The sequence below is a fragment of the Myotis yumanensis genome, unplaced genomic scaffold, assembly GCF_028538775.1.
Source record: "Myotis yumanensis isolate MYYU_CA2020_CCGP unplaced genomic scaffold, mMyoYum1.0.hap1 SCAF_7, whole genome shotgun sequence".
Lineage (NCBI taxonomy): Eukaryota > Metazoa > Chordata > Mammalia > Chiroptera > Vespertilionidae > Myotis > Myotis yumanensis.
In genome coordinates this window covers 74,494,004-75,647,436 of record NW_027223758.1, presented here as the reverse complement: position 1 = coordinate 75,647,436, position 1,153,433 = coordinate 74,494,004, and the positions used below count along the sequence as shown (strand labels likewise).

Sequence of the window (1,153,433 nt, the reverse complement as noted above, 5' to 3'; positions counted from 1 at the left end):
GGCCTCCCCTGGGCTTGCCCATGTGGCTGTGGAGAGCTCACAGGTGGGATGGGGGCTGCTTGGTCCAGGACAGCCTCATTTGCAAGCCTGGGAGTGGTGGTAGCTGTCAGTGGGGGTGGCAGGGGTCAATGGGCCATAGGTCTCAGGCAGGCTTGCCCCAGTTCATTGGCAGACATTCTGCTGGTTAAGGGTTCCCAAGAGCAGCAAGAAGAGACAACTTCGATGTGCAATTGCTTTTCTTTTCTTTTTTCTTTTTAAATATATTTTTATTGATTTCAGAGAGGAAGAGAGAGGGAGAGAAAGACAGAAATATCAGTGATGACAGAGAAAATCATTGATTGGCTGCTTCCTGCATGGGAGCCCACAACCTGGGCAGGTGCCCTCACTGGGAATAGAACCTTGACATTTTGGTTCATAGGTTGATGCTCAACCACTGAGCCATGCCGGTTCCCTCTTTGTGTTACATTCATTGACAAAAGAAAAGTATATTGCCAAGGGTGTAAATGCAAAAAGGGAATTATTGTAGCCACTGTTTCCAACAATACCAGCCTTGACAAGTCTGGGTCTTATTTTATGAGACAGGGAAGAATTTTCCTTAGACACACAATATATCCACACACATTCACACATTCCCATGAAGACTCACTGCATATTCTCACATAAAAGCATATGTATATACACATCATCAGCACACATGCCCCCAGACACAGACACTCGCCCACGAGAGAGAGTTACATGGAGATGTGCATAAACCCAGTCACGTGTGCAAGCACAAAAGTCCATGTACAAGGCGAGATTTTTGCCTTACACACTCTGTCTCACTTGAACTACCAGCTTTTCTTTGAGAAAATCTGCCATGACGAATTCTTGAGGAGGAGGAATCTGCTGCTACAACCCATCCTTTGATAGGAAGGGTTAAGCGATTAAAGATGACCCAGCCTGCCAGCTGCAGGCTCGTCTCTGTGGTCTGATTTCTCAGATGATACAGCTCACTTCCCAGCGGTGATTGCAAGATTTAAATCTGAGTCGGAGAGAGGAAAATGCAATTCCTAATATGATGTTGGTTAGAGCACAGCGAGAGACGGCATAACCGATGAAGAGACGGTTTTACAGAATTGTTTAACCATTTTACTAAATGGAAAATGAGGAGACGTGTTTGCATAGAACTTCAGAGCTGCCGAGCCTCAGGAGGTGCCCCACTCTCCCTCCCTGAGTTTCTAAAATGATGTGCTACGTTCTGCGGAAGATATGGCTTTTTAAATAAAGATCTCATTTTCTACTGAAAGCGGAGGGCTTTGTTCTATGTTTTTACATTTCTGTACATCTATTATCAACAGTTTATAATTACAAGTGTTTATATTCATACTTTTTTAAAAATGACATTATTATTGAAAAATATGTTAAAAATAGGATTACATGTGTTTTCATTTCTCTCAAGATTCTTATGCCTATCGGGGAAAAATTGTTTTTGCCCTATAGCGGCAAAATTTCTAAAGAGTTTTTATCTAAAGAGCCAAACGGGGCTTAAAATATGGAAAGCTCATGGACTCCCAGCCAGGATGGATCTGTATGGCCAGCCCCAACTACACCCTCTGCTTACTGCCTCTCTGATTCAGCCAAGTACAGCCAGCCCTCTCCCCTGCCTAAGGGCACAGGCTGCTGGATCATACTGTGCCTTAGTCTGTGAGGGTTGCTATAACAAAAATACCATAAACCAGGGGCTTATACAACAAACATGTATTTCTCCCAATTCTGCAGGCTGGAAGTCCAAGATCAAAATGCCAGCAGATTCAGTGTCTGGTGAGGGCTCACTTCCTGGTTCACGGAGGGCCACCTTCTTGCTGTGTCCTCACAGAGCAGAAGGGGCCAGGGATCTCTCTGAGACATTAATAGCATTCGTGAGGGCTCCACCCTCATGGCCTACTCACCTCCCTAAGACCCTACCTCCTAATACTATCATTTGGGAGTTAGGTTTCAATATATGAATTTGGGGAGACACAGAATTCAGTCCTTAACACCCATACTTTGAAATACAGTAGAGAAACTGCCAGAGCTCGCAATGGGTGGGAAGTGACTACTTTGGGATCAGAAAACTGGTTGTGATTAGCGTGGGCAGCAATCTGAGGCACACATAAGAGTACCCCTAGAGACCCACTGGTGAAGCTGACCAGCTCGGGGCTGCAAATTCAAGCACTCAGAGGCCCAGGCAGGTGGCCTAAAGGGAGAAGGCAGCTGGGCAGTGGGTGTAACTCCAGAGTGGATGGTGCCCTCTCTGCTCCACGGCAGGAATAATGGCCTAATGGGTCCAGCCTTCTGAAGTCTCTGACTTTTTAAATCTTGGCAACTAATTAAAATTATGTTTGTCTGCAGGCCAGAGCACTTAATCAATCAATCAATCAATCAATCAATCAAACCAGCAGAAACAATCAAGTTTCCAAAGCACATACTCTGATCTTAAGAATCCCAGTAAAACGGGAAAAAGCAAGACTGAGCCTCGAATACCATTATCCACAGACCTCTTTGATCTGGCTCCAAGTGGATGAGATGCCAAGTGCAGGGCTCCCTTCCTGCCCTGCAGGCCTGAGGACAGCCTTTTGTTCCACAGTTGGGGGAGGCAGCTGGGCCTGAGCACAGTGTGATGTTTAAGAACAAACACCTATTTCCCAAATTAAACCTTGCCCTGATTTAAACTTTCAAGTCCTCTAGGGCACCTCCCTCCAAGTTCTGCCTTATTCATAGCTGATTTTAAAAGTGATGCACTAAAGAGCCTGAACCTCCTGATTGATGTTTCCCAACCATCTCCAGGTTCCTTTCCTGCCAGGAGAAGCCCCTGTAGTGTGACTTTCCCCAACACATACATATACATACACACACACACACACACACACACACACACGGAAGGCGTCTTGCTATACTGAACTGGTATAGCTTTATAATAAAACAATGCATTAACTACATAACTACCCCATGATTATTTTTAAAAGAATCTTTAAAAAAAAACAAAAGAGTACAAACCACTCATCAACAATCTATGAAAATGAGGAAGGTGAGGCTGATGGTGTGAAGTTTAAATTGGAGTGCAAAAGCATTGATTTGATGCAGAGAGTGACTGGGGTGCTTACCCCATCCTCAAAAGTGCATTTCTGAACCCTCACATTACCTCATCTTCACACAATCCTGTGGGCCAGTGAGCAGCTGGTTATGCCCACGACAGAGAAGAAAACAGGCCCAGAGAGATCACAAAGGAATCATGCTAGATCTCGAAGCTGACAGATTCATTTGGGAATTCATTATGTGTGCACACATGAATTAATAGTGAGGTTGCCATCTGAGCTCTCAGACCTTTAAATGCTCTTCGGGCTCTGAGTTCAGAGCTCTGAAAAGAAGGGAGGGCCCAAAAATCCATGAGGGTCTTCGCAGGTTAGATCCTGGGCCTGGACCTCCGAGAAGCAGCCGACTAGGATGCGGGGCATGATGGCTGGCAGGGGGCCATCGCAGGCAGAGGCAAGAGCTGCAGACTCAAAGGAGTCAGGTTGGAAAAGGCACATTGGACACTGCCTGACCAGGGCACAAGTTGGAATTGGCAGTCAGAGAAATGATACTGGAGGCTCAGCAGATTCAGATCACATGGGCCTTGAATGCCATGAAGCAGCAGCTGACCCATTCCTTCCCTCTCCAGGGAAAACAACATCATGATCCCCCCCTCTTAGTCCTTTGACATTTAGCAGAAACAGAAAGGGACATAAGCCAGATGGGGAATCAAACAACAACAAGAAAAGACAAAGACCTACCCCCAGACCTAGAGGGCACCAAGGCCTGGTGTTGTACCCAAGGTCCTCGCAAATGGTCCCAGACGGGTCCTGTCTACCCTGCAGTTACTAGAGTAGTTCTGTGTGGATCTTAATGCCTTCAGAGTGCCTCCCCCGCCACAAACAACTCTCTCAAGCACTTCTCAGATGGCCACGAGGGGTAGTGTCAGCCTTCACCCTACAACAGAGCAGGTGGGGGAGCACCCAGAGCCTCAGGTAGGTATGGGGACAGGATGCCAGGTTCACCTAGGACAGCTGCTTAAAAGCTGTCCTGTTGCTCTCTGCCAAGGGTGGGAGATGGGGCTGGACATGGTGCCCTGAGCTGATAAAGCCAGAAACTCTTTGACACTGAACACTGCTCTCCAGAGTATAAGGGAATAAAAGAACATTAAGACATTGAATATAAATCTGGTAAAATAAAATAAGTTATTCATTTTTCATCTTAATTTCATACCAGAAAATATAGTACATAGTTTGACTGTGAAGACCAGCTGTAGGAGAAGGCAGTAATGATCTGCGAGTGATTTGAAGAACACTTGGATGGCCCATTAAATATCTCCCACCTGCCCTCGTGCCTTTTTTCCATTATTAAACCCTGATTGATACACAATGCCCCATTAGAAACTCCACAGTCTTTTTTAGGATTGATATCAATTTCTCTTTTATTAAAATATATTTGACATGTGACATTGTGTGTACCTCAGGTGTACAACATGGTAATCTGATACAATTATATACTGTAATATGATTGCCATTGTAGATATAGTTAGCAACTCTATCATATCACATGGCTATCGTTTACTTTTTGTGGTAGAAATAATTAAGATCTAGCCTCTTAGCAAGTTTTATGACTATAATACAATACTGGTGTTTATATTCAACATACTGTGCATTAGATCCCCAGAACTTACCTACTAGTTTTGAGTTGTACTCTTAAAAAACATCTCTCCTACTAGCCCCTAGTAACCATCACTTTACTCTCTTTTTTTACATGTTGGGCTTTTTTAGATTCCACATATAAGTGATGTCACACAGTATTTGTCTTTCTCTGTATGACTTAAGACTTAGCATAATGTCCTCAAGGTCCATCCATGTTGTTCCAAGTGGCAGGATTCCCTTCTTTCTCATGGCTGAATAATACTCCATTGTGTGTGTGTGTGTGTGTGCGTGTGTGTAGTATATTCCACACTGTCTTTATCCATCATTCATCTGTTGAGAGGCACTTAGGTTGTTTCCAAATCTTAGATATTGTGAATAACACTGCAATAAACATGGGAGTCCAAATATCTCTTCAATATCCTATTTTCATTTCCTTTGGGTATATATACAGAAGTGAGACTGCTGGATCATATGTAATTCTGCTTTTAATTTTTTGAGGAGCCTCCATAATATTTTCCATAGTGGCTGCCCCAATTAACATTCCCACCAACAGTGCACAAGTTTTCCCTTTTCTCCACATCCTCATCAACACTTGTTGCCTCTTGTCTTCTTGATGAGAAACTCCACAGCCTGATGTCACTGGGGTACTTGGTGCTTCCCCAGCATTACCCAATACTCCATGCTCTCAGATCACCAATTTTCCTGCTGGCCAGAATGCCTCTATCATTTGTCTGCCAAGTGACTCCTGCTTCTTCCTAACTCAGCTCAAACCTAGTCTGGGCTGCTCCCATAGCACTGCATCCACCTCTTTTGACCACCTGCTCACTTTTCTTTGATTATCTATGTAGACACCTATGTTTATGCCTCCCCCATGGGAAGTCTCCAAGAACAGAGGTCATGTCTTATTTTGTATTACAGTTCTTCACAGGGTGCACCTAATGAATGAGTCCTACATGCAAATGCTTTTCTCACCTTTATCACCTACTGGTATTTCCCCTGTGCCAGTTTGTCAAAATGGGCAGGATTTGATGCAGTAGAATATCAGGAACCAGACAGGAAGTTGTGCCTTAGAGGAGTATGTGTGCTTCTTTATCTCATCGGTGAGGGAAGTAGCCACAGACAGGATAAACTGGCAAGGGCTTAAGAAAGGCAGGACACTGATGCCCAAAGAAAAGTAGTCACATGGGGTAAAGTCTTGTGAGATTGACTGTCCATCTGAGTGCTTACCTCCCTGTTGCCCACGTGCTACACTAAACAGCTGACATTTACACCATACAACAAAACTGGGAGGGAGGTATGCTCATCACACTTCTCAAGGAAGGACTCTCTCAGAGCAGAAAAGAAACTTGTTGAGCAAACAGCTGGCCACTGGCAGAGTCAGGATTCAAACCCACTCATCTACCACAAAGCTCTTACTTGCAACTGTGCTGTTGAACAAGAAATCAGGCAGAAACTGCAGGTCCCATTTGGTGGAAAAACATGTTTATGTACATTAACATCATGTTCCTCAAATCCTTTTGTGCCACAAGAAAGCATTAAATAACTAATTTAAATAGAGAGATCTTAATAAATTCACATCTACACACCTTGCCTAAAGTCAATTCTCCCCATGAGCATGAGCCTCCCTGTGAGGTGGGAGATGCAAGTGCCAGACTCCTGAAGTGGATGACATTATGGAACGGTGGGTGATGGGAGAAGGGGGAGAGGCTGCAAGGACAAGCTGCCATGTAGGCAGCTCCCTGGCCCACAGATCCTCTCTTCACAAAGTCCCTTTACCACCCACAGCTACTGTGGGTTCACAACCCTGCTTACCCTCCACCCAATCACCTGCAGTTGCCTCACAAGGATTCGCCTGCTCCCTGCCCCTTCCATCCCAACATAGCCCTCTCACCAGTGCAGCCCAATCTCACTGGAGCACAGCGCAGATCTGCTCAAACCCATATGGAGACTCTCACTGTGTTATAACTCAACTCAAGGACTTTCATACACAGCCTGCAACCCACCAAACAGATTTGACCCCAGTTACTGACTCAGATACCTCCGGCTTCAGCTTCAGGCCCACAGCACAACTTACTGCATCCCAAGTGAGACTTGCTCCTCCATTCTACTGTTTCTCACTCTTTCTCTCCTCTTAGAACATCACTGCCTTCTCCCAGACTGCCCACAAACATCTGTAAAGCACCTACTAGGCAATCCTGGCTTGTAAAATCAGATTTCTCCTCAACACTTAGTGTTCATCAGTCTCCTGATGAGAAGGAACCTCATCCTTCTCTATATGCTCAAATATTTATGCTTGGCCTTGAGCTACAGGCATACATCTGCTTCCCCCAGCACAGTAAGCTCCTTAGAGACAGGGAGGTGGCATTGATGGCATTGAGCCCCATTATTGATCATCAATCCAATCTGATTTGGACTGATGGCAGTTCCAACATTCCCGGATCATCATTTCCCACTGGCATATAAACCGCAACAAAAAAAAAAATGTATGTTGCCCTAGCCAGTGGTCGGCGAACTGTGGCTCGGCAAACCGTGACTCGCGAGCCACATGCGGCTCTTTGGCCCCTTGAGTGTGGCTCTTCCACAAAATACCAGCTCTTCCACAAAATACCGATTTCAGTGCATGGGCCACGAAGTTTCAATCGCACTGTACATGCGCGCCTGCACATGGTATTTTGTGGAAGAGCCACACTCAAGGGGCCAAAGAGCTGCATGTGGCTCGTGAACCACAATTTGCCGACCACGGCCCTAGCCTGTTTGGATCAGTGGATACAGTGTCGGCCCTCGGACTGAAGGTTTCTGGGTTCGACTCCGGTCAAGGGCATGTACCTCAGTTGCAGGCTCGATCCCCAGCCCTGGTCAGGTCGGGGTTCATGTGGAAGGCAAACAATCAATGTGTCTCTCTCACATCAATGTTTCTCTACCTGTGTCTCTCCCCCTCCCTTCCACTCTCTCTAAAAATCAATGGAAAAATATCCTCAAGTGAGGATTAACAACAACAAAAAACATGTTATTGAAATAATGATTTAAAATATCAAGGAATGAATTACCTGAAACATGTAATTGGTGCAAAGACATAATAGAAATTGCCCAGTGTCCTGGATAATTTTGATTTACCTAACTTTTATTATTATGTACCTACACAATTAAAAAGACTATGTAAATCTGTAACACTTCGTGCTATTAGAGAGAGTTACTATGTATGTCATTATATAGAGGATCAAAAATATACTTTACACTCCCTCTTGGGCTTAGACTCTACCTCTAATGTTAAAAATGAAAGTGATGTCGGGCTTGAGACCCATTCATTCCATTAGCCAGTTGGAAACCATTTATTAAACACCCACTGCATCAAATCTTAGGCTACAAAGTAAAGGGACATAGTCCCTTCCTCCAGGTGTTTCTGCTCTGGTCAAGAATACAAGATTTAGCCTTATGAAAGCTAAACAACACATAAGCAAAGGACAGGTAATGTAAATTATTTACATTGATGCTGAAGAAAAATCAAAGTAAAAGAAAAATTCAGACAAGGTGAAGGTAATCAGGAAAGATGCACTTGAACCTTCTTACTTTCTCAATAGAGACTAATACTGAGTTTCAGAAAACCCTGTATTAACCATCTTAGGGTGTCAAGTCAAGATGGTCCCAGGGGATGTAACAAACCAACTGTGTGTGTGTGGGGTGGGTCATCTGATCCTTTAGGTCTTTCATTTATTCCCTAATTCGTTATGCAGCCAGGCCCTGTACTAATGCCCAGAGTATGGTGGTGAAGGACAGGGACATACATGGTCCTTATGAATTAGTGGAATTTGGAATATATTACAGGAGAGGATCTTTTTTATCTTGGAATGTCATGCTTTCAAATGTAGGTTGATATTCAAGTCAGTTTAATTCCTAGGCACAAAATGAATGATGATTGGGATGGAGGCGGGGTGGTTCAGAGGCAGGAAGGATGGCAGGAGGAAACTATAGTGAGGATAAATACCAGTCATAATTTATAGCATTTCAAGGATTAAAGGGTTGATATGGAGGTTGAGGGGGCAGCCATGGGGATGAAGAAAGGAAAGGAGTTCCCGCCCAAGAAAGGGAGTCCACAGGGAGCTCTGCACAGGGTCAGCCCCCACCCCCAGGCTGAGACTTGGCACTGCTGACATGGATGGCAGAGCCAAAAAGTAAAAAACAATGAAATGGGGCTGCCATCAATGAGGAAGCATCATGCAATGCCAGCACTTGATTTGGAAAGTATTCATAAGGCTTTCTTGGCTAGGATATTTAAGACAAAAATAGAAATATTCTCATCAATGATTTATAAGATTGCTTTAGAGAGATGGGGCAGAACCCACTATAACAAGGAACAGAAAAGCAGCCTCCCATCTTGTCACTGGGCTGGAGAGTATATGCTGGGGATGGGGGGGGCGGGGGGGGGGCGGGGACAGGAGCCATGAGCAGGAGCTCCTTGCTCCTATCACAGAAATTCCAGCTCACAAAAGTTACTAAAATAGCTGGTCTGAACCTCAGGAATGCCAGCCACTTTTTAGATTCTTCCAATTCCAATTTTATTCTTCTCTGGGGTAGAAGCCTCCAGAGGCGATATCAGAAAGTTGCATATGGACTGTGGAGAATGAGAGCAATATTAACTAAATAGCAGTCAATCAGATTGGAACATTATTCCAAACAGGACCCCTTCCTCAGGATTCTATCCTTACAAGAGGAGGAGATGGGGGACAAGGGATGAAAAAAGAACAGATTTAGAAAGAGCGGAAAGTGAGAGGGAACCTTCCCCGAGTAAGGTAAGGCCATTTCACAGTTGCACACTGAGCTATTAGAAGCCCATTCCTGGATTCTGTTCCGCTTCGATTATGCACATATTGACTCCATCTCCTGAACTTGCCATTGGAAGCATATGGGACATGAGAGGAAATGTCATTCATTTCAGACCCAAACTTCCTGCCAGTACTGCAGCCAGTCCCCCGGTCCCTGACACAGCCTGCCTTCCTGCATGAAGCTCCCCAGCCAATCTTCCTGAAACTCAAATTTCATCGAATCACCATCATAATGGGGACAATCTTCTGCCCCTATTGCCCACTTATAGGATCAAGAACCTATTCAGACTGACATATAGGAAGCTCTCCAGTCCCCCACTCAGATTAGTATTTATTGTACACACAGGGTACCGGGCACTGGGGTGGAGAATTGACAAGAAAGGCACACTCATGCCCTTGAGGACCTTAGAGTCTATTAGGGTGGCGGGGGGGAGGCAAGGAGGTTTCCACCAGTAATTAATTAAATAATGACAATCCGGTAGATGGCTATAAAAAGCAGAGAGCCACAGCCATAGGAGTGCACAATGGGTCACCCCTCTTAGTCTGTGGGGTCCAGCAAGTAAGGCCTTCCTGAAGCAGTGATGCTCAAGGAGAAATGGGAAAACCGAGCAGCATTTCGCTCTGAAAAGAAAGGGAGTGAGGGCTGCAGGATGGACAGGGAGCAGTGTGCACCCAGACCCCATGTGAGAGAGAACATGAGGATGGGACTAGTAACAGCTGAGGCTAAGGACCAGGACAGGGGTAAGGGAGAGATGACAGAAACTAAGAGAAGCAGAGGGGACAGGGTGAGTTATGAGGATTCCTGGAATACCAAGCCAACAAGACTGGGCTCTGCACTAAAAGCAATAGGGAGCCATTCAAGGCTTTTAAGGAGGGAGTTGGCATGACCAGATCTATGTTTTGCAAGTTCATTCTGTGTGCAGAGTGAAGAGCAGGTATGCCAGAGAAGGTAAGGCCAATAGCAAAGAGATCAGACAGAAGACTATGGCAAGAATGTGAGTAAGAGAGAACGAGGGCTTGGTGGGGAGAAGGCAAAGATGTGGTGGAGCTGGCAGAACTTGGAGGATGAGTAAGAGGACATGGTCAGGAACAATTCCCCTTCTGGCTGAGATGGCTGAGTAAATGAGGGGGCTACCAACCAAAACAGGGACTTCAAGTGAAGAAGGTTTGTTACTCTCATAGGAAGAGAATCCCCAAATCAGAAGGTCTTCTGATGAAAACTTCTAGAAGTTGTAAATAAGGGACTGAAGCTCAGGAGGGCAGAGGGGACGGGACATGTTCAATCAGGACCACTGGCATATGACAAGGGATTACTATCCTGTGTAGGAATATGGCAGCCCTGGGAAACTGAAGCATAAAAACAAAGAAAAATTCAAGGAGGAAGCTAGGATAACTCCAGCATTAAAAGACTAGCCAGAGAAATGACCCAGTCAAAGGGACTAGTTGGAAGTAGTGAGTGTACAAAGACAGAACAATTAATTTCTTGAAAGAGAAAGAGGATATTTCAAAGAAGTGATGAATAGCATTAAGATGAAGACTAAAGAAATAGCTACTGGATTTGGCCAAGGCAGCCACTGATGATGTTAATCAGAATAATTCTGGTGAAGTGGGAGGGGCAAAAACCAAGTCTAAGTGTATTACGGAACAAGTGAGAAACAAAGGCATAGAGAAAGCAGGGGTGGCCACCTACTTCAAGACCTTTGGTGGGGAGAAAGGGGAACAGGGAGCATCTTGAGAGAAATGTGGGATGGTGGGACTTTTTAAAGGAATCAGCCCGTGGCTAGAAGTGCACAGGCAGACTGCAGCGACCTCAGGGATGCGGGAGGATAGGGTCTTCAAATGGGTGTGGCAGTCAACGAGAGGACCTAGAGCTCTATTCCAAGTCTGAGATTCCATGCCGCTCTGGAGAAGAGATACATCAAACAGTCATTTCCACAGGAAACAGTCATTTCCACAGTCTGTCTCAGACAGGGAGCCACACTTCCGCATCGGAAAGCAGGTTGAGAAGGGGAGCCCTTTCCTCTGCCTCTTGGATATGAGACAAGGAGCATGCAAGTCTTTCAGAAAGTGGTATCTGAACTGGGGCCAGGAAAAAGGACTCAGGAGGGAGGAATGGCAAGGAGAAAACCCTGCTCCCTCCTCCTGAAATCATGTCAACTCCCCCAGGAAAAAACAGGGAAAGAGGATCAGGCTGAACACAGACTGCATAACAGTGAGGCCAACCCACCCCCCTGCCTCTGTGCCTCTGCCCCAGGACATGGGCACTGCTCCTGGGCCAGGCTTCTGGCTAATAGGGAAGCAGGGAACACACTGCTGCCTTCACTCTCCCCAGTCCTCTGTGGACCCAGCCTGTGCCACCTCAGCTCCCAGCCCAGGAACAAAGAGGAGGAAGAAAGACAGACAGACTCACAGTGAAAAGGAAGCACAAGGGAGGAGAGAGAGAAACAAAGAAATGCTGAACAATGAGGAAATACCCATCTATTACTATTAAAATGAGTGAATGTGTGCATGAGAGAGAGGGAGGGAGGGAGGGAGGGAGAAAGAGAGAGAGAGAGAGAGAGACCTCAACTCTACATGTGACCCTTGAGCAAATCACTTCACCTTTTTGGATGTGTAAAAAGAGAAAAGTGGATTTTAATGTTCCTAAGGTTCCTTTCAGGTTGAAAATCCTGTGTTTCTCAAATTCTGCATCTGTATCTATATAGCACCCCCAGAGGCCAAAAGCATTAGCAGCACAAAGAAAATACAATAAACCCCAATGAGGAAGATGCACTCACACATGTGCGTCCCTGACAAACACACGTGCATGCGCACATGCACACACACACACACACACACGTGTGCACACACAGGAGGGTGGGTGCTATGCCGAAGAGCATGCCTACGGTGATGAAAGTAGTCAGAGCACATTAGAGAGAGTGCTACACATAGAATGTGTCTGCCCAATTTACAGTTGCGCCTCTTCCACTAGTTGAGCAAATGCTAAATCTCTACTAACCTAAATATTTGACAAATGAATCATTTTAGATTGTCAAGCTAAGTACCTAAGGATTTACTCTTCAAATGATCAAAACTAGTTTCAAACGCCACCCCAGAGGGAAATATTTGGACGGTTGGGGATTTTCTGTATTATAAATATGTGAAGCGGACTCTGCCAAACCTGACTTCAGGGTAGGGTCCTGATAGCCCTGGTTGTCTCGCTGCTCTTTCAACATACTGTGTGCTGTGCTGCACCCCCGCTGTGCTCACAAAGTGACTAGGCTGCAGGACCACCCTCCAGTGCCCCAGGCCTGGGGGCAGGATGGCAGGGTACAGACAGCAGAAGCCTCCCTGATTTGGGGAGAAGAGCCCGGAGTGAAGACAAGAAGGACAAGTGTTCTCTGCACAGCAGTTCCTCCCACCCCAGCGCTGGACCTCAAGTCGGGAAGGAGGAGGGGAAGAAAAGGGCACATTTTCAAAGGAAGCTGAAAGCTAGGGACTGGGTACACCTCCTGTGTGGGTGGCCCTGGGCAACCTGGGCTTACCACCCAGACAGAGAAAAAGAGAGTGCATTTAGACAAAAAGATGGGTTCGAACAGATTTCATCAATCCTTTTTCCCTGCTCCTCCTACTTGCCTGATGTGTAGGAGAATCCCAGAAGCTCTCTGGTTGCCCTTTGGGTGGGATATGCAGGGAGAGAACTGAAAGCCAGAGTCTACTCAGCCCCTGGGTAAGGGTGAGAAGTTGCAGGTGAGTATAGCAGGTACTGGGACTCAAGGCTCCTTATGACATCTGGACAGGAAGCCCACCAGCCCCCAATCTGGGGTCCCCAGGATAGAGATGATGGCTGCCACACCACAGGGAGCCCACTGAAGCCCCAGATGACAGCACGAGGACACCCCAAAGCCCCCTCCCCACCACAGGATGTATAGGCTCCCCACTACCTGATGCCAAATAAGGAAGATTTGCCCAAACAAGACCGGATCACCCTGAAAAGAGTGAGCCACCTTTAACTGGCACACTTTAAGTCTTTCTCTTCTCCTGGCATCACAGACACTGGGTCCTGGGACAGGAGAGTAAAATGACAGAGCAGATAAAGACACTGGATCTTTGCCCCTCTCAGCAGAAAGTCCCCAGTGCTGCTGCAGGTGGGAGCTGGGGTGTGGCTGACCTGGCCTGTCCTCACCTGAGGATCCTTTGCCAGCCCTTCCTGAGGTGTCTCGCCCCAGGGCTGAAGGGCAGCGGGGGGGGGGGGGGGGGGGGGGGGTGGTGGGGGGGGTGGAGGGGGGGGGCGCGCGTCGCGAATGAGAGAGTCCAGAAATGCAGCACCCACTGTGGGAGCAGGGAGTGTGTCAGCCCCAGTGCCCCTGGGTGAAGGCCAAGACTAACACTGCCTCCCTCAGAATCTATAAATCTATGGAGGCAAAGGAGAGGAAGGCTGGTTCCCTCCTAAGACATTGCACAACATTCACAGCAGTTTACCTTCAGGCCAGTCTCAGACTTAACGGATAAGATTTCCGGCCTGAGAAGCCTCAGGCTACCCCAAAACTGTCTGCCAGCAAAGTTTTCTTGCTGCCAAGACAAAAGGCTGAAAAATGCAAGAGCCCATGAGAAACATTCAAACAAAGGGTGAATGAGCCTGGGAGGAGGAGAGTGAGTGTCCCCTGGGCAGGGCTGGGCAGAACTGTGCCTGGGGCCTAGAGGTGGGTGAACCCAACAAAGCAGGGGCCCCAGGCCTCTGAGACCTCCTTCACTCACAGCCCGGAGCCCAATGTGACCGCCAATAAGACAGGAGCCAGGAGGACACTCTGTGCTGTGGCCTTCAGAGCCTCTCTAAGCTCTCAGCCCCTGGGTCCTTCTGTCCTGTGCTCAAGAGACTCCTATTCATCACAGGCCGGGACAGGCTCCCCAGCCATTGTGCTCACCGTGCTCCACACCATGTGTAGGACCACACACACACACACACACACACACACGCCAAGACAACCAGCACTTACAGTCTGGACATCTTCTTTGGTCTCTGGTCATTTAATCAGTAGATTCTAAGTGATGTGAGAATACTGACACCCTCGGGTTCTGCCGTCTCCCAGTGGTGACACAGGACCTGCATGTGCTTTTGCAGCCTAGAGTTTGATTTTTGTCATCACCATCAGCACCAGCAGAGCCAGGTGAGACTGCAGAGATAACCACATGTTTGCCATACAGATGAGGGAGGGCCCCCGTCAGGAGCAGCAGGGATCTCGCTCCAGAAGAGACAGATGCTCACGAGAATACGAGTCAGAGTTAGGAAGGGGAAACTCAAGCAATGAGCCCAGTTGTATCCAATCTGTGCACAAGAGACACGTGGGAACCCAGATGGCAGAGGAGGGGGAAGCAGGGGAACTCATGCTGCCCACACAGGGCTGAGGGTGCCTGCTTCAGGCTGGAAGGCTGCACAGTGGGGAAGACCACAGAGCTACTGCAGTGGTGGGAATGGCTTTCCAAAGGAGGGCAGCACTGAGCAGAGCACCAAAGCAGGTCAGGACTTGTGAGGAAAAGAGCTTGACGGCACAGCCTAAGGATGAAATCAGCTCACCCGATTTTTTAATCTTCACTGTCATTTCCTGGCTGTGTGGCCCTAGGAAAGATCCCTAATCTCTCTGATCTTCAGTAGCCTGGTATGTAAAATGCCAATGCCTCCCTTGTAAGTATGCAGAGAAAAGGAACAAAATCTGTAGAGTAAGCTGGTAGTGTCACGTAAGGGTAAACAGAGGCAGAGAGACTGCAATGACAGCAGGGACCAGGGAATGAGGATGGCTATGGACAGCCCAGAGGGACAGGCCCCGGAAAGGTGGAGCACACAGGATGCATGAGGCTGTGGCTGTTGGGGACTGCCTCTGTGGCTCCCTCTCCAAAGAAACTGCTGCTGTGGAGGCAGCAGTTCTGCCAAACAGGTTGTCAGTCTAGCCCTTTGGAGGCTTTCTTCCCATTGGCTGGGACTCTGACAGGGAAATCAGCGGGCCAGTAGTGCGGGCCTGGGCAGTGCAACAGACAAGGCCCTAGGGACAGCTTAAGTGGACAATAATTGCAGGTTATTATATACCGGGCTGCAGCCAAAAGCCAGGCAGCTATTAAGTGTGATTGGGAGAAATAATCAGCAGGAGGAGAATGGATGTGAGAACCAGGTTGCTCTCCTGTTCTCGGGGCTTCTCTGAGTCCGCAGCTGTGCAGAGGCAGGGATGGAATGAGTGAAGAGAGGAACCCATCTACAATAAATGCAACCTGCACTCCAAGAAGCAATCCCACCCTGGCCTCTGATCCTCCCTGCTCCCGACAAGATCTGTCCCAATTACATGATTTGTCCCAGGTGGCAGAGCAAGGATTACTATAATAAATCAGAGAATGAGGTCCAGAGAGGGAAAGCAGGTGACCCAAAGACACACAGCAAGTCTTGCTTAAGTCCCATCAGAACTGCTGGAGCCCCCGTTGCTGTATCATGGCCACAGCAGTGACTCCTGGCATGAATTCCCATCCAGACCTCGCTCTACACTCAGTGGGGCAGGGTGGGGTGAGCAAGAACCATCTCAGAACTGGGACTGGAAGCAGCCAGTGAGACCCAATGGGGGCACAGAGCTCACGGTGTGGAGACCAGCTCATCAGTCAGGACAAGGACAAGGAATATGAAATGTGGGAGGGGCAGGCTTATAACAATACAACTGGTCATTTCTTAGAGCTTTATATATTCATTAGTGGTTCTCTGGGATAGAAGAGGAATTCCATGCCTATTTTATAGATGAGGATACAGAAACCAATAGCAATTACATTATTTGTCCCAGGTGGCAATGCTGTCAATCACAGGGCCTTGTGACAGCTGCTGTTCTAAGAGCCTGAGACTATACCCGTGATCTGTCTTTTGGAGACCTTGGCAGAGGAGACCCTTATTCTGCGCTCTACCACCAGCTGGGAGAACTGAGGCTTCCTTCCCCCTGGCTAGAGTTTCCCATTTCATCAAAAGGTGGTTCTTCTCTTTTGGAGCCAAGGATGGCATGAGTTTGAGCCCCAAGGGGTGGCACTACCCCCATGTGAGGAGTGGATCACATACCTCAACCTCCTGCCTCCCAACCCTCAGCCCCTCTAAGCCCACAACTCAATTTGGAAAAGAGGATAAGGTACCCTCATCCCAGAAGCACAAACACCATGGGATCTTCAAGAAGATTCCCAGAGACCACACCACTTTCTTCACTATGTCCTAGAGTCAACTCTTACAGAGATGGCTCTACCCTGATGGGGACACACTAATGGAGGCGAATGAAGGAGCACATATGTTGGTGGAAGGTGGCCCAAACCCCAACTGCTCCAAACACAACACCTCAGTGGACATCCAGGAACATCAGCTCAGTGCCATCCTCAGCTTCTCACTGCTTCTCTCCCTCCCGACATCACCTCTCACAGCCAGGCCTCCCCAGCCACCGTCTGGAAATGACCCTGCTTTGGATCACATGAGGGCAGAAACCTGGCGCAGGGAGAGATCAATTACATTGTGACTCAGCAAAGGGCACAGAGCCAGGAAGTGAGTCTCGGAGTTTGCCTACCCTTCCCCTTTCCGGGGAGGGGGTCATGCTGGCCTGTGTGGGAGCCTCCCATGTGCCAGGGCATCAGATGTGTGAATGCAAGCTCCCTGACAATGAGAGCAGGAGATGCTAGGTGTGTGCTATAGTGTGGGCCCCTTCCTAAGCCTGAATGCAGCTGGGCATCACTGAGCTTCCGTGTTGGAAGAAACTCATGAGGTTCCTCCCTTATATGGGCTCTGCTCCCCCAGCCCACTCATGCAACATTGCACCCACAACTAGAGACTTAGATCCTTCTCATCTTCCCAACACACTGGAAGGACGATTGAGGAAAAAAGCCCAGCTGTCCTCTTCCTTAGAAAATCTCCATGTCCCGTCACACAGATTCTAAATGCTATCTTCTGCTACAGCTTATATTTATATCTAAAAATGAGAAAATTCGTTCACTTTGTTTCCTTTATCCTCACCCAAGGATGTGTTTATTGATTTTGAGAGAGAGAAAAAAAAACACTGATGTGAGAGAGAGAAACATCCATCTGTTGCCTCCCATACGCACCCTGACTAGGGATTGAACCCACAACCTTTCGGTGTACAGGACTATGCTCTAACCAACTGAGCCACCTGGCCAGGGCTAGTTTACTTTTTAATGAATATACTCATAATAATCACAGCTAACATTTATTGGGGCACCTACTATAAGGCATTCATTACCTCTCTTATTAATTTATTATCTCTTCCTGACAATCATATGCAGTGTTACTATGCCCATGTTTCAGATGAAGAAACTGAGGCTCTACGAGCATGGCTTACACGGCTGGTAAGTTTAAGATCTCTCTGGTTCCAAAGTCCAAACTCTTTCTACACACAGTGCATACATATACTGATATATACTGACATACACTGAGTGGCCAGATTATTATGACCACCTAACTTGTAAGCAAATTAGCTATAATTTTGCGCTGAAGTTACTAGAGGGCCAGACCATTATAAATAGGGAAGCAGGTTGTTTACAACAGCAGAAGTGATTTTTTTCTGAAGATATAGTTAAACAACGCAATTTAACAGCCTTTGAACGTGGGATATATATAGTATATCAGTAATTTAAGTCTTATATTTGTATTTTAAGTAGTAAATGCCCAGTTGTATTTAAATTTTTTAATTTACAATACAACTATATTTCTTTAAATTTTACTCTCTGAACAAAATTTATATTAATGTGTCTATTTAATAAGAGACCAGAATTTATATATACAACTTTATATATACACTTGGGAAGACTTCAAACTTATTAAATAATTTCATTCTGCCATCTGGAAATTATTTGAGGGAGGCATCTTCTTTAATATTCTCAGTGGTAGCAAACCTTCATCCTTTATATGTATATATAACCTATGGAAAATGGGCCTGATAAGGTGCCCCTCCCACTTAGGACATATGTGTTGGGCCACGGGCAATTTCTCTCTTCCTACCCATCCTTCATAACTACCCACACACTTTCCTTGTCCCAGTCTTGCATCACTGGTTACACTCTTCTGTGTTACCAGCAGCCATCAGCATATGGTTGGTGAGTCCCTACCCTAAGTTTTGCCTATGAGCAGGCCTTGCTGTAAACCCCCTTCCCCATGGTTACCCCTGGAATGTAAGCCTACGTCCTTCCATGGCCTTCAGTGCCCAACTTGACTGCCCACATGCCCTCTCCATCCTCATCACCAGCCTCCTTCCCTTCCCCAAGCTACACAGCTGCAGCCTTCTTGTCAACAGCCACCTGCTGGGAGAATGAGCAGCAGAGGTTCCCCCTGCCCCCAATGTGGGTGAGTCTGAGGTCCCCAAATAACAACCCTTTGAAGATCTGGCCTGGTGGAAATGTCCTGCAGTCTCACCTTCCTGAACCCCAGTTCAATTGGGGTCCCCCTAGCCCCTCCCAGCCATGTCACTCGTTCGTGTCACCTGCAGAGCCTGTGACACTGAGTTTCTTAACCCCAGCTCTATTGGAAAGATTGTGTGCTAGTCTATGGGAGCCTGACAGTGGTGGGAGAATGAAAAGATTAGAGAGTCCAGCCCAGGTAGAAGCTGTCGATCGAACAATATTATCAGGGAAATAGTGGCCATGATAAAGTGACATTCACTCACAGTAATGTGTGTGTAATAAATACAACTTACTACTGCAGTTTCTAAAGTGAGCCCAGTGTCTGAAAACCTCAGGGCTCGTGTACAATAAATTAACATAATTAAAAACTAATTAGTAAAACATCACAATTAAAAGGACTTGCTGCGGCAACACCTCTCAGGTAAGAAGGGGCCGTGAAGTGTCAGCAGCTGGTACCTAAGGCAGGCCTCAAAAAGAGGCAGGGATGTGAGCCAGGCCCTCCAGAAGGCTCCCCATCCCAGGAGCACTTTGAGAAACACATGCAGCAAATGAGGATACCCACTGTGGTCCCAACTCAGGCCCCAGCCAGAGCGGGGCACCCTTCCTGCTCGGTAAGAGGAAGGGGCCGGGTCCTTGCAAAGCTCTCAGCCTCCAGTGGCTGATCAGTGATGCTCTGATAATACTGGCTGGCCAGACACTGACCTAAGCACTTTACCTGCATTTACTCATTCAATCCTCACAACAACTTTACGAGGTGGGTTCTAGTACTCTTCCTATCCTACAAATAGGAAACTGAGCCACAAAGAGAGGAAACCTGCCCACGGCCACAGAGGTATACTAGTAAGCGGGAGAGGCTGAAGCCAGGCAGTCTGGCTCAGCCCACTGGACCTAAACACAGAGGTGAGCCCCTGCTTCTATTGGTCGGAGCTGGGCTAGGGCTCCTTTTGAAAAGAATGTAAATGCTTTGGGGAAGATAAGAGGTAAAATCCTAACCCTCCAGTGCAGACCAGTTAGCTGTATCTGCGCCCTTCTGGAGCCCATTTGGACCCTGAGTCCCTACTTTCACCTTATTTTTCCACATGAGAACCGTGAGTCAGCTGCCTCACAGACAAGCAGGTCTCACCTTCTTCCATGGGATGTGAGGAAGGAAGGGAAGGCAGAAAAAGGCCCGCAGTCTCCACTTTGCAGAGGAAAAGGCTGAGGCCCAGGAGAGCAATAACGCGGGTCCCTGCACTGAGTTCACGCTCTCAGAGCCCGTCCACGCGGGACTTCCGGTCCAGAGCTTCCGGTCCCTTCATCCCGCCCCTTGCGCTGCCTTTCCATCTCCAGCCCGCCCTCAGCAAAAGTGAGACAGAACTCCGGGTTGAGATGGAAGCCTAAAAGAGGGCAATGGAGGGAGGTCCCTGCTGACCCAAACGCTCACAGACTCGCAAAAGCATTCCCTCCACCGCTGCCCAGCCCGGAGCCAGCAAGGAAAAGAAGCCCAGAGGCCCCTCCCTCACCAGCCCTGACTCTTGTCTGAGTTCCCAGTCCACGTAGTACCTCATAGGGTGCCCCTGGGTTTCCCAGCACACAGCATCCTGCCTCTGATTCTCTCCCTCCCTCGGCGAGTTTGCTCCCACAGCCGGGCCTGCTGTGGACCCAGGACAGGACCCATCCAATGCTGTACTCTGGGTGGCAGGAAGCTGCTAATGTTAACTGAGAGAAGGTAAGGACTATTTCCCTCTTCCTTTCCACCTTAGTTATCGTTCTTTATATCACAAAACCTTCCCAAATTATTCAAGGACAGAGAAGGCCGAGGCTTGTGGAGAATATTAGAAAAAGACTTCTGAGGCTGCCTTCAAAGCCCCGTCTTGCCCACCCAACCTGCCTCCACCTTCTTACCCTCACGCAAGAACCCAGAGCCCATTGCCTACTCCAGGCCTGGCAACACCACCCACTGCCTCAACCACTCTCTTCTCTTCCAAGCTGACCCACCCCTTCCTGGAGGGCCATCTTTCTCCACCAGAAAGCCTTTCCCGGGCACCTCTGCCCACACAAGCTACACCTTCTCTGGGGACCCTGGCCTACATCACCAGCACCTTGCACTTGGTTGGGTCATCCCCTTGTGTGGTTACTGGGCTCTCTGAGTTAGTCTCCTTACCCAAACAATGCTTGAGCTCTCTACAGAGAGCAGTGAGCCTCTCTCCAGCCTACCCTCACTGCCCTCTGCAGGTCTGGGCAGAGCAATCACTCCACAGAGACCATAGAGATGTTTATTCAGAGGTCTGGTTTCAGCTCTCTTTTCAGCTTGTTCTCAATATACCTTTGGAGAACCAGCTGTTTCTTGCCCTCCAAGCCCCAAGGCCAGACCATCACCCAGCGCTCTGGCCATCTACCGCCTTCTACATCCTGCCTTCACCAAGGTGACTCTCTCCTCAAGGCTGCTACCCCCATCACAGATCATTACACGAAACTTGGATGGTTTTCTGTTTTCTCGAATGTAGAACTCCTCAGGCCTGGAAGACATTTAACCATCTGTTGCTGTTTGCTGTTCTGAGGTTTTTCACTTGGTATGACTTTGGTCTCTCTAACTAAGCAGCAGGTTCTTTCCAGGCCTGTCCTTTGCTGCTTCCAGTGGGAGGTTGGAAGGGCTGGATGAATGCAAGAGTGACTGAGTGGTGATGCCTCCAAGCCAAGCCATGTAGTCTTGAGAGGTTAAACTTCGGTGTGTCCTCAAATGCTTGTTCTCATCCTGAGTTCTGAACTCCAGGCAGAGAGTCTGCCTGGGGCCCTGCAGCTCCCCATCCTTAGGATCCAGATGAATGAAGACAGTATTGCCCCTCCCCCTCCCAAAAAAAGTTAGACTCGCCTTTGATGTCTAGAAACTCCATCTTGAGGACCTACTGTGTGCTCATGCCTGTTGAGAGGGGCTGCAGAGGTAGAAGGGAAGGAGGGGCCTGATTACTGGGTTTCTGCCCTCTGCCAGTTCACAGTCTAGATCAGTGGTTCTCAACCTTCTGGCCCTTTAAATACAGTTCCTCATGTTGTGACCCAACCATAAAATTACTTTCGTTGCTACTTCATAACTGTAATGTTGCTACTGTCATGAATCGTCATGTAAATATCTGATATGCAGGGTGGTCTTAGGCAACCCCTGTGAAAGGGTCGTTCGACCGCCAAAGGGGTCGCGACCCACAGGTTGAGAACCGCTGGTCTAGATGGAGAAAGAAGATACACAGGCAAGAGAGCCAGAGCAGGTCTGAGGGTGTGTGGCAACAGCCAGGGCTGTGGAGTGTGGGTCAGTGGGTACCAGGAGGAGAGCGATGGTAGCTCAGCTGGAGGGAAGCTGAACACAAAGAGGGCTTCCTTCCTCATGGAGGAGCAGGAGCAAAGGGAAGTGAGGAGCAGGAAGCAATGGAGAAGCCTCCATAGCTACACCACCTGCGCCAAGATCCACACCACAGGGGGCTTCCTGATACCCCCCAAAATAAATAAGCAACACAATGTAAACCCCAAATACAGAGAGAAAATGAGAAGCAATTGTTTCCAGCTCCCACTTCCACTTGCCAGCCTACTCCCTCTCAGAGGATGGAATAATTGTGGCCGTGAAGTAGCACTTGGATAAGTTTTAATGTTTAAATGTTACAGTAGCACTTTGCCCCCATCTTTCCCTAATTACATTTCTCTTTGGTGATCTAAAATTTAAAAAAATATATATTAGCTCAAGTCTTTCAAGGGCAAGGAAACCAAAGAACAAACCTAATCCTTGTTCCTTACAATTTTCTCAGGGGCCCTGCTTCTTTATTACATTAGTTTGAGACATGTGTGTTATTATTTTATCCCCAATACTCTCCTGTGGCAGAAAGATTGGAGCCTAAATGATGCAGCTCTGTACCTTTAAGAGATCAATGCTTTGGCAGAAGCTGCTTCTGCTGCTGTTACACAGGGTAGCTCAGTTATATGGAGCCTGTGTGTCCTGGTTGCTTCTGTCCCAGCAATCTGGGGGGAGGTGGGGCATTTCACCAAATACCTGTCATTGAGCTGAGAGGTGAGGAATGTGTTACCCCTAAGGGGAGACAGCCCAAATCCAAAATAAGCCATCCTCAGGTGGGAGAGGTGGAAGGGTAAGGAGCATTCACCTGAGAAAGGGGCTCTCCACAGCTTGGTGTCCACATGTGGAGAGACACAGGGAGTGGGTGATGGTGCAGGGGGAAGAGACATAGCCTGGAGGGAGTTGGCCTTATGCCATCTGGAGTTTGCACAAGCGTCTGAAATAACCAGATGCCCCCTTTCATTAACAACTCCACTCTCCCACCCACTCCTGCCCAGGGACTGCTTTTATTTATGCATTGACTTTTAGTATTAATAATAATATAAATAATGAATAATTTATTTAAAGGGGGGCCTCCCCTGCACAGGCCCCTCCTTTCTCAGCCCTACTTAGCTGGCTCCCTTCGCTTCCCCTTGTTCTTGCTTCACTTTGAGGAGGGAAAGGGGCAGGGAGAGAAAGAGAGACCTCAAGTAGGAATTATTCTCCTAAACTCCTGCTTTGGCAGAAACTATATTCCACTCCTGTTGTGAGATCCAGGGTGGTAAACACCAGGGCCACAAGATGATGCTGGAGGAGGTATTTTGGACAAAGTTATTGGCCTCTGCTGATGTGTCCTGAAAGAAAGGGGAGGAGAAGGTCTCAGCCTGGCGGGTACACACACACAAGTAGAGTGTGGCTACAAATAGGGTCTATGTACATACACATCCACACAAGCACCCGCAGCCCTGATAACACATACCTTCTAGCCAACCACTCAGACCCTCTGTGTGCCTACCAGGGACATGCTTCTGCTCATTACAGCACTTCACAGGCACACCAAGCACACAGGCACATGGCAGAGAGCCTCTCTGTGTGAGTTTCTGTTTGATTCCATCAACTTGGATGATGCTTAGGCCATTATATAACACTGGATAATGTAAGCCCGGGAACCAAGTTATGAATCAACTATACTTACACATGATTACATCAAGCAAAGGCAGGAAAATCTTTAAATGAAAAGATGCAGTTTCACAATTACAGAATCGTACTTGCTGTGCGGTTTGGGCCCAGGATCCTCCGGGAGAGGTGTCCCAGGTGGGCTGTGGGCTCTGGGCCTGGGGCTGCAAACCTCGGGGCCTCCTCAGGCCTCCTCCTGGCGCTGGAGAGCTCTGCGCTGTGGTTGTACCAAAGGGTCTTGGTCTCGGGTTTTCCGGCAATTGGGGTCTCGTTTCTTTAAATAAAATTTTAGGCATATCGTCTAGTAACGTCACGTAATCCGAGGGCAAGAAAAGAGAAACCCAAAACACTCAAAAGGGGTGTTGGGGACCAGGCTAGGGTCAAGTCAGCAACTCTGCCCCGAAACCCCACTAGGGAGTGGCGCGTTATTTTAATTAGCCCGGCTCTGAAGCCACGGGGCTGCCTTAGAAAGGCAACTGTGAGAGAGGATGGGATGCGGGTTAATATCATTAAAATGAAAATCTGCTCTCCCAACCCAAGTTTACCACCACATTCACCCCCAGAGGCGGGGCTGTTTGCACCGGCTCCCGCGCCAGCCACTCCCTCTCCCGCGCAGCCGAGGTTCTGTCCCCGGCGGGTCTAGCGGGGAACCCGGCGGAGTCCAGGCTGGGCGGCCGGACCCCTGGCCCTCGTCCGCAGACGCGCTCCCAGCCCCGCACTCTGAAGCGGCAGGTTCCGCAAACGAAGCCCGTGGGGGCAGCGCACGGCGCGCGAGTCTGGGTCCAGTTGCAGCCCAAAGAGCGATTCGGGGACTTTATTTCTTTCATGGTCGATTAAGGAAAAAAAAGAATTTTTTTTCTTTCAATTAGAACCAGTAAAGTGGACGAGGGCAAAATCAAGCCGGTCCCAAAATCAAGCACTGCCTCACTGGCCACCGCACCCGGAGCCTACTACCTTCCCGGCGGGCGAGCGGGCCGAGGCGCCAGGCTCCTACCTTCTTCCCGCCAGCGGGCGGCCGGACCAGCCGCCGTTCTTCGGGGAGGGGGAGGCCGTCCGGGACGGAAACACCCACCTCCAGCCTTTGCAGGCGGGCTGGCCCCGAGTCGCTAGTCCCCGTCCCCCCCCAGAGCGGCCCCAGTGCTCCCCAGTCCGGTTCTCCCAGGTGGCTCGGGCGGCGGCAGATGCCGTGCGGGAGGGCGATGGTTTGGGGCTGCTCTGGCAGGTTGGGAATGCGAGGGAAAAAGCGGAGACGGAGAGACAGCGCGCGCGCGAAAGAGAGCCCTTGTCTATAGATTTATCCACATAATATATATTTATGTAGCTTTTTCTTCCTCTCTCGACACTGATCAATGCGCACTCGGATCTCTGGGCGGACTCCCTCCAAGCCGGCTCCCTTTTTATAATCTAAATAAATAAATAAAGGGAACCAGATGGGAGAGAAAAGCGCCCATTCCACCTTCGCCGCCGCCCCGCCCGCCATCCCTGCCTTTGCTTTGCCCGCCTGGCGCCCTAAAAGAGCTCGGTGGATAATGCCTCCCTACATACCCACACGAAAATGAAAAGCTATGTTTTTGAAATACAAAAAGAAAAAGTTGCACCTGCTGCTATTACCCAAAAAAAAAAAAAAAAAAGGCAAAGAGGAGGCCAGCAGCCCCGTTTCTAACGGGAGCCCGCTCTCCGTGGCCGCCGCGCCGGAATCTCAGCGCCTCCCGAAGAGCCATGCGCCTGGCGCTATTTATAGCCGGGGGCTGTCCGGACCGTACCACCGCCGCTCGCTGGGGCCGCCGACGGGGGAGGCGCGCGGGGCGGCACCGCCCCAAGCCGCCCTGCTCCGGGCCGCCGCCCGCCGCCGCGCGGGAGTCCGCCCGCCCATAGCGCCCTCTCCGGGCCCCGCTTCCCCCTCCTTCTCCAGGGCACACTCGCCGCCCCCACCCCTGGTCTGACTAGGAACTTGAACCGGTCCAGCCTGTTTAAACGGAAAGGACAGAGATCCTGTCTGTTCAATGTAAAAAAAAAAAAAAAAAAAAAAAAATCAGATCAGACCGCCGAAAGAGAGAGAAGAGAGGAGAGGGAGGGAGAGAGCGGGGGGGAGAGGGGAGAGAGCGCGCGAGCGCGAGCGAGCGAGAGAAGAGAGGAGAAAGAGAGAGAGAGCAGAGAGCGAGGTATAGAGCAACCGAGGGGGAGAGAACCCGAGTGTGTGTATGCGTGTGCGTGTGTGAGCGCGAGCGAGCTTGCAAGGAAGAGGAGCGAGAGAGTGCGAGCGAGAAAGAATAAAAGGAAAGAAGATTTTTCTCTATGTATATAAAGATGGCCACGTTAGCAAACGGACAGGCTGACAACGCGAGCCTCAGTACCAACGGGCTCGGCAGCAGTCCGGGCAGCGCCGGGCACATGAACGGATTAAGCCACAGCCCGGGGAACCCGTCGACCATTCCCATGAAGGACCACGATGCCATCAAGCTGTTCATTGGGCAGATCCCCCGCAACCTGGATGAGAAGGACCTCAAGCCCCTCTTCGAGGAGTTCGGCAAGATCTACGAGCTTACGGTTCTGAAGGACAGGTTCACAGGCATGCACAAAGGTGAGTGCACCTTATCCTCCTAACTTTGCTGGGGAGGAGAGGGCGGGCGGGCTGGCCGGCCGGCCGCGGACGAACCGGAGACGGCGCGAGAGGCAGCCTCGGGCGGACGCCGAGAAAGGAGGCGCTCGGGCAGCAGAGACCAGGACTGGGGTGCGTGGGGAGCTGTTTGCTGGGGCAAGGCTGGGTTTTGGGAAAGGAGCTGACAGAAGCGGTGCCGTAAGGAGAGCAACTGGAGCAGAAGAGGAAGAGAAAGAGAGAAGGTCGAGGAGGAATGGGGCTTGTGTTTGGGGGTACGGCGACTTGAATGATTGGGATGGGGACAGCTGCACCGCCGAGCCCGGGACGCTGAGCGGCAGACTGGCAGGCGCGCAGCCGGTCAGGGACCGAGGGTGCTGTCCATCGCCGTGGTGCTGAAAATACTGAGGAGATTCGGTGGTCTCCGCTCAGGGCCAGAGTAGCAAGAGCGCAACCGTCTAAAAAGGAGGGAGGTGACAAATTCAGAGATATTTTTATTTCGCTACCAATTTAACAGTAAACTCTCCCTGTCGAGCTGTGTTTCTCAATAATCCGGTTGTGGTGTGAGTGGTGGGGGAGGGGGTGGATATTTGAAGGAAGGAGGGACAAAACCTAAGACAAGAATTAGCAAGGAGCCAACCATCCCCTGGGTGGTATAAGGAGTTGGGGAAGCCTGGATGATCCCCCCCTTCTCAGGAAAGTGGGGTTTTAGAGGGAAATTTGTATGTGCAAGATATGCATTTTAAAGGGTGTAGCCTAATTATCCCAAACTCACCATGCAGAGAGGTTTATAGTACATTATTTCTCTCCCTTGAATCAATCAATGCTAGTGAGTGTTTGGGGGAGGGGAGACAGAATAATCAAAGAATTAAAACCTAGCAACTTTTTAGGAAAGTGGTCATGGGAATTGTCTGCAGCCTGCCTGTTTTTCTCCTTGTTTTATTATCTTTAAGGCAGAGCCCCAAATGTGTTCAGTTGTAGGATGTGTGTGGGTGGCTGGTGGGTGATGAAATTAGCCCAGTGCTCTGCTCCCTAACAGTAATGTATAGGATGTGCAGCAGGGATTCATTGGGGCTGGAGCTGTGTAGGCAAGTTAAATGCTTTCTGAGAGAGACTGATCGTCAGGCAGAGAAGGAGCACTGTTCTAAGGAAGTTGTAAGGGATGTGTATGGATGTTCTGTTTTTAATAAACAGTAGTGTGGAGAGCCACTAAAGATGCTGTGTTAGAGCTGGTGGTTTTAATGATGAAAACACACACACACACACACACACACACACACACATGCACATGCACACGCACACCCACCCGCACAGAGAGAGCAGCCTCATCCTTGGCCACAAATGGGCTATGAACAGAGCTGATCCTCCGGCACATTAGGTGCAGAGCGCAGAGCTGTCTGGCTCTCTAAGCAGCAGTGGTTTTCACTATCACAACCGCCCTCCTTCTCCAGCCCTCCCTTCATCCGAATACTAAGCACAGCTCCAAACTCTTCATAGTTGGAGTCCCAGAGAGCAGTTTTTATTGGCTTTAGCATCTTCCAGCTTGCCTGCTGAGGAGTAAATCTTAAAGTTAATGGCATGTTGAGCCGCACAAAACCACGGCAGAATGGAAATATACTAGGTTTGTTGGGGTGGGGTGAGGGAAGGGGCTGTAATGGATAAAGAAAACAACCTTTATCCAATATGGAGAAAATGTTCAGAAGAGAAACTGCAAAGGTGGACTGGGGAGGCAGTGTTTGAAATAATATTTCTTTCCTTTCCTCCCTCCCCCAAATCAACCATATCTTTGTAGTTTTTCCTTTTCCAATCAAGCTCCAGAGAGGCTAATCAATGTTTGTATCAAACCTTTGTCATTCTAATATGTCCCCAGATTTTAAAATAGTAATAATGAAAATTAAAAAGCATAGGTAGGGAAATTCTTTACCCATCTTAATGATCAGTTCTTGTGACAATTTGAGATTTTTAAAGTTAGAAAAAAATCAAAACCCACTAGAGGCGAAAGACAGTTGTGAAGACCCGGGCTTCCTATGAGATCTGGATTGGAGCACTTTATTTGATGCTTTATTTCAAATGAAGATAAACTTTAACAATATTTCTTGCTTTCTTCTCATGATCCCTTCTTGCTGGTATCATCACTGTCTCTGATGTTATTTGGACTCCCTTGTACTGTAGCAAAAAAGTAGAATTATCATTATTTGCATCAGGAAAGTAGAGAAGGTTATGATACAGTTATATTGTGTGCATCGTCTCATATATATACATACACATACCTGGCCAGGATTCCTAGGACAAGCAAAACTTCATTTTCTAAATAATTCTTCCCCTAAACTGACTCAGTCTGTGGCAGGCAGGCCCATTGGCCCGGCATGCTGGGTGCCTCGTTGTCGCAGCTCACCCTTCAGAGCCTGAGCATATATTTTTTCCTATGAAACTTCCTGCCTCTCCTTCACTTGGATTTTTATAGGCAAGGTTGGGTCACAACATCCCAACAGTGCCTGAAAGCTCTGGGAGAGCTAAATAAATGAGACAGTTTCCGAGGTCTGTTTTATTCAGTCCAAGAAGAGTTTGAACTCCTTCTTCAGTGATACAGACTGATTTATTAGCTAATCCTGATAAAATAAGCCTCCGGCCACCTTAAAAAAAAATTACTCGCCTGCCATTGGTGATTAATTACTGTTAAGTCAAAAAGCATGATGAGGCTTGAAGAACAAGGGTTGCATTTGATTTCTAGATTTTCCCCAACTCTAAATTAACAACATGAGGTTCTCTGGATAGAAACATGCCTTTGTTAAGCCTGCTTTCAGGGCATATTTGTGGCTCTTTCTCTCCCCTTCTTGAATTTCTAACTTCTAATGAATCATACTGAGATAAAATTGAGGGACAACACAGGATAGTGGCTTCCAGTGTGGATGGCATATGTATATTATTTGTTAAGAAAAAAAGTAAAAAATAAATTAAATGCATGCGATTTCAGGTGGATATCCATTTGTTGACCACCTGCCATTTCAGGTGACTAAAGACGGAAGGAGTTCTAAGGGTTAATGGAATACCTGCCATGTGTAGAGTGAACCTTAAAAGGCAATTACTCCAGTCAAATTGGGAGTCTGTGGAGGAGGGAGTGGGTGGGTGTTGTGGAGCAAACCCAGCCATATCAGAGAAAGGCTGTTGAGCTGGGGAGGCAGCAAATAGCAGTTGTGGACTGAGGTAATTAATGTAAAGGTAAATTTACCCCCTGGAGACCAGAAAGCAATTGGGCAGGGGGAGATCTGGGTGCTAAGCTGAGAGAGAAACCAGGAGAAAACCCAGGATTACAATTTGAAGAAACAACACCCAAAGAAGAAAACCCAGTGTAATGCAAACTCTCATGGCTAATTCTGAGTCTTCTTTTCCCCCTATTAGAAGCACTTTGAGGGAGATTGTTTTTCCAGGCTCCAAAGAAAAAGACATTGTACTATTGATTTAAGAGGAGAGAGGCAAACTCCCGGGTAGCAGCAGAAGTGAGCTCAGGACTAACTTTGCCCCTTCCTATAGAATTGTTCTCCCTTGAAGAAGGGAACAGGTCATCCACTGGTCTAATTCTTCCCTTCTCTCACATTTTATTCATTTCTCTTCCTTTTTTTTTCCTGGAGAACAAACGGAGCCAGTGACTGAAAATAGATACACACACACAACACACACACACACACACACACACACACATGTGCGCGCACACAAATATCCATGACTGCTAACACACACAGCAGATCATGCATGAAGAAGCCCGCAATCCATTCATAACTTTGGTCTTGTCTAACAGGATAAAAGGCAGCAAAGACTGAGTTACTGGGAGACATAAAGACTAGTGCTCTCTGGGTAGCCATATTATAATGCATTATCTTTGAAGTCATTTAAGTCCAATTTAAGAGATATTTAGTATAATATTTATGAATTAATGTAATCTAAACATAGGGCTGTCCCCAAAGGTTTAAGCAGCCTTTACTACTGAAGTGTGCTTGTTCCTGGAGCCTGCAATGCATTTTTATCTAAACAGCCAAGTCCACATTACAGTCCCTCTAGTTAACCAGTTAGAACACATCTGTGGCCTGGGTAACCACTCTGCGTTGAGGTCATCCTCCGCTGCAGGGAGGGAAATCTAGTCTACTGGCAGCCCTGGAGCCACAGCAGCAGGAACTTTCGCCCCTCACACTTTCATACAACATCCAGAGGGAGGGTGGGAACAGAGTGATGGAACCCTCTGTGGACTGAGCCCTGGAGAGCATATCATTTTAAAATGTACTCATCACCAGATGCACAACCTCTCAGTTCAGCGGTATCTGACTAGGAAATGCCTGAAGCCCCATGATTTGGGGTGTTGCTGGGAGAAAGGGAAAGGGCAAGGGCTGTGATTATATTTTGGTGATTTGTGTACCATCTTCACAAAATTATGTCCTGTGTTTTCACGTAAGATGTAACAAGTCTCGGAACATTGAGTTTCCACCGCTTGACTTTGGCCGAGCTGGCTAGTTGTTTTCCTGAAATAGGTGAACTAAAGCCGGCGAGGCTCTGGTGTCCGTTCCAAAGGAGTCCACGAGGCAGTGACGCTGAAGCATCCTCATGGGCATCAGTTCAATTAACATGAACTTTTTTAAAAAATTACTTTGAAAAATAAAAATTTATTTCTCTCCAGGGAAAGACTGGTAGAACAGCTGGGCACACACCCATAGTTGTTAAAAGAAAGATGTGCCTTGTGAGAAAGAGATATGGAAAATGGGATAGCTGTGATGAGAAAAGAAGAAAAATATTTTTTTCAAAAAACAAGTTTCACTAAAGAAAATAAGCAATAGCAATCATTAAAAAGCTAAAGTAAACAAAACCAAACAGGTCCATAAAAAACCTTCAAATTCCAAGTGTTGATAAGTATCCTACTTGGGAGCAAAGAAAAAAGGATTGGGAAATGACCCCTTTATTTAAGAGACTAGTGGTTATTTGCTGCTTGTGCACAATTTCATTTATCTTCTAAACAGACTTCCTCAGAATCAACACACAGAGATAAATTAATATGCACATGTGCACGTATCTGCACCCATGTGCAAGCATGACTAAGCGCATCCCACACATATGGGAACCAGGGCTGGCCTAGATTTCACTGCAATTCAACAGGGAGATGTTAACCATCTTTCCCCCCCTCAGCTTTAATGGGAATTCTAGATTGGGTTGAAAGAACCCCCTTGGCACACTTTCACTGTCTCCACCTGCTCCAGTTGGCTGGATGTCGTGGCTTCTCAAACACAAAACAAAACAAAACAAAAAGAAAAGCTTTTCTTGAGTGAAGTCATAGCTTGAAAACAACCCAAAAGAAAACAATTACAAAAATGCATGCCGTAGGTATGCCCCAGACACAGGCATGTTGTTGAGTTATCAGAGTGCTTTCAAAGAGCTGGTTTCCAGGGGCATTCTTGATGCCCAGTGAGCTCTCCAAACTCCAGCAACCTGAGCATGGCCATCGCTGTCACTATTATTAGCATCATTATCCTCATTATTATAATTTATGTATCAGGATGGGAGAGGGGCTTCTGAGTGATCCTTAGAAGCTATCCAAGGCACCACCTCCTTGGTTGGGAGCCGGTCTTACTTGCCTCAGGTAGATTGGGGGAAAACACTGCACCACTCACACCTTCCATGTCATCAGAAGGTGGTCATTTTCCAAAGTGACCCAGGAGGGACCTCACTAAACAAAACTTGGGGTAGGCAGGTGTAGAAGAGAGGGAGATGCAACAGAGAATGAGGCCCACCATCGTGGGCAAAAAAAGGAAAACTGAGGGTTCTGAGAGTTATAGGGCCAAAATGCCAGCTGGAAGCTGGGAGTGCTGGTTGACAGTGGTTAGAACTGCAGCAGCTTCCGAACTTGGAAGGGAAATCCCATGTGACATGCGAAGAGAAGAGTGAGGGAGTGTGAAACTCTGTGCGTTTCTGTGGGAACTGGAGGACTGAGGGAGGGAGGACGCTGCAGCCTGTGTGGGTGGGTGAGTGTGTGTGTGTGTGTGTGTGTGTGTGTGTGTGTGTGTGTGTGTAGAGGAGAGATGACAAATGTAAGTGGCAAAGAGATGATGTTAGGGGTAATTTCATCCTGAAGGCTATGTGCGTGATCAGGAAGGTGGTTGATGGAGAAAAGGAGAGGATCTGGGGACAGTGACGCTGTCCTTGTGATTCTGTACTGGCTCCACCTCAGCACGGGTGCTTGGATTTGTCAATGATCTAAGTTTCAATGTGGAGGCATGCTCTTGTTTATCTGAAATCCCCACCTAGAAGTCCAAATATGGGAGAGGGTCCCATCTCCCCCAACCCCCCACCCTTTGCAGGCTTGCTTGCTTACCTATTGACTCATTTTAGAACTGACCTTCTATCCAGGATCTGAGTGGCAAGCCACCGAACCCAGCTCTGTGCAGAGATATCTCTCTCCACCCACTGCATTCCCTTCCCCACCAGTTGCCCCTTGACACCCCAGCCCTACTTTTCTCTTGCAGTGTTTTCACACACACACACACACACACACACACACAAACACACACACACACGCCTTGGCCAAGTCGATCAAGCTGAGTCCTCCAAGCAGAATGCTGCATTTCCCCTAAAGGCAAGCAGGTGTGGCAGGGATCTGGCTGCCCATCTTTTGGACTCTACAAGAAAAGCCCATCCCTCCCCCCTTTACTTTTGCCTTCTCTGCAGGTCTTTAAATACACAGACTCTCCAAGAATCACAGAAAGCATCCAACCCTACCCAAATAGCCTAAGGAAGGAGAACAGAGCCCCCCAGCTTAGTTGTAACCCTTTTATCATTATCCTGCATCTCGCTTTTTTCCTTCTCCTTGCTATTTAAAGTGCCCTCACAAACCCCAGAGTGAGAACCAAAGAGGAAGGTCCATGTTCCACTTGGCAACATAGGGGTGCAGTTAAAGATGCCAGGGCAGAGAGACAATGATGGGGCAGAAGCGGAGGCAGAGGAATTTCCTGACTTTATGTGCTTGCCCTAAGGGCATCCTCCTTCTCCGCTCATCCAGCTTCCAGTGGCCCTGGATGGGTATAAAGCCAGAGCCGCAGCCCTGCCCACAGAGACCAGCAAGGCAGCCAGGTGGGCAAGCCCCGGGTAATTGCCCTCCTTTCTGGGTCCCTCTGTGAGTAGACGGGGATGTTTTCAGGGCCACACATTCACAGGGCTTCTCCCCTGCCCCTCGCTCCACATTTGGCTTCTCTTATTCACCCCTGTGTCTCCCTTCCAGCTGAGCTGAGGAACACTCACAGACGGAGCGATTCCCAGCAGCTCAGCCTGGGAACACATCCTACGTGGCCATCTGCAAGATGTAAATAAACGAATGCCCTCATGGAGACAGATGTAGTTCTGGGTCCCTGAGGATGGGACAGCCAAAAATAGTGATCAAAGCTCGGGGCGGGGTGGGAGGGGGGGGCGGGAATTGATAATGAGCTGGACTCCAACAAGAGTTTAAATGTTCTGAAAGCTGCTTCTGGACAGCGACTCACCTGATGTGATGTTACTTTATTGCAATGCACTCGGCTTTAATTAATTATCACCTTGGTTAAGAGCATCTCCAGATCAAAGGTTTCTAGATACTTAACAGATCTTACTAACAAAGCCCCCATGCATTAGGCTATCCCACAGCTCTCCGGCCAGACAAACAAGCTTTCTTTCCTCTCTCTAAGCTGCTGGTGTCCTCTTTGCTGAAGACAAGCAATTCTTTCTGCATAGCTGCTCTGTCCTAGGATGGAGATTGTGATGGGGTGTTGTCCGCTGAGGGCAAGGGGCCGCTGTCCAGCAGCTGTTTCTAAAATTGCACAATTGAGACTTGGTTCACCTTCAAATCTGGCTGGCTGACATGGGGAGGGTTGACAGAATAAAAAAGCGTTCATGGAAATGCAAAAGGTGTGTGCGTGTGTGTGTGTGTGTGTGTGTGTGTGTGTGGGCGCGCACGCACGTGCCCCAGCACCAATGTGCACAGCCACATAAATATTATGGGATCGATACATTTCACATCCACTGCCTTCACTTCTTAACTTCTCCCTCCTGTCTCTTGAGCACCTGTGCTACCATCGTATTTCACTCTGAGAAATGCTTGCAGCTGAAGCGTGCATAGATGATGCTGTATTGAACCAAGCCATTGTTTGGATTCAGTGGGGGAGTCTGAGTGCCCATTGAAGGATGGTCCTTCCTGGGGTAGGAGGTGCCTAAAGAATCTACTTCTTAAGATATGATAGGAAACTCATTCTCCAGAGTCGCCAAAACCTACAAACTGACAGGTGACTTACTTGAAAGCAACCCTTGCAGTCATTCTAGGCAGATTTGAATGCCATACGTGGCTGTTTGTTCATTATTCTAATTTAATGATGCAGTCACACCTAATTAATCCATGTCTGGTTTATTCATACACTATGTCTGAGGATCCAAAAGATCTCTCTAGCCAGCCGGCTTCCCTTTACAAGGCCGAGTGCAGAATCTCCCCTGACAAGTGAGCATGTCTGTCACATGTCTGGGTCCAAACAGGAATGGATCACTGTAGACCAATCTGGTAGAGGCACTGTCCCTGACACCATTGTTCACACAGATAGGGGTGACAGTAATCACAGGTGTGCCTCTATCCATGAGATCTGTGTGCCTGTGCAACACACACATGAGCACACAAAGTGTGCATTCTCCCACAGACCCCTCCTAATAGGCAGTGGGCCACACCCCCATGTGTAATAAGGGGCAAACCCTTGTGGAGTGGCCAGCATTCCCAAGATTGGGAGTCTCAGTGCAGAAGGTTGAGAGGTTGAGCTGAGTCGACCTCCCTTCTCATGGAGCTGGATTCAGCGCTGCCACTGCACAGAGAAAGAGACTGAGGCTGGGAGCAGCCTGCCCCTGGAGCCAAGTCTGCAGCATGGCCTTCAGCGCATCATCCCATGGCTACTCTGGCCACACTGCTCCCAGTGAGTCCTGTCTCTTGCCTGGCAGATACATTGAGAGAACGAAGCATCAACCTAATAATATCCTTATAAAGCCAAGCCTCCTGCGCAAGTCCTAGGAGACAAGAGGCATCTAAAGATCAAACAGTACATCACAGTGTATTTGTAGGAACTCTCTGATTCTGCTACCTCCCTATAATGCTCTAATTGACTATTTGATCAGCTCTAAAAAGGCCGTGTTCAAGACAGGCATCCATACACACCCATGCACATGTCCACACATCCACACACCCACCCACGCACACCCACTCACCACACAAGCACTTGCACACAGACTTTCTCTTGCATACGCTACTGCACCCACACTAGCTCAACCAGTCAGGGTAGATTTTCACAGGAGATGCTTGAAGGTGAGTGAGAAGCACACACCTAAGGTTGTACCTGCCCTTCCAGTAATGGGCTTATCAATACCTCTTAAAGAAATGTGACAGCCAGCCCAGTGTGATTCAGTTGTGTGGACAAAGGTCAGCATATAGATATCCATTATTAATCATATCAATATCTTGGTTGACCAATATAACCAGAAACTGTATCATGTCGCTGCTGATGGGTGAGGCAGGGAGGACTCCGCGGCAACGGCAGGAAATGATGCCCATGTAAAATTAATCATATTGACTGGTTCTAAGAATACACAGAGAGGTGAAGATGTTGGGAGTGCTCGCCGTGGTGAGAGAGGGGGACCTGGTTCCCAGAGGCCTCATGGTCTTGAGCTCCTGGAAGGGGACCAGGGGAATGGAGGCGTTTCTGGGTGACTGATGAGAACAGTCTTCCTCATCTGGCCTCTGCGTGCCAGTGGGGTGAGGTAGAGGAGAGGTGTTCTCTGAACAGGAAAAGAAAGAAATAGGATCCCTTACCCATTATCCACCCCACATATCCATATCTTTCTCTCAGATCAATATTTGGCTTGGCTTGGTCTCATTGGATGAGGCCCAGAGAGCATCCTTGTGCCCGCTGTGTGACGAGGTCTGTCTCCAAGGGGGTGGCCTGAGCCTGAAGCAACATCCTTAGTTATGTGGTGGGATACTGGCCCCGGGAGATGCCAGTGTGCACTCTGAAACTTAGGGGTCCCAGGAGGAGTAGCATCTCATCAGATCAATCACCATGATTGGGTTCTTGGGACGAGACTCGGGGCCCTGCCCCATCATCACTGCGGGTGGGAGCAGGAATATTCCACACATCAGACAGCTATTGCTCCCTGAGGCTCACCTCCAGTCACAGTGAGCGAGAAGGAAAGGGAAGGCCATGTGTCCTTGTCCTTGAAATTCCCTCCAGGCATACCCCTTGCCTTCCGGAGCCTCAGCCCCAGAGGTTCTGGCCCTATTTGGCAGCCCCTGGGCAACACCTGGCAGGCTGTTCTGAGAGGGGAGAGGAAAAGAGAGAATCCCAGTGGCTGGGTGCTTACTCAGAAAGCAAGAGAGGGAGCAGGGCTGGCAGGGGAAGCCCAGTGAGTGCTTGAATGGTTCCTTTTCTCCTTTTCCAGAGCCTGTTGTTCAGGCCAGATCCCATGGTGGGGGGATGACAGATGATAGGGGAGGGGCTGGTCAGGGCAGGGGAGGAGCCTCTGACTGTGAAGGAGGGCAAGGAAACGGTGCCTCTGCTGGGATGTGAGATGGAGCTTCTCAGGGCTGGGTGCTCCCCTTTCCATAAGGAGCACTTAGGCTCAGTAAACGGGCCATGTCTGGTCCTTCCTTAACCCCATCTGCCTCCTCCTTCCCCGTCCCCAGGGCGCCCAAGGGGCAAGCTTGTCCCCTCACTTCATGCACAATCAGTCCCACCAGGTGCTTACACCCAGGGTCTTGGCCAAGCTCTGCTCCCTCCACAGTGACAAAGGCTCAGTCTTCCTAGCTGAGCCCCAGCCCCTGTGGCCACTGGGACAGTTCACAGATCGTAGCTTCCAAAAGGGCACAGGCTCAGCATGGCCATAGTGGGCCCAGGCCAGCCTCCCTCCAGTGCCATGTTCCCTCCTCAGCCCACAGTCTGGGTCTAAGGAATCCTAGGAGAACAGCCCAGAAGCCAGGCCTCTCCTCTAGACCTTCTACCTTGAGGAGGGGCCCCCAAACTGCAAGTGTGGGAGGGCTCCCCTCTCTTCTAGTGGTCGCCTGCCCTCTGACGGTGAGAGGGGGAACTTCCTGCACTCAAGCGAGGGCCCCTCATGCCCACAGGACTCAGAGGCTAGGCTTCCAGGAGCTGCAGACCAAACCTCTCCCGCACCCCTGCACCCCTAAGGGCCAGGGCGGATCACTCCTCTTTTGCATGGGAGCCCCCTGCTTAAGTGGGCAGCATGGGACCCTGGGCCCCATCCCTCATTGAACAACTCAGGCCCAAGCCTGGGCCACCAGCAGAGACCCACAAAACAAGAGATGAGAGTCAGAAAATCCAGACAGTATTGTAGTTTCAGTAAAAACGTCAGTTTTGTTTCATTTCAAAAATGAATAGCCAGTTTATGGCTTAGGGTGCATTTTAATTCTTACTTCTATATGTTGGGGCTCCAGGCTCTCCCATACCCACAATCCTGTGCCTGAGGACCCATCAATGAGTGACCATGGGCACACCCGCCACCCGGGTGTGGTGCAGGCCCCAGCGCAGCGACCTAAATCCAGCCGGTCCTCAGAGCGGGAGGCCCGGAGCAGGAGAGCCATCACTGGCTTATTACAAGGCTTCATTTTCCCTTCCAATTAAAAATTTTTTAATTAAAACATAAGACCTTTCTCTTTACTCTCATCTTATTTCAATAAGTAAAGTATTAGATTTGTTTTAGAGTGAGATCTGTTGTAATCGTGTTGGGCCGGTTTGAAAATCCACTGGAACGAAGAGTCAAGAGTGAGGCCTGAGATGAGGCAGCTGAGTGTGTCCCCAGAGAGAGGGGAGAGCACACATTTCAGGGGTGTTTCCGAGCAGGGAAACAAGTCCTGAGGCTGCAGTGAGTGACCACGGGCAGACCAGGTCACACGGGCTGACTGGGAGGGGAGCCAACGGAGCAGGGCCCAGGCCACACACACGCACACGAGAGAGAGAGAGAGAGAGAGAGAGAGAGAGAGAGAGAGAGAGAGAGCTCTGTCTCCCCTTGTCTGTGGCTCACACTGTCTCCAAGGCCTTGGTTGGTTTCTCCCTTGTTTCTCAAGTTTCTCAGCAAAACATTAACTCTAAACGTCTGACCTGTCTCAGCTGAGCCGTTGCTTACAAGTCTGGTCCCCAGCAGAGGCCACCCAGCAGGGAGGAGAGTGTCCCCAAGGCTGGCAGAGGCAGGAGGAGGAGCTGCCGAGGCAAGGGCTGCAGCATCATCAACCCAACTGCAGTCGGCCTCCGGGACATCCTCCCCACCATCCCTGCTTGGGGAGCAGGGCCCCACGCTCACCCCATGGGGCAGGGGCAGGTTTCTGCAAAGCGGAGAATGTGGGGCATTATAGTTTGGTGGGGGCGATGCACCAAGTCCCACACTGGGGAGCCTTGGGTCTAATGGGACAGATAGGGACCTCAAGGAGTCCCAGATTCTTATGCAGCTCAGGTACTTGAGGGTCAAGCTCTCTCCTCAGAAGGTGGGGACCCTCCCTCATCACCATGAAATAACTGGCTCTGACAGGGGCCGGCAAACCCACAAATATAAACCTGTTCAATGCAGATGTCCTCTGTGGGGAATGAAGGAGCCCCCAAACCCGAGTAATCACAGAGGGACACAGGCTCCCGGGTAAGGCGGCGGGAGGAAGGCAGAGCAGCCCGTGGGAACAGGCAGAGCAGGGAGGCTGGAGTGCCGAAGAGCCCGGTTGTTTTGTTTCGTTTCATTCCATTATGTTTTGTTTTTGTCCCACTGCAGTGAAGTCTTACTCTCAGGCTGGTGGACAAAGGACTTTCTCCCTTTGAATAAATGTCTTCCCAGCACTCTCACTGGGGGGGAAGAGGTGGGGGTCAGGGGTAGGTGGATGGGTGCAGATGTGGCCAAGGAAGTCCGGGACACACATGGAGCCTGCAAGGGCTGTCCTCACCTGCTTCGGGGCCGCAGTGTCCTTCAGATGTCACAACGGCAGCCCACTTGGGCTAAGAAATTACTCAGAGAATATTTAAACTCGGGCCCCGGTTCTCTGTCACTGAGGCAGGCATCCATATTGCCCCCACAGGCTCACTCAGCAGAATGTCCCAAGCGATAAACTGGAGAGTTCTGCAGGTTAGACTCCCCATGCCCTCCACCCTTTCTCTGGGTGTCTGCCCCAGCTCAGGAGTGGCTGGAAGCAGCCAGGCAATGGGGCTGAAGCGGGGACACGGGTCTTGCAGCTGGAGGGACCTGGCAGATCCTAGGAAACACTGCTCCCGGTGTGGACAGCAGGGTGCCAGGCCCCTGGACGGCCCATGTACTGCAAGGGAGCGATGGGGGTGCCTTGCCGGTCCCTGGCAGAGAAACCCAGCCCGGAGGAACTGGTAAGCCGCTGAGTTGGGGGGCCACGGACACAGGATTATTTGTGGCTGACTCTCTAGACTCTAGAGGAAGGTTCACCCCTCTTCTGGGCCTTCTATAGAGCTTGGCCCCTGGAATCTTCCTGAGCCCCAGGATTTCCCGAGGGAGGAGCAGAGCTGAGCTGTGGAGGAGCTGGAGTGACTGTATCGCTCCCCTCCCTGCAGGGACATGGAGGCAGTGACGTGGCCTTCCCATGCCCTCCCCGCTCACTCATCCACCTCCTCTCCTCTCCGCCCACCATCCTCAGGCCCCAAACCCCAAGCCCCAGTGCCCTCGGGCCTCCCAGCCTTCCTAGGACAACGGTCCTCACCACAAAGTGACCTCCTTTTGCTTTCCTTTTAAGTCCTGCCCCTTGCTGATCTGACAAATCAAACTGGGCAGATGTGTCCCTGGCGGCTAATGGACATTAATGTGTTACCGTTTCTGGCAACACGTGCCTCGTACCGGGACCTTTTAGAGCCCAGGCTGTAACCTGAAGAAACCTCTCTAATAGGGGAATGTCCAGCACAGCGAGGCCAGAGGGAGACGCTGGGAGCCTGGGAGGCCTCTGGCTACTCAGAGGGGCATGGCCTGGCCTAAATCTGTGCCACTGCGGACACAAACCCCACCTCCCAACCTGCCGGGCCAGAGGAACCCAGGCAGCCAAGGGCTGCTCACCCTGCCCATCTCCCAGCAGGGCCAGCACACCCCGCGGCTGCCGTGCCAAAGGTCTAATCAAATATTAAACACGGTCAGTAAACTTAAGCCAGTGTCCTATCTGGAAAGCTGAGTCCCTTCCCCCAGAGCAGCCCAGTGAAGGGGACATTTCCAGCTCCGATTTGCCTGGGTGTGGGGTAGGGGCTTCTTGGTTCCTGCCCCACTGTGGGCAGCAAAAGGGGAGACAGACAGGGATCGTGGCAGGGAGGGAGGCTCATGGTTTTCCTCCCCGTTCTATTATTCATTTCCTCTGATTTTTATCTAATCTATCTTGATTGTCTTGGTGAAACTTAATAGACAAAGTGAATTTTTATTACATCATCAATATAATCTCTAGCTAATCAGCAGACACGGGGCCACCGCAAGCCCTATAGCTCCTCATCTGGCTTCATAAATAGTGGGAACAATCACTGCCGAGTGCGATCTCCCACCTCCTTCCAAGAGGCTCCCCCTGCCGCTCCCCCTCCCCAGACCTATTCTTGGGAGTTCTGCCCTCCCACCCTCCCCCCGCCCTGTGGGCCCCATTGCCGGTTCATGGAGAGATCTTCCCCATTTGCACATATTTTTAGTTTTCTCCCTCCCAGCTTCAGCTGTTAAAATCACAAATCTGGGGCTTGTGTTTCGAATGCCAAAATAGCCTAATGTTGACTGATTTTTATTCTGCTTCTCTCTGTGCTCAGAATATGGTATGTCATGAGATATTACCTAATCCTATGGATCACAGTGCATACTATACACCACATTATGTATCCAATTAAGTGACAGTATAGTTCATACCTATATAAGCTATGAACCAAGGTGTTTTGGTCATCCAAAGTCAAACCATGTGTCTGATATACTGTACCGCAGATGTTATTTATATGTTCATTTATATTATAGAGTGCCTTCCATTTATATCGCATGTTACTCTGTAAAGTACTTTCTTGTATAGTACACCTTTTATCCCTATTGCAACCAGGTAGAGTTGATGCCTTTTTTTGCAAAGAAAAATGGAAAAGGGATCATGAAGGAAAATTACAACCTGGTCAAATCCTGCCAGGAGACAAGAGAGCAGCTCGGGCTCAGAATGGGCGCCGAGAGCCAGGGAAGGAGCCTGGGCGAGCCGAGGGCCAGAGGCCTGGCTGCTCACCAGACACGCCAATTCCTGGCTGGGCCTGCTGGGCAGCCCCGGGCCAAGGGGCACCCCTCATTTAAGAGACGGTTTGTTTGGAGGTTTTCCCCCACAAACCTGTGCAAAGTTAAATGTGAAACTGAGTGCACCCCCTTGCAAGTCATCTCCGTGGGGGCTGGACCCGTTCAGGACTGCAAGGCTGCCTTCTCCCCACTGCGGGGCCCGGGCCACACTGCTCTGCATTGGCTTGGATTTGAGGAAAACAACTGGCAAACACTACTTAGAGTCGAGTGCTATAAATAAAGCGGGTGATGAGGCTGAGGAATCTGCTTTGTGCGTCCACACCCTGGACTGTTAGGGGAAGGAGGGACTGCTTCCAGCAAGCAGGTCAGAGCGGCTCTGGGAGTGGCCGGCCACCCTTTTAGGGTCTCTCTTCCTATTCCTGTGCTAAGGGCCGATTCTATGCATCTGTTCAGTGGATGGTCCGGGGATGGTGGGGGCTCCTTCGGTTTGGGCCTGACAGTTCGAGGTGGCCCGGGTCCTCACAGGGGCCCCCAGAGCAAGCAGTGTTTAGCACTCAGGACAGAGGCAGCTGGGGCACAGAGGATGCACTGCACCCAGGAGCTGGGTGCCGGGTCCTTGCCCCGCCCTGCCACCCACTCAGTCTCAGCTTTCTCCTCTCTCACATCCCTACAGTGACACCTGCTCATCCCACCTCTTAGGGTCACCGTGAGGAGGCAGTGAGCTGCGAGGAGGGAAAACACGGTATAAAAGTGAAACTCTCCAGGGTCATCATCATGTATTAAGTGCCAGCACCCCCATCAGACCACCGGGAGCACTGACAGTCCTGCTCGCACAGAAATCAGACCAACTGGATGACATCAGGCTCAGGATGCACTGGAGGAAATACTGACAAAGCACCTACTACCCAGCACACACGGGGCCTTCCCGTCCTCTATCTCATCAAGCCCTCCTGACAAAACTGTGACAGAGATGTCCGTGTGCCTCTGAATACCACGGGGATGGTGCTCTGGGTGCAGTAACCCGATGAGGGTTATGTGCTAGGGAGACGCAGAGCCAGAATTTGCACCCCAATTTGTCATATTCTCAAGCCCGCCACATTTCCGTGACTGCGGTTCCCTTTTGGGGAGTGAATGAAAAGATTGTCTCTTCCACCTCCTTCATTCTACAGACGGGGACACCGAAGCCCTGCGGCCTCGAAGGCTAATGTTTCCTTAAATCAGTCCACTCTGTCTTTTATGAAGGCTCTGAAAACATGTGTGTGCACACATGCACATGGCAGGCACACAGCACACAGACACACCCACAAACTGACATACATGTGCACAGACACACAGGGACACACTCAAATAAATACACCCTCAGACATGCATAGGAGCACATGCAAATATGGACACTCATACAGATACCCTTGTGCACAAGCACACACACTCAAAAATACAGATACACACAGACAGACAATGCATAGACACATAGTCCCTATAGACACACAGAGATACACACACACTCACTCGCACACCGCTTCTTAACAGGCGTAAATAACCACAAGGCCACAGTCACAATTAAGGCGCATGACTCTTTTAGAAGGAGAGATCAACCCAGCTGCTTTGACAGGAGAAAGGGATGACAGGGGCTGAGCTTGGAGGCAGGGAGGGGGCACAGTGGGTCCCTAATGCACCTTTCAGCCCTAGGCTGAAGGCCAAAAGTCCTCTTGCTCACACTGGTGTGGCCCAGGGGCCTTATAAAGGCCAAGGCCAAATCCCCACTAGAAATAAACAAACAAAAAAACAGAAGGCGTTTGCCGAGAACGCTCCCTCTGCAATCTCCCTTCTGCGTCAACCCACAGGATCCTGGCCAAATTTCTGCTCATCTGACCAAAACCAAAAGCAGGTCCTGGAGAAATTTTGGGCAGGCCTCCCAGGGGCCACTTGGTCCCATGCATTGGCTATGGACAGGTCTCTTATAGGTCAAGTCAAGGCTGTGAGCAGACGAGGCACCTCCAGAAAAGATGATTGGGAGCGGGGAGAGGAGGGCTGTAGGTTTACAGCCAGAGTCTGTCCTGGAGGCCAGCGTAGGCTCCGGCTGCCTCACTCTGTGGCTGAGCGAAGGAGGACGTCTTTGCACACCGAGCTCTCTGCTGTCCACCCAAGCCTGCCCCCAGCCAGCCTGTAGGCTCCTGTTGTCTATGGGATTACACTTGATTTGGGCTTGGCAGAGAAAGTGGCCCTATCCTTGTGTATTAAGGGAATACACACACACACACACACACACACACACACACACACAGTGAGCTAAGTGTTAGCAACAGCAAGGAGCTCATCAGAGAACAGGAAACCTATGGTTTTCTTTTTTTGGACTAAAATCCTGAGGACCTGGGAATTAGTTCACTAAGTTTCCACCATCTAAAGACAGAGCAGATCATTCAGAAGTTGAGGCTTCTGGGGAAATGGGGCAAGCCTGCTTTGTCGTGCGTGCATTTCAGCCACGAGTGCTGGACAGGGGACGCTCTGGGGTGCCATTGGAGGAGTGCATGTGATGCTGTTCGCGTGAACATGAGCTGGTGGGCTGTGAGGGGTGAGGCTTCGTGGGCACCTCGGTCTGTGGCAGAGAGAGGGCTATGCATGACCGTGCTGTGGCTCTGCCTCTGGCACATGGTGTTCGGATGATGTTGTCTCCTGTGTCCTCTCCATCTCTGTTGAGCATGTGTGGGTGTGTTGGTGTGGGGGTCACATGTGTCAGCTGCAGGAGAGCTGTGTTTCTATTGGTTCTGGACAGGACAGGGAGGATGCAGAGAGGGCTCTCTGTTTCCCTGTGGTTTCAAAGCTCCCTCATCCGGGACTTGCTATCCTGGCGAGCCCCACCCTTTCTCTCAGACCAGGGCATCTGATGCCAGTTTCCTAAGGTTCTGGGTCTAAGCAGAGATCCAGGACCCGGAGCCCCTCCCCACAGCTGCCCTGAGAACAGTGAGTGTGTGTGTGTGTGCGTGTGTAGTATGTGTGCACATGCACACACACCACCTCCATGTGAGCACACCGAAATCCCAGCTGGTGAGGCAGGGCGAGGGATGGGCGGATGTGTGTGCTCAGACGTGCCGAGCATGGGCAGCCATGTGGGAGCTGCCACGGGCTCCAGTGGGCCAGTTTTTAAGTGACAGATTGTGTGTACATCTATGACGAGATTTTCTACCAAGTGCTTGTACAAAACAGCAGAAAAAATGGGCTCAACTCCCTGAGTGGGCACTCCCACAGTTCTCTGCCCACGTGTGTGAGTGTGGGTCTTTCTCAGGGGTCTCTGGCCAGGGTGTGGAGAGGATGTAGAAAGGTCTGTGGGAAGGAAGGGTCCTGCACCCGTGTGGCTGGGGGCAGCCTGACTGAGTGGGACACTAAGTGAGACGGTGTCCTCTCGACACCTCACCGCTTTCCCAGACGCATGGCTGGGCCATCTGTGGCATGTTCTCACATGCTGCCCACAGATTCCCCTGGGAGACTGCAAGAAGGGGGATCAGGGCTCCTCAATGCTCCAGAAGGTTGCCCTGAACACCCAGCTCCCCTAGGAGACAACGAAAGTGCCAAGCGTGTGTGTGTATGTGTGTGTGTGTGTGTGTGTGTGTGTGTGTGTGTGTGAGAGAGAGAGAGAGAGAGAGAGAGAGAGAGAGAGAGCTGGGGGCGGCAGCTATGGGAAGAGAGAGCCCCCCCCCCCCCACTGCCTCCATATGGGTGGGAGCAGATGGTGCTCACACCTGACCAGCAAGGCCAGAGGCAGCTCTGGGAAGCAGTGTGTCCTGAGGGAGGACAGTGCAAAGGAGCACCCCCAGGAAATGCTCTCTGGTGAATGCACCTCTGCCCGCCCAGATCTCTCCTCTGTCTAGGCCAGTGATGGCGAACCTATGACATGCGTGTCAGAGGTGACACGCGAACTCATTTTTTTTTGGTTGATTTTTCTTTGTTAAATGGCATTTAAATATATAAAATAAATATCAAAAATATAAATCTTTGTTTTACTATGGTTGCAAAGATCAAAAAATTTCTGTATGTGACACGGCACCAGAGTTAAGTTAGGGTTTTTCAAAATGCTGACACGCCGAGCTCAAAAGGTTCGCCATCACTGGTTTAGGCTCACAGAGCCCTTGAGCCCAGCCCACACACCTAGCTACAGGTGCCCTGTGCCTTTGCCTCCGCTCTGGGCCACTGGGAGGCTGGCCCAGTTCTTGGGCGCAGACACAAAGGGCAGGCCCTCTCTCAGCCTGGCCCCAGCATGCGCTCACCATGCTCCTTGGTGGCAGTAGGTGGAAGGCCAGTCCCACCCACCCCCAGGGGCCCTGGGCCTCCGGCATAGATCTAGCAGTGACCTTCACTCACCTGGAGGGCTCTACTGAGCTGACCCCCTCCAAGGTCAGAGATCCAGGATTGTCATGTGGCCTTTGCCTGGAAGTCTTCGGCCGCAAGAGCGGGGAGCCCTTCGGTGAAGCCTGCTTGGCCTCTTGCAACCAAGGCTGGACCCTGACCCTCCACAGACTTCCCAGGACGCCTGTGTCAGGACCCTGAAAATCTGGTGGGAAATGCAGATCCTATCTCTGCCCCAGACCTCGGAATTCCCTGAAGATGGGCCAGGGACTCTGTAGTTAGATGACAACCCCAGGGGTCTCCACACCCGCCACAGCCTGGTTCCCAGGGCTGCTTTATGGCTGCCCTCAGCCCCATGATCGGTGCCCGGTCCAGACTGAGAATGCTGCAGCTTCCGCCTGCCTCCACTCTGGACACCCTCCAAGTGTCCTCTAACTTCCTGTCCCTGTCCTGTGGCCTGCAGGGCTGTGTTCTTCCCCAGAGGAACGACCTCCCAGACCACCAGGACCATGTGCGTAAACCGTAAAACCCTTCCTTAGGCTGTCTTCATAGCCGCCAGAATGGACATGCCTTTCCCACCTGTGATCTCATTTTCTTATCTTCACACACCCCATTGCGCACACACACCCACAGACACACAGAGACACAGTCACATAGACACACACAGATACACACACACACATACACACCTTAATTCACACATAGACACACACAGACATGCTCACATGCACACAGATGCACACACAGATACACTTGCACTCACACATAGACACACACAGATACCCAGAGAGATGTACTCACACACACACAGCCACGCAGATGCACACACAGACACACATAGAGACACAGTCACATAGACTAACACACAGATACACTCACACACAGACACAGCTGCATTCACACATAGACACACACACAGACATGCTCACATGCACACAGATGCACACACAGATACACTTGCACTTACACATAGACACACACAGAGATGTACTCACACACACACAGCCACGCAGATGTACACACATGCACTCACACACAGATACACAGAATTGTGCACTTGCATCTATACCCACCCCACCCTCTGGTAATACATTATGTGCAAGTTCTTTATCACATAGTTTAAACTAGTCTCTTCCCAGCCACTGGAGTCATTGCCCTGCTCAGCCCCTTCCGTGGCTTCCCACACCTTCCCAGACCTCCTCAGTGGGAGGGGAGGTGGGGGGCCCTGGAAGGGCACAGAGGCTGTTAGGCAGGCAGTACTGAGGTCAAACCCCGGCCTGTCCACCGATGGGTAAGCTATGTGACCTTGGGCAAGTCACTTTACCTCCTGGGCAGCCTCAGTTTCCTTGTCTAGCAAATGGGGATATACAAACTGCCTACGTGGGTTAGCTCTGAGTATGAAATGTAGCAATCTAGGCAAAGCACTTGGCACAGTGCCTGGAATTCGGGGAACCTGAAACCTGAGATAAATTGTGGCCGAGTAACAGATGAGAAAAGATAAAGAAGTCAAGAGGCTTCGCAGCCCAGACCCTTCGGCCTTGCTAGCTTACTCTCATGCTTCCTTCCTGCGAGATCAGTTCCATCTCTGCACCTGCTCTGGCTGCCCGCTTCCCTCCGGTTCCCCCAGACCACAGCTCTGCAGGCGCAGCCTCTTCCAGGAAGTCCATAACAGCGCGGCCCCCTCCATCTCTGAGTCCCCAGAGCTTGGATCTCCCTGCCTCGCTCCCCAAGGCCTTAGACCCACTGGGGTAACTCCCTGAGCTCCAGATATGCCTGCTCTCACCTGGAAACAGAATTGGAATTGATCAGCTCTAAGAATGCTCACTGCTTCACAGTCTGTCACCTTCTGGGGTGAAGTTTGTGCTGGATTTAGCATCTGGGATGGCACAGCCATTACGGACTCTCGGAGGCTGGGGCAGGCATGCAAAGATTTGAGGATCTGCTTGGAGACCACAGTCAAGGGTCAGAAGTAGGTCTAAATGCCGAGTCCTTGTCAAGATTGAAGAGTTTGTGACTAGGGCTTGCTCAGGGGTTAAAGTGGGGTCTGATGGCTGGCCCTCATTAGCGCTGGGTTTTCCCCAAGAACGAGAGAGGCAGCAGAGGTGCCGTGGAGAGAGCACCGGATCTGGAGTCCAGAGGCCTGAGTTTTAATACTTGCGAATTGGATGATGACCACAGGCATGTTAGTCCCTGAGCTCTGAGCTCTCATCTATAAATCAGGACTAACAACATCGACCTCACGGGTTACTGTGGCAATTAAATGAGAATATGTGAAAACATCGAGAATAGGCTTGTATAATGGTAACAATCATAGTAGTCAGAGGAAAATGGTTGCCACGTCTTTACCATTCACCATGTGCTCCGCGCAATACCAAGGATCCTAATGTGCGATCTCATTTAACACGCCCAGCTCACTGAGGAGGGAGGTCCCGTTTCTATCTCTATTCTGCAAATAAGGAAACAGAGGCTCAGAGAGTTTAAGTAACTTCCAAGGTCACACAGTAAGGAAGTGGCAGAGCCAGGATGCCCACCGGTGCCTGCCCCCCAGAGCCACGGGCTTCACGGAGAGCACCTGTGCCTGCCGGGTGGCTAAGCCGGGTGTGGGGACGAGGGAGTCTCCATGTGTGTACACACCATGATGGAAGATGGGAGCAGCCAGCTCCCGAAGTTCAGTGGATACACAGTAAGCACTCAATAACGAGTGTTTATTTATTGCTTCTGTTTACAGCTTTATTCCCAAAGTGAATTGTTTGTTTAAGTAAGGAGCATTTACCTTTATTACAGTCATTGGTAAATAAAATTATATTTGCATTTCCACAAATATGTATGAGTTTAATTAGTCTTGCAATTCGTACACAAGTGCCAGGCCAGGAAACACAGTCATGAACTCACACTTCTACCCCAGGCCAAAAAGCCTTCTCAGACAAACACCATCAGGATTAAATAATTCATTCATTCACAGATAGTTATCGATCACCCTCTCTGTGCCAGGCCATGAGTATAGTTACTGAGACACAACAATGACCGAGGCAGATGAACCCCAGGCTCTCCTGGAGCTTCCATTTTCATGAGCAGAACTAGATGATAAATTAAAATTAAAAAATTAAATACCCGATAGTAAGTACTATGCCAAGGATTAAAACGTATGGATGAGGTGCTGAGTGACTGGGGCTGCTCTATACTGGGTGAGCAGACAGTGAAGCTGACAACCACAAGCAGAGATGGAGGGAGAGAGCACTTTGGGCAGAGGAAACAGCAGGTGCAAAGGTCCTGAGGCAGGAATGGGCTTCATGTGTTCAAGAGAACAGGAGAAAATCTGGTGTGACAGGAACGTTGTGGGGGTGATAGGGAGAGGGAGGTGCGGGGGGGAGGATGGTGGGGGCAGCTTGTGTCAGCTTTGGCAGGTTGAGGGGGATGCTGGGTTGTATTCTAAGTGTAGTGAGAAACTGGAAGGAGTGTGCTCTTACGTATATTTCACAAAGCTCTCTCTGGCTGCTGTGTGGAGGCAACACTACAGGAAGGCAGGCGTGGAGGCAGGTGGCCAGGGGAGTGATGATGGGGTCGTGGATTAGGGTGGGCAGTGAAGGCACAAGAAATAGATGGGCTCAGGATGTGTTGGGGTGATAGGGGGTCCCGGGACTTGTTGATGGATTGGGTGTGGAGTGGAGAGAAAGAAGGGAGCCCAGGAAGATTTGAGCCTATCAGTGGCGAGCAGTGCTATTTACTGGGAAGGAACATGTTTTCAGGGTAGAGATCAAAATTCCACTTTGGCCATGCTGCGTGTGGAAGGCCAGTTAGACACCCAAGTGGAGACAGTGAGAAGGCAGGTGGCTATATGAGTCTGGAGCTGAGTGAAGGCCTGGACTGCTGGTACAAATGTGAGAGGCATTGTTGTGTCTGGTATGTAAAGTCACTTAAAATAGAACAAGTTAAACAAGCCTTCAGAGATGTGGTTATTTTTCTTCCTAGTATGGTCCGAGCATCAATTAGGCCACAGACTGTGTGATGCACACTAGGAGTCAGGCACGAATGAAGTCCAAGACAGGACCCTGACTCCCATGTCCCGCCCCTGCCTTGAGGCAGGGGCCCACCAATGCTGGCCACCACTGACCCCCATTTTGTCATTAGGGGATGTTCCTCCCACCTGGATTCCACCTCCCACCATCTCCCAGAGCTTAGCTTGGTTCTGTCCTTCCCATGCTCCCACCTGAGTCCCTCCTGCTGTAGCTTCATTCCCTCCGGCTTTTGCCAGGGCCCCTGCACTGCCCGGCCTTGGAGCATCCCTTTCCCAGGATGCCAAGGTTGCATTCCACCAGGAGGGAGAGTGGGAACTGTCCAGGGGTGAGTCAGCCAGATTCACCGCGGAGATGTAGGTCGCTGCGCTCCCTCCTTTCTGCTCTGCAGCAGCTGAGGCCTTCCCACCACCACCCACGTCCTTGTGGCCAGCACCCCTCCCCAGCAGCCCCTGCCAGCCTGACCTCGCCAGAGGCTTCTCTGAACCCCTGGAACTGAAGTGCCCTGCAGGGACTCCTGTCTGGCCCCCAGAGCCACCACCAAATGCCTGAGGCAGACTGCTGGCCCTTTTTTCTCTCTTTTCAAGTTAAAACTAATAAAAACACACAATGAAATAAGCTGATGTTTTACTTACAAATCAGAGCTGAAATTACTCACTGAGGTGAATGGGAGGCTCCAGCAGGTGGGGCTGGGGCTAGAGCCTGCAGGCAAAGGGCCCCCCCCAAGGGCCACAGGACAACCTGCCACACCCAGATTGCTCTCCTTAGACACCCCAGAGCCAGGCCTCCTTCCTCGTCACCACCCTGAAGAAGCCTGGGTCAGAGCCCACTGTCAGGAGGGTGGTCTTCAAAAGGCCCCCGTGAAGAGTACTGGGGAGGTGGGTGGAAGGACAGACAGACACCTGGGAACAGTGCGCACGCAGATGCGCACGCCCTATCACGGACCTGGCAGTAATAGTAACAGTGCACCTCTGGTTGAGTTCTCGGACATGCCAGAGGGCACCACCCACAGGGCTGCACTTCCTTACTTCATCCTTGCAACCACCCCGTAATGTGGCCAACTGGGCAGCCGTCATGTAACTATTTCCATGCAGTTAAGTTCATTTCACTTCAATGTCATTAGAAATTCAGTTCCTCAGTCTAATGGCCACGGTGCACGTGTCGAGAGCCACAGGTAACTAGTGACTACTGAGCTCAACAGTGCAGACATGGGCCATGGCCCGCGTCGCAGAGAGTTCCATGAGACGGCATGCTCTCAGAATTGAGGGCCAGTACGCACCGTGAGCCTTGCACATGCACACACTAACGTGTGCGGAAATATGACATGGGCAGCTGTGGGCTTCGCTGGAGGTTCACATATGCTCACACATGGGCCATGTGTGGTGTGTGTGTGTGTGTGCGTATGAGAGGTGCCTAATCCTTGTCTACCACCCCCATATCCTGCTGCCTGTGGGAATGTGAGAAACCAAACTGCCTGGGTTCAAATCCTGGCACTTCCGCTGTCCCTCTGTGTGACCTTAGACAAGTGGCTTCACTTCTCTGCACCTCAGCTTTCTCTTTATAAAACAAAGATAATAATAGAGCCGTGGCAGAGGGCTGTTAGGAGCATTCCATGAGACAATGCGTGCAAAGCTCTCAGCGTGGCTCCCGGCACATTGCGAGCTATTAATAAACGTGAGCTGTTACCAACGTTTCCAGGAGGCAGCGTGTTTGCTGGGCTGGGGCAGCCTTGGAGGAATCACGAAGGCAGTGCATTGAGAACTCTAAGACAGGAGTTTCACTTCAGGCTCAAGCCCAATGTGTAGGGGCGGGGCAAGGGCTGGAGGGATGCTGCAGGGGACCCCACTGGCCCTGGGAAAGGATAGATGCTGGGATCAGGGGGTGCAGACGAGGGAAGGTGTGCACGGAGAACCTGTGTTAGACATGGAGAAGGAGTTAGGCCTCAGCGTGTTCTTTAGAGCTTGCATCTTCCTGTCTTGCCCCGAAAATGCACTGCTTGGAGAGGGAGAGAGAGCACCATGCGCATAACTGTTTTACAATGTCAAAATTGCTTTTCAATTCAGTAAAGCATCAGGACAGCCATTCCCTCGCACCTTGCCCTCCGGGATCTAAAGCCTCACCTGGGAGATGAGACCAACCCACAAGCGACAACTGGAATGAAAAAGAATCCAGCTGGGGAGGGACCTGAGGGAATTCCCAGTCCAAGGCAGCCATTTTAACACAAATCAATTCAACAGGTGCTTGTTGCTGGGAAGACAGCCTTACTGGGGATTCAGAAACAGCAAAGTTATGAATGAGTCTCTGCCCTCAAGGAGTTTTGAGCCTGAGAAAGAGGCCCAAGGCCCTGGCAGCCCAAGGTTAGATCAACATTCCCAGGGAGTGGGGTCCTGGGTGGGAAAGCTTATGAGTAGGAACTGGTATTGGAAATGTGCTTTGAAGGATGGGCCTGACCTTAGGGAGAACAGTTGGAGGTCCAGAGAGGTTGGGCAGCTTGCCCAGGGCCACACAGCTAGTCAAGACTAGAGCCAGGCATGAGGTCCTTCCACCATGGGGGATGCGGAAAAGAGGGTGGATCCCTCCTCAGATGGTACAGGCGCGGGCCCTCGAGGTGCACAAGGGGAGAGGAGAGCTGGATCTCTCCGCCACCCCTGTCTGTCCTGGAAGCCTCCGGAAAGGTCCCGCCCAGCTGCGGGCTGGAGGCTGCCTGTGTTTTCAGACATGGCCAGCAGAGGGCACCAGGACCACTGCACAGCCGCCCCGGTTCAGGATTCAGAGCCTGGGGCCTGGGGCGCAGGGCACAGACATCTCCAACACACACACACCCGGATCCAGGTGCCCTTGTGGGACACCAGATGGGAGAGCTACACCCTCCCACACACACACAGCTGCCATGTGGAGGGTGGGGCTCAGAGGGCTCTCGGCCCTCCCAGAACCAGGCACATCTGCACCGGGAATTGAATCAAAGAGATCTTTCCCAAGATGAGCCTGCGCCCGATTGTGACATAGAATGGGTGCGCTTTCTGTAGTTTCCATTCTGAGAAGGCAACTCTCCATCTATCATCACCTGGTTCATTCCCAAGTCCCCATAGCCAATCAGTGGACTAGAAAGAGCTCCCCAAAGGAGAGTCTCGTGGGGAGTCAGGGATGGAGGGGGCAGCCTGAACTGTCCCCAAAGAACCGCAGTTCTCGTGTCCTTTTGCAGACGCGTGACAAGGACCCATGTCCTTTCCTGGAGACCTGGCGGAGACCAGCCTGCCTGCCTAAATGTAAAGGCCACTCTCCGGGGGCACTTGGGCTGCTCTCCTCACAAAGACACCCCCACGGACTCCCCGGGACTCCTCCTAGCAGCCCGGGCCCTCAGACTGTGCACAGGCTGCGTCCGTCCAGTCGGGGGAGATTCCCAAATTCCAAAGGATTGGGGTTGGAAACCCAGTTTTGCTTCTGGCTCTGAGAACCAGCATGTGTCTGGTTTGGGAGCTGACAGTTTGGAGACTCAGATGACAGGAAAGATCCAGGTGGTGATAACAGTGCAGAGCCGGAGGTGTGGGAGCAGAAGAGGAGGACTTGGAGGGGGAGGTAGACTCGGAGGAGTAAGCGATAAGAGAGCAGAAGAAGGCACGGGGTGCGCTGGTCGGCCAGAAGGGCATGGGGACACCAAGCTGACCTGGGTGACCAGCTGCACCAGCCAACCCTGCTGTGGGACAGGGGCAGACTGGCAATGGCTGGGCCACATCTGTCCTCGCTGTATGTGTGTGAACCTTGTGAAGTTGGTCAGCCAGAGCACCCTGGCAAGGGGGGTGCCTCCTCCCTCCCCTCTGCATGCAGCTGGGAGTGTCATCCTCGGCTTTCTCCAGACCACAGGAGTGTTGTGGGGATGCAGTGAGTTGGGGGTGGGCCGTCTGCATGAGCCTGTGGCCTCCTGAGGCAGACGTGCACAGCCTCAGGTGGTGCGGGGTTGGGAAGGAGCAAGTGCAGAACCCATCAGACCTGCCAAGCTGGGGGCCGGGAGGGCCAGGGTTTTGGTCTGTCTCCACCATTCATGACCTCATACCCCTGTCTCAGGTGCGTCAGAATCTCTTATGGTTCCGTATCTGCCTCTGAAAGTGCAAATGGTAACCCCTGCCCTGCTAGGTTAGGCAGGAAGTATAGGGAAGGTGTGTGCACCACACAGGTGCCCAGCATAGACCTGTGGCCAGGGACACCCGGCCCAGGCAGGGAAGACAGCTGTCACTCAGCTACTTCCTCTAGAAAGGGAGTGGACAGACAGGCAAGGACATAGAACAGAGGCTCAGGAAGGAAGAGTTCTCACTTGTCCAGGTCCAACCCACCCTTTGTCCTAAAGCCTGTCCCCGGGACTCCTGGAGACCACCAGCCTCACCCCTAGCCCTCTGGGCTCAGCCATCCCTGGGAAACCCTGCTTGCCCCACCCCAACCCTCCCCACGCCCCTCCAGGGAATATCCTCCCACCTCCCCTCATTGTTGTAAACAGCTGTGATTCAGAGAGAGTCATTTCCAAGGAAACCAAAAAAAAATTTTTTTCCAGGCGTCAGGGGAAATTTCAACCACGACGCGCGTGGTTCCAGAGGAGCGTTGATGGCACCCAGGACGCAGCTTGGGGCTCCCAGCATTGTCGACACCGCTCTCAGAGGGAGGGACATAAACAGGACATATGTGCAGGGGCGTGGGGAGGGAGATGAGTGTTTCCCCAAAGTGGGAATTAAAGTTATCAATGATGTGCTGCTGCCGCTGTGGTTTAGCCGTGGGGCCCTTGCAGCTCAAGGAACCAAGAGCAGAGCAAAAGTTAGCGAGGGCCTTTCATCAGGGCCGAACCTGGCTCTCCGCTTGGCTGGTCCTGGGGGGAATTCAATGGGCCCAGCACTGAACTCTGGGAGGTTCGGGCACACCTGAGCTGGCTCCTTGGGGGCCTCTGGTTCTGGTGGCTGCCCCCCTCCACCCCCCAGCAGATCCCACACACAGGACCCTGGTTACTTACTGTTCCAGGAGCTCCTGGTACATACACACACTTAAACGTACACTTTGTGTAGATTGTTTATCTGTAGCCCACGTCTGCACACACACGAGTGTGCATCCTAGGGGGTGATGGAATCCATGAACTTTTTCTGTTACCGTGATCCTATGCAGAATTTGTTCCAGACAGTGGCACTAGCCCTATTTTAACATTTCTGAAATGACTGACTAGGAAAAACAACCAAGAGAGGTAAATAAACCTCATATGGGATATACTCTCTCATGGCTTTGAATGCAAAGGGTTAGATTTGGCCTCGTGCAAATCATGCAGAGGTGCTATTTTGAATTCTAGAACTGCCCATTGAGGCAGGAAGGGCATCCAGCTGGGTGTTCTATAGGAGAGGCCTGGGTGCAGGGAGTGCAGCAGCTGGGGCCCAGGGCTGGCTGTCCTTCGGGGTCAAGAGGAGGGGGTGCAGAGGGCAGCTTCCTGCCAGCCCACGGCGTAGACAGGTCTGCCCCCCGATGCTGCACCTCAGACGCCCTTGTTTCCCACGGTGCACCAGTGGCCTCAGCCCCTGCTGGCAGGAGTGCTGTACACACCCGGTTGCCTGCTCTGTGAGGCAGCCCCCATCTCTAAGTATGAAGCCCTGCAGACAATGGGCCAGCTCGGAAGTGTCTGCATCCATCTTCACTCCTCTGCCTTCCTTCCCTCTCTTCCCCTCCCTCTCCTTCCCCTCTGGCCCTGGGGATGTATTTTGCATCCTTTAAATGATCTTGTTTATTCTACGTGTCGGAATATAGTTATCTGAATATTAATTATGGCTTTAGTGTGAAGTTCATCGGTTGAATGCAGGAATCGAGAATTCCTCCTTCACTTTCAGCCACCTGCTTTGATTTCTCTGTTTATCTGCTTGACTGAGCTGAAATCAGTTTCTGTAAGTGAAAGTCGGCTGCTTGGAGCAGATGTTAATGCTCAGAAATAGTGTACGGTCTGCTATTAGCATAAGTAGCATGATGCTAATAAATAGAGGTGTGCGGTGCTGGTAATAGTGGTGGGAACCGAGAGACGGCAGCCTGCGTGGTGGCCGGTGGCCGAGCTGAGCACTGCCCAGAGGAAGAGGGAGAGGCCTGGGTGCTGGGCACCTCTCTGCCCAAGCCAGCCCCGCCCTCCCCTGTCCCCAGCACCCCTGTTACGCAGCCGGCCGGGGGCCGATGATTAATGATGGCAAGGGCTGTAACCAAATTGTAGTGCCATTAGCACCAAGTCACGACTGACAACTAGATACATCATCTCTGAGGTTTCTATCCAGCTAACTAATTTAACTCTGTGAATACGGGAAATGCTGCACTGTTGCCATAAGGCAAATATTGCCAAAGCCAGGAGCCTGCTGGTAACGAATGAGAAAGCAGGAATCCATCAGGGTCCTGTGGCCGGTTCCACAGCCCAGGCCGGTGGAATAACTCCACATCCGTCCCATGGAGCCAGCTCAGTGGGGGACTGGCCAGACTAAGCCCTCCCTCCAGGACCATCCCTGCTCCCTGCTGGGGAGCTAACAAGGTTTCCTTCTAAGTCAGAGGAGGATGGGTTTGATGCTGACAATGCCTTCATCTCTGTCCCCCGAATTTCTCCCTGTCTCTGCAGCTCCCCACTTTCTCCAGGAGAGGGACTTGCAGGAGCTTTGATGAGAAACAGGTGGGCCTTACTCTCCTCACAAGAGCTGCGCCTGAGATAGTGAATGCAAATTGTTATTATCTTCGTTTTTGTCATCCTTTTTTTTTTTTTTTACAATGAATCCTATTTGAAATGTGCTGTGTTTGCTCATCAGAAGAACCTTGTAAGGAATCCTTTTAGAAATGAAAGAATCCTCTGCCACATGAATAGTCGCCCTTTAATTCATCTGGTTTATGAGCGTGGGGGTCCCATGGGGCCATGTTTCCTAAAGCCACCTACTGAACTATTCTCTGAATCAGAAGGCCCCCATTCTAACCGTCCCCTAAGGAGGGCGGTGGCTGGGGAGATTAGGAAACAGGGACATCCACTCCATGATAGAAACCCCCCATTCACAAACTTCTCACCTGCCCACTGCAGGCAGAAAACATCCAACAGGCTCTGTGTGGCTCAGCACATCCAGCCCCGCTCTGAGGTTCTCCGACCCCCATCCCAGGAATCGGTGATGAGCTCACAGGATAATGTCTGTGGAAGCAGACATTTCAGAAAACCCAAAGCACTCCACCAATCTGCAGGAGACAATTGTGCATAAGCAAATGTGCAGATCTTTCTCGAACCTGCAGCCCCCAACCCTGACTTGAATGAGAGCATTATAACTGGGAGTGGTCGGGCCCACTGCTAGAAGGCACTGTCGCTGGAGGTGGCCGCCCACACCAGCAAGCTCAGAAGAAAGTAATGGCAGCAACCCAGACAGTTCTGGGAAGTTTAACTTACATGAGCGATATCCAGATAATGGAGCCGGGAAGAAAGACTTTGGCGCCTGAACAATGTGAGCGCCCCTCTTTCCAGAGAATGCACTAAGACAATAACTGTAGGTAACCCGTAATTATCTAAGTAGGTAATGCACGCCTTCCCTACAGAGCACTTTCTCCTTTGCGAGCCGTCTCTTTGCTTTCTCTCCTGCAAGCTTTGCAACTGCCCTATGAGCACAGTGAGGTAGGAATTATGATTCCAATTGACAGATAAGGAAACTGAGGTTGAATGTTGTTGTCAAGGCAGGAGGCCAGTTATTTCAATAAGACAAAAGATTAGGCTCAGAAAATGAATGCTGTGTCGCTGGACTTTTTTTATCTTCAGCCTATCTTTCAGATATTAGAAAGTCCAATTCCTGACCCACCACGCTCTAGTCTGTTTATCTCAGGTGCAAAAGCATGCCTTTCCTCAGCCTCCCTCAAAGAGGATATTATCATTTCCCTTAAAGGACTGTTCTTTAATCTGAAGGCTATTTCAAGTGTAAATGGGGTACAGTCTCCCCCAAAGATAGCATCCCTCCCTCCATCCATTATCCCACGCACCGTGGACAGAGGTTACAAAAGTGACTGAGACCCGGCCCTGCCCTCCAAATACCTACAAGGAAGCAAAGTATAAAGCCGCATTCCCCCAAACTGCCTCCGGAATACACATTCAAAGTGCTGGGAACGTTCAGAAGAAGAAAGGCTGTCTCCGGAGGGGATGACTTGGGGAGCTGCTGTGCGGGGTGTCCTTCGATCTTGGCCTTGATGAATGGATATGATTGCGAAATGCAAAGATCAGCAGAAGTGCCCTCTGCAAGGAGAAAGCGGTTTGAGTAACGGTGCAGAGGTGCTGAGAGAGGAACCCTGGCTGGCTGGGCAAGGCGGCAGGTCCCCATGTGGGCAGGAGAGGGGAGATGGCATGAGAGGCCTGGGGCCTGGATGCCTGGCCCTTGCCTGAGGAGATTTCGCAGGGTGGGCACTCCAGAAATTAAGACCAAGGGTGACAGGCAGATCCCGAGGAGGGCTGGGAATGGGCCTCACTCACTAGCGCACTAGGAGTGACCAAAGCAGACCAGTACCCTGCCCTCCTGACCTCTCACTGCCCTGCACTCAAGGGTTCCAGCGGCTCAGGAGCCCTGGATGCTGAGGCCTGGCTTCCCCAACTAGGGGTGCATCCTATACCCTAAAAGCCCTGATGGAACAGGCCTTCCAGCCAGGGCCCCGGGGAACTGCTCCACAATGGAAACCCCCTTTCCCAAACTTCTCACTCCCAGGACCCTCAGTCGCTTCCCTTCCACCCACCCCACCCCTGAGTCCACCACTTTCTTAAAGGTTTTGCCTTTAAAACAAACTGCTGTTATTAAATAAATAATTGATTCCCTTCCCCATTTTTTATTAATCAAAGGCTAATCAGAGTGCAGCTCGGCATGAGGCAACCAGTGTTAGCCCCACGGAGTGGATATAATTCCTGCTAAAAGCAGCGAGGTGCTATTTTTGTTTTCCCCGTGCAGCCTCATCCAGGGGACATGTGCCACGTCCATTAGGCTGAAATACCGAGAAAGAGCTCGGGTTCGGGGGCTCCGAGTTGGCAAGCTCAGCTAACCAGTCCACACCCTTAACGGATCCCAGGGCGTGGAGGAGGCAGGGTGAGGGCCTGGCTCCCACTCTGTGGGGACTAGCTGATGGAAGAGAAGGGTCTCCCGGCTCCTGGGAGGACGTCAGGACAGGCAGGCCAGGACTCAGAGAGCCTCCCTGGGCTAAGATTCAGGCTGGAACCTGCCCTGGACTGAGGCTGAAGGTCCCTAGGCCCCTCCCACAGCCTGTGACTTCACCTCATTCCTGTTCTGCCCCAGGCAGCCCCCACCCCAGCTCCCAACCCAGCAGACAGATACCTTCTCACCCCCCTCCCCCTCCCTTGCCTGCACCACCCTCTAGCTTAAAGGTACACAGCATCATCAAGGTTCTACCACCAGATCAGATCCTTATCGGTCCTTTTTTTTTATCCTGCTGACTTTTTTTGCTTCCCTTTTTTTTTTCTCTCTCTCTCTGTACTTATTGATCCCAAACGAGGAAAAAGTCTATTAATCCTAAACCCAGAGAAGATTGGAGATAGGGCCGAAAGGGCTTGTCAGGACAGGCCACTCAGGCATTATCTCCCAAGAAGGTGACCACGTCACCAGCAGGAGGAGGGAAGGGAACAAAGGGAGTAGAACAAAAGGTGGCAGCCGAGGAAGCAAACGTGGTCCCTGGTCCCCTGGCTGAGGAGGAGCCTCCAATCTCAACGTCTCGCCAACCTCCCTCCCTCGGAGGTGGGAACTCACTGGGAGTGGGGAGACAATGGTGATGTCACAACCCACCCCTGCCTGCCCTTCTCTGTTCTCAGAGCACCTTCCTGGGCAGGCAGGGAGGGGGTTCATCTCCTTGGGGGCCGAAGAAACTTGGACCCTTGCCTGGGGATGCCCACCATTGGGCATAGCACCGGGGTCCTAGCACAGCCCCATCTGATATTTGGATCTAATTAGGACCCTGGGACTGCTGGAGTGGCATTGGGCAGGCTCTCAAGGCGCTGGATGACCCACCAGAGACCTTAGGCTTTCACGGCTCTCTGCCTCAGTTTCCTTTTCTGAAAAACAGATGCAACTGTAAGAACCTTGTAGGGTCATGGTGAGAATTATATGAGATCGTGTTTGTGAAGAACCCGAGTGTTAGTCTTATAATTAATAATTATCATTACACCTTCATCCAAAGTTAAGAGTGTGACCCACTGTCCTTGTAAGATTGAGAGGGTTGGGTGCAGTTCTCAGGGACAATACAAGCGTGAAGCAGTGTGTCAACAGTGATGCAAACAAAAGCATGAGGATCGGTGCAGCGACTGCCGTCCACTCTGAGTGAACCACATGGCAAACCCAGAGGACTTAGCTCATCCCTTTATCTTCTTAACCCCCAAATCGCCCCCTGGGCATCTAGGCTGCAGACCTTGGCCCACTCTGAACTGACAGAATCAGGATCCCTGAGGCTGAGGAACAGGCACGAGGTGGTAGCTGGCTGCTGGTCCTGCAACCAGTACCACACCACAGTCTTCCTCAAAAAGCTCAGCCCTGGCTTGTCCAGAAATCCACCAGCTGCTTGCAAAGCAAATCCAAAACATCTGGCTTCCCTTGCCTGTAGGAAGACGCGGCAGCAGCCAATTCACCTTTTGGAGTGTCCTTTTCTTCTTCCAGTTGCCCTGTCTCTATTCCTTGTCAACATGGGAGCTGGCACTGGATGTTTAGACAGTATCTGCAGGCACATGAGCACCGTGACCCATGTTGTCTAGACCACTGGGGCACACTGTGTCCTGCTCACCTCTAAGGCCTGAAGCAGGCTCACTGGACCAGAGGAAGAAGTGAGGGTCACCCACTGGAGACTTTCTGAGGACCAGATGCACGCTTTATGTCGTCTGTTCTCCCACAAACACTAGGAGGCTAGATCTACTACTATCCCCATTTTGCAGATGAAGACAGAGACCCAAAGCACTTTTGAGGGACTTGCCTTATAGATACCAGTCTTGAGAGCCTGGTTCTGAGCCCTATACTCTACTACCTCCACCTGGGGTGTCCCACCCATAGCCTCAGTCCCCTGGGAAAGCAGCAATGTGGGGGTTAAAGAAATGAAGGGATGAGGTAAGAGCATAGGGCTTGTTTGTTGTTTATTACCTAGTTGAAATGATGACAATTAGACTCCAAGTTACGGATTTACAGAAAAATGAAAGCAAGAGATGTGGCTTGGTACAGTGGGGAAAGATGCTCAACTGAGAGACATCAGTGTTGGGGTTTTTAATTATAAAAATAACACATGCACGTGGCAAAAAGTGCAAAAGGGTATACAGTGAAGTGTGGTTCTCCCTCCCACTCTAGACCCCCTCCCACTCACCAGCCGGAGCAGTTTCCTGTGTATTCTTCTAGAAATATGCCAAGTACAGACAGGCACACGCAAACACACCCACAGACGCTTTCTGTTGTGGAAATTGGAACATGTTCCCCTCAGTGCTGTACACCTCCATTTCTGACTTTGCAATATATCTTGGATCTTTCCAAATTGGCATGCCTATGGGTCACCTTCATTCCATTTAGTGGGTGCGTATCCACTGTATGATTCCACCTACAGAATAAGTTCTAACAAGTGAAGTTATTTCCATAGACTTGAACATTCTATATTTTGATTGATATTTGCTTTCAAGAATATTGTACCAATTTAAGCTCTCATTAAATGTTTTTTGAATTCCTGTTTTCCTGAAGTCCTTACTAATATTGCGTATACAGGCATATCTAGTTTTATTGAGTCTCGCTTCGTTGCATTTCACAGATGTGTTTTTTTACAAATTGAAGGCAAGACCCTCCACCAGCAAAAGATTACAACTCGCTTTATTGTAGTGGTCTGGAATGGAACCACAATATGCCTATAATCAGAAAATAAGTAATATTTGCCAAGACTTGGGTTCCAATTCCTGCCCTGACAGAAAATAGCTGGGAGGCCTTGAATAAGTCACTCTGGACTCTGGGCCTCAGTTTCCTCACCTGTGAACTGAAGGCTGGCCTAGTTGATCTATAAGGACCCTTTCAGCTCTACTTGTCTGTAATTTTAGGTAACTACCAAGCGTGTGTTAAAACTGTGCTTGGACCCATGAGTTCTCTTAGCCTAAGGAAACTTAAAATCTGGGTGGGGAGTGGAGCACACAGATTTAAGGAGCAACTTGAGATAGTCTGAAATCAAGTTCGAAGTTGTGCGGTTTCGTCTATGGGCTTGCAGAAGGTCTCAAGTGATCAAAGGGGCCCATGCCTGGGTGGGGGTAGAGGGTCCTTAGAGGAGGCAGAACTTGCATGGGATGAGCAGGAAAATGCACAGAGGTGTTTGGTTGGAAATGACAATAGGAAACTGTATCCCACCCCCACGCAGAGCCTGGAAAATCAGCCCGAATTCTCTCTCTCCCCAAGCACCCTCAGTCTGCGTGTTTTCTCACCGCGGACTGAATCCGAGTGAAACATCAGGTTGCCTCGGAGCGTGGTTTGATGTTCCAGTTCAGTGAGGATCAGTTCCCATCCCGGCAGTTGCACCAAGTGTTGTGTACTTTGAGGAAACATCGGTTCAGTTTACTGTTCTGGGAAAGAAAAATTATTACATATAAACCTTGATTATCCCCAAATTCTCACAAAATGGGGGATTCTGATTAATTCTGTTTTCTGGGTAGTGGAGGGTAAAGAGGGTCTGGAGGAGGCTTGAGCTCCTCTCCAGCTTCAGTCAGCCCAGGCCCATGCGGATCCCCACACTAGGCAGCCTCCCAGGCAAGGCTTCCCGTAGCCAGAGGGTCGCAGGTTGAACTGAGGGTGATGAAGCTGATGTCAGGGAGCTCAGGTGTCATTTTCTGGCTTTCGGTTGGCTCTACAGAGCACAGGGCTTGCTACTTTCTTCTTGACAATTGCACTCACATGATTGAGTTTGGTTCATCTTCCTGAAAAGGGCATGGGGACAGTGGAAGACCAATGCGGTGGGCTGAGGGTTCTGCTAAATTGATGCTATGCTGTGTGGGGCTTACATACATTAATGGTATCAGCCATGGTTTGTCAGCACTGGACAGGCTCCTGATCTAATTGCTCACTCCATAGATAAGGAAACTGAGGCCCAGAGAAGTGGAGTGGCTTGTTTCCACATTCTCAAAGAACCGGAGTGGCAACCACGTGCTACAACTGGGCTCATTTGTGAGAGGCAGGTTACGTGACTTGCCCAAGGTCTCACAGAGCCCCATAGGGGCAGAGCTGAGGTTCAGACCACATCCACTGGACACCAAAGCTTCTCCCAGGAGGGTCCCAAGGCCCTGGAAGCACCTTCTCCATGGCTATAGAAGCTGTTTGTCCTTGGAGTCTATATTTTTTTAAAATTTTTTTATTGATTTTAGAGAGAGGGAAGAGAGAAAGAAAGAAAGAAAGAAAGAAAGAAAGAAAGAAAGAAAGAAAGAAAGAAAGAAAGATAGAAAGATCAATGGATGCACTTCTTTATGCATCCATTGGTTGCTTCTCGTATGTGCCCGGACCAGGGATCAAACCCGAAACCTTGGCATATCAGGACGATGCTCTAACCCAGTGGTCACCAACCAGTGGTCCGAAAACCACTGGTGTGTCCATGAGGTCTGAAAGGTTGGTGACCGCTACTAACCAATTGAGCTACTAGGCCAGGGCTGGAGTCTATATTTTAAAGGGTATCTGAACAACCCTGAGGCAGGCTGTCGGTGTGAAAGATGCTACTCTACAAGTGCTTTCAGTGGCCCCATTTTAAAAAAAAAACCAACGTGCTTTTCCTGCAAGTGGCTCTGCCCCACCCAAGTGTTGAGCACTCTTCCGAGGAGCCTCAGAGATCCAGAACCTTTTCAACCCCTACAGGTCATAGACTCACAGCCAGGCCAACACCAATCACCTCTCCAGACAGAAGATTTACCTCCATTATGGGCTGCTTGTGGGTTGAAATAAAATACACCCCCTAAAACCCTTAAAGGCTAGGAACTAGTCCTAGCCCTGGTCCTGCTAACACCTGGCCCGAGGTTCTCTGCCACTGTTCCTTCAGAAGTAAAAGCAGACCATCATGTCCCCACCACCTCCCAGAGCTGCTGGGATAATTGAGGTCACTGGTGCTCAGACCAGAGTGCTTCAGACTCCCGTAGGCCCTAGGCAGTGGTTCTCAACCTTCCGGCCCTTTAAATACAGTTCCTCATGTTGTGACCCAACCATAAAATTATTTTCGTTGCTACTTCATAACTGTAATGTGGCTGCTGTTATGAATCATCATGTAAATATCTGATATGCAGGGTGGTCTTAGGCGACCCCTGTGAAAGGGTCGTTCGACCGCCAAAGGGGTCGCGACCCACAGGTTGAGAACCGCTGCTCTAGGGCCTAGAGGGCGCCTTAAACAGATGGCCAGCCCCTCCTCAGAGCTTCTGACTCAATAGCTGGGGTGAGGCCCAATGATTTACATTTCTAAGTACTCCCAGGTAATAACCAGGGGCCCATGTCATTGGTCCGGGGACTTTAAGACCTATGATCAAGGAACTTGTGAAAGGGTTGTTATTATTTAAAATGTTGTCAAATACAAGATCTTTCTTTAGAGTGGAAAAATCGTATTTATTCCCTCCAGCACCAGTAGCTGATACATGTAAGCTTTCACTAAATCCCATTTGCTTGTCTATGGAAGTTTTAGAAAACGTTATAGACCCATTGGCAGTAACCAAAAGAGCCCTCACCATTCTCCCTTCCCCCTACGAATGTCAGCTCAGGAAACCAAAAGGTTCTCTCCCTTAAAAGAGAACCATTGAGTTACTTGCTCAAGTCCACAGCCTGCCTGCCCCCATCCCCTGCACAAACCTGGCCACAGCCAGCCAGAACCCAGGCCCACACAAACCCGCAAGGTTGCTCCCACTCCTCCACACCCCTGAAACCCAGCGGCAGGCGCACGGCTAGTTCCTCCTCTGGATCTGGGGGTCCTGTCCTAACATGGGGCTATTGTCTGAGTTGGAAAGAACAAATTAAAAAGGGGAAGGGTTCCTATAAGTCATTAGCCGCAAATCAGAAGGGCCTGAGGTTGATGCCTGCTGTGGAAGACGTGTTAATGGGCATGAAATCTGCAGGGAGCGACGGTGGCGGCGGGGGCAGTTCGGGCAGCGCTCAGAGTCTACACCCGGGACAGGAATCGGGAGCCACCCGGTGGCCAGCTCAGGAGGGAGGGAGAGGCAGAAAAACAGGCTGGAAGGATGGTCCAACAAGCCAGAGGCAGCACCGCGGAAAGGAGAGGTTGTAACAAAGAGAAAGAGGAGGAGAGAGGAGGGGGGCGGGATGAGAGCGAGAAAGGGAGGGCTGGAGCGCCAGGAGCCCCCGGAGGGCCCGGGAGGCGCAGACAAAGAGCGGGAGAAGCCGACCGCCAACAGCCGGGGGCCCGCGCGCCCGGACCCGAGCGCCCCCGCCGGCCCACGGGGTCTCCCCGACACCCAGAGGAGGTCACTGATATTGACCGCAGGGGGCCGCGGCCAGAGCGCGGGGAGCTCAGCGCGGTCGCAGCTCCGCACCCCCAGGGGGCGATGCCCCGCGCGGGGAGCCCGGTCTCTTTCCGCTCCCGCCCCGCTCCCGGCCCTTAATGGCTGGGTAATTGATTGGCCCCGCGTCCTATTTTCACCGCGGGCGGCCGGCGCCCGAGATCGGCTAATATCAATATTTCCCGCGGCTGCTCCGCGGTCTGATCCTCCCGCTCCGGGCTGGCCCGCCGGCCGAGAATTTACCTTTGGTTTAACAAGAAGTGGGAGCTGAGTCAGGGATTAGGGCTTGTCAAGTCAAGTGAACACAAATAAAAAAATAATAATAATACAAGAGGGGGATGGGGAAAAGGGAGAGAAAATCGTCAACAAGGCGGCGGGTGCGGACAGCCTGGGGTTAATTGCGGAAAGGAGGAGGGAGGGAGGAGGAAGCAAAGGCAGGAGAGGGAAGAGATGAATGAAGAGAAAGAAAAGGAATTTAAAAGACCATGGATTTCTTATTCCTGGGGTTGGCATCGGAAAACATCTGTAACTGGCCATTTTCCTTCTTCCCACCCACCTGTCACACGTCCCCGTCCACCCCCCCCCCCGCCCCAGGCAGGCCTGCAGCCTGACCCATTTTCTTACACCCCCCCACCCCCAATATTATCTGGTCCTACTTTAAGTGCCCCTTTTTCCAACCAGATGTGACTCACTTAACATTTATGGAGAAATTGCTGTATGCCAGGCACTGTGCCAGGGGATAATCAAATATTAGCTCATTTAACCTCCTCCACATCCTCCGAAGACAGGCTTCATGGGTTCGGGGCAGGGTCTGCTCCGCAGCCCCCATCCACAGCACCCAGCCAGCCCGAAGCTCAGACACAGTAACGATCTATTGAAAGATGAAATGAATGTGCAAATGAAAGGCAGTAGCACGTGGAGGGCGGGCATGGATGCTCAGCCCAAAGCCACACACTCCTTCCTTGCCACCACTTCTCCTCCTCCCATCCCCACCTCTTCTTGACTGATTAATTGTAGATGATTGATCGGCGGTTCTTTATTAAAGACCGTGTAGAGATTCACATTTCACACTGGTTTGAAGGAACTGAAGGGATTGGTAAGAGACTTTGTGAGACAAAGGGCCGGGGAGCCCCGAAAGCGCTGTGAGTGGGACTCCTCTCAGCAGGCCATGGGGTTTCCACCTCTCTCCCCAGGACCCATTTCACTCAGAGCTTGCAAGAGTCAGCGGATGAGCATCCAGCGATGGGCCTGACTTTCTCAGATCTGAGCCTGGGCATGTTCCCCTGGCTGGCTTTCCCAGTGGTACTCCCCCAACAAGCCTGTCTCCCCAGCTCAAATCACCCAACTTCTCACCCAGGGTGGGGACTTCAGGATCTGAGAGCTGGGGGCAGCCCGGGAATGGGGACACCTGGCAGGATTAGGTGGTAAACAGTGGAGCTTCCTGCAGGAGAGGAATGGATTCCCTAAAGAGACCTGGAGAAGCATGAGAGTGAATCCAGGTCAGCTCTCACCTTTCAAGAGATCTCCAACAACGGAACCCCTTAAGGCAGTGGTTCTCAACCTGTAGGTCGCCTAAGACCATCGGAAAACACATATAATTACATATTGTTTTTGTGATTAATCACTATGCTTTAATTATGTTCAATTTGTAACAATGAAAATACATCCTGCATATCAGATATTTACATTACGATTCATCACAGTAGCAAAATTACAGTTATGAAGTACCAACGAAAATAACTTTATGTTTGGGGGTCACCACAACCTGAGGAACTGTATTAAAGGGTCGCAGCATTAGGAAGGTTGAGAACTACTACCTTAAGGCTTCTCCAGATCCAGGGGGGCCCCACATCTGCTCCTACTCTGACCCAAAGTACTAAAGGGTCCAGTCCCAGCACATCTGCACAGGTGCCCAGCCATAGAGTGAGAGTCAGGGGAACAGGAAGAGGAAGCAAAGCCGTCTGAGTCTAGTTGTGGAGAACAACCCTGTCCACGGCCAAACAATGACAGAGCGATGCCAGGAGGTGTGACAAAGGACACTTCCTGTGGCCCTTCCCACTGGAGGTTCTCAGAGTTCAGAGACAGAGCGCTCCCTGTCGCTGGGCTGAAGTGGGATGGTTTCCTGAAGGAAGGTGGGCGAGGAAGGAGCGGGTGGATGCAGTGCCAGAACCTTGAGGCAGATCAAACTGATGGGGAACCTGGGAGATGGTGTCGCCCTGCAGAGTGGGCTCTTAGAGGCTGGAAAAGCCAGACATCAGAGACATGGCCCCAGGGCATCTGGCAGGCCCTGCCACCTGGTCAGCAGGTGTACAGTGAGAATGGAACCACCTATGTGGCCTGGAGCTTCCTCAAACAAACAATCCTTCACCTGTTGGAAATTCCTCCTCGCCCTTCCCTCAGCCCTTCTCCCAACCTCTGTTAATGTGAAGAGGAGAATGCATTTTACATTATGTCATTGCCCCCCCTTCAACACGCACGCGCGCGCACACACACACACACACACACACACGCCCATGTAGTCAGACCTGGCAGATTCTCAGCGGAGAGGTGGCTAGATTTCCCCTTGAGGTCGATTCCTGAATCCCAATTTCAAACCATTCCCCATGTCGGCTCCACCTGGCTCCTGGGCCAGGGCCGGGGACAGGCTCAGGAATATGTGTGTTTCCTTCTGTCTGGAGCTCACATCTCACACAGGCCAGAAGCAGAGAAGAATCTGAGATGGTCACTGTGCTGGGTGGTAGGTTCTGTATGGTAAGAGCAGAACTAAAGGGCCAGGAAAGGGTCACAGAGGTCAGAGGAAGTAGGACTCATTCAGAAAATAATCTAAGCATTGCCCTTTACTGAGGCGTCACTGTGTGTGCTGGGCACTGGCTTCTATGATCTCATTCAGTCCTCACATTTCTACCAGGAGGGAGGTACCATTTATCTTCACGTAGAGATGCAGAAACCGATGTACGGGAGGTTAAGAGCAGAGACTGGTGGCGGAGATGGGGTTTGACCCCAGAGCTGTCAGCTCAGAAGCCCTAACTCTTAAACTCCCTGGGTGCTAAGTGATGATAACTCGCTATAACTAGGTGGGGTGGAGAGAACAGCAAAAGTCCCTTTGAGACTTAAGAAAAATAAAGCAGGAAGCTGGATTTTCCTGTGTGCCTGAGGTTATGTGGGATGGTATCAACTGCTCTCTGAGACTGTCACTCCTCAAGCCCTCCTGCCTGGCTGGCAGGATGAAGGACAGGCTTTCACAGGCGGGCGGGAGAGGCCAGGGTCACCGCAGGCAAGGGCGCACCCGGGCGCTGCTCCCGCCGCCTAGACGGGCGCTCTGATCCTCCGCTGAGAATGTCACGCCGGAGACGGGCACGCTCTGATCTTCAGAGAGCCGCGGTGCATCTGTGATGACATGTGGGCATCAAGATTTGCATATTTATTATAGATAAGCTGTCAAAATGTATGTTGTCAATTTCACCTTATACTCCAGATTTAATGGTGCGCGTAAAGGACAGAAAATCTTTAATATTAATATTAATATGATTTTAGATTATAAGACCGCATTGTAGATATCAATCAGCCAACCCTTAAGGACATGTCACTCAAGTTGATATAGTTTATAGAAAATTAATGTAATCCATCCTGTGTGATCTAGTACAGGGGCAGGCAGAGAGAAAAGAGTGTGTGTGTGTGCTTGGGGAGGGGGCTGGGGGGCCATTATTACTTGCCACGGTTCCCTATCTGTGCTAATTTGTGTGCATGCCTGAAACATCAGAGGGGGGATCTGAGGATTTCAGACTTGGCAGGGACCTCAGAGACCAGCTGTGCCAACTCTTTCAGTTTGCTGTGAGGAAAGGAAGGCCAGAGAGGGGAGCGACAGGGTCGCAATCACTTCTAATTGGTGACAAAGGTGAGCCTAGAGCCCAGGCTTGGCGAAGGCCAGTCCTGCATGTCCCCTGTTCTGCACGATGCTTCCCAGGGCTCACGGATGCACTCCCATCCTCCCTCTCATTCCCTTCCCAGGAGGCTTTCAGGGCAGGTGGCTCCTTCATGGAGGGACTCCTCCCCATGACAAGGGGCCTGAGGGGCCGTGGAGAGGGGCTCTCCTGGTGACTGCAGAGGTGCCAGGACAGCCCGGAAGCCCCCACTGCTTGCCCGCCTGTGTCCCAAAGCTTAAGGTCTGGCATTGACAGTCTTCTCACTTAAATCGTGGACTAAACATCTGCCTTGGGCATGGCAGTGTGAGTGACCTCCAGAAACGCATGACATCCTAAGACTGTTCCTCTGGGCGGGAAGGGGTGATCCCAAAGACAACTGAGGACCCAAGCTAAGGCCTCTGCCCCACCCCGAGGTGATGCTAGCAGCCGAGGCAGGCCCAGAGGTTTGGAAATGGGCTCAGTGGAGCTGAACAGAGCCCCAATCACCTGAGCTCCCAGCTCTGTGCTCAGGTCCTGCTGTCCCCCATGCCCACTCACACCCCAGGCACCCCAGCTGGCTTCAGCTGTGCAGCAGGCAGGGTGGGGGCGGGGGCACCAACTCTATTTTCCATCCAGCCACTCAAAGTCTTTCACCCTCCCTCAGCGAGCTGCTGGGCTTGCCTGAGGGCCCAGGATGAGGGCAGAAAAGGAAGGATTGCTCCCAGGAGCTTGGGCCGGGCTTAGAGGCACCTGTTCTTCTGGGTCAGGCTCAGTTAATTTGGGTGCCCTGGCCTGGGGGCAGAGAGCATATAGACCCAGGAAACAGAGGGGCGGTACTCCTAATCTGCAGGTCTCTCCTCCCTCCTCTAGGCCTCACTCTCTCTGGAAGCTCTAGTCTTACCCAAGGTGATGGAGGCACAAATATTTTGGTGTCCGAGTGTCCACAGCGACCTTCTCTCCTAGGCCTCAGCTGAACATCTGAGACACAGGTGGGCACACAGGTGGGCAAGCAGTGGGGGCTTCTGGGCTTCCCACTAGTCTGCCAGCCCAGGAATTCCCCCCCCCCCCCCCACGCTCCTGCCCCATCCCCCATCCCTGCTTAGGCCCCTCACTTTCTCGCTCACTCTCCCTCCAGAGGACAGGAATCAGGCAAGTCCTGGCTGGGATAGTTCATGACCATGGAGCTTATATACATCCACGCTTCCTACCTGAATAAGTCAAGGCCTGTCAGGGCTCCATAAATCACAGATGCAGCAAGGCCCCGACCACTGGTGGGGACACTTGCTGCTGGGGCTCCTCGGTGACCCCTAATGGGTCCAGCCAGACAGAACCGCGCTCAGTGGCCCACAGACCTGGGCATCTTATTTACATACCGCTGCAGACTGCCCACCACCGGAAGCATTTTTCATCCTGTCCGAACGACAAAGGCCTCCTCGGGTACTTCTGTGTTAGTGCTTCCTTCCGGACAATGGCAAAACGCTGATAGGAGGAATTGTTCTTTTCTTTTTTAATCTTCCACCAAAGCCTCTGAGAAAGATGGCCCACGGGAGGGGGAGGAAGGCACAGACAAAGCCAGGCGAAAGGAGGCGTGCACGCCCTCCGCCATCCGTGAGTGGTCTTTCTCCAGGGAAATGCAGCAGGTGTGAGGGGCCCCATCAGGGAGTGTGGCCACCCTGGCCTGCGGCTCAGAAACCCGCCAGCTCCCTCACAGCTCTGTCGGGAGCAGCTTCTTCCCAGGTGCTGTGAAAGGCTTAAAGCTGGGGAGGGGGGGAAACAAACCCAGGTGTTCAGGAAGAAAGGAAACTCAGGTGGGGCTGGAGGGTTGTCCCCTGGGCCACCTCTCTGCGGGCTCTTAGCACCTCCAGGTGGAAATAGCAGGAGACAGGTCTTGGTCCCATCCAAACGCCAGGAATCTTAACCTAAAGCTCTCAGTCTGCAGGGGGTGGAGGGAAGGGGGTTCCTAGATCAGTCTTCAGGGATCTGATTCCTCCTCCCCCCCACCCCCCGCCCTGCAAATTGCAAAAGTGCTGTGTGTGAATGTGTGCATACGAATGTGGGCACATCCGTGCATGGGCATGCACTGGGGACACTGTTCTAGAAAGGATGCCTTTAGTGTCCATCAGAGTCTCAAAGGGCAGGAGACTCCTGGGAAGCGTTAGGGAAAGAATCCTGGGCTGCCCCGCCAGCTGCACAGGTGTGAGTGCACAGCCAGCTCTCTGTTCCCAGTAAGTCAAACTCCAGCCAGTTCCTGGGGAAGGTGGGAGGCGGGGTGTCCTCCAGGCCCAGCAGCTGTCAGGGGTGTGGGGCCTCTCTTCCCTGGAAGGGAGGGCAGGAGGGTGTCCAAGCCGCTGTGACTCTGAGCATGCGGGTTCTCTGAATTTCTGTCCCCTGTCGCCTGCCCAGAGGTTGTTTTCTCTCCCTGACCCTGTCTGTTTATCTCCGTGTCACCAATATCTGGTTTTATGTATTCTCGGGTCCCCTTTCTTTCTTCGCTTCCATTAATACTTCTCATTCAGGGGAGGATAAACAGGGTCATAATCACGCCATAAAGTGAGCCACGGGCTGTGTGTCGCTTATTGCCCAGGGGTCTGCTAATTGGAATTTATAAAGTTCAATAAAACTATAATCCAATAAGGGCTGAAACGCTTCTTCATTCATCTTAAGGGTAATATTCCGCCTGCCCGCCCACCCGCCTGCCTGCCAGCCAGCAGTGGGAGGCCAGGCAGCAGCCACCAGAAGGCCTTCCCGTGGGGCCTTGGGGTTCCTAGGAGGGGCTAGCACAGCATCCAGGCCTGGGTGGCCAGGCAAGGGTAGGAGGGCCTGGTGGGGCCAGTCCCCAGCCAGCCATGATAGCCATGCCTTTGAGGCTTGGGGAGACAGGGGACCCCGCAATCCTAGCATTACCTCTCTCTCCATTACAGACTTGCGCCCCCCCCCCCCCCCAGTTATAGGGTACTTGTGCCATCACCTCACCCCCAGCTCCCACCCCTCTCCCCACCCCTCAAGGAAAACACAGGTGACCCGCTGCAGAGAATCCTGTGTACGGGTGATGGCCCCACTCCAGGGATTGAAGGTGCCTTCCCTGCCCCAGGAGGTCCCACAGAGGAGGGTGTTTCCACATGCTGTCACCCCAACCAGAGGTGGGGCCACCTCAGTCACCCAGCCATGTCCATCAGGCACTGCCAAGGGCCATTTCCACACCAGATTCCACAGTGAGGGAGGCCAGAGAAGGTGGGAGAGGGGTGCCCACAGCCAAGTTGGGTGGCCACACCTTGGAGAGGGTGAGACAAGTGTGTTGGATGAGGTAGGTGACCAACAGTCCTGGTTTTCCTGGGACCCAGAGGTTTCCTGGACACGAGACCTTCTGTGCTAAATCTGCAGCAGATGCGGGTGCCTGAGGGAACCCTGCCGGTGGCCCTGAGTGGTGGGGAGGGCAGGTGAGTCACTTCCATCAAGTAGCTCATGGGAGGATCTGCTGCCCCTGCCTGGCAGCCAGTCTGGGGACAATATCACTTCCTGCCAAACAACTCCTTCAACAAACCTTGGAGTTTCCCATCACCCTCCAGGAAGCCTTCTTTTAAAAATAAAATAAATGCCCTCCAGCAGGAACATACCCTCTTGCACCCCAATTCCACATGCCTACAGCTGCCCTGTGCTGGGGTGGTCAGAGCTCAGGCATTCTCTGAGTGGGGAGAGAGGGCAGGGCACCGAGCCTCCAGCCCCAGCTGCCAACAGGACAAGCAGGAATGACTGGGTGACTGGTCCCCTGGCTCCCTCAGGGCTAGGTAGAAGGCAGAGGCCTGCAGAGCCAGCTGCCCTCACCAGTCCCCATACTAGATGGGGGTAGAGGGGGTGGCGCACATGTGATGCCAGAGTAGAAGGCTCAGTCCCTACCTACAGCCTCTCAGTCTCACAAAGAGACAAGCAGGCCACGTTATTGTCCTCACATGGCTCCTGGAGGAGGGACGTTTGGTCAAGAGGTGAAACAGGTGGAGAATCCCAGGGATGCCCAGGTGCTGAGCCTTCAGCAAAGGAGTGCAGCTGGCTCCCATGCCACCCTCAGTGGGCCCAAGGCCCTCAAGGCCAGCAGTGTTGTGGAAACAGCGAAGCCCTCAGAGCCAGACCTGCCTGGGTTCTGCAGCGGCTTTCTGCCACATCCATGGTGTTTAGTTTAGTCTTGAGTCAGTCAGTCACTGTCTCCAAGTCTTGGCCTGAGGAATCACGCCGTAACTCACAGAAAATGCTGACCACAGTGCCAGGTTCACGTGTAGTTAATTCCAGCTACTGTTCAGAGTAATTTATATTTTGTGTGAAATGTCCAAATGGAGATAAGGGTCAGTCTGTGGCCAGGGTTAGGGCTCTGCCTTCCCTAAGCTCCCTTTGCTGGCCAAGAACCAGGTTAGAGTTGGCGTGGAGACAGAAGACTTAATGAGAACTAGTCATCGGGGGACCTGGCTTCGACTTTGGAGTCAGGAAAGCATTTCAGGAGGAAGTGATGTCTGAAAGTGGTAGGAAGAGCCCTGGCCAGTGTGTCTCAGTGGTTGGAGCATCGGTCCACACACCGAAGGGTGGAAGGGTTGCAGATTGGATTCCCAGTCAAGCGCATGTATCTGGGTGGCAGGTTTGATCCCCACCCTGGTTGGTCGAGGCGTGTGCAGGAGGCAACCAATCAATGTGTCTCTCTCACATCCACCTCTCTCTCTCTCCCTTTCTCCCTCCCTTCCACTCTCTCTAAAATTCAATGGAAAAATTATTCTCGGGCAAGGATTAACAAATAAAATAAAGTAAAACTGGTAGGAAGAGTGGTCCAGGGGGTGTGGGCAGAGCTCCCCAGCAGAGGGAACAGCATGTGCATTGGTGGGAACGGCGTGTGCAGGGCCTCACAGGCCTGGAATAGAGCAGAGGGCAAGCAGGGGCTGGGGCGGCTCTGTGCTTAGGATGGTGGAAAGTCAGAAATGATTTTTTTTTTTTTTTTTTGCTGAAAGAGTCAATTTGCCATCTGGGACTGAAGAGGTCTGACACCCTAAATCCTCCTAATGCATCTCCAGTCTCTCTACCCTTTTCCCTTCACACCCTCACTATTCATTCACTCACTCACTCACTCACTCACTCCACCAAAGTACATCAGGTGCCCCCAGGAACCAGCCCAGGTGGTGGGACATAGCAGTGAAGAAAGCAGAGCAAGTTCCTGCATTTACCAGAATGAAGTACCCTCAGCCCGTCTGGGTCCTGTCTCTGCTCAGGCTGCTCCCACCCCCACCCCAGAATGCTTTTCTTTTCTCCACCCAGCCCAGTCTTTCAGAGTCGGGTTGAGGTTCCCTACCCGCTCTGGGTGGCTCCAAGCCGGAGGGCAGCACCACCACCTCTAACACCCTCAGTTTACCGCCGCCGAGTGCTCATCCAGCCCGTGTTCCCTACCATTCCTCCTGTGGGTCTGTTCCCTCTCCTGGTCAGATTGTGAGCTCCACGAATGAGGGAACCCTGCCTCCCTCCAGCGCTGTGGTCGCCATGCTACCTCCACCAGGTGGAGGGAGGAGAGCATGACCATGGGCCAAGACGTGCGGATTCCTTCCATTTCTGGGCAGCAAGCCTTGATCTGCAAGAGGTGGGGAGAAAGAAGAAAGGAGAAAGACCTTAATAGGAAGAGATCCTCAAGGAAGGAGGTCAGGCTGGGGAGAAGGATTGGGGGGCAAAGAGAGGCGCACATCTGGGGGAGGAAAACTTGTTGCATCAGAGAATGATGAAACGCAAAGCCAAAAAAAAAAAAGAATAAGGGAAGTCATGGGGGAGGAGGCGAGATGGAGTGTAATCTGAACCGCAAATCCTCCTCCTCCGGGCTCTGTGAGGCTTTTACTGGACTATAAAAACCACTGCAAACAGCAAGCCTGCTCGATGACAAAGAGAGATAATTGGCTCTCACGCAGATTTAAGCCCAAAGTTATCAAATAATAATAGCACGCAGAAAGAGACACAGGCAAATGGGCCTGGAGAGCCCGCTTCTTCCAAAAGATGAGGGTTTGTTCAAAGTACCTAAATTATGCTCCTGCAATGGAACAGGGAAATGGTGCATTTAAAAAAAATTTTTTTTTTTAATGCTTGGATACATTTTTAAAAGTTCCTTTATAATTAGGGCTGTAATTTATATAATTTATTTTTAAAATATCCTTTTTTTAATTTCCACCCGGTCCAGTTAAAGTTGAACTGAAAAGCCCACAGTAAATGATTTTTTTAATAAAACCATTTTAAAAGAGCTCCAACCTGAAGCAGAATAGATATGCAGATTATAGCGGAGAGGGGGGAAAAAAATCATATATTGAAAAAATAAATTTCCTAACCCATTTTACACCCCAGATTTTATTACCACCGGAAGGTTTTTAAAATTCTAATTCCCTCTGCTTCCCTTCAGCTGTTTGCTTGCCACAGGGGGCTCCTTGGGGTGGGGACCAGGAGCTCAGCAATGGGTTTCAGATGAGTGGCGGAGGCATTTCCCTGCCTGGATGCTTCACAGGATTTGTCTTTCCATGAGTGCGTCATGGGCCTTGCTCTTCAAGTGAACTCTGAGCTCCCTAAGGTCAATGCCATGTCCAAGGAAGAAATCCCCCTTCCCTTCTCTTTAGCATCCAGCACAGCGCTATGCATACAGTAGGTGGTCAATAAATGTTTGCTGGTTTAGTACGTGCTGTGGAGAACCCTCCAAACAAGAGGAGATCCTAGGCCAGAAAACACAGGAAGCCTTGGTTCCTGTTGTAATGCCCCTTCTCAGGTGGGAGTGGCAAGGGGACCATGTTTTCAGTGCTTAGTCAAGGACTCATCAGATGGGAAGAAGAGGAGCAAAAAGCAGATTTCCTTAAGCACCAGGGCCCGTGAGTATAGGGCTCTGGTGGTGTGGATAGGCCAGGGTAGGGAGAAATCAGAAAGAGGAACCAGGGGGTCTGTAAACTAGAGACTGATGTTACTATCATTCCAGGGACTTGCCCTGAGCATCTTTCATGTTTGCTGGGCTCAGCAGAGCCATAATCACAGAAGTGCCCATTCTCTACCTATCCCAAGGCTTGTATTCATACACACACACACACACACACACACACACACACACCACCCATGTGAAAGGGAGAAACTTAGGTCCTCTTGAACCAATCAGAGGACACACAGAGGTGGTTAGGGCTGTAACTGCTGTAGCAAGACAAGGGTGGAAAGGTTTATGAACTCTTAAGGGAGGCTCTGTGGAGGGGGCCATTTGAACTTGGCCTGAAAGCACAGGTTGGATAAAGATAAGCAGGACTGGGGGGTCGGTCCAGGGGCTGGGATCAGCATGAGCACAACATGGGGAAGGGGGTGAGAGGAACGTCTCAGGCACAGTAAGGAGAGCTGCTTAGCATAGCCGGGGAGATGAAGCTGGAGAGGGAAGCAGATGTTAACTAGATGTATTGTGGCGATCATTTCCCAATATAGACAAGTATCGAATCGTTATTTTGCACATCTGACACAAAACTCATATGTTATGTGTCGATTATACTTCAATTAAAAAAAGAAAAACTGAAGTGCAAGGTTGATGCAGGTTAAGGAGCGAGTGCGAGAAGGGCCCGGACCCCTGCTCAGTGAATCTCTTTGGGAAGTAAAGCTCTGGCCTGCTGCCCGCCCAGGGGCACGCATTTGCTGAACACCTACAGGACCAGGCAGGAGCCCATAAGGAGGAGCTTGCTCCCACTCTTAGCCTGCTCCAGCCCGTCTGGGGGCCACCACACTTTCCAGATGACAGACGGGCACTGAATGAGTGGGCCTGGCAGGCAGCTGTTCGAGTTGGTGCAGCCAGGGAAGGCTTCTTGGAGGAGGGGAGACCAGAGCTTGTCCTTGGAGAATGAAGGGACCCCCCTGGGGCCTGGAAGGGAGGGCCTCTGTCCCACTCCCAGCCTCCCCTGCAGGACCACACACAGCAGCCCAGGCAGCTGCTGGGTGTGGGAAGGTAGCCATTTTCTCCGTGCCTGCGGAACTGGCTCACTTCCTGCACTTTTCCAAGGTCCCTGAGTCAGTGAGATCCTGCCATACCTCCCCCAGCCTCTGAGAGCTGCACATCCCCAAGAGCCCCCTGCCCCTCAGCTCCTTGCTCCCACAGTGCACACCCAGGGGCCCCAGGGACCAGCACTCCCGCAGAGCCTCTGTCCCGCAGGGTGGGTCCCGCAAAGACAGAGGCAGAGAGAAGGAGGAAGAAGAGGAGACAGTAGCCTCCTTACACTGAGCTCCCCAGGGGGCTTTCCCACCGGGTGTCATGGATCTGTGGGAAGTGGCCTTGGACTGTGGGTCCTCTCCACAGTGCCCCATCCACACTGCCCACCCAGATGTCTGGCTCTGCCTGCCGGGGGCACTGGTCTGGGAATTATGACCTGCAGCTGGGAGACCAATAGGATTCAGTACTGGTGGCTGAGGAGCAAGTGAAAGCAGCTGGAATGCCCCGGAGAGGGGATCGCTCTCCCCCTGGCCGCCCCCCTGCCCAGCCCAGGGGAGGATGGCAGGGCCTGGCTGCTGCTGCGTTGCCAAGGAGACCATAGTTGCCAACTCCATAGTTGTGTAGGGTTTTTTTCTGTCTTTCTTTTCTTTCCATTTTTTTTTTTTTTTTAATTCTGGGCCTGATGAACTGCAGCTGGCCTGGCTGCCCCCTCCCCGCCCCCGCCCCCAGGTGCTGACTCTGCATTAAAGGTCGAGGGCCGCAAACAGCAGCCTTCCAAAATGACAGATGCCCCTGCTTGAGGTAAGCATGGCGGGACGGCGACCATTTGTCAAAGTATTTATAAAGTGGGTGGGATGCTGAAGTTGTGTTCCCGCTGAGTGAAAAAAAAAGAAAGAAAAGAAAAAGGCTGAGTGTCAGGAGGGAAGGAGTAATCCAGCCGCGTACCTCCTGAACCAGCCCTCCTAGGCCTCTCTCTCCTTTCTCACCAACTGGGGATAATCATGAGTGTGGAGGTGACTGGCCTGTCTCCTGCCCTCTGAGGGTTCACAGTGTGGGGAGACATGGGTTGTCAGAGGCAGTGGAAGGGGTACGAGATGTGTCAAATTGGTAGTAAGGTCAAGTGTGTCACAGGCTGAGTTGGAGAAGGGATAGCAAGGTGTGGGGTGAAGGGTCTGGACCCGAGGTCTGCCGGTGGAGAGCATAGCTTGCGCAGGGCCTTTGGGGTTGAGAGAGATGGGCTAGAGCCCTGGGCAGGGCCCCTGGAAGGGGGGTCATGCCTCACTCAGGGAGCTCCACGTGCCCAGGAGTCCAGACTCTAGCTCCGCTCCCCTCTGTTGGGCGGCACACTGTGGGACCAGGCCCAGCACAGCGCCTGGCCTGCAGAGGGCAGCCATGCCTGCCGGTGGGAAGAAGGGTGAGTGAATGACAGGAGGCTGTGGCTCCAGCTTGGATACGTGGGGGTTCGGGAAGGGAGAGGTTGTGAACACCCCCTGAGAGAGGCCATTGCCCTTTATTTCCTTGTCACTCACTCATTGTACAAGTATCACAGAGCACCACCTGGGGCCTGGGGACACTGGAGGGAACCTCCATGACCAGGAGGCGGGATGATGGGTGGTAGTGGTGCCCCTGGGCCAAGGCCTCAATACACTGTTTGCTCCAAGTGAGGGTACAGCAGCCAAGTTGTCCTGGAAGGCAGAGCCATCTCCAGGAGGTGTCCCCGCCCCCATACTCTGGGTCCCCTGACTGCTGACACGCCTTCCCGGCTGCTTCAGTGATGTGAATAGAGTGGTCACATGCCGGAGGGCCAAGTGGGAGCACCCAAGGAATGAGGGAGGAGCCATAGAGGCCCAAAGAGACATGCGGCCAGGAAGGGGAGGTCACGTTGTGTGATCCCAGGGAGGGATTGTGGCAATGTGACACCTTCCCCTCAGACCACAGGGCAAGCAGGCAGGCTGGGCCAGGAACAAAGGCAAGTCGTGTCTCATTCTCTAAGGACAGAGCCACCCTCAGCACCCAGTTCATCCTGGGCATCCGACCCTCCTCACAGGGCAGAGAGCAGGCAGCGCATGAGGGATGCCCCTAATGAAATGGTGGTACCTCTTTGTCCAGAGCTTGCTCTGTGGCTGAAGGAGGCTTGCTGGATTTGCCTGGGGGAGTAGGAGAGCCTCAGAGCTGAGGCACCCCAAGTGCCCAGATGTATCCTGGGACAGGGGGTCCATGCCAGCCTCAGTAGTTTGGCCGGCAGGTCGGAGCAAGGACATGCGTGGCGTGTGCTGAGGACTGTGATCTGAGACTCCCAGGCAGGAATATTCTGCTCTGGGGGAAGGAGGAGGGCAATGCTTGTGTGCTTTAGTGTGTTAATCTCCCCCTGATGCTTTCTTTTCTCTTCTTTCTTTAATTACCCATTAACCATTTAAAAGTGCACAATTCAGTGGTATTTAGTGCAATCACTGTGTTGTGTAACCATCACCCTTCTCAGATTTCAAGACATTTTCATCACCCCAAAAGGACACCTCGTATGCATCAAACAGTCAGTTCCCATTCCCACCTCCTCCCAGTCCCTGGCAACCACTAATCTCCTTTCTATCTCTGTGGATTATGTATTCGGGATGTTTCATAAAATGGACTCCTGCAATAGTTGGCCTTTTGTGCCTGGCTTCTTTCACTGAGCATAATGGTTTCGATATTTATTCACATTGTAGCATGAATCAGAATGTCCTTTCTTTTTATGGCTGAATAATATTCTATTGTATGGATATATCACATTTTGTTTATCCACTCATCAGCTGATGTAAATGCGGTTTTTTTTTTCCACTTTGGGGCCATTGTGAGTAGTGTTGCTGTGAATATGTGTATCTAAGTGTTTGTTTAAATACCTATCTTCAGTTCTTCGGTGTATATTGCCGGTTGGAGTTGCTGGATCATATGACTGATGCCTTTTTATTCTTCGTACATTTCTGAGCTGATTTGGGTGTCTCAAGGTCTTTATCTTGATTCAGATTAACTCAATATGTATTGAGTGTCTTCTATGTACCATGCCCTCACTAATCTTAGGAGCTGCCCTGTCTGAAAAGTTCTATCCACATTTTAAGATGACAAAGCTGAGGTTCAGATAGATCAGGTCTTGGGTCAATCAACTGAGAAGTGACAGGAACTCAGATGCCACTTCCTGGATTTTTTTCACCACAACACACGTGGCTCTCCCCTATGGCCAGGACACCCAGTGCCTGGATGTCCCAGCTCATGGTTTTCTTTGTAGAACTCAAGGTATCTGCGTATTTAGTTCCATGTGAAATCAGTATCCTCTAGACCAGCCGTGGGCAAACTACGGCCCGCGGGCCGGATCCAGACCGTTTGAAATGAATAAAACTAAAAAAAAAAAGACAGTACCCTTTTATGTAATAATGTTTACTTTGAATTTATATTAGTTCACACAAACACTCCATCCATGCTTTTGTTCCGGCCCTCTGGTCCAGTTTAAGAACCCATTGTGGCCCTCAAGTCAAAAAGTTTGCCCACCCCTGCTCTAGATTCTATGATACAGCTGCAGGTGCCGGTGCTAATTTTTTTCTTTTTTCTTTATGTTTATTAAATTGATTGGGATGACATTGATCAACATGAACACAGAGGTTTCAGCTAATTTTTTTTTTCAATTGGAAGGAAGGATGTAAGATTGATAACATTCTTTCATTCAATTCATTTTGTATGAGTGAGTTGAAGAAAGACAATCTGAAGTCCATTTTGATGGCTGAACCCTTAAGCCCCACCAGTGGGAGGGAGATTTGTGTTATCTCAGAAAAGTCCAGATGGGGCTTTGGGTAGAGAGACCACATCAGGGCAGGAGAGGTGTAGGCAGAAGTCTCAGGAGAACAAGGAGAAGTAGAGGCAGCAGAAGTGACCCTCTGGGCAGGTGAGCTGCAGACACCAAGGTGACTGTTCTCTCCCCAAGCACAGACTCTAATCTCAGGGTTGGTGTGGGCGTGTGCACAGTTACCACAGCTTGGCTCAGAGGGAAAGGGCCCTCCCCACCTCCAACCCACCCAGGCTCCCCCAGCCAGGAAGAGGTGGTTAGCTAAGAGGACCCATCATGGCAGGGATGGGGCTCTAAGCCCCCAGCCCACCAGACCACTTGAGCTCGAAGCATGACCTTGAACAGCACATGCAGATGTGATGAGAGCAGCTGGCTTGTGTCCCCTGCGGCTGCACCTGTGGCATTTGTCAGCCTGGAGAGCAGGCATGCCCTACCCATGATACCTAGTGCCATCCATCAGCCCAGTAGGAGGTGTGGAGGGGCTGCCAGGCCATGCTCATCTCCCTAGCACTCCACTGACCCCCACCCCACCAAAGACCTCAGCTGCTGAGTGTGTGATAAGACCACAGCCCAAGTCCTGGACACCTGCCCCGTACTTCTGTCAAGCAATTAGCACAGCAAATGGGCCCAGAGGGGCCTGCCTCACGGGAGTTGCCCTCCTGACTCCAAATGTTTTCCCCTGGCTCCTCCCAGGTGCTGGTTGCAGACAATGGTGCAGGCAGCCTGTGCTTACCAACCAGAACCTCCTTCGGCTCAGCAGCCTCTGATGTCATAGGCTGGGCTTTGCGCTGCCCCAATCAGGCTCACCCTCTCTCATCTACCAGGGCAGTTCAGCACCAGATTTCAGCCACATCAGGGAAAAGAAGTGGAAGGAACACTGCCTTCCACTGGGAACAGCCTGCCTGGGAACACTGGGGAGGAGGAGGCCGCTCTCAGGAGCTGCAGGGGACAAACTCGGTGCGCGATGACAAAGTCTGGACCTAGGCCAGAGCAGGATAGAGAGGAAGAGTCTGCTCTGGGGATGACTGTGGGGTGGATGAGGATGGAGAAGTGATGTGGAACTGTGGTGTGTCTGGCATGATGGTGCCAATCACAGGAGGCCTGTGTTAAACCCAGGAGATCGGGCAGGCCTAATAATAGGAGCCCCTGGGCCCAGGCTGAACGTAAGGCACGAGGAGCCCTCCAGGCAGCGATGTTTAGCAGATAGTGGTGTGTTTGGGAGATGGACACTCAGCCACTGTGGCTTAAGGACCACCTGGGAGCCACTGTGATTCCAGGTGAAAACAGTGAAGGGATGAATCCAGGTCTTCTCTCAATGAGGTGCCTCCTCACCAAGGAGCCAAGATTTAAAGAAGGGGATGATGAAGACCAATGTCACAAAGGAGGCACAGCTGAGACATAAGTGGTGGTTTTAGAGGAAATAGAGAGTCACAGAATGTTTCCAAGCAAGGAAGTGACAGATCAGAACCTATCCTTAGGACGATCGCTGTGCTGGCCAGAGACAGGGACACGGAAGGGACAAATTAGGAGGCATCGTAATGGCTCAGACAAGAGAAGATGAGTGAGGAGATAGCAGGCAGGAGCTTCCAGGGGCAGAGAGGAGATTTTTGTCCTTAAGAATCACCTTACAAATCAGTTCTGTTGAAAGCACACGCAAATGCACCTCATCTGAGGGGAAGGGGTGCAGGCCATGGAGGCCTCCTCTGCCCCTGGGCCCAGCCCTCCTTCAGAGGAGTCAGGGGACCTTGACCTTGGGCCTGGGCCCAGGGAACAGAGGAGGCCTCTGTGCTCGGTGGGACCCCCTGGAGGCTTTGAGCAGCCAGGCTGGCTGTCCAGCCTGATAAAGAAAGCAAGAAACGGCAGCCGGGTGCCCAGCCCCGAGCCACCTTCCCGGTGACTGTGATTGCTGGCAGATTAGTTCCCCTCTCTGGTCCCTCATTCCGTTCCCTTGACATTGTCCAGGAAGGTGGCAGTTTCCTCACTCCTGTCCACCTGTCCCCTGGAAACCAGGTGCCTGACCTCCACCTCCAGAAAGTGAGGACAGCGGGAGGGAGCCTGGGAACCGGAAAAGTGACCAAGGAGGAAGCAAACTTCTCAAAGTTAGAAGGGCGGTAAAATGGGAGGTGAAGGCAGGGGGAATGGAAGGAAACATTTCAGGCCTGCCGGGAGTGCTCTTGCCACCTGGAGGGCCCCAATTCAGTTTCAGGGGGTCACCGGGCCGATGTGACCACGAGAGGCTGTTCCAGGTGTCCCAGCCTCCCTCCCCACCTGCCTCCATGGTATGGCCTGAGTTAGAGGTGTACATGCATTTTGGAAAGTCATCCCCGGGCCCATGAGGGAGGCTTGTCCTGGTAACAACACTATGTCGGCCCCTCTTGGAGGACTGGGTGGCAGGAGGCGGTCCTGGGAGAGGGTCTTGCAAAGGCCTTGACCTCCAGGGAGCTGGTCAGTCTGTTCACACCCCCCACAGTGGGTGTTTTTGGTCCAATGCATTTTCCCCAAACAAGCTTATACAATTAGTTTCTTCTTGTTTCCTAAATTATTTTTGCCACTGCTAATTATTTCACACTCCATATACAAGAGTTATTGGGGTGGGTAATGGGAAGCAAGGGATCACTTCGCGGGAGCATCGCGGGCTCCGAGACATGCAGGCGAGTTTGATTTGTTTTTCTGCTCAGCCGCCTGCCTGAGAAGGAGCGGAGGAGGCTGAGAGAACAGGGGGGCAGCGTGGGAGACAGCAGGGAGGGCGAGACACAGATGTGGGCTGAGGCTGTGAAAGGCACAGCCTGCCCACAGCCCAGCAGGGGACACGTGCCAGGGGGCCAAGGCCACTGCCCTCCTGTCCCAGGACGGCTCAGGCGGGGGCTGCGCAACCCAGAGAACACTTTTACTCAGGGGTAGCACAGAAGGGACCCATGAGGGGCCTGGCACCATTGCATATGTCACAGGAGGCCTATGTTGATTCCATCCTACGGTTTGGAAAGTGGGGCTCAGAGAGGTTAAGGAGCTCACCTGAGATCACACAGCCAGGAAGTGAGGGAGCACAGAGTAACCCAGGTGTGTCTGATGCCAAAGTCCACACTTCTAAGTGCCCTGTTCCCCTGCCTGCTACTGGGCCCTCTTTGTTTCCAAGAATACTCCCTGGGGGTGCTTCCTTAGGAGGAGAGCCTGGCCCCCACAGTCACCCCACCTGGCCCCCCAAAACCCACTGTGCCTGAGCTCCAGCCAGGACAGATGTGCCCATTGCCAGACTCCCCTCGGGGGAGCCCTCCTGATGGGTGTGTCCCTTTCAGCTTGGCTCTGCTGGAGAGAGGTTAGAATTGTACCACAGCCGATCACCCAGGAATGTAAGTGGGGGAGCAACACTAGAATAGGTAAGAGCTATGGAAGGGAAGGGTGTACGGAGCCCAGGGGTACTTGGGAAGTGAGGCACCATGCTAACGGACACGAGTATTAGCTGTTCACTAAGGGCCACCACTGACCGAGGGTGCACTTCCTGCAACCAGGCACTGCTCCCGACCTGGCATATACCCTCTCACCTAACCCTCAGCAACCCAGTGAGGTAAATGCTGTTAGTCTCCCATTTTGCAGGTGAGGAAACTGAGGGAGAAAGAGACTAAAAAGCCTGCACCAAGTCACACAGCTATAGGCCAAACAGCATGCCCGCCCCATTCTTACCCGCCCCATTCTTACCCGCCGCCCTGTACTGCCTCCCTACAAATAAGGCCACAGGTACCAGAGCAGAAAGGGGGCTTGACCCTGGGCATAAACCTATATTCTTGATTTCTCTTTTAAGAGAGAGCCCTTCCCAGGGCTCCTCCTCTCTTTGCCCCAGGAAGCCACTCTCTCGGCCCTGAGTCTGGCCTTACTCATCCACCCTGGATGGGGTTGAGGACAGGAGAGTCCAGAGTGAGCCCAAAGTAGGGTGTCTAGAACAGGGGCCTCTAGGAAAACAGCTGACATTCAAGCAGCACTCAGTCCTTCCTGCTGCTATCTCCCTCGATGCCTGCACCTCCCACCCAGGTGACAGAGCTGGGGCATTGTGCCCATTTGATGGATGGAGAAACTGAGACCCAGAGGAATGAAGGGCTTCACAAGTCTTGGTGGCAGAAATGGTGTAGACCCCTTTCACCATCCTGGGACATAAGTCTCAGAAGACAAAGGTCGAGGTATCGGGGAGAGGTGACTTTGGGTTGGGTCCTGGTGTGGATGCCCCTGGGCACACAGCTAGGCACAGGATGCAGAGGGGCTCTGCTAAGGGAGGGAGCAGTGCTGCTGCCGACTGTGCAAGGTTCATACCGCACATTGTGACTGCCACAGGCTCGGAGGGCTTTGCTGGCTGGAGTGCCGGGTCCTGGCCAATGGCCAGTGGTCATAGCACTTGCCGAACCTGTGATTTGAGAAATGCAGGGGAAATTCTCCTGCCCTTTGGATGCAAGTATTCCTGGACTGGAGGCTGAGTGCCCACCCCTGGCTGACCTTCGAGGCAGAGGTGGGCAGAAGCAGGCACTGTCCATAACCGTCCCTGGGGAGCCAGGAGTGGGAGAGCCTAACATCCACCTTTGGACACAGACCCGTGTATTTAAATCCCAGCCCTGCCTCTTCCTAGGTAGCAAGTGGCCATGAACATCTTGCCTGACCTCGAGGCTCAGGCTTGTCCTGGGCGAAATGGAAGAGAGGGCATCTACCTGGCAGGTGGACAACAGGTAGGACCTGGTGCCATGAGGCCCCGTTCACTCAAGTGCCCACCCCTTCCTTGGCAACAGATGAGCCGACTCCAAGGAGACAAGGGACAGAGCAGGCCCCATTGCCTGGTGCCTGGCGTTCAGAATGGAGGGGCTGGTGCTGCCCAGAGAGGTCAGGAGGTGCTGCCTGGCACAGGTGGGTGGTTTCCCAATTCCTGGCTGATGGCGGGGAATTCGCCAGGCAGAGGCAGGAGAAGGCCATCCTCAGGAAGGCCAGACCCAGTGAGCTGGGCGTGGGCCCACAGGGCGAGAAGAAGGTGAGGGTGGGGCAGGAGTGAGTGAAACCTGGAGAGGTCAGGGGCCGCTGCAGCCTCCAGCAGTGCCCAGCGGTGCAGTGGGGGCCCTGGCCAACCCTGGTACCAGCCTGGTAGGTGGCCTGGCCCCTCCTTCTGGGCCACTGCGCTGTCTTATGAGACACCCTGTGCCACCTTTTCCCACAGCACTGATTACACCCTTTCTGCAAAATAAAGGAGGAAGAAAAGAAGCCAGCTCTGCCCTCCTCCCCCTCTCTCCTCCCTCTCCCTCCTCCCGCCCTCCAGGAGCCTTCCCTCCTCCCCAACCCCCTTGTTCTCTGTTGCTAAGTAGATGGTAGGTTTATTTGTGGCTGTCGGTTCCCAGTAGAAAAATTTCGTCTTGGAGAGCCGCCTGGATGGAAATGGCTTGAGCACCGACTTCATGGAGAAGGTCTGTGCAGTAATTAGTGTTCATGAGGGAGGAACTGGACTGGCAGGCTCCCAGGAAAACTACTCCCCAAAAGTTAGCTCGAGTCCAGAGGGCTACATGGAATCCAATTCCAGAGTGTGCCTCACAGTCGCTATATATAGACCCGCAGACGGAAGCAGCCGCACAGTGGCTGGAGTTCACAGGGGACCGGTTGTGGGAGGCAGAGGCAGCCTGCTGCCCACAGTACTCCGTGCATCTCCTCCACTCCCTGCCCCAACTTGCCCCAAACAGACACTTGGTGAGAGAGGAAAGGGAAGGAGATGGGGAGAGAGGGAGAGGGGAAGAAGGAGAAGGGGGGTAGCCCCGTGCTAGCCAGCCCTGGAGTGCATTTCTAAAGAGCGCACTGTCTGACTATAGATGACCAAGCCGTGTTCCGGTCCCCACAGAGCAAGCTCACTTCAACCCTCAGAATGCCCTCCCCTGCTTCTTTCTCCCCCCCACCCCTGTCAAGGCCCCAGGGACACTCCCTCCATCACCCATTCTGTCCCTCCTTCCATCCCAGGCTGGGTGCTGCTGAGGTTCATTGTCTGGTCTCCTCTCCTCTCCTCCCCTCTCTACCCAGGCCAGGGCTGAGCAAAGAGCAGGTACTCCTGGACACTTGGTGAAAGCATGGAGGCAGCAGCCTCAGAGCCTGCCAGGGGGAGAGGGACTCGACTGTGCCCCCCACTCCCTGGGCCTTCAGGTTGAAGGCGGAATAAGCAGAAGCAGGACTGAAATCCAGAACTCTGAATCTTCCTTCCTGCTTTCATTCCCGGGGATTGGCCAGCGCTGATCTTCTGCTCAGCTTGGGATCTCACAGACAAAGAGGCCAGCGTCCCCAGAAGGCCAGCGGCCCTCTCTGGGCCTGTGATCCAAGGTGCAGCGTCCAGCCCTTGTCTTTTCACACTTCTGTGCCATGAGACCCTTGTATCCAGGGTATCCTTCTGTCTGCATGCCTGTCACTCCCACCTTCTGTTCAACCAGGTCCTGGGCCGGTGCTCACAGGTAGCCTGGCCCTCATAACAACGGGGACCCTGAGGTCAGCCCAAGGTGTGTGAAGCCAGGGGATGAGGGCCACAGCTGCCAGGAGTGAAAATGCCAGAGCGGCAGGCCAGCAGCCACCCTTGTACCCACCCCCCTGCCCAGCTTTCCCCTCCGGGGCCTCAGCTCTCCCAGCTGGCCTTCTTGGCCATGGGGTACAGTCAGCTCAGCCAAGACAAAGCAAAGATCTAAAGGAAATTTCTAGGAAGCCAAGAGAAGGGGTAAAACCTGAGGACACAAAGACTGAGACACGGCCAAGTGTGAGAGTCAGACCCATTTGAGAGTGATGAGGGCAGGCCTCAGGTTGGCTCTACCTGGGACATGTCATGAGCCCTGGCCTTGGGTTCCCCACAAAATCCTGTTTCCAACCCCTCTTTCCCACCCCAAACCCCCTCAAGGGCATTGAGAACAGAGGCTAGAACCATATAGGCTTCTAGGACATGTGAGCATTTCAGACCTGTGCTTCCCTCTACCTCCCACCCCTCTACCCCTCACCCTGCCCCAGCCCTGCCCACTGCCCTCCGTCCTTGAAGGCAGGAGCAGGAACACTGGAGGGACTCGCTCCACCTGCTCAGGTGACTGTGTTCTCCCTGTCCTCAATTTGGTGCAGAGGCTGGAGACACCTCCATCTGTTGGCTCAGTCTGCTTCCTCCTCATTTCGTCTGGCCCTCCATGCTGACCACCCAACATCTGCTTGCTCTCTCCTCCCCAGGCGCACTGCGCTCCCAGCCTCTCAGAGACTTGATCTCCCTCAGCCCAGCAGGCCGGGCCGTGGACCTGAGCCTGGTTCTCTCACAGACCAGCTTTGTGCTCTTGGGATGATCATGTCGCCTTGACCTGCAAACACATCCCTTTCCTCTTCTGTAAAAGAACAGTGTTCACTTTCTGCTCCCTGCCTCCTGCCACTCACCCACTCACTGACGAATATGTGCTAGGACCCACATTGGGCCAGGACTGTGCTGGAGGCTGGGGACACAGAGTCATAGGCAGGGATATCAAACCCATTTCACAGAAAAGGAAACCGAGGTCCAGAGAGACCTGTCAACTTGCTGGAAGCTGTGGTTTACCTGTCAGAGATTGTCTTTAGTAGGCATTCTAATGCCAAGCCACCCCTCACCTGTGCTTCCTGCCAGCACTAGGCCCTGTGTCAGGAGGAGGGCATACGAGGGCCCAGAGCAGATGGGGTGGGCCCTGCCATCCGGAGCTTCCAGGGTCCTCTGGGAAGTCAGGGAGTACCATGGATCAGAGCACTCAATCCACATGCACTCCCTCCCTCCCAGGCTGCCTTGGTAGTGCTGCCAGGGGCCTACACTCCTTCCGGGTGAGACACCCCCAGTTTTCCTTTCCCCATCCCTCCCAGCCCATATTCCCGGGTCTTGACAATTCCTCTCACAAAAGAAACAATTGACACAGAGGTGCCTCTTTGGGGAAGCATGAAGCCAGCTCTTTGTCACTCAGCTCATTACTTCCTCCTGTCATTAGCATATCAGGTACACAAGGAAACAAAACACTCTTGCCTCCTATGTCTCAACGCAAGCCTCAGTGGCTCCGAGCCCCAGTGTGCTGGCCTGTGCGCGGGCAGGAGCACCAACAGGGCCCCTGTCCCTGTGGTAATGGATGGGGGTGGGAATAATCAAGCAAATGAGCTGGTCCCATGCGAGGGAAGCAGACAACACCAGATAGTGTAAATGCCAGAGCTATTTTTCACACGGTAGGGAACCTTGAGCATATATCACAACTGCTGCTCTGGACAACACAGCAAGAGTGATTCGCCATTAATTATGTGTCAGGCACCCTGCTGGGTGCCCTGACCCCAGCGGGCAAGTGTCCTTACCCCCATTTCCTGGGGAAGGAACCCGAGGGTTATGTAAACCTAAACTATCCGGGTGCCCCCACAACAAGGCCACGGCTATAGTCAGAGCCAGAGCCCCCCTCCCAGGTGGCAGACCTTTCCCAGGGCCCCAGATGCAGTCAGGCCACAGAGTTAAATGGCTTTTTCAGAGACACCAGCTGGCTGGGGTCAGAAACCTGGGCGTCAGATGTGAGCCTCCTTTAGGGGTGGAAAATACGGTGTGTCCTGGAGCAGTCAGTGTGGGACTTAAGAGAGAATATGGGGTTCTGGTGCTGAGACAAAAAAAAGGAAAGAAAGGAGGGAGAGAGAAAGGAAAGAAGGAAAACAGGGGAGTAATGAAGGGGAAAGAAGGAAGAGGAGAGGGAGAACAGATGAGAAAGCCACAGAAAGGTGTTGAGGAAGGTGTCTGGAGGCGCTCTGACGGGGACGGGAATGGGCCCGAGCTCACCCTGCAGCCCACACCTCTTTTTGCCTGTGCACATGGTGGCCCTTTCCCCAGCACATCCTTCCCGTGAGGCCGCTCTCCCTGGGCAGAGTTGAGAATTCTCCGCCATCAGGTGACAGAGCCCATGGTTAAGGTCATTGGTCCTGCAGGCAGCCTGCCCTGATTCACAGCCCAGCTCTGGCCATAAGATCTTGGACAAGTCTTTCCTCTTGAGTGCCTCAGTTTCCTCACCTTTAAAATGGGTGTGATAACAGTACCATTTTATAGAGTTATTGTATTAAGCGATTCAATGGATGTAAAGCAGTCAGAACAATGTCCAACATCAGTAAGTGTTTGCTGTTGTCATTTGGGCCACTGATGAGCCCTGCACAAACCTCAGCTTGGTAGGTATGCTTGTTGCATGCACATCACCTGGCCTTGCCAGCGTGTTTACCTAGGGTTTTCTTTAAAGCAGAGGGCATGTCTTTCATTATCCGGCAAATGGCAGGCTATCAATAAGTGGTTATTGAATGAATGAAGGAAGCATCTTTCACTCCATCCACAGCTAACAGTACTCCCTCCGATCCCATTCACACAGTCTGAGTCTTGCTTACCAGTCCAGGAACTAATTAGCTCAGTTTTCTCTCTTGGTGGGTTCTGAGGGCACGTGGGTGGGTCTCTAGGAAGAGAAGAAATCAAGCTGAATGCCATGCTCTGTCCCACTCCCCAAAGGTCACCCTCCTCGTTGGCCAACTGCCTCTCACCCACCTTGGGCGCTCCCAAGGTCAGCTATAAATGGTGGCTCGGCCCTTCCCAGGATGGGGACCAACTGACTATAAAAATCCAGAGCCCCTTCCACTCCTACAATGTGAACGATACTCCATACCTCCGAGAGGGCTGGGAGAGCTCCAGGGATCAACTCCCATAGGTGAGCATCTCAAGTCACATTTGCTGACTGCCCCTTTGCTGCAGCCCCGGGGTTAGATATTGCTAAATGCCTGTGATGGAACCATCTTATTGATGTGGGTTGAAGCCCAATGCCCAGCCAGGAGAGTGACCTAAGTGGCCAAGATCATGAGGGAAAGACACCCGCCATGAGAGCTGGACCGTGGCCTGCCAGGACTGTGTGAGATTGTTTTTCTGCTTTAGAAAAGAAAATCACATTTTCCAAACATTGATCCTGTAATATGGGGCTCATGGCTATTGGTCTTTTCAAAATAACCTGTCTTGGGTGCTGAGTTTGGAATTTCTTGGTTGGTGTGCTGCTATTTTGTTGTTGTTGTTGTTCTTTAAGTGAATTAGGGCCCGTTAGGAAGGAGCCAGAGAAGAGAGGCGAGATTAATTCACCTCACCGGGCAGGTCCTGGGTGCCCATGTGCATTCAAAGCGGGGTGCACGCCCTCCCCTCCTGATTCTGAGCAGCTCAGCCTCTCTTGTGAGGCCCCCATCCTGGGCTTGGTCAGGGATGCTAGAGGGAGGCACAGCTCCATAGGCTGGAGTCTAGTTGGGGTCACATGGTTCCCACCTATAAAAACAACAGAAAACTCTGTTTAACCAAGTGCTCATTTGTATGTTTCGAAGCCTTGAACTGGAAGGACTTTTTGGAAGGAGAATCGATGAGTCTGGGAAGGGAGGCCACCCCAGGGGGAGGATCTAGAAGAGGACCCAGGAGCAGAGAAGGCATCCTGGTGGCGGGGAGGAGCCCGAGCAAAGGCCTGCAAGTGACGTGGAAATTAGCTGTGGGAGAGTGTGGTTCAGTGTGACTGAGACACAGACAGAAAGACATTCAGTTCCCTATCCTGCAGCTGTGACACCCTCCCCTTTCATGAGAGAAAGGAGCCAGAGAGGCAGATCCCCACCCTCCAGAGGGTAAAGAGCTATCCCTGTGGCTGTGCCCGGGACAGTTGCTGGCTGGGGCTGGGGGCCCAGGAGGGATTCCTTCACACCTCGCTCTGTATGGGAAGAAGGATCCTACTGGGGAAATGAGCCCCACCTCAGTTTAGCCAGACCAACCACTATGGAAAATCCAACACCGGAATTCCATGCAACTCAGCAAGCATTTATTGAGCTCCCTCAGTGGACACAAGAACTACACACAGCCCAGCAAATGCTGGGGCCACTGAGGACTCGGATACCGTCCAGAGTCATTCCCATACACTGAGGCGTTCAGCATGTCTGACTGGGGTCCAGCAGCGTGCCAGGGTCAGCCAGCAAGGCTCTGCCGTTCCAACCAGACAGGCAAAGAGCGAGAGGCGATTGCAGGCAGGCTCGGAGATGGGCAAGCCAGAGGGCGGGAGTGGGTTCCCTCCTAGACGCTGAGGTGGCCTGGCTCTCTCAGACACTGCCTGTTGCCCATCTCCCACAGCTTAGCAGTCAGCTAGGCTACGCCAAAGGAGCCCCGAGACGAGATCCCCTCCCTCTGTGGCGTTCCAGGAGCCAGGGGTCCATTCCCATGGAGTCAGGCCAGCCTTCTCAGCAAGATCACCCTGATCTGAGAAAATTCAAAACAGGAAGGTCTAAACTCCCTGACCAGGTTAATTAAGAGGGAGCACAGTTCAGTTTCTCAGCTCTAGCATTCATCCTGGTGTTCTTGCAAGTAACAAACGCCACATGCATTTTAAATGCAACCTGATGCTCAGACAGAGCCCTCTGCGGAGAAGCCTGACTTTGATTGACATGGGACAGGGCGCCAGGGTCGAGTGAGGTCAGGTGCCTGTGGCCCCAGAGACCTTGGCTGACTCCAGCTGGGTTCTTGTAGGAAGAGAATGAAGTCATCTGCGAGTCCCTGACCTCAAGTGCAGGCGATGGAGTTCGGAGGAGAACATCTCTGGCCCAGGGCCTCTAGAGGGGCTTCAGGACTCAGCCCCAAACCAGCTACCGGGGCCCAGGCATCCATTCTCCCCATCCCCCCACCCCTGGGGTCAGAGGCTGACGACAGGGGCCTGGCCTGCTCTGCGGTATAAGCTCGGTGACTCCTGGGCAGGACAGCACCTGGGCCAGTTAAGGCCTCTGCACAAGTGAAGGAGCACTGCTTGCTGTCCTGGGGGCCAGCAGGAGCCCTGGCCCAGAGCAGGGGCGGGGGCAGGGGCAGCCCCTCGGCTGCAGAACAAAACCCAGCACACCTGTCAGCAGAACAGGCTTGACTGCTCTGTGGGCGGGGCCTTAGCAAGGCCGACACCTTCCCTGCGGCAGCCCCCATGCCCTGGCCACAAACCAGGAGCTCTTTGCTGAGAAAGGGTGAGAGCGTCAATATGACATGTCCACTTTTTGTCCTTTCTCATAGTGCCATGAGAGGTTGTGGTGCACAGCAGACAAGGAATTTTCCGGCACCGAGGGTGCAAGCAAGGGCAACGGGCAGGGGCAGACACCTGGCAAAAGCCTGCCTGCTGGCCCTTTCAGCCTCGGGGTGCAGAGCCCATTAGGCCCCTCAGGTTGAACTCACTGGGCCCTGCCTGTGCCCAGCAGGAAGAGAAAGGCAGGACTGCGCCTGGGGGATCCCAGTCTAGGTCTGGGGAGATCTGGACCCCCATTCCATGTCCATCTCTGTCTTGTGGCTGCAAAAGGCAGGAGGGCTGAGATGATGGAGACACAGTAGAGTTGGTGAGGGGTCCAGTTTCTTATTCCTACACCCCGTTAACTCTGAGACACGCTCCCCTGGAGTTTCTGGTTCAAAGGGAGTGGACGCAGGAGGGCAGTGCTGAGCCCGAAAGCAGGATGCTGGCCAAGGGTAGGGTTCCAGCACTGGAGGGCCCTGTGGAGGTGAGCGGGCCAGCAGCCCTGATCCATTGGCTGAGGGTCCCATCCATCTCCCCCTCCTGTGGCAGCCCCACCATCCCCAGGCCTCAGGCCGCCTCCTGGAAGATGGATGGCTCCTGCCCCCACTCGGGCCTGAGCCGAGGGGCCCATATCCCAGACGCTCTCCAAAAACCCGATGGCCCTGCAGCTAGTTGTCTCTTCCCAGCCATTCAGCTCACTGTCACCCAGGCAGGGGCAGAGTGCACTTAGCATCCACTCAATGGGGTTTGTCATGGGGCGGGGGTGGGGGGTGGGGGGGTGGGGTCCCTGGAGTTAGCAGCATCTATAGTAGAATATTTCCACTTGGACAAACACATGTAAAAGCGAGTGGACAAAGATGTGTACTCTAACTGCCAGGTGAGAGGGGCCATCGCTAAGGGCTTTAAGAGAGTTGGGGGTTGGGGTAGTCAGAGGAGGCTTTCTGGAGGAAGGGAGGCTTAGTCACTCCTAGAAGGACAGGAGGGCTCCAAAGGGGCGGTGTGGGGAAGGCAGCAGGGAAAGGGTGGGGTCCCCATGGAGGTGGAAGAGAAGAGCCCAGAGCCAGGCTGTGGTGGATGATCATTGCCCTCTGCACAGAGGGAGAAGAGCAGGGACTGTTGGCATGCCCACAGGGAGCACTCCTGGGAAGAAGGGAGGAGAGGGCGAGTAAGGGCCAGGTGGACAGGACTAGGGGGACTGGGACGGCCAGGACGGATCCTGGGAAGGTGCCTCGAGGATCGCCCAGCGTCTGGGCACTGGGGAAGGGGCAGAAACAGGGGCAGGCCCCAGGATTGCTTTTTCTGCCTGTTTCAAAGGCCCATTCTCAAGGAGCTCCCAGGTTAGAAGTGGAGACCAGGTTCACCCTGGGGGCAGACCACGGGCAGCGGACAAGGGCATGGCCACAGGAATCCATGGAAAGTGGGACCAAAATGGCTGGGGCAGGAGCTTGGGCTTCCCTGAGCAGGACCCAGGAGGTGGGTCTAAAGCAGGGCAGACCCAGGCAGGGTAGCGCCGGGGTGGCATTCCCAAAGGAGGAGCCGTGGGAAGAAGTCTGCAGCTGCGTCTCTCACGCGCTTGGGGAAGGGACATCTGCTCCGAGACACGGCGAGGCTGTCCTTGCCCACCCAGACCATGGGGGACAGAGGCTGGAGGAGGGGATAGACGTGGCCTTAAAGCACGAGTCATCCTTTTTCCAGGGAAGCTGGCGGAGTTCCCTCTGGCCCACCTCTCTCCCTGCACGCCACCCCCTCCCCAGATTCTGCCTCAGTTTCTCTGTGTTTTATGTGATACTCTAGTGCAACCTGTGGTGAGAACCACTCAGGAAAGATGCTCTGAGGGGCGATTTCAGGATCAGGACAGGTCAACGGAGATTTGGACCTTCCTGGACCCCCTAAGGATATCACCCTGAACAGGGACCTGTGGGTCTGGCTGGTGGGTGGGTTTCCTGCTCCCTTCCCTCCGGCCCCGACTCCCACACACCCGCCTCCTCCCACTCCCTAGGGCCGGAAAAGTGACTGGCCTGAAGGATCTGATGTTTTATTAAAGTCCAGATCTCTGCATTCTCGAGCCACCTTCCTCTGGCTAATTCTGTAATTCAATTAGTAGGAAGCCAAGGCCTGGCTGGGGCGGGAGGAGGGAGCGTATGGGGAGCCTTCCCCTCCACGATGATTACACCCCAGGCTTCAGCCCTGTTCAGAGTTGGGCAGGAAATTGTACTTCCTTCGCTTCAGGATGACAAGGGCCTTTTATACCGGCACACGGGGCTTTGTAAATTACTGCCGTCTCCGCGCAATTAATTCTGCTACTGTGCTGTGTTCTTCCCCGCGTGGGAGAGGGTGCCCGCCCACCTTCCCGGGAATCAGCAGCGCCCCTTGCCCCAGCCTCCGTAGGCTGCCCTGCTGGAGAAGGGTGCCTGCCACCGCCTACACCCTACACCCTACACCCTAGCCTGGCAACAAGCACTGTCAACCGCTCCTGGCCACACCCTCCTCCCCCTTCCCTCCCTTCTCTGCACCCAGGGCTTCCTGCTCTCTCTCTCCAGCGCCCCAATTGGTGGGTCTCCTTCCTCAGCCCCACTGCTCTCTTGGTCTCCCTGCTCTCAGACACCTGAGCGGGATGATCGGCCCTCCATTCTGAAGGCACTGTCTCTGCTCTCAGGGAATTGACTGTCTGTTCAGAGACCCAAGACATGAAACTGATAAAAAGAAGGGACAGGTAAATAAGAACAGTGAGTGGGAAGAGGTTAAATGGCAGCATAAGGGAGAGTGAGTGCAGGCCAGTGTCAGTGCATACAGAACTGAGAGTGGCGGAGGGAAGGCAGGCCCCCGTGGGCCACATGGGTGGGCGTGGGAGTCCACCTCGAGCAGGGAGCCCCGGTGACCAGCTGCCCATGGCAGCACTATCTCTCGAAGTCTGACATCCCTCAGCCCCCAATCCCACCTCCGCCAATTTTCAAAGTCCATTCCTGCCCCGCCAGGCTGTTCTATTCTGTTCAAGTCCTTGGTTCAGGAGGGTTGAGATAAAACACACTGACTCTGAATCAGACAGGGGGATGGAAGAGGAGGGAGTCCGGGGCCAGGTCACACCTCACCCGGACATTCCCGGGTAGTTTCCATGGTGTCTCCCCTCAGATCCTGCCAGCGGTGTCACACAGAATAGGAGGGAAGGGCAGTGATGGGGAGGCTCTGGGTGCCATCATGGATTCCATCCCCCCAACATCAACTTCTGGAACTTCAGGCCACAGAACCAACATGAATGCTGTCTATAGCTTGCTGGGCAGAGAGAGCTGCTTAAAGTCCCAGAGCTAAAGGAAGCTGTGAGGCAAGGGGATCGCAGGACTTACCATGATCATGAAGAATTTGCCAGGAAGCTGATACCCAGTGATCGCTGTCTGTTCAAAATGGACTATGAGTCCTACCTCCTGTCTGGCTCCCCCATTTTCAACCAGCCACTTTTTATTCCATCCTCCTCTTTTGGCAAAGACCTTTTAAATCTTTAGTTATGCAAGTGATACATGAATATATTCTACATCCAAAGGTGTCCATCAAAACAAAAAAAAGAGTTAAACTCATGGGAGACACTCCCAGCCCCCACACGCCCTGTCCTCAGCTTGGTGTGACCCTTCCGGACTCGCCGTGGGGCAGACACAGAGCTGAGTGCACACAGATCTCCTGGAAGAAGCCTCCACTGTATGCACATGTCGTATGTGGCTTTACAGTCTGCTTTCTCCTCTGACAATGCTGCTTTCCGTGCTGGCACACGTAGGGCTGTTTCATCTCTCAGATTACTCAACCATTCCTGCGCTGAGGGAGCTTCAGGTGGTTTTCAATTGTCGCTCTTCCAAACAGCCATGTGGACCCTGCTCTCTCCTCTGTGGGCCCAAGTCCGAGTATGCTTGCAGGTTCAGGCCTTGGAAGGCAACTGCGGGGCCTGAAGGAGGGAGAGATTCCTGTGCTGCTAGCCTCGTCCCCAGAAAGGGTGCTTCCTTCTCAGACTTCGCTCCGGGTTCAGAGCCTGGTGCTGGCCTTCTCTTCCCCACGGTTGTGTGTGGAGGTGCAGCCGCTCCCGGAGAGAATCCATCTCCCAGCTAGACTGTGAGTTCCCAAGGGGCCTCACCGAGTATGTCTCTGGGGACACCTCAGCGCATCCACAGGGGAGTGAGCCTGACAGATGTCATGATTGCTAAGCTGTGGCCCCTACCCAACCCTCACAGCTCCAAGCCCCTCCTCAGCTGCTGTGAAGGGAAGTCAAAACTAGTTTTTCTGTTCCTAGCTGGATTTGCTCAGTGGATAGAGCATCAGCCCTCAGACAGAAAGGTCCCAGGTTTGATGTTGGTTAAGAGCATGTACCTCACTTGCAGGCTCCATCCCGGCCCCAGGTCAGAGTGCATGCAGGAGGCAACCAATCGATGTTTCTCTCTCACATTGATGTTGCTCTCTCTGTTTGTCTCCCTTCCATTCTCTCTAAAAATCAACGGGAAAATATCCTTGGGTAAGGATTAACACAAACATAATAACTAACAAACAAACAAAGGGAAACACCAGTTTTTCTGTGTGGGGTTCTGTGTGCACTACCTGGGCACCCTCTCTCTCCTGGCCACTCTGAGGCCCCACCTTGGCCTTCACCCAGGCCTGAAATGCTCTGAAACACCCAGTGATGGCAAACTCTCCTCACGAAGCCACCCTCCCCACCAGGCTGCATCCCCCAGGCTCTGCCTTCAGCAAGGGAGCAGACGTGGTACCTCCAAGCACCTGGAGTCGCTGGTTAGTCGCTGGTCAGTCACTGCTTATCTGAATCTGCCTTTTAATTTACTTTTATTTTTTTTCATTTATTCTTTATTGATTAAAGTATTACATATGTCTCCCCCCCCCCCCATTGACCTCTCCCTGACCACTCCCACCCCCCAGCACATACCCTCACCCCCCTACTCTCTGAGTTCATGGGTTATGCTTATATGCATGCATACAAGTCCTTTGGTTAATCTCTTACCTCCCCGCTCTACCTGCCGCCCGCCTAACCTCTGAGGTTTGACAGTCTGTTCAATGCTTCTCTGCCTCTGGATCTATTTTTGTTTATCAGTTTATGTTGTTCATTATATTCTACAAATGAGTGAGATCATGTGATATTTATCTTTCTCTGACTGGCTTATTTCACTTAGCATAATGCTCTCCAGTTCTATCCATGCTGTTCCAAATGGTAAGAGTTCCTACTTTTTTACAGCAGCATAGTATTCCATTGTGTAGATGTACAACAGGTTTTTAATCCACTCATCTGCTGATGGGCACTTAGGCTGTTTCCAAATCTTAGCTATTGTAAATTGTGCTGCTATGAACATAGGGGTACATATATCCTTTCTGATTGGTGTTTCTGGTTTCTTGGGATATATTCCTAGAAGTGGGATCACTGGGTCAAATGGGAGTTCCATTTTTAGTTTTTTGAGGAAAGTCCATACTGTTTTCCACAACGGCTGCACCGGTCTGCATTCCCACCAGCAGTGCATGAGGGTTCCTTTTTCTCCACATCCTCACCAGCATTTGTCATTTGCTGATGATAGTCATTCCAAATCTGCCTTTTTAAAGAGCCCTAGTGAGACAACTCATCTCCCGGGTAGATTGTCAGAAGCAACATCTGACTGGCTGCAGAGATGGACAGAGAAGGCCAGGGTGGGTTGCCCCGGCAGCCTCTGTTAGGCTGGTCTCTCCGGGCAGAAGGGATGCTGCCTCGGACTTCCCCCTTCACGAGAGTAAATATGTGTTTACACCTCACTCTGTAATTACAGAGATCTGCAGAGGCTGTTAATACTCATGGGCTAGTACGTCTGCCCACATGCCACGAGGGGAATGACTATCCCCATTTATAGGCCAGGAAATGGGTTCAAAGAGAGGAATCAGTGAGTGGCCCGGTTGGTGAGAGTCCACCTGGCACAGCTTCCTGTCTGGAACTGCACATCCGCCTGTCCAGGTGACCGCCACCTTGAGGAGGGATCAGGGAGTGGCAGGACCTGCACTGCAGGCACCAGGAGAATGGGCTGAGGAAGCCTTGGGGAAAAGAGCCCTCCCGGCCGGGCCACCTGTCAACTCTCACAGGCGACCTCTGTCCGCTGCCACGAGGGAGGTCCAGTGTGCCTCCGTGTCCTCGGAGCCTTGGTCAGCTCCCAGCAGCCTCAGAGCACCACTTCTGTGCCCCCCCGCCCCCATTCCCCGTGATTGGTCCCCTCCAAAGTAGCCGAGGTGTTCGAAATTCAATGCTCTCGACAAATATGCAGAGTTCCTGCTCCTGTTCTGGGCACTGAGAACGAAACAGGAATAGAACCCCATTGAGCGTGGGGAGACTGCTAATCAAGGAGCAAATATACACTATTAATATGTCACTGATGGGGCAATAAAGAGAAGAGTAACCACGACGAGGGATCAGAGAGTGAGCATGTGTGGGGGCGGGTTACCATGTTTAATGAGGCGGCCAGGAGAGGCCTCACTGTGGAGGTCACAGTTGAGCAGAAGCCTGAGGGGACTGAAGGAGCAAGGCATGCAGATGGTGGGGCTGGGGTCGTTCTGGGGAGAGGGCACAACCAGTGCAAAGGTCCTGGGACGGACTGTGCCTGGCAGGGCTGAGAAATAGGAAAGAGGCCAGGAGGTGAGCAAGCGGGAAAATGGAAGGAGGTGAGGTCAAGGAGTAGAAATGTCAGGGGAGGTTGCCCGGGGTCTGGGGGTCCCTTAAAATGCAGACGTGAGTTCTGTAAAAAAACAACAACTGTGGCGGAAATTCCTGGAAACTGGACAAAACAAAAGCACCAGATTATTTTCTTTTTATCTAGAATTCCTTCTTTGTTATTCTAGGCCATGAAACAATATGGTCACTTTCTCCCCCTCCTCCTCCCTCCTACTCTCCCTCCTCTTCCCTCCTTCTCTTCTTTCTCTTCCTCCTTCTCCTCCCTCCTCCTCCCTCTCCAGACCTGCCCCTGACCTTGTCCTGAGCTGGCTTGCCTGCACACAGCTAGACAGCGGCAGCCTCCTCCTTGCAGGCAGGTGCAGGCGGAGGACAAGGCCAGAGAGGGACAGGAGGAAAGAGACTCCAGAGAGGAAGGCAGCAGCACGAGGGACAACGTCACAGGGGCCTCTGACCGCTATTCATTTCAGTCCCCTTTGTGTCTCCATCAATAATCGTCTGCCATGACCAGGAGGGAGAAACAGGGAGGCTGAGGGGGAGGGTGGCCTGGGGTCTGAATGGGGAGGGATGAGGCGGAGTGGGAGGGGCTCCTTGCCACTGAGCTCCTCCCAGCCTGGGGCAGGAGTTGGAGGAAGGGCAGAGAGCCCATGGGGACCCTGAGAGTCCTGTCTTCCAGCTTTCTCTCCCTGCTTCCTTCCTTCCATTTCTCTGTCCCCCTTACACATATATTGCCTTCCAAAATCCTCTCTGAAGCCAGGAAAGGAAGGGAGCCAGGACTAGTTTCTACATTGGGAGAGGAGGAAAGAGGTTTCACTGGTTGGTGGAGGGTTCAGGACTGGAGAGGACATTGGGAGCACTCTGCATCTCAGAAAATAAGAAGCCAGAGCAAGCCTGATAACAAGGGCTGGCATTGGCACCAGATTGGCACCACTAGCCTGCAGGCCTCATGAAAAGAGGGGGCCACCAGGCCTGGCACAGAATCTGACTCACAATGGGACTCAGGGGACAGTTGATGATAAATGGCCATAAGAATGACCAAATGGTCAGCTGTGGACAGTTAAGGAAGGAAGTTGGCTTGAGATGGACTAAACCAATCAAGGAGGGCTGCCTGGAGGAAGTGGGCCTTGATCAGATTCTTGTAAGATGGATGGGATTGGGAGAGGTCTGAATGAGGGGAGAGGCATACCAAGCGAGGTGACTGTGAGAGCAAATAAAAAAAGGGGGGGGGGAGATAATGAGAGAGTGAAACAAGGGAGGGAAAGAAAACCGTGAAACAAGGGAAGTGGCCAGCCTACAGGGTGCCTTCTCTGGGGCCATGTGTGGCGTTGGGAAGTGTCAGACCACTTTTCCCCAGGCCAAGCCTGCTGTTGGCCCAAATTGGCTTTTTTACCTTCCCTGTCGTTCTGAGCCTGGCAGGCCTCCCAAGTCACACTCGGCCAGGTCTGGGGGCAGAGGAAGAGGCCCCAGCACTGGGCAGTTTGAGGGAACTTTCAGAAAGACTCTCCCTTCAGCAAGCATTCTCTTTGCCTTGTCACTGTGCCTAAAAGGCCGGCATTAAAAAGTCACCCCTTGAGTCAGGAATCGGGCTCTTAAAATCCGGATTTCCTGGTGAGGCACTGTCAGACTCCCTCCAGGGGAAAGCGAGGCTGAACCTTGGAGACCAATGGGCCAACCTCTCTGTTCACAGAGAAGAACAACGCAGGCTGGGAGCTGTGATTTGCAGGGGTCACCCAGGGAATTAGAGGCAGAGCAAGGGGCAGCCTCAGGCCCAGCCTTGCCCAAGACTGGGACGGGTGTGAAGCTATCACTGCACAGTGGGCGAGGGCAGGGGCACGTGGGCAGCCCCGTTCACTTTATTAGGACAGCCTGGCCTGGGTCCTCCTTGCTGGTGGAGCCTGTATTTGGAAGGCCAAGGGGGTCCCCCCATCATCCTCGATGAAGCAGCCAGCAGCACGCCTGCAGGAGGCCACCACAGGATGTCATGGTCCAGTGTGGCCTGGGGTGCTGGGGCGAGGGGTGAAAGCTGCCCTTGGGAGGTACTGGGGCTGGAGCTGAAACAGACAGAACAGCGCCCAGAGGAACAGATGAAGGGAGGGAGGCAGAGAGGTCTGAAGGGAGAGGGCAGAGGCCCCCGAGGTGCCAGGGAATGGGGACAGGAAGAGACTATGGGGAGAGGGGGCGTGGAGGGGAAGATGCAGGGTGGGGAGATTTTGCCGAGGGAGGGAAACAGAACAGTAACCACGCGAGGGACGAGAGGCAGGCAGGCAGGCAGGCACACGGAGAGGCAGGAAGGCTCGAGAGGAGCGCACGGGAGAGAAAGCGAGCGAGGTGGGGAGAAGGACCCAGCGCAGGGAGGGGCTGAGACGGAGGGCGGCGGGCGGGCGCGGCGGCGGCGGCCCGAGCGCCCACTGACCCTCTCGCCGCTTGCTTCCCTCGCAGGCTGCGCCTTCCTCACCTACTGCGAGCGTGAGTCAGCGCTGAAGGCCCAGAGCGCGCTGCACGAGCAGAAGACCCTGCCCGGGGTAAGTGTCGTCCGCGAGCGCGAGCGACGGGCGCGCCGACAGGGGGCGACTTCGGGAGGCCGGGCTGCGCAGCGGCCAGCCGGCCGCGGGAGGATCGCGGTCCCGGTGGGCGCCTCCGCTCCATCCCCAGCTCGCGCCCCCCCTCGCCCCCTAGTGCAGCGAGGCGACCTGGCCAGGTGGCCCCCGCACCCGTCGTCCAGGTCCCTCGGAATCCCGGGAAGGGGCGCCTTTTACCGCCACCACGAATCTCGGGCGGGGCTCCTCCCCTGCTGAGCGGGTCTCCACGCCCCCCCCCCCCCCCCCCCCGCCCCTGCACCTCCCGTGTCGGCAGCCCGAGGCAGGCACGCCCGCCGGGTGTCTGGCCCCCGGAGTGGCCTCCAGCCCGTCCCACGGGGGGCCCCGGTGCGGTGCCGCCAGAGCACCAGCCAATCTACGTCGGATGCGGGCTGTACCCAGGGTGGGGTTCGGGGCGAGAGGGGAGGGGGCGCCTCCCCATCCAGGCTTGGCGCCGGAGTGAGATCACCGTGTTTATTGAAGGAGCCAGCCCTGGTCTTTGATAAACTATCGCGCCTCAGCCCTGGTTTATTCCTCCTGTGGGGGGGGTGGGGTGGGGTGGGGGAATTATTTATGTCCCCCCTAACTGGGTGTGATATCAGCCGTGGCTATTACTGAGGCTAGTTCATCACCATAAAATAAGCGTTTCTCAGGTCAGGGGTCTGCGTGGTGTCTCCTGTGGGTTCAGAGAGACTGGGGGCGGGGAGGGAGATTCTGGAGCTGAGATATACAGCTCATGGAGTATGTAAAGATACATGGAAAGATAGGAGTGTTTGTGGGCATCATTTGATCAAATATACCGGGTTCAAGCTGTATTATGCAATGGGCACTGCGGGGAAGCACGTGTGTTCTATACGTGTGCTCACTAATGTTTACATATGCATGTTTACAATCTTACCCAGCCAGCAGTATGTAAACACACGTTGCCATTCCGGCCCCACAGCAGGAAAGGTTAACCAGGGAGACGGGAGAGAAAAGCAACCCCGGTGGGGGCAGCCTTTCCTTTGTATCAGAGCTCCTGCTTTACCCGGTTAGGGGTGGGGAGGGCCTTCCTTCCGTTAAGACAGCCTTTGGATTGTATTTTTGTACTTGTGATTGCACAGCTCGGGACTGAATCATCTTAATAACATACCCCCGGATGCAAATGTATGGAAATCGTGTCCCGCACGGGTTTTTATGTGGAGCCCAGCTCTGGCACGGTGGCCGTTCCCCGGTTGGTTTTTAGTGGCGCGGCTACATGCACATATATTATAGTAATTACTTTCTGGGTGCCCTCTGTAACATGGCAGGAATAAGCGCCACGTCGCCCCATGTTATGTGTGAGGCACAAAGCCACGGGGTAAGATAATCAAAGGCTCCTGAGAACGGTTTGTGCTGATTAATAAACTGTTTATGGTACTTTGTGTCGGGGGGAGATTGTGACATATTTTAGAGCCACCCATATGGAATAGAAAATACCACATTGTTATAGGAGGCCCTTCATCAGCTTGAGAGAGATTGCTGGGGAGTTTCGTGATGGCTGAAAGCCTGGTAGATGGGGAAACAGAAAGAGGAAGTGGGAGGGGGAGGTTTAGGATTTTTGAAGAGGGAGAGGCCCAGGTCGGGGAATTTCAGTAGCAAATGTGGATTGTTCTGGATCTAGCATTAACTTGTAGTTGTTTATTTTACATATAAGAGAATAGCTAAATGATGGAGTGTATTAGTTCTTTAATAATTTATAGAAATACTTTGATGTTGCAGTAATTACATTAAAGGTCACATATCAAAGGTAATTTGGTTGAGCAGCTGTGATGGTTTCTCAGAAGCAATCAATACCACTGTCCGTGGTGCTGATTTCACTAAGGGGCCTGCCAGATTAAAGAAGGCTTATTACCAGGCAGAAAGGCCCAGGGGAAATCAGGAGCACATTGGAGCGACGCGCCGGCCCCCCTTCCACCGATAATTAACACTGTTCCCCATAATCTGTGCTAATCCTTCATACTGGGAGATCCAGTGGCATTTTTCTGAAATCACAAAGACGAGTTGGGCAAGTTTTGAAGAAAGGACAGAAAGAAAATGTGAATGTATTTGGGGAGGTGGGAGGGCTGAGGAGAGAGTCCAACCGCAGAGCTAAAACAGAGCCTAGAGTCTCCTTGAGGTGCCTGGAATGCTGGCCTTTCTTCAAAGGCCTCACAGGGAGACTCATGGCCTCAAAGACCTCATCACAATTCTCAGGGCTGGCACAGCCCACAGGGGGAGAGGCCAGGAGGAAAGACAGGATTGCAGCTCAAACTTCCCAGGGCACATAGTCCCTGTACAAACTCACATGGAGGCAAATGAAAATAAAATGACCAAAAAAAATTATGCTTTAAGGTGGAGCCATTTGGATTCCAGAAAGCAGAGCTGGTGTTATTATTGTTGGTTGGTTCTCTCCTTTAAAATCAGAGAATGTGTGCCACTAGCAAATGCAGGGACAGGACCAAGCAAAATACCCTCGCCCAAAGAAATAATGGGTGTCCCTGTCAGCTGGAGCTGGGGCAGAAAGAGACCTCTTCTGGGCTGTGGTGACCACGGTAGGTGCCCCAGTGAGCTCACTCTATGTCTGACTGAAGAGAAAGAAATGGAAAAAAAGAACCTGGAAAACTGGTAACCTCAGCAATTTAGGCACTTTTCCAGACTTCAAAATCTATTAAAGTCAATCCATTAAAACCAGCCCTCCACTTTCTCACTGAGAAGACAAGGAGGGGAGAAGGTAATGCAGGCAGCCCATTCTGTTTCTTTCCCAGCAAGTTACAGAGCTAGCATCCTATTGGCAGCAGGGAAAACAACCCCATTGTTGTCATGCACAGACACACAACCACAACCAAAACAATAACAAAGACAGAACTAGAGGCACCCCTCACATGTGTTCTTATTTGGGGACGGAGAGGAGCTGACGTCTCTCTTGGGATCAGTGGGAGCTCAGAAACCAGACCACAGTGTCTGTTCTTACAACTCAGAGATCAGCATACCTGACGTCATTATTCAGAACCAGCCTAACCAAAGGATGGCTGATGGAGCCATCCCTGGACCAGTGTCACAAATGGATTCTCACTTTTTGAGTTGCCATGACTTCAGGAGAATGAAATTACTAAACCACAGGCCCTCATCAGGCTCCTTGTGCTCAGTGTTTTCTGTCAGCATCTAGGCTGATTCCACTCTTCGTCTTTCTCTCTCCCTCACACTCTCCATCTCACTTTCCTGGCCCCCTGCCTCTCTCCAGCCCACCCTCTTCTATTCTCAATGTTTGTTCCACTATTTATGGGGCACAGTCAACATGGGGCAGTTTCTCAATCCATCAACAAGTATTTTCTCAGTGTGTGCTGAGCACTGTGCTTGGAGACCTGGCAGACACAGAGATTAGAAAAATGTATCCCACCCCTCTTAGAGATATCCAAGTTGCAGACAGAAGCCACACACAGAAGCGCGCACACACAGAGAGAGTGATATCAGATAGCACGTTGCTATAATATAGGTAGTGTGGACAATTGCTCAATAATAATAACATATTTATTAAGCACTTACTATCTGACAGGCATGATGCAAGCATGTTATCTCCATTATCTCATTTTATCATGATTATCCCTGTACATGAAGACACCCAGGAAGAGAGAGGTTCAACAATATGCCCAAGGTCACACAATTCATAAGTTGCCAAGCCAGACCCAATCCTAGATCCACTAGGAAAGCCCAGGATACCCACTTCTCTTTTCTAGGGCCACGGTTGCTTTAGAGAGGACACAGATGACTATCGGGTGCAGGAGTTCCCCAAAGGTTTTGTTCCGGATGTTGGATAGGTAGGCATAGAGAGTTGGGAGGAAGATGGGTATGTCAGGGGGGAACACTGTTCTGAGAACCAGCCTAGACACAAGGAACACATGACAGGTCAGAAGCTGTGAGCTGGGCAGATATCCGCTGAGAGCTGCCTGGGGCTTAGCATGCACAGGGAGCCTTTTGGAAGAATTCTGTTCCTTAAAAAGGTCCCTACTGCTCAGTCCCAGCTCCCCCTGCCTCTGGGACTTTGCAGGGAATTTCTTCCAGGAAGAGCTCATCTGTTTCCAAAGTTAGGAGTGTAGGGCCTCACGGGAGAAACTCTGATGAGAGAAAAGCAGGGGACATGGCCAGCGGTGGCCAGCACTCTGCTCCTCTGGCAGCAAAGGGCTCCTCACCAGGGCTGCTAGGGGAAGAGCTGGGTCCAGTTAGCAGGAGGCCTGGAAGCAGAGCCAAGAGGGAGCTGGCAGAGGAGAAGGGAGGAGAAGAAGCCGGCAGGGGGAGAGGGTGGGGAGAGTGGGAGCTGGATCTGCTTGGTAAACATTAAAGTTCCAATTCACTAGCTAAAGATTGGCTTCTGTGCCCTCACTCTGGCAACCTGAGAATACAAAGCAAACCTGCACGCTCCTCTGGGCCATCTCCCACCCCCACCCCCACCCCTGGCTCAGCCAAGTAGACATGCAGCATCGCTGCCATCACACCTCCTGACTCATGTCACTCCAACTCAAGGCGGGTCATTTCCATGGAAATTCAATGTGACCTTCTTTGAGTTTACCAGGAAAGATGGGAAAATTATATATTTTTTAAGTTCAATTGAATTTCTGGCATCATTGTGTCAGGATGGTCTCCTGTCTTTTGCCCTCTTCCTCTCACTTTCATTTTCCTGAGTCCCATTTTGTCTTCCTTTCTTTGTCTTTTTTTCCTCTTTTTTCTCCCTTCTTGTCATTTTTTCTTCTGCTTTTCCCCTCTCCTTTCTACCTTTTCTCCTTTTCATTTGCCTTTCCTGTCTCCTCTCTTCCTCCTTCCTTCCCACCTTCCCTCTCTCTTCTTCTGCCCACTCCACCTCTAATTGGGTCCCCACAGGGACTCTAGGGGGACCCCCACCAGCTATCCCGGGGCTTCCCTGATGAAGCCCATCTCCTCCCTGACAGCCCTGCCACGAAAGGATCCATCTAATTTTATGTACAACTTGTAAAGATGAATGATAAGTAGAAAGGATGCAGGCAAGAACAAGATGAATAAATTATAAAGGGCAGATGATGACAAGACAGGGGTCCCCAGAGACAGTGATATGATAACAGAAACTAAAGACGAATTTATGATGGATGTAGTTAGCATGTACGGAAGCCGTTAATTCTTCGGGATAGTTTTACAACTTCTAGTGATTGGCACAATCAAAGTGTTTTATTTGAGGGATGTGATGTATTTCCACTCATCTGTCCTGTAGACACAGAGCTAGGTTTTGATTCTGTGTGGTGAGTCTGGGCCCCATCAGCTCGTGCATCTTCTCTCCCAGCTCCTGCCACCTGCTGAGTTTCTGCATCAGAAGGTGGAGTTGTGCAAACCAGTTTCACCTCCAGCCACCTGGCCCTGCTGCTTTTCTTCTCACTGAGTGTATTAGTCTGGGGGCTGCTGTAACCAAGGACCAGAAACCAGGCCGGGGGGGGGGGGGGGGGGAGCTTATATAACAAGAATGTATTGTCTCACAGTTCTCAGGTTAAAAGTCCAAGATCAAGGTGTTGGCAAGGTTGGTTCCTCCTGAGGGCTGTGAGGGAGAATCTGACTCAATCCTGTCTTCATGTCTGGTAGTCTCGGGGGTTCCTTGGCTCATAAGTGGTGTTTTTATGTCTTCACATCATCTTCCCTGCGTGCGCGTCTGTCTCTGTGTCCAAATTTCCCATTTTGATAAGTTATTTGGGATTGGGGCCCACTCTAATGACGTCATCTTAATTTGATCATCTGCAAAGACCCTCTACCAGGGGTTAGGACTTCGACATCTTTTGGAAGGAAACACAATTGGACCGTAACACTGAGAAATGGGCAGCCCTACAGCTCTTCCATGGTGGGAAGAAAACCAGTTTTCAATGTTTGAGTTTCAAGGGTAGGGTGATGGGTAAGAAAGAGAGGTCCCACCAGCCCTTCCTCCACATCTCTCCCCTGGGGAAATGCTTCCTTTTTCCTCTCTCGGGGAAATAATTGACACAATCTTTCTTATTCCCCCATATTCCCTAAAGAGAAATATTCATCTGTCCTTTGAGGCCAGTGGACACATAGGCTCCATTTGGGGCACCCTCAGACCTTGCCTCTCCTCTTCCCTCACCTGCCCACACTGGCCCAGGTGGAAAGGTGTCCATATTTTTCAGGCAAGTGTCTCTCAACTCCCATAGGGACCATGGTGTCTTCTCTGTTGCCCTCCTGGCAGACCCTAGGCCTGGCCATGGCCTGTATTCAGTAAGACCCCCTAACGATTTGTCTGGAAGAACCAGAGAGTCTCTGTGTTCACAGCCGTCATATCTAACTTAGAGGAGATGAGAGGCCCTGTGAGATCATGGACAGAACTTGGCTGGGGGTCAGGGAACCTGGACGCCAGGTTCAGCTTGTCCCAAACAAGACAGGTGTCCTGGGCAAAACCCTCAGCTTGGAACCTCTCTGGGCCTTCATCTTCTACACTGTGAAAGGAGGCGGTGGCACAGATTGCCCTGGAGTCCCTTCGAGCTCTGACGTTCTTGAAAATTCTAAGAATAATAGACTTGGCATTACTCACATCACTTAAGATGACAGAGACATGAGGGGAGAGTGGGAGGGTGAGGAAGAGTGTTGCCTGCTCTCCACTTCCTGGCTCCATCTGTAACAAGCGCAATAGAGCACAGGTCACATATGTCTCTCCCCGATGCAGACCAGCCAGCCTGCCCGCCCCTGCGGATCTGCTCCGGGGCAGGGCCGCAGTGAAGGGCTGGACCCCGTGGCACAGCCACCCCTACTCCTCAGCCATAAGCCTTTTTCCCACCCTCTGCTCAAGTCTCTTTCTGAGGAAAGCAGGCAGGCATTTCACGACAGCCTTCAGCATTTGCCCTGGTGTGGTTTGGAACACCGTTGCCATCACCCAGATCAGCAGCAACCATTTTTATGGATCACCTGCCCCATGTAGAGTTCTTTCATGGGAGGCCGGGTGCCTGGCGTCAGACAAAGATGGGAAAGCCAGCCCCTTGCGGGAGGAGCTACAATCAGGTTTGGGAGGCGAGTGTGAAGACAGCTACGATCCAGAAATAGCTTTATGTTCTGCAAAATGGTAGTGATGGGAGTTCCCAGGAGTTCGGATGAGAGAGACTGTGACAAATTCAAGTGTCCTAGAGGAGCCCACAGCACCACGGTGGCTCCTGCCCCCAGACTCTCACCCCTCCAATGTGTTCTTCATAGGGTGGCCCAGATTATCATAAAGCTCTGACCACTAAGTCCCCTGCAGGCTTCCTGTCGCCCCTAAGAAGCAGCCGGGTAGCAGACTCCTCTCCTGGCCATAGGCCCTCCCAGACCCATGGAGCCTGCACATCACCTTCCCTCAAGTCCCTCTTTTTCACACCATTCCCTCTGCCTGGAGGTTTCAAGTCACCCTTGGAGGCCCAAATCCAACATTACTTCCTCTGTAAATACGCTCCGGCCCCCTCTGAAAGCTTTCCAATCCCCCGGGGCACCTGGCACAGCCCCTTGGTCCCATGCTGCCAGGTTAACTCTATGTTTCACCTTTCAGTAGCCCCGGACTTAGTGCTTCCCTGTGCCTGCTCCTGTGCCTGGAGCTGGTCAGAGCTAGAGGGCAGCGGGGGCATGGCTTCTCTTTCTGCTCATCGACCTCGCTGACTGCTGGCCTTGTCACCTCCCAGTGGCACTGGAGCAGGTCCATTCTCACGGCTCCTGTCCCATCCACATTCCCTCCAGGCCCCTCTGGAAAGTTGTCAGCTTAGTTCAGGCTGCAGGGTTATGTTTGGAAAGACGAGGTCTCACTCTGCGGTCTTGCTTGTAGGAAGGAAATGCTGTGTGGAAGGTGCTTGGGCAGTCGCCGCTGGCGCAGGTGTGTGTCTGGGTGGTGGGCGGTGACAGAAGTGAGGGGAGCTTTCCTGCACGTGTGATCAGCCAGAGGGGTGGACATGGCCCCGTGGGTCCAGGGGAGGCTCCTAAAGGGCCTGCTGACCTTTCGCCAGAACAGGAGGCTGGGAAGTGGAATGTGTGTGTGAGCTCCTGGTGCCAGATGGATGTGGGTTAGGACTGGAAGAGTTTCTTCTAGAGAGTGTGTGCAGGGCAAGCAGAGAGCCTAGGGCCAGTGTTGTCGGCCTGCGTCATTCCTGAATGGGGAGCTGCCATGTCCCATCAAAGATGGGCAACCGTGGGTGAAGATGTCAGAAAGTGGTATGGTTCTTTATTTTTCTGTTCTTTGTGAAAACAGTTGTAAAGAGAAAAGGTCTGGAGTCCGGGAGCATGTGGTCTCTCCGGCCCCAGCTCGCTGTGGCTCCCGTGTGTGCTTTGATCAAAGGCCTTTGTTGGCATTCTTGATGAGAGCAGCGTGGGGTGCCAGGCAGGGGGCTCCGTTCCTGGTGGCAAGTGAGCCTGGTGTGGCCAACTCTGTGTCCAGCAGAGAAGAGGTCAAATGATACCAACAAGCTAGATGATTTGTCCATGGAGGACACCAACCAGCTATGTGCCTTGAGACAAGCCACCTGACCTTTCTGGGCCTGTTTCTTCACTCGGTGGTGAAAATCTTATATGTGAAGCCCATATGTGCTGTGGTTGCTATAAATAACCCAGGTATTATTATGAGTGACAAAACAATGATGTGAGTGTGGATGGCCTCGGGTCCTTTGCCACAGTAAAATCTGGTGATTCCTCATTCATACATGAAATAATCACAGCACAATAGACACGTAAAATGATCAAGCGTGCAATTTGGACCATATGTCCCATTACATTTCAGAAGAGGGAGATGACTGTGAGCTGGAATGACCAGGGAGGGCTCCGTAGAGGGAAAACAGAGTCCAAAAGTGTGTAAAGGCGAGGAAATTGGAAAGGTCGTAAGTCTGAATTTTCCTCCTGGCGTTGGGGATGAGAACAGGGAGGATGCAGTTGGAGGATGAAGCAGGCCTTTCTCACACTGCTGCCCTGCAGAGCCTCCTGCCCCGCCCCGTGCAGCCAGCCTGCAGGCCTGAATCAACTCCTGGTAGATGAGTCACTGGCCTCCTGCTCACTCTGGGCGTGACTTCAGATCCGCAGCAATCCCTAGTTTCCCTCCTGCCTCCCACTGCCCACACACCACAGTCCTCTCAGAGTTTCAGGACTTAGCTCCAAGCCCACACGCCTTCCTCCGGGAAGCTCTCCCAGACTGCTCTAACCCACATCGGCAGCAGGTCTGCTCTGACTCCTGACTCCAGACTCCTGAGTGGGAGGGCAGTTAGCAGAAGCCTGTCTCTCTGGCCACATGGCAACTGCCATTCACTGAGTGTCCCTGTGGGCCAGACACATCACCGCTATTATCTCACCCGCCGGTCAAGGCAGCAGTGCGCAGGTGCTCTCAGGACACTGCCAGTGCCTTCCTGCGGAAGGGGACATGGGGGTAAAGGGACTTGCTCGAAGCCGCATGGCCAGGGAGAAGTCTGGCTCCAGGGCCCACGCTCCTTTCACTGGGAACCCACCCTGGGAATACCTGAGCTTCACAAGGTCAGGAATGGTGTCCCTTCCTCAGTGCCTGTCACCCCAAGGCTGAAACCAGGCTACCCCATGGGAGACACTGGTACAATTGCCGGGGGGCATGTGAGGCAGGGCAGTGGCCCAGCAGGTGTTCTGCATCAACAGCTCAGTCAGATTCCAGCCCCAGCTCTGCCTGGAGCCTTATCCTGTGCCCTTGGGAGGTCATGTCACCTCTCTGAACCCCATTTTCAGTAACTACCCTGTTAGTTAGAAATGCATTTGGCTGCAGCGGCTTCAACAAATACAGCTTTGCTTTTCTGCATATCTCATGACCACCCCCGCCCCCAACCTCTCCCTTCTCTAAAGACTCCCAGGGCCTCGAGACCAAACCCTCCACATTACCGGGCAGGTTCCAGCCCCAATTTCAGCCAACACAGCTCCACGGGGTCTGGGGTTGGTTGGACAGCATGACCGTGTCAGCCTCAGAGTCTCTTCCCTCATGGTTATAAAACGGCTGCCCCAGCTCCAGGCATTACATCCACAGTCAAGCAGAATAAGTCAAGCTTTTTACCAGGAATGCAAAAATTTTCTCACAGGCTCCTCCCCAGTAGACTTCTGTGCGTGTCTCATTGGCCAGAGCTGTGTGACATGGCTACTGTAGCTGTAAGGGAGGCTGGAAAAGGAGATATGTTGCCAAAGACGAGACATATCTGCCATGATCAAAACTATGCTATGGTTAGTGAAGGAGAAGAGGGGATAGACAATGGGTAGGAGCCAGTAGATTGTGCCCCACCAGCCTCTTGGAGAGGGGCAGGGGTCACAGAAGAGCAAGCTGGGCAGAGCAGCACCGCCCCCCCGCCCCCCCCCCCCCCCCCCCCCCCCCCACACACACACAGTGTTTGCCTTCAGCTCAGATCGTGACCGGAAGCTGGAGGCTGAGTCAGAAGGAGTAGTTTCACAAGGTGTTTCTTCAACTGCTCACTCAGCACATTTGTTCAACCACTGGCCAGGCTTCTCCCTCCATGGGATTCATAGCCGGGGAGGAAGATTTCAGCCCCTGGGTACCGTATGTTTATCATCTGTATCTTGACTTCTGTACCTCTGTATGTGGCTTACATGGTAAAGAATCAAAGACATCCATGGTCCTTTTCCTGCTCACGTTTCTGGGACCCACTGCAGTGGTGGGTGCACACCTTCTGAGAAGGGGCCCAGCCAGTTTCCAGGGCCAGCAACATTTATCTGAGGCTGAGGCAAGACACTGCTGGCCTGGGTACGGGTGTGAAGTGAGGTGTGTGTGCTCTGTGTCAAGCCCATCTGAGAAATGAGAATTGCCCTCGTAATAAGCTGCAGCTTGGCTGGACTGAGGGCGGGAAGGAAGAGGTCAGAGACAGCCCCGGGGCTGGCCCGGGCTCCCTTCTGCTCCCCAGGCCACCCTCCACCCCCTCGTGTCATGGACTGTCCCAGAGGTACTGAGTGAAGTGTCCAAGCAGAGTTTCAGTCACCTGGGTGGAGGGGCAGGGCCATGAGGCTAATTCCTACCGTGGACCCAGTCACTTCCAGGAGATGAGCCAAGATCCCATGATTTTATCCGTGTGTTACTGGTTTCTTCGAATGAAAGGCCCTACAGTACCCATCCCAGCCCTCAGCACCTTCGCCAAACCCAGTTGTCCCGCATTCCCAGCCTGACCCAGGAGAAGGTGCTCATGACCAGTCCCCCCACCAACCTCTCCCTTCTCTAAAGACCCCCAGGACCTCGAGACCAAACCCACCACACTACCAGGCAGGTTCCAGCTCTAATTTCAGCCAACCCAGCTCCACCCCTCTGAGCAAATCACTTCACTCCTCTGTGCCTCGGTTTCCTCATCTTGGCCCTGGGACACCAATAGTGCCTGTACCCAGGGCTGTTTGCACACGGCATGAGGTGTTGCACCCACGGCAGAGCACCCTGTGTCCACGTGGGAAATGGGTGACTGATGTCTCTCCCTGCCGCTGCTGTTGCTTCTGCCATTCCATCTCTCCCCAGAGGAGCGGCTTCCCGCCTGGCCCCTCTGATCTGCCCCAGGCCTGCCTGCCCTGGTCTGCAGGACAACAGACCTCAGGAGGCACAACACCAAGCCCCCCAGCTGCATGGCCAAGCCCGGGGGCTGGCCACATGGGGAGACCGACAAATCTGCTGAATGGAAGCCAAGCGTGGGTTTGGCAGGAACATCCCCGAGGCCGCTGGCCTTCTCCCTGCCAGGCCTGGTGGTGCTAAAAGAGGGTGGTTTGAGATGGCCACGTCATCCCCCCAGGAGAGGTGGTAGCTAAGTCGGTCCTAATGGTTTGCACATTCCCCGCATGAGGCTCAAATATCTCCCTCTCCACTTCATGTTCGCCGACCCCACTCCTGGAAGCTGGGGGAGGGGAGTCAGGACATCTACAACTCTAACCCACGAGAGCAGCAGCTGAGTCACGGCCTGGCACCCACGCAACCAAAGACAGTCCAGGGGCCCTTCGTGGCAGGGCGACCCAGGGATCGGAAATAAATATGCATTCGGCCTCTCCCTGCAGCCCCGACAGCTGGCAGCCAACAGCTGGGCCCGCTCAGAGCCTGAGAGGAGGTTTTTAATTCAATCCATAAGTGTTTCCTGAGCCCCCACCAGCATCACGGCCCGTGCAGGGTGCTGGCTGGCAGGTGGAAGCCAGGAGAGGCCAGGACCCTGCCGCCCTCGGGGCTCTCCCTCCTGCAGAGAAGAAAAGATGTACATGCCAAGCAATTAGAGGACAATGGATTGAGACTTTGGACTAAAATCTAGAGGCCTGAGTGGTCTGGGAGCACATGCAGCCCGGCAGTATTTACCGCGTTCCTTCCATGAGTGCTCCACGCTGGGAGCTGGGAGCACTGCCCTCAGAAGGACGGGCAGGGTGTGGGTGGGTGGAGAGGGGCTGGAGGCAGCATCCCAGTGAGGTGACACCATTCGAAAAGGAGGGGACGGAGCAAGGTTGTGAGGGAGAAAACTGCAGAGGTTGGGGTCTAAAGTTAGAGGAGATTTCAGACTCCAATGGGAAGACCTTGAATATCCCACTGAGCTATTTGGCCTCTTTGCTTTGGGTACCTGGGAGCCATTGAAGCATCCTTCCTGAGTCAGAGAGCGACAGCCTGCATTTGTAAGCAGCGTGGAGTAGACGGGGAAGGGCTGTGTAGCCCCAGTAAAAGCTGGTGTGGGGACATGGGGAGCGTGGGGAGCCTCCCTGAGTCTCCTCTCACCTGGCAGCCTCAGTGGCTGGCAGAGGTTACTCACTATTGGAAGGCCTGCGGAGGACGGTTCAGGGGGAAATTGGCTGCCTCTGGGCCTGCAGCTAGTGAGGGGAACTTGGCATCCCCCTCCCCCAGCTACTTGGAGGACTAGGCCCACCCAGAGGAGAATGCGGGCAGGTTCCTAAACCACCTGACTGCGCCTGAGACATTCCAAGGCATTCAGGTTTGTAACCCATGCAAAGGAAGATAGAGGTTCTCTCTCTCTTCCTCCCCCTCTCCCTCTCTCTCCCCCAAACACACACGAAAACAGAATGTGGCCTGGGAATCTATATGTCCCAGCTCCTGGGTGATTTCAGTGCTCCCCCTCTCCAGGACCCCAAACACCCCCACTCTGTCCAGTGATATCAGGAAACCCTGATTCCTTCCTTTGACTAGAGGAGTTTGATCCACAAATGACACTCCCCTCTGCCATTATGTCTTCCTCCTGAGGCCAGAGAACCTCAGAAGTTAGAGTGAGGCGGGGCCTTCCCATCCCCTGCTCTGCACCCCTGGTTTTGCAAGGGAGACACCGAAGCCCAAAGCGGGCACAGCCTGCAAAAGTGGGTAGCAGCTCTGCCAAGATGCCACATCCCGTCCTTTCTCATTTGCGACACGGCCTTTATCTGAACGAAGCTCCGTGGCTGAGAAATCTCGTTCAGAGAACTGGGGAGGACACCATTTCCATTAGCATCCATATTATGGGGTGTGCTCAGTGCCGTTTTATTATTTTTGAGTAGACAATTCAATGGCGCTTCCAAGTTAATGTCCTGCCAAGCTGCCTTAATGAAGGGATGCGAAGCACGTGTAGTGAGCACAGTGACGGGGCGGCTGGTGAGCCGCTTGCAAACGCCGCCTTCTCTTAGGTCGGCAGCGCATTCCTCCAGACAGGAATGTTGTCCGCACTGTTTATTTGCTGACCAAAACTGTTTGCGCCATGGATTTTGCAAAGCCTGATGTCTCCTAAAGTCCAAATTACCTTTGCTTCTTACTTGGTGGGTTTGAAATTTACAAAGACTTTAACCAACTCCTTAAGTTGTGAGCTTTTCACAGATGGAAGAGACTTGCAGTTGGTCACAGCCCTTCCATGAAGCCTCCCTCGATGGAATTCTCTAACTCAGGGGTTCTCAACCTTCCTAATGCCGAGACCCTTTAATACAGTTCCTCATGTTGTGGTGACCCCCAATTTCATTGTTACAAATTGAACATAATTAAAGCATAGTGATTAATCACAAAAACAATATGTAATTATATATGTTTTCTGATGGTCTTAGGCGACCCCTGTGAAAGGGTCTTTCGACCCCCAAAGGGGTCGCGACCCACAGGTTGAGAACCACTGCATCCACAGGGTTTCACTGGGATGTGGTGGCTGAGGAGGCTGGATCCCACTGACACCCCTCACTCCTCTCCGACCTCCTACAGCTTTGCATTGCTTCATGTGCTTCAGCCTGTACCCTGCCTAGGGTGCCTCAAACACTCCCAACTTCTGTGAGATCCCAGGCAAGAACCCCTGCCATCACCCATCGGTCCAGGGAGGCAAACCCCCCATCGGCTGCTGTGTGAGCCCCCCATGCTCCTGCCTTAGGTTCTGGGAAGACAGTGTGTGCCATCTTCCTCGGTTCTTATTAAACGATTTATCTGGGGGAACTTAATATTTTCTTTTAGGATAAACTGAGCTAATGCAATGTGCTTGTTTTAATTCATGAGGTTAACTGATCTCATTATCTGTGGCGTTCAGTTAAATCCTTGTGCCTGGGCCGGCTGCAGGTGTGGGCTTTGAATCCTACCAACAGGAAATCTCTTAAAACGGGCTGATCTAATGCAGCAGGTCTGCTGGAATGAGGGATTTTCTAATAATGCATGAATTTATTAATAGCCAAAGATAAATAGAGGCTGTATTTACATTAAACACATGCACAAGGAACAACGGTTAGCTGCTTCCCCACCTCCTCAACACACGTCCCAGTCGGTGCTACTCAGGTGGAGTCCCAAGCAGCCCTGCAGCCCCTGAGTCTATAAGCAGATCCCCTACAATCTGACATGAGGGGGAGTGGGCCTGGCAGGGGTGAAAGACCTGGAGTTGGTGGACTCCTGAGGAAGGAGCCAGGGATGTCGCTCAGGTCCCTAAAGCTGGTGGTGTCTGTTGGGAGTTGAACAGGTTCTTCCCCGAAGGAAGGAATGTGATGGGTCCATTGCCCCTAAGCTGGGAATATGGTCCCAGAAATCTGTGTTTGAGGCTCAGAGCTACAACTTCCAGAGGGAGTATGTCCAGGGAGGGTGACAAGGGAAGGAGACGGAGCTAGCGATTGGCTGGTGACATCCAGCCGGAGCGGGACAGCTCTGACAGATGTAGGCTGTAGCCAGGTTAGGGTGGCAGGAGGAAAGCCCTAGGACTTGAGGGGTGGACCCCCATGCAATGAGAGGCTCCTGGGTTCCTAGTCCTACCCTCTGCCCTGACTGAGGAGGAGCTGCCCATCCCCCGCTGAGAGGTGCTCCCCAAACCTCTCAGGGGCTGGGCCCAGTATGTGAGCACTGTCCGGGGCGTGTGGAATTCTAACTCCAAAAATGCATGTTGCTCGAAAATCCCACTAGCCTTATTGTTTGGAAACACAACTTTGGCATCAGGCCAGGCAGCCGCACCGCATTGGAAATTCGTTTCCCATTACCTGCAGCCCATTCGCCCTGACAGCCCGAGTCACTCAGTGCTGACCTGTTTTTAACCAGCGTCAAGCTCGCCCTCTTCCACGTGAATGATCCTGGATGAAGTCACACTTGCAAAGGCACATGTGGAACCAGCACACACATGCAAAATGTACATGTGGATACACAGATGCAGCCATATGTACACACTTCACATTCAAACGCATACACATGCACAAACACCAGGGCTCATGGCATATATGTGTGCATGTGTACACATACACACACATAGGAATACGTAGATACACGGGCATACGTATGTGCATGTATGTACACATGCACACACATGTGCACACATACATACAGGCTTGGATGTCACCTGAGGGTGTGGAGAATCAGTGTGGGGTGTTCCTCTGGCTCCTTTAGAATTGAAAGAGAATGTAGCTCTACAGGGACAGCTGAAGATAAACTCTTGATTTCTGATTTCCAAAGCAGTTCGGACAAGGTCCTCTGAAATGCATTAAAATGCTAATCACAGCATCTGTCTGAACCCTGGCAGCTGTGTGACTTGGGGGGAAATCGAAGCAGAATGGATTCAGAAGCCTAGAACTCTTTGCCTCTCCTTGCCTGGCTCTCTCCTTTGTCTCCCACCTCCCTCCCTTGCCTGCCTCCCCCCTCCCCCAGACTCCACCAAACACCACCCTCTCTGGACGCTCATCTCCAGCCCGGGCCACCGTGGCTTTGACTCTGCCAGCCTGGTTCTCCCAGAGCACCATGGCTCCCAGCGCTGACAAACAGCGCTGCCGCCCTACTGGCTGTACCCAAAGTTCCCTCCAGGGAGCTACCCCAGGGCTTGGAAGAATGACCTCCTACTGCTCCCAGGGCCCCACGAGGCCTGTAGGCTCCAGACCCCACCCCACTGGGGAGAGCAGAGAAAGTATCTGCATGCTCAAGGATGGATGCTGAAAGCATGCTCTATTCACCCAAAGAAAGGGTAGAATCCTGGCAAGTCCTGGAGCCGCTTTCTGACGTCCCCCATGACACCGTCTGTGGACAAGGGAATGGGATCGGGGAAAGTCACACACCCACACCGCTGGGGAACACCCCACACTGATTCTCCACACCCTCAGGTGACATCCAAGCCTTTCCCTACCTCAGTAAAGCCTCCTTTATTGGGAACTGTTAGACCATCTTCTCTCCACCACTCCCACCTGACACAGGATCCAGGAACACCCCAGTGCTCCTGCCCCCCTTCTGTGCAGCTTCACACCCTGTGCTTTGTTTCACTGCTTCTCCTTGCCTGGCATTCTTCTACATCCCAAGCTCTTTGCCAGTCCAGTTCCTGGTCAACACTCCAAACTCAGCCCAGACATCACCTTCTCCAGGGAGCCTTCCTCAACCTGGCAGCTGGGTAAAACGCCCCTTCTGTATTCCCAGAAGTTCCTGCACCTGCCTCAGTTGCCAGAGTTTAATGTGACCACTCAGCCGGTCCCTCCTCCTGGACACGCACTCTCAGAGGGCACACCCACCCCTGTGGACCTAGCAATGGTGTAAGGGTTGGCTGCTAAGTGTGTGAATGTGTGTGTGTATGTGTGTGCACCTGAATCCTTGGGCCCAGAGCCACTTTGTGGGGCTCCACAGTGGACATTCTGGAAGTATGTTGCCCTTTCTGCTGGGATTTGAACAGGCTCTGGTCAGACCTGTGTGAGTACAGGCCTCACACCAGGCTCCATGTTCCCACACCCCTCACCCCCACCCCATGAAGATCGAAGCTCTCAGCATACCACAGTTCCATTTTCCTCTTAAGCATCAAACTGTCATTTCACTAAACACCATCTGGAGACTCCTGGCTTCAGCCCCTCATTTCTCCCAAACTCTTATTAATGTGACGGGTGTTTATTCCTTCTTCCTCCTCTTCCACTTCCTCCAGAACCTCTCAGCTCTGTGGCTTGCAGACATTCATCTTATCTTCGGGGAGCTCAGCTCTGCTGGGAGGGCGGCTGGCTCTGAGCAGCTGACAGTGATAAAGAGCAGACAGAGCCAGAGCGAGGTGTGGCGGGCCCTCCCAGAACCCAGTCCCCACCAGACTGCAAAGGGGGTGGCAGAAGGAGAGTTGGGGAAGGAACCTGGTTAAGCAACGTCTGCAGTGGCCTGCAACTCAGCTACGCTGACCTTCCCAGAACCTCAAGTCTTCTGTGACTCCTTGAGGCTACCAAACAAAGCCCAGATTCCAACCCCAGTCCTTGACGACCAGGTCTTCCCGCCTTTCCCAGCATCAGCATCTGCCCAGCCCCTGGGTATCACCCCTGCTATCACCAGTGTTTTCATCCTTGCTTCCACTGCTGTGCCCATGTTGTGACTCTCGTCTGAATGAACCATTTCCTCCCCCCGACTTCTTGCTTGTCCTTGAAAAAGGAGCTCAGACCTTGCTCCTTCAGGAAGCCTAAAGCAAAGTGGATCCATAGCCATGATCCCACTATGAGATGAGCCCCACTCGAGGGTGCCTGCTGGCATCCGGGTGCTGAGGAGGAGCCCTCTCCCAGTGCCCACATGGAGCCCCTCCCATTCCGGTCCTCCCCCACCCGCTGCTATGGCCCAGGCTGGCACTCAGAGGCCAGCTCGCTTCCCCTGGTAGAGCATTAAGCTAATGCGTGTTGTGTCTCATTAGTGGCGTTCTGTTTGTGCCAGGGCCAGGCAATTTGATGGGTAGTTGATTGGATATTCTGTTTATTTATGGCAGGAAAAGCATTCTTTATTGAGGACTGGGCAGCACATTTCTGTCCCTATGGCACTAAGATCCTCTGGCAATCATGCAATTATAAATTAAGACTAAATAAATAATATATAATCAGCAATAAGGACTGCATGCCTCCGTGTAAAGAGCTCCTCGAGCAGACCCTGGCACCTCCTCGCAGCTGGGCCTGGAGACCCAGGAGAACCCCAAGCTGAGAGGCACCGGCCACCCCACATTCTCGGCCACAGTCACTGAGAGGGTGAGCCCTGGTGTCCATGTGCCTCAGTCATACACCTGTGAGTGTCAGCACCCACATTGACGGGAAACATTTATGTTTCTGCTGCATCGATCCTCACAAACCTCAGGGAAGCGAGGGGCAGGTTTATTATCTCCCATTGAGAGGTGAGAAACGAGGTGAGGCCCATGAGGTTAAGAGGCCCTCCCGGGACCACAGGGAGGGGCGGGCTGCCTAGAACTCCATTGTCCTGCCCTGTGCCCTTGACCTTTCAGAGGTCGATCAGGATGGAGGTGATCGTCTCCAAGGGCATGGGGTTGGTGTTGCCACCCTTGCAAGGGTAAACTCAGATTTGACTCTCACATGAGGAAGAAGATTGAATACCCACATTCCACCTCAGAGCAGCCCCTCCACACTCACCATCCATCACGCCGGAGCCCCCAAACCACCCCTCCATCTCAGGGTGCCACTGAGTGCACTGGAGATTGCCACCGACCACCCACTACTGGCTGCTGGTTGGGCCTGGGGAGGGGGTCTGCTTGCGTCCTGGAGCACTTGGGAGGTGCAGGTGGTTATCTGAGAGGGGACCGGGCCAGGGCCCTGCTCTGGGCAGGTATCCAGTGTGCAGCGGGCTGAATGAGCTGGGTTTTGAAGTCTGGAGATCACACTATACGCTCTGGCTCATTTTAAGCAGCCAGGGCAAGTAGCAAACAGGCCCTTCCATCCTCCCCATCTGATGGCTACCTCCCCTGAGGGGCCGCTGGGGTCAGGGAGTGTGTGAGTGACATTCACAGGGGCCTGATTCTCAGCCAGCCCCTCTGCAAAGCTCAGCTCCACATCTAGAGCGCTCCAGGCAGGGTCCGGAGTCTTGAGACAGACATGGGCCAAGCACAGACATCTCGCCCAAGGGCCCAGCACAGTCACATTTTCTCTTCATGCAGCAGCCCCAGCCAGGGCCCTGGAAAGGTCCTCCTGAGTGTCTGGGTAGGGTGAGGGCAGGGGAACAGGATGGGCATCAGTGGACGGGGTTCTATTCCAGAGCTGGAGGACTGGAGGCGCCAGCGAGGCTCTACAGGCAGGCCCGGTGTGGGGCTTGGCTATACAAAAGCAATCGGTGTTTCACTCAGCCCACTCGCCTCTCCCCCGCCCCCTCCCTGATCCCCCCACTCCTTCCCTGCTCTTCCTCTTCACCCTCCCAAAAACTAATTGTCTCCCTCACCAGTCTGCGCCGGTGCTTTCTTTCTAGAGGTTTCTGCAGGAAACTAATTATGCACCGCTAATTTGGAAGCTAGCAGCTTTCCCATTAATGTTGATTTGATTTGGGTTGTTCTGCTGAGTGGCATTTCTGTAAATATGCCACGGGGCTGGGGGCCTATCAGGGAGGGTAACCCTGGGGTCAGGAGGAGGGGCCTGTGGGGGTGGCCAGTGTCGGGGAGGAGACAGAAGGCTCCATTTACATAAACGGGGGGCGGGGGAGAGCCCTTGGAGGGAGGGGGCAGAGTGGAAACTGGCCCACAGAGGTAAAAAGTTCTGGGTGGGCAGGAATGCTCAGTGGGTGTGGGTGCTGTGGTGCAGGGCAGGACAGGAGCTAGGGGCTAGGCAAGGCTGGGCTGGAGAGGGGTGTGGGGAATGTGAGATCTCTGCCAAGGGCAGACCTCCAGCCCCAGTGGGTCCTGGAGGGTGTGTGTGTGAGGGTCCGGTGGGAATGGGGCAGACAGGGCCTGGAGGATGAGTACAGCTCCCTTTCTGACCTGCTGTAGCCAGGCTGGCCTCAGGGCCTATATGTTCAGACACGCGGAGCCTTGTGCTCCGAGGGCCCAGTGCTTGGTTCAATGCTTACGCTGTCACCATCTTGAAATTCTTAATTTTTGAACAAGGGGATCTGCGGTTTCAGTTTGCACCCACAAATTAGGTGACGGTCTCCCATGGATTGTGTGTTCATGGAAGATGTTCTCTAGGGTCTTCTGTGTGTTTCTCGTGCCTCCTGGAAAGGAGTCCCCTGCAGACAGGGCTGGTCTGCTGGTTTGTCCCCGAGTGCAGCTGGGCCCGGTATATCCCTGCGGCGTCTCACCTGGTTCTCATACATTGCACAGCCCACACTGGCCGAGATGAGTCACATTGGGCTATCTATTTATGCACCCTGCCTTTTTCCCTTTCCCTAAAGGGGCCTGGCAAGCATCTCCCAGCAGCCCACTCCCCTCTCCCAGCAAACCTGGGAGGCCCGCTCCCACCTTGACAGAGAGAGTGGACATCAGCACCTGCTGCAGCGTCGGCTCCCGGCTGCTGACAGCCTCGCTGTGGACTCCCATCTCTGGTGGCCGGGAGCCTGCCAGGCTGGCAGCTCTGAGCTCTCGGCCGTCCACAGGGGATGGATTAGCAGAGAAGGCAGATGAGGCCTGCAGGACCTGAGGATGGTCAGCCAGACAGGAAAGCCTCCAGGGGAGCACAGAGGAGGGTAGGGAGAAGAAGTGTGGCACCAGGGCCCACAGTGGGAACCCCAGCTTTCTGCCACAGGGAAGCGAGACAAATTGCCCTCTGGGCACCACTGGATACCCCCAAGAGATCAGCGACCCTGTTTCTCCTTTTCCTTGCCTAAGACCTCCACGCAGTATCAGAGAAGCTTTTCTGGGACAGGGGTGCCCAAAGGGATCCCAGGTCAGCTCCCACCTCTGCTAGGCTGTGGGGAGGGAATCCCAGGGAATGAAGTGCTCACAGTGAGCCCCCAGCTTATCGCCTGTCCTGCTCTATTGTCCACTCGCTGTGGACCAAGCCATGTATCACTTACTGATCCTTGGCCGCATTTCCCTCTTGGGTGGAATGGATTTGGTCCTCCCCAAGCCCTTTCTGCAGTACCATTGTCACTGCCTCTCTCAGTTCCTCCTAATCCTGCCCTGTCCTGAGTGTCCTCACCCACAGTTAGACGTATCTGGGTTCTAACTCCAGCCTAATCAGACCAGCCGTGTGGCCTTGGAGCTGATCCCCTAACTGCTCTGGGCCTCGTCTCCTTTCCTGCAAAACACACTCTGCAAAGTCTTCCTGTGAGGGCTGTGGAGAGGAGGTGGTGATGGCAGCCACTCCCGAGTAGAAGCTACTACTGTGATGTGGTGACCACTCTGATGTACAATAATGTGGCTCGATGGAGCCGTTCTGGCTGCCTGAGATGCTGCTCTTCCTCTTGCCTGCCCTAACGCCCACCCATCCCTCACAACAAACCTCAACCCCTGGCTCGTCCAGGGTCCTATGAACTACAGGACTCAACAGTGAATCAGCCGCCATGCCTGTGGGTTAACTGGCTGCTTCTGTGAGGCAGCTCTTATCTTACAAGCCAACTGTGAGCCTACATCTCCATCTCTGAGTCCCATGCTCCCGGGCACACAGTAGGCAGCCAGGACGGGGGTGTTGAAAGGAATGCTCGCACCTTGTGCCCTGCACTCATGGTCTTCCACACATAGAATGTGTTGTGTTATATGGCTGGCTTTTCCCTCCCCTGATGGGATCTCAGTGTCCTTTTCCATCAGGCTTATTCCATTCCCGCAGCCAACCTTGGGAGACCCACCTCCCCTGTTGAAGTGACACATGGCTGTGACTTGATGTTGACTTAAGGTTGTGTGAGTTTCTAAGACTGCCTGAGAGGCAGCCTCACGCTGAGCCATATTGACCAGCCGGCTGTGGTAACCAATGCTGAATAATGGTTCGAATGGTAACCAGCATTAGCAAATAGTTCCTGCGATAATTGCAGCCTAATTTGTGTGTGTGCACATGAATTAGCATGCATCTGTATGCCATTAGCACTCTGAATTATCTCCTGAGCAGCAGCGCTTGCCTCAGGCCCTGTGGACAAAGCCAACAGTGAGACCATCTAGAGCTCAATTTCTTTTAAGAACAAAGAACAGAAAATGGTTTTAAGAAAGATTGTGCCTCTAGCCCACTCCATGCACTCACTCCAGATGCTGAACCTCAGGCCCTCCCAAGGCATGGAGGCAGAGAAAGTTAGGAAGGTTCAGACCTTATCAATTTGTCATCGGCCCAGACAAGGTCCTCAGCTGGGACCTCCCTGAGTTTTCTGGGGAAGAAATAAGGAGAATTAAGGAGCCCTTACGGCTCAGCGGGAGCTGGATTCCTAGTTGGGCTGTGGATAGAGCATGTTCCATTTGAAATGTGTCTGGGGAGTTATTTGAAGTTTAGTGATCACCTCCTGACTTAACATATCACAGACTTACTGAGAGCAGAAACCCTTGGGGTTAAGATCTCTACACGGACCCACTTGTGTTTAGACATGGTAAATCCTGGGTGGTAGTAATACTTAAAAACTCACCATAAGGCAGATAATCCAGTAGAATCAGAAAGTGTCCAAGGGCTCTGTCATCAGTGCTGAACCCTGAAAACAGTGTCAGATTTGCAAATAGGCCAGGTTCTCTGACCAAGAGTAGTTTTGCAAGCATTGAAGGTTCAACAAGCAGAGCCACTTTCTGCAGACAGCAATAGCTTTGTAGGCATTGATGAGCTCAGCCTACAAAGCCAGCATCTGCTAACGACAACAGATTCTACAAGCATTACCTGTCTCCAAAGCTAGTGAAGAACTCTGCACACAAGGACGGACCGGGCCAACAACAGGCTCCACAAACTGCTATGGATTCCGCAAACTTTAATGACCTTTGGGAGCGATGATACCAGGCTCTGCCAACCCCAAGAAACTTTACAAGTGGAAGCAAGCCTTGTGGCTACTGATGAGTTCTGCATGCAGTGCCGGGTCCTGCTAACAACAGACTCTACAAACAGCAGCAGACTCTAAATCTAGTGGTGAGACCTTCCGGAAACAGCTGACCCTACAAGTAGCATTAGGCTCTGCAAATATCAATCAGCAGGAATGAGCTCGGCAAGTAACACCAGAGGCGCTACAGGCTGCATCCAGGTCTTCCATACCTTAGTCTCCAGAAACAGCGAGCTGAAGGAAGTGCTCCCCATGCCAGGAGAGCTCCCCCCTTCCTCGTCATGCAGCGCTCTCTCCATGGAGGCCCATGGGCGATGACAGGGTTCTCTCCTCCGCAACACTTGGGTGGAATGGCCAGTCTCCTCCATGAAGAAGTCTCCTCTAGTGATGCCTCCTGGGGCAAAGAACACCCCCAGAGGTGGGAATCCCAGCAAGCACTCTGAAATCTCAGAGGTGGTGCCAGGGATGGGTATGGAGGCAGTCAAAGCTGGTGTTTAGACATTCATCCTCTTGGGGAAGAAGCTGGACCCGAATGGGAGGAAAAACTGCTCAGGACTGAGCAGCCCCAGCCCTGGGCACAGAATGTGGCCACTGCAATTCCATCACCTTAGCAGTCACTGGGAAGGACTCTTGGCCAAAATAACCCTTCTGCCTGGACTATCTCTGATGCCTGAAATTTCACCATTGGAGCTTATTCGACTCAAGTCAAAGCATGACCCTTGTTAAAATGAAATCACCACCCACCCACCGATTCTCTTAACACCCTCATCCTGACACCTCAGTGTGAATCAGCTTGTCATGTCCTCTCCCTGGTGACAGACATCCAAGAGCAGCATCGGAAAGTGTGTGGGAGCCAGCACACGCCTGGATCCTTGGAGCATCGGATGTTATGCCAGGGAAGGAGGGGCAGGCGTGGGCAGGGGTGGAGCAAGAAGATAAAGGGTGGGTCAGACTTGAAAGCAGAAGGTCAAGGTTACACAATCCTTCCAGGCCAGGTCCTCCTGGGAAAGTTGAGCTCAGTGGGTCAGCTGAGAGACCTGGCATCTCCCAGGTCAGTGGGTGCCTAGTTGGAGAAAGGAGGGGGAGTGGGAGTTGGGAATGGTCTGGCTGCAGGATGTGAGGTCTGCTCCCCGGCCGAGCTCCCAGACCTTGTCAATAGCAGGAAGCCTTGCTTGGTTAATTAATGAGTTATTCAGGCTGACCCTTGATCTCTGGAGCAAACCGAGGGCTTTGTGTGGCTCCTATTAACTCCCTGGATTTGTTCAGCGCCTGCGGGGGAGGGGGGCTGGGGAAGCCTCCTCCCCCACCCTCCTCCAAGCTTTCTGCATACTACTCAAGGCCTAGCAGGGACTCGGCCCTGGTCTCAGAAAGAGCTGGTGGAGTGTCTGGAGGGGCTTTTCGGAGAGGAGACTCCTTGGAGGGGGAGGGAGATGCATTCAGCAGTGTCCCAGGTTGCAGCTGGGCTGGTAGAAGCAGCCTTGTCCCTTCAACAAACCAGCAAACAAGGCCCACCCCTACCGAGGCCCCTTCTTGAGTCCTTACCAAGCACCATGCTGGAGGGTGGGTTTCAGGATTCAGAGCTGGAAATGAGGCCTCAGGAGGGAAGGGAAAGGTCACAGTATCTGCCCCGGGGAAGGAGGAGAGGGTCAGGGACAATTCCAAGTGTGAAAAGCCTGGGGGCAGCTGGCAGCTGGATGGTGCTGGCACAGAGGCAGGATCAAAGCCCTGGGGTCCCATCTGTCACAGGCCCCTAAGGGTGTTATAGATACTCCTGAGGCCACAGGGCCCAGAATCAGCCACAAGCACCCCCTCACTGTGGTGCATGGCACTGGAGGTACAAGAGTGAGCGAGGTATCTGGGGCAGTCAAGGCAGGTCTTTCCTCAGAGCCCTGGGAAGTCAGGGCCTCCTGGGCTCTGGGTTCATGATCAGCCATTCTCTGGGGAAGACCCCTGTGCTGACCCCGTCTATGGCCTGAGACCCTGTGTCCCTCGAGGCTGGGTCTGCACTAGGACCCACCACCCACCCACCATTGCCGTCGCCTACATACACATTCTGAGACTATCCACAGTCCTAATTCCTGGGGATGGGCACAGAGCTCTCTGGGCTCAGACCTGTCAGCTCTGGTTCTCCATCACGGAGAGGAGTTCTCAGCCTTTGGGGGGCCCCAGGCACGTTCCTTCCCACCAGGAAAGTGGCACCAAGGATGCCGCTCTGAGCGGTGCTTTCCCAGGAGGAGGAGACATTGGAGTGAAAGGCAAGCGTTGGAACTTTGGAAGAGGGGCCAGGAAAAGGCAGAGAAATTTAAAAAGGGGGGAATTTCAGCCCGGCCATGGTGGCTCAGTGGCTGAGCGTCGACCTATGAACCAGGAGGTCTCAGTTCAATTCCCAATGAGGGCACATGCCTGGGTTGGAAGCTCGGATCCCCAGTGTGGGGTGGGCAGGAGGCAGCTGATCAATGATTCTCCCTCATCATTGGTTTTTCTATCTCTCTCTCTTTCTCTCCCTTCCTCTCTGAAATCAATAAAACATGTTTTTAAAAAGGGGGGGATTTCATTGACATACACCCTCAGAATGAGTTAAATCCTGTACCTTAGACAAAGGAAGGGAGGATTTTTTCCCCAGGTGTGGGATGCTCCATACTAGGTAACTTCATCCTGTGGAGGGTATAAGCAGGTAGGCTGGAGAAATCCACTGCTTCCCACCTGCTCCTCCCGCCTCTAAATGCATTAAATCCATCAAACTAAATGAAAGCAGCTGCTGTTTTAAGGAAATAAAAGCTCTCATATGAAAAAGCCCAGAGATTTTGAGTGGAGAGAGAGAAAAATATATATGAATGTACTTTTTTTTTTCCTCCCAAAGTACCACTTAGCAAAGCAAACCTTGGGCTGCCCTGGAGAATGCGCTTGTGAGCAGGTACGGGATGGGGCTGACTCCGGGGATGGTGCTGCTCCTCCCACAGTGGCCACGGCAAGGAAGGGCCCAAGGCCACTAGTTAACGGATGGCCGCTCTCCTCACAGAGGGCTTTAGTGCATCTCGAGCCTGTGTCCTGAGCCTGATAAGGTGGAAACAGTGTGTTTAGTTGACTCTTTCATTCCCAAGGTGAATCATGTGATTTTTATAAATATCTTTCCGTGCTGACGGCCCCAATGGAGACCGTTAATTAAACAAAGCATGACGCTGAGAGCAAAGTCTCCTTTGCAGGACGATCCTATTTCTTTTTTCTTATGCTTGTTGGTCATTTCCACATGGACAGGTGTGCACAGTATAGCCCCGATGTACATCAGTGTGGTCCTACCGAACACTTTGCATATTGCTGGGATATGAGCAAAGGTGCAGGTAAAAGCAGGGGAGATTAAGCCACATCCTTGCCTTTCGGGAGTGTAAGGGTGAAGACGCACAAGTGAGAACAGGAGAGCTAGCTGTTTGATGCAGCTGCTAAGGGTGCAGGAATGAGGCCAGCCGAGGGCTACTGCTCCCCATCCAACCAAAGATGGGTCCCCAAGGCAGTCCAGTGTTCTGACTGGGACAGGGGGAGACCCTGAAACCCGGCTCCTCTGTAGAACAGAGCACCTGCCTCCTGGCACCTGCCAGCACCTTTCAGGGCAGTGAGGAGCTCCTCCCACCTGATGGGGTGCAAAGGGGTGGGCTCTGCTTTCCTGCTTCCCAAGGGGCCACTCTTTGCAAGGGTGTTAACAGTTGTGTGCTTTGGGCTTTGTTTTTTTTTGTGGGTTTTGGGGGAGGGGAGGTGTTTGCTTTGTAGTGTGTTTTGTTGTAGTTGTTTTGTTATAGTTGGTGTTTTCTTTCAATTACAACTTTCCTCTCCTAATGTGATAGGTTTGTGTGGCAGCAAGGAAATAGGTTTGGGGCTAGAAAGACAGAGTGGAGAGGAAAGAATGGGGGTGTGATTCTTTGAGCAGCGTCCAGGGGCGTTGGGGCAGTGGGGGGATGGGCGCTTCGATGGCGGGGGTGTTACTGACACAGACCCTCAGTGCAGAAAGCCTTCCCCAGAGGCAGCTACTCCGCTTCTCGGCAACACCATGCAGGAGGTGGCATCGCAGCCCCCGGACCTGTGGCCTTCCTACAGCAGGACGTGCTGGGGCCTGAGAGCCCTGCAGGCCTCAGTGAACTGCCCACTAGGGCCTCTGGGACCACCTCAGGGTCCCACGGGCATGGCTGCCACCAGCATGGCCACCAAGAGTGCAGTGGCCTCGGTTGGGCAGGTGACCTGTTCCCCCACCTGTGCAGCGTTCAGCCCTGACCTCAAGCATTGAGAGAACGACACTGTGGGGTATGGGGTGCTACCCGTGGCACCCGTGCGTGGTGGCCCCTGAATAGGCAGTAGCTGTTATTATTCTGCTGCTATTATTACTATTATTACATTACCAAGTGTGGCTCAGGTGGTGTACACTCAACGGCCACCCTTGTGGTGGAAAGCAGGCCATCAGATAGACTCAGGTCCAGGAGACCTTGCCCTGATCCCACGCTCCCACCTCCTGGCCATGGGCAGGTGGCACATAACAGCCCCCAGAAGGACCAGCGGAGGCTGCGTCCTGGGTTCTGGCACAGTGTAGAGGGCAGAGCCTTGTCCCCCTGCCTGGCAAGAGTAGGGCTCAGATGCTGAGTGAGGCAGTGGACAGAAAGTGCTAGAACACCCCCTCATCTCCAGGTTTGCTGGGAAAGGGAGGGACCTGGGATAGGAACACCCCCTCCAGTCCAGATCCTCCTAGATGCAGGAGCCACTCGGTGGCCCAGCAGAAGTGGGGTGGCAAGGGAACAGAGCCGGCGCAGGCCTTCCTGGGAAGCTCAGAGCCAGCCCGTGGCTTGCTGCGTGGCTCCTCAGGGTTCAGGGTAGGCGGACTGGGCACTAAGTGTGCTGCCCTCCCCGAGACCCCTGTCAGGACCCACTGAGCTATGAACACACTCTAAGGTGGCCCAGCTCAGAGTCCAGGGGAGGGGTCTGTGGAGGGGAATATGAAGCAGGGTTGTGGGGCGGACCACACACACACACACACACAGCCTTCCCAGCCCCCTGTATGGGCTCACATCCCTGAGCCACAGTGGGCCTGCCTAGGCCCTCCAGGCACCAGGAAGCATGTCCCCACCACAGCTGTCTCATGTCCCTCTCCTCCTGGTGCCATTGGGTCTCCACCCTTCTTCCCTGGCCTCTTGCTGTCTTCACGGGGGGTAGGGGTGAGGGTGGGGGCAGAGGCAGCTTACTCTCCTGCAGAACCTTGGCACCAGGAGGAGGGGTCTTGGAGCTCCTCCCTCTACCCTGCTCACCATCCCCAGTTGCCAGGGCTTGTTCAGATAGAAACTGCCAAAAATGGGCTGCTTTGCGTTGACAAGCCTCCCACACCCATGGTGGGTGTGGCTGTGGCAGGTCCACAGGTGAGGGGATGGGGCCTAGAGCACAGAGCTCTGACCTGGAACCCCTCCTTCTCACCCCGAAACCTGGGCCTAGGCTGGTGGCAGAGGAAGGCTTTGTCCCTGCCTGGGAGCTTGTGCGTTATTGCATCAGACCCCAGACTGTCCGGGGAGTGGGGAGTGGTGGAGTTAGGGGTGGAGGAGGGGAAAGGCACTGGGGACTGTGAGGTGTGCTGAGGCAGCGCCTGCCCTGCCGCCTCCAGAGTGCCCGCGAGGTCAGCTCCAGGGCCGGCAAGGCTGTGCAGCCCGAGGCCCCAGCAGGGAGATCCGAGGGCATCATTCCAGCCACGGAGATCATCAGGGATCGCCATGGCAACGGGGGTGCAATTAAGGCCCGTTTCAGCTGGGAGCAGCTGTGCGCACTTTATCTGCCTTGAATAAGGAGCGAGAGAAAAAACCTGGGGAGGGGGAAGGGTGGGGAGGCGAGAGGGAGGGTAATCGCAGTCCTTTGCAGACCTCTTCCTGTTGTGAGAAAGAGAGGAGAGGGGGCAGGGAGGAGGGAGACCAAAGGAGACAGCCCAACAGGGAGAGACAGAGACGACAGAGAGACAGACAGACAGAGACAGAAGGGGAAACTAAGAGACTGAGAGTAAAACAGAGATAGAGGTGAGAGAGAGACAGACAAGGAGAGACATTCCCACAGACACACACCCACAGACCGACAGAGGCTCGGGCAGACACACAGCCACAAACAGAGAGGGGAAAAGAGAGAACGAACTCAAGTCCTAACTTGGAAGCAGACACCTGGCCAGAACCTCTCCTCCTCTCCTACTCTGCATTTTCCCCAGCCACAGTGGGTTCCCTCAGCCTCCCACTTCCTCCCAACACACACACACACACACACACACACACACACCACACACACACCACACACACACACACACACACACACACACACACCATACACACCAGCCTCCAAGCCTTCACTTCTCTCTTGCCCTGCCTCAGTCACTCCAAAGGCAGACACTCCTTGGGTTTCTCCTCCAGGAAGCCCTCATGCCTTTCCCAGGACTTCTCCCACCTTAGCAGGAACTTCAGCCTCTCTCGGCCCCAGTTCTGAATGCTGGGGTCAGGCATAAGTCTCTGCTCAGGGCCTGTGTGTGGAAGAATGAACCTCAGAGAAAAGAACCTCACACTACATTAGGGACACACCTTGAGGTTAAGAATTCAGGGCCTTGTCTTTTCTCTTCCTGGCTGGGATGCCGATTCCAAATTTCACCTTTGGAAATTTCTCTAGTTGGCTGAGGAAAGAACCCTACTCGCTTGGCCCCAGGCACAGGAAGGGGTAATGCACATGCTTCAGCAGGCGCTGTCTTAGGAGGTGACCTGTGGTCTACTTGCTTCCATAGGTTACACGTGGCTCTTCTTCCAGCTGGCCCAACCCACGGCAGCCTCAGGGCCTTTGCACATGCTATTCCCCTTGTCTGGAACATGCTTCTTCCACATACTCACTTGATTCATCCCCTCATTGCCTTTGGGTTTTTTCTTGAATGTCACCTTATTCAGAGAAGCCATTCTATATAAAATAGTTATCCCCTGGCCCCAGAGCCAGCATCCTCTCTCCCTCCCCCTGCTTCCCTGTTTCCATCACCACCCAACCCATTGTGCCCTGACTTGCATGTTTATTGCTCGTCTCCCTCCACTAGACTGTGTGCTTCATGAGGGCAAGCATTTTGTCCGCTGCTCTGTCCCCAGATCCTGGCACAGGACCTGTCACACGGGGCCCAGGGCCCACTCAACGAACCCTACAAGACTCAATGAGTAGGTGACAATTCCTCCCACTGGTCCAGAGTCACGCAATCACCCTCACAGCAGAGGTGAGATTGGGCACCCAGTGTCTCAATGTCCCTTTCCTGGGTTCCACATAGTCACAGATGCCATCTGTCTTTCCCTGTTCCCCATGAGCCCACTGTCCAGGCCACACTGATCTATTCACTGTCGCTTAAAAGTAACTCATTCTCCTCCATGTCTTGGGATGAAGTCCTTCCTCTCCTCTCAGGACCTGAATGCCACCTGTGCAATAGGGTTTAGGTGTCTCTTTCTATCTGAAGTCCTCTCTCCTCCAACCCTGGGTCATCTTTTCCCCATGGGCAATTCGGCTCCTGGCTGGGTGAGAGCTGTGGGTTGGTGGCCTGGTCCTGCTGCTAGCAAATTGTGACTCTGAGCAAGCCGCCTCATCACCCTGGCATTGTTTCTTGGCTAGAAAACAAAGAGACACAGCTCTGTCGCTAAGGGCTCCTGTTTTTAGGCCGGTGCTGGGCTGCTGTTGAGCAATCAGTTGCCTCTGCACCTGGCTGACTGACCAGTGCCCGCAGCTTGCTGGCCACGAGGTGGGCAGGGTAGCATCTGCTGTGCTGTGGAAGGTGGCTGGACACATTCTCAAGAGCCAGGACCAGGGGTCAAACTGAGCTTTCACCCCTAAGGAACCAGGCAGCCGGGCCGAGCACGCCTCGGGAAGTGCACAGAGTCTGGAGAAAGGGCACTCGCAGGCTGTCAGGCCCACGCAGGCGGCGGGGTGGCCGCATCTATTCCTGGCAGTGCCCTTGAAGGCGGTCAGAGCTGCTGGTGGCGGTTCCCGCCAGCCTCCCAGATGCCGGAGTGCTGTTGGGGGCCAGCGCCTGCTCCACAGCCAGAGCAGAGAAGGGCATGGCGATGGTGGCCGTTCCCCTCCTGGCCAGTCAGCCAATGCCTCATAACTGGCATTCCCCTACATGGCACTGAGGACAGAGTCCGGAAAATGAGAGACCTACTCAGCTTCTGAGGGGAAAACAGGGGGCCACACAAGGGGAGGCAGGTTTAGTGTGGGTAGGGGCTGTGGTAGTCAGGGAGGCTTCCCGGAGGAGGTGGGCTGGAGCCTCGCCCCACTCTCAGAAGGACCTGTGACCTCCCAGGGGAGAAAGAAAGAATCCTCGAGACCTGCTTGGCCTCGGGCTCCAGTGGTCACCAGGGGCCCAAGGCCTCTGGGGATGAGAAACTCCCTCCCTCTGGGTTGGAGGCGGGAGGTGGATGTGTGGTGATGCCGCTTGGATGCCAGAGTTGTCTGGACTGATCCAGCCTTTCTGCACAGCTGGCCTTCTGGTGCCACACGGTTCTGGCTCATTTTAATGCAGGGAGCACTGAACTCCGCCGTGGGCTGACTCGGGCTTCCCCCGGGTGCTTCTGAGGGGAGGCATGTTCCTGTCAGCAGAATGGAGGCTGGGGGTCCTGGGGAAAGGCGGGGAGCTCGTGTGCAGAAGTGAGGTATTGGCCAACCGGTGCTCAGTCAGCTCATTTAGAGGAGTGAATGGACTGTGGTGGGCCAAAGGGCTGGATACATGAAGGAGTGTCCCCCAAAAGACAATCACTCAATCAGAAGTCGGGAACTTTGGCCCAAGCCTGAAACTGGGGTAGATGCAAATCAGAAGAGAATGCCAAAGCCCATAGGAGTGACAAGCAGGCTGCTGAGCTAGGAAGAGGGCTGTGCCTTTGGCCCCAAGGCCGTGCTGGGTGAGCCTGGGCTGCTCAGAACTCCTGGGCTGGGGGCCGAGCCTGCACATCGAGAAAAACGAAAGCCACCGCTTCAATCCTGCAGCTGATCGGAAGGCCCAGTGGGTGCAGGGGTCTAAAGGGAGCCCTGGGTGCAAGCGAGGCTGGGGTTCTGGTCCCAGTTCTGACCGTCCGTACGGTGGAGATGGGGGACTGCAGGAAGTTGTGTCCTTCCTTTTGCAATGTCTGTAGTGACATCAGGGCACTCAGCTGTGGCCTGGCTCCCTCCCAGGCCGTTGAGAGGATGCAGAGAGAAAACACACAAGGCCTACCCTGGGCGGTGGGCTCAGCTGGCCGAGCATCATCCCATGCACCGAGAGGTCTCCAGTTGATTCCCGGTCAGGGCACATGCCCAGGTTGCAGGCTCCATCCTCAGTGAGGCGTGGCAGGAGGCAGCCAATCGATGTTTCTCTCTCCCCCTCCCTTCCTCTTTCTCTAAAATAAATAAAAACAATTAAAAAAAAATAAAACACACAAGGTCCTTCCTAAGCCTCAATCAGGAGGGTGAAGGTTATAATCAGGGCGAAACCTCTCTAACACCTTCAGGGTTGTGGAAACTCAGGCTCATTTGTCTGGCGATTGGCTTCTGGGCTCAGAGCCCCTGCCAGCCCTGCCCAGGCAGCCCCCATGGCACTTCATCGGCCTCACGACAATGGCCCCTCCCCTTCCTGAGCCGATCCTTTTACTTAAACTCTGCTTTTGGTGCCGTGCAGGACCTTGCTGTATGTCCTCACGCTGCAGCGGACCCCACACTGCTGGGCAGTGGAGGCGCTGCTAATGGTGAATGAGGGAGTGAGGTCACTTGTGTACTTGACATGCTTCTCCTGTCTGGCGGAAGCTCCAGGAAGGGAAAAGAAAGGCTGATGTGTCTTGTCCTGGTTCCAGGGTTGCGCATGGAGAAATCGCCCAGCAACTCTGGGGCCACCCCGTCATGGCTCCCAGCCTGGAAGAGGCCTGACACTGAGCAGGCCCTCTGAAAACAGGCTTGAGGGTTTGGGGAGAAGGGATGGGACTAAGGAGCAGGGGAGAGGTGGGGAGAGAGGAGCGGGGTCCTGAGGGAGGGCAGATGATGATGCGGATGATAAAAGTCAGCCGGTATTTCCCAAGCGTCCGCTGTGTGACAGGGGCTGTGCTGGCGCTGTACACAGGTTCTGGTGCAATGGTACACCAGGAGGCCGGAACCACTACACACGTGGTGCAGCTGCCACAAGAGGTGGGGGACCTTTCCCAGGGCACGTAGCTCCTTCGTGGCAGAGTCAGGGCTCAGACCTGACCCCGTGGCATCTGACGCCCAAGGTTGTCCTGCTTTCTGCCGCACAGGGAGCCTGGCAGTGGGGGCCCACAGCCTGTGTTTGGGAGCAACAAGGCGTCTCCCTTTTCTCCCTGGTTTCCTGGCCATGTGTCCCAGGGGAGAAGCTCCGGGAGGGGCCTAGAGAGCTAGCATGTGTCAGCCAGGCCTGGCCCTTCTGGGCGAGGGCTGCATGCGGGAGGGGTTGGCAGGGGCTGCCTAACTCCCAGCCTCTCCCTCTCCTGGGGAACCCACCAAACAGGTCCATGCTCTCCATGGTGAGGGTGCAAAGTGACGGATGGCTGTAGTATTTGCAGAGTCCCAAGCCCGCTCCGCACTAGCTCCGCCCCCCCCTCCCCTCCCCGCCACACACACACACACACACACACACACGCACGAGCACGCGCACATACACACACCTCACAGGACGGAGCCTCACAGCCCAGGGGTCTCTTCCTGCAGAAGCAAATCTTCCATGTTTGGAACTTCCTAGGAGCAGCAGCAAGCGTGAAGGGAGGGGTTACAGGTCAGAATGTGTTCTGTCCCTTCTGAGCCTCCCTCCTCCTGTCGGCATTTCCCACGGCTGCCTGCCTTGGAGGCTGTTGTGACGATAAAAGCCGACGGGCATGTGATGCCTGGCACCGCGTGGATGCTCACGGGGCAGGTGACAATGAGGAGGAGGCAGTGGTGCTGGTGGAGACAGAGGATGGGGAGGGGCCTGGGGCAAGCAGGCCACTGAAGGCCCCGTGGTCTGTCCTCCAGCTCAGGAGAAGCTCTGTGGGAGTTTCAGAATGAATCACACTCATCCCTCCCTTTCCTCCCAAATTCCTTTCCTTCCAAGTCCTTGTCCCTGTGTCTGTCTTTTTTCTCGTCTCTCTGTCCCTCTGCCCATCTCTCTGCTCTGTCTCCCTGTGTCTATCACCCCATCAGCAGGTCTGTGTGTGTTCCTCGCTCCCTACTGCCCCGCCCCCCCAACTCTCTCCTTTGCTTAATCATCTTAATCATTGTGTCCTTGTAACTCAGCCATGGCTGTCTGGCGGTAGCAACACCCCACGAGGTGACAACCCTGAGTCACACACACATTTGGATGCCAGTGTGGTGACTGCCAGACCCTGGACTTCTTCTTAGCAGGCCGCAAACTCCCCTCTGGGACTCTGCCTCCTGAACCCTGGTAACCCTTCCTAGCTCTGCTCCTGTTGGGGGGTTGGGAGGATGGAGAAGCAACCCCCCACTCCCCACCACTATGCTCGCTGGGGCAAGGCAGACCAGGCCCGGCGGCAGCTTCAGGGGATGTGGGCGGGGGGGACTATGTCACACACCTTTCTGGCCCTGTCTTCATCCATTGCCTGAATCAGCCAGCACTGGAGGTGATGGTTGGAAGGCAAGTTCCAGGGTCCCACCCTCAGGCATACTGCATTCTAACAAGTGCACCGAAGTCAGACTGCATGGCCCCTCCCCCTTCTGGAGGTGACCAGCCCAGCCCAGGCCTCTGCCCCTGAAGCAGGCAGGCCACGTGCCCACTGCAGCCCACACACCCAGCACCTCATCCCATTCACAGGATGTGCCAACAGCACCCTCTCCTGGAAGCTCTGGTTTTTGAAGTCAAAATCCCATAGCTTTTGTTGACTGTACCTAGTGCCTCTGAGAACCTAGTTGGAGAGGGAAGTAAGGGGAAGCAGAGGGGCAGGGCCTCCTGGAGGGTCTGTCCTGAGCCTGCGAGGGGCCCTGAGCTGAGAGTGGTCAGAGGCAGTGCAGAGAAGCACCTGTCCCAGGAAGCCAGGGTGTGGAAACGGCTCCTGTGAGCTCACCCTGCCCTTCTTCCTTCCTCCTGTGCTTCTGCATGTGTGTGTGTGTGTGTGTGTGTGTGTGTGTGTGTGTGTACGCCTGCGCATTGCTCCTGGAGAAGGGCGGCTTTGTTTATTATGGCTGTAACCTTGACTTTTGGGTAGGGCAGGACAGTAGCACTCTTTGGAGCCTAGAGCAAAGAATTTAATATTCATAAGTGACCTTGCCGTAAATGGACTCCAGCACCCCGAAGGACTCACAGCCGATGCCCCCTGCCTCCTCCCACAGTTGCCTCTCTCAGAGGTCCATCAAAGCCTCAGGCAGCAGCTCCTGCCTGACTGCCCACAATGTCCCCAATCCTGTCCTGGGCTCTGGCTCCTCCATGCCTCAAGGTGCCCCGCCTGCCCACACAGGGGGTCTGTATGGGGTGAGGGCACCAGGTGCAGGATGAGCAGGGTGGGGTTAAGGCGGTGCGGCGGGCGGTGGGGAGGGCTCAGCATCTCACCTAAGCTCCACACATAGGATAAACTCTGGAAATAACAATCTAATGGGTTCTGATCTAAGCACTTACATATGTTAACTTATTTAATCATCACAAGGACCCATTTTACAGATGAGAACACTGAGGCAGGGAGAAGTTAAATAACTGTCCCAGTTCTCACCACCAGTATGTGGTAGTGCTATGACTCAAGGGCAGGCTTTTCAGATCATGAGGGAATCTCACAGACACGTGTGAGTATGTTCCATTGAGCCTATATTCAATTACATAACCTCTAAATTTTAGCATCTGTTTTACAGCTCCTTGCTCAGAATATGCACAATGAATTCAGACATCTCTGACTTACAATGCTTGGACTTAGGATTTTCAACTTTACAGTGGTGCGAAAGTGATACACATAAGAGGTTATGTGAAATATTCAACATTTTATTATAAAATGGGCTTTGTGTTAGATGATTTTGCCCAACTGTTGGCTAATTTAAAAGTGTTCCGAGCACGCTTAAGGTAGGCTGGACTAGGCTGTGAGGTTCGGTGGGTTAGGTGTATTAGGTGCATTCTGACTTATGGTGGGTGTGTCTGCACGGAACCCCATCACAAGGCGAGGAACATCTGTATTTGTTCAATTGAGGTCTCACTGGGCAGTTTGTGCTGGGCAGGTGAAGGCTGGATGAATCCGACCCAAAAGAGACAGAGCTTGTGTGTTCAGTAAGAGGCTGACACTCCATGTCGGTGACCGCCATGGTGAGGGTGAGGAAGCCAAGAACTCGGGGTTCTGCTCCCCACTCTCCCACACTCATGACTACAGAGGCAGGAAGCCTGGCCCTTCTTGAGGGATGGAGCTGGTCAGTCTCTCTCCACACCTCCAGCGACGGCACAGTGCACTGGGATGGGATGCGGGGATGGGGGGACGGGGCTGTGCTGCACTTAGGAGACACCCCCCCCCCCCCGCCCCCCGCTTGCTAACCCAGACCCAGAGCTGCCTGCCTCCTGCATCAACTTTTCAAACTGAACGATGGTGCCTGTCGTTTCTTCCTTCACTTTTGTAAGCAAAGGAAGGAGAGGAAAGAAATCCCAGGAGGTCTCGAGGCAGAAACAGGCGAGGGCTCTGCCCCCTGCGAGGCCCTGCAGCCTGGCACTAATCCACAGGAGAGGGGGCCTCACAACCCGCCAGGCCGCCCAGGGGCCCGGGGTGTCCTAGAGAAGCAGGTTCTCGCCCCCTAGGGGCCCGCATTGGGGAAGACAAGAGCTACTGAAGTGTTTTACCGGGGAGGAGCCTGCATGCTGTGGACGTCGGGGACTGCGGATCAGGCCGGAGTTTTGAGCACAGGCCTAGGAGGACGATGGGTGTAAACTAGCCCAGTGCATCAGGGACAGAGAAGGCAGCGGAGTTGGTAGCAGGCATTGTGCAGAGCAGAGAGGGGAGATTAGGGAGCCCTGCCCGATGCTCCTTGGACCAGTGTGAGATTCATGTTGCCTCCATTCCTCGGGCACATGGCTCCCACTGCCCTCCAGCCGTCTGTGCTACTGGCTGCCCAGCCACTTCTAACAAATGTCCAGAGAAGCACAGTACAATCTCTTTCCCTGCTATTTAGGAACACACCCTGTGGACTGAAAGCCGCCCCTGTCTTGTTTCCTTCTCCCCAGAGTCAGAGCGGAGCCTCTCACAGCTCACTGTGTGGTTTGGGTCAAGCTTCACTCAGCAGCAGCTGGCCCTGTGATGACCATCACCCCCCCCCCCCCCCATGCTCCCGCCCTCCTCAGATCCTGGCGGGGCCATCCCTTCTCCCTTCCTGGAGGGGCCTGGGCCCACCCAGCCATTAATTTGCAAATGGGCCACTTTCTGCTTCAAAGGGAAGATGATTATTTTTCTGAGATCTGCAGTTTTTAAGTATTCTCAAATGACTAGCCAAAATCAATCTGAGATCTAAGAGTTTGGTTCATGTTGAGTGTGGATTCTCAACTTCCATCTTTATGACAAGACCCAGTGAGTGGGCAGATGAATGGGGGGGAGGGGGGGAGCATACAGGCCACGTTACTCCTGTTTTTATTTGTTTCTTTAACTGAACTGCGGCTGGTAATTTTTATCTCTCCTTCCTCCTCCCCTTCCACTCATTTTCCCAAAGCCCCTGTGTAATTCATTCTCCCTTCCTCACTCAGGCGGGGCCAGCAGCATGTCCAACCCTGGGCCTGGCAAGGGGAGGCGGTGGGGAGGCCCACCAAGGAAAAGCCCCAGACAGAGGGTGCTGTGTGTCAAGGGTCTCTCTGCAGTGCAGACTCGGGGTTCAGGGGGTTCAGGAGGGAGGATGGGTGCAAGTTGCAATAGTTAGGAGGGCTTCCCAGGGAGGGGGCTGTTGTGCCCAGATTACAAGATTCCCAAGAAACCACATCAGGGAGCCAATTCGATGTAAAAGCATAAGAATCTGTATTTCAAGTTAACTTGAGCTCTCCATCCACCAGACCCACCGACACATCGGCTAGCCAAGTGGCCAAGAGAGACCGAACCCCTCCCCGAGACCGGTTATATAGGGGGGGTTGGAGTAAGGGAGGAGAAAGGACTGTGCTTTGCCGATTGGCCAGGCACAAGTCGATGTCCCGTTCCTGGGTGTGGCTAGCAGAGTCTTAGACTTCCGTGAAGAAGCTCCTTGCCCAACACGTGGCCAAGGTAAGATGGAGGACGCAGCCCTTACCCTGGGGGAAGGTGGAGGGCGTAGCCTTCGCCCTTTCAGGGGCTGAGGGGGAAGAATGGAAGGATCCCCAGGGCCACATGTCTAGTGGTGGATAGGGGTGAACTGGCTGTCACCCCTGAGACCCCGGAGTTCATAGGTGTCCTCTTCTGTTGGATGGGCACCTTCCCGCAAAGAGAGTGACCTTGTGAGATAGCGGGTGACTACAAGGCAGGTAGTCTGGCCCCCTGGCTGCCCATCATCTGTGCAGGGTGACCAGCCAAGCCACCCTGGCTACTGCTAGCCACTCCTTCCTAATTGCCCCATTATTGTAAATAATATCTTCCCATCCGAACAATTAGCTTCCTGGTTTTGAAGCTCCCAGTTTGTTTTTTCTGGTTCTGAAGCTCTAACATTGTAAACACAAACACATCCGGCATCTGTCTGTGGTTGCCCTGCAACCAGCAGGCCCCTAATGCTCTCACAGCCCCCGCAGGCCTGCCCCTGCCCCTCCCAGGCTCCTCCCTCCCCCTGCCGCTGGGAGGTAGGAGGAGCCAGCTCTGACTAAAGTGTCTGAAACAGCAGGAAAAGAGAGAGGGGACTGGGCTGGGTGGCTGGAGCTCCCTCCAGGATCTGGGAAGAGATCTTTAAAAACAAACCCCAGCCCTTCCTCCCGTGATGTGCTGAGTAGCTGGTCCAAGGGAGGGAAAGTCGGGAAATGGCCCCAGTCAGAAAGGGCTCAGCTATGAGCAGTGTGGCAGTGATGGTGACAACAGTAACAATATACCCCTTCTGGTATTATTCGCACTCCATGTACCACTTTACACATCATTTTCAGGCATGTACATCAGATTCTTCCAATAAGTTCAGGAGGGGGGGGGGGGGCGCGGGTCTTATCTCTACTTGCAACAGAGAAACCAAGGCTCAGAGAGTCTGCTGGATCCGCCCAGGGTCCTTGGAGGATACTTTGGGCAGGTGGGTATTGAGAGGGGTTGAGGTAGGAGATTAGGTGGGTGAGGCAGGTGGGTAGGTGGGTGAGGCAGGTGATTAGGTGGGTGAGGCAGGTGATTAGGTGGCTGGGTAGTTCGGAGGTCGACAGGAAGACCAGATGATTTCAGCCAACATGCATCTCTCCCCTCCTGGCCTCTCAGGGCAGTGACCACCTGCCCCATAGGAAGCAGTTAGTTGTGTTTTAAATGAAGCCAGTGCCATTCACTAATTATCCCCGAGGGTCTCGCCTCCTCCGTGGAGGGAAACCAGCTTCCCCTCTGTCTCTCTCGTCACTCCCGTGACTGTGTTTCTGGAGCTAAAACAGACATCTGGTCTGAGGAGGAGGAATGCTCCTTAGCTGTGAGGCGAGCTTGGTTACTGTCCCGCTGGGTCCCGGACGAACTGAGCGCCCAGCCATGGCCAGCAGGGCCTGCCGGGGCTGCACGGGAGGCAAGGGCACGCCTGCCCTTCCTCCAGGTTCTCTAGGATGTCCTGGGAACTCCGCGGGGAGCGCCAGCCCAGCTCCCTCCTCTGCACCTGGTTGTTAGTTCCAGCACGTTCCCCCTCGCAAGGCCCCCCAGCCAAGGCTGCCTGGAAAACTCCACCGGGAGCCTGTACAGGACACCTTGGGTCTAATGTAACATTTAATGGCCAAATCTCCGCAGGCCCCTGCATTAATGCAAACTATCTCACTGAGTCTCTCCAGACAGAGTCACACTGCAAACAGCTCTAGGGCGCAGCCGAGGCAGAAGGAGGTAATGAAGGAGGTGGTGGCCACTGACACCTTGAGTGGCAGAAGGGGCCATTCCCAAGGCCAGTGGTCTGCTCGTGACCTCTGAAGGCAGGCCCTGTCGTGTTCATCTCTCCATCCCGGGCACCTGAGGCAGGGTCATACACACAGCAGGCATTTAATACATGGTGGCTGAAGGAATGTATGAATGAATGGGCCACTGTGCTTACGATGCAGGGGTCTTGGGAACAGATAGTTCCCTAGTGACATGCAAAGATGGACCTACCCCTTCCCTTGCCCCTCAGCCCAGAGCAGAAATGACACGATTCTGCCTGAACCCTGCTTCCCAGACCTGCTGGAAAGGCTTTGTTTGCACCCCAACATGAAAGCTTCAGGGGTTGGGGGGATAGGGGTGCGGTGGGGGAAAGCTTCCTGAAGGAGCCTATGAAGATGGCCATGCAGGTGTGGAGGTCCCCAAGGAGTCCAGCATGGCCAAACCCCAGGGCCCTGTAAGGCTGGGAAGGAAAGACCCCTTGAGAGAAGAGAGCCCAGGACACCAGAGGAGACAGGCCAACAGGACACCATTGCAGGGCTGTGGATGTGCAGGGGGGAGTGGTCAGCCCTTTTGGGCTCCCAGTTATTATACACACATACACACGTGTACACACACACACACATGCACACACATAGTTACATGCACATTCAGAAAAAAGGCCTCCGGAAATTGCCCTAACATGGTCCTGCTCTGAGTTTTGGAAACCCTGCCTCCAGGTCCCGTCTATGCCCCCTCTGCCCCTCAAGGTAAAACGAGCTGTTCTCCGCCAGTGCTCCCTGCATCCAGACCCCAGTTCCGTTCTGGCTGTGCCTCCTGCCAGCTGCTCAACCTTGCACAAGTCCCTTTGCTTCTCCGAGCCTCAGTTTTCTCACCTGTAAAATGAAGGGCGGGCCTGGAGAGTCCCTCAGGCTCTCAAGAGCCTCAGCTCCTAGCAGCAGGGGCTGCTGGGCTCTCAGGTGGAGGCAATTTCCCAGATCACTGAGCCCCACCTGGCCACCATCGTGCGAGGGCCTCCCCTGGGCATCAGCCGTCTGGAAACACCGCCATCCATCTTTGTGAATATCTGGTTAAAACACTCACCTAATCCTAACCTAATCCTTTCAATTTGGGGAGAGAATTGAAGAAAAAAAACGCAGGCAGCCTGAAGCCTGAATGCTAACAGATGGGTAAAAAGTATGTATAAATTACACCCGCTGCTGTCAATTCAAGCTCTCCAGATAAAGTGATATGAAAGGTGTTTCATTTATAGGGGAAATTAATTGCCAGCTGTATGACTGGATGGTGTGAAGAAACCACAGCCACACGACGTGTCCCATATATTTTCCTGGCTGGATCCAATACCTTCTGTGCCAAGGGCTCCTGCTCGACTCCAGACCTGGGGGGAGGGGGCACCAGGGCAAACATGACCCTAAAGCAATCATTCCCAAGTTAGGGTGCAGCAGGGGGGCTTCAAGGCATGAGAGGTAGGCTGCCACTCCCCCCACCCCCCCGCCCGACCAGCCCTGACCTCTCTGGCCTCAGTTTCCTCGTCCATCAGGGCAACTGCTTGAGCTACATTTATCTGTAAAGACATGCCTTCTACTCCACCTGTGCCCCGAGCATAGGACATGGCAGCCCTCTCTGCGCCCCGCCCACCTTGCCAAGCACCCCACCATGGACACTCAGTCCGCGTGTCAATGGGTAACACGGGCACCTGGACGCCAGTCACATCACTCTTCTGTGACCACCATGCTCTGCACTTGGGCTGCTCTCTCTCTCTCTCTCTCTCTCTCTCTCTCTCTCTCCAGGCTTTTAGCTCAAATTGCCACAATGAAATACCACCAATGTCTTCAACAAAAGACTTTGATTGTTCATGGTTCTGGAGACTGGAAAGTCCAATATCAAGGTGCTGGCAGATTCTGGTGCTGGTGAGAGCCTACTTCCTGGCTGCAGATGGCTGCCTTCTTATGTGCCCTCACACGGTGGAGAGGGATGGAGCTCTGGTCTCTTTCTCTTCTGATAGGGCACTAACCCCATGATGGGCCCCGCCCCCCCCTCACCTCATCTAAAGCTAATCACCCCCCAAAAGGTCCCAGTGCCTACTACCATCACACTGGGGGTTAGCACTTCAACATACCAAACTCAGGGGACACAGCAAAAGTGCTTAACGGGAAGGTCCACAGCTCCCTCCCGGCCAGTGCCCTCCTCTGGATATCAGGGTCTTATCATCCCTGCTGCTGCCTGTGGAGATCAGGGGGTGGAGAGGATATCTCTGTGGGAGACAGAAGCAGCAAGGACAAGCCCTGAAGCCTACCTGAGGGTCCTCCCCAGAGATCGTTTATGGGGGAGGAGGTGGTTCCCTGGGACATATGATGGTGGGGGGTGGGGAGACAGCGTATTGGCAAAGCCAAGACAGTTTGCACCCCATGCCCCTAGTTTCCATGGGACCTTTCCCACACCAACTCCACTGAAAGCCTTCACTGGATCATTTGGTGAGGATGTCTTCATCCCAAACCATTTCTGAGAAGGGCAGACAGGTGCCCAGATGTTCACAGCTCTCAGACCACATAGTCATGTCTGTTGACACGCAGAAATTGGCCCCAGAGCCCTCGCCCCATCCTGAAAGGAGGGAGGAGGGCCTCCCCCAACTCCCCAAGCCTCCAGCTTGAGAAATTGCTCTCTGTTCTGCTTTCCCCTCCTCCCCCTTCTTTCTTTCCTGGGCAGGAGCTGGGGTCTGCCCTGAGAGAGCCAGTTCTAGGACCTGTAGGGAGCACACGTGCTCACCCTCACCTGTGCACCCTGGGGTCCCCAGCGCAGACCCCCACTCCCACGGCATGCACACACTCCACCAGCTGTTCCCCAGGCCTATGGAGTCTTTCTGTGCTGCCTGGGGAGGGGGCATGTGGGAGGATTTCCATCCCATGCCCCCCAAGCATTTATCAGAACTATTAAGACAATGAGCTAATATCCTATTCAGATTTAAATAATAAATTAATCTGCATTATACTGAGGAGGCCTGAGAGAGACTTAATTATCTGGTGTACTTTAGGGTGGAAATGAAGGTTGGGGATCGTGCTGGGAATAGACAAAGTGACCGGCGATCACGCTGACACAGACACTTAGATGCCTGGCCCCTGGGCAGAGAGAGGAAGTGCCTGCTCTTTCTAGCCCAGAAACTCCCCCCAAGCTGCAGGTGGGTGCCTCCCTTTCTAACCATCTCCTAAGGCAGCCATTCTCAACCTTTTTCATCCATGGCACACATAAACTAATTACTAAAATTCTGCAGCACACCAAAAAATATGTCTTTTGCCGATCTGACAAAAAAAAAAATTGGTGTAATTTTGATTCATTCACACAGGCTGGCTATTGTTGATGATCTAAGCCTTAGATTCTAAGGGAAAAGAGGCCAGTGCCCCTTTTAGTCAGTCAGGTATTGCATGTTTTAAAAATCCTTGCAGCACACCGGTTGAAAATTGCCGCCCTAAGGGGCACCAGGAACAAGATTTCTCATATCACTGTCCTGAGGAGGAAGCAGGCATCAGCCTGGGAGGTAAGGGATGAGAACAGGAGACCCTTTATAGCTGGAAGTGTTTGCTGGGGACCTGCTGGATGGCCCAGTGATTCAATGGGGATAAGAGAACGTTTCCCTCAAGGGCCGGGGTCAAATAGCCCTGGCTCCAGACCTCACTTACTTGCAGTGTGACCTCAGGGAGCCTAAGGAACTTCTCTGAGCCTCCGTTTCCACATCTATAAACTGAGGGTGCTGACCACCTGCGTCCAGAGTGGCTGGAGGATTAGATATTACAAGGTGTGCAACTTTTAGCGCAGTGCCGGCGGCAGGAAGACCTCGGGAAACGAGGTGGTACAGATGGGGCTCTGAACGTGGGAGCATTTGATCTACGCTGAGCTGGGCCGGGTGCGTCTGCGGTTCCCCGTCTTAAACAGTTAGTGGTCAGCGGGGTTGAGGCGATGCCTGTGTTCTTCAGCTAAGCTGGCAAAGGCCTGTGGTTCGTCTTTCTCGCCGCTGGTTCTTGCCGCTCCCTGGGAGCGAGCTTTTCACACCCGGAGCCGGCCTGCCCAGGAGAGGACTATTTTCAGCCGAGCAGCGCTAGCAACAAAGATGTGAAGTCACTCCTGCTGCCTCCAGCTCAGACCTCCCACCTGCCCCAGCCCAGGGGACAGGGGAGAGAGAGGCAAGTGGGCTGTAGCCTGGGGCTCCCGGAGCATCCCACCTGCCCGCTGCCCCTCCACTCTGTGACCTAGCACACCATTCCCTTCCCCTTCGGTTCTGTTTCCTCACACCCACTAGTTTCTCCCCTCCCGCAGCCTCTCTTGAGGTGGAGGCGGGGCTCTGCCTGGGAGATTGGGGTTCCCCTGGGTTCTGCCCCTCGGGAAGACACACTAAGATGGACTAGCGGGTGGAGAACCAGGGTGGCCACCATTGAGGCTGAACCAAAGGCTCTGGCTGGGAACCCCATGGGAGCTGGGACTTGGTATGTGTACAGTGAGGGTGGGGCTCAGGGGGCACCTGAGTGATGAGTCATCGCAGAGAAAGTACCCAGGCAAGGGGGTGTTGCTGGGATCCGGAGCTGAGAAGAGCTTGATCATTTGTTAAGTTCAAAAGCTGTTAAGTTATTTCAGCTCTGCAAGGAAAACTAAGGGTGGGAGCTCTTCCTGAGAGAGAAAGACTCAGTGGCCCAGGGAGCTGAGACCAGACAAGAGGCAATCGGGAGCTGTGGCAACTGGAGAGAGGGGGTGCCTACCAGGCCCCGGCCTCCTTCGAGCTATACAGTCCAAGTGGCCTCTGCATGTCACCTTCTTCTCCCGGGAATAGTTCAGCTGGAGCAATTCCCATGGTCTCAGATCAGCTCAAAGGGGGTTTGTTCACAGGCAGCCAGGATGCTGAAGGTCTGAGTCCTAAATTGAGGAATATGTTGAGGGGCAGCACCGCCCCCCAACCCCAGCTCCCATAGTGGGCCCCAGGGAAGCCTGACCAGGGCTAAGAGAGGCGAGAACCATTAAAGTAGGGCAGAGCCTGCTGTGGACCCTCCCCACATCCCCCTGGAGTTTCCCCTCTGTAGACCCCTGAGTTTTGGAGGAAGTGGTCCAAAAATCTGCATCCTCACCGCCACCAACACAAGCTGCCACCTCCCCAGGGAAGACAAGAGGCAGCAAAGGAATAAGGTGCCCGTTTTTCCTGCTCTGGGCTTCAGGTGGGGTGGGGTGGGGGTGCTCAAGGGTGGGCTTAGGGAGCTGCACCCCAAAGCAGGCATTGGGAAGACATGCAGAGTTGGGTACAGGGACCAGAGTCTCCTCTCCACTCCCTGCACTGGGACAGGCTGGTGGCCGTAGGTGTTCGTTCATTGCAGCTGTGGCCTCCTGACATCAACAGACCAGCTGGAGGGAAGGGCAGGGAGAGACTTGGCAAAGCCTGTTCTGCCCTTGGGGCCAGGAGCCACAGAAGCCTTCCCCTCCCCCAGTGAAGATGATGGGCAATGGCAACCCCCTTCCCTGATGAACCGCGGGAGTGACGCTGGGCTTTTGACCACTGGGGGGTTCTCTTGGATGATCCTTGGAAGCCCAATCTCAGTGGTCACAACTGCAGTTCATAGACCGCCGATTCCCAAAACCAGCCTCCAGAGCTTCCATGAGACCTGCAGCCAGAAGTGGGTGCTCCCTCCTCCTCAGAGCAGCCCACGGCCATGCTGTCTGTCCCCGTCAGGGAGCAGCTAGTAGCGTGTGGCCTTCCAAAATCACTTTGCTGTTTATCCGGAGCCTTAGTCAACTCTCGTGTTATTAATTTACTTGTTATGGTTTGTCTCAGTTTATGTGCAGCTGCCCTGCTCCCCAACAAAACTCTAAGCTCAGGGAAGCCAGATACCAGGCCTGGTTTCCTCTGTCTTACCCTCGGCACCCGGCACGCTAAAGAGCGCCTTACCTGTAATGAGCGCTCAACTCGGGTTTCTCTCTGTAAAACCGTCCAAACTCTGCCTCTCACGGGCATTTCAAATCTCGAGGGAGCTGGCCCACCTCAAAGACTGCTTTCTACAAAGCAAGCCACAGTCCAGGGCTCCGTCTCGCCTTTCATCCTCAGAGTGACAGAATCAGAAAGCCTTAGGGAGAGAAGGAAACTGAGAAATCATGGGTCCTCCCTCATACCCACCCTTGGGATCCTCTCAGGAAACTCCCATTGCCAGGCGGCCCATTCCAGGGATGGCGTGTGCTTCCTAGATGTTTCCTAGACAATGATCATTGTGGCCATAATGTGGCTTTGGAAGATCATTTCCAAGACCAAAGGTTTGAGCAAAAATGGCTCTGATGTTCATGGCACTGTTAGTTGCCAACCGTGTGCTCTGTGCTCCCCTGGACACGCTAGGGCCGAGGGCAGAGCGGCTGATGTGATCCCGGCCTCAGGCAGCGCTCCGTCTCATCTGGGGCCAGGGCAGTAGAAACACGGCCCCCACGGAAGAGAGAGCACCGACCGCTACTTTGTGTTGGCAAGATCAGGGCACGGGACACAGGCCACTATCTAGGTCTTGTCCCATGCAGGGTGGCCTGGAGTGGCTCCTTCCGTAGGGAGACCCTTACTCTCTTTACGTATTTAGGAGCACGGGAATATACCTCCCATGGGCCATCTAAGGCCCTCAAAATCGTTTGGTCTGGCCCTGACAAGGCAACAGCAGGTGGGACTCAAAATTCAATAGATCTAGGAGCTTTTTCATAGCAACATAAATTTCTATTAACTTAATTATATTAAGTGAATGGTGTTATAAATATCCAAATGGCCCTTGGCAGAAAAAAGGTTCCCCACCCTGACCAATAGCAAGAAGAGGCTGGACCTGATAATCCCTCAAGCCCCTCTGGCTCTCGGATTCCTGTGAGCACAGCTGCTTCTTGGGAAGAGATGAGCTCAGGAAACACTGACCATGGAAATGTAGGGGAGTGGCACCCCCCCTCCCCACAGGATGCATCCCAACCACACCCTACATCTCTCCTCACCTCCAGCAGGCACTCACCCACTCACCCACTCTGTTACCTGGTTTTAGAAAGTATTGGAAGATGTGTGTGCGGCAATAGAATCCCTGTGTTGTATCTCACAGGACTGGGACGGGAGCCGGGTATTGGAAAGGCTCTTGGCACTACGTGCAAGCTCACTGCAAACCAGGAGCAAATCAAAAGAACATAAACTATGGAGACTCTGAAGGTGCTGAGAGGACATAGTAAGAAATGCATTAGAGGCAGGAGGCTGATCCAAGAAGACTTCCTATAACAGGAGAATGATGGGGAGGCCTGAAGCAGTGCTTGGGAGGTGCTGGCTGTGTCTCAGCGGCAGCAGAGCCGGTCTCTCCGTGGGGGGCTCATGAAGGTGGGGACGCCCCATAAGCAGGCATCCTGGGAGCTGTCCTCCAAGGGCGTTCCAGGAGCTGCCCAGGTCCCCGCCCTGAATAATGCCGCTAACCCTAAAGCATCACGTGTAAGTGGCCCCTCATTCTCATATGACACTGACCATGGAGACACTCTGTGCAGACATTTTTACCAAACCCTGTGAGTGAAAGCGCTGTCTTCTCCTGCACTTTCCATTCGGAACGTAGCATCTTACAGCTCGTCCGGCCCCCCTGCGCCCGTCTCCTTGGCCAGCATCACAGGCAGCCCTCACTGCCCTTGGTTTGCTGTTGTTTATAAAGTTGGAGGACGGGGTGGCCTGCCATTATTTCTCTTATTTGTTCTCTTGTTTCTCTAATTTGGACTTTTCAGATAAGTTGCAGAAGAACAAACACCCTTTTCCCACCCACCTTCCAGCTCCCCACTCTGGGCCTAAATGGGGTCTGTAGGGGGCGGGGAGGCTCTCCTGGGATGGGATAGTTAGGGGGACGCTGGAGGCTGTGTCCACACACTGTCCGGTGACCCTCACAACAGGCCCCCATCTGAGATGAGATGCTCAGATGAGAAGGCAGTGTCCACTGAGGGCCAGTGTCCTACAGAGCTGACTGTTCCTCGGCCACTGTGAGCTGAAGGTGGGGGACCAGCGGGGGTGTGGACCCAAAGAGAGGACCAGATGGGACTCAAGGCAACCTGCCTGATCTCCCAGCCTCCTTGCCTCCTGGCCTGGACACAGCAATAGATGGGGACCCTTTATGCCCTCATTCCTTGCAGTCAGTGGAAAATTACATGTTCAAGGTGGGGCAGCTTTTCCGCAGAACAGAAGCCTGGGACTCAGGAGGCCTAATTATTCGAGCATGCACAAGCCGCCTCCTGGGACCTCAGTTTCCCCATCTGTACATTGGGCTTGATGGTACCTGCCCGGACAGTCTGCGATGTGTTGGGAGGTTGAGATGAGAAGATTAATAAGACTGCACTTAGAAAGGCACAGAGTGCTCCGCTCACCTGCCAGGGAGCTTGATACTTTAAGCTTATTGTGAGATTTACAGAGGCTTCACATAACTTAAGGGGGAGAGAGAGAGGCTGCATAACAGAACAACAGAAAGTAAGAAGACAACAGCCTTTCAGGAAAAGAAGCATAATGGCTTTTTAATGAATGAATTGGCAACCTTTCACCTGGTGCCCACTGTATGCCAAAGAGTGAGCAGGTGATGAATAAGGTACAATGGGGAGAGCTGTCCTAGGCCGAGCATGAGGGGGTCCTGGCGCACAGCTCACTCATGAAGCCTCCTTTCTTTACTCCTCCCAGAACCCCAGCCACACCCAGCGGCACAGGCCTCAGCTACCAAGCCCAGGGATGTGTCCCCAGAGCCAGGGTTGAGGGAGGAAGCAGGCCATGGAGGGTATGGGTGTGTGTGGTGGTGGCGGGGGCGGGCTTTATCCCGAGACACCTGCAGTTATAAAAAGCTCCTGCCCCCACCTTCAGACCAAGTGAGAGCTGCTGCTGTGAGGGCCCTGTGAGATCCCTGGGGGTGAGGAGAGGCAACAAACACCTCCCTGGGGTCAGGGCCAAGAGGGGAGCAGTGTGGGCCTGGCATCCTAGGGGGGCACCCCCTGGAGGGGGCCTGACACCCCTCCCTATCCATTAGGGGGACCAAGACCAGGAGACACTCCCTGCTCAGTGCTTCTCCTATCACCCCACCTGCCCCTTCTGGGACCCTCCCCACCTGCCAGCAGACTCTAGATGCACAAACTGTTTCTGTAGCCTTTTGTGTGCAAACTAGGCCCTAAACCATAGCGTCCATCCGGGGTCAGTTCCTGCACCAGGTGGGGGTCTGAGTCTGGCTCTGGGTGTTATTTAAAGCTGCAGCGGGTTCGAGCTTGTTGTCTGCTGTAATATACACCATCCTCCCCGGCTCCGAGCCTCCCCGCCCCAGGTGTGCGCGGGACGGCAGTGGGGACCCACTGCAATGCTATTACAGTATTTGCATTTATATGAGGCACAGACCCCAAGTCTGCCATCTCTGGGTGCTTTTACAGCCCTGTGTATACATAATTTATTTTTGTTGCTATTTAATCAGTCTCCGTGTTGAGATGAAAAGTTTCCAAGGGGCCCCAGGTTATTATGCAACTTTCAATTCCAGCAGCATTGACTGAATGCATGGGGTCCGCAGCCCCGTGCTGGGATGCAAAGTGAAGGGGGTGCGCAGAGGCCTGGGCAGGAGGCCATGTGGTGTCTGCCCACAGGGCAAGCTGAAGCTGAGGCCAGGTGGCTGGGGGCAGGGTGCAGAGCCAAAGTCCACCTCCTGTGAGGCGTGGCCAGAGGGCAGTGGGCCTAAAGGCCACGGTCCTGGAGGGAGATGCTGGAGGAGGAGGTGCCCCAGGGGAGAGCACGTTCTTGGGAGGAACCAGCTGGCCTGGGCTTTGGGGTTTAGATTTGGGAGACAGAGGGGCTGAGCAGCAATGCTGGAACCTAAGTGGGAAGCAGGAGCTGCAAGTGGGTGCTGATTCCGACTGCGGGGGGCGGGGGAGGAGAGGATGCACCCCAAGTGTGGTGTCTTCAACAGAGTTCAGTCTAAAAAGCAGATGAGGTCGTTCTGGGTTCCTGAAGTGAGCCTCAGAGCATGCCAGAGGGGAGCCCCAGGCTAACCAAGATCTCCACCTCCATCCTTTGCGGTGGGTTATAAATAAACAACGGAACAAAGAGGTGTGAGCGGAAGTTCCTGCCTGCCTGCCTGCTAGAGCTGCCCTGGGCAGTGGTGTGAGCTGGGGTCCTGGCTCTGCCTGCTAGAGCTGGCCCTAGGAAGAGAGCGGAGAGCGGTCCTGTGGGGTGGCACTGCCTGCTTGGAAAGTCCAGGACCCCAACATACACACACAGCAGATGTACACAGACACATTCAAACATGCATGTAGACACACGAAGACACACAGATCTATTTGCTCAAATATACGGATAGATGCATGTGGACACAGACACATAGGCACACAACTACAGGCACACTGGCACACACGCGCACACACACCCTCATGGTACTGTCCTCCCAAGAGAAGGATGATCAGAGGTGGGAGTGGGAACGTGAATGCATGTGCTCCCTAAGAAAGCGTACTGTCAGGGGCTGAGGTTCCCGACGCAGGGTTGGGAGTAGCATTTCCAGCAGATACTCAGGGGATCACCACCCATGTGGCCCGGTCCTCTGTCCCACATAACCCCGCTGACAGCAGGTCTTCCTTGGAGGGCAGATTTAAACTTTATGCAAAGCGGAGACTCTAGGGAATTAGATGACTCTGTCTGGGAAAACAAAAACGAGTCCTGCCGAAGGCTTTGTGTCCATCAGCTGTGCTGGAGTCTGCCAAGCTCCTTTGGATGTGGGCACTGTCCCAGCTACTGTGGGTGACACCTCCTACGCACCCTGGGAAACACAGCCACGCCCCACCGATGCACTCACAGAGAAAACCCTCTGCTTAGCTGCTTCCCCCACCTCCTTCCTCACAGTCAGGAGTCTGCCTGGGAACAGCCCTAGGCCCTCCTTTCTCTCTCCTGTGAGGAGACTGACCCAGCTCCGAAATGTGACATCACCTTGTTTACCCTTCCCCTGCCCAGGCTGGCTCAGGATCCAAGCAGCGACTGGCCGGCCGGGCCCCAGCTCCAGATCCACACCGTCTCACCTCCCCTCACTCTGCATTCAACAAGACTCGGCTACTGGCCCGAGCTTTTATTTTCCTCTCATCACCCTGATTATTCCCTGTTTAATTAAAATTTGTTTCAGCTAATAGGCCTTAAATTAGTATTTTCAAATATTGACATCTACAGGACCCTCATTCATTATTTTTGAAAGCTCTGGGGCTAATTGCTTTATCACCCACCAATTAATTACTTGTGCACTGGACAGGTAGCCACTGCCCCCAGAACATGGATGGACACCCTCACAGGTAGATGAAGCCACACATACAACAGGCCACACATACAACTCGCGCCCCCTACCCCCACCCCCCCCCACACACACTGGACATTTTCCCCAGTGGAAGTGTGGCCGAGTAGGGTGTGTCTGTGCATGTGTTGGGAGCCCGGGAGAAAGGCAAGGCACTGCACAGCTGGTCTTTGTCACATGACTCCCCTGTAGGATGGGTCTGGGGTCCTCTTCTCTCTGCTCTCCCTTCAGTGCCTGGGGGGCAGCAACATGAAGAGGAAATGCCCAGAGCTGAGGAAGGGCTCAAGAATGGCAGCTGGAGCTAGTCACTGGGGCCTTGAGAAGGCAGGAGACCCTCGAAGGCCCAGCTAAGAGAGTGATGTCTGCACAGGGAGTGAGCCACCGGCAGGAGAGGAGCTACAGGGAGGGAGAAGCGGGGGGTGGACAGAGAACTGAGCAGGAGATGGAACATCCCCTGGACGCCTCCAAGGTCAGGCGCAGGTCAGCTTCTCTTCAAAGGGGGGGCGACTGTGGGAGGCACCCAGCTCCCTAGAGGGGCCCAGCTGGGGACATGAACTGCTCTGTGAAGGTCGTGTGCCAGCCACAGAGCAGATCCCATGTGGCCCTGGGAGGGGTGGGTTTGGGGAGTTAATGGGGAGTCTGCCACTGAAGAGGGGAAGAAATCCCCTCTGCCCTGTGCTCTTTCCCACCTTGGCTACTGAGACCTTTAAAGAGACATAATGTGTTCAGGATGCCACCCCGGGACCCCGCCTCCCTCCCTGGCCCGTGATCCTGCACAGCCATTTGGGCTGAGGAGGCGAGACCAGCGTCTTGACCAGGATCTTCCCCAGGCCTCCGCCAGGATGTGCGCTAGCCGCTGGGACTCAGCTTCTCCCAGGGCCCCAGCTTCCCCGTCTGTATGTCTGTCCGTGCCCCTGCTGCTGCCAGCCTGCCAGGGCCCAGCCTCCGGGAGGCAGCTCGGGAAAGGCTGGGAGAGGTTGGGAGGTGGCACTGGGCTCCACTCGGGCAGGGTTCTCACCCTCCTTGTAAACAGTCTGGAGTGATTGGGATTAAAGTCTCTTCAAGTTGCTAGTATCACTTTGCTTTCTGGCAGAGCCGAGTAATCCACGGGGATTAAAGAAACAGCCGTGCTCATCTCCCACAAATGAATATCTGTCAGAGCCATTGACCTGGTAAAATAATGAATTTAATGTGCAGCAAACCGCACAGGGCGGCGACACAGTGTGGCCTGGCGAAGTGTTCCCACGTGTCCGGATGAGAGTCCTAAGGAAACGGGACCCCCTGAGGCTGCCCCCCCACACACACACACAGGTCTCCACACCCTGGAACCCCCTTCCTCCGTGGCCTGAGCTGAGAGGTCCAGGCTTCTCTGAAAGAGGAAGGAGGAGGGCGCCCTAGAAACCATCAAGCCCGCCCTTGCTCGGCCCAATCAGAAAAGGCCATGGTCCCTCTCACTGTTCTGCATTTGCTTTGGGCTTTGTGGGCTAATGCGGCTTCCTCCAGGGCTCTCCCACGACTCGGCCCCTGTGATCACCAGTGAGGCCCTCTTTCAGGCTCTGACCCTAGACAGTCTGTCCCCCTCTAGCCCCTGGGCCCGCCCAGCTCACCAACCTACCACCAAACCCCAGGACCAGAGCTGGGGGCTAGAAAGGCAGGCTTCTCCTCATCACCTGAGTGTCTGTGGCAGACAGAGGACAGATGTCCCAGGTAGTCCATCTCCTGCTCGGTTCTCTGTCCACTCCCCTCTTCTGGGGACACTGAAAATGGCAGTCGGGGTGGCTGCCTGGTAGCATGCATCACAGCTCTCCCGTGGGAAAGCCAGGGAGCCGGATTCAGGAGTGGGAAGAAGAGGTGGCCTGGCAGCCAGGTGAGGACCTGTGCCTGGGGGTAGCTCCAGCTGGGAGCTGAGGTGCCATCCTCTGCTATTGGGGGGTCAGGCCCAGAGTCAGAGACGGGACTGCATTTGCCCCAGGGCAGGGGCCGTGTCCTGTGCCGACTCCAGGGGCCTCTGTTTGTAACTGCCAGCGTGCCTTCCACCCCTTCAGCCATGTTCACAGAGGTGGACATGACATACAGCCAGTCTGGCATCTGGCCAGGGATCCACACTTGTTTGGGGCCAGGAGAGGTAGCATGATGGACCCCAGGGAGAGATCTGTGTGCGTCTTGGCCATGGCCAGTCTCCTTGAAGCTCCTGAAAGTTGTAGGGGAGACAAGAAGAAGGTAGGGCAGGCAGCCCCCCTCCCCTCTTCCATGGGGAGTGGGGATGCGGGAGAGGGGTGGCCTCGGGAGCCCAAGGCCATGGTTCTTACTGGGACTTTGGGCACCTCTGCTGCTTCATCCAACCGCCCATCCCTGGGTTTGCCCCTGGGGCTGGGGCCTGGAGGGAGATGAGACCACTGGTCCATGGAAGCTTATGCCAGCCATGCAGGGAGAGTAAGGAGGCAGCCACCCGGCTCTCTGCCAGGAAGGAGACCAAGGGTGCCAGACTCAGCCCATCTTTCTCCAACAATGTCTTTTAACTCACCTGCAGACCTGACTTTAGCCCCACCTCCTCCAGGCAGCCTTCCCACCCCATTCTGACCCCAGAGGGACTCCCTTCCCTGTGAAAGCCAGCCCCGAGTCAATACCACACGAGACCTGAGGACTCCTAGCCGAAGCCTTGTTTATTGCACAGAAAGCTCCTCCCAGCCCAATCAGCCCTGGATGAGCCAGGAGCACCCCCCCTCTCCCCCCGTGTCTGCTGCCTCAGCCTCCCCCCCCCCCCCCCCAACCCCCGCTCGCCTTCTGGAGCTCCCAGCACTGTAGCAGGGTATTTCCTGGGTGCACCGCCGCTCCTGCAGCCTCCCCAGCCCTATGGAGTGGCAGAGAAAGCAGCTGGAGAACACAAGGCAGCAGGACGGGCACTGGGCCACCTGTGAATTCCCGAGGAGAGGCCAGGGCAGTGCTCATGGCAGAAGCTGGGAGGAGCGGGAGCACTTGTGGGTCATTTCCTCTGGAGAATAAAGCAAGGGATGACTTAGGAGGCTGTCCATTGAGAAAATCAGGTGCGGGGGTGGTCTCTGGACGGTTTCCATGGCAAAACATGGCAGGCTTCATGGCAGGCGTCATTGTGGGATGAGTGTAACCAGGGCAGTTGTCAAAGGCAGCACCCCCAGACACAAGGCTCTCGCTCACGCTCATGCGCACGCCCGCGCACAGTCACACACTCACACTCGCACTCGCCCTCCCCTCCCCCCACGCATCAGACACGCATTCCCTCTCCCTTTCTTCAGGTACAGCGGCTCCCTCCTCCAGGCCTCAGTCTCCCCTCACTCACTCCTGGCCCTCCAGGGATGACTTCCTGTGGGCCCTGCACTTACTAAGGGCAGGGGCTTGGAATCAAAAGTACAGGAGTCTGAGTGAAGGGGGCTTTGGGGACCAAGAAGCTTAATTTTTCTCCTGGTAAATATTGTGCTTGTTTCACAGGCCGCCCAGGCGGAGCAGGGAAAAGGTGGAGGTTTTTCCTGATGGGCCACCAGGTTTGCCACTGCCTGGCCATCCCAGCGGCGGGCAGGCTGCCTTCCCTCCCCACCCGCTTCACTCACAGATGGACAAAGGGATGCTGCTCAGGCCCTAACCTTGTCTGGGATCTTGGGGACATCCCCTGCACCCTAAACTCAGTTTCCCCACCTGTCTCATGGTAGCAATTTGTTGCCCACAGCGTGGCAACTGAATGGCATTTCTGCAGCAGAGGGCTTGGCGTTAGATGCGAAGGACTGGCTTTTGAAAGTGAGAATTCCCCAAGGCGAGGACCCAGGAATATCTTTTCTCCTTGTTTGCTCACACTCTGCCACTTTCTAAAAAGACGCCGGCGTGGGGGACCGGAGAGGGTGTGAGGATTGCCTTCCCGAAGAGAATGAGGCCATGCTCATCCACGCTGACTGTGGAAGGCTTAACTTCACATCAGGCGTCTCACGGCTCACATTGCATAGGCTGCACATGACGGTCCCAGGGTGGACTGAGGGTTCATTTGCTCCCTGAGCCCCTTTCTCTACAGACAGAGCAGAGGTTGGCCTCAGTCATGCTCACACCTGAGTCTCCAAGCCACTTATCGGTCAGTATGTCCCCCTGGGTCCCCACTGTGCGCTGAGGCTATGGGGACTCTGGAGAAGGGAGCACGTGGCCATGGCAGCAGGCGGCCAGGCCACTGTCTGGCTGGGGAGACATGACTCACACACATGACACAATGGAGAGCAGAGGGTGGCCGTTAATCAGAGCAGGAACATTCGGGTCGGGCTCCAGGGGCTGCCTCCTCCATCACAGGCAGAGGTGGATGTGCTGACGTGGTTAGAGACGAACGCTTGTGTGGGCCCTGTGATGAGGCCCTGTATTTAAGAAGCCCCAGAGGCTGGCCAGCCAGAGCCCAGGGAAGAAAAGAAGGTGGGCAGAGCGGAGAGCTTCAGCCTGGGAGTGGAGGCCTGAGCTCTGGTGACAGCCTTGCCCGTTACACTTCCTGCTCAGTCCTCTGAGCTTAGCTCCCACCTCTACAAACTGGAGACCCAGGGAGATCCCTGCCCCCACCCCGGCTCAGGCTGGGGAACTCTTCGTAGAATGAGGGTGGGCCTGAGAGAGCTAGGAGGAAGAAGATGGGGTTAGAGGTAGGAGGATCAGGACCAAAGATCCAGGAGATTCTAAACTTGGATCAGATGGTGAGAAAAGAGCCCTGGCTGGTGTGGCTCAGTGGTTGAGTGTCATCCTGTGCACCAAGAGGTCGCAGGTTTGGTTCCTGCTTCGATTCCCCAGTGTGGGGCACATAGGAGGCAGCCAGTCGATGTTTCTCTCTCTTTCCTTCTCTTCCTCTTCCTTCTTCCCATTCTCTCTATCTCTCTCCCTCTCTCTCCCTCTCTCAAATCAACTTAGAATTTTTTTTAAAAAATGCACATCCACTTAAAAAAAAAAAAAGAAAGAAGAAAAGAGTGAGTTGGGGGAGGGAGTCCTTGGCTAAGGAGACTTGGGGTATCCTGGGTTCAAACCATGTCCTTACTTGTAGGAGCAGAACTGGGCATGAGGCTCTCACTGGGGAGAGGCGGGGCCTTTGGTCCCTCACAGGCCTCCAGAGGTTGAGATAGAGGGGGGCAGAGCCCCGGGAGATGGGAGCCTGGGTCAATGCGGGCGCTGGAGAGCACTTTTCATGGTCAGCAGTGGGTGCACCTGACTGGTGGTTTGTGCTCAGGAGGTTCCCTGCATGGGGTTCAAGAAGCTCCTACCTATTGGCTGAAGCAATTATACCACTAGGCAGGCCCAGCCCTCATGTTCAGGGAACAGCATTGTCCCTGCTCTCTGCCAGGAGCTGGGGACCCTGCACCCTCAACCATGTCCTGCTGGACAGAGCATCTCCAGGTCATCTTCACTGGGGCCCAGGGCGTGGGGCAGGGCTGGGGGACATAACACCCCCAGTGCTTCCAGCACTGCCCCTCCCCCACACCTCGCTCACACAGCTCCAGGCACTTTCCTCTCGCCTTCCAGCTGGAGTCCCACCTCCCACACAAGCCTTCCCTGAGGGTTTCCGTCCCTGCAGCCTTCCTCCTGCTCAGCTGGCACACTCACTCTCCATTCACTCCTAACAGCCCTGGGGCGAGGTGCTGTCATCCCTTTTATTGGTAAGGAAACTGAGGTGCCCAGAGGTGAAGCAGCTGCCCAAAGTCACGTGGTCAGTGAGGATGGAGCCAGGATTTTGACCTCCATCCACAGGGCATGCACCCCTGACTGTGAGGCCACACAGTCTCTCACTCTGCTCCCAGCAGGTGACTGGGGCTGGATGGCAATGGGGGCTGGCCTGGAATTAGCTGGGCAGCTCCCCATCTGAGGGCCAGTGTCCCCTCACTCCGGCAGCCTCTTTTAGCAAGGGCAGGGCTAGGATGCCTTCAGTCTGCCCGCGCACTCACCCACCCCAGCACCTTCCCTCTCCTCCTGGCAGGGGCAGGCTGCCGGGTCACTGTGATTCTGGGTCAGAGGAGCAGATGGCTCACATGAGCCGGAGGTGCAGCTGCAAGAAGCCCTGAGTCACAGAGGACGCCCCTCCTGGGGACCCTGCACCACCACAGAGCTGATTCGGCCCCGGAATCCTTACTGTAAACCCGCCATGCCTCAGGCCCAGGGGTTCGAGAGGAGGAACAGGTGGGCCAGAACCCCAGCAGGACTGTTGCTCTATTTATCCTTAAAACCATCCTGTAGGGACCTTCCCCATATAGGATGGACCCCTGTCTTCCCCGGAGTCCTCTATTGTTGGTGCCTGAGGGTTTCATTGTCTCCCCTCCTCCAGCTCCACCCTCAGGGAGAGGATGGCCCACTGACTTCCTGACCAGCAGGGGTGGAACCTACCTACTTGTTCCAGGCCTCGGCCACCTCTCCACCTGGACCGCACCCTGAGGCAGCTCCTTGGGCGTCTGACCAGTGGGTACCCCAAGGTCCCTCTCCCTGACTCCCCCCCCCCCCCCAGGAAGGGTGGGATGGGGGCTCCAGCGTCTCCCAGGATTCAGTGAATCCTTCTCAGGCTTGGCCCCCATTCCAACTCCAGGCAGCTCAGAGGCAGGGGCCCGGGTAGGAGGTTTCTCTGAGGTCACGGACCTCAGCCTGGCCCCTTCTCCCTGGCCTGTTCTCCTGATTCACAGAGTGGCTGAGGTTCCCCAAGAAGAACATTCCGGAGGGACTAACCCCCTCCCCAGTACATCTCTCTTGAGTTTCAACCATGGAGATACTTCTGGGATCATTGTAAAGAAATGCAGTTTCATCACTTAAAGGTGCAATTTATTTGTAAACCCATGTGCTCACACACAGGAAAGTAAAACCAATATTGATTAGCAATTAGCCTATATGTTCCATCACATTGACTGAGCCCCTCCCGGTGCTAGCCCTGCACTAGGGGCTGAGGCAATGAAAGGAATAGGACAGTGCCCGCGCTGGGGGACAACGGGGCCCTGCACCCCAGGAGCTCACTGCCAGACCCCTGTCAAAGGATCCAGCAGGTCCCCTCCATCCTCCCCTCTGCTCTTCATGCACCAGCTCTATGCTAGACATGAGGTTAGCATGAAAAGCCAGCAGAGCCTCCAGAAGGAATTGTCAAGTGCACCTACCCTTTGCTCAGAAGGCCTGGTGCTCACTAAAGCGGGAGAAGCTGTGTGCCTTGGGCAAGCTACATGGCCATTACTTCTCTCAAATGGCCTTCTTCCTGTTTGAGGGGTGCTTTGCAATTTTTTTTTAATCCTCACAGAAATCCTATGAGACAGGTAGAATATATGTTATCCCACATTCAGTTTTGGAAATGAGGAAAATGTAAGAGAGGCCAAGAGCCACCCAGAGGAGTCGAGCAGAACCCACCCTTTGCTGCTCTTCCCAGTGTTGGGGTCGATGGTCTTCAACATCTCTTTCGCTTTGAAAATTCTGTGACTCAAAGAGATTGTGGTGGGGGAAGAGCTGGAACTGCCCTTGGAGCTCAGAGGGCTGGTGGTCCCGAGGAGGAAAGAGCAGAGCCGCCCGGAGTGTGCAGCCAGGATGGGCCGGGCCGAGTGCTCAGGGTTCACGACACCATGTGAGTCAGACCTGCCCACACTTGACCAAAGTGGAAACTCCGCACAGCATAGTGATAAGATTTTCGACAGAGCTCCCCTCTGGTTTGTGTATCCAGCAGTAATTACCACCAGCAGAGCTGGGCACTGGGGCTGCTCACCTTCCCGAATTACATGGTTATATTCTGCGTTTCTGCTCTATGGGGAGGGGACAGAGGAGAGGTCAGGAAGGGACATAATTGGGGCCTTTGGTCAGACCATGTGGCCCTGAAGGAGAGGTGAATTTCCATGGTGTTTCTTTCTGGTGACGCTTCCAGGTGATCAGGCACACTGAGGGGGTGGACAGGTGCCAGGTGTTGAACTGAGGTGTAAGAGCAAAGGAAGTTGGGGCTTGATTGTCCCCAAAACACTCTTCAGACCATCCTGCAGAAAAACCATCAACCACACAACTCATGTGATCGGGTGACATCTCTTACCCCGCCCTTCTGTGGGCCTCAGCTCTGAGTGGCCTCTGCAGGGACATGGGATGCCCAGAGGGCCTGACAGCAGCCACAGGACATTGGGTGGGGTTGGCAGGGTCTGGAGGTGGCCAACATTAGGGTCAGAGTGGGCATTTTGGTCCCTGTGAAGATGGCTCTGTAACCCTGCCCTACTGACATTGCAAGAAGCAGCTCACTAGATAACTGTGGGACCCGCCCTCAGGTCTCCACTGGGTTTGCTGTGGTTCTGGGCAGGGTCCTGGGAAGATGTGGGAAGGGACCTGAGCCTGGGGAAAAGGAGACTTGCCCACAGGTCAGGTCATAGAGGTAGGCAGGCAAGGAGAATGGAAACTCGGGGAAATCCAGGGCTTTGTCTCTGGGCCACTTGGCCGTAAAGGAGATGGCCATGAGGAGGGAGTGTTTGGCGGTAGCAGCCTGCTCTCCTCCCCACTCATCATGAGCCATCCCTGTGGATGGGCGTGTTCACCCCCACAACAAGCTCCCAGACTGCCTGCCTCCTCCTGGGAGCCCAGTCCGCAGGTTCTCTGTCCATAAGTGACCAGAGAAGGCGGGAACCACGTGGGCTCACCAGGGTTTAAGAGTGGCCTCACGAGACAGGAAGAGGCTGCTTCTTTATCTTCTATTTCTTTCTTTCATTTTTCCTTCCTTCCTTCCTTCCTTCCTTCCTTCCTTCCTTCCTTTAATATTTTTCTTTCACTCACTTTCTCCCATTCTTCTCTTCCCATTCCTCCTCATCCCTCATCTATCCTTTTTCTCCTTCTCTGTCCTCCCTTCCTCCTCTCCTCTCTATTCCCCAGGGAGACACTGCTGCCCCTTGCATTTCCACCTGCCTTGCTTCTGAGTCTTTCTGATTTCAGAACTCTGTATTTCTGCCTTCTCAGCACAGAACAGGTGTGACAAGGGATGTGCGTGCGGAGTAAGGAGGAAGAGAGAGGGAAAGGCCACAGTCCATTAACACGCTGGATCCCATAGCCCCACAGCTACTTGAGGGCCCAACCCTGGACTTTCTGCATTAAAAGACAGAGGGGCCTCCTGGGCTGTCTCAGCAGTTCGCCCAAGGAGCCCCTGGGTCCTCTTTTAAAAGGCTGGTTCCAGGACCCCAGCCCCAGAGTTGATTCAGTATGTGCGGTGGGGCTCTAGCATCATCCTTTTTAAAGAGCAGACCAGGTGATACAAAGCAGGTCCCAAGATATTTTGAGGAATCTTAGGCTAAGGAGACAAGGAACTCACATGAAAATTGTGTTGGGTCAAGTGTGGATCTGCCTGGGGCTGAGGGCGGGGGAATTCCAGGGCAGGAGAAACAGGGTCCTGGAGGTGGAGCGCTGGAGCTGGGCTCTGATTGAGAGGATTTGCATGGGTTGTTGGAGGGGGGAGGATTACAGGCAAGAGCAAATTATTCGAGTCAGACACTTCAAATGGCAGGCAATAAATTGGATGGATGGATGGATGGATGGATGGATGGATGGATGGATCATGGCCTCAATTGGCCCCTACAGATTGCTGGACTGTGCTTTACTCTGGTGTGTTGAGTGTCTGGGGTTTCAAGCCAGAGCTTTGAGGGGCATGACACAATTCCCCTAGCCCGACCTCTTACCCACTTGCCGCCACCCTTAACTATCCTTCCATGCTCTAGAAGAGACCAAACAAGGGAATGAAGGTTAAATCTGGCTTCTTCCTCCTCCCTGGCCCACCCTGGGCCCAGCATTCAGAGAAGAGTTAAGTGACAGAGCCCCGTTCTCCTGTATGAATTAATAATTGATTCGGTAACAAATCACTAATATTGCAGTAGTCGTGGTGAATAAGATAATGAATGTGTTCTGTCCAGGGAGTGTCGTGTTGTGAGGATTCAGCTGAAATTATTCATAAATGTGCTACTTTTCCTCATCTCCAACTGCTGCTAGTTTAGCTCCTCTTTTTAATCTTCCCAACCTGTCACATTCAATGGTGGAAATCGTCAGGCTCCATATACAACAGAATATTAAGGGGGAACTGCCAGACATTATGTCAAATTTCAATAGGTAATAGAAACAAAGTGCTCACAGACCCCTTCCCACGACTCTGGAAGTTAAAAAAGTAAGACTTTTTAAGGAAACTTTTAGGACAGGCTCTTTGTCTCACCTTTGGGAAGAAGACCCCAGGTGGAGGAGCTCAGAGTCTTGAGTTGTGGTCCCTACTTTGCCTCACACCTGCTGGGTGACTTTGAGCCAGACACTCAGCCATCCTGCACCAAGTTTCCTGTCTCTGAAAGAGAGGTGACACCACCTCTGTGCTTTTGTCCTAGGGGTAATGAGAAGAACATGCTCTAGGCCATGACAGGTGGTTGGGCTGGATTTTCTTCACTCCTGCCCCCTACTTGTTCACTGCACACCAGAGAAGCCAGGTGGTTCCCTCTTCTCTAAACACGCCTTCCAGGTGCCTACCACTGGAAGGACCCCCTCCTGGTCTTCTTCCTTCTCTAGTTGACCCATCTTGCCCTCTGGACTCAGCTCAGCTAACACCTCACTTATGAAACCTTTTCTGATCCTACAGTCAGGCTTGTTGTCTCTTCCTGCAAGCCCTCCTCAGAGGACTCTGGCCCTTTTTTATACCATTTTTCACTTAACATCTTCCTAGTAAACTACAAGCATCTTGAGAATGGAAGGTGTCTTCTATATCTTTCAATACAACAAGAAAGAAAGAAATGTTTGTACAACAAAGGCATTGATGAGTGAATGGATGGATGGGTGGATGGATGGATACAAGGGTGGGTACATAGATGTATTTGTAGATGAGTAGATGAGTGAGGGGATAGAGGATAGGTGGATAGGTGCAAGGGTGATGGGGCTCTCACTGGGCTATGGTGAGACTCTGGAGGGACAAAAATTATGGAGGGACAAAAATTATGGAGGGCAGTTGAGTAGACAAATGGATGAATGAAGAAATAAGAAGCGTGAAACTGGCATCGTGCTGTTTTCAGCCAATGAACAATGTCTGCTGAGTCCTGGCTATGTGCCTGGCCTTGGTGTCCATCTCTGCTGCATTGGGTTGGAGAGCAGGAAAGGAAGCTACAATGACCTGACACTGAGTGTGCTTGAAGTAGGATTCCTGTGGTACCACTGGGATGAAGAGTGGAAATCATAGCATCACAGCTGACAGATCCTTAGGATGGGCCTTCTGGGAGCCTTACTGTGGCCCCTCACCCTACAAAGGAGACCTGGGGTATAGAAAGAGCTTAAACACTTAGCTTGACCTCACAGCTGGTTACACAGGGTCAGATCCCAGGCCCCCAGAGCATCAGACCATCATTCTTCCTTCACACAGAGGGCGCATACAGAAGGGAGGAGGATGGGCTGTTAGAGAGGAGGAACAGGGCTCTGTAAGCTGTAAGACTTGAGTGGGGAGGGCCTGGCCAGCGTGGCTCAGTGGTTGATCATCAACCTATGAACCAAGAGGTCACAGTTCAATTCCCAGTCAGGGCACACGCCCTGGTTGTGGGCTTGATCCCCAGTGTGGGTATGCAGGAGGCAGCCAATCAATGATTCTCTCTCATCATTGATGTTTCTATTTTTCTCTCTTCCTCTGTGAAATCAATAAAAACATATTTTAAAAAATTATGGAGGGACAAAAACTTTTATAAATAAAAATTTTTAATAAAACTTATCAAGTACAGTAATAAAAAACTAAAAACAAAACAAGAGAAACTGCAGAACAGGGAGCTAGACCCCCAGATCAGATGCCATGGGAGTGGAGGGGCATGGAGGGGCAGGAGCAAGGATTGTCTTATCCCCCTGTCCTGTTCACCTGTCTCCAGCCCCTTTATCCGAACACAACCTAATGAAATGAACCCTTTCCCACACACCCACCACACACCTGTCACAGCCTGAACCACAAAGAGAAACCCACAGGCTGCAGAAGAAACGCTGACACCCACCCCCGCACACACAGAGATACTCAGACACAGGTGAAGCCGCCATAGACACCCCGTCAACAAATGCAGAAATGCACCCCATAAAACACACACGTGTGACACACAGACACAAAGAAACACGCCCGCTCATCCAAGCCTTCATTCCGAGTAAGTTATTAAAAATGTAGACATCGCTGGCTCCCAGGGTCAATATGTTGTTTTTAAATTTAAACATGAATTTCCATTTCATTGAGCCTCCAGGGCTAACAAGATGTGCTGTGACAGGAGCAGCTAGCTGGAAAGGCATGATTGAGGAGCCAGCCAGCACTGTGTGTGCAAAGCCTGGCTGGGAGGGAGCCTCCTCGGCCCATCCCCCATGGCCTGGTGTGAGCCATGGCCAGGCGGTGAGTGTGCTGCTAGCCCTCAGCACTGAGCTCTCACCTGCTTGACCAGGCCAGGCTTCCAGAGCTAAGAGGCAGGGTGTGACAGAAGCAGTGACATCCAGGTACCGTCCGTCCATCCATCCATGCAGCCATTCATCCTTACATCCATCTGTCTCTACCCTATGAAACCCCAAAGTCCTGAACTAAGGACTGTGGCAGTGGTAGCAAGAAGAAAAGCGCTTTCCCTGCCCCCACCTGAGAAGTTTCTACTCTGAGTGGGATGTCCCAGTGAACCCCAGCCTGGAGACCTCCCACGTGCTCCAACCAGCTCCTCTGTACCTCAGAGAGCACCAGCCACTCTGGTTTATAACCACATCATTAGGTTGTGGGCCAGGCTGTAAGTTCTGTGCAGGAAGGTAGCATCCAGCAGTGACCCTCGGCACCTAACCCACAGCAGGCGCTCGGTGAACGTTCGTTGAACTTGTATGGGTTGAACTGAAGTTCATGAGGCAGACTCTGAGGTTTTATGTGGTTTTGCCCTAACTCATCCCCTGGCACCTGGCTGGCAGGCAGTGCCTGTGGTTGATCAGTAGCACGGGAATGAGAGATAAGTTAAAAACACTAGCAACAGCAAAGAGAGGGTGCTGAGTGGGCAGGACTTGCTCCGTGGAGGAGGTGGACAGGAGGATGTCTCTTGTCACCCTGACCATGGAACGTGGAGACACAGTGGCAAGCGGGGAGGCCATGGCATTTGTCCTGGATGGGAGTGAAGCAGCCATGGTTGCTGAACTAGTCCTGAGGGCTGTGACGCAGACACACAGGGTGCAGGCCAGCTCCCCAGGCAGCGCACCCTCCGCTCTGCCCCGTCTGGCCACCCTTCTCCATCAGCTGCAGTTCTGGTGCTCACCTCTGGCCCTGGGAGAGCTCTGCTTCAGCATTGGCCGTTCTCCCGGGCTTCAGAGACCTGCAGCTTGGCTGAACCGGTGGGCACTGTAGGATCTCAGGTGTGTTATGTCTCAAATGCCCATCAGTTCCCAGAGTTCCTCATCCACTCAGGGGTTAGCATGAGAAGGAAGGAGCAGCAGCGGCCTGCGTGGACAAGTTGCCCATAGCCTTGGCTCCTGGAGATGGTTTGACTGAAGCTGGACCTCCATTCTCCTCCTTCTCCACACACACACACACACACACACACACACACACGGATACACACACACACACACACGGATACACCATACACACACAGGAGATACCACATACACAGAGACACCACACATGCGCAGAGACACACCATACATACACAGAAACACTACACACAGAGACATGGCATGCACGTGCGCGCACACACACACACACACACTCACACACACACTCACATGAAGATTCCCCCCACATACACACACACACGACCAGGAACCAGTGGCTACTGTGAATCAGGCTCCCCAAACTTAGTTTCACACATGCAATCACACGCACACAGAAACATGCACATATCTCCCTCTCTCTTTTAGATTCTGACCTCAGAATTAATTTCAAGGCTTTTTCCTTAAAATGCAGGCAATTTGGTTTCTGTCTGTGGAACAGCAGCCGCTCTCCCTGTGCCTGGATGCCCAGGAGCGAGGGAGCAGTACCCCAGATGCCGGCTCCCATCATGCCAACCCCCTGGCAGGGGCTTCGTGGACACATGCCGCATCTGGCCACTTGCACACTCTCCTCCTCTTTGCTCAGGTCGGGGAGCGTGCTAGAGCATGCTAACTCAAGCACACCCGAAGCACACAGTTGTGCCAACACGCAGGCACAAAAATGGCAATTGCTGAGCACACACAGAGCCTTCACATGCTACATCCATCCCTCCCAACATGTACACACACGTCCAAGCTATGTAGGGGCCTGTGTGCAGAGATGTGCTGGCACGGATGTGTGCAGGATGCCCACGGATGTGTGCAGGATGCCCACACATGTACACGAGCACACTGGGGGTGGGCAGAGGGCAGGGGCTGCCTGCACGGACCTGCAGGCCCAGGAACGAAGGCCTGGGCCTCTGGCCCTTTAAACATCCATTTAAAGTCTCATCTCTCAAATAATTCAGCAGAGGCATCAGCCAAAAGGGCACACTCTCCTTCCCTTGTCTTCGGGAGCCGGAGAAGGAAGGAGACGGGAGGGTAGATTAATTGGACCTGGAACGGGAGCCAGGGATTGTGTGAGTCCGGCTGCCAGGGACGCAGGGCGGGGTCCACAGCCCGCTCCGCTTGTCGCCTTCTCTGTCCTTCACCTGTCACATTCTCCCAAGGACCTAGGTGCATCTCACAGGGAGTGGCAGCTTCTTTGTCCAGTCGACCCCTGAAAATGGCCCCGAGGTCGCCTCTGCCTCCAACACTCTCGTCAATCTTTCTCATCCCCCAAACTGACATCAACCAAAACCTCATAAGGGGTCCGGGGGCAGCTGGCTCCGCCCAGAGGGACGCATGGCCCCCAAGCACTCCTGGGCCTGAAGGGTCGCTTCCTAAAGCAGATTCTGGCTTGGTTTCCCAGAGAGAGCCAGGGATGGAAGGTGTTAGACCTGGGCAGGGAAAAACAAGAAGCCGTCCTGTAAACTGAGTCACGTCCCCTAGGGTGGATCCCCAGTGCCTGCTAACTGTGTCCCCCCACCCATCACACCTCTCAGCCCCCCTTCCCCCCTTCTCCCTATCACTGGCTGTGCACTGCCACAGGGTAGGGAGGGCTGGGAGGACCTGTCCACTTTACCCTCCGTATCTGGCCCTTCCTGGATGTAGCCCCATCGTAGGCTTCCTGATCCTCCATGGCAGGGTCAGGCGGGGCTGGGTCAGCCTGGCCTCCTATCAGGGCATCCTGAGGGGCCAGGTGTGAGCGAGATCAGCTGGCACAGTTAGCTGGGCCTGAGGCGCTTGCTTACAGGATGCAGGTGGCCTCCTGTGTAGGCCCAGCTGCCCGGCCCCACCCAGAAGCTTCCCCAGGGGACCGTGATAACCCAGAATTCCTCCCAACTCAACCCTCGATGAGCTGCCTCCAGGACCCAGTGTGCCCCTCCATGGGCATCAGTGCATTACATCAGGGGTGGACCCTCCCCCTACCACCCACTACGCACCCCCACCCTAGCTCCTGGGGGCACTCAGCCAGGGGCAAGAGGTGCCAACCCCATTCTGGGTTTGTCCAGTCGTCTCTGGAAGCCTGTGGGAAAGTGTTAGTTCGAGTGGGAAATCACATCTCTGGGGAAAGCCACGTCCCCGGACATGAGATATGTAGGTCAGGCTCCTGTTCTTCTGCATAGCCGCCCCTCGATGTCTAAGGAGAGCCAGCCCCCAGCCCCCAGCCCCCTCAGCCTTCACTTACAGTCAGTCATCCATGTGCACTGAGGCCTGGGCACCAGGGGTCCCACGGGGAATCGGACAGACCTCTCCCCCCGCCGCCCAGAGCGGCCCAGTCAGAACTAGGATTGACTGTGGCCACTCCCAGACACCCCTCATCCCCCCTCCACTGTGCAGCCCCAACCCCTCAATTCATTCACCGCAGCCAAGAGACCCAGGCCTTCGCTGAGCCCAGCCGAGCCCAGAGCTGAGGGGTGTGGGCCGGAGAAGGGGACAGAGACACCCCAGCACCGTGGAACAGGAAGCAGTGGGGACCTGGCATGGGAAGGAACCCCCAGGAAGGCCTGCATTAGGGGAACAGGGTGTGTGCCCCAGATTTGGCTGCAGCCTGAATCCAGATTTGTACTTGTTAGCTGTGGCCTGTGGACAGGTGACGGGGTGCCGAGCCCCAGGGTCCCTTCAGTGGGAGCGCTGATGACACCTGCCTGAAGTGTTGTTGAGACGGTTTGCATGTCACTAGCACTGCCTCATGCATCGCTGAGACTCTGTAAAGGGACCTGGAAATCCTGAGACAGGCCCGGAGGGAAAGGAGTCTGGAGCTTGGGTCTTCCACACTCAGCCTCCACCTCTGGATCAAGGGAAGAGTCACAAAGTGACGTGTGATGAGGCCTCTGGATTTCCCAAACCCACGTGGACCCTCCAAGCCCCTCCTCTCATATCCACCCCCACTGGGAAAAAACCACATTTTTTATTTTTCCATTAAAAAGCAGTCAGAAGAGCAGCCGCCTGTGTAGACAGGGCGTGGTGAGGAGTGAGATTCTCGGGACCTTGGGCTCTGGGTCCCTCGGGCCGTCCTTTGAAAGGGTGGAGTGCGGGTCCAGTCCTGCGTGGGTTTGGTCCCCCTGAGAGAAAGGCAGCTGCCTGAGCTCAGCGCAGGGGGCTCCCCAAAGCCGGGGCACCTGAGGGGTAAGTCTTATCTTGGTGGGATACCATCCCAATGAGTAGTCCTGCTTTCTAATAAAAACAAAGGAGCCCCATGTCTCTCCAAGCCCATTAGTCTAAGAGTAGAGACCTGGAACGGGAGAGAGAGGAGTGAGGCAGGCGAGGGACATCGAGGGAGCCCGAGGTCAGGTCTTCCCCACGTTCACTTTCTGCCCTCCACCTGCACCCCAGCCACCTTCCCTCGTGGAGACTCTGTGCCGGGCAAGTTTGGGTACACACGGGAGGTCAGGGTAGCTAGGCCTTTAAAAAAATCCCTTTCTTCCAAATCAATGTAAAAATATTCCGCGGTACCGAGCCGATTTAATTAAAAAGGGAAAAGGTTGCCTGAAATATGCCAAAAAAAAAAAAAAATTGAGCTAATGGGAATCTCATTCATTATTTAATCTCCTGCTTATCAGAACAGTACCAAAATGGAATCGAATATGGCATATGCATGGTGTTGTCCTGGAGAGCAGACAGAAGGCAGGGAGCAGGAGGAGGGGAGACGGAGAAAGACTTGCCATTTCACTTAATATATTAAACCGGCTGCAGGCTCTGAATCAGATTAATAACACAGTGAGCCTGAAAATCCCAATAAACGTGTGCACGCGTGTATATATAGACACACACACATACATATACATTTATCTGGTAGCCATCCTTGGCATTACCCTGTAATTCATAAACTGCCACACGACTGGATTTTATTAAATACAAACAAATGCATCTCCTCTGGCAGCAGCCCTGGAGATGATGAGATGGGGGGCGGGGTGGAGGGTGGCTGGGCAGTACTGTGTCTTGCTCAGCATCTTATTCTGTGTTGGCAAAACCCGCCTTGTTGTAAGGAGGGCCTGGCGGGTCCTGGAACAGACCCGCGGCACCCTCTCTGGCACGATGTGGGGAAGCGGGCCGACATCGCGGAGAGTCCCTGGGAGAGCAGTCTAGGTATACTCTGCCTCTAATCCCCGTAGCGCTAGTAAAGACAGTGTCATCATCCTCATGCAGGGAAGGAAACTGAGGCACAAAGACGTAGGTCCAAAGAAGTGTAAGTGGCAGATGTATTCAACCCTAAGATTACCTTCTCACTAAACCACACACCTTCCCAAGGTGTATCGGCATGAGGCCTGGCATCCCACCTTTCCTGGAGGGATGAACTGATGCTCAGACTAGTCACAGCTCTTCTAAGTTTCCATTCTGTTCCGACTGATCTCTTACTACCACCCCCAGACATGTGCACCTCCACTCCCTGGCTCACCCCATCCCCCGCCCCACCCCATAACACCTTGCCTGACCTTCCCAGCCTGCAACCCCTAAGATCCACCTCTGAGCAAGGCCTGTAGGCACCATCCGTGGTGCCTCCTCTCCCACCCCGACCCCCAGTGGAGCATCTGAGGAAATACGGTCTCCTTTCAAAGTGCTTTGTGGCCTAGGTGACAAACAGGTCAGGTGTATCGGGACAATTTCCCAGCAAAGTCACCTTCCAAGTTGTCCACCTGGGGATTATTTATTGTACAGATCCTTTGTGCCCCCCAACAGCAGCATCCAGCACCCCATCCCTGGCCCCCATTCCCAGCAGGCCCCTCGCACGTGATGGTCAGACTAGGCCAGAAGGGGGACATATATGGAAGGCGAAGGGTTCTGACTGGAATGGGTGTTCCTAATGTGCTCTCACCTGGGCTTATCCGGGCGCATCTCTCCTCCCTCCCCGGGTACCACCGACCAAGTGTAGGAAGCGTGCGTGGGATACCTGGGTAGAAGCAGGATGGGCATTGTCACACCTGGAACATCTTTCCTGCCAACCAGGGACAGCTGTCCTTGACTCTCATCTTCTTGGAAAGTCAGCTTGAGCTCTAGGGGAGGTTAAAAAAACAAAACCAGAGCAGGGCACCAGAGCAACTACCAAACAACTCAGCCAGGCAGTTTCTCCAGCAAACCTGCATCTTATATCTTCTGTGACAAAAAGATTTATAGCAATTTTTTATTAAAAAAGAGAGAGAGAAAGCGTGCTGCAGATAATCAGATCTGAGACGCAGAAATGGGAGCGTGGGGGTGTTATGTGTGTAAGTTATTTTAAAATATATGTTAGGTGCGTGATGGATTTTTCCACTCCCAGCTGGAGTGGGGCCGAAGCTCCCCCCAACCCCATGCCTGGCTTAAAGTGATGGAAATGATGTGTGAAGGGGAAGGACGGGGACAGATGAGGGTTCGAGGAAGCAGGAGCCTGGCTAAGAGTTGGCAGGAGCACTCTCTCCTTTCTCAGGCTGCTGCCCCCCTGCCCCCCACCCCACCCAGCCTATGGCTCCTCCCTCAACAGGTAGAGACTTTTGCTGCCTTTTAGAAGGAAAGACACAGCCACAGGAATCTCTTAAGACCTTAGAACCCTCCCCAACCGCCGCCCCACCGCCCCCCCCAACCCCAGCCAGTGCTAAGCTCTCAACCTCATGTCATAGATGAAGTAAATGATGGTTATAAAGAGAAAGGCTCCCCTGCACTTTGGGACATGGAGACCAGGCCTCGCTGGCCTTGGTGCTGAGATACATACACCTTTATCCTGTTCTCGGACCTTTTGGGTCTCCTTGCCCGGGCAGAGCCCCCTTCTGGGAAGGGTAAAGGCAGGAACTGGGGCCTGTCTGGACCTGGGCAGTCAGTAGAGCACACCCCCGCCCCCGAGGAAATTCCCTACACAAGAGGAGACTTAATCCTGGGAGTTTGCAGAAAACACTGTAAAATGAATAGATTTTACTAGTCATTAGTGAAAATGACTGGATGGCGAGGTAAAGGAGGTTGCGCTTGGTGGGACAAATGGAAGACATTTTAGAGGGTGAAACAGAATGAATAAAAGTACTGGGGCAAGAAAAGTCATGGGGCAAGGGATGGGGCAAGGCTTGACCCCAACATGTTGTGTTGATGGCGGTATGTGGCCACCAAGGCAGACTCACACGGAGACGCTATACAAGTACGGGCTGTCAGGTGCCTTGGGTCGACTGTTGAGGTACCACGTTGCCATGCTTGTAGCTGAGTCTTCTCAGGACACCACCCATTCCCCCATGAGCCCAGCTCACTGAGAACCAGAGCATGTGCAGTGGGAGGGCCCTCCCTGGGCAGCCAGGGTAAGGCACAGCCCGGGTGCAGGAGGCCCTCCCTGGGCAGCAGGTGTGCCCATCAGTCGGCCCAGACCCCTTCTTCCCAGTTCTCCTTCCCATCTCCACTCCCCAGGCCCCATCCATCCTCCTTGTTGGCAAGCCAATCATCTGCAAACAAACCTAAATAATTCTAGAGTCACCCTACTCAAATTCTGGCCCCGAGAGCAGAGAACTCTCCCGCTTTGGGGCTGGGACCCCCTGCGTCTTCGTGGACTTGTGAGCAGGTTGGGAGCAGGCAGGAGGGAGGTGGGTCCGCATGGCTGACCACAGGCGCCTGCCTTGACTTCTCTGAGTTGAGCTGTAGCTTTTTTGTCTGTGAATATAGCTGATTGCACCGGTCACAGGTCTCTGGAGGAGTAATGGACACAGGCACATGGAGACTTGGCCAGGCCCTGGGAGGGGATGCAGAAGCAGTGGACGGTGACCTAGATCCCATTTCAGGCGGAATGTGGTGGCTCTGAACCCCCTTGGCCACCTGATAAGGGTTCTGCCTCCTGGGCAGTTGGCCTCATGGCGGGGGCAAGGCCAGCCATTGGCACGTAGGCCGAGGTGGGGGAGTAGCCTCAGAGGACAGGAAATGAGAATTGGAGCCAAAGCTGGGGATCTGTGGCTGAGACCCTCTCAGAGGAGGAGTGATGGCCTATTTCTTGAGAGCAGCCCCAGCCCAGAGGGTCCGTGCGTCTGTCTCTGCCATAGTGTCTGTCTGTCTTACTCAAAGGACCCGTCACACATCATTTGAAATGCTGACTGTGCCACTCACGCTTCTGCCCACTACCGCGGCTCTGCCAGGTGGGAACAGGGTGTCACCCGTCACCCGCCTGTGAGGTCACATGTGTCATAGCTCCAGCACTCAGGCCCACCCAGCGGCTGCACAGCCAGGTGGGCCAGGCCTCACCCTCTGTACCGTCACACGCCTGCACAGCAACATGAGCCATCCCAACAACACGTGACCCCCGCACCATCCCCACGTCACATAGTGTCACACGTCGTCGAATGCAAACCCTGTTACCCCAGTCCTCCACTCTAGCCATGTGTCCCAGCCTTCCTTGTGGGCCTAGCTGGCCGGGAGAGGGGCAGGGAGAGCAGCAGGAGAAGGGGTGGCCTCGCCTTCATGGAGGGTGACTCCTGGTGATATTTTTAAACCTTTTCCTCATTTGCTAAATGAGGCTTTTGCTCAGGCTCCCTTTGAAGCGGCTGCTCCCGGCGGGGGGTGGGGCAGTGGCCTGGCAGATGCTTGAGAATTTATGGGTGAAACGTGCTGACTCAGGCCCAAATCACTTGCTGTCCCAGGACTGTACTGAGTCCAGTAAGTGCTGCTCCCTGGCTGGCCCCTCCCTCCTCCTCTTTCTGCCTCTGCCTCTCTCTCTCCCTGACACTGGCTGTCTTAGCACAAGCATCTTTCTCTACCCTCCTCTTTCTTCACTGGGTACCCCAATCCCAATACCTCCCAGCATGCCCCCACTGGGGGGGGCCCATGCGTCCCACACAGAGCCTGTGTGTGCGCGCGGAGGAGGGTGTGTGAGAATGAGGTTGCGGTGGAGTAGGAGTTGAGGAATGCTCTCCTGAAGAGGGGCCTTGCGCAGGGCCTGGCACAGACCTTGAACTTGGTAGGTGGTGGGGGGCACCAGGCTGCCTGGAGGAGGAACAGGTCCCAGTCCCTGGGTGGAAGAAGCTGAGGGGGGGGGGGGGCGATGATGCAGTTCTGTTAGGGACAAGGAAGTCCATTGTGAACTTTATACGTTCCCTTCACCTTGAACTTTGACTTACTTGTTCGCTTATTCATCGTCTTTCCTCTTCCCCTTCCCCCCACCCAGACCCTGGCTCTTTGTTGAAATAAAGAATGACAAAGAGCTTCTGACACCCACACCCTGTCTGTGGGAAGGAGAGAAGGATAGCTATGCTGAGCCAGGGCAGGGGGGCAGGGGGAGGGGCAGCTCCATTGGCCAGAAGGAGGTGGGTCACCTGGCATGCAGCCCAGGCAGGTACAGTAGAAGGAGCGTTTAGAAACAGAAATGAGCAACCTGAGGCCCAAATGCCTCTTTTCCCATACGGGCAACCTTGAGGACAATGGTAATTACACTTGAATGCAAATTAAAACGGTTCAAACCAAACACTTCCACACTCGCCTCTGCAGCCTCCTTACTCACTCACACAAACCATTTGTTCCATGGAAAGGGGCCCGTCCCCTCCAGGTGGTCCTGGAAATAAAAAAGAAAGGAAAGTCCAGAAACAAGGAGCCCAGATGACCGAGGACTGGGTGGGGATGAGGTCCAGGGGCACAAGGATGTGTCCCAGGCCACCAGCAAACTAGTGGCACACACGTGCTTAGGTTTGAAGGCCAGACAGTCCCAAGGAGAGAGCAAGACGTGGCAGGGAGTGACACAGCTGGACGGCAGGAGGAGCTGTGGTCAGTGCGGGCCCCAGGCAGGCCAGCTCAGCCCTGGAAATGCTAGGCTCCCATCTTGACCAGGCTGGGGAGCAGCCTGCACCCCTGAGGAGGGAGAGCCACCTGTGTGTGTGGTGGGGTGAGAAGGATGCTGGATTGCTTCCCTCAGTATCTCCCCATTGGACTGCAAGTGCCTTCAAGGCTGGGGGCTTTCTGACCCAAATTGATGCCAGGGAACCCCCAGATCCAGTCATGCAGGGTCAGGAGCTCTTCCTGAATCAGGCCCAGGGGTCCTGGACATTTTCGGCCAGGTTGTCTATCAGTCTCTAGACCTGGCTCACAGGGCTGTCTGAGGACTAAATGCGTCCAGACCTGGACAGCACTGGCCAGGATCAGCGCTCAGGCAACATGAGTGATGTTGGCACCTGAGGTGGCCCGGGTCACCCCGAGAGACATGCCCCTGAGGCCTCCCCGACAAAGGCAGCGCCCACTCTCTCGTCCACGCTGCTGCTGTGCCCGGCGGGGCCTGGCCAGGCTTCCACACAGTAGGTGCTTGCTCAGCTCCAGGCACAGCCAACCTCACAAAAGGGTTTGCCAGTGGTTTGCCTTGCGGTTCAATGTTGAAGGAAGGAGTGGCCTGGTGGGAGAAGGCAAGTTACAATGACCATCTCCCCCAGGTCCATGGGGGCCCCAGGAAAGCTCGGCCATCCCAGTGGCCAAAGTCCCAGTCAGGGCCCCCACCCCTGACCTCGGGAACCCGTGGAGTCCAGCAAAAGCCACTGAGAAAGGAATGCCACCCCCTCCCCCTGCCCTGAGCCAGTCCTGGGGCCCGCCAGGCCCAGCACTGCATCAGGACGGCCCAGGACTTGCTGGGATCAAGCTGTTCCAACAATGAAACACAAATCAGCCGCCCTCGGCCCTGCCATTTGCCAGAACCAAATTCATGAGCCTCTGATAAATAATTCAGGCTTCTCCATCTGTGGGAAAGTTGAATTTGGCCTAATTTCTCTCATAAACAAAGAACATCATCTGCTCAGAGCAGTAAAGTAGACACCAGTCAAATTTAAAATATATATATCTATACATAGTCCAGTGTACCTCATCAATGCGGGGCCTGGGATCCCTGACTCCAGGTTGCCTTTTATCAATCTGGTGGGACAGGGGAGACTGAGATACCAAGTCTGATTTGAGAACCTGGGGCTGGGTGGGTGGCTCCGTGGAGACGAGGAGAACATATTTAAGACCAACAGACGTGCCTCACCGCACGGGCAGGGCACTTGCAGGCACTTGCAGTCCAATGGAGGAGTCTCCATTTACGGAAGTCGGCTGCATGATTTGTTTCTCTGTAGTATTTGCTGAAAGAGCGTGAAAGCAGCAAACACATTTCTTTGAAAATATTCTTTAGCCCAGGAGCATCCGTCAAAGTTCTTTGGAGAAACAGACCAACAGGAGACATACATATACACGTAACCTATGATTGCATATATTAAAGATCTACATATTCATATATGTTAAAAGGTTTATTTCAAGGAATCGACCCCTGTGATCGTGAGGGTCTGAAATCTGTAGAGCAGGCAGCAGGCTAGAAGCTCCCAGGCTGAAGCTGGTGCTGCAGTCTTGAGGCTGAATCTATTCGTCCTCAGGGAAAACGCTGTTTGCCTATGAGGTCCTTCAACTGATGGGGCGAGGCCCACCCACACCATCCGGAACAATCTCCTTTACTAAAGTCAGTGATCCACATCTTCACAAGGTCGTCACAACAACGCCTAGATGAGCATGGGGTCGGCTAATGGGGTGCTGGACCCAGCCAAGCTGACACAGAACGAACCTCCTCACCAGGTTTGCCTCTGGTCGCTTCTCCCTGAGCGCCTCGGCCGCCAACCAGCCTACGTCAGTGAGGCTCGCCTGCATGAGCGGGAAGCAAAGCATCAGGGAGCGTCCGCGCCTGGGGTTGCGGGGCCCAGGGAGGACGGGATTGAGGAAATTGCAGCCAGAAGCTGAACTGGTTTGCCCGCGGTCACACATAGTGAGATGGGCGGTGTGTGCAGGAGTCAGGACCGCAGTCTTCTCGCCAGCCGCCCGGAGCAGCACCTTGCCTGCCTCTGGGCAGGGTCGCGTGCCTGGGAAGGCGTGTGGCGCTGTTACAAACCACCTTTGAGCAAGTGGACATGACCGGTAGGTCTTGGGCACCTTGTGTTTCCATTTACTTGGGACCCCCTAGACTGACTGTCACCCACTTGTGAGTAAAAGCCCCCAGGGGTATGGCACCCACTGGCGATTGAGTATTTCCGAGTAACCGTGACTGTGAACTGTTCTGCTCGTTAATCAGCTCGGTGCCCGTCACCCGGCAGAGACAGGCCCCATGGCTGCTCACCTGAAAGAGGGGCAGGCCTTTCCACAGGTGGGACAGTCGTGCCCATGACAAAGCACACACGTGTAGTGTGGGCAGCCGGCAAGGCCAGTGCACGCGGTCTGTTTGCCCTCAATCTCCTGGGCGGCCGCGGTTGCAGAGCGGGATCGGGGGGGGGGGGGGGGGGGGGGGGGGGCGGGCAATGGCAGGAGAAGGGGTCTCCCAGAGATGGTGGGACTTTGTGGCAGCGGCGGTGACGGCCGGCATAGTGCTCTGCCCACCAAGCCCACCCCTCACACGGATCCCACACCTCGGAGACCAGGGCCAGGAACTTCACCGGGCGTCCATGCTGGTGTTTGTTCCTGCTCCTCTCCACCTCTGGTGTCCTTAGAAGGACCCCTGGGAGCCAAGGGGAGGGGAGCTGGAGGGAACTGGTGCAGCCTTCTCTCAGCAGGAGGCCCTCCTGGAGCCAGCTGCCCTGCCTGCACCTGGGCCACAGCCAGAGACTCCCCTCCCCCCCAGCTCCCCACCCCCGACCCTGAGCCAGCTTCTTCCTCAAGATGGATAGTCGGTCTGCCTTTCTGACCCCTCACAGTCCAGAGCCAGGCCTCGGAGCAGCCACATGTGTGGGCCGGGGTGCAGGGGGGCTCCTTCCCAGCCAAGGTCATCGTCCAGAATAGGGCACTTCTCCTCCACGCTGCACCAACCATCCTCCCAGGTCTGGACTCATGGTGTCCCGCCTCCAGCACACATTTCCCAGCCCCACTCCCTTCTAACCTCCAAACTCCAGAATGTCAGAGGAGGAAGTAATGTGGCCAGACTATTGGTGAGAGGGAGGGGAGGCAGGCCTCAGGCTGCGGAAGCTCTCCCTGCCTCCCAGCAGTGGGACCGCCGTGCTGTCCCTCACCCGGCACATCCTCCCCGAAGCACCTGCCCTTCACAGTCTGGATGGACCCAGGGCCCCTTTACAGCCCTGCTGCCCGGCCCAGGCCTGGGCAGGGAGGACAGGAGAGGGGACACAGCCCATAATCAGGACGGAGGGTGGGAGGACCCCTGCTTCACAGGGCAGAGCTGACCCTGTGTCAGAAGGAAGCCCGTCTAAGGAGCCCCCAGGTCCGGAGCCCCCAGTCGGGCCCAGGATGCCTGGAAGGGGCAGGGCTCAGAGGCAGACCCGGGCTCCACAAACTGGGCCCGGACTTCCTACCTATAACACGCCAGCCATCCCCCCTCGCATGCAGGGCTCCTGCGCAGTCATTATTTACAGACACAGAGAGAGCCATAAGCCAGGCTCATTCCTGGGTCAGGCAGTGACTGCCCAGCCTGGGCCTGGTTTCTGGACAGCGTAACCTACACAGCTCAAGGGGAAGTGGTGGGAAGGGGCCCCAAGTCCAGGCCCTGCCGCACACGCGCGCGCGCACACACACACACACACACACACAGTCACACGCACTACCCAGGACTCCTCGGTGCCCTGTCTGCAGGTCCCAGACAATGCCTTCAGTCTGCTAGGAGACAACAGGAGTCCAGAGAGGACAGGAGGCCCTCCCAGCTGTCTTGCCTCTGCCTACAACGCCCTCCCCACTCCCCAGTTTAGGCTGGAAACTCCAGAAGGGCACGAGTTGTCCAGCCCATCACAGACCGACCACAGAGCCCAGCAGATCTCCCTGGGCGCATGAAGGGATGACCATGTTTCCCTGTGCACAACTGCACAGGCTCCCTAGATGGAGGGGTGAGGGCTGGGTGTGCAGGCCCCGCAGGGAGTTCAGAAAGTCACGGGCCACAGCCAGGCACCGAGCCCTGAACAGCTGCTCCGCATCCGCAGAGGGGAGACCCTCGGGCCTCGTAAGGTTTGGGAGGGGCGAGGGTTTGTGGGAAGCTGGGGGTGACTGGGCAGTGGTGAGGCCAGCGGGCTAAGCTTCAGTCGGTCAGGCCCCCCTCGCTCTCCTCCCCACTGAGCCCGTGAGGCCCACGTTCAGCTGCCAGCGAAGGCGGGCACACCAATGGCACAGCCAAAATGAAGACATCCAGGCGCGAGGCTGCACCTTCGAAGACGGAATCCTGGCTCTCGCTACTTTAATTAAGAAAAACAAAAGACATGAGCAGGGCGAGCCTGCCGGGAGGTGCCGGGGGAGGCGGGAGGATGGTTCTTGGCTTCCTCCAGCAGGGCTGTCTGCGAGGAGCGCTGGGTGGTTTGGCTGTGCTGTCAGCGAGCCTGAGGTCACAGGTTCCCACCCCACAGTCAAGGAAAAGAACCCCAATTCCTCGTCCCAGGCTGGCCCCACCGTAGCCCCCTGCCCCACCCCCGCTGTCTCTCACAAGGACCCCGCAGACGGGCCTGCTGCTCCCCTCAGCCGGTTTGTTGAGCACCTACTAGGCTGGAGCTCCGCGCAGGGTCACCGTGCCAGGCTCGGTGCCTGCTCTGTCGTTGGTTGGTGGTTGTCTGTTTCTAAGCCTTTTCAAAGCCTCCTCACATCCAGCATCTTGAGGAGGGTTCTCCACAGCCGCGTTTACAGATGGGAAAGAGCAGCGAGCGAGGACAGGGGTTTGGACGCCCACCGCCTTGGAGCACGCGTTCCTGGAGCCTGGAGCATGTGCTGTGTGGGCATGGGGCCGGGGGGCCGCGCCCACCAGCTGGGCCAGGGCATCTGAGGCCAGGAGTCCTGGTGGGGTCCAGGGGGGCGGTGTGTGTGGGGGGGTATGGGGGGAGCAGGGGAGCGTCCAGCCTTGCAGGAAGCACCCTCCCAGTTCACCCACTGTGCCCCCGCGGAGTCCCCAGGGAAATGAAGGAGGCAGGCGCCTTGCACTTGTGGCTGGAAGGAGAGAAAGGGCTCGCCCTCACAAATAGGACAGAGCCTGGTCTGGGCGCGCGGCTGGGTTTACCTGGACGGGCAGGAATCGGGAGCGGTGTCAGAGGTGGAACTGCTGAGCAAAGGCTCCGAGACAGGGTGACAGGAAGTGGCTAGGTCCGTGAGGGGAGCTGGGCAACGGGAGAGCAGGGTGAGGGTTGGCGCTGGGGGGCCTTGGGTTCCCGCCTGGGAGCCCACATGGGGCGCCCTGGGCTGCTGGAGCATTGAAGGCAGAGTGCCTGCCGCCAGCCTCCTTGCTCCTCTGGGGGCAGCACTGCCCTGAGGGCGGGCTTCAGAACAGGTCTGGGCCTGGGTGTGCTCTTCGGAGTCCTCGTGGCCCCACAGGCAGAGCAGGTCCCGGCCTACCAAGGGGTCCACCAGCTTGCCTTCAGCACCCCCCTAGCTGCCAGAGTCTTCCTCCCCAGCTGGAAACCTCCAGGTGACACAGTCACAGTTGGAGGTGGGGACCTCAGCATTTACCCCTCCCTGACCTGGCATCTCAGGGGACTTGATGTCTTACTCGGTGGCCCAGAGAGGGGCTGCCAAGTTCAGCGTGATGACCTGCTAGTGGTGAACCCCAGGCACTGTCACTCATTCTCTCAACAAATCCCTAGTGAGCACCTACCTACCTACCTACCTGCCTGCCTGCCAAGCACAAAGTGTGGGGCGCAGGACAAAGTGTGGGGAGGCTGCAGAGAGGCTCACAAGGGCCTGTAAGTGAGAGGACTGGCTGTGTCCGGTCCTTCCCATGCAGCCTCACCCACTGGGAGTGGGACTCCTCCACCGGATAGAGTGTGCGAGAGGGAACTGTGGCAGGAGCGAGCCAAACAGATTTCAACTGAGGCTGTGGCTACAAATGCCGCAGTTCAGCAGGAGGCGGGACGCAGGAGGCCGGACGCAGGAGGCCGGACACAGGAGGCCGACTCCGCCCCCTGCGTGGGCTCCACTGGGAAGAGTGGACTTTCATAGGGGAGGCTACCCAGCGAGGACATATTTAGACAGAGGGATCGTGGGCGAGGCCAGCAGAAGTGTCCCCTGTGGCCATTTTCCATTACGGAGAATACTCATCGGGAGGGGTGTTGTGGATTGGAGTTTGGGGATTGTTGGGGAGCCGGAGTGGAGAGCCTGGGAGTAGCAATGGGATCCCTTAGGGCCGTGCCATGGGAATGGCAGGGAGGCTGAGCAGGAGCGCGGGGCTGTGGGAGAGGAAGTGAAGCCGGGAGCACCCACGCAGGGCCCAGCGCTAGGAGGTGGCGCCGGAGCTGGAGCACGGGCGGGTCAGGAGTTCCATGTCAGGGTGGGCAGCAGACAGTTTGGAGTCTGGAGGTAGTACAGCGGCTGGGCTGGCCTGGGGGTGGGCTTGCCAACCCTCCCACCCCTTCGCCCCTCTGCACGCCCCCCACCTCTGTCTACAGTGCAGTGGAGTGGATGCTGGGGTGCCGGGGGAGGGCCCTGGCATCGAGTTATTAAGACATCTGTGTCTCTAATGAAAAGTTACCCGTTGCCGGGCAGGGGAAGACACAAATCATTATGAATCAATTTAGCTCTGGCCAACCATCTGCCCGGCCTCCGTGGGGGGAGCCAGATCGCTGCAGGGAGGGGCTGCCTGCTCTCCCCGCCCAGCCGGGCCCTTCAGCTGAAGCGCTGCCCTGAGGAGCACTCAGGCTACCCCGGCAGGGACACTGGGCCAGGGCAGCCGGCTGGGTCCCCATCCCAGGGCCTGCCTGGGGCAGATGCCCGCAATGCCCCCCAGGTGTGCCCAAGGGTGCAGGCCAGGTCCAGGGACCGGGCAGTGGCGTGTGAGCCAGAGAGGAAAGGTGACCTGGTCCCACCCCTCGTCCCTCTTCCTGCTGGCTGTTCATTCCGCGCCCTCCGTCCCGCCCCTCGCTCTGGGTCCCAAGTGGGTGGCAGCCATTGCCAAGCTCGCTCCTACCACTGGCCACTGTCACGGCTCAGCTCCTGGGTACCGAGGCTGCCGTCCGCTGCCCCCCGCCGGTCCGAGCATCTACCAAGGGCCCCTCCTGCGGGCCCAGAGCCAGTCCTGCCCAGGAGCGGGCCGACAAGCTGGCAATTTGTCGTTGTTTGTCGAGTGCTTTTGTCATGCAAATCCCAGAGCCATTGCGGGTGCAGCGCTGGGAGGAGGTGGGGTGTTTTGCTTTATGTTTCTTCCCTCAGCCTTCTTGGTTGCAACTGTTAGTGCTGCTTATTTCTTTAAGGCAGGTAAAAGTATCACTTACTCAGTTTCCATTGTGCTTAGCGTTGGTAGCTCCCCAGTGCGCCCCTCTCCTAAGAGGTGGCCAAGGTTGGGGGTGGGGGTTGTTGATTAGGAGGTGAAGGAATATCTGTCTAGAGGGGCACCCTCTCCCCATCGTCAGGACAGAGGCAGGCACCTGGGCTGGGCTGGAGCATGAAGCCGGACTCCAAAACCACCCCCTGGCAGTGGAACCCGCTACCTCCCCTCCCCCTGGGGTGTCCCTCGGAGGAGATGCCTGGCAGCGTGGGGCCTCAGCCTGCGTGGGAGCCCCCAGTCCACAGGGGATGTTTCCCTAGAACAGCAGCAGCCCAGTCTGTCTTGCCCACACTGCCTGGGCCTGAGTGCCCAGAGACCGGCTCCCGGAGATCCGGGCCACACTCTCCACACGTCTCTGGGCAGCCCCTCCTGATGGCGAAATTGGGGCCCCAGAAGGTCATTATTTTGTGTCAGATTCCCAAGGGAGAGGGCTGGTTCTCAAACTTTAATGAATTATCAACGAGCCTAATAATCCCTGAGAAGCAAAGAGTGTCCCTCCATCACATTTACCCAGGTTAGAGCTCCGTGTGCTGAGCGGCGTTGAGCAAGCCGCAGACATGTCCACCAGGGAGGCCTGGGGTCTGCGGCGGGCTCTCCCTGCTGGGGCCAGGCCAAAACTGTGACCTCTTAACCAGGCAGCTGTGGGAGGACACCAGGATGTCCCCGAGAGGCATGGAGCGAGTCCTCATGCCTCTGCTCCACTCCCCCAACCCCAGTATCCATTCCAGACAGGGCCAGTCACAGTCAACTCAGGCTTCCATAACGAAATCCCATAGGCTGGGTGGCTTCAACCACAGACATTATCCCTCACAGTTACGCAGGTTGAAAGTCCAAGATCAAGTGGCTGCTGGGTGGTCCCCTGGTGAGGGCTCTCTTTCTGGGTTGCAGACAGCCTCCTTCTTCCCATGTCATCAGATGTCAAGAAGAATGAGAAGCAAGCTCCTGGGGTCTCCTATAAGGGCACTCATCCCATCATGAGGGCCACACCCTCGTGACCTCTTCTAAACTGAATCACCTGACAATGACCTTCCTCACCTCTGTGAACCTCGCTCTTTCCTTCAAGGTTCACTGTCTGCAGAAGGTCTCCCAGATGCATGAGAACAGAGACCTGGCTCCTCTGGCGGCAGCAGATGCAGTGTGTGTGTGTGTATGTGTGTGTGTGTGTGTGTGTGTGTGTGTATTGCAAAAATGGGTATTTGTGCCTTCAGGTCCAGTGCTTTGGGGACCAGATATTTCTGGGGAACGGCCCCCTGGGCATGGCTACCCGGCCGCACTGGGTGATACCTCCAATCTGCCTGTGAGCACAAAGGAATTTTCCAAGTGCAGGACCCGGCTGCTGGTTGAGAAAGGCAGAGCCTGGCCTTGCAGGGATCTCCCCTCCTCTCTTCTCTCAACTTGGGTTCTTAGGGGTCAGCGTGGTCAGCGGTCAGATCCAAGCTGACGCTTGCTGAGCAGAGGAGGCTGCACCCCGTCGCAGTCCGCATCTCTCGCAGCCTGTGCACATAAATAGGGAGCATCACAGTTGCATGTCCAGGGGGTGCCCCTCACCCAAAACAGATGGCCAAGTGCAAGCCCAGAGGCTGATACAGGGTGGCTCTGCGGGGCAATCATGTGAGTTCCTGGGGTGTGGGCTGGCGGGCAACAGGAGGAGGTCCTGTCATAGGTGAGGGCCCGCCACTGGCCTCAGCGTCCAGCCTGCTCTTGGGGGAAACCTTTGCTCCGCCCCTCCCCCTCCCCCTGCACAGGGATAAGCAGATATGCACAATGAAGCTGAATCATCATTACAGAAGCAATCCTGCTGGAAGGGGAGCAGAGCCCAGGGCCCCCCAGGGTCTGAATTCGGTTCCTGTGACCCAGTTGCAGGCAGCATCATTTACCCGTCCGCGCTCTCAGCTCCACACACGAAAAGCCACCCTGGGACCAATTGTGCCCTGGATCTGGGCTCTAGGGGTGGGTGCAGCAGGCAGACGCTGAGCTGAGGATGCCCACCTCCCTGCCTGCCTCCTGTCTGTGCTCAGCATGCCCCTCCCCGCCTCCCTCCCGCCCCTCTCTCCTGCCCCATCCCTGGGTGCCCTGCCCTGTGTCCTGGGGCCTCTTCCTCTGAGACTCAGTGCACAAGCCCTTCTGTGGGCCAGGCCTGTGCAGGGCCCTGAGGGGCGTGCGGGAGAAGACAGCACACTCAGGAAGCCCATGCTGCGTGAGCGTCATTAGGTTCTGCTCACTGCGCTGGGAGAGGGGGCGCAGAGGAGCATGAAAGGGAGCCAGGATCTGTGGGGAGACGACTCGAGAGCAGATCGCAGGGTGACAGAAACATTCCGGCCTCGCAGCCTGGAGGGCAGGGCCACACAAACACAGAACGCTCTGGCGCCCGGTGCGTGGCCCTGGTCCAGCACAGCCGAGCCAGGAGGTCCCCCTGAGTTCTGAGCAAGCAGGACAGGCAGTGCTACTGAGAGGAGAGAGCCGCTGGCGGGGGCGCCGGGTGAATTCCTGGGGTGCAGTGTGGGTGCGGGTGCTGCACCGTGAAGAGGAGCAGGTTGTGCTTGAGGCTGTGTCCCCGCGTCCTAGATGATTAAGGGAAGGTTTGGGGGTCCCGACCCCCTGCCCCTCTCTGGAAACAAATATAAATAAAAGTGTGGGGGTCTTGTGCCCAGAGCCTCTCTGCCTGCTCCCTGTGCCTTTGTGTCCGGCCACCCACAGGCTATGATTTAGCACCCCCTCCCCAGGTACCCTCAGGCCTCCTCCTCTCCTGCCTCCTCCTCCCCTGCCTCCTCCTCCCCCTGCCTCCTCCTCCCCCTGCCTCCTCCCCCTGCCTCCTCCTCCCCCTGCCTCCTCCTCCCCCTGCCTCCTCCCCCTGCCTCCTCCTCCCCCTGTCTCCTCCTCCCCCTGCCTCCTCCCCCTGCCTCCTCCTCCCCCTGCCTCCTCCTCCTCTGCCTCCTCCCCCTGCCTCCTCCTCCCCCTGCCTCCTCCTCCCCCTGCCTCCTCCCCCTGCCTCCTCCTCCCCCTGCCTCCTCCTTCCCGGTCCCCTGTCTGGTGGCAGCCCCTCCCGGCTGGATGCGACCAGACATGACGGAGGCGGCGGCCTCCTCGTCTAGGCTGCAGTGACAGCTGACAAAGTTACAAGGACGGGATGTCAGGGAGGACTGGCCGGCTCCCTCCGGCGGCTGCCCCTCTGCTCCATTCCATTAGGATTGATCCGGCTGGGTCAGGGGTCTGCTGGGCCTGCGCGGCTCCGGGAGCTCTCAGGATGACGGATGGCAGTGCCACCACCGCTGCCCTTCCACCAGCCCTCGCCTCCGTCCACCCAGCTCCTCCCTAGTCCCTGTCCACTTCCCTCCCTCTCATGGCTCCCGTTCTAGCTCTTCCTCCCTCCCTCTCTTCCTTCCTTCCTTCAGGACTCCTGCCCCCCCACCCCCAGCTGAGCTGCGCCCCTCCACCCCCACCCATCCTCCCCACTCACTCCAGCGCTCTCAGCAGTGGGATTGCCCCACAACACGCCTTGACTCGGAAAGGCCCCCTTCTCACTCTTAATGGGCCACGAAGCCCCGAGTGCCCCGAAGAAGAGAGAGGCGAAAGCCCGGTGACCTCCCTGAAAGAGTTTCCCTCTGGGAAGACCCAGCTGCACACACCGGGGACAGAACCCCGCCGAGCCTGGGTAGGAGATGTGGGCAAAGAGGTGGTGTGAGTGACAGGCTGGGGCACCTCCATGAGCCCACACTATGGGCTCCCACACATGCCACCCGCACACACGGAGGGATGAGCACCCTGACAGTGTCCTGGCGAGACCGCTGGTGTGACCTTCTGTGAGGCGTGGCTGTGTGTTTGGGACCATTGTGGGTTCACTGTGCGTGGCCGTGCGGGGCAGGTTAGGTCTGGGTGGGCGGACTTATTAGCTGGCATACTTGAGGCGGTGTCTATACACGTGTCTGACTGTATGCATGTGTGTGGGGGGGGGTGCGTGTGGGCGTGAGCATGTGACATTCCGGTGCTGCCGTGTGGCTGTAGGATGCGGGCTTCCAGGTCTACAGGAGGTGGCCATGCTCAGTGGCATCTTCTCTCTCCACTGCCTCCCTCCTCCTCCCCGGGCACCCAGGGGCCGGCACAGTGAGCAGATCCGCTCAATCCCTCCCTCACACACTTTTCATCAATTTGGCGCTTTCTTGTCAAGAAGACAAGCTATTTGCTTCCTGAGGATCAGATGGTGATGGATGAAATATAGGGAATAATTAAATTAGCAGTGTAATGGTGGTGCAAACCTCAATTAAAAAAATATTTCCATTGTCATAAAGTCTAGCCATAAATTCTAGGAGCCCTGCAGCCCTGTGGCCTGCACGCTCAGCCCGCCTGGCTGCCTGCGGTGGGGTCTCCTCAGGCCTGGGAGCTGGCCGGCTGCTCGAGCCTCCTCCACATGCCACACCCCCTTCTGTCCCTGTCACTTCTGAGCCGCACAGTCAGCTTTAGGGCTTTACTGGTTCCAGCCTCGTGTTCCAGGGTGTCCCCAGCCCGCCACCTTGTTGACCCTTCTCCCTCTGTGCTGCTCACTTTAACCGCCAGGAAGGAACTTTGGGGGTTGGCCCCCACCCCGTTCCACTAGCACAGGACCCCCGCCTGTTCCTGAGGTGCTGACTCTGCCCCAGGTGAGAGGGTGTGGGCGGGGCCCCCGGGGAGCCCCAGGAAGACCTACTGGGAGGGAGCTCAGCACCCATGTGCAGCAGGCACCCCATCCTCTGACAGAGTGGCCTGGACACCCTCCCGGGCGCAGGGACAGTCTCCCCAGGAGAGGGCTGAGGTGCTCCAGCAGAAGCAGAGGGGGAGACTGGAGAAGGGATTGGGGAAGGGCGCTCAGGTGTACTGTGAGGCCCTAAAGGCCCCATCCCTCATAGGAGGCACTGCTGTTCCTCCCTCCCACTAAAGTTTAAGGCAATAACTGCTCACTGTGCGGCCCATTATGCTAATGAATCACAGCAACAGACTTCGATGGGCGGCTGTTGCCACCTTGAGCTCATTAGCAACCAAAGAGGGCCCTCCCCCAACACGAAGGTGGGAGAGGGAGGGGCAGGGTCCAGTCTGGGCCAGGGCAGCGCTGGGACTTGGAGGGAGGGAAGGGGGAAGGACAGAGGGGAGAAGGATCGGAGACAAGGAAGAAGGGAGATGGAGGGGACGGTGCGGGAGGAGAGGGAAGAGCCAGAGCAGCAGCTGGCCAGCGGGTGGCCAGTTCAGGAAGGAGGAGTGCCCACCCTCTCTCTGTGCACAGCTCCTGGCCCCTTAGGATCAAGCCTGACAAATGCGCTGAGGCTGGCCGTGACCCCACATGCTCACCTTTCTTTTCTCCTTTAGAGAAGCCCCTGTCCCACCTCAGAGGGGCCCTCCCCTCCTCTTTCCCCTTCATAAAATCTTCCCCAGGAAAGGAGTTATCTGACTCCCACACTGTGCCTCCTGGGGGCACTGCCTTGCAGCAGGGCAGGACAGAGGGGCCACCTTGGGAGGCAGAGGTCGTCAGCTGGGGGGGAAGGAGGAGGGTCTGGGTGGGCACCGTGGGGAAAGCGGTTTCCCCAGCCCAGGCTAGCTGCCACCAGGCCCTGGCTCTACTGGCCTGTGGGTGTTGGTGCCCCTCGCTGCCCCAGGCTCCCTTGCCAGGCCTTGGCTTTGGGGAGTCAGGGTGTGTGGACCAGCCCAGCTCAATTAAGATTAGGGGGAGATGGAGCAAGGGGTCAGGTGGGAAGCAGAGCTTGCAGGTCATCTGCTCCGGGTGGTGCTGGAACAGGCTCAGCCCACGAGGGAGCTGCCGGGTACAAGAAGAACCAGGGCATTGGTGAGTCCTGGACTCTTTCATCTGCCCCTTGAGGCCAGAAAAGGCCCCAGACCAGGGTCCTTGGGTTTCTCACCATCTCTGAGTCTGTCTGAAGAGGTTCAGAAGGAGCAAATTAATCTGTCCCCTGGGGCGGAGCCTGCTCAGCCTCAAGTCCAGCTCTAGCTAGGCTGCAGGTCCTCCACCTCCAGGATTGGACACAAACCACGGCTTGGAGGTTAAGGAAGCAGCTGTCTGGCTGTGGTTCCTGGCACCCACGGCTCAGACCAGAGGGCGGAGGCCAGCCATGGCCCAGGGGCAGGTTCTGGGAGCCCCACTGCCGGGTGGGGAGCAGGGCCTGGCACAGAAGTGCGGGTTCAGCTTCAATGAGGGACCCACCCTCTGAATCTCTCCCTCGCCTCTCCCCTCCCCAACTGCCAACAAAGTGGAACCCAAGGCGCGCAGGAAAGGAGGGGCGGGGTCCAGATTTCTGCTGAAGAGTCTTAGGCACAAATAATGCACAAGGAACCAGAGGAACTTGGGCCATCTCTCTCCTCAAGCTGCTAGAACTCGTGCCTCCACATCCCCAGGTGAGGCCGGCAGGGCTTGGGGGGCTCCCGGTGCCACAGACACAGAAGGGAGGTGAAAGAAAGGTGTCTCGGGCTCCTCGTGGTCTGGCCCAGGGGCTGCGGAAGCACCTCGGCTCCTGCTCTTCTGGACGTTCTCAACCACATCCCTGTCCACCCTCTCTGCTGTCTGTCACCTCCGAGCCTTTGCACCTGCTGACTTCTCATCTCCTTCTGAGGAGGGCCCCTCCCTCCCCATGGACACACACATTCCTGGCAAAGTCTTTTCTTTTTACTGTTACCCCCTCTGCTACCACCTCTGCAGGGGCCTCCCCTTCTTTAAGCTAATGATTTCTTTCTCGAAGTGTCCAGAACACTGGGTTTGTTTCAACACACATCACATGGTATTGTCTGCCATCCTCTGAACATCTATCAGTTGACCAGAGCAGATGTCCTTTTAGGAGTGTGTGTGTGTGTGTGTGTGTGTGTGTTGGGGGGGTTGGAGATGCTGGAACATCAGAGCAGGTAAATTAAAATAGCAGCAAAGTAAGAAAAAAATGCATTAATTTATGGTCTCGGGAAAACACGCTCAAAGCAAAATAGGTGTATACCAAGGTACACATCACCACCTGGTGGCCATCTTCAGAATTGCAAGTTTAGTTTATTTTGATTAAATCGAAATTTGTGAACTAACAATAAATGTCACAGTTGAGCACTATTCGGCCCTGAAAATAATAGCAAAAGATGTTAGCTGATGACATTACTTTAGAAAATGGATAAGTATTTGTTGTACACAAGCCACATATCTGCCCCTGCCAGGTACCATGCAGGAGAGAGCTCCCATGTAGCTAGTGAAACAATGAGAGAAGATTCACACGTGAAACAATGAGAGAAGCAGTCAAAACTACAGGAGAGCTGCACTATGTGTGACAGAAAAGCTTCCTGGACATGGTGTCAGGGAGGGCTTGACACACAGGGCGGGGTTTGAAGAATGAATGAACTAGAGCGTAGCCAGTCAGCAGGAGGGTGTTGTGGGTTGAGGGGAGGGGACACACACGTTGGTGCTGATGGCTAAGGGCCTGTCTGATTATTCAGGGTGTGGGCCCGCTCTTCGCTTGACATCATCACAGCCACTATCACCATTGCTGAATCTCTTCGAGGTGATCACGTCTTCCTAACAGATAATCAGACGCGGGTCTGACAGAGAAGGTTTGGCAGAGAAGGTTTGGAATGGGGGTTGGCCCAGCAAATCGGGGTGTCTGCTCTGCACTCATTAGTACAGAATGGGGGAGACGAGTCCCTTGAGGAGGGCAGGTGGCTGGGGGACAGGCAGAGACAGGAGGCGACCTGTGTGGGTGTGGAGGACAGGCCTTGGTCCAGGAAGAAGCAAGTAAGTCAGAAGGGGCTTCTTAGCCATTCTTCCACCCCGAAGTGCCCCTGACGTCCCTCTTGTGTCTCCCACCGCCCTCGGTCTGCTCTGTGGTCGGCACCAGCACCCTCGCTGGGCTCAGGCTTCCTCAGCCTCCCCCCCTCGTAGGCCTCCCAGCTTGGCTCGGAGACCTCCCGGCACGGGGAGGGGCCGCCAGAGGAGTGAACCAGCATCTCCATCACGGACCGGACCTGCCGAGCCTCAGTGCTTCCCGCACTGCAGGCTGGCTTCCGTCCCACCTGCCTTTGTCGGGAGGAGCCATAGGCCCCCACCGGCCCCCCTCCACCCTGCCCCACCTGCTCCCCCCTCCTCAGTCCCCATTCCCAGCCCACCCCCTCTCTCTCCAGAGCTGAGGCCTGCCTGAAGACAGATATTAATGTGCAAATTAGCACAACCCGACTGGGTCCAGATTGCCACTTAGAATTTGCATATTAATAAATGTTTTTGTGACAGCATTTAGCAGCTCAGGAAGGACAGAGAGCCTCCCCTCCCCCACCCCCATAAGCGAGATAATACAACTTGGGAAGCCAAACTTGTCCCCTTCCCATCACCCAACCTGCACATATGCCTCCCATCAATCAATCTCTCTATCTACCTACCTACCTACCCCTCAGTGTCACATACCCCTGCCCTGTCTCCCACATCGAGCATCTCCGCCCAGTCTCACAATTAGCCACGGTGGAGGCAGGAGAGCTTGGAATCGGGTGGGGGTGCGAGCAGCTGGGGTGCGTTCACTGTGGCCAGGGGATCTGGAAAGTGGGCCAGAGAAGGGAATCTCTGTCCCCAAACAGGACAGGCATGGTGGCCTGAGAGACACTTCATTCCTTCCAGACATCCTGAGGGTCGCCGCCTTCCTGGCCAGCCAGGAGAGGGGTTCCTGAGGCAGTGTGAGCCCTGGCCTGGGAGTCAGGGGCCCTGACTCCATGCGGGCTCAGCCACGACTCACACAACACCGGGCATCTCTTTGAGCCTCAATTTGCCCTTCTGTAAAATAATAGGGCTCAGACCTGACTGCCCGCATCACAGGACCCACAGATAAAGGAGTCCAGATAAAGGATGCGGACTGAAGGACGCGCTGTGAAAAGAAAGGCGGGGCTTACCGCTGCCACGTGGGAGGAACTCCGGGGCTGTGGAGGAGACTTCTGTCTAATAAGTGAGCCATCTGGAAATTAAGGATCATGTACAACAGAGTTTTCAGCTGGCTGGGGCTTGCTTCCTTCAAGCACCAAAACTTTTAAACTATCATTTTAACTTCTTGGAGGGAACATCTTTCCAAAATGCATTCCGGTGCCCTTTCTTATTCAGGGTAAACACGTCACAAAAGTGTTCCTCCTGACCCGAGTCTGTCTTTTGCAGGGAGGTGGTGGAGCATGCCAGAGGGGGGACAGAGCTGGGTGCGGGCAGTGGCCCCCGCCCACTGTGTTCTGGAGGTTCCTGCTACTCCCAGGGGCGGTGCCTCTGCTCTGCCTCTTGGTGTTTTGATTAAATCAGTGGCCCATCAGCTCTGGTGACATATACCAGGTCACTGGGCTTCACTCAGTCCTGCAGGCATGTCCCTGTGCCAGACTCCGTTCCCGGTGCAGGAAACAGTAGTGAGCGGCGCAGGCGCTCACGTGTCTGAGGAGTGACCTGGGTGTGGCTTGTGGGCAGTGTTTGTAAACTAGTGGTTAATAGCCCCAGAGCCGGTCTTCTATGCGCAAAGTGCACAGAGTTTTAATACGTGGACCGTAAATATTTTACATTTGTCGAATCAATGAAGGGATTAATAAGCCGTAGGGGCCTTTGTGACCTACTTCCTGGCACTCTTGTGCTCTGAAGAGTGAGGAGGCCTGCTTGCTGGTTGTGTTACAGATGGAAAAGGCATTACACGTGTGCGTGTGTGCACGTGTGCGTGTGTGCACATGTGTGTATGTGTATGTATGCCTGTTGGAAGGAATGAGCAGAACTTCTGGAAGCAGAGGGCCAGCAGGTGCCCCACCTTCTCCCACACCTCGAACAAGGGGGAGGGGGAGGAGCCCGGAGTCTGCGGTTGCCACGCATGCGATGGAGCCTGGTTGGGTTGCGGGCCAGCTGGGGGAGGGGGACGGGATGCTGAACCTCCCTGGATCTGCGTTCCCCCTTCTCTACAAAATGCTCCTTTCAAGAGAGACGGAGCAGAAGAGCTATTTGAGCATTCTCAAGGGTCAGCCTTCAAAGCTTGGCTGCTCCTTCCAGCTCCGTGGGCCTGGGCACGCCGTCTCACCTCTCTGAGCCTCAGCTTTCCCACCTGTAAAATGGGCTGGTAACAGTCCCCATCTCACCGCTGTGGATAATCTCTGCAAGCAGATGCCAAGCTCTAGAACAGTCGGTGTTGGCACATAATAAGCTCGACGTAAGCATTTGCTCGGTTTTATTATGGTTGGTTTTTTTTTGGTTTTTTTTTTTTTGCTTTAACTTCCTTACTGGGTCATTTTGAAGACCACAAGAGTTCATGTCAAGAATGGTCCTTCAGTGCTAGTTATTCCCTTTGGGCTGCCTCCCAAGCCTGAGGCTCCTGCTCCCAGGATTGGGTGGCGGGTGGTTGCGGGGGGGGGGGGGGGGGGGGCCTTTACAAGCCCCTGGGCTGCCTCTGCTCTCTCCTCCTTGTCCCTCTGGACCCGTCAAGAAATACTCAGTCAGTGCTGATGAGTGATAGATGGCTCAGGTGAGGCTGGGACGGGACAGGGTCTTGCTGTGAATTCTCTGTAGATGCAAGAAGAGAGCCAAGCAGGAGGAAGGGCAGGGCCAACAGGAAGCTGAGCCTTAGCCGAGATAGTTAGGACCTTCGCTGCGCTCCTTTAAAAACTTCCGTCCTGGCCCGAGCAGTGAAAAGAGATGGGGAGGAATAGGGGCGCCACCCCTGCCATGGGGAGGCCCATTCACAGGGCAGCGGCCAGGCACTCCTCCCCTCCCATTCTAAGGGAACGCTCAGTGATGGAGGTTCAGTCCCCACCCAGGGCACCTGCAAGGCTCCCACCTGAGGGAGCCCACCTGCCTCCTGAAGCCCCCATATGATGTGGCCCAGCCTTCAGCATTTTGGGGTCTTGGAGCCTGGAGCCAGGAGGCCTGAGCTGAGCCCAGAAGGAGGGTGAGGACTTTATCCAGTTTTCCTTTAGCCCTCACCGTCTCCAAGAAGCCTTCCCTGATTTTTTTCCCCTGATTTTGTGATTTAATTGCCTAATACACTGTCTACATTCTTTACTCCAGTGTGGCTCCTTGAAGAACAAGACTGGACCTAGCCCAACACTAGTGAGGGGCTTGGTATCAAGTAGGCCCTCAATACTGGTTATTGGATGGATGGATGGATGGATGGATGGATGGATGATGGATGGACAGATGTATGAATAGATACATGGATAGATGAATACATAGATGGGTAGATGCATAGTGGGTGGATAGATTGGTAGATGGATGGATAGATAGCTGGATGGTGGGTAGATGGATAAATGAGTGGATACTGGATGGATAGATAGGTGCATGGATGCAATGGATGGATGATGGATGGACAGATATATGAATAGATACATGGATGGATGAATACATAGATGGGTAGATGCATAGTGGGTGGATAGATGGGTAGATGGATGAATAGATAGCTGGATGGTGGGTAGATGGATGAATGGGTGGATACTGGATGAATAGATGGGTGCGTCGATGGAATGGATGGATGAATGGATGGATGGATGGATGATGGATGGACAGATGTATGAATAGATACATGGATGGATGAATACATAGATGGGTAGATGGATAGTGGGTGGATAGATGAGTAGATGGATGGATAGATAGGTGGATAGTGGGTAGATGGATGAATGGGTGGATACTGGATGGATAGATGGGTGCATGGATGGATGGATGGATGGATGGATGAATGGGTGGATGGCGAATGGAAGGAAATGTATGGATACTTGTAGAAGAGTGGCAGGAGAAGCGAGGCCAGAGTAAACAGGCAGACAGGCGTGGGGGGTCGACAAGGACACTGGGGATGCACTTGGTGGGAATGGTGGGGAGAGGGAAGTTCTACACAGACCCTCGGTCTGAAGCCCAGGAGAGAAGACTCAATCCCACGTGGGCACTGGGGAAGGCAGACGTTTCCCAGAGAGAGAGTGGCAGGTGAAGTGGGGCCGAGGGAGTGGTGTTTGGCAGGATGTGGGAGGGATGGCAGCTGCTCTGAGAGAGGTAAGGTCAGGGGATTTTCTCTCTGCATCTCCAAAATCACCAACCCTGTCACCAGGGACACCCTTGGGATCAGACAAGTGCAAGACTGAGCAGGAGGGTGGGAACCTCAAATCCGGCAAACGTGGAAAAGTAGACACGAGGCCGAGTCCTGAATCTGCAGGCCCCCGGGCTCATCAGCCCTTTGAGGGGGAGGCGGGTCCCGGGGTGAGGGGGCTCAGGGCAGGCCGGTGGCTTAGCCTCCCTGGGCGAGGCCCCTGAGATCCTGACCTTGAATCCATCCCTCTGCCTCCCTCCAACACCGTGTCCCCTGGACAGAAGGGGGGAAGATGCAGGGCCAGCAGGGACCCAGGGATCTCTCAGCAAGCACTGTCTCCGGAGATCCCTTTCCAGCTGTGCTCACGGCCCAGCACAGGCAGGAAGTCCTTCCTTGAGTCTGCCCTCCATCCTTCTTGTTGCATTATAAATGAAGAAGCAGAGGGAGTCCAATTGGAGGTCCTAGGAGACAGTTCTCAGAATGTCCTAGGACTTCTCTCAGGTGAGGAGACATGGACACACTTCTCTGGCCTCCCTGGGGCCCTGGATCTCCCGGCTCATTGAAGACCCAAAGCCTGGACTTTTCTCTCTCTCATGGCCTCTTGTTTGCCATGCCAGAGCCGGCCATTACGGAGGTGATTAAATTTAAAGACACTGCAATAAACTCCAACCTACGAACGGCAGCCAGCATCATTAACACGTAATTGGAAGCTAAGCTTAATGAGGTAAGAGAGAAAAAAACAATATCCACGGTCCCCTTTAGGGTGGTCACCACACCTCGGCTCCACATACTTCCTCTGCCGCACCCGCGGCGACTAAAGTCCGATGAGGAGGCGCGTCTCCCACGAGGACAGGACACCAGCCCCTGGAGAGCAGGGTGACCCCGTGGACACGGAAGGAGGAGCTGAGAAGGGGGAGCAGGCGATCAGTTAGGTGGGAACAGCGGGGGACTTTTTGGAGGAGGAGAGAGGTCAGCCTCGAGAGTTAAAGGACAGGTTGATGCCATGAAATTAGGGGCCTGGGACTGTCTTACCTCCCTGGACCCCTCATGTTGCCCCCCACGTGGACTCGGGGTACAGTGCGCCCCCCTTCCCGTCAAATCTGAGCACACCCAACTGTGGTTTCAGGGTCCTCGCAGATCTTGCCAGCATCTGTGGATTTACATCAGACCCTAAAAAATAAAAGCATGGCTCGCCCCCAAGTGCCGCTCCCCTTTAATTTGGGGTTTATAATATATATGTGTTTATTTCACGGCGACGAATGCTTCCCAGGGACTGGCTCGCTGCGGACGTTGTCTGATTTATTTCCTCTCGGCGCGCTGGGAAGATGCGGTGGTTAATAACAATAATGCCGCCCATCTTAGAGCCCTCCCTGCTTTTCGGGGCATTTTAGAATCCATTATCCTACTTAATAGAATTGTAGACTCGCAGGGAAATGGTGAAGTGGGGGCAGTTTGTCCTTGGCCACCCCTCCGGCCGCCAGCACCTGCCTCCCTCACCAACTCCCTGCTCCTCTGTCCGGCTGCCCAGCCCCACCGAGCCACTGGGAGGCCAGCCCCATTCCCTGAGACCCAACAGGGGTGGCCGTGAGCACAGGGTCCTTCCACTGCTGGGGGGGGGGGGGGGGCGGGCTGAGCATTCCGAGGGGCTTCCCATCTCCTAGCCTGTGCTGGAGGCCGAGGGGAGGGCTGTGTCCTGGGGAAGGCAGGCAGGTGGGAGTTTTATTGCCCACTTTGCCTGGTAAGGGGCAGGGTGAGTGGCCTCTTCCGTGTCTTGAGGTCGTGCAGGTTGTGACTGTCTTCCCCTGCCCAGTGCGAGGCCCCACAGCGCGGCCAGCCTGCCCATGCGGGTGTGCAGAGGGCCCTGCCCTCTCAGCCCTCATTCCTCCCCTCCCTTGTCTTGGCTTCCGTCTGCCCATGGCTCCCTATTACCCACCTCCACCCAGCCCCCTTGGAGCTCCAGTCCTTCCTGCCCTGCCCTCCCTCCCTCTGTGCACACTGCCTGCTCTCCCTCTCTGCGCGCCCACAGCCCCGCCGGCCCAGGTGAGTGAGTCCACCCACCAGGCCCTCTCTGCCCGGGTCGGCCTCTATCTCAGCCCAGAGGCTCTGGTTTGTGGTTGAGGAGCTCGCAGCCCTGCCCAGGACCAGCGCCTTCTTCTCCGGCGGCCCCGTCCCCAGTGGGTGACAGCCCACCCGCGTGCATTCGTGGCATTTTCCCTATTTTCTCTCACGGCTCTTGTCTCGTGTCCCCCCATTGATAAGGCCTTGAGAAAAGACGTGCCCACGCCACCCTGCACCCAGGGCTCGCACGGTAGGGTCCCCAAGGCGCCGAGGAGGCAGCCCAGACCCAGGCCCCACACAGATTCTCATTGAAGGCTTCCGGGTGGGTGTCCTTTCTTTCCTCGACACTCCGGGCAGTGCTCAGGGAGACGGCTGGAACCCCTGAGACAGTCCTTCCTGCTTCGCAGACCTCGGGCCTTTGCAGAGTGGGAAGCCCCTAGAGCAGCGGTTCTCAACCTGTGGGTCGCGACCCCTTTGGGGGTCGAACGACCCTTTCACAGGGGTCGCCTAAGACCATCCTGCATATCAGATATTTACATTACGATTCATAACAGTAGCAAAATTACAGTTATGAAGTAGCAACGAAAATAATTTTATGGTTGGGTCACAACATGAGGAACTGTATTTAAAGGGCCAGAAGGTTGAGAACCACTGCCTTAGAGGCTCAGTGCGTCCAGGGGCCATTGGCAGAGTGTTACTAACCCTCCCCTGGCCAGCAGCCATGCACCCCTCACCCTCCCAGCCCTGCTCCTCCCGCCTGGACCCTCTGCCTTCCTGCCTCTCAGAACACCTCCTGTCCACTCTCCCCACTGCACACTTGCTGAACCACTCAGTACAAAACCCCAGGGTGCCTGTCTGCTCTGCTCCGAGTCTTCATGGCCACCTCATGCCCTGAGCTCCAGGTGTGAGCGCAGAGGAAAGCTGGCCTGCCCTCCCCCTGCATCCTGGGAGGGGAGCCAGGCCAGCACTGCTGCCCGCTTTCCAGGGGCCCCAGGGAAACTGTGAAGTCAGGGAAGTTTGTCCTTGGCCACCCCTCCGGCCTGCCAACCCATTTTCCACCAAGGCAAGGCCAGACCCCAAGACGCCTGTCCTTTAGCCCAGAGCCCCAAGCTCCTGGGGACCCTGAGGCATGCAGAAGAGAGGTGGGAGGGGCTCTGTTCCAGCCCAGCCTTCCCCGAGGCCCTGGGAGTCCGCAGTGCCCAGCACTGCGCACATGGAAGCCTGAGGAACACTGAGTCCTGGCCAGAGGATGGAGAGGCGGAGCACACTGGGCCAGGCAGAGCTGCAGGAGACAGCAAGAGCAGGGAGGGGCAGGGTTTGCAGAGGGGCCGGCTGGGCTGCAGGGGTGGGGCACAGCTTGGGAGAGAAGGACCACCAGGCCAGGAAGGGGCTGGGGCAGACTGCGGAGGAAGGAGGGCCGAGCTGACTCCTTGGGGATTGGGAGCCACAGGAGCCTCCTGAGAGGTGGTTGGCCTGAGAGGGGCACGGTCTGGAGATACGGAGGCTGCCAGGTCAGGGAAGCGCTGGACAGGGTGTCCTTGTAGGGAGAGCTGAGGGCTGGGGGGAGGGGCGGGCAGGCAGCCATGGGGGCGTGCTGGACGCTTCAGGTACACTCATTAAGAACCCAGTCTCTGCTGCTGAATAACCTGCCCCCGAGTCTGGGCTCAGTAAAGAAAATTGATTACTTTCCATTGCAATTAACATCTGGTCCCGGGTCACATCGTTAGGATAATTTGTTACAGGAAAAGCAAAGGAACCAGCTATCAGGTAATAAAGTTCTTCTGGACCCAATTAAAGAGGCCCCTCCAGCCCGTGGGGAGGGTCTGCAGGGGGCAGGCTCCCCAGGCCAGAGACTAGGACCAGGGAGCCTCGGAGGGTCACCGGCAGCCAATGTTTGAGGGTGGACGAGTAGGGAAGTTTGAAGGAACCCGGGCCCCATCCCCACACTGGTGCCTCCAGTCCCCCCAGGCCTCGGGCACAGCTCTGGGTGCTGGTTGGAGCTGCCTGGCCTCACAGACTCAAGTCTGCAACCTGACTCCCCCACCCAGAGAAGCCACTCCCCTTCCTGAGCCTGTGTCCTCTCTCCCACACCGACATGTGGAGGACTCCATATGCCAAGTTCCTTGGACAGGTCGAAGGTCAGTGCTGGATAGCTCAGGATGGGTGATTCCGGCATCTGTGCCAGGCAGGCCTCATGGTTCAGTCAGGGAGTGGGGGGCCCACAGAGTGTGTCCCTTCCTCCGGGACCCGTCCTGACAGCCCAAGGTGACCCAGCTGCCTGCCTGGGACCAGACCCAAAGGCTTCCTTACGTTAATGCTTTTTTCTTCATTCTTCAAGCCCATCACTGAATACTATTGTAAAACCCCCCAAAGTTACCTTTGCGATTCATTTGTTTGCCAGGCGGGCAGATTTATGGCAGGTATCTGTATAAATATTTATACTCTGCGGCAAGGAGGTTTTGGAGGACACACACACACATGGGGTCCTTGTGCCCCCTCCCTTGGCCCGGCCACCAGGTGTAGCCAGTGGCTGAGTAATGGCCACCCATGCACTCAACCTGAAAACATGTGTCCAAAGCCAGACAGGCCCACACCACAGACACACGACACTCCCACATGCAACCGGAATCCCGTTGAGCTGGGCCCTGTGCCACCAGCTCCAGGCAGCCACCAGCTCACTCCATCTCCACTCCACAGAGGAGAGGCCGAAACTCGGAGAGATGGCGCCAGATCAGGGCGGCACGGCCAGTAAGGCAAAGGGAGGTCTGAGGTCAGCACTGAGCAAGGACAATTCTCTACTCCATGCCCCCTCCCCTGAGGGCTTAGCTCTGCAGGAGAAGAAACCAGGCGAGGAGGGGGTGATGGCCTGCCTGCTGAGGCTCTTCCATCAGGATTGACTCAGAGCAAGCACCCCTGCACCTAGACCTGGGAGCACCTGGCGGGGGTTGGGGGTGACCACGCTGTGTGCCCCTGGGGGCACATCAAGGTCAGACTCAGATCTGAGCATCCCCCGAGGCAGGACAGGCAGCGAGCTCCATGTGGCCAGAGAAGGTAGCGGCCATGAGGAGAGTCAGCCTCCTGCAGGGCAGGGACCGTGGGTACCACCGGCAGCCACAGGAGGTAGGGGCTGGAGGTCAAAATGCACCAAATGTGATAATGAGACGGCAGCCAGGGCCAGGCCTTTGCCGCCTGTGCAGGGCGTCACAGACCCCAGCCTGGCTGGGCTGGGGGTTCGCAGCCCAACCGCCTGCCTCTAAAGGTTTGTTCACTGAACTAGACGCTTAAACATGCTCAAGACAGTAAGTTTTATGTTATGCGTTTTTCACCACAATTTTTAAAATTTAAAAATCGAATCCTGCCATTGGGGAACTTAAAACCAACAATCTTAAAAAGAAAGGAGAAAACTAGCCCTGTTGAGCCTGCGAGGGGCAGGTAGGGCGTGGGGGTGTGAAGCCGGCCTGCAGGGAACGCTTTGGCTGAGCTGGGCAGGGAGCCCAGCGGCTCAGCGCTGGGAACAGCTGTCTCTCGCCTGGAAATTGCTGCAGATTTGGGTAAAAGGCACACTCCCAGTCCATCGCTCACCTCCCACGTTCTCTGGAATGTTTCATTGGTGAGAGCTGATGTATGCTGGCTCCTTGCTCCCTAATATTATTGTTCGATTAGAGCAGGCCTTTCACCCATCCGCAGCATAGATCATCCGCCCGTCGGGAGCCCACGGGCAGTGCGCCCGAGGCTGCGCTGTGGGGAGGGGCCTGCCCACCTGGGCTGCTCAGGTCCACAGCGACTGGCAGGAGCACCATGCCAAGGTCACCGCCACCCCACCCCCCACCTCATCTGCTGGCAGATGCCTCCTGCTCAGCTCCTCTCCGCTGCCCACTGCCTGCCCACCCTGACATTCCACCTCCTCCCAGAGCCCCTCTTCCCTCGGAGGCTGATCCTTTCACCCGGGCAGGGGGTGCTGGGACAGCTCTGAGGCGGGGTGGTCTTGCAGCTCCTGTGCCTCTCTCTCTCTGTGCCTCAGTTTCCTCATTGGTAAAGTGGCGACTCTAAGTGGAGCTCTCACGGATGGGGGTGAAAATCCAGTGGGTGGAGCCACAGGTTGCTAACCATCCGTAATGCTATTCATCATGCCACTGTCTCGGGTTCTGTGCTCTAAGTGCCTCAGGAGCCAGGGGCTCTGTCCCTCACGGAGAGCTCTTCTGTGTCTGGGGGCGGGGTCCGTGGTCCGTGGGTGGTGGGTGCACAGAGCTCAGTTGCCGCTTCCCAGGTTTGATCCCATCCAGCCGTAACCCCTCTGGGGTGCCATGGCATCCCTGTGAGATGGGAGTCATCTCTTCCCTGTGCACCTTCCTCACCTGTGTGAGACGAGAATGCACCTTCAGAGAGGTAGCAGGTGAAGGGGATGGAAGGGGTGTCTGGCGTTGGATCGGGTCTCCTAGGTGGAAACTGTGTGATAACCGGGGCTCTCGTGTCCCCTGGCGCATCCCCCACCCCAGCCCTCAGCCCAACACCAGTCACTTGCTCGGCAGGGCCCGGCCCACAGAGAACATGTCTCTTTCCCAGGCTGTGCTACCTGCATTGTTTTTACCAAGCTCCACTGCACACTGAAGAAGAAAGAAGACATTTGCTCATGAGTGTCTGAGCTCTGCCTGTCCCCAGGCCAGTCCTGAGGTCTCCCTGGCCCCAGGGTCCTGTTCTCCCCGGACTCCGAATCAGTGGGCTGTCTCAGTCATTGCCACTCTAAATAGATGGCAGGCGAGTGCTTAGAGAAAGGAGTTGGTGCTCCGGGGCCTACCCAGTACTCCCCAAGAAGCCAGGCCGGACACTTGGTTTCCTTCGCGGACAGGTCAGTCTGTGTTGGCCGACCCACAGCAAGTTTTCTCATGAGGATCTTGTGAGCATTGGGCAGAGAACCGTCTGGATGACAGAGTAATCAGAGAGGTCCGGAACTGGTTGAAGACCTGTTCCTCAGGCGGCAGCAATGAGGAGAACACCCGCCCAGAGACCAGGGAGACGGCTCCAGGGGCCAGGGGCTGCCGCTGGCCTTGGTCCTGCCAGCCTGGTTGTTGTCAATGACTTGGCTGCAGATGTGTTGTCAGGCTGACCGAATTTCAGGTGGCTTAAAACTGAGAGCGAAGGCGCATCTCTTAAGGGGCAGAATACAAATGCAGACACATCTCAGCAGATGAAAGCGATGGGTTGAATCCGACAAGATGAAGTTCGATAGGGAGCAATTTGGGGGCTTTCACTTGGGTGGATGTTCCAGCTGCAGATGCACAGACAGGAGGCGATGGGGCTTCAAGCGGCTGTGGACAGCTCAGTTGGAGTCTCCAGTATCACACAGCCGCCCGGCACCTAGTGGCACCGTAGACGGCACGAAGTCACGTGCCAGAGAGAGAGAGAGGGAGTGTGGGTCCCACGCTTCTCTGCAGTTCAACCCGTTCTGGGGCCCAGTGGGGTCAACACTAATGTGTTCAGAGGTGTGTGGTAGGATGTGAAGACTTCGCATGTGTGACATGTGACATGGTCTACGGGAGGGAGGGCCCACTGGGAAAATGCTCGTTCGAGGGTGGTCCCAAGAAAAGGGCTATTTCCTGTGGCCCCAAAGGAGGAAATCAGGGCCACGTGTGGAAACTGCCAGAAGTCAGACGTCAGGTAAACAGTGAAAGCACCCTAACTTGTACAAAGGGAGCGTGGGGACTGTGGTAGGTTAAATTACTGCATGTGCATGACCTGGAGTCACTTAATGGGGAGTTTATGGTCTGGACATGGAGAGACGGGTTGGCCTCGAAGTTCCCTTGCAAGTGTATCCGGGTCACGTGATTCCTGCAGGGTGTGGAGACCTCCCGGGGCACCTGCACCCCGCCCTACACCTTCTATGTGCGGTTGCTCCAATAACGTCCAAGGCCAAGGTGGGTGGGGTGGGTGGAAGAGTGGAACCCACCCTGTGTGAGCAGCAGAACAGACCCATTAGTAACGTAACCCTGGGAAGGGGGCCCCTCCCTGACGGAGGCAGCTGCCCCCTCTGCTTTCTCCTTGGGCTCAGCAACATGGGGTAGCTGGTCCCTCGGAGGAGGAAGGAGAGGGTTCCACGCTGCCAGAGGTCCTGTTGGACGGGAGCTGGAACCTGAGTGGGCCCTCAGCGTGTAGGCTTTGTGGGGGCCCCCTGAGGTTCTGGGGGTGTCTCTTGCTTGCTGGTTTTCTCTGTCCTCGCCCCTCTGGTCTCAGGCAGTAGCTGCCTTCTGCCTGCGGGGAACTCCTGGCTGAAACAAGCCAGGGGGTCCAGTGAGGCTCTGAGGAGAGAGAGCAAAGCTTTGCTTGGCCTCACTCACAGGACTCTCCCTGCGGCTTGCACAGCCCAGGGCCGGGGCCCAGGGGAGACAGGCAAGGGTCTCATGCCAGGGCCGCAGTGCACCGGTCCATTCCCCGGGCAGTGTCTCTCAGGATATGCTGTGGTGGCTGTGCCCTTGGGGAGCGTGAGTCCATGGGCTGGGCCTGCTGGAGCAGAAGGTGGGAATTGGTTAGAGCAGCAGTGGGCAAACTACGGCCCGCGGTCCGGATCCGGCCCGTTTGAAATGAATAAAACTAAAAAAAAAAAAAAGACCGTACCCTTTTATGTAATGATGTTTACTTTGAATTTATATTAGTTCACACAAACACTCCATCCATGCTTTTGTTCCGGCCCTCTGGTCCAGTTTAAGAACCCATTGTGGCCCTCGAGTCAAAAAGTTTGCCCACCCCTGGGTTAGAGGAAGCAGGGGACCCGGGAGTCACTGGGACCAGGCTGCAGAGGACCGTGGCTGCCAGACTAGAGGACTTAGAGCTAGTCCTTTGGCACCGGGAGCGATAGCATGTCTTGGAGCAACTGAGTGGTCCAGTCAGGCAAAGATGTGGGGCCATACGAAGTGGAACTAGGGCAGTGACGGTGAGACCAGAGAGCAAGAAGCACGTAATCCCAGGGTGTTTAAAGGATTCCTGATCCTTCAAGTGTCTGGCCCTCAGGCCGGCAAGGAGAGGGAGTGGTCAGGATGCTGCCCATGCACAGGGTCGGGAGGAGGGCCCCCATCCCCTCCCCTGCAGCCCCACAGGCCCTGCAGATTCTGTGGAAGGCCCAGAGAGCCGTCTCCAGGAGATTCCGTACTGTAGTAGCTTGGAGCAAGGAGGTCCTGAGGATAGGCCTGGTCCTTGGGCAATGGCTGGGAGAGGGTTTGGGTCCCACCGGGCCCTGGGACCCAGCCCAGCCTTCCACCTCCCCCCCACGCAGGGCAGTGTTCTGGGAGAGAATGTGCGTTTGCATGTTCCTGTCAGGTGCCAGTGGCCCCACGGGAGAGGCTGCAGACCAGGGGAAGGCTCAGCAGCTGCAAGGGACTGGGGTGCGGTGAGGTAGGGTGGGAGGGCAGGAGGCTTGCGTCTCTCCATGGAAGCATCTTTAAAGAACTTCACCCCAACCCTAGCTGATTTGGCTCAGTGGGTAGAGCATCAGCCTGCAGACTAAAGGGTCCCAGGTTCAATTCCAGTCAAGAACCTCACCCCAGCCAGCTCCTCCCTCTCCTCTCCATTCTGGGATCTATCTTCGCGCTACCCCAGCAAGCACACGGCAACCAGGTGCCTGGTAAGAGGGCCAGTCAGAGGCTGTGGCAGTCAGGGAGACAGATCCTACCGTCTTCCTGTGGGAGGAAGGATCAAGGTCCCAGGGCCAGACAGGCAGCAAGGGCTGGAGAAGTTTCCACAGACATGAGAACGAGGGTGTAAGGTCGCAAGAGAGGAACCAGCAGGGAGGGGGGAGGAGGCTGAACAGGGAGTTGGGGGCAGGAGAAGGTTGAGTGCTCACCTAATAGATGGATGAATAAATGAGTGATACCTCTATCCTGGGACATGTCTACTGTCACCACACCCAGGTCACAGATGGGATCGCTGAGACCCAAACGACCCACAGGCTGCGTTAACATGGGGCGGGAGCCTGGCTCTGAGGATCCCAGGGCTGCCTCCCTTCTGCACCCCCAGCCCATGTCCCGGGGCTCCCAGTGCACCCCATTGGCTGTCTCTTCACAAGCCCACCCTCCCTGACCCTGCTGGGAGATTGGCTAGGCATGGGGGGTGTTAACACAACCCAACAATTAACTGAAATTGCGCAAAGGGGAGGAAGGAGAGGGAGGGGAGGCTCCTGGCGACGCACAGTTGGCGTAGGGTGAGATGGATGAACTTTCCCACTCGCTGGCGCCTCGGAGCTGACAGTAAATATCAGAGGTAATGATATTGACTTTAAGGAATTATGGCTCCAAATGTCACTTGTGCTCTCCTCTCTTTCTCTCTCTTAAGGAAAAAAGAAAAAAAAATTCTCCCTGATTTGATTTACATTTTTCCCTGTTCCTTGCGCATGGGTTGGGGGATGGAAACAGCCCACACCATGTCCCTGGTGGGCTCCCAAACCAAAGTCCTCTGCAGACACAGTCAGTGTGGCTCCCCTGTCCCTTTTGAACCAAGTGTCTCATGCAGGACAAGGAAGGTATCCCCAGCACATCCTTTTCTTCCCTCCACCCACCCCACCCCAGCTCAGGACCCTCTGCAGCCCCCAGGCTGGGAGACGCAAGCTCAGGGGCTGGCAGATTCTGCCCCAGCTCCCCCCAGCTACCTCTCTCTCCTCTCCACGTGTGTCTCCAGCCAGACTCTTCTGCCCCATCATTCCCACGCCTTTGACTATGCTGCTTCCTGCCTCTTTACCACCTCCATCCTCTTCAACTCTCAGATCACACCTCCTCCAGGAAGCCCCCCATCACCACTCCCTGAGTCCCATCCCCCTCACTTTCTTGTGCAAACATCCCAGCACCTACCCCCTGCGACACCCCCTCCTTCAGTGGGTGGCCTCCCAAGTCTCCTCCCCCAGATCGTGTCTCTAAACCCAAGTTAAAGCTTCTCGGAGGCCAGGATCCCAGCACCCCTACTCCTGGGTCCCACAGCACTTAGCATTTTCACTGTGTTTTCAGTAAATCGCTCTTCAATGGGAAACCAGTAAGGAGACGCTCAGAAGAGCTCCATGGGGAATGGGAGATGGTGGAAGCAGAGAGAAAAGGGGAGAGTGGGGGTCGTCAGACAGGGAGCTCTGGCTGTGGTGGGAAGAGCTGTCGTGGGAGGCGGGCGGGCAGGGCTGGGACTCTGAGACCCCAAGGACGGTAGTACTCTCTGCAGGTCCAGCTCCGGGTCTCCCACTGGGGATATTCACGCCTCCTCCAGCTGGCTCTGTCTCCATGGGAACTGAGCTTCAGGTCCCGCTGAGCCCGGAGAGGACCAGGCAAGGGGCCCAGACAGGAGTATGGGGAAGATGGGATGGGGACCAGTCCCTCCACCTCCACTCCCACCGGAGCTGCCCACCACTGAGCCTCATTCTTTGCAAAAAGAGGTAGGGACCTATCCTGCAAGACTTGTGTGGGGTTGTGAGCTACCGGGTGGAAGTCAGGAGGAGAGGGCTTGAGACCCAGCAGAGCAGACCCCTGGGCGTGATGTGGGTGTCCTTGGGGATGTTCTTAAAAACCAGGTGACAATAAAGGCTGGCCCGGCTGGACCTCTGTGCTGAAAGCAGGTTCTGGGTCCTCTCTATGGGGTTCCAGTCCCAGCCCGATTCTGTGGGCACCTCGAGGTCTGGGTCGGGAGAACAGAGACCATCCTTCTCAACAGGGTCTTCCGGGGGCCAAGAGCCACAGAGCACAGTGACAGGTAATGTCCCACCCAGGCATCTCCAGGGCAGGGACGGGCCAGCTCACAGGGTGGCTGCCAGTAAGAGATGCTGGTCATTTCTCCTGCCCCAAGAGAGGACCACGAACAACATGATTGTGGAAATGCTGGCTATAAGGGAAGGGCCAAAGGAGGGGACATGAGGAGCCAGAAGGAGAAGGAAGCTGCCAGGGCCAGGCAGGTGCTCAGTGAGTGTCCCTGAGCGGAGTGTGAGGCAAGCTCTGCAGATCTTCCCACAGCAAGTCCCCTGGAAGCACGCCGACTTAGGGGACTCGGTGAAGAATTTCATAGACTGAGAGACCTGCGCGGGGCCAGGAGGCTCTCCTTTCTTCCCTTTTCAGCCCGCTCATCCGGAGGGGTTGGAAGCTGTGTTCCTGGAGGCCCAGGGTCTGATGAGGCCCCCTCGCTGACAGTCTTCCATGCAGCCTGGGGACCGAGCATTGGACGGGGAGGGTGGGAGCATGAGGCAGGGCCCTAGATCAGTGATGGCGAACCTTTTGAGCTCGGTGTGTCAGCATTTTGAAAAACCCTAACTTGCCGAAACCGGTTTGGCTCAGTGGATAGAGCGTCGGCCTGCGGACTGAAAGGTCCCAGGTTCGATTCCGGTCAAGGGCATGTACCTGGGTTGCGGGCACATCCCCAGTAGGAGATGTGCAGGAGGCAGCTGATCGATGTTTCTAACTCTCTATCTCTCTCCCTTCCTCTCTGTAAAAAATCAATAAAATATATTAAAAAAAAAAAAAAAGAAAAAGAAAAACCCTAACTTAACTCTGGTGCCGTGTCACATACAGAAATTTTTTGATATTTGCAACCATAGTAAAACAAAGATTTACATTTTTGATATTTATTTTATATATTGAAATGCCATTTAACAAAGAAAAATCAACCAAAAAAATGAGTTCGTGTGTCAGAGGTTTGCCATCACTGCCCTAGGTGGAAGCTGAGAAATGCACGGGGTGGGAGGGGTCCCCCTCCAGGGGGCGTTCTCAGGGACAGCCTTAGGGCCTGAAACCTCAGTGATCCAGACCCTTGGTAAGGAATGTACTTTGAATAACCACAGAGCATCCAGATCACTGGGAACCCACACCCCTTGAACACCAAAACCGCACTGTCCCCTCCACGACCCCCTGTAAGGGATCGGGCAGCTGACAGTCCCCACTTCCACTAGAGCGACTCCTGGTGACGCCGCTGCCCCTCGTCATGTCCTCACCCCTCGTTCTTGTCTGCTTAGGACACAGAACATCAATATGTTTACGATTCCCCCTCAAGTAAGAGTTATAAGGCTGCAAGAGGAGGCACGAGAAGATCTATGATATGAAAAATGTTTGTACTTCTTTTCTTTATGTTGATTTGGGTTACCTGGAAAGATGTTTCCTCCTCTGCTATTTCTTGTCCATGTCCTGGTAGGTGATAAATTTCTGTACATGAAAATATTGCCTGGGTGGGGAGTTCCCTTCCCACCGCGAGGCTACTAATGGCTTTTTTGAGGCACAAAAGCATGCTCAGCATCTTCTAACCTCACCCAGCCCTCCATCCCCTCCCCGCACACGTGCCCAAGCACATGTCGGGGACCCCCCTCCCCCCGCCGACAGCCCAGGCAGGCCTGTGTGTTTCTGCTGGAGGAGCCCGCCAGGCAGCTCCCAGGAGAGGCAGGGTTCCACTCTGCAGACACAGAGAGGAATGAGTTTCAGAGAGAATCAAGGAGTGTGCGGAGGAAACCAGAGGATGTAGAGAGGCCTACTGGGTGCCAGGCTGTCTCCTGGGCACCTTCTCCTGTGATCTCCCGAGGGGCCCGTGTGCAGATATCATCTCCATCATCCAGACAGGGACGCTGCCCACGCCATGCCTGCACCCCTTGCCAGTGTGCGCAGAAGCACAGAGATGTTCAGAATGAGACGGAGGAGGCCCAGGGAGGCAGGCAAATGGAGCACAAGCAAGTGCCGGGCAGGAGATGCAGGGGAAGGGCCACAGGAGAAACAGACAAGGAGGGACACTCAGAAAACTCAGGAAGGGGCGTGAGGAGAGGAGGGGCCCAGGGGGCTCATTCTGACCTGTGGGACCCTCAGAGAGGCCCAGGGTAACTCCACTCCGGCTGAGGCAGCCCCGAAGTCTCCCTGTGTCGGCCATGTGCACTGTGCTCTCTGCCCACACCTCAGCCCTGGAGCCTGGACCCCACCCAACCTTGCAGGGTCCCTTCCCCTGCGCCTGGCTGACTCCAGGCCCTGGGTGAAGGGACCTGCAGAATCGCCAACCCAGATCAGGTGGGACTGCCTCTGGGCTTGGCCTTGACCTTCAGTAGCCTCTGGGGAGCTGGGAGCAGAGCTGGGCAACCCTGACTTGATTAACATTTAAATGCCAGTTGGTGTGAGGAGGAGCAGCAGTGGGGAATGGGGCTGGAACAAACAAACCCCTGGGCTGGAGCTGAAGCTGTGTGTGGCCAGGAGTCCAGGCGCCAGCTCAGCAGACGCCCCATTGAAGATCTGGTACCTGGGGGTCAGGTAGTGATGAGGGCCAGACCTTCTTCCCTTCTCAGGAGCCTCAGGCCCAGCTCCTCCTTGAGCTCCTCGCTCATCTCACCAAGACTGAGGGACAGTGCCCACCAGGTACACATGCACTTATGCACACACACAAACGCACACACGTGCACACACATGCAGGCACAGGGGTCTTTGTGGTTCTTGGTCAGGCCACTAGTCCAGGTGGGGTCTGACCACAGGGCTTCTCTGATCCCCTGGCTTCCTGCTCCCAAAGCACACGGCCTGGCCTGGCCTTCGTGTCCCTGGATGACAGGGCTCATGCAGACCACCGTGGTAACTCCCTGTGCCCCCTTCCCCGCCCCATTTCTTCCCCAGCCCCTGCCCTGTCCTCCCCAGTCCTCCTCCTCCTCCCTGGCAGGGCTGCCATAGAGCAGCTCTAATGGGCCAGGGCCAGGGAGCTCCCCGCTGCTGGGTCTCTCTGAGGGGAGTCTTTGCACTGAGACTTGAGCAAAGGCTTTGAAAGTCACTTAAATGTCCTGGAGGAGGGAGTGTCCCCTCGGGAGGAAAAAGGCTCCGACTCAATCTTGGAGCTGAGGGGAGCCACAGGGCAAACCACACCCCCATCTGCCTGCGGGTGGGGCTCAGGCACCTTTCCAAGCCATACCTTCTCAGAACCAAGTAGGGGTGTGATTGTCAGCTAAGCAGGCCTGTTTTCTAAGCCCCCCGGCTTGCTTTGCATATCCAGGGGGAGTGCAGTCCTGGGAAGTCATTAACACAAGAGTCTAAATAACTTCACTGATTCTAATCCTGCATTCGCCCTGGGCTTGCCAGCCTGCAGGGAGCCTGGGCCCCTTGGGCAGCTGCAATGGATCGAGGGGTTTGCCCATTTAGCAATTTCAAGCCTGGCACATTCCTCAACCCTTTATATCCAAGGCTGGCTCCTGGTTGAACTCTGCCCTTTAGGCAGATGTGTTTGCTGAGCCAGATCTCGGGCAGGAATGCGACACTTCCAAAGATCAACGCCCTTGGGGAAGCGCAAGTGTACCTGTACAAATGACAGCCACCTTCTCAGGTTGAATTTCCCCAGGCTGGTCCAGTGGGAGGCGGTAATAATAACTGGAATTTAATGAGCACCCACGATGGGCCGCACCTGTGCTGGCCCTGCTTTCTAGCCTGTGCCCTTATGGAGCCTCATCCCACCACCATTCTCATCCTAGGACGACATTCTCATCCTGGGCCCGCGCCATGGAGACTGAGCGAGGGTAGGTAGTGTTCTCACAGTCCAACTCCATGAGGCTGCGATTCAACTCCAGGCCAGTCTGGCTGCAAACCAGTCAGGACCCACCGCATCCACCGCATCCACCGGTGCTTACCCCAGATCTGCAGATGCCCGTCCAGAGCCCAAAGGCCAAGCCAGCAGGGAGCCTTCCCCACCCCCCACCCTCAGAAGGACACTGGCCCTTAAGAGCACGGAGCTGGAACAAGGCTGTCGCCTCCAGACAGGCTCTCCCCTCACCAGCTGCATATTTTGGGGCAAGTGACTGCACCTGTCGGGGCCTCAGTTTCCTCCTCTGTCTAAAGGGGGTATTGTCAGTAGACCCGCCCTGCGTATCATGTGAAGTGTTTGGAGTGGGGCCTGGCACACAGCAAGCACCCACTCGCAGGGTTAGAGTCAGTGCAGGCTGGTGACTGTGCAGCTGGTGGGTGCCAGCGTTAGGTGATGACCTGGCCCAGCAGCAATGACAGGGCATCAGCCTGGAGTCCCCTGAGGCTCCATAAGACTATATGTCTGATCCAGTTAAACCCCTGGCCCATCAGCCCCTCGAGAAAGGGTCCTTCCAAACACATCCTGTAACCCCAGCCCCCCGCACAGCATCACACCAATGGCATGGCTCTGCCACTCCCACCTCTGTGCCTCAGTTTCTCTGTCCCCACTTTCACGGGTGCCTCCTCTCCTCTGAGTCCTGCACCCCCTCCCTTCCTTTCCTACCGGAGCCTCCCCACCCGCCACCAAGGGTTAGCTCCCATCACCTGAGCAGTTCTCACCTGGGTTTGGTTGCTGAGAAAGGCAACGAAGGCCGCCAGCCAGCGCTGGGCCCTGGTTGCCCAGGCTGCAGACCTGATACAATTATGTTCCATAGAATGGGGAAGCGGCCACATGGAGGACAGGTGGGTGATGGGGTGCAAGCTCTGAGGACGGTCCCAGCTGGTAGCTGCCCGGTGGCTTGTTTGGTGTCCTTGCCCCGGTCTTGCCCACACGGCCCAGGCCCCTCCCCTGGCCGCAGCCAGGACTCTGGAGTAGACCCCAGGATGACAGTTCCCAGCAGGAAGTTAGACACAGGAGGAGGAGGCCGCCTGTTTACACTGGCCGTTAGCAGAGCATTCAGCACCGTGGTGGCCGGTCCCTGCCACCTGGACTCCAGCTGCTGGCCACTCCTGCAGCCGCCTGGACCTCCACGGGAGCAGTGGACATCACTCATGAGAGCATTTTTCCTGGACATCAGCTCAATCGCAGGGAAACGTCAGTCCCTTCCTATTAAAGGCAACCCATTTTGGCAACCAGTCCACTGGAGTGGAGGACACAGGCGAACCCTTGAATACGTGGGCAGGCGATGTGGGGCGGGTGGAGCCCTGTAGGCTCTCCCGGGCAGGGGCACAGGCGGCCGAGAGGGGAGAGGCGTGGCTCTCGGCGTGGAGGCCGCATGTACATAATGTGTATAAATGTATATAATAATCATTAGCAGCGATTCAGCTGTCTGCCGCTGGTTTGCAAGATAAATTGCATTAATCAACACGATGCCTTCAGAACTTTTGGTGAGCCGTTTCTTATGCTAATTGGGCCACTTAAAGTAGACTGTCACTGTACCGGGGTCTGGCTGTCAAGGCAGTTACTGGCATATGCACGCCCCTCCCTCCCAACCCCCTCATCCCCCACCATCACCTTTTTTTTTTTAAATATAATATTAATGGGAAGAGCTCTGCTAATTACTTGGCCAAAAATAAAACCTTGAAAGAAGAAGGGGGGACATGGGTAAGGATGTGACCATCCCTGGGTCACCTTGAAGGCAGCATGGAGAAGCCCTCTGGATGGGGGCCCCCTGGAGGAGGTGGTAAGGAGGTCAAAGACCAGGCCTGGGCAGAGCTTGGGGCCTACAGCTCTGCTGGAATGGAATCCTGACTCATCTTCCCTCTCCCTCGAGACCCTCAGGACTCAGGTCGGACACACGGTGGACTCTGGGGATCCCAGAATCCTAGGGTCTCGGGTGGGAGAAACCTACAACCTCAGAACCAGACATTTCAAGTCTTCGAGATTCTAGAGATTCGAACCCTCCGAAAGGCCATCTGATTTCAGCCCGTCTCTATGAAAAGACCAGCGAGGTAACTGGCTGATCGAGCAAAGCCACGTTCATTGCTTATGTCAGTAAGAGAGTTCACCATGGGGCGGTCTTAGTGCTGCCTCAGAAGGGGGAGCAGTTCACAGGGCTGGGGGTCTGGTTCAAGGTGGGTCTTGCAGTGTGGGGACCTGATTGGGGTTGGGCAGGGTTGTCAGAATAAAAACCCGAGCTGCACAGAAACAGGTTTCATTCAGGGACTGTTGCACGATGGGGGCGGGGACCTCAGCACAGCCCTGGGCTCAGTGTCAAATGCTAAGGAGCAGGGTGGGGAGAGTGGATGGAAAATTCCTAAGAAGAGACATCGGGGTTAGGGATTCTGGCTAAAACTGGTGATGAGGCCCAGTAAGGACAGACACCAAGGTGGAGGCCTAGAGGGTGGCAGGAGCTCGGCCGGTGTGTCGTCAGGTGCCATTCCTGGTCGGGACGCGTGGTGGCGTGGCACTGGCGGCCAGGCATGGTGAGGGTTTGGGCAGGTGCAGATGAGTGGGCAGAAACTCACAGAAAGCAGGTTTGCCGTGCTGAGTGGGTTTTCAGGAAGTTCCAGAACAAACAATACGGTTACTAGAACTTTCTCAGGCCACAGCAGGCAGGCGGAGGAGGGTGGAGCGCTCTCCCCACCAAACTCTTCCAGCCCCCACCCCACACAGGAGGGGGCCCATGCACCATACACCCCAAATCCTCAGTGGCACCAGCTATCTCCTCACACTTCCTGTCGAATCTTCCCTCCCAGCGGAGCCAGGAGCCCCCAGTGCCCTGACTCCCCGCTGGTGCCCAGGTGAGAGGGCAGTGGGCAGGGCCAGGGAGGAACCTGAAGCAGTGTGTGTGCAGCTGCCCTGTCCTTTTTGGGGGGGAGGGGACCAGCCCTGGGGGAGAGGCAGGGAGACCCCAATAAAAGCAGCCGAGCTGGGCGGGGTAGGTTCTCCCAAACCCCCTCTTAATAAATGAGTATTGGCAGGGCAGTTTCCTGCTGAGGACCACAGCAGGGCATGAGCATCTTCCAGTGAGGCCACGGATAAGTCTTCCGTGCATGGCTGCCGTCACCAACCCCTTGGACAGGAGTGACAGGGAGACTTTAGGGACGCCCAGGGCACCGCTGAGCACTCTGGGGCTCCCATTCCCTCCCAGCCCACAGGTGTGTCTGCAGCCCCCACCTGGGGTCACCATCACAGCCTCCCCTGCCTCTGCAGCCTTCACCTCTCCTCCTGTGACCCCTCCAGCAGCAGGCCCCAGAGGCCCTACCTCCAGGTCACCTCTCACCCCTTCACCCTCTTCCCTCCTTCTCTCCACTGTGTCCCCCACAGCTCAGGGCAGGTGCTCCCTCCTTCAAATCCATCAGCAACTCTCTGGGATGGGGCCCTGGGGCCCTGCAGACTCCCCCGGCCCCACAGCTGCCCCAGCCTCCCAGAAAGGCCTCCCTCCCACCCCCTCCAACTCACCCTGGGGCCTTTGTACAAGCAGCTCCCATCACCCCAAGGGCTTCTCCCCTTTCCCTTCCCTCCCCCCACCAACCTCAGTGTCACCTCCCAGATGCCTTCTCCCACTGCTCTTCCTAAACTGGGCAGTCCCCTTCCCCTAGTTTGCAGCAAGCATGAGTCGCCTCCTGCCCTGGGATGGACGGGCCAGCCACACCTGCTTGCAGGTGCTCACTAGCGTCAGCCACACAATGCCATTGATGAAACTGGTGACAGCCCGGTCACACCATTTCCCACTCTGAGCTCCTCTCCTGCCTCCTCCCTGGGCACCCAGAGGCCTGTCTTTCCTGGGCCCCCCACAGAAGTGCCTTCCTCCTGTCTTGTGAGCTCTGAGCTGTCACATTCCTAGGGCTGTGCACTCAGAGGGAACCTGGAGAAGGCACTGTGCTCATTCAATGGTGTGATGCTCAGGGTGTAATGTTAAGCGCCGGGTGGGCCAGCTGAGGAGGGGGTGCTGCTCTGTCCCCCACACGCAGGAGGTGACTGGGAGCCATCTCCCCTCCACGCCCCAGAGATGGCCTCCCCAGCGGCCAGGGCGACAGGCACAGCACGCCGCTCCCCAGGAAGGTACCATTTGGAGTAATCAGTGTTTTAATTACTAGTAATTAGATGTGTGTAACCTGCCCAGCTGCCACTCCAGGAACTGGGACAGAGCTCCTGGGGGTACCGAGGGTCAGGCGCGCACCCTGGGCTGGGAGTGGCAGCCCTGGCGCCGAGGAGGGGGAGGAGGGGGTGGGGGGCAAGTGGGAGTGAGCTCAAGTCTCCAAGTGCCAGAGCCAGGGTGGGCTGCCTGCACTCTGTCTCAGAGGCCCCAGCCTCTGGGGGATGTTCCCAGTTTCCCTTCAGCTGGGGCAGCAAGATGCTGGCCTGAGTCCCGCCTCAAAGGCAGGGACTCACAGGGGAGCCCACCCTGCATTTTCTATCCCCCAGGCCGCCCACCACACCACAGAGCAAAAAGCGAGCCCATCACCACAGAGCACTTCGTGAATGTATACACACGGACCCCTCTACCAGGTGCCAGCGCTGCAGCTGCCCTCAGGGAGCCCATGGCCCCACCTCCCCATCTCCCACCAGGTTAGAGGGAGGCAGGGGGTGGGGGTGGGGGCTCAACCCAGCTGCCAAGTCACACCTGCTCTCAGGTTTGACCTTTGCTCTACCCCTGGCATCTCTCGTGCTCTCTGTCTTGTCTTCTCTCTCTCTCTCTCTCTCTCTCTTCTATTCCCCTACTTTACCTCCTGGAACTTTGGCCCTTCCAGAGTCACCTGAGGTCCCCAAGGAGGTTCCCCCCACTTGGCCTCTCTCCACCGCCTTCTTCAATTCTCCCCCTGCCCCACCACCATGTCCTACATCCTGCACACATGGGCTTGTGTAGACCCTGCACAAACAGAAGAGGGGTCCAGAGGGTGATGTGGAATTCGAGGCCATGGGCACTGGTGGGAGAGGGAGGTCACACACCCATCTCAGAGTCTTCACAGTGGGAGGCGAACTCCTGTGTGCATCCCTGGGGATGAAATCCAGGAGGTCACAAGGCCCCCTGCAGCTGCGTGTCCCTCATCTGTCAAGCGGGCATGCTGACAGCTCCTGTCTGCAGGCGCGCGAGCGGCTGCGTGCTTCTGAAAGCCCTTTGTCAACGTGTAACACGGGGTTAGTGCGTGGAGAGCAGCCACAGTGGGAAAGACAGACAGCCATGCAAATGGACTCAGCGATTGCGGCTCCTACCACCAGACCCTCTCCTGGCCTCGAGAGGACGAGCTCTTAGAGTCTAACTGTAGTTCAGCTGCTGTACCCAAGGAACAGGCTGTTTCCCACACCTGCCTCGCAAGCAGACAGCCCACCTCTGGGTCTTAGAAACAGCGCAGGAGCCACTGCCTTCTGAATTACCTCTTTGTTCTGCCCCTCAGCACCCCAGGACTCAGCCACCGCGTGTCCTCTGTCCCAGGGCCTGCTTGTGGGGTGTAGTCCAATAGCTTGTCCTTGGCACCAGCCCCCTGGGATGTTGTGGGAGCAGGCAAGCGGGGAGATGTGCCCCTCAGTGAGCTGGCTTTTCCCTGGCACCTACTCTGGGTGGCAGGCCGAGCTGGGCACCACCCTGTCCTTGTAGGACTCAGCCAGTCTGGACAGATTCAGAAATGAACCATCTTGAGCAGACAGGTGCTAAACATTGTGGGCGTGACAGACAGACAGACAGGCAGGCCTGGACAGTGGGTGGTCAGAGAAGGAACAAATGGGAAGGAGGACAAGGGGCTGGTGCTGGGCAGATCTGATGGGCTTCCGAGAGAAGGGGCTCTTAGAAGTCTTTGAGGAATGGGCAGGCGTTGTCAGAGGGAGGCCATTCTTGTAGGGGGAACAACATGGGTAAAGGAAGGAAGAAGGGAGAAGCCACTGTGAGGGGCAGCCTGGCAGGAGTGGAAAGTGAGAGGGGGGAGTGGGAAGGCTGGCTGGGGTCTGCTCCAGGCACCTGCCAACTTGTCTGCACACACAGTCCAGAGCCAGGGCTTGCAGTTCGCAGGGATGGAGTGTGGGCACTGCCCAGGTGGACACACACACACACACACACACACACACACACACACACACACACACACCAATTGGGCCTGCGGGCTTGGAGGCTGAGCACAAAGCCAGCATGGTGGGACAACCCACAGCTCTGAGCCCTTAGACTGCACGTGACCGCCATCTGGTGGTTGCTTGGAGCACTGCACCCTCTGAGGTTTCAGGCTTCTTGGAGCCTTTGGGGTATCACCCTGAGAAGTGACATCCCTGGTCCTCACACCCACACACAGAATCATCGCTGGATGACAGGGTACCCCTCGCCCCGCCCAATCCAAATGCATACAGGGCCTCACAAGAAAACTTGAGCTAATACACAGGGACACAAGTACAGTCATTCCCAGTTGCACGTCTTTTTTCTCTTCTCGCCAAATAACATTTTTAGGAAGGCGGGGGAGAAAACACTCTTCAGAGCCCAGCACAACACCTCCCATGGGTTCCCTTCAGCCCTGACCTGCATCCAGCATGCTTTTCGTCCTCCGTGGTCACACTGCAGGCAGCTTTCTGCTCACACATCTTGCTGGTCCCCACATGGTTTCAGGAGCTCCTCCTTCCATGGGAGACCTGGGAGGGTTCCTCAGGCAGCCCCCACTGGCGTGCACTAGTGTGAGCACACACACACACACACACACACAGGAACCACACAGGGACAGGACACTGGGGGCCCATCACATAATCCATCGCATGTTACGGCCCAAGGGGCTTCCTCGCACTAATAGGAATGGCGAAATTAAACACACTCTCTTGCATTGGTTTTGTCCCGTGAGGCTCACAACACATCTTTACACACACCAGCTCAAGCACTAGCTATTACTTCCCTCCATTATCTCCCCAACGAAGGCACTGAGGTTCAGAGTTAACTCAGCCAGGGGCACAGACCCGGAGCTGGCTGCGGGACCCTAGCCTCCATTCCCCGTGACTGGCCTGTGCTCCCTGGGGAGGGAGGAGCTGCCTGCAGAACAGAGGCCCACGGGTGACATTTCCAGTCCCGGGGAGGGGCAGAGTGTGCCCATGCCCCCCTCCTGCTCTGCACTGCCTCCCAGAGGCCTCCCCAGCTCTACAAGGAAGAGCCCTTCCCCACCAAGGCTGCACACAGAAAACAGAACATGGGTCAGTTAGGCTGTGAGAGGTGAAGGCTGCCCCCCGAGCCAGCGGGGCGTGGGGGAGAGGGAGGGGGCGGCCCTTGTGCTCTTCAAGCTGAAGCTGCTGTCTTTAAGGGGCCCCTGGGGACTGCTGACAGGAAGCAGGGAACGGGGGAGGAGGTAAAGAGGCAGCCACGTGTCTCTCTGTGTGTCTGTGTCTGTGTGCGCACACAGTATTATTTTTCCTCAGTCTAAGTTCCTATATGGATGCAAAATGGCCCCAGCCCTCCCAGGACAGTATAACCTCAGACGGCTCTAGGAGGCCAGATAAAGGGGACTGGAGGAGGAGGAAAGAGGCTGGAGGTGGCACCTAGGATGAGCTACAAATATTCCTCTATCCTTTGATACTGGGACACACACACACACACACACACACACCCAGCCCCACAGACAACGCAGCTGGCAGACACCCATTTATGGGTAGAGCACAAACAAGGAGAGTGTGCGAATACTAGCAGAGAGGCCTATTATCAGTCAGAGATGGGTGGGATGAATCAGGGCTGACTTCCTGGAGGAGGAGGGTTTTGAGCCTAGTGCCTCAGCAATCCAATAGCGCTGCAAGGGCCTGCTATGAGGCAAGCATTGCTAGCAGCTGCTGTGAATATCTTCTTTAATACTCATAGCAACCCTTATGGTAAGAATGATCGTTTTCCTTTTTATGGATGAGGAAGCCGAGACTCAGCAAAGTCAAGTAACCTATGTAAGGCCACACAGCTGGAATGGAAACCGTGGGCCTTCTGGCTCCCAGGAGCACTTTCTTTCGTCATCCTACAATCCTAGCGTCAGAAAGAACCGAGTGGTCGTGGGGCCCCACTGAGCATGCACGAAGTCGGCAGCCCCAGGTCCGGCTGGAGCACCCTTACCAGGCAGGTGGCAGTCCCCATGTGGCCAGGCAGCCTGGGCCCTTGTTAAAGCAGGAGACATTGCTGCCACCTCCTGACCCCAGAGCTGGGTGAAAACCCTCACACCCGCCCAGCACGGCTTCCCAGCCCTTTAGAGACAGTGTGACGCCCCACCCTCGCTCCTCCCCTCATGTATGGTGGCTTCCAGGCACCCCCTAAAAGGGGGGTCCACATGGATGTTCTTACCTATGTCTGATTACCTTGCATTTCCACCAAAATATCCGAATCCCTGCGTGGGCTGTGGCCAGACCTCCCCTCCTGTCAGCAGCAGTGGGATCCTGAGCCGGTTGAACATGTGAGTGCTCCCTCCCCTTCCATCCTTAGGGTTTCCAGGGCTACTGATCTTCCAGAGAAAGGCCAGCCTGTACTTCCGGACAGGACCTCCTGCAGGACACACAGCCACACCTCAGACCTGATTTTCACACCCATGGATCAGCATCCTGCAGGTTACTGTCAAATCTGCTGACACCCAGCTTCCTGGTCACCTCACCCCTCTGATACCCCATCCAGGGAGCCTCTCTCCCACCAGGGTGGAGCTCAGCACCATCCCTACCTTAACCAATTGTCCTAAAGAACAGAGATCAGGCATTTCCTGTGTGAATGCAAGGGTGCAAAAGGGGTGGACGCTGCAAGTCGCTCAGTGAGACTGTGTCTAATGGAGCCTTCTGACTCACAGTGAGGGGGTGGGGAGTGAGCGCCCCATCATGGGAGGCATTCCACCTGTGATTCCCTAGTGCTGTCATCTCCGTCAGCATGAGCACATTCTTAAAGAACAAGGCACGTTTAGCACATCCTTCTGAGAAAACTCAACAGACTGCCCAGAGCTCTGAGTCTGGTGGGCCCAGGTGTAGAAAATGGAGAAGGCACTACCGCCGGGTCCACCCTCTGGACTGTGGGGCTGGGGCACAGGACAGGGCACTCGGCTCAGGAATACTTGCTGAATGAATGAGTGAATGAATGAATGAATGAATGAATAGCCACAAGACCTACTAAATCTTCTGCCTGCTCCAAGGCTAGCCCCCAATTTAGAGAACCCACAGGCTCCCCCCAGAACTCCCCACCCTATGGGGCACAGCCCAAAACCTCATGAGAAATGCTTTGATGTTGCACCTGGGACCCACTATCTTTGGCACCAGCTGGCAGAGGCACACGCCCGAGAGCTCAGAGAGCCGTAAACCAGCTTCGCCCTCCGAATGAACACAGCATTTCCAAGGTCAGAACGGATGGCCCAGCCCGGGAGTTGACTGCAGTTCCTGAGTCTGGGGTTTGTAGGAAAATGTGTGCTGATGCCCACCACGCAACCCCAGACGCCAGCTGAGGGTTCCTGGAGGTTGTGTTGTACAGGGGACACAGTGGGACACGCAGACTCCCAAGTCCCTGGGGCTGCCAAGGCTGGGATGCTGCACCCTGGGAATCTAGGTGTGTCCCCCCGCCCCCCAGCCTTCCCTCCCTACATCCTGCTGCCATGCGTTCATTCACTGGCAAGAGCATAGCCATGTGCCCACACAACACACCCTCGGAAGGAGACTTCCAAGCCTTTGCACTCACGTGACTCCAGACGTGGGCACACAGCGTCCACACGTCCAGGTGCGAGGTCGCACACAGCCCAGGTGAGCACCCTCCCCCTACCCCAGCCCCAGGAGAAGCCTCGCTTCCCAGCAAAGGTACCCAGCTGGGGGACAGGCACTCCCCTCCCCACGCTGAGGGAGTGGCTTGGCAGCAGGGTAAGATTTATCATCATTATCCTAATATCATCTCCAGGCTTGACAGTGGCAGCAGCTAAAGAAAATACCAAGGCTTAACTTAGGGCACGTGGGAGAATGAGGCAGAAGATAGGAAGTATGATTTATGATGGAAATCAATGCAATCATCAGACTCTGTGCTTGTAAAATTGGGCCGCACCTTCAGTGCCCACAGACCCGCGTCAGCCCTGCCAGTCGGAGGATTTGGGGGACCCTGGGACCTGGGAGTCAGGCTGGGCGGAGGGACCGACATGTTTGGGACACTGCCCATCTTTTGTCCTAGCCTTTTGTGGGGGAGGCGGGGTGCAGGACGTTTCAGGAGGAAGATGAAAGGGAGCAGATTAACCTGCATCAAGCCAGGTCGTGGGCACTTTCACCCACATGACTTGCTCCTCTGGCCCCACGACCCTGTGAAGGTAGAGGATTCTCTCCTGCATTTTTAAGTGCATTAAACTGCAGCACAGACAGGTTAAGTGACAACATTAAGGTCACACAGCTGGTCATGGCAGCGCCAGCTGTGCTGTTCCCATGACACCACAAGCCTTGCTGCACAGGTGTAGAAAGCCTGTAGGGGGCTGCCCATGCCATGTGGGGTGAGAGGCCCCAAGGAGGATCCACCTCGCCCAAAACACCCCCCGGCCTCACCCAGCACCCAGAATTCTATCATTAGCCATATCCCTGTGAGTTCTGTCATATGCTATTTAGTTTATAAAATGCAGTGGTGCCGATGGTGACAATAATAATGGTGGTGACAACAGTGAGGGTGACAGCGATGGTGACAATGGTCGTGGTAACAACGGCGATGGCAGCAGCGATGGGTTTTCAGACACGTTTGTCACTAACCTAGGGCAGGTGTCAAGGCAAAATGCCGGAGGACTGGCGGTCAGCGTGTTTCTACTGTACACCTTCTTCCAGAAGAACGAGCCAAGAATTCTGCCCGTGGCCTGAGAGACCCAGAAACGGGCGGAGCAGTCTTTCTTCCTGGAGATGTGGACAGAGCATTCTTTTTCCACTGAGTGGAAAATCCCTTCGCACCATGACAAGCCATGGGCTAAAGATGGGGGATGGTGGTGGGAAGATGACTCCCAAGGGCTCGCCACCTGATTTCCTGCCCATCTGGGGGGAAAGCCACAGCCACGGAGGGTGCCTCCATACAGGGGCGTTTTCTCCTAACGTCTCTTAGAACCGGGCAGGGCTCCCAGCGCGAGGAGGAGTGAAGGAGCGGGTGGCGAAGTGAAGCGCGTGGTGCAGGGAATGAACTCAGACCCTGGTCGAGGCAGCCTCGCGGGAGAGCCAGGTCTCTGGGGAAACGGAGGCCGAGAGGGCACAGGCCGGGTTCAGCCCCAGGGAAGTCTGAGGCCAGGAAATATCAGGGAGGAGCCTTCAATGGGCTCTGAAGGTGGGGAGAATCCTGAGGAGTGAACCTGGGGCTCCCCAGTCTCTCGACAGCATCCCCCTCTCTCCAGGCCTAGGGGGACACTGGGCCCAGGGGATACTGGGACCCCGGCCAGCTCTGCATCACAGCCAGCTCCCATCCACGGGCCTGGGCCACTGCAGGGGCCCTTCCAATCAGCATCTCTGAGGCATAAGGAGGATGTGGAGAAGAGGAACGGTGAACAGGAGTGAGAGGGAGGCAGGGAGAAGGGGGAGGACGTGGGCACCCAGGCCGCGAACCACCCCCCCCCCTCACCCCTGTGCAGGGGAGCAGGGAGCAGGGGGGGCAGCCAGGGTGAGGGGGAGACAATGAGATGAAGAGAAATGTGGCAAGACTTCTGGAAGCCTGGGGTCGCGGGAGGTCTGGCGGCCGGCTGGGTCCAGGTCGGGGGTGACCGCTCTGGCATTTGGAAGGGCACCGGGGGCCAGCGCCTGCCCTGACGAGACCTCGAGGAGCTCGATAGACTTTCCAAACCTAATTAGTGTTTAATGGTCTGGAGAGACACGGCATCCACCGTCACTGGCCGGACCACGACGCCCGCTTCAGACTCTTAATGATCGTGTCAGGCGATGATCCGCTGTGGCCGCCTCGAGGCCGAGTCCATGCCCGTGTGCGTGCTGCGCGGGGCGGCTCTGCGGGAGAGAGTCTGGGGGTGACTCCAGCCACCCCTTTAAGGCAGGCTCTCCAGTGCTCCTGGGCAATTGTTTCCACCCGGTGCTACTGCAGGCGAATGGGTGTTGAGGGACAGTGCTGTGCCCACACAGGACAGAGGAAAGGCAAGAGGGAGAAACGCAGCCTCCTGCTACAGGTTAGGGAGCGCCATCAGCAGGGAGCCCTCCAGTGGCTCCCAGGGGTAGAGGGGGTGCTGTGGACGCAGCCAGAGGGGTGGGGTGGCCACCGGACTGAGGGGGGCCTCGTGTTTAAGATGTGGACAGGAGTTCCTGAGGGTTACCAGCAGGCCATGGCTCAGTCTCCTGCTTCCTGCACAGGATGTGGGACCAGGCAGGAGGAGGGGACCGTCCAGGCAGGGGACAGTAGTGCCCGGAATAGTGTTAGATTGCAACCTGCAAGCACAGAAGGTGTTGGCAGGTGTGCACCTGGCCCCTGGGCAGTGGCAGTGACATCCCCAAAGCCAGGCAACCCAGAGAGAGCCAGGCTTGGGACTGGAGGCCAATGCCCATATGTGGGACAGTCTAGGGCAGTGATGGCGAACCTTTTGAGCTCTGTGTGTCAGCATTTTGAAAAACCCTAACTTAACTCTGGTGCCGTGTCACATATAGAAATTTTTTTGATATTTGCAACCATAGTAAAGCAAAGACTTATATTTTTGATATTTATTTTATATATTTAAGTGCCATTTAACAAAGAAAAAAAATGAGTTCGCGTGTCACCTCTGACACACGTGTCATAGGTTCGCTATCACCGGTCTAGGGAGAACGAGCAAGAGGATCCAGAATGGAACAGGGAGAGAGTGGCGTGACGATGGGGATTTGGGGGTCGCCTTCGGGGAGTGCAAATTGAGGAGAAGGAGCTAGTAAAGTCCCCAGGCGGGAGCGGGGGGCGGGGGGAGGTAGCCAGCACCTGGAGAGCCTGGGGTTGGGGGGACAGGGATGGACAAGCAGGGAGGGCAGGTGATTGGGAAGAAAAGCAGACGAGGGCACAGCGGAGGCAAGGCGGGGGCGCCAGCCGGCACATACCACACCCTTCACACAGCACCCACCGCACACACACGTGATCACACTCACGCCTACGCCCGACACGCTCGTGGGCAGTGCCTGTGACCCAGAGACCCTGGCGCGTTCCAGGAGGAGGGCCGTGATCGATGCTTATTAATGAAGCTGCCCGGAGATGGCTAATTGATGGCCGTGTGCGGCTGTTGTCTGGAATTTAACCTGATTCATCACTTAGCCTGTTGGTGGCTGGAGAGCTGTGTTAATTAATGCCAGGAACACAGGCTCGGACAGGCTGGTGGTGCAGCTTCATGTCAGAAAACGGAGAACAAGGGGTCCAGGGTGGGGGGGTGGGTGGTGTGGAGGGGTTAAAGGCGGGGGGCAGAGAGAGAGAATGATTAAATCTAAAGCCCAGAGACAAAACAAATTCCAAAAAGCAAATGTCACTGCCATTTCTGGGATGACTCAGATTTGCGCTTGGCCGGCACCATCCGGCTACGGTGTGGGGATTAGGAGCGATTTCCTCTAGATTTGTCCTTTACTTGGTGCGGGCTTTGTTTTTCCCTTTAACGTGCCTGGGGACTCTCTCCAGACCTCGGACTGAGCCCCAGTGAGGCAGGGGAGGGGTCCCAGGTGGTGGGAAGGTAGGCCCATACCCAAGGGCAGCCTGGAGGGGCTCTGGGGGAGGACTCAGACCATCTGGCTCGGGGACAGTCTGAAGGGAGACAGGAGACGCAGAAGGGACAGTGGCTGTGGGAAACCCAGACGAGGGTTTCTGTCCAACCTCGGGGCCAGGCTGCCCACTCCCCTTCGCAGTCCCACCCCCTCCACCTGCTAAGAGGCTCTGTGTGTGAGTCAGGCAGCGGCCCCACTGTGGGCTGAGAGAAGTCAGGCCCCCCTCCGAGATCCCATAGTGCAGTGGTTCTCAACCTTCTGGCCCTTTAAATACGGTTCCTCATGTTGTGACCCAACCATAAAATTATTTTCGTTGCTACTTCATAACTGTAATGTTGCTACTGTCATGAATCGTAACGTAAATATCTGATATGCAGGATGGTCTTAGGCGACCCCTGTGAAAGGGTCGTTCGACCGCCAAAGGGGTCAGACCCACAGGTTGAGAACCGCTGCCATAGTGGGACTCAGTCAGGCGTGTGCTCCTGGGGGAAGGGCCAGAAGCCTGGGTAAAGGGTGGGCGGGGAGCACGCTCGGATGGAGAAACCGACTCTCGAGGCTGCTGGCTGAAGCAGCTTGGGAAGGTGGGCTTGACGCCCCGTGGAGCTGAGGGGACGTGAGGGGAGGTAGGTTCGAGCTGGAAACATGGCCCCTCTCATCACTGGAGCCGACCAGAGGGAGCCCCGCCCCGCCCTGTGGTGTGTGAGCAAATACGAAGGAAGGGACTTGCACGGGAGTGGGTGGCTGGTCCCCAGCAAGTGCCCGGCTGCGTGGCTGGGATCCAGGAACCGGGGACTCTGTGGCACCGAGGGGCCTAGGAAGGGTGGGCGTGAGCACCCCGTGAGCCAGGCTCTTCTGCGGAGGGGGTGGGGGCTCCTGAGGGAAGGGCTCACCGGGGGCTCGATAAGCATTGGATGGATGGATGGATGGATGGACGGACGGACGGATGAACGGCCTGTGTGCCCCATCAAAGCAGCAGGCTCCTTCGGCACTGGCCGGCCAGGTAGAGAGGGCAGAGCTGGGGCAGATGGAGGAGAGGTTCGTGGGGAGCCACCAGTCCCTGGGCCCAGGTGTGCTTGCCTCGTAGAGCTGAGCCCCCACCCCCCAACCCTCCTCCAGGTCTCAGCTCTCCCCCAGACACTATGCAGCCTGCTCAGTTCAATCAAGTCCAAAAGAGAGCCCAGGGGGTAGGGGCGGGAAGGAAAAATCAGATGTTACATATTTCCTCCAAAATGTTGGAAACATCACTAAGAGGAGGAGCAGGAAGTGTGTGGGGGGGGGACAGCTGCCGCCCATTTCTTGAACATTTGCTTACCAGGTGCTGCGCATGTGCTGAGAGCATGACCTGAGCTCTTGCAGTCCATTCCATCCACACCCAGGGGGGTGTGGCTCTAGGAGGTCCAGGAACTGCCCCATCTCGTATAAGCAAGTGTGTGCAGAGTTGGGACTGAAATCGGGGCTCCTTTCACCCAGAACGTTCTACCTGCTGCTGTTTTAAAAAACCAAAAAAATGCACTCCCCACCCTGAAGAGGGTTAGCAGCCCTGACTGGCCGTGCAGGCTAAAAAGCTCAGTTTCCACGGAAGCAGATCTTAATTAGGACCACGGGGGTCCTCCCACCCTGACCAGGGCAGCCCTGGGTGGGAGGGGGTGAGACTGACATGGGCCTTAGAGACAAAGAGACAGGCTGCCCTTGGCCATGTGGACTCCAGGAGCCCTGCCTGGGAGGGAGAGGTGGGTGAGCCCAACGGCACCACTGCTCCACCTCAGTGACTTCTATTGTGTTGTCCGTGGCCCTCACCTGCCACAGCCCCGAGAAGCACCTGCCCACACAGATGGCCCAACCCCACTGCAATGGGTGGAAGGAAGTGGGGGGACAAGGGAAACCAAAAAGCTGGTCAGGGGAGTCCCTCCCTCCTGCGACCAGCAGAAGAGACCTGCGATGGACTGCCCTGGGGTGGGGCGGGGGGGGGGGGGGGCGGGCACATCCTTAGCTTGTGCCAACCCACCCCTGTCCTGCGGGTGAGGGGGAGCTATTCTGTAAACTTAGATTGCAGAGAGCAAGGACAGGGTGGAGGCTGGAGAGGGATGAGAGAGAGAAAGGCAGAGAGAAGGGGAGGGGCAGGCCCCCGATGGGCCCCACCAATAGGCTCTGTCAGTGCCTTCGCTGTTGCTGGTTGCCGCCAGCAGAGCAGCCTGTTGCATAGCAACTGCCAGGGGCCTGTTTGTGGGCCTAGACCAAGGAGGCTGGCAGGCTGCAAAGATGCTGCCAGGAGACCAAGGAGGCTGGCGGGCTGCAAAGATGCTGCCAGGACGAGGCTCCGTGACCCACCTGCTTCCTCACCACATACACAGCGCTCCCCACCCCACTGTGCCTGGAGGGACAGTCAGCTCAGCTGCACACACCTCAAGAGGGTGTCCCCTCCGCCTCCGCCATGTAGCGCGCTATGATTGGACCACTCTGTCCTCCATTCCCCCTTCCAAGTGGAAGGCACACAGGGCCAGGCTTGGGCTGGGGCCCGAGGTCCGTCTGGAATCAAGAATTCAAGCCAAAGTGGAGAAATAATTTTACTTCAATCCATTGAGTACCTGCTATGCACAAGCCTTGAGCTGCCTTCCCATGATGGGAAGGGGACCAGGAACCAAGGTCTGGCTGGCCGGTCCTGATTCAAACGTTCACTTAGCGTTGCTCAGGCACCTCTGACTCAGGCCCTGCAGGTCGCTGACCCCTTGCTCTCTCAGAGCGTGGCCCCCGTGGAATGTCATCCTGCAGAAAACCGACTGGGGACACTGGTGTCCGCAGCACAAGCTCAAACCCTCCTGGGGTGGCAGGGGTGCCTGCCCACCTCTGCCAGACCTCCCTGTGCACTCTCACCCTGAGACTTGCCTCACATTCCTTGGCATCCTGCTGGCCTCTTCCTCAACTCACCCAGGTCTCCTACGGCTGAATGCCCCTCCCCCGCCACACCCCACCCACCCATGAGTTTTCTCACGGGGCTGATTTGACTTCAGAGAGGACCAAAGGGACATAAAGCCACAGCATGTGGTCAGTGCAAAGTCTGAGCTTGGGAAGACTGGGTAACTGTCGCTTGCTGTGGGCACCCAGACTTCCCGGTCCACCCTGCAGCCCATGAAGGTCCATACCAGGGGTGGGCAAACTTTTTGATTCGAGCGCCACAATGGGTTCTTAAACTGGACCGGAGGGCCGGAACAAAAGCATGGATGGAGTGTTTGTGTGAACTAATATAAATTCAAAGTAAACATCATTACAGTCTTTTTTTTTTTAGTTTTATTCATTTCAAACGGGCCAGATCTGGCCAGCGGGCCGTAGTTTGCCCACGGTTGGTCCATACTCATGTCCTGACTCAGAGCCAGCCAGCCCAGGCGGGAGCCTGTGCTGCTTCTCAGCCCCTCCCCTTTGCCCCCAAGGGCCACCAGTGGCAGCAGTAGAACCAGTGAGTCCACTGGCCATGCCTGGCAGAGTGAGTGTGTGTGTGCCTGGAAGGATGCAATCACGGAAGGCTTGCTGGAGGAGGCACAAAGGATGCTACTCTTTAGACAGATGTGAGAGGAGGGGACAATGAAGGTAAGAGCGGGAAGGGAGAGGGCCTTGCAGCCAGCGTGGGGGTTAGGGTCCTGTTGTTAGTGTCCTGACTCAGACGTGAGGGTTGGGATGAGGAGAGGGGCGCAGCGCTAGCAGGGCCTGCATGCCGGCATGTGTCCAGCCAGCAAGCATCAGATGGCCTCCTCGGGAGGAGAATGGGAGCAGAACAGGTTTATTTAAAAACCTTATCTGGAGGGTTTGCATTTCGATGGGCTGTGGACTTGCAGATTTTAGCAAGAACCTCGGGTTCTGTCTGGCCTGTGCTCACGCCGTCACTCTAAACGATGATTGCTGCTTCCGTAAACCCTTCCTCATCCGAAGGTACAGCGCCACCGCTGTGCTGGAAGGCGGATTAAAGCACCTTTTTGTTTTAGGCAGAAACAGGGCTGTCCAGCGGGGGACCGACCGCTTCCGGCCTCTGGGCACTTCGGCCGCAGGCACGTGGCTGAGGCAGGACGGAACAGGGCCGGTGGGCGATGGGGCGCCGTAGAGGACCCAGTCATCCATCGGGTCGGTGAGCCAGATGCCATGCCGGTCCGCGGATGCTGCGGGAACACAACGGGTGTGGGCTTCTCCGCATGAAGAGGAGGCGAGCATTGTACAGATAAATCCACAAATTGGGGACCAGGGTGGTTCCTCTGGTCCCAGGTGGAGGCAGGCAGTGAAGGAGAGAATGGGGACAGGATGGGACACCTAGTGTAGATGGCAGGGCCCAGGGGGAGCTGAGGAGACTTGAGAGGTAGCTGGGGAGCAAAGGCCGCCAAAGCCGCTGCCCCCACGGGCAGCCTTGGGATCCGCCCCTCACACCCTGGGAGGGCGCTGCCCACTGGCCTCTCCAGGGTGGACCTCATAGTCTCTAGACCAAGCATGTCAAACTCAAAGGCTAACACAAGTTGAAGAAATAAACAAGGTGTAACTTTATGTGGGCCACAAAAAAACAAAAGCTTCGATTTTCATAGAAATGTAGGTTTATTTCTATAGAGACTTGCTGAATACAAAGGGCTGAAATAAATGAGTAATTGTTAACATAAAATAATAGAACATTTTAATAAAAATTAATATTTTTTTGAACATTAACTTACCAGACACTGAATAACTGCATAAATTAATAAGTGTAATGCAAATAAACCTATTTTTCTTGTTCTCTGAAAGCGAAATATTTCCTGTTGCACACACCAAACAAGTCAGTCCAAGACTAATGACATGGCCATCGGCTGCTAAAATATTCACTGCTAGTATTAGTGGAGAGATGGTGCGCCTGCGTAAGTGCATGAGGGAAATGAATGCAACACAATTATAGCGATCAGTCATTAGCAAACATTGTAGTTCATTATTAATAATTATGTATAACAGGATATTGTAAAAATTAAGATACGAAATTTTTATTAAAACGTTTCTTACATGCCGTTATATTGGCTGGACCATAAAAATATTCGCAGGCCATGAGTTTGACATGCTTGGTAGATAGACCATGGTCAGGGCCTCTGGTGAAGGCAGGTGTCACTCTGCGATCACCACTAGAGGCAATCTTGAGTCAACTTTACGATGACAATAGACAGGCTTCCTTGAATTTCTAACGCCCCTCTGTGGAATGCACTGTATGCGATGTACTAAGGAGACAATTAAAACATTTATACTGGTATAGCCCTAGCTGGTTGGCTCAGGGGATAGAGCGTCGGCCTGGGGACTGAAGGGTCCTGGGTTCGATTCCAGTCAAGGGCACATGCCGGGTTGTGGGCTCCATCCCCAGTAGGGAGTGTGCAGAAGGCAGCCAATCAGTGATTCTCATCATTGATGTTTCTATCTCTTTCTCCCTCTCCCTTCCTCTCTGAAATCAAGAAAAATATATTTTTTAAAAAAACACCTTTATATATTTACAACAAGCTACAAATAGTGTGCACTGCTTTTGCCATTCCCCTGCGATCCCCTCCCACCAGGGGGCCTGGGGCAGGGCTCCTTCCTTCCTTCCACGGGTCCAGAGAGCCTACTGTGCACAGCACTGCGACTCCAACAGGGCACGCGCTTCGGAACCGCTCTCCTGGGGCTTTGAACAAATAAATTCTATATTAATTAATCTGTTCATTACCATTTGCTAAGTGCAAAGTCCTGGCGGAGGGCAGAGTCGCTGGAGAGCTGCCCCTCCTGGGGTCTCATCCAGCTTGGGTGGTTGCTTCCTTGCCACCAGCTTTTATTTATTTTTTAAATTAATTAATTATTTTTTCAAATTCTCACCTGAGGATATTTTTCCATTGGTTTTTAGGGAGAGTGGGAGAGAGAGGGAAAGACAGAGAGAAATACTAATGTGAGAGAAACACATTGATTGGTTGCCTCCTGCACCAGCCCTGACCAGGGCCCGGGCCGGGGAGGAGCATGCAACCAAGGTACATGCCCTTGACCTGAATAGAACCCGGGACCCTTCGGTCTGCAGGCTGACGCTCTATCCACTGAGCCAAACCGGCCAGAGCACCACCAGCCTTTTATACCAAAGGCTGGAAACGCTCAGTCTATTCTCCCCACATTGTCCGAAGTTCATCTTTAAAAGGAAAATCTTGAGTGATGATCTTGCTGTAGCCGGGGCATGCACACAGACCTAGAGGTGTTTTCAGGAAGTGCCTAAAGCCTTGAGGTGGTGGGTGGAGAGAAATGGCCAGGGTGCTGGGGGTTGGGGGGGCGGGGAACTCGGCATCGTCTTCAGGCAGCTTCCTGGATAGGCAACTGGGCAGTCACTCATGCCTGGGGTTTAGGGCTTTGCAGTTACCATCTTGATATTCTTAAAATGTTACCTTTGAACTTGTGCTTGTAAGTGAAGTCATAGGACAAAGGAGCCTGGAGCCTCTGCTCCCACCGCCTGCCTAATCCGGACACATCCCAGGTGCACGTGCAATCACCGTGCCCTTGAGGCCAAAGTTAGGGGAGGGCTGGGTCCACTCAACATGTGGCACAGGCAGCGCCATGTGTGTCTGGCTGGCTAACAAAGGCCATGTCTTAGTGGGTCACCCTCTTGCCCAGGTACCTAGAGAGCCCCTGGCACAGCATCACCAATACCCTTGAGAGTTTCCCACTCACTGTGGGGCTGCCATGGGCAGAGGTGACGTCTGGCTTGACCTCCCAGGGCCCAGCCTCAGCTGAGCTGCAGTCAGTGGAAGGGGGTACCCAGCAGTCCTCAGGCCCAGTCTGCCCCCCCTGTTGCAGGGTAGCTGAGAGGGGTCCCTCTGCCTGAAGGACCCTCTCTTCCTCCCTAATCTTCCTGAATCTGGCCAGCTCAAGGCACCCACATGCCACCAAAAACAAATTGTGTCGTTTTGATGATTCTGCATAGGACTTACATGTTCTGATATTTGCATTTAAAACTGGCATCACACAAAATAAAGATGAATGGTAGAATCCATGCTAATAATTTGAAATTTATATTTTTCTTTACTTTAAGCGACATCAAATAGCAAATAAAAATACCATGACAAGTCAAGAGAGAGACCGTGGAAGAAAGGAAAAGCTTTATATTTCAGTGATTTAACGTTGCTTTTTTCCCTTTCCTTTTCAACAAAGAGCCTTGCAAATTATATCTCTCTTCCCAGAGCAGCAATGCTGCCGGGACTGGGGCACAGGCGTCCCAGTGGGCCCAGCACACGGGATCTGCTGCTTCCCGTTTCAACATCAAGCCGAGTTCTCTGTGGGGGAATAGAAGCAACAGCAGAGATGGGTGAGGATCAGGAACCAGGCTCCTCACGAGCGCGTCAGGCGTGGGTGGGCAGGGACGGAGACCAGCTCTGCCTCCGGGGACGCATGCAGCCTTGGACTAGGGACCAATTGGCATTTCCACACAACTTCGTGACTTGGGGACACACAAGCCCTTCTGGTGAGGAGAGAGCTGGGGACCACCAGGCACTCGCACATGCCAGAAGGGTCCAGAAAGGCCCCTTGGCTTTGAGGTGTGGACACCCTGGAATTGCAGTGCTCTGGCTGCGCTTCCCCCCGACCACCACCACCCACCCTGCGCCACGCAGAGCTGGCCCAGACCTCCCGAGGACGCCTGGGACACACAGTGGGAAGCAGTGTGGAGGTGGACTTTGTTGAGGGCCTACTTACTAAGCAGCAGACAGCGCACGACTTTCCTCCCGGGTCCCCTTTAACGCCCAGCCTACATGAATTCTTATAAGATGTCTGTGATGTCACACCTGTACTATTTAAGCATGCACATGTGTGTGCATGTACACCCCACACACATGAGAAAGGGACGGGGAGAGAGAGAGAGAGCGCTGCAGGCCCAATGTGAGCAGGGGCTGGATGAGAACCAGGAGGGACAGGGTTTGGGTGGGTGGGGAGGAGTGACGGGGTTTTCCAGGTCCTTATTTCTGAGACAGCTGTGGGGCCCCATGTAAGCAGAGGGCTCCAGTGGGTAGAGACAGGTGGAGGAGGCCCCAGGTGATTCCTAGGTCGTCAGGGCTGCCCAATGAAGCAGGGGCAAGTTCATGAGGGGATGTTCCCAGAGTTCTCACCAGCGCTGGCCTCGGTGGGTGTCAGCGGAGGGATGGAGCAGTGGCCAGCCCCCACCCTCAGGAAGGTGGGAGCAGCAGAAGACCAGCCAGGTGAAGACAATCCCTTCCTGATATGGTGACTGAATACACCTGGGCTCTCAGGCACCAGGGACCCCTCTGCAGGCCAGCCCTGCTCTGGTGGGGTCCTCATTCCAGCCTCGGGGAGCCGCACAGACAGATGGGGGAGAGGAGACACGGACAGGGAAATGGCTCCCACAGAGGACCAAGCCCGGCGCACAGCCCAGGTTGTACCAGGAGGACAGAGGAAAGGAGTGACTGGAACTGCAGGTTAATCGGGGCTGTCTTCCCAGATGGGGTCGGGCCGCTCCTGCACCTGGCTCGCAGCGGGCCGCAGAGGCCTGCAGACACCTGTGAGAGGGAGATTGGGCTGACTGAGAACAGACAGGAGGGAGGGGTTGTGGGAGGGAGAGAAGAAACCAAATCTAAGAGCCTGTCTGGCCTGTCTGTCAGTCTGTCTGTCTGCCCACCAGCCACGGGCCTCCTGCTCCGCGGGGAGCCGAGCTGCACGGACAGGTGGAGCCGCTGGACCAGCTCAATCATCATATTTATTCTAACTGTAGTGTAATCGTCCCCAAGGAGCCCGGTTCAAATGAGCTTGACATTATTAAAATTTTAATGCCCAGTTTTCATAGCTGAATGAATATTTAAAGGGTATGTCCCAGCTTAAGTTATGATGATGAAGAAATTAATGGAATGTCTTGTTTAATGCATGGATATGTGTTGATGCAAAAAGTGGCAGAGAGGGGGAGGGGGAGGGGAGGCAGAGAAGGGGCCTGGGAGGGAAGAAGCCATCCACCCACAGCCCTCTGCTGGGCTTCGGAGCAGGGAGGGTCCCAAATTCTGGGCCAGGACCACTGGCTCCCCATGAGGGGGCCTCGGGCTGGAAGCAGAAACACCGTGGACAAGAGTTACTGACGTGTCCCCAGAGGCCTGGCCCCAGGAGCCTGCAGGGCAGCTTCAGGGAGCTGTCCTGACCCAGGGCCACGTGCGATGCTGATGACACTTCAGGAAGGGAATCAGCAGGGACAGTGCCCCAGCAAGAAGGCCATCACACAAAATAGAGGGCATCACACCGCAGCCCGCCTCTCACCAGCCCCCAGCCCCAGGCCTCCTGGAAGGATGTACAGTGGCCGAGGGGGATACGGGACAGAGGAGCAAGAGATGGGGGGAGGAAAAGCACCATGGGGCGGGCTCCGGTGCCTTCAAAGTGCGGTGTTCACCTGAAAGGGATGCAGCGTTCACCTGGGGCCTGTGTGGCAGGAGGTCCTGAGGCTGAGACCCTGCTGCTAAGGTGCAAGGTTAGAAGAAGGATGAGGAGGTGCAGGCGCCCCTCCCTCCCCCCTCCCCTCTTTATCAGCGTCCCTTCCTCACTGGGTCTCTGCGGCCAGGCTTGGCCTCCTCTCCCAGGGTGGCTCCCTCTGCGCACACCTCCCTCCTCAGGGTGAAACCAGGCCTCGCGAGGCTGGACAGGGCCAGCGTCTGGGCCAGGGAAGGACGCTCTCCTTCCGGCCCAGAGCACCTGCACAGAACCTGCTCCGGCTGAGAAGTCTCCCAACTGCGCCTGACACTTTATTTCTGCTGGGAATTAAGAAAGCGTGCGGGGCCGTATTTTCTCTCTCCCTCTACCCGGCACCTCTCTGACAGCCCCGAAGAGACTGTCTGGGCGCTGACCATCTCTAGATCATAATGGGACGTGAAAAATGATGCAGGAGTCACAGGTCCATGGGAAACAATTCAATTCTGCTCCAGCAGTCTGTTTGGGTCACACCATGGGTGCTCCGCCCCGGGGCTGAGGGCAGGTGGGAGGCTGGATGAGACCAGAAAGCCCACGGTCAGAGAGAAGCAGCAGGGCCTGTGTGTGAGCCGAGCAGTGGTGGAGGTCTGGGAGCATGGTCCTGGGCTGGCCGGTCAGAGCTCCCTGGGGTGGGAGGCTGAGTTGGGAAGCCTGGTGCAGAGCATTGACGGAGAACAGTGTGACAGTGGCTGGCTGGCTTTCCCCCACCCCCAGGTGGAAGGTTCCATGCACAGGCAGATTCCACTTGCCTTGTTTAATGTTCCATGGAAGATGGGCCCCATCCTATCAGAAGTAGCCCTCCCAGCCCTTGTTGATCCACAGGACTCACCCCGACTGCTCTCGGACCCACATAGAGAAGACTGGCCGTGGGCCACAGAGGCAAGATACCCAGGGAGGAGTCTTCCCAGCAGTCCCTGCCCTTCCTCCTGACATCCCCCCTAAGCACGGGGTCAGCCTGGCACGTGCAGGCCCCGGGCATGGAGTCTCCTTCACAGCCTCCCTCCTTCCCATCTGCACAGTTGGCAGAGCCCAGCTGGGTCTGGTTCCTGCACCTCTACCTGCCCCGCCTCACATAGACTTTCCTCTCCCTTCTTGCTGGGGAAGTTGAGCCCCCACCTGGCCCCCTGCTCATCCCTCTTCTGCTCTGACCTTTCCTGGACCATCCCCAAGCCCATCACGCCTGCTTCCCAGCAGCTCCGTGTAGTCAGCTTCCTCTTGATGTCGCCGCTTGCCACCTGTGTGACCTCGGGCTAGTTTCTTAACCTCTCTGAAACTCCATTTCCTTGCTTAGAGTTAAGGACAATTTCATTGCATGCATCATAGGGGAAGTTATGATAATCCAACAATATCATCAGTGTAACAGTCAGTCGTGTCCCTGTGGGTGGAGCAGTGCTGTGTACCCCAGGTGGGACCTGAGTCCCTGCTCCCACCACTTGCCTCCCAGCTGTGACCTGTACCTTCTCTATGGAAACGGAGAATGTCTGCGGGAACCCGTTCTCCAGGGTACCAGGAAGGCATCATGGTCAGAGGAGGAGACCACTGGGGCTGGGGGGAGGAGCTTGCAAGTCCAGGGCCCGGACTTGGGAGCGGAAGGGGCTGGGGTGTCGGGAATGGAGTGATACACGGGGTCAGAGGGGTCTGATGTGAGGGGCCCGGCTGAAGAGGTTGCACTTGGTTTGACGGCCCAGGGAACCTGGCCCCCAACTCCCCTTGCCAGACGGGCATGTCCTCACGGGCTTCCTCCCAGAGTAGCTGGGGGAGATGAGATAACACGGCAGGCGGACCCACCCGTGTTGTTAGCCCTGTGCCTGCCCATCCCGGCCGAACCCCAGATCCTCTGCTTCTTGGAGCTCTGGCTCCTTGTCGGCAGGAGAGAGATAACACTCCCTCTCTCAGGGACGTATAGTAATTACATAAGCATGAGAACTAGAGAAACATGCCCAAGAGAAGACAGCGGCTGGGACTGGGGCCTGGTCAGTTGCAGGAATTTTCTGCAGGAGAATATTGCAAGTTTGGGGGAGATGAGGAGGGAGGGACGGTATAGGAGGGAGGGACGGTCTAGGAGGGAGGGACGGTCTAGGAGGGATTGACAGTCTAGGAGAGGGCTGTGTGCCAAGTCCCAGGAAGTGCTGGGTGGGAGACCAGGACGCCGGCTCAGCCTTCTGGACCCTTCACTCAAACACTGGAATGGAGGTGGTTTACGGGGGAGCCAGGGGACCCTAAGTGGAGCCGGGACTTCACTGAGTCCTCTTCCTTCCTTCTCCCTGTGACAGGAGCCCCCACACGCGGCAGTTCCTGTGCTGGGGGAGCTTCCATGCACAGCCCCTTTTTCCCCCTCCGCTCCACAAGGGGCCGAGCGGGGACCACGGGCCAACAGTGGCCCCTGACCCCCTCACAGTGGATCGGCCCCAGTGTCCTGTCTTGTGCCCCTGGCCAGCTGGCCTCTTGCTCTGTTTCCTGCCCTGCCTTCTGCTCCGTCCTTCCTGGCGGTGAGTCTGCCCTTCCCTGTTGTCACCTTGCTGACTCACGGCACCCGCCTCCCCCACCCAGCTGTCTTGATGCAGCCAAAACTCACTTCGAATCAGAGACCAGAAGCCCGGGGGAGCTTGTGACTGGCTAGCCCGGTCTCTGGACACGAGGGCAGTTGGCCACAAAAAGTCAGCCGGCGCAGGAGAGAAGCTCCATAATAGCCGTGGCAACCCAGGTTCCCGGGCCCATCTGCCCCTGGTGGCCCTGCCTCCGCTTCCCCATCTATAAAAGGGGGTGTTCGTGCCGGCCCTGCCTGCCTTTCAAGGTTTGTTGAGAGAGATGTGCAAACGTGATGAGGGATAAGGGGTGCGTGGCAGGCAGAAGCTCTGGCAAAGACATAAAGTGCAGGCCATTTGTGTGACCCCTGCTGTCTATTGCTTGGAACATCTTGGGACTTCAGGCTGCAGAGCCCACCCGGTGCCTCCTGCATCAGGGAGGATCGGACAGGCAGCGGAGCTGGGATGCTTGGAGTTCAGAGACCCCTAGTGGCCTGAACGGGCACAGAAACAGATCCCGGAGAGAGGCAGGTGGCCTGGAGCCTAGGAGTCAGGCGGTGCCCTGGTGTCTTCCTGGCACCCACACACCCCGTGAGTTGAGTAACTGTGCTAACTCCACACACACACTTCCAAGGGGCAGCCCTGGCCGCAGTCAGGAGCCCCAGCCCTGAGCTCTGCACCAACTAGGAGCCGGGTGGCCCGGAAGCTCAGCTCACGTCTCTGAGATGGCATAGGGTGAGGTGCAACTCACTGCCATGCCCCAGCCTGGCGAGGGGCAGTCTTCAGCCAGAGACCAGCTTGTTTGGGCAGAGCCAGTGGTGTGCCAGGTGTTTGGGCAGAGCCAGTGGTGTGCCAGGTGTGCTGTGGGAACACCTCAGAGCTGCTCAAAACTGGGACAGGGACAACACTCGGTCCCCAGTCCAGAGAAACCCTCCTGCAAATACAGTGCCCTGAGGGCTGCACAGGGAAGGGAAGAGGGTGGGGCTTTAGAGAGGACCTGCAGGTTTGCAGCTGTGTGGGTGTCTGCTCATGCAACCAGCTGGTGTGGTCTGTGTGCCTAGGCACCCGTGCGCCAGGGTGGGCTGTCTGCCTCCCACCCCCGCCTGCTCTAACACTGACCCCTGCTCTAACACTGGCCCCTGCTCTAACACTGGCCCCTGCTCTAACACTGACCCCTGCTCTAACACTGGCCCCTGCTCTAACACTGACCCCTGCTCTAGAACTGACCCCTGCTCTAACACTGACCCCTGCTTTAACACTGACCCCTGCTCTAACACTGACCCCTGCTCTAACACTGGCCCTTGCTCTAACACTGACCCCTGCTCTAGAACTGACCCCTGCTCTAACACTGACCCCTGCTCTAACACTGACCCCTGCTTTAACACTGACCCTGCTCTAACACTGACCCCTCTGCTCTAGCACTGACTCCTCTGCTCTAGCACTGACCCCTGCTCTAACACTGACTCCTGCTCTAACACTGACCCCTCTGCTCTAACACTGGCCCCTGCTCTAACACTGACCCCTGCTCTAGAACTGACCCCTGCTTTAACACTGGCCCCTGCTCTAACACTGACCCCTGCTCTAGAACTGACCCCTGCTCTAACACTGACCCCTCTGCTCTAACACTGACCCCTGCTCTAACACTGACCCCTGCTCTAACACTGGCCCTTGCTCTAACACTGACCCCTGCTCTAGAACTGACCCCTGCTCTAACACTGACCCCTGCTTTAACACTGACCCCTGCTCTAACACTGACCCCTGCTCTAACACTGGCCCTTGCTCTAACACTGACCCCTGCTCTAGAACTGACCCCTGCTCTAACACTGACCCCTGCTCTAACACTGACCCCTGCTTTAACACTGACCCTGCTCTAACACTGACCCCTCTGCTCTAGCACTGACTCCTCTGCTCTAGCACTGACCCCTGCTCTAACACTGACTCCTGCTCTAACACTGACCCCTCTGCTCTAACACTGGCCCCTGCTCTAACACTGACCCCTGCTCTAGAACTGACCCCTGCTTTAACACTGACCCCTGCTCTAACACTGACCCCTGCTCTAACACTGGCCCCTGCTCTAACACTGACCCCTGCTTTAACACTGACCCCTGCTCTAACACTGACCCCTGCTCTAACACTGGCCCTTGCTCTAACACTGACCCCTGCTCTAGAACTGACCCCTGCTCTAACACTGACCCCTGCTTTAACACTGACCCCTGCTCTAACACTGACCCCTGCTTTAACACTGACCCCTGCTCTAACACTGACCCCTGCTTTAACACTGACCCTTGCTCTAACACTGACCCCTCTGCTCTAACACTGACCCCTCTGCTCTAGCACTGACCTCTGCTCTAGCACTGACCCCTGCTCTAACACTGACCCCTGCTCTAACACTGGCCCTTGCTCTAACACTGACCCCTGCTCTAGAACTGACCCCTGCTCTAACACTGACCCCTGCTTTAACACTGACCCCTGCTCTAACACTGACCCCTGCTTTAACACTGACCCTGCTCTAACACTGACCCCTCTGCTCTAACACTGACCCCTGCTCTAACACTGACCCCTGCTCTAACACTGGCCCTTGCTCTAACACTGACCCCTGCTCTAGAACTGACCCCTGCTCTAACACTGACCCCTGCTTTAACACTGACCCCTGCTCTAACACTGACCCCTGCTTTAACACTGACCCCTGCTCTAACACTGACCCCTGCTTTAACACTGACCCTTGCTCTAACACTGACCCCTCTGCTCTAACACTGACCCCTCTGCTCTAGCACTGACCTCTGCTCTAGCACTGAACCCTGCTCTAACACTGACCCCTGCTCTAACACTGGCCCCTGCTCTAACACTGACCCCTGCTCTAACACTGACCCCTCTGCTCTAACACTGACCCCTCTGCTCTAGCACTGACCTCTGCTCTAGCACTGACCCCTGCTCTAACACTGACCCCTGTGCTCTGTTACAGATGAACCGGCCGATCCAGGTGAAGCCTGCGGACAGCGAGAGCCGAGGAGGTAGTAGCTGCCTGCGCCAGCCCCCTTCACGTGAGGGCCCACTTGTCTCTGCCCCCTCGTCCCCTCCCGCCTCCCTCTCCCAACGCAGCAATGCAGCGACTCCTGCCACCTGCCCTGTCTCCCCCTCAGGCAGGGTTTTGGAGCTCTGGGGGGACAGTGAAAGGAAGAGGGGTGACTGGGGTCTCCCCAGTGGTGGGGTTCGGTCCTTTCCATGAGGGAGCAAGCAATGAGGATGTCCGGGACACTCTGCTGCTGCCTGTAGGACATGGAAAAGGTGCTCCTCCCACTTCCGTGTCACCAAGGAAACCCCACTGTGATGGGACTTGACCTGTTGAAAGGATGCTGGGCCAGGATGTAGGCAATGGAGGTGGGACATGGGAGGGTGCAGGCCGGAGTGGGCACATCTGAGGAAGGCTCCTGTGGGGTGTTGGGGTGCTTCCCGTGGGGTATAGGACTGTTTCCCGTGGGGTGTTGGGGTGCTTCCCGTGGGGTATAGGACTGTTTCCTGTGGGGTTTTGGGGTGCTTCCGGTGGAGTATAAGACTGTTTACCGTGGGGTGTTGGGGTGCTTCCCGTGGGGTATAGGACTGTTTCCCCTGGGGTTTTGGGGTGCTTCCTGTGGGGTATAGGACTGTTTCCCGTGGGGTGTTGGGTGCTTCCCGTGGGGTATAGGACTGTTTCCTGTGGGGTTTTGGGGTGCTTCCTGTGGAGTATAAGACTGTTTCCCGTGGGGTGTTGGGGTGCTTCCCGTGGGGTATAGGACTGTTTCCCGTGGGGTGTTGGGGTGCTTCCCGTGGGGTATAGGACTGTTTCCCGTGGGGTGTTGGGGTGCTTCCCGTGGGGTATAGGACTGTTTCCCGTGGGGTGTTGGGGTGCTTCCCGTGGGGTATAGGACTGTTTCCCGTGGGGTTTTGGGGTGCTTCCCGTGGGGTATAGGACTGTTTCCCGTGGGGTGTTGGGGTGCTTCCCGTGGGGTATAGGACTGTTTCCCGTGGGGTGTTGGGGTGCTTCCCGTGGGGTATAGGACTGTTTCCCGTGGGGTGTTGGGGTGCTTCCCGTGGGGTATAGGACTGTTTCCCGTGGGGTGTTGGGGTGCTTCCCGTGGGGTATAGGACTGTTTCCCGTGGGGTTTTGGGGTGCTTCCTGTGGGGTATAGGATTGTTTCCCGTGGGGTGTTGGGTGCTTCCCGTGGGGTATAGAACTGTTTCCTGTGGGGTGTTGGGCTGCTGAGGGCAAGATCCTGGAGCTGGATTTAGGGAGGAGGTGTCTGAAAGGGAACAGAGCAGGACACAGCCTCACATAAACCCCAGCCCCATTCTCACAGAGGAAACTGACTTCCACCTGTGAGGCCACCAGGGCACACAGGCTCAACCAGGCCAGACCCTGGCTTCCTCTGCCAAGCACCCATGCCCACACCATGCCAGGTCAGGCCCCTCTGCCCCTGGCTTATCCCCATCTGGGCATGGTCGGGCAGGTAATAAGGGATTTCTCTCTCCCTTCCCTTCCCTCCCCATCCCCAAAATTTTCTAGCAATTTAAGAGCAAAAGGTAAAATGGGCAAAAGCTACTTGTACATTCAGAGCCAAGATCCTTGTCCTGAGGGGACTCAGGGAGGCCACAAAAAGAGCGCCCCCTGCTGGCAGGGAGAGTAAGTGCCACCTCCGCCCTCTCTGGGGATCCAGGAGCAGGGCAGGCCAGGCCTCGGAGGCAGTGGCCTGAAGGAGGGAGACGCCACACCTGGAGAAGTCAGCCCAGGAGGCAGGCCCCTGAGGTGGAGCAGGGGGTGCCTGTGTGCAGAGCAGACAGTTCAAAGTCCAGCCAGTCTCTCTGGAACCGGAGCCCGGAGCGGGGCGGCGGGCACCCCTCTGCCCAGCAAGGCCGCGCCAAGCTCTAACTCAAACCTTCGCTTGCCTCCGAGGCAATAGCTCTCTGACTCCAAGTTGCTAACCTCATCTCCTTTCTCCCATATATCTCCTGCCGCTGACACTTGCCCCAAACCCGATTAATCAGCTCTTTTATTCTTCCCGCGGTGGAAGGGGGAAAGCAGCGCCAAACCCAAACATCTATCTATTAATTGCATATTCAATATTAAACAGGGAGGTGATCCTGAGTCAGCACTATCACCAAGCTAGTTTTTAAAAAACGAAAGTATATCCATTAAATACTTCTTCTGGGTGGAGGGGCCGGGGGAGAGGTGAGCATTAAAAAAAGATGAAAGGAATGGGAACAGGAGAAGGGTGAGGAGGCAGGGGTGGGAGTGGGAGGAGGAATGCTATGGGCAAGGTGAAGGGAAAGGGAGCAGGAGGAGAGAGGCCTGGAAGAAAGTGGAGGAGGCCAGAGAATTGAGAGCTCATGTTGGCCTGGAGCAGGCAAGGAGGGCTTCCTGGAAGAGGAAGGAATTGGACCAAAAGGTGTAGACTTGGCAGGAGACAGGGAGCACAAGTGAAAATGGAGCCCTAAACACAAGGCCAAGGGGTTGGACAGGTCTCCATCGGAAGCAGGAGCCACTGATCCTGATGGGGGGACAGGGCAGAGAGGGGATGTCCCGGCTGTACTGTCCTTGGTCAGGAAGAGAGGACACAGCTCCTGCTACAACCACCAAGAGCCCGGGCTCCAGCTCGGCAGGGAAAGAAAACCAGAGGAGGAGCCTCCCCAGGAGCCACCAGGAGCGCCCAGTTAATGTTGTAGAGCTCGAGGGAGCACGTGGTCTTTAAACTCAGATTCACACCCAAGTAGGCAAGCCAGTGTGTTAACCAGGGGAGTGAAGCAGCTGGGGACAGAGAGGGTGCAAAGTGGAGGACGGAGGGCATGCCCTGCCCGACCACCTCAGAGGCAAGGGCACTCCCCAGGACGTGCACTGTGGTGTCCTTTGCCTCCCGAAGGCGAATGTACCTCCCCCAAAGCTGGTTCATGGTCAGCGTCTGCACTGGGTCTCCACAGCGTCAGGGGCCCTTCCGCCTCTCGGTTTCACTCTGGATGGGTGCACACGGGGTGCTGTCCTGCACGTCTGAGCCCCCCATCCTCCCTGGCCAGGTTGTGGGGACTTCTTTCAGGGAATCAGACTCCATTTGGCTGAACTGGAAAAGGCTGGGACTGGGGTGTGTGCCTACCCTTCTCAAGGGTCCAAAAAGGTCAGCAGCCAAGTAGGGGAAGGAAGGCGTGCTAGAGGCCTGAGCAGGTGTAGCAGACACCAACCTATCTCCCCTTCCCCCACCCCCATCCAGACACATACCCTCAGACCCGTGCTATCTATCTGCCCTGACCCCTAGAAGGCGCCCTCCCCATCAGAAACCAACCCTGTCCTCTTCCCAGTAACCACCTCGCAGGGAGAAGGTTTAGCTACAGTAAGGTGGGCCTCATCTCGGCTAAGTTTGCATAAACACCTTTCACACCCTCACCCTCACCAACATGCTCATGCCCACACTGCCAAAGGCAGACACCCAATCTCACACAGTGGCTGGGGGTGGGCACAGACTGGGGCCACCAGGATTTATCTCATCACCGTGAAATGACAGGAAAAAAGCAGCAAGATGGCTAGCTTAGGGGTTGGAGAAGTTAGAAACCACGATAGTTTAGGAAGGAGTCCTGGGAAGGAGGGGATTCCGGCTTGCCAAGGGGCTGCCCACTTGGAAGGGGGCAGGTGTGGCACTGGAGTGACGCAGTCTTCCAGGTCGGCCACCATGGCCCCCACCCCTTCACAGGACCCAGAAGTGAAAGCCACACAGGCACACAACACACTCCAGTCGCCCGGGCTGGGACATGTGAGGCAGGAACTGGGGACCTGGGCCCTCCCCACCAGCCCTGGCTCCTCCTGTCTCCCGGCTGGACCTGGGCAGGGCTAGGACACATGGGAGGGTCCGGGCAGGTGCGACAGCCTGGGAGTCAGTCCTTTCCACGTGGGTCCCCAGGGCAAGTGCGGCCCAGTCGTTCAGCCAAACAGCGTCCCTGCAGCCTTTTGCTGCTCCCCCGTTCATTTAACGGCACCTCCGGGCGCCTGCCCCCTCCCCGTGGCCGGCACTGTGTGGCTGCAGTCCCGCTGGGCTGGCTAATGAGGTTGGACACAGTGCATGGAAACGCCGCTCTGGGCCCCTCCCGAGGCCGCGTTCCCCACCATAAACTGTGGCTGATTCTGTGCTCCCGGCCCCTCCACCATCTGCAGCCCCATTGGTTCCTGCGGCTTTATAAATCCTATTAAGTTCTTCATTTCTCCTCCGAGCATTATTTTATTTTAAAACAGACACAGACAATGCACTGTCAGGGAGGCCTTTGAGGGGCTGCTGGAGGACCAGCTGATGGGTATTGCCCCTCCTGTTCCCCACCCCCCTACCCCTGGCCTGAGGCCCTAGGAGTCTTGTGGCCACACTGTTGGCCTCCAGATGCTGGCTCTCTCACTTCTAGACTTTTCTAGCTTTTTAGTCCCATATTCTAGGGAGGCAATTTAGTGGGCGAGCATTTAGATGAAACGGGTGTGTAGGCTGGTCCTGCTTTATAAAAATTCAATATTCAGAAGTTTCCATTTCCCTCTCTTAAGGGGCAACAAATGCCTCATTTCACAAAAGCTTCTGGGTGAACAGGAACCCCCAGGGTCCCGCTAGGAAGCTTTAGTCCCAGGCGGGAGAGGGTGCACTGCACATAAAGCTAAAGACCACGGCACATCGAAGATCAATCTGAAAGTATGCCGAGACCGTAGGAATTACTGTTTAAAAAGCAGATTCCTCTAGACGAGATGCATGCAGGCAGGAGGGTGGGGACGGCGTGGGGAAAGCCTTGAAGGACAGGTGTGAACACCCTGTGGGACCCCCGGAGGAGGTGGCCCTGGCAGGCAGGGGTATGGATGGGCAGAGACTCAGCCCCAAAGAACAGACTCATTTGTCAGCAGCCAGTTGAGTCCCAGAGCAGGAGTCCAACCACCTCGCACTAGTCTCTCCTCTCAGAGACCCCAGAATGAACAGAGGGTCCCATCCAGGGCTGAGAAGGGGTCCAGTGACTGAGGCCCCTAAAGAGGAAGGAGTCTGCCTCTCAGAGCAGAAAATTCCCCACCTTCACCCGCCCCCTCTGTGTCCCCACAGAAGCCCCTGGAAGCTGGGCGTGGTGCACACCCCTCTGTGGGCCCATGTGAATGTGTATGTTGGAGGGTACATTTCCACTTCACCTCCGATCAGACCTTACAGACCCCAACATCTTCAACTCTTTTTTAAAAATATATATTTCTTTATTGATTTCAGAGAGGAAAGGAGAAGGAGAGAGAGATAGAAACATCAATGGTGAGAGAGAATCATTGATCAGCCGCCTCCTGCACGCCCCCTACTGGGGACTGAGCCCGAAACCCAGGCATGTGCCCTTGGCCGGAATCGAACCCGGGACCCTCCAGTCCGCAGGCTGACGCTCTATCCACTGAGCCAAGCCAGCCAGGGTAACATCTTCAACTCTTACCAGACAGCAACACCCCTGTCCTCCCTCCCCACAGCTATGTCCGGGCCCAGGGCCTTGGGCAAGAGGTCTTGGCCAACCTTTGACTGGGGCACAGGTAGCTGCCCCTGTGACCAGGACACGGCCCCCCAACAGCCTGGGAAGGCCCCGGAGCCATCCTGTCCACCCTCCCCAGGAGTCTACTCTCACCCAGTTCCTCCCACCTAAAAACAATCCAGAAGGAAAGCCACTCCACAGCCTCTCAGTCTCCTTCTTCAGAGCGCAGGGACCCGCTTCTCAGCCTGTCCTTCCATATCCCACCGGAATCTCTCAAGCTGTAGGCGGCAGCGTTTTGCCCTTGAACTGTAAGCCCCACAGCCAATGTCCTGACAGATATAAACATACCGGTACTTGAATCCTATGTGTTTGGGACCGATCTTTAAGAAAAGCCATTCAGCTTGGGAAGTTCATGTCAGACACCAGGCAGCACAGCCCATACCCTCTTGGTGTGCAGGGAGCGGGGGTGGGGGGGGGGGGGCAGGGCTGGCTGCAGGCCGTAGAGGAGGGCTGAGGGTTAGACTGCCCATCACCAGGCCAAGTGCCCCCCTCCCCCCCACTGCCGCCAAGGCTTGGCTCCTTCGATGGCCAGGAAGTCCGATGGCCAGGAAGTCCTGCCACATACCTGAGTACTGTCCCTCCTACTTTTGATTAAGCATTTCCATGGTAGATTCTGGAGATATAGATCAAGAATAGATCCTGGTGCCCGTTCCCCTGCCCTGCGGACTTTATTCTCCACAGTCCCCATTCTTTCACACCTAAACCCAAAAAGCAAAATAAAACAACAACAAACAGCGTTATCTCTTTCCCTTCCCAAGCCCCTTTGAAAAAGAAATGTTAAAACTCCATGCAGCTCCTCTAGTTCACACAACCGAAAGCAAATAGCAACGGCTCGGAGACAGGTCTTTGTGGGGAGGGAGGTGGCCAGTGGGAAGGGTCCCCAGGGAGGCTCCAGTGGGGCAGGCACATCATGAGCCCCTCATCACTCCTGCCATAGGTGCGAAATTATAATTAACTGCAAACCTGCTGAGTTTAAATGGACTTTGCATTTTCCGCTGGGGGAAGGGGTGTTGATTGATCTGCATTTTGTTTGTGAGGTTTTTTTTTTAATCCATTCGGCAAGTTAAGTTGAGGCTCGCAGCTCCTTGCCAAGTTCCCTCTGGCCCCGACTAATTTAGCAAAGGATTGTTTCAGGGGAAATGGGATGTTAATCATTGCAAATGGGCTCCTGGATGATATTTGAAAGCTGCCTCCTGTGTGCCCAGGCTGAAGGAGCGGATGACAGGAATAGGAAAGACGGAGAGAGGGACCACGGCCCTCTGGCCCCCACCCCATCGCCACTCCCATGGTGTCCTGTGGCAGGCACCATGTGGGCATGCAGGAAGATGGGCAAGATGAGAGAGAGCGCGTGTCACAGGCGGTCCTCCTGGGCGGCAGTCCTGGGTGCTGCGGTGACTGAGAGCTGAGGAGGGCGAGGTGTCTCCAGTGCCCTCCTGGTCCCTGGCTCACCTCACTTGCAACAGCCTGATAGCAACATGGAAGCCATGAGGTTGTGCAGGGGAGAGGGAGGCAGGTAGAGACAGCTCAAACCAGAGAGATCAGAACAGGTAACACCTGCTTGGCCTGCAGAAGGAAGAAGATTGGAGCAAGGAAGGGCCGAGTCAAAATGGGTTTGGAGAGTCCCAAGAGGCCGGAACAGAGGGTCTGCCTTGTGGGGAGGGCAAGATATGGAAGCACTGATTTCCAAAAGGTGCTGTAAGTGGATGCATTTAGGCAAAGGGAAGCCTTCTAAGATGCTGGGGCAGGGGGTGACGTGATAAGAGTGGCACTTTGGAAACAGTAGCCTAAAGACACTCAACCAGACTGGGGAGGGAGCCAGAGCAGGCCAGCAGGGACGGTGCTGGGCACTCCCAGGTGCTCTGACTACGAGCATCCTGTCTGTTCCACAGTGATGCCTTGCCACCTCCTCTTGCAAAGGGATGATGACACCCCTTTGGAGCTGCCGGAGGGGGAACAACTGTGGAACCCTCCCTGCTGACAGCTGCCGCAGTTATTTCATTCTTAGAGTCCAGTCCATGAGGAGAGAGGAGGGGATGGGGTGGGGACCTCCGACAAGGTGTGCCCAACAGAGTGCAAATGAAAGTCGTACAGCCTATGGCCAGAGCTGCATTGAGCATGTGAATTCAGCGGGACAAGGAAGGCTTCCTGGAGGAATTGATTATTGGAATGGCAGGGTTACCAACGGGCAGCACCTGGGTGAAGGGTCGCAGGCAAAGACATGAAAACAGAGATGAGAAAGGCAAATATGTGGCATCTGACATCTTCTTTAAATAATGGAGAGGAATTGGTTCGGCTGGAGAGGGAAGTTCGCTTTCTGGAAGACTCAGATTAGGTGCCCTGTGGGTCTCATTGCTCCTCAAATTCCAGGGCATGTACGCCTACGAACACACACTGGCTGAGTCTGGGGGACCTTGTCTATTCTCACCCTTTAGTCCAAGTTCACCAGGCCTGTCCCAGAGTCTATTTTCTCTATGGAATTGCCCCACCTTTCTGGTCAGCTGTCCCCTGCCTGCCATGTCCTGCCTCCTTTCCCACCCAGCCCAGCCCAGTACCCGTAGGATCCAGGCAATGCTGCAGCTGCTGCAGCTAAACCCAACCCAGGGCTCTGAAGAGAGACAGATAAAGCCAGTAGGGCCTCAATCCCTGCCCCCAAGAATCAGACAGCGCCTCCAGTACAAGCGCCTCAGCCCTGCAACAACCCCACGAGATTGACCGAGCAGCACCCCCTTTTGATGGAGGGGGAAAGGAGAGGAGATCACACTGGGGGTAGTCAGCCTTCACATCTCAGCCTCTCCGTGCCAACCTCCGTGCCTTGCTGCCTTCTCACGGGTCTGTGCTGGATCCTGACATGCAGAGAAAGTTCTCCCATTATCAGCACCGCCATCAGATGCCCAAAAGATAAGGCTGGATCAGAATGGGGAGGAGGGCGGATAGGGAACTCAGGAGGGTCTGGGGTTGGACTTGCCTGGGCACAGGCTCAGTCTGCAGCAGGATGAGCCTGTCCGTGGTCCACCTGAGTGTGTAGGATCAGCGGGGAGGAGCAGGTGGAAAACTCCACATCTGCCCAGCAGAGGAGAGCCACCTGGTGCTCAGAGCCCTGTCGGCCTGAGGCTGGCACAAAGAAAGGCTTTGCAGAGGCTGGGGGTTAGCAGCCAGCATGGGTTTTTGTTTTTTTGTTGTGGGTATTTTTAAGGGGAAGGCGGGGCGCATATCAGGGACAGACCCATGATCCCAACCTCACAGACACCACACCCCAGCACTGGGTAACTAGCCCAGGTGTTAGGGGATCTTAGGCTGAGACATAAATGGCCAATTGGAAGTGGCTCAAATCTGCAGAGCTGCGCATGAAAGAGATTGTGTGGGGTCCCAGGAAGCCTTGCCGAGCTCTAGCCCTAGAGCAGCTGTCAGTCTGGTGGGAGACAGGTTATGGCTGCAGTAGCACCACTGAGCAGTGTAGACGGTGAGCCCGGCTGGGAAAGGGCAGAGCCGAGCAGGCCGGGCAGACAGGGAAGGCCTGCAGAGGAGGCTCCGTGTTGGCGGGGAGTCAGGCTGAGAAGCCGGGGAGATGTTGGCATAGAGCAGTGATGGCGAACCTTTTGAGCTCAGCATGTCAGCATTTTGAAAAACCCTAACTTAACTCTGGTGCCGTGTCACATATAGAAATTTTTTGATATTTGCAACCATAGTAAAACAAAGATTTATATTTCTGATATTTATTTTATATATTTAAATGCCATTTAACAAAGAAAAATCAACCAAAAAAATGAGTTCGCGTGTCACCTCTGACACACGTGTCATAGGTTCGCCATCACTGGCATAGAGCCTCTCCAGGGAGGTGAGGAAACCATTGGCCCCAGGAGAGGGTTCCAAGGCATGCCCAGCCACGGAGTCGGGGGCTTTCTGGAAGAAGATGGGGAGTCCTGGAGAGGATGGGGAGGTGGGTGTTCAATGGAGGCTGGGCCTGGGCGGGCTGGCCACCTGCAGGGAGGACTGGACAAGGTACCACGAGACCAAGAAGAGATCTATGCACCTCCAGCTGTGAGATAATGGGCATGGGGCCTGGGAATTTAACCAGGAGCTCAAGAACCCTTTTGTCACCATGAAATACAAAGCCCCAAACCATCCCTTCCCTGCCCAGCACTGCTGCTGCCTTCAAGGTCTCTCCAAGCGCACATCCACTTCCAGGCACAGCCCACCCTTGGCGGTCCTCCCGGACCCTTCCTAGCCGCCCAGCTCCACATGGTCAGAGCCCTGGGCAGGGTCCACCCGCTGGGGTGTGGTCTCCAGAGCTTCCTCATTGGTCTTCCCAGCTCAGAACCCCCTTCCTGCTCTCTGTCTGAGCCACAAAGTTAGACAGTGGGTGTTGGTTCCTCATCTCTTCATAGAGACTGTGCCCTTCTTGGGGCAGACATGTCCGGCCTCCACAGAGCCTCGCTGGCCTCAGGCCCTCCAAGTGGGAACCTCCCCTACCACCCTGGCTCTCTACCGGCCTAAACGCAGTCCCCTCTTTAGTGTCCCCCGCAACCCCTCCAAAGTCAGGCCACAGGCAGGGGGCGGAGGTGGGCAGCGGGGAGGGTGCCCCTGACATTGGCATTCTCCTTGCAGTGCATCTTAATAATTTAATGGCTATTAGCAGGGCCGCAGTGGTGGGGGGAGGGGGCGCAGAGGGAAGATTTATAGAGAGAATTCACTCCAGGTTGGGGTTTTGTCTTCCTCTGTTTTCCTGGCATTTATCATGCATGTTTTAATTTGGATCGGAGAGTTGCTACCATCTGGCCATTATCGCAAAGAAATATTCATTTTCGCTGAGTGACACAGGCCCCATTCATCACGGAGCGCGCTGATTGCCCGCGAGTGTGGGGCTGCGCTTTCTCCTTCAGTAGAAACGAACCTTGAGCTCAGAGCAGGTCCCATTTGCCAGGAGCCGAGGCACAGGGCAGGCGGCTGCCACTGACCTCCCAGCCAGGTGGCCAGGGAGCGCTCTCCTGCCATCACAGCCCTCCCCTACCCCTCCACTCTCCTGGGGGTGGGGTATTGGTGGCCACCAGAGTGGCCCCCAGGCTTCTGACAGCCCTCACATCCAGGGCTGTCCCAGGCCAGGCCACAGAGATGGCACAGGTGGCCCCTCTGGTCCCTGGGCCTTCAGCATCTGATAAACGCCGCCGGATCCTGTCTTGCCAAGGGCGGCATTTGCTTAGGCAACCGTCTCCTCAGAGAATACCGCTCTAGTGGCGTCACCCCTGGTCAGGGCTGTGGGGACAGAAGGGCCTCCTCAATCTCTCATCACGTTCTGGTGGCACCATCCGGGCTGGGCCTGTGGGGAGAGATGTGTCTGCCTCCAGTTGGAACATTGCCAGAGTGTCACCTTGTATCCACCCGCAGCTCACAGCAGCTCACCGCACGGGCCGCCAGGGGCCACCGGGGGCCTTTTGTGGGCAATGGGCGAGGAACCCAAGCATAAAGCCGGACACGCAGGGGGCTGTTACAGAACGTCCTTGATGGGCTGAGCTCCACTTTAAGCCTCCTCAATAAGCAGGCATTCAGATCTGCAAGACTGAGGAAAGAGGAGAAAGTCTCCTCCCACATACTTTAAATTGTGAACCAGAGCACCCAGAATTTGTGGGGCCCTCTGTATCTGCCCCTGCTCCCCATATAGACACCAGTGGGGATTCAGACTCACAGCCTGAAGATATCAGCTGAGCAGTGCCCCCTCCCCACCCCCCAGCATCAGACACTCCCAGGAGGGGAATGGGTTAGAGCCAGAAAGGCTTCCCAAGGGAGAGGTTTGCTTTGCCAAAAGGCAAAATCAGGCAGGAGGGCCTTCGCCGACAGAGGTTCCGTTTCCCCAGGAGTCCAGGAGCCAATGGACTTCCCTAGTCTCTGTCCCAGAAGCTGTGGCCAGACTCTCTAGCTCTCACCGCCACTAGGACCCAACCTAGATTTGGCCACAACCCAGGGGACTGGGCTGAGAGGCACCAGAGTCCAGGAGAGGTTCATGGGAGCTTTGTGGCCCCTTCCCATGAGAGAAGATAGCCGTAGGCATCCTCGGTGTTGACTGAGCACCCCACACCCGCATGATGCTTGGCCACAGGGGGCTTACCGTCTGTCTGGGGCTGGGGCAATGTAGCCATTAGGAGACAGGAAAAGACCTCGAATCAAAGCACTAAGTTAACCACAACTGAGGGCCATAAGGTGTAGGACAGGAAACCAACTGACCTTAAAGGCCCCCTGCCCGGGCCAGGTCCTCCCCGGGGCCACTGTATCTCTTCACCCCACTCCTGACTTAGGCATTCTTGCCGGGGTCACCAGCTGGTGGCGGTGGGTGCATCTGAGAAGGAACCCAGGCCCCTCTGATTCCCAGCACCAGGCTGTGGGTCTGGAGAAACCACGGAGGACTTTGAGTAAGAGGCGGCATTTCAACTGGTAAGACAGGAACAGCGACATTCTAGGTGGCTGGCCCTGTCCTCACGCTGGTTTTCCATCTGGCACTTGTTAAACTAAATCAGCCATCCTCCGCCTGACCCCTCTGACCCCTGGGCAACCGGCAATGAGAGGCGAGGTCCCCACCTCCCTGGAATGCAAGGCAGCGAAGGGCCCCACCCTGCCCGCCAGGCACATGCAGGCCACCCCCACCTCCTCCTCGCTAAGTGACACCAGCAGCTCTGAAACATCTGCTCCTCCATCCCTGACCCGCAATTTGAATAAATTACCCGATGTGGCGGCAGCTTGTTATTAATGGCTAAGTTTTAGATTAGAAGATGCTTTAGTTAATAACACCGTAGCCTGGCGCTGCGCTTCTCACAGATACTTTTCTATTTCGCCACTTCCCCTCCTCCTGCCTCCCTCCATCCTATGGCTGCCTCCAGGGGTCCCGGGCTACAACCGCCCCCTCTCCAATCCCCTCACCGCGTCCCTCTGACTCCAGCTTCCCAGCGGAGACTACTTACCCCGTGTGGGTCCCGTGGCTCCCTGTGACCGTGCCAGCCCCTCTAGGTGATTCACATGCGCCCTCCCCCAGGCCCTCCTTCTGCACCCCTCATCCGATCACTGGGGCTCTGCTGGCATCCGGACCTACAGAAGCTGGCAAGCTGAACCCACCTCTCCCCACGTGGGCTGGCAGTGCCCTCCGCTTGGGAGAGGCCGATGCCCAGCTTATTTCTTTATTCACAGCTCCTGGGTGTTCATTCTTTTGTTGATTTGCGCTCAGGCACCACACACTTCCTGCATGAAGCCCTCCCAGGTTACTTTAGCGCCCTCCTCCGGCTCTTTCTACTCCTTCCTCCACTGCCCCCTGCCCTCTGCCATTTCTCCCCGCAGCCAGACCTCTCATGGCACCCCTGGGGCCTGGCCAGCCCTCTAGAACATCCCGGGTTTGAGTAACAGTAGGTGCTCACACAGTAGGTGGCTTCCAACAAGCTTGTGCAAGTATGTGAGTGAGGCTTCTTGCGAAGAAGGGGTGCACTTCCTGTGAGGGAGAAAAGAGGGCGAGCCTGCCAGGGTGGGTGGGTTTGTTCGATGGGATAGCACGATGAAAACACTGAGGTGTAAATAGGTAGCCAGTGTGGTCCTGTCCTCAGTCTGCTACCCCAAATGTAGCCCACAGTCATGATCAAGTGCAGAAAGGCAGGCTCCTGGCAGGTTCCGCCCCAGCTCAGGAAGCGGTGGGTCCAGGCCCGACAGGAGGGGCTGCCAGCCTGCTACCAAGAGGGCCCCAGAGTGGGTGTCCGGAAGCAGAAGAAAGGGTGCACCTGTGTGTGGGTGGGAGGGGGAGGAAGGAAGGTAGGATGTCCCAGAGGCAGGAGGCCAGACCTGCCCATCTCTGCCCCATGGGAGGGTTCTGTGAGGCCCCAGAGCCCAGGGCAGGGCGCCAGGAGAGGTCTTGAGGGCTCTCTGTGCCAGAGCTAAGTGTACTGTGGGGTGCCCTGTTCCTGGGGACCCAGGGGGGACCCTGACACTGGCTCTAACGGGAGAATGTGCTGCTCCCCTTCTACTCACCCCCACCCCCTCCCCAGTTCTGAGGCTCCAGGAGACCGAGGCCTGCACCGCCTCCCATTTGGTCTAACATTACTGTGGGACTCTGCCTTCGCTAAGAGCCCCGCCATTATAACATAATTACTGCTGAAAATGACCTTTAAAATATATTTTAAATTCAAAATGTCTTTAAACCCTTCACTGAGCACCATTTTTCAATTTCAACGACTGTTTTCCTTTTTTGGGGGGAGCGAGGGGTGGGGAGGGAGGAAGGGCCCTCGGAATGGATTTCAAATGTTAATCTCTCCCCGTGACAAGGGGGCTGGGCTGCCCAGGTGGTGCCTTGCAGGGGACCCAGGTGCGTGGGGCAGAGGTCACCCAGGACCAGAGCAGGGTCTGCCCTTCCTCAGAGCCTCCGTGTCTGGGGGCCTCGGGCTCCCCACACCTGCCCAAGCCCCTGTCCCCAGCCCCAGCCTTCACTGCTCTGACCCCACGTGACCAGCAGGAGCCAGAGGAAGTGCTGTGGACACGGACAGTTTGGGCCAGTTCCTCACAGCCTCCTCCCCCTGCTTTGCTTCCCTGGCTGCCTCTTCCCCGACCTGCATTGTCACACAGTGTTCAGTTTCTGGCCTTCTCAGCAGCCTCTGGGGGCCCCAAACCCTACAGGGTGGAGCCCCACGCCCACTCTGCTCCACCACTCCTCCACTTCAGGGCCCCTTTGCCCTGACCTGGCTGGTGCGCCTGTCCCTCAGACAGTCTGCGCCCCTGGCTGCCTCTGACCACTCGGTGACAGTGAAGGAAGGAGAATGACGAGGGAGAAGAGGCAGTTGTACCTGCCCACAGCTGCTCCCCCTTATGACCGCCCGCTCCCCCCCCCCCCCGCCCCGGTTTTCCCGAAGGATCTAGCCTGCTGCCACACTGCACTCCCCAGATATTGCTGCAGCCATGCCCCCCTCCCTTTAACCTCTAGGAAACCCTGCTGTGCTTCCCACCTGTCATGTCCCTCTCTCCCCTCACCATCTCTTGTGACCTGGGCTGGGGAGTCCTGTGCTACCCAGCGTCACCTCAGCCCTTTCCCATGTGTCTACTGACTGTGTCCTCCCCTAGAGATGACCTCGGGCAGCCCGCCTTTTGTTCAGTTTGTCTCCCTTTGGAAGGTGACTCCCAGAGGCTTGGCTTGTCCCTGGCTGCTGACCTGAGTGACAATGAAGTGGCTGCTTGCCTCAAGGACAAGACGATAGAGGTAGTGTGAGGCCTTCTGGCCCCTTCCACGAGGGGTACTTTGGGGGACTCAAGACCTGTGGCTACTGATAGGAACTGCACCCTCACCGTGCACTGGGGACTTAGCCACCTCCAGCAGCAGGAGGGGTAGATGCAGGCTTGGGGGAGGGTACTGATGGGGTAAGGGCATTAGGTGGGTAACTCCATCCAGGAAGGAGTGCGAGTGGGCATCAGACAGTTCTTCCAGTGTATTCTTGGGACTTTCCCTAAAATGGCCAAATTCTCATAGCATCTGATTTGTTCTCTATGAAAGTCAACATACATCCCAAAGCCAAACTGATGTGGGTACTGTCCAGCTCTTTGGATCACCTGAGTTTTTAGATTGTCCATTGTTTTGAATGATCCCTATCCTCAGCCATAGAAACCAGGATCTCTTGCTGCCCTGCCTTGATTGAGGTTTGGGTGTGGCAGCTCCTTGGCCTCCCACAAAGGAGCTCATAGTGTGAGGGGGCGAGGGTAGCGGTGATAAGGGCTTCCAGAGCTCAGCTGAGGGGGCTGCGGGGATGGTGCAATAGGGTGGCATCCATAGGAAGATAGATGGCGGCAGGTGGGTGAGACCAGACTGAAGTGACGAGGCTTCTGCAGGGAATGTGGTGTTGGAGGGACAGAGCAAAGAGCAGCATGGGGTAGGACACCAGCCACCATACTGGCCACCCTCTCCACTTCCAACGCCTTCCAAAATAATACCCTACCCACCTCCACTAGATTGGCATTCCTGAAACCATCTTGATACTCTGCTCTCAAGCTCAGAAATCTAGACCGTTTCCCTGTTTCCTATTCCCTTTGATTGCCTTTCAAGAGCCCCCTCAATCTGGCCCCAACTGTCCACCTCCTCCATCATGAGTAGAGGGCAGGTACGGAGTCACTTGGAAATAGCCAGTATGAAGAGTTCTAATGCAATTACCTTGTGCTATGGCCGTCTTAAGAGAAGTATGGTGTCCAGAATAGAGGAGGTGATGGTACTACTTGTACTGGTAATATCACATGCCCATTTTACAAATGAGGGATTTGAGGTTCAAAAAGGACTCAATTACTTGCCCACAGTCACACAAAAATTAAACGTTAATGCCTGGACTGGAACCCAGATGTGACTCTGAGATCTTGGGTCTCAGTCCCTTCTTTCTTCATTCCTTCTCTAACTCCTGCCTAGCCTTCAAGCCCAGCTCAAAGCCTCCCTCCTCCAGAAAGTCTCCCCAGACTGCATCAGCCATCCCTGCCCTCTCCCAGCCTCCGCACAATCCGTGTGTGTGTTGTATGTGGCGTGTGTGTGTGTGTGTGTGTGTGTGTTTGTGTGTGTGTGTGTGCGTGCACGCGCGCACTCCTCAATAAGGTTATAAGTTCCCTGAGGGTCAGAGAGTAGACATAGCCCGCACGCCTTCCCTCAGGTCCTCTCCAGAAACAGGCCCATTTATCCCTCCTTATTCTCTTCTACTTCCCGGACCCTGGGAGAACTGGGTGGAAGAACCGGGCAGGTCCATCTTCTTACACCAACCTCCTCCTTTGCTTGCCAAGGCCCGGAGCAGGCAGGGGGTCTGGACAGTGGTGTAAGGCCAGCAAAGCAGGGAGAAGGTGGAAGGTGGAGGACATGCCACTCCAGAAATACACATGATCCACAATGTATAGTAACAGCATATGCATCATTTCCCATGCTGTCATAAATATCATATTTATAATATCAATTAAATGCCAGCGACTTAAATCATTTATAATAGAGATACAGCCACTCAATGAACCATTAGCAGAGTCAGCGACTTCTCGCTCCTAGCAGGGTCTGACAGAGAGTGATGGCTGGGAGGAGGGGTGGCCCAGAGCAGGAGCATGTCGTTCCGCAACACACCTCCCGCCCGGGAGGGAGATTCAGGCAAGGCTGAGCTGGGAGAAACCATCTGGTCATTTGGTCCAACCGCCTGCCTTGCATGCGGAAGCCCCCAGTGCAAGGGATGGAGGGAGAGTGCCTATCCTCGGGGCTCTTCTGGGAGGCACCTCCAGGAGCCCTCACTCTTACACCTCACTGCTGGGGCCAATGCTAGCCCTGGGGGAGGGGCTTTGAGGGGTGGGGGCAAAGGTGAAGGGATTCAGCAGAGAAAAAGCCCCTCATAGACATAGACAACAGGATGGTGATTACTAAGGGGAAGGGGGTGGAGGGAAGTAGAAGAGGGTAAAGGGGGGATACAGGGTGATGGAAGGAGGCTTGAGTTCAGGTGGTGAACACACATTACAATATACAGACGACTATTAAGAAAGAAATTGTCTCATATATACATTGGATATTTTAGAAAAAGAATCAGGCAGACAAGAGTCTGCAGCACAGGGGCCTATGGAGCCCCTGCAGTGCCCCTTGCTCTAGCCAGGGCAATTTTCCTCCACCACCACCACCCCCCCCACCCCCCCCACCCCCCGCCCACTCTGAGTCTCCTCCCTCTCCACGTCCCCTCCTTTCCATGTCTCTACCGCCTCCTGTCCCCCACAGTCCATTCTCCACACAGTGGCAGCATCAGAGCCTGTCTCTCTACGCAGAGCTCTCTGGTCCTCTCGCTCCAAGGTCCTCACCACCCTGGTCCTGCTGCATCCAACTCCACCTCCAGCCGCCCTGTCTCTCCATCTCTCGCTGTAGCCCCCTTGCTCATGGCTATTGTTCAAACCTCCCTGCTTTGGCCTTTGCACAAGCGCCTCTCCCCCATGTGCCACGTCTCAGCTTAGGCGTCCCTCTCACGCAGGCCTATCCTGACTTGCCCACTAAGGCAGCCCAGCTCCACCATTGACCACCTTGTTTTACATTTTCATGACACAGACCACTACCTGATCGTTTCTGACCTGCCATCCTCTTCTCCCCACTTCAAGGGGAGCTCCGTGCAGGCAGGGACTCTGTATCTGTCCCTCTCTGTGTCTTGGTACCTTGCACAGTGCCTAGCCCAGAGCAGAGGCTCGGGAACTGAATGGTTGAACAGAACAGGGACCCCCCTGGGTGGTGATATGAAGGAGCTGGGGTGCAATCAGTGAATGTCTATCATGCCAGAGTTACAGATCCCAAGCCCTGGGCCAGGTGCCAGGGGTCAGAGGTGAAGAGGGAGGCCCCAGCTGAGGAGCCTCCAGAAGCACAGAGGGGCCCTGTGTGCAGGTCTTTCTTGTGGAGAGGGCTGGGAAGCTGGGAGCAGTTTCCTGGTGGACAGGGAGCTGGCAATGGACTCATTACACTGGGAGCTCCGGGTGGTGGAGGGGGCGGGCTCCCAGCTCTGAGCCCTGGGACGCCTGACCATGCATCCAGGTTGGATGGGCTACTGGAGGGGGCGTTTAGAAGGAGATGGGGTGGGAAGGGGTGAGGGACTGCACAGGGCTGGAAATGCGACTCACTCCGCCTGGCCAGCTTCCAGAAAACTCTGTGCAATCAACCAGAGAAACACATTTGAGAAAACAGAATTGTGAGAGTAACTTTGAAGCCTTAGTTGCCATGGGAACATGTCTGTAAATACTTAACTGCAAACATTAAGTGGCACACGGGATGGAGGGAGGGAGCGGGAGGCAGCCGTCTCCCTGCGGGAGCTGGCCACATCCGCTGGCACCTTTCAACCTCAGCCAAGCCCCCTCCCTCACCCTCCCTCCCAGCCTGTCTGACCGACCGGGGGTCCTCTTCCTTTCCCCTCTCCTTCCCCATGAGCGGGGAGTAGGAGGGTTCCAACTGTTCCCCAGACTCCCTTTCTGTCCCAGTTCCGCCTCATCCCTGCTCCCCACACTAGGACCCTGGGACCCTCACCAGGAGCTTCCTAGCCCAGAGGTGACCCAGCCCTGGCCACCCACCTCTGCCCCCATCCACCTCGCTGTTAAGGGTGGGTGCAGTAAAGCAACATGTGAATCAAGGAAGTCTTTACAACAAGCATGATTCAGACCCAGATATTTTGCCTTAAGGAACCCTTGGCCTAGATTACCAATTACAGACCTGCCCCCCTCCCTCCCTCCCTCCCTCCCTCTCCACTGTGCCTGCTCTGACCTGCCCCTGGCCAGGGCCACCCCCTCCAGTTGGTCTCTTTCCCCAGGGCTCTCCTGTAGCTCCGTGACTGCGTCTGAGTGGGGCCTGGAGGGAGCTCCACCGTGCCCACTCTGCCTGGCCTGCACTGACCTGTCTGCTCTAGTTCTGCCTAGAGGAGTTTAGCCTTTCTGGGTCACAGACCCCATAGGGAAACTGAGGGAAGCTTTTCATTCATCCATTCAATTGCGCCCCAGAAGGTTAATGAACACAACCAGGCCATGTGCTGAGGGCTGGGCCATCCCACCCTCCCAGGGCTTACAACTTAGGGGAGGAGCAGACTGGAAGCAAGAACCACAATCAAAGCTCCAGCATGTCAGCCCCTGTCAAGGTCAGGACAGAGCCCGGGTGGCTGACATTGGGCGAGTGAAGGAATAGAGGGATGGGTGGTGAGGAAGGGGACAGATCCCATGTAAGATCTTATAGAGAAGGGTCAGGCTTTGCTTGCCCTGGCTGCATGTCCAGACCGACTGCAGAGGACGAGGTGGAAGCAAGGGACAGACCATTACTAGTAGGAGGTCATTGCAGTAACAAAGGAGAGGAGGACATGGCTCAAACCATGGTGGTGGGTTGTTGCATGGTGAGAAAAATTATGGCCCTTGGAAAAGACAGCATTCGCTCGTGCTCGGGGCATTTTATGAAGTCTGTCAAAATGCCCCTGGACCCCACAGTCAGCCATAGTCCTCCTGGGCCTCTCACCCTAACTCCAGGGGACACCTCTACTCCTTAGCCCGTTGGTGGGGCTGAGGCAAGCAGGTCCCCTGGTCCCAGTACAGGCCACACGCCCTGCCCAGCTCCTTCAGGAGGAGGGCCGGTAGCATTAGAGCCATGGATGTGGGTGGCAGTGCCTCTGCCTACACCCAGCAGCCCCGCTGAGCACCTGGAGCAGGCAGCAGATGCATCGATGGGCCAGAGGGCGCTTGGGTGGCCCAGGCAACATGGATGAGTCTTCCAGACATGATGCCGAAGGAAGGAAGCCAAACGGAAATGAAGACATTCTGTTTGACATTCTAGAACAGGCAAAAACAAACTGTGTGAGCAAAGGCAGAGCACTGGGCGCCTTTGAGGAGGTTGGAATGCTGCCCGGGAAGGGTTGTGAGGGACCTTCTGGGAAGGTGGCAATACTTGATACCTTGATAGGGGCCTGAGGTACATGGGTGTTTGCACTGAATTATACACTTAAGATGTTTACATTCACTGTTGGTAAATATTACCTTTTTAGAAAATAGACCTAAGAAGGATGGTGTGTCTTGGACAGAATGAGGAGGGGACAGCTCATGTCCGTTGAGAGAAATAGTCCCCCACCCTTGTCACATGCTCTGAGGCCCCTGCATGCAAGAGGAACGCAATCTGATAAAGGCGGCTGTGCTGAAGTGTTAGAGGCTCACCAAGGGGATGGAGGGACTTTGCAAAGAGGATTCTGAAGACAGCAATGCTTACCCCAAAGAGATGAAGCTGTGAGGGCGGGATGCAAGACCCTTGGCAGGCAGTGGGGGGCTGGGGAGCTCCCGGTGCCCTCACCCACACATCACACCTCACAGGTGTCCTGCTCTGTGAGCATGATGGGCAGAAAGACTCAGAGAGAGTGAGAGAAAGAAAGGTTCATAACTATTCCTCCCTTCCAGTTGCTTCTCCATTGTCCCGCCTTCTGCTCCCCCAGCCACTCCACCCCCTCTCTGGTCTTTGATTTCCCTGCTCCCCTCTTCTCTCCCCCTGGCTGTTGATATCACCTAATTGATTTCTGGTCCCAGGCAGAGCTCTGGCAGAGTCTGTTTTCAGTTGGGTGTGTTTCCTACCCTGCTCAAAAGAGGCCCCGTGGGTCCACGGGCAAAGGCTGGAGGGTGATCCTGATACGGCCCGTGGTGGGGGGAGGGGTTCTTCCATTCACCATTGGACTTCCCAGCCCCAGAAGCCTGACCTTGCTCAGTCTGACTGGAGAGAGACTCCCTCAGGAAAATAATGCTGGACCGAAGGTGGGGCCAGAGTCAGGGGCTGTCCCTTGGGTGGGGTATTGGTTCGGGCTGGAGCAGTCAGAGAGGGCTTCCAGGGAGGGGTGTGGCTGGGCCCACCGTTCTTCACGGGTTACCCCTGGCCCTGACTGTGCACCTGAGCCACGGCCACCAGGCAGCCCCTGGGTTTCGCCAATGAGAGGATTCCAGGCCACTTGAAGAGAAGTTAGAAATCCCAGCACATCCATCTTAAGAAGTTTTATTACAGCCTGCCAGTTTAGACTAATGACTAATTTATTGTATCAAACAACAACAGTATATTTTTTTATTTTGTTAATTAATTTTCTCAAACAAAGTGAAATTTATAGAAGTGTCTGGAAACGGTGCACACTGTAAAATCTCCTTGCAGCAGGAGATGAAATTATTACTAATACAGGATCAGATTGTGAGTGCATTGACTTAGTTACTTTATGACTTGGTAATGGATTTCTTCATTATTTCCTCGGGATTGTGGCATTCATGATTGCATTAAACTCAGTTAATCTGTGCAAATATCATTAGGCACCACTAATAACCAGGCACCTTTCCTTCGTTTCAGGGAATGTGCTAAGTAGGTGGCCTGCATGGGTCACTTCTGCCCAGCTGGCACAGAACTGACTGTCAGGACATCCAAAGGGCAGCCAGCACTATCCCCTGTGGAAGAGTCTGGCTGCCCAGAGCAAGGAGGCTTGGTGGGCATGCAACAGCCAGCCATTGGGGCCTCCGTGCCCGCCCCTGCGCTCCCAGACAAGCCTGCCCCAGGCAGAATGGGCTCTGTGCTTGTCACCTCCATCCGCCCTCTCCAGGGCCTACTGGTGGGAGGGTGTGTCTTGCTTTTCAAACCGAGATTCTGTAACTTCTTGTGAACAGGCACAACTGTACTGAGTAAAATTCTTTGCATTTTCTCCTCTGCCTCCCACCCCACGTTTCCTTCCTTATCCCCACTCTTTTCTGCCCAACTCTTCCCAGAAAAGGAGGCAGGGCAGCCGGACCTCAGTGCCTGTGGCCTCCGCTGTCATGAGGCCCCAGCCTGGGCACACTCGTCACACTCCACACTGCGCCCCGCTGGCGGCCCCCAGCCCGCTCTGCCCTCCACAGCTGGGCCTCGCAGCCGCAGTCCAGAAGCACTTTTGCTCAGGGACCAGGTCTACTCTTTCATCTTTCAATCCTGTACCTTGCACATAGTTTGTTGACCAACTGCATGACTGACCGGAGCATGATGGAAGGGGTCCAGAGCTGGCAGGAAAGTTCCGGAATCATAGAATTTCCCCCTTTCTGCCACTCTGCTAACTAAACCTCATGGTAAGCAAACGTGGCCAACCTGAAGGTCTCAGGGCCCTTGGAATGACAAGAGCAGGCTCTCTGGTCGTTAGCGATGCCAGCCACACACCAAAGTTAATATGCTGCCACCCTGCGAAACAGTTTGTTCTCTCAGGGAAACTGACACTCCCCTCACCATCTCATTCGTCATCAGAAATAATAGCCTCTTGCAGACTGTGCAGCCCTCTCAGCTCCCAGAGCCGTGTGCTCTCTCGAGCTCACAAGAGCCTTGCGACCATCTGGTCTGAGGAGCAGCGCAGGGGGTACCTTCTACCTGGTGATGAGAACTCAGAAGCCAGGCCACCTGGGTTCAAGTCCTGGCCCTGCAGTTGATGAGCTCTGGGACCTCCAGCAAGTTGCCAAACCTCTCTGTGCCTCAGTTTCTTCATCTGTAAAATGGGAGTGAGAGTGGTACCCACCTCATTAAAGTCTGCCGAGCAGCGCTTGGCCCGTGGCGAGTGCTCAGGATGAGTCAGCTGGCACTGTCTTCTCTGAGGGCATGGACCCCAACAGAGGGAGGGAGTGCATGAATCTGTGTATCCCATATGGGCTGACACCTGCCATCTAACTGCAGGGGCCAGTCCAGACTGTCCCACTCCCAGAACCAGCCTGCTCTGTGGGGTTGGAGGGCATGGCCCTGGCCATTGAAGAGTATGGACCTGTCAGGGAGACAGGCAGGCCTTCCCCCAGGAAGGCAGGTCCTCATAGGTACAGTGGGAGCTAAGAAGGCGTCCCCGATCTGCCTCCAGGCTCAGGGAAACATCAAAGAAAAGCTTCATGTCTACACAAACCAGTCCCACTGTCACCTACATCAACCACAAACCCATCAGCCATGCGGAGGTTCAGGGACCTGAGTTAAAAGAGAAGTTGGTGTAAGATAGGTATTGAGCAGGGCCTCTCAACAGGTGTGGGAGGCCATGGCTAGTTTCCTGACTTTTTGCGTTTAGACTTCAGGTTTCTGAAGTCCTCAGAAACATCTTGGCCATCCATTCATCCATCCACACTCACCTATTGCTATTTATGTGCCATTGATCATAAATCTATCTGCTTTCTGCAATCATTTTTCTCTCATCTGTGTATCTATCTATCATGCAACTTTTAATCTGGATATCTGCCATCTATTAATCATGTCTGCCATCCATCTATCTCTGTGTCTATCTGTAGTCCCTATCAGTCATGAGTTAACACAGTGTGTACTTAAGCATGGGCCATTTGCGTTCCATGGGGACAGGTGGGGCACCAGTGACTCTAGGAGGCCTGGGGTGGCTGCAACAAGGATGGATAGGAAGGAAACTGCAGGGCTAATGAAAGAGGAGCCAGGGGCCGTCCTCTCAGAGAAGGGCTGGCTGATGGATGGAGGGGAGGGAGGCCTGGGAGAGAGAAGGGAGACGAGGAGGCCTGCAGTGCCATTAGAGCGGCGAGCCTTGTGCTGACCTAGTGGTTCCTTCCATGTTCCTCTCCAAGTAGGACAATGTCTGTCTAGAGTGAGCCTGTGGTGGGTAGATGGCTGTCCAGGCTCAGGTATCAGGACAGAGAAGGTGGGTGAGAATCCTGCCGTCCAGAGGCCTGAGCTCCTGTGGGCAGGCTGAAGGCGGGGGAGCTGGTGTCTACGAAGAGATAGCAGGGCAGTCTTGCAAAGACCCATCCCGGCTGTTCCAGCCCTGGCTGTGTGTTGCTAACACCTGAATAGCTTTCAAAATAATCAAAAATCAAAACACTGGTGCCTGGGATCTAGACCAGTCGGGATGTCAGGGGCTGGCCCAAGCATCTGTATTTTTGGAAGCCCTTGGGTGATTTTCATAGCGGCCAGGACCGAGAACCGCCCTCGTACAAGCTCCAAGACCTCTGGAGTCCCCAGAAAGGAGCGACCTGTTGTCTTCCAGGGCAGGACTTGGGCGCTGGGCAGGGTTGGGCTCTCCAGGGGGGCACAGGAGGCCTCTTCCTTCTGGGCTGCCTCCTGGCCTGGCATGGAGGCGTGAGCCTTCAGCCAGGGTGTCAGAAAGTGTCATCCCCACCTTGGGTCATACTGTAAGAGGCTGGGCCAGGTGACCTCTGAAGACACGCGCCCCCCCCCCCCCGCCCCCCGGAGTCCCCAGAAGTCCTCATCATGGTGTCCAGGGTGGAGGATGGCTTGGTAGCTGCAGCCTCTGGGTCCAGGGTGACTCCTGCTGACCCGAGAGCAGTGCTGACCCGGGAGCTTGCACTTCCAGGGAAGATGGGCTCAGGCTGTTAGAAGCTGGTGTGCCCGTCCCCACTGGTCTCAATGCTAAATATGGGCCACAGGTCAGAGGGGCAGGAGGTCTGCCTGACTCTCCGGCACTGTGTTCTGATTCTGACCCATGACCACCTCTCTCTCCATGAGGCCATGGGAAGTTGGACCATAGCTGGGAGGGTCTCCAGCCAAGATGAGGGTCAGCCTGTGACTAGGTTTAGAGGTTGGTCTGTGGCTGGGTCGCCTGCAGGTAGCGTATCCTTCCAGCCACAACTCTGCAGCTCTGCCGCTCAGCCACCAAGTCCCCATCCGCGGTTAATAGAGACCAGCTGCGCTACGTGCTTGAGCTGAGCCCTGAAGAATTAAGGGCCGGGCTTGCCAGGTGGAAAGGCAGGGGGCAGGCATCCCTGTACCTGTGGCCTTGACTAGATTGTCTGCACTGTCGACAAGATGTGCTGACGGCATTCCATGGTCTGTCCTCCTCTTGCTGCCCCCACCCCCGTGGACCACCCTGCAGAAACCTCCTCCTGTTGCTGGAATAAAGAAAGCCCTACTTTGTCTCCTTGAGAGCCGAGGACAAACTGGCCATAATTTATGCTCACACATAATATAAAGGAGAAAAGGCTCCATTATGCTATAAATTATCCTGTGATGGGCGAAATGCTGGAGTGTGCGCCAGAAGCCAGCGGAAGCCCCATTAGACAACAGCGTTTGGCTGCTGAGAAGTCCCCGAGAACTCCAGGCCAGCTGCCGTGTGCCCTGCACCCTGCAAGGATAATGTAGCAGATCACACATATAATCAGTTACCTGGAGAGTCGGCTGAGCACCACTGCCCAGCAAAGGTGACTTCTACTAGAGCCACAGCCGTGTCCCCTGCTCCGACTGGGAGCCCTGGTGCAGACTCATCAGCATGAGGGTCAAGGGTCAGAAGGTCAGAGGGCCAGAGAGGGAGGCAGCAAGGGGTGTGGATGTGGCCTCCAGACCCCTCACTGAATTGAGCATCCAGGGTTCAGTTCTTGCCCAGCTCAGGGCCCCCAAGCCTGCAGAGTGCAAGAGATGAGGATACAGGGGCCATTCATGGCCCCCAAGGTGGTGACAGTTCCAGTCCTGTCTCCCCAAACATGCTGTAGGCCCCCAAGGGCTCAGAGCCACCCCCATGCCCTGGGCAGCTAGAGGGGGCTGCAGAGGCCTGGACAGCGCTTAGAGTGGATTCTGCCAGCATATCTGACTTCCTGAGTAGTGAGGAGAGAGGGTCTTGCAGCCTAGACCCTGGGGAGGGAAGGCCTGGGGACTCAGCAAGAAAGAATATGACTTAGTTGGTCGCCCAGGGGACCTCAAGACAGCCAGGCTCTGGGCAGAGGGGTGAGTGAAACTGGAGAAGGTCTGTGAGGTACATCGGGGCTCCCTGGGCAATCAGGGGTCCATAGGGGCCCTGGGTGTCCCAGCCATTCCCCCTTCTGAGCTCTGAACCCAAACCTTGCCCTTGCAGAACAGTGGGGGACCAGGCCTTTGCCAGTAGTCCATGCTGAGCTGGAGAGGTGGAGGGAGAAGAGAGAGAGGCCTCCAGGTAGCTCCACCTTCCACCAGGAAGGAGGGTAACCTGAGAGCTCAGCTCTGTGCAGACCACCTGATCTAGACCACCTGGGTGCAGACTCCTGAGTCCAGACCACCTGGGTGCAAACCACCTGGTGCAGACCACCTGGGTGTGAATCCTGGCTTTGCCAATGGCCAGGTGTGCATTCTTGGGAAAGGTATTTAACTTCCTGTGCCTGGGTTTCTTCATCTATACAGTGAAAATAATAAAATAACTGCTATATCTGTAAAGTGCTTACCTCAGTGTCTGGGTCCTAGTAAGTTTCATAAATGAGAGCCTTGGTGATTTTTATTATTGCTGCTATGATTTTTATTATTGCTCCTGGAGCAAGCCACTTAGAGCTGCGGCCATGGGCAGCAGCATCACCCGGCCTCAGGGAGGGAGGCGGTCTGTCCAGGGCTGTCTGGGGGCAGCAGAGGTTTTATGATGTGGGAGTTGAGTCCTACCAGCTGTTGTTATGAAGGGACTGGGGTGACACTGAGGCAGGGTGGGCTGGTCTGTGAATTAAGGAGCCAGGCTGAACCAAGGGAAGAATGGTGGGCAGTGAGAGTGGGCCAGGTGGGAAGCCTGGACCAGGTCTGAGTCCCAGGCCAGGCTTCCATGGTCAGAGGGGAGGGTCCAGGCTTGGGCCTTGGGCCTCGGGGGAAGAGTTTAGAATATGGTGGGTAGGAGGACAGGAAAGAGGAAAGGTGTGTGTGTGTGTGTGTGTGTGTCCCTCACACCACATGCCCTGTCACACTCCTGCTTTTGCACATGCTGCTCTCTAACCTGGGATTCCTGTTCCTGCTTTTCCACTTGGCAAGCCCTGCCCTTAATTCTTCAGGGCCCAGCCCAAGCCTTTAGGCCCCTCTCACCCCACCCCCACCCCCACAGAGCTCATCACTCCAGGCTCTCTGCCCACACTGGGGCTGATGGCCACTCATCTCCAGTGGACACTCATTCCCTACTTTCTGAGGATTCCTGCAGATGTCTAAGACATGATCTCTGAGACAAGAGGAGGAACGGCAAGTGCAAATGTCCTGGGGCAGGGATGTGCATGGAGTATTCCTGAGATAGCAGAGAGACCTATATGTCTGGAGTGGAGGGAGGGAGGGACCAGGGGAGAAAAAAAAAATGTGTGGGGTTCCTGTGTAGCCCCTTACTAGTCATTAGAAGACTTGGGCTCATTCTCAATGAGATGGGAACCACTGTGGGGTTGAGCAGAAAGTGGATAAGATCTGCCTTGGATTTAACTGACCATCCTGGCTGCTAGGTGGGGAGCAGAGAGCAGGGGCTTGGGTGGGTGTCAGGAGACAGCGAGGAGGTGACTCTCATGGCCTGGGTCCAGCCTGAAGCATTGGAAGGCAGAGCTGGCTGAAAGAATGCGAGTGGGGGAAGCGCATCTAGTTTTACCAGGGACTAGATGTGTTCTCCAGTCTCCTGCCTCCTCCCAGGCCCAACTTCAAACAGAGACTGTCTGGAGGGAGCCCCACAGATCAAGGCCTGGCACTGCCTCCCCTGGGGGCGAGAGCAGCAGAGGGTCCTCATTTGCATCCCTGTGGAGAGGGAGCCCCATCTCAGCTGCACATGCCTCCCCATCCCCAGCAGCCTTTGATCTGGTTTGATGTCTCCTTCAGCCTTCTTCCCGGGCAGGAAGGCTTTCATCCTCCCTCCGGAGGCTGCTCCCGCCCAGCTGCGCCCTTGCTGCCTCTGAGACAGTGTGTGCTGTGGGGACAAAGTGGGGGAATCACTCCTCTACTTTACTGGTTTGCTTCACGCTGAGAACCCTCCGAGGTCCCATGCTCTCCGGAGGGGAGCTGACCTGGTCCCAGGGCTGCAGAGGGATCTGAATCCAGGCCCCTCACCCTGGCGTGGATGGCATGGCCGGAAACTGCTCACTCCAACCGGAGGACGAGCCGTTGTCCGGTTCCCAGGCACAAAAGGAACCAGGACCTGTCCACTGCGCCCCAGCTCCAGAGGCGGGTCTGAGACTGTGCGCCCACCTGGGAGTGAGGCAGGGCTCGGAGGAGGCAGAGGAGGCCTCCGGACTAGGGGGGAGGGCGGGAGCATGGAAAATGCACAGATTCAGATGATCAGTGTGGTCCCCACTGGTCCCTCAGGTGCCATGGGTGTTTGATGAGGATGGGTCAGGAGAATTTGTGGAAATGGCCCTCAGTGGGGCTCAGCATCTTCAGGGGAAATGACTTCTGTTCTAGATGAATCCAGGTACACCTCCTGGAGGAGACTGGGAGCTTCTCGGTGGTCCTCCATTTGGTCAAGGTTGCAAAGGGAAGCCTGGTTTCTTAGGCTGGCCTGGGAAAGGCATTCTTTTATTCCCTGGGTGTCCCCTCCATACCCTGGGGGGTAGGTGTGGGCAGGCCTCCCCATCTACCAGCTAGCGCCCCAGGGTGACAGTAGGAGTATCTGTAACCAGCACAGTAAGGGCAGGAACCTCACACATCTCCACTCACTGAACCCCCCAGCAGCCCTGAGAGGGGTGTGCGATTATCTCCCCTTTTACAGACAAAGAAACGGAGGTTCAGAGAGGAGGTCCATGACTCACTAAGGTGGCACAGCCAACCCCTGCCCCACCAGCCCTCCTGAGGAGCCAGTTTCCTCTCATCCCCTTCTATGGAAGGTTCTCTGTGATCCACCGAGAAGTCAGAGAGAAGGAACAGGCGTCCCCCTGGTCTGACCCACTGCCTGTGGGCCCTGGGACACCGAGGTCATCTCCAGGGAGAGCACATGGCCTCTGGATCCAGGAGGTGCCCTGGGAAGTCCTCAAAGGGATGCCCGAGGGTCCTGTCAGGGACAGTGCTCAGGGCTCCAGGCTCTGCCCACAGCTGGGGAGCAGGGGTGCAGGGGGCTCTGGGCTCTGCCTTTGGCTTTGTCTGCTCACCCCAGGGGCCAATAGCTCATGAGCAGGAGAGAAGCCACAGCCCTCAAAGCCATTCATTCCCCATCCTGGTCCCCAGCCTTCGGTTCTCCCTTGCTCGGGTCCCCCGCAAACCCTCCCCAGCAGCTGGAGGGGAGAGAACAGTAAAAGTCTATTGCGGCAATAAAAGGCATTAACCATCTGAGCTCGTCCAGTGCCCCAGCAGCCGGCTGTCCTTAAGCAGGAAATATTGTTTAATGCCGATGGTAATGAGCGAATCAAATTTTGGAAATTAAACTGGAATTTGAGCATTAGTGCCAGGGCGCTGGCATTTGGCAAGTCAAGTGGTGCTGCTGCGACCCGCCCCCTCCTCCTCCCTCAGGGGCCCCGTGCAGCCAGCGAGATGCCACCGGCCATGCGTGGAGGCAGGGCACCACCCTGAAACTTCCCTCCTAGGGCCTGTCCTAAACCTGCCCTGGGTGCCTGCTTCTCTGTTTCCTGGGCTCTGTTTCCTTTTAAAATGCAAACCGCTCCAGCGAGCCCTGTTCCTCCCCGACTGCCTGCCTGAGTGAGGAGCAGGACTGGCTCCTCAGAGGGAGAAATCCCATCTTGTCAGAGTGCCCATGGCTTCCTGGAGCCGGAGGTGGAGGTGGCACCCACTGCTCGCTATAGGCTGGGAAACAAGCTCAGAGTTCAGTTGAGGTTCTGAGAAAATACAGGAGCCTGGAGGCCAGAGGATGGGGATGGGGGTGTGTTGGTGGGAGAGGGAGCAGGCATGGAAAAGCAAAGGCGGCCTTCTGCAGGACCCCCTCTGGAGAGCTCGGCCACAGGCAGTGGCCACTGGGGAGCAGGTGGAAAGAGCCGCCAAAGAGGGTGTTCCACCTTTCAAACTGTTCTAATTCTGCTGTGGCCTGGAGTCCCCGCACCTGCCCCTGGGCAGCATGACTCCAGCCCACCTCCTCTTGGAAGCCTTCCGGGTGTTCCCATTCCCCTCCCCCACAGGCCCCTTCTGCCTGTGGTCCATAGCTATTGCATGTGACAGCCAGGCCTGCTGTTCCCCCTCATGGGAAGGGAGTGGGGGGCTGCATGGCAGATCCTGAGCCAGAGACTGGATTCTCCAGGGATCTGAGAACCATGCACCCCCACCTCATACACACCCATTGAAAGAGTAACCCCCGCCCCTCATGCCCTGGCTGGTTTGGCTCAGTGGATAGAGCAATGGCCTGAGAACTGAAGGGGTCCCAGGTTCGATTCTGGTCAAGGGCACATTCCCAGGTGGCAGGCTCAATCCCCAGTAGGGAGCGTGCAGGAGGCAGCCGATCAGTGATTCTTCTCTTGATGTTTCTATCTCTCCCTCTCCCTTCCTCTCTGAAATCAATAAAAATATATATTTTTTTAAAAAGAAAGAGTAACTAACCCCACCCCACACACACACAAAAAATTGGAAATCAAGAAGGGCTCCTGAGAATCATCTCAGACTCTGTTCAGCCAAGTCCCAGGCACACAGCAAGCACCCAATAGCTGCTGAAAGTGTGACCAGAGGGTAGACCCAGGAGGGGTGGCAGGTACTCTGGTCTAGTCCCTCCTGAGGTGGCCACAAACACCTTCACCTGGCAGAGCTGGGTAGTTTTCTCATCTGTTATTTGATTGGTTTCCCCCATCCATAGCTCTTTAGTGTGTGTGTGTGTGGCGGCGGGGGGGGGGGGGGGGGGGGGGGGGGAGGCGTTGTATAGACTATGCACACTCCCAAAAGTGGCGGCAGGACATCTGGGCACAGGGAGCCGAGTTGCCCTCTCCTGGTTCAGGCAGAGCAGTTGCCCAGCCCTTCTGGGGCATCACACACCTGCTCCCCGAAACCCAGGTGTTCCTTTAGCCATGCAGACACCGGCACTCACATTTTCAAGGAGCAGGAAGGCAGCAGCAAGGGGTTATAGGATCAGGAAGTCAAGAGACCCTAAGAGACTGGGTTTAGTTTGAATCCCTGATTTGTACCCTGGAGCTTCCTTTCTGCCCCAACTTCCTCATTTTAAAAAGTGGGGTCCTTGGTGTTTCATGGGTTCCTGCCCATCTCTGCCTTCTGTGCCTTGCTCCCCCTGGGGAGGGCACCAGTTCTGGGAGCCACTGTGTGCAGCCCTGCTGGCCTCTGTCTTGTTTGGGAACCTGTTTCTGATGGATGGTCTGTCTCCCTGTCTGGATGTCAGCTCCGGTGAGCAGACTCACCTCTCTTGTTCGCTGTCCTAGAAGCAATGCTCGGAACAGTGTCTGGCACAGAGAAGGCGCTCAGCAAATAGTTGTTGAATGACTGCAAAAGCCTTTGTTGAATGACAGCCAGTACTTTGCTGTGCCAGCCACTGGGCTCTGCCCCAAGGGTCAGCAAGTGAGCATAACACAGCCCCCTGCCCTCAGCTGGGCTCTGCTGAGAGGACGATACAGAGCTGTAACCCTGCCTCCACTTGCTTACCATGTGTCTGGATCCCACGCGGTCTCAGCGACCTCCCACCCAGGGGCATCTTCAACCCACCTCCAGCCTGGCTCTGAGCTCTCTCCTGGCCTCACCTCCCTTCGAGGTGGCCTGCATGGCCTGGTTCCAGCGGCACCTACCTGGACAGCTCAGAGGAGCAGTGACACCCCTCATACCCAGCAATGGGCTCAGGCTGAGGGCTCACGGAGGAGGGTGAGAACACCACAGCCTCACCATGACCCCGGGACCCTGATCTCTCAGGCAGGTGGGCTGCTGTCAGAGACTACTCAGCCTGTCCCAGAAGGTGGGGGTCTGTGTCGTGTGGGAGGAGGAAGGAACTGGCTGAGGAAACTGAGCCATTCTCTGAGGTTCTCACTAGTTTGGTATCAGATCTGAGACACCAGCCAAATGGCGCCATTGGTCATCTGAAGGCACAGCTTGGGGACAGCCCCTTGGGAACGTGCCCAGAGGGAGAGGAGGGCACAGGGGGTGGGAGGGTTTGGAGAAGTTGTCCATCTCAGCTGGTCCGACGACCTGTTACTTCAAGTGCTAGCCCCAGTGTGGACCCTCTGACCTCTCCCCTCTGTGACCTCTGTCTCCTCAAGGCAGGGCAGGGCAAACAAGGGGCCTCCATTTCCTCCTCCTCCTAGATAGAGAGCCCCAAGTGATGATTGTCACCACAGTCATTGCTGCTGGCCAGGCTCTCCTGCAGCACCTCCTGGTGCACCCACCCATGAGGAGGCCTCGTTATTCCAGCTTTATTGACCTAAAGGCCAAGGTGGGAGCAGCTGACAGCTGGGATGAGGGGTTGCTGGGGTCCAAGCCAGGGCCTGGGCCAGAAGGTGAAGGTCTGCCCTCGGACTCAGAGTCCGTCCAGCCACTGGTCTGAAAGACAAGGCTTATATTCACTCACCTAGTGACAGAAGCCCATTGGAAATTGCAGAGGGCACAACATGAACTCATTTTCAGGTCCTAGAAACAAACCAGCGTTTGCATTGGCTGGGGTCACTTAAGCACCCCTGGAGGAAGGGAGTCTGCAGCCAGGGTCCTTTGGTTTCCACAGCCTTCCGGAAGGTCAGGAGGTTGCAGCTTCCCTGGGGAAACCCAGCCAGCCAGGAAGAGGACAGCCTGGCCCCCTTCATGTTGGAAAGATTTCAAGAAGGAAGGACTCAGGCCTAGAACTGCTAACTGCGCAGTGAAGGGAGATTTCACGGGAGGGGAGAAGGAAAGAGCAAAAAAACAAACAAACAAAAAATCAAACCCTGGGAAAAGGGAAGTGGCTGATAGAAAGGCACGTGTGGATGAATTTTAATGCAATCAGAAAGCTGTCATAATGATAATAAAGGAATATATTCAGACACCAGGAGAGAAGGCAGGGAGGTGTGGTCCCACATTTAAATCAGGCACAGGCTAGGAGGGCCTTCTCTTCACTACCTTTTTCCTTCCCAGGGAATTTCTAAGCAGGAGGGCCTGGTATTAGCAGGGGGTAGTTTTCACTTCTTTGTCTTTCTGAAAATCCTGTTAATGGGGAACCTTTAGAAGGCATTAGCAATGGGATGGCGTGCACTGCCTGGGCCTGGAAAGGAGTTTCAGTTACTCCAAGAGAGGCTTTAAAAGCTCCCAGCTCACCTCAGGTCAAGTGCTGCGCTTCTGGGAGTTAGACATGAGCCTCCCACCTCCTCTCCTCTGCCCCGCCCTCTCCTCCTGCAGGTCTCTCCTCTCTGCTCTCTGTCTATTTCTGATTCCTTTTATCTGTCCATCTTCACCATCTTCCCTCCCTCTCTGCTCCTAACCCCCATCTCCTGCCATCCCTCCTCAGCCTCACCCCTTTTTACTGTCTCTTTCCCTTTCTCTTGGTTTCCCAGTCTTTCCCCCCAAGCCCAGAGTTGGAGTTGGGGAGCCCTGGAGATAAGACAGGGGCATGCCCAGCCCTGCCAAGGCCCAGAAGCCTGGTTGAGTCGGCAGGCTGGGGCAGTGGGCAGGGTGGGGCCTCCAGGCCCCCAGCTTTGGCTAAAGCCCTCCCGTGGTGGAGGTCCAGGCTAGTGCGCCCTAACCCAGAACTAGTAACAAGAACTGATGCCTGCAGGGTGTGGAAGGAGTTGGAACCCAGGGCCACCTCATCATGATGACATGCCCAGTGCTGGGTGCTCTGGGTGAGGCGGACCAGCAGGGCAGCAGTTAGGGCTTCCTGAAGAGGAGGAGTCTGGGGTGGCTTGTGAAGGAGATCTGGGGCCCGGAGGTTTCCTGCTTCGCTCGAGACACCAGGGCAGCCCTCAGCTCTATGTGAACTCCCCTGGCTGTGAGTGAGGGGGCTCTCTAGGGCAGGAGGTACCCACTGCCCTGGATACAGAGGGACATGGTCCCAGAGTGCCCCCGCCTTCCAAGAAAACCATAAACACATGACCCATTGCAGCTTTGGGGGTAGGGGATACATTTCTGTTGCCTTAGCTGCCTGTGCCCTTGTGTGCCAGTCACTCAACCGTCTGCAGACATCTAGTGAGTGCCTGCTGAGTGCTGCCGCCACAGGGCCCCTGTTCCAGCTACTGAGGCTGCATAACAATGTAGCCCAGAGTGAGGGGTAGGATACAACCGTTTATTATGCTCTCGGATTCTGTGGGTCAGGAACTCAGACGGGGCACAGCATGGAAGGCCTGTCTCTGCTCTAGGATGTCTGGGCCTCTGCTGGAAAACTCAAAGGCTGGGCCAGGAGTCATCTGGGGACTCATTCACTTCAAAGTCTGGTGGTTGGTGTTGGCTGTCAGCTGGGGCCTCGGTTCCTTTCTGTGTGCACCCACCGTGTGGGCCCCTGGGGTGTTCGTCACAGCGTGGTGTCTGGCTGCTACAGGGCAAGCGTCCCCCAAAGAGAGATCTGAGTGGAAACTGATCCCTTTTATGACGTAGCCTTGGAAGTCAGCGGGCATCACTTCTGCTGTTCATGGTGGGTTAGAGTAGTCACAAGCCCCACCCAGATTCAAGGGAAGGGGACATGGACCCCAGCCTTGAAAGGGGAGCCACTGAGAAGCAGAGACAGAGAAAGACCTCGTTCCACCACCCCGTCCCTTCCACGCAGCCCTCGCTGGCCGGCCAACAGTCCAGTTAAGACCCCTCAGTGGGAGGTGTAACGTCATGTTGAAATAAGAACATGCAGGGTGGGAAATCTTTTTGAAGTCGTGGCGATCTGTCAGCCTAAACACAGAGCTGAATTGTGTCAACAAACCACTTGGTACTCAACACAAGTGTGGGGAAGCTATTGGGGGAACCCAGTCTTCAGGCTCTCCAAATGTGCCCAGGGCTGAATTTTGCAGCATGAACAAATAGGAAGGCCTGAACCAAGGAGGTGAAAACATGTGAGATAGAAAGGAGACGTGTCCCATGGAATGGCATAGAGCATTCACTCATTCCAGGACTCTATCCCCAGGGCCTACTATGTGCCAGGTGCTGCTGCTCCAGGAGAGGCCCAGTCTCTTCCCCAGGGAACATGGCGGGGGGGCGGGGGGGGGGGGGGGGGGACACTAGCAGGGAGCTAGACAGAAACCAACCACACAGGCAAAGCATGAAATAATTATCTTTCAAAAATCAGGCCATGAGAGTAAGGGGCTGAGACAGAGAATAAAGGAGAGGTGGAAGGAGGGGCCTTGCTGAGGAAGCAATAGTTAAACTGAGACCTAGAAGAAGAGAAGGAATCAGCCTTGTGATGTGGAGGGCACCCCAGGCAGAGGGACCAGCATATGCAAAGGCCCTGTGGCAGACTTGCTTGTTGTGAGTTAATTTTGGCAGCTGTGAGTGAAGGTAGATGAGGAAGAGAGTGTGTCTGAGACGAGGGAAGAAGGGACCTCAGGACTGCATGAATGACCCCTGTGCCTAGGTGAGTGGCCAGGCCCATGGCCTTGCTCCCTCGTTGTGCGACAGGAGGGGGCAGAGTCGCTGCAATCCAGCTCCCCCTTCACCCAACCTTTTCCGCTGGCTTGGCCCTCCCTCTACCTCTAGCCCCTACCCCCGTCGTCCCTGCCCCACTAGCTAAGCCCCACCCCCAACCACGCCCTCTCCCTGCTACCCTCCTGCCCCTGGGGTCTGAGCCCCGCCTCGCTTTGCCCAGCTTCTCCCTCCCCGGAAACCCTTCTCCTCCCGCCGTGCCGGGTTCCCCCACCCCCACCCCTACCCCCGGCTCTCCCCCGCGTCGCCCGGCCCCCCGGCCCCGGTAAGCATCTCCTAATTTTGTTCCAGAAGATAGAAAACTCTTTGTGGGCATGCTCAACAAGCAGCAGTCTGAGGACGACGTGCGCCGCCTCTTCGAGGCCTTCGGCAACATCGAAGAGTGCACCATCCTGCGCGGGCCCGACGGCAACAGCAAGGGTGAGCCGGGCGGGCGGGCGGGCGGGGGCATGGGCGCGGCGGGATCCGCCCCGCGCGCGCTGCGGCCGCGTTCAGAGCCGGAGCTGGCCAGGGTCGGCCGGCCAGCGAGGGCTGCTTGGAAGGGACGGGGCGGTGGAACGAGGTCTTTCTCTGTCTGTGCTTCTCGGTGGCTCCCCTTTCCTCTCAGTCTTTCTCTCTCCTACCGCCTCTCCGCCCTCACCCTGGCCTCCCTCTGGGCCCTGGGCCCTGGGCCCTGGCTCAGCCCCGCCTGTCCCCCCAGGGTGCGCCTTTGTGAAGTACTCTTCCCACGCCGAGGCGCAAGCCGCCATCAACGCGCTGCATGGCAGCCAGACCATGCCGGTGAGTTCGGCCACCCCTGGGTGGGGCTGGGACGCGGGCAGCGGCCAGGTGACACCCCTGCCCATCCCAGAGCGCCCGCAGGGCCCTGCCCACCCTTGCACGGTCCCTACCATGCAAAACCCTGGCCGCGCTGCTCACTGCCTCCGCATGAGACAGGAAGGCATTACCACTATCCCATATCTCAGACAGGGACACTGAGGCCAGACATGTAAGGAACTGGCCCGCAATCCAGTTAAGACCCCAGACCCCTGGGCGAGCGCCGGTGCCGTCCACCCTGCAGCCCCCAGAAGCGCCTCCCAGAGGAGAGGGAGGGCCTAGGTCAGGGGCACGGACAGCTGGACAGCTGGGAGCGGAGGCAGCTAGGGCAGGTGGGCCTCACGCGCAGTCCCGGCTACAGGGAGCCTCGTCCAGTCTGGTGGTCAAGTTCGCCGACACTGACAAGGAGCGCACGATGCGGCGAATGCAGCAGATGGCTGGCCAGATGGGCATGTTCAACCCCATGGCCATCCCGTTCGGGGCCTACGGCGCCTACGCACAGGCAGTAAGTGAGGGCGCAGACCGGGGTGGGGGTGTATGGGCAGGGGTTCTCGGCTAACTCTGCTCAGAACCCCAGAGCAGCGACACCTCTCTTTGCCAGGGGAGCCCTGTGTTTCTGGCCTAGTATGCCAGGAGTGGTGGTTTGCTGCCCTGGTTCTTAAGAAGCAGGGCAGCAAGGTGGGTTATCCTGAACGCTCCCCTGCTAGTCAAGCTCTAGGAAGCACCAATGGAAGTGGGGAGAGAGGTTGAGGTGTTTGGGTGTCACCACCCACCCCTGCCCCCATTCATGGAAGGGTGTGCTGGGCCTCTGGTTGCTCCTGGCAGGGGTCCTGTGTGGCTCCTCAGAGCCCATCACACCAATGCTTCTGCTGCAGTCCCCCTTTTCTCCCCCCCGGCCCCTGGCTCGCCAACTTCCTTCCACCTTGGGTCCTTCTTGGCCAGCTTCTCCCCCTAAGCTGCCTCCCAGATTTGTAGCCACAACCCCCACTGGTGCCATCCACTCCCATGGCATTGGTGCCCACGCAGGCCTCATCCACTGGCAGTTTGTCTCAAAAATGTTCTAATCTCAGAGGAATCAAGGGAAGGCGGGATGTGGGCCCCATAAGACTTTGGAATAGTTAGCTCTTTGGGGGTGGTTTCTAATAGCCTTTGAGAGCTAGGGCAGCAATGGGGGAGAATCGGGGTTCTCTGGGGGGTGGGGAGCTGTGTCTGAGCTCCCTGGGGTTCAGGGCCTAGGAGGCTGGTGTCCAGGAGCTGAGCCCCCTGGTGGGAGGGTTGCCCCCCCTGGAAGCGCATGATATTTTTTCCACTCCTTCTGCCCCAGCTGATGCAGCAGCAAGCGGCACTAATGGCATCAGTCGCGCAGGGCGGCTACCTGAACCCCATGGCTGCCTTCGCTGCCGCCCAGATGCAGCAGATGGCGGCCCTCAACATGAACGGCTTGGCAGCCGCACCCATGACCCCAACCTCAGGTGAGCCAGCAGGTACCAACACAGGACACAGCTAAACCCAGGTCCAGACCTTTTGTTTGGCCAATTTCGGCTACTTTGGACCACCTTGTGGCAAACAGCACATGGCATCTGTCCCCATGCAGGCCTCATCTACCAGCAGTTTGTCTCAAAATGTTCTAATCTCAGGGGAACCAAGGGAAGGTGGGATGTGGGCCCCATAAAGTCCTGTTATGGTTTCAGGGGGGTGGGAATTTCACTCATGTTGTTTTGGAAAGAAATTGACATGAACCCATCTCCCCTTGAGGTCTGAGGGGAGAAGAGCCCTGCCCCTTCTGTGGCCTTTTTTGGTCCCTCGCCCAAGTATAGAAGGAGCTGACTTTTAAATGTCCCTTTAACCCAGCATAGACTCACTGGCTTTTTCCAAGAGAACTACACAACACGCAAGAGAGAACCACAGAGTTACTAAAGGACAGGGGGGTGGGAAACAGACCTGCTCACAAAGTCTGTTTTTAATTGGATCCTGGATAGAAACCAGTTCAGTGATTCTCAACTGGGGCAATAATTTCATGCCTACTCTCTCCCCACCCCAAGGATATCTGGCAATGTCGTGAGACCCTAATGGTTGTTACAACTTGGGGAGGGGAATGAACTCTGATGTATTAGGTAGAAGCCAGGGTTGCTGCTAAACATCCAACAATGCACAAGACAGCCCCCATGACAAGGAAATGTCTGACCACAAATGTCAATAGTGTGAACGTTGAGAAAAGCTTGTCTAGTCCCAAGGGCTGGCCCAACAGCCTGGGCTTTCATTCACCAAGCTTCCTCGCTCTCCACACCCAGCTCATAGCAACAGCCTTCCTTACACCCCCAAGCGATTCCTTTCCCAGATAAAGTCCATAAAAGACTGTGCTGTCTCTAGGCCCAACTTGAGTACTACCTCATAGCTCTGATCCCCAGTTTAGGGATACTCCTGGACCCAGGCCAGCCTCATGTCCTAGTCCACAGAGAGATCCTGCTTTCTACATGAAGGGAAAGGCCCTTTCCAGCTTTGAGGCCTTAGTACAATCACCAAGCCAGCCACTCCTTGGGTTCCACCCACCTGCCGTAGAGAGGGCACAGTGTATTGTCATCTGACCCTAACTTTACTCTCACCACTGTGAGCATAACCATAATCTCAACAGGAGGCGGCCAAGGTGTCTACTGTGTATGAATAGGGCTGAGTCTGGACTCTGCAAAGTCCTCTCTCCCTCATTGCAGGGGAGCTCCAGAATTAAGACCTCCTCCACCCACGTAGCAAAACTTCTTCCTGGGGAGGCAGATCAGCCCCTCCGTGATCCAGGCAAGAGAGCAGAGCCAGCGACTTAGAGGCCTGTTGATGGCTAAACAGGGACTAGCCCATCCTGACTTAGCTGGGGTGAGCAAGAACCACTGGAAAGGACTAAGGGAAGACCAAGTGTGGTCAAATTCAAAGGCATTGAGAATAGTCTATGTGCTGTAGTTCCAAGGTTGAGTAGTCAGTGGTCAGGGAAGTCTTCATGGGTAGGTGGGATCTGGACTCTGCCTTGAAGGGTGGATACAGATGGGGTGAGTGGAACTACTCCATGCATGGAGGTGATCCAAGATGTGATTGAGTCGGTGTGTGAATTCCAAGTGTACACCCAGGCCCTTGGAGCCAGGAGGTGGAGCTCCATGGGTTGGCCTTTTCTCACCTTTGTTCTTCTTGCCTCCCCTCCTCCTCCACCCTTCCCCATCTCTGAAACCAGGTGGCAGCACCCCTCCGGGCATCACCGCACCAGCCGTGCCTAGCATCCCGTCCCCCATTGGGGTGAACGGCTTCACTGGCCTCCCCCCACAGGCCAATGGGCAACCTGCTGCAGAAGCTGTGTTTGCCAATGGCATCCACCCCTACCCAGGTAAGCACATCTGGCAGCCCTTCCTTACCCGCGCAGCACACCCCTCATCCATTCTGCCGCTGCCCTTGCTGTTACAACCGGGAATGTGTGGCTCCTGCCCTCCATCCATTCCTTGGTGGAACCCCAAATGTGATCAGGGAGATCAGAGGACCTCTGGTGGGAGAAATCAAGTTCCTATCCTTGGGGAGGTGTCTGTCTGGTAGGTGAGAAAGAATGCATTCCTGAGGCTCCTGCAGGGAGAAAAGAGAAGCGATGTAGTAATTGTACAACCAGAGGCTAGTAACTGCAAATTAATTGAGAGTGAATTTGACCTATAAGAAGTCATGGGACAGAAGCTAAAATAATAAGTATACTTAGTGTTAAGTAGGAAAAGGCTCTTTGGGGAAGGAAGGGGAAAATACACAGATTGACATTCTGGCCGGTACATACTGGAGTACACACAACCCCTATCAGCACATCGCACAGAGGGTCAGGACCTTGGACAGCTCCCTGGTCCTGCTTTGATTAATTCTGACACACAAGATCCGGGAGGCCAGGGCCTGATTAACTCTGTTCCTCTCAAACTTAGCAGCTCTTTCATGGTGGGACTGTCCAGTTGACTTAAGCAGCTCCCATCTCTGGCCTTGAGGATGGATAGAGCAGAAGAGCTGAGCCCGAAGCCCTACGGTAGACTAGCAAGGGACAATGTCTCAGAGATGTGGGGAGTGCTGTCCTCCTTCCTAGAGGGCAGATGACAAAGTTGCAGAGTCCCCATGAGTACAAGTAAGTGCCCAGTCTGTGCTGGATGGAAGGGGACCCCCAGAAGGCGGGCAGGATGGGGGCCTCTCCCCTGGGAGGTCAAAGTCCAGTCAGGAACACAATATACGTCGACAGAATGTTGAAAGAATAAGCAGAATGGAGGTTGATCAAGAGTGAATGTTTCCATTGTGAGGCGCTAAAGGTTTCAAAGGAAGGGAGGGTTCTATAGGCTGAAGAAGCCCAGCAGAGCTGCCTTACAGGAGGCTCAGACGGACGTTGACAATGGGTAGGAATTGGAGAGGAGAGGACGGACAAACCAGGGGCACATCCTAGGGAGTGGCTGTCCTGGAGGCCCAGCGGGAGGAGGGGCCTGCCTGGTGGGCCAGGGATGGTGAGGTTGGCCCAACCAGGGCAGAGGAGGTCAGCTTGAGGTGGGTCAGCCGTGGGCGGCAGAGTAACGCTGCCCACTCTGGTTGGCAGAATCCACTGTGTGGCTTTGTAAAACCACAGAAACCCGGAGGTTGTGATTTCAGTGTCTGCTAATGATTTCAGGGGTGAGGCCCAGACCTCCAGAGAATATGAAAGTTCCAGCAGCGGCAGAGGGCAAGGTCCCTGTGCTAGAGAAAACCAGAGGAGAATGTGCTGACTTTGAACTTGGAATTGTGCTTGTCTTGTCTTAGTGTTTGCCCCTCAACTCACCTCTCAGTGCACAGAGAGGAGGTCGGAGAAGCCTAGAGAGAGAAGCGGCAGGGCCCTGGGTCTGGAGTTGTTTCAGGATGAAGAGTCCAGGCTGGCAAGGGAGGCAGGGCAAGGGCTGGGCAGCTGGAGGTGGGAGTGGGCCACCAATCTCAGGTTCCTGGGCTCCGCCTGCCTCAGGCTCATGGGCTGGGAGATACAGTCCCCGCACATCTGGGTGGTTTCATTCCCCCGCCTCCGTGCCCACAAGCCCATCTGGAGCTCTGGATTTTGACAAACCTGTTCTTTCCCCACCCCCACCAGCATCTGTGAGCTATTTCCCTCGTGGACTTTGGAACTGTTTCTCTCCCCCATTTGTAACAATCTGCCATATCCCATAAACAATTCCCTGCCGGAGCAGGAGGGAGGGGTAGAGGGAAGGAAAGGAGAAAAGTAGTACATTAAAAAAATTAATTTACCATCTTTAAATGCGGAGTTTGGAGCCGCTGTAATGAGCGAGATCCTTCAAAATGTTCACTCTTTGGCAGTTACTAATGAGGTCATTAAGCAGAGAAGTAGAGAGGGTCTCAGAAATGCCTTCCTCCACTTCCTAGCCCCAGGTAGCCTCCCCGCTCTCCCCTCTCCTCATCGAGATCATGTTGAAAGCACATAGTGTGGCCTTTACTGCCACTTTACTGCCACATAACACCCCTTCAGGGTGTCTCTATAAATGTTAAGGATGATTCCTTCTTTCCTATGTCACAGTATTTGCTGAGCACTTGCTATGATCCTGGCGCTGTGCATGTGTGAGTGTGTATATGTGTGTGTGTGTCGGGGCGGGGGGGGGGGGGGGTGTCGCGGCTGTCATGTGAGTTGTGCAGTTTTTATGTTACACAGGGCACCACACTGTGTGCCAGAGATAGAGACAACTCTTTCTTTAATTTGCATAAAGGCAGGATGTGGTTGAGGGGCTGGGGAGACCAAGAGCTGAGGTGGGTTTCCCTCCAGAGAACTGAGGCAGAGTCAGGGAGAGGGAGCAACAGGGAGGAGAGGACATCCCCAAGCACCACCACTACCACCTCAGCACTGGCAGGTCCTGGCTCCAGGCCCCACGAGTGGGGGGAAGAGAGGGACAGGGCTAGGATCTGACTTCAGCCACCCCTCTGAGCAGCCCTGGCCCAGCTCCCCTGCTGCAGCCCGCAGTCTTTAAGCATCTCTGCCCCGTGATTTCCCTGGCTGCCCTGAGGTCCAGGTGCTATTGTTGGAGTGGGATGTTACTGAAGCTCAGAAACAGGAGCTCAGGAAGGAAGTGGGGAATTCTTCCTGGTCTACAAGGCCCCTAAGTCTGGCACTGCCAGTTAGCTTGGCGACCAAGGTCACCAGGCAGGTAAGTCCCGATGGTTTTCTTTCTGCCTCCCTGTGTTACCCAGTTTTCTCTGAACATTCTGCGGCTAGATCTGTCCCCACCCACCTCTCTAGGCCTCTGAGGCCAGCCTACTCCCACTAGCCATCACCACCAAAGGCAGTGCCCACTGTTGGCCTTGCACTAGGCTTCGGCCCACAGCCTCTAAGACCCAGCAGAGGCAACAGAAGTGGACCAAGCCTTCCGCAGCCCGGCTGCCCTCAGTTCTTGCCCAAGTGTCAGCGTGAGGGCCCTCTTCTCGCACCGGGCAGTAGACATCCAAGAGTCACAAATTCAGGCTGGAGGAAGGTCCTTGGCCTGCTGGTTCCTCAGTGTCTGTGGGCACCACTCCTCTCCCAGCCCACAGGCAGGCCTCATCTGTGTGGCCAGTCCTGCCCACTGTGTCTTAGCCACGGCCTGGGAATGGAAGCCTCGTGCTTTGTGCCAACTCCCTAGACTACAGGAGAGGGTCCCTCTGCCTGAGCAGCCATGGGTGGCCCAGGAGGACAGAGTGGCAGGGTGAGGCCCCGCTGTGCCTTTCTTTCACCAGCTGGGTTCTGCCCCCGACTTCTGCTAAGGACAGTGAGGATGAGACCAGCCTCCTGACAGCCTCTCGCCCACTTTCCACAGCCCTTCTCCTGGGCCAGGTCCCTCATGTGTCCCCACTGGCCAAGCCCCTCATGGCCAAGCTTCTGGCATCTTCTTCCCAGCCCTTCCCAGCCTTCTGCATAAAGCATCTGCCTCCCCCCACCCCAGGCCAGCTGCAGGCTGCATCCCCCAGCCAGGGAGGCAACCTCCGTCCTACTAAGGGCCCTGGACTGGAGAAGGGGGAACCCCAGCAAGGCAGGCACTCAGATGACCTGCCCCAGGGCAGACACCACAGTGCTTGGGAAGGGCAATGCAGCCACAGTGCCATCTCCATGGGCGTGGTGGGGGAGGGGCTGGCTTGGGGGGGGCATCACTGACCTCTGCCCCTTGGCTCCCCTGCAGCGCAGAGTCCCACGGCCGCGGACCCCCTGCAGCAGGCCTACGCGGGAGTGCAGCAATATGCAGGTCGTTAGTACCCGCGCGTGCCCACTGCTCCCCCAGCCCTGCTCATCCCCACCTAAGCCTGGGCCGGGCACTGTAAGGGAGGGAGAGGTGGAGAGAGGGAGGGGGGTGGGGAGCTGAGGTGAAAGGAGGGAGGGCTATACTCCCAGAGGCCCCTGCTTCAGGCTGCCACCCTCTCGCAGGCCCCTAGCATTCCGGCAGTCTCCCACGGTGCCCTTGGAGAGGTGGGTGGTCAGAACTTCAGGCCAGGTGAGCCAGGCTGAAGTGTTGACCTTGCAGTTATCATCTTTGAGGCCAGATTTCCTTCTCATGGGGCTGCCAAGTGTCTAGTTTATCCAGCACCAAGTCACACAGCAACATGGGGTGGGGAGGGTGGGGGCTGGGGTGCCGCCCACTGCAGTCCACAGTCCACAATTGCCAGTCCTGGAAGCTTAGATGCCTGGGTTTGAGAAAAGGAGAGGCCCTGGAGAGGAAGCAGTTCAACCTTCCGTGCCCCTCTCCCTGCCGCCAGGTAGTGGGAGTTGGTGTGAGCAAGGCTGACCAAGCAGGGAGGATAGGCAGCCAGAGGTAGAAAAAGGAGGGGTAGATGGCCTGGGGTCACTGAATGGGAAGGGGACCAGCCACTATAGAAAGCCCAAGGCAAGCTGTCAGTCATGCTTCTCTCACTCCCACCCCTGGGCCGGGCAGCACGCACACACACGAACACGCACACACACCTGTGTACATACAGACACAAACACGCACACACCTGTGCACACACACACTTCTCATCTTCACTGCGCGCTTCTCCTTTACTCCTGAGCGCCAGCTTTATCTTACGTGGCTGCACTAAAGTGCACTTTTGACTGGTCTGCTTTTACTGCTCAACACTGAAATGTCTCTTCCTTCTTGCCTCCCACCCTGTCTCTGCGTGTCCCTGTCGTCTCGCTGTCGTCTCGCTGTCGTCGTGTCTTGCTCTCTTGCCTCTTCTCTTTGGCCCTCCAGCAGCCGCCTACCCTGCTGCCTATGGTCAGATAAGCCAGGCCTTCCCTCAGCCGCCTCCAATGATCCCCCAGCAACAGCGAGAAGGTGAGTCTGCAAGCCGGGCTCCCAGGCCCCACCCCGTTCCCTTCTCCCCCCAAAGAGGCTGCTCCTGGGTCTTCGGTAGGCGTTTTGTTGGAAAAATGACCAAGTTTGTGTGCTGTGTTGAGGTGAGGGAAGAGGGCAGGATTGTGAGATGCGGCGCTCTCCAATGCAGCATGAGGTGGGCTTCTCGGGCAGCTCTGCAAACCCCAGTGGGGAAGGTTAGGAGGGTGGGACTCTGGACGACTTGGGGGCCCAAGAATTCCCCCTCCCCCAGTGGAGAGGAAGGGAAGAAGTAGGGATGCTCACAGCTGGCATGGGCGGGGCGGGGGGGGGCGGGGGGGAGGGTGGTAGGGAAACCTATTGTCAGAAGTTTTACCCTCTGGGTGACCAGGCGAGCCAGATGGGGATAGGGGCCCAAGTGCGGGGGGACGGGGATCCTGGAGAGCCACATCCAGAGGCCCTGGTGTGACCAGGGTGGGCCAGGCAAGGCCAGTGCCCAGGGAGGCTGGGGCTCATTAAGACCCAGTGTCCTCCCGTTCCTGAGCTGGAGACCTACAGGAGCTGGATAAACAAGCCCGCCCTCGGGGCCCCATGGCCTGCTCAGTTTGACAGGGTAGGAACACTAACAAGGTCCTGTCCTCCCCACCCCCATGAAAAGGTCACCCTGCCAGTGAGGCCACCACTGCCCAGTAGCCCACATGGCCAGGGGTCCACTGGTCTCCAGTGGCCAGCATGGGCTCTTGCTGCACCCACTGCACCAGCACCACTGGCGTGTCTGCCCCAGGACAATCCCCTCTGCCCTCCCCTGAGCAGGGGCTGGGCAGGAGGGAGGACCACAGCCCCTCCCAGGTCTCCCCACCTCTGCTTCCAGTGAACCGTCCCACAGCCGGGGATAGTTAGCATGTGTGTCTGTGGTCCAAATCCCTTCAGTCAGACAGGCGCTGAACAGGCCTAGAGCTTGAAGGGCTGAGGCCCTCCATCTGCTCCCTGCCCTGCCCCCACCTCACACTGTGCACCACGCATGGGTCTAGCTCTGAACGCCTTCTCATACCTTCTCTCCTTCTGTGGGCAGCTTCATCCCCACCATCACGCCCTGTTCGCTACATCAGATCCTGTGTGGTCTAGTCACCACTGCAGCCTCTCCTCTGGCCTAGGGTCTCCCAGGACTGTCCCCATTCTCCCTGAATAGGGTGACCTGGATGAGCGATCCTGGGGAGCAGGGCATGGGAGGGGTGAGATGTGAACCCAGATGCCTACAGAGCCACACTGCGTACAGGGGAGGGCCCACGGCGCTGGGGGTGGGGCTGTCGGGGAAGGCTTGGGGGCACACAGAGGTAGGGACACAGGCATGCCTGGCAGGAGGGTGGGGGGAGGGGGCACAGCAGGAGCAAAGGCATAGGTGTTGCAAAGGGTGAGATGAGCCTGGGGCTGGGGGCGATAGGCTGAGGGTGGGTGGAAGCCAGACCGCAGCTGTGTTCAGTGTTGCATGAGGCATGGATGGAAAAGAAAGCTGTGTTCCTCCAGCACGGCCTCTTCACATCATGGCCGCTTCCCCCTGTGCAATGCCCTGGAAGTACCAGGGCACACTGGTTGCTGAGGAGGACCTTCCTTCCAGTCCCTGTCTTTGAGTTGAGCCTGGAAGCCAGCAGATGCCTGAATCCTTAGAGGCTATCTGTGCCCCAGACAGGCCACGGTTCTCCTCAGAGTTGGCTCCATCCCCGGCTCTGCCAGGGGTGCTGTGTGGTCAGGGGTAGGCACTTTCTGTCTCTGGAGCTCCATTTTGCCATTTTGCAGAAGACTGGGCTGGACCAGATTGATCTCCAAGTCCTGCTGGTTACGCCATCTGGGTGCTCTAGAACCTGTGAATGAGGGAATACAGTGCGAGCTCGGGGCCTGTGGAGTAGGAAAGTGTGTAGGCTCCTTGTTGAGGGTTGAGGAGCAGGGGACTGGTGGGGCTCAGCCACACGCCATGCTGATGGAACACAATCCACGGGCCTTCCCTCGAAGGCTCCTTGTCTTTTAACGACAACATAACATCCACATAAAGCAGCTTGCAGAACTTGAACTTGGAACATGGGCCCCAAGTTCAAGGCAGGTGTCAGCATTGAGAGGAGAGGGAAGCCCTGAAGAATGGGTCTGGGAGGGGAAAAGGCATGTACTGGGCAACTGGGGTAGGGGTGGAGGGTGGGTAGGTCAGGGGGCGGCAAATGCACCTGCCCCTGGAGAGCACCCCATCTGGCTGATGAGAACCTCCTAGACATGAAGGAGAAAGAGCCTCAGGAGGCCGGCCGAGTATGGAGTGTGGACTCAGGGAGCCCTGGCAGGGAGCGGGTGTGGGGAGCATCTGGGTGGGGGTCCTAGAGGAGCTGTGGCTTAGATTAGTCCTTCAAGCTGGTTCCTGCCCCATGGGGACTCACATCTAGCTGGGGACCATCAAGGGACACACAGCATGAGCCAGCGAACACACATGGTGGGAGGGGACGGGCGAGGAGAGGGTCACCAGAGCTTGGGGGATCCAGCACCGGGACCAGGTGCACATTCGAACCGGTTCTGAACAGTTCTGAACGCTGTAACCTGGCCATTTGCCTGGGAAACGGCGGTCCAGGGAAGGGAGTGGGGTGGGACCCAGGGACCCAGGAGGTCAGCAGCTCAGAGGACGGCTGTGGGGGTCAGAGGAGTCTTTGGAAGGAGGAAGGCGGAAGGTGGGAGGGGAGAGGAAAGGCAGGGAAGGGCAGAGACTCCAGAGCGAGCTCTTTGCTCCAGGACTGGGCTGTCTGGCCTTGCCCTTCCCAGAGAACCGTGGCCATTGGTTCCGGCCGGGAGAGCTACACAGCCCAGGGCGGTGCCTTACAGCCTTCACTTTTGAGCTCACGTTAGTTTCCACCGGCTCCCATCAGAACCTCAGCTCGTACACAACTCTGACAGATGCAGCTGTGTCCTTTGCATGTCCTCTGTGGGGCGGAAAGCACTGGAATGACCACACTCTGACAGGTTAAGTCAGAGGTGCCATGCTATGCTTAAGATGGCAGGAAATAGATGAAGTATCAGAGAGATTTCCATTTCAACGAGTTAAAATTGAGCATTTGGATCGTTTAAAAAGAGAAAAGTAAATCTTCAGCTATCTGGAAATTTCAGAAATCCTTCAGAGTTTCTGGGGCATTGAGATTTATGACAGATAGGTAGAGAGAGGAGAAAGCACAGACTGGAGGCAGATAGCCTGGGTCTATATCCTGGCTCCACCTCCTAGCTGTGTGACTTTCAGCAGGTGACTTAACCTCTCTGGGCCTCAGTTTTCTCATCTGTGAAGTGGGGAAGACAAGCTATAGAAGTGGCAGGGCTGTTACTGTAACAAAATGAGGCTCATGGCTAGTCATGCCTGGCTGTGGAGCCCCTCCTGTGCACCTAGCCCACCAGAGGAGGCAGGGTAAATCTTGATTTCTGCCTTTGAGACCAGGGCTGAGTTTGAGAAGGTGGGGCCATTGGGAAGCAGATGGAAAGGAGCGGCTGCAGGCCAGGGAGGAGGCCAGGCTGAACTCCCACCCCTGGGTGCAGGAGGTGAGATGAAGCTTCCCACCCACTGCACCAGCACCACTGGCGTGTCTGCCCCAGGACAATCCCCTCTGCCCTCCCCTGAGCAGGGGCTGGGCAGGAGGGAGGCCCGCAGCCCCTCCCAGGTCTCCCCACCTCTGCTTCTCCTCAGCACTTGGTTCCCACTGCCATCAGGCCTGTGTTCACCCCTTTTACTCCATCCCTCCATCCCTGGAGCCCCAGAGTTGCTAGGCAGGCACCCTGTGATAGATCCATTTTGCAGAAAAGGCAACTGAGGCACAGAGAGGTTCGGTGACTTGCCCACGGGCAGACCAGTGAACAGAGCTCAGACCGTGGGCTCAGCAGCCCCCCTTCTTCTTGGATCTTGGATGAGACCCCCCTTCCTAACCTCGCCCCACCCCTCCCTGCTGCCGCTGCCTAACTCGCTCACCTCTCCTCTGTCTCTCTCTTCCCCCACCCCGCCATCCCTCCTCCCCCGCCCCCTCCCCTCACCGCAGGGCCCGAGGGCTGTAACCTGTTCATCTACCATCTGCCCCAGGAGTTTGGGGATGCTGAGCTGATGCAGATGTTCCTCCCTTTCGGTAATGTCATCTCCTCGAAAGTGTTTGTGGATCGGGCGACTAACCAAAGTAAATGCTTTGGTGGGTAAAGATAACAAACCAACTAGCTTCACCTAGGACAGGGCGGTGCTCGCACCATACGGCCCAGCCTCCATCCACCTCCTCTCACTCTTCTTCTCTCTTCTACTTTTGGCTTCTTGGCTTTCCCTGCCCACCTCTCCTCCAGCTCCCCATCCTCCCCTTCCCAGTCCAAGAGCTAGGTTCCCCTCCCTGCTAGGAGTCCCAGTTCCCACCCACCGAGAAGGGGGAGGAGCCACCTTGGGCTGGGGTGGGAGGGGGCAGCCAGCAGAGCACGCCACCAACACCCATTTTCTCCCCCTGCGCCCCCTCTGCGCCCCACCCCCCACCCCCCAGCCCTTCACCTCTCACCATCAGAGTGGCCCCTGGATGAAAGCCGAGCCTGATCCTTGGCGGGGCTCTGCCTAGCTGAGGCCCTACCCGCCTCCCCTTGGTCCACCTCTCTGTCCCTCCCCCCTCCCCCTTCTCTGTCTACCCTGCTCTTTGCGCCCCTCCTGCCATCCAGTGAACTCTCCTTCCCCCACCCACCCTCTCAGATCACCAGAGCCACACTGTTGAGGAGTCAGGAAGAGGAAAGTGGTCCCTGCCTCAGGAAGCCTCAGGTCTGAGCTTAGATGAAAACCACACCTACTCAACAGCAGTGAACTCTGCAAGGCACCTAGGGATGGAGTGCTGAGAAAGGCAGGTGGATGGCAGTAAGGGAAGGGGAGGGAGTTCCAGGCAGGGAGGCCAGAATGGACGAGGGCATGAGGGGGATGCTGGAGGCTTCGGGGAGAAAGGAGGGTTCAGGGGAGACCATCTGTGAGGGGGGGTCTGTGCTGGGGAGGGCTTGGCCGTTTGGATGAGGCTGTTCCAGGTGGTGTGGTAGGCAGTGGGAGATGGTGGGAGATCCTTGAGCTGAAAGTGATAGAAAGAAGATACAGCTTTCAGGAAAGTTGCCGGGTGGCAGGGTGTTAGGTGGAGGAGGGAGGACTGGGCAGGATCTTGGAGTATGGTTGTCAGGTAAAATATAGGGTGCCCAGTTATATTGGAATTTCAGATAAACAATGGATGCATTTTTAGTATAAGTATGTCCCAAATGTTACCTTCAATGTGGCCCATGCAGTATTTGAGATATATGTATGCTAAACAAGTATTCACTGTTTACCTGAAAGTCCAACTCAACTGGGCATCCTTTGTTTTGATTGGCTTCAGACAGGAAGTCCCACTTCATCCTCACACCTCTCCCCTCCTCTCCTCTCCTCTCCCACCTACATCAGCCCTTCCTTCTGGGGCCAGAGCCACTCAATGGTTCACCAAGGACTGAGGAGTCCAGCCCCCAGAGAGCCCAGGTCATAGCCGGGGGTGGGGGTGGTGGAGGGAGAAGGTCTGAGTATAGAAGCATCAGGAAGAGCATGTTAAGGAAATTCCAGTTTGGAGACCAACTTGCCAGAACCACGACGGGCCAGAGGTTTAGGGCGCGTGCTCCAGACAGTCAGGATCTGGGCTCCACTGTCCCCTCCCCTGGAGCCTGTGGTACTTCAGTGCACGGAGCTGCCTTCGCAGCTCATTTCTCTTTGGGCGTTGGGAAAGCTAAGCCAGAGAGAAAGGCAGGGCTGCTTCTCTCCACGGCGTGACAGTGTTGCTTCTGACGCATTACAGTCACGTGTGTAAGAACCGGAGAGCCTCACCTTTGCCCTGTAGTAGGCCTCAGACAGACGTTGCATGGACCCTAGAACACTGCCAGGAGCCACAGAGTGCTGGCACCGGGGATGGAGCTGCTTGGTCTCCAGCCAAACCCTTGGCCATTTGCTCCGTCCCTGGCTGTCCCTGACGTCCATCCGAGCAACCCAGCGTTTCCAAGGACTTCCTTAGTCTGCCCCACCACTCCCCTGGCCATTAGCCATTTAAATTCTCCAAGACCAAGGGTTTTCCCCCTGCTTTTTAAAAAATCTTCTGAATACCTCTGCTCTGGCTCTCTCCTCTCTTCCTGAGCGAGCCTCCAGCACTAACATCTTCCACCCGCCTGAAAAAGGTCAGTCTCCCACCAGGCCTGCCAGGGCTCCGGTTCGCACACGACCCTTCTGCAAGGCTCTCCGGAGGCCTTTGTGTGAGCACCAACCCCGGCACTCACTCGGGGCAGTCATTTCACTCTCAGAGTGGCAGTGTCCTCATGTGTGAAATAGGGAGCAGTCAGCCCTCCGGGAGGCTCTGAGATGGGATGGTGTGTGTGAGGGGCTCGGCCAGAGAGGACCCTCAAGAAGTGCTAGATCTCTCTCTGTTCCCCCAAAGAGGGGGCCATTTTGTTGTAAATGTGGTCCTATGTTCAGTGAACCCCTCAAAGGCCCCCCTTGCATTTTATAAGCATAAACAGAATCTTCCAGAGGCTTTTTTTGGTGAGCAGTGGGCAGCACACACGGTTGCTAAGTCGAAAGAAGGGCTTGGGGGGGGGGGGGAGGGGCACCAAGGTATGGGAGGCAGGAACTTTCTTGGGAGGTGGGGGGCTGTGGGAAGGGACTTGGAGAGAAGGAAGGCAGTAACTGTGGGAGATGGTGCCCAGAGCCCTGCCAGTGGGGGACGAGCTCCCTTCCCAGGCTGCTGGCCAGTTAACAAAATTAGTTGAGGAAGAAAAGTTCCCTCGAGCCTGGTGTCCTCCCCAACCCTGGGGCTTCTGGAGACGCCAGAGTCTCCCACAAAAGCTGGGCTTTCCTCCTGCAGGGCCCGCTGCCCCTTCTCCCCACTCGGTGGCTGTCCCTCCCTTCATACCACAGCCCTCCAGCCCCTTTTATCTCTCTCAGCCACCAGCGCAGGTGCCAGGTAGAGCCAGAGCTGGTGGTGCTGGGGGCCCAGCAGAGGAGGGAGGGGTGTAGCTGTCACCCACAGTGAGGCTCTCTTGTCCCCACAGGTAGAGAGGCTTTGGTTCCCCACCCTTCGTAGTCGGGGGAGAGCAGTGTAACACACACACAATTCACACATCTGCTCTGCTAACAGCTAGACCAGCCTTCAGACATCTAGGTTGGTGGGGAGGGGATGGGTCCTGAGGGGATGAGATGAGAAGGGGGGAGGATTATTCACACTAATCTTCAACTATGGATAATCCCGAATCTCTCCCATCTACTCTGGCATATAGACTTTTACAGGCGTTGGTTGTGTTGTGTTGCGTTGGGACCGGCTCTAACCAGTTCCATCTGAGCTCACATGCCCCTGCGGGTGAGAGCACTCACTTGCTCCCACATACACCCTCCCCATCTTCCATGGTACTTGGCTGCAAGAGCAGATGTGAGCAAACACAGGAAGTGTCTGGGGCAAGGGAAAAAGGGCAAAACAGCCACTACCAGGAGAGCGAGGGGGGGACCACAGGCAGGTGGGAGGAACCAGGGACAATTAACCAAGAAGGCAGCTTCTGCTTCAGTGTGTCTGTACATCTACCCTTTATATGTCTCATACTATTTGGAGACAAGCCCCCAAATGAAGCAGGTTTGCAGGATGGCCTGGGAACTTCACCACGCTTAGTTTTCATACATTTTGTAGGGAGATTTTACAGGAAAAAATAAATAAAAGGCAGATTTTACAGGAGAAAAGGCCTCTAAGTCAAATTCCAGGAAATGCTAGGTTAAATAAGCGATAAAGGTTTACTTTATTGGAGAATTTGGGGTGGGAGGGGAGGCTTTTATTTGTTAATGAGCCTTGAACTGCCCCAGAGGAGCCTGGCTGTACAGCTAGGATGCCACAGAAAGCCCCCTTTCAAGGAGGCCTGTTAGGGCCATTCTGGGAAATGCTGATGTAACTCGCAGTCTCGAAGGACATGCACTAAAAGTTGCAAAAAGGTGACTTCTAACTGGACTTTGGAACCTGATCCATCTGGGAACTTGGTGTTTCAGAAGGTGACTGGGAGCCATGGATGGTTCTACCTTGTCCTGGGATGTTGGGGGGGGGGGGGGGGGGAAGAAGAGGTAAAAGCACTTCTGCAGGCTCTCAATTGATTTTGCTGAGAGTGTTAATCTGCACTGTTATTGTTATAATACTATAATTATTGTTATGGGGGGGTTCATAGGGGACACATCAGTTGCTTAGTCCAGGCCAAGAGTACTTGCTCTCAGGGCTTGGAATTTCACAAAATAAAAGGGAGATGCCCGCAGCCCCTGGGACGAGGTGGTGGGTTCATGGAAGAGGGTCTGGACTGAACCCCGGTGTCCACCAGGAGCCCGGCTGGGCCCGGCCTCGGCCAGGCCCGGGAGGGGGTGGAGGGGCCGCGAGGACTGCCAGCCTCTGCCCTCCCCTGTGGCCGGGCGGCACTCGCGAAGAGGGTGGCCCCAAACGGCGGCCAAGTTTTCTCCGTGGTGCCTCCCTCCCTCCCCCTCGCACTCCTCTCTCTCCCCAGGCCGGCACCCTGTGCCCTCCCGCTGCCAGGCCCCCTCCTGTCAGGGAGGACAGTGTCCAATAAACTCCTCCGCCCGCAGGTGTGTCCGCCTCTCCCGCCGCAGGAGAGGGCCGAGGTGCGGGGCCGGCCGGGGTGGGGGGCGGGCGCCTGTCCGAGCCCCGCTGCGCCGCGGGCTCCCCGCTCGTGGGAGAGGGCGCCGCCCGTAGCCGAGGTGGAGCCGGGGAGACCCTGCCGGGCCCCGCTGGTCGGTGAGGCCCGGAGCCTCGGAAGCGCCCACCCCGGGAGGGACCACGGGCTCGCGGGCTGGAGGGGGGTGAGGCCGGCCCGGGCGGGGCCCAGGGGGAGGAGCCTCGTGCCCCGCCCCGGCCCAAGGGGGAGCCTCTAGCCCCGCCCCTGTCCGGAGGGGGAGGAGACTCTAGCCCCGTCCTTGTCCAGAGGGGTGGGGCCTCTAGCCCCGCCCCTTACCCCGAAGGGAGGAGCCTCTAGCCCCGCCCCTTGCCTGAAGGGGGAGGAGACTATCGCGGGGCGGGAGCGCAGGGAGGGGCCGCCGTCGGCCGGCCCCGCCCCGCCCCGCCCTCGCCCGGACTTCTCCCCACCGACCCCTCCGGCGCGGGCGGCCCAGTGGAAACCCAGGCCCTCGTCCCTCGTGTCTCGCCAGGCTTCGTGAGTTTCGACAACCCGGCCAGCGCGCAGACCGCCATCCAGGCCATGAACGGCTTCCAGATCGGCATGAAGAGGCTCAAGGTGCAGCTGAAGCGGCCCAAAGACGCCAATCGCCCGTACTGAGCGCCGGCGGGAGCGTCCCCCGGGGGAGACCAGGACTCGCACAGGTAACCCGGGACCGCCGGGGCGCGGGGTCGGGGGGTTCGGGAGGGAACACCGGACGGACCCGCCGCCTCCCCGACCTCCGTGGCCTGGACCCGCTGCGCCCGTCTGGACCTGCTCCTTGCCCGGCTCCTAGGGGCCAGGCGCAGAGCAGTGGTCACCCCGAGAAATAGTCATGGCCATCCCCCTGACGCAGAGCCAACGGAGCAGAGTGAGGGGACCGTTATGAGAAGTAGGGGGGGGGCCCTGGGCCTGCGCCCCTGTTTGCCACATGGCACATTCAGCCCTGGGAGCATTTGGGGTGCAGAGTAGGTCCTGTGGGGAGCTGTAGCCCTCTGTGGGGCCTCCCTGGCTCCCCCTTCCCCAGCTCTCCTGCCTGGACACTTGATCCCCTCCCCCCTCCAATTCCCCATAGCTCAGCCTGGAGAAGAGGAACAGGACTTTTCAAAGGGAACTTTACCAAACCGGAGAGGACAGAAGCGGAGGATAGTGATGCTGTACCCCGGGCCATTTCCCTGCCTGCTGTACGAGGCCAGGATGGGTGGGCAGTCGTCACCCTTTCTGCTCAGTCTGGGTCCTGCCTTGAGCTGGAGACACCGTGGGCCACTCCTCTAAGCGGCCACTTGTGCCCCTGAGTGAAGCGGCTGCCTGGGAAAGTGGGGAGGGAGGTGCTATACCAGGACATCCAAAGTCCCGCTTCAGCCTGCTTGCCCATGCCTGTGAGCTCCTGCAGGGTCCGCGCATTTCTCAGGCCAGAGACAGGCTGCGCAGCCCGCTTCCCCCCATCCCTTCGGCAGTGCTGTGCCCCCAGTGAGACGGGCAAGAGTCCTTGTCCTAAGCAGGGGAGAGAGACAATAAACAATGACGTATGATCAGAGTAAATTCCATAGTGCGTCAAAATTGTTGGCCACGGTTAAATCAGGTAGTCAGGGTAGGCCATGTACCAGAGAGAGTGACATTCAAGTGGAGACTCCAAGAAGGGGAGGCAGGGTCTGAAGGAGTTTCTCCAGGAATCTAAGAGGAAGAAAACAGAGACAGGAAGAATGGGCAAAATTGTGGGCAAGGCCAGGTCTACAGCCAGAACCTCAAGTCCCTGTCCCACTAAGTTCACAACAGGAGCTGGGCCCCACGCTGACGTGGTTCTGGGTTGGAGGACACTGAGCATCATGCCTGACTCCAGTGGGAGTCCTGTCCCTCCTGCATCCTGGGCTCCTGCACAGGGTCTGCTCTGAGTGTTGGGACACGGGTGCTTTGGGTCTGGCTTGCATGGGGCTGGCCTTCCCTGGCTAGAGCCCCGCTGTGCTTAGGGCCAGCGTCCGAATGGCTGTGGCCTGGCCATCATTTCCTCACCCCAGTCATGAGCTGGAGCCTCCCTGGCCTGATTCAAGCTCCCCCATGCTGGCCAGTGACCCTGTGCAGCCACAGGGCTGCGCTCTCAGAGGCTCTTCAGGAGGGCACCCGGGAAGTCCCCCAGCAGGCAGACACGCTGTTCCCTCGTGAAGAGAGCAGTTGGCCCCTTAGGGATTGAATGAGTGTGTGTCTGTGTGTTGGGGCCAAGCGTGTGTGAGATGTGAGTGTATGAGAAAGTTCCCTGGATTGAGCTTGAAGGAGGAGGGGCTGTGTGACATGCAGGTTTGGATCCCCAGCACCTAGGACAGCGCCAGGCACTGAAGGGCAGATGGAGGAAAGCTGGGGGCAGGAGCAGAGCAGAGTCCAAGGAGTGGGTACCTTTCAGTGCTCAGGACCAGGGGGTAGGGGGACAGAGAGGTCTCCAGGGGACCCCTTAGTTGTTCTTGCATAGCCCACACCTGATGGCACTGCCCTCCTCCATTCTGAGGCCTCTCCTCCCACCCAAAGGGACCTGCCAATTAGATATCCTGGGTGGGTCTAAGGGCTGTCTTCCGGAAGGGGGTGGTATTGCAGGGGAGGGTGGCATGTCCGGACTTGGAGGTTATGCAATGGGCCCTGGTCTATGTGAGCAAGAATCCAGGTTGGCCAGGCAGGCTGGGCAGGGGCTTGGGAGGAAGAGGGGATGGGAGTTGTTCTGTGAAGGCAGAGCTGGAGCTGGGTTTGGGCTTAAAATAGTCATCTCTCAGCTGCTTTGCAGCTTGTCCACACTGACATTTCACGATCCCAAGCTGCTCTTCCGCCTTCCCTTGAAGGAAAACAAAGCTGAAAGTGGAAGTCAGCTGGGCTGCATGTAGAAGCCTGGTGGGTGGGGAACCCTGCAGATAAACCTGATGCTTGAGTACCAAAGGGGAGGGGGCTGGGGAGCAAGGTTAAGGGTAACCATGACAAGGGGATAGGACTGGGGATCCCACTCTGGGCCAGCATCCCTGGGTGGGGGCAAAGGACCGTGAAATGGTGAGGAAACAACTCAAAGTGAAGAGAAGGGAATCCAGCCTCAGCCACCTAGGGCTCTGCCCGTAAAGAAGGCAGGCCAGGGCTGTGCGATGGTCAGCCAACAAGGCTGTACAGGGAGGGCTGAGGTTGTAAAGGGATGGAGAAGGAGGAGGGGCATTAGGGGAGGTCAGCAGAGCAAAAGTGACAGCAGCAGAGAGACATCTGGGGCCACAGCACTCCCTTTCTGGGGGACTGTCCTTGTATCACCTGCCCTGCAGGGCGCCCTGCAGTCTTCCGCCTAGCCTTATCCTGCTGCAGCTGCAGATCCTCCTAAAGGCTCCCTGTGCCCAGAGCAGCCTCCCTTTGGCCACATGGGCCTCCGAGGGAGCAAAGCTCAGGGTGGGAGTTGATCGGGACATGTTTAGTGCCAGGGCATGTGTATAGATTTCTAGGAATGTTGATGTGATTTCCTCTAAACTAAAAACTCAGGGTATTCCTGTTCTGAGGAAAGAGGGTTGAGGCAGAGCGGAAGGGGACAGGATTATAACATCATGCAGTGGGTTCACTTGTAGTGGAGGCTCCCTTCCCTGGGGACGGTGGCCCAGGTGGGACCCGAAGGGGGGGAGGGCTGAGTTGCTGCCAGTGTGGACTGTACTGTGGCAGCCAAGTATCTCACGGATGGACCTCGTGGGTCCAACGGCCACCTTAGCCAGCCTCTGACCTACCTGGCCATCAGGTCACCTGACGGGCTCCCCCTGCTGGTCCACAGGCTGAAGCCACAGGAGGCTGGGGAGGTGAGAGCCCGGCACCTGGGGGAGAGAGAAAGAATCAAGGGTGGTAGAAAGCAGAAACGTGCTGCTTGCCAGCCAAGGTGGTTTTAAGGGGCTGTTTTATTTTTTTCTGGCCCCCTCGCCAAACTGCCCCCGCCCCCACCCCCTCCCCAACGCATGATGGATGCCCTCAGTGGCCCCGTGTGAGGTCCTGCTGCTGTTCACAGTGTACCACGTGTCTGCATAAACAACCGTGCGTGTATGTGTGTGTGTTGATGTGCCCATGTCGTCCGTCTGCCGCTTCCTCCATCCTTTGAGTTCTCTTCAGTTCTCTTATGATTTGACTGCTGTTCTCTCATCTGAGCTGTTAGATTGACGCTGTGGTCTGGTGCTGTATAAATATTTTTCCTTTTAATTTTGTTTTAACTTCTTCCTTGCCCTCCTTCACCCTCCACCCAACTCTCCCTGCCCTCCCACACTCCCCCTACCCCACCCGCCCCGCCCCACTTCTTCCTTCCCCCTTACCCACACTCTTGTCCTCTCTCTCTCTCTCTCCATATATAAATATATATATAAAAATCTTTTCTTCTTTTGTCATTCAATCAAATTCCAACAACCCAACCAGAGCCAGTCAAATCCACCACAGTCTCGCGCTGAGCTAGGAATAAAGTTCACGTAATCACATGAGAGTGGAGAAAACAGTCCCCCATCCGTAAGTTCAAATCAACTCAAAGTTCACAGTGTGACATGATGGCGTCATGTAACAAGGCTAAGAATCGGTTGCATGACAATTGCCGTCAAGTTTCGTGGAGGTGCTGTGATTGGAGCGTTTTTCTTGGATGTTGTATCAGTTGATGATTGGCCAGTCATGATCACACGTGCATTCTCTTGACTTTTGTGCTGCCACGATCTTTTTTGCTGTGCTCATTTTTGTTTCGTTCTTGGTGCTTGCAGTGGTTTTACTTTCTGTTGTTTGGTTTTTCTTGTTCAGCGTTTTTTATGCTTCTCTAGATGTCACATAGAGAAAAAAACAAAACAAAAGCACAAAAAAATTAGTAAAAATAAAGATGAATTCCTGAATTATCGAACATGGGATCATTTAACTGTGCAAACCATTATCTTTTTCTTAAAAAAAAAAATAAGGAAAACATCTTAAAAATATGCGTGGTTGATTTACTTGCACTTGAAAATATTGTGATTTTATTTTTTTCTAGAAATTTGGGGGCCTTTTTCAATTGACACTTTCCCTGGGTCTGGTCTTTTTTCCAGTTAGGCCATTTTAAATCTCACTTCAAAAGGAAAACCAAAAAAAAAAAAAAAAAAAAAAATCTCTATAGTAACAGAATGATAAAAAAAAAAAAAAAATTCTAAACCAAAAAACTAGAGTACAAAGCCAGAGGCCTCTGAGAGAGAGCCTGTTAACAATTGTAAGGTTTGTATTTTAGCCACTTCTGCTAAATTAAATGTGGGCAGGGGACCTGGGGGCCCGGGGTGTCGGGAGGGCTTTTTGGTTGGTTTTGAAAAAGCAAAATGCACCTTTTTGTTTACAACTGAAAAAGGGTCCTTGACAAGTGTTTTTTAATTTTATTATTATTTTATTTGGTGTTGTAATTGTTTAGACTGCTGTGTACGGTTTGCTGTTTGTTGAATCAACAGTGTGAAAACCTGCCAGCATGGATTGATATACGCATGACGTGGGCCCCTCCACCGGGGGCTTTGCAGTCCTAACTCTCTTGGTGTAACCAGTCACCCCCATGTATAAGTGGAAGCTGCTTGCTAGAATGGAGATGAGTCTCATTTGTTAATTCACAGTGATTAAGCATTCTCCTTCTGATTCTAGTCAGATCATGATTTTTTTTCTTAAAAGCAAAACAAAACGCCAAAAAAGCCACCATTCAAAACGAAATCAAGAACTGAGTTATGTTTGATGATTAAATCCGTTCTAACTTCTTTTAGGTTCTCCCATCCACCCCTTGAAGATCTGAATTTCCTCTAAATTCCCTGGCATGTATGAGAAAAACATTAAGTGTGTGTATATGTGTGTATCTATGCATATACATACACACATATTCATGTATATCCACATATGTGCAGGTGAATATATTCTACACATATATCCAGATATACATATATATATACACGTAGCCTCGCAAATAGTAACTGACCTTGGGGAAGGAGTGGTTGGTGGAAACTGGGCAAGGATTCAGCAAAATTCATGTCATGGATCTTTCTGCCTTTTCCTCAAGTCGGGGAGGAGTGGGGCTGGGCTGCTAGATTGTGCTATCTTGTTTGCTAGGCTTCTGTATACATATTGTATCTGGGATAGATCCCTCAGAGATCAGTTTAATTATGAATTCATATCCCACAGTCCCAAATTCATCCCTTAGATGAGCCCTCCCCCAATCTAGAACTCTGAAGGAACCTGAATCAAGACCCCTTCCCACAACCTTCACGACTAGACCTCTCAGTGGTTTCTTGCTCTGAAGAGAAGAGTCAATTTCTTCTTTATGTATCATGATCATGACTAATTCTCATCCTGGTCCTTCCCTCCCTCCTGCCACCCCCAGAACCCCCCTCTCCCCCCGCCCCAGGCAGGCTCCTTTTGGTGTTTGGATGCATTTTGTGTTTCCTCTCTTTGCTTAATCAGCCCTGATTTTCTTCATTTTAGGGCAGGATGCTGAACGGGCTACATTAAAAAACAAACCTCTCTCTCTCTCTATTTATAAATGAGAACTGTTGGATGACACCTTTGACATATCAGCCAATACCAAGCAAGCTGAGGACTCCAGACACTCTGTGACTGTAACATTTCTTCAAGGGAAGTATAGCGTCTATGGAGTTCAGAGGGCACGTGTTTGGGGAAAATACATTATGACATAAAGAAGAAGAAGATGAAGAAAAATTGAGAAAAAAAAAACATACAAAAAAGGCAACTTTTAAAACAAAATAACTTGAGACCAGATGGGGAGGCTGAAGGGCTGGGAACTGGAAAGAGACGCTGCGCTGCTTACCGATCCCCGGGGCTTTCCAGCCCGTGGGCGCCTGCGGCAGGCTGGGGCGAGCGGTGTGCGGGGCCTGGTCCCCAGGGGCGGCTGGGAGGCCGCCGGAGCATCTCTATCTGTCATTCCTTTAGCTATTTAGGGACCAAAGGACCAAACTTTTTATTGCAGACGTGTAGCTCTATGTCAAACACAGGGGGAATGGAGGAGCACCTCCTTCCTGCCTCCTGGCTGTTCTCGAAACAGCTTAGAGCGATTCTATGAAAAATGTAAGAAAAAAGTAAAAAAAAAAAACACAAAAAACACAAAAACACAAAAAAAGGAAAAATAATGCTTAAATGCTTTTAAAACAGCAAGATAATAGTTCTTTGATACTTCGAGAGGCGCTTTGATTACCCTCATTCAAGTCTTAGACACTTTCCTATGGTTTTCTGTATTATATGTCTGGATGGAGCTGTTAAGAGGAACAAATCGGTGGATATTTGGGGAAAGCAACAAAAATATTAAAGCTCCTTAACTGTAAAGTGTGAGAAAACGAGGGGAAAAAAGGGACTCACAAGGCAAGAGAATTGTTGTGAAAAGTCTGTAAATGCTTCTAACTCTTCCCCCTCTTACAAACATAATAGTTGTACAGAATTTTAAAAAGGAGAAGTTTAAAATACCTATATAATAGAAGAAAAATTAGAGGAAAGCAAAAAATAAAAAAAATAATAAAAAAGGAAAAAAAAACTTATAGAAGTTAGCATTACTGCTAAAATCCCAGATGTTGTAGGACTGTACTTTTGTAGAGTTTAGACTGAGCATCAATCCCTTCTCCCCGCGAGTGAGTGCTGTCCGATGATGACACCATTGACCCTGAGGGCCAGGCCGATGGCCCAGACCTACGGGCTCCTGGCTGCCCACCGCCTGGAGGCCGCGCCAGGGCAGGAAGGCCCAGCCGCCCTCACCTCGCTTCGCCGGAGCTGTGCGCTCGCCGCTCTCCGAAAGCCCTGGACCTTCGCTTCACTCGCCTTCCATGCTTGCTCCAGAGACTTTCCGGGCAAGGGGACCTGGGAACTTTCATCTTAAAACAACTAAACAACACAGACACACACACACACACACACACACGCACACACACACACAAAACCTTAAACAAGAGAGAGAAAAAAAAACAATCTTTGAAGAATTTCTGAAACTGTTTACAAGGAATTTTGAAAAACAGGGATGTTTAAATGATGCCGGCTCTGTTTTTCTGTAAATAAATTTGCATATTTTGTAGGACTTTTAATTGTAATGATAGAGAAAAAAACAAGGAAAACTATTTAATGAAAGCACGATATTTATCTTTGGTAAATGACTTTAGAGCAGTTAAAAAAGACATTGCTTAAAAAAACTCAGAATCAGAAAAGCGCTGATTTATTTAAGAACGCGTATATTTTAAAGTATAACATATTTATTATAATTTATTTGCGCCATTGGGAAGACTTGCTTTGGTATTTGCCCTGTTACCCTCCTCACTGACGTCAGGTCAGCGTGAGGCCAGGGGGCGTGTGGACCTACCATGTTTTTCCTGTTTTGTTTTAGCTGGTTCCTCTCGGACCTCCTGCCTTTCCTTTCTTTCTATTTTGTTGGTTATTTATTATTTTTAAACTTCTTTTTCTTTCTCTTGGCTCCTCCTTTTAGGATGTCCAGATGTTGTAAACAAAACAAAACAAAACCGCTGCAGTTCAGTACAACTGCTCTTTTCACACTCAACTCCCTAAAACTCCTTGTAACCTTCTGTAACTATTGGATGACGCTTTCTCCAGCTTAGCCCTAAATAAAGCACAGTTTAAAAAAAACAAAACAAAACAAAAAAAAAACAAGGCTCTTTTTCAGTCTGTGCTTCTCAGAGTCTGGCCAGCTGTGCCTCGGCCCAAGGGGCCTGGGCTGCGAAGCAGGTCAGCCGAGTTCTCCGTTCCAGGCACAGTTGACGGAGAGGAGGATGAAAACACAGGGCCGCGATGTGACTGTGTCAGTTCCAGAAAAGAAACCCTCTGTATAAAAACCACACACCAAGTAACTAATGTGTGCCCAGCACATGTGAGGGAGAATACAACTCATTAACCTCGGGGGGATTCGAGATTCCTGGAAAACTATCAAGTCAGTTTGCACACGATCACGGAGCGATCGGGGACCCTGCAGCTCATCCATCACCCCTGGTTAAGAACCCCTGGTTTGCAGTGTTAAGAAAACCCAAGACTCAGTCCTCATTAATTTCTGCTCACGCTCTATGGCTTACCTTCCTCTGCCATTATTCTAAACCTTTCATCTCAAACTTAATGAAAAGGAGATGCTTGCATAAGGCACTCCCATGACCCACCAAGTCCTTCGGAAGCAATCCCAGCCATGGGGCCATTTCCGGAGTAGGTACTTCAGTTCCCTCATGCTTCCCAGGCTGCACAATGCCCAAAGGCTGGCTCCGGCTTGTTGGGCAGCTGTGCCCCCTGCACAGCGTGGGGGGAGCTGCGGCCTCCCCCAGCCTTACCCAAGGGCGGCCCCAGGCCTCCCTCCAGCCTGTTCCAGGCAGGCGGCACTTTCAAAGGCCTTTCTGCTTTTCATCTACCTGCTTTGTACTCTTATCTTCTCTCGCACGTTCTCTCCCTTCTCTCCTTTCTGTGTGATGCTCACCCGAAAAGTGTTTACTGAGACCTTTCAGTTAATAGCTCCCCTCTCTTTTCCTGTTCTGAGCTGGATCTCACCTGCTGCACACACAGCACCAATAGAGCGAGACGCATGTCCCAGGGATTCCCCACCCACAAGAATGACCCAAGCCCTCGTGGGCAAACCTGAAGCTCCCCCTGGCATGGGCGTGCAGGGCCAATGGAGGAATGAGCATTCTCACCCTGTGAGGCAGATAGGGACATCTGGGCAGTGAGCTCAGGGGCCCCACCCAGCCCAAGGTGACAGTATCAGACTTGTGGATGCCATTCCATCTCCCCAAATGGAATCTGCCCCAAATAAACACTCTGAGCCCCCACTGATGCCCCACCTTCGGCAGACCACGCCCCTGGCACTCAGATCCCAGTCCCTGCTGACTCATGCTGCCTGAGGGTTAAGGAAGGAAAGAACTAACCAGATACCTGAGGCAGGTTCCGGAAGTGGGTCTTCAGCAAGTGCTTTGTAAGCAATGATAGGACTTGGATAAGTGCCTACCTGCCTGTCTCTACTGCCCTCCCTCTGCTTACCTGTCCTCTGCCCCACACAGTCTCTGGTCTTCAACACCACCAGATGCTCCGAGGCCTGGCTCCTGGTGGTGGTTGGGGGGCAGAGGGGGGGCAGTGCAGGGAGTCTGGACAGACAGCACTAGCACCCCAGTCCCATCCCTGTCTCCCCAGCTTCACTTCCCTCATGCCAGCCTAACTCCTTATCTCTTCAGCGAACCTCTTGCACCCTCCATGAAGGTCTAACCAGGATTTACCTAGACCAGGAGGAGAGTGGAGACTAGTGCATCAGAGTGAAAAGGGCATGGGCTTTGATGTCAAACTGGGATGCAAATCCTAGGGCTCTCAAATACCTTCAGTGTTACTTTGGAAAAGTCACTTAACCTCTCTGAGCCCCAATTTCCTTATCTCTACAACGGGGATAATAATACGTACACGCATGCCCCCAGGAGTTGTGAGGAATAAATAAGATGCAGCCACACACAGCCACATCCCACCCCAAGGATTCGAGCTATAAATTCCTATATAGTACAGACACTCTGAGTGAATAGTTCAACCCCTGATCCCTCCTCCTTCCTTAGTTCCATTCCATTGACAATTCACGTTCCAACTGGAGCAAGCTCGAACTTGACACCAGACCACTTTAAGTTGTTTTCTCCCAAGTCCAGTCAGCCTGTGATGCCCAGAGAATGCCTGTCATGCGGAGCTGCACACCCGTCTCTCACCGCTCACGCTCTTTTCCAGGGACCCCAGTGAGCTGATGCCCCTGTGCCCCCTCCTCTCACTTCACCCCTTCTTCTTCCCAGGAGTATTCCCAACACCACTGTCTGCAGCCATCCTCCTCCTGGTTCATATGGCCTCGGGCTGCATATTGATTTGGTCTTTGCATTTTAAAAATGTTATCTATGTTTCAAATAGGTAACATACTCATATATTTCAAAATTCAAAAACTATGATAAAGTGTACCATGAACACTCCTCTCCCAGCCCCGAACCCAGCCACCCACTCCGGGTGTGACCCACTGTCATTGTTGACTCTGGGCTTCAGTGTGCAGATGCGGAGACAGGGGTGTAAGGAACTCTGCTATCAACCTCTTTCAATAGGGAGACCCAGCACCAGGCAGTGACGTGCCAGGCTCCCACCACTTCCCCAGGGAGTCCCAGAGCTAAGCCAAGGCCTGGGGCTGCCAGGACCCCACTGGATGAGTAGAGGAATCACCCTCCAGTCACACTCCCCCCAGGGGGGCTCTTCTTTTTGAGGCATGGGTGTGGCTGTCATTTAGGGGGTGCTTGCTCTGGGCTAGACACTGCTAAGAGCGGCCTGATGATAATCTCATCTAATTCTCTGAGGTAGGTGTCATCTTGTTTTTCTGACGAGGCAACAGCTCAGAGAGGTTAAGTTCTTGCCAAGATGACCCAGGTCAGGTTCAAGGCCAGGTCTGTCTGCATCTTGTCTCCCGTGGTTATAAACTCTCCCACAGCTGCTCTCCGCCAATCCGTCTCTCAGTCTCCATGTCCCTTCCCTCCTCCATCTCAACAGTTTTTCTTAACAGTTCCAATTTTACCTTTAAGAAATGGCACCAGCTATATTGACTTAGGCACTAGTCCTTTTCTTCCCTTCTTTCCTTGATTTTCTGGGTTGGAACTGAACTACCTAAAGGTGAGTGAGAAGTTACAAATGTGCTGCTAATGAGTCCATGGTTCTCCTTGCTGGCCGTGGGGACAGAGGGAGCATGGAAGGAGAGAGACACAACCCAAAGACCCACACAGCTCTTATTAGTGAGGAGGGGGAATTCAATGGAAATAAATGTAATACCTGTTAACATTTTATGCAGCTACTGGAAGTTCAAGAACCCCCTGAGCTGTGTCAGCTCTTTTCCCCAGCACACTAAACTCTGGAGAAAACCATAAGCTAATTCTTAAGATCCGTGCCAACTGGTTCTCCATCACTCAAATCAAGGGGCAATTTTAATAATTTCTGAAGGTCCTGTCCTCCTCCAAGTGAGGTGTGGAGGTTCCTCCGTCCCAGAGTCTTCTGGAATCATCTTTGCCATCACCCCTCTCTCTCTGCCTGCTCCTGGGGCCCAGCTAACGGGGCAGGAATCCAGTGGGCACAGGTGCTGCCAACCTTGTGTCCCTTCCACTCTTCCTTTGGGGTCCAAAGAAGGACTTCAGAGCAAGGCAGCTGAGGTTCATGTTCACCCTGCATGACCAGCAGGGCATGGGCTCCATGGGCAGCCCCCCGGAACTAATACGAGGGCACTGGGCTGACCCAACACATCTGCCCCCTGCCCTCCAGTCCTGCTCAGGGCCTTGGATCCCACTGTTGGGGCTTTTTCTTTGGGTTAGACTTGGGCCTCACTTAGTTCTGCTTTTTAATGAAAATTACCTTGGGATAGAGGGTGTAGGTGCTCCCTAACCTGATCAACCAGAATGTAGAGTGCACGGACCAAGGGTCCTGTGCAAAGGCCTGGGCTGGAGTGATGAGGACAGTGCACGAACCAGTGCATTATGGGTATTATCTCTAGTCCCAGAAGTAATCCTTCAGGAGCATTACTTTATAGAAGAACAATCAGAGACTTGGGATGGTAAGTAACTTGCCCACAATCACATTACAAGAAAGTATTAAAGCCCAGATTAAAAGTCAGCTGTGCTCATTCCCCATCTGAAGTACCCCTATTACGGAATTGTACACCTGAAACCTACATAATTTTATCAATCAATGTCACTGTCACCCCAATACATTCAATAAAAAAAAGAAGTTCGCTGACATCAAAGCAAAAGACCACTGCAGGCTCACGTGATAGAACTGGGCGGGGCCCAGGAAAGCCCGGAGAGGGAGGCAAGTAGCCCAGACTGGGGAGGGAGAAGGAGACACCTGGGCCGAGTATTAAAGGGGGTGTGGGCTACATGGATCCCAAGGGAGGGGGCATGGAGGAAGAAAGGACCCCAGGCCTTCTGAAGAACCGCAGGATGTCTTAGGTAGGCGGGAATATACTGAGAAGCTCTCGGGGCCTTATTTAAAAACAATCCACTTACTGACTGCCAGGCACGCCATCTCAGTTAAGCTCCCCAACCACACGGGCCCCACTTTACAGACAGGCTGAAGGTGTGCTGAAAACCACAGGTCCCTCGGGGCAGCTCCCATGCTCCTACTCACTGCGTTACATGGGAAGTGCCTCTTCACTCGAAGCTCTTCCTGGACTCTCTTTTTAAGCCTCAGAGACACACAGTGGGACCACAGGACAGAGCAGAGCGGGGCTGTGCTGGGGAGGCGCAGACCTCTGCTTCCTTCCTCGCATAGTGAGCCGTGTCCTGGGTCTCAAAGGTTGGGCCCAGCTCCCAGGTGCCTGGAGCTCTCCGCTAAGTGCTGGGGAGGCGAGGGGAAGAGAGAAGGCAGAGGAGGGACACGCCCTCAAAGTCACCTGGATTAGAGGGCTCAGCAGTTCTCTTGATTCTGCCTTCAGTCCTGGGCAGAGCAACCTGCTGCCTGGCCCAAGTGCCTGGGCCTGAAGAGGCCTTTGGGTTCCAGGCAAACCCACTTAATCAGGGACTGGGGAGCATCTGCTCAACTCAATGCCTAGCACATAGTAGGTGCTCGGTAATGTTTGCTGCATGCATAAATAGCGGTGTGGCCGCGGTAGGAGGAGGGTGGGGGGGAACGAATGCTTCTCACGAGCCCCTTCGGAAGCGCCCCAGGCCTGGCACACCCTTAGCGGGGCTCCTCTGCCCCCAGCCCCCAAGCCCAGCTCTGACCAGGGATCCAAAGGCAGCCCAGTGGTTCTGGTCCCCTTAGTACCTTGCGGGTTTCTTGGATGACAAGCATTTGGGACAGGGTCTGATTGGGGCCCTCAAATGTGGGTAATGGACACAGATTCTCATGCTATCCCAGGTTTCTGACCACTCAAACTCTCCCTGACCTTAGCTCAGGGACTGAAGCTCAAACTGAGCGCATTCCCACTGTCCCGAGCTCTGAGGCTGTAGCTCCCTCCCCAGCTGGAGGCCCTGCAGACAGGAAGTGATGTGGCTCCTTCTCTGATTGGACCCCTAGCACTGGGCTGGTCGGAGGGAGTGGTGCCCAGCAGAGACAGGGTTTTGTGAAATGTGGCGAATCATCAGAATCATCAAGGGTGCTGTAACTGTGGGTAAAGGATAGATGAGAAACAATATTGACATGGTCTCAAAGTATCTCCCCCCCCCCCCCAGCCCCCCCACACACACATGATGTAAATTACAAAGGAAAGTTTGTAATTGTACAGTGGAGGAAGCTGGCAGGCGTCAACTTAACCAGGTGATCAAAGTTAGCATCACCTGGGATGAAAGAAATGATGACCCTGGGCCTTGCGGTATGATTTACAGCATCACTGTTCTCGCTGAAAATGCAGTCTGAATTTAATTAGAAGGAAACAAACAAACCTAAATTGGGGAACATGCTACAAAAGAAATGGTTTGTACTTGCCTACAGACGCATGTCAACCTAAAGCAACTTATGATTATACATTCGATCCCTGGCTAGAATTTATTTTTCTATTGTTAAAAAGGGACATTTGAGGCCTGGCCAGTTTGGCTCGGCGGATAGAGCCTGGGCCTGCTGACTGAAAGGTCCCAGGTTCGATTCTGGTCAAGGCCACATGCCTGGGTTGCAGGCTCGATCCCCAATGGGGTGCGTGAAGGAGGCAGCCGATCCATGATTCTCTCTCATCATTGATGTTTCACTCTCTCTCTCCCGCTCCCTTCCACTCTGAAATCAAGAAAAAAAAATATATATGTATTTATATTTATTTTAAAGGGACATTTGAGGCAAGGAAACCTTTCCTTCAAAAGGAAAGTTCAAAAGGAAAGGTTGCAAAATTGAAATAAGGCTTGCAGATTAGATAATGGCAGCGTATTAATGCTAATTCCCTGATCATTGTACTATGGCTGTGTAAGAGAATATAGGAAACATATGCTGAACTATTAGGGGAAAGAAGAGTGTTATGTCTGCAATTTACTCTCAAATATTCCAGAAAAAAAGCAATACTGTGTTTATATATGTGTGAGAATAAGTAGGTGAAGAGTACTCGAGGTCCTTTGTGTTATTTCCAAAACTTGACTGTAAGTCTGACTTCAAAGTGAAACATTGGCCAGTTGCAGCATCAGCTGGGGAGCTCTCAGTGCTTGGTACTTGGACAGGACCGAGGGGAGGGGGGAAGGCAGAGACCAGCCCCCCCTCCCCTCCCTGGAAAGCACTGGGAACCTGAAAGGAGAAACCCCCCAGCAGGGACATGAGAAGTGGGTGCCATGGGCAGTGTGAGGAGGCTGTCTGCAGCCCCTCAGTGAGATGCCCCCTGGCCCTGGCTCCCGGGGGTGCCTGCCCCCTCTCCCCTCCCAGGAACAGCCTGCCCAGCCAAACAAGGTCGTCTTCAGTCCTGAGGAGAGAGGGGCCGGCTAGAAAATACTAGAGGTGGAGAGTGGAGACTGGGGAGGGGACAGGGAGAAGGAAGGGTGGTGAGTGACCCACAGGACCCTTATGGGGCAGGTGGGCCACAGCTCAGGGTCCCCTCTCCAGAACAGCTCTTGGCCTTGTTTATACCTGACGGTCCTAAGGCTGGGGCCTGGAGAGTCGGGCTGTGCAGGCAGAGGCTTCCAGGACCTGGCCCAGGGGATGAGGCGATGGCTCTCAACTCCTGGGAAGGCAGCCAGGCTGGTGGGAGAAACCGAAGTAAATGACACTCTGAAACTGGGCAGAGGTGCCATGGGGTGTCCTGCTGGAGGCCGAGGAGGGCACTGGGAGCGTCGCCTGAGGAGGTGACATGAAGCGATTGGCAGCAATGGCTGGGAGCTGCCAGGCAGAGCTTTGCCTGGCTGTCATTAACTCCCCAGCCCTCCATGCTTCTCAGGGGCCCACTGCCCCTTGCCAGCCTTCAGGGTAATGATAAACGCACCCAATGTGTTTAAAGTGCTTTGCAGCTGTTTGCCCAGCAGGTGCATGAGCCTCCCTTCATCTCCCTACATGTGGACTGAGCCCGGCAAGGCAGGGGTGCCCACGTGTGCTCTCTGCGTTTTGCAGACAGAGGCACCGAGGGTGCACGGGTGCAGAGCCCTGCACAGGGTCACACAGCTATGGTGGCAGAGCCAGGACTTGAACCTAAGCCTCTGACGGAGCACGAGGGAAACTATAAACGGTTGCCGAGTCCCGGAACCCATGCAGGTCTCTTTCCACTGGGCCCCGCGGCTCCTCCAAGTCTGCCCTAAGCACTCTCCCTGGAGCTCCGTCTCCAGGCCTTTTTTTTTTTTTATATATATATATATTTTATTGATTTTTTACAGAGGAAGGGAGAGAGATAGAGAGTTAGAAACATCGATGAGAGAGAAACATCGACCAGCTGCCTCCTGCACATCTCCCACTGGGGATGTGCCCGCAACCCAGGTACATGCCCTTGACCGGAATCGAACCTGGGACCTTTCAGTCCGCAGGCCGACGCTCTATCCACTGAGCCAAACCGGTTTCGGCAATCCAGGCCTTTGCCCAGCTCAAATGTCCCATCTTCTGGGGAAATTCTGGGTGATCCCCCTCGGGGTGGTGCCCTGACCCTGAGAGCTCCACTGCAGCCCCATTCCAGCTGCAGGAGCCGGGCCCTGTGTCGGGGGGCTGCCTAGTGCAGAGTGGACAGTCCAGTGCTTCAGGTTTTACTGGATACCAGTGATTTCTGACCTCTGTGGACTACAGATTCTTTTGAGAATCTGGTGAAAGCTACAAATCCTCTGGTCCAAGTGAGCATCCAGCGAGCAAGCTGAGACAGGTGATGAGAGAGGACAGCTGCTCACCCAGACGGAAGCTTTAGAAAGGATTTCACATGGGAGAGAGAGCTTTCATTTCTGATAGAGCCCCACTCGGACACCTCCTCCTGGACGAGACCCCACAGAGGCCGCTGGGTCCCTAGCCCCATTTCCCTGCTCGAAGGTTCTTCCGAAGCTCAGCTGGGAGATTTCAGGGCTGCACCCCAGCCATCCCCCCACTGCAGTGGGTGCACCTGCTGCTCCTCCCGGGGGTAGGAAAGCTCTGTTGGGGTCAGTGCTCCCAAGTCCTTTCTCAGATTCACTGCTACTCAACTATTTTTCCTCCAACGCAGTAAATCTCCTTCTGTTATTCTCCAAGTTGATATAGTAAGCTGTGTCATTTTGAGAAGAAATACATAATGGTATATTAGAGGAATATCTCCTCATTCATGCTTAGAAAAAATTTATTACAATGTAAGAAAGTCTGAATAGCGTGAATTTATTATAATGATTTAACACTTCTGCACTTGAGTTAAGAATGCCCCTCCATAAATAACTGTCCCTGGAAACATAGCAAATTTACACAGTTTACCGTTTCCCAATGTTGTATAAATCCAACAGGCTTAAATCACCTCCAATGGGTGGGGGTGGGGGGAAGAGAAAGCCCAAAACTGGGCTGCGAAGTTCATCCCATCCAACTGGCAGCGACAAGGAGCTGGGAGCAACTTTCCCCTCCTCCAGCCTCCTCAGCCCAGCACCAGACCAACCCACCTCAGAATGCAAAGGGCTGAAGGGTGGGGAAGGAAAGGATGAGGGAGAGAACCAGTTTATACCTGCAGAACAGGTGGCCTACCTGGGCCTCGGGCCATTATCTGTGTGGTGGTGCCAAGTAGAGGACTTGCTAAGTGTGTGCTCACCTTGGCCAAGTGGCCTGTACTTCTGAGATGGTGGTGGCATGTTCAGTCCAAGTTGAGATTCTAAAAACCATCCACCTGGGAACACACCAGACCGAGGCAGTGATGTGCTTTCATGGGGAGGTACAGGCTCAGCAGCCAGACCTGCCACTGACAGGACTCGGGAGCTCATAAGTCACATTGCCCGGGACTTTCTTCATCTGTGTAAGGAAAGTGGTGGATTGCCATACGGTCCAGCCCATCCGTGGAACTCTGTGGCTCTGGAGGGAGATGGGGTTCGGGTAGGGGTAGGGGTGTGCATTCTCTGGGTGCTCACTCAGTTCTCAGTATGTGTGGAGGAGGCAGGCAGGGAGCATCGCTGCGAAGCTGAAGCTTGAGGGGCTAAGGTCCCACTTCCAAGTGGAACAACGGAACCCCAGGGGCTTCGGCAGCCTACCTTGAACCGCAACTCTGAGAAACCATGACCAGTAACTTTGTAAAACTGTTTCTCTGGCTGTGAGTCAGTCCCTCCCTCCCCCTGAGGACTAGGGTGTCACCCTCACCCCACTCATTTCCAGCTTTGTTCCTAGGCTCAGGGGGACCTCCTGACAATCAGGGGCAAACATTTCATTTTCAGTTTGGGAGCTGGTTGCATGATGGTTCTACTCTTGCCACCTCTGCCTCTGAGGGGCAGCTGCCATCTCCTTGTTCAGGTGAAGGTGCAGGCTGCTTGGGAAACGGGCAGGATGGGTCTCTGGCTGCCACAGGTGTGACCTCAGAGCTGGGCATTTCCGCACTCAAGCCCTTGCCCACATTCTCCCAGCACCTAGAGCCAACTAGGCGGGACCATTTTTCTGTCTGAAAGAGCGGAGACAGAAAAGGCGGGGTGTCCATGTGACGGGCGTGAGCTGGAGTTGACCAAGGCCACCTGTTAGGATGTGGTGACCATGTCCTTTCTCTCAGTGGCCCACAGCTCCCGTTGCTTTAGCAAGTACTGAGGGAAAGGACATTCGGGTGACCTGGGGCTCTGCTCTTACTTACAAGCTGTGTCCACTGATCTGATGAGGGATAATTCAATATCAAAACCACACGGGGACAATGGCCATGGAGGTAATTTATTAACTTAAAATCTCACACATATATAAACAGTTGCCCACATTAAAAATAATGCACGCCTAGCTGGGGAGAAGGTGTGCACTGGAGGGAGTGTGCAGAGCCCCCAGCACCCTAGTGACTGTGGGATTCATCCAGCTCTACTCCTTTAGCCTGTCCCTCCCTCCCCATGACATCTGGGCTTGGAAACACAAGTGTGCCCCTGGGAGGGTGACTGTTGGCAAAAGCATCTCCTTGATTGGCCTGGGCTTTCTAAATCAAGCACTTGGCTCTACTTCTGGAGCTCTAATGGACATACTTTGCCCTTTTCCATTTTGCAAACATTGGCTTTTCTCTCACAGAATGGTGGGTACCGGGGGATAATGTCATAGCACTACCCACAGCACCTCCAATATATGTCCAGTCTTCCCCCCTTTTTATTTTTAAATATTTTATTCATTTCAGAGAGGAAGGGAGAGGGAGAGATAGAAACATCAATGACTTACGGGGGATTGAGCCCGCAACCTGGGCATGTGCTCTTGACTGGAATTGAACCTGGGACCCTTCAGTCTGCAGGCTGACACTCTATCCACTGAGCCAAACCGACTAGGGCACGTGTCCAGTCTTGTTTTGGGGGATTGGCTAGAGGCTGGGCATGCAAATCCCGAACAGTCACTTCACAGAAAGGAAAAGGCAGATTCCTATGTGCCAGGGTTCAATTCATAATGAAAACATTAGACTAGGTACAAATTCACATCTCACTGACACCCAGGAAATGCCCACAGGATGGATACACATGGTGGGGAAGGTGGCATATGAAAAATGTTGATTGATACTCTGCTGGAAATCAATCTTTGCTCTTCCAGTTGCTCATTAAGGGGAGGTAAAGAAACAAATTCCATTCTGTGGCATGTGACCCCCAAAGCCTTCAGTTTAGATCTCACTTATGACTCTTCTAAAGGCAAACAAGCTTCTTAAAGAAGCCACAGTTCTCTTTTCGGTCCTTCTGGCATCCACTGACCCTGGAGGGTGGAGGCCACTGGTGGCCGGAAGGGAGGAGTGTGGTCTGGATGACCCCTGGGAGTTGGGTGCACTTAGGTGGTCATAACACATGGAGCGAGAATGTATGGTCTGCAAACATAACTGAGAAAATGGCCACCCATTTTCCACATGCTTTCTGAAATAGGATGACATTGACTCGGCGACTCTCACGGGGGTGAACTTGAAAAGGACATTGTAGTCGGCAAGGATTTTTAAACTTTTCAAGTGAATGGCTCCAACTCAGTCCTGACCTTGTATTTACTGTGGATCAAGAATATGGTGTTGGGAGGCTCCGAAGCACAAGAGACCTGAGTGAAGGAAGGTGGGGGAGGTGACGGGGCCTCAGCCTGAAGAGACAGTGAGATTTAGATCTGTCCAGGCAGGGAGGCTGCTCAAGGCTTTGTAGGCTGAAATCATCTATTTTGATGGAGAATTCAGGGAAGCCATGCAGGCTCACTAAGTGCAGCTGCCCCGGAGCGGGGGGGGGGGGGGGTCTGACCTGCCTACCAATTCCAAATGATGGAGTCTTGCTCCTAGTTCAAGCCTGGGGTTGGTGAGAGGGAGAGAAAAGCAACACCGTCCAGGTCAAACAGTCATGCAGTAATACACACCAGGGGACACATCTTCCCCTTGCTCCAGTGCCTGGAAAGGGTTAAACTCACTGACTCTGTGCAGTCATCACCCAGCCAGCAGCCTGAGAGGCCGATGAGCCATAGTAAATTGAAGGATGGAGCTCAGAGCTCTGCTGGACAGGCTTTCCCTGGGTCAAGGGGAGGTCCAGTGGGAAATGGGGAGGCTCTGCTGGGGGTGGTGGAGCATAACCGGTGAGTAGAGGTGGCTCTTTGGAGGCATGGGACATTAGCTCTGGGCAGCCAGGGTCTTGGATCCTCATGAAAGAGAGGGAGGGCCGGAGAAAGCCTATCAGACTGCAGGAACTCAGGCTACTATCCCTCTAGTGGTATCTTCTCCAGACACAACCATGGGACACTTGGATCAACAAAATACCGAGAGATTACTCTTAATCCATCCAGGGAAATTGGTGCATGGTAGGAAAAGTGTTTCAGGCTTCTGCCTCCACTGGTGCGGCCACTCTTGTGTGAGTTCATGCTGGTTTCTAGGGGTTGGGTGGGTCCTGTGGGTCCTCCCTCTAGCCCACTGAGCCCTTTTGGTCATGGGGTGCACAGCTGCCAGGCTGATGACCAATGAGCCTGACTCACGTTGGCCTTCAGTATTGCTTGTGATAACAGGTGCACCAACTCCAGCTTCAGAATTAAATGACTACACTTAGATGTAGGTGCGGAGAGAACAGGGTAAGAGGTAAAAGGGTCTGTCCGCCTGAAATTGCTTATGTTTACAAGGGCTACTTTTAAATCGGAGGAATATTTCAGTAGATAGGTTTTCCTTGTGTACAAAAGTGAGCCAACCTTTTCCAGCAGATATTGAGAAGGAAAGACTCTTGAAGCAAGGCTGCATATACAATGGCCTCCACCATGTTGAATTTTCTCATCTCTGCTTGGCATAGAAAAGATACTGCCCGCCATCCCACCCCCCTTAATGTGTTAGCTACTGATGGGTCTAATCAAAACACCCTGGGGTTGTTAGGATGATTTCTATATTCAATACATAACAGAATGCTAGTGAGAAAGGGCCCTGTGAAAGGAGAGACACAATCACTTGCAATTAAAATTTTAAATCCTAGATCGGTATATTAAGAAACCTACAAAGTGCTTATGGAAATTTTGTATCAATTGCTTCGGTGTCAAATGAAAAAGATGTCTTCCAGAATTTGATTCTCCTGTAGGTCATCGGGGGTCCTGCCTGCCCCCATCTTCTTCCGGGTTGATTTTAGAGAACTGAGTCGGCAAGTGCTGTGATTCCAGGCCCCGGCTTCTCTGCAGGGATGGGGCTGAGGTTTAGCAGCAGACTTTGGGCTCAAAGATTGAACTAAATCCAACAGAGATGTCTCATACCTGCAACACACACAACCAGACAGAGAATGATCAGACCAGGGGAACAGAGAACCCAAGGAGCCCACAGAGATGGCTGCCCAGGGCCAGAATGGGACATCCGGAGCAAGTGGGCCGCCCAGGGGCACTTAGGGAAGGTCACACCAGAAGGCACCCTCTGTCTATCCATAAGCTCTTCTCTTCTGCTCACTTCTAACATTTTTTTCTTTAATCTTTAAAAATTTTTATTACATTTATTGGGATAACATTGGTTAACATTATATAAATCTCAGGTGTACAACTTTATAATATAACGTCTACATACATTTTGTGCGCACCACCGGGAGTCTGGTCGCCTTCCATTACCAAACATTTGGCCCCTTCACCCTCTTTATTCCTTCCCCATCCCTTTCCCCTTTGGTAACCATCATTCTTGTTGTCTGTGTCTAAGAGTTTATTTGTGTGTTTTTTGTTTTGTTCATGTGTTGCTTTTTGTTTTATATTCCACATGAGTGAAACCATATGGTTCTTGTCCTTTTCCTTCTGACTTATTTCACTTAGCATAATAATCTCAAGATCCATCCATGCTGCAAATAGCAATATTTTGTCTTTTTTTTAATGGCCGAGTGGTATTCCATTGTATATATGTACCACACCTTCTTTAGCCAATCATCTGTTGAAGGGCACTTGGGCTGTTTATAATGTATTGGCTATCTATATATATAAAAGCCCAAAGACCAGAACGGCATAATGACCAGAATGACTGGAATGACCAGTGGCTATGATGCACACTGTGGCAGCCAACCAGCCTGATCTGGGCCCCGACTGGGCCTCCCCCAGGCTGGCCCGGCCCCTGATCGGCCCCTAACACCCCGATTGGGGGTGAGGTCAGCTGGCCAACTGCCCGCGGCCTCTCCCCAAACCAGCCTGGCCCGATGGGCCTCCATTGGGGTTGGCCGGCTGGACCCCACCCATGCTCAAATTCGTGCACTGGGCCTCTAGTTATAAATAATGCTATAATGAATATAGGGGTACACATATCTTTATGAATACTAATATATCTATTGGCCATCTGTATGTCTTCCCTGGAAAAGTGTCTATTCAGGTCTCTACCCATTTTTTAATTTGATTGTTTTGTTGTTGTTGTTGAGTTGAATGAGTTCTTTATATATTTATATTTATATTTTGGATATTAGCCCCTTATTGGATGTTTTATTTGCAAATATCTTCTCCTATTAGGTTGGCTGCCTCTTTGTTTTGTTGATTGTTTCTTTTGCTGAGTAGAAACTTTTTAGTTTGATATAGTCTCACTCATTTATTTTTCCTTTTACTTCCCTTGTTTTTGGGGCTTGGATAACTATTCTTCATCCTACTAGATGTCAATTGAAATATCACTATTTCAGAGAGGACTTCTTTAACCCCAGTATGTAAATTAGATTGCTCCAATTATTTTTCTTCTCATAATAATTTGCTTTACTTTATAGCACTTCTCACAATTTATAATTATTTATTTATATAGATTTGTTTAATATCTTCCTCCCTTGTTACACTGGAAGCAATATAAGAGCAGAAACCACTGTATCCTTAATGTCAAGTACTCGATAAATAATGAATGAAACTACCTTGTCATTATTTTCTTAAAACTTTTAAATTGTTCAAATAATATAAGAATATGTCTTCATTATAGAAACTGAAATACATAGAATTATACAAAGAAAAATGCAAGTCCTCTCAACACCCTATCCTCCAACCAAATGCAAACCCCATTAGCCTTCCCAGAGAGCACTGTAAACAGTTTAGTATATGTGCTTCCGAATCTTTTTCTGTATAATTAAATGCATGCATGTAATTACACAAATATACACACATGTATTTACAAACTTAAACTGTGCTGTGCTTATGTACTGACCTATGCTCTGCTTTTCCCCTCACTGGAATGTTTCGGAGATTGTTCCACAATCGTGCATATGGATCTACCTAATTCCTGGGAGCTGCAGCAGGGTTCTATTTTATGGATGTGCCATTGCTTTCATTTAAAAGAATCCCCATAGCTTTTATTATCTTACCCTCGCTAAATTCTGTATTTAGCATTCCTGTTCCATTATCTTAAGGGGGGAAAAAGTCAGTATTTGGCAATTAGTGTTGATTTAAGGACAATTTGCTTGAAAACATTTCCTTTACAGAATGCCTTTCTTGAACTTCCTTTCTACCACATTCACACAGATAATGTCGACATAACTTGTTCAATAAGCAAAAAACGGAAGACACAGTGAAGGTTTTAGGAAATCTCAGATAAAGTAGCTCAAATTAGGTTTGCTTTTATCCTGCCATAAAATAGCCAGGTTCACAAAGATCTAGTATCTACCTTCCTTTCAGAGACATTGAATACAGGTGTCTATCAGTGACCCCGTGTGATGGGTAGTTTATTTTCTGACGTCCATGCCAACCAGTGCCCACAGTCTATGAGCAGGTGTGAAGCTCAGGCATCGTTCTGGTGTGGGGATTGGAGAAGTTAGAGCTGCTGTGAGTTCTCTTCTGCCTTCCTAATGCTATCAGTTCTATAGAGACAGTTAAACTGAAACTGTTGGCTCAAAATTTTGACTCCTATCTCTATACCAATTTTGTGGTCCCAACCTCCAGATTTATGAAGTCAGTATCATCTATTGTGTTGGGGCTTTTAAAAAGTGGACCTGCCTGGCTGCTGTGGCTCAGTGGTTGAGCGTCAACCTATGAACCAGGTCACAGTTTGGTTCCCAGTCAGGGCACATGCCTGTGTTTCAGGCTCAGTCCACAGTGGGGGGCACGTAGGAGGCAGCTGATCAATGATTCTTTCTCACCATTGATGTTTCCATCTCTCTCTCCCTCTCCCTTCCTTTCTGAAATCAATAAAAATATATTTTAAAAAAGAACACATCTATGAAATTATTTTAAAAAACCACACCCTGTGAATTCTGAAAAACATTTGGTTCCGAGAGTTTTGGATGAGAGACTGTGGACCTGCATCATTTTTTCTCCTGGCTCTCAGTCCTGAGTTAAGTCTTCACACAAAGATATTATCATGAACAGAAACTGATTTCCAAAAGTTACCCAATCTTCTTCAACAAGACCCACCATTCAAGGTTCATGAGCTATCTACTCTTGGCTTTTTACTATTGTTGTTTGGAAATTTGTGTTAAAGATTGTCACAAGATATGCAAGCAATGTACATGAACTCAGAGATTTTGATATAGAAAGCAAATTTGGGCAAATATGATCATTTGTACAACTACAAAAATAAAATTAAAAAAAAGAATTTTTCTTTTTGTCATTGTAGCAGGAACTATATACAGAGATTAAAACAAAATTATCACCCCTCCTCCCTATGCCTGCACTTTAAGTATTGGAAACCTTAAGGTAGCTTACTTATTTTCTAGCATCTTAATCATTTTGTGAAATCATGTTAGATAATGGCCATTTAATATAAAATGTTCTCTTTTCTATGGAATTGTGACTCCCTACTAATTATGAATTAAAGCCCAAGTTAGTATGGCTGGAAGCCAGAACGACAAATAAAATTTATAGAGCTGAGTGTCGGTTATGCTGAGAGAAAAGCACCATGAGGCAGCTTGGAGTCAAAGAGTGTTACTGCGAGGCTCCACAGTCGAAGCAGCGAGCTGACTGCTGGTGAACATAATGCAGAAACCAGGAGCAAGAGGAGGAGCGCTTGCCTTGCACATTACCAGGCCACAGTGACGCTGGGTGACCCTGCTCGTTAGCATGCACTTTAGAAAGTTCAGGGCACGTATGGATAAGCACTCATCCCATTTTATGCTACACATTATTGAAAACACATTCTATAACATAAATAATTCATCAGTGCGTTGTTTGAAATTTAAGATTACAAAACTGAACGGTAGTGTTCTGTTTTATGACTGTTTGTACTTTCACAGAGAAAGACAATATGGATAGATGGACTTTATAACCTTTATATGAACCTATTAGAAAGAACAACCCAACAGAAAAGAAACAACCTATCCTCTCCACACACACACACACACACACACTGTGTGCCACAGGCGGTTAGCTTCAGGCTTCAGTAAAGCGAGGTGTTTAGTGCTGGCACAGGGACAGAGTGACTGTGAAGTAAGGTGTCCTGCTCACAGAGACACAGGAGAAGCTGGGAGAAAACAGGAGTTCTTGGGGAGGAAATTCTGCCAATTTAAGGTAACAATTATATATTTCCATCCTCTTGCCACAAAGAAGGTGATACAGGCTGGCAGAGGGCAAAATCATGAAGCATAGAGCTCGGTGGGTGTATGGTTAGAGGGCTTGCCTACTTTGTCGGTAAGTGCAGGATGGTGAGCTCTGAGACTGTTTCCCTAACTCTTGATGCAGCTTCATGGAGAAGCATGTTTGAGTTAATATGTGAGCCCACTGGCCATTGTCTATGACACACACCTAAAGTGAACATTGGAGATGGGAGAACATCCAGTCGTTTAGGGAAGGTTAAGGGCAACAACACACGGTGGGTATCCAACTCCCCTATTAAATGCAAGATGGGACACTGAGGTGAAGCAGCTAAGATGCCGTAAATGCCAGCCTGCTGGATTGGCACCATGGTCCCCAGGATGCTCTCCACGATGAAAGATATGAGAGTACACCCAATGTCCCTCCCCTGTGACTGCTACTGGGGGGCGGGGGGAGAGAAACAGTGCAGGAAACTGTACCCGATTTACCGTCCCAACTTCCTTTAGTGCTGGGAGAATTAGAACGATTCCGTAGAAAGGGAGAAAGGAAGGGGAGTCAATGAGGAGAAAACTAGTGTAGCCAAACAGAGTGGAAACATTTCAGTGGTTGTAAACACATGGAGTGGGAAAAGCAGGAACTGATGAGGAAACACCAGTTTTAACACAGCATTACCAAGCCTGCCAGGCCCCGTGGGTTCCCCAGTGCCCTGGCAGTAAAATGGCCCAGACAGATCAACCATCTATCCCAGTTTGGAAGAATTTAAAAAACTGGACGACAAGGAAAAGTCCCATGAATTTGATATTGAAATACAAGAGGTGTCAGTAAGAAAGACCAAGTCTGAGGAAGACTAATGGGAAGACTGGGATCTTCTGGCTCATCAGAGCTGGCCCTGGGCCAGCAGAGAAATTGAACCTGACATTCCTTGTTTGGGTCAAAACCTATGATAAATGGAAAGAATAGGTAAAAGTAAATAAATGGGTTACACTAAGGTGAAAATCCAACGTTATTTTGGTGTCTGAAAAGAGACTCAGAACAAGAGAAACACTCTTAGTTCAGCTTCCAGATGCAGTCTGGGTGCCAAAGCCGCCTCATCTCCGGGAGAGGACAGAGTGGACTGGAAGCAGCAGGTCTGAGCACATCCTTGGTCAGCGCCTCTGCCTGCTGCATCCTTAACCAGGAAGAGCTGCTTAATCACGTTTCCTCCACAAAGAAATTCATTCTAATTGCGAGATTTAACTTTAACACACATTTTCTCATCTCAAAGAGATGTAGGAGTCACGTTTAGAAAACAAGACATTTTATAGCAGTGACTTATACCTCAGATTACATTTGTACACAGATGCAATAAAGAAAAAAAAAGAAAAGGAGAGAAGTTTCACCAGAAACACAGTCACACTGTTGCATTCCTAAGGTAACTTATGAGAGAAACATGGACATTTTCATCCCAACAATCAACCTTGCTAACAGACCAATTTAGGCAATTTCATTTAGCACCACTAATTCCTACCTGCCTCTTTTTAAAAATTGTTTTATTGCTTAAAGTATTACAAAGAGTATTATATATGTCTCCTTTTTTTTCCTCCCCTTGACCTTCCCCTAGCCTCCCCTACCTGCCTCTTTTTAATTTATTTTATGAAATGGTTAATACAAAGAAGAGTGTATGCTTTTTCTAGGTAGTTTATAATTTAGAAAAAATTCCAGGTAGTTTATAATTTAGAAAAAAAAAAAAGTCTAAAGAAAGAGAAGTGTATAAGAAGCAAAAGAGAAATCTACTAAATCTATATATATAAAAGGCTAAGTGTCCGTCTGTCCGACTGGTAGCTATAACGCACATGGATCATCAGGGGCCAGATGCTCAATGCAGGAACTGCCATGATGTGCACTGGCCGTGCTATATAATAAAAGGCTAATATGCAAATTGACCGAACGTGGAAGAACCCGTCACTATGATGCACACTGATTACTAGGGGGCAGATGCTCAACACAGGAGTTGCCCCCTGGTGGTCAGTGTGCTCCCACAGGGGGAACGCCACTCATCCAGAGGCCAGGCTCATGGCTGGTGAGCGCAGCAGCGGTGGCGGGAGCCTCTCCCACCTCTGCAACATTCCCCAAGGGCTCCTGGACTGTGAGAGGGCACAGGCTGGGTTGAGGGACCTCCCGAGTGCACAAATTTCATGCACCAGGCCTCTAGTATTAAAATATTAACAGTGATATATACAGTAGGTGGTATGATTGTAAGTGATTTATATGTTACTTTAAAACATATATATTACCATTGCAATTGTCCCAAGTAAGCACAAGTGCTTAAGTGGTTACTAGTACAAACAGTGGTATCAGTAAAAACTCATTAGAAAATAGATTCTTGAAAGGGTCCTCCCTGACCCTTCTAAAGGGGCCTCTAAGAAGGATGGTGGTTGGTATCATGAGGGGGTGGAAGCTAGATGCCCATTTCATAGCTAATTAATCTTTTCAAAAATTCATCTTTATTGTGTCATAGCTAACTAATCTTACTCAGCAGTTTAAACCTGACTTTGGGACCATAGGCTGAAGGTAGTCACAAGAAAGTAAATTTGAAATAGTTCATTATAGGCCACACAGTATTTCATAATTTTTGTAAAGTACATGAGTATATTTCTTAGAAGTTAATGTTAAGTAGTTTATGGTATTAAGTTATAATTCTAATTCTGTGATATCTTTGATCTTAAACCTCTGATATGAAAAACTTCCATATGTAAGCTTTTCATTTCATTTAAAATTTCATTTTAATCAGATACCCAATGTCAATAATAAATGCTGATTTGTTCCCACCAACTTTGCTACTAACCTATTCCAGACTTAACTTACTCACAGCTTTTTCTACTACAACATGTTCTCCTTTCTTTCAAATAAACAGTTGTGTGAAGGAGAAATGTACTATTTTTTTTTTTTGCCATCAATGACTGGTTAAAAAAGATCTTAGTCCCAGTCTGTTTTTTTTTATACCCAAACACTTGAAAATACCTGTGTTTCAATCAGGAAATGAATGATAACCTGCACTAATGAAATAGTACCAGCACCCAATGGGAACAGAAGTTTCCCCTTCTGTAGAATCTTGAAGCCATCCTCACCCATATGGAAATCCAAATTAACTGAAAAGAGTTAGTTTTTTCTCCCCTTAATAACAGTTTTTTCCTATTTCTGTTTGGAGATCATAAAAGGATAAACTTTACTTTCTTCAATCTAAAATGAGTGTGACACCGGGATTTACCCTTTATGCAACAACAGGAGCAGAGAGAGCACAGAAGACTATGAAGTCTGCAGGGCGTGAAATTAAAATTTTCCCATCGACACAAAAGACTCCAGTGAAGCAATGCTACAAGCCCAGCGTGACACCTTCTGGTTTGAATAAAAGTCAATGCCATGTGACCTACAGTTTGTACACCAGTAGAAACATAGTGCTGCTCACAAAAATATTTATATCCGAGGGAGGAGACAGAAGAATTGGGGCAAGCTGTGGTGAAGCAGAAGCTTCCTTAAGGGGCAGCCCTGTGCGGAGGAGCAGCGGAAGCTGCAGAGCGAGCTGGGGGCATCTGTGAGCAGCGCAGAACCGCCCACTCCCAATGCTCCTGCTGCCCAGGGGCCTGGCTCTGTGTTCCAGGGCCAGTCCATGTCAGTTCTGCATGCATTGGCTGGCTCTTTGTAAAGCATGGTTTGTGTTACACTTATGACCCACCTCTCAGCTTTCACCAGAATCCGGTGCTTCCACCCCAGTCCACTTCTTCCCAACCAAAGCCCAGCAGACGGGAGCTGGGCGTGGGCTGTGTCAGCTGGTCCACAGAGAAGCTGATTCTAGGAACAGCCCATTTCTCAGTCACGGGTAGAGACTGTGAGGCCAGCAGACATGGATGGGGTGAGGGTACACTGAGGACCTGCCCATGAGCTAGTAGGCACAGTGCGTGCTTCCAACCCACATGGGAGGGCCCTGCTTCATTAACAGAGCATCTAGCAGCATCCCGATGGAAGTGCACACAGAATGCCATGTGTGGTAAAGAGTCCATTCTTTGGATTAGAAAACTGTGGTACATCTACACGATGGAATACTATGCTGCTGTAAAAAAGAAGGAACTCTTACCATTTGCAACAGCATGGATGGAACTGGAGAGCATTATGCTAAGTGAAATAAGCCAGTCAATGAAGGAAAAATACCACATGATCTCACTCATTCATGGATAATAAAGACCATTACAAACTTTTGAACAATAATAGATACAGAGGCAGAGCTACCTCAAACTGATTGTCAGACTGCAGTGGAAAGGCCAGAGAGGGTTGGGGGGGCAGGAGGGAGGGGAGTAAGACATCAACCGAAGGACTTGTATGCATGCATATAAGCATAACTAATGGACATAAGACACTGGGGGGTAAGGGAGGGCAGGGGATTGTCAAGGGCGGGGGGGGGGAGGACACATATGTAATACCCTTTGTAATACTTTTAGCAAAAAAAAAAAAAAAATTAAAAAAAAAAAGAGTCCATTCTTCCCGTGGTAGGGCGGTGAGATCCTTGCAGCCTTCATCAAGTTATATCCAGTGCCAAGTACGTGACTGTGGTGGTTTTTGCCAGGCAGACTTCTTCCAGGGCACAGGGAAGAGACAGCCCTTGATAAGATATAGCTTCCCATCCCTTCCCTCAGCATGGACTGGCACAGTGCCCAGCTCTGGCTCTTACAAGCGCCTCAGCAGGGTGACTCAGAGCCCCATAAAGAAGAACGTCCCCAAGGTGCGACTCCCAGCATCCTTTTGTTTATTTAATGCATGACGTTCAAAAAATAATCCCAATGGCTAAGCATGCTTTTTATCTTATCTCTCCTATATATTTTTATTATTAATGTGAACATTAATCAAAAAGTTGAAAGGAAGAATTCTTCAGATATGCTAAGAAACACGACTGTAGCACGGCTTTTAAAAGCCATGCAGTTGTATACGAGGTCTGTGTGCTTTTTAGCTTGCTGTTTTGGTGTTGGGTTGGGGCCCTTCGTTCTGGCTCTAACAATGGCTCTGGTTTCCAAGTAGCCCATGTCCTGTGACAGGGGAGCTTGAAGCGGGGTCCCTATCTTAATACAAATCCCACCCACCCCAGAATCTCCCAGCTCCCCCAAAGGAAGCAGCAGCCGCTCCCGTATAATAGTAACCACTCTCCTCGGCCTGCCAAGAGGCTTCCCTTCCAAGCAAGCGTTCAGCATTCAGGGATGAGTGCCAGGCAACACGATGATGAGCCTTCAGCCTCAGTGACAATCATACTCAGAATGCAACCATGGCAGAAAGGAAATTGATGAAAGCGTGATCAGTAAACAGGTGATGTGTTGTCAATTACTCTTGAGCTCTAAGACCAACTTGGAATCATTCTTTCGTGGGGAACATTAGAATTTGTACCAAGTGGCTCATTCATATTCTCTAAGAAGCCATAGCAAAGATGTTTTGGTGAGAATATGGATCCGGAAGTCTTAAGGCTAATGAAAATAAAAATGTTCATGTATTTTGTTTTACTGTTTTTAAAGAACTATCATATATGTCTCTTCACTTTTGTGGTTGAATTCATAAAGGACAACTGAAAGAAAAAAATGACTATAGTATCTTTTTTTGAGGGGCATATGACATTAATATGAAAAGCAAATAGCTTGTGGGGAAATATGAAAATGTTAAATATATTAGAAGTGTTTATATGTCTACACACATATTCAAATATAGAAACAGTATACAAAAGTGTCCAGCTGAGTGGAAGATTAGTCAATGAGCATTTACTGCCTTTATTCTTGGTCTTCTCCATTATAAGTCTTTTTACTGATCAAGTCCTTGATGTACTCAGTGACATTCTTGGTACTATAAGGCACAATCCTGACCATTTTCCCTGAGGCAAGGCATGTAGCCTACCCTAACATGCACTCATTTTTTTCTCTGTGGTCAATAACCTCAATTTGGACTTCCAGGATGCTATCTTTTTTCTTTCTCCTGTTGTCCTCCATAAAGCAAGAGCTAATGTTTAATTTCATTTAAACATTAAAAAACATGAAAGACCCTCAGTAAACACAGGCTCGTGGAGCATAATCCAGGAAATGTAAGTTGCACCCGGTCCTCTGCCAAGCGGAAAGCCAGAGGTCCCCACAGAATCACTGTGCCTCGCGTGAATGACATGCTGCCAAACTTGCATATCTACTTAAGGTTTCTAACCACTGGCCAGTATGAAAACCCAAAGATCTGGAAGAGAAATTTCAACCATGCTGCTGTGAAACCAATTATTTCATTATTTTTGAAAATGTTCATTTTTGAAAATGTGTAAGTGTGCAATCTTGAGATAGATGCGCGTGTTCTTGTTTTAATTTTATTTCTGAACAAAGGGTAAGGTTCAGACATAGGACGGAAGGATGGAAAACATGAGGCTCCATGTGGTCAAGGGACTTTGTTAAGGTTTTGCTGCAAGTGAATGGCAGAGGCAGGTGCGGACGAATCCAGGTGTTTGGACTTTAATCCTAATGCCCCCTCCTCTAAGCCACGCTGCTTGTCTGCACTGCAAAGGTTTCACCTTGAGAAAACCAAAACACAACTAGCCACGGGCCAGAGCAGCATTCAGAGGAAGCTCTGTGATATGATGGAACACCTTACTGTTTGTCAGGAAGTTCAACAATGACCACTACAATTTAGCCTTACACCAGCTCTGTGCTCATTGCTTTACATAAACTATCTTGCCTAATGATCACGACAAGCCTATGAGGGAGATATTATTATCCCCACTTTATAGATAAATAATTTGTTCAAAACCACAGAGCAGGCATTCAAACCTTGGCCTATAAACCTAGGTGTTATAATTATTACACCTGGCTCCGAACTGTTCTGTAATGGCCTCTTTCAGCTTTATTTTCTCATAACTGTGAGGGTTACACTAGGTAACATATAAAAGGGTTTTTATAAAAGCATTAAGTGCCTAGAACAGAAAGTGACACTCAAAAGTGCTTCTTTACACTGAAGTTAAGGGAGCGTAATGCCCTTGGACCGATGAACACTCTAAAACACCAGTCCATGACCTAAAACTGAAGGATAGCAGGAACCGGCACTACTGAGCAGTGCCACAATCACAGCAGCTTTCAGAGTTCAGTGCCGGAGAAGACACACCGAGGAGACATAATCCTTCCCTATTGCTGGCTCAACAAAGAAATAACATATTTATGTCATATGCTCCAAGGGTTAGCTGAGGGTTTTTCCAACTACTTGGACTATGGGTTATAAACTTTTGAAATGGGTTTGATCCTACAAGTGGGAGTCCTTTGTTTTCTTTCTTTTTTTTTAAATCCTCACCCGAAGATATTTTTGCATTGATTTTTAGAGAGAGTGGGAGAGGGAAAGGCAGAGAAATAGCAATGTGAGAGAAACACATGGATTGGTTGCCCCCTGCATGCACCCAGATGAGGGTCCCAGCTGGGGAGGAGCAGTCTGAAGGCCGATGTTCTACCCACTGAGCAAAACCGTCTAGGGCCTTTGTTTTCTTTTAAAATACTGTTTTAAAAATTATGTAGGTAACACATTGTTATTGTAGAACATTTGGAAAATACAGAAAAGCGTGAACAATAAAATAGCTCTGTAATCCTTTTACCTACAACTTAGAAAGATTTCCTAAAGCCCCGGACTAGACGAAGTGACTAGTAAATATAAGCTGCTGTACATTTCCCCGTTCTGTGTGCTCTTCCTCTGGTAAGAATGTCGTGACAAATGTCCTCAGTAAGTCTAGTGAGACCCTCAAGGATATAAAAAAGGACCAACTAGAAATTAAGCATACACTGACTGAAATAACGAATATTATACAGAAATCCAACAGCAGACTAGAGGATCGCAAGAATCAAGTCTTTATTATTTCTACTTCCCGTTTGTTTCTGTTTTCCTAACTTACACACTCTATAAATAGAGTGTGCAAGAGAAATGGATGATTATATTAATGGCTTTTAACAGTGGGAATTATAATAACAGCCCAACATCATGGCTTAATTAAAAGCAACATCTTTTCATCAAACATGTAAGAACATTCAACTGCTCTTGGTGGTAATGTACCACTGGCAGGGAATTTCAAATCATTAACCCAACTTCAACCAGACACTTTGGAATGGCTGGGCTTTTCATCCCCCTGATTAAAGATGGAAGGCAGAGGGGCATATTTATAACTTCATATTTTTTAAACATATTCAACACATTCTTTTCTGAAGTTTTCAGATGATTCCTTTTTATTGTCATCATTTTATGTGTAGCATTTCATTAGTTTTTTAAAAAAAAATCTATATTGTTCAGATTATTACAGTTGTTCCTCTTTTTTCCCCCCATAGCTCCCCTCCACCTGGTTCCCACCCCACCCTCTGCCCTTACCCCCTCCCCACTGTCCTCATCCATAGGTGTACGATTTTTGTCCAGTCTCTTCCCACACCCTCACACCCCTTTCCCCCGAGAATTGTCAGTCCACTCCCTTTCTATGCCCCTGATTATATTATATTCACCAGTTTATTCTGTTCATCAGATTTTTTATTCACTTGATTTTTAGATTCACTTGTTGATAGATATGTATTTGTTGTTCATAATTTTTATCTTTACCTTTTTCTTCTTCTTCCTCTTCTTAAAGAATATCTTTCAGCATTTCATATAATACTGGTTTGGTGGTGGTGAACTCTTTTAGCTTTTTCTTATCTGTGAAGCTCTTTTTTTTTTTTTTTTTAAATATATTTTATTGATTTTAGAGAGGAAAGGAGCGGGGGAGAGAGAAACATCAATGATGAGAGAGAATCATTGGTTGGCTGCCTCCTGCATGCCCCCCACTGGGGATCAAGCCCGCAACCCAGGCATGTGCCCTTGGCCGGAATCTAACCCGGGAACCCTCAGTACGCAGGCCGACGCTCTGTCCACTGAGCCAAATTGGCTAGGGCATCTGTGAAGCTCTTTATCTGACCTTCAATTCTGAATGATAGCTTTGCTGGGTAGACTAATCTTGGTTGTAAGTTCTTGCTATTCATCACTTTGAATATTTCTTGCCACTCCCTTCTGGCCTGCATAGTTTCTGTTGAGAAATCAGCTGACAATCGTATGGGTACTCCCTTGTAGGTAACTAGCTGTTTTTCTCTTGCTGCTTTTAAGATTCTCTCTTTGTCTTTTGCTCTTGGCATTTTAATTATGATGTGTCTTGGTGTGGTCCTCTTTGGATTACTTTTGTTTGGGGTTCTCTTCGCTTCCTGGACTTGTAAGTCTATTTCTTTCACCAGGTAGGGGAAGTTTTCTGTCATTATTTCTCCAAATAGGTTTTCAATATCTTGCTCTCTCTTCTTCTGGCACCCCCATAATTCAGATGTTGGTATGCTTGAAGTTGTCCCAGAGGCTCCTTACACTATCTTCATATTTTTGGATTCTTATTTCTTTTCGTTTTTCCGGTTGGGTGTTTTTTGCTTCTTCGTACTTCAAATCTTTGACTTGATTCTTGCGATCCTCTAGTCTGCTGTTGGAACTCTGTATAATATTCGTTATTTCAGTCAGTGTATGCTTAATTTCTAGTTGGTCCTTTTTCATATCCTTGAGGGTCTCACTAGACTTACTGAGGGTCTCACTAAATTTACCGGGAGTTTCTAGAAAATTCTTGAAAAACCTTAAAACCGTGGTTTTGAACTCTATATCCAGTAGTTTGCTTTCCTCCATTTCTGTCATTTGTGACCTGTTTCTTTGTCTCCGAATTTTGGCTGCTTTCCTGTGTTGATAGAATGGTTTTCTGTGCTAGGTGTCCTATAGGGCCCAGTGGCTCAGCCTCCCCAATTACCTGAGGTGGACACTCTTGGTGCACCCCTTTGTGGGCTTTGTGCACAGTCTTGTTGTAGTTAAGCCTTGATTGTAGTTGGTATCACTGGGAGGAATTGACTTCCAGGCCAATTGGCTGTGAGATTCAGCTGTGTCTACGGTGGGAGAACTTCCGTACTGGAGACACCCTTATGGGGCAAGACTTTCTTCAGTGGGGCTTTGGTGCTCACTGAGTCTGCCCCCTGAGTGTGTCCCTTATGGATCTGAGGAGTTGTAATCTGGATGGTCCCACTCTGACCACTGGGTACACTGGCACTTGGATCTCTAAGGAGGTGCTAATTTAGCCTCTGCCTGAGGCTACCTAGCAGGAGGTATGGAGAGATCTTCAGATTCCTCTTCTTTGTTTTGGATTTGGAGGTGCCCAGATCAAGCCCAGCTGTGAAGCAATGCAATCTGCTGTGGGGCCTTGGGCCTTCTTTTGGATGATCTGGGTCTCTCTGACCCAGATGCAGTTTGTTAGGTAATTTTAGATTGCAAAAGGCCAGGTCACTCATATGCAAAAGCCTCTGCACACAGCTTGGGTGGGGCGGGGTCTCAGGGAATCAACAGGGCGGAGCAAACAGCTATGGCTGATCCTCAGCCCTGCCTTAAGAGGTCCCAGGTCTCAGTGGCCCACGGTAATCACTGCAAGCACCTCTGAGAGAAAGCCGCCCTTGAGTTCTGCCTGCTGCCAGAGAGTCCAGTTTCTCCCTGTATGAGTCTGGGTCCCCAGAGACTTGCCCGGAACTGGAGTCAGGGCCGTCGGGAGCTTGTGTCTCCCTCCCGATTGTGTCCTCAGTTGCCAGCCCTTTCTGCTTGAGCCTCCACACCTCTGCACTTTACTTCCGTACCTCCTCTGAGTCTCAGTGTGCTTTTCTCTTTCCTTATAGTTGTAGGATTTCCACTTAGCCAGCCTTCCTGCGGTTCTGGAGGATGTCCATTTTGTCTTTTAGTTGTATTTTTGAAGTGGTTGTGCGAGGCAGCAATTTCAGGTGTTTACCTATGCCGCCATCTTCTAGGTTTTGTTTTAATGATAGTTCAGGGCCAAGTTTTAGGAAGTTATTTGAAAAATCTAAGAAGAAATTCTATTTAATACTATTATGAGACAGATTTAATAGTCATCACATTGCAATGATATGTCATTTGTATGAACACATATTTTGAATGGATATATCTGCACATGTGTGACACGGCAGTCATGGAAGAGTAGTCAGTTGGCCACCACTCACATACACCATTTCATAGAGGCAGTGAGGCTTGCTGGTGAAAGCTGTGACATAAACCCAGGGAGTGCCATGGGCTCCAGTTGGAGGTTTGAGAGTTAGTTGAGCTTCCATCTCCCTACCTTTGGAGTAACACATTATCATTTTCTCTGCTGGGCACATGAGGGAACCTGCCTGAGTCCTCAAAATATTTGTGTAAATGTGTAGATGAGATACAGTTCGATTTTTTTTTTTAAAGTCACTGTTAGGATTCTGGGCACAAGTGAGAGAAGGCATTGCAATTTGGCTGTTGTGTGTAGTGAAACCACAGCGCCCTGTTCTCTGTAGGCTAAGTTTCCTCTTATCAAGTTATAAAACAAATTCCAACTATCAAAGTCAGTTTGCTTCCTCCTCTAAAGCAGAATTTGATCAGCTTAGTGTTTACACCTCAGAACCAAATCCAAGTCTCAGGCAGTAGGAAAGAATAAAACAATTCTGAGATTTGGGATTGGACAAGGACAGTTTAAGCCCTCTTTCCTGCTTCCTCATTGTGTGGCTTCAAGCAGCCACTCAGCTTTTCTGTTCTCATTGCCTCATTATGAGGTGGAAGAGCACTACCACATACCTCACAGGCTTGTGATGCAATTTAAACAAGACAATGAATATGAAAAACATTCTGTCAACTCTAAGGTATATGCCAAGGATTGTGAACAGGTAATTATAATTTTTGGCATTATATATTTATTACCAGCATAGTAAGAAATATGTTTCTTGAATCCTCTGTTAGCTGTCAATCCAGAATTTTGTTGTTTGAGATAAAACAGATCATTGTTAGAATTATTTACACGATTTTCCCTTCTCTGCAAATACCTCCAGCAGTACTGACTTCATTTTCTTTGGGTATATACCCAGAAGGGGAATGCTGGATATTATGTAGTCCTATTTTTAATTCTTTGAGGAACCTCCATGCTGTTTTCCATAAAAGCTATACTAGTTGAACCTCAGAGGGAAGGCGGGGGAGGGTGGGTGGGTGGGAAGAGATCAACTAAAAAATTTGTTGTGCATATACATATGCACAGCCCATGGACACAGACAATAGAGTGGTGAAGGCCTGGGGTGAGGGGGCAGGGGTGGGCTACAGGAGGTCAATGGGGGAAAAGGGGCCTTATGTAATACTTTCAATAATAAAGTTTTTTTTTAAAGCTATACCAGTTTACAGTCCCACTAAATATATAAGAGTTGTCTTTTCTCCATATCCTTCCCAATAATTGTTATCTTTTATCTTTTTTATAACAGCCATCCTAACAGGTGTGAGGTACTGTCTCACTGTGGTTTGGATTTGCATTTCCCTGATGATTTGTGATGTTGAGAATCTTTTCATATACCTGTTGGCAATTTGTATGTCGCCTTTAACAAAGGGCAGCATCCATTCATGATAAAAACTCTCAACAAAATATATAAAGAGAAAAATTTCCTTGAAACAATAATGACCATTTATAAAAAGCCCGCAGCTAATCACAATCCATGATGAAAAACTGAAAGCTTTTTCTCTAAGGCGCAGTATGAGGCAAAGATGCCTGCTCTCAATATTTCTGTGCAACGAAGTATAGGAAGTACAGCAAGAACAAGGCAAGAAAAAGAAATAAAATACATTCAAATAGTTAAGGAAGAAATAAAATTATTTCTGTAAATGACATGACTCTATATGCAGAAAACCCTAAAGACACTGCAAAACAAAAACAAAAACAAAGAAAAGCTAGTAGAACTAATAAACAAATTCACTAAATTTGCTAGACACAAAATCAACATGCAAAAATCAGTAGTGTCTCTTTACATCAAAAGTGATCTATCTGAAAAGGAAACCAAGGGGGGAAATCCCATTTATGATCCCATGAAAAAAATAACAACTAGGGAATAAATTTACCTAATGACATGAAAGATTTGTATACTGGAAACTATAAAACATTGATGAAAAGAACTGAAGATGACACAAATAAATGGAAAGATATCCCATGTAAGTAGAGAAGTGAAATAGAAATGGGCTAACTCCAGCTTCAGTTCCAAAAACTCACTAATCAGGCAGATTTGGTGAGATCTGCTTTTCTCTCTTCAATCTCATGGAAAAAAACCATAAAGAGGTCAAGAATACCAGCATTAATTCTTATGAGCCAGGGAAGAACAGAGAGAGATGAGGTCTTAGTAACCTTTTTCTTCAGAAACTGAGAATGTCATCCTATCCCTGTACACCAGGTAGGTTCTTCTGTTGATCAGTTTGGGATAATCATCACTGTGTTGTCACATGACTAAGAGAAAGAAACTCCACCAAGTCTGTTTCATTGAACAATCCCAGAAGATATTAAAGATCTTCATCTTTAATATAACATATATCAGATCTACATATCTGAATAGAAAAAACCATCAATATACAAAGGATATACAACTGCAATAGACTCTTTTTCCCAGTCAAATTTGAAAGAAAAGATTTGAAGATCCAAAGCTACATTAATGCAAATATCTGCTATTGCAAGTATACTTTTTGATTAAATTGGCATACATCAAGCACAATTAGAAAGGCTATTTATAACGAAGAAATACATAATTCTGCATCTTAATGGGGATGACAATTACAGCTGATGGTTGCTAATTAACATTACTTCTTTTGCTCTGGGGGCCAGATATTTCTTGCATGATCTTTATTGCTGGCAATGGACATACCTAATTCTGGAAGGCACAAATGGGTTATCAGTACCATTTGTGCTCATAACAAATTCATTGGTAACCTGCCCGGGTCTGGCTTCAAACTGGAGTACAGGATCAAGTAGAAGCAGTAAACTGACTCAGTATCATGACAGGAAAAGGGCTGAACTTTTTAAGTGGAGGAGCACCTACCCTCCTTGATCAGAATGACAGGGAGAGAAGCCCTCTCTAGCTCCCTCTCCAGGAGGAATGACTTGTGAGTGTTGCTTGGTTCAGCTGAGCAGAAATGCATGGCACCGTTTAGTTCAGTGGCACCACCCTTTTGTGCCAAGATGACCATGTGTTTACTCTCCTGGGCAGCTCGGGGGTGGGGTGGGGGTGTGCATGGGTGCTGGAGGCCAGAAGTGAAACAGATGCATTCGAGCTCTCAGCACAGAAAACTATAAAGCTCTCTCTGCCTGTGTTATCAATTACATATTTACTTTGTTAGCATGAGATAGATGAATATTTCTACATACAAAGGTGCCCAGCTAAAATCAGGCTAAGTGATATTAATGTCCTATGGTCAGTATTATTGAACCTCAAAAGCAATAAACTTTATGAGTCAATAAATATTACATTTGCAGCATAGTTAACATTCCTTTACTGTCTCTAGCTCTTATTACACATGGTAACTGCAAGTCTACAATACATTATTCATATTTGGGGTGTCACCAAGTGATGGATTGCTGTAGGAGAGGCTGTCCTTTAAATAAATCAACAAATAAAAATGCAAATGTTAACATTTTCAGCCACAACTTTTTCCATCTTGAATGGGGAATGAAAATTTCACATTATATTGACAGGCAGCAGAGAGAACAATTAACAGCCTACACTGTGAATGAGAAAGATGACTTTGCCACGCCTCATTTTATCACCTGCATATGGAATGATACGGGGTTTCTAGGTGTTAGCACTTTGCAGAGAACAAAGGAAAACCTGTCTCCCACTAGCATATGTCCCACACCCATATTCTCTTGCAAGACTTGCAAATTCTTGGGATTTGGGGGTGGACAGCGAAAGGTCTTTTACTCTTGTTTACCCTAGTATTACATTCAAAGATTTGTTTTGATAAAGAACAATAGGTTTTTCTTTTGCATTGAATTCCCTGTAACTGAAAAGTAGTCTATAAAAAAATGCCTTTTCTACACTTTGAAATAAAAATAATTCAAATAATCCCGATTCTGAAGTCTGGAAAGCAACCACTGTGCCTTCCTGGTAACTGATTTCATAGCACTGAATCTTTTTCAACTCTGCACTTTGTAGAATAGACCTATAACATGCCATTGTGCATGTCTAAGGACAAAACCTTGTGTGCTACACATTGTTTCTTTAGCTTTAGCTAAATGCTCATTATTTAAGAAGCTTCTGAGGATCTATATTTAGCTGGTCTGCAGTATTAAGAACCAGCAGATACAGAATCCTTTTTCCTAAGGTCCATAAATATGCGTCTTCACAGCAATTTTAACTGGCCTTGTAAAACTCTACAAAGTTGATACGGTCCATTCAGAAAATGTGTGCTGAGGATGTTCTATAAAACTCTTCCTGGGAAGCACTTGCTTTTACTTTTTCATGCTTCTCACTAAACTGAAATGCAAGAATCAAATACACATTAAAGTAGTGTTAAAGGTTCCATTTTAATCTCCAACAACAGGGAAATTCACCAAGACTGAAAACCAGGGCTCTCCCTCCTCTTTACCTGTAATTCCTCCAGAGGACTCCCTCAAGATGAGCAAGGACAGATCCTCTGAGCACAGATGTTCAGCCACAACGTTAAGCTGCTAAGGTGGGAACCCCATCAATATTGCAGAACCACAACTCACTGTAGGTCTTTGGCAAAATAACAACAGCAGCATTAAGAAGGAAAGAAGGAGTAATAAACAAAGAATGTGGTAAACTAATTAAATTTTCTTTTGGTTGTGGGTGGCCTCCAAAATAGGGAGGTTGTCTTTGTCAACTATTGTCATATTTAAGATAATGGCCTTTGGAGCCTGAAACGCTGGCTCACCTCTTATTGGCTATGTGGCCTTAGGCAAGTCACTCAGTCTCTCTGAGCCTTAGTTTCCTAATTTTTAAAGTGAGGGTGACAATAGTACCACTTCATAAGGCTGCGATGAAGATTCATTAAGTCAGATGATGCACACAAAGGGCTGGGAATACACCTGCTTAATAGATGACAGACATTATTGTCATCCTCTGTGTCATTTCCCAAAAGTTCTTTAAAATTAAAATTGTCTTAAAATTTGTATTCATCTCATAAGTTACTAGGTATTTAAGTGCTCAAACAATCATATTCCCAAGGAAAAGTAAACCAAGCCCTTTTGGTTTTGATATTTATATATTCAGCCATAAGCATATAAATGAGAGTTCGCTTATTAGATATGAGAAATCTTAATGACATATTTATTTTCCTGATTCCAAACAAGACTGATCAAATTATTAGCTCTTCATTCAAATTTCTCTGTTATAAGTAAATGTTGACAGTCCTTTAATTGTAGTACAAAATCCACTATATTTTTCAATATCAATAATTCAGTTAGTTAAATTTACAGTCCAGTGTACAGCTATTCTGTGATAAATTGGGAAGAACTTGCTGTTAAGCAGATTTTTTTTTTTAATGAAGGAGGATTAGTTGTGTTTCCATGGAAATCCTCACCAATTACCATTATCATGTTTAAAGAAAAGTACTCCATGAGCTCAACTAGCCAAATATAGATGCCAAAAAAGGCCTCTCTTCTGAGTATCAGTCATTAACACTATCAAGATTTTTCCACTCTTTATTAAATAAGCCTCAAAAATGCTCTATGGAAATAAAAGGCATCCCAAATGTAAAGGAACAAGTAAAAACTGTCACTATTTGCAGATGACATGATACTATACATAGGAAACTTTAAAGATTCCACCAAAAATATGTTACAATAAATGAAATCAGTAAAGCTGCAGGATATAAAAAATTAACACACAGAAATCAGTTGCATTTCTACACACTAATAGCATGCTACCAGAAAGAGAACTTAAGAAAACAATCTTATTTACAATTGAATAAAAATTCCTAGGAATAAATTTAAACAAGTAGGTAAAAGACCTGTACTCTGAAAACTATAAGACACTGATGAAAGAAATTGAAACAACACAAATAAATAGAAAGATAGATCAAACTCATGGATTGGAAAATTAATATTGTTAAGATGTCCATATTACCTAAAGCAATCTGCAATCCCTATCAAAATACCAATAGCATTTTTAACAGAACTAGAAAAGAGAATCCTAAAATTTGTATGGAACCACAAAAGACCCCAAATAGCCAAAACAATCTTCAGAAAGAACAAAGCTAGATTCATCATGCTCCCTGATTTCAAAGCATACTACAAAGCTACAGAAGTCAAACCAGTATGGTACTGGCATAAAAACAGATCAATGAAATAGAATACACCACTGAAAAATAAACCACACATATATGGTCAATTAATTTATGACAAAGGAAGAATATACAATGGGAAAAAGACAGTCTTTTTAATAAATGGTAATGAAAAGCTGGACAGCTATATGGGAAAGAATGAAACTGGAACACTATCTTATACCATATACAAAAATAAATTTACAATGGATTAAAGACCTGAAAACCATAAAACTCCTAGAAGAAAACATAGGCAGTAAAGTCTTTGACATTGGTCTTAGAAATATTTTTTTAAACTAGTCTCCTCAGGCAAGGGAAACAAAGCAAAAATAAATAAATGAGACTACATCAAACTAAAAAGTATTTGCAGAGTGAAGGGAACCATCAACAAAACAAAAGGCAACCTATTGAATGGGAGAAGATATTTGCAAATCATACATCCAATAAAGGGTTAGTGTCCAAAATATATAAAGAACTTATACAACTTAATGCAAAACACACACACACACACACACACACACACACACACACAACTACAGATTCTGATTAAAAAATGGGCAGAGATATTTTTTTTCCCAAAAAAAGATATACAGATGGTGAACAGACACATGAAAAGATGCTCAACATCACTAATCAGGAAAATGCAAATCAAAACTACAATGAGGTATCACCTCACACCCATCAGAATGGCTATTATCAAAAAGACAATATCAACAAACAAGTGTTGGTGAGAATTTGGAGAAAAGGGAATCCTGTTCGCTGTTTGTGGGAATGTAAATTGGTACAGTCATTATGGAAGACAGTATGGAGGTTCCTAAAAAAATTAAACATAAAATTACCATATGATATAGCAATTCCACTTCTGTGTTTTTATCTGAAGAAAAAAACCCCACTGATTTGAAGAGATATGTGCACCCCTATTCATTGCAGAATTATTTACAACAGCCAAGACATGGAAGCAATGTAGGTATCCACTGATAGATGAGTGGATAAAGAAGATGTGGTATGAAAGTAAGAAACCTTGTTATTGTTTGGGTTATATTTTGATTTTTGAAACCCCAGTGCATGAGTTCTGTCCAGATGCTGGAGGTAAGAGTGCTTGAATAAATTATTATCAATTATCTTGTGAAACACACACACACACACACTCACACACACACACGATGTGGTATATATGTAACAGAATATAGCTCAGTCATAAAAAGAATGAAACATTGCCATTTGCAACAACATGGATGGACCTAAAGGGCATTATGCTAAGTGAAGTAAGTCAGACAGAGATAAATACTGTATGATTTCCCTTATATGTGGAATTTAAAAAGCAAAGCAAACAAACAAACAAAAGAGAACAAACTCATAGATAAAGGAAACAAACTGATGGGTACAGAAAGGGGAGGGGTTGGGGTGGCAGCTGAAATAGGTGAAGGGGACTAAGAGCTACAAACTTCCAGTTAAAATAGAAATAAGTTATAAGGATATAATGTACAGCGTATGGAATACAGTCAATAACATTATAATAACTTTGTATGATGACAGATGGTAACTAGATTTATTGTTGGGATCATTTAATAATGTATATATCAAATTGCTATGATGTATACCTGAAATTAATATGATATTATACGTCAATAAAAACAAAATTTAAAAAATGCTCTTCTCTGGAGAATATTAAATCAAAGAACACCTAACGCTTACCGGGAGGATTCGTGTTGGAATGACGATGTGGTTGAGCTTAAAAGGTCCTTTTGGCTTTCCGTTGTTATAGGAGATGTGGACGCATCTTTTCTAACTCCTGTCATTGTCCCTGTATGAACGATAAAGGAAACAATTTGGGAAGTCAATAAAAAGAAATGGAAAAGCCCATTCTGAGTAATATATTAGAGATTATAGGAATTCCTAAGCTTTGAAATTAAGCATCCCCCATCCCCCCGTGAGATGAAACAATGACAGATGGAAAACTCAGCGGGTTGTTTTGATTTTGTGAGTATCAGAGATCTGCAATATCTTGTTTTAAAAAAGTACATTTGTGCAGTAACAGACTAACTAGAGCTTTTTAAAAAACCGGATTCCTCTCATATTCCTGCTGGTTTGGGTTTACTGTGAAAATGCCCAAGATGGTAGATTGCTTTATTTCATTCCCCTTAACGAACATAATAAAAGATCATTCTTCTCTTTGACAAAATAGAAGATTCCAGCACTCTATATCTCCCCCCGCCCCAAATTAAACTTATCCTGCCCCCAAAGCTTTCAAGGTAGACATGAACCTTGAATGTTTCTTTCAAAGGCTCTACACTGGCTAAAGGAAGTGTCTCACTGGAAGAGATGCTCAACTAACCAGCCTGGGCCCATTGGCCTCCGCTCCTCTCTAACAAGCAATGTGCATAACTTCTTTCCTGAAGTGCCAAAGAAGAAGAAGATATGGACATGAATATTTGTTGTGGTTGTTTGTTTCTAGTTATTAGTATTTCTAATAATAATAATTTCTCCTTCTTAATGTTATTTTCCAAACAACACAAAACGTCCCTGTCTTTTTCTGGAACGCTTATTTACAGTCTTCTTCTGATTCCTGGGAGACTACAATCCAGGCTGCTTAAGGAAGTTACTTGGGAAGATTCACTCTTTCTTTGAGAAAAGGGTGAATATTCAAATAACGCAAAGATAGCTTTGGTGTGTTGGGAATCCCAGACCCTAAAATGCCAAGCACATAGTCTGCTAACTTCAGGAACAGAACAGTTTACGTGTGACCCAGGAAATCAGAACTGGAGAAAGCAAGAGCAATCACCACGGACCCTGGCATTCTCAACTATACTCAGTATTAACTGCTCACTGTTATGGACGGATGTAAACCACTAGCCACCTAAATGCACAACTGTCTTTTGTGTACACAAACCTGTGGGACCCTCAACCCAAATCAGTACATTCTCACACTAGACATTAGTCCTCAGTCCACACAGTGCATTCAGTCAGTAAATATTTGTCAAGCACCGAACAACAGGCAAGGGCTGGTGCCAGGATTAAGCTCAAGCTTAGTTTAGGAGGAGGGGAAAGAAGGTGTGAGAGCAAGAGGATGAGTTACTCTCAACAATACAGTACTGTAAAGAATCAAAAATGACCCAAGGCAGTATACAGCAGTAACAACAGGTACAGTATGCTCAGTATGTGCCTGGCACTCTCCTCTTTTCCATATACCATATATTCTTTTATAATAAACAGTTTCATTAAAGTATAATTTGAATATCGTAAATTTTAACCATCTTAGGTGTACAGTTTGATAACAGTAGCAAATCTGTTCAGCTATGAAATCATGGGCACAACCAAGTTTTAAACATTTTTGTCATGGTATTTGCTTATTTATTTTTACAACCCAGTTTTATAATATTTCCACACACCAAAAAGGCCCCTTATGCCCATTTGTAGTTCCCTTCATCCTGACTGGTCTGTTACTGCCCTCCCCCTCCCCCCAGCTCTATCTCTATAGTTTGGCCATTTCATAAAACCCTTTGCGATAGACACTATTTTTATATCTAATTTCCAGGTAAGGAAATGAGCCATAGGGACTTACATGACCTGCCAAGGTCACAAAGCTATATGTGACGGAGCCAGCATTCCTGCACAGACACTTTGATCCAGGAGTTTTCACCATTCTGTTAGTTACTGCATATTAAATAGGATGAAAAGTCTGAGGAATTAACAAGCGAGAGAGATCACATCAGCTGTAGGGAAGACAACACAGGAGGCGGAATTTTGACAGAAGGAATAGGGAGCATGGAATTAGCAAAAGCACTAAATTAACAACCTCAAGGCTACATGTTTGGTATATCCAGGAAATATTTATTGAGCACACTATGTCCTGTACCTTGCTAATCACTTTAAATGCATTATCTCATTAGTCCTTAATTTATATTATTGTCCTCATTTTATGGAATAGGAAGTGGAAAGTGAGAAAAGGTCAAGCAGCATGTCCAGTATCACAGAGCTGCTAAGAGCAAGGCTGGGTTTTCAGTATCACAGAGCTGCTAAGAGCAAGGCTGGGTTTTAAATACAATCAAGGTCTGTACTGCAAACTCAACACTGTGCTAGCTGGCCTAAAAAATAAAACAAAACAGCAGTTATGACCATTAAAAAACAACAACTGGGCCCAGCAGGTGTGGGTCGGTGGTTGAGCATAGACCTAAGAACCAGAAGGTCATGGTTTGATTCCCAGTCAGGGCACATGCCCGGGTTTCAGGCTCGATCCCCAGTAGTGGGCAGGTAAGAGAAAGCCCATCAATGATTCTCTCTCATCATTGATGTTCCTATCTCTCTCTCCCTCTCCCTTCCTGTCTCTGAAGTCAATAAAACAACAACAAACGAACAAAAGGAACCCTAATTTGTTATGTAAATAAACATCTTTCTCTAAAAACAACAAATGGCCTTTGGAGAGATTACTTTTGTGCTAGAATTTAGAACAGAGTAAAAGAGAGAGAAGGGAGGCAGGTGAAGCCATTCGGCAAGCCTACAACTGTCTGGGCAGAGTTTGGGGATGGAGAGGAAATTAAAATAAGCACCTGAGAGCAGCAGCAACTGAGAAGGCCTTGTGGGGGAGGCGAGAAGGAAGGGCTGCCTGGGGGCGATGGAATAAATGTCTTTTTAGTCACATAGGCCTCAACATTAGTCTTATCTTTTTCTGTTTTGATACTTCCATCAAAAGTTTGGTTGAGACAGTTGACATTTGATGGGAAGAACAGAAAGAAAAACTTTTTTTTCTATTTTTTTTTTTTTTGGTCTTAAACTGTCTCCTTTATTTATTTATATTTGCAATATGAAACAGAGGCTAGGCACCAACACACCCATTCATGCCAGCCTGAGAGGGAGCTGGGTCAAGGTCACTCGGCAACTGGGCTGGACCCCAGACCCTCAGGCACTGGAGGGGGACCCCAGCTGGACCCCCACCAAGCCCCGCCCAGGGTCTGTGGGAGGCGCAGGGGTCTCGTGAGTGTGTCAGGGCCTCATGGGAATGTCACCAGAGAACCTCCGGGCCAGGTGGAAGGTCCTTGAGCTCCCGACCCAAGGGAAAGTGCAGGGAGAAAGTAAAACTTTTAACAGAAGGTCCGAGGACTTCTAATGGATCCATGTGTGTGCTTCAGGAATGTGTGGATGCCTCCTTAGTTACAATAATGTGTGTCTATTTGCTCATTCATTTTCCTGGGCAAAGGGACCAGAGCTTTCATCAAATTATGAAAGGTTATGAAGCCCAGAGAAGTTAGGAATGACTACACTGATGCACAGAGCAACACCAACGGGTAGAGATCCAGAATGTGTGAGTACTATGCCTTACAGGAACTTTATTCCTTTTTTTAAATTCTCTAGGTTCTATCACTTATTAAGTTTCTAGAAAGCCATATATCAGCTTTTAATTATATTCATTCCTTCTATAAAATTTGATTTAGTGTTTAGTAAACCAACAGTTACATACAGTTATGCATATTCATAGAATTACACATTCCTCTATATTTACACACACACACACACACACACACACACACAGACAATATACACATTTAAAAAATAAAAGTGCTGGTAAGAATATTATCCATTAGGCTGATAAATTTCATACTTAAGTATATATGTTTATATATGGGTAAATATATGTGAATACACTTATGTAAATAAACATACATTTCTGCATACACAGATAGAATTGGACATAATGATCAAGTCCTACTTACATATGGCTGGGTCTGTGTCTGCCCACCCACCAATCAATACCTCATGATAAGATAACTTCTTATAGAGTTCAATGTCTAGGAAAACTCCGGGCCCTTTGTTTTATTTTGCATTTTATAAACAGCTGAGCTACATTATACATTCAGTTTAGTTTAAAGAGTGAGTGATATAGAAAATGCCCGTGTGACCTCTTTTCAAACCCAGAAATGAAGTCCTCGTAGCTTTGCTGCCTGCGAGCCTCACCAATGTCCATCCCAGTCACCTCTTCTCCCCCTGAAACACAGGAACAAACCAGCCGCCATTCCCAGTTACAGTGGGACCTTGACTTATGAGTGTCCCGACTAATGAGTTTTTTGAGATACCAGCTGTCTCTCGGCCGATTTTTTGCATTGAGTTGACAAAGTAATTTGAGTTAACGAGCTCCTTAACGAGCTCGGTCTCGGAACGAATGAATTAAACTCGTAAGTCAAGGCCCCACTGTATTCCCTTTTTGTTCTTTACAGTTTTACCAGTGAGATATGCATCCCCTAAATGTCATTGTTTTGCTTCTTTTGAACTTTATAAAATAGAAATATGCTATATATTTTCCTTTTAAGACTTCTTTTGCTCATTATTATATTTGAGAGTTTATCTGTGCTGATGATTTACGTAGCTGCGGCTTGTTTTCTGTGCTATGTAGTGTTCCATTTATGCAATTATGATTATTTATCCATCCTAGTACTGGTGGATGTTGGGAGTGTTTCTGGTTTGAGGCTATTGAAAAGATGCTGCTGTGGCTGAGGATGCCAGTTATCCACTAAATTGCACTCTTATCCCCTCTTCCTGGGTACACAGCTAGATTACATTTCCTAGTCCCTCTCGTAATTATGTGCGGTCAGGAGGAAAACTAGTGGACAGTATATGTGCCACTTCAGGTCTGTCCTATAATAACCTTTCACATGTACTTTTTCATACCCTTCCTTGTCCTTGCTGACCTGCTATGGCAGGGCCAACCAACAGTTTCCTGTAAAGGTCAGATGGTAAATGTGCTGGGCTTTGTGAGCCATCCAGTTCCTGTTGCAAACATGCAACTACACTGTTGCAGTACGAAAGCAGCCACAGACAATATGCAAAATATGAAAATAGCTGCGTTCCATTAAAATTTATTTGCAAAAATCGGTGGTGGGCCAGATTTGGCCATGGACCAAGTTCCCCACCCCAGTGTCACTGCAATGCTCAAGGTGACTTTGGAAGGCACAAAAAGAAGGCAGAGCCATCATTCTTTGGAGCAGAGCTGCTGTCAACCCGAACTCTTACCCTGGACCATTACAGGAGGAAAAATTTCTTCTTTAAATCATTGATGTTTTTTCTGTCCACTTGTTACCACAGTGATCAGTCTACCCTGACTGAATATACAGCTATGAACATGTTTGTAAGTTAAACACTGTGTCCATGAGATTCTCTCTAGTATATATACCTAGAAAGAAACTGCTTGGATACAGAGTGCTTTTTATTTATCTTTAGTAAATAGTAATACCAAACTGTTTTCCAAAGTTTTTATGAATTTACACTCTGACCACCTCAATGGGTACAGAAAAAGTTTTGATGAAATTCTATACTCATTACAATAATAACTCTCAGCAAATGAGGTGGGAACCTTTATAACATGATAAATAGCATTTACAAAAAACCTATAGCTAAAACCATATGTAACGGTGAAAGAATACCTGCTTTCCTGTGAGACCAGGCATATTTTATTCTACATTGTAATCGAAGTCCCACACAGTGTAATGAGATAAGAAAAGATAAAAGGCATAGAGACTAAGAAAAAAGTAATTGTTATGAACTAAATTATGTCCTCTCCCCATGCCTAATTCCTATGCTGAAGTTCTAACCACAGTATACCTCAGAACGCATTTGCAGAGAGAGCCTTCACAGGGGTAATTAAGGTTAACCAAGGTCAGATGGATGGGCCATAATCTGTATATATAAAAGGCTAATATGCTAAGTGTCCCTCCCTCCATCTGACTGGTCGCTATGATGCACACTGAACACTAGGGGGAAGACACTCAATGCAGGAGCTGCCATGACACGCACTAGCCAACTACAGAGAAATGGCACCACAGACCTGGTGCCCACAAAGCAACACTCGGCTTCCCCCAGTGGGACACAGGCTCCTCCACCACCCTGGAGCGACAGCCCACCAAATCGCAGCCTATGCTGCCGAGATCCCAGGGCACAAAATGTGGCCCACAGCCCAGCCCAGCCCGGAAACGGTTGCTGTGGGCACGGGGTAATGATGTCACATAGCAATGCCCAGCTTCCTCTCCCTAGTGACCAGCCTTCTTGGAGTTTCTTCAGCCCAGGAACACAACTTGCTTTATAGCCAGGTGCAAACATTTTACACTTTAACCAAATGTTTGTGAAGTGTTTTCCCATGCCTCATCTCATTTGATCCTCACAGAAGTCCTGGAGTAGGTAGATAGGAGACTTGGTGGAATCCTATTTTCTTTTCATTAGCTGGAAAATGGAGATTTAGAAAGCTTAGAAACTTGACCTGACTGAAAAGAAGTAAGAAATGGTGGACCTTGAAAATGACTTCAGTTTTTCTCACTGTGCAGAATATAGTCAAACACTGCTGCAGTTAAATATTTTACCCTTTGTTCTCCCTGCGTGATCTACAATAATAATCTGCTTTGTGTTGATATTTACTGCTGTGTTGCTGACAATTACCTGTAAGAGAAGTTGGGGTGCTTCACTGGGCTTGAAAAAGTTTAGCTACATCAGAAAGCAGGTCTGATTAAGCAAGTTTATTCTATATCTATAAAAGGCTAAGTTGACTCGTGCATGTGCGATACATATAAAGCTCTCGCTGGCACCAATCACATGTGTGTGTTTCCATCTGTCATTGTCGAGCAGGAATTTGGTTGACACTTCTATTATAGAAAAACGGCGAACAGCGATATTAAAATATTTCTTCTAATTAATTTCCTTTCAATGTGCACGAATTCCTGCACCGGGCCAATAGTCCAATATAACTGGTGTCCTTATAAGAAGAGGGATACACCAGGGGTGTGTGCTCACAGCAAAAAGGCTTTGTGAGGACACAAGGAGAACACAGCCATCTGCAAGCTGAGGAGAGAGGCCTCATGGGAGAACTACTAGAAAGACACAAGGGAATTGTCATGAACAATGGACATAGACTACATCTTAATTGGGTGGTGGTTACATAGATACATACAATTGCCAACGGTTTTCAAATTCGGAGTAAAGACCTATGCAATTTTATTGTATGTAGATTAAATCTCAATTAAAGTAAAAGAAAATGAAGAACCCCACAGTTTTCTTGACTTTCAAGGCAGTGCTATTTTTAAGACTCTACTGTTATCTTTTTGACATTGCCAATCTATCACCATAAGGACTCCGAAGGGACAAGCATATGCATTTTTTAAATCACTGAATCATTGTAGGTAATGGGGTCAAAAGGTTCAACTGATTAGGTCCTTTTTGTGGGCAAGGACACAGAGAGAAAAACCAGTACCTATAATGTCACCTTAATTCTCCTAACAAATATATAATGAGCATCTACCACATATTAAGCAATGGTCTAGGGCAGCGGTTCTCAACCTGTGGGTTGCCAACCTGTGGGTCGCAACCCCTTTGGGGGTCGAACGACCCTTTCACAGGGGTCACCTAAGACCATCGGAAAACACATATATAATTACATATTGTTTCTGTGATTAATCACTATGCTTTAATTATGTTCAATTTGTAACAATGAAAATATATCCTGCATATCAGATATTTACACTACGATTCATTCATAACAGTAGCAAAATTACAGTTATGAAGTAGCAACAAAAATAATTTTATGGCTGGGGTTCACCACAACATGAGGAACTGTATTAAAGGGTCGCGGCATTAGGAAGGTTGAGAACCACTGGTCTAGGCCCTACAACAGTGAACATATGGGGTGCTTATATTCTAGTGGGAGAAAAGTAAAATATAAATAATAAGTAAATTATATAGTATTTTGAGATACTTCTTTCTATTATAGAAGATGGAAAATGTACAGGCTCTGGTTTACGTTACAGTATGCCATATATAGTAACTTCAACTCTCAATGCTAGTTTCTTGCATTTGAATTCCTTTTTTGAGTGGCCTGGGCAGGACAATTGAATCTACATGTCTGAGATTATCCCTGTACTATACTTATCTTCTGTGTTCTATTAAGAAAGGCATCAACTTTTAACAGATCTTTTAGCTCGGCCTTCTGGAAATCAGAAGTGATATATTGTGCTACCTTTTCTAATGATGAAACATAATCATAATGATGATGCTACTAAAAAAAAAACATAAGTAAATGCTCCTTAGAGGCAAAATGGGATTGGATTTTGTACTTTGGATACTCCAGCTTGTTTACTTCTTTTTTGTTATATATATATATATGTTTTTATTTCAGAGAGGAAGGGAGAAGGAAAGAGATAAAAACATCAATGATCAGAGAATCACTGATCTGCTGTCTCCTGCGCTCCCCACACTGGGGATCAAGCCCGCAACCTGGGCATATGCCTTGATTGGGAATCTAACCAAATCTCCTGATTCATAGGTCTATGCTCAACCACTGAGCCACACCAGCTGGGCCTTGTTTACTTCTTTAATCACATGACCCATGACTCCATCACGGACTAGAAAACACTCGCATTGCTGCGAGCCCAGATGCACTTAGAGGAGCAACTAGAGCTTCAGAAATTACTCCTCACTTCAGATGGGTCTTCCATAACCCTCTTCCAGTAAAAGATAAGTGCACTTGGAAGCCCCCCAGGAGCCCCGATCAGTGACAGCTGCTGTATATACGTAACCTAAAACACCCAAAGACAAAATGAAAGGCGTGGTCAACACCATCTGGTAGATTGGAATTATTCGAGATTCAGCCTTACTCAAAGTCACAGTTTTAAGGGGATTGGGAGATCAATGAAAGAGGAATAAACAGGAGGTGGCTCTAAATGTAGCAGTGGCTTTTGATGGCTGATGTAGGAGTTGGCAGTGACAAGCCCTGATCTAACATGCGTGTTCAGTGCCTCGAAGCCTCTGCCAGACCTTTCGCATAACTGGAAAAATGTCCTCAGCTTCGTGGGCTCCTGTGAAAGGGAATCAGTGATTGCTCAGAAAAGGTTTGAGACAAGCTGGGTGAGAATAAAAACACCACTGCGTAGGAAAGAAAAAAGAGAAATGAAGGCTGGTGCTTCCAGATTTGCGCCTGTGGCTCAGAAGTTCTCAACTCAAGTTTAGATTTAAGGAATCTCTCCCTAAAATAAAGAATGTCACGTAGCTCAATAAAAGCAACTAAAATAGAACATTCCGAGCATTGTTGATTGAAAAACAATTTACATTTCAAGTGTAATTTTGACAATACTGTGAATATTTTTGTGATCTCAAGGTTATTTCTTGAAACAAGAGTCAGGTCCTTTTTTTTATATATGTTTAGTATGTATAAAGTTGGCAGAATGGTGAGGGGGTATGAGAGGAAAGGAGAAAGACACTGATAATAAAGATTAACAGTCCTGCAGTAAACATCCTATATAGTACTTAATAAAGAACAACAAGAGAAATAAAGGATATAAAACAGAAGAAAAGTATATTAAAAAATTCAAACACTAAAAAGGGAAAACAGTTAAGGAGATGATAAGCCAAGTGGTGTAACTTAGGCAATTAGTGGGAGGTCACTGGCCTCATGAGAAACAGGTGTTGAACCCTTTGCAGCACACCTTGGTGAGTGTCTCCCCTTTGGTTGGTTGGGTACCACATCAAACAGCAAGGCAATAACGTTGCCCTGTCCTGGGATCTGAGTATACCAGGTCTGCAATGAGCAGAATGACTCACAGGGGCATCCCTCAATGACCAAGTATACCATAATTTTGTTAATGATCATCTATCTACACTAATAAAAGAGAAACATGGTAATTAGCGTACAACCGCTACCCTTCCCATTGGCTAACCAGCATATCCTTATGCAAATTAACTGTCAGCCAAGATGGCGGCCGGCAGCCATGCACTGAAGCGAACAGGGAGGCTTGCTTGCTCCAGTGAGTGCGGACTCCAACGTTCCCCGCCTGACTTGCCGGCCTCTCAGCTGCAACTCTAAGCAACTATGTTGCAAATATAGAAGCTAAACAAAACCCCAGAAACAGGCTTTCAGTCAGCCGGGCTTCAGCCCGCCGGACCGCAACATTGTATCAAATACAGAAGGTAAAGGCCAGAAACCTGCTTTCAGCAGCGAGGCCTCAGAGCTAAAGCTGGCCCAGAATAGAAAAAAAAAAAAGAAAAAAAGGAGCAGTTGGGAGCTTCAGTCACCCGCCATCCTGAAAACGGCCCTCAGCCCCTCACCCAGACTGGCCAGGCACCCCAGTGGGACCCCCACCCTGATCCAGGACACCCTTCAGGGCAAACCAGCTGGCCCCAGCCCGTGCACCAGGCCTCTGTTCTATACAGTAAAAGGGTAATATGCCTCCCAGCACCAGGATCAGCGGAGCAGCGAGGCTCCCGGCACCGGGATCAGCGTGACAGGGGGCAGCACCCAAACCCCCTGATCGTCCTGCGGCTCTGTGTGTGACAGGGGGCAGGGCCACAACCTCCCTATCTGCCCTGCTCTGTTTGTGACAGGGGAAGGCACCCCAACCCCCTGATCAGCCCTGCTCTGTGCCTGATGGGGGGAGCTCCCCAATCCCCTGATCGCCCTGCGGCTCTGTGTGTGACAGGGTGCGGCGCCCCAACCCCCTGATCGGCCCTGCTCTGTGTGTGACAGGGTGCGGCACCCCAACTCCCCCCCCCCCCCCCCACCACGGGCCCTGCTCTGTGTGTGACAGGGTAGAGCCATAACCTCTCCATCGGCCCTGCCCTGAGTGTGACAGGGTTGGCACCCCAACCCCCTGATCGGCCCTGCTCTGTGGGTGATAGAGGGTGGCGCCCCAAACCCCCTCCACGGGGCCTTGCTCTGTGTGTGACAGGGTAGAGCCATAACCTCCCCATTGGCCCTGCCCTGAGTATGACAGGGTGCAGCGCCCCAACCCCCTGATCTGCCCTGCTCTGTGTGTGACGGGGCGGTGCCCCTACTCCCCTATCGGCCCTACTCTGTGAGTGACAGGGGGGAGCTCCTCAACCCCCTGATCGGCCCTGCTCTGTGAGTGACAGGGGGTAGCGCCCCAACCCCCTGATCGGCCCTGCTCTGTGAGTGACAGGGGGCAGCGCCCCAACTCCCTGATTGGCCCTGCTCTGTGAGTGACAGGGGGCAGCGCCCCAACCCACTGATCGGCCCTGCTCTGTGCGTGACAGGGGGCGGTGCCCCAACCCCCCAATCGGCCCTACCCTGAGTGTGACTGAGGGTGGCGTCGCAACCTCCCGATCCGCCCTGCTCTGTGCGTGATGGGGCGGCGCCCCAACTCCCCAATCGGCCCTGCTGTGAGCCTGACCAGGGGCTGCACCTAGGGATTGGGCCTGCCCTCTGCCACCCGGGAGCAGGCCTAAGCCAGCAGGTCATTATCTCCTGAGGGGTCCCAGACTGCGAGAGGGCACAAGCCGGGCTGGGGGACCCCCTCCCCCCGCCAAGTGCACAAATTTTTGTGCACCGGGCCTCTAGTATATATATAAAAGGCTAATATGCAAAGTGTCCCCTCGGGAGTTCAACAGGAAGACCGAGAGTTTGATCACTCACTATGACGTGTGCTGACCATCAGGGGGCAGCGTGGAATGAAGGGAGACTCGGCCAGCAGCCGGAAGACCCCGATTGGCCCTGATCGCTGGCCAGGCCTAGGGACCCTACCCATGCACAAAATTTGTGTACCGGGCCTCTAGTATTAGAATAAAAGAAGAGAAAAATACAATATTGCCTTTCTTAAGAGTAGAAAAAGAAGTTAATTCTTGCAAGTGCAATGCCTTAAAACAAAACTCTTGAAAAGATGAAAACGTTTCAATTTTTCACTGCAACACTTCACCCCTCCTCCCCCGCCCCCCAAAAAGGGGAAAAAAAACCTAATGAAAAAATAAAACCATGAGTGAAAGCTGTTCCTGAAAACTTTGCAGAATTGTAACAGCTTTCTCCTGGTTAAATTGATTGGTATAGCAACATTATAAAATGACTATTAGGATTCATTGTGCACAACAGAAAGTGCTGAAATGTCAGCAGACTGTACAGCAAAAAGTAATGGGTTCTGAACCCCTGTTAGTCAAAAATGATTTTGTTTCAAATTAGAAATTGATTTTTTTTGGACACAAGCCCTTTCCAGGCTTCCGGCTTCTGTGGCCGGGCCCGGGAGAGATTAACCTCTGCCTTGGCAAGGGCTGGCCAGATACCTTTCTCAAAGTGCCTTTTCCATCGCAGCTTTCTAATGTGGCTGTGGTCTTCACCAATCACACAGGTTATTTGTCCCTTTGCTTACACTACGTTTTTCTCATTGTGGCATTTTATTTTAGTGCTGACATACAACACAAATTTGGTGACAAGTTAACAGAAGACTGCATTAAGCCTTGCGGTGCAACCACCACACCAATTCTGACTGGTTCTCCACTCTGCAAAGTGCGATGATTGAGAATGAGAAAGCCCCAGAAGAGCTGCTCCTCTCTGAAGGACCACCCACAGAGAGGGATGATGGTTCCATCTCAGGTTCTGAGCCTCCTGAATTGCATATTTGTTTCTATGTTACCCGAAGGCGATAGAAATCTGCAGAACTTTTCAATATGTTAAACAAAATAAACTTTTGCTTTGGTTTCAGATTGTGCCTAGACTCCCTTCTGAAGTTTGGACTAATTATCATCAATTATCTGGGAGAGAATTAAACAATTTCTAGATTAATCACAATTAAAACCAAACAACATGACAATGCTGGCAGACAGGAGGAAAGGATGGAGCCACACCTGCAGCTCTCATAAAGCACCCACATCTCTTGGGAGGCAGGTGAGAGCGGCTGGAGAGCTGATGAAAACGTGGCCACTTTGCCCTAACCGGTTTGGCTCAGTGGATTGAACATCAGCCTGCGGACTCAAGGGTCCCAGGTTCGATTCCAGTCAAGGGCATGAACCTTAGTTGCGGGCACATCCCCAGCAGGGAGTGTGCAGGAGGCAGCTGATCGATGTTTCTCTCTCATCGATGTTTCTAACTCTCTATTCCTCTCCCTTCCTCTCTGTAAAAAATCAATAAAATATATTAAAAAAAAAAAAAAAGCAAACGGTTTAAAAAAAGAAAACGTGGCCACTTATACCAGACCTGGGCCGGGGCAAGCCCAATGACAAAGAGGCAGATCAGAAGGAAATCAGGGTTACTGGCTGTGAGCAGGAAAGAAAGGTGTGTGGAAAGAGGTGGGAGCAGAGGGTGCCATGCCCTTTTTGGCCCTTTGTTTCCTGTGGAGCTCTTCTGTACAATATGCCAAACTCCTCCCACTCTGCTCCTAAATCCTTCCCTTCATAATTCCAGGAGAACTTGGGGTGGTGAACACACAATACAATATATGGATGATGTGTTAGAGAATTGTACACCTGAAGCCTATATAATTTTATTAAACAATGTCACCCCAATAAATCCAATAAAAAAGAAAAAAAATAATTCCAGGAGAGATGAAGTCAGAGCCACTCCAGAAACAACTGGGAAACACAATTACATTTAACTGCTTCACTCAACATTTCACACAGTTGTTTATAATTGATTTAAAAAAATCCATGACATATAAAATAAGAAGAATCACTGGTACTTAAGACTGCTAGGCAATACACGCTTCAGACTTATGAGGTTCTGTTGCAGCCACAATGTAGAATTTATCCATGACCTCTCCTCCACCCTCCCCATATTTCCAGTTAATTGAAGATTAACTATAGTTGTTAGAGTTTACTTTCCCGGCAGAGATTTATGTTCAGTTTCTTGTCCTCTTTACTCACTTTGAGCATTATTTTGTGTCTATGATCATACTTACTGCTGAATAATTCTTACGGTTTGCTGCTTGCAGAAAGAGGGACAAATGGGATAGTTTCTCATATGAGTATTCTAAGAGAAATGCTGATGTAATTCATGGATGGGGATGGGATACATATGGCCTTGCAGGCACATGTTAGCTTGTGACATATTTAACCTGCTCAGGGTTGTAGGAAATCATCTGGAGGTCGTAGTTAGTAAGATTCTAAAACTCCCCAGAAGCAGGTTCTCATTTTGCTCCTATAGACGCTAAGCTTACCTCTTTGGGGTCGATATGTATCTGTCTTTTGACATGTCCACAGGGCATCATCTTCCATAGGTGACTGAAACCCAACTGTTTTCTTCTCTCTTCTAGTCTCTCCACTGTTACTGGACTCTGGATGCTTTTTGATAGATGATGATGTTCCAAGCAGCCAACCATCACATGCTGACTTCAACAAACTGAAAAGAATAGATATGAGTGAGCTGCAGAGAGCACAGAAGGGGTACAGATTCCTCAAAGGTGTATAAATTCCGCATTAGTTGAAATACAATTCATGGCAGTAAAGACTTTCTTTTTCTTATTTTTTAAAACTGAGGTATAATTTGAATAATTTATTGAAGGTCTATTTTGTGTCCTGTCACAACAATGTTGGGGAAGAAATTGTCTTTATCCTCCAAAAGCCTGTACTTGGATTTGGGGAACTGAGACTCAAACCCAGGAAACTGCTAATAAAGCCGCGGAGTATGACAAAGAGCCAGAGTATCTGCAGAAGTAACAAGAAAAGCAAACTAAACAGGACCTGTGTAACTGAAGTGCTTCCAAGTACCGAAGATGAACATCAGGAATTAAAATATCACCAATTTGCTTCAAAGTGCATTTGTGTTTCCCATTTTTAATTGTCAGAGTATTTATTATGTACCCAGAGTATAGAAGAAGGCAGTAGAATAGTGCATGTGGAAGAGTTGGTCTCTGTCCTCACATAATTCCATTATAAAGCAACAAGGTAAATACGGAGTAAGAGGAATTTTAGTAAAAATAAACACGTGCATATGCTTTGCTCCAAACTAAACTATGTTCCCATCTTAGCACATTTCCTCTCATAACATTTTATTTTTTAGAGTAATGTTCTGATAATGTATATTTATACCTTACTATTCAACCAGACTTTTCCTTCTAACCTAAGTTCACCACAGACTCATGACACTTTGGTTTCTCTTCTCCATGCCCACAAAGTAAAAATTAAAAGTGAAGAAAAAGATTTTTACTCAAAAAGTAAAGTTCCAAAAATTAAGATGTTTAAACTCCCCAGAAGCAGAGATAATATCTAGATGAGAAAGAACTGATAGAGTATTACTGGATCCATTATTAAGCCCCAGTGACCCTGGGGTAGAAGTCAAATCATGTAAACCCATTAAAGTCACTGACCTTCTGTTTGTATTGATCAGAATTTTTAGTAATGTTTGTTCATATTTTAATTAATTAATAAAAAACAAGAAATCAAATGGCTTTGTGCAGTATAGCTTTATGCTGGCATAATGCAATGTATCATATTTATACTCTAAAGATTTTCTTCTTTACCAGAACCTAGGGATCACTTTCCCATGAGAAACACTAATGGATGTGTATCTTAGCTCATAAAACCTCTATTCATGGAACAGGAAAACAGGAGACTAAAACTAACTCACTGTGAATGTAAGATAAATAACTTACACCAGAAGCCGCAAACCCAGGCAAATCCAATTCTGCACATCTGCTTGTTACTGTGACCAAGACTACTACTGGCTTCCCCCAAGTTCACTCATTCGCAGCTCAGCTGAGCTCCCAACACCAACCAATTCCGCTCAGTTGCAATACCGATTGCTTCCTGCTTCTTTACCCCAGTTTACACAGGAGCTCTTCTGCAGCTTCATTCCAAACCCCATCCTGGTAATCCTCTAACTCAACAGGGAACTTGGTTTCTAATTTTCCTAAAATAAGAATGACTGTATAAAAAAGTTGTTATTTCATTTGCATTTATTCCCATCTTTACCCATCTATGATTCCTCTCTTAATATCTCTGAAGAAAATCATACTTTTTACTCATACTATTTAAAAAATATATTTTTATTGATTTTTTTTTGAGAGAGAGAGAGAGAGAGGGGAAGGGAGAGGGAGAGAGAAACATTGATGGAAACATCTATTGCCTCCCCCCCCCCCCCCCCCGCGCGCGCCATGGGAATCAAACTGGCAAGCTTTCGGTGCACAGGATGACTACCAACCAACTGACCCACTCCAGCCAGGCCTATTCATACTCTTGATACCATTTTGACTCATGCCTTCTGTGACTATGGCCTGTCAATCATCTCCTTTTCTTAATACTTATAAACTCCTTCCTCCTCTCAACTGGATTTTGTCTTGGAATTACAAACAAGATCAAACTTTCCATTAAAAATCAAAGCCAAACTTAAACCTAAAACTTATTTTCTTAAGTGGGAAAGTATAATAATACTTGATGTCAGTGAGGGTGTGGAACGACAACATTTTAATAACTGCTAAAAGAACTGCACATTGGTATTGCCCTTTTGTGGGTGATATGTCAACACAAATAAAAAAAGTAAAAATGCACCTACCCTCTGTTAGGTCTGATCGAACAATCGAATTGATATCCCCTCCCTTGAGAAACTGTAATGACATTCCATTTCCCTTAGACCACATTCCATTTGCTAAGACCAGTACCTTTACCTTGCCCAAGATCTGGACCTGCTCAGAAAATTCCCCTAGGAAAAAGCCCACTAGAGTCCTTTAAAAACTCTGACTCCCCGGTCTCTTGGTGCTGCCACCATTTTGGGGCTCAGCCCATCTGGTTTCCAGATGATTTAATTAAGTTTATAATTCTTTACCACTTTCTGCTTTGTGCATTCCTCCTTTGGAGACCCTAAACACCCTCCAGATAATTCTGCTTTTAAGAAGTTATCCCATGAAGGATGGTCATAGCAGAATCTCTCTATATAAAAGGCTAATATGCAAAGTGTCCCCTCAGGAATTCAACCAGGAGACAGGGAGTTCGATCGTTTGCTATGACATGTGCTGAACATTAGGGGGTGGCGTGGAACAAAGGAAGGCCCCAGCCGGCAGCCGGAAGGAAGGCCCCGATTGACCCTGATCGCCGGTCAGGCCTAGGGACTCTACCTGTGCACGAATTTCGTGCACTGGACCTCTATTGCATAATTTTTATCTTGAAACTAGTTTCTCCATCTGTTTCCATTCTCATTATTTATAATAGTGAAAAACTGAAGGCAAAGATCATTCAATAGGAGAATAAGAAAATAAACTATGATGCACCCATCATAAGGAATACTATTCAGCCATTAAAAGAAATGAGATACATAGTTCTCCATACTATTGTGGAGAAACTTCATGATATACTATTAAGTTTTAAAAAAAGCAATTTGCAATAAAAGAATATACACAAACATTTTTAAAGTGCTGAACACATAAATACCAAATCAGAGAAGTAGAAATAGAATGGCTAAGAAAAATACTTCTATAATTTAATTTATATTCTTCTGAACGTTCTAATTCCAATAGGCATGTACTCTTATAATTAAAAAATAAAAACTTGCACCATCTCCTTTATATTACCACTTCCTCTTTCCCTTCTCTGCCAGACTTCTAGAAACAGTAATTAATTTTAGCAGACATACCTAGTAAAACTTTTTTTTAAAGGACAAATCTAATGGCCTTTTCTTTTTCAACAGTCTTGCTTGTTACTAGACCAACAATTAAAACATTTTTCCCTTAGACTTCATAATATATTATCTTGATTGTTGCAATAGTTTAAAGAGGCTTCTACTCAGATTCTTTTACTGGGAACTCTTTTATTCTTCTCCCTAAATGGAGACATTCCTGAAGATTCTGTCCTTGTCCTTCTCCTTCGCACTTTCTCAGGGATCCATGCCACGCCATTGTATTGTCAATAATGATTTCTAAATAGATTTGCCCAGCCTATAGTGCTGTCCACAATTGCTACCTTATCAAGTACCTCCTGAAAAGCTGTGAAAGGATGTCATGTCATACTTCCCAAACCAACTCATGTCAAAGCAATGCATAATCTTTATCTTGAAACTAGTTCCTCCATCTGTTTCCATTCTCATTGAATGCAAGCCCTATTCTCCTTGTCGCTCAGATGAAAAACTCCAGTTGTCTCAACTTCTGGTTTCCTTATTCCTGTTCAATAAATTACAAGATCAATCATTCACTTATATATTCATCAGCTATTTATTGATGACACACTCTATGACAATGTAATATGCCATGGGACTGGGGTAGGCAAACTTGAAAACAGGTGTTTACTGAGTACTTGATACATGCTGGATAATGGGTATACAAACATAGGTATACAAAGACCCTCTGGTTCATATTTTCAAAGTGATTTAAAGTTGGAGACAGAGGTGGAAACAAATCCTTTAAAGTCTGGAAAGATAAAAGCTGTAATTCAGGAACACGCAAGTTGTTTTGGGAATACAGAGGCAGGGCACCTAAAGCTATCTGCACAACCAAAGGGAAATTCCGGAAGCACTTACACCAAATCTTAGTGGTTAAGCAGAAGATAAGGATGAAGGGTGGAAGGCAAACGAAAACAGTATTAGCAAATATACCAAATAGTAAAACTTGATCATATATTTTGGACAAGTTAAATAGTTTGGTATTGTTATAACATCAAGTGTGGGATATGTGTGGAGAGAAGAGGAAGGTGAAACAGGACAGATATGGGAGGGTCAGATCTTGAAAGGTTTGGTCTTCCATGTTAAGGGGCTTGAACTCTATCTTATAGGCAAGGCAGAATCATTAAAGGGCTGTCTGTAAGGGGGAAAATGACACAATCCACCTCAAATTTATGAAAAATTACTCTGGCACCATTTCGAGAACAGACTGCAAGAAGCTATGAGTCAGAGGTGCTGGCACAGCTCCGAGGAGATGATGAGGGTCTGGAAGAGAAGAAGTGGTAGGAATGGAAAGGAGAGCTTTTAAAACATATTTAGGATTCAAAATTGGCAGAACATGATGAGCTCTGAATGTCAAAAGTGAGGGAGAAAAAGGAGTTGAGGATGATTGGCAGAATTTTGGGTGGATAAGCAATACAGAGAAGATTTGGGAAGGGTGGGAGAAATTAAATGTAGCTTGAGGTGCCTATGAAACATTTGGGAAGATATTTCAAGAAAGCAGTTGGATCAATAACTGTAGCATTTTGCTAGCTGGCTGGCTGATTTTAGGGTGGTGGGGTTGAGAGAGACAAGGTTGAAGAAGTATATGCTTCACTTTCAAATTTCTTGGTGAAGGCAAAGGTAAATTCATTCCTGCAGTGAAAAAAAAAAAGGGTGCCGAGAGAGGCAGAGGTTTGGAGTATGTATTGAGGGAATTCAAGATAAAAATGGCCAAGAACAACGAATAGACTTCCCTACAATGTTGAAGCCTAATCATTAGAAACTATAAATTTGTGTCAGGGTGTAGGTACACATATGTGGAAGCAGAGAAAGTGGCCTGAGAGCTTGCTCCAAGGTTAGGATTTTATTGGGAGGGCAGCAGACTGCAAGTCAATGCCAGGTATCAAGCTCTGATACCCAACCCCTGTGCAGTCCCCAGTAGGAAAGTCCTCCCCACCCAGCACAGGCCTGCTATTGTGCCACGATGCCCTCCTCTGTGGATCAGGTTCTAACATCCCATGATCACATTATTTTAGGGTATGATGGGAGACAGGGATCAAGGCTCATTTTCCCCCAGAGCTATATCCAGTATATGCCGCATTATTTGTTAAGAAGACTTTCCTTTTTCCACAGAACTGCTTGGCACCTTTATCAAAGGCAACTGAACATATGAGCGTGCGGGTCTATTTCTGAACTTCATTCTGTCCCACTGACCTATTTATTTGTCCTAAGGTGAATACCAATCTGTATTGATTACCTAACTTTAATTTACATACCTAAAACTGGGCAGCATAAATATTTCAAATTATTCTTCTAAATTGCGGACTGTCTTTCCCTTAGCCGGTCTGGCTGAAAGGATAGTGTTGCCAGCGGACCAAAAGGTCCCGGGTTCAATTCCTGTCAAGGGCATATACCTGGTTGCAGGCTCCTCCCCAGTCAGGGCTCCTGAAGGAGGCAACCGATGGATGTGCTTCTTTCACATAGATATTTCTCTCTGTCTTTCCCTCTCTCTTCCACTCTCTTTTAAGAAGAAGCAATGGAAAAATATCCTTGGGTAAGGATTAAAAAAAAAAAAGTAAGTAAATTGCAGGCTGTTTTTGCTATTCTAGTCCTTTCACATTTCCATATAAATTTCAGAATGTTTGCCAATTTCTATAGCAGCATGCTGAAATTTTTCCTGAAACAGCACTGAATCTAAGCTTCAATTTGGAAAAAATTGGTATCTTATTACTGAGTATTCCAATTCAAGAACATGGTATATCTTTCTTTCCATTTATTTAAGCTTTCTTAAATTTATCTCAGCAGTATTTCATAATTATCAATGGAGAGATTTTTGGTTAAATTATTCCTAGGAATTTGAGTTTTAATGCTATTATAAATTATTTCTTTTTTAGAATAATTACTGTTTTATATCTATTGCTATAGGATAGCTAATTGCTGTACATAAAAATAAAATTGATTTTTATATGTCAAACTTGAAATTGAATTCTGTGTGTTAAATTTGCTTAATAATTTTAGTAGCTGTTACTGTGGCCAGTCATATTATTCAAAAATAAAGATAGTTTTACCTATTTCTCTACAATATTTTTCAGGGCTGATCATACTACCTAGATTTCCAGTGTCATATCGAATAGAAGTAGTACTAGTAGACATCCTTACGTTGTTCCTAAAATTGTTCATCATTAAGGAGATGCATCTTGTTCATATCCTCTATCAGATTTCTAGTTTGATGAGAGGTCATTTTTTTATTTTTTATTTTGGATAATGAGGATTGGAAAAGTTAGGTTAAATACTTTTTCTGCATCTGTTTGAAATGATGGTTTTCTTCTTTATTATGTTAATATGGCAAACTGACTTTCAAATGTTAAGCCAATTTTGTATTCCTGGGATAAACTTTATTTAGTCAAGCTAGATCATCCTTTTTAGATATTCCTGGATTTAATTTGCTAATATTTTGTTAGGAAATGTTTTGTTTTGCATTTGTGTTCATGAGAAAGAAAAGGAGTTGGGAAAAGTTCTTTCTTTCTCTAGTCCAGTGGTTCTCAAGTTGGGTAGAAGGAGAGGATTTTTGCTACACAGGGGGCATTTAGCAACATCTGGAGAGTTTTTTAATTTAAATATACTTTTATTGATTTCAGAGAGGAAGGGAGAGGTAGAGAGAGATAGAAACATCAATGATGACAGAGAATCATTGATAGGCTACCTCCTCTACGCCTGCCACCTGGTCATGTGCCCTGACTGGGAATCAAACCTTGACCCCCCAGGTCATAGGTCGATGCTCAACCACTGAGCCACACCAGCCAGGCTCTGGAGAGGTTCTTGGTTATCATAATCAGTTAGTTCTATTAGCCTTTATGGGTAGAAGACAGGAATGCATGTCTTCTTATAAACTACATCCAACAATGCACAGAACAGCTCCCTCAAAAAAGAATGACCTGGTCCAAAATGTCACTAAGTGCCGAGGCTGAGAAACCCCGCTCTAGTCTCTGAGAAAGTCTGGGTAAGATTGACATTATTTCTTCTTTAGGTGCCGGAGAAAAGTTCACACTTATTGAAAAATATAACTTCTTTAAACTGGCTCAAGAAGAACCAGAAAGTGTATCCTTATATCTACTAAAGAAATTGAATTCATAATCAAAATATTTCCACAAAGAGAACTGATCAGATGGCGTCACCAGTACATTTTATGATACTTAAATAAGAATTTTTATTAATCTTACACAAGCTTTCAGTAAATGGAAAGGAACACTTCAACACATTTTATGTTACTGTGATACCAAAATCTTGTTATTTTAATATAAAAATATTACAAACTAGTATCCTTCATGAACACAGACACATGAAGTTTCAACAAAATATTAGCAAATCAAATCCAGTAATACATAAAATGGACTGCTTCATGGCCAAATGAGTATTTTTCCAAAATGTAATGGTGGCTACACATTAAAAAATATATCCATGTAAATCTTCACATTAAAAGAATAAAGGGGGAAAACCATATAAATACATCAACAAATGCAGAAAAAGTAACTGACAAAATCTCTAAACAAACTAGAAATAAAAGGGAACTTACTTCAATCTGACAAAGGGCATCTAACAAAAATCTACATTTAATATAATATTTATTGGTAAATTATTGAATGCCTTTTCACTGAGAACAGAGCAAGGTTGTCTTAATGGTCAATATTTACTTCTATTCATTATTGTAATGGAAGTTCTAGCTAATGCAATACATCAAGAATAAGAAACTTGGAAAGGCAAAAATAAAGCAGTTATTATTCACAGACAACATAACTATGAACCTGAAAAATCCTAAATCATCTACCAGATAAAGAACCAAAATCCTGCTAGAATATGTACATTCAACAAGATTGTAGTACACAGGGTAAATATTAAAAAATAAATAAATCTGGCCCTGGCCAGGTAGCTCAGTTGGTTAGAGCATTGTCTCAATATGCCAAGGTTGCGGGTTTAATCCCTGCTCAGGATACACAATAAGAATCAACCAATGGCCCTAGCTGTTTTGGCTCAGAGGATGGAGCGTCGGCCTGCAGACTGAAGGGTCCTGGGTTTGATTTCGGTCAAGGGCACACGCCCAGGTTGTGGGCTCAGTCCCTAGTGAGAGGCGTGCAGGAGGCAGCCGATCAATGATTCTCTCTCATTGTTGATGTTTCTCTCTCTCTCTCTCTCCCTCTCCCTTCCTCTCTGAAATCAATAAAAATATATTAAAAAAAAAAGAATCAACCAATGAATGCATAAATAAGTGGAACAACAAATCGATGTTTCTCTCTCAAATCAACAAATGAAAAATTTAAAAACATTAAAAATATACTCTTTATATGCTACCAACAAATTCCATAAAAAATGTGCAAGACTGTTGCATGAAAAACTACATGGTATTATTGTGTTAAATTTCAAAAGATCTAAATAAATGTAGAGATATATCATGTTCATGAACTGGGAAACAATATCTAATCTAATAAAAGAGAAATATACAAACTGACCGCACCTCCGCTACGCCCCAACCTACGCCCACCAGCCAATCAGAGTGACGATATGCAACTTAACCCAACCAAGATGGCAGCCGGCAGGAGGCTTGGTTGCCCTGGTGATGGAGGAAGCCAAGCTTCCCACCTGCCCTGGCCGGCTGTGGCCTCCACTCAAGGCAACAAAGTTTCAATTATAGAAGACAAATAAATCCCAGATACTTGCTTCCAGCCAGCCTCCACTGGGAGCTTGGGTGGCTGGGGGCTGTGGCTAGCTTGCAAACAGCCATCAGCCCCTCACCCAGGCTGGCCACACCCTCATGGGGTGAGGGTCCCTGCTGGGGGGCTTGGCCACCCTGCAAACAGCCATCAGCCCCTCACCCAGACAGGCCAGGCACCCCAACAGGACACCCCTACCCTGAAGGGGGTGTGGCCACCCTGCAAACAGCCATCAGCCCCTCACCCAGACAGGCCAGGCACCCCAACAGGACACCCCTACCCTGAAGGGGGTGTGGCCAGCCTGAAAACGGCCCTCAGTGCCTCACCCAGGTTGGCCAGGAACCCCAGTGGGGACCCCCACCCTGAAGGGGCTGTGGCTAGCCTGCAAACAGCCATCAGCCCCCAGGCTGGCCAGACACCCCAGTGGGGACCCCCACCCTGAAAGGGGTGTGGCCAGCCTGAAAACGGCCCTCAGCCCCTCACCCAGGCTGGCCAGACACTCCAGCAGGGACCCCCATCCTGAAGGGGGCGTGGCCAGTCTGAAAATGGCCTTCAGCCCCTCACCCAGGCTGGCCAGGCACCCCAGTGGGACCCCCACTCTGATCCGGGACAACCTTCAGGGCAAACCAGCTGGCCCCCACCCATGCACCAGGCCTCTATCCTATATAATAAAAGGGTAATATGCATATTGACCCTAACAGCAGAACGACTGGGAATGACTGGTCACTATGACACACACTAACCACCAGGGGGCAGATGCTCGATGCAGGAGATGCCCCCTGGTGGTCAGAGTGCTCCCACAGGGGGAGCTCTGCTCAGCCACAAGCCGGGCTGACGGTTACCAGCACAGCGGTGGTGGCGGGAGCCTCTCCCGCCTCCTCAGTAGCACTAAGGATGTCCAACTGCAGCTTAGGCCTGCTCCCCACTGGCAAGTGGACATCCCCCGAGGGCTCCCAGGCTGCCAGAGGGATGTCTGACTGCCAGCTTGGGCCCAATCCCCCGGGGAGCGGGCCTAAGCCAGCAGGTGGACATCCCCCGAGGGGTCCCAGACTGCGAGAGGGCACAGGCCGGGCAAATTTTTGTACACTGGGCCTCTAGTTTTTACAATAATTCTTCCAAAATTGATCTAATAATAAATTTGCTTCCTTAAAAGAAATTAGAAAACTGAATCTAAAATGTAAAACTGAATCCTAGAATACATAAAACAGTTTTTATTAAGTTGGACAACTTATACAATCTGACTTCAATATTTACTACAAAGCTAAAGTGACACTGACATAACAATGGAAATATAGATCAATGGAATAGAAATCCATAAATGTGTGAGTGTGTGTGTGTGCCTTTTGAAAATACATCAGGCAATTCAATAAAGAAAAAGTAGTTTTTTCAACAAATGGTGCTAGAATAACTGTATATCTGGATAGTAAAAGAAGGAACCTTGAGCCCTACCTCACACTATAAAAATGTATTTGAAATTAATCATAGACTTAAATGAAAAAGTTAAAAGTCTACAAGTCCTATAAAAAACATAGGAAAATATCTTTTTAGCCTTCATTAATAAAAAGTACTGTTCTTCAAAAACAACACTAAGGAAATACAATGGCAAGTAGCACACTGCGAAAAAATATTCACAATACATATATCTGATGAAGGTTTTGTATCCAAAACATGAACTTAGATATTTAGAGCAGCTCAGTTTTTTTTTCCTTCCCAAATGTAGAAACATTCTAAATGTTCATCAACAAATGAACTGATAAACAACTTGTGGTATACAATGAACTATTTATTACTCAAGAATAAAAAAGTAATGGACTAATGAAACATGGAGCAGCATGGTAAATCTCTAAAACATATAGTGAGTAAAAGATGCCAGATACACATATACACTTATTTGAAGATTTAGAACGTGCAAAACTATCTTATGTGAGAGAAATCAGATCAGTGGTTGCCTGGGCCAGAGGTTTGCGGGAAGCCGGTGTGGTGGTTGGGTGGGCTTCCTGCAAAGTGACATTCTGGGGTGATGACATTCTGTACTAATTGGGGTATCAGTTACACGGGTATATTCATTTGTTAAAACACATCAACCTTGATGTGTGCATTTTATTAAATGTAAATTACAATAAATTTGACTGAAAAATAATGTTGAATAAAACAGTACAGAAATTTTTATCAAAAAATTTTAAGATATACTGTGATGTATCAAAATTAATAACTACAGGGTGTCCCACACTTTGAATAAGTACTAATTCCAATGGGTTAAATCTGAAAAGAAAGAAGTATCAATTGAGCTATCAGCTCAATTAAAGTGTGTTTACTAGTACTTTTTCAAACACCCTGTATGTTATTTCCAAAACTACACAGAACTAGATAGTAAAGTGAAGAAACATTCACTGACCACATACTTTGTAACCATTCCTTCACTGTGTGAGGCACCATAAAGTTAAAACCTAATTGTCAGTATTTCTTATCACTTCATACAGTCCAGATAAAACATGTACAAAATTCACTGAAGAGCTATGACTAATATGGGGCAACATCATTCATTGATATGATGAAATTATTATAGTTCTGTTATTCTTATTCAGCATCTGTTTGAGCTGTTAAAGTGCTGATAAAATGATTAAAATCAAGACAGCAGAAGAAAAGAGTTTTAAACTCCTGACATTTAGGACTGCCACTCTGTATAAGTCACTCTTAAGTTGCTAAGATTTTATTGAATGGTATCTTCATATTTTATTGGATATAAATTATAAAATACTAGATGAGAAACTTTGAGTAACCTCGATTTAGGATGGAGAAAGAAAAACATTTTCAGTTCTTCAAGTTCCAAAAAATTCTAATAATCCAAAATTCCATGAATTTTTCTTTCTATTTTGCCCAAATCTCATATCATGATAGTCTGTCTATCTGAGCTTGAATGGCAAAATTTAAATGTCATTCAGGACCAATTGAATACCACTTGTATTTGCATTCTTTAAAAAGTAGAAAAACATTAACCTTTTGTTTTATTGAATTAAAATGCCACGGAAATGCTGATATAGTCTTGGGAGACTGGAGTACTTTTACAAAGAAGAATAGCTGTCATTTATTAAACACAAAGAACACTTACTTGATAGGATGCCTTCTGACAAAAAGCAGATTGGTATTCTCATCATAGAAAAGGCATTATAAAAAAAATCTAGCCTAGACCTCTGAGATTTGAATAATTTAAAGCTGCATTTGGTGCAATTTGAATTTTTCTTTAGGGAGGCAAAGTTAAATACCTTTAATTTGTTCTAATTATTTCAAATTTGCAAGTTAATTATGGCTGATCATTAAATAACAAAAAGGACTATCATCTCCATAGAGTTTTACCTCCTACCCTCTGCATTACTTAAGCTAGATTTGAGTATGCATGAATTAACTTTCTAAATAATCACACAATTTGACTAAATGGCTCAGTAAAATGAGCTCTGATCCTCAGAATAAGCATTAATGGACATTAGAAATGCTATTGGGACTCATGTTACTTACATTATAAGTATTTTTAATAGGGCCTTATTTACTAATTTTTATGTACTGTTCAGGCTAGAACACTATATATATATATATATATATATATATATATATATATATATATATTATTTTGCTTTACTGGAGGAAAAGTTCAATCTTTGAGACAATAAAAACAAATGTCCATTAACACAAACTAGATTCATTTTGAAATTATGCAGGGATGTGGTGATAGATTTTAACTTGTTGTAGCTGTTCATCTCAATGAATCAATCTAGCAAAATTGGCCTGCTTGGTCTGTAAATGGAGTATTATGGATCCACGGATGTGCTAAGTGATTCAAGAAGAAAAGGAGGCCTGATAAGCTAGTATTTAAATTCCACCTGCTACTTTGAGAGAAAGAATCCATGGTGTCCTGTGTTGGTAGAGTATCTAGTTACTAATCCTGTGCACACTTGGCTATCAATGAATGTGCAGCCAGATGGCACATGACCCTACTGCTTAGAACTCTTACAAATAATTTTCTTAAACGTCCTAACTAAATCTTCATATTCCCCAGAGATGAACCTGTCAATCAGAATGAAATATTTTAAGACCAAGGAGTTTAAAGAATAAAATTTCAAAAGTGATGTAGTCCATATATTATCAGATCTTCCTATTTCCTACTCCCAATATCATCAGTACAAATTTTATTTCCAGATACCCAATGAATTTTATCTGATAACCTTCTCTATGTCAGTTCTGTGTTTGGGCATGGGAATACACAAAGAAATAAGTGACTATCTTTAATATTTACAGGTAAACAGGAAGAGACAGCTCAACAATGAATACACAATGTGGTAGGTTGGTTATGACGGCAGCATAACCGAAGTGCTACAGGGAGCTGGCCCATGTAAAAGGAAGCTTGGGAGAATGGAGGGTCATAAAGGCAATGAGGCAAGGAAAGTCAGAAAAAGGAATGATGATAACTTACTAGCATATGCTATGCAAAAGGCACTTGCTTGGTTCCTTGGTTCCATGGCACAGGAAGAGAGGAGTCTGATCCTGAGGGGTAGTTAGGGCAGCCTAGTAGCACAGAATATCAGCTTTGATGTCAGACAGAACTGGTTACTGACTATATAACTAGTTCGACGTTCTGACAGATGTGATTTCTTAAGCAGGTTATTTAACCCCTTTGAGCCTCATTTATAAAATAAGGTTAATAATTAAGTAACTCATAGGGTTGTTGTGAGGGTTACTAGTAAATGAATTAACATATGTAAGATACTCAAAAGGGTGCCCAGCACATAAACACTACCTAAATGTGTTAGCTTCCTTCTATTATTATCATTATTTTTATTACTATTCCTATTACCATTAAATGAGGAAACATCTAAAAGACTTAGTAGGTCTATGAACACCTAGTACATAGTTGGTATTCATGTTATTACAGACTAGCTGAATAGCTGAATGGCATAGTTGCTGAGATTATAGAGACAGAGGAGGTCAGTGGGGGTGGAGCAGAGATAACTGGATTGGATCTGAAGACCCGAACTTGGGGCACCTGTACATCATTTGGGCTAGGTAATATTATCATGCAGTTATAAGGACAGGTTTGGACCTGAGAAGGGAAAAGCTGAGACCTAAGATAAGGATTTTAGAGTTATCAGCATAGAGATATGATATAAAGTCATGGAAATAAATTAAATTTCCTATAGACAGAAGTCAACTGAAAAGAGGTAAAAGGATGGAATTGTCAAAATTTTAACAGTAGGCAGAGCAAAGGAAGCAGTAAAATACTTTGGGGGGAGGGGAAAGCAAAAGCCAACAGGGTGATAAGCAGAATAAAGAATAGTGTAAAAAAAAAAAAACCAAGGAGATGAGAGATGTATCAGAAAGGTTACCTTAGTCACTTCATATGGAGAAGTCAAATAAGATGAGGATTGAAAAAAAGACTATGCTCTAGAAAAGTTTGATAAAAAAGGGCAGTGGTCAATGGCAAGGCAAATATAAAGTGTGTGTGTAAGGAGAATCATCTCTGAGCACATAGAAAATGAGCCTGAAGACATATGAGAAGAGGTATTGATATATTAAAATTGTTGAGAAAAGGAGGGAAATGTGAAGGAGGCTGATGGAGAAGACATTCGGATTGGTGATCTCTGTGGGATGTCTGTGTGGTGATGCTTGTTAGGCCTTTAAACATGAATTCTGGAGAAAGGTCAGCACTTCCATCACTCAAAGATGTGACCTTCACCATCTAATGAAGGATTAGGGGTCACCTCACTATACTTGAAGATGTCACCAGATCTTAATTTGCTCCCTCACCAAAGGAATGTAGCTAGAATTTCATTAACTATAATATCTTTATTTTAATTCTTCCCAGAAGCAGCACCGGAGGGAGAGCTAAGAAGCCAGTGGTGAGGACGCTGCACTAAAGGAAACACTGGTTAGCCATCACCAAGCTGCTGCTCTCAGAACTTCACTGTGGTCTCAAATAAAGAAAACAGCTCTTTGAGGTCAATTAATATATATTTCCATGCAGAATGAACACCTTTTAACTTTGTAAAAGTATGTAAGTGAAGGTTAACAGTTGGGATGATGAAAATGATAGTTTAATATAAACTAAGAAAAACAAGCATAAAAAAGTATGAATATACAGTTTTCTAAGGACAGATGCCATGCCTTACGCTTCTCTGATCCCCAGCAACGCCTTCCATGGAGATGCAAACACAAAAGAGGCCCAAGATACATCTACTAAAGAAACAATTATGATTTGGAAGGTATTTGTGGGATTAATATAACAGAACTCTGAGTTAGTGAACTGTTACCTCCTCTTTGCACTGTGGGATCATTCAGTCATTCTTAGATCTATAATCCACATTTTAGTTTCATCGAAGCATGCATGTATGAAGCTTCAAAAATACATGTTTATAGTATGCCCAAGAAATCTTGCAAATGAATTATGAATATAAAATTTTAGAACTCAGGCTAATCCAAACCAAGGTATCAAAGAACTACAAATTTAGTGAAAATGTCAGAAAACCTTATGGTGGTCAGTTAAGAACTGTGGTGCAAAATCTCCCTAAAGAAAGCTAAAGTCCAATGGTGAATCAACATACTGCCAGGGTGTTAGTGAAGATACAAAGTGAGGACCAGTCCATGTTTCTGCTATCTCTAAAGCAGTGGTTCTCAAGGTGTTATTCAAAGATATAAACAATCCACACCAATAAAAGAGAAATATGCAAATCAATTGTACTTTGTGATGCCCACCAGCCAATCAGGAGTAAGTATTAACCCAACAAAGATGGCGGGTTAATTTTCATATGCAGGCGCTGAGTGGCTGGGGGCGGGGCGGGACGCTTTTGTCGTCACCATGGTGATGATGCAGGCGTTCTGCACTGCCCCAGCTGCTCGGGGCCTCTGGGCAGCATGGGTAGGCGGAAAGGCGGCTCTGGGCCAGAACGAAGGAAGAAAGGCGGCTCTGGCAGGAGCAAAGGTGGTGCTGGCAGCAAGGGGAAGGAAGGCCCATTCTTGCACGAATCTTTGTGCATTAGGCCTGTAGTATTTTATTATACTAGGATGTTATTGTCTTTTCATGCTCATTATCTCATGAATGTACAGTGAAATTTTCCAGGAAGTATGGTGATATGTGACATCATAATAGATTTCATTCAGCACAATGTCTTTGAAAGTCATCTAAGTTATTGCATCTACAATAGCTTGCGCCTTCTTATTTTTGCGTTCCATTCCATTGTTTTGATTTACCAGTTTATCCATTCATCCACTAAAGAACATTTAATTTGAGTGGCTTCCTTGTTTTGGCTACTGCAAATATCAGTTACTATGACACTTCATGAAACTAAAGGGAGCTCCTAAACTTTAGTAAGAGGGTAAGTCTTCTGGCTCTTACCACTTGACAAAACCATGTTTAAAAAGGAGTCCTGTTTCTGTATTTTCAACAGAAGTTTTGTGATGAACTTTAAAAATACCATCCAAAGTTGCAGAGATCAGACTGTGTTGTATACATTAAGGGGATGCTTACTGCCTGTTTACTGAAGGAAAGTCTACTTACCTTCAAATAAACTCCTTGAAAGTTTATCAGGAGTTCTAATTCCAATTCATCCTTCCCTTCTGCTCATTCAAGAGACTCCCATTAACCCCTCCCAATCAGCAACATCACAAAAATAACCCATTTTCTGGCATTTACAGACTCAAGTGTTTCGAGCTCTGACTACTGAGTAAAACTAGCAAGAGGCCACATTAACAGGCTTCCCTGTCTCCTTGGCCCCAACAGAGCAGAGGACCTCCCTCTAAGGCTTTGATTACTATATAGGGCACAACTAAGTTGCTACCCTGCGACTCAGAATCAATAAACCTTCTTTAAAAATACTGGGTGCACCAGCATGCTACAACACCTTTTATGTTTTCACACACTCATATGACCATAAGTATATACACAGCGTTCTCCACTACAGGGCCTCAGAACTGGCTCACAGCCGTTCATAGCAGGTGACTTTAGGTATATGAATAGCAATTTTGAAATCCATTTTTTTGGCCAATAGGTCCTATTCATAGAACCATCATCCACTGAAGTAAATGAGGATGTAATAGAAAGCTGAGTAAAAAAAAAGCATTAAGAGGGTTTCAAAGAAAACACTTTAAAAGGACCCATAATTAGAGCAGCCAGGTTCCAGGTGTGAGCTATAAAACTGTGGATTTCCTATAGTTTGGGCCATGCCCGGGGACCCATTTGACCTAGAATCCTTCAACAGGATGAAAAGCCCTAGAGCATAAGGCTAAAATGAAAGCCTTACTTACCCCACTGTGACAAGTTTGAAGGAAATCAATCATGCTACTTAATGTTAATAGTTATATATAATTTAGACAAAGACAGTCCTTTGCGTGTTTTTCTCATATAATGTTTGTTGCTATTGGCATTGCTGTATAGTTACCAAATGAGCCATAGTTTTCAAATTCTGCAATTTAAAATCGGTCTCGTTGAGTTGTGCTGCTTTGCAAAAAGGCTTCTGTGCAGTAAGTGTGTTTTATCAAAGACTTCCCTGCGAGGTGCACTGGGTTGCTTGTTGGAGAAAGGTGAGAGGCAGAAGCAGGGAGTTGCTAAGTGTGAGTATATAATAACTACCTGGCTATGAAAAGCAAACCATGACAGCATATTATATCTCTTAGCTCATTAATTTACAGATACAAGCTCCTTTTTCTTCTTTTTTTTACATCACTCAAAGGCTCTGCAGACAGAATGAAGCAGTCAGAAACCATGGTTCAAAAGACTGGCTTCAGATGGCACCGCTCAGCCACCTTTGGCACATATGTGTTCCAGAGCAAGGACAATTATGATACTACAGTAAAAATATGCAAAAATTATTTGCTAAAGGTAACGACAAGAGTATCATAATAACGTGCTTACTGAACACCAGTTACATCATAGCAGGGTATGTAAGACATAAATGAACTCACACAACAAGCACAATCTGAGCATAGAAAGAATCTTGTCTAGTTGGTCCCAAGAAGATATCACCTTGGAGCTTTCTGAAAATGCAGGTCCCTAGGTCTCATTCACAGAAATTGTGATACAATAGGCTGAGGTTAATGTACTTGGTTTCTTCCACTATTTCTCCTATAACATGGATTTCCGTTTCCATAGCTCCGTGAAGGGACTAAGTAATACCTATCTATAAGATTCCCCCTAAACACTATTTCGCTGCATCCCACAGGTTTTTATATGTTGTATTTTCATTTTCATTCAGTTTTGTATTTTCAATTTCAACCTTAGTCTGCTTGCTCTACAAATTACTTACATATTTCACCAGATATGCATTTTGCTATTTTCCTTGCGGCCCGACAAGCATGGGTATTCTCACTCTTTAATTTCTGCCAATATGAAGAAGTGAGAGTTGACTGCTTTTTCCTTAACGAGTAATAAGCCAATCATGTAAGAACTTAGGGACAGACCCTTCCAGACAGAGGAAACTGACAATAGCAGTACAGAGGGTTGGGCTGAAAATAAGCTGAGTGTTTTCGAGGATCCGAAAGGCCACTGTGGCTGGAATATTATGAGCAGGGCGACAGTAGATACGACAAGGCTGGAGAGAATGCCAGGTCACAGCATGGAGGGCATGGTAAATTGATAGCGTTTAGATTTGTATGTCAAACATGACTGGAAGCCATTAGAGAGCTTGAAGCAGAGGATGGACATGGATTCTGACATACCTTTTAAAATGACCACTCTGACTACTGTGTCAAGGATGGGTTGCTGGTGCTATAGGCAGGAACAGGAACACCAGTTGGCAGGCCACACAATAATATGAATGGACATGGTGGTTTGGATACAGTGGAGCAATGGAGAGGGAGGGAAGATGACAAAGCAAATATTTTTGAAAGTAGAGTCCATAGGACTTACTAATGAACTGGATATGGGGCATGAAAGAAGGAGGGGTATAAATCAAGATGGTTTATGCAGTTTTTTACTTGAACAACAGGGCACAAATCTATTTGAAATGGGTAAGATGAAAGGTGTAAGTCTGGGTTTTCCAAACATCTTTTCTTTGTCAGCTTAGAGGTATTCTGTAGGAAAGCAGGGTAACCATATGTTCTATCTGTTTTCTCAGATCATAAATCATCTTAGAATTAAGAATCATGTCCAGAATTAATGTCTAGTTCATTGGCATATAATATGCAGAATCCATTTCCTTCACATTTTAAAAGAAATTTATCCACATTTAGCCTTCTGGCACCTTCACAGTTGTCTACAAATCCTCAAGGCTAACAGTAAAGGTTTTTCGGCCTTATCCATAGGAACTATTTGGACACAGAGATGTATAAAAACAAGCTGAAAGAACCGAATTTGCATATCTATATCTATGTACACGAATGTGTGTCCATACACATTTTAAATAAACTCTTCACCTATCTTTTGCTTCTGTTTTATTGTAAAAATGGTTGTTCTACTCTTTCTAGACCAAAGATCCTTCTTCTTGAGAAGAAAATAACTGAGGAGTGTTTCATTCTCCTTGCCCATGCGCTAGTGCATCTTAGGTCCTAAATAATAAGCCTATCCTTGATTTGCCCTTAGCCTTTAAACAAAATCAGATAAGCTATTTCAGTCATCCATAGCATGTTTTAAAACCCTCAGCCTATTTTGGACTTTAGTATATTTGATAGTATTCTTGCTGTTCTTTGAAATTCTCTCATATATACCCTTTGATGTATTTTCTTATTTCTGCAGTCACAATTGAAAGAATCCTCCCTTAATTTGTCAACTGATTTGTTTGCATGGTCAGAAATTATATGTTTGATAGTTTTCCGGCTCTTTTGACTCTTATCTTTTTGAGTCTTAGATCAGAAATACATGCTTCTCTTTTCTCAAGTTTTGGTTATACATCTAATTATGACTAATTTTTCATTTGTCAGAACAAGGCTGAACATGACACCTCCACTGGCTGCCTTCATCTCCTTTCAGGGAATTTAATGCTAGCAGCAGGCACTCAAGGATTCTTAAGAGCAGAGTAAGACTTCCAGCTTTCCTTTGTCTCTGATTTTACCAAAATGCTCTCCAGTAAAACAACAGCAAGTGAGAATGCGTCTCCCTTAAGTCTGACAACCATCCAATGAAGTTTTCTTAAGAAAGGCTAGGGAAACTGAGGCTTAGCGAGGGTAAATTATTTATCCAAGTTCATACAACTAATGCGAGTGGCAGAGCTGAGATTTGATCCCGGTCTCATTGCAGTGCTTGGGCTATGAAATCACTGCACTGCATTGTCTTGTAATGATTCATTCCCAGGAGTATGGAATTCCATGCTTGTGCATATTTTCCTGACATACATCATTACTTCGTGTCCTAGGAAATCTACTTTTCAAAAAGGCAGTACAAATTCAATGTTTCTAAAGTCAGTTGGACGTGCAGTGCCACAAGATGTCTTTTCTGTGTTTTCCTTGTCATATCTCTCCCCGCTCCCCCGCCCCCCCCATCTCTCTCTCTTTCTCTTTCTTTCTCCAGCAAAGTGTAGTGAGATGGGAAGTGGAAGGCAGTGGTTATAAATCCCAACTACAGCCATGTGGCCAGTTGCAGAGATGAGAACTGCAATAATTATGAATATTTCTTCCTTACTCTGTTATGGGTATGTTTGTATATGTATATTAATTAATTATTTTTCTTTTCTCTCTTATCCCTTTATCACCTAACTTAAGATGCACAAGTAATAATTACCTTTATACCACAGCACTGACATCATAGGACCTCAATGAGAAGAGTGACCATCACCCAGGACTTCACATTCTCTTGTGGAGAATGGGTTAGCATGTTTCAGGTGTATGTGGGAGAAGTTGTACTATGTTAGTATGCCTTTTATTTTGTTTATTTGGAGGTTAAATATGGTTTAAGGAGAGGTACCTGGTGCTAAGTTGACAAGGGGTGGGCTATGATGGTCTTTTTGATACGCCAACTTGGCTAGGCTACAGTCCCCAGCTAACCAAGCACGAAACTAGGTGAAGGTTATTTTGCAGATGTGATTACAATCCCCCAAATCTTAGGCAATCTGGATGGGCCTCATTCAATTTCTGGAAAAGTCTTTAAAGCAGAGCTGAGGCTTCCCTGAAAACGCAGCTTCAGCCTGTCCCTGAGCTTTCTGCCCATTCTTCCTGCAGCCAGCCATGAACTTCAGGTTGGCCTGGCCTAAGCCGATTCCTTGCAATATGTCTCATAATATACATCTCCTATTGGTTCTGTTCTAAGCCGATTCCTTGCAATATGTCTCATAATATATATCTCCTATTGGTTCTGTTTCTCTGGTTGACCCTCACTAATACAATCCTTCACCATGCCACATCATAGAACAAAGAAAAATTCTTTTCCCATCAAATAGCCCAGGGCTCAGATTCAAGGTTAAAGGATTAAGGCTTGCATACACTGTTTACCAAAGAAGAAAATGCCAAATAGCAAAAGCAGCACAAAAATCAATCCTCTGCACCACAGGAGCAATATGAAAAGCAAATGAGTTGAGTTCAATATAAAATTTTCTCTGTGGGATTATAAAAAATTAGCACTGTTTCATATGTAATATTCAGTTCTTCTGAGACAGGCATCCACCTACAACAAACCACCATGGGCCAATCAGGATCACAACCACATCCTCAGACACTTTATGATCAAAAAATATGCTCAGAAATACAGTCATTATTTCTTTTCATCTTATCTTCAAACAAACCTCCAGTTACCCTATCTACCCAGGAATCCCTCCATATAGACTACTACAAATAAAAGAATGCACTTGTTTTCCAAACTTCTGTGTTTTTATGTTTGTCCTGTGTGTATTCAATTGTCCCGAATCCAAAAATAAATTTTTAAAGTATACTCAGGTAGTTCGAAAGCTATTGCTAATTAAAAATAAAAACCTTTTACAGCATCTAAACATTTTATGTCCTTTCAAAGAGAACTCTTGGGATGTCTGAAAACAAGAATAAATAAATCAAATTAATAATTACTAGTCTTAACCTTGCTCTCTCCACTCTTTTACATATAAAAGCCTTATACATCAATGTGATGTTTTGGTAAAATGCTTTTGGCTTCCATCCATTTTGTCTTAGCTCTCACTCCCTCTTCCCACTGAGAAGCAATACTTAGATGTATAAATGAAACACAGCCGTATGTTTATAGATTCCTTTTATAGAAATATCTTATGTAGTTGTAGAATGAAAAAAAGAATCAAGACCTGGATATATTTTATCAATTAGGTCATAATATCCAAAAACAGTCCATTGAATTCTACCAATGATTTGACATGACAACTAAATCTGCAGTTGTAGGCTTCAGGCTAATCTCTATTTATTGCAAGAAAAAAAATGCTAAAAAATAAGTGATACTTTTAACCAGCTGATACCTCCAAGACTACTGTCTTTCTCTATCTCCTGGGAAACAATGTTCACTATCCAAGATGCCACCTCTGCTCCATATTGTGACAAGAACCCATATGTTGCAGATTGGAACAGGCTAGGCAGTCACTGTCTAAAAAGAAATCAAACTGCTCTTATTCCAAATAAACCTGGAAATGAGGTTATCGAAGCAAACTGACTCAAGTGGCAATGAAACGTCCAACTCCCCAATCCCACTAACATTACTGAAGAAAAGTACTTTCCCAAAGATTTGTGTAAGTACATAGAGCGAAGGGTGAAAACTACCACTATTCAGTCTTTTTGCTGTTTGTGTACAGCAGATAAAGTGTAAGTGTATCTACAATTTATTGTCCAACTCCTTGTATTTAACCAGTTGTAGCACCAATATTCTTCAGGAATTTCTCTAATTTCTATAGATCATGCTCTCTACCTCTGAGCCTTATCTACAGGGAAAAATGCTATGCAGCTAAAGAATTTAACATCCTGAAAATCCATGAATTGCTATTTTAGAAAATATTTATCTCACAAATTCAATATATACTGAGACAAAAAATGTGATTAAAAATTATCCAGAGCCAAAAATTATCCAGAGCTAAATTATTAGCTTTTTCATGTGGAAGCTAATTCGAAGGACACCACATACAAGGGGGCAGTGGGTTTGTCTTTTCCTGTTTGAACGCTATCAACCTGCACAGTTCAGCACATGCAGATAATAGTATGGAAGAGCCCTGAGCAGTCTTGTGCTTCAGTGTTTTAGCCATTATTTAAAAACCAGTGGTTGTGACAAGGGTAGAGGATGGAGGTGCCTCAGTATAGAATGTAAGAATACAGTACAGAATGTAAGATAATTGGTGTGCCAATGATCAATGATAATTAAAAATAACTGTAAAATGATATTCCAAAATTGACCACCAAAGTAGCTCTAGCAACTTGCATGCCTACAAGCAGTGTATCAAACTACCTGTTTCTCCACACCCTTGTTAACACGTGATATTACTACACTTTTCAATGTTATGTTTTTGTTGTTTTTAATTTTCATCTTTCCAGGATTACTTATAAGATGATTTTATATATGTACTGGTTATTTGGATTTACTCTTCCAAGAGTTGCCTATTTGAGGTAGTTTATCTTATCAATTCTAAGGAATTTCTATATTATGAATGCAATACTTTTTATTGATCAACTTTTGGTAACTTATTATACCTTCCCTTGAGGCTATTCCAAGTATCTCCATCCTCCTCCTAGATGTTACTCTGTCACCTTTCTTAGTTGATGCTATAATGAGGAAATTAAGATTTTAAAAAATCCATTCCACAAATATTTCATGAGTACCTACTATCTACTGAAGATACCATCTTTATAACATAGATGGTATAACATATCATATGTAACAAGACAATTATAATCCTTGCACTCACGAAGTTTACAATTGGGTGGTAGTATATGGGACCTAAGAGTACTGACACAGGGAACAATGGGGTGATCAGAGAAGTATCCACTCAGGAGATGATGTTTAAGCTTTCATCTAAAGAAGTTAACATGAGGAAGGACAGGATTAAAGCTATAGGTATGGTGCAGCATGTACTAGAAACTGAAATGACAACCAAGACCAAATGAAGTTGGAACACAGGATACAAGGAAAAAAGTGCAGAGTCAAGATAGGAGAACATAAAGGCCGTGGTAAGAAATTAGAATTTTAAGTAAAATGGGAGTAGGGGTCACTAAATGTTTAGAAGGGGAGTGGTATGAGATGAGGTAAGCCAGAGTTCATGCAGAACACCATGCCAGTCAAGGAGTTCAGCCTTTATTCTACATGCCCCACATATGCTGTGTGATTTCCTTCCTTTACGTCTACTCTTTCATGTTTTCTCCCACCTGAAACACACACATACACACACCTACCTATCAAAATTCTAGGACTTAATCTCAAATATTACCTCTTCTACAAACCTCTTCTTAGTTTATTTGTATTCTTTTATAGCTCTTGTAGTCTATAGATGATCAATATTTATATATGTGCCTTACTCCACTATTAGAGTACTTGAACTAGGGGCTTTTTTACATCTCCTGTAGTACTTAGCGAGCCAGGTTTTGTTTTGTTTTGTTTTTAAATAAAGGTCATTTTTGCATAGCCAACAAACAAATCTCAAGCAAACTAAGTAAAAAACAAACGAGAGAACCTATAAGCAATAAGAGTTACTCGTGAATTTTTAAGTCATTACCATCTCTCATGTGATAATTATCTTCCAATGGTTGGCTCAGCTGTGCCCCACTATTTGCTCCTACTTGTCATTAAGGCCTCACATATTATTCATTCTCATTCTATAGCATTTATGCAGGAAGGCAGCAATGTAAGCTCCCTTGCCTGTGATTCTTCCCACAGATAATAGAAAATAAATTGCAATTAGATTTTGGTAATTGTATATAATTAACTCAAAATGAGCTGTTAATTATAAAAAATATGTTTTTTACTTCCTCGTTATCTCATTTATTTTAGTTCCAAATTCTTAATGCCTCACTCGAGTCAGTTTAATATTTTAAATACATAATATTTTTAATACTAAGATAATTTAAATTTCCAAATAAACAAAACTTAGCTTAAAATTAAATTTTATCTGGGGAGTTCTACTGGCAAATGATTCTCAAACACTTAGATGCAGTTAACATTTAAAATTTTTTAAAATATATATATTTTTATTGACTTTGGAGAGGAAGGGAGAGGGGGAGAGAGAGAGAGAGAAACATCAATGATGAGGGGAAATCATTGAGCGGCTATCTCCTGCACACTCCCTACTGGGATGGAGCCCGCAATCTGGGCACGTGCCCTTGACTGGAATCGAACCCAGGACCCTTCAGTCCACAGGCTAACACTCTATCCACTGAGCCAAACCAGCTAGGGCTGCAGTTAACATTTTAAAATGCCTTTATCAAATACACATTAGGAAATACTTGTTTGAAAGTAGTGCATGGTTCTATCTTATTTTTGTCATAATTATCTGAATGTAGGACATAGATGCCCAAGTGTACCTGAATTTTTAAAGCATGTCCATCTCTTAGACTAAAGCACTAGCTTCCAAAGCATTCACTACACTTACTGAACAGTAGTAATGAAAACTTTCATAAACTGCAAGTGGGAGTATGAATTGCTGCAACTTTTTGCAAAAGAAAATTGGTATTGAATCTTGTAATTTATAATTATAAATTATATAGAAATATATGTATGTAGAAGTAACAATTCTATTATGAGGAATTTATCCTAATAAACAGATGTAGCAGAATACAAGAATAAGTACAGTCATGCTTGCTATAGCATTGTGTAGTGGTAAAAAGTTGAAATAATTTGAATGTCCAACAATGGAAGTGCTGGATATGTTAACAGTGTTCAGAGAAACCATGGACTGTTATGCATTTATGAGAAACGAGTTAGCATTTGAATTAGTTTTCTATTGCTGCTATAACAAATTATCACAAGTTTAGTGGCTTAAGCAACACGAATTTATTATTCTATACTTCTGTAGATCAGAAGTCTGACACAGGACTCATGGGCTAATACTGGGTATTGGCTAGGTTATGTTCCTTTCTGAAGGCTATTCCCTTGCTCATTCGGGTTGTTGGCAGAATTCAGTTCCTTGCAATTGGACAACTGAGCTCCCCATATCCTTGCTGGCTGCCAGCTGACGACTGCTCTGAGCTTCTAAAGGCTGCCTGCACTCCTTGGCTTGTGACCTCCTTCTCCATCTTCAGTGCCGGCAATGGCAAGTGAAGTCATTCTCATGCTTGGAATCTTCCTCTCTCCATTTCATCTCTCTGACCCAGCAAGAAAAGACTCCCCAGTTTCCAGGACTCATGTAATTAGACTGAGACTCCCCAGATAATCCAGGATAATATCCCATCTCAATGTCTAATCCCTTCATTATATCTAAATAGTCCCTTTACCATGTAAGGTAACATATTGAGAGGTTCCTGGGATTAGGACACAGACACCTTTGGGGGCAATTATTCTGCTTACCATAGTTCTATATCTAAAAATCTGATAGATGGGAGGAATCGAAGATGGCGGCATAGGTAAACACCGGAGACTGCCGCCGTGGACAACCACTTCAAAAATACAACTAAAAGTCGGAGCGGACATCAACCAGAACCACGGGAAGGCTGGCTGAGGAGAGTCTCTTCAACTAGAAGCAAAAACAACAGCATTCCGACGCTCAGCGGAGGCGCAGTGTGGAAAATTTAAAGGTACGGCGGTGCGGTGGTGAGGGTGCGCGCGCAAAGCGGGCTGGCGGCTGAGGGCGCGATTGTCGTTTTCAATCAGGAGCGAGTCTCAGACTCTGGGCTACAGATCCGGGTGAGTCTCTAGGGACCCAGACTCAAACGGGAGAAGCGGGACTGTCTGGCTACGGCCCCTCCGAGGTTTGCAGCGATTGCTGGGACAGAGAGGCAGAGCCCCTGGGGACGGACTGAGAGCGGCCATAGCTGCTCCCTCCCCCCGCCCTGTTGAGCCCGCCCCGCCCAAACCCTGCGCACAGCCATTTGCCGATCGCCTCAGGCAAGGGCTGGACTAGCGCCTCCCCTGAGGACTGAAGTTTTCCCACAGCTGATTTCCACAGCCAGTCGGCCTGGTGGTCAAATCCCTCTAGTGTTAACTACAACAATTAAGGCTTGGCTAGAACAAGACTGCGCACAGAGACCACAAGGGGGTGCACCAAGAAAGCATAAAAGATGCGGAGACAAAAAAACATGACAGAAATGGAGGATATGGAGCTAAGAATCGCAATTTTGAGGGCTTGCCATAAATTTGTGCAGAGCCTCACGAAAACTAATGAGACCCTCGATGCTATGATAAAGAAATTAGAAAGTAAGCATACACGGACTGAAATAAAGAATATTATACCCAATAGCAGACCAGAGGAGCACAAGAATCAAACCAAAGATTCGACAAAAAACACCCAATTGGAAAAGCAAAATGAAAAAAGAATCCGAAAGTGTGAAGACAGTGTAAGGAGCCTCTGGGACAGCTTTAAGCAGACTAATATCAGAGTCATTGGAGTGCCAGAAGATGAGAGACAGCAAGATATTGAAAACCTATTTCAAGAAATAATGGCAGAAAACTTCCCCCACCTGGAGAAAGAAATGGACTTACAGGTCCAAGAAGCGCAGAGAACCCCAAACAAAAGGAATCCAAAGAGGTCCACACCAAGACACATCATCATTAAAATGCCAAGAGCAAAAGACAAAGAGAAAATCTTAAAAGCAGCAAGAGAAAGAGGCTCAATTACCTACAAGGGAATACCCATACGACTGTCAGCTGATTTCTCAACAGAAACTTTGCAGGCCAGAAGGGAATGGCAAGAAATATTCAAAGTGCTGAATACCAAGAACCTACAACCAAGATTACTTTATCCAGCAAAGCTATCATTCAGAATTGAAGGTCAGATAAAGAGCTTCACAGATAAGGAAAAACTAAAGGAGTTCATCACCGCCAAACCAGTATTATATGAAATGCTGAAAGGTATCCTTTAAGAAGAGGAAGAAGAAGAAAAAGGTAAAGATACAAATTATGAACAACAAATATGCATCTATCAACAAATGAATCTAAGAATCAAGTGAATAAATAACCTGATGTACAGAATGAACTGGTGACTATAATGAATCAGGGACATAGAAAGGGAATGGACTGACTATTCTTGGGGGAAAAGGGGTGTGGGAGATGCGGGAAGTGACTGGACAAAAATCATGCACCTATGGATGAACTCAGTGGGTGGGGAGTGAGGGTGGAGGGTGGGGTGGGAGCTGGAAGGAGGGGAGTTATGGGGGGAAAAAAGAGGAACAAATGTAATAATCTGAACAATAAAGATTTATAAAAAAAAATAAAATAAAAATCTGATAGATGACCATGAAGTACTGTTGAGTGGAGGATGGGGGTGGGGATTAACAAGTAATGTGTTCAGTTTGATCTCAAATATTTACAAATATTGTACATATATAGAGGCATAAAGAAAGGTATAGAAGGATACTAACATGAATTCAACAAAGACAATCAGAATAGGGAATAGAATGAGGAATGAAATATGACAGGTCATTTCTTGATGTGTTTTTGGATGTTCTACTTTTTATAATAAAATATTTTTCTTTTGAAATTTAGCAAAGTTTGATTAAAAATAAAATGGAATATGGAAAAGCACTTGAGACCTAGCTTCCCAGCACTGTTATTAGTTTGGCTTAAATAAACTCATTTAAAAAAAAGGAGAAATATGAAACAAAATGTATAATATAAAAACCCAGCTCATGCTCAGCCGGCATGACTCAGTGGTTGAGCATTGACCTGTGAACCAGGTCACTGGTTCAATTCCTGGTCAGGGCACATGCCTGTACTGCGGGCTGGATCCCCAGTGGAGGGTGGGAGGGTAAAGGAGGCAGCCAATCAATGATTCTCTCTCATCATTGATGTTCCTATCTTTCCCTCTCCCTCCCTCTCTGAAATCCATAAAGAAATATATTCTTTTAAAAAAAGGAATCTTAAAAGATTCATATATACTCTGAGCTAGCAGTTCACTTATAGGAATCTATACCAGGGAAATAGGTTGAGATAAATTAAATTATCAGAGAGGGTCTTCAAAGCATAATTTATAATAGCAAAATCCTGTATTATACAACAACAGGCTTATAGATACTAAATAGTAGATGTCACACATAAATATTTGTTGAGTGAATAAATTACTGTGTTTTCATAAAAATGTAATGGCATCAGAAAATATGATGTAGTGAAAAAAGCGAACAAAATTCTATATAAGCATACTCCTTATTACTAAATATAGGATATGTAATTATAAAAGAAAGATTAAAACAGAAAAAGAGCTGAAAAGATTGTTTCTGAATGGCAGGAATATGAATAATTTTTATTTTCTTCTTTATACTTTATTATATATATTCAAAATTTTATAATGAGAATGTATTTATTCATATGATCAGAAGGCTGGATTCACCAATATGAAGATTTAACTATAAACCAAACATATCCTTCATATCTATGTCCTACATATTCTTGCCTTGACCAACTGCCCGAGTTTACCTTGGTCCAGAGTCACTCCCATTCATATCCAGGTTGAGTTCTCGGGGCTTAGTAAGCTTGTTATCAGCAATCAGTTCTTTTGAGTTAAACACAGCTTGAGTTCTTAACCTGTAAAAATAAATTCAGAGAAAGTTTTCTCCTGTGGAACGTAAGAAACTGAATGCTAATCCTTGAAAGACCATTTTCTTATAGCTATATTATCCAGCAATTATTTTCAAATTAAAAACTATAAAAAATACTAAATACCCATTAATAAAGACAAAGCAGTTTCATAATAATTTAAATTTTTTTTACTTATAGAGGAGTGGGGGAAGGCTGAGTTAGTTAGAATATAATTTAAAAACTCAACATTATAGATGTTTTAAGAGCACTTTACATCTCTTCTCTACAAACTTAAAGCTTTACCATATCCATTTTTAAGCAAGTGTATTTGGGTCACCAGAGTCTAAAGTGGGAATTCTAATAACACTAATTAAAATGACCCTCACCATCATATCTATAGCTGCCATTTCAATTCAACATAACACTGAAAATACTAGCCAAAGCAATTAGACAAGAATAACAAAAGGTATCCCTGTTGGAAAGGAAAAAGTAAAATTATCTATTTGCAGATGACACAATCTTATATTTAGAAACCTTGACTTTACCAAAAACTGTTAGAATTGTTAAGGGAAGAACAGTTTATTTACTTGTTTATTTTTTAAACTAGAGGCCTGGTGCACGAATTTGTGCACAGGGGTGGGGTCCCTCAGCCTGGCCTGCGCCCTCTTGCAATCTGGGACCCCCTCAGGGGATGTCCAACTGCCGGTTTAGGCCCGATCTAAACCAGCAGTCGGACATCCCCCGAGGGATGTAGAAGTGTGCCAAGCGGCAGGCAGCCAGGGAGAAGCCTGAGCCGGGGACGGGCGCTGCGCAGCTCGTGCTCATCTATGCCCACTGCGCATGCCGCCACTGCTCGGTAACACTGCTGCAGAGTCAGGAGGGGCTCCCGCCTCCGCAGCTGCGCTTGCCAGTCATGAGCCTGGCTTCTGGCTGCGCAGCACGCCCCTTGTGGGAGCGCACTGACCACCAGGGGACAGCTCCTGCATTGAGTGTCGGCCTCCTGGTGGTCAGTGCATGTCATAGTGATTGGTCGGCCGGTAGTTCCAGTCATTTAGTGTGAAGAGTCTCTTAGGCTTTTATATATATACATACGTTTTTATTGATTTCAGTGAGAGGAAAGAAGAGGGAGAGAGGGATAGAAACATCAATGATGAGAGAGAATCATCAATCGGGTGCCTCCTGCATGCAGCACACTGGGGAATGAGCCCCCAACCTGGGCATGTGCCCTGACCAGGAATCGAACCACGACCCCCCGGTTCATGAGTCAATGCTCAACTACTGAGACACACTGGCCAGATGGGAAGAACAATTTAAATGTTGGTAAGTTTAAAAGAATTGGTTACTGAACAGGAAAAGATTGAATTTAGAAGGTCCCATTATCTATATATATATAAAAGCCAAGCAACTGGAATAACAGAACAACTGAAACAACCGGTTGCTATGACACATACTGCAGCAGCCAACTGGCCATATCGGAGCCCTGATCAGTGCCCCCCCAACCTCCTGCGGCCCCTTCCCACGGCCGGTCCCACCCCCAATCAGCCCTCCACCCCAATCGAGGGTGGGGCTGGCCAGCTAACCTCCCGCAGCACCCCCCTGGCCGGCCTGGCCCCTGATCAGCCCCCCCCCCACCCCGATTGGGGGCGGGGCTGGCTGGCCAACCACCCATGGCCCCGCCCCCTGGCCAGCCCGGTCCCCCCCATCCTGAGCGGGAGCAGGGCCGGCAGCCAACCTCCTGCGTCCCCTCTCCCCTGTGGGCCCAGCCCTGATCAACCTCCATTGGGGCAGGCGGCCGGACCCCACCTGTGCACAAATTTGTGCACCAGATCTCTAGTTTGTTATATTTTACTAGAGGCCCAGTGCATGAAATTCATGTGTGGGAATGGTCCCTAGGCCTGGCTGGCAATCAGGGCTGATCAGGTTCCCCCCCTCCCCGCCTCTTCCTTCCCTCACTGCCCGCACACCACTACCACGTGGTTTCTTACCTCCTGGCCTCCTGGCTTCCCCGCCTCCTCCTTCCTTCACTCTCTCAGTGCCCCACCACTGCCACTGGTCTCCCACCATGTTCCATGCCGCCCCCTGGTGGTCAGTGCACGCTATAGCGAGCAATCGAACTCCCGGTCTCCCCTTCGAACTCCCAAGGGGACTATTTGCATATTAGCCTTTTATTATATAGGATGTTATAGTGGAGAGACATAAATATGGAATGATGACAGCTAATCATACTTCTTTACAATCGGATTCCACACCCTGAAATCTCAAGCTTTTACTTAATGCCTAATGTTCTTTACAATGACATCAAACAATGAAGGATTTTGTGTAATGGTGGTATCATTAAAAAATATTGTCGTTGGAATCTGGCAAAAATTACACTGGACTCCTTAGTAGTAAATATTCTAAGTCAGGGGTCCTCAAACTTTTTAAACAGGGGGCCAGTTCACTGTTCCTCAGACCGTTGGAGGGCCGGACTACAGTTTAAAAAAAACTATGAACAAATTCCTATGCACACTGCACATACCTTATTTTGAAGTAAAAAAACAAAACAGGAACAAATACAATATTTGTATTTGCATGTGGCCCGCGGGCCGTAGTTTGAAGACCCCTGTAATCTAAGCTAACATATTGGAAGACAAGGTAATCTTTCAAGTCTTCCAAAGATGATAGTGGAATTTACTTAGTAGTCATAATCTGTCCTCATCCTGAGAAAGCCAAGACCCCAAGGAACCTGTTCCTACACATTTGTTGCAGCAATGCAGAGTCATTTTATCCTGTGCTCTCCAAGCTACAGACGCTGCTGAAAGAACAGGTAGGACTCACCAATTGTAGTCCAGGCGAGACTGATGAAGCTGCTGCTGTTTTAGGAGAAGCTTTGTCTCCTGCTTGGCCAGCAGATGCTGAAGGCGCTCCTTTTCAATTTCCAGCTCCATTTTTTGAAGCATAAGTTGCTGCCTTCTATCTTCTGATAGCTGCTTTTTGAAATCAAGTTCACTGGGCTGCAGTACCTCTTGGCCATGCATCAGAGATGCCCAGTAATGCCCACAATAATGGCATGATTCTGGGTGTGTCTTGGAATATTGAGGGGCCATGTCTGTAGGATGGCTAACGGGAACATGATCTGCATTTTCAGGAAGTCTATCAGCACAACACAGTCTAGACGGAGTGGGCTGAAGGTGCTGGCATTCCTTCATCTTCAATGCCTCTGAAGGAACTTTCTCTGTAGGGACTACATCTGCTAGTTTTTTCCCTGGGGATCCATAATCATGTGTTCTGGTTTCTGATGGCATCATGTCAGGATCCTCTTTGGGATAATGAAGGGCTGATGGTTTCAAAGAATTATTTCTGAACTCCGCAAGGGGTTCCGAAGCTGAGTCCAGGTTTTTAGGCCTTTGCTTGGTTTGATAGTAGGTTTGTGGTTTGGCTACACTCAAGTAGGAACCATCCAGTTCCACAGATGAAGACGGGAGAGTGCTCTTCCTATTGAGTACCTAAAAGGAACCACAAGACCAGTTGTCAAATAGGAGCACAATGAAACAAGTTATTTCTTTTGGCTTTTCAGAAATTAATTATATACTTTCACCAAAATAAGGCTGTTTTATCTTCTTAAATAACAAATGCTAGTTTTTACACAGCTACTAGTAAAGTAACACGTGCCACAAAGCTAAATCCACTTTCAAACAATCGAGATTTCAGTAAATCCGTAAGGATGAGAAAAAGAAATGTTGCTACTTGCTGCTTAAGCAAGATTTCAGGAGTTGCAAATAATGAGGGCTACATAAAATCAACTTTGAGAAGAGGCAAAAAAATATAGCATTAAATATTAATATCTTAAAAGGTTTAGTTTTGAATACTAAGCCAGGAAATCCATTGAGCCACCTTAAATACTCTTTGAAATACTCTTTGATTGGCCATTACACAGCATGAGATTTGATGTAAAACCTTTCACCTTATACTAATAGAATGTAAGTTACCACTAGAAATTGGATGAGTTTTTATAAGTATTTTTACAGAACACAGATAAAACCAACACTTTCAACAAAATATGATTCTAATCAAAAGTGGTTATTTAAATACAAAACATTTAATTCCAGCTATAAACATAAGTGATTTTTCAATTAAGCTGTTCAAGTGATTATAGTCTGATAAAACCCAGGCAGAAAGGAAGCAGCTGCAAATTACCTTTGACAGTCGAGCACAGTGAGCTTTCCCAGCATTTTTAGCCTCAAGCTCGTTCTATCAGGGAGAACAAAACTTGGTGTAGATCGTGATTCTCAAACTTTAACAAATATCAGAATCACCTGGAGGGCTTGTTAAATGTCAATCCTGGCTTTCATGCCCAGAGTTTCCCTTTCGGGAGGTTTAGGACAGAATTGAAGAATCTGTATTTGTAAGAAGTCACAGGTGCTGCTGTTGCCGCTGCGGCTCTGGGACCCACTTTGAGAACTACTGTTCTGTATCATGGAATATCTGATTTCTGTATCCCTCTTCTAAGGACTGTTCTGATTAAATTGGGTTCACTCAGGTAATCCTGAACAATTTTCTCATCTCAAGATCTTTAAAGGAATCACATCTGTAAAGTCTCTTTTCATACAACGTACTTTACACCATATAAAATGACACTGACAGGTTCCAGGAATTAGGATATGGACATATTTCGGGTGGGGCATTATTCAGTTTACCAAAACTTCTTTGTAAATAATTCATAAACAGTTGAGATGTTCATCTATTCTAGAGACACAGAAGGAACAAATAATTGAAATCCCTAGTAGAAGGGGAATAAAATCCCACCAGTTTACTTAGGAATAGTTGAAAATCATGACTGATTGGTAAAAAATGCCAAATAACAGAGATACACAGCAATACTGTGTTTCCTATTCTAGGATAAAAGATTGCTATTACAATGATTCTTAAGATTTTGACTTTCAAAAGGAATTCTATTAAAATGAGAATGAGCGGCATCTGGGGAGGGGACCTGGTTCTCTTCAGGAAGACAGGCCATCCTGTACACCCCCAGGTTACATCCTGTACACCCCCACTGAGCAGATTACAGCTGCAGAAAAGGAGCGAGGCGTTTGGTGAAACTGATGACAAACTACCTCATAAAAAAAATTATCCTTACTTTACACCGAAAAGGAAGCTCTAGTCCACATTAAGCTTTCCTATTGTGGACTTCAGTAGCACTTACTGTCAACACAAATATTTAACATTTATCGCCTGCTATTTTGTATGGAAAACTATCTTTTTATAGCAGTATTATATTTTTTAAATGACAGATACATTTTTTACTGTTCCAGAAAGTTAAATCAACTATTTTACATTATCACATATTTTCTAATACATGTATGATTAACATAACAATAGATAGCATGTATGTATTCTTTTATATCCTGACTTTTATTCCTTAACATTATTTACATATGTGCATTTTTAAAAATTTTTTCATGATTATTAGCTTTACTTTATTTATTTTTTGTTTTATAAAATCTTTATTGTTGAGAGTATTATATATGTCCGCTATTTTCCCCATTGACCCTTTTTTAGGCCCCCTCCAAATCTCCCCATTGGCTTTCAGATCTCATTCATATGTGTAATCTAATGAACAAAGTAAACTGATGCACAAAATAGATCCAGAGACATAAAAGCATGGAACAGACTGTCAAATCTCAGAAAGAAGGTGGGGATGGGAGGGAAGAGATCAACCAAAGAACTTGTATGCATGTATGCATAATCCAGGGACACAGATAAAAAATATGTTTTTACTGATTTTAGAGAGAAAGCGGAAGAGGGATAGAAACATCGATGAAAGAGAAACATCAATCGACTGCCTCCTGCACACCCCCTACTTTCTAAAATATGGCATATTTTTAAATAGACTGCATAGGAAGTAAAAATGTTGATAAACATGTATGATATGACCCTGTATACATATATGCATGTACATGCAGGGGTGTAAGCATATACACAAACACACAAAATCACATACTATTCCTATGGTAATCCAGGGTTTTCCCATGCTCTCGAATTCTATAAATAACGACTGCAGTGCTGCTTTGTGAAATACCATCAACAAGTAAGCAGTGATGTTTTATAAGTTTCTGAAAATCATTTTTACAGGCCAATCTCTCCAAAAGGAGAGATGTGAACTAAACTGCAGTTATTATTTTTTGCGACAGGTTATTTCCTTTGCACAATGAGGAAGTGATTACTTACAATGTACTTATGAGTTGTTAATCACAGGATTAGTCAATAGTACCAATAGTTCTTATTGGTAATTCCTTTGACAACAAATAATAATTTACTATCATGGCAAGCACCTTGCTAACAATTCTCATACTCCCACTGAGAGCATTATAAGAATGAAAATCTCAATTCTGTAACTTCAAAAATTTCCCCTGTGCTCTTCATTTTATTGAGAGGTCAGAAATTCAAGACCTAAATAAATATCAGGTGTCCTCCCCAAAATGTATACACACGTTGAATAACTATAAAGGCAGTGTTTATTAAAATACATTTCATTTCCAAAATGTAATAAAATCTACAGACAGTGTGTATATACTTTCTGGGACACCCTGTATTTCTAAACCTGAATTACTGTGTGTGGGGCAGGTCACTGCATTGGCTGCAGAACATTTGGAATTAATGGGAAATAAGGCCTGAACGACGTGCTGCATTTTTAAAGTCAGGCTTACATGAACCAGTTATCAAGCTGACAGAGCTACGTAATGCAACAGCTGCACTGTATGTTTTGCCAAAGTCTCATCCTGAATAAATGTTCATTCTCCCCAGTGCAATTAACTCTCCGATACTGGCAGATTTTGCTAGAAGATCATCAAGGTAGATTACCTTCCAGTGTTATGAACTAAATACTTACAGGTGTTATATCATCAGTTATAACTTACAAACTTTTGCATTTACCAACACAACCAGGCAAATGAATCATCTAATTTATGAATTATTTATAAGAAATTCACAGCATGCTCCTGGCGTCATCCATGGCCTTTTTTAGGTCACATGACACCAATTAGAGCTGAATTTTAAATTATTCAATAACCTGAACTCTCTTGTCATTTAACATATAGATATCAATGCAGTAAACAAGTTAAATCTAATGGGCCCTAGAGGTTTAAGCTTCTCTACCGCTCAGCTGAAGCTGTGGGCCATCAGTGAAAGAGAAAAATAACAGAATGCAGCAAACACATTTGCAAGGCTCTAATAACTTATTCTAGCTCCCATAGGGATTGTAGCACAACTTAGGAATATTAAATCTAAAAGACATTAAAGTCAGTAATTATGAGTTTTAAAAGAATATAGGCACACAGTAATGTATAAATGACAGAATACTAGCAACAGACACCAAATGCAATACCAACTTTAGGGTATGTACATCACAGGCCTGCCAAAAATTTTAACAGTAACTACCAGTCTCAGAAAAGGCTAAAACTCATATTCTTCCATCAATTACTACATTTCCTGAAAGTTGGAATTTGTTGAGTTGCTATAAAAATGAAAAGAAAGCATAGAATCACTGACCATAAACTTGAATTCAGGTCAAAAGACCTTTTTTAAAAAAAAAGAAATTATTTTTATTGATTTCAGTCCACAGGCCGACACTCTATCCACTGGGCCAAATTGGCCAGGGCCAGGTCAAAAGACCTTGATTAGAATTCCAGTGCTGCTGCTACTTAGGAGTCCTATTATTTTTGGCAAGTCATGTTAGGTCTCTTGGGCAGTTTCCCCATAAATCCTTTTTCAGTTAATAGTGTCATTCAATGTGTAAAATGATACTCCAAAACAAATACAGTCCTAGAATTATTTTAAAAATGCTTAAAATAAACTTGTTTCCCTCTGTTCCATACTTCAAGGAGCTGCTCTGGTGCTAAATGTAAGAAGAAAAGGTTAGGAAGACAGACATTTTGGGAGGAATAATTACTTTTTCTTAAGTCATTATATGGAAAAACATAGAAATGGACACATCTTCTATAGCTAAAAGGCAAGTCTTGTATATCTGTCTAACAATAGAAGGGAAAAGTATATATAAACAAAATACTATGAATAAACACATTCAGTATATCTTTCCACTCTATAATTTTACCTAGAAGTATAGGTTGCCACCTTGGGGAGGGCAGGCAGGATGAAGATCTGGAAGTATCTGCCAGATACTGTGCCAGCTGCCAGGGATACATTTTATGTGATAAGGTCTACAAAAAGTTGAGAAGTATTAGTGAGATTAGTTTTGCCTTTAGCAGGGTGGGGGAAAAGCTGAGAAGTTTTCATAGGAGAGGAGAAATTTAAACTAAATTCTGGAAGGCAGATTTGAGTTTATTAATGATAAAGTTATGTGTGAGGATGTGCTGCATGTGCTGGGTAAGACATTTTAGGTAGAAGGGGAAATATGGGTAGAGAATAGAGATTGTGAAAATGAATATGTATGGTGACCTCTAAGTAGTCCAAAGCATTGTGAACAGTGTGATGGGAAATGGATAAAGCCACAATGCTAGGTAGGTACCATAGAACAAATGGTGTAAATGCTATGTTAAAGAAGTTTCACTTCAGCCCTGGCCGGTGTGGCTCAGTTGGTTGGAGTGTCGTCCCATACACCAGAAGGTGGCAGGTTTCATCCCAGTCGGGGCATGTGTGGGAGACAACCGTACATGATATTTCTCTTTCTCTACCGTGCCCCGCGTCCCCCCCACCCCCCACTTCCCCTCTCTCTCTAAAATCAATGAGAGAGAAAAAAGACGTTTGACTTTCAATTTTTTATGCCTACCTAATACAGGAGATGGCCAATGAGCCAAAGGGTGGGCAGTTGGAAGAAAATAAAATAATCAAAGGCAAGAGAATCTGTACTCAGTATCTGAAGGAATCCAGACATGAAATTTATATGGGGAAATTATAAAAAACAAAGAAGAAAGAAGTACAACAGGCCAAAATACTAACAAACTAAAATGACAATTAAAATTGAAGTGTTCAGATCTACACATTATGTTGAATGATCTTTGGAAAGCAAGGGAACTAGGTAGAGGGTAGATGCCTGGCCAAGGCATAAAAGGAACTACAGAAGAAGGCAGACACCAACAACCTTTCTAGAATTCACTGATTACTAGTAAGTACTCCAGAATTTCTTCAAGGGCCAGTGCCTCCATTCTCAAAAAGGCTGGTCAGAATCTATTGTGGATTAGTGTTTCTGTCAACCTCCCTTTATGAATAATTATGAGGACAAAATATTTTTAAAAATCTGTTTGAAAGCACTGAAGTGTTACTAAGGTAGCGAGAACATGAAGGGGCCAAGATCCCAGATAGAAGGAAGACAAGAAAAGACAGCTTGACATTAGTTGTCATGTTTCTGTTCAAGACATTCTAAATTAGGAAGTGCTGGCTGAGAACTTTAAGTTATCTCATAGCACTGGAAACAAAATTCGAATTTCAGAGCCTGCCAAGAAAGAGAGGTCCTGTCAAAAACCTCAGGCTCTCAATTAAGACCCCTGAAAAGTAAGCAGTAAAAAATGAAATAAAAATAGAAAAGCCCAGTACATACTAAAGCTGAACTTCAACTCCACTCAGTCCTGGACTGGATTAAGGGCATATGAATCAATGCTAACAGCCTGCACAAGGAAAAAGCAAATTTTCTCTGGAGAAAGTTAACATCAAACAGAGATCCATATTATATCCAGGTTTTTTTTTGTTGTTTTTTTTGTTTTGTTTTTTTTTAATATATTTTATTGATTTTTTACAGAGAGGAAGGGAGAGAGATAGAGAGTTAGAAACATCGATGAGAGAGAAACATCGATCAGCTGCCTCCTGCACACCCCCCACCGGGGACGTGCCTGCAACCCAGGTACATGCCCCTGACCGGAATCGAACCCGGGACCTTTCAGTCCGCAGGCCGACGCTCTATCCACTGAGCCAAACCGGTTTCGGCCATATCCAGTTTTTTTTTTCCATAGACAATGCCTAACATTCAATGAAAAATATGTAAGCAAACAAAAAAGTAAGAATAGAGTTAAGAGGGAAAAGAGATAATAGAAATAGAGCCATGAGATTTAGATACTGTCATTCTTTCGAACATGGACTTTAAAGTAATTATTATTTATATGATTAAGAAATTAAATGGTATTATAAAGAATACTGTAGAGAAAAAACTAGAAAAAATCAAATGGAAATGTTAAGAATGAAGATACAATAAATAAAATAAAAAACTTAATAGGTAACATAAATCTGAGGAGACAATTGGTGAATGAAATAAATGTCAGCAGAGAATATCAAGACTAACATGAAAAGATGGATGTAAAAGAATGGAAATATATAAAAGATATAGGGACATGATGACAAAAGTCTAAAATACATGTAATTACAGTACCAGGGAAGGGAAAAAGAGAGAATGAGGAAGAAGTAATAAACAGATAATGCAGAGAATTTTTCAAAACTATATCAAGCCACAAATTTAATAGGCTGTGTGAATACAAAGAAGGATAAATATAAATAGAGCTACACCTAGAGCAAATCATAGTAAAATTGCCAAAAACCAAGGACAAATAAAAATTTCTCAAATGCCAACATTATTACCTTCAAGGAGACAATAATAAGACTTACAAATAACTTTTCAATAAAAAATAATTCTATTACCTAGTGAAACTATTCATTAAAAAAGAAAGTGAAAGATTTTTGCTTCCAGTCCTGAGGGAATAAGTTGGTCAAAACCAAATGGCTATCTACTGTATGACTCCATACATAGGAAAGGCCCAGAAAAGGCAAGTCTATAGAGACAGAAAGCATATTAGTGGTTGCCTACGGCTGAGGGTAGTAATAGGAATGAATGTAATTTGGCACGAGGAATCCTTCAGCAGACACAGTCTTAAATGGATCAACACTGTTCAAAAATGTTACAAAACTGACTTAATAATGATTGCAGAACTCTGTAGATCTACCAAAAATCACTGAGCTGTACACTTAAAATGGGTGAATTTTATAACAAAAAAGACAACATTCATTCACTAACACTTATTGAATGCACACCATGTGTAAAGTACTATTCTAGGTACTATGGAATCATCAGTGAATATAAAGAGCCTGCTTTAATGAAAACTCATATTCTAGTGGAAAGAGACAAACAAGTAAACAAATTAGTTATGAGGTCATTTGTAAGTGGTATAAGACAATAAAAGTACAGCTGTTTAATGAATAATTGGGTTGGATGATAGAGGCTAAATGAACCCTTTCCACCTCTTTTATTTGCCTCAGGATTTCCGCCATCTTTACAAGACCCCTTCTGTTCTGATAGGCAAGTGTCATTCATATGGGAGATCCACACTGCAACTTTATCTTGTTTCACTGGGCCTTTAGAGCCTACTGGCTGAAAATTAATTTGATATAAGGAGAGATTTATTGCAGAGAGCCCTATATACTTATCTATACTAATAATAGACAAATACATAAATTGACCATCCCTCCACTACACCCACAGCCAATCAGGAGTGAGTATGCAAATTAACCCATCAAAGATAGCGGGCCTGTGGGCAGTGCACACACGTGCAGGCGCTGAGTGGCCGGGCACAGGGCGGGATGTAGGCGTTCCATCCCTCCCCGGCCTCTCCGGGCCTCTTAGCAGTGTGGGAAGGCGGAAGGCGGCTTTGGGCCAGAGTGAAGGCGGAAAGGCGGCTCTGGCCAGAGTGAAGGTGATGCCAACAGCCAGGGGAAGGAAGGCCTATTCTTGCACGAATCTTTGTGCATCGGGCCTCTAGTCTACACTAATAAAAGTGAAGGATGCAAATTGACTGTACCTTCATGATGCCCACCAGCCAGTCAGGAGTGAGTATGCAAATTAACCCAATAAAGATGGCAGGTTAATTTGCATACACAGGCGCCAAGTGGCCGGGGGTGGGGCGGGATGCGTCTTCACCATAGCGATGACGCAGGCATTCCACACCGCCCCGACTGCTCTGGGCCTCTGGGCAGTGTGGGAAGGCGGAAAGGTGGCTCTGGGGTGGAGTGAAGGTGGAAAGATGGCTCCAGCTGGAGCGAAGGCGGTGCCGGCAGCCAGGGGAAGGAAGGCCCATTCTTGCACAAATCTTCATGCATCGGGCCTCTAGTGACAATATAAAAATAGTGAATAATACAGTTTGCAGAAAGCAGGTATAAAGAGATGAAGTTAACTATAATGACAACAGAAATTACAGCTTTTCAAATAGTGGCCAGATGTTGCTTGCTTCGCTGCTATTAAGTGAGTGATGATGAAAATTCAAAAGAAAAATTACTGCAACAATATTTATAATACACAATTCCTTTAGTGTGTGGAAATCACTGAGGCATTGTATACTGTATAATTTTGGGGCATATTTTGGCTGTAGTCATGAGTCAGAGCATTATTTAAGCTGTTTTATTACTTGCAACAGCCTAAAAGCACAAAATAATAAATTAGTTCTTTAATCTAGACCAATGATGGCGAACCTTTTGAGCTCGGCGTGTCAGCATTTTGAAAAACCCTAACTTAACTCTGGTGCCGTGTCACATATAGAAATTTTTTGATATTTGCAACCATAGTAAAACAAAGACTTATATTTTTGATATTTATTTTATATATTTAAATGCCATTTAACAAAGAAAAATCAACCAAAAAAATGAGTTTGCGTGTCACCTCTGACACGTGTGTCATAGGTTCGCCATCACTGATCTAGACTAAGTCTAGGAATTAAGAGAAGCCCTGTTCACAGAAGACCATCCTAGAACACTGCAGTGGAGGGGAAACAACACAAATGGCACTTTTCATGCGGGAAGGAAGAGAGCGGACTCAGGCGTTTAAAGCAGGAGGCCAGCCCAGGCAATGACTACAAACAGAAGAGCAGGTGCCTGGGAGCACAGTCTTCATGTTTCTGCATGTCTCAACAAGAACTAATCAGCTCTAATTGTATGGGATATCTGTGCATGCCAAAATGCCAACATCTGTTCAGCACAGTTGATGTGTCCAAACAAATTGTATGTAAAGGGCTTCCACAAATCAGTGTCACCTACAAAGATTGACACAACTTCAATAGTCAAAGACAGCATCCCAGGTCTATCAGGCTTATTAGCGAAGTCCTACTCATCTAGCGATTTAAATGGCACCACAATCAGTGTGCTTTTGATTAATCTGCGGACAAAACCTTTCTCTTATAGGAAGAAGGACAGGGCAAGCTGCTTCCTCCTGAGAAGAGCTTGGACCTAGGCAGCGGTTCTCAACCTGTGGGTCGTGACCCCTTTGGCGGTCGAACGACCCTTTCACAGGGGTCGCCTAAGACCATCCTGCATATCAGATATTTACATTACGATTCATAGCAGTAGCAACATTACAGTTACGAAGTAGCAACGAAAATAATTTTATGGTTGGGTCACAACATGAGGAACTGTATTTAAAGGGCCAGAAGGTTGAGAACCACTGAGGTTCTGCCTCACATATAAATTACTTCCATAATCAGTATTAGAGTTCCACCCAGTTAATACTTGTCAGGCTGGTGTAATGGGTGTCCGGTGTACAGTACGGCTGCTAATACATAAGAGATTTGACATACTTCTTGAAACTATAAATAAACAATTGTAAATGCTGACTGACTTGGCTATGAAAGACCGCTAAATCAGCATACTTCAGGGCGCAGGTAGGAACTGCCCTTAATTGTTACAAACAATGTTATCTTTCAACACTCCCCAGAAACTACTCTGAACAAAGTTTCTAGGCAGCACCAAGCACACTGGAAATCAAATACTTACAAAATAGGTGACACTTTTTTTTTTTTTGGCATTACTGGGCAAACAGAAGCAGCCATTAAAATAAGACCTTCCTGTTATTTGTAAACCCAAACCTGACTCTAAACACAGAATCTCTCTTCTCAGGCACACTGTGAGGAAAAGGCAGGGGAAAAGCTAAGTGTCACAGAGAAGTTGAGAGGGAAGCAGTGAGGAGGAGGGGAGAGAGAATAAAGAGCAACTCTTAAGCCAGGAAAAGCTATATTAAAAAAATCACTTTAGTACATTTCAAACTCGTTTCTTTAAAAAGGATTTTACGCTTAAAGGACTCATTTTTGTGTTAAAATAGCTTATTTGATGATCTGGCTCTAAACCGATATTAGTTTAAATCCTTTTATCAACACACAAAATCACAAGAAGCACATAATATAAGAATGGGTAAAAGTGATGACAAAGGGAGAGACCTGGACAAGATGAATTCGGCTCATTTTCTACCTCATAGATGCTCCTGGTTTCCTAGCACTGGTGTGCTTAAGCGTATCGATCATTTCTTTAGATAGAAACTATTGCTAACAGATCTGTACCGAGAAGATAATTTGGGGAAATTTACTTATAAAACTGCAGGTGATAGGACTCGCTAGCAGTCTGATCAACAGATGACACTTATTTCCATTACACTAGCATAAGGTTCTCACTTCAGTGTTCATGAGAATCACCCGGAGGGCTTATTAAAATGCTCGAGTTTCTAACTCAGCAGGTGGGTTGGGCCTGAGGATATGCATTTGCTTAAGCAGTGCCAGGTGATGCTGACGCTCCTGCTCTGGGGGCACATTTAGAGAACCGCTGCACTGGCACGTGCCTCCTGACTTCATGGATGGACTCCATCGGGCTGTGGGATGTCAATGTCCAGTTCGGATGTTTTTGTTTCCTTACTTCATACAATAGGCTGCACACAATTTCCACTCCTGCTCTGGCCTCCCTTAGGTATGACTGGCCTATACCTAAACATCTATCACTCTTCCTCCTTCTGTGGAACAAATAATTCTTTCCCATTAAAATAAGTACCTTCTGTCCATAAGTTATCTTTTTCTTAAAGGTCTCTGACTGTGGTCTATATGTAACTAATACAAGAAAAATACATTTGGAGTTCTTTTCACTTTTCCCCCCTCTCCCCTTTGTTCATATTTTATATCCATTACTTTTCATCATATCTTTTAATCCTGCACAGTAACAGGTGTACCTCATTCAGCTCTTTTGTTCAAAAGGGTTGATTAAATTTTCTACTTCTCAGTTTATCTGAAATTGCTTTTATTTCAAGTCTAAATGTATTTATGACAAAAACTCACATAAACTTTTGAGATGCAGAGAATTATTAATCTATCACTAAATACATTTCATTTCTCTGTCCTTTCAGGGTATTAATAGACTTTTCACAAAGCAATGTATCATAAAGAAGGCACATAAGTTGTATCTGATAAGAGCATCTTTTATTGTGTGAAGTCAATGTTTATTTTTATTAAGAGTTAAATCTAATTCATATAAGGAAATAAAGGAGCACACAAATACAGATGCCACAGACACTATTGAGTTAATAAAGTAATAATATGAACTACTTCCTGTTACTATATATGACAACTTAAGTGAAATGGACAAATTCCTTGAAAGACAGAAATTATCAAAACTGACTGAAGACAGAGTAAATCTTAATACCTCCATGTCAATGAAAGAAATCGAAGTAGTAATAATAACATTACCACAAAGAACACTCCATCTATGATGGCTTCAGTGGTAAATTCTATCAATCATATAATAGTAATAATAAAAATAATAATAAACAGAAAAAGGAAGAAAGAATTTCCAATTCATTTAATGAAGCCAGAAATACCAGTATTACCTTATATTAAAACCAGACATTGGATTATATTAAAATGTTGGGGAAAAGAAGAAAAATAAAGACATTGCAAAAATAACCAAATGGTCATTGCTCCTTGCCACCCACTGCCAAAGTCTCCATACGCAATCATTATTAGCTGTAGACCAACTACACTCAATAGTTCACAGGTGTCCATAGACATAATACAAAAATGAATCTTCCTTTAGAAATGTAACATATAAAAGCTTTGAGGTGGAACTAAGAAAGATAAAAACTATACTTAGGTTTACTGCTATCTTACTAGTATGCTTTACTTCAATGCAGATTCCAATTTTAGGAAGTCTACCATGGATATGAAAAATATGACTATCATTTGCACTTAAGTTTCTGGAGGAGGAACGTGTGACTTTAGAGAATGCTAACAGTGGCACTCTGTGAATGCAGAGCTCACTTGTTTGCTATTAGAGTTGTTCGGCAATATGCTGAAATTATTTGCCTGATGGGCTAGGAAACTTTATCCTAAGTCAACAGAATATGTATGATGGCTTAGATTTTCATAAATATTTTTTCATTTTAACATAACTCTCATCTCCCAAAATAACAATTTCTCAACAATTTAATGAGAACAAAGCCGTAGTACGATAACATCTCTATTTGTTACATTCAGTTAAACATATAAAATGGCAGAAGCGATTGAGCGAACTTGGGATTTTGACAAGTCTCCAGATTTCTTAAACTGCCATGTGACCATGTATCAAGCAAAAGTACCCATAACGTACTTTTAAAGAGTTTTCTATTGGACAATGTATGCAAGTTAGCATCTAAAAGTATTTTATTTCCACATTGTATTATTGAATAGCAGCCTTTTTCAATAAGCACTTTGCTATCTAAATTGCAACTGAGCTGTAGCCGGTTTGGTTCAGTGGATAGAGAGTTGGCCTGCGGACTGAAGGGTTCTGGGTTTGATTCCAGTCAAGGGCACGTACCTGTTGCAGGCTCGATCCCCACTCCAGGTTGGAGCACTTGCGGGAGGCAACTAATCAATGTATCTCTCTCACACAGATGTTTGTCTCTCTCTGTCTCTCCCTCTCCCTTCCACTCTCTCTAAAAATCAATGGAAAAATATTCTCAGGTGAGGATTAATAACAAAAACAAACAAACAAACAAACAAACTGCAACTGAAACAGCCTTCCAGACTGTTCAGTGTAGGCCTCTAAGCCTGTAATGTCATCCTGAGACTGCAGCCACCTTTAATGTTAGGACCGTCATTCTAAAAAATCTCAATTGGAAATATAGTGGGTGGCTGAGGGTCTAAATCAGGATTCTAATACCAGGAAGTTCTGATTATTACGTGAGTTTCAAAATATGTAATCTGAATATTACTCATTTTTCATTCATTACTCATTTTCATCCATAAATTTCTTAATACTCTTGATAAATTTCTTCTGCTCTTGAGTGTCACCAGCTCTCCCTTTCTTAAAAATCCTCTCTGATCTTGATTTCATGGAAGCACGTTTGGGGCCCTGTCAGGGCAAGTGGTGTCTAAATTCTTCAATCATGTTCTAACTTCTGTGAGGAGCTTTCAAGGAACTACCTTAATACTGAAACAGAAAAAAAGAATCTTATCAAATAGTCTTTTGTTGTGTTGTTGTTAATCCTCACCTGAGGATATTTTTCCATTGATTTTTAGAGTGGAAGGGAGGGGGAGAGACAGAGAGAAACATCGATGTGAGAGAGACACATTGGCTGCCTCTCGCATGTGCCCGATCAGCTGGAGATTGAGCCTGCAATCAAGGTATGTGCCATTGACCTGAATCAAATCCAGGACCCTACAGTCAGCAGGCCAAACCGGCTAGGGCACAAGTAGCCTTTAGAAGTTGTGAATTGCCATGTCTAGAGTCAGAACTTGTTAATTGTGCTAAGGACATTTTTCCTTCTTAAAAAGAAAAGTTTCTTATACAATAGGTTTCATTACAGGAATGTATTGATTGAAACTAGTTTCATTGCCACTAATGTTCCGCTTAATTTTAAAGATAACATAATATTGAACAGAATAATGTGTTCTATTAATAACATTATATTGAAATAGTAAACTGATTTATTGCATTTGTTTGTCCAAATAAGCAACCTGATCATTTGCCATAAATCTTCTTGAGTCTAAGCAGAAGGCTGAGATGCAACTTGATAAAAATAAAAAGTTATCATAAGACATAATGAAAAATCCAATTTGAAAATTAAACACTGCACTGCCCAACTTCATGCTTTATTTAGGGTCTGAAGCTTACAATGAAGATAAAAGAGCTGCTCTAGTTTACTTAAAATGGCTACTGCAAGTCTTCATTTGGGGAAAACTATCAAAATAATTAAAATCTGTTGGAGGAAGTCTGGCCATTTAGCTTCTGAGACAATTCACTCTAATCTCATTGCTTGCACACTTTAAAATAGCTTATTTTTTGTTTAAAAATACTTCATTAGTTGAACTTGATTTTGTGGGGGTGATAGTGGGCAGAATTTAACACAAGAGTTGTGTTCACAAACTAAAGACTTGTCCTTAAAGCTTTATAGTTTTCAGCCAGGCTATTCAAACCCATCCCTGTGTGTGTATGAGAATGAACACAGACTATTGCTAGCAGGTTCTATCTGAGAGGATGTCATCAGCCATTCCTCCAGGAAAAGTGATCCATACACTATCTGAACGTCAACATTTCGACTTCACAGACAAGAGAGAAGGTTATGTCCACCTGCTCCACCCCCGCCCCCCGAGATATTTGCCCTTGATTCTATATCAACTTGGTAATTGATCTGTAGCTGATTTCCCTCACATAGAAAGCTGTCAAAGATCTATTATATTATCTCACATACAAGTGAGATCATGTGATACTTGCCTTTCTCAGACTGGCTTATTGAGAATTTCTTGTTCTCTAAATTTATGTATGGCATTCTGGATATTAGAAAGTCTAATCTGTGCTGTCATCTTTCAAATTAATTTTAAAAAAGATAAGTTATTTAACTATTTTCAAGAATAGCAGTGTTTTACAGCACTAATTTGAAAGCAGTATTACAGAAACTGCAATATAAATACTGGCTTTAGTATAGGCAAGATTTAAGTTAAAGTTAAATTACCAGAATTTACTAACCAACACTCAAGCTTGTATCTTATGGAATACCTACCGCTTGGGTCAACCCTTCATCTACTGTATAACGTACCGTAATTTATTGAAGTCCCTTATTGATGGGGATTTAGATACTGTGCTGACTGTTGAGAAATGGCTCACTCCACCCTCCATTTAACTGTAAAATCTGAGAAGCTACAAATCACTAGACTCCCCTGCAGGCAGGGATCTGAGTGTCAATTAGGTTCTGCTTATTTCACGTGAGTTTGTCTCTGCTGGCAAGGACAAAAGTGAAAACATGACAATTCTCTCTGGCGATAACACCTTAGGGCACTTCTGTCACAACTACTTCTAACACTTCTGGGTTAGATGTAGTTGTGACAGCAGCAGAAGCACCAATGGCTTGTTGATCTGGCTCCCTAACCCTAAGTTCTCACTGATGGGGTCTATTCTACAGTTTCCTGAGGGTCCAGATAGTGCAGCAGCAACAGATGCATTGCTCCAGTGATGGTCTACAGCATTACCTCCCAAGGATATTGGATCTATATTGTTCGGAAGTCACTATGGTATTCCAACATAAAACTTGTTTCTTCACCATTTCAAATCGTTTATTCCTAGTATTAAATTCATCCTGCTTAAAATACCTTGAGTGGTTTCTGTTCCCTACACTGAAACAGTCTTTTACTATTACTAACGATATACTCACTTTCCCCCTAAATTACACACAATAAGATTCATCCTTCATATTTTATTGAATTTATTGGAGTTACATTAGTTAATAAATTTATGTAGGTTTCAGGTGTACAATTCTTTTTAAAAAATCTATTTTTATTTATTTCAGAGAGGAAGGGAGAGGGAGAGATAGAAACATCAATGATGAGAGAGAATCATTAATTGGCTACCTATTGCATGCCCCACACTGGGGACTGAGCTGGCAATGTGGGCATGTGCCTGACTGGGAATCGAACTGGGACCTCCTGGTTCATAGGTCAATGCTCAACCAACAACTGAGCCATGGCAGCCAGGCCAGGTGTACAATTCTATAGCACTTCATCTGTATACTAGAGGCCTGGAGCACAGATTTGTGTACCGTGGGGTCCCTCAGCCTGGCCTGCACCCTCTTGCAATCCAGGATTCCTCAGGGGATGTCAGACTGCTGGTTTCGGCCTGATGGGATTGAGCCGAAACCAACAGTCTGACATCCCCGGAGGGATGTAGCAGTGAGCAAAGTAGCAGGTGGTTGGGGAGGAGTCTGAGCCAGGGCTGGGCGCTGCTCTCACTCATCCTGGCCCCACTGCGCCTGCCGCCGCTGCTTGGTAGCGCTGCTGCGGAGGCAGGAGAGGCTTGCACCATCGCAGCTGCGCTTGCCAGCCGTGAGCCCGGCTTCTGGCTAAGTGGCGCTCCTACTGTGGGAGTACACTGACCACCAGGGGGCAGCTCCTGCATTGAGCATCTGCCCCCTGGTGGTCAGTGCACGTCATAGTGACCGACTGGTCATTCAGTCGCTTAGGCTTTTATATAGATTGTATTGTGTGTTCACCACCCTAAGTCAAGTCTACTTCTATCACAATTTGTCCCCCATTTACCCTCATCTACCTCCCCCCACCCTTTTCTCCTATGGTAATCACATAGTGTTGTCTGTGTCTATGAGTTTCCTTCTTTTTTTTTTGCTTAATCCCTTCACCATTTTTCATCCAACTCTCCAACCCCCGCTCACCTCTGACAACTGTCAGTCTGTCTCTATTTTGTTTATTTTGTTCATTAGATTCCACATATGAGTAAGATCAAGTGATACTTGTCTTTCTGTGACTGGCTTATTTCTTAGCATAATGCTCTCTAGATCTATCCATGCTGTCACAAAGGGTAAGATTTCCTTTTTTTTTTTTTTTTTTAATGGCTGAGTAGTATTTCATTGTGTCAATGTATCACAGCTTTTTAGCCATTCATCAACTGATGGGTACTTGGGCTGCTTCCAAATCTTGGCTATTGTAAACAACTCTGCAATGAACATAGGGATGCATATACTCTTTTGAATTAATGTTTCGAGTTTTTTCGGGTATATTCCCACAAGAGGAATAGCTGGGTTATTAGGCAGTTCCATTTTTAATTCTTAAAAATGTATTTTTATTGATTTCAAAGAAGAAGGGAAGGAGAGATAGAAACATCAATGATGAGAATCATTTATCAGCTGCCTCCTGCAGACCCCCTACTGGGGATCGAGACTGCAACCCAGACATATGCCCAGAACAGGAATCAAACCATGACCTCCTGGTTCATATGTCAACGCTCAACCACTGAGCCACACCAGCTGGGTGAGAAATTTTGACTATAGTCAGGTAATCACCATAATATCGAGGTAGTTTCATCATACCAAAAAATTTCCCATACTTTGTGTTCAACCTCTCCTCCAACCTCTGCCCTTGATTTGTTTCTGTCTTTGTAGTTTTTCTCTTCAGGAATGTCGTATGAATAGACTCATATAGCATGTAAGTTTTTGAGTCTGATTCTTTCATTTAGCAGAATGCATTTGAGATTCATGTATGTAGTGTGCATATCGATAGTTTGTTCTTTTTTTTTTTTGCAAAGTAAGACCATTTGGATTATTTACAGTTCTTAGTGAATATGAATGAAGCCACTGTGAATATTCTCAACTATAGATTTTCATGTGAATACAGATTTACATTTCACTTGGGTAGAAATGTAGGCAGTAATCCAGGTGAAAAGTGCACCTGGACTAAGGTGGGAGCAGTGAGGACTAAGGTAAGAAATGGGAGGAGCTGGGATATATTTAGAAGGAGTAATGGGCTAGATTCAATGATGATTTGAATCTGGGGTGAGAGAAAGAGAAAAAGACATGTCAATTATGACTTTAAATATTGTTTCCTAAGAAATATGAAGAATGGGAGTGCCATATATTGAGCTGAATAGATGCAGGGGGGGTGGGGACTAGTTACAGGTTCAGAAGGGAATCAAAAGTTTAATTTTAGTCAAACTAAATTTGAGATGTTAGTGGACAGATCAAGTGTGTTTGCTGTTAGCTTCAATATAATGAAACCCTTCAGGGTTTTTTATAGGGTAAAATCTATATCTTTTATTAATATATGATTTCCATCAATAGCAAAAGAATGGGTTAGAAGATTTGGGAGTGCTTTTCACCCCTAAAATTCTGCACTGATAATCAGGCTGTCACAGGTGCAAATTTACAAGTGCACTAAGACTCTTATATTCCATAAATGCCTACTTGTGGGGTCTCTATTATTTAGGCGAATATGACATTGCTCTGTGACAGCTAGAACCAGCATGTATATGTATATGTACCACTTTCTGGAGAGCATAAGGCAATTTCATGGTTAGGGAATTTTTTATGTTGATTTTTTTCATTTTTTATTCTTATCAGTTATTGCTATACCACTACACTGTTAGATCAGAACAAACAGCTTTAGTTCCTTAGATCATAGTGTGACATAATCTCAGATGACAGCATCATTTTAATTGAGTTCCAAGAGTGGAGACATCATTTTAGCTTTGATGTCCCCATAATCAGAAAAGGAGCCCAAAGAGCTCAAACAACATTGTTATTCTTTCAGTGTACACACTGCTTACCTCAGCACTTCCCTTTAGTGGACCTGCAATCCCAGGTAATAGAGACTAAGGCAGTTAGGTCCCTATGTGATCGAAGAAAGTTGCAGATCTAGTGGAAGATGAAGTGACCAAATTCTGGCACCAGAATGAAATACATTACAGCAGACACAGAAAAGTGCCTCATTAAAGAAACCACAGAATGGTACAACTCCTTTAAAGATAACCTTAGTCTTTCAACACTGGCAAATGTATGACAGTAGCCAAGCAATTCTCATGTTCTGTCAGATTTTATACTCCTGTACACATCAAGTACTCTTTCTTCCAAATGCCACTTTGTGCAGATATATATCACTGTGAGCTTTTCCTTATTCTTTTCAATGCCTCAGACCTCTTATGACTATTTTATATTTTAGCTAACCTAATTTTAATGACTATTTCTAAATAAATATCAATTATAAAATGTGTAAGGGGAGAGAAATCCATTAGCTTAAACAGATTAGATGTTTTCTTTTTCTTGCAATGAGGCATCTGGAAGCAGAGTCTAGGGCTGTTACAGTGCCACACTGCCATAAGGGACTTCAGTTCCTTCTATCTTTCCGTTCAGACATGGACTTGCTGTTCAAGCTCCCAGATCAGGTCAGCACTCCAAAAAGCAAGGCTTCTCCAGGTGGCCTCCTGACACTCGGACAAGATGATTCTTTGTTGTGTGGACTGCCCTGTACACTGTAGGATATTTAGCAACATCCATGGCCTCTACCTGCTAGATGATAGTAGTAACACCCCAAATTTTGTTTTGTTTTGTTTTGTTAATCCTCACCCAAGGATATTTTTTCATTGATTTTTAGAGAGTGGAAGGGAGAGGGAGAGACACAGAAAGAAACTTCGATGTGAGAAAGACACATCAATTGGTTACCCTTCAGTCCATGGGCCGATGCTCTATCCACTGAGCCAAACTGGCTAGGGTGCAACACCCAATTTTAACAATGAAAAATATCTGCAGACTTTGCAGAATTTCCCCTAGGGATAAACACTGACCCTGGTTGAGAATTACAGCCATAGAGGAAATACAGAATGGACAAAGGAAAGCAGAAAAGATGAATAAACACAAGGGCCTTCCCAAACAGATGATATTTTTGGTTTTCACCCAAATCCATTTTACAATCGCTAAAAATCAATTATAACAATAACAATGATAACAATCTGGAGGCTGTTATATTAGTACTCACTGCATGTGAGGTACAGTTCTATTTCTTTAATATTTATTAACTTGTTCAATTCTACCAGATGCCCTATGAGTTATGCCAATTACATTTGCCCCATTTTGCTGATGAGGAAATTGAGGCCGATGTTACATAACTTGTTCAAGGTCACAGAAAGTGGTAGTGCTTACTGTGTAGGAACCCAAGCTCCAAAGTTCAAGCTCTTAGCTTGGCATTCAGGAGGAATCCTTGAGTAATCAGCAGAAAAATAGCGTGTCCACCAAACAGCAGACTCTAGAGCAGCCGTGGGCAAACTACGGCCCGCGGGCCGGATCCGGCCCGTTTGAAATGAATAAAACTAAAAAAAAAAAAAAAGACCGTACCCTTTTATGTAATGATGTTTACTTTGAATTTATATTAGTTCACACAAACACTCCATCCATGCTTTTGTTCCGGCCCTCCGGTCCAGTTTAAGAACCCATTGTGGCCCTCGAGTCAAAAAGTTTGCCCACCCCTGCTCTAGAGCAAGACTATAGTTATAAATCAATACCCTCAAATATGGCTTATGAAGTAGAATGGTGTAGCTTGTCAAATGACCACTTAAAAAAACTTTTACACACACACAATATTTAAAAACCATGAATTGTATTCTGGGATATAGCCAAATGCCTAACATTTCTAACTCATGGTAATGGTTGTCTATTTAGTGGTCAGGAAGGTAGTAATTTATTGTGGAGTGAACCAATGAAGTGTGTATAATATCTAACTATATCCTGTTAACAAGCATGGTAAAAAATAATTGAAACATGGAAATTTCCGGTTTTATAGCTGCTTCTTCAATCTATATTCACTTATATAAAAATGTCATAGTTAAGAGAATTTAAAAGTCAAATTACCTGGAGAAAAGATTCACATAAAGTTTATTTTCAGAAACTGATATTCAGCCTATTGCCATCAGAGTTGATTGCTCTTATATGTAAACTTCAGTCAGGTTTCTGCAGGTTTGAAAATACAGACTGACATTTAAGGCCTGTGTAATGAGTCATTAAAGAGAAATTAAAATGGGAACATTTCCACTTTGTCAGGAATATATAATTTGTTAGGATAATGGCAATACCAACTGCTTACAAGTTTCTTTTGTGCGTATTAAATAGATCATGCTAAATATATTACAGGGAAAAAGAGCTGAACTAGGGCTGGGGAATATGCTCAGATCACAATAAGGCCAGGCAACAGAACTTTAAAGGAAAATCATGCATTTTTCAAACAGCTATTGAGGTATAACTCACATGCAATAAACTGCACATATTTAAATTGTACAAGTTGATGAGTTTTGACATATGTGTGAAGGCCCACGGATCATCACCACGGTCAAGATAACGAACAAAACCATTATCCCCAAAGTCTCCTGTGTCCCTTTGTCATTGCTCCCACTTACTCCCCTTACGCCTGCATTTGCCCAACCAAGAATCTACCTTCTGTATTCAGCGATTACTCTGCTTTCTCTAGAGTTTTTATAAATGGAATTATATAATATGTTTGTCTTTTTAAGTCTGGATTCTTAAACTCGGTTTAATTATTTTGACATTTATTTATGTTGTTGCACATTATCAGCAGTCCTTTTTCATTGCTGAGTAGTGTTCCATTATATATATATACCACATTTATCAGTTCACCAGCTAATAACCTTTGGGCTGTTTCCAGTTTGAAGCTAATAAAGCTGCTGTGAACATTAGTTTGTGGGTATACACTAATTTCTCTTGAATAAATACCTAGGTAAAAGGGATGAATCACATAGTAGGTATATGGCACTTTCTTAAAAAGTTAAAACTGTTTTTGCAAAGTGGTTGTACAATTTTACATTCCTATCAGCAGTGAGTGCATGACAGTTCTAGTTCCTCCATATCTTTGTTGGACAGGACAAGCCTTTTTAATGCTGGCCAATAGCTAAATTTCTAATACATATGTAGTGGGGCATTATTGTGATTTTATGTTAATTTACCTAATTATTAATGATATTGAGCATCTCTTCACATGCCTATTTGCCATCTATATATTTTTTTTGTGTGTGAAGTATCTGTCCAATCTTTACCCATTGTTTTAATTCAGTAGTTTTTTCCTTATTATTGAATTTTGTGAGTTATTTATATATTCTGGATGAATCCTTTATCAACCATTCACATTCCAAATCTTTCAATCTGTGCCATGTCTTTTTATTCTTTTAACAGGGTCTTTTAAAAAACAAGTTTTTAATTTTAATGAAATTCAACTTCTAAATTAATTCTTTTATGGATGGTGCTTCTGGTGTTGTAGCTGATAAATCTATGACTAACCCAAGGTTGCTTGGATTTTCTCATGTTTTCTTCTGGGAGCTTTACACTTTTAGGTTTTACATTTAGGTCTATGATTCATTTTGAGGTGATTTTTATATATGGGATAAGTTACAGATCCAAGTTCACTTCTTTTGCATTGAATATGCAATTGTGAGACATCCATTTGTTGAAAAGATTATTCCTTCTCCACTAAATGTCTTTTTTTTTTTTTTTTTTTAATCTGAACAATAAAGATTTAATTTTTTTTTTTAAAAGAGATTTTTGCATAGCATTTTTTGTGTATGAGATCACACAAAAGTGCACATCAATCAATGGATTTTCAGAAAGTGAACGCACCCATGTAACCACCAAGTTAACAGATCAAGAAACAGGATGTTGCTCTTGCACTTTGTCTCACTTCTTCATTCCTTCTCCTTCCTTTTCACACAACCTAAGCCTTCATGTTCACACAATATTTATTATATACAACTGAATTGCATTCATGTTTTCTGTACTGAACTTTTTACATCATACACCAATTTCTTAAGCAGTTCTAAGCTAACTCTTTTCAATCATGCTTAAATATCTCAACCAATGTGACCACTGTATTTAAAATAGTCATATTGTATGACTGCTGGGGTCCAACCCCAACGGGTCCAGGGATCCCCAAAGGTGTGGACGGAGTCGGCGAAGAAGGAATGGCACGGGGTCAGCGTTCAGTTGATCAGCATAGCGAGGTTCTCCCTCCAGGATCTCCAGCGAAGTTCTGGTCAGGATCTCCAGCGAAGTTCTGGTTAGGAACTCCAACCAAGTTCTGGTGCCATGTTCTCTCGCTAGGTTCTCCAGCTAGGTTCTCCAGGTTCGCCAGCCAGGTTCTATCCAGGTTCTTTTGCCATGTTCTGTCTAGCTTCTCCAGTGAAGTTCTGTAGCCAGGTTCTGTCCAGGATCTTTTGCCATGTTCTCTGGCTAGGTTCTGGTTAGGATCTGATCCACTAAATGTCTTTTGCACTTTTATCAACTAATCATTTAGGCATATTTGTTTGGATCTGCTTCTGGATTCTCTATTTCACTGATGTGTCTATCTTTGTATCAACACTGCATTCTAGGTTTATAATAAGACTGAGAATTAGGCAGTGTTAGCCCTCTGAGTTTGTTCTTCTTTTTCAACATTGTCTTGGTTATTCTAGGGCCTCTACATTTCCATATCAATTTTATAATCAACTTGCCTTTTCTTTTCTAAGAAATTAGAAAAAACCTTGCTGGGATCTTGATTGGGATTGCACTGAATCTTTAAATCACTTTGGAGAGAACTGACATCTTTGGTATTGGCATCAGGGTGACGTTGGCCACATAGAATGAACTTGGAAGTATTCCCTCTTCTTTAATTTTCTAGAAGACTTTATGTAGAATTGGGATTATTTCTTTAACTGTTGGTAGAATTTACTAATGAAGCTACTGGGCCCTCTGGTTGATATTCCCACCTGTTATTTTACTAATATGAATTCTGAAATGAAATGGTGACTTCCTCTGAAAAGTTCCTATCACTTGCTCCTCACCAATTAGGTTTTCCTTGTTAGGTAAAATTAACTCCAAAGTAATAGTACTTCTCACTACCTCCTTTACCTTCACTTGGGCCAAACATTATTACATATTCTGAATTTATAACAATGAGTCTTCTAGCATATGCTCAATATTATAAATTTGATGTCCCTATTACTGTAATATCTTATTTCTATGCTAACCTTCACTCAGTTTTTAGGGCAGCATCATCTACTCCTATTTTGTTTACTACCACAATTTCATCACTTCCATATCTCTTTCCTATCATCTTTACCCAAATGCTTTTAACTGGGATACTACCAGCAGAATAAAGCATTTTCTTTATTCTTAAATCTTAAATCACTTGGAAGTATGCAATGACAGTCATTTAGACCTGATTTAAAGGCCCAATTTATTTCTCAGTCTGCTCACATAATACCTACAATTTATATCTATAATAGACATAAGAGCTTCCCTAGGGTGCTATAGGTTCAACTCTAAGGTTTCTAAAAATTAAGCATATTGGTAGGTATTCATGCAATCTTCTTTCAGACAATATTAACCTGCAGCTTTGAGGGAGAAAGGAATCTGTGGTTAAAGGCTCAGATGCAACTATGAAACCATATTCTTGAAGAACGAAACAAGGCAAATTAAAAACAAAAACAAAAAAAAAACAGTGGCAAGGATGAAGAGGAAAGATTTGGTGGTATAACCTGAAGACATAGAAATGGCCCCATTAGGCAAAAGAGTAGGTGCATAGTACATATATTTCTATTAATCTCTAAGTGATACTGATAACAAAAAAGACTGTAGAGAGATTAGACATAAGGAAAGTTATAAGTAGGTTAAAGTTCCAAGTCTGTATGTGATTGAGGCATATATAGACGAAGAAAAGAATTAACATAGCATGTCAGAGACTATCTTTAGAAAGGCTGCTTGTAAGGCTGGCCCTTGGCTGGCATTATGGCAACCTGGATTTTGGGAGTATTCCCACCATTCCCTAAATGATAAGGGTATTTTACTGTCCTAAGTGGTTTCTGTAAACAATATGGTTTATGCTCGACATGTGCTTTCTTTCTGGAAGTCTGGAAATCAATATATTCTAGATAGAAGGTAAATGATATTGAGCATCTATAAAACATGACTAGCTTCCAATAAGAACCCTGGGCACTGAGTCCCTAATGAGCTTCCTTGGTAGAGAATACTTCACATATGTTGTCATCATTAGATGTTGGAGGAATTAAATGCATCTCATGTGATTCCACTTGGACAAGATTTTTATAAGACTGTATCTGGTTTCTTCCAGACTTCACCCCAAGTATCTTCTGCCCTTTGTTGATCGTTTTGTATATTTTCACTATAATAAATCTTAGCTGGGAGCATTACTATTTGTCATAACGTAGTAAACCAACAAACTTGGGAGTGGTCTTGGGAATCCTGATACACCCAGTTTGTGGGTTTAATTGATTAATATAGTCCCTTACTTTAAAAAAGTGAGGTGAAGGTGGTACACAGTTCCAGTTGGGAGTCCTTCTCTTTGAGACAGTATTCTGAGTGTTCAGGCAAAAGCTCTGAGGGAAGAGGCACCGAACAAAACTCATTTATGTAACAGCATAAGGATAGAGAGAAAATAGTAGTCACTCAACCTGTCAAGCAGGCAGGCTTTCAGCAAACTCTTATTTCATGCCCAAAGCAGAGCAAAATGCTTAAGGTTATACACCTTTTGAAAGCTCTGATCACTGCAAAGGTATAAGCTAAACAGAGCAATAGACTTATGAATCAACAGAGCATTAAACTGAAAACGTTAGTGTGTCTTGGCTCAGTCTGGAAGAAGACTGAAGCTACCAACGTGGTTGGCTAACCAAGCAGAATAGTATTACCTGCCAATGCCACTGAGAGGCCTAATGATGCAGTGAAAGATGAAGGAGCAGGGGACTGAGGCTTCAAGTTGCTCCTTTGTCCATCAGTGCTAAACAGTAATGTATTCAGGGAGACACACAGTACCTTTTATGTTTACACTTCCGTTAGCCTACACTCTTAACATGTTGCCTCTACAAGGAGTATATTTATAGCTGACTGAATATAAAGCATGATTATCACTCTTAAAAAAGCTATTAAAGCAACCAGGATGATACCACATTCTTGGAATATTTACCAGAGTTTTCTTTTTATCGATGCTCCATTTAAAATGAAATAAATTTACTTAGCAAAACAGAAATCATTCACATGGCCTGGGAGATTAAGATCATATAACAACACAAGTCACACGCTGAGCTTGAAATCTTAAATTAATCTGACTGCTGCACTCTCAGAGATTTCCTCCTGCTCAGCATTCCTAAAATTTAGTACCATAAAAGTTAGAGCTGGAAAGAAACTTAGATAACATCTCGTCTATTCAAATGTGTGTCAAAAAAGACTTAATGTACTTCTCCTGTAGCATTTAGAGTATCTTGCATTTTTTTCTTAAATCATCCAACTACCGCATCCTTGTGTCCTCCTACCCTCCTCCTCCTTCTACACATCCATTGTGTCTCTTAAATCAGAAAAAGTCACTAACAGGAAAAACCCCCATCTACTTCAGTGAAACACCTGCAATAATATTTCATTTTGACATTAAAATTTTCATTTGATTTCATTCCTTAGTATTCAACAATAAAATTTTCTACCAACGGATAGGTGAAAACATGTGTAATATACCAGATTCTTTCTGAAAAGGACAGATCTCACCTAAACTAACAAGCCCAGCCATAACTAGTTCATCTCTTAAAACTGTCAGCTTGTTATGGGAACATATAAACTTCTCATAGCCAGGCTTCATCACCACCCAGAACTACACTGTCCAATATGGAAGCCGCCAGCCATGGGAAACTACTAAAATTTAATTTGTTAAGATTAACTTAAAAACTCAGCCTCATTAGCCACATTTCAAGTGCTCAACAGCCACACTGCTGACATGCTACTATATGGCAGTGCATACGTAGAGCAGCTCCATCATCATAGTTCTACTGGACAGCTGAGCTCTCAGAGCTATTCCACTTATAGGTAGCTGGATTCACAAGAGATCTATGTCTTTCTCTGTTTTGCTTATTTTCTATGACATCCTAATCCAGCAGCTTTCTATCATGGCAAAGAGTAAGCATATATCCAAGACACATATAAAAATACAGTAATTACAGTAGCCACATGGTAGGACTATAAAATTATTGGCCATTAATTCTAACTGAGGGGGACAAAAGCTTTAATTGGTTATTTTTAATTTGGGAAAGTTATTTAGAAACAAACAAGAAAAAGTACATTCACACTCATATACTCTTTAGACCCAGATTTACCTATTGTCTACATTATTTCCTTTCTATCATTTCCACATTCAGCACTTGCACATATTCATACATATATTTTCTGAAGAATTTGAGGGTAACTTTACACACCTCATGACCTTTATCCCTAAATATTTCAGTGAGCATTTCTTATGAATAGGAATGTTCTCTTACATAATAAAAGTAATTAATTTCAAAAATTTTACCTAATCCATCATCCATATTCTGACTTTATCAACTGACCTAATAATATTCTTTATAGTATACTATGGCCCGGTGCATGAAATTAGTGCGGGGGGGGGGGGGGGGGGCGGCGGGGAGTCCCTCAGCCCAGCCTGCACCCTCTCTAATCTGGGACCATGAGAGGGATGTCCAACTGCCCACCGGGATCAGGCCTAAACAGGCAGTCGGACATCCCTTTCACAATCCAGCACTGCAGCTCCCAACCGCTCACCTGCCTGCCTGCCTGATTGCCCCTAACCGCTTCTGCCTGCCAGCCTGATCACCCCCTAACCACTCCCCTACCCGCCCGATTGCCCCGAACTGCCCTCCCCTGCCAGCCTGGGTCCCTCCCAAACTGCCCTCCCTTTCAGACCTGGTCCCTCCCAACTGCCCTCCCCTGTTGGCCATCTTGTGGTGGCCATCTTGTGTCCACACAGGGGTGGCCATCTTGTGTGTTGGAGTGATGGTCAATTTGCATATTACCTCTTTATTATATAGGATTCCTCCAAATGTTACATGATAGACAGTCTAGGATCAGACACTGCATTTAGGTGTCATATCTCTTTTTTAAAAAAAATATATATTTTATTGATTTTTACAGAGAGGAAGGGAGAGGAATAGAGAGTCAGAAACATCGATGAGAGAGAACATTGATCAGCTGCCTCCTGCACACCCCACACTGGGGATGTGCCCACAACCAAGGTACATGCCCTTGACCGGAATCGAACCTGGGACCCTTCAGTCCACAGGCCAATGCTCTGTCCACTGAGCCAAACCAGGTAGGGCTAGGTGTCATATCTCCTAATTCCCTGTTAATCTAGAATATTTCCATTTTTGAAGTAGGCAGCCCTCTCCCTCCTTTATTTACTAGGAGGTTTGTCATTCTGTGCTTGTCTGATGTTTCCTTACGATTTAGATTTAGGTTATGCATTCTCAGTTGGAATACTGAATAGGTGATGTGTTACCAAAGTTTAACATCTGGAGACATAAGAGTCCACCTGTCTCTCATTGGAGATGTTAATTTTGATTTCCTGGAAACCTCCCCCCAACCCCACACACTGTATAATTACTGTTTCCTTTTACTCCCTCGCAATTACTAAGTAGTCTAAGGGGAGATGCTTAAAGGCCACACTGATAGCCTGCTCATGTAACGTTGGGCCCCTTTCTTTCATAAGTCTGATGTCCATATGGGAATACTTCCACACCATCCAGCCTTCTGTGTCCAAGGCAACTATGTAACGTTGCCTTGCATCCTCACCTCCACCATCTAATTCAATCAGTGTTCAAAGCTTGATCCCATCTTTCCCATGGTTTCAAAAGAATGATTTTCCAACTTTAGCACTCCTCCCACATTTTCCAGCTGGCCTTTCAGCATTCCACTGTAAATAAATCCGCCTTCCTCCCCCATCGATCCATCCATGTATGTATGCATGCATCTATTACTAATATTCATGAATTTCTATTACCTCCCCAATAGTGTATAACTCATTAAATCACTACTGTTCTTAATTATTTAGTTTATTTAAGTATGTTCTTATTAAATAAGATCATTCCTATATTGGTGACATTACTTAAATAGGAAACGATGACTGGGTTAACACAACCCCATATTGACTGGAAATATCAGGCTGATGCCTGATGATGAGAAAGTGAGGTAGGAGGAAGGAGGAGGAGGGGACACAGAAGGCTGGATGGTGTGGAAGTATTCCCATATGGACATCAGACTTATGAAAGAAAGGGGCCCAGAATAAAATCGGCCACAGGCTTTCCAGCTATGTCTGTTAGCCACAAATGGAAATGTCCTATTTTCTGTTTAGAAAATTGGCTTCTATTTAAGGAAAAACATATGGTTAATTTTCTTCTGTGCAAGAAAATTCCTGAGAAATCATGATGCACAGCAAAATGGGGCTAAAATAAATGGAAAAGAAAGACAAAAGTGGCAGCATAAGTTAAACATGAATAGAATCAGGACTATAGTTCAATACAAAATATGGTTATAGCTGCTCTTGTAACTCAGCAGCTTCACAATGACTCGCTGTTGTCCTCATCAGAACTAGAAACTATGTACCGTTGCCTTGCATCCTCACCTCCACCATCTAATTCAATCAGTGTTCAAAGGTCCTAAGGAAATGTGATTTTTTAAAAATAGTTAATTTAGAGCTGTAGAAAAGGGCAGACTTGTCATTAAATAACTACCCATGAAAAGGAGAAATCTCAAGAAGTCTAAAAGAATAAGAAGACAATTGCTTTTGTCTGTGAAAATTTAGAATTAAGTTTTCTGGCTGAGCATGTTCAAGATGACGATCACAAAAATTAATTTCAGTTTGAGTACGGTGTTCAGAGACAGAGAAAGTAGAATCTGAGTGACATCCTGCTGGTGGGAAAACAGAAAATGGCTCCTGCCAACAAGGAAAGCTCACTGAAACCCTGAGAGGATTTCTGCGGTATATGCGCCACTCAGTAGAGACAGCTTTCACATAATCTTCATTGTAAGGAGAGTTAGCTGGTGAGAAAAAGTAAAAAAGGAAAAAGGGGTGGGTGGGAGAAGGTTCAGCAAGGGGCAAACAAAGTGAAGAAAAATTGAATAAGAAAATAAGGAAACGTTAGAATAGAAAGGACCTTATACTTTCTTCTTCTCTTTCCCTCTGTGGTCTCATTTTCTGTATCTCAAAAAATGAATAATTAAATGACTTATCCAAGTGCACACGACTGAATTATCAGAAGAGTAAAATTAGAATCCCAATCCTATTTCCAACTAAGCAGCTGAAGTGCAACTGAAAGACCACTGACCTGGAGATCCCAAGGTTTAGGTTTGAATCTTTACTGCCACTGGGCATGAGCAAAAGTTGTGAGATTTCATGAACACTTTGAAAGAAACTCTGGCAGTCTAAGAAAAGTGAGTTAACAGATTTCTGTGAGTAGACACTAGGGTAGCATTAACCGCTGTAAGTTTATGTTAAAAAGTCCCAAAGTAGAACTCTAAGATGTAAGTGGTAAACCTACAAAAACCAGAGAGCATATAATTATCTCAAGTATTGCTTTTAAGTTTTGTTAGGTAGAACCAAAGCACCTTCTAGTCTAGGATTGAGTTTGCCCTTTCTGATGCAATACCCTTCTAAGTACTGTACCTGGTGCCAGACTGCTTGGTACAAACAAGATCTATTCCCAGCCTATGTAAGTTCCAAGAATTGTTCCCTCTTCTGGTAGTTCTTTCCCCCAGACTCATTATTCTCATACTTATGCTTGATCATTAACTAGTTTAAAATTAGTTTGAAGTACCCTCTTACTGCAGCTCTCCCCTCACTGGTTTTCTGCTCTGCAATCTCACCCCACCTTGGTCTCCTCAAGCTCCCAGCTCCATCTTCTCAGCTCATGGAGACCACCTGTCTCTACTTGGGCTCCTCTACCTGGGTAGCATCCTCAGGCAATTGCATGGCTCATGTAGTTTGTTGTCTGGAGGCAGAAGTCCTGGAAGATCTTTAAACCAGGAATGAAAACCAATTTTGTGCCAACTTGGATGGACTAACAGTGGCTATTGGGACTGTAATAAAGATTCTCAGGTCATCTCTGTGTGACAGGAAAATAGCAGCATGCACACCAGCTCTTAACTTACAACTCCAAATTGCACTAGACTACATCTTTAATTCTATGATTACTAAGTAGATATGGCAAATGACTCTCAACTAAAGAGAACTCAAAAATATTTTTTAAAACTGCAGGGATTGTAGCTCCAAGATTCTATGGCATAGAGCAGGGGTGGGCAAACTTTTTGACTCGAGGGCCACAATGGGTTCTTAAACTGGACCAGAGGGCTGGGAAAAAAGCATGGATGGAGTGTTTGTGTGAACTAATATAAATTCAAAGTGAACATCATTACATAAAAGGGTACGGTCTTTTTTTTTTTTAGTTTTATTCATTTCAAACGGGCCGGATCCGGCCCGCGGGCCGTAGTTTGCCCACGGCTGGCATAGAGTAGTGGCAGTGGAAGTAATGAGACATATATTTAAGTAATTTTGGCACAATCACAGGTGAAGACCTTTATTTAGGGATTCTTCCAAATGCAGGTGAAAGGAAATAATATAAGCTTCCCTAAATGAGTAGGACAGACAGAATGATGGAAACAAAAGCCAGAGAGGAATTAGAAATTGAAAAGCATCTAGAGACTTGGTGGAAAATAAAGAGAAGCCAAAGAATGGAAGGGGGAAAGAGAAACAAGAGGAAATAATGAGCAGCAACAGAAAAGGAACCAGAGAGAAACAATACTAATAAAATGGAATATAATGGCCAGATGAGAACAGCAGAGATTCATTAATATCCACTGCTGCTGGCTAAAAAGTGATAATGGTTTTATCCATTTTATAGAAAATGGAGAAATCTCAAGAACATTCCAAATTTACCTTTGTACATTTACCAAAAAAAAAAAAGAGAGATAAGAAAAATAATAAGTTAGACCTGAATACTAACATTTTAAAAATACAGCTATTCAGATGCTGCCTATGTTTTATCATAATACTAGAGGCCCAGCACGCGAAATCGCGAGAGACCAACCCGCTGCGCCGGCGGGACCCAGACCCCTGCCACGCCACAAGACCCAACAATGCACCTCCTGGTGACCGGTCGTTTGGTTGTTATGCCATTACGGCATTACAGTCACTCTATTTTTATAATATAGATAAGGAGAAATGAGGATAAACTAACATTTCTAAAATGGTGCAGCCTATCAAATACGACTGAAATAGAAATTATAAGATCACAGTTTGAGGTGACACTGTTTAAGCTCAGGTTCACAAAAAAGAAATACCATTCAATTATGATAAGAAAAGTCATATTCTAAAATGTACATTGGTCAAAACCATGGTTACGAGATTCTCCCATATCCAAGACTAAGGCTACACTGAGCACTGTTTCTTAAGATAAGGAAATGGAGTAACAGACACACACCAGTGAAATATCTCAATCTACACAGAACAAGTGAAAAACCTTTGTAGAATGCACCATGAAAAACTTGTAATGATTTCCAAAATGAATGTAAAATGCATTTATCTTTGAGGCAAAGCAAGAAAGAGAATGGAGAAAAGCAAAGAACAATTCACCTTGTAAATGGACCAATTTCTTTTCAAGGAAATGGCAGAATTTGAAAAAGAAAATCATAAGACAGGGCATTCTTCTGTAGAACTATGGATTTAATAATACTATAAGCAAAACCTGTAATATGCAATTTGAGCCAGATGGCAACCAATGCAAAGAAGAAACAGAACAAGTCCCTCAAAGTCAAATGAATGTCTCATGAAGAATGAACTGCTGCCATCTCCATCACAACATCTGGAGATGAGGTTTAAAAAACACACACAAAAACACACACACAACTTATTTTGAGAGCAAATTAAAATGTATGTTTACCTGACATTGTGGCTACTCACAGGAAAAGCAAATCGTTTCCCACCATCTCTACTATACTTGTGCTCTGGTACTCAAAAACCGTATGTCAGATTAAGAGCCAATGAAGGTTAGCCATAGAAACAAGGACATTTAAAGCAAACATTTTTTTTAGCTATCTTAAGTTTTTCTTTTTTTCAAAAACAATAAGGCAGACTTGCTAGCTGTATGACCTGGGCAAGCCACTCATTCTTTCTATCTGGGGTTCCTCTTCTATACAACAGGGATAATACCTCACAGGGTTACTGTGGGAACTAAATGATTTAATATGTGTTAAAAGCTTAGAATAGTACCTGGTGCACAGTATGCACCATATAAATATTTGTTACAAAAAAATTAAGATATATATATATATATATATATATATATTATATATATTTATCTACTGATGGACATTTGGGCTGCTCCCAAATCATGGCTATTGTAAATAACACTGCAATAAACATAGGAGTGCATATATTCTTCCCGAATTAGTGTTCTGGTGGTGTGTGTGTGTGTGTGAAGGGATTGAGCAAAAAAGAAAAGAGAAAAAAATCATGGACATGGACAACAGTGCAGTGATCGCTGGGGAAAGGGGAGGTGGGATGGGGGGAAGGGGGTTGAAGAGGGTATAGTCAGGATAAATGGTGGTGGGTGGAAACTAAAATAATAATAAATAAGTTATTTATATAATTTTTATTAAAAAATATTTGAATCGCCCTGACTGGTTTGGCTCAGTGGATAGAGCGTCGGCCTGCGGACTGAAGGGTCCCAGGTTTGATTCCAGTCGGGGGCATGTGCCTTGGTTGCGGGCACATCCCCAGTGTGGGATGTGCGGGAGGCACCCGATCGAGGTTTCTCTCTCATCGATGTTTCTGACTCTCTATTCCTCTCCCTTCCTCTCTGTAGGGGATCAATAAAAATATATTTGAAAAAAAAATATTTGAGTCAAACCCTATGTTAGGCTCTGAGTGTACAAAGACCAATACATCAGGATGAGAAGACAGGTGGATAAACAATCATCACAAAAGAACAAGAACGATGCGGTGACAGAGATGAGCACAGTCCACTTGCGAGTGCACAGAGGACATTGAACTTAACTGCGTCCTCACTGAGGCTGAGTCTTCACAATGACGCCCTTCCTAACCGAATCAGACTTGGCCATATTTACCCAATTCCCACAGGAGAAGGTGCCTACCTTTGTCAGCGAAGAGAAGCTCGTCACAAAGAACAAGTCAGGTAGCATAGGAAACAGGTGACAATCTCCTCTTAGTCTTCAAAACAAAACGTGGTTTCCCTCTCTAGGTTTAAATGGCAGAGCCTACAAGTAGCCTTTCACTCTCAATTTCATTTTCATTGTAAACAAGACATAACCTAAAACTTGGCCACCAGGTACTTCTTGAAAATATGGTTTTAAAATTTCCTCAGCATTAAGACAAAATGAAAATTCAAGTATCTTTTTTTGAAGGCATACTATTGTCTCCATATACTTGACCAACATTTTCATTCTAGTATTTGTGATTTTTTAAAAATTTTTTTTAGTTTTGCCCCTCAAAGTTAAGGTTAAGAAGGGCAGTGTTAACTCTGGTTGGTCTCTAGAGAAACCTCCAAGATTCACTATGTTAGATTCACTAATCCCTGAGAAAGTTTTCTTTTCCCCAGTTTCAGAAATAGAAAAAGGCCTCTTTATCTAGATTCTAGATGCCTTGAGAGCCTCTAGTGCTGATTTCTTGACTGTCTATCCTTAAGGTCATAAGACTTTATGCTGGCCACTGAAAGGCCCCTTCACCTCCCCTCACATACCCTTGGCAATGGGCTGCCCTTCATTTCTGTGTCCTCTAACACACCTATGTCATGTAAAGGAAGGAAGGGAAAACGCCAAAACAAAAGTAAAACATCTGATCTTCATGCTACAATTTTCTCTGTCTCACCGGGAGCAATAGGCAATGACCACCTTAAAAACCGCCTGCTGTTTTCAAAGTGGCAGGAAAAATCCAGATAAACACAATCAAGACTGACTGTTCCTCTTCATTTTACAGCCTAGGTTTTCAGAAAACAGAACAAAAGAAAGTATTTCAAATTAGAATACAAATAAACCATTCATACTTTGGCCATTTTTTATAGATGTTGTGACTTCAAAAGACACGGGCGGAGGGGGGGGAAGTGAGCGCATGAGGGCGGGGGGCAATGGGGCGATAAGGACGCATATGTAATACCTTAATCAATAAAGAAAAAAAAATTTTAAAAATCTAAGTTTTACCACATTCCAGCAAAATTATTTTTCTTTTCTTTTTTTAAGTTTTCCATATGTCCAAACTTTAGGTTAAAAACTGGAGTTTTCTTGGCCAAAACTCTTAACCCACATGAGGCAGCTCAGCTGCCTCTACGTTGAACAGCAATGGTGTCCTTCAGAAGGGCTGCACAAAGCCATTCGGACAGGATTCTAATTCAGAGGGGAGGATAATTCCTGAGCACAATTTCCGTGCTTTAACACAGTAGGAATGACTTTGACTGTACTACACATTTTTTTCTAAAATGTTTTAATATACAAGACTTATCTTCATCCATTTGAAAATTTAAATTCATCCATGAAATAAATTCCTGGAGAGCAAGAAGTCAGTCTGTAAAGCTTATTTCACATCACAACTGGCGAAGTTCTGAAACTTCACTTAATATACCATTTGATGAAATGTATGTACATGTTTATCTACAAACACTCTCATATATTTATGTGACTAATACATACACGCACAAACATAAAATCATGCAAAATATTTTAATTTTATCCAGTTAAAGCTTTTGTAAGTTACCAAGTCACTTTTATGATTCTAAAAATTTAAGCACGAGTTAGGAAGGACTTATTAGTGTTTTCCTTATGGACAATGAGTAACAAACAGGCACAAACAGGCCACCTGATCTTCATTAAGCAACAGAACAGTAGCCTGCTTTACCACTCCTGCTGTGCTTTCACACAACCAGGAGCGTCCCACTGACCCACAGCTGCTTCCCGACACTTGGGCCCCAGGAACAGGAGAGGAAAGGGAAAGAGGGAAGTAGAAGACACCAGCTCACCCAACCAGTGTGGCTCAGTGGTTGAGCATTGACCTATAAACCATGAGGTCACGGTTTGAGTCCTGGTCAGGGCACATGCCTGAGTTGTGGACTCCATCCCTAGTGAGGGCCGCGCAGGAGGCAGCCTATCGATGATTCTCTCACCATTGATGTTTCTATCTCTCTTTCCCTCTCCCTTCCTCTCTGAAATTAATAAAAATATATTAAAGATTAAAAAAAAGACACTGGCTCAATCACATGCTGCACTTCCATGTTTTAAGACAACATTCCAGGGTGGGGCAAAAGTAGGTTTACAGTTGTGAGTACCCGAAACAGAGTTTGTATATTATTATTTATTAACTGTTGTATTTTTCATACAAACAACTGTAAATCTACTTTTGGCTCACCCTATATATACTGTGAGACAAAGTAAAAGGCAAATGACTCCTTTGATGTCATGCTGATCCAATAAAGACAAGAAAGGTAAGAATAAAGACGCTTACCTGTTGTTCCTGCATTCTGGCAGCATCAAGCACTGAGAGAGACACGGTGAGCTTCTCTTGCTGTTCTGATAGATATTTTTGATAGTGGCTTAGAAGATCTTGGCATTCTCTATACTGCAGCTGAAGAGGTGAGATTGCAAATTAAGGGGAAAAAGACCTAGTAAATGGATTCAAAGTGCATCCATGAGTGCTGCTCTGCAGATCCCAATAAGCAGAATAGAGACAGAAATGCACCCATATTAGGTGAGAGTGCAGGTAAGTGCAGTCTTCAGATGAACACAATAAAAGTATTCCACCCCCACCAATGAAATAATATTCACGAAGAGTAGCAATGAGTATCTCATTTAAGAGACATTTCTCTCTAAACATTTAAATTTGAATAAATAAAAACAAATGCAAACACATGCAAAAGAATGAGGTTGGACTTCAACCTCACATCATATACAAAACTAACTGAAAAGGGATCAGTGATCTCAATGCAAGAGCTAAAACTATAAAACTCATAAAAGTAAATCTTTGTTTCTTGGATTAGGTAAGGACCACTTAAAAAACAGCAACTAAAGAATAATTCAAAAAAAAAAGAATAATTCAGCAAATTGGACTTCAAAATTTAAAAGTTTGTGCTTCAAAGGAAGAAATTAAAAAGACAATCTCAATGAGAGAAATTATTTGCAAATCATATATATAAGGGACTGATATCCAGAACATAAGAGGACCTTACATGACTCAACAATAAACACTATTAACCTAATTAAGAATGGGCGAAGGACTTGAATAGACATTGCCCCAAAGAAAATATACAAATGGCCAAACAGCACAAGAAAGGATACTTAGCATCACTAGCCATTAGGGAAATGCAAATCAAAACCACAACGAGATACCACTTTGTATCTACCAGGATGACTATAACAAAAAAGACTGACAATAATAAACACTGACAATAATATGGAAATATGAGAACCTTTCTCCATAGCTGATGGGAACATAAAATGGTGCTGCTGCTTTGGAAAATAATTTAGCAGTGTCTCAAAAAGTTGATAGAGTTACCATGTGAGCCAAGAGAATTGAAAATATGTGCCCATGTAAAACTTTGTACATACATATTCAAAGCAGCATTATTCATAACTAGAAACCCGATGCACAAAATTTGTGCAAGGGGCTCAGCCCTTGCACCCCCGGCTGCCACCTTGGTCCTTGCAGCCCCGCCCACTTGTCATTCCGGAAGGTTGTTCTGCCATCCAGTTTCATTAGCATATTAGCTCTTTATTATATGATAGTAAAAAAGTGAAAACACCTAAATGTCCACCAAGTAATAAATGAATAAATAAAATGTGGTATATTTACTAGTATGCAATGGAATATTATTCAGCCATAAAAAGAAACAAAGTATTGCTACATGCTACTAAATAAATGAACCTTGAATACATTACACTAAAGAAGCCAGACACAAAATACTATATATTATATGATTTCATTTATATGAAACTGTTGCTCTTCTTTTTGTTTGTTTTGAATACCTCTTCCAATAAGCTAGGACAGTGGTCGGCAAACTGCGGCTCGTGAGCCACATGCGGCTCTTTGGCCCCTTGAGTGTGGCTCTTCCACAAAATACTACGTGCGGGCGCGCATGTACAGTGTGATTGAAACTTCGTGGCCCATGCACAGAAGTCGGTATTTTGTGGAAGAGCCACACTTAAGGGGCCAAAGAGCCGCATGTGGCTCACGAGCCGCAGTTTGCTGACCACAGAGCTAGGGGAAAGAACAGTACTCAGTTCTAAGGATACCAGGTCACAATAACAGTTACATATATCCATGGCCACTTTCTGTTCCCTTCTCCAACTTTGTTAAGTACCTAGTATATGAGAAAAACTGCAGGGAAGAAAAAGAAATGTCCAGGACAGGCAAATCCATACAGACAGAAAGTGCATTAGTGACTGAAGGTCTGGGAGGGGTGTGGGGGGTCAGGAAGCAACTGCTAACGGTTACAAGTTTTATGGGGGAGGTAATAAACATACTCTGGGAGTAGATGCTGTCTTTAGGAATACATCAAAACCATTGAGTCATATACATTATAAGGGTGAATTTTATTATACATGAATTATATCTCAATAAAGCTGTTAGCAAAAACAAATCCACAGAAAACAAATACAGGGTAGAAGTGATTGTATTAGTCTGGTAAAAATAACTACTGCCTAACTTACATGCACCGGGACACTAGTATTAAACATAAAGAAATATAATTAGATTTTTGTCTTGTTTGCTTGGTTTTTGAATACTGTTAATTAAGTCAGTGTTTCAATAATAAAACCATCATGAGGACATTTTCTGTCCATATACCTTCTTACATTTTTTACAGTCTAGTACTGTGGTCGGCAAACTGCGGCTCACGAGCCACATGCGGCTCTTTGGCCCCTTGAGTGTGGCTCTTCCTAAGCCTTAGGAGTACCCTAATTAAGTTAATAACAATGTACCTACCTATATAGTTTAAGTTTAAAAAATTTAGCTCTCAAAAGAAATTTCAATCATTGTACTGTTGATATTTGGCTCTGTTGACTAATGAGTTTGCCGACCACTGGTCTAGTATGAAGAACATAGCAACCTAACCTGGGGTACCTTTTCCAACAGCTCCTCAAACTTGTCAAGTGCTCAGGATGAAGATGATAAACATAAAAGGTCACCTAACTGTGTAGATCAGGTGTCTGGGAGACAGATAGTTCTATCCAAGAGTCTGTTCCTTACTTCTCATTGTGGAAATTTCCTCCCAAGGCCCATATTTCTTTCAGATCATTTCTGAATCTCACCCTTACACTTAATTATGTATGCTATTGGTATAAAAATTACTGTCCAATGAGATTATTCTGTATAAATACTTTTACAACAGGTCATCATGATTAAAGTGGGAATAGTATTTCTTAAATGTCACAAATGGTGATTGGTTTCAGTATTCCGTAACATTTTCATAACCTAATCACCACTTCTGGGCAGATTCCTGTTCTAATAACCTTGTCAATCATGACTGCATAAATAACCACTTGCTTCGTTATTCTCATTATTAATCTTTAGCAAAAAAGGAACCAGAGATGGCTTGTAGAAGAGGAACTGGTTCATAATGAAAGGAGAGGTTACTAAGCTCAAAGAATACAGTAATTAGAAGAGTTTGTTGAATACGCTGCATCTTAAAAACAACAGTAACAACAACAGACTGAACGGTGATCTAAATAAGCTTAATATTTTTTCAAAGTCAACCTATATCCAGCTATGAGGGCAGGTAATGAAACACATACTTATAATAACATCTGATGAGAGTAGTGGCAAGAATATTATGTAGTGCTATGCTAGCACTTCCTAAGAGGACTTAAATGACCGAGGAACCACAGAAAACCTCTTGTAGAAAAACTGTTCAAATTGAGAGAAGAGGACCAGTGTAACAACATAAAGGGCAGGCAGAGAAAAAGGAATCAATGAAAAGATGTGGTCAACTGTGTCGAATGCTACAGTGGCCATACCAGTTAAAGACTGAAAGTAGAGGAAGCTACTTGAGGAAGCTACAAGTGTGACATTTCTTAGGTGTTCACCATTTCCCCCAATGTTTTGATAGACAAAAGTTATGTTATTTTCATATCAAAGAAAGAAGCTCCTGGACAGAAAGAGATGTTTTATTTAGGGTCACCTTGAGATACAAACAGCTGACTATGAGGCTGAAACTTGAAGCTGTCGATTTGTCACCGACTCCCAGGGAAACATAGAAGTTCAAGATTTTCACTGGGGCAGGTACACATAGAAGTTCAAGATTTTCACTGGGGCAGGTACTCCTTTCACTCTGAACACCCACATACCATATAATATAATATATAAAGACAGCATCTAATATGTATGCTGCTTATATTTGCCTGCCCTCAGTGTGACAAAATTCCTACTTATCCTTTCAAACTTGTTTTTATTTCATCTCCTTCTCCAAGCTTTCACTGACCTCCCAGGTAGAGTTAAGCACCTTTCTTTTAGTGAATGGTGGAGAGCTAAAATTATTCAGTTATATTATCATTACCTGAAGTGGCTTGTATGTTTTCGGAAATCACAGTATATTAATCTTGGTATCTTTCTAGAACACAGAAGACATGCCACAAATGTTAGAGGAATGAATAAAGGAATCAAGGCAAAGGAGTGCCTATTGAATTTCATGTTAGCTTTGAGTTTAGAATTGAAACAAACCAGAGACAGACCATGTGGTCTTTAAACTAGCCAAGAGGAAGGCTAAAAATACTGACTCATTAAAAATTTTAAATTGTTCCAATCTCACAAGATTTTCCCATCTGAAGCAAGTATGCTTTCCGACCATGCCACATTTTCCTCACAGGCATGTCCTTTTCTCTCCTTTCAAAATCCCTGCAAGTTCTCTGACATGAACACTAAGGTCCAAATAATATATGTAGTCTGGTACTCAATGATAATATATGCAACTGAAAATTGTTTGTTGGTAAAATAAAAACTGATGCCAGATGAACTGATTAGCGGAGGTAGACAAGAGTGTATGTACACTCTTTTATTAAGTTGTGATCTCTGCTGGAATACAACCCACTGATACAAGTCTGAAATTCCCTGTTAATTAAAAGAGAAATTTATGGCAAATTCCTTGCAAAGCCACTGAGTTTTTCAATTTCCTGATGATAGTTATCACTGGGAAGGAGAAGAAATCTCTAAAACAAACAGGGGAAAACTCAATGTTCTGGATACTTACAAAGGGAAAGAGTCAAGTGCCTCACACCCAGTTTCTTCTGGACTCTACTCAGTCAGTCTGTTTAAACAGCAACAAACATGTGAGCCATAAAGAGATGTCTAGTTAGAGTAATTAACTTGCTTTTTTAGTTTTCTAAGCATTATATTCGCCATCTTGTTTCCTGGAGAGTTACAGACAAGGTAGAGTAGAAACATACTTGGAACTGAGACTATTTATTTATTTTTATTTTTTAAAATATATTTTTATTGATTTTAGAGAGGATGGAAAAGGGAGAGACAGAAACATCAATGATGGAGAATCATTAATCGGCTGCCTCCTGCAAGCCCCCTACTGGGGATCGAACCTCTAACCTGGGCATGTGCCCTTGACCAGAATCAAACTTGGAACCCTTCAGTCCGCAGGCCGACACTCCATCTACTGAGCCAAACAGGCTAGGGTGTAACTGAGACCATTTAGACTGTCTTTTGCTCAGATCATTAGACCCTGAGGTTTTTCAGGAAAACAACTACACAATAAAGACCCAAGGTTAATTTCTCCAACTTTAAAGGTAAGGACCCTAATTTAAAAGTTCATATGCGGATAGCCTAAAAAGCAGGCTATCAATGTGCCACACTGATCAGACTTTTTATTTTTTTTACAGTTTTCTTTTCATATAATACTCTGCATATACATTTTAAAGCATTCCTGGTAGACATTAAAGACAAGGTTACAAAAACATTTCTATTGAAAACCATGCATTTTCTCTTGCTTCTAACCTGCTTAAAAATTTATCTTTTGTTTAAAGGTTCCATATTTCAGCTAGATCTGAAGAAATGTTTTCTCCATTTGGAAGCTGCTTTAAATCAATTCAGCCTTTTTTTTAAAGTTGCAGGCACTAGCCTAGAATTGTAGGGGGATTTGGGGGGGAAAGGCTGTTATCACACTCCTACCCCAACCAGAAGTTACTTTATAAGGTGAACTGCAGTAACAAAGATTAAACTCTTGAAAATTTCCAATTTCAGAACAGGTAAATGCCTGACAATACAGACCACCGAAAGCAGTCTGCACACTAAGATTTCTAGACTCTGACGAGAAACTGTGTGTACAATGCTTTGTGAAGCAGAGCTAAACACGCCAGGCTGGGCCTACTAGCTCCAGCCATGGGGAACAGGCTGAAGCGTCTTAAGAAGAAGCCATCTCATTCTGCTCCCTATCTTCAAGCGGAAGAGCTTTGTTCTTTTCATTAAATTAAAACCCTCCACAAACTGTCAATATCAATATATATGATACCTCCCTCTCTTCAGACTCCTACATTTGTCTATTTGAACTATTTATGCTGCTATATAAGACCATTCATTTCTGAGTGGAAATGTAAACTGAATTTAAGAGGTCCCTTAATCTTCTCTTTGCCAAACGAAGTAATCCAGTGGCATTATGCTTTCCTCATATAGTTCATCTTACAGCTCTTAGAACTTTTGTCCTTGTCACTCCTCTCTTCTTCAGATTCCTCATTAGAGTTCTCTTATGAGAGACAGATACCACCATCACCTATTGCACAATTAATGCTGATCACCAGGAATAGGTACTTGAATTAAAATATCTGAGGATGACTCAGTATAACCTCTACGTAGGGGTGGGCACTTCTAAGTGCTTTAAAGATATTTTCATATTTGATCTCATCAAAATAATAAAAAACACAAAGTACTATTATTAGCTCTTTTACAAGTGAATCTGCAGCACAGAATGGTTAACCAGTTAATGGTTAACCTTGGGATGCTTTGCCAGTAAACTGAGATTTGGAATAAAGTCCTAGAATCACTAGAGAACAATGCTTCCCAAACAGTAATGTACATGGGAATCAGCTGTGAATCTTGTCAAAGGATTCTGGTACCATAGATCTGAGGTGGGGCCTAAAATTCCACATTTCCAACAAGCTTCTGAGTGATGTTGACTGCTGGTCCGGGACCACATCATCACCCAGTACACAGCATCTCTAAGCGCCCTCCTTCCTGTGTGTCAGCAGGAGGAGGCCGTCCTCCCCCTTTATGGTCAGTGCAATACATTACTGGACTCCTTTCTTTCCTCCCTTTAATCTATCCTTAGAATACAGTGTTGTTTTTTCTCTTTGGCCTCCCTTTTTTGTTCTGGAAAGAAGCATATAGAAAATAAAATATGAGATGCAAAATAACCCATTTTCTCCTTTGGAAGGAAGCAGTAGTCTAGATTTCCAGAGCAGTATAACATTTCTATTGTGGCTGACTACTGCACTAATAACAATTAGCAAATATTACCTGTAGGGCTTGAGAATTTAAATTGGGGGAAGAGTCCACAGAAAAAAATAAACAACCACATTTTTCACTTCTACTTTCAAATAGATATCCATCCTCTACATTGCCCAAGCCCACTTTTAAGCCCAAGGTTACAATATAGCTTCTGAATCCAGTTTAACATTGCTGACCATTAGCTATGGCCTTAGGGAATAGCATTCTCACCATATTTGCATGTACTTTTTAATGTGATTTGAAAATCTGACCCAATATAATAATTCTCAGTAAAAATTAAATAATTGCTATAACGTAATATTTGTAACTAGAGTGAAAAAGGAGAGTTCTTATAGAACGGAATCACATCTAACATTTTAAGGTTAAATTAGAAAAAGTAGTAGGAATATCTTATTTCTTGCCTCTTTAAAAATGACTGAGGCTACTGCTCACAAATGTAAATTACTGCTCAGAGAAAAATTAAGTAACTCCTATGTGCAGGTTTATTATCTAAACTCAGCAAATGCTACGAAGACCGAAGGTAATAAAGCATTTTATGAAGAACTTCACTTCACTGGTTCCTAATATAATTGAGCTTATGTGGACTGTTTAGCGGAGTTATATTTTAAGAACTGGTAAAGAACCAGATTATTTGCTTGACCCTCCACTCAAGAAATATTATAGAGAAATACCCAAAACACTCAAGGAGAAAAGTTTGAAAGTGTCATTCAAGTCAAGAGTTAGGTTTTTGCCTTACTATTTTAACATTATTGACTGCCAAATAAGTTAATCCAAGAGGCCATATTTAAAAGAACAATTCCTGAGACTGAGGTTTTCATCTATATACTAGAGGCCCGGTGCACTGATTTGTGTACCAGTGGGGTCCCTTGGCCTGGCCTTGTGGGGATCAGGCTGAAATTGGCTCTCCAACATCCCCTGAGGGGTCCTGGATTGTGAGAGGGCACAGGCTAGGCCGAGGGGCCCCACCGGTGCACAATCGGGGCCGGGGAGGGACCGCAGGAGGGCTCCAGGGTGTGTCTGGCCCATCTTGTCCAGTCCTGATCAGCCGCACCTCAGCAGCAAGCTAACCTACTGGTTGGGAGCGTCTGCCCCCTGATGGTCAGTGCACATCATAGTGACTGGTTGAATGGTCAAACGAATGGTCAGACATTTAGCATATTAGGCTTTTATTATATAGGATGCTTAACAAAGGAGAATTGGATCTACTGTACAAATAAAAAGTAATGACCAGAATAAAGCCAATGATTTTTACTTTACTTTTCTGTTTTAAGCAATTCCACTATGAGATAGAAAATTTCTCTATTTAGTGTCTGTCTAGTGGTGGTTATTCTTGAAAAATCAGTCTAAGCTAAATCAGTTCACCCTTTTCTGCATTAGGAGGAAGAAAAATATCCTCTTTTGGACTAAGATAATATATAAATATAATTGAATGTGTTCAGAAAATTGAGTCAATATTAGCAGCCAGAAAAGAATTAAAAAAATGTTTTTATTGATTTTTTTTTTAAGAGAAGAAAGGAGAGGGAGAGATAGAAACATTGATGAGAGAAACACTGATTGGCTGCCTCCTGCATGCTCTGTATTGGGGAACAAGCCTGAAACCCGGGCATGTGCCCTGATCTGGAATTGAACCACACTGGTCAGGCCAGAAAAAAAATTTTAAGAAAAAAATTAAGTAAGTACAGTAGGATTTCTGGTTCCAGACAAATGGAGCCCTGGACATCATATATAAAACAAACATAAGACGACTCAGAAAGAAGGAGAGAAGGTGATAGAGTGGCCAAAGGCTTCGGAACCTGGGGAACAACACAATGGTGAGTTGCCTAGTTTTGTTTTGCCTCATACGGCCCTGGACTGGGTGTTCGAGAAGTCAACAGCCCAGAAATGCCAATGGACATGGAAAGAAAAACCCAGGAGGAGCCTGCTCTCACTAGCCAAAAGAAAAGGAAAGCAAAGGGCACCTCGCCTAGCAAAACATAAAATGTTTAAACAGGAAATGTCTTACTTTAGCCAAACCCGTAGAGTACACTGCAACTCCATCCCCGCCCCCCTCCATCCGCAAGGACTAAGACTTCTTGGTGTTCCTCTACCCCAGCCCCCTTTTTTGCTGAGGTGGTATCAGAGTAGACTGAGTGGGGAGCCAGTGCTTTGATCCCTATCTGATGATAGGGAGTGGTCACTCCCTTTACCACATCCTTCATGATTATCAGTAGAGGCCTCCCAGGGAGGCTGACCCTCCATCCCATCCAGCTCTAATTAGGTGTCCCCCCACTGGGGTAGTGCCAGAGGAGGCTAAGAATTTCACAACCTACCAGCAGGAATAGCAGAGGCCATCTGGGACGCCCCTGTGCTTCTCAGCCAGGGTGGTATCAGGAGAGGTCTAGTAGGGAGTGGAATTCCTCCCCCCACCCAGCAGTAATGAGGCACCCCCTCCACGGGTGTCAAAGGAGGCTGAGTAGGGACCATGAAATTCCTTCCTCACCTAAAGTAATGAAGTGGAGTCCCCTTCCCCGCCACTGCTATGTCAGAAAAGGTCTGTTAAAAGAGATGATTTAAATAAGACTATAACTTACCACCCAAAACACTGAGGATATAACTAAAAATAACTTGCCACACCAAGAGACAGAATAATCTATTTCCATTTGAATAAGAAAAGACAATCGACAGATGCCAATACTGAAATGACACAGATGCTGGACTTATCTGGCAAGGATTTTTAAAGTAGCCATCATGAAATGCTTCAATGAGCAATTATAAAAAAAGCTTAAAACAAATGAAAAGTCTCATAAAGAAATACAAAATATAAAGCTCAAATGAAAATTTTAGAATTGAAAAGTACAATAACCAGAATAAAAAAAAACAAACTTACTGAATGGGGCTCAAAAAAAGAATGGAGAGGACATAGGAAGGAATTAGTGAATTTGAAGATAGAACAATACACATTATCCAATTTGACAATGAAGAGAAAATAGACTGAAAAAGAACAGGAACAGAGCCTCAGGGACCTGTGTGAATACAACCAAAGATCCAGCATTTGGACCATTGGAGTCCCAGAAAAACAGCAGAAAGAGGGTAGCTTTTGGCTTCTCCCATAAGCCTTCAACGAAGCACATCCTAAGAAAAGCCCTCACCATATACTTTCTTCTTAAGTTGCCAACATCTCTCTCTCCTCCCCACTGTTACCAAAACTCTAAAAGATTCATCTACACTCATTGTCTCTACTTCCCAATTTCCAATTTAAGTTTTGGCCCAGTACAATATGTTTCCCTGTTTTCTTGACAAATATCATCTAATCTATTAATTGCTAAATATAACCGCCTGATTTGGGGTTTTTATCCTCCTTGCCACTTTCTCCCTCTTCAAATGATCTCTCCTCCTGAGTTACTGGCCCATTCTGCTTTTACCTTACAGATTACTCCTTTTAAAATCTCTTTCACTGACTTTCCCTTTCTTTACCCACCATTAATGCAGATATTCCCTAAGATAATGCCCTAGGACCTAGTCCATTTTCACTAACTCTTTCCACAACATTATAGTCTACGATAGCTTCAAATTTAATGTATGCTGATGACTCCCAAATATCTATTCCTTATCTATACAAGAAAAGCAGTGTGACTCGAGGTTCTCTAGCAGTCCTGCATTCCAAACATGACTATTATCCGTAGAGTACATGCACATATTTGGCACTATATGGTTTATACAATGTAGGTGAGACGATTGGTAAGCCTCCAATTTCTCAAATAATTTTCAGTATTTTCAAGTCATTTCAAGTCATGGATTTTTACATTAAAATAACAAAAGTTAATGCTCCAAAAAAGTTTTAACACCCTACTACTCTTTAGAGCATCATCAAAATGTTATTTAATGGTGTCACTTTATTGCAAAGAAAGTGCTAATACATACCATTTTCCTTTGAAGGAAACATGAAATTTATTTTACTGGAAAATAATATTGCACGTTTAATTCCTGACTAGATTACCCTTTGAAGTGAATTCAAAATGACATATGGTATAATACAAATGAATTAAGTTAGGGTTACCTACATACAATAAAAAAGAAATCACATTGAATAAAGTTAAGGGCTATGTTATTCATCAAAATAAAATTTCTTCTTTTTCTCTAACTGTCATCAATAAGATTACAGCAATATTCAGTTTTCTGACACCTAAATGAACTGTTTTCTAGTTCTATCTATACTATTTGTGCAATAACTGTTTAAAAATGACTTAAAAGCAATGAAAAAAATACCACATAGTTCACCACATTGGTAAAATCATTTATATGACCTATTTATACTAACAGAATAAAGATTACAAGTACTACATTACTTTACTATACTTGACATTTTCAATGATCAACCAGGTTATGTATATCTTCCCACCAGTTTGGGTAATGGCTCTGAAATATATAGACCATGTAGAAACGACAGACTGTGTTTTGAGATATGCAGATCAACATATGGCATCAACAGGTATTAATGCTGAGCACGAGTCAAGAAAATCTCTAAGAAAAGTTTAATAACGAAAGTAGTTTTGTGCTTAAATAAATATGGCAAACAAAACTTTTAGTCCCTTTACTCAAAGGAAATCTTTTCTAATAGATACGTATTTAAAGTTGGATCATGGTCACCTTCATACAAGTGGTAGGTGCCAATTACCTGACACTCCCTTTGAACATAGAAGTATCAAACAAACAAGGCAGGCACTCTTCACATCTTTTCCTGGAACACTGTTAGCTCCTTCAATTTAAAAAAAAAGTTGTATATAAAGATGCCAATAGGCCATGATAACGAAGTACCCAGCGAGCAATCTGTACAAATCCTGATAGGGCTCAGGGAAATAAATTTGCTTTGGCATTATTTCTAAGGATGCCCCATGGAATAAAATTTGGGATGTTCTGTCTCTAGAAAATGGTAGAGGATTTTTAACTTTATATAAGTGTCAATCCAATTGCCAGTGAAATCTCCCTTTTAATAAGAGCAGGGCCACAATAATGTAGCTGAAAACATGCACTCCCAGAATACAGACATAATCCCTCAGCTATCTGCTCCAATTCTTATCATACACAAGAGATTGATTAAAAATGAAATGCAAGCTCCACTGGGTGGCACAAGACTAAGCCACAGGAAGGGTTACTTTCTCCTATTACTAAAATGTATTCTGCCTTTTATTTTCTCATTTAAAAATATATTTAGATTACAAAATTAAAACAAATAAAAGTAACACTGCATAATTTAACTGTCATTTTCTACCAAATTGCTTATAACTGTAACCATAAAATGATAATAATCTACCATATGTGCAGCTGCAAAACTAAGAAAAGCACTGGTCAGTGCTGCTGCGAAATGTGAACCTACTACTCCCCCTGGTGCCTGTGCAACTGAATTGCAATAAAATAAAAAGTTCATTTCTTCAAGAAAGTGTGAAATTTCATACACAGTACTGTCAGTTCTGCTACAGTACTTGCTTTGAAAACACAAATTTGTGTCAGTACATTTTGTGTAATAAATTATTTGAGCAAAACGTTGAGTATCACCCATGAGAAACCCTAGGTGCTGGCAGAAAACGGCACTCAGCTGACCCAAGCCCAGTAAGAACACACAAGACACATATCCACAGGCCTCATACCCCAAACATCTACCAGCTATGGTAGTTCACCTGTGTCTAATGTTAAAATGGTTCATCCAATCACAGTTACCTGTCTATCACTTTACAATAAGTCACAAACTGAGACCCTTTTAATATCTACTTCCACAAGCATACTTAAGGTATTTTCAAGATCAAGTGCCATATTTATTGTAGTATTTATACATTTCTTTTTTTTATATCCTCACCCAAGGACATGCTCTTACTACTTTTAAAGAGAGAAAGGAAGGAATAGAGAGAGAGAGACAAACATCAATGTGAGAGTGACATATTGATCGGTTGCCTCCTGTACATGCCCTCACCAGGGATCTGCATGTGCCACAACCTGGGATCCAACCAGTAACCTGGGTATAGAAGCCCTGACTGGTAATCCCACCTGCAAACGTTCCGTGTCTGGGATGACACTCCAACCAACTGAGCCACACTGGCCAGGGCAATATTAATACATTTCTTAATTATTTAATGTGTAAAACTGTGCTGTCATTTTTACCAGGTTACTTTAAAAAAAAAAAATTTCACTATTGAAGTTTTTGAGTGTTGGCCCCTACACCCATTTTTCCAATAAGCCCCGTGGGTTTTTGTTTTTTGGCATCATCTTGCATGTGGTGATTTTTAGGAACGCACGTTATTATATCAGAACTAACTGTATAACAACTAGTAAAATTTCAATGCCTCTACTATATTAGTGTATAGGATAAGAGTAATTACAAATAATTATCTAAATTTTGTAACTTTAAAAAACGTACTTTATCTATTTCCATGAAAGTACTGACTTTTTTATTTATCTCCTTTTAGGAAGGCTCTCTCTTCAGTTATAGATGTTTATAATATTTTAGGAGGGAAAAAAACAAACACATAGCCATTATTCCCATTCAAGCTATTCATCATACCAAATAGTTTGTTTGTGCTGCTGCTCTAACTGACAACCAAATCTTTCCAGAAATCTGAGGTGAGAAAAGGTCAGAATAACCAAAAAAACAGACAGGATGATTCCTGTTTTGAGTTAACATGTCATTCAAAACTTGAATTGGTCAAAAAGTTGCAAAAGAAAAATAAGCAGTCCATTAAAGAGAGAGACTAGGTTCGAGGGAACACAAACAGCCCCAAGAGCTGCTCTCGCAGATGATAAATGCAGTTTCTCACAGGCCTCCATTTTCTGAAAAATACCAACATTACATTCAGAAAAAAGGGAATTCAGAATAAAACCTTTAGGGATTCATAATCCTTCACTTAGTTAACACTCTTGATCACACTGAACACCTCACTGTCACATGCCTCCCTTACCAAAGTGCACTTCAATATCAGCAGTTTGTCTACACTGGGCTTACCCTTCCCACACTATCAACCTGCTTTAAACAGAGAAAAACTCACTGGAGTGTGGTCCATGGACAGCAGCCTTGGTATCACCTGGGAGCTTGTAGGAAATCCTGAGCCCTCTCCAGTATGGGTCAGAGCCTGCACTTTCTCGAGCTGCCCAGGTGACTGATGTACACATTCAAGCCTGAGGAGCCCTGCTCCAAACAATGACGAAGCTCCACGCTCCATTTCTGTCCGTCTTGCACTTTTATAGAGTTAAGAACAGCAGTTTTCCTGCCACCATAGTCATGGCTCTTTACCAGTAAATTAACAGGAATGCTCATTTTTTAAAAATTTGCTATTTTGCTAGACCTTTGAACCTTGTTAGAATACTATCTGTTTGGATCACAATAAATAAGAATGAATAAAATCGGATAAAATTAATTAAATATGACTAAATATTAATTCCTAAGTAGGCAGAGTTTCATGTATAAGTATATATAAAATATAAAACACATGGTTTTTCATATGTACATGTAAATAGCAGACATTTGTGCAATAAAAACCCAAGCAACTCATGCTTATGTCATATGCCTAGGACATATTTCATTAATTAAATAAAATAATTTTTTAAACCTCACAGAATTCATGTTTTCTTCCCAAACTGGATATAAAAGCACCAGTTTGTTTTAATTACAATGAATTAAAATATACAGAAGAAAAGGTTTAATAATGGTACCCTTATTATATTTGGGGTGATAGGGTATTTATCAGAGTTCTACTGAAAACCAATACATAGCTCATTAATGCTTGCATATTACTATATAATTTTAAATGCCTAGAATCCAGGAATTTTCTAGTAAAATGACCCCTGTTCTCTCAAAGTCTATCCTGTGAACTCCTAATACGTACACAAACAGTACATACTCGACACAAACTAGCCTTGCTGCTTCATTAGGACTAAGAACTGCAAAGTACTGAGGGATACACCTCTCTCTCTCTCTTTCTCTCTCTCTCTCGCTTTTAAAAAACACTGAAATATATTTGACCTATTACAATGAGTAAATTTAACCTGCACAGCATGCTAATTTGATACATTTATATAGTGTAGTATGATTGTCATTTAGTGAAAAGTTTGCACCTCTACCGGGTCACATAATTATCACTTTTTTTGTGTGTGTATGTGTGTGGTGGGAATATTTAAGATCTAGTCTCTTAGCAAGTTTGATGTTTATAATACTGTTGTCTATATTCTCCATACTGTGCATTAGATCTCTAGGCTTTATCTACTAGTTTACATTTCTCTCTCCTTGTTCTGTTTCTTACAAGTCTACAGTATGTATGCTGCAGAGTCTTTAGAAAGGATGAGGCCCCCACCCCCATAAATATAGACAATATATAAAAACAACAACAAAAACAATGAAACAAAGACTAACATCAAACCAAACCAACCCCAAAATCCTCACTCGCCACTATGAGGAAGTCAGCAAACACTCCTGCCCTACCTTTATCCAGGCCAAGGAACACTGGGGAAAACCTGTCAGTCCTCCAGAATCCACATTGAGCACAGGTGGCAGAAGCCCACCACTAGAGGAATTTAAACTCTGTGCACTGAAGAAACTACAGTTACAGCAAAACCCGAGTCCCATTCAACCATTGACTAGAATAATTCACACTGCACACTACCTGCATGCCAGGTAAAAGAAAGAGGTGCCCCATTTCTGAGGGTAAGAACTATTTACTTAGGGCTCTACTGTTCTTTAACATACAATGTCAGGTATTAAATAAAAATAAAAAATTCTTTTCATGGACTTATCATCAAACTGGATACAGCACAGGAAACAATCAAATAACTTGAAAATAAGGCAGCAGAAATGATCCAAAATGAAACTCAAAGATGATAAAAAGAATAGAGCATCCCAGATCTGAGATACCATGTCAAACATGTGTTACTACAATCCAGAAAGAGACAGGAGAGAGAAGGGGCTGGGAGGAATATGTGAAGAGATAATGAATGGCCAAAAACTTTGTAAAATTAATGAAACAAAGCAAACCACAGACCAAAGAAGCTAGAAGAGCTCCAAGCGGGATCTCTCTCTCTCTCTCGCCCCTCCCTTCTACTCACTCTAAAAAATCAATGGAAAAAATGTATCTTCGGGTGAGGATTCACAAAATATTTAAAAATTATTTTTAAAAAGCTACAAAAACTGAGTGAGGGTTTCAGACAACAAAACTATAAGATGAAAAAATGTTCAGAGAACTACCTAAAAAAATAGAAACAAAATCAAGGGGACAAAGAGTGAGAGGTGAGAGAAGAGAAGAAAAATAGATGAAATGAATGTTACTTGCAAAACCATTTCAAAGAAGTCATTTGTAAGAAATATATAAGAACCAATTTTTTTCAAGAAGGCTAAACTGTATCTAATCAGATAGAACACATCTAAGGAACAGTGATCTGTTCGTACAGTGCAAAACAAGGCTCCAAACTTATTTAGTATCTTCTAGATCTGCCCAGGAAGAAGGTATTTAATCAGGGACCTGTAAAACACCTTTATTCTATCTCTTATCCTTACTCAGCCCAGCCCTTCTTATTTCTTGGCTCATACCTTCACTGTTCATACAAATCCAATGTTCCCTCTATAGTCTTTAATATTCTACCAAGGTAAGTCTTTATGTCTACTGTCTTTACCTAAAATCTTCCCTCACATTCCCTTATCTTGCATGTAAATTAAATATAAATTTTACCTAAGAGTAATCATAATTATATAAACTTTAAATATAACCTTACTGTTTCTAAAACACATTTTCTTGTATTCCATCGTTTGATCTTTATGGCAACGTCATGATGTATTATCATCTTACAAATGGAGCAAGGGTAAGACATGACTGAAGGCCATCTCAGTTCTGGTACTCCCAACAGCTCTTTACAAATTCACCTCAAATAAAGAGCGGAATTCACTTGCTGGCTCGGGATATTGCAGTTCCTTAAGGTCCCCAATGACTTTCTGTTCAACAAATCCAATGTATACTTTATATTCTCTTATATGACTTCTCTGGATCAGTAACTCTGTTGAATTGCTATCTTCCTTCAGCAATTTTTGGCACAACTCAATACTATTGCTTTTCAATAGCTATTCCTTCTCATTCTAAGCCCCTGTCTTTCTACACTTAATAAGTGTTAGGTCCTGTCCTTGGCTTTTATCTGTCTTCATGCTCTAAGTTCTTCCTGGGCAATCTCACCCAAACTCTAAACTTCGGAAGCCAATTACATTCTGATGACTCTCAGAAGCACATATTGGGTCCTGAATTTTATTCTCAATTCCACATTCTTATCTTAATCAAATTGAGCTTATCTTCAAAGTTAATATGGCCAAAATTAAGTCATAACCTTTTTCTCTTTTTAAAATCTTTTCCCCATATATGCCTATCCCATATTCCCAATTCAGAAATCAGGGTCATCAGATATGTTAGGCCCCACACAAATCCTCATACCTATTCTATTCTAAACCACTGTCAAGTCTGTTTTGTCTTTTCTATCTTTGTTACCACTGCTTTAGCTCAGTCTTTACCATCTCTCTCATCTGGACTACTGATTTATTATACAGTAAGCATCTGAACACTAACTTCACCCTTTCAATTCATTCTTCATACTGCTGAAAAAATTCTTTTAAAACACCCATCAGACTAAATTACTGGCCCCTATCTTCAATAATCAAAATCAATCCCCTTCTCTTTCCCCAGCTGATACCCAACAGGGTAAGTCTAAACACCTTTGCCATTCAAAACATTCAATGATTTGGACTAAAAGTACCCATCCAGGATCATTTCCTCCGTCTTTCCTTTGCAATTTCCATCTCACCACTGCAAGTTGTACTTTCATTACATCAAACTCCTGATGTTTCCTAAACACATTACATAGTGCTATCCAACAGAATTTTCTGTGATGAGATGTTCTATGTCCATTCTATACAGTACCAGTCACATGCGGGCAACCAGGGAACTGAAAATGTGGCAAGTACTGAATTTTTCATCTTATTCAACATGAATCAATTTAAATTTAAACTGTCACATGTAGCTCATGGCTACCATATTAAACAATGCAGGTCTATGATCTCTTATCTCTCTAGATTGGGATATATCCTTCCATCCAGAATGTTCCTTTCTTTACCCCTTACTTGTTGACATGGTATTTTTCTATTCATCTCTCAAGTTTCAACTCACTGACTGTTTTATACAAAGTCTTCTTTGCTCCTAACAACTCCCACAACAGTTTATGCCAAAAGATAAAAATTAAAAAATAAGGTACCATTTATCATACTGTGGTTATTCTTTCAAGATATTTGCAGTGTTTGTTGTGTGTTAAATGCTGTGCATGACAATGATATCACAAAGAAGAATAAATCAAACTCTGTAATAAATTTTTGCTATTAGGACAAACAAAGAACTGCTAAACTATGTGAAAGGTGCTATCCTGGAAGCATGTGCCAATATTGTTCTCTGGACAATGCCCTGTTCTTTCTAAATCCTGATGCTTTTTCACATACTTTTCTTTTTGTCTGGCACTCCCTCCTTTGCCTTCTCTTCTTGGTTAAATTCTTTGTGCTTTAAGATTCAGTACCCGGAAAATATCTTTATCACACTGCATTACAATATCTTGTTTGTTTCCCCCATACAGTCCATAAGACAGTACCTAGTATATAGCTGGCATTCAAAAACTGTTTGCAAAATATATGTCTACATACTAAGCAAGAAAAATATTATCAATTAACATTATTCTTACTTTCACTTCTTCCAATAACATCCACAACTCTGACTTTTCACTGAACCTTATAAGGCAAATTTACATCTTTGGTAAATGGACATATTCTGAAAGATCTACGAGTCAAGTCAAACTGAACACATCCAAAACTTATTTAACTTATCCAAAAAAAACTACCTGAGCCTTGCTTGAGTCCCTGCCTCTTCAGGGGACCAATACCTACAAGGAAAAAAACAGGTTTTATGCATTTTGCAACCAAGTACAATAAATGTTATACATGGTCCACTTTTACTCAAAACACTACAACTGCCTATCAACTATTTTATCTTTCACTACCTTCTCTCTTAAATCAAACCAAATGACCTAAGAATTATGCAATGGCCATTTTATAATTTTGGTTGTAAATGCTCAGAAGAATAAAAAGTAATATCTTTCAAAGAGCAAAACCAAGATTACTCACTTTTTATTCTTTCTTCTCCTATTATGCAGAATTCCTATGAAATTAAATAAATGACAACAACAGAGAAAACCTTAGGGATAATAAAAGTGTTCCACCAACAAGTATTTGTTGCACTGAATTAGTAAAAGTTCTATTTGTACATGAAAGTAAAGAATCATAAATCAGTTTTACATGATTATTTGGAGCTCTGCTTTCAACTTCCAGCCTTGTTTCTGATCTTAAGTGGAAAAGAATATAGTCTTCCCCTTTAAGAATAAGTGCAAGTTTTTCACAAATGTCCTAAAACAGACTGAGAGATTCCATTCTATTTCAAGTTGTCAGAGAGATTTATAATGAACTAGAGGCCCAATGCACAAATTCATGCACGGTGGGGTCCCTTGGCCTGACCAGCGATCGGGGCCGATCAGGCCGGCCGGTCAGGGGAAGGGACCGTGGCAGGTTGGCCAACTGCGGGAGGTTGGCTGTAGGAGCACACTGACCACCAGGGGGCAGCTCCTGTGTTGAGCATCTGCCCCCTGGTGGTCAGTGTGTCATCATAGCGACTGGTCAACTGGTTGTAAAGGTCGCTTAGGCATATATATATATATATATATATGTATATATATATATGTGTGTATATATATATATATATATATATATACATATATATATATATATGTTGCATTCTGTCATATTTTTTCATCCATTGAGATAATCATACAGTTTTTTTTGCTTTTGGTTAAAATGGTGAATTACACTGACTATTTTTAAATTTTGGTCATGATTAATATATTATAGATTTTTTTATGCAGCTGGATTTGACTTGCAAATATTCTGTTGAGAAATACCCCCTCCTCTTCAATTTTTAGGAATAGTTTGTGTAGAACCACGTGCAGGGAAGAGGCCCGTTTGCGACTGGCCCTTGAATGACTCTTGGGAATTGACCTCTTAGAATGTTCTGATAAAAACTGTTTTGCCCATTTAGAGCCTGGAACTGTACCAATTTGTCTAATAGTTTGTGAAAATGATGTGAACATCTGCTTTTGGTAACTACACTCAGTCACGCAGGCACTGTGTGACTGATGCCCAGTAAAGACCATGAAGTTGGCAAAAGAGCCACTGGAAAGCAGGAGGCTGGATAATCGCCAGAGCTCACACAGGGATAAAAAGACGTAGCATTCCCATCAGCCAGAACAGAGAAACTATATGTCACACAAGTATTTGATAGCGTCCTCAGAGAAGTCACACCTTAAAAATGGCCCCAGAATAAAGATTGCTATGGACATACTGAAATGATGCTTAAAAACAAGACTCAAAAGACACAAACCGATTCCAAATAACTTTGTTTCAGTGTCTGAATAATGATCCAACTTTTTATAATCTACAAAAAGTAAAACAAATTAAGGTTCACAGGGTAGAGGATAAAGGTTAAATGTTACTTTGCAAGGTTCCTCTAACAAGTACAATATTAATTCTATTTTAATAAAGTGCATACTGTAATCCCTAAAGCAATCACTAAACAACACTGCAAAGTGGCACAACTAAAATTCCAACAGAGGAATCAATCTAATGCACTAAACATTCAGCTAATACAAAACAGGCAGAAACGGAGGCTCAGACAAATATGACAAACAGTAAACAATAGCACAATGGAAGCCCTAAATCCAATACCTATCATTAAATAAGTGTAATAAACTAAGTACTCATTTTAAAATACAGACTGTCAGACTAGATATAAAAAAAAAACACCCAGCTATATACTGCATACATAAATGCACTGGGGGGAAAAAGCAATAAAAAGATTTCAAGTATAAAGGATGGAAGAAGATAGGTCATGCAAACAGTAAGCATAAGAAAGTTGTTGTGACCATATTAATATCAAAATACACTTCAAGGGTGTAGGTATTACCACAGACATAGAGGCAAATTTCATAATGAAAGGGTAAATACATTATGCACATATAACAATAATAAAGGTATATATACTTAATAATAGAGCTTCAAAGACACTATCAAGTGCCTTGATTCAATTAACATTTAAATTTAGAAAACACTACTACTAACAACTACAAAATACATATGTACTAGTATATATTCTTTTCAAGCTCACATAGAATCATCAAGATATACCACATACTGGGCTGTAATACAAGTCTCATTAAATTTTAAAGGGTAAAATTATATAGAGTATTCGTAGCATAAAGTAATTAAGTTAGAAATCAATAACAATGTACTCTAAATAATTCATGTAAAATTTTTTTAAAAAATATTTCAAACTGAATGATAATGTAAATACATTATTCCACAAATTATGTAATGCAACGAAATCAGAGCTTAAATGGATATTTATAGTTTTTAATGCTTATGTAAAAATGAAGAAAGTCTTAACAATGATCTGTTTCCATCTTAAGAGGCTAGAAAATAATTGGAAAGAATCCATATAAGAACAGGAAAAACAAAACAAAACAAAAAAACAGACATGATGGAAAATTAAAAATGCCCAAAGTGGGCTTCTTGAACATTAATAAAATTGATAAGACCATTGCAAGACTAATAGAAAAGAAGAAAAATACTAATTGCCAATATGAGGGGAAAAAGAGGTGGTATCACTACAGATTTTATACAAATCAAAAGGAAAATAAGTGAAATCCCACTTCCTGCAATGATGAAATAGTGTTTGTTTTTGTTTGTTTGTTTTTGAATAGTGTGTTTTGAACCAACTCTTCCACAGGTAACAATTTAAAGTTCTAGACATAAAACTCTAGGTGTAAAAAAACAAAAACAAAAACCATCTACCTCAAGGCACTGAAGGTTAACCCGAAACGGGAAAAGTAGAGGGGGTTGCCAATTAGAAGAAGGAAACACTGGGTTAGTTTCCTGTTCTAAGGCTTTTCCCCAGAAGGCAAGTACCATATCAAAGAACTCGTTCCCTAGCCGAAGTCACTGCTGTACCTTCGTGTGGGTCCAGTTCTGGAGTGTCTATTCTGCTGCATTTATCTATGGATCTGTCCTTTTGACAGTACTGCACTGGGTTACTTGAATTAAGCTGGGTCAAGGAAATCCTCCAACTTTTTCCTTTTTGTAAAAAATTGTTTTAGATATCCTAGCTCTTTTAACTTTCCACTTAAATTTAGAGTTTCCTTGTCTATATCTACAAAAAATGTTGCCTGGAGTTTCGTAGGAATTAACAATTCCAGAATAATTAACATCTTTACTATGCTAAATCTTCCACTCTGTGAACATGGTTGGTCTATCTATTTAGGTTTTCTCTTATTTCTTTAATCAGCATTTTGTAGCTTTTAGCATACAGACCCTGCATATACTTAATGCCTAATTGTTTTATTAGTGGGGAAGACATTGTAAATGATGCTTTTAAAAAAATTTTAGTTTCCTGTTGTTCCTTGTGACAGATATTTGCATGTTGACCTTGTATCCTGTAATATTTTCAACTCATTTAATAGTTCTAGGATTATTTTTAAAAAGATTCCTTGGAATTTTTATGAAGATAACCAAGGTATCAGAGCGTAAAGCTTATATCCACCACCATATTCAGGACTTTTTGCTGTCTCATCGAAAGACTTTCCTCTGAGTGCTTTTATATGCTTTAGCTCACAAAGAAAGAGACTGAGCAGCCCCTGCTTCTTACGTTCTTCACTATATTTGTATTACATTCATACCATCATAGGAAAAGAAAAGCTCAAGTGACTACACAAATCACCCTAAGACTTTGTCACCATAAGCCTCCCTTCCTGTATATTTTCAACTAAAATTTATACTACCCAGGTGGTAGAAGATGATAATCCAGATTACAGAGATTACCACATGACAGTACCCACAAGAGACCTTGAGGGGAAAAAAGAATGTTTCGATAAAACTACATATTTCAATAAAGCTATATATTTTAAATTAAAAAAAAGAGACGGGAAAAAAACCTAATTCAACTTTGGAAAAAACCTACCTTTATCATAAACCTCAAAGACTCCCCAGAGATAAAATTATAAAGCAGTAAGTAATTCACAGCAAAAACTGCAGTAACTACATGGCAACGAAAAACCATAAGAAAGAATCAACAAAAAACAGAGACTTACATGGGCTTCCTATCTGTCCCTTAAAGTAACTATATTTAACATGCATAATGAAAGAAAATAAAAGATGAACTGTGAACAGAGGACAGAAAACAATAAAGAATGCCCAAGTAGATTTGAGACCCAAATAAAACATTTTAGCTATAAAGATATGATGGAAGTTTAAAATTTTAATGGATGTACTTAATGCAGTAGCTTAGATAGAAATAAAATGAGAAAGAGACCTTAAGAGAGATCTGAACAAGTTAGCTGCATAGAAAAGGAAGAGATGATATAAAGAGAGTTGAAAAGATAGGAAGGATAGAATGAAGTGATCTAAAATATATCTAAAGTTTCATGAAGGCAAAGATGGAAAGAATGGGCAACAGCAACATAAGGAAATAATAATAAAAAATTTTCACTAGCAATGAAACACAAATCAACAGTGATTCAAGGTAACAAATGAATCCTGAGGGTAAACAGAAGGAAATTCATACCTAGAGTCATTATGAGGAAACCACAGAATAAAACAGATAATGAGCCGAAACCGGTTTGGCTCAGTGGATAGAGCATCGGCCTGCGGACTGAAGGGTCCCGGGTTCGATTCCGGTCAGGGGCATGTACCTGGGTTGCGGACACATCCCCAGTAGGAGATGTGCAGGAGGCAGCTGATCGATGTTTCTCTCTCATCGATGTTTCTAACTCTCTATCTCTCTCCCTTCCTCTCTGTAAAAAATCAATAAAATATATTTAAAAAAAAAAAAAAAAAAAAAAAAAAAAAAAAAACAGATAATGAAAAGAGGACTGGGAATTCTCAAAAAAGATGAACAAAAATGGAAGCAAGAAGACAGTGAAATATCTTCAATGAGCTGACAAATGTAACTGTCAACTTAGAATTTTAAGAATGAAGATAAAATAAGAACATTTTAGACAGAAATGTAGATGAATACCAGGAAATCCTCACAAAAAGAAGTGCTAAAGAATGTACTTGAAACAGAAGGTAAGTGATGCCAGGTAGAAGGTCTAAGAGGCAAAAAATAATCTGTGTGTGTGTTTTTTTTTTAAGCTAAAACTCAAAAAAAGTTTAAAAAAATACACCCTATAATTCAAATGTTAACAATGACAACATACAAACTGGAGAGCAGTTAATAGGATTAATGTGTTGTATGGGTGAAGAATAAAGATGTTAACTTTAGACTTTTGCTAAGTTAAATACATATGTAAAACTGTATTGAGGAACCAGTAAAAAAATAAATATGCATTTAAAAACAAAGTGCAGATCTTTTCTCAGGCAAAAATATCTAAAAGTGCACAAAATGTACTATAAATATTTATAAGTAATTAATAAACAATTTTAAAATAAGGGCAAGAACATCTCCCAATAGTGTGAGTAGGGAAGATTAATTTCCTTACTAGCAGTGGAGAGACTTAGCTTGATAGAGGATAAAATCTGCTGTAGCATGAAAAACAGACAACATGAATAAATAAAGAGAAAGGAAATTGTTGAACTAAAGAGACTTGTTTTAGGATAAGATGGCTATATAACATGGAGTCAACTAATGCAAAGACAAATTGCCAGGCTGACCATAAATAAAAATAAGCCAATAAAGTATTTGAAACTGTGCAAAACTGACTTTTATTCTCTTAAAAGTACTATTTGTATATAATTGAAAGATAATAATCCACAGCTGTCAAACAGCAGACTGCCACTTAAACATTAATCTTTGTAGTAACATTGGAAATCAGAGGAAACTATACTTAAACATTATTTTTTGAGGTATGAAAAATAAAGTCTATATACATATATTTATAATTAGACCACCCTATTTCAATACAATACATAAAATATGCAGTCTTTTTAAATTTTCATCTGAAAACCTGCTTCTTTAGTATAAAAGTGTCCCTGCCTAACTGGAAAGAGGTAGAGAAGTAGTTCTCAACCTTGGCTGCACATTAGAATCACCTGGGAATCTTTTTAAAATCCTGATTTCTGGGCCTCATCCTCCAGAAATTGTTTCTTTGTTACTAATGTTGTGGCCCCACCCCATAACAAAGAAACAGAATTTCCGGAGGATGAGGCACAGAAATCAGGATTTTAAAAAGATTCCCAGGTGATTCTAATGTGCAGCCAAGGTTGAGAACCACTGAGCTAGAGCTTCAGGGACAAGGGATGGATCCAAACCCAGCTGGAATACTTACTGACTGATTGACATTAGGTGAGTTGCATAACCTCTGTGAATTTCAGTTTTCTGAGCTGTTACCACGAATATAGTAAGGAGTCACTATCTTTTCAACCAGCCATTATTTATTCTTGTCACTACAGGTAATCTTGATATGTGGCTATTAAAAGAACCTTACTTCTTTTTATTTCTCAAAGTCACATCATAGGCATAATTAAGTGCATTAGATATTATCAGACTGGGAGAAAAAAAGACTAAGAGAAGTCACGCACAGTGTTTATGATCATAACAATGACAAATAAATTGCTTCCCAACTCAGTGCCTATGAAACTAAGAAACTTCTTAAATTCTGTAGTACTCATGTATGTTTCAATAAAAAATCAATTAATTAATCAGGTACAACCTTATTGCACTCTTTATAAATTGTCACAACTCCACCCAAAATCATTGCAGTGAACACTCCCTACTAAAAATGACTTATTTCAAAATAAGATTAAGGGTTGAAAATGTATTAGATAGATGTTAAAAAGGTATTAAGTGCTAAAAATGTATTTTATTATTGGTTAAACAACAACAACAAAAAACTCAATTGTCACTACTAAGTAAGCTTGGATGGAAAATACAGCCTACTCCAATTTGGCTGTGGAAATAGGGATTCCTTTGTGGACCTTCACTAACAATAAAGTTTATTTCAAAATGTATTATAAAATGGGGGAGCTACTCAATTTACATGTAACATATTATAAAAAACTGGCAATACTTCCATTTAATCAATAATTAATATACAGACTTGATTTCCATAGCTACAAATTATATCGTGAAATCCCCTGTATATATATTCATACCTGACATAGTCCCCCAAGTTAGTTTGTAAAAATATAATCAGAATTAGCTATAAAAAAACTTTATGGGTTCCAGACAGTCAAACTGTCTGTAAGTTGATTAAATAAATGAAAACAAGTTACTTTAGTGCCTTAATAACAATTGTCTTTCTCAAGTAACTATTAGGCCTAAGCTCAAGAAAGGACAAACTGAGCAGTTCCTCCATAAAGAGGTAATAACTGTTTCATACTTCTTTTTAAGTTTATTCAAGAGGAAGAAAAAAAACAGCTGCTTTTATTCCAAGTTAGCTAAAATTAATATAACTTAAGATACTAATTTCATTAATTCCCCAATTACTGCATTACTCCAACTTTATGTATATAAATTTGAAAACATAGAGGGGATGGACAAATTTCCCTAAAAGACACAAACTACCAAAGCTTACTCAAGAAGTAATAACTCAAATAGATAACCTGAATGACCCTATCTATTGGTGCTAGAGGCTATTATTGCCTTGTTCCAGATCTTAGTGGGAAAGCATTTAGTCTCTCACCATTAATTATAATTTTAACTATATGTGAAAAATGATGCTATACTATTGTAATGTAGCTATTGTGTAATCCATCATTGGAAGGTTGACTGTTATTAGTTAAAGGTATATATAGACCTTACAGCATCCAGTAAATACCCAAAAGAACAAAGTGATAGCAAATAAGCCAACAAAAAAATAAAATACAAATTTTAAATATTCCATTAATCCAAAAGAAGGCAAAAAAGGGAAAGAGGAAGGAACAAAGATCAAATGGAGTAAATTGCAAAATGATACACACAAATGTAACTGTATTAAGAATCACATAAAATATAAATGGTGGAAATACCTCAATTGAAAGGTATAGATATTAGATTGGATTAAAAATAAAAAGTACAACTCACCTATCTGCTGGCTATAAAATATGTACTTTAAATATAAAGACACAATCAGATTAAAATTTAAAGGCAACGAAAAGATATACCATGTTAACACTAATCAAAGACAGCCAGAGTAGCTTAATAAACAGGAGCCATTGTAGATTTTAGAGCAAAGAATATTACCAGGAATAAAGAGGCTACTTCATAACGATAAAGAGATCACTTCATCAGGAAGAGGTAACAATCTCAAACTTTTATGCACCTGAAAACAGATCTTCAAAATACATGAAGCAAAAATGAATAAAATGGCAAGGAGAAATGGGTAGATCCATAATATTCAGAAATATCAATTCCCCTTTCTCCGTAATTGATGGAACAAGTGGTTCATAAGGCAATATGCACACAGGAGCTTTGCACCACACATCTGACACCTATAGAATAATCCACCTAACAGCAGCAGAATACAAGTTAGTGGAATACACGCCTCTCACACACACTTTCCAACATGATCCAAAGATATAAATTGGAAAGTGAGAACTTAGAAGAGAATGAAACATATTTCGCCACTGCTCATATTTCTTACACAAAACATTCCTATTGCAAGCAATTAGCACAAAGAGTGTTTTAATATACAGGGATATCGTTAAAATGCAGGTTCTGAAAGTGAAGTTTAGCATGAGGCCTAACATTCTGCATTCCTAACAAGCTCCCAGGTGTTGGTGATCCTAACATCACATAGCCAAGGGGTGTACTAGCAGAGGAAGGGAATGACAGATAAGAGGAAAATGAATAAAGGAAGTCAGGGTCCCTTTATCTTTGCCTGCTTCTAGAACAGTGATTCTCAACCTTCCTAATGCCGCGACCCTTTAATACAGTTCCTCATGTTGTGGTGACCCCCAATTTCATTGTTACAAATTGAACATAATTAAAGCATAGTGATTAATCACAAAAACAATATGTAATTATATATGTGTTTTCCGATGGTCTTAGGCGACCCCTGTGAAAGGGTCGTTCGACCCCCAAAGGGGTCTCGACCCACAGGTTGAGAACCACTGTTCTAGACCATCAATGACAGGCTAAATAAATAAATAAATAACCATTTTTTGAGTGAATCTAATATGGTTAGTCATGGCACAAAGCATTAAATATGCATTATTTCATTTAATCTTCACAACAACTCTTTGAAGTAAAGACTATCATTATCCTCACTTTTCAGAGGAGGAACCTGAAGTTTAGAGGTCAGTTATTTCCACACATCACCGAGCTATCTAGTTACCTGGCTTAGCAAGGCACAGGTGTTCTGAGCAGCACTAAATGAGCTCCATGGGCATTTTGTTTTCCCAACATTCTCCCTAAAATCACATTAATTTCAGGTTTCTCTTTCTTTTGAGTCCTTCCTCCCCCTCACTTGAAAGACCTATGCATGACCATCAAATTGAGCAGAGACCTTTTGGAAATACCATCACACAATTGAACTGGCAAGTATTACTATAAATACCTGCCAATAAACATCTTTTGGCTGACTTTTCTGTTGTATTCAAAAGAGATGCTTAATATTTTACCTCAAATAAAATATAAATTAATTGATACAAAATTAAAGGTAAGAGATCTGAAAAATTCTAACTTTCACTGTGATGTCAAACTAGACCTACTTGCATCCATTTACATGATTACATGATGAACTGGGAAAACATGAATATGCCATACACTGATGATTCCAAGAATGAAGCAATATTCTGCATTATTCAAAAATATCCCATAATGTATATATGTTTTTAAAATCAGGAAAAAGTAGGTTAAATTTTTAAAAATTAAATAAGGCATTAATTATTAAGTATTCCCTACTAGCACTAAGTATTCAAATACTAGCACTAATCATAGAGTTGAGGAAAGATTAACAGATATATTTGTAAATATCGCCACAGGCTAGAGAATTCTATCAGTAATTACTGTCCTGGAAAACAAGGGGGGTGGGGGGGGGGGGGGGGAAATGCAGTGAAAATTCAAATACCCTACATGAAAAGTTCCTTAAACAGGTATAGCACAGTGGCTGCCGGAGTGCCCGCAGCTTCAGGTTTATTTCGAAGCCCTTGCATCATCTCTAAAAGGGAGGTGGTCACTGTGTTTCCCCAGCCATAAAAGAGAAAATAAGTATAACCAAACAAGTAATGTCCAAACAAGTAATATCCTCCCAATGGCTGGCACCTTATGGATAATACCCGACTTTCTCTAGAATTTTTAAATGGACAAGAAACCTACAAGGAAACTGTCCTACAACAGCTGTCTTTTATCCTCTGAAGACAGGGCTTGGAAACCAGTCACTTAGCACTTAAAACACACTGCCTTTGCTGCCTTGAAGGTAGTCAAGTTCTAGAGCAGCAGAGGCACGCAGGGGCAAGCTGTCAGATTAAATATCATGGCGCGTTAAAACTAAATAGGCAGCCGAACCGGTTTGGCTCAGTGGATAGAGCGTCGGCCTGCGGACTCAAGGGTCCCAGGTTCGATTCCGGTCAAGGGCATGTACCTTGGTTGCGGGCACATCCCCAGTGGGAGGTGTGCAGGAGGCAGCTGATCGATGTTTCTCTCTCATCGATGTTTCTAACTCTCTATCCCTCTCCCTTCTTCTCTGTAAAAAATCAATAAAATATATTAAGAAAAAAAACAAAAACAAAACTAAATAGGCAGATGGGTTTTCATTTCGACATTAAACCTATTTCCAGAAAAGGAAGAAATGTGTATAGGGAGGAAAAAGATAAACGGTGGTTTCTTTGGTGGCAAACTGCACCCCACCAAAAAAAAAAAAATGTTGTCAATGAAGAATGTAATCACAAATAGTTTCATAGATAGCTGAAAATATTGCCTTGCTTGTAAAGTAGGCTAGATTTTCAGAACATTAAAAAAAATTTTATATACAATGGGCTAACAGGCAACAATGAAGGCTACGTTTTCACTAGACAGCAGGACACAATCAATGTTTTCAGTATGATAGTTCAGAAGATCCCACCACTGTGAGAAATCCTAATCTCATACTATTTCAAGAGATCACATAGAAAATTCATGAAAAAGTCGGGGTAAAAATGAATAGCTATGAAACTCCAACTCTGTCATAGTTTCTTACAACCCTTATATTTCTTCCCTGGCAATACCCCGAACAGAAGTCCTTGCAAAAATTTCAGTTGCTTCCTGACCTCATAAACCAAATAACATTTCTATCCAAATAATCCTTATATGCTGTATCAGTTTGATGCTATATCAGTTCTCATATATTTTTAGCAAGTATTTTGGGGCAGGAACTCCTCTTAAAGCTACTTCTTTACCTATCCTGCCAGGCTGCCAACCTTGTGTTTTGAACTTTGCAGACTCAGCTCTGGCTTGGCAGGTCCAAAGTGCTGCCCTGAACTGTCAGAACACAAGAAAAGAAGGGGCCCCAGAAGGACTAGTGTCTTTGTAGTGGGCACCAAAAATACCGGAATCAACTCTCAAAACAATTCTTTATGTTGTTCTGTTTAAAAATTCCCAGCAATCTGATTGATAGCATTCACAAAAGCATCCACACATGAGAGACACAAAAGCTGATAGTGCACATAATATCCAAGAGGCAAGCAGTTTCCCTTAAAACCTATCCTTCCATATTAGCTCTGCTACCTCACTGACATGCTCTTGGCCTCCCAGCTTACACCCCTCCCCCACCAGCTGACTCATTTTTTACACTGAATATTTTCTAAGTGTATACAGAGTTTAGATGCCCAAGAGCATTAACATAACATCTCCTACAGTGAGGTATTACAATCCAGGTTAAGAAATGAAAGGAACAAAAATACAGAGAATACTTTTAGAACTAACACTGTGGCCTGATGTATTCAAAGGCCCTGAAAAACTTGCATCTCAAGATCAACATTTCAGAAGCAGAATTCTAAATATTCATAAGCAACCAGATCTTTACTGAGCTCATCTCCTCACTCAATACAACAAAACTAACCCTAGTCAGGTAGATAGCTATTCATAATGAAGTACTTTGAAGGGAAAACCAGATTATAACATTTAACCCTGAGAATTTTATTTCATAAACCTATTTATATGGATACAGACTCTATATCTAAAAGTGCAGATTTTTAAAATTTTTCTTTGCCATTTGGGGGATGGAAAAGCATCCCTGATTTGTATATTAAAGCGCAAGCATCTGTCCTACTGATGATATTCCAGGGAAGCACATTAGCATAAAATTTAACGATGTCAAATAAGTGGATGTGAAATAGGGACTGCGTAAAGACACTATTTCCAAGGCTGACAGAAACATCACTGTTTAGAAATGCAAATGAAACCATTATGTTCAATAATTATATGAAAATATGAACAGTTCAGCATGTTTTCCAGCCCTGATGGCGGTTAATGGGATGTATGCTTATGTAAATAACTACTATTAAAGCTAATGCTGAAAAAAACTAATAAATTCATACTAAAGCAACTGATTTAGTATGCTTTTAAACCCCAGCAGTGCTCACTTATTAGAAAAGAGTGCATTATTATGTTTAGAACTCATTACTGCTACAAGTCACTGCAACTCCATCAATTACCATGCATTAATGAAAATGGGACACATACAAAAAAAATTATTGCCTCTCAGCAGTTTTTTTTAAAGACAAAATCTAGGGACATTACCATCATGGGGCCTTGTAGGGAACTTATCCACACTATAATCTTTATTACTAAAATGGTACTCCCAATACTATCATCCTAAGGTATTTTGACCATAAGAAGGGCTAACCTTTATGTAAAAATATCAACATTTTACAAAATTGACCATTTAGCACCAATAAGAAATTTTTAATATTTGAATTGCATTTTTAAAAACTTTTATATGTGGCAGATGGTCCATTTTCTTTTATCCTTACCTGAGGATATGTTTATTGGTTTTAGAGAGGGAAGAAGGGAGGAATGGAGAAATAGAGGGAAGAGGGGAGGGACGGAAACAGGGAGGAAGAGAAGGAGAGAGAGAGAGAGAGAGAGAGAGAGAGAGAGAGAGAGATTCCCATATATAAACCTCAACCCAGAAAGGGGATCTAACCTGCAAGCTAGGTATGTGTCCTGTTGGGGAATCGAAGCAGCAACCTCTTGGTGTAGGGGACAATGTTACAACCAACTGAACCACCTTGCCAGGGCAGATGGTCCATTTTTTTCAAAGGGAGGCCAAGAAGTAAAAATACACAGTGGTAGTCATACCAGTATATACAGGTAGATGGTTTTATTCTAAAATTCTGCCTAATATAATAGATAAAATCCCACCCAATTCTACATTTATGTCTCAATGAATTCTGTGCAATGAAGGGATTGGATTTTTAAGAACAAACCTAAAATGTCCTTCTTGGCCACAAGATGGACTTTCTTGCAATATATTAAATATTGCAAGATATTAAGAAGCTGAAAAGTCCTTGTTTAAAATTCAAGTTTAACTTGCACCTAACAGCAAAGAAATGCTGACGGAGCAGGAATGCAAATATATAAATACGTTTGCTCTCACTCTATTTGTGTCAACTTTCACAATTTATTCTGTTTCCTTCGCATATATAATTAAACTGATCCTTCATCCTTTTTTCACATCCAGGAAAACAGAAAGCACTTCAGCACCTACTAAATGTTAAAAATATTTGCTAAACCTCAGACATAGTCATGTTATATATTATAAATATATGTTTATTTTGAAATTATTACAGTCACATCAGTCCAATCATTTGCAGTGTTGGCTCTCACTTGTTTCTTTGCCTCCCAAGAAGCTTCTCTTGCAATTTAGATATACTAACACCAGGTGGTGGTAGAGTGCGATGATGTGCAGCTATAATAGTAAAATGCAAGTTTTCTCTCAAAAGCAGTGAAATGCAGATATTCTCTGATCAAGCAACAAAGGTTTAACAATTCATTCACATAACAGGTATTTTTTTAGTACATACTGAGTATCAGGTCTTGTATAAGATTCTCAGTGTACAATAGTGCATAAAGCAAAAATAATGTTCCATGAGGGAAATAGACAATAACTAAATGTATAAGTAATACAATGTCAAGTGCCCTCAATAATCAAAGCCCGTTTACAACTATAAAAAACAAACAAAGAAACTTCTTAGCAAACTGAAATGAAGCAAATTCCTCAGTGTAATAAAAGATACCTATAAAAAACTGGGTAGCTCAGTTGGTTAGCATGTTGTCCCAATAAGCCAACGGTGTGGGTTGGATCTCCAGTCAGGGCACTCACAAGAAGAAACCGATGAATGCATAAATAAGTGGAATAACAAGTTGATGTTTCTCTCTCTCTCCCTCTCTAAAATCAATAAATAAAAAAACTTTTTTAAACCTATAGCTAACATCAATCTTAAAGCTGAAATAGACATTTCTCCGAAAACATGGAACAAGATAAGGGTGCTCTTTGTCATCTTTTATTCAATACATAACTGGAGGTATTGCAGTTAGACAAGAAAAAGAAAGAAAAGGCTTAAAGATCAGGAAAGAACGAAAACTATTTTTTTTTTTTTTTTTTTTTTTTAAATATATTTTATTGATTTTTTACAGAGAGGAAGGGAGAGAGATAGAGAGAGTTAGAAACATCGATGAGAGAGAAACATCGATCAGCTGCCTCCTGCACATCTCCCACTGGGGATGTGCCCGCAACCCAGGTACATGCCCTTGACCGGAATTGAACCTGGGACCCTTCAGTCCGCAGGCCGACGCTCTATCCACTGAGCCAAACCGGTTTCGGCCGAAAACTATTTTTATTTGCAGATGACATAATTGTTCACACATAAAATCCTAAGGAATCTGTGAAAACAACTATTAAAATTAACAAATGAGAATTTAGCAAGGTCAAAGATATAATCAATATAAAAATTCAACTGTGTTTCTAAATCCAACAACTGAAAGTTGAAATTAAAACTACATTGAGAACAAACTTTTCAGAATCACCAGACGCCTTCTTGCTGACTAGAATATGCACATGATGGCTGAATGCCAAGACTCTTTCAAATCAACAGTCATTCCCTGCCTTGCGCCAAAACTCAAATGTCTTTCACAATAAAAAGGAACAAACACCTATCTTGCTTTTATTACTGTTACTTCGGAAAGCTTGATCCTGACACAATTCATAAAACATCCGTTAGTAGGTTCCATCTAATCCTAGCCTTTTCAGCTTTGTTTCTGCATTATTTTCCTTGAGATCTGTTCTATGCCTTGTCAGAGCAGCACATAATGAATGGTGAGATTCCTCAGTAATTCCTACCTGACTTCTTTAGCAACAAGCTTTCTTAAATTGCTTTAAACATTTTTTAAAGGATGCTCCCCGATAAATCAAAAAACATTTTGCTTCAAAACTATACTGTTTCTTCAAAAATTAATTACTGTAAACTTTTATCATCAATTCCTCTCTGTAGTTAGCATTAATTCCTAAGTATTTTTAAGAGAACAAAATAAAGTCTTTAAGTATGGTTTAGGCATTCATGAAAGGGTCAAACTTCCTGCACATTAAAAAAGAGAACTTTCAAAAAGGATATCTTCTCTCTCTTTGATGATCAGTTCATTCTGTTCTTCCAACTGCCTGATCTTCTTCTCAAATGATTCCTGCTCAGCTTTGAGTCGTTCTTCGGTCACTTCCTTTTCCTCGCTTACTCTAAACGAAATAAAGAAATGAAAAGAAAATGCCTGTGAGAATAAAATACAACATGTGCCTACAGCTGCAGTTTACCCAAAGTAGACTTCCTCCAGAGTATGCTTACCTCTTTCAGAGGTTTCTTCAGGGCTACTATATGCATTTTTTTAACTAACCTTTTATAAGGCAATCTTTTACAGCTGTCCAATAAAATACGCATGTTGACTTTAAAATCAAGAATGTTTCCCATCATCAGAAGTATCTTAAATATGTCAAGTCCAACATAAGACATAGTCTACTAATTATAATCTGGGACAGAAAAGTATCAAATTTTTACAACATTAGGTTTCATTTCTTCATTATCAAAATAGGCACAATCAATTTATTTTGATTTAGATATTTTTATACTTTTATTTAAATCCTGTCAATGACATAAACAACATATAAATCACTTAAACATTTCACTAAAAAACATAGGCAATTTTATTCTTTTTTTCTGGAACTGATACCCTGTATTCCTTAGTAGCATATAAATAACTACATTGGAATAAAAACACAGCATTAACATAAACCTTGCACTATATTTATTCTTAGTCCAAAAATAGGGTGGTGAAGGCCTGGGGTTGGGGTGGGCTAGAAAGGGCCCATGGGGGGTAGGGGGAGGAGACATATGTAATACTTTCAACAATAAAGATTTTTTAAAAAGGATTTTAAAGTTAAAAATACCGATCAATAGTTTTGATTCTTTAATGTCTAATTCTGAAAAGTATTCCAACTTGATCCTACCAGAAAGGGGTGGTTCCTAACAAGAACACAGAAGGGGAAAAAATCTTTTAAAAACCCCACAAAAACAGCTGAACAACAACAACATTAAAAGTTATCTTAAAATGACAATCCTAATTTTCATGTTTCTCTGTGCACAGAGATGGTAGCCCTGAATTTGTTACTGGTGCCTGTTTCTCCAAAGAGAGTACAACGTTTATCCTACAAGATCACACGGGGATGCGTGTAAGTGAAATCCACGCCTTTCCTTTGAGCTCCTAAGTTTACTTTCTCCCAGAACCCTCCTCTATCAGAACAATTTCTGACTAACATGAACTCCATAGCTCTTCCTTTCTTGCTAGTCTTCTGGTGAAGATATTAAAATCAATGATATAACAGAATGAAAATTAGAATTTTTTGAATGTTCAAGAGTTTATTGCTTTTTCTTTGAAATAATGTGTGTGAAATGCATGGCACACAATAGTGTTCAAAAATAGGTTTATTTCTTCTTGCTCATCTTGACATTCAAATAATTTCCTCAACTATATTATCTATGGTTAGCATAATATGAGGCCCATGAATGGGACTCAGGCCCCTCTTCCTAAGGGTAATCTCTAAAACTGATACAATTACAAGAATCCAGACAACAAAGCAAGGAACAAATATACCTAAATGAGGAGGATTTATACTCGGATCTCAGGTAATCCTCCTGCCTCCCTTGTAGATTGCCAGATTTACCTTATCATGGAGGTATATCTCAACATTTACTTACTCCCTTTGTTCAACCCAAAAGAGATCCATGAAAACTCTAGAGTTCATTGAGGAAGTAAACGTTGTACACACATCCCATAATGCCAGAGTCTATGATGAGCTTTTCTCAAAACTTAAAATGCTCTATCCAGAAAAATCACTCCTTTTAAAATTTAGTTTCTGGAGTATGTTTGAAAAATGTATTGCTACACTATTTAAACAGGCCCTTTTTTTTTCTTTTGGTCTTTTCTGTTATGCTGCTACGATTAGACTACCCTTTAGCAATTATTATGCTCTGGGAGGCTATAAAATTAACAAGCTGTGGTAAGTACAAAGTATAACACTTCTTCCATAGGCCTATCTAAAGATACTCATGGCTTCTTTGTGGCCTATTAGCATAGTTAATATAAGCAAGCATATTAATACAGCCTTTAAAGGCAGAGGACTTGCCAATAAAACAACCTCAAGATTTGATATCCACTCTGAAATATATCTTCTTGTTTAATTTATGTTCAATAATATTTCCCATGAGGTATATGTAAGAGAAAATATCTGGTATCCTGATCTACATTTTTTCATCAAAGCATTCTCAGACCACAAAGTAACATAAAAAGACCTAATTCTCTATCTCATTTAGAGTAGAGCAACAAGTTAATTAACAAAATGAGAAGCTAAATACAGGAAAGGGAAATATCTGACTAATAGGATAAAACAGTTAAAACTAACAAGAGGATATTCCCAGAGTTGGTTTGTTAATTATTTACAAAGAGGACAATAGCCTGTTCATAAAGTAAGATTGTTAACATTTAGTTAATACCTCAGAGTATTTATCAAAAAGGTCCACAAAATGTACTGTTATTTAACAAGAAAAGAGAATTCATACCCTTAGAGCTGGGTGGCTGGGCTAGAAATTGTGCTGAAAGTACTGAATATCTTTGAAGTCTTAAAATTGAAGTCTTAATTTTTTATTGTACTGAGATGTACATTTAATTATGACAAAAAATAATTAGTTAAAAAAACAGAATAAATATAAAATAATAATGATCTACTTATTCTACAATAGGAAACTAATGATGTTACACTTTCTATTTTTCTTTTGAGAATGTCAAGTAGAAACAGCAAACTGTCCTTTGGGAAAAATCAGTATTTGAGCCTAAAAAAGAACCCAGTCCTCAAATGAGTTAGTGCACAAGTATTCACGGGGGAACCATGCATTATCTGACAGTGTGGGCACAGGACAAGAAATAGTGGAGATTTTTTTAGGCTTCTTCGAATATGGCTCATATACATCAAAAAAATGCAATGTGGCCAAGATTATTTTACAACTTTTTTTCCTTTAAAAACTAAGCTATAGTACAGTTCACGCATTAGTCTATGGCAGCGATTTACAACCTTTTTCATCCATGGCATACACAAACTAATTACTAAAATTCTGCTGCACACCAAAAAATATATTTTTTGCCGATCTGACAAAAAAAAAAAGGTATAATTTTGATTTAGTCATACCAGACGGCTATTGTTATGTTGGCTGTTGTCATACTTTTAAAAATATTTTTATTTTAGAGAGAGAAACATCTATGTAAGAGGGGAACGTTGATCTGTTGCCTCCTGTACACCTCCTACTAGGGATGGAGTCCGCAACCCGGGCATGTGCCCTGACTGAGAATAGAACCTGCAACCTTTGAGTACACGGAACAATGCCCAAGCAACTGAGCCACACAGGCCAGGGCAGTTGTCATTTTTTAATATGACAATCTAAGGGAAAAGAGGTCAGTGACCCTGACTAAATGGTCAGGTATTACATGTTTTAAAGATCTTGCAGCTGGTCTATGGTACCCTCTCCATCTTAAAAAGTCTCAGTAAAAAAAAAAAAAAAAAAAGCAAATGCATACATAGGGAAGTTGCCATCTTGCAGCACAAACCACAATATTTTGCAAAGCCATTCATTTTTCAAGTCCCCATAAATTACACTGCTTTTCCCATCAATGCAAACAATTCATTAATTTTACTATTAAAGACTTTCTGAGGTCACTTAATTCAGCAATCTTGAACAAAAAGAATTCTCTCTATCCTTATGCCTCCAAAAATGATCAATCAATATTCCACTTATTCTTCTGCAAATGTAAATCAATGCTAGACACCTCAGGAAAATGTGATCATTTACTTCAAGTCCATATATCAAGTCATCTTTTACACTCTCTTCCACCAGCTAAATAATTCATAAAATCCCTTATGGTATCTATTCTCCATTAGCCTATTAATTTGTATGTGTACTCCATTCTTTTATTAGTGTAGTTAACACAAGTAAAAAAGTTCCCTGAGCATATATAGATTATTTAAGGAGGCATCTACAGATTATTAAAAACTTATACTAGGTTTTTTGTTTTTTAAAATCTATTTGGTTTCTTGCCAAATAGCACTATATTGCTTATTCATGTTCAGGCTAAATTGAACTATGATCCATGCATATTTTTTTAATGTACTAGGCCTAACCAGTAAGTCTTTCTCTTAAGTGAATTTCTACTTTATTTTTATTCTTAGGCATATAATAACCTGCACTTGTCACTATTATCTTACATCCTGTTTGAATGAATCTATTTTCCAACCTATTAAGCCAATTCTTAAATCTTATTTATATCTTCTGTTAACATTTATTTTTGTTTAGTAACATCAGTAAATCTTATAAGCATCTTTTTGCTACTTTTACACATAGTACCAATAAAGATAATGACTAAAAAGGACCTCACAGCTAGATTCTCAATGGAACAGGTAAGATACAGGTAAGCCAGTCTTGGAATTTAGACATATACAGTTTTCCCACTAACACTGTTAAAGGCCATGTGTTTTTTTAAAAAGGCTAATGCTTTGCCCTAACTGGTTTGGCTCAGTGGATAGAGCATTGGCCTTCGGACTGAAGGGTCCCAGGTTCGATTCCGGTCAAGGGCATGTACCTCGGTTGTGGGCACATCCCCAGTAGGGGGTGTGCAGGAGGCAGCTGATTGATGTTTCTCTCTCATCAATGTTTCTAGCTCTCTATCCCTCTCCCTTCCTTTCTATAATAAATCAATAAAAATATATTTAAAAAAATAATAATAAAAAAATAAAAAGGCTAATGCTTTGTTAAAAATGCTTTTCACTTCAAAGGCACCATTAAAAAAAAAGCTATAGTTTTCACTTTGCTTTTATATTGCATGTCACTCTATAATTGAAAAACATGCTATTTGTCTTGTACGTTATGCTGAGAGCTACTGAATATTATGTTATTCTGAAAATATGCTTGTTAATGGTCAGTGTTGGTGTTAAGCACTCTGACTTCTCCCCTAAAATAATGTTGGTGCATCTTCATAATAGCGGAAATTCTTTAAGTATGCTATACTTAAATATATCATAGGAATACACAGGTTTTCTAAATCTTCTGACACTTTCTCCATTTGCTTTAACTTTTATACAACAAAGTTTTAAATAAATAATACATGAGTCAAAGAGGAAGTCTCAAAGGAAATTTTAAAAATACATAGGGCTGAATGAAAATGAAAATACAACAAATGAAATATGTGGGAAGCATTAAAAGCAATCATGAGAGAAGTTTATAGCACTAAATGCTTACATTAAAAGGAGAATGGTCTCTAAGTTTCTACTTTAAGAAATAACAAGAAAAAGAACAAAACAACAGAAGAAAGGAAATAGCAGAGATAAGAGCAAAAATCAATATAATTGAAAACAGAAAAAATAGAGAAAAATCAATAAAACAAAAAGCTGCTTCTTTGAAAAAAAACCCAATAAAATTGATAAACCTAACAAGGCTGACAAAAATAAAAAGAGAGAAGGTACAAATCAATAATATCATAATGAAGCCCTATAGGTCCCGCAGTCACTAAAAAGATAAGCGAATACCACAGACAACTTCATGTTCATAAATTTGACATGAGACAATTCTCAAACCACAAACTCCCAAAACTCAATCAAGACAAAATAGACAACTTGAATAATTTTGTAACCATTTAAAAAATTGAATTTGTAATTAAAAAGCTCTTTAAAAATAAATCTCCGGCCCAGATGATTTCACTGGAAAATTCTATAAAATATTTACAAAAGAATAAACCAATTTTGTACAATTTCTTCTAGAAAATAGAACACTTCCCAATTCATTTTATAAGGCTAGTATTACCATGATACTAAAACCAGACTAAGCAAAAAAAAAAAAAAAAAAGAAAAAGAAAACGACAGTCCAATACCTCTCATGAACGTCAGTATACAAATTCCAAACAAAATAATAAAGAAATCAAAATTAGGAATGTATAAAAACTATGATAAAAACTGAGGTTTTTACAGGTAGCAAAGGCAAAGTCAACATTCAGAAATCAATTTGTATAATCCACCATATCAACAGCTAAATAAGAAAATACATATAATCTCACATTAATTTAGGCACAAAAAGTGTTCTACAAAATCTAGCATACAATCATAACAAAAACTCTTATAAAAGTAGGAATATAAGAAAACTCCCTCAACTTTATAAAGAGCATCTATAAAAAATCTACAGCTAATATCATACTTAATCACACACCCCCTGAAAAACCCAAATTGGAAGAAATACTGCAAAATAGCTGGCCAGTATTCTTCAAAAGTATCAAAGTCATGGTAGGCAAGGACACACATGAAAGAGACCAAGGAAACATAAAAACTTAATACAAAATGTGATACTGGAGCAGGAAAAAATATATTAGTGAAAAAACTGGTGAAATCTGAATGCTCTGTAATTAATACTACTGTACCAATGTTAATTTTTGACAATTGCATGATGATTTATTCAGGGTGATAAATTTAGAAAAAGTTATGTGAAAGTTATGAGAGCCTTCCATACCATTTAAGAGATTTCTTGACATATACTTACATATAATAAGGTTCAACCATTAGAGGATACAATTCAATGGCTTTTAATATATTTACAGTTCTGCAAACATCACCATAATATAATTTTAGAACATTTCATCCTCTCAAAAAGACCACTCATTCCTCTTTCTCCCAATATTTTTGCAATTTTTCTATAAGCCTAAAATTATTTCAAAATAATACAAAAAGGTAATAATAATATTACATTGAATTAAAATTTATATAAATATAATTTTTTTGACACACTATATAATGAAATATAATCAAGAAAGGAAAATGAAATTCATGTGTTTTAAAGTTCTTGAATTGTCTCTCTTATATAACAATGCATCTCATATAAGGTTTGTCTCACCTGGCCAGTTCTTTAATTAAATTTGCAATGCGTCTTTTGTCTTCAAGACATAAATCCTTTAATGATGCACTCTTTATTCCTCCTCCCTTGCAGAAATTCTGAAACAGAAAAAAAACTTTTAACTTTTACTAAAAACAATTTTTAAGACTCTTCAATAAATTCTTAAAATAAGTAGAGGTGAAATTTCCTAGATATCTTTTATCTTATGGAAACACTAGTAGCCTGTTTCATTTAAAACTGACTATGAACTCAAAACAGGCTAAGAACTGTCTGCCCATGAGGGGACATCATGAAATTTACACAGAAAAGCAGACAGAAAGAACTCAAAGCAGGAATGTCCCTGCTTAAATACTAGGGAATATTTTAAAAGACAACTTTCCCTTGGTGGACGCCACAGAAATAAACACCTAATGGAAGATACTGAGAACTTTCTTACATCATAGCCCAGCTTAAAACTAAGGTTGGCAGCAGATGCACCTGTTCTAGCCTCTCTATAACCCGAGGTTCATTCCAAAGGGTACTAGACCAAAGAGTAATTAATAATAATAATAATATATTTTTAAATAGCTAATAATATTTAGTGTTTACCACATGCCAGGAATAGGCTAAGTACTTTACACTTACTAATCCATCTTATTTCCGCAACAATGCTATTAGGTGGGTATTATTCTTATTTTAAAGTGAGGATACAAATCTTGTCTAGTATTAAGAAGAAGATCAAGACCAAGTTCCAGAGTCTGTGCTTTAACCACTGTACTATCCTGTCTCCTATGCTACAAAAAATTCTCCCAGTACTTGAACATCATTAACAGGGTCTTTAAAGCCATGAAACTCAGGGAGTCACAAGGGAACTGGAGGTAACATGTAAAAGGAAAGAAGTATAATCCTTGAAATGTATGTAACCACAAAATAGGTCAGTCCAATTATTTCTGGTAGTCAAGAATAATCCAAGACCCTTAAAATGAAACATGGAAATACTGAGAGCCAAAGACAGGAAAGAGAGGGGAGAAGAAGAAATGAGAAAGGAATGGTCAGAAAATAAAATAAGTTTGGCTTTAGATACATCAGGTCAATTTAAGATACCAGGAGGATATGCATATAGAAATGTTTAGGTAGAAAGTAAAAAATATGGGTATGGCTCTTTTCTTTTTTTTTAATATATTTTATTGATTTTTTACAGAGAGGAAGGGAGAGAGATAGAGAGTTAGAAACATCGATGAGAGAGAAACATCGATCAGCTGCCTCCTGCACATCTCCCACTGGGGATGTACCCGCAACCCAGGTACATGCCCTTGACCGGAATCAAACCTGGGACCTTTCAGTCCGCAGGCCTACGCTCTATCCACTGAGCCAAACCGGCTTCGGCGGGTATGGCTCTTAAGTCAGAGAAAAACTAAGATTTAAAATTTAGCTATATGATATTATGGAGGATGTTTAGATTTTTATTATTTTCATTATATTTTTGTTTTAAAGTTTTCTTTAAAGTTAAGAAAAATATTAGTTTTTAAAAATCATCTACAAATCCAAGAAAAAAAATGTATGTCTAAAAGAACAAGAGGGGAATCGGAAGCATAAAATATTGTGGGCAAAGAAAAGAAAAAGTTTCAAGAAAAGTGTGGGCTTAACAGTGCAAATGACTGAAAAAGCTAACAGAATGTGAAATGATGTCACTGGATTTACAATGGGAGAAGTTGCTGATAACCCATGAAAAGACATTTCAGTAAATGTGCAGTAAATATAAACCAAACAAAAGATTTTAGCAGCATTGTGTTTAACAGCAAAAACCTGAGAATCAGGTTTTATTCACTAGAGAATGATTTCACTGTGATATATTTATTCAATGGAATTCCATAGGTACTGGTTGCTATGCTACTCACTTTCATCTTCAAACCCACCCTTCCACGCTCTATTTTGTGACGCTGGGGCTGAGCCTCTGGACACCTCATTTCTTCTTTGCCACATAACTCTCTGTTAAACTCTGCCAATAGGAAGAACTACTAGAGGGAGACCAGGAGTTGTTAGAGAAAGGACACGTTCCTTCCTATTTGCTTCCTTTTCCGGCCAGTTTCAGCCCTGGCAAGAACAGCTGATTCTATTTTGCAATTTTTTGTGCCCTCTCTGAACCAGCCTTTCTTTATCTTGTTTCCTCAGGGACAGCAGACAGGCTGGTTCCCCATCACCAGAGTCCAAGTTCCAGTTCTGAGGGGTTCATCCTCAAAGCTTCCACACTTTAATAAGTCCAACTTGTTCCATCTGTTCTCCCAGCCCTAGAAATGGTAACTGTTTCTTAGAGATAACTGAGTGTTTTCTTTTTGCCTTTTCAGTTCTTCAGCACCAATGTAGCAAGTATTTAGTATTTTCAGTTAAAATAAATGACTAAACCCTAACTGAAATATCAGTGAAAAAAATGAAATATAGCTATATACAACTTAAATAAATCTCATGAACATAATGTTGAGTAAAAATGCAAATCACACACTATACAAAGTATAAGCTCATTTATATAAGGTTTCAAAAAACTATAAAATTAAATATTCTTTAAAAACCAAATATATTTGGACAGTGGTCGGTAAACAATAGCTACAAGCCAAATCTGGCCCATCCCCTGTTTATTAAAATGCAGCCATGCACATTCATGTACACACTGATACATATATGGCTCTATCCACAGGACAGTGGCAGAGCTGAACACTTGAGAAAGACACAATGGGGCTCATAAAAGCTAAAGTATTTACTATCTGGCTCTTTACAGAAAAACTCGTTATGATATTATTTTCCAATGGAAGAAAATAATAACAACAATAATAATGCAGGCTAATTTTCTTTTAATGAAAACATCTTTCTTATATTTTAGGGCTTATTCATCATTAACTAACAAATGCAAATGAACAGAAATCATAAAGGGCACCTAACCAAAATACAGTTGCTGTGGATTTGATTTACTAACACCACACAGATCAGAATGTAGGTCTTTTGAGACATACCAAGATAATACATTTTCTTAACTAAGATTTAAAGCAAGCCCAAATATTTTGGAGCTAAACACTTTATATTCATACCAAGCATCATCAAAACATTCAAGAATCCTCTGTAGCTTTTCAGAATGCGTATAAATCATCTACCCATATACATCAGTTATTGGTCATGTGGTCCCTGAGAAAGAAGATACCCTACCAAGAACTCATGGTGGTTTAACTGAGCTTAAATTGAAAACAATAACAAACAAATAAAAAAACAGAGCCTAGTAGTCATTTCTGAACAGGGGCACACATGAACTGCACTTCAGGGAGAAGCCTGCACTAAGCTTCCGGCTTTCTGCACTGAGTTTCTGCCATCTGAGCCGCCCCTCACAGAGGAGTTCCTGGAATCCTGTTTTAAGCAAGTGGGCTGAAGCTTCCCAGGCTTACTCCAGTGACCTAGTTGTATCACCTTCAACAGCTTTGCCACCCAATTAGAGCAACTCCATCCTAACCAATCAGGACAGTACTTTTGGACCAATACTGTGAGTATTTGGAGTCCTTATTTGCATGAGGACAGATCAATCAGGGACCAGGGGTGGGGACTTCAGTCATTTTAAATCAGCTCCCTTCTGGCTCTGGGAATGCACTTTCCATTTCCACCTAAGATTGAAAACTGCATTTCTCAGGCTGGAGGTGAAACCCCAAAGATGTCTAACCAGAGCAGAGTAGAGCAGAGATGACTGGCGCTGGGTGAAGTGGACCTAAGCAGGTAGAAAAGACCAGAATAGAGCAGAACTGCCTCGCCTAAAAGGGCCTCACCCAAAAGGGCCTCCGCCCAGGGCCACCCTGCCCACTACCTCTTCACAGCCCTGCTGCTTCTAACTGAGCTATAACACTACTGAGCTGTTCCACAGCCATGCTGTTTTCATAGCTCTGATGTATCGCAACTGAGCTGTTTCGCACTATTGTTTTCTTCTTCATTGCAACCCAAATCAGGAATTCCTGTTGGCACTGAATTGGCACCAACAACCACCAATTGACAGTCCGAAAAGAAAAATTAGTAAATGATCAACATTTATAAAAAATTGTAGAATGAGAAAACAAATAAATTACTGACCTGTTCATTTACGGAATCTCCTGCACCCTTTAAAGACTCCATGGAGATTGAAGCAGCAGTCACCTTGGAAGTCTTAAGTTTAACATTAGCTTTTGGACTCATCGACTTGTGTCGTGATCGGATATTTCCTTCTGTAGAAATCCCTAAGGATTTGCATCAAGTAAGATTTCAAAATTATATCTTCTCATTCTCTTAAGCTTCCCCCCCACCCCCCAATCAACCTCTCTATTAATATCCTCTATTTTATAGGATGTGATATAGAAAACTCTTAACTTCATCTTAAGGCTCTCTTAATAAATAATAAATCATGAAAAAATTATATTTTGAATACATTAAGATTCAACTGAAATATTTTTAAAAGGTGCTGGCACATTCATATGTCATATTGAAACCAACAAATTAAAACATGCCACAAATACACTCACTTAGGGAAATTAAAGACCTGATTTGTCACATAATTGGGGTACTTTCAATAGTCCAGTTTTACTGCTCACCTGTAATAACCAGTAAACTTTAAAGAGTCTATTGCATAAACTCTATGTCAAGAAGTTTCCACACTTTTATTTGAAATATTAAATTTAGGCTCTTATTTATAATAATAATAAAAAAAAAATCTCTTACTCCCTAATACATAAAGTAGAAGGCAGTGTTTTGAACCCTAACAGGGTTTCTTTAATTTTATTTTATTTTATTTTAGGTTCTAATGAACTGTCCCATATTCAGTTATAACTGCAAAGTTATCCTAATGTTTCATCTTTCTCTTAACACTTAAGAAGCAAAGGAAGCTTACCAAATTAACACAGAAAATCATACCTGGAACATATACTACTGATTGTTCTTCATCAGAAACTATGCAGAAGACATGAAGGAAAATACTAGGAAAGATTGTCCATTATCCAAATGCTGCTTCAGTTCTGTGCTTTTGTTATAATTTGTAATTTCTATTTGACCTTGGAATTTGTAACTAGTTTTTAAAAGTAACACTAGAAAGCAAAGTAGTTGAATTAATGCAGCAAAGTTAATATTATTTTAAAGTTCATTTTTATATAGTCACAACTATATATTTTATAAAAGTTTTGGAAGGCCTTGTTCTATAAAACATTTATTCATGCTTATTCCCAAGTGAGATATCCTACCTATACTATAAATTCTGCTGTGCCTTTCATTTCATTGCCTTTGCAAACCAAGAGTTCAGTGCTCCAGTTTGCTCATTACTGGAAAACTGAAAAGTTATTTTAGGCATGAATAAATAATTTCAAAATGAGCTTTATCTTTGAAAAACAAACACTGTTGAGGGCAAGTCAATCATACAAACACAAAGGCATTTTTTATTCTTCATAGTGCATACGTGTAATGTCCCACGAGGTCCTACTATTTAATAAGTGGAAGAAATTTAAGACAAAAAGAACTACAGTATTGTTAATTTCAAGAGGAGAAATTTAGAGAGGCTACTAAGATCATAACACTGCTTTAGAAGACAACCATTACAATAAAAAAGTATTCTTTCCAGAAACAAAATTTTACTCAGAACCATATCTAAATCCAGATATCTGTACAGTTTGTTAACACTTGTCAGAAAGAAGCATCTGAACATTTTTTCCAATGACCTAGAACATTCCAAACATCTCTGTTCTGTGATAAAATGTTTTCTTTCCAAGATTTCCAGACAAATCAATTATGAGCTATTTCCTTCCAGGCAAAGAAAGGATAGAGTAAAACAGTAGATTTAATAACTTGTTCAAAAAGTCCATGTATTTCAGTTCATGATCAACCTTAGTAATGGAGTCTTTTCAGAAAATGCTGATTAGATATGCCAAGGATCCCTATAGGAATTTAGGAATGCAAAGATGATGTCTAGCTTGAGCTGCCAGCTGGTTTCTAATAGCTTTCCAGAGCAGCATATACACTCTCACAGCTTCAAGGTTTTGGCTGACAACTAGTGCCCCTAAACTTCAAATTCCCTCAAATCTCAGGGATGGAGCTGGTAGTTTAAGAGGCACGTAAGACAAGAAAGCATACAAAAAATTAGACACCAACACTCCAAGAAAACTGAGAGCAACTAACACAAGAGCAGAGAGAGAATTTATAGATTCACTAACACCCAAGTTATAAAAGACCTTACAAAATGACATTGTGCAGGCTCTATTTGACAGCAAAAACTGATTCTTTAAAATATATATATGTTTTATATATATAAAAATATATATATTTGTTGGGACTAGCACACACAGTAGGTGCTCAATACATATTTAACTATTTACTGTTGGAAATATACATATGGAATAAAGAACCCAGGGGGAAAAAATCCAAGATGATTCAGGATTTGTTCCATATGACACTGTCTTCAATTAGAAGATACAATAATGATGAATGTGCAGACTATTCTCCAAGGATGACCTATGAACTAACATAACTGAGTCCTGGAAAAAAGACTACTACATTTCCGTAGATCATTCACAAATAAACTTGCTCACAACTGGAAAAACCAACTACTGGGTGCTCCATTCAGCCGCACCTTGATTTGAAAACTCAACAAGTATATTATAGTTTCCTCTTTGCTCAAATCTTAACACCACTTCCTCATCCTTACTGCCAACTAATAACTTTGTTTCCTAAAAAAACAAACAAACAGCCCAGCCTGCGTGGCTAAGTGGTTGAGCATCAACCTATGAACCAGGAGATTAGGGTTCAATTCCTGGTCAGGGAACATGCCCGGGTTGCAGGCTTAATCCTCAGTAGGGGTTGTGCGGGAGGCAGCAGATCAACGATTCTCTCTCATCATTATGTTTCTATCTCTCTCTCTCCCTCTTCCTTCCTCTCCCTGAAATCAATAAAAATGTTTAAAAAAAAAAAAAAGAAAACAAACAAAAAACTGTAGAGACCTTCCACAAACTTCTATTTGCAGATGACATTATAAAGACTCCACCTCAAGCCGAAACCGGTTTGGCTCAGTGGATGGAGCGTCGGCCTGCGGACTAAGGGGTCCTGGGTTCGATTCCGGTCAAGGGCATGTACGGGGTTGTGGGCACATCCCCAGTGGGAGGTGTGCAGGAGGCAGCTGATCGATGTTTCTCTCCCATCGATGTTTCTGTCTATCTATCTCTCTCCCTTCCTCTCTGTAAAAAATCAATAAAATATATTAAAAAAAAAAAGACTCCACCTCAAAAACTGTTAAAACTACTGAACAAAATCAGTAAAGCTGCAGAATACAAAACCAATATACAAAATTCTACTGCATTTCTATACACTAATAATGAAATGCCACAGAAATGAAGAAAGCAATCCCATTTACAACTGCCTCAAAAAAATAGAAAATACCTAGAAACAAATTTAACCAAGGAGGTGAAAGACCAGTACACTGAAAATTATAAGATGTTGATAAAAGAAGTTGAAGAAGACACAAAATAAATGGAAAGATATTTTATGCTCATGGATTAGAAGAATATTGTTAAAAATATCCATACTACCCAAAGCCATCTATAGATTTAATGCAATCCTTATCAAAATTCCAATGGCATAACAATCCTAAAATTAGTAAAGAACCTCAAAAGACCTGGAATAGCCACAACCTTAAGAAAAAAGAACAAAGCTAGAGACATAACACTTTCTGATTTTAAACTATATTACAAAGTTATAATAATCAAAAAGTACTGGCATAAAAACAGAGACAAAAAACCCACATGATAGCTAGCCCTTCCCAGCTTTATTTTTCTCCATAGCACCCATTATCATATACTAGTATATTTTACTCATTTCATATCACCAAAACGGAAGCACCAAGCAGGTGAAGATTTTCATCTTTTGCTCAATGTTGTATCTGCAAACATCATAGAATGCCTGGCTCATAGTAAAGAATGAAACAGACATTTAATTTTATGAGGCATTGTCCAAAAAGCTTCAGTGTTATCTTTCTTTCCTTAACTCATTAAAAATATTCAGGTAAAACCCATTAGCTACATCCATGATAAATTTGGTTTCAATATAAAAAATGCTAAATAAACTGACCTTAACAAAATTTTTTTAAAAAATAAGACTAAACATATTTGAAATTGCCTCCATCCTACCTATCTTTTCTAATCATTTCTAACCTACCTTTATATTATCTTAAGAACCCAAATATTTACCTTCTTCAAATAGAGATTCCCAACAAGCATACAGCTTATGGGAAAGTCAAAAAAACAAAATATATAACAAACTCATATAAGACCACTTATTGGGTTCTATATGCCACATTATAATTCTACTTTGGTTTCTTTAAAAGCACCTCAATAAGACATGTACAGCAAATTAGAAAGTATCCTTAATGCTGATATCAAATCGCAGAATTAATGCAGAAGTTAGAAACCCAAGGCAGAAGTGGTAGAGGGGAAACAGCATGTCTATCCCAAATCACCAGGACCTGAAGGAACTAAACGTAGTATTGTCCACTCTACTCTAACCTTTGAGCTTGAATCACTAACCAGCAACATATGTACACATATGTAATTATTACTGACCACATGACTTTCCTGGTTAGTACAGGCATACCTCATTTTATTGCACTTTACTCTATTGTGCTTCACAGATAATTGCATTTTTTTTTTTTAACAAACTGAAGGTTAAGGGCCTCCTCCAGAAAAAAAGATTACAACTGGTTTTATTGCAATACACAGTGGTCTGGAACTGCACCCACAATATCTCCAAGGTATGCTTGTATATTATTTTAAGAATAAACATTAAGTCTTTTCTATTGATAATTGAAAGTCAATGGCAAGTATTATAGATACTGCAAAGTTTTGACCAGGTCTCTTATAGGTCATATTTGTTAATATCAAGTTACTAATACTGTTAATGATAGTACACTTGAGAGCATTTAAGCAATCAAATTTAAACACTGCAGAAACACTAACTTCTGATATTACCAGGAACTATAACAAAGCAGGAAAACAGTTTATGGCTGAAGGGGCATAATTTTACTTGCAGATTTAACACATAGTTAACATGGCATGTCCATTGTTTACACATTGGGTACAAAGACATACCTTGTACAAAACAGCACTGCTGAATCATTCTGTGCAGGAGATGCATAACTCAACATTAAAAAAGAAAAGATGACATTCAGTCACAGATGATCTGTTCTCACATGATGGAAACATCTAGGATGGGAAATCTCTTAATCACACTTCTCTAGTTGTTTAGGGGAAGCACTGAACAATCTTTCAATAGTGAGAAAAGAATTCCAGGTTACAGATAAATACTTTTTGGTCTTTTTCTATTGAAAGTTCTACTATAAAGTTTTTGGGGTGGTCTGGGAAGTCTGTGACAAGAAGAGATTATGATACAAAGACACATGACTAAACGAAATGATTCATAACTATCGCTAATGCTTTTTTAGTGAAAATCAGGAACACATTCACATTTTGATACTGCTTTTAAGTCTTATGGAAACATAAAATGAAAATGTTTGAGGCTAAATGTTGGATAGCCTGGGGGAAACAGATGATACTGGTAAACTTGCAATCCCTTTCAGATACCTGAATTTCTATAGAATGTAATCACATCATTTTCCCCATACAATTTCAATTCTTCATGTTCAATGGGAAGATAGTATTTTATATAAATACTAGAGGCCCGGTGCACAGATTTGTGCACCAGTGAGGTCCCTTGGCCTGGCCTGTGGGATTCAGGCTCTCCACATCCCCTGAGGGGTCCTGTATTGCGAGAGGGTGGTTCTCATGTGATGCACCCCAGAATCGGGCTTCCTCCTCTCTGTTTCTGAGTGCATCAACTGAGAAGTGCAGCTGCCAAGTCACTGCAGCTTGGCAGTTCCTACATTGAGCATCTGCCCCCTGGTGGTCAGTGTGCATCATAGCTACCGGTCGAACAGTTGCATATATATATATATATATATATATATATATATATATTTATATTTAGAGAAAGGTAGAATTTAAGAGAAAAGGGAAGATATGTAACTTCTATATGAAATAGGGAGCAATAGGACTACATGAATTAAGTGAGAGTAGAGGGTTGCTGAGTCCAAGAACATAGATTCATTTACCTACCTAATAACTTAATCAGTACCACTGTAGCAGATTGTCTCCCTTCCCTCCAAAACCATTTACTCTGTATCAGAACGACACCATTGGTCATATGTGGTTATGAATGTGATTAAACTGAAGAAGCACATTATAAGTTAATAAACTTCAAATACCTCCTCTATCACAAAATTGTCACAGCAGAGGCAGTGTTTCAAGAGAAAAACACTCATCCCAATTTCCTGACTTCTTAATTCAGCTCAGTTCTCAATGCACATATTCTCTTTGCATCCTTATTGACAGGTGAAGGAAAAATACTTAATTTGCACAGTGCACTAGTGTGCTTTCACCCACAATTCGTGTACAATACTTTGAGTCTCACTAACCTGAGACAAGTGCTAAATGCTAAGCACTGAACAGCACGGAATGAAAAAATACGCCTTGTTAATCCTAGTAACTCAAATAAGGGGGACTGAGCATAGAATTTTGTAAGTTTCACTGGGCGCTCAGTGGGATGTGCAAAGAATACACAAAGTTAGCACCCATGCCTCTAACAATGCTATCACCAGTCCAAGCAAACAGAAGAAACCACTCGCCTCCGCAGGCACCCAGTGCACTGATTGCCTTGCTTTCCGAGTAAGACTCTTCTAAGGAACACGCAGTCAATGACCAGGACCAAAGCTCAGGCTGGAACAGGCTACCCAACCCCGGGAAAGAACCACTTACGTCACACATCCCATCACAGCCACTGATGATGCATCTGTGGGGGGACCATCACAAGAGTAAAAGCTCTACCCCAAACAATCCAAGAACTTTACTCCTGCCCGTGGTGACCTGCAAACTATGTGTAGACAACACGACATCCAGGCCCGATGATGGGCAGCGGATTCCACAGCCAGCGCCACCAGACTGTCTCCGCGGAAAGCAAGCCCCACACCTCTAGGAAAATCCCAGAGTGAAAACAAATCGTCACTGACCGGCCTAGAATCCAACATGATCCTGACATCCTCCGACACAGCGGAGACCATGGACAAGGCTAAGACAAGACAAAAAGGCCCCCTGACCACCCAGCACCCTTCCCTCCTCCGCAAGCTGGCTGCGCACAGCTGGCCCGAGGTCACCGAGGGCGGTGTCCCCCTAGCCCCAGGCAGGGCACGACCGCAGGTCATCGCCCCAGAGCTCACCGCTGAGGCGGGCCGGGCAACATCTGCACTCAGCCCCACACCTGGAACCCCAGCCTGGGGACGCGATCGGGCGCAAGGCCACCTAAGTCCCCCGCCAGGCGAGAAGCCCAGCGCCTGGACCGCACGGCCCCGCCCCCGGGGTGAGCGCCGCGCCTCTCCCTCCGCCGAGTCGAGTCCCACGCGACGGCTCCAGATCGCGTCCCCGCCCCGGGAGGGCGCCGGCGCCCCCTGCCAGGCGGGTAAAGGATACAGTCTCGGCTCCAGAACGCCGCGGCGCCGGGGCGGGAGGGGCGCGCCGCATCCGCCATCTTGAAACAACCGCCACTGCGGGCGTCTGGCCGGGGCCGCCCCGCCCCGGACGCCAGGCGCCGTCCCGATTGGCCGCTGGGCGCAGAGGCCCGCCCCCGCCTGCGGGGCCGGCCCCGGCGGGGCGGGAGGGTCCGGGCGGAGGCGTCGCCGAGGCCGGGCGGGTCGTGGTGCAGCTCTAGCCAGGGCCGCGGGAACGAGCGCCCCGCGGACCTCCTCTTCGCAGAGCAGCCCAGGCCGCCCCTCGCCGCTGCCGCGGCCTCAGCGCCGAGGACTACAACTCCCGGCATGCCGTGAACGCGATGGCCGAGGCGCGGGGGCGGAGCCCGGCCCTGCGGCGCTCCCCGCTCGTCCGCCCCGGCCCCCCGGCTGCCCGGGCCGCGCGCGGAGCGTTCGCGCGAGCCATGGAGGAGCCTCCGCCCCCGGCCCAGCCCGCGGGCTCCTGCAAGCCGCACCTGGAGAAGCTGACCCTGGGGGTCACCCGCATCCTGGGTGAGTGGGGCGGGGAGCCCGGGGCGAGGCGGCGTGCACTGAAACACAGTGGCGGCACCTCCTTGCTCGTCGGTGGGCATCGCTGCGGGGGCTTCCGTTGTTAAGGAGGAAAGGGCGAGCTTTGCAGGGTGTGTAGGGATGCAGAATTGGGAAGCCCGGAGGTTCTTGCACCCGAGGTCGCCCCTGCAGGCCCCGCAAAAGTGGGCAAAAACGTGCACAGGAGCAGCAGGCACCTGACATTGGTGAGTTTGGGTCTGCGGAGACGCGTCCTTGGCGGAGGGAGTGTCCTGAAAGCCCTGGATCTCGCTCTGGCGACAGGGAGCTGGGAGCAGGCTGCAGCCACCTCCCCGGGCAACCGCGCCCGGCACTACTGAACGGGCGTGTCCTTTAGCGTGCCTTTGGTTAGCAACCACCGCTGTGTTACTGGGACTACAAAGATGGGGGAAATTAACACGTTCAAGTGAAAAAAATCTGAAGACGAGGGCCCCAGAAGTGTGAGAGGAGGTCGGTAATCTATTGTTCTGAAGCAGCACACAGGAGTTGGCCATTGGCCTCATCTGGGAGTTAAGGAATATTTGCCACGCGTGACGCTGGATTTTGCAAGACAAATGGGATTTAGCCAGATAACCAAGAAAGAGAAAGGCAGACTAAGCCCGCTGGATAGCATGATTGGATGTCCTCCCATCACATTTACAATAAAATCCAAATACTGAACCATGACCCAGTCAGTCCCTCGTGAATTTCCCTCATCTGTCTTTCTGATTTCACTGTGCTTTTGCCGTGTTGTACCATAAACACATTAAGCTTTGCAATTTGTGAGACCCGTCACTGAAATTACCTTTTTCTAATTCTCCCTCATTTCATTCAGCTCTGTGATGAAATAGCACCACCTCCGTGCAGCCTTCTCTGATTATATATAACACCCTTCCTTATCACTCTCTTGTCCTTTAGCCTACCTTTTTTAAAAATCCTTATGGCTTTACCACTACTTGGAATTATGTATTTATTTGGTTGCTTTTTAGATTTGTCTGTCTCTTTTCTGTAATAGAAGTTCATGAGGATAGGAACTGTATTTCCCAGAGCCTAAAGCAGTAAATGAGATATGAAACACCAAGCTGTGGTTGGGAGAATTAATAAATTTTAGCAATGAAGTTATAGAACTGGGCAAGGAGAAATCTAATGAACACCACCTATATCCTACCTCATTCTCATGCAGACTTCTGCTCTGTTTCATCTTATACTCCTGGGTAGGCAGGTAGGTCTTGGTATTTTACAGGCTTGCTTCATTATTCTCTTTATAAATCTAGGACTTTTTCAGTAAATAAGTTTTCTTTTGATTAATGTTTAATCTACTTAAGTCCAGCTAACTAAATATCCCTTCAGTGGAAAAACCTGAATAATTAAATGACTGTAAACATTTTAAATTCTATTTATACTTTTAATGTATTCTATTACTCATTTCAAATGTTTAGCAAATTGGTAATAGTTCAAAGCTAAACCTACCTAAGGAATTAAACAACTCTGGTAATTGAATGTACAATGACTCTAGCCTCCCATTAAACATTCTCTTTATAAATTTAATCAAAGCTCATAATTTCAAGTTAATCACAAGTTGAAAATCAATTATTTTTTTTCACATTTGTATTTTGTTTTGAAAAGATAATATATTAAGAGGATTTTTTTTTTAAATATATATATATTTTTTATTGATTTTTTACAGAGAGGAAGGGAGAGGGATAGAGAGTTAGAAACATCGATGAGAGAGAGACATCATCGACCAGCTGCCTCCTGCACATCCCCCACCGGGGGTGTGCCCGCAACCAATGTACATGCCCTTGACCGGAATCGAACCCGGGACCCTTCAGTCCGCAGGCCGACGCTCCATCCACCGAGCCAAACCGGTTTCGGCAAGAGGATTTTTTAAAACCAGGTAGCTGAAGTCAATGGTAGGTGTGTGGTAAGCAAACCGCCCCCCTCCCCCAAATCTCCTTCCTAAAAATATGAAATAACTTCACAACTGCAATATTTCTGTCCAAAACCAAACATTTAAAAATCCTCAACAAAATACTATCAAACCAAATTCACTAACATTAAAAATATTATATACCCACTGTGATTTAGCCCAGGAATGTGCTGCTTATTGAACATATGAAAATCAATTAATGTAGTGCACCTTGTTAATAGAATAAATGACAAAAAACACATAGTCATGTCAGTAGGTGTAGAGAAAGCACTTGACAAAATCCAACACTGTTTTAGTTTAAAAAAAAGAAACACTCAAAAAACTAGAAGTTTGAAAAAAGAAACACTCAAAAACCTAGAAGTAAGCTATCTAAGCATCATAAATAATAAGAATTCCCTTTTTACCACTTCTATTCAATATTGTATTGGAGAATCTAGTCAGGACAGTTAGCCAAGAAAATAAAGACATACAAACTGGAAAGAAGGAAATAAACTATTGCTATTTGTGGATGACATGATCTTGCATATTTAATAAATCCACAAAATCAAACAAAAGAAACCCTACAATTAAGTGTAAATCTGGCTGTCTCGTTGACCATGATTTTTAAGTCAGGTGCAGTCCACTTTCTCTGATCTGAGCACATTCACCTGTCTGTTATAGAAATGTGTGAGAGCCGGCCAGTAGCAACTCTACAGGCTCTTTTTTTCCTCTTTCAGAATCATCCCCAGGTGTGACAGAGGTGACCATCATAGAAAAGGCACCTGCTGAACGTCATATGATTTCTTCATGGGAACAAGTAAGTGTTGCTCTGTTCAATTCTCATCTTCCAACGAAGGTCAATTTAAGTGCTCCTGAGAAGGAAAGGTTAGGTCAGGAAACCATTCTTATCTCAGTCCACAACTGTCTTCAAGGTAGAGTTCACCCTTCTCTCTTTTCTGTTCAGGCCACTTAACACTCTCTTCCATTCTGTGCCATTTCCCAGCATGGGTCCTCGCCTCTGAGCCTGTCATGCGGAGGCAGTGGAACATTCAGAGTTTATACAGCAAAACTGAAACTCCAGCAAGGAAAGGAAAAAGTAAATGTCAATACGCATGCCAGGCAGAACATGGTTAGTGTGGTAGAGAAGTGCTAACCAGATTAATAGTAGTGCTTCCCAACCCTCCTCAGAACTTTCATTTATTCAACAGATGTTTCAAGCTTTTAAAACAGGCCAGGCATTGTCCTTGGTGCTGAGCCCTGGGGAATCAGTGGTAGTAAAAAAGAGCACAGTTTCTTACCTCTTTACCTTACTAAGACATAGTGTAAATCATTGCAGGTATAATTACAAAGCAGACTGAGCACTGAAAGTGAGGTGAAGAGAGCATTGTCAGAGGCCTGACTTAGTCTGGAGGGTGAGAAAGTTTTTTTCCAAAGAAGTTATGAGGAGCTGTTAGCCAGGCAGGTGAGTTCTGGAAGAAGGAGCTTTCAACCTTGCTGAAGGCTTCGAGATGGATTTATTTTCCAAGAGCATAAAGAAGGTCCATGTGGCTGGAGCACAGGAGAGCAAGGGAGAGAGGTTGATAAGGACCAGGACATGTAAAAATTCTTAGATCATCAGGAGTTCGCTCTTTATCTTGGGTGTAAAGGGGAGCCATTGAAATACTTTAAGTGGGGAACTGGGAAGCCAGGAGAAGCCACTGTGGCTAAATAGCAGCAAATGCATTTGAGTAAGGAACAAGAAATCACCCTGTCATATAATGCAGCGGTCGCCAACTGGTGATCCGCAGACCACTGGTGGTTCGTGAGGTCCGAAAGGTTGGCGACCACTGGTGTAATGAGTACCTGCTAACACATGTCACCTAAGTTATTTCGTTTAGTCCTCATAGTAACCCTGCAAGATAGGTATTGATAGCTCCTTGTTATTCTAGTAGATGAAGGAACCGCGGGTCAGAGAGGTTAAGGAGTTTGTTCTGGGCCACGTAGCTACCAAGTGGCAGAGGCTGAATTTGAACACAGAGTTGCCTGCCTGTTCGTTCTGCTCTGCCAGACTGCTCCTCTGCCAGTGCACAACACTGTGGCAGCCTTGTCCTCAGCTTCCAAGCACGTGATGGGTAGATGGGTTCATGTGCAACGTGTGCATGTTTGGTCCTTGCAAGCAGGGCTCACCCCTCCCAGGCTGAGCCAGCAGCAGCTCCCCTGGCAGCTGAGTACTGTGGTTGATGTTTCTCTGCATGACCTCAGTTCAGCAGCTCCCCAACCTTTCTCATGCGTTTACTCAGCCCCCACTCCAATTTCTACTCACAACCCATAATAGAAAAGGGAATTCCTGAACAGTGTCTATCTGTTGAACTCTTACTGGCTGTTCAGTCAGAGCCAGCTGCTGCTGAGGCTGTCTGTGGCTATGCCAGCCTGGCCTTGTTGACATGGTTTATTACATCCCTCCTGATCTTTTATCAGCTCTTTTGAAGGTTTCTTGACTGATGTCTGCCACTACAGAGCTTCACAAGACATGTGGGCCCCAGACAAAGCGATACTTAGAGATTTTCTCATCATGCAGTTTTAGAGGGTATGAGTATGCTGCCTCTCCTCTGCGTCTGAAGCAATTCCGCCCTTGCCCCAAACTTTCTTACCCCACTCACCAAGGAAAAAGGTTCCAGCTAACCAGGCCTTCCTCCTCTCCTCAGGAGGGAGTTTAAGAATGTATTTGAGAATTCTTCTGGGAATCTCACCCCATCCCTCCACAGCCCATCCAGGTTTTCCTTCCACTGCATGGCTGTCCCCCCTGAATTCCAGCAGATGGACGTGTCCTCATTGCCTCACGTTTGCAGTCACGTTTCAGTGCTCCTCCTGATGGCAACTCTTCTTCTGACCAACGCTGCAGATGGGCTCATGGAGCGCCTGCCCGTTGTGGACAAAAACCCATGAAACTACTTTGTATGCTCTGGCCCCTTTGTCGGCCTGTTCCTGTGTCTGCTGCCCAGCCCCTTTCCCTGAGAAGTGGCCTCTGAAAAGGAGAGAACAGCAGGTATAGGAGTCCCAGGAGTGGAAAAGGTGAGCAGGGGGCAGTGATGGCCCCTGGCCCTTCGCTTGAGGCACAGGCAGTGCTCAGGAGTCCTTTCTGGGAATCAAGCTGACAGCTCCCCAAACACCAGAGTGGCTCAAATCCTTCAGCTGATGAGACAGTAAAAAGGTATTGTAGACAGCCTCCTTGGGAGAAGAGAACATGGGGAATTATGTGAGTCATCATCAGGGCACACAGATTGCAGTGCTGTGGCAATGCCACACTCACTTCAACACTGGGAAGCACTATTCTCCTTTCTTGACTTTCTCCCTAAGTCCTCTCTCTAATCCTCATAACCCCTCTTCCATTCGCTTTCTGCAAGTTGTCTTTCCCTTTTCACCCCACAAAAAATAAAGACCAGGCATGAACCACAGGGAGCAGTCCTCTGCCATGCAGATTGCTCCCCAGAGAAGGGCAGTTTCTTTCCAGGTTGGACAGGAGAGAAATGAAAACGGCAGCACCCCTGAGTTACTGGCCAGGCAGAGGAGCGACCTAAAAGCGGTCCCCTGACAGCCCACTCCGAGGGAAGGGCCTGAAGTGCACTCGGGACCAGCCATAGCCAGCTGCCTGGCGGTAAGGCCTGTGCAAGGAAGCAGCAGAGCCACAACCAGCGGTGATTCATATGGAAACAACAGTGCAGGCTTAATGTTTCTTATGAACTTGGCTTACTTAACATTTTGTGTTTTATATTAGTATTGAAATGTATTAAATACTAGATTTAGCTGATTTTTTTTCTATTTTCATAATCTGAATAATTTTTTAAATATTGGCATAAATGCCAATTTTTCTTCTTCATGAAATCAATGCCATAATAAATTTTATAATCGCTGCTACTAGAATTCTTCAGCATAACTTAAAGTTTAACAATGCCACCAGCTCTTCTCAGCTGGGATCTCATAGAATCCAGGTTAGGAAAGGCTCATAGGCAGTAGTTTCCTGTATTCACCACTAGATGGTTCTAGTGACCAAAATCATAGCAGATGCTGGCCTTTTGAGGTGATAGAAGGCACATGAACTTTGTTAGGACACTGGTCTCTGTAGGCTTCCTGTGCTAGATTGGGGGCAGGTAGAAAGGCATTCTGGGTGCATACTTTTCCTCTCTGAAAGCACAGAGGATGTGCAAATCAAAACAACAATGAGGTAGCATCTCACACCTGTCAGAATGGCTGTCATCAACAAAGGACAAGTGCTGGAGAGGATGCGGAGAAAAAGGAATCCTTCACTGCTGGTGGGAATCCATTGATTTTTAGAGAGAGTAGAAGAGAGAGAGAGAGACAGAGAGAGAAACATTAATGTGAGAGAGGGCCGGGGACCGAGCTGGCAACCAAGGTACATGCCCTTGACTGGAATGGAACCCGAGACCCTTCAGTCCTAGGGCCGATGCTCTATCCACGGAGCCAAACTGAGCTTTTTAATCCTTTCAGGCACTTTTTGTCTTTTTATTGGAGAATTTAATCCATTTACATTAAAATAATTATTGATTATGTTTGGACTTACTGCCATTTTGTTCATTGATTTCTGGTTGTTTTATTATTTTTTTTAAATATATTTTATTGATTTTTTACAGAGAGGAAGGGAGAGGGACAGAGAGTTAGAAACATCGATGAGAGAGAAACATCGACCAGCTGCCTCCTGCACATCTCCCACTGGGGATGTGCCCGCAACCCAGGTACATGCCCTTGACCGGAATCGAACCTGGGACCCTTCAGTCCACAGGCCGACGCTCTATCCACTGAGCCAAACCGGTTTTGGCGATTTCTGGTTGTTTTATAATTCCTTTGTTCCTTTCTTCTCTTGCTCTCTTCATTTGTGATTTGATTATTTTCTGTAGAGGTATGCTTAGATTGCTTTCCCTTTATTTCTTATATATCTACTATAGGCTTTTTTGTGGTCACCATGAGGTTTACATAAAACAATTTATAACAGTCTATTTTAAGTTGATAATAACTTAAGTTTGAATGTATTCTAAAGCTCTATGTTATTATTTTTACTCTCCCTCCCTGCCGCACATTTTTTAAAAAAATCACAATTTATACCTCTTTATCTTGTGTACCCATTAACAAACTGCTGTAGTTATAGTTATTTTTACTACTTTTGTCTTAACATTTATACTAGATTTATAAGTGATCAACCCAGCACCATGACATTAGATTATTCTGAATTTAATTATATATTTACCTTTGCCTCTGAGATTTATACTTTCATATGTTTTTCTGTTACTAATTAGTGACCTTTCAACTGAAAGGCTGACCTAGTGGTGATGAATACCTTTAGCTTTTGCTTCTTTGGAAAGCTTTTGTTTCTCCTTTGATTCTGAAGAACAGCTTTACCCAAGAGTGTTCTTGGTTGGCTTTTTTCTCTGGCACTTTGAATATTTTGTGCCACTCTCTTCTGGCCTATCAAGTTTCTGCCGAAAAATCTCCTGATGGCCTTAATGGGGGTTCTCTTGTTTGTAACAAGTAGTTTTTCTCTTGCTGCTTTTAAGATTTTCTCCTTATCTTTAACTTTTCACAATTAATTATAATGTCTGTTTGGATTCATCTTTTTTGGAATTCTGAGCTTCCTGGATTGAGATGTCTGCTTCCTTTCCCTGGTTAGGGAAGTTTCAGTCATTATTTCTTCAAATAAGCTTTCTGCCCCTTGCTCTATCTCTTCTTCTGGGACCACTATAATACAAAAGGGTCTGCTTGATATTGTCCCATAAGTCCCTTAAGCTATCTTTAGTGTTTTCTATTTATTTTTCTTTTGTCTGATCTCATTGGATGAGTTCCATTACCCTTGTCTTCTAGTTTGCTGATCCTTCCTACAACTTCATCTAGCCTGCTTTTAAAACCCTCCGTAGATACTTTTTTCCCATTTTATTAATTGTACCCTGCACCTCTGTGATTTCTTTTTGGTACTAATATTTTCTGTTTGTTGAAATTCTCATTTTATTCATATATTGTTCTCCTGAACTCAGTGAGCATTTTATGACAATTATTTTGAGTTCTTATCAGTAAATCACTTCTTTTCATTAAGGTCATTTCCTGTTGTTTTATCTTGTTCTTTCATTTGGAACATATTCTACTTCTTCATTTTCTCGACTCTCTGTGTTGGTTTCTGTGCATTAGATGAAATAGCCACCTCTTTCAGTCTTGAAGGAGTGGCCTCAGATAAGGGATGAACCTTATTGTTCAACTCTGTCCTAGCTCTTGGTTTTCTGTCAGATGAATATGATTGTCGAGCCTACTTTGTCCTTATGGCTCCCAGTAGTTGAGGGTGGGCCAAGATCTATCAGTGTCCCAAAGGGGAGGATTTCAGTGAGCACCTAGAAGCAGCTGAATGAAAGCCGCATTTAAAATATGCAAATACTTTGGAAATACTCTTTAGGGTAAGACTGGGAGATAGGCTTGTCTGTTAAGAACTGTTTCTTTGTTTGCTACTATCCCATTAACCTTGTGAAAACAAGCCCTGCTGGCCACCAGATGTGTGCACAACCTCCATTCACAGAGGTACCAACAACCAGGGGTGGGGTAGAGAGAGAGTGTGAATATGGCACCCACTGTCCTCCCCATTTCTAGAGGGGGCTGCAGTTGGCCCTTACATCTTACATGTTGTTAAATTATAAGCCTGATCCTCAGGCTGTACCTTTTAAGATCTACAAATAGGCTTATTTCAAGGAAATGCTGAGCATTTCATTCTGCTGCTTTTGAGCTGTGCTTTGGGATACAGCTAGTTAAGAACTGTTATTCTGTTTGTTACGGTCCTGTGGGACCCAGTAATATAAGTCTGGCTGTGCACCAGCACCAGTCAACCAAGGGTGTGTCCTCTGAGCAGCAGCTACAAAAAGCCAGGTGTCAGACATGCACAGGCTCCTTTCCCAGAGACACCTGCAACCTGGAGTGAGGCAGAAGGAAAGATTAAGGTATCGCCAGCTGGCCTCCTGGTCCCTGGAGAGTCTTCAGTTGGCTCATCTAGATGTGTGTTAAATTGGAAGCCTACTCCTCAAGCAGAAGTTTTTAAGATAAGCCTATAGGCCTCCTTCACCACAAGGCTCTGATTTCAGTCTGTTCTGCACTGGGCCCAGGGAGGATAGCCTTGGGAGTCTGTCTGAGCCCTTCGAGAACTGCCTTGTGAGTCTCTTGTAACCGTTGGCTTTCAGAGCTAGGTGCTTTAGGGCATCCATCTCTCAGGTGCATTCTTAAAAGTTGGGGTGTCAGATGTATGATCCAAACTCTTTGTTCTGCAGGAAGAACCTGGAAGTTACGAGGCACCACACCAAGGGTGGGTTTTATAGTGAGCTTGTGGTCACCTTTCCTACGTAGTTCTCTGTGAGTTTTTTCACGTTTGCCTGACATGTAGGAATCATTCAGCTAGTTTCTGGATTTCTTTTGAAGGGAGTTATTCAATCTGTAGCTGTAGGTTTGGGTGTCTGTGGGAGGAAGTGAGTTGAGGTGCCATTTTGACCCTGGACTCAAATAGAGTTTTGTAGATAATTATCATGGTCTTCCTATTGGGGGGATCTGAACCACGATAAATAGTGTCCCCCATTGCCTTGAGGCACAGCCTTGTGTTCTCTTTCCCAGCCATCACCTTATCTGTTCTTATGATTCTAGAAAAATAACTGTGTGCTGCCTGAGGATATAAAGAATTTCTACCTGGTGACCAACGGCTTCCACATGACATGGAGTGTGAAGCTGGATGGTGAGTCAGCCCTGGTTGTAGGGGAACATTCTCCTGCCTGGGAGGTTAGATGAAACAGCTCTGAGGACTTTACAACTTTGGAGTCTTTGAACCTGGATCGTTTTCATGGCTTCTCCTAAAGTGCAGTGCCCAGAAGGTATAACCAAAGCTAAAATACGTGTCATTTCTCCACCCCCAACTCCCACGTCAGAGTCTAGCCAGTACTTAACTAGAAGTTTATTTTAGAAGTTTCCTATTGAAATTAGGTGGAGGAAAAAATAATCAGTCCACAAAAATCCTAAGCCAGCTCAAATGTAAAGCCTCTGGGGACTCCCCGCAGAGGGGTCTCCTCAGGGTGAGCTGCAGTGACAGCCTCTGGTGGTCACCAAAGGGCTCCTTCCTACACTTCCTGCATATGAAGCCCTCAGGGCTCTGATCCCAGAGCCTTTCCTTCTCTCCCTCCCATCTCAGCTGAGTCACCAGCTGCTCCACTAAATGTGCCAGGACAGACTTGTGTGCTGCAGATGTGGAAACTCGTGGGAACTCACAGCGGAGATACAGGTGCTATGTAGCATGAAAGGCAGTGCTGCACATTTAGGTGAAGACTCCAGTAACTTTTCATAGTCTGGGAAATCCTGATCTAGCCACTGGAGTCCAGCCCATTCTTGGCACAGACTTCCCGTCCCCAGGAGGCCTGTATTGCCTCCAGACTCCACCACATCCCCAGTTCTACTTCGTCCTTGGGAAGCACCCTCACCTCTCCATGCTGTCACGGAATGCAGTGCCTCCTCTTGCATAGTAGATCTGCAGAACTGACCTCCTTCATTGCCTCTGCCTTCTGAGTTGCCCTTTTTTGGTGATTCTCAAAGCCTTACTGTTTCTCTCTCACAGATGAGAAGAGGCACTTTTTATAGTTCTCTACTGAGCATTTATCATGAACTTTTAGCTTAAAAAACTTTCCTCAAATGGCCTAGAAACATCCTTGGCACCAGTATCAGAACCCTCCTTTGTAGCGTGGCTATGGCCTTTGGGGTGTAGAACAGAGAGAGTGGAAAGTCTAGACTGCCTGTCAGAATCCCTGGCCCACATCATGGAGCTAGGTTAGCCCCTCACAAGCCTGCCTCAGAAAAGAAGCATTTCATGATGCTTTTATGAATGAGTCCCTCTTCATTGGTACAGTACCTTCTCTAATTTCATCCTCCCAACTCATCTTCCTATCCCCATTACCACACCCATTCCACTGGGTAGCTAGTCAGTAACAGAAAAGCCAGTGGAGGCAGCTTCTAATGCCCGCCTCTTTAGTGGTCTCTTCTTCTTGAACATTCGTTCCATGGTCTGTACACCAGCTGCTTTATTGCCTCAGCCATTCCAATTTTTTAGCAGTCAAAGATCAAAGTCTTTGTGTGCCATCCCGTATCCACCATCTTATATTGCAAGGACTCTATATAATAAGGAAAATATGTAGTCTGAGTATTTTTTTTTAAATATGTTTTATTGATTTTTTACAGAGAGGGAGGGAGAGGGATAGAGAGTTAGAAACATCGATGAGAGAGAAACATCGACCAGTTGCCTCCTGCACACCTTCTACTGGGGATGTGCCCGCAACCAAGGTACATGCCCTTGACCGGAATCGAACCTGGGACCATTCAGTCTGCAGGCCGATGCTCTATCCACTGAGCCAAACCAGTTTGGCAGAGTATTTTTTTTTTTAATTGAATTTTTTTTTTGAGAGAGCGAGCAAATAGGGGAAAGAGAGAGACATTGATATTGAGACATCATTTTGAGAGAGAAACATTGATCAGTTTACCTCCAACACCTGCCCTGACCGGGAAGCTAATCTGACACCTTTGGTGTATGGGACTACGCTGCAACCAACTGAGCCTCATCGGCCAGAGCAGTGTGTATAGACAAACCAAGCAAGAAGCCTCTTAAGTTTTCTCACTGAATGAGGAAAAATGAAGTAGAGCAGGAGATGTTTTCCATCGTGAAAGCTCATAACAAGAAGGTAGAAGGGTCAGGTCTATCAACAAAGCTGCTACTCCTTTGGAAAGTACATGTAACTTAATGCAAGGGGCAGAAGGAACAGAAACATTGTTAAGTCCTTTGCTCTTCAAACAGGGCTCCTGCCCTAGATTTCTCAGTTCCTTTGGCGCATCCCCTTTGTAACTGTCCTTCAGTGCTCTGCCCTGCCAAGTGCAGTGGGGACTCTTTGCCTGTGCCCCCGGTTGATTTTGTTTACATGAAAGGTTGGTGCTTTGGAGCATGTTGTGCATTGATTCTCTTCTTTCCACTCTCCATCAGCTTCCTCAGCCCTAGGATCAAACAATAGGTGGGCTTGGGTTACCTAAGCAGAAGCTCTACTGACAACCATGGTCACTAAGGTATTCCTCCATGTAATTCTTTGTAATGTTCCCATAGAGCACACCATCCCATTGGGCAACATGGCAATTAATAGTATCACAAAACTGACTCAACTCAACCAGTCTTCCATGTACTCACTTCCTAATGCACCAACTCTGGCTGACCTGGAGGATGATACACAAGAAGGTACAAACTTCTGCTCTGAATTAGAAGTTAGCCTGCTTCTTTCCCTTTTATAATGTACTAGAGCAGTGGTTCTCAACCTTCTCGCCCTTTAAATACAGTTCCTCATGTTGTGACCCAACCATAAAATTATTTTCATTGCTACTTCATAACTGTAATGTTGCTACTGTTATGAATCATAATGTAAATATCTGATATGCAGGATGGTCTTAGGCGACCCCTGTGAAAGGGTCATTCGACTGCCAAAGGGGTCGAAACCCAGAGGTTGAGAACTGCTGTACTAGAGGCCAGATGCACGAAATTCGTGCAAGGGGCTTGGCCCTCACAGCCCCGCCTGCCTCAGCCGGCCCTCGCAGGCCCGGGCCCAGACAGGTGTTCTGCTGTTTGGTCTAATTAGCATATTAGCTCTTTATTATACAGGATATGTAAATATTATATTTATATACTTTGTTTGATCTAATCTCTCCTAGGTTAGTAAACTGCACCCCTGTCACTAATACTAATCTTTATTGCATGTTAGCTGTAGTGACAGAAGAGAAGATTTCTGATGCTTGCATTTCTAAGAATATCTTCTTTTATGTTATTTCATAATACTTGATTTCTAGGTAGGTATTTCTGATTTGAGCCAGACCTAGCATTAATTATAACATAATAACATAATTAAATATTATATACATTTTAGACTGAGAAAAGAGATTCTAAACAAAAGATCATAAAATGCTATAAAAAAGGGGAAAGCAGTTGCCTGAGGAAAAGAAAAAGGTTAGGTCAACATCAGGTCATTCAAATCTCTCTGCCTTTATGGAGTCCCACTCCCAAGAAGTTGAGTTCATTCTCCTCCTGCCACCTTCACCCAGATTCGTGGCACTGTTGGTGATAAGGGAGCCCAGACAAAAAGCCTGGACCACGGATAAGGTCCGGGTATTTAGAGTATAGAATTCATTTGTCCCACTCTGGAAAATATTTAAGGCTATGTGTGCGAGAAGGCTTTTTACCCCGTTTTTGCATGCGAGCAAAGCTGGATGCATAAGTGTGTGCTTGAGTTGAGTATGTTTGAACATCACCATTACCTTCTGGGTTTGCAGCCAGTGAGAACCAGCCAGAGAAGCCCCACTTTGACTCTCGCAGTGTGATATTTGAGCTGGACCATTGCAACGGGAATGGAAAGGTTTGCCTCGTCTACAAAAAAGGGAAACCAGGTAGGAATCATTGACAAGCATGGTCTGTGGTTTGGGGACAGCCCTGGCTGACCTTGCTCTATAGCCACCACACAAAAGGCACACTCCTTCCTGATCTGACATACCACCGGGCTCATATAGGTGCCAAGACCTCTCTGAGCATTCCTCTCTGTGCCCATTACTAGTCTTTTTAAGCTATCATCATCATTTGTGACTTATTGCAAAATAGTGGGATTAGGGTAATAAGTGAATAAGATTAGAAGAATTCATTCTATTTATAGCTCCTCCAGCAGGCTCATGTGTTAGAAAAGCATTCAGGAGAAACATGGTTTCTTCAGTGCTTCATTATGTTGCCCAGTTAACAGCAATAAAAACCTGAATTACTAGACTTCAGTTTAAGCACAGATAGGAAGTCAGGAGAAAATGGCTCTGGCCTTGAGCAGGGCTACTACCTGGCAGCTACCAGCAATTCAGGCCCTGGCCTGGGGACTGTGAACAGAGCGGGACAAGGCCCAGCCTCCTTCCAGGCTCTCCGCCTGGTCGGGAGTGAAGACACACAGGACTTACCTAACCTTGGGGAAGGAGAGAGGTCTTCAGCTGAGGGATCTTTGTGAAAGGCCTTTGAGCTGCCTCTGACATAGGGTAGGAATGAGATACGGGGTGGGGCTAAAGGGATTGCTGGCAAAAGAGGCATCCAAGCAAAGAGACTAGTGAAAGCCATGTCGTAGGAAAGAGCAACTGATTTGGAGGGAATGACAAGGAATTCCAGTTCACCAAACTCCCATGGTTTGTCCTGTCGATAAGCCGGTGGTTCCCTTTCGTGTGGAGTTCTGAAAGCCAGATGAAGGAGTTTGGATGTAACGTAGAAGAGAGTAGGACCTCGAGGATGTTCTCCAGGAGAATGGCGGGATTCAGATGAAAATGTACGTGACCATAAGCAGTTTGGGAAGAGGAAGAGCCTGGAGGCCACTTAGGGAGATGTGGCAGCCATTAGACAGGAGATGAACTAGGGGGGCCGGCCAGTAGGAAGAGTGGCAGGTGAAAAGCAGGTGTGAGGCAGGCCCTGGCACAACAGTGCCTACTTCTGCCCAACCAGGATGTCGTGGAAGCACAGGCAGGTTCCCAGGAGAGGGAGCTGGTCCAAGGTGGCTTCCCACAGCACTGTAAGTCTTGACAAAGGTCTTCAGAAAGCCAGAGCGATTTAGGATTCCTCTCCCTCAGGAAAGCTGAGACTGCCATATGTACCCCCTGGGGAGGGGAATACTGTTTCCACCCGGAAAAGCAGCGCTGCTGAGATAGCCGGATGCACACGTGGCAGAAGCCCCACACATGGATCCGTCCATTGATCAGGAATCCAAAGGGCACCAAAGAAACCAGCCAGCAGTGGTGGCCACTGGAGAATGGGACTGGGAGGTTGGAAGAGAAAAAAGGGAACTTTTACTATTTGAATTTTTTTAAAATCATGAGTATATATTGACTTTAGATAAAAGGAAAAATGTTAAGCTGTCCCTTCATTTCTGTCCTTTGCTATTTCAGCATTAGCGCAAGACACTGAGATCTGGTTCCTGGACAGAGCACTGTACTGGCACTTCCTCACAGATACCTTTACCGCCTATTACCGCCTGCTCCTCACGCACCTGGGCCTGCCCCAGTGGCAGTACACCTTCACCAGCTATGGCATCAGCCCACAGGCCAAGGTAAGGACCACCTGTCCACTCAAACTGTAGAATGTATCAGAGTCTTTGAGGAAAGACCTGAATGCTGACTCCCAGCTTTCCTGCCTGATTGAGGAATCCTGGGTGGAGTCCAGAGACCTGCACTTTCTATAAGTGAGGCAGGTGATCCCACCCCACTTTATACCAATCTAGGTCAGTGGTTCCCGAATTGGCTTATCCTCAGAATCGCTGGGGAGTTTTTCTCTAATCAAATGTTGTCGGGCCTTCGCTCTGATTGTGGGTTTTGATGGGCGGCACACACACAGGAAGGTGAAAAGTCACCTCTTACTTTCCAGTTCCCAGCTTCCAGTGCACCTCCCCACAGGCAGCCACTTTTGGAGTTTCTCGTGTGCCCTTACCAAGACACTCATGCATGTGGTTTTGGTTCCTTTTTTCTCAATAACGAGTGCAGAAATGGTGTTCACATTTGTGTGTACCTTCTTTTCACTTAGCACTCCGTCTTGGAACTCATTCCCTGTCAGTACATAGAGGGCTGTCCTCAGTGACAGAGAATTCCAGAGTATGGGTGCACCTCCTTTACGTTACAGAGTCTGCCAAACCTACCTGATGAGCAATGGCTGGTTTGAGGGAAGAACACATAGGACTCTGTCCCCTGGATTTGGGACCCAGCATCCCAGGCTCAGAACAGAAGGAAGGAAATTTACCCAGATTTGTAATCCTCCTACAGGTTCTGATACCTCATGGAGCAATGTGTGTGCCGTCACTTTCACAGGAAGTCTAGAATTTCGAGGACTTTTTCATAAAAACTTACTTTTTGCCTCGTCTCTCTGGCTCTCTTCCCTGTATCCCCACTGAATAGCATAAACAAGGGCATTTCTCCTTTGATTGTGACCCTCTCTCCATTCTGCCTTCCAGCAATGGTTCAACATGTATAAGCCCATCACCTACAACACGAGCCTGCTCACTGAAGAGACTGACTCCTTTGTGAACAAGCTGGATCCCAGCAAAGTGTTCAAGAGCAAGAATAAGATCTTAATCCCCAAAAAGAAAGGGCCTGTTCCATCTGCAGGCAGCCAGAAAGGGCCCTCGGGTCCTCCCTCCACCCCCTCCACCCCTAAGTCCTCCTCTGGCTCTGGAAACCCTGTGCGGAAATGAGTCCCCTTCCCCCTGCCCCCAGCTCCCTGCAGCCCCACAGCGATGATTTCCATGCACAGATGCCCAGGGGGGCCCAAGCCTGAGGGCCTCCTCCCATCTGAGTGACCAAACCCCAGGCCTCTTAGTCCCATGAATTAGCCAGGAGTTGGAAGGGCATACTCAGGTCTCCCCGAGAGTCCTCCTCTCATGCCACCCAGAAGCTGTGCAAAATTTTAGATCTTGTTTAAAGTAGCCAAATCTGTTCAGAGGTTCCTCTCTTCCCAGCAGCAGCCCCCTAGCAGTAACTGAGGAGTGCCCCAAAGAAGCTGCTGGTTTAGAACCACGAGGCATTAGAACTGCAATGTTCTGTTGGTAGCCACTAATCACATGTCGCTATTTAAATCTAAGTTATACTACAAATCCATGTCCTTATTACGTATCTTGCATTATAGCCACACTTTGAATATTCATGTGGCTAGTGGATTCCACATGGACAGCGCAGAGATAATGGGACATTTCTATCACCACAGAAAATTCTATTGGATGGCACCCCATTAGAATCTTGCCACTGTTCTTCCTCAGTTCAATTAATATTTGTTAGAGAATGTTGACACCTTAATCTGATGATTATAACGTTCCACGGTCATTCTTGAAAATATAACTGTATGTTCTTTATATCCTTCACCACAAATCTGCATATTTTTTTGGTTTTTTTTTTTAAATAAAGTTTCTTGCTTCCAGTTTTGTGTTGTAATGTTTGCGCTTTTGCCAAAATTACCTTTCTCTAAAGGAGAGGTGACTCTGCTGACCTCCAGCCATTTAAAACAAACTCCCGAGAGTTGCTTTGCAGGGACAGCTCAGTCACTGCTGACATGAGCCCAGTGCAAGCACAGAGTTGAGGTCTCTGGTTCACAATGAGGAAACAGTCCCATTAAAGGTACTAAAATGTTTTTCCTTTCTTCCATGGCCTCTAGCAGCTTGTTATGGTGGTTTTTGCTAGTTAATGCTATTCTAAGTAAAATTAAAATTTTAAATTATTAGCATTAATTTTATCATTCATCTTTATTTTATCTAATTCCAGTTTTAGCTGCAAATATAAAACATTTAACTCATGCAGAACAACCAAAATTACATAATTTGTATTTCATACTTATGTATACGTACTGTGTGCATATGTATTCTTACCAGAACTGTGGAAACACTGCATAAAACTAGCTCAAATGTTATCATTTCACTTCTTGATATGTACACATTCTATCAACACTTTCAACTTAACTGATGAATAAGGAAGTTCTGAAAGAAAAAGAAACTATGTTTTCCCATATGTTTTCCTTTTCTTCTGTGTCATCATTTTTCAGCATAAGTGGTTGGCTGATACTGCCATGAGTAAGAAAGAATATGTTAGGGTTCCGTGGTCATTCATGCTGCTTAGAATACCATTACCTTCTTTTTTGCAATTGAACCAATTCTGCTCAAATGGAAAGTAAGGTCTTTTGGGGCTCAGTGCCCCCACATAATAGGCTTGTATTCATAACAGGCTTACCTTGTACTCTGAATCTCTGAACACTCCCATCCGGTGGGCCCACAGGAATTCTCTGCTCACAGGCATCTCAGAGCTGTAAGTGAACAACAGTAAGAATGGTGGACGCATGTATTGCACGCATCTCCTCTGCTCAGGTGTGTGCTCCTTTGCTTCATCAGACTTCACTTACACAAATTCAAAGATAAAATTAAATACTACAAAATGGTGACAGAAGAGCATTAAACCAGGTACTGAGGGCCTTCTGAATGTGATGCCCACCCAGGAAGCTGGCCCTGGAGGAGGAGGGGAGCGTCCCAGAGAAAGGTTCAGACCGAATGTACGTCGAGTGGGTCACATTGGAATAAACTCACCCGTGAGATTGATGTTTTGAAAGTAGAGTGATTAACATGGCAGTAGACTCTACTATAAAGCAACTGTACCTCAAAATACATCATCCTGGAATCACAAAACGAGACCGAATGGCAGAATGCCTCCGGAGAGAAGACTGCAGATTTGCCAGCACCCATCAATCACAGAATTCTCCTTTGAGGACAAGAATTCCCAAGCTCAGAATTCGGTGTAGGCAGGGAGTGGACGTCCTTGCTCAGACACTGAAGTTCCTGGTGGAGCAAATGGCAGTCTAAAGCAATTTTATACACACATTTCACACAAACCTCCTAGATTTTTTTTTTTTTAATAATTTTTATTTCTTAAAGTATTACAAAGAGTATTACATATGTCTCCTTTTTTCCCCCCCTTGACATTCCCCCGACCCCTACCCCCCGCACCCCCCCCCCGCCCCGTGTCTTGTGTCCATTGGTAAATCTTATATGCATGCATATAAGTCCTTCAGTTGGTCTCTTAATCCCCCCCCCCCCAACCCTCCCCAGGCTTCCCACTGTAGTTTAACATTCTGTTCAATGTTGCTCTACTTCTGTATCTACCCCTGTTCATCAGTCCATACTGGTCCCCTTTATTTGTCCCAACCTCACTGGAGTAGTCTCAACCTCACCAGGGCCGTCTGAGCCTCACCAGGGCCGTTTCAACCTCACCGGGGCCGTCCCTACCTCATGGGGGCCGTTTCAACCTCACCGGGGTCGTCCCTACCTCACGGGGGCCGTTTCAACCTCACCAGGGTCGTCCCTACCACACCGGGGCCGTTTCAACCTGACTGGGGTTGTCCCTACCACACCGGGGCCGTTTCAACCTGACCGGGCAAACCTCCTAGATTTAAAATGAATAAACAGCAACAAAGCACAGACAAAGGTGTGTTCTCTCAAACCTGGGCGACTAAGCACAGCTACACATTGAAACTTAAAATTTTTTCCTTGTCTCTAGTCACCATAGTGTTCAGCAGTCACATATAGTGTCTGCCATACTGAACAGCATGTGCACAGAACACCCAGCAATGCAGAAAGCTCTGTGGGCAGCCCTCTCAGACCCCATGTGGCTTTTGTTCACATTACAGTTCTCAGAATAGTTCTGTAACGCCTTTTTATAGGATACTATACTCAACAAAGAACAGAGACATTTACTTAATTTAAGACACCCCTTTTCTAGGACACAGCATCCTTTCCTACTTTATATATGTTTACAATATACAGGGAAACCCAGAGGTGAGTCAGCACGCACTGCTCACCGTGGAAAGGGGCCTTCGTCCTGGCTGCAGGGTGGGCTGCACCAGGGCCTGGGCTCTGCCCCACATGTTAGTCATACGCAACAAAGCAGCTCAGCCTCTAGGCCTCTCCACAGTTTCCAGTGTGGAAAGCTGAGGGAAATGAAGGGGCAGGTTTTCTGCATCTTAAAGCAGCTCATCTCTGTCCTCCCAGGGACCATGTGGGGCTGGCTGAGAACACCCTCCAGAGCTCAGGAATGATCACTCTAGAAAGGACATTTCTCCATGCCTGTTATTAAGTTACCTTTTTCTTTTTTCACGGCATAAAGATGGCAAAGAATACCTTATAGACTAACCAAGACAGGAACACAAACAGCCCTCAGAAAGTTCAAATCCAACGGAGAGAGAGGCCTCATCCCTCAAGCAAAAGCTACAAGGGACAAACTATTGACAAAATTAAGATGGAAAAGCAGCTCACCTTTACCAAGTCGCCTTGTAAACGAGGCCATCCCTCTGGATACAGGTGGAGGTACAGATTGCTCTTGGGGTGCATTTAAGTGCCTGGTTCCTGAGGTACATCTCCCTCAGGTGGTTCTGGCCCATGACCCCTGAAACAGAGCTGGGATTCTAGAATGTAGGTTTATTGAGCAACTTAAGAAGAACAATGAATCGCTTCTCGGCCTTTTGGCTAAGATCAAGTGAAGAAGAACAATGAGACCTTAATTACTGTCTTCGCAACTTGTGTTTCAGGCCAGTTAAAAACAGGAACTCTGCCTTAACTGGTTTGGCTCAGTGATAGAGCTTCATCCTGCGGACTCAAGGGTCCCGGGTTCAATTCTGATCAAGGGCACATACATTGGTTCCAGGCATATCCCAAGTAGGGGGTGTGCAGGAGGCAGCTGATCGATGTTTCTAACTCTCTATCCCTCTCCCTTCTTCTCTGTAAAAAAAAAAAATCAATAAAATATATTTTAAAAATAAAAAAAATTAAAACGGGAACTCATGGTCAATATGTCAATTCCCAAAGAAACCCAAACACAGGCATCTTTAACAGAAAAGTATTTGTCTTTCTTTACCAGCAGTAATTTCAACCCAAATTAAGAATTAGGCACAAAGATATTTGTGGGGATAACCAGCAAGATTAGCAATGGCATCTCACAAGTATAAGGTACCATTCACTTCAATGCTTCTTTTAAAGAAATTTAACTTCCTGAGTCAAACAACACTAATAGAGGAAGCCTGAGTGAGAGGCAATGAGCAACAGGAAAAATCCTTCAGTTTCACTAAAAAGTACTAAACCAAGTTCCCAATGAAAAGAGATCCTCTTTACTTTTGGTGTAACCAAGAACTTAGTTTTTAGCTTGCTTGCTTCCTCTCAGGATTTTTTAATTTTAAAGATAAAACATTAGATTTTTTCAGTCACTTGCTTCCAAATGTGACTTTTATTCTAAAGCAGGGGTGGGGAACATCCGGCCCTTGGGCCTTAAAATCTTTGGTCTGGCCCTGCCAAGGCAACCACAGACAGGACTCAAAATTCAATAAATCTAGGAGCTTTTTTCATAGCAACATAAATTTATATCAAGTAAATTATATTAAGCGAATGATGTTATAAATATACAAATGGCCCTTGACAGAAAAAAGGTTCCCACCCCTGTTTTAAAGCAATAATTCAGCAGAATACCTAGGGTCCCTATAAGGGCATCAAAGACTTGTTCATTAAACAGTGCAAGAGAAATGTGTCTTCCTTTTGTTCGTACATCATGATGCCAGTGACACAGGTATCCTGTGTCTGCATCCAGTTCCAAAGCAAATAAACACAAACCACTAAACCATATTCAGAATATAACATGTTATTTACAACCATAAGGAAACAAACATTAACACCTAATACCTTGTAATAAAGTGATTAAGTAAACTCAATTGTCTGTAACATGCAGACCTAACTCTTGCAGGTCCCGGGCTGTCCTGGGGTGCTCACACTCACCACATATGACAGACACCTGCTGGAAAGAGCCCCCTGTGGCTCAGTAAATGGGGGTGCAGAAAAGGGAGACACAGACACAGAGGCATGTGGGGTGAATCTATGATCTTTGGCTCTTCAGACAACACAACTGAGATTGTCTATAAGTCACATCTGCCCAGACTCAGGAATAGAGTCACAGAGGTGTTGAAATTAAGGCAAAGGTAGCATTAGTGACCCGACTATCTTTCAACCCCCCAACTACCTGCTGCAGTGGTTTACCTTTCCCTGCTTTCTGAGGCAGAGGCTCTTCACGGGAGCCATGCGACCTTGGACGGAGGTACTTCTGGGAAGGGCTCAGCTACCACCTGGGCAGCAGCCCCTTCAGCGTGGCTCTGCCATTGCCAGGAGCTCTTCACGGCGCCTCCCACACTGGACACCTTGTCTTCTGATGACGGGTCCTTGAGTGCCCAGGCCTCCATTTGTCATTCTCTGCACTCAGAGCTTAAAATTTTCATTTTCGTTTGGTGACAGTAAACTTTTTGAGATAATGAATTTTTACATAAAGGGGCAAATGAGTGAGTTACAGAGTAGTTCAGATTTTTAAATGCTACTCTACATTTTTGTTTCCACATCGCTATGAAGCAAAGCAAAGCACATGAGTAAGGTTATCGCTAGCACGATGCCTAATTAATGAGGAGTTACAAAGAGTGCATTGTCAGGCTCCTCATTCTATTAACCAAGCTGGAACACCCCCCCGCCCCCCACCCTGGAGCCTGAGATGGTTCTGAGCCAGTGTCCTGGTGAACCTGGGGAGAGGTTTTACTGACTCAGAAAGAGGCATAACTGAGCTATTGAAGGTCCTAAAGCCAAGAGAAGAAAAGTTTCTCATTATGACATTAAACTCCATTTATTTAGTATCTGAAACATGGTGTACATTTATGAATCCATATAAACATTTAGTACATCTAAAATCCACAACTGGTCAACAACCTGTGCTTTCCTTTGTGTACAGTTTGGGTTTTACATCTGGATACTTTGGTGGTGTGGAGAGACCCAGGCTGTGAATCTAATCCAACTGCCTCAATGCCCTTAGTCACTGTGACAGAGTGATCTGCTCCGGAAAAGGTCCGTTCCTTGCACAGAAAAGGTGTCTCACTTTGGAACTACTAAACCAGGTATCAAGGAAACAAGAGAAAGTACAGGAAGGAGACTCCGTGTCAGCGGCACACAACGCAGCCCCGTGGCGCCGCAGAGAGATGGGCACTTTCTTTCAGACCTTTCGATGCTGATGCTGACGTAGAGCCTCCTCGCCCCGCACTGCAGGGGCTCCGTCCAGCAGGAGCATGCACTCTGCTCAGGCACACTTCTTAGGGTGCTCCCGGGGTCACAGCTGCAGCTCCGAGGTGCCCACCAGGCCCAGGGCTCGGGCTTCTTCTGGAGTCAGGCCACTCTTCAGGGTCCTTCGTACTGCAGTGCATAAGCGGATCAAAGGAGTGAGAAGAGAAGGAGGGATTAGCAGCCAGGCACAGGGATGCGGTCCACCAGCCCTCTTCCCCAAAGACTCCAGGCCAGGGGGTCACAGGGCTCCCAGAGGCTTGGCCCCATCTGGCTCCTGCTGAAGTGCCCTGGCTGGCTGGCTGGGGCTGCAAGAGGCTGACCTGAAGATGGCACAGAATCTGACCTGCACGGTCCAGTGGAGGGGGGCCTTGTAAGGAAAGAAGGGAGAAGAGGCTCATCCTTACAAAGTTTCTGAGAAATAGGTGCAAACTGCAAACGGCAGGTGGCATGTTGAGAGCTCAGCCTCTGACCGGCATAAGGAATGGATCAGAGCTGGAAAAGTAATCACGGAGCAAAGGAAAACGCAAGTTCCAATGATGCCAATCTAGTAAGATCACCCCACAAACCCATGACCTTGGACAGCAAGGTGTCAACAGACCCCAGGGCAACGGGCAGCAGTCAGGGTGAGTCTCTGTGAGTGTCTCCACTCATCAAAGCACCTCTGGAGAGAATAACCAGGCTGGCTGTCACAAAGCAAATTGCCAAATGTTTCTGGGTAGTTCTGGTGGATGTTCTCTGTGAAACACACAGGCTCAGGAAGGACCAAATGACCCCTTCACTGGGCGCACACCTGGCCGTCGAGGAACACTCGCGTTTCACGGACCTGGAATTGGCCTCTGTGTAGCCCGGCATCATGGATTGTCCCATTGCTCAGTGTTGATCAGTTCTGATGTCAAAATACAGGCTGGATAAGGGTGAATGAGTAGACAGCTGCCTCTTTCAAAACCAGGCCTTTCCTTTGAAAGGTTGCCTAATTACACTTCTCTTTATTTATAAATTGTGTTTGGTCTATCCTATATGTAAGATCATACAGAGTTTGGAGGATATAGTCTATGTTCAGAAGAGGCATGTTACAGATCCACCTTCCATCCTAAATCCTAAATCCACCAGAGTCCCCGAGATGAGCAGGGCGACAGACCCTTGATCAGTAAAGCTCACCCCTATTCCTTCCCATCTTCCCTTGCCAGGTCCACTCTGTGACCATGGGCCTGTATCCTCCGAGGCCTCCTCTGAGGCCTCTCCACAGGCAGGGCCCCACCTCCTATGTCTGCAGGCAATACCCCCCATTCCATATCTCCCTATAATCCCCTGGAAAAAAACCCATGAAGCCTGTGGACAAAGGATCTGAAAGACCCATGCCCATTGGAACGAACAGGGGTACTATCTATGAATAAATGGTGTCTTCTCTCCCAGGGATCAGCACTTTGAACAGAGACCAACATCTAATCCATCAATTAGTCAATCAACAAATGGTTTATGGAGAACCTACTATGTGTTTTCCCTTCACTCAAAAAATCAGCACACTTCCGAAAGGCTCTCAGACACCAAGTGTGGGTTTTTATAGAGATTCAAAGACTTGTACCATGCCACCAACACACACTACTGTATCCCAAGCCCAGCTCTGGGCCCCAAGCTACCCATCTGCAGCTGCTCCTGCACCGGCCCCCACTCCCCAACGCAGCCCCTGGGGCTCCAGACTGAGTGTCTAACTCATCCAGACAAAATGTTTGGCTCCAGAGCCTTGGCTGGAGGCAGACTGCATTTATTTAATTGAGTAATGGAATTTGTTCTATGGGGCAGCCATAAAAATACTAGTTTGTAATAACCTTTTATGTCCTTTAAACACTCCTTCAAGTGTTGGTTAAAGAAAAGATCATTTTAATGGCAGAAAAGAAGATAAAATGTTTCTCATTCTTGACAAGGACTACTAGGACCTCTCATCCAAGACACGGAATTCTGCCCGGAGAAGTCCATGCATCATCTTACATTTCATTAGCTGCGGGAGGCGGCACGGACACGTGCCTATGACCAGATTCTCTGAGCCTTTAGGTAAACATGCTTGGCCGAATGATGACAGAGGCTCTGTGAATGGGTGGGCATTTCACCCACGATGGCATTTAGAATGCTGCCTTCACACTCCCGGCCACACACTGGCTTTCGTCCTGTGACTGCAGTGTTTGGGAATACTTGAATAAGGGAATACTTGAATAAGAACCCTGGCACCTTAGAGCATGTGCACTGATGTAATAGAGATGGGCATGGGCCAGCTTGGCTGAGGCAGCTCGGAGAACAGAACAAAGTCTAACCGGTGCTTCGCCGACCTTCCTGCTTGACCAGAGGCTGTGCCTTTGGCCTCACCATCTACTCAAAGTGCTGATGTGCCAGGCCCCCGGGACCCTCCTACACCCCTTCCCCATGGCGTGTGTGTTCTCTGCTGCAGGGGAAAGCCAGAGTAGGCTAAGGTCCCTTTGCTTGTCAGATGCATTCCTGAAAAGTGAATCTTCCTAGAAAAATCTGTGCCATCTGTAGAATCCTACTTTCTGTAGGCCTTCATGACAATTCAGATAAATTCTTTCACAATAAATATAATAAATACTGAACATAATAACCCAATAAACATGAATATATTAGCCCCCCCCAAAAGACTTAAAGAATCTGAATCCTTCCTTTGTTAGAGTCAAAGTTAATTCATGTTACTGCTTGAAGGTGTGAAATGAAGGCAATCAGTTAAAATCAGGTTTGTACCCCAATTCAGATCACATATAGAAAGGGCTCTTTGGGTGTCATTTCATCCGTCCATCTGCTCACCAGTTCACTCATTCATTCAGCAAATGTGACTTGAGCCAAGTACTGCCAGCAGGGAGGCAGGGGGCTGACAGGGACGTGCTGTGAGGGATCCACAGACCTGTCCAGACACGGACTTGGCTCTCACTCCGAAAGCAAAGAAGGGTGGGGGTAGGGTGGGTAGAGGGGCTGCTGAGAGAATGAGGGGACCAGCAGATAGGGCTGGCGGGATGTGGGACTTGTACAAGTCTCCCATCACACAGGGGATTTCTTAAGTGCTTGCTTAGGTCTGATAAGATAATGTCTGGGCCCCCCTCCGCTCCCTATTCCTGCTTCCCTCTGAATGCTCTGGCTAGAGCTGCGCAGCCTGTCACATGTGGCTGCCTCCCTTCCTCAGCTGCTTAACAGAGAACAGACCTCGGTAATGTTTATCCCTGTCTGCCTCGCAGCTCTTCCATACACGGCGCGGGTCACTTCGCTGGCCCTGCAGCCGCTCTGCCCCAGGCACTGTGACAGCTCTCACGCAGCCCTGACAGCAGTGGGAACCTGGGCTCAGACACAGGGCGCCTCTGCCTCCACAGGCAGCACAGGGGTGTCTGGGACTCACAAAACCCACGTTCCTTTTCTCATCTCCCACCCTCCTAGAAGTGAAGACAAATTTTAATCCTGCAAAGTGCTCTCAGGTGACTGCTGAGATGAGTTGAATCTGAGAATAATGGCAATGGTGGCCACAATCTACTCCATGAGCCAGAACATGGATTATTCCTTTTGATCTTTGTGGAAAGCCTATGAGATGAGTAGTGTCATTTCCCCAGTAAGTGAACAAATGGCAGAGATCGAGGCCCTGGCCCAAGTGCACACAGTAAGCGGGAGAGAAGGATTTGAGCCAGGACGTTTGACTGGGCTCCATCCTGTTCTGGCCCCTCTGCTCCTGCAGCCCAAGGGGCACCGATGGTGGCACTCCTCCCAACACGCACAAGCCCTCGAGTCACCCTCTAAAATGTAATGACTCTCGGCCCTAGACGGGTAGCTCAGTTGGTTAGAGCATCGTCCTGATATGCCAAGGTTTAATGCATGAAGAGTGGATCAACAAATCTCTCTCTCTCTCTCTCTCTCTCTCTCTCTCTCTCTCTGAAAATTCAATAAATTTAAAAAATCAATCAATAAAATAAAACATAACAACTCTCAATCCAACATTTGGTTTTCTCATGGGCTTGTTCTATTTATCTTCCTGTCCTGTGTCCTGTCCATCTGGGTAGGCACCCTCAGCTGTCTTTTGTGGAGGGATCAGACCAGCTTTAATGAGTCTGAAGAATAATTAGATGCTCATTAAACAGCAATGATGCTGTTGTTGAGAAGACAGAAGTTGGATTGAGGAAGCTTTATTTCCTTCCAACATCTTACTTTATTGTATCCCAAGAGCATTAGTGTTAAAGCCTCTGGCTTATGGCCATTGTTATCTTGCACTATAAATATAAATTTTACGTAAATATAAAATTGGTTCATGGTAAGTAAGGAAGAACTATTTAAATTAAATGCAGAGAAAATTTTAAAAATGGGATAAGTGGGGGAAATTCCTGGGTATTTTCAAACACCACTTTGGAAAAGTAGAGAAAACTGAACTAAGTTGTGCACGGAATCTAATCTTATGAGACATAAATCATGTTTTCCCCAAAACAGATTCAATAATTTTTCAGATTAGATCATTCTCTTTCTCCATGAACGGCTACTTAATAGATAGCCTGGCTACACCCCTCAATATTCTGTAAGAGAAATAAAATGAGATTTTAGTTATGTCAAATGTGCATTCCTCTCCCCTTGGAGAGGAACGCCACAGCGTCACGAGAGACACTGTGGGGGAATGGTGGTGTGAGGGATGACTCAGGGCGAGAGAGAGAATCTGAGTTCTGCGTTCCTTTCCCAACGGGCCCTGTAATCAAACTTCTGGTTCTGCCCAAGGGAAATGGTTTTTTCGTAAAGGTGTCCACCATTATGATCCTAACAAACTAAGAAACTGGTTGATTACGTACGTGTAGGTCACATCAAAGTGATCACATCTTTAGAGAAACATAGCTCTGAGCCCCAAACTCCATGGTCATGTCGCAGCAGGGCCCAGACTCTCCCTTGGAGGAAAACTCAGCAGAGAAGGGGCACCTGCCTCTCTCAACCATGACATGACCCTGGGGACAAGAGATAAAGCAGACTATGAGTCCCTAATCCCCGATCTGTTCTGTGATCATCTGGGCTAGTGGCACCATGCAGGCAGCCAGCAGGGTGGAGACCCTCTTCTCAAGGCGGGTCCAAGAGAAAAGCATGCTGGGGAGGAGCCCCCTCCCCGCCCCAGTCACTGGGGTCCATCCTGCAGAATCATACCTGTAAGGATACCTCAAGTGCTGGTCAGCTTCAGGGATTTCTAGGGCAGGTCAACATTCAGGAGGCCTAAGAGGACAAGTAGCTCTGGGACAAAACACCTGCCTCAATATTATGAAAAGAAAAACCAACGTAGAAAAAAACAAAGAAACAAACAAGACAACCATAAAGCTCAGATAACATTCTCCCTCTGTCCGATGCACCGGCCGATTTGAGGGCCTTGGCCAACGTGTGCTGGACCATTCATTCCACAGGCTAGAACCTGACCACATAATTAGAAACATTTTGCTTCGTGAGACCCTGAAGGCACCAGCTGGGAAAGCAACAGAACCGAGCCGTGGGAGCCTGCAAAGCGATGAAGGTGCCTTTGATCTGTCCCTACTGGCTGCATGTTCCAGGCATTTGCAGGGTGTTGGGTGTGGGTAGGCCCAGCCACCAGCGCCAACAGGAAAGTGAACATTGAATTTTCTCAGAGGATTCTCAAAGGCTCGCAGGTCATAAATTTTTAGTTTATGGGATGGATCCTGTTTAGTTTCCTGCTATAGCTGGACTATTATTGTCTTTGGCCAAATGAGCTACGGCCCAAATATGTTGGGTATTCATTATCCACTTGCCTCATTGCCACCATTAAACAATCAAATAAAAGGGTGGAGCCCAAAAGGCGAAACTTCATGTTGATTTTGCAAATTATTGTCTTCTTATTCCTTTAACCTCTTGTGAAAAGCTGGAGTTTATCACCCCTTTAAATGGAAATCAAAGTAACTCCCCCTGTCTTAAATGTCTGCGGATTGTGCCATCACTAATAAGTTAAACCTGTTGCAGATAAACATTTACATACATGCAGTACTGTAGTCGTTGAAGTCACTGCATCACAGGATGAAATGTGCTTGGCTAAATAAAAAGAATATACGGCTGTTTTGCATAAGATTGGAATGGAAATGATACCAAAGGATAGTATGTTATGTCAACAACAAAAACAGGCAAAATATCTCTCTGGCCAGATTGAAGTGGGAAATTGATTATGGCTGTGTGATTGTTCCCAGTGACATCAAGTGTCTCCGTAAGAAGCTGGTTCTCTCTAGACCAGAGGGCAGGGCCAACACGCTGCCCACACAGACATGGATGGCCTGAGCCTCTGAGGACTGGCAAGGCCACTGTGTCATGTAGTCTCTGTCTCTGAGGTTCTTGGCTCACCCTGCCCATCTCTGTGAGGGCACACCCTGGCTTGGCATCCTTTCTCTACTCCCCACCCATGGTCCCTGTCACCCTCAACACACACACTGCTTTCCCCAGATCCTCTTGGGTGATTCTTGCACTGAGGTTCCCCACTGTAGCCAGACCAGGAGAGACCCAGTACCAAGTTTCTGCCATTTGGTTACCAGTTTACTGAAGTAAGTAATAGGGGGGCAATAAAGGCAAATACGAAGATAATCTACGGAAGACCTCCAAAAGCCTTTTATACGTTTCATTTTAAAAAGCAATTTAACAAATAGATTTCTTATGAAAAAGAGCAAGAGAAAAATAGGCAAACAATATGGACAAGCCATCCACAAAAGAAGAGATGCAAATGGCAAGAGAGTCGACTCAACTTCCTAGTATACAGGGAAAAGTCAGTTAAAACCACACAGGAATACTATTTCATCCCCTTCAGGCAGAGAGAAAGGGAGGTGCTGCCTTGGCCTGGAGCAGCTGGAATCACACAGGCGGGTGTGGGGAGGTGGACAAGCCCAAGTCTTTGGAGAAGAGTTTGTCAGGGAAGATGCGCAACTGAGGCCCCTGTAATTCCACTCCAGGCCTCAGACTTGAGCGCTCTAGCTCACTGTGCCGGAGTCCCCTGGAGACCTTGTTAACACAGATTCTGAGTCAGTCGTTTGGTTCAGTGTTCTTTACCCCGGAAACAAGCGTGCCAATGGGCCTCACAGAATCACGGGGTCCTACATATGCCCCATCACCTCCTGTGCGAACCTCAAGGGTGGCGCCACTGGGGGCTCCCTGAGTTCGAGTTCTAACTAAACTCCCTGCCTACTTGGAGTCACTCTCCTGTCACTTTTGGGAGTCTAGACGTGGGGAGGGAACCAGCCTTCCTTCTGGTGACAAGTCATAAATCCCTTTCCTAGTCACCACCCCTTACTCCAGGAAGCAGAGCCGGTGAAGACTCACGCTGCCACTTGTGTGACCAGCAGAGGCCAAAGCTTGGGGGCTGAACCTCGACACACACAAGCGCCACAGCCAACACAAGTAACATCAAAGAACTGAGAGGAACCCTGCTTCCTGACTCAGTGTGATCCCTATGAGAGTTGGCATGGTGCCTACACAGGCAATTCCACACCCACCACTTGGGCAGGAGCAGGAATTGGGCTCCAACTAAAGAGAAAGTCAGTTGCTTTGATTTAGTTGAATCCTCTATTTGGTAGGAAAAGAAAAAATAACTGGTCAACCTAGGCTAGCATTAAGTATTTTAACCATTCTACTGACCATAAAATCACTGTTTTTTACCTTGGTCATGTTCACCGGCAGCAGCGAACCCCTAGGGGAACCACCTCCAGCCCAGAAAGTGGCCCCTGATGCTGGGAGAGAGGCAGAAATATACTAGTAGCCTCTGGCAAAGCATCCCGGGCAGGGCTTGGCAATAGGCCGCTCTGAGCCCACCAGCGCCTGCCAGAGCCATGTCAGGGCCTTTTAACCTTCCTAGGAACAAAGTACGAATTGAGGGAGGCCTGGCCAGAAATGACAACTACCCTGGGCAGGGGTGACTGCAGCACCCTCCACAGGCCAACGCTGACTGCCACGTAGGAAACCTTTTGCTGACGAGCACAAGTGGGCCTCCTGGCACCAGTGACAATTCCCTGGAGCCCACCTCTGAGTCTGCCCTTCCCGGTCGTACAGGACTAGAGGGCATGTACCTGTGGGTAAGTCCCTCACCCCAACTCAAAGGCACTTACGAGATTTCCGGTTGGCCCGGGAGCGTTTCCTCTCCCGGGGCACCACTCGCTGACTGGGCATCTGGGTGGCCGACTTGACGATGCGGTCCATGATCTCATCAGCGGCGTCATCCGTGACATTCGGTGAGTCATCGGTTCCCATGGTCCATGAACTAGCGGATCCTGAAGGATTAAACAGGGAATGCGATGAACCCAAAGAAAATGCACAGCGCTGCCCCGGGCAGCTGAGCTGCCAGCAGCGGAGCAGAGTGGGAAGCCCGAGCTCAGCAGATCCAAGTGCTCGCAGGTCCCCACTGTGGGGCACAGGGCACCACTCCAGCCACCACCCTCCAGGCTCTGTACTCCCTAAAACCCATACTTGGGGCACTTATGTCATAATACCTTGTACCACAGCTGTGCTCTTGTCTTTCACTGCCCTTTAACTTCCTATGCCTGGATGCGTCCCTCCACCTGCCAGGTCACAGGAGGGCAGACCCCCTCCCCACCCCAGTCCCCATGCCACATGGTGACCTGCATACCACAGGTATCCAGTGATGTATGTCCAGTAATGTCAGCTCTCTATCCGTGGCTATATGTGCCTAGTGAATGTTAACTAACCCCAACTTCTCATTCAGTGGAATAGAAATCAGTGGATTTTGAAACATAGTTTATCTTTGAAATTTCATAGCAAGATTGTTCTCTACAACCAGCAAAGGGGGAATTGACATAAATTCTCTTTGGTATACTTCTCTGTTTGCTGACCAAAAAAATACCTTTATTAATTACTCCAGGTCTGGCATGGAAACATCTGCCTATAGACAAGCAAGAAGAAAGCCCCACAAAAACATAGTTCCCAAGTCATGTTAAAGAGTTATAAATCAACTAGAGGCTTGGTGCACAAATTCATGTACAGGTGGGGTTGGGCCAGCCCACCTTGATCAGGGCCAATCGGGCTGGGCCAGCTCGGGGTAGGGGCCGTGGGCAGTTGGCTGGTCAGCCAGCCCCGCCCCCTGGTCAAACTCCTGGATGAAGTCCCAGTGGAACTCCCAGTTGAGGGACAATTTGCATACTAGCCTTTTATTATATAGGATGCTATTTTATTTATTTATTTATTTTTATTTTTTTATTTTTTTAAAATATATTTTATTGATATTTTACAGAGAGGAAGGGAGAGAGATAGAGAGTTAGAAACATCGATGAGAGAGAAACATCGATCAGCTGCCTCCTGCACATCCCCCACTGGGGATGTGCCTGCAACCCAGGTACATGCCCTTGACCGGAATCGAACCTGGGACCCTTCAGTCCACAGGCCGATGCTTTATCCACTGAGCCAAACCGGTTTCGGCAATAGGATGCTATTTTAATATACCAGGATGAACTTCCTGTGAAATCTCTTCTATAAAATGGGAAATATGCGTCTGTAAGAAGACAGATATATATAAACGTTCTCAAAATTGTGAATTTCCTCTTCCTACACTTCTTTTTGTAACAAACACACAACTTCAAAAGCCTGTGGTCTCTATCACACCCACACAGCTCTGCCACTACGTGGAAAAGCACCACCAACAATACACAACCGAGCAAGTGTGGCTGTATTCAGTAAGACCTTATTTACAAAGCAGGTGGCCAGCCGAAACTGGCCTGGGGCTGTATTTACTGATCCCTGTTTTAACCTATGAGGATTCATTCCCAGTAATAATTCCTCTTGTGTAAATTAATTTATATTTTTGGGACTGTTATTTTCTGAGATGAAACTAATGAAGGGGGGTGACAAAGGTGTGAGTAAAGAAATGTGTGGCTACATCAGCATTTGGGAGTTGACTGCCCTTTGCAGCCACAACCCAGGCACAGGAACCTGTACCCAGTGATGGGGACCAGACCCCCACGGGGTGGTTTCCTGGGAAGATGTGCCCCGCCCAGCCCGGAGTTACCTCGGCTCATCCGGCTGCGTGTGCGGACGCCCAGCACCGGGGTGGCATCATCCATGGCCGGGGACGAGGTGTTCAGCACAGCCTTCATGTTCTCGTGCTCAGCGGCATCCTCGGCATAGCTCAGGCCCTGTGGTTGGCTCGCAGGTGCTGGCGAACTGCTGGAGAATTTGCCGGACTGCAAGACCAAAGGGGACGATGGTATGAGCTGCTGTCCACAAAGCCAACTCAAGCCTATAAAATGCTTAGTTGAGGAACCTTCTCTTCTGTCCCTCCCTGTCCTTTGGTTTGTGTGTATCCTGCAGACACAGTCACCGAGGTTGTGGATGAATAATGACAAAACATCTGTGAACATGGAAGTGCTTTTATCAGAAAGAAAGCCCTGGTCCAGAAGGACCACGCCCATCCCCCTGCTGTCGCAGGCATCTCAGCTCTCTGCAAGTTCCCTCGGTGAGTGCCTACCAGGGGCGACCGAAATCAGCTCTGGGAAGAACTCAGAAACCAAATCCATTTCCAATCCCAAAGCCCTGATACGAGGATCAATATATTTAATGTGTTAATTAAATATATTGAGCTTTAAGTTTTTTAAAATTTAGTGTCAGGAAGCAGTTAAAAATTTCTTACATATCACTTATGATAGTCAAATTTTAAAAGTGGGATTCAGCCACAGAATGAGACAAGATTAAGAGTTGAGAAGAAATTTTCCAGATCTAGTCCCACCTCACTTTACGGAGAAGGGAACTGAGGCCCTCCAAGATTAAGTGAACCCAAGGGGGTTTGTTTCAGGCACCAGATCAGAACACGACTCAGAAATTCATGCTGAAACTGAGTTTGGTAACACTTACTACTTCTGGTGGCGTCAAAAATATAGTTGTTTAAACAAGCATTATGTGCACACAATATTCTCTAATTCCAGCTGAACAGCCAGGACACAGATGTTTTACAAGAGGTATGCTAGCACATCGCGCCACGGCACACAGTGCCCAACATCTGGATGAGACATAAGCAGTCTGTTAGATTCCCATTTGCAGAGAGGAGCTCTGTAGATCTGGGCTCCCTCTTTTCATCCAGCTTCTCAGCCACGGCAGCAGAGAGCCCAGGACACATCTGTGGCTGGCACATCTGTGTACCGCTCCTTCCTCACCTTCCAGGCCAGCCAGCTCTGACTTGGACTCTGGTTCTGACATCTGGACCTAGACGAGGAGCCCCTGCCCTCCCACCCCTCACACACTGATCCTGCCAGACCCAGTGGATGCCAATGGAGGAAATGGGCACAAGTCAGAGCTACCCAAAGCTGCTGAACCGCTGGTCTGGCCTGGCTCTTAGCCACTGCCCCACTTCCTCTCTGATTTTAGGGCTCTTCATGTGGCTGTTCTAGAACCCAGTTCTCATACTTGTATTGCCAAAAAGCTCAGACAGGACTGGAGGGAAAGTTCCCCGACCACTCTCCTTGCAGTAGAGAGAGGTGTGCTGGCACTGCCACTCGGGACAGGGCCTGGGGCTCAGGGACAGCTCGGAAAAGCAGTCAATCCGTCAGTCCCTGGCACACACGGCAGGACAAGGACCCATGTTAGGAGGTTAGTGATCACACAGAAACCAACCCCAAAACGTGCATGCATGGTTTAAAGCACAGAACCGTGCTGACACTGCAGGCTGCTAAGGTTAGGCTCTCCAGCGCCCCTGGAGGTCACACGTGGCATTCTACATGTTTAGACAGAGTCCTACCTCCATGTCATCCTCTTCATCAGTCTACCCAAGAGGACAGGACAGGATGGAAAAGACAGAAGGGATTCTTAGAAGGCACGGAAGTCAGCAAAGATGAGATCATCTCCATGTCACGTCAAATTCCAAATGAAGAAATTGGCCCCATGACCAGGGCACACCCTCTTGATTTGGGAGCGGCCAGGCCCTGCCTCCATAGCCCTTCTGCCCTCCTCTGGAAATTCCCCAAGCTCTATCCTGACCACAGTCAGAAGGGATTTGGGGGTTCGGGCCAATCTTCCGAGGCTGCCCATGAGGTTGACAGCCACTGTTTTCTGGCCACTCCATACCTCACTCCCAGCTCTGCCCTGCCCCTCACCCAGCCACATTCTGTGGAACCCACCTCCCCTGCCCCCATCAGGGCCTCAGTAAGGGGACTGGCCTCCCTCTGCCCGGCTCCACCTGTCAGTGGCTGCTCCCCTCTCATCCCCAGTGCTGGGCCTCCCTGCCCAGGCTGCCGGTCTGCACCTCCAAGACCTTCCACACTCAGGACAAACAACGCAGGACCAGAGGAATGGCTGCCCATGCAGAATGGGTCATATCATTGCTCCTTCAGAAACATGAGATTAGGTTCTCTTCAAAATCGTACTTCCCTGTGCCCCCTGGAGGCTGTCAGAACTGACTGGCCATACTTTCAATGCTCACCAACTCTCACCAGATAAGCTCCCTGAAGTCACTTCAAATACTAGTAAAATATCCCTTTTCTGAAAATAAATTGAAGGTGAAAGTCATAGCAATCTCTTAATTTTAAATCAACATGCCCTCAATTTAACGTGTGCTTGTTTCTAGTGAGGTTGGAAGGCTACGCCAGCCAGTCGGACATGAGGGTGCTGAGAACTGACTACACTTCTGGAAGCTGAAATGACAGTGTTCCCAGTACATCACCTTCCCAGCCAAGTGCATCGTGACAAGAGGGGACAGTTCTGCTGTGCCATCTTTTAAAAAATCTTATAACATGTTTATTTAACCAGGATTTGGGTTTTCTTTCAGCAATGAGTACACGTATGCGATGCCAATATACAAAATCTCTAGCCCTCTCAATATCCCCAAAGTAACTAGCATTCCCTTTTCACAGAGAGGAAGCTGGAGAGAAGGCAAGGGCCTCGCCAGGGTTACCCCTGCCTCCATGTGGGGGTCCTGGGTTGGGCAGCCTGAGTTCTCACAGCCCAGCTGGAGTGGGATGACAGCAGACAGGGCCGCAGTGGTCTTGCGCCGTCTCGTCTATGTCACCATTTTGCCTAGAACCAGGTGGCAACACAAGGGTGAGAAATTACTTAGTGTCTCCCTGATTCTCCCTGGATGACTCCTGGACTTTAAGAAAGGAAGCCTTCTGCATGTTCAGAAACAGAGGAAGAAGAGAGACTGGCACATACAGCAGATACGGGGTTGACCCCACCACCGTAGGGTCTTTAGATTTAACCCAGGCAGCTCTGTGCCTTAGAAAATAATGGTTTTCCTAAAACTGTCCTTCTTTAATGGCTGTCACTTCCATCCTCATTGCTCAGCATCTACATTAAAAGTGACTGACTGCACAGCTTTCTCAAAAAATCACTTCCAGCTCTAATGCTTGGGCTCTGCTTCTCCATCTATTACTTGGGTTTGTTTTGAGAGATTCAAGTGGTGGAAATGATTTTCTTAACCAGATCATGACATCCTGAAAGCATAAGCTTATCTTTTACAGCACCTACATCTTCCTCGTTGCCCCATGCTGTGCTGGGCACGCAGCGGGGTGCTTGCTTACTTGAGATGTTGGGAAAACCGGAAGCTGTATACATTGCCATCACTGACAATATTCTGATTTACCAGCAGATGGCAACCTTTCTACACAAATGATGCCACTTTGTCCACTGAAAATAGGGACTATGTCCAGGATAAACCCTGAAGAAGCTGGTACTATCCAGATGTTAATGGGAATTTAAATATTTTTTAATCAAACCCTAGAATATTTTATCCCTGCTTATAAATAGGAAAGCTGAGTGTTTACAGAGAAGGACAGAATTTAAAAATTAGTGGGATCTGTAAAAAATAAATCTCAAGAATTTAGCAAGAAATTTTGACGTGTTTTCATAACTATGAGCATATTGGACTTGTATTTTTCACCCTCCAATGTGTCTCATTTCCACAAAAATAAGCACTCCCCTTTTACAACTTTTAAAAATAATACTTTGGGATGAAATGTGGGACATAGTTTGCCCAAGTGGATTCTGTTTGCCTCCCGAGCTGCTGTCCTCCAGGAGGTGAAATATTCGGTCGAACCCAGACGTCAGGAGAGGACGCGGGAGACTTGGCTGGTGGCACTGGCGTCCGGGGGATTGCGGGAAGGACACCTGATGCAGAAACGGGATCTGAGCACTCTCTAAGGGCCCAGAAAATTCCAAGGAAACAGAGGTCTGGGTGGGAGTAGGTGGTGGGGGATTAGTCCCTAGTTCTCCCCTGCCTTCTTTTAAAATTACTAAGATAATGTGTCCAGGTCCCCATGGAAAGGTCAGGCCCCCTCAAGAATGTGGGCAGTAACCGTGTGCTCCCTGTTTCTCCTACCACATGAATATTTTCTGGGCACAGAAGGTAGCCCTCATAAGGTCTTCTTAATTGATTTTATTCCTCCCCAAAGAAATCCACCTGACTTGAGTTCAGCTGAGGCACGCAAAGGACAATGGCTTAGTCACTACCCATTCCATTCCCTGATCACTGAGAGCCAAGGTGCTTCTCACCTATAGATGCAGATGGAATAAGTTTTGCAAAGGCATATCAGAAAGGGGCACTGTCTGTCCCTGGCATCCTCACATGTCCCTTCCTCTTCTGAATACCCACTGCGCCCATGGCCCAGGGGGTCGGGGATGAGGTGGGAGAGATGGGGGAAGAGCCCAGGAATGGGAGAGACATGTGAGTGTGCAGGGACTCCCAAAGGGGATCCCTTCCCACCCTGATAGTCTCTGACTGAAGGGTCTGCCAAGAGCCCATCTGATTGCAGCTTTGAGCAACCACATCAATTATTTCTCTATTAAGATGCCTTGAATGGTGGTCCATGTGTCAACTGAGGTTATAAAGCATCATTATGATGATTAAAATCTTGAATCAATTCCCAAATCGGTACATTTGTCCTCCTATAAGCGGCATTATCTTCCATCACAGAGGGTGAAAATGGAAACAAGCATTTAATGTCATAGGCACCATACAACACACCCACATGTGTTACAAGCTCCTCCTCCAGCCACACATTCTTAACTTACATGTCCTAGTTCCTCATTTGTTTATAGCAGATTTTATAGAAAAGAAAAGAAAAGAAGCACAGTCCCCAAACTGTGGGACATTTTATGGTTGATTACACTCTCAAAATAAATAAGCTGATTTCCTGAAACTTACATCAGTGATCATCTTCCCTCTGGTCTTATTTCTCTCTCTGTGGTTGGCCCGCTTCTGTTTCTGCTGCAAAACCCTTTCCCTGGTGGTGCGATACTCCAGGGCAAATTCACTAATGATCCTGCAGAACTTGTTTATGTTCACTTCCCGGATCGCATAAGGCGGATGCCCCATAAAGAGCAGAAAGGAATGGAACCTGCAAGGAAAAACAATAGGGCCAATGACTTCAGTTGTAAGGAACAAAAACTGATTATCTATAAACTTTCAGTAAAAAAAAAAACAAAACATCAGGGGGAGACAATGTTCTTCTTTCCTGGGGCCTTGAGGTTGAAGAGTCCTCTCAAGTGACAACGAGACCAGAGGTCAAGTTCAACTCACTTTCTCATTGGGGATGGTGAGGGTGAGATGGCAGGATTGTAGGAGATTAAGTTTCTTTTTCTTTTTGCTTACCTGTGTTTTAACGCTTCCTAAAATGGATTTGTGCAAGTTTTGTAACAAAAATGAATATTGCAGTTTCTAGATTATATAAAAATTAAATAAGAAATAAAGAAACGTTGCTTAGCAATTCCTTGGGAACCTGCTCCAGTGAATCTTGGAAAAGACATGAACATATTATGAACAATATGTCAATTGACGGTTTATAAAAAGATGTTTGTAAAGTTTTCTCTGAGTAAATATTTTGATATCTTTTTTTGAAATTTTACATACAATCTGAATTTAATTGGAACACATCGAATGAGACACACAATATTATCTCAGCTATTTAATTTATAAATAAGAAATTGTTGAATGTTATTTACTTAAAATTTTTGTAAAAGAAGTTAAATGAGCAGACGTGTGCCCAATTTTTGGTTTTCAGGATATGAGGAAGAAGATAGTAGGAGACAGAGTGAAATTTTTATGTAAGCAAACAGTATTATATAAATGATACCACTATTTATAGACAAAAACTTTTGGTGTTGATCATTCTAATTTGTACACTTAGAAAAAGGTTTGGTTTATTTTTCAAATGAGTGACACTGACTTATTCTTTTTGTGAAAAACAACAAAGTAAAGCATACAACAGGAATTTAAGGTAAAGGGGGCTGAAAAATGCTGTCTAAAACAAAAAAAAAAAATGCTAGTAAAAGTATGAAACTCTTAGAAGAAAACATAAAATGTTATGACTTCGGTTAGGAAATTATTTCTTAGCTATGCTACCAAAAGCATAAGCACCCAAAGGAAATATAGATATATTCAACTTCATCAACATTAAAGAGCTTTTGTGCTTCAAAGGTCTCTGTCAAGAGTGAGAAGACAACCCACAAAATGGAAAAAAAACATTTGCAAATCATATGCCTGATAGGGAGTGTGTATCCAGAACATATAAAGAAATGTTACAACTCAACACTAAAAAACAAGCAAACAAAAACTGACACAGGATTTGAATAGACATTTCTCAAATAAAGGTATGCAAATAGCCAATAAGTGCATGAAAAGATGCTCAACACCTTTAGTCATCAGGGGAATGCAAATCAAAACCACAGTGAGATGCCCTTCACACTCAGTAGGATGCATACAATGAAAAAGACAGGCCATGATGCATGTGGTGAGGATGTGCAGAAACTGGAACCCTCACGTGGCACTGATGAGGCCATAAAAATGGTTCGGCCGCTGGGGACAAGCCTGGCAGTTCCTAAAAAGCTAAAATGGAGCTACTTTACGACCTAGCAATTTCGTTCCTATGCATATACCCAAAAGAAAGGAATATATGCGTTCACACTAAACCTTCTACACAACTGTTCATAGCAGCATTAATCATAATAGCCAAAAAGTAGAAAAGAAGCCAAATATCCATCAGCAGATGAATGAACAATAGGTGGTATCACCATATAAGGTCTCTCATAACTGGCCTACTACCTCTCTGACCATATCTACTGTGACCCCAGCCACACTGGAACTTCGTGATTTCTTGAACAAGCCCACCTCAGGGCCTGTGTGGCATCTTAACCTTTTCTTTTACACTGGGGACCCTAGGGGAACATGGAGTCCTGCAGGGACTGAGGGAAGGGGTGGGGAGGCCACTCCACTGGGAGGACCATAGGCCCTAACAAGGCGTACGGTACCAGCTGTTCCCTGTGCCCAGAGCATGGTAGCACCTTCTCAATCCATAGGTCTCTGCCCAAATATCACATCTTCAGAGAAGCCTTCCCACCATAACTACAGTGAATTCCTGGCTCATGCAGGTCATCCCATTGGGTGACCAATAGTGAGTAAACAGGGACTGAGGTCACAAGAGAGCAACATCATCCAGTGACCAGCTTACCAGGGAGAATTATCTATATATATAAAAGGTTAAGTGACCGACCGTCCGTCCGTCCAACTGGCCGACCAACCAGCCAGTACATATGATGTGCACTGGCAACTTAAAAATAAACATTGACTCGCATGCCGAAACCGGTTTGGCTCAGGGGATAGAGCATCGGCCTGCGGACTGAAAGGTCCAGGTTCGATTCCGGTCAAGGGCATGTACCTTGGTTGCGGGCACATCCCCAGTAGGAGATGTGCAGGAGGTGGCTGATCGAATGTCTCTCTCTCATCGATGTTTCTAACTCTCTATCTCTCTCCTTTCCTCTCTGTAAAAAAATCAATAAAATATATTTAAAAAAACAAAAACAAAAAAACATTGACTCGCGCATGCGAGATACATATAAAGCTCTCGCTGGCGCCAAACGCATGCATGTGTTTCTATCTGTCATTGTCGATTGTGAATTTGGTTGTTTTTATTGACATTCTGAAGCTGAAAGAAAGTGGTGGCCTCGACAGAGTATTTCTGAAGACCAACTATTGGCACAATGTACCTCTGACACTTCATCTCTGACACTTCTATTATAGAGAAAGGGCGAATAGTGATATTAAAATATTTCTTCTAATTAATTTCCTTTCAATGTGCACCAGGCCACTAGTGTATATATAATTACACACACGCATGGGTACACACACACACACACACACACACACACACATACACACATTATAGCTTAAGGAATAGATGTAGCACTGAGTTTTCATGCATCCGGGATAAAATGGTTAATGTGACCAGGCAGAAGAGCTTTTCAAGACTTTCATAAAATCGCTCCAGTTTCATGATATTCCAAATGAAAACTATTTGTTTATTTGAGTAGCTTTAAGTGGGAAATCACTTGTATCATACAAAGCATGCAGGGTCAAAGCAGCTCAGTTGCCCTGCCTCCCTCCATGATCACATTAAAAGCAGAGTGTGCTTGGATTTCAGTGAGAAATCTGACAACATCTCGGGTAATGTCCTTCCACCCAGAGGGCAGCTGTGAGGTCTGAATGGGGTGCAGTGAGGGATTTAAACAACCAAATTCCAAAAGCACTGAGTAGTAAATACTTGCCAACCTGAGGGAAGACTCTGTTCCTTATTCCTGTTCTGTTCCTAACAGTTAAAGATGACCCCCATCCCCATGCCTACCCACCCGAATGGTCTGGAGCAAGACCCAGGAGGTCTGGCTACCAAAGCAGCAAAGGACACACGCTGGGAGAGGGCTCCCAGGCGGACAAGAGAATCAGGTTCTTAAAAACAGTCATAGGGAGGTGAAATGAAGCACAGGGAATCTAGTCGTCAACACTGTAATAACTACGTATGGTGCCAGGTGGGTGTGAGACTTACTGGTGATCACTTTGTAAGGCATGTATGTGTTTAATTACTGTGTTGTATACCCTAAACTAATAGAATACTGTACGTCCACTGTAATTAGAAATGAAAGTACTGTCTGACTTCAAGGAAGGCGAAGGAAGGAAACAAGGACAGAAGGGGAAAGGAAGGAGGGAAGAGAAAAGAGAATAAAAAATATGAAATGTTTATGAATACATGAAAATACCACACATCTGTTTGGAAACTTATAAAGTGCTCGAGCAGAGCCCGGGGAGTGTGCCGAGGAGCAGCCCTCTGGCACGGCTGCAGCTGAGACGGCCCCCAGGGAGGGCTTCCTCACACAGCTGCAGTGGGGCTGTCTCAGGGCCTGCCACCCGGGCTCCGCTGCAGGCCGACCACACACCGCAGGTCTGCAGAGCTGCATGCTCGCTTGCCAAGGTGCAAGGCCCAGGACAGAGCACTCAAACCCCCAAGATCAGAGTGACGAAGCAAAGGGAAAGAAAGTGGTGGTGCGTGGTAGGCAATGCCCTGGCCTGGGACACGGGAAGACCCAGGCTCTGGCCTGAGTGCTGCCTCCATTTCCAGGTGAGATAGCCCTGGATGGCCCTGGAGCCATCCTAGATCCTTGCCAGCCTCCTTGTAGGGAAGCAAGGCCTCACACATCACTGCTGTGTCTCTCAGCGTCCTCTTGGATCCTGTGACTCTGAGGAAGGCTGGTCCAGAGGGTGGCACCAGGCAGACCGCAGCACAAAGCCACCATTGAGAATCAATGAGTTGAAGGTCTTGGAAGACAGACTGTGGATCATATAAGGAAGGAACTTGCCCGGCAGGTGTAGCTCAGTGGTTGAGCATCAACCTATGAACCAGGAAGTCATGATATGATTCCTGGCCAGGGCACATGCCCAGGTTGTGGGCTCAATTCCCAGTAGGAGGCATGCAAGAGTCAGTGGATCCATGATTCTTTCTCATCAATGATGTTTCTATCTCTCTCCCCCTCTCCTTTTCTCTCTCTGAAATCAATAAAAAATGTTTTTAAATGAAGAAAAGGAACTTTTCTAAAAAGTCAATCTGCCTCACAAAACGTGTGCTGTCTGCAGGCAGGACTGTTCAAACAGACGGGAAGATTCAGGGCTCAGCTTATCAGAGATGTTATAGATTCAAGTCCTGATCAAGGAGGAATTGTGAATGACATCTCTAAGATTCTTTCCGACCTTAAGATTCAATGGCATTATAGTGCTGTGTGTGCTGTGTGTGTGTGTGTGTGTGTGCGTGTAAGAAAAATTAAGTGCCCATGAAACAAACATGTGCATCAAAGGCACCCTGGCCACATACCAAGAATTTATCTATCACACAATTTTTGTAAATTTAACCTTCAGATCTCAGTTTGCAGAATATTTTCAACATGCCCTTTTACTGGTGTTCCCATATGTTCCTCACTCTGCTTACCTGTTAATTATTCTCCTATGGACAATCTTTAAAATTATAATTCGCTCAGCACAGTCTTTCAGGAACTCTGACATTCGTTGTTTTAAAACGGGTTTCATTTCATGTTTTGCAATTGCCTTGAGGTGATCCCATGAAGCTTTGCATCGTCTCTCCATCTGACATAAATTATCCTGAAGCTGATCAAAGTCAACCTGAAAATCAGAGAGAGAACACTGAAAACGCGCTGAAACCGCCAGACCCCAACCTGAACCAGGAAGCCCAATTGCCTCTGGGAAGAAATAAACATCAAAACCAAATTTACATCTTGAAATACAAACATATTTATGGCCTCGAATTTCTCCACATGTGGATCTGTCATTATCTAGGCATCAAATTATTTAGTGATAAAACCCTTCTGCAAATGAACCCAACGCGAGAGGCAACTTTCTTTTCTTTTTGCCACATTTGGAAAAGAATCTTAGGCAAGTCTTTGAAAACTGTAAATTAAAACATGATATCCAGGAACCCTCGTACGAGATGAACTGAACAGATGGGTCATAAAATTTTTCAGAGCACTCTTGTCCTTCCCGGAGGCTGGAGGAATGCACCACAGTCACACATGGACGGCTCTGATGTGCCCCAGCGAAGGGGCAGCCTGCTTCTCATCACAGGGACCTGGGGCAATAGTCACCTCTAGTAATTGCCAAAGTGAGTGGGCAGCAGCCATCTCCAGGCAGAAATACGTAATTTAGTTATTAGTTTGGGAAAGGCCTGATACTGAGGGGGTCCCGGGGCCATCACTGGGGTCAGCTTGGGGTCAGGACACCCAGGCCGGGGCTACTTTGGTTACACGCAGGCTCCACCTAGAGGGCAAGGCCCTGGGAAAACAAAGGACCACGTGTAAAAAGGGAACAGATTTGTTCTGGATGGTTCTGGAAACAGGACCACAGTGAATCTAGACAGCCAGACAGACTTTGTCTCAGTTATTCCTAACAAACTGTCTTGTGGAAAGGTGCTCAGGGGTGTTAGAGCAGCAACTGGGGACCCCCGTGGGGATACTCACAGGGGCTTTTGCCTTGTTTGGGTTTAGAAGACTTCAGAGCAGTGCCTGGCACAGAGTAACATGGTAAGGGTGCCTGCGAAATAGTGTTTCCTAAGAGACCCCTCGTTAGCCTCTGAGCTGGGGGATCGCTGGCCGTGCCTCCTCCTGCCTCAAGACAAGTCCACTGCTGGGCTGGCTCAGGGGCCACCTGCTCAGTGTCCCTGGCAGTTGCCAGCCTGTTGGTCCCGGGGCAGGTGGAGGAGTGTCCCAGCCCCTGGGTCCCCACAAGCTACTTCTGTGGGAGAAGGCGGAGGGAGGAAGAGCTCTGTGGACAGACCTTAGAAAAGCCCCCTTTGCGTCCTCCCGCTTCTGCCCACCACTCTCTCCTCTTCTCACACTAGATTCCGTTGTGACCCAGACCTGAAGGTCACTCTGCTTTCAGCTCCTCCGCCTGGGTTGTGTTTCCAGGAGTTTCCACCACACCCCTCCCGTGTGTTTGCTGTTGCCCCCAAGATCCTGACATCTCCCAGCTCTGCTGTATTTGAGGTTCCTCTGGGCTGTTGAACCTCAGCGATGCTCCTGCAGGGGGCGCAGCTGGCTGTCCAGCAACTGCACTGTCTCCCTTCTCACACACCACCCTTTAGCGAAGGTTTGCTCTCTGCACTACATTTAAGGCAGTGGTTCTCAACCTTCTGGCCCTTTAAATACAGTTCCTCATGTTGTGACCCAACCATAAAATTATTTTCGTTGCTACTTCATAACTGTAATGTTGCTACTGTTATGAATCGTAATGTAAATATCTGATAAGCAGAATGGTCTTAGGCGACCCCTGTGAAAGGGTGGTTCAACCACCAAAGGGGTCGCGACCCACAGGTTGAGAACTGCTGATTTAGGGGCTTGCACTGAGGGACCAGGGCCAGGTACAGTTACAGCCCTATAAACCCATTCCCTCTGGGGACCATCACAGGGACGGCCAATCTGCGGGGCAGGGGGCCAGGCGAGCCCGTTTCCTGGCTCAACACCTCACTGCTGGGTCCTATGGAAGTCCGAGGAGGAGCCAAACTGCCTCTTTTTGACATCTTTGCCCACATTAAACAAGCGGGGAGTTTTAATGCCCGAGAACCCAGCCTGGTGAGTAACACAGCTCCTCCGTGGACACAGCAGTCGGGTCGGGGATGGCAGGCTTGCTCACATACCTCAGTAGGAAAGAATCCGGTGGAGAACCAGAGATGGGAAAATGATCTTAAAAGTGCACTCCAAGAGGCACGAGACGAGTCATAGTCACAGACTCCAGAGCAGGGGATGCAAGCGGCCCTTGGGTGTCTTACTTCACGGAGCCTGTGCTCCTGAGGATGGGCACAGACCCAGCTGAGGGGGAGACAGACCCACGTACCTTGGCTGACCTGGTGATGGCCCCGATCTCCGAGTACAAGTCGGAGCTGTCGGGGAAGTTCTCCACCACCATGGTGCACACATGGTGGAGGAGCGACTGCTTGTGCACGGTGTCTTTCACTTCTGGAACCTTCTCGAGGTAGCTTAACTCAAACGCTTTGGCCTGGTAGGTGAACATCAAATAAAAGGCAGGAAGGACAAGTTTTACACAGGTTCTTAGAAAGACACAAAAGGTTAGACTCGATGCCCTGTTGGAGCAGCCCAATATATATTTGTTAAAGATATGTTTTTTATTGATTTCAGAGAGAGGAGAGGAGAGGAGAGGGAGACAGAGAAAAAAAAATCAATGTTGAGAGAGAATCATAGATTGGCTGCCTCCTGCACAACCCGCCCCCCTCCACTGGGGATCAAGCCCTCAACCTGGCATGTGCCCTGACTGGCAATCGAACTGTGACCTCCTGGTTCACAGGTCAATGATCCACCCCTGAGACACACTGGCCGGGCAGCCCAGCCTCCCAGGGCATACACTCTATCATTCCTAGCTGGTCACACCTGGATGAGCCACATAGAATGAGATGAGCCTCCAGCCCTTCCCCACCACAGCCCTCAGCCATGGGCTGTCCCAAGGGTCTACCTCTAAAAGCAAGGTTCTGGGAGGCTGGGACTCTGCCATCTGGGTATCTACACCCCTTTTCTCCCTTTGCCTATTTCTATTCTACTTCCTGGCCAAAGATAGGCCCATTTTCAAACAAGTCTGTTTATAATGCATATAATTACAAATATTTGAGTGATAAAAATACAAATATTTGGCCCTGGTCAGTGTGGCTCAATTGGTTGGGTGTCATCCTATGTACTGAAAGGTCACTGGTTCAAATCTTGGTCAGGGCACATGTCCAGGTTGCGGGTCTGATTCCTGGTCGGAGTGTGTGCAGGAGGCAGCTGATTGATGTTTCTCTCTCACATGGATGTTTTTTCTCTCTCCCCCCACCTCACTTCCTTTCTCTTTAAAATCAGTAAAAACTCATTTAAACACAAATATTTGTACTTACATACATCAGACAAACAACAGAAAAGCCTAGAAGAAAATACTTCCAATACCAATTTTGAAAGAAGCTGACCTTCGAAGGAAGGGTATGTTCATTTTTCTAAGTTTTCTTATTTATAGCAAGATACAGGTTCAAATACATAGGCCCTGGTATTTAAAAAACAAATTTCTTCTAGATTTTTAGCAAGAAAACACAAAAGTTGTTTTTCGAAGACCAGTTGTGCTTTGGAAAGCCAGTGGTGTGACAGCCTCCACCAGCAAGCGAAGGGCAGGGATTCTGCAACAAGGGAGGGAGGGAGAAGGGATGGGAAGACTTACATTAGTTCCATTTAGAAAGTTCCCGATGGCTAAGAGAGTAGACAGGATGAAGCCCAAGGTTTTGTTGTTCTCCAACTGGTCTATTCCTTCCTTCAGGTCCAAGAGTGGTTCTGCCACTTCCTTTCAATTAAAAAAAAATTGGAAGAAGATGATAATGTTCATTTTGGTTTTACTTTGTTCCTTTAATTTCTGTATAAGGTAATAACGAATTCTGCTCAGAACAGGGCAATCCCCCATGATCTGCACATGCTCCTTGTCAAGGAAAAATGCCAAAGTGGCAGGGAGCAAGTCTAATCCCCAAAGTCTCCCCAGTGGAGGCCAAGTGGGGACCTGTGCTAACAGGAATGTGTGCTGGGGGATAAGTAACCCGCTTGCCCCCTTTCCCGTCCATCTTCCAAGCACAAGCAGGACTTAGCACCCCGTCTCCTCTCATCTCACCACGGCTGACTTCTATGACACTCCTCCCTCTCATGCTCCTTCAGAATCTGGACCAGTCTTCTTTGCTTTTCCCCTACCAGGCAGATGACACCGGACACTGTGGCCTCACTGTCCCTGGACCGCCCAGGTCTCCTAACCTCTCCTATAGGCACTCTGGCCAGTCACCTCTTGGTCTGGGGTCCTTTCTAGAAGGCCACCACCCTCATCACCTCCCCCCCCCCGCCCCCCCCTCCCCCGTCCCACTCTCTCAGACTGGTAGCCTGCCCTGGAGCCTCCCTCAGTCCCTTTTTGACTGTCACCGTGCGGTCCCCATCCCATGTTCTTACTGAGTCTCTCTCAGAGCCTGCATCCCAAAGCCAGAGCTTCACCTTCACTCTGCAGCCTAGCTTCCGCCCTGCTTGTCCCTAACCAGGGCTGACCTACCTGTCTGTTTTCTCCATGATGCCACCTAATCTGGCTGGAGAGAGCCACCTAAACCTGCTGACTGGTTTTGTGATCAAGTCATGCCCAGTCACCTGGCAGTCCAGGTTTCTTCATCCCTGCTTGGCTCCCAAATGAATTAAAACACAGGGCTTCCTCTTGAAGCCCCCCAGACCCACACCACCTCTCTGGCCCTTGTATAGCACGGTGCTCTCTCCTCTGCAGAAAGGGAAGGCCACGCAGCCTCTCCACCTGGGCTTTGAACCCGTCTCCTCTGGGCACTTCCTCTCCATTAAACTCACCTCCAGCTCACTGTCCACCTCTGCCCTTTCCTCTCCACTAGTTCCATTTGCTCAGTGGCCAAAAGTGCTCATACTGCCCGGAGTCAGAGAGGACTCCTGCTCCTTCTGCTTTCTACTCAAGATGAGCCCCTCCGCCCCCCATGCCTTTACTGTCAGGGTCCCTTTCCTTCTGTGCTCCTCTCAACCCCTTGCAATCTGTTTCGTCCTCAACTGTCTTCCACTTTCTCCTGAGAGAGGCTCTCAGAGGGACCCAATGACCTGCTAACTGCCACAGACACTGGCAGTGTAGACGATTATCATCAAGTGGATGGATTTCAGGTCACTTTCTGTACTGTGCTTGTCTGTATGCTCCAAATTTTCTACAGTGAGCAAACAGAATCAGAAGAAAAGTTTTAACCCACAACCACGTGTCTGAGGCTGGTGCCAGGAACACACATTAGAATAACCCATCACCGGCAGGATCCTGATCACTCAGTACAGACACAACCTCATCATAATCAACTCACCCCTCCCTTGAGGATGACAGGCCACTCCCTTCCCCAACGCAAACCTGACTTCCTCAACACGGGGATGCAGGACTGGCTGCCTCTCCTCCTACGTGCTGACCTTTTCTGTGGTTTCATAGTCCATTTTGAATGCCCAGAGGTGGAGCCGCGCCGAGAGCTCGCTGATGGAGGAGAGCGTGAGGAGGAACTGCTCCGCGCTGCCCAGCGGGGCCTCAGGGTTTGCCAGCTGGGCCTCCTGGATTTTCTGCTTCTCCTCTTCCGTGGGGATCATCATTAGAATTTTCTGAAAAAGACAGGATGATACAGTATACGTTCTCGCTTAGTGATGGAACCTATCTCACCCCTCCAATGTTGCAAAATTCATATTATAACTTTCCAATCAGGTAGGAGAGATGTTCTGTTGTCAGTGTTCTATGGCATACAGGTGTTACATTGTCATAAATCAAATGTACATTAGGGAAAAGCCCCACTGGCATCAATTTGACATTCTTTTGTTCTAAACGTCCCTCCTTCCCTCTCTCTCCTTTAACCTGTTTCATAAGCAACTTGCCCCAAATGTTCTGGGTCTTGTACATGAAGGACATTCTGAAATCCACCCACTTGATAAAGGTGAGGAAAAGGTGATAGAATAAGATAGAAGATTAGAGAACTACTTCCTGTTTCCTAGGAAACAGAGTAAAAACATCTCAAGAATGTATGTTTTCTAGACCTTCTCATTGATTCATTTTAAAGGTTATAAAAATGAGTGACTTTCAAATAACTCAGATTGACTTATCCAGAGGACATATAATTTTAAGTGTTTTAAACACTTAAACCATATTTTTAAATTTATATAGAAATGAAAACACTTTAAATGATATCAAACTCAATTGAACAGGTAGTGAATTGACCATTTTCCCTCTGGCATTCCCCAGCCTGGGTGTAAGGGAGTGGGAAAACTGGGAGAGGCCATCAGGTGCAGAGCGCTCCAGCGAACCCTCTCGTCCTGACTGGGGGAGTGGGAAAGGGGTCTCCTAGCAGAGGCAGCAGGGGCTGGAAGAACCTAAAACTCTGGAGGGAGAGAACCTTCCTCCCCAATCAGTGATGCTGTGGTCCAAACCCCTACTGCTTTTCTCCTCTCTGTCCTCCCTCGGCTTGGCCCTAAACATGAGCACAGTCACAGAAGGTGGATGGCAAAGTGAGGTAACTGAAGCCCCAGCTTTCAGCTGGAAGACCAAGACAGAAGGCCCAGGGCCCTGGAAAGTACTGGAGAGGTCATGGAAAATGAAGAGCCTGGCAAAGCAAATGATAATGTTGTTTAAGAACTTCTGAGTTCATCCCTGAGCTGCTCATATGTGAGGCTGACCTTAACCGGCACATCAAAGACTTGGAGACCTGGACTAGCCTTTGAAAACTTCAAAAATGGATCCAAAGCTGGAACCAGAGTCTGCAACATGCAGGTCTGAATCCTGGCCTGAACCCAAGCAAGGGAGGGCTAGTTTTCAGTTCTCTGTATGAAATAAGAATTACTCTGATATAAAAACTACACAAAGATAATGCAAGAAAAGAAAGCTAGAGACTAATGTCCCTGATGAAATTAGATGCATAAATCCTTAACAAAATAGTTTAAAATATATAAATGAATGTCAGTATGTTAAGATATATAAACACATGACTATATTTTACATAGCAATATAACAAAAAATAACCACAAAGTTGGTTCAATATGCAGTAATCAATACATTTAATCTACCAGATTAATAATCTGAACAAGAAAATTTACATAATCATTTTGATACAAAAATTTTAAAAAATAAAATTCAATATCTATTCATGACAAAAAACAAATAAACTCCCAGCCACCCAACAGTAGGAGAGATTTCCCATATCTGATAAATGACATTTTATAAAAGACCTACAGCTCACATCATGCTTAGTGGAGATAGGCTGAATGCTTTCTCTCTAATATTTGGAACAAGATAGAAAGTATTTTAAAAAGAGCCGGTGGATTGGAAAGGAGAAATGTAAACTGTTCCTATTGCACAAAGTAGAACTGTCTGCATAGAAAGATGTGAGGAATCTAAAAAATTTATTAAACAGTGAGTTTAAAAATGCTGTATGACATTAGGTCAACATACAGAAAAAATCTATTTAATTTCTATATATGGATAATGTACAATTATAAACTGAAATTTAAGAAAAATTCCATTTACAATGAAATACTTAGGTATAAATCTAACAAACTGACTTGTAGGGTCTGTATGCTGGAAAGTAGCAAGTATCGATAAAAATGATTTAAAAAATCCTAAATAATTAGGGGATATACTGTGTTCGTGGACTAAAAGACAACAGGGTCACATATTAATTTTTCCAAAGTTGGTCTATAAGTTTAACTCAATTCCAATGAAAATACCAGTAAAGTATTTTTTGTGGATACAGACAAGCTGATTATTAGTGTTTATGACAAAGCAGATGAACCAAACCGTAACAATTTTGAAAACGAACAACCTTGAGGGAGTCCCACCACCCGATTTTAAAATGTACTAGAGAGCAACAGTAATAAGCCAGTGTGGTCTGGGCAACAGGACAGACATGGATCAATGGGACAAAACAGGGAGTCCAGAAATAGACCACACAAATATGGCCATTGATTCTGACAAAGATGCAAAAGCAGTTCAATGGAGAAAAGATAGTATTTCCAACAAATGGTTTTAGAACAATTGGAATTCTTATGCAAAAAAAGAACCTCAACTTAAACCTTACAGTTCACACATGGATTAACTCAAAAGAATTAACAGATCTAAAGTAAAAGCGAATACTGCAAAACGTTTAGAAAGAAACAGGAGAAAACCTCTGTGACTCACGTTAGGCAATGAACTCTTTAGACATGATACCAAAAAAGATCAGGTTGATAAACTGAACTTCCTCCATGTTAAAGACTTTTTCTCCGAGAAAAACACTGTGAAGAGATTGGAGAGACAAGGTGTGGTCCCTCAAAAGGTTAAACGCAGAATTACCACATGAACCAGCAATTCCATTTGTAGGTTTTCACCCACGAAAACTTATGTTCATACAATAACTTGTACATAAATACTTGTAGCATCTTTATCCATAATTCCAAAAACTGGACCAAACTACATATTCTTCAACAGGTGAATAAAGTGAACTCAGCAATAAAAAGGGACAAACTACAGGGACATACCACAACTAGGAAGACTCTCAAAGACACCCTGAGTGGAAGAAGCCATTTATGATTCCATTTATGTGAAATCCTCCAAAAGACAAAACCACAGTGATGAGACTAGACCCTACAGGTCTAGTTACCAGGGGCCAGAGGTGAGCTCAGGGTGTGACTAGAAAGGGACTGCACAAGAGCACATTTTTGAGGGGAATTGGGACTGTTTTGAATCCTAACTGCAGTAGTAATTGCATGAATTTATGCATATTTAAAAACCCTTAGAGCTGTATAGCAAAAAGTTTCATTTTACTCTATATGAATGCGAAAAATTTAAAAATAAAGAACAAAATTGCAATCCTGGACCCCTGACATCATGACTGGCAAACACAGGTGTTTCCAGGATTGTGCCTCAGGATGTGTGTGGTGGGGCAGAAGCCATCTGGGTTTGATGAGCGTGTGATCAGGGAGGGCTGTCTCGGTCCTTCATCAGGAGCCAGTGATGCCCAACTGCATGGGAGGTCGGAGTGAGGTCATGCCCTCAGCCCTGGCCGGTTTGGTTCAGTGCTTAAAGTGTGGGCCGTGAACTAAGGGGTTGCGGGTTCAATTCCCTGTCAAGGGTAAATACCAGTCAGGGCGAGAGCGGGAAGCAACCAATCAATGTGTCTCTCTCATGTCGATGTTTCTCCCTCTCCTTCTCCCTCTCCCTCTCCTCCTCCCTCTACTCTCTCTAAAAATCAATGGAAAAAACACCCTCACTCCTCGGGTGAGGATTTAGAAAAAGAAGGTATGCCCTCAGATACCTCCTCTTCCAATATGCTCCTCATCATGGCCCCTGAGATGATGCAGGTGGGATGTGACATCGGGGCAATATGCAGTGACACTGTGACAGTGCCCCTTGCTCTCCCACAAGCTCTGCTTGGACCCCACCTGTCTCCATAGATGGTATTAGACAATAAGCAAAGCAATCCAAGCCCAGGAGTTGAACTCAATCAGTTTTCAAAATAAAAACATAACTAAAATTTGTGTTTTAATTTTCTTTCTGCTCAAATTGTTTTCAGCATGGACAAGAATTCCGAAATAAAAAATTGTCAACACTTTCCCCCCTTCTTCAGAAGGCATTTTCCTGCCATGCTTTTAGTTGCCTTTTTCCTTTGGGAAAGTAATCAAACCCTCTTACTTTTGTTTTTCACTTCTCCAACTAATTGAAACCATTTGTTCAGTGTTGAAGATTTATGAGGCTACCAGCTGCCAGTTTGTTTTATTTTTTCACACATCGCTGACAATAAAAATAGCCCTAAGACAGTGGAATGGCAGGTCAGCGCCACCTCTTCTGAGGTGAGGGCTGTGTTTTTCCAGGAGCAGATGAAAGGAGATGAGCACGAGGGGGAACCCCTGATTGGCTCTTCTCCGGGCCAGTAGATCTACTGATGATTTTATGGTCGCCATTTGGTTCCACGGGGAGAAAAACATCAAACAAGACCCCTATGCAATAATGCAGCGTCTTTTGTTTTTTATTTCCTCCCAGACAGGGCTTCACTTACTTGTGTACCTGAAAGCTGAATGTCAGAGAAAAAAGCACAAGTCTCACTTTTCATGGACCCAAATGGTTAGGAGTTTGGCCATCTCATTCACATGCAGATGAGGCCGCAATGAGGAATTATTTTGCATTGTGAGCTTTGCGCAGAACCCTGGCTACAGCTCTGGATGAGAACTTCACACAAGGATTTTGGTGACAACAGCAGAGAGCTGAAGAGCTGGGCCTGGTTTGTACGCAACTTGTATATTCTCATGAGACAATGGCTTTCCATTTGGGTAATCTCATGGACACGGAGGGATCTTTTTTGGGGTCTTGATTGCCATCGTCTTTCATTGTTGGGACTATTTAGGGAAACACCTGGGGCAGAAATGATTGCAGATGAAGTGACTTGCCTGAGCGAGGCTGGGTCAACCAGGACAGAGCTGGAACCACCCAGGAGCCCAGTGCCAGCTCCACAGCTCACAGCAACTCAACCAAAATGCAAAGCTAACAGCAAAGCTGAGGCCCAACCACCAGGACACCCTGGGTCCTGGCACTGCTGACCGAGTGTGGCACCTGACTGAGTCAGGCTCACTGTGTGCATCCAGCACCCACTCCGGCACCTGCAGGTGGGGTAGCACAGCACAAAGTGCTTGGAAAGGCACTATAGGTTTGTACCTGTGGCCAAAGGGAATTTCTCTCAGATGCTGAATGGCCAGGCAGCCAACTGGGCCAAGTTAAATGTCACTTGGACCATTCAATTGTGCTACCCTCTATAAAAATCAGAAAAGCAAGAAAAAAGGGGAAAACTCTTCATGCTTCCATTTGTGATACCAAAGCAATGTTCTAAAGTTTAATCCTCTTATGAAAAACTACTTCCATAATGAAGCTAGTCAACTGCTCCCTCAGGTTTACACAGCAAACCGGACACATACCATTGGGTTGCTAAGCAAAGCCACAGGACGTCATTTAATACATCCTAATCACATTTAGGCACACAGAGGTTTCAAATGGCCCTATTAAGCCGTGCTGCCATGCTCCGGTGCCTGCGTCCCAGAAGCAGACAGTCTGGCACAAGACCCTTGGCACGCAAGCTAGAAATCTCATTAGTAAATATCTGTAAGGACACGGCTTCCATCTCTTCTCAGCCATGACTTAGTTCTTGAACAACAAGCCTAGAGAAAAAACTCTGGGGAAGTGGCTCAGCACACGGATGCAGACCACCCTATGCCCCTTGGGTCCCTGAGATCAGTGGTCAGAGGCAGCAGGTCATGGGTTCCAAGTTCTCCAAGAGAACTAGTATTTGCCGGACAAGCATTCAAAAAATATATGTATATAGTTTCTGGATTCATAAAGGCAGCCTTAAATCAGGGGTTCTCAGTCGGGGTGATTTTGTGCCCAGGAAACATTTGACAAAGTCTGGAGACATTTTTGGTTGTCACCACTGGGGTGGTAGAGGCCAGGGATGTTGCTAAACATCCCACAATGCACAGGGCAGCTCCCACAATAAAGAACTGCCCAGTCCAGGCCTGGGAACAATGTGGTTGGTTGGGTGTCGTCCCATGCATCGAAGGGAATGCCAGTTCGATTCTTGCTCTAGGCATATACCCAGGTTTCAGGCTCCATCCCCAGTCCTGGGTGTGTAAGAGGCAGCTGATTGATGTTTCATTTTCACATCAATATTTCTCTCTCTCTCTCTCTCTCTCTCTCTCTCTCTCTCTCTCTCTCCCCCTCCCTCCCTTCCTCTCTCTCTAGAAATCAGTAAAAAAAAATCTTAAAAAAAAGAACTGCCCAGCTAAGAATGTCCATAGTGCCACGTTGAGAAGCCCTGCTTTAGACAAGAACTGTGATAAAAAAGTGTAACTCTGTGTTGTTGTGACTAACCATGGATTTACTGAGGATTCATGGCCCAAGAAACTCTCAGCAGGGCTGAGCAGTGTTTTCTACAACTGTGTCTTCGTGCTTCATATCATTCCTTTCATCAGCTACTCCCAGTGGAAAAGCACAGGCAGCACTGTGAAGTGGATTGCTCAGCCTCATGAGTCTTCTCACCCCCCTTTCAGATTCCCTTTTATTCTTTTTGGCATCCGTGGGCCCCCTCCTGGCCAGCCATCCCCAAGGCCCATGCTCTGCCCCAGAGACTCAGATTCTAGAGCTCATATTGCAGCTTAACCTCTCACTGGCTTGTGAACTTGGGCACAGACTAAAACTGAGACTCCCTCTCTTCATCTTTAAGATGCAAAACGTAATACTATGGCCTTCTGATGTGAAGCTCCTCGCTGGTGCCTGGCCCACGGGAAGAAACTGATGAGAGTTATTTTTGTGCTGGGTAGCCATTCCTATATCCATCATCTCTACCCTTGCTCTCATTACTCCTTCCGGGATCAAAAAGGTGCTCAGCTGGAAAGCAGTCAGAAAAGGAAAAAGTAATCTGATTCATTCTGAACCCTAAGTAACTTATTGTATCTGAAGCTTTCCCCAACCAGGGAGAGTGACATTTCAGGAAAGAATAAAGGCAGAGCTCAAAGGAATCCATCTCTTCTAATGGACTTTCAAGTTCTCAGCACAAGAACGGGAAATATTGTTAAAGGGGGAAGTTTCATTTTTTCCCTTTAATCAGGCTGGCTCTGGCTGCATTTGAAGCCTCTCTTTGAATGAGTCTGAAGCTTTTACAACCTCTAATGACAGTTACGTAAGTGGGATGGTCCGAAAGTGCGCCAGGGCCCGCCTACCATGCTCTTTGTCCTAGATCGGCGGTTCTCAACCTTCTGGTCCTTTAAATACAGTTCCTCATGTTGTGACCCAACCATAAAATTATTTTCGTTGCTACTTCATAACTGTAATGTTGCTACTGTTATGAATCATAATGTAAATATCTGATATGCAGGATGGTCTTAGGCGACCCCTGTGAAAGGATCGTTCGACCGCCAAAGGGGTCGCGACCCACAGGTTGAGAACCGCTGTCCTAGATCAGTGATGGTGAACCTTTTGAGCTCGGCGTGTCAGCATTTTGAAAAACCCTAACTTAACTCTGGTGCTGTGTCACATATAGAAATTTTTTGATATTTGCAACCATAGTAAAACAAAGACTTATATTTTTGATATTTATTTTATATATTTAAATGCCATTTAACAAAGAAAAATCAACCAAAAAAATGAGTTTGCATGTCACCTCTGACACGCATGTCATAAGTTCGCCATCACTGTCCTAGATGAACACTCGGTTTGTCCAGGTGGGCAGCCCCCACCTGCCCAGTGGCAAGCCAATGCCCTTCCCCTCGCTTGCTCCTCTGGGGGTCCCAGAGTGGGGCTGCCTCACACTGAGGCCTGCCTCCTCCTTCTTGTTTGGGAGTATCTCAATGTCCCTTTCTGTATGTACCTGCTGTCACCTGCATTCTCCTTTATGCCCCCTGCCCCAATCAGCCATGTACCCTCACTCCCTGGCTGCCCACCTGGATATGTTGACCTGCTCTGCTGCCTGGCCTGACTCTACACTTGGGGCTCAACTTCCTCTCCAGCCATAAAGAAATGTATTTCCCTCCTTGTACCTGCTCCTGGGGACAGGGTGCGTGTGTGTTTCTAAGAGTAGAGTTGCTTAAGCTTATATTCTTTTCCTAGGGTGGCTGTAACCACAAAGTGGATTTGAGAGACTAGAAGTCTGCTCTCAAGGACTGCGTAGGGCTATGTTCTCTCTAAAGGCCCCAGGAAAGGATCTGTATTGCCTCTCCCTAGTGTCTGGTGGTTGCAGGCAATCCTCGGTGCTCCTTGACCTGTAAACACATCACTCCAGTCTCCGCCTCCGTCACCTCGTGGCACTCTGTTATGTGGTCTCCCTGTGTGCTTTCTGTCTGCACAAGACATCCTCCGCTCTACATCTATATCGAAACATCCCTCTTCTTATAAGGATCTCAGTCCCTGGAGCAGGGCCCACACCAATCCAGCACAACTTTATCTTAACTGGATCACAGCTGTCAGGACTGTTTCCAAATAAGGTCATATTCTGAGGTTCTGGGTGGACATGGATTTTGAAGGGACACTGCTCAATCCAGCTTAAACTTCTAGGGACACAGTGTCTCCTGTGGAGGCCTCTTCTTTTTCAGAGCACAAAGGCACACATGCCCCACTGCTCCCACAGAGGCACACACCCCACTGCACCCTCCCACACTCAGGGCTGGGTCAAGTCTGGCACCGTGGCCTGAGCCACTCCTTGCATCCAACTCTTTTGTCAAGGGCTTGCTTTCCTCACTGGAGTCAGTCCTCATTTGTTCTCTCTACTCTCAAGTCTTTCACATAAGACTGTCATGAATGAACCCCAAGTATGGAAGAATATTAAAGGAACCCAGGGCTTCTTGCTGATAGGAGATGAAGTGGCTATCACCCAATTCTGTGAAGCAGTGTCCTCCTGTACCCACTCTGACCCAATGGGCCCCATCCTGTATCGCCATCTGTTTTTGTTAATCCTCACCCGAGAATATTTTTTCCATTGATTTTTTTTTTTAAGAGAGAGACACATCGATTGGTTGTCTCCTGCATGTGCCTGATTGGGGCTGAGGATTGAGCCTGCACCGAGGTTTGTGCCCTTGACCGGGAATCGAACCTGCAACCCTTTGGTGGGTGGGCCATCATTCTAACTACTGCACTATGCTGTATCACCTGTCTTTAGGAGTCTGAGGGCTGAATCATTGGCTCTGTCTCCATGATTAGAATAGGAGTTTATCTTGCTTCAGACTAGCACTCGCCCACAGTGAAGGAAGAACAAGTATTGGCGGGAGAGCACTGAGCCCTTCCTGGCAGAGCAGGTGAGCTGTGGCTCCAGCGAGGCCACCTACCAGTCGTGTAGTCACAGCCAAGTCACCCACCTCTCTGCACTTGTGCCATTCAGATCAGCACATGCCAAAGCCTCAGCTGGCTTGGCTTCTCCAGTTTCTCAAATGAAACATCTCTCTCCACACCCTAACAAGTGCAAAGAGAGAAACAAAGTCATTTACATGAATATGAGCACACCCTACTTTTGAAACTGCTCCTTAAACATATTTGGTTTGAAATGATGTTAAAGAAGATCCTGAAAGCCTCCTAAGGAGGTTATCACATTCTTCCTCCAGGATGAGGTAGGTGGAGTATGGTCAGAAGGAAGTCAGTAAATGAATCATGAACTTCATAGGTAATGAGGGACTTTCCCATCCCCAAGAAGTTAAAAAGACACGAGAATTATGAACATTATTCAGAGTCTGGCTGAGACAAAAAGAAACGGCAAGCCACCCGACAAAGTCACACTGGACACAGTAATGCTTTGCATATATGTGACACATTGCAGAATGCAAATAATGCTTGGCGGAGCGGCTCTCACCTCAATTCCTTCTTTATTTAAGGCATATTCATCAAAATTCAAGATGGCGATCTTGATCGTTCTTGGAGGGGGCAGCACCGTCAGCCCGATGTTAATGGCATTGCTCCTCTTCGAGTCCAGGACGATGATCTCCTGCCTTTTTCCGTCTGCGGCAGTTTTCTGGGTAATAGAACAAGGAGAATCCAAGATTAATGCCTCATCTTTGATCCTTTCTGTGTTTCATTATTAAAAGCAAACTCACTATTTATTCAGAGATGAAAACCAGTGGCCCCACTTAGACGCAAAGGACTGGCTACCGCTCAGCACAGAAGAAAGCCATCAGGGCTCAGCTCTTGGCAGCCGCCAGGCACAGGCCAGCAGTGGAACTTCGCAAGTCAGACACATTACAAAACAAAATTGATTTTCCTTGAATTGGGAACAATGTGATATTTTGCAAGAAAGACACACACACACACACACACACACACACACACTCCTTTTTTTTCCATAGAAGCAGTGGAAACAAAACTAAATCTTCCCAGAGCTCCCTCCCAGTGATCTGCAAGGAATCGGAATGTGCTCTGGTTGGCCCTAGGGCACATGGTGTGTGCCTGGGGATGGAGATGGTGGTACACGTGCTGAGGAGACAGGAGTGACATGGAGAACCCGCCATGGCTGGCCGGTCAGCCCCTCTGGATCCCTGGCCACATCGTCTCAGGGGCTCCTGTCCCCATTCAAATGTCCCATGCCCCTTATTCCAGAGTACCTGCCACACTTCCCCATGTGAGCAGCTGCCATCAGTGGGTGAGGAGGAACCTTCTTAGGAAGGAGACCAAAGGACAGGTGCTGGTGAAGAGGAATGGGGGGACAAACAGACCTGGAGGCCAAGGAGGAGAACAGAGGACAGAAGTGTCTAAGTGTCCTCATAGAGCCCTCGTGTGTCACTTCCCTGCTGGGCTGAGTGCGTTGGGAGCAGGCCCTGGGTGTGTGGTGCCCAGAGATGAGGTGACAAGGCCTCCAGCTTCCCCCTGAGCTCCTGGGAAGTTCAGGGTAGTGGACATGGGGACAAGTGGACAAGGTCTGGTCAGCAAGCCCCCTTACCATGCAAACAGAGCTGGGAGAATAACTATTCTTATTCAGGTAACAAGCCTATATGACAATGATGAGTTAGGCAGAGCGGACCTCTTGAAGGAAAAGATGGGGGTTTACAATGTGAGGGGCTCAGCAGTGGGGTAATTAACTCATCTAATGTTGGGGGGGCAGGGTCTGGAGGAGCTGACATCTCGGCTGGGTCCTAAAGAATGTGTAGGATCTAGTTTGGAGCTGGGGAGAGAAGATAAGGAGATAAGAAGTGGCTTTGTCTAGATTGCCGGGGATTGCCAGAGAAGAAGCTGGAGGTTTGGGGGTCCACAACCGGGGGCCCTCAGGAGCCAGCCGTTCTGACTCCATTGCAGGCGGGCCCCAGCTGAATGGCTGACTGCTGCTCACCATGTGTGTGGCTGGGCTGGGAGCAGCGGAACTGTCAGGAGAAGCTGGCCATTGCAACATGAGACTGGAAGCCGACTTGGAGAAAAGGATTGCGGCCCCTTACGTCCTACTGAGCCCTTCCAAAATCAATTACTAAAATTCTATTTTAGATCCTTAAATATGCATTTGGGAATAAATTAAAATTACTTCCCAAGGAAAATAATTGAAAGCATCCCAGCTGCTCTGGGGCGTGGTGGCCAGGAGGAACAGTGCCTGTGGGTGTGGCATCGGCTCTGACCGCCAGCTTCCGGGATGTATGGCACATGGATGCACCCCCGTTCCGCAGGGCAAGCTTGTCTTCTATTCATTTAATCCAATGAGCCTCTCAGGAACCCTTGAAATTTAGCTTTTGAAATCTAATCACAAATAGTATTTTGTGGGTGAAATGCTAAGAAGGAATGGGAAAGGGGTTGGCAAATGCTGACTACAGGCAATGAAGAGGGATGAGAGGGATGTTAAGATTCGAAATTCCGCCCTAGCCAGTTTGGCTCACTGGATAGAGCATTGGCCTGCGGACTGAAGGGTCCCAGGTTCGATTCTGGCCAAGGGCACATGCCTGGGTTGTGGGTTTGATCCCCAGTAGGGGGGCATGCAGGAGGCAGCTAATCCATGATTCTCTCTCATCACTGATGTGTCTATCTCTCTATCCCTCTCCCTTCCTCTCTGAAATTAATAAAAATATATTTTTTAAAAAAAGATTCAAAATTCCCACTCACCTAGCACCCACTCCTTCTTCCCTGCTCACAGCAGGACCTTGACTTCTGTTGGGCTGGCAATGTGTCAGTGACATCAGTCCCATCCCTGGACCCTTGCAGCCAAAGCTGGGCCTGTGACCTAGGTCTGGCTTTTGTTTTTCTGATTAAAAAGGGATAGACCCAGAGGGCCATGCCGATTGCCCTTCCCCTTTTTTCCTGCCAAGAGTGTGGACATGAGGCTACATAAGGATGGCAGCACGGAAGGAGCCTGGGTCTGGCATTGGAGGGGCACTTTCCCCAAACCAGGCTCCAGTGCAGGAGGCACTGATCAGAGGGCAGGGATTCCCTGGGAATCATTAGCCCTTAGCCCCTCACCTACAGTCCCCTCATTCCAGGAACCCAGAGAGATGCCTGGACAGGCCCAGCCCAACCAGAGCCTTTGTGCAAATGAGAAAAAGACCACCTCCCCGCAACTGGGGGGACACATTCCCATGGCAAACAGCTTGAGAAGAAAGCACCGCTCAGATTTCAGCCCTGCCCCTTCAGTCAGTGTCTACGTGCCAAACAACGTGCACAGACCTACATGGTGGCCCTGAGCCTGACATATCCTTGTCCCCATTTCAACAGAATTGAATGGACACCAGTGGGCACACCCACACACTCCCCTGTAAGTTGGGGAGATGCCTCCGGCATCCTGAGACACTCTCCCCACAGATGACTGAAAGCTCTCCCCACAGATGACTCTCCATGTTTTCAGAGCTACTTCCACCCACTTTGTGAAGGAATAAGAATTAAAGTAATATCTGAAATTGATTTATTCAATCTCTGGAGTTTATCCAAGAAATGTTTTAAATGCTGTGCTTCATAATGAAAACAGATTCCACTGGAAGCTACTTGAGCACACCAGTGCCTTGGGGTTTGTCTTGCCTGACCTAAGGTGGTGGCTCATGTAGGGCTGTCCTTTCTTCCCACAGTAACCTAGACAAGCACCTGCAGGAGCTAGCCAAAGTTCCCCGTGCCCAAGAGCCCGTGCCCATGTCTAAGGATTAGCAGTTATCAATTCTGATCCATTTCAATAATCTTTTTGGGTTCAAAGTCCTCGATCAGCAAGTATGACCTTCAAATATCTTTCACATGGTCCTGTGACACAGCAATGTCATCCATCCTCATCTACAAAGCCTCTCATGTCCCCCTGTCCTTCGTTCCCACCACCTCCGCCCTGAGCCCAGCCCCTGGTGCCAGCCTCCATCCCTGGCCTTCTGCTCCTAGTCTCTCCTCTTCCCCAGGCCACCTATCACTTGCTTGCTCACAGCCTTTCTCAATCACTCATTTCCTTATTGCACTTCTTTGATCAGAAAGTCAGTGACTGCCCATTGTTTAAAATTAGAAAAATAGGAAATGGGTCAATGATGGAAAGAGGATATAAAGCAGGAGCCAAAGAAGGAAGAGTGGTCATTGTGAAGAAGATTAGGAGTTAAATGCCCTTCTGAAGGCATCTAGAACAAAGGGGTAAGATGTGAGAGGACAAAGGTGGCACAGGACTTGGGAAGATGACAGGAGGCATAACTTCTAGGCAAGAAATCAGAAAGTTGTCCTGCATTTGATAGGAAACTAGACACATCCCAAAAAGCAACTCCCAAACAAGAAAGCAACAGACCAAAACCTCTTGACATATTGACACAGGGCCTACATGAAGGAAATGACAACACCATCTCGAAAGTAATAAAAGAAGATGTGAATAAAGGAGAAACAGCATATTTCTGGATAGGAAGTCTCAATGTTAAAAGGAAGCTCATTTTTCTCTCATCTAATACATACATTTAAAGTAATTCTAATAAAAAGCCAACAAGGTATTTTAGAATTAAAAAATATTCTAAAGTCACTATGAAAGGCTATATGTATAAAAAAAATCAGTAGCGTTATATATAATATTTACCCGATCAGCTATAAAAACATTAGAAAACCAATATAACTAAAATGTGTAGCACTAGAATAGCTAGAATGATAGAACAGAAAAAGTGATAGTACAGAAAAAGCTCTCAGACAACCTTCCAGGGCATTCCAACACATACCAAGATTAGTGAGTGACATTCATTTGAATGCCTGATCTCTAACATGGAACCAAAGAAAGTAACCTGAAGTCAGAAAAACCACTATGGCCGGTTAGCATCCTGACAGACTGACTGACATTTTCCTTCATAAGAAGAGAGAAGGCAAGAGCAGTCTCGGGTAAGTATGGTGGGAGCACATCACGCCCCACGGACCCCCATGGCTGACCAGAGTCTCAAGTCATGATCAGTGATGGTGCAGGACGGCAAACCCTGAGCAGAGGCGGGAGGAGAGGCTGAGTCCTCCAACAGCCTCTTTCTGATTGGCTGAGTGTCTTCCCATATTTATTGATCTGGAGCCTCTCTTTGATATAGATCCCATTTCCTTAAACAGGTATTGCCCAAGTGCCAGTGAGGTGCCTACTCCTTGAGTGGGGCCATTTCTATGAGAATAATCTAATAAAGAAATGCATACCTGGGGAGGGCCAGGAGGTCCATGACACTATTGCTCAATCCTATTCTGAGGCTGACAGGCTGGCCTCCAGGACTAATGGGGAGGGGAGCTCTGGAGACAGGCCAGGGGATTCTCCATTGCCAGGAGCAGTGGCTCCTCTGTGACTGACAGCAGAATGGCAAACATGAAGTCCCCACCACTAACTGGGAGAAACACAACATCGTTTACCCGAGGAGGAAACGGGTCTGATCAATCTGCCGACACTCTCTGAAGGAAAACCAGGAATGTAGTTTAATCAGAGCAGCGCTTTACAACTTGGGGTGCACAAGAGAATCCCTAGGGGTACCTTTAAGCCACAGTGATACTTGGGTCCCCTCAGAGATCCGATATCCCTTGTCTAGAGTGGGGCGCAGGGGTCACAGATGTTTAAAAGATATCTGCCACAACAGGACTCTCTGATTTAGACTTTCAGAAGTCTAAAGGCTTTGAGCAGGATTGTTGGGCAAGTAGAAAGTCGATCTTCCAATAAAAGGAAACAATTGAAAGACGAAACAAAAAGCAGGGGTAAGGGAACCTTTCTTAGGATAGAAAGACAGTAATGGGGTCCTCACTTAGCTGCCTCCATTCCAAATGCAGCAAGGACTGGTCCTGCCAGTTTTATGAATGATGTGGGAATCAAGACCTCAGGACTATAGACAATGCAGGAAGTTGTTACTGATGTTAAAATGAGCCTGATGTGCCCAACAACTGCCAAGCTCCTCCCAGCCCTGAGCTGAGCTCTCAGGTCCTTCCACGCTCAGGGGTAATGCAGCTTAGGGCTGTGGGGCTGGTGCAGCCGACTCCTGAGGACTGGGCCACACACTCTGCCTCAGCCAATGCCACACAACCACATCATGGTGTTGGTTCTAGGAAATGAAACAGAAAACCCTGCTCCACTAGTCCTGGGGCTTCTGTCTGCGGTACACCATGCAGGCAGCAGCACCCTCACGAGGGGACAGAATGAAATGAGGAGAGTACGGAGGGACCAAAGCTTGTGGAGGCATGTGCTCTGGGCAGGTGAACAGGCCTTATTTTCCATATTTTCCTGGAATGCTGCCACAAAGGATCACCCCTTAGAATTTTTAAAGAGTAATTTGAAAAAAATTAAAATAAAAAAATGTAGCCTTTAAAACGTAGATATTCAGCCCTAGCCAGTTTGGCTCAGTAGATAGAGTGTCGGCCTGTGGACTGAAGGATCCCAGGTTCGATTCTGGTCAAGAGCACATCCCAGGGTTGTGGGCTCAATTACCAGTTGGGGGTGTGCAGGAAGCAGTCGATCAATGATTCTTTTTCATCATTGATGTTCTCTCTCTCTCTCTCTCTCTCTCTCTCTCTCTCTCTCTCTCTCTCTTTCTTCCTTCCTCTCTGAAGTCAATAAAAATATATTTTTTAAAAAGTAAATATTCCGCCCTGGCTGGTGTGGCTCAGTTGGTTGGGCATCATCCCATGCACCGAAAGGCACATACCCAGGTTGTGGGTTTGATCCTGGTCAAAGTGCCTACAGAAGGTAATAATCTTTCTCTGTCATATCAATGTTTCTCTCTCACTCTCTCTCTAAAATCAATTAAAAATATATTTAAAAATTAAAAGAGGATATTCAGCACATAGAACGTATCACCCCAGAGGGTGTTGCGACTGAAAATAGAAACTGGCTAGGGACATGATTTACTGAGAGGACTCGGAGAGTTTCAGAGAATGCCACTGAGTTTGACAGCACTTCCATGAAAGGCGACCGATTTCTCAACATGCCTCTCAACATCTTGCCACAGCCCCTCGGACAGGCTCAGGAGGACACTGGCTCAGAAATGGCAAATCACTCCTCGCTCCCCGCCAATTGCCAAGAGAGTGACGCCACTGGACAGTTTCAAAGCTGTTCGTTGAGAAAATGGCCATGACCAGGGTGCCAGGATACACATGTCAGCAGATGTGACAATTATGGAATTTTCCTAAGGTCTGTAACAAGGGAACAGGCAATACATACGGAAAAGCATTAAGGCAAAAATCAAAACAACAACAAAACCCCTACTGAGGCCCTAACCGGTTTGGCTCAGTGGATAGACCGTCGGCCTGTGGACTGAACAGTCCCAGATTCGATTCCGGCCAAGGGCATGTACCTTGGTTGCGGGCACATCCCCAGTAGGGGGTGTGCAGGAGGCAGCTGATTGATGTTTCTCTCTCATCGATGTTTCTAACTCTCTATCCCTCTCCCTTCCTCTCTGTAAAAATCAATAAAATATATTAAAAAAAAACACCCTACTGAGCCTACATAATGGCTGAAACACCCTCAGTTAGGAATGATGCTTCTGAGGAACTTGCCAAAATAGGCTTAATTTTAATTAAGTATTAATTAGTATTAATTAATTTCCCATTCTTTCCCTTTGGGTCTTCTATGGCAGAGGCCAACTGCAAAACAGGTACATTTCTAATGATCATGTAGTTTATCTGGTACCCCAACCTGGACATTGTCACCGCTGAATTTTTTTTAAGTCACAGCTAATAGATTCTGATACATTTAGAAACTTCAGGGCAAATAAAATTGAACAATCTCTCCAAATCAATTCTAGAGCCCCCTCTTCATGGTAAACAAATGAACCCAAGGTAAGACAGCACTGAGCTCCCAAGGGAAAGCCAAGTCCCCTTCTTCATTCTGGTCATCTCTTCCCTCCACACCTGTCTTGGTCTGTCTGTAACGTGGAAGATAAAGGCTGCCCTTTGCAGCCCTTTATTAGACACATGAGTTAGAAGGCCACTTCCTGGGGTTCCTCAGGATGACATCAAGTTCACAGAGGGTCTGTCCCCAGACCCTACATCTTTCCCTTTTGCCCTATGTGATTCTCCACATCTTAGACCAACAGTAGAAACACAACATGATGAAATTCAGCACAGGATTTCTGTCTTTCTCCACAAAACATAATCAAAGTCATCTTACTAAAAAGCTATATATACATTTCCTGCAGAGAGAGAGCGAGAGAGAAATGTAGATCCAGTTCCAGAAACTATTTGGAAAGGAAACCAAAAAGCACATCTTTCTGTTCTTAGCGTTTCCGTGAAGTGCTGACCCAGCCTGGCTCTTGCACACGAATCTTTGATGGGGGTGGAGGGGACTCGGATGGTCAGAGCCGTGCCCTGTTCTGACGCTGGTCTCGTGTAAGGTCTCTAACGGGAATGGAAACAGACTCCCTTTGCTATGTGCTGTCTTGCAAAATTGACTTCATTTTATTTTTGTTGCACTCCATTGTGTTTAATGAAAAACTTCTCGTGAGTCAGGATTCGGAAGTGGCTGCTTACAGCTGTGTTTCATAAAAAATCCCAGTCATGCATTAGGAACAGAAGTAAAACTGGCTATAGCTGCAGTGGTAACATACACATGATGGAACCAACTCTCCAATGTACTGCGTTTTAACCCTAATTTTCATGCTCACCTTTTGTACATTTGTAAACTATCCCCTGCTCACATCCCCTATCCCCCCAAAACAAAGGTATGGGCTCCTGGGTCCTGTTGTAGAAAATTCTGGAGTCCTTCTGGTAAATTTTTCAATATATTACTTTCCTCTTATGCTTTCTCTTTATACAAAACTAGGCAAACATGTGCCCTTTGGCTAGGCAATAACTTATTTTAAGAGGTCACCACCTATGTCAAGCAAGAAGGAACCTTTGGGCTCCTGGAAGGGCACCAACCAGACTTGTCGCTGACGACAGTGGGACCAAGAGGAGGGGAGGGAGGGGAACTGTCCAGTTGGGGTCTTCTCCAGGAAGCTTCTAATCTTACCATGTCCTTTGTAAAAATGAACTCAGAGGTGCCTTCACTGCCAAACTGTTCCTCCCTTTATTCCTCCTGCCTGGAGTTGAGGGCCAGCCTCTCCCCAGCCACCTCTGAGGTGATGAGTTAGCAGGGGGGCACCTAGAGGGTAAAACCAGCCAGATGAGCCCAGTAAGGGGTGGGGGGAGGAGGAGGAAGAGGGAGACGGGCCAACTAGATCAGCAGGGTGGAGGCTGGAATGAGTGAGGTCAACTGCTGGATAACTCCTGGCAACCAGAGACAGTGTTTTAACCGAGCCAGGCCCATCTTCCCTGAATGCCAGGCCAGACTTTAAGAACTGAAGGGACCCGGCTGTGGTGCCTCAGGGGTTGAGTGTCGACCTATGAACCAGGAGGTCACAGTTCAATTCCCAGTCCCCAGTCAGGGCACATGCCTGATCCCCAGAGGGGGGAGTGCAGGAGGCAGCCAATCAATGATTCTCTTTCATGATTGATGTTTTTCTCTCTCTCTCCCTCTCCCTTCCCCTCTGAAATCAATAAAAATATATTTTAAAAAACTGCAGGGGACTCAAGACTGGCTGAGCACCACATGTTACCCTGGAGAGTCACACACAACACGAGTTTTAACAGAACGTTGACTGGTTACAGCCCCCCTACCTGCTCAGTCGACAACGCACGGACAGGCACTAACTCTGTCACTGGACCTCCTGTCTGAGGGAGCTCTTGCCCGAGGATGCTGCACGTATTTTTTGATTCATAATAGGCAACCGACTGGCAGGTCAGAGAGCCTGACTCAGGCAGCCTTATACTCCCCCAAACAATGGTAAATGGAGAAACACATGGAAACTCTGTTTCTTTGTTACTAATGTTGTGGCCCCACCCAATAACAAAGAAACAGAATTTCTGGAGGATGAGGCCCAGAAATCAGGATTTTAAAAAGATTCCCAGGTGATTCTAATGTGCAGCCAAGGTTGAGAACCACTGCTCTAAATTATACTTCACAAAGTGTTTTCTTACACCCCTCATTCCTGAGAAGTGAGGGTCGTCTTAAACCTGTTTTAAAACTGTAACACACCCCAAATCACAAGGGTTTTAAAAACAACAACCCACCAGTTCTTTCAGATCTGTAAAGAAGAACCAAATCATTAGAAATAAAACCTGTGATGCAGGACGCTGCCGCTTCCTTTCTCGTTAACCGTGACTTTATCCTTAATGCCCAGAAACTTCGTGCACAGTGCTTCCCATTTATAAAAGGGGCTGTGACATCTCTATTAAAAACGCCACAGCAGCAAAGCCTGCAGAACTCTCAGACATTTATGAAGAATCGGGAATCTAGATGGATCTGTAATATTTACAGGATGCCAACGCTATGGCTGTTTGGAACTGTTTAGATAGCTGCTTTATGCTGATGCAGCCAGGAATTATTCAAAGAAATGGCACCTGAATTATTGTCTTTGCAAAAGCACTGTGTGGTTACAGCTGAGGTTCAAACTACAGTGGGGCCTTGACTTACGAGTGTCCCGACTAACGAGTTTTTTGAGATACCAGCTGTCTCTCGGCTGATTTTTTGCATTGAGTTGATAGAGTAATTTGAGTTAATGAGCTCCTTAACGAGCTCGGTCTCAGAACGAATTAAACTCTTAAGTCAAGGCCCCACTGTAGTCCTTTCAGCTCTGATCTCTGAAGGTGAGAGTAATTAATCACGTGGATAAAGTCCACGTGTTGGATAAATGAGCAAGTCTGCTCTCCTCTAGTTGGGAGGAGGCAGGCAGGTGCCAACATCTGCTGTCAGGTGATGCTAATATTCCCGGGTTAACCTTTTGGTTTTTTCCTCCAGGTCATTTGGGTCTTTGAAAGCTACTACTTTACTTAATGGTGTTTGTGGACTGCTATCTATGTCAGCTACTGGGACCCCTTACTCATTTAGCTTACACCTAGGATGTGGCACAAAGAGTAACATGGTAAAGATCAGATTTTTATACTAACTGCCCTCCCCTCCCCTTTTTTTAACCAAACAGCAAAAGCAGCACAAAGGGAATTTTACAGTCAATAAATTCCAGTCCCACTCCACAGCAGAAAAAAACTCTGCAAGTCAGGAAGCAGGCCAGATGCTGGCGGTACCTTTGAGACGGACAATTCCTTAGACTTAGACTCGAACAGGTGCTCCAGCCTGGAAGTGTCCACCTTGATAGGTTCCAGTTTTGACCACAGGAATTCTCTGCAGCGCCGGTTGTTCTTACACGGCCACTCGAAAGGCCGCACTTCATTCCAGAACAGACGGATGGTCTTCTTTTTCTTCGTGAATGCCGGCTGACCCCTGGGTACCTGGGGCCACCCTAAGCCCTGAGGAGCATTGAATACTGGAGGAGGAGCCAATAAATTACCGGGGATGGGAGGGGGAGGCACGCTGTCCAGCAAGGGTGGAGGGGGCGGGGGCGGCAAACCCAGAAAGGTAGGTGGAGGTGGGGGAGGTGGCCCAGGAGCCTCCCCATGACCCAGGTCCATGTCTAGGACATCGATGTCATCCTCCTCTCCCAGGTCGGTGAAATCCATGTCTTGGATTCTGAGCTCCCTTGGGTTGGCCATGAGCTGGTCCCAGATGTGGTCGGACTCCGTCTTGGGCTGGGGGGATGCTTTCTCCGGGACCGTGTCATCGGGCTGGGTGTCGGAGGAAACGGGCCCTCTCCCCAGGTCCCCGCTGTTGAATTTCTCCGCGAAGGCTTTCACGCTGCCCCGGTTGTCCAGACAGCCCACGTCCACCCTCCTGACACTCTCGTCCTGCGCCAGGGAGCTGGCCTGCAGCGTGGATATCCTGCTGGCCAGGCTGGGCACCGCCTCTGCCCCCTGCTCAGCGCCCGCGGGCTCGCCCTCCCCCTTCTCCTCGGCATCCGTGGGCTTTCTGTTATGGGCATACAGCATGTCCAGCATGAAGCGTTTGTTGGTGAGGATGTCGCCACACTGTTCATTTACACTGGCATCCTGAACCCCCGCGGACCACAAACCTGAAAGCAGACAGGAGAGAGAAAAATGAGAAAGGCGCAGGGCCACACCCCGAGAAAACCAGGTAGGGAAGCTGTGGGCTTTCTGTACACGGCCACTCAGAGGAGACAGGGAAGCAAGACCCCCGAAGAGGAAGGCGGCCATGGCTGGCAAAACGCCCTCGACCAGATGCAGATGCTGCACCTAATGCCCAGTGACCTGCTCCAGGACCCGCGACGCCTGTAGGTGTGACACTGCCCAGGCTCCTGGGAGACTTTTCCTGACCTTCACTACTCACCATGACAGCTGGTCAGGACCCAGCCACAGGCGACCAAGGGGCTTCTGTCCTAAGCACACAGGGAGGCAAGGAAGATGCTCCCTCCCCCAGAGGCCTCCAAGAGGCTGTGGGGTTATTTCCATCGCTCTTCCTCCTCCACATCGCACCAGGGCAGCTCAAACCGCCCAGAGAGATGCATACACCATGCCACAGGTTGCACTTAAAATTCAGGAGACCCTTAAAGCTGCCTGGCTGTCTCTCTAAGACCTCCCCTAGGTGACCTTTCACACCCTCCTCTCTCCTCTACCCCCCTCACCCATCCCATCCTCGCACAGCGTGGCCCTGCTCCATGAAGCGACATCCTCACCAACAAACGCTTCATGCTGGACATGCTGTATGCCCATAACAGAAAGCCCACGGATGGGAGCCCAGCGTGGCCCAACTTCACAAAGTCAGAAAAATCTACCAGGGCGTTCATTCCGCCTCCACTGGACCACCTGCACCTGAACATGGTCTAACTTCACCCATCTTAAAAAACACAAACAAAAAGCCCACCATTCACTCCATGTATCCCTCCTACTATAATCCAACTTTTCTCCTTTCCTTTAAAGATGCTGATGAGGTGTTTTCGTGTTTTGTTTTGTTTTGCTCACTGTTTCCAGTTTCTCTATTTTCTCTTGAACGAGTCTCAGGAAGTTTTTGCTCCCTCCACCTTTCAAACCTGCTCCTTTCCAGGGGACCGCCGCCTTGCCTGCTGCACTAGCCCCAGCTGCTCACCCTCCTCCCTCACTTAGATCCTTCACTTGCTTCGCTTGGCTTCCCGGACACTGCACTCAGCTGGGTTGCTTCCTTTTTTCTGGCTGCTCCTTTCTCAGTATCCTGTGCCGATTCCTCCTTTATCTTTACCCTTGAAATGTCCTTGGACCTCTTCTCTCCATCCTTACTCACTCTCTTAGTCACCATCTCATCCAATCTCAGGGCTTTAAATACCATCTTCTGCCCTCGCCCCCAGCCCCCTCACTGAACCTGCTTCTCCTGAAATTGTTTCCTGTCTAGGATATGGAAACTTCATCTTTCTGCCAATCCCCCAAATCTGAGTCATCTTTGACACCTCCTCTTCTTTTATCCCTCACAGCAGGGCATCCTGTTAGTTAAATGGTCATGTTATAGTCAGAATCCAATCTTTTTTTTTTTATCACCTCCCCTGTCACAACCCTGGGCTGAGCCAGCATGGTTTCTTGCCTACAGCACTGCAAGGTCTCACTGGTCCCAGCTTCAACTCTTGCCCCTCCACAGTCAATTCTTAATACAACAGCCACGTGATGTGTTAAAATATCTGATCATACCTTTTTGCTCAAAGTCTTCTAACGATGTCAAATTTCCCTGAGACAAAAAACCAATGACCTTGCAAGGTTCACAAGCCTCGTGTGATCTCACCTGAATTGTTTTTCATTTACCGCCACCACCCCAGGCAGACAGACATGAACATCGTCAGCTACAGTAGCTCCTTGGCATTCCTAGAACTCCCCAGACATGACCCGGCCTCAGGGCCCTTGCCCCTCCTAAACAAACTGCACCCAGTTAATCGCATGGTTTGCTCCTCAAAACCCTTTATGCCTTTGCTCAAATAGTAACTTCTCAGCAAAGTCTTCCCCAAACACCTTATTTAAAATTGTGCAATGCTCTCTCTCACCAACACTGTTTATCATCCTTTCCTGCTTTATTTTTCACCACAGCACTTATTACTATGTAACCTTCCACATAATTTTCTAATTTATTTTATTGCTGTCTTTGTCCCATCACTAGAAAAATTATAATTAGTGGTTAAGCTGTCTTCTTCATTGGCATGTAAACTCTACAAGTGCTTTGTTCACAGTTGTATCCCCAGCATCTAGCATGAATGAATGAATGAATGAATATTCAGGATGTCATTCCTCTGAGCTTGCTTCCTAAGGGCTAGCAGGACTATGGGATGGGCATTTCAGAATGTGGTTTCCACCTGATACCATGGCCTCCACAGATACTTGTATTGGGAGGTGGTAGGAGACCGAGGCCATCGACGTGAGCATGGGGAGCTTTCGTTTTACTGAAGGAGAAGAGCCCAATCAAACATGCTGGGGAGGACTCTGGTCTCACCCACAGCCCCGCCTTGGACTTAGAGGAGGCATTTGGTGGGGAAGCACAAGCCCCATGTGCTGTTTCTTCCAGTGCAGCTTTGTCCTCCATGCTCCGCTCTGAGTGGCCTAACCTCCCCAAGGGACCAACACCAGAGCAAGGAGTGTTGGAGCCCTCCTGTAGGTTCCACAAACAAAAAAACACTCACACCACCAAAGAGACAGGAGAGGCATTTGAGGGCATGACGGAAAAATCTGGTTATTTGGAGTCCCTACAGCTGGTCATACAGCCCGTAAACAGGGAGACTGCTTTGACGCCAGGAGGCTGGAGCAGATACAGTGGCCGAGTCTCTCTCTCTCTCTCTCTCCCAGATTGGCTCACTCTTTCTCCATTTATTGGGAAATGTTGGCAATTTCTTATTTTGGCCATAGGGAGAAGAGCCTAATCAGGTAACATTTTAAATGCCGGTCTTCTCACTTGCCCTCTTCATTCACTTAGGTCTTCTTACATCGTTATGCGGGGTGCTTCTTTGTCCCTAGTTTTTTCCTCTGCTCTACTTTATCTGATATGAATATAGCTTCTCCTGCTTTTCTTGTTAATGTTGGCATGCTATGTCTTTGCCCAACCTTTAACTTTCTATCTGCCCATGTCATTATATTTGAAACTAGAGGCGGGGTGCACGAAACTTGTGCATGGCTAGGGTCCCTAGGCCTGGCCTGCGATCAGGGCCAATCTTCCCCGGCTGCCGGCAGCTGGCCCCACCCTCCACCCCCTGCCGCCACTGGTTGCTCTCTGTGTGTGGGGCCACCAGCAGGGCGATCGGGCCCCAGCACCACCTATGTCCACCACTACCCACCCACGGTTCCCAGTTCCCCATAGGGCAATTGGGGCCTGTGGGCTGGGGGCAGCTCCTGTGTTGAGTGTCTGCCCCCTGGTGATCAGTGCACATCATAGCCGACCAGTTGTTCCGCCATCTGGTCGATTTGCATATTACGCTTTTATGTATATAGATAAGTTTTGTACGGATAGCATAGAGTTGGGTTGCATTTTATCCATTCTGCAAATCTCAGTCTTTTAATTTTAAAGTAATTATTGATATGTTAGTGATTCAGTCTCACATTTTACTTATATTTTTTTTGTTTCCTTTGTTTCAGTCCTTTTCTCCTTTCTTGGTCTTCGTAGCTTACTTGAACATTTTTTTAGAATTTCAACTTGATTTATAGTGTTGTGGAGTATGTTGCTTTGTGTAATTTTCTTAGTGGTTGCTCTAGGTCAGTGGTCGGCAAACTCATTAGTCAACAGAGCCAAATATCAACAGTACAATGATTGAAATTTCTTTTGAGAGCCAAATTTTTAAAACTTAAACTATATAGGTAGGTACACTGTTATTAACTTAATTAGGGTACTCCTAGGCTTAGGAAGAGCCACACTCAAGGGGCCAAAGAGCCACATGTGGCTCGCGAGCCGCAGTTTGCTGACCATGGTTCTAGGTATTATAGTGCATACACTAACTCATTAATCTCCTGGTATTGATGTTTTACTACTTTGAAGTGTAGACACTTTACTTCCATTTAGATGCCTTTACTCTCCCCACTTTTAAAATATAATTGTTGTATTTCCTCTACATATATTGAGCACAATATCAAATATGCTGTAATTTTTGCTTATAACATCAAATATGATTTAAGAAGCTCATGAGGAAAAAGACAGCCTGTTAAATTTCCCCCTAATTTTACTCATTCTGTTGTTCCTTTCTGAAATTTCAAGTTATCTTCTGTCTTCATTTTCTTTCTGTTCAGAGGACTTCCTTTATCTATTCTTTAAGAGGAGGTCTGCTAGTGACAAATTCTCTTAAGTTTTCTTTAACTGTATTTATTTTCCCATTCCTAAAGGTTAGTTTTGTTGGATATAGAATTCATGGTTGACACATCTGGTTATTTGGAAGCTACTGGGTGGGGTGGGGATGGGGGATAGGACAGCCACAGATTTTCCATTAGTGGCGCTTGTCTAGGGCAGGAAATGTATTAATAATAAAAAAGATTTTCTGTTCTGTTAGGCAATACTTTTCCCAATCTTTTGGCTAGGGGAATAAACTTTACTTGATGCTTCATTGCCATGTCATTCAAGTCTGAAGGTCCCTAGGTAGTCTGTTTTCTTTCCACCTTTCAGCATCTCCCTATGATTGGTTGTTCTGTTATGCCCAGGATGTTTATAATTTAGTTGTCAGAGGGAGACCTGGGAGCAATGGAGCTTCTCCATCTTAATCAGATGCCTCCTCATTAATTGATTCATCAATGATTTTGTGAGCCCCTTTTGTGTTCTGGACACCCAGCATGAGCTCACAATGAACAAGACAGACATCCCCATCCTCATGAAACTTACATCAAGTGGAGACAAAGGACAGTTACACACGTAATTACAACAAAGTGTGATGAATACTACAATAAAGCCTCGCCATATGATAATGCATGGAATGGGACACACGAAACAAAGGAAAAGAAAACTACACAACGAGAATAAGTTGAATATCTTTCAAGCCTTGCAAGTTCATTTTCAAATAATAGATGCAATCATTAGAATAGGATTGGAAATCATTTTGATGGTCTTTGTGATTTAGCTGAGAACATTCTGAAAAGCAAGAGCTATGCTGAGAGAGCTGTCCAGACTCCACAGCTGCTAATGGTGCCTGAGCAGTGGGATTTTTTAAGAACCGAAGTGCTATCACATATAAACATGATCACATCTCTTAGCACCACTGAAGCAGAAAAGTCACCGCAAAGCCCTAACTCCTGAGGGTATACACTTGGACACCACCAGTTATTGTTGGAAAGTCAATGGTCCTTCCCGGGGAGCAGAGTCTCCATTTTTGGAAAGGTGTCCTTATTTGGAAGAAGATTGGACAATCTAATCCAAGAAAGTTTTGTTCCCTGGCTTATGTTTACTAAGCCAACTCGTTGATGTGTTTTAGGCCCACTACACCTGGTTATGAGGAATAACTCAGAAAGCTATGCATAAACATAAAACATTTTAAGGCCAAAATGTGATCAGGAAGACTTTCCCAACACCTTGTACTATGACCATAATTACATTAAATGTGAATACACAAGTAGAATTTGGGAGACTAATTGTAATCTGACTTTGAAAGAAATTAAAGAAATAAGTAATACATGTAATACATATTAGCACATACATCTTCAACCAAACAGACACAAGATTTTCAATGCAATATTTTCCTAAGATATAAACCAGGGGCAGGAAATGTCTGGCCCGTGGGCCCTATAAGGCCTGTGAAATCACTTGGTCTGTCCCTGCCAAGGCATTAGGGGTGAGTTAATTAAATGTTTGACCAAATATAGCAGCTAATTTTTAAGTTAATAATTTTGTATGGACCAAGAATGATGTTATAGTATCCAAATGGCCCTTGGCAGAAAAAAGGTTTTCCACCCCTGATATAAACTAATAAAGTCTTTTTGTCTTCTTTTGACTAATATTGCAGTAAATAAGATCTAATATATTATAACTGGTAAAAATTCAACTACTAACTATTTTAGACTAAGCCATTGATTGGCAGGTCTCATGGGAGATATTTTGGCTCCATTCATTCATTCAATTTTCATTCATTCACCCATGCTTCAGACATAATGTATTCTTAATCTGTGAACTAACAAGCCAGGCATGGGTCATGTCACTGGTTGGCAGGCCATTGTGGAGCTTTCATGCTGCCCTTAGGGCTCCTTGAATATGTGTCACTCTTAGCTTGATGAAGGTGGCTGTAAGACTTGCCTCCACTCTGAGGACTGTTAGTCAACAGAGCTGGCTCCCTGCCAACCTGACAGCTCTCAAGCCATGGGCAGGAAAGCCAACCCCATGGTTTCACATATAAATAATAATTCAAAAGACTGTATAAATTATTTGCAATTTCTACAACCCTCTGTGGCTCCCTCCTCAAGTCTCTACTGAGGACTAACATTACATGTAATCCCTAATCATAAAGTCACTATTACATGATGAGTGAGCTGGGCCAGACAGTCACCTCAGAGGCCAGCAACCCAGGAACCCCACCCTGAGGTCCCCTGGAATGTTTATGGTAAAAGGGGCTTGATTACCAGTGCCCCTGTCCCTGGAGAGCTTGTCCTCCTTCTCCTCCCTCTCTAACGTGCTGCTGGAGGATGAGATACTCGAGGCAGAGCAGTTGTCCCTCTCGTTCACCTCCTCGTTCCTCCTCTCCTTCTCACTGAGGGAGGCTCGCTCTTCCAGTTCCTGCTCCACTTCGCTCTCAGTCCCCAAGTGGGCAGGGGCTACTTCCTGGTTGGCATCATCGGCCACCTGCCCCACCTCCTCCTCTGGTCCTGGTTCTGGCGCAGGATCCTGGGTGCTCGCTGGTGGAGACAACAATGGAGATACAATCACAAGAGGAAGCGTCAAGGATGGTGTGAGGAAGGATGTGAGCTTGATTTCTCTGTGCTTTCCTGGCAGGCAGAAGTCTACAGATGGCCCCCGAGACCCCTGTCCCCTGGCAAGTCAACCAAACACGGTCTGGGCACTGCTAGGAAGGGACTGTGCAGCTGACATCGACCTTAAAATATGGAGATCATCCAGGTGGGCCTGATCCAATCCTGGAGCCTTTTGAAAGCAGGATGCTTTCTGATTAGCATAAGAAAGAAGTCAGAGATATTAGAGGCAGGAGAAGGATTTGACACCACGATTCTGGCTTTAAAGATGGGGAGCCATGTGACAAGGAATGTGGGTAACCTCTAAAAAGCTGAGAGTGACTCCAGGCCTACAGGAAACAAGGCATAGGGACCCCGGTTTTACAAGCCCAAGAAACTGAATTCTGCCAACAACCTGAATAAACCTGGAGGTGGATTCTTCCCAGAGTCTCCCCATAAAAGCCTAGCCAGCACAGCCTTGATCATGGCCTTGAGATACCCAAGGCCAAGAGCACCGCTGAGTCATGCTGGACTTCTGACCTATGAAAACTCTTGGGTAATAAATAGATGCCATTTTGAATTGCTATTTTTGAGCTAATTGGTTATGCAGCAATAGATAACTAATACATGAACCTTCTGCCTCTTCAGGGAAAGAGAAAAAAAAATCCATGGTGAATCAAGCTGGTAAGCAAGTAGCAGCCAATGTTTTATCAGTGGCTACACCAATGAGGCTTGTCACCCTTTGCTTGAATTGTTTGCTCATAATGTAAACTAGTCCATAATTTGGAAAGCAACGTGAACAATCCCTCACGGGCACACACTATTTGTAAACCTATCAAGACTGGAAACATGACGCCTGTCCCAAGGTAAATGCTCTGCCCCTGTGTGCCATCCTCTAGGGAGCAGGGGGTGCCACCACAGGGCTTTCTTTGCATGCTTTTGCTGACAAAACTCTCTGCTGTGGGCTGTGGATAAGTAACAAAATGATTGAGAATACAAAAAAAACTCTGAGACAACTGCCACATACGAGGGCCAGAAGAGTCGGACTTGCCACCCTGAGGATCTTTGACCAGTGAGGGCACAGCCACATTGAGGGAATCTGACATTGTGCCCCGAGAGTGTGAGCTCGAGCCCTAGGCAAACACAAATTCAGATGGGATCTGCCCGTGGCAGGAACTGTGAGAGACCTTGTCAGACCCCATAAGAACAAGCAGACCAGGAAGCTCTCTCTCTGTGGGGGTATTGTGCCAACTCAGGTAAGCAGGGATGGCTGGCAGTGGGGTGTGCTTAGCGCCCCCAGTAGGCCAGGCAGTGGCATTACTATGAGTAAGGAAAGCTCAGCATCCCAGCAAGAACTCATACCATCAGGACTCACTGGGCCAGCAGCCCCGCCCCTCGTCTGCTCTCAGGCTCCCTTTCTCTAGGAATGCATCAGGGTACTTGGGAGGGAGGCAGGCAGTGGGGAGGATGAGATGCTTGGGTCACTTCCAACCTCCACAGGAAGAAATACTCCTCTGTGGGAACCCCCTCCCCAGGGCCCTTCAGGTAAAACTGGGTGTAGAGGATGGAGGGCCTCTCCCTTCTGCCTGCCCGTAGCTTGATGACATGTTGTACACCTTCTGCTGGGGACCCCAGCTTAATACAGGAGCCTCTTCCCTGGGAGACTGTAGGAAGGGAGGCCTGGCAGCAAAGGCCCCTGCTTTCTACCAGCCGTCCCTGCTGGGTGTCTCCAAGAGGGACAGTTATAGGAACTGGTGATATGAAGCCAAAGTTTCCGGGTAGAGATGCACTGACTGGCAGTAGCAGGAGGAAACCATAGGGCATGACCATGAACGTGAACCTACATGCCTATGAATGAGCATGTCAGGCACTTTTCCTTAAAAGCCAAACCTGGGCTGGTACAGGGAAAGAGTGAACCCGTCTTTGAGAAACATTCCCTTTGGTGTTGAAAGAACTGTAATGGTACCTTCTCTTCATCTGATAATAGAGTATTTAGTAAAGAGATATAAAACCCTCTCTGTTTTACAAACATGGCGAAAGCATAGTTTCAGCAATAGCAGTGTCATCATTTGGTTGACAGAAAGCATCTGTTCTTGCGCACATTAACATCAGAATAGCCACATCAAAACGAAAATGTGTTTCCAACAGCCTCGCATGTGGCATGCATTTGAGTTGTAATTGGGGAGCATATGGTGCAAACTGGCGAGGGTGCCTCCGGGTGGTTTCATTACTGACAGGGAGACGGGCGCAGTTGGTTGCCATAAGTCTGTGTCTACTCACCCTCCCCAGGAGACAGGCAAAGTAGGAAGGATCCAGGACTTGATGGTTGTTTGACTCTAGCCTGGCCTACTGGGGGCGCTAAGCACACCCCACTGTCATCTCCTTCCATAGCCAGGGGCTCTGCCCTCTGATTAGCCAGCCAGTGGCTGCCTGGATAGGTGTGGGAATGGGCATGCAAGCTCTAGGAAGCCACGCACTCTTGGGAATAAACAGTGCAATTGCACCCCCACACTTTGGGGCCTAGCTTCAAATATGGAGTCCGACGTTTATATGTGTGATCCAACCACTGGGGTGGTTTCTCTTTTTCATCAGCTGAGGAGCTAGTCATCTCTGAAACTGATCAAACGCAGACTCAGTGTCCACCAGGTCTGACCACAAATCTGTGGTATGTGAGGTTGTCCTAATGATGAACAAATTAAATACTATTCATACAGACTCAAGTCAAGCAAAACCATCAAGGATGGAGAGGGTGAAGGCAGAGAGCAAACACATAGCTGCTCATTCCTGACGATCTCTGTGCACATACATCCGGCAACACCTGTGGCATCGACGTAACAACAGCCTTGTTTTCAGAGGGCTCCCCACATGGCTAGGACACAGGGCATAAAAACCCATCAGCAAGTCACAGTGATATGTGGCCAGGAACCTACGAGAGTTCACTGGATGACAAGTGACAGGAGTCCCTGGAAGGAGTAGCCAGAGTCCTCGGCTATACTGATCAAACAAGGGCAGAAGGTCCCTGAGGACTAAGACCACGCCTGCCTCTTATGTCCCAGTGCTCCTAGGCCAGCATCTGCTCACATTCTTTCTCAGTGATACTCAGGAAGCACCCTGAGAGTATCTACCAAATCCCAGATTTCTGCTCCCCTTTCCCATTACCTTTCATCAGGGACTCCCTCGTCAACACCCCCTTTCACACATACACCATCACTGCCTTTGAGTCATTGCCCCACACCAGGCCGGCTGCTCTCTGGGGAGACACAGGGAATAGTACCATCTACACTCCCCAAGTCCCCAAGAAATAGAAGAACTAAATTAGTCTGCAGGAAAAGTCCAAAAGACAGCTAAGGTATTTGCCAACACCCGGGGTGAAAACTGCTCACAACTTCCCACTGTTGCTGGTCCCAGTATTTATGAGCCTTTCTCTGGCCCAGCAGTGGTGTTGATGGTGAGAGAGACAGTGACGCAAGACAAACTTGGCTCTTGTGGAGGTTACAGAGGAGCCAGGGATCCTACCCTTCTTGCCTGGCCTCTGCCCGGCAAAGGTGGGCCAAGCCTGCCACCAATGGACCCAGGGAAAGCCCAGCCCTCGGCTCCCTCACAACTAAAAGTATTTATCAGCCTGGCCAGTGTTGCTCAGTGGTTGAGCATCAACCTAAGAACCAGGAGGTCATGGTTCCATTCTCCGTCAGGGCACATGCCAGGGCTGCGTGCTTGATCCCCAGTAGGGGGCATGCAGGGTCAGCCGATTAATGCTTCTCTTTCATCACTGATGTTTCTCTTTCCCTCTCTTCCTCTCTGAAATCAATAAAAATATATTTTAAATATTTATCAATATTACAGCTATTCTCAGAGCAAAAGCATGATGCCCTGGAGGTATGGTCAGGGTCTTTGGCAAGACCTGGGGTGGGATATGTGTATCTGAGCTAAAATGGCATTTAAGCAGAGTCTCCAAAGATGACAAGGAGTTAAAAGGGGGAAAGTGGACATGAGAATGTTCTGGGCAGAAGGAGGAGCGTGTGCAGAGGCTCAGAGCAAAGGCTGTGCTGCAGGAATGAAAGATGCCAGCAACAGGGGCCAGGGCCACTGTAAGAGGTAAAGGCCTGGAACTTTACTCTCAGGGCCATGATGGCTGCTCAGGTGGAGACTGGCGGTGCTTCAGTTTGTCTGAGAGAAGCCCCCCCCCCCCCCCCTTTACAACTGTATCACAATCAAACTACAGGCATGCCTGCAGCTGCGAGGAAGGCTCCTAGTCCGTGTGGAGCAAACCGATAGAAGGCAAATGTTGCAGACCAAGAGGCAGAGGCAGAGGTGGGTCCATGGACTCAAGAGCAGAATGAATGAACTGCACTGCTGGGAGAACGCAGGGCAAGTGACTGCGACTCTGGACAGTGGGGTGAAGTCTTCTGTCCCAAGACCCATTGGGGAGGTGCTGTGTTAGCCTTTGGGGAAGCAGGGCATGCTGTAGGGCTGCCTGTCTGTCGGGAGGTCTTCTAATTGCCCTCAGAAAGCTGAGGCGGAGGAACCGGTAAAGGCTCAGGCCAGGGGGCTGGCAGGAAGGGAGGGGCAGGGCGGCCACTCCCAACCACACACCTGCAGCCCATCTTCAAGTCAAGGCTCAGAAGTGGTTGTGATAAACCAAAAGGCAAGGCCTGCCAGCCTCGCCCCCACCCCACCACTTTGCCACACTTGTCCATACCCACCGCACCTGCCAATCTCCTCTAACGGAGAAAGGACACAGCGATCTGGTGGCATCTCTGGGGCTGGGCAAAGGAGGGGGACTATGAGGACTAGGACAGGTGCCCAAGCAGCCCTTCTGCAGGCGGCTTTGAGTTTGGAAATAAAAGGAGGACATGGCAAGAAGTGCCTGGCAACATGCGAGATGTCCAAACCTGAGATCTGTCCTTCTGGACCATGTCCCGAGAGAGCAGGCTGATGGGGGCTTGGCACTTCCAGCGGCGCTTAGCCAAGGCCAGAAGAATGCATTTGGCCGTGGCCTGCACTGACCTGATGCAGAGGGCTTCCAACTAAATTTTAAGCCTGGGGTGGGGGAGTGTAAGGAAGAAAAAAAAATCAAAATTCAACTGTATGAAGGAATACAGTAATGGGTCACTTAGGTAATGTGGAAGGAATAGCAGGAAGGAAGATGTGTGTGGTATAGTCAGAAGGAAGTAACCAGGAACCTGGTTGTTGCCATCCTGGAGGAAGGACCCATGACCTGAGCATGGTCACTAATGGGAATTCTTTATCCAAAGGAAACGGACTTACAGGAGAGAGAGGTCAGGGAGCCAGGATGGGACTATCAATATGAGAACCCCAGGAAAAGAGGGAACACTTAAGTGTTTTTATGGAGGGAATATAAGAGGGTAGCCAGTCAGGTGACAGGTACTCCCCTCATGTAGATCACAAAGGTGGGAGAGCAATGAGGATAACGCAGGCCTTGAGGATTTCAGCCACTCAGCCCTGGTCCAAGTCAGCCAGGGCAGACATCGACCAATACCAGCTAGTTCTCTCTGTCCCCGAAAGCCCAGCACTGATTACTCATCTCCTGAAAATCCCAGTAGACACCAGGCCCAGCTTGGCCTTAAAGTGAAGTAAAGAAAGAAGTTACTATGAATTGAGCACCTTCTATACACCAAGGAAGGCCTAGATATCATACACCCATACACTCATCACCCTATTTTTCTCACACCAACCTTATGAAGGTTAGCGTCCCACGTGAGAAATGAGGAAACAGGTTCAGAGAGGTTCAGTGGCTTGTCCAGGGCTACACAGTGGGCTGGACACTCGCAGACTGCTCCTCCAGACCCAGTCTCTGCTCCGCTCTGCTGGCCTCTGTGGAGAGCACCTCTCGGAAAGAACCAGCCAAGGTGGGCAGAAGGAGAGGATGGAGTATTTATGCCCCCGCTCTCTTCAGATGGGCCACAATTTGGCAGAAGTAATCAGGCCACTAATTCTGTCCCATAGGCTCCCTCCCAAGTCTACAGAGATCTTATTAAGTTCCTCCAGGCTAGTTTCTGGATGCTTCCCCAGCCTCAGATGGTCCCCTGAGCCAAGCCTCAGAGCTAAATTAAGAGCCTGTAAGGAATCCCTCAGGCCCCCTCTGAGTATGCGCCATCTTCCAGAAGGATTCACTGACAAGCTGAGCAAATACTAGGATTTGAACCTCGAATGGCCTGAACGAAAGCTTGGGCTGTGAATCATGATGTGCCTGTGTGGTGACTGACTTAAGCCTTAAAGGAGAAGTATACTATAATCATTTCTTTAAAGAAAAAGTATGGTGGACACAAACGTTCCAATTCTGCTTTCATCGATGTCCCTCACAGCAGAGTCCAGAGTGTCCAATTGGAATCTCTTGTCATGCGATTTTTCTTTGAAGAGATAAATTGCTGGTAGAAAGATCTGAATTTAATAAGATGTTGGGTGGCTTCGATTGATTTCAATCTGTGATGGTGTCTCCGATGACTTTGCCAGGACTTGGCTTTCTGGCAGGTCTTATGAAACCAGGGGCTGGGCCAGCCAGTTCTATAATAGTGGCTCCAAATTGTGTAGGTTCCAGGGACCTCCCCAGTTCATAGCTAATAACTAACACCATCGACTTTCAACTGTGGCTGAATCACAGAAATGTGAAAAAGGTCCCAAGAGAAAAAGCTCAGAACTTTGAAAATTCTTTAGTCTTTGCTTTTGGTGTTGGGCCAGCTCTCTCTAAGCTGTTCACTCAGATCCACTCTGCTGCTGTGTTTCTTAGCATCACTACTATGGATATCTGAGGTTGGATAATTCTTTGTTGTGGGGGGCTCTCCCGTGCACTGTAGGATGTTTAGCAGCTTTTCTAGGCTTCTACCTACACAAGGTCAATAGCATCTGCTCCCCAGTTGTGACAACCAGTTATATCTCCAGACACTGCCAAATGTCCCCAGGCCAGGGGTGTGAGGGTGTGAGGGGGAGACAATTACCCCTGGTTGAGAATCACTGCTCTGAGTGAATAGCCTCATTAGGATGGGCACAAACTCAGCTTACTCAAGCTGTACAAAAGAAATACTTTGTCACCTGCGAGATTCTGTGTCATCAGTCTAATGAACTTGTATGCCTTTAAATTAAGCCCAGTTTTGTTCTCACAGTTCAGAGCTACATTTTCTAAACCATTAAGGCCGAAGCTGCCTCTTAAGATGAAAACCATACATGGTCAAAATAACCTTCCAAAGGCCTTTTGGAAGATGCCACTTTATGAAGCCCATACCCACCCTCACAGTCCAACCATCAAGGTTTTCATTTAGCTTCAGTGGAATGCTGTCAGAAATACTGAGCTCGTCGCCATGGGCCAGTTATCTTCAAATACAAAACCTTAAACTCTAAAGCAGTGGTTTTCAACCTTCCTAAAGCCGAGACCCTTTAATACGCCAGGTACTCGTATGTGGACGTATCTGCATGTGGGCGGACCCGCCTGGAGATGGATAGAGGAGCGGTATCTCGGTTCCTAAGACCATCGAAAGTATGTGTTTTCCGATGGTCTTAGGCGACCCCTGTGAAAAGGTCGTTCGACCCCCAAAGGGGTTGAGATCCACTGGTTGAGAACTGCTGCTCTAAAGTCACATTTGATGTAGGAAGTCATTCATGCTTCAAGAGGCACATGAGAGTCAGGAATGGCCCAAGAAAGAAACAGATCTGTGGCCCTCGTGTCATGCTCACAGGGGGACATACGCCAGAGTTGATGTTGAGCAGGATTATAAACACAATTAAATTGTAACTTCCACTCCCCTCCCCCTGTGCCTCTCGATTGGTTATGCTTCTGACCGAGTTCACTTGGTTAAACATATATATGCTACTACTCCACTGTAGTATCATGTAGGACAAAAAGAAGCCAGTTTTAGGTCTAATTATTCTAATGGTTAGTATATAGATTCTATTCCACACCATAATCAGAAAATTAAGAGCAATTTGAGGTTATTGTATCATTTATTACCGTCTCATTATTTTGAACTTGAATCTTATGCATGATTTCAAACATCAGCCCCCATTTTTGAAGACTTCCTTTGAACTCTTTATATTTCTATTTTAAGGTTAGGTCTTGTCTTGGTTCAAACAGAGTCAAACAGGATCAACCCTAGTATCTGCTTGTCCTGCCATGCCCAGGAGGGCTAGTGGAACTCTTGGGTTAACTACATGATCATTTTCTTTTCTTTCTTTTTTTTTAAAGAGAAGTAGACTTCTAATTTTTTTAAAATATATTTTTATTGATTTCAGAGAGGAAGGGAGAGGGAGAGAGAAATAGAAACATCAATGATCAGAGAATCATAGATTGGCTGCCACCTGCACACCCCCTACTGGGGATCAAGCCAGCAACCCAGGCATGTGCCCTTGACTGGAATCAAATCCAGAATCCTTCAGGCCACAGGCCGATGCTCTATCCACTGAGCCAAAGCAGCTAGGGCCCATTTTCTTATAAAAGCAAATCGGGAGACAAGCCTAGCTTCAAACTTGCAACACATTTCAACAGCACCTATAGTTCTTGTCAAGCCCCAGACAGAAACATCAAAGATGTCAACACAAAAACTGCTATTTTGGAAGGGATATACTAGCATTAAAATGGATAGTCCTAAATAATAATAGCTAGCAAATAAATTGATTGAATTTGAGGGTATTTTTTCCTAATTCATATTTTTTCAGGTTGAGCAAGATAGAATTACTGTTAATTAGATGTTCTAATGTGATTAGTAGCAACCTCATTCATTTCATAAATATTGATGTAGACTTTTCATGGGCCAGGCACTGTGCTAGGCACAAAGAAGTCATATGTGAAAAAACTGTCTTCCTTAAAATATTTTTCAAGCCAAAGTGATCTTTTAAGTCAGAGTCAACAGATATTATAATATCAAAACAACTAATATATAAGGAAAATATTAGCTCTTCCTTCTAGTAGAGTATGACCAAGTCTAAGCAGAACCAGCTAGCTTGAGATTGGGATAAAACTAGAAATCCACATTTAAATTCTTATTCCAAAAGGTTGAGCCTATCTCACTTGCATCTATTCACTAATGGATGTGGCTTTCCACTAGTCAATGATTCAGTTTATTTTCGCTTGTTAACAAATTCATTCACAAAGAAATGGAGAAAATTTCAGTTAAAATAAGGGGTATTTTAAAATGCAGTGGGAAAAGTATGAGGATCATTCTCTGAATTTTCTCTCTTTTTTAGAGTTTGATCTCAGAAAGAAATAGCCCTCATATATATGTCAACTTTGTAAAAGTTTCCTCTCTATAGTAGGCCACCATCATTTCTTCATTTTTTACAGAGTGGCCTATATAGTCAAAGATGTGTCCTCTATCATGGTCTGTGTAATAAATATTACAGGGGAAACAGCTGTCTCTGTTGATTAATGTGTCTGCTTTCTTTTTTTATGTTGTGTATTCATTGATGAGCTCATAAAACAATCATTAAATGCCTATTCTGCTCCAAGCATTGGAGGTAACAAAGGTGAGTGCAAGCAGGAACACATGGATTAGAAGGGAGAATGATTGGATATGTAGTGAGATAAGCCCTGTATCTTAAGGATGCACAAGCTGAAGGAAAACACAGAAGAGGAAACAAATAATGCTTTATAGGAGAGAAGATGCTTTAACTAGATAAATAAACGTCCAGTGGCACCCAGTGCAAGGAGGGCAGTCAGGCACAGAGGCACACCTGAGAGAACATGGCACCTTCCAGGTACTGATAGCACTTTGGTGTTAATAGAACATAACATGTGGGGGTAGGTGTGGTGGTAAAAGCCTGGTTGTAGGGACTAGATGACCGATAGTTAAAGGTCTTAACTTTATGTTGTAGATAATGGAGAGCCACTGGAAGATTTTAAGAACAAGGTATAGGTAATGACTTTTTTGATTGGGTTGCTAAGATGAACCTAGAAGATGTAAGATCTATTAGAACCAGATTAGAGATGACTAAGATTAGGACTAAGGCATTAGTGATAGAAAGATAGGGAAGAGAGAAAGGAGCACAGAAACACTTGGTGATTGACTGGATAAAGGAAAGAACATTGAGGGAAGAGTAAAAAATTACATGTATGCTTCCAGCTTAAATGACTAGGCCAAGAAAGATGGTCTTAACCAGATGAGGACTAGAAGATACAAGTAGGTTTGAAGGTTGGAATTTTATGGGTGAGAGATGGGTGACATATCTCATCTGAATGTCTGGCACCCAATAAGTCTGCAGTGTCTGAGGATCATTCAGACGGTGATGTCTAAAAAGGTTGGATGCATGCTGCCTGAGCTCAAGAAGGCCAAGGCTGAAGATGCGACCTAGCAATTTTTAGCACATGGGAGGTAGTTAAGATTCACAGGTAGGGACCCAAGGTCATAGCCATAGGGTGTGGCATGAAATGAGGGTTGCTGGAGAAGGAACCTTGAAAAAACCTGACACTTAGGGGACAGATAGAAAAACAGTAAGAAGATCAAAATAAAATGATGAGAAAATAATAATAAAAATGTAGAAGACATGAAAGTCAATTAAAACACTGAGTCGGAAGATTATCTAGTGGGATACACAGGAATCCAGAGATGCTGACCTAGAAAGTCAACAAAAATCTATTGAAACTTCTCAGTGTATCTAGTGGAGGAGCTTTCTCAGAGGATGTTCCAGCTTCAGAAGGCTCCAAAGATTCTTGCCATGCTCAGAGGCAGATACGATGCATTCCAGGGATTCTCTGGAAACAGCATACTTTCAAGGACTAAAAAACCACTCTGTGATTATGTTGCCCCACATGGCAGGCATTGTATCATTTAGTACAAATATCTTATGGAGGTTGGTGATGGAAAGACAGGGGTGCTAGAGGAAAAAGAGGAGTGGTGGAGATGGCAGAGTGGTGATCAAGGTCCTAACCACAGATAAAGACTCTAAAAGGAACCAGCGAGTTCTTCATTTTTACTATAAGGAACCAGAGAGTTATTCTTTTTTGCTATTTCTCAGTCCCAGTCACTGACTCTGAAAATTCAAAGTATCACCTGATTAAGAATGCTCATTGTCCCTACCTGTGGAAGCCTCCTCACTGTACCTGGAGCATTTTCCCAAGGCTCCCACCTGGAATGCAAAGCACTGATGTCTTTCTGGATTCCCTGTTAGCACCTCTAGGTGCAGAAAAACTCATTCACCCCCCAGAGCCTGGTGCAGACTGGGTCTTGCAGCTCCTGATCCCTTTTGCTATGTCAAGAACAAACAAGCTAATTACTGTTCAAAACCTTAAATTTTTTTTTATTTACATTAAACAGATTTTAGGATACAAATTTGATGATAAAAGTTGGTTCAATGCCAGAACCGGTTTGGCTCAGTGGATGGAGCGTCGGCCTGTGGACTCAAGGGTCCCAGGTTTGATTCCGGTCAAGGGCATGTGCCTTGGTTGCGGGCACATCCCCGGTGGGGGGTGTGCAGGAGGCAGCTGATCGATGTTTCTCTCTCATCGATGTTTCTGACTCTCTATCCCTCTCCCTTCCTCTCTGTAGAAAATCAATAAAACATATTTTAAAAAAAAAGTTGGTTCAAAACCATTATAACCCAGCGCTTAGAAACAATTCTCCAAGGTTCTCTTGTGTTCTGCAGTCCTACAAGCAGAGGCACTGATAGTCTTTGCTCTGGACTATCTTTCTAAGGATGTGTGCAAACAGCCTTGGAAGACAGAGATAGTGTTTCCGTCTACAGCACAGGACAGGTTTATTGCCCACGGTGTAAAAGACAATGTCTTTCTCTGGGACAAAGGGAAGACATGCTAACTGCCCACTCTCAAAGGGTTGGAATTCCTAAGCTCAGGGTTTCTCTTTGTGTGCATTCAGGTACCACTTGTGCCTGTACATATCGCCTTGTGGGAACTGGGGCTTGGAAAATGGCACAGATGCTGATACTCTGGCTACTATTGTAGTTCTAAGCAATTAAGTTCTTTGTCTCTGATCCAGAAGTTTCATGTCTTCTGCCAACAACATCCATGAAATTGTCGCAGGCTAACTTACTAGCTTACCAAGTACGGTAAAGTCTTAGACCCTTCACAGATTCTGATACCTGATTGCTATCTGTAAAGTTATGTTGATCACAGGATAACCTTCTTTAACAACTTTCCCAGTGCCATTATTTGCTTTGTCTTTACTTAAGTACACTTAAGTAAGATTCATAATTTGTGTACATCAAAAGGATTCAAGACTGCCTGGTTGGTGTGGCTCAGTGGTTGAGCATCCATCCATGAACCCAGAGGTCACCAGTTTGATTTCCGGTCAGGGCACATGTTTGGGTTGTGTAGGAGGCAGCTGATCGATGCTTCTCTCTCATTAATATTTCTGTCTCTCTCTCCCATTCCCTTCCTCTCTCTAAAATCAATAAAAACATATTTTGTTTAAAAAAAGAACTCAAGAAGACTATTTAATGGTCTAACATATGGTGCAAAACACACTGCAGGCAAATGTTATTTTCTATAGGAGGAAAGATGGGAAGGTTTTCCTTTTTCCACGTTTAGAGAGCACGAAATGGTAATGCAAAAAAAAAAATCTAATGATTTGCAAAGGCTCTCAAAAAGAACTCCATAGCAGGTGTAGCAGGCAGGGCCTTAGACTTGGGTAGAGTTCCTGAGAGATTTTGCTTAATTAACCAAGTGGCATCAAGTAGCAGCAGTAAGATGAGGTATGGGGAGGTAGGGCAGCCCTGAGTCACAGAACCACAAGGAATCTAGTTTCCTGCCAATTCATGAAATAAGGGACTGGAGGTGTCCAAAGCTTTATGCAAAGGAACTAGCATGCATTAGGCTGGTGATTGATGATACTCTGCTGCTACTGTGATTGATGATAATGTAGATGTCTCTGATATTTGCCACAACAAAAGTGACAAAGATGCTCAATGACTGGTAAACAACGGCCATGACGATGAATGATACCTACATGAAAAATGATTATTATTTAAACAAATTGAACATTTCAAGATACAGGTGTATGTCTATATTTTGTTTATGGATGTGAAGATCAGGAAGTTAGAGGCATTGTCCTATTGACCAGTACTTTCAACACTAGAATATCTAAGAGAAAATATCAGCATACCATGTCAACAATTTCTGTGAATGCCTCCAGGTAAATGCTGGTGAGTAGGACATGGCCATATACATCACGGATTATATCTCTAATGGCCAAACAATGAGATATTTGGAAATATCTAGAAATCCAATGATAGGTAGAAAAAAAATAAGTGTTGAACATATTTTTCCCTGACGGATCTCAGAGGAAGTGGGGCGTGGAGGGGTAGGGAGTTATTGACCAAAGAACTTATATGCATATTTGCATAATCCATGGACATAGACAATGGTGTGGTGAAGGCCCAGGGTGGGGCAGGAACCAAGTGGAAGGGGGCAGCAGGGGAAAAAATGGGGGACATCTGTAATACTCTCAACAATACAGATAAAAAAATTAATATAGTGTGGTAAAATTTTCAAATTCATCTCCAAAGCATTATTTCTGTGTGCAACATATGAGTGGGGCAAAGTAGGTTTACAGTTTATTATTTTCAAATGGAAAATAATACAATAATTAATAAATATTAATACAAAATTGTTTCATGTACTCAACTGTAAACCAACTTTTGCCCCACCTTGTAGAAAACTAAACTAAAACTAAGAAAAATAATCCAGCCATTATACATGCTTTCATGGTGTCACTAGTAGGTGAAAGATACTTATAACCACTTAATGGCAGCTTCCTTTTACCAGGAAAGACCATCTGTCTCCATCTAGTCTCAGGAGGGACTCGGGTGTGTGAGCCAAGCAGCAAGGAAAGAACACAATTCTAGCTTCCAAGGGGTAGTTCAACCCTGGGTCCACCATCAATGCCTGCTTTTGAGATGAGTGGCGTTCTCCACTATTTCCATGAAATAGGGTACCTAGATCTAACACCTGCTAGGATAAAAGGTTACCTTGCTATGTTATTTCACATCTGCTGCATCTTTTTCTCTGTGAGAATAATTTACTTGTTCCTAGAGTTATCTGTGAGTTTTTTGAAATAATAGAAAATAAACTTATTAGATAGATTTTCTGACATATACCCCTAGAGCTCAGGGGAAATAAGGAAAATATAATGAAAGCAATGGATGAAGAGATAGGCTCTTCCATGTTTACCTAAATTTTGGGCTGATCGTCTATGTCAGTTATGGCATAATGCAAATGAAAACACATGTATGTGTTTCTTACTTGGGCCTGATAGTTTCATACAGAGAAAAAATATTCAGGCCAGCACCACTAAATTCTAAGCAGTATTAGGACAAACATCCGCCATGAGCCACAAGAGAACCAGATGGAAAAACAATTCAAGCACACACTGACCTGAGGGTGGGGGTAGTGGCACAATTCATACAACTTACAGCGATTTAGCTGGGAAGGTTTGGGGCTGAGAGATCTCACTAGATGGCACACAATGCTATGGGTGTTTTACCATTAGCCCTTCCCTCTTTAAAAACATATTTTGTAAGAGAAGCTTTTGGTATTTTCATGTCTTTTGCTATTAAAAGTTGTCTAGAATCTGAGTAGAGAGTTTTAACAAAAGAATCTAGGAAGTGACCTTTAATCCCAAGGTACACAGAATTAGATAACAAATAGACAGAAAAAAAATCCTCTTTTTTGTAAATAGAATTCTGAAATGTAGGCCATGATATTGCAGATACTGGGAAGACCACCACCACAAATACTGTGATACCACGATGCCCTGAGAAATGGCTGGGCTGAGCACCAAAACAATAGCTGTACTCCCAGCAGGGTGCCAGCACCTCTTTGAGACTTGGTGAGAGGGATACTAGCCTCCCGTTACTTATTCAGATGCACAAGGTATTAACTAGTTAGTATTCCGGAGGAGGGGGCAGAGCCTGGCAGAATTATCACACAATTCCACAAGGTGAAAGAATGAAAAAGCGAGTCAACCCCTTGGCACATTTGGACCACATCATGCCAGGTGTTTGGTGCAGGACAAACATCTGGATGTGTGATTATATTTTTTTATTCTTCCTCCAGATGCTGGGATATTGTAAATGTTAGGGATAAGCAAAAAATTACTTTGATCATTTGAAAATGGGAAATGGGCCCTGGCCGCTGTGGCTCAGTGGATAGACCATCAGCCCGTGCACCAAAGGGTCACAGGTTTGATTCCTGGTCAAGGAGACATACCTGTTTTGCAGGTTTGATCTCCAGCCCTGGTCAGGGCTCATATGGTAGGGAAGGTATCTCTCTCACATTGATGTTTCTCTCTCTCTCCCCCACCCCCATTTCTCCCTTCTGCTCTATAAAAAGCAATGGAAAAAAATATCCTTGGGTGAGGATTAACCGAAGGGAAAGAAAACAAGAAAAGAAAATGGGCCCTAACCAGTTTGGCTCAGTGGATAGAGCGTCGGCCTGCAGACTGAAAGGTCCCAGGTTCGATTCCAGTCAATGGCATGTACCTTGGTTGTGGGCACATCCCCAGTAGGAGGTGTGCAGGAGGCAGCTGATCGATGTTTCTCTCTCATCAATGTTTCTAACTCTCTATCCCTCTTCCTTCCTCTCTGTGAAAAATCAATAAAATATATTTTTTTAAAAATGCCGAACCGGTTTGGCTCAGTGGATAGAGCATCGGCCTGCGGACTCAAGGGTCCCAGGTTCGATTCCGGTCAAGGGCATGTACCTGGGTTGCGGGCACATCCCTACTGGGGGCTGTGCAGGAGGCAGCTGATCGATCTCTCTCATCGATGTTTCTGACTCTCTATCCCTCTCCCTTCTTCTCTGTAAAAATTCAATAAAATATATTTAAAAAAAAAAAAGAAAATGGAACCTCATAAAAAGAATAGGATGCTAGGATGTTTCAAAGAACAAGAACAACTGGGCTGAGGGAACCCTTTCTGTAATACCAACTTTGCATGTCTGTCCTAAGGGCGGAGGTCCTCAAGGCAGAAGGCGCCCCCAGCAGTTCTTTCTGAAACCATTCTCTAATAGCGTTTCTCCTCATACACTTATCATTTCCAATGGGATAATTCACTTAGGTATCAGGACAAGAAGGTTAGAATACTTTACTGGTCCCAACTGACTTGGATGAAAATTACTTAACATGGGACTGACAGCTCTTTTAGATTGCACAAGAGCCACTGCTTTCTTTCTCAGAAAAAAGCAAACACCACATAATGCTATTGTATCAATCTGAAATTATGTCTAAATTCAAGTTCCTATTCCTTTTTCAGAGGCAGAGGTCACTTACTGTATGATTTCAGTCAAACATTTGCTCAGTCTCTATTAATTTCTTCTTTGTAGAGGAAGATGACATTTGCTTTAAAATATATATATATTGATTTTAGAGAGGGAGAGAGAGATAGAAACATGACCAATGATGAGAGAGAATCATCGATCAGCTAGCTACCCTTTACACATCCCCTACTAGGGATCGAGCCTGAAACCCAGGCATGAACCCTCCTGGTTCATAGGTTAATGCTCAACCACTGAGCCACACGGTCTGGGCTGACATTTGCTTTTCATCTTTCTGAAAGCATACTGAAATAACTTTATGTTTTCATATTGTATGTACTCAAAACACTATTTTCTGTGTCCTTACTGAAGTTTAAAATGTTCTTTTTCATTGGCTAGAACAGCCTCCAGTTTGACTCTAACTGGACAAAATATTTAAGGAACTCTCGTTTTGCCACAGATATCAACTAGATTCAAATTTTTGAGGACAAAGACTATTTAGAGATACTGACAATTCCCTCTCAGCTTGAGGCCTCTCTGTATTTCACAGTTGAGATCACCATTCTGCAAACTTCTGGAGGTACAACAATTAGCATGAAAGGTCCTAAGATTAAGTGCAGAATTCCTTTGCAGGGAAGTGTTTTTCATATCGCCAATTCAGTCAGAGCAGTGATATCAGGCAGGGTTTGGGAAGCACGGAGTTGTCACAGAACAGTCATTTTTCCAGATTCTCAGAGTCTCAACATTTTAAGACCGACATTACTCATCCATGACCGAGCCATCTGCCTGGGACGGTCTTCCACGGCTCAGGGACCAGGAGGACTGGCCGAGATGCAAAGCCCCGGTGCAGCAGCCTGCCTGGCAGAGCAGCCGGGGTCGGGAGAGCCAGCGGAGAATCGCACAGACAGTTCTGTTCCGTTACAGCCAGTTCTGCTGAGGTCACGGAGTCCTGCCTTGTTTAAATTAAACTTGACACCATATTTAGGCAACCCTTCTAGAGTTAAGAGTTGCGTGTCTCTGTTGTCTCCGTTGGCTGAGTCTCTGTCAGGCTGCAAACCCCAGTACTGGGTAAGCCCACCGGTGCTGGCTGCAGGGTTAACCAGCAGGCACCGTGGAGGCGCCTGTGCCCAGAACCACCCCCTCTGCTAAAGTGAAAGAAAACGGACCCACAATGTGCAGAGCAGCCAGGAAGGCAGCTGATGCTCTGAGGCTGCAGTGCAGAATGTCCTTGTTTCCCCCCAAATAAAGCGAAGGTGGCGGGGAATTTTTCCAGGGCCAGCCTGCCTGTCTGCATACACGCACCTCCACCCATGCCACGTGCCAGTAATCTTTACTATTTTCCTTTTTATTCTCTTCTTCGACATTTAATGCCTATGTTCACGAGGTCCACATTTTTCTTTGCCTGCACTGCTTAATTTTATTCTCCATCAGTTTAATTTAAACCAGACCCACAATCCCTCGGGTAAGAACATTTCAAAGTGGCCACTCTCTGGGGCCGATCCAATAAAGAAATAACATTCAAATGAGAGAGGACTAAGTTAAAAACCTGTGATTTAAAATGAGATGTCAAAGTCAGTCTTATCTTTGGAATTTTTTTTTTTCAATGACCATACACTGACCATCTTTACAACAACTTTGCTTTCATGGACGTGGTCTGAACACACACACTCTTGCACCTGTGGCAGCCCAGGCTGCAGTCTCCCCTAAGCCTAGCCTTAGCTGACTGTCAGTGTTCGTTTGAACGTAGGAATGGTTACTACTGCCCAGAAAAAGCCTGTCTGGTGCTAATGAGCCCTCCCCTCTCCCAGCACTCACCTTGGGGATGCTGAGGTGTTCCCGGGGAGGACGATGCTCCGGGGAGAGCCCCTTGTGAGTCTAGAGATGAAGGGCCAGGGCTCAGAGGGGCGGGGGCGGCTGGTGAGGTCAGGTCCAAGGAGAGGTCAGCTCTGCCCCGGCTCACGCTCCGGCTTCTCAGTTCCTTCTCGTGTGCCTCAGCTGCCAACTGCTCCAAGTATTTGTATCTGAAAGTGAAATTCCAAAGGGTTTCCGTAAAAAGAAAGAGGAGCCCGTGGCTGATGCTTGTTTATGGACGAAACACCTGCAGAGAGAGCTGGTTTCCTGATGCCGAGCACAGCGCGGGGCTGGCTGGAGGGCCCGCTTGCCAGGAACGCCCAGTGAAGCCAAGACGCTAGTGATTAAACATCCCGCATCAGGCACAACCAAACAGCCAGGGCGGGGGGCGGGTGGGAGGTGGCCACATCACACAGTCCCCAGACACCGGCTCGCGGCTGCAGAATCCTGGTTTGCTCTTTTAGGAAACATTTGTACAAATAAGCAAAACAACAGTAATGACCATCAAAAAGGCCCCACAGTGACAGCTGAAAACCACACACCCTCGGAGCTCACAGCTGTGAAATGGGAGGGTGCCCTTGTGTGGCAGAGAGAAAAAGTGCCCCCAAATACCAAAAGGGGGTGTTGGACCAAGGCCTCCCTGAATGTCTGAACCTGCTTCAATGCTCACAGCAATGCGACTGGAATTCACTTTGTTCTCCCGGTGTCGACCATGGAAACTTTTTTATATTCTAAAATATTTCTGAGTCGGACTCAGACATCCAATAGCTTGGACCTGACGTCACATATAGTTTATTCATCAAAGTCAGTTTAAAAGAACAAAGATACATCTGTTTTGCATTTCAGGCAGGCAGAACCCACTAACTGTTTATTAAGACCAGCTACCAATCATATTCCGCATGGTGCGCTTTATAGATCAGACCAAAATAACTTTGAAATATGTGCCTCTTCCAGATGTCTGCTAATTTTACCCACCATTATTTGTTCAGAAATAAATTTATGGGCCCAGCTGTAGCCGGGTTCTGACTATCTTACCCACCACTAGACTTTGAAACAGCTTATTCAAGACCCTCCCTCACATCCACCCAGATGTACTGCTTCAGTTCCCCCCAACAGGCAAGCGCCCAGCTCTGGCCCACCATCGCCCCCAGATGGCACTCCCATTTCACCTGGATAAGAAAGGTGGGGCACCTATATGAGACCTGTAAAAAATGCATTTAGAAAGCACGCACTCCTTCATTCATCCTTAAGGTGGGCGTGGCTCCCATCTGTCATCATCTCCTCCTCCCTGCCAGTCCAGCGGCAGCCCGCCCCGGGCCAGGCTCACACGCACGCCTCCCATGAGGCTGCCTTGGCCACCACAGCTGGAAGCGATCGGGGGCCTTGCCTCGGAACTCATGTCGGATATGTAGCCCATTCAGCTCAGATGGCATTTTACATTTACTGCCTGGCATACTTAGTCATCTTTTCACATGTGCATGGCTGTTTTCAACAAGCAGATAATAGGATTTTTAAGAACAGGAAGATTACCCTCCTTTGTTCTTTCCCTCGGTGCCTTGCACTTGTCAGGTGACGGGAAGTGAGCGAAGTGCGCAGTGAGAACCGTGCAGGGCAGCACCCCACCTGCAGGGCCAGCACCCCACCTGCAGAGGTCCCCTGAAGCACGGGGTGCAATGGGGGGACGCACCCACTTCACTTTCTTGGAGAGGCAGCTGACTCGCACGTGAATCGCTGATAAAAGGTGCGGTAGGCCTGCCTATGTATAAATGTCTGAGGTTGGCTCTGAGGGCAGCTGCCTCACCGTGAAGGGTGGAGACGCTGGGCCCAGAGAGAAAGCTTTGGAAACTCTGGGCTTTCCTTGCCAACGAGGTCACCTCTCAAAAGGCAGGAGAGGAGACCAAAGAAAAGTATTTCTGAACTTAATTCTGACCAGCAAGGGAAAGCCACTGGGCTTGGAGGGGATGGGAATCTTGGGAGAGAGTGGTCTTGAGGGTCAGAGCCCTTAGGAGGCATATTTAAGTAAGACAGTGGTGAATGCAAGGCCAGAAAGGCTGCAGCCCAGGAGTCTGTGCATCCGAGCCTGTGACAGGAGAAAGGGACAGGCAAGGAATGACATGCAAATTAGGGGACCTGCACAGGCCCGAGAGACTGGAGATCATGAGCAGGAAAGTTGTGCTCAGAAAAATCAGAAGAGGGCAGAGAGAACGGTAACAAAGCCAGGAGGACGGCCCATTTATGACCTTCACACTTCACTGGGTCCGGCCCTGGTCCTGGCCTCTGCAAACCTCGTCCGTGGGCAGCGAGGCTGGCAGGCATGTCCTAGCAGCCAAAGGACTCACCCTATGTCCTGGGAGACCCCAGAGGTTCCTCACTCAGAGGCTGGGTATATATGACTCGAAGACTATTCCTGTCTCATGGGTGCCATCCTCGGAATCCAGAAGCCATGGGCAAAGTCACAGGTTTAATCTGAATTGTCCCAAGGGTGTGTATGTGGTAGATAAGAATGGCAGGGAAGGGGACATGGGGACTTGTTTAATGGATAGAACGTTTCAGTTTTACAAAATGAAAAGCGTCTGGGAAGTAAGGAACATGGACCCCACACACATGCGCACTTCTCTCAGGAAGAGTTAACAGACGGAGTCTTTGTCCTTATTTCTGAACCTCCTTCCACCTCTCACCTCCACCAGCTTCCCCATCTATTTCTGAAGTCCGTTATACTTGCAAGTCTTATCTTTTCCTGGCTCACCCCCAGCAGCTTTCCAAACAGGAATGAAAGCATCGCTCCCTCACCCCCATCCTCAGCAGCTAATTGAAGAGGCAGGTGAACCAAAGTGGCAGGTCCAAACCAGAGGAAAATGTTCGGATGTTTCCCTCAAACCTCCGTGTAAACAGAGAGGTGGCTGTAAGGAAAAACCCTCCCATGGGGCCACAGAGAGCCCGCTCCTGCCCAGCTAAGAGGCCCAGACAGGTGAGTGACAGAGAGGGAATGTTGGGCCAGAGTGAGAGGAGTGGCAAACTCCTCTGCACACGTTCTCCAGGCGTAAGTGATGTTCTGCTTTGGGGAAAAGAACCGTAAATAATATCCGGGAACAGGTAGCCTTTGGTGGTTTGGAAAATTCTGGGGTCAGTCTGAGACAGTCAGACCTGATACCTCCCCAAGTGCTTTCCAGTCGTGCCTATGCCGGTTGAGTCTGACAGCCATGTGGCCAAAACCTCAAAAAAGTGCAACATCTGGAGGGAATGCTAAAAAACAAGATAAAATTGGATTTCTTAAGCTTGGGCACAAAGTCAACAGCATTTCCAGTAAAAGTATAGATCATGTCCACCAATGTAAAAAAAAAAGAATGGTATGGCCTGGCCAGCGCGGCTCAGTGCTTAAGCGTCGACCTATAAACCAGGAGGTCACAGTTTGATTCCTGGTCAGGGCACATGCCTGGGTTGTGGGCTCAATCCACAGTGTGGGCTGTGCAGGAGGCAGCCGATCAATGATTCTCTCTCACTGATGTTTCTCTCTCTCCCTTTTCCTTCCTCTCTGAAGTCAATAAAAATACACGTATTTTTTTAAATTGTAAGAATTAGAGAAAGAGAAGTGTGTTTCTTTACCAGCATCTGTCACACTCCATTTGCTGTCCACAACTGGTGATGAGGATGGCAATAATCAAATGTTTTATTCATGAGGCTGACCTAAGCACCTAATTTTTAAATTGAACATAGGCAGACTCCACTCCTCTATGCCCCAGTCTGTCCTGACCTATTTAGCTGATGTTGTCTAAAAAAAAAAAAAAAAAAAAAAAGAGCACGGTTCCATTTTTTATTGGCAACGTTCAAATATTGTTAGGTTCCCAGCTGGCTCTGGTCTGAAACCAGCATTTCCATCTCTCCGTGCAGTAACCCCACCTGGTGGTGGATGGAATAACTGCAGGGCTACAGGGCAAAAATTGGTCTTTTTCACTGTTCTACTTCCCAAAACATGCTTATCTAAATTAATCAGACAGTGAGCACATTAACTTTGTATCTATTAATGGGGTTAAAAGTATGTTGCCACTGAAATTTTAAAAACTGGTTTACAGCTTAGATATTTGAAAGAAAGCTGTCCGTTTATTTGCTCATTTATTCCATGCATCTTTCCGGAGTGTCGAATATGTGCAAAGGATTGTGGCAGGCACTGGGACAACCCAGGAAAACCAGGCATGGTTCCTGCCACCAGGGACCTGAGTGCTGTTCAGGAGGGAGACAGGGAAGTGACAGGCACATTTGGTGAGTGTCTCAGGTGGGTGTGGGCCCCCCAGCCAGTGCCTGGCATAGCACGTGTGGTCAAATATTTGTTGCCCGTATGCTGAGCATGTGACCTAGAAACATGCAGCAGGGACACCTCACGCAGGCTCAGTAGTGGTGGCACAGGATATGGGAAATATCTTCCACAGGTCAATATACAAATCAATGTGCTCACTTGTAGAAGAATTTTGGAGCAGACATATATTTCACACCATGATGACACTAAATCAGAAACCTGTACTTCCTTGGAAAAATGTAGATAACCTGACACTTATTCTACAAAACGCCAATTACCAAAGGTCTCAGGTCTCTTAGGGAAAGCTGTGATATTTTAATTCACACAGTCTCCACGGCATGCTTGGTTAGGAGTGCCAAGTCACGTGCGGTTTGGTTACATGGGGAAGAAGAGAGATACAAACCTTTCTTCTCTTGCTTGTCTTTGCTCCTCTCTTTTGTCTAAATACTCTCGGCTACTGAAAATAGATGGAGGAAACAAAATAGGGAAGAAAAAGAACAGAATTATTGCTCATAAGATTGCTAACAGTATATAATGAAAGCCCACTATTGCCTTGGAAATGGAAAGTGGCTGTAGTTGAATTTTTAAAAACCAAGGGTAAAGACTATGCTTTAAAAATACTAAATATAATGGATCTCCTATAAAGTCACAGGAGTCCGAAATCATAGGATTGTTGGATTCACTCACGGACATGACCAATTACTCTTTGGAAAGAAGAATGCATGCCTAGTGGGGGAAGGGAGAAGAAAAATATTTTTTAAAGGTGAAACAATACATAAATAAAGTATGGCCATGACAAGCAAGCCATAGCATTCAGAGGCGATTCACATTCAGTCAAGCTCTGGTAGCGCCACAACTTCCACCTCAAGAATTAAATCTGAGCGGCTCTGAGGGTCGCTGCGTTCCCCAGCTTGGACGTTGCTCCCACAGCCCAGGATCTCTCTGTGCCCCTCACATTCGGGCTCTCTGCGGGGATCCCTGGAGGCTCTCGCTCCATGCATTCTCTTTAGCCTGTACCCACGAGATGCCCAATTTTGACCAATTTTAATGTTTGTTTTTCTATTCCTGCTGGTGAGGTCCCAACGTGAACCTAAGCTTAAGACTGTGTGATCAGTCACCTCCCAATACACCATTTATTTTCCTGGAGAATTCTGGCATTACGGTTTTCTACACTGGGCCTAACATAGTTTGAGCATTTTACCCCTCGATGCCCTGGCAACTGGAGCTAAAGGAGCAGTGAGTCAGAGCAACTGAAACAAGTTAGGAGAGGGAGAAAAAGCAACAGAGGCTCAAATTTGTTATCATTTATAAACATCCATCCTCATCACTTTTCATACTAGAAAGAAATTCTTCCATAACCCAAGAGGTTTAAGAGCATATTCAATAAAAATAGCAGCAGATAAGGAACAACTTTTAGATGGAATGCAAGGGAAAAGGCACAGGAGCATGAACAACTTAAATCAAAGTAATGGGTGGTGAAAGGTCAGCCATTTCGGTGTTCCCAGGGACTACTTTATAAAGCTCTTCCTGTTTCCTCTTTTGAATTTCTTTTCATTCACATCCTCAGACTTTTAGGAAGAAACTGCCATCATTATAATTAATAGTTGTATGTGGTCTGTCCTGATGATCAGCATTCCTTCCTGGATAAGGTTTATTTATTATTTTCTATCTATATCTATCTATCATCTATCTATCTATCTATCATCTAACTATTTATCTATATCTATCTATCACCTATCTATATCTATCATATATCTATATCTATCTATCTATATCATGTATCTATCATCTATCATGTATCTATCATCTATCATGTACCTATATCTATATCTACTTATATCTATATCTATCTATCTATATCTATCATCTATCTATTATCTATCTGTCATCTATCTATATCTATCATCCATCTATCTATTTATCTATCATCTATCTATCTATCTATCTATCTATCTATCATCTATCTATCTATATCTATTGACAGAGTGAGAATTAGATCCAGACAATCCATCTTCAGAGACCATGCTTATAGCTGTTCACTCTTTGCCCTTGGTACCAAATGGATCTCATTTGTTATTTAAGAACACAGAGAGATTCTGGTTATGATATATATTTTTTGTTACATGTCATATATATTATATATATTGTAACATAATGACTTAGGTATTGCAATGCACTATGTACTCTTGTAGGACTCCAATGTCATGAATGCTACACATTTAGGAATTATTCTATGGGTCCCTGAGGAACTGTCCATTTTTTTCTATGTTTTGTTTTGATTCTTGGATTGGATAATTTCTACTGTTCTATCTAAAAGTCTTTGATTTTTTTTTCTTCATTTCCATTCAGCTATCGAGCCCAACCAATGAATTTTTTGTTTTGGTGGTTGTGTTTTTCAGTTCCACTTAGTTTGTCTTTATATCTCCTATTTCTTTGCAGAGACTTCACTTTTCATTTGTTTCAAAATCATTTGCCCTTCCTTCTTAGAGCCTGTTTATAATAAATGCTTTAAAGTCTTTGTCTGATAAAGACAGCATCCTTTTGTGGTTAGCATATTTTGGTTTTCTTTTCCTTCTGAGTTAAGATTTGCCCTGGCTCTTTGTATGACAAGTTATTTTGGATTGCATTCTGCATATTTTTAAATATTTTTCAAAGAGACTCTGGGTCTTATTTACATTCTATGAAGAACCTTGCTTGTTTTCTTTTGTTTTCCTTTAGAAGGCAAACAACTAAGTTAGGTTCAGCCTACAAGTGCTGACTGTCTTTATATATTAGTTCCAATATTAGCTCAATTTAAAAATATTTTAGTGCTATTGAAATCAAGCCCTATGTGTACCACCCAGTGGCCAGTCTAGGACCTGAGCAGTGGTTCGTCAGTACTTAGTTCTCAGTCTGCGGCTTGCTGTTTAGGTTCTGAGCCACCCCTGCACAAATCAGTACTCTCTTGATTTCTCTATGCTTTCCTATCACTTCCTGGCTTCCTTGGGTTGGTTTCCTGTCCTGGTCCTCCAGCCAGAAAGCTTGGGCTTTCTTTTCCCTGCCCTGCTGCACACTTTCAGTGACTCCATCCACACCCAGGCAACGCAGCAGGACACAGGGAGAAGAATGGTGATGTGCCTAGTGCTCTCAGGGTCATAGCTCTTCTGGTCAGAGTTTTAGGCCCCTACCTGGACACTGCTGCTATATAGGTGCTTCTAAAACAACATTGCTTAGACGCTGGGGTAGGAGAGAAGGAGAAAATATGAAAAAAAACACAGAGTTTCTCCACTCTCTGACCCTTAGGAATTCCTCCTACCGCCCTTCAGCCCAGAAGGAGGGGCCTCCTCCCAGAGCTGTCAATACACACTTGGTGCGTGCCCCTGGGTTTTGGGGTGTGAGCCAGGTGACAGTGGAGGGAAAACGGTAAACTTTCAGTGGTTAGGTGGGACAGTGAATGCTAGTCTCCTCCCCCAAACCTCCTGCTCTCTACACACCGGGGAGTTTTCGGAGCTCTACACACTTGTCCACGATTTTTGGTGCATGCAGTGACGCAGAAGAGACCGGAGGGGCAGAAGAGACAGGACCCTGGACCTGTTTTCAGAGGTTTTCAATCAAAATCTTTAGATGGGTAAGCTAATCTCTGAATTTTCCAGGTGTTTCAGCAAGATTCTCTGCTATTTATGCAAATCTCCCAGAAAGCCCTGACACAGGAAGCCTTTAACCTGTTCAAGTGGTTTTTAGAAATTGGTCTTTCCAAAAGAGACACCCCCCAGAGCTACATCGTGAGAAGGGTTCATTCAGGTCTGGCATTTCCATGTATCATGTGGTAGAAACCTGACAGCTCGGGGCATGCCACCCGATCACATGGGGGCTGATGTTGTCTTACTTCACGCAGCCCATTAACCCAGTCTTACCAAAGCCAGGATCAGCATTTCAACACAGACATGGGATATTTGTTTTCACATAGTAGTGAGTGACAGTTATGGCAACCTCACAGCTCTGCTCATAGTTTGATCATTTCTACAATTACACATACTCTTCCTGGCTGCTGATAAAGAAGTTCTTGAACCTGTAAAGCCTCACTAACAATGCACTACATTCTTTGTAGGTGTAACTGGGAGGAATTGATGGGAAGATTGTTTGCCAAAGAAACTGAACGGAGGCAACAGGAAATGGAGATGGGGAGAGAAATGAAAAGAAGAATATAGAAGCTATAGGAGAGGTGACTGGGAAGATGAAGGGAGAGATAAGGAGAAGGCAAGTAGGAAGGAGGGAAAGGAGGGAGCAAAGGATGAATGGAAGGAATGAGATGTGTAAGGACAGACTCGGCATGTGTTTTGCATTCCATAAAGCGCTGCACAGCATGAAGCCCAGGGTAGGGGAGTGACTGGAGGTGAGGATGGGAGAACAGGTGACCTGGCTGAACACTGAGCAACACTGGACTCAGCAGCCACACAGGCTAAGACTTGGAACCTGGCGTGGGCTACACACAGGGGCATATTCTTGGAGCTGAACAGAGACCGGGAGATTGGGGGACAATGTCCTGGGATTAATCAGCACAATGACCTTTCTTTACCCTGTAGGGGAAGATTATTGGTTTTATTTAAAAATTAAAGATTGCTACAGGGAACAAAAAGCAAACCAGAAAGTGAAAAAAACATTTTCTTTTAGGCATCCAATAGAATATGAATAAAACATGAATAGTTTAGGGGGAAATAGCAAGTTAATTTAAGACAATTAGGTTCTCTGTCCTTATTTTATTTTTTACTAAAATTAGTTCAACTTTATCTTTTTTAAAGATAAGTTTTACATAGGGTAATGTTTTCTGGTTATTCTGCTTTACTTTTTATTTTTTTAAATTTGTCTTTATTGTTGAAAGTATCACAACAATACTTTGTGTGTTTGTCCCCTTTGTGTGTTTTTTTCCTCATTGATCCCCTCTACCCAGCATCCACCCCTCCCAGGCTTTCACCACACTATTGTGTATGGGTTATTCATATCTATATATATAAAAGCCTAAGCAACCATTACAACTGAATGACCAGAACGTCTGGTCGACCAGTTGCTATGATGTGCACTGACCATCAGGGGGCAGATGCTCAACGCAGGAGCTGCCCCCTGGTGGTCAGTGCGCTCCCACAGCCAACCTCTCACAGCCAGCTAACCTCCCCTGGTCCTTCCCCCCGTCTGGTAGGCCCCATCCAGCTGGCCCTGTCTGGCAGCTGGCAGGCCCTAACTCTATAACACCATTATTAATCATACAGAGCTGTGAAGGCAGGCACTTTCACTTCAATTCATTATCTTAGAAATCGGAAAATCCTCTTACCTGAACTTGTTCCTTTCTTCCCGTTCTATTCTCTGCAACCTTTCTTCTCTCTCCTGCCGCCGCCTCTCTCTCTCGGCTGCCAGGGACTCCTGGTGCTGCCTAAAGGATGATGTGAGAAGACCACTCAGTGATGACCTAAAGGTATAATGAGTTCATGTTTTAGTGGGTTGGCCTACGATTAAAGGTACTGAAGTAGGAATCGATGAGACCTTGGTTAGAACTGAGGGTCCGCCGGAACCTAGGGAGTGCTTGGGGAAAATCCCCGAGCGTCTCAGGTCTTCTGTTTCAGGATCTCCATCTCTAAGTGGAGGTAAGTAACCTGCCACAGACACTGGGAGGACAAAATGGTGTTGTGTTTAAAATACTAAGCATTCTGCACAGCAAAGAAACCATCCACTAAAGGAAAAGGCAACCTAGAGAATGGGAGGAAGTATTTGCAAATCATATATATAAGAAGGGACTAACATCCAAAATGTATAAAGAGCTCATATAACTCAACAGCAAAAAAAAACAAAAAAAAGAAAGAAAAAGAAAATTGGGTAGATCTGAACCGACATTTCTCCAAAGATGGCCAACAGGTATATGAAGAGATGCAGAGCATCTAATCATGAGAAAAATGCAAACCCCAAGAAACAGGCAACTTTTCCCCATCCCCATTGCTGCCATCCTGGGACGTCTGCCATCCGAGACAGGACCTTGATTCCAGGCTTCCACGTGCTTTCTCTGCAGCCTGCTGCACACTGTCGGTGAGAGCCAAGCCTCCCCACCATGGGAGAGCACAGCTGGGCTCCCACAGCTGCTGTGGAGACGGGCCCCACATGCAATCTCACCTTACTGTGCTGGCTCACGCATCAAGCATGAAGCTGCTCTTCCAGGCGTGGCTGGCATCACACTCTGGCCTGTCTACTGGCCCTTCTGCAGGCTCCTGCCCCGGGCATGCAGCAATTCCTGCCCCTTCCCTCTTACTCTCCACCCTCCTGGCCACGACCATGTGAGTCCTTCAGCAGAACTCACCCAGCTCCATGTCCACCCTGTTTGGCTTCATAATTAAACCATTCCCCTGGCAGCTTCCAAAAGCACCGTCTGTCCGCCACCAGCACCTCGTGTCCTACGGTTTCCAGGCTTTACTGGCCCAGACTGAGGCCCATCCTTTCCATCTTCTCACTTCCTCTCCACTGCAGGCCAGCTTTCCCCTCCCTTGTGCACTTACCTCTGCTCTAAGCACCAAGCTTCTCCCAAACACAGTCTCCCATGGATCTCAGGACCATGTTTTAAGGAAGATGTAAACTCACTCTATTCTCTCATCTCCCTCTTTACCTTCCCTCCTGCACATACTCTCACCTGCCCACTGGGCAAACCTAGAGGCAAACTGCAAGTTGTCTTATGTTAGAGCAGGGGTCCTCAAACTATGGCCCGCGGGCCACATGCAAATACAAATTTTGTATTTGTTCCCGTTTTGTTTTTTTACTTCAAAATAAGATATGTGCAGTGTGCATAGGAATTTGTTCATAGTTTTTTTTTAAACTATAGTCTGGCCCTCCAACGGTCTGAGGGACAGTGAACTGGCCCCCTGTTTAAAAAGTTTGAGGACCCCTGTGTTAGAGACTCAGTTTCCCAGACTTCTCACCAGAGATGTCCCTTGGGAGGATGGGCCATCTGTGCCTGACTCCTCTCCCTCCAGCTTGTCTACGAAGGTTCATCACGGTGTTTACTACAATGGGAACTCACTATGTGCGGATGGTGTGCTTATCTTCTGTTTCTGTGGCCATGTGACCCTCATGACATCAGGGGGAGGGTCGGAATGGATCAGTGTCAGATTCCCATGCCAAGCACAAGGTTGGCACATTGTGAGAACTCAGTATTTTCTTAATGAAATATATGAGTTGCTGAAACCGGTTTGGCTCAGTGGATAGAGCGTCGGCCTGCGGACTGAAAGGTCCCAGGTTCGATTCCGGTCAAGGGCATGTACCTGGGTTGCGGGCACATCCCCAGTAGGAGATGTGCAGGAGGCAGCTGATCGATGTTTCTCACTCATCGATGTTTCTAACTATCTCTCTCCCTTCCTATCTGTAAAAAATCAATAAAATATATTTAAAAAAAAAAGAACTCATAAAAAAAATAAAAAAATAAAAAATAAAAAATAAATAAAAAAAGAAATATATGAGTAATATTTGTGACTGTGTGTGTGTGTGTGTGTGTGTGTGTTCAGCCCCAAGGGCTAGGTTTCCAGCTGTCACTGGCTACAACGGCATTGTTCACTGGCATTGTTCAAAGGTTACTGAATGAGAAAGAGGAGGAGGGGTATCTATCTACCATTCTAAGTGTGTGTGACTATCTACACACCAAATTTATCCCCAATTCAGTCTCTTCCATTATACCACTAAAGCTTCTCACTCATTGCTGGGCTTTGAGGTAAGGAGTGGGGAACTGAGATAAGAGAACAAATATCAGGAACCCAGGAATACATTTTCTGAAAGAAGAAATCTCCCTCTTTTTGCTCCGTAACCTTTATACACCACCAGTGCAAAACCACTGTAGCCAATGACAACTGCAAAGCTGGCCATCGGGGGCCGTGACACAGCGGGTGATGGCACAGGGTTCAGCTTACAGCACCAATGAGCTGAACCGTCTCCAGCTCTGCAGGTGTAGGAATTCTGGTCTGTGATAGTTGCACTTTCCTGTTACAGATCTCACCAAATGCTAAGTGTCACACATGCTGCTTTCACTTGCAAACAGAATTAAAATACACACCTATTACGGCTGCTCTGTACATCCTTTAGGTAAATAGGGTGAGAGAACTGTCTAGTTAAAAAAATCCAATTCCACTTTCCAAAGGAAGAAAACTCACGTGTTTGTTCGCCTGGTTATTGGCAAAGTGGTACAGGGCAGGGCAGGGCAGTGAGCAGGAGCCTGGGGAATCGCGTGCAAGAGACAGAAAGGGCTGCTGCCTGAGAGTAAAGAGCCCTAAAGGCAGAAAACAGGGAAAGTGGGACCAGCACAAAGTGCACTCTGCAAAAGCAAAACACCTCTCCACACTTTCAGTGAACATGGATGCTCCTAAGCATTGTCCTGTCTTAATAAAGATTTCCCCCAAATCTTCTAATCAAATGGCCAGTCCAGGAAGTTGAAGCATTTTCATCCTGAGGCTTTGTGGGACCCAGGTTCACTGCCACGGACCCCTGGAGGTTGTGAACCCCAAGAAACAAATGGATAGACATATAAGGATTCAAAGGGCTGAGAGCTGACATAGTGGAACCTGGACCCAAGAGGATGTTCATTCTGGCTGAAGAAGTCAGAGCCTCTGACAGGATGGGTGGGTCTTAAAGGATGCCATGGAATCGACCAAATGGAGAAAGGAGGAAACTAGCCATGGGGCAGAGCACATACGAAGAAAGGGGCCTCGGGAGAGCCTGCTGCGTTCACGGGACATTCCCGGGGGCTAAAGGACAGGGAGGTGGGGGGAGGGGGGCTGGAAGACACATACAGGACCCAAACATGAAGCGTCCTCCAGGCGATGGTAACCAGCTGGGCTGTGTCCATAGGCAGTTGGGAGTCATTCAAGGTTTCTAAGCAGGAAAAGTCACCTGCTCAGATGTGCATTTCAGAAAGGATAGAAGACATACACCACTGCAATACAGAGTCTGGGCATGACGTAGGTCTGGAACTAAATCTGTGGTCGTAGGAACGATGAGGAGGAGTCAGATTCAAAATACATGTGAGACGAAGAATCTCTAGCATCTGTTAGGCGCCCACAGGCAGAGGGCTGAGCCAGAGCCCGGGTTCCCAACGCCCACAGTTGTTACATAAAACTGCCATCAGGGGGCCAGACCCTATTGTAAACTCACTCTGTCAACTGACCGGTGCTTCTCCTCTGCACTTTGGATGTAACATGATCAATTAATCAGGACCACATTGTGCCTTACAGGAACTCCTTGTCTGTAGCGAGATTGCTATCAGGGAGTAGCAGCCGCCAAAGCGGGGGAGGGGGGCCTCTTTGCTGTGCAGCTCAGCACAGGCTCGTGGCTTCTTTGAATGGTAGGAAATCGTCCGCATTGATAGCCTTTATTTCCTGCTGGCAGTAGTGAACTGGGTACCATTAACTGTGATCACACAAAAAGGCATGATTTTATCCCATCTTCCGTGCTTTTTCCCAGTGATTTTTAAAAATATACTTTGATCAATTTAAAAGAAAAAGTTTACCTACAGCCCCATTGGACAGTGGGGCTCTTGACTCCACTGACACGAAATTTAAAAAGTACTGTGTAGCCCAGCTAGTATGGCTCAGTGGTTGAACGTCAACCTATGAACCAGGAGGTCACAGTTCAATTCTCAGTCAGAGCATATGCCCAGGTTGCAAGTGTGATTCCCAGGGGGGCGTGCAGAAGGCAGCTGATCAATGATTCTCTCTCATCATTGATGTCCCTGTCTCTCTCTCTCCCTCTTCCTTCTTCTCTGAAGTCAATAAAAATATATTAAAAATAAATAAATAAATAAAAAGTACTGTGCAGATCAAGGGATGGACCACAGCCAACAAGTATTTGGGATCCAGACAAACACATGGGTCATATATTTGAAAAAAAGCAATGATCTGAAAACCAGACAAGTAGAACCTCAAGGCACAGGGAGATACTAGTGGAGGAAGAAATGATAGAAGCCAAAGTCAACTAGAATGGGAAGACAAAACACACACAGAACAGACAGTCACATGGAGGAGGAAGTCGGGATGAAGACACAGGTAGCAGCAAATTCACTCAGGGCCATTGTCAGCAGTCCTGCCACGCAAGTAAGAACCACAAGAGCTAACATCCCTGAAAAGAGGTAGAAACACATGGACACAGACACCATCAATCTGAGGGAGGAGTGACCACACCAGTGTGCAAGCAGGTCACAGGGAGTGAGGTCCCACAAGGGGGAGTTTGGGCTGGAAGGAGAAGCCAGCACTCAGCACCACAGGCTCTAATGCTCCTAGTCTTAGCTCCTTGGTCCCAGCTTCCCCACACATTCTCAGGCTCTTTATCCCAGCCACCAATTTCTGCAAAGGCCCACAAGATGGAGATGTCCCCGCAGGGATGGGAAGAGAATGCCATCTGCCTTTCCCAACTTCCAGGAACCACAAATTCATGTGCTGTGATTACTGTTTGCTTGCTTGCTTGTTTCATTTGAATACTTGACCGTGAATGGTTCAACTATTCCTATAATTATGCTTCCCTTTAACAAGAAAACATTTAGAACTTTTCCACTCAAAAAGTACGTTTTTCAAAATTGAAGCATTTTAAAAGTCGGCCTTCATTACACAGTTGTATCTTGTATCCCTGAGGGCCTTTGCAAATAATCTGGTTTTCCTATTTTGTTTCGGCATAATTCAAGTTTAATGTCATGAAAACTAATGCTATACTCTCTCTTTCTAAAAGAGAGCCCTATAAAGGAAGCTGTGATAGCAGATGTGGAGATGGACTGGTTTTGATTCCCCTGTTTTGACTTAGTTTTGTATACTGTTTCTTCAGTTCCTTCCTTTCTGGGTCAGTTTATCATTCCACGTTTTATTAACATCCAACCCACTGACATGCTTGGGGAGACTCTGGGAAACTCGCAGTGCAGACTGATGCTCAGGAGTCATGTCCAAGGCGGCCGGCCTGCCCCAAGGGCTGCTTTAGTTGGCCCGGTTTTCCCCGGACTTCTGAGAAGAGAGTCTTCTTTCCAAGTCAAGGGAATGAAGTCCTAGAGTCCCGAGTACTGCATGGGGCCCTGGCACACGTTAGTAGTCAGGGGTGTGCTGCCAGATGTGGGTTCTCGTCGCAAAAATGCAACTATTGTTCGTAACAGTTCAATGTCTTTCCTAAGAAAAAAGTTTTTCTTTTTGATTTCAATAAAATATGGATATGTGAAACATTTCAACAATAAATCTTATGCATTCCACTGAAGAATATACCTCAGTCAAAACAATCATAGATCTCCATAAGGCAAAAAAATTCTCACAGATGTGAAAATAGATTATGGGTGACATGCAAAGAATTCAGTTGTCAAAAAGAAAATATTAAACTATACAGAAACACACATTATCATAAATGCACCTGGCATAATATGCTTGGGCGATGGAGCACAAATGTGATTTGGAGTTGAGAACCCCTCTTATTTGTCTCTTGTTACAGTCACAAAGCATAAGCCAACAAGGTGAGAGTAAGAAGGGATGATGCAGCCAGGCCTGATGGTTTCATGATCTTAATAATGAAAATGCATGTCCAATGTTTCAAATGATTCATCACAGGGTTTTTCAAAGCCACAGACAGTGAGAGTTGAAGACACATGCAAATGGAAAGAAGCAATAGACCCTCTGAAGCTACTTTACCCACTGGTGGATCCAGTGGAAGGCAAAGGTACTGAATTTCCTGTGCAGAAATGCACTGTGAAAGGGAACAGGCAGCTGGGAAGGTGCTCCTGCCACTGCTGTCCCCAGGGACCAGGTCTCGGCACACAGGCTCCCAAAGGGATTTCATCCAGCACCTTCTTCACACTGAGGACCGTGGAGCCATCTCCCCGGGTGTCATAGATGCCTCATACCTTGCATGTCCCCAGGCTGTACATCTCCACCCTCCATCTGCTCTTCCTCCAGGATCTTCTGTCTCAGTTCCTTGCTTCTCACACCCACATGCAAGCCTGACCCCTCACTCCCTTTGCTTTCCATGCTCCCACCCTCCTGGTGGCAGCCAAGTCTGCCCAAACTCACTTCTCCCCGCAAGTCCCTGGTTCACTGGCCTTCTTGGTCATGGTCACCTCTCTCGGACTTGGAGGCAACCTCGCCCCTCTAGGTGCCATTCATTGATGTGTTAGAGGACATCGCCAGCTGCTTCCAAACCTGAACAGCCCTGTGGCCTCAGGATAAAGACCAACATCCTCTCCAGGACAATCAAGGTGCTCCTGGATCCAGCCCTACGCTTCCTCCTCTAATTTGTCCCCCAGGAGACACTCAGCCAGATCAAAAAAGGAAGAAAACACAGACAGGAGTCCTTCAGGAGCCTGCACCCCTGGACCTTCCAGCTTAAACCTGACCTGGGTCTCTAGGAGTCAGAAAGAGGGTGGAGGTCGGGGCTTCACCTTTAGGACCAGGGAGGAACTTCCTCTAAGCCCAGGACTTTGGAAATTTGCAGACCTTCTGTCCTTATAACTTCTCATCTTCAAGGACCTCCAAACAGTTCCCCAACCAATGAGTGGGCAATTCACCCAATTACCCAGCATTGGCTGCCTCTCTGCTGTGGCCAGAGTTGGGTACTGTGGAGGACACAGCACGGAATGGAGCCTGCTGCCCACTCCCAAGGAGCTGGCAGCCTCATGGGTGTGAGATGTATCCTGTAAGATGGGTCAGACTTTCATATTCCTCACTTTGGCCCCAAATCCTCCATCCCATATGACAAGGATCTTCTTTATTAGAGACCTCTCTGGGAGCACAGGCAACCTCAGCTGACCCCAAGAAGAGGTGCCCCAAGGTAAAGGACAGAGGGTGTCTTCAGGGTAATCACCTTGTGGCCTCATTACTAAGACCTAACTGAGCCTGAATATGCCCAGGCCAGGGCCACATTGGGCTGTGGAACCTGAGAGTTTGACAACCTGGGGCTTACATAGCATCTTAGAAATTAACACTGAGGGGTGGCCGGGCAAACCACATTGGATAGCCCTTTTTCCCTGGGCTGTGAGGTCTTGCCTGCTCCACATCCTGACCAAATCTCTCATGACCAGCAGCACTTGGCCAAACACACCCTCCAACACACAGGAGAAGACCAGAATGCGGTACACAGATTGAATGTGTTTTGGATTCAGGATTTGCAGCAAATGACCCCCAGGGCATCATTCCTGTCTAGATTTCTGACCAATCATGAGCTGCTGGACATTATACTCCATCATAACACATTGTCACTTCCCATGGGACCCACACTGGGGCAGGGGGTTCACAGAGCACTTTCACCTGTACCTTTCATCTGTTCATCAAAACCACCCTCTAAGCCTGTGGGTCGCAAACAATGAAAATACATCCTGCATATCAGATATTTACATTACGATTCATAACAGTAGCAAAGTTACAGTTATGAAGTAGCAACGAAAATAATTTTATGGTTGGGGTCACCACAACATGAGGAACTACATTAAAGGGACACGGCATTAGGAAGGTTGAGAACCACTGCCTAAGGTAAGGGTTGGCAGAATTGGCATTTTACCCTTAGGATGCAATAACTTTCCAGTGAGTTGGGGCCCTAGCCAGTGTTCTCTAACTCAGCACTCTTGCCATATAAGGGTAACTGTTTTCAACTGTTCTAAAATTACAGGTCCTACCTACCCTTCCCTTGTGAACATCCTTGTGCAATCAGGAGTAAGAGTAAGGTAATTTCTGGTGGTCTAATACTCCTGCCAAGTTAAATTCCTTCCCTGGACCCATACAATTCTTTTCTCTTCTGGTAGGTCCTGGATTAATTACACAACACCTTAATGGGCCTACTAACGATGTACACAGAATTAATCATTCAGAGGTGAAAATTGATGTGCGTAAGACAAATTGCAGAGCTTACACTAGATCTAGAGCAGCTTTTGAGGGGTAAATCAAATCATTTACATTTAAATGTTTTGGAAAAATAGTTCTATACTTTCCATGGAAAGTGGGTAGGGGGATGAGATAATAATAACAAAATATCTCCAATAAAATATTTACTTACTAAATAGTGTGAAAGAAAGAAAACAGTCTTGCCTGTGGGATATATTCTGGAAAGAAAAATACTCCAGATTATACTTTCATTGACACTTTTCTGTTAGGCACTCTTCATCAAATGGATCCCCTTTACATGAAGACAGTGAAGCTATCAGAATGCTCCCTATAAAATAAGACCCACCTGTCCAGCCTGGGCTCCTGGGGGGTTGGAAGAGATGATGTAGAAGCGGTGGGCACAGCGGATCCAGACGAAGGTCTTGAAGAGTGATAAGAGTGGTTGCCAAAGTTGTTGTATCTAAAGAGTGCAGAGAATTAAGTTGGGAGCAAGGGGAGACAGAGAAATGAGTACAAGTCAGTAAATAAGGAATCGCAAATTATCTTAAATTTTCCAAGAGAAACAGGTCTGGAAATGCTAACACTGTCAGTGATTGCACTAACGCCAAAGAAAAAAAAAAATTACTGTTTTGTTTATTTCTCATTAGAGATGGTTCCCAAAGTCCAGTCCCATTAAGCAGCAGGATTCTGACAAAGGGTTCAATAAGGCACTCATGTAGTCAAACTATTTGCTAACATAAATTATAATCCAAATTATTTTCATTTGAATCATGAAGAGTTTTCTTGCCTTTCCAGTGGTACAATTAGCACTAAATCTATTCAAGATTGGTAGAAAATGCCAGGTGATTGGCTAAAGAAACATCTGATTAAAAATTCTGCTTTAGGTATTTCTGAATCAATTTCATTCATTAGATATAATCTCATTGTGTGGCTGGTGACGAAGAATGAGATGTCCCTGGGGCTTCTGGATTAGCCTGCTGCTAAAAGGTGCAAGTGTCTATGTTTTCATTCAATATTTCCCCAGGAATAACATTACAGCCACTAGGTTTAAATGAGCTTTCATCATTTCACAATCATCTTTTATAAGTTTCAGGATTTGAAGAATTCTAGAGTTTTCTTTGTTTTTCAGAATAGATGCCCTTTAGCAGGCTGTATTTAGCCATCTTTACTCAGTGAATTCCCAGAACACAAACTACCATTTGAAGCCCTTGCCTGGGGTAGACACTCATGATTAATTACAAATAACAAGATTCAGAGAACTTTGCCTCTCAAACGACCCAGCCACTCCTTCCCCTGAACCAGTTAGGGACCTTGTATTTGGGGATATGGGACCTCAAGGGTCATTTGTATTTGGATAGTTGGGACCTCAAGGGTCACTATGATGTAAGTGCTGAGTCCAGCCCAAACTCTTGCCGACAGAAATCAATACTAACCATTCTGGGAAGCAATTAGACCTCAATAAGATATCTTTTGACAGAGTAAGTCTACTTTTGGGGAGTTATCATAACCCTTATGGTTATTTATGTACAAAAAAATGTCATGCAGGGAACATTATGGAGATCATAATGAAAACTGGAAACTACCCAACTAGCTAACAATGCAAGAATAGGTAAGAAAGTATGATATATTACTCATCAACGGAATATTATGCAACCATTAGAAGTTATTGCCAATTTTGTAAGTGATAACATGGGAAATGTTTATATCTAAATGTTCATATCTACATATATATGTGGGCTGAATTAAAACATCAAGATATAATATACACTATATACACTAAGTTTGATCACAACTTTGTGTAGAAAAAAAAGTGTAAAAAACAGATCTATTTTAAAAAGTGCAAGAGATAAAATGTCAGTTTTTCTTTTTTTAAAATATATCTTATTGATTTTTTACAGAGAGGGAGGGAGAGGGATAGAGAGTTAGAAACATCGATGAGAGAGAAACATATATCAGCTGCCTCCTGCACACCCCCTACTGGGGATATGCCCACAACCAAGGTGCATGCCCTTTACCAGAATCGAACCTTGGGCCCCTCAGCCCGCAGGCCAACGCTCTATCCACTGAGCCAAACCAGTTAGTTTTTCTTAATAAATTACACTATTATAATGAGAAATAAAGTATTTCCATTTCCCCAAATCTATCCTTGTTAAATCTTGTGTGCTGGCTGTTTCTCGTACTTGCTTATTTGTACCACACGTGAGGCCTGTGCTCAGTACCTGGCCTTCCGCCAGGCAGATGGGGACCCAGATCCACAGTGCTACTTCATCGTCTGCTCATTGCACACACCCTTCGCAGGACTTGGTTTCTGGCGTTTATTTTCCCTCCTCTTAAAAAAAACCAACACTCTACATGTCCCACTGCTTCCCTGAGTGTGGATTTGATTTTTCAAGAAGATGCCCAAACCACAGGCCACAGAGAAGGCAGGAAAGCAAAGGATGGGAAGAACGTACAAAGATAGGAAGAAGCAGAAGGAAGAGAAAAGCTCAGGAGCGAAGAAGAGGGAGAGAAGGGAGGAGGCAGCAAAAGGCGAGATGTGGTGGGAAGAAGGCTGCCCCCCAATCGGAGCTGAGTCTTTGGGGGGGCCTGGCCCTGAGCTCAGGCTTCACCCTGGGTGCCAGCTGCCTGGACTCCCGGCTGGTTATTCTACGCAACTAATAACAAGTCCCTTCTGACCAAAAGTAGGCATTGGGTGGACTGTTTTAACAGGATTACTTTACTAAAATTATGTTAAAATGATGCTATGGAAATAAGGCAAGCAAAATGCTTTCCCCCCTCCTTTGGTCTTTCTAATGGCAAGCAATTAATTCAAATACCTCACAGCCTGTCCAGTTTTGCTTCTCCATTTCAGAGAAACTAAATGGATCCTGCAATTCACTATTCAGTTTTCTTTTATTTTTCTAATTTTCAATGACTAACTGGTTGGTCTCCAGTATAACCCGTTTAATTTCAGTCATCCACGAAAACCATCAGAAAATTAATGGGAACAAACAATATTTAGACAGTATTCAAATTCCTGTCAAATATTTCAAGATTATAAACTTTTCTCAGTTCAATCTAAGTCAGTTCTCATTCACAAACGTGGCTGCTTTTCGCAATTTCCATGTATATTCATGTCATCAATTTATATGTTTCTACTGCTCCCTCCCCCAAGGGCTGTAAGTAGTAGTGAAGCTTGAAGACCAAGTTTGAGGAACCTGGGTCCCAGGAAAGCCCCATCAAAGGCTGTGAGACCATCACCAGAAAGTCCTGGATCGCCATCATGAGCAAACACCACCCTGCTGGGGGAAATGCGGTTGCCAAGATATTTTTATTCCAGTGAAGCGTACAGCTCTTAACTTGCACAGAGATCCTGTTCTCAGAGGGCATACAAGCCACGTTGGAGGCAATCCATAAACACTGTGGGAAAGATGACAATAATCCAAGACTGTTAAATCTGGAAGAGACTGGTCGGGAACTTGTAATTGGGAGATATTTGAACTGGAATCCACAGACTCTTGGAGGCAGGGCATGGCCAGGTTGGGCCTGGGATTAGGAGTTGTGTCCATGAGTCCACAAAGGAGACAGAGGGACAGACTGCCTAAGAGAGAGGCCTATATGATGTGCAGGTTAGGACCAGGCTTTGGAGCAGGCTGCCTGGTGTGGAAACCACTCTCCACTTATCCAGCCTCTCTGTGCCTCAGTTTCCTCTTTTGTAAATAAGGGCAAGCAATAGAAGCTACCTCTTAGTGATTAAGTGATACTTTAAAGCATCAATTTTATGGAAAGTACAGGCATAAATGCTCAATAAATGTTAGCAATGATTATTATTACTCTAAGATGGGAGTGGCTACCAGCGTTAGCAGTAATTGATTTTGGACAATTGATGGCTCAAAATATACAACCCTCTGTTCCCCATTCCCTGCTCTGCAGCAGTTTCCAATCCAGGCATCGGTGAAGGGCAGACACACAGGCAAGCTGACAGGCACTGCTGAAAATTCCCCGTGTAGTTTTGACTTACACACCTCTCTCCCCCTGCCCTCCTCTCCAATTTTTATAAGAATTATTGAAGTGTTCACACTTTAAGTGATGTCATTGTATTAATGTCCACGAAGTGATTCCAATTGCAATTGTTTGCCATCTCATGGGAGGCTATGAGCAATTTTTGAAAGAAAAAAAAAATGCATATTTAGAATAAAAAGAAAGCTATAGAAAAAGGAAAGAAAATAAAGACACCTACCTATTAGAAGAGAAAGACCGGAAGTTGTAAGGATCAGAGGCAGAATATGTGCTCAGATGGAGGGAATCAGAGCCACTGTGAAAGGAAAGAGCGCCCCACTCAAAATGCTGCATGGGAAGCTGACTAAGCACTTTGCTGAATTCTGCAGGTCAAAAGGACCCAAGCCAGACGGGTGGGTGTGAGATGCATCGATTAGGTCAGACCATGCACAGTTTCAAACTTTACACTGAAAACCCATTTTTAGCCCAGTCAGGTGTGGCTCAGCAGTTGAGCATCGACCCAAGAACCAAAGGTCACAGATGTGATTCTGGGTCAGGGCACATGCCCAGGTTGCGGTCTCGATCTCCAGCCGATCAATGATTCTCTCTCATCATTGATGTTTCTATCTTTTTCTCCCTCTCCCTTCCTCTCTGAAATCAATAAAAATATATATTTAAAAAAGAAAAGGGGGAAAATTTCCACTTTTAGTAATTGTATTACAAAAGCCCCTTAATTTGAGCAGATGACACTTTTCTTGTGCATCGTGCCTAACGACTGGTAGGTATTTAGTGAGTGGTCAGGGAGTTAGTTCACGCCACAGCTGCGCTCTGTGCTAACCAAATCCACACAATCAGCAGAAGACAAGACAAGCGATGCGGTTAACAGGCTGTGCTTCCATCCCCGGGTAATCTCACGCGGGCCTCCACACAGGCTGATCTACCTGCTTTCCTTCTGGGCCTCGGCTTCTTTTTCCTTGGTGGATAAGGGTGAATCCTCAAAGTCATAGGAGAAGAGGTGGAAGGGGCTGTGGGGCACATAGGGCAGCTTTTCTATGGTCTGCGATGCCTTCGGGGGGCCAGGTGTGGAGGTCCGAGAGGCAGGGGTGGCATGAGGCAGCAGGGCAGGCACAGAGGGCCCGCTGCCCCAGGGGCTCCCCCCTGCAGTGCTGGCTGGAAGCTGCTTTCCATGTGAGGTGGAGGTGGCGCTGGAGGCAGGGGTGGGGGCTGGGCTTTCCTGCCCAGTGGGCTTCTGCTCTGAGGCAGGGCTGGCCTGGCCGCTGGCCCCACAGGGAAAAGAATTGAAGGGAGGGAAGGAAGGGAAGAAAGGAGATTCAGGAGAGAGAGAGAGCGAGCAAAAGTTAGCAAAGTGGAAAAAGCATGTACAAACCCACTACTGCTATGGCCACTTACTTTAGAGTCCAGCTGAGCTCCTGGAACTGCAGCATGAAAGCCCATCACTGATGCTTTGGTTTGCTCAGTAATCCTGGGGCCGTGGGCTTGCCAAGCTGGGAGGCAAGACCCACTGGGCCTACGGGCATAGAGGCCTTTGGGAGAGGATTTAATGAAACCCCAAAGGTTCTTCTGCATCTGCCCTTAAGCCCTGGCCCCACCCCTCCAGCCCTCCAGTCCCCCCACCACACACACATTTCTCCCCACTGGCTGTGTTGGCATCACAATTTGAACCTCACTGCTTTGTCTTGGTCAGAGTATCAGGCCTCTTCCTAAAAAGCCTAGTCTTGAGGAAGTGACATCCTACAACCCATACTTCACTCACTCCTTGCATCCTTTCTTGAGGGCAGGTATGGATGAGAGAAAAGGGAAAGAGACGCCAGCAAGGAATGCAGAGCAGGAAGGAGGGGCCGGCGTGCGGAGAGCACATTTTGTCCATTTCACACTTTCCCAGGGCCTCCTCAACTCGAAGAATTTGTGTTAAACTCTGCAGTTTTCAAAGCTATGGCCCCTCTCCCAGAGAACCTGACTCCAGCCATGCCCATTTGGGAATGGGATATGGGCTGTTTTCTTTCCTACCTCAAATTCTGAGCTCCATCTACATACAAGGGCAGGGACATGCCAGTTTCCCTGGCCCGATGGGAAGGTGAGACCACACTGATGTGCTCAGTGCAGGCCTGGCACGTGGTCGGCACACATAGCAGGCACACGTGATGGGTACACATGGTGGGCACACACAGCAGGCACACGTGATGGGTATGCATGGTGGGCACACACAGCAGGCACACGTGATGGGTATGCATGGTGGGCACACACAAAGAAGCAGCCAGCAGGAAGGGGAGGCAACAGAAGACAGCAAACCCACAGAAGTAAGCAGGATCTTCCCACCACTTTACAGTCTAATAAGTTTACACCAGGGAACAAATAGCATGCAGATTGATGGAGATTAACACTATGGTACTATCTAAATGGAGCCCTGGTGTTCAATATGCACACCTTATTTCCTAAAACTGAAAAACATAACTAGTGTCTGATCAAGGACACCCTCCAGCGTCAGGCATGACGTCAAAAACACTTCAGAGGGTCGGATAACAACCACCTACTGTGCAAACAATCCTATGTAAAGACAGCACAATGTCAGCAGGGATGCCTTTGAAAGCTACCCATTCTGGCCAGATTCTTCCATCTGGTCCATAGGTGCTAAACTATGTGTCACTGAGGGTTGAAGGGCATGTGTGTGTGTGGGGGTGGGGGGGGGGGCAGGTGGAGGTGGCACAGGAGCTGATTTATGTCAACACCTGATTTATGTTACTGTCCACATGACATGCACATTTCAGTACATAGGGAGCCATACCTGTGTGTTTATTGAGGGTCTACATAATTTCCTGTAACTAATTTTTCACCTCAAAAGAGATTGTCAATTAAACCTCCTCCCTTCCCAGAGCATCTGTAACTAAAAAGTCACTATCGCCAAGCGGGGCTCTGCATGAGCTAGGAGCTCTGATGAATGCCCACCTTTCTCGCCCTCATTCTGAAATGTATGGTTCACTCTCTGTCCAGGCCATTCCATTCCTCTCTCCATACCTGCTGGCTTCTTCCCAGTTATTTCCAAATGGGAGAAGCAATCATTAGTTTGTCAGTTCAGAGAGGATTCCATGACCCATGAGAATGGTGGGAGTCTTAGGGTATCAAAGGGGCCTATAGGAGAACTTTTATTTGTGCTGGTGACCTGGAGAATGAGGCTACAGCAGCAAAGAATCACATTGACTTTGAAGTTAGTAAGAGAATGATTTTACCCTAATTCATCCAAGATCCTTTTAATTTTGCTTTTTGTGGAAAAAACTAACCGTAAAAGTGTCAATTTGCAGTATAATCAATTAAGTGGAGGAAAAGAACATCTGCAAGGTGCCTATGTCTGTTACCACTGACTGAAGACAGAAAGAATGCACCTTGGAGAGATGAGCAGAGAACAGTAAACTCTCCAAAGGACCCTAGAGCTATGTTAGTTGTGCTGGGCATACAAATAAATACTGAAAATTTTTTCTATATTCTAGTGCCATGGTCGGCAAACCGCGGCTCACGAGCCACATGCGGCTCTTTGGCCCCTTGACTGTGTCTCTTCCACAAAATACCACATGCGGGCGCGCACGTACAGTGCGATTGGAACTTCATGGCCCACACACAGAAGTCGGTATTTTGTGGAAGAGCCGGTATTTTGTGGAAGAGCCACACTCAAGGGGCCAAAGAGCCGCATGTGCCTCACGAACCACGGTTTGCCGAGCGGCAGTTTGCCAACCACTGCTCTAGTGGATAAAAAGTGTTCCTGTCCACTTTGATAAAAAAACAAACTTGCATCATTCACACAGTAGTTACCCACACATTTTAGCTAATATTGTACTGGTAAAATTAGTAGGAAGAAGGAACACACATAATTATTTTTAGTACAGTGCTGAAAGGGTTAAAATTTTCTGTCAATCTGACTGAGCCAAAGTACTTAATGAGGGAGGGAACAGTGGGAAGAAAACCAATTGGGTGAGTTTTCCACAAAGCATGGTTAGGAAGGCTGTATTGGAGTGAAAAATAAAGTTCTGTAATGAAAACATGCACTGTGATTTCTACAGACAAATCACTCTGTGGCTCTGTGTATAGGGTCAGTAAAGGTTTGCTGGTGGGAGCTGGTGAGGAAGGGAGGAGACTACTGACAGGGAGGTGGCTGCAAACCATTCATTAGGAGGGAGCCTTGGACTTTTAGTGGGGGCCTGGGAGGGTCCAGCCCTTGGTACCTGTCCTTGCCCTGAGAGGGGGCATCATCCTCTCTCTCTTCCTCTGAATTGGGCTCCGTGACTGGCTGCTCCTCTTCCTCCTCCTCCTCCTCCTCATCCCTGAGAAGAGGCCAGGAAAAGAAAATGCACACAGAGACAAGATGGAGAAGTGAGATAAGCATTACAGACAAACAGGAAGATGAAGCAAAATAACTCCAGCTGGCTGAAATGAAAAGAGCACATTCAATCTGTTGGGAGAAAGGAAGAGAGTTCTGAGATGGGGAAATTTCAATGTGGGGTGGAGATGCAATAACCCAGCACAGGCCAAATTTCTTTGTCGATTTGGCTGGATGCCACTGCCTTGCACCCCACCCGGGATTCAGAGCAGCTTCTGGCCTTGGCAGGACTCTTCTGTGGTTTTCCTCCTCCACACAGAGTCACGCAGGGAGTGCGTGGTGAGGCCCAGCTCCTGCAGCAAGCAGGGTCCTCACCTCTTCACTGCACCACTGTTGAGTAGAAACCACTGAGGTCAAGCCACAGGGCACTGACCTCCAGGGCACCTATGGTTTTTGCATGTCACTCCCTCATTCTCAGTGAATGTGATTCGCAGGGGAAGGAAGGGAGGGCCGATCCACTTCAAGGGTAGATGTGATATCTAGGTGGAGTCAATCCGTATCACCCCTGGGTTTCTCCTGGTACCTTCAAAGTCTGGAGCCACCTATCATTTCTAGGGGAAGAAGGCTGCCTGTGAGTGAGGCTGACCCGAGAAAAGCAGAGCTGGAGAGAGAGAGAGAGAGAGAGAGAGAAAAAAGAGCAGCCCCCATGACAATTTTAAAACCTGGATCCAGTACTTTTGCCTTACTAATGGAAGATGATAAATTCTCATTTTTGCTACAGATAGTTGAATGGGGGTTTTGCCCTTGCAGCTGAACAAGTACAGACTTTAAAACTGAATCATTACCCTCCTTTGGCCTCTAAATTTTGTCAACACCTGATGTATGTTACTGTCCACATGAAATACCTACCTGAGGCCATGTGGGCTTCTACATGCCTTGACAAAGGAATTGACTCCTGAGCTTCGGTGACCTTCACCTTTTTTCTCTTCAGCCCCTCACACACTGGTCCTCCTCACCATGACACAGGACTAGCCCGCTTGGGAAATCTGACCACAAGCCCCCATGCACCCAAATCTCTCATTTCACTCCTCCCACCATAACTTTTTTGCATTCTCATAGTGTCCTTTCTCTACTTTCATTTTTTTCTTTTATTTTTTCCTCTATTTTCTAAAGTAGATGCATCCATAGACCTAGCACTTCTTCAATGCTCTCTTCCAATTGCTTCCCTCCCCTACTTCAAGTAGCACAGGTAAGCTTTGCTTCTTCTCTTCTCCATCTAAGAGGAATCCTACATGTCCAGCTTCTTTTGTTTATTGTCACATTTGTGATATTTGTCTACACTGTTATGTGCACTTGAAGATCATTTGTTCTCATTGCTACACAGCATTCCCTTATATGAATATGCCACAATCCAGTTATCCAATCTGCCGTTGATGATAATCAGGTACTTTTCAGTTGGAAACTATGCCCAATGGAGCCTGAGGCCACCTTCCCTCAGATTGATCAGAAATTTGCAGGTGTTATTACGCTTAGTCTATCCAGAACCCACAGATCTCTATCCTGCCACCCAATAGGTCTCTCCTCTTTAAAACAAAACATGGAGCCTCTCCCTCCAAAATGACTTGATTTCACTTGCTTCCCCAGGTGGTGAAGTCATGTAGAAGCAAAGTCTGCTCGACCTGGAGAGGTTCGGAGCCAGGATGCCTGGGTTGCACTCCATCACTTCCTGGTGTTTGAACTTGAGCCCCACTTCCCTTATCCCAACAACAGTACCTGTCTCCTAGGAGTAGTGCTTAATATGTAAAGCACTTTGAAAAGGTGTAGCATATAGTGAACAAATCTGTTTGTTTTAGCTGTTAGCTCTCTCTATCATTACTGTCCTTTGGGCCCTATCAAGAAATCTCTAACATCCCCACCAGTGGATACTCAAAAGTCTACTTGATTCAGTAAGGACGAGGACACAGTACTCTGCAAAGCATTCCACAGCACTGACAGCAACGCTCCCCCTTTTATAACTTCCACTTGTGTAAGCTCCATCTTCCTGAGCCCTTTCTCTTGCATGTAGTTGTCCCACAGATGTTTGCAGAGGGCATCCTGAGCTACTTCCCAACCTGGCTCCTCTTTAGGCTCAACATTTGATCCTGCAATAAATCTTCCCAGGTCTTGTGTGTATCACAGCTGTGCTATCAGGACCAAGGGCAGGCAGCACAATGATGCCCTGGGAGGGCCCACTTCCAGGATGCCCTATGGTCAAAGCACTGGCCTTGCCCTACAACCAAGCAGTGAAGAAGGAAATACCCTCTTGAAGAGCATAGGACTTTCTGTGCTTGATTTTATTTAGTTTCGTCCTATGATGAAATTAGTCAAACAGAATGATATTTTATGTGATAATACTTAAGACTAAAGAATTAGTTCAAATAATTTACTTTTTCCCTAATTGAATTTTCTCTTAAAGTATAACTTAATTTTGTTTATATTTGTGCTACAGAATTCTGGGGTCTTTGACATGTGGCTCTCAAATATCTCTAGGGGTGTTTCACTTGTTTTTAATGATAAAGAGTTACTCCAGGGCACGGGTCTGTTCTGAACTCATCAGATATTTTCCTTTTTACCACAAACAGTCCCAAACTCCATGGAGGTCACACCTTTTACATTGGAAAAGCAAGAGGCCCGACCACCTGACCAATTCTGCAAGAGTCAGTTTCCTTCAAAGACAACTTAACTTTCCCAAATTTGATGTCGTTTGGCAAAATAATTGGTGCTATCTTGTAAAGTTAAACATTCATATTATGAACCTGATTCATATCCCCTGGAAGTGGCATTGCCCGAAGGCAGTGGTTCTGAACCTGGGTGATTCTGTTCCCCTGGGAGACGTTTTTGGTTGTCAAACCTAAGGAAGGGATGCTACTGTCACCTAGCAGCCTTAGATGTCATGACCTATAAGGCAAAAGACAGCCCCCCACGACAAAGAAGGGCTTGCTCCAAAGTGTCACTAGTGTCAAAGCTGAGAAAAACTGCCTGCAATACGGAAGCACATGTGCACCAGGACATGAGTGTAAGAACACTCGCAGAAACCATGTAATTTCCAAAAAATAGAAACAACCCAAATATGTACCAATAGGAAAAAGAATAAACTGTGGTATTCCAAACAGTAAACATGGATGACCTTCAGCTCCATGTGACTCTATCGATGAATATTAAGAGCATAATGTGAAGAAAAGAAAACAAGTGTAAGAAGAAATATGTTATACTTTTTTATAAAGTTCCAAAAGGCAGAAGTGTATAATATATTGTTTGGTTATACATATATGTCTGATAATCCTAAAAACCAATAATAAACCCATAAGATAATGATAAACAATATTTATGAGTGCTGGTTACCCAGGTCCAGAGATGGGAGAGTTGGAAGTACACAGATAAATGTGGTTTAGGGGTAATGCTCTGGGTTTTTAGTGAGGCCACAGTCTCACTGATGTCCTCTATATTCATACATACATTTTATATAAAAATAAATAAAGACAGGGCCACTCATGGACCAACGAGGACAATGAATCATGAACCAAGGATTATGATTAATCCAACTGTGAACAATTAGAATGTTTAACACAGATTTCACTTTGGTTTAGGTAAGTTTTAGGTTCACTGCAAAATTGAGCAGAAGGCGCAGATATTTCCCACCATGAGTAACAAAACAAATTTTTTTAAAGCAAGGAGGTATGACCATGGAGCAAGAGTGCTCTCTCCCTTTGTCCAACAAATATTTATTGAGCATTTATTACGGGCAAGATGCTGGGGTATAGTGGTTAAAAGAAGTTCCCATCCTTGGAGTTTACAGGCCCATGACGGAGAAAGACATTAAACAACTAATTGCACCCAGAAATATTTGACTGAGGAAGACTTCCACATGCTGTTGGAGCAAAACCCAAAAGGCCAAGCAGAAATTTGACCAGAGGACAAGATGGGATTTTGTACATGATACTCCCCTGTTCACACACATCTACTAACCCTAGGATCAAGTCCAATTTGCCTACATAATACTCTAACCCCCCATCATCTCTCCAACTTTGTGTCCACTTTTCCTTCATGAACTTCCACACCCAGTCTTTATTGGTCTATTGCTCTATCTGCCCAACACCAAGGGCATGTCAACTTGGGGACCTTGCAGGAGCCATTCCCCCTGTCTGGAGTTACTCCGCCTCTCCTTCTCTAGTGGGCCCACCCCCCAGGGACATCCAGTAAGTTCTTGCTGCCTATTGCAGTTCTTTGTACTATGGACCTAGCATGGTGTTCATCATGGAGAAACTTGCATGGATGGTCAAAGAACAAGACTGGCAAGAACCGAGAGATGACCCTGGAGATCTCCCCACATTGCAGGTAGGAAAGAAGAGATCCAGAGAGGGCAAGATCACAAAATTTGCCGGTAAGAACTCTGGTCTCCTAATGTCCAGGCCCATGTCCTTTCTACCATGCAGGCTACCCCATGAAACAAGCAGAATCTAAGTTGTTTTTAATCACTCAATCATCGCTGCACTGTTCCTTCTGAGCAACAGTCTCCTGAACTGTGCTTCTCGATCCTCCTCTCACATAGCACAGCCAACAAAATACCATTTGCACAGCTCGGTAGAGTAAAGGACAAAGCTGTGTGTGGCTCCCAGGAGATCTGCCCAGTGCCCCAGTCACCCAAGACCTGCCTGGTGCCCCTGAGGGAATCCGTCTTGACACAGGTATGACCCGTGTGTGGCAACTAGTTAAAAAGCTCTGCAGTAGGCTTAGATAAGATGCAGACATTTTAAATGCCCTATTTAGTTCTGTAAAATGCATGGGAAAGAGCATAATGAGATGAAAAAGTACTCCATATAACTATTCTGTTAAATTTATGACAGAGAAAGTGCCCCTGTGGGCTCCTCTGCATTGCTCTGTGTTAGAGGATACTGAAACTGGAGTTTGAACTCAGCCACATAGTGACTCACACTTTCTGTTAACTTTAAGGCTGTTTCTAGGTTACCAAGGGTCCAAGATGAGATTTTAAAATTTCCAATTAGTGATCTTAACCAGTTAAGACATATATCTGACCAACTGGAGGAGTGATTTCATTCAAAAATAGAGTTTTGTTGTCCACCAAAGAGAGAAAAAGTTTCCCTCTAAAGATTTTTGCCAGCCAAGAGAATGAAAAGACATCTAACAGAGCCCAGCTGTTACGCTGATGTTTCCATGGTGAGAACCCAAAGTTAGACAGGAAAGTATTTATTGTCCCTGTAGCACGCAAAGCTTAGAAGGAGTATATGGTCCAGGCCATGGATACTGAATATACCCAAGAACAGAGCCTTAATACAGAAACCATTATTTTGCTATTTTGTTTTAGAATGAACTACTAATGGATCCAGCACATTCTTTTTGCTAAAAACAGAGCGGTTTGCCCAGCCGGGTGTGATTCAGGGGTCGAGCATCAACCCAGGAACCAAGAGGTCATGGTTCAATTCCCGGTCAGGGCACATGCCTGGGTTGCGGGCTCAATCCCCAGTAGGGGGTGTGCAGGAGGCAACTGATCAATGATTCTCTCTCATCATTGATGTTTCTATCCCTCTTTCCCTCTCCCTTCCTCTCTCTGAAATCAGTAAAAACATATTTTTAAAAACACACACACACACACAATGGAGTACAGTGGGGCCTTGGCTTACGAGTGTCCCGACTAACGAGTTTTTCGAGATACGAGCCATCTCTTGGCCAGTTTTTTGCTTTGAGTTGCGAGCTAAAATTCGGGTTATGAGCCAGCTTCAGATACCCCACCGCTAGTTGGCGCAGTGAACGTCACAGTGAACGCCACAACATCAGCCCAGCATCACGTGTCTCACTCGTTCACTTTTTGATTTGACATATGAGTAATTTGAGTTACGAGCTCCGTCACGGAACAAATTAAACTCGTAAGTCAAGGTCCCACTGTCGTTTAATATAATGGAATTCCAGTCTGTAGAGTATAAACATCATTAGGGGGAAAAAACAACAACACAGTTAGTAGCCGAGTTGCAGATCTATTCATGTATAAAACAAATCAATCCAGTGATAACCAAGGACCTTGTGATGTCTCACTACTTTCTTTTGTATGTACTTTGATTTTATGATTTTAAAAACCTTTAGTCTCAGTCATAGATACTAGTAAATTGCTTTAAATGTCCCTGAGAGGTCTCAGAGAGCAGAAGAGACACTAGGATGACTGAGGACTGAAATTCTCTATGAACTTTTGGAAACAGCAGGGATGCCAAGTGGCAGCATCCAGAGGTGAGAACAGCCCTGCCCTCTGACTGGCTTGGCTCTACCCTGAGACCCTGGGGCTCTCTTATCTCGCCCATAAAATAAAGTGCAACAGCAGAATGGGAACCTCCAGCGCTGGGGGTCTGTGATAGCTGAGGAAACAACACTGTGGCTAGCAGACAAGTGCTCCTAACTCTAGAAGTTGTCCAATCACTAGTCTAATCCCCAGTGTAATGTGTGTTGTCTGTCAAGCTCATTTCTAAGTGTTTCAAAAAATGGTACTCCCTGCACACATTCAGTGTTATGTTCTTTTACAAGTGGGAAGAAAACGATACTAAAGAGTGAAGGACTCCTAGTCAGCGATGAGAGAGACATAATACGTATGTGTTTAATTAAGCAGCAGATATCAAATATAACCCACCACAAGGAAGCCAAACATGTCTGAGTTTCAGTACACAGTAATATCTTTCTAACTCGTGACTCAGTTTGATTCTAAAACTCTAATTGCCTTTTTACATGCTTTGGACTTCAACACACCACAGTCAGCTCATAATATGGTAATAAAGTACAGATAATTGGCATCTAGAGATAAACCCCAAATCTTCTATTTCAGCCAGTGTTCTTCCCAACAACCTCATTTTCTATTTTCTCCCCCTCTCAAGTCATGCCCCAAATGACCAACCGTGACCACATGGACTTGTTTGGGTAGCATTTGCTTTCTACTTCATTGACCATCTGCTGGTGTGGATGCCAATGAAGAATGAATTCTATAAAATGGAGATAACAGGAAGAGAAAAAAAGTGGCAAAAAGCCAGAATGATCGAGAGACCTTCACCAAAGGAACTGGACACATGTCACAGGTCCGCATGTTGCCCTGCACACTCCCACAGCTCCCACAGTGTCCCAAACAGTTCTGGGCTCAGCCTGGCCCAGGAGGGTGGGCCTGGAAGATTCAGCAGTACTGCCTTTCCAACGCATGCCTCGACCTCTGCATGCCTCTCCACAGTCAATAGCAATCAGTGATCCTCACCATTATGATATACTATTTGAAAATGTGAAGGCTTCAGAAATTGTATTCAACTATTTGGGGGTGTAGACTGAGCATGTCCACAGGGTTGAGGACAACTGCCCTAGTCTAAGCTACCCATGTTTTTCAGTGGTTTTGCATCAATAGCAAACAAGTGTCCCTGTTTCCACCCTCCTTCACCTTGATCCGATCGCACCAGGCAGACAGGCATCTGTTCAGATGTGTATTGCATGCCAAACAACAAGAAGACTCCATGCTGTGGTTTCTAAGACCCTGCATGACTTGACCTGCTTACTGTGCAACCTCATCTCATCTCTTTTCCATCTCTGTGTCCCCCTCCACACTCAGAAGCCTTGTCTCTTGAGACACCTATTAGTTACCCGGGTACATCATGCCTTTTCCTCCCTTTGCCATTGAACACGGCATTGCATCGGCCCAGGCAGCTCTTTTCATCCTTTAGGATTCAGCCTCAATGCCTGAGAAGGCTTCTTGGATGACTCCCATCCCACTATCCTCTTTTCTAAAGAATCTTTTAAAAATAATATTAAACTACAAGTATCCAAATTCCCTTTAAGAAACTATAATATTACTAATAAAAATTAAGTCCCCTTTGACCAGCGGTAACCACTGTTATACATTTGTTATATAAATTTTCAGATGAAAAAAATTAGACATGCCCTAGCCAGTCTGGCTCAGTTGTTTGGCTGTCATCCCCATGCACTGAAAGGTTGCCAGTTCGATTCCCAGTCAGGGCATATACCCGGGTTGCAGGCTTGATCCCTGGTGGGGGACAGGAGGCAGCCGATTAATATTTTGTTTTTGCATTGATGCTTCTCTCTCTCTCTTCCTCTCCCTTCCCCTCTCCCTAAAACCAATAAAAAAATGTTTTAAAAAATTAGACATATTATTCTACAATTTTTTACACAGCAATTGATGTGACAAGTATCTTGATACTTATAATATGGTGCATTTCTTAATGCTGGTTGCCTTCCATTATATGGCTATTGCATGTTTTAGTTACCTAGCCATTCCCCAATTGTTTGCTGTTATAAGTGATGCTGTAAGAACAACCCCTGTGCATGTCCTTGTGCACACCTGCAAGTTCCCCTCAAGGTCATGTCTTTAGACCCCTGTTGCTCTCTACCACACAGCCCTCTTTGCTCCCTTCAAAATCTCTCCTCCAAAGCTACACCTGCCTTGTTACAATATTTATGTGTGTACTTACCTATGATCCTGGACACTTCATAAGCATCTTGTTTACCATTGTACCCTCAGGACCAAGAATGTGGGTGGCACAAGAAAATATGAGTTGAGTGAATAATGAATGAGTATGATTCAGCTCTCCTTTAGCTCATGAGCTAGTATTCCTGCCTCAATAAAAGCAGGACAGTGATAATATCAAAGTTCACAGAATGTCAATAATGACAAAGAAGTCCATCAACGTAAGCTTACTGTGAAATAACATGCACAGAATTGGGGTTTGTCTCCTAGCTGCTGGCTTGCTCATATGCTTACAGACATGAGCTACTACAGATGTGGACTCGAGTCCCAGCCATGTTTTAACAAGCATAAAGGTACTTCATCTTTGCTTCATGATATTCCCTCCATTTCCTGATAAAAATGATTTACCCTTATAATTCAAAGGCAATTTCACAAAGCTTTTCATAGGTGAAAAAAATATAAACAAAGAAAAATATCTTCTCAAGTCCAGTTCTGAAGGCCTGCCATTGGCACGCAGCCATGCCACTGCCACCCGACTCAGCCCGCCCACCCGAGACCTCTAGGAGAGAAATGCCTGCAACAGCAGGTCCTGACCGGCCACAGCCTTGTGGGGGCTCATCTCTAGTCAACTTTTAATCTCATGTTTATAAAACCAGAACCACACGCTGGAAAAATAAACCTCAGGAATGAAGTGATTTCTCCGGGGCAGTGTGAACACTGTAATTGAGTATTCCGGAGGTGTGATATAATTGCCTCTGAATTCCTTCCTGAGCTCTGTGTCTCCGGGAAGCACGCTGCATCAAGATGATCAAAAGGCATTTCGGCTGCAGATGCCTGTCCCGAATGCGCCCAGGTTTCCTTGCCCACTGCAGGCCACTCTCTGAGGCGAGGGGCAGGCTCCTTCATCTTTGCTTGGTTCTGCCTCCCTCGGATTCTCTCCAGGAAAAGCAGGCTCTACTCGGAGGCCTGCAGTCACCTACATATTCTATTTATTTAACAACCTCTGTGCCGGGTACTCTCATGCTGAGCACTTCACAGAGTTCACTCATTTTATTCTTCTGGGAACTGCCAAGGTAAATACTATTGTTACTCCATTCACAGAAGAGGACCTGAGGCACAGAGAGGTTAAGGAATTCTCCCAGAGTCACACAGATAGTAAGCCAGGAGTCGAACCCAGGGAATTCAACTCTAGCACCCAAGCTCCTGACCACCGTGCTCTGCTACCTCTGCTACCATCATTTCTCTGTGGCTCGAAAAAGAAAATGTCTCTTCCATTTAAGGACTGAAAGAAGCCAACAATTCTCCCTACTTTCAGAGTCTCCCCTGAACATCGATGCCTCTTCTCTCTGCATCCATGTGCATGGGGAGTCTAGCAGGCCTCACCCCCTGCCCATCCCACCGAGGCCCCATCCCACCAGAAGGAGAGCTGATGACAGCATGGTATGGGGCACCACAAGACGTACTTGAACCATGACGATAGCCCATGTTAATTCTGATCAGGTTCTGAACCATAAACATCACTTACTTAGAAATGGGCATTTTTTTTAACATGGATATGATGCTTCTGTGATCACTGTCAGCATGCTGAGCACGTGGTGTGAGACCAGACTGCCATTAGGCCCTTTTTCTCGGGGCCTGTCCAAAGGGCTCCCTTGCAAAGTGCTTCCCCAGCATCACTCTGCCCAGTCCTCCTTTTCATTATGGCAGATTTGGCCTCTTCCACCCACATTTTCAGGGCTGTTTCCCTGTTCATTCAACCTTCCTCAGTGAAGAGTTACCAGCAGGCTCCCTCCACATGCAGACTCTTGTCAAGCAAAGATAATCTCATTCCTTCTTCCATGATGGGATTCAATCAGCTCAGCTTAGCAATCCTTGGGAAGCCTCTGCTCACTTGCAAAGGGACCTGGGAATCCCATGTGATATATATAGAGAGGCTGGCTCTGCAGGACCACCCACACCCACACCTGTCCCTCCACAAGGTGCCGAGGAAAATCAAGCTCCTCCAGGAAGGACTGTGAGCATTCAGAACACTGGGGGTGAGGGGGGGGGGGGGGGGGGGAGTGTGTGTCGGGGGAGGTGCATTATAGGAAATGGGCTTGACCCTCAGGACGAAAATTCCCAAAGCAAATCAAAGAAACAAGGACCTTTCCTCTCTGTGCAGTGTGCCCGCCGGCACTCCCACAGTAAATCGCTTATCTCTCCCTAAAACATCACAATGGGAAAGGCCATTCTAGCTTTAGAAACACACTTGAAGACAACTGGTTTCAAGGTTCACTGAAGGGGAAAGACAGTGAGTTCTCGGTTTCAGCGTTTCCTAAGGCTTTATCCATTCGCTTCTTGGCTCACTCCGTTCGTTTCCACTGGGTTATGGCATCTACGCCTAGGTGTCAACCCTACCTATGTGTACCTGAGTCCAGAAGAACCTATCCCACTGACACCTCAACTAAAAATGCCCAAAGCTCACTGCGTGGCCTTACAACCATTCCCCGACCCTGTGTTAGTGGCAGCGTGGGAATCACCTAGGATCCTTCCTCTCCTTCCTCTGCCTCACCATATGATGCAGTCACTGTCCCACAAGTGATGTCCTGAATCTCATCACCTCCCCCTACTTGCCACTGTCCCTGCCTGCTGCAAGGTCCCCCCCCCCCCGCCCCCCCGCGCCACCCTCCACCCTCCCCCTTCCCCCTACCCCCCCCCCACCCCCCATCACCTCTACCCCCACCCCTTTGCAGTTGGCCCTCCTCCAGGGCACTCTCCATGCTCCTCCCAGTGGCCTTCCAGAAACACAAACCTACCTCACTTCCTCACTTAAAATTCATCAGTATCCCTGTTAAGTTTTAAGAACAAATCTGCCATTTTCATCCCAATCTAGAAAGTTCCCCAAATTCAATTCAAGAAAATCCAAATTTCCCAAGAAACCTGCCATCTGGTCCCAGCGAATCTTTGAGAAACTGGAAATCCTGCCGGGAAGTCAGAGGGGCTGTATAAAGTGATCTCCCTCGTGCCTCAATGCCACAGCCTTTTCTTGGTGGAGATTTCCCCAGTTACAAGCTGACCACCCTTTGTCCCCGGCCCTCTCCCCTCTGTCCCTTCCTTGTTCAATATTCAGGAAACCAGAGCCTCTTGGACACAAAATGATAAATCAGAATTGAGGGCTGTACTCCAATCACACTTACCTCAGGAGGTCACAGCCCTTGTGGGTGAATCCCATTTATAATGAGTCATTTACCATCAGATAAATCTTCCCAAGTAGCTACTTGCCACTCACGGTACCAGTGGTTTTAACGTGGTGGTTGTGAAATCCTCTCATGTGTTTATGCCAGTGCACACACTTCTCTCCAGGTCATGTCCATATTTATTTGGTAATTACCTTCTTTAATAGAACAATATCTGGGAGAGCTCCAGGGCATGGAGTGACTGAAATAATAACAACAGTGAGCTGAGCACACAGTTGGGCTGCCTCTCTTAACTCCCTCCCCAGCCCTGTTAAAGAGGTGCCATCATCCTGAGTTTTCAGTGGAGGAGACAGAGGCCAAGTCTGGGGAGGAAGCGGGGTCTGTGTCTGCAAAGACCATGCCTGAGCTCTCAACAACCTCAGCTGCTATACTGCACTGGGCCAAACCTCCAGGGGCCAGGACCAAGCTCATCACCAAGGCATAGATTTCATAGGTTCACACCAATCACATAACACCTACTACTCTCATAATGTCTTTTGCTTGCAAATCCATTGCTCGTTGCCAACTGTTTCCAAGACAGAGCTGGAAGGGGAGGGGGGGTCTCTATTTCTGCTATAGACCCTGCAGCTAACAGGGGAATGAATTCTGTGACCCCTGGCAATGAAATCCTGTAGACAAGGCCTCAGACCAGAGAGGACTGCACTGCCTGCAACCCAGCATCCAACTTATCTCCTTCCTGTCAAAATACAGGAAGATGAGCTCACCCACACTACGCCGTTCCATAATTAGGCTGCCCCATTTGTCCACTCGTTCCTGTGGTGGTGGTGGTGGCGAGGTGCCAACCCCCTTTCCTACTCCTGCAGAAAACACCTCTCTCTCCAATTGCCTCCTTCCAGCTCCCTCCCCTGGGGCTTAGCCCTAGGGCTTGGCTCCCCTCTTTCCACCACCCACTGGGCCACACTAATTGGTGTGCATCAAGTATGATCCTCAAAAGGTGAGGACAGCTCAGTCTCCAATAACTGACAGTAACTGTGGCTTCCTCCCAACCATGAGTTTCTGTTCTCTATACCTCCCTTCCTCCTCCATCACCAAGCTTTGCTGTGTGTAGCTGAAGGCTTGCCCCAGTGCTTCAATGATTGCTCTGACACTTTTGGAGCTCCTCTTTAGGAACCGTCTGCAGTGCCAATTTATGAGAAAAACAAGCAAATCAGGATGGTTCTTTCAGATCAAAGTCAAGCAGTGACTATACACAACACAGCTCATTAGAATTTCCAAGCTCCAGTAAACATTTGCTCTGCGTGATGTTTTGCTTTCTCAACAAATCTAACTCATCCTCAAAAGAGAAAAAAGCGTTACTACTGAGAACATTCTATAGGCTCAGAGACTGGCTCCAGGAGTGTTTGGTTCTGAGTGTGTGCAGGCTCTAGACGAGGGCCATCTGGGGTCAAACCCAGCTGTGCCACTTCCCACCCGTGAGATCTAAGGCAAGTCCTTTGACCTCTCTGTGCCTCCGTTTCCTCATCTGAAAACTGGGGAAGACACTGCCACCTTCTTCATGGGATTTATAACATGTGTAAAATTGCCGAGCACAATAGCCAGCACAAAGTAAGGTGCTCCATAATGCTGGCTCCTGCTGTCGCTACTGCTCCTCCTACTTATCTCAGAGGGTGAAAGAACTGCAAAGCCCTCTCCCAGGACAACACAGGGAGGCTGCAGTTAGAAAGGGGACACACTGTCCTGAGAGAGCATGACATCTAAAAGCCACACAGGAAAAGGCTCACAGATTGGACACGCCAGCAATATATTTTGTGCATACATCAAGAGGCACCATAAGTTAAATGAAAAGATATTTGAAAGACAGGGAAAAAATATTTGTGACATAGCTGTCAAAGAGTTACTATCTATAATGTACACAGAATACTTATGTTCTCTCTGCTTTTATATCTGAAAGTTTCTGTATTAAAAACAAAGAGTAGCTATTCATCATTTTAAAAGGACACACCATGCAGGAGACAAATGAGCAGAGAAACAAACAGACACTACTCAGAAAAGAAAAGGTCAATAGTTGATGAACTAAGTGAAGATGAACAACCTCAGCAGTAATCAAAAATGCAAATGGCAATGCCAAGGCACACTGCACTTTTCAGAATCACAAAACTTCCGAAAACTTGTACCATCCAGTGCTGGTGATGGTGTGGGGAGTGGTCACATGCGGATGGTGGGAGGGCAAACTAGATTAGCCGTCACAGAGAGCAACGTGGCGATTTCAATATTTAAAATGTCTGTGTCCTTGATCTAGAATTCTACTTGTAAAAATCTCTCAAGAAAGAATGCTAACATGTGCACAAACGTGTGTGTGTGTGTGTGTATCACAGCAAGTTTGGTACTACAGAAAAATGGGAATCAAGCCATAGCAAAATGAATGAAGGTATTTCCATACAATGGAACACGAATCAATGCTTTTTTTTAACGTACTGACATGAAAAATCTAAACTTAATAATATAAAAAGATGGCAACATGCATTTATGAGTTACTAATGCCAAGTACACAGTAAATTTGTTTTATACCTACAGATTCACAGGGGGAAAGAGGGGATTGTTTAATAAAATCATAAAGGATGGGAACTACGAAGCCAGACCTCCTGAACTCTAAAGCCAGCTCCACCCTATATTAGCTGTGGGATTCTGGACAAGACACTTCAACTCTTCATGCCTCAGTTTCTCCTCCTGTCATATGGAGATAATAATAGTACCTACCTCAATATTCCACTGTGCTGTGGAAACTCATGAGCAACCATCAGCCAAATCCCCTATAGCCAGGATCTCTTCACTCCTTGTTCTAACCCTGAACTTGAGGATGCTGTTCTATACAGATCTCTCCATAGCATGGTGGGTTCTTCTCTCAGACCCCACATACTCCTCTTTGCTGATTCCAGGCCATTTCCCTCCCAACTTCCCTCAACAAGCCAGGACAGGGATTGGCAAGCTACACCATAGGCCCAATCTGGCCTACCACCTGCTTTTATACAGTCTAGCAGCTAAGAATGGTTTTCACATTTTGAAATGGTTGGAGGGTGAGGGATTTAAAAGAATATTTCATGACACGTAACGTTCCAATCTCAGCGCCCATAAATAAAGTTTCGCTAGAATGCAGTCATGCTCACTTGCTTACCTGTTGATGGCAGCTGCTTTTACAAAGGCAGAATTCAGTTGAGTAGTCGCAACCCAAAGTCTAACATATTTACCATCTGCCCCTTGACAGAGGAAGTGTGCTACCCTTGCCGTTGAGGCATGTGGCAGTAGTCTGTACCATCCACTCCCAATCAGCTGCCATCATCTATAACCTGCCAGGTTTCTGCGCCATGTGTACTAAAATACATACAAGCCTGACAGCTGGATGGCACAACTACTAACATCAGTGACTGAAGGAAATTCGACATTACCTCTACGGGTTGGAATGTTGTGTGGAAATCAACAGGATGAAATGGAAAGTGCATATACTAAGTCCCACGCAATGCTCGTGATCAGAAAGAATGACATAGAGCAGGACCAAGACCTGGTGTTTGCTGACAGAGGTGAGAACCAGGATGAACAAGAAAATGTTATGGGGAAATTTTATCCATATAATGGAATGCTAAGCAGTAATAGAGCTATAACATTATGGAGCAAATTGAGGTCAGATGACTGTCCTAACAAGCAGAAACATCCCGGATAGAACAGGGTGCCCAGGGGAAGGAGAGAGCCTGAGCCTGGAGTGCACAGAGAGGGCCCGCTCAGGGCCAGACAACCTTGAAGACTTGTTAGTCCTATGATTATATACTATTACATTTAAACCAGAGACTCTCATTCTTTTGCTAATTAGATGCTACAAATAGATTTTCTTGTGAAAAAAATGAAAAGTACCAACATTTTTTCTCCCCAAATTTAATTACAAAGATGAAACACAATCATGAAGATACTTTTAGGTGACAGATGACCAATAAACTCATATCTTATTTGGGAAGTGTTTGATGAGGTTTAGTTTTTATTTCTTCAGAAACCAAAACAAAGCAATATGAATTCTGAGTCTTATCAGTCCTTAGGATTACAGCACACATAGCCTAGCAGGCCTAAGTCTATAAGGAGACTTGGAGATTTTCTCCTTTCCAACTCTCTTTGAAGTTTTATTATCCTCAATAGGAACACACCAGTATGACATATAAATCAAATACCCTCTCTAAAAAGTCAGAAGGGTAAATCTCACTCAATGACTATGTTAAGAATGGTTAGTTGGGAAGTGGTTTTGTCCAATTCAGTCATTGAAAGGCAAAGACCCACAGCTTGGATTTAATCCATGGCTCAGCCACCTAGTCCTGTGATTCGTCTCAAGGCACCAACCCCGATTGCTTGTTCACTTGTAGAGTGAGGATGACACCTGTCCTGTCTGGGTCCTTGTGAGAGTTAAATGATGTAATGGTCACATGATGTAGAAGGGCCATCTGAGGGCAGGTTGACATATACATTTTAGGACATCATGAATCTCTTTCTAGACTCTAACATTTTTATCTTCTTTACAAAAATGTCAGCATTGGCCCGGTTACAGAGATATAAAATCCTGCCTGAGATTCCTCCTGGGTGGCGTATGAGGACATGTTGCTACAAGTTAGCAGTTCGTCAGGCCAGAACATTCAGGTAGATGGAGAGTAATCTAGGTCAGGCATGCTTCTGTGTCTTTCAGGGTCTACAGGGAATCTAACACAATGGATTACTTGGTACCAAGGTAATGGTACAGATGTTGAGCAGGTGACTAAGCTATGCATGCAGAGATCCTTTCCAACTTTGCTTCTCGCCACCCTTTCCCTCTATCCCACTCCCAGCTCTGCCAAAATCGTGCTGTTGTTTTGGGGCCATGAAGCCAAATCCCTCCAACAGGCCTTATGGATGAAGCCACATCGTAATCATCAACATGTAAAACCTTATCTGCTGTCAAACTACAGCGGGAAGGCTGGGGAGGGTTGGGGGGCGGGAGGGGGAAGTAAGAGATCAACCGAAGGACTTGTATGCATGCATATAAGCATAACCAATGGACATAAGACACTGGGGGGTAGGGGAGACTGGGGGAATGTCAAGGGGGAGGGGGGGAAGGAGACATATGTAATACTCTTTGTAATACTTTAAGCAATAAAACAAAATTTAAAAAAACAACCTTATCTGCATTTACAAGCTAGAAAATGTATTTTTCTCAAATAAATGCTACAAAATGTACATGAAAGTAATAATTTCAGTAAAATGAAAAAGCATCCCTGTCGAAAAGACTGAGACAGCAGCACTGAGAGCAGCGTCTGTGGCCTTCCTGTTCCAGATCCCACCCAGCCCAGCGCCTCAAAACTGGGAACGCTGCCCAGGATGGTCCACTCCACTGCCGTTACCTATCACGGGGCACTGTTGCCTGAACTCACAACATAGGGACCTCTGAAAAATGTAACAGCAAGAAACAGAACAGGAACAAACATGACACAAGTCATGTTTACACAAGTAAAAGATCACCAAGTGCTGCTGACAAGGTCTCCTACCTCTTACCCTCAGCATCTTTGGTGGGTTTAATTTCAGCCCATTGTGAACACTTTCCTCGACTCTCTCCATGTTGATTTTTCAAAAGTTAACTAACTAGAAGCAGAGCTAGAGAGAGCTTCAAGGGCCTTTTGAACATTGCCTGAGTTTCTTGAAGATCTTAATCACAAAGTGCAACGTCCACAGTAGATGTTCTTTTTCATCAATCTGTTTAGAAGTTCTGGTATTCTTTTCACTAAAATAGAGCTTGTTGTACACAGACTCTCAGAAACAGAAAAACCTGTAGCTAGAGGCCTATGGTAGAGAAGGGTGTCAACATGGACAGTGCCTTGCACATCACTCCCAGACCAATGCCCTCCTCCACCTGCAAGAGAAGGCACCCAAAGGCATGGGCTGGCTCATCGGTTAAGTGATTCTGTGAATATCAAACCACTCAGGACACTTCTCCGTAGCCATGGGGGTGGGTGGTTCCTTAGGCATGGAGAGGAAGAGATATATCTTGATCACTCTCTTAGGGTCACCCAACTTATTCTGAGTTTTGTTCTTGTCCACCATGCAGCCTTCTGACCTACTTTTGGCTCCAGATGGATCTCCATAATGGGGAGAATGCTCCACCCAAATGAAATGAGCAGGGCTTCCACCCTGGGTAGCAAGAAGAGGGGCACTGGCATTAGTGTATCAGCCCAGTGCACCAGGTCGGCATGGACTGGTCCATAGAGCCCCATCATCCTAGTAAACTGACAGCATCGGGAAGACAGAACTGGCCCCAGGCCCCACGGCAACATGGCCATCCTTTTGCTGCACCTGTGTTTTACGGAACCACTTCTGCATTCCCTTGGCTTTTGTCAAACTTTATATTTTTAATATGCACAATTTCTCATGAAATTGTCCGTCTATCCATTTCTTCCTATCGACTTTCCTCATTCTTTCTTTCTCCCAGCCCAGATGTGAGGTTCCTATGGACAGAGATCACCTCTTTCCAATCACATCTCTTCTTGGCTTCAAACAGTCCTGGCCTATAATAGACACTTACTAAAAATGCTTGCTGTATGACTGACTAAGTGATGGCATTTGTATTTACTGAAACTTTATATGTATATACAATTATATATTTTATATTTATGCACGAATAAATTAAAACTCAGAGATTTGTGCTATTTCACTTAGCCTCAACTATGTATTGTCATGAGTATCTCAAGACTCTCACATTTATGTGGTGGCCTACCATTTATTTCCAGGCCAAAGCTTTGTGTTTTGGATTCTTTTCCATTAGATAAAACACAGCTTTTAAAAGCAGATGTTAACTTTGATATTAAATGATATAAAAACACAAGTGGGTGAATTAGAGTTCAAGGGGTTATAAGAACAAATCTGTGCTTGTCACCAGGGCCACCTTGCCCTGGGTAGTCCCGAGGGAATGTGGGTGGTGTTTTAATGGTAGAGAAGAGGCTGGGGAGCAAGGGGTGGGGGTGGTAGGCACCTGGGGAGTTGGGGCCTCCCTCCCTCATATCTTTGCGCCCTTTTCCAACTGAATGCTTACTTTTCACGGAGATCCCGCACTTGACTGGGCTTGAATCCTGGAGCTGCCTGGGAGCAGGGACTGGTGGGGGCCGACAGGGGACCCCTGACGCTCTGCACTGAGTGCCTGCGGCTGCGCCTGCGGTCCAGGCCCCGCTGCTCGCCCACGCTGCCCCCGGAACACAGGCTGGCCCTCCTCCGGTCCCGACGCCCACTGGGGGGTGGCTCAGCCGTCTCATCACCGTCCTCATGCCGCAGTGCCACCTGCAAAAGCAGAGAACGCCCAGTGAAGGTCAGACTTGACATCCTTTCATAGCCCCTGGGCCGGGGGGGCGGGGGGGCGGCCTCAGGCTCGTCCTAATGAGAATGTACAGTCTCTCCCCAACCTGCAACCTCCGCTTTGCAAGGTCCTACAGCCACACCCACCCAAAGCCCAGTCTGTAAACTGAAAGACGCCTGCCACTGGGCATTTCCCAATCAATCGGATACGAAAAGGGCAAACAATGCCCCGAGCAGGTCTGAGGAATGTTCTGTAATCAGATGGCATCTTTATCCTGGAGCCCAGCTTTGCCATTTCTCAGGTCCAGGAGGTAGAGGCCCCTCTGAAGCCCAGTGGTTCCTGATAGTTCCTGAGCTTGCTTTCCCAACGAGGGAGCTAAGAAGAGCACAGCAAGGATTCTGCGGGGATGGGAGCCACAGGATCCAGGTGAGGGAATAACCTCACCCACAGATCTTTTTTAAGCCTCACCTGAGGACATGTTGAGAGAGAAATATACATCAATATGAGGGAGAGAAACATCGATAGTTTGCCTCTGACCGGGGATAGAACCTGTAACCTAGTATGTGTCCTGACCAGAAATAGAACCCGCAACCTTTTGGTATACAGGATGTTGCTCCAACAAACTGAACCACCTGGAGGTCCATCTGTATCTCCAGCGTCTTTAATTTTTTATGCCTACATTCTCCAAAACTGGACAGTAAGAAGGGCACAAGCTGTCACTGACTAGGCTTTTGTGTACACAGCAAGCTGACTCTGCCATTAACAAACAGGTGTGATCTGTAGCAAATGGCCTGCCCTCTCTCTAGCTCACCAAATGAGGAAAATAGTATTGCATTGGCAGGTTTGTAATAGGAATAACTTACATTAGGGTTATTTATGTAAAGCAGCTAGAGTAGGGCATTCCCTGTGGCTGGTACTCACTATGACTGTCGTTCCCCAACCTATGTCCTCAGATGAAGGGGCCTGGGATACCCACAAATTCCTCCATCACACAGAATTGGCGGATCAGCCACCTCCAAGCCCAGGTAAGCCAGGCCCCACCAAGTCCAGCAGTCTCTCCGACTTGGCAACCACCGAGTCCCATAGTCTCACGTCCCCAAAGATGCAAGTGATCCAGCCCTTGGGTGTTCTCAGTCACATTTCACAACTTGGTCCTGATATGAGAATGGAGAAGTAATATAAAGACAGAGAGATAATCACACCATATGGCCTATATCACTCATTCTCAGAAAATCTGGCTACTGCAAAATCAGTGATCCCCTATGTCCACTGTTCATCAAACAAGGTGGGCTTGGCTGAGTCAAGGCCAGATGGCCACTCTCGTGCCGGTTCCGAGGAGTGAGCACCTGAGACATGGCTGTTTCACAGGACAGCACCCACCCTTTATCAGCCCCATCTCCATCCCCTCCAGCTCCAGCATCTAGAGAAGGTCGATTTAGTGAAAACTCTTATTTCTGTGCCAGATACATTTTATAACAAACTCTCAGATATAGAAAGGCAATTTAAGACTATTTTGGCTTTTTTGTGTCTCCGAATTTACTAGCCAGACATAATTTTGGGGGGGATTGAAGTAAAAATTGATATGAGTTCAGAAAAAGCTCTGTTGTTATAAAATCTCATTGGAAAGTTTGTTCCCTAAGGGTCCCCTGTCTGGTTTAACTGGAAGAACAAAGAAATGATGCATTTGGTTAATCACATTTATCATCTCAACGTTAACTCTCTAAATGGCATTCTCTGGGGAAAGTTTGAAGACGATTATGTACCAAACCAAGGACAGTGTTTTTAAATATTAAATAGTTCCTGTCAATTACTTTTTCTTCATTTTGAGATAAAAATTCTAGACCATTTGAACTTATTCTGACCTGGGTATTGACTCTGCTTCTTATTAAGCACACATTTGGAATAATAAGATTAGGGGCTAAAGTAGAGTTCAGATAGTTCTAATTCCTTGTCTAACCTCAGAGATCCAAAGATCAAATAGCATTCGGCTCCCAGTTCCCTGTGTGAATGAAGTGAAACCCAGTTCAACTGCCTTTTGTCAAGGAAGGTAGAGACAATCAGAGAGTTTAAATGAAAAAAAAAATCTGGAAAATTACCAAAGCAACACCATAAAGTGGAATTCAATGGGGGCCTCTCTAAGTTCAGATCCTCAACAAAACATCCATTTCCTTAAAACAAGAAGAGTGCATGGAGGGGTGGGAGGGGCAGAGCCTCGGGCTTGGCAGTCGGGAACGGAACATGAAATTGGTGCTGATGTTCGCTCATGGTTTTGTTTTTACAAGATAATTCCTAGACTCACCAGTGTCTGCTGATGACAGGAAGAGAGATTTCACATTTACATTAGGGCTACAGTGACAGTTCCAAATTCTTTTGATTCTAGGGAGCCCTACAGATTAGAGGCAAGAACCCTAAGAGCCAGAAAACACCTGGAGAGTACAGAACTCACTATGAGACGTATTCAGAACCTGTAGTGTGGAATCTAGTTAATTCTAAGTGCAGCAAGTGGTCTCCATGGGTGAGAGCAGCCCTGTCCTGGAAGATCCTTACTCTCACCCAGATGATGCAGTGATTCATTTGCTGGACCCTTTTTCACTCTTTTAATTAACTGTGGAACACTGTAAACTAAAACCTAGATGAGGAGCAAGCAGATTCCAGAATTGAGCACTGACTGCTCGTACACCCTGCCCCACCCCACTGAGAAAGCAGGTAGGAGCAGTTCAAGGTGGCATCTGCGACAACTCTCACCAGCCCTTGAGGTGACCGAATGACCTGAGCATTCTTTCTAATGTTTTATTGTGGAAATGTTCAAAAGCACACTAAGTATGCTGAAGAGTATAAAGACTGTGATGTGCTCATCACCTGTGATAGCTCAACAGTGATCAACTCCTGGCCAATCTTGTCTCATTTACACCCCATTCCCTGTGGGCCCCAACCCTACACAGCCAGTTTTTCTTTAGAGGTAAATCCAAGATTATATCATTTCATTTGTAAACATTTCCATATAATAACCAAAAGAGTAGGATTTCTAAAAACCATAACCACTATTCTCTTAAAATAATTTCTTAATATCTAACAATCTCAACATTCCAGATGGAGGCCAAAAGTTATTAGCATTTCTTTGAGTTGATATTGTTACACTACTACTAACATCCATGACTGGCAGCCATCTTTATATAACAGATGCAAGCCTTTTCCATATTGCTATTCCACATCTTCGTTTTAATTCATATGCACACAACTTAATTGAACTTTTAAGTGAAGTTGATGCCAATCCTGGTACAATTTCAAAGGAACTAAATGCCTTGGCTGGTTTGGCTCAATGGATAGAGCATCAGCCTGTGGAATGAAGGGTCCCCGGGTGTGATTCTGGTCAAGGGCACACACGGGGGTTGCAGGCTCAATCCCCAGTAGGGGGCATGCAGGAGGCAGCTGATGCATGATTCTCTCTCATCATTGATTTTTCTATCTCTCCCTGTCCCTTCTTCTCTGAAATCAATAAAAATAGATTAAAAAGAAAAACAAAAAGGAACTAAGCTGCTTGACAGGTTGTGGCAGACCATAATAGTGCTAGGCTCCCAGAGAATAGCACTTCCCTTAACCTTGTGTAGCCCCCTCCTACACTGAGTCCAGGATTATCCACGTGACTTCCTTTGGCCAATGGGACATCAGCAAATGTGATGCAAACAGAGGCTTGAAAAGTATTGGTGTTTTGGGACTTACCCTTCTAAAATGCTGCTATCATATGAAGAGGTATAGGCTAGCCTGGCCCAGCCAACAGCCAGCATCAAATGCCAAACCAGGTTCATCAGGCCACATAGACCCTTAACCCCAGTCCAGCCATCAGATGACTGTAGTTGCATGAGAATCTCTCAGTTGGACCAGGTCTGAATTTCTGACCCACAGAATCATAAACAACACTTGCTGTTTCGGGCTATGAAGTTTTGGCATATTTGTTATGCCCAAGAGCTAACTGATAGACATTTTTTTATCACCTACAACAAAGAAGGATCTTAAGAGATTAACCTAATAGTCAATTATTTCTAAAAGTACCATTTACCCCTCACCCCCAAAGTCTCCAGCCTTAAGATGCCTTTCCCATTACTAGGATTGCATTTTGAGAATTGAAAGTTAGAACACATAATCTGACAAAAGATCCCTTTTTATTTTGACTTGTGAATTTACGTATTTGTAAAATTATATAAAGCTATAAAAATTCAAATGAATGAAACATCGATTAAATCACCTTTCTGAAATGGAATTAAATTACATGGAATTGGGCCTGTCCCCAGAACGTCCAGGACATATGGTCACCAGATATCTTCCACTATTAGGAAGAATTCTAGAAGCCCAACCAAGTTTTCTTTAATTGCTTACAAACATTCATAGAGGAAAATATTGGCTGTGCTTACAGGCCTCCTTGCTGCCCTGTGTATACTAAATGTAGTTGTCCTGAGGCAATAAATATATATTTTTTAAACTGCATTAGCTTTCAGAACAAAATAAAAATCCTGGCTTCGCCTGGTATATACAGCACTCAGTTGTCACCTTGAGTTAGTACTCAGGGCATCTTCCCTCTAAGGTTAGCTGCTTTCTGATTAAATCATGCCCTTCCTTCAACCCAGCATCTGACAAACACCTTGTCATAAGACATGTGATATTAAAAGAGACATTTGAGCACTTACTGAACTTCTACTCTGGGCAAGTGTGCTGCTGTGTACTAGAGCTAGAGAGAGGAATGAGACATCTGACGTAGAGTAGCTCAAAGGGAAACAGACAAGCAAGTACTGGTACATCCTGAGGACTGTTCAGTTCAGGGTGTGAACATAAGCAAGTGCTCTTCCCTGGGTTAGAAACAATGTGTAGGGGACAAGCAGCAGGGACCCCTTTTACCTTGCCAAGGAAACCCCGTGGATGCAAGACACCTGAGGTGACTCCCACAGGAGGAGTACGTGTTTGCTAACTTGAGAACTGGAAGGAAGAATATTCCAGGTGCAGAAAAGAGAATGGATCAAGAGAAGGTCTCCAAAGACCTGTCTTTCACATTTGAGAAAGAGGAGATATTGAACATGGCTGCAACTTCAGACATCTTAGGAATGGCAAAAAGAAAGGTCACATGGGTCTGAGGCCACAGGCTGTGTAGGCCCTTGTACTAACTCAAGCAGTTTGGGCTATGTCCTGCTGGCCATGAAAAAAGGGTTTTCATTCATTCACTCACATAGCCATTCATTCACTCACTATTGTTTGTTTTCTTCAACAGAAATGACATAGTGAGATATGACTCTCAGGGGGATCACCTTGTTTTCAGCTGCAGGGAGTTAGGAAGAAGGAGAGAGCAGAGAAGGCCCCATGGGATGTAGCACCTGCAGGATGCCAACCTCGCCAGCCTCTGCTTTTGCTGCTCTCCCAGGCCTTACCCTCCAGTCACACCAGTCTCCTTTAGACTCTTCACACCTGCCAAGCTGGATTCTCCTCCAGTGCCCTTCTCTACGACACTGTCTCTTTAGGCTGTCATCTCAGATGGGCCTTCCTCATCCACACCTCAGCTTCTCACCCCACCTCATCGTCTTTTCTTCATGCTCACAATCTCAGATTCTCAGCTTATTCATGTACTTGGTCACTGTCTGCACCCCATTAGAATAAGTGCTCCTTTAGGACAGTGGCCTTGACTGACTAGGTGGCTGCTGTGTCCCAGGGCCTAGAGTAGTTAATTGTGTGTATCAAGTTGACTGGGTCGCAGGATGCCCAGATATTTGGTCAAACAATGTTCTGGATAGGTCTATGCAGGGGGGTTCTCGATGAGATTAACATTCAAATTGCTTAAACGGAGTAAAACGACTGCCCTCCCCGGCATGGGGAGCCTCTTTCAGTCCAGTGAAAGCCTGAGGGGAACACAGGCTGAGTAAGAGAGAATTCGCTTTTTCTGCCCAAGGGTTTTAAGCTGGGACATTGATTTCCTCCTGCCTCTGCACTCCAAGCGGAACTTACATCACTGGCTCTCCTGGGTCTCAGGCCTTCAGACTTCACACCACCCAAGAGGAAACATGTCTCCAGATTCTGTCTCCCATTGGCCATGGAAGGAAACTGGGATGAGGAGGCTTAGCAACAAGGAATGTAATTTGCTCCTCAAAAAATGTGCTCCAACCTTCATTTAGAGTCCAGACAATAGTCACATCAGATCAATAACTTGAATAACAGGGGGGCATTTGGCCCACTGGGAGCAATTAGAGCTCAAGTCAACAGGCCATTAAGCTATGATGCTCAACCCAAAGCAGGGCCTGCTTCATAGGCATGTGTACAGGACTCCAAGGGCTCTGCTTTCACCGTCTTGAAATTCTTAGTAATTTTAACTTTAAATTTGGTTTTGTAAGTGAAGTCCAGTAGGACGATGGAGCAGGTGCATGCTGGAGGAAGTAGGCGCAAAATGCATGTCTGCCATTCCACACGCCCATGAGCATAGAGTTCTGGTAGACCCTGATACATGGGCATTCAGTGAGACGACAAGTGAGTACAAGGTGAGTGGGTCACACCTCTGACTGGCTAAGCAGAGTCACTGACCTCCCCAGCGGCCATGCTTTCCACTAAAACCAGAACTTGTTTTAAATGAGAGAGATGGTAATGCAAGGGTTCTATCCTACCCTTTCTCAACAGTGTTACTTTCCCATATTAGCCAACCACTTAAGCTGAAATGATAACATATAAAAAAATGAGAAGATAGGACAGCCCACAGTTCGTTTTCCTTTTAGCCTTCCTTAGTCATCAGTGAATTGAAGATAGAGTGTTGACAGAATGAGCACATACCAAGAAATGAAATAAAAATAGCTGAGCTAGTTTTCACAGTTCTTCCCTGTTCCGGTAAGAACAAAATACCTGTGCATGCAGGAGGGGCAGACTCCACATTCCGCTGATTCTGCACACAGGCTAGATGCTCTTATAATTGCATTTTCAACGGGCAGTGCACAATATCAATGAACAGTAAAACTCCTGTTGATACTTTAAAATGTTAACTTTTCTGTCCTTACAATGACATTAACAGCAAATAAAAAGACACCATAACAAGGTGAGAAGGACCAGGGAAGAAAGTAAAAAGATGTTTAATATTTTTAACAGCAGTATTCCCCCTTTCATTTTTATTTTGCCCTACAAATTATGTAGTAGGCCCTGCCTGAAGTTAAACCCCTATTCAGTGTAAGAAATATGACCTGTCTTCTCTCTCTCTCTTTCTTCAGCCTGAATGAAAGTACTGCTGATAAGATGCATGTTCTTTAAATTAAAATAGCAATAAATAAATAAATAAATAAATAAATAAGCAAGGAAGCAAGTTACCAAGTTTCTGCTAGATCAGCGCTTCTCCCACTTGAGCGTGCTTCACAATCACCAGGAGGCTTGTGCAGACAGACTGCTGGGCCCGCCCACAGAGTTTCTGATTCAGCAGGCCTGGGCCTGGGCCTGAGAACTTGCACTGGGAAAAGCGCTGCTGCAACACACTTGGAACCATAGGTCTAGAGTATGTTGACCTTGGCTTCCGACATTTGTCCAAGCTGGGAGATGCCTTATAAAAGGCATGTTCTGTTACCTCATAAATGTTCAACTGCTCCACTAAGTCCAGGTCAGTCCCTTTCTTGTTCAAGTGCCGCTGGGACACAGCCGCAATGCCCAGCTCCTCCAGGCAGTCCACCACGTCGTAGAAGGTATCTTGGTCTGGCAATCCTGACAACGTCTGGATGGAGAAAGAACAGGACACAGACATGTCTTAGGGAACTGTCTCAAGGCCCTCAGGGCATTGTTTTACATGGTAGCCAGTGGCCGTGATTATAACATTATGGGGGCAAAGGAAGACAGATAACAAGTTCAGTTGAGAAAAACGTTCTGTGGCATAAGCAGCATGAACCCCAAGATCCCACCCCGTTAGTCAGGTGCTCTGTACTCCCCTCTCCTTGAGTGGAGGCAGAACACTCCCATGCCTGGGTTCCATTACATGGCAAGGGTGACGGAACTTTACTGATGTCATGAAGGTCCCAAATCAGATGATTTTGAGTTCATCAATGGGGAGATTAGCCTGGGTGGGCCTGACCTAATCAGGTGAGCCATTTAGAGTGGGCTAAGGCCTTTCCTGAGCTCAGTGTAGGAGAATGATTATCCTGCTGGCTCCGAAGCAGCAGCAAGCCACCATGAGTCCTACAGCTGCAAGGAAGTGAGTTCTGCCAACAACCACAAAACTTGGAGGAGGACCCCAGGCCTCAGATGGGACTCCAGCCCCAGTCAACACCTTGACAGCAGCTTGTGAGGCTCTGAGCAGAGGACCAGGCAGGCTGTGCTGGACCCCATCCCACGGAAACTGTGAGGTGATAAATCTGTGCTGTTGTAAGCTGCTAAGTTTGTGGTAATTGGTTACATGGCAATAGAAAACCAACATAGTCGGTGACTGGCAACTCCTGTTAAGATCAATCTACTGCCCTAGATGGTTTGGCTCAGTGGATAGAGTGTTGGCCTATGGACTGAAGGGTCCTGGTTTCGATTCCAGTCAAGGGCACATGTCCGGGTTGCAGGTTTGATCCCCAGTAGGGGGTGTGCAGGAGGCAGCCGATCAGTGATTCTCTTTCATCATTGATGTTTCTACCTCTCCCTCCCTCTCTCTTCCTCTCTGAAATCCATAAAAATATATTTTAAAAAAATCGATCTACCAACAGCTGGAGTGATAACAATGTAATGGTTCTCTTTTCTTTCAATTTGGTAGGCCTTCCTCTGGTCTGTGAAATTTGGGAAAACATGAGAAATTCCAAAGCAGCAATCTAGAGACAAATAAATACATAAATAACCCAAGAAAGAAACAGCCGACTTCTCTGAATTCTACCTTTCTTACAAGAAGGATGATCTCAGACCAGGCCTCTGCTCAGCACTGTAAAGACCTTTAGCCCAACTGGCGTGGCTTAGTGGTTGAGCATTGACTCATGAACCAGGAGGTCACGGTTCGATGGTTCGATTCCCGGTCAGGGCACACGCCCAGGTTGTGGGATCCATCCCTAGTAGGGGGCATGGAGGAGGCAGCCGATCAATGATTCTCTCTCTCTCCTCTCTCTCTCTCTCTCTCTCCCTTGCTCTCTCTGAAATCAATAAAAATAAATATTTAGAAAAAAAAAGAACTGGAAGGACTGTTGAGGTGACTTACTACAAGTCTTTTATCTTATGAATGAGGGAGATAAAGACCTGGAGGGAAGGAGTTAGCCTGAGGGAAGTTACTGAAGGCCTAGGACAAACTTCTCTCAGAGCTGCTATTCTCATCTCCTCACACACTCATGCCTTCTACACAAGTCATTCTGGCCTTCAGTTTCAGACACAGACCTTTAGTCCCTATTTATTTCACTACCTTTGCATTTCTAAGAACCCTGCATATAAATTTCAAAATTATTGTAAACATGGAGACTGCCCCAAGAGAAAAAAAACCAATACTTTCCTAATGATCTTTTCACAACACCACTTCCCTAACACTTCTAGTTTGGGGTTATTAATATTGGAACGAATGTCTTTATTCATAATGCAAACAAAGTCTTTTTCCTTCCTGGGCTGAGCCAAGAGGACATGACTCACTGTTACTGAGATCAGAAATGAATGAGAAATAACTGGGATCCAGTTCATTCGTCAGGGGCCCCAGCGAGGCCAAGGAGCAGGAGGCTGTGAACCAGATGAAGCTATAATCAATGGTGCATGCACCTGAGTGGCCAGGTGTGCCAGTGCGCGCCAGTGCCTGCAGGCGCCAGGCCAGGCAGTCCCTGAGGCATCAGCAGGCACACCAGCCCACTGGACGGCCTGGCTCCCAAAGCTACCTGAAAAAGTGGGCACCTGCTCAAAGAAGGTTACCATCAGAACAAGCCCATCCTTTGGGTTCAGTCTCTAGAACTTGGTTAGAGGATGAGGAGGTGGAAATGGCGACACCAAGGCCAGGGCAGGGCTGACGGCGGGAGGTGCCCTGACTGCTGACTGTGCCAAACACACAGTTGGAGGAATGTGGTAAGTTGATGTTTGGTGTCGGATTGAAAGCTTTCTACCCAACAGTGCAGGGCCAGGATGAGGCACTGAGAGAGGCCTCTGGCAGTGTCCTCATCTCTCTGGTCCCCTCCTTCTTTCCTTTTTCCCTATTGAGTTCTGCTCAGAAGTTTCCAGGGGGTTGAATTCCTTGATCTAATCCCCATCCCTCTAGCAGGCCCAACCATGATTGGTTGGGAAGATTACTATCAAATAATTAAACAAATAGGTCTATGGAACCAAACAGGCTCACAGAGCCTTGGCTCAAAAACAGGCCCAGAACTGAGTGTATTAAGAGGTCTTTGGTCATTTCCTGTGAAAATGTGGGTTTGAGCCAAGCCTGCGTTCCTTGCCTTTCATGTGTGGCTGTGCCTACACGGGAGGCAGCTTTCGCCAAAAACACATACAGCTTCTTTCTCCGCCTGCACAGGAGGGGACTATACATCTTAGAAACACATTCACCTATTTTCAAATATTCTCTAACGTGCTGGGCCATTTTGCCATACACCCACCTCTCCCCGACCCTGCCCTCTCATTTCTCCCCTGACACCTCACTGCCACGGCGCCTCCTTCTGGCAAAGGTGGCAGCTCCAGAACTGTCTGCGAGGAAAACATCTCCTGCCGCCTTCACGCTCAGGTGACACCTCACGGCCTGCTGCCTGCTTCCCCTCAGATCTTGTCTTCCAGACCTCGTGACAACTAGATCTTGACGGGCACCTAACGGACATTTTCTTGTCCTCTCCAGTGGTTTTCATCTGATCTTTCTTGTAGGATAAAGCCAGTGTGGCCAAAGCCTGAACACAGACGTTTGTAGCAGCATTATTGGTGAAAACCAAAAGCTGCAAACACCCCAATCTCCTTCAGTGGGGGGGAGAGATAAGCAAACTGTGGAGTATTTACAATGCACACGCCCAGGAGCAGGAAGGAGAGAGCTGTCAGTACAGCCAGTAACAGACAAACTTCTCCCACTGAGAGAAGACAGCCTCAGAGGGATACAGCCCATCCGATTCTATGTAATATTCTTGAAATAACAACACTATCGTGATAGAGAATAAATCAGGGTTTGTCAGGGGCGTGAACGGGGACCAGGATGTCATTATAACAATAGAGAGGGTGGCGGGGAGATGTGCTCGATCCTAATTATGAAGGCCATCCACAACTATGTATGTGTTAAAACATATACAGCTAAATACCAAAGGGAAAAAGCCAATGTTCTGTATGGTAATTTAAAAACAATAAAATAAAATATAAAAACATAGGCAAATACTAAGCATGAATCCCATCTAGGTTACCTACCCCTTGGCCCTGCTAGAGCAGCACCCCTGCCTGGGCTCCCTGACATCCTCCTTCCCCAACACTCCAGCCAGCCCCACGGTAACACCCCAGTTGCTCAGCCCTCACCTGACTCATCCTATTCTATGAGGTGGCCAGTATCTGGCCCACTGAGGGAATTTTGGCTGGATCAGGACAGGACACTACAGTGGAACCTTGGCTCTTGAGCTTAATTTGTTCTGGAAGTCTGTTTGAGAAACAATTTGTTCAAAAATCGAATGATTTTTTCCCCATTAGAAAAAATATAAATTGAATTAATCCTTTCCAGACCCCCAAAATGATTCCTTTCTTTAACCTTTCTTATATGCAGTACATGTCTAATGTACTTTTAAATCTATAAACAACACTTCTTAAATTTAACGAACCACCCCCTACCAGCCTTAAAGGAACCACATTCAGCACTTGTTCCAGGGGTTGTCTCTCAGGAGGTCAGCAGGCGGCATCTTCGCTTTTTCACATGTCACTGCCTCCGAAATGCTGCCACTGGCTAACTGTTTTTCCTTTATCCAAATCAACATCTTTTCTGCCTCTTCTATTGCCCTTCACCCCTTAGCAGCCTTAGCACTCTTAATAGCCTCTTTATGTTTTAAAATTGTGCTAATCATGCACTTGCCAGCAACAAAAGCACCACACACACACACACACACATTCACAGCACAATTTCCTGAGATGTTAACAAGGCAAGGTTTAGCTGTAAACTGACTCATACTGGTGCATTCTCTCCTTTGTTTGTGGCTTGAGAGAAGTTAACCCAGACATTTTTTTCCGTGAACAACTTGGCTGAGAACCGAATTGTTCAAGATGGGAGACTTTCGAGAACCAAGGTTTGACTGTATATAACTTCAGCTTGCAGGGTAAAAAAAATAGTTTCTGAAACCCCTCAATCATTTGACAACATGGGTGGAAGGTGGGGGGCAGGATGGAGGGGGATTAGTCTGGATCTTGGAAACCCCCCATTCATGGCCCTGTTTAACAAAGGGAGACCTCAGTCTCAGAACCATGAGCAGGCTAGAATTTAGTCCCCTTGTTTTTCATAAAACTGTTAAGTTTTTGAATTCTGTGTCATTAGGACATCTTTTACTCTATTGAAACAAAAGTTAGAAACCCACTATAATAATTTCCTAGATTTCAGAGTGTAAATTTTTTCCAGAACCACGTAACATTCCACTGCATTGTTTTGTTTGGGATCTTAGAGGATTTTACTCACTGGGGCAATAAACATGACTAAAACTCAACAACAGAAAACAAACCCAGCATGGGTGCCAGCTGTCTGCTGACCTTTTTGAGGAAAAGATGACATTTGGAGTAATGTCCTGGGGACCTGCCTGGACTTCCTCTGGGCCAGAACTAACAAAAGATGAGACAGAACTGCCAGAGGAGAAAGAGTAAGCGAGGAATTCCTGGACATTAAATGCCGTCGGATGCCAAGGAGAGTCTGACACGCACTGGGTCCGTGCCAGGGATTGGCAGCAGAATGGCCACACCATGCGAACGCTGCCAGGGCCATCAGAACAGCTGGGCATGGCCGCCACCAATAAAACGGATAGCATTACAGTGGAAAACACTGAGCAAGAGAGAAAATTCCATTTTTGCTGAACTCAGTGCTTTCCAAAACAATGTCAGTGACTGAAGATGACAGGAAATTGATGACCTTAATCTTTAAAACCCAACAGAAAATTGCTTTAAAATTGCATGGTAAAATAAGCTCACAGATTTAAAAATAAAAGCAAAATTATCATCTACCAAAAAGTGGTGCTCATTCCCCACTAGGACTGTCATAGAGGTTGCTGAGCCTCACCAGCAAACGCCTCTCGTTAAAAAGCAATCACTGACTCCGGGAAATGTTGTTTTCCTGAACATTTCTTTTCATCTCAGTAGGTTTAATGCTATTACTTTTTCCGCTGTGTTCTTAATATATTTAGGACAGTATAATTTTCTGCTAACAATTTCCTAGTCTGTCACTTGCCTTGAGCTTTTATTTGTGGTTTTCATTTTTAATGATAAGACCTTAGAGCAGTGATGGCGAACCTATGACACGCGTGTCAGAGGTGACACGCGAACTCATTTTTTTGGTTGGTTTTTCTTTGTTAAATGGCATTTAAATATATAAAATAAATATCAAAAATATAAATCTTTGTTTTACTATGGTTTCAAATATCAAAAAATGTCTATATGTGACACGGCACCAGAGTTAAGTAAGGGTTTTTCAAAATGCTGACATGCCGAGCTCAAAAGGTTCGCCATCACCGCCTTAGAGAGTTGTGTGCACTGAAATATTTAAGTCCTTTCCTTCGGAATTTTTCTTGACTGGTGGTATTATTAATGTAACCTTTACCTACCAGAGACCAGTTAATCTTTTATGTTGAGGTTTTTTTTTTCCTCGTTTTTCTATGGCTTGATGTGTTACAATGAACTCTTGAATTGATCCGGAATTTATTCTGGTAGATGGACGAAGTTTTCGTTTATTTCCATTTAGCAAGACCTCCCCGATCATGAACAAGCTAATCTACCCCCTTTGATGTCAGTCGCAGTGTAGGAAGTTCCATGCATTGGGCCATCTCACAGTTCCTCCGCTCCCCTCCTCTGCTGAGGGAGGAGCCAGGACCACACTGCTTTACCGTTGGAGTTTGCACATCTTTTTTTTAATGGTACATTGACTTTGGAAGATAGTTTTGTAGTTTCTTTTTTATATATATTTTACTGATTTTTTATAGAGAGGAAGGGAGAGGGAAAGAGAGGTAGAAATATCGATGAGAGAGAAACATCGATCAGCCACCTCCTGCACACCTCCTCCTGGGGATGTGCCCGCAACCAAGGTACATGCCCTTGACCAGAATCGAACCTGGGACCTTTCAGTCTGCAGGCCGGCGCTCTATCCATTGAGCCAAATATCTAGTAGAAGCTACTCCTTGTAATGATGCTGCTTTCTACTAACCTGTCCCCAGTTCATGAGGGAAAATGTTTCTTCTGTTATATTTCAGGAAGAGATATGGGGTTTGCCGTGTAGGCCTACACCCCGCAGCTTGAACAGTACACAGGCCAGCTGATGACGGGCTGAAGGCCTGCGATGGGGCTACACCTGGTCTAGAGTATAGCGATCTGCAAAAGATAACCACCTGACCCCAGCCTCAATGATGAAGGACTGAGCCACCACCATGAAGAAAGTCCAGTCCCAAAAGTGGGCTGTCCCAGGCCAGTGTGAGACCGACCTTTGGCCAGAGCAGCATCTCTGGGAATGAATCCTGAAGACCCCGACAAACTGGGCGGCTGAAACAACAGGGATTGATCCTGTCATAGTTTGAGAATAGAAGCCTGACAACAAGGTGTGGGCAGGGTCCTGCTCTCTCTGAGGGCTCTAGGGGAGGGTACTTCCTTGCCTCACCCTAGACTGGCTGCTGGAAATCCTGGCATTCTCTGGCATCACCTGGATTAGAGATGTATCACTCGAATCTTTGCCTCTGTCTCCATATGGCTGCCTTCTTCATGAGCACATGTGTACGTCTTTCCTTCTACGTGTTTCTCTTTCTGTCCTTAAAAGGACAGCAGTCATAATGGATTAGGGCCCATCCATATGACTTCATCTTAGCTTGATTACATTTGCAAAGACCCTATATTTTCAAGTAAGGTTACATCCACAGGTACCAGGGATAGGACTTCAACATAGCTTTGGGGGAAAACAATTCAACCCATAACAAACATTGACCAACCTTGTTCACTAAAGTCATCGCGTAAACTAGCAGCTCTGTGTCGACCCCGTCTTTTTCCTCCAAGATTTCCATGATATTTGACCAGGGTACAACTCCTGCGAGTAAAGCAAAAATCATTAGGAACAGCAATTCAACATTTCCCTTCCAACTCACTTCAGAGTTTATCTAAAGGCTCTTCACCCAAAGATGGCATGTCCTTCAGTCACTGAGTATCAAAGCATGACACAGATTTTGAATTAGGTGACAATATACCACATTATCCTTCTGCACTTGAAAATGTATATTCTTCAGTGTCAGGAGGCCCAACAATTTGCTTGAAAGTTCCCATTATATGAATTACATAACTTTTAAGAATGCATTCACACACAGCTTTTTAGGCCATGCGTTTCACTTGCTGAGTGCAGAAACCCTAATAAGTTCTCTCTGTACATCAGCATGCTACGGTCTGATCTCCTGCAAGGAAAGGAGATGTGGAAGGTCTTCCCAAGCACGTGGGCTCTAAGAACTGACAGTGAAATGCCCATCTAGCAAACATTTCAAGAACAGAAATATATTATCCCTGTGTAATCAAGCACAAATACGACTTAAGCAGAAACCAAGTAGAACGAACTGGGTCTAGGAGGAGGCTGCCATCAAGAGTTTTATAATCTAATAGAGCAGTTAGGCCTAAGTACAAGAACACACGTCCACACAGAGTAAAGGCACGCACCTCGGCACTGCCAGGGCCAAGGCCGCAAAGGGGACGCATGCCCCTGACCCACTTCCTGTGCCTGAGACAAGCATTTAAAAAGTGTTGCCTTGCCCACTGGGTGGAACAGGAAGCTCTTTCCTCTTTCTCTCTACAGACCTCAAATGATAATGCTCATTTTTTGCTGATAAAAGTAAATTCTGAAGTAATCCAAAGCCAGTGGCTTCTAAATGCTGGTTCTTGGATGGGTTGTGTCAGAGCTGAAATGTCTACAGAAAAGTCAATGGAGATCTTTGAGGGAAGAAAGTGGGTTAAGCTGGCGCAGTTGTAAGAGAACCAGAGGGTCAATGCACAGTCAGAAAAAGAGAGAAGACAGGAGAATTTAAGAAGGAAACAGGCACCTACTATACAGTGTGGAAGACATAGATGTCATTTGATGTAGATCTCTTGGCTCTCCCAGCAAGTGAACAGAAAGCCCGATCCTTCTGCCAAGTTTCCCAGTTGGTCAGAACCAGGTGGGCTGCCATGACCCTTTCTAACTCTGGACACAAAAGCATGATCCTTCAACCATTAACTGCTGAATGATCTTCTTGCTGGTACTTATCATCAAACTATGTTGAAGTCCTCACCTGTTCTTTAAACTCCAGCAAAGTAACCATTTCTGCCCTCGGGACAGCCAATCAATGTGGTTAGTAGGTCTTGGGCCTCACTGTCCGGGTGCAGTGCTTGTGTTCATAACAAGGGCAATTTCTATTATTCACACTCGGCACCCAACCTCAACAGAAAACACATGTTCTAGTCAGTCAGCCACGTATGGTTAAAAGGCAGACTGTGCAGGAGAGAAAGCATTGAAGCTAAGAATTTCCAGTGGTGCTGGTGGGCCCAGAACTGCCTCCTGATTGCACACTTTGAAGCCAAAGATGCCAAACCAAGCCTGGGATGGAAAGGCCAAGAAGCAAAGGCAAGCATCTAGTAGAAAGGGAAGTAACCAGGTTATACACACACACACTCTCTCTCTCTCTCTCTCTCTCTCTCTCTCTCTCTCTCTCTCTCTCTCATAGAGGCCAACACAATGGTGCACCATTGTGTCCTTTATGATGAAAACACCCAAATACTGTCTTAATTTAATTGAAAAACATGATCTTTAGTTATGATACCTGATTCTCTACTGCTATTTAAGGATTTCAAGTTTGGAAACTAGGATATATTCATACACTGTTGGGATGAATGTTCATTCTGCTTTGTTTGGGGACCAGAAAATGTGAAATACTTAGAAGAATGAAGGTAAAGGGGAGGAAACATTTTGGTTCTACACAGCAGCCTTGGCTGGGCTCAAGCTGGCCTATGTTAAGCACCAGCCACTACAACGTGCCCAGGAGCTGCCACCTGCCGGAACTAAGTGGCCAAGTTCACCCAGCACTACAGTGATTATGTGTGGGGGGATGGGGTGGGGAGGAGGAGGGAGTGGGGGTCCTGTTTTAGAGTCATAAATCATATCATCTGACTCCTTCACATAACAGAGAAAGAAACAGAGCCCCAGAGTGGTGGAATGTACGGTGGCTCAGCAAATGCATCTAAATTGGAGTGATGGTATCAACCTCATTGGATTGCTAGGAGGTCTCATGGAGATAAAGCCCTTGGCCTTTTTGCCTTAGCACTGACCAAGCACATGAGAAGGCAATAAGTTACTTAACCATGATCAGCTATCTCTCTCCAACTCCACCCCCAACCCCTGGAATGAGTGTAGGCTCAACAAGAGCCTGTTTATTTATCTGCTGTTTCAAGCACACAGTTGGTATTTAAACATTTGTCAAACAAATTAGTTTTATATAAAAATTTCTTAGCATAGAGCCTGTTACGTGGTAGGCACTAGAATATCAGTAGCTATCATTGTAATGGTGGCTGGGGGTGTGCTGACACTCCCAGAGGACAGGCTCCTAGGCCAGTACTCTCTTAACCCAGAATAAATAACTGTTCAATACTTTCCCCCTTTTATTTACCTCCTAGGTCTCCGAATTAAACCCCAAAGAAAGTAAGATATTTAGTACAATGCCTTGTACACGAGTTGGTCTCATACCCAAACAGAAGGTCCTCATGGTATGTTCCACGTCTTTCAACACAATTGATGAACACACTTAACACACATACTTCGGCTATAAATAATAATGGGAATAGGGCTGGTTTTCTGTCATCCCCTAAAACCCACTATGCTTTGTGCATTCTTCGCAGATCCATACATCCTGAGCAGAAATCAGAGACAGGAGAGCTTGAAAGGATGGCGGGACAGTTTCCCCTGTTAATCATGTGTGCTACACATGCTGGAGAATTAGGTCATATCTCATCACCTCCCATGCAAATGAAAAATGGAGCTTCTTCAAAAGCAGTGCTGAACCGAATTGGTGCTGACTCATCATTTATGATGGAAATTTCAAAAGGGGTTACCCAGTCTGGTCACTTGCCCCACCCTCTGTCTGAGGGGCAAACCCATATAGTCAAAGGGAAGGACACCCTTCCCAGGGCTGCATAGGGTTTGCAACCAGTTTCCTGTCCATCACCAGGGGGAATTCTCAAGGAAAGGAGGCAGATGACAAAGCAAGGCCCTCTCATGGGCTTCCGGAAGAATCACTGCCTCTCTATCTTTCTGCCAGGCTCTGAGAAGGTGACTTGGAGATCCAAGCCAAAGAGAAGATGACCCAGCAGTCTGAGCAGATGGGTGTGTCTGCTTTAAAAACATTTTTTTCTTTCCTTTTCTTTCTTTCTTTCTTTTTTTTACAAGTTAGGAAAAGATGGTCATCACTTTGTCTTGGGGGAGAGACTGAGTAGAGCTCAAAGCCTCCTTGTCGTGCCCCAGAGACTACCTCGAATCCACCTTTTCATTCCAGCCCCGGAGCAAAAGTGCCAATTGTCTGGATCAAACAGGGCATTTTAGATTTTCATTAATTCATAAATATTGATCAGTCCCCATGATGGACTTAGACTCCTCAGCTTTTATGCCGGCTCCCTAACTGGCCCACTTTTGGCCAAAGGGCAAACTATCTACGCACACATAATGAACCCTCTGGTTAACCCAGGCATGATGTGTGTAAAGCAACCAGGAGGATTTATCCTAAGAGAATTTCATTGGCTTCTGGTGGTAGTAATTTTTGAGAACTCCTAGCTTATTTGCTGATTCTTTAAATCTGAGAGTTTTTATCATCCAAAAGAATTCCTTTCTATTCAAGTAACCCAGTCTATATTTTAATATACCCATTCTCCACCCCATCTCCCCAGAGGAATGTGTCTAACGCCACCTGAGGAGTAAAATTTATGGCTTAAGCTTGTGCACAGTGGACATGCTTGGCTGGCCATCATCACCTCTGGCACCTCTGCTCTCACTGGCCGAGGAGGAAGTGGAAAGCTGCTTCCACACCTACTGGTGGAAACACACCTGGGAGTCAGGGGCTCTCTGCAAACACCATGATATATGTATATGTTTAATTCCACCACCGGGTTCAGGAACACTGACTAGCAGTAAAATAGGATGATGTTATATGCGTGCATTATGGCCAAGACCACACATGTCCATAGAGGAATGTGCTATTGAACCACATGTGATAAACTACATGTCTCAATTTGTTCCACTGGTGATATTCCTTTTTTTCTTCCAGCTGCTAGTGCTCAGGAGCAGACAGATGACAGTAGTTGCCCAAAACTTAAGAAATTTTATAGGCAAAAAACCATGAAGTAAACAATCTGTTAACTTGTTTAATTTTTTCCCTTTGTTTTTTACTTTTTTTACAAGTTGGGGAAAGATGGCCATCATTTTGTCACGGGGGAGAGACTGAGTACTACTCTGAGCCTCTGGCTGAGCCAGTGGATGGAGTCTTGAATGGGACGTCATGCTCTGGGCTCATCTCAGGGCCATTCCTCTACCCCATGACACACCTTCATGAAATGTGAGGCTCAAGGAAGGAAACAGCTCCCAACTCAATGAAGTCAAAGCACAACCCCAAGGTCATGAGAAGACTGGCCCCTCTAGCACGGCACCCATGACAAGGGCCCATGGGTTACCCAGAATTTAGGACAGGAAGCTAAAGAGTCCATTCATCATTCTAAAGTAATCCCCAGAGTTGGGCATCGAGCATGACTCCTCTAAGCATGAATGAAAGGATCTGCCTCACTATCTTCCCAGACACCTACCTCTGGCCCTAACTCTCATTCACTGGCCTTGGGAAACCTCCCTCCTTGTCCCCTGTTTCTGAGTCACTGGCAGTCTTCATTGAGGACTCTCAGCTGGCTTCATGATCTACTATTGGCCATAAGGAATTTCAAATCTGGTACCATATGACAACATGTTGTGGTAGAAAGAAACACACAGACCTGTGCTGGTCTGGAGCCCACCTTCCAGACTCACAGCCCTGACCGTGCATGAGGTTCGTCTCTGGCACACACATCCACACAGAGGCCCGGAGCTGCCCCGGCCTGAGATCCACTGTACAGGGAGCTGACATCTGCCTGCGCATTCGTGGGAAAGGTATAGGGGCCCAATTTATGGTTCTGGATGGTTTTCATTAACTTACATTCCAATTTTCAAAGGAACCAGTGATCTACTTTCTTTCACCTTTGAATTTAGCCCTGGAAGGTGTGTCTAGTTGTATCTCAGCTGATTTGTGCATAAATCTGTGCAGACACACGTACACCATAAGGAAATGTACCCCTGTGTTAACACAATTTCTGTCTGGTAAGATGAGAGGTGATTCTGCTATTGTCTGCTTTCCACTGTTTTTTTTTTCTCCAAATTTTCTACAGAGAGCATTGCTGTTATAATCATAAAAAGAAAATAAATGTTATCAAGTTTTTGATCATCATCATCACCTATCTTACTGGGGAACAAAACTAAAAGTTTGTTTTTTAAAAGGACAAAACAAAACAAAAAACCTTCAACATCTTGGTTTCAGGCTTCACAATATTATAGGGTCCACAGCATGTTACACACTGAACCAGATCCAAAGCTGACTCTTCGTCAAGTGTGCAGGGCAGGCCCGCTAGGCGCTGGGACACCAAGAGGAGAGCCAGGCACCCTGTCCTCAGGCAGGGCACATACTCAGGAGAGACGGGCAATGAACACAGCACAGCAGAGAAGAGGGGCACATGGGGGCGCTGAGAGCACATGGTTGTCTGAGCCAAGGGAGGGGGGTGTGGTGCAGGCCAGGTGGGAGACAGACACGTGGCAGGTAGACAGGGGCTGGATGGTACAGGGTCAGATGAAGGGCTTGGATCTAATCCTGTGGGCACTGGAAGCCACTGGCAGGTATCAGATGGAAAATGGTGAGACCAAATTTGTGCTTTAGAAGAATCCTCCAACTGCAGAGGCCAGCATAGCACTTGGGGCCGGCAAGGAACACCAGGTGAGGGACGGTGAGGGACCCCAGTAGGGAAGGGACATGTGGTGGAGGGGAGGGAACATCTAGGGGTCAGAGTGGATAAAGTCTGTGTGAAAGGAGGGGAGGAAGGAGCCAGGAGAGGATGGGAAAGGAGGAGAAAGACCTGGTCCTGTGTGTGCTCAGTGGCGGGGGACAGAGTGAGAAGACAAGCTCAGAGCGAGTGCTTTTCTTTCCCTGCAAACCTCGCTCTGTCTCTAATCTTTATATATTCACTATGGTTCCTGCAGTGGGAGGTCCACACAAAGGAAATTCTGTTTATCCTAATTCTGTTTTGAACATGTAAGAAGTGGGAGTCTTCCTACATCAGACAATTTCCCTTGATGAAATCAGGGGGCGGGGACCACTCACCTCTTTTAGTGTCCACAGCAGAGACCGCCTGGATCAGAAGGGGCGCGTTGGACTCCGAGTACTCCACAAAGACCAGCAGCAGCTTCAGGGCCGTCTTCACCACCAGGCGGAACTGCGCAGAAAAGACACCATTACGGGGGGCACACACAGCCCCTTACACCCGAAGGCATCATCTCTAACAGCAGCGGGCACCATGCATGCTTCAGCCCAGGTGCTCTTCTCAACAACTACACAGACTTCATCCCGGGGGCCTCAGAAGGCAGGCATTAGAATTATCCCCACTGCACAGATCAGGAAACTGAGGCACGGAGCTGCCCAGGAATACACCCATAAAGTAGAACCCAAATTTGAACCCAGGGCCTTTGATCCCAGAGCTCACACCCAGGGTCTCTCAATACCCCAGGCAGTGGTGGCTGAGTCAGTTACAGTAGTTCCCCTTATCCGTGGGGATACTCGCCAAGATCCCGAGTGGATGCCTGAAACCACCAAGGGTACCGAACCCTTCATACTATGTTTTTCCCTATACATACACACCTATAATAAAGTTTAATTTATAAATTAGGCACAGTAACAGATGAACAACCTATAATAAAAAGGACAACTATAACAATATACTATAATAAAGTTACATGAATATAGTCTCTCTCTCTCTCTCTCTCTCTCTCTCTCTCTCTCTCTCTCTCTCTCTCCCATTGCACTGCACTGACTCTTCTGATGTAAGATGACACAAGACCTACGTGATGAGATGCAGTGAGGTGAACGAAGCACATGTTATGACGTAGTGTTAGGCTACTATCAGGGTGACTTGAACACAAACACTGTGATGCTGTGACAGTCCTGACAACTGAGCCGGCTGCTCCACGACCACCAGGCAGGGAGCGTATCTACAGTGTGGATCCACTGGACAAAGGGATGGTTCACATCCCAGGGGGGATGCAGCAGGACAGCACAAGATTTCATCACACTACTCAGACCGGCAAGCAATTTAAAAGTTATGAATTGTTTATTTCTGGAATTTTCCATTTAATATTTTCAGACTGCAATTGAGCATGGGTAACTAAAATCACAGAAAGCAAAACCGCAAGTGAGGTATTTTCTAGACTAGAGCATTGTAGAGTAGGAATGATCACAATTCTCATTTTTTTGGCGAGGACACAGGGACAGCAGGTTAAATGGCTTGTCTGAGGTCACGACAGCTAGGTCAGGTGAGCAGGGATCTGAACCAAGTCCTGTCTTAAAACTGAGCAAGTGAGGCCATCTGGGGCCTTAAAACCCACACTGGCTGGGCCCAGGGCACAGCATTTGTGAGGAGCCACACACAGAGTCTCTCCTCCACACAGGTCACATTACTCAGCCAGAGAAATTCCCAAACTTCCCCCTGCAGCCCAGCCAGCCCTGGGCTGTGGCAGCCGGATGTTTCCAGGTCAGCCCCCTTCCTGCCCCTCCCCCCTCCCCCCAAACACTGCTTCATCCTTCATCCACAGTCTTGTTTCCTGGACCAGCTTCCTTCCAAGAAGCACCTCCTCAAGACACTCACACACCAACTACCTCCTAGAAATGGGTTCAAATCATGCATCTAAGAAACAGCAAGCCTTCCCTGGCTAATGTTGCTCAGTGGTTAGAGAGTTGGCCCATGCACCAAAGGGTCACAGGTTCTATTCCTGGTCAAGGGCACGTACCTGGGTTGCAGGTTTGATCCTCGCCCCAGTTGGGGCCCATGTGGGAGGCAACCAATAGATGCGTCTCTCTCACATCAATGTTTCTCTATTTCTCCCTCTCCTCTCCCTCTCTCCCTCCTTCCCTCCTTCCCTTCCACTGTCTTTAAAAATCAATGGGAAAAATGTCCTCAGGTGAAGATGAACGAGAAAGACAGAAAAAATGGAGGGAGGGAGGGAGGGAGGGAGGGAGGGAGGGAGGGAGGGAGGGATGGAGGGAGGGAAAAGAAAAGAAAAGAAAAGAAAAGAAAAGAAAAGAAAAGAAAAGAAAAGAGAAGGGAGAGAGGGAGGGGGGAGGGAGGGAGGAAGGGAAAGAAAGAAAGAAAGAAAGAAAGAAAGAAAGAAAGAAAGAAAGAAAGAAAGAAAGAGAGAGAGAGAGAGAGAGAGAGAGAGAGGGGGAGGGAGGGAGGGAGGGAGGGAGGGAGGGAGGGAGGAAGGAAGGAAGGGAGGGAGGGAGGGAGGAAGGTGGGAGGGAGGGAGGGAGGAAGGGAGGGAGGAAGGGAGGGAGGAAAGGGAGAGAAAGACAGAAAGAAGGAAGGAAGGAAGGAAGGAAGGAAGGAAGGAAGGAAGGAAGAGCAAGCTTGTCCCATCCCTAGTAAGTTGTTTGTCAGTTGCCCACCCCTCACAGACAGGAACACGGCCTGAGGAGAGGGGCTTATTTGCACTGTTTGCAGGGCCTGGAATGACACTTGGCACAGATTGGGCTCGGCGATGTTTCCTTAATGAAAGAATTAGTCAATTAATGACCAATCAATGCATGACCCTCACCTCCTCACCATAGTGGTGGAGAACTGGCTCCAGGTTCTCCACTTGCAGCCCAAGGAAGACCCAGGGCCTCCTGGATGTATGTTCTCACGTCAAAATCTTAGGGACATGTGGGACTTTACAGAGAACTTAGGGCATCATGCACTCCCACAGGGAGCAGAGTAAAAGCACCACCCACCCCAAGTCATGTCTCCAAAATCATGCAAACACCTCTGCTGCCCTGCCCTGCTCTCCTCTGTCACGCTTCCCTAGTAAACCATTGTCTTTTCCTGACTCCACACCTCTCTCCTGCCAGTCCTGGGGTTCTCAGCTCCCCTTTATAGGAACACTTCTCAAAAGAGTTGCCACACCCCTGGCTCCAGTTCTTCACTTCCCAGTGACTGCACAATTACACCGAGGACATCCTCATGGCTCTGTCCTTACCACCGGGATGGAGTTCTTCGGAGAGCCCTCAGCTCTTCGGGGCATTTTACCTTCATAACTTGAGTCCTGCATTTGGTCCTCTGTCCCCTGAGAAGGAATCAACTAAATTCCAGAGTGTTTTTCTCACCAACTACAAGGTTGGGGGTAGGAGGGAAGGCAATGGCATAATAAACTGCACTATCTTGGTACACTTAGAGCTCAAGAAATTTCTCCAAGTAAATAAAACACCCAGCAAGTCCAGGCTTGGCGACTTCCTTAGTGGGCGGACTGTCATTATGTGGTTTAAGTCTACCCAGTGCCTTCCTGGGAAAGAACCTGGCTGCTGCCCAACCCCGCTCCCCATTAGCCGGTCTCAGCAGGGGCCCTCATGCCCATCTCATCAAGGTTTCTTTTGAGCATCTCTGTGGTCCTGGGGCCTTGGCTGACATGGTCCCAGGACCCAGGACCCCTGAGCCACTCTCCAATACCAGGCTCTCTAATTAAGAAACCACTGTTTTCTAGAAAATCCTTTTCTATTGGTCTCAACATGCCTATTCATGTCTTCTCTTTTGCTTAAAGACTCTGTTTGGAGTATTTTGGGCACTGTAATTAAGAGAGAGAGAGAGAGAGAGAGAGAGAGAGAGAGAGAGAGAGAGAGAGAGAGAGAGAGAGAGAGAGGGAGAAAGCCCCCCCCAAACTCATTCATGATTTCAGGTTTCTATCAATTTGGTTACAAGTGAGTCTAAGTTTATGTTTACATGTGTTTGGAGGACTTACTATGTGAAATTAATAAGCATATTGAGTAATTAAGCTACTTTAGAAAAGAGAGAACATGAGAACATTAACTTTATGGAAATGCATGATATAAGGGAGAACATGTCCTAACTAATCATCAAAATACAGCCAGCAGGACTCATCAGAAATACCTTCTTAGCATTGCTGCATACACCTGGAAATGATAAAAGTATGTTACTTCAAAAGATCTCTATATCAATCCCTCATTTATCCAGAAAGCACTTAATTTGATGCCCTTAAGTATGTAAAATAGTCAAAACCCTCCAAAGCTTTGGAACAGCCACAATGGAGGCCACACACCCATTCTTCCAAGTCCAAACACATGGCTCATCTCTATGTTCTTAAAAATCCACACTTGGTGCTACTTGAACTTATCGTAGGCATTCTTTTTTTTTTTTTTTTTTTTTTTTTTTTTTTTTTTTAATTTTTATTTTTCGCTAAAAGTATTACAAAGGGTATTACATAAGTGTCCTTTTTTCCCCCCCGCCCTTAACAAGCCCCTGCCCTCCCTTACCCCCCAGTGTCTTATGTCCATTAGTGATGGTTATATGGATGCATACAAGTCCTTCGGTTGATCTCTTACTCCCCTCCCTCCTGTCCCCCAACCCTCCCTGGTCTTCCCACTGCAGTCCGACAATCAGTTTGAGGCAGCTCTGCCTCTGTATCTATTATTGTTCAAAAGTTTGTAATGGTCTTAATTATCCATGAAAGAGTGAGATCATGTGGTATTTTTCCTTCATTGACTGGCTTGTTTCACTTAGCATAATGCTCTCCAGTTCCATCCATGCTGTTGCAAATGGTAAGAGTTCCTTCTTTTTAACAGCAGCATAGTATTCCATCGTGTAGATGTACCACAGTTTTCTAATCCATTCATCTACTGATGGGCACTTAGGCTGTTTCCAGATCTTAGCTATGGTGAATTGTGCTGCTATGAACATCGGGGTGCATATATCCTTTCTGATTGGTGTTTCTGGTTTCTTGGGATATATTCCTAGAAGTGGGATCACAGGGTCAAATGGGAGTTCCATTTCCAATTTTTTGAGGAACCTCCATACTGCCTTCCATAGTGGCTGCCCCAGTCTGCATTCCCACCAGCAGTGCACAAGTGTTCCTTTTTCTCCACAACCTCTCCAGCACTTGTCGTTTGTTGATTTGTTGATGATGGCCATTCTGACAGGTGTGAGATGGTACCTCATTGTTGTTTTGATTTGCATCTCTCGGATGATTAGTGACTTTGAGCATGTTTTCATATGTCTCTTGGCTTTCTGAATGTCCTCTTTTGAAAGGTGTCTATTTAGATCCTTTGCCCATTTTTTGATTGGATTGTTTATCTTCTTTTTGTTAAGTTGTGTGAGTTCCCTATAAATTTTGGAGATTAAGCCCTTATCAGATATGACGTTGGCAAATATGTTTTCCCATGAGGTGGGTTTTCTTGTTGTTTTGTTGATGGTTTCTTTTGCTGTGCAGAAGCTTTTTATTTTGATGTAGTCCCATTTGTTCAGTTTCTCTTTAGTTTCAACTGCCCTAGGAGCTGTATCAGTGAAGAAATTGTTTTGGCATATGTCTGAGATTTTGTTGCCTTTGTATTCTTCTAGAATTTTTATGGTTTCCTGTCGTATATTTAAGTCCTTTATCCATTTTGAGTTTATTCTTGTGTTTGGTGTAAGTTGGTGGTCTAGTTTCATTTTCTTGCATATATCTGTCCAATTTTCCCAACACCATTTATTGAAGAGACTATCTTGGCTCCATTGTATGTTCATGCCTCCTTTGTCAAAAATTAATTGAGCATATTGGTTCGGGCTAATTTCTGGACTCTCTATTCTATTCCACTGATCTATATGTCTGTTCTTGTGCCAGTACCAGGCAGTTTTGAGAACAGTGGCTTTGTAATACAGCTTGATATCTGGCATTGAGATCCCACCTACTTTGTTCTTTCTCAGGATCGCTGCAGCTATTCGGGGTCTTTTTTTATTCCAGATGAATTTTTGGAGAGTTCGTTCTAGATCTTTGAAGAAGGCCATTGGTATTTTATTTTTTTTTTTTATTTATTTATTTTTTTTTTATTTTTATTTTTTTATTTTTTATTTTCCTCTTAAAGTATTACAAAGGGTATTACATAAGTATCCTTTCCCCCCCCCCCCCGCCCTTGACAAACCACTACCCTCCCTTACCCCCCAGTGTCTTATGTCCATTAGTTATGCTTATATGCATGCATACAAGTCCTTCGGTTGATCTCTTACTCCCCTCCCTCCTGCCCCCCAACTCTCTCTGGCCTTCTATCGTAGGCATTCTAAAAAGCTCAGCTGGAAGGAGCAACCCAGAGACCAGTGACAGATCAGGTAAGGCAGGTCCACTGTGGCACCAAGAGTGAGGACCACGAAGGAGGAGGGTGGGAACAAGCCACGGCTGCCAGGGCAGACACCACCACCTGCCTCAGACGCAAAGGCTCCCAAAGGGGCGTGGCCGTGTCTCTCCCATCTGAATTGTCTGATTTTCAGCTCTGCCTGGTGCTCCTTCATGTCCCAATGAAGAGTCTCATTGCAATGACTTATAAGCTCAAACACTTGCCCACCTGCCTAGCACCAAGCGAAGATCAATCAGAACTGATTCTCATTCTTATGGAAGAGCGACCATTGGAAAGATAAAGCAACCAATCACAGCGAGTTCAACAGGGACGCAGGGCAGCAAGGAGTCAGCCTCAGAGCAGGGGCTGCGGCAGAGAGTGCAGTTCCCACATCGGGATGTTCTCTGTGGCCGCTCGCTAAGGTTATTGCTGGAGGAATTCAGAGCCTGGATGGGGGTAGACTGGCTGCACTGTTTAAGGTCTCTCCCACTCCCAAGATGCCCTGCTTCTTTCAACATCTTCAGCACCTGCCAGATGCTCAGGACCCAAGGAGATGTAGGACCCAGGACACCTACAACACACAATTGAGAGTGTTACCCCCACTAGAGGCCCTCAGAGCCAGGGCTCCGAGGACAAAAAGCCCTTCCCAGGGGACAGCCCTTTCCGGGAAGAAGAGAGTCAGTCAGACAGACTCAGAGCGGATCCAGCCACCTTTCTGGGTTTCACGGAGCAGAAAGGTTATGTGATAGCCTCTGGGCTCCTGCTCACACACATGATTCCACTTCCTTGGGGCTGGAGGAAACACTCAGAGGGTCTATAGACTCAGCCTTTGGGCCACACGTTATCTACTTCTCACGTGATTACGTCTAGGGAATGCTAGTATTCTATTTTAATGCTGTCCATTCTAGTCAGTGATGCTTTAAGTTGCTCACACACACAGCTAAATGACAGTATGTAACAGGAATCAGAGACCAGCCCTTTGCACTGGGCTGGAGGGGAGACAGGCACACCTAGCCAGCTGTGGACTGCTGTGCTTCTCATGTGTGTTTAGCACATTTGGGGGGACCGGGCTGAGCTTTCTTTTCTGGTGCAGCTCTCAATTCGTACTCTCTGTTCCTACTCAGTGTGAAACAGAGGCTGAGTCCTCATGGGGACAGAAGTGCCTTTAACGCAGGGATGTACATTAGTCAGGCCTCAGTCGGAGGTCTGAGCCTCCAGTCTGCATAAACTACTCGAGGCTCCAGCGTTACTCTCTGCCCGCGAGGCTGGGATGAAGGGGGTAGCAGGATGGTGAAGACATGGTGCTTTGCTGGGTTTTTCATTTTCTGGGTCAACCCACAGGGAGGGTGTGGAGTCAGCCTGTACGGAACCCGGGTGTCCAGGTTTTAGATAAAATGTAACCACCAGATGTATGGAAAAGGAATAAAAGGCAATTTTCCTCAATAAGTTTGCACTTGAAAGCAAACTAGAGCTCCCTGCACGTTTTTATTGTACTTAGAGAAACCCAAGAACTATACTTAGCAGGTCAAATATGCTGCTTATTAAGTAGAAATAAAAGTATCCCCCCAAATCTCCAAATTCCTACTCCTCTTCTAAAAATGCAACCACCATAAAAAGAAAACAATTTCCAAACCTCAGGACTTAAATTACAAAGGGGGTCAGAAAAACAGGCTTCATTCTATTTGTTTCATTTTCCACTAAAAAAGCATAAATACATGTTATAGAAGTGGATGCTGGTTATTAAAAAGGAATTCAAAATCGGCGAGATATCTTGATCTGCGAAGCTGTGCCACTGTTTACAAGCTTGCCAGAAAGAACTAAGAATATCTGAGTATTTTATCAACAGAAAAATGCAAGTGACTTAAGACACTAGATTTTCTTAATGAAACACTTTCTTCCAATGACATAGACTGAAGCTTGAATTCCTGCGCAGGGATCTCAGATCAGGCCCTGAAATCTATGTCACCATCTGTCCATCTGTCCAACAGATACCTCTGACTCCGTAGCTCTCCGCCTTCAAAGTCTCTGTCAGCAAAATGAGGTGGGTCTTATCAGAAGTAAAGTGCAGGCCCGACTATGGTACCTGAGCACAGAACTCTGGGCCATGGCTCTGAGATGTCCCTGAAGGAGAAGTATAGTCACCAGGGTTGGCACAGCTGCCAGGACAGGAAGTCACCTGTACCAAATTCATGTGCAATGGCCTCGGGGCCTGATGGCAGACTTGCTGATGACTCAATGAAGTTTGCAGAAAGAGAACCGGCTTTGGGATGAACCTAGTAGGCCAAGTGCAAGGCTAGGAACCCTTTAAATTGTTACTTGTTAGTGGAAATCTTACAGAACGTCAAATATAGCAGACTATTCAAAAATAATTAAAATGAATGTCAAAATAATAAATAGTGCTACAAATGAGCATGTTCTTCTACTGAGATACAATTCTGGGGCCTTAAGCAGCAAGTTTCTTTAAAGAATGATGACAAGACCAGAAAATATCCATTTTGCTCACTTTCCCTTAGGTTATTCATCGTAATTATGAAGAGTTAGGGAACATAAATAGGTACCATACATGACATAAATCCCTCCTGCTACTGTTCACTAAGGAATCCCAAAAACTCTGCATTGAAATACTACCTTACAGAGCAGCTTGAAGGGGGGAAATCAACAAGGTTGGGTGCTTTTCCGGTTAGTGACATCCCTCGTTTCAGATACAAAACCCCATGTTCTAGGAGGCTATGCAACCTGTCACACACCTAATTGCTGGAGGAAGTCAAATCTGATTCTTTCTATTCTCCTATGAATAAACCTGTCTTTCCCTCTTGTGCAAAAATTTAAGTCTTGGGGAAATGGGACGAATACTCTTTTCCAAGTAATAATCAAGGTTAAAGAACTTTCTTAAGTAAATACCAGCCCTAGAAACATGAAAGTGGACAACACCTGAGCCTCAGGTATGGTGAATGCCCTGTTAGCAAGAGTTTGGCATCCAGCTCACATCTCCTTAGAGTGGATGGAGGAGGGTGGGCAGGTGAGTGCTGGCAGGTGGACAGAGGCCTGGGGATGGCAGTCAGCAGCCTGGCAAAGACAACCCTGAGCCTGCAGGGCTACTTCCAGGCCTGCTCCCAGAAGCCTCTGCTTCTGGGCCTACTGTCCATTCACTTCTCCTAGAACAGTGGTTGGCAAACCACGGCTCGTGAGCCACATGCGGCTCTTTGGCCCCTTGAGTGTGGCTCTTCCACAAAATACCACGTGCGGGTGCACATGTACAGTGCGAAGTTGACTTAAAACTTTAAGTAAAGTTTATTAAGTTAATTTTAGGGAACGTTGTGGAGTGAAAGAAGATGTAGTGTCGAGGATTGAGAAAGGTATGTTGAGATGCTTTGGACATATAGAGAGGATGAATGAAAGGAGATAGACGAAACAAGTATACAAGACAATGTGGATGGGAGAGTTGGAAGAGGTCGACCTCAGCGAACGTACCTCAATCAGATTGAAGACGTTTTTAGCAAAGGCCAGCTTAGGAGTACCCTAATTAAGTTAATAACAATGTACCTACCTATATAGTTTAAGTTTAAAAAATTTGGCTCTCAAAAGAAATTTCAATCGTTGTACTATTGATATTTGGCTCTGTTGACTAATGAGTTTGCCGACCACTGTCCTAGAACATCTCTTTGCAGGGAACAGCCCACGAAATACTCCGGGGTTTTCACATCACCTCAAATGTTCTTCTGTATTAGAACCCCTTGTCCCTATTCGTTTTCCAGCTGCTAGAGCACAGATGCTAGTCCTAGACTTGGCCACCTGCCCTAGAAGGGCAGAAGGGTCAAACCCTCACCTGCTACTCCTGTTTATGGAGATCTGTCTATGGAACCAGGAGCCTCTTGGACAGGGTGACATACTGCCTTTGAAAACTCAACTTCCATGGAGTAGTGAGTATGTGCTGCTTCAGAAAGCAGAGCACCGCGTTTGGCTGATGACAGAGAGGTAGAGGCAGGTCCAGATGAGGAAGGCTTTCCACTGATTCCAGTGCCCAACTATGGCTGTTGGAAGTATCAGGAATGTGGCTGGTGAACATCAGGAACGTCTTTGACAAGACCTTGCCACCTCTTCAAGACTGGGATTTTGTGATTTTATCTTATGTAACTCAAAAAGCACTTCAGATCTCATACACAGGTGGGTCATGTGCCTCACACAGCAGTGACATGCTGACAACTCTGAGGTCAAAGGGCTCGCCAGCCAGCACTTACTGGAGTACCTGGCACCTTGGGGGCATCTGCTAAGCTGTCCTTGGGGACATTGCCTTCATCTCAAAACCAGCCTATCAGAGCTTTCCTGCCAAGGAACCTCAATTTCCACTTCTTTCTCCTACCAGAAGCAATGTTGCATTCCTAGCTGCCCAGATTCAAAACTGTATTCCCCCCGATCTTTGATTCCTGCTTTTATTTTTCCATATCCAGAAACCCAGTCCTAGGAAGTTATTCCTCAAAATGTCTCCATATTTCCAATATTCTGTTTCCACCTCAACTCTTGACCAGGCCTCATCACCTCCCAGCGTTGATACTACACTAGCCCTTAGCCTCCCATCCCTGTCCATTTCTCCCCCTCCACCACTCTATTCTACAGACCACACACTACTAATCATCCTCATCATCTTACAGTGTCCCTGTGTGTGTGTGTGTGTGTGTGTGTGTGTGTGAGAGAGAGAGAGAGAGAGAGAGAGAGAGAGAGAATGGCCCTCTCATGTGTGTAAAAGAGAGTGTGTGTGTGTGTGTGTGTGTGAAAGGGGGACTGTGGCCAGAACTCCCCTCAGCTCAGCTTTAGTAGCTGTTCTGGGAGGAATAGGGAAGCATGACCAACATCACACAAGTACCAACGCTATCTAGAGATCTGTGGTCAGCAACCTAGGGCACCGCTGGAAGAATTAATTCAGTGGGGCTGACAGAGAACTGGAGAGAATAGAGCAAGCCAAGGTGGACAGAACCACAGATAGGGCAGACTCCATGACCACAACAGGAGGCATCCTGGGGAACCCACAAGGAGCTAGGGGTCCCTGGGGCCTCCCCCATGGGCAGGAAGGGGATCCATACGGTCGCGAGAGACAGAGGCTCTGTCAGAGTGACAAAAGGCTGTGCTGTATAAGCTGAATCATCTTATCCCAATTAATTAGACTTCCATATGCATGAAGAGGAAAAATTCACACCATGTGAGAAGTCACAGGGTGGACCACTGCTTCTTACCTCTGACTGGGGTTTAAAGATGGACTTTGGTAAACAGACTAAAGCCCTTTATTGAAAACACTTTTTCTTTCTTTTAAAAAGTAATTATTTGGCAGCAAATACATCATTCTGTCCTCTGACTCTGCATCTCAAATATCTGCAAATATGTGTTGCACAATGACCCTCTGGAAGGCCTGATGGCAGCATCACATCCTGTTGCCTTTCATGGAAGGAAAAAGGAAGGTTATGAAGACAGGATGGCAAGGTTTCCCTAACCCAGGATTTTAGTATCAACTCTGTGCCTGGTTAAGGTAAAAACCACAGGATCTCAAGGCAAACCTTTCAGGTACTGAGAACTCAACTCTTAGTCAAAAGAAAGCCCTAAGGGCCCCTGGCTCTCCCGCCTTAATTTTATTTGAACTGGGAGAAGCTCTGTGGCCCTATCGGCCAGTTTGTATGTTTAAGGAACTAAGGCTTCCTTCTCAAAACCTGTAAGTGTAGGTTAGGGCATCCTTTCTGCTTGCAGATTCCTCACCATCTAGATATGGGGTGATGGGGAGTGTCAGGGGACACTGGGTTGGTTTTGTAAATAAGAGGTGATCGTGTTAGAATTGCACGGAAAACAAACTTGGTGGCTGCTGGCGCTGTTGACTTTTGGCCACTGGCCTGAAACTGAGCACAGCCTGCAGGGTCATCGGATGTCACAATGAGTGAGCGTGGGCTGCGGGGCATCGCCCACGGTCCATCCCCTTTCTAGCACCATGGCTGCGAGGCTTAGGCTGCCCTGTGGTTCTATTTTCTCACCTTCACAGTGACTGGCTCAGTGTGAACACAGGAGTCAGAGACAACTATGGACCTTCCTTTGGGAAAATGACAGATGGAGGAAAGAGCAGCACTGATCTGGGGACGATGCCCCCAGTGAGGAAGCAAATGCCCAGCTCAGACAGAGGCCCCGAGAACAGATGCCCAGGGTCCCCACCACTGCGTGTGCTACCCAGCAAAGGGGGCTGGGACGCAGAATTCCTACATTCTCATTCTTGAGGGCTTTTAATTTGATGGTTTCTCCATGGTATTTAGAAATGCAGTAAGGAATTTTCCCACGTGCGCCTTTTGGTGGTTTGTGTTCCTTACAGATGATTCCAAATGAAAATGGACAGGATGCTGCTGCAGACCTTGGCTGAGTCTTCCTCCAGTCTACTGAGCAGACAGATGCAGGCCTGAGGCCGTTTCCTTTTGCTCATCTCCTCTTTATCTTTTCCTCCCTGAGGTTTCTCCTCTCATCTTTTCCCATCCCTCCTTCTCTCCTCAGTGTCTTTCCTCTCAGTATCTCTTCTCCCGCCCATCCCTAGTGATCGGCTGAAAGACTGCACTTTTCCTACCATAAGCACGCTGGGTTTTATTTCCTGTTAGAAACAGGGCTGACCGTTGGTGTTTTATCATGACCATGATAAAGCTATAAAGATGTCTTAATTCAGCCATGACATGTATCAAGAGTCCATTTTTATTGCAAAGCCTGCGCCCTCTCCCTAGCTTTTGGAATCCCGAGACCCTTCTCTCCCTAACCCTGATGCCCACTACAGTCACCGTGATCTCCTCCATGGTGCCCCACCCACCCTCGCCCCAAAGCTGACCACACTCGAGCCTTGGTTCATTTGCACCTGCTTGGAGCTGGATCCCTTCTTCCTCCTTCTTCCAAGTCCCTCCTCCAACTAGACCCCTCATGGCCCCACCTGAGAACCAGAGAGGACGATGCCAGAGCCTCACCCAGCTGCCAGGACATGCAGTGACAGGATGGAGCTGCCTCCTTAGCCTCACACTCCCAGAGTATGAGGGCATCATGGCCAAGGCATGGCGAGGCAGACACATGCCAATATCCATGCAGGAAATCAGATAGACTCTCATAACTAAGCATTATTTCCCCAACTAAAAAATGGGAATAAAATCATTTACCTTTTAGGAGATAATGTTTGCAAAGCATTTTTACCATGCCTGCCACCTGGTAAATATTTAATGAATGTTGGCTACTTTCATAGTGAATGGCGGAGTTGAAAGACAGTCTCAAATTCTTTCATCTATATATAGGAACACACATACACATCGGTACAACCCATACATATGTGCTTAAGTATCTGAATGTATATGAATATGAAATACAGCAGGTAAGATTGATACTGTTTCTATGGTATAGTTTTTATTTTATTTTATTATATATTTTTTAATCCTCACCTGAGGATATGCTTAGAGAGGGAAGGAGGAGAGAGAGAAAGAGAAACATCCATTGGTTGACTTCTGTACATGCCCCAAACAGGGATCGAACCTGCAACCCAGGCATCTGGCCTGACTGTGAATCAAACTGGCAACCCTTTGGTGCACAGGACAATGCTCAGCCAACTGAGCCACTCCAGCCGGGTGATGGTATAGTTTTTAAATTAATCATTAAAAACAAGAGGCGCCAAAAGCATTTGATTAAATTTAAAAGAAGAAAACATAAAATGCATTAAAGAGTCGTAAACTCTTGCCATTTGAGTGTATTTTTAAATCTATAAAATAGGAGTCCTCATTTGTATTGTGACAGGGCTAGAACCAAGCCAAAAAGGATTCCTTTCTGCAAAAGCATCTCAGACAGGGTAACAGAAAAAGGCAGATGATACTGAAACTGAATGACATGTTCAACCAGAACCTTCTCTTACCTTTGACCCGATGAGAGTGTACAGCCACTGAATGGTTTCATTGTGGTTTATTACTCCGTTCATCCCATCCACATACAACATAATCTGGCCCAGAGCTACAGAGGAGAGAAAAAGAAGCAAGGAGACATTATGATTTTACGTGTAAATATAATTTTCAACGATCATAATGGCCATGGAGATTTTCATACTTTAAGTACACAGTATGTTAGGAACCAAATTGGAAGAAAATGCCTGGGCTCTGAAATTAGCAAAATCTCATTTTAGAGAGAAAAGTGTGATCACAGCAGAAGAAACAAGGGCTATTCCTGGCGCCTGGAAGATGCAATTAAGGTGCCAAATGTAGTGATTGCTGTTTCTCTGCGTCTTGATGTGTAAATGCGTGTTTTGACGTTTCTATATCTGTGTGCAGTAGACAGGCAGCGATAGCCACAAGATGGCATCTGGGCTGTAGCCTCATGGTGGGGCCCGAGGACTAATGAAGTTTCCACAGCAACCTGTCTAGTTGCCCCCAGAGGCTATGGAACATCCCCAGCTGAGGCCGTTTGAATCCTTTAGATAAGGGATACATATATGTATTTTAATATTATTTGTAATCCCTTCTAAAGACTTGCAGAGTTTAAGATATCAGAAATCATGAAAAATATCATTTTTCAAACACAAAGTCCTAAATTCTTAGTGAAGGAAAATAGTCACCACATATTGCCATTGTTAAAAAAGAAAATCCGAGCCATGGCATTTCCTTTTTCAAAAATACATGAACTCTATGTTTTCAGCTCCCTCATATCAAAATAGCTTGGACTCTAGATAATGAGCACAAGTTACATACTCCAACTAAGTAGGCTCCCTAAAACCATATCTGACCTCCTAAATCTCATTTCACCCATAATGAATGGGCCTGGCATTGACATTGTTAGGCAATACTTTCTTTTCATGGTAACAGTAGGACATCACAAACTGGAAAACATGGAGGAGTGAAGTAAAAATAATTCATAATCCCATAATTTAGGTTAAGCATTCTTAATAGATTAATGCATTTTTCTCACATTCTTTCTTTGCTTTTCTTTTTTGTTAATCCTCACCCAAGGATATTTTTCCCATTGCTTTTTTAGAGAAAATGGAATGGAGGGAGGGGAGGAGAAGAGGACAGGGAGAGAGAGAGAGAGAAACACTGATGTGAGAGAGACACATGGATCGATTGACTCTTGCACATGCCCAGGACAGGGTTGGGGACTGAACCTGCAACCCAGGGACATGCTCTTGACCACGAATCGAACCCAAGACCCTTCGATGTGCAGGCCAACACTCTAACCACTGAGCCACAGGGGCCAAGGCTCACATTCTTTTATGCATTACACACACATACAAGTTTATATGTAGGTTATAGGAAAGTCTATATAAAATGGTGTTAGTTGAGAAAAGTAACACACAAAATAGTTAGTATATAATAATTGCAAGCATACAAATATATGTGTGATATGAAAAAGCTATTATTATCCTACCCAACAAAAGATCAAATAACAAACCGCATAATCATTCTGGAAAAAATTATGCCCCTATATATGGAAAAACTCAAAACTTAAAAAAATTACTTAGATCCTTGACACAATAAACAGCATAATTATTGTAATAACAGATTCATATTCTACTTAATGGTGAAACACTGAGCTGTTCCTATTAAAATCAGGAATCATTTTAAAATGATGCCTCCTAATCCCATGATCATTTAACACTGCTCTAGAGTTCAGGAAAATTTAATGACATGAAAAATAATGAGATGTAGGATGGCTGGAAATGAATACATAATTTTGTTATTTTTGCAAGAAATGTCATAGATTCAATAAAATATTCATCTACAGAATTTACAATGAAGAGGTCACGATTGCAGCCACTTTCTCATCTGAATGAGAAATATGTATGTCACATATAAAGAAAACTAAGGTTTGATATAAAAAGATAACAGTAGATAAAAGGACAGATGACAGCAAATATGATGAAGGTTTAAATGATGTATTATATATAGACACTTCATACAAATTGATAAGAAAATACTAAATGCCAACAGAAAAAGAGCCAAAAGCTTTTCATAAGAGACAACAAGCTGGTTCACATAATGTACAAAGAAGTTCATTCTTACTATAACAAAAATGCAAACTAAAACAATATTGAGGTAGCATTTTCACCGAAATGATCAAAGATATAATTAAAAGAAATGATTCGGTTATTCATTGCCTATGAGGGTAAACAAGTAACTTCATACATTACCGGTGGCAGGGCAAATTGGCACAAGTCCTGTAATATGACTATTTAGTGCTGTCATTGTTTTTTAAAATAGTTACTATATAATTTAGAGCCTGTTGTGTGCCGTGCTATAAGGCGGGGGGGGGGGGGGGGGGTAATATGTGTTATTAATGCAACAGCTCTCCTGTGCAATGGATATTATTACTCCCCCCCCCCCGCCCCCCGACAGAGGAAAAAACTCAGGCTCTGAAAAGTGAGGGAATGTGCCTCAAACCCACCACTACCGAGGGGTGGAGCCCACCCCCAGCCATAATGGTCTGGCTCCTCCTTGTTGGTACTCGGAGCCTGAAAGTCCTCTCTGCCCCGACCCCCCATCAATGTGATTTCGGGAATCTACCCTAAGGAAATAACCTTACGTTAAAGGGGGAAAAGGGATGAAGCAAACTCACTGAAGTGTCATCTATAATATCAAAATATCAACGAACACCTAAATACCCATCATAGCTATGGAACTCAGCATACAGTCATTTACCAAAGCTATGTCCTAACTGTAAAGTGTTTATAATAAAAGAATTAAAATGTAGAAAATCATGAATAAACATCACATAATTCAGGTAAGCACTAACACCTTCATGCCCAGAAGGAAAGGAAGCCCCATGATACATTAAGCATTATGACTGTGCATATGTTCTTTGGATGTGTTATTTTCCTATTTACCCACTTTTCCATTATGAGCATCTTTCACTTCTATAATAGAAAAGTAAACCCCCTCTATAGAAATGGGGACGAAATCAGACTGTAAAATGTTAGATCCTTTTCTTTTGGTTTTTAGAATTTTTTACTAGCAGTGTACCCCTTCCACCTCCACTTCAGGGAAGAGCTCTGAGAATTCAGTGCATTCTGCCCCACTTTCCCCTTCTCCCCTCTTGTTCCTCCTCTCCCTTCCAAAACAAGCTGGCGAAACTCCAGGGAAGGGGAATTTGCACCACAATCCTTTTCCCATTTGAGTTCCGCTGCTGAAGAAGGTGGATACTAGAAATATCAGGGGGAACACTTTGTAAAGTATGTGCTTGTCTATGCAGTATACCTGAAGCTAATCCTATATAATAAAAGCCTAATATGCAAACTGACCAAACAGCAGAATGACCAGTCGCTATGACGCGCACTGACCACCAGGGGGTAGATGCTCAATGCAGGAGCTGCCCCCAGCCCGCAGCCCCCAGGCCAGCCAAGGCAGGTGCCAGTGGGGGCCCCTCGATTGCCTCACCAGTCGCCCGCAGAGGGAGGTGACCAGCACTGGTGGGGGGGGGGGGCAGCAAGCAGGCGGCACCAGGCTGGCCAAGGTGGGTGCCAGCAGGGAGGCGGGGGCTGATCACCCAGCTGGTTGCCCCACAGATTGGCCCTGATCACCAACCAGGCCTAGGGACCCTACCCGTGCAGAATTTTGTGCACCAGGCCTCTGGTATAAAATAATATTGAATGTAAACTATAATTGAAAAAAATTTTAATTAAAAAAATTAAACAAAGAGGTAAATCTACAGGCAGGTTTTAGCATCTTCTAAATCTGACTAACAGCACAGGGGAGAAAAGCAGACTCTTGGGTCTCTGGAAGGTGCATCCCTTGCCCCCCTCCACCCCAGGGCTAAAAAGGCAGGAATGAAGGTCTCCATCCTAACCTCTCAGGGCCCTGGGGCTGCAGGCAGCCCACGAAGCCAGGACACTGCTCCAAAACAAGAAGGCAAAGCGAGATTTAAAGGCCAACTTGAACGTTTCTCTTTATGATCTGTTTCCCTCCCAGATTCTATTAACTGACCACATTGCAGAAGGGAAGGCACCAGAAAGTTCATGTCTAGTGGAGTTCAAGTTTCTGATCACACTGATTGGTGGTAATATTTGGGAAATCAAAAGCTTGCCCACTAGATCTTTTGTTCCCCAGCCCTAGTGCTAAAACACTGCTTTCAGTAAAACCCACTACAGACACAAGATGGCGCTAAATAGATTCAAGTGGGTTAATACTGGGATTCAATGGCAGAAAGCCCGCCAGCCTCAATGTGGGGCCTGTGAATAAAGCTCACACACACACACACACACACACACACACACACACACAATTGTACACAGTGTGCGTCACAGGAGCCACGAATATTAGTGACTTGCGTTTCCAAGCAGGATGAGCAGGGTGAGAATGTCAGACTGAGTGGGTAACGGCACTATCTCACAAGAGACTGCCCAGGGCATTTGTAGTTCTGTGGTTCACAGAAGTTACTCTAGGCATCTTTATTAATATTTCTGTGCTGCAGTTTCTCATCTCCAAAGTGAGATAGTACCTATTTTTCAGGGGTGTTGTAGGATTAAGTTAGAACGATGCCTGCCTCAGAGTAACTGCTCAACAAATGTTAGTCATAGAAAATACCTCGTGGAAGTCAAACATCAATTATCTACCGAATAGAAGCACACCTTGAAAGAATCTCAAAGAGCTGAAGTGGGGGCATGGGCCACTGCCTAAGCCAAAGTGACAAAACTTTTCTCCTTTGTGTTCTTCTAAAATTTTTATAGTTTCACTTTTCATATTTAGATGCGTGATTCATTTAGAAATAATTTTTGCATAAACTTAAGGTTTAGATTGAGGTTCTCTTTTTATACAGATGTCCAACTGATCTAACATCATCTGTGCAAGAGATTATCCTGTATTTAACTTCTTTTGCAAATTTGCCCAAAACCCCATCGGCTATGTGTGTGTGGGTCCATTTCTAGATTCTCTATGCTGCGCCATTGATCTGACTATCCTTTTGCTAATCCACACTATATTGATTACCATAGCTTCATAGTAAGTTTTAAAATCAGGTAGCATAACTCCTAAAATGTTATTCTTCCTTTTCCAAATTGTTTTGGCTATTCTTGTCCTTTGTCCTTTTTATATAAATTTTGGAAGCAGCTTATTAAATCTACAAAAAAAATATATCTTTCTGGAAGTATTATGGGAAACTCACTAAATCTATAGATAAAGTAAGGGAGAGTTGAACTAGTTGAATCTTCTAACCATGAACCTATTCTGTCTATGAATTTAGATCTCTGATTGGTTTCATCAGTGTTTTGTCATTTTTAACTACAGATCTTGTATATGTTGTTTTTTGTGATGTGGGTTTTTTTTTTGCCAAATTTGTAAGTATTTCACATTTTGGGGAGAGCTATTGGAAATATTTTATAAACTTTCCCATTCCCAACTGTTTATTACTAGCATTTAGAAGTAAAATTGTTTCTGTGTGTTGACTTTGTATCCTGTAGCTTTGTTAAATGTATTAATTCTAGGGGTTTTTTAAGGTTTTGTTCTTGTAGATTTCCTATGATTTTCTACCTAGATAATAATGCTGTCTGTGACAAAGAACAATTTCATTTCTTTCTTCCCAATCTATATACACCCTCCCCCCTTTCTCCCTTATCTTATTACACTGGTCAAGACTTCTGGTATAATGTTCAATAGGAGTGCTAAGAATGGACCCCCCTTGCCTTCTCAATATTAGGGGGAAGGTGTTAGTCTTTCCCCATCAATTATGATTGGTGTAGGTGTGTATACATTACCCTTTATCAAGGATGAAGTTCCCCCCAATTTCTAGTTTGCTCAGAGTTTTTAATATATAATAAATGGATACTGAATTTTGTCAAATGCTTTTTCTACTTCAACTGATATTATGTGCCCTTTCTTCACGCTGTTAGTGCAATAGTTTACACAGAGTGAATTTCAAATATGGTACCAGCCTTGCATTTCCTCTTGGCCATGGTGCATCATTCTTTTCACATGTTGTTGGACTTGCTGATATTTTGCTGAGGATTTTTGCATCTTGGTTCATGAGAGAGATTGGTCTGTAGTCTTCAGACTTTGTCCCATTTCATATCATGGTACTACTGGCCTTATAAATGAGTTGGGAAGTGGCCCCTTCTCTTCTATTTCATGAAAGAGATTATATAAGATTGCCTTATTTAGTCTTTAAATGTTTGATAGAATTTGCCAGAAACCATCTGGGCCCGAATGCTCCTTTTTCAGAAGATTGTCTGCATATTAAATGTAGTTAATGGTTGTAGTTAATATCAGTTATAGTAATGGGGCTAGTCAGTCCCCATTTTTGTTGAGTGGCTTTCTTTTTCTTTTTCTATCCTAGTTTCTTAAGGTCAGTGTTTACATTGTTGATTAGAGGTTTTTTTTCCTAATTGAAGCACGTAATGGTATAAATTTCCCTCCACGCATTACCTCAACCACATCCCAGAAATTTTGATATGTTATATTTTCATGTAGTTCAAATATTTTCTAATTTCCTTTGAGAATTTCTCTTCAATATATGGATTACTTAAAAGTATGTTGTTTAATTTCCAAGTATTCGGAGATAATCTTGCTATCCTTCTGTTATTGGTTTAGTTTAATTCCATTATGGTCAGAAAACACACAATCTCAATTCTAAACTTAGCTGTAACTTAGGATACCAGGATATAGCCTATTTTGGTGAATGTTTTATGCTCACTTGAAAAGAGTGTATATACTGCTGCCACTGGGTAGAAGACTTTAAGAATCCCAACTAAAGCTGAAACCGGTTTGGCTCGGTGGATAGAGCGTCGGCCTGCGGACTGAAAGGTCCCAGGTTCGATTCCGGTCAAGGGCATGTACCTGGGTTGCGGGCACATCCCCAGTGGGAGGTGTGCAGGAGGCAGCTGATCGATGTTTCTCTCTCATCGATGTTTCTAACTCTCTATCTCTCTCCCTTCCTCTCTGTAAAAAATCAATAAAATATATTTAAAAAAAAAAAAAAAAAGAATCCCAACTAAAACAAAATAGATCCAGAGGCATGGAAGCATGGAACAGACCGACAAATCTCAGAGGGAAGGGGGAAGGCAGGGGTCGGGGGAGAGATTAACCAAAGAATTTATATGCATTTATGCATAACCCCCGGACAGAGACAATAGTGCAATGAAGGCCTGGGGTGGGGGGAGGAGTGGGAATGGGGTGGAGGAGGTCAATGGGGGAAAATGGGGACATCTGTAATACTTTCAACAAAAAAGATAAACTTAAATTAAAAAAGAACAAGAGGGTGGATGGTGCTGTTCACTCCCTCCACAGTCTTACTGATGTTCAGGCTACCAGTTCTGTTGATTGGCAAGAGGAAATATGTTGAAGTCTCCAACTGTAACTGAGGATTTTCCATTTCTTACTTCAGTTCTTTCAGTTTTTACTTCATGTATTTTGAAGTTCTATAGGTTTTACATTTCTGAGTGAATTAACCCTTTTGTCGTTATAATGTCCTTCTTTATCCCTTGCTAATTTCTTTATTCTGCAGTCTACTTCTGCTAATGTTAGTAATACAGTCTTCTTTTGATTGGTGTTTGCATGATCATTTATTTCTCTACCCTTTTGCTTTTAAGCCTCCTATTCATAGCATTAAGTGGGTTTCTTGTAGGCAGCATTTAGTTGGGTCTTGCTTGGTTTACCCATTCCGATTATGTCTTTAATTATTGTGATTAGGTCAGTGAGATTTAATATAATTGTTGGTGCATCAGAAATTAGGTCTATTGTTTCCAATCTGTTACTGAGACCATCTAGTGAGTTATTTGTGGTGCTTATTACATTATTCATGTCTAAATTTTCCATTTGGTTTTCCTTTATACCTTCTCTTATCTTTCTTCGCTGAGACTTTCTATCTTTTCGTTTATGGCAATAGTGCCACCCTTGCTTCCCGAAGCATTTTTATGTTATAGCTGCTTTCAAGTATTTGATAAATCCAATACCCATGTCACCTTGGCAATGGGGTCTGTTGATCTGTCTTTTCCCATGAAAGTTGAGATTTTCCTAGTTTATCCTATGCCAAGTAATTCTGGCTTATATCTTGACCATTTTGAAGATTATATTATAAGACTCTGGGTTACCTTTAAATATTACAGAGGAATGTTGAGATTTTTGTTGAAGCTGGAAATTAACCTGGTTCTGTTCACAGCCACACGCTATGTCCTGCCCTTCGCGGGCTATGGTTCCAGCACCAGTTCAGCCTTCAAAGCACTGGCCGAGCCACTGGGTTGGTACTGCATGTGCCTCCAGTGGCTGGTCTGGGAGCTGGGCAGTAATCTACCATCTTATTCAGTCAGTTCTCAAAAGTTTCCATATGCTGTCTAGGGTCAGAGTCATGCATGCACATTGAGGTGAGCACAGACTTCACAAAAGACTCTGCAGGTCACATTCCTGAGCTCCTCCTCCATGATCTCCCTGATACTTTTAGGGTCCCCAGGGCTCCCCTTCTAATCCTTCAACCAGAAAGCTGGTTCGTTATTTACCCTGTTCTGCCAGCATTGCTGCCTCAGGTCCAGCTCCCATCGTCTCTTCTGGGTTGTAGCCACTGCTGGTCCTGGCAGGTGTCCCTGCCTGGCCTCCTCCTCTTTTCTGATCTGTGAGGGATGTGTGACCAACTGAATCTTCCAACGCATTGGAAATGTCAGCTGATACGGGAAACCTTCTTCTCACTTCCGCCTCAGGATGAGGCCCAGGCTCCTCCGATCCCTAGCCAAGCCACCTTCCAGCTTCTTGCCCACACCATCTGGGTTCCTGTGTCTCTGAGACCTTCTACCACCATCTAAGGGCTTCCATCCTCAGCCTACCAGTTGTCAATTAGCTACATGTACCTTGCATGAAGAGAAATCCTTATATACAAAATATATATTCCTGCTACAAACCAGAGGCAGACATACATTTTTTAAAAAGAATTTCTTGCATACCGGAGACATACCAGAAAACAATACCGAATCAGTTATTTGCCTGCTTCTTCATGTCCCTTTTGGCCAAAGGTGCCAAAAATGCCAGGGAAGATGCTGAAAGGTAATTCCTTCCTGGCAGAGTTGCCTGGCTTTCTAAACAAAGAGCTCTTGAGCGCTGCTGCCCTATGTGGTCTTTTCACAAATGCCTCGTCCATGCTTTCCTCTCGCTCGATGTTACAGTGACATCACGGGCCACGTGTTCTGTAGCCGGGCTCACAGATGCAGGAGCTGCAGTTCCTTGCTAAGGGAGTTACACCATCTAGGTCCAGGGATTTTTATCTCTCTTTTTTTAAAATATATTTTTATTGATTTCAGAGAGGAAGGGAGAGGGAGAGAGAGAGACAGAAACTTCAGTGATGAGATAGAATCATTGATCAGCTGCCTCCTGCATGCCTCCTACTGGGGATTGAGCCCGAAACCTGAGCATGTGCCCTGACCAGGAATCAAAGTGTGATCTCCAGGTTCATAGGTTGATGCTCAACCACTGAGCCACACAGGCTGAGGCCCAGGGATTTGTAATGCATCGTGGGTTGTTTCAGTTTTGAAAAGCACTGTCGTAACTATAGGGATATCACATTTTAGCACAAACCAGCCCTTTTTACATACTAGACAAGGCTCTGGTTTGGAAACTAAGCAGCGTATCCTCTGGCACATTTGACCCTACAGTTCCCATGAAATGAAAACTCCTCCCACTGACATCTGACTGTTTCGGTCCGCCTTTCCACAGCACTTTCCTCTATTTTTTTTCCATTTTGAGGTGACTTTTAATTTTAATAAGCTTTCAAAACTACAAAAAAAGTTGCTAGGAATAGGATAAGGACTCTTTTTTTACCCATATATTTTACCCAGATTCATTAATCGTCTATATTGTGTACCATTTACTTTATCATCCTCTCTCTCCCTTCCTAAACTTATAAAAAAATTTAAAAATAAAAATTGCATTGCCTTAGCCAGTTTGGCTCAGTGGATAAGAGCATTGGCCTGCAGACTGAGGGGTCCTGGGTTCAATTCCGGTCACGGGCACATACCTCGGTTGCAGGATCTGGCCCTGGTCGGGAGCATGTAGGTGGCAACCAATCAATGAGTCTCTCTCACATCGGTGTTTCTCTCTGTCTCTCCCTCTCCCTTCCACTCTCTCTAAAAATCAATGGAAAAAAATACTGTCAGGTGAGGATTAAAATAAAAATTGCATCTATTTAAGGTGGACAACTGCTATACATATATACCAGTGAAAGAATTACTGTAGACAAGCTAATGAACATACCATCTCCTCATATAGTTCCTTTTTGGGGTGTGATGAGAGCACCTGAAATCTACTCTGTTCACATATTTCAGGAAGTCAATACAGTATCACTAACTACGGCCCTCATGCCTGTGCGGTAGGTCGTTAGACCTATTCACCAGCTTTCCCACTCTTGCCTTGATTTTCTTTGCACAAAGGCAATAGGAGGGAGAGTCTATTCTACAGCCATTCCATAGGGTCAGATATTATACCACTTGAAACTGTGACTAAAAATAACTCCTATTTATCTCAACCAAAAGTACAGGAAAAAAACGGACTGGTGCTATGAAAAATGGAAGAAGAATTGTCCCACTACAGGAAATTTCTGCTAGAAGCAATTGTCAGTGGTCACTAGAGTGGGTTTTTTGGGGGGAGTGTGGGGCTGTGACTTGCACATTGGGAGTAAAGACGGTGGTGCTGTGTTGCCGGAGGGGGTTAGTTCTTCCTGGAGGCCCATGTAAGCCCAAGACTGACACTGCTTTCTCCAATCAGAGCACAGGGGGCTCCGACAGTCACGAGAATTCTTAAATCAATGTTATCTCCCAAGAAGGAAAAACCGTCACTACCAGTAAAACCTTTTTTTCTGGGAAGGGCTAATTGACCTAAAAGATGGGAATTCATCTTATTTTAATCAGACCATTAAAATGGACTTTCCTTAACTCTGAAATGGATTTGCCGACCCCCAATTTCCATTATTCACCAAAGCAGGCAGTAAATATTGAAAAGAGGTTGATAATGGTGACATTCCTGGAACTAAATGGAGGCCTTGGAGTCTGCGTTATTATTCTTCTCGCTCCCACTTAACTGTCTGCCCTAACTAACAAGCCCAGGCCGAGTTCTCCCCAAGGGCAACTGTCAAAGAAATATTCTTTCAGCGCTGATTACTGCATGAAAATTAAGGAGAAGAAGCTGCCAATTCTAGACTGAAGACAAGAATTTGATCTGCACCAAGAGCTCCAACAAGGTGTCAAAGTTTTGAATCTCCTGCTGATATTTAGCAGTATTTGCAATGCAAATTTTCAGAAGCATTCTTGGGAAAATTACTAACTTCTCCCCACCCCAGAATTCCTGTTTTCTAAAAACGGGTCCCCAAGATAATTTTTTAAATAAATCAGGCCTAAGGGCCTCTCTTAACACTTGCAAATTTAATCAGTAACTCTCAGAAGACAGAGGACCAGCCCTCTATCAGAACCCCTAAAACAGTATCATTGGGGTGGTTCTTTCTGTTTTGTTTTGTTTTTTATAACTTCAGTTCTTTTTTAAAGGTTTTTAAAACTGATTTTTAGAGAGAGAGGGAGGGAGGGAGAGGGGGAGAGAGAGAGAAACATCAACGTAATGTCAGAGTGTCTCCCGCACGCCCCCTACAGGACGGGAATGGAGCCCACAACCCAGGCAGGTGCCCTGACCTGGAATCAAACTGGCAACCTTTCAGTGCACTGGACGATGTCCAACCAATTGAGCCAGACCAGCCAGGGCTGGGGTGGTTCTTTCTGATCAACCTTCCCACCAGGACATTATGCAGCCAAGCTCTCTGCATCCTCTTCTCCCATCTAATGCCATACACGGCACTGATTCATTTCTTCACCTTCCCACCAGCAGCAAAGTTTAAGTCCCAGATTCCCACACTAAAGCTTAAAAGTAGGCCCTCACCGGCCACCAATTCAGGACCAGCCTCATTACTGCTGAGGTTACTGTGGCCTCAAGTACACCCAGCCTCTCTCAGTCTCTCCCATTCCACACTCCCCCACTTTGTAGATAAGGAGAAAACAAAGGAATGAAGAAAAGTTCCATAGATGAGCCGGTTTTAAGCTTCTAAGGAATGTTGGGTGCTTGCTTCGGCGGCACATATACTAAAATTGGAATGATACAGAGATGAGCATGGCCCCTGTGCTAGAATGACACGCAAGCTCATGAAGCGTTCCGTAGTAAAAAGTAAAATAAAATGTTGGCAGACTCCTAATTTCTCCATAAAAAGAAAAACAGTCATTTTAACTATCTGTTCTAAAATGATCTTTCAGGACTTACATCCAATGAAATACCAGTGGAAGCACACATCCTTCCCAAGGCGTCTCAGAGCCGGAGATGACATGAACAGACTCCACAGGCTCAGCAGTGACCGGACCACCCTGATCGTCTCATGTGCTCAATCTAACCCTGCTCTTCCCCCAGGGACCTGGGGTGGCATCACGAGTCAGTGACAAGGGCTCCCTTGACAGAGACCCTGGGAAGGAGCTCCTCCCTGGCTTAGGGAAGGGACGCACAAAAGGTATACACGTGGGGTATCCCCTCCAAATGGCTCACTGGATTCTGGGGTGACGGAGGCAAGAGGCATGAAGCTTGAGAGAGCAATTAAGCCCAAGCATGGTTGGCTAGAGCCCATAAGCACCTTGAGTCATAGAAGGGCGGGGTCGGTATGAGCCTGAGTAACTAGAGATGGTTTCATGAAAAAGCACAGTAGAGCCCTAACTTAGAGAACGAGGCACCATTAGCTGCGAGAAGACAGGTGAGCTTCCAGGCATGCGAGAAGAAAAGATGCATCAGTGGCCCCCCTGATTTCTGCTTTCAGGACAGTGCAGCCCCAGCTCCAAAATTCTACATCGCCACAACATTTTTACTCCGAAGCCATTTGTGGGGATATAATACGAGGTGTCTGGCACTAGGGAGAGCACTTCTGATAGGTGTGTATACCTGCAGTCCCAGGTGACCCAGGTGTGACTCCATCAAAATGAGCTATTCACTTTGGGGCATTATTTAAAGCACTCAGACTATATAATAGTATGTCAGTTCTGTATTTCTCTCTAAGATTTCAAAACCTTTACAATTTTAACTTCCTAAAACAAAAGCCAACTTCCTAAACTTCCTAAAATTCTACCAATTGTTAGTGGACCTGCATCTAAGGGGACCTTCTGCTGGCCCTCTCCAGGGTGTCCCCTCTGCAGCCGCCTGAAAAGGACCTGTGTCCTGAGGTTAACTTGGCTGCCAGCATCCCAGGCAGGCCTTGCTCAGGGCTCTCAGGCTGGGATGCAGAAGCCTTAAACCACAGCTCCCCACCCTCTTTGGCCCCGCCCCCAGCACTTGATTTAATTGGGCCTGCGCATGGACCCTGTGCGCGGCATCTGTGTTTGTCCAAGTTCCATAGCTGATTCTCTGCGCACCCAGGGATGTGAACCCTGGTCCGTGCTAAACCAAACCATTACCTAAGAACTCTGCTGGGGTAGGGCTCTCTCCTAGCTCACTATCAGCACCTGCTTCTAACCAAAACCAAACTCAAAGGTAAACACAGGAAAAGCCAAGTTCCATCTGGGGGGTTGTGTGTGTGGGCCGGGGTCGGGGGGGGGGGGGTGATGGGGCAGAAGACTGTGGACATGGACCCAGTATAAACTCCCACCAGCTTGGCCTGCTTCCTTCCATCCCCAACTCCAAATACCTGGAAGTGGCTCCAAGGCCTCATCATATTTGATAGACAGTTTTTAAATTTCCACTTTAAACATTAATTTAAAATCATGGCATCATGCAATGCAGTTAACTAATGTTTTAAAATAAAGCAACCCTTAGTTTCTTCTCAGAGGACTTCATTATGCGGTGGGGCCTCCACAATGGGATTGCAAGGACTTGTTAGAATGTGCATCCAGGATAGGAGTCATTTGCCTCTGACTTAGTTAAACCTAAATTCTTTAGAAGTATTACAAGCTTGACAAATGCATTTTATGATATTATTTTATGACCCAGAACAAAACCAACACATGCATAATAGGCAAAGAATTGGAAACCCTCCAATTGTGACTCATTCATACTCATTCATACTTATTGGCTCTGAATCAGTGATGTTCAAAGATGAAGAAAAATAAAAATAGAAAAATAACAATCAAATCTCTCCCATGATTGTGCATGTCCCCTCTATGATCTGCATTCCAACAGATTGAAATATGAATGGATACACTTATCACATAAATATGTTTTAAGTCATATCAAATACATGCTACAACATGGATGAACCCTCAACAAAGAAGCATGCTAAAAGAGTAAGCCAATCATAAAAGCACAACTATTGGATGATTGCACCTCTATGAAACATCTAGAATAAGCAAATTCACAGAGACAGAAAGGAGCTGGGGTACAGAGTTTCTGTTTGGGTAAAAAAAATGCTTTGAAAATAGATGGTGGTGGTGGTGGTAGTACAACATTGTGAAGGTAATGAATGCCACCGAATGATACACTTAAAAATGGGTAGCATGGCAAATTTTATGTGACATATATTTTACCACAATAACATAACTAAAAATAAAATCATATCAAAATACGACTTGGCTAGAAACCAATGGCCTAATATCCATAGCAGAAAGTCCTGAAAGCAACGAAGATAATGCCTCCCGTGTCAGGTGGCCTGGCCTCCCGACCTGGCCATCCGTGGTCTCTAACAGTTCTGGGGTGTTTCCTGTGTACAGATAGGGACAAGACTAGTCCATGGACTTCACCATCACCCATCCTGTCTCCTTGGCCAACGCACTGGACTCCTATTTATTTAACAGCTGCTCGCTGGCCGCTGTAATCACAAGCTGATTAGAACTGAATTGCTTGGCCATGCTCATAGTCATCACGGCTGTCAATGATGAGCGCTTTGTTTTCAGTTCTATAAACATATGAGCAATTCTCATGTCATCAGTTACTTAAACAGAATAATTACTTTACACCATGCCTTCTCAATAGGAGCAAGAGCCAAGGAGATTTCTTCTTGGGGACAAAAACACCTTAGAGCCCTAACCAGTTTGGCTCAATGGATAGAGCGTCGGCCTGCGGACTGAAAGGTCCTAGGTTCGATTCTGGTCAAGGGCATGTACCTTAGTTGCGGGCACATCCCCAGTAGGAGGTGTGCAGGAGGCAGCTGATCGATGTTTCTCTCTCATCGATGTTTCTAACTCTCTATCCCTCTCCCTTCCTCTCTGTGAAAAAATCAATAAAATATATATATTAAAAAAAAACACCTTAGATATGACAATGGTTTATGGTCCTCTACAGGGACACAGTCTATAAGAGATATGCAGAATGTCTTTGGGATTAAAATTTAAGGGGGGGAGGGGATGGTTAAGAAAAAATGCTCCCTAAAAGGATGATAATGGAAAAAAGGTTAACAAATATGGCTTTATATCCTTTAATTAAATATTTTCCTTAAACCAAAAATAAAGAAAAAACAGCTGAAAGGGAAAGGGAAAAAAACTTATGAAAAGAAGTTGCCATTAGAGACCAATGTAGGCTTTGCTGCAGGCCTCCCTCCAGTCTTCCCAGCATATCATGCACCTATAGGTGAGGGGCCTTACCCTCCATTTGGCCCAAAATCTCTACTTTTCCTAAGACCAGCATACGCATCCATTCATGCAGGCAGTCACGCACGTTGGTTAAGCACCAGGCACTCTGGCAGGCCCATTTGGCAGGACCTGCCTTGCCCAAACATACAGAGCCCCGTATCCGCCAGGAAAGGAGAAAGCCTTGACCCTGAGCTGTACCACAGCCTTGAAGGGAAGAAGCAGGCAATAGACCAGGGAAGTAGCGCCCTGCATGGGCTCTGAAGCCAAGAAACCAGGTTTGAGGCCAGGTAGCATTGGCTCTTATCAAACAAGCAACTTGGTACAAGTGATTTGACCTCTGGGAAAAAGAGATGGCGATGTGTTCCTTACGGGGATGCAGTGAGAACCAAGCGAGAGATGACAATAGACATGTGTCCCTTGCAAGCTCAAGTAACTACTGATAATGCCTTTTCAAGTGAAATAATAGAACAAGCAGAAAGTACACAGCTACCTGCCATGATTTCCATCGGTGGATATGGTGTACCAACACCATCACACTCCTGCCAGGGCCTGGCAACTATCTCGGAAGGAGGGCAAGCACTAGCTTCAAGGTCTTATAGGAGAAGGGGCTCCAGCAGGTCAGGTGCAAAGCCCAGCCTGGAATACTAGACAGAAGCTTCAGCAGGCAGGGCTTCCAAGTCAATGAAGAATTTCAGCTATGTGCATCCCTCTTTCTTATCGAGCCAAGAAGAGAGGGACTCACGCTGGGTGCCCAAGGACACACTGAATTCACTTCCCACAAACTTGAACTAATAAGCAGACAAAGAAGTTGGCTGCCTTTCGGGTATGATTTCAGGGGCCCTAGAAGGAGCAGGCTTTGAAAAGTCTGCCTCTCCCCAGCTTGCTGAAACTGTCTTTTTCAGTGAGTACATGTTTCCATTCCAGAGAGGAAGGTAAGGGTCCAGCACATATCCCCTAGGCCCAGGTGCTAATAAAGTTTACACTCCAGAGCCCCTCACTCTCCCAGGTGCCTTTCCCAGAGATTGGCTGGGCGGGGGGACGGGGGCTGGCAATGTGTCCTCATGGTCCTATATTTCCATGCAATTTGCAACAGGAAGATACTGTAAGAGCAATCACTGAAGACATGGTCCCTTTCCACGCTGTTTCCTTCCATCACACTTTCTTGCCTGGCAGGTGGTAGGATGATTATGGGCATTTGGGGGAGCCAATAAGGAAAGGGAAGTGGGGGTTTAGTGGGCTATATTTACCTGGTTTATCATCTCTTTGTGTATAGTTAGGTCTTTGCTGGTCATCCTGATGAAAGAATGATTCCCCAGAATACAACTCCCAGTGCAACAACCCTCCAACTGTGTGACCTCAGGGAGGCCCAGAGGTCACACTGCAATATGAACACGTCCTAAGTGTGAAGCAAGTATGTGAACAGGAGGAAAAGCAGCACTTTAGATGCAAAGAACAGAAAGCTTGTCTGTGGTATATACTCTTCCAATTCCTATAGCTCCCATATGAAAGAAAATTAACATGCCCTGCCTGGTTTGGCTCAGTGGATAGAGCATCAGCCTTCGAAATGAAGGGTCCTGGGTTTGATTCCAGTCAAGGGCACATGTCAGGGTTGTGGGCTCCATCTCCAGTAGGGGGTGTGCAGGAGGGAGCCAATCAATGATTTTCTCTCATCATTGATGTTTCTCTCCCTCTCCCTTCCTCTCTAAAATCAATAAAAATATATTTTTTAGAAGAAAAAAAAGAAACTAACAGAGATTTCTCCTTCTCCATGAAAATAAATCCTAGGCATTTCCAAGAGATTACGCTGAATGAGCTGTGAAGAGGAAAACAAAACAAAACATTCTAAACTGGGTTGGCAAATTATGTTTCAACAAATTATAGCCCATTGGTCAAATCTGGTCCACTCCCTGCATTTATAAATAAAGGTTTATTGGGGACACAGCCACACCCATCATTTACATATTGCTTAGGGCTGCCTTTGCCCACAAAAACAGTGTTGATTAGTTGTTACAGAGGCCAAGTGACTCCCAAGGCCTAAAATATCTTTTTTCTTTTTTAATCTTCACATGAGGACATGCTGAGAGAGAGAGAGCGGAGAGACAGGGAGGGAGGGAAGGAGGGAGAGAGGGAGAGAGAGAGAGAGAGAGAGAGAGAGACAGACAAATGCGAGAGAGAAACATCCATTGGTTGCCTTCTGTATGTGCCCAGAGTAGGATTGAACCCGCAATCCAGGCATGTGCCCTGTCCGGAATTGAACCGGCAACCTTTTGGTGCACAAGACAACACTCAACCACCAACTGAGCCACTCCAGCTGGGCCCAAGGCCTAAAATATTTATTATCCGATCCTCTACAGAAAATGCTTATCCCTGCTCTAAACCATTAATAAAACAAAGCAGATACTGATCAGTCATACAGAACAAAGACTGAATTTTCATCCTGCTTTCTATAGGAAATGCTCCCAAATCATTGTAATATTAAGAGACTAGCAAGCATGCAGCCAAAATATGCAGGAAAATTGTATTTAGAGACAGGTTAGTTTGTTAACTAACAAAAACATTAAGATTTTTTATTCCTTTTCTCATTTTAAAAATATTCACTTTTGTACTCCGCATCTTATGACCTTCTGGCCACACCAAGGCTGGGTATGCACCTACTAATGTATAAAGAAATGGATTGCTGCTGTGGCCCTCATCACTCCCATGCAGAGCTCTCACTGACTGGGGGTGGGCCATGGGTTGGGGTAAACTGATAGAATAGAAGAGGCACACAGAGGAAGCAAGTAGTTGTAGACAAGAGAGCTCAGAGTAAGGCAATGATAACTGAAACAGACACATCTTCAGGGAGCACTAACCTTACACAGGAGGAAAAATAAAAGCTCTGCTTAAAATCTGAGTGTGGTCCTGACCAGTTTGGCTTGGTGGATAGAGTGTTGGCCTGCGGACTGAAGGGTCTCAGGTTCGATTCCAGTCAAGGACATGTACCTTGGTTGAGGGCACATCCCCAGTGGGGGGTGTGCAGGAGGCAGCTGATCGATGTGTCTCTCTCATCGATGTTTCTAAACTCTCTATCCCTCTCCCTTCTTCTCTGTAAAAAATCAATAAAATATATTTTTAAAAAATCTGAGTGTGTTCTGTCCAAGCAAGATCTAAAATGAAGTGTAGGCAGGGGTACAGAGGATGCAAAGGTACTGGTAGGGGTGCAACTGAATGCTATGTAATTAGTAAGCAATAATCACATGCAATTGCAGCCTATTAGAAAGCAGGGAAGGGTAAAGTCAGCTGGTCTGATTTTAAAAGCTTCCTTCTGAGTGGAGGGAAGCTTTCTCCTTCCTTTCTTTCTTTCTTTCTTTCTTTCTTTCTTTCTTTCTTTCTTTCTTTCTTTCTTTCTTTCTTTCTTTCTTTCTTCTCTCTCTCTCTCTCTCTCTCTCTCTCTCTCTCTCTCTCTCTCTCTTCCCTGAGCCAAGAAAAGCAGCAGCAGAGCAGGGGGTCCTGGGAGGTCAAATGATGCCATTGGCTGGTTAGCTGGTAGGTAGGTGGTCTTGCAATCATGAGGTTGTCAAAATGGGCAGGTTTTGAAACCATCTGGCTTTTCTACATCATCCTGCCCCAGAAAGCTAAACAAGTCCCAGAAGTTTCCAACTCCGAGAAACTGTCAAGGAACATCAGGAAGTGACAGCTGATTGTGGTCCAAGACAAAGCCAAAGGAGAGAAGACAGAAATTTTCAAAAGGGGAAGATGAGCACGGTGGCTGGAGCCAGGTGCTTTTTCCTGCGAAAACATCGGTGGCAACAGGACAGGCTGCCGAGGGAGGCAGGACTGAAAGCTGAGCAGAGCACAGGTCTGAGTGGGAATGAGAGCACAGACCAGACGCATTGCAGCCCTACAGGGAGGCAGCGAGGTGACTCAGCCTAAGGTGGGCTCGGCAGGAAAGTCCCAAGAGTCTCACAAGGCAGCATCGTTATGCATTAAGGATCACCTATGAATGGTACCAGAATAGATGCTGCCATTCTAAGAGACTCCCCTAATTCTAGACAAGTAAGGCATGGCTATAGGGATTAACCAAAAGGTTCTGATTGTCATTTAAATCTCAGTTAATCTGGTTACTAATGCAATTTGTGGTGCCTTTGCTTCATGAAGAATCACGTAAAAATGTTTTTAATATAAAGCACCCCTCTTCCAGAGAACAGGTAAAACGAGAGGTCATGAAGCTGAGCTCCATAATATGTAATTATTGACCTCACACACCTGTAACTTCTCTCAGACTCATGTGCTCTATCTAGCCCAGAGAAACACACAGGCACAAGGAGCCAGGTACGAGAATTTTCATAACATCGATGTCTGTAACAGTGGGAAACTGAGGCAACCTGAATGTCCCTCAGCAGGAGATGGCTCATGAAACTGTGCCCACGCACAAATATGCCTCACCACAACAACGAATGCACAGGATTGGGCCTTTTCCTTATCAAGTTACAGAAAATACAGGTAATTGTACAAAAACTTTGCAAAACATACACACGATGCTATATAAGGATTAGAGATTAACACATACACAGTCAGGACAGTAATTGCTACAGAGGAGGGAGAAAGACATCACTGCTGGGCGCTATGCCGGGGAGCTTCAACCACACTGTTGATTTTCATTTTTTAAAGCTACTACTATGTCCACAGGTATTTATCTTATTTTTCTTAATACCGCTTTGTATACTTTTAATACTTTGTAATACATTTAAAAAGAATAATTATCAAATTCATCTCAAATTGGTAGATTTTACTACAATGAGGAATACATTCTTTAAAGTAGAAGAAAACTACTCAATTCAATCTCCCTAAAATGCTCTATCATGAGTTTTTATCCATATAAATGTTTTATGAGGTTGTGATGATGATATACTATGGAATATTAAACACTTTTAATGCTGAAAATCTTTGAAATTATTATTTAAAATAACCCCCAAATAGTTCACTGCATAGATACGCCTTGATTTTAACCACTCTCCTTTTCTTAAATGTAGATTTCTTCGAATTCTCCATTATGAATATTGCAGTTCAGGATGTTTTTGTGTGCATAATATCTTTTTTTCATTTTCAGATTTAAGATATGTTTCCAGAAGTAGGACTATAGGTCAAAAAGTTTGATCATTTTTTTGTGACTCATTAAACATTGTCAATGCATTTTCAATATAAATGGCTGCTAGACTAGTAGGCCAAAATTGAAGTAGACACATCATATTTCCCCTTTGGCTTAAAATATAAAAAAAACCCAGTTTACTGTCTTAAGACCATTTCCAGCCCAGAGAGTGTGACTTAGTGGTTAACCATCAGCCCATGAACCAGGAGGTCATAGTTCGATTCCTGTTCAGGGCACATGTCTGGGTGTGGGCTCAGTTCCCAGTGGGGGGCATGTAGGAGGCAGCTGATTGATGTTTCTCTCTCATCAATATTTCTATCCCTCTACCCCTCTCCCTTCCTCTTCCTAAAATCAATAAAAATATATGTTTTTTTTTATTTAATCCTCACCCGAGGATATTCTTCTTTCTTTCTTTAATTCTTTATTGATTAAGGTATTACATATGTCTCCTTTCCCCCCATTACCCCTCCCCATCCAGCAATAAAAATATTTTTAAAAGAAAATTTCCAATCCATGACACAAGGAAGGGAGCGCTAGGCAGTCATTAGACTCCCTGAGTTGTAAGAACAAGGTAGAGAGAATTCACCGGACTGAATACAAGCAAGAGCTGCCCAGAGGAAGAACTTGAAAATCTGCAGAGGATCTCCTTTGCATATACAGAAGGGTACTAACTCGTGCAAGTACCTGAAACCAGGGAAAGAACCACCCACAAGGATGATGAGTTAGTGCTCATACAGGGCGATTCCCCCAGTCAGATTAGAAAATCTCCTAACTCATGGACCACTGGGTACAGTACTCAGAGGATCCGGACTTAGTCATGGGGAATAATTAGCCCTCCACTAAATGCTTCTCTGAAGCCACCTAGCTAATCTTAAAAGCAAAACCCAAAGGATCAAACTATTTCCAAGTAACTTATCTGTGTCCCAGAATAAATTTTACAAATATTAGTAAGAATACTAAAATATCAGCATGCAACAAGGTAAAATTCAGTGTCTGGAATTCAATAAAAAAAAAACAACTATCAGGCATGCAAAGAAGGAGGAAGAGATGTCCCTGGTTTGAAGAAAAAATAAGCAAAACTAAACAGAACTGTCACCGATATTATCTTAGACAAGGACATTGAAGCAGGTTAGAATCTGGTCTGTCCATGGGCATGTGAGTAGAATGTACATTCTGATGTTGTTGTGTGAAATACTCTATAAATGTCAATTCGGTCAAGTTGATGGATACTTTTGTTCCAGTCTTCTATATTCTTACTGATTTTCTGTCTACTTATTCTATAGATTACTGTGAGAATGGTATTAAAGTTTATAACTCTAGTTATGGGTTTTTCTATTTCTCCTTTTAGTTCTGTACATTTTTGCTCTGGTACTTTTTGAAGCTCTGTTGTTATATGTAGAAACAATTAGAATCGTTATTTCAACTTGATAAATTGAGCACTTTATTGTTCTGAAATGACATTCTTCATCCCTGGCAATATTCATTTATCTTAAATCTATCTTGTCTGACATTAACATAGTCTTTCGATTAGCATTAGCATCGTTTATTTTTTTTTCCATCCTTTTAGCTTATTTTTATCATTATAGGAAAAGTTTGTTTTATCTAGGAAGCATTTCATTTGAGTCTTGCTTTTAAAAATATATATAATCTCACTTTAATTATTGAGTGTTTAGAACAATTATATTTAATGTGGTTAATTATATGTTTGGGTTTAATCCTATGATTTTTCTATTTGTTATTTGTTCTATCTGTACTTCATTACACTTTTTCTCCTTTTTTCTGCTTTTTTGGATTATTTTTTTAGAAATTTTTAAATCTCTTTCGTCGTCTTTAGCTACATATAACTCTGTTATTTTTGTGGTTGCTTTAAGGTTTACAGTATACATATTTAACTTATTACAGACTTTCTTCATGTGATATTATACTATTTCATGTATATTATAAGAAACTTACAATAACAGTTTCATTTCTCCCCTATCAGTCTTTGATAATTCTTTTAAAAATTTTATTCCAAAATATTAAATCATATAAAAAGGTATGAAGAAAAAGAGATAACTATCTGTGAACATACTATTAACCTTAAGATATCAAAATCAATAGTATAGTTGGAGCTCCCCTGCATAGCACTCATCACATGCATCTTTCTCCATCCTCCAGAGATAACTACTGTTCTGACTACACATATATTAATTTCTGATCCTTATACAGTATTGTGTATATATTTTTTAAAACAAATGGTGCAGGAACCATTATTTATACATAGAAGGAAAGAACTTTGATCCATATCAAATGCAAAGATCTACTCAAAATAGATCATAGATATAAATTTAAAATCTAAAACTATAAACCTAAAAGAACAGATGGGAGTAAATCTTTGTGACCTTCACTTAGGTAAAGATTTCTTAGATATGACACTAAATGTATAGTCTATGAAAGAAAAAAATTTGATAAATCAGACTTTTCAAAATTAAAAATGTCTGTCTTTCAAAGACACCATTAAGAAAAGACAAGTCCAGATTAGGAGAAATATCTGCAAATAACATATTTGATAGAGGACTTGTATCTGGAACATATAAAGAACTCTCAAAACAAAAAAAAATTAGAAAAACAATGTAAGTAACACAATAAATATAAAATAATAAAAAACAGACAATCCCATTTAAAAAATTGGCAAACAATTTGAACAAACATGTCTGCCAAAGAAAATAGATGGATGGTAAATAAGCACATAAAAAAGATGTTCAATGTCATTAGTCATTAGGCGAATACAAATTAAAACCCCAATATGTTACCACCACTCACTATTAGAACGGCTGAAATTAAGCGGACTAACCATATCAAATGTTGGAAAGGATGTGGATGAACTGGGCTCTCATACAATAGTGGTGGGGATGTAAATTGTATAACCACTTTGGAAAAGTTTGTCGGTTTTAAAAAGTCAACGATTCCCTCTTAGGTATTTACCACAGAGAAATGAAAGCATATGTCTACAGAAACACTTGTACACTAATGTTTACAACAGCTTTATGTTGAGTAGTCTATAACTAGAAACACTCAAATGTCCATTAATATGTAAAAACATAGATAAATTGTGGTTTATCCATATAATAGTGTTACCATGGACAGTCAGTCAAAGGGCTGGGAAGTCTTCCCCATTGGCCAAGATGGCACAGGGGGAGGCTCTTATACTGAGCCACCAAAAGTTAGAAAGATAAATAGAGAGGGCCCCAGTGCAGGAAAGCTAGCAAGATAATTGGGTAGAAAAAAATCCCTCCCTTCCCTATCCTTATAAGGACAGCAGGCTTGAGCAGGAAGAGGGGATGGTCTTTGAGAGGGTAGTCCACCATTCTCCCAGCTGTGGCACTTGAATAAACCTCTTTCCCTTTGCACCAGCACCTGTCATGCTACATAGATAAATTTCAAAATAATTATGCTGAGTGAAAGAAGCCATAGAATAATAGAATACATACTATATGCTTCAACTTATATTACGTTTGAGGAAATACAAACTAATCTATGGTGACCGAAATTAGAGCAGTGGTTGCCTGGGGAAGGAGCCAGTGAGGTAGGGGATGAGAGGGACTACAAAGGAGCACAGAGTAACTTTTGGGGGGATGGATACCTTCACTCTTGATTGTGGTCATGGCTTCACTGATGTATACATACATCAAAACATATCAAATTGTACACTTTAAACATGTACCAATTATCGTATGTCAATTCCACCTCAACAGTGTTTAGAAATATCAATGGTTGCACCTAACAAAATAGAAACATATTCTACAAAGCGAAAAGATAACAACCGCATAACAAATACACTCTGTTCCGTAAATCACTTGGAAGCTTCTTGTAGTCTCACTCAGAAACTGTTGTACTCCTGGAGGTAAACACAGTACCTGGCAAACTTTCAACTTGCAATTGATGGTTTGCTCAGTGAACAAACAAACTTAAGGTTTAAACACTCATCAAACCCAGATTTCACTCCTCCACATTAAGCTTTCTTTTTGCTACAAGGACTAGCTCACGACTACCTGCTTCGTGAAAGAACTGGCTACCTGGGTGCCCCCAACCTGGCCCATGCCGGGCCTGACAAGTACCACAGGGAGGGAAGAATACAGAGCGTATAAAGCTATCAGCGGTGACCAGCTCCCACACTGTTACTTCCCTTTCTGAACTTTTCTAGGGTTTCTGCCCTTCCATGTTCTTTCTCTCTCTCCTTTTGTCTTTTTGCATTTGTAGAAATCATTGTTTAAGGTCCTTATCCTTGCTGTTAAAATTAGGTGGTTTTAACCTGTTAGGAATCTACCTCACAGTAAGAAAAACAAAACAATATTTTCTTCTACCTTTGGTTGTCCTCCTGTACATCTTGGCTGTTACACTTTGAAACAATGATCTTGAAGAGACTGGGGGAAGGAGGAGGTTCTCCCGCCCTGGTCAGTGCATCAGACTTTATCCAAGCAATGGACCAGCCCAGTGCCACTGGGGGCGTGGCCTTCCCTCACCCATACTCTCTGTACCCACGGGATGCCACTTCCCTCCAGAAAAGGGGGCCAGGTGGATGTTCTCCCCAGGGCAGGGAGGATCAGCTTGGTAGGTGATATGAGTCTGTGACATTTTAGTCTAGAGCAGTGGTTCTCAACCTGTGGGTCGCGACCCCTTTCACAGGGGTCGCCTAAGACCATCAGAAAACACATATATAATTACATATTGTTTTTGTGATTAATCACTATGCTTTATGTTCAATTTGTAACAATGAAAAAACATCCTGCATATCAGATATTTACATTACGATTCATAACAGTAGCAAAATTACAATTATGAAGTAGCAACGAAAATAATTTCATGGTTGGGGGTCACTACAACATGAGGAACTGTATTAAAGGGTCACAATATTAGGAAGGTTGAAAACCACTGGTCTAGAGTATGTATAATATGGGCAGCACTGGCTTTAAAATCCCTAGATCACATGTCTTGCTTCAAGCTTCTATACTAATTTCCCCTAAATAAAAAGAAGAAGGAGGAGGAGGGGGAAAAATGAAATAAAAAGAGAGAAGAGGAAGAGGAGAAGAAGGAGAAAGAGGAGGATGAAAAGAACAATAACAACAGAAGGCGTGAAGGAGCCAGCATATGAGAGCCAAAGAGAAGCATTAAGTAAGTATTTGGTGTCATTGCTAACTTCTTCATGCCATACAAGCATGTGCCTCCTATAACATCCAATAAATATTACACTAAAATGCTCTGTGTAGCCCTAGTCGGATTGGTTTAGTGGATAGAGTATCAGCCTGTGGACCAAAAGGTCCCTTGGTTCGATTCTGGTCAAGGGCACTACCTGGGTTGCAGGCTCCTCCCTGGCCCAGGCCCTAGTTAGGGTTCGTGCAGGAGGCAACCAATAGATGTGTTTCTCTCACATTGATGTTTCTCTCCGTCTTTCCCTCTCTCTTCCACTCTCCCTAAAAATAAATGGAAAAATATTCTCAGGTGAGGATTAACAAAAAAAAAAATTTTTTTAAATAAAATAAAATGCTCTGTGTGTAGGGGGGATACCCATGTACAAGCAAATACACTCATCCATGTCAATGTACTTGAGATCCTAAAGTCCAAACAACCTGCTTCATCTTGCAGGAGGAGAACCTAAGTCTCCCTAATGAACATTCCAGTCTGCTCCTCTCCTTTCCTGTTGCTGGACACGGAACTCGGGGAACTTCCTAGAGTTGCTCATTAATGCCACTATCTCTGAAGAAAACAATGGACCAACATCTGAAAAATTGCTGTGCTCCTAAAACAGCCATTGTCTGTTGGCTGCACCAAAGATGAAGCTCGCCAACCATCACACACATGTTTAAAATTTCTTTTAGTTTGCCCAGGTCAATTTTTTTTTTAAATGAAATATCAAAACCAGAAGTACAAATGACAGAAACTGATCAGGGGGGATGGGGGGACGCCAGAAAAATGTGAGTAATAAATACACAAATGTGGAATAAAAACAGCCAAAATGCCACTAAGAACCTGAGCAGTATATCCCTAGGGATGGCAAGCAATCCCGACTTATAGGAACACTGAAGTCAGATGATTACCAGAAACATCCAAAGATGAAGTGCAGTAGAATGACAGCCTAAGAAAGTGGGCCCTAAAAGGGGTTTCTTCCTCCCGTACACCTACAAAATAGGGCTTATTGTACATTTAGCTCCAGCTCTTTCTTCTCCAGGAGGAAAAACCTTCCGTGACACACACAGAGGCTCAGGACAGATTTCACACTGGTTGCATTCCAAAAGGCAAGCCCATATTACACATGGAGGGCCCTTCTAGGAAGGAGGTTTCCCGGGTAGCCCTCAGCAACCCCTCACAAGCAGCCAGCTCTGTAGCCGGCTGTTCTGAAAGCTGTGGGGGCACAAAACTGTTTTTAAACAGCATTTTTTTACAGCATATTTTTAAAAGACAAAGAGAGCTGTAAAGTTTTTACCTATTTCCACATGTCAAAGGAGCAACAATTGAATAGTTTCTTTCAACCACTACTTGAAGGAGGACCAACACTAGCATCACCCAGTCCTCTGCCTTCAGATGTCTTCATAGAGATAAAGCATAACCCATGCAAAGGAAAGGTACTCACCCTACACATACCAAAAACACACGTGCATACACACACACATGCACACACACACACAGAGATTCAGAAATTGTTTCTGGAACCTGAAAACATTCTGTGATAAACATCTTTGAGCTACTATCCTATCAGTAGCATTACTGGTGGCTGATGATTCAGGAAACTACTTCAAATGCCTTAAGCCATCCCTTTTTACATTTTGGATGTAGATTAACTTCCAGCCTGCCTCCTCTTGTAGTGAATGTCATCTCTTCCAAGAGGCCTTCTTTATCCACCCTACATAAAATAGACCTCACATCCAGCACCCTCCTTCCCTATGCCCCGTTTTATGTTTTTCACAGCAGTTTCCACCACCTATCATTATTACATATTAGAGGCCCAATGCACAAAATTTGTGCAAGAGTAGGCCTTCCTTCCCCCGGCTGCCGGCTCTGGCTTCCCTCTGGCACCCGGGACCAGGGCTTTCCTCCAGCCGCTGGCAGGCCCCCCAGGACCCGGGCTTCCCTCACAGCCCTGGCTTTTGTCTGGAAGGTTGTCCGGAAGGATGTCCAGTCTAATTAGCATATCATGCTTTTATTATTATAGATACCCTATATATGTTCCTGTCTACTGCCTTGGCCAGAATGGAAAGTTCCAGGAGGCAGGAACATATCTGTCTTATTCACCATTGTATGTTCTGGTCCTGGCTCACTGAGCACAAAATAAACTCTTCTTTATTGACCAAAGATGGGAGACAAAAAGGGGACTGAGCAGGGCTAAATTTTACCTTCTGAAGCCTCGAGTTTGCATTACTATCTCTCAGATCGCCTTAGTATATACAACATTGAGATAATCTACAAGCATTGCTCCATTGAATCCTCATGACAAAACTAGCTAGATAGTATTATTAGCCTCATTTTAGAGATGACAAAACTAGATTTAGAAAGTCTAAGTTATTTGCCTGACACTTTAAGGAATCCCAACTTCTGAAGATAGGCTGGTTTTTGTTAAATTTTTTAAAGTTAAACTCATCTGCAAAATGTCTCTGAAGAGGTTCATAGATAGCTTGAAAAGTGCCCATCGCTCTGTTAGAAAGAAATGCCTCGTGAAGATGTCAGAGAAGGAAGGAGAGAGTTGACAGCCTGAGCAGGAAAGAGGTGCACACACTTAGCTGCCAAGCCTGACTGGTCCACCCACACTCACCTGGTTTTTAGGTTTCCTCCCAAACGCATTTACTGCCCCACAACACTGGGTGGTTTTCCTTGGCTTTTTCAACCTGTAGCCAACTCTTCAGCTCGCCAAAACTTCTGTCAGTCCAGAGGCACCGGGACAGCCGGGTACTGTGACCGTGACGGGGCACTGTGGCGTCTGCAGCCTCAGCCTCCGCATGACTCAGGTGCCCAGGCAGCTCACAGCAAGAGCTGACTCGAGACGCAACCTGATTCATAGGGCCCAGAGGACGCCTGGGCTCCGGCCCCAACTAATAAAGCATTTGCCCACAGACGAGATGCAGTGAGATGGCAAACAAACAAGGAGAAGTAAAAAGGAAAGTCAACACAAGGTGAGCAAACGGCGTATGCTCTTCATCATCAACCACCCATGAGCGAGTGAGTGAGTGAGTGAGCACAGCACAGCAATAAGGAGCATGTGGGGCCATGGGGCAGAGCCTGTGTTGGTTTCCAGTACTAACTGGACAAACCCATCTCTCCATACGGAAGTCTGCTCTGGACCCTTTCTTCAAGGGTAGCACCTACCTGCTCTAATATTCAAGGACAATACCACAGAAATAAACGCATGGATCTACCTCTCCAGGGAACGGCCAGAGAATTTCTCATTCACATGACATATTTAATGAATGCCTGCAGGTGCCAGAAGCCTATAAAAAGACTTTAAAACAATTTTATGTTTCGCATGAAGATTTAATTTGCTACGGCTCTATCCAAATCTCCTCCCCCACCCCAGATCATTAATCTGGGTTTTGAGCCATAAAGTGCCCAGCTTCCATCAGAGATAACAAGAAGAGATTAGAAGCATGGTCATTTTCCATAAACACTTTTATTTTAAGAAGTAGAATTTTTTTTTTAAACACTGAGCACTGGCAATATTACCAAAAACTATTTAAAGAGTAGAGAGTGCAAACAGTGTTGTTACATTTTGGTGCCTTGCCTCACAGCACGAGGCTGGACCTCGACTTAATGCCAACGTACAGAACCTGTCCCTTCCCTCCCACCAGAGGTTCCCCAGTGGGGGGCTGGGCTCCTAGGTCTTCAGAATCTTCGCCCAGCTGGGCTTCAAAAGCTTTTCGGCATCTGGAAACTTCAAGAATGTTCTCTTCTGTTCATCCTAGGTAGGCTAACGGATTAAAGTTTTTTCTTGGATCAATGGGCTGCTATTGCCCCCTGAGTACCCTGACCTTTCTCCCTGGACATAGCGGGAGGAATGCATAGGGGACAATCCAACCAGGCTACCGGGAGACACCATGCAATTTAACTTCCTGATCACAGGTTTCTCTGCTGGTGGATTTCTCTCAAAGGGGAATGTATCTGACAGGGTTCTCCTGAGAAACAGACCCAATAGAAAGAAGAGAGATGGATGGGTGGGTGGGTGGGTGGCTGGGTGGATGGATGGATGGATAGATGGATGTATAGATTTTAAGGAATTGGCTCACCTAACTGTGGAGTCTGGGAAATTCAAAAGTGCAAGGTGAGCTGGCAGGCTGGAGACCCAAGAAGAGCCAATGCTGCAGTTCAAACCCAAAGGCCATCTGCTGGAGAAGTCCCTCTTGCTTGGGGGAGGTCAGTCTTTTGTTTATCCAAGCCTTCAGCTGATCGGGTAAGTCCCACCCACATTATGGAGGGTAATCTGCTTTCTCAAAGTCCATTGACTTAACTGTTAATCCCCAAGACACCCACACAGAAACATCCAGACTAATGTTTTGTCACACATCTGGACTCTGTGTTCGTGCTAAGTTGTCATGTAAAATAAGCCAGCACAGGGATCTTAATGCAGTCCCTCTATCCCTTCCTCACTTTTTTATGCTTGAAGATACACTAAATTTTTTTAAAATATAGTAACATCTCAACAATGCAAGTGCCCCTAGAAACTTCAAAGCTTTATAAACTATCTTTGATAACTTAGAAATGTCAAACCCTTTTACAAAGGCTGTCACACAAATCTCAAGTTTGAGAATTTTTTTCTCTAAATATGCTATTCTTTATGGAGATTTAAAAAATCAAATTTTTATAAGTAGAAAAAAGTGGATAGTTAAGAAAAAGTGGATATTTTTCAAGTATAATTCCTTTTCAGCAAATTGATTCTAGGGAGGGGGGAAGATCAATCAGGGAACACCATATATATTTAGCAGATGAAAAGGTAACTGCCAACGCCAGTGGTAACAGAGCATACTCAGTGAAACCGGCCTTTTCTAGAATTTTTTCTCCTTTTATATTTAGGAAATATTAGTGTGAAACGGTTACCTATTATTATCATTCAAATTTACCAAACACAAATGCTAACTTTTTTAATCCTTAAAAATAAAAATCAATTAAAGAAATTTGAGTCCATAAAAGAGATAAAGTCACCTCCACCCTACCACCCTTGACACCCATGAGATTAAAATCACATTAACCATGGAACTCAGGAGGGTTTGTACTTCCTGCTTCCTGTTGGGCACCAGCTCTGATCCATCTAATTTTCACAGGGCATCTAGCATCATATAAACGCAAGGATGGTGCTAACTCTACAAAGAGCTGGGGAAACCCATTAAAATTACCCTCCATGTAAATAGCTCCGTCCTGGGTATGTTGGCCTTTTAATCCCAGCATCATAAACTGGGGGCCAAGTTCCCATAGTGAGGCAGCTTTGATGTTGGGCTGGCGAGGACTGGACTGGCGAGGACTTGACTGGCGAGGAGTATTTCCTGGGAGCCTGTGGAGGTTGGCACATATCTGCCACCTCTCCCTCAGGCTAGTATCCTACTAAAGGGTGCTTTATAGGCATGGAGTATTGTTATCTGAAGATCTCTGAGTACTTAAAAGAAAGGGTATTCATTTCTCAGAATTCTCAAGGGGAATAGCCTGGAAATTCGGTTCAGTTCAATTCTGAGGTGCAATTCCAATTTTGTCCCATGAAGAGGCTCGTTAGATTAAGTGCCGACTTTTAAAAAGTCAAACATTACAAAGGTTTTAGAAAACTATGGACCCAGAACCTGAACTGCGAACCACTTCCCTGATAGCCTACTTCCCTGGGGCTAGTTCTGCATTTCACTGACTACCCAGTCAACCTCCCACTTTATCAGGAAGGAAGAATGAAATGGGAAAATAATGAAAAATGAAAAAGCACAGACATCTGTGTCACGTTTCGGATTTGACTGCTGAAATGGAAAGCAAAAACATAAAAGTAAACTGAGAGCCACATGTCTTTCCCTAGCCTCCCTTTGAAAAGCCACATTCATAGGAAAAGAAACAACACAGAACCGAACACTCCCTGGTGGTGAGGACCAGCAGCCTGGACACAGGAGTCAGGGGAATGAGTCCAAGTGAATGTCAATGGGCCCGGATATGCTCTGCTGCCTGGAATCAGGGATGCCACCGGAGTAACCACGGGGTGGGGACTGGATGGGGCACTTCTAGTTCCTTCCTTGAACCCACCAACCCCTCCTGTCTTCACTTTAGGCAACTCTGCCTTCTCCTTCTATACTCCTCCAGCCCACCATCTCTCCCATGCCTGCCTGAATCATTGGGTGCCATGCACTACAGAGGACTTGGTCAGGTGAGCACAGGCCTGAATTCAGCAGCACTGTGAAATATATCCCTTCAAACGCATTAACTTCATGTAATCAGCAAGACCCCTGACGCCTCTAAGTTGCATTTGGCACATGAGCACCCTTCTCCCAACTGTACCTTCAAACTGTCTCTGAAAGCCCTACTGTGGGTAACCCCAATTTTGGGTCACCTGGGTGCCTCATATGATCTTTGTTCTTTGCTACCTAAACTTTTAGCTGCCACAGTTCTGAGAGTTAATCCAAACATGTGGATGAAAACTATACTTAGCTGCTCTGCATGCTGACAAATATAAAGTAAATAATTAGATACTAGTGGCCTTGACACTCAACCTTACCACCATAATTGGAACCTAGCCAAACTGGACATACAGACATGAATGCAGACTTTCTTCCTTTCTTAAAGGCCCTACAGACCTGCCTAACATTTCTCGCCAACTCCACCCCATACCTGCAGTTCCTTTATAAAAAATATATTTGTATTTATTTCAGTGAGGAATGGAGAGGGAGAAAGAGAGAGAAACACCAATGATGAGAAAGAACCATTGATCAGTTGCCTCCTGCACACTCCCACATTGGGGATGGAGCCCGCAACCTGGACATGTGCCCCAAAGTCCTGGTTCATAGGTTGATGCTCAACCACTGAGCCACACTGGCCAGGACTGCAGTTCTTTTTTAAGAAAACATATGCATTTATTGATTTAAGAGAGAAAGGAAGGGAGCTTGAGAGAGAAACATCAATGACAGAGAAACATCAATGAGAGAGAAACATCGATCGGCTGCCTCCTGCACGCCACTTACTGGGGATGGAGCCTGCAACGCAGGCATGTGCCCTGACCAGGAATTGAACTGTTGACCACATGGGACGACACTCAATCAAATGAGCCACAGCAGCTAGAGCCACACCTGCACTTCTATGTGTGTCATGGAGGAATCTGATTTATCAGTGGAAAGCATGCTTGTTGTAGCAACAAAATGAAAGGAGTTGTACTCTAAATTCAGGCTACACGAAGCCAGAGGCAGCAGAGAACATTCTGCAGGGCCTCTTTTTGTTTGAGTACAAGGCTTTGCAGAGATATTAGAGTTGCACCCCAACTGCTCCACCAGAACTAGGTCTCTCCCCCAAATCCCCATGTTCTGGTTCATCAGTGCTCTCCAGTCTAGGGCCCTTAATGGCCACACCGTCCTCAAATTCTGCCCTCACTCCACTAGAACTAGTATTCTAATAAAACCAAGAATAATCCCAGAAAAAGTATACTTTCATTTAAATTTTCTCAAAATCGTAAAGATCAAGACATGGTCCATTTTCAGGTTCTGCCACTCCTGATTCCACACACCCAGTGTTGGATTTCTTTATTCACAACTCGGCCAATGGCCTCGGTATGCCTTTGGAAGGTGCCTGAAGAGTCCCCATTTCTGCCACTGCAGTCACCACCTGGATAGGATCCATGATGGATGGCGCTCAATCTGCTCACTACCCAAGCATGTTTCAGCAATGAAAGACTTGTGACCTGCTGACCTCTCAGGACGTGACCAGATTTCCTTATACTGAGGCCCAATCTCGCTCCAGATACTTTCCATCCATTGGCCCAGGTTTTGGTCTTGGGACGTACACATAGCATAGTTCCATGTCTTCTTTATCTGTGAACCATTCAAATAGTTAAAGTCACAGCATGTCCGCCCTGGCAAGTCTTGCCCAGGTTCCCTCAACTATATCATGTCCTGGATTCCAGCCAGCCTGGCCCATGGAATCTAAAGGGCAGAAGAGACTCAAGATGAGAGAAGCATCGATCAGACCGTCAAACCTCAGAGGAAAGGTAGGGGAGGGTGGGGGTAAGGGGGAGAGATCAACCAAAGGACTTGTATGCATGCATATAAGCCTAACCAATGGACACAGACAACAGGGGGTGAGGGCATGAGTGGGGGGGTGGGGGGGGGGGGAATGGGGTGATAAGGACACATATGTAATACCTTAATCAATAAAGAAATTTAAAAAAAGATGAGTCTAATCAGCATGAGGACTATGACGTCCCTTCATCAAAAAAAAGTCCATTAATACAGCCCATGCTAATTTGTAGATATTTTGGGCCAAGTGGGAGGCATTTTTATAGCAGCCAAGTGACAGATAACTCCCACTGATCTTTTTTTCTTTTTACTTTTAAATTTGAAATGTGAATGCACAGGAAATTACAAAGGTAATACAGAGAGGTTCCAGGTACTCTTCACCAGTTTCCCCCAAAGGTTACATCTTACGAAGCTCTAGTACAATATCAAAAACAAGAACTGCACGTTGGTGTAACATGCATGGATGGTTCCATATCATTTTATCATTGGGCAGATTTATGTATTTCCTCCGCTACAAAGATCCCTGCATGCTACCCCTTCACAGACACACTCACTTCACAACCCACCACCACCATCTCTAACCCCCAGTAGTCCCTGTTTTTCATCTCTATAACAGTGTTGTTTAAAGAAAATCCTATATAATAAAAGCCTAATATGCTTAATATCCGACTGTTCATTTGACTGTTCGACCAGTCGCTATGATGCGCACTGACCAATAGGGGGAAGATGCTCTGAGCAGTAGGTTAGCTTGCTGCTGGGGTCCGGCCAATGGGGCTGGGTGAGAAGGGCCAGACACACCCTAGAGCCAACCTCCCGTGGTCCCTCCCGGGCCTTTAAAATATTTCTTCTAATTTATTTCCTTTTAATGTGCACGAATCTGTTTACCAGGCCTCTAGTGTTATATAAATGGAGTTACACTGTATGTGACTTTATAGGATTGGCTCTTTACAATCAGCAAAATCCCCTTGAGATCCATCTAAGTTGTGTGTGTTAATGCTTTCTTATTTTTTTCTTGCTGAATAGTATCCATTGGTATGAATGCATCACAGTTTCTTTACCCATTTACCTACTGAGGACAATTAGTCCATTTCATTGAAGTTGTCAAATTTGTGTTTTCAGTATTCCCTTATTGTTGCAGTATTCCCTTGTTGTTTGCAGTATTCCCTTATTGTTCATGTGTAGGGTCTGTAGCAATATCCCTTCTTTCATTTGTGATATTAGTAATTTGTGTCTTTTCTCTTTCTTTATCATCTAGCTTGAGATTTATCAATTTATATTTCAAATAACCAACTTTTTGTTTCATTGATTTTCTCTGCTGTCATCTTGTTTGTAATTTCATTGGTTTTTGCCCTTATCTTGATTATTTCCTTCCTTCTACTTGTTTTGGGTTTATCTTGCTCTACTTTCTCAAGTATCTGGAGGTGGAAGCTTATATTATTCATTCGAAGCCATTCTTATTTTCTAATGCAAACATTTAGTTCTATAAATTTCCCTCTCAGCACTGTTTTTATTATAGTAAATATGCTCCACAAGTTTTGATGTGTTTTTTTTATTTTCATTCTACTATATAGATATATAGATATATATTTCCCTGGAGATGTCCCCTTTAATTCATCAAATACTTTGAAGGGTACAGTTTAGTTTCCAAGGGTCTGGAGATTTTCCTGTTATCTCTTTGCCACTGACTTCCATTGTGGTTAAAAAACTATACTCTGTATGATTTCAGTTCTTTTAAATTAATTGAGGTTTATTCTATGACCCCATGTATGGTCCATCTTAGTATATAACCCATAGGCCTTTTAAAAAACTATGCTGTTATTGGTTGGAGCATTCTATAAATGTTTGATAGTGACACTGTATTCTTCTATATCCTTCCAATTTTCTAATTGTTGAGAGAATGGTATTAAAGTCTCAAACCATAATTAACTGTGGATTTGTCTGTCTCTTCCTTTAGTTTCACCAGTTTTTGCTTCACATATTTTGCAGCTCCGTTGTTTTGTGCATCTACATTTAGGATTGTATACCTTCTTGGCAGGCTGAACTTCCCATCTTTACATAATGTCTTTCTCTGTTTCTGGAAATTTTCTTTGTCTTGTTTCAAGTGAGCAGTAGTAAAAGTCCTGATTGTCCACTTGGCCTTCTCAGAACCCCACCCCCACCCCAGCAAAGAAAAGGAAGGGCATCTCCTAGCCATCAGTTAGATACCAAACTCCCCACTGAATCCCGGGGGATGAATGTCATCCATCTGAGACTAGTGCGGAGAACTGCTAGAAGGAGACCAGACAGGGTAGTGGAGGAATCCAGAGCAACAGTTTGATATCATGGTGACAAATGAGGATGCCAAGAAAGATAGAAAATTGGGGTCCTTGGCCCACGACAAGTGTGAATGATGGGGTTTCCCAGGAGCTGACCAGCCAGAGTCCCCCCCTGAAGTACAAACATGATGTTTGTGGTGGGGGCGTTGGTTTGTGTCTGCAAGAAGACAGACCAGCTGACTACCCAACAATAGCAGCAGCCTGGGACCTACGCCTGCCGCAGGCGGCCATGCAGGCAGAGGCCTCTGCTTCCAAACGAGAAGGGCGAGGAGGGAGAGGCCTGCACTGAGCGAAGCCAAGGCCAGGTCAGACTTTAGTCAGGTTAGAAGGCTTTAATCAAACTCGGATTCTGTAAATCTACCTTTCTCAACATTTGTTTTTCTTTCCTTTTATATCATTAATTCCAGAAAATGTTCCACTTGAAAAATTACACTACTTTAGCTGAACTAAGGGGAAATAAAGGAATATTTCCCAGGCATTTGCACCCGAGCCAGGATTGCTGGCAGAATTAGTCCGTCCCGACCGGCCAGGCAATGCTACCTCCCAGCAGCAAGAGCAGACAGGAGTGTGGGAACCAGGCCTTCCTCCTCCTCCCGGCTTTGATCCTCTGGGGCATGCTGCCTCTGCTGCCTGCAGGGAGCCTGAGCTCAGGGCAGGTGGCTGCAATCGCAGGGGCTGTGCAGAGTCAGGCATATACACACACGGGATCAGCACGGGGCCTGGATGGAGGAAACCAGGGAGCCAACTGAGCACATGTAGGAAGAGTCAGAGGGTGACCCTGTCTCGCTGATTTTAGAATAAATGCCTAAGTGGGCTCAGTGGGGCACCACCTTCCTGAAATCCATGTCTGTTAATGACAGGAAGTCACCAAGACTTCTCTGTAAAATCACACGCAGATCAATGATCTAAAATCAAGGTGTTGCCAAGTCCACCAGCATGGCGAGGCCAGGATGTTAGATAGCACTGCATTTTTGTCAGACCAGCCTGCTATCTCACCCGGTTGGTGGGAAGAGGGATGTGTTTTCCAAGCTGATCATTTGTATGAATTAGGAGTCGGCAAACCACAGCCCACAGGCCAAATCTGCTTCACCACTTGTTTCTGGACAGCCTGTAGGCTAAGAACAGCTTTTCACAGGTAAATATTTGCACTCAATTTGATGACAGAAAATACAAATCTTGAACTTCAGTTAAACGAAATGTTATCTCCCCCAACCAAAATTTTACTTGCATTGTTAGTAAACCTGAGTTATAAAACCATTGCACTCAATTATTATTATTATATTTTGAACCTAGTCAATAAAAATTTGCTTTCTCTCTCTTCATAAAAATACTTAAGTATCCTCAATTTTGCCTCTTGATCCAAAACACCTAAAATATTAAATTGCTGGTCCTTTACAGAAAAAGTTTGTTGACCTCTGGCACAAATTAATAATATAAATAAAATGGCCAAAAAAATTTGAGATATTGTTAAGGCAATCAGAGAAATAAAATATGTGGATTTTAAACACGTGCCTTCCCATTACAGCACAATTCAGCAGCATGACACTGGCTTATTCTCTAGCTTAGAAGTAGTAGGCACATGCATTTTAAACTGTCCTCTAACTCAGACCGTTTCCCTCTAAGGCAGCGGTTCTCAACCTGTGGGTCGAGACCCCTTTGGGGGTCGAACGTCCCTTTCACAGGGGTCGCCTAAGACCATTGGAAAACACATATATAATTACATATTGTTTTTGTGATTAATCACTATGCTTTAATTATGTTCAATTTGTAACAACGAAATTGGGGGTCACCACAACATGAGGAACTGTATTAAAGGGTCGCAGCATTAGGAAGGTTGAGAACCACTGCTCTAAGGGCTCTTCTGTTTTCAGGCAAAATAACATAACATCGGACCTGAGTACAGGGATTCCTGCTAACTGCTTCCCTCTGTGACCCCACTGTTTTACTTTTGATGACTTTCAAGTGTTCAGACCTCAGATTAACCCTTTACTTCTCCTCAGAGCCACTAGGAAGTGACTGCTGGAGGCAGAAGGCAATGGGATAGGAACCAGGAACCAGGGGCCAGGAGAGGGGGCTCTGCCAGCCGGACTCCAGTCTGGGCTTGCAGGCCCCCAGGGGCAGGCGGGCTTGAGAAACCCCGGTTGAGGGACCCATGCTGGATCGCCTAATCTGGGATGAAGTTTTCAGTCTGGAGACTTTACTGGTGAAGAGTGAAAAGCTCATTTAACTCAAGCCACTGACAACCCCATTGTCCAATATCGCACCGTTGTTTGGTGTTGCTAAGTTTCTGTTTGTTTGTTTATAACACATATTTTTAATCTGAAAAGAAAAAAAGAGTTTCCAAGGGTAGCAGTGGGATGGAGTTTGAAGGAACAAATGGGATGAGTTAGTAAAACACGAAACATAAAAGGAAACCATGATAAGACACCACAGTGGCTCCGACTGGCCCAGCAGGGTCTCGGGCTCACTGCCCCCAGGGTGGGCAAACTTGCACAGATGGGCTCTCTGCTCTCAGGTTGCCTCCCATACATGCCCTGATCAGGAATCAAACCCACAACCTTTTGTGTACGGGACAACGCTCCATCCAACTGAGCCACCCAGCGAGACAAAAGACTTTCTGAATCGTGGCAATCTCTGCGATACGCGCACTGCAATGAGAAATGAGACACTCGGTGGTACTTTAAGCCTTAAAATTACAGAGCCTCGCTGATGTCCCAAATTATAGTTCTAGAGAATAAACAGCAGGGGCAAGATCTGGGGCTTGGGAGGAACTCAGGGTTGTCCTCCAGGGTCGTCATCCAAGCCGCATGACAGGGAGGTTTCTCCAGGGGCAGAGGCAGAAGCAGGCCAGTGGCAAGGCCGAGAGTGGGCCTGAGAGCCGAGGGCAAGGGGGAACGAGACCTTCAACAAGAAGGGGCAGGAGCTGGTGGAAGGACGCAGGCAATGCAGAGGGGCACGCAGGGCAGCACGTGGCACACGGGAAACCTGTGAGGAGCCAGCACCAGAGAACACCTCTGATGGGGGGCGTCTGCCTCTGAGCACATCTCGGCTGCAGACAACTGAAGATGGGGGTCAGGAGCTGAATTGTCAACCCAGAGACTTCCTTTTGGGGACATTTTCCCTGACTTGCATGGGTTTATCCTCTTTCCTACACCCCGTTGCATCGGCAGGGTGTTCAAGGCACCATGTTTTAATATCAAACATGCTCCTTTAAGCCAAGGGATTCGTGTAATCTCCGGTGCTGCCAAGGACTCCTGCAGGCCTCCCGTCCCCCTAATGACACAGGAATTGCCCTTTAGTGACTCAGGAAGGGAGGGGCGGGGGTCCCCACAACCAGAGCGCCACAGGACAGGAGTGACTATGACTACGGACATAAGCATCACAGCTGAAAGAAACGGCAAAGGCATGAACTGTGACGCAAGGTCAGCAACAAGGGAAGCCTCTCCCAGGGGAAGGAGTGAGGGGTGGCTGCGACAGCTGCGAGGCTGCGACCAGTCCCTCCAGCCCTGCGGACCCAGTTTCTCCACGAGGCCGCCAAGGTGTCTTCCAAGGCGCCTCTGGCCCGAGCACCCTGCGTGCAGCCAGCGGGACAGCCCTGGACGGGACACTGAACCAGCACAGCCAAGGTCACAGAGGCACGGCCCTGGGGCCCGGTGGAAACGGGCCAAGGAAAAGTCTCTTCCCAGCCCAGAGACTCCAGGACAAGGGTCAGCAGCCATCTCAGTCACGTGGACACTCGCCACAGGGGCCTCAGGGAGAACAAGGCTCAGAGTCAGAGCCCCGTTCGTTCGGGGAAGCAGCCCTGGGTGAGAGCAAGACACGTGTCCAGTAGCAGCAGTCCCCACACGGGCTGGAAACCAAGCATGTTACAGAGTGAATGTGAACACTCCCGGACCCAGCAATCCTCTCCTCCTGTACCGCCCAGAGAAACTCCCGTGTGTGCACAGGGAAGCACAACAAGGAGGCCCGAGCTAGCGATGTTTCCAGTTTCAAAAAACGACACAACCTACATGTGGACCAACCTGAGAACCACTCAATACCCACAGTGCATTCATACAACAGGACACGATCCAGCGGTGGAAGTGGACGTGGGGGAGGGGCGAGGAGGTCCATCCTCTCAGTGGGAGAGTCAGGGCCACTGCAGAGGAGGAATGTGCACTTTGGGTGCCAGCACCCATGAGCAAAGGCTGCCCTGACTGAGCCTCGCTCGCGTGCGTCCTAGCACACTCCTGCCGGGCAGCGGGTGACAGGACGTGCTTTTCCGAGTTAATGAGAGAAAACATTGATTCTCCCACTGCCCGCAAAGGTGGAAAGTGAAGTGGGGAGACATGCGGGGAATGAGCGAGGTTCCCTGTCTGGGGGTTCCAAATCCGTTGTTGGTTCCTTTCACTGCTGACTAGAGATATACAGGGTGTCCCCCCAAAATGTATACACACTTTGAATGACTACTAATTCCAATGGGTTTAAGCATGAAAAGAAAGAAACAACAATGGAGCTGTCATCTGTTAAAAGTGCAGGCACAAACAAGCAGTCGGACATTCCCTGAGGGGTCCCGGATTGGAGAGGGTGCAGGCCAGACTGAGGGGCCCCATCCCCCCCACCCACCCCCGTGCACGAATTTTGTGCACCAGGCTACTAGTAAAGGTATAAGGTATAATACAAATGACCCACTCACACCACTGCTCAGCCTCTGATAAGAAGCATCACCTGGACCTGATCTGCCTTTCTTGACCCCAGGCAGAACAGCGCCTCCTCTGCATGCCAGTCTTCCTTGCTTGGGGCTTCTGTGTAGGTTACACAGTCTGTCATACTGTCACTCAGCGGGAGTGTCTTCCCTCTGTCCCTCACTAGGACAGGGCTTCACCCACTGTGTTCAGTGAGCAACGTCTCGGCCAAGCCTTGTACCTGTGCTTTTGAAAGAACGAGTGGTTCTTGATCTTGAACACTGACCAAAGGCACCTCAGCGAGGGCCACCCGCGCCCACCAGGTGTGTCTGTCTGCACCTGCTCCCGCCTCAGCACCTGCATTAGCCCCACAGAGGTGATCTCGTCGCTGCACTGGCCTCCGTGGGAACAGGACGTCACCACTCTGCCCTCTCAGTGTCATCTCACAGGCACCCACCCTCAGCACCCAGAACAACTAGACACTCTCTAAAGGATGTGAGCGTGTCGGAGGGGATGTGTGCACATCCTGTGGGGGACTTAGGCATGCTGGGGTTGATGGAAGTGCGGCGGAGGGGCGGGAGGAACTTGTGCGCGCCTTGGTCCGGGACTGTTGCAGGTACGCAAGAGTGACAGCGCACTGGGGGATGTTCACATACAAGGGGGGAGGGGGGGGAGGATGTGTGCACCAGAGGCCTGTGGCTTCGCAGATCCGCAAACCCCGGTGGCGCGGCCAGGAGGATGTCAATCTGGCCTGCCACAGTGGCTGTCCCTGCGATCACACACCTTCTGTGCCAGGAGGCGGGACTTGTGCAGCAACTCCTTGGCACTTCAGCTCAGCCCACAGGCTCCGGTTGGCACGCTCACGGCTGCCATCACCGCCATGTGGGGAATAGAGGCCGCCCTCTGCAGGCCCGCCTCCCCTGTCCAAAGGCTCTTCTTATGTGCTGCCCACAGGCCCGGAATGGTCTGGGCGGGACAGGATGCTGGCATGCGCTGCTCACCTGCCCAGAGAAGCCGGGGCAGGGAGAAAGCCAGGCGTCCCGCCCTGCCATGGCCGGCCACTCCTTGTCTCCACGCACTGCGCACCGGCATGGAGTGGCTGGGGTGGGGCGGGATGGGACGCCTGCCCCCAGCCACTCAGTGCCTGTGCACATGTGTGCTGCCCACAGGCCCACCATCTTTGTTTGGTTAATTTGCATACTCATCATGATTGGCTGGTGAGCTCAGCAGAGGGGATGGTCCCAGGAGCCCGCGGGCGTGGCTTGGCGCGCCTGCCAGGACTGGCAAAGGTCCCAGGAGCCTGCAGCCATGGCCGCCATTGCCTCCTGGGGAGCTTGACACCTGAGTATGCAAATTAACCGCCATCTTTGTCAGATAATTTGCATAGTCACTTGGATTGGCTGGTGGGCGTGACTTGTGGGGGTGGCTTGAGCATAGCAGAGGAACAGTTAATTTGCATGTTTCTCTATTATATAGGATAAGTCCAATATAGCTCAAAATAATTTTAATTACAACTGTGACTGATAAGAGAATTAACAGATGAGATTATAGTCTCCCACCTTAGATCTAAATATAACCCATCCTCATGATCCTGAATCTGTCCACACCCCCACAACCCATCCTCCCCATACCTGGGGAGGAGGGAGCCACACCCTGGCAGGAGGACCCCTGCGTCCCTATGCCTTCAGTGGGTGCAGACACAGACACTGGGGGCCACAGTTCCCACCTCCCCTCCACAGAGGCCAGTGTCTCTCAAGAAGCAGAGGTTCTCAAGGTCAAAAGCAAGTGACACCGGCTCCTGGAATCCAGCAAATCCTCAGAGCACCTGCTGCTACAGAGCCCAGCGGGGAACCCTGTCAGAGATCTGATTCCACTGTGAGACCATGGACTTCCACTCCAAGTTACTCGGGCTTTTCAGCCTTAGCCATAGCCTTTTCATGAATTTAAAATACATCTTATATGAAAATATTCCCCCCACACCTAGATCTCTTTAGTGTCTCCTGTTGAAAAGAAAAAGCAGAAAGAAAGCAAGACGCACGTACTCAGTGAAGGTGCTCTCCCACTGGAGTGGACGGCTCCCGAATTCTCACCAGGAACATAATAGAAATGGCCTGGCCTCTGCCTCACTGTAGGACTAGTAGTCAGCTAAGCAAAAGCAGCTGATACACCACACGTCAGATTCTATATGGCTGATAAGGAATCTGAATTTAACCCATTGTCCTTGAACACAGCCCCATTTCCAGGACAACCACAGGGGCTTCCCAGCAATAGGGTTTTCAGAACTAAACATTCTGGTGTTCAGCTGTGTCCAGAGAAGCAACATCCAAAGCCAGCCTGAGTATCACCCACACCTACATCTATTTCTAAAACTCCAAGTAAGCAATCTGTCTCCAGACACGCTCCTTATAGCAAGTGATAGTGACGTGTGCCTGAGCTGGAATCCCCCCGAGAGTAGAAGGAGTTCGCCACAATGTGCAGCACTCTGTCCGGCTGACACCAATCCGTCAGTGTGCGTGTGCGAGAAGTGTGCGAGAAGCTAGGTGGATGGTGATTTGGGGTGGCACACTGGCACAGGAGCAGGTGTGGAAACAGGTGATGTCATGTACACAAAACCAGCTTTCTAAAGAACAGAAGCTGGGCGATGAAGTCAACTTTTTCTCAGCACCCAACGCCTCCGAGGCATAATCTGACAAAACAGCCATGTACTCTTGTTACTACTGTAAGAAGTCTAGTTAACAAAGAAAGCCAAAGGCATAGCACACTGGCTTTGAATAAACACTGAGCAAATGAGATCACCCAGCCCCCAGAGGACCACAGGGGCGAATGCCCTACACAACGGGAGGCTCAGAGGAGAAGCCAGAGAGCCAGGAGACGCCAGCCCAGGTACCAGGCAAGGGAGCTTGTATCCTGGAGGGGAGGGAACCAGCACATCTGCACTGCCCTTGGCTCTCTCAGCACAGTGCCCTTTGCTCAAGGAGAAACAGACTCCATTCTGAGAAACACAGGGCTCCCCAATCAGGAATGCAGAGCACTGTGTTCCAGCAAACCATTCCAAATGCCCAGTACGGGGCCAATCACTTCTGGCTCACATTATCTAATATGGCAGGCAGAACGGACAAACCAGGAATGCCCAGGTCCCATCGAACTGCCCACATGTGCATGGACATGGCTTTGGCTATGGTCATGGTCCTCTCTTGTGGGTCTTTTCTCCTGTTTTTCCAGCTTTTAACTCTAAGACTTCTCTGCCTTATCCATGTTGCCTGGATTTGTTGTCCCTCTGACATCCTCTAGACCACAGTTACTGGTAGATTCCTTTATTGAAGGGCCTAGGAAGCACCAGGCACTGCATGAGGGTCCCGCTCAGAGCGGGACAGGGGCAAATTAGAAAGGGTGTCTGATCATTAAGGAGGTCTCAATCTAGTCAGGGAGGACAGGGGGACAAATGTTCTATGAGGTGGGAAGGCCGTACCCCCTGAGACCTTTAGGAAGGCCCTCCCAGAGGCCTCATGGGAAGGGTAACACAAATGGTAGAGAGAAACCCTACAGAAAGCCAAGGAGGAGGAGGCAGAAGGGTCGGCATGCATAAAGGAACGAGGTGGAGTCCTCCCCTCCCAGTGGATTCAGACACATCCACTTAGCTCAGTTTCACGGGCACCCCAGCACAGAGCAAGTATGGAGGTGACATAGAGGTGTCTTCTCAGTCCCACTACCAGATGCCAAGACAGCGAGCAGGCCCTTGGCTGGTCTATGTGCCAAGGCCAAACGGTGCTCTTGACAGTAACTATCAGGAGACACCACTGCACTCGGTGACAGGAGATCCAGAAGGTGACAGAGAGCGGACTTGGGAAGCTCCTGTGTGCTAACCACCTTTCCTGTCAACCCCATGGGAAAAACAGCCCCAAACCACCCCCCCTACAGTGGCCTACACCCAGCAAGCCTGCAAAGACAGAGTGGAGAGAGGAGCTCTGATCATTTTGTTCAAGGAGTCCATTAGGTTATAAGACCAGGCCCACTGCTACCACCTCTCAAGATCAGGTAGCTCAGGGAGCAGTCACAGGGTACTTGCAGTGCCTTTTCAGTAAATGCTTTCTTATGAGGGAAGTACACTTATTTCTCAGGGCAAGACTAGTCAGAAAGTCGAAGTTAGAACAGATGATAAGATACCTGTCCCCTTTGGCTTAAAGAGGACAACAGCACACCTCGCTCAGACACTAACCAGGCACAGCTCCCGGGGGAACAGTCAGAGGGTCTTAGGCTGGAAAATGCTCCCAGGAACTCTCTACCAGGGACGGAAGAGCAGCCAGTAGGCACTGTCCCCTTGCCCAGTGCCACAGCACCCAGCTGCGGCCTCCACAGAATATCTGCTTGTCAAACCAGGTAAGGAGCTGACGGTGCTCCTCAACAGGCCTGGAAGGTCACTACCATCTCAACTATAATTTACCCAAGGGCCAGCCCTTCACAGTGCCAAGTCCCTTTCCCATTTGGACTTCAACTGACGTAAGAGGGATTTTGTAATCCTCATGGAATTCCGAAACAAAACCATAAAATTACATATTTCCTTTCTTTTCAAGCCTGATAATGCCTAGGAACCTTTGTGCTGTGTTTTGCCAACATGAGAATGAACCGTTGATTCAAGTACCACATTTCATATTTTATGAAATTCCCATGAAACGTGATACGTTAAGCTGATTCTATTTAAAAGAAAAAGAAAAGCTGAATTATGAAAAGCAAACATCTTAAACGATGGAGAAAAGAATAACTAAAAAAGTTCCCCGTGTCTTTTGAAATGGATGATATAGGATTGAACTACTTAAAATCTATCAACCACCTTTGGAAACAATGCTGATGCAAGCAAAGTTGGCGGGGGGGGGGGGGCGGGAAACAGGCTGTCGGGATTTTCATCCAAAACCTAACTTAATACAGTGTTTTTCTGAATATCCATCTTTACTCAATGGCTCCTATCCTAAGGCCACTGCCAAGTTCCTTGTGGTGAGGGGCCTCGGCTGGAGCCCTCCCCTCCCACAGCAGCTCTCTGCGTTGGGCACGTGAAGGACTGGAGGATGGGGATGCAAAGACAGATGAGCAAAAGCACCTCTGAAGAAGAGCAAGACTTGCCCCAGAGCCCTTGGGCCCAGGTACCCAGCACTAGCTCACGGGCAAGATCACCCAAGATGACTGACTGCTTACCAACCTCCCCTCTTTTCCTAAAGCCCAGCCCAGTCTTTATGTTCTCTCATGACACCGGCATACTGGAAATGCTGAATTTTCTTCTGAGTCACCTTCTCCTTTAGTTGCTCACGGTGTGCAGGAGAGAGCCTTCAATGGTCTGGGCATGGATGTCACCATCGTTGCTGTTGTTGTTTTTGAGAGACCTAAATGAGTACCCCCCACCGGAGTGAAGGGTTTAAGCAGGCCATGTGAGAGGCTCACACAAGAAGCAGCAGGGACATGCAGGGGAATTCGGTTTGGATGGATGTCATGTGGTTGCCTAAGAAGCCCAGGAAGAAACTAAGAAGGTGATGCCTTTATGAAACCTCCCCCGAAACCCCTTACACAAAGACCTCTGCCCCTACTGAGGCTCCACGGTGTTTTGTACCAATGTTAGCATGTCCAGATGGTGCTAAATTACCATTTTTGTATGTAACTGCATTTGTTTTCTATTGCTGCATAACAAATTACTTAGCAGCTTAAAACAACACACATTATCTCACAATTTCCATGGGGCAAGCGTCCAGGCACAGCTCAGCTGCATCCTCTGCTCAGGGTCTCACAAGGCTGTAATCAAGGTGTCAGCTGGGGCTGTGGTCCCTTCTGAGGCTTGGTTGGGGTCCCCTTCCAAGCTGATGTGGTTGTTGGCAGCATTCGTTTCCTTGCAGCTGTAGAAATCATGGCAACTTGCTTCTTGAAGGTCAGCAGAAGAGAGTGTGTCTCTGACTTCTAGACTCCCTTCTAAGGGCCCCCCTGTTTTAGCCTGCCCCACACAGGATAACATCCCGTTTAACTCACTCAAACTCAACTGATTTGGGACCTTAATTACATCTGCAAAATCCTTTCACCTTTGCAACATAATGTGACCTAATCACCATCCCATGCTGTTCACAAGTCCATCATGATCAGAGGTCCCGCCCACACTCAAGGGGAGAAGATTACATGGGGTGTAGAGCAGGGGGCAGAAATCTTTTGGGCCATCTTAGGTCCTGCCTACCACAGTATGCATGTGGTATAGTCTAAGCTCCCTCCTCTTAGCACCTTATTCTTGAACTTAATAGCATATAACTTGTAATTATTTAGTTTGTGCTGTTCTTCATTACCCTGTACTTGAAAGTGACTGACTCCCTCAAGTCACACTCACTGATGAGTGAATGAAACAGTCAACTCACCTTTACTAACTGAGGGCTCTAACCACAGAGAAACTGGGGCCACAGCTGACAAAAAGCAGTGAAACCTCAAATCTGAGGGAGTTTAATCTTTATGTAACCCTCCAATTAAGACCTGGAAAAGCTGAAAAAGACAGAAAGAAGATCTAGAAAGAAGGATGTGGTGCAGTAAGGTGTATACAGGGAAAAGAAAACATTTGGACCAAGTTGGTAGTGTTGGTAGATAGTGGGGAAGTCAGGAAGGCAGCCAAGTGAGGCAGCCCTGTGTGAGGGCCTTTCCTCACGACTATCAGCTTGCTTCTCCAGTCCCGCCTTGCTTTGACCAATGAGCCCAACCCCTTGAGGTTTCTGTGAGCCTCCTGGCTCTCAGTTCTCAAGCTCTGGAGAAGCAGCAAACCTACCGCTATCTCCGGACCTCAACATGTACATATGAATTCCTAGATATACGCCAATACTCACCCTGCTACGCCTTCACAATTCTGCAGGTCAGCATGAAGAGCAGCCCCTTAATGACTAAGGGCAGCCCACCTTCCTTTTCCATGACTTGGCTGGGCTCAATGTCATGTAACCAAATGGCCTTTTTGTCACTAAAACAGGACAATGTATACTTGGTGATAGCCTGGGACCCTACAGCAACTAAGAACATGGAGAAGGGGAGCCAAAAAGTTCTGCTTTCATCCCTCTGCTTTTTCTATTTAACTCAGAGACACAGAATCTTAGACCTAGAAGGGGCCTAAGAGGTCATCCTGTCATACCCCACCCCAAGTCAGACAGCCCTAACAGGTCATCTGGTCCCTGCTGGAGCATTCCCAGTGCAAAGAATACTGTGGTTAGAATACTAATTGCCACACACCTGTCTGAAATCAACTCAACAAGCATTCTGAAAATGCCCAGTATTCCCCACAATAAGCAAACGCCATATATAGTATTCCTGCGCTCACCCCCCACCTCTCAGGCCGCTGACAGACATCGCAGATCAGCCATGGCACTCTTTCCTGCTGATGCTGGATGTGGCTTCAGAATCCTCAGCAGAGCGCTCCAGAAAGTCGCCACTGATCGGTTTACGTTGGCAAAGAAAATCAACTAATTTTCCAACCCTGTTCTAGCAGCTTGTCTTCAGTCAAAAACCACTTTCCTATAACTCCTGCTCATTGCTCCTAATCTGCCTTTAAACACAGCAAGTTTGCCCCTTCCTCCAAAAACAACCCTACATATCTCCCTACATCTAAACTTATCCCCCACTTATACCCTGGCAGGCTCAAGCCAAGGCCCAAGGACAGGGTGACCTGGGCGGGTCAAACTAGAGCTCTAATTCTGGGATGATTAGGATGCCCTCGTAGTGTTTCAGGGTCAGAGACGAGTGTGTGCAATGGGGGCCATGGGGCACTGTTCTGCTTGCGGGAACTGGCTCTTGACATGTCGGGTCAACCTAGCACAGGAGTGGCTTTGGGGGAGTCCAATTGTGAGGAGCAGAGGAAAGGAGAGGCAGGGGAAAGGAGGCAAGGGATAACATGGTTGAGCTCATGAGGATGCTGAAAACCAAATCAAATGAAAATGCTCCCAATTACACGTCACCTTTATCATATCACTGCTATCTCCCCATTCTGTACCTTCTGGCCATGCATACCCACTTCCCAGTATAAAGTGTGCACTTACCCACAATCACTCACAGAGCACTAACTAAGACCAAGACAGAACTCCATGGCATGGCTCCAGGCACACCCTCCCACTCATTCACTCATTTAAGTTTTTAAATCAAGTAGCTGTTAACACTTGGAGTGGGGGAAACGAGTTAAGTCGGCTCGCGTGAATTGCGCGTACTCCGCGGGAGCCGTCTTAACTCGGTTCATATAGATTTGCGGTGGAGTGCGGGAAACGTGTAAACTCGGGCCGATTGTAACTGCGTATTACCAAATATTTGTTTGTTTGCCGTTCACAAAGATACCTACCTGCGTATGCGAACCGTTTCATACCCATTGGGGTAATAGGTATCATAAAAATCCCTGATTTTGCGCGGGAAACCTAAATAATTGCCCGCGCCATCTTATATTTTGGCGGGAAATTCACCCCACACCGGAGTGTTAAATATCTATGAGGCATCAGGATCAGACTGGAGCTGGGACCACAAGGGTTATGACAATGATATTCCTGCCACCATGGAATTCACAATCCATCTGTTTCAGAGGCAGGTAGAGAACTCCTTAAGATACAAAAGAGGTTATACGGTATAATCCATTTTTCATGGATTTTATCTTCTGAAGGCCTGACAGTTAAAATCAAGATATACACCATCTTGATCTACTGAACTAGCAAAATTATCAAAAAGAAAATTCAACAATTTAGCATTTTTTTCTAAGTACCAAAAACAAATCAACATGTGCTCCAGTGCCTCAGAAACAAACCAATGTGGTGAGCTAAAGCTTCAGGTTAGCAAATCCAGGCTCCCTCCGATTCTCAGTGTAAACCTGCAGCTTCCTCGGGATCATGATTGCTCTTTCCCGAAGACATTCTATCACTCATCTCTTCTCTCCTCAGCCAATGTCCACTGAGCTCCTAAAACGTGCCTGCATTGAGCATGAAAACTGCCATGCAGGCAGCCAACTATGGTAGAGGGAATTAGCCTAGGGTCTCTGGCCCATAGTGTATTTGCAACAAATATTTATCATCAGTGAGATAAGTGTCAATACCACGGTTTGCACAGAGGGCCTAAATATCGGGGGTCAGGGCAAGGTCTGGAGGATCTGGCATCTGAGCCCCATCCTGAGCACATGCAGGAGGCAGAGGGTAAAGTGTGAACCAGGTGAGAAAGGGCCTCGTAGGCAATACTGAGGTCAGAGAGAAGGCTGAAGTGGACTGGACAATGTCTAGCCACATGGACATTCTGCCGACATGGAAGGGCCAGGATTTCTTCCTGAGGATGAGAAGAGCCACTGAGGGATCTCCACCAGGGACTGAGGAGGCCAGATCTAGAGGGTCAACCCAGACAACAAGGTATAAAATGGACCAAAGGAAAGCAGAAATGAAATCAGGGAAACTAATGAGCTCACAGAGAAAATTAGGAAGGAAAAAATGATGGTCTGAACTCAGACACTGTAACTGGAAATGAAAAGAGATGCACAGACTTGAAAGGAGAGTGAAGAGTGAGAGGCAGCACCTGGCTAGTGTGACTCAGCAGCTGAACGCTGACCCAGGAACCAAGAGGTCACCAGTTCAATTCCCGGTCAGGGCACATGCCCATGTTTCGGGCTCAATCCCCAGTAGGGGCATGTAGGAGGCAGCCAATCAATGATGATTCTCTCTCATCTCATCAATGTTTCTATCTCTCTATCCCTCTCCCTTCCCCTCTCTCTAAAAATCAATAAAAACATATTTTAAAAAAGAAAAAAGAATGAGGGGTAGAGAACTCCAAATTTGGTGGTGGATGATCACAGAGAGTGAGAGAGAGAAAGGGATCTAGGAGGCCCTGGGTAGCTCACTTAACTGTGATGGAGGACTGTGCTCTTCACAGAGATGATGAACGAAGTGCTGTGGGGGCCGGGGGCGTTGAATGGTATGTAAAGATGCTGTGTTGAGGTTTGGACATGGGGCCGCAGGGATACCCAGGACATGGCTGACTCCACAGGTGTGGGACACTGCAGAGTGACCTGAGGTGGGGTCTCGTGCACCTCGATGGCAGGGGAAGCCACATTGTCCGGGGAAAAAGAGTGGCACCCTGCAGGAAGGCTGGCCCAGGTTACCAAGAGCCCTCAAAACTCCAAAATGCAGCGGTCTATGGACACAGCAACTGACAGTTCCCCAGGGAACCCCAGCCAAGAAAATAGTCTTAATCCATGTTTGGGGTTAGGTTTAAAATTCACTAAGACATTCTGTTCTACCATAAACATGGATTTGTAAGTAGAAGTTCTATGAAAGAGGACCATGACAGAGATGGTTACAGCCACGGAGGTAACGACTAGGATTCAAGGTACACCTTTCCTGCTGGTCTTCTGGGAAAGTCTACCGAGGAAGGAGAGAAGGATGGAGTGAAAGGCACATCTTCCATATGAACAAAGTGGGAAAATTCCCAATGAACACACAGCAGTGAGATTTGGCTGTGGAAAATTCCATACATAGGAATGGTCAAACAACTGTTTTCCTTTCTTCCTTCTTTTCTCATAAAAGGAAGAAGACAAAGGCCTCTGGTGAGAAGATGAGAGTTCTGGAGAAACCACTTTGGCTGATACTGTGACAAGAATGGCTCTTAAGTTGAAGTTCTCAGAGGCAGGACTGCACAAAATTACAGGGCTTGTTAGGGGTGGGTGGGTGGGGGCTGCAAACTGGCCTGAATGTGACTCAGAATGCAAGGTGAAATCTATAGAAGCATCTAATCAGTCTAGGAAGGAGTCTAGTTGATATCAAATTATAATAATACTAAGTGAAACCATTTGACTTTGCCATTTCTAAGGTAAAAAAATGGTCAGATATCAGCCATTGCCCATGATTTGGCGGAATACTCAGGGTTGGAGATCACCTTGGCCAGGTAGACCGAGCTGTACTGCTTTACAAAGACTGCTCTGCATGGCTACTTCTGTTTCTACTTAATGCTTGCTGTGTTCAAGATTATTAACAATTGATTTTTATTTCAGAAAAAAATAAAACGTGAAAGAAAAGCCTTATTAATCATAAGGCAAAATTCCTCTCTAATTATAGAGGAGAAATTCTTTCAAAGGGGATAGGCGGAAAATCAAAATCCTGGTTAAAGCTGGAGGTATCCATGCTTAGAGTTAGAAACTGGAGGGAAACATTCTACTTGCTACCAAATGCAGTGAGGGGCTCACCTGGGGTCCTCCCAGCACCTTCCTCTCTCACCTGGGAGCCCAGAGGAAAAACAGAAAGCACTCTCCCTGCAAAGGCCTAGATCGCTCTGGCCTTCCTCTGCTTCCTGCAGCAGGAGCCCCTTGCCCACCTGACCCACTGCATGCCAGTACCCAGCACGGCAGCCTGAGGCACAGACACACACAATGATGACTCCGATAACTGGGCACTTCCAAGAAAAAGGGCTGCACAACAGAGGCCTCCAAACCACCTTCCTGCCAGTCTACCCCAGTGACCCTGAGAAGCACAGGTAGAGAGATGCCACGAGCCCCGAGACCGGGGTGGCCCGCCACACAGCACTGACTTCGAGGGGCCCATCTACAGCAGGGCTGCAACCCCCTCTGGGGGAAATGCAGTGCTGCAGGAAGTAATTAGAGTCCGGCAAGCCCGCATATCCGAAGGCCTGGGCAGCCAAGGTGAGATGTGAGCTCTGCCAGCAGAAGGGCTAGAAGGTGAAGGGCATGGGTGCAGCTCTCAGCTACTCTCTGACCCAGATTTTAAGGTGGGTGCAGGCCCGCCCTGGTCAGTTCAGTTTAGTGGTTAGAGTGTCAGCCCACGGACCAAAGGGTCTCAGGTTTATTCCCAGTCAAGGGCACGTACCTGGGTTGCAGGCTCAATCCTTGGCCCTGGTAGGGGGTGGCGCGTGGGAGGCAACCAATAGATGTGTCTCTCAGATGTCAGATCTCTCTCTCTCTCTCTCTCTCTCTCTTTCTCCCCCCCCCCCCCCCACTTCCTCCTTCCCCTTTACTCTCTGTAAAATAAAGAGGGGTGTTGGGCTGATGCACGGTGGGGATGGAGAGGGTGGCAAGAGGGGCCACAGATGGGACTCTGGCAGGTATCCTTTCTGTCACCACGCATCAGCAGCACCAGAAAGAGTGACTCAGCCTCCCTCCCCAAACAGGCGGACTGTGGCTTTCCTGGCCTTGGTTTGTGGCTGGTTCAACCTGGTGGCCCCATCCCTGATAGTGTGCCAAGTGGGTGAGCAAAAAAGGTCAGGCTGAGGTCAGAACACTGGGGCACTGAGAACATCAGATGCCCAAAGCAGAGGTTTCGACAAATACGGGGCTAAGAAAAACAAACAAACAGTGAAGACCAGGGCCCCCACCTCTAAGTGGTCCAGCTTCTCAGGCCTCCCCAGCCCACAAGCAACAGCTGGTGAAGGCCCGCAACCAGCAGGCCAGTCTCCAGCAGGCATGCTACCAGGCAAGTGCTCACAGGAAGAGTTTCAAACCTGGAAACACAGAGGAAGAGGTGGCTAGCTCTCCCTCAGGGAGAGGAGAGGTCGCACACGAAACTCGTCATGTTCGCTAAGTGGTCGCCACACTGAAGAATCCAGGCCCCCAGACGCGAGTGTTCCCTGATGGAAGCAAAACACACCCACGGAGGGCGAGAAAGGCCCTTCGTAGGAGCTGACATTCCCAAACCAAGTTTACAAAATAAACAGGAAAAGAGAACCCTCTCACTCTATCCTGTGCTAAATATCAGGCCCAATTAAAAAGTGAACAAACAAAAACAAATAAATAAGCAAACACCATGGGGAGATATGCATAAAATCCTTTAACGAAAGAAAATGAAATAGACACCACACCCAAGAGTTAGATGGAGAATACGTCCTTGAAAAGGATGTGTCCCGGGACATGGACGTGCATGCAAGCAATCATTTTGAATTTCCAAATAAAGTGAATTCTTCCCAAAGCAGTTGACAAATTTAACTCAGTGACGACCAAAGTTACAAACCACTTTATAAGAATGACTATAAAGTTATTAGCAGGAATAAGTGTGCCCCAGTTACCAGGAATGACAGAGACTATAAGGAATGATCAGGCCTGGGGTGGGTTCAGAGGCTCGGGATTTAGGACTGAGATGAAAGCCAGTCTGTCCTCACAGCAAGTTCAACCAATGCAGCAAGTTTCCAGCAGGGATCTTGTCAAACAGCTCTCGCCTCAGTCAGTGGTTCTGCCTACGCTCCACCTCCATTCCCATGATAGGGCACCGCTGTCCGTGTAGTGGCAGGATGTCCATCCTTAGATAACCACAGAAGGGCTTGAGGGGGAGAGGTGGAAGACAGTGCTGAGCTGTGCACGTACTGAGCAAGGCCAGGGCGAAGGGTGGGGGGATAAAGAAAACATTCCTGTTGGACCGGAGAACCAAGTGCCTGAAGTAGCAACAACAACTGCTGCCCAGCTACGACGAAGACAGGCTTTTCTGCTTTAGATAACTGTTATTCTCATCTCACAGAGTGCGAGGTCATTGGTCAGAGGACTCAGACTTATATGCCTATGAGGCGCAGAGGCCACACAATAAGTGGAGCAGCCCAGGAGTTGTACAAAAGGGAGCGGTGGGGACTGTGGTAAACACAGCCCAGCGTCCCAAGTCAAGGGGCAGCTTCTTCCAACTCCAGCTACTTGTGGCCACACAGCAATGAGGACCCTGTGTTGCCGCAAGTGTTCAGTTTTTCACAAGAAGCCAGAAATCCATATTTTTATATCAAATCTCCCAATTTTAAATGTTCATGACTATTTAAAATTTAACATAGATTGGCAAACAAAATGCCTGCAGGTTCACTGGTCCCACGGGCTGCCAATCTGTGCCAGTCGACACGATTCCCTCCTATCACAGCGACTCAGCAAAGGGAGACATCAAGGGAGGAAGGACCTCATCCTCCACCCTGGCCTCAACCCCCAGGGGCTGGTGGCAGAGTCCACCAGGGCATTTGTGCAGCTGTGTCATCCACATCAAAGCTGGGCAATGCGGCTGCCATAATTGATCCCTGACATCCTGACAAAGCACAGAAAGCTCGCAGCAAGAGGCAGACGAGAGGCATGTTCCTCCAGGCCAGCAGGTGTGCCCCAGGACCAGAGTCAGGGATGGGGGAGTCAGGCCAGGTGTGCCCCAGGACCAGAGTCAGGGGTGCGGGAGTCAGGCCAGGTGTGCCCCAGGACCAGAGTCAGGGGTGCGGGAGTCAGGCCAGGTGTGCCCCAGGACCAGAGTCAGGGGTGCGGGAGTCAGGCCAGGTGTGCCCCAGGACCAGAGTCAGGGATGGGGGAGTCAGGCCAGGTGTGCCCCAGGACCAGAGTCAGGGATGGGGGAGTCAGGCCAGGTGTGCCCCAGGACCAGAGTCAGGGGTGCGGGAGTCAGGCCAGGTGTGCCCCAGGACCAGAGTCAGGGGTGCGGGAGTCAGGCCAGGTGTGCCCCAGGACCAGAGTCAGGGGTGCGGGAGTCAGGCCAGGTGTGCCCCAGGACCAGAGTCAGGGGTGCGGGAGTCAGGCCAGGTGTGCCCCAGGACCAGAGTCAGGGGTGCGGGAGTCAGGCCAGGTGTGCCCCAGGACCAGAGTCAGGGATGGGGGAGTCAGGCCAGGTGTGCCCCAGGACCAGAGTCAGGGATGGGGGAGTCAGGCCAGGTGTGCCCCAGGATCAGAGTCAGGGGTGCGGGAGTCAGGCCAGGTGTGCCCCAGGACCAGAGTCAGGGGTGCGGGAGTCAGGCCAGGTGTGCCCCAGGACCAGAGTCAGGGGTGCGGGAGTCAGGCCAGGTGTGCCCCAGGACCAGAGTCAGGGGTGCGGGAGTCAGGCCAGGTGTGCCCCAGGACCAGAGTCAGGGGTGCGGGAGTCAGGCCAGGTAAGCCCCAGGACCAGAGTCAGGGTTGCAGGAGTCAGGCCAGGTGTGCCCCAGGATCAGAGTCAGGGTTGCGGGAGTCAGGCCAGGCCGTTCCATGGACCACACGGTGCTAAGCAACTGGCCTCAGTTCAGGAAGTAAGCAGCTCCCCCTTATGCTCCCAAGTCCTCACCTTGGGACTAGTTTGAACCCCTCCCTAACCACCGTGTAGAGTCTGAACCCAACCTCGCTCTCCTCTGTTGCTCTGAAATGCCAACAGACACGCTTCAGTTTTTCTGAGATGGAGGACGTTGATTTAGTTAGCATTTGATCATTTTGTACCACTGCCTTCTAACATCATAAAATCTCTTCCTATGTGGTCTGTAATATTTCTGTTCCTCGTGACATTGATGCCAACAGAAACCATCTGTCCCGAAGTCCTGATCCTCATTAAGAGATCCCTTAACATGCAAGGCAATTATTTTCCTGTAGTGAAATATAGTTAAGTGATAGTTGGCAAAGCTCTGAATTTCTCAGGTTGTAGTTTTTGGGGAAAAAAGTCTAAAATCTGGATTAAATAACCCATTTTTAATATTGGCAACCATTAAAATATTTTTAAAAACATATTATGGGGACAAATCAAATATCTGACATTTTCTCCTAAAATGAGAGGGCCGAGCTAAAGGAATTCTAAGACCTTATCCAGCTCTGTAATGACTGAGGTGTGTTTTATGATTCACAAATAATTTGCTTAAGGATAAAATCAACTTTCTCCATGAAAACCTAACCCTTAAGAGGCAGCTTCCCTTCAGGTACAGCCAGGAAAGGTGGCTGGTCAGACTAATTCTCTGTGTCTGCTTCTCTCTTCTTCCCCAAAGCATACCACCTATGTGCAGTTCCTAAACAGAAGACAAATGCCATAAAACACACAGAACGGCCATGCCCAGCCCCTCCCAGGAGCTTCTCTGGAGCAGGGCTGTGTCTCAGTTACACTGTCACAGCCCAGGGCCAGCATAGTCCACAGCTGAAGGCCAGCATGTGTGTGGAAAGTTTAAGTTCCCAAGAAGATACCACTCTAGGTCTTACTGCAATAAGAATAATTGTGAGGTACAAATTCCACAGATTTATATTAAATACTGGCTATCGAAAAAAAAAAACAACCTTTAGATCATTAGCTATAACCATCCAAGAATAATAAGCCAGATAAATATTATTTCTACATGTTGTACATTTAAGACCTATTCCCAGCAGCCGGCTCACATTTTTTGGAGAGCACTTGGCTACACCGTAACTCAAAACCTATCTTTACTTCTCAGCAGATGCATCCTCTACTAAAAGCAACAGATTCCTGGGCCTTACAAGGGGAGCTGACAGAGGGCCGAGTGCAAAAATAAAGATAAATTAAACGAGTTCTAAAAGCAGATGTGGAAAGCAGTGGGTTCTCCAAATGCGCTTGTTTCCCTTGGATCCGGGGACTTGCACATGGTCACACCAAGTGGAGATCCTAAGGTACTCCATGAAGGAACTCCCCACGGCGCTGGACAATCAACCACCTCATCGTGTGTTTCTATATGTGTTTTTGTTTTTTCATTGATTTTAGAGAAAGGAAGGAATGGAGGGAAGGAGGGAGGGAGGGAGGGAGGGAGGGAGGGAGGTACATCAATTGGTTGCCTCTCACACACGCCCCGACAGGGGATCAAACCTGCAACCTAGGTACGTGCCCTGACTATGAATAGAACCCACCACCTTTTGGTATAAAGGAGGACGCTCCAACCAACTGAGCCACAGCGGCCAGGCTGTCCTATCAGGGGTTCTGGAATGCCATCTTGACCAGGCTGAGGTCAGTCAGCTCCCCTTGCCTAGTAGCTCAAGTCCACGCCCCCAACCACCTGCCCTGTGGGCTCTCACACTCGAGGCCATGACATTCCCACCCGAATCACCCAGGGCCAGGTAACAGACAAGCAGGGACAGCCCTAAATTCCAGGGCCCACGGAAATCCTTCACACTGGCCACTCCTACACCTGCTTCCTCCGCCTCCCCATGGAAACCACAACAAAGGATTCCCCCCACCCAGGACTTCGTGTGACCCCAGGTAGCATGCGGAGTTCTCCCCAGGACTGTGAATTACAAAACTGAGACTCTTTCTAGTTTCTCTCTGTTGATCTGCATCTAGGGTGATTCAGTTAAAAAACGGTTGGACAAATAAAGAGGTGATGTAAAGGTCATCCTTGATCACTAATGCCTCCTGGCCGCCAGCTGCTGATCACAGCCCAAAAAAGCCTCCATGAGAAGTTGTTCAAAGTCAGGAAGGGGTGACTCAACATGTGGCCTAGGAAAAATGGTAGTTTCCTTGTATGAAAACACCAAAGTCACACCCCCAAATCTGTCATTTACAGCTCTCAGAAGGTACTTTCCTGGCACGCGTTTCAGTCAAATACTTCAAAATGTGCTGAGGTTTGCACAGCGCCCTGGTTACCCCATGTCTTCCAAGACTTAGCTGAAGTGAGGCAGCCATGCAAACGCACCTCCCCACCTGGGAACAGACACCTTGTTGTCACCTGAAGGGGTGTGATGCACATGCTCGTGTCCCAGGTAACACATGGGAACCTCTGCCTCCAATACATGGACGCTCCTGGGAAAGTCAAGTCTAAAGGCCAGACCCAAGTGCTGGCAATGGAAACGTGGAGCACCCCCCACATGCGGAAGAGCTGTCTGCAATGAGGGTCTTACCTCGGTGGCACTTTCTGCAGGGCCAGAGAGCAGCAGGCAGTTGACAGGGCTCTCCCTGGTTGTGCTCGGACCTTCTGATTCTTAAACATTTGTAATTGCCTCTGGTACAGATCAGAACACTGCCAAGTCATAAACCACCATGAGTTTAATGATAAGCACTCCCTAAGGTAGAGAGCCTTATAGAGGTACTCTACGTCAATGCCATCTGTCATTGCCATGAAGAACAATTCACACAACACACAGTTTGGGGTCTTGTGTAGCCATTAAGCTTATTCTGCCCCCTAAACAACCTGCCATTCCCTCGGCAGCAGGGAGACCCTCACTCCCTCCAACCGGGCCACCACATGGCTGCTCTCCAGCAGGCTTTCTCAGCTGGGATGAGTTGTTTCTTCCTAATTCCCTCTACATGTCAGGCACTGGTAACCCTCAGATCCAAAGCCATGCCTTTCTCTCTTGCTGCCGCCCCTTAGAGTCCAGGAAATCAAATATAGCATGTCCTTGAGTAACACTGTTTCATTCAACATCATTTTGTTATAACACTCATGAGATGCCATAGGAACTTAACTCTTGTTTATATCAATTATCTATGGTCAAACTGGTTTTGTTTCATTGGTTTGATCACAGTTCCAAGAAACTATAGACACATTAAGTAAGGACTTACTATACTCACTCCGTCAGCCTCCCTTGCAGCTATAATGGTCATGTGACCCAGTTCTAATCCATAGGATGTCTGCAAGGGGGCTTCTGACAAGAATTTTACCTTCCTGATAAAAGGAGGCTGACTACAGCTGGCAGAGCCCTACCCGTATCCCTAGCCTTGAATGTAGCTGTTTACACTGATGATAACTCACTAAAAATGCACATATACACTCCTAGATAAGGTTAGAAGAATGACGATCAACACATAGATGGTTTTAATATTAGTTCTATAGAGGTGTGTGCATGCATATGTTCAAACAAGCATTGGCTAGAGAAGACTTCTTTTTTAGAGTTAAAATGATGCATACTTTAAACATAAAAATTTGTCAATTTGGACTCACTATTCAGAATTAGGCCATGTTAGGTAAATTTCCTTCCATGTGTTTCAACTTATGAACATCCATATTTATAGGTGACCTGCAAAATAAACTAGAAGAACTTCCTCCACCCGGATTTCTGTGCCTTCCCCTATTTGAGGTGTTGGACCAGTGTGAATGGGACATGAGGGTGAGAATCAAGGCTTGCACCGTCTCCTCAGACACAGAAAGACAGCTGCATTGGAAGGCAACAGTGCAGGACAATGTTCTGGTTAATTTGTCTACATATCCCACAAAAGTTTCCACATAAATGTTTTAATTATATTGAGGACAGAAATCCTTCAGCTCACCAAATAGAGCCTGTCTACTGACAACTTGTCATGAGGATCCATCACATACCCAGAAAAAACTGAAGTTCAACAAAATGAGACAACTCCTTCATCTCACAAACACCATGAACTAGAAAAGCCAGAGGCTGCGGGGCTCTCTCACACACACACATTTGGCATTTATCAAAGGAATAGGAACCACTCACACCGACTTGAAAATGTGTCCTTAATTTTTTTTGTAATGAGCCCTAGTTTTCTCTTTTGCTTTTGCCTTTTGTGACAGTGGTTCTCCAGGATTAGGGAAAAGGGAGGATTCAGGGTTCAGTGTGCTGGGTATCGGCACAGAACATCAGGACACGTCTCAGGGTAAGACGCAACGGGAACTGTGGCGGACAGCTCCATTTTGCCTGTCTCCTACTAACCATGGATACTCGATATTAAATCACCCGTTGCATGTATTTTTCCTTCATCCGGGGGAAAGGAACGGAGGGTTTTTCCTTATATGATCACAGAAGAGGGACACATGTGCAGAAGAGGAGCCAAGCCTTCATTGATCTTGCTGTGCCCCTATGCCTGGGCACGACCTCGGTGTGAACACACACCAGAGAAACTGATTTTATTAGCTCCTTGCATCTCAAATTTTTCAGCTGCAAAATTAAGATAATACTAAACTATGTTAAGTTTCTCTTATTACAGGTCAAAAGTATTGATAACAGTGATTTCATATGGTCCAACCTAGTAATTCCTACCTTAAAACATCCACAGGTTTTCTTATAGGATCAAATAAAATTGGGATTTATATGAAGGTGCATCAAAAAAACCCTGTACCTATGAAAAGAGCATTAACTTTATGAGCTGGAACAATAATCAGCACTCCCAACTCCACATGTGCATTCTTTATAAAAATGAAATCATGGAGCCGAAACCGGTTTGGCTCAGTGGATAGAGCGTCGGCCTGCGGACTGAAAGGTCCCGGGTTCGATTCCGGTCAAGGGCATGTACCTGGGTTGCGGGCACGTCCCAGTGGGGGATTTACAGGAGGCAGCTGATCGATGTCTCTCTCATCGATGTTTCTAACTCTCTCTCTCTCTCCCTGCCTCTCTGTAAAAAATCAATAAAATATATTTTTTTAAAAAAATGAAATCATGGAGGTAGATATCAGAATCATTCCTTATAATGCAAATTCCTGGGTGCACCCCAGACATTCCGAGTCAGGAGCAGAAGGACCTGCCCGGCGAGGAATGTGCACTCTGACACGTGCTCTGGTGGTAACTCAAGTTGGAGAAAACACTTTTCCCAGGAAATAAACGGGCCTCTTTGGATTTGGGTGGCTTTCTGCAGAAATGCAGACTTTGCCCAAGCCCACTTAATATGTCCCCTTCTTCACCATAAAAGAGATTATAAAGAACCTAGCTCATACATCCTTTTTTCTTAATAGCCAGAAAAGACTTCATATGAAAGTCAGTAAAATTAGTTCAGTCACTAATTCCTAAAAATTGATGAGACTTGACGAAGGTTTCATCCTTTGCCACCAGGTGGTTTCATCATCTTACTCCTAATCCAAGCCTTTTAAAAAGTTCTGGGTGTTGAACTTCCTGGAGGACACCCCGCCACCCCACAGATCTCCCTTGCAGCAGGGGCTGGCTGCTGCATGGCCCGTGGGAACTTACCCCTCAGGATGTAGTTCTGATAGTTCTGGTCGGCCTCAGCTCCCACCTTGATCAAACAGGTCAGACCTTCGGCCACCACAAATTCATGCACCAAATCCTTGTCATCCTGGCAGGAGAGGAGAGAAAAAAAATAACTGATGAACAAAATAGATCCAGAGACATAGAACCATGGAACAGACTGACAAGTTTCAGAGGGAAGTGAAGGTGGGAGATTGGGGGGAGAGGGGGGGTGAGATTAACCGGGGAACTTATATGCATACTAGAGGCTCGGTGCATAAAATTTGTACATGGGTAGGGTCCCTAGGCCTGGTCAGCGAACAGGGCCCATCTGTGGGGTGACTGGCGGCGTGATCGGGGGGCCCCCACTGGCACCTGCCTTGGCTGGCCTGGGGCCTGTGGGCTGGGGGCAGCTCTTGCATTGAGCATCTGCTCCCTGGTGGTCAGTGTGCATCATAGCGACCTGTCGTTCCACCATTTGGTCGATTTGCATATTAGGTTTTTATTATATAGCAGTGATAGTGAACCTTTTGAGCTCGGCGTGTCAGCATTTTGAAAAACCCTAACTTAACTCTGGTGCCGTGTCACATATAGAAATTTTTTTATCTTTGCAACCATAGTAAAACAAAGATTTATATTTTTGATATTTATTTTATATATTTAAATGCCATTTAACAAAGAAAAATCAACCAAAAAAATGAGTTTACGTGTCACCTCTGACACGCGTGTCATAGGTTCGCCATCACTGTTATATAGGCTATGCATAGCACATGGACACAGACAATAGTGTGGTGAAGGCTTGGTAGGGGCAAGTGTGGGGAGGTGGGAGTCAATGGGAAAAAAAACCAACAACAAAAACCAAGGGGACATCTGTAATACTTTCAACAATAAAGATAAATTTTTTTAAAAAGACACATGAAGGGAAAATAAAAAGACTTCAAATCCTGTCCCGGTCCATCCTCCATGCAGACTGTGCTGTTAAAACTATGCACAGGCCTTTGAAGCCAGACCGACCCTTGAGATTGTTCTGCTCTATTCAAATGAAGAATCTCAACTGTTGCCAGAGGAATTTTACAACCAGTCTTCGCATTGTTGTTTGCCAAAGACCAAGGATTGCCTTCTGGGCAATCTAATAAAGATAAAGCAAGCGAATCCCTGACTGTCAGGAATATTTATAGTGTTCTGTTTCTCATTCTTCAAAAACCGGCAGGCTCTGCACCCTCACAGGTCCCTAGGCACGGGCCACATGAAGCTTGCTGGGTTTAACAGCAGGAACATCCAAAGCAGCACAGACCATTAAGTGAAGGGTTCAAAACCCCCTGTGTGTTCCACAGGACAGTCCTAAGGCCTTGTAACTGGTACCATAACGTAAGGAAGCAGACCCTCCATCTCCTGAGCTGTGGGCTTGCCAGATCAGCAGGAGGCAGAGCGCAGTTCCCCGCATGTATCTGGAGCAGCGTGCCACTCCTCAAAAGAGCCACCGTAGGTGGCCTGCAGACCTGCTCACAGAAGGTAGGCCAGGCAAGGAACCTCAGGGTCATCGACTCGGTGGTTCACAAAGAGAGGTCTCCAGACCCATGGGGAGCAAGAGGGTCACCTGGGAACTTGTTAAAAATGCAAACACCCAACTCCACCCCTGACTTACTTGATAGGGAAGTTTGCTGTGGGGCCCATGGACCTGTGCCTACCATGCCCTCCACGTGATTGGGAGGTGCCCTCCAGGTGACTGGGAGGTGCTCAGATGGGCCTCCGCCCACTTAGGATCATCTGGGAGCTTTGAAAAGGAAGAGGAAGCAGGACCCTTCCCCGGAGGACTTAACCAGAATTTCTGGAAGTGAGGCCCAGCTTTGCTATTATTGAATTCCCCAGGAAATCCTAAAGGCCGGCCAGTTCAAAAACCACTAATCTAATCCTACCTTCTCTTTATAAATAAAGACTCAAGAGTGACAAACAGTGGCCACGTCACCTATGTCCACCAGCCCTCCCCTGCCCTCCCCCAGTGCACTCTATCCTTTAGTAGCCACCTCTACCGTATGGAAATGTAGGAGAGGGATCATTCTTCTGCTGCTGTGGGAGATTCCCTCAATCGGACAGTGCCTTGTCTCAAACACAACCAGGATAAGGCTGGAACATTCTTCTTCAATTATAACAACAGAGCAAAACTAAAAACCCTCAGTGATGTAAATAGTAGAAAGCTTAATGGAATAATGAAAGGTTATTCTTCTAGGAATGGTCAGCAACCCTGGTTGATCTCCAAAAAAGAAAAAATAATGTAGACGAACTGGCACAATTCTCCAGTCTCTCTGTTAAATCAGCCCCTCATTTGGATTTTACGGCATTTTCCAATTATATGGATGGAGGACGTGAGCTCAATGTGGGCAGGCCAGGCACGGGCTCCCTCTGAACCAAGAAAGCGCTCTCAGTGTTCAGAGGGCACCAGGGGAGGGGGAGCAAGGCTTGTGCCCCGAAGGTAATGAGAGACAGCTGTGTTAGCTCAGACTTTGAGATAATCATGGCTTTGGAAAGCAAGAGAAAATGGGACAGTATCATGAGTTTTTGGAAAATTACTTTACACTCCTATGTATAAAGGAAATAAAAAATAATTCTCTCTCCATCCATATCCTTTTCCACCAGCATATGTGAAAAGTGAACATTTAGATGAGCTCATGTCTAGTCAGAAAGTTTTTCCAAGCATGTAACAAATGTTTATTACTTTAACTAAAACTAGATTCACACATGACTTCATGGTGAAAAAGTGAGAACAAGCTCTCAAGAAACCACTCAAGCTAATCACTAATATTAATATCGAGTTGACTGTCTGGGAAAGGTACCTAGAAAAAACACTGGACAGAGGAGATGGTGTTTATAAAAATAATTCAGAACCCAAAGTAAAATGTATGCACATATGTAGATAAGGCACTTTAGGAACTAAAAATGTATAGATAATAAATGTGGAGAATATCTTCCAAATCGGCAATGTACTAGATTTTAAACCCATATCCTAAAATATATAGGCACTAATAAGTCGTTCTTGAAACAACAAGAATGAAATCAAAATGTTTACACTAACGAATAAGTGACTATCACTGCATTTCAGAATTTTCTATAAGAGCCATGCATTAACCTGTGGTCATTCTTTAATGCCTATTAGTCAAGGAATATGCAACGCAATCCAAATGGGCAATGGCTCAAGTTTTTGTTGCTGTTGTTGTTTACCCCCTAATTCCATATAGAACCACCACATCTAGAAAACACAAGGGATTATGGAGAGGCAGGCTCATGAGTGTGAGAAGTGATTGAGGTCCCAGACAGCTTGCAACCTGTGTAACCCATTCAATCCCCCAAGGCATCCTTGCTCTGTGGTTTACAGCTATTTTGAGCGCACGTGGGTGGTCTTACAGACAGGTTATAAACCTCTGATGGCAAACACCTTCTCCCTTGCCTACGAGGTGTGGACAAAGGCTACTCAAAAATATTTGTTTAATGAATAAACAGTAGAAACAGTATCCCTGAGAATCCAGAGCCAACACTAGAGAACAGGTGTGGTGAGGGGATGTGCAATAAGACCCCAAACATATTTGTTTTATTTTTTTTAACTTTTCACCATAGAAAACTTTAAACATATACAAAATAAGACAGAATAATTTAGTGAACCCCCTGGTGTCAATCAAGTCATACCAATCCTGTTTCTTCTGTCGCACCCCCAGTCTGCTGTCATATTAATTTGAAGCAAATCCCAGACATCACATCATTTAATCCATAAGTATTCCAATATGTATCTCCAAAATAGGAACTCTTTAAAATGATGTACTCATAATAAAAAAAAAAATTAATGCTTTCTTATGTTATCAAATGTCCAGTCAGTGACCAGATTTCTGTCTCATAAATACTGTTTTCTTATTTGTGTCAGGATCCAAATAAGATCCACATGTGGCAATTAGTTGATATAAATTTTAACTTTCTTTTAATTCATCTCTCTTTTTTCCCCCTTGAAATTTATGTGTTGAAGAAAGTAGGTCATTTGCCCACAGTCTGGGTTTTGTTGATTACACGCCTGTGGTGTAGTGTAACAAGCACCTCGGCCCTAGATCATTTATTCATTGGTTATTGCACATAGAGCATGATCAGCTCCAGGGTTGACTTTGTTGACTTGACCACATCATTGATGGTAGTGTTTCCATGACGACACACACATAGCATCTGGTTGTTTCTCATCGCTGTCACATCAGCAGCTCTGTCTGCTCAAGACCTTCATTCATTAGGGGTTATAAAATCAGGGTATTCTAATTCTATCACTCCTTATTACTTCTTAGCTAGAATATTTTTATACATAAAACTTGACTTCATCCTAAAGTTCGCATAGGAAGAGGTAAATATGAGATTCTAAAACTTCACCCATTTTCAAATTTATGAGCTGGATGCAAGCATTTTCCAATGATGAGCAATCCATTAGGTTTATTTTTTTTTTTCTAGTATCATGATGAACTCATCAATGCGAAAACTTGATGTGTTTTAATTCATTGAAATTATCATCCTTACTGGTGCTTACATTGTCCCATCTTTGGCCAACCAGTGGGAGACTCTTGTGGCAATAGTCCTAGTAGTATTTGACAGCTTACTTGCTATCCATATAAGAGGCTCCAAGTTTATCTTACCCATTTCCTTCTCTAGACTTAGAATCAGCTATTTCTCCAAAGAGCTCTGCTTCTTTTCAGTATTTTAAGACCACAGACTTGCTGCTTTGGGTGCTTTTGGCTAATGGATTGATCAGTGCTTCTAGTCCTTTTCCATAAATAGAGCTAGAAATACGCTTATTTGCTTGTTTGATTGTTAAAATAATATACAACATGAGTTCAGTCTGACTTTTCCAATTCAGGAATACAGAGCTTTTAACTTAACCTCTTCTACCTTTCTATCTTCTTTCTATCTCACCTCAAGAATCCCAATCCCTAAGAACTCTAAGAATGACAAAATTGGGATAACTATACACTCACACAGTCTCAGAATAGCGATATCAACACTACCACCACCACCATGATTATTGTAAACATAAAAACAGTTCCTTTGTGTGTGTGTGTGTGTGATTCAAGATGCACAAATTACAGTATTTCAAAGTCACTTAGAATAGCTCTTCTCTGTGTGGTTCTGCCATCAACCAGATACTCAACAAGGGGAACACAGGTTTTGAAAGAAGTCAAAGCTGAACAACAGAAACACAGGCAGACAGAGGGACTGCATGAGTCAGGGTGAGGAGGGGCATGGGTCTGGCCTCTAGGGACACAGTGGAAGTCCAGCTCCCGCAGTCAGGAATCTGAGTTTGAGAAAGGATGTCACGGAGGGTGAAGAAGTTTCGCTTTGTTCATCTAAGGAACAGGGATACACAGATGGATATGTGGGAGGTGGAGCTTTGGGACAATTAGTCAGTGAAGCACTGACTAAATTAGCGACAGAGAGGACAGAAGACAGACATCTGTTAGACTATCCCGGTTGCGCAGCCCATTCATCGATTGCTTAAGTGGCACCAGACACTGTGCGAGGCCTCAGAGACCCAGCGATGGAACCCAGCGAGCTCCCAGATGACTGGACTCGCACAAGTACCCGAAGTATCTAAGTTCCATACTTGATGTAAGCACAGAGGACATCAGGGGTATTCGGAGGGGCCATGACTGTGGTGAGGGGTCATTTACTTTGGGGAAAGGCTCTCTGACAGAAGGAGATACCAGGAAGGAAACTGAGAGACGTAGAGAGTAGATTTGGGTTGGGGGGGTGGAGGGGAACAATGCATTCTGGGATAAAAGCAGTAGGTCCAGGGGCAAAGGTGCAGAAGAGAGAAGGCACAGATGGTTTCCAGAATGCAATCACAGGTGGAACTTAGGATGCAGCCAAGGACAGCAAGGTGTGAACAGAAGACAGATCCAGAAGGGCCTTGATGCTATACTGAGAAATCCAGAAGTAATCCAGAAGGCTACGAGGAACCAGCAAGAGAATGACACCTTCAAACCCTCTGGTGGGAAGCGAGAGAAGAGATGCGGCTGGGGAGGACCAAAAGCAAGCAGTGTCTGTAGACAGCTGTTTTAATTTTCTGAGATGTGCACCCTGGGGGCAATGACAAGACAGGTTTACACTGAGGCAGACAGTAATCAATAAAAGGTACACCCTGGTCTGCATCTCATTCCATAGCAACGCAAAAACAGAACCCAAGGGCACTTTCTTCCTCTCTTACCTGAAATATCTGCTTCAGGGAGAAAAGGGCCCTTCTTAAATCTCGCCCACTGGAGTTGTACAGTTTTTCTGAAAGAAACAACATGTAAAATTAACTTAATTGATTCAACAGACAGTAAAAACACAGAGAGGATATGAACAATTACAGAATTTCCACTGCAAAGGTGAGTAAACCGAATCCATTTCATTTAGGATACAGGCCTCACCTCCAATAGAGCAAAAACAGTCTGGGCTGTTATGGGGGGGCCCTGGGGAGTTATAGAGAATGATGCCCAGATTTGCACCCTCAGCCAACACCCTCCCTCTCTCCAGCTCTCTATGTCCAGCTATTTGTAGACGATTACACTTGATGGTGAACTATATCTAAAAAATAACAGCTAAAACTGAATTCACCCTCCACCAGCCTCCTTCCTTGCCTCACAGCCTCTGTCCCACCATGCTCTCCGGCTCCAGTATAAATCATTCTGCGACTGGGCTGAGAAAGCTTTTCAGTGCCGCCTTTTTCCCTGGGGGCTGATGGTCGCCTCAAGAGAACCAAGGGAAGGTGGTGGCCCTCAGGATTGACTGGCTCCTTCGATGACAGGAGCCCAGCTGCAGCTGTGCCAGTACCTGAGCTCTCACTCATGTTCAAGGATGGGCCCTGTCTCTGAACAAGGCAGGTGGAGGAGCCCTGGCTCTATATTCACTGGTTCAAAATTCCTTCCAACTTCTACAACCACACTATTCAATGGATCACATTTAACATTTATTGGTTAGGCCAGACCTTGTGAATAAGGAGGTGAACTTGACCCAGGACTCGGCCTCCCAAGGTCACAATGCAACAGGATAAACAGGTGAGTAATCCAAAATTACTAGCAGAGAGAGTACCTCTTAATAAGGTAAGGAGGCTTGCATTAGACTTTCTGCCATGCACCACCAGACAACAAGCAAAACTCTGCCTTCCATGGATTCACAACATCACCTCCGTCTCTTAGTTGCCAGCAATCTGTCATGGCTTCTGATTCTTAGGAATGAGAACAACGGTTAGTTGTGTCCTGAGTATTAAGGTTTTAGTACTTTGCGCCATTGTTGAAACAATCCCTTTTTAAAAAAATAAGGATTAAGCATATTAGAAAATAATTAGCTGAGAATGACAATATGTTGTTGAGGATTTTTGCATCTATATTCATGAGCAATATTGATCTGCAGTTTTCTTATAATAGGGTTGACATTGAGGCAATGTTGATCTCTTCGGTTGGAAGTATTCACTCCTTTTCTACTTTCAGAAAGAGTTTGTGTAGCCTTGGTGTTATTTTTTCCTTAAATGTTTGGCAGAATTCTCCAGTGAAGCCACCTGGGGCTGAAATTTTTTTATTGTTGGAAAGTTTTCAACTATAAGTTCAATTTCTTCTATTATGATAGGGCTATTCTGATTACCTATTTCTTTTTGAATGAGCTTGGTGATTTGTGTTTTTTAAGGAATTTCTCTGTTTCACCTAAGTTATTAAATGTAGAGGCATAAATCTGCTCATAATATTTCCTATTATCCTTTTATTGACTATAACAATCTTCTTTTATCTCTGATATTGGTAATCTGTTACTCCTCTCCTTTTCACTTGGTTAATTTGGCTACAGATGTATCAATTGTATTGATCTTTTCAAAGAATCAGCTTTTTATTTCATTGTGTTTTCCATTGCTTTTCTGATTTCTATTTTACTGATTATTTTCTTCCTTCTGCCAACTTTTGGTTTAATTTGCCTTTTATTTTCCAGTTTCCTAAGATGGAAACTTAAATCATTGATTTAGACCTTTCTTCTGTTGTAATGTAAGTATAAAATGCTATAAATTTCTGAGCACTGCTTTACCTACATTCCACAAATTTTGATATATCGTGTTTTCATTTTCATTCAATTCAAAATTAAATGAAGTTTGCATATTTCATTCAATTCAAAAGGGGATAACTTAATCCTTTAATTTTTGTTTGAACTATGATATAGTACTACATTGCTTAACTTCCAAATATCTGGGGATTTTCCAGAGTTCTTTGTGTTACTGATTTTTCAGTTTAATTGCTCTATGCTGAGAACTTCACATATCAATTACTTAAATTTATTAAGGTTGATTTTATGCCCCAGAATTTTTTTTTTATCTTGGTAAATGTCTAAGGTACACATGAAAAAAAAAGTGTATTCTGCTGTTATTGGTTAGACTGTTCCATAAATACCCACTAGGTCACACTGAAAGACAGTGTTGCTAAGGTCTTCTATTCTTACTGAATTCATGTCTACCCATTGAAATCAGCTATTATCGTGGATTGTCTATTTCTTCTTTCAGCTTTATATGTTTTGCTTTAGGTCCTTTGAAGTTCTGTTGGTAGGTACACTCACAGTTAAGGTTGCTTTGGCTTTCAGGAAAACTGACCTTTACCATTATGTGATGCCTCTTTCTTCCTCAATATTCCTTGTTTAAAGCCTACTTTTCTAATATTTTCTAATGTTAATATGGTCAGTTAGTGTGTGGTTAGTGTTTTCAGGGTGTATTTTTTTCCATCCTTTTATATTTAACCTGTCTGTGTAGGGTTTCTAGGACATGTGTTTGAGAATTATTTCTATCCAATCTGACAATCTCTGTCTTTTAACTGGTCTGCATTCACTGTGTTTTTAGCCTCTAGGACAGTGGTTCTCAACCTTCCTAATGCCGCGACACTTTAATACAGCTCCTCATGTTGTGGTGACCCCCAATTTCATTGTTACAAATTGAACATAATTAAAGCATAGTGATTAATCACAAAAGCAATATGTAATTATATATGTGTTTTCTGAGGTCTTAGGCAACCCCTGTGAAAGGGTCGTTCGACCCCCAAAGGGGTCGCGACCCACAGGTTGAGAACCACTGCTCTAGGACATCACCAATGATTCCTTCAGTGGCACTGAACAGAGACCCCCAGGGAGGCCTGACCGTGCCTCTTCCCCTTTGATGAGAAACTTCCTTGTACAAACACCAATGATATCTTTGAGTGCAACCAAAAAAAACCTCTCCTCCTTCTTTTTTTGCCATGACTTTTAGTTAAAACAAACTAGAATTTCTACTCAGGAAGTAAGTACTTTGCATTCCAATAGTCTTTAATTTTTTTAAAATACTTATAATTATCTCTTTTACTTCAATAATTGTTGATTCCAAACAATGCTGAATAATAAAATAGTATGGTTCCCAAATAATAATTATTTCTTTTATGTGAGAAAATTAACACTACAGACTTCAGAGAGAGATTCACAGATTTTCATACAGGTCTTTGTTCTTTTAAGGCATTGTGGACAGATCATGAGAATTCTCGCTTCATATTACACAGTGTTTTACAAAGTATCGTACTTTAAAAAGATATTAGCTTGTAAGAACATGTAATAAATAACTTCAAAATGCAATGGGTATTTAATTTTAAAGCATGCCTTTAACATTTATATAAAACGTTTTTTGTACTCATTCAATAGAAGCCTATCTGGCCACTGCGTAAAGCTAGCAATAAAACTACTGGCCCGCAATGTGTTAATATCAAAGCTCAAAAGATCAGATAAACTATATAAGCATATTATGTATTCTGCGTAAATGACCTTTAAAACACTTTGGTTTTCTATTTATTTATTTTTTATTTACTTATTTTTAATCCTCTCCTGAGGATATATATTTTTTAAATATATTTTATTAATTTTTTACAGAGAGGAGGGGAGATGGATAGAGAGTTAGAAACACAGATGAGAGAGAAACATCAATCAGCTGACTCCTGCACACCCCCTACTGGGGATGTGTCAGAAACCAAGGTACATGCCCTTGACTGGGACCCTTGAGTTCACAGGCCGAGAGCCAAAGCGGTTAGAGCCCAAGGATATATTTTCCCTTGATTTTCAGACAGAGTGGGAGGGATGGAGGGGGAGAGGGAAAAGGAGGGAGGGAGGGAGGGAGGGCGGGAGATTGATTGCCTCCCGCCCAAGCCCCAACTGGGACCAGGGATTGAACCCGCAACTGAGGTTCATGCCCTTGACTGAGAATCAAACTCGAGACCCTTTGGTCCACAGGCCGATGCGCTAACCATTGAGAAAAACCAGCCAGGACTAAAACACTTTGTTTTTTAATTCCATTATAAAGCACTAGATGTGGTCTAGACCAGAAAGCCTTCCATCTGGCATCTAAGTTGTAGCTTTTTAAAAAATCTTTCATAAAAATGATAGACAGTGAAGTTTTATTTTTATGGACAAAGATACTCTCTCCCAAAGTAATGTAAACCTTTCCTCTTCCTATGCAACCAACACTTTAACAAATGTCATTAGTATGTCCCTACATCATATGAGAACAATACTGGAGCTATCACCATTGTGACTGACAGTTAAATGACCAAATACTCATTCAAAGAAATATTTCCCCAATGTACTGATTTTTGGAAAAGATAATTGATATTATCTCTTTTCAAAGAACCAATATCATGGTGTAAAATGAAACCACAGTGCTTAATTAAAACAAATTTTTCATCTATTTTAAAAGAATAGTGATACCAAAAAGCCTACCTGGCTTATTCTGTTGATTCTTATTTTAAATTTTAAATTATAGTTGACATGCAATATTATATTAGTTGCAGGTATACAACATAATGATCAGGCATTTATATACCTTAGAAAGTAATCACCATGCTAAGTCTAATAGCCATCTGTCACTGTACATAGTCATTACAATATTATATAATGACTATATTTCCTATGCTATACACTACATCCTCATGACTGATTTTATAACTGACAATTTGTACTTCTTAATCTCCTTCAGCTTTTTGCCCCTCCCCCCACTCTGTGCCATCTGACAGCCATCAGTTTGTTCTCTGTATCTATGAGTTTGTTTCTGTTTAATTTTGTTTGTTTGTTTGTTTTGTTTTGTTAGAGTCACCATATAAGTGAAATCATTGTATCTGTCTATCTCTATCTGACTTATTTCATTTTGGTTCATCCATGTGGTCATAAATGCTAAGATTTCCTTCTCTTTTTTTGGCTGAGAAATATTCCACATCTTCTTTATCCATTCATCTACCAACAGCTAGGTTGCTTCCCTCTCTTGGCTGTTGTAAATGATGCTGCAATGAACACAAGGGTACATATATCTTTTCAAATTAGTGTTTTCATTTCTTCAGATAAATGCCAGAAGTGGGATTGCTGAGTCATATGGTGGTTTTCTTTCTAAATTTTTGAGGTGGCTGCACCAGTCTGCAATCCTCACCAGCACTTATTCTTTGTAGTCTTTCTCATAATAGACATTCTGGCACAATGAGATCTCATTGTGGTTTGATTGTATTTCCCTGATGCTTAGTGATGTTGAGCATCTTTTCATGTGTCTGTGGGCCATCTGTATGTCTTGTTCTGTTGATTTTAACATGCATTTTAGGAGACACCACAGTTTACCAAGAGGTTAGGCCATCTGTATGTCTTGTTCTGTTGATTTTAACATGCATTTTAGGAGACACCACAGTTTACCAAGAGGTTAGGAAGTACTAGGGATGAAGGATGTTGGTAAATGACATATAATTTGTCATTTTATGAGAGGCACGATTCCTGCTGGTAGAAAAGGAGCCAGCAGATGTTTCACCACTGCAGATATTACAGTCAAACCAAAGACTGCTGATAGCCCTTTGATGTGCTCAAGAGCAGCCTCCATCAGCCAAAGGAGAAGCATTCCTTTCCACAGCCTAGTCCTGGCTTCCTTGCTACTGGGTTTTGTAGCCTGCAGCTTTCACTGCTGAGTTCAAAGAACTGACTGTTCCATTTGTGTTGCATCCTGGAACACCATACAGAAAGTCAGATTCTCCATGGCTGTGTGAAGGGCTCACCTAGGAACTACAAATTGGTAGTACAAAATAGTTATGGAATTATAAAGTACAGCATAAGGAATAAAGTCAATAACACTGTTATATATATATATATATATATATATATATATATATATATATATATGTATATATCTTACCTAATAATAGACAAACATGTAAATTGACCATAACTTCACTATGCTAACCAGCCAATCGGGAGAGTATGCAAATTAACCCAACAAAGATGGCAGTTAATTGCACACATAGGCTCCAAGCGGCAGATCGAAGGCTGAAGGCAGCTCCAGCTGGAGCAGCGAAGACGGAAGACTGAAGGCGGCTCCGGCCGGAGCAGCAAAGACGGAAGGCGGCTCCAGCCGGAGCGAAGGCCTGGGTCCCGGGTGCCGGAGGAAAACCGGTGCCGGCAGCCAGGAGAAGGGAAGGCCTATTGCACGAATCTCTTTGTGCAACAGGCCTCTAGTATATATATATAAAAGACTAATATGCTAAGTGTCCATACTACTGGTAGCTCTGACACACACTGACCCCCAGGGGACAGACGCTCAATGCAGGAGCTGTGGAGCTGCAGTGACTTGGCAGCAACGGTTCTTGGGTGATGCACCCCGAAACCATAGAGGAGGGAGCCTGATTCCTCGCAGGGCCATGTGATTCCACTTTCAGCCATGGGTTATGTTGTTGCTGGGGCACTGTTGGCCCTGAATCTGGTTTACTGCACACTTGCATTTGCATCCCACACCCTGTATGACAGCAACTTTGCAGAGTGCCCTCTCACACTCCGGGACTCCTCAGGGGATGTCGGAGAGCTGGTTTCAGCCCAATCCCCGCAGGCCAGGCCAAGGGACCCCACCTGCCGGAAGGACCCCACTCACTCCACAGAAACCCTTGGAGCCATGGTGCCACCCCAGGTGCAGCTGGCCGGGGAGGGACCAAGGGAGGTTGGCTCCAGGGCGTGTTCTGCCCATCTCACCCAGTCCTGCCCCGCCAGCCACCTTCTAATTAATTTCCTTTCAATGTGCATGAATCCGTGCACCAGGTCACTAGTAACTATATATGGTGCCAGGTGAAAATATAGGGGGAAACACTTTGTAAAGTATATGATTGCCTAACAATTATGCTGTACACCTGAAACTAATACAATATAATGCTGAATGCAGAAAACAAAAGCAAAAAAAGTAGGGCTGGGATCAGGTTGGAGTCCCAAAGTTTTGTCATTCTCCTGAGCTTTGAGGCTGCCAGGTAGGAGGTCTGCACAGAAGGCCCCTCTCCCACCAGCACAACCCTGAGGAGTGGCCATAGCTCAGGCTGCAGGAGATCCAGGGGAGAGGTGGGGCCAGGGCCAGCAGCTAGGGAGATGCTGGGGGATGGATTATATAACCAGCAGAGCTTATGCTTGGCAAATAAATGGATGTGGGCATTTATTCTCCTACCCCTTTCCAAGTTGAATTTACCTGAAGTGAAATCATTTGTGTGGTGTTAGCCTTTGAGTAAAGGGCAATTAGGAGCCTACATTTGATGGAGAAAAGCGATGTAATCACATCACTTGTTAAAGTCTTCATAACTGCCCTCCCATATTTTCTCTTCACACTTCTTGCCTTCTAAAATGAAACATGTTCCTTTAAGAGATGCAATCAATGTGTTACACTCTTAACTAGCTTAGAGTCACATGGAGTGAAGGACAAATTATTTAGAGGCCTCTGGGAACCATCCCCACTTTGCCGTCAGGAAGGCCCTGTGCCTCCTGCTCAGCCAGGAGCGTGATGAAGAAAACCTCGGTGTGTGGGGAAAGAAAGTCCAGGACATTAGAAGAAACCAGTGAAAAATTAGAAGCAATTTGCATCGGCCAAAGAATGTGGACAGGGAGGAACCAAAGGCATCTGTGAGTGTGCTGAGGGGAGCGGAGAGTGAAAGCTAGAGCATGCTCTCAGGCTGTTGAAATCACTGACTTTAAGACCAACCATGACAACACATCCTTCTCTCACCAACTGTCAAACACATTAACCAAGCAACACGTGGACCAAGACCCCAGAGGCCCTCCTCAGTACAGGGAGACAATAACTCTCCTTTTGCCCCCGGACTGCTACAAAAGACATCCCACCGAGGAAACAGATTTATTCCTAGGCAAAATGCCCATGCCTCGATTTAAAAATCTGTTTAGACAATATAATCATCATGATTTTTCAGGTGCAGCCACAGGAGTGAATTCCTCCTTTGCTAGGATGTAGCTGTGTGACATTTGCTTTCAGACTCACAGTGAGAGAGGGCTGGTGAAGAACAGCTCTGTGGAATGACAGCCAGCAGAAAGCCGGTGGCCCAGCCCAGGGTCTGCTCCTTACCCTGCCAAGAAGCCCACAGCCCAGTCATCGTCAGAAGCATTCCACTCTGGAAATTCTTCCCATGAGCCACATGATACTCTGATGATGGGAAGTACAACCCATTGCACCCTGCAACTGTGCTTCAATATTGCATGTGGATACAGTGGCACAGGGGGAATGTTATTTTTCAGTGAAAACCCTGCTTAGTCGGCTTTTGGAAATATCTTTCTCCAGTGGTTTTTAAGGTTTGGGCATCACAGACTCATTTGAAAGTCATATACAAGCCACAAAATGATGTTCAGACACACACAATGTTAGTGCTTCCTGTGGGTCTTCAGGAGATTTTTAAGGACAGGAAGTAAGAATCCTTGATCTAATCCAATATCATCCTTTCACAGAGGAAGAAACTAAGGCCGGAGAAGTGACATCATTGCTGGCCCCAGTGCTGGGATGGTCTCAGAAGAGGGGAGGGTAACTGAACTAGGCCAGAGGAAATAGAATTGGCCATACGTTCTGTTTGTACAATAAGAGCAAACACTGGGCCACTGAGAATCACTCGCATCCTAACCATGACACTCACGTCAGCATGTACATCCAGAGAGACAACACACGTAGAAAAGCAATGGTTCTGGAGGCGGCCCGTGAGAAGTGGTGACACAGATGAGTAGGGACAAAAGGTGGCCCGCTCCCCCGTTAGCCCAGAGGCAGCCCTTTCAGCCTGAGGGTGAAGAGGCTAAATGCAAAAGAGGACAAGGTAGAGAGACCTGATGAGACAAGCCTGCTTCAGAAAACCGAATGTAAACGCAAATTCCCTTGGAGTACCATCACACTCTCAATAGTTGTAACATAATCCTTATAATACTCCTTTACCAATTACTTACTAAGCACTAGGGTTACAAGGACAAATGATGACAGTCTCAGCCACCAAGCATTGATGGTGGTCCTGGCCAGTGTCGCTCAGTTGGTTGGGCATCGTCCTGTGCACCCAAAGGTTGCCGGTTCCATTCCCAGTCAGAGCACATATGGAGGTGGTGGGCTCATCCCCGGGGTGAGGCGGGGCAGGGACAGTTGACCAATGTTGTGCTCTCAGATTGATGTTTCTCTCACTCTCCCTTCCCCTCTCTCTAAAAATCAATAAACTAAAAAACAAAAAGAGTTGATGGTCTAATTTCCCCAAATGATGCCAATGCCCTGTGAGAAGGTGACAGCATCACTATGGAGCCACCAGAGGGAGGAGCAGAAAGGCTGTGATCCTGGGCCCGAGAGTGGAGATTCAGATGAAGTGACAGCGAACAGACTTCAAAGGCTGAGTGAAAATGAACCACAGTGAGAAGTGTGTGCAGAAGGGGAAGCTGAGGAAGAGAAAAGAGCAAGCACACAGCCTGGACGGCAGCAGAGGGGAACGGTGTGTGCAGAAAGGACAGTCACCTCACCATGGCCAGGGCGCCAGCAGGCGGTGGCGGTGACAGCATGGGGCTTGGGATAGACAAGAGCCCGGCTCTGTCGCCTTCTTTGGCTCCCAAAGGGCACAAAGAGCTTTTAGGACCTGGACATCCCAGGGTGCTTCCTTGTATCCCCAGCAGGCAATTCTGGCTCTTTCCTTCTTTCCTTCCTTCCAACCACCACGGCTACTTGGTGGGTTCCTGGCTGGGCCAGGCAGGGGAGTGAAAAGACAAACAAGGCATGATCTGGTACATAAGCGCAGAGCTGGTGTCAGCGTGGACATGGGCGGGCGCTCTGGGCCTGCAGCAGAGAGGACCATCCCCACGAAAGTGGCAGCCTCCCAGGAGCTATGGACCTGGGGGAGGCACCAGGCTTGAAATTACACGATTTTGTGCACGCTTCCTTGTCTGTCATCACCATCGTGGCATCACCACCTTGCTGAGCCCCACCCAGCTTCCCAGTTTGTTACCTTGGAAACTACTCTGACAACTGTTCTGCTCTGAGGAAAGCAGCCCTGCCCCTCTGGGTCTGAATCAACCCAGGAAACCCGTGCCCTGACTGCGGGAGCTGGCGAGCTTTGGGCCCAGCGAAGTGCACTTCCGCCTGCTCCCACCTTTAATTGAACAAAAGGGTCCCTTCTCAGAGGCAAAAAGGCCGGGGTCAACTAGTGCAGGCCACTAATGAAGGGAAATTCTGTCTAAAACATGCCCTCTTTCTTCCAGGATCAAAGAAGAAAGAAGGGTCCTCAGAGACCATCCAGTCCCGTGCCTCCCTCTGCGGAAGAGCCCAGCAGCTGGCCCATCCACAGAGGGGTCAGCGCTGCACACCACCCTCTAAAGAGGCTGCTGACCCAGGATCAGGTCATTAGCATCTGAAAGCAGCAACCAGCTGCGTGTCAAACAGATGTGGGGACCTTTCACTACAGAGGAACTCTGCCCTCTGTCTCTATCCCCCACCACCCACTCCCTCTCTCTCAGTCTCTCTCTGTTTCTCTCTCCCTGTCTCCCCCTTTCTGTTTCTTTCTCTCTCTCTCTCTCTCTCTCTCTCTCTCTCTCTCTCTCTTTCTCCTTCTCTCCCCCCATCCCACTGTAAATGCCTTGGCCGTCTCAGTCCTGCCTTCTCCCTCTCCTCTCTTTCTATACTTTCTTCTTCCTTTGTTCTCTTATCTCCTAATTAGGCATCTGAAGAACCTCAAAATATTCACTTTATTTATGGGCTTTTATCATTCCCTGTCTTTATTTTAAAATTAAGTTGAAACATTGAAATGTATATTTTTTCAACATTACATATATTTCTCTTCCTAGTCCTCTCAACAGCAACAGAGTAGTCCATGGACATGGACAATAGGGTAGTGAAGACATGAGGGGCGCAGGGTAGGGCTGGGAAGATGGGAGTAAAGGGAGGGAAAGGAGAGATAGCTGTAATACTATCAATAATAACAAGTATATTTAAAAAATAAAAATAGAAGCCACACTGCCTCCAGGTTGGCTTGAGCGCAGGGTGTGTTGCCCCGGAGTGGCCACCCCGCATGGCAACCACAGCCTACAGCTCAGCCCCTCACCCCTGCTGGCAGGGCTCAAGGGGAAGAGAGGTTTCCTACACAAACTACTCACTGTCTTCTCTCAGCTCTTCTGGAAGCATCCACAGTCCCTGGTAGTACCCATGGAAGACCATCCCTCTCAACCATGCCCAACTCTGCTTTACTCTCCAGGGAGCAAATTGAAGAGCAGATACCATCCCAGCACAAGGGCACACCCAGCCCAGCAACCCCAGGACGCACGCTGAAACTGTGCGACCTCTTCCCCGGGCACTGACTGTAGCCAGGACTGGCCTCATCTTGGCCTCAGCAGAGCACCCCACCCTCCCCCGCCTCCGCTCACAGAAGCTGACATCCTGGGCCCCTGACCTCCTCCCCTGCCCACCACTAGGGGCCCTGTGTCCTCTTCACCTGCCCTATTGTACTCCCAGCTGGCAAGGTCCCCGCCCTGTACGCTGCACCCCGCACGGCCCTGGTGTGCACGTGGCCTTCTGCATCTCTCCCCATCACCTTGGACGACACCAGCATCTAGACCCCTAAACTGATGTTTGCTTTTCAGAAGACTCCTCTCTGTGCCTCGGTTTCCTCATGGGTAAAACAGGATTGAAACTGCACATTCCAACATTCGGAAGCCATGAGGCCATGAACACAGTGATTTTGGTAAAACACCTGGCAATTTGTGCTCAACAAAGAGTCTCTTCCCTTCTCTCCCCAACCCCCGAGGCTTCCATGACATTTCTAAAAACCAGCCACAGCCCTTCCCACAGTGACTCATCAGGCCTCTCACGGGCACTGCACTCTGGGCTGGCAAGGCACCTCCTGTCATCTGTCAGGTCCTTCTGACTGTGCTGAGGTCCCCTGACCTCGGACGGCCTGGCTGGGCCCGGGGTGCCTCTCCAAGGCATGATTATCCCTTGGAGAGATGGCCTCTTCCTGGGGTCAATGGCTCTTGGCAGGGAAAATGGCCACCATCCCTGCCCTCAACACTGTGAGAAAAGAGAAGTGACTGTCCAATCCCTGGAGAGAAGATAAGGATCATTAGCAGGGTCAAAAGGGAACAATCTGGCATCCATCTTCCAGTAAGCAGACAGCTAAACTCAGCAGTTCCCTGACCCACCCCCCGGGGCCAGGCGCTCCTTCAGTATTCTTCAGGGTAGAAGCAGCCCTTCATCACGGCAAGCAGCCCACGGTGCAAACAAAACCACACCAGAGAAAAGGACTTTCCCAACGACTCTTTTCATCAAAGTTTATTCACCAAGCAAGGGGGGAGGGGTTACATCAGTCAGAGAATATAGCATTGCATTTTAACACTTAAGTGCAGCAAACCTTAAATATTGGTTTTGTCTTATAACAAATTCACCTCTGAACTGAGGGTTCCTGCCCATCCAGAGGACAATCTTCATCCCAGCTTTCCCCAGGCACTTCCCCTCTGGGTTTATTTCCAGGTGGTGCCAAGGTCCCGTGGAGGCAAAGCCCAGGGTGCCACGGGACTGCGGCGAGTCATCACAGTGAAAACACAAAATGACTGGACCGTAACCGCTCATCCCCTCTGCTAACAGCCAGGTGAGCCCACATAGTGGAGAAGGTCATTAGGAAACACAGAGGACTGGGCCCCCCTTTCTGGCAGATTTTCACTTCAAGGAAGAGGACAGAAACCTCAGGGACATCAGCACAGTGACCCCTCCCTTACCCTCTCCGATAAATTCCAAGACCTCCAGTGGATGCCCGAAACCGTGGATAGTGCCAAACCTTACACCCATATACACCTTATGGCTTCTCTTGGGCATATCCGAATTGTCAGCATCACTACTCTTGCGCTTCGGAGCCATTATTGAGCAAAATAAGGGTTAACTGAACACAAACACTGCAACTCCATGTTCAGTTGATCTGATTAACCAAGACAGCTACGTGACGAATGGAGGGTAATGTACACAGTATGGATACTCTGGACAAAGGGATGATTCATGTCCCAGGCAGGACGGAGCCAGACAGCACGAGATTTTATCATGCTCCTCAGAACAGTGTTCAATTTAAAACTTAGGAGTTGTCTATTTCTAAAATTTTCCATTTAGTATTTTTGGACCACAGTTGATCACGGGTAACTGAAATTGCAAAAGCAAAACCATGGGTAAGGGGGCACATTACTGTCTTCCTGAACATATTTTATCAGTATTTCCCAGTGAAATCAGCAATGTGCCTCGCTATAACTCCCCCACTGAATAATGGAACTACAGAATAACAGCGTATAGAGAAGGGGAAGGCAGTCACGTTATGCAGAAGGCATTGCATCCCAGCCTCAAAGATGAATAAAACACAGTGCCCCCACGAAAAACTTAGAGTCTAATAGGAGAGACCCACTGATAGACACATTCTGTTTATGCAGGAAGCGATGAAAGAGGGATGCATAGGCATCCTGGGAGCTCAGGGAGGCTTCCAGAAGGCCAGATAGACCCTGGGAAGATGAGTCAGAGTCATGCAGGTGAATAAAGGCAGACACTGCTTTCCAGGCTGAGGGCAGATGCAACAGACCCCACGAAGTGAGAGCGCCTGGTGGTGTTGGGGAACCTGGTAGCCCTGCAATACCAGGGAGAGGAGCCAGGAATGGGCAGTCTCGTTTCATCTCTGATTAGACACAGGCATTGGCCATGCTCCTGGTAGGCTGGCGGAGTGTCATTTTCTGGTAGTCACCCAACCGACACTAGGTTCCCAGCTCTGTGATGTCTCACTCAATGTGGATGGTGTCTTGTGATGTTAGTGCCATTTGTTAGCAGATTACAGCACCCCACCTGCCTCTAAGGCCATTTCTCAGGTTGGGGAGGATGCTGACTTCCTGTCCCCTCCAGGTTCTGCCTCAGGGGGGCAGCTCCACACTGCAGTCCACCTGCTCTCCTGAGTCCGTTCACGGGAATGCACAGGCAGCCCTGGATCTTCAGGCAGCGGCAAGGAGCAAGGGCAAGAGCAGCTCGAGAGCCGGCCGTGGACTGTGACCAGGACGCAGGTGGGCACTCTCTCAGTGCCTCCCCCTCAAGTCAACTGGGTTTGGAGCCAAGGGAGCCTTTAAAAGAAAAAGTCACAGCCACTGGCCACGGAGAGAAGAAGACAAGCACAAGGGTACCTTCTTCTCACGCTGCAACATAGTCATCAAATCTCCATGGATCAAGGAAGAGGCACTGAGTAAACTTCTGACCGGTACCTGACAATGGTCAGGACATGCAGGTGGGGAAGGGGATTAAAGCACCTTTGCAAGAGATCAAGCTCCGTACACATCACCCCTGGATGCAGATGGCAGTCCCCTCCTTCCCATCCTGAGGGCAGAAGTGTTTCCGGTAGAAATTCAAGTGAGTGATAAAAGCGGATGGAGGAGGGGCTGGCTCAGCCACACCCTCTGTGGGACCCATTATCTAGGCGGCAACTCCAGAGGCAGGATATGAGGGTGGGTGGCACTCAGCCAGGGAACCAGGAATGGGAAGCTGCCAGGGTGGCTCCCTTTGGTGCCCCCAGTGTGGTCTCCCTTGGGCTCTGCCCTCAGGCCACACAGACCAGAGCCACAGGCATGGAAAATGCCCTCAGTAATCTCTGTGGTGGGACAGCAGGGCCCCAGCCTTCACCACACCCCCGAGGGGCTGGAGCGCTTTCCTCCGGAAAGAGACGCGAACCCCCTTCATTATACCACACTCAGGGGCTCCCTCAAACACTGCCTGCAGATAAAGGTGCCGTGAGGATGAAACCGAGCTGCTTGCAATGCCCTCTGCTGCTTTGCGTTGCAGGCAAGCAGAGGTCTGGTTTGTTTCCTCCTGGTTGGAACAACATGGGGAGGCCTGCTTTCTATATCCTCGCTGGGACCTAAGGCTGGATTTTGAGCATTATTCCACCAGTTAATACCTCTCTTCAGAGGATATTTAAGCAAAGTCAGCCGCAAGTCAGGGAAGCACATTTAACATCTCCATGAATCAAATGAAGGGCAGCCTTCCCTGTCCAGTCCCATATGTTGCGGGTGAGGGAAGGGGGACAGCCCTATGACACCTCCTATCACAAAGCAAATCATCCGAAATTGGGGCTGCACCTTTTCTGTGATGTATTAAAGTAGCGATTCTCAACCTGTGGGTCGCGAGCCCTTTGGGGGTCGAACAACCCTTTCACAGGGGTCGCCTAAGACCATCGGAAAACACATATATAATTACATATTGTTTTTGTGATTAATCACTATGCTTTAATTATGTTCAAATTGTAACAATGAAAATACATCCTGCATTTCAGATATTTACATTACGATTCATAACAGTAGCAAAATTACAGTTATGAAGTAGCAACGAAAATAATTTTATGGTTGGGGGTCACCACAACATGAGGAACTGTATTAAAGGGTCGTGGAATTAGGAAGGTTGAGAACCACTGTATTAAAGGAACCGCACAGGTGAACAGAAAAAGATTTCCAGAAACCAGCAAAACAGGGAAGCCACGCCAGACCCAGATTGCCTACATGGGAGGGAAATTCATGAAGAAGAATTATCCACAGCTGCCAGCCTTGTGTGACGTGGTTTATTTTAAGCAGACCAGCATAAACAGTTGGTGCGTGGGCCCTTCCATCTTCTCACGCGTGGACGTGCACAGAAGCCCTGGAGAGCCGGAAAGCACAGGCACGGATCCAGTGGGTCTGAACCAGGCGGTGGGCAGTCTGCATTGCTACCAGACTCATGGGTCCCAGGACCGCACTGGGAGAGCCACTGACCTTGGGCATTTGGTGAACACCTGGAGAGTCTGAAGGAGAGGCTACCCCCCAGGGGACCAGTTAGAATGTGAAGGAGCCACACTGAGGGTGGCCAGCACACGTGCTTCCAACCCTGCGGTCTAACCCTGCTCCCAGGGCCCATGGACCAGCAGCAGAGACGATGGCACACTTCTCCAGAGGCACAATGTGATGATGCTGAAGATACGTCCCCACCAGCTAAAAAGCCTGGGAGGCACCACCACCCTTTAGCTACAGTTCATCTCCAAGCCAGGCCTTTGCTGGAGAAATGGGGGATATAAAACCGGCCCTGCTCCGGGGAAAATACTTGGTAATGCATTTTACCAGCATTAAGTATGAGTTTTTTCCACCTGAGAGTAAAACCAAACAAGCCAGTGGGGAGTGAACTCCTCTGACACATGTGATTTTCACACTCAGTAAACAGGTCAACTAATCTAGTAAAGCACATGTGTGTGCGCACGCATGTACACACACACACACATACACACACACACACGCACACGCACACACGCTGAAAGAGTACAGAGCAGCTGTGAGCTTCCTGCCACTTCTCCTTTCTCACTCCAGAGACACTGGCTGGCTGTGCTGAGTGGAGCCGTATGCAGAGCCAGTTCCACTGGGCGCTGTGTTCACATCTGGCTGTGCCCATCCAGACTGCCCCTGTCTCTCCATCAGCCATGCCATCCTGCTGGCTTGTCCTGGGTTCAGGACACACCAAAAACCTGGCCTTCAAACCAGAGATCCTATGACCTGGCAAAAAATCCCAAATTCTTCCAATCCCCCTTCCCAAAGCGCGGTCCTCCCAGGCCACTCTGGAGCCAGGAGGGATACTGCATTTGAAGTGAGGCTGCACCTCTCTCCCCTGCCTTCTGAGTGGGTGCCTGTGCTTCTGGGGAGTGGGTGCATCGAGGCGGCTCAGAGATGAGTCCGTCGTGGCCCTCGGCTATCACTTCTCGGCAGGTGAGTGACGCATTCTAAGCCTGGCAGGTACTCCGCACTGTCCCGTTTCTTAAATGCTGATCTTGGAACAGCCCATTCCATTTCCGCCAGCATTTGCTGGACCCCAGGAGAGGTGACAGAAAGATAAGGAAGCAGGCAGTCCACTGCTCTCAGGGAGCTGGAAACTGGTGCGACAGCAACTACACAAAGTATGAAACAGGACAGACGGAAAGTCTCAAGTGACTGCCTCGGAGACCACTGCACTGTGGCCAGGCTTGGCATCCGGTGCTCCGGCGAGAACACTGGGGGCAGCCTTCCCGCCCCTCTCTGCACCCACAGACTCATCAGGTAAGCACTCCCCCACCCCTTCCTCAGGACAGCACTGCTGCACCCTGCTCAAAGCAGCCACCCCTCCCTGGGTCATGCAGCGCCTCCTTCCTGGTCTCCTTGCTTCCCCCGCCCCCACCTGGTCCCCACTTGATTCACAGCCTCAGAAAACACCAGCTTCTGGGTGAGAGCTTCCCGGCTATTGACAATCTCTGACATGCACTCAAGTACACACACTTCAGAACCACTTGCCTATTGTTCTCCTCATATCATTTGTCACTGTCACACTATATTCTGCTTATTAACCTTGTTACTGTCGGGCTCCCCCACTGCAATGCCAGCTCCACGGGGCAGGGGTTTTCCCTGTCTCTGCATTGCTAGAGCCCAGGACCTAAACACTGACTGACACACAATAGGCGCAGAATACATTTCTGCCGAGTGAATGAAGGGATCAGTACCTTCCCCCACTTCCTATTTTCTTATGAATAGGGTGTTTGAAGGCTGTTTCCACCCCCTCTTCTTGTTTATCATTTCTGAGGGCTAAGAATAACTTTCCGGATCTGTAAGTGTCAGACACACCCACCTTTTGCCGAACTTAAAACTCCAGCCCAGATCCTGGCATAAAATAGTAATACGCTTTCCTTCACGTCATTGTCTGGAATTAAGGAAACATGAATTAATTTCACCTCCATCCATGGCGGCAGCCGCAGGTTCAGAAGGCCTGCCTCTGCCTGGGGAGTGTAAGAACTCCCACGTCAGTGAATAGGAAGGAAAGGATCAAAATGCCAGCCATCAGATACAAACACCTCTGTCTTTGGTGGTTTATATAAAAATTGTTCAGCTTACTTCTAACGTTAATGTCCACATTGAATTGACTTGGGAAGCAATAATAAAAGTAAATTTTTTTATCATGTGCCTCTTATGTTGAGGTGCGTCATAACTCAAAATAGGAAGAGACAAAAATTATTTCTTTGGTATCTGTCCATGGTACCGGCAGATAGCAAGCACCCCTTTTCAGAATCTTGTAAAAAAAGCTCTCTCTATGGCAACCAACCTGGGTGGGGAGAGGGTGAAAAAAAAAGAGGGAAGAGGGGGAGATATTGAAGGCTGCCTCCCAGAAAAAGCAGCGTTTTCCTCCTTTCCCCAGCCACCTTTTACAACGTAAGGATTGTAAGGAAATTTCTCATCTCAGTAGAAGGGCCACACATTAATGCGCTCTCTCTTTCTTTCCATTGTCTTCTCCCAAACCCTGCAGGCCTGGAGAGCTTTGGCTCCCTTGAAGAGCTTGGTCCAAAGGAGGCCTTTCAGGAGTGGATTACAGCTGACTGCAGAAATTCCTGAGGCAATTCACTAAGAAAAGAGATGTGGGACGCAAACACAGAACAAACAATGATTTCTAACCCTTCCCTCCTTCCTTCAATCCTCTTGCATTTCTACTTCAGTGAAAGGAACGAGCTAAGGGAAATGAAAGTTTATTTCCATACTGGCTGGAGAACGCTTTAGAAAGGAAAAAAAAAGGAGTTATGCTCTTCAAAACCAAAAAGACTCCTAGTGCCTCCAGCCCAATGCAGCACAAGAAACCGGTGCATGGAAATGGCTTATTTCCAGAGAAGTCTGAATGCCTTCAACTGGCTTGGAGGGAAAAAAAGCAGAATGGGTACATGGAGGCAATCCTTCATGTTGGCCTTGTCATTGAGATGATCACCAATGTCTGGTTATGCGTGCGGAATAAACATCATTCACTAATATTGGAGTTGGTCTGTTCTATTCAAAGGTATAGCTTTAGAGCCAAGTGCTGTTTTGCCTGCTAACAGTCGTTTTGCACATAATAACTGGTCACAATGGTGAGCAATTTAACTACAGTTATTCTCCCACTTTTCTAGAATTTACAGAAACTGCAAACCTCCAGAATAAAGGTTAAAAGCTGTAAAAAAAAAAAAAAGTGGGAAAGGCCTTTGAATAAATAAAATATTTGTCAATAGTGATAATGCCCTTGAAGCCATAGGCAAGAGCCTCCTCCTGAAGGTCCCTAGGCCAGAGAAACCATAAGTAGGTTTGCATTCGCTCTTCTGAGTGGACATTTCAGCTGCCCCCAATCGTCCATCCCTTTGATGGACATTTGATGGATATTTCCAGACCTGTGTGCAAATACTTCTCCACAGAACTGAATCAAATGATGCCCGTGGTCCTAATGTGCCTGGTGTTGGAACCCAGCAAATCAGAAGCAATACATGAAGTGAGATATGAGGTGGGAAGGCTTGGGGGTGTCTCGAGCAGCACCGAGGAGGAGAAGGCATCTGGCCGGTGGCCTCAGAACTGTCCGAGGCTCAGAGAAAAGCCATCTCCATCCAACTGAGCTAAGGGGCCAATTTGCAGAAAGTCTATTTGCCTAAACCCACTTTGCAGAATTTCCTTGTTTCTCTTTACTATTTATGAACTTTTAGCAATTTGTTTGGATGTGCTGGTTTAATAACTAATTCTGCCTAGTTCTAGATGACCAGCTTTTAGGAATGGTTTGTTTGTGTCTGCCCCAGCCCCCTGGCAGCTGCATCTGGGAAGAACAGTGGGGAGGGTGGAGTTTAGGGGAGGAAGGACTGGACACCAGAATTGCCTACTGGGCAGTCAACTGAAGGGGCAGTCAAGAAGGAGGAGGAAAGCAGGGTGGGGCAGGGTCAGGCCATCCTACGTTTATGCATCTAGTCCTTTGATATGGACATTCCCTCCTGATAGAAACCTTCTCCAAATACAGAAATAGCCATTCCAATAGTCGAAAACTTCTTAAGAACATATGTCTAAGAATAGTGAATATTCATATTTATTAAATACATTTCAAACATTATATATTCCTAAAATGACCTTTTATGATCTGACCAACTGAGCATTCCTTGAAGTGCTGCTAATAGGACAAATGCAGGCCAACTAATACATGGCAGAAAATTTTGAGCGATATAAATGTCATGACAGAACCAATACAAGTGGCTATAAACCTTACAAATATTAAGGAAAGAAGTAGATCTGGCAAAAAGGACTAGAGTATTACAACTCATACTCGGACCTGAAGTTCATGACAAAGGAAGGGTTAAATTATGGGTAAGTCCAGCATCTTTTATATAACAAAGGCATAGAACATGAAATGTATAGTGCCTGTCAGATTTACACCAAAATCAAACTTCTTTAATTCTTTATATTTAAGGGATCATTTTCAGTTTTCTTTAAAAAAATTTTTTTATGTATACAGTTCATTCCATCTCTGTAAACAGAGATCACCCACTTTATCTATATAATATGTGTGAGCAACTGAACACAATAACGACATGCAGGAATGGCCACCAAGAGGGAGGCCACAGGACGTGAAAAGAGACAAGATCCTAGCACACTTGTCATTTGAACTTCATTGACTGTCTGAAGTTGATAGAAGTCCTTCACACCTGGTCTTTCTATATGCAGTATAAGATATAATTAAATCCTCTCCTTAATGTTGCTACTTGAGGAAAAAGACAAAATGCAAAATAATACCTCAAGTCCTAGTCCTGACGACCAGAATGGCAAAGTGTCCGTAGTTTAAAGACGTGGGGCGGGGGGGCGGGGGGGGGGGGGGGTGGTGGTGAAGCCAGAGGGAAGAGTGGGAGGTTGTGAGGAGTATACAGTCAGACAAATAGATGATATCAAGGAGAAGAGAAGATAAAGGTAACAGAAAGCCACCAGTAGATTTAAACAGAGAAGTGAGACTCAACCCAACGTGGGTTTTAGAGAGATCTCTCCAGCTACATTCAGGGTGGAGAACCATTCAGAGGGACCCAGAGTACTTGAGAAATATTTGTTGAGTGGAAAAAACGAAGGGAAATCTGTTAATAAGTTGCCACATTCATCAAAAAATGAGTTAACTATGGCCAAGATTAAGGTACTCTGCTAACATTACAGGTGACAAGTAGACCAAGAAAAGTAACATTAAAAACCTTTGAATATTTCTCTAACACGCCAACATTACAAGCTACCAATGACTTCTCACCTTCCAGAACCTTCTGCTCAATGACCTCCACCCATTCACAGTCAACAGAATAGACCTTACATTCTCCTGCTTCATGCTTTGTCTCCTGGGGTTTCCCGCCACCCTCCCCAGAGCCTCTGTTCTTTCTGCCAAAATCTGCCCTTGTGTCAAAACTGATGAAGCAAGTTTGTTGGACCAGAGAATCTCTGCAGTCCTCTTCGCTCTGGCATTCCATGGTTGTCTTTCTGGACATTCCAGCCCAGGGAATCTCCTGTTTTTACCACATTTCCTGTGCTAAGAATCACGCCCTGCCATATGAGCTCGTCACCTGTAAGTGTACAGCCAGCTCTTCACACATGTGCCTGTTTGTTGGATTGTGAGTATGTGGGGGCTCCCAGGAATTTATGCCAGACATTTGTGCCTCCCCAAATACCTAGCACAATGCCTAATACATCCCTGGTATTCAACACACACACACAGGCGCATACAACTGGTAATATCCATGCATTTTGACTACTGTCATGTTATAGGAAAATAAAATCACTTGACCTCTTAGATCTCAGTTACCTCTTCTGTAAATAAAGAGTCTTTAAGTTTAATGATTTCTTAATCATTTATGGTCCCAAGATTCAACGAAAAGTGATTAATATTCAAAACCAATACAATAATCTCCTGCAATATCCATTTCACGAGGTATTCCCCCTTTAAAAACTAGCATTAAAAAAAAAGATCACTAACTTCACTTCTCATCTCATCAAATCAAAGGCCTGCTGACAAAGACTCTCTCCTTGACCAAACTCTAGCCAGGCTCCTAGGAGCCTCTTGTAGGCTCCAGCCTTGGCCTGTGGAGACTTGAACAAACACCAACATAGTTTCTAACAGCTCAAGGCTGCATCCCTGGGATGACCCCAGCCTCCCTTAAAGTGCCTGCCTGAGAAACTCAACGCTGTGAAAAGAATGTCCTGTTACAGCCACGTGGGAGCGCAGTGGCCTAACTTCGATAAGTGCCAGTTTCGCAAACCCAGATGGGCTTCCCATGGACCAACCCCTCCTTCCTGCTTTTTGTAACGTTTCACCTCCCTGACTCTGCTGAGCCCGGCTCAGCCCTGCCCAATCCCTCTCTCTTGAAACCAATGGCCCATTCACCTCTGTACAAGTGAAGTTGGCTTCAGTTCACACTGGCCTCTTCTCCCTACCACAGTAGTGTATGACTGATTAAAATCTGCCCTTGCTCCTTTAACTAGTGTCCAGCTTTATCTTAACATTTCATCCAGCTTCAGGGGCCCATCGTTAGTGGGGGCCACTCCACCCATCCAACCTCTACCCCCTCCTCAGCCCAATTGAGAAGCTGGTCTGAGCATACTCATGCATACCCCAGGCTTCCCCCTCCCTCCTCACCTCCCCCTGCAGTGCCCCATCCTCCCGGCTCAGACTCTACAGACTCTACATATATCACAGACTGGCTGTGACGCCCTCCTCACCAGACAACCAGCATCCACCATGCTTGCTACTTCTCCTCTTTGGGTCTCACAGCACACCTCTCTGTATCACCCACATCGCCACTTATTTAGACACCCTATGACAGTTGTGCAGTGTGTGGTTCTTGCTTCCCCAACTAACGATAGGCAGTTTTCTGTCAAAACCCTCATCCTATGTTTCTTCTATGTTCTGGCAGCTGCAAGAACATTCCTTGGTAGAGAAAATGTTCAATGGGTCTTTAGTTTAATTGATCTCCATTCGCCCACAATGGGAAGGCTTTATCCAGTTTGGCTCTTTCCAGTTAGGAACAGTTGATTTTGGAAGGAAGAAAGGTCAAGAGATTGAATTATACATCAAAGGAAAACTATTTGCTTCCAGATTCCTAATTTTTCCCACGACATGCTTTGAAGTGGCTAAAGGATGTGAAATTACCCTCTTTGATCGTGGGGATTCAGTGACTCAAACTGGCTTACGATCTGACTTAAACACAAACGCCAAGTATTCTACAGCCCTCTTCTAGTTCTGGGGGCTCACAAGGCAGGCCTTGCCCTGAGCCACGTCTTGGAGAGCTGAGTATTCCGATCCTTTCATCTTCAGTCTCAGGGGGTTTCGAGGGAAGGACACTCGGGGAAAAAAACTCTCTTGCATTTTCTCAAAGAAATTGCCTCTGCCACGGCATCTACGTCACTCTAGGCAGGTAGCCCAGAACCCCAGTTTACGTGCCCTCCCCACACACACAGGGCTGTGGGAAGGGGTCCACTCTGGGTTGACCTGCCCTGGCCTCCCGGCTCACTCCTTCACACCCGTCAATGGCTTGGCCTCCACCATGCCCTGTCTGGCTATCAGCGAGTCATACAACACCAAGGCTTGACTACCTCATCCTGAGAGTCAGAACTCGTTCCTACAGGTTCCCTACCAGGAGGTAACCAGGGGTTTTTAATCGAACCCATTATAATTAGATCACTTTATCGGGTCCAAAAGTCCTTATGAGCTTTTCTCCTGAAGGTCATTAACCCATAAAAACAAACATAATGATGAAGGAAAATTTGATATATTTCCTGTAATGAGGGATTTTTCAGAGGAAAAGAAGAGAAAGTATATGGCATATCTTTTTTTTTTTTATTAAGAATAAGAGTTGAGTGTCAACCAATGAACCAGGAGGTCACGGTTCGATTCCTGGTCTGGGCACATGCCCGGATTTCGGGCTTGATCCCCAGTGTGGGGCATGCAGAAAGCAGCCGATCAATGATTCTCTCACATGATTGATGTTTCTCTCTCTTTCTCCCTCTTCTTCCTCTCTGAAATCAATGAAAATATGCTTTAAAAAAACAACAATAAGAGCCTTCAGGTTATTCAATAAATATGGCAACTTATAGAACATGACTTATTTTAATGACAACTAGGGGCAAGTGAAGGGAAAAAGGGGGGATTCAATCGATGGAAATAGAGAAAAATTAGGAAGAGACAAACAGAGGGGCAACAGAAGAGGAAGCTAAAAGCCCTCCCCTCCCACTGATCTCACCATTCCTGGACCTCCCATAGGGCCAAAAGCCCCTCGATCCAGCCCTTGTAAAGGTTACCCATTCCTACGAGCCCTCCTTGGTTGAAGCCAGCTTCGTGAGCTCTCCTTACTGATGAGGGGAGCCCCTCATTTCCAGTGTCTGGGCTCTCCTGCTCTCTATCTGGCTACCCCATCTGCCCTTTTCCACAGGGGCCCTTCAGCAGCCTGCGCAGACATTCCCTAACCAGCAGCACCCAGTGGAAATGGGGTGCTGATCTCCGCAAAACTGCACTTTGCCAGCCCAGGCACCATGGCCGGAGCACCTTCGTGACCTCCAGACACGCTCAGCTCTGTGACTGACAAGTAACAGGGCTCAATAAAGGACTGACAGACGAGGACATAAATAAACCAACAAATTTCATAAACTATAAATAACTGTATTAGTAACATGCTTTTTAAAATAAATGTATCTAGACCAATCTTTGGGTCATGTTTTTCCTAACCTAGTGAACTATATATTCTCTCAATCACATGTTTTCAACTCATATGTTTTAAATAACATTATAGGCCATGATTATCTTTTAAAATGTGTATATTTTCTCTGGTTATGAAATACATTATCACTGTGAAAAAGTGCTTCAATTATACAAAAAATAATAAAACAATATAATTATATATCAATATATGAGATAAATGTCTCCTGTAATCCCACCCTGTAATCTTATTATATGTTCCTCCAAATTTGTTAAATAATAGAGTAACATCATATATACATTTAAACTAAGCAGCATAAATAATAGTTTCTGCACCTAATTATGTTAGGAAAACTTTCTAAGAAACTGCTTTATCAATCTTGATTTTGATGGCAGGTCCATCCTTTTATGTTTCTTCCCCTCTCTGAGGTAAGAGCTGCCTAACTTAACTATTTAAAATGTTTTACAAGGTTAACCAAAAATCAAGATGGTTCCTTAGGGATCACTAAGTGCTTTTCAAGGTCTTTTTATTGTTCTATATTGCATCAAAATTATAAGACATGTGGTTTCCTAAACTCTGTCTTTACTTAACTGTTCGGGGTCAATGGAAGAAGGAAGTTAGGAGCAAAGGAACCAAATACTTAAACAGAAAATGTGGACGTCCTGGCCATATGACCATAACACAGAGGAAGGGTGGTGGGATGTGGGATCAGCAATATTGGGATCGAATTTGTTTCCCAAAATAGGTTTCAAGTTGTGATGATCAATTTTGTGTGTCAACTTGATGGGACTGAGGGAAGACAGACAGACAGACAGGCAGTGGAACGTTATTTCTGGGTGTGTCTGAGAGGGTGTTTCCGGAAGAGATCGGCTTTTGAATTGGTAGACTGAGTTAAGATCATCTGTCCTCATGAATGCATTGGGCATCATCCAATCCATTGAGGGCCTGAATAGAACAAAAAAACTAAGGAAGAGTGAACCTGTTCTCTTTATGCCCTGGGACATGCCTCCCCTCCCACCCTGGGACATCCCTCGCCTCCTGCCCTGGGACATCCATACCCTCCCACCCTGAGACATCAGCACTCCTGGTTAGTAGGCCTCTGGACTCAGCCCAGGACTCAGACCATCAGCCCCACTGGTTCCCAAGCTTTCAAATTCAGACCAAATTATAGCACCAACTCTCCTGATTCTGCAGCTTGCAGACAGCATATGTTGGGATGTCTTGCTCTCCATAACTGTGTGAAGCACTTCCTATAATAAAGCCCCTCTTTTATATGCATTTACATTCTAGCGGTTCTTTTTCTCTGAAAAATCCAGACTAATACACAAGTATTACTTCTACCTGAGGATACCTCTCAAACCTGTGTTCTGAGGAAGGAGATTTCTGTATCAAGGTGTTCTCAAAGCCACTGACACACGTTCCTGTGGGGTGGAAATGCTGCAGAGGGAGGTTAGACACAGCGGGCCCGGGGGCTGGGCGGATGAGCAATACACTCTGCAAATGATGAGGATGAGGCTAAAACACCTTCCCCTAGGTTTCACCTCTTCCACCGAGTCAATGCTATTGGTTTCTCCATGTTTCATTTCTTGAAGCTGTGGGGAAATTGTTGATATTTTATAGAACAATGCATCCTGAAAATGTCCCAAGGAGTAAAGGTCCCTCTAGACCAGCGGTTCTCAACCTGTGGGTCAAGACCCCTTTGGGGGTTGAATGACCCTTTCACAGGGGTCACCTAAGACCATCAGAAAACACATATATAATTACATACTGTTTTTGTGATTCATCACTATGCTTTAATTATGTTCAATTTGTAACAATGAAAATACATCCTGCATATCAGATGTTTACATTATGATTCATAACAGTAGCAAAATTACAGTTATGAAGTAGCAACGAAAATAATTTTATGATTGGGGGTCACCACAACATGAGGAACTGTATTAAAGGGTCGCGGGATTAGGAAGGTTGAGAACCACTGCTCTAGACTAAAAACTGGAAAATTGCAGCGCCCGCCCCAGCTGCATGGGACTCGGCAGGTGCCCTCCAGCTTTCAGGAGCGGGGACCCTGTGAAAATGCAGGTCTGGGGCAGCAGATTGGGTGGGACTGAGACTCTGCGTGTCTAACCCGGTCCCAGCAGAAGCCGGTGCTGCTGGTTCCAGGACCACACTCAGAGTGGCCAGGATTAGAGCAGCATGTTTCCTTTTTCCTGGACTGGCATCCTACCTTCCAATGAAGGCAACTCAGACTTGCATTGGATCATCTCTAAGGACTCTGCCTGTCGTGAAATCCTGTTTTCTTGGGAGGCGATACAAAGGATCAGTGACAACAACATGCAGACAGCAGAGTTGTCGAGGGCCGGGTTCGAATCCTAGCTCCTTAAGCCCACACAATGTTCACAGCAGTATTTTTCAGAAGAGCAAAAGAAAGTGAACATAGCCCATTTGTTCATCAGCTGGTAAGTGGTTAAGTGAAATATGGCATATACATACTGTGGAATATTATTCGGCAACAAAAAGAAAGAGGTAGTGCTATATGTGACAACATGGATGAAGTTCTAAAATATTATGCTAAGTGAAAGAAGCCCGTCACAAAAGACTAACAATTACATGATTTTATTATATGACTTGCCCAGAACAGGCAAATGCATAGACAGAAAGCAGATTAGCGGTTAGCTACTTAAAATTGTGGAGGGGAACACGGAATGAGCAGCAACTGCTAATGGGTATGAGGCTCCCTGGTGCAGTGACAAATGTTCTGGAATCACATACTGGTGATGGTTGTGCAACTTTATGGATATACCAAAACCCATTACATTGTATACTTCGAAAGGGTGACTGTGATGGTATTAAATTTTATTGCAATAAAGCTGTTTTTTAAAGTTCTAGCTCCTTCACTCATAAAAGCTGTTCATAGAAGCTGCATCCCTAATGGGAAGCATATCGGGCAAAATATTTATAGAGTCGAGATTATGGTAAAATATGCGAAATCGAGCAATGGAATTTGCACTCACCGCTCTTCGTTTTTTATTAGAGACTCCCATTTTTCCAAGCAATACCATTGCCTGAGTTTGACAATCCCATCCCCTCAACCGTTATTTGCTGAGGTCCTGGGAACCTTGGCACGAAAATGACTGGAAACAGCTATTGACTCTCTTACCTGGTTTGATTCTTTCACAGCTATTTTGTTACTGTCCACAAAAATCTCTGAAAACCATTACATCATCTAGTTTATGCAAAATTCCCTGGGCTGGGAGCAAAATTGCACTGTGGAATCTATGTCCCTAAAACAACCTTCCCGTGTGCTACAAAGAAAATAACCCTTATGCTGTGGATAGACAGATGAGCAATTGTGGGATTAGCAGCAAAACAACCACCTTCAAACAGGGCCACTTTCCCACAGGGAAGGGGAAGCTCTCTTACGGTCTCTGCTCTGGTGACTCTCATTTCCTACAGCAAAACCTCAAGAAGAACTTTCCAAAGTCAGCAATCCGGACAAAAGGAGCCTTTACTTGGAGAAGCACTCAATAGACCATTGTGTGGGTCCTAATTGCCTGGACTGCTCTTTGTTCTGAATGAGTCCAGGGCTCAGGAGGAGCCTGGGGACCACCAGTTCAGGGCAGCTGGTGACAACCACTTGTAGAGCACAGAGGCTGACCCAGGGAAGCAGAAGGGGTGGTGTCCCCCCATAACCACCTCGCAGCCTTTGGGGAGGAGAGGTGACCACAGGATCCTGGAGAGAACACATCACATCATGAAGTGGAGAGCAAGGCAGCCGGGGTGAGGTGGGAGGGTTGCTGAGGCGTGGGCTGCGGGTGAGACTGCGAGTTCGGGTGAGACTGCGGGCTCACCAGGAGGCAGCGTGGCTTCCACCAGCTCATGCCACTCGTGACAGCGTCCACAAGCTCACTTTCCTCTGCCTCCTGTTCTCAAAGCCCCCCTCTGCCCTTTACTTTTATGGCAGATAAAAATATGGGGTGCTGCCTTATCTGAGCCCCCAGGGGAGTACTTGTGAGCGTTCAAAACCAGGACTGGGAGCTTGCAAGCCTCCGCTCAGAGAGGCGAAGGAGGCCTCCTACACCATGTGCCACTGTCTGGCCACAGGAGGGTGTCAGTGGGCCAGGGGTGAAGCTGCCAGCCATCTACCACCTGCCAGCTCGTCACCTGTGACTTCATCTCCGACCACATCACCTTGGCCATTTGATCCCTTATTGCCATCAATAAGGGGGACCATCAATGTCCAGAGGACTATGACACTCTGCCGCACGGTCCAGAGCTAAGCAGGAATCTGGTGAACTGTCCACTTCTGCCCTCTGGAGGTGGGTGCTTCTCTCTTCTGCTCACCAGGGAACATACAGTCACCCAGTGACCCAGATCATGGAGCACCATCCCCGCTAAAACTCTCTTGGAATAACAAACTTTAAATATATTAGTGATATGCAATGACAGAACCATATAAGTTTTAGCAACAAGGACATGAGAAAGTCTGACAGGAAGTGCTCACTCTGCCGCTGTTCACCCCCTACCCAACCCCCGCCTTCCATTCCAAATGTGCGCCTCAGAACCGTCTCCGCTAAGCTCTTCTGTCCTACAGGACAACTGTCACGGGCGTGAACAATAGACCCTTTGCCGCCTCTGAGCTAATCCAGTTTTCAATATGCCTGAAGACACGGAGGGCAAGGAGACTACGGGACGCTCATTCATGTCACTAACATTAACTAAGCATCTACTCTGTGCCAGGCTCCTGTTAAACATGGAGGAGACCATGGTGACCAAAAGGGGCACAGTTCCTGCTCAATGGCAGAACAGAAGCTCACCCACAGCTCTCCTGACTGTAAAAGAGTATGCAGCTGACACCTCCCCCTCCCCCCCGGGTTCACACCTATTCTCTGTGCAGTGTGCTCTGCACCTGACCTTTGCCAGGTTCCAGAGCAACTCAGCAATGAAAGCAAGGCCCCTCCTGGGGGCACACACCCTCTCCTACCATCTGGAACTCCTGTCAGCTCTCCACTACAGAATTTCCTCAGGAACCAATTTCCTAAACTTTCGGGTCAGCTCTTGACAAAGAGCAGGAACTCGTTTTCCAAAGACTCATTCCCACACATATGCATTCCATAATTACATAGATCAGGACACAGGGGGAAATATGCATGAAAATGGCTTGATTTGTGGAAACAATAATGCTTATTCTGGCGCAGCCACAGAGCCCTGGAGCTTCCCCCACAGACCCACTGCCACCCCGTAACCTCCAACCACCTCCCCCGGGGCTTGCAAAAGCCCACACTCAGAACATTCGACTGCCCTTAAATCCCGGTCAGCACCAACCGCTTTCACGTTATGATCGAACTGAACAGGATGAGGCCTTACAACCCCCTGTGGAACCTGTCATTCCTGCCAAGTGACTTTCATGTCTGCATCAGCTGCCTATTGGTCGGGGGACAGCTGTATAGGAAGGGTTTGATTTCTGGGAGCTTGTGATGCACTTTGGTTTTCGCGTCCCACACATACCATTTTGTACCCCCAGGACCAAAGGACAAGGTGGTGCCTTACCCAGCCTGCAGGGCATGGGGCTGAGGGAGAGTAGAATGCTCTGGAGCCGTGGCCCTCCTCCCAGTGACAGCCCTCGGCCAGGCAGCTGCCTGCAAGGCCTTCGGCTGGCTCCATGACAGAGGCTGTCAGCAAGGCTGGGGATCTCTGAGTGTGGTTTGCACAGGCCCCTTCATCTGTGCCCAAATCCACAGAACCTAACCATGGGAAACATCTCCTTAAGTTTCATAGAGACAAGTCAACAGGAATCACCCTGCCCGACAAGGTCAGGACTCCTGTGTGCAGCTCAGGACCCGGTGCCAGGCTGGGAGCTGGGCTGGGGCCCATGGGCTTGTGTACAACAGAAAACTTCACCCCAGCTCTCAGGAGGCACCAGCGTGGTCACAATTCTAAGGGGAACGCTCCCTACGGACAGCAATGCCAAAGTCATGAGGCAGCAACAGACTTATCCCCGGGGTACTGAGTCCCCTACACAGCGCTCCTCACAGTCTAAGCCTGGTGATGTCATCCACGTGCTGCATGTCTAGCCTCCCTCTGTCCCAGCTCCGGAAGTCGCAGCCTTGTCTGTGGTAGTCCCCTCATACCCCCAGGACCTGCAGCCCAGAGGGGCTCAATGTTCACCTATGGGACTGATGGGCCTACATTCTTGCCACCCCCACCTGGCAGTGCCCTGTGCTGGGGGAGGGAAAAAGGGGGGAGTGGGAGGGTGCAGAGCAGAGACAGGCAGCTACAGGAGGGAGTGGGAACCCCACAGGAGGAGCCAGAAGAGCTGGGGCTGGACCAACTCCACCAGCCACCTTGAAGGGATGCCTCCACGAGCCACAGGCTTCTCCCCCCTAAAGCACTGGGGTGGGGGCAGAGTCTATGATCACTAAAATCCTACCACCTGCTCAATCTGCCTGTTCCCCCTTCCTTTGCACTGGCTCACCGGACACAGACAGGTAAAGCTCCAGGCCACTCTTCTTCCACAGCTGTGGGGGGCACCCTTGTCCACAGCATGCGCCCACGGCCGTCTCCTGAGCCCCAGCTGCACATTCCTGTGTCTCAGTCCCTATCTTATCACCCCGTTCTCTCCCCACCACCCCCTCCTTCCCTGTCCCCAACTGACATCCCTGACCATCAAGGTCCTTATCACCTTGTGTGGCTGGCTATTCTTAGCACCACATTTTCCCCTCTCGGCCCTGAACTCCTCGGGCCAATCTGGGCCTCTCTGTGGTAGGAGACTACCACAGACAAGGCTTCACCTTCCGGAGCAGGGACATCACCCAGCCGGGTGCCGGGTGGCTTCAGTACACAGGGTCTTTAAGGTGGAAGGGACAGCAGAGACGCTCTGGCCATCCTGGGGCCCTGTGAGCGATGAATCTGGCTGCTATGGAGTTAGTATTCCCACTTTGTTGCCCACCCCCCACCCCACCACACACACACACACACACACACACACACACACACACACACACACCAGGAGCTCCACACGAGCGCCCGTCTTCATGCCAGCGTGCAGTGGGAGGGAGAGTGTGCAGGAGCCGGCGTCCACCCTCACTCTCCCACTGAGCACTGACCTACCCTCGGCCTTCAGACTGTGCAAATATCTTTGGGATTTCTTGCCATTTGAATTTGTTTTTTAAAGTGTCTGCTTTTCTGCCAGGTCTGCAGTACAGACACCCAGGCCAGAGAGGATGTCTGGTGTCATCCCACCACCTTGCCCACAACATGAGCACCCCAAGTCGTATCAGCGCTGGAAGTAAGGCAGTGGAGTGCGTCTTTGAGGGCTGGGACACCACTCACCAGTGACACAAAGGCCAGCACGGAGCACGTCTAGGGTGCTGGACAGTGACAGCACTTTGCACATGCTCTTTTGTTGTTGTTGTTAATCCTCACCTGAGGATATTTTTCCATTGATTTTTAGGTAGAGTGGGAGAGTGGGGGAGAGACAGAGAGAAACATCGATGTGAAAGAGACATGTCGATTGCTTGCCTTCCACACGTGCTCCAACCAGGGCTGGGGATCTAGCCCGAGACCAAGACACGTGCCCGTGACCAGAACCGAACCTGGGACCCTACAGTCAGCAGGCGGATGGATGCTCTATCCACTGAGCCAAACCGCCTAGGGCTACACATGCTCTTAACGGATCTTCACAACAGCCCTGTGAGGAGGGAATGGTGTTTTCTCTGTTTTGTAAATGAGCAAACAGAGGCTAGGAAAACCACATGACCTACCTCCACCCCCACTATAAACTGAGGAGCTGGGATTCGAATCCAGGCAGTCAGAGCCCTTTACCTCTGGCTCCCTCCTGCCTGTCCTGTGGGAGAGCATCGAGGGGCAGCCACAGGTGACAGTGCCACCTCTCCACCTGCAGAGTGTTTCTCTCAGAAACACAGGGTACATGGGAACGGGCACTTCTGGCTTTAAATGTTGCAGGTCCTTTCTAACCACCTCTGAAAACATTATTCTGCGGAGTGTTGAGGTCTGCCATAATTATTAGGAGGTCACCGGAAGAGCGAACTAAAAGCACCGAGGGTGCTTCAGTCTAAGGCAAAGATGAAGGTGGGGAGCACCCAGGAGAGGTTTCCCACCCCGAAATGCAATGTCTTCTTCAGCATCTTTAAAGAGTTGGACTCGCTGGTCAAAGTGAACGGGGTCTGGGAAGACCAGTCCAGATGGCCAAACTCAGACACAGGCTCACGCAAGGCACAAAGGCAAATCCACCCATTTACAGTGAGCCATGCCCGTGCAAGGCAGCCTGGGAGTCTCCCTCTCCCTGGGAAAAACGTGGACCACAGTAACTCCCCCAGGGGCACAGCAGCTCTGCCAGGGAGCTGACACGTCCTTATTTCTTCATGAGATTTGTGTTATGGGGTGTGGGAGAAGGTGCGGGGGTGGGGGGCCATGCAAGAAGGTGAGAGAGCCAGATTGTCTAAAAGCAACTGACAAGTATTATCTACTTTGAGGACTTGCTCTAATTTTATGCTTTAGAATTGAGGTCAGATCTGATCTCAGTCTCAGGCAAAATATATGTATACATGGAGTGGAGAGGATGGAAAATCTAAGCTTAACGTGACTTAGAAGGATTTAGATTAGAAGTGGGGAGGGGCGGAATCCACGCCTCTCTCACTGCCCTCATGGCAGGTACTATTCCATTGAACTCCCTGAGTCCAGATACAGCCTCAGAGTCATTCTTTTTTTAAAAAATATATTTTATTGATTTTTTACAGAGAGGAAGGGAGAGAGATAGAGAGTTAGAAACATCGATGAGAGAGAAACATCGATCAGCCGCCTCCTGCACATCTCCCACTGGGGATGTGCCCGCAACCAAGGTACATGCCCTTGACCGGAATTGAACCTGGGACCATTCAGTCTGCAGGCCGACGCTCTATCCACTGAGCCAAACCGGTTTCGGCAGCCTCAGAGTCATTCTTAACACAGCATTCTGAGGATCCAGGATCAATCAATAGAAGTTGGCTTTTGAGATAATAGTTTCTTGGGATCCTTGTTTACACCAACCATCTCTGACAGATGTTAGATGAACCTAGAAATATTAGGAGGATATTGGCCGTGCTTTCTCCCATGATGTCCCTGGAAGACTGTGGGACAGGTCATAAGCTAGAAGGGCCTCCACGAGGGCTGGGAGCAGTGCTGCACATCCTGGGCCAACTCACTCCTACCCCAGGGCTCTGCAGAAGCCAGGTGACGAGTCTCCCCTCATCAGCCCAGGCCTCATGTCATTCTAGGTCTTTTCTGGACCCACAGTTACGGGAAGGTGGCCACAAATACCCTTGGGTGCTCCTCTGAAGTTCTGATATCCACATCGGTCTATTTTTACCTAAAACTGTCACACCACTTTTATTATATATTAGAGGCCCAGTGCACGAAATTTGTGCCTGTGGGGGTGGGATCTCTCAGCCCAGCCTGCACCCTCTCCAATTCAGGATCCCTCTCACAATCCGGGACCGCTGGCTCCTAACCACTTGCCTGCCTGCCTGCCTGCCTGATCACCCCTAACCACCTCTGCCTGCCAGCCTGATCACCCCTAACTGCCCTTCCCTGCTGGCCTGATCACCCCTAATTTCCCTCCCCTGCCAGCCTGATTGCCCCTAACTGCCACTGCCTTTGCCCCCACCACCGTGGCTTTGTCTGAAAGGACATCCAGAAGACATCCGGTCTAATTAGCATATTACCCTTTTATTAATACAGATTATTTTTAAAGTTTAAAGCATTTCAAGGAAATCTACCTGTGTTTGTTCTCTCTCTCTCTCTTTCTCTGTGTGTGTGTGTGTGTGTGTGTGTGTGTGTGTGTGTTTGTGTGGGGGGGTGAGAGGGCAGCTAGTCTATGTATGTTCAGGACTAATAGTACCAAAGAAAAGAGGGAGGGAAGAGAGACAAATGGAGGACAAAGAAAGGGGCTGAGAGATGGGTCTTTGTTCTTGCTTCCATTGACCAAACCACCACCACCTACTCCTTGGGGCCTCCCTCCCCATCTCTGCCTCATCCCGGGCCTCCTTCCCCTGGGGACCCACCCACATCGCCCTCCTGGCTCTGCATCTCTGGCACTCTCTCTCTCTCTCCAGTTGCACACAGATCCTTTCCACTGCTGCAAGCTATCGCACTGGCAGTCTCCAAAGGAAAAGAAATGCAATGTCTCTTCACTGTGAGTTGGTGGAATTTTATCTTCTCAACCCAAGTTTCCCTGGCTGGGCCTGACTCACCCCACAGGAGCTAATCTGCCCCTGGCCCAGGCCTCCTGGGTTCCAGGGCCCAGGCTCATCCCCAGCACAGCCCGGGCTCAGCCCCCATAGGTACCCCGAGGTCAGCCTCGCCCCACATCTCAATCGGCAGCAAGCGAGCTGCCCCCACTCAGAACCTTTCCTGGAAGAATTTTAAGAGCAGCAAAATGTCCTTCAGGAACCATTGGAACATTATTAATGAGAGGAATGTTTATTGCTCTGTAACGGACTTGTACTTTCCTAATCCTTTCCCCAGATACCTTTTATCAGAGAGGCATGCAGTTCATTTCTTCCACACGTCACTGTGGACACAGTCATCTGAAAACTCAAGTGGAGTGGCATGTTGCCCAAAAGAATTATCAACCTAACCACAGATATGGTCCACGTCGAATGCCAGCTACTGAGAGCAGAAGGCTCTTCTGACTAAGATTAAAGATGGTTCCTTCCTCCTATTTAATCTCATTGCAAAAAACTACCTGCTCTAAACAACTGATGAAAATATTTCTATCAGTACTGTGGGTTTCTTTTTAGCTTAATCAATCTTCTGAGGGAATTTATGTCTCTGAGTATCTTATCAGTAAACAGGGGCCCAAATAAGAAAAAAAAATACTCTTTTAAAGACTATTATTATATTATTAACCTATGAAACACTTTGAAGAAATTATTGGATTTAATTTTTCCAACTTCCAATGTTTTCTACAGCTTAAAAGCACAAGAAAACACTGAGAATTTTTATATTTTCTTCAGATAAATTGGCTCTTGGGCTCAATGCTTGTCACAGCCTGCAAGAGACTATCAGAAAGAAATTTCCTAGGTATGTAATTCTGACAGAAGAGAGATCATGGAAACCAAAGACAACCACCTAGCAACTTTGGATTTTACTGAAATTGTTTAACTCTAGAGATAAAAATTAGGTAACCTCTGGAGATAAAATTCCCATCAAGAAAGCTGTCAATCTTAAGAAAAAAATACCCAGCAATTATGCAAATCAGAGTTATAATGGGTTGGTGTGCAACTGACAGATCATTGTTGGATGCCATCTCTAAACTACTGGGAACCTTCGAGGGTCAGTAACAGATAATCTGAAATAATCAGACTTTCCACCATCGAACCCATCCAAGAAGAGAGAACAGAAAGGAGGCAACTGGAGGGGAACCTACTTGCTTGTACCCAAACAGCTTCACAAAGCCCCCAGCAGGTGTGACTCCTCTTTTCTCCAGCACCTGGCCCGTGAGCAATCCCATGGGCCAGGGCATAGAAACGGTTAAGGCAGCCCAGAACTCTCTACTAGAAAAAGGAATGACAATAAAGCAAATTTAATAAAAACAGGTTGTAGAAAATCCTCTAAAAGTCACCAAAACTACTTTTACCTTTGCATATTTTTCTATGTGGAGCCCAAGTTCCTAGATCTGAAAGGGACTTTTAAGATCGTCCAGTCTGACTTGATTTTGTTGAAAAAGAAATGAAAAGCTCAGGCTTCGGAGGAATTGGCTTGGGTCCCCGGTAATTTGTGACAGACCCATGACTAACGCAGAGGCCTTCCAGCTCCCAGGCAGCACTCTGTCCACCACATTACCCAGGCCTTGTGAGTCCTGCTGCTTCTTACACAACAGGCAGGCAGAACCCCAAGTCTGCAAGGCGAGCTACTTACCTTCCAAGAACTTATTGTTGAATTAGTGACTTGAAATTAAAAAGAAATTTCCCTATGAAAGCAATGTGGCCTGTGTTGGATGAGTTCCCAAGCTAGAGAACTTAGAAGCTGTGAGGAGCAGAGGTGGGCAATCCTTGAGCCTTCTGAGATTCCTTAAGTCCTCAACTACCTTGGATCATAAGCCAAGTCACTGTCAAACCAGGAGGGCAAAATGGGTACATAGAAAGCTTGGAATGAGACCAGCCTGAGTTCAAAGTCAGGTTCGCCCAACCTTAGCAGACAGCTACGGACTTCATTCTCTTAGTAAGAATCTAATGGAAAAAGAGGAGGGTGGGTGGAGGAAATCCTTTTACTGTCAGAGTGCGCACCCACCCTGTTGGTCTGTGAGAAATCAAATCAGTCCTTCTCCCTTTAGGAAAAAGTGAAGAGAAAGAAATGGTGAGCCCTAGCCAGTTTGGCTCAGTGGATAGAGCGTCGGCCTGCGAACTGAAAGGTCCCGGGTTCATTCTCTTAGTAAGAATCTAATGGAAAAAGAGGAGGGTGGGTGGAGGTTCGATTCCGGTCAAAGGCACATGCCCAGGTTGTGGGCTCGATCCCTAGTGGGGGACTTGCAGGAGGCAGCTGATCCATGATTCTCTCTCATCATGGATGTTTCTATCTCTCTCTCTCCCTCTTCCTTCCTCTCTGAAATCAATAAAAATATATTTTTTTAAAAAGAGAAAAAAGAAATGGTGAGAAGGCCTGTCCCTTGGAGGAAGGAGAGCAGCCCTAGGGAAGGAATTGATGGTGGCAATGGAAAAGGAAGAGGAAGCCAACCCCAGAGCAGGGCAGGAACAGAGGAGCCCAGGAGGACTTTCCCAGAGGCACATTCCAGCCCTGCCCTCTTTACTCTGCAGGGAACCCCTGCTGCTAGCTATCAGGTCCCTCCCTCTCCATTCCCAGCCTGTGCACCTCTCCCATCTTCACCTCTTCCACCAACTCATCTGCTCCAACCTGGAGTCACCACCTGCAACTCAGACTCTGGGGAGACTTCACCTCCCCTGCTCTGCAGGTGAGGGGGTGAAATAGGGCCAAGTAGGGGACTTAATAACCATCTGCTCCATGGCAGGCTCCTCACTGGCACAGACTCGTCACATCAACCCTCTGACACGTGCCTCAGTGTCCTAACCTCACCAATCAGGCAGCATGCTCAGAGAGGTTCAGTGACTTGCCCAAGGCTACATGGTAAGCAAATGGGGATTCAACTCTACCCATGAGTGACCCCATGGGAGAAGAGGAAGGTGTGTCAGCTGGCACTGTGAACACACACCGCACACGAAAGTTAGGAACTACTAAACTCCACAGTCCACACAGTGTGGTGCATACACTGCTGGGCCTATTCAGAAAACAGTTTCTAGAAACACCTCACAGAAAAATGACCCCCAGAAAGAGCAGGAGCTGACTCAGAGGAAACATGCTTCAAATACAGACACATCCCTGCCCACCTGTGGCAGCAGCTGCGTGGCCTTCTCGTTTCTGATCCTATCAAGCAAGACTGTCAGACTCTGTAGAATCCGTTTCAGCTCTACCAACTCTACTCATAAAAGCCAACTACAAATGCTTCCCCCTTGTGTTCCTTTTTGAAGACTCTGGTTTTTTACTGCTGGATTCAGACACCTTAGTGTTTGGATTTAAGCCAAAATACTTGCAAAAACCAGGTGTTCTGTACAGAAGCTTGTGTCTCCCACAGTTTTCTATCACATCTGAAGATGCTCTTCCTCGTGGTCAATCCACCAATGCTGATGGCTACAGCTCCCACAGGGTCTGCGTGATGACCCATCGCAGGCAGGCCCTAACCAAGTGAGGACTCACACAGCTGTGCTGCAGCCTGGCACCAGGTTCATTGAAAAATGCAAGTCCAGTATCACAGCAATCCTCAATGGCTTTTCAAATCCATGCTGAAATCTCTCGAACAGACATCAACACACAGAAAATACCCTCAAGGTTTTCTTCACCTTTTCTCTTCCCCATGTCATCTACATCTTGGCAACTGTTCCCTTAACTTTCTGGACTCCGTCTCTCTGGACACTGTCTTTCCCAGAACTTTCTGGACTCCATCTCACTTGCCACTTGCCAACCTGCTGGTCTACCCTTCAGCTCTTTGCTGTATCTCACCTTTCTCATCTCTCCCCGGTTCTTCTCGTCACTGTCCCGCAAAACTAGCGGTGCAGGTGCGAAAAGGGGAAATATAATCCTCCTCCAAAGGGAGAAGCACACTGCAGAGTCTTTCTTCTCAGACTTATACTCATCGGCACTACTTGGTGCTCTGACAGCCACCCCAGGACAGAGGGAGATGGTAGTCGTCATTTTGCGGCCCTGCTTCACATGAATAGGCAAGAGCTGGGGTGTGCACAGCCCTGGACTTCACACAGGGCTCTCTCAGGAAGTGCGGTGCAGTCAGAGAGCTCAACACAGGACAGCAATGGAAACGAGTCCCTCTCTGACCCCATCCCTGACACTGCCACCCTGGGAGGCCCACAGACTGGAAATCCTTCCCCACCCCTCCCAGGAACAACCCCTGCTCCAAGGAACTGTGAGGGTCTCATTGAATAGTTAGAAAATTACAGGCTGAATGATTTCTACAGTCCTATTCCTATTCCATCCTTACCTATGGCATAAGAACACATCTGTTTTTACAAGAAGTGACCATGTCTTTTCAAAATACCTCCTAATGCATTATAATCAACTGCCTTTTCTTTCTCTCTTGGGAAGAAAAGGAAAACATCGGCATGGCCAACCTACGCTGAACTCCTGAGCAGGTGCAACGGATACAGTCTCCGCCTGAACCCCAGTCCAAGGGCCACCTTCTGCATTTGTCGGAAAACTACTTCTTTCTCATCACTGTCAGAGGTTGACTCATCACAGGCCACCAAAGGTCTTGCAAAAATGGAAAATCATGCATAGCTAAGGCACTGTGCGAGGCCTGCAGTTAATTATAACTGCACAGAGGCCCAGGAGCCGACTCACCGGTCACTGTTCACTGCTCCGGACAAAAGGAGTCCAACAGGAACAGAGCCCCATTAACTCCACAGGGGGCCTGGGAAACATCGGAAAAGTACAGGCCCCCAGGGATGCAGGTCCAAATGCCAATGCCAAGCCAGGGTGCACGCGGACTTGGGACGTATTTCCAGGCAAAGCTTCTGAATTTTGGTGCAGCACCCAGGAGATGCCCACTCCGGCAGGTGGCTCCCACATAAACATGCCACATGGAGAGTGACTGGGAGGGAAGGGCAGGACCAAGCCGCAGATGGACAGGGATGAAACTGTCACTCTCCTGAAGGCCACAGTCCCATCCATCTGTTTCTACCATCTCCCCAGGCAGTAGCTGCAGCCAGAATCAAGATGTGTGCATGTGTGCATGTGCCCATGTGTGCATGAGTGCACGTGTGCAGTCAACGTGGGAATGTGCACAGAAAGCACTGAGATGTGTGTGCCAATAACTGCTGACTCATCTCAGAGCCTCTGGAAGGCAGGACGGCCCACAATATGGTTTATATTTTTATCTATTTTTTTTTTTTTTTTATTCTTTGGCTCTTTCCCTTGTACCTGTGATCCCAGCTTCAAGAAGAAAATGAAAGTTTCACAAACATTGCCAGCACCTGCCTAAATGAAAAACAAGCCTCCTGTAATAAAATTGTATTAAAAAGTTTTTTTCTCATAAAGAATCGTGATAGATGACCACTGTAGAGATCCCATCAAAACAGAAGATCTACTGTGAAACACTCAAAAGGCTTTCCCCTTCTTCCTGCTCCATCCCAGTGCACTTCCCTAACCATTTTTGTTCTTGAAATGCAAACAGTCCTTGACAATAGACTCCTCCCTGGGTTAGGACCCACAAGGCTGGATGGAAATGAGCGCCTTGGATGGGCTCCATGCCAGTGGCAGGGAGAGAGACCAGCTGCCGGAGCTCTGCCCATGGCAGGTTCTGGAATAGTGACTGCAAGGCATAGCCCGGGAAATCAGGGAAGAAACTGAAGTGACTTCTGGTTAAGCCTGGCAGCGTGGATACCTGCAGTCTGGTTTTAGGAATGTGCCAACCCCCTCTTCTGTCATTTCCTGTCCAGTTTTCTCTGTTCTTGTGGGTTTATGCTTTCGTCCCTTAGAGACCGACCCTCATCTTGGTGGGTTTGAAGAGGAAACAGGAATATGTGGGCCTTATTCTGACTTTACAGACTCGAGAAAGCTGAAACCTCAGTGTGGGTGAGAAGCAGTAAGTCCGTTCACACGGCAGAAAGCTGGGTGCGGCGAGAGCTGCAAAAAGGACTGGTTGAACGTTTTAAAAGGAGCAGTTAGATGCTGGGACACCCTTTGCCATGTTAGAGACACAGGAAACCACCAACTGTGTCCCAATCATAGCCCACAAAGGGGGGAGGGGGGAGGGAAGCATGGAGGCAGGACAGAGGTTGGAGGGATGGGTTCCAGGAAAAGTCAAGAAAAAAATGGAACTGATGGAATTTCTGGTGCATCCAGATTGAGAATTTTTTTGGCTCTGTCAGAATCCAGGGACATATTCATAATAGATGCGCAGAAAAGCAAGCAGACTCCTATGTCCTGACATCCTCTGACTCCCAGCTCCAGCCTTTTCCAGGCCTGGGATCCCACCCTGCACCCCAAACCCCATCTGAAGATTGTGGGCAAATAACACATGCAGGTGACACTCATGTCCCCATGGGGATACATGCTTTGTGACAGCAAAAATCAGGTCGAAAGCCTCCCTGAGGGGCCCTCTGTGGGACACAGGGGGAGCACACACCCTCCACCTCTGCAGAGTGCAGTGGGAGACAGAACCCGATTGTGGGGTCCCCAGACAACTTTGAAGACCAGCACCTCCTTCTCACTAGCCCCGAATCCACAGAGCTGGCTCTCCTCCGAGCCTCTTTTCCTCTGGTCTTACAGGACCCACCTTACAGAGTCCGGGGATCAAACTGTCCTGTAAATTAAAACATTTGCCAAACAAAAGGTGTTTTATTACCCAGAGTTACATTAAGCTGATTCCTTGATCCTGATGTCTCCAGGGCATATGAGCTGACACAAAAAGCTGACAGCAAATGAGTATGTGGTCCTGGCAACACCAAGGGAGTATTAAGCTCAGCAAAGAAGAAATCTGGTCAAAGAACGGAGTCTGTATTGTTAATTTTTTGAGAACCCTCCATCCTTACTATTTTTATAGCAGCTGCACCATTTCCTCAGCAATGCCACTTCTGGGAATTTACCTAAAAGAATTAGAATCAAAATCTCAGAGATATCTGCAGTCCCATATTGCAGCACTACTCGCAACAGCCAAGCTATGCAAACCACCTAAGTGTCCATCAATGGGAAAACGGGTAAAGAAAATGTTATGTGGGCACGTGCACACAAAACACACACACGCACACACTGATCAGTGGGCATCAAGTTTCAGTTGAGCAAGATGAGTAAGGTCCAGAACTCTGCTGAACAATATTGTGCCTGTAGTTAACAATACTGTACACTTAAAATTTTGTTAGAAGAATTAATCTCATATTAAATGTTCTTACTACAATTAAAAAACACACACACACCCATTCTAGTGGAGGTGAAAGATAGCCACCTCTGGTTTTCTTTTAACTTCTCAAATTCTTTTGGCTTCTTTTCTTGACGGACACAGACAGCAATGGGGGAATGATTCCAAGCCAGACAAGCCTGCTTCCTTGCTTCTCCTCCTGTTGGATGCTACCGCTCTGGAAAGGTGGCGCAGAAACGGAAAAGGCTCTCGAGATGCCTTTAAGATCAAAGCCTGAATGTCCTCAGCACTTATGGCACAAAAAAAGCCAAGAGGCACCCTCCTAAGTCTCCTAATTCCTGGTGACAATGAGCTGCAATCACAGTTTGGCGGTGGCCAGTGGCTGGGAGGGTAAGTGGGACCCTGCATGAATCCCCTGGGCCTGGCTCGAAGGAACTCACAAGCAAACGAGGCTGCTGACTGTGGAGGGACAGGAGAGCTGCTTCCAGGGGAAAGCAGAAGGAATCACGGGCAGGAAAGAAAGGAACTGGGAGAGCTGGGTGGTTTGACGTCTGTGCTGAGCAACCGCGGTGGCCAATTTCATTCTTACCCAGACAAGTTCATTCTGAACGTGACACCTCTGATAAACAAGTGCTCCAAGTGGGTGGGTCGCGACTGTCAGCCTGTCACCTGTGACTCCCTCCCATCACAGAGGATGTAGACTGCCCTGTGGAGGGCTGGGCTCCTGCCAGGAGGCTTTCTGAATCTGGGCGTGCAGAATCCATGGGGAGGGCATGGGGAGGAGAAGAGAGAAGAGAGAGGCACAGGTCTGAGGGATCGCCCGCCAGATTGGCTAAGTCAGTCTACTTTCCAAAGTGCTGAATGAGGGAAGAGGTAAGAAGGGCAACACCAGAGAGCAGCGGTTCTCAACCTGTGGGTCTCGACCCCTTTGGGAGTCGAACGACCCTTTCACAGGGGTCGCCTAAGACCATCGGAAAACACATATATAATTACAGATTGTTTTTGTGATTAATCACTATGCTTTAATTATGTTCAATTTGTAACAATGACATTGGGGGTCACCACAACATGAGGAACTATATTAAAGGGTCGCGGCATTAGGAAGTTTGAGAACCACTGCCATAGGAGTTAGGTGGGGACACAGGGCACATTTTTTGGGATTTTCTACCCTGGCAGCTTTGAGTCCTGACAGACAAGGACAAGAGGGAAAGGGGTACTTGAATTCACCTGTAGGAAAGTAAAGAACCAATTTTGCTCTTTTGAAATGGCTTTTGGTTATTGGATCCTTTCTTTACCATGGTACCACTCCAAAACCATACCTGCTGAGCGCTGGCTTCGTAGGGAACACACTGCACCATCACGGGCTCTGAGCCCCAGGGCCTCGGCTCCATGTTTTAACATTGAGTATAAACCACTCCTCTCTCTCCTACACCCACCACAATACAGCTTGTGGCGACCACCACAGGGCCATGAAATATACGTTAGATTCATTTGGATTGCACGCCGGGGTTATAAATATTTTATTTTTCTATTGATTGAGGTGTTTTCTTTTTTCTCTGGGAATAAGGAAAGACATGAAAGTGGTTTGCTAAGAAAATTCATAATGTAAACATGGGTATGTTTAACTTGTAAAAAGAAACTAAATCGAAAGATTATTATAGTAGGAACAAGTGAACGAAAGTAGTTATAAATTATTCTTCTGGAAGACTCCAGATCTTGGAAGCCAGGTTCAGCTTTTCTGAGTTTATTGCTCATTAAGCAATTACCTCACATACCTACAGTTCATTTAAAATGTAAAAATAATAATGAATCCATGTTTTCTAAATAGTCTCTAATCCAGTGATTTTCCTTAAAAATGAGTTATGGCTCTAGCAAGTTTGGCTCAGTGGATGGAGCGTTGGCCTGTGGACTAAAGTATCCCAGGTTTGATTCTGGTCAAGGGCACGTACTTCGGCTGCAAGCTCAATCCCTGACTATGGTCAGGGCTCGTGTGGGAGGCAACCAATCGATGTGTCTCTCTCACATCAATGTTTGTTTCTCTCTCTCTCTCTCTCTCTCTCTCTCTCCTCCCTTCCATTCTCTCTAAAAATCAATGGATAAATAAAAAACAAAAAAAAGTGAGTTATGAATATCAGTCCAAATGTTCTTCTATTTTAATCACTTCACCTCAAAACACTATAGATGATTTTACATCAGACAATGTAAAAAAAGCAGACGATGGTCATTTTCATCATGACTTTCGTCACATAAAATCTTTAGGGTTCACTTACCCCCTCTGGGTACCATTCAATAATGAATTAATAATGAAATTGGACCTGGGAAGCCTTTTTCCCTAAATAAGTCTTATTTTCAGGTATACCCATCAAGAAAAATTGACTAGACAAACTAAATATTATGTATATCAGAACAAGAGGAAAGAAGTGTCATTTTTTTAATTCCAAGAATTCCAGCAAAGCATAAAATACTTAAGGCTTTAAATTTTGCAGCTACTTCAGCAGGCATTTCATTATCTCCTGTAGTAAGTCTGTAGAATAAGTTGGGGAAGAAGAGAGGAAGGACAAGGAAAGCAGTTAACACAGTAACTAAACTTGAATTCCATCCTGCTCTCTGGCTCTGAGATACTCGGCAGATGCCTTAAGCCCTAAAATCTCCACAATATACCTATAACATTGAGATAACAAGGGCATATAACACAGTTGGGGATGCAAAGAAAATTAAGAATTTAATAGTACTAAAAATTATCCCAACTATAAACTTAATATGTTGTGCCCTCTTTGTATGTTTCCTCTTATAAACATAATTGAAACTTAAAATAGATGTGTACCATTCCCTTTCACTTGTCCAGCAGTCCAGCCCCGTGATAGAACTGCCTTTAAACATAGGAGAGGCAGGCAGCCTCTACGGTGAAGTTATCTGGGGGCCACTGAAAGGAATTCAGGGCTTCTACATAGCTCCAGAATACCCCTGCTATGCAACCTGAAATTCTGCCATTCGGGATTAACTGCTCTGGATAAAATACTGTACTCTTTGATCATCTTATAAATGCAAATACCCCTGTGAGGCCTCAGATAAAGGAGTTCTTCTCATCACTCCCAGAAAAGAGAGATGGCTGCCTTGAAGGGGCTAGGGGGCCAGAGCAGGGTGTGGGGATGGGAGGGGGGGCAGGACAAGGGAGCCCGGGGTTGAGTCAAGGAAGACAGATAGAGGTTGTCTTAAGGTTGGTCACAGAGAGTGCAAGGAGGTAAGGCCTCAGAGGGGTCAGGGAGCACACAGCACGGAAAGGCACCCAAAACAAGCTCCTCAGTAGCAAGACCAGCCATGGGGCGCCCCCAGGGACAGCCAGAGGTCATACACAGGCCTGCTCCCGGCATGTTGGCAGATACCTGTCCTGAGCTGTCCCACAGTCTGCCTGGAGCTTAACTGGGCCCAGCAAGAGGGGAAGGAGGGACAGGGATTTGAGGTCCTGTCCCTCAGGCTGGGCCACCAGGGTTGCGGGGCAGAGGGCTGTCTAAACAAAACATTCCCTTGTGCAGAGGGAGGAAAGCTGCTTTCATATTTTCATTATAAGTAATGCTGCAATAGCCATCGTCAGCTAGTATTTCCTGAAGCCAGAGCGCCCAGCCCCTCTCCACGTCCACCAACCCTTTGAGTGGCCAGGTGAAGGTCAACAGAAGCACGTGGTCCACACCAACAAAGCCCTGCAGCCACAGTCCACACCAGTCTTATCATCCTATTGGAAAAGACCACCTTGTGGTCAACAAATCAGGCAAGGCCAATCTGGTGATGCCCATACATGGTTATTACACACCAAGGCCAAATCAAAATCATGTCCCCAGACAAAGCTCAAAGTCATGTGGATAACAGCATCTTAGGAGAAACTCTGCCGGGACCCCTCACATACATGCTCATACCCCTGGGGACCCACAGTGACACACGGTTATTCCACGGGATTCACGTGTGCCATCCTGAGCATCGTTCTGACTCAAAGGCCTGGGAAATGAAATATTACTTTTCTATTCATCAAGATACCTTAGCAAGGAGAAGGCACGATTCACTTGTGTTTCTAAAGTAAAGCTCAGAAAATAAGAGATCTCAACAAATTTCTGGCAGAAGCAGGCAGTTAAGGCACCACCCCTTCTCCCAGAGATACCCCTATGTGGCCTCTGCATGGTGGGGAAGACACTGTGGTCTTTGATAAAAATTCATCTCCAATCCAGAAGAGAAGGAGCTGCCCCGGGTGCTGTGTGGAGATGCCTTTCCTGTGATGGCAGCAGGTCCAGGCAAAGATCTGAGGGTCCCCTCCCACGCATGCCCTCCCCCACCCCAGCAGAAATCCACAGCAGCCTTCCTCTCCCCACCTGAGACCAGTCATTCTCAAGTTTCTCTGCTTCCTTGTAGATCCTTACTGACTTGCAAAGCCTTTCCATTCCAATGGGGTTCAATTTGGGACACATGGATGAAAGTGAAGCAAGACATGCCAACGAGCCTTTATCCCGTGACCTCTCGGGGGAGCAATCTCCAATTCTGACGAGACAGGGCATTGAAAAGGAAAACACCCACAGAGGCTTAGGCCACCGAGCAGGAGAAATCAATTCGTAGATGTAAAGCTGTTAAAACACAGCCTGACTCTGCTGCCGGCTTCTCGAGTTGCTGGTGGTTTCAGGCTGTCGTGAAGCAGGAGCCATCATTCTGCACCCCAGGGCCCTTCTGGCTACGGGAGATCTGGTTCGCCAGGGTCTGAATTCCCATGGGCCTGCCTCGAGGGACAACTGCACGCTTTGAGGTCTGGTTTTCGAACACTTTGCCCATGTGGATCATTCCTATATTCGCATCAGGATTAACCATGGGCAACTCCTCAGCAATTCTAAACCCTTTAGTATCTGCTGTCCTAGCAACGCATTCCTGTCCTCGAAGCCTGACCCAGTGGTGGACCAGAACAGCAGCTCATCAGCAGAAGCCTACAGGAAGGCCTCATGGCTTTAGGTGAAACAAAAAGCACCGGGGCCCTGGCTGGTGTGGCTCACTCAGTTGGCTGACATCATCCTGTGCACCAAAAGGTCACCACTTTGCTTCCCAGTCAGGGCACATGCCCAGGTTTGGGGTTCAATCCCCATTCTGGAGGCAACGGATCAATGTTTATTTCTCCTCTCTCTCTCTCTCTCTCTCTCTCTCTCTCCCCCCCCTTCCTCTCTCTCTAAAAATATCAATTAAAAAATAAATATGATAAATCACAAAGCACTGGAGAACCCTGTAATAGGGTCAAGAACTCTTTACTCATCAATTTAGAAGAAATTTACAACTTCCGTTTCAACCTGAGTTAAATTAAGATCCAGGAGACTACAATCGCCATTGCTGTGGCTAATCCAATAAAGCCGTGGTGGTAACTATCTGGAAACTCCCAGAATTCCTGGGGCTCACCAAGAGGGCATCCCTCGACTGGAGAGAGGAAACCAGAGATGAGGCAGAGCCCAAAACTTCATCATCATGCCATAAGCCAGACTGTCAAATACTGAAGGGAAACAAAGCTTATTTTTATAGGAATTTTACACACAGCCTCATGGGCAGTCAGAGGAATGAGGCAGCATCCCTCTTCTTACTTCAAATAAACTGAACAGGACTGGGGAGTGGAGAGAAAAATGACTTTGACTGTGCACCACTCCATTTATGGTTTATTTACTCCTCACACCAACCATGTCCACCCTACCAGACACCATGAAATGTACTTCCCATACATTAGTATTTATTATTCTTATTTTTCAGGGAGGTTAAACAAAACGCCTGCTTAGGAGTCATACCACTAAAACCCAAGGCAGGACTCACACCCAGAAGTTTTTAACCCACCTCCCATCCCCACCCCAAGCTCTTTCCCTAAAATAAGAGATTGTTTCATCACCACCCTGAGCAGCAGCCCGTATGTCCCCCAGGTAACCTGGGAAATCCTGAGCTGGGCTCCAGCTGCTTTCTACTAAATTGTACTGATGCCTTAGAAGACAGAGGACGGAGGGGGCGGGGGGGAGGAGGCAGCGGGAGCCACGGCCAAGTCCCACCCTCCATGTTCATGTCCATCTCTACAACTACTGAATGTCACCACAGCCAGCACCCCTGCAAACACACGGGGCACAGTGTGCTGAGCTGTCCTATTCAAATGATCCTTTGGAGGGTAATTTGGCATCCAAACTGGAGAGGCACTTTACCATTTGTCTTGCCTTTTGACTTCTAGGAATTTACCCTGACCATACAGTCCCACAACACAAAAATTCACACGCATGAGGCTATCCATTGCAACAGTGTTTGTCATTGCAGCATCGTGAAAAGCACCTGCATGCCTAAGCATGACAGTGGTTGAATAAACTGTGTTTTGGCCACACAATAGAATATGATGCAGCTGCAAAGAAGCATGAGGAGGATCTCTATGAACTGACAGAAAGCGATTTCTAGGACATTCTGTTAAGTAAAGTAAGCCAAGTACAAAAGCATATCTATAGGATGCAACCCTTCATGTAAGAAAAAAGAGATAAGAGAATCTTCATATCTCTCTCAGTTGTGCAACATGGAATCCAGAAGGATCAATGAGAAGCTAAGGACATCGCTGTCTGCAGGATGGGATGGAACAAGTGAGAGGAAGGGGGAGTGGTGGCGTGAGAGTGGGTGAGGAGGAAGCAACTCTTGAGATGCCTTTTTGTGTGGTTTTGATTTTTAAAGTCGTTTCTCGCATACTCAAAAAATAAACAAAATCAGCCAGGATATGAGAGGAACACAAAATGGAACACAAAAACTAAAAAATGAATCTAACTGTACTACAAATGAATAACATAATCACGTGGAAGGGGGTGGGGAAAGAAAAGAATTAGTCTAAGAAACTTTGGAAAACAGTATCTTGACTAGATATTCTAAAGCTAAAGATAAAAAGAACTGTACAATAATTACCATACTCTAGTTAAGTTTTTCATGGGCACATGGGTTAACAATTCAGAAACTATTCTACTTTATTGTAAGTAAACGAGTGAATATTTTGTTGGCTAACAGGAGCCAGATTTCTCTTTGATAGAGAAAGAAATTACAAATAAGAAAAGGGGGAAGAATAGGATAAGCCCTGTGAGGGTAGATTAAAATAGTTCATATCAGTACAAACTCAAAGTTTATGATAGAAAAATATATAGAGATAGGGAAGCATGCATGTGTGTCTGTGTGTTGGGGGGGGGGGGGGTGTGCGCGCGCTCTTTGTGTGGTTTTGTGCTCTTTCCTAGCTCTGTGCTCTGAAAAGGTATAAAACCAACAATACCTCAATATCAATGAGCACATCTAACCTCTAAGATCTTGGTTTCTAAATACCATTTTCCGCTAAAGGAAACAGGGCTCCCTGGAGAAACAGCTGCTTCTAGGACTGGGCAGGGCAAGTACGAATGAGCATAAAACATCTCGAGATGCCAAAAATAAAAAAGTCTCAAAAAAGTGAGAAGGAAATACCTAAAGGACACATGAGTCTACCTGAAAGTCCTCCCACTGGTCAAATCTGGAAGAATTTGAGCAACAAAATCAAAGATGACAGTACTGGTTTATAACCGATAGAATAAAACAAACATCCATGAGTCCATACTGGTGTTAATAAGTAAATGAACAAATAAATAGTGAAGGGAAGCTGTTTCTTACAGAATTCCGGTTCACAAATGCATATCAAATTATGGAAATAGAAAACTACTATTTGGCAAGAATTATCAAGAGATTTGAAAGTATGATGAGAAGCATGATATTTACATAATCTCAAACATTTCCTGGCAAGATGTTCATTCATTACAAAGGGGGAGACAGTAATGTGTTAGTGGAGAAAGTTTGCAGGGAGCACCTTTCCCAAGTGACCCAAGTTACCATCAGCAGCAACGAAACCTCTCACGTCACACAGCTCCTCACGGGATGAACTGAGGAGGACACGACATTTCTGTGGTATTTTTGTCAAAAAGGTGTAACTTAGCCCTAGCTGGTTTGCGCAGTGGGCAGAGTGGACTGAAGGGTCCCGGGTTTGATTCTGGTCAAGGGCACATGCCCGAGTTGTAGGCTCAATCCCCAGTGTGGGGCATGCAGGAGGCAGCTGATCAATGATTCTCTCTCATCATTGATGTTTCTATCTCTCCCTCTCCCTTCCTCTCTGAAATCAATAAAAAAAAATTTTTTTAAGTATACCTTAAATTCAGTCGTGAGGAAAGGTCAAACAAACCCATTTTGAGGGGCATTCTACAAACCCAACTGGCCAGTTCTCTTCAAAAGTATCAAGGTCGCCCAGCCGGGTGTAGCTCAGCGGTTGAGCGTTGACCCAGGAACCGAGAGGTTGCGGGTTCGATTCCTGGTCAGGGCACATGCCCAGGTTGCGGGCTCGATCCTCAGTGGGGGGTGTACAGGAGGCAGCCAATCAATGATTCTCTCTCATCATTGATGTTTCTATCTCTTTCTCCCTTCCTCTCTGACATCAATAAAAATATATTTTTTTTAAAAAGTATCAAGGTCATAAAAGAGAGAAACTGAGGAATGGTCACAAACATGAGAGACATGACAACAGAAATGAAATGTGTGATCCTGGACTGGATCTTACTTAGCCCCTGGAACTGAAACACACACACAACAACAACAACAACAACAACGGACAGCTGACGAAATCTGAACAGAGCGTTAATAACTAATAGCAATATGAATTGCCTGCAATATGAATTGCTGCAATATGAATTGCCTGGTTTTGATGCCTATACTACGGTTTACAGTATAGTTAACGAGATGTTAACATTTGGGGAAGCGAGGTGAAGGACATACAGAAAGTTTACGTACTATTTTTGTAATTTTTTGAAGGATCCATACTTATTTTAAAATGAAAAGTTAAAATATAAAAATAAATTAAAAAAACAAAATGTTCCCACAAAACTCTCATCTCCCTGGAAGTCGCTAGTAGCTTTCCTCTGCAAGCACACAGGGGAGACAGTAGCAGACTGTGAAAAAGAAGCGCATCAGTGTCTGAAGTCCAAACAGCAACCTCAGACAACCAGATTGGACACAATCTCGTAGAGAAACCCTTTTCTAAGAGATGCGAACCAAAACCCCCTAGGAATTTTAAAAGAGGAAAACTTACCTCTTTGGAGCTAAACGTAGGAATATATTTTGTGTGTATGATAACTATGTTATCATGAATATACCTTGAAAGAAAGAAAGAACACTGTTGGCCTCCAGAGACTATTTTCAGCTCTAAGAATGCCACATACTTAGAAGGATGTTTGAGCCCCAATCTTGCAGACACATCACATGAAACGGCGTGACTGGGACATGGAGGATGGGAGCAGGAGAGGGGTTCCGAGAACACGTGGGATGTCCAGAACCTGGAAGTTGCTGAGTTTTCCAGTCCCTGGTGATGGCAGTTCAAAACGGTGAAAAATAATGACTCTCACACCATGACTCACAGAGGAAACACTCTGTAATCAGTAATTTATTATTCAATTCCTCAGCTTTACTCACTGACCCCCGTGAACTGGAGTAAAAAACCCTAACTTAGCATAACTTGGCTTGGCCTTTCTGATTTTGGAGGGGGTGTGCGGAGGGACTTCTCTTTTTTCCGTCATGCAACGTGTCACTGTAACGACCAAGGTCCCTTCTTGTGTGACCAAATGAATTCGATGAGTCCACAACTCTATGCGGAGGGACATTTTGTTCCACAGGGCAGCACTGCATCTAACACGGGACTGTGCTGTCCAGAATTAAGGCCCATAAACGCAACTGCACAGCACGACTGTTGAGTGATGGTTTCCCAATGCACCATCTCTACAGTGACTGCAGAAAGCAAAGGCCAGGAGCCCACCAGCAAACACGGAGCTCTGCCCTCTGCAGCAGCTACCAGACAGGTAGCTGTCGGTGCACCTGCTGACGCCTTCCAGACCTAAGTCAGGCCTCCCTGTCACAGGTGGGCCTCCTTCAGGCTCCCACCCTCAGTCGGGTCCTCCTCCTCCTCCACGTTCCCATAGAGCCCTGAGCCTCCCCGTGGCTGCCACTTCAAACAGTGAAATATAATTGGCCGCTCCCTTCCCTCTCTCAGAGCTGGACTTGAATCACCTGGAGGCAGGGTCCATGCACAGCCTCTGTGCCTCCCCATGTCTGGCCCTGGCCCACGCAGCACTCAGAACATGTTGGTGGGTGGAGCAGGTGGAGCTGTGGGAGGCACACCTCACATGCATGCAATCCTACTATGGAGCACATGTCGCTCATGTAACCCTCTTGGCTGAGCTCCTGCGCGCCAGGCAGCGCTCTAAGTGCCGAGAACAAAGACAGAGGAGGGGCTGGCCCTGGGATTGAGAATCTAGTGGGGGAGACTGACCTTAAACACATAACCATGCAAATGATGTGATTACAATTGGGAAAAGCATGGTTTAAAGAAAAATCAGAAGTAGAGCAGGGCTATAAGATCATGTAACTAGATGGCCTGACCACAGGAGCTCCCAACTTTAAAAGAGTAGCCGCAGCAATAACGAGGTTTGGAGGGGGTGGAATAATCTCCGTGGGCAGTCGCAATCCAACCATTTAAGATCCAAGGAAAAACATCCGGAGATGAGCCAAGTGCCAGCCTCAGGGGAATGGCCACACATGGCCTTATCCCAACAACCTGCGGCCCTTTAGAAATGACAAGTATGCAAACTATGCTGATATGTGGGGAGATATTAATAGAGGGTATTATGAATTGCATTCTTTTCTTCCATAAGGGTGCGTAGGTTCATTAACAAAAAATTTCAGAAGGTGGCCTCAGCCACTCCTGCCTCAAGCCAACCTGCACTCTGGGGTCCAGCAACCGTGGTGACCCTCAGGGTCCGAGTGGCAGAATAGCAGCAGCAGGAGGGCTTTGGAGAGCACCCAGTGGAGCCCCTCATTTTCCAGATGCAGACTAGGGCGGCTGGTCCTGTGGGCCCTTTGCACCCACATGCGACCCTCTCAAGGGGTCCCTCAAATAAGGAAGGGAGGCGGGAGATCAGGTGGGTGGCCACATCCTCCATCAGGAAGAAAAGGCTCTCCCCCAGGGGATGGGGAGGGGCTCCCTGAAATGCCCTGGAGCCTGCTCCTACCACAGATGGGTGGGTCCCCACAGCTGGTGGTGGCTGAAACTGAGTGCCCCCCTATTTTTTAAAGGCTAGTGGTTTATTCCTCAGCTACTCAAAGTATGGAGCCTGACCAGCAGCACTGACATCCCCTGGGAGCTTGTTAGAAGCCCAGAACCCTGGTCTCCCCCCCTCCGGCCCTCCCCCCCCCCCCCCCCCCACCTGCCCAGATCTGCTGAATCATCATCCGCATTTTAACAAGATCCCCATTTTAATAAGAGTCCCATGCACACCGAGACCTGAGAAGCACTGATTCTGTCCTCAAGCATAGAGGACTCGTTTATTCATTCCTCAAACCTTCACTGACTCCTCTGCTAAATCCTGGGGCACCTACGAGGTCCTCTGAAGACAGAGCTAGGTGAGCAGGTGGCGCGGCAGCCCTTCTGCAAGCCCCAGAGAAAAAATCCACGGCTGAAACACTTGGGATCTTCTGAGGCAGAAGCCAGAGGGTTCAAGGCTGGGGAGGAATCTATGAAAGCCTTTAGGAAAACCACACATTCAACTACAACGAACGAGCACTCGGTAAAAACCATCGAGGGCCTGGTCCACAGCTTCCTTGAGGCAGGAAGGCGCAGCACTGTTCCTTCCATCCAGCATCCTCTCTGGTAGAAACATTCAGTTCTCTCCTGACTGACGTCTCCAGGAGACGCCAGCAGATTAACTGTGTTTCGTTGTGGAACACATGGCTCCTCAGTGGCAGGCACCAGCATCTGACGGTGTTCAGCACGCCCTGGAGTTCAAGGCTGACACACAGCCATCCGAGGTGAGGATCCTTACACAACAATATAATTCAAACCCCAAACCCAAGCGAGGGCAGGCCTGAAGTTACAAATCCCACCACGCCCAGCCCCAAGCCTGAGAGGGCAAACTGCCTGGTGATCTCCCCAATCGGATGGCCATATTCTCTGTGGTCCATTCCTTCACCAAGGATGTGGTCCTGAGGGGCCTGGCTTTAAAGACCTCCACTCCTCCTTGGGACTAAGGTCTCATCTTCCACCCACCCCGCTAGATGCCCCTTGACCTTCAAGACTGGCTGCTCTAGCATCAGCTCACACGGTTCTCACTTATGAAAAGGTCTCTGGATGCTGCGGGTTTCCTGTGATTTCTTGTTATCTCTGCCACACATTTAAAAGGATGCTCTCGGCATTTTAGAGCCAGCAGTGCTAGTGCTCTGTAAAATGAGGGTTTTCAGGATATCCCACTTTCCATACTGCCGGGATCATCCCAGGGTATACAATCAATAATATGAGATATTTTTAACCAAGCCTTTGTGCGTGCATAACTTAAATCCCATCTCATCTAGCCTCTCATCCATGAATGATCTGATCCCTTGGCCCACTAGCTGCCGGAACAATTCAAATGAACATATTTAACAAGAGGCTGAAAAATGCAAAAAGTAGAAAGAAGAAATAACACAAATCTTCTACAATTAGACATATCGTTTGTTTACGGTGTTTATTATTAGAACTCATTACTACAAAAAATGCTTTAAAATGAAAATGTTTATGTTTTGTATTTCATCAGATTTCCTTAGAATTCATTTCTGGAAGTTAAACTACAGAGACAAAGAGAATAAACTTGTAAAGACTCCTCTGAGCGATAAAAATAAAAGCTAAATACGTTTTTGCTTAATTGCTTTTCTGAAAGAACTGTACTTCCAAAGCCAAGTTTGAGAACATCCACTCAACAGTTCTACCACGTCTGAGTTGTATACATAATTTTGTTCAAGAGTCGGTAAGACACAAACAATGAAAGAGAACAGGAAAGAGAAAAATAGGGCTTTAATCAAAACTGAAAAGGCAGAGGATCATAAAACTGAAAAAAAAGGCCATCAACCCCACCCCCCAAAAAAATATAGTACAGACATATGATAAAGAGCAGTGAACCAAGTCAAGACAGCCCTTATTATACACGAGCTAAGCATTTGCTTTTCAAAAGCAGCAGGAAGGTGCCACTTACTGCCTCCTGTGGTTGACAGTGACCCCTAAGTGCCAACACTACCTTGGTCCCGCCTGCCTGCCCCCTTCTATGTGTGAGCCTAACATGCCCAGAGAAGGACAGGCAGAGCCAGGCACCCAGCACACACTCCAAGGTCCCCTGAGAACACACGTTCCCATGCTGTAATCAGAACACTAATTCCAGAAACCCACTGGTCCTTCCCTCATCTGTGTGAGATGAAGTTGGTTGGGGAGGTCTCCCCACCCCTTTTCTAAGGGGGGTAAAAAAGACTCTTCACATAAATCTGAAACTGGTGATTCTGTTTTCCACCTCCCCATCCACTGAAGTTAAGGAGACTGAAAGATGTATCTCACCAATTTCTAAACAGCAAATCACCCAAATTGACAGTCCTACTTAAAATGCTAAAACTAGAGAAAGAAAAGAACGTCTTTAAATTGACGTCCAGCTGGTGCTCCGTAGACTCTTTGTATAGTGGATTTTAAATTACAGATGAGAGTAAAACAACAGGAGCAAAAATAACGAGTAATCAGGGTCTCTCTCTCAGCAGAAAACCTCCGGGCAGCATGGCCCCGCCGGTCCTCGGCCACCCATGCCAGCTGTAATAACTGCTCTGAGCATGGCCCCGCGAGAGGCAGGGCTTCCTTGGTCAATCCAAGCTATGATTACTGGAAAGTGGAAACGCTCAGAAAGAATCACCAAAGGGAGAACGGAGTTATCAGATGGAATCAACCATTAATGCCTAAACATGAAATGTATTTGGGGGGCATGTCCCATACGCTGCACCTTTCCTGCACGCTCTCTAGTCCCTGTATATTTTCCCAACTAAAGTTTATTTGATCATCACAATTACATGCAACCAAGATCGCTCTCTGCAAAACAAGCCTAGTTCCTCTTGCTTCTCTGAAAACGTCCTTGAGCCTCCCTCCTGAAGGGTCAGATCACAGGTTCCTTTTATAGTATTGCACAGCCCCAATTACCACGATCAACCCATCTCTAAACCATACGTTAGTGGCTCTGAAATTAAGGCAAAATGTAGACTGTCCAGGATTGCAGAATCTAAGATTTGGAAGGAACCTCAGAGGGCACCAAATCTACTCTCCACCCACAGGAGACACACCAACCTAGCCATCAAGCGTGCATGGACCTGAGTCCCATCTGTCCACAGTGACCTCTGCCCACAGAAGGAGTGCTGCCCTCAGCAGCCCCCAGGACAGGCCGGCTTCTCCCCAGGACAGACCTGACCATGAGGAGCAGGTGTTCCAGGCCAGGCCTCCACATGCCTCTGGCTGGACACCCCCTAAAGAGTCAGAGCGCCTCCTAAGATGCAGCTTGCTGACCATTGCCGCTGGGCCTTCATGTCCCTTTAACAGGATATAAAAGTTTATAGGCCAGCTCAGCCCATCAAGTTTTATATTCTGTAAAGGTAGTCAACTGAAACCTACGGGTCATCTTTCACAGAAATGCTGTTTTTCCAGTTTCTTTCTATGCTCCTATAATGACATTTTTAACCCAAGGGACAGAACATGTATTTCAATTACATTTCACTTGTTTTAGTTGATTTCAAACTGGAGATCTCAACCTTGTCATATAACATATTAGGGATTCCTATCAGCTTTCTGTCACCTGAAATTATTTTGAGTATGTCCTCCATATAGAGGACATTGATTTTTTTAAATTAATTTTTCAATTACAGTCGATATACAATATTATATTGGTTTCAGTTACACTTATATAACTTATGAAGCAATACCCCTGATAAGTCTAGTGTCCATCTGTATGTAATATACATAGTTATTACAATATGTAATATACAGTTATTACATAGTAATATACAACTATGTAATATACATAGTTATTACAATATTAGTGACTAAATTCCCTATGCTGTAATTTACATCCCATGACTATTTTAATATCTGATTTGATGAAAATTTGATGAAAAAGTGGTAAAAGGAATTGATTTTTTTATGAAGACATGACAACCTATGGCATCCAGTGGGTTCACTTGTTCCATTATAATGACTAAAAAAAACACACAAGATTGTTTTTAAACAAATGGTGATTTCCTCTAATCATAACATCTAGCCCACAAGGATATTACAAGAATTCTTACCAAACCTATTGCCAAAATAAGACCTACCAGCCCAATGTTATCTCCAGTATAAGGATGGCTTAGCATTATTCACTCTTTGCTAACCCACACTGGTTCCTAGTAATTCTGAAATAACTTAGCAACGCTCACGATATATTTATGAATTTGTCCCAAAATTTCACTCTTAAGTCAATAAAAAAATTACTAATCATCTACTATGTACTGGGTGGTAGAGATTTCACTAGAGGTTGCTGTCCGACTGCTAGGAGTCAATCATTTTAACTTTACTTCCCATTTTTAAAAACTGGCCTTATTTGCTCAACCCTAGTCTTCTGGCAAATGGACATCACCCACAATGAAGTCACCTGTAAGATCAATGCCAATGACCTGTCAAAGTCCCATGTCTTTGTTCCGAGGTCCTTCAGCTTTGCACCTCAACCTCAGGTCTCTGAAGTTAAACCCAGAGGCCTGGGGCCTGCATGGGCAACGAGCACCGAGCACCGTTTCCATCAGCGAGCTCCTCACCCCATCATGAGAACAAGCCACACAAGACCGCTGGCAGGTCAGTGCTTCAAGGCCACCTTCTCACCTTTTTCAGCTGCAAAGCAGCAGAATGCCTTGCCAGTGCTGGCAGTCCATGCTCCCTCCAGGACGCTCGGGGAACAGGAGCAGCCTCTCCCTGGGCAGTGCCTCATCTTTTCTGGCAGCTCCACTGGCTGCTTCCTCCACCCTCGAAGCTGCTGGGCCCTCCTAGGTGCCCTCAGTATCATGTCCTCTCTGCCAAGCTTCAGACTCCTTCCCACCTTGACCCCCCGATTATTTCTTCAGTCCTAAAACCCCTTTAAAGGTGGAGCAACTTTAAAGCCATATGTTGCCCCATAGCAAAGAAATGAGCTTGTCTATAACAGAGGAAAAGGAGAACTGCTCCAAAGTAAGAAGACAAGATGGCAGCCACTCCGCAGCATTGCGGTTGGTGAGAACTGGGCCCTCCATGGCTCCCCGGGGTCTGCCATGGACACTGCCGCTTCTCACAGCAGAGTAAGCCACCTGTACGACACTCCGAAAACAGGGAGCTGCTTTTCCTACGTTTTCTTCAAAGAGTTTCATGGTTTCAGCTCTTACATTTCTCTTTAATCCGTCTTCGGTTAAATTTTGTAAGTGGTATAAGGCACGGGTCAAGTTTCATCCTTTTACATCTGAATATCCACTTTCCCAGCACATGTATTTAAGAGACTCTCTTTTCTCCATTGAGTATCCTTGGCTCCCTTGTCAAATGTCAGTTAACTATATATGCTTATTTCTGGACTCTCAATTCTGTTCCATTGGTGTATTTGTCTATTTTTATGGCAGTATCTTACTGTTTACAGTATAGCTTGAAATCTGAAAGGGTGATGCCTCCTGCTTTGTTCTTCTTTCTCAGGATTTCTCTGGCTATTCAGGGTCTCCTGTGGTCCCATATAAATTTTAGGAGTCTTTTTTTCTATTTCTTTAAAAGTAACATTGGAATCTTGATAGGGATTGCACTGCATCTACAGATGGCTATTAGAAGTATTGGCATTTTAACGATATTATTTCAGCCCATCCATGAGCTCAGGATGCCTTTCCATTTATGTGTGTTTTCTTTGCCTCCTTTCATCAGTGTCTTACGGTTTCCAGGGTGCAGGTCTCTCACCTCCTTGGCTAAATTCATTCCTAGGTATTTTATTGTTTTTGATGCTACTGTAAATGGCATCTTTTTAATTTCTTTTTCAGAAGATTGTTAGCGTATAGAATCACTACTGATTTCTGTACACTCCAGCCACAGCCTGCCATGCTAGTCTGTCAGACTTCCTGGTGGCAGGGACTTCTGGGGAAAAACAACCTTCAGTTTCTCATTGGACCTCAAAACCTGTCATGTGTTGTCACTTCTGGGGCTAAAGCTTCACATACCAGCACAGTGTGTCTCTCTCTCGTCAGTCCAAGCAATGTTGGCACGTGGCCCCTTATTAACTTAACATTCCCATGTCCACTGACTACAGATGAAATGTAGTTTCAGTTCCACCAGTGGAGCTTGGCATGCCCAGCCAGCCCGCACTGCCTTTGATGGTGTGCTCTCATACCCCTTCTTGAAAATGCAGCCATCCGGGGACCGCAGCTGACTAGACAGGGAAGAACACCTGCCATAGGGGAACCAATCATGTTCCCACTTTGCAAAGTTTATACTGTGCATCAGGAAGTGCCATATGGTCCTTTGAGGGGCCACTCTGCTGCCATGTGCAAAGAGCAAACAGAAAGGTCCCGTAAGCAGGAGGCTGGGGCACTGGGCCCGGAGAAGGAGGGACCACCTGACAAGACAAATAGACGTTGATTTGCCTGGTTCCCGAGGACTCCTATTTCCCACACCCTCTCTCGTGAGGCCCTGCTGCTCTTCTTGCTCTTCTGTTCCATGAGACCCCCTGTATCTTTATGGCAAACCTCCTCTACTGTACGTGTAGATAGAATGGAGGAAGGGGTGTTTTGTAATTTGCCAACAGAGTGATGGACTTTTCAACAAACATTTCTTTAATGCTTACCACAGACACGTGACCACTTTAGATGTGCTGGGGGTGGGAGGAAAAGGGTAAATGTGATCCCTGCCCTCTTACACTTTATCATCTGGTCAGGGAATCAAGAGTAATCCAAGACAGAATTAATGGAAAATAAAGTGATGATCTATACCTTCGAGGTGACCTAGAGAATGTCTGACAACTACTGCAATAGAGGTTCCTGTAGAGGCTGGGCAGGAGAAGAGAGAGCAGGTGAGTGGGGAGTTATTCACAGGGTGAGCGTTCACCTGGGACCTAGAAGGATGACTAGGATTTGGAGAGGCAGGAAAGCAAATACACAAAATTTTAAGATTTCCTAATTGTGATCCACTGAAAGATATCTATCTATAACATGTCTTGTTTAAAACCTATTTTGCATCCTAACTTCTGAAAATTATTTTTCAGAAATGATGAAAAGTTAGTAATTCCATTCATATGGATAAATAATTCATCCAGTGATGGTGGCTGCACTCGTTCCTAATTTAGAATAACTTATTAACCATGTCTCACACTTTTTATAAGATAATTCAAAGATTTTATCTATTTATGCTCCATCCACCCACCCACCCATTCCACAAGCACTGACCAAGTGTACCAGGCCTGGGTCAGACACCAGGAGCATGAATGTGGTTAAGAGCTAGCCTTTCTGCGAAAATCCTTGAACCATTTGAAAAGTCAGCCAATGGTTGCAAACCATTGTACTGAGTTCCTGAGTGAGATCAACAAAGATCTGGGGGACAGAAAAATGAAACAACTAAGTTTTGCCTGAGGGATTTGGAGAAGTCTCCCCCCGGGTAATAAAACTTGAACTAGATTTTGCAAGAAAGAAAGAGGCTGTGCCTATTGGGAAGAGAAGAGCTTAACTGCATTACTACATGAAAACACACAGACAGCATTCAGGGCTGGAGAGAGAAGTGCTTGTGTGAGTTGCCTGGAGAGGTGGCAAGAAACCGACCATAACATTGGACATCCAAGAATCATACTCTGCAGACAAAGGGAACCAGGAATAATCACTTTTTTCACAGGCGAGAGACGGGACCAGACCTGGGTTTGAGAAGAAACCTTCTGTTGGCGGTGGGGTTATCCTGGCCTCATAGTTACCATATTTCAAACCATGTCTCTATAAACTGTGGCAACTTGACTATTTTTTTCTTCTAAATATAAGTTAGTCATTATTCTAGTACACATTTTTATTAAACTTTGTAGGAACTTCATCACTTCTGTCTCAATCTCCTCCCACATTTGTTCTAGAAACACACTTCAACTCAACATCTGCCTTATTTACATAGGAAAATCAAAGGCTGTGACGATAGGTCTGAGTTCAAATCCTAACTGTGCTACTTCTTTGCTGTGTGTCCTCATTTCTTTTTCTCATTTTTAAAATTTATTTTTATGAAATTTATTGGCGTAAAATTGGTTAATAAAATGGCAGGTTTCAAGCATACAATTCTATGATACATCATCTACACATTGCATTGTGCCCAACATCCAAAGTCAAAACTCCTTCTGTCACCATACACTTGACCCTTTCTACCCTTCACTGTCCTCTACCCCCTCCCTCTCTGGTAACCACCATACTGTTGTCTGTGTCTGAGTTTTTGTTTGTCTTCTTTATTCATTTGTTGCTTTCAGTTTTCATGTCCCTCATATGAGTGAAATCATATGATTCTTAATTTTTTTCTGACTTATTTCGCTTAGCATGATATTCTCACTAAGCTACTTAGCCTCTCTGGGCCTCCGTTTCCTCACCTGCAAGATGAGAAAAACAATAGCACCTACCCTGTGGGGCTGTTGTGAGGGTGAAATGAAATAATACACAGGCAGCGCTGCCCACAGTTGCAGCACAAAGTTACATGTGTGTATGTGCACACACATCATATCTACAATCTATCTAACAGTTTTACATGCATACCCAGTCCATGCCTCCATCTACTGAGCTCTAACCATACACATATTTTAAATATATATGACACGTGCAAAAGCAATGATAGGATGATATAAGTGTTTCTGCTTAAAAACAACCTGGGTCCTTCCTAACAACTGATCAAAAATATCATCTTTCTGAATTTTTTTTAAAAAATCCTTTTTCATTTACTAAATTCTCTTGAAATCAAGCACCATCTTTAGGATCTCTCCTTTTTCACTATTTTTACTAACTGAACATAACCCTTTTCATGGGTCTGGCCACTTTTGCTATTGTTCTGATTGTTCCTAATTTAGTGGACTTTGAGTATATTGTTAGAACATTTCTTTTCAAATTCAAATGCGAACAAGCTCTGTGACCTATATCCCACATTTCCATTCCTGCCCTCCCTTGATAAGCCATGTCAGCCAAAGAGCCAGACGTGTTTGCCAAACTCAACGTTTATACTATATCCCTTAACTGTAATAATCCTGTAGTTAACAGAACCAATACTTTGCAACAGAATGTGGCTAGAATGCTATTTCCAGTAAAAGATCTGATGATTCATTCCTTCAACACATGTTTATTGAGCCCCTGCTCTGTACCAGATACTGAGAAGGTGCTGGGGACACAACAGTGAGCAGATGATCCAAAGACCCTGCCCCCCACGAACTGACATGCAGAAAGGGGGACACAGAGAGACAAGACATGAACAACAAACACAAGGCAATTGTACTTGTGCAGTCAGTTCTGCGCAACGCCACATGTGTGTTCCTAAAAATCAACATGCTATACAAAAATCGCACACTAAAGACCAAAGGACCTTTGGAGGAAAAAGACAGAAACCTAGTAAAAACTGTAGCACAATTTTATGCGTGCTGAATGGTTAAGAAATTCATAAATGCTACAATCCATATGGCACTGGACAAGGAAAAAACCTTGCGGAAGTGGGCATCGGAAGGACTGCAACTCGTGAGTAGGTGTGGAGCAGGACGATTACCGGAAATCGGAGAAAAAGTTGTAACACCACCTGCAGACAGAGCGTGCCTCATAAAACAAGACATTAACGAGGCAGAGGGCAGATGTGTGAGGTGTGAGCATGTGTGCATTTTGTGTATTCCCATGGGGCTGGGCACAGCTGGGTATGACTTTCTGTGTTCACCTATTGCTTTTGCAAAGAAAATCACACATGAGCAAATGTAAAACCAATGTTATGCTCGAAATGTTCCCTAATAGATCAATCGCAATTAGAATAGATGGATGTTTTAAAAACAAGTGTTATACAGAATTGAATGTAAAATATAAGGCGATGATTGCCGTGAAATACTATGGCAGGATAAAGAAAACTGAGGGTGGAGGCTTCGTTTAATTGTATATTATTCTATAACACTGTATTCATTCCATACTAATTATTAATAAAAATCTATGTGATAGTCATGAGGATGTAAAGCACAGGGAATACAATCAATAATATTGTAATAATATGTATGATGCCAGGTGGATACTTGAAATACTAGGGGAACACTCTGTAAAGTATATAACTGTCCAACCACTATGCTGTACACCTGAAAGTATACAAAATAACAATGAATGTAAACTGTAATTGAAAAAGAAAGAAAAAATAAAATGGATTCATCATTTAAAAATAAATAAAATGTTTTTACTGCAAATAAATAAATAAATAAAAACCTATGTGTGCATTGCGTCTGTGGACGAGCCTGCAATCGCCGTGTGCTTCTTCCACCTTCAGAAGCCCTGCTCAGAGCCCTTCGACGGGGCCTCGAGGTACTTTCTACTAGTATCCACTATCATACCGCAACATGATTCGATGCATCGAATTGACAGCAGTTTTTCCAAATCAGCTCCTCTGTGTGATCAGTGACCCCAAGCACATTCTCAGCACCCACCATCATTCTATTCTCACTGTGTGTCCAGAAACTGCCATCAGATTCACCCAGGCAAATGCTGGGGGATGGCTTTCTCTTTACGCTTTCCCAGCAGTTGAAAAGGAGTTGAGGTGATTCTGCCTGTTCCACATACTTTGAGAACTTCGCCCAAATTCAGTTTACCCCGTTTCCAACCTCCTTTTGCATGCCTGCCAATTCTAACCCAATCTAATCTCTAACAAGACTGCAAAATTGTAATCACAGCTTTAATTCATAAATATTGTCCATTTTCTGTCGTAAGTGTGTATAGTGCTCCTCAACTTACAATAGGATTATGTCCCACTAAACCAGTGATTCTCAACCTTGGCTGCACATTAGAATCACCTGGGAATCTTTTTAAAATCCTGATTTCTGGGCCTTATCCTCCAGAAATTCTGTTTCTTTGTTATGGGGTGGGGCCACAACATTAGTAACAAAGAAACAGAATTTCCGGAGGATGAGGCCCAGAAATCAGGATTTTAAAAAAGATTCCCAGGTGATTCTAATGTGCAGCCAAGGTTGAGAACCACTACACTAAACCCATCATAAATTGAAAATGTAAGTCAAATACTAGGGCTGCTGCCTGACTCGCTCCCAGAAGCTGGTTCTTGCTTTAGGGAAACACTGCCTTTTCCAAACCCCTAAAGTGTGGGGGTGAGAAACATTTAACACCAAATTTCTAGCCAGAGTCAGCTAAGGCTGGATGAAATCAGAGGTCGTGTGCGGGCAAGGGCCAAACTCAGGTAAAACAACTGGCTCACAGGCTCCCCCTCGGACCCCACGGCCACCTCCTGAGGCAGCGCACACAGGCACTGGCACCCACCCCGTGTGAGCAGACTGGCACTCAGAGCTCAGTCACACTCGAAGGGGCAGTACCACACCAGGTGGCAAGCAAGAGACGTGAGTCTAGGTCGGCGCCTGATGGACCGTCCACTCCCTAAGTGTCTAAGTGTCCCCAGCTGGTCCAGGACTCGCAAACTGTCAATCTCCGTCCCCCTGACACCTGACTGTGTTTGACAGACAGACTACACCCACAAATCATAGCTAGCCGGCCTCCAAGTGCACCATCAGTTAATCCAACACTGACGTGTGCCTGGCACTGTCGCTTAGGACCAAAAGGGTGCAGACAGATGGGTATAAATCCACAACTGAAAGGAATGCGCGGGGCCCACACCCTCCCTTTCCAGCCTCTACATTCAAAGAGAAGCTCAGCTTCATAAAACAGTGAGCCCAGCAAAGAGGTGGTCACAGAAGAGGTGGTCGGGTGTAACCAACACGAGAGCCCCCGGGAGCTTGCTGTCGCCTCTGAAAGTCACGTAGGCCAGTGTCTTCTTCAAGAAAAGGGGCAAATGCCTTCTCGGCCCTATTTTGAGGCCTTCCCAGGATCCTGTACCCCAGAGCTAACCCAGCAGGCTAGCACCATGATCCAGGCATCTGCCTTTCAGGACCTGGAATGACAGGAGAAACTGAGTTCATGTTATCCCCTCGCCGGGTTCCTCCCCAGGCACATGGGATGGCGCTGGCCCGAGGAAGCCCTCCCCTCTCTGAGGTCCACCAGCCACACGAACGCGCTATTTATAGACGCCCGCGCACCCATTACTCCGCAGGAGAAGAGCCCGGGTCTCTCCTAATCCAGGGTCGGCACAGATGCAGGCTTGCTTTCAGAATTTGCTCCGACAGGAAACCTAAAAATTACCAGCAACAAGCCGCTACAGGGTAGCTATTGGGTGTCCGCATTCTTTCCTTCCATGGTTTATGTCAATTTGCGAGAACATGTGTGAAGCATCTGCCTTTTCATTTAAACGGAAAGCGAGAGCTCGGATTGCTGGGCTAAACCCCACAGCTAAATTGGGAGCGCCATCCAGGGGAGGGGCACACTTGAGCTGGGTCGCCACAGCTGCCCTGGCCACCAGCTGCCCAGAAGGCCCCCACTTGAGCCAAAGGGGGCACAGTCAACAACAGAGCAAGGCCAGCGAGTCAGAGGAAAGAGAAACCGTTCTGCACAGCCAGAAAGTCTGATCCCAAAGCACTCTGGGCTGTCTAGCAAACTGTAATTGTTTTAAAATTCCTTTGCCTGCATCCAGCATTATTTCACAACATTTTCCTTGAATTTGATACTGGTAAGAATTTAATACGTTTGTGGCCAGACCTTTTGTAAAACTAATAAAGCTTAATTTTAACATTAAAACCTCTTCTTAGAGCCCAATGCTTTCCCGACCCATCCTCTCCCGCTAACACTGAGAATTCCCTCCCCGACCAGTTTCAGTCCCTCTGATGAAAACGAAATTCCCCTTTAGCAAGAGAATTCGGATTCGGACCAACAACGGTCTGATTTGTATCCCACCGTAAGAACAAGGCAGCAAAAGTCAACGCTTTGCCGCAAGCCTTTCCTGCAAACGTATTCCTGCTACCTCCATTTCACAGGGGTACTCCCAAACCTCAACCGGTCTCATTCATGCACCCAAAGCATTCAGACTAGTGTGGAATATATTCAAACTCCTGCAAAAACAACATGGTGCTTTCTTAAAAAAATAAACAAATAAACTGCAACAGAGGATACGGCATTTTATTCACTCTTTCTACCCCTCGAGTCTTCCCTCGGAATTAGACATTGTAAATGCTAATCACTATGAAATTCCTTCTCGGAGGCCGTGAAAAGGTGACACCATCATGACCATCTGCGCTCTGGGACTGCCACCTCTGCTCGGAACCTGACCAGAACTGGGTGTTTGTCTAATGAACTGAAGGTGCGGCATTTCCAAATTCCAAACGACAACCAACCCACAGGAGCAAGAGTGTCAGCGAGTCATGGAGGTGAAAACTGAGAGGCCTCATTTTTAGTGGAAAAACCAAGAAATATGTTTGCATCTAATAATATGTATAAATACATGCATTAATATGCCTAATGCTTTTCCTTTTTGTTAAAAGTACTGTTTTTCAGCCTAAATTTCTTGAACTGGTGATAAGCATTACTAATAAAATAACCTCTGGAAAGCAATAAGTTTTCCAAGACATTCAAGGAAATGGAAAGTCAGTAAAAGAAACGAAAACCCACATTATAATCTTCTCTATGGTAGTTCATTTGCTGAGTGGCTTGTTTACCAAATACCTGGGGAGGGAATGCCAGGATGAGGGTTGACTTTAAAAGGCTTTAAGCAGCCCAGCCAGGATGGCTCAGTGGTTGAACCTATGAACCAGGAGGTCACGGTTCAATGCCCAGTCAGGGCACATCCCCAGTGTGGGGCGTGCAGAAGGCAGCCAATCGATGATTCTCTCTTATCGTTGATGTTTCTCTCTCTCCTTCTCCCTTCCTCTCAGAAATCAATATAAATATATTTTTAAAGGCTTTAAGCAGCAGAATTCTCTGTTATTGATTTTAAAGATGGGTCAATAGACAGGACAGAGGACTATCCTGGTAAAGGTGTCATCAAATGCAGCCCCAAGGTGGTCTCAGAGCCACGGGGTCTCCTCTCATGAAAATTTGAACAGCCAAGGCCTCGCACACCTCACCCTCACCCAAACAGTCCCCATGTCACCTGTCTTCCATCGTTGCTTCCTCATAAGATATGCAAAAAAAGGATTGTGCTGCTTGAAAAAAATATATATATATGACAATTGCTGCTCATGTGCCAGCCCACCTCAGTATACAACAACCCAGCCAGAGAAGTATTATTGTCACCCTTTTTCAGATGAGGATGCTGAGGACAGAAGGTAAGCAGGGTATTCAGCCAATAAGTGGCAGAACCAGGGTTCAAATCCAGGTAGCCTAACTCCAGAGTGCGCACGCTGAATCCTACTTTGCGCTGGATGTGAATTAACACTGGGTTTCTGCAGAGCTCCGAGCAGAATATAGAGAGGCAACCTGGCAGATGGAAAGAACACGGCCTTGGAGTCAGCACTCCACTCAAATTCTTGCTCTACCATCTATACCTGTGTTTTTGGCAGCAGGAATCTTTTTGAGCTTCAGTTGTCTTATCTGTAAAATGAGGATGACAACACCTATTTTGCAAGGCTCTAGACTTGGATTAGACTGAACTCAGGAGTGCGAGGTTCTCAACGCAGTGGAGAGCGCCCATAACAGAAGTGCTACCAAAGTATCAGAACTGTCACTATCATCATCGGGGCTCACAAGCACAGACAACAGGAAGAACTCTCCTGGGGAGATGCAAATTAGGGAGGACCGGTGAATTCGTGGAGGATTTGTAAAGTAGTAACTCTTAATTTGCCTTCAATTTGGAGTCACCCAGAAAGCCGTGTGGCCTTACAAAAGCCCTCCTGGCCCTGCCCTCCACAGCTCTCTCATTTAATCCCCCCTCCCCCCCCCCCCATCAACCCTAAGAGGGGCACTACAATTCCTGACTTACAGATGTGGAAGGGGAGACCTGGAGAGGTTAACTGAGGTCACAGAGCAGCAAGAGGTCAGGGCCATGAACCCATGCCAGCCACCAGGCCCTGCTGCTTCCATCCCACGAAGTATGTCAGGTGTTTCTAGACCAGGCTCCTGCACAACTGGAGGGAGGAAGATGAGAGGTGCATAGAGAAGGGGAGAAAAACCAGAGGGTGGCAGACATATCCTTATCACTGTGTGATCCAGTCAGACGATGCACCTGGGCTTCCTATCAATGGGCCCTGAGGGCCTACTGTGTGCAAAGCACTGGACTCATGCATGAACTTACCCTTAACAGTCACAAAAGCATGTGTGCTTAGTAAAGGTTTACAGATGGGTGCGTGGTGGGCGATGTGACAGCCAGAATACGAACTCGTGTGTGACCTGACTACCAAGCGAGTGCCCAGGGGGCCTTACCATTACTATAGGGCCTCCTGCCAACGGCCGCTCCTCTTTACCATCCCATCAAAATGGTTTATAGACTCTGACTCTCAAGCCGCCAACCAGAATGGGGAAGCACCACCAACTCCAAAATTCCCTCATAACACTCCAAAAATAAGACTGCCAGTCCCAGTGGGCAGCTGATCCCAGGTAAAAGGCAAACAGCCAGATCAAACCTATTCATTCCAAGGCAGGAATGACTGATAGACCAGAGGGGGCAAATCTTCAAAAACAAGAGTTTGCTCATCCAAATGCACCTCCTTGTCAATGTCACACGTAAGAGGTGTCTTCTCTCGTCACCCGCACCACTCCTAATCCTCTCCCAGGGGTCCCGACGCAAACCTGCCACCCCCTTCCCCACGTGGCAGCACACACAGCTCTATGAAAGGACAACTCCTACAAAGGTACCAAATTTACCCTCAAAAACAAGAGCATAATCACAGGAGGCAGGAGGAGGGTAGGTCTGCGAGCTGTCCAGCTCAGAGAGCCTAAATCCACACCCTGCGGCAGGCCACATTTCAGCAAGTCCCTCTGCAGCGTGACGCCTGCTGAATGCCTGTACAGCTGACATGTGAGCCAGCACCGGCCGTGAGCCTCCCATGAAGCCAGCACTCACTTCCCACCGCCTCTAAAAGCGTTTGCAGGGGCCAGCCTGCTTTAAACAACAGACAAGGCCGCAACGTGAACCGAGGGCAGATCAAAGTCCATCCAAGTCCGCAGTCCTTGAAATGGATTTGCCACCTGGCTTCATCAAGAACCTACTACGTGCTTGGCAAGGCTGGGCACAGACCCCTGCTCAGCTGATTCAACTTCCGGAACCCACAAGCAAACTGGCCATACCATGTTTTAAACAGAAACAGAGCCTCGCACCATTTAACCAACAAATAGAGAGAAAAGGGAAAATAATTATTATGCAATTCCCAGCATACATGAACTTTACAGCCACAAACAAGAGTCATTCCTCCATGTGGATGAGAAGCACATCTGTTCCACATTTTGACACGTTCACAGTCACATTAAAATGTCCTCACAGCGGGCTCCTCAGGAACCTCACGCAGATGTGTGTTCCTCGTTCAACCTGAGTTCTAGAAACACTGGCCCTGATCTCTTATTCCTCTTTGGGTTTTGATTGTCCCATCTTGGCCTGCATTTTACATAGTCAAGAAACCCTTAGTTCAGATGTCATACATCTGTCAAGGAATGTAGGCAAAAAAGAAAACTTTCAAGATGTAAATTGCATCAGCAAGCATTTCATGCCCACCAATTTGGCTCCTAACATGACACTTCCCTCCAAAGAAAGCAGAAGGGGCAACACACAGGAACAGCTTAGAGCTTTAAAAACGTTTTGATCTTTGAATGAAATCCTTCTGCAAACTAAAACCTGTTTTCCTTAAAATACAGTTAGACAATATGGTGGAATCTGAGCCTCCTGATCATTTTCATTTAACAGCTCAGTGCTCTTGGGCCCATTTCACAGATGTACAAATGAAGGGCTGGAGAAGTCCAGAGAAACAGCTACTGAATGGCAGAATCAGGAATTCAACTCTGAACTTCCAACTCCATGTCTGTTTCCTGTTCTACCTGATGGGGGTTCATGTGTTATAAATAAGAAATGGGGGAGAAAATAAGAAATGAATAGTAATGGCTTCAGCAAAGCCAAAAAATGAAAAAGAGCATTGGATACACTATCATTTAATAGTCCATTGGTTTTATATCAAAGCATATACACTTGATAATTCTTCTAGTGATGGGTTACTAGAAGGACTGAAAACAAACCCAGGCAGAAACTGGAAGCGCTCACAGCCACACCAGCCGAGCACCAAGCATGCAGCTCTCGGAGCCGGGAATGGGACCAACAGGCCACCCTACAGAGCCCACTCCTCCTCCTCAGCTCGCCAAAGGGTGTATCTCGGCACCTGCTGGCCACTGTGGTGGGTGCATGAGCATCCCAGAAGCTGCTGACTCAGGCCTTGGCACCTTGGAACGTGTCAGAAATGCAGGATCGCAGGCCCTGCCTGCCCCAGACCTCCTGAATTGTGCCCCAGGAATGCGCAAGCTCACTGAAGGTGGGGAAGCTGCCCTCCAGGCATTTGGTATCTGGCAGGGGGTCCAGCCACATCATACACAGCCCATGTCCTTCTTACGTGTCAGCCACCATGCCAAGTCCGTCATACTCTATCTCATTTGATCCCCTATCGACCCTATAAGGGGGGCACTACAATCCCTGACTTACAGATGAGGAAGGGGAGACCTGGAGAGGTTAAGTGAGGTCACAGCGCAGCAAGAGGCCAGGGCCGTGAACCCATGCCAGCCCCCAGCCCCTGCTGCTTCCATCCCGAGGGGTCTGTCACCAACAGCCCAAGTAGACAGCACCTTAGCATCTGCCTGACTGGGGCTGGCTCTCCAGAGGGCTTGTTGCAGAAGACAGTTCCCTGAGGAGGCTCAGCAGGAGGCAGCAGCGCATTGGGAAGCGAGGGACGCCTGGGCTGGGGGCCAGCACTGCCCAAACCGTCAGGGTGCAGCCTTGGGTGGAGGGGTCTTAAGTTACTCAGCCTCAAGGGGGGGAGCTCAATTTCTGCCTCTGCAGGGAGGGGATAATGAAACCTCCCTGCTACTGAGGCAGAAATGTGATCCCACAGTAGAGCGCTCAGCACAGGTGCAGCCCAGAGCACGGCTGGGTACAGTTCCCCAAGGGCACTGGGGCGTGAGTGAGCGCCAGTGTGAGTCACCTGTGGAAGCTTAAAGGGCCCCAATGTTCTCTCGGGCCCACCCTGAGCCAGAGCCCGCTGGGCCGCAGTGGGGTCCAGGCACCAGTGTTTATTAGTTGCTCAGTTATCGCAATACAGTTACAATATTTCCCCTTCACGTTGATGTGTCTTTGACTGACAGGTGCTGGGAACACACGATAACCATTTACAAAGTGAATGATCCGGAGGAAATCTGAAATTATTTTGGTAAGGTCTCCTTGTAACTTTTTATGAAACTCTCCAGTGTGTTTTGTGTTTTTTTTATGATGGCTGCGTATTAAAACCCTTTACTGGGCATACGTTTCACTATAAAGTTGAACAGTGAGGTCCCTAAATGATAAGTTTCCCTTTGAGAGCCCGCGTTTGTAAAAATGCCCTGGCACACAGGAGCGTGTCTCATGCTCCAATCACAGTAGGTGGCACAGAAGGAAGACTTGCCACTCATCCCACAGGGAATCTGAGACCTTTTTTTTTTTAAGATGGAAAGAGAATTATGGGTTTTTGTGAACTAACCAAGAGTCTTCTTTCTCCACTGACACGCCCTTGGGTGCATGTCACTGTGAGTGATGTCCCACTCCATTCTGCCAGTCTCATTCCAAAGGATGGGCTGCAGGACGGCAGCAGAGCCCAGGCACACCCTGGCCGGCCCCTCGAGGAAGGGTCCAGCCCCAGAGCCGCTCTCCCAGCCCCTCAACTTGCCCAGGCCCTTCGGCTGGGCTGGTGCCGAGCTAGCTCCAGCCTGGGAGGACTTTCACCGAGCAGTTCACAAAGAGCCCAGGATCTTCACACCACAGCCCCTTCCCAACAACACCATCCTGCAGATTTTCGTCTCATTGTCCTGATCAGCAAAGTCTAACCCAGGAGAGCTTTCCTACGGCACCCTGCCAGCTTCAGTTTCTAACTTGCGTCACTGTTGGCCGCAGCTCCAGGCCGGGCAGACACGCCTCATGGCAGATGTGAAACAAAAGATGCTGCTATGTGTAAACGTTGGGTTTTCTGCAGCTGATGGAAACTCACTGTGGTTCTAGTTCAGACGCCCTGAAAGCAGGGACATAGTTGCTAAGGCCTTAAAATGCAGGAAGGTAGGAAATTCCACTCTCCACAAAGTCACTGCCCCTCCAGACTTACGGAAAGGGACCCCTCAATGTTGCGTCGAAGGAGAAGCAATGACCAGCGGGGAATGTCTAAACTCACAGAAAATCCGATTCTGGTCCGAGCCTTGCCAGCTGCTGGCTGAGTGGCCCTGGACGAGTCACCACTCCTCTCCGGGGTATTTGTACTGATATCTAGGCACTGATTAAGATGAGTACTCGGGTGCCTTGCAGTCATCAAAGCCGGTGAGTCTCTGTTCAGGAAGGCCTCTTCCCTGCCAGGGTGGAAGGGAGAAGGGTGCCTGGCCTCCTTTACCCCTGGAGCTTTCTCCCCATTTTCCACGTTATTTTTTACAATTCATTTTCTTTTCTTTTCTTTAGAAAAGGAAGTAGTGAGAATACAATCAAAATGTGCTTTGTTCCAGGATAATTTGGCTTTAAAAAAGGTCACTTCTTTAACAACTAATGTGGTTGCCTTGGGCATATCAACAGAAAGACCGTGGGCTGTAAAGGCATGTAACTCCCACCCCAGGACTTTCTGCTTGAGAGACTTCAAGCAAGGCATTTAACCATGGGCATCAGCTCCCTAACCCGATCTGTTTGTTTTAAAAAATCAGGGGAAATGGTTGGTTCTTCTTCTCTTCTATGAGGCTCACACCTCAGCCCGGCGGACTTGGTTCTCTAATCCGTCCTGTCCACCCCAGAGGCCACTGCTACCTCAGTTTCTCCTGCTCTCGGGACTACAAGTGAACAATCACAACTTCAGGAGAACTATGTTTAAAAGATTCTTGCCCAAATGTAACTGAATTCCCTAAGTGGAGTTAATTACTCATCCCAGAGTACCCCAGTCAACTGTCTCCAGAAAATCTTTTGTGAACCCTTTCTTGTGAAGAATGATTATATTTGCAACAGCACCAGCAAAAGAGTATAGGAAGTGCCCTGACTGGTTTGGCTCAGTGGATAGAGTGTGGGCCTGCTGACTGAAGGGTCCCGGGTTCTATTCTAGTCAAGGGCATGTACCTTGGTTGCAGGCACATCCCCAGTAGGGAGTGTGCAGGAGGCAGCTGATCAATGTTTCTCTCTCATCGATGTTTCTAGCTCTCTATCCCTCTCCCTTCCTCTCTGTAAAAAATCAATAAAAATATATCTTAAAAAAAAAAAAAGATTCCTGCCCAGGGGAACCAATCAATGGATTTTTAAGTGAATTTTAAAAGGAGATGCAAGAGAACTGAAAACATCTGTCCACATAAACACTTGTACATAAATGTCCGTAGCAGCCTTACGCTAACACCCCAAAATATGGAAAGAGCCCAGAAGCCCATCAACTGAGTCATGGGCAAGCGAAGTACAGTAGCTCCACCCCATGAAATGTTATTCAGCCGTGAAAAGGAGACGGACTGATCCGTTCTCCAACATGGGTGAACCTTGAAAACATTATGCTGAATGGGAGAAACCAGACACAGAAGGACATACCATGTTTCCATTTATATGAAATTGCCAGAACAGACAGATCCATAGGGACAGAAAGTAGATTCGTGGCTGCCAAGCACTTGGGGAGAGGAATGGGGAATAACTGCTAATGGGTACAAGGTTTCTTTGGGAGGAAGGGGTAATGGAAATGTTCTGGAATTAGATAGTGGCAATGGTTGCAAAGTTCTATGAATATACTAACAACCAGGTAGCTACACTAAATGCTTTTTTTTTTAAGGAGCGATTTGTATAGTGTGTGAATTGTATCTTACTAGGACTGTCATAAAAAATTGAGTTTAGGTACCTGGATGTGTGGAATGCTGGTGTAAATATCTTCACAGTCCTGCTGGCAGCATCACTGAGCTATAACTTGCCCTGGCCCATGGCCTCCAGCCCCTGTGAGACAGGCTGGCCACACTGGGCTGCCCCCATCTGCCACCAGCAAATACTTGAGTCATGCAGGTAGTCAACCTTCCCCCTTACAGCCAGTTACACTTCAGCTCCCAGCCAGCAGACCTGCGAGGAGAGAGCTGACCTGGCCAGTCTATGTGAGCATCCTCTCCTGGGCAACTAACGTATCGCCTCATGTAAATCCACAAAACAGCCAAAAGGACATGCAGATTTGCTCGCCCAATGGGGCTGCCCCGTGGGGTACCCCGTGTGAGATTCCCTGCAGGGGACGCCTCATTCATAGAGGCTAAAATTTCTAGCACTTAACTTTTACTTCTTTTATTGCGTCTCATCCTCACAAAAGCCCAGAGAGCATAGGATGTTGTTGTGCTCATTCTATAGATTGGGAAACTGAGGTTCGTAAGTGCAATGACCCAACCAAAGTCACCTACTAGTAGGAAATGGTGCACAGAGCAAGCTGGGGATCCGACCTCCTGGGCCAGTGCTCTCTTAAAGACGCCTGCCCTGCCCCTCCCTCCCACGCGCCTGGTGGTTGAGAAAGGCATTCTTGCCAATGACAGGCCATGCATCACATCCTCCAAAACGCTCCTTTCTTCACAACTAATATTGAGCGGCTCACCTCTGACCCAGCTGTTCCCCCAGAGCGAGAGGCTAGCCAAACTCCCATCTGTGTATCTGGGACACAGAGACAGATGCCCGTGGCCCTAACCCTTCCTTCTCTCTTTCCTCCTTAAATCTCCTCCCTGCATATCAAGTGTCTCCACAACCCTGCTGCTTCTTTTCTGACCGTTACTTTGCTTCTGGCTACATCCTCCCCTCCTCTGTGCATGGAGAGACAAGAGGGACTGCATCCTACAGGCGCTGCCTGCAGGGACTCACTTCCTGCTCACATGCGGTCAGACCTCTGTCCCCACTTGGCCTCCCTGTCCCAGGGCTGGTCCTGCCCTCACCTCCCTGCTGAGTGAGAACAGCACTTGCCTCATGCCCATTCCTTCCTACTGCCCCTGAGGCCTCCCTCACCATTCAGCCCAGGTGGTATGTCTCAGGCTCTAGTGAGCTCACCACTCACCTGCGGATCGAGGGGAAATGCAGGCTCCGCTGGGGCCTGTGATGCTGCGTTCTCGCCAGGCGGTGCCGATGCTGCTGGCCTGAGACTACACTTCCACTACCAAGGCCCTGGGCCTTCCCTAGAGAGCTGGGGGGAGGGGGGGCAGACAGAAACCAACCGGATTTAAAGAAAAGTTCCCTGCCCGTTCAGAAGTGTTTCTAGTTCTCTTCCCTACCCCTCACAAAAAGGTAACAATTTATGCAAGTAACTACTTTTTAAACTGCGCCATTATTTTGAAAGTCTAATTTAAATACTGAGCGTTTCTAGCACATGCAATTATCATTTCTTCAAAAGCATGTTTTATTTCCAGTTCATTTTCTCCCATGGCTCTATAAACAAGCAAAAACAAATCTTGAAAAGTCATTAAAACCATCCATAAGCTCTACTGTTCAGAGCCAGAGCTGGAGAAATTGGACATTTCCTTTCACAGAAAGCTGCATTGCCAGCCGAGAGGTGATTTAGGTCTGCAGCCCGCATCCCACCCCACAGCCTCTTCCTACCCAGTTTTGGGGGAACCTTCCCATATCATTTCTCAAGGTGACTGAAGGGTGAACTCTATGGTTCAAAAGAAGTAAAGTCAAATTCTGCTCATTCCTCAATGGCGGGGGGGGGGGGGGGGGGGGGGGGGACCTGGCCTTTCGGGACGTCAGCTACCTTGTGCCTTCAATCCCAACATGGTTCTCTCCTTATGTCCTTGTCTGGTCTCCCTCCTGGCTGCAATGGAAAGCCAGGCCACCTTCCTGGTGGTAGAGAGGAAATACTGGATTCCCAGAAACAGCTTTCTCTAGGATTCTGAGCCCAGAGAAGCCTCCCCTAGCAGGTTCACCGAGGCTGAACAGGGAATGAGGCGGGATGGGAGCTGGGACACAGGGTTCGTGGGCTGGAGACGCTGCTGCCAGGAGGCACTGCCCCAGTGCCACCCAGCAAACAGCCTAAGAAGAGCTTCCAGATGCCTCAGCAAAAGACACACAATAGTCTGTATGTGGGCACATGAGATTAACTCAACAGCAGAAAACTCAGCTATGTGTCCAGTCACACTGAAGTGAGACAACGTATAGCCCCAAAGAAGGTGCAGGCTGGGACAGGCAATGCCTGGCATGACCAGGATCAGAACCAAAATGTATGATTTACAAACTGGCATGGGCACTTGTCCTCCTTGGGAGAAGTGAGCAGGATGTTCACCTTGGCCGGGCTGGAAATCCAGGGTCATGGAGGAAGAAGCATCTGACCGACACCTTCCAGGGCTCCATAAAGAGTCATGTGGAGTCTCAAAGCCAAGGCATCTGTTAGGCCTGTTTCAGAACAGCACCGCCCCCTCCCAGGACACTGAGGTCCCTCTGTTTGCTTGGTGTCAGGCGCAAGGCCTCAGACTGTCCTGGCAAGTAAGCAGCTTTGGACAACCAAGTCCTGGGTCACAAAAATCCTAGTCTTCCAAAAGAGTGGGTCCCAACTGTAGTCAGGCCAAAAGCCAGGAAACCAAACATTCCCGCGGACCACATATTCCTCCTCTGATCCCGAACTCTGACCCCCACCTCTGCCCTGGGCCTCCCTCCTCCCAACACACTCAACCACTTCCCTTCCCAGTGGCCACACAGACCCCATCGCACACACTGCACCTTCCTTGTTGAAAATGGTCAGGCTTTCACCGCATCTGGTAGGCACTTGTAGTAAAGATTGAAGAGGACGCAGAGCACATGCGGACGAGTGGAACTGCAGGGGCCACTGCCTAAAGCACTGCCCAGCTGAGGTCTTTGTGCGCTCACTCAGTCACCACGCACGCAGGAGGCACCGACTGTCTGTGCACTGGGCACCCTCTGCCCTGGATGCTCCTGACACACTTTAACCATCTTTAATAGAGCAGCCATTCAACTCAGCCCCAAGACCACACACCAGCTCCATTGCCCTAAGGCCCCTTATGCAACCAAAATCCAAACCAATATGCAACCAAAACCCACCTATGCCACCAAAATCCAAACCAATATGCAACCGGCCCAAATCAATATGCAACCAAATCTACCTATGCGACCAAAATCCAAACCATTATTAAGTGGCTGCATTTTCCTTCTCCAAAGACAATGGTTATAGAATTGCTGTGTGATCCAGAGACTCCATTCCTGGGTATAAACCCAAAATAATTGAAAGCACAGTCTCAGAGATATCTATACTCCCATGTTCACAACAGCACTATTGCCAATAGCAAAATAAAAATGAAAGCAACCCAAGTGTCCATATATGTATGAACAGGTAAACAAAATGTGATGTACACATACCATGCAATATTATTCAGCCCTAGAAAGGAAGGAATTTCTGATACATGCTACAACATGGATGAATCTTGAGGACATTATACTAATTGAAATAAGCCTGTCACCAAAAGAAATACTACATGATTCCCCTTTTCTGAGGAACCTAGAGTAATCAAATTCATAAAGGCAGAAAGTAGAAAGAAGGGTGGTTGCCAGGGCCTGGCGGGGAGAGAAGAACGAGGAGTCAGTCTTTAATGGGTATGGAGTTTCAGTTTTGTAAGACGAGACAAGTTCTGAAAATGGATGGTGATGATGGTTGCGCAACAACGTGAACATACTTAATGCCACTGAACTGCACACTTAAAAATTGTTAGAATAGCACATTTCTGTGTGCGGATTTTACCGCAATTTTTGTAAAGCAGTGATTGGAAGGAGAAAGGTCAATGACTTGCTTGCAAACACGGGTGGCTTGAAGGGGGAACATTTCAAACTGCAGAAATTCTGAACAGAGAGAGAGAGCAGGAAAGACCAGGCACAAGGGAAAGTGACAAAACAGCAGAAATCATGGGGAAACTGAGAGCCAAGACCTCTAGTTGTAGTATAGATGAATTGTCTACTTGAGGAAAAATGCCCAAGTTTCTCTTGAAAATTCTGATGTTTTACACCAAAAGATTTTATTCGTGTTGCCAATGAAGGACCTGACCCTCCTCACTCTCCCTCCCCCTTTACCAGAAAAAGCAATAACAGGACATTCATTACATCATACCTTCTGTGGGAGAAAACCAGATATGGGTAATTGCAGTTTTCAGAGCTTAGTAGAATCTCTCCCAATTAAGCAGAATTTTTATTTTTAACCTTTTAGAAAACAGCAAATAATTTTGAAGCAAGTAGAAACAAGATCTTCTTTGCATTTAAAAAAAAAAAAAAAAGGTTGCCAAAAAATGTCCCCTATGCTTCTGGAGATTTTATTAAAAGGCCATTCGTTTAGCCTCTGTGCCACTGCTGTGCTTTCTTTGCGAAAGGCCTCTGGCCCCACAAAACAACTGCAATGAATTAGCAGTTTCCGTGTAAGAGGTGAACAAACGCTTCAGTGCAAGAACTACACTCCAGGAAGTGCAGGGGGAGCCCCTTTCAGCCCAGGCGGCAGCGTCCAGACCACCTGAACACCCATAATATTCCAAAACGGTACGCATTTATCACTAAAGAATGTCCTGGGTTTCTCCATCTCAAGATAATGAAGGTAAGGATTCAAACATATAAGGGTGGAAATTCAAACCAAAACCACAATGAAACATCACCTCACACTCATTAGAATCGAGTGCAATCAAAAAAAGAGAAAACAGCCAGTGTTGCACAAGGATGTAGGGAAACTGAAATCCTCACGCACTGCTGGTGGGAATGTAAAATGGTGCAGCCACAGTGGAAACAGTATGACGGGCCCTCAAGAAATAGAATTGCCATGTGACTCAGCAATCCCATTCCTGAGCATATACTCAAAATAATTGAAATCCGGGTCTTAAAGTGATATTTGTGCATATGGAGCATGTGCACGTACCCATGGTGACATTATTCATGAGAGCCAACACACAATGGGAAAGAGAGGGTGCTCCGTTCATTACCCCAGTCACTGACCATCTATGGATCCCACATTTTACACAAGCATGTGCCCAACACAAGTCTTTCAGTTCAGACTTGGATTCTGCCAAATTCTCTGACTCTAGTAAATCATGGAGCTACAACCTCCAAGAGAATATCCCAGCTTCTGTATGAAAACAGAAAAGTTGCCCACTGCCTCTTCCTTCTCCCCATGGTACTTATGTTTCAAAGGCCCCACAGATGCTTAGCTATCTAAATAGTTAAGGAGCCCAGAAACCCTTTAACTCCACAGTCACCTCAGCTTGGATGTACTTGGGGGTCAGCATTATTACTTACCACACTAAGGACAGTGACTCAGGAAGTACAGTTAGAAGGGCAGAAAAGAGAGCATCTCTCCCTCCCACCACTGAGCCAGAGCTTCAAGATCCGCACGGATCCGATGCCATCAGCATCTGAGATACGTGCAAAAAGTCTAATGCACAGCATTGAATTGTTTTCATTTGCAGAACAGCATAAATTTAATTAAAAAAATATGTTAAGATTAAGATCATACTCAGAATGTCCTTTTAACTTCCCACATAGTTATTCGTATTTTGTAAGTTTGTATTCAAGCACATAGCAGAAAAAGTCCATTTGTTCATGAGTTGCCTATCCCAAGATCCACTCTCCATTCTTACCATTAAGAGAACCCCCGTTTTACTCAGGGAGGCCTTGCAGCCAGCTAACAGAAAGCATCTGCAGGACTCCACAGCAGCTACCTGTGGCTGCAGGACTGAATTCTGGCCGATTCAACACAAGCAGAAGCTTCCAGAAAGTCTCTGAAGAGGAGGGGACAAGCCCTTCCTCCTCTCTGCTGCCTGGGATGCAGGAGTGATGACTAGAGCTCAGGTGGTCATCCAGGATTGGGAGGCGATATGGTGAGAATGACAGAGCAACGAGAGAGAGAGAGAGAGAGAGAGAGAGAGAGAGAGAGAGAGAGAGCCACACCAGTGATGACCTTGGAATTGCCTCACGAGGCTCGGAGGGCATCCTCCGGACTTCTACATGGCAGGGAAGGAAACGTCTATCGTTAAGCCACACACTGTTCTTGTTGGGTTTGGGAGCGAGGAAGGTTGTTATACAAAGGTAAACTGAAGCCCTAGCCGGTTTGGCTCAGTGGATAGAGCATCAGCTTGCAGACCGAAGGATCCCAGGTTCGAATCTGATCCAGGGCACATACCTCAGTTGCAGGCTCCTCCCTGGGTCCGGGCCCTGGTCAGGGCTCCTGCCGGAGGCAACCAATTGATGTGTTTCTCTCACATCAATGTTTCTCTCTGTCTTCCCCTCTCTCTTCCACTCTCCCTCTAAAAATCAATGAAAGAATGTTCTCAAGTGAGGATTAAAAATAATAATAATAAATAATTTTTTTAAAAAGGTGAACTGAATTCTAAGTAACAATTTTAAGAAAATTCTTTGAAATTTTAAAAATTAAATTTTTTCAAAGTTCTTTGAAAAATTAAAAATCACCAATAAGGAAGAGGATTCTATGAAGATGGGAGACAGTGACAGAGGCAAACTTTTTTAATCTTCCAGAACCCCGGGTAAAAATAAAAAAATAAAAAACAATGAGTGATGTGTATATGAGAATCTCTCTGTATGATTTCTTACAACTACAGATGAATCTACAATTATGTCAACATAATTTTTTAATTTCTAAAATCTATCTTTAAAAAAGCAACCAGATAGCAAAACGAAAACCTCATAGCAATATTTACAATAAAATGTCAAATACAAGTGAGTGACAAAAAAATTCCACACACACACTAAAATGTAAATGGGTTAGAAGAAACCACCAACAGCCACAAAACATGCATGGTATTGCCGTCTGCTCAGCAAAAAAATGAGGGAAGCAACGAGGCATCTGATAGATGTGACAATAGGAGAATCCAAAATAGTGAGCAGGTATTCTGACGGGCCAGTTTGGGGGCAGCAGCTGAAACAGAGAGCAGTGTTGACCAATCCAATACCAGACAAGTCACTGATTTCACGGTTGGGACTGAGAGATCTGGAGTGGTCTCCACCCTGTGAATTCTTAAAACTGGCCCCCAGGGCACCCTTCCAGGATAGGAGAGCTGCTAGAAGTGGAATCACAATTGAGCAAGACAGAAAAGTAACACAAAGGAAAGAGATGGTCCAATTAAAAATGAGAGGTGGGCACCCAACCATGTTTCTGAACACTGTGCTACAATAGAGGGAAAGCTCTGTGCAGTCAGAGAAACAACTCTGAACCAAAACTCCTCCAAAAAGTTCAGGAAAACGAATCTCACATGAAAATGAGCAACATGAAGTATAAAGGTCAAATCACACACAGAGTTATCATAGGGAAAAAGTGAATAAGGAGCTTAATAGCATCCTCATACACGACAAACGCCCGCCATAAAGACATATCTAAAGGTCAACTTCGTAACCTACTGTTTAAAAATGGAATAAATGACACAGAAAATGATATAAGATGAGAAAGAAAGATAAAAATCATAATTAGGAAAACTTAAAAATGAAATGACAGAAGTTGGGTATTTGAATTTAAAAAATCATTTCAGAAATGAACATTAAACAACAATAAATAAACACAAGAGTAAGTAAGCAAAACAGATAATGCTTTAAGACATGTGTAAAGTTAAATGGGAAGTATTTTTTTTAATTTAAAAAGGAAAGAAGAAAATGATTCAATAAAAAGTGAATTACTAAAGATAGGCAAAAATAAATAAATAAATAAGATTAACATGCAGAAAATAGGAGTCCCTGAAGAAACTATGGGAACAGAACCAATATTAAAAACTATAATACAATAAAACTTTCCTAAAATTAAAAATACATATTGAAAATACATATTGAAAGAGCACCATGCACCTGAGAATACTGGCCCAGAATGACCTTCGCCAAGACACACAGTCTAATTACTGAACTTTACAGAGGAAAAAATCCGTGAGGGGTCTAAGCAAAAACAAATGACTTATAAGGAAAAGAAGTAGATTTTCACCAGACGTTTTTAAAGCAACACTTTCCACAGATGAAAATGGAGTAAGGAGGAAAGAAAATGTGAGCCACGGATATACTAGACAGCAAAAAATTTAAGTGCCAAGTACACCAACAAACTGTTAACAGGCAAAATGTTAAAGCCCTCCCTGAAGGATCTAATAGAATGCGGGTCCTCAAATGTTTTATCTCCAATTCCTTACACTCTTCCGGTTACTGAAGACCCCAAAAAGCTTTGTTTATGTGGGTGATATTTACCTAATTTACCTTTTAGCATTCAAAACAGAAATTTTTAGAGGGTTTTTTTAAAAACAAACAAACAAACATGTTTTTATTGATTTCAGAGAGAGGAAGGATGAGGGAGAGAGAGATAGAAACATCAATGATGAGAGAGAATCATTGATCAGCTGCCTCCTACATGCCCCTTGCTGGGGATCAAGCCTGCAACCCAGGCATGTGCCCTGACCAGGAATCAAACCATGACCTCCGGGTTCATGAGCCACACCAGCCGGTCTAAAACAGAAATTTTAAAATATTTTATTCATTAGTCAAAAATAAACCCATTACTCAGAGGGAAGGCAGGGGAGGGTGGGTAGGAAGAGATCAATCAATGAACTTGTATGCATATATGCATAACTCATGGACACAGACAATGGGTGGTGAGGGCCTGGGGGAGGGGGACAGGAGTGGACTGGAAGAGGTTAATGGGAGGAAAGGGGACCTATGTAATACTTTAATAAAGATTTTTAAATAAACTAATAAATAAATAAACCCATTATATGCTAACAGAGTTTAGGAAAAAGAACTGTGTTTCCCCAAACAAAAGTAATTAGAGAGAAGAGTAGCATTGATTTTATTTTCGTAAATCTCTTTAATACCTTTAATACAAAACAGCCAGACCTGCCTATCTGCTGACACTTTCAGTTTGTTGTGCCATCACAAGTCACATACCTTCCGGATAACTCCACTGCACACACATGAGAGAATGAGAGGGGGAGACAGGAAAAGAGCATCTTAGAATTATTATGAAGACAGTCTAGAGAAGGAGCTTCAGACACACAAAATAATTAGAAAGACATCAACATAAGAATTAAGAGGAAGACAGACCAGTTTGAAATGGCTACTCATTCCGACAATGTAGATAGAGAACTATAAAAAAAAAAAATAGGATAGCAAGTGCAAAAACAATCATAACTCTCCGTGGTTTATATTGCTGTGTAGCAGTATGGTTATTCTGATACTTCTGTGAGTCTGATGTACGGTAAATGGGAAAATATGGGATGTTCTCATTAGACCCACTGCTGTATTTGTATGCACCATCAAAAGCAGCCCGAAACGCAAAACCAACTCTCCCCTCTCACATGCCTCCAGGACCATCGTCCTAAGCGAGATATCTCATCCTTTCTCTAAACGTAACCTGTCCAAAACTGAACTCATGACCAACCCCCCACAGATCAGCTGCCCCTTCCAACCCTCCCGTTTCCCTTAGGTTTGCAACGTCCTCTCTACGTGCTGGGTGAGACACAGCTGGGTTTTCTCTGGCTGGTTTTTTCTCCAAGTTGGCTCAAATACTCATAAAGAACATTATTTGATTGAAGGCATTCAATCAAAGTTTATGGATCCTCTTACTCAACAGCTCACTAACACTGTGTGGATTTGGGAGGGGATGGCGTCTGCATGTGTGCTCGTACTGGCTCGCACATGCTTCGACTATCCCTGGAGAGATATGGGAGAAACTGATGACAGTCACAGACTGGAGGGACCAGGCAGGGATGGGAGGGAAGCTGTTCACTCCTTGTCCTTTACATGTTTCAAGTTGTTGTATTAACTATTCAGAAGAATAAAATTATAGTTTAATTGCTAAATCAAACCAATTTGTATTAAATGTGAATGATCCTACGTACATAAAGAATAAGTTAAGGATAGGGAAACCTGATTTATAAACACAGACCAATTAAAAGACAGAGCCAGCTTTTAATGCTGGGGCAAAAAAACAAAGTACATGTACCCCACGTCATCAAAATGCCGAGCCAGCCATCGAGGTTCTACTGATGAAGGTTCTAACCCATCCGGGGTGGCAATCACTCCCACCCGATAAAAGACGCTCTGCCACGGCCTGTGCTGGAGAGAGGGACTATTGGGCACGCGTATCCGAGCTGCCTCTAGGCTTCTCTGAGCCCTCTCAGGTCTCCCCAAACCCAAGTGTAAGCTTGGCTCTCTGCAGAACTCAGCCTGCATGGACTTGAACAAAACACTCCTGTACACAGGTTTCAAATGCCCACGATACTTAGGGGCCCTGCAAGAAACAGAACCCAGCCTGCCGTGCTCCACGGGGGCACCCCTGAGCCTCCAAAAGGGGTCGACAAAAAATGGAAAGGACACCAATAAGCCAATGAGGCAGAATATAAAATGTGCCTCCATTTATTCAGAGGTTAAAGATAAGAAATGCCCACCCTAGCTGGTTTGGCTCAGTGGATAGGACGTCAGCCTGCAGACTGAAGGGTCCCGGGTTCGATTCCAGTCAAGGGCACATGCCCAGGTTGCAGGCTTGACCCCCTGTGGGGTGCATGCAGGAGGCAGCTGATCAATGATTCTCTCCCATCATTGATGTTTCTATCTCTCCCTCTCCCTTCCTCTCTGAATCAATAAACATATATTTTTTTTAAAAAAAAGATAAGAAATGCTCATTTTAACAAGGTTGGGGTGTGTTTTAAAGCTATAGCCAAAGGCATGTTCTATGCCTTTATATAATGGTCTGAATCAGAGCCAAAACACTGGCTTCTTCCTCCAGACTATCTCTGATGGGCATCCCACAAAAAGAGAAACATCTAGGCTGAGGCAGCAGTCTCCCTTCGCAATTAAATACCAGAAGTTTGGTGCTAACTTCAAACAACCAATTCTAGTAACTAGTTCATCCCGGATGCCTGGTAACATCCATTTTTTTGTTCCTTATCATTTGTCATGATCCATATTTGTTGGCTTAGCATACTGTTCTGTGCTGTTTCAATGCTGTACACCACTTCCAGTTGTTTTGGAAAGCCGGAAAAGTCTGACAGCAGTCAGTTACCATGGAATCAGGGCCAACCACTGCTCTCCCCAGCCACCCTTCTCAGTGGGAACTGGCGGCCCTCCCCACCACCAGGACCCCCTCTGGTACCCTGGTGATGGGGGCAGCGGGTCAGTACACCTGCCTCCTCTCCTCCACCCTGACTTCTTGGCTCCTTCCCATCCACTGCATCCTAAATGCCATTTCCAGAATATTCTTCCTTAAATTTTAGCCCCATCCTGCTTCTCCCCTGCTCAAAATCTGATTTCAATGATTCCCTTATTTTTTACTTAATAAAATAAAACTCTCATTGTCTATTTGTAAAGACTGTCCACACAAAGGCCTTAATATTCATCCTTATTTGGGCAACCTAATATTTAAACTGATATTATCTTGTTTGAACTTGACAATGAGTGGACAGCTCCAAAAGCACAGGTGTTTCTCCGCCTGATATTTCTCTCTCTCTCTCTCTCTCTCTCTCTCTCTCACACACACACACACAGACACACACACACACACACACACACACACACACCATTGCTCCGGCCTTGCTATTCTGTCCAGTACACTGGGTTCTGTCTGCTGCCAGGTCACTGAGCTCCTGCTCACGCCCATCACTGTGTCTTTTCTCCAGTCACCACTTCAGCCCCTCCTGTTACCGAGGCAAATCCTTCCAGGCTTCCCTCCAACCACTCGCCTCCATCGCCTTTCCTGAGACCAGTTTATCTGAAGCCCCCAAGCCTGTGTCTACGGGTGGATTAGCCCCCTGCCCTCACATACAATACCATCAAAACCTAGATTTTTGCCAAAGGTTGGGAGTTAGAGAAGGGTCCAACATACAGCCAGTACAATTTAAAGGGAAGTGTCTGGTCCCTCCCAAACACCCCTTTTCTTAAACTTCCTCCGCAGCGAGGGCCATCTTCACTCACTCTTGTATTCTCTGGGTCTAACATACCAAGCGCAGAACTGGGGCTTTATGATGACTGGCTCCCTGAGCGAACGAGTCACCACTGTCTTTGTGTGGATGAGTCCAATCAAGCTCCTCTCCCAACACCCATTGTGGCTGTGGGGAGGACTGAGTTCCCTAGTCCTTCTGCGACTCTCTCGGGGGCACCCCCAGACCCGTGGTTCCCACCGGGGGCCGGTTCTGCCCCCCAAGGGACATTGGCAATGCCTGACGGCATTTTTACTTTCACAGCTGGGGTGGTGGTGCTCCCGGCATCTGGTGGGTGGAGGCCAGGGACGCTGCTAAACATCCTCCAGTGCTCAGGACAACCCCCAGTAAGTAAGTATCTGGCCCAAATGTCACCACAGCCGAGATAGGGAAATCCTGCTCGAGAGGGAACAAGAAAGAGAGAGCGCCCCGAGGACCTAGACCCGCCCCCTCCAAGAGGTGACGGAAACACCACAGCATCAGTGGCCAGATCCAGATCCATCACGAAGGCTTTCGCCGTGACGTGTAACGATGTGACCCTAAAATAAAGTGGCGCCGCCTCTGCCCTGCTGCTGCCCCAGAGCACGTGGCGGGCACGCAGACACGTGGCACGACCACATCACACACTCCTGCAGCGCTGCCCGCTCTGCCTGCTAATTTTAATCTTTCTCTCACAAAGGTCAGGAATATTTTCAGAGCTCTTAGCACAAGCAGATGATGGGCAGGCTGGATATGCGCTGCTTCCAGTTGGCAACGCGCTCCATTCGCCAGCACCCAGAGCCGGGTTACAGGCTTAACCTTGTCCCTGTCACCGTCCAAGCGACGTTTTAGTCCATTATCTTAATTGGCAAATGATATGTAAGTACCAGAAGGCTGTGTGCCTGCGACTATATTTATAAAGAAAGCTTAATCTCAGAAAGAAAACAGTAGTTCATTAAAACCGCCCTTCCCATCTGCCATCCCAGCAGCAAAGGGAAAAGCAGCCACTCCATGGTGAACTACACATTTGCTGCCAACCAGGAAACGCGGACAAGGCCAGGCGAAGGGGAAGCAGGAGATGCATCCTGCCTGGTCCCAGCAAAGCTTTGCCCTTGCTCCCCCAGAGTGGGGGTGGAGGCCACAGCAGCTGGAGAGTCAGGGCCTGGGAGGGCAGGGAGCAGCCCTTCACCTGTCCCCTGCGCAGGGCAGGCTGTTTCAGGAAACACTTCAGCATCGGCCACTACTTCTCACCAGCATCGCGGGAAAACTTAAGAGGGTTTTGGGAAGAAAAGGAAGATGACTCCATGGCCTGGTACTTCAGCTCAACTCTCACCGTAATTCCAAACTCTGCTGCCCTCATTGTCCACGTAGGTAGAGTAAGACCCACCATGCACTGTGCATTGTGCTGGAGAAGCCAATGACAGCTGCCCACGGTGCTTCCCATGTGACGGGCAGGGTTCCAAGGGCCTAACGGATGGACTCATTTAACCCCCAGCACACCGACGACGGCCTCATTTCACAGATGAGCAAGGAGAGGCAGAGAGGAGTACCCTGTGCAGGCAGTGCAGCCTGCTATTGGTTGGGCCAGTATGAACCAGGTGGACTATCTCCAAAGTCCACCCTCCTACACAGGGACCAAGCCGCCACAGCGGGGCCAGCACTCACCTCTCGCATGCCAGGGGCTATGACAAACCCTTGACGTGACCCATCTCATCTGTGGGGGACACGGAGGACCACACGTTATCTTCCCTGGGCTCTGGCAGAATATTGAAATCGAGCCCAAAAGTCTGAGTAGGAGCCAACAATTGTAGCACCCCAAAATGAAGTTGTGGGGCCACACGGCCTGCCTGGGAAGCCACCGGCGGTCCTCCAGCAGAGTGGAAGCTGGAGGGGCAGGAGGCAGGTTGTCATTTCAGCCAGGCCCTCTCCCCACCCTGTGAGGGGCAAAGACCAACCACTCCCTTACAAGGGAGTCCCCTGGGCAAGGCTGCCCAACCTGCTGGGAGGATCTCCCCCAGGCTCCAAGATGCTGCCCGGGCCCTTTAGATGCAGAGCCCCGGTGCTGCCACAGGAACTGGGCCAACCCTGGGGCCTCCCCACCTGTTCCGGGAGCCTCCCCTTTTAGCTGGGTACACTTTGTCCCCAGATGCCAAGTGCCCCCGTGGTCCTCAAACTCTGTTCCACAGAAAGGCTGTGAACCTCGGCACACTGCGGCCTACACCTGCTGACAGAAGTGTTGTCCCCATCATGGGAAGCCAAGCCTTGTGCTTGCGGAAGATGCTCCAGCAGCAGCACAAGCCCAGACTCATGTCCAAGATGCCAGTTCTTGGGCCCCCTGCCCCCAGTCCTACCTTCCCAGGGCGCAGGCGACCATGTGGCAAGTGTTCCCGGACCATCTTCATGGCGAGAGAAAGCTGAGGCGGTGCCACTACCCGTCCATGCAGGCGAACGCTTGCTCTTTCCCAGTTGGTTTCATGCATGAGCTGCAGGTTATTATCTACGTGGTCCAGCCATTATTTCCCCCCTGCTAGTTAGCAACCAGTCCTTCCATGACTTCTATTACATGAAGACTCCAGACCCCAGTGTTAATAGTTTAATGACTTTTGACTTCCCCTCGGAATGCTCTGCCTGGAGAATTACGTGAGCTAGAACAGAGCCACCGTTACTGGTGAATGTGTGCCCCTTCTCACGTCAGTCATTCAGACAGGGACTTTTCTTCTTACATATTCTTAAATTAGTTTTTTTTTTCAATCACAATTGGCATTCGATATTATATCCGCTTCAGGTATACAGCATAGTGGTTTGACGTTTATATGATTTACAAAGCGATCCCCCCCTTGACGTCTGGTTAGTACCCACCCGGCACCATCCAGTGTTGTTAAAATATTAGTGACAATGTTCCACATAGAGACTTTTCTAAAGCGAGTTTGCTGCAAATGCACTCATCTCAAAGCCACGTCTTGTCCACACCTTGATACACCAAGCAACAGAGGTCGGAGTGTGATGCCCTAAATTGCTTTTGTTACATTATTCAGTGTTTACTGAAAAGATCAAGGTACAAATGTTTTCCAGAAAATCCGAACAGACAGAGCGGAGCCCAGTGGCTGCTGTGCGCGTCAGCACAGGACCCGGCACTGGAACAGGCCCCGCCACCGCCCCGGGAATAGTGAGCAGAGCGGGCACTGGCTGCGCACCCCACAGTCACATTTTATTTTAGACTCACTCCCTCTCTTTAACCTCAAATACTCCAGCCTTAAAAAGAACAAAGCTGGGGGCACTTCCAGGTTTAATTTAGGCTGGCACCGCCCCGCTGCTCCAAGCTGGATCGCTGCAGAGGGAAGAGAGGCAGGAGCAGCTGTGCGCCATCTCCGTCGGACCAGGCTCCCTTTCAGCTCACCCCTCGAGGCTGCTTGTCCACGCAGTCTCATGCCTCCAGGAGGAGGGTTAGAACTAAAGCCCCCACATCCCCAACTCCTGAGCCCCGTGTGCAGAGAACCTCTCTGGGAGGGTGGGGGGGGGCGCGGTGTGCTGGGGTCCGTGGATAACACTTGGTCTTTCCCTCCTGAGCTCAGAAGCAATGGAGAGGCACGCCGGGCAGGCTGATGGAGCCTTAGCCGGACACCACGCATGAGAGAGCTGGCCTCATGTCTGCAGTCCGATGGGCCACCTAGCAGGTCAGGGCAAGACCAGTGGCCCCACATGGGGGCTGGCTTCCCACTGAGAGTCCTCAGATTGGACACTCCAAGAAGTTGGAGAGCCTGAACACCCCCTGCACCGCCCCCCCCCCCCCCACACACACTCTCTGCCTTATCCCAAATCCACCCATCTTTCCTTGGAATGAAGGAGTCAGGACGGGGGGGGGGGGGGGGCGCGCTGCGAGGGGAGCCACCGTGTCCTCCTGGGAGCTGAGGCGAATTCCCTGCTCTCTGGAAATAGGAAGAGTTCCCCTGAGAGTGCCCACACCAGAAGGCAATGGAAATTCATGCCACATCATCAGAGGGTCCATGTGGACAGAGAGCAGCACATTTTAAAGATAAATGCTCCTGTCTTGAAATATTAATGCTTATTGCATGTAAATGGCTAATTATTTTGTATCTACAATCTGATAATAGATTTATTTTGTATAATATAAATAATAATATAGTATGCATTTAATTTCAAATAAATAAATAAATAAATAAATACTCCTGGATGATCATAGGGATGTAAAGTAGCGCATAGGAAACACAGCCAATACTATTGTAATAACTACGTATTGTGTCAGATGGGAACTAGACTTATTGGGGTGATCACCTTGCAAGTTATGTAAATGTCTAGTCACTATGTTGTACACCTGAAACTAACATACTATTGCATGTCAACAGTCATTGACAAAAATCAATGCTCCAGGAAAGGACAATAACTAGTAATTATGTAAGTTCATTTTGAAACAAAGAGGTGAATTCTTCAATTCTTGGGTCTGGAAGTGAGGCGCTCCAAAGGGATAAGGAAGGGAAAAGAGAACCCCATGTAGGAGCAGGCAGGCAGGGAGGGCTGCCTGCCCCACTGAGCTAGTCCCCAGAATACATTCTGTCCATCTTCTGTTTCTAGCTAGAAACAACAGACCTAAGGAGTCACCAGGGGCTCCAGGGTTTGTTTTGTTCTCTCTGCTTAGCTTGGGCCTTACATCTAAGTCGGATTTGAAAATCAGGGTAAAGTCAGAAAGACATGGGATGCCCCAGAATCAGGAGAGAAATGAAGAGTGGAGTTTTACGAGCAAATATCCTTGGAGAAAAACACAAGGAAAGAAAAGATTCCAGAGAAAGCCCAATGAAGTATACTATTCAAGAGGCAAAAATAATTTTTAAATGTACACAGAGAATTTTCTGGCTTTTAAATAAACTCCCCCCAAGTTCACGTGTGGAAAGTGAGGCTCAGGGCAGTTCTATGATGGGCTCCTAGAAACCTCGGCCTCCTTCCTCCTTCCAGGCCCCGTTACCCCTCCACCCACCCTTAGCAGTCACACATGTCGCTGGGAAGCAGGACATAGAACTCTCACGTGCAACTGGAGAAACACGAGGGGGATGGCACTGGTGACATGACAGGTCGGGGGGAGCAGCCATTCTGATGGGGTGGGGGCGGGGTGGGGGGGATATGGACATGGGATGGAGTTCAGGGATCCAGTAGACACGGCACACATCTCAACGACAGACCCAGACCTCGGGGGAGGATTGGAAACCAAGCACACAGCTTCCAATTAGACTCAGGAGAGAGGACAGAACTGCTTTCTCTTTATACTGCATTTACTCACATGCCTATCTGTCCCCGTTCTAGCGCCTAACGCAGGGCTTGCACCCAGTGGGCACGTAGCACCCAGTGGGCGTGTAGTGCAGGTTGGTGAGTTTTTCCTAAGTCAGGTGTGAATCTGGACCTTTCTCCCACGACAGTAACACAGAATGGCGGTGATGCCTCCGAGCTCGCCCACAAGACACAGCTGCACCCTGACAGTAGCGGCAACAAAGCTCAGGTTCGTGAAAATCCCGCAGGGCCGCCAGATGCCAGGTTCTCGACCCAAGGCCTCCTTTCACCAGTCCTTGCAGCAGCTCATAAAAGGAATGTGAGGGTCCCCATTTGAGGAAAAGTCAAGACCATGTTCCAGGTCTCTCCAGAATGCGAATCCTCCCACACCCACCATCTTCCCTCAACCAGGACACCCCTGAAGAGGGACCAACACCCTCACCTCCAGGGCCCTGCTTTTTAAATGTTTTAATTTTTTTTATTTTAGCTTCTAAGCCATTTATTTAAGAAAAATTAAGATGTGCCAGATGAGGATTATAAAAAATAAACTGGTATGTTTTGAATATTTCATTTTGGATTCTAAGCACAACCGCATTTGGAGGTGACATCACAAGTCCTACCCACAAGGCCCAAGTCAGATGTCTCTTGCTATACCCAGCAGTGGGGTGCTGGACTCAGGACCCCACATTCCCCAAGACCCCTGAGCCAGACACCACAGCATGGAGCCCCCTAAGAGTCCTGACAAAGGCTAGGCCTTGAGTCAGACCCTGGAAATGACTGCATCTCAAACCTTCAGGACAAGCAAGGGGAGGCGGGGCTGCCACGCTGCCCTCTGAGGATCACCATCCCGATACCCAAGACCCCGATACCCATTGCAGGAACAAACCAGCAGTCCGCCCTCTGGAAGCCTGGCCCGGCTGCCCTGAGCACTCTGGGGGGCCATCTCAATGGACACACCTCTCTTCCGGATTCCACTGAATTCCATCAGAGAACATCTAGAGCAGGAATCCCATCAGGGACTCACAGTGGCCTGGGCCTGGGCAATTCCCGGCCAGGGCCGCTCTGGGGAGCTGTCCTTTCCAAAGTCCCTAATGGGCTGGTAATTGTTTTATGGCTTTCTAATGAAGTGCAAAGTGCTCCGTGGCACTCTGCATTGCTTCCTGGTGGCCTCCGAGCCAATGCCTGGTGAGGGGACAAGGGCCTGGTCAGCCCATCCTCAACCCCTGGCCCCAGGCCCCATGCCTGGGTGCCCTGAGCTGCCAACTCACAGCAGGGAGAGGCGGGGGAGGAGAGGCCAATGCCTGACATCCTGGAGAAGTTTTGTAAGGTGCCCTGGGCCAAACAAATATTTTTAAATCCTCCAGATACTGCACCAGCTGCCAAAATTATTGTTCCATGTGCAGTGAAAGTTTACCATCGCTAGTACAGCTGATGTTGGAAAGACAAGCACACAGATTGTATCTTTAGGAGTGATTTGAACAGCGTATCTATGTGAGCATTTTGTAAATATCAACTCCTACCAAATATCTTGCCTACTTTTATAATGCTTAAAGCATAATTTTTTTTACTTTAAAATTACTGTTCAATGTAACTAGCACTTGGTGTTATGCTATGGTCTTTACCTGTCTCTTCATGCATCCAACTGTCTTATTTACACTTGGGCACATGTGCTCAGGAGCTTAATTACTCTCCATGACAGCAGCCCCTTCCCCAAGAACATGATCTTGGAACAATGATGGGGACAACAGCACCGCATCCCACTCCCCAAAAGCACTGTCCCACAGAATATCCTTTATCAGGTTGTTAACCCAAGACGTCACTGTCTTAACCTCCAACCTCAGGACCAAGATTTATAGTCACACATCCACAGAGGCCCCTGGCCACCCCGGGTGGGGACAGCAAGTGGTGCCCAAGGCCCCACTCCCATCACTCTGCCCAGCACAGGCACGGGCCACAAACACTCACAGACCCTGCAATTCCAGTCACACGACACCCCGAAGAACCGAGAGCCCTCTCTCCTGGAAACACTCTTGAAAATGACATCCTACCCATATCCTTCTTCCTGAGAAAATACCAAAGAAACTCGTTTCTGACGTAAATGAATTAAACATTCATCAGTACCAGGGCCTTTGAGCAGCTTCCTTTAATCAACAAATAATTTTTTAAATATATTTTATTGATTTTTTACAGAGAGAAAGGGAGAGGGATAGAGAGTTAGAAACATCGATGAGAGAGAAACATCGATCAGCTGCCTCCTGCGCACCCCCTACTGGGGATGTGCCCGCAACTAAGGTACATGCCCTTGACGGGAATTGAACCTGGGACCCTTCAGTCCACAGGCCAACGCTCTATCCACCGAGCCAAACTGGTTAGGGCTCAACAAATAATTTGACTCCTCCTTCTGTGGGTCGGATACCGAGCTGTGCTCAAGAGCCAGCTGCTACCTGGCACAGAACGCCAACCTCATAGATCTTCTCAGCAAAGAGCAGCAGGACTCAAGGCCTCCAGCCCAGAACTTTCTGTCCCCTTGGGGCAGCTTCTAAAGCTGGAAGCAACAGGGTGCACTCGCATCCGATGAGAGTCTTCCTTTCAGGTATTTCCTAAGGTGAAGCCCAAAAGACGAGGCTGTGTCCAGAGGGTCAGGATGGGAGCCCGAAAGAAGGAAGGAAACCCAGCTCCAGGATCCGAGGGCCAGCTAGGAGGAAGGGCATTTAACTGCATTACTAAACTCAGGCAGCTCTTGAAGGGTGCCATCCTGTTTTTTTTCCCAGCTGGCTTGCTTGCTTTCCCCTAAGGCAGTGGTCACCAAACTGCGGCTCGTGAGCCACTTGCGGCTCTTTGGCCCCTTGAGTGTGGCTCTTCCACAAAATACCACGTGCGGGCGCGCATGTACAGTGCGAAGTTGACTTAAAACTTTAAGTAAAGTTTATTAAGTTAATTTTAGGGAACGTTGTGGAGTGAAAGAAGATGTAGTGTCGAGGATTGAGAAAGGTATGTTGAGATGGTTTGGACATATAGAGAGGATGAACGAAAGGAGATAGACGAAACAAGTATACAAGACGAGTGTGGATGGGAGAGTTGGAAGGGGTCGACCTCAGCGAACGTACCTCAATCAGATTGAGGACGTTTTTAGCCAGCTTAGGAGTACCCTAATTAAGTTAATAACAATGTACCTACCTATATAGTTTAAGTTTAAAAAATTTGGCTCTCAAAAGAAATTTCAATCGTTGTACTGTTGATAGTTGGCTCTGTTGACTAATGAGTTTGCCGACCACTGCCCTAAGGCAATCTGTGAACCACATTGGAACTCAGCTGGAAAACCATCCTTTGAAGCCTGGAAAAATGTTTCGAAAGACATTTATTTCTACGTCTTGGCAGCATCTCTCAGACTAAGGGCTGTGTCGGTCTCTGCCATCACTTATCTAGAAAAGGGCTGAAGACTATGTAAAATGGCCCGAAAGGGGAAGTAGCAGACCAGTGCAAAGAGCCCTAGTCAAGGATCCAGAGCTTCCAGCCTTATTCCCGCCCCTTTCCAGGCACATGGCTCATAGGAAAGTGCCCACCACATGGGGCCTCGCCGCTCTCAGCCCCTCCAGTGGCTCAGGAAGGAGGTGAGGGTCCATGAAACCGTGGATGGGAACGGAAAACACTGCAAAGGTGAGCCACTCAGTGACCATGGTCCACATTGCCTTTTTAAACGGCCAAGGTAAACACTGGGATTTCTTTATTACTTTTATAGCAGAGTTCCTCTCAAACTAATCTTTTATAGCATCTTACAACTTTTAAAATCCTGTAGACACATTATCTAATTTTAAGGGTGTCATCAAGTTGACCATTGAGTCTAAAGCGGAGGCTTTTTAAAAGGTAAAGAAATGACTGGAGTATTGACTGCAGGCCTAACACCATACCTTGTCCCACGAAGATGGCCCCCAAATCCTAAAATAGATTCTCTTTCTGCCCACACGGTCACAATCCAGTTACGAGGATGCAGATAAATGCCATCACCTTCCTGTACAATTAACAACAGAGTTTTCCCTTTTTTCAGTTATGATAACAAGATTGCATTTATGCTAATCTAGTTAATTTTCTCCTTTGCTGTTCTGTTGCTATTACTCTAGCACATAAACTTGAGACTAGAGCCCTTGCAGCAAATTCCCCAGCACCTTTTCCTCTTTGTGTTAAATCTGAACTAGTATTTCCTATTAGGTATGTTTTTGCTGAACTACTAATGCTTTTCAACTGATTTTCCCCCAACTTAAAATATTTCCCATTGGGTATTCATAACACAACAGAAATCAGTAAAACGCCTGAAGAATCCCCCTCCCCAGGAATCCATTCTGAGTCTCTCAGTAAGACCTGAAAAATATATGGGTGTGCACCCAATCCTCAAAGAACCTCCATTTATCCCAGCCAGTGTGGCTCAGTGGTTGAGCACTGACCTATGAACCAGGAGGTCATGGTTCGATTTCTGGTCAGGGCACATGCCCGGGTTGGGGGCTCGATCCCCAGTAGGGGGTGTGCAGAGGCAGCCAATCAATGATTCTCTCTCATCATTGATGTTTCATCTCTCTCTCCCTCTCCCTTCCTCTCTGAAATCAATAAAAAAAAATTTAAAAAAAGAACCTGCATTTAGCAAGACATCTGTGAGCCCTCCTCCCTGCCTCTCTTTAGCCCCCAGGCCCACTGCAGGTCAAGATTTCTATCAACAAGACAAAGAATTTTGTTTCCCAACATAAACTCCGTTCGGTGACAAAAATGAAGTTGTTTCTTCCTGGGGACAGCTATGGGTGCAGAGGCCACTGGGGTTAGCATTACACCCACTAGCAGGTAGGCCTGTGGGGGCAGCACGTGTAGAGACTCTGGTAGAAACTGTTCAAAAGCACGATGGTTCCCTTAGGAGGGGGTTGTTTTCTGGGCATAGCTGAAGGCCCTGCTGGAGGGCAGCTGGGAGTGTAACTGCCAGCACACTCTACGAGTGTAACTGGTCTCGTAGCATCTGCTTCAGGTGTCCCCACCAACAGGACTACATTTTCTACTGTCATTGTTTTGCCAGAATGTCATGTCCTTGTTAAGGATATAAGCAATGACTGGGCCAGGGCAAAGCAAGCACACTGATAACGGTTCTAACACATGCTCAAATTCTATGATCCTATGTTCCTTAGAGGTGACAGATAAAGTCCTATCGAGGCAAACATGAGCAATTTAAATAAGAGCACTAATAGAAATGAAGCTGCTGTAATGAAACTCCTGTCTTTCTTTCCTGGGGTTCAGTTAATGTCTGTTCCTATTCATGTTTCCTTTCCTGACACCTCTGAATTCCCAGAGCTGGTCTGAGTTTCCAGCTCCATCTGGAAGGTTCTCGTCTAACTCTCTCACAGGTATGTGTCTTTATTTCCTTGTCCAGTTTACCTGCATGTCTGTAGATGGTAGGACCATTCTTCAAATCCTCTAGTTTCTCCCTTCCCTTTGGTGAGAAATCCTTCCTGACCTGTATACTCTAAGATCATAGCATCTGTGGACAGGGATGTGACAGAACAGAATACCCACCAGCATTTAAACACTAGACTCTCACACAGTTTAACAAACCTGGTGGTTGTTTTAAATCCTTCCCATATTCTTTCTACCTTCCTTTGGGGGAGGGGGCCATACATGTCAATCACTGTTTGATGATAAGGCACCTTAGATGTAGCCACCTACACAGCAGCTGACCTGCCCAAGCCCAGACCAGCATGGACATTCTGTGGGTTCTGCCTCCTGGGAGCTGAGGCAAGCTAATAGGAAACAGATGGGGAGGGGGCGGGGCATTTATCTGATTAACCTACAGAGCTTGTTTTTACCTAGAGAACAGAACCCTGGGCAAAAAATAATAATAATTTTTTAATGGGTCACAGACTTGATGGGGTGTAAAAGGGAGGAGGTTTGAAAAATGCAGGCACCACAAGTCTCCTGCTGCAAAGGGAGACTCAGGGTTTCAGACCAGCCCACTGCATGCCAAGGCTGCAGCCGCCACCCAGAGGACTCCGCAGGAGCTGGTGGGGGTGGGAGTTGGGCTCCAGGTTTCTGGAGAACCAATAGATTGCAACATCGAAGACAGAGAATAGGAAATGGGACCAAATGCACATGACACCACTAGGGAGGAGTAGGGCCAGGACACTGTCAGCTTGGCCACTGTGACATCCAGGGGCAGGACCAGAGGGAATGCGGGAGAGTCAACAAGAAGCCCAGGTCAAGGCTGCGGTCAGAGGAAGCGGGGCAGGGGGCCGAGAGCAGGAAGAATGGCTCTACGGGGTCTCCTGACCCGAGAACAGCCTGTTTCACTCTGTTCCTGCCATCACACAGTGGACACCCATGTGAGGGGCCTGCAAATATGACAGAGGATGAGCAGCACCTGTGTGACCCACAGTGCCCCGAGGTGCAGGACACCCACGCTAACACGTGTCACTACCCGGGCCTCAGGTGTCTCAGCACCCACGGTGCTAACGGGCTTCCCACCTGCAACCACCACCGGGTGCTATTGGGCCCGAGGGGGTCAAAAAGGGGTTTTGCTGGTTTCAGAAGGAAACCTCTAGGGTTTTTTGTTTTGTTTTTTATTGATTTTAGGGAGGGAGGGAGAGAGAGGGAAGGAGGGGGAAGAGAGGGAGAAAGGGGGAGGGAGAGAGAGAGAAACATCAATGTGAGAGAGAGATATCAATTGGTTGCTTCTTGCATGCACCCTGACTGGAGATGGAACCTACAACCTGGGTATGTGCCCTGACCAGGAATGGAACCTGTGACCTCCAGATGCACAGGATGAAGCTCCAACCACCGAGCAACACCAGCCAGGGCGGAAACCTCTAGTTTTAATGGACATTCCCAATAGTCAGCCAAGGGGCAATAAGGACCACATGGGAATCCAGCTAATGCTCCGAAGTCTAGTGTCCCTCAGCAGCCCACCAAAGGGGCAAGTGTAGCAGGAAGCTGGAGGGGAGCCTCCCTGCAAAGCCAGGAGGGCTCGGCCACGAAAACCAGCTCACAGGGGCGCAGAGGAAGAGACACCAACGGGGGAAGCAGTACTCGCCCCCACCCCCACCCCCACCACCACCCCCACCCCAGCTTCAAAATGAAAAGTAAAACCGAGCAGGGATTAGGGAAGAAAGGTGGAGGAGGTCAGGGTCACAGATTATAGTTCCACTCCCAACCCTCTGAATACAGAAGGCCAGGGCGCTCCACACTGAAGCTAGAGGTGGTTCAGACACTGGACAGAATCCGTGCCAAGCCCCTGAGCTGTCATCACACCAAACAGACCCGCGCCACCGCCATCGCCACCAATGAAAGCCGGCTCAAAGCCAGGACCTTTCCCATTAAGACCACAATGGCCTTGGGGTCCTCCTCAACACTGTGCACATAAGAGTCCCCTCAGTCCCTCTTGCACTAGAGAGTTCTTCCTGAAGAACTGCCCCACTGTCTGTCATTCACCTCTTTGCTAGACAGTCTAGAGCAGCGGTTCTCAACCTGTGGGTCGCGACCCCTTTGGGGGTCAAACGACCCTTTCACAGGGGTCGCCTAAGACCATCAGAAAACACATATATAATTACATATTGTTTTTGTGATTAATCACTATGCTTTAATTATGTTCAATTTATGACAATGAAATTGGGGGTCACCACAACATGAGGAACTGTATTAAAGGGTCGCGGCATTAGGAAGGTTGAGAACCACTGGGAGCAAAACACATAGCTGTCTTATTTAGCCCTTGAGAAGAAAATGCTTTGCAATTGATATATTGATGTCTCATTCTATTCATGTTTCTGCTGGAAATTGGCTACTTTTCTGCATCAGGGGATGAACAGCCATCTCCGACTTTGTCTTCTTGCCTTTTAAAGTTGTCTTGATCCCTGTGATTTGACCTTGAACGAGCAGTGAGACTAATCTCATGCAGAGAGGCGTCACTTCAGCCACCTGGCCAGCTTCTGCCTACCTCACCTCTACCTCCATGGGGGACCTCATCATCTCTTAGTTTGGGGAACATGTCTCTGAAGACCCTTTGTGCCAGGTTATGCCTGGCAACTACTCACATAAATGACACATTGGAGTCTTCAGCCAATTTTTTATCCTTCTGTTTAACCAAGGCCGGGTACTTACAGTGCTGGCCTTCTAGGTCCCGGGCCACCCATCGGCAGGGCTTGTTTTCTCAATGGGAAAACAGGGTCTGCTTCAGAAACCCGAGGCGCAGAAGTTTTAAGCCAAACAAAATGCCTTCAAAGTCAGCTAGTAGAAAACATTCAGACATTAGCATTAGTATCCTGATGACTTCAAACTTATTTTTTTTAATTCGCGATTCCATTCCTCACCCACAGTTCTTCTACTCCTTTTCTCTCCATGGTAAGAGTTAGTCATCGGAGCCAGTTGGCCCTCCGAACATTCTTCTGGTGTCTGGAAATAGGATCACATGCAGGGATCAAAAAATTTATTTTCTCTAGCTAACCTCATAAAATGCAGCCTCTGGTGCCTATCGTAGATTTTCCTTTTTTTATATCTGTAATCTCATGCCCATGATCTGACCAGCTAGATTCAGAAGGCAAGTCACACGTTGTTTGCCACAATATGTTACCTCGAGTGGTCATACTAAAAATGTGCAAAAAAGTAATTATAGTGGAGAATAGAGGTGCAAAAAGCTGTGGGTGGGAGCTCTCTCTGACCAAAATCTCATTCCAACTTCCTGCCAAATGCTTCAGAACTACTATGCTGTTAAAGAAGACCTATCTCGCTGCTAACTGTGACCAGCAAAGCAGTGCCCATGGCCTTCATTTCTTGAGTTTTGCTCAGTTGCTAACCATGAAGGCTCCACTCTGCTCTCGTCCCAACTGGCATGGAGTTCCAAAGTTAACACTGGAGAACTCCCAGGACATGTCACCTCCAATTCATCAACACGCAGTCCTGGATTCTACACATTCTTACACTTAATAAAAACAGGAATGAAGGAGAAGAGTGAGGAAAACATTATTTTCAAGGAATTTACTTGATAGCATCTTAAACCCATGAGCCAAAGCTGTCCTGGGTCCTTTGAATCCAACTGTGAGGTGGAAAGGAAGATGGCTGGGGAAGCCGCATGGGGCGGTAAGCCTCAGACAGCAGCCATTGTCCAATGCCTGTAATAACTCAACTGTTTATCATATTGTGAAGAGGGGAAATAACCTTGAAAAGAAACAAGGACTCAAACAACTGATGTGAAAGGTTTTTGTCCGTCCCCTTTTTTATTTTGCCTGAAGATTGTGCCAGGTTTGGGGTTTTTTCATCCCCAAGAAATCTCACCTAATATTGCCATTTGAGAAGGGAACAAATACGTCACAATGGAGGGTGGTACTTCATACACATGATGCATACATTCCTGAGGATAACATTTAGTGCTATTATAATAAATCTTTTCCAGATCTTGCAAATAATAGGAAAGAGGATTTTTTCATACAAAAGAAAAACTTTGCCTTCTTGGGTATATCAAACCCTCACCTGATACACTCAGACCTAATTAGTGGTGAAAACTGATTAAATTAGAAAATTCTTTAAAAATGATATATACTAGCACATACCTTAAAACTTCAGCTATAGTGACTGACCATCCTGACTTGCCTGTGATGAGCCACAGCTGGTCATCCTGTTTATAGCACATAAGGGGACACACTTACATACCCTGTTTTGGATGATGATGTTTCTATGATTAAGGATCTACGACCTGGAACTCTACGTGGACCTTCTTTCATGAACCACTCCAATAACATGGCCTATGATTTCCCATCTCAGCTTCTTTGAAGTCAAGCAAAAATAAAAATACTTGTGAAGACTAGAATCCTACATTTTTTAAAATGTGTTTTTATTGATTTGAGAGAGAAAGCAAGGGAGAGGGAAAGATAGACACATCCATGAGAGAGAAACATCGATTCACTGCCTCCTGCATGATCCCCACTGAGAATCAAGCTCGAAAGCTGGGCTTGTGTCCTGACCAGGAATCAAACAGATGACCTCTTGGTGCATGGGACAATGCTCAACCACTGAGCCACACCAGCCAGGGAAGAATCCTACATTTTTATTTATTTTTATTTTTTAAGATTCTTTATTAATTTTTTATAGAGGAAGGGGAAGGGAGAAAGAGAGAAACATAGATGTGAGCAAACATAGATGTGCACACCCCTTCCTGGGGATCAAGGCCACTACCCGGGCATGTGCCCTGACCGAGAATTGAACCAGTGACCTCTCAGTGCACAGGACAATGCCCAACCAACTAAGCCACACTGGCCAGGGCAGAAACCTACATTTTTACAACATTCTCACACCTTGTCATACTTGTCACAACCCACTTATGTTGACAGAAAGGCTTTTGTACTAATTTTGATTCTTTCCCAAAATAGTCAATGAACTTTCAAAGCAATGACTTTTTACACTCACATTATAAAATATTTGTGTTACCATTTCATTGAATGACAAAATTCCAATAGCAAGTGCAATTGGCTTGAGAAGGTTTGGAACAAACACACTGACCCCGTATGCACCCAGTTCACCACCTGGAGCAGAAAGTCCTGAGTGTCCTGGGAGAGAGTGGGCTGGACCGGCCAGCATGCCACAGGGATAAGATGCAGGTTTTACTAGTACGTGCATGACATGGGACTATGGAATACCTCAATTAATCAGCGAGTCAATAACATGGCAGCAAATTAGAAAACTCCTACACTAAAATATGTCAGCCCATACTACAAAAGCGTGAATTTTCTTCAAGGAGCTAGCTCATTAGGATATTTAACAAGCCCATTTTAGTATAAATCTGCTTTCCACTGCCTTATTATTTTGGGGAAATGCGAATTCATGCTCATGCCCCAAGTCCTACTGTTAACCAGTTATATTTCAACCAATATTGAACTTTAAACAGTTCAGAACATAAGTGACTGAATTTGCTCTAGATACTGCATTGGGGGTAGGGGAGAGTTTATCCAAAAGAATCATAGGCCTTTTCTACAGGTAGACATGATTTATACATGTGAAATAAATGGAAAAGTGTAACCAATTAAATACAATCAAGTGCACATACATGGCTTGTGGTCGCTCAGTGTTAACAGTTAATGTTGTCTGAAGGTCCTACAGATCTTACTTTGCTTCCAAAATGATTACAAACCCTCCTGAGCTTTATGAGTCAGCTGCACAGTTACTCTGGACACAGAGTTAGACAAAGGTTGTCACTCCAGGCACTTGCATCTCCACCATACCTAACACCAACTGAAGGAAACTGACACGGACTTTCCTCCACATCCCGCTGCTCCCTCGCCCCATCCCTTCCAGCAGGGATGCAGGAAGGAGAAGGGACCAGAAATGATTCCTCCCACCTCCACCCACGCACACCACACTCCAGGTGCAGAATGCGCCTCAATGGGATGACTTATCCTCTCCTAATTAGAGGCCTGAATTAAGACCACAGTGTATATTCAGTAAAAGTGAAATTACTCAGATATGGAGAACTTCTATGCATAAAGTAAAATTAGCTCCTTTTTTTCTTTCTATATTACATTCTTGCCTCAATGTGGCCCAATGCCAGGAGGAAACCAAGCCAGTTTCAGAAACGCTTTACGTAGAGATTGTCTAGTTTGCATAAATAATTCCTTTCATTGCCATTCAACCCTTGTGTGTTGGTTGGGAAACCAGTGGGTCTGGAAGAAAATCAATGGCTGCAGGAACGGCCCGATGGGGTTCCCGAGTGACCGCAGGCCAGCCATCCTGAGCCAGAAGTACGTGCATCACCGTATTGCTCAGCATCCACGTGTGCCCACCCTGCCCTGACCTGAGTTTCCCTTTCAATCACCTGACCAACAACCATATCTCAGACCTCACTCCTGTCCAGGTAACTTTGCAGACCCACCAGGAAGCACATGGCAGGCATTTCACTGGCAGGAGATTTCACACTGGCACAGCCCCAGGAAGGCCTTCGTCTCTCCCAGCATCACCAGAAGGAACCTCATCAGCAATGTCTTACCGCCAGCTCTACTCACTAACCAGACAACAAAGGGATCAGGCAGAGCAGGGCTTCAAAAACAACTGCTAGGAATTACTTCACTAAAAACTTGAATGATCCAATGACAGGAGCCAACCCAACCAAGAGTGACTATTCATTCCCAGGAGTGGCATTTCTCATCACATGCTTAATCACGGAAGGTGGGTGGCAAGCATCTCCATCTACACATGTCACTCACCGATACAGGCGTGGACCCTCACGGACAGTTGTGTCCTTAGGATGATGCAGTGCTTCTTGCCCCGCCTAATGGAGAGAAAACACACACGGGCATCAGAGGAGTCAGCGAGAAGCCTAGATGCCGACAATCCACTCGAAGGTTCTGACACATCCACCAGACAGAGACTCCGGAGAAGCAGGGACCCAAACAGAACAAGAATCTCTCCTGAAATAATGTGATGTCACAGGGCTTTCCAGAAAATAATAACGTTTGACTCTGTTGAATTGACACATGCATTTTATTGCCAAACCCGGTCAACTCATTCCATCCACAGAGTTTGCGTGTTCTCATGCTTGACCATGTTGGGAAAATTTTCAACTCTGTGCCCATAAAGTGAAATCCCAGGAATGTAACAACCCAAATCAGCCTGATCATTCCCATGGCTATTTTTACATTTTTCTGGATATAGGAAAGGGGCACATGCAGTGGGGAAATCAGAAAAGGCTGCTTTGCTGTGTATCAATTCAAGACTACTGGGTTTTTATCCTTTCCAGGAAGATGAGAATCTACCAAAAAGCTTATAGGCTATTTATTATTGGGAACTCCAATTTACACACCTCACTTCACCTTTGTTTCCTCTCACTTCATTCCTTATTCTGTTCCCACCAGGGCTCATCCCACGTTATGCAAAGGAGGACTAAAGCACTGAGCAGGTGACAGAGAAGATGATAAATGGGAAGAAACGTAAGTCCTGGCTACCTGGGGGTAGCAAAGGCTTTGAGACTGGGAGAAAGTGGAAGCCAATGGGCAGAGGTAAAACAGAGCCAGCCCACCAGCATGGAGCAGGGAAGCTGCTGGGGCTCTTGGTGGCTGAACTGCCCTTCCATCACTCTTCTGTCCTCTCACCCCTGCCCATCAGGGCTTCCTTTGTAAAGGAGTCTGGCAGTAATTCCTGGTTTTACGGTTGTGTTGGAGGGGACGGGAACAGACATCTCACCAGGCACACTGCTAATATTGTGATTATGGATTCATCGTCATCAATGAAATAATTCTATTTTTTATGCTTGAGACCAGATCAGAGGGGAAAGTATGGTGCCAAAGGTTGTTTTTTTATTCTTTTAAAGGAGAAAGGAAAGCCAGCTGCATAGTCCTACAAAACCATGCAGTGGCCTCCCGCCCTGCAGCTGCTTGTAGGTAGAGAACATACATCTGGTCCCTTCAAATCCCCAGGGCTCCCCTCCCCCTTCCCACTTTGTTCATTTGATTGATTTACATATGCTGTGTGCAAGGCACTAGTGTCAAGGAGCTTACAACAAATCCACCGCCCTTGACCCATCTTCAGACGATGGATTTGAGATTCCTAGGAGGGCAGACTTCTTCAAAACTTTCTTCCTCACACACACACACACACAAAATGGTTTTCTCTCTCACAATCCTGGGGTTGACACTCTTTCAATTCCTGTGACGGTACCAGGAAGAAAGTTTCAGTCGGTGCCCTGCGCTCAATCATTGATCGACGGGCCTTCTTTGTGAACTGCTGAAAAAGGTGTGGGGCGGGGGGGCTCCCCCAGAGCTGGAGCAGAGACTGTGGAAGCCCTGAGGGGATCCAGGCCCCAACCACAAGGAAGAGCAAACCTGGAGCACCCTCAGTCCGTGGCCCATGTTATCAGCATTAGGAGATGATGATGAAAACCAGACGACGGGAGGCAGAGCACATGCTTTGGATGCCCCGAGTGGGGAAGCAGGGGTGGCCGGGGAAACAGTTCAGAATACCTCAAGTTCTGGAAAGTTCAAAGGGCCCTCACTTTTATCTTCAAACAACTGCAAAGTCACATTTTAAGGAAGCGCTTAAGTTTTCCCAGAGAATTCTGCAGTCCCCCAGTGAGAGCGTGGGGCTGTCGCTCTAGGATTCCCGGCGCCTTCATGAAAACCAGGACAGTCTCAGAGGCGGCCCTGGCAGGCCAGCCACTCTGAGGTGCCGTGCCTCCTGTGCTTGTGCCTTGAGAAACCAGGCAATCGGACAGGTTACGCCAAACCCTGCTGGAACTTAAGAGACCACAGAACAAAAAAGGCCCATTTTGTAGTAGTTTTCTCTTATCATTCCAATTCTGTACCTCCTTCCCTGTCTGCCCCTCTACACAAAACCCTGAGATGGGAGGAATCGCTGTGGAAATTCTCAGAATAGAGCCAAGGCCTATGGAAGCTGCCGAAGGGGTTGAGGCGCCAAATCCCAGGAGCTACTGGCAGAGGAGGGAGGCGGCCAAGGCGGAGACAGTGGCGGTGAGTGCAGGCAGGTCCCCAGAAGGTGTCCTTCATCACCCACCCCTCCCTCTCCCACCTCCACTTTCTCCCATCTTCGATGTGGGTACCATCACTGTGCCCGTTTTACAGACGAGGAAAGCAAAGCCTGTAGAAATGACGTAACCCCCATAAAGTCAGAGGGCTGGTGGAAATCGAATTGGGCCTGAAGGCAGAGTGTCTGGCTCCACAGTCACCAGCCGCATTCTGCCTTTTGCTGTACAGCTGCCTCATTATACAACCTCTCCACTTTTTTTAGTGGTTTAACCTCAATGCTAAAATCTATTAAAGAGGACACACATACAAATTAAAATGCAAAAATCTAAGAAAATATTGCCAAACCAAATTATGAAAATAATATAACAGGACCAAATAAGGTTTCTCCTAAGACTTCAAGGATTACAGGAAATTCAATGTTTTATTTATATATATTAAATATCAATGTATAAAGGACACCCATCATAAAATGCCTTTAAATTTGATTAATGCTGATATATTAGTATTAGAGGAAAGTTGATTTTCATGCATTTCCTTTGTACATGGCCATCTCACTGCTGTTATTGATTCTAAAAATCCTTGGGCCAATTCTTTTATGGGCATAATCATGTCATCTATTAAAAATAATCATTTTATCCCCAAGCTTTTTGTAGGAAGTATGCACTTATTTTCTGTTTCATGGCTAAAACTTTCAAAGGAAAATTAAATAATCACGGGTAGATTTCCCCCTGCCCCCAGTGGGATACTATGTCAGTTTGGGTTTGTAAAATAATATTCATAACAGTTGTTAACCTTCATGGAATGCTTATCGCGTGCCGGACAAGAGTCTAAGTACTTTATACAGATTCGATCTTCAAAAAATTCCTATAAAATAGGTAACATTATTGCCATTTTTAAAATGAGGAAATTGAGGCCCAAAAGCGTTAAGCAACATAGCTGAAGTCACGCAGCTAGAAAGTGACAAGCTCAGATTCAACCCAGGCAGTGCAACCCAGAGCCTGTGCTCCTATCACCTCCCTGGTGGGTGCTCCTTCATCTACTTCCTCATTCCACTCTATATGAGATGCACGATGCACGCTCTGCCTCAAGGCAGCAGCAACCCGGAGATCCTGCCTGACCTGCAGGTTTTGGACTCCAGACGACAACATCAGTTCTTACCTGAATTTCCACACCGCTGGCCCACTCCACAGATTTCAAACTAGCCAGTCGCCACAATGGAGTGAGCCAATTACTTAAAATAAATCTCTCTAGATACACTCGGTAGATACAAATGGATTAGATTAGAAAGATTAGATGGGTAATGGATACCTTGTTGGTTCTATTTTCTAGAGAACCTTAATACAAACTTTGGTATCTGCCTTCATGGAGCTTCCATGTTCCAAAAATCAGTGGATTCGGCATAAACACTTGAGTGATCTTTTCCTCCCTGATATTGACATGTTGTATCTGTTTCACAGCTGCCCCTCCTTCTGAATCCGCCTGCTTGCAGCAGGGTGACCCCAAGGCAGAAGCGATTTAATTTGACCTGAAACTCCCCAGGGAGAGTCAGATTCCATTCCTATCAGCACAGCCACTGCCAGGGAAACATCACCACTTTGGAGGTCAGCCACAGCCAATCAAGTACCCACACCCAAGGCCAGTGCTACCCAAGTGACAAGAAAACTATCTAAAATAGAAACTCAATTCAAGGGAACTCCAATCAAGGCAAACATGCCAGCGATATGAGGGTGCTGCTGGTGAAGGAACTTTCCAAAACTTCCTGGCTTCTCAGAATCCACCAAGGTTCTCCTACAACCATGCCTATGGCCTTGGGGTGGGACCCGGGGAAGGGGGCACGGGGAAGAGGGCTGGTTTAACCAAGTAAGTCTCCCAGACACCATGTTTCAGTTCTGCCCCAGTCTCTCAAGAGAATATTTTTATTTATTTATTTTTAATATATTTTTACTGATTTCAGAGAGGATAGGAGAGGGGGAGAAACATCAATGATGAGAGAGAATCATTGATCAGCTGCCTCCTACACGCCTCCTACTGGGGATTGAGCCCATAACCCGGGCATGTGCCATGACCAGGAATCGAACCATGACCTCCTAGTTCATAGGTCAATGCTCAACCACTGAGCCACATTGGTCAGGCTCAAGTATTTTTACAAGAATAACATATGAAGTCTTTTTGTGGCTATAAGAGCAAGTGCATACATTAATTTATTAAGTGGCATGCAGCCAGAGACTTGATGACTTTTTCTTTCAACCAACAGCAGAAATAATGCCCCCAAACATTCCTCCACTCAAATTAGAACTAAACTATGATTTCGATCAAGAGTAGAAAACATGTTTGACCGTGTGGCAGAAGCAGAAATTAGGACCCATTCAGCAGCTGCCCCAGGAATATGCTTCCTTTTACTAAGCTTCTGGAGCGGTGAGATGCAGCCAGTGTTCTGGCTGAGGGATAATGAGCTGAAGAAGGATTTGAATTAGTCATCAGCACGTGAAAAGATAGTGTTAGCTCAGATTATTTGCTCAAAAACTTCAAGTTCAAGAGAGCCAGTGGCTACTACATTCACCTCCAGAGGCATTCTGGTCTTTCCTCGTAGACAGTAGAGGTGAAAAGCATAAATGCTGAAGCCAGCTGTGTGATCTTGGACAAGTTACTTAGCCTCTCTGAGCCCCAGCTTCCTTGTCTGTAAAGTGGGAAAATAATATTATGCATTTGGTGTCATACTTAAGAAATGAAAACTTGCTCCAATTTTCTTCTAAGATTTTTATTTTTTTTAATATATTTTATTGATTTTTTTACAGAGAGGAAGGGAGAGGGATAGAGAGTTAGAAACATAGATCAGCTGCCTCCTGCACACTTCCCACTGGGGATGTGCCCACAACCAAGGTACATGCCCTTGACCGGAATGGAACCTGGGACCTTTTAGTCCACAGGCCGACACTCTAGCCACTGAGCCAAACCAGTTAGGGCTTCTTCTAAGATTTTTAAAGTTTTAGCCTTTCATCCCCAGGTGCCCCTAATGCAGTGGTTCTCAACCTTCCTAATGCCGCAACCCTTTAATACAGTTCTTCATGTTGTGGTGACCCCCAATTTCATTGTTACAAATTGAACATAATTAAAGCATAGTGACTAATCACAAAAACAATATGTAATTATATATGTGTTTTCGATGGTCTTAGGCGACCCCTGTGAAAGGGTCGTTCGACCCCCAAAGGGGTCGCGACCCACAGGTTGAGAACTGCTGCCCTAATGGGAAAGAAACCTTAGTTGAACGCCTTCACAGTTCCTGGCTCTGGGGCCATCCTGCGGCCTCCCCTTCTCACTCCTCCATTTTCTCCCCCACCCACAACTATTCTGCTTCCTCTCTCCCTAAATCTCCTACAACACCCAGGCCTGACCTTGGTCCTCTCGCAACTTGGCTTCTCTGTGGTGGGCATGGTGTTAACTGCCCTGTCTTTGAAATTTTCTCTCTTCTTGCTGAGGCACACCCTGCTGGTTACCTACCCAATTTCCATTTTCCCCTTTTGTCTCATCAAGAGAACCCAATTTTGTTTGAGGTGACATCATACCCACCTAAAAACCACCTTCTCCAGTCCCCTTGGCCCCCAAGAGTGGCCACATGACACAGTTGTCCTCAGTGAACTGGATGTGGAAGTTGCTGGTGGGGCTCCTGGTAAAGCTCTTTAAAAGGGGCCCACCCAGCCAGCCACACAGCCACCAGACTCAGCACAAGGCCCATGCCCCTGACTACTAGGCTACACTGCCCTGTACTATGCTCTCCTCAGATGCCAGAGGCCCTGCTGGAATCCCTGCTGACACAGGGAGGGAACTGGGCTCACCAGGTCACTCTATGGCAGGGTCAGGCATAATCATTAGAGGCTTCGGGGCTCCTGTTTCTGCTACTAACTTCCCTGGCCTTGGAAGGCACTGACCAGGCCTGGCTCCCTCTGCAGCAGAATAATTGCTTTGTCCTTCCACTTCTGAAGGTCTTTCCCCTCTTCTCCCTTTAGCCATAGCTTGAGTGATCATTCTAAACAAGGAGTGAGTTAATTTTTAGTCCTGGCATAAAAGAGCAGGGCAATGAACGAGAACAAAGAAACAAACTCCTCCAGCAAGGAAAATTCACTCCAAGCACATTGTGTGGAAAACACCATCATTTTCCCATAGCTGGTCCCGTGTCTCCATCAGATGGTCTCATTAGGGAATATTTTGCTATGATTTACACAAAGAAATCAAGAGAAGAATGCAATTTCATTTGACCTCTTCGTGCCTATGAGGGGCAATTGTTAACTAGGAAGAAATTATATTTTAACTCCCATTCGTGGGAGACATGACTTCGCAGGCACCCAGACTCCGCCAAACGCCACGCTTCCCGGAGAGGACCTCGGAGGGATGCTCAGGCCAAGTGAGGCTGCAGATGTGCATGGACACCTCCCACCTGTGCAGGAGGGCTCAGCCTGTAGGCTGCTCCGAGCCAGCCCTGCCAGCGCTCAGTGGTGGTCAATAGCCTGGGAGTGACCGGGGTGAGCTGGCAGTGCCAGGACAGTCAATCTTGGCATGTCTTCTGCAATCCAGGCCAGGGACAGAGGGGCTTCCCCACCAGAGAGCAGTAAAGAGCGTGGCTTCTTCGCGCTCTTCTGGACAAAGAGGTCATCCTGCATACATTCCAAAGGACGAGGGGTAGGGCACCACAAATGAAGACTATTTCAAAGCCATAAAACCTGCTCTGGGGTGAGTTGTGGCACACCTGTCAAATGCGCAGCTACCCAAAGCTTTAGGGCTACCTTCCCCTGTTTGCAGTCGCTCATGCTGTGAGTCCTGCCTTCTCGCCATCATTCATTTCCCCAGCATCGCATGCTGTTAGAGTGCAGAAACGTGGTCAAGGACCATGGGCCCAAGGCCAGGTGATGATTCAGAAGGGAACAAAGGAAGAAAGGAAGCCAGGATATACTCTGCTGGCCTAGCAGCAGGGCCTGGCTCTTTAGGGAGAAGCCTCCAGCTCCTGATGCTGGTGTTGACAGAGCGAGCTGTAGGCCAGGGCCAGAGGACGGCAGCAGATGCGTCCTCCCTGCTGTGGGGTTGGTGCTGTTTCAATCACAGCCAGTGTTTTAACCTGGGACTGAAGGTGTCCTTGCATGAACCACCCTCATGTCACCAAAGGTGTGAATGTACATCCTCCGTAGAACCTAAAGTGCCTTTGCCAGATGCTCCTGGGATGGTGGGGGAGTACACACAAGCCTGGGAGATACTGTGGGTTTGGTTCCAGACCAAGGCAATAAGAGTCTTGCAATAAAACAAGCCTCGCAATAAAGTGAGTTGTAATCTTTTCGCTGGTGAAGGACCTTGCCTTTGGTTTATAAGAAAGGCAACATCCATGAAGCACAGTAGAATGAGGCATGCCTGTGCAGTCATTTTTTAAGTGATGATGAGTAGAATCTGATGTGAGCTAATAATGACAGCCCTCACGTGTGTACAGTCGATGGCAAATTCCAGGTGTTTCCCCACACACTGTTGGTGTGGCCCTGGTAACCACTCCAGAGACAGGAACGGCGTCCTCACAGAACCTTGCTGGTTCCCACCAAGGACCCTGGTTTTCTTGGTGCTCATGGTCATGACATTCAGGAATCCATCCTGGCATCTTCTCATTTACCGGCCACCAGCGTTCACTCAGTGCCTATAAGGTGTTGAGAAAATGCTAGGCACTGGATAGTCAGACAGGTCTAGTTCTGACCTCGTAGAGTTTTAGCAGCAGAGGGACAATTAGGGGAAATGGACCATAAATTGTAATAAAACAGGGGAAATCCAGGAAGTCATCAGTACATAGCGGAGTCAGGTAGGAGACTAACACTAACAGGTTCCCATTTTTTTCCTTGAGCTGTTCATGAAAACTTAGTATTCTCTGAAAATATTTATCTGACAGTAATATATTGTTAACTCAAGCAAGGTAATGTCTAAACAACTGCTGGGGAGGTCTCTGACCACCAGATCAAAATAGCTGGGCATTATTGGGAAAGCAACAGGGAGCCCCTGAAGTTTTCTAAGGAGGAAGGTGATAAAATCAGAGATATATGTGGCTCAAGATGGATGAGGGATAGAGAAGAAGGCAGGGGGCTGCACTGACCACCAGGGGGCAGACGCTCAACGCAGGAGCTGCCCTCTGGTGGTCAGTGCACTCCCAAAGGGGGAGCGCTGCTCAGCCAGAAGCCAAGCTCACAGCTGGTGAGCGCAGAGGCGGTGGCAGGCGCCTCTCCCACCTCTGCAGCAGCACTAAGGATGTCCGACTGACGGCTTAGGCCCGCTCCCCGCAGAAACGGGCCAGAGGGCACAGGCCAGGCTGAGGGACCCCCCCTCAAATGCACAAATTTCATGCACCACGCCTCTAGTAATCTAATAAATATAGGAATGGTTGATTGTATAAGTATATTCCTACAGAGATTTTATTTTCTGGACACATCTTTGATTTTGTATGTGTGTTGCTTTATTCGACTGAGCAATCAGAAGTATTAAGCAATTCTAGATAGGCTCAAAGTGATTTAATGTTAGTTAACATAATAATTGTTTTTTCCACTGTAATGAGTTCAAAAGATGATATAATATAACATGATCTACTAGGGCATCTGGCAAGAAAACTATGTATCCAATAAGTTGTCATTAAAAACAATGTTTAAAACAATGTTTAAAACAATTGTCAATTGCCGAAACCGGTTTGGCTCAGTGGATAGAGCGTCGGCCTGCGGACTGAAAGGTCCCGGGTTCGATTCCGGTCAAGGGCATGTACCTGGGTTGCGGGCACATCCCCAGTGGGGGATGTGCAAGAGGCAGCCGATCGATGTTTCTAACTCTCTATCTCTCTCCCTTCCTCTCTGTAAAAAATCAATAAAAATATATTTAAAAAAAAAAAAAAAAAAAAACAATTGTCAATCCACTAAAATCTTAAAAATATTAATGTAGTTACATTTGGCTTAAGAGAAAGAGAACAGGATGTAAATACCATATGCTTAATTAAACTATACCAGAAATGCTCCTACCCCTGAGTAGCCTTGTCAAGAAGAGTTACTCAAATAGGTGGTGTCAGGTAGGGACTAGACTCATCGGGGGATCACCTTGTAAGTTACGTAAATGTTTAACCACTGTGCTGTACACCTAAAACTAATATTGAATGTCAACTGTAATAAAATTTTTATTAAAAAAAAAAAATGAGTTACTCAAAATGCAAAACAGTTTGCTGTGACTACAGGTGTCACTTGCATCTCCCTTCTTTTTGTGTGACTGCGAGTGAAGAGAAGGCCAAAGGTTTCTCCAAAATATTTCAGGGCCCCTCCCCCCATTTCTTGGGAGGCCAGGACCAGTCAGCAGGGACAATTGTGGCTCTTACCCAGCGTCATCCTGGAAGCCTTCTAGCTCGTCCCGCTGCTCTGCCAGGGTGGCTTCCAGGTCCAGGTAGGTGCCATTGTGGGAGAGCTGCAGCGTGCAGTCGTCGAGCTGCAAGAGAAAGAGCCTGGTCAGCCCAGCCGGCTCCTGGGAGGGGGACGCTGCATGGAGCAGTCACTGCATGTTGCCCCATGTGGGTTTTTAATCAAGCATTATTCTGAAGTGCAGATCATAGTTGGAGGAGGTAGTGTGTTCCTGTGAGTAGATTGGAAGCAGACTGCATACCGAGTGGACAGATACGACACCTATTAAGGGAGTGGCTTTGACAGGGCCCAATGGATGTCGATGGGGGTGGAGAAGGAGCCCTTTGAGCCAGTGCCACTTTGCACTCTGAGGGGCCCAGGAGAATCTATGGATGTGGGGAGTGGGAACCAAGATCACAATGCTGGTGTGAACGTGGATTAAGAGTCCCAGAGTTTCAAAGGCAAATTTGATGGGAAAACTTGCTGTTTCCTTTGATTCCGTGAGAAGCCTGCTTACTCAGATTCTGTCATGCTTGGCACGGTACAATCAATAGCTGCTCAATAAACAACTGAGCTAAAAGAAACATTCTCCATTTGGATGACAACATACCCAAATTACAGCATACCACAGAGGGCCTGAGGTCCCTGGTTACTAGTCTCAGTTTTTTTAAATGTATTTAACATACTTATTTGTTATTATGTTCATGCATAATTCTAAGCATTTTGCCTATGTTGCTTCATTTGCTTCTGACATGGACCGTACTTCTATTATTATCCCCACTTTACAGATGAAAAAACTGAGGCATAGAGAGAAGCTAAGAGATGCCCCATCTGGTAATGATGGAGCTGGGATTTGGATACCAGCCGTTTGACCATGTACTCAACCACTAAGTTCTGATCCTTCCTATGGCCTGAGATCTACGAAGGACTTAAAAATATCAATCTTGCAATATATAGCTTATGGCATCTGAGTGTTCCGCTGGTGTGCCATGTGTTTGTCAACCCCCTTCCCTTTCCCTCCTGGACACACAAACCACATATCCCAGCCTTATAGTTGGTTTTCAGCCGTGAAACTGAGTACTGACCAATGGAATGTGAGTGAAAGTGAACAAGGCCCCCAACACCCCTGGCCACAACACCCTTGCACAGCATCCCACTTTTCATCTCTTGCCTGCGGCCAGATGCAGAGGGGCCAGAGGAGGACTCCAAAGTCTAGAATCCACCAGAGCCCCAGGTTCCTGAATCGCTGCACAAAACAGAGCCCTTCGCTACCCCGCCTCCACTGAACCAAAACGAGCAAGACACGAGCCTTTGTGGCAGTGAGTTGTGAAGATTTTGAGGTTGATTGTTACAGCAGCATCACATGACATTTACAATGATCAAGACACATAAAAATAAAGGGAAATAATTTTACCAAAGATTAAACTGACCTGACGAGGAAGCCCAAATGTATAACTGCATGCTTGATTTCTCAGTCTGTAGGGTGGCTCTTATTATTCACCTACTTGCTGAGTTAGGCTCTTATTTCAAAATGACAGGCGGTTGGGGAAAAACAGAGGTGAACATGTGGCTACTTTAAAATAACTAAATAAACATGTGATAACACTTCCGCAGTGAGATTTCAAACAAGGAATTAGTCTCTTGATAGAAAAGCTATGCTTATTATCCCCAAAAAGAGAACTGAGACTATCTTCTTGTCTAGAATGAGCACTTCTAAGAGGCTGCTGATCCTTTTTTTTTTTTTTTGGAAAATCAACTTTAATGAAATAGAACTTACATTAGATTGCATAGATTTTAAACTGTACAGTTTGATGAGGGTTTTTTTTTTTTTTTTTTGGTGTTTTTTTTTTTTTTTTAGTTGTTCTTTCAATTAGAGACCGGGCAGGTCCATGTTTCTGGTTATCCTCAACAAATTGAAAGGAATTTGTTCTTTGTTATTTGTAAGCAACACCTAGTTAAATTGTTTAAAGGGGTTAATCCTATTTGATTCACTTGTTTGATTTCTCTAATAACAAACTGTTCCTCTAAGGGCGTGCTCCTGAGGGTCAGCATTCTTGACTGGCACAGACGGATCATCTGATCCGAGACAGCATTTAACCCAGGAATTAAATTGGCCAAATTCATGGTTCTGAGGTGTCAGGGGTACACCCATGGTTTTGGGGAAACACACAGGGATCTGCTCCCCCCACCTGTGGAACCAGCAGCCAGGAATGGTTTCCTGCAGAGGCATCTCCTGGGCCCAGGGTCTCCTGAGGACTGAAATCCGACTTTATCCTTCCCAGGTGGAAAATTCCATGAGACCCTGGACCTGCTAACATGCACACTGACCACATGGACGGCTGGACTCACAGCTGCTCATTCTTGCTTTTAACTCCTACAGATGTTGTTAACTAAGAAAGCTACTTGATCTGTTGTGTTGATAGTATCCGCACATTTGTTTATTTTTAATCCCACATATAATCAACAGCCTAGAAGGTGGGGGTAATGAAAGCCCTTTAGGCCATAACAATTTCTTGGGCTTCAGCCCCTAGAAACAGGTGAGCCCAAAGAAAGCTTTTGGGTAGACCAGGGGTTAGGAACCTTTTTTCTGCCAAGGGCCATTTGGGTATTTATTACATCATTCACGGGCCATACAAAATTATCAACTTAAAAATTAGCCTGCTATATTTGGTCAGACATTTAATTAATTCACCCCTAAAGTCTTGGCAGGACCAGACCAAATTATTTCCAAGGCCTTATATGGCCCAAGGGCTGGACGTTCCCCACCGCTGGGCTAGAGCGTTTCTGCCTCTCCCCGAGGGGGTCTGAGTCATTCTGTAGTCCATCCGCAGACCCGGCGAGAGCCCAGGGGGATAGGGACAGCCTGTGCACTGGTATGTGGTGTAAATTCTCCCACCGCGGCCCATGTCAGCCAGCTGCGTGAAGTCACTGAGCGTGGGGGTGCACAAGATGTGCAGCAACTAACCAGTATATGGTATGTTTATCAGGTACAAGAGATGTCAGAAAACTCACAAGGATGAGGAACAGTAAAATGTAATAAAACATTTAGGAAGTGACATGTTTTGAGTTGCTATTATTATCTTTATTTTTTATTTTTTGTTGTTTTTATGAGAGTATAGTTGGCATGCTATCTGATATTAGTTTCAGGTGCACAACATAGTGATTCGACATTAATATAATGTACGATGTGATCACCATAATCAGTCTAGTAACCATCAGTCACCGTACAAAGTTATCATGATGTTACTGACTATATTCAATGGGCTGTACATTTACATCCCAGTGACTTGTTTATTTTATAACTGGAAGTTTGTACCTTATTATCTTTATTATCTTTGTTTTTAATAGAACTTATTAATTGTACAGGTATATCCTTAAATCTTTAATAATAGCTATATTGAACAGCTGGCTCACAGAACCCCCGAGAATACCCACCAGCCCTCTCGAGCCCCCCAGGCCCACTCCAGCACACTCTGCTTCTGGCCCTCCCAGGTCGCTAATTTGAGGTGCCTAAGGTGGAGACAGCAGGGGATGCATGAAAGGCTTGCAGCCCTCTCCACCTCCGCCCCAGCCCTATGCTGTTCTTAGTTAGGGGGAAGTGGGGATTCCTAGTGGCTGGCAGATGCAGCCCTTATGGCAACTCTGGCTATCTGGCACATCATCTCCACACAGGCCCTTCCGATGTTATTCCCAGCCGGCCAAGGTGAATATCTGGTTTTCCTCAACACTCACCCTGGCCCCCCATGCTCCCAGCCAGCCCTGGACCACAACAGGAAGCCCCACACCTCTCAGCCTCTGACAGCAGAATCCCGAAGCAGCAGAACCGCCTATTCTCCTCACGCCTCTCCTCACATTCAGGGCCGCATTAGCCATGACCATTTCCATAGGTCAATTTCAACCAAATTATATGTCAGGCACAGGCTGGGCACCAAGGAACACATAAATGCTTCCTTCCCTCAAAGATCATTTTATTAAGAATGACACAGAAGAGAACAAAAAGCCATTTTAAACCAACTGTCCAAATGTGTGGAAGTTCACCCTCAGTTCTATTCCTCCTCTATAATTAGCAGCCACAGCCTCCGTGACCCAAGCATCCTCCATGAAACCGCCCCAGTCCCCCTTCCAGAGACAGGCTGTCACTACTTCCCAGGCCAGTGTCACAACCCCGCTCCCCCTGCCTAATAGTTTAGCCATCTGTGCTCGCAAGTCCTTCAACTAAAACAGAAAATGTGACTACGTATGTGCCTTTTGACCCCTCAAGAAGTGTGTGTGTGGAGTCCTCTCGGCAGGGCTAGAGCAAGGGGGCAAGGTCAGACACCACCGCCTTTGGGGAGCCCAGACACGTGGGCACCAGAGGGGCCTGTGAAGACACCAAAGGAATCGACACACACTGCCCACCCCCATCCTGTGATACAAACCCCACCTCAATGTGACACCCGAGACAGGCAAGCTTAATATTTAAACCATCACATGAGCCAAGGAGTTAGAAGAAAGGGCTTCCTTGCTGGACTGACACGTTGAAAAATTGTGTCAATATTTTGGGGAGAGGTTTTAGGTATTTTTTAATCCTCACCCAAGGATATGTTCATTGATTTTTTGATTTTTTTTTTAGAGAGGAGAGAAGGGGGAAAAAGAGAGAGAGAAAGAGAAACATCAACATGAGAAACATTGATCGGTTGCCTCCCGTATGTGCCTGGACCAGGGATCAAACCAGCAACCTTTTGGTGTACGGGACAACGCTCCAACCAACTGAGCCTCCCGGCCAGGGCGCTTGAAGTATCGTTTTTACAAACCAATTGATAGGGACACTAAATGAATTCTTCAGACTTGTCGGGGATGCCTAATAGCAGTTATAAACGAGTACAGCCAGTGAAGAGGCAGTGAGCGGACGTTAGCTCCCAGCTGGTCATTAGGAAGATTCGGCCGGCAAGACCCAGACTCTGCCTGCAGGCTGAAGGCTCAGACACCTCCTGCCAGACCAGCTCCTGACGGGAACCTCAGCTCCCACTTAGAGGCAACCTGATCCCTTGCCTTGGCCTCTCCTGTCAACTGTCTTCCCGGATGACTTAAGGGCCCTGGAATTTCCTGACTCCAACGATTTTCATGTCAACCCTGAGCCCCTGGCAGCAGGTCCCCTGCACTCCTCTCTTGGCTCCAGGCTCAGTGGCCAGGACACTGCGGGCACTTCAGGACATAAGACAACGCGGGTGCCAGGCGGGAAGATAATGTTACAGGGCCGTTATAAAGTGCGGGCGTTAGGGAAGTTTGGGGGCAGTGACAGTGGCAGAGCAGGAAGACTTGGGATCAGGTTGCAGGCTGTAAACCAGCGGCTGGGATTCTGTGGGGGGCAGGGTGCTCTAGAGGGAATCGATCACAGATCTACAAGGAGGGACCCATGCAAATATCCTGGAATTTTGTGCCGCTCCTCCCAGGTCAAAGCGAACCATGAACATGTGCTCTCGCCCTGGCTGGTTTGACTCAGTGATTGAGCGTTGGCCTGCAGACTGAAGGGTCCCAGGTTCGATTCTGGTCAGGGCACATGCCTGGGTTGTGGACTCCAGTGGGGAGCGTGCAGGAGGCAGCCGGTCAATGATTCTCATCATTGATGTTTCTATCTCTCTCTCCTTCTCCCTTCCTCTCTGAAATCAATAAACATATATGTAAGAAAAGAAAATGGGCTCTTGATCTCTGGGGACATGGAAAGAGCCCCCGCCCCCTCCTTGCAGCGAGGTTGCACAAGGTCAGCTTGGGGTTTAGACCACTCCTACAGAGAAGACACTGCATTCAAAAACAAAGAGCAGACTCCTCATCCTGGGGGGGTGGGGGGGAGGGGAATCTAAAACAAGGCTGATGTCACGTCTGGATTTATATATTCTTCTCTTTCCCTGACCCAATGAAGCGGCATGTTACTGGGAGGTTTAATGATTACCTGGGTTTGGCAGCAAGTCCACAGCAGGCCTTAGTCTCGGCAATAAAATTTACTGTGACCCTGAAATAGACTCACGCGGAACCATTCTATAAACACACACGAGGACTATCCTTTAAGCCAGTGGTTCTCAACCTTCTGGCCCTTTAAATACAGTTCCTCATGTTGTGACCCAACCATAAAATTATTTTCGTTGCTACTTCATAACTGTAATGTTGCTACTGTTATGAATCGTAATGTAAATATCTGATATGCAGGATGGTCTTAGGCGACCCCTGTGAAAGGGTCGTTCGACCGCCAAAGGGGTCGCGACCCACAGGTTGAGAACTAAGCTCATTTTGGTAATAGTTCAGAAGTGGGAAAACATATGCTGATCGGTGAAAGAAATGACAATAAAGAAATGTTCAAATAAATGTCATTTGCTTATGTCATTTCAGTGGTTCCTCCTGTCCCTGAACCTACATCCCTCGCAATGGGTCTTGCTGCTCTTTCCACCAAGGGGTGGATCTTTCTCGACTCCTGGAAGCTGGGCTGGCTTGTGCCTCACTTTGGCCAATGAGGCAGCCAATGGGACCGAGCAGAGACTTGAGCGATACTTGCTCACTGAGGCGGGCTGCCCTCTCCTGCTGCTCTTGGACCTCTGCCCACACACAAAGAAGCCCGGCTTAGCCAGCCTCCGGGGTGCCTGGTCACTCCCGCTGCCCTCCTGACAGCCTGCCAACGGCCACACACTGCAGGAGGCATCCGGATTGGCAAGCCAACAGGTGCCCCTCCAGCCGATGGCAGACACAGAGAGCCCAGCCGAAATCGGTCCAACTGGCCCAAACCAGAAGGACCACCCGTAGACCATAGACTTGTAAGAAATAGTGTATGGTTGTTGCTCCTCTTCCCCTGAGGAAAGACCCACAGTGAACAGGTGGCCAGCAGGGATTGCAATTTCACACTCGAAGGGCTCGGTGCCTGGATCAGTGGTGGGGGAGAGGCTCACCCCACCAAGGTGCCCTCTGAGTGTGCCATGACACTGCCAGCTCAAGGCAGGAATGCCACCACCATGCCCAGCCCTCAGATGCCACAGAGCAGACACGCCTGGCACTGCCCCTGCCCCTCCCGGAGCCCAAGCCCATGTGCAGACTGAGGACAGCAGCGGTTGCTGGGTGGAAAGGCCTGGAACACAGGGAGTAGGAAAGCAGTCAGCTGGGAGCCCCTCCCAGGGTGGTCAGGAGGAGTGAGTTGTGGCTCCAAGCCCCCAGAGTGTTTTATCGTTTCATTGTCCTTCACTTACAGCACACACATCCAAAGATCACAGTATGGAGACTTTCGAGATAGCAACTGCAAGCACAGGGCCCTTCTGACCAGTGGCACTGGTCACACACCCACAAAGCTGGCCCTGCTCCCAGCTCAGAAGGGAAGGGCTGCTTGGCCTCGTCTAGCTCTAGGGCCGGGTTCCCTGTGAGCCCCTGAGCGCCCACCTCGGGCTCATCTGGCTTTGAGAGCACACAAAGGCGGTCAGCAGGTGCCACTTGGCAGTTCTCAGAGAGCTGCACCCATTTCCCCCGCAAACAGTGCTTCTGTCACTAGGCAGCTATGAAGCCTGTGGCTTCCTTCAACTTTCTGGTTCCTTCTAAAGGCAGCAGAGACAAGAAACTGGTCCTCACTGAAAAGCAAAAGAGGTTAGGAAAGCGCTTTCCCGCAAGCAGCGCCATGTGTCCCTTCTGGTTCTAAAGAACACAAAACCCTGGCTCAACCATCAGGCATTTGTGGGCCAGGTGCCCCCACACCCATAATGCCCACCGCAGAGGGACAAGGTTGAGGGCACAGATGCCATGGCTTCCCTCTGCCATTTCCTAAAATGGGTAGCAAGGACATAGCATTCACTTCATTATCCTGCAAGCTACATATACGCTTCCTGTTTACTCTTTTGTGTCTATAATACATTCACAATTAAAAATGATTCAGCTCCTATAAAGAAGTCATTTTTCATGTACAAAAAATATATGTAACACTTGGTTGGGCTGCTTAAGAAAAAGACCAAATGAAACTAACTTACACGACATCGGAAGAAAATAGGTCCTGTTGGCTCATCCCAACAAATAATATTAATAGTTTTCGATCCCTGTGGGCCCATCTGGAACAACATATACATTGCAGATACTTCATAAATGTTTTTGGGTGAAATGTGAGGATATTTTAAAAGATGCAGCATGCATGGGTTATGAAATAATATCACTAAATTGATTCTGAAAGCAGTTGGATTTCAGTTCCTCAGAAACCTTTACTAAGTTGTGTTCTTAGTGGCCACCAACCCCAGTGAGAGAACCGACATCCTAAAACGGATTTAGGCAATTTCCAAATCAAGCCCTATGTTTTTATTTGAGTCAAGAGAATTACACAGCTCACCAACTAAAGGCAAAAGTTTCTGCCAAGTTCTACAGGAAAGACAAAGGCCAGACTTCTCCTATTAAGAGCTTAAACTGAGGGGGTGTGATAATCTGGTAAATATTTGAACTCTTTTAAAGACCTTTTTATCATTAAATAAATAACTAAAAATGCATTAAACTTCTCTCTTGAGAAAGGCTGGACTAGACTGACTTATGTTTACAGGTACCTTTTCCCGTTTTGTTTTACTTCAGCCAAGTTGAAAAATAATGTCAGCACTAAGATTCAGGATTCTTATTGATCCGTTATTGTTCATTCGCTCGCTCATTCAAATTACCGGTCCTCTCCTGTGCTGGTCCTCTGGGCCAGGCACTGGGCCACATCCTAGGGAGCGGGCCATGAGTGTGACAGCCAGGTCCAGGGCCCTCAGGGCTGTGGATGGGACAGATCACCAACAGCTGGTGGGAGTTCAGGGACATGAGGACAATGAGTCAGTTACTGCAAAAGCCTGAAGGAAGGTCAAGGGCTGCAGAGGGGAACCTTCTGGCCCCCCTAGATTTTAGACTTGATTCTAGGGCAACCAGAAGCCATGAAAGGGTTGTGGAGAGAGATGCATGCAGGACCAGCTTTGCAAGGTGGGACAGAAAGGGAAGGCAAAAGAAGAGGCCATTGCTGGAATGGGGGGGGGGGGGGGTGATCTCAAAGTCACTGGGACAATCACAGAAGCAGTGGAAAGAGAGGGGAGGGAGAAAGGAAAGGTCCAAACGTGGTATTTGATCAAATGTGGAGGTATCCAACAGAGAGAGGCAAAACCTTGAGTTTCTTGCTTGAGCAAATTAATAAGTAGTGGTACCTTTCACAAACATGGGAAACATTAGACAAACAGCTACTAGGGGCAGGGAGAGGGGATAAAATTGGGATTTTTAGTTTTTACATGTTATGTCTAAAGCAAGTGATGACAATGAATAGGAAAATAAATTTGGGGGCTTGGCATGAATAAAAACACAGCAGTTGAAATCCCACAAGTGCATTGATGTGCCCACAGATAACAGCTAGCTTTTCGTGTCTTGAGAATGTAGGGGTGTCCCCCTTTCCATTCCTGACATTGGTAATTAGTGCTTTCCCATTTCTTTCTATAACAGTTTAGGATCGGTTCTTTTTTTTTTTTTTTTTTTTTTTTTTTGCTAAAAGTATTACAAAGCGTATTACATAAGTGCCCTTTTTATCCCCCCCACCCTTCACAAACCCCTGCCCTCCCTTACCCCCCAGTGTCTTATGTCCATTAGTTATGCTTATATAGATGCATACAAGTCCTTCGGTTGATCTCTTACTCCCCTCCCTCCTGTCCCCCAACCCTCCCTGGCCTTCCCACTGCAGTTTGACAATCAGTTTGAGGCAGCTCTGCCTCTGTATCTATTATTGTTCAAAAGTTTGTAATGGTCTTTATTATCCATGAATAAGTGAGATCATGTGGTGTTTTTCCTTCATTGACTGGCTTATTTCACTTAGCATAATGCTCTCCAGTTCCATCCATGCTGTTGCAAATGGTATGAGTTAGGATCGGTTCTTTATTCACTTATTAGTCTTATGAAAGAACCAACTTTTGATTACATTGCTTTTCCATTATTTTAAGTTTGTTTTCTATCTCATTAATTTCTACTCTTATCTTTATTATTTCCTTCCTTCTACATTCTTTATGATTAATATGCTGGTATTTTTTTCTAATGTCTAAGATCTTAAGATTTTCCCTCTTCTTCTTTTCAATTTTGTACATTTAAGACTAGAATTTTCCTCTAACTAGGGCTTAGCTGCAGCCCACAAATCTGATATGCCATATATTCATCATCTTCGATCCAAAATAGTTTCTAAATTTCACTGGAAATTTCTTCTTAATTTCTTCTCTGACCTGTGGGTTATTTAGAAGTATATTGCATAATTTCCAAATATTTGGAAATTTACTAGTATCTTTTTATTGTTCATTTCTAGCTCAATTTATGGCCAGAAAATATACCCTGTGTGATATCAATTCTATAAAATTTCTTGAAACTTATTCTGTGACCCAGTGGAAAGAATGTGTACTCCACAGCTTCAGAGTTTGTTAAAGGGACCCTCAAGTCTCTTCTGTCCTTACTGCTTTTTTTATTTTTTTGAGCTTTTTAAAAATATAGTTTATTGATTTTTTTTTGAGAGAGAGAGAGAGAGAGAGAGAGAGAGAGAGAAAGGGGGGGGGGGGGGAGAAGGAGAGAGAAACATCCAAGTGAGAGCATAACATTGATCCGGCTGCCTTCTGCACACCCTCCTGGGGATCAATCCTGCAACCTGAGCAGGTACCTTGACCTGGAGTAGAACCAGCAACCTTTTGGTGCACAGGATGATGCCCAACCAACTGAGCCATGCTGGCCAGTCCTTCCTGCTGTCCTTACTGCTTTTAATCTGCTTGCTCTATAGAGAAGTGTATTAATATTCCTCTACAACTGTGCATTTTTCTATTTTTCCTTTTAACTTTGTCAACATTTTATTTATTTGTCTGTTTATTTATATTCCCTAGTGGACTGATTCCTTTAGCACTATGAGAGTTCTTCCTTTTCTCTAGCAATGTTTCTGATCTCAGAGATTGTGTCATCTGTTCCTAATACGTCTGTACCACTTCTTCTGGTTAGTGCTCCATGGTGTATCTTCTTCCAGTTTTTTACTGACAACATTTGGTGCCCACAGATTTAAGATGTGTCTCTTATAAGTAGAATGTAGCTTTTTTTAAAAAAATCAAATCTGAAAAATTTAGTTTTCTAATAAAGGCATTTAATCAGTATGTTCATCCAAAGTAGTTTCTGATGTAGTATTTGATCTACTTGTTCTAGTTCCTTTTTCTTCCTTTCTTGTCATCTTTTGGTTTAACTGACTATTTTTATTATTCCATATTTCCTTTCTTTATTCTACGTATTCCTAGTTATTAATGCTTTTGGTAATTTACCCTGGATAACCACATGGCTTCCTGTCTCAGCAGAACCTGCCATAAATGAGTATCACTGCCCAGATAATTTAAGGGCACTAGACCACTTAAATGTAGTCTATACTTTTTGAGATATTGAAAGATATATTTTGAACCTCAATACATAGTATTGTTTGAGGCAGTCACTATTCATTCAAATTTACCCAATTTTTACCTTGTCTCTTACACATCATTCCTTCCAGAACTTCTGTGCTTCTGGGATCATTTCCTTCTTTAGTGAATGTCCTCAGTTCCTATTTTCTATAAATACCTTCATTTCACCTCCATTTTTTGTAAATATATTTTTTATTGATTTCAGAGAGGAAGAGAGAGGGAGAGAGAGATAGCGGCTGCTGCCTGGTACTCCCTCCCTTCCCCCGGCCAGCCCCACCCCCTAGTAGAACTCCCTGACAACCTCCCCGTCAAGGGGACAATTTGCATACTACGCTTTTATTATATAGGATTTTCATCACATGTCCATTAGCAGTAACTCCTCATTCCTTCAACACACTACCTCTAGCTTCCAGAAAACACTAATCTACTTTCCTCTTCTATATATTTGCCTATTCTATACATTTCATATAAATGGAATTGTACAATATATGGTCTTTTGTAACTGGCTTCTTTCACTTAGTATAAAGTTTTCACCCAGCCAGCATGGCTCAGTGGTTGAGCATAGACCTATGAACTAGGAGGTCATGGCTCGATTTCCAGTCAGGGCACATGCCCGGGTTGTGGGCTCTATTCCCAGTGTGGGGCATGCAGGAGGCAATCAATTGATGATTCTCATCATTGATGTTTCTATCTCTCTCTCCTTCTCCCTTCCTCTCTGAAATCAATAAAAAAAAAATTTTAAGATATTTAAAGTTTTCAAGGTTAACCCATGCCATAATATTTACTTCATTCCCTTTATTACATATATATATAAATATATATATATATATTCCATTGTATGGAACCCTGCCTTTGGTTCTGAGGTATGAGCCGGAAGGGCCAGCTGACCTGCCTGTTCCTCTGATCTGCTTGCGTTGCTGTGGGGGCCTATCAATGGGGAGGCCCTACTGCCCAGTGCCTCTGCCATCCCCAGAACAGTGATTCCTAAACTTCTGTGTGCACAAGAGCCTGGGGAGTATGTCTAATAGGAAGATTTCCAGGGCAAACCCCAATATTCTAATCCTGAGGGTGTGGGTGGTAGGGGCTCAGGACGTGCTCATTCTCCACTATCCCCAGGTGACCTGCTGCAGGGGTCTGCGGTCCACTCTGAGAACAGGTGCCAAAGATACCTAACTGTAGCTCCCCTGGAGGAGGGCATAAGTCTCAGGTTAGGCTGAGGTCCAAGAGCATGAGCCTGAAGTAGGTGGAGGTTGGGGTTGTCTGAATCTCTTTGGAACTTTTCCCTCTTCACCCAGTAACCAGCTCCTTCCTACTCCACCACACTTGAGCGTAGTGTTCACACTGAGCGAGCCCGTCTCAGGGCCCAAGTGTGTGGAGAGTAACCCCCTACCCGGGGAAGGTCAACTGATATCGTAGGAAAACACACAAACGGGCCAAGAATCCACCTGGCATGTGCGAACTGAGCACCGCGAGCGGAAGCCACACCTCAGGGAAGTCCAGCTGGCCGTGACTGTGGATTCTAGGAAGCTCTTTCAAGAACATTAGAGGGTGAGCAGCCTGGCAGCCAGAAAACCCTGAACACCCTCATCGTGCTGGGAAAGGGCCCTTGGGAAGAAAGAAAACTAGCCTCGCATGCAAGAGACTGGGCCTGCAGGCCTCCAGCTGCCACCAAGCCAACGCATACCCGGGTCAGCGGGTCATTGCGTCTGTAGCATGAGGGAGACCAGCGGACAGCAGAGGGCAAGCTGACAGCTCACTGACACACTCAGTTTGCCCTCATGGCATTGTGAAATATTTTGGTTAGTTGCCAATACTTAGAACAGATTGTATATAAAATTTAGGTTTTCGGTTTCTTCTAAATGAGAAGATCCAGAAACCCTGGGCCATTCCTTCCAGGCCCGGGGAGGCTGGACTGAGCAGAACCAACCCTTTATTTGGGGCATGTGCTACCCAGGTCCCCTGGGCCACCATCTACCTGGCTCATGTCCATGACTGTCTGGCTCAGGTAACTCAAAGGTCCTTTTTCCTCCAACACTCTATGGTTAAATGTTCCATTTCTTCATTTAGTTTCAACCACATATAACACCACTGTCCTTCTCAATAACCAGAGGATTTCCAAATCAGCAAGTATTTTACTCCACTCCATCCCCTCAGTAATGCAAGCACTATATGGCCAGACAGCCCTAGTTTAGTGATCAGCAGAAACCCCTCAACAAAACACTCTAATCTTTAGTACCTCACTGATGTTTGGGCTGTCTTTAAGATTGCCAGCATCCTAGGTACCCAAGTCCACATCTGCCGCCCCACTCTGTAGAGCAGACAGAAAGCCCATAGTGAGAGGCCTAACGTGCTGCTCCATGGTGTTGCTCCTCCACCTGGCATGACAAAGTACAAAGCTGGTGAGGGCTATAATTAAAGACTGAGCTCGCTGTACTCCTTGCCACAGCTTTTTAAATCCAACTTAAAAATCCACAGGCATCCATGTATTTCTAAATTACAACTTGTCCATTTTTAATTGAAAAAACCATGACCCTTGCTCCTGAGCAGAAGACCACACATCTCTTGGACAGATCTCTCCTGGAGCTGCCAGGCACTGAAGGACAGCCTTCCTAAGAGCCAGCAAAAGTGCAAAAATTTCCATTTGGGATGCCATGCACTCAAAGTAAATATTCCTTGAAACACCCCAAACATATTGTCATCTTCAATTAGTGTTTGATAAATATTTGCAGAAAAGTCATCACCTCTTCTGGGGTTATTCAGCAGCTGGGGCTAACACTATAACCAAGTCTGGGGGATTTGAGGATCTCATTCATTATGCAGGATGTGCATTTCTATAACCAAAAATCAATATTATCAGTATCTGACCCCAGGTAGCTTATGAGTTGGCACATTTGAGAGTCTGGAGAATCTGAACTGTGATACAAAAATAACTTTCAATGTAAGATGGCTGAGGATCAAGATTTTGGAATCAAGGAAAATGTAATATGTTTTCTGGTAAGTGAAAATCCACAGTAAAATTTTGAAGGGATTGACATGAAATATTCAAAGTGATAAAAAGCAAGAACCTACAACCAAGACTACTCTCTCCAGCAAGGCTAGCATTTAAAATTAAAGGAGAAATAAAGAGCTTCCCAGACAAGAAAAAGCTAAAAGAGTTCATTGCCACCAACAAGTATTACAAAAAATATTAAAGGGTTTTCTTTAAGAAGAAGAAGAAGGAAAACACAACAACAGAGGAACATAGTTGAAAGAAATTGAAGAAGAGGAAGCATTTAACATATTCATGGATAGGAAAAATTAAAATGGCCATACTACCCAAAGCAATCTATAGACTCAACATAATTCCTATCAAGATACCATAGGCATATTTCACATAACCAAAACCAATATTCCAAAATTTATATGGAACCACAAAGGACCCTGGATAGTCACAGCAATCTTAAGAAAGAAGAACAAAGTTGGAAGAATCATGCTACCTGATATCAAACTATACTACAAGGCCATAGTAACCAAAACAGCCCAGGTACTGTCATAAGAACAGATACATAGATCAATGGAACAAAATAGAGAGCCCAGAAATAAACCCATGCCTTTACAGTCAATTAACACTTGACAAAGGAAGCAAGAACATACAATGGGGTAAAGACAGTCTATTCTTACACCATACACAAGAATAAACTCAAAGTGGATTAAAGACTTAAATGTAAGACTGGAAAACATAAAAATCCTAGAATAAAACATAGGCAGTAAAATCGTGGACATTTCTTATAGCAATATATTTTCTGATATATCTCCTTGGGCAAGGGAAAAAAAAACAAAAAATAAACAAATGGGACTACATCAAACTAAAAAGTTTTTGACATTTATTAAGCAATGTCACCTCAATAAATTCAATAAGAAGTATCAACAAAATGAAAAGACAATCCACTGTACGGGAAAATATATTCGCTAGTGATACATCTAATAAGAAGTTAATACCCAAAGTTTATTTAAAAAACTCATACAACTCAATACCAAAACAACAAACAACCCAATTAAAAAATTGGCAAAGATCCTGAATAAACACTTCTCCAAAGAAGACATAGAGATGGTCAAGAGGTATATGAAAAGATCCTCAACATCACTAATCATCAAGAAATGCAAAGTAAAACCACAATGAGAAATCACCTCACACCTGTCAGAAAGGCTATTATCAATAACTCAACAGCCCTGACTGGTTTGGCTCAGTGGATGGAGCGTCGGCCTGCGGACTGAAGGGTCCCAGGTTCGATTCCGGTCAAGGGCATGTACCTTGGTTGCGGGCACATCCCCAGTAGGGAGTGTGCAGGAGGCAGCTGATCGATATTTCTCTCCCATCGATGTTTCTAACTCTCTATCTCTCTCCCTTCCTCTCTGTAAAAAAATCAATAAAAATATAGTTACAAAAAATAACTCAACAAACAAGTGTTAGTGAGGATGTGGAGAAAAGGGAACCTTTATATACAGTTGGTGGTAAATTGCAGCATTATTTACAATACCACAATTTGGAAGCAGCCCAAGTGCCCCCAGTAGATGAGAGGATTAAAAAGCTGTGGTACACAATAGAATACTACTCGGCTGTGAAAAAGGAGGAACTCTTACCTTTGTGACAGCATAGATGGATCTGGACAGTATTATATGAAGTGAAATAAGCCAGTCAGAGAAAGGCAAATATTATATGATTTCACTTATATGTGGAATCTAATAAATAAAATAAGCTAACAAACAAAATAGAAACAGATTCATAGACACAGACCAAGCTGACAGGTGTCAAAGGGGTGGAGGTTGGGAGAAAAAGATGAAGGGATTAAGAAAAAAACACCTCATACATACAGACAACAGTATTTTTATTACCAGAGAGAAGTAGGGGGTAGAAAAGGGTAAAGAGGGGATCAATGGTGACAGGACAGAAGGAGACTTGACTTTGGGTAAACAAAATACAATATACAGATAATGTATTAGAATTGTACATTGAAACCTATATAATTTTATTAACCAATGTCACCCCCAATATATTCAAAAATCAAGATGTAAATTTTCTTCAGGTCCCACAAAAGATTCCAGTGGCTTCAGTCACAAGCAGTGGCACGTCTGTGACAGCAGTCAACTCGAGCTCGGGTCCCTTTCCAGCTGGGCCCTCAAGGTCATGGGACTCGGTGTTTCTGAAAAAGGGTTCATCGCTGCCACTCTCACAGAAGGGCACACGCAAGCAAGACTGCCTGCTTCTTTTTCTTTATCCTCACCCGAGGACATTTTTTTCCATTGATTTTTAGAGAAAGTGGGAGGGAGAGGGAGAGGGACAGAGTGAAACACTGATGTGAGAGAGACACATCAACTGATTGCCTCCTGCATGCCCCTGACCAGGGACGGGAGCCTGCAACCAAGGTGCATGCCCTTGATCAGAATTGAACCCGGAACCCTTGGGTCCGCAGGCCGACAGTCTATCCACCGAGCAAGACCAGCTAGGGCTGCCTGCTTATTTTCTTAATTCACCTAAACGTGGTGTTTCTTATGGTCACCGCAGGGTTTGGTTGAGGACAGACAGTAATCCCCCCAGGTGGCCAGCAGATGCTGCAGCACCAGATGTGTCTGGTATATGAACACATCCTGTGTCTTTGTAAGGTTGCCACCAACACGCATGCTATTCTTGCAGCAAGATGCCCACACCATCATGTGCACAAACACACCTGGTTCTCACATGCCTTCATGTATGCTCATGGCAGCTGATGGCCAAATGGGCTGGAACCATTCACGCTTGAGACCCCTGTGCTGACACTTCAAAGCGCCACTCCCTGGCAACGGAAGTCTGCAAGGAGCACAGTAGCACCCAAGTCCCTGCCCACTTGGAGGCTGAGAACACGTGTGCACAGTAGCATCCACACACAGCAAGCTAGGCGCTTCCCTGCACAGCCGTCTCGGCACTTACCCAGAAGGAAACAGCTCTAGCAAAGGTGGACACAGCTGAGGGGACAGAGCTGAGAAACATGGGACGAGTCTAGAACCCTGAGATTATAACTCCAAGGTCACACTGATTTCTACTAGGTGACTCCGATGTGCATCCATGAGCCCAGACCAGGCTCTGAGGACGTGCAACTGCTCCCAAGGCTGAGAGTGGGGACAGGCCTCGGAAACAGCTCCTGAAAGACGGGGGCACCCAGCCAGGGGTGCTGGGCTGACTGGGCTAAAGGTGGACTCTGGAATGCTTCAGGATGTCTCTCACCAGCTGCTGGGCTCCCTGCAGGATTAATTAAATGAGTCCCTAGGCTCTGAGCCAGAGTGGCAGGCAGACAGATCCCCTCGTTCCCCACCCCCGCCCCATTCGCACTGGAGAATTCTAGTAAAACGTAGTCACATTACCGGTTACCATTCTCAGAGTAGGTCAGGTAGTGGGTTTTCTGGTCCAGAGCATCTTGATCATGACTGCGAGCTGCACGCAGCGCTTTTGCAACAAGCTTCACTGTCCCTCAGGAAAGCCAACCATGGAGGTTGCAGACTGAGACATCTGGCCACTACCCCAAGATTTAGCTTAGCCCCAAACAGCCTTGACCTGCCTCTTTTTTTAAAATATTTTTATTGATTTCATAGAGGAGGGAGAAAGAGAGAGAGAGAAACATCAATGGTGAGAGAGAAGCACCTGGGCATGTGCCCTGACCTGGAATTGAACTGTGACCTCCTGGATCATAGGTCGGTGCTCAACCACTGAGCCACGCCAGTCGGGCGACCTGCCTCTTTAATATGCGAAGGACAACACTTCTCTACCTTTATAGTAGCAGAGAATTCTTAAATTCCCCCTTCTGTGTCCTCAAAAAGTTATTGAACACCTCCTTTGTGCAAGACATGGTGTGAGCTGTTGTATAAAGCATGACTCCTGTCTCCAAACCAGGGCATCTGAATACAGCTCCTCCTAAAAAAAGAGGTGGGACAGGGACATCAATAATGACCTCCAGAGCATCCGCCCATGTCAGTGTCAATCTCTGGGCTTTTCTGTATTTCCCACTTTTTCCTAATGAATAAGTATGATTTAAAAGGTAATCAGTGAGCCGAAACCGGTTTGGCTCAGTGGATGGAGCGTCGGCCTGTGGACTGAAGGGTCCCGGGTTCGATTCCGGTCAGGGGCATGTACCTGGGTTGCGGGCACATCCCCAGTGGGAGATGTGCAGGAGGCAGCTGGTCGATGTTTCTCTCTCATCTATGTTTCTGGCTCTCTGTCTCTCTCCCTTCCTCTCTGTAAAAAATCAATAAAATATATTTTTAAAAAAAAAAGGTAATCAGTGAAAATATTTATTTCTTTTAGTACACCCAGGGTGGTTTGATCAGTGCTCCCCTAACCTTCAAATTGGATCGAAATCACCTACAGATTTTGAGAAATGCAGCTTCCAATTCAGTGCGGGGGGGGGGGGGGGGGGGGGGGCACAGCCAGGATTTTGCATTCCTAACAAGAGCCCAGTGATGCTGATGTTGCTATAAGGGGACCACATGCAATAAAAGTTTACGTGGGCATGGGAGAGGGCAGAGAGAGCAAGCCCCATCCGGAGTGTGAGAAAGCACCTGTTGGGGGATGGGGGTAGGTTAGGCAAGACCTCATGAAGGAAGTGGCATCTGACTCTGAGCAGGTCCAGCCCTCACCTCGACAGGCACAGACTTGCCCTCGTGCCTGAAGTGTGCCAATAAAGATACCCTCCTTCCAGGGACTGCCGAGCTGTGATCGGAGCGGTAGCCCAGGACTGCAGGCGCACATCCTCCAAGTATTTGGCACCTCTGGTTGGCTTGAGAAGAGAGGGGGAGAAGGAGGTGCCCTCTGTGAGCCAGAAGAGATGCCACTCTGCCAACCAAAGCACCTCACGCTCAAGTCAGGAAGCACCTTTGGCAAGAGTGCTGGCCTCAGCAGCCGGTTCATGACACACACATCCCTCCAGCAGGCCTGGAGAGGGCCATGGTCCTTCCTACCGCGGTGCCAGCTGCCCCAGCTCCAAGGGGAAGCTGTGGTCTCATAGGAGAGCCAGCCCCTGGGAGAGCCAGGCTGGAGAGGCAAAAGGGCAGCCCAGAGATAGGGGACACCCTACATCCCCTCAGACGTCCTGGGGCCACAGGTGCTGCAGGAAAGGGGGACCCAAGGAGACCAGTTATCAATGTATTTCTCTCAGCTCCAGATTCACCCTTTGGTACATGCTCCACAATAATAAAAGGAATTCCTTCCATCAGGTCTCCTGCACAGAGCACAATGTTAAGTAAGCTGTCTCCGCAGAGGGTGCTGATGGGGCTGCAGGAAGCGGGCGGGTAGCATGGCGTGAGGACATCTGGTGGGCTCTGTCTCCCAGTGACCTCCCACCCTACTCAGTCCTCTTAGTGCAGACACGGCCCCGAGGCCTCCTGCCCACACTGGCACCCGATTCCCTCTGCTCACTCATCGCCTACCCCGTTTTGTCTCTGGGGTCCCCCTGACAGCACAGCCTTCTGGACAGAGACCCTTGTGCTCCAGGCCTCCCGCCTGCATGGGTGCCCCACTGCACTGCACGCCCACACCAGTGCCCTGCCTGAACCCTAGGGGTGAGCCTAGGGACTGCAGACCAGCTAAACCAATGAGCTTCCCTGCCATCCAGGACAGTCAACACGGTCCGAGGTCCTTCCAAGTTTGTCCTTCCTGGGGTCCCTCCTCAGCCCTGGGGCAGCATAGAGAGCTGTCATATATGCTATAATTACCTTTTCATTATAATTTAATAATTCTTCATATTAAACTAACCCTGCTTAAATCCCTGTGGTTTCTGTTTCTTGATTGGATCCAGACCACTATGCCAGGGACACGCCGCAGAAACCCTACAATAAAGGGGTGTGGCATACGCCAGCCAGCCCTGCATCATTCACGGCTGCATCGATGTTCTTAGAGAAACAGGGGTCCCCACACAGTTGACAGACTAACTTCTAGTGCCGTTTGTGACAACCAATCAAGTTTCTCTGTCAATGGAGTACAGCATACCGAAGCCAAGGACAATGGCTCCAACCCTCCTCTTGAAGATTCTTAAATTATCCACCAACCCAAAAGTTATTTGGATGCTAACTATGGATGAGTATTTCATAGGCTGTTTCTATCAAACACCAACAGGAAAATTATTTGTACCTTACTGTTTGTAATTTTTCACCTCTTTAAAAAATAGGAAATAATTGGATATATACCTCTTTGGAATAAATCAGAAGCAGCAGAATCTTACAAAGATATGGATACTCCAAAGCATTTGTGACCTGGATGGAATCAGATCTGCAATGGCAGGGGAGGGAACAGGGAATGTCACCCCTGGAGGGTAGGCCTGCTGATGTGTGGGAGCCAACTCATTGCTCCAACTCCACACTCACTCACCAGGTGGTACTGAGCCTCCAAGGGACTGGGACGGCAAGAAATACAGTCTGCTCTGCAGTCACCAAGACCCTCATGACCTTGACGTGGCTTCCCAAGGAGGCCTCCCTGCTGGAAGGAGAATGTGCCCATAACCAGTGGCTACCCAGCTGCCCCATCATTTTCAGTGACTAGGTTGGCCTCTGCATAGGAAGCCAACTCGCACAAGCACTGGCAGCCACAGCCAACTTTTCACAAGCCATATCCCTACTGGATAAACTGGCCATCAACATGATGGACAATGGGCCAGGCTGGTGTGGCTCAGTTGGTTGGGCATTGTCCAATGCACTGAAAGGGTAAGGGTTCCATTCCCGGTCAGGGCACATGCCTAGGTTGTAGCTCGATCCCCGGCAGGGGTGTGCGGGAGGCAGGCGATTGATGTTTGGCTCTCCCATCAATGTTTCTCACTCTCCCTCTCCTTTCCTCTCTCTCTTAAAAAGCAATAAAAATATTTTTTTTTAATGATGGACAATGGGCCCTGCAAAGTCACATGTCCCTGCCGTCAACCTGCAAGGACTTTACCAGACCAGGTGAAGCTCTCCCTCGGAGGGTCTCTTCAAGTTCCAAGGGGAGGAACTTGACTATGGGGAGGGAGGTACTATGAAGTCTGTTCTGTGATTGTTAGCATTATGGCTGAGCTGGTTTTCCTCGGGCAATGCAGAATTATGAGTCCTTATATTTATAGAGCACTTTACCATGCTCGAAATACTCTCACAAACATTACTTCCTTTTGGTGAAGGAAATTCCCACTACTCTGGATATCTTTTTCTCGGATGCTTTGTTTTTGCTTCTTTAGAAGCTTCTGTGTAATTCACTCCATGATGTAAAACACAGACCACAACAATGCGAAGGGTCTCCTCCAGAGTATAAAGAGAAAACCTGTGACGTTTAAAAACACTAATAGATTTAGTTTGCTTGCACTTAAGTTGGTTTCTCTAACATGGTGTCTGGTTCACGCAGCACGATACCCCAACGGTATTTGGGGACTGCCAAGCACTTCTGCAGTCTAGACCAGTGGTCACCAACCAGTCCATGAGGTCCAAAAGGTTGGCGACCGCTGGACTAGACAGCTCTCCAGGACCAGAATGGCAAACCCAACCCTACACACTCCCTGGTAGACATGACTAATCAATCACTGCATTCTTTCTTCTGAGACCTGACCACAAGGCTGCACCCCCCCGGTAGGCACTACCAGTTGATTTGACTTGACATAAGCAAGAGAAAGCTGTTTGCCCTGCCTACATTTCAGACTATTGGGGGTGGGCCCAGCAGTGCCTTGGGAGCCCTGCTGAAGTTCTTCTGTGGGATTCCCTTTTCTGTTACAATGTGGCTCCTGGGTCCACACAGACATCCCCAAGACGTCTGCGGCATTGCTGGGGACCAGCTCACCCTGGGCAGGGCCACATACCAGCGGGCCTCATCCCTTCTCCAGTCCCTCTCTCCTCCCTCACAGCTAAAACTTGACTCCCTCACCCACTCCTGCTATTTGCCCCTCCCTAATGTGATCCTGTGTTACTGAACCACCCCGCACCCCCCCCACACACACACACACACACATCACAGCAGCCACCAGACTGCAAGGCCACAGCTGGTCTCTGATCACATCTCCAGCACCTTCTTTGTTATCAGAAGGGATCGTTTGTAAAAGATGTAAGTCTTCACACTACAAGGACCACATCTCTCTAGTGTTCTCATGTCTTCAGCACAGTGGCTACACATTCATTACATAATGTCGGGAAAGGGATGGCTCTCCTGGGTGGGAAGAACCGTGGAGACTCAGAGTAGGTAGAGAGCAGCAGCACTCACTCTGCTGTGCGCATGTGTAGAGTGAGGGTGAACGGAGGGACACAAGAGGGTCAGAAGGGCAGCCTGGGGCAGAGCACACAGGGCAGAGGTGCCCACACTCCTCACAGGCGGAGCTGACGTACCAACAATTTCAGAGGAAGGAGCAGGGCTGCCAATGGCCTCCAGCTTAGCCCACCGTTCTCTGCACTCACTCCCTGGGCCACCCCAGCCAGCTCATGGCTTTAAAGACTACCCATCCTTTGCTGACTCCTGACTGCATAGCCCCAACTTAAACTCCAAACTTGAAAATCCATTGCCTACTTGACATCTGCACTTGGATATCCAACTGACAGACAGCTTAATACATTCAAACCGAGCCCCTCATCTTGCCCACAAACCTGCTATTCTGCAGCCCTCCCATCTCAGCAAAGGGCAGCTCCTACCTTCCAGCTGCTCTGGCCAAAACCTCGAACCTGCCGTGGCCCCTTTCTTCCTCCCCATCCCACTGCAATCTGTGAAGAAAGCCTACGGCTCTGACTTCATAACATACTCAAAATCTCTGGGCTTCTTCCACTATCCTCCTCCTAGTGAGGCTCCTGGCATCCACCCCTACTCACTGCACAGCCTCTCCTCACCCAGCAGCCAAAGGGATCCTTTGTAGTGGGTGTTAGATCATGACACTCAAAGCCTCCCAGTGACTAACTGCTGTAAAGTTCTAGGGTGACCTATAAGACCACGTGAACTGCCCCTTACCAGCCTGCCTCTCTCCCACCACGCTGTCCCTCACTCCCTGCACTCCAGCCACTCTGGGTTCCTGGATGTTCTTCAAACATTCCAGGCACAGGCCTGCCTCAGGGCCTTGGCACTTGGTGTTCTCTCTTCCCGGAACACTCTTCCTCCAGACAGCCGTGTAGTTTCTTTCTTCCCTTCCTATAGGCCTCTGCTCCAGTGTCACCTTTGCAGAGCCCTTCCTTCACCGTTCCATATAAAATAGCAGCCCTGTCACTCTCCGAACTCATGCCTTATTCTTCTTACCCTTCACCACCTGGCATACACCTGTCTGTCTCCCCACCAGAATGTTAGTTCCAGGAGGTCTGGAACTGCGCTCTGGCCACTGCCCTGTCCCCAGTGAGAAAAATGCAGGACTTTGAAAAACAGATAAAGTAGAAGGCTTCCAAGACGGTGACGCTGTCTGCAGAGAAATGGGAACACCCTGGGAGGTGGGGGCTTGAAGATAACAGAAGGCAGTACGGAATAAAGCAGGGGCCAGCTAACTTTGGCCCAAGGGCCAACTTCCAGGCCATCACCTGCTTCTGTAAATAAAGTTTTATTAAAACATAAGCATACACACTTGTTTAAGTATCGCCTGTGGTGCGAGCTGCAGCGAAAGAATAGACTAGCAACAACAGAGACTGTATGATCTGCAGAGCATAAAACACTTACTCTCTGGCACCTTACAGAAAATTATTTGTCAGCCCCTTGCATAAAGCTGTATTTTTCAACTATGAAACCATAGACAACCCCCATGAAAACTTCCCAAACCTCCTGGGAGGCTCAGACCCCAGTATGAGAAATGGTCACAGAGAGAAAATGGTGAAGGAGAAAGACTTGGATTCAGGCCCCTGCACTGCCACTCAGCGGCTGTGTGACCTTCAGGTAATTACTTAACTTCCCTGGGCTCGTCCTCCTTATCAATAAAACAAGAAATATTACCTTGCACAACTATTGTGAGGAGTCAAGGTTTTGCAGGTGAAGCACCCAGCAGTGGCTAGCCCACCATTTGTTGAGGATTCACTGTATTCCAAGCACAATCTAAATGTTACACGTGTATTAACTCATCTAATCCTCACAAAAACTCTATCTGTGCCACTACTACGGTGGATTTTTCTTACCTTTAATGAATACAATTTTTTTTTAAAAAAATACTTGTTTTAATAAAGATGATAGTTTCACATGGCTGTGGGGAAAGACTGACTTTGGGGAAGCGAGAAACCCCTGCACTGCCTTGGGGAGCAGCCTGGATCCCTGTGGCAGGCAGGACCTCTGCCAATCTCCTCAGCTGCTTCCTAAATGAGCAGGAAAACCTCCCAATTCAAAGGAACCTCATGACACACTTCGCAGAGACACCACGGGAAGCAACTGAGCTTGCACCTATTTTTGGCTGCTTCGCAGAGAGCTGGTGGCGGCAGCAGCAGATTCTCGAACCGCTGGAGTAGAACTGCTGGCTCGGAACAGAGCACAGCGGAGGGCAGGGCAGGCGGTGACCTTCCTCTACTTTTTCACAAAGCAAACAATCCGGTATGCTTTTCTCAAGAAGTAGAGCGACTGGAACTATTTTACTGGTGTGAATATACGGGGGAAAGTCCGCACCACGGAAACATAACTGTCTGTTAAATCGGAGAGAAGAATTTTCAACTCTGACCTGATAAATGAAAAGCAGCACTCATTAAGAATCAAGAGAAAATTTTTTACGATCATTGTTTTAGGGTTCAGCAAGGTTTTTCACTTATTTGATCAAACAACAAGCAGAATTTAAAGGGACACCCTGGCTTGGGAGTGGAGCTGATCAGGGCACTGGCGTGCACATCTGAATCTTTCCGTTCCCATCAACCCATGTGTTTCTCATCTCTCTCCTCGACTCGCCCACTTCCAAGGTGGGGCCGGACTGAAACCCGAGGGCTCATGCAGGTAATTTTTATTTCAACTCAACCACCATGTTCACAACGATGGACATGCCTGGGCTGCTGAGTGGCCCCAGCCAATGGCACGCCATCAATGCCCCCAGGGACCAGGCGGCTGTGCTCCAGGACGCAGGACCGGAGCTGTCGAACCTGGTGACGTTTATTTCCCTGTCTCAGCTCGGGCTGCTCTAATACCACAGCAGGGGACTTAGCAGATACCTATTCCTCACAGAGGCTAGGAAGTCCAAGGCCAACATGCCAGATTTGGTTCTCATGAGGGTCCTCTTCCTGGTCCTCTTCCTGCCACTATCTCATTGTGAGCTCACATGGCCTTTCTTAGTGTGTGCATGCATGCATGTGTGCGTGCCTATGTGGATGTGTGTAGAGAGGTATCTCTTGTGTCACTTCCTCTTCTTATAAGGACACAAAATCCCCATTCAGGAGATATAAGGGCACTACTCCCATGATGGATTCCCACCCTTATGACCTCATCTAAATCAAAATACCTCCCTAAGACGTCCTCTGCAAATGCCATCCCCACAATGGAGGCGAGAACTTCAACATATGAATGGGGTGGGGGGCAAACACAAACAGTCAGCTCACGACATTCCCTGTCTAATGTCCTTAGACCATCTTTTCATTCAGCCTCTACAAAAGGAATTCTTGCCTTCTCCGAGAAGCCCTCTCTCCTGCCCACGGCGTCCGTGTCCCACTACATTCTGAAGTCTTAGCATTTGTGTCTCAGTCTAGAAAATCCTAATTTGCATCTGTCCTTTTTTAAAAATAAACGTCCTTCTGTCTTTTTCATCTGTGGGTGTGGGCTCCCCAGCAAGCATTCCGGCTGCCTGCAGCAGAGTAAGAACAGGGAGCGGGGAGAGAAGAGGAACGCTCCTCCGGCTCCCTCCTCCTGCCCACAGCGCTGGCACAGTGTACTGAGGATACCGCAGAGACAGGGGAGCTCTGGTGCCTCCAGGGGAGAGAAAGGGCCGCAGAAATGGCCATCTCACTGCTGTTTGGTCCTCAGAGAGACAATGCTAAAGCACTCAGTGTGCCCAGAGATGAGGCTAAGTCTGCCCCTGGACAATCTTAACCTCAGCGCGTCTGAAAAACATTGGGGGCGTTATCATCACCTCCCTCTTTTCCACATAACCAATTCCCAAATGGCAAAGCCAAGACAGTCTATACCAGTGGTTCTCAACCTGTGGGTCGCGACCCCTTTGGGGTCAAATGACCCTTTCACAGGGGTCGCCTAAGACCATCAGAAAACACATATATTGTTTTTGTGATTAATCACTATGCTTTAATTATGTTCAATTTGTAACAATGAAATTGGGGGTCACCACAACATGAGGAGCTGTATTAAAGGGTTGCGGCATTAGGAAGGTTGAGAACCACTGTTCTATAACAATTGCTTCCATCCTCTGCGTCTTTATAAATATTTTTTTTTTATTCAAGTATAACACATAGAAAAGTATACAAAGCAATGAATTTTCACAGTGGACACACCCATGCAACCACTCCCGCCAGCCACTAAAACTCCCTTCTCACCAAAGGTAAATGCTATCTTAACTTATAAAACCACAAACTCATTCTCCCTGGACTTGAACTTTATATGAATTACGTGAGCTACTCTCCTGTGACTAGCTTCTTTCACTCAACGATAAGGTGTCCCCAAAAAATGTATACACCCTTTAATAACTGAAAGTTCACTTAATTTTCACTCTTTTTTGGGTTTAAATGATTTGAAATAATGGGTGAAGCCAAACTAAGTTTTGAACAGAGAAAATTTATCCTAAAGTGCCACTAGACTTTTTTTTATGAAGATACATAAAAGATACACTTTCTAGTACAAAACAGGCAAGAGTCAATGAATCAAAGGGGCACAAATATCGAACAAAATGATTCTTGCTGTTTGAGATTCCATTGCTTCATGTTAGCAGTGCCTGGATCAGAATGGTCATCAATTTTAAAACAGGCATTGGCATGCCCTGGTCAGTGGGCTCAATGGTTAGGGTGTCAGCCTGCACAACAAAGGGTCACGGATTCAATTCCTGGTCAAGGGCACAAACCTGCAAGCCAGGTTAGATTCCCCGACCTGCAGGAAACAACCAATCCATGTATCTGATATGTCTCTCTCATATTGATGGAGGTTTTTTTCTCTCTCTCCCCCTCTCTCCCTCCCTTCCACTCTCTCTAAAAAATAATCTGGCCTTAGTCAGTTTGGCTCAGTAGTTAGAATGTCAGCCCTCGGACCAAAGGGTCTCAGGTTCAATTCCGGTCAAAGGGTACATACCTGGGTTTTAGGTTCAAAGGGCTGGGGCACATGTGGGAGCAACCAATCACAGCCAACTGATGTGTCTCTCTCACATTGATGTTTTTCTCTCTATCCCTCTCTCTCTTTCTCTCTCTCTCTCTTTCTCTCCCTCTCTTCAACTCTCTCTAAAATATAAATGGAAAAAATACCCTCAAGTGAGGATTAAAAAAATTCTTCATTTCTGTAGATTCATTTAAAATTTGAAATTGAACTGTATGTTAATAAACATTGACTTTATAATCATTCAAAGTGCGTATACATTTTTGGGACACCCCATATATGTTTGTGAGGTTCATTCATGTTACTACATAGATATAGATATAATAGTATACTCATTTTCAGTGCTGTATAATATTCTTTCTAACACATGAATTTAATACAATTATCCATTCCATTGTTGATGAACATTGCATTGTTTCAGTTTTTACTATCACACAGACTACTACTGTGAACATTTTCACATCTGTCTCTTAGGGCATGTATGTATACATATCTTTTGTGTCTCTAGTTACATATGGAACTGCTGGGTCATAAAGCATGCAGATGTTCAGCTGTGTAGCTATAAAAGCATATTTAAAAGTGTGAGTGTTCTTTTAGCTCCACATCTTTCCAACCCTTAGTATTGTCATGCTTTTCAATTTCAATTATTCTAGTGGGTGTGCAGTAGTATCTCTATGGTGTTAATTTATATGTCCCTGATGAATAAAGTCTGTCACTCCATATTGGAGTTCCTCTTCAAGTCTCTTAACTATTCTTCTATTAGATTGCTTTTTCTTGTTTTCATTTAGTAGGAGTAGGGGCCCTTTATATATTTTGAATACGAGTCCTTCATTGAATACATAATACATACATACATACATACAGAAAGAGAGCACATAATATCCTCTCCCATTGTGTGACTTGCCTTTGCACTTATATTGGTGTCTTTTGATGAACAGAAGATCTTAACTATCATGTACCCCAAATTATCACATTTATTCTTTTATGACTAGTGTTTTTTGTGTATTGTGTAAAAAATTTTGCCTCACATAGTGGTAAAAATATTTTCCTTTGTTATCTTCTAAGGGCTTATTGTTTTACCTTTCACTATTAGATCTATGATCCATTGGGAATTGAGTTTTAAACAGTGCAAGATGAGGGGTATACTGTATGAAATGTTTTTTTCTCCATTATGAGCCTATGATTTTTCCTCTTTCTGCCTTTTTTATATATGGACTAGAGGCCCGATGCACAAAATTCATGCAAAGGGCTCAGCCCTTGCAGCCATGGTGGCTTTCGTTGGCCCAAGGCAAACACAGCAGCTGCCTTGGCCCTCACTTCGTCCGGAAGGACGTCCAGTCTAATTAGCATATTATGCTTTTATTATTATAGATACCTAAATGAGGACCACAGCAAATGAGCAAGAAGCGGCTGGTCAGGGAATGGTGGGATGGAAAGCAGGCTGTGACTATCACATTGAGAATATCGAATTACTTAGGCATTTGCTCATAGGATCCAAGCAAATGCCTCTAACCAGACCACCTCTCTGCTCTCAACACAGATCAACACAGTTCTCTCATGGGCACCATTTGCCCGGGCCCCAGAGGTGGGGAGCTGGCAGCAGCAAGCAAAGCAAATGGAAAGGAAAATTTAGACCACAAAGCGCTACAATGGAGCACAACGTCAAATTCCTCCACTTAACACTATGGCAAAGAAGACACTTTACAAAAAAAAAGAAAAGAAAGGAAGGAAGGAAGGAAGGAAGGAAGGAAGGAAGGAAGGAAGGAAGGAAGAAAGAAAGAAAGAAAGAAAGAAAGAAAGAAAGAAAGAAAGAAAGAAAGAAAGAAAGAAAGAAAGAAAGACTGCACTGGATCAGATGATCTGTGAGGCAAGATTGCAGATAATGAGAAGACTTCAAATAACACGTTTTTATTACTCACAAAATGCAGACCTTGGCGGCTTGGGGATCACAGCCCCAGGCATATCAGGATGCCTCTGCCCATCCCTGCTAGCACCCCGTTTCGTGGGGTCAGGCAAAGGGAAGCGCTTGCTCCCAGAAACAGAAGACAGGCCTTTGCTGCTGGCCTCAGTGACCGCTTCCTGGCCTCCAGCACCTGGAGCAGCCCCCAGCTCGCCTGCCCTCCACACAGCCCGGTGTCCCCTCGGAATGAGGAGAGACCCAGCAGCTCTCACAGGGGAGTATTTCTCCCCAGATAGTTTCACCCCTCAATCATAATACTTATTACACAAGAACAGAATTGCTCGTTTAACTGTCCTTTTAGATTTTGAGTAAGTGGCAGGCATGTACTGCCTAATATCTCCCTGGATATTCAATCCGAGTCTGACACTCAAAATACTTTGGTTGCATTTCTCCATTTGCTTGAAAGCCTTGGAACTTGACCCCAGGTCTGCTGATCATCAAGACTCATTATGGATAAACCCAACCCTGGTTCCAAAGGCCAGAACCCGGGCCTGGCATCCCAGGCCCTTCATCATCTGGCCTCTACTCATCTCACGCTCCCCCTCTCCAACCTCCAGCCCACTCTCCCCTTTCACACCCCCCACACTCACCTCCTCTTTCCAGGCTCAACAACATCTGACCTCCTGGAGGCCACCCCTGGCTGCATCGGTCTGACTCCCACCGGGGAAGGGACCCAGTCAGGGAACCCCAACCCAGCAATAACGCACAGAAGAGAAGCAGCTGCAGCAGGACGCCTCCGTCCTCCGAGGGAGCCACGCTTCCCAGATGTAATTTCATCGAAGGCTAGAAACCACCCTCTGAGGTGGTTGCTGTTTTATGGATGCAGAAACTGAAGCTCAGAGAGATTGATAGCATGTCTGTGGGATCCAAAGCCTGTGCTCTACACCGTTATACTGCACTAACCAGAAAGCCAAAGGAGCACCCACAGGAGCACCCACGTGAACAGGAAGGAGGAGTGGGGACAGTGGCAGCACTCAGCAGGCACATCTAGCACTTACCAGGCAGCAGTACTAGTAAGTGCTAGTGGGTGAACGAGAGAGTTAATGCCAGAGCAGACTGTTTAAGATGAGCCAGGAGAAGGGGGCAGGGGCTGGGGAGAGGGTAGGAGTACAGAGGAAGGGACAAAGAAAAGGCAGAAGCAAAGGCAAAAAAGCATGAAGCCAGCCCTGGCTGGTGTGGCTTAGTTGGTTGAGCATCTTCTCATGCACTGGGAGGTCACCAGTTCAATTCCCGGTCAGGGCACATGCCCAGATTACGGGCTCTATACCCAGTAAGGGGCATGCAGGAGGCAGCCAATCAATGTTTTTCTCTCTCATCACTGTTTCACTCTCTCTCTCCCTCTTTCTCTTCCTCTAAAATCAATAAAAAATAAAAGCATGAAGCCCTAGCCAGCTTGGCTTAATGGATAGAGCATTGGCCTGTGGACTAAAGGGTTCCGTGTTTGATTCCGGTCAAGGGCATGTACCTTGGTTGCAGGCTCCTCCCCGGCCTGAGCCCTAGTTGGGGCTTGTGTAGGAGGCAACCAACTGAAGTGTTTCTCTCACATCGATGTTTCTCTCTGTCTTTCCCTCTCTCTTGCATTCTCCCTAAAACTCAATGGAAAAATATCCTTGGGTGAGGATTAACAAAAAATAAAAATAAAACGAAAGCATGAAGCAGCAAGAAATGTGAGAAACCAAGGCAGCCAGGTTGCTGAAGTATAAAACATGAGACAGAGAAGGGACAAGACTGGACAGAGGGGACCCTGCCAGGTCACTGGAGGCCGAGATGCCTTGTGAGGACACACAGGCCTCCAGGCATTGATGACCAGCAGGAACAGGAGAGAGTGGCAGTTGGACCCCTATGTTCCAACTCAATGTGCCCAACACCGAACCCTCCAACTCCCCATGCAACCTGCTTCCTTAAATGCAGCACAGCCTCTCGAGGGGCGCCGATCCTCGCCCACATGCGCGAGTGGGCTAAGCCTGGTTCTGGGTGTGCACGGGCTAAGCCTGTCTCTGCCCCTCACAGGTTCCTCCCGCTTTGGTAAACGCTAGTGGCCAAACACTGCCCAGAATAATGCAATTTACACTGTTGAGACTTTGCCGAGCTGCAAATGTTAATTTAATGGAACTGGTATCCTCCGCTTCAGGGACCAGGCAGGCAAGGAACTTTTGCAAAAAATGAAAGCAAGAGCGTCGGGGAAGAAAAGAGGCTTAAAGACACCAGAGCCCTGAGACACAAAGAGCCCTCGGCCCCTCCTCCGCCTGCCCGCTCCTCAGCCTGGGATTAGCTCTCGTCTCATTCAAGCCTGTCTCACCCGTGGCCCAGCGTGCGCAGCCTCAGCAAGCAGACAGCTGCCACGTCGGGGCCTGGCAGGTGGTAATATCAGGGGGCCGCGCACCAAGGAGGAGACCAGGACACACACACCAAGTTTCCAAAAGTCGGGGTGACGGCAGGCGTGACGGGGGACTTCCCCAGCTGAGCCCGGCCGGTGTTCGCTGGGACATCACAGACCAGGGGCCTCTCTCCAGGCCAGGCGCGAGGCAGGAACTAACGAGGTGCACATGTGAGCATGGACAGGCTCCGGGCCTTCACCTAAGTCCTCCCTCGCTGCTGACGCGAGGCTGAGCCTTTAACCAAAGGGCTGTTCACAAATTCTAAGGTTACAAGCAAAGTTCAAAATCTCAGGATGCGCCGGGGCCCCCACATCCCCCTGCAGGAGCTCCACTTTCCTGTAAGCGAACCTGTGGAAGCTTCTGCACACTAGTGAACGAGAGCTCAGAGGGAGCGACATTTCAGAGGGGAAGACTGGTCACAGGCGGCAGGAGCTGGAATATAAAGCATTTGAGAGGCCAAGGAGATGGGCAGAGACCAGGAGAGAGAGAGAGAGAGAGAGAGAGAGAGAGAGAGAGAGAGAGAGACTGACTTTGCAGGGAGGCAGGTAAGAGACACTGTCTTAAACTTCTCTCCACAAACTATAGGGTCTAATGAAACTCAACTAAATACAGGCCAGTCACAATGCCCGCATCAGCGCAGTCCGCAGCTCGCACACAGCGGCGTGCCAAAGTTCACTAGGACTTGGTTGTCTGCGTCGGGAACTCTGAATGCATTTTTCACAGAAATAACGTGACACCTGTGGTTAGAGCATCGGGCCTGCGTCACCAGGGCCTGTGAGTTCTTGGCGACAAGGCCCATGCTCTACTCTTCTTGGATTTCCAAGTCCCCCACAGGGAACCTGACGAAGGGCGGGACCTCACGCCTTCATGGGGTGAGTGAAAGACTGCAGAGGCCAGGCCCGATCTCACATCCCACTTCCTACATGTGCCTAGAGACCATGGGCTGACGCTTTTACAGGTACCAGGAACAGGGAACAGAGCTGCCCCTCTTGAGCCTTGACCTAACGTCTGTACTGTGATAGCCTAAGGAACGGAAGCATCCGGATAACCCTGCAGCACAGACAGGGAGCAAAAGGTGGGCTCTGCTCATGCACTGCAGGCAGGTCTCTGGCTGGGAGTTCCGTTCAGCTGAGCATGGATGGAATGTGCACGAAGGCGTCCTCCACGAGGCCACCTGGAGGCCTGGGCAGCCTCTGGATGCTGAGCCTTCCTTTATAAAGAGAAAGTCAAACCCCTTCAAACACCAGACCTTTGATATTACAGCCTCCGAACTTAAGTACTGCGCCCCTCCCACTGCCCATGCTGCCTTCACTTTGGATCTGTTCTCAGATCTGACAGCCTTCCAGCCACATACCCCCATCCCTGCCTACTTCATCTCCATGCTCAGTGATCAAAGTGCATTTTTCATACACCAGCATTCACCAAGGTTGCTTGCTGCTTCATTTATTTATGGCATTTTGCCACCGGACAGCATTTCTGATGATCTGTGCTCCATGAGGTCTGAAAATTATTCCCACCCACCTCCGTCAGAGGCACTGTCCCTTTGTGAAGGGGAGGAATGGGGGCACAGAGTGAGTGCTGGGGGACGCCAGAGCTGAGGGCAACGAGGCTGCAGAGGGACCGGGGCTTCCCCTCGCCCTGCACAAGTCATCCACACAGGGCCTCTGAAGGCTTAAGAATAAAGAACAGCCCTAGCTGGATTGGCTCGGTGGATAGAGCATCAGCCCACGGACTGCAGGGTCCCAGGTTCGAGTCCAGCCAAGGGCAGGTATCTCTGTTGCAGGCTCTTCGTGTGTCTCCCCCTCCCTTGCACTCTCTCTGAAAATCAATGGAAAAATATCCTCAGGTAAGGATTAACAACAACAAAGACTAAAGAACAGTCAAATAAACAAATGGTGGTTTTTACATGAAGGGTCCTTTCTGTGGGCAGAGCTTTAGAAAGGACTTATACTCTGAAGTCCAAAGACTAGCGTAACAAATTCTTCTGACCCGGGGTAATGAACCTAATAACCTCCTGATAGTCAGAGAAGGGGGGTGCCAGAGAATTCTCTGCCAGGAAGCAACCTCACTTCCAGGTATTTATCCTGGAAAAATGAAAAAACTTATGTTCACACAAAATCTGCACACAAATGGGGACGGCAGAAAAGGGTGTGACACGGTGGCAAGAGACGCAGCCTCCAGATCAAATGTTTGCAGCAGCGTTATTTGTAATCACCCAAAACCAGAAACCACAAAGGCCCGTGAAGGAGTGGATGGATCAATGGACCGGTACATCCACAGAACGGAATACCACTCAGCATTTGAAAGGAATGAACCACTGATGCACGCAACAGCTTCGATGGATCTCAAGGGCATTATTCAGAGTGAAAGAAGCCAGTCTCTAAAGATTGCATACTGCATGATTCTATTTACATGGCATTCTAGAAAAAAAACAAAACTATAAGGAGAGAGAGCAGATCCCCGGTTGCCAGGGAATGTCTGACTACAAAGGGTTACCCTGGGGAATTCTTTAAGATGCTGGAATTGCTCTGTATCCTGTGGTACAGCCGGTCAGCGAATAATGTCATTTCATTCAACATTCTTTTGTTATAAGGTTGATGAGAAGAAGAAAAAATCAGTTCCCGGCTGGGACCACGGTCTATGCGGAGTTCGTGCGTTTTCTCCATGTCTGCGTGGGTTTTCTCCGGAGACTCCGGTTTCCTAAAACATCCCCAAAATGTGCAGGTTCGTTCAACTGGCATGCCTACCTTGTCGCAGTCTGAGTGTGGGGGTCAGGGGGTGCTCCCTGCCATGGAAGGGAGTCCTGTCCGAAGTGGGATCCTGCCTTGTGCCCTGAGTGGCTGGGTTCGGCTGTAGCCACGCACAACCCTGAACTGATGGAATAAGTGGGTTGGGAAAGCATTCTCTTGTTGTTATTAATCTTTCTTAAATGTATGCATAGCTCACATTTGTTTCAATGCTTACTATTAGAAGTGTCTGGGGCCTTTATTTAGAAGTTTGATGATGTTTCTGTGACCAGAAATAGCCCATATGAACCTAACTCTTGTCAATAGCCTGTGCTAACACTGGTTCACTGTACACAGTTTCACTTAAAGCTGCAGTTTCCAAGAACCTATCAACAACAGTAAGCGAGGACTTACCGTAGTGATGAGAACCTATCATGTGTTAAAACTCAGAGGTTTGTACACCAAAACGTGAATTTTACTGTATATAAATTTCTCTCTTAAAGGTTCATAAATTCTTTGACACTCCTTTCAAGAAACAAGGGTGTCTGATCCCCCCTGCCCTTGAATATGGGCCAGCCTTGGTGACCTGTGTCTCATGGGCAGCGAGAGTGGTGGTCGGGAAAGGGGATACAGCACCCCTTGGCCCGCTCTCTGGAGCCCTGAGCTGCCCTGAACATCAGGGGTCCAGTTACCCGAAACCACCTGCTAGAGGCACGCTGTGGCGAGACCACAGAGGGATGAAGAGACATCCGAGGAACTCCCGGCTATGGACAGGCACTTTCTCATATGTTACCTTGTCTATTTTTCATCCATTTCATCATTTACTGAGCACTTTCTATAGGCCAAGGACTATACATGGAGTGGGGAGGAAAGTGCTACGAGGCAACAGAATCACCAGAATGTGAGGGGGAGAAAAGGGGCCAGAGGCAGGGAGGGGTTCTTGGTTTGGGCAGCCAGCTGGATGGTGAGGTTCTCACTGAGGCAACAGGTGTCTGCAGGAAGATAAGATCCAATCTAGACAGTGTGTGCTCATCATCTGTGGACACACAAGAGGAGCTGACCAGCGGGCATCTGAAAGCTCTCAAAGCCACCCAGGAAAGGAGGTCAACTGTGAGAAGAAGGCATGGTCTCGAGAGAGGGCCTGAGGAAGGGCAGGAGGGAGCAGAAAGACCTGGAAGAAACAGAAAGGGAAGGTGAATCTCTCACCATCCAACTCAGAGCAGCACACATTCCTCAGAGGGATGGCCAAAACGGCAGGTGCTGCTATGAGATTAAATAAGATCAAGATGGGAACGTATTGCCTGGCCGGTGTGGCTCAGTGGTTGAACGTCAACCTATTAACCAGGAGGTCACAGTTTGATTCCTGGTTAGAGCACATGCCCCAGTAGCAGACTCGATCCCCTGTGTGGGCATGCAGGAGGCAGCCGATCAATGATTCTCTCTCATTGATGTTTCTACCTCTCTCTCCCTCTCCCTTCCTCTCTGAAATCAATAAAAATATTTTTTTGAAGCTGATGGAACAATATCTACTGCATTAAAGACAAGAACCTTAACACCAGAGCAGCTTCGCTGTGGGAACTGGAGCCAGAATGGAACAGGAGGGAAAGAGGGAAAACAGTGGGGCTTAGACAAGGTCTAAGACACCTGAGGATGGAGGATGATGGCCGGACCTGGGGGCCAGGGAGGAGGAGTTTTCTGGATGAAGGAGGTTTTAGCCCATCTCAATGCTAAAGGGCCTATCCCAGAGGGAAATAGCTGTTGAAGGTACAGTGGAAAGAGACCTACCACGGCCAGGAGAAGGGACACAGCTGCACCTGTCACACAGGCAGACAGGCAGGTAGGGGTGAGGCCGCATCTGAAGGTCCTGCTTTGCCTCTGCAGTCGCAGGGGTGGTAGGGGAGGGGAGGTGTGGGGAACAGAAGCTCAGCCTGCTGACGGCCATCAGGTAGCTGGGCTGGAGGCCACAGACAGATCTCTGTGACATGTGAGCGTGTGGGTTTTTTCAAAGATTTTTAAATCTGCTTTTGAGAGAGAGAGAAACATCGATGTGAGAGTGAAACATCGATCGGCTGCCTCCTGTACGCCCCCTCCTGGGGATCGAGCCCATAACCCGGGGATGTGCACTGACCAGGAAAGGAACCAGCAATCTCAGGGTGCACAGGACAATGCCCAACCCACTGAGCCACACCCGCCAGGGCTGGGATCCTTTTGTATTTTTGTCCACAACCGCCTCACAAGGGAGATGCTACTGTTCAAGGGTTGTAGGAGAGGGAGGGTGGAGTGCCCAGGCTGGGCCGGAGCTGGAGCCCACGCCATCCTGATGACCCCTGGTTTCCTTTATTTTGGCTACTGTGCTGACCCTAGCAGAGTCTGATGCCCAGCAGACACCCCATAAACACTGTGAAGGGGAGGGAAGAAGGGGAGTCCCTGGGAAGGGTCACATCTTAAGCCTCTTCCCCTGATACCTCAACTCACCAGGAAACAGCAGTGACCGGGCATGGACAGCGGAGACCCTGCGCTCCCTCCCCGCCGGGCCAGGCCCACCCACAGCTTGTCCCGGGTGCCCTTCCTCTGCACACCTTTTTCAGAGGTGACTTCTCAGTGACTGCCTTGCGTGCCTCTCTTCCCCTTTTCCCCATTTCTCTTTCCCACGCCTCTCTTGGTAAGTATTCCCTTCCCATATTCCTGTTTTTCTCTCCTCTTCCCTCCCTTTTCCTTATGTTCGGAAATTACTTTGTGCACTGACCACGGCCCGGCGTTCCAGCCCCCGAGCCCCAGTGTGTGAGTCTCCACCTTCGGACACTCTCACCTGCCCTGAGCCATCCACGCTGAGCCTGCCTCAGGGTCCCTGCTCACCTGCGCCGAAGGCCCTTCTCCTCCTCACACCCATCGCTCCCTCTATGCAGTTCACTGGCATTTTCCCACGACTGACATTTCTGTGGCCCACATCACACGGAGACAGGAGTCATATGCTGCCTCCGTGGTTACGTCACTTTTATATTTATGACTTATTTCCCCAACAAATCTTTTTTGTTGTTGTTGTTTTATTGCTTAAAATATTACAAAGAGTAGTACATATGTCTCCTTTTTTTTTCCCCTTGACCTTCCCCCAACTCATCCTGACAGGATACTTTTCATGTCCTGGGACCAGTGGCACAGATAGAAATAAAGCTTCCCACTTCGCCAAGCTCTGCTGCCCAGCCCCACAAAAATCCTCACCACGTGCTGACATCTGATATCCACGAACTCAGCTAAAATCTTCCCCGACTGTGTTCCCTCCACAAACTTCCCTGGGTGTCAGGAGCTGTTCCTCATGCTTATCTCCGACAGACTGCCACAGGAAGCCTCGCCGGAGGGGGCTGGGCCAGAGGTCGGAGGTCAGAGGTCGTGTGCCTGAGTTCTCACCGCCAGCCTTTGAGGGCGGTTGCTGCACAGCAGTCATGAAACCAACCGCTTTTCGTTTTCTCCTCTTGGCTCCGGGGCCCACACGCCCCATCGCACCCGCTCTCGGGGTTGTGAGAGGACCAGCCAGGGAACCTGTGTCCCAGGGCCTCGTAAACTGCACAGACATGCCGTGGCTCCGTTACTGGCGCGGTCTCTGATGAATCACTGTCCACAAAAATGCACCCTGTTCTGGGAACAGAAAACCACTCATACCCTTGACTATTGTTCTAGACAGGGGACCCAAGAGCTCTCCTTCCCTGGCCCCAGATGCAGGGCATTGGTGAACTTGAATGGAGGACCCCAGGGAGCCAACCTCTCCCATCTCTGGGGACTGGCCACTCAGACCGGGTCCTGCCGGGCCTGCCGGAGCCAGAGGTGTGGTGATTTAGGGGAGCTGTGACCAGGAGCCAGCCTGAGCACTCCTCGGCCTGAGGCTGGGATCTGACACGGTGACGCGGTGATACATCTCTCAAGTGAGTGCCATCCCTGAAATAAAATCTACCTGAGCCTCAGAGGTTGGCAAAGGGCTGAATGTCCCCGTGGAGACAGAAGGGCCCTGGGACTCTGCAGGCGCCACCACAGCCTCCCAGATCCACCTTCTCTTGGAATTTCCCACTCATAACAGATGCTGCTGCCACCCCGGCCTCAGGGATCTGCCTCAAACAAGCTCACAGCTGTCCTCGGCCTCCTTGTGGCTCAGCATGAGCAGGACCAGTAAACAAGGCTGAGCGGAAGGCTCAGGAACAACTGGGCAAGTGGGGACAGGTGTGCACCAGGGGGTGCTTCCCCATCTCGGGCTATAGGCCTCAAGTCTGGCCCACGGAGGACACCTCAGTACCTCCACCTAGCAGAGCCCCAGGGCATTTGCACGTCCCTCCAAGCTCAACAGGAAATGGCTTTGACAGGATGGTGGGCCTTCTCCTGCCAAACCGAGGTTTCCTGTCCGAGGGCCCAGCATGAACCCAGCACAGAAAAGGCAGAAAGGTTTTAATACATTGTTTGCAGGTAGTTTTTATCGCGCGCTAACAGGTGGCTCTACTTCTTACAGTCAACATAAAACGTATAAATACATTTCCCGCATACAATGTGTTTTAACACATTGAAGAGCTGGTTCTGCCTCACTCACCTTCAGTCTGTGGGGGAAATTATAACATCCAAATACATCTACAGATTGGGGATCTGACAAAGGTTTGCGGATATCAGCTTTCAAAGGTTAGGGGTTTGCAAGCATCATTTATATAAATACTAGAGGCTCGGTGCACGAAATTCATGCACGGGTAGGATCCTAGGCCTGGCCGGGGCCTCCCTTCCCTGGCTGCTGTCTGCCAGCTGGGGCCTCCCTTCATTCCATGTCTCCCCCTGGTGTCATAACAAGTGATAGAACTCCCGGTCGAACTCCTATGGGGACACTTTGCATATTAGCCTTTTATATATATAGATCTACTACAATTAACATTCTTGCAAATATTCATAAGTCATTTATTAGGGCTTATTATATATCACGCACTGTCCTAGGAACTCAGAACCAAAAGGTGAGTTAAAATGTACTTCTGCTACTGGGGATTCTACCTGGTCGGGGGATGTGACATGGAAGGCAATAAGAACCGATTTCACAGGTGAGAGGTGGACAGAGGGTGTACCACGTGGGTCTGGAGGAGGCCAAGAAGCCCAGCAGAGGTGACCCTGAGACGCAGCCTTGGGTTTTAATACTCTTATCAGGACACCACCTGGTGGTATTCCCAAAATTCAAATGTCACTCTCAGCTGGGTCACCAGCTGCACATAAAAGGAGGAGGTCAGACTGTGCTTCACAGCTTGGCCCTACGTTGATTTAGGGACCATCTTTCCAACCATCTCCAATGCTCAAAATGGGGGGGACCGTTCTCATCCAAGGTGAACTCTTTACCCTTCTAAGCAGCAACCAAACATCTAGGAATTCATCTTAAAGAAATAATCAGATATGAACACAAAGGTTTTTTTCTGCGAGTATATGTATTAAGCATCACCTGTATTTTTTTATTGGCAGTCACCTAAACATCGAATGGCTCATTCATGCATGCATTCAATTTAGAATTCTTTCCCTCATAGGGCATGGCACATGCGCAGACTGGGTCACCATGCTGTCCTTAAAGATGATACGCTCCAAGAATATTTAATGACTTGGGAATGTACTCAGATATAATGTCATAGTTTAATATACATAAATATTAAAATTCTGGCAAGAGGCAAAAGTGCTAAGAGTGGTTCCTCTGGGTGGTGAGGAAAGCTATTTCCGTTTCTTCTGAGTGCTTTTCATTGCCTCCAAATGCTCTCACGTCTCATTCACAACGGGAGCAGATGCTCTGTCGTATAAGGTTAGACTCCGGGCCTCCTGGCTTCCTCTCATTGGATCTAGCTTTGTTGATGGGACCATCTCCCAGCAACGTCACCCTGATTCCACACACACAACTTAAGTTCCCAGCTAAATGGAACTGCAAGTGTTGAATATGCCTTAGGGTACCAGACACATACATATCAATACACACGTTACTCAGCTTGAACAGAACAAGAACACAGCTTTTACTTCTACCTCTTCGGGCAAAAGCCAGTGTGATCCAGTAATCCCCTCTAGGCACCCTCTACAGGTCACAGGTCATTCCACTACCACACCCGGGGTCAAGGTTCCTTTGGCTTACCCATCCTAGTCCCATTCCTTTGGGCACAGTCAAGTAATTAGTTGTCCAGACCGACCTCCCTCCCCATCTGTGGGGATATGAGGATCCGCCTCTCCAAGCAAAAACCAGGGACAAATAAAGAATAAATTCTAACAAATAAAGTTTAAACATGGAAAAGGCCAGTCTTGAAGAGAGGAGGCCATCGCTCACTGTCATACATGAAGAAGCAACTAGAACGCCCTTGGCCAGAGGCCTTACAAAAGGGCTTTCTGTGTGGACATGGCTTGGATGAGGAGACCACTTGTCCTTCCTCCAACTCTAAAGTTTGTGATAATTCACTTATTCAGATACTATTTACTGTACACACACTATGAGCCAGGTGCTGTTCTAGGTTCTAAAGCTACATCAGCAAACCAAACAATCCATAAAACCAACCAACGCTGCCCTCCCTAAGCAGTTAAGGCAGTTGACCCTAAACTTTAGACCAGCGGTCCTCAAACTACGGCCCGCAGGCCACATGCAAATACAAATATTGTATTTGTTCCCGTTTTGTTTTTTTACTTCAAGATAAGATATGTGCAGTGTGCATAGGAATTTGTTCATAGTTTTTTTTAAAACTATAGTCTGGCCCTCCAACGGTCTGAGGGACAGTGAACCGGCCCCCTGTTTAAAAAGTTTGAGGACCCCTGCCTTAGAGGGCTGAGGGTGGTTTGGACTGAGGAGTGCCGTGGTCAGACTCTCCCTTTCCTCCTTATACTCGAGCATACAGGCTTATTCCTTCAGTTCACTGGATGGACTCTCTCGTCCTTGCTTCCCTTTTTCCTTTTTCCTGTTAATGGCTACATTCCAGGCCAAGGAGGGCAAGTCTGCACCCCCAGACATCAAGACGTACTGTCAACTACAATCAGTAAGACAGTGGGGTGTTAGCAGAAGAACGTGTTGCTCAATAATGCAGCAGAGGGTCCCAAAACACACCCTGGAGACTGCGGACACGATGTGGATCAGGGCAGAACTGGAGACTGTGCTCCAAGCCCTCCTTACGCCCCTGCAACTCCTCTGCTCCTCAGTCGGCCGCTTTCCCTCAAGCTGAACACAGCCGTGTGATAAAATCGGAGGGCCAGACAGAAGTCTCCCCATGATTGTTTACAAGGGTTGAAAGCCAGGTTTGCATACTTAACATTCAATTTTGTTTTCATCTAATAAAACTAGAGGGCAGGGGGCATTGTTTAAACCAGTTGTCTCAACTCCAGTACCAGGACACATGTCTTCATGGGTTGTAAGCCCATCAACTCTAAATTAATAATTATAATGAGGAAGGGTTAGAGAAGGTGAGCTCAAATCACAGATAAAACAAAACTTGTGCCCGGCCATGGTGGCTCAGTGGCTGAGTGTCAACCTATGAACCAGGAGGTCACGGTTCGATTCCCAGTCAGGGCACATGCCGGGGCTGCAGGATCAATCACTGATCATGCAGGAGGCAGCTGATCAATGATTCTCTCTCATCATTGTTTCTATCTCACTTCCCCTCTCCCTTCTGATGTCTTTGAAATCAATAAAGATATATTTAAACAACAACAACAACAAAAACTTGTGCTAATTAGAATAAACTTCTTTAGTCAAAATGATGGCCAAACTAGGCAGCCACAGTGAACGGCTCAGTGCTGTTTGTGACGGTGGCACAGTGAATGGCAGCAGCCCTGTGTGACCCTGGTTTAGCCAGAGGACCCTCCTCCTTTTCTCCTCCAAGCGCCCGCTGCTCAGCCTCCAACCTGCTATAAGCACATCAAGCCTCTCGGGAGCATCTGCCCATCAACTCATTTGCTATGAACCCCAGGCCACCTTGGGAGCTGATGAGTCAATCAGAGATGCATCGTTTTTCTCCTATTATTTTAAGAACTTCAAAATAATCTTTGGCTGGTCCCGTGACCTCTGGTTAAAGATCCTGGCCTTTCATTCGCTGCCATTACACACCAGTGCAGGGAGAGTCAGCGTTGCCAAATCAATAACAAAGAAGTCTTCTTCTGGGTGTTCTTCTTCCCCAGAATGCTAAAAATAGCTGATGAGGTGATCAACATACCAGTTTTTCTGTGTCCCCTTTGGCAAATCTAGGAGCATTGTTCTATATTGACGGCAAGATGTTTATTTCCCTTTTTTCAACATGTTCAACAACTTCGAAATTTCTTTCCCCTAACATGAAGTCCCAAACATTTCCCCTTCAAGTCCAACATTTTTTTTCCAGTCCAACATTTTAACTTTTAGGTTGCAAATCTAAGTGCTGAGGAAGAGGCATTTTTTCAAGTTGTAAATAGACACAATGTAGATTCTATCTGTCACTCTGTGCCTCTAAAAATAGATAAATTTCTGGGTATATAGATAATTTTGCTGATATGCAAATTTATGTTTTTAATGAACTATCTTCCCCCTAGTCCACAAATAGGTTAATCTGCCTATAAAAATCAAAAGTTGCCCATAATAGTAAGAAGGCTGAGCTATACAATACATTCATGTTTATAAATTTTTTATTAAATTTATTGCAGGGACATTGATTAATAAAATTATGTGGGTTTCAGGTGTACAATTCTTTAATACATCATCTGTATATTGCGTTGTATGTTCAGCACCCAAAGTCAAGTCTCTTTCTATCACCATTTATCCCCCATTTTACCCTCTTCTACCTCCCTGTACCTCCTTTCCCTCTGATAATCACCATACTGCTGTGTCTGTCTATGAGTTTTGTTTGTTTGTTGTCTGCTGAATCCCTTCGCTTTTTTCACTTAGCCCCCCAGACGCCCTCCCCTTTGACACCTGTCCATCTGTTCTCTGTATCTGAGTCTGTTTCTATTTTGCTTGTTAGTTTATTTTGTTCATCAGATTCCACATATAAGTGAAATCACATATCTTCCTCTGACTTACTTCACTTAGCATGATACAGTCCAGATCCATCCATGCTGTCACAAAAGGTAAGCGACCCTTCCTTTTAGAGCCACTTAGTATTCCACGGTGTAAATGTACCACAGCTTTCTTATCCCCTCATCTACTGACGGGCACTTGTGCTGCTTCCAAATCTTGGCTATTGTAAATAACACTGCAATGAACATAGGGGTGTGATATTATCCTAATTCCACACAACTCAGTCTGTCCCAGATTCTGCCCAGACCTCAGAAGGGCGGAGCCACCAGGAGTTGGGAGGGTGTGGCTGCCAGGAGCTGGAGAGTGGAGCTAGTGGAGCTCCTATAGGGGGAGGTGCCAGTCAGGTTCACGGGGAAACAGGGGCAATGCCCCACTCCAAAACCACACAACTAAGTTACTGGCACCTCCTGAGTCTTCCTACACCTCTACACCCTGGCCCAGGCAGCTGACTCCTTAGCAGGTCAAGAGTTCCATAGGCTGAGGCCACAGGGAGTCCAGATGGTAAGGCATTGCATTCCCCTAGGCCAGTGGTCGGCAAACTGCGGCTCACGAGCCACATGCAGCTCTTTGGCCCCTTGAGTGTGGCTCTTCCACAAAATACCGACTTCTGCACATGGGCCACGAAGTTTCAATCGCACTGCATGTGGGCACCCACACGTGGTATTTTGTAGAAGAGCCACACTCAAGGGGCCAAAGAGCCGCATGTAGCTCGCGAGCCGCAGTTTGCCGACCACTGCCCTAGGCTGAGTACTCCACTCAAGAAAGATGGTATCTGTGGTTTGGGAGAAAAACTCAGCACAGGTATTGTGGTGGCTGTCCCTTCAGCTCTCTCCCAGAGCCATGAACCCCAGTTTCTCCTCATGCTACCCTAATCCTATCCACTATCCATCCTCCCTCCACCAAAGGCCAGGGTAAGTGGCTACAAATGAGGATTGTGCCTTGGCCCTTTAAGAGGGTGCCTGTGTCCCTAGCCAACTTCCATTTCTCCCTGAGGGACAGAATCCATCTGATTTTCACAGCCAGGGGTTATGTGGGCGCCTCTGCCCGATCTGGTGCTCTGGGTTGGAGAGCCTGGAATGTGATTGAGATCCCAGGCGGGACCTTTGCAGCTGAGACATCCCTTTGGAAGCTCAGCCGCTGCTCGTGGGAGCTGGGCCAGCCCTTTTCGTGTCTCCACCATTCCTACCAGTCTTGATGTGGCTTCTTCTGTAAACCCTTGGTTATAAGACTTCGGTTCAGCTAGTCTTCAGTTGGTTATTCAGGTTGATTGCTCTTCATTTTGGTTGCAATTCCAGTTTGGTCCTGGGAGGTGGTGAGTGTCACATCCACTTACTCTGCCGCCATCTTGGGTCTCCTTCATAACCAATTTACATTTTTAGATGCATTACAATGCCACTGCATTTGGAGATGCTCGCCTGGGCCCACTGAAGAGGGAGGAAGACAGGCTGAGCAGGAATCAGCAAGATCCTAGTGTGGCCTTGGGAGCATGTCAGAGGCTCCAACAGCCACTGGGAAACTTTGGCACTGAATGCCATTATGTCACTATCACCAATTACAGTCCTAGCAGCATGTCCGGTTACTGATAAAAATGTAAGGGCATCCACTGAAGCTCCATGTATAATACTCCTACCTTAACACTTTCTTTACCAAACTAACAGTTTATGTAACTGCTGATTGCTGACTTCATCATCGAATTGGCTGAGCCTAGAAAGATACCCTGGGCATTACAAAACTGATGTTCTGTGCTTGTTTTTCAAAGATCCTAAGGAGAATATGACCATCGGGGTTGGGAGAGAAATATCAGTGGGAACACAACAAAAAATGTGCTGGTGATTGGCCATCTCACCTGCAGGAAACAGTGACACTCAGTGAAAGGGCTGTGATCCCAAGGAGACACTGGAACACGTAATCCAGCTTTTAAGCATGTATTTTAAAAATGTTCAACATGTGCAGAAGTATAGAAAATAGTATAATGACTTCCCTCCCACATACCAATCACCCGGCTTTAACTCATGATCTATCTTATTCTATCTACACACTCACCCACCCACTTGCCTCTTATCCAGCCCTATTTTGAAACAAATTCCAGACACCACATAATTTCATCTGCAAATATTTCAATATGTATCTCTGCCAGATACAAACTTTTCTTTAAATATCCCAATACTACTATCATACTTTCATAAGTGATTTTATCTTATTAATTTAACTTTAGTAACCTTTAATATCAAAGAGTCACTATTCAATCTTCCCCTATGATCTCACATATCTATTTATAGCAGGTTTGATTGAATCAGTATCCAATTAGAGCCACACATTGCAATTGATCGCTTAAGTCTCTTTTAATCTAAAGTTTCCTTCCATTTCTTTTTTTCTTTGCAATTTTTTTGTTTTAAAAAAAAAACACCCATAATTTCCCACAATCTGGATTTTGCTGATTACATCTCGGTGGTGAGGCTTAACATTCATTGTAACTTAATGTCCCCCATTCTTTCTTACTTAGTTCAGAACAAGGCACAGAAACAGTTCCCAATAAAATGGCTTTTAAAAAAAGAAAAGAAAAGGAAAACAAAATAAAACAAAAAGCAGTCTGGTTGTCTCTGTAAAAGAGCAGATGCTGACAAACCCAGGATTCTGAAAACGTCCCACAAAAGTGGAACCAGCTACACCGATCAGAAAGCCAAATTTATTTATTTATTTATACTTTACATTCAATATAGAAAGCCAGATTTCAATCAAGGACATTCCTGAGGCAGCCACAGCCAGCGGAGGCATCATCCGGAGACGAGGTGTGGAGGCTGCCAAGAGCGGTGACTGTCTTCCCTCTGAGGACAGAGTTCCCACATGTTCCCGGTTCATCTTCAGAAAGAAATGAACCCCGGAGGACCGAGGACCAAGGAGGCTGGGGGAGGGGTGTTCCTGAGTTGGCCTCGGCATGTTAATCAGTTTTAAATCTGCCACCATTAAGAACTAGCATTTCAGAGTCTGGAGGGGGAGGGCAAAGGCAGTCCTGCTGTTTTCCAGGACACAGGTTGGACTATGAGGACAAAAGGCACAGCCTCGCAGAGCCTCAACGCTGGAAAGACTTACCAGAGCCCGACCACTGAAGTCCCAGCCCTGTGACAGGCAGCCTCCATGGAAGGGGAACGCAGCCTGCCCCCTCCACACGCCTCCTGCACAGAGAGCTTGGGCTCTGCTGGTTTTCTAATAATGGGACACAGTTGGCTACAGGCTTTGGAGTAAAAAAAGACTCAAACTTAAATCCCAGCTCCTTCACTTAAAAGCAGCGTGGCTTCAGAAAACCTGCCTAGCCCCCCAATGTCTCAGTTTCCTCATCTGGTAACTGGGGATACCATTGTCTGTCTGCTAGGGCTGTTAGGAGAATAAATGAAGCTATGCATGGAGGCCTACAGCACAAACTCATTATATGTTAGCCCTTTCCCCGCAAAGGCTTCTACCAGTCTATTCCAACCCAGATCCTTTTGGGGAGCCATGAGGGCACCTGCTGGACGTCTGCAGGGGCTACTGATGCGGCCTGTGGCCGCCCGTGAAGCAAAGCCAACTGACCCATAAAGGGTTCAATCCCATGATCCTGATGGCAACAGCGCAGCTCCAACCAACTAAGCTAATTGCAGCCGAGCCAGAGTCATCCCAGCTTGCACAGAGATGCCCTAAGGCAGCAGTCCATACAACATTCTTAAACACTTGTGTCCTAAGATGCTATGTGACACACCGCACTTGCCAACTTAACTAATGATCTCATCTTTTAAAAATCTTAATGTAATGTAGCAAACAGATGTGTCACTTAAGAGGATTAGGATGGAAATTCATTAGAGCCATAATACCAGTGGATTTGTGTTCTAAAACTAACCCTGATCAATCAACTTAGCGCACACTCCACCATTGCACTCCCCAGGAGCACGCTGGAGATCTGGACAGCCAGTCTTCACCCTCAGGGAAGTTATCTGAGAACAGGGGAGACGGTGAGAACCCCCACGTTGCAAGAGCCTGACCTAAATGACCTCTAACCCACACTGCTCAGACTGCAGTGTGCACAGGAATCACCAAGGCATCTTGGGAAAACACACGTTCTGATTCAGCAGGGGAGGAGGGAGGCCTGAGGGCATTTCTATTAAGAGCCCAGGTGATGCCCGGCCCAGACTTGGATCACCAAGGCTCTAATCCTCACTGCGATCAGCTGTGCTCCAGTGGGACCGACCAGGCAGCAAGGTAACCACAGAGACAAAGAAACGAACAGGGTGTGTCACGGCGAATCCAATCAGAGGATGGAACTCTGGACCGTGGACAGGCTGCTTGGACGGAGAACATTCAAGACACAAACGTGGAGTCATTAAGAGCTCAGACCTGGTGTCAAATTCCAACTCTGGAACTTCCCACTCCCGTGATCAGGTGACTTGCTTCTGCTCTGGTCCCTTCAGCTGTGAGATGTAACAGTACCAGCACCTGACCCCCCGGGAGGCCGTGGGCTTGAGGAGACAAAGCGAGTCTAGACAAAATAGTTACTATTCTCCACTTTCTAGTCCACAGCAGACACCACCACATTTCCTGAACTAAATTACTAAGTCATACTTGCCATTTTGACACGAGCTAATTATCATTTTCTTCGTTAAAATATTCTACACTTGCAGTTTCGTCTATCAAAAAGAAACATAAATCCTTACAGCCTTAACCTTCAGGTCAATCAATCCAAACACATTTAAGCTTTGAAAGGTCTGATTCTATTCTACTACATAGTTTTTTTTCTACATTAAAAGTCCTGTAATTACAATTTTTTTCTTTTAAAACACTACACCAAAAATAAACACCTGTTTATACAGCATTTGAAAACAAAAGGCCACACACCTCGTCCGGTCAAAACATATAACTACCAAAATGAACATCTCCCGGGTGAGAGTACAGCACCAGTTTTGACCTTTTCATCAAACTAATTGTTTATTTAATCACCTCCCCTGGAACTACTATAAAAAGCTGGGGGTTCCTTTTTTCCAAAATAGCAGCTTGAAAACAGAAAAGATATAGCATAATAAGTGTGATGTATTGTTTTTGTCTGAGACGGTGGTTTAGTTACATGAACAGTTCACTTCTAGTGGAGTCAGCAGACATGAGCTAAATAAATATGTCATCAGGCTAAGAAAAGGTACCTGGACTCAAGTTTCGGCTGGGGAGGACCTGAGAGGTCTTGCAGTTCAAAGGTTCCCAGCACAGAGAACCCCAAGGGAACGTTACAAATTAGGACCCTCTGCTGGGCCTTCCAGGAGCGGGTTACACAGGTGTGTTCATTTAGTGAAAATTCCTACAGCTGCTCATTTATGCCCAACACACTTGCCTGTTTGTTCACACGGGATGAACGCACAGGATGGCTGAGAACACCGAGAGTGTCCACATGTTCCACAGTCACGCTTCTCCCGTCTCTCCACCACCCAGAATGCCCCCCAGGAGCTCCTCCTCTTGCCAGGCTGGGCTCCCTGGGAAGCCTTATCCATGGCAGTGGTTTGGAGTGACAGCTTGTCTACTCTCCTTTAACTAATTTACGGGAGGCTGGATAACTGTTTACTCCCACCTCTGACTGTGAACTCGACCAGGCAGGAATTCTACCTCAAGGCTCTTACTCATGCTTGTAACATTCATCTACCCCAGGCCAAAAAGCACCTAGCACAGGAAGGTGATTTGGTGAACTCCCCAAGTTAATGGAACAAAAGCCCCAGGCACGGTGTGGGTTCTTCCCACAGCCACCCAGCTGGTCCAGGTTGCAGAACAGCACTGGGGTTTGAAGTCACACAGGCCTGAATCTCTCAGCTCCCTACGCCTAAAGGAGAAACCAGGTTACTTAATACTCTCTGCCTCGGTTTCCTCATCTGTAAAATGGGGATATAAAAGTCTCCACATTCACCGGGTTGTGTGTTATGAAATGAGATCATGCACTGACATCCCTGGCAGAGCCCGCACCTACATGCCAGTGCGAAAAATGTGTTAGCTCTTCTTATCACAGGTGGATCATCCCATTTTAAGACTCCCTGTTGGAAATTAACCAACATTTTAAAAGATGAAAGTGCACCTAGGCATATAAATGCCCTAAATTCTGCTTTACAGAACTCTGGCTAACAGCATCAGCCACTCAGTCAGCTTGAGATGCAAAACACAAATGCCAAACATCAGAATACACTGCAGCCGTCTTGGGGGCAAAAGACTCTAAGAGGAAAGCTGGCTGGCCCCCAAGACAGGGGGTCAAGGGTCTCTGTGGGATATCTTTTGGTTTTGTTTACTCCACAAGGGTCACCTCAGAGAGTTCTGAGAGCCAGTCAATGGCTGTGCTGTGGCTTCTGTGGGGTGGGGGCCAGGGGAGAGTAACGCTGGACTCCTCCTACCACAGCAGGAACTCTGAGTCAAGACTACGGGGCTATTCCATGCAACCATAAGAAGGTATTTCGGCTTCCCACTTGAAAGGTCAACCATGTATATAGGGTTTGAAATCCAAGGAAACCACTTCAAGGTCATTGGGCCACAATTATGTCTTCTGCGGTTTCCACAAAAGATCACTGTAATCAGAGACCATAATGAATGGCATATCATAATGCTGAAGAAGCCCTTCGAAAACTTTTAGCTGAATCCACTGACTGAGAAGAACCAACTAATTTACAAGAGTGACTCTGATAAGCTGAATCCACAATACGTCATTCTCTCGTCCATCTCCCCATCCAACCTGCTTTTATGGCCAGAGAGGTTCCCAGGAATGGTGACTGGACCCATCCTGCAACCATACAGGGAGAATGAGCTAGAACTGCCCCATTCCTCACTCCTGAAGACCCGTTGGATGAAGTCGTAGAGGGAAGCACTGCTAGGCTACCAATAGAGGGAGAATAACGTCACTGCTGCGGGTCACCAGTTTCCACGCACAACCGCCCCCTCTGCTTCCAAGGCAGGTGAACATCATACAGAAATCTAAAGAATTTTTTTAAATCAATTTTGCTCTTTTTTTATTTTTTTGTATCACGGGTATATCTCTTCCAAATATTTATCAATGTTGATCCTCAAAGAATAAATCATCTCCAAGCTTTGATATGGATTCTAAGCAAAAAAAAAAAAAACACCGGGGAAGTAATTCTTCAAGCTGCAGTCACGCTGTTTAAGGGGGAGGAAGGGTTCTCCTGGCTAACTAAATGGTTAGCTTTCACTGCTCCCCTCTTGGCAACACACACTTTGCAAGACGCCTGTCCTCCTGCAAAGGGTTAAAAAGAAAACTCCTTCGGGTGGACTGAGAAGCCATTCTTCCCAGGGGACACTCATTTCGGCTGCGGCTGCAAGGCTCCGGCTTTGTGCGCGCGCCGCCTCTGCGCGCCCCCGCCCCTCGCCCCACAGCCACTGCTCCTCCGAGGTTCCCAGGGCCACCTGCTTCTCCTAAGAAAAGGGGGCTCCGAGCGCTATTGCAGCGCGGTCGGCATCCCACCGGGGGGTGGGGGCGGGGTAGAGGAGGAGGAGGAGGTGTCCCGGGAAGAGTGCTTTGTCGCGAGGGTCGGGTGACCGCCTGCAGTTGCCCCACAGGCCCTAGAGGTTTGGTCCCAGGCGTCGCTCAGGGCGCTCCTCCGAGGGACCTGAGTCCTCGAGGGCCCAGGCTCTGTCCGCGCCCCGCCAGGCGCCGCCCGGGGACCGAGGCGACTGCCCGGGTCCGAGCCCCACCCCGCCCACCCGGCAGAGCTAACGGCGCGGCGCCCGGGAACCTTCCTCACCCCGCCGCGGGCCGGCGCGGCACCTGCTCAGCCCCGCCCGCCCCCGAGTGCTGGGCTGTCCTCCCCGCCCGCCCGGTGCTGGGGGCCACGCTGCCTAACGGGGATGGGGGAGGTCTGCGCTCGGGCGCTAGTCGCCGGGGACAGCGCCCCGCCCAGCCTGCCCGCGACTCTCCCACCCCCGCTCTCCCCGGGGCAGGGGCTGCATCCAGGGGGCTCAGCCCGCCCCGCCGGCCGTACCTTGTGCGGCGCCCGCAGCAGCCGGTGGACCCCGGCCAGCTGGGTGCCGAGCGCGAGGTCCTCGCGGAACGTGAACAGCGGCGGCCGGCTGGGCTCGGGGAAGTTGGTGCTGTTGAAAGGGTCCGTGTCGTCCAAGAACTGCACCCGGCAAGCCAGCGTGGCCATGATGCATCCCTGCTCCGGGGGGCGCGGGCCCCGGGATCAGCGGGGCGCAGGCCGGGACGCGGGGTCACGGGGAGCCGGGAGGCCGCGGCCGCTGCTGGCTGGCTGGCTGGCTCGCAGGCTCGGCGTTCCCGGCTGCAGCCCGGGCTCCGGCCGCGGGGGGGCGGGGCGGGGGCGGGGCCGGCGGGCCCCCTCGTGCCCCTCGTGCCCCTCCTGCTCCGGCTCCTCCCCCCTCCGTCCCCTTAACGCCAGGCTGGGTTGCCACGACCGACCCGACCCGCCGCCGGGAGCGGGAAGGGGAGACGAGCTCGCGCGGCGCCCGCAGCCCTGCGCCAAGCCCGCTGGCGGTGGTGGCGGGTGGGGAACCCCCTCGGCTGCAAACTCGGGCAGCGGGGACGCCACTTGCTCCGTCTGCACGTGCGCCCTGTGGCCCGGGGAGTCCCGGCCGAGCTGCACCACTAAGAGCTCCAGGAATCGGATAGGGGGCGGGGGACGTGGCTGTCCTCTGGCTGCTTACCCATCTGGGAGAGGGCTTAACCCTTTCCAGATCCAGGCAGCGGCGGCGGGCGCCTGCTGCCCGAATTCAGAAAACCCCAGCCGGCCACCGGGGAGTGAGGGAGCCGGCCTCGGCAGCTAGCGGGGTGGTGGCAGCACCGGAGCCCAGCCGGGGTTTTCCCTGGGGAGAAGGAAACAGAAGGAGGAGGGTGAGCCGGGGAACCCAAGCAGCTCGTCTTAAGAGACACGCTCAGGGGGCGCCGGGAGAGAGGCCTATGGAGTGCGAGGCTCCGCTCCGGGACCCCAGCGCCAGGCCGGGCACGGGGGCTGCCTGGTGGATGCTGGGGGACCTCTGCATCCCCGCGGCCTCTCGTTCGGTGAGGTCTCCGAAAGCCCTAAATGGACCGTGCAGGGCCGCGGGGGCCACTTCCACGAGGTCACCGAATCGCTGCGGGTCGGCGGAGAGCTGGGGACCCGCTGAAACGTGGAGGAAAGGCGAGCACTGGCCCTCCTCGGCCCAGCGGGAACAGCGAGATTCCTCTCCGCCTCCCACCGCTCTCCTCGCTGCTCGCGGGCGACCCCCTTCGTTTCCATTGAGAATTCACGGTTCTCTCCATTCCCGGCTATGGACAAGTTCGCAGTTCATCTTACCTCCTGTAGGTCACAGGATAATATCAATGGCCCGGAACATCCGCCCCTGCACAAGGCGGCTCTATAACGTGCCTCTCTCCCTGTCTTCTGCCCCTTCCCCTACCCCTTTAACCGCCGCTCTCTATGGACTCACCTTGTCACACATGCACACCTGTGCCTGGTCTTAAACTAACAATGATCCGTAACACTGCTGCTCATTCCAGACCTTCTAGCTCTCCTTGCTTTTGCTGCTTAACTCTTTGGATAAGTCCCCTAGAGTAGCCACACCAACTTCACCATCAGCGCATGCCCAGAATACAAACCCCACAAATTCTACTCCTTTGATCCAGGCCTCCTACCCTCCCACTTTCATCTCCAACTACCTCCGCACTGAGCAAGCCCGCCAGTCTTTCTGGACACCCCATTTCTCATCCATGTCCCCACATGAGTTCCCCATCATCTCCAGGGCATGCTTGCCACAAGTCTCTCTCGGCCACTCTTGCTCCTGCCCCGTCTGCCACCTGCAATGACCTTTCCCCCCATCAGGCTCCTCAGTGCTGCTTAGCGTGGCCTCCCGCTGCCCTCTGGCTGCCGCAAAATTGTCGCATTTCCTCTACCTACAGGTTATTCAGTAAAGAAAATCATCGCTCCAGCATGAAGTCCTTGGCCTCCAGCACCCCCTCCCTCTGTCCTCCATCTCCCCATCTCAGGGGATTCCCAAAGTCCTGTATTTCCTCTTGCTCTCCCTCCACCTGGACCCTCCCTTCCAAGTTGCAGTGGACCAGACTCTGTCATTGACCCTCCTCCCCAGGCCTTGCACGCAGAAGAGCCCCACACTGGTTTCATGCTCTGCTGTTACTGTTTTAAATTCTTAATAGTTTCACTAGAGGCCCCAGATTTTCATTGTGCCCTGGGTTCCTCCACAAGCTCTACAGCTGGTCCAGGTGAGAATAAGTACTCACACGTTTCCCATCTTAAAAGCAACGTCTTTATGAAGCCTGCCTCTCACTGGCTTGTCTCTTCTTCACTTCCTGACCAGTCTCTAAAAATAGAGCTGTATTCATTTCTCGGCATCCTCACCACCTCTCTGCTCCATACCCCACGGATATCTGGTGGGCAACCCTCCCTGCTGTTCTGATCATCAATGCCATCTGGGAAAGTCCTCATCCCTGCACCCACTTTCTTGGCAGCATCTGTCACCACGGACCACTCCTTTCCCTCAACTTCGTAGTCCAACCACCCTGGGTTCACCTTCTCCATCTTTGACATCTTCTCAAGTCCCTCGGGGCTCTGTTCTCTTGAGAATGGAGCATCACAGCTACAGTGACTTGTTTATTTATTATCTGTGTTTCCACTAAATTGAAAGCTCCCCTAGGGCAGGAACCATGCTGTATTTACCCTATTACTCCCCCCGCGCCCCCCAGAACCTAGCAGAGTGCCTAGCAAAGGCACACAAAAAATGTCTGATGGATGAATGAACCTCGGAGTCATCCATGAATCCTCTATCTTGTGTTTGGTGACTATGACCTGTCACTGAATCAGCCTCTGAAATATGTCTCAACTCTTCCTTCCTGTCTAGCCCTCACTTCCTATGCTGGTCTTCTAAGGAGTCTCCCTTCCCCAGCCCGGAATCCTGCATTTGATCTTCCACTGCCTTCTCCAGCGCCAGTGGTCATTCTAAGATGTGCATTGGATGTGTCATGCCTTAGGATAAAATTCTGACACGCTAACCCCCTTCACGTGACACAAGACCCTCTCTGACCTGCCCCAGTCTGCCAGTCCGGGCTCATCTCTGGCCATTCGCCACTTCACATCCTGTTTCAGGCCACCCGAACTTGTTATGGGGCTGATGATTTTCATGGTGAACTCAAACTGGAATGTCCTTTCCTATCTAATTAGCCAGCTGAACCCACTTACCCTTCAACACTCACATCTAGTGAGCCATCCCTAGCTGAACCCCAAACAAGGATTGTCTCTCTTTCCTCTGTGTCTCAAATTATTTTCTACATGTCCTTATTCACGTAGCACTTTTCATGTTGCAATGTAAGTACTTGCTTACCTACATGCCCTCCCCTCTGAATTATAAGACTTCTGGGACTGGAATTTTTCTTATTTGGTTTTGGTCTTAAAACTTCACATGGTGACTGGCATTTAAATTAAAATTAATCCTTTAAATGTTGTTGTTTTTTCTATTCTCACCCGAGAATATTTTTTCCATTGATTTTTACAGAGAGTGGAAGCGAGAGGGAAAAACAGAAACATCGATGTGAGAGAGACACATGGATTGGTTGCCTCCTGCACGCACCCTGACCAGGGCCCGGGCCAGGGAGGATGCAACCAACACACACGCCCTTGACCGGAATCAAACCCAGAACCCTTTGGTCGGCAGGCCAACGCTCTACCCACTGAGCCAAACCGGCTAGGGCACCTTTAAGTGTTTTAATCATATATGTTATTCTTGATTCTTTTATGGATTTTTGCTCTGACAACTCCCTTGAAACTGTTCTTAGCAATAATTTGTCCTCTAATACCCAAAGTTTATTTTTCTCAACCTATTTTTTGAAATCATTATTTTTTAGTAATGTAATGCTTTCTCTTGGTTTAAGAAGTCAAGAGCAATAAAAAGTTATAACAAAAAATATTATCCTCCTATTTTACAATCCACCCCCATCCCACCGCACTTCTTAGGGGCACTCACTTCTAAATAAAGCAAGTACACGGCTGTACTTTGATCTATGAGCTTAATACTCTGACTTTCTATCATGTTACATGTGGATTTTACCTTCGTTACAGACCACTTCCCTTTCTCAATCTTCCCAATATAGTTTTATCCCAATTTTAGTTACGTTCTTGCCCAGCGATTTTTTAAATGATTGTGTTACTATTGTTCACTTTTGTGCCAAGTTTGCACATGATTACATGACCTTTCATGTACAACTTTTTGTTTTTCCTGAAGTTACTATTTGCCTCCATTTTTCTCAGTTGCTTATTTTTTCTTGAAGAGCTGGTTATGTCTTCTCACATCCCACCACATTCCTGAAAATGCCTCTTTCAATACCGTCAACTACTTTCTCAGTGCTCTTCCCCGAAGACGTCCCTCTCGGAGGCCTCCTCTGGGAGTCCTCGCCTCCCTGCTCCGATTTGGAGTGTGGCTCTCTCAGCTGCATCCTCCTGGAAATTTCCTTGGCCTCTCTCGTGTGGGAGCCCCTGGTTTCTAGATCACTTGACTTAGTTTTTGTTTGTTTGTTTATGCTCTCAATTTTTGTAAATACATGGCCTAGTCACTTCCTGAGAGAAGATAAGTTTCTGAGAACTCTAATGTCTGAGAGTCTCTTCATTTTCTATCCTCACACTCACTTTGGTGTAGCAGTTTTACTGATGAAGATGGCCACAGTAATCCTTCCTACCCCCCTTATTCCCACCACTTTGTAATAGGGCTTTGCCACTTCTCCCATCCAAAGGTAGCCTGTTCCCCGACTCCTTGCCAGCTTTGCGATTTGCTTTGACAAGTAGAATATGTTGGAAGTAGCATGTGTGACTCCTGAAACCAGAAGCCTTACAACATCTGCTCTCCCCTCTCAGAATGTGGACCTGAGGCTGCCACGTGAAGAAGCCAGGTCTAGCCTAGAAAAGTGGTGGGGAAATTATTACTGAAGACCAGGGATGTGGTTCCCTGTGTTATGTAGCAATGGAACAAATGGGGAAACAATTGCCTAGAGTAATTTGGAAGATAGAAAATGTATGTGATGAACTTGTGGTCTTGACAAAGGAGACCTCTAAACAGTGTGTAGAAAATATGTTAGGTGTTTCTAGAAGCATATAATAAGGCATTCTGTTTGCAATGAGATAAATATAGACAGCTTAAACCTTGCTGGGTTGTAAAATAAAAGAATCTCTCATCCCCAGACTGTCCAGCTAGCAAACGACATTGGTAAAGATCAATTTTTAAACGTGGCTGTAAGACCCTTTGTTAAGGTCTCAGTGAGTGCCTAGCAGATCCTCTCATTTAGGCAAAAAGGCTTCTGAGAATCTGAGGTGTGTTGTTCCATAGCAGTCTGGCAGGCCCAAATGAAAAAGAATTATGGATGTAGTATTTGGAACATGGAATAAACCCCAACAAGATTCATAGAAAAGCCACAAAGGGTTTGATTTGGTTGTACTGATGAAATAACAGCAAGCTTGGAGCAAAGGGACTGAGATTATTCAAAACACAAAGAGAACTCTGGACTCCAACTTGCAGTGGGTAAGACGTAGGACCAAGAAAGCCATTCAGCTGTAAGACATAGTAGCTTAAAACAACAACTATTTTCTCTGCTCTCAATTCTGGAGGCCAGCAATTCAGACTGGGCTCAGCTGGGGTCACGCATGCAGTTGCAGGCATCTGGAAGCTTGACTGCTGCTGGTTGGACCAAAATAGCCTCGCTCAGCCCTCCTGGCTCAGTGGTTGAGCGTCGACCTATGAACCAGGACATCATGGCTCAATTCCCGGTTGGGGCATATGCCCAGGTTGCAGGCTTGATCCCCAGTGTGGGGCATGCAGAAGACAGCTGATCGATGATTCTCTCTCAACATTAATGTTTCTATCTCTCTCTCTCCCTCTCCCTTCCTCTCTAAAATCAATAAAAATATATAAAAATTTAAAAAGTAGCCTCTGTCCATGTGTAATTATGGGTGCTGGTTGGTTGGCCCTGGTTGGTCGGCAAACTGGGGCTCGCGAGCCACATGCGGTTCTTTGGCCCCTTGAGTGTGGCTCTTCTAAGCCTTAGGAGTACCCTAATTAAGTTAATAACAATGTACCTACCTATATAGTTTAAGTTTAAAAAATTTGGCTCTCAAAAGAAATTCCAATCGTTGTACTGTTGATATTTGGCTCTGTTGACTAATGAGTTTGCCGACCACTCATCTAGATTCTAGACGAGTCTCAACTGGGCTGACTGGGCACTTCAAGTCTCCGCCATGTATCTGTTCCATGCCAGTAGGCTACCTCAGGAATGTCCTCGTTGGGATGACAGAAACACAAGAAAGAGCAAGGCCTCTCAGGTTGTAGACTTAGAAGCACCATACTTGCACTTCTGCTCCATTCTATTACCCAAAGCCAGGCACATGGTCAAGTCCAGAGACAGAGGACACTTCAAAATTAAATGCCCAAGGGGGTGGATGCAGAGAGGGTAAAAGATCATTCAACCCATCAGCAAGACCTATCAATTCTACGTTGGAAATACTTTCCACACCTGTCCAATACTCCTTCTATCTTATTGCTACCACCACTTCAGTTCACCATGATCTCTCTTACCTATCACCACCTGACTGCTCTGTACAAATCTTTCTTGTCCATTCCTTCTCAGACCATTCTCAATGCAGCAACGAGAATAAACTTAAAAAGAAAACCTGCTCTGACCACTCATTTAATTAAGTCTGCCAAATGGTTTCCTATTGTTCTCAGGTTAAAGGTGAAAATCCTGACTAAGGCCTGAACTGTTTTCAATTTTCAATTGAGGGGTTATTTTAAAGCAAATAGGTGAACCTGGTGAAAGGGAGAAAGAGTGAAGAGGGAGTGTGGGAAAGAGAGGGTTTGTAATGACTTCCATGTAAGCACAGCCTGGGACCCCTTTCTCCAACCTCATGTCCTTCCATCCTTTCTTTCACTTTATGGTTGGAACACATCATAATTCCCCAACTTGTACACTATGTCAAGCCTCTGGGTCTTACTTGGACTGCTCTGTGTCCAAGTAGAGTTCTGTATTCCTCCTTTTGGTATGGATTCAAACCCTCTGCCTTTCCACTTTCCTTCTTCCAAGGAAAAAGAAGAGAGGAGAAGAGTGCAGATTGGTTTGGCTCAGTGGATACAGCGTTGGCCTGCAGACTGAAGGGTCCCAGGTTCGGTTCCAGGGCGAGGAGAGAGGAAGAAGGAGGAGGAGGAGGAGGAGGCCTTTGGCGAGGAGGAGAGGCCTGACTAGAATTAAGGAGCAAGGAAATAAGTTTTCATTTCATTGCACTATTTCTGTAGTCTTTGCGATGGTTTTCTTTTTCTCTTTCAGTTTTGTTCCTTTATAGTAGAGGTTATCCTCAAATTTTCTATGGCTCTTGGCTGTTCATTTACATTAATTCCTGATGGAAGGGGAAGCAAAGTCACGTTGCAAAGAGGCATGAGTACTCAGATATGAGGGACTGATGCTGTCGTCTTTGCATTCGCATAATACACATTATAGACCTTCTAGGTGGGAAGTTATTTTCATGCAGAATTTGGAGCCATTGCTTCATTGTTGGCACTGAGCAGGTCTGTGGTGTGGTGACTGTTTACTTTGTGTAACTTTTCCCTCTCTCTGCAGGATTTGGAACCTTCTGGTTATTTGCAATACACTGAAATGTCCTGCTGACGTGGCCTGGTGTGAGTTCTTTTTCATTCATCATGTTGACGTTCCATTGGTATTTTTGACCCAGAGATCCTGTTCTTTGACTTGTGGGGATGTCCTGGGATCACATTTTAGATCATTTCCTCTCCACAGTTTTCTCTACTTGCTGGAACTCCTGTTATTTGGATGTTGGACCACTAACCAGATCCTCTAACTTTCTTAACTTTTCCACTCTGTTAAGTTCTTCTTACATTGTTATATTTTCTGAGAAATTTCTTCAACTACATGTTCCTTCTCTTTTACTGAATTTTTAATTTCAGCATTCGTGTTTTTCATTTTCAATCGCTTTTTCTTGGTCTCTTACTTGTTAAAAGGCATCTTATTCTTGCTTCCAGCATTTTCCTGATATTATTAATTTTCTTTGAAGTTTTCATTTCATTGCATTTGTTTCTGTAGTCTTTGAGATGGTTTTCTTTTCCTCTTTCTTTCAGTTTTGTTCCTTTATAGTAGAGGTTATCCTCAAATTGTCTGTGGCTCTTGGCTGTTCATTTACATTAGAAGCTGATTGGAAGCTCTAGGGCCATGGTCGGCAAACCGCGGCTCTCGAGCCACATGCTGCTCTTTGGCCCCTTGAGTGTGGATCTTCCACAAAATACCACGTGCGGGTGCGCATGTACAGTGCTATTGAAACTTCGTAGCCCATGCGCAGAAGTCGGTATTTTGTGGAAGATCCACACTCGAGGGGCCAAAGAGCTGCATGTGGCTTGCGAGCAGCGGTTTGCTGAACCGCAGTTTGCCGACCACTGCTCTAGGGTGTAGCAGGCACACTGCCTGGTGGGCTTCACTGTAGATGAAGCCAGTGGGCAAATGGCTTTTTCCTTGAGCATCTTAGGTCTTCTCTCAGTGGTAGCTCACTTTACCCAGAAGAGTTCTTACCAGCGTTGCCTTTGGCCAGAGCAAGAGGGCCCTGCCTTCTGCTTCGTGCTATCAGGGCCTCGCTCTGCCCATCCTTCTAAAGGGCAAGGAGTCCATAGGGTCAAGTTCATGCCCACTTGTGACCCACCCTGCTCTCTCTTTAGAGTTTTCTCCAAGCACCTGGGGCCACAGAATGCCCTGCCCAAATGACCTCTATTTCCAAGGCCTACATGTGCCTTCCCTGGATGATCTTCCTAAGAGCAGACCCTGCTGCACCTTCAGGCCTGAGAAGAGGCTAAAGAGTGGCTGTTTTCAGGGGCGTATAGATGGAGTGGAAACAATTAGTTTCCAGCCACAGATGGAAGATAAAAGACCAGGACAGGTCTTCGTGTGGCTGTTTATTTTAGAAAGTGAACAAAACGTGGTTTATTCTGAAAACTGCAAAAAAGGAAGCAGGAACAGGAAAGGAGAGCAGGAAGAAAACCTGGCAAACGTGGATTCATTGCAGAAAGAACAAGGCGTAGGGTCAGGGCCTGTCACTTGCACAGACCTCTTCCAAAACCCTTTCTTTTCCCAGCCAAGGAAAATTCCCTTTTTGTACCTAATTTTTATTTAGTATTATTTTCCTTAAAGATGATTTTAAAATTGCATAAGCTTCACAGCCACAAAACCTGGATCTGTAGCTGAGACCAGAAACTATATTTTAAGACTTTATATAGAGAAAGAGAGATAATGAGACAGAGATACATACCTGGCAAAACAGCTGATTCGAAGCAGCATAGGTTTTTTGAAAATCCTAAGAAAAAATAGGGGCCCCAAAAAGAATGGTTGATGCAATGTAAGTTGAAAATTAATCTGACCAAGAAGTGACTCAGGAACTAACTTTTAAAGGACACCAACATCGGTAAGACAATTGCTCAGAGTTGGTCTGTTAGGAAAGCCAGGCAAGAGACGTGCCCTAATGCCCGCCGCCCTTTCAGATTTGCTGACCAATCTGAACTAGCTTTCAGCCTCTTAAAGTAACAAAAGCTGCACTTACCTAAGGCTGCCACCAGGTGGCAGACGTGGCTTACTCAAGCATGATTTTGCCACACTGCTAAAACTCAAAATGTCTTTTAATTCTCAAGCAATTTTGTGAGGTAAGTGTCGTGGTTTTCATCACTTTTCAGATGAGGCTAAGAGATGCTCAATAACTTGCTCATATAGGATGATGTTTAGTTGGGGATTTGCAAGATGAGACACATACAAGTTAATTTTGTCAGCACAGGACAAGGGAATTGCAAAAAGGCACACTGGAAAGTGTCTGTCAGCTTTCCTTCTGTTTCCAGGTGTGCCCAGAACGCTCCCCAAACTACAAATGCAGGCATCGGAGGAGAGCCATGTCTTAGACACACTCTGTTTCACACCTGCTTGTTAGTCTCTTTCCCCTCTTGTGTCATCTTTCATTTCCGTAGCCCTGCATCCTGTTTGGCACATCTTCAACGGAAAGCAAACGCATGGACAACATTCAACTGGAGGAAGGACTCGCTGCCTGCCTTCCCCATCCCACAAGGCTGAGGAGGGGGTGAGGTTGCATCTCTCTGGGGAAAAGTCAGCACCACCACCCTCCTCTAAGGCGTCTTGGCATTTCCCTAAGGCGTGCCAAAGAGAACCTCTCCCCGGCTTCAAGGACCGTGGAGGGATCACCCAGAAAGACACGTTGATGTTGCCTGTACCTGGGACTGGCAAAACACACACACACACACACACACACACACACACACACGCACACACAAAATCTGACTTTCGGTGACTCTGAGATTCGGTGTTAGACGTAGTTTCAAGGGACATTGTCCTTGATTTTCATATTCTTTAGAAGCACATCGAGCCAAACTTCAGGAAGTGGGAACCAAGGATGGGACACAGAATTATAAATGCACAAGAGTCTGCATAGGAAGCCAACCCACAGAATGCAGAAATCTCGATGAGAAGCATTGTTCTTCAGGCGGCTTACTGGTGAGGACAGGCCCATATACAGGAGGCAGTAGCGCTGGGTCTTAAAAGAGGTTGAGTTTTCAATAAAATTTGAAGTCATGAATCCCCACCTAACCTCAAGTGCCTCCTCTCACTGACCTCAAAACCCCTGAGTCAGAGGCCTTACACGGAGTCCTGCATGCCAACGACAGTGCGAGCACAAGGCTGCAGCTCAGCACCCAGAGAACAGAGCCACACCCCACCTTCCAAAGCTCCAAGTGCCGGAACAGCACAGCTCCTACAAATAAGATAGTGAAACAAACAACTCCTAATTCCCGGGGCTCTGATTCGATCAGACACAGCAGCCTGAGCAGGACCGACAGCAGAGAAATGCGGGGACACTGGCTTTAGGAAGAGGCTGTGGGCATTGGGGGCAGGTGGAAAGGGCTGAAGGCCTGGCCAATGACCTGGGGTTCTCGCGGGGACTCCACGCCTCCAGCAGGACGCCAGCAGAGTGGATGTGGGTGTGTGCAGTCTCATTCTATGTTGCTCCAGACGACAGGGAAGACCCATGGCCAGAAGTCACTGGGAGGCAGATACAAGCTCACTATAGGGAGGAAATTGTGAGCTCAGGGGACAGGTAACCTCATTACCTGTGCAGCTGGAGCCTGCAAGAGCGCTGGTCACAGTGGTACAGACAGACTCCCTCAATCTCCAGGGTTCCTCTTGACTAGGGTCTGAAGACTCTGGGGTCAGTGGACCAACACTGTCCAGGGGTCTTGTGGAGGGGACACAATTGCTCAAATAACACCGCCCTCACCTAGTGTGACTCCTTGGTGCATCAGCTCACAGTGGGAGAGGAACGGTGGGCAGGGATCGGAAGCGAGAGGAAGGGGTCAATGGCCTGTGCCTTTGCTCAACACATGGATATCCTGGCCGAACCCCTGCTAAGGAACAGGGCCACAAGTCACACTCAGGAGCCCTGAGCATAGACCCACCTCCTCCATGCACATGGAAGGGAGGGGGGCACATTCTCACTCCCTCAGAATTAGACTACTTCCTCCATATAGGGGGCTGAAGAGCACCTAAAGGTTCTTTTTAAAGACAAAGTAACAGTGTGGGGAAATGGCAAAACGAAGGAGGCTAAATATTCCCAATGAGCATCTCATGCATGAAGCTCATCTCATTAAAACTCATACTTCCAATACATGGGTGTGAGTGCGGCATTCCTGCCGAATTTGCCCTGTGGAGAGCACAAGGGCCTCGAAAGTGCCCTCCTGAGCGGGGCCAGTGCACAGTGGAGAGTGAGGAGTGAGAGGAAGGGGGAAGCCAGAGAGAGCACTCTCCACCTCCAAGAGGAAAAGCACTCTCCTCATTCAAAAGACCAAGTCCTACTGAGCCACATGATGATCTTCGTAAAAGTGGAGATCGTTGTAAAAGAGAAATTTTAATTTAAGCTGGAAAAAAAGAATCTTAGGAGACAACATTCTGATGTTTCTCAGAAGCAGGTAAATCGTGGCTTTCTATATTTTCTTTCAACACAGGGAGCACCTGAGATCCTACGGACAGGAAACATGGAGAAGAAAAATCCAAAGACATATGCATCAGGTACACTCCGAAGTTTACCTGTGGACAAAGCAGCAACATCTAGATTACTTTAGCAGCTGGAAACATTTTGTAAATAATGTTCAACTGAAATTAAGTCACATATTTAATGATATGTCCTGGGAAACAAGGGGGATCCTCATTGCAGACACCAAAGACCCTCATTCTAAGGTGTCCTTTCCCAAGTCACCCCATATTCTTTATGGCTGGACCCATCCTTTTTCCTCCTTCCTGTCTACCCTGCATTTTCCATGAGAACATGTGATGCCAGGTAAATTCTCCAGCTTCTCCAGAATAAAGATGGAGGGTCCAAAATGCAGTCTGATCGAGGTTTGCCATCACCGCCGGTGAGCCAGTGAAAACCCTTTGGCGTAGGTGACGTGCTCCCAGGCCTGTTCATTTCTGTGATAACATCAGTTGGCCACCCGCTCCCCCTGTTCCAGGCCCCAGACGAGGGGCTGGGGCAAATGAATTCCTTAAGGTCTGTGCACATGTGGGCGAAAAGTACACAGGAACTCTCTATGCTATCTTTGTGATTTTTCTGTAAATCTAAAAATATTCCAAATTTTTAAAAAATAAAAGATTTGTGCACATGAGAATTCTAAGATGCTTTGATGCATCACAGTGTTTGTGCCCACCCATCTCCTGGCAGCACGGGGCAGGCTCAAGGTCCCTATGTCCCTAGTTGACACAGCGGCCTCTGCTGAGCAGACAGACGTGTTGGTATAACGATCAAGTGCAACATCTCTGAAGACCATATCTACCCCGTATCTGTAGGGATCGTGTCAATCAAATACTGTGAAACAAAACCCTGGTCTTGGAGAAACACAGGAAGCCGTGCAGAACATTTAACCCTGATTTAACCTGCCAATGTGTTACTGGAGGGAGATTAAACATTTGCATTATTTCAGTTAATTTTCAAGAATTGCTCAGCGCAGCCTAACTGCTGACTTGACTTCCTGGAATTCTTTGCAAACAAAAGGTTCTAACTGGCAGTGGAAATAAGTAAGGTTAGCTTTTATCATCTGGACCCCACAACAACAGCACTCAGGCATGTTCACCCTCAAGAAGATGACTTACAAGCTTAGTACAGTGAAATTTATTACTGTTTCTATGAAGCTACTCTGTACACCATAAGGCATTTTACTCTTCATAAGAACTCTGCAGTGAAGAAAAGAATAATCCAAAAATAGAATTACTCCACTTCCTCAGTTTCACTTGTACTCCATATCTCTTCAACATGATTTGAGGGCGTTAAAAATACACATAATAAGAGCCCCATAAAAGTGAAGAGACAGACAGAAAGGAAAGATAAGATGGTGCCACAGATGAAGTCAGAACCTTAATGGTAGCCCAACAGCCTTTGAATGTTTCCTGCTTCTAAAAATTACTCGGCACTATGAGGGATATAGCTCTGGGGAGATAACACACCCGGATCTTGAAATGGGGTGTCGTACTTTGCAGTCATGCTCACCTTTCTCTCTCGACTCTCTGAAAGCTTTTGGAAAACATCTTGGTTTCGTTGCCCAGTTTGCTGGTCAATGCAAATCATCTGGCATCTGTGACAAGGCCCCAAAACCTGGGAGGCGAGGACAGAAAAGACAGCGTTGCCATGAAAGTGACCAGACCCCCCCGACTCTGCAGGGATGACTCTGGATCCAGAGGATTTGGGTTGTAAAAGGCCGCCCCCGGGCCAATGTCAGACTTACAGAGAGATGCTCGATACTCTACTCTTAACTGTAAGGAGCCAGAAAGTGGCACCCCTTCGCAGTGCCACTGGGGAGTCATCTGTATTTGCTTCTCAGCCGAGAGGTTGCTGCTTCGCTGCTTCGGGGCTTCGCAGAGAAACCAGAGTGGTTGCGAATCTCAGGTGGTTACCCAGGAATGTTAGAGACCCCTCAGGGAGAAAAGAGCTAACTGATGGGAGGACTAACCAGGGGAAGAACAACAGCCACAGACCCGGCCCTGAGTCTCTGTGAGGAAGTCATCAGAAAGAACCTGAGTGTGTCCCTGTCCTTGACTACCAGGAATTCAACACAAGACAAGAATCAGAAGTACAAGCACAGCCGAAACCAGTTTGGCTCAGTGGATAGAGCGTCGGCCTGTGGACTGGAAGGTCCCAGGTTCGATTCCGGTCAAGGGCATGTACTTGGGTTGCGGGCACATCCCCAGTAGGAGATGTGCAGGAGGCGGCTGATGGATGTTTCTCTCTCATTGATGTTTCTGACTCTCTATCTCTCTCCCTTCCTCTCTGTAAAAAAATCAATAAAATATATTTTTAAAAAAAAAACAGAAGTACAAGCACAGATTCATGTACAAGGATATTTCTCACATTATTTATACTAGGGGAAATGTGGCAGTAGAGAAGAATGGTTCAGCCAACCACACTACAAATATGACATAACATCATGCAGGTTTTTTTGGTATATGTGTGTGTTTTAAATATGTTGTTATTGATTTTTTTTTTTTTTTTTTTTTTTTTAGAGAAAGAGGAAGGCAGAGGGAGAGTTAGAAACATAGATCAGCTGCCTCCTGCACGCCACCTACTGGGGATCGAGCCCGCAACTCAGGCCTAACCAGGATTCAAATCAGTGACCTCTTGGTGCCTGGGACAACGCTCAATCCACTGAGCCACACTGGCTGGGCTCATACGGTTTTTAAAATTAACCTATAAAGGGCTTTAAATAAAATGGGAAATGTTTATTTTTACAACTGAAATAAGCAGGACACAAAATTACATGTGTATTCTTGTATATGTGTGTACTTAGATATGTACATATGTGCACACACACACTACATAAAACACAGTACACAGCTTCTTAACACGGACCATACTTCCATTCTGGATGGTCCACCATGAGCATGAATTGTTTTTATAGAAAGAAAAATCCCCAAAAATGTTAGCGTTAAAAAAAAGAAAGAATGCAGGTTAGCAGTGACAAGATGCTCTTTCATTGCACACAGAAAAGTACAAGGATGCCTGGCCGGTATGATTCAGTTGGTTGAACATCATCCCATGAACCAGGAGGTTGCTGGTTTGATTCCCAGTCAGGGCACATGCCTGGGCTGCAGGCTTGATCCCCAGTCGGGGGCGTGCAGAAGGCAGCCGATTGCTATTTCTCTCTCATTGATGTTTCTCTCTCTCTCTCCCTCTCACTCCCTCTCTCTGAAATCAATAGAAAAGGAAAGGAAAGGTACAAAGGCACTTGATTATCTCATAACCACTTTCTCCTCTGCTCCCACGTGGGCAAGCACAACGAGAGCACTGAAATCAGACACACTCAGCCAAACGGGGATGCGCCTTGGCCTCTACCTGTCACTCCTATTCTGGCTGTCGGGCATTAAGCCAGAGGACACACACCTCACTGCGGTACCAAAGTCAAGATTCCAGGCCTCACAAGCAGCGGGCGCGCCATGAAGGAGCTCTGCCTGGTATTTACCTTGGGACTCTCGGCAGACCGTGACCTCGCCAGGCCTCATTTCCCACCAGCTCCTTGGCTGGATTTGATAAGGAGTCCAGATACTACTTCCAAGAAGCCGAGCACAGGCCTGGCACTCAGTCATGCTCAGACGTGGAAACTGTCATTATGATAACACAAGAAGCCCTGAGATACATTATACAACCGGCTACTGGCACTGCTATTATTAACGTGATCTCGGGCCCCGCTGAAGAACCGGCACATGCAGTGCAGATGACCCATCCCCCTGCCCCTAGCTATTCCTGACCTTTCCTGTCCATTCATTACCTCGACAATTATTGTGCACTGACTCAGGCCAGGGCTGTTCTAGGCCCTAGAGGTGTGGTAGGGAACAAAGCAGACTTGGTCCCAGCCTTGTGTGCTCTGAAGGAATAAGCGGGTGCTGTGCAGAGTTTGCCACGCAGTGGGTCAGGAACACCCTTTCGAGGAGGGAACATCTGAGCTGAGACTCTGCAGTAGCTGCTGAAAGAATGTGCTAGGCAGAAGGGACAGCATGGGCAAAGGCCCTGAGGCAGGAAGCTCGGCTTGTGTAGGGAATGGAGAGAAGGTGGGTACCACAGGCAGAGGGGTGAGCTGACGAGCTTGGAGAGGCTGGCGAGTTAGGAGAGAATGGCTCCGGTCTGGGGGACGGTTGGAGGGGGTGCCTTATGCTCCCAAAGCCTAGGGAGAGGGGGCATCCCGGTAGCTGTGCCTCTGACTGCAAGCTCCTCCCAGCAAGACAGGAAGCTGGAGCATGGGAAGAAGGCACAGCAGCCATTGCACTGATGGACCACTAGCCATTGAGGTCCTCCTCCACGAGCTTCAGATGGCCAAAAAGCCCAACAAGTTCAGCAGGACAAACTTCTCAGAGACACAGTATTCCAAGAAAACAGAATTTAAGCCTAGACATGACGGGGGAGGGGGGGCGGAGGAGGGGTGGGCGGAGAGGAGGGGGGCGGAGGAGCTGCACTGAGCCCTCCATCACCTGCAGGGGGCACATTCTCTCTCACGCTGGTGGGGAGTAGGGATGGGTTGCTGGAAGCCAATTCTAGCATGTCATAATTTCAAGAGTTTCATCAAAAGGTTGATGGAACTTGGGGACTCAATAAGGGCTGAGTCATATATGTTGTCACCTATTGGGAATGGCTGAAAAGGGATGATTGCTTGGCTGCCAGACAGCTCAGGGCATCTTAATCTACATGTTATTGCCTCCTACTGGCCAAACACCTGAACAGCCGTAGGCTAATTCCCCCAATCTGACAATGGATTTCGCATATGAAACCCTGACCCTTTGACGTGTGTATCTCCACCTCGCCTCAGGACAATTTGTGTTAATAAAAAGCATGGTGTCCTGAGACAGGAGATCTTAGTTCCTTTTAGCTAAGCTCCTCTGACCCCCAAATGCCTTTCAAAATTATGCTTCGTCTCTGGACTCTTTAAGTTACACACATAGCCCTTCTCCAGATTGCTGAGCCCTTCTAGATGCTGGAACAAGAACCCGGCATGGGTCGTTCCAAGGAGTGGTGCAGAACGCAGATGTCACACACCCTCCTGCTGAGGGGTTCCCACCTGCCACCATCCTGGCCTCAGATTCGGTCTCCATTCGCAGCCCTTAAGGAAGGATGACAGAACTTCCCAGAACTCACCTGGAAATGCAAGGAACCGATTGAAATCTCCTCCCATTTCTCTTCTTCAAAAGCGCTTGCTCCACTGGTAATAATATTGGCACGGAAACGTGAGATGAGCTCTCTCATTGGGAATAATTCCTCCCTTCCGCTCTCATCACTGTTGAAGACAGGCCAAAAAGGGAGAGGGGAGGGAGTGTGGATAATTACGCCGTTGTAACAATTCAGTGCTTCCACCACTCAAAACCTGACTCATCAAATGTGCTCTGGCCTGAGGCCTACATGGCCAGGACACACTTTTACCGTGAGGCCAAGCGGCACCGACATGTTAGATCTCAGTGGTCTCCCTCGGGATATGGTCCCACATCGGGAGAGGCCCACAAGAAGTGATTCAAAGGGTGAATAGATCTTTGTGTAAGATGTGAAGGATTTTGGAAACCAGGTGAACAGAGGTTGAGTAAATGAACTGAGAAGACACCAGTTCTGCAAGGTGAGTCAGGGTACGGCATTGAAAGAGTGTCCAGCTTACTTACCAAGACATCACATTCTTGGAGAATATTAAAACGTCGTAAAGCAATGTGGTTGATATTTATTTCCTAACTTCCATTCTGTTTGCAATTTAACTGGCATATGCTATTTTTCTAATTCTTGTGTAAAGGTTTTGTTTACTGCCAGGAGGTCCTGTAAAATGGCTCTCTGCACCTCCCTGCACACACACACACACACACACACACACACACACACACACACCAGGGAGAAAGCACTACCTATGCTGCAAGTCTGGACACTGTTGACCTTTAGTGGGGTTGGCTAAGGGGTAGAGGGAGCTTTCTGAGGTACTAGAAATGTTCTCTACTTGACCTGGGGTGGTTATATGGAAGGTCCATCAGTGAAGTTCACTGAGCTGTGGACTTAGGATTTTGCACTTTGTTGTACTCAACAAAAGTATTTTTTAAATTAAGTTGGGAGAAATCCTTGTGTATGATGGGAGTTTTCCCTGGAGACAGGATTGAAAGGCTCTGGGGGAGGAAGGGGTCCACAGCTGTGTCCCAGTCCCCTTCCAACAGTGAGTGGAAGGAGGAATGTCGGGAGCAGGATGGCTAAGTCTAGCTTTGCCTCTAACCAAGCAACTCCCATGACCTGTGAGGACCACAGTTTTCTCATCCAAAATGAGAGGGTTAGCACTTGCCAATCCTAAAACCCTTTGATTATGGATTTGCCCTCCTGATTATAAACCTTCCTTCTGTGCTTTATAAAAGGGAAAATGTTATGTCCAAAAACTGTCCTGTCAACATGTACATGGCAGCGGCCAGCAAATCTGAAAATAGAGCAGAGATACACCAATCAGGGCCCCAGGGACCGTCCCAGGTATTAGCCCTGGGACTATTTCTCTTACCTTTGCTCACCTGTCCCACCCATCCCCGTGCACGAAACCAACTGATTGGAAACGTGGTTCCCTCCTGGTAGGAACCAGGGTTGCAGCAAGCCTGTCTCACCTCCTATCTTTCTATACCAAGAGACCCAGGAAACCGCAGACCTACTTCCTCCAGCGCTCTGGGTACCTGGAGAGGAGGGTCACTCAGTGCAGCTAAAACTCAGTGAACACCAAGTACCAGCCGTGTCACACTTCTGCTCCCATGAGGGTGAGGTAGGCCATGGCAAGGGAACAGCGTTGTATGATTTTGCCAATGACTATACTTCAAACAGCCTAGCTTTGTCACATTTATTACGCTGTACTTGTATATTTCTGCACACAGTGTGCACACAGATGCACAGGGGCATGTGGTACATGAGAGGCACAGGAGCCCCGGCTCAGGTGCTGACAGGCGTGTGCAAACCTCTCTCAGTCCTGGGGACTAGGAATGAGTAGTCCAGCTCTCTCATAACAGTGATTTCCCCCCTAATGGTCTGATGACCTTGGACAGCAATTTCTTCTAAACAACAAGGGGGGTTGAACCAACCAAGACCCCTTGTAGAGCTGTTGACCTCTCACTACTGCCAGAGCCCTTGGGAGAGAGAGCACTGGGCGGGAGTGGACAGGCAGGGGTGCCAGATCTGTCTGGTGGTACCAAAAGTCACATCTACAATCACAGCTGTAAACACTTTCTAACCACTCTTCTTTTCCCTCACGAGGACTGCGGAAAGAGAGCAAGGCTCTTCGGGGACAGAAGACAGTGGGAGGGTGGGCAATGAAATTAGAACAAGTTGGTAAAAATTCCATTATAGCAAATGTTAAGAAATGGAATGACTAAAAAATGAGAATTGGGGTTCTCTACTAAGCATCTTGAGGGCATCAAGAAGGACATCGGAAGACAAAAGAGAACCCTCAGAAAGATTAATGGGGACTTCCCTAAAGGGCCTCGTGATTTCTCTGGTCTCATGAAGAGTCTGGACTCCAGGACTCCAGGAACTCTCTCTCCAGGTAGGTGCCAGGCTACATGCAGAGTAAGTGGTTACACCTCTATGTTATTCCCAAGGTAAATAGCAAATAGTAAAAGGGTCTTTCTTACCTGGCGTTTAATTGCTGCTGAAGTTCCAAAACACTGGATCTGTTTATCAGAAGATACTGGGCCTCATTCACCAGAGAAAGAGTGGCTGGTGTTCCAGCAGACTGCCCTGGAGGGGATGGAGAAAATATTTAAAAGAAGTAACAACTCAAAAGTTCACAGGTAGACAACTGGGTAAAGAAGATGTGGTACATGTATATACAATGGAATATGATTCAGCCATAAAAAGGAAATCTTGCCATTTGTGATGCATGGGTGGACCTAGAGGGCATCATGTTAAGTGAAATAAGTCAGACTGAGAAAGTCAAATACTATATGATCTCACTTATATGTGGAATCTAAAGAACAAAAGCTAAAACCATCTCCCAGATACAAGAAAACAAATTGGTGGTTGCACGAGGCAAAGGGTGGAGGTAAGCAAAATTTGTGAGGGAGTAAGGGGAGTCAAAAGAGACAAACGTTCAGTTATAAAATAAATCCTGGGATGTAATGTATAGCATGGTGACTAGAGTTAATAATACGGTATTGCATATTTGAAGTTGCTAGAAGAGTAAATCTTTTAAGTTCTCATTATAAGAAAAAAACATTTTGTAACTGGTTGTGGTGATGGATGTTAACTAGGCTTCTTGTGGTGATAACTTCACAATATATGGAGATATTGAATCCATTATGTTGTACACCTGAAACTAATATGTTATATCAATTATACCTCAATAAAAAATGTGTAATGAAATTAAACTTTAATGTTTTAAAGTAAAATAAAAGAAGAGCTGCTTTTTTGGACTGCAAATGAATCATGCTCCATTGACCGTCATGTTTTAAAAATAGAGACTATCTCTACAAGTGAAAAAGTGGTGCCCTTGAAATAGTACAACCTGTCTTAAATCGTCTCAAACCTCTCAAAAAAAAAAATGAGTTCGTAAAATACTCCACTACTTGTCTGAAAAGTAATAATAATAAAATGCTGCAGTGAAACTGCCAGCACAGACTTGGAGGCGACATTCAGAGGAGGAGGGATGGGCAGCAGGTGGAGCAGGGCTGGCCCGGGACAGCAGGGCAGCAGGCCTCCATGAGTCCACGGGCCCAAGAAGCTCTCCTGAATTAGGGGAAAGCTGGTTTTTGCCCTTGGGAAAGTGTGAAATAATTGGCTTCAGAAATAAATAATACAAGTTTAAAGCTACTGAAAGGGAAAATAAAAGAGTGAAAGAAAGTATGAAATGTGCCCAGCACTGCTGGAGCCTGTGGCCCAGCTCCCACCTCCCGTGTGGGGCACGCCATCGCTGTCTTTATCCAAGATGTGGATGGAAAGGGTTGGCTGGGCCAAAGCCTAGTGAGGTCCCTGCAAACAGGGTCTGAGGACCCCGGATTACACGAGAAAGGATCCTTCTACAGAATCGCCTTCCAGACCCTCCACTCCCAAATGCCCTCTTTGCTACAAAGGCTGTCAGAGAAGGGGGGTGCACGCCAGCCCCTCCACAAAAGGCCTTTCTCCCCGTTCACAGAGGGAAGGCTCACCTCTCCTGGCCACCCTCCCCTGGGGGCTGACAGTCTCCAAGGCGGAAAACAAAAGCCCTTTCAAATCCCTGGGGTCTGTGCTGAGATAAGGAACTTCTCTAAAGCCTGGGTGAATGATCCGCCTGTAGGTCAGATGGGCTCCCATTCTTTGCTCTCCACAAAGCTGTCACACCTGATTAAGTTGTCAAGTGACATGACTAAAGTCATCTTAATGTGAGATCCCTGTGTCTCAGGAAAAGGTTTGAGTGACAGTGGGTCAACCAACCGCCTTTCATCCGCAGCTCTTTATTCACTCAGATAAGGCTTTTCAGAAGAGAAACAAGGCTGGGCACCAGCTATACTGGTCATAGGTGGCAGTTACTCATTAATATGGGAATTAATGGCGGGGAGCCCAGCCATCTCATTAAGAGATTTGTTTTTAACAGTGTTTTCACTGTCTTTTGAAATTTATAATATGTAGTTGTTGCTTTGATCAACTGTATACTAGTAAAAACTGTGATAAGTCAACCTATAAGAAATTTCCTAACACTTGGACTCTTATGATCACAGTAAACTCTACAAATGTTTATACATTCCAATTTATATAGGATCTTGGTTTTAGATAAATATGATAGGGTGATCAAGGAAAGATTTTCAAGCATAAAATATGTAACACTGAGATAAAACCCCATTTAAAAAGTAGAATGGAAATATAAGTTGAAGAAGAAAAAGGAAAGATATAAAATTTCTGAGCATTAGAAGACTGTGTGTGTGTGTGTGTGTGTGTGTGTAGTGAATATTCATGGAATCAAATCACTATGGTATTGAGATTCCACTCGATAATGTTTAAAAGGATGATCTATGAGTTTTCATTTAAATTACCACATTTATAATTTGCTAGAAATAGCCCAGACCTCTACACCGTGGCCCAGGCAGCTGACTCCTCAGCCCTGTGAGAGCCCAGCAGGGTGGGGGAACAGGAAGTCCAGAGGTGGGGCTGCTGCTTTCCCCCAGGCTGACTCCAAGGAGGGGAGTGCTCCGCCCAAGAAAGATGACATCTGTGGTGTGGGAGCGGGACTCAGCACAGGGATCCTGGCGGCTGTCCCTTCAGCTCTCTCCCCAGAGCCACAAACATCAGTCTCTCCTCACAGGACTGTAGTCTGCTCCGCACTCCCTCTGACAGAGCCCAGGGTGAGTGGCTGCGACCAAGATTTTGAGTGCTGGCTCTTTAAGAGGGCACCTGTGTCTCTACAAGACTCTGTCTTTCCTTAGAGGACAGAATCCCAGCTGCTTTTCACAGCCAGATGTCATGTGGTGCCTCTTCCTGGCGCTGGGGCTCTGGGCTAAGGAGCCCGACATGTGGTTGAGACCCCAGGCTTCTCAGGGGAACCTCTGCAGCTGAGACATCCCTCCAGAATCTCAGCCACCAGCCCTGGTGCTCATGGGCCAGCCCTTATGTCTCTGCCCTTCCTACCAGTCTCCTTGTGGCTGCTTCTGTAAATCCTTGGTTATAAGACTTCTGTTCAGCTAGTCTTCAGTTGGTTATCCAGGGTGATGGTTTTATAATTTAGTTGTAATTCCAGTTTGGTCCTGGGAGGAGGTGAGTGTACCTTCCACCTATTCTGCAGCCAGCTTGGGTTGTTCTTTTAACTTGTTTTTAACATTTAGATGACAATGTAAAAATGTAGGAGGAGGTAATGTAGCTTTAAAACAATCCTTCTAATGTGTACCAATGCAAATATGTTTGAAGACCTGAGACCTGGGCCATCAGAGATCTCACCTCCATAAGTGGCATCCTTGAAGTGGAAATAGTCACAAGCTGGCACTCCCTGGTCCTGTCCAGTGCAGGAGACAGAGTTCTCCCTGTGCCCACCTTTGCCTCAGCCAGGTCCCATGTTCCACTAGGACAGTCATAGCTATCTCCTGCCTATCCCCTTCCCTCCTCTCCCTCTCGGATGCCGCTCCCCGTACCTTGCCAGGAGTGTCCTTCTAATACACACAGCATCACGAAACCCCAGAGCTTCGAATTCTTCAGTGAGTTCCCCCAACCACAAGCTAGCGCTTCCTGACTCCTCAGCTGCACATTCATCCCTTCAGCCCAGCTCTGCCCCATTTATCCCTGAGCCACATCCAACCTTCCTAACCCCTTCTCTGAGCCCATGAAATACCACGCCCTGCCATGCTGCTCCCAGGTAACCTTCCTGCCTCTCTCTGCCTGGAAAATGCCTACTCTCCTGCTAAGATGCAGCTGCAAACTCACCTCTTCCCTGAAGCCCTCCATGACTCAGTGCAGGTGAGTCACAGACCTTTACTGTAGTGTCGCCGTCTGCTGGTGAATCGGTGCCTCTATACTGAAGGCCCACGACCATTGCTTAATCTCAGTCAGCCTCCTGAGGACCCGGCTAGGCCCCAGGAAGTGTTATGAATAACTGGAACGTATTAAATAAGATCATGTATAAGGGGAGCACAGGTCCTGACGAATCCCACTCCTGTGTGTCTCTACTCATAAAAATGCCCATTTCTCTCCCATTTAATCATGACTCTGAGCTAACCCAGGCCCAGGCACCACCAGCTCACCTCCTCAAAAAATGAGCGTAAGTCTATTCCCCTTCTCCATCACAGAGCAACTCAAATTCTTGAATAGCTCATGACATGAAAAACTGTCAGAACTTGTAAAGATCTAAGTAGATTACATCCTTTGGTTCTTCTCTCCATCATTCATTCTCAGGGATTTATAGGTTCACCTGTGCAGGTCCCAAGACCCCAGTCCTGGTCCCCATATGATCAAAATGCTATTTGGGTTTACAAGCCAGTCTCTCTGAGAGCTAATCACGAGGACAGGTCATCCCTGCACAAACCGGAAATGCAGCAATGACCCATGTCTTCCTTCATCTGGTATTTACTGAGCAACTACTATTTGCCAGGTGCTGTTCTAAGCATGGGGGATGCAACACTGAACAAAGCAGACAAAAGTCCCTGCCCTCACAGCGCTTATGGTCTAGTAGAGGAAAGGCCGGACATGCACAGCATAGCAGTCAAACGCATGGCCTAGAGGAGGTGAACAGTGCCACAGAGAAAAATAAAACAGCGAAGGGAGCTGGGGAAGTTCAGGTGAGGGCTTTGGAGAGAAGTCAGGCAAGGCTCCCCGAGAAGACAAACAGACGCCTGAAAATGGTCCGTTCCTCCTCTATGGTACTGTGAACTCGAAAAGTACTTTGCTCTCTGCTGTCTCACTTCACCCTAATAGCAGCTTTCGGCAGGAAAACTGTCAAACGTGTTCAAGACTAAGTAGCTGAGGTCAACAGAAGCTGAGGCACCAAGGATTTGCCAAGGCCTCCCGCCATTTGGAGACGGAGCCAAGACTAGAAACCCAGGTCTCCTTAGGACCTCGCAAGCTACCGATGTGTTCATCTAACAAAACGGAAGTGTGCTTCTCAATACGCGTGGCTGAGGCAGAGGGCTGAGCAGGGGCGAAGCGGTGGTCTGGGAGCCCACCCCGGCCTCTCAGGGTTCTCAGGAGGCCACACCTGGGTCCTGCTGACCTGGGGCTCGGGGACCTTTCTGCCGAAGGCAGCTGGGCCGCCCCACTTTCTGTATGTGAGCAAGCTGCCCTGTGACTCCGAGTCACGGGCTGACCTGGACGCATGCAAAGGCAAGCCCCAGTTCCTGTGCCCTGAGAACAATCCCAAATGCCATATACCTTTGCCATGGCTCTTCTTCGAGTTTCTCTGAAAGTCCGAGCTTTGTTTGATCAAATGACACGGACGGCCCAGAAACCTTGACAACCAGCTTGAAATTTTTTCTCCACAATCATGAGTATTTACCCTGACCAAAAAAAAAAAAAAGAATGGTGAATGTTATATTGTATTATTTAATAACAACCTAAATGGCAAAGAGTAATATAATATTTTATAATAATCATTGAGCCCCAGCCAGAAGGAAGCCTAGCATGGCAGGCGTGCTTAGGAAGCTGCAGGGAGATTCCCAAGGCACAGCAAGACCTGAGACCCGGGCTTGTGCGAAGCTTTAAGATCAGATAAAAGGGTTTAGAAGTTCCTCTTGAAACACCGTCTTTAAATTATAGCCACTGAGAAAACAACCTTGGAATCTGGGACTTTCCAGAGCATTATCTTGTTCTAAGAAGCCCTCGCACCCAGAGATGGGCCTTTTACTATGGGCCTGACTCTGGTCTTTCCTCTCGCAGCCAGACCTCATGGGCTGACATGTTTGGTTTGTGAAGGAACACCACTGTGCCTATAAATCACCAATGTAAGTACATTTATTGATGTGTTGTTGTTTTTCAAACTCCGCAACCTTCTAGAATTTTTAAATAGAATTCCGAATTAAAAATTTTTTTAATCTGTACATCACCAGAATTAATAAGGAAAAATTGCTAATATCTTACCCTGGGATTATAAGACCGCTATTATTGAAAACCTATCTTATCCTTAATTTTTACTCAGAAAAATAGTTGCCTTTCTTTTCTAGAAAGGGAAGAGGAAGAAACCTCACTTTGTAGCACATTCGCACTAATTCTGTTTTCATTCTATTAAGTCCTCACAGTTCCTAGCTTAGCCTCTTCTACCTGAAAGCTTTATTCACCAGAAAAATGGCCTCCCTCTCAGATGTAGCTAAATGACAGGTACAACCAGGGATGAGCCAGGGAAGCAACTGCAGTGGTAACAGGCAAAAATGCTCACCCGAGACTCGGAGCCCTCACGTGTCTGTTACCGTGAACATTTGCTGGCACAAGCGCAGTGGAAGGATGCCCACTGTGCTCGCTCTCGGCTCCAGGATGGCCCAGCGCCCCTCACGCTGAGTCATGCCCAGCAGGATCCTCACACTACACCTGCATACCTTTCCTGAGGTGCAGCCCTTCATCACCCAGTGAGACCCAGGGGCCCTAAAAATGTGAACCCAATTTAGATAGAGCTTTATTATTTCACATATCATTTCATGATTTACACGGTGAGGCAGTGCAGAAGTGAATGCAGTCAATGCCATACTGTGCAGTATCGCCATCGACTGAGCACAAACACCCACTAATGAGCTGATTGTGTCAACTAATAGGCAATTGGCAGTTTAAAAGCCTTCTATATATAAATCCTAGTGCACTGTTACCGTTAACTGTTTTAGTATTGGGGAGTAAATTGGTTGGGGTATCAGATGGGCTGGGTAGGTTTCCACAATCAGAAAATTTGGTCCTGCACATGCTTTGGGGCCCAGATTAGATAGTCAATATACTCAATAAATAGGTTTATAAACATACACAATCAAAAATAAAATAGAAATGCTATTATTGCATTCCATCTCATTATCCACATTTCCTAGAATTTAGCCGATGATTTATCCTCAGTAACTCAGATTAGGCAATAATCCACAACTATATGAAATATAATTTATGGATTATCACCTGAAAACTATACACCCTGAGGGATGTGACATCCCCTTACCCTCAGGCTCCACATCCAATCCATCCACTGGTTCAGGTGGGTCTACCTCCAGGATATATATCCGACACCCACCTGGTTTCCCCCTGACCCTTCCTCTTGTCTCAGCTGGCCTTCTCACTCGCACCCTCACCAGCTTCCAACTATTCTATACCCATAAGCCAGTCTTTTCAAAAGAGGAATCAGGTCCCTACCCTCACCTCTCTACAGCAGCCACCCCACCCCAGCCCCTCCGTGCCTCCCCTGAACGGTTCCTCGGTTCCTCACTCACCATGCCTCCCCACAGCCTGTTCCAGGCTCTGCAGGAAGCAACACAAACTGAGCCCAGCTCTCCACAGTGGGCATTTTAGCAGGAGGGACTAGAGATAAAGGTTGGGTAACAGTCAATGCTGAGGAGAAGAATGCAGCTGGGCAGCAGCGAGGGAGGCTGGTTCTGTGGGAGGCCGGTGCCCCTCTGAGAAAGGGGCTTTTCCACAGAGACAGGTGGCAGTGAGACTGATGGAGGTGAGGGAGCGAGCCCCCTGGAGGTATAAAGAGGGGAAGAGCATTCCAAGCAGAGGAAACAGGAGTGCAAAGCCCTGAGAGGGAACCAGGGTGGTGAGTGGAGTGCGCCATGGGGAGCAGCAGTGGCAGTGGGTGGGATGGAGGACTCAGCACAGGACTCGTCCCCTCCTGCCACCTGCAGGTGGACCTGAGATTTTCCCCTGCTGCAGTCTCACCTGTCTGCACAGACCTTGCTTTGGCAAATCTGGACCCATTCACCGTTTTCCTCAAGAGGCACCTCTATAGGCTCCATTCCTGATGAGCAAAGGTTAGAGACAAATGTGTTACCAAGCAAAAAGAACAACTATGTTAGTTGAAGTCCATTATTATGAAATTTACAAGAATCTTAATAACCCTGGAAACTGGTTGAATCAAATAAGTGTCTGGGTCTTGGAAATCTTCTAACAGATTCTCTTCAGCATGATCAGTGCCCAACAGCTGTGCATTGAGCGTATTTAGCAGGGGATCCTGCAGTGGGCAGCCACATTCAGAGTCCCAGGAACACTGTAAATTCCTTTGAAAGTTTTCTCTACCTCTGGATGACTTCACATCCCAAGGTCATTGTTCTCTAAGCTACCTAAAATTCTTTAGAAATAGACAGGCAGGCGTGAAGGCTCATTCTACAAAGATATTAGCATAGAGTGTCAACTCTCAGTAGGCCCTAGGAGTCAGCATCAAATTAGATTCCTGCACCAATCATCATTATTTCAAAGAGTCTGTTATGTCAATGGGGTTGAGAAGCTATTTTTTAATTGTTATAGATACATCATACATATAAAGGAGTATATAACACCTGTATGTAACAGGTTAAAGAATAATATTAATTAACACTGATGAATACACTACTCAGAGAGTAGAAAGTGAAATATTCCACTCAAATCTTTCTGTGTATTATTATCCTGGATACCTGAACTTACAATAAAAGAAGGTAATATATCAATCTCACTAATAAAAATAGGTATAAAAATACTAAAAAAAAAATCGGCAATCCAAATGTATCAACAAATCATTGTCAAGTAGTTTTTCTCTCCCCCAAGAATGCAAGAATACTTCAGTACTAGACAGTCTGCTAATGCAAGACATCACACTCCTAGAATATAGGAGAAAAATATAACCAACAGATGCAGAAAAAGCATTCAATAAGAAATGACTATTAGTCATGACAAAACTTTTGGCTAAATAAGAAAAGAACTACTTAACCCGGTAAATCAAATCAGTAAGCATCATTTTTATTTTTGAGACCTTAGAACTATTCTATTCAAATCAGTAATAAAGAAGGATATCTTCCATCACTGTTACAACATTATACAAGAAGGCCTAGCCAAGAAGTAAGATTTTTTTAAAAAAGAAAAAAAAGCCTACCGGCAGTGGCTCAGTGGTTGAGCATTGATCTATGAACCAGGAGGTCATGGTTCAATTCCCGGTCAGGGCACATGCCCACGTTGTGGGCTCTATCCCCAGTGTGGGGAGTGCAGGACCCAGCCAATCAATGATTCTCTCTCATCATTGATATTTCTCTCTCTTTCTCTCTCTCTCCTCTCTCTCTCTCTCTCTCTCTCTCTCTCTCTTTCTCTCTATCTCTCTCTTCCCCTCTCTGAAATCAATAAAAATATATTTTTTTTAAAAAGGGAAATAATAATTAGAAAGGAAGGCATGAAACTATCATTTTAGAAGACAATATGCCAATTTACATAGAACATGGCAAAATCTTCAGATCAACTAAGAAAACTAACAGGAATTCAGAAAAAAAATCTGGGTAAAATATTGATATACAAAAATCAATAGTTTTTCTATATGGCATTCATAACCAATTTAATAGAAAAAATAATATTCAAAATACTCAAACTATTATATATCCAAAAATGTGCAGAAATTTTCTGGAAAATATTATTAAATTTTTGAAGTAAAGAAGTCTTAAATGAAGAGAAATACTATCTATAATAATAAACGCATAATATGCTAATTAGACCGGACAGCCAAACAACCTTCCGGATGTCCTTTTGGGTGACCTTCCAGGTGAAGCCACGGGGGGGGGGGGGGGGGGGGGGCGGGGAGGCGCCCAAGGCAGAGGTGGTTAGGGGCAATCAGGCAGGCAGGTGAGCAGTTAGGGGTGATCAGGCAGGCAGGCAGAGTGGTTAGGGGCGATCAGGCAGGCAGGCAGGCGAGCGGTTAGGAGTCAGTGGTCCTGGCTTGCAAGAGGGATGTCCGACTGACGGTTTAGGCCCGATCCCGCAGGTGGTTGAAGTCAAACCTACTTTTGTCTCTACCCTCCTCCACCCTGCCCCCGTATGCACTGCATGTTTTCATTCTCTCTGCTGGCTTTTATTATAGACTAGTAGCATACATAAAATTACAGACCAGCTCTGTCCAGTGGAACTTTCTGTGATGTTAGAATATTCATTCTCTGCAGGATCAGGCCTAAACCATCAGTTGGACATCCCCTGAGGGGTCCGGGATTGCAAGAGGGTGCAGGCCGGGCTGAGGGACAGCCCCCTGCCCCATCTTGTGCATGAATTTTGTGCACCGGGCCTCTAGTTTATATATAAAAGACAATATTATATTACATAAATTCTCCTGAACTGAATATATGGCAGTACAATCAAAATATAATTACAAATATATAATTGCAAAATACATGTGCTGTTCAACACTGTAACCACTAGCCACATGCAGCAATTTAAATTAATCAAAATTAAATAAAATTTATAATTCAGTTCTCTTGTACGGCTGGCCCCATTTCAAGTGTTCAGTAGCCACATGTGACTGGTGGCTACCAAAAGGACAATATAGAGAATGAATATTCCACCATCACAGAAAGTTCCACTGGACAGAGCTGGTCTGTAATTTTATGTATGCGACTAGTCTATAATAAAAGCCAGCAGAGAGAATGAAAGCATGCAGTGCATACGGGGGCGGGGTGGAGGAGGGTAGAGACAAAAGTAGGTTTGACTTCAACCACCTCAGGAGGCAGTGGGGCTGACCCACGCAGGTCACTGAAATTCGGGTTTCTTTACTGATTTCCAAAGACTGCAAGGACGTGTAAAGAATGAAGGCCGGCAATTGAGCATTTATGAGATTGTACCTAAGTGCGCGGTGCCACTGTGACATTCCTTTGAGTTAATAAAGCTGTTGTAATAATCATATCTTGCCTGTCTTTTTCCATACAAACAATTATAAGCCTACTTTTACCCACCCTGTATTATGATGACTGAAGGGTATGAAAGGAATGTAAGTGAAAAGCACATCATGTAATTCCAGAAGTTATGCCTCTTTAGTTTCTGATTGGACCCTCAGGTCTTTACCTTTCCCCAGAAAATTCTCACAACACGAGAGGAACAAGCTTTCTGTTGTCTCTTCTAGGCATCATTTCATTTTTGGATCATTTCAATATTTGGTGGAGGAAAAGCCTTATCTTCCTTTCACGGGAGTCTATAGGCCACTCTGACAGCTGCATGGTGAAAAGGAACCCATTTTCCCACCTTTGGCTCTAATGACCATGATCCTCTGCTGCAGGTCAATGCAGGGCTGGACCAGGCACAGCCGCGGCTCCTGCTTCTGACTCAGGCAAATGCCGTTGTGGTTCACAACCATCCAGCTCCGGTCGTACAGCAGCCCTTGGTGTCCCACAGGCCACTGCGTCACCTAAACAAAAAGGGAAGCACATTGTCGGTCAGGGCTCCTCAGCAATGACCTTCACATTATTGCGCAGTGGCTGCGCCCATGCAGCTGGACTTCAGGGATTCAGCACATACTCCTGAAGGAAGAATGGGGAGGAAGAAAGTCAAACCAGAGGACAACGCAAAGGACCCAGACACCTTCCACTCACCCTACACACCCGCCCTTCTCCATCTCAACCCGTTTCTTCAGTAGGTGAGGCATGTGCGCGGTACCGCACCCAAATCCCTCCTCACCGCCCCCGACTCTTTCTCTCCGTTCCTCCAATGGACCAGGCTCTTTCTCACCTCAGGGTCTCCTCACATGCTGTTCCCTCTGCCTGAAATGCTCTTCCCCCTCTCTCTGTATGCCTGACTCCCAGGTCTCAGGTTAAATGTCCCCTCTTCAGGAAGCCTTTCCTGCCACCTCCAAATATAATCTAAGTACCCCACTACAGTGAACTAAATGTCTGTGTCCCCCCCAGAATTCATGTTAAGAGTCTAACTCCCAATGTGAAGTTGTTGGGACGAGGAGCCTTTGAGAGGTGGCTCAGTCACAAGGGTGGAGCTCTCATGAATGGGATTAGTGCCCTTTTCAAAGAGGCCCAGAGAGTTCCCTCACCCCCATGTTAGGACACAGCAGGAAGGCAGCTGTCTGTGAACCAGGAAGTGGGTGCTCACTGGGCACTAAATCTGCCTGTGCCTTCACGTTGGTTGTCCAGCCTCCAGACTGTGAGGAATAATGTCTGTTGTTCATTACCCACCCAGTTGACATTCAGGCTATAGCCACCTGAATGGACTAAGTCACCCACCCACCAGGATTCTCTCTGGCATCCCCACCTTCGCCGTCTTGGCCTTCGTCAGCAGTGTCATTCCATTCACTTGGTGGTGTTTGGTCTCTGTCTATGTCCCTTCTGAGACAGTGCCCCTCCCCCACCACCACCAGGGAAGGAACCATTTCCATTTTGCTCATCACTGTCCACCAGGCTCTGGCCCACAGCCTGGCAGGTAGCAGGTGTTCAGTGTGTCGTTTTTGAAGGAGCAGAGGGATGGAAGACCTTGAGCAATGTACGAAACCCTACTGAGTCTCAGTGTCCTCATCTGTAAAATGGAATAGTAATTGCTGCCCGTGCTGCTGTGCGATGTAGCTGTCCCACGGAAGAGGACCCATCTCTGAAGACAGTCCTGTACGCAAGGGCACCTGGAGTCCCCATCTGCCTCCGTTTTGAAGTGGAGGTGAACTTGCTTGTTTATGCTCAGCCTGGAGGTCAGGCTTTTGTGGGACACCCCGAAAAGCAGGTGACAAACAGCCCTGACCCCCGACTGTCTGACCAAGAGCCAGAGAGCCTGTCACCCAAGAGACTTGGGATTCTGGGACCTGGACCTGGGACTTGGACACACATAGATGACAAAGGCAGCCTCACTTTGGCCACAGCTGGGGGAAGGGCCGGGGCAGGGGGGGATGCCAAGGCAGGCACTCCCGTTTCCCAGCTCGGGTGACCCCAGGCCAGCTGCTTTTAAGACAGAGCACAGTTCACGTCCACGGGAGGGCTGAAGGGAACAAGTTGCATAAGGAGTCACAGACCTGGGTTCAAATCCCTGCTCTGCCCTGTCAGACCTGGGTAAAGCGCTTCACCTCAGTGGCCTTCGGGCTCCATCTCTACAAAATGGGGATGGTATTACCATGCCCTCATATTATTGTTTTAAGAATCAAATGAAACAAGGCACATAAAATGCCACATTAGGGAGGCAGCCCATGCATTCGCTGAAAGTGGTGTCCATAATTATTAACAGTAAGCAGGTGGGCCCTGGCCGGTTTGGCTCAGTGGATAGAGCATCCGCCTGCAGACTGAAGGGTCCCAGTTCGATTCTGGTCAAGGGCACATGCCCGGGTTGTGGGCTCGATCCCCAGTAGGGAGCGTGCAGGAAGCACCTGATCGATGATTCTCTCTCATCATTAATGTTTCTCTCTCTCTCCCTCTCCTTTCCTCCCTGAAACCAATAAAGAAATATATTATAAAAGTTAAAAAAAATAAAACCAGTAAGCAGGCGTTCACCACTCAGGGTCCCCTCAAGGGTCCCCGCAGGCAGAGCCCTGTTCAGAGGTCAGCCCAGACCAAGAAAGGCCAACAGAATGGCTCTTCAGACGTCACAACACTCTGACCTGGAGTGGGATTTTCTGCATTTTTTTTTCACATTCTGTACTTTTTTCTTCACTTTGCCCAAAAAACCCCCACATTATAAACAGAAAAACAAACACTTCCAGTTCTGCCATTAAACCCTTACCTCAAACGCAGCACAGGATTTGATGGGGTAGAGGAAAAGGTTGGTGATGACATGTGGCCCAAGGCCCCCACCTGGGGCTGCTGCCGCTTTCTCTGGAGGGACCTGCAGGGGCCCGGTGGCCTCCGGCAGAGGCGGGCACAAACACACAGCACCCCCAGCAGGGGGCCAGTCATTCCCGGCCCTGGAGGCTGTGGGGGTGTCTTCCCGAGGAGAGGGACTAGGTCTGTGCCCAGTGGCAGGCACAGTGGCGGGCACAGTGGTGGGCACGGTGGTGTGTACAGTGGTGTGCACAGTGGCGGGCACGGTGGTGGACAGAGTGGCAGGCATGGTAGTGGGCACAGTGGCGGGCACAGTGATGGGCACTGTGGTGGGCACAGTGGTGGGCACGGTGGTGGGCACAGTGGTGGGCATGGTGGCGGGCACAGTGGTGAGCACAGTGGTGGGCCCGGTGGCGGGCACAGTGGTGAGCACAGTGGTGGGCCCGGTGGCGGGCACAGTGGTGAGCACAGTGGTGGGCCCGGTGGCGGGCACAGTGGTGAGCACAGTGGTGGGCCCGGTGGCGGGCACAGTGGTGAGCACAGTGGTGGGCCCGGTGGCGGGCACAGTGGTGAGCACAGTGGTGGGCCCGGTGGCGGGCACAGTGGTGGGCACGGTGGCGGGCACGGTGGTGGACAGAGTGGCGGGCATGGTGGTGGGCACGGTGGCGGGCACGGTGGTGGGCACAGTGGCAGGCATGGTGCTCTGAGCCTCGCTCTCTGCTGGTGCGGTGCCAGCCTCCCCAGGGACGGCCTGAGGAACAGGCTGGCTACGTTGCGGGCGCAGTCGGGTGGCTATGATGAACTTGAGAAAGGCTTGGGCATCCTCAAGAGTAGACATGTATCCAAATGAAATCCTCACAGACCCTGTCGGCTGCCCATCTACGAGGTCCACGTCATCTCCACAGACATGACCAGCCTGGAAGAGAAGGGAACGAAGTCAGCCGCTCCTCACAGATAGATTTCGTTCATCTTGTAAAATAAAATGGACCCAGAAAATGGAATCGCACCTCTAACCTAGGCTGCGTGCCTGCGACATCGTCCGTCCGGCAAGCAGGGCTCCCTGTCTAGATTGCCCTTTGCTCAAGTGCAAATTGGGGTCAACACTGATCTCAAGGGGCCATTAAAAGCTTAAAGCAGAGGTTCTCAACCTTCTGGCCCTTTAAATACAGTTCCTCATGTTGTGACCCAACCATAAAATTATTTTCGTTGCTACTTCATAACTGTAATGTTGCTACTGTTATGAATCGTAATGTAAATATCTGATATGCAGGATGGTCTTAGGCAACCCCTGTGAAAGGGTCATTCGACCGCCAAAGGGGTCGTGATCCACAGGTTGAGAACCGCTGGCTTAAAGAAAACACTTCGAGGAAAGCATCTACCCGAGCTTCGAGCTGCACACAGAGCCAACTGGCAGAGAGGGGTATGGAAAGATGACCAAAGCTCCCGCAGCACCCAGGCCTCACCTTCAGGGTCCACCCAGGGCTGAGGTGGGAGGACACCCACTGGCCACACCCTCAGCCTCTCAGAACCAGGGAGGCCTGCATCCCTGGCAGCTGCCCTTTGAACTGCTGCCCTATGAACCACCCTCCTGAGGCCACTACGAGAGCCAAAGCCGAAGGAAGCTCGAGGGTCCCTGCCAGGCGGCGGGAGAAGAATGGCTAGAGGTCCCGTGCCTCTCAGAGCTCAGCTCCCCAGTGCTGGTCACTGCCCAGGACGCCCCCTCCCAGCACCTAATCCGGGTCAGTCCTCCAGGGAGGTGGGGCCTGGCATTCATTCCACAGGATCAAACATCCCACCTGGACTTCCTTGATAGTGTTCTGAGCTTCCCTCTCTCTCTTCTCAAATAAAACCCGGTCGTGGTTGGTCGGGATCTAATATATGCGATATTTACTGGCAACCAAACAAAACTCAAGTTGAAACTATTCCTAAATAAATAAGGGCTCTCTGCCACTCAAACTGTTATGACAGGGTTCCAAGCAGCTTTCCCTTGAAGTGAAATCCTCAGTGCAGGGGAAGGGAGGAGGGAGGGGTTCTGATTGATGCGGAACGCCCCTGGGTGGGTCCCCCCCTCACCCAGCCCAGGACGAGGGGACTCCAGCTTGGAGATTTTCACCCTGACCGGGCTGGACTAATTAAGGGCCCCCTGTCAGAACCCCTCTTCAGCCTTTACATTTTGCCTTCAAAGTAAAAATGACTCATGGAGATACCATCCCGAAGCATTTTCCATGTTTGTTGATCTGCTTCCTTTGCACATCCACAGGGTGGGCTTAGAAAATGAGCCAGCGCCCACCCGACACGAGGCCAGCCTCCGGGATTCTTGGGGGCACCACCCTGGGTATTGCTGGCAAGCGTCTGGGCCTCTGGGTTGCAGGGCCTGACACCCACCTGAAGGTGCTTCTTGACCATCTCGTCGCTGATCCCCAGGTGCCGCTGGCAGGCCCCCGTGTTGCAGAAGCAGCCGGTGCGCACCTGGATGTTGAAAAGACTGGCCATCTTCTCCACCTGCGGGTTGAACGTGACACGGAGCCAGGTGAGGAATGACCGGCGTTACTCGATGGCCTGGGAGAGAGTTTCAGGTCACTATCTGGACCTCTCTTTCCTAACAATAAAATGAAAACAGGAGCCTGCAAGTTTGCTCGAAAGTGCCATGATCTTCACAAGTTTACTGAACACATTGTATAGGATGTTATCCTGTGGGATAGAGATGTTTGCCTGAGAAAAGAGAAAGTATCGCCCTGGCCAGGTAGCTTGATTGGTTAGCAGGGGTCCTCAAACTTTTTAAACAGGGGGCCAGTTCACTGTCCCTCAGACCGTTGGAGGGCCGGACTATAGTTTAAAAAAAAACTATGAACAAATTCCTATGCACACTGCACATATCTTATTTTGAAGTAAAAAAACAAAACGGGAACAAATACAATATTTGTATTTGCATGTGGCCCGCGGGCCGTAGTTTGAGGACCCCTGGGTTAGAGCGTCATCCTGATTCTCCAAGGTTGGGGGTTCAGTCCCCGGTCAGGACACAGACAAGAATCAACCAATGAATGCATAAATAAGTGGAACAACAAACCTCTCTCTCTCTCTCTCTCTCTCTCTCTCTCCCTCTCCCTATCAAGAAAAAAATACTTTAAATAAATACAGAGAGAAAGTATCGAGTGTAGGCCAAAATTCCAAGTTAGGGCCCACGCATTTCAAGTGAGATGAATAAGTACAGAACCTGAGCACGGTATGGGCAGCCCTTGGCACCCTCTGCCACAGGGTTGATTCCAGAGCAGGCCCAGCTGAGCTACCACTCAGAGCAGCTCACAGCCTGGACTGAAGACATTACTGTGTTGAGCTTGTGTGTTATCAATTTGCTTTTCATAATGTCCTAACTTTGGGCTGAATCCCAGAACTGCTGTTTAATCCAGAAGTTCCAAGGTGCTTTTCTGTCCCCCTGGCAGTGCAGGGAGGTGATTCACATTCACTCAAGACACACAGGCAGGGTTAGCATGGGAGGCATTTGTCCCAGCTCTTCTGCTGTGGGCCACGGACTCCATTCCTCCAAGGGCCTGGAGGCCCAGTGAGGGGCCTCAGCCCCAGTGACTCCAGTTAAACTCAAGGGAGTCACCTAACTGCGTTCAGGGAGACAAATACATCTTGACCAGTGGGGTAAGCCCTTGAAACTTTCCTCCCTGGGAAGTCACATGTTGGGTCGCCAGAGCAGCCGCGAGGATAGGGCGCCCTCTGCAGACCACAGGTCGCCTGGGCCAGCCTGGGCCCTGGCTGGGCAGTGCTGGCAATGGTACCTCTCTTGTCAAGACCATAGCTGTCTCCCCTGGACTATCAGAATGAGAAGAAGCTATTCTCTGGACTGAACCAAGAGGCCTCCAAAAACAACTCCACTCCATTAGCCCTGAGGAACAGCTCAGTGATGTGGAAATCCGATCATGACATCTTGGGAATCTGAGATGAGACCTGGCAGCACCTCTGGGTCTGGCCAACCCCATTCCCAGGATCAGAGGAAGGGATTCGTTGCAATAGCGCCCTCTGGTGGACAGTCTGAGAACAGCACTCTAGTAAGGGATTAGTGGCAATGGTGCCCCTAGGGAAGCGCCTCACGCTCCCACCCCAACTCCCGCCACACTCAATCAGATGTCACCCGTGGCACCCTTCTCCCCACCCACTCCCAGTTATCATTGCTGCGAAGCAAGCCACCCAAACTTGGTGGAATAAAACAACCATTTTATTGTGCTCTCAACTACAGTGGGTCAGGAATTGAGAAAGGGCACAGAGAGGGTGACCTGACTCTGATTCTTAATTTCTCAAGTCTCGGTTGGGAAGACTCAAAAGCTGGGAGTGAGGTGGCATTGGAGGGTGGAATCACCTGGAGACTGACTCATGTGTGCATCTGGCCTCCCCAGCTAGGCGGGCTCAAAACAGCACTGCCACCATATAGTGCCCACCCTTGGCCTCTCCCCGGCTTGGCTTCCTCACAGCTGGACAGCCTCAGGGTAGAACTGCTTACATGGTCACTCAGGGCTCCAAAAACAGGGAACAAGGCCAACATGGCATCAGTTTTCCTGACCTAGCCTCCAAAGGCATGCAATATCACCTGGGACATTCTATTGGTTATGAGCAAGTCGTAAACCCACCAAGATTCAAGGGGAAGAGACAGGAACCCCACTTAGAAGAGGATGTAGTAGAAGATGCTGTTTGGGCTATACTTCCCTTCATCCAAATTTTCCATCATGGCTGAGTTTTCTCTCCCTCTCAACACTGCTGAGTCCCACACAGGCCTGTTCTGTGCCCAGCGAGGTGCAGGTTGCTGTGGTTGGATGAACCCTGCATCCAGGGAGGGTGAGGAACAGGCCTGACCACCAGGTAGCACCCGAGACTCCCCTCCCAGAAGCCTTTGTGCTCAATGTTTATTGAGCGTTTGCTTCATCCCAGGCCTTGTACTAAGGGGCTGTCTGTGTCTCTCGTTTAATCCTCATGACAGCACTATCAGCAAGGTGCATTGTTACCCCCACTTCATATAGACATGGAGAGTTTGAATTAACTTCCCCAAGCGCCCAGAGCCAGCAAGAGGCAGTGAGAATCTGAATCCAGAATGAAAATAGGAGGCCTGGATGTCTAAAACACGAACCCAAAGGCTTCTCAGAGAAGGCAACATTTTTTTTTACACACCCCGGAAAGAGACAGCCAAACCCAACCAGGACACCATCTGGTCCCCACACTGCGAAGCTCCCTCAGCCCAGGAGGAACACAGCGGGGCTTCCTACACCAGCACAGCTGGCCAGGCCTCAGCCCCGGAATCTACGCGTGGGACCAGCTTCCTCTACAAACGCACAGAGGGAGACACTTGGCTGTGGGAATGACATTCCTGGTGAAGTCAGTGAGGTGCCTGGTCAGGCAGCTCCCTCTCCCTGCCGGTCCCTCTTCTTTGAAGCATCTCTGAGCAAATGGGAATTCTTTCCCCGCGCTACCTGCCACAGCGCACTTCACACCATCTTCCTCTACCCCTCAGGAAACATAAACTGAGTTTAGGTTTAAGAAGAAAACTTATTTTCCCGACCGGCGTGGCTCAGTGGTTGAGTGTCGACCTATGAATCAGGAGGTCACGGTTCGATTCCCATTCAGAGCACATGCCTGGGTTGCAGGCTTGATCCCCAGGGTGGGGCGTGCAGGAGGCAGCTGATCAATAATTCTCTCTCATCATTGATGTTTCTATCTTTCTCTCCCTCCCCCTTCCTCTCTGAAATCTATATATATATATACACACACACACATATATATATACACACACACACATATATATATATATTAAAGAATAAAACTTATTTAACCAATGGCCTAGAATAGCATATCTAAGACAAACCTTTTGTCTCCATGCATTTTTCACACACACACACACACAATTCAAATTACATGCTTCTGAGTAGTTTTGGGGCTGCTTCTTCAGGTGTATGGCTAAGGGTCTCTAGGGGGTCTGCAGTCAACCTACCCAAGAGATGGTTGTGTCCCCAGCACCAGTGAAAACCCAGAAGAATATTTCTCAAGTTTATTCCTCAGAAAGTTTGTGGCTAATCAGAAGAGGAAAAAAATTATTCCTTGAGAAATGGATTTTGTTTGAGAAATTCTGGGTTTGACAAAGGTGTGTGGGGATAGCAGCTTTCCAGGGAAGAAGGCAACTGTCTTCCAAAGGTATCTGATGGTCACATCTGCTCCTGGCAGAGCAGCTGCAGGAACCCGGGCTCCGGGAAGGACCGGGGCTCCCCACGCCCAGTCTGTAACACCCCATCCGGTGACCACCAACAGCCATGTCTGAGTGCTTGGTGTGACTTTGGACTTTTTAAAAGACTGGCCAGTGACCAGCTTACTCAACTATGGCAAGAATGTAAGCAGTTCCTGACCTACAGAGCACTGCTAGTACTGTTTTCATGAGAAAATAGACACAAAGGATATACCTGCAGAAGCGCCTTTACAACCAACCTACCAACACCTTAGAACTCATGCTATGAGTGAGCCGTGGCACAAGCAAAGGCTTCTGTGGTACTAAGGACGTTGTTTCCACTTGTCATAAAAAAAAAAAAGAGTTCTGAGTTGCAAGCAACATACAAACAAATGGTGAGAGCGCGCCTATGACTTTGCATGACACTGTGATATGCTCTCGAGTGCCACTGGGGCTACCAAGCTGTCTGTACATCAATGACCTCGGACATGGTGCTTGGTCTCCACTGCTTTCCTGTCCACATGACTTTAGGGCATCCTCTTTGCTAGCAGCTGTCCCTTTGCACTGCTGTCAGAGACGCGCCTCTCTCTTCCCATTTGCAATTGACTACTGGCTGGATAAAGAGGGCTGAAGGACTAAGCAGACATGCTTGCAAAGATCTTCCTAGGCAGGGGCCTGGCCTCCGCAGCCAAACCTGGGCTTCATCACAGCTCCTGCAAAGGTCCGGAGGCCTTGACTGCACGTTTCGGGATTGGGAAGGCTGCTGAGTCCCAGACAAGAGCAATCCTGCTGTGAACAGGTGGGTGCGATGGAAAGAAAACCCACCTGGGAGTAACCAACGACGTTCCCGCTGGCGTCGAGCACATTAAAATTGATGACTGGGCCCTGCACCTCGGGGCTGTGGAACTCAGAGTCGCTGTAGATCCGCACCACCGGGGCCCCATTGGGGTACCGGAGGGAGCACAGGGCGGCGTAGGTGTACCGAGCCAAGGTGAAGGTGTGCTGCTGCACATTCTCCATGCCGCCTCGAACACAGGAGAAAACGCCAGAGAGAATTAGTAGCTTGATATAAAACATTCACTTACTCGTTTTTAAGAAAACGAGATCATTATAACTGGCAAACTTGGACCTGATATTAATGATTTTAAATACTTGTAAATATTTGGTACTGCCCATATGATAAATGTTTAGGTCTTTGGTACTAAAGAAGTTTACCATTGCTGAATTTTTCCATGGTAACACCTGTCATATATATATCTTACGCACTTACTACAATCTTTTAAAAAAAATTAAGTTGGAAAAATCGGGGTTTGCTTTATTGGAAAGCTGGCATTGTCGATCTACTTTCAAGGTGCCCTGTCAGACCCTGCCACTTGCGTTTGGGTGCCATGTTGCTATCTTTCCTGGGGAAAGTGCTCATTTTCAGTGTCGGTCCTGATTACCTCCTCTCTGTCCTGGATGATGCCCACCCACCTCCCTGCAGGGCACCTCTCTCCTCCCATGAGGCCCATCCGCCTCCCGTGTTGGGCTAAGGCTAAGGACCTGCGGGGTCCCATGATGGTGAAATAAGAGACGGAGAAAGGGCTGCCTAACCATGAAGCCACGGCCCTGGTTCACCCCAGGTCCCTCTCCACATGATGGTACAAGCAGTGCCGCCAGCCAGCTCTAGAAGCTCAGCCTCTAGGACAGTGGTTCTCAACTTTCTGGCCCTTTAAATACAGTTCCTCATGTTGTGACCCAACCATAAAATTATTTTCGTTGCTGCTTCATAACTGTAATGTTGCTACTGTTATGAATCGTAATGTGAATATCTGATATGCAGGATGGTCTTAGGCGACCCCTGTGAAAGGGTCGTTCAACCGCCAAAGGGGTCGAGACCCACAGGTTGAGAACCGCTGCTCTAGAAGGAGCACAGCAGGACGGTGGATGCCCGGATCACCAGACGGAGGTTCCTCCAGGCCTGTACCTTTGTGTCAAGCCCCAGGTGATGGGAAGTGGCATCTGTCTGTATCAGCCTACAGTGAGCGCCCCAATCTGCCCACACCCCTAAGCGCTCGTCAGAAGGGAAACATGCAAAGGCCAGCGGCAGGCACGGTGTTGGAGGCTCGGGGTCAGGCCTTAGTTGTCCTGGGTTTAAATCCAGGCCTCCCACTTGCCAGCTCCCTGGTCCTGGAGAAGGCACTTGGCCTCTGAGCACAAGCGCCTCTGTGGATAAGCAGAGCAGCCTTGTATACCGGGTGGGGCCCAGGGGGCACCCAGCAAGGTCAGAGTGGAGGAAGGTCTCAGGACCTGTAACTGGTCCCAGTGCAGGAGCCAGATGTCTCCCCTGCTCCTGTGAGACGATTCCAGTCCTGCCTGGGGCTGTCTCTTACCTGCAACAATGCTCTGTAACTGACAAAAAAGCCTCAGTCCCTTGCTTTTGCCTCAGGAGTCACTTAGAAGTTCTTTAGCGCTGGCTCTAAAGGCGGTCACTGTACAGCGGCCATGTGCGGGTCACACACCCACTCCTTCATCTGAGTCACCCCGGGCTGGGCTCCCCGGAGGACGTGGGCTACGGGAGCAAATTCCACGGGATAACAATGTCCCCCTACCTGTGAGGCGCTCTAGGGCATCAAATCCATGTTTGAGCGCTATCACGTCAAGGAACGGGATGGTGCCGTCCTCAAACCTGTAACCAGGGTGAGGGAAGGCGTCAAGCGGGGTCATGTCTCCACATGCATGTGTGGCATGTAATGACTCAGGCTCGGCCATATCTGTGAACACCTTCTCCCTGCTGCCTAGTAAGCATCACGCTCCTCCTCGGGACAGAGGGCTTTGCACACCCGACCGGCAGCTGCCTCTGTCCTTGACCCACCCGCAGCTTCCTCAGGGCGGGCTGGCAGCAGTGACAAAAGGCCCTCAAGACAGTCGCCATCTGAGACAGGAACAAGCAGAGAGATGAGGGCTGCCCCAGGAAGACTTTGGATTTGACAGAACCTCCAGGGCTGTGGGCTCTTGAAACTCTGCACTTGACCCCAAGAGGGCCCCACTGGCAGGGCACCGCGTCAGGGTGCCAATGGTGCCCTGGGGGCATCTTTGCAAGAGCCTGAGATTCCAAAGCCTACAGAGCCACAGGCTTTTCTAAAAATGAGAGGCTCTCCACACAGCAGACGCACCTCTTCCTGGTTATCAGGGGTTCGTGTGCTGGCATTTCATAATCAGTCACCAGATCTTTCTTGTGCTGGGTGCTGGGCACTGTTCTAGGTGCTCAGGATGCCGCAGTGAACGTGGCAGGTAAAACCCCTGCCCTCACGCGCTTCCATTCGCCTGAGGGCCCGGAAACAAGGCACAACAAGCAACACGCAGGCAGAGAGAAGCCAACTAAGCAACAAGCTGGTGGTGACAAGTGCGATGAAGATGCATAAAGCAGAGGGCTGGCGGCCACTCTAGAGAGGTGGTTAGGGAGGCCCTCTCTGAGGGAGACCATTTGAGCAAAGAGGCGTGGAAGTAAAGGAGTGGGGGAGGCCGCTCATTTTGAAACAGCTGAGTCCACAGTCTCAGAGAGAACAGCATCCCAGGGAGAAGGCACAGCACACACCCTGAGCACAGGGAGCCTGGCACACCCCCCACCCCCACCCCCAGCAGCAAGGAGGCCCGGGGGCCGGGTGGGAGCCAGCAAGGCGGGGGTAGTAGGAGATAGAGTCAGAGGACTTCCACCCTGGATGAGCTAGAAGGGGCTTGAGGACCCTGAGCAGAGAGGAGTGACAGGATGGGGCCTAGACTTTGACAAGACATCTCTGGCTGCTGCAGAAGCGATGGGACAGCTGGGAGACACTGGGAGGTCCGCAAACATCGGGATGACGGGTGGTGGCAACAGCAGCCCGGTGCAAGTTGAAGCTTTCAGTGAGACTATTGTGTTCTGTATTTTAACCCTGTACGGATAAGGTTTGCTCAAAATATTGTTGCTGCAATATTAGTTTCCTTATAAAATGAATGGTAATTAATGGACATACAGAATTAGTGGATCAATAATAAACTACTAGTTGATTAACCACTAATGAATTTGGTACATAATTAATCTTTAATAAATTTAACATTATTTGCCAATAATGACTTGTTATTAATTGAGCAATAATAAATAACTACTTATTAATCAATAATTAATAGGCTCTTAGGGGGTTAAGGGGGTTGCTTGTTTTCATCAAAGATTAAGTTATCAAATAGAAAAGATTAACAACATGGTCTACGTAACATGTTCAAGAAACATGTAGGTTGTGTATTAAATTTCTTGAGTTCTAGTCCTAAGTTCACAAGAAAAAAATTCAGCTTGCTGGGCGTCTCGGTGTGGCAGCTGCCGTAAGACAACCCACCCAAATGGAAGGACAGTGGTATGGGCCAGCCCAGCCCACCCACACCTGCCTGGAATGAGCTGCCCACTTCTCTCTGCCTTCACATGCTCTATTGGCTCAATAAAGTTTGGGTTGTCATGTTGTTCTGCCTTTAATTTATATGTTGTGCCTGTCTTTCTTTTCTCACTTAATTATGTTACACATTAACTTATCACACTTGTATTCAAAAGGTTTTACATTAGTGTTTCTGTTTTAGAGTCCCCCACCTATGGGATGTTCTAAATAAAAAAGACATAAAATAGCCTCACAATGTATTGATGCCAACTCCATCTTGGTGCTTCACCTATTAGCGCTAAAGAACTGTATCCTTTTAGAGAGCCACTTTTTTTATTTTTAATCCTCGCCCGAGGACATGCTTGTTGATTTGAGAGGGAGGGGAAGAGAGAACGAGAGAAAAATCAGTGTGAGAGAGAAACAGCAATTAGTGCCTTCCCATATGTGCCCCAACCGGGGATCGAACCCACAACCTAGGTATGTGCCCTGACCAGGAATTGAACCTGCAACCTTTCGGTGTATGGGATGACACTGAACCAACTGAGCCACACCGGCCAAGGCTAGAGACCCACTTTATGGGAAAAACAGGAGGTGCAGAGATCAAGCCACATGCCCCTGCCCCCACGGCTGGGGTGTGTTGGAGTCTGGACTCACTCTCCAGCGAAACCAGCTCTGGGGCCTAGACACATGACCAACAACTCTACTGCCAAAGCCACCCCCCCTTTCTGCAGGACCCTGGAGTCTGCACCTGGGTCTGTGGGGGATCTGACCCCCTTCCCATCCAGGCCCCAGGCCTTCTCAGACACCAGCAGGTGACCCAACCTGCCCCAACCCCGCGGCACCCCCTCCTGTTGGAACCAGCGGAACCCTGAGTTCCCAGCTACCAGTTTCGGCCTCTCACATCTGGGAAATTCCTGAGCATTAGCCAGTCGCTTGCCCTGCCGCCTGGGAAAACCCCAGCAGAGGCCTGTGCCGCTGGTTGCCAAGTAGCTGCCTGCCCTCCACTGTCCTTTGTACCGCACAGAGGGGCGCACAGAGGCAGCTGTTCACAGTGCCCACAAGCCTGGTGGCCTCTCATTTGATTGATTCCTCCTATTAACCAGGGCCAAGCTGAGCTGATTCTAATCTAGCTGCTAAAAGCCAGCTATGCTGTCAACCTGTGTGCACGCTTGCTCAAAACCGTCCAAATCGCTGCTTTCATGGACACTCCTCAGCAGCACTCTGTGCAAAGGCCTGGGGTCCCCCCTCCTTCTGCAGTGAGGTCCTCTCACCTCTTCTGCGTGCAGCCCTCACCCGCAGCCCTTGTGCTCCCACCGCTAAAGGGGCCCCGCAAAACAGGAGCTGAGTTCACTAAGCCGTGGCCTCTGCCTCCCACATCTGAGCCTGCCGCCAGCCTCTGTCCCTGCCAGGAACCGCCAACCCTGACCCCAGTGGCCCAGCCCCCCTGAGCCCCCTGCACAACCCTACAGGCTGCACGGCCAGCCCCCAGACTTGCTGGACTCTGCCCCAGCCACTCCCATGCGAGGTGACCTTTCTGCCACCGACGGCCTGGGGATGTAGAAGTCTTCTCCCGCCAGGTATGCAGCAGCGGTGCCTCCTCCAAAGTAGGTTTTCCTCAGCAGGGGAGCCATCCGATTATGCACCAGCAGCGCCCCCAGGCCGGTGGGGAAGCCGAAGATCTTGTAGAAAGAGAGGGAGACGAAATCCGCCTGGTGCGCCGACAGGTCCAAAGGGGAGGTGCTGGCGTAGGAGGCTGCGTCCAGCAGCACGAACCACCGCCCGGGTGCGGGCGCGCTCACCGGGCACATGCGCCCCGCCGTGACCTCTCCTATCCAGGACAGAGGGTACCTGGTGCCAGAAAAGTTACTCTGAGCCGGATAACAGAAGAGATGCGGAAGCTGGCAGTCGGGGTCGCTGGCGGCAGCACCCCGTTTCTCCGCTGACCACATGTCCTCGGGCCTGACCGGAATGGAAGTGACATTCCTGGCTGTGGCGACCAGCCGCATGCCCACCACGGAGGTGTGGCTGTCGGTGAGGTAACAGAACAGGCTCCCGCTGCTCCCGGGGCCCCGGGGCACCCACGGGAAGGCTTCCGCCACCAGTTTAAGGGCAGCCGTGCTCCCGGCGGTGAAAATCACGCTGTAGTCCTCTGGGGAGGCGTGGAAGTGCGCCAGGACCCTGGAAAACACAGCATCGCGGCGGCTGGGCTCACTCGGCGCTCAGTGTTTGCAATGAGCTGCATTCCCGCTACACATGCACCTCTCTGCCTGCATAGCTAGAAGCAAACCCAGAGAGGCTCTGCCATGACCGTGAAGTCAGAGCAGGTGTGGGAAAAGATGACCAACGGATTCAAACTGGCAAAATCACCTGCCTCCCAAGTCCCCCCCCACCCGGAGGAGCTGAGAACCCACAGCTGCCTTCGCCTTAGTTGAAAACACCTTCCCCCCTTGGTCTACTCTGGCTCTACCATAAGTTTTAAGTCCCCAGCTTGTTTCACGTTGCTTTTTAATATTGGCAACCCAGTATCCCTTTCAAATTGGAAATAATTTGAAATTGTATCCATTCAAGTAACTTTAGGTACCACTTGGAAATTATTTACCGAACGCTAGTTACTACATGTGGAAAAATATAGAGCTGTTTCATGTGCAAATATTAGTAAAAAGGGGGATGAATAAAACAAGATGCCTAAGGAAACATGAAAAGGAAAACCAGAGAAACTGTTTGTATTCTCTCTAAAAACAAGACTTAGGACCTGTGTCACTCCTTATCACTCTGGTCCCAGGAACTAGGGCAGCAGCCCAGAGCCACACACACAGCGGTGCACACCTCAGCTGCCTCCCTGTGCTTCTGGTCGGCCCCCATTGGCCCCTGCTCACTCTCACCTTCCCAACCTCGGCCCCTGATCTTTATCATTGTGTGTGTGGCCATTTAACTGAATGTGACCTTCCTGAAACCAATTCAGAGCCTGGGATGTGGACAGGTGTAGGAAGCATGTCCATACACTAGGAGAGCCTGCTCCAAAGGGCGCCCCGCCACTCACCTGTAGCGCACCTGCTCCACGGTGTCCTGGGTGAGCTTGCTGCTGATGTTCTGGCTGTGAGGGTTACCTGGAAGGTTACAAAGACAAAGCCATCAGTCACTCACTACTTATGGTCTCTCCTTTTCTATTCATCCAAAACTCTCTCCTGTGGTTTCTCAAAAAGTTAAGCATAAAACTATTATATGATTCCACTCCTATATTCTCAATAGAAATGGAAACATGTCCACACAAAGATTCATGCACAAGAATGTTCATAGCAGCTCTATTTGTAAAGCTAAATTCTGGGAACATAAATGTCAATCAATTGGTGAACAGATAGATAAAATGTAACATATCCATACAATGAAAAATTATTTGGCAATAAAGAGGAAAAAACTACTGACTATGTCATGCATGAACCTCAAAAGCATGCTAAGTGGGGGTGGGCTACAAGGGGTCAATGGAGGAAAAGAAGGGGACATATGTAAGACTTTCAACAATAAAGATTTTTTTAAAAAAAGACATCAGACACAGAGATCACATATTGCATGATCCACTTATATAAAACTAAAGGCCTGGTGCACAAAATTCGTGCACAGGTAGGGTCCCTTATGCCTGGCCGGCAATCAGGGCCAATTGGGGCTTTCCAGTTGCCAGCTAAGGCCTTCCTTCATTCTGCGCAGCCCTCTGGTGGTCAGCACAGGTCATAGCAAGTGATTGAACTTTCGGTCTCCTAATCAAACTCCTGAGGGGACACTTTGCAAATTAACCTTTTATATATATAGATGTCCAGCAAAGGCGACTGTATAAAGATACAGAAATAGTAGATCAGTGGTGGCTTGGGGTAAGAGTGAGGGAACAGAGGCAGGCAGGTTGAGGGGGTTGGGGAGCAACAGAGATCAACTGTGAATGGGCATCAGAGATTTTATTGGGGGAATGAAAATATTCTAAATGATTTATAGTGAGACTAAAAATCATTGAATTGTACACTTGAAATATGTGAATTTTATGGATATAAAATATAACTCAAGAAATCTGGCCCAGTCGGCATGGCTCAGTGGATGAGCATAGACCTATGAACTAGGAGGTCATAGTTCAATTCTCAGTCAGGGCACATGCCCAAGTTGTGGGCTAGATCCCCATCGTGAGGCATGCAGGAGGCAGGCAATCAATGATTCTCTCTCATCATTGATGTTTCTCTCTCTCTCTTCCTTTCCCTTCCTCTCTGAAATCAATAAAAAAAATTTTTTTTTTAAACCTGCTAAACAAACAAAGCAAGTCAAACAAACAAGACAGGATCTAGGAAGAGCCTCTGGAACTGGAAGTCAGCCAGTACGAGAACCTCTTCTACAAGTTTCCCAACAGGTGGCCAGCCCAGTTCTGTTCATTAACTCCAGGGAGCCAAGCTGCCTAGAAACTCAGCTGCCCTGACTGCCCCAGCCCCAGCGCTTCCTGACAATGTGGCCTCAGAATAATGACCTGACTCCCCGGGCAGTTTTCTCCTTTGGACAGCAGGAGAGAATAGAACCTGTACCTGAGCTTGCCCTGAGGATGGAGAGATAATACAGATGACGCATTTGGAACAGTACCTGAAGCACAATGAGTGCTCAGTACAGGTTATTATTATAATTTATTGTTATTATCATTACCATGGTAACACCTGCTACTACTGTTATTTCAACATCGCTTTCCAAAGTTATCTCCTGATCACATTGTGCTGCTAATCAATGCTTTCAGTGACTGGCCATCGTTTCTAGAATAAAGCTCAAACTCTACAGAGCACCTATAAGGTACCTACCTACCTTTCCATTCATGCCTCCCTCTGAGTTCCTGGGCTGGTTCCTGAAACCACAGCAGGGTCCTGGCTCATTTGTTCCCTTTGCCCTTCTCCTGACTCTTCCAAGGGAATTCCTGCTCATCCTCCAGCATCGAGCCCACTCCTGAGGAAATTTCCCTGCCGCTCACACTGCCCACCTGCTGTCACTCTGCAGATCCAGACCCCATGGCCCAGAAGCCTTCGGTTCACAGCCCTTCACACCGTTGGTAATTTACATTTACTTGGGGATCACTGACTTGAGGTCTTGCCTTGACTAAACCAGAGTCCGTGAAGGCAGGGACTGGTTACTTTGTGCCCATTTGCACCATGCCCCCGACACCAGAGTGGCTGACAAATATTTATGGAGTGAGTGAGTGCATGCATGTTCCCCCTGTTGTCCCTCTCTGTGTACAGTGCCAGTCCCAGGGGCCATCCCACCACCAAATACAGCACCTTGTGCCCCTGTGCCTTTCCTCTGGGAGTAACACACATGCCCCTGAGCCAGTAACCCCATCCTGGCAGCACCCGTATTGTAAGGAATGACATGTGTTTGCCTGCTTATTCAGCTCTGGGTCCCGGCTCAGTCCCAGTCTATTAACACAACATTTATTAAGCAGAGACCCCTCCACTGAATGTAGTTGGCTAATGCCCAATGCAAGAATCAGTGATGGTGTGTTCTTCTTTACCGTAAACATTCTCCAGGAGATCACGAGTGAAGCTCCTGAGCTGGCTCTCGGGGAACAGCGTGGCTCCTGCATGGTCAAGGTAGACAGTTCCTGAGAGAAAGCACAGAATAAAGCTGTGGTTATTTTTCAGAGGCTTTCCACTCTTTGCACCCAGATCTGGTTTGTGTGAGCGTGAGCAGTGCCCATGGCATGCGTTTGGGCGTAACATCAGGCCACTCCTCTCTCCCAGCCTCTCGATGTGCTTCTAAATCCAAGAGCAGACGTGAGCAATGGAAGAACTGCACTTTCAATAGTTAATAAGTCCTGACGTCTTCCTGACTAACCAGCTCTTAGGAACCTGGGAGTTTCTCATACAAAGGAGGAGCCCAACAGGTGGCTCTGGTTAATGACCCTAATGTTAGTTCGCCTTCTGACTCACACCCTCTTCCGAGTTTCTGTGCAGCCTGGAGACCTGATTCTGCTTTCCCTAGTGAATTCTACATCTCTCTAAAGCAGTGGTTCTCAACCTCCTGGCCCTTTAAATACAGTTCCTCATGTTGTGACCCAACCATAAAATTATTTTCGTTGCTACTTCATAACTTTAATGTTGCTACTGTTATGAATCGTAATGTAAATATCTGATATGCAGGATGGTCTCAGGCGACCCCTTGTGAAAGGGTCGTTCGACCGCCAAAGGGGTCGCAACCCACAGGTTGAGAACCGCTGCTCTAAAGCTTCCAGCGCGTCAGAGAACACTAGTAATTTACATGATCTTTCCGGCCTCTTTCACAAACAGAGAAGGCAAATTAAGAGGTTTACCATCAGATGGTTAAGATCAAAAGGTTGGATAACTCACTGCATGGGTGAAGGTGTGGGAAAACAGGCCAGCTGGTACATGGCTGGTAGGAAGGCAAATTGGTACAACTTCTTTTCTTTAAAATATATTTTTATTGATTTCAGGGAGGAAGGGAGGAAGGGAGAGGGAGAGAGAGAGAGAAACATCAATGATGAGAGAGAATCATCTATCGGCTGCCTCCTGCACGCCCCCTACTGGAGATTGAACCCACAACCCAGGCATGTGGCCTGGACCAGAATAGAACCCGGGACCCTTCAGTCCACAGGCCAACAGCTCTATCCACTGAGCAAACCAGCTAGGGTGGTACAACTTCTGTATGGACAACAATTTGGCAATATTGGTAATACTTTAAAATGCAAACTCTCTGACCTATCAATTATTCTATCTTATAAATAACCATGCTTTTATGAAATGGGCTGTCTATGAGGATATTCTGTTCTGATCTTTGTCAATGCAGCATTGTCTGCTATAGACAAAGATCAGAAATGACTTAAATGTTCATCACCATGTATTTAAAATAAAGGATTATTGTACACCCATCTAGTACTTTAAAAGTACTGATGCGGAACAAACTCTGAAACACATTTTCAAGAATATACAATGTAAATAGATTCATTCATTTTCTTGCATAACTATCCTGGCTAGAACCTCTGGTGCAATGTTGAATACAAGTGGTGAGAACAGACATCCTTGTCTTGTTCCTGACCTTAGGGGTAAAGCTTTCAGTTTTTCACCATTAAGTATGATGTTAGCTCTGCTTATTTGTTTATAGATGGCCTTTATCTGGTTAATTACATTTTCTTTTAGTCCTAGTTTATTGCATGTTGTTATCATGTAAATGTATTATCTAGTCCAGAAAATTATTGTTAAAGTAACATTCTCTTTAACTGAAGATTCAGTTACACAAAATTACACACCAAAAGAAAGGCTTTCATCCACCCAGGCACTGGGGAAGATGCTAGTGTGAAGCCCGGGACACATGTAAACCCTGAGGGGCTGCTGAGGCAGCACCACTTTGCCCACAGACTTCTGCAGGGCCAGGAAGCCATTTGGGAGAAGGCTGCACTGGCCTTTGGTCCAGAACCTCATGTTGCAAAACTAACTAGAGATCTAAATCAGCTAGAGATCTGCTCTTAGGAGGTCAGCCAGCACAGTGGCTAACAGTGCAGAATCCAGGTCAACCAACCTTCATCGAATCCTGCGAGCCATTCTGGGTCCCTACTCCTTCATCTGCAAATGGGATGAAAGTTAAATAAGTTGGTGTATGACAGGGCCCAGTCCAGTGCCTGGCACACATGCCACAGGGGTCAGCTGTTCTTAGAAGAAGGCAAATTACCCCAAACCAACTGGCATTAGGCCTTCAAGAAAGGAAATTCCAGTGTCTCTTCTGGGTCACGCTCCTTCAGCTCTCAGTTCCATCAATAGTGGCCATCAGCACCCTGAAGCTTCAAGAATCACTTGAACTATGTCTGCATATTGAATATGCTCCCTTCACCAAGACAAAGAAATTCCCATCCTATTGATTAGGCAAAATATTTCAGACTTGAAGGTTAAGCATTTAATTATCCAGAACTACCACTTAACCAGACCAATTCTCAAGCCTGCAGAAAAATCTATGGGGTGATGGGGAAGGAAGAGGACATAAAAGTTATATTATTTTGGCTTGTTTTGTTTGTTTGATTTTCCTCAGCCCTATGAGGGAGTGGGGGGGAGTGGAAATGTTCCAAAACTCCTAGTGGTGGGAGAGGTGAGTTTAGTCCACAAAAGCCTACTTCAATCATAACGTAGAGAAAATGCTGGGAACGTGCACTAAGTAGATAAATAGATAAATACACAAGGATGCACACAGCGCTGCCACAAGTGCAGATAGTCCCCAACTTATGATGATTTGACCTAACAATTGTTTTTTACTTTATGATGGCATGAAAGCGATACACATTCAGCAGAAACCATACTTTGAATTTTGATCTCCTCCTGGTCTATTGATATGCAGTACGATCTTCTCTAGTGATACTCAGCAGTGGTAGCGAGCCGTGGCTCCCAGACAGCCATGCCATCGTGAGGGTGAACAACTGATGCCCAACTGTGGGTTAATGCAAGTGTTCTGAGCACATTCAAGGTAGGCTAGGCTAAGCTATGGCGCTCAGTAGGTGTCTTCAATGCATTTTCCACTTATGATATTTTCAATTTGTGATGGTTTATCCAGAGGTAACCCCACAGTAAGGGTAGGAGCATGTGTGCAGTAGATGTTAAAGGGGCTCTGAAGCCCAGCCTGAAATCCTGGCTGTCACATCCAAATTATGAATTTGAAGGGGGAGGTGCTGTTCCTTAAAGGACAAGAGTGAAACAAGAAGGTGCCCAGAGAACACAGCTCTGCTTTTGGGGAGGTGCGGCGGGGGGGGGGGGGGGGGGGGGGGGGGGGGGGGTGAGAGCTGGAGGAGAATAAGGTGCTAAAATAATTACTGACTGAATTGCTACAGTCTTTGGGACTTCCTTCAAATGGAAGGGAAACCTCCCTCCCTCCCTCCCTCCGCACCTGTGGGTGTTCAGTGTACCAGTCCATTTCAGTGGGTAGGAGATTTCTAGAATAAAAACTCTCAGGGATAGAAGGTGGAAGCAGAGGGACAAGGGCTGTCTGTCTCCCGCAGGTGAATGTGCTGCTCTCAATGAGGAGTGAAGCAGAAGGCCCGCCTTCTGCCGGAGCCTCTCGCCTTAACTACAGACTGGGACACGCAAAAAGCAGTCCACACCCCTCAAAGCCCCCAACGGGGGAAAAAAGAGTCACTAACTGAAACCTCAGCAAATAACCCAAAGAGCTGGAATCAGCTACCCGATTAATGAAATGTAAATCGTGGTTGGTGTCCTGCCACAGGGAGGCGCAGTCACCAAATGTTCACCAAAGCAACAAGTACACCCCAAATCCGGGTGCCGGCACCACGACCTGCCACTGAACCTGAACCTGAGGACCAGCCCTGCTCAGGGCTCCAGGAAGCCCCTCAAAGGTCTCTAGCAAAAGGGTGAGTCCTACCCTGCGGGGCGGGACGAGGCGGGGGCGCCCGCCTTGCAGTAACGCGCTGGGAACCGCCGCAGGGTGGCTTTCACACTTACCCAACCTGTTCCACCTTTCTGAACTCAAAGGCACCCCGACCTCGTGTCCGATTTCCAGCCTCGCCTTGTACCCAGCGCTCAAAGTTTACAGTTTGCTAATTCTTCCAGCCCCGCAGCGAGCTGGGGGGCAGAGGCGTTGTTCAAAAATGAGAAAAAGGAGGTTTCGAAAATAAAAGCTGCCTGTGAGCTATCTCAGCGGACAGGAACGCAGCTTTGGGGCGGGAGACCCTGCCCAGCGGCCTCAGCCTCGGCCTTCCAGGCGCCCTGACCGCCCACGCGGCGCTCAGCTGCCCCGGGGAGCATCCGACAGCCGCGGCCACTGGACATTCCTGCGTTTTGCCGCTTCCAGCTGGACCTTTAGAGTCGGCAGCCTCGACGGCAGAACCCTGAGCCCTGTTCGCGGAGGGTGGGGACCGGTGGAAAGGGTCTAGGTTGGCCAGATACCCCTGGAAAGTCTAAGGAGCAAGAGCCGCAAGAAGTCCCGGGGCTGCAGATGGGACCTCAGGGAGCCGTGTCCACGCAGCAGGCGCGTGAGCACGTCCCTCCAAATCTTTCCATTCAAAATGCGCCCCAAACTAGGCAACGCGCTGCCACCTGAAGCAGAAAACTCCTTAGAAGCCGCGTGCCCCCCCCCGCCCCCTCCGCCCGCCAGCCCCGCACAGGTGCCCCGCGGCCTCACCTGCCAGGCGCCCGAACTCTCGCGCCCGCAGCTCCCGCAGGCCGCGCGGGCCGTGGCCGTAGCCGTAGGCGAGGGGCTGCGCGCTCGCCTCCCGGAATCGCTCGAAGGCCAGCAGCTCGGCCCCCGACTGCGCCGCCCCGTCGGCCATGGCCCAGGCCTGCCCGCCGCGCTGTCCCGGCGGCCGGGCCCGGGGAGAGCCGGCCCACGAGGACTCCGCCCGTCGCGCCCGGGCCGCGCCTCCACGCCTCCGCCCCGCACTGGCCCCGGGTCCCGGCGATGGGCGGTGCGTCTGGGACGGGACGGGCTGGCCTGCGCCGCGCTGACTCACGAAGTTTCACTTCTTTCCTGCCTTTTCCCACCTGGAGCCGGGGAAGAGAATGCCCGTTTCTGTTGTCGCTTAGAACAGCGTCCCCACGGAGCACGGAGCTGCCCGGACCCGGAGTGCTAAGTTCTCCTCGTCTGCGTCCCCCGGGGAGGCCGGCGAAAGAAGCAGCAGATTGCATTTTCTGCTCGGCATCCTCGCAACCCTCCCGGCGGACTCCCCCGGGTCCGAGCTCCTCACGGCTCCGGGGACAGTCGCTCTCCGCGGCGGGATCCGGTGTGCGGGGCAGGGCGTTTGCAGGGACTTCCCCGGTGGCGCTCCCCGGAGGAGCATGTGCTCGCCGTTCTGAGAATGCGGCTGAGCAAAGGCAGGCGGGGGTAAGATTGCAGATGCACGAGGTTGGTAAATCAAGTCCGAACCCGGTAGCCAGGAGGAGACCTGGACGAGAGCGCCTGTCCCTTTCCGCCCTCGCGCCTACGTCCTACGTCCGGGATGCCCCGGAGCGGAGCGGCTGGTCCCGGGACACGATTACGGCAAGTGTGGAGGGAAGGCCAGAGCCCGGTTGGTGAAGTGTGGGGCCGGGCTCGGGGCGGGCCGAAATAGGGCCCAGGTGTGAAGTAGGGGGCCTATCGGGGAGTGGAGTGAAAGGGGACCAAGTCCTGGGGGCCCTGGTGAGGTGCACGATGTGGAACCACGTGGGGGGAGTGGGGCAACGTGCTGGGGTCTTAAGTATGGGGTTCAAATGTGGGCAGGGTCGGGGAACCCGATGTGGGGGCCCAGGAGTGGACCACTGACTCTGGAAACATTGTGGTGGGACAAGATGGGAAGGGTGCCCATGTCCAGAACAAATGGTGTGCGCTGCAGCCAGGCCCGCGGGGGCCAGCCTCTGCCTGGATAAAAGCGCAGAGATGCCCTGGCTGGTCCGGGCACAGAAGGGTCGCTGGCACCATTCCCAATCAAGGCATATACCCGGGTTGCGGGTTCCATCCCCGGTTGGGGTACGTGTGATGCCCATACCACCCTTTTCTGATACCTCCTGGTGATACTTCCAGCAAGAACTTTGGGTTCTAATGCCATCTTGGCCCCTATCCATTGCACTTCCTCCTGTAGTAAATGACTTCCGGCAACGATAACAAAAGCTGTTATGGGGCTGTCCCTGTGTACCAGGAACGGCACTCTTACCTGTACTAATGATTTAACAATTAAATAAGCAGGTATATGAGAAAGAATAACTTGCTCAATGGCACAGAAGAAAATGCAGAGGGGGGGCGGGGGGCGGGGAGCTCCTCCCAGCAGCCTCACTGTGTGTGGTGGAGGAAGAAGGTGGGGCAGGTTTGGGGGCAGGGTTCAAAAGGCTTTAAACCAGGCTAAGGGCCTGGAATTTTATTCTGAAGATTTTTAAGCAAGATGATTTGGAAGAACTGTCTAAGGCAGGGGTTCTCAACCTGTGGGTCACGACCCCTTTGGGGGTCGAATGACCCTTTCACAGGGGTCGCCTAAGACCATCGAAAACACATATATAATTACATATTGTTTTTGTGATTAATCACTATGCTTTAATTATGTTCAATTTGTAACAATGAAATTGGGGGTCACCACAACATGAGGAACTGTATTAAAGGGTCGCGGCATTAGGAAGGTTGAGAACCACTGGTCTAATGGCAATGACCAGGGTGGATGGGGTGGGGAGAAGTGGGTGCAGGGAAACCAGCTACAACTTCTGGCAACTGTCCAGCCTTGAATCACTGAAGATGAAACAGACTTTGTCAGGGGCCTTCACTCAGCATTCCCTGGGTAGCTGCTCCTACTAGGAACACAGCGGGTGCTGGGAAGACAGCAGTCCACAAGGCAGCCTCTGGGCCTGAGGAGGACATGAAGGAGATGGGCGGGCAGGCAGATCACCCTTCCACGCTGCAGAGTGCTGGAGAAGGGCCTTCAGCAAAGGTGGGGCTGAAGCTGTAAAAGCCTCCCCACCGGGGACCCCAGAGGATCCTGGAAGAGGAGGTGGGGGAGGGAGGGCAGCACTCATGTGCAAAGGCCTGGAGGTAGAAAAGGCTCAGATAATCCCAGAAGCAGGAAGTTCAATGCAGCTGAAGCACAGACTGTGGTTGTATGGGGATGAGGTGTGAGGATGAGCAGTGAGTCAGACTGCAGTGCAGGAAGACAACAGGAGTCCTGCAGGTCAGCACTGTGTCTGACCCCCTGGCAGCACTGAGCAGGGGCATGGGTGTGGGAGGATACAGGAGGCACTGTCCTGCAGAGACTGGGCACATGTCCTGGTTAGGAGCAATGAGGGCCTAAACAGAGGCCCAGAGGGTGCAGAAGTGATGGAATTCAGAGACAAAAGGGGATGGAGGGAAGACTGGCTCAGGGTGACTGGGTGGATGCAGGGAGCGGGGCTCAGGCAGAGACAGACAATGTGAAACTCAGTCTAGGATTTCTAAGTGCAGATTTGGGCCCAGAGCTCAGGAAGGGCACTGTCCAAGGCTGGAGACACAACTTATGGGTGGGGTCATCGCAGGAGCTGGGGAGTGTTCAAGGAGAGGGCAGAGCCCTGGGGATAGCGACTTTTAAGGGGTCCTGGCCTCTAGCCACTGGTTGGTGAGAAGGTACGAGGTGAGAGGAGCCACAGGAAAGTGCCTTGGCAGCAACTAAGGCTGAAGTTAGGTGGTAAGAGGTGTTATTTCGGTGGGGAAGGAAGTCCATTATAATTGCCAAGTCTTGTGTGGTGAGGAATGGTAGAAGTTTTCCCACTGGCTTACACCCCCAGGCCTCGTGACCATGGAGGTAGCTGGGGGCCGCAATTATGATGGATCAAGTTTCCTGCCAAGTAATTGGGATGGGGTGGGGGGTCAGAGGAGGCTGATTTGGCTTGGATAATGAAATTAATCTAGTACTTCCTGCTAGAGTGACATGCATACCTCCCTCTCGGTGAGAACCTGCTGACTGGGTATTGGGTACCTGAGGAACCAGAAGCAGCCGGCACAGCCGGGATCAGTGAGAGGAAGCAACAGAGCAGGCTTCTCCCCAAAGCCTGCAGAGTCCAAGCTCTGGTGCAATGACTGGAGAGCAGTGGAGAGAAAGATTGGAAGCCCAGGAAACTCCTCCCAAATGACTGGAGGCCTTTCCTGTGAATAGAAGCTAAAAGGGCAGCTCGGAACCCGACATGGTTGAGAACAAGGCTCCATTATATCTAAGCCCATCATGTTCAAAACAACAAAATCCCACCCCTAGGAAGCAGACCACAGGAGAGGGGTGGACCCGGAGCAGGGATCTTCCTGAGGCTGTTTTTCTGGGGATTGGCGCCTCCCTGTGTTCTTCAGGGGAAGGCCACCCCACTTCCTGGTCCCTTTTGGGTTGACTCCTTCCTCCTGCTCTTTGCCCTCTGGCTCTTTATGCCACCAAGATAGGGAAAGGGCCCTAACCGGTTTGGCTCAGTGGATAGAGCGTCAGCCTGCGGACTTAAGGGTCCCAGGTTCGATTCCAGTCAAGGGCATGTACCTTGGTTGCGGGCACATCCCCAGTGGGGAGTGTGCAGGAGGCAGCTGATCGATGTTTCTCTCTCACTGATGTTTCTAACTCTCTATCCCTCTCCCTTCCTCTCTGTAAAAAATCAATAAAATATATTTAAAAAAAAAAAAAAAAAAAGATAGGGAAAGGATATGACTATACCCTGTTTACTGACTGGTGGATTACACTGGACAATGCTTCCTCCGCCAGCCAGCCATCTATGTTGTCAAACTTACCCTTGAATTCGCCAAATATTTGACAAAGCACCATGCTAGATGCTGTGGAGAACAAGAAAGCAAATCTGATGCCCAGGGGTTTAGGCTTTAGTGGGCTTGGATAGTGGGCTTTCGTGGGGTGCCTGCCCAATTTTGCTTTGGAAAAACACCCAATGTAGAGCTGCCATGTGGCCCTAATGGAACTCACCCTGCCTCCAGCTCCGTAACAGTCATCTCATGACTCTTGCTACATCAGATGTGTGGTTTTCTCCTGCCCGCTATGATTAGTTCAGGATGCTCAGGTCAGAGTAAAGCGAGGGACTTTAATGTTTAAAGGTTTAGCCTCTTTGATATGAGCAAGGAAATCTGCCACTTCAGGGCTGCTTTTCATCCATGAAGGAGGGCAGCCTTAGAAGAAAGCTGACACATGGAGAAGACAGAGCTGAGAGAGCTAGAGAAAGGGAAACATTGCCTTAGCCAAGCTATACCTGAACTTTGCCCTACCACTGGAATTTTTCAGTTATATGAGGCAATTATTCCCTACATCATTTTGAGACAAACTTTCTTACCATAAAAAGCATCTAATCGACACAGCTTAAGACATACATAAATAAAAGATAGAAATGACAATTGCCATAAAAGAAAATGAGAATAAAATACTATGGAATTCAGAGAAAGGAAAGAATACTTGAAAGGGGATTAATAAAAGCCCTATGAAGGCAACATGGGCTGAGCTTTATTGTAATAGTAAAGTTACCAGTTATTGATATCTGATATAGCCAGGCCGTGGGCTAGTGTTTTTCATGCACAGGCTCATTTAATCCTCAAAACAATCCTACAAGGTAGTTATTTTTTACAAAATGACACTGACATTTGTACTTTCTTCCCGAATAAAGTACACCTTAATTCTCCGCTGAGCACATGACCACCTGCAATTAAGATTTCATTTCCCAGCTTCTTTTGAGATATTGGCCACAAGACTGAATTTTGGCCACAGAGATTCAGCAGAACTGTGTGGACTTCCAAGAAGTTGTTACAGTCAGGGGCAAGCCTTTTCTTATGCCTTCCTCCTCTCTGCTGGCTAGAATACAAAGATCATGGCAGGAGGCCAAGCAGCCATTCCGGATTGTGAGTAAGCCACACACTGACACTGGCAGACAGCAAAGAAAAGAGCCTGAGTTGCCTGGTCACTAGAAATCTCCCTGCCCATCCTTGTCTGCCTATCTTGATTCTTTTTAAAAAAATATATTTTTATTGATTGCAGGAAAGGAGAGGGCGGGTGAGACAGAAACATCAATGATGAGAAAGAATCGTTGACTGGCTGCCTCCTGCACAACCCCTACTGGGCATGTTTCCTGACCCAGAATTTAACCATGACCTCGTGGTTCACAGGTCAAAGCTCAACCACTGAGCCACATCAGCCAGGTTACCTTGATTCCCTTTGAGAGAGAATACCACCATCATACACCAGAAAGAACATTCTACATTTCACTGGGCTTACCCTCAGTTACAGCCAGTGTGAGCCAGGATTCAAACACATTACTGATTCCTTAAATCCAGGTTCCAGCCCTCACACCGAGGTTGCCTTGAAAAAAATACATAAATTTGTGCAAAAGTGGATAGAAGGCAGTGCATTCCTCTTAGACAACCCAGGATTTTCTATGATGTGTAGGATTTCTAATTTTAAAGAGAGGGATTCTTTTATTTCACTCCTAAGTTTGCCGTCTCCCTCTAATTCCTACATCTTCCCTTTGGAATCAATAACTAACTTCCCTGAGGCTACTGGGAAGACAGTGATTTGGCCCCTTGCTGTCCAGGGTAAGCATGTACTTGGAACAGCCTAGTCACCTCTCCTGTGTCTAGGAAAGCTATATAGGTTAGGAGACCGCAACTGCTTAGGCTGGCGCTTGGCATCAACCTGAACTTTGTGCTGTGCACCAAGCCATGAAATGAGATAGCGGGACAACAGGGAAGGGCAGGCTGAAGATTCTGAAATAGTCCTCGGCTTCTCCAGAGCAAACTTCCAAGACTACCTTTTTGCTTTCACATTTCAAATGACTACCACAAGTTCAAAGGGTGCTCCTTCGGCAGACTACAGCCTGTGTGTGTAAAATTACAACACAGGCTGCCCCCGTGTGCAGCAAGTCCTCTGAATGCTTACTGAACTGATTAGCCAGAGCAGTGGTCGCCAACTGGTGGTCTGTGAGGTCCGAAAGGTTGGCGACCGCTGACACAGAGGATTACTGAAGAAGATGCTTTAGAACAACTTGGGAAAACTGTCTACAAGCTCAACTAACAAAACAATAACCAGCCATGGATTCAGTTCTCCAAGACTAGGCCTGCTCTCAGGGCAATTTCAGGGGTTGAATTCTATGCTGGAAAGGGCTCTGAAGGACTGAATCTGCTGTGGACTCCAGCATGCATGGGATCTGAACAACTCCCCGAATGCCAGTGGGGTGAGAGGCTCAGCTCCTTCAGCTGATAAGCAGGGAAACAACAGTTCAGGGAATCCTGCCTTCAGAGGGTGGGAAGCTCAGCTGCTCACTGCCTTGGTGCGTGTGTGCGTGCACACACACACACACACACACACACACTAGAAACAAGTAAATACAGACCCAATTGTCTAGAACTGCAAATATGGGTACCCACCGAGCACTTGAAATGTGGCTAGTCGGAACTGAGATGGGCCCTAAGTGTAAGATTCACTTTACATTATACAAAATATAATCAATAATCTTTTATATTGATATGTTGAAATGATACTATTTTGGATACATTGGGTTAAATGTGTCATTAAAATAAATTTTATCTGCCCTAGCTGGTTTGGCTCAGTGGACAGAGTGTCGGCCAGAGGTCTTGAATGGTCGCAGGTTCAATTCCAGTCAAGGGCATGTACCTTAGTTGCAGGCTAGATCCCTGGCCCAGGTCGGAGTGTGTACAGGAGGCAACCAATAGATGTCTCTCTCTCACATCGATGTTTCTCTGATGTTTTTATCTCTGTGTCTCTCTCCCTCCCTTCCACTCTCTCTCAAAATCAATGGAAAAATATTTTAATACTAGAGGCCTGGTGCACACATTCATGAGGTCCCTCATGAATACTAGAGGTCCCTCAGCCTGGCCTGCACCTTCTCACAATCTGGGAACCCTGAGGGGATGTCGGATAGCCTGCAAAGATGGGACAGCCTGCAAAGATGGGACCAAAATCCGCAGTCCGACATCCCCCAAGGGATGTAGTAGTGTGCAAAGTGGCAGGCGGCTGGGAAGGAGTCTGTGCTGCTCCACACATCCTAGCCCCGTTGCGCCTGCCGCCACTGTTCAGTAAGCTCACTGAGCAGCACTCCCGCTGTGGGAGCGCACTGACCACCAGAGGGTCGCTCCTGCAATGATCATCTGCCCCCTGGTGGTCAGTGCGCATCACAGCAACTGGTTGACTGGTCGTTCGGTCGCTTTGGCTTTTATATAGATTAAAAATTAAAATATATTAATATTCCCTTCAAAATATCCAATGGAATAAAATATCCTTGATTCCATATTCCAAGAGGATCAGGGCAAACCTCCACTCTCGCCTGAGTCTTCCTACTACCTCTCATACTCCCTCTTTTTTTTAAACCCTCATCCGAGGATATTTTTTCCATTGGTTTTTAGACAGAGTGGAAAAGAGGGGAGGAAGAAGGAAGGGGGTGGGGGGAGAGAAACAACTACATGAAATAAACACATTGACTGGTCACCTCCTGCCCCACATGCGCCCCTACCAGGGCTGAGGAACCTGCAACCAAGATATGTGCCCTTGACCGGGAATCAAACCCAAGACCCTTTGTGCACAGGCCAAGGCTTTAACCACTGAGTCACACTGCCAGGGATCATACCCCCTCTTAACATCTCTCACCCCAACTTCTAATTCCTATGCCCACCTCCCAAACCTCAGCTGGCACCCAACATTCTGTTTCTCTCACCTTCTTCCCTTTGCTCCCACTACTCACTCTTCCTGGGGACGTCCTTTACTCTCATGATTCATTTGTGATTTCACATATTTGTGATTTCACATAAAATCAAATGATTCAGAACTTGACTTTTTAGCTCCTTCATCTATCAGATTAAATGTTCAGATATTCTGCTTTAAGTCAAAGCCTAAAAGAAGAACCCATCTTTTTAAAGAATGAAAGAAATGGCTGGCTACACTTCAAACTCCCAATGGCCTGCCAAATTCCTAGAATGGTTGGTGTGTACTGGGAAAAAGGGGTCAAGACCACACTTTGTGTGGTCTATTTACAAAAATTGTTTTTAAAAAAATTGAGTAATCTAGCTTTAATCTCTTTTTTATTTTCTATGTCCTCCCTCTGAAGAAGATAATTAATGATATGTCCCAAAGAGGGGCATATGAAAAGAGAAAGGCAAGTTCAGTCATGAAGAAAGAACAGAGTTCTTATCTGAAACATATGGATGCAGGTCTGAATCCCCGAAGGTATGAGCAAGGTCCTGAGGGTGTCTGTATATATAACAATTTTGAATAGAGTATGAAGCTTTCATCAGATTTCAAAAGGTCTGTGATACAAATTAATATACTCCTATAGGACTTACAAACGAAACTCAATGAAATTATGAAGACAGATTATCCATTTACATGATTTAAAAATGTTAAGACACTAATGATTATATGCTTGTAGTTATTAAGTCCATTACAGTGCACCTCTGTTTACTTTGTATATCTTCACAGTATGATCTTCACCACAACTTGCAAAATGTAACCACTCAGGGCCTTCTGCTTCCTTCTCCTCAGTTTTTCCATTACAATTCTTCCAGCATAATTTTTTGATAGCAAGTGTATGGCTTTGGCTAAAACAAAGACAGAGAAAGCATTAAATGAATGTATTCTTTGACTAAAAAATATTTTACTGGGTGCTTACCTACATGTAATTTAACTAGTATACTCCTACTATTAACATAAATGAAATAAAAACCTGAAAATCACAATGTACAGGTTTTAAAATACCATCACTAATTTTTTAGTAATTTTATTCTAACCTTGAAAACATCTTTTACTTAATGACTGATCAAGGATACCACCAAAAGTGCAAGAAATAGATAATGACTTTCCGTCAAATTTTGTTTTAATGATCAGTGAAATTCATGACATAGCTATTAAGATCAGCCTTTCAGATAACTTTACTGAATGTGTTTCTTTAAGAATTCCAGCTTTGCAACATATTCTAGATTATTATTTTATTCTTCTGACACCCCTATGACATGGATGGACTCTTACTAACATATCTATTGCTGGGTAAGGAAGGACAGTAAATGATTTAGTAAACTGCCCAGTGAAAGAACCTTGGTCTTTAATGTGATCTTCAAGTGCATGACCTTGAGCAAGATGCTCATATTAATGCCCATCCCCACTCCCAAGGCAGACAGACCTACAATGCTCTCAAACATAGATTATTAATAAATCTCTATGAAAATATAATATTCTCTGTAAATTTAACCTGCAAATTAGGCATCCAAACCAAGAAGGAATAAAGTAAAAGACTTATATTTTAAGGCAGTAAACGTGAAAATGACAGAGCACACAAATTAGACTTTCAAATACCAAGAGTCCTTGTCACCTGATGCACTCTCAGGTTCAAAGGTAGGACTACAGGTTAATCTTGAAGTCTGAGACATTTAAAATCAGCACACCAGAAGCCATGCCACCATATGGCTGAGCCTTTGCGAGTGGCCCCTCTGGGAGGTCACACACATCTCCACAGTGCTGCTGTGCCTCAATGCTTCCTGAAATCCTTCTAAAGGAACTGCTTCCAGTTTCATATCGTACAGGCTATGACTTGAGTACAATCAGTGACAGCTCATCTTTGCGTGAGGATGGATTTAATTACTGAAAACAGTTAAGTCATTTGGAGATGAGCTTTAAATGTGTAATCTGTAAAGATAATATGCAAACAAGTAATTTGATTAAGTGAATTCTTAAAAATAGAGTTAGCAAACATCAATTTCAAGAGATATACCACACAACACAGGGTTACCACTTAGTGGCAAGCACTACAAATACAGATCTGTGTCCTTCTCCATGCAAACATGGCGTAAAATGTACCACTAAAGATTTCATGATTTCTATCTAGTCTGATGGAAGCAAAAAATAGAAAGAAAATACCTCTGGCTTGTTTCCACACAGGGGGCCCAGTCATTTACTTCTGGAACTTGGTTAGTCTTTTTCCAGGTGTATAAACAAATCCTTCCACACTCTAACCCTACTGCAACCACGTATCTGTTTTTGAGGGAGGGAAGAAAGGCAGTTATTAATTTAGCAAGAATTTCTGTTATCTCCACCATCCCTCCTCAGTGTAGCTCCTCAGTGTTCCCAACCACTCCACATCTACAAAGGTCTGTTTAAAACCACCAGCCCAGAAGATGGGGCCCTGCTGTACTGTGCCCTCAAGGGGTCTCCTCTCCACCGAGGGTGCCCAGTTTTACCTCTGTCCTCCACTGGCAAAACCCAAGAACCAACGTTTCCCTGGCCAGCTGCAGGGGCCCCCATTCTGCTGAAGACCCTTATTACACAGAAAGTACCACAGTCCTGAAGTTGGTGAAATAAGAACCTTTGAGCCACACTCCCAACTTCCCTTTCACCACTTTGAATATCAGCAAGTTCTACCAATTTAAAAATTCTTATGAGAAACAAACATTATGAAAAAAATATCAGCTCAGAAGCTAAGAGCTCATGAGTGTAGGAGGGCTACATACTGAAACCAAATGATCTTCTTAAAGAAAACATACAAGGAAGCCCCGGCGGAGACTAACCTTTGGGACAGGTTAAGCACCGGGCAGACGCTGACGGCGGTCACAGACCCACCCACGTCCAGGACAGAGGAACAGGGGCCAATGCTGTGCTCAATGGCGTCATCGCTGGAGTCGCACTCACCCCAGACAACCACCTAACACAAACAGATCAGACTTTGTAAAGCTTTCTCTTTGCAAGGTTTCTAGCAATACATCAGAGAGTTTCAATGACATTGATATGAAAAATAGCTGCTCTGGCAGTCAAAAAAATTCAGCATTTACATGTGTGTTCCAGGACTGAGGACCACTTTAAGCACCACAGGGAAGCCACAGTGCAGCAGACACAAGTTGCTGAGACCTCAGTTACCTACATGTGCCACCCAAAGATGGACTGTCCCTGCCAGGGGGTGGTCTGGCATGCTCTTCACACTCAGGAGTTCTGATCCAGCAAGATTCAACTGATCATGTCCTCACTGAGGGGCTCAGGCACCTGCCCAAGAAGTTACCACAAAATGTATAGAGACCAATCAAGTCCCTGGCTCTTCCTCTACATCACCCACCTCTCAGGGCATCAGCTGTGGGGTAACCTTGAAGATAACCTACATAACACATAAGGTTTCCCTGGAAGCTTACACCTAAGGGGGTGTGATTGGTCAAAAAGAAGTGGGAGAGGGAAGTGAAGCAGATAATTAAGTGCAAAATGCAGGACCAAAGTAAGATTACAAGTAGAAGGCTCTGCCCAAGGAAGTGGGAGAGCATTTCTGAGCATGTGCAGTGGATGATGCCTTGTCTGTTTCAGCCCTGGCGTATCCCTGAGAGCCACAGCTTGGCCATCTGCTACTGGGTGTGACTGCAGAAGGCAGGACAGCCCTGCTTCCTGGGCAGCTAGCAGAGCACAGGAAATAAATGCCAGGGAAGAATTAAACAGGAGTGAACAGAAGTGAAGGTCTGAGGGAAAGCGTTTCAGGGGTTGACATGTCAGCATCTCACTGCCCACGCTGGCCCTGAACTTCAGTAATTTGTACCATGACTAGGACTGGCGAGGGCAGGGAGAGGAAACACTCCCTGGTCTGCAAGCACCACAGGAAAAGGAATTCAAGAGTACGAAACAGAGGAAAGACCAGGAGCCAGGTGAACGTGCCCCAGAGAACAAGGGCGAGGGTCCTGGTCAAGAACCCATTGCTAGCTAGCTTACTTTGGTTTCTAGAAATGTTGGCACACACACACACACACACACACCCACTCTCACCACTGAATGAAAAGGTAATAGTCATTTGTTATAGAAAACATTTCGTTCATAAAAACATGAAAAAGAAAAGTAGAAACTTTTCCCCCATATGCCCCTTGCCCTGCTCCTGCTCTCCTACTTTCTTAGTCTTGATCCACTTCATTTATTACTTTTCTCCCACTGGGGCCACCTGATGCAGGCCGTGTCAGAAAGGCCTTCTCATATTTGAGATTTCAGAGAAATGTACTATATAGCATTTAACAAGAAAATACTTTTTTATATATGTATATGAAAAACACACAGGGAATATATAAATCGGTTTTTAAAGGTTGTATCAGAAAGTCAGGATTATGTGGTTTCTATCCAAACATACTTGTAACAATATTAATTTACATTTGAAAACTATTAAGTTAAAAAAAAATTACCTTTTTGTCTCGGCTTCCAGTGAAGAAAAACTTGCTATCAGGACTCCAATCACAAGACCAAATAATTCTACTGTGCACAGCAGTGACTTTGTTGGTGAAGGCAAAGAGACTGAAAATTGGGTCTGAAAGAAACACACATGCACTACTCACAAAGCAGAGAATGCTGGTATTTTGCCTGTTAAAAAGCTATGTTTAAGTGCCATGTACATCATGCAATTTAGTATTCAATTTCCAAATGCTGACTTTTGCAACAGACCACGGCTAGGCAGCTGACCCCTCGCCAGAAGGCTATGGGAATACTGTTATTTTTCTAGTAGGGAATGAGTTATATTGACTAGTTGCTCTCTAGTGACTGATGACAAATGTCTTCCAGGCACTTAGCTAAAGGTCCAGTTTATGCCTATGGAAGAAGCCTGAAGCAATTCAACCTTATTCAGGAAGTAGCCAGATTTGCATATTAAGCTATGGAAAAAAGATTAATGCACCCTTAAGTGATTATTTAAAAACCCAAACTTAAATATTTTCCCTTGTAGGATTTAAATGTAAGCTAATGTCTAGACCTTATATGGACTAAACCTAAAACATATAACTGCTTATGAGGAAGAAAGAAGGTATCTATTAATCCATAATCCATAAAGATACAGAAAATTAATGGATATGTTACTGGTATCACTTTAACTTTTTAAAAAGTAAAGGTTGCATGTTAGAAGTCACTAGTTATTTGCAGGAGCAACCAGTCTTTTCTCACACATACTGCTGAGTCTGTGTCACAGTCCCTGATAGTCTCTAAAAGACAAGAAACTAAGGGGCTAGAACTATCACAAGATCAAACTGCATGCAGACTGCGTCAATGGAAAAATTTAAAGTAGGAGTAAACAACAGACATTTAAACACTCTCAAGATTTTACCCAAAGAAACTGGGGAAAGAGGAATGGCCACTGCTGAAAGCACACAAGCTTTTATTTCTTTTCTTTTTTTTCAATTTATGTCAGGCTCAGTAGAGAATGCAGGTAGATGTGTTAACATCTTGCCCAGGGGGCCATGTTATCCACAGATGGAAGCCTAAAACACCCTTCCCAGTGATCAGTGACAGGAGTGGGTAAGAAAGGGTAAAGATAATGGTCCTTCTAAGTTTCATATTTAACTGTATCTTCATTATTCCTATCCCATAAATCCCTAGCTTGGACTATGCCATCCATTTGGTTTTATGGTGGCATTCTATAACCATCTGCAAAATTTAATAAACTAAATTTTCTCCATACAGATTTTTGTTTCCTTCACTGAGATGTCTGAACACATGCCATCCTGACTACATGATCACAAAGAAGTCAACCCAAAGGCCACCTGCATTTAACTTTTTCAAGGAAGGTCGAGTCTGCTTCAGTTATTACAGAATTTTGAAAGACTGCACAACAGTGAGACTCTGCCTTTCACCTGTTATTATTTTTTCTTTTCTTCACCCAACAGCTGCTCAAGGTGGACAAAATGGATAGAACTGTCTTCCTACTCATCTTCCCAATCAGAAACTGTTTTTACCTAACTCAGGTGAGATTGTGTCCTGCCTTCGCCATAGTGACCAGGTCCGATCTCTGGAAACAGCTAGTAAGAACTTGTCATTAGGTGAGAAGGCCATCTGTGTGACAGTCAGGCTGTGGAAAATCAGATTCTGCACCTGTTTCCAAGATGAGGTGTTCCAAAGAATGATGGCTGCATGCTCTTTCTTAGCTGCCTGTAGGACAGAGATGAAACGTAGTTTAAAGACATTCACTTCTAGTCAACATGAAGTAACAGGGATCAGATTTATTCTCTTGAGTGAAAAATTAAAAATCCAGACAAAGTAAATGAAAATGATGGCACTCCAAAACCCAGCTATCTGGAAACAAGAAACACTCATCCCTGAGAGACAAAATGAATCAGAGTGTGTGTGTGGGAGGGGAGGGGGGGATCACTGAACTCTATGACAACTTCAAGCAGTTAAACAGAGGTTTAACTAGAATCCCCAAAAAGGGTAAGAAGAAAAGATACTTAAAACAATAAACCTACAGATCCAAGAAGTTCAAGAAAACCCAAGCACAAGAAACATGAAGAAAACTATACCAACAATAATTAAACTGTTTAAAGCCAGCAATAAATATGAAATTGCAGTTGGGGGGAGAAGGAGGAAAGCCACTACTGAGGAACAAAGACAAATTATAGTGGACTTGTGAAAAACAATGCAAGTCAGAAGAAAATGGAGCATCATTTTAATATACAAAAGAAAAACCAACAATTCTTTATAAATAACATTAAAAAACGAAGAAATCTACTTTTTTCAAACAAAACCTGAAAAAATAAAATTCATGACTAGCAGAATTGCATTACAAAGAATGTTAAAGAATATCATTTAGGCATAAGGCAAATGATATCCGATGGGAATTTTTTTATTATTTAAATCTCTATAAAAGATAACTGGTCAAAACAAAAATAACATTACGTTATGGAATTTCTGTGAATAAGTAAAATGTACAATGACAATACCACAAAGTAGGGGAAAACAAAAGTATACTTCTGTAAAGTTCTTAAGTAGTACATAAAACAATGCAATATTACTTCAAGGTAATGTGGTAAGTTAAAGACGTATACTGTAAAATGTAAAACCAATAAAATAACAAAAAGTTTTATCTACTAACCAAACAGAAGAAATAAAGTAAAATCATAAAAAGTATCAATTAATCCAATGTAATTAAAATGGAACAAGAAATAGATGGATCAAGTAGAAAACAAATAGTAAGATGACAGATTTAAGTCCAACCATGTAAATTATGACATTAAATGTAAATGGTCTAATAAAATCCCTATTAAAATAAGATTATCAAGATGAGTAAAAAAAGCAAGACCCGCCCTGACCGGTTTGGCTCAGTGGATGGAGTGTTGGCCTGCGGACTCAGGGGTCCCAGGTTCGATTCCAGTCGGGGGCATGTGCCTTGGTTGCAGGCACATCCCCGGTGGGGAGTGTGCAGGAGGCAGCTGATCGATGTTTCTCTCTCATCGATGTTTCTGACTCTCTATCCCTCTCCCTTCCTCTCTGTAAAAAATCAATAAAATATATTTTTAAAAAAAGTAAAATGATAGAAAAGATATATAATTCAAACACAATTCAAAAGAAAGCTAGATTGACAATATGAATAGCAAAGTAGATTTCAGAGCATAATATATAACCAGAAATTAAAGAGAGCCAATTAATCAAAAAAATCTAACAATCAAAATGTTTTTATGACAGTTTCAAAATACATAAAGTAAAAATTGACTGAATTGCAAGGATTAAAAGATAAGTGCACAATTATAGTCAGAGATCTCAAAATGCCATTCTCGATAAAACTGAAAGGATAAATACTTGAACAATACTATCAACCAATCTGACCTAGTTCATATTTTCAGAACACTCTACCTAACAGAAATAGAATCCATTCTTTCCAAAATGAAAACGGAAACTTACCAAGATTAAAGTTTAAGATTCAAATCATATTTGTTCTCTGACCACAGTGAAATGAAATTAGAAATCATCAAAAGAAAGATAACTGGGAAAAGCTCAGCATATGGAAACTAAATACTACATTTCAAAATAAACTATAGGTCAAAGATGAAATCAAAGGAAAATTAGAAAGTATTTTTAATTGAATGAAAATGAAAACACAACACATTAAAATTTGCGGAATGCCTCAAAAACAATGCTTAGAGGGAAATTTATAGAACTAAACGTGTGTTAAAAAACACAACCCAATATGGAAAAAATTGGTAAGTTAGACTTCACCAAATCATACAACTTCTGCTCTGTGAAAAACACTCTTAGGAAAATGAAAAGACACCGGGAATAATTATCTACGATTGACAGTGCCCAAAACTAAAGACAAATTAGCTGCTCAGTAGCAGCACAACTATCCCTGCTACTAAGCCCCATTCTTCCCACAGGCCCCTGCAACAGAAGTACTGCTAGTACCACCTTCACAGAGGGGACAAGCAAGGGTGTGGAGCAGGAGGGCACAGCAATCTCTTACGATGCCTCTCAATACCAACCAGTGGCAAGAAGCCACAGCAAAGGCAGGGACAATGGGCCATCCAGATGGGCAGCTCTCATCATCATGCTTAAAACAAGTAAATACATTTTACAAAAGTTAGAGGAATGTGTGTGTGTGAGACCCTTCAGACAATCCTCCATAAACATTATTTCATACCAGAGCACATGGATAGATTATGAACAGTGAGTTCAAGATCGGTCAGTCTCCCAGGCAAATGTCTGCAGTGCACTATTCTGCAGCTACAAGCGGGGGCTAGCTGAGCAGGCCACCACCCAGCCTCACCGGGACTTGGGCGGAGGAGCTCCACTCACTTAGGTCCCTTCTAAGAGTGTCCTCAAGAAACCATCAGATGGAGTGCCCTCCCTCTAGTTTCACCTTCTCATTCCCGTGTCTCTGGGATTCAAATTATTTTTAATGTATCATATTTTTAGGTCTCATATTAAGATATAAATTTTTAGTAGGGACATAAATCAGTTCAAATCAAGTATTTAGGAATAAAAATGGGCAGTTGAAACAGACTTGCAAGGTTTTGATGAAACAGAAAGAAAAAGAGACTAAGAGAGCAAGATTTAGAAAGAGCAGGCACCAGGGGCCATTCACACAGTGTTCTGACTAAAATACTACCAATCTAACGACTCAAATACCTGTGACCAAGTAGAGTAAAAAAGTAAAATCCCCTACCTTACAAGCTGAGGCAAGCAGAGTCTTTGAATTGTTACAAGCAACACAAAACAACTCGTAACCATGTCCATATCTAAAATTTAAAACGAGAAAATACATGACCCCTGTATTAGTAAATATCCTCATGCTAAAAGTTTTAAAATGTGAAAAGAATAACATCAACCTCTCTAGCTAGCATACAGTTCTTTTAAGGAACATTAAATTTCTGCCCAGGCAAACATTTGGGGGGAAAACAGAGACTGTAGAAAAATGCCAATGTCCTAGAAGTAATATAACTTATTCAAACAATAAGATTAAAATACAAGGTTTGGATGGCCAGAGTTGGCCCAATTGGTCGAGCATCATCCCATACATTGAAAGGCTATAGGTCTGATTCCCAGTCAGGGCACATACTTAGGTTGTAGGTTCGATCCCAATAGATTGTATAGAAGGCGACCAATCAATGATTTCTCTCACACTGATGTTTCTATCTCTAAGCATGTCTGCGGGTGAGGACTTAAAAAAAAAAAGAAAAAAGAAAGCCCTAGCTTGTTTGGCTCAGTGGATAGAGTGCCAGCCCTCGGACTGAAGGGTCCCGGGTTTGATTCCGATAAAGGAAAAGTACCTAGGTTGCAGGCTTGATCTCCAGCCCTGGTTGGGGCACGAGCGGGAGGCAACCAATAGATGTGTCTCTCTCACATCAATGTTTCTCTCTCGGTGTCTCTCCCCCTCCCTTCCACTCTCTAAAAATCAATGGAAAAAATATCCTCAGGTGAGGATTAAGAAAAAAAAAAAAAAACACAAGTTTTCACCACCAGCCAGCCAGTACAATAAATAATAAACCATGAAAAGGTTTTGATGGGGAACCAACAAAAGAAAAAAAGACAAACAGAATAACAAATCTAAAAGTTTTTTTTTAAATGGAAGATACATAAATATATGTTATTAAAAATTAAGACCAATAAACAAACCTAGTAAATAAAGACATAGTAATATAAAAATCTATGTGAAGTTTGAGTCTCACCTATTATGAAAGCCACTAAAAAATCTTTAGAGCTGGGGGGAGGGAAATGTAGGTAAGAGGAAAACAAAGGAGAAAAATCAAGTTGGGGTTGGGTGGGAATCACAAGTTATGACAGAATCAGACCAAATTGCTAACAGTTTAACTCACAGTTTTTGAACTTCAGGCCACAATGTATTCTGCAAAAGTTGATCCTCAGTGGGAGGTTCTACAATAAATTTATAGCACTGCAATCATTTTTTCTATTTCCATGCAAATAAAAAAGCAAATGCTAGAGCACTTATTTAGGTCAGCAGTGGCAAATATGAGTACTAATGATTCTATTAAAATCATCTTTTTGTGAGTTCTTACCAGAAAGTATGGAGGGTTGAAAGGCCATCTGATGAGTCTCAAAACCTGCTCTAGTTAACAGCTCTTCTTCATCAGAGGGCTGAGGAGCTATATCTCCTGGTTTAAAAGAAACATATAACATCATGAAGATAGTCACCAACTTTACGTCTCCTATACATGTTCCAAAATTAAGGCCACCAATCAGAAAGTAGTGATACTTCAAAGTAGTGTACTTCAAAGTCATATCCACGTGATTGCAAAGCCAAGGGTGCTTCTGTTTCTCCCACTCCAGTGTTTTCCAATGTGCTGGTAGGAGCACTAGTCAGTTCCATAAGGATTCCTTCCTTTTCCTTTGACCTAACATTTCCCAAGTTTGTAAAACATAGAACATTCTTTCAGCTACCCATATTAGCATCTGTGGTTGTAGTGCTCCATGACACCATTTCAGGGTCTGCATGTGTACAGAGTACTTATCACAAAATATGTAAAAAAGGAGACAGATGTGTGTATTGTGATTTTAAAAAAATACCGGCTATAATGAATATTAAGTACATGTTATACAAGTGTGTAAGCAGATTTACATACCAATAATTTTTTTTAGCCTTACCTTGAAAGACAGCTTTATTTGATAATCCCAAAGCAGGAACAGTAGCTCCTTCTGGAAGATCACCGTCTTGCTGGAGTAAAAGTACGTACGATACACGTTTTAAACACTGAAAGTTACTATTACATCAGGCACTACAAAGATGTCATGCTCACAAATGCTGAGAAGCAGTTTAAAGATCACCTTTGTATGGATACCTACCCAACTTTCATTTCCTAAACCAACAGATGCAACACTAGGCAATCACTCCCCAACAGACAGGTGCCAGCTAACCCGCAATTCTCTACCCAATCGAGAAAGCTGGGCATCCTCTCATCGAATCCTAACAGCTCACTGAGTTTCAGGGTCTCATAGGGAATGCACTGGGCTGCTTCCAGCAAAGAGTGAGCTGAAAATGGAAGACCCAGAGCTCTACTTCCAAGAGTCTCATGGGAACATCCCTAATGATGCTCATGCAAACACAGACATTTCCCAGAAAGGAAGTCACCATATTTTCATTAAACATATTTAAATACTCAAATAGTAAAAAAAAATTTTTACAAAGTACCATCTGAAATGCCAATGATCTGTAAGTTATATCAATCAAATTATCTCATATGAAACTATGTGCTAACCATCAAAACCAGCACAGTGATGATATACAGTATTCATATCTTAATTTAATATTTAATTATTTTACTGTCTTGAGCTAATTTGTTACAAAACTTCTGGTTTTAATATTTAAATACTTAATATTTAAATTAGCGCACCACAAGTTTGTCAAGCCAATAAAATGGTTTGACTTCCTTTCTACTCATTTATAGCCTTAAGCAAAATTTTTTAAAATTTCAATGAAGAGACTAGATTTAGTTAAAACATTTAGAGGGATACTCACATTACAGAGTACATGATTCAGTGATTGGCCTGTAATGGCACAAAAATTTTCCACAAAATTCCGAGGTGCAGAAAATACTCGAAGAACTTTTTCATCTGCTCCAGATACAAACTGAAACCGATTAATCATTGCCAAACATTTCAGGTCATATCCATGTATCTGAGGCCGTGCAATTTCATGCCAAGTCACCTGGGTATTAACATAGGATAAATAAAAATGACCATCAGTTCAAAAATAGAATTTTTTTCAACAAGCAAAATATCAGATACAAAAATCATTGATTATGCCATGGAGATATGACCCTGGGGCAGATTCATCCATGTTGTTGTGTTCAATCCTTTTCACTGCTAAGTAGTTCCTTGTACAGATATACCACTACTTGTTGATCCATCCACCTCCTGTGAAGACATCTGGGCTGTTTCCAGTTTTTGTCTTTTAACTAAAAAAGCAGGCATGAACATTCGTGTACAAGTCTTTGCATGGCTATAGCTTCTATTTCTCTTGGGTACTATAGTAAATACTACCTATAAGTAGAATGGCTGAATGACATGGGAGATGTATATTTAAATACTAAAGGCCTGGTGCACAAATTCATGCACCAGTGGGGTCCCTCGGCCTGGCCTGTGGGATTGGGCCAAAACCAGCTCTCCGACATCCCCCAGGGGTCCCGGATTGCAAGAGGGCACAGGCCAGGCTGAGGGACCCTAATGGTGCACGATCAGGGCCGGGGAGGAGGCTGGCCAGCTGGGCAGGGACCCGGGAGGGCTCCAGGGCATATCCAACCCATCTCACTCAGTCCCAATCAAACCAGACCCCAGCAGCAAGCTAACCTACAGGCCAGAGCATCTGCCCCCTGGCAGTCAGTGCACGCCATAGCAAGCGATTGAGCGGTCTTAGCATATTACGCTTTGATTGGTTGAACGGATGACAGGACACTTAGCATATTAGGCTTTTATTATATAGGATTTCAGAAACTGCCAAAGTATTTTCCAAAGTGGTTTATACATTTAACAGCAGTATATGAGAGTTGTAATTGCCCACTTCCTCATCAACACTTGGTCAGTCTTTTAACTTGAATCATTCCAATATGTGTACAATGGCATCTCACTGTAGCTTTCATTTGCACTTCCCTAATGACGACTGGTATTGAGAATCTTTTCCTGCCTTCATTTTTCTTAGAAAAATATCTGTTCGAATCTTTTGTCCTTTTTTTTTTTTTTTTTACTAGATTGTTTGTTTCCCTATTACTGTCTTTGGAAAAGTTTTTTTATATATATTCTGGATATAAGCCTTTCCAGATATGTAAATACTTTCTCCAAGTTTGTGACTTGTCTTCTCATTTTCCTGACAGTGTCTTTCAAAGTGGAAAAATTTTACATTTTTGTTCAGTCCAATTTAATGATTTATTTTTATTTATTTTATTTTTTTAATGATTTGTTTTTAATAGATCATAGAAAAACAACTGAGCCATATCAGTAACACATCACCAAGAGCAACAGAAAGTCACTCTAAATCATTTGCCTTGTTTTTCATTTGACTATAATATTTACTCCCATCTCCTCGACTCTATTAATGTGAATCTACCATATGCTACTAAAGCAATGATGTCAGTGGCCAGTTTCATTAGCTCTCATGAACTGACCCACAATTGGGTTCCATGAGTGTTTGTCAGAAATTGAAGCTGCGTATACTGGCTTTCTCTATTGCGTACCACAGTTCAATGGCTTACCAGCGGTCAAGTTTTCTAAGCTCAGTCCAAGATTGAAAAGTTTCCTGGACAAAAACCACCCTCAACTACTATTATCTAACACTATGACTTTAGAAATTAGCTTTTGCTGCAGACTTGATAGTGTTTCCTAAGAATTAATTACAAGGCATCACAGAACTTTTGTGTGGAAGTGAAGTAAATACATTTAACACTAGAATTATTTGAATTGTAAAGACTGCATGTATGCATAAGTTTTTAAGAAAATATCAAACTGTTTCCAGAATGCTTGTATCTTTTTACATTTCCTCTAGCAATGTATGAACATTCCAGTTGCTCTGTATCCTTATTACCACTTGTTACTGTCAGTATTTCTTACTTCAGCCTTTCCAGAGGGTGTGTAGTGACATCTCATCTTGGTTTTAAATTTGCATTTCCCTAATAGCTAATGATGTTGCTCCACTTTTCACATGCTCATGGATGTTTTTTATTAACGGGGATCAGTCAAGAATGATGACATTTTACCTGTGATTGATCTTTTCTATTCCATGGAGCAAAAAGTCGAGTTGTCTGGTCAGTACCAACAGTGATGATAAATTCTCCTTCTGGATCCCACATTAGATCTTGGACACCATCAAAGTGTCCTGAAATGACAATCTCTGGAGTCCACTCTCTCTGTAATGAAAGTGCTCATGACACATCAAAATAACCAAAGACCACCACCACTCAAAATAAAATCTGATAATGCCTTCAGCCCTCAGGTCTTCTACTGGGAAAGACTGAAATCCCTGAGCAAGGTGAAAAGCTAAGTAAACATGATGGGATCTTAAAATAATAGAATCTGTGTGCTCTCCCTCCTGGGAGCATGCCCATGCCTTTCTCTGCCCTCTCCCTCTCCATCTCCCCCGCGCCAAGGAAGAAAAAAAAGACTGTTTTTCAGTCAAGCATATTAGAACTTAAATATTCAAATATGTTCTATGTCCTTTAAAAATGTAACTTTGGGAAATTCCCCTCCATTCATCATTTACTGAATACCTCCTAGAAGCCAAATACTACTTAACCTTTCTATGCCTAAATTAACTCTTCTGTAAAATTATCTAATTCATAGAATCATTATGAGGATTAAATGAGCTTGTATTTGTAAAGAACACACAACAATGTCAGCACAAAGGAGGTACTATGTGAGCATTTATTTGTTAAACTAAATAAGCGAAGAGTAAAATGAGTTATTAGATTCCAATTGTGTGCCTCAATGGCTTCCTTTACTAAGTCAAGGGAATTGCAGAGTAGAAGACAGACGGGTGAATCAAGCCTAGTTGGTTCACTTTCTAAGGGAGCCTACACAAGCCACCATATAAATAATGACAACAAAATACAGAAACTGTCAGATGGCTGGTCACCCAAGGATATGTTTTTATTGATTTTTGGGAGAGAGATAAACATTGATGTGAGAAAGAAACATCAATTGGTTGCCTTCCATATGCGCCCTGACCAGGGATTGAGCCCACAATCTTTTGGAGTATGGGACGACACTCCAACCAACTGAGCCACCTGGCCAGGGCCACACAGCATCTTTTTATTTTTTTAACATATATTTTTTATTGATTTCAGAGAGAAAGGGAGAGGAAGAGGAAATAGAAACATCAATGATGAGAGAGAATCCTTGATTGGCTGCCTCCTACGTGGCCCCACTGGGGATTGAGCCCACAACCAGGGCATGTGACTAGGAATCAAACCGTGACCTCCTGGTTCATAGGTTGATACTCAACCACTGAACCACACCAGCCAGGCTTGACAACTTTTGAATGTCTATTAGGGCAAAACCAAGTGGTGGTAAAACTTGTCTTAAGAGGAAAATTAAATTTGTCTAAATACCTAAAAGGTCATTCACAGACAAGACTGATGAATGGGGTCAGTGATTAAGTTAAACTGTACTATTTTCTGGTCAAAAAATTTTAAAAAAGGCTATGACAAAGAAATGCTATTAATTTCCTCTGTGGCATACAACTGATTCTAAAGTTAGCACTCATGGGAATTTCCGGAAAGTTCTGAACAAAGGACAGCTTTTTGGACTATCAGTGGTCTTCCACTGCAAGTCCTAAAGGGCAGTTTGTTTTTAAAAATCACACTCTTGCCCTGCCCAGTTTGCTTCAGTAGATAGACATCAGCCCATGTGCTGAAGGGTCCTGGGTACAATTCCGGTCAAGGGCACTAACCTCAGTTGCAGGCTCAGTTCCCGGCCCTGGTCTGGGCGTATGTAGGAGGCAACCAATTGATGTGTCTCTCTCACATTGATGTCTCTCTCTGTGTCTGTCCCCCTCCCTCCTATTCCCTCTAAAAATTAATGGACAAAATATCTTCGGGTGAGAATTAACAACAAAAAATCACTGTTGATCATAACTAATGTACATCTTTGGTTTGGGATGCTGAAGTACAGAAGGTTGTAGGGGTGTGTGGGGCTGGCAGGCGGGAAGAGGGAGGCATATTTGGGAATCTTCCATGCTTTCTGCTCAATTTTTCTTTGAACCTAAAACTGCTCTAAAAAATAGTCAATTTTTTTAAAAAAATCACCCTCAATACTTGTAAGTAGCTATTATAAATTTGAAGCCAATTTACAAGCACAAGTACAGTGAGATTCTGTCTTCTGGTTTGAGTTTCTCCTTAGTCATCTGATGCTTTTTCCTATGAAGGGTCTCAAAGACCACCTGAAATACGGCTCAAAGGAGCTCTGAGTTAAGAATGAAATTAAATTTATCCCCCAAAATATTTATTTCTAAAAGTCATCACTGATGATTTCCTGTTTCACTTAATAGAAACGAGCCCAGCCAGCGTGGCTCAGTGGTTGAGTGTCAACCTATGAACCAGAAGGTCAGGGTTCAATTCCAGGTCAGGGCACATGCCCAGGTTGCGGGCTCAAGTCTCTAATGTTGGGCATGCAGGAGGCAGCCAATCAATGACTCTTTCTCATCATTGATGTTTCTTTTTTTTTTTTTTTTAAATATATTTTATTGATTTTTTACAGAGAGGAAGGGAAAGGGATAGAGTTAGAAACATCGATGAGAGAGAAACATCCATCAGCTGCCTCCTGCACACCCCCGACTGGGGATGTGCCCGCAACCAAGGTACATGCCCCCGACCGGAATCGAACCTGGGAACCTTGAGTCCGCAGGCCAACGCTCCATCCACTGAGCCAAACTGGTTAGGGCATTGATGTTTCTATCTCTCTCTCCCTCTCCATTCCTCTCTGAAATCAATAAAAAATATATATATTTTAGAAAAAAAAGTGGAAACAATCATGAAAATCAACTACAAATAGAAGACACAAGGGAAAGAGCAAGTCACCCTTTGTATTGAGAAGTCAAATTCTCATCGGTAACACACCTATTACAAAGCCCACAAATTAAATGTTATGCAAATCCATGAATTTGTACTTTAAAAGGAAGCCATTATCTGGTGATTCACATTTCAGTCAATGTTCTGACTTCTTTCATTTATTAAAATACCTTTACGTAGTATCCAATATATGCCAGGCCCTGTTTTTTATGCTGTACAAATATTAACTCATTTAAGCATCATAAAAACCTTAAGTGTAGATGCTACTACTATCCACATTTTACAAATGAGAAATCTGAGACAGACTTAGGTAATGTCCTCAAGGACATACATCTGCTTAGTAAGTGCTGGCGCAGAATCTGAATTCAGATGTCTAGCTCCAAGACCTGTGCTCTTAGTCACTATGCTCCTGCTATTGCATTTCCCCAAACCCAAGCAGCAGATAAGAAGCAAATTAGAAAGTAAAAGATGGAATAATGTTCAGCATGATCAGAGGAAGATTACCTCTCTTTGAGAAGAGACCAAAATTATAAGAAAAAGCTAAAAGGACCCAATACTTGGAAGGCCATGTAGAATTACACATAACAACAGCCCCTAAGAGCATCAATATAATCCATCACAAAATAAGTGTTCAGAATGCCCTTTTGTCAGTCACTTGTTCAATCATTATCTATGGAGTACCTAACTATTCAGCAAGAAAATGTCAAACTATGTTACCTTCTTTAAGATAGGAAAGTTACACATTTTAGGAAAAGCTCCCATAAAAAAATTTACATAGCTTAAAGGAAGAACTTAAAATTTATATAGCGTAAAGTTCATTTATGTAGAAATTTTATATATGTGAAATTTCAATGCCTCACCAATGCTGGAGAAATGAATACTTTTATTCTTAGAAAAGTATGAGTTTCTTACCTAGTAAACTATAGTATAATGCTTACAAAAAGAAGTGATGTCATTCAAACTTAAATGTCTCTACTGGTACTACGTAGTGCAGCGGTTCTCAACCTGTGGGTCGCGACCCCTTTGACGGTCGAAGGACCTTTTCACAGGGGTCGCCTAAGACCATCTGCATATCAGATATTTACATTACGATTCATAACAGCAGCAACATTACAGTTATGAAGTAGCAATGAAAATAATTTTATGATTGGGTCACAACATGAGTCACAACATGGGTCACTGTATTTAAAGGGCCAGAAGGTTGAGGAGCACTGATGTAGTGCTATAAGTTAACCTGGGTTTCAAGTGCTTTTCTTACTGGGTTAGCGGCATTCTGTTTCCACAGGTGCAATGCTCCATGGAAAGCATGAGCGATGATCAGAGAGCCATCTTCATTGAACTGGCAATCATAAAATCCCAGAGTATTTCCACCGACTTCTCCTACTCGAACCTATAGCAATAACAGAAAACAATTCATAATCAATAGAAACCACTGATTCCAGAGATTATGTTCTCACTCATTTAACATATACAAAGAATGAACATCTGCAGCTCTAGGAATACAGACTTGGGAATTAAATATTCAGTTTATAAACTTAATTTTCTATTCCTTAAATATCCACATTTTTACCTGTTCTAGCCAAACTCCTGACTCTTCATCTGGAGCCCAGAGAATCATGGTTTTATCCATTGAGGCAGACAATAATCTCATTGGCTGCTGTAGAACACCATCTAAAAAATATAAACTAATTTCTTTAGGTTTTCACCAGGCATCATGTTTGAAGATTACTAGAAAAAACAACATGGATATTACAAAAACATTCACTTTAGCAATGCAATAGCAAAATCTGGAAACACCATAAATGTCTACCATAAGAACAAGTAAACAAGTTGTGGTATATTTAAACAGTGTAATATTAAACTGCAATAAAAATAAACAAACTAGAGTTACATGAATCAACATGGATACAACTCCAAATATTTAGCATGGTAAGCTAAAAAGGCAAGTTGTAAGAGGCTAGGACACACTGAGATCATGTCAATAGCTGTGAAACTACTGTTTGTGGTGACATCAATGTGTAAAGTATAAAAACATGCCTGGGAGTGCTAATACCCAGAATTCAGTGCTGCAGTTGCCTCTAGGGAAGGATGGAGAGGCCAGGGCTCGGAAAGAATACACAGGGGTTCTCAATATCTATGTCTTTTTTTAAAAACTGTAGCAAGTACTATATAATATAATAAAAGCTGAATAGTGGTTACCTGAACAGTAATGATGGATAGTCTCCATTTCTGGTTTGGGGAAGGAGCTCTGGGGAAGAATGAGGCTGTGCCTTACTCAGCTCCACCCCAGAACCAGCATGAGCACACACACATCACTACAGAAGTGGAGGTTAAGGGCAAAAGGAGGAGGGGATCTTATTTTCTCATAAATTATGCATGTCAGTATTACCATCTTTGTATTGCCAAGGGTAAAGGATCCAGTGAAGTTTGCCCAAAACTCAATTTCTCTCCAATCCCATAAAGACTAGTCTGAAACTTTTCAGAAAAAAAGTTACTGAGGTGAGGCACTTTCAGTAACTGGGGCAGGAATCACCCTTTTCCTGCTCAGGAGTACAATTTGCAGTGGAATTGAGTGTCCAGCAGAACAGGGCTGCAGTATTACACTTTGTCAACTTGAAAATGTCTTACATTTGAGATTTCTAATCACACTCAAACTACCCTCCATTTTATTTGGTCAGCTTAACATTCTGCATGGGAGATTTAACTGATGAGGGATATACGCATGTTTTTTGTCCTACCTTTGTAAAATGAAGGCTGCCAATGAACTGCATTCACCCAGCTTTCATGACCAGCCAGCACGGTCTCCAGAGTAACCGCAAATGCCATTTTAATACCTTTAACAAATGCAATGAAGAAGCGCTGTTTCCTCAAAACTCTTCTAAATTTTTCTATACCCTTGTCACTACCCAGTCAGAAATAAACATTAAAGAATATGCTTTATTTTTAATATTTTCTGGGATATATTGTTATACTACAACTTAAAAGCAAAAAACAGACTAGCCAGCCTCCTAGCTATGCTTATCATTATCAGAGTATAATAACCTAAAATGCCACTTGCCCTGGCCAGTTTTGCTTAGTGGTTACAGTGTTGGCCTATGGATCAGAGTCTCGGGTTTAATTAAAATATCCTCAGGTGAGGATTAACAAAACAAACAAAAAAAGATAAATGTAGAAGTAAAGGAAGACAAGTCAGTTTGAAAGTTTGTGACCTTTCAAACAAAATAATTCATAAAAATATCACAAAAAATGTCAACTTTGGGAATAGCTACTCATAATATGCTGGTTATAGTATTTCCTTGCTCCCCTCATAGAACTGTTACCAAAATCTCAACTCTTATGGGCTTTATAATCAAGAAGAGCAATAACAGCCCTAACCAGTTTGGCTCAGTGGATAGAGCATCAGCCTGCAGACTTAAGGGTCCCAGGTTCAATTCCGGTCAAGGGCATGTACCTTGGTTGCGGGCACATCCCCAGTTGGGGATGTGCAGGAGGCAGCTGATCGATGTTTCTCTCTCATCAATGTTTCTAACTCTCTATCCTTCTCCCTTCCTCTCTGTAAAAAATCAATATATTTTTTTAAAAAAGAAGAGCAATAACAAAGAAGAGAATTCCTGGGGGAACAATGCTCACTGAGAACTAACTTTACAATTTAGATACACATCCAAAAATACCTTCTTCAAAAAACTAACAAAAATAACTTCTTCAAATACAATTATTTCAACAGGATCAATACCCCATGCGGGGGTACTGTTCTGATGCCAGACAGTAAGAAAATCAGAATTATATATACTCCTCAAATGTAGGAATTTAGCTTGTCTTGTAGAGTATCTTCCAACTAAGGTACGGCTAATTCACATTTCTTTTGATCTTCATATGCTAAAATTACAAATTTAGTAACATTATACAAGTTAATTTATTGAGAAAACATTTTGAAATATTTTCAGCAATTTTTAAAAATCTTACTAGTATGGTTTACAACAAAAATAAGTTTCATATATGAAAAATGAATCATCATTCCATAAAAATTAAAAAAAGGAAAAATGCATAGTATCAAATTTCATGTAGGGCTCTGATATTTCTGAAAAACTAACCTTCACATAGGTTTATAATAAAACAAAATGATTCAGCTAGGAGACCTAAGTATTATTACATCAAATATTTTCATTATTACTCACTTTCATTTTCTACAGTGAAAGTATTTTCCTTCAGTCTTATATTATCATCTTCCTGATTTTCTAATGATGTTGATTTTATATACATCCTCCATATTCGTATCAGGCAATCTTGTGAACAGCTTGCTAGGAAAAGATCTTTACCTAATTAAAAAAAAAAAAGTTTATTATTATTAAAACAATATATTCTTAAATTTAGGTATAAGACTTTCTCCTCTACAACAGGCACACTTCTAGATTTCCTAAAATAATTAGACTTTGCTTCCTTACCCTTCATTCATTTGACCTACATTCAGTTTTACTGACATTGACAAATATAGTACAATGCTGACATATGGTTGTAGCATGTGATATTCTTATATACAGTCTACTAAGATCTACAAAGAAGTTTTCAAGAATGCCTGCATGTGGGATAGTCGGCTTGTGTCCTATTTTAAACATCAACTTGTTTCATCTTCTACCACCCCAATTAATAGTTAACAGAAGGGATAAGTATCCTCTTTCCTAATAGTATATACAAAGAAAATTTTAAATTAAAACATAGGGGGCTGCTTTCTTGGAAGTTACACACACTAGTCCCCATCACAGTGATTTAGCAAAATTTCATACTGACCAAAGGCTGCCCATTCCACGCCTCTTATCCAATCCTCATGTCCACAGAGAAAAAGCACTTTCTGAAACTATAAGATAAAAAATCATCAGGCCTGGGGTAAGAATTTAATAGTTTCATGTATATCAATTTCATTTGGTCCCAGCCAGTCCTGCTGCATCTCTTCTTTAAAAAAAAAAAACTGGGAACACTATCTGATTAGACACAAGATAGAGGTCTCATGAAAAAATCTCATAATCACCTATATCATCTAATTGAGTAATGCTGAGTAGATAAGATCTGTAGACCTCAAATACTCTAAATGTTTACAAAATAGAATGATATATGCTATGATGTAACATAGATAAAAGGTAGGTAGTGGAACATTCACAACCATTTTAAACTGTCTTACAGAATGCAAAGAAACTCTCTCCTTTATTAAATAAAAGAGCCTCTAGTTAAGAACCCTCTTTCTAGAAATTCCCTCCCCTAGTTTAACTACTCAAAGTGTAGATAAGGTTCAGAAAGACAAATGAACACTACCAGGGAGTGTTTTCACTGTAGGGATGATGTACATCACTTAAAATTTTAAAGAAAAAAACACTACCACAGTATCTTCCTTCTCTTCTTCCCCCACCTAGCGACCTGTTTCCTTCTAACAACCCTGGACCTGGTAGTCAAGGCAGCAGCTGCTTGGTGGAAAACCATCTAACAAAGAATTGTAAAAGAAATACTCCTATTAGATTATTTTGGTTTAGATGAGAACATTCCTGAAATTCTATAATCTGGAAATAGTCGGCATTAAGAAATGTAATTAAGCAGAAGCTAATGTCAGTCTCTTCATAAACATCATCAATTACCTGCTCATTCTGTTGAACAAATAAGTGGATTTTGCAGTCATCATCGCCACATGCTAGTACTGGTACTGGGGGGAAAAAAGAGGCTTTGCTGTTAAGTATTCAATCAGACATTATGATTATCACCTCTGCTGGATTCTAAGCTCTAAATAAAGAACCCTGGTTTCTATTTCTCACATCACTGAACAAATAAATTGAAAGTGCTCAATAAATGTCTATAGGAATAAAGTGAACTCTCTAAACGTCCTATTAAATGGTTACTTGGCAATAAATGACTACTGATTGAGAGCCCTTTTCTCCATTATAAGTATTTTATGATAGAAGGAGCAGCGAAAGGAGAAGCATGAGAGCAGTTGGGAGCATTTTCACTGTCAGCCCGAAGATTAATATGAAGTTAGCCCAATCTATGTATATAAAAGGCTAATATGCTGTGTCTGACCGTTTGTTCGACTGTTCAACCAGTCACTATAAGCACTGACCACCAGGGGGCAGACACTCCAACCGGTAGGTTAGCTTGCTGCTGGAGTCTGGCCGATCGGGACTGGGTGAGACAGGCCAGACACACCCTGGAGCCCTCCCACGGTCCCTCCCCAGCCCCGATGGGATCCCTTGGCCTGGCCTGCACCCTCTTGCAATCCAGGACCCCTCAGAGGATATCAGAGATCAAGTTTTGGCCCAATCCCTGCAGGCCAGGCCGAGGGACCCCACCAGTGCACAAATTCATGCACCAGGCCTCTAGTTGAATAATAAAATGAAGAACTACTATCAGCCTGGCATCATGGTTACTGCACAAAGATGCAGTCATGGTATGGTTGTTACTTTGAGGGCCTCACATTTTGAGAATCCAACAGTAAAACAAAATTCCTGAAGCAAATAAAAACACATGTAATTAAATATGTGGTTGAAAAGCTATGAGAGGTGCAAGTGTAAAATTGATTTTTTTTAATAGCACAAAAAACTAATTCACATTACCAAGGGATAGCCTTCATGACTGTGGAGCAAAATAAAGCAGGAACTCTTTCTCTAGGGCAGTGGTCGGCAAACTGCGGCTCGCGAGCCACATGCGGCTCTTTGGCCCCTTGAGTGTGACTCTTCCACAAAATACCACGTGCGGGCGTGCATGTACAGTGCGATTGAAACTTCGTGGCCCATGTGCAGAAGTTGGTTTTCGGCCTGGGCGAGTCTATTTTGAAGAAGTGGCGTTAGAAGAAGTGGGGGGTGTCGGACAGTCGGGCGACGGGAGACTCGGCACAGGTGGGTCCGGGGATACGCAGCTCGGGGGAGGCGTGTGCAATTCATGCCCGAGTTGAGTGAGCCAGTCAGCAGTCTCATTGTGCAGTGGTTAGTGCTAGTCGAGTCCGCAAATCGCGCTCGGGTGGCAAAAGTACCTACTCGAAGCATAAAGTTATCTGTATTTTTCCAACCAGCTGCAAATCCTACAGGTATTTTTGTCATCAATTTAAGAATTGTAATTCTTTTGTGTTGGTGGCTTTACTATTATAAAATGAAACATTTTTTTAGGTGCCCTGTTTGAGATGGCTACAAAGAAGAAGCTAAGAAAAACCGAAGACGAAAATCGTGAATTTAAAGTTGAATGTACCTACCTATATAGTTTAACTTTAAAAAATTTGGCTCTCAAAAAGAAATTTCAATCATTGTACTGTTGATATTTGGCTCTGTTGACTAATGAGTTTGCCGACCACTGCTCTAGGGAAACACCTTGCTACCAGGTGAATTTTTCAAAGATTTTCTCACTTTAAATCCACTAAAAACAAAACCAAAAAACTCCAGTCACTTGGCCTTGGTATGTGTGGGAAGACATTTAAATTCGATGTTATGAAACCAGAATGTGTGAGTTCCTCCTCCGAGGGGGCCCTCGCAAAAATGGAAGCATCACATAAAACCATGAGTTCACAGCTCCTACACCAAAAGGCAAGAGGCTGGTGGCTTCCAGACCCGCCTCTCTCCACCTAGCCTGTCCTCCAGGTTACTGAGGACACAGAGAGACAGACTCACACTGGCCAACATCTTTGTGAGGGATGATCAAAGGGAAGTACAGATGAGTTTCCTAGCAAAAGGGAAAATTTTCTGTTTGGAGATTTTAAGTAAGTGATCTTAGGCAAAAATGTCATCATGCAGGATAGAAAGGGGCTGTCCTCTTGTAATGCTCACATGGTCCATCTTCAGTACTTTTCCAACTTATCCCAGACCTTCACCATCTAAAGAGCTAGACAATTTTCCCAAATTAGATCTACATACATCAGCAATATATTTCATAAATAGCAGTACCAATCTTGATTACATTATGAAGCCATTTAAATTTTCAACAGCTACCAAAATCCTAATAGCCTCTTTTAATCTTATGTTCTATATTCAGATCTTTTGAATATTGACAACAAAGTATATTAGCTAGGTCTCAACCTGTCTCACGAAAAAATTTAGATACAAAATTGAGACCAAATGTTTCTTTTAAGTTCTGGTCATATGGAGATATGAAAATATATTGCTCTTAAGAGGATACTCACCATCAGTATTAGGCAAAAAAGATAAGCAGAGAGCCAGAGTGAATCCATTTCCAAAGCTCAAGGTCTGAAGGCAGGTTACTAAAAATTAATGAAAAACACCATGAACAACTAACTCTGAGCTTATCTACCTAGAGATTGGGCAGCAGCATCACACTAGCAGGGGTTGAGAGAAGTCAATCCTGAGCCCTACACACCATGTGAATTGAAATGGTCAATGTTTACCAAGGTTACAGAGAACAAAATTACTTATATGAAAAGACTGGGAGGAAATTTACATCTATCTATTTTCTATATATAAAACCCTAATATGCAAATAGACCGAACAGTGGAACAACTGAACAGTCGCTGTGAGGTGCACTGACCACCAGGGGGTGTGCATGGAACATGGTGGGTGTCGGCCGTAGCCCACAGTTCCTTTCAAGATGCACGAATTCATACACTGGGCCCCCAGTTAGATTATAAAGTCTTTAGACATACCTGCTGAACCCTCTTTAGACCAGACTCTAACAGTGGAATCGGAAGCTGCAGAAACCATCAGTGTACGCAATGTAGCATCCGATGCCCTTCTCTGGTAGACAGCATGCACTGCATAAACAGGTCCTTCATGGCCGTAGAGAGGAACCGCTTTTAAAAGCTGAGTCAGGAAAAATGGCAAAAACATTGTGATAAAAAGGAATTACCAGTTTCACCTTTAACTGGAATCACAGGATTAACGGTACTGATAAAATGTGAGACCTAGAAATAGGTCCTTTCAGTTGAAGAGAATGTTAACTTTCGAGAACTCTGTCTGACCATATTAATGATACAAAAAATGTGCATAACCTTGACACAGCAATCTCACATCTAAAATCTATCTGAGGTGCTAACAGCAATAGTTTAACAAATAATAAAAGATAAATTCACACTCGCTTTTTGTTTTGTTGTGTGTGTGTGTGTTTTGGTAGAGGATGTGGGCATCAATCACACACTTTATAATAGTAAAAAATAAACCAAAAATTATTCATAGGGAACTGATTAATTACTCCACACATACACTGTAGCCAATAAAAAGATAATGTAGATAAATATATGCTTATTACTATGGAAAGATGTCCATGACATTGAGAAATTGAAGAACATAGGCCAGCTTTGTGGAATGGTCCTTTTTGAATTAAGTCTGATATTTTGTCATCAATACTATCTATGTGCACCACATCCATGATGTCAATCTGTCCCAATTTTAGTGAAGTTAACCTTGGTATCTTAGTAAAGGTAGTGTCTGCCAGATTTTTTCACTGTGAACTTAAAATTTTGGGGGTTGATACGAGATTATACTTTGGGAGTGAGTATGTATTCTATTCTCCATCAAACTACTACCTAGTGATTTTAGCATCCCCACAAGACACTTGCCTAAACAAGCATAGCTGCAAAATGGAAACATGGCAAACAGAACTGGGACCCCATTTGTTTATCAAGTCCACCTGCTTGCCATGCAAGATTCTTCACTGTGGCATCATTCTCTTGTTTTAGGTGTATTTCTTAGATTTCCAAACGTGTGAGACTCCACCACTTCCTCTGAGAGGTATCTTCCATAAATTATCTTCTCAAATAGCGGTGTCCTTAAGTGTCTCCTCAGCTATTTCCTAATTGCTTAGGCAAAACTCTGCTACTCCAGAGGTAACTGTTATGTATAAGGATCTGTACACTAACTTTCTTTCATCATTAACCTTTGGCTTCCTTGAAAAACATTTAAAATTACTCAGATACAGTATGTATAATTGTACATACATACTACACATCTGAGACAATGTTCATCAGAATGTTAACTCTGTTGAGATTTTGTATATAGTTTTTTTTTCCTTCTTTATACTTCTGTATATTGAAACTTTTTTTTGAGTCTGTATCATTATGCCTTAAAAAATTAAATCTATTGAAAACACTTCAGATCTTTAAACAGGGTTATATTTTAAACATCACAGAATTTTAAAAACTCAAGCAAAAGAAATCTCTCAAGTTGACCAGCTCTTTAAAAAACAATGCTCACTGTTCAAAGACTGAAACCTCTCATACCAGCTTAGAATTACTTACTGTTATCAGAAGTCAAGGTGTGTTGAGCACCTGTGTGCATGGAAATGCATATGGAAAAGAACATTTAAGCCCCTCAGGTTACAATGTGTGGCCCCTTCCCCTAAATCCTCTTACTCCAACTCCTGTCTTTACACAATTGATCCCCATTTGGCTTCACATTCTCCCCTCTGGCCCCTCCCAAGCTAAGCTTGCTGTCCGCCATCAGATACTTGCTGAGCCTGCAGTACTTTCTATTGACAGAAGTTTGGAGCAAGCACTGAGGAAGAGTCTTGCCAAGTCTTATCTCAAATCTCAAAAATGAATGCTAAAATCCTCTCTCTCTGGATTCCTCTACCAAAATCATTCCAAACAGGAGTTAAGTTTGCTGCACATCCCTTTGCATTTACTCAAGTCCAGGTGGCTCCAAAATCCCTACCTCCAGACCTGGGAAGGACAATTCTGTGTGCAAATAACATGTCTACAAATGAAATCCACATCTTCCCTCCTACTTGCCTATTTTCCTTTGTAGAAGCGTCTTTCTCCAGGGCCTCTAAGACACAATCTCATGGTTTTTGACTACTCACTCCCCTAACCACCAGCTCCCCACTCCTTTGATAACTATGTACTCAATACCAAAATAATTTTCCTTCAAAAATACATCCCATATCCCTTCCTTCACATTTTTTCCACTTTAATTTGTCATGTGGATGTCAGATTAATCTTTTGATATTCATACTCCTCTTCTTAGAAATTATCAATGACTTCCAAATGCCTGCTAATAAAAAACGAACTTTTAAAGCAAGTGTTCAAATTCTAATAGGATCACCTCCTATTCTGCTTCTCTAGTATTACTGCCCACAATATATTATCTAGAAACATTCCTAAAACTGAATTCCTTAAAGTTACAAGGACTACTAAGAGATTTGAAAGGGAAAAAAAGAAAGTTCAGACTTGAAACAAGTTTGGGAAATGCAAGGCAAACAAAAGTAAGCAGGTTTATCCACGTCAGAACCTTTCAGAGCCCTCACTACCCTCATGCAATGGCATTCTCTAAGAGGTAAATGCAGTGTTTCCCAAACTGGATTGGCCATAGATTCCTTTTTTTCATGGAACATCTTAAGAAATGAATAATTCTCTGAACACACTTTAGAAAAAGCATTGCCCTAGCCCTAGCCGGTTTGGCTCAGTGGATAGAGCTTCAGCCCGCGGATTGAAGAGTCCCGGGTTTGATTCTGGTCAAGGGCACATGCAGGAGGCAACCAATAAATGATTCTTTCTCATCATTGATGTTTCTCTCTCTCTCTCTCCTTCTCCCTTCTTCTCTGAAATCAATAAAAGTATATTAAAAAACAAAAACAAAACAACTGAACACTCCTGAGCAGAGGGTTCTCCTTTCTCACCTAAGCTTTTACTCATGCTAGTTTTCCTACCAAGAATTCTCACTCCTTTAACTCCTCCCAAGGAAATCACCTCATACTTTAAGAACCATTTCAAAAGACACCTCTTAAATCTTTTCTGAACTCACTCCACCATGGTTGTGGGGCAGCAAGTTAGAGCATCTACGCTGGAGCCACCCTTGTACTTTATTCAAGGACATTTTGTCTTTAAACTTAACGTACATGATTCATGAATAGGCTTTTGCCTCATCTACATCTTCTGTATGGCAGATATTCCAATACCTACCACACTAATTTTTCACTTTTAATCTTTTCTTACAACTAGAAACAACCTAAATGTCCATCAATAAGGGTCTATCTATACCAAGCATAGCATATGATATCACTGAGAATTACAGTATGTACATCTATATCTACAGGACACCAGATACTCTATGAACACAGCAGTATTAATTTTTATATCACTGAAAACAGATGAAACAGCCCATGTAAGAGCTGCTTAAAAATTATTCCAAAATAAATAGGAAATTCACAGAAATGACTGACAGCATATGAATATGGGAGCAAATATTAGAGGGAAGGGTACAGGGCCTGTGAAGTACAGAAAATACAGAACCTGGATTACAGATAAGCAAGAATGAGGCAATTTCATAAAGAAAGAACATAACAGAATGAGGAAAAAGTTGAAAATAAAAGATGTAACAGCCATTTCTTATAACTATAAACATGCCTACCCACCTGATTATTCTCTATTTCCCAGTGAATCACTTGATTATCAGATCCTCCAGAAACTAATTCAGTAGAAGGAGCTGAAAAGATATATCAGTAAATATTTTTGTTCATTTTTTTTAACAGCTACTTAGAAAAATTTCAAAGCTATAGAAAAGTTAGAAGAAAACTCATATACCCTTTACATAGATTCACCAACTGTTAACATTTTGCCATAGTTGCTTAATAGCTTGTTCTATGCGTACAGGGTGGGGCGAAAGTAGATCTACAGTTGTGAGTATGCGAAAGTTTATTTATTTTTGTATTATTATTATTTACTAATTACTGTATTATTTTCCATACAAACTATAAACCTACTTTTGCCCAACCCTGTGTATAAAGAGACTCCTTATTGTTTTTGACAAACTACTTAAAAATAAGTTGCAGACATCAGGACCTCTGATCCTCAAACACTTTACTATGGGTCTCCTAAGAACTGGAACATTCTCCTACATGACCACAATACTATCACATTCAAGAATTTTAACACTGATACAATATCATTATGTACTATATAGCCCATATTAAAATTTCTCCAAATTGTCCCAGTAATATCTTTTATAACTTTTTTAAAATTCAGAATCTAAGAACCATATATTGTGTATTTAGTTGTCATCTTTTTTCAGTCTCCTTTAAAAGATAGAATAGTTTCCCAGTCCCTCCTTTTTTTGTGATAATGAGCATCCCAACCAGTAGTTTTGAAGAATGTACCCAATCTAGGTTTTTTAAAAGAGAGAAATAATATATAATTTTAGTTTGGATTTTCCACTTCTGTGTTTCTTCTGGCCTATGTGTTAGACATTTAGCGGAAGCAGCTGGTGGGCTGTCTAAAGAACATTAGATAAGGACTTAGAAGTTCCAGCTTCCTATCCTAACCCTGCTGTCAGCCAGCTATGATCTTGGGATTGAATATCTTCAAGTATCACGGAAATTAAGCCATTTATCTAACTAAGATACCTGATATGTGGGTTAGAAAGAATATCTAAATTATCTGATGGTAGAACCCTATTCTTAGAAGAAATCAATTCTAATAGTTACAGATTAGTGATGCACAAGCAATTTATTTTATGTAACCTCATTTTTAAAGAAAAGATAAAATATACAAGCCCAAATTTTTTATAACAAATCCCTATACTGAGATTCAAGTAGTCTTTGATGTCATTTGGTGGCAATAAAATTACAATTGTGTTTTAATATCTGCACTACAGCCAATTTTTCTACTATTGGTTTTTACTAACGTAATATAACTAATTCTGCATTACCAAATGAAATAAGTAGCTTATTCAACTTCATTTTTTTTTTAATGTCACAGATAAAATCATAGCAGAGTCTCACTAATTCAGGAAATTCTGCATTGGTGCCTGGCTCAAAATGCTCTTAATAAATGTTTATGCAATAAAAATTAATTCAGAATCCCAGCTGGTTTGGCTCAGTGGATAGAGCATCGGCCTGCGGACTGAGGGTCCCAGGTTCGATTTCCTGTCAAGGGCACATGTCTGGGTTTCAGACTCATGCCCCCAGTAGGAGGCATGTAGGAGGCAGTCAATCAATGATTCTCTCTCATCATTGATGTTTCTCTCTCTCTCCCTCTCCCTTCCTCTCTGAAATCAATAAAAATATTCTTTTAAGTTAATTCAGAGTCCATAAGAAAACTACAGTAGGTATATTTAAGACATTTGAGGAAACTGCATTGTATTTTGAAAGCACCATCTAAAAGCAGTATGCTAATTAAACACGATGGAGTCACAGGATGTTAGAGATAAAAGAGACCTGGAGATAATCTATTCCAGCAAATTTCAGTTTGGCATCAGGACTCCTTTCTGCTCTTAAAAATGTTTGGGGACCCCATAAAGCCTTTGTTTATATGGACTGACTCTATGTACAAATATTAAACACATTAGGTTTGTAAACTAAGAAATGTGAAAACTACTTACTTATCATTTTTCTTAAAAATAACAAACTCCAGCCCTAACCGGTTTGACTCAGTGGATAGAGCATCAGCCTGCGGACTCAAGGGTCCCAGGTTTGATTCTGGTCAAGGGCATGTACCTTGGTTGCGGGCACATCCCCAGTGGGGATTGTGCAGGAGGCAGCTGATCAATGTTTCTAACTCTCTATCCCTCTCCCTTCCTCTCTGTAAAAAATCAGTAAAATATATTTTTTAAAAAATAATAACAAACTCCAGCCTGGCCGGTGTGGCTCGTGGTTGAGCATCTCTGAGACAGGAGATCACGGTCTGATTCCCATTCAAGACACATGCTCGGGGTTGCAGGCTCAGTCCCCAGTGGGGGCATGCAGGAGGCAGCTGATCACTGATTCTCTCTCATCACTGATGTTTCCATCTCTCTCTCCCTCTCCCTTCCTCTCTGAAATCAATAAAAAATATTTTCTAAAATAATAATAAACTCCACTGCATGTTAACAAAACAACATTTTTATGGCGAGGAAAACCCCTACATTTTCTAAAACAAAAAAATAAGAGGCACTGTTTTACATTTCTGCAAATCTCTTTAGCATTTAACTATTAGCATACAGCTGGATTTTCATATCTGTTTCTGTATTTAATCTGTTGTGATATCACTCACGACACAGCTGCTGAAAGGGCCACTGTATAACTGTGGTAGAATGAGAATGAAAACTGTGAATCACCTCTTGGTATTATTCTGAAAATAATTTTGATCTCATAGGTGTCACGAACCTCAAAAGCTCCCCTGATTCAGTCTAAGCCTTTACTTTTCAGGTGTTACTAAGGTACAAACTGGGGTCAAGAAAAAATGCAATGTCCTGCCTAAAAAAACAATAGCTTGTCTGTGATGGAAACAAGTCAAATTTTTGGAATCCCAGCCTGGGTCCTAATATGGGCCCTGCTTTCAGGCTTTCAAGCAGAAGCTATGGGCAATGGTGGGGGGTCTTACCACACTCAGGGCTGCCTCTACCCTCATCCTAAGCACTGCTGTGCTATCCATGCTTCAGCTGCTATAAAGTAAAGTACAGGTCAGATATTTCGTTGGGCATACCGTTTTTCTTCTATTTTCCAATTGCATAATATCAGATAAGCTGATGGTAAAATAAGAGAAGTGATGAAAGAAAAATGACTAATCATACTTAATCAGAAAACAATTTAGATCAGCTTTAAAAATTAGATTAATACTTACAGCCATCCTGTTTACAGATCCACTGTACACAATTGACTCGAGCAGTGTGACCATTCAGGTTGGTAATGACAACCCTTTTCTTTAACAAAGGAAGCACCAGTTAGTAAATTAGAATCTATCCTACAGAGGAATTATTAAATTAATAAAGATCAGGTTTCAGTATTTTTGATGGATTACTTCAGACAAAAATCACCTTCCTTTACTTTGTAAACTTGTAACTGTGGCTTACACCATCCATTCACTCTAATTCTTTTCACCACTCCACAATCCCAGTGTCCTGTGCTCTCATCATACTAAGCTCTCAGGTCTTCACCTGCCTTGGTCCCGAGCACCACTCACTCCCCTTCCCACTCCTGTCCTCATCTGGGGAGCCTGTCTTGACACCCCAGGCTAGATAAGAAACCTCTTCCTGGTGCTCGCACAGGTCTCAAGGCCCTACTTCTATCATGCCTGCATCAATTTGAGGGTTTTGTTGAGGGGGAAAAAATCTTCAATAGAGGCATTTGTGACTAATGGGTACATATTCATGGCTCACTTTGCATGTCATGACTAATCAGGTATTGATCCACACCTGATAAGTGCTTAGGATACCCTTCCCCTGTGACCTTTACCCCAATGGCACTTTCTTTTATTTAATTTTTAAAAAATATTTTATTTATTTTTTACAGAGAGGAAGGGAGAGAGATAGTGAGTTAGAAACATCTGTGAGAGAGAAACATCGATCAGCTGCCTCCTGCACACTCCCTACTTGGGGATGTGCCGGCAACCAAGGTACATGCCCTTGACCGGAATCGAACCTGGGACCTTTCGATCTGCAGGCTCTTTCCACTGAGTCAAACCGGCTAGGGTGGCACTTTCTTCTATTTTTATTTTTTTAAAATATATTTTTATTGATTTCAGAGAGGAAGGGGGAGAGAGAGAGAGAAAGATAGAAACATCAATGATGAGAGAGAATCATTGATTGGCTGCACCGAGCGCACAATCCGGGCATGTGCCCCCGACAGGAATCGAACCCGGGACTCTTCAGTCCCCAGGCCAATGCTCCATCCACTGAGCCAAACCATCCAGGGCGACACTTTCGTTTAAATGTCCAATTCCAGCCATGGCAGGGTAGCTCGGGTCGGGGCATATACAAGAATCAACCGATCGCCGAAACCGGTTTGGCTCAGTGGATAGAGCGTCGGCCTGCGGACTGAGGGGTCCCGGGTTCGATTCCGGTCAAGGGCATGTGCCTGGGTTGCGGGCACATCCCCAGTGGGAGATGTGTAGGAGGCAGCTGATCGATGTTTCTCTCTCATCGATGTTTCTGGCTCTCTCTCTCTCTCCCTTCCTCTCTGTAAAAAATCAATAAAATATAAAAAAAAAAAGAATAAACCGATGAATGCATAAATAAGTGGAACAATGAATCTCTCTTTCTCTCTCTCTCAAATCAATAAATGAAAGAATTGTTTAAAAAAATAAAATGTCCAATTCCAAAGCTAAAATACAAGCGGCAAGTTTATATAGCTGCGGGAAATATAGGAATGAGATAGCATCTGTGATAATGGATTTAGTCCGTACCTAAACTGCAAATCTTTCAAAACCCAAACTAATTTTTTTAGCAGTACTACAGTTTCCACAGAAGGCTTCAGAAAAGGTCGTCATCATTCGGGTGTCTACGTGGGGCTAACCGGTCACCGGTGGGACCTGGTGACCCCAGGCTGATGGCGGCGCGCCCAGACACCCCGCCCCTTGCTCAGGCGCACGGCCACCGCCCTTACCCGCGGGTCGTAGAGCACCACGGAGCAGGAGGTGCCGAAGGCCAGAAGTCCTCCGGGCCCCGAGTTCCAGCTCAGGGCTCCCCGCACCCGGTTGGGGCAGCAAAATACGTGAGACGCCTCCAGCGCGGATGCCACCATGTTGCTGGCTGGTCCGAGGCCGAGTTCTGGGGGCGCACTTCCGCCCTCTGAGCGGAAACACGCGCGAGGCCGCCCCTCCGGCTGGCCTGATCCGCACCGCGTTTCGGAGGCAGCCGGGGGCGGGGCGGAGACGACCACGCCCCCACAGGCTCCGCCCCCGCCCTGGCTCCTCTGGTCCACGGTACCCCGCCGCTGCCACCTCTGGTCTGCTGACCGTGGCCCTGCGCACAAACGTGGCCTCGGTCCCCAGGACGAAGCCCGGACGGAGTGGTTCAGGACCTTCCAGTAAGACTGTGGCACTTGAGCCGGGGCTGCGTCAGGAGCGTCTCGCTGCCCCTCACGCCCGGACTCACAGCAGCAGCGGCGTTGGCCCAGGAGGGAGCCTTGGCCAGCGAGTCTCGGGCCTCAGTGGCGCAGGGGCGCGGAGGGCTTCGAAGAAAGACAGGGTCCCCAGTCGGTCTCGGCGCTCACGGTCCGCTCGGCCGCGCCTTCGCGCCCTCCCGCCCCTACGTGCCCCGCGGCGCCGGCGAACAGGCGGCCACGCGGACTTGCTGGCGGGGACGGGGTTCTGAGCCTCACTGCGCATGTCCCGCAGTCAGGCCGGCAGAGGCGGTGGTTCCCGGCCGCGCGCCGCGCGCCGCGCTCATTAGTAATTGTCCTGCTCCCGGGAGGCGAGGGCGCGTGGGGCGCGGCTTCTTGTGGCTGTGCCGCGGTCCCCGCGACCGAGGGGCGTCCGGGCCGATGAGCTTGCCGCTTCCCCGTGCCCTGTAGAGGTTTCGAGACAGAGAGAGAAGCACGGGCCGGTTCCGAGCCCTCCGGACCGCTTGTGGGGAACTGAACCTGCACGCGGGGCCGGAACGTGGAACTGCGAGGCCGCGGAGAGGTGAGTCCCGCAGGTCCGGGCGGGGGCTGCAGAAAGGGGAGCCCCTCAGCCCGCGAGGGTCGGACTTCCCAGTGTAGGATGCCCAGATGGGCTTAGGAGTCCAACGGAGGACTTTCTGGGGAAACAGTATTATTGATCTCCTACTCGAAGGTAGGAACGTGTATTAACAATAAAAAATCCTTGGAAATAGTGATCTGCCCTCTTCCCCTTTTTCTCCACTGGCCTCTCTCCCGGCCCTTTCTTTATGCTTTTTTCCGACAACACTCGCGGACTTGCAGGGAAGAAGGTCCGCCCGCGGGTCCTGGGTCGCCTTCAGCATCCTCTCGGGAGAAAGGCGCGGAGTTGCCCCCGAGCGCTTCCGTCTGTGCTTGTCCCAACCCACCCCGCTCCCTGCCTGCGAATGATTTCTTACTGGTTCTCGTTTGCCTATTAAAACTTCAGGTCCGAAAGATTGTTCTTTCAGGAGCCTATCCCTATGGTCCTTAGGTACTTCCATTTTCACTGCTCCCGGCTTGATCAGCAGCTGTGCAACACCGCCGACATTGTTTGGGAACATGCGCTCCCATGTAACCGTTCATGTGGTTTCCCCAGTCACCCTGGACATGGGTACTGCCCGCTTTTCCTGGTGCAAGGAGAAGCAGCAGAAAGTGGTAGAGCTAGGTCGCCCCAGGCCCTTGCTCTCTCGCTCCAGAGTTTGGTGACGACTGACTGGGTCCTGAGATACCAGTCTATCCACATCTATGAACTTGTACCTTCCTCGGCTTAACTGAATTCTGCTTTTCAAGGCTCAACTCAATTTCTATCTCCAAACACCTTTGTCTGGATGAGTGATGATCTGTGATCAAATGAAGTTTAACTTAAGGAGCTTAATTATTATGCCGTCATCTAAAGCATGGGGTCAGTCTATATGTACTGACCTGGAACGATGTCATTTTTGAATAGGAAAAAAAAGATCCCATCTGTGTGGTTTAATTACACATCTACTTGAGGATGCATAGAACATATCCCGAGGCATAATTGGGTGACTTTGAAGAGTGCTCCTGGGGAAAGAAGCCTTAAATTGATTTGTATATAGTTTAAGAAAAATTTTAACTGTGAGTAATTCTGATATTGCTGTATCTACTCCTTTTGATGTTAAAATAATGTTTTATGAAATGGCGATGGTCGAGGTAAGTTTTGTTTTAAATCATTGTTCTCAACACAGTGAGGAGTTGCCAATATGGTTGTGGCCACATGGATCTCTCCAGTGTCTGAGTTACTATTGCTTGTATAGTGCTAATTACTGAATCTTTTTTTTTTTTAAATATATTTTATTGATTTTTTACAGAGAGGAAGGGAGAGAGATAGTTAGAAACATCGATGAGAGAGAAACATCGATCAGCTGCCTCCTGCACATCTCCTACTGGGGATGTGCCCGCAACCCAGGTACATGCCCTTGACCGGAATTGAACCCGGGACCTTTCAGTCCGCAGGCCGACGCTCTATCCACTGAGCCAAACCGGTTTCGGCTAATTACTGAATCTTAACACTCAACAGTTCTCCAGTTATTTCTCTTGTTTTGGTAATGCAAGGGTAGAGCCTAGGACACTTGTTTGTGTATTTTCACAGTACCTAACACTGCACTGTCCACACTAAATGAGGTTTTATAGACCTTGATTGTTTGAGTTAGACATCAGTGTTTAGCAGGAAATTTTTAATTCAAATTATTATAGAAGTGAAGACAAAATTTATTTTCTCTGTCTTCTCTAGGAAGGTGCAATGGCGAGGAGTTTACCCTTAATCTTCATCCTGACCTTCACTCTGTCAGTCACAAATCTCCTTCATGAAGTAGAATCAGCAACTGCTCTCCCTCAGACCACGGAGAAAATTCCAAACTGGGAGTCTGGCATTGATGTTGATTTGGCAGTTACCACCCAGCGACATCATCTACAGCAGCTTTTCCATCGCTATGGAGAAAATAATTCTTTGTCAGTTGAAGGGTTCAGAAAGTTACTTCAGAATATAGGCATAGATAAGATTAAAAGAGTTCATTTACACCATGACCATGAGCATCACTCCGACCATGAGCATCACTCTGACCATGAGCATCACTCCGACCATGAGCATCACTCCGACCATGAGCATCACTCTCACCGTAATCATGCTGCTTCCGGTAAAAATAATCGGAAAGCTCTTTGCCCAGACCTTGACTCTGATAGTTCCAGTAAAGACACTAGAAACAACCAGGGGAAAGGATCTCGCCGATCAGAACATGCCAGTAGTAGAAGGAATGTTTTAATCAAAGATGGTGTTGGTGCTAGTGAAGTGACCTCAACTGTATATAATGCTGTCTCTGAAGGAACTCATTTTCTGGAGACAATAGAAACTCCAAAACCTGGAAAGCTCCCTAAAGATGTGAACAGTTCCACTCCACCCAGTATTACAGAAAAGAGCCGGATGAGCCGGCCCGCTAGGAGAAAAACAAATGAATCTGTGAGTGAGCCCAGAAAGGAGTTTATGTATTCCAGAAACACAAATGCAAATACTCAGGAGGTAAGATAAAGGCTGTTCTTATTTTAATCAATATGCCTGCTTGTCTATTCTGTCATTGCCATTCTATCTCTAGTTGTAAGGAGTTTAAAGTAAAAATAAAATGGTTAAGTTGCTGAAAAGGGAATTTCTCAGCAAGGCACTTGGCCTAAAGTGTCCCTACCATGTTGTAATCATTTCTGATTTAAAAAAGAAAAAAAACTTGGAGGATAGTAAGAATAGTGCTGCCTTCAAAACTTTTTTTTTTAATATATTTTTATTGCTTTTAGAAAGGAAGGACGAGAGAGAGATAGAAACATCAATGATGAGAGAAAATCATTGATCAGCTGCCTTCACACCCCACGCTGGGGGTTGAGCCACAACGTGGGCATGTGCCCTGACTGGGAATTGAGCCGTGACCTCCTGGTTCATAGGTTGATGCTCAACCACTGAGCCATGCCAGCTGGGCTAAAACTTTTCTATATAGAATTTAAAATAAGTATAGAAAGCAGATATCAAAGTTATTTTTAGAAGGCGAGTATTATTAATAAAAAGTAGAAAATTGGAGGTGGAAAATGTAGGAGTTAGAATCCATGTTTTAGGGAAAGGTGTGGTTGAAGGGGTTGAAGAATTCAAGAACGTTAATACCTCCTTGCAGAGGGATTGTAATGATTTGTGAAGTCATTGGAACTGCTGCCAAGAATGACATACTGGACAAGTGAATGCCTGGGCAGTGAAGTTCTGATTTCATGTGTTTTTTCTAGATTAGACTTCAAGGCTGTACTCAGTTTGCCTTGACTGAAAGATGTCAAGAACAAGGAGTTAGTTGATACATGTTAATAAGCAAAACTTAAGTACTTCATGCAAGCCATCATATGACTGTTCTAATTCTGGGATACTACTACGAATGGTCATTCCCTTAGCGACACTGGTAATAAAGTTTGTTCTTTGTATTATTAACCAAGAATTGGTGGAGTTTAAAATAACTTTACAGACAATGAGAAACAGTTGCTACCACCAATTCTGGGGGAATAGAAGGAGCTTAGGTTACTCAGAAGATTCTCTTCAAACTAGTCATCTCATTAAATTGTTGAAACAGCTGCCTGCCAATATAGGTTTGCTTTTATTACCAACTTTACCCTGCGTGAGAGTAATGTACATACTTTAATAGTCTCTCGTAGAGCATTATTTTGCCAAGTGTGTAGTCAGAACTGAACTAAGTTTTGCAAGTATGGTCATTGTTGTAAGAATGACATGTTTTGGACTTGTTTAGGCCAAGTAGCGTTGGTTCTAAAATAACATATGTGCCAATGTCTAATGACCCTCATCTCGAAATTAAAGCTCATTTCCTTAATAGGTTTATAAAGTGAGTTAACAGGCTTGTGAATGTTCATTTATCCTCAAGCTTATTTCACTTAAGGCTTTCTCCCTAGGCGACTGATGTAACTTTCTACCTAGAAGTAAGCAGAGAGGAGAGATAACACTATTATGACATAATATCTCCAGGTAGTTTGAGAAATTCCGAAGTACTTAAAACAAAAGTTGATTTTAATCAGTGTTAACCTAAAATTAAGAAGCAGCTTCAGTAAGGAAAGGGTATTGTGTCATCAAACAACTTTTTGGATTATCTAATGGGAATGCCTTTTGGTGCTTTTCACTGCTTTGTTTTCTTTAGTGTTTCAATGCGTCAAAGCTGCTCACATCACATGGCATGGGCATCCAGGTTCTGCTGAATGAAATGGAGTTCAACTATCTCTGCCCAGCCATCATCAATCAAATTGATGCTAGATCGTGTCTGATTCATACAACGAGTGAAAAGAAAGCTGAAATCCCTCCAAAGACCTATTCTTTACAAATAGGTAGAATTGAGTTTTTTTATGTAAAAATAATTTCCAGTAGATACATTTATGTTGTTAGTGTTCTTTATATTTACAAAAACCTATTCACTTTTAGCATATTCAAATATAACATCTCTTTTTAAATTTATCTTTATTATTGAAAATATTACATATGTCCCCCCTTTTTTTTCTCATTGATCCCCTCCACCCTGCACCCGCCCCTCCCAGGCCTTCACCACACTATTGTCTGTGTCCATGAGCTATGCATATAAATTCCCGGGTTATCCTCTCTCCACCTACCCCACCACCCCTCCTTCCTTCTTAGATTCCTCAGTCTGTTCCATGCTTCTATGTCTCTGGATCTATTTTGTTCATCAGTTTATTTTGTTCATTAGATTCCACATGAGTGAGATCATTCTGCCTTGAATGAAAAAAGCAAGTATGTTAGCCTGACCCTAAAAAAAACTTAGATTGTAACTTGCCTCATCTTTTTTTATTTTAACAACTTGTCACACCACCGATTGAAGCAAAACAACACAACATGCTGCTGCTTCACCCAAAAGCAGTGTTTACTTTGCCCTTTCTCTTGAGGGCTCCGTGGGTCATTAGCAAAAGACCCAATGAGTGCTTTTAAAAAGGGGTACTTGCCTTATCTTTTAAAAAAAAAATAGATAAATGAGTAAAACATAGGTTGTAACTTGCCTGAGGTCATGAAGTGTCAAGGGCTATCTGAAATTTTGGCTTTTTATATTGTCACCCTGTTTGGGAAGAAGGGTCAGAGTTCATCTCTGCTGTTTAGGAGCCCAATTCTGGTTTGTTATTTTTTTTTTTTTTTTAATATATCTTTTTATTGTTTTCAGAGAGGAAGGGAAAGGGAGAGAAAGAGAAACATCAATGATGAGGGGGAATCATTGATTGGCTGCCTCCTGCACGCCCCCTACTGGGGATTGAATCTGCAACCAAGGTACGTGCCCTTGACTGGAATCGAACCCAGGACCCTTTGATCCACAGGCTGACACTCTATCCACTGAGCCAAACCAGCCAGGGCTCTGGTCTGTTATTAATAAATCAAACCAGGATAAGCTGTGCTATAGTATAGAGCAGGGTTAGGGAACCTATTTTCTGCCAGGGCCATTTGGATATTTATAAATCATTTGCTGGCCATACAGAATTATCAACTTAAATATAAGCCTGCTAGTGGTACATCTACATAATGGAATACTATGCTGCTGTAAGAAAGAAGGAACTCTTACCTTTCGTAACAGCATGGATGGACATGGAGAGCATTATGCTAAGCGAAATTAGCCAGTTGGAGAAAGATAAATATCACATGATCTCACTCATTTGTGGAATATAATGAACAACATAAACTGATAAACAAAAATATATCCAGAGACAGAGAAGCATTAAACAGACCCTCAAACCTCAGAGGGAAGGCGGGGGATAAGAGAGCAACCAAAGGACGTGTATGCATGCATATAAGCATAACCAATGGACACAGACACTAGGGGGGTGAGGGCATATGTGGAGGGTGGGAGTGGCCGGTGAGAGGTCAATGGGGGGAAAAGGAGACATATATAATACTTTAACCAATAAAGAATGAAAAAAAAATTAGCCTGTTATATTTGCTCATTTAACTCACTCCTAGCCTTGGCAGGGCTAGACCAAATGATTTCACAGGCCTTATACAGCCTGCGGGCCGGATGTTCTAGAGACGGTCCTCATCTCTGGTGGCCTTTAAAGTCTGACTGGACTTTTCTCACCCATGGCCAGACCTTATAAGGCTCGGCTGTAAGTTCCTCACCCCTGGCCAGAATTTCAGTGCTCAAAAACTCACCCCTGGCCAGACCTTATAAGGCTCCGCTGTAAGTTCCTCACCCCTGGCCAGAATTTCAGTGTTCAAAAACTCACCCCTGGCCAGACCTTATAAGGCTCGGCTGTAAGTTCCTCACCCCTGGCTAGAATTTCAGTGCTCAAAAACTAGAATGAAGAAATAATTGCTTTGTTTACTGAGGAAATAATTCTCGGTTTCCTTTTTTTCTTTTTCCCTTTCTTTCTCCTTTAACATATTCCTCTTCTCTTTCATAATTTAGGTGTTACAGGAGTCTGAAAGCTCAGTTCCCAAATGAGCTAGAATTCATCTTTATCATTTCTTTCCCTTCTTTCACTACCAGCTGAAGGATTTTCCATTAGGTTATGCTCTTCACCTAGAGAGTTCACTCAAATTATTCATTTGAGCCCATTTGTTGGTTATTGAGTTTGTATTTCTTTAAGACTGCCTACGTTATAAGTTACTTTATGCTACTCCAAAGTCTCTCTTTTAAAGTTTATCAATTGTATGTTTTTACCTTTGCTCTTTTGTTTGACAGCCTGGGTTGGTGGCTTTATAGCCATTTCCATCATCAGTTTCCTGTCTTTGCTGGGTGTTATTTTAGTGCCTCTCATGAATCGGGTGTTTTTTAAGTTTCTCCTGAGTTTCCTTGTGGCATTGGCTGTTGGGACATTGAGTGGTGATGCTTTTTTACATCTTCTTCCACATGTAAGTATGGTAATTTGTCCTATTAGTGTATTGTATTATTCAACATTGAAAATATACATACTTTTTTGTTTATTTGTACTAGAATTCTTTGTATTGATATTTATAAAGGTAAGAAATTTGGTTTAGAGGAGTTGATTTTAAAATATATTTGGTAACCAAAAGCTGCATTTTGAGGCTTGATCTTTTTATTATTATTATTCATTTGAGAGAGAGAGAGAGAAACATTGATGTAAGGGAAACATTGATTGGCTGTCTCCTGCACAAGCCCCAACCGGGGATCAAACCCGCCACCTGGATATGTGCCCTGTCTGGGAATCGAACCCACAACCTTTTGGTGTATGTGATAATGCTCCAACCAACTGAGCCACACCAGCCAGAGCTGTGCTTGATCTTACTACATTGTGTGGTGTGTTTTTTTGCTTTTCTTTATAAAGACTAATTTAATTTTGGGGGGTCCAGTTAATAAAAGGGGAGAGATTCTACTCAGATGCTAGTATTATGACAGTCTGCAACAGTGTGAATTGTCTGCTTACATATTAGTGTAATTGCCACAAAAATAAAAAATGTGGCTGTCTACCCAAGAAACTTGAGGGTTTTTCTTCAGAGTTGAGTCAATGTGTGTATTTACAGATTTGTACTTGGTGACATGAGTGAATTCTTAAGTAAAACAAGTTTGGTAAAGTGAGTTTACTTTTCCATTAAATATTTGGGGTAGGTGCGCAGGTAGAAAATATTTGGATCTAATTTTTTAAATTTCCCTTAGAGATTTGCAGGTATGTGTGAGGCGGGGGCGTTATTCCTAGAGTTCTACATATCTCATCATGCTTTCTCTAGTAGTGAAAGGGAGCTGTTTTGCTGTGACAAACTCCCTGACCATCAAATGGCAGATGTTCAGGAATATCTGCTGCACAAAGTGACATGTACATGGGGTATACCCTGTAACTCACCACCGAACCTAGTCTGTCCTCTGTGTATGTGCCACACCCAACTTCCTAACATGAAGTAACATAGTCTCTGCTGCATTCCTGCAGGCCACTGGCCAGAGCCCCTGGATCAGGTACTTGCCAGGGCTCATTACACAGATTGGGCTTCTTGTAAGCACACTGATGACAGTGGTGTGAGCTTTTCAGCGAGGAGTGGAAGCAGTAAACTCTACAGACCTATTAAGTCTGGCAGTTCCCTGTTATTTAATGTCCTAAATTTCCCTCATTCCAAAGTATCCTTTTAATTGCCCAATTCTGAATTACTTCAAGTTTGACCTTATCTTAGCCAGTTTTTCAGACATGTGTAACTAGTGAATTTATAAAACACATGTTGTTTTTGCTTTTAGTCTCATGCAAGTCACCACCATAGTCACAGCCATGAAGAAACAGCAATGGAAATGAAGAGAGGGCCACTGTTCAGTTATCTGTCTTCTCAAAACATAGAAGAAAGTACCTATTTTGATTCCACATGGAAGGGTCTAACAGCTCTGGGAGGCTTGTATTTAATGTTTCTTGTTGAACATGTACTCACATTGATCAAGCAATTCAAAGATAAGAAGAAAAAGGTAAGAAAAAGTATACTAAGTACTTACTATGCATCAAACATTTATTTAGAGTAGTATTCTAACTAGACTGTTAGCAGAGCTTGTCCTGGGTATATGATCTTTGTTTGAGAGGTGTTGAGTATTTTTGAGATACTTTTAGCTCTGAGAGACATTAATGGAGAGCAAGTCTGTATCTTTCTAATGCTGGAGTTCTCTATCTTCAGAATTACCTTCAAACTCATGAGAGGGTGAGAAAGGCAAGGATAAACATTTATATAAATGACCAAACAGGGCACAAGTGGATCCTTGAAGATGAGAAGATTCATGATTATGGCCCTGATGGTTTCATGTGTATATACTTTTCCCCAAACTCTCTGAGTAGTATACATCAAATATGTAAAGCTGTTTATATCTCAATCATACCCCAGTAAAGTGGTTTAAGAAAAACCATGGATATACCATCAATATTCATTGGTATATGATTATGTGATTAACTTCTAATTATTCACCCAGTAGCTAGTTATTCAGTTTTTTTTTTGAAAGGATATGTGGCTTTCACAGATACGATCTTTGTAAATTTCCTCTAGAAAATAGTATGAAGCCAAACTACCAGGGTTCTTATTCCGGCATCTAAAAGGGTTCAGCAATCTGGAGAAGAGCTGTGTGTAACTTAATAAAGAGTCCAGAGATGAAACATAATTTTGAAAAGCATTTGAGGGTCAGAGGAGCCTAGCTAAAGAAACTAAGTTCTCTTTGTCTCAGGACCCCTTGCTATTTATTTAGGGTTTTTTTAGTTTTTTTATTTTATTTTATTGGTTTTCTTTTTACAGAGAGGAAGGGAGAGGGATAGAGAATTAGAAACATCGATGAGAGAGAAGCATCGACCAGCTGCCTCCTGCACACCCCCTACTGGGGATGTGCCCGCAACCAAGGTACATGCCCTTGACCGGAATCGAACCTGGGACCCCTCAGTCCCCAGGCCGACGCTCTATCCAGTGAGCCAAACCGGCCAGGGCATCCCTTGCTATTTATTAACACAATTTGTCCTAAGGCAAGGTGAAGATATATACTTCAAAGGGTAGGGTTAGATACAAAAATCCATTGTCAGATTGGAAGAATTTGCCTACGGCTGTTCAGGTGTTTGGCCAGTAGGAGGCAATAACATGTAGGTTAAGATGCCCTGAGCTGTCTGGCAGCAAGCAATCATCCTTTTCAGGTTTGGGGAAATGTCCTCAGCCATTCCCAACAGGTGACAACATATGTGACTCAGCCCTTGTTGAGTCCCAAGTTCCATCAACCTTTTGATGAAACTCTTGCAATTATGTCATGCTGGAGTTGGCTTCCGGCACCAAACAGTAGACTCTTTATTTCTGGTAAAAATAACTTTGAGTTGCCTGTGGTTATTTGCCTCTTATCTGATGTGACCAGGCAAGTCACTCTAAAGACTAACTTAGTGGCGACTTTTTATTTTTTTCCAGTGGGGACTCTTAAAAATTACATGTACATATCTTGGACATTTTAATTTAACTTAGAACATTCGTATACTCCTGATGTTGACCAAGATTATCTTTGAGTTAGATTCTGTGTGATGATTTTTTTTTTTTTTCTATAGCCATGATGCTTCATCTACAATCTTCAGTTTTGGTTTGTCTAAAGTTGAGCCAGAGGTTACATACTTGTAAGGATAGTTTGAGTGTAGAATTTAGATTTCAGAAATTTTAAAAATTGTAGACAGTAGTCACTTTACATAATTTGATAGCCCTTTTTTTAAAGCAACTTGTCTTTGACTTTCAAATGCATTCAACTTAAGTTTTCATAGAATTAACTATTCTCACCATCATCACATAGTTTGAGAAATAGGTAATTAAATTGTATAGTTACAATAACAGCTATAACTCATAAGGACATTTGAAAACTAGCAGAGTTATTCTCACTGAACATAGAGCTCACTGTGGGAAACAAGTGCTTGTATGAAAGGAAGGCAGCCTTCTACTCAGTCCTGGGAATATTTCCCCTTACGGAGTTTACATTCACAAAAATCTCAAATTGCAAATCTTTTTTTTTTTTCCCTTTGTTGTGCTTTGGTTTTGTTTGCTTTTATACTTTTTTGGGGGGGGGGGGGGGGCGGTGTTTTTTCAAAGTGCAAATCTTGGATCTTCTCTTTGCTGGACCTAAATTTAGAGGAAAGAAGTGAAATAAGAATAACTTATTCATTGTTTTTTTTATTTTTATCCTCACCCAAGGATATTTTTTCCATTGATTTTTTTTTTTTTTTTTTTTTTTAGAGAGAGGAGGGGAGGAGAAAAAGAGAAAGAGAAACATCATTCTGAGAGAGACACATCAGTTGGTTGCCTCCCACACATGCCCCAACCGGGCTGGGCCAGGGATCAAGCCTGCAACCGAGGTGCGTGCCCTTGCCCGTGAATCGAACCTCGACCCTGTGATCTGCAGGCCAGTGCTCTAACCACTAAGAAAAACCGGCCAGGGCATTTTATTCATTCTTAATTCAGGAAATTATCATCTGTGTTCCCATTGGTCTTGGACTGGTTTGAGGCAATATCCTATTTCCTTATGTTCTCTGGAATTAATCTTTCTGAAAAACATTTCTTTAATTTATTTTTAGAATAAAGTATCAAAATAAAACATGCTCATTAGAAAACTTTTGGAAAATTTTTGAGAAAAATACTAGAGGCCCGGTGCACAAAGTTACGTGCACTGCGGGGGTGGGGTCCCTCAGCCCAGCCTGCACCCTCTCACAGTCTGGGACCTCTAAGGGGATCTCCGACTGCCAGCTTAGGCCAGCTCCCTAAGCAGGCAGTCAGACATAACTCTCACAGTCTGGGACCCCTCGCTCCTTACCGCCTTCCTGCAGCGGAGGCAGGAGAGGCTCCCACCACCACCGCTGCGCTCGCCAGTGTGAGCCCAGCTTCTGGCTGAGCAGCGCTCCCCCTGTAAAAGCATACTTACCACCAGGGGGCAGCTCCTGCGTTGCGCATCTGCCCCCTGGTGGTCAGTGCACATCATACGACCAGCCATCTAGTTGATTTGCATATTAGGGTTTTATTACATAGGATTTTCCTGTAGTGCACCACTCTAATACAACCATTATTACATTTTTGTAATACAACCATTATTACATTTTTGTGTGATCTTCCCAGGCTTTTTGACACTTTTTTTTCTTAATTAAAGTTAACATTCAGTATTATTTTATATTAGTATTATTTTATGTTAGTTTCAGGTATACAGCATAGTGGTTAGATAATTATATAATTTACAAAGTGATCCCCGATAATTCTCATACCCACCTGGCACCATACACAGTTATTACAATATTATTAACTATATTCCCTGTGCTGTACTTTATGTCCTCATGACATTTTGTAACTGCCAATTTGTACTTCTTACTTCCTTCACCTTTTCCACCCAGTCCCCCAAACCCACCTGGAATTTTTCTTAACTTAAAAAAAATAAAAGGTGCCCTAAGCCGGTTTGGCTCAGTGGACAGAGTATAGGCCTGCAGACTGAAGGGTCCTGGGTTCAATTCCGGTCAAGAGCACATGCCCAGCTTGTGGGCTCAATCCCCAGTAGGGGGCATGCAAGAGGCACCCAATCAATGACTCTCTCTCATCATTGATATTTCTATCTCTCTTTCCCTCTCCCTTCCTCTCTGAAATCAATAAAAATATATTTAAAAAGTAAAAAAAATAAAAGGTCATTTTTAGTTTTGGGGGGGAATAGGATTGGGGGTTTGTTGGTTGGTTTTACCTTTTTTCTGTTTCAAATTCCATAATGTATTGAACATAATTTTTTTAATATATTTTTTATTGATTTCAGAGAGGAAGAGAGAGGGAGAGAGAGAAAAATCAATGATGAGAGAGAATCATCAATAGGCTGCTTCTGAAACGCCCCCTGACCAGGAATTGAGCTGTGACCTCCTGGTCAACACTCAGCCACACCAGCCAGGCTGAGCATTATAATTTCAATTTAGTTTTTAAGTTTTAGTTAAAGATAACTTTTGTTTAACCTGACACTTTAACATGATAGATTCTCTAGGATTTAATACAGAATAATATTTTTCAAACTCTAGCTTGTAACCTATTAGTGAGTGTGAAATCAATCTTGTATCCATGTTTTTAAATACAACAATAGCCTGGCTGGCGTGGCTCAGTGGTTGAGCATCAACCTATGAGCCAGAAAGTTGTGGTTCTTTGGTCAAGGCACATCCCCAGAGAGGGGCATGCAGGAGGGAGCTGATCAATGATTCTCTCTCATCATTGATGTTTCTGTCTCTACCTTCTTCTCTGAAATCAATAAAAATATGCTTTAAAAAAATACTACAGTATAGTGTGTATATATATATATTACTGTGTATATATTACTGTGGATTGTAGTCAAAGTTTGATAATCCCTGTTCTAAACTAGAATAGCTTCTACTAGAATGTAAGCTCTTAAGAGCCAGGACCTCTTTGTCTTGTTCACTGCTACATCTCCAATTCCTAGAATAGTGACTGGCACATAAGAGTTTATTTAAAAAAAATAGTTGTTGAATGTATAAGAAACATTAAACAGCAAGTAAACATAATTTCTAGATGGGAGTTTTGCCAACATTGTCCTCTTTCTTTTTAGATTGAGTGTCTCTTTTCAAGGACATCCAGATCTTATTTAATCTCATTTGGTTCTTTAAAAAGAAAAAAAAGCTATTCATTACATGGTATTTAGAGCTCTTTAGACCCATAACAGAACATTTTACCTAGGATTTTCCTTCAGATATCCATCCTGCACCCCTTTATATCATAGTTTTAGGTTACTTGCCATCTATGACAATCTGAAATCTCTATTAAAATTAGGTTTACATTTCATACTTGATATACTAGTAGTTAGACAGTTAAAACAGTTCAACATCAAACTTTCCGCCAGTAAAGGTTATTGCTCATGCTGGAAATCTGAGAATCATCAATGACCTCTCCCTCCTCATGTTCAACCTAGTTATATTAAATATATCTAGAATTTTTCTATTTCTCTCCATCTTCCTTGCTATTCTAGTCCATGCCATCCTTATCTCCCTCCTGGGTGACAATAGTTGCCTCCTAATGGACATGTTGACATTATTTTGTCTTCTAATCCAGGCAGAGTGATTTGTTTAAATGAAAATCTAATGAGGTTGGACTCCACTACTTAAAATCCCTCCATTAGTGATTTCTCATTGCTTGTAGGACAAAGCCACAACTCTTACAGTATAACCAGTTTGCATTGTCTGGTCTCAGCTGCCCAGCCTTATTTCTAGCCACCCTGTCTCTAACCTACTAGGCCCCAACCACCTTGTCCTTGTTTCTGTTAAAGATGGGCTGGCCCTTTCCTGGCCCTCCTACATGCTGTTCTCCCTGCCTGGATACTGTCTCTCTCACCCTTCCCCAGCAAACCCCTGCTCATCTTTAGGTCTTGATGCAAATATCACTTTCTGGAGGAAGCCTGTCCTGAGACGGGGTATTGTCTTGTTATACACTCTGGGAGCACTCTTGTGTTTTTTCTTTGTAAATGCAATCAAAGAATCGTGTAATCATTATCTGTGTAAAGCCTCCGCCTTCCCTGTAGGTGATAAGCTCTTTGAGAACAGAGACCCTTTGTTTCTTATTTTACGTGTATTGCCAGTGCTTAGCAAGGGAACATTATAGGCCCTTAATACTTAAGGAATAAAGGAATTCATTAAGATCTGTAAGTTCTCAAGAGAGAGTCATTGCCCAACAAGAAATGAAGCATCAAGTGAAGTTATTTAAAATACCCTGAATTGTTTATGTTCACAGATATTTAAATACTTCCTCTGTTTGAGGTATTGTGTTAAGGGTAGGTATAAAGATTTGTGTGTGTGCTTGCCTTTAAAAATTCTTACAACCTGTTGACGTAAGAACATACAAAACTGTGAACATTTTTATGAGTTTATCAGAATTTATTTGAGCCAAACAGGACATGCCTGGGAGCAGGATCTCATCAGACTGAGAACAATGCTTCCCAGAATGAGAGCTCGCAATTTTTTTTATGCATTTGGAATTAAGGAGCGAAGTAAGGAAGATTACTTGAAGTGAAAGAGCAAGGCCAGGAAATATCTGTGATTCAATACAGGATGGTTGACAAGATTATGTGCTCTCCTGAGGTGGTTCTGGTTCCATTCCTAAAGGGAATGAAAAAGGCATTTCAAAGGTGTGTTAGCAGATGTACAAAAACAATGAACAGGGCTTACTTAAGGCAAAGGTAACAGTTCACAAGGGAAGTTATAGACCATAACCTTCCCAGTTAGAAATTTATGACCAGATCAATTATCCTGTGAGGTTACTTTCAGTCACTGCACTTGTCAGATTTATTATAGAGCCTCTTTTTCATCCACAAACCTAAGAATGTACAGATATCTTATACACTGTCAGAACTAGAATGAAATCTTAGGTATAATAGTGATTGTTTAAGTCATATTCAAAGGTACTACAAATAATGTAATTTTTGTGTGACATTTTTAGTATTTTGAATATTATCTTCTATATAAGTCAGTACCATTGTTTAAACCAGCGGTCGCCAACTGGTGGTCCGTGAGGTCCGAAAGGTTGGCGACCGCTGGTTTAAACAGTGACCTGCTTGGGCTCAGAGATAAGAGCAGTATCTCAAGCATAGTGGTTAAAACCCTAATTATAAACTCAAGGCTGAGATTTGTTTCAAAAGAGAAAGCTTGTTAATGGTGTTATATTATATGAAAAGTATTTTAGTTATAATAATAAATACATAGCAGTGTCACAGTATAGTTTTAGGATGTAAAAAGTATGGGAAGTCCGGATTTTCAGCATACAAAAGAGAGATGGAGAAAACCTAGCATTGGTTAGCAGATTACTAAATGCCTGAAGAAAATGCTTTCTAGCTGGTTCTAAATTGATAACCTGAGGCAGAGCTCAATTTTAATGTGTATGTGAGTCACGGGGATCTAGTTAAAATCCCCATCTGATTCATTAGGTCTGAGATTGTGCATTTCAAACAAGCTCCCAGGGGATACTGTGCTGCTTACGTAAGACCACACTTAGAGTAGATGACCTCAGGGACATTCATAAAGATGAGTGTGATTCTTCTGCATTTCATATTACTGAGGCACAGATTCTTCACTTTTTAAACAGTTACTGTGCCTAGGACACATTGCTGGGTCCTGTGCAAGTTAAATGCAAGCCTTGTCCTTTTAGGTGGCCTTTATTCCAATGAAGGTTTGTTACTCGGCAGGTTTTTTCTGTATCTTTTGTTTAAGTGTCTATTTAAAGTTGTATGCATAAGCAAACCAGCTATTTTAAAGTATTTATTTCTGCCCTGGCTGGTTTGGCTCAGTGGATAGAGCATTGGCCTGCGGACCGCTGGGTCCCCGGGTTCGATTCTGGTCAAGGGCACATGCCTGGGTCACTGGCTCGATCCCCATTAAAGTATTTCTTTCCCTTGCTATGTTAGAATCAGAAAAAAACTGAAAATGATGATGACGAGGAGATTAAGAAGCGGTTGTCCAAGTATGAATCTCAACTTTCAACAAATGAGGAGAAAGTAGACGCAGATGATCGTAAGTCCTTATGAATCTGAGGGTTGGAGAGAACTCATTGCTCTTTTTGGACTTATGGAAGGGATGGAACCATGTCCCTCTTTTTTTTTTTTTTTTTTTTGACTCATACATTTTTTAATTGCCAGTGAGTAGGTTGTTTATAAGGAGGCAGAAGAAATTAAAGGAGGCTCTGAGGAGTAGTTATTGAAGGTTAATGTTTAAAATCTATTCTTAATATGTGAGACTATTTAATTTTTAAAATGCATTAAAACCTATTAATTTTTTTCATCAATAATACTCGAATGGCCTTAGCTGGTTTTGGCTCAGTGGATAGAGTGTTGGCCTGCAACTGAAGGGTCCCAGGTTTGATTCCGGTCAAGAGCACGTGCCCGGGTTGCATGCTCAATCCCTAGTAGGAGGCGTGCAGGAGACAGCCGATCAATGATTCTCTCTCTCTCATCATTGATGTTTCTATCTCTCCCTCTCCCTTCCTCTCTGAAAGCAATAAAAAATATATTAAAAAAATAATACTAATACTCTAATGTTTAGACCTTCAGGTATATGGGAGAGAGTTGCTCCATTTTAAGATCTTTTTTACCTTAATTGTCAGTGGAAATGTTTGAAATGTGTCCTTTTTGTTTATACCCAGGGCCTGAAAGCTATTTACGAGCAGACTCACAGGAGCCCTCCCACTTTGATTCTCAGCAGCCAGCAATCTTGGAAGAAGAAGAGGTCATGATAGCCCATGCACATCCACAGGAAGTCTATAATGAATATGTACCCAAAGGGTGCAAGAATAAATGCCACTCGCATTTCCATGATACACTGGGCCAGTCAGATGATCTCATTCACCACCATCATGACTACCATCATATTCTTCATCACCACCACCACCAAAACCACCACCCCCACAGTCACAGTCAGCGCTACTCTCGGGAAGAGCTGAAAGATGCTGGCATTGCCACACTGGCATGGATGGTGATAATGGGAGATGGCCTGCACAATTTCAGCGATGGCCTAGCAATTGGTACACATCTACATATTTGCCTCTTATTGGTTGATTATCAAAATGTTGTTTCTTCTTTGGCTACTTTGACAGTGAAATAATAAAGTGAAAAGAGCGGTGTTTTCTCCATTTACCTATATTGTAACTAACAAAAGTTGTTTTAATTTGCAAGGTCTTAAGATCAGGTTCCAATGTGTTTGGAGCATGTGTGAGTTTTGTCCCCTATTCATTTAAGTTCTCTTATCTGCAATATAAACAGTATTTATTAAAGTAAAAGAATCTGTTCTATCAGCTTTTCTTTCATGCTATAAAGGATTCTATATCTGATAAGTTCAGTTACCAATCTCTATCCAAAGAACTATAGAGTTTTTGCTATTAAATTGTTATACCACAAATAGGAGATTATAGAATATGTACTTACAAATTTTAGTAACTTAGTTCTAAAAGGAACCATGGAAATAGCTATAAATTAGGCAGCTGAGGCCTGGCAAGGTGAACCACTTGCCCAAGGAGATAGTACTGTTTGAGATGAGCCCAGGCCTTGGCTCCCTAGGAGCCTGGTGCTCTTCCCCCTCTATGTATTATGCACAACCTAAGCAACAGAGAATACTCAAATACTAAGTCATGGTTTATACATGACCAGTTGTATAATATGTTAGCTTTTAAAAGGAGGAGAGCTATTTGTCTTAGACTCTTTTTATGAGACAGTGAAAGAATGAATGTAAATAAGTCTGATTACGTAGTGAATTCCTCTGAGGCCAGTAAAACAATTTGTACTCTTGACTGATGAGTTTTTTCTAAACCTTTTAAATCAGTTTATTTTATATTTTTAAATAAGTGTTTGATGCGGTAGCAATTACTTCTCAGGTTTTTATAATGCATAGTGGAACTGTCCCTTTTTAATCATACCAGCATGTGCTCCATTGCAAATTTAAACTTAATTGAATGTAATCTGGGGTTACTTACAAAGATACAGAGTGCAGTTGGGAAAGTTCTGTTTATTCACAACCAGAATCCGTTTTATTTCTTTTACCTCATTTTGTATGCTGGTAAGATTTTTTTTTTTTTTTTTTTTTCAGAAACACACCCATAAAATAATGTAGTCAGTCTTTTTCTGGTTGATTTTTACACAGGTGCTGCTTTCACTGAGGGTTTATCGAGTGGTTTAAGTACTTCTGTTGCTGTGTTTTGTCACGAGTTGCCTCATGAATTAGGTAAGAGAACCATATAAATGGTATTTTCCAGATGGCTAAATTGTCTGAGTGTCACTAGCTTTTGCTTCCTCATAACTTTTATGTCTTCTCTTAAGTCTGCTAACCTAGCTAGCTTTCTTTTCTTAATGAATGTAAGTTTGTTTCCAGCCAGAATTCTGACCCTATAAGTACAATTACACAATTGCTTATGTGGGGTTGCCAAAGAGGTACCTGGGCCTCCTTTCACGTTCTCTTCCCCTACTGTTTTCTTATGCCAGCATACTGACACCTCAGTGGTCATTTCTTCATACACACAGTATGAATTAGACCATGGGAATCAAATGAGGCATCTTTCCTTAACAGAGAGAATCTCTTTGGAGCTGAAGAAAAACCCCTTCCCAAAGTTATTCTGGATCCGGTCATGTCCTTGTTTTTTCCCTATAAACACACACTTGCACACACCGTGACACTATTTTCATTCTATTCCTTGGCATGTGTTCTGCCACTCAGAAGGCCTCCCACTTGCCTGCTCAGTGCTTATAATCAACATCTGGTTTATGTTCTGTTTTGGATCCTTCATGCTCCTTGAAGCCTTAAGTATTCCCATCTTAATGTATCTCATTTTCTCCTTGTATAACTAGAACATTAGACTCTTTAGCTCTTAATTATAAATTGCCTTTATCATTTGCTGATCATTTCATGTGTGTTCTCCATGGTCCTCCAGTTTATGGCCAATTATAAGCTCCTTAAAGACAGTGTAAGAGCATAGTAATAGTAGGTTTGTATCACTCATTAACAAAGTGGGAGCATTCAGAAAAACTTTGGATAAAAAAAATCTTAGTGTATAGAGGTGTTAGAGTGATTTACACTGTTGTTTTCCTCTTAAAAATTAGATAATTTCTAAAAAAATTTAGGTAATTTCTTAAATCTGTGAAGTCTTTTGGGTATGTGTTATTGTTTTTGTTTGGTTTGTTTGTTGTTTTGGTTAATCCTCACCCAAGGGTATTTTTTTCGATTGATTTTTAGAGAGTAGAAGCGGGGGGGGGGTGGGGGGGGGCGGAGAGAGAGAAACAGATGTGAGAGACACATCAATTGGTTGCCTCCTGCACGTGCCCGACTAGGGCCGGGGATCCAACCTGCAACCCAGGTTTGTGCCCTTGACTGGGAATCGAACCAGAGATCCTCCAGTCCAGCAGTCAACAAACGGTGGTCCGCGGACCATTGGTGGCCCGTGAGGTCCGGAAGGTTGGCAACCGCTGCTCCAGTCCATGGGCCAACGCTCTAACCACTATTAAGAACTTTCCAGGGCAAAGACAGATATGTGTTTTTAAAATGATTTTTCAATTACTTAATCCCCTTTTTTGTTTTCGTTAAAGGTGACTTTGCTGTTTTACTAAAGGCTGGCATGACTGTTAAGCAGGCTGTTCTTTATAATGCTTTGTCAGCCATGCTGGCATATCTTGGAATGGCAACAGGAATTTTCATTGGTCATTATGCTGAAAATGTTTCTATGTGGATATTTGCACTTACTGCTGGCTTATTCATGTATGTTGCTCTGGTTGATATGGTAAGTTTTTACGATGTCAAATTATAGTATTGACTAGCAATAAAATAGAGAAACTTAAGGGAAACCTTATTTTTAAAAAGGCTTTAGATTTGAATGCAGTAGTGATAAGTCATCCTATACTCAACAAGGTAGAATATAAAATATAGTTCCTTTAGAGTTTATCTTTCTGAATTGTTGATCACAAGCACATTCTTATCCTGCTTAATGTGTCTGAGGATACAGAGAAATATCTACCCCATTTTGATTTAAATGTTTTTATTGATTTGAGAGAGAGGAAAGGAGAGGGAGAGAGAAACATTGATGAGAGAGAATCATTGATCAGCTGCCTCCTGCACGTCCCCTACTGGAGCTCAAGCCCGCAGCCTGGGCATGTGCTCTGACCAGGAATTAAACCCAGGACCTCCTGATGCATGGGACAATGCTCAACCAACCAAGCCACATGGGCCAGGGCACTAAAATTTTATTTTATATAGTGTAAGGTTTTCATATATCTGAACTCAGATAAGCCATAGGTTATATTCTGTTCAGATATAGGCATGAAGCAGGAGCAAATGGGACCAATATAAATTTGACTTGCTAAGCAGATGGTAAATAATCATTGTTAATTAAACTGCTAGGAAATGCTATGTGACATTAGCGAGAATCAGTATGTATGTGGTCTTGTTTTAAGGAATTGACTCCGTATATCCAGCTACATATAGTACAAATAAACTATCCTGCAAAGGCTTATAAAAACTAATCTGTAGTTTTGAAAACTTAAAGTTGCTCTTTTTTTTTTTTTTTCTTCTCTAAGGTACCTGAGATGCTGCACAATGATGCTAGTGACCATGGATGTAGCCGCTGGGGATATTTCCTTTTACAGAATGCTGGGATGCTTTTGGGATTTGGAATAATGTTGCTTATTTCCATATTTGAACATAAAATTGTGTTCCGTATAAATTTCTAATTAGGGTATAAATGGTAGAGTAGCTTAAAAAAATGCTGTCTATAGTTTGAATAGGTCATAGGGAGATGAGAGTAGTTATTGTGATATTCAGCATTTAAAGTAAGTGGACTTTGTGATTTTTGTATGGAATATTGCCATTTGTTATGCTTATAAGGTCAGTTATGGTGGTAACCTAAAGGTACATTTTAATATTTAAGTTATTCTATTTGGGGAATATAATCTATATATGCAATTTACCAGTTTTACCAGTCTATTGTATAAAGAAGAGATTTGGCATGAATGTTCTGCATATTTCAAGAAAAATGTCTTTAATGTTTTTTTCTAGAACTAATTTAACAGTAATTCCCATGCTGGATTTTAGGACTCCATAGAACTGCTCATGTTCAGGAGTAAGAATACTCACGAAGCCTAAGATGCCAATAAAGCTTGTACTGAATTTAAGTTAAGAAATAAAGAGGGGCAAAAAATATGTGAGGATTAAGAAGGCATAAATTTATTTTTTAAAAAATCACACAAGTGTTTGTAAAATAGAAGGAAAATTTAGATTTAAATTAAAAAGGCAATATTAGTATAGAGCACATGTGTAAACATTTTTGTCAGAGTATTAATGTTCCCATAAAACCACAGTAAGCACTTTTTACTAATTTAGTTGTTCATTTAACTTTATAATGGAAACATCTAAATATAATTAATTAATTCAAACACTATACCACTTGACCAAGAAATTTAAATTTTAAAATATTTGTGTGGAGATATACTAGATGAGTGTGAGCAAGTTTCTGTATTGACAGAAGATTTAGACATCACCAAGTTATGTACTGCCCAAAGCTATAATTGGATAGTTACCTGGTTTACCAAATGTCAGCGTGTTAGGACTTTGAGCAAAGGATGTTAAAACCATACTGAGTTTATTTTGACTTCTGGATTCAGGAAGTACTTTGGTATCTTTCAGTGCTTCAGTGTTTTCATTATGACATGTTTATATACAGTATAGTACTTTAGACATCCTAGGGCTGTCTGTGGAATTCTTTAGATGTTGCTTTTCTACAAAATAAAATCCCCATGTCATCTTGATATTAAATGTCTGATACTTCTTTTAACCAGCTTGAGCATTTTAAAATATACTAGAGGCCCAGTGCACGAATTCGTGCATGGGTGGGGCCCCTCTGGGTGGCATGCAGGGATCAGCCCGAAACCTGCAGTCCAATGCCACCTTCAGTTCCCACCTGCCACCCCCACTCATCCCGGCCCCACTGTGCCTGCCGCCCAGTCAATCCCAATCAGGAGAGGCTTGTGCTGCCTCAGCAGCACTCGCCAGCCATGAGCCCTGCATCTGGCGCCCTCCCAAGGGGAGTGGCCTGTGGGATCGGGCTGAAACTGACTCTCTGACATCCCCCGAGGGGTCCCGGATTGCAAGAGGATGCAGGCCAGGCTGAGGGACCCCATCGGTGCATGATCGGGCCAGGGAGGGTCTGCGCAAGGGCTCCAGGGCATGTCTGGCCCATCTCACTCAGTCACGATCAGCCAGACCCCAGCAGCAAACTAACCTACTGGTCGGAGCATCTGCCCCCTGGTAGTCAGTACACATCATAGCAATTGGTTGAATAGCCTTAGCATATCATTAGCATATTATGCTTTGAGTGGTTGCTCTGCTGTTGGGTCTATTTGCATATTTCCCTTTTATTATATAGGATGGTTCAGTAATTTTAAGTATATTTACATTTTTGTACAATGGATCTCCAGAATCTTTTCACCTTGCAGAACTGAAACAATATATCCATTAAACAACATATGTCCTCCTCCCACAGCCCCTAGTAGCCACCATTCTACTTTCCATTTCTGTGAATTTGAGATACTAGGTTTCCTTCAAAGGACACCTCAAAAAAGAATCAGTCCACAGTTTGTTCCACGTTATCCCCCTTTTTTCTTTCTTTTTTTTTAACAACCAGAGCCTTAAGCTAAAGAAGAGACGTTAATATCCTATATTCTAAAGAGAATCAGAAATAATTGAACAAGACTAATGATGTTGAGCATATTTTAATTTTTTTGTCATTCATGCATATTTTTTGGTGAGGTATCTGTTCCTTTATGTTATTTTGTCTATGCTAATTATCAATATAATTTACATGCTTGTATATTGTCTTACCACCACCGCCCATCAACACTAAAGTACAGGCTCCAGGAGGCTGGGACAGGACCTACTTGCCCCTGGAATCCTAGCTGGTGCTTGATGGGCAGATACTCAGTAAACTTCGAAGAGTGGATGAATGAGTCTCATTTCTGGCTCCTGTTCTCCTGACTCTGTGTGGCCTATGGGATGTAGGCTCCAGACCAGACCAGCTGCCACTCCCTGTCCTGTCCATACAGTGAAAGGACATCTGGGGAGCCATGGCCTGGTCCACCAAGGTTGGAGGGCAGAGTGAGGGGATGTGCCTGAAACCCAGGCCCTGTCAGAGCTGGGGACCCTCGGGGTTTTGAGTTTGAACTTTCCAGTTCCTCCGTATCCTGATCAGTTTTTTAAAAAATATATTTTTGTTGATTTCAGAGAGGGAGAGAGCAAGTTTTTTGTGTCCCAGGAATCTCATGTCTTCTGCCATTACCCACAAAACAGTAACAGCTAACTTGCAGCTTCGAGTTGGATAAAGTCCCAGAACTTCATAAAATCTCACAGGATACAAATGAAAAAAAAATGAACATAGAATTTACAATTTACAATTCTTATATCTAGCAAATCAAGCTCAACAGTATATAATGTTATGATCACCCTGACCCATGTGGCTCAGTTGAATGTCATCCTGTGTGCCAAAATGTTGCTGGTTCAATTCTTAGGTCACGTGCCCAGTTTGTGGGCTCAGTCCCAGTCATGTGTGCGGGAGGCAACAGATTGATGTTTCTCTCTCTCTTACTCTCCCTCTAAGAAATCAATTAATTAAAAAAATAATCTCTATATATAACCCTAATATGCAAATAGACTGAACAACCCGTCGCTATGACGTGTGCTGACCACCAGGGGGCGCACGCAGATGGCAGAGTGCAGAACATGGCGGGCATTGGCCACTACAGGATGGTGGAGCAGGTGAGCAGGGGCACCGGACCAAGACGGGGTGCTGATCACTGTCATTGGGGCGAGCCTCTGGTGGTTACTGAAAATTCTTTGCTCCCTCATGCCACGGTCCTGCCCTGGCGCTTGCACCTGCTGCCAGTGCCCAGCGCCAGCCCCAATCGCAAGGCGCCATCGGCAGGTGCAACTCGGGGCTTCTCCATCTCACCCTGCTCCAGAGGGGCGATTGGGGCAGCAGCCACTACTTGCACCGGCTGACGACATGGAGCGGTTGGTGTGGGAGTGAGTAGACAGGGGCAGACGGGACTGGGGGCTGCGGCAGGAGAGTCCAGGCGGGGGCACCGAGGATGGGCCGAGACCTGCCTCTGTGCCCACAGCAGCCTCACGGCCCACAGTTCCTTTCAAGATGCACAAATTCATGCACTGGGCCCTTAGTATATTATGATCAAGTAAGGTGTTCCCAGGAATGCAAGAATGGTTAATCAGAAAACCTATTACTACACTATACCAACAGATTAAAAAGAAAAAAAATTCAGTGGCATTATATCCACTCACATGTACAACCATCACCACCATCTCCAGAACTCATTCATCATCCCATACTGAACCTCTGTCCCAGTGAACAATAATGTCCCTACCCCAGTCCATGGTAACCACAATTTTACTTTCTGTCTCTATGTATAGGGTGTTCCAAAAATGTATACATACACTTTGAAAAATTATAAAGGCAGTGTTTATTAAAATACATTTCATTTTCAAAATTGAACTACCAGCTGTTAAAGTGTGTATACTTTTTGGGGGGAGGGGACATTCTATAATTAACTGTTCTAGGTGCATCATATAAGTGGAATCATACAATATTTGTCCTTTTTGAGTCTGGATATTGACTTAGTATAATGTCTGTAACGTTCACCCATGTTGTAGCATGTGTCAGAATCTCCTTCCTATTTGAGGCTGAATAATATTCATTCCACTGTATAAACTACGTTCTATTTATCCACTTGTCTATTGATGGTGAAGGGTTGCTTCCACCTTTTGGCTATTGTGAATAATACTGTATACAGGTATCTGAGTCTCTGCTTCAGTTCTTTACCCAGAAGTGGAATTGCTGAGCCATATATAATTATATGTTTATTAACTTGAGGAACTGCCATACCATTTGCCATAGTGACTGTATCATTTTAAATTCCCACTTCTGTGGGGTTTTTTGACGCCAAGGATAAAGATCTTTGCATTGGGTAAGAATTATATAATTAAATTACCTCCTAAGTCTCGTTTACTGTAAATGTAAAATTGTATAGCTAGCCTAACCAGTTTGGCTCAGTGGATAGAGCGGCCTACGGACTCAAGGGTCCCAGGTTCGATTCTGGTCAAGGGCATGTATCTTGGTTGTGGGCACATCCCCAGTAGGGGGTGTGCAGGAGGCAGCTGGTCGATATTTCTCTCTCATCGATGTTTCTAACTCTCTATCCCTCTCCCTTCCTCTCTGTAAAAAGTCAATAAAATATATTAAAACTTTTATGAAACTTTAAAAAAAATTCTATAGCTAATTTAATGATAAGCTTTTTGACCTGATTTACAAAATTAACCATCATTTGTAAAGCTGTTTCTTAGAGAAAATACTCATAGATTTGTTGTGTTGACTTAGAAAGCTTTTTTATATTTGGGGATACCAATACTGGGAATATCTAGAATGTATTTAAATAACTGATTATTTGAACTCACTCTCTTTTTAATGAACTCACTAGCCAGATATATTGGAACCAGTCTGCCACCTTGTGGAATTTTAATGAAACTTCCAATTTTACAGATTGAGAGGATGACAGTAATTTAGAAATGATGTTCAACTATTAGTTTTTATTTATATGTCAATTTAAAAACTAGTTTTATTTAACATACCTATGCAAAATCTATATAAGGACAACCAAAATGCTACTAATGGACACAAATATTTGAATAAATGTAGAGGTATTTCTGTTCTTGGCTAGGAGGAATGCACAAAAGACATGAGTTGAGTATTCATGGGAAAAGATTCAACCGCTTTTCATTATATAAAAGATTACATATTGCAGGATTTCTCACTCATGAGAAAGGTTCAATTTAAAAATATAATTATCTACAACATAGATGAATCTTGAAAACATTATGCTAAGTGAAATAAGCCAGCCACAATGAACAAAACTTTTATTGGTTCTATTTTATTCTATGTGTTACCATTAGCTTTGTACTTCCACTATATATTAGGTAAAAACTCATGGCAAATGAGAAGGGCCTATAAAGTAAGAATAATAGCATATAGTAAGGTCGATTGTAGGTCTCTACACCAGCGATTTTCAAGCGGTGTGCCACAATAATTTTTAAAACATGCAATACCTGCTAGTCAGGGGCACTGACCTCTTTTCCCTTAGATTTTGAAATAAAAAATGAGAACAGTCAGCACAAAAATAGCCATTCAGTGTAAATACCCTGTCTCAAACCATATATATATGGTCATATAATAGAGTTTCATCTTATTGGTTACATTGCATCATAAGGTTGCATCTGATTGGTTAATTCTTGGTACCAGAAATCCTTATATATGAGTACAGGCACCTGATTTTTTAAAAATATGTTTTTATTGATTTTAGAGAGAGAAGAAGGGAGAAAGATGGAGAGATAGAAACATGGATTGGCTGCCTCCTGCATGCCCCATACGGGGGATCAAGCCTGCAACTCAAGCATGAGCCGTGACTAGGAATCGAACTTGTGACCTCCTGGTTCATAGGTTGACGCTCAATAACTGAGCCACACCAGCCGGGCTCATGATTTTCTTAATAACATTTCTTTCTCTAGCTTACTTTATTGTAAGAATACATTATATAGTACATAAAGTTCAGTTAGAATTGAGATGGAGAAGAATAGAGTAGGAAGAGTTGGAATCTCAGGTGAAGACATAATTTGGGAGATGATATGTAGCAATTTTGGTAGCTGTAGGGTTCATGGAAGAGAATAATGCTGAAGATACATTTAGGTCTTGGAAGACAGGTTAAACTCAGACTAAGTTAAGGTTAAAAACTAGACTAAGTAAATAGGATAAACAAAAGGATGTATAATGGGAGGAATGTAGAGACAGAAATAGATATTGGCATGACTCTGAACCTCAAGTTGTAGTAACATTAGAAATGGGGAAGATGCCTTGGCCCATGTGGCTCAGTTGGTTGAGCATGTCCCATGTACCAAAAGGTCACCGGTTCCATTCCTGATTGGAGCACATGCTGGGGTTGTGCGTTTGATCCCCAGTAGGGGGCATGCAGGATGCAGCCAATCGATGTTTCTCTCCCTCTTTTTAAAGTAAAAAACATATTTAATTTTAAAAGAAGAAGAAATAAAGAAGATAAACTATACTTATAATCAAACATGCAAATAAATAAACATATTTGATGCCTATTTGGTGCAAAGTTCTTGAACAGTGCTTTTCAAAAGATGGTTTAGGAATTCTTGTGGTTTCTTATGTGTCTTTCTTGAAGATTTCTGTATTAATATTTAGAATATGATAGTATCTATCTGTTTCCTTTGTGAACTACCATAGTTAAGAGAAGTACTATGTCAAAATGTGCTGGATTAATGATGAGATTTCTGAAATTAATGTTTAATTATATAACTAATACATAAATGTTCTTGTAAAAAAATATGGGAACAGTATAGACACAGTTTAAGGGTTGCAGTTCTCTCTGACACCACTATTGATGTAGTGTGTATTCTAGACCCTTTGCCTGCATTTACACACTTAAGAATTCATAAAATTTTATAGAATACTAGAGGCCTGGTGCATGAATTCCTGCACGAGTGGGATCCAGCTGGCCCACCCTGACTGGGGTGGAGGGGGTCAATAGGGTGGGGCAGGCCAAGGGGAGTGGTCCCAGGTGGTTGGCTGGCAGGCCCCACCCCCTGGCCGAACTTCCGGTGGAACTCCTGGTCCAGGGAACAATTTGCATATTAGCCTTTTATTATATAGGATACTTTTATAAAACAAATGTTATACTATACTTCCCTTCTATAACTTAAAAAAATCCCTATCCACCATTGGATTTATTTATCTTTTCAGCTGTTGCATGTATACTGTAATTAGTTAAGTCAGCCATTTACTTGCTGTGAATGTCCCAACTCTTCACTGTAATGAGCTGGACAGGACAACTAGTACAGAGCTCCCTGGGCAAACATGCAGGTGTTTCCCTGACATTGACAGCAATTAGTGAAATTGCAGGGTCAGAGGAAAGGTGCACTTTAAAATATATCATATGAAATAGTCTTCCAAAATGCCTGTACCAATTTACACGCCCACGTAGAGATTTTTAATCACTCCTTTCTTGGCACTGAGAATTTTCCCCCAGGACACTAGGCCGGGCACGCCCCGCCCCGCCCCGCCCACGCCCTTCCCTGCGCAGCTTTCGCCCCACCTGTGCCACTGAGGTCCCGCCTCTTCCGGGGCGTCCGTGACGTCACATCCGACCGGACGCCATCTTGCTGGTTCGCGGTGGGTCCTGGGTGAAGGCCGGCGGTGGCTTGGGCGTGGGGAAGGGTGGGGTGAGGGGGCGAGGCCGCAGCGAGTGCGGCAAAACTCTCCTCCCCTAAGCCCCACCGCGTGCGACGGCGTGAGCGCGGTGTCGGAGGGATGTCCGCCTTCTCCGAGGCGGCGCTGGAGAAGAAGCTGTCGGAGTTGAGCAACTCGCAGCAGAGCGTGCAGACCTTGTCCCTGTGGCTCATCCACCACCGCAAGCACTCGCGCCCCATCGTCACCGTGTGGGAGCGGGAGCTGCGTAAAGGTGAGTCCTCGGGAGCCCCATTCCCCCAGCGACCCCAGCGCCACGCTGCCTGGCGCTCCGGACCTGGCTCCCGTGTCCCGGGGGCTTGAGAGCAGCGTGCACCGCGCTGCCCGCGAAGTCGGCGCTTTGTAGGTAATTGCTGAATAAAGGGGCGGAGGATTAAAAAAGACCTATTGACTTAACACAGAAACAGGAACTAGGGGCTCAGGACTCCGCACCTAATTGGGGCCAGAAATTCAGGCAGTCGGGTATTTTTTTCATTCTGCACATCAATCATGGAGGCTGGGTAGGAGAAAGGTAGGGAGGTGGAAAGGAAAAGATTGGTGTGAGGTTGGGAGTGACTGCCGTCATGTCTGTTACACATCAGCTCAGTCTTGTAAAATTAATAAAGGAATCCGAGTTTTAGAACTGGGAAGTCTACAATAAGATGTGGAATGCAATGGGGAAAATCCTGGATTTATAGGTTTTAGAGGACCTGGATTGGGCACATTTATTAATTTCGGTATTGAAGTTGCCTCATCTGAATATGAGGTGGTTGGATTAGTGATCTAAGGTCATTTCTTGCTGATTATGTGCGTCTAGGGCACCGTCTTTATTTTTCAGAACCTTCGATACTACCTCTGTAAATGAAGTTAATTTTTTTGAGTAGTAATTTGCTCTCACTGAAATACCTGGAATCATTTCACTTCTGCAGAGCAACTTTATCTGTAAGAACTGATTGTATGTTAGTGCAACTGAAAATTTAAAAAATACATTTGCTTAGTCTGGATTTGTACCTCAGTTCTTAATTCATTGGGTAGAGAAAGTGGGCACTCTTCATTGTTTCAGACATTCTGATGTAGCGAAAAGATGGTTATTTATTAGGGTTTTAATAAACCGTTATTAATCAAAATAGATGCTTGTTTACTGACCCATGTGAAAGCTATATAATGTATTAATTAATATGAGAGCCAGTGTAGCCTTGGCAATTTAGAATAGAGACCAACTATTCTTTTCTTGTGTGTTAATTCAGTAGAAGGAATTGATTTATAGCTCCATTTTTCAGTTCATATGTAAGTGTATGTGCATTTGGCTCTAAGGAGGAATTTATCTTCTGTGAGTGGCCAGAAAGGTTTGAGAAGTCCATATATAAAGGTCTGGAAAACAGCTGTGAACTTTGAGATGGCAGGAATTGTCTTTGCTTCTACACCTTACTAGATTTCAAAATCAGCAACAGGTTTATCCTTTTTGGCGGGATAGATCATTTAAAAACACTTAGAGTCAATAGGGGATTGATAACAGGCTATTTTCAAGAACTACCACAAATCAGTAGAAAAACAGTGATACTGTTAAACGTGAGAGAAAACTTGAAAGGCCAATAAATGATACGTAATCTTACTAATCAGGGAAAAAGAAAACAGTGAGACTCCACTTCATATTCTTTATTTTGCAAAATTAAAAAGAAAGACAATACCAGGAATTGGTGAGGATAAGGAGAAACGAACTTTCTCACACTGCCGGTTGGAATGTAAAAAGGAGATCAGCTTAGCAACCTCAAATAAAGTTGAAGGTATATCTTTTGACCCAGCAGTTTTCTTTCTAGGAATATATCCTAGAAACTAGTATCTGTGCTCAAGGAGTTATGTTTATTGCAGCCTGTTAGTAACAAAATTAGAAACAGTTTTAAACATCTCATTAGAGTATGGACAAATATACTGTGATATTTATATAATGGAGTACTGTCTAGCTTTCATGAATGAACTAGAGCTACATAAAACATGACAGATTAAAAACAACAACAATAAACAAGCAAAATGTTGAGCTGAAAAAGCAAGGTACAGACCAGTGTGCCATTTAGTAGTTTGAAAACATGCAAAGCAATACTCTAGTTTATAGATATCTGTAGTTTCAGTTACATGCATAGTAAGGATTAACACCCTATTCTATGATAGTGGTGTTGACATAAGAAACATCCAAATTGTAGAGAATTTTTACAAGAGTTTATTTGAGCCAAACTGATGACATATGCCAGAGAGTGAGATCTCAAGTGCTCTGGAGAATAACAGTTTTGCACCTTTTGTGCATTTGAAATTCAGGAGGGGAAAGCAAGGTAGGGATTGGATTACAGGATAGTTAACAAGATTATGAGTTCTCTTGAGGATTAATATCCCCTTCGAGAGGTATTCTGGTATATCAAAGGTGTGCTAACCTAGATGCATAAGAACAATGGACAGGGCTGGCTTAAAACCTTTCACTAAAGAAGTTATAGGCCTGGGGCGTGACTACCCACCATCACCTCCCAGTTAGGGATTTCTGATCAGATCAATTTGTGAGGTTACTTTCCATAGAACCCTTTTTATTTGTCCTTTATTTGTCCATGGTGGTTAGTTACCATAAAGGAGAGAGGAAATGAAAATGGATTTGTTATCCATTTTTTAAATATTGATACAAATATCAGAAATGATAGATGTGTTGTTTATTATCTGTGTTTGGGGATGTTTCCATGTTTAAATGATTCATAATTAGAAATTTTAAGGCATATAATAGATGCTTTAGGAAGTGAATGGTGTTGGTGATGATAATAAGGTTGGTAATAGTGGTAATTCTATGTTTAAATTTTATACTGTTCACAGCGGCTGTCCCGTTTTAATTGCCACTTACACTACACCAAGCATGTCAAACTCAAAGGCTAACATGGGCCAAATAAGGTGTAATTTACGTGGGCTGCAAAAAAAACAAAACCTTCAATTTTCATAGAAACGTAGGTTTATTTCGATTGAAACATGCTGAAAACAAAGGGCTGAAATAAATGAGTAATCATTAACATAAAATAATAGAACATTTTAATAAAAATTAATATTTTTCTCGAACATTAACTTACCAGACACTGAATAACTGCACAAATTAATAAGCATAATGCAAATAAACCTATTTTTCTTGTTCTCCGAAAGCGAAATATTTCCTGTTGTGCACACCAAACAAGTCAGTCCAAGACTAATGAGGTGGCAGTCGGCTGCTAAAATATATGCTGCTACAGTATTAGTGGAGAGAATGGTGCACCTGCGCATAAGGGAAATGAATGCAACACAATTATAGTGATCAGTCATTAGTGAACGTTGTAGTTCGTTATTAATAATTGTGTATAACAGGATATTGTAAAAATTAAGTTATGAAGTTTTTATTACAATGTTTCTTACATGCCGTTATATTGGCTGGGCTGCAAAAATATTGTCGTGGGCAGCATGCTGCCTGTGGACCTCGAATTTGACATGCTTGCACTACACCATGGTCCCAGTTTCTGCACATGCTTATTTTGGGTTTTGAAAAGAAGTCAACCTAATGAACGTGGAATGGTATTTGCTTGTGATTTTTATTTGCATTGTCATAATGATTAGTGTGACTTTATAGTGGGGATTTATTTCTGGGCTCTATATTCTATGGGCTATATGCCTCTTTCATACCACAATTGACCCTTGAACAATGCAGGATTAGAGGGATACCAACCCCTAGCGCAGTCAAAAATCTGCAAATAACTAATGCTACCTCCAAACTTTACTAATAGCCTAGTGTTGACTGGAAGCCTTACGGATAGCATGAACAATCAATGAACACATTTTGTATATTATATGTATTGTATACTGTGTCCTTAAAGTAAGGTAGAGAAAGAAATGTTATTAAGAAAAACATAAGATCATGGACAGTGTTGCTCAGTGGTTGAGTGTCAACATGTGAACCAGGAGATTGAGGTCTGATTCCATTTCCATTCCCGTCAGGGCACAAGCCTGGGTTACTGGCTCAATCCCCAGTAGGGGGCAGGCAGGAGGCAGCCTATCAATGATTCTCATCATTGATGTTTCTATCCCTCTCCCCTCCCTTCCTCTCTCTAAAATCAATAAAAACATTCAAAAAAGAAAATCATAAGAGAAAAAATATATTTAGTATTTATGTTTAAAAATAAGCATATAGTGGACCCACACAGTTCAAACCTACATCTTTTAAGGGTCAATTGTGTTCTGATTACTGTAGCTTTCTAGTAAGTCTCCCTATTATAATTTTCTTTTTTAAGGTAGTTTTGGCTATTTGGGATGAGATTATATGAATTTTAGGATGGATTTTTCTTTTTCTGCAAATATGCCCTTGGGAGTTTGATAGAGATTGCATTTACTCTGTAAGTTGTTTTGAGTAGTGTTGTCTTAATATTTACTCTTTAAGTTCATGAACATTGGATGTATTTCAATTTATTTATGCCTTCTTTCAGCAATGTTTTGTAGTTTTCAGTGTATAAGTCTTATACCTCCTTAATTAAATTTATTACTATTTTATTGTTTTGATATAATTGTAAGGAATTGTTTTCTTAGTTGCCTTTTGGATTGTTCAATTGTAATTGATAAGTGCAACTGATTTTTGAACGTTGATTTTGTATCTTGCAACTTTGTTGAATATTTTTATTAGCTCTAACAGTTTTTTTGTAGAATCTGTAGGGTTTTCTACAAGTAAGATTATGCCATCTGTAAACAGAGATAATATTACCTCTTTCTTTTATTTCTTTTTCTTGAGTTGCTATGGCTAGAACTTCCAACACTATCTTACCTAATAATAGACAAACACATAAATTGACCATCCCTCCGCTACCCTAACCAGCCAATCAGGAGAGTATGCAAATTAACCCAACAAAGATGGCGGTTAATTTGCATACATAGGTACGCAGTGGTGGAGCAAAGCCGGAAGGCTCCTGCTGGAGCGGCTTAGAGTGAAGGCCTGGGTCCCAGGTGCCGGAGGAAAACTGGTGCCGGCAGCCAGGGAAAGGGAAGGCCTATTGCATGAGTCTCTTCGTGCAACAGGCCTCTAGTCCTATATAATAAAAGCCTAATATGCAAATCAACTGAAGGGCGGAACAACCGGTCCCTATGGTATGCACTGACCACCAGGGAGCAGATGTTCAATGCAGGAACTGCTCACAGACCCCAGGCCAGCCAAGGCGGGTGCCAGTGGGGACCCCCGGGTCGTCCCACCGGTCACCCCACAGATTGGCCCTGATTGCTAGCCAGGCCTAGGGACCCTACCTGTGCAAAAATTTTGTGTACCAGGCCTCTAGTGTTGAATAAAAGTGGTGAAAGTGGACATCCTTTTCTTCCTGAATCTTAGGGAGAAAGCTTTCAGTCTTTTGCAGTTAAATATGGTTTTAGATGTGAGTGCATGTCTTTTTAATAATCAGTGTGACAAAATGGGAAGTATACATAAAGTATTATGTATGGGACATTCTGGAGGAAATATATTTGTGTGATTGAGTTATGAATGAAACCAGCTGCTTTTTTCATGGTTGACAGAGAAGCTGGTTAATCAAACATGGGTATTTGGCAGGTTTTTCTCATAAGTGAATGTAGTGAGCCTGTTTTGTTGAGGAAGAATACTGACAGTATTTATTGCCCATTATGAAATTCAAGGTTTCAAGCAAAAATCAGAATTTTGCAAAATTTGCAACTCTTATCAAAATCTCAACAAAATAATCTTTATTGATACAGACAAGATTATCCTAAAGTCGTTCCTAAGGAATACTTCATTGGAAGTATTCTGCACTTCTGTTCCATCACATTAACAGATGCATAATGTGAACTTATTTTATATTTAAGGACAAGATTGATCAATGGGTGCATTATGAATCCATTACACAGTTCCCCATCACCTTTCACCCAGTGATTTTAGCAGCCACTGATGACAGTTGGTTTGACCCTTTTTTTAAAACCAGGGGTTGCCAAACTATGAATTTCTCATTCTTTTTTTTTATCGTAATACTTATTTTTATTTAACAGTACCAAATACTACATGTATATTGCCCACAAATATTGAAAACTTTTTATTCCTTCCTGAAAGCATTTGAGATGAAAGGCTTAGACATATTTTTGTCAAAGCCTTTTAAAGTATTATTTTACTTCCCATATTTCTTGTCTGGGGTACATTAATATTACCTTATACATGTATATGCTTGTAAATATGTACTTGTATGTGTAGAAGGTAGAAGCGTAGCAGAAACTACAGAAAAGGGGAGAAAGAGGACAAGAGACAAAACAGCCATGGCATTGGGAGACGTAGGAAATAAGCAGATGTGAAGGGTAAACAGTGGATGTCTAAGGTTTACTCACTGACTAAATGAAAGGTAGCCAGTGGCCTGGAAGAAGTCTCACCTCTCTGGCAGAACCTGAGATGAAGACTGCCAATTCTGAAACTTTCTTTGGGGGTCCAGTAATTCTTTTTGTGTTTACTATCCAGAATTCTTCTATAACCGAGATTCTCCAAAGTGTGAACCCCAGGCTGCAGCATTAGTATTTCCTGATAATTTGTTGGAAATGCAAATTCCTGGGTTCTACCCCAGATCTACACCAGAAGTTATGTGGATAGGAACCAGTAATCTATGTTTTCACAAGCCTTCTAGATGATTCTGAGGCATACTGAAGTTGTATGAGAACTTTCTTTCGCCGAAATCAGTTTGGCTCAGTGGATAGAGCATCGGCTTGTGGACTGAAAGGTCCCGGATTCGATTCTGGTCAAGGGCATGTACCTGGGTTGCGGGCACATCCCCAGTGGGAGATGTGCAGGAGGCGGCTGATCAATGTTTCTCTCTCATCGATGTTTCTAACTCTCTATCTCTCTCCCTTCCTCTCTGTAAAAAATCAATAAAATATATTTTTTTTAAAAAAAAGAACTTTCTTTCATCAACCATTGGTGATTCTGAAATGCGCTTCATATAGGCACAGCAGCATAAATGCTTTTCCCACTTTGTCAACTGAGTTATTTATTTAGCAACCCCGTGTTTTGTGTGTGTGTGTGTGTGTGTGTGTGTGTGTGTTTTATAGGTATAATGGCCATAACAGTTTTAATAAAATAATCAGTCTTCACAAAATAACTTTAATATTTTGTGTCTGGGCTAGCAGCATCTTGCACTTATATATGTATAGCATATATGTATATGCTATACATATATAAGCATTATATCAGTTGAGATCCTGAGATCTCTCTTCTCTCTCTCTCTACACACACACACACACACACCCTATATAATAAAAAGCTAATATGCAAATCGACCCAACAGCGAACTGACCCGTCGCTATAATGCGCACTGACCACCAGGGGGGCAGACGCTCAATGCAGGAGCTGCCCCCTGGTGGTCAGTGCACTCCCACAGGGGGAGCGCTGCTCAGCCAAAAGTTGGGCTCACAGTTGGTGAGCGCAGCGGTGGTGGCGGGAGTCTTTCCCGCCTCCATGGCAGCGCTAAGGGTGTCCGACTGCACTCGGACATCTCCTGGACTGCAAGAGGGCACAGGCTGGGCTGAGGGGACCCCTCCCCCCACCAGTGCACGAATTTCGTGCAACGGGCCTCTAGTGGATGTGGATGGATATATATATACAGATATCTGCATCCCAACTTTATAATTCAAGATTGCAGTTAAATACTCCTAATTCACTTGAATTACCATGGTAATAAGATGATAAGAAACTTTGTACTTTCTAAAAAAAGGACATGCTTAATATTTTCTGACATTACTTCTAAATTCAGGTGGAGCACAAAAATCCCCCAAAACATATATTCTGCTCTAAAATTAAGTGGTTGAGAGTTTGTAGTAAAAACTATCAGGATTTAACATTTCCACCATAGAGTATATACAAATAAACAAAAATAACTGCTACTTAAAACATGTAATGGATACCATGATCTCTTTAGTCATCTTTTTTGGTGTTATCACCAATATCCTTAGTGATTTCTTTGTGCATTATGATGAATTTATCAATAGTATATATTCCTAAAGTGAAATATGCTGGGTCAAGGGATTTGTCTATTTACATTTTTCATAGATATTACCAGGTTACTTTTTAAAATATATGTGTTTTTGATTTTTTAAAGAGAGGAAGAGGGAGGGAAACATTAATATGAGAGGGAAACATTGATCGGCTGCCTTCCTTACACACCACACTAGGAATTGAACTGGCAACCTTTTGGTGGACAGGACGACACTCAACCGACTGAGCCACACAGGCCAAGCCACTGAATTACTTTTCTAAGACATTGCACTAATTTATATTTTAACTACCAATATCTGAAGGTATCTAATGGTGGTACTCTTACCCATACTGTTGCCAATTTTAGTGTCATACTTTCATTTTGATTCATCTAATACAACGGTTCTCAACCTGTGGGTCGCGACCCCTTTGGCAGTCAAACGACCCTTTCACAGGGGTCGCCTAAGACCATCCTGCATATCAGATATTTACATTACGATTCATAATAGTAGCAACATTACAGTTATGAAGTAGCAACGAAAATAATTTTATGGTTGGGTCACAACATGAGGAACTGTATTTAAAGGGCCAGAAGGTTGAGAACCACTGATCTAATATGTTGAAAATGATAATTGTTTTTAATTGCTTGACATTTGTGTTTCTTTGACCTTGCCATCACAGTACTTGCCCACTTTTTCAAAAAATATATTTTATTGATTTTTTACAGAGAGGAAGGGAGAGGGATAGAGAATTAGAAACATCGATGAGAGAGAAACATTGATCAGCTGCCTCCTGCACACTCCCCACTGTGGATGTGCCCGCAACCAAGGTACATGCCCTTGACTGGAATCGAACCTGGGAACCTTGAGTCCTCAGGCCGATGCTCTATCCACTGAGCCAAACCGGTTAGGGCAACTTGCCCATTTTTTAAGAGGTTATTGATTGTGAGAACTCTGGAATGGAGGGGAAGAAATGAAAATATTTCTATTCAAGACATTGAAAATAAGCAAGAGCTGCTGGACCTGTAGGAAAGTTTGTCTTTCATAATTTGAAATTGAGGTTGCTGAGAGCAGTGTAATTTCACAAGTGCTCCCCTTTTCAGCTATGCAGGGTGAGGTTAAGACTGGATGCCAAGTTCTTGGAACAAATAATTACTAGTAAAGACATAGGTCTAGGCCAAAGTTTATTGACATAATAAATACTGAGCAAATTCTGAGTCAGCTGCTAGGCTTGATTTTCATAGATTGGTAGTTGAGATTGACAGTTGTTGCTTTCCATGGAACTTAGTTTAGTTGGGAAGCACAATATTACATAAAGTAATTATAAGTGCTCCATAGGAAAAGTATGAAGTGTTACGAGAGCATATCAGGGCTGCCTAACGTATGTGTAGAGGAACCCATTTAACAGGTCGGAAGGATGGGTAGGAGTTGAGGAAATTGGAGTAGTAGTAGTGGGCATGAAGAGAGTAGTGTAGAGGACAGACCTGTTAGGGTTTTGGGTTCACAATAATGAGTTAAAATGTTATCTGGAGAACAATAGAAAATCTTTAAAGGGGTTAAAGCACAAGGGATGGATGGGCTGCTAAGTCTGAGGCATCCTGGCAGCGATACAGGAATACACCAGCTCTATCCATTTTTCACCCACCTCAGCTATTAAGGTGCAGCCAGCTGTGTTTGACTGAACTGTTTGTCTAATCTGGGACAGATAAAGCCCTTTAAAAAATTACCTGTTGATTATGCACTTTCTGTGGCAAAGAATATTACTGAGTTAAAGTAGATTGTGCCTTACAACCCCCTATCCATCTACCGAACATGTCTTCTAGGCTGTAGTGATTCAGTTTACCAGGGGAATAAATGAGGCTATCCAGCAATTAATAATAAATCTTTAATATATTTTTGTTTCAAGATAATGGCTTTTCTGATTTCCTTCTGTAAGACCTACAGTAATGCTCTTTGGGGTGTGTGTTTGCGTGCGTGCGTGTGCTTGTGTGTATATTTGTTCAAATTAAGAAAATATTTTTATTGATTTCAGAGAGGAAGGGAGATATAGAAACACCAGTGATGAGAGAGAATCATTGATTGGCTGCCTCCTTCACTCCCCCTACTGGGGATGGAGCCTGAAACCCAGGCATGTGCCCTGACTGGGAATCGAACCGTGACCTGCTGGTCATAGGTCGATGCTCAGTCACTGAACCATGCCAACCGGGTAGTTTATTCAGTTTTTTTTCTGCCTCTCTCCATGTAGAAGGCTTCCCCTGGAGAGAGGGTTCTGAAATTTATAGGTAGCACAATACAGTTTTAGCTTTCTGTTGTATTGATCAAATCCACTGTGATTTTAAATTTTAATCTGCATGGAAACATGGGTGATTAAGTTTATGATATTCTGCATTATATCAAAATGAGTAGGCATATGGTCTGTACAGTTTAAGAAAATAAGTAAATGCCTAACTGGTTTGGCTCAGTGGATAGAGCGCCAGCCTGCGGACTCAAGGGGGTGTGCAGGAGGCAGCTTATCGATGTTTCTCTCTCATCGATGTTCCTAACTCTCTCCCTTCCTCTCTGAAAATAAAATATATCAAGAAAAGAAGTATTGACCCTACCACTTTCTGATTATGAATAAACAAAAATAGATTATGAACTGATTGTGATTTAGTGAAATTAGTTGGCATTTCTAGAATCCTGATTAAGTTTGTTTCATATTGTTTATTTAATGTCCCAGATTCTGGTTTTTGAAACCTTGTAATTGATTTTTTATTTGGTTGTTTGTGCATTATTTTTAAAAGACTAGATTTCATATAGTGCTTAATAGATTTAATAAAATTTTATACCAGACAGTCACAGAGGTGCATTTTTGCACAGACACGAGGATTTCAGTGTATAAAAGTATTAGTTTGGGAATAGTGATAAGACTAGCCATCAATGAAAAGTAGTTTGGTTGACTTAGTAAAACAGCGATGAAACAGAAAGATACATAATTGATCTCCAGAAACCATAGAGTAATTATCCTGGTGAGTTGAAGGATAGTAACTTGATAAGTTTGGTTGTAGAATGAGAAGCTAGGGTTTAACATGATAAATAATGGTTAGTAGGTTGGTTGTAGTTCTCAAACAGGTTAATTCAGGTGTTGAGAAAGTTTGTTCAAGTTAAGTGAGGATATCTTAAGTAGATTTTAAAATTTTTTTATTTTTCAGCCAAACCAAACAGGAAGCTTACTTTTCTCTACCTAGCCAATGATGTCATTCAGAACAGCAAAAGGAAGGGGCCGGAGTTTACAAAAGATTTTGCACCAGTTATAGTGGAGGCTTTTAAGCATGTTTCAAGGTATGATCACTATTTTGGGTACTAGGTAATCTGTTTTAAATGCATAATATGTCCTTTTGCTAAACTTGCCTTCCGCCATTAAATTAAAAACCAAGGAATGTATTTCTTTGAAGTTTTCATTTGAAAAGACATCTATAAATGGCATTTGTAAATGTGTTACATGTTTCTGTGAAGAAAATTTTTTTTAACTGTTGCTAAGGTGGGCATTTAGAGTACTTGAATTACAGCTTTCTTTAAAGAGATCAAAAGCAACTGCCGTGTTGGAATGAACATTGTTCAGAATGAATGAAGGTGTTGAATTGAAAATTTGTGACTTATAAAGCTATCATTATTCCAGCTAATGTTTCTGGATAAACTTAGTATGTTTTCTTCTCATTATTACTTGTAATGATTTTAAGGTTTTGTAGTGTGTGGGTATGTGTGATAATATTGTTAAATGCTTTGGAAATCTAGGATATTTAAAATAATCATCAACCTGTTGGAAAATTTTGCTACAGAAAGATTCTGAGGGTAGGAGTCTACTTTGGCTTATGTCCTTTTAAAATGTTTATTTCCAAACATCATATGCAAATACTTGGTCAATAACTGGGTAAACATTATTGGGATAAACTATTAGATTAATCTAAATTACATAGTTCAGTGGTGAATGGTGATTTGTGTTGAATGAGTTAAGGATGAAAATACACTCACCATATGCCTTTACAGTTTTAGTCACATTGGATGCATTCTTTTAAAATTACAGAGTGAAATGCTGCTGTATGTTGCTTTCTTGAATAAATATTATTTTTCCTTTAATTTTGATATTGTCTTTTACCATCTTTTTAGATGTTGGTATTTAAGTCTTAGAGTTCAGTCCTAGGCCCTCTTCTGGGGTCATATTCTTCACTTGCCCTCTGGATGATTTCATACACTGCATGTAACTAGTTATTATCCATACCCAAATAACTCTCAATCTTATTGCTCCAGTCCAGATATCTTTTTCTTTTAGACTTGTATGTCCAATTGCATATTGAATTTCTAGTTGTGTGCTTCCAAACAGCTCAAACTCACCATGTCTGATAGTGAACTCATGCCCTTGCTCCGTGTTATACATTGCTTCTCCTCTAGGTTTCACTCTCAGTGAGATCATTATGTGAGAAATTAGGTGTCATCTTTCTTATACCATGCTCTATTTTCTCCTCCTCTCCTCCTATTCCATATGCTACATAGAGTTCCCTCAGTTCTTTAGATTTCTCCCCATTCCAATTACCATAATGTCATTTCTGTACAATTTCAGTAGCCTCCACTATTGTTTAATCCTTTCAGAAACTGTAGTCAGAGTTGCAGAGCTGATCATAACACTCCCTTGCCTTGGAGTCATTCTCATTTATACTGGAAATCAATTATAATGTCCTGAGCAAGACTTAAGATGTTTCTTTAGCTTTGACGGGGTGTCCCAGTTGGTCAGGGCACGTACAAGAATCAACCAGTGAATGCATAAATACGTAAGTGGAACAACAAACTGATGTTTCTCTTTCTCTCTGTCCCTCCTTCCTCTCTCTCTCTCTCTCTCTCTCTGTTTCTCTCTCTCTCTTTCTCTCTCTCTCTGTCTCTCTGTCTCTTTCTCTTTCTTCCTCTCTTCACATCTTCTACTCTCTCTAAAATTAGTAAATAAAAAAGTAAAAGCAAAAAAAAAGAAGATATTCCTTCATGGCCCTGTCTACCTCTTCAGACTCTTCTCTTTCACTCCTTCCACACTCATACTCTATAGTCTACAGTTTAAGCTAACCAAACCTCTTTTATTTCTTGCTGCCTTAGGGCTTTTATATATTATATCTCCCTAGAATTCAGTAAAATATTTATGGACTGCCTACATGTGCTAGGTCCAAAGGATACAATAGTGAACAAGACAAAATTGTCTTCTAGTGGAGCTTACATTTCAGTGGATGACACAGGTAATAACTAGATAGACAAGTGAATATATATTATAATGTCAAAAGATAAGTACTATGAAGAAACATAAAGCAGGGAAGGAACTAGAGATACATGACGTTGCTCAGTTATATCATGAGATAAAATATGACTATCTTAGGGAGGTGGCATTTCAACAGAGACTAAAGGAAAGGATGCAATGAGCACCATGTGATTTTAGAAGAGAAGGATTCTAAGAGAGAATACTTGACAGAAACATTGAGACAGCTGTGTGCTGGGCATTTTTGAGGATCAGCAGCAAGGGGATTTTTGTTGTTAATCCTCACCTGAGGATATATTTTTTTAAGAAATATATTTTTATTGATTTCCGAGAGGGAGAGGGAGAGAAACATCAATACGAGAGAATCATTGATTGGCTGCCTCCTGCATGCCCCCTACTGGGGATCGAGCCCACAACCTGGGCATGTGCCCTTGACTGGAACTGAACCTGGGATCCTTCAGTCTGCAGGCTGACACCAACTGAGCCAAACTGGCTAAGGCCCGAGGATATTTTTCCCATTGATTTTTAGAGAGAGTGGAAAGGAGGGGGAGAGACAGAGAAACATTGATGTGAGAGAGACACATCGATTGGTTGCCTCTTGCTCATGTCCCAACTGGGGTTGGGAATCGAGCCTGCAACTGAGTTACATGCCCTTGACCTGAATCAAACCCACAGCCCTTAGTCCTCAGGCTGACGCTCTAACCACTGAGAAACCAGCAAGTCAAGCAAGGAGATTTGTAGAAGATATTTAGGGAATGTAGACTAAGAGGTAGACAGGAAGCAGAATATGTCCACCTGGTAGCACAGAATAAGGATTTTAAGTTTATTCTTGGTATGATTGACAGTTCTTAGAAAATTAGTGTAATCTGATTCACATTGGTAGAGAATAGTGAGAATAAAGTCTGGGAGATCAATGAGAAGATTTAAATCTGGGACAGAGATAATAGTGGTTCAGCCTACATTGGTAGTGATGAAGGCAGTAGGAAGTCCCTGGGAGTAAGTCTGTTTCCCATTTCCCTGTGTATCCAGTCTTCAGATCTTAAAGTAAATATCACTTCCTCAGGTATCCTTCCTGATCTCTCTAGAATTGGGCCAGGTCTCTGTTATGCCTCTCTTTAACACCTTGTTCTCTTTTGTGGCATTTATAAAAAGAGCTGCCATAAAGCTCCTTTGTATTGCCTACGTCAAAGGTAGTGCTTTGATTAATAAATATTTGTTGAATAAATTTCAAAATCACCCATTAGACATCTTCTTTAGCCTCATGTTTAGCACCCATTAGGTTAGGGGCATCTTCTTTGTAAACCCCTAGTAGCTGGTATTAACACATTTGCATTTTTTGTTTGTTTGTTTAATAATATGTCTACAAACTCTTTAAGGGAAGCAAAAAGTATGTCTGTTTGGCTCACTGCACCCCTGAACATAATGGTGCTTAGTAAACATTTTGGAGCTCTTTTCAGGGAATGAGTGTCTGATTGTATTTAAAATCGCCCTTATCTTTTCAATAGCACTATGCTTTTTACTGTTAATATTTTTATTTTTTCTTTAGTGAAACTGATGAAAGTTGTAAGAGGCACCTTGGAAGAGTGCTTTCTATTTGGGAAGAAAGATCTGTTTATGAAAATGATGTATTAGAACAACTTAAGCAAGCTCTGTGTAAGTATATAATCTTTTATCATGATCTCTTCATTAAAATGTATTTTTTGTTTGTGTGTTTTTGTTTTATTTTTTATTTATTTATTTTTGGGGGGGGGCATAAGGATTTATGATTCCTCTACCCTCTTAATGAATTTTTCTTTCTATCAATATGAAATGTTCTTTCTTTCCTTCTTGATGGATTTCACCTTGAATTCTATTTTGCTTGATATGGATAGTGCTACTTACTTTCTATTTCTTAGCATTTGCTTAGAAAATGCCTCCCTCTCCCCCCTCGCCCTCCCATAAATGTATTTTTTTTTATATCTTCTGATTGATTTCAGAGAAGGAAGGGAGGGAGAGAGAAACATTAATGATGAGAGAATCATTGAGCGGCTGCCTCCTGCATGTCCCACATTGGGGATTGAGTCCACAAACCCAGGCATGTGCTCTGACCAGGAATTGAACTGTGACCTGCTGGTTCATAGGTTGACGCTCAACCACTGAACCACCGATTGGGCAAAATGTATTCTTTCATTAAGCCTTGGTTGAGTAGCTCAGTTGATTAGATCATCATCCCGATATGCCAACATTGTGGGTACAGTCCCCGGTTAGGGCCCATACAAGAATCAACCAGTGGATGCATAAATAATAACAATAACAAAAATGTATTCTTTCATTAAAACTTAAGTTTTCTTTCAATTCAGATGGTGATAAGAAGTCTGGGAAACGAACTTATGAACAGATAACAGTGGATGAAAATGAAAACTGTTCCTCTCTGGGATCTCCAGGTGAACCACCACAGGTAGTTTTTCTCTGTTAAGGGAGTTACTTCATGTAGCCACCAACCTTTATTAATTTCAGTGTTTCACTTTTATAAATTGATTTTTATTATAGTTCTGGGCACAAGAAAGAAGCTACATGAATACCTTATATTTCTGATTAACATTTGTTAAGTTTAATATAATATATTGCACAGTGTATATTAGGGCAATCATATTTTGTTTAGAAAGGATTTCTGATTGCTTAGTATGATGAGGTCTGGTAAGATACATACTACTTAAACAGTTTCCTTTTAAATAAATAAATAAATAAAATATTATATAAGACTATTTGTTGTATCACTTAAGTACACTAAGCATTTCATTCCTAGAGATAACACTACCCTTTTAAGTATTGTTGCTTTTAAATATGTAAAAACCAGTGTTAGAAGAACAAGTTCTGTGTGACTATACTAGGAATGTGTAGTTTCTTGATAAGATAAATTGGATTAGAATCATTAACTTAATATTCCATGTCCTCCCAGGTTGATATAGTATAGCATTCCTTAACCATTAGATGATTCCAGAAAGACATTTTTAACTATTATGTGGGCATTGAGTCTTAAAGCTTCCTCCTTCTATGTTTCAAACATATAGGAGGGACAGATAAAATTTAAAAGGAGAAAATGAAGACATAGCCATACTCTTAAAACAAGGTAAATATCATGGTGGGCTAGAAATGGTACAGAAACATAACTCTGTGTGAGCTAGGGTCTGATTTCTGCTGAGCTGTGATCTGGAAGCCAACATGGGTTGCCAGAAATTAATATCCTAGAGGGTATCAAGAAACACAGTGCTTTGTGGGAGTTGGAGGACTGGACCCAAACTCTGCATAAAACCAGAGGCTGGTAGAGCTCTTTCCTCATGACAGGAGCTTGAAAGAAAGGTATGGTTGGTTCCTTCCTAGAAGTGTGCGTTTATATCAGTTAGTACTAGGGAGGCAGAAAGAATCCAACCAAGGTGCTCAACTAGGGCCTGAGCCAAACTACCTATTGATGCAGTGACAGGAATGCTGAAGCCAGTGTGGTCACCAAAGGATGAGAGCTAGAAAAGTAATAAGAACATAACATTTGAAACAGACAAATACTAAGGTTTATATTTCCATTTGGTAATAAGACAGAGAATCACTTTAAGGGCTTTATTATGATATTATGAACAGTTTATCTGAATTCTAGAGAGAGGGTCTGACCCTCTCCTACAATCCCTGATGAAAGAGTAACCTCAGTTGTATTTCCTTAGGAGTATCTTTGAGTAACCATCTGCTTCTCTAGTGCTTGTATAAATATTGTTGCTTTTAGTTTTTTGTTTTTTATTTTGTTGCTTTTTGTTTTATATTGACCACTTTCAGATTATAGTTATACTGCTTAATTCTCAGTTAAAACCACTGAGAATTAAGCAGTGTAACTAATCTGATAAAATGGTGACTACTAGCTTTGTAGTCACCATTTTATTTATCTCATTCTTTATAAGAATGACTAAAATTTTTCTTTGTATGATCCAGCTGAACTCATTTCATTCTCCTCTATTAGAAAGTCCTTGGCTAGTGTTGTTTCAGACAACTTTGCTTTATTATCTGATCCTTGACTCAGCATTGGGAATTTAGAGTTAACTTGTGGGAATGTGAAGATGTGATAGAATAAGTTGTAGTTAAAGCATGCATGTGTTGTCAAAACCATGAAGCCAGGCTTCTTGGAACTCCAGAAAATTTTAGAACTCTCTAAGGCTGATAAAAAATTACACACACACCCAGGGGTGGGCAAAACTAGGTTTATAGTTGTTCATATGGAAAATAATACACTAATTAATAAATAATAATACAAGAATAAACAGAACAAACTGTGTTTGGCATACTCATAACTATAAACCTACTTTTGCTCACCCTGTATATATTAGTGTGTATACATATGAATTGGGGCACCATGAGAAATAAGCTTCCTGGTAATTGTCATTGCTCTTAAGCTGACTTTCATTGAAGGGATATATCTTATAATGAAAATTTTTTTTAAATATTGGGATTTGAAACTTAGTAATGAATTAAAAGTATACTTATTTCTTATTGGGTTCCATTCATTCTTATGCTGTTTAATCATTTGCTGTGTACTAGAATGCCAGTGATAGCTTTTCTATAAGGGAATAACTTAAAGAAAAATCAGTAATCTGTCGGTGTCATCTTAATATATACACAGAATTGGTAACTTTTCATATTTTTCAAGTATGAGTATAATTAGTGTCCCAGGATCTAGTTTTAGAGATTAAGAAAAGAAAAGAGGTAGGATGGGATGAAGACTAGTAAAAAGAAAATGTAGTCATTTTTCTTTGGAATCACTATAGAATTGTGAAATCACCAGCAAAGATTTCCCTTCCCTCCTAATTATAGGTGGTATATGAAACAATGCAACTAAAATTTCTAATAAAATAATTACTGGTTAAGCATTATATAAGTACTAGTCATCAGATAAGTGGAACTTTGTAATATTTTAATGATCTTCTTAACAAACTATAAAATAATTGAAGGCACCATATTTAAGCATATTCCAAAACTACATTTTTCCTATGCTTTAATTGTATCATTTAGAAATGGAGCGTGGGAGACTCTTCTGTGTTGTGATAGGTGATTTGTAGCCCCCTCCCCCAGTATATATTTTCATATTGCAAAATTCTATTCAAGGATAATGATAATATAATGACTATATCATACATAAAATTGTCCAGGTTTAAGTTGTAGTCTGCATTCCCTTTTACCATTGTGTGTGTTTGGGATATAAATCAACCACATCAATTTAATAGTCAGATAATTATTTTTACACTATCTGTCTCTACCACTGAAGTATGAGTTTCTCATGGCCAAGGGCCACATCTCAGTTATATGTTTCCAATTTATGTATTTCCTGTAACTAGTATAGCTTTTTTTCTTAATATATAAAAGAAATGGAGTGTCTTCTAGAGCAATTGATATTTGAAACTTTGAATTAGTAAGTAGCTCATAAGGATTAAATGTGAAATAAAAATTTTTAAAAATATGAAATGTCATATTTTGTATTTGTTTAAGCTTCCTTTATTTTGGTTCTAAAGTTGTATAACTTTTTAGACTCTAGATCTCGTTAGAGCATTACAAGATCTAGAAAATGCTGCTACAGGTGACGCAGCAGTTCATCAGAGGATAGCTTCTTTGCCTGTTGAAGTCCAAGAAGTATCCCTACTAGATAAAATAACAGGTAAGATGTCCTAAATGTGATCTGAATTTTGGAGGGAGTTTGGGTGAGGGAATATTATATGACATTGTGTTTTTTGTTGTTGTTGTTGTTTGTTTTTGCAATAATTTTGTTATTCTGTGCTTTTCTTAGATAAAGAATCTGGAGAAAGGCTTTCTAAAATGGTAGAGGATGCTTGTATGTTGCTGGCAGATTACAATGGCAGATTGGCGGCTGAAATAGATGATAGGAAACAACTTACTCGAATGTTAGCAGATTTTCTTCGTTGTCAAAAGGAAGCCCTTGCAGAGAAAGAGCATAAATTGGAAGTGCGTAACCTTTTCCTTCTTTAGTGTTTATTTCATTAATTTCTTTTTTTGGTAGTAATTTATATCTTGATGTTCCTGTACATTTTTTTAAATAGACCTTTTTTAGACAGTGGCCCAGGTAAGTTACTACTTGCATTAATGGTTTCTTTCTACTTGGATCAAATCAACCTGCCTAAGTAAATTTAGAGATTTGAATTAGCAGAATTGGTTGCATTGAAGACATATTCCTATGAGATTCCAGTTATAGTAATTTACCTTATGAGTTAAAATCCTTATTTTCAAGAATAAAAATAATGGGAAAATAGCAATTATTACACAGTCTAGTATCAAATACAGTAAATTATGTTTGGAAATATTTAATTCCTGTTCTGAATACATGAAACCTTTGGGTATACAAAAGGTTTAAATAAAAAGACTTTGGGGCATAGAATTTGTTGTGGATGTGCTAGTTCCCATTCTCTGTTCCCGAACAATTCATCAGTTTTGCTCAGGAAGGTAATCTTTAAGTTATGCCTTTGTTTTATGCCTGATCCTGATGCATAACATATTCCCACCCACTCCTAGCTCATACATACCCTTTAAATTGAGTGAGAATTGACACTGTTGATGGAGGTGCAGCAGTTAATGTGAGAGTTCCTTTGATCAGAATAGCAATGGTCAGAAGTGGATGGGCCAGATTTGGTTTTATTTAAAAGATTCTTTCATTTGACTAGCGCTTGTTTAAGTTGCATACTGCTCTAGTAATTTCTTATTCTAATAATACATAAGAGACTTTCTAATTTATCTGGGTCCCTCTATTTAGAGATTGCTCTCTGCATATTTGTAGTAAGTTATGATGTCGCTTCTATTAAGTTGCTTTTCTTCATTAGTGTTTAGTCGTCCTCCCCTCCTCTCAGGGTCAAGAGCATATAATTCAAGCATTTCTATAGTGTTTAGTTCTTGTTTCAGCAAACTCTATTTGTGCCATAGATGGTTGCCATTTCTACCTGTGAGAGCATCTGCTTGATGAAAAACCAGCAGTAGAGCTCTTACCGTATGTCTTAGCTCTTAATTTAGCATTACCCCTTTTCAGTTTGTTTCTCCTCTGCTCACATACAGGGTGGGCAAAAGTAGGTTTATAGTTGTGAGTATAAGAAACACAGTTTATTCTTTTCTTTTTTAATTGAATTTATTGTGGTGACATGTAATAAGATTATATAGGTTTCAAGTGTGCAGTTCTATAACACATCATCTGTATATTGTATTGTGTTCACCAACCCCAAGTCAAGTCTCCTTCCATCTCCATGTAGTCCCCTCTTCACCCTCTTCTACCTCCCCCCACACTTCTTTCCCTCTGGTAATTGCCATGCTGTTGTCTACCCAGAGTTTATTCTTGTATTATTTATTTTTGTGTTATTTTCCATATGAATAACTGTAAACCTACTTTTGCCTCACCTTGTATATACTCTCAGAACATAGTTGTTGACACCATGCTCTCTCTACCTTTAGAGAAGTTGTCCAGTTCTCCATAGAAAGTAAAAGAATTGGTTTAAAAGATACTTTTGATAGTTAACTTACTAGTTTTTGATCTTGTAATGGAACTTCAATCTTAAACATATTGTTACTTGTTTTATTGTTAGCAGAATTAAGGGTAAGTAATGTCATACATTTTTGTCTTTAGTCTTTTGGTATGGTTTCTTTAACTTCTGTTGAGCTTTTGTTGCAGGTATTGGACATGGCGTATCTTCTAAAGGTCTCATCATCATTAGCATATTCTTCCTGCTAAAAATAAATATCAAACTCCAAAGCCTGTATTGTCTCATGTTTTTAAAAATTGACAAGACTGAAACTTTGTTATTCTACTTTATATTGCTTTCTCACTTAAGTTGCTTATTTATCACTGGTTAGAAAAATATAATTTATGTTTTAGATGTAAATGTAGAAAATAGAACAGATTCTACTCCCCTACCCCCACCCCATATTCTTAGTATGTGATGAGGCTGATGCTAATAACAATAACATTTACCATGTATATCAGGTACTATTCTAAGCACTTCACATATGTCACCTCATTTAATCCTATATATCAGGAAGTATTATTATCCCCATTTTACAGGTAAGAAAACTTAGGCACAAGGACATTAAATAATTTGCCCATGTCACAAGGAGGTAGTGAATTATTTAGAACCAGGGAATCAGTTTCCAAAAAGACATATTTGTTTTTAATTTTTACTTAAAGAAATTAAAGATTAAAACAAAACCTAAGTCCCATCTCTGCAACTGTTCTTGCTTCCTCCTTCCTCAGAGGTAATCACTCTCTTAAAATAAAGTCTTCTAGGAGCTCTTTTTGAGTGTTTTTTTCATCATGACAATTTTCTATTATAAAGAAATGACCTAAATGATTTTAAACATTTTTTACATGTAAGGAAATATTTAGGTTTCTAATAAACTAGGAGGTTATTCCACAGAACTTTTTGTAAATTGTCATTTCCTTTGTCATAAGATAGAAAAATATTGAGATATTTGGACATTTTTTGTGCTAAGTAGGTAGCATCACTTTAAAGTTGAGACTAAGAGGACAAGATTTATAATTACCAAATCAGCTGTGATATCATCAAATAGTTTTAATTTCTCATCCATTTTTGAACATCAGCTGTGATTAACCAGGCATTGATGTGTCATTAAATGCTCTTTTTTATTTTAATGAGACGTAAATGTAAAAGTTCAGGAATTGGCTATATCATATTTCTTAAGGAGGCCATTATTAAAGCAGTAGAGGCCTGATGCATGAAATTCATGCAAGAGTAGGCCTTCCTTCCCCCGTCTGCCAGCACTGGCTTCCCTCTGGTACCCGGGACCCGGGCTTTCCTCTGGCACTGCACCTGGGACCTGGGCTTCCCTCCAGCCTGAGCTTCGTCTGGAAGGACGTCCGGTCTTATTAGCATATTACGCTTTTATTATAGGTTTGTTATGAATGAAAACACGAAGTTTTTTAACTTTGGAAATGATGAATTATTTTTTCGACTTATGGCTAAATTTAGCCAATTAAGTAGATAACTTAAAATAGACTTGATTTATATTTATAAAATATTTCATAGATTGCTATGGGAATCATTTCACCATTTAGAAGTTGAATTTATTGCATGAACTGTTAGTCACTTGTTATTTTGGGAGGCATTTATGGATAAGGACCTTATAATGATATTTTGACTTATATTTCTGGAGAGGAGGCAATATGGAAATCAGAAATTCTTCCATATTAAATGAGAGAATTTTTTTTGCTCAATTTTAAGTATTTTTTCATGATATACAGATAATCCTCGGGTTACGTTGGACGTAGTTTCATGGATACGTCACCATCTCCCATCTATACTAATAATAGAGGAATATGCAAATTGTCCGGGATGCCATCACAGTAACAGTAATGACTAAATAGCAGGCAGCCTGTGGCAACAAGGCCAGCAGCGGGGTTAGTGAGGGACAACCAAACCATTGAACAGCAGGCTGTGTGGGGCGACCAGGCCGGCAGAGGGGGCAGTTAGGGGTGATCAGGTCGGCAGAGGGGGCAGTTAGGGGTGACCAGGCCATCGGGGGTGGCAGTTAGGGGCAATCAGGTTGGCAGGCAGAGGTGATTAGGGGTGAACAGGCAGTTAGGCAGGTGAGCAGTTAGGAGCCAGCAGTCCCGGACTGTGAGAGGGATGTCCAACTGCCAATTTGGGCCTAAACCGGCAGTCCGACATCCATGAGGGGTCCTGGATTGGAAAGGGTGCAGGCTGGGCTGAGGGACTCTCCCCCCTCCCCCATGCATGAATTTCGTGCACCGGGCTTCTATTTTTAAAAAGTTCCATCATTTCGATGTATTTGTATATGTGCTTTATGTTTTTTATTTATTTGGCACAAGTGAAGGTCAGGAATTGTTATCTTTCTTTTAAATTTTTTTCACTTCATTACTGCTGTCTATGTGCTCCATGTGAGTGATGTAGGTGCTTATATAGCTGGGTTCCGACTTACAGTGAAAATCACGTTACGTTGTGCCGTACGATCGGATCTCCAGTGTAACCCAAGGACCTACTGTAGTTGAAACTGGTTTTATAAAATTCCTATGTACCTCATAGTACATTGATAAGGAAACCTTTGGAGCAGCAGTCACCAACCGGTGGTCTGAGGACCACTGGTGGTCCGTGAGGTCTGAAAGTTTAAATTGACTAGTTTAAATTAGTTTAAATTGCTCAGCTTCTGCAGGAAATTGGAAATCACAATTTGATGGCTCTTACAAGGAAAAATCAGAAATAGTTCCGTGTTCTGGAAGTAAGGATAGGAAAGCTATCAGAGAGGACAGAGTTTATCTTTTGCAATCTTGCATCAGTATATTCAGATTCAAGTCATTTAAAAAATGAGGCATAGTATTTATTGTATGATGTTGTTTGTTTAGTTTCTCATGGTGTTGGATTATGTCCATTGAGTTGCTTTTATTAGTTTGTGCATTATATGTAGTACATAGAGAACATCCAGGTGCTGCTGGCAGTTTGTATAGTTGTTCAAGAATATTTGCAGGATTTCTTTCTCATAAGTAGAATAGAATAGCTAGGTCAAAGGGCATGTATATCTTTAGGTGTTGATAGTGTACTCAACCCCTCCAAAAGTTATGCTTTTTTAAGTTCCTTGCAGTATGAGTGCATCATTCCCAATACAACCATGCCCTCTCTGAATTTCAGTGATCTTTTAAATTTTTGTATATCTGATATCTTAAAAATTACTTTTTGTTCATTGTTTCCTCATCATGCCATTTCTGTTATACTTACTTCCTATATATATACATGGGAATGTAGTCCCTCTTCTATTGGTACATTTGTCTTACCTTTAATTATACAGTAGATTTTTGTTTGTATTACTTTTTGGCATTTGTGTTATAATTTTAATCAGGATGTGTATAAATTTTTCTTTCCATTTATGTTATATGTATATTTGCCTACATGCTAAATATTTTAAAAGACAGTATTTACTGAATAGACATTTTTTTAAAAAATATATTTTATTGATTTTTTACAGAGAGGAAGGGAGAGAGATAGAGAGTTAGAAACATCGATGAGAGAGAAACATCGATCAGCTGCCTCCTGCACATCTCCTACTGGGGATGTGCCCGCAACCCAGGTACATGCCCTTGACCGGAATCGAACCTGGGACCTTTCAGTCCGCAGGCCGACGCTCTATCCACTGAGCAAAACCGGTTTCGGCTGAATAGACATTTTTTATGAAATTATTTTTCAGTTAACAGTTGACAGCTAAGTAGACTTAACTTGGCCTTTTCCCTGTTTTTGGAACTACTGTTTACTTTTGTTGTCTGCCCCTCTATCTTTATTTGCTATTTTCTTATATCACTTCATATTATTTTTTAAACAATTTCTTAGTGATTTCTTCCTCAGAACTTCAACTGTCCTTTAGTTTATTTTTTTTTCATGGATGCCATGTTCTTTGGAAGAATGTTTAGACCAAGTTAATGGCCTTTTAGGCTCTTCCATGTGAATAAGAGTTCATTTTTTGAATAATAAGAATTATATGTCATCGGGGGGGGGGGGGGCAATCAGGATTTTAGAGATGCTTAGATGGGGCATGGCCAAAAAAAAAGGTGGGGAACCACTGTGCTAGACAGTATTTTCCAGGTTTTTCAAGAGTGCTTGCTTTTATAAAACTTTTTGTTTTCTAAAACATTCAATTTTCATTTTTTTAAATGCTTAAAATAAATTTGTTTTACCTGAGACATTTGATGATTAGAAATTTCTGATATCAGACTCTTTTAATATAGGAAATAAGAATGTTTACTATATATAGCACATATATGCAAATTTTAAATGCAAATTTAAAAATCTATTGCTGAAGGTGTTCTCTGAATGTAGCTTTTTTTTTTTTTTTAATCCTCACCTGAGGATATTTTCCACTAGTTTTTTAGAGAGAGTGTAAGGGAGAGGGAAGGACAGAGAGACACGTCAATTGGCTGGCTCCCATACACGACCAGGGCCCGGGATGGAGCCTGCATCTGAGGCATGTGCCCTTGACCGGAATCAAGCCCTTGATCCTTCAGTCTATGGGCTGACTATCCACTGAGCCAAACCAGCTAGGGCTGCATGTAGCATGCATGCATATGCGTGTGTGTGTGTGTGTGTGTGTGTGTGTGTGTAATAATTTGATTTCAGAGAGGAAAGGAGACGGGGAGAGAAAGAAACATCAATGATGAGAGAGTATCATTGATCGGCTGACTTCTGCATGCCCCACACTGGGTATTGAGCCTGCAACCTGGCCATATGCCCTGACAGGGAATCAAACTGTGACCTCCTGGTTCATAGGTCAATGCTCAACCAATGAGCCTTGCCAGCTGGGCTCTCTCCAAACTCTTTATCAACATAAAACAATACATGATTATTACAGAAAACTTGGAAAATACCTGAAAAAGCAAAACAAAAGAAACACAAGTTTACATTAACCACTTAAAGCAATCATTAATATTTTGATGTATTTTGTTCCACTCTTGTTTTTTGTTTTATATAGTTATATATATTTCATCCTTTATTTTTTTTGAGGCTTTATTAACATTGTAGCTAGCCAGATTTTATTGTATCTTGTTTCCTTAATTTCAAACAGGAGTACAACTTTTAAAAAAGATGAGGTCTATTTCTCCACATTGGAATAAATAAGTTATACTTATTGGACCTATTGTCAGAACTAAGTCTATGTGACAAATTAGTGGGGAGATGTTTACTTTCAAGAATATAGGACGATATTTATTTAATAAAAGTCTTTATTGCCTCTAAGTCCAATTACTTCAGTATGCCATTATAATTTATTGGGGGAGTGGTAATATTGGTAACTATACCATGTAATTAATTTATCTGCTCATCATTTTTAAACAAAGTTAGATTTCAGAGGAAGGGAGAGGGTGAGGGAGATAGAAACATCAATGAGAGAATCATTGATTGGCTGCCTCCTCCACACCCTCTACTAGGGATCAAGCCTGCAACCCAGGCATGTGCCCTGAACTAGAATCAAACAGTAGCCTTTTGGCTCACAGGTTGATGCTCAACCACTGAGCAACGCCAGCTGGGCTCAGCTCAACACTTTTGAAGTATAAGATTTGTGTCAGAACTATAAATTGTCTTTTTTATGTCTACGCACATCAGATTTGCTCAAGCAAAATGTGAACCTCTTACGTACTTAGGTCAATCCATTGTAAGGAGAGCCCTGTGTCATTTAGACTGACATGATCTATCTCAGAATTCTGTCAGACTTAACTTCCTAAAGCAAGATTGTTTGTAAAGCATTTCTCAGATCTGGTTATGTTTAGATTAGATTATGGAGAAAGTCACTGCTTAATAGCAAAGCCTATTTTATTCCTTAAATCTTTTCAAGAGCCAGTCATACTAATATAAAGTAAATTCTTGGGAGTTTTTAAGGGTTATTAAACTTAATACATTTTTAAATTGACATAATCCTATATAATAAAAGGGTAATATGCAAATTGACCCTAACAGTGGAACGACTGGTCACTATGATGTGCACTGACCACCAGGGGGCAGATGCTCAATGCAGGAGCTGCCCCCTGGTGGTCAGTGCACTTCCACAGAGGGCACACCTCTCTGCCAGAAGCCGGCTGGCTCATGGCTGGCCAGTGCAGCGGCAGTGGCGGGAGCTTCTCCCGCCTCCGAGCAGCACTAAGGATATCCGACTAATGGCTTAGGCCCACTCCCCTAAGCCGTTAGTCAGACATCCCCCAAGGGATCCCGGGCTGCCAGAGGGATGTCTGACTGCCAGCTTAGGTCCGATCTCCCCGAGGGGTCTCAGACTGTGAGAGGGCACAGGCAGGGCTGAGGGGCCCCTCCCCCCTCCCCCCACAAGAGCATGAATTTTTGTGCACCAGGCCTCTAGTTTACATATAAAAGAATGTACAGATATTAACTAGGCAGCTTCAGCAAACTTGATAAATTTTGATAATTTATTAAATGCTGGACACATACTACAGTAATGTGTTTTATATTCTTATTGCTAATAAGATTTTTTTAAAAATAAATTTTTACTGATTTCAGAGAGGAAGGGAGAGGGAAAAATAGAAACATCAGTGATGAGAGAGAATAATTGATCAGCTGCCTCTTGCATGCCCCGCACTGGGGATCAAGCCCACAACCCAGGTATGTTCTCCAACTGGGGATCCAATTGTGATCTCCTAGTTTGTAGGTCAACCACTGAGCCACGCCGGCTGGGTGCTAATGAAATTTTAGTTACCTCTTGACTTAGGGATATGTGTAACTAAACATAGTTTGATTTAAAATGTGTGTGTATGTGTGCATGGAACATGAGAAAGATTATTGAATATGAGAACGGGCATTCTTAACCGTTGAGTTGCCAACAGCTTTGAAAAATGCACATATGCACACATTTGTTTACAACTTCAATTGAATTAGGACTGCCTCTGATACCCATGACTCACAGTTTAATGACCTGTTGATACCTAACCATTGCACAAAGGATGGGATTGATGTGGGTCCTGTATTACTTTCATTGTCTTCTTTCTCTGCTTATTGCATTTAGATTCCCCTAAGCTAAGTGCATCAGTGTGGTCAGAACTAGACTTGGCATCACTTCATGGGAGGAAGCACTGGTCGTGTAGCTACTAGCATAGTGACATAGCTGGTATAATGTTAAGCTACATTAGATGTTCCTGGAATGCTGGCTCAACCACAGCTGGATATCTGTTCAGTTCTGGATTTCACATTAATAAAAGGAATTAACTTACCATAGTGTATCCAGAGGCAAGAACCAAGATGGCAAAAGAATTGGAAATAATACCTTGGGAGTATCAGAGCTCAGACTTCTGGATAGGCATGAGTTATGTTAGGGCAAAAAGAACAGTGGATGTATTATATATGACAAAGATTATTCTACCATTTAGAACTGCCTAATGTGAAAGGACTATTTAATAAAGTAGTTTCAGCCTCTGCCCTCTACATCTACAGCATATTCTAAACACAGTCCAAGAGATTAACACAGTCCTCACAGATTAACATAAAACTCACCATCAAGGGTGATTTACCTCAGTTCCTCAGCTGATTAACCTCAGCTTTTTTTAAAAAATATATTTTATTGATTTTTTACAGAGAGGAAGGGAGAGAGAGAGAGAAACATCGATGAGAGAGAAACATCAATCAGCTGCCTCCTGCACATCTCCTACTGGGGATGTGCCCGCAACCCAGGTACATGCCCTTGACCAGAATCGAACCTGGGACCTTTCAGTCCGCTAGCCGACGCTCTATCCACTGAGCCAAACCGGTTTCGGCTAACCTCAGCTTTTGAAAAAATTACAGCACATGCCAAAAGGCAAGCAACAGTCTGCAGAGATTTTTTTTTTTTTTAAGTGAGAAACAGACTCATATATGATACAAATTTTGGGATTACCAGACCAGGTATCTAACATAACTGATTATTATGTTAACTCTTTGAAAAGTAGATACTGTACAAAAACAGTACATTTAAGTAGAGAGATGGAAATGGTTAAGGAAAATCTAGAAACTAAAACAAAAAGCACTGACAGATGAAGAGTGCCTTTGATGGTCACTTCAATATACTGGACACTGGTAAGGAAAAACTCAGTGAGCTTGATGGTAGATCAATAGAAACTTCCCAATCTGAAATGCAAAAACGAACAACCAAAAAGCCCAGAATATTCAAGAATTGTGGGACAAATAAAAAAAAAAAAAAGAATTGTGGGACAATTTGGAAAGGTGTAACACACATGTACTTGGAATAGCAGAACAAATGAAGCAGAAGAAACATTTGAAGTAATGCCATGTATTTCCAAAATTAATGACAGACATCAAACCACTCATCAGGAAACAGAACATATGCCAGGCAGGACACTCTTGGGCATATTATATTCAACTGCAGTAAACCAAAGACGGGGAAAACCTTGAAAGAAGCCAGAAGGAAGAGACATCTTACCTATAGGATAAGAATTTCAGTGGACTCAGCAGAACCATGCAAGCAAGAAGAGAGTGGGGTGAAAATGTTGAAAGAAAACAAACCTAGAGTTCTATAATCAAACAAGTGAAGGATAAAATGAGTTTGCTGCTGTTGGAGGTGGTCAAGAAGAGGTTCAAAGAAAATATTGGGTCTAATGTTTGCCTTTATATATAAATAGTCAGTTCTGGGAGATGGTAGTATGTATTTCAGTGATTGTGAGGAATATTAAAAACTAGATTCCACTCTTGGAGCTTTCCTCTGTACATGAGCATATTGAGGATTGGAGCAGGAATGTAGCAAAGACACATTTTTGCTCCCAAAACAGCCCAGAACCTCTAATATATGGCCTATTAAAACCTTGTGGAATATGTTCCATGAGACACCCAATTTGGGAAACACCAGATTAGCTGACCTTTATGACCCTGAGGTCATGTGATTCTTTAATTACTGGATAATGTATGCTAAGGCAATGAGGCTAAGCAGTCACACAGAAAATGAAAGTAATGTAAGTATAGCATGAGTAAGTCTAGTTCTTCATTTAAATATCAGCAAAAATAGGAACATGAATGTGATTGTTCCCAGATCCCATCTAGGATATCACATTTATTTATCATGTCTCCTTAGACTCTTCTTGGCTGTGGCACTTCATTAGACATTCCCTGTGCTTTATGTCCTTGATAGTTTTGGAGAACCTTACTTAAGGATTTTGCAGTGTGTCCCGCAATTGAGATTTGTCTGATATTTTTCTCATGGACTAGAGTTAGGTGTTTTGGGAAGAAGACCACAGAGAGAAAGTGCCATTTTCATCACATTTTATCAAGAGTACATTCTGTCAACATGACTTACCAGTGTTGATGTGCCCTTGATTGGCTGGGGTAGTGTTTGTCAACTTCTCCACTCTAAAGTTAGTCCCTTTTCCCATTTTCGTACCTGGGAATAAGTTGCCATGTGCAGCTCACACATAAAGTGGGAATCCATTAAACTTTTCAAATATGTAATGCTTTAAGTGAACCTTTTTCAAATATCAAATTGCAATCCATTTTTTAATTCTCATAAGAATTTGGAGAGCAGATATTCTGAGTTGGTTAAGGATAATAGCTGAGTTATAGTCACAGCACCCAAAGCATCTGTTGGGAAGGGTAGTGTTTCCTAAGGAAAAAAGTTCAAAATTTTCCAAATACTGGTAGATGCTCACTACTTCTTTCTAATTCACGTTTTTCTGCTTTTTTTCATTTCCTGACACTGGGGACATTTCTGCATTCTGCTGTTAGCCTAATTCTCTTCCACTAGGTGCACATTGGAATCATGGGATGTGGTGTGAAACAATAATTCAGAAAACCACGTTCAATGTAAATGCACTTTTCCTGAAAAACTACAGAATGCAAAATTTGACAAAATCATGGTTGATGGTGAATATACAGAAGATAAGAGTAGGTAAGGGTGAGGCAAAATGGTTGAAAATGATTGAAAAACACTGCCATGTACGCACTCATATAACCCTAATTGGCTCACACATCCCAAGGTTTAATTTTTTTTAATCATACTTTTATTTCTTTTTCAAAAACATCTTTTTACAGAGGAAGGGGGGGAGAGAGGAGAATACCAATGGTGAGAGAATCATTGATTGGCTGCCTCCTGCACACCCCACACTGGTGATTGAGTCGGTAACCTGTGCATGTGCCCTGACTAGGAATTGAATCATGACCTCCTGGTTCATAGGTCGAAGCTCAACCACTGAGGCACACTGGCTGGGCCATCTCAAGGTTTTAAATCGACTACTGCTCATGATAAAGCAAAAATCTTTATTTCTACCCCAGAATGCTAGAACCGCATTTCCAAATGCTGCCAAAAGTCCCAAGGATAACTCACTTTCTGTGCTGGAATCTGACCTGTTTCCAAAGGAGTTTCTGCCTGTCTTTGCTCTCTGATATAATAGCACCTGCATCCAACCACTCATGGAACCTGAACCCTTATCATTCTTCACATTGTAACCACAACCAAGTCCTGCTGAGCTTTCTCACTATACAGTTTGTCTTTTGAATGAAGTTAATGTACACACAGTATAGTTTGTGAAGCTCTGTTACTCTTGGCTTGGTTCAGGCCCTAAATCTGTCTTTTCGTAAACAATGAAGTAAACTGGCTGGGTTTCTTCCTCAGATATATTCTCTTCTATACTATATCAACACTAATTCTCACAACTTAAATATGACTGTGTTTGGTAAGGAAATTGACATGGCACCATGCACTATAGTAATAGTAAATTGCCAGGCACATATTATGCCCTTTATTCTCTCTGCCGTTTTATTGTGCTGTTCCATTGACCTGAGTGTTCTTACCTCTCCTCACCTCTGAACGCCTTACCTAAACTCAGTGGAGGGAAATCCTCCACTTTGTATATCATAGAAATGAGTTTTTGCCTCTGATGGAACACATCATACTTTATTAACTTGTTTGCTTGCCCATTAAACTGCTCTTCTATGTGAGGATTATGATTCATCTTTGTGTCTCCAGCATAGTGATGGGCACATACTCTGATAGATGTTCAAATGTTTGCTGACTAAAGTGTGGTCAGTTGAGACCTTTGGGTTCAGATCAAATGACAATGCTATGTTTGAAAATTTTAAATAATATGAAATAATGGCTAAAATCCCAGTAGAAGACTCAAACTGACACCCAAAATGTTGGTTGTAAAGAGTTATAAACAGCCGAAACCGGTTTGGCTCAGTGGATAGAGCGTCGGCCTGCGGACTGAAAGGTCCCAGGTTCGATTCCGGTCAAGGGCATGTACCTGGGTTTCGGGCACATCCCCAGTAGGAGATGTGCAGGAGGTGGCTGATCGATGTTTCTCTCTCATCCATGTTTCTAACTCTCTATCCCTCTCCCTTCCTCTCTGTAAAAAATCAATAAAATATATTTTTTTTAAAAAAGAGTTATAAACAATATGCTTATTTTTTATAGAATTGCTTTTGACCTTCTTGCCCATCACATATGTTATTCACTATAATACTTGCATTAAAATATCAAATGGGTCTTGGGTGGAAAGTATTTCTATTGTTTGAGCTTGGTATCTACTGCATCTGGAAAGACCAACTCACTTTTTCCTTTATCCATGTGAGTTTTATTAAAAGTGAATTTCTTAGTAAAGTAGCAGAACTTGGAATCCATTTTCCCATTAAAAACAGTACTATCAGTGGTACTTATGTTCTCAGGCTAACAAAGCCTCCCCAACTTTAACAGTTTTATTGACATATGATTCACATACCATGTAACTTACCCATTTAAAGTACAGTTTTTTAGTACATTCACGGGATCACTACAATCTATAATTTTAGAACATTTTTGTCTACCCTAAAGGAAACCATTTACGTATTTCCACACAAGCCCACCTCAAGCCCTAAACAACGACAGCTCTCGTTTCTGTGTCTAAATTTTTCTATTCTGGACATTTGATATACATGGAACCACACAGTATATATGGCCTATTTGGCTTCTTTCATTTAGCACTAGAGACCCGGTGCATGGATTCATGCACCTCTGGGGTCTCTCGGCTTGGCCTGCGGGGATCCGGCTGAAACCGGCTCTCCAACATCCCTCAAGGGTCCCAGATTGTGAGAGGGCGGTTCTCGGGAATTGGGCTCCCTCCTCTCTGGTTCCGAGTGCGTCACCCGAGAACTGCAGCTGCCAAGTCACTGCAGCTCGGCAGCTCCTGCGTTGAGCGACTGCCCCCTGGTGGTCAGTGCACATCATAGCTACTGGTCAGAGCGTCTGCCCGTTGATCATTGTGTGTCATAGCTACCAGTTGGACAGTCGCTTATGCTTTTATATAATGTTTTCAAGGGCCTTCCATGTTGTAGCATATATCAGTATTCTGTTAATATTCATTGCTAAATAATACTGTAGGAGATATACCATATTTTCTATTAATTGATGGATAGTTGGATTTTTCCCTACTTTTTGGCACTTAATCAGTTATATTGCAATGAACATGCACATATGAATTTTTGTGCAGACATACAATTTCATTTTTCTTATTTTTTAAAAGTAGAATTGCTAGGTTATGTAATAATTCTGGATGATTTTGAGGAACTAACTGCTCCCCATCTTGGTTGGACCTTTTTATATCTCCACCAGCGATGCATTTAAAAAATTTTAGGAGAGTGCCCTGGATTGTACAATCAGGTAGTTATCAGGTTTCATCTACTTTCATCTTTAGGCTAACGTGAGACAGTTTACCACTGCTACTGAAACCTCCTGTCTTTAAGATGACTTTTGTTTCTATTTGAGAAAGCATGATTGCACAGGTTTATGAAGGATGATCTCATAGAGAGGGTTAAATGAGGTTATTTTAATGCCTAGCACATAATAGATTAGTAGATTGCAGCTTTTGTTACGTTTACCAGTTTTTTTTGCGTGCAATGTATACCAGTTGGCTGAGGGCTTTTAATTGCCATCTTTTTTTGTTATTGTTAATCCTCACCAGAGAATATTTTTTTCCATTGAGTTTTAGAAAGGAAAAGAGGGAGGGGGGGAGAGAGAGACAGAAACATCGATGTGAAAGAGACACATCGATTCGTTGCCTCCTGCACTCACCCTGCCCAGGGCTGGGCATCAAACCTGCAACCTGGGTACATGCCCTTAACCAGGAATCAAACCATGACCCTTTAGTGCTCAGGCCGATGCTCTAACCACTGCACACACTGGCCAGGGTGCCACATATCATTTGAATGAAAGGATTAAGAGAAATCATTCATTGAAGAACATCTTATCTGGATGCTAGAGATTAGGATGGGCAGTAGTGACCACTAAAGCCATATATGACACTTCTCAAAACATTTGGCCTCTGCCAAAACCGGTTTGGCTCAGTGGATAGAGCGTCAGCTTACAGACTGAAAGGTCGCAGGTTCGATTCAGGTCAAGGGCATGTACCTTGGTTGCAGGCACATCCCCAGTAGGAGATGTGCAGGATCTATCTCTCTCCCTTCCTCTCTGTAAAAAAATCAATAAAATATATTTTTAAAAAATTCGGCCTCGAGAGGCAGAGAGTAGTTGCTTTTAGCACATTTAAATAGCATCTAAGCATTTTGTGCTGACCCCAGAGCGTTTTAGGTCTTATTTATTAAAAAATGATTCAGCTAAGAACAAGACAGATGGAGACGTGTGTATACCTTCATACTCGCATGTCCTAAGGAAGAGGCATGTGCTGAGTATGGAGATGTGTGATGAGACCCACTGAGACGTATGCAGCTCTGATGTGAAATGCCCTCGTGCCCATCTTTTGCATGTCACTGTGCTGCTCTCCTGGAATCTACCTGGTGTTTGTGTGTGTCGCTGGTGAATGGGGAAAGGGAAGAGGAAAACCTTGTCTTGAGATTATGGCTCCCTATTAAGCTCTCTCTTATTTATTCTTCGTTGCTCTTCATGATAGATTAGAAATGCAGGGACATGTAAGACATGGCAAGGATTTACTCCTCTCCCATGTGCCCAAAGCTATCCTTGACTTATCCAGCCTTCAACCTTGCCTGCTTTGTCTGCCAGTGTGCCCAGCTCCCAATGTGTCAGAACCCCCCTTTCCCTCATTCTCTTAGAGCAGTTGGGTTATGGTAATTCTGACCAACCCCTTTCCCCAGTTGTAGTTATTCTTTGAAAGAGAAGGGTCAATCGTACAAAGAAATCTTACTAGTTTATTAAATTTTAGGCAGAAAAACTGCGGGTAAGTGGCTCACAATTCTGTGTATCACCATCTTTTTTTTTTTTGTAAGAATTTTTGTGAGTTTATTTGAGCCAAACTGTCGACATATGCCAGGAAGCAGAACCTCAACGAATTGAGATAATGCTCCGGAGAATGGCGGGGCTACATCTGTATTTAAACACTGCAACCAAAGGAGGAACATAGGTGGGCCACATGAAATCCATTGGTGATAGATTAAGGAGGAGGGATAAGCAAAGCGGGGAAACCCCTGGGATTGGATAAAAAGTAAAATGATGGACACATACTTAGGTGGGTGCAGAAACAATTAACATGATAATGAAGGAATTTGTGGTATCTGTCCTGGGGCCCAGCACATTTGGTTGTGTCCCAGGGGCTCCAGATAAAGGGATGTCACAAGTTACCCAGACATTTCAAGTGTATGTTATCATAGATGCAAAAAGACAGATAGGCTCAGTTAAGGTAAAGGTTGACCTTGTCAGTGAAGCTACTGGCCTAGGACGTAACTACCCACCATAACTGCTTTTAGTTAAAGTTTAATTTCAGACCATCCTTGGTGGATACTTTAGGTCTCCGAGTTTGCAAGACTGCCATGCAGGCCTTATCAGCATCATTTTTAGGAGCTTTTACAAAGTTCACAAGTTGTGGACCCACTTCCAGAGATTCTCACTTAATGGCATGGAGTGGGGCTGGAGTTCTCTTGAAAAATCTGAGTTCCCTAGGTGATTCTGATATGCATTCGGGGTACATACTCAATCCCTAGTAAGGGCACATTCCAAAGGCAGCCGATTGATGTTTCTCTCTCACATTGATGTCCCCCCCCCCCCCCTTCGCTCCCTCCCTCTCACTTCTTTCCCCCTTCCTCTCTAAAATCAATAAAATAAATTTTTAAAAGATTGTGGTTTTGTATAAGAATAACAGAGTTTACCTGGTTGTCTATTTCCAAAGTCTCTTTTGATCCTAAATCTCACATTGTAATAATGGTTTTTTTATTCAGCATTAACTGAGTGTATAGCACTTCTCTGAACTGCCAGAATTCTAATGAAAAGTATTTGATGTTACAGGAATACAAGCGCAAGTTAGCCAGAGTTTCCCTGGTGCGCAAAGAACTCAGGTCCCGGATCCAGAGCCTGCCGGACTTATCTCGATTGCCCAATGTCACTGGCAGCCACATGCACCTGCCCTTCGCGGGGGACATCTACAGTGAAGATTGACTGGTCTCTTTCCAGGGCCCAGGACTGTGTGGGAGATGGAGACAGGTTAGGTGGATAGTCCTGTAGCGTTATTTTTGTATATTGTTGAGAGAGTGACACTAACAAACAAAAAAATGACAAGTAATTTATAAAATTGTTTAAAATGTTGGTTTGTTTACTATTTTATTGGTAAGTTAACATGAGTTAGTTTAAATAAGTGATCTCTGTGTATTAATAAGCTCACAAGTAGTGGTTATATTCAAAAGCTCTTTTGTAAATTTTTTTGATCCAGGGCCTTGTGAGAAATTCCATGTTTCTATTTCTTTATGTATTTTCAAATGCTTTTCTTTGTTTCCTTCAGTATCTAATCACTATATAGTATGTAATTCCTGAAGGGTAAGAGTTAATCAGGACTTGGTTGAGACTTAATTATGGTATAATTAGGACTTGATTGTAGAAGGGACTAAATGTTTTAACTTAATCTTCACCCTTCTTCCCGACCAAAATATCATTTGTGTGCCTCTCAATGCCTTTGATTCCTTACTCCTTAGATGTCAGTAATTCAACACTAACCATGGATGTAATTTTTAGGGTCAAATCAGAGCACCATAGGGGTAGAACACGAGGAGTGTTAAGTAGGGGCCCCTTGATTAAACTGTTTAGAAATAGCTGATCAGAGTAATATGAAATGCTTGGGAAATGTTGTAATGTTGACGTTTTGCTAAGAGGACAGCTTTCATTTCGCCAGATCAGTCTTCTTTTTACATATCGATCCCTTTAACATAAAGCTATCTGAGGGACTAAAAGAAACAAAGTAGTGATACTTTTATTATTCCTATAGCCTTTAACTTTAAAAGCAATGGTATTTTTAGCTCTAATATCTCAAGGACACAATATTCATTAATGTTCAATAAAGTAGCCTGGAACATTTTTAATGTTTCCTTAAGGTTTTTGAATGACTGTATATTTGGAAATAAGGCAGTGCTGCACTACAGGGTAGATCTGGTAAATACTATATTTGTATATTTAGAATTACCAAAACAAATGTACTTTTACCTTTCAACTTAACCCTGTGTGTTAGAGCAGTTGCATGCTCTCCTGCTTTCTTCTTAAATCACATTGTTAAGCTGTGGATTTGTACTCAATAATGACTTAGGATAAACATTTTTTTCATTCATTACTTTACATATTAGACATTTTCCTTTTTGTTGTAAGCAGATTCAAATTAGATAGTCAATAAAACATCTTTAAATCCGCAAGCCAATTCTGTCTCACTAGTCTGAATGGCTTCACTCTTTCTTCCTCAGTATAAGATATTATAAAAAGAATTTATATGTGAAGAAGGCAAATTTTTATTTTTAATAGCCAGTAGTTCTGGAAACAGTGCTTCTGACAATTTAACCTTTCTCCAAAGCAGACACATGTAATTGGTTCCCATTCATCTGGCTTCTAGTCCAAAGCTTTTTAGTTACCTTTTGGGAGTTGGGGCACATGTTCTCACAGAAACAATTATAGTTAGGTTCCATGTGAACACCACCACAGAAAACTCACTGGGAACCTAACCCACTTAATCATGGATATAATTCATGTTGACATAATCAATGTAGTTGACAAATGATGTGCAGTAGTCAGACTCACACATTGGGGTGTCTGTCTTGTGTCCCCCTGTCCCTCTGTAGGATATCTAAGAAAAAGATTCAGCTTGGTAGATGTGTGTAACAAATGCACAATTATAAAAACCTAGTTATAACTGTTTTGAAAGTGTATCATGTAAGTTAGATTTTTTTGTTAAAGTGAAAGCAAAAACTTGTATATTAATTTATTTTCAAACTCTTAACCTTATTTATGATATGCTAAAGTGGTGATTTATTCATTCAAAATATATTTTTTTCCACTTAAAACTAATTTATAAACTGTGTATGCCTGGGAAGCTTTGAAATCTATTAGAAATTTGTTGAAATATTTTCACCATTTAAGACAGACTTCTGACTTAGATACTGATTTTAATGCCAGTGTCTACTCTAAATATTTATTATAAAAATGCATTATTTTTTTAAAGAGCTTGATGCAATTTGTGATAAGTGATAGTACTCAACCTGAATCTGAACCCCAATCCCACCCTATGACCAATCCTTCTCAAACCTTTGGTTGTTGGTTAATTCACTGACTGTGAACACAAATGATATGGTGTGGTTTAGAAGTTACATTTTCAGCCTTATAACAGTTAAAACATGGTATGCCCTTTAGTAGTAAGTAGTCTTCTTTTCTAAAAGGTAGACTACTTCTCAAGAAATGGGCTTAGATGTGGGTATTATAATACCAAATTCTAAATCATGAGCATTTTCTCCACTGTGCATGTGAGGCAAACCATGTATCTTTGAGTGCAGTTTGGCCTGGCCCCTCAAAAGAAAAGTTAACGCCCCACTAACGGGTGCTGTAGTGTGAATGGATACCATCACTCTTTTCTCCACAAACAGTGACAGCTGTCTGGAGTGGCAGTCTGAGCAGATTCCCTGGCGTTCCCTCTGCTCCTTTCATCACTACAGTAAGTAAAGAACCACGTGGGCAGCCGGGAGTCAGATCGGCTGTGCTCAGTAGCCAGCCTCCCCTCTGGGAAAAGAGTCCAGATTCAGCTGTTCTGGCACCTTCTCTCACAGGCACTCTGAACCATCAGGGCTTTTCTATAGGAACTCCTTCAGAATCAACAAAAGCTGGGATGACCCAGCTATCTTGATTTGCAAAATTAAAAGAACAAAAACTAGGTTGTCGGTTGTCACTGCAGATGAGCAACACTCAATCTATGAGTGATTGAACTGGTTCTGAGAAATCTTTAGAATGAAGAAACTCAAGTACAAATTAATTGGGAAAGTTAGAATGTCCTTTCTGAAATTTCCATTCTAAAAATTGACATTATATGAAATAACATAAGCTACTAAACTGCTTTGTATTCTATTAAGAAATAGCTCCTAAAGGTAAAATATTGTTTCATAGTTGTTGCACTATATGAAGTTTTTTTAAAAAGTGTAAACCCAGTTCTCTGTGTTGAAAGGGAGCATTGAGTTACCTACTGAATTTATACAGAGGATTTGTTTCCACCTGTAATTCCAGCCATCCACACGAGTGTTCTTTTTTTATTTGGTTTTTTTTTTATAAGTGAATGCAAAGTTTATTGGGAGGGGACCCAAGTGGGTTGCCGCACATATGAGTGTTCTGACGTGGCAATAGCACATGGGAAAATGAAGTTTCCCTGTTTCTTTACCCCTATTTGTTTGGCTTTATCTGATGACAATATAAAATGTTCTTAATAAAGTTTTATGTTCTTTTTGAAATGTGTAGCTTATTTTTGTGAATCTGATTGATCGGATATAGGGTGGGGAGGGAGAGATTAATGGACTGGGAGGGAAGGAAAGTATTGGAAGTATTCAGCGAGGGAGGTGGAGAAACTGCTGAAGGAGATTCCTTTTGCTTGGCCAGTGGTTCCCAAACTTGAGAGGACATCAGAATCACCCAGGGGGCTTATTAAACCAGAGCTCTGGGGTAAGGTCTGATTGTTTGCATTCCTAACTATTTGGTGCTGATACCACTGGGACTATATTTTGACAACCATGCTCTAGACCAGGGGTGGGCAAACTTTTTGACTCGAGGGCCACAATGGGTTCTTAAACTGGACTGGAGGGCCAGAACAAAAGCATGGATGGAGTGTTTGTGTGAACTAATATAAATTCAAAGTAAACATCATTACATAAAAGGGTACAGTCTTTTTTTTTTTAGTTTTATTCATTTCAAACGGGCCAGATCTGGCCCGTGGGCCGTAGTTTGCCCACGGCTGCTCTAGACCAACTTTTGAGGTCCACGACTTGCTTGACAATTTAAAATTCCAGGCAATTCCAGGAGATATGATAATAAAGTATGGGTTTTACAGTTCATTATATAGCAAGTTCCTTATGGGCAGAGGACAAGACCAAATCTTCTGTTGTGACCTCCTGCTCAGTAGTGCTTAAGTGCTTTTGAATAAACAGACTCACTAGTAGCTTGAACTCGTTCTTTGGAGCACAGGCCCTCTCACCACACCTTGCATTTAGAGCACAATGGAGGAATACTTGAAAACTGGGAATCTCTGGCAGTGTTGGCCAAATTTCTTTGATAAGACTCACTTGGGACGTTTGCATATGGCCACATACCAACTGAATCAGAACTTTCTGTGATTCTTATTTAGAAATTCTGGGAGATGTAGTCCTCTTGGCCAGTGCTTCATTTCTCCATTCCTGGATGGGAGAATTACTTAGCTCTATATACTGTATATGTAATTCCAAGATACTAAAGCAAAAACCCAAAGCATGGATGCTAAGCATTCTGAACTTAGGAAAAGATCTTTACGTGAGCTTTGTGTGATCTTTTCCTAAGTTCAGAATAAATAATGAAACAACTAATCTGAAGTGACCATGATCTAATGATCTCTCTGGAGAGATTACATTTTTAAAAGTGAAGGATTCAAAGACATACTTTAAATATAAATTACTAGAGGCCCAGTGCACAAAAATTTGTGCACTCAGGGGGGTCCCTCAGCCCGGCCTGTGCCCTCTTGCAGTCTGGGACCCCTTGGGGGATGTCCACCTGCTGGCTTAGCCCCGCTCCCCGGGGAATCGGGCCTAAGCTGGCAGTCAGACATCCCTCTGGCAGCCCAGGAGCCCTCGGGGGATGTCCACTTGTCAGCAGAGAGCAGTCCTAAGCTGCAGTCGGACATCCTTAGCGCTGCTGAGGAGGCAGGAAAGGCTCCTGCCACCACTGCTGTGCTGGCAGCCGTCAGCCTGGCTTGTGGCTGAGCAGAGCTCCCCGTGGGAGCGCACTGACCACCAGGGGGCAGCTCCTGCAATGAGTGTCTGCCCCCTGGTGGTCAGTGTGTGTCATAGTGACCAATCATTCCCAGTCTTTCTACTGTTAGGGTCAATTTGCATATTACCCTTTTATTATATAGGATAGAGGCCTGGTACATTGGTGGGGGCCGGCTGGTTTGCTCTGAAGGGTGTCCCAAATCAGAATGGGGGTCTCGGTGGGGTGCCTGGCCAGTCTGGGTGAGGGGCTGATGGCTGTTTGCAGGCTGTTCAAGTCCCCCAGTGGGGACCCTCACCCCATGGGTGTGTGGCCAGCCTGAGGGGCTGCGGGCCGTTTTCAGGCTGCCCACAGCCCCTTCAGGGTGGGGGTTCCCGTTGGGGTGCCTGGCCAGCCAGGGTGAGGAGCTGATGGCTGTTTTCAGGTTGGCCACTCCCCTCAGCGACCCAAACTCCCAGCCTCTCCTTTTTTTCTTGGATTTATTTATCTTCTATAATTGAAACTTTGTAGCCTTGAGTAGAGCCCAGGGCCAGCCAGGGCAGGTGGGAAGCTTGGCTTCCTCCATCGCCAGGGGCAACCCAAGCCTCTTGGCTCGCTCCAGCTCCGTGGCCGCCACCATATTAGTTGGGTTAATTTGCATACTCGCTCCTGATTGGCTGGTGGGTATGGCTTGAGCATAGCAGAAGGACAGTTAATTTGCATGTTTCTCTTTTATTATATAGGATATCTATATCCTATGCATATGTGTATAACTGCATATTAAAGTTATTAAGAAAGCCCGTGCCAGTTTGGCTCAGTGGATATAGTGCCAGCCTGCGAACTGGAGGGTCCCGGGTTCAATTTAGGTCAAGGGCATGTACCTCGGTTGCAGCCTTGATCCCCAACCCTGGTCGGGGAGCATACGGGAGGCAACCAATCAACGTATCTCTCTCACATAGATGTTTCCCTCTGTCTCTCCTATTTCTCCTCCTCCCTTCCACTCTCTCTAAAAATCAATGGAAAAATATCCTTGGGTGAGGATTTACAAAAAAAAATTAGTAAGAAAATATTCTCTAGAAAATGGATAGGCCTGAAAAGATAAGTATGAAAGATTTCATATCAAGACAAGGTTTTATGTCCACACTATAATTTTAATATTCTCTTTGGAGATGCCCAAAGACCCTTCTGCCAAATAGAAAAGAAAGTCAAGAATACATAGTGTGTCCTTTATTTGCCACTGAGGTAAACAGCTCCCAGCCTAGGAGTTCCTACTTTTACTCCTTCTTACTTCCCAGTCATGCAGTTGGAGAGGATGTTAGTTCTAAATCTAGTGTGAACAAGTGGGCTAAGGAATTTGAATTTAACTACCATAATTGAGGAATATTTGCAGAGCTTGTGCTACGTGCTGGGCAGGGAACTAGGTGCTGAGGTCACCTAGACATGCAAAGAGCTCACAGGCAGTTAGGGACAGTCAAGCAGGAAACTACAGGGTCACCAGCACTGTAGGAAGAGTGGCCCTCAATGCAGTGGGGCTGGAGTAGACGGCATTCTCCAGAACCATGTGCAAAGGCCCACGGCCGGCAAGAAGATGGTACATTCCAAGAACAACAGAGCTCATATGCCTGGGTAAGTGAACAGAAGAGCAGAGAGTTCAAGAGAAACATGTTCCAGTGAGAAGTTAGCCAGAAAGGTACAGTATCTACCGTGAACAAAAGTATTATGGGAGGTGCTGTGGACATGAAGGGAAGACCCAGCTGCTGCAGCCTGTGGCCCGCAGCCTCAGAATGATGACTCTCACCAACCCCCTTTGATGACACTAGTTAGTGTAATTTCACTTTACATGACTACAAGACTAACTCGCTAATAACCTTGGCCACCAGTTTACCAAGCCCTAATGGAAGAAAAACAAGTTTTAAACTTGTAGCAACAGAGAGGCTTAGAAACAGATTATAGTTTAAAATATCTACATTCTTTATTTAAAGGTGTGTTTTTTCAAAAACAAACAAACAAACATGTTGAGCCCAGGCTGGTGGCTCAGTTGGTTGAGCATTGTCCTGTACACCAAAAGGTCAGTGCGATTCCTGGTCAGGGCATATACCCAGGTTGAGATGCTTATGGGAGGCAACCGATTGATGTTTCTCTCCCTCTCCCTTCCTCTCTAAAATCAATAAACACATATTTTTTTAAAATTACCTACAAGGACCTTTCATATGTTTTTGATTCTCAGAATCACCCTGGGAGATAGGCAGGTTTTAGTTATTCATTCTAATGAGGTATTTTCTCCATAAATACAGAATACTGCCAAGAAAAGTTTGCTTTTAGACCCTAGTTTTTAAAAAGCTGTTTTTCTGGTAACTTTAGTTTCAGAAATTGCATTAAACATTTCTTATTTCCATAAGTTCATCCTTTACAAAGAAGATAAGAAATTTCTGAAGTCCACCTTTGAATTCTTTTTGGATTCACTCTGGCTAAGTAACATTTTTAGTTGAGAGAAGTGTTTCTTTGTTTTGTTCACATTTTTTGAGGAGCAAGTGGGTGTTGAGTGTCCAGATGTAGGCGTTCTGAAAAGAAACATAAAACTACACTTAGGAATACTGACAAAGGACAATTTAAAAAGTGTTCTTCCTGCTTAGCCTAAATGACTGCTATCAGACACGTTTTCCACTCTTCTGTATTATGGCCATATATGAGCAATGGCTGTACCCAGCAGTCACTCCCAAAAACCTCCTCACTAAGTAGGCTATAAGCAACATTTAGTTGGTATATTGGGTGGTTCTGGAAGCTTCTATCACACCTGAAAGAGAAGGCTAAAGGTAAAGTGTCATCAGGTTTGAGTTCTCTTTAAGTCTGACATCAAGACTCATGACAAAGCTAAGCAATGACTTTGAAGGATCTCAACCTACACATGTAGGTACCATTCCGTTGTATCTTCCCCAGAATGGAAGCTCCACGGGGCAGGCACTCTGTACTAATTGTATAGTCCAGTGCTTTCTAACAGTGCCAGGCACAGAGGAGGCCCTCTATATATATTCACTCCATAAATGATTCCCCATCTGGTATGTGTATATTTACGCCTCATTCTATTTTATTCTTCCCAATTGTGTTTTATCCTGAACCTTTATTTGGGGTTTGTCAGCCTGACCCCTCTTCTGCCTCCCCATCTATAAGATAAATGTGAAATATTTTTCTCAGTCCTGCATGTCTAAGAAGCAGTCTGGTCTAAATGCAAGTGAATTCTTTTAAATACACCAAATTTTCTTTTATCTACTTTTATCCAATAAAGTGGAAACTTCCATGATGAATTCCTATCATACCAAATAACAAAACAATTAAATTAAGAATATAGAGAAAACTGGCCTTGAAATTTAATTCTTATCCAATAAATCCAACATTAAAAAAACTCAATTCAGAAAGCAGAGAATCCAGTCCTTCCTGAATTTTGTTAAAACGTGCCCAGTCATAGTTAACTCAGTATCATTTGACAAATCCCTATTTAGTTACATCTCCACAGGAATTTATTAGAGAAACTAACAAGAACAAAGATTTAGAGCAGGAAAGTAAATGGTGAGTTGTTCTGTTTTGCTGACACACAGGATACATTAGGCAAAGTAACACAGGCAGACAGATTGGTGCCAGGCAGTGAAGGCTGGAGAACCTGCTGCATGCCCCAAATGGTACTTCTAATCAGAGCTGTGATTCAGGAGATCAGACAGGAAGATTCATCAAAAGAGGAATAAAGACCTGAAGAGATAGCGGCAGTAGGGATGTAAACACCATGAAAGTAGGACACTAGAAACTGGCAGCTGACTGGACAAGGACCAAGGCAGTGGTTGTCAACTGAACTTGCCATTTCAGGTCAGAATGTCTAGAAGGGCATGTTTATTCACAGAATAAGGAACTTAAGGAGGATGGGCAGGTTTGAGTAGTCAGCCTGGGGACCTGTAGGGGGTGAAGTGGATATATTTAGCATGCAGCTGGGAACAGGGAGAGGTTGCAAGTAGAGGAATTTGCCTGGAAATCATACAGAGGTGACAATGAAAGCTATAGGAGAATATGAGACTAGAGAAGAAAAGGGTATGGAGGAAAAAAGAGGGCCAAGGCAAGTCTGGGCACTGTACATAAGAGGAAATTAGAAGAAATACTCAGGAGTTAACACTGGCAATTCAAATAACTTAATGAATTAATTACCTGAAAGTCAATGCTGGGCTCTTGCCTTTGGAACCAGACACCCTGTGATTTAGGTTTGCAGAACCTAGAGACTTTCTCTCTGGGGTCTTCAGGCTGAGTTTCCTCACAGGAGTGGTAGGATTGCTCCTCAGTGCTGACAGAAAGCTTCTGCTCTTTCCATAATGTTTCACTGTTTTGTTGCATGTTTTACAAGTAATCAACTGCCATAAAAAGAAGACATATATGGCATGATTTCTCTTAAAATTTAGTCCAATAAAGTACATGTTCCTTAAATTCTTATATGCAAGGGAGCAGACCAGGTACTACAGGGTAACAGAGGCTAAACTCAGGGAGCTTGTAATCTTGCAGCAGGAATTAGACCAAACACAAATGTAAAATGAGAAAATCTCCAATAAAAAATGAATGGCTAAACTTGTGTATTTAATTTAAAACACCTTTTAAAGATAATAAAGTCTCTACTTTCTCAATGTAAAACCATGTGTGGGGGTTATGGAGGAGACTGGGAATAATACCCCTTAACACCTGGATGGTTCAATGTATCTTCTGATACTCGTCTCTATTAATAACCCACAAGTAATTTGATTTTGGTTGTTTTATCCATTTTATATCCCCAATACTTAGCATTATATGGCATAAGATAGACCCTCAATAAAGGTTTAATGAATGAACATAAGATGTACTTACTTTTGTTGGGCATAAAGGTAAATATATACTCTGACATGGAAGAGGGGATGACTGAAAAAGTGACAAATGCCTAACAAATAAGCTACTGTTGTTTGAAGAAAAGGACCATTAACTGAAAAAATAATTTAGTGGTAGCTGCAGTTCAGGTGAAGTCACATTGGTCTGCTCAAGAAATCCTCAATTTGTAAAAATAATTGTGCTCAACAATGAGATCTGGGAACAATTGATAGCTCGTGATATGTGATTTTAAGTAACTGTAAGAAGCAAAAATAAGCTGTACACTTGCTGAAACAGGAATCACTAGGAAAAAAAATGTATATATTTTGCCAATCTCAATATACTACTACAAATCTCTGAGTTATGTTTAGGCTGATTCTCTTCATTTTGAGTGAAAGTCTGGAAACTGAAATCTTACCAGTACACTTTTGGAGTCTTTGTACTTTTTCACAATTTTTGCTTCTTTAAAACTGAGTGTACAATTTCTTGCTTCTCGATTAAGAAGTTTCTGTATTCTTGGTGTCAGTTTGGGCTTGGGTTTGAGGCGTACTCGAGAATTATCCAGAATCAGCAACTGGAAACAGTATGGGCATGTTTCTTCAAAAGTGCTTTTAGCATCTAAAATTATACAAATGAAACTCATGATTCAATAAATTAGAATACTTTTTTTTACCTCAAACTGCCAATTTTATAAATGTAAAAAGGAAAGGTATATTATTATTTAATATAAGCAGATATACATTATCCTTAAGCAAACTCAAACTATGAGAATTTATTAAAAGATAAACTGGCGATGATTTATTTTGCAAAACACTATCACTGTTTCCATTCATTCCTTTTAGCAACAGACAGGTAATTCCCCACTCTCTTGCTCCTTACTTGTACTGAGTATAAAAGGCTGCATGTCTCACCTACTTTTCAAACACATTGATCACAAAATATAAAAGTTTACTATGACTTTGTTTCTTTTTAAAATAATTTTGTGGCTTGTGGGCTGGGCTTTGTCTGCAGGTAGCTCTCTCAGTATAAAGTAACAGACAACAGACTTGCCCAGACCCTTTATGCAATCAAGAAAGCATTCCCTGACCAGGCTAGGAAGTGGAGACACAAATGTGGGAGTGAAAGAGTTGCTCTCTTTAAAGAACTCACGTCTGGGAGCCCTAAACAAATGAAGGTAAGACTGGTAAGAACTGTAACAGAATATGATGTAAGTGCCCTGGAAATTATTAAGCTGCATGGACCAGCCAACCACACTTCAAAGAGAAGGCTTGTCAAAGTTTGTCATGGATGACTATACATTCTATCTACATTTGGAGATGGCACCCATGAAAGGTAAGGAGCTTTCCGGGAGAAGTACGGTGAAAAAGCAAGCATGGCTATGGAGGGAAAGGGGAGGGCATGAAGGTGATGCAGCTGAAAAGGAAGGTGAGCACAGCATCTATTTATTCAGTGAATATATTTTTTTAAATAATATTTTTATTGAGTTCAGAAAGGAAGGGAGAGGGAGAGAGAGAGAGAAACATCAATGATGAGAGAGAATCATGGATCGAGCCTGCAACAGGGCATGTGCCCTTGGCTGGAATCGAACCTGCGACCCTTCAGTCCGCAAGCCGACACTCTAGCTACTGAGCCAAACCAGCCAGGGCTATTCAGTGAATATTTACTGGTGAGCAATGTGCTAAGTCCTAGGGACACAACAGCACTACAAAGAGCTAAGCACCATGCTTGCAACTCATCTCTGCCAAATGTAAAATTCATTCCTATTTATTGAGTGACTGTTAAGTGTCAGCACTGTTCTCAGAGCTGGAGACACAGCAGTGAACAAAGGACAGTTTGTGGTAAAAGACAATAAATATAACAACAGCTAATGTTAAGTGCTGGGAAGAAAAAACAAAGGCAGGAAAAGTAAATGGGGAGTGGGGATGGAGCTGCTGTAATCCTAAACAAGGCAGCCAGGGAAGGCTTGGCGGGGGTGGGGTGTGGGGTGTGTGTGTGACATTTGCAGAGACCATAGGAAGTGAGGGCCGAACCCAAGCAGACATGTGAGGTCAGGCAGGAGGAAGGGTGAAGGCAGTGAAACAGCCTAGTGTGGTTCGAGTTAAGTGAACGAAAGGGAGTGCAGGTCAGCGAGATGATGCCACCTGTGATGTGAGGCTTTGTCCTCCCTTTACAAGATTTTCCCTTTCACTGTGAGATGGGAAGTTGAGAGCTTGTGGCAGAGAAGGGACATGCTCTGGCGTAAGCGTTTACCAGGCTCACTTTGGCTGCTGGACTGAGAATGGCCTGCGGAAATGCACGGGAGCTGCTGGCAATGACCTGGGAGAAAGGCTGGTGGCTGGGACCCGGCCTTAGATGGCTGTGGTGAGAGGCGGCTAGAGGACGGATATATTGCAAAACCAGGGCATGTTGGTTTGGGAAGGGAGTCAAGAATGGCTGATTACAAAGAGGAGTTATTATTTGCTGCAATGGGAAGACTTGTGTTGGGGGATAAAGCTTGGGTTTTGCCTTCAGAGACATTCAAAAGTTGCAAGAAGGCATCAGGATGTGTCTGGGTTTGGGGGTATAAATTTGTAAGTGCTCAGGATACAGCATTTAAAAGCCATGAGACTGGATGACAAACTGTCACCCGGGAGGTGAGTGCAGCTAGAACAGAGGTCCCAGGGCAGAGTCCTGGACGCTCCAACATTGTAGAGATTGGGGAAGCCAGGAGGGACGTTACAGCAGCTCGAGACGGACTGGCTAAAGAGGTAGGATAGCTGTGAAGTCAAGTGAGGAAACTGTTTCGAGAGACTGGTCAAGGTGTCCAATCCAGCTAATAGGTCAGGCCAGGCGAGGCCAGGCCAGGCCCATGAAGCCCGGGAAGGGGCGCGCGGCAGTGCGGGGATCAGGTTTCTCTCGTCGCTCATTCTGAGTGCTACGCGGGACGGAGGGGCGCGGGCGAGGCGAGCCTGACCCGCAACCCACGGGCGTTCTCCTTACCGTGTGACGAACTGAAGGCCCAGCTGCAAAAGAAAAAGAGGCCGTGAGGAACGCGGGCACACCACCCCGCCGCGCTCCCGTTCCCCGCGTCCCGGGCTTACAGGAGATAGCGGGCCTGGCCCGGGCAGCGAGCCTGCAGTTTCCGCGCCGCAGCCTCGAGGTAGTGCTTCTGCCTCATCACCACCACAGACCCACCGAGACACAAGGAGACTCCGGAAGCTGGGCTCCCGGCGTGGTGGACTTTGACGTCCGGATCCACGTTCCGTCCGGAAACGGGCGCCCTCGATGAAGCGTTCCGGTCGCTTTGGCTCTGTCCCACGCGGTCCGGCTCTCTCCTCGGCCCCGCCCCTCTCCCCGGCCCCGCCCCACTTCCGCCCCCGCCCCCGCTTGGCCCCGCCCCTGGCCCGTGTGGTTCGGCTGTCTCCCCGCCCAGGCCCCGCCCCTGCCCCTGCCCGGCTCCGGGCCCAGCGAGGATTCTCAGCGGACCGGAGCCTGCGCGGAGCCGCCTCACCCGGCAGTGGTAGCGATGTAAGGAGCAGAGTCCCAGGGTCCCTCTGCCTTTCCCTCCCGACAGCCCCTTTCTGATGCCCCAGTTGTCATTTCCTCAGCACTCGTCGCCCTCTAATTCGCGAGCCGGGCCGAGGCAGGTGGATGCAGGGACGCAAGGGGACCTCCAGTCCAGCCGACTTTAGGCACCTACACGAGAGAGCTTTTTTGTTTTCTTTTTCTGCTTTTAATTGAAGTGAAATTCACCCAACATGAAGTTAACCATTGTAAGGTGAAAATTTGGTGGCGTTTAGTACATTTACAACGTTTCGCAAATACCAACGTTATCTAGTGCGGAAACTTCTATCGCCTTGAAAGGAAACCCCAGCCCCGTTTAGCAGTTGCTCCCATTCTCCCCTTTCCCAGCCCCTAGCAACCACTAGTCGGCTTTGTCTCTGTGGATTTACCTACCATGCACATCTGGCCTCTTCTACTTAGTGTAATATCTTTGAGGTATTTCGGCTTGTAGCATATATTAGAACTTCAGTCCTTCTTATGGCTGAATAATATTACATTGTATATAACGCGTTGTTTATCCATTCATTTGTTGATGGACATTTGATTGTTTCTACCTATTGGCTATTGTGAATAGTGCTGCTATGAACACAAACATGTATTTGTTTGAGTATTTCTTTTCTTTTCTTTTGATATATACCTAGGAGTGAAATTGCTGGGTCAAATTGCATGTGCCCTTGACTGGAATCGAACCCAGGACCAGTCCGCAGGCTGATGCTCTATCTACTGAGCCAAACCAGCTAGGGCTTGCTCAGATTTTTAAATTATTATCCAAAGGAAGGTTAGTCCACCATTTCAAAAAACTAGAACCTCATTATATTCTTCTGCCTACTTATATATTTGCAATTCTCCATAATTTTAAACAGAAGAATGAGGGGAAAATGGTTGTATGCATGTCTTAATTTTTCTCATCTCATTAATCCGAAGACTGAAAATTAGTTTCTTTCTCTTGACATGGCAGTTTAAAAAGTAAAATGAACAAAAAGGAAAGTTGTCAAAACGTTTGATGTGGGGGGTGGGGGAAGAACCACAACCCTAGCTGCTAGGAAGGAAGGAAACCTGTTATAGGTTTGTTCCACCACATGCGGTTCCTGAGAGTCACCAGCAGGGGGAAAACGTTCTGTTTCCGACGGGTCCCAGCGCATCGCCGCGAATTCCTTAACCCAAGGAAAGAAGGCGAGAGCTTCGGGTACATCTCGGTCGGTGCACGGAGGGAACTGGCCTAGAGGGGTCACTCGGACCGCAAAGACCCCGCGAAACGGAGTCTACCTATTCCCAGAGGCCGTCCCTTTCGAGGCACACGGGTAACTTGTCTGGAACTCCCAGCTGACCTCTCAGCCCCACACTCAGGACTGCAGCAGCTCAGAGCCGCCTCCAAAGCGGCCCCAGCGGCGCAGGCAGGAGAGGCAAACCCTCGTCCGGTTCCCAGGTGAGCCCGTGCCCGAGTGCGAGCGGGATCCAGGTGAGCGTGCGCCCGAGTCCGCGAGTGACCAGGTGAGCCCGCGTCCGGGTCCGGAACGCAACCAGGGGAGCCCGCGTCCAGCCACTCTAGTAGCATCTTGGTGGGAGTCGGGTCGCAGGACCCGAGCAGTCAGTGGGTAAAATGGGTTGAAGCCGAGAACGAAGCCCGCTGGTGGTTCAGGACACGGGTCTGGGCACAGCTGTGTGTTCCAGGGCCGGGGGGCAGGAGATCGAAAAGGACCGCCTCCCACCAAGTGCGCTCATAGGATCACCCTTAAAAATGAGCCCTGCTAATGAGGTGCTGTGTGCGGGAGGGCGGGAGAGTGGTTATTTCATTAATAAGTGCTGGACATGCATCACTTTCTGGAGCACCTTGGCTACACCGTGTATTTGGAATCGGCGGCAGAGCCTGGGTCTGTGCCCCTGAGTTTTTGAATGACTGCGTGGGTAAATGACAGGCGACAGACGGGAAGAAATACCACCACTTCAGGGGATATTTTAAGATTGAAAGTCAGTGGATACTGAAGCAATGAGAGAGACTGGAAAAGGAAAGCAAGAACAGAGAGGTAAGAAGAAAAGATACAGGAAGTCTAAGAAAGAAACCGAGTGGACACAGAGCCCGGTGGATCCCACAGCTCGGTGGGGCGCACAGGTTAGGGGCAGAGCGCTGTCCGGGTGGACATCTCTGAGGAAGGGGCTGGGGGGGGCGGGGCTGGGGGAGGAGCCTGACCCTGAACAGATTTTTGGAATCCGAGGAGGCCATTGGTTAAGAATCCATTGGTTATCACTCGAATTTTAAGGTTATCATGGTAGGAATAAAAACGTATGCAACGGGTAGGCAACAAGTTTTCTTTTGACAAATGATCAAGTAAGATATACACATTTAATTGGATTAGGAGAGAAGTTGTAAGGAGTTCGTGATTTTCTATACCCTCGTGAACATTCACAGAAGATCTCTAGAAAAGCGTTTACTGTAAATAATTAGACTTTGAAATTGGAGGTGTTGCAAAACAGCACAATTATTACCCTGTCTTAATAATACTGTATCAGCATCAGTAGTATGTCAATTATACAGGGGTGGGCAAAGGGGGAGGAGTCTGCAACCAAGGTGGGTGTCCTTGACCAGAATTGAGCCAGGAACCCTTTGGTCCACAGGCTGATGCTCTATCCATTGAGCTAAACTGTCTAGGGCCCTATTCTTGTGTTTTAAAACTTGCCTTTTTATTTGGTGTTTTTAAACTTTGGAATGGGGAGGAAAAGACAGGCTACGTGTCCATGAATCAGACATGGCAATAAAGCCTCAACTATTGGAGAGGGATCCTTAACTGAATGGGAAATAAGAAACTGAGGGGGAAGATATGGTGACCCCACTTGCACTGTGTGTACTATTTCTTCCTAAATGGCGGGGGGTTCAGAATAGGCAGTCAAGCTTAGTTTTGGCTAAAATAAATTAAAAGTATTTTTCTCAGTAAGTGTTTATATGGAAGTATTAAGTAGCCTCTTAATACTTTCTCTTAAGGCCCCAGGGACTGACTCCTAGCATCTTAGAGGCAAAGTACTTGTCACTAAACCTTTTACCTTAAATCTTGCTTTAGTATATTTTATATGGCTCTAAGAGAACTTACCAATTAATCAGCATATTGCTATTAGTTTTATTTTTAAAAAACAGGAAATGTCACATTGTAGGCTATGGGATTCCATCTGTTAGTTGTTCACACTTGAGCCTATGGACACTGGGAAAACCAACTGATCGTTTTAAGTAAGATAGAGGTCCATGGTTTTGTTTGTGTGTGTTTTAAATATAAACACTCTGGAAGCAGGCAGTCCCCTGGCTGGTGTAGCAGCTATTCTCTATCTCCCCAGAAACCTAATTTTTCTCTTTCTTTCTGCTATTCTTATAACTGGAACTAAGGTTTGGCTGCCTGCTGCCACGAAAGCCAAACTTGTGAGACAAGTGCTGGTGTAAAAGGAAGGAGGTTTATTCAAGTGTCAGCATCTCAAGAAGATGAGGGACTCTTGTCCTAAGCCCATCTCACCATCTCAGTCAGGCAGAGGTTTTTATAAGGAGGCAGAGGGAAAGGGAACAAAGAAATCAAGAGGAGGGGTTGAAAAGTTCCCTACGTGCAGGCCGGCACAGTACATCCATCCGGATAAGGACCCTGAAACGGGGCAAGTGATGTGCGGCATCCTGGTCTTCATTATCCTGGTTCTATGTCATCCTGGTTCTACAGTTGGAACTGGGATGACTGAAGGTCAGAGTCTGTATCTTCTGAAGTTAGTTCCTAAAATTTTTATACAAACATGCTGTTTATCTACAAGCTACATATTAGTCAGAGTCAGCATGTACAGAAACAAACCTTTTGAGGAGAAGCCTGGCCAATCCTCAGCTATTCCAGTGGCTCCACTGAGGTGTCAGTCATGTGCATGAAGCCACCTTGGATGGACCTGCTCCAGCTGAGCTCCAGTTGACACAATATGGAACACAAGAACTAAGCCCTGCAAAATTATAGATTTATCAGAAATAAATCACTGCTAAATGGTGCTGAAACACAATCAGTTGGCCCCCCTCCTCCAAAATGCCAAGATAGCCAAGAAGTGAGGTTCATTGGTTGGGCCTCTGGCCTCACTGGACATGGTAGAAGTCTGCTACCCTAGAGGAAGGGGATGGCTGTCTCAGGGGGGAAGGGCGGTAACAGTTGTCCTTAGTCACCAGTCTCCTGGTGGCAGCTTGGAGCAGGAAAGGCATCTCTAGGACCTCAGGAACAAGGTCATATGGGATCATTACTCTTGCCCTTTGGCATTATAGTAGGTCCTCAGGTTACGTCGGAAATCTGTTCCTATGGCGACAGGTAACGTGATTTTCGCCCTAAGTCGGAACCCACCTACATAAGCACCTACGTCACTCACATGGAGCATATACACAGCAGTAATGAAGTGAAACAGTAAAAAAAATTTAAAAGAAAGATAACAATTCCTGACCTTTACTTGTGATAAATAAATAACAAAAAACATAAAGCATATATGTACATACGTCGAAATGACGGAACTTTTTTTTATATAAATAAATGGGAGATGGCGACGTAACCACTAAACAACATACATCGAGTTCCACGTACCCTGAGGACTGCCTGTACTGCAGTTGGACCACCCACAGGGCTCCTGTGTTCATCCTCAGCCCTTCTTCCTCTGCTCCTAAGAGTCTGTGCATACATGACCTCAGGCTGCCTCAGGCTCACTCTCTGAGCACCTTGTGAGCACACAGGTCCCTGATGCTGTCAGGTCACCTGGCTCCTGTTCTCAGAGAAGTCTAATTGGATCAGTTCATCATCCAGCAAGGCTCCTGCAAGGTCATTGCTGTGCTCTGAATTGGCTGCACATCCCATATTCCCTATATCCAGTCAGCCCTGTCTGGAATGGGACATGGACCCTTGAGCTCTTGAAGTCCTGGCTACACCCCTTCCTGGCTGTGACCTTGAGCAGGCTTTTTTACTCTTCACCTGAGTTTTCTCATCTGTAAAACTGGTACCAACTCTGTAAGGTTATTGTGAAGATTAAAGAGAGAGTGCTTGTGAATACTAGCATGTGCTCAATAAATGGTAGCCATAACTGTTACTGTTTTATTTTAACTTACATAAGCAACTGTGTGCTTTCTTTGTGGATTTGATGATCTTGAAAAGTTATACTATCAAGTGATACTTTCTTAGAGTCTGTCATAAAATGAGAATTCTCCACTGAAAACTTTATTTTCACTGATGTTACTACATTTAAAAGTTTAAAAAAAAATACTGTAAAACTTGTTTCAAAATCATGAATGGAGAGAAACATTATCTGATTATGTTGGCAGCAAAACAGCACCAGAATGTTACCAGCAATTGGACCTGAGTTCAGCATCCTCAGTACTTGAGTTCTGGCTAAGAAAGAATTCAGAGGACTGAAATAAAAGAAAAGTAAAAGTAAAAGTTTATTTAGAAAGTCACAGAGATATACAAAATGAGCTCTGGAAGAAGTGAGCCAGCTGGGCTGTGTGGGCTCAGGAATCAAGTTGTAGAGGCAAAAGAAGGATCCTTGTAACTTAGGAGAAAGAAAACTAGGATGTAAGGGCCTTGGGGAAGAAGAAGGGGAAACACTCAAGTGTTCTTCAGAGAGAGTGCACACTGGGGAAAAGAAGATGTGGGGAAAGGGGGAGAGAGAGAGAGAGAGAGAGAGAGAGAGAAGAGAAGAGAAGAGAAGAGGAGAGGAGAGGTGAGGGGAAGGGAGGGTGTGCTGCACTGAGACCTCAAGGACTTTTAAGAGTAGGGATTTTAAGGGTGGTCCCAGGGGAGGATCTCAATAGAATATTCATCACCTTTCCTGGGGTGCCCTTTCAGGGTCATGGTCTCTACTGATGGGTCAATGCCAGGTCAGGGTGTCATTAGTCATTGCAGTTGGTCCTGATGTTAGCCCTGGCATCACCCCCACCTGGCCTAGCTGCTTTTCTGGGCCTGGAGCTGAAACACAACTGAGGCCTAGATGTTATCTCTAATTTGACAAAACTCTGTCTCTGGGGTCAAAAGACTGGAGGTTTTGTTCCTAACATTATCTGATGCAGATCAGAACTCATTGTTCTAGAGGCTTAATGCTTAAGCGAGTGGTTGTGCAAGAGCTTGTATGGGAGTCTATGAGCTGTTCTCTGGAGCCCTTGTGGGGTCTACCCTACGACTAGTGATATGAAAGGTCAGGGAATCTAAACTGCATGACCAGCAATAGGATAGGGCAGGAAAGGTCACCCTGGGGTGAGGTCCCACCCTAAAATTGTCTGTTGCTAGGCACTCAGGGCTTCTGCCTGGTGACCTTCTGTACCTGGCCGATGGGTCCTACTCTGCTCACGCCTATCTAACTGCCTACTACAACTATATACCAAGGGCAACCAAGAGTTTCCCCACGTTGCATGTACCTGGTTTTGCTCTGTCTGGGGTAAGTGGGAGGTTGTGAGTGTGGGCATTTCTCTATGTTCCATGTCACATGATCCCCCAGTGCTGCTTTTGGGTGGGATTTAGACTGCTTTCCTGGGACAAAGGCAGCTTAGAGAGAAAACAGTGAGTGACATTTGGGTGCTTTTGAAGGCACACTTGTAATTTTAACTGTTCCATAGCATCCCTTTGAATGCTTAACCAAAGGTGTGTGTAATCTTTCATGTGGAGAGATCCTTACATTTTTATAAAGTGGATTTTCCCATAATTGCTTATTTAATAGCTATGGGCAGAGATGTTACAAGTTGTTGATGCATTTATTTGATACTTTTTGTAGGTGTTTATAGTGAGGACAGGTTTGCCATTCTGCCTACGATGTGCCTTTAAAAGTACTACTTGCATTATATGTTACTTCCATAAAGATACATTTTTCACAGAGGACTTTTTGCCCTTTCTAGACTATAAAGCATCATATAAATGTAGGTATCACAATAATTCTTTAAGTTGAACACACCCTTACTTGGTTATGACGTTATCTTTTATCTTTTATTTATTTCTTCTTATTTTTATCCTCACCCGAGGACATGTCCGTAGATTTCCAGAGAGAGGGGAAGGGTGAGAAAGAAAGAGAGAGAGAAACATCGATTGGCTGCCTCCTCCACACGCCCCAACTGGGGATCAAACCCGCAACCTGGGTATGTGCTCTCACTGGGAATTGAACCTGTGACTTTTTGGTGCATGGGACGACACTCCAACCAACTGAGCCACAGGGGCCAGGGCTATTTTTTATTTTTATAAGAGGTTATTTGAGCCAAACTGATGACATATGCCAGGGAACAAGATCTCAAATGCCCTAGACATATCTTTTTGTAATACCTAAGGGGCAGGTGGTACTGCATGTAGAAATTGAGGATTGATTTTATGAGCCTGAGGCTGCCACAGGCTTTATAACCATTGGCCTGAGTACATACTCACATCTCAGGGCAGTCTGTTGATATGAGGCAAGGAAAAAAATTGCTTTTTAAAAAAACAATTAGTTTTTCCTTATTTATAAACTCATCTACTCTCAAAGTTCAGACAGGCCTGGAGGGTATGTGACCTCCCCCCATCTCAGAATGTAGGCAACCATTGCTGAGTCTCTCACCCTCCTCACAGCAATTTTCTGTACATGAGCAAACGCATAATTTGTTTCTATTTTAATTCAAATGATGTCATGCTGTATATATTGTTATGGCATTTTTAAAAAACATACATACCTTTAGGTCTAGAATGTACTCTCATGGCAGCATATAGAGCTCCATTTTATTCTTTTCCATTTCTTTTATTGATTGATTTTTTATTTTATTTTTTAGAGAGAGGAGGAGAGGGTGAGAGAGAAACCTCAATTTATTGTTCCACTTATTTATACATTCATTGGTTGATTCTTGTATGTGCCCTGACTGGGGATCAAACCCACAACCTTGGTGTATCAGGATGATGCTCTAACCAACTGAGCTACCTGGCCGGGTAACTGCTCCATAGCATCCCTTTGAGTGGCAGACCATGATTGACTAACCCCATATGACAATCATTTCCAAATAGACTATATCTAAAATTAAAAATTCTACTAGAATTTTTGAGTTACTAAAACATTTTTTTATTAATCCTCATCTGATGATATTTTTCCATTGATATTTTTTTTTTTTTTTTTTTTTTTTTTTTAGAGAGGGAGAGACAGAAAAACATCAATGTGAGAGAGACACGGGCCCTGACCAACCAGGGCAAGGGGGATTGAGCCTGCAACTGAGATACATTCCCTTGACTGGAATCGAACCTGGGACCCTTCAGTACACAGGCAGACGATCTACCCACTGAGTCAAATTAGCTAGAGCAATGTGCTGGCCTTTAAAAGGCTAGAGTAGGGATAGTGCAGGCACCAGGTTTACTGAAGGTGGACATGGTGTAGGGTCCCATCCTGCCATCATCACAATAGAATGGCGATGGCTACCATTCGCACATCCTCCACCCATCTGGGTGTTTCATGGGTCACATCCAGGCCCTCTGGGTGGCACAACTCCAGGGCATGTTCACACAGTGAATGGACAATGCAGGGAGGAGTGAGATTCCCACAGACTTCCACCACTGCACCCTAGAGCTCTGCATTGCCAGGACCCTGGTCCTGTTTTGGTGATAGTCCCTACAGGGCTGCGCCATAACCTCCACGTGTGTGTCTGTTTGCCATCTTTCCAGACTCCACGCTTACTAAACTTTGATCCTCAGTGCCTAGTACAGTGCCTGGCACACAATCGGGTCTCCAAAGTGCTGGCTAATTGAATGAATAAACATGTCTGCAGGAGCTGGTGGTGGTGTGTGTCTGTGTGTAAATGTCAGGCGTTAGGGCTGGCCTTGTGTGGGGCTGCTGCCCGAAGGCTCGGCTGAGCAGGCGGAGAGGTGCCCCGCAGACAGACCTCCTGTCTTCTTCTTTCCTCTACCCACTGCCTCCTAAGGCCTCTCTCTGCTGTCCCCTCTCGCTCTGACTTTATGTAGGACTCACTGTCCTCTCCTGAACTCCCTCCCACCCGCAGCGTGAGGGGCCTTTCCCCAAATATTCTGGGGAATAGCTGTCTCCATCTCACACAAGGGCGAGGGGATGTGTGAGAGGAGACAGTTATTCCCCAGAATATTCCTCCCAGGGAAGGTGGCATCTGCAGGTCAGCCATTGACTTGTGTGTGGTTCGAAAGGGTCTGGCCGAACACCAAAGTGATAGTTTAGAAAAATTGTGACTGGCTATTAATGATTAAAGAAACTAATTGTGTATGTGTGTGTGGGAGGAGGGGAGGGGTGCAAGGTGAATGGGGTGGGGAAAGGAAATTAAATGGACAACAAAAGCCAGACAGAATACCATTTTATTCATTTATTAATTTTCTTCCATTTATTTGTATAACAGATTTTAGACAGGCTCAGGACTCGCAACCTCTGTGAGGTGAAGAAATTCTCTGAGACGCTAAGGAAAGTAGACTCCTCTCACAGAAGCACCCTTACGTGCACCGAAGTCGTGCATGCCATTTAGGGCTTCACCAGTTGCCTGAGACTCCAAGTTCCTTGGCTCTTTGTCTGCAGGGGCGGAGGAGGGAGGATATCCTAGAGGTATCTGACTTCTTGAAAGACTATTACCACATTATAATTACTTTCCCCCTCAAAAGCTAATTAAAGCGCCCACAAAGCATTGAAATTTACTGAGTTGGGTTGAGTCACAATGCATAGAAGAATCTGTTGCCAGAAGCACATGAATGCCAGGTGAAGATTAGAAAAACCTTATAAGAAAGATAAAAGGCATAGTTTTCACTTTGAACTTGAAAAATATCCATCCTGCACAGAAGCAAGTGGCCAAAGCTAAATGTGACAAAAACAAGCGACAGGGGTCAGAACTAGAGTCATAGGCAGCTGGAGCTGGGGGTGCAGGAGGGGGTTAGAAAGTGTGTAATGCATTTACCCTGTGGCATTTTTGTCCATTTATTCCATAATTCCGTCATATTTTCTTATTCTGAACCAAAACGCCCTCTTTATCATCATTTGACAGGGAAAGGCCGTGCACAGTACCCATGCCGGAGGCCACGAACCCCCGTGTGACTGCAGGGGAGGCAGAGGTGAGTGCAGCCGCAAGGTGGGCAGGGAGGCCAGGGAAGCTGAGCGGTCTTTCTCTTGGCGGAGGAGCCGGTTTCCATCCTGAGGTTTCAGGGTCCTCGCCCTCCCAGGCACTGGCTGTGAGCGAGCACCTTCTCACAGAGGCCGGTTCCCTAGGATCTGCCGACTTGCTTTTCTCGACCATCAGTAACCCCTTGACTCGCCAGGGGTTTTGCATGCAAATGTTCTGGATTAATAAATGTCAGTCCTTTACATCCCCGTGTCCCACGTCTTTGAACAGAAATTCCAAAGTTTACTATGTGTCGGACCTTACTCACCTGAATGGACTATTTTGTTTGGGGGCCCGAGGAGTGGCCATTATCACTTTGGGAGGCGGCGCTGGTGGGCTCAGAGCAGTTCCAGGCACTGGCCTGCTTTCCCGTTTGCCTCCTCCTCACAGATCACAAAGGACAATGTGCATCTGCAGACCTGAGGCGGTTTAATGTGGCTGCTTTCTTCAAAATGAACATGTTACGTGCAAAAGCCATCTTTTCATACGATGCACAACACTTTCTTTTTTTGTTTGTATTTTTTATTTAAGTGTTTTATTGTTGACACTATTGCAGATGTCCTCCACCCCCCCCCCCCCCATTTTGCCCAGTTTCCTCCAGCCCCCGCCCCTTCCTGTGGCCCTCCCCACACTATTGTCTGTGTCCCTGGGCTATGCATATATGTTCCTTAGCGAATTTCTTCGCCTTCTTTATCCAGTCCCCCAGCATTCCTCCCCTCTGACATTTATCAGTCTGTTCCATGTATCCATGCCTCTGGGTTTTTTTTGTTTTTGTTTTTTTAATTTGAGAGACGAAGAGAGAGGGATAGAGAGATAGAAACATTGATGAGAGAGAAACATCATTGATGGGCTGCCTTCTGGACGCCCCACACTGGGGATCCAGCCCGCACCCCAGGTATATGCCCTGACCAGGAATTACATATGTTCCCCTTCCCTCATTACCCCTTTACCCCCATTACCCCTTCCCCCATTACCCCTTCTAGCCCAGGTTCTTTTATTTTCCAAGGGCATTCAAACATTGTCCATTGTGTGTACATCTCTAACACAATGCAGTTCTTCAGCCTACCCTTCTACATGGTTGATAGTGAAGTTGTAAAATATGCAGGCCCTGCATCCCTCACCATCTCCAGTTTTTATCCAAAGCCCACCTGTGAGCTGAGCGCACTTTTGGCGACATAATACAAGACAACTGCTCCTGGGCTCTTGGTTCCTGGATTGATGCTCAACTACTGAGCTACACCGGCTGGGCTCTGATTCTGTTTTGTTTATCAGTTTATTTTGTTCATTAGATCACATAGAAGTGAGATCATGTGATATTTATCTTTCTCTGACTGGCTTATTTCGCTTAGCATAATACTCTCCAGTTCCCTCCATGTTATCTTGAAGGGTAAGAGATCCTTCTTTTTCACAGCTGCACAGTATTCCATTGTGTAAATGTACCACAGCTTTTTTATCCACTCGTCTATTGATGGGCACTTGGGCTGTTTCCAGATCTTAGCTTTTGTAAATAATGCTGCTGTGAACATAGGGGTGACAACATTTTCTTAAATGACAGAAAAATGTTACCTTTTCTTTCCTTTCTGCATTATCCATGTCCTTTTATTTATTTTTTAATCTTTATTGTTGAAAGTATTACATATGTTCCCCTTCCCCCATTACCCCTTCTAGCCCAGGTTCTTTTATTTTCCAAGGGCATTCAAACATTGTCCGTTGTGTGTACATCTCTAACACAATGCAGTTCTTCAGCCTACCCTTCTACCTGGTTGATAGTGAAGTTGTAAAATATGCAGGCCCTGCATCCCTCACCATCTCCAGTTTTTATCCAAAGCCCACCTGTGAGCTGAGCACACTTTTGGCGACATAATACAAGACAACTGCTCCTCCACAGCTTCCTTGATATTTTACTTTTTCACTGAATTGCTAGCACAGGGAATATTTGCAAATTAGAGCTTTAGTATTCTGAGGATGATAGTCCTGGAGAGTGCTGTGTCAGTTACTAAGCGGCTGTCTCAGCGGCAAACCCATCCTGTGCTCTGTGATGCTGGGGCTGGGACGCTGCAAACCTCCTTTTTGCTTTTCAAGCTGACACCCGTTAGGCTCCTCCAATAAGGGGCGCTAAATGGAACCAGCAAAAGGGCAGGAGGAAGGGACTTGCTCAGACCCCCGCCCCTGCTTGCTGTTCCTAGGAAAGTCACTCCAACCCTGGCTCCTCACGCTGGCTGGCGGTGACAGTGCCTCCCCTGGAGGCAGCTGGATCCTGTTTGTCATTTCCCAAACCTTGGAAAGTCAGTCGCATCCTGCCCCTCTGAGCAACTCCAGCACCAGCTCCCCAGTGCCTCCTCCTGGAACTCTGAGTTCCAGGCACCCTGGCTGTCCATCCAAGCTCAGAGACCCCAGCACCGACTGGCCAGCGAGCCTCCTCAGGACTCGGGGTCTCAGGTCTGGATCCCCTCTTTCTCTGGGCAGCTCAGAAACACCAGCATCAATGGAAACTCTCGCCCTCTGTGTCTGAGGAGACCAGCCTCCCCTTGCTGGAGAACACTCTCATTAAATGTCCCATGAAATGAAATTCTCTAATAGCATATTATTTTCTGAATAATGCCTTGGGCCATAAGTTGAATCACTGAGGTAAGCATGATGGATAGAAAATAATCTTAGCCTTCCCTTGCTCAGGGGGAGCCCCACATCTTGTCTGGCAGTGGAGCCATTTGCTGCCCTCAGGTACCCCTGGTTCTGAAGTGACCCTGGATATAGTTGCGTGAATACGATGCAACCGTGAAAGGCCTCTTTCTCAGCGCGTTGGCACACACCTCCCAAACAGCTAGTGGGAAGTGTGGCACCTTTGAGAACTTGGAGAAGATTAGATTTCTTCTCGGGCACCAAAGGCTCTATTTTCTTTCTTCCTTTTTTAATGGGTGCCGGTAGCCTTAGAAGATGCAAGGGAGTCCACATGTTATTTATTTATTTATTTTTGCTTCACAACTAGGGCCTGCGCTCCACTTAGGAGAACTGGCAAACAGCCCTACAAAGACCCACTTTTTCAGCCTTTTGTATACAACTGCCCGAGAGAAGGAGGACTTTGAAATGCATTTATTGAAAACTCCACACACAGTCCAACACTCCACGGTCTGGTGGTTCCTGTCATGACTTCTTTGGAAATGAGTAAGTCGACCTTCAGAAAATACGTAGTTCAGCCAGACGCATTTGTTCATTGAAATATTTTGCCTTCGGCTGAGCAGCTCATTTTTCCCTGAGAACCTCTCCCTCCTCTGTAGCCTCTCTCTCCGGACACAGGCAGTGGCTTTAGCAGTAAGAGTCTGAACCTGCTAAGAATTTGACGAGCTGTCCTTTCTGATCTCTGATGTCCCCCGTGGATGCCTTCCCTTAGTTAAGTTTGTTTTCACCAGGCTTGCTGCCGGCAGTTTAATTGGGAGGTGATTCCAGGAGAGGGGAGAGTGAGACAGGGGCGGGGGTGGGGGGCGGAGAGGGTAGAAAACACGGGTGTGCTGCTCCCTTCTGCCAGGACCCAGGGAAGCAGGGGGATGCCTTACAGGGCTGTCTGTCTAAGACCTGAGTCTGCAGTGTCCCTCCACCAGCTTCCGTTGCATTTAGTTGAAGGCTCTGCCCTGCTTTGGGCCACAGGTAGAATGAGGATATTGTGTGAACGAGAAAAGGTGCCGCACAAGCTGGCAGGGCCGTCACATCTCACAGGGACTGTCTGTCCCCTGCAGCTGCGTGGGGTGGACACGGTCACCAGAGGTGAGCAGTGGGCTTTGCAACCACCTCAATCAGACCCCGAGCTCCATCATGAATTAGCATCACTTTCCTCATTGGATATTATTATTCTTATGCGGATAACAATAGTACTTTACCTCCTAGAGTGTTGGGCTCCATCAAGATTAGCTATTGCTGCCCGGCCAGCGTGGCTCAGTGGTTGAGTGTCGACCTATGGACCAGGACATCACAGTGTGATTCCCAGTCAGGGCACATGCCTGGATTGCGGGGTCGATTCTCAGTGTGATTCTCTTGATATTTCTATCCCTCTCTCCCTCTCCCTTTCTCTCTGAAATCAATTATATATAAAATCAAAATTATTTTTTAAAAAAGATTGCTATGGTTACCCAACAACAGTCTCCTAGTCCAAATTGAGTCCAGAGCCCCCTTTTCTCTTTCCAGGCGAACACAACTCCGTGTTTGTAGATTTCTCTCGGGGAAGGCGGAGCCCTGAGTGAGCACACACTGATGAAACTTACCTCCTCTCTCCCGCTGCATGCATCAGGGTCCTGCCACGTAGCTGCCCTCTGCAGACTCCTGCGTGGTCTCCCTTCTCATTTTTCACCCCTGTGCTTCTCCGCCTTCCTGCCCTGCTTGTCCTCGAGGTGCAGAGGGGCTGCGGAGCTCAAGCCCTCAGTGTGCCCTCCTGCAGCTGCTGGCTGCAGTCCTGAGCTGCTGGTGCCACACTGTACGTTCTTCAAAAATTTACTGCAGCCCATTGTGCTTTCTTGAAAATGCTGACATAATGTTTCTCTGACAGAATCTGTAACATTCGAATCCTGGCAATGCTTAGATTAATGCTGACACTTTTGTTGACCCTCAAAATACAGATAAGCTGAAGTGGTTCAGCTAATGTCAGCATTCAGGGGCCTAAACTTTCCAAATTGACTGCAGCCACTCTAGAGCATCCTTACTGCTAGGAAAAGTGCCATATCTTCTGGCAAACAGGGGTGTTTTTCTTCTTCAGATAAGAGGTATATAAAAATTAAGCTACTTTTTTTTTTTTAACCTTGGCTGCTCGGAGCTCTGAGACAAATTGTATGTTCCAGTGTGAGAATTATATTTCACTGTTGTTTCCTGTTCTATTCATCTCCTCTCCTGGATATTTAATTCTTGTTGTAATTATCCTAAAACATAGGTCTTTTTATTGTAAGCCGACTCTAATCCCTTTAGAAGCATTAAGTAGAAAATGATGCATGAATTATTAGAAGTGTCATTGCCCCCATGAAAATACACAGTCACTGTTGATTGTTCTGTCTTCCTGAGTATAACACCTTTCTTTTATTTTTTTAAAATATATTTTTATTTATTTCAGAGAAGAAGGGAGAGGGAGAGAGATAGAAACATCAATGATGAGAGAGAATCATCGGTGGGCTGCCTCCTGCTCACCCCATACTGGGGATGGAGCCGGCAACCCGGGCATGTGCTCTGACTGGGAATCAAACTGTGACCTCTTGGCTCATAGATCAATGCTCAACCACTGAGCCACACTGGCCGGGCCTGAATAGAACACCTTTCAAAGCCAGGATTCCTAAAGCCTTTTCTATAAGACACTGGTAGTTCCCATTCTATTAATCGTTTAATAATTTTGAAGGCATGGGGTATTTCAGTTGGGATGTGCTTGGTTGCAGGTGACTGAAAAGCCCATCTACTGCATAGACTTGAACATTAAAGGAGACTCTCTGGGTTTTGTGACCCACGTGTCTCATGAACTCTGGGGGTAATTTGACCGAGGTGCTGCCTCTGGTTCTATTTCTTAATCTCTCCTCGCTCGGCCCTCCTCTGTGTTGTCTTTTTCTGAGGCTGCTCCCCTCAGCAGAGGAGGGGACTGCCAGCTGCCTCTGATGAGCCTATCCCTGACCTAGATGCCACAGCAAGGGGACTGGGAGTACTCGGAATGCCGGTGCCTGCGACCCCACCCAACTGTCCTCAGGGGCAGCGCAGGAGGGTGGGAGGTGGAGTGGAAGATGGAGGGAGGTTTAGTGCTCCATCTGACAAATGAAAAGGGAACAAGGAAAGGACTTTGACCTACCATGAGCAGAGCTTTTGTAAAACTGGGGATATGCATTTATGTGGGATGGACAATGCCAGATTGTGTCTTGTTGGGCCTGGTCATTTCTATGAAAACACTCTTTTGTTGGCCTCCAGAAGAATTTGCTTTGGGTTGTCTCCAGAATGGGCAGGTGGGAAGCTTACTACAACAATATTTCTTTTTTTAAAAAAAAATTTTTTTTAAATTAAATCTTTATTGTTCAGATTACATTTGTTCCTCTTTCCCCCCCCTCAACTCCCCTCCTCCCAGTTCCCACCCTACCCTCCGCCCTCACTCCCCACCCACTGTCCTCATCCATAGGTGCACGATTTTTGTCCAGTCTCTTCCCGCATCTCCCATTCCCCTTTCCCCCCCAAGAATAGTCAGTCCATTCCCTTTCTATGTCCCTGATTCATTATAATCACCAGTTCATTCTGTACATTAGATTATTTATTCACTCGATTCTTAGATTCACTTGTTGATAGATGCATGTTTGTTGTTCACAATTTGTATCTTTACCTTTTTCTTCTTCCTCTTCTTAAAGGATACTGTTCAGCATTTCGTATAATACTGGTTTAGTGGTGATGAACTCCTTTAGCTTTTCCTTATCTGTGAAGCTATTTATCTGACCTTCAATTCTGAATGATAGCTTTGCTGGATAAAGTAATCTTGGTTGTAGGTTCTTGGTATTCATCACTTTGAATATTTCTTGCCATTCCCTTCTGGCCTGCAAAGTTTCTGTTGAGAAATCAGCTGACAGTCGTATGGGTATTCCCTTGTAGGTAATTGAGTCTCTTTCTCTTGCTGCTTTTAAGATTCTCTCTTTGTCTTTTGCTCTTGGCATTTTAATGATGATGTGTCTTGGTGTGGTCCTCTTTGGATTCCTTTTGTTTGGGGTTCTCTGCGCTTCTTGGACCTGTAAGTCCATTTCTTTCACCAGGTGGGGGAAGTTTTCTGCCATTATTTCTTCAAATAGGTTTTCAATATCTTGCTGTCTCTCATCTTCTGGCACCCCTATAATTCTGATGTTTGTACGCTTGAAGCTGTCCCAGAGGCTCCTTACACTATCTTCGTATTTTCGGATTCTTTTTTTATTTTGCTTTTCTGGTTGGGTGTTTTTTGCTTCTTCGCATTTCAAATCTTTGACTTGATTCTTGCGCTCCTCTGGTCTGCTATTGGGTGTCTGTATAATATTCTTTATTTCAGTCAGTGTATGCTTAATTTCTAGTTGGTTCTTTATCATAGCATCGAGGGTCTCATTAGATTTCGTGAGGCTCTCATCAAGTTTATTGGCAGCTTCTAGCACATTATTGCAAGCCCTCAAAATTGCATTTTTTAGCTCTATATCCTCCATTTCTGTCATGTTTTTTTGTCTCCGCATTTTTTATGCTTTCTTGGTGCACCCCCTTTTGGTCTTTGTGCGCAGTCTTGTTCTAGTTAAGCCTTGATTGTTGTAGTTAATACTAGAGGGATTTGACCACCAGGCCGACTGGCTGTGAGAATCAGCTGTGTCTGCTGCGGGAAAACTTCTGTCCTCTGGAGAGGTGCTAATCTAGCCTTTGCCTGAGGCGATCCAGCAAATGGCTCTGCGCAGGGCTTGGGTGGGGCAGGTCGCAGGGGATCAACAGGGTGGGCGGAGGGAGCAGTTATGGCTGCTCTCAGTCCCATTCCAAGAGGCTCTGCTTCTCAGAACCCCAGCAACCGCTGCAAACCTCGGAGAGAAAGCTGCCCTCACGTTCCAACTGATGCCAGACAATCCCGCTTCTCCCGTTTGAGTCTGAGTCCCTAGAGACTCGCCTGGATCTGGAGCTCAGAGTCTGAGACTCCCTTCTGATTGAAAACGACAACCGCGCCCTCAGCCACCAGCCCGCTTTGCGCGCGCACCTCCGCACCTTTATATTTTCCACACTGCGCCTCCTCTGAGCCTTGGTATGCTGTTGTCTTTCCTTCTAGTTGAAGAGTCTCTCCTCAGCCAGCCTTCCTATGGTTCTGGGTGATGTCCGTACAGTCTTTTAGTTGTATTTTTGAAGTGGTTGTTTGCGGCAGCAGTCTCTGGTGTTTACCTATGCCACCATCTTGGTCTCTCCTAAAAAATTTTTTAAAAATTGATTTTAGAGAGAAAGGGAGAGGGAGAGAGAGAGAGAGATAAACATTAAAGATGAGAGAGAGTCATTGATCGGTTGTTTCCTGCACGCCCCCTACTGGGTATTGAGCTCACAACCTGGGCATGTGCCCTTGACCAGAATAGAACCCAGAACCCTTCAGTCCACAGGCTGACACTCTATCCACTGAGCCAAGCCAGCTAGGGCCCTACAACAATATTCCTTAATGTGACATGTCTCTACTGCAAGTTTGTAGTTGCGTGTGTTTTTTTAAACATATTTTTATTGATTTCAGAGAGGAAGGGAGAGTGAGAGAGAGAGAGAGAAACATCAATGATGAGAGAATCATCAATCAGCTACCTTCTGCTCACCCCACCCTGGGGATCGAGTCCAAAACCTGGGCATGTGCCCTGACTGGGAATTGAACTGTGACCTCCTGGTTCATAGGTTGATGCTCAACCATTCTGCCATACAGGCCAGGCGCAAGTTTGTAGTTTTATAAGGTCCATCAATCAATCAATAGCTGGTTTGAGATTTGAGTTTAGTGCATTAGAGGGGAGGTTGGTTCCACATGCCCAGGGAGCAGACTGGTGCTTGATTCAGTGTACCCACTAATTGCTTTCCTCTGGAAAGATCCTAAGGGTCTAAATACACTCCTGCAGAGAATGCTCATAAGGGGTTCTGGACACCTTTTCATCTTAATCAGCCAAGAAATAGTCGAATTCTTTTAAGAAAATATGCTTTTATTCTATTTTTATATTTTCCTCTATCTGGCTGACACTTATGTCTGAAGTAAGCAATTATTAGAAGGCTGTCAGAATTTATGGAAAAAAAGAAACCCCGTGAGTGCATGCGCAGACACCCGGACACACAGATAACTTTCCTTACCTTGGCAGCTTTTCCCTGCTGGACTGGAGGTGGGACAATGGCCTCTGTCAATGCCTTTTCCCGAGGAGCGCTGTGGCCTTGCGTTCCCCTGCAGAGCTATGGGCTTGGCCGTATGCCACGGCACAGACAGCGTAGGGTTCGCAAGTAACATGACCCAGGTAGAAGAATGGGCATCTTGACTGGTAAGGATGGGCCATGCTCCAGGAGATAACCTTGCCATTTCTGAACCCAGATTCAGATGTCGTAAGAGACAGTCTGCTGCCGGGTGAGGCCAGGGCCCCTGCATCTCACTAGGGTTTGGAGCACAGTATGAACTTTATCGGCAGCTGTTCAGTAAAGGAGGGTATTCATGCATATGGATGTGGTGACAACTGTATGTTTCTGTGGCTTTGTCCTCAGCGAGGAGAACCAGACCAAGGTGGCCTGAGGCACGCTAGCACAGGTGCTCCAGGTGTGATCATTTCGTAATTACTGTCCACTGCTTAACACCTCTCCCCACCTGTCTTCACTTCCACCTGAAAAGGCAGGAACAAGGACATCAAAGGCCATTTGTTGAATCCTGTATGTTTTTTTTAATATGTGTATTTTTTATTGATTTCAGAGAGGAAGGAAGAGGGAGAGAGAAACATCAATGATGAGAGAGAATCATGGATCTGCTGCCTTCTGCACGCCCCACACTGGGGATTGAACCTGCAACCCAGGCATGTGCCCTGACCGGGAATCGAACCATGACCTCCTGGTTCATAGGTCGGCGCTCAACCACTGAGCCATGCCAGCTGGGCAAATCCTGTATGTTTTTGGTGATGGCACAAGACAACTGAGTGACCGAGGACTGTTTCTTGCCCCGAGAAACACTGCTGCATGCCCATGCCAATAAATGCAAGCCCCTCACCCCCCAGATGGAGCCAGTTGGTGGCAGTGTGTGCTTGTGCTTCTGTGAACTTAGCCACAGGGCTGCCAAGGATGACAAGGGGAGGACTGGGAAGGGCAGGTGGGGGCTGGGGAACCAGACCAATGAGGGGCTCTCCCTCAAAGGGAGTGGTCAACCATTCAAACTACAAGGTTCGCAGTGGTTCTCAACCTTCTGGCCCTTTAAATACAGTTCTTCATGTCGTGACCCAACCATAAAATTATTTTCGTTGCTACTTCATAACTGTAATGTTGCTACTGTTATGAATCATAATGTAAATATCTGATATGCAGGATGGTCTTAGGCAACCCCTGTGAAAGGGTCGTTCAACCGCCAAAGGGGTCGCGACCCACAGGTTGAGAACCGCTGGTTCAAAGTTTGGTGGGTTGATTGGTTCCAAGGCTCTGGATTGATCTGGCTGGGACATGAACGGACTTGAGGTTGAAGCGGTGGTTCTTGGACCCCAGGGTGTTGATCAGGGCCCTGAGGCAGAAGCCCATCCTGTGAATGTTGTGAACACTGGGATTTCTAGAAAGACCCTCCAGTAAGGAGATCTGCCTGGAAGAGCAATTTCAAATTTACCACGGCCTGGTCTTTAGCAAAAGCCGGGAAGATTACTCAAAGGCTGTGGGCTCCATCCACAGCTCAGCTGCCAGATGGAACTGGCTGGGCCCAGCATCCTGCAGAGTTGCTTTCACCTCACTGCAGTGTCGAGGTCAGGCCATCCGCTGAGGTTGATAAGGACATTCACTATGTGACACGGTCTTTGCTTCCCAGGCACCCTCAGGAGGAATGTGACCCACTTGAACAGGAAATTGGCACTTCTCATCACGAGACTTATTTTCATCTTAAAGACACTGTGAACCTGGTAATTGTCTTCTCTCAGTGTTGCAAGTTTCTTAAAGCCAGCTGTCAGCAGTGAACCTGTGTATAGGTTTTATAGTATGCATTTTTATATTTATGAACTCCTCGCTCCATTTTACACCTCTATCCTTGTCTCATTCTTTCTTTTTTCACCTCCTTTTTGTTTGTTACCTTGATGCATTCGATGTATCCTTTACGTTGCCCCCAGTGATGTGCTAGAAACTTTGTTAAATATTCAGGAATTTTATGTGTCCCTTGCTAGACAATTGATAGATTGAGACCAGCCACAGTGGGAGTATTTACACCATGGATATAGGCAGACACTACAAAATAAGTCTTTTTAAAAAAATTTTTTTCCTTCCAAAGAGCTAGTTTACCAGCAAACCACTGTTTAATCCTTTCTGGAAAAGGTAGAGTCTTAATCAATATGTAAGAGTATTATGAAATTATCTACCTTATTTAAGTGATATATAATTTTAAATCTTAAGAGCAGTGGCACTGTTTTGGGTTGAAACACGTTTCAAGAGTAAATAAATTTATGAGGTTGGGTTTCATCGCCGGCAAGGGAAGAACAGGATTCATTCTAGAAGATGCCTTCTAGGCAGCCTGGCTGTCGGCAGCTGTTCAGTAAAGGAGGGTATTCATGCATATGGATGCAGTGACAACTGTTTACGTTTCTGTTGATCACACTTTCAGTTGTGCTCGGCTAGAGCTAAGATTTGGTAAATCTAGCAGTAATAGAAGCAGGTTGATATCCCATTCAACGTGGGATGGTTGCTAAGGGAGCAGTCAATGCAAATTAGAAGTAATAATAGCTCTGGTTTAAAAGGGCAAAGAATTAGGACTGGGAAGGGGAAATGACTCCCTGCAGAGGACAGGGGTTTTGCAGGGACAAATGTGATGCTTGCTCTTCCTTCTGCTTCTGCCCTGGACAGAGAGCTGAGAAGGAGTGGACGGAGCAGAGGACAGGGGAGCTGCAGTCACTGCAGGCAGGGCCTGGCCGTTCCAGCCTCCACTGGCCATAAAATAGGTTCAGATAGACACGAATGCATGTTTGTGACCCAGAGTTGGCAGCCTTGCAATCATAAACGTTGGCAACAACAGGAAAGAGAAGAGAAGAAAAAATCTCTGACAATAAAACAGCAATTCCTAGGCCACAAACAGTGATGCGGAAGATGTCTGGAAAGTGCCCCGAACCTGAAGATCCCAAGGCATTGCAATGGGATGGCTCATCGACCACGGAAGAGCTCATGGTTACTGCATCTACTGCCTAAAAATAAAGTGCTAATAAGCCATTTAATTCTCACGACAGACCCAGAAACGGAAGCACGGATGGATGACGTCGCTGCCCAAGGTGCTCCGTGAAGGAGAGAAGGAGCCAGGATTTGTGGCTCTGCTCTCAACTGCTCAGGTCACACAGAGGAAGGACTTGTGTGGATGGTGATGGTGTGAAATGCAGTCATCAGGCCCAGGGAACAGGTAAGTGAAGAGTCAAGATGTAAGTAGCGTGAGAACAGTAAAAGAGAGGCCAATGGCAGATCGAGGGGTGGGGACAGGGCAGGGCCCAGTTCAGGAGACATACAGCCTTGAACCAGAGGGAGACAAAACCCACCTAGAAAACCTAAACAATCTGCTATCTACTGGCCAAATAGCACCATATATTCAGGCCATTGCTGAGCCTCCACATGGTTAACGGCAGCTGCGCGTGTGGATTTGAGGGGCTGGGGGATTAGTGAAAAGGCTGGCCAGGGCTGGCCCTCATCTTCCTGTTAGTAGTTCTGTGTTCAGAGAGAGCCCATGCCGGGTTAGGGCAGTTTCTTTAGGGGACCATGCTGAGCTGTATGTTGGGATTATCGACCTGTAATCCAAGGGGTGGATTATCCTATAGGGCAGCTGGCTGGGACAGTCGGGAGCAAATCCCTAAGAGCACTGAACTGAATCTTAAAGGAGAAAAGGGGAATGTCTGTGCCACTAGAACAGGATGAGTGCTGGAAACTTGGTTGGCTGAGCACAGCCTTGGTCCTTCCTTGTGAACTCCATCTACTTACTCCTGCAGATGGCAGCTAATGATCACAGAGCACCAGCTGATCAAAACCTTGGTGGATTGATGGTCAAGTGCAGCAGGTCCTTGATTGACATTGTTTCATTCAATGCCATTTTGTTATAATGTCGATGAGACCCTTGGGGACTTCATTCTCGTTTATAACAATCTGCCTATGGTAAATTGTTTCATTATAGTCATTTAGCTTAAAGTCACAGAAGCTATTGGTGATGTGAAGTGAGCACTTTCTATAATTCTTGATTAAACCATCACACAAACATGCCAAGGTCCAGACTTTGTTTTGTTGGAGGAGATCTTGGCTGCTCCTTGGACGGAGCCCTGACTTCTGCTAAGTGACTCTGGTGTTTCCAGATCCAGCAACACTGAAGGCGAACTCTGGCTTCTGTGCAGTGAGCTGGAGGGTGGCAGCATCCCCTCCCAGCTTCCTCCCACGTGGCCCATGTCTTCACTGAACACTTTTCTCTCTCTGTTTTAAGAACAGCTTTATGAGATACCATTTCCACACCATAAAATTCATCTGTTTTAAGTGTATATGCAATTTAATATTTTTGTATATTTATCGGTTGTATATATACAACAAATGTAATTTTAGAATATTTCCATCACCCCAAAAAGGAACCTCTTTGCCCATTTGTATTCAGACCCCATTCTTACCACCAGACCCAGGATACCACTAATCTACTTTGTCTGAACAGGTTTATGTGCTGGTGAAAGACGAGATGTTTTGCAAACATAGTATTTGCCCTGCATCTGGGGTGGAGCAAACACAGACAAGTTGAGTATTTTTACATGAGCTGAGGTTCAGTCCCATAAAATTATAAATTTTATAACTTGACATAGTTAATGTGCTAAAAGATAGAATTAATTATCTATTGCTTATCATCTTTGAATATATTCTATCAAAGGTAAGAGTCCTTGGCTGACTTGAAGGTCCAGACTTTTGTATTGCTGGAGGATTGTAGAACAGCCCATGAAAAGTAGGATGAGTACCTATTTTTTTTTTGTTTACCTTTTTTTGTTATTGTTGTTACTAATCCTCACCCAAGGATATTTTTTCCCTTGATTTTTAGAGCGAGTAGAAGGGAGGGAGGGAGAGAGAAGGAGAGAGAGAAAGAAAGAGAGAAACAGTGATATGAGAGAGACACATCGACTGGGGCCAGTGATTGAGCCTACAACTGAGGTACATGCCCTTGACCGGAATTGAACCCACAACCCTTCAGGCCAACACTTTATCCTCTAGGCCAAACCAGCTAGGGCTGTATTATTTCTTATATGAATGCCCAGTGTTGGCTTTAGTATTATAATGCTACTTAAATACATAAAAGCTTCTATGCAGCTATAAAGCCAGAACACATTTCCAACCGAATATAATAAAATCTACAAAACCAATAAAATTCAAATTAGTGGCATCAATTTAATGCTGTGAATGATGCTGTGATGCTGACACTAAATTGCTGCTCACAAAGTAGAGATGATACACCGCCACAGAGCTTGCCTCCCGCCTTCGTTTGAAACCGAGATTTCTTTTCTTACAGCTTGAACTTTCTAGGGAGCCAGGGAGCAAATGGGCAGAGGCCTGGGACCCTCTTTAAGGACCCCCAGCTCTGTATCTTTTTATTTAAAGGGGAGAATGATGAATTTTATTTTTATTTTTTAAAATATATTTTATTGATTTTTTACAGAGAGGAAGGGAGAGGGATAGAGAGTTAGAAACATCGATGAGAGAGAAACATCGATCAGCTGCCTCCTGCACACTCCCTACTGGGGATGTTCCTGCAACCAAGGTACATGCCCTTGACCGGAATTGAACCTGGGACCCTTGAGTCCGCAGGCCGACGCTCCATCCACTGAGCCAAACCGGTTAGGGCCCAGCTCTGTATCTTAATAACATGCATCTTGCTGGGACATGGCCCTGACCAGCTTGGTTAGCTAGTTTTCTGCCCTTAGCAAATAGGTGTGTGCGTGTGGGGTTCTTCTGCAGGCCTAATGAGAGGACCACAGAGAATCTGAGAGTCAGAGAGAGATTGGAAAATTATGAAAAGCAGATACAGAAACTAAATATTTTAGCAAAAGAGGAAAAGGCACAGCGCTTCTGAGAAATCCACAGTGTGACTGCACAGCACAATAAATAATTTTCATGATCATGACCCCGAGCAATGAGTGGAATGTTGAATTAGGCTGAGACTCTCATGTTGAGGAAGACCAGTAGTTCATCTGGGCCCTTTGGCTTTGCCCTTGAATGAGCAAGCAGACTTCAGTTAGCTCTAGACCTGTGCATTGTGTGTGTGTGTGTGTGTGTGTGTGTGTGCGCGCGCGCGCGTGCTGCGATGGGGGAGGGAGACTGAATTCTATGACATTCAGAACAAATGACTTCACACATGATTAATTGTGCCCCCCACACGCCCTGCACTCAAGGCTGCGGTAATTGCCCCATTTCAGGATTTGGAGGCGGCACATCTGACCTTCTAGTTTTCATCTCCACACCTCTTCATGCCTCTTCTGACAGATAATTACGGCTGAGTGTGAGCATCAACAGGAAGGCAGACGTCTTACCTTCATGTCGGGCACTTAATGAGCATTTTAAGGCAAATTATTAATAACAGCGCTCAAGAAAATGAGATCAGCCAAAGCTTCTGAGATATTGACTTATATTGTGACTGTGGAAGAAAAAGGCCATTTCCATGACAAATAGGGGAACTTTTATGAAGTAATTAAATATTCATATATCCAGCAAATATTTATTACATACCCTTAATATTCAAAATATCTTATTGGGAACCACAGGGTACACAAAACCATACATGATTCAGTTTCTAATCTAATGGTGTTTACAACCAGGGAGTTTTTAAAAGATATATTGTTCCAAAGACATGCAGTATAAAGAAGTGTCAAAAATGTAGTTCAGGGGACTCTTCCCTCTCCCCACGTGGGAGTCCGTTCTGTGGACCCTTTCCCCCTCCCCACGTGCGATTTTGTGCTGTGAGATTCTTTTTAAAAAATATATATTTTATTGATTTTTTTTTACAGAGAGAAAGGGAGTGGGATAGAGATTTAGAAACATCGATGAGAGGGAAACATCGATTCAGCTGTCTCCTGCACACTCCCTACTGGGGATGTGCCCGCAACTAAGGTACATGCCCTTGACCGGAATCGAACCTGGGACCCTTCAGTCCGCAGGCCAACTCTATCCACTGAGCCAAACCGGTTAGGGCTGTGCTGTGAGATTCTTTCTTCTTCCCCATGTGGGAGTCTGTACTTGTTCTTTAATAAATTTCCACCTTTGCTATAAAAAAAAAATGTAGTTCAATCTTAGCACCTGAGGAGGTGAGGAGTAGGGGTGTCTCAGGAGAAAGGACCCCTGAGCTGCCACGGAAGGGTGGGTGGTGTGGTGATGGGCAGGAGCAGGAAGGGGGCATCGCTGGTGCCCTGTGGAGGGATGGTCTGGGCAAAGTCGTGGACTATGAGATACTGATGGAGGAGTAGCTGGAGGTGGGCAGAGACCAGACTATAAAACATTTTTAAATTGTTTTGATTGATTGATTGATTGATTGAGAGAGAGAGAGAGAGAGAGGGAGAGAGAGAGAAAGAGATAGAGAGAGAGATTTGTTGCTTCTACTTATTTATGCATTCATTGGTTGCTTCTTGTATGTGCTCTGACCAAAGATCAAACCTGCAACCTTGGTGTATCAGTACAACACTCGAACCAACTTATCTACTTGGCCAGGGCAGACTGTATTTTTAAAATATATTTTTATTGATTTCAGAGAGGAAGGGAGAGGGAGAGAGACATAGAAACATCAATGATGAGAGAATCATTGATTGGCTGCCTCCTGCACACCCCACACTGGGGATTGAGCCCCCAACCCCATGCCCTGACCGGGAATTGAACTGTGACCTCCTGGTTCATAGGTCAACGCTCAACCACTGAGCCACCAGCTGGGCTGTAAGGCATTTTAAAATGTCAGGCCAAGGAGTTAAGCTTTACTCTTTGGAACGTGGAGTGACTAATAGAGGTGGTATGAGGGGAAGGACTAGAAGGCCTCAGCAGGGGCCCAGACCTGGAGAGGGGGAGGGGAAATTTTTAGTTTCATGGAGCCTGACAAGTTTATGCCAGGTAAGGTCAGGAGGACAGCGAGCTTTCTTTTTGGTCAGAAGATAGCAGGACAGAAAATAGTGGTTGATAAGGCTTTATGGGTTACAGCAAGGAGGGGGATTCAGCCTGCAAGACACTCTCTGCCCCAAAGGGCTTCCCCAACGTCAATGTTTTGAAATCTACAAAACCTATCTTATCTGCAGGTTGACATTTTGCAACTTCGAACTGATCCCATAATCTTATGATGTCATAAGAGGTGCCTTGAGTCTCCCCTGCAGGTAACCCACACCTGGCGGTGAGTCCCAAACCTGTTGCCAGAGCTGGTCAAGACCCTTCTTTCTCCTGTGCTTCGAGTGTGCCTGGCGCCCTGTCCATGCACAGCAAACGCAGACGTTTGTAACTGTGGTTTCTATGAAAGCCTCGCTCAGGTCAGACCTTCATTTACTGGTTTGTTCATTCGGCCGAGTATGCCGAGCCCTGCTATGTGCAAGGGGCCAGGCCACGTCTGTGGCTCCCGACCACAGTGACCTTCCTGTTCTCTGAAATCCTGCTCTGAGGAGCATGCGTGGTACATCCTCGGTTTGCTTCACTGGCAAGTCTGTCCTTCCCGGGGTGAAGGCAGTCGAGGTTCACCAGTGGGTAAGATCCAGACACACCTCCAGGGAGGAGTGGATTGAGGGTCCTCTTTGTGGGGCGCCTGGGGAGTAAGCCATCGTGTCACCTCTAAATGTGTCACCGTGACGAAAACAGCATCACTGGTGCATGTGGCAGCTGGTACCTGTGGGTCCTCCATCTGGGCCAGCCACTGAGGTCCAACCTCTGTAAAGACAGAGAAATTTGTCTTTGCAGGGACTATGGGATGTTTCCCAGGTTACACAGACTGTAAACTCGGTTTGAACCCACAACAGTTGGGCTCCAAAGCTTAGGCCCTTTAGGTATGAAATAGGATTGCATTTGGCGGCAGGTGACAACCTGAGCACCACGTCCTGGACAGGTGCGGGGTTCGCTGCCTTATTTCTAATGCGTAGCACAGGGCCAGGCACACGCTAAATGATGATAAATGAATAATAATGTGATAGGAATTCAATAAATGTTAAATGAATCCAGGAGCGAATAATTTCCTTATGTAATACTTCCACTAATACCTTGCATCAATGTAGCCAACTTTATTGTTGGTGCTCCCTGGCATTTCAGGGTAACGGAGAAGACCCTGTGCTTCTCGACCTGTGAACACATTTTCTGTGGAGGCCAGGACAGGTTTTCATATTCCCATTTTGCAGAGGAGGAAACTGAGGCATAGGACATTCAAGTGACTCGTCTGAAGCCCAGAGTAAGGGCATCATTGTGTCAAATTCAAAAGCTCTTCCTCTAAGTAACAGCGGAAGTGAGGGGACTGGCCTTTCCTCATTAGCATTCTTTCCAAACAGGTGTAGAGACCTTACCAATGGGCCATCCTATTAAATGCCACAGCCAGGAGCTCCCAGCCTGCGCTTCCCCTGTGGGCCTCCGTCCTGCTTTGGAAAGCAGCTGTGAGCCTCGAGTTCCGAGAGCAAGGGGAAAACGCATTAGGTTCTCTAATATGATAATAACATAAAAGAAATATATGGTGCCCCAGAGGGAGAGAATTACAAATGGATGAAAGGTGCTTCTGTGATGGAGAGGCTTTTGTTACAGGATATAAAAGTGAATCGCAGGAAAGAGTGCAAATAGAACCTGCAGCACACGGAAGGCAATGGGCCTGTTTCACTGGCGCGTGCACTGCGGGGCGGTGCCATTTTTTTGTTGTTGATCCTCACCCGAGGATATTTTTCCATTGATTTTTAGGGAGAGTAGAAGCGGGAAGGAAAGGCAGAGAGAAACATCGATGTGAGAGAAACACATCGATTGGTTGCCTCGTGCACGTGCCCTGTCTAGGAGCCTGCAACCGAGGTACGTGCCTTGAGCAGAATCAAACTTGGGATACTCTATCCACTGAGCCAAACTGGCTAGGGCAGGCGATGCCACTTTTAACATTTCCTGCCTTGCCATCTTCCAGGCAGCCCCATAGCCTCCTGCCTGCTCGCCAGCCTTCAGGACCCTCTGGAGCGTCCAGTGAACGGGAGTGCCTTTGGCCGGGTCGTTGCTGCCTTTACTTCTCCATCTCCCGCAAGGTTCTCGGTTGTTCCCTGAAGTCAGACCCTGGCAGGCAGAGATGGGTGATGGCTGAGGCTTGCTTCTCAGTGTTCCCTCCACCGAGACCGCCGTGCCTGCTGTGCCAGGACTGTCTGTGTGCTCGGCTGAGGGCATGCGAGGAGCAGCCCTGGTGAGGGACAGTGAGGGATCGGGAGCTCACCTCCCAGGGAAACCAGACCTTGTGGACACAGGTCAGGCTCCTTCAGGGCCTCTGGTCTCCGGCACAGCCCCTTTCCCTCCCAAACTCCCAGGCAGGCGTCATGAGTACTCCCCGAAGGGGAGCACCTAGGGGCCTGCACCCCAGATGCACACTCCATGTTGGGGTTCGGCGCACTGCCCTCTACTGCAGGCCTTGGTCTGCCTTGCTTGCTCCATCCCAGCCCTGCCCAGTGGGAAGCTCCCAGGATGCTCCCAGCAGTCCATTTCTGCCCTGAAACCCAGCTGCGCTTGGCCAAGGCCACTGGCCATTCAGGAAGTAAATCCTCCTTTTGTTTCTCCCAAGTCTTACCCCTTCCAGACTTCTCTGTCCTCAAAGAGGCTCCTAACAGTCTCCACCTGGTACAGATGCTCTTTGGCTTAATTACTGAGCCTCTTTTTTGTTGTTGTTGTTAATCCTCACCTGAGGATATTTTTTCCATTGGTTTTTTAGAAAGAGTGGAGGGATGGGGGGAGACACAGAGAGAGAAACACTGATGTGGGAGAGACACATTGATTGGTTGCCTCCTGACTAGGGCCTGGGATCAAACCTGCCCTTGACTGGGAATCGAACCTGTGAGCCTTCAGTGTGTGGGCTGACACTCCAGCCACTGAGCCAGACTGGCCAGGGCCTGAGCAGCTTTTCTCCTTTGTCCTCAGACCGTGGCTCTCCTGTCCTGCAGGTAAGCTTTGAATTTTATTCTAAGCTTTTTTTTTCTGATTCCCATTCTCTTTACTCCGACCTGTTGTTGGCACAAACAAGCCAGGCCGCCCATCTCAGTGTGGGCATGGAGGAGACGATGGGTTCCCCCAGGACCAGGAGGCTTGCCTTGTCCTCATCCTGCAGCACTGCCCTCTTTCAGGTGCTCAGCCTCCCCTGCCCCACTGTCCTGGACTCGCCTTGCAGCCTGGCTGGGCCCCACCTCCTCTGGGACCCACCTCTCCCTTCTGCCTGTCCCTCTGCTGATCCAACCAAATGACTCATGTGGGCCAGTCTTCTGCCTGGAGGGTAAAAGGCCCGGCCCTCAGCACCTAGACTAGAGGATGTGCCGCATTGCACAGGTGCGGGAGGGCTCCCAGGGGCTGAGGCTCGGCCCCTGCCTGGCCTATACCTGCTGGTTCCTCAAAATACACCACAGGGAGCCACACATGTTCACATCAGAAGTGCTGATAAGAGCCCTGGCTGGTTTGGCTCAGTGGATAGAGCGTCGGCCTGGGGACTGAAGGGTCCAGGTTTGATTCTGCCCGCTTGTGCAGGAGGCAACCGATCAGTGTGTTTCTCTCACATTGATGTTTCTCTCTGTTTTTCCCTCTCTTCTGCTCCCTCTAAATATCAATGGAAAAATATCCTCGAGTGAGGATTAACATCAACACACACAAAAAAAGTGCTGATAACAGTGGGATACCTTCACTCTCTTCAACCAGAACTCAGTGCTGATTTTCAAAGGTGAGGTCATCGTGTGCAGACTTCCTTCTGAGTTTAGACAGACAGAGCTGGCCCTCTGAGCCTGGCTGCCCGGGGACACAGACACCATCGGGTGTTCTAAGCCGAGGTCCCGGGGAGCGGGGTCCTCTCCCAACAGCCAGCAGCGGCCACTGCCCAGTAGCTCTGTGACAGGTTCTCCTTCCTCAGAGGTCTTGTCCTTGGCCCCTCGAATGCAACCGAGACAGTAAAGCCCAGAAGCCCTAGAAAGCGCTTACATAAGCTAGAGGCTGCCACCCACGTGCTCGTGAGCAGAGAGCAGAGTGAGCCTTCCCAGTGCTCAAGGGTGTGAGGAGAGGAGCCCCCCGCCGGTGCAGCCACAGGCCAGTGTTCTGCTCCGCGCAATCACATGCGGTTTTATTTAACACACCAGGGGCAGAAAACAAGGCATTAATCCTTTTTGTCTCTACCGCCATCCGCTGATTTGTTCTCACGCTTGCAATATTGATGCGACTACTCGTTCTCCCGCCTCCCTCTCTCCCTCCCGGTGGCAGGGGTCACAGGTCGGTGCCTGTCTTCCTTCAGATCTTCCTCCTGGCGAAGTTTTTCACAGCAGCGCGCCTGCTCTGCACGTTCTAGCCCCCTTGTTCTGCTCTACTTTTCTCCCAAGCCCTTCTTTCCTCCCATCGTATCTTCGCCTTTTCATCCATATTTAATCTGTCTGTCTCCCCTAGAATGTGACCTTTATAAGGATGGGGGTCTCTGTCTGCCTTGCTCCTGCTGTGCCCTCCATCTAGAACAGTGGTTCTCAACCTTCCTAATGCCGCGACCCTTTAATACAGTTCCTCATGTTGTGGTGACCCCCAACCATAAAATTATTTTCGTTGCTACTTCATAACTGTAATTTTGCTACTGTTATGAATCGTAATGTAAATATCTCATATGCAGGATGTATTTTCATTGTTATAAATTGAACATAATTAAAGCATAGTGATTAATCACAAAAACAATATGTAATTATATATGTGTTTTCCGATGGTCTTAGGCAACCCCTGTGAAAGGGTCGTTCGACCCCCAAAGGGGTCGCGACCCACAGGTTGAGAACCGATGTTCTAGAAGCTACTGTGGTAATATTCCCTGAATGGATGCTTGCACTTAACTAATGAGAAGCCCAGAGGCGGGAGGGCAGGGCTAGTGTGAGGCCCATCAAGGTCACAGACTCCTTCCTCCTCATGCTCACAAGACAGCTTCCAGGCAGCGCATTTACATTCAGGGCAGAGAGAGGTGCAGGCCAAAGGCTCAGATTCATGGGCTCACTGTTGTCAGCCCCCATGACAACAGAAAAAGAAGAGCTTAAATCTGTCATGGTTACAATTGTGTCACAGGCCACCAGCCACAAGGAATGCTGGGACACGGCCCCTGGAAACCCATCAGGCTCTGCTGGAGAGGAAGAGGCAGGGACAGAAGTGGGATGGCAGCCAGCAGGGCCCGAGCCGCCCTGGGCCTTCTCTTGCTTCCCCACAACCTGCTGTGGTCCTGGGTAAGGATCCCCTGACTTTCGAAAGGAGCCTGAGGGGGAAATTGCCTCATTTGGGGGGATGTGTGCCTCCCAGGCATTGCACTCGCTGGGATACAATGGTGAGTAAGTATCCAGGTCACCTGGGAAGAACCCTTGTAAATCTTTTCAAACATTTAGGCAAGAGAATGTTTCCCCTTTTCAAACCTGTTCAATTTTCAGTTTCTGTACACATGTGGGCACGATACAGGTATACCTCATTTTATTGTGCTTCGCTTTATTGCACTTTGCAGATGTTGCCTTTTAACAAATTGAAGGCAAGGCCCTTCGCCAACGAAAAAGTTTCACCTGGCTTTCTTGTGGTGGTCGGGGAGGGGACCTGCACCACCTCTGAGCTAAGCCTGTAGGGTTGTCCCTCTTCTACCTCCTACTTGGTGAGTCCGTGGAAGTCTTGTCTTCTTTCATTGGTAAAAAGCCATGTGATATTTAATTTCTACACTTTGACTTAGTGTCTCATCTGTACGCACAGTCTGCCACTTTCTCCAAAGACGGGCTGAACAAGATTCTTTTTCTTCTTTTTTTTCTCCTTTTTTTTTATTGTGGGCTGAACAAGATTGATGGGAGGGAGAAGTCAGTCCTGAAGCCCGTGATTTCGCGACAGGCTGAGCCCAGCGGGATTCAGAGGAGACATTTCAGTAGCTCTCCTTTTCTTTCTGTTTGTTGGTTTGTTTATTCTGGACTGACCTCATTTTATTTTGTAAGAAAACCAGAAATGACCCACCGAAAAGAATCTACATGAAATGATATGTAGGAGTTTTTGAATAAAAATCAGCCACAAACAAGCAATAAATCCTCCATAGGCCAATAGGAAATGGATAGCAATAATGTGTTTCCTGCCTCACTCCCAAAGTACAGATATTTCTTACAATTCAGGGCAATTCATTGTGCTAGTCTGGCATTTATGAAATCCTCATCAGAGTATTAGAGTAGGAACCCATTTCCTAGGAAGTATTGTCGCATTAAATTGTAATTAGTGGCTTGTAAACAGCCGTCATTCATTTTTAATATTAAAGGCATGTGGACTGTCTGGGCACTTCCAGCAGGCCCGGCAGCTCACCTGGGCACGGGGTACACCCGCTGCTGGGGCAGGGTGGCCCCAGGACAGCCCAATCCCAGCACCCCACCCCAATGCCAGCCTCTGTTGCTTTATAGATTGCTGGTCCAGATGCTCAGCACGCCGGATTCCCCAAGCCGAACCGGGCGCCCACCTGGAAGCGGGGTAGGCGCCCCCAGGCCGGGCTCACCTTGACACGGTGTGAGACCTCGGGCTACAACACAGGACCCGGGCGCTGCTCCGACCCCTCGTGTCTTGTGTTGCAGCCGGAGGGACGCAGGTCCGCAGCAAAGCCTGCTCCTTCGCCCGGAATCGACGACCGCAGGGACAGTGCGACAGCCCGGCGGAGTACAAGGTGGGTGCAGTGCCCCAGGAGTGGGCGTGAGCAGCCCACCACTTGGGCTTTTCTTGGGGCGCGATCAGTCTCGGTGCAGGGGTCCGCTGCACCCCTAGTTCGCTCTGAGGTTGCTCTCTATTCCTCACCCCCTCTGCTCCCAGATCAGGAGACTGAGGCTCCACAGTGCGTCTTGAAATGCAGCAAGGAAGGCAGCTGCTCCCCAAACACTTCTCCCACCATTGGTGACTACAAGCATTGCACTTTTAGCCACTGTCTATTACAGTGTATTTTCTGCAATCACTACAGGCATCAGCTGGGTTTTCTTGATCCAATTACTTTCCAAAGTGACTGGGACTCAGAGGGAAACGAAATCAGATGTGAATTTCAACAGGGAAGCAGTTCCAAAGGAGGGCCTGACACTGGAGGTGGGAGGCCTCAGAGGCAAGCTGCCTCCCCCATTCCTCAGTCAGGCCACTGGGCGGAGCTGGGGACACCGCACGCTGGGTGACCCCTGCCTTCACAGCTGGGATCTGTGGGTCACATTTTCAAAGCGTGTGCCACCTGGCAGTGTCCTTCTGCCAGACCCGGGTCGATCTCCTGGCCCCACCACCACCCAGGGGTGACGCCACACCTGCCCTGGGTGGTTTTATTCCCTCACTTTTCACCTGCCTCACGGTGCTCACAGAGCCTCCTCTCTAGGAAGGGATTTACTAGATTTTAAATGTAATCAGCTTAACGTTTTCCCTCTTTTTGGATGATTTGGAGGGGAGTAGAATAAAATGAAATTTATACCAACCTTTAAACGGAAATGATGGGGAAGCAGGTATTGAGGGGTTTGAGATGAAGGGATGGTCTACAGCTGGTACTGGGACTCTTAGGCAATTGTCTTTATTTAGGACAATACCTCCCGATGGAAAGTGAGATCCTGGAGGTGTGGTTTGGCAGATATCACAGAATCAATAGAAACATCTAGATTGGTTTTGATTAGAAATGAATACTAACTTTGGGGTAGGGGAGAACAGAAAGGAAAGGGAGAGAGAAGAGGGTGGGTCAAAATGGCAGGGGTTTTATCTGCAATTCAAAGTTGTTTGTGTTGCTGAAAAAGAACCATCCTGTCTCCCCCAGCATTCGCTGAAGTCTGTCCTACCCACACAGGCCTGTGTGAACCGGGTTCTGTGGGCTTCTTGGTTTTGGAAGAACTTGGTGGAAGGGGCCGAGTGTCTCATTAACAGCACAGGAAGTGGCCTGATGATTCATAAACCAAACTAATTTAGGAGAAATTATAGTGGAGAGATGTGGGGTTAACTCAGCTGGGTCAACTCAGCTGGGCTGTAGTGCCAAATATTTGGTCAAACTATTCTGGATGTTTCTGTGTCTTTTTGGATGAGATTAACATTCACAAATAAGAAGGAAAGCTTGCAAAGAGGTTATCTCCAAGGACGTTCATCGCAGCATTGTTTATAATACCAGAAGGGGGAAGCAACCCAAATGCCTATCAATAGATGACTGATTAAATAAATATCACGAGTTCTGTACAACAGAATGCTGTACAGACAACATCTTTATATTTAAGGGCATAGGAAATGTGTTCATCAGGTATTAACTGAGAAAGAGTTACTAAAGAGAGTATATAATATGATCCACTTTACATTAACAAAAATGTTAGATTGTATAGAAAAAGTCCTTATGTATGTGTGTGTATATATATGTAACTATTTAATCTATCTAATATCTATACCTATCTAATATATATGTATATATATTAGGTAACACTAGAATTAGGACAATGAATAATTTTTGTTTTATTTTTTGTACTTGCATTGAGCATCCTCAACATCATCCATCATGTTCAATGATTTACTAGTAGGACTCACAAGACTCAGAAAAGCTGTTATACTCACAGTTATAGTTTATTACAGCAAAAGGATACATATTAATATCAGCCAAGGGAAAGGGCACATAAGAGAGTCCAGGACAAACAAGGACAAGCTCCCATTCGTCCTTGCCGAGTGGAGTCACAAAGACAGAAGTTAATTTTCCCAGCAACATGTGTAACCACACATGTGAAGTGCTGCCAACCAGGGAAGCTCATAACTGGCGAAGCTCACTGAGCCTCGGTGTCCACAGGTCAGTCACGTAGGTATGTAGACCCCACAATCCAGAGTTCAAACGGATACAGGGTGGCCCGAAGCTTCAGGCATACTTACTAGCAGTGTTCCCCCTAAATCACGTTGTTAGCAGACTCTCTGGTGTCTATCAGGTGTACAAAGACACTCGGCAGGCAGGACACTCCAAAGGCCCAGAGGTCCTCTCCAAGGCTTGGGCCAAGGGCAAGTCCTGAAGATCTTGCAAAGGTGCAGGTTCAAGCAGCCCATGCCTACTGCGGTACCTCTTTACTGCACAATGCTTTTCTTATTTTCAATGCTCTGCAATAAGCACATGTTGCTCTTATCATCACAAACAGTAGTGAGACGATTTCCATTTGCAGAAAGTGGAATGCATCAGCAATGTTTGTGTGTTCTCATCCTAACATCCTTAGACAGCATCAAAACAAAATGACAACTTTCCCAGCTGCCAGAGGGGACAGACACCTCAGTAACTGTAGGTGAAATATATCCTTAAGAAGTAACTTCTTGCCAGGAATTCTCTGAACTTTATAAAGAGTCTCATGGATTTATATACCAGAGAAGGCCAGGCGCCGACTTTCTTACTTCATGTTGAAGAGGAAAATCTCAGTCCAATGATCTGACGGTCAGAGCAGCTGGATAAGAAGGCACCTGGGAGAAGTATTTGTCACCCCAGCCACTTGAGATTCAAATAATTGCAAATCATTTCCTTCTGGCGCCTGTGTTGAGAATTAAGGAGAGAGGATTTCAGAAGTCTGGCCTGCTCCGAGGCTGTTACGCTCTGCTGTTCAGTTGCAGACAGTTCCCATCCTAGATTCAAAGACCAGCCATAGGAAAGATACGTTGCTCTCTCCCCACTTCAGTCACTGCTGTGCTGCCTTTCTTGGCTAGCAAAAAGTAAAAGTAGGAACTGCTTGCTTTCTGTATGCCACGTCCTGTGCCAAATGCTCAGATTACACTCACTCTTCACAACAACTCTGTGGGCTGTAAAATATCATCCCCACTTTATAGATAAGGGACCTTAGGGTCAGTACAAGCCTCCGTGCAGTGACAATGGCATAAAATGAAAAAGGGCCCTCTCCGTGGTGACATTTGGACGAACGCCAGTAAAGCCACACAGTTCAAAATCCTCACAACCCGGCAGGGGTGGCGGCATCTGAAAGCCATCTTGACGCCCAACCATCACATGTTGCGACATCACGGGGGAGGCATAAATATATTAACATTTTAGGAGAAAAATCTTTCTCTCTCAATTAGAGCAAATGGCACAACCTGAAGAAAAATTCTTAAGAAAAAAGAGAGAAAATCACTGAGTATTCAGCCCAAAGTTGACAGTGCTCCCATAACATTTGGAATTTAGATTTGATTGCGAGTTGAGTTGCAAGGGGTGACAAATTCTGAACAAGTAGCTTGAAATGAAGTAAACAGTTGTTTCATCCTACTCCTCAGCAGTTAATTATAGCAAGAACTCTGCTTCCTGGGAAGTATTGTTATAATAAATTATAATTAGTGGTTTGAAGCCGATCCTTTTTTCCTTTAAAAAAAAAAAGCTGTGAGTACCAGAGTAAAAAGCTTTGTTGGAGCTGTTCTGTTTGCATTAGAAAAGCGCTACAGTAGAAAATTGGTTATTCTTTTGGCGGCTGAGAAAAGCTGTCAGTCAAGACCGTGAGTCAAGAGCCCCGCATATTATTCAAACAGGAAAGAATGAACCCTGTAGGATGTTCAGGTGTGGAGAGGCCCTCTGAGCCTTGGAGAACGTTCTGCGTTGCTTAACGTCGGATGCTAATTGATGGATCTCTGCTGATTGCTGTTGGTGTTAAAGCTGCATTCAGATTAGGCTTTCTCTGCCTCGGAAAATGTGGCAATTAAAAAGCGCTTTAATAGAACCACGAATGGGCCCAGGAGCAGCACGGATGGCTCCGTGAGCTCATCCAAAATGACGGCAGATGTGGGCTGGTGAGGTGCTCCGGGTGTTAGACAAACAGCTCCATGCTCCAATTTTTAAGCAAAGGCGCAGCGCCTCGTTTGACAGCAGAGAGCTTCCCCCACTCCGATCCTGTTGCCTCCCAACCCTGCCTTTCCTCTCTCCGTTGCCTTTCTTTCTCCCTTTGCTCTGGCAGCTCCCTTCTATTGCTGTCAGGGCCCTGGGTTCTAGTTAAAGTGATGGAAACTGTGTGTCTGCCGTCTCTGCGAGAGCCTCACCACATCCAGTTATTTCTAGAGCTGCTGGGAGCAGGGGCAGAGCAGGGTGGGGAGGGCTGGACATGGCGAGGCTCTGTGCCCCCAGCAGCTGACTTCTGTGGGCTGCATCAGCTGGGGGTTCTTGCCCCTGGATTCTGATGGGAACCACCCGTGGGAGGCACCAGCCATAGATCAGAGGGTGCTAAGGGGAAGAGGTGGGGACATCCACTCTCCACCCCTGCACCCAGCCCTGCACAGCCCTCATCAGCAGACCCTTTCCTGCAGCTCTCCCGGGTTCCAGCCACAGCTTCCTCCCTTCCAGGCTTAGGGTTTAATGACTTTTTCTATATCCCTCCGTGCTTCTCCCTGCTTCTCAGCCCCCTTCACTGCACCCTCCCTCTGTAAACAGTCCCTTCTTTAAACTCGCTTCAGTGACCCTTTTGAGCGGCTGGGACCCTAACTGACACATGCAGCAAGGTAGGTCCTTTCTGCAGAGGGGACGCAGGGGAGCATCAGGTCGCGTGATGGTGTGGGAGAGCCTTGCGTCCCCTGGGCGGTCAGGGAGCTGTCCTCTTCCCTGCCCTGCTTAGGTTCCAGCGAACCTGTCACCCAGTCGCATTCCAGGTGCCCAGTCTAGTAGGCTGTGGGGTCACGATCTTGGAAAAGTCGGAAGGAACCAACATTTGGGTAAAAGGCTCCTGCTGCAGCCATTCCTTCATGCTTTCCTGCCAGGGCGCTCACCAGACCTCGGTTCTCCTGCTTCCTCTTCAGTCCTTATCTCTGTTCCATTCTCTCACCATCAAAATGGTTCTGCTGCGATTGCTTTCTTAAAGTCACCAAGTCCCAGGTCCCAGATTCAGGTAAAACAGGCTCCTCAAAGCTCATCTTCTCTCCCCCTCCTGGTGCTCTGGATAACGTATCCTGCACCCTAGCCTGCTATCTGTGTGTGTGTGCACATAAGTGTGTGCATGCTTCTTGTCTATGTAAAGACATGTATCATACGTGGTCTCGGTGCTGTTTTTACTTCCTCTGGGGCACAGGAAGGGCCCAGCACAGGTCCTCAAACACAGTAAGAGCCTCACTCAGTGTCAGCTGAGCTCTGTGTTAGGCAAAATAATGGGCCTCCAAAGATATGCACATTCTAATCCCAGGTACCTGTGAATATGTTATGTTATACGGCAAAGGAGAGCTAAGGTTGATGGAATTAAGGTGGCAAATTAACTGACCTTCACATTGGGAGAGTGTTGTGAATTATCCTAGCGGGCCCCGGGTAATCACAGGGGTCCTTCAGAGTGGAAGAGAAGGTCAGAGCGATGTCATATAAGAAGGCATCAACTTCTCTTACTGACTTTGAAGATGGGGAAGGTGGGATACAAGCCAAGGGCTGCAGCAGCCTCTGGAAGGAAACGGTTGTCCCTGGAGCTCCCAGGGGGAACCCAGCCCTGCTGACACCTTGACTCTGACCCAGGGAGGCCTGCGTGAGCCTCACAGGTCACAGCTGTGAGGTAACCAACCTGTATGAAGTCACTGGGTTTGTGATGATCTGTTACAATAGCAACAGAAACTAAGACAAGCTCCATGCAGATCCACCCGCAGGACAGGACCTAGCGATGGAGCTAGAATCAGAATGACTCAGCGGTGGGCTGGGGTTAGGGTGGGCTGTCCCTTGTGCAGCAGTGGGACTCAGCTTACCCAGGGTTATGGCCAGAAAGCCAAAGGGCACACAGGTTGGAGGTCCTTAGAGACGCACAGGTCAGGGGTTTAAATCCCTCACCCTAACTATTCAGCCTGAGGGGGCAACATGGTGGGTAAAATGTGGTCTCTGTGTGTGTGTGTGGTAGGGTAAGTGCCTGGTATGGTATGGGAATTATATTTTAATAAAGCTGTTATACAAATATACAAAGATATGTAGAGAGAAATTGATAAAAGGCAGATAAACCACAATTGTAGTGCAGTTCAGTCATGTGTGCACAGTAGATTATCCTGTGGCGCATTGGAAAGGCCCACCGATGTTCTCTAGCACCGGGTGGGGCTGGCCTCTGCCACTGTGATATAGCTCCCCTGGCGCAGCGTGCAGGCCCTGCGTCCAGTCCCAGAGTCTCAGACCGACTCACTCGGGGCCTGGGAGAGCCCCTGTACCTCTCCAGGCATCAGTGTCTTCACCTGTAAAATGGGAAGGAAAGGCCATGTGATTACCAGGAGCCTCCTGCTCTGACATCCCTCGAAGCCCTGGGTTTCCTCGCTGCGCTGTTGCTATGAACTCCGAGACACTGACAGTCCTGGCACCTCCTCCCAGGCGGGCTTTAGGGTCTCATCCACTCAGTAGCAGGCACCTGAACGGTGGCTCTGCAAAGAGAAGGGACCGAGTGTGGTGGCTCTGCAAAGAGAAGGGACAGGGTGTGGTGGCTGTGCAAAGAGAAGGGACAGGGTGTATGTTGGTTTTACTCTGCGGAGGCCACTGCCAATCTGGACCTGTATTTGTTTTGGTTTTTAAGAAATAACAGTGGCAGAGCTGCCTCAAACCGATTGTCAGACTTCAGTGGTAAGGCCAGGGAGGGTTGGGGGACAGGAGGGAGGGGAGTAAGAGATCAACCGAAGGACTTGTATGCATCCATATAACCATAACTAATGGACATAAGACACTGGGGGGTAAGGGAGGGCAGGGGCTTGTCAAGGGTGGGGGAGAAAAAAGGACACATATGTAATACCCTTTGTAATGCTTTAAGCAATAAAAAAAAAAAAAAAAAAGAAATATATTTTTCCCTGGCTAGTTTGGCTCAGTGGATAGAGCATCAGCCTGTGGACTGAAGGGTCCCGAGTTTGGTTCCAGTCAAGGGCACATGTCCGGGTTGCAGGCTCGATCCCCAGTAGGGGGTGTGCAGAGGGCAGCCAAGCAATGATTCTCTCTCATCATTGGTGTTTCTCCCTCTTCCCCCCCCTCTCTCTCTCTCCCTTCCTCTCTGAGATAAATAAAAATATATTTTAAAAAATAAGAAATATATTTTGTTTTCTACTTAAGGCATTGTGTTTGTATTTCTATTCAAGAAATTTAACTCTTATGGATATTTCTTTCTTTGCATTTTCCTTTCTAGGGATCCTATGCATTCGTTTGGTCCTTTTAACTGATATTTTTTAGATAGAGGAAGGGAGAAGGAGAGAGAGAGAGAGAGAGAGAGAGAGAGAGAGAGAGAGAGAGAGAAGAAAAAAAGAAAGAAATATCAATGCAAGAGCAACACATTGATTGGCTGCCTTCTGCATGCCCTCTACCAGGGATTGAGCCCGAAACCCAGGCATGTGCCCTGACCAGGAATTGAACTGGCAACCTTTTGGTGCACAGGACAACACCCAACCAACTGAGCCACACTGGCCAGAGCCTACAGATTCTTTCAGAAAATGTAAGCAACCTTGATCAGAGGTGGAAAAGCAATGAGGGACTTTGCTAATCTGCATTGAGTTCTGACTAACCAGGTGGAAACTGTATGAACAGGTGGAAATGGGGGGACATGAACTGAAAAGCCGGCATCATGACCCCATGGAATGAATGTGCAATTCAGAATCAGATCTGGATTGGAATCTTGGTTCATCCAGTTAATAGGTGTATGACTTGGGCTTGCAAATAACCTCTTAGAGCCTCAGTGTTCTTGACTGTAAAATGAAGACAATATGTCTTACCTTAAAGAATTATTGTAAAAATTAGGGATAACAACAGTAGATATTATCATTTCCAACTACCAAATGCAAGAGCCCTTTTACAACAGCTGGTTACCACTCACACTCTCCGTGCTGGGGAACTTCCTATACAGCGTGGACAACTGTGTCGTGAATATCTGTGGTTGCTGAAAATGTCATCCCTGTATCGAGGTGAAATAGCCATCCCTTTAACTTCCATCTACTGCCCAGGTTTCACTGTTTGAATTGCTGTCATCCTCATGACACGCTTTGTACACTGCATCATATCCCACCCAGGCGTCAAGCGTTCTCTGGCTGAGTGCTCCACATTGCCTCAGTTTCCCTTACAGGCAAGGTTTCAGATCCCCTGCATCCTGGATGTCAGCTTGGTAACAGCGCTGTGATTTGCAGTTGGGACCAATAGTCTAAACATGGTCTGATTAACGCAAAAAACACTAAGGCTGTTTCCTCTCTTGATAATTCTAATGGAGCCTGGAGTGTCATTAGCTTGGTTAGCAGCCTGGTCACATCTTTAGTTCCTGCTGGATTTGTACTCAGCCGAAACCTGCAGAGTTTTTCTAAAGGACTATTTTCAAAGATCCTTGGTCCTTTTCATCCAATAGTTGTATATATACATTTTAAAACTATATAAATGTTATATGCACACAAACACACACATACACACTGACTTTGTACTGCATTCTCAGACGAGGAAACACATTAAATAGCTTGTGAAGCCCCGGTTTGGCTCACTGGATAGAGTGTCAGCCTGCGGACTGAAGGGTTCCGGGTTTGATTCTGGTCAAGGGCACGTGCCGGGTGGTGGGCTCGATTCCCAGTAGGGGGCATGCAGGAGGCAGCCGATCAATGATTCCCTCTCATCATTGATGTTTCTATCTCTCTCTTCCTCTCTGAAATTAATAAAAAATATATTTAAAAATAAATAGCTTATGAAAAAATATATCTATTTCTAAACTTACATCTATGTTTGTTTACATGAAGAGTTCCAGAAAGTACTAAACACAGCATACAAATATCTAACATTTATTGAAAATTTGCTGTGATCTGTCACTGAAGTTTTCTTACCCGATTTTCAGATGATGAAACAGGATAATAGCTTGTGCACATTTCGTGGCATGTGAGTGACAGACTGGGGCCATTGCTTGTACTCTCAGCCACTGCTGTGTGCTGGTGCCAGACCCGGCACCAGACATGCAGTGACAGCGTCACCATGCCCGTCAGGCTTGGGGAGGGCTGAGTTTCAAGTCTCAATGAGGTCACAGTCTCTCTGGGCCCCTGGGCCCTTATCTGTACAGTGACTGGTTGGGCTAGGTCATTTCTATGTTTTGCTCAGCCCCCAGATTCTGCACAAATCCACCAAGACTCTAGTCAAAGTGTAGAAGAGAAGTTGAATTTTGGACTATCTTTCTCAGGGTTTTGGCTTGCACTTGAGCTCACACACAGACCTCGCATTTGCCCCCGTTGAATTTCATCTTAGCAGGTCTATGGGGTGATAAGAGTTTCCAGATGCAGCCACCCTGCTGTCCCTCCTCCTGGCGCAGCATCTGCTGGCTGATGCCCAGATCCTTTGGGCCTTCTTTCAGGTCACTGGTCACAAGCAGCAGCTCACACAGGCCTGCAGGGTCCTGGCACAGCCACTGGACATGTTTCTAGGACACTGGGACAACTTTGCATACTGCTGCCTCCAGAACTCTTCAAAAGATGGGCCCCAAATTGATCTTTCCTGGAATAACCATCTATGGGGCAAGCCAAGATGGACGGTGACCACAGTCTCTGGGTCAGAGTGCGACTCTGAACAAGTCCCTACACTGGCTGGCGGTGGCCATGGGGTCAGCTTCGAGGAGACCCTGTGAGCTCCCGGGTAGACGGGGGGTCATATTGAGGGGACACCGAGAAGCTGGCTCAGCCCTCACCCCACGATCGTGTCCCTTGTAGGTTCAGTTCCACAGCTCTGTGGGCCACTTTCCCTTCTTTGATAAGCTTCTCGCTTTGGTAGATCAAAAGCTTTACTCCTGGCAAGAAGAAAATGTTGGTCTTTTATTCTTGCCCTTCTTTTCTCTCACCCCCAAACCTAAGCAAGAGCCTTGTCTTTCCTTAGTCAATACACATGTCCTGTTTCCAAGAAAGAGAATTCTGTTCATCACAAAGATGAATGCAAACACAGACCAAGTTGGTGCTGGATTTGACTGGTAGAGACTCTGCACTATTTAGGGAAACCCTGGGGGAGAAATCTGCTTTCCGGTGATGGAGATTTTTCTTGCTCATTGGCAGCAGGGGGGATGAATAGAACAATTGTCTTTTTCTTAAGCGACTGTATGATGATGGATGCATTACTTGTCCAAGGCATGTACTGTGGATCTGCAACAAGGAAAAGTACATGAAATTTTGCACATTTCCGGTTTATTTTCCCCCTTTGTCTAGAAATTATGCTTGCTTGTTGAAAAACATTTGTAGTCAAGACTATGGAGAAGCGTGTCTGACTATGTCTGCCCCACGGGAGGGAAGAGCATTCTGATTAAATGTCACCTTTAACCCAGAATTTCGGCCTTGAAGAAAGAGCTAGAAATAAGTTGGGATCCTTTGCCCCAGGAAAGGTGGCAGGGGCACAGCCTCAGGGGTAGCCCTCTCTCTCTTTTTCTGTTCCCAGAGACAAGCCAGGGCACTTGGCCAAGTGTAGAGTCTCACATTTAGACAGAGGAAGTTGTAACCAGATACTGTGTGGATTTTCTCGGACTTGCCTTTCCTAGGATGGGAGATGGGAGCCCCTTGTCTGTTGTCTGTCTCTCAGAGTCCCAGCTTCCTATCACGTCGCGTTAAAAAGAACGAGAGTGCGACCTGGCTCAGACAGGGGTGGCATCCCCCATTGGACAGGTTCTAAAATAAACACCAAGAGTTTAAGTGCCTTAGCCAGGGTCACCCAACACCCAGGTCAACTCCTGACTAGATCCAAAGACCTTCCCACTTGGTCTCAAGGGCCAGGTTTCCTTCAGCCGCAGAGCAGACACATGCCGCAGGACAGGGTTTCTAGGATGGGCCACACTGACCTCACATCTCCGCTCTTGTCTGGGACCCCAGCTCCAGGGGCTGCAGGGAAGGAGGTACATGAGAAAGATATTTTGCCAAACACGCCAACTTGGAGTGCAAGGGAAGCAAGAGCATTTCTCCGCGTGGAGAAAAGGGTAAGAAAGGACCGCGGTTCCTTTGGACAATCTGTCTCTCTGGGCAGCTGAGAACAGCCGCTGCGGGGCCCCTCTTCCACCTACCACTGCATTGCTCTGAGCAGCCTGAGCCTTCCCACCCAGTGAACTGTGGTGACGCAGTTATTCTGCTTTTCTTGCTCTCCTTGGTCCATGTCTTCTGTTGATTGATCCGTCTTTCATCGCCGGACCTTTTCACAGCTCTGTCTCCCTCATAGCGTGGTCAGGGGACCATCGGGAGTGGGTCAGCTTTCCGCCCCATAGCGGCCCACCCCTCGAGCCTGACCCATCACGTAGGTGTCTCCCCCTCTCCTGGCTCTGACCAGCGAACAGGCATTTCCACCCAACGTGCTGTCTGAGAAGAGGGCCCCTAAGGAAGCATCTGGATGCCGCGGGGAGGCTCCGGCAGCCGTGCACCCTCAGACCCTGGGACCACAGCACGTCACCCAGCCTGTCTCACTACATAGCAGCAGGCGGCCCCAGGAGCCTGTCTTCCCCGTGACAGTGGGACTGGGAGCCCTGGCTCCCCGAGTGCGGTTTCATGTGTAATAATAGGTGGCCCTAATGTTAACCTAAAAGCAAAAGGCCTTTCAAAGTGAGAGGCAAACAAGGATTTATTTGAGATCAATAAGAGCAGCTGTTTGGGCATCATTAATTCAGGTAGAAGCCCAAATAATGCTCCCATTAGGTAACAGAGGGGATGGGTCTTTATGAGAGAGGGGAGGGGGGCAATTACATCCTTAGAAGCCAGGCATTTGTATTGGTGTGGCTGAGCTAACATCGTGAACATTGTTAATTCTGAACAATGCCTTTAATTATCAACCCAGTAGTCATCAGTCCTGTATCTTAATAACTGCTTTCTTCTTATCTTGGCCACCAGCTCTTTGGGAAATAAGGTTGCCCCGGACCTGTCCAGAGGTCACTTTGCCTGGTTTTTAGCGTTCTAAGGTTGAGGTGTGAGATACGCAAGGCCGTTCCTCTGGCGCGGTAGCTCCAGCTCCATTTTAAAGGGCTCCGTTTATAGTCTTGTTTACACGAAACTGGTTGCTGGTTCTGCTCCAGATTTGCAGGGGCCCTTACCTTGGTCCAAAGCAAATCGTTTCCTCTGCTTGATCTTGGTTGTTATGATAAACACAGCCCCGGGGGAGAGACCGACACAGACAGGCAATGGCCAGACCTATGGGACAGTGAAACTGACCTACAGCCTCTGCAGCAACCAGTCCTGAAGGGTCAGCGCTTGGATGTCTATGGCAGCTTCCCTTCTTTTTTATTTTATTTTTACCCCGCCCCCCGCCCCTCCCCAACTCAGGACCAACCAGAGAAAGCCAAACAAGCTCCCCAAACAACCCCATAAAATGCCCCACTTCTAGTCAGCCCCCCTCCAGCGTCCCCATGTCAACCACCTCCAGCCACGGCACCCTGGATCCTTCCTTTTTCTACTATAAAGCGTTCCACTCCCCTGCCTGCCTTTGAGTCTCTGCCAAACCCCGAGTGACAGTGGCTGCCTGGCTCCCTCCCCGGAGCAAGCTCTGAATAAATAGCCTCCGCCGTTCTCCTCCGGGAAGTCTGTTTGTTTCCACGCTGGGTAAGTCATAACAGCTCTTCGTCTCCTGCCGCCGCCTGCCCTGAACTGCTCAGAGGGAAAATATCCTCGCGAATGGAAAGGGCGTGATGTTATGGGCTCCGTTTCCTTTAAAAGAATACAATAAGACGACAGCAGAGACACAGATGCATATGTTTTTTTCTCAGCATTTGGTGTTGTCTCTGCATTACCTGCCCAGATGTTAAAGGAACGTGGCCGCCCTGGGGATGGGCTCCCCGGTGGATGGAAAACTCATGCTCTGTGAGGGAATCAAGCTGTAAAGAGTCTGAAATCGGTGCCCTTTTGTATTTATGGCTGAAGCATCACCCCACCCCCTCGTTTTCTCTTTGGACACTATTTTTCTTGCAGGGGATTTACACCCAAGAATACCTCCGCGGTCCCACTGGGAACCTCTGATTAGCAGCAATTAAAAAAAGGTCTGCCAGCAACTTGACACGTTTTGAAATGCTCAGCAGAGCAACCTACCAGGCTGTCTTCCTCCGTCCCTGCCCCAGGCTTTTTTGAATATTTGAATCAATATGTTAAGGCGGGGTGAGATATGGAAATCTCTCCCCACTGTCCTTGCTGCGATGGGGACCTGTGGGCCCAGGACATTCTCACAGCACCCTGGGTGGGCAGTGTTTTTGACCGTGTTTTAACTCTTCCCCTGGCAGATGCTCAGACCATCCTGGGAGAGACTGTTATTAGAGCTTTGTTGGAGTATTTGCATAAACTGGTTGGCAAACACTTGTTCAGATCTGTTGCCTAAGCAATGAAATGTTTTAAAACGAAGCCAGTGTATATAACCAGTGAAAGAAAGAATTGCAGAGATGAGATTGCTAACGAGGTCCAGAAATAAATGGTGTCCACAGGCAAGAAAACCATAACCACTGGATAGAAGCCACTTACAACATCTCGGTCATCTACACGTCAATATCTACTGTCACAATGTGATCAGTATTTGACAGCATGTCAATGGTATAGCAAACCAGGTGACATTTCTGTGGAGCCGCAGAGGACCTGACGCTTGCCAGACAGTGATCCCACATGAGTTTAAAGGGCCATGCAGTAACCTTTTGCTTTAGTTTTGAATACTTTCAGAGGTTTCCCCTGAAGGGGAGCAGAATGTCACCCCAAAATAGGCCTTTGGCATAAGGATTATTTTGAGCTGAGAATGTAACCAATCATGCCAAGTGGGCCCGTTGCCTGCTGTACAACAGAGAGACCAAATAACAAGGCAACAGTCTTTTGTGGAGAGAAAAGAACATAATTGCAAGGCTGCCAGACAAGGAGACAGGAAACAAAACTCAAGTTTGTCTCCCTGACAAATCGAGATAAGTGTTAAGAGGTGACGTTAAGAAAAGGTTGTACATATTCAGAAATTCTAATTTGGGAGGGTCTGATTGGATGGTTCTGGAACTTAGCCAGTGAAGAAGGTAAGGCATGGGAAGATCAGGAGAAAGCACAGAGGAATTCCAGTTTGGCCGCGTCTGATTGGTTGAAATCATGCATTCCCTGTGGTGTTGGTTTTCCTCCTGGCTGGGCAACAGTTTCCGGCACCCATCACTTTGGAAGAGGGCCCTCGGGGACCGAGTCTTCACGCTAGTTCCCAGGAGTGTGACATTTGGTTCTGCTGAGCTCTCGAAGTCATATCAGTCGTTCCATTGCCAACTGTGCAGCTCAGTTTGACTAGACTGGCTTCAGCTCTTGACATAAGAAAACTTCAAAGCTGTAAAGAATGGTCACAAGAGTTTATTTGAGCTGAACTGATGAGCTGCTGGGGAGCAAGGTCTCAAATGCTCCCCAGGATGACAGTTTCTCTTACGCATTTGGAATTCAAGAGGGAACGTAAGGAAGATTACGTGAGGGTGAGAGAGAAGGTGGGGATTGTTTTACAGGACAGTTAACTAGATTATGTGATGAGGGTTGTTGAAGCTTATTTCAAAGGTGTGCTAACCTAGGTGCACAAGAACAATGGACAGGGCTGGCTCAAAACCTTTCACTAAAGAAGTTATAGGCCTGGGGCGTGACTACCCACCATCACCTCCCAGTTAGGGATTTATGATCAGATCAACCTGTGAGGTTACTTTCCATAGAACCCCCTTTTTTTCATCCGCACAGCTAACGTTAGCCGGTCACAGTTGACGCTGGGGAAGAGCTAAGGCACTGCTTCCTGTTGTGTTCTGCAAGATACTTAAGAAAACTTGTCACCAAGGAAAGACAAGCATGATTAGTGTGTCTGGTTAGTGTCCAGTTTCAATTATTTCTAAGAGAGAGCAGACACTGGAGAAGCTCTAAAGTCAGAGCAGCATTTACTCTTTGGTTAGGGACATTTATTTCCATTTCTAAGGGAAATCTCCATTTGCAAGGGTGCCCCTCAGTACCTGGAGGAGAAGGAGGACTCTAAGCATAAGAAACTTCCTTTTGTTAAGTTGTGTGAGTTCCCTGTAAATGTTAGACATTAAACCCTTATCAGAGATAACATTGGCAAATATGTTCTCCCGGCAGTGGGCTTTCTTGTTGTTTTGTTGATGGGTTCTTTTTCTGTGCAGAAGCTTTTTATTTTGATGTAGTCCCATTTGTTTATTTTCTCCTAGTTTCCATTGTCCTAGGAGCTGTATCGGTAAAGATATTTCTATGACATATGTTTGATATTTTGCTGCCTATGGATTTTTCTAATATTTTTATGGTTTCCCATCTTACGTTTAAGTCCTTTATCCATTTTGAGTTTATTTTTGTCTATGGCGTAAGTTGGTGGTCTAGTTTCATTTTTTGGCATGTATCTATCCAATTTTCCAAACACCTTTTATTGAAGAGACTGTCTTGACTCCTTTGTATGCTCTTGCCTCCTTTGTCAAATATTAATTGAGCATAATGGCTTGGGTTGATTTCTGGGTTCTGTTCTATTGGTCTATATGTCCTTGTGCCAGTACCAGGCAGTTTTGAGAACAGTGGTATACAGTAGTATAACTTGAAATCTGGTATTGTGATTCCTCCAACTTTGTTCTTCTTTCTTGGGATTGCTGCTGTGATAATATCTCTTCATAAGCCAAAATAAAGAAATGCTCCAAACAAATGACAGATTACTAGTGTTCCAGGCCAGGGGAGCTGAAGAAATAAAATCCAAATTTAGTATGAGGTGTACCTTTTAAAATGAGGAGGCACTCAGGAGGGGCAATGGCCAACCAAGAGCTGATTGATCCATCCAGCACAAAAGTGAAAGTCCCCTGTTGCTGGAACATGCTGCTCGGAAACAAAGATGCCAGAGTTGGCAGGCAGGCTGCCTCCTCCATGGGGATGCTGCGTGGCTTTTCGCCACTGCCCGCCAAAGAGTTGCCTTGGCTCTGGCAGGAGCTAAACGTTCCAAAGGTCTTCGGAGGCTGTTAGGTGAGTGAAGGGTCACCTTATCCAAATGCAAGCTTTCACTAGTGCTCACCAACTCTCAGTATTTACAGTCTAGGTGCCCCCTGGCCGTAGTTGCTACTCACGTGTCCCTTATGAGAAAGCCCCCATCAGGGCCCCTCCGAAGCCTGGCTGCTGACTGCTTATCAATGACAACAGATGTAGAATGATGACACCCTGTCACAACTTCATTTTTATATAGAAACCATTGTTTTTGTCTATGTCATAAACAAGAGGGTTAAGACACTTTCCCTTAAGTCAAAAACAAGTGGATTTGAAATCATATTAAAACAATACACAACAAGAAAAAATCCTATTCGGAGCTTAGCAAGAATCTTCCTACCTTGAAGGCCCCTCTTGGTAATTTTCCATCCACTGGCCCCTCACCTGCTCCTATAAGTAAATCCCCACTGTCTTTTCTGTATTCGGAGGTGAACCTGATCTCTTTCTCTTATTGCAATAGTCTTGAGTAAAGACTTCGTTACCATTTCAACAAGTGTCAGAATAACTTTTCTGAAACACTTTCACAGGCATCACTCCTGTCAGGACCTGGGATTGCTGGGGTCTGGAGCGTAAGGAAACACTGCGCAGCAGGCACACTGAGATGGAGGAGGATGGGGCTGTTGTTTTTGGCCAGCAGTCTCCCCTCCATCCCCTTTTTGTAGTGCCAGCCCCTCTCCTTGGCCGTAGGTGGGCACAGGATTCAAGCTGGGGCCCTTCCCTGGACACAGGCTGGTCCACATGTGTTGGGCCGGGTATAGACAGTGACATAAAAAAAAGGTGTCTTCAGTTGGGGGTGCCAATATGGAAAGATGTTAAATTGGGGCGTGGAAAGATGCAGGGGGGAGTAGGGCACAAGAGGGAAGCATCCTGAGGACAGCCCAGAGACTCCAGCTGGTCCAGGCCCCTCTCAGAGCCAGGACATGCCCCCCTTGGTCTGAGTTGAGATTTCTGTCCGTTGCAGCTGAGAGCCACCGGTACTTCAGGGTGATGGCACAGTCACCCCCTTATACATTCCCAGAAGGGTGCCTGTTCAGGTCCCTCTGCTGGACTGGCACTTACACGGAGCATGCCTGATCCAGGCCTGGTTTTCCTTTTCTCCTTATAGCTACTCTCCAAAGTCTATCCTGAGGATACCTTTAAAGCAGTGTTTCTGGTGGTGGTGGTGTGTGTTTGTGTGTGCAATACCCCCAGCTCAGTCTGGAAAAGAAAAGAAAAAAAAAGGCAGTGTTTCTCAAATTTAAGTGAAGAACAGACTCCCTTCAAAGAAAAAAAATTTAGTTGACCCCCTGTGTGAATTTAAATTACTTTCATATTAAGTGCACACATACAACATATGCCCTAGGCTATATAAAACCAAAATAAATGTTCAACAATAAAACCAACAAAAATAAAATAAAAAACTAATAATTGATTTATTTTTTAAATAAGCACCTCAAGGATAGAAACAATAATTTGATGACATTCTATTTTGCTAAAGCCACATTGCTGACATTGAGTTTATTATTAGAAAATGTTCTCTACTTAATTAGCTCTAAGTTTCAATAAGGAATACAAGGCGGGAGAACAGTTGGGCCAACTTCTGCCTTTTGTTTCCCAGCATCCTAACATCTCCGTTTCATTGCGATCTTCCACAGGGAGGCAAGCACTTCTGATTCCGAGAGGGGCTGCATCCAGGTTTCCCGCCTGAGGTTCTGAGAGCCCGGTTGGAAACCTGAGATCCTAAGGTCTAAGGTGTAAGGTGCTCTTTGCGCCCCTGTGCAGGCCCTTGTCTTGAGCAGAATGGAGGGGACCTGCCAGAAGGCACATGGCCTTGAGCTCCTAAAACACCTGGGGAACTGCCCCTCTGGCAGCCAGTAGGGTTCTTGTGACAGTTAAATGCTCTCAGCAACAGAAGGGATAATAAAATAATAGGGACATATGGAAAAAATAATGTGGAATAATGGCCAAACAGAGCAGTGTCTATTTTCCAGAAACATTTTTAAAAGGCATATTGAGGCCCTGGGCGGTTTGGCTCAGTGGATAGAGCATCGGTCTGTGGACTGAAGGGTCCCAGGTTTGATTCCAGTCAAGGGCACATGTCTGGGTTGCAGGCTTGATCCCCTGTGTGGGGCGTGCAAGAGACAGCCAATCAATGAGTCTCTCTCATCACTGATGTTTCCATCTCTCTGTCCCTCTCCCTTCCTCTCTGAAATCAATAAAAAAATTTTTTAAAAAAATTATAAAAGGCATATTGAGAAGAAACTGAGGCCTAAGGTCTTGGGTAGAGAAGCTGGGTGCAGAGAGGGGTTACTCTAGGACCCCAGGTCCCCAGCCTTGACTCCTCAGCCTAAAACCACTAACTCCCAGGACCCCCACCTCCCAGCTCCAAGCCCCAGCCCCTCAGCCCCAGCAGCCAGCACCCCTATTTTATTGTTTTCTCAACATTATCTACACTAATAAAAGAGAAAGATGCAAATTGACCATACCTTTGCAACACCCACCAGCCAATCAGGAGTGAGTATGCAAAATTAACCCAACAAAGATGGCAGGTTAATTTGCATACGCAGGCACAGAGTGGCTGGGGGCAGGGCAGGATGCTTGTGTTGTCGCCATGGTGATGATGCAGGCTTCCGCACCGCCCTAGCCGCTCTGGGACTCTGGGCAGCACAGGAAGGCAGAAAGGCAGCTCCAGGCGGAGTGAAGGCAGTGCTGGCAGCCAGGAGAAGGAAGGCCCATTCTTGCACAAATCTTGGTGCATTGGGCCTTTAGTCCTATTATAAATACTTAAATATTCATTCATCACCAAAAACTTCAAAAATTTTCCTGTGACCATAATGCCTGCTTTGATTTTTTTTTTGAAAGCAAATAAATAAAAGTAGCATTTTGGAAGTACATTTCTTAACTCTTCTATGTTTAATAAGTAAGTACTTATCAAAATTTTAATACATAAAATGATACTTTGATAAAATATATAATACTAATAAGTATAATCTTTATTCAATCCGGAAAATTTTTAACTTAATTAGGAAATATTTTAATACTTGGAGTATTACACTCAGAGGGAACTGTTTAAAGTTTTTTTGTTTTTTTAAAATATATTTTATTGATTTTTTACAGGGAGGAAGGGAGAGGGATAGAGAGTTAAAAACAGATGAGAGAGAAACATCAATCAGCTGCCTCCTGCACACTCCCCACTGGGGATGTACCCGCAACCAAGGTACATGCCCTTGACTGGAATCAAACCAGGGACCCTTCAGTTCGCAGGCTGATGCTCTATCCACTGAGCCAAACCAGCTAGGGCCTGTTTAAAGTTTTAATGTTAGTTATTTGATGATATATTCCTTTGTGAGTTTTGACATAAACTTGAAAGCAGTTCAAAGAACTGGGGGAAGTGCTGTAATGAATCTCCCCCCAGTTCCACCTCTGTATTTATATGAATAAGGGTACTCAGCACTTACATCAGTGAAAATGAAAAAAAGGCATAGAGTCTTTTCTGAACTCTGTCTCATTCTAGTAATAAGTACTATGCATGCGTGAATACATGAGCTAATTATTTTTAAGGTTGGGGTTTTTTTTGTTGTTGTTGTTGTTTTTTTTGGTAAATCCTTACCTGAGGATATTTTTCCATTCATTTTTAGAGAGAGTGGCAGGGAAGGGAAGGGGAGACACAGAGAAAGAAACATCTATGTGAGAGAGACACATCGATTGGTTGCCTCCTGCACGCACCCAACCAGGACTGGAGATCGAGCCCGCAACCAAAATACATGCTCTTGACTGGAATCAAACCTGGGACCCTTCAGTCCGTAGGTCAATGCTCTATCCACTGAGCCAAACCAGCTAGGGCCATGAACTAATTTTTAAAGAGCCAACAGGGAAGGAAGGCTGGTCGGGCTGACTCAGGTGGGTGCTCCTGGCAAGGGCGGGTTCAGACACTCCTTGGAGCCTGGTTCCTTCTCCCCGCTCCTCTCAAGAGGGTTACATTGTTCTTTACATTTCAATTATCATTCAGCGTTTATAAATTATTCCTGAGCAAGTGTTACTCACGGCTGAAGCAGCCATGGATATGCTTATATTTCCTTTCTTATACAGTGATGGTTTTTCTGTTTCTTAGTCTTCTACGTCGTTATCACCAAGTTAGTCCTAAACTCTGCTATAGAATTGAAAGTCTGCTCTCCGTGTGATTAAACACTTGGGGTATAACAACGAATACAGGCCTCCCCTGCTTGGAGACATTCTCCTTGGAGCTCTCCCTGTGCTCCTGTTCCATGTGGATGTTGCTCCCTGCATCTGCTACTCAACTGTCATCTGAGACTCACCTCCCAGCATCTGGGGGAGCATCCCTGCCTCTCTCCTGAGCTGGATCTCAGGTCTCTGGGCCACAACCCTGGCTTTAGTGGAACACATCTCATTAGCTTCCAGGGAAAGCATGACAAGGGAAATTTTTGTTCTTATCTAGGTCCAAATACTAATATTCAGGAAACAGATCAGAGAAGAATATTGACATCATGAGGACATTGTCAGCAAAATAATCTAGAACATGGGCAACATTTCACGTCACACAACCTAGTTTCTTCAGCAAATGCATTTCAGGGGGAAAGAGCACTTGCAAGAAAATAATTTGCAAGGAAAATAGATGGAGGAGGAAACCATCAATTAAAGGACTTAGAAAGCAAACTATGTACAATGTGTGGATCTTAGATGGATCCTAATTGAAAGAAATGATTTTTTTTTAAGTGTGTGACATTTATGAAACAACTGGAAATTTGAACACTGGATATCTGATGATGTTGTTCAGTTTTATTTTAGCTGTAATAATAGTATTGTTCTTATATTTTTAAGTCCTTGTCTTTTAGAGGCACACTGACAGGACAGGCGGGGCTGGAAATGTGTTTAGGGTGTAGATGAAGCAAGGTTGGCCATCATCTGAATAACTGTTGAACTTGGGTGTTAGATACGTGGGTCTTTATGATGCTATTGTCTCTGCTTTTCAACATATTTGAACTTTTCCACCATAAGTAGTTTCTTCAAAAAGTTAAGGAAACAACTAAAAAGGCACTGTTTTATTCCCATATTTAAGTGGTACCTCAGCTGGATATGAATTGGAAGATAGACATTCTTTTTCCTCGGAATTTTGAAAGGGTTTCTCCACTAAGTCTTCTGTTTCACAGCAAGGCTAGTTTTCTGAGAGGTCCGGTGCTTCTCTGAGTCCTGCTCCTTGGTGGTTTATAGCCTATTACTCTCCCTTCCTGTGAGATTTTAAGAGCTTCCTTTTTTATTATTTTTGCTCTATAATTTCTTAATCAAATGCTTTGGCGTGAGTCTTTTTTCTCTTCTTTATTTATTTTTTTTAATTAAAGCTTTATTGTTCAGATTATTACAGTTGTTCCTCTTCCCCCCCCCCCCCCCCGCCCCATAGCTCCCCTCCACCCAGTCCCCCTCCCACCCTCCGCCCTCACCCCTCCACCACTGTCCTCATTCATAGGTGCACGATTTTTGTCCAGTCTCTTCCCGCATCTCCCACACCCCTTTCCCCCCAAGAATAGTCAGTCCCCTCCCTTTCTATGCCCCTGATTCTATTATAATCACCAGTTTATTCTGATCATCAGATTATTTATTCACTTGATTTTTAGATTTACTTGTTGATAGATGTGTATTTGTTGTTCATAATTTGTATCTTTACCTTTTTCTTCTTCTTCCTCTTCTTAAAGGATACCTTTCAGCATTTCATATAATACTGGTTTAGTGGTGATGAACCCCTTTAGCTTTTCCTTATCTGTGAAGCTTTTTATCTGACCTTCAATTCTGAATGATAGCTTTGCTGGATAAAGTAATCTTGGTTGTAGGTTCTTGGCATTCATCACTTTGAATATTTCTTGCCATTGCCTTCTGGCCTGCAAAGTTTCTGTTGAGAAATCAGCTGACAGTCATATGGGTACTCCCTTGTAGGTAACTGACTGTTTTCTCTTGCTGCTTTTAAGATTCTCTCTTTGTCTTTTGCTCTTGGCATTTTAATTATGATGTGTCTTGGTGTGGTCCTCTTTGGATTCCTTTTGTTTGGGGTTCTCTGCACTTCCTGGACTTGGAAGTCTATTTCTTTCACCAGGTGGGGGAAGTTTTCTGCCATTATTTCTTCAAATAGGTTTTCAATATCTTGATCTCTCTCTCTTCTTCTGGCACCCCTATAATTCGGATGTTGGTACTCTTGAAGCTGTACCAGAGGCTCCTTACACTATCTTCGTATTTTTAGATTCTTTTTTTATTTTGCTTTTCCGGTTGGGTGTTTTTTGCTTCTTCGTATTTCAAATCTTTGACTTGATTCTTGTGCTCCTCTGGTTTGCTGTTGGGAGTCTGTATAATATTCTTTATTTCAGTCAGTGTATGCTTAATTTCTAGTTGGTCCTTTATCACAACTTGGAGGGTCTCACTAGATTTCTTGAGGGTCTCATTAAGTTTATTGGTGGTTTCTAGAAAATTCTTGAAAAACCTTAAAAGTGTGGTTTTGAACTCTATATCCAGTAGTTTGCTTTCCTCCATTTCTGTCATTTGTGTCCTGTTTCTTTGTCTCGGCATTTTTTATGCTTCGCTGTGTCGATAGAGTGGCTTTCTGTGCTAAGTGTCCTATAGGGCCCAGTGGCTCAGCCTCCCCAATTACCTGAGGTAGACACTCTTGGTGAACCCCTTTGTGGGCTTTGTGCACAGTCTTGTTGTAGTTAAGCCTTGATTGTTGTAGGTAACACTGGGAGGAATTGACCTCCAGGCCAATTGGCTGTGAGAATCAGCTGTGTCTATGGTGGGAGAACTTCTGTGCTGAAGACACCCTTATGGGGCAAGACTTGCTTCAGTGGGGGTTTGGTGCTCACTGAGTCTTCCCCCTGAGTGTGTCTCTTATGGATCTGAGGAGTTGTAATTGGATGGTCCCACTCTGACCACTGGGTACACTGGCTCTTGGATCTAAGGAGGTGCTAATCTAGCCTCTGCCTGAGGCTACCCTGCAGAAGCCAGCTGTAAAGCAATGCAAGTTGCCCTGGGCCTTGGGCCAGCTGCAGTTTGTTAAGTAATTTTCAGATTACAAAGGTCCGGGCCTTTCATATGCAAAAGCCTCCGTGCAGGGCTTGGGCGGGGCTGGGTCCCAGGGGATCAACAGGGCGGGTGGAGCGAGCAGTATGGCTGCTCTCAGTCCTGCCCTCAGAGGCCCGGCAATCGCTGCAAGTGCCTCCGAGAGAAAGCTGCCCTCGAGTTCCGACCGATGCCAGACAGTCCCGTTTCTCCAGTATGAGTCTGGGTCCCCAGAGACTCACCCCGAACTGGAGCTCAGAGCCTGAGACTCCCTCCTGATTGAAAAAGACAATCGTGTCCTCAGCCGCCAGCCCTCTCCGCATGCACCTCCACACCTTTGTATTTTACTTCCACACCGCATCTCCTCTGAGTCTCGGTATGCTTTTCTCTTTCCTTCTAGTTGTAGAATTTCCACTCAGCCAACTTTCCTGTGGTTCTGGATGATGTCCGTTCTGTCTTTTAGTTGTATTTTTGAAGTGGTTGTGCGAGGCAGCAATCTCCGGTGTTTACCTATGCCGCCATCTTGGTTTCTCGCCTCTTCTTCATTTATCGTACTGAGAATTCGAAGGGTCTTTCGATCTAGAATATTTCGTGTGAGAAATTGTATTTTTCTATTCTTACACAGTGATGGTTTCTACCATTTTCTTTGTTCTTTCTTTCTGAAATTCCCTTTATTTAGATGTTGAACTGATGTTGTGTTTATGCTGTGTTTTTGTTGTTTTTTTATAAGTATTTTCTTTTTTTAAAATATACTTTTTATTGATTTCAAAGAGGAAGGGAGAGGAAGAGAGAGATAGAAACATATACGATGAGAGAGAATCATTAATCATCTGCCTCCTGCACGCCCCCCACTGTGGATCAAGCACACAACCCCGGGGATGTGCTTTGACTGGGAATCAAACCGTGACCTCCTGGTTTATGGGTTGATGCTCAACCACTCAGCCATGGCAGCCAGTTGAACTGATGCTGTTTTTGTTGGATCCCCTTAAATATGTGGATAAAATTAGGGAGAAGCAACACCTTTTTATAGGGTAGATTTTCCTATCTTGAGCAGTCGATGTCTTTCCACTTAGTCAGTTGTCCTTTTAGTTTTGTCAGCAGAGTTCAAAATTCTTCTTCACACTGCACATTTTAAATAATATTATTTCTATCAATTTTACTTTGTTTTCTAAAAGGAATCTTTTATTCTGTTATGTTTGCTGGCTAGTTATTGTTGCATGTAGGAAAGCTATTGGATTTTTAATTGATTTTTTTAACCAGTTTGCTAAATTCTCTTATTTCTAATAGTTTTCAGTTGATTATCTTGTTGTTTTTCAGGTACACATCTATGTCATTTCCAAATGAAATTAATTTTGACTCTTCTCTTTTGATTTTTTAACCTCGTCTTTCTATTCTTTAAAAATAGTGGGGCATTGTTGTTTATTGTGTTGCTCTGTTCTCTTCCCTAGTATGTCACTGTGGAGTTTTTTCACCATCGATAGGTGATATTGAATTCTGCTGGTTATAGTGTAGGACATGTCCGTCTGTCTCTGTACTTCCCGCACACGGACAGCCAGTGCCAGGAACTGGGCCAGACGCAAGTTTAATTCCGTTGGCAAGACTGTAGGAGACACAAAATGTCTGGTGATCTCCCTTGTTGTGTCATAGTAGTCATTGATGCTTAATGGCTACATTCCCTCACTGGGCGCTTGTAAAATGATGATATGATGACATTTCTTTTTTAAAAATATTTGAACTTTTTTTTTATTTTAGAACAGTTTTAGAGTTACAACATATTTGAAATGATAGTAGAGAGAATTCAGTGTACCCTGTCCAGAATTTCCCTTATTGGTAACATCAGATACATTTGTCACAACTAATGAACCAATACTGATACATTATTAACCAAAGTTCATATTTTATTCAGATTTCCTTAGCTTTTGCCTAATATTCCCCCCGGCATACCACAGTGCATTTAGATATCATGTCTCATTTATTGCTATAGCGGGAAAGAAAAATGCTCCAGCCACTTTGGAAGACCGCCTGGCAGTTTCTTACAAAACTAAACGTAGGCTTGCCACACGATCCAGGGAGGGCACTTTCGGTATTTACCCAAAAGAGTTGAAAACAGGTCCACACAAAAACCTGCACATAAATGTTTGTGATAGGTTTATCCGTAATTGCCCCAAATTGGAAGCAACCAAAATATCCTTTCATAAGTAAATGGATCCAAAAGTGGTATATCATTCAGTGGAGTATTATTGAGCAGTGGTGTGTGTTTGCCCTCAGAAAGTGAGTAATAAACCCAAGGGGTTCAACTACATCTATTGGATGCTGAAATTCTCTCAGCTTTGGCAGACTGTCCAAAGTCCTTTTAACACATCCCCATTGTTCTTTGATACTTTCCAACTTTCTGACAAAACAAAATGTCCCAGACTCATTTTGTAAGTTCACTGCCCCTGCCCTGGAATCAGCCATTTCTCTAAGGAACCCTGGTTTCTTTTAGTGGGAAATGCTACTTTTTGTAAAAATAATTCTTTATTGTTAAAACGATTACATATCTCTCTCTCCCCACCCCTCGAAATAACCTCCTCCAGCCTGCCCTGCCCCTCGCCCCAGGCCCTCCCTCACCACCCCATTGTCTGTGTCCATGGGCCATGCATATATGCATACAAGATCCTTAGTTGATTACCTGCCACCCACCCACCTCCCCAGCCTTCCCTCCGAGATTCAGCACTCTGATCCAGTCTTCCATGTCTCTATTCACTCCGTTCATCAGTTTATTTTGTTAGTTAGATTCCACATATGAGTGCAATCATGTGATACTTGTTTTTCTCTGACTGAGTTATTTCACTTAGCATGATACTCTCCAGGTCTCTCCATGCTGCCTCAAGGCATAAAAGATTCCTCTTTTTAACTGCTGCATAGTATTCCATGGTATAAATATACCACAGCTTTTCACCCACTCATCTACTGATGGGCACTTGGCTATTGTAAAGTGTGCTTCTATGAACATAGGGGTGCATACATTCTTTCTGATTGGTGTTTCGCGTTTCTTAGGATATATTCCTAGAAGGGAACCCTGGGTCAAATGGCAGTGCCATATTTAATTTTTTGGGAACCTCCATACTGTTTTCCATTATGGCTGTACCAGTGGGAAATGCTATTTAAAAGCCAACTTCTGGGAGCTAAGCATGCTCATTGCTTTGGGGTGCCACTGAACCAAGGTGTGGCCACAGCTAGGGAGTATAAATATGCACTTTTCTATACACACATACAGGCAGCTGAATTTCTCTCTTTTTTGTCTTTATTCATATATATACATATATGAAAACACGAGTTTGCTCTGATACTGCCAATTCCAATCCAGCTCCACAGGATTCGTTTTATTTTCTCCTTATTTGTAACTCTCTTTTCTGTCAGTGAGAAACTTGGCTTTCATCACCCTTAATATAATTATGTATGTGACTCATCCCCCTGTATGCAGCCAATCCCCCACCTCAGACCCCACCACCTCCCCACGCTGATGCCTCCTCACCCCACCAGGGCTCAGAAATGCTGTTCTCCACCAACCTCACCCCAGGGCTCTGACGCACTGCCCAGATCCAGCACCTTGCTCTGCCCCAGCACGTGGCTTTAAGACCAGCTTGAGAGGAAGGAAAGAAGGAAGAGGGAGAAGAGAAGAAAAGCTTTTCTATATTTCCTTCAAAATAATTTTGTGTGTGTGTGTTTGGTCTATGCAAAAAAAATCTGCCTAAGGGGGAATATCAATGGCAGTTTGTTTATTAAACAGTTAATTTTATTTAATAACGGTTTGTTACAACATACGTTTATATTTTAATGCATGTTTGATGACCAATTTTAGTATTCATAGGGCACAGAATATATTTCAGGCCGGAGCCCACTTTGCAGTGTGTGCCTGTGGAGATGGCTCCTATGGTGGCCCCACCCTGACAGCTCTCAGGTCCAGGGGCAGAGGTGAAGGGCCTGCACCTGCAAGGCAGCACCAAGCTGGGGGCCTCCCAGGGACCCACAGGTGTGGCTCCACTGTGAGCGGCACCGGCAGGAGGGGCAGGGGAATGAGTGTGTTCATGGGTGGTGGCAGGTGGGGCAGCAGTAGGGAGGCTGGAGGTCCCTATTAAGGAAAAGAATGATTTATGACACTTATTAAAGACTAGAGGCCCGGTGCACAAAAATTTGTGCACTGGGGGGGGGGGGGGCGCTGGAAGGGGAGGTCCCTCAGCCCGGCCTGTGCCCTCTCGCAGTCTGGGACCCCTCAGGAGATAACGACCTGCTGGCTTAGGCCTGCTCCTGGGTGGCAGAGGGTAGGCCCAATCCCTAGGTGCAGCCCCTGGTCGGGCTCAGAGCAGGGCTGATTGGGGAGTTGGGGCACCGCCCCCTGTCATGCACAGAGCAGGGCGGATTGGGAGGTTGCGATGCCACCCTCAGTCATGCTCAGGGTGGGGCCGATTGGGGGGTTGGGGCACCACCCCCTGTCACACTCAAGGCAGGGTTGATGGGGAGGTTGCAGCGCCACCCCCTGTGATGCACAGAGCAGGGCCAATCAGGGGGTTGGGACGCTGCCCCCTGTCACGCACAGAGCAGGGACCATCAGGGGGGTTGGGGCTCCGTACCCTGTCACGCACAGAGCAGGGCCAATCAGGAGCTTAGGCGCTGCCCCCTGTCATGCACAGAGCAGGGCCGATCAGGGGGTTGAGGAGCTCCCCCATGTCACGCACAGAGCAGGGCCCATCAGGGGGTTGGGGAGCTCACCCCTGTCACACACAGAGTAGGGCCGATAGGGGAGTTAGGGCACCGCCCCCTGTCACACACAGAGCAGGGCAGATCAGGGGGTTGGGGCGCCGCCACTGTCACACTCAGGGCAAGGCTGATGGGGAGGTTATGGCTCTACCCTGTCACACACAGAGCAGGGCCTGGGGGGGGGGGGGGGGCGGCGCCTTCCCCTGTCACACACAGAGCTGCAGGGCGGTCAGGGGATTGGGGAGCTCCCCTCTATCAGGCACAGAGCAGGGCTGATTAGGGGGTTGGGGCGCCTTCCCCTGTCACGAACAGAGCAGGGTCTGATAGGGAGGTTGTGGCCCCGCCCCCTGTCACACACAGAGCAGCAGGGTGATCAGGGGGTTTGGGCGATGCCCCCTGTCACGCTGATCCGGTGCCAGGAGGCCTCGCGGCTCCGCTGATCCCGGTGCTGGGAGGCATATTACCCTTTTACTATATAGGATAGAGGCCTGGGAGCCGGCTGGTTTTCCCTGAAGGGTGTCCTGGATCAGGGTGGGGGTCCCCACTGGGGTGCCTGGCCAGTCTGGGTGAGGGGCTGAGGGCTGCTTTCAGGCTGGTGGTTGTTGACTGAAGCTCCCAACCGCTCCTTTTTTTTCTCTTTTTTTTTATTTTATTCTGGGCCAGCTTTAGCTCTGGCTCTAGCTCTGAGGCTTCCGCTGCTGAGCGTTCTATAATCGAAACAATATACAACTCCAGCTCTGAGATCCCGGCCTTCTATATTTGTTAGAATGTTTCAAACTGCCAGCTCAGAGACCGGCAGCGGCAGGCGGGGAACGTTGGAGTCTGCAGTCACTGGAGCAAGCAAGCCTCATGTTCACTTCCAGCTGGCTGGCTGCCGGCCGCCATCTTGGCTGACAGTTAATTTGCATAAGGATATGCTGATTAGCCAATGGGAAGGATAGCGGTCATAGGCCAATTACCATGTTTCTCTTTTATTAGTGTAGATGGTAAGGCAGACTGTATTCAGGGCCATTGGGACAGGTACAGGGACTGCTGCAATGGGATTTTGCAACGGGGGAGGAAGATCGGACTCAACTCCAAATACAGGGGTGGGCACAAGGGAGTGCCATTCTCTTGAGTTAATAAAGAGATGGTAATAATTGTAACCTGCTTGTCTTTTTGCATACGAACCACTGTAAGCCTACTTTTGCCCACCCCTGTGCAGCCTGGGTAACTGGACTTCATAGACCAGGAGCAGGGTGGGGTCAGTGCATGGGAAAGTAACATCCGGGCTGAGGGGGTTCTGGCTGGTCTGACCTACGGATTCTTGCAGGAGACAGCCAGGGTGATGGGACATTCCCTGGGAGGGTGGGGCTGCGGGACCTGATCAGGTATTGAGGGGGTGGGGTTCTCCCTAAAGCTGGATTTTGCAGGGAAGTGCTCAGATGGGCCTAGGAGGAGGTCCCTGAGCCTGGCTAAGGTTTGGTCAGGCAGAGAATCCTGGTCAGTCCTCGGAATCAGGCTGACCGATGGGGTCTGTGACCCCCTGCAAGCCTGTCACAGGGCCTATCCCCAGGGGCCTGCCGCTGAGCCAGCTCCGTCCCCCCTCACTGAGGACACCTGGGAGCCACCATTCGACTGTGCATGTGGTCAGATGATGCCCAGATTCCCTCAGCCCCCCCACATTCAGTAAGGTGTATATGATACAGCATGGATCACCTGCGTTATACTTCAACATTAAGCTAATATACGCCCGCTGACAGAGCATCTGCCCCCAGCGTGCCATTCCAGACCCGTCAGAGACTCACTGTGGCCAGAACTGGTTTTGTGGCGCCACCTCTGCCCCTTTGCGGAAGGTCTGTCCTGCCCAGGACTGCCCCCACTTCACCCCCATCTCTGTCATGCCCACCCCAAGACTCCACCCAACCCCACCAGACTCTCAGCAGAATTTCCTCTCCCTTTTCCCAAATCGCCAGGCACAAAGGCTCGCCCTTCTTCCTACCTCCGTCAGTTCACTATCCCCTCTGGTTTTACCCCAGTTCCTGTCTCTTTCCCTCCCAGACACTGGGGGGCAGAGCTCAGCAGCCTCACCCTGTGCCCTTCAGTGGTGGTGCCCGTTTATAAATGGATATTGTCCTCTGCATCGTGGGCCCCAGAAACCATGGCCCTCTTTTGAGTTTCCAGAGCTTTCTCTCCTCTGTCCTTTCCTTCTCCACCCCCAAGAGCTGAAGTTTGTTTTTACTGCTGTTTTTTGTGGGGGTGTTTGTTTTTTTTTGATGCTAGACAATTGTGGAGTGGCTGTGACTGCACCCTGAGGATGCTGGGAAGGGGGGCAGGGGTGTGTGGATCAGCTCTCAGGAAATAAGACCCCGTCCTAATGGTGTGGCTGAAAAGCCCAGGCAAAGCTGACCAAATTCCTCGAGGAGCGATTCATGTTTTGGGGAAGCTTAGGTAAAATCGTGTATTTTACTAGCTGCCTTGGGAGCTAAGTGTTAAGTGTTCCCATACCTGTTACTTTTTTGTCTTGTGTCTGACTCAACCATGGGCTCTGGCTGCAGTGGTCTGGCCCCACTTCCAGGCTCCATCCTGCCCCTGCCTCCTCTATTTCTGTGGGCTGGTGCCATGCCCTTTGATAACAGTAGGACCCACTCTCTTAGCCACCTCTGCTCTCCCGAGGTCACCCTAGTCTTCCAGTGAGGCCCTCCCAGCTCCTTCACGGCCTACAGAGGACAAACCAGGGACCCATGACATTCAGAGATGACTGTCCATTACCACAGGCCCATCGACAGCACCTCCACCCACCCAGCCCCTGGACCACGGTCAGCCTCCTCCACTGGGTGGAACACACCCAGAATTTCCCCACCTCCATGGGAGTCTTTTGTTTTTTCCAACATAAGACTTTCACGGGCATCTGAAGGCTGTAAATTTTGCCAGCAAACATACATTCTTCTGATCTTGTTTGCTTTCCTGTCAGGCTGTGATTTATTGGGGGGGACGAAGGAGCCATAGACGGTGAGGCAATTTGCTATGTTCAGTTCTTTATCACCCAGCCGTGAAGGCAGGTGGCAGGGGGCTATTCTTCGCTGTCTGTTCTCATTGGCCCCGCCTGCAATCGGAGCATCCAGGGGTCTTGGCTGCTGAGTGGCCTATCCACGCAGTGAGAGGATTCTCTCTCCTGCAGACCAGTCCCACCCTTACTTTAGCACTTTCCGGGAGCCAGGCCCAATCAGCGCTTCATTGCTGAATTCATTGTCTCGTGCAATTCTCACAGCAGCTCTGTGAGGCAGGTGTTAGCAATCCCATCCTCCAAAAGAGGAGCTGACCGGCTAGAGGAGGTGTCCGTGGCCATGGCGGCAAGCTGCCAAGGCCTTCCTGGACTCACAACAGCACACCCACCACCAACCTCATGAAGTGCAAAGACATGTTAGAGTGCAGAGCATTGGTGGTTCCAATAGCAAAGAGGTTGTCCAAGCACACGATATGGCTACAGAATCACCTTTCTACAGTGAAACCCTGGTCTCATTTCTTTGCTGTGTCATGGACCACCTCTAGCTCAAGTGCCCGAAAGATTTCTGCTGCTCTCCAAGACACCCCAACCCTCAGACCCCAGAACCACCTCCATCCTTAGGAGCCAGTCTGAGCAAACTCTTATTTGCTCATCTCAGCCCGTGTGCTTGGATCTCCCAGTCTCTCTGGAATCGCTCATTCCCCACATCTAAGCCCATTCTTGCATCCCCTTCCAAGGACGTGATGGTGCCAGATGAGCTAGGCTGGACTCATCCTGGGATGTCCATCTAACCTCTCGGTCGTGGTTTTAGCTTTGCTGGTCTGTAAACCAGGACAAAAGGAGAGCCTGAGTGCCCAATATTCCTGCTGTGGTGAATCCCCGCTTTCCCACTGTCCCCGGTTGAATTCCTCTGCACTCCTGTCACCCGATCAACCAATTCCCTGTATTCAATTCCTCTATTCAAAGACCTAGAGGGCTTGGCTACCATCCTGCCTAGACAAAGGGAAGGGGCTCTGCCTCCTCTGCTCCCCCCGCCCATCCTGGAAGCAAGGATGCCAGAGCTCATTTCTTTCTTTTTAAAAATCTGTGTTTGTGTCCAGCTGGCGTGGCTCAGTGGTTAAGCATTGACCTATAAACCAGGAGGTCACGGTTCGATTCCCAGTTAAGGCACATGCCTGGGTTGCTGGCTCGATTCCCAGTGGGGGGTGTGCAGGAGGTAGCGGATTAGTGATTCTCTCTCCTCATTGATGTTTCTATCTCTCCCCCTCTTCCTTCCTCTCTGAAATCAATAAAAGTATATATTTTAAAAATCTATTTGTTATGATTCTAAAAGTTACCTGTTTGTGAGGAAAGCCCTGAGCAGCAGCATGAGGCCCTTCACTGCAGGACCTTCTTCCCCCAGATGCTCACACCTGCCCCAGGGGGTCGGATTAACACCTGCTGCCTGCACAGCTCACTCCCAGGTGACACAGCCACCTGCTGGGAGCTGGGCTGCGAGTCCTTCCTGGTGAGGTCAGGGCTCAAAGCTTCAGTTCACCAGCCATGAGCCTGGAACCGCGTGGACACATGGAAACAGGCCCTGGTGGCAGGATCTGTGAGTGTGGGGGGAATCCTGCCTGGGAACATGCAAATGCCACTCACTGGGATGGGAACTCTGACTAGCAGAGTCTCCTGGACCACGGGAGGGGATGGGGTGATGGGGAAAGAGCAAGGGTCTGATGCCAATCGACCCTGTAACCCCGGAGACCCATGCTCTTGGCACATTCGGCAAACGCTGCAGCCTTCTTCCTTCTATATTTATTTCGTCTAATGCGTTACTATTTGACATTCTAGTTATTATGCTTTGTCAAACGAACAAAAAGGAACATTACATTTGCAGGGGAAATTCAGCCAGTTCTCTGGAGGAAGGGGAATGGAGAATGATGTTGGCAGCAGAAAATCTCCACTTAGAATTTGGCAGGTGCTTCGAAGGTGGCGGCCCTGATATTACCGCAATGCTTCTTTCCTGATGCCCCGGCGGAGGGAGCGGAAACACTCCAATTCTTTCCTTCTCTGTGTCAGAGGAGTGGGAGTTAATTATAAAATATCATTCAATATGCTCTCTGTTGAAGGATGACAGCCACTCTGTTGTTCTCTTCTCAAAATGCAGAGGCGACCACTCCATTTCACTGCCCGGCCCTGGCTGTGGAACAGTCTTTCTCTGGTGTACATTCTGGATGCTGTTGTGTTTTTTAGAGCAACTTCCCTTTGATACAACTTTTCTAAATAGTAGATGGTGTGTTCTTCACATTTAAGAAAGTGACAGGCAGCAGAAAGAGATAAACGGGGTTGGACAAGTCCCCATCCTGCCCTCCAACCCTGAGACTAATACCTGAGAAGGGTAACCCCAGCTTATGAGTGTTTAAGAAGCGGAAGGCCCTGGCCTGTGTTGTTCAGTGGTTGACGCACCAGCCTACTCACCAAAGGGTGGAAGGTTCGATTCCCAGTCAAAGGCATGTACTTGGGTTGTAGGTTCAATCCCCAACCCCAGCCGGGGCGTGTGTGGGAGGCAACCAATCGATGTGTCTCTCTCACATCAATGTTTCTCTCTTGCTCTCTCTCTCTGCTCCTCCCTTCCCCTCCCTCCCTTCCATTCTCTCTAAAATATCCTCCAGTGAGGATTAACAACAAAAAAACACCACACAAACAAACTAAAACAGAAGTGGAAGGAAGAGAGAGGCCACCTTCCCAGGACCTGCAGGCTGGCCCAAGGGAAAGAACTTCTATTTCAAGACCCTGACCAGAGTTTGTAAACTAAAGCTCTCAGCTATTTGATGGGGGCAGGGCGGAGAGAAAGAGCCCCTTCCCCCAGACCCTCAGAGTGGCCTGGGGAGAGGAGGATGGGTGAAAGGGCTCAGCTGGTGCCCAACACCGTAATGAAAGGCCCACGGAAAACCCCTCTCCCTTTCTATTACACTGTTTTGCTTCTGGAAGTTATTAGCACTGGGATATGTGTGGGTGTTGGGTAGGAGGCATTACTGCCCAAAAGATTATTGATCCTGCAGGGCAGCATTGTGTAGGTGGCAGGCAGCAGGCCCCCAATTCTAAGTGGTGGTCAGCAGTGGAGGGGCTGAAGGCCAAGGGGCTGAGCCACGTAAGCAGGCATCAGCAGTGTCTGGAGCAGGGCCTGGGTGAAACCAGCACCTCTGTTTTCAAAGCGCGCCAGGAAATGAGCTCCGTCCAGCGGGGCCTATGAGCACACACTTGTCCAGGGTTTAAGGAAGGACTGTCTTCCAGGGCTTAATGTAGGACTGTTCTAGATGTACCCATTGGTCCTGATACTCTGCAGGCATTTTCCCCCTAAAACCCATGTTATTAAAAGAGTGTGTCAATGTAAGTAGCTACAGTACTTGAAATAGAAATCCCCCAAACTAATGCTATTAAGAAGACTAGTTACATAGAAACAGAGAATGGTGGTTGCCAGGGTTGGGAATTAGGGGAATGAGAGATGTTGAATGAAGGGTGTGGACTTCCAGTTATGAGATGACTAAGTTCTGGGGATGTAATGTACAGCATGGTGATTATAGTTAACAGGACTGTTTTACATACTTGAGAGAATAGATCTTAAATCTTAAATGTTCTCACAACACACACAAAAGGTAATTATGTGAGGTGATGCAGGTGCTGATTAACCTTGTGGTAATCATTTCACAATACATACGTGTATGAAATCATCACAAGTGCATACCTTAAACTTACACGGTGTTATATGTCACTATCTCAATAAAGCTGGGGGAAAAAGGAAATGAGTTCATTGAATGAGAAAATCCCCCAAACCCAGGCTATTAAGAAAATGAGTTAATATAATAAGTAACTACTTGAGGGAAAAGTCCTACCCCAAATGTGGCAAATCATTAGCTGGAGATTTTGGAGTGTGGTGGAGAAAAGAAGCTTAACAAAAATTAAAGCCTTAAGGAATCTCAGGTTATGATGTAATACCTTGAGGTAATTTTATCCTATGAGTTAGGAAATACAACAAATTTAAATCTCATTCATGGGATTTATTAAGAATCTTGTCCTAGGGTCAATAGCCTAAAACTAGCCCAGTAATGAAATGGTCACCCATGCAAGCAAGAGGGACATTCAAAATATTTCACAATTGACTGGTGAACCTGGCATCAACTGCTTAGACTGCCTGTCAGCACAAATGACTGTGCCAGGTGATAGCCCATCAGTTTCTGGTTGTGGGAAGGACTGAGGGCTTTGTGGAAGGATGAGAATCAAGGCAGAGGACAGCAGGGGGCTCTGAGAAGCTCAGAGAGCGGGCTCTTTATCAACCAATGTGGAAGTATATATCTTGACAACTTGAATACCATCTTGGCCATCCATCCATCCATCCACCCACCCACCCACCCACCCACCTACCCACCCACTCACCTACCCACCCATTTATTCGTCCACTCAGTATTCCATCTATCTATCCAACAAACGTATAATAGGGATGTTTACTTGGGAGAATATGTGTTACTGTGGATGAGTTGGAATGGTTCTTATCCTTGAGGAGATCACAAGCTATTCTTGTTACTTGTGGGAAGGATGTGTTTTAGCTGCGGCCATGTATCCTACTGTGATAGAATGATGGTAAGATGTCATGGAATAACAAATCAATTTATGAAATTTAACAGAGAATGTGTTTATCATTTTATATTTTTCAAAGAAATTTTGTATTTTCTCACTTGTTCCTCACAGCACTCCTCTGTGATGGGTAGAAGCACATTCTATAAAATCAATGAGATACAAAACCCTAGTTGACAGCCAGAGGGAGACAGGGCCAGGAATCTGACCAATAGTCAGGAATCTGACTGTTCATCAAGGGTGGAAACATTTTGCTGAGTGACTGTGGCTTCTAAGTGTGGATTCCATTCCAATCTTAACATTGACATTGTCTGACAAACTGTATAGCCAGGAATGGATGATCCAGTCTGTTGTGGTTGAGTTGATACTATGAGTCTGCAATCAGCCAATATTTTGCTCTCTGCTGGTTTGATAGAGTGAGAAGGAAGGAAAGGTCCATTGAAATTCAAATGTCCCCTGTGATTGGAATAATAAATTTTCATATAAAATACAATTCAACACCCTCAAAGGAAGCAGGTGTTTCTCGTTTTCATCCAGGAACCTATTGGACCAAGACAATAGGGTTCCCAGTGTTCCCAATAGGATTTGCTCTCTTCCTTTTTGTGAAGCCAGTATGAATGGCTACTTTTCAGGCATTTGGATCTTTCTGTACCCAACTTTGACAGACTGATAAAGTGATTTTCTCTCCTACTGAGGGTGAGTTGAATGAAAGAACCTCTCTCATAAGTTGATTAAATTTGAATCCATTTTTAAACTGTCAGTAGGGAACAGCCTGTAGAGGATTCTTAAGAAGAAAATAAGATTTACTGTCCTTCTACCTTGAACTTCACTGAAGGTTTTGGGTAAAGGAGAAGCAACAGCAAGAAGTATGACCTATCCTCAGGAGATTTATGGCCAGGGCTGACCGACAATGATTTAAACTAAAAGCACCTGGTTGAAAAGCAGAAGAGTTCACTCTTGGGTTATTGGTTGTTCAAGGGGTAAAGCAATAACCAAGAATTATTGCTCCCTAGTCATGCCTCCTTGAAATGGGTCAGTACCTCTTATACTTAGAGCAAGGGCAAGTATATTCTCTGACCAAAAATAAAATAGGCTTCTCTATCATTTATGATGGCTAAACCCACAGAAAGCTCTGTGAACAGAATAGATTGTTCATGTAGAGATGACAGAGGGTTTCATATGCCCATAGGAGATGTTAACTGAGAAGTAGTCCTGGGGAGTCGCCCTTGTCCTGCTACCCCTCAAGGTGGGAGTGGACCCTGGATGAGGAGGGTCTAGGGAAGAAAGATGGAACATCCAAGTCTAGTCCTGGGAAGCAGCATCTGAAAGAGGCAAAGCCAGACTCAAGGAGGGGGTGATTAAATAAGCCTTGTCTTCAGTATGTGTGTGACCACCTCAGGCCTCTGAGTTCCTACCTGTTCCTTGTCCTCAGCACATTCTGCTCACCTCCTCCACTTGGAATCCCATGAAGTTGGGGCTTTCTACGTATGTAACCCCAGAAGGAATCAGAAGGCCTGCCAGCTCTTTAGGCATTACACAGAGCTTGCATCAGTTACCTCTTGCTGAATTAAAAGCACCCCAAAACTTAGAGGCTCAGGACAGCTATGTCATTTGCTCATGATTCTATCCAAGAAAGTAAAAAGTGCCCCACAACAGCAGTAGCTGTAGTGTTCCTGTGTGTATATAAACAATTTTCACAACATATAGATAATACTCAGGCAATACCATTCTTTGACTATGATGAAATAAGACAGAGACAAGACTATTTTGTGATCAATGCCCGAAACTATATAGAGACAAGGATATTCTGTAAATCATAAATAATTGAACATCTCCCTCTTCCAGCTAATACTATGAGTTACCACTGACAACGTTGGTCCCACTTTAATCCTCCTACCTCATAGATAAAAATTACCAAGAGATCCAGTCACCAAGTCACCCTCATTTTCTGATAGCTAACACCCAGTCAATACAGGCTCCTGCTTCCTTAAACCCTTTACAGAATCACCCAGCAGATACCCAAATGTTATAAGCCCCTCCCCAACTTCCCTTTCCTGGTTCCTCTGGTGCTCACTTTCCCTTGCTGCAGCATTTTGAAGCTAAACTTTGACTACAAGTGTGTTCCTAGGGTCTTTGACATGTAGGTCAGTAATTTGGGTTGGGCTCATCTGTCTGGTTCTGCATCTGGAGTCTCTTCTATGGCTGCAGTCATCTGACAGCTCGGCTGGGATAGAATGGTATAAGATAGCCTCGCTCACAGGGCTGGTGGTTGGGTGGCTGACAGCTGAGCCCCATGTCTCCAGCAGGCTAGTTCAGGCATTTTTACTTGGTAGACTTGTGTGGTACAAGGAGGCAAGCCCCGTTGCATAGTATTAAGCCTCTGCTCAAATTGTTTGCTAATACATCATTGGTCAAAGCACGTCACATGGTTAATCCCAGAATCAATGAGGGAGGGGACCATCAAGGGTGAAATATAGGAAGAGGTGATTGGGGGCTGTAACAGACTCCCATAGCACTGAATGGAGGGGATCATCAAGGGTGAAATATAGGAAGAGGTGATTGGGGGCTGTAACAAACTCCCATAGTAATGAGGGAGGGAACCATCAAGGGTGAGATATAGGAAGAGGTGACTGGGGACTCATCTATCTGTAACAAACTCCCATAGCACTGAACACACACAGAATCTTACAATCATCACAAACAAAGACAGTTATCCTAATATTTCTGAAGAAAAAATTCAAGTTTAGAGAAGTCGGAGTCTTGACTCAGGCCATACAGCTGATAAATGCCAGGCCAAAGCCCAGGACCAGATTGCTGAGTCATACATACTTCAGAGTTTCTCTTCCCAGAGCTCTCACTGTGCATTTGGCATCTATATCATAAAAGGCCCGTGGCCGTCATGCCATAATGCCATCATGACCAAATGAGCAGCGGCTCTTGCTGCAGGCGGGGCGGGGCGCCAGCTACTAGCAGCGGTGAGCGGGAGCAGCCAGCTGAGGCAAGTGGAAGAGAGCTACTCGCACACAGTTTCGTGCGCACTGGACCTCTAGTTTGGGTATAAATGCATTGTCACTTCGGTGCCACAGGGCCTTTCAAGTACCTTTTGAGACTGCTTCCATTTAGTCTAATATTTTCAGGTTCATCCATTCTTTTTTGATGGCCAAATAACATCTCATTGTATGGATATACCATATTTTGTTTACCCATTCATCAGGTGATGGGCATGTGGGTTGAAGCTCCAAGAAGAAGGAGGGTCAGTGAGATAAATTATGAACTTTATATAATAGTCATGCAAGCCCATTTATGCATTTTATTGGGGCAATTGGATAGTGAGATGTAAACATCTCAACCTAAAGAAAAAAAGAGGGAAAAACTCTCAATCTGTAATCTGCCTCTCTCCTCCAGGGAGAGGAGGGAACACAGGCCCCAGGAGGCAAGGACAGTGAGTGGGGGGAGCCAGCGTCATGAAGGTCCCATTGCTCTGGGCCTCTCCCAAGGCTGTCTGAAGCAGTTTTGGTCCCATGTGGAGGCGGTTCCCCACAGGATCCCATCTGGAACCAGACTCTCGACACAAGGACACAACTGTATTGCTGGAACATCTAGACATGGCACATTTTATCAATCAGGGAGTTCTGCCACCAGATCACCAACTACAGCTAGGAAAAGATCCCCTAAAAATATAGATTTGACCAATTTCTGATTTGTATGTATGTATGTATGTATATAGAAAAAGCCTAGGTTGAGAGTTGAGAAGGAGGAGAGGAAATAATCTTTTTTCCCAAAGGGACTCCACCGCAAACAGCAGGAAGTGTCAGGAGTCTATGAGAACTGTCAGGGATGCATGAGCTAAGAGCAAATGGAAATGGCATAAATTAGAGTTGGTTCTTTAAACAAGACCACACAAAACAAAACAGTGGTGCATTTATAAACTTGGGTTGTCAGGATCACTTGTAAAAGGCAGAGGTGAAAATGGCTGTCAGGCAGGCTCTGAGACCTCCTCGCTGAACTGTGCTCCAACTGCAGGGGGATTCCCGCGGGCCAGCTGCCCCCTCAGGATTCCCCAGGGACATTGAGCGGGCACCAGAAATCCATGCTCTTAATAGGACCCCAAGTGGTCTGAGCACCTCATTTCCAGAAACACTGTCCCAGAAAATTGGACTTGAGCCTGACCAGTGTGTTCAATGGTTAGAGTTTCAGTCTTCAAAACAAAGGGTCGAAGGTTGAATTCCCCATCAAAGGCAAGTACCTGGGTTGCAGATTCCAGAGGACACCTTAGTTTTTTCTCCTTCTGGTTACAATGTTCCTTTCTGAAGGTGGAAGTCACAAGAGGAAGGAGAATGCTTTGGAGTCTTTGGAAGTGAAATCCTCACCTGGCTGGAAAATGTAATTGATCAGCACATTCCACTTAGCTCCCATGACTGGTTTAGGTCAATGAAAGGAATATTTTAATATCGTTTCAATTTGTTTAATTGAGTTGAGAAGTCCTCTGGGGAGGCAGGTCATGCCATTTCTACTGGAAACTAATGGATAGTCACAGGTTGACTACATTATGTTGTATTAGTCAGGGATCTCCTGAGAAACAGAACCAGTAGAATGTATATGTAAAGAGATGATAAGAAGTTGGCTCGTATGATTATGAGGCCTCAGCTATGTTTCAGTTCGAGTCCGAAGCACAAGAGCTGATGGTGTAACTTCCAGTCCAAGTCCAGAGACAGACGAAGGTCCCAGCTCAGAAACTGGGAGAGTGAGTCCTCTCTTGTTCAGCCCTTCGTTCTATTCAGGCCTTAACTGGATTGGATGACGCCCACCCACATTGCGAAGGGCAATCTGCTTCACTCAGTCCACTGATTCAGATGTTAACCTCATCCAAAAACACCCTCACAGACACACCCAGAATAATATTTCACCTAATATCTGGACATCCCATTAACCATTACATATGTTATTTTAAATTTAAAAATAAAAAAGGATCAATCTGTATTATATTACTCTTAATTTAATTAAATCTGGTGCAGGACCCTCTAATCCAGAGAGCTTTTAAAAGATACCTTGAGCCGAAACTGGTTTGGCTCAGCGGATAGAGCGTCGGCCTGCAGACTGAAAGGTCCCAGGTTCGATTCCGGTCAAGGGCATGTACCTGGGTTGCGGGCACATCCCCAGTAGGAGATGTGCAGGAGGCAGGTGATCAATGTTTCTCTCTCATCGATGTTTCTAACTCTCTATCTCTCTCCCTTCCTCTCTGTGGAAGATCAATAAAATATATTAAAAAAAAAAAAAGATACCTTGAGCCCTAGACAGTTTGGCTCAGTGGATAGAGCGTTGGCCTGCGGAGTGAAGGGTCCTGGGTTCGATTCTGGTCAAGGCCATATGCCCAGGTTGCAAGCTCAATCCCCAGTAGGAGGCATGCGGGAGACAGCCCATCAATGATTCTCTCTCATCATTGATGTTTCTATCTCTCTCTCCTCCTTTCCTCTCTGAAATCAATAAAAAATGTATTTTTTTTAAAAAAAGATACCTTGATATTGTGCTTTTTCTTGGATTGGCTGGCTGGTTCCCCTCCCCTTCTCTATCCCGCCATCACTGCCCTGCACTGCAACACTATGGCTTCTCCACCATCAGACTGTTTGAGTCCCCAAGGCCAGGGACCTGGTCCATATTGTTTACCCAGTACTGTCAACCTGGGATGGTGGCTGCCATATAGATGGTGCTCAATAATATTTTTGTAAAAAAAAATTGGACTTGAGCCTGACCAGTGTTGCTCAATGGTTAGAGTGTCACTCTTCGAAACAAAGGGTTGAAGGTTGAATTCCCAGTCAAGGGCATGTACCTGGGTTGCAGATTCCATCCCCCAGCCCCAGGAGCAACCAATCGATGTATCTCTCTCACATAATTGTTTCTCTCTCCCTCTCCCTCTCCCTCTGCCTCTCTCCCTTCCTCCCACTCTCTCTGAAAAAAAAAAAAAATCAATGGAAAAAATATCCTCGCGTGAGGATTAACCAAAAAAAATACAATTGGACTTAATACTTGGTTCATGATACTGGTATTGTTAGAAGCAGAAAAACAGCACCAGGCATAAGCAACTAGTTAGGCCGGACCTCAGTTCATTAACCTTGCCTTGAGTTCTAGCAAAGAAAGAGTTCAGTGCCAAGACTCAAGCTATAAGGGAAGTTTATTTAGAAAGTTTCAGAGGTAGTAGAAAGGCCCTTGGAGCTTAGGAGAAAGAGGGAAAGAGAGAGAGATACATGCTTGAGGGATAAAAGAGGGAGGAGAGGCACTGGTGTGCTCAGGAGAAGGGGGACACCCTGGACAAAGAAGAGGGTGAGAAAGGTGGGGCTGCTCCATAGAGAGCAGTGCAGGGTCCTCTGTCCTGAGAGCTGTTATCTGGAGGTCTCCGGGGACGATCTCAATAGAACATTCAGCAGCTTTTCCAGATGTGGTTCCTCAGGGTCATGGTTCCCACTGAGTGGTCAGCACCAGGGTCATCATTCAATACCGCTGGTCCTGACGTCACCATGGCGTCCCTGTGCCTGTTTTTGCTGCTTCTCTGGGCCTGGAGCTGAAACACAGCTGAGACCTAGATGTCATCTCCAGGGATTCATGCTTAAGGGGGTAGTCAGGCAAGGGCTTGTAGTTTTGCCCGTTGCTAGGCACCCGGGGCTCTTGGCCCTGGTGACCCCCTGCACCTGGCCCATCGCACCTGCTCTGCTCATGCCCATCTATCTGCCTGCTACAGGATGTTGAGTGGCTTCCCCTCCAAGTCTCAGCAGAACAGGTTTATGGCATTGTATGAGCTTGGTTTGACAAATTAGTATGAAAGCTAAGAGGAATGATTGACATTTTTATGATAGAGAAAAGTATTAGGATGAAATGAGACCATAAAATAAAATTGTAGCAAATGACTAATAAAGAAGGGGCTCAAGTTAATAAACAATCTTTCTATAATTTGTTTTATTCTGGTGAATTGTGGCAGTAATTGCTGATTTATGACAGGCGGATTCTGACCAAATCTAGCTCAGCTTGTGATAAAGAAATATAACTCAACGTTAGACACAAAATATAGTGTTGTGGTTTTTTTGCACCAAATGCCACTGAGGCATTCAGAAAAATGTTAAAATACCTTTCATAGATGATTTTTCTCCAGTAAATTTTAGTCACACCAAATATGCAATAAACAAAATACAGTTATTTCCTCCGTAATTAAATTGACTAAATGCACAAGTTTGTCACATTAATTAAGTAGCACTCACCCAGATGCAAAATTACATATAGCTGGCTATCTCTTGGGCTTCAGGTGGTGGCTTTTATTAGTTCGTATATTTAAACATATACAGACTATAATTTGCCCTGAGCTGTTTAGGATTTCTTAATTCTGCAACAAATGCTGTGTTATAAAAAAGGAAAATTTAAGTATAATTTGACCTTTCGCTGGAGCTCACAATTAAGTCTGGTGTAGCATTTTTTCAGTCAAATGACAGCTCTGTCTGTATAAATAAAGCTAGATCCCAACTTCAAAGTAATAGATAACCTTGAACCTTCAGAGAAAAAGTATGTTTATTTTAATCCATTTAAGCCTGGTTATAAATGATTTTTAGGATATAATGGTGCAAAGACCCAATAGTCCCAGAGACTGATTATATTTGACTCTAAAGATTCAATGATAATACAACATAATTAAACACACGGGGCATGGATGTCTTTGAAATACATTCTCTGCAGGGTAGATTAAGAGAAAAATGAAATTTCTCTTTTTCTTTTAGATGTGATTTTAAGAATGTAAGTCTGGTTTTGAAATGTTTGGCGAAACCATCCCCTTATCTCTCTCTCAAATCCCACAGGAAGTTAGTTTTCTCATAGACTCCGATTTGGAGGTTCTGGAGTCTAATTCCTGACTCAGCGGAATCTCCTCCGTGTTGCTCTAAGCTCCTGCAGCCCCCGAGGCCGCCCTCTCTGTGTTTGAAGAGCTGGTTGCTGGGAGCAGCTTCCTGATGTTGTTAGCGCCTTAAACCATGTCTCTGTGGTGTCCTGCTTCACAGTTCTTGTTCCGCCCCGTTTCTGTAACACAGCCCCTCTCACCCCTAAACATTACCCAAATCCTGCAACTGTTGCTCATATCACACGTTTTTCAGACGTCTCCCCATTCTGGATACCCTATCCCTGGCTGATTCAAATTTGTCAATACCAGTTTTAAAAGATAAATTATAACTCTGGCCAGTGTGTCTCAGTTGGTTGGGTGTCGTCCCCACACCAAAGGGTTGCCAGTTCAATTCCGTTCAGGGCTCATGCCCAGGTTGCGGGCTTGATCCCTGGTGGGGGGTGTGCAGGAGGCAGCCAATCAATGTTCTGCTCTCACATCGATTTTTCTCTCTCCTTCTCCCTCTTCCTTCCTGTCTCTCTAAATAAAAAAATCTCTAAAAATATTAAATCTATACATAAAAGGGTAATATGCTAATTAGACTGGACATCTTCCGGACGACCATCTGGACATCCTTCCTGACAAAGCTGGGCCCAAGCAAAGCCTCCGTACCACGGTCCTGGGCACCAGCACCTGCAGCTGTGGCCCAGGAGAGGGAGAAGCCACCTGCCCGTGGTCCTGGTGCCAGCCCCTGTGACCCAGGCGAAGCTGCCCACCCACGGTCCCCTGCAGCTGTGGCTGGCCTGGGTCCCGGATGCCTGCGGCCGGCCAGAGGGAGGGAAACCCCGGTCCTGAGTGCCTGTGGCCGGCCAGAGGAGGGAATCCTGGGTCCCAGGTGTGGGGCCAAGGCAGAGGCGGTTAGGGGCCATCAGGCCAGCAGGGGAGCAATTAGGGGTGATCAGGCAGGCAGAGGTGGTTAGGGGCGATCAGGCAGGCAGGCAGAAGGGTTAGGGGCGATCAGGCAGGCAGGCAGGAGAGCAGTTAGGAGCCAGCAGTCCTGGATTGCAAGAGGCATGTCCAGTTTAGGCCTAAACCGGCAGTCGGACATCCCCCAAGGGGTCCTGGATTGGAGAAGGTGCAGGCCGGGCTGAGGAATGCCTCCCCATGCACGAATATAAAAATTATAAATTTGAGTCAATAAACATTTATTGAACACCATGTGTTAGGTACATGCTAGGAATCAGGTATTATAAATAGATAGTTCATACATGTATAAAACAATAGCCCTGCCCTACAGAAGTCTCCAGTCGGGAATAGAAAATTCTGCACCTCTCTCCATGCTTCTCTTTCTGCCCCACCCAGTCTCCCTTTAAGGGGGAGATTGCACCTGTGGTTGGGCAAATCCAGGACAGTCATTGGGCCATGTTTTATTAGAGGACTCAGTGGCTGAGCCTTAAGAAGATCACCACCCATTTGTGGTGCCCTTTCCACCTTCCTGTTTTACACCAAGGCAAGACTTGGAGCCTAGAGGTAGGTCAGCCACCCACTGTTTTACTTTAAGTGTCTGTTCAGGTTCAGTGGACTCAGTGCCCACCTGGGCCCTCTTCATCTCTCTATGTCTCTCTCTCTCTCTCTCTTGCTCCCTCATTCCCTCCCTCCCTCTCTCTCTCCACTGGAGGTGGAGGTAGAGGTGGGAAGAGTAAGAGTCCCACTTTGACTTTAAGCCAAAACTGCAAATTCCAACTTAATTTTCCTAGTGGATTCTACTCTGTAGATTGTGGATCAAGGGCATTGGTCCAAATTTAATCCTGGCGCTTTATTCTCATTCCGCTATTGTTCTTTACACACAGATTCCTCAGTCTGAGCCCCATGACGAGGGGGAAGAGGAGAAGCATGATACAGGCATTCTTGGGACCCTGTACCTAATTCCACCAGATGAACAAAGACATGAAGTTTCATGGGTGGGAAATTAGGGGCAAGGAGATGGTGAAGCAGGTGCAGTAAGGACTGAAATTTTCAGCAGGTGCAGTGGGAAGACTATGGAGGGAGATGGTGTCCCATGAGGAATATATTCTGGGGAAACAGGAATATATTCTGGGAATGGGGAGATCTCAAATTTGGTTCAATCATGTAGGAGAGGGAATGGGGAGAAGAATGCTGGAAAAGAAGCAGGCCGATATGGAAATCTTTGACTACCAAGCCAAGGTTTTACACATGACTTGGTAGGCAATGAGGAGTGGATGAGGGCTGGGGCACAGGGATGTCCCTGTACATACAATGATGGAGCTGTCTGTATGGGTAAAGAAGAAGGGAAAGGAAGGCTGGAGTTATTGGATTGAAGTGGTCTGTTTGCCTGCATGCATCAAAGCCCAATAAGACACAAACAGGAGTTTGCAGCCAAGAGTATAAGAACTTATTAAGGAGGTGGCACCATGCCCAGAGAGAGTCACAGGTGAGTTAATGCTCAAAGACCTGGTTCCCCAATGGCTTTCAAGGGATGGATTATGTTGAGGGGGAATCATTAATCATGGTGACTAAAGGAATTAGGGCTGTGGTCTCTACTGATTGTTTGGTACTAGGACAGGGAGTAATGGATCATTGCAGCTGGTCTTGATGTCAGCCATGGTGTAGTTCTTTCTGACTTTGCAAGGATTTGTTTGGTGAGATCATTCCACTTTCCTGTTCTGGAGCTAAAACACAACTGAGGCCTTGGTGTTATCTTTAGTTTTATTGAAAACTTTGTCTCTGTGGTCACTAGACCCAGGATCTTGTTCCTAAGACTACAGGATACTAACTAGTGCCTCACTGTCCTAAGGGCTTAATAATTAAGCAAAGGAGAGGGAGGTGGGTGAGTCAGGGCACTATTGAGATGATTTTGAGTCAAAGGAGGGGAAAAAAAAATCAAAAGAAAAGTCTAGAATCTAGATGAAAGAAAATAGGATTTCTGAGCAGTTACACTGGCACTGTCAGACCAGAGAGGAGACTGGAGCGTAACACCAGAGGTGGTGGTCCATGAGAGGTTGTGCAGCCCCGACTTCCTGCTCTCTGGAAAGGATTGATTCAAACGCAGGTTAGATTCAATTTTTTAGCTGCTGCATCAAACTTGGTTGACACGGGGCCTGGCATTGACTGAGATTACCAGGTCTTCCCCCACACACTCAGGGATTCTTCAGACCTCCCCACACTCACAATTTTCAATTCATTCGGAGGATATCTGTGTAAAGCCTGACCTTCGTCCTTGCGCAAATCAATCATTTTTAGTGTTAACTTGACTTTACTGACTCCTAGCATAATTGTAAATCTTCACCTTGTTATCTATCACTTTATTTCTTTATCCCAGCTCTGTTTTGCCATACATGAAATAACCACCAAAGTTATTTTGTCTTCTTTGGAAAACTCTCTATTAGGTTCCTTTGTTCATTTTTAAATCAGATTCTTCTTTTTTTTCTATTGAGTTGTGTGAGTTCTTTATATATTTTGGATATTAACTTCTTATCAGATATATGATTTTAAAATATTTTCTCTACCCTTATGGTTGCTTTTGCTGCAGAAACTTTTTACTTTGATGCAGTTCTACTAGTTTATTTTTGAACTAGTGTTGCCTTTGCTTCTGGTGTCAAATCCAAAAAATCATCACTAAGACCAGTGTCAAGGAGCTTACCCCCTATGCTTTCTTCTAGGAGTCTTATGGTTTTGGGTCTTATGTGTAAGTCTTTTATCCATTGTGAGTTAATTTTTGTGTATGTGTAAGACAGTGGTCCAGCTTCATTCTCTTGCATGTGGGAAAGCTATCCAATTTTCCCAACACCATTTATTGAAGAGACTGTCTTGATTCTATTGTATGTTCTTGCCTCCTTTGTCAAATATTAATTGAGCTTAATGGACATGACCTAATCAGGCACGCTCTTTAAAAAGACACACAAAGCAATAGAGATTCTCTTCTGTGGGCCCTGATGAAGCCGGCAGCCATGCTGTGAATGGCCTGAGGCGAGTGGCCGCCAATAGGAGCACACACCTCAATCCTACAACTGCCAGGAACTGATTTTACCAGCAACCTGGGTGAGGCTGGAAGTTCATTCTTCCCAAGTTGAGCCTGTAGATGGGAATGAAACCCAGCTGATACCTTTATTGTCATCTTGTGAGACCCTGAGCAGAGAACCCAGCTAAGTATTTCTGGACTCTTAACCCGTGGAAACTGAGAGATAATAAACGTATGTTGTTTTAAACGCAATTCATTATGCAGTAACAGAAAGCAGATACACAAAAGTAGAGTGAATAGTACAATGTCTTGCTACTCAAACTACAGTCCATGGACCCACAGTGCCCCCAGTATGTTCATTTCTGATCCATGAAGAGTTAAGTACAGGACTTGAGAGTAACATTGGGAAAGTTTCATAGCAGTTTGACATTGACACGACCTCCAAGTGCACATCACTGGCCTCATCTCAAGGAGCAGGATGTAGACCAGCTTGGATTTGTTCAATTTACATGATCAGTTGTGAATGGTGTGACCTGTATACCAGATAACGTTACAACACATACAATTTTAAGTTTAGTTTGGTGACTGAAATCCAAAAGAATAAAAATGCAAGAAATGCCAAAACCGGTTTGGCTCAGTGGATAGAGCGTCGGCCTGCGGACTGAAAGGTCCCAGGTTCAATTCTGGTCAAGGGCATGTACCTGGGTTGCGGGCACATCCCCAGTAGGAGATGTGCAGGAGGCAGCTGATCGATGTTTCTCTCTCATCGATGTTTCTAACTCTCTATCTCTCTCCCTTCCTCTCTGTAAAAAATCAATAAAATATATTTTTTTAAAAAATGCAAGAAATGTAAGCATTTTTAAATCTTTATAACTTGTTATTTTTAATCATGCTTTCTTTTAATTTAGCAAATTATTAGCTAAATTAGGAAAATAACAATCCAATGATTTATTTTTAACCCTATGTTATTTTGACCCCATATTTCAATGACCATGGCTTAATGTAGCAGAAAACCAACCCAGAGAACAAATAAAGCCAGTAAAGAATTTTTCTTTGTAGCTTAAAGAATGCACAAATCTGTTAATGTGGCAATTCTAGTATGTGTGCAGTTTGGACATGATGGTGATATGAAGAATTCTTTTTGATTTTGCCAATAAACACAGCTAGCTCTGAATAATATAAAATTATGAAAGAGTACTTCATTAACAAACGTGGTTTGGAGTTTAAGTTTTATGTAGAAAGGGTGTTCTGATGGGAGAATTTCTGGAGCAGTCACCTGGATTGAGGAGCTTGTGAATTGATGCCCTGCTTCCTTCATTGACAAAATCTTGCTACAAAAAAAAAATTAAATAAATAAATAAATAAACCAGGTGAACTAAATAGTGCCCTTAGTGATGAATTAAGAATCCTTGAATAACAAAAAGGCAAATGCATTAAATTAAGGGCCCCTCTACTTTTATGAGCTATATGTGGAGTCGAGTGGAGCATAATGATCTCTTGGTGCATGGTGGGGCACAATGCTTGTTGGGGGAGAATTCTGTTGGTAAAAATGCAGAACAAGCCGAAACCGGTTTGGCTCAGTGGATAGAGCGTTGGCCTGCAGACTGAAGGGTCCCGGGTTCGATTCTGGTCAAGGGTATGTACCTGGGTTGTGGGCACATCCCCAGTAGGAGATGTGCAGGAGGCAGCTAATCGATGTTTCTCTCTCATCGATATTTCTAACTCTCTATCTCTCTCCCTTCCTCTCTGTAAAAAAATCAATAAAATATATTTTTTAAAAAAAATGCAGAACAAGCCCTAGCTGGCTTGGCTCAGAGGATAGAGGGTTGGCCCATGGACTGAAGGGTCCTGGGTTCATTCCGGTCAAGGGCATGTACCTTGGTTGCAGGCTTGATCCCTAGCCCTGGTCCATGCCGGAGACAACCAATCGATGTGTCTCTCTCACATCTATGTTTTTCTCTTTCTGTCTCTCCTCCTCCCTTCTACTCTCTCTAAAAATTAATGGAAAAATATCCTTGGGTGAGGATTAACAAAACAAAACAAAATGCAAAACAAATTCATCATGTTTTTGTAAGATAAGAAATCAATACTTAAAGATGTGAATTGGACATCTGGACTTGCTACTTTGATGTCTTAGATATTTTTAAGGCTGTTAAAACTTCCACTTAAGGGAGGAAAGCAACAAAGATCAAAAAAGGCAAAAACAAAAGAAGGGAATGTCGACAGATTTTTATGACGTGTCTCAACAACAATCAGGAATGTAGGTGGTAGCCTGTTGCTGTTCACTTATACACCTGTGACTTCGGATTTTATTTTCCATCAAAAGATAATGCACATGTAAGAAATCTATGGCTCTGGAATCTATTCTTTTCATAAAAAATAGGTCTAATTCAAATTGAACGACAGCTTTACAGGATACATTGATGGCACTGGCTACTAGTCAAGGACTGAAGACGAATTTTGAAAATGCAGCATTATTTGCTTCACTTTGGAGAGAAGTTAAAAATAAATATCCCAAGCTTGCTGAAATCACTTTAAAGTCTCTTCTGCTATTCCAGTCATCACACCTCTGTGAGGCTGATTTCTCTACTAGAAGAGTCATGACAAGGAAACAAAGGACCGTTTAGGGGAACATTGTCCCTGTGAGCAGTGTTGGCATCAATCCACACTAGGTCAGATCGTTAACAAGCAAGGAGCGAGTTCATTTGTCACATTAAAAGCTTTAAATATTGATGTACACGGTTTTTGTTGAAACTTTGTGCAGAGGCATTTACTATGAGAAAAAAAAATGCTTATGCCTTCTCTCTGATGAGTTATGATTGTGGGAAGACACAAAGTTACAAATATAACAGCAATTATCCTATTCATCACTTATATACACACATTCAAAACCACATGTGGTTGAAAGATTTTCTTTTTCCACAAGATATGTTGTTCTGCTTATTTTTATTTTTAAAACATTTTACTTATTTTTTAAAAGAGAGAGAGACAGAAACATCAATTCATTGTTCTGCTCATTTATGCATTCATTGGTTGATTCCTGAATGTGCTCTGATGGGGGATGGAATCCACAACCTTAGCGTATCAGGACAATGATCCAAACAACCAAGCTACCCAGCCAGAGCCTGATTATATTTATTGAAATATAATTTATGTTTTGAATCCAATAAATATTAGATTATATATTGTATGTCTGTTTTTTTCATCTTTTTTTGGCAATTCACTTTATTTATTTATTTATTTAGCAATTCACTTTTATTGTATTTTATAAAAGTACTAGAGGCCCAGCACACAAAATTCCTGCATGGGTATCGTCCCTAGGCCTGGCCTGTGATCAGGCCCCGCCCCCCGCCACTACCCAACCCCAGTTCCCCATTCATCATCGATTGATGGGAGCCTGCTGGCTGGGAGAAGGGACCAAGAGGTGGTCAGTGTGCCTCATAGTGACTGGTCAAACAGTCATTCTGGTCGTTCTGCCCTTAGGGTCAATTTGCATTTTGCCCTTTCATTATATAGGATTGGTGTATAATAAATTGGAAATTAAAAAAAAAATCAAACCAGTCCTTTCCCAAATAGATGAGCAGCTACCTGGGTATAAAACTGCAGGGAGTATGCCCTGGCTGATGTGGCTCAGTTGGTTAGAGCATTGTCGATACACCAAGATTGCGGGTTTCATCTCGGATCAGTGCACATACAAGAATCAACCAATGAATGCATAAATAAATGGAACAACAAAGAGATGTTCCTCTCTCCCTTCCTCTCTTTCTAAAATTAATAAATTAAAAAAAAACTGCAGGGGTCAACTTCTCCTCTACAAAGGCCTACCATTCAGCGTCCTTGTCTGTGCTATTTGCCCACTTCTATGTTTGCTGGAGTAAATCCCGGATATCATATCATTTTACATGCAAGTACTTTAACACTTATCTCTAAAAGTAACGACTTAAAAACACGAGCCATAATATCATCACATTCAACAAAATAAGGAACTCCTTGTGATATCCAATACCTGGTTTATATTTATTCTTCCCTGGTTATCTCAAAAACATATTTTTGTATTTTTTCCAAATCAGGATGCAAATAAGTGTCACCCATGGCATTTGGTTGTGACATAGCACATCTCCTTTTATCTGAAGTTGCTGCCTCTCTTTTTTTAAAGCGTTGTTTGTTGAACTGGTGACATTTGTCCTGTGGAATTTCATTTCTGGATTTGATTTATTTCTTCCTAGAACTGTCTGTGAACCTGTTTTTCTATCCTTAATAGTTCCCTTTCCTGGACATTAAAGGCTTGATTAGATTCAGGCTTGTTTTTCTTTAAAATTGCTTCCTAGGCATGTGGGGTGCGTCCTATCGCATCACCCCAATGGGCATGTGCGTGTGATTGCCCACCTGTAGTGACGCTACCCAACCTGGATCAGCGGGTTTACTTTTCCACCTTGATCCGTTTGTTATTTATTCCATTGACTTTTACTGAATGGTTAGCAGCCTTTAATAATTGCTACCTAGATCCATTTTTCATTGGGGATTTGCAAAATGGTGATTTTCTAATGATCTCATTGCTTCATTTATTAGCTTGAATGCTTTCTATGGAAAGAAACATTCCTTCTTCATTTGGTTATTTTGAAATATAATCTGCAGAGGAAAACAGGATAAAGATATTAAATTCTTCCCCTTCCATTATCAATTTTCAGAATAACAAATTTGTGCCTTATCTAAGGTGATCAATTAATTTGGTTTTGGATTTTTTTTTTTTAGTATCACTATGAACTTGTGGTTTTTAATATATTTGATATGTTTCAAAACATATGTTTTCAAACAAATGATATGTTTATCATTACTCAAATGGTCCCATCTTTGGGCAATGAGAGCCCCTTCAAGGTGGCTCCTGGTTCTCTTTTTGTCATCACCCGGTCATCTTGGGAGAGCTCCTTGTTTTCAGGCATGACAAGCTGTCCCAAGTTCATCTGGATGCACTTTTGGCTCCAGGCCTAGAATCAGCCATTTCTCTAAGGAATCCTGGTTCTGTTTAGAGGGAGTTGGCATTTATGGCCTACAGTCTGTGTTCTACATGTCTAATTTTTTTTTCTTACTCCTCACCTCAGGATATGCTTATTGATTTGAGAGAGGGAGAGAAAGGGAAGGAGGGAGGGAGGAAGGTAAGGAGAGAGGTAGGGAGAGAGGGGGAGAAACATCAATGTAAGAGAGAAACGTTGATCAGTTGCCTTCCATATGCACCCCAACTGGGGATCAAACCTGAAACTGGGTATGTGCCCTGACCAGGACTCAAACCCATAACCTTTTGGTGCGTGGGACGATGCTCCCACCTGGCCGGGGCTACATGTCTAATGTCTTTAGTCCCTGTTCTCCTGGACTAGAAGAATTCACCAAGGACTGAATATATTAGAGTTTGGGGCTAAGGCCATTGCTTTGCTTTGAGAGTCCATGTATGTGTCACCAGAAAATGACACGTACCACCCCTGAAACATCTAAGTGACTTCATTCATTCACTCAACAAATACTTAATGATTGCCTATCGTATCTGTTGTCAGGCCTCAGGGCATCCTAGTCCTGCTGTCATGGAGATAGCACACACATGCGATGGGGTTCCAGGGCTGCCTTTCCGTAGAGGGTGGTCTGATGCACTTTGACACAGAGGCTGGCCTGCAGGAGGTGAGGAAGGATGCCCGTCTGAAGTCTGTGGGGGCAGAGGGAGTGGCCAGTGCAGGGGCCCTGAGTCAGGAATATGTGATGTGATTCTAACACTGGAGAGACGAACAAATTCTTTACTCCCCAAAGTTTCATCTTTTTTACCAGTTAGAAAATATTTTCTCACAGTAAAAATTTTAAGCTTATGGCTTGCCTTTCAATGGTGATCTTTTATATGGTGACTTTTAGGCCATTACTTCCTGTTGTCTTGCAAGATATCCCATCTTTTCCCCCTCACCCCCAATCCTCATATTCTTAAAAATAACTTTATAAGTCCAGAAGTCATAGGCCTTTAATGCAGAATGCTTGCAAAGCACAGAGGGACAAACAAAACAAAACATAGAACAAAATAAAATTCAAATAAAACAGAAGCCATCTGTTACACGGCCACGCAGAATTAACCTCTGTAATATGGCAGTTGGTAGCCTTCCATTCTTCCACAAAATGCAGCCCAGCTGGGATTCTGGACCCTGCTTTCCGGCTTTCAGCACGGTCCTCAGCGGCTGCGAGTTCTAGCTTTTATCTGCTCAGTACTTCTTTGTCAGAGCAGGGGTTTCTTGGCGAGCTATGGCTTAGACCTGCTGACTTGAATTGTCCCTTTAGACTTAGGGGGCACTCCCAGAGTGCCCTGTATCCCCATCTTTCTCTGTCTCCAGGGGACATGCCACTGGGTCCTGCCATTTTCACATCACCAACCAGTGCTTGCTTCCTGGTCAGAAGTGACAAGGAGAGTCTGTCCTCACTGTCACCATTTCTCCTTCGAGCTGAGAGTGAGGGGGTGGGGACAGGGGAGAGGAGGCAAGCAGGACTTCAAAGGCAACAGTGGAGCCAGAAATTAATCAATTCTTCTTAAAGAAAGAATTTAATCAATTCTTCTTAAAGGAAGAATTAATTTTAGTGTAAAGCAGAATTTCATTGACTGAGTTTGCTTCTCTCCCCGGAGGCTGTGTGTGGTATTATCACAGAGGATGATCTTTTGGTCAGTCTCATCACCAGTCCTCTGAACACTTGCATATGTGAAACATTCTTTTTTAAAATATGTTTTTATAGATTTCAGGGAGGGAGGGAGAGGGAGAGAAAGAGATAGAAACATCAATGAGCCCTGGCCAGTTTGGCCCAGTGGATAGAGCTTCGGCCTGTGGAGCAAAGGATTCTGGGTTCAATTCCGGTCAAGGGCACATACCTCAGTTACAGGCTCCTCCCCAGCCTGGACCCTGGTGAAGGAGGCACCCATCAATGTGTTTCTCTCACATCGATGTTTCTCTCTGTCTTTCCCTCTCTCTACTACTCTGCCTAAAAATCAATGGAAAAATATCCTTGGGTGAGGATTAACACACACACACACAATAAAAGAAAAGAAAATAGAAACATTAATGATGAGAGAGAATCATTGATTGTCTGCCTCCTGCATGCCCCCTACTGGAGATCAAGCCCACAACCTGGGCATGTGCCCTGATGGGGAATCAAACCATAACCTCCTGGTTCATAGGTCAATACTCAACCACTGAGCCACACTGGCCTGGCTGTGAAACATTCTTAACAAATTTAGACACATGAGGGAAAAATGACCAAATGAGAACAAATAGGTACCAGGTGTTAGGGGAAACAATTCAACATACAACAGGTACCTTGATGCTAACAAAAATATCTGGGCATTGCCCCAGCCAAGTGGCTCAGTTGGTTGGAGTGTCATCACTTACGCCAAAAGGTTGTGGGTTTGATTCCCAGTAGGGCACATACCTGGATTGCATGTTTGATCCCTGGTTGGGGTGCATGCAGGAGGCAGCCAATCAATGTTTTTTCTCTTTCTCTTTCTGTCTCTCTATCTCTACCTCTCTCTCAAAAAAGAAAGGAAGGAAGGAAGGAAGGAAGGAAGGAAGGAAGGAAGGAAGGAAGGAAGGAAGGAAAGAAGGAAACAAACCTTGGTCTTTTTGAGAGGCGACACAGCACAGTGGTTAGGAGAAGATTCTGGCATCACCGTGTCAAGCTTCAACCTTTGGCTTGGCCACCTCTGAGCTCTGTGATCTTGGGAAAGATAGTAGGCAATCTGTACCTTAGTTTCTGCATCTGGAAACTGGGGACGAAGCCATAGAAGCACCGGCCTCTCTGGGGTTATACAGGGATCCTGTGGGTTGACATGTGTCCAGCACTTAGCACAGTGCTGGCCCATGGCAGGTGCTCTCCTGCATTAGCTGTGTTTATTGACCATGTATTTACCTTCTTAATCTTCACAACAACCCAGTTAACTATGTATTGTCGTCACCCCCATTTTACAGAGGGCTTAACTGAGGCACAGACTGGTTGATAACTAGTCCAAGTCACATGCTGGAAATTGGCACAGCTGGCATCCAAACCTGGGTGCTCCCGGCTCAGAGCCTGCTCTTCACGGAGATGTCTGCAAGAGGAAGTCCAGGCTGCTTTTGTGGGGGCAGATGCTGGGCAGGTCCTGGGGTACAACACAAGTGCCACAGTGGAGCATGGTGTGTGGAGGTCAGAGAAGGCTTCCTGGAGGAGGGGACCCTGAGCTGAGTCAGGCCAAGGGAGTTAAATGGAGGCAGCCTCGCTCCCTAACAGTGTAACCTTCTCTCCTCACTGGCTAAAGAGGGCTGCTGTGAAAAGGAAACCTTCACTTTAAGTGGAAGCGCCAGCGTTAGCATTACACACACTCCTGATAACAGGGGCTGCTTTCGAATCACACACCCTCCTCGTGTTATTATTATATTCACTCCCAGGAGCAAATCCCAGCCTACGAGCAAACACAGCACTTTAAAAATACAACTACACAGATGGTGACTAGACTTAGTGTGGTGATCACATTGTTAGGCATATAAATGTCGAATCACTATGTTGTACCTCTGAAACTAATATAATATAATATTGTATTCCAACTATACATTAATCAGATATTATTTAAAAAGTGAAAATAGCCCAGCCAGTATGGCTCAATGGTTAAGTGTCAACCTATGAATCAGGAGGTCAAGATTCGATTTGATTCCCCGTCAGGGCACATGCCCAGGTTGTAAGCTTGATCCCCAGTGTGAGGCGTGCAGGAGGCAGCCCATCAATGATTCTCTCTCATCATTGATGTTTCTTCCCCTCTCTCCTTCTCCCTTCCTCCGAAATCAATAAAAAAAATATTTTTTAAAAATGAAAATACACTGACAGTGGGAAGAACAAGGTTTCTAAAGGTGCTGCGGATGGTTTCATCACAGCCTATTTCCTGCAGCTCCTGCCGCGCCGTCTCCCTCTTTCCCCCGGACTCGCCTGCCACAAGCCTCATTAAACGTTTGGAGATTTGCAGAACCGCAACCAGATTTCCCGTCCCCGGTGCGGCCTTCCTTCTTGAGCGATAGCAGTAACGATGTTTCCCTCATGCTGAGCATACAACCAGGGACGTGTGATTAGGGCCGTGGGGGGACTCGGCTCCCGGGATCACGGCCGGGTAATGATGCCGCGGAAAGACTGCGGAATTTCTCCACAGAGTGCAACTGAGCCAGGCGAGTTGCTGAGACGAATGCTATAAGCATGTCATTGCATAAAATGGACGTTTCCCCCCGCGGTATTTAATAATTTATACTGTAAAAAGACAAGTAGCTGTCCAACGAGCTAATTAAAAACACCGGCTGGCACAGACGAGAAGTGCGGTTCTTAGGAAAGTGTCCGTTTGTTACCCTGACAGCTTCTAAGAAGCGAATGTGTCTGTGCTCCAGGTACACAGACACGACGTGTTCGCCACAGGAAGGCCACTGCGAAGAACAGATGCGTCCATGAGCCTCTCCCATGACCACACAGCCCTCAGCACAGAATCAGATGATAGATGAAGCAAGTGCCTGCAGAAAAAATGTAGTTCTCACTAAACAAGGGAATTGGAACCTTTTTTAAAAATATTTTTTTATTGGTTTCAGAGAGGAAGGGAGAGGGAGAGAGATAGAAACGTCAACGATGAGAGAGAATCATTGATCAGCTGCCTCCTGCAGGGGGCTGAGCCCACGACCCAGGCATGTGCCCTGAACGGGAATGGAACTATGACCTCCAAACTGTGACCTCCTGGTTCATAGGTCAATGCTCAATCACTGAGCCACGCCGCTGGGTGGAAACTGGAACCTTTTTGATCCCAATATCAGCCTGTGGTCCACACATTTCCCCAGCTCAGCAAGGAGGGGATGAGTTGGGCATCAGCACCAGGCATCCCTCAGGGGGACGAGGACCTCACCAAGGAGCAGCTCGAGGACAAAGTGGCCCAGGCGAAGGCTCCACAGGACTGCCAGGTCCCCGGGCTGTGGGTGCAGACCCAGCCTCTGCTCTCTCCCCACGGTCCTCTAAACCAGCGGTCGCCAACCTTTCGGACCTCACGAACCACCAGCGGTCCATGGGTCACCGGTTGGCGACCGCTGCTCTACACGACAGTAAATGGACAAAAGCAAAAACAAAACAGGCAGAAGTCCCCGACGGTGAAGAGACTAGGCCAAGAGGCCACAGCAGAGAGAGGAGATGGACAAAAATTTGGAAATCAGATCTTGGAGTGATTGACCTAGCAAATCAGAGAAAGCCGAGAGCCCAGGCCCGGAAGATGCCAGAGGCATCAAGGGACTGAGGACAGGTGCAGTCAGGACTTGAGAAAAAAAACAAAACAACGGGCCCTCCTGGCTGGGAGCTGCTCGGATATGTGTACAGCCAGGCCGTGGTGTTCTCCTCAAACAAAGACAGTCACATAGAACACCTGCATCACACGAGGCCACTCGGTGACGTGAGATGAAGATAGAAACAAGACCATCCCACGAGCATGCCTGTGCATCAAGGAGAACAGGAATATTGCCCAGACCTGCAGAATGGCCCTGACCCCATTCCTGGACCAGACAATGACCGAAGCGTCTTTACTGATTGCAGCCTTTCCCCCGACTCCTAGAAGAGATTACATCATCACAGGGTCACTCCTCATCCAGACAGCACCCAATCCAGAGAAAACCGCCACTTCACTGAACCTCCTCCAAATCACCCAACTCAAGTCCAAATAATACCCTAAGTCCTTCCCCACACTCTTCCAGGGCACCCACAGTTCTCATTACAAGACAATAAGCCTCATTTTGTTTGACTATAGGTGTGCTCCTGTGGGTTGTGACTAGTGAACATCAAAAGGCCCAGCTCTCCTCCTACCCCGCTCCCCCCCGGCCCCCCATGGCCCAGTTTAGACAGCTAGGGATGGCAGGGTACCCTAGAGAGACTGAGCCGGGGACTGCGGCAGGGGTGCACCAGGCCCTGCTGGAGGAAAGGGTGTATTCTCCAGAAAGGAGCATTAAATGACTGGTGACATCACAGCAAGACTCCCAACCCTCTCCCCAACCTGGCTCTCAGAAAAGACAAAGGAATAAACAAGAATCACACAGGAAGCAGAGACAATGGCTAGAAATGGAGAGAATATCTAAAGCTGAAGCATATTCTTCAACACATAAGTAACAAGAAAAAAAGAGTTGGAAGGAAAATTATACATTAAAAGAGACTTCAGAGCTTAATTAATAGCAAAGTGTAGACTTTACTTGGATTCTGATGTAAACACAGCCATTAAAAGAAACCCATCATTTAGGAAACCATCGGAAAAAGATGAATATTGCCTGCATATTTGATGATATGAGGGAATGATCATCAAACGGTTTTAGATGTGATCATTGTATTGTGGTTATGTTTACATAGAAGATTCCTCATGTCTCAGCGATATATATGGGAATATTGATAGGTGAAATGCTTTGAATTATGGAATTTGCTTCAAAAGAATCCTCGGGCGGGGGGGGGGGGGGCGGGGAGGTAAAGATGAATGAACCAAGGCTGGCAGAAGTGGAATCGTCAAAGCTGGGTGGAGGGTATAGAGAGGCTTATCATCTATTAGCTCATTTTGTATGTTTGAAATTTTCCACAAGGGAAAGTGAACAAAAACAAGGAAAACAAAACAAAAATCTATCAATTAAAGACACACACACACACACCTTTGAGACTGAAAATTGTTCTGAAAGAAAGGGATTATTGAGCCTCGTGCTAGCAGAGAAAGGACCGCAAGTTGTTTTGCATTTACTTTCCCTGTTGATGGGGAGGGGGCGGGAGAAGGTGAAGCAGGGAAAGTTCTGGGAAGAGTCAATCTACTTGCTGCTTCTGGGCTGGTTGTGGGCAATGTCTGGAAAGGCTCATGTGGAAGCAGGATGCAGTGGCATCTAGAAGTTGGCTATTCCTAGACAATTGCTGGAATAGCTGCCTGGAAATAGATCAGAGCTTCAGCACACGTTCAGGAATGCAATCGGTCCGTTTACTGATGAACTCTCGGTGTCTCTTCCTCTCACCCTCCCGCCTGCTGTAATTGATTTAGAACATCTGGGCATGTTTTCTCTCCTAAACTCCCGAAGTATCACTTTCTGTAACCGCCACCAAATTCCTCTGCTTATTCAGACCTGCCCTAATCCCCAAGCCCGGAAGATGTCAGGGCAGTCTGTCCTCAAAGATTGCAGACACAGAAAGAAAGCTTTGGAAAGCAATTTGAAAATGGCATAAACCTTATCCAGGATCATGAAGCAGGGAGGTAAGAGACAGCCCCAAGCACACTGTACATCGTGGTCTTTTCTCTTCTTCACTTCTCTGGCCCCACCCCTAGGAAGAATAGTATCTGCCCACAAGGCCCCTTTCATACCCCAGCTACCACCTTGCTGGGCAGCTTGGCTGGGGGATTCTGGAGGGCAAAATGCAGGTGGCAGCTATGGGGTCAGATTTGGCCCCGGATGAAGGGAGGGGGGGTGGTTGCCTTTGGTGAAAGGGAGGAGATGAAAATGCCCTCACTGACCTGGTGACAGGTGGGAGGTGAGCATCAGGACTGGAGGATGACCTGTGGCACCTGGTTGTTGGCAGATGGAGGTTGAGGTGACTCCTGGAGGCAAGGAGCTGGAGCTCTGGGGGGCGTTTGTAAGGGTTGCTGCATAAGGGGCTGATTCCTAAAAATCCCCTCTACAGTGTTAATCTTGGGAGAAGAATTCTATGTCTCAGACTGAGTACAGTTCACTTGGAGACCCATAGTAGCTTGAAAAGGAGTTTTCTTTTTTTCTTTATCAAGAAACTTCCAAGGGCTCTCCTGCTTTTGAGCAGCTTACCTAGCTTTTCATATATTTTTGAGACTTGTTTTCAGCCTTATTGAAATACAAATAAAAAATGTTGTTTTTCTATCTTCGTTACAAAAAGTACCTTTATGCATTGCATATAAGGATTTTCACCAACTGTGTGGAACTGGGGATTCAGTTAATGATGGCTAGATGGAAATTTGTGGCTAATACAGAGCTATTTCTAAAAATAGGCATTTATCAGTGCAATTCATTCACCCGGAAAGGGCCCATCTAAACAGTCCTGAAAAACAGGCACAGGCCAGAGCCATGTGTCCTGACCTCCTTGGGATAATGCACGCCCCCCCCAAGAGTCTAATGGAAGATGGGAACGCCTCAGCATGCGTGTGCACACATTTTGCATATCATTTTAGAGGGTTCACTGAACCCTCTTGAGCAAGAACAACAAAGAACTGGGAGGAAGCGATGAACCATTTACATTTCAAAAGGATTCTTTGCTCAAAAAAAAAGAGGATTTACTAAGGCTCAAATGCCTTCCAGTAAATTCCAGTTGGTTTATTTGATTTGCAAATATTCTATTTCTGTAAGACTTTACAGCTAAGACACTGTTTAATCTGTTCAAGCCTAGTCCCTACACAAATCCATTAATGACACAAACAAGAAATGCTTTAAACAGATGTTTATTTCCCTCTTCTCTGCGCTGGCCAGACCTGTGGGCAGAGAACAGACACTGTTTCGTGTGGAGCGTGGAGCTGACAGAGGTCTGGCCGAGGAGGAGAGCAGGTCTGGGTTGTGCCTGGCTGCGTCTTCAGCACCTAGGACAGCTCTCAGTACTAGGGATTGGATCAGTGTGTGAAGAACCCAAAGTAAGCTGAGGACTGTGCTGTGAAGAAAGCCGAGTGCTGTAAGGGGTGGGAGAAATTTCCATGGAAGGAGGCGGGTTCAAGGAAGATGTCCGCAGGGAGGAGAGATTTACGCTGAGCATTGAAGGGTGCGACCTGGGGAACAGTGTTTCAGAAGGGAAGACCAGTGTGTACAAAACCCCTGTCCAGAGGGGTGCGCCATGGCGAGGCGTAGGATGAGTGTGGGAGGAACCAGACACCAGGCCTCTAGGCCAGGGTAAAGATCAGCTTCTTTAGTTCTGGATACTACGGGAAGCAATTGGAAGGTTTAAGCCATGGAGTGAGGTGATTTGATCTACATTTTCAAAAAAATTGCTCTGGCAGCTGTGTAAAGAATAAACTATTAGGCCCTAGCCGGTTTGGCTCAGTGGATAGAATATCGGCCTGTGGACTGAAGGGTCCCAGGTTCGTTTCTGGTCAAGGGCACATGCCCGGGGTTGCAGCTCCATCCCCAGTAGGGGGCGTGCAGGAGGCAGCCAATCAATAATTCTCTCTCATCATTGATGTTTCTCTCTCCCTCTCCCTTCCTCTCTGAAATCAATAAAAATATATATTTTTTAAAAATAAACTATTGGGAGTGGATGACAAAGGGGACAGCTGAAGGCTGGTCATCTGGACAAGAGATAATGGTGGGTAGGGGGTGAGTTGGAGGTGTCAAGAAGAGGTTGGGGTAAGGACCCCTGGAAGGAAAGTCAGCCATCCAGGTGGGAAGCAGGAACTTTGAGGTGTCCTCAGGAGAGGACCTGCAGGGTTTGGGGGCCCGATGTCTCCCAGGAGAGGTGGGCACAGGGCTGAAGGAGAGGATCGGGTAGAGGTCCCTTTAGGGCATTTCCTAGAGTGGGGAGGGGAGTGCACAGAGAATAGGGCAGACTCTTCACAGTGTCCTTTGCTGCTTTTGTTTGCTGTTTAGGGGGGCTGGTTTGTAAATGTTCCCAGCAGGGCCCGTATCCTGCCACCAGCTAAACCTTACTGAACATCACTATATAATTCTTCCATCATGGATGCGAACGACCTCAAGGACATAGATAGTAATAAAACAGTAATGAAGAAATGAGTTT

At 46.9% G+C, this 1,153,433-nt stretch overlaps 9 protein-coding genes, 1 long non-coding RNA gene and 2 other non-coding genes across 74 annotated transcripts; 6 read left to right on the top strand and 6 right to left on the bottom strand.

The window, feature by feature from the left end:
- The first annotated feature begins 25,710 nt into the window (after positions 1–25,710).
- Positions 25,711–300,704, top strand: CELF4 (CUGBP Elav-like family member 4). Of its 49 annotated transcripts, none has more exons than XM_070421029.1 (15): positions 25,711–26,451; positions 102,374–102,456; positions 239,640–239,688; positions 275,142–275,267; positions 275,548–275,627; positions 276,025–276,168; positions 276,988–277,135; positions 278,878–279,027; positions 282,833–282,895; positions 283,880–283,960; positions 288,004–288,087; positions 292,505–292,583; positions 293,163–293,334; positions 297,068–297,154; positions 299,111–300,704. In XM_070421029.1, exons 1-14 carry the CDS (start codon positions 26,166–26,168, stop codon positions 297,119–297,121), a joined length of 1,599 nt encoding a protein of 532 aa, XP_070277130.1. In that variant the 5' UTR covers positions 25,711–26,165; the 3' UTR covers positions 297,122–297,154; positions 299,111–300,704. The 49 variants fall into 49 exon arrangements, with proteins under 49 accessions (XP_070277130.1, XP_070277127.1, XP_070277128.1 ...); XM_070421026.1 differs by having other exon boundaries at positions 282,833–282,898; positions 283,877–283,960; XM_070421027.1 differs by having other exon boundaries at positions 275,139–275,267.
- Positions 300,705–314,090: 13,386 nt separating this feature from the next.
- KIAA1328 (KIAA1328 ortholog) lies at positions 314,091–474,223 on the bottom strand. 6 transcript variants are annotated; one of them, XM_070421012.1, is made up of 11 exons: positions 474,161–474,223; positions 467,523–467,558; positions 466,710–466,852; positions 462,633–462,730; positions 455,781–455,896; positions 421,142–421,269; positions 384,123–384,790; positions 381,204–381,311; positions 351,646–351,827; positions 337,439–337,547; positions 314,091–314,380 (listed from the first exon to the last, which is right to left on the bottom strand). In XM_070421012.1, exons 1-11 carry the CDS (start codon positions 474,216–474,218, stop codon positions 314,170–314,172), a joined length of 1,857 nt encoding a protein of 618 aa, XP_070277113.1. In that variant the 5' UTR covers positions 474,219–474,223; the 3' UTR covers positions 314,091–314,169. The 6 variants fall into 6 exon arrangements, with proteins under 6 accessions (XP_070277113.1, XP_070277115.1, XP_070277114.1 ...); XM_070421014.1 differs by lacking the exon at positions 474,161–474,223 and adding an exon at positions 473,911–473,991 and having other exon boundaries at positions 467,500–467,558; XM_070421013.1 differs by lacking the exon at positions 474,161–474,223 and adding an exon at positions 473,911–473,991.
- Positions 474,224–474,402: 179 nt separating this feature from the next.
- On the top strand, positions 474,403–491,645 carry TPGS2 (tubulin polyglutamylase complex subunit 2). The gene is made up of 7 exons (XM_070421011.1): positions 474,403–474,708; positions 477,388–477,467; positions 484,307–484,394; positions 486,792–486,920; positions 488,003–488,116; positions 489,632–489,792; positions 490,687–491,645. The coding sequence occupies exons 1-7, from the start codon at positions 474,519–474,521 to the stop codon at positions 490,924–490,926; spliced, it is 1,002 nt and encodes a 333-aa protein (XP_070277112.1). The 5' UTR covers positions 474,403–474,518; the 3' UTR covers positions 490,927–491,645.
- A 5,241-nt stretch (positions 491,646–496,886) lies between these two features.
- On the bottom strand, positions 496,887–883,080 carry FHOD3 (formin homology 2 domain containing 3). Of its 5 annotated transcripts, XM_070421006.1 has the most exons (29): positions 882,844–883,080; positions 831,181–831,287; positions 821,538–821,602; positions 717,998–718,065; positions 711,778–711,883; positions 650,285–650,379; positions 636,367–636,478; positions 629,908–630,002; positions 622,422–622,565; positions 614,591–614,832; positions 595,733–595,831; positions 592,442–592,777; positions 591,742–591,816; positions 587,869–587,982; positions 578,996–579,130; positions 574,094–574,144; positions 569,364–569,569; positions 551,012–551,284; positions 543,656–544,536; positions 533,034–533,192; positions 523,114–523,296; positions 521,348–521,467; positions 519,986–520,147; positions 517,572–517,762; positions 512,471–512,663; positions 509,072–509,095; positions 507,350–507,524; positions 505,440–505,601; positions 496,887–497,472 (listed from the first exon to the last, which is right to left on the bottom strand). In XM_070421006.1, exons 1-29 carry the CDS (start codon positions 883,006–883,008, stop codon positions 497,390–497,392), a joined length of 4,821 nt encoding a protein of 1,606 aa, XP_070277107.1. In that variant the 5' UTR covers positions 883,009–883,080; the 3' UTR covers positions 496,887–497,389. The 5 variants fall into 5 exon arrangements, with proteins under 5 accessions (XP_070277107.1, XP_070277108.1, XP_070277109.1 ...); XM_070421007.1 differs by lacking the exon at positions 595,733–595,831 and having other exon boundaries at positions 574,094–574,147; XM_070421008.1 differs by lacking the exons at positions 591,742–591,816; positions 592,442–592,777; positions 595,733–595,831 and having other exon boundaries at positions 574,094–574,147; positions 882,844–883,079.
- Positions 662,420–662,523, top strand: LOC139014720 (U6 spliceosomal RNA). The gene has a single exon (XR_011472283.1). It is a non-coding gene; the product is annotated as a U6 spliceosomal RNA (small nuclear RNA).
- An 11,699-nt stretch (positions 883,081–894,779) lies between the features above and the next one.
- On the bottom strand, positions 894,780–936,928 carry MOCOS (molybdenum cofactor sulfurase). 3 transcript variants are annotated; one of them, XM_070420999.1, is made up of 15 exons: positions 936,747–936,912; positions 932,125–932,214; positions 929,644–929,710; positions 928,134–928,781; positions 924,813–924,889; positions 923,047–923,246; positions 918,396–918,512; positions 915,973–916,926; positions 913,513–913,675; positions 910,210–910,288; positions 907,741–907,865; positions 902,550–902,655; positions 900,061–900,199; positions 896,431–896,535; positions 894,780–894,977 (listed from the first exon to the last, which is right to left on the bottom strand). In XM_070420999.1, exons 1-15 carry the CDS (start codon positions 936,892–936,894, stop codon positions 894,825–894,827), a joined length of 3,171 nt encoding a protein of 1,056 aa, XP_070277100.1. In that variant the 5' UTR covers positions 936,895–936,912; the 3' UTR covers positions 894,780–894,824. The 3 variants fall into 3 exon arrangements, with proteins under 3 accessions (XP_070277100.1, XP_070277098.1, XP_070277099.1); XM_070420997.1 differs by lacking the exon at positions 896,431–896,535 and having other exon boundaries at positions 936,747–936,928; XM_070420998.1 differs by lacking the exons at positions 907,741–907,865; positions 910,210–910,288 and having other exon boundaries at positions 936,747–936,928.
- A 4,564-nt stretch (positions 936,929–941,492) lies between these two features.
- ELP2 (elongator acetyltransferase complex subunit 2) lies at positions 941,493–979,228 on the bottom strand. Its single transcript, XM_070421000.1, has 22 exons — positions 979,068–979,228; positions 977,308–977,386; positions 974,124–974,194; positions 970,420–970,576; positions 969,943–970,020; positions 967,421–967,485; positions 966,585–966,651; positions 965,975–966,115; positions 964,538–964,633; positions 963,370–963,470; positions 963,058–963,189; positions 958,992–959,141; positions 956,762–956,950; positions 955,891–955,960; positions 955,305–955,400; positions 955,104–955,161; positions 953,954–954,026; positions 950,754–950,946; positions 949,218–949,339; positions 947,586–947,719; positions 946,939–947,052; positions 941,493–945,626 (listed from the first exon to the last, which is right to left on the bottom strand). Exons 1-22 carry the CDS (start codon positions 979,203–979,205, stop codon positions 945,470–945,472), a joined length of 2,481 nt encoding a protein of 826 aa, XP_070277101.1. The 5' UTR covers positions 979,206–979,228; the 3' UTR covers positions 941,493–945,469.
- A 163-nt stretch (positions 979,229–979,391) lies between these two features.
- On the top strand, positions 979,392–1,001,865 carry SLC39A6 (solute carrier family 39 member 6). The gene is made up of 10 exons (XM_070421001.1): positions 979,392–980,088; positions 981,838–982,620; positions 984,272–984,455; positions 986,804–986,973; positions 988,304–988,522; positions 995,969–996,074; positions 996,703–997,080; positions 998,193–998,273; positions 999,629–999,819; positions 1,000,613–1,001,865. The coding sequence occupies exons 2-10, from the start codon at positions 981,847–981,849 to the stop codon at positions 1,000,763–1,000,765; spliced, it is 2,256 nt and encodes a 751-aa protein (XP_070277102.1). The 5' UTR covers positions 979,392–980,088; positions 981,838–981,846; the 3' UTR covers positions 1,000,766–1,001,865.
- LOC139014766 (small nucleolar RNA SNORA21) lies at positions 984,939–985,074 on the bottom strand. Its single transcript, XR_011472320.1, has one exon. It is a non-coding gene; the product is annotated as a small nucleolar RNA SNORA21 (small nucleolar RNA).
- A 6,458-nt stretch (positions 1,001,866–1,008,323) lies between the features above and the next one.
- RPRD1A (regulation of nuclear pre-mRNA domain containing 1A) lies at positions 1,008,324–1,047,830 on the top strand. Of its 3 annotated transcripts, XM_070421004.1 has the most exons (8): positions 1,008,324–1,008,628; positions 1,019,571–1,019,700; positions 1,023,198–1,023,304; positions 1,023,991–1,024,088; positions 1,027,193–1,027,319; positions 1,027,449–1,027,624; positions 1,044,380–1,044,574; positions 1,046,986–1,047,830. In XM_070421004.1, exons 1-7 carry the CDS (start codon positions 1,008,478–1,008,480, stop codon positions 1,044,527–1,044,529), a joined length of 939 nt encoding a protein of 312 aa, XP_070277105.1. In that variant the 5' UTR covers positions 1,008,324–1,008,477; the 3' UTR covers positions 1,044,530–1,044,574; positions 1,046,986–1,047,830. The 3 variants fall into 3 exon arrangements, with proteins under 3 accessions (XP_070277105.1, XP_070277103.1, XP_070277106.1); XM_070421002.1 differs by having other exon boundaries at positions 1,044,380–1,047,830; XM_070421005.1 differs by lacking the exons at positions 1,044,380–1,044,574; positions 1,046,986–1,047,830 and adding an exon at positions 1,029,330–1,029,411.
- Positions 1,047,831–1,051,264: 3,434 nt separating this feature from the next.
- On the bottom strand, positions 1,051,265–1,057,437 carry CUNH18orf21 (chromosome unknown C18orf21 homolog). Of its 2 annotated transcripts, XM_070420995.1 has the most exons (5): positions 1,057,267–1,057,427; positions 1,057,166–1,057,188; positions 1,054,605–1,054,804; positions 1,053,506–1,053,705; positions 1,051,265–1,051,878 (listed from the first exon to the last, which is right to left on the bottom strand). In XM_070420995.1, the coding sequence occupies exons 1-5, from the start codon at positions 1,057,341–1,057,343 to the stop codon at positions 1,051,725–1,051,727; spliced, it is 654 nt and encodes a 217-aa protein (XP_070277096.1). In that variant the 5' UTR covers positions 1,057,344–1,057,427; the 3' UTR covers positions 1,051,265–1,051,724. The 2 variants fall into 2 exon arrangements, with proteins under 2 accessions (XP_070277096.1, XP_070277097.1); XM_070420996.1 differs by lacking the exon at positions 1,053,506–1,053,705 and having other exon boundaries at positions 1,057,267–1,057,437.
- Positions 1,057,438–1,067,190: 9,753 nt separating this feature from the next.
- Positions 1,067,191–1,080,785, top strand: LOC139014670 (uncharacterized). The gene is made up of 5 exons (XR_011472259.1): positions 1,067,191–1,067,263; positions 1,067,697–1,067,763; positions 1,070,797–1,070,972; positions 1,079,693–1,079,859; positions 1,080,437–1,080,785. It is a non-coding gene; the product is annotated as an uncharacterized lncRNA (long non-coding RNA).
- Positions 1,080,786–1,153,433: the final 72,648 nt, after the last annotated feature.

What these genes read in the sequence shown, in the direction of transcription:
- CELF4 (XM_070421019.1), top strand. Translation starts at nt 26,166, where the DNA reads ATGTATATAAAGATGGCCACGTTAGCAAACGGACAGGCTGACAACGCG. An exon ending in CCTGCGCCAGCCCCCTTCAC is followed by an intron (nt 239,719 to 275,138) that starts GTGAGGGCCCAC and finishes ATTTTGTTCCAG; the next exon opens with AAGATAGAAAACTCTTTGTG. An exon ending in ATAAACTCCTCCGCCCGCAG is followed by an intron (nt 292,584 to 293,162) that starts GTGTGTCCGCCT and finishes GTGTCTCGCCAG; the next exon opens with GCTTCGTGAGTTTCGACAAC.
- KIAA1328 (XM_070421012.1), bottom strand. Translation starts at nt 474,218, where the DNA reads ATGGCGGATGCGGCGCGCCCCTCCCGCCCCGGCGCCGCGGCGTTCTGG. An exon ending in TTAATTAAAGAACTGGCCAG is followed by an intron (nt 455,897 to 462,632) that starts GTGAGACAAACC and finishes TATTTCGTTTAG; the next exon opens with AGTAAGCGAGGAAAAGGAAG. An exon ending in TACATATCGACCCCAAAGAG is followed by an intron (nt 337,548 to 351,645) that starts GTAAGCTTAGCG and finishes TCGTTCATACAG; the next exon opens with GGACAATGACAGGAGTTAGA.
- TPGS2 (XM_070421011.1), top strand. Translation starts at nt 474,519, where the DNA reads ATGGCCGAGGCGCGGGGGCGGAGCCCGGCCCTGCGGCGCTCCCCGCTC. An exon ending in ATGGAGTGTGAAGCTGGATG is followed by an intron (nt 484,395 to 486,791) that starts GTGAGTCAGCCC and finishes ATGTTCCCATAG; the next exon opens with AGCACACCATCCCATTGGGC. An exon ending in GCATCAGCCCACAGGCCAAG is followed by an intron (nt 489,793 to 490,686) that starts GTAAGGACCACC and finishes TCTGCCTTCCAG; the next exon opens with CAATGGTTCAACATGTATAA.
- FHOD3 (XM_070421006.1), bottom strand. Translation starts at nt 883,008, where the DNA reads ATGGCCACGCTGGCTTGCCGGGTGCAGTTCTTGGACGACACGGACCCT. An exon ending in CCCTCTCAGGGCAAGGACAG is followed by an intron (nt 592,778 to 595,732) that starts GTACCAAGGGCT and finishes CTGTGGGGCCAG; the next exon opens with CGGCCAGGCCAGCCCTGCCT. An exon ending in ACTTTCTAAATGGAACTAAT is followed by an intron (nt 520,148 to 521,347) that starts GTAAGTCTTCCC and finishes TTCACCTACCAG; the next exon opens with GCCAAAGCGTTTGAGTTAAG.
- MOCOS (XM_070420999.1), bottom strand. Translation starts at nt 936,894, where the DNA reads ATGGCCGACGGGGCGGCGCAGTCGGGGGCCGAGCTGCTGGCCTTCGAG. An exon ending in ACGTCGTTGGTTACTCCCAG is followed by an intron (nt 918,513 to 923,046) that starts GTGGGTTTTCTT and finishes TTCAACCCGCAG; the next exon opens with GTGGAGAAGATGGCCAGTCT. An exon ending in CATGGTCATTAGAGCCAAAG is followed by an intron (nt 910,289 to 913,512) that starts GTGGGAAAATGG and finishes TTTGCTCATCAG; the next exon opens with GAATGGAGCCTATAGAGGTG.
- ELP2 (XM_070421000.1), bottom strand. Translation starts at nt 979,205, where the DNA reads ATGGTGGCATCCGCGCTGGAGGCGTCTCACGTATTTTGCTGCCCCAAC. An exon ending in TGGTGCTCTACGACCCGCGG is followed by an intron (nt 977,387 to 979,067) that starts GTAAGGGCGGTG and finishes CCTTTGTTAAAG; the next exon opens with AAAAGGGTTGTCATTACCAA. An exon ending in TCAACCCTCCATACTTTCTG is followed by an intron (nt 955,162 to 955,304) that starts GTAAGAACTCAC and finishes AATTTATTGTAG; the next exon opens with AACCTCCCACTGAGGATCAA.
- SLC39A6 (XM_070421001.1), top strand. Translation starts at nt 981,847, where the DNA reads ATGGCGAGGAGTTTACCCTTAATCTTCATCCTGACCTTCACTCTGTCA. An exon ending in CAAATGCAAATACTCAGGAG is followed by an intron (nt 982,621 to 984,271) that starts GTAAGATAAAGG and finishes TGTTTTCTTTAG; the next exon opens with TGTTTCAATGCGTCAAAGCT. An exon ending in ATGTTGCTCTGGTTGATATG is followed by an intron (nt 999,820 to 1,000,612) that starts GTAAGTTTTTAC and finishes TTCTTCTCTAAG; the next exon opens with GTACCTGAGATGCTGCACAA.
- RPRD1A (XM_070421004.1), top strand. Translation starts at nt 1,008,478, where the DNA reads ATGTCCGCCTTCTCCGAGGCGGCGCTGGAGAAGAAGCTGTCGGAGTTG. An exon ending in GGAGCGGGAGCTGCGTAAAG is followed by an intron (nt 1,008,629 to 1,019,570) that starts GTGAGTCCTCGG and finishes TTTATTTTTCAG; the next exon opens with CCAAACCAAACAGGAAGCTT. An exon ending in CTCCAGGTGAACCACCACAG is followed by an intron (nt 1,024,089 to 1,027,192) that starts GTAGTTTTTCTC and finishes ATAACTTTTTAG; the next exon opens with ACTCTAGATCTCGTTAGAGC.
- CUNH18orf21 (XM_070420995.1), bottom strand. Translation starts at nt 1,057,343, where the DNA reads ATGAGGCAGAAGCACTACCTCGAGGCTGCGGCGCGGAAACTGCAGGCT. An exon ending in GGCCAGGCCCGCTATCTCCT is followed by an intron (nt 1,057,189 to 1,057,266) that starts GTAAGCCCGGGA and finishes TTTCTTTTGCAG; the next exon opens with CTGGGCCTTCAGTTCGTCAC. An exon ending in AAGACTCCAAAAGTGTACTG is followed by an intron (nt 1,053,706 to 1,054,604) that starts GTAAGATTTCAG and finishes TTTTTATGGCAG; the next exon opens with TTGATTACTTGTAAAACATG.